At 44.6% G+C, this 1,153,433-nt stretch overlaps 4 protein-coding genes, 1 long non-coding RNA gene, 1 pseudogene and 2 gene segments (V, D, J or C); 3 read left to right on the top strand and 5 right to left on the bottom strand.

Annotated features, from left to right (window-relative positions):
- The first annotated feature begins 63,191 nt into the window (after positions 1–63,191).
- SLC7A7 (solute carrier family 7 member 7) lies at positions 63,192–125,990 on the top strand. Of its 2 annotated transcripts, none has more exons than XM_069761551.1 (10): positions 63,192–63,332; positions 73,030–73,573; positions 76,838–76,963; positions 104,935–105,079; positions 105,531–105,654; positions 112,624–112,727; positions 115,903–115,999; positions 119,892–120,041; positions 121,623–121,806; positions 125,407–125,990. In XM_069761551.1, exons 2-10 carry the CDS (start codon positions 73,069–73,071, stop codon positions 125,499–125,501), a joined length of 1,530 nt encoding a protein of 509 aa, XP_069617652.1. In that variant the 5' UTR covers positions 63,192–63,332; positions 73,030–73,068; the 3' UTR covers positions 125,502–125,990. The 2 variants fall into 2 exon arrangements, with proteins under 2 accessions (XP_069617652.1, XP_069617646.1); XM_069761545.1 differs by lacking the exon at positions 63,192–63,332 and adding an exon at positions 67,822–67,952.
- Positions 125,991–187,665: 61,675 nt separating this feature from the next.
- OXA1L (OXA1L mitochondrial inner membrane protein) lies at positions 187,666–218,337 on the bottom strand. The gene is made up of 10 exons (XM_069761533.1): positions 218,216–218,337; positions 208,831–208,947; positions 204,679–204,910; positions 204,437–204,580; positions 204,091–204,176; positions 201,829–201,993; positions 201,642–201,746; positions 201,364–201,526; positions 188,079–188,159; positions 187,666–187,918 (listed from the first exon to the last, which is right to left on the bottom strand). The coding sequence occupies exons 1-10, from the start codon at positions 218,306–218,308 to the stop codon at positions 187,812–187,814; spliced, it is 1,293 nt and encodes a 430-aa protein (XP_069617634.1). The 5' UTR covers positions 218,309–218,337; the 3' UTR covers positions 187,666–187,811.
- A 207,104-nt stretch (positions 218,338–425,441) lies between these two features.
- LOC138672992 (Ig alpha chain C region-like) lies at positions 425,442–442,668 on the bottom strand. The segment is given in 6 exon segments: positions 425,442–426,132; positions 428,335–428,661; positions 429,119–429,439; positions 430,980–431,279; positions 442,259–442,338; positions 442,408–442,668. Coding segments are annotated over 4 exon segments (1,179 nt in total).
- A 59,884-nt stretch (positions 442,669–502,552) lies between these two features.
- On the bottom strand, positions 502,553–1,108,633 carry LOC138672974 (immunoglobulin gamma-1 heavy chain-like). The segment is given in 10 exon segments: positions 502,553–502,977; positions 503,480–503,601; positions 525,089–525,403; positions 526,012–526,332; positions 526,550–526,867; positions 527,874–528,173; positions 751,714–751,759; positions 903,263–903,274; positions 1,108,164–1,108,480; positions 1,108,556–1,108,633. Coding segments are annotated over 10 exon segments (1,890 nt in total).
- Positions 561,340–709,064, bottom strand: LOC138672958 (uncharacterized). Its single transcript, XM_069761426.1, has 12 exons — positions 708,799–709,064; positions 698,007–698,330; positions 647,250–647,540; positions 594,904–595,209; positions 593,826–594,119; positions 584,451–584,762; positions 571,553–571,840; positions 570,994–571,323; positions 570,651–570,911; positions 570,084–570,410; positions 569,423–569,565; positions 561,340–561,660 (listed from the first exon to the last, which is right to left on the bottom strand). Exons 2-12 carry the CDS (start codon positions 698,317–698,319, stop codon positions 561,652–561,654), a joined length of 2,874 nt encoding a protein of 957 aa, XP_069617527.1. The 5' UTR covers positions 698,320–698,330; positions 708,799–709,064; the 3' UTR covers positions 561,340–561,651.
- LOC138657509 (CCR4-NOT transcription complex subunit 3 pseudogene) lies at positions 680,788–682,631 on the top strand (annotated as a pseudogene).
- LOC138672998 (uncharacterized) lies at positions 728,212–735,582 on the bottom strand. 2 transcript variants are annotated; one of them, XR_011319796.1, is made up of 3 exons: positions 735,520–735,582; positions 733,830–733,948; positions 728,212–728,446 (listed from the first exon to the last, which is right to left on the bottom strand). It is a non-coding gene; the product is annotated as an uncharacterized lncRNA (long non-coding RNA). The 2 variants fall into 2 exon arrangements; XR_011319795.1 differs by lacking the exon at positions 735,520–735,582 and having other exon boundaries at positions 733,830–735,507.
- On the top strand, positions 1,042,050–1,058,444 carry LOC138672960 (zinc finger MYM-type protein 1-like). Of its 2 annotated transcripts, none has more exons than XM_069761439.1 (2): positions 1,042,050–1,042,187; positions 1,053,338–1,058,444. In XM_069761439.1, the coding sequence occupies exons 1-2, from the start codon at positions 1,042,170–1,042,172 to the stop codon at positions 1,055,690–1,055,692; spliced, it is 2,373 nt and encodes a 790-aa protein (XP_069617540.1). In that variant the 5' UTR covers positions 1,042,050–1,042,169; the 3' UTR covers positions 1,055,693–1,058,444. The 2 variants fall into 2 exon arrangements, with proteins under 2 accessions (XP_069617540.1, XP_069617549.1); XM_069761448.1 differs by lacking the exon at positions 1,042,050–1,042,187 and adding an exon at positions 1,048,104–1,048,122.
- Positions 1,108,634–1,153,433: the final 44,800 nt, after the last annotated feature.

Below are 1,153,433 nucleotides of genomic sequence, written 5' to 3'. Positions count from 1 at the left end.
GATTTGTAATATTTCACCTAAAAAACTGGTGAAATATTACAATCCAGCCATGGCCGATGCTGCAATATCATCGGCCATGGCTGGAAACACTAATGTGCCCCCACCCCACCCCACCGATCGCCCCCCAGCCCCCCGATCTGTGGTCCGCTCCCCTCCGTCCTGTGCTCCGCTCCACCCCCCCATGCTCCGACGCCCCCCCGTGCCCTGATCTCCCCCCCCCTTATACTTACCGAGCCTCCCGGGGTCCGTCCGTCTTCTTTCCTGGGCGCCGCCATCTTCCAAAATGGCGGGTGCATGTGCAGTGCGCCCGCCGAATCTGCCGGCCGGCAGATTCGTTCCAAAGTGAGTTTTGATCACTGAGATATAACCTATCTCAATGATCAAAATAAAAAAAATAGTAAATGACCCCCCCCCTTTGTCTCCCCCATAGGTAGGGACAATAAAAAAAATAAAGATTTTTTTTTTTCCACTAAGGTTGGGGTAAGAACTAGGGTTAGGGTTAGGGGTAGGGGTAGGGTTAGGGGTAGGGTTAGGGGTAGGGTTAGGGGTAGGGTTAAGGGTAGGGTTAGGGGTAGGGGTAGGGTTAGGGGTAGGGTTAGGGGTAGGGTTAGGGGTAGGGTTAGGGTTAGGGGTAGGGGTAGGGGTAGGGTTAGGGGTAGGGTTAGGGGTAGGGTTAGGGATAGGGTTAGGGTTTGGAATGTGCACACGTATTCTGGTCCTCTGCGGATTTTTCCGCAGAGGATTTGATAAATCCGCAGTGCTAAACGGCTGTGGATTTATTGTGGATTTACCGCGGTTTTTCTGCGCATTTCACTGCGGTTTTACAACTGCGATTTTCTATTGGAGCAGTTGTAAAACCGCTGCGGAATCCGCAGAAAGAAGTGACATGCTGCGGAATGTAAACCGCTGCGTTTCCGTGCAGTTTTTCCGCAGCATGTGCACAGCGATTTTTGGTTCCCATAGGTTTACATTGAACTGTAAACTCATGGGAAACTGCTGCGGATCCGCAGCGTTTTCCGCAGCGTGTGCACATACCTTTAGAATTAGGCTATGTGCACACGGTGCGGATTTGGCTGCGGATCCGCAGCAGTGTTCCATCAGGTTTACAGTACCATGTAAACATATGGAAAACCAAATTCGCTGTGCCCATGGTGCGGAAAATACCGCGCGGGAACGCTGCGTTGTATTTTCCGCAGCATGTCAATTCTTTGTGCGGATTCCGCAGCGTTTTACACCTGCTCCTCAATAGGAATCCGCAGGTGAAATCCGCACAAAAAACACTGGCAATCTGCGGTAAATCCGCAGGTAAAACGCAGTGCCTTTTACCCGCGAATTTTTCAAAAATTGGGAAATGTTATTTATTAACTATTTTGTGTCACATAACTCTCTGGTTTAACAGAATAAAAATTAAAAATGTGAAAATTGCGAAATTTTCAAAATTTTCGCCAAATTTCCGTTTTTATCACAAATAAACACAGAATTTATTGACCTAAATTTACCACTAACATGAAGCCCAATATGTCACGAAAAAACAATCTCAGAAGCGCTAGGATCCGTTGAATCGTTCATGAGTTATTACCTCATGAAGGGACACTGGTCAGAATTGCAAAAAACGGCAAGGTCTTTAAGGTCAAAATAGGCTGGGTCATGAAGGGGTTAAGGTGGAAATCACTCTGTCTCTTCAGTCATTTCCTTATCCCTTAGCCTCCTTTTCTGCTCACAGACACTTCTTACTTCAACTTGAACTTGTCCGTCTCTATCTACAGGAAGTAGTCACTTGCCCTAACAATAAGACACCCCCACTATGGGCTAGTCCCTAACATTAACACTTACTTATTCTAAAGTCGTTACTTAACTACAGTCACTATCTTATCCTACCTATTTTATGTGCTGTACACTACCAACACTAGGCATTACCTATACATTACTCATACATTACTACAAGGTATTCATGACATAATACACTCACAACATGATTGGTTTCTTCAGGAAGAAGAATGTGACAGCAATTGTCCACTACCCTTCCACTGTGGCCTCGATTAGCTATGTAAAAAAGGTTATCCCTGGCCAGTTTATTTCTATCATGGTTCGAAGAACTTCCAGGCTGGGTCGTTGTTAACCACCTGCCTGTTGTGCCCTATGCTGATCTTTGCTGGATCAGAGGGGTCACTGACCACTCCTGCATGCGATTCTGTGACTTACTGTGATGTCACATCGACAGGACAGCTGCTGCTTTTGTACTCTGTTGACGGCGTCACCGTCAATGTTATCCTTATTGACAGCCAGCTCAATCAGCATCACATTGGCAGCCACGCCATGTCAACAGAGCAGACTGGAAGGGAAAGAGCTACTCTGCTGACGTAAAGAAGCAAAATCGCTGACAAGAGCACTCTGTGATTGCTCAGAGCCGGCACTGTAAAAAACAGAAAGGTAGTTAACAACCACTTGCCTGTCAGTGCTTAGTCCCATGATAATAAAAAAAATAATCTCAGATAATTAAGTAGTAGTAATCTAAATATTGAAGGGTTGTCCCACTATTTTTATCTTGATGACCTATCCTTCTAATGAATAGTAGTGGACCTTCAGTACACGGCAGCAGCCAGTACACAGTTCATGCTGTGCTGTTAAGCTCCGCATCTGTTAACATCATGCTGCTGCTAGTGTGAACATAGCTGATTGGTGGGGGTACCCCCACTGATCTGATACTGGTGACTTTTTGGGTGAATAGGTCATCAATATAATAGTATAGGAACTGCTTTTTAACCCCTTAACGACCGCCGATACGCCTTTTAACGGCGGCCGCTAAGGGTACTTAAACCACAGCGCCGTTAATTAACGGCGCTGTGGAAAAAGTACATAGCGCCCCCAACAGGCCGATTTTCTCCGGGGTCTCGGCTGCCGGGGGTAGCCGAGACCCCAGAGAACATGATTCGGGTGTTTTTTAACCCTCCCCGCATTTGCGATCGCCGGTAATTAACCGTTTACCGGCGATCGCAAAAAAAAAAAAAAAAAGCGATCTCTTTTTAATTTCTCTGTCCTCCGATGTGATCGCACATCGGAGGACAGAGAAAAGGGGTCCCAGGTGGCCCCCCAATACTCACCTAGCTCCCCCGATGCTCCTCGTGTCTCCCGGTGGGCGCCGCCATCTTCAAAATGGCGGGCGCATGCGCAGTGCGCCCGCCGGCCGGCACCGGGAGAATCTTTGGGGTCTCGGCTGCCGGGGGTAGCCGAGACCCCAAAGAGCATGATCGGGGTCGGTATTACCGACCCCTGTTTTGCGATCGCCGGTAATGAACTGTTTACCGGCGACCGCAAAAAAAAAAAAAAAAAAAAAAAAAAGTAAAGTGTAATTCTCTGTCCTCTGATGTGATCGCACATCAGAGGACAGAGAAATAGGGGGATTCGGGGACCCTATCATACTCACCTAGGTCCCTGGATCCTCTTGCTGCTCCTCCTGGCCGCCGGCAGAAGAACATGGCGGACGCATGCCCAGTGCGCCCGCCATCTGTCTCCATCTGCCGGCCGGCAGGAGAACAGCAGTTAGGGCTAAAATTAGGGTTAGGGTTAGGGGTAGGGTTAGGGGTAGGGTTAGGGGTAGGGTTAGGGGTAGGGGTAGGGTTAGGGGTAGGGGTAGGGTTAGGGCTAGGGTTAGGTTAGGGGTAGGGTTAGGGTTAGGGGTAGGGTTAGGGGTAGGGTTAGGGCTAGGGTTAGGTTAGGGGTAGGGTTAGGGTTAGGGGTAGGGCTAGGGTTAGGTTAGGGGTAGGGTTAGGGGTAGGGTTAGGTTAGGGGTAGGGTTAGGGGTAGGGTTAGGTTAGGGGTAGGGGTAGGGTTAGGTTAGGGGTAGGGTTAGGGCTAGGGTTGGGGCTAAATTTAGGGTTAGGGTTGGGGCTAAATTTAGGGTTAGGGTTGGGGCTAAATTTAGGGTTAGGCTTCTTTCACACTTACGTCGGTACGGGGCCGTCGCAATGCGTCGGCCCGACATACCGACGCACGTTGTGAAAATTGTGCACAACGTGGGCAGCAGCTGTAGTTTTTCAACGCATCCGCTGCCCAATCTATGTCCTGGGGAGGAGGGGGCGGAGTTACGGCCACACATGCGCGGTCAGAAATGGCGGATGCGACGTACAAAAAAACGTTTCATTGAACTTTTTTTGTGCCGACGCTCCGCCAAAACACAACTGATCCAGTGCACGACGGACGCGACGTGTGGCCATCCGTCACGATCCGTCGGCAATACAAGTCTATGGGCAAAAAACGCATCCTGCGGGCACATTTGCAGGATCCATTTCTTGTCCAAAACGACGGATTGCGACGGATGCCAAACGACGCAAGTGTGAAAGTAGCCTTAGGGCTAGGGTTAGGGTTGGGGCTAAAGTTAGGGCTAGGGTTGGGGCTAAAGTTAGGGTTAGAGCTGGGATTAGGGTTAGGGTTTGGATTAGGGTTGGTATTAGGGTTAGGGTTGGCATTAGGGTTACGCTTGGGATTAGGGTTAGGTTTGGGATTAGGGTTAAGGTTAGGGTTGTGATTAGGGGTGTATTGGGATTAGGGTTAGGTTTGAGGTTAGGGTTGAGATTAGGATTAGGGGTGTGTTGGATTTAGGGTTTTGATTAGGGTTATGGTTAGGGTTGACATTAGGGTTGTTTTGGGGTAAGGGTTGTGATTATGGTTAGGGTTAGTGATTAGGATTATGGATCAGGTTGGGATTAGGGTTAGGGGTGTGTTGGGGTTAGGGTTGGAGCTAGAATTGGGGGGTTTCCACTGTTTAGGTACATCAGGGGGTCTCCAAACACGACAGCCAATTTTGCGCTCAAAAAGTCAAATGGTGCTCCCTCCCTTCTGAGCTCTGCCGTGCGCCCAAACAGTGGGTTACCCCCACATATGGGGCATCAGCGTACTCGGGATAAATTGGACAACAACTTCTGGGGTCCAATTTCTCTTGTTACCCTTGTGAAAATAAAAACTTGGGGGCTACAAAATCTTTTTTGTGAAAAAAAAAATATTTTTTATTTTCACGACTCTGCATTCTAAACTTCTGTGAAGCACTTGGGCATTCAAAGTCCTCACCACACATCTATATAAGTTCCTTGGGGGGTCTAGTTTCCAAAATGGGGTCACTTGTGGGGGGTTACTACAGTTTAGGTATATCAGGGGCTCTGCAATCGCAACATAATGCCCACAGACCATTCTATCAAAGTCTGCATTCCAAAAAGGCGCTCCTTCCCTTCCGAGCTCTGCCGTGCGCCCAAACAGTGGTTTACCCCCACATATGGCGCATCAGTGTACTCGGGATAAATTGGACAACAACTATTGCAGTCCAATTTCTCCTGTTACCCTTGTGAAAATAAAAACTTGGGGGCTACAATATCTTTTTTGTGGAAAAAAAAATATTTTTTATTTTCACGACTCTGCATTCTAAACTTCTGTGAAGCACTTGGGCATTCAAAGTTCTCACCACACATCTAGATAAGTTCCTTGGGGGGTCTAGTTTCCAAAATGGGGTCACTTGTGGAGGGTTTCTACTGGTTAGGTACATCAGGGGCTCTGCAAACGCAACATAATACCCGCAGACCATTCTATCAAAGTCTGCATTCCAAAACGGCGCTCCTTCCTTCCGAGCTCTGCCGTGCGCCCAAACAGTGGTTTACCCCCACATATGGGGTACCAGCATACTCAGGACAAATTGGACAACAACTTTTGGGGTCCAATTTCTCTTGTTACCCTTGTGAAAATAAAAACTTGGGGGCTAAAAAATCTTTTTTGTGGAAAAAAAAAATATTTTTTATTTTCACGGCTCTGCATTATAAACTTCTGTGAAGCACTTGGGCATTCAAGGTTCTCACCACACATCTAGATAAGTTCCATGGGGGGTCAAGTTTCCAAAATGGGGTCACTTGTGGGGGGTTTCCACTGTTTAGGCACATCAGGGGCTCTCCAAACGCGACATGGCGTCCAATCTCAATTCCAGCCAATTCTACATTGAAAAAGTAAAACGGCGCTCCTTCACTTCCAAGCTCTGCGGTGCGCCCTAACAGTGGTTTACCCCCACATATTGGGTATCAGCGTACTCAGGAGAAATTGCACAACAACTTTTGTGGTCTAATTTCTCCTGTTACCCTTGTGAAAATAAAAATTTGTGGGCAAAAAGATCATTTTTGTAGAAAAAATGCGATTTTTTTTTTTTTTCACGGCTCTACGTTATAAACTTCTGTGAAGCACATGGGGGTTCAAAGTGCTCGCCACACATCTAGATAAGTTCCTTAAGGGGTCTAGTTTCCAAAATGGTGTCACTTGTGGGGGGTTTCCACTGTTTAGGCACATCAGGGGCTCTCCAAACGCGACATGGCGTCCAATCTCAATTCCAGCCAATTCTACATTGAAAAAGTAAAACGGCGCTCCTTCACTTCCAAGCTCTGCGGTGCGCCCAAACAGTGGTTTACCCTCACATATGGGGTATCGACGTATTCAGGAGAAATCGCACAACAACTTTTGTGGTCTAATTTCTCCTGTTACCCTTGTGAAAATAAGAATTTGTGGGCGAAAAGATCATTTTTGTGTAAACAAAAGCGATTTTTTATTTTCACGGCTCTACGTTATAAACTTCTGTGAAGCACTTGGGGGTTCAAAGTGCTCACCACACATCTAGATAAGTTCCTTAAGGGTCTAGTTTCCAAAATGGTGTCACTTGTGGGGAGTTTCCACTGTTTAGGCACATCAGGGGCTCTCTAAACGTGACATGGCGTCCGATCTCAATTCCAGCCAATTCTGCATTGAAAAAGTCAAACGGCACTCCTTCACTTCTAAGTTCTGCGGTGCGCGCTAACAGTGGTTTACCCCCACATATGGGGTATTGGCGTATTCAGGAGAAATTGCATAACAAAATTTATGGTTACATTTCTGTTTTTACACTTGTGAAAATAAAAAAAATGGTTCTGAATTAAGATGTTTGCAAAAAAAAGTTAAATGTTCATTTTTTCCTTCCACATTGTTTCAGTTCCTGTGAAGCACGTAAAGGGTTAATAAACTTCTTGAATGTGGTTTTGAGAACCTTGAGGGGTGTAGTTTTTAGAAAGGTGTCACACTTCATTATTTTCTATCATATAGACCCCTCAAAATGACTTCAAATGTGATGTGGTCCCTAAAAAAAAATGGTGTTGTAAAAATGAGAAATTGCTGGTCAACTTTTAACCCTTATAACTCCCTAACAAAAAAAAATTTTGTTTCCAAAATTGTGCTGATGTAAAGTAGACATGTGGGAAATGTTATTTATTAACTATTTTTCGTGACATATCTCTCTGATTTAAGGGCATAAAAATACAAAGTTTGAAAATTGCAAAATTTAAAAAATTTTCGCCATATTTCCATTTTTTTCATAAATAATCGCAAGTAATATCGAAGAAATGTTACCACTAACATGAAGTACAATATGTCATGAAAAAACAATCTCAGAATCAGCGGGATCCGTTGAAGCGTTCCAGAGTTATAACCTCATAAAGTGACAGTAGTCAGAATTGCAAAAATTGGCCTGGTCATTAAGTACCAAATTGGCTCTGTCACTAAGGGGTTAACCTTAGCATCCACAGCAGTCCCTCAATTGAAGTATTTGGATAAAACAATAAAAAAATCATAATGTGTACAAAAAATAAAATTAATTGATATTGTCGCTGCCTCTATTGGGCCATACATAGCCTGATCACCAGTCACTGCCATATGATGGAGCTGCTGGATTAAATTTTGACTTTGTGGCAGACTTGTTACAACAATTTCTGTTAGGCTATGTTCAAACGTGGCGTTTTTGCTCTCTTGGCAATAAACTGCACAAAACAAAGAATGTTTTCCTTGTTTTTTCTTGAATGTTTTTACTGTCCCTAAGCTTACACACAGTATATAACAAATGTGCAGCGCCCCAGGGTCCTGGTCGTTGCAGTAATGTCATTCTTCCACCAGGGGGAGTGATGTTACATCTGAAGGCAATAAAGGAGATCACCTTACCAGGTATCACAAACCATGCAACACACTTCACACTCCAGTCCATCAGGGGGAGCTATGCTCCTATTTAGTAGGGCACTCCTCACAATTAAGTAAAACTGGTGGTCTGGACAGGAAGTTAGGCAGAAGCTGACTGGGCTTCACCCAGGCAGCACCTGTCAGGCAGCCAGTGGGGAAAAGGAGGAACATCTAGCAGTTGCAGACAGGAGGGTCCCTGACAGGGGTGGGATCCTGTCAGACGCCTAGACAGAAGGCCACGGAGCTGCGCCTGCTTACCAATGCGGCAGCATCCTAAGAAAGAGACATTGAAGGGAATTGCGTTGCTGAGAGAGAGAAACAAAGTCATAGCGAAAGGAGAGGAAACCAGAAGGAGTTCTGCCCTGTAAAAGGCTGCCTCCTTTCTGAGCCGCAGAAGCTGGTAGCCTGAACACCGAGGGAGCCATCGTCTCCAAGCCTGGTTCCAGAGACCGGCAGGACAGCTAGTTCCATATTAGTTGCTCGACCTTATACCCAGGAGGCACGGTGGTGGCAACTGTGGGGGCCGGGGCATGATAGTGTCCCTGTAAAAAGCCTCAGGCCATCAGTCATACATGTTTGTCCTATCCTTACCATCTGGGTGACAGAGAGAAAAACATAACATCTAGAACATCTACAAGAGTCGTGAGGACCTTACCGAGACGCACAGCAGGGAGGTCCTACAGCACTCAGGCGCTTGAGGAAGGCTACTGATTTCCACCTGGATAAGGGGACTCTGGATTTGCCTTCAGAGCGGCTGGACTCTGCCTGCCCTGTGATCTGGTGCTCTGGACTGTGAATGCTGAAGCCTTCAGTAAAGGTAAAGAGACTGCACCCATTGTGTCCTCGTTCTTCCCTGCGCCTTACATCATCCGCTATTCACCATCTACACTCTAGGAAGCCCTGGTGACATACTTCACCTGTGGGAAGGTAAACCATCCGGCTGCCATAACATCACCCCAGCGGACCCCTACGCAGCGTCGGTCACCCTGACTGAATACCACAGGGGGCATCACGAACATTATGCCTTTAAAGACCTTTCCCCCCTTTTATCCACAGACGCCCCTAGGGCCACGGACCAGGTCAGCCACCGTGACATCCCCCTTGAGAACCGAAGGGCCCGGTACCGAGTTCCCCTAGCCCTTGGGGGCGCTCCAAATGCATCACATTATAATACATGACACACATTAATGAACATTAGGGAACCGCACATTACATCAGCATTAGTGAACATGAATAACTATCAGGGTGCTGCATGTGACACATGTGCTCAGTTTTCAGGAGAGAAGAAGCACATGGGGGTCACTGCCACCTCCTTATATGTGCATGAAATTTCTGAAATCTCATAGACTTAGCTGGTACTGTAAAACGCAGCTAAAAATGTGCATACAAAAAACGCAGAAAAACGCCATGTACGAACCTACCCTTACTGTATCTTAAAGGGGTTTGTGAAAATCCATGCACCTTCTGCAGAAATGTACCTATTTACATGTATGGAATGTATTTTGACACCAAAACTCTTGTAAACAAACTGTTGTGTGTGAATATATCCTTTAAGGGTTTTTCCCATGAATGACATTGATATTGATAGTGAAATGTTTGATCTATGGGGACCCTATTGTTCAGACCCACATGATCGCTATAATGGAGGCCCTGCATTCGGTTCTTTCTCACTGCAACTGTAGCTAGCAATGGGGTTCCAGTGTTGGGCCTCCCAGCGATTAGACATTTACGGCCTATACTATTGATGGCTTTCATGGAGAATCTACCTCCCTGTATGACTTAGCTTTTGAAGCAGGAATGGGTGTTTATCAGTTTCTGCATGTCAGGGCAGGCAATGTAAGACACGGGCAGAATAGGTCTTGTGTTACACCTTTACATACAGGTGCTTCTCACAAAATTAGAATATCATTAATATAATATAATTTATTTCAGTTCTTCAATTCAAAAAGTGAAACTCATATAATATATAGAGTCATTACAAACAGAGGGATCAAGTGTTTATTTCTGCCATTACCTTGTTCAGTAAAGCTTTAGTCACACTAAACGACTTACCAACGATCACGACCAGCGATACGACCTGGCCGTGATCGTTGGTAAGTCGTTGTGTGGTCGCTGGGGAGCTGTCACACAGACGGCTCTCTCCAGCGACCAACGATCAGGGGAACGACTTCGGCATCGTTGAAACTGTCTTCAACGATGCCGAAGTCCCCCTTTAGCACCCGGGTAACCAGGGTAAACATCGGGTTACTAAGTGCAGGGCCGCGCTTAGTAACCCAATATTTACCCTGGTTACCATTGTAAAAGTAAAAAAAAAAAAACACTACATACTCACATTCTGATGTCTGTCACGTCCCCTGACTGTGTCAGCGCCGGCAGTAACAGCGGTAACGTCACCGCTGTGCTCTGCTTTACGGCCGGCGCTGACACAGTGCAGGGAAGCTCTCGGCAGCAGCGCGTGCATTAGCAGCGCTCCTGCCGAAAGCAGTTTTAACCCTGTGGACGCCGGGTGACGTGACAGACATCAGAATGTGAGTATATACTGTTTTTTTTTTTTACTTTTACAATGGTAACCAGGGTAAATATCGGGTTACTAAGCGCGGCCCTGCGCTTAGTAACCCGATATTTACCATGGTTACAAGTGAACACATCGCTGGATAGGCGTCACACACGCCGATCCAGTGATAACTGCGAGTGATCAGCGACCAAAAAATGGTCCTGATCATTCCCCAGCGACCAACGATCTCCCAGCAGGGGCCTGATCGTTGGTCGCTGTCCCACATAACGAGATCTTTAGCGGGATCGTTGCTAGGTCACCAAAAGCGTGACTTTGCAACGATATCGTTAACGATATCGTTATGTGTGACTCACCCTTAACTCTGCATATCCTTAGCAATTTTACTGTTTATCCCCTTGTTTAGCCCTTCATCGCCCTGCAAGGAGTTAACCTGTTCAATTAAAACAGTAACAAAAATTGTTAACCCTTGCTCTGCCTTCCGTCTGTCACTGCATCCCGACCCTGCTTACACACATGGCCAAAAGTACCAATACCTGGTTTAAAAACAACAGTATCACTGTGCTTGATTGGCCAGCAAATTCGTCTGACTTTAACCCCATAGAGAATCTATTGTCAAGAGGAAGATGAGACACACCAGACCAAACAATACAGACCAGCTGAAAGCTGCTATCAGCAACCTGGGCTTCGATGACACCTCAGCAGTGCCACAGGCTGATCCCCTCCATGCCACGCCGCATTGATGCAGTAATTGATGGAAAGGAGCTCCAACCAAGTATTGAGTACATTTGCTGAACATACATTTCAGTAAGCCAACATTTCGGATTTTAAAATCATTTTTCAAGCTGGTGTTATAAAGGATTCTAATTTACTGAGATAATGACTTTTGGGTTATCATTGGCTGTAAGCCATAATCATCAACATTAACAGAAATAATCATATGAAATAGATCACTCTGTTTGTAATGACTCTATATAATATATTAGTTTCACGTTTGTATTGAAGAACTGAAATAAATTAACTTTTTGATGATATTCTAATTTGTGAGAAGCATCTGTACATGTTTTATTCTTGTTACTTACAGTGTTAGAATTATTATATGTTTCCACTTCTTTGCTTCTACAGCAGAATGTATAGAAAGTGTTAGGCTATGTTCACACGTTACATTTTTGCTGCGGTTTATTTATGCAAATTTTATGCTGCATTTTAAGCTGCTTACAAAAAGCAGGTTTTGCTGATTTTTTGCTGCGTTTTTCACGTCTCTTGAGCATAATGATAAAGTTTAGCGGCACAAAAAAGCTTGATTTAACTTCCTTAGGTTTTTGCACAAAAAACGCAGCAAAAACTGACACCTGCTTTTTTCATTTGTTTTTTGCACTTACCCATTGTTTCCTATGGGTGAAAATTGTTGCAAATATGCTGAAAAAACGCGGAAAAAGTGACATGCTCCAGTTTTCAAAACCGCAGCAGTTTTCCAATTCAGTCGGGAAAAAAAACCAAAAATGTGTGTGCATGAGATTTCTGAAATCTCATAGCCTTTGCTGGTACTGTAAAACGCAGCGTAAAATTTGCATAACAAAAAAAACCTGCTGCAAAAACGCCGCCTTAAAGTGTCAAAAATGCTGGCCTAGTCAGCTCTCACCTGAACAGGGGTCATAGGACAATTACGATTAAGTTTGTCCATTCATCTGGAAATAATTACACGTAACAAGAGTTGTGGATAAGGAATTACATTTATTATAAACACAGCATCATTTATAATTAACCAGTAGTAACAGCGCAATAAACGCCTCTGCCAACTACGGGCTTCCTTCAGTCACAGAATGTGACTCTGTGGTGTCAAGGGTCGCTTGTAGACCTGGCAATCAGGGCCGGCCTTAGGCTGAATGGTGCCCGTTGCCTTTTGGTGCCTCCGCACTACTGTTTTTTATACAGTTTTATACAGTTTCCGCCTCCAGAACACATTCATTGTTTTTTACTTTATTTTGTTTTGTTTTTTTTTGTAATATAATTTGTTCAAATATTATGATATGGTCACACTATCTTCTAAATAAATAATATTATGCGCATTTCTATATTTGAATTATTGCATTCAATGATTTCCTATTTTATAGTTGGATCAATGTGCTCTAGTGTGATTGGGTTATTACTGCTGGCGTTATATGGATACTGGTCTTTGTGTAGCGAGGGTTGAGTGTTGCGCCCTTAGCGGGGTTCATTACTCACCTTCCTCCTATGTTTATGTGTTACCCCAGCTCATGGGGAGTGTTCCCATGACAATCGGACCATCACCACAGCCATGTATTTCCCAGAAAGCTATAAGCTTATACATCATGAAGCACAGGATTTATCAATTCAACATTGAATTCTACGTATTGTGGGCATTTGGATTAATTATGCCAAAATCCAAGCTGGTGAATTTTGATCTTTGCCTCTACTGGGCAGGCGTGTGATCATGAAATTGTCATCGTCCCGATGCTTATACAGGAGGTGGTCATCGTTCCGGCGCTTATGCAGGAAAATGTCCTTTTCCTAAATGGCGCCAATGACTTCAATAGAAAATCATGCATGGTAGTACCCGCGATGTTTATTTATAATTCTTCCAGTATTGTGCACTTAGTTAATTAGAATGATTCGGCGCGATTTTCTGAATATGAATATTATTTTTATGCTGCTTTTTCACTTTACTTTTTTTCTAAATCATTACCAGAAAATAGCATGCACAACCTTTTTATTTTTCATCATGGCCACTTCTAGTGGCAACCTGGATATGCCAGACGTGTTCAGTTACACCTTGGAGGACGAGGAGAGGATTCTTGTAGCAATTGAGGGAGATGCCACTTCCTTGAATATGCCATCAATAATCGATTTAAAACGCAATATAATTATGAAAAGAAACGTATTGTTACTCTTCAGTTACATTTGACTACGTTAATATCTTAAAAATAGAAGGATACCTAGAGGACTATGTTCAAATATCCGTCCTAATCTTTTTTTCTGGTAACGATTTATTTTGTGATAAATTTTTCTCTGTATCGAATAATTATGCCATGGATATTCTTCTATTAAATATGGAGTTTCTCCAAGAGATATCATCACTTACTGTTCCTATTGCTGATACGGAAAATAAATTGAGAGATGCATTGGGTTTCGAGACATTTGATAAATTTAAAGAACACTAACTACTCGATTGAATAAGATTAAAGAAGATCTGGAGGACGTTAGAAGACGCAAGTGGACTAGGGATGCAGAGGACTACCGCCTAGGAAAGATCTATAATTGGCAAAAGGAGACGAATAGAGTAGTAAAGGAAAATAAATCTACAAATAAAACAGGTTGTTATCATGTCTCAAGGGACTTCGATGATGTTATTTGTGATTCTTCATATTTTGACAACTGTTTTAGAGGCACAAAGGAATAACATAGCGGACTGCATCGGAGGAACAGAAGAGGAGGAAGGAAGCATCATCGTAGCCAAAAGGGAAAAACGTCTGAAGGGGCACACCAATCCACCAAGACAGACAGTGGTCAAGTAAAGGAATCAGACCTTGTAGTAAATCTTTCATCAAAAATTTTGTCTGGTGATGAAATTAGTGTATTGTCCAAGGGCCTTTAATATAGCCCAAATAGTCATGTGAACTGGTTCAAATTGGAGATGGAATTCTTTAGATTTTTTAGACAGATTAAGCTTAAGCATTGGTACTCTAGCCATATCAAAGAAGATATAAAAGTGGATAACATGGAAGTAAAGTTTAAATTGCAAGATTTTGATTTTGTACCAGTTGCTAATGCTCCCACTATTGAGGCATATGTTACGGCAGTTAATAAGGATATAGATGAGTTGAAACAGAATCAAATTGTTGATCAATATAAATATCCAAATATTAGTACTGCAGATTATATGGCACTGAGAGGCTTGGCACATGACAGCGACATCACCATCAAGTCAGCTGATAAGGGTGGTGCTGTCGTCGTCATGGATACCAAGGATTATTTGTCATAAATCAGATGACAATTATTGGATGATAAAGTCTATAAAAAAAATAATGGTGATGCCAGGTTTAGGATTGCTGAAAAGATTAAAGATATTTTGGACAAAGCCCTTTCTAGTAAATTAATTGATGAAAACCTCTTCAAATTTTTGATAATAGATAATCCAGTTTCCCCAGTACTGTATGTATTACCAAAGATACATAAGTCGTTAGAAAATCCTCCTGGCCAACCTATAGTGTTGGGGAGTGGGTCTATTTTCAGTCATATTGGTGTCTTTTTAGATAAGGTACTAAGTCCATTAAGCAAACAAGCAAGATCATTTGTCCTAGATACCACTGATTTTTTTGCGTAAATTGAGTAATGTGGAATTGAGGGGCAAGCTTGTTATGTCGTCTTTTGATGTGGTATCATTATATACCTTTATTAATTATGAATTGGGCCTTAATTCAGTCTGCAAGATACTTTTTTATACGGAATATACACCTGATCTAGTTGAATTTATATTGAATCTTTTGGAAGTGGTACTAAACAATAATTAGTTTTTGTTTGGTGACAAATTTTTTATGCAAATGAGAGGAACTGCAATGAGTGCCAATATGGCACCAGCCTAAGCAAATCTTGTCATGGCTGTCATGGAGGAGGACCTCATCTATGTGTCCCACCACTTTAACCATGTACTTGAGTGGCGGAGATACATAGATGACGTCCTCCTCCTTTGGACAGATTCAATTTTGGAGTTGGAGGCGTTTCATAATATTTTAAATAATCTTAGTGATGACATCAAATTTACTCTGGTGTATTCGGAAACAGAAATACAATTTTTGGATGTATTGATTAAAAATGGGACTGATGGTTTTTCAACTGAAATCTATGTTAAACCAACGGATAGAAATAATTTGCTGTGTAATGATAGCCATCATCCAAGGAGGACTCTGCATGTTAGACAGATTGTGAGTGATCTCAATAATTTAGCTATATCATTGGATAATATGGTTAAGAAGTTTGAATAGAGAAAATATCCTAGTAAATTAATATAAAAATGGAAGACTAAAGTGCAAGGAATAGAACGCACAGATCTTCTTAACTGCAAAGGTTTGGAGAAGAAATCAATACAAAGGATACTGTTATGATCTGGTGACCTTGGAGCAGCATGAGAACTTTCACTGGAGAAGGTGGTCACTATACTGACCGCAATCCTGAACTTAACACCGCAACTAGAAGTAGCCGTGGAGTATACCTAACAATCCTAGACACCTCGTCACAGCCGGAGGACTAAATACCCCTAAAGATGGAAATAGGAATACTATCTTGCCTCAGAGCAGATCCCCAAAGGATAGACAGCCCCCCACAAATATTGGTGGTGAGTCGGAGAGGAAAAAACATACACAGGCAGAAAAACAGGATTTAGCACAGGAGGCCACTCTAGCTAATTAGGACAGGATAGGACAGAGTTCTGTGCGGTCAGTATTAAAACCATTCAAAAATATCCACAGCAGAATATACAAAAACTTCCTACATCTAACTAAAGATGTAGGAGTGTATATCTGCAACTCCAGTGAATCCTACAATCAGAGCAGGAATACAAACAAAAACAAGCACACAGCAGTGTGCCACAGACACAAAAAACCAAACACTTATCTTTGCTGAATTTGGCAGCTAGCAGGAGAAGCCAGAAAGTGATCCAACACTTCACAAGGAACATTGACAACTGGCAAGGGCTAATGAATCCTGCACACCTAAATATCCCAGTCAGAATTGTAATCAGCAGATACACCTGACCAGGACTGCGACTCAGAGACAACTGCATTCCCACCTACAACCACTGGAGGGAACCCAAGAGCAGAATTCACAACAGTACCCCCCCTTGAGGAGGGGTCACCGAACCCTCACCAGGGCCCCCAGGACAATCAGGATGAGCCAAATGAAAGGCATGGACCAAATCAGCAGCATGGACATCAGAGGCAAAAACCCAAGAATTATCCTCCTGGCCATAACCCTTCCATTTGACCAGGTACTGAAGCTTCCGCCTCGAAAAACAGGAATCCAAAATCTTCTCAACAACATATTCCAACTCCCCATCAACCAACACAGGGGCCGGAGGATCAACAGAGGAAACAACGGGCTCCACATATTTCTGCAACAAAGATCTATGGAAGACAATATGGATAGCAAAAGAGGCCGGAAGCGCCAGTCGAAAAGACACCGAATTAATAATCTCAGAAATCCTATAAGGACCAATAAACCGAGGCTTAAACTTAGGAGAAGAAACCTTCATAGGAACATGACGGAAAGACAACCAGACCAGATCCCCAACCCGAAGTCGGGAACCAACACACCGATGACGATTAACAAAGCGTTGAGCCTCCTCCTGAGACAACACCAAATTGTCCACCACATGAGCCCAAATCTGCTGCAACCTGTCCACCACAGAATCCACACCAGGACAGTCAGAAGGCTCAACCTGCCCAGAAGAAAAACGAGGATGAAAACCAAAATTACAAAAGAAAGGCGAAACCAAGGTAGCCGAACTAGCCCGATTATTAAGGGCAAACTCGGCCAATGGCAAGAAAGCCACCCAATCATCCTGATCAGCAGACACAAAGTATCTCAAATAAGTTTCCAAAGTCTGATTAGTTTGCTCGGTCTGGCCATTTGTCTGAGGATGAAATGCAGAAGAAAAAGACAAATCAATGCCCAGCCTAGCACAAAAGGCCCGCCAAAACCTAGAAACAAACTGGGAACCTCTGTCGGACACAATATTCTCCGGAATACCATGCAAACGAACCACATGCTGAAAAAACAACGGATCCAAATCTGAAGAGGAAGGCAATTTAGGCAAAGGCACCAAATGAACCATCTTAGAGAACCGGTCACAAACAACCCAGATAACAGACATCTTCTGGGAGACCGGAAGATCAGAAATAAAATCCATCTAAATATGCGTCCAGGGCCTCTCAGGGACTGGCAATGGCAAAAGCAACCCACTAGCACGGGAACAACAATGCTTGTCCCGCGCACAAGTCCCACAGGACTGCACAAAAGAACGCACATCACGCGACAATGAAGGCCACCAAAAGGACCTACCAACCAAATCTCTGGTACCAAAAATGCCAGGATGACCAGCCAACATGGAACGGTGAACCTCAGAAATCACTCTACTAGTCCATCTGTCAGGAACAAACAGTTTCCCCACAGGACAGCGGTCAGATTTGTCAGCCTGAAATTCCTGAAGAACCCGTCGTAAATCAGGGGAAATGGCAGAAAGGACCACCCCCTCTTTCAGAATACCGACCGGCTCTAAGACCTTAGGAGAATCAGGCAAAAAACTCCTAGAGAGTGCATCAGCCTTAATATTCTTAGAACCCGGAAGGTACGAGACCACGAAATCAAAACGGGAAAAAAACAAGGACCATCGAGCCTGTCTAGGATTCAGCCGTTTAGCAGACTCGAAGTAAATCAAATTCTTATGATCGGTCAAGACCACAATACGGTGCTTAGCTCCCTCAAGCCAACAACTCCCGATTGCCGACATCATAATTGCGTTCAGCAGGCGAAAACTTACGGGAAAAGAAGGCACATGGTTTCATTAAGGAACCAACAGGATCCCTCTGAGACAAAACGGCCTCTGCCCCAATCTCAGAAGCGTCAACCTCAACCTGAAACGGAAGAGAAACATCCGGTTGGCGCAACACCGGAGCAGAAGTAAATCGACGTTTAAGCTCCTGAAAGGCAGAGACAGCCGCAGAGGACCAATTCGCCGCCTCAGCGCCTTTCTTCATCAAATCGGTCAAGGGTTTAACCACGCTGGAAAAATTAGCAATGAAACGGCGATAAAAATTAGCAAAACCCAAAAATTTCTGAAGGCTCTTCATGGATGTGGGCTGAATCCAATGATGAATGGCCTGAACCTTAACTGGATCCATCTCTATAGACGAGGGAGAAAAAATAAAGCCCAAAAAAGAAACCTTCTGCACCCCAGAGAGACACTTAGACCCTTTCACAAACAAAGCATTGTCACAAAGCATCTGAAATACCATCCTGACCTGTTGCACATGAGGCTCCCAATCAACAGAAAAAATCAAAATATCGTCCAAATATACAATCAAGAATTTATCAAGATAAGTCCGGAAGATATGCATGAAGGACTGAAAAACAGATGGAGCATTAGAGAGTCCGAATGGCATCACAAGGTATTCAAAATGGCCTTCGGGCGTGTTAAACGCAGTTTTCCATTCATCACCCTGCTTAATACGAACAAGATTATATGCCCCTCGAAGGTCAATCTTCGTAAACCAACTAGCTCCCTTAATCCTAGCAAACAAATCGGAAAGCAAAGGTAAAGGGTATTGAAACTTGACCGTGATCTTATTCAAGAGGCGATAATCTATACAGGGTCTCAAGGAACCATCTTTTTTAGCAACAAAAAAGAACCCCGCTCCCAACGGTGAAGAAGATGGTCGAATATGCCCTTTCTCCAAAGACTCCTTAATATAGCTCCGCATGGCAGTATGTTCAGGCACAGACAGGTTGAAAAGTCGACCCTTAGGAAACTTACAGCCTGGAATCAAGTCAATAGCACAATCGCAGTCCCTGTGCGGTGGAAGGAAACTGGACTTGGGCTCATCGAATACATCCTGAAAATCAGACAAAAACTCTGGAATTTCAGAAGAGGAAGAAGAGGAGATTGACATCAAAGGAACATCATTATGAACCCCCTGACAACCCCAACTAGTCACAGACATGGACTTCCAATCCAACACAGGATTATGTACCTGCAACCACGGAAAACCCAGCACAATAGCACCATGCAAGTTACGCAACACCAGAAATCGATAATCTTCCTGATGGGCTGGCGCCATGCGCATGGTCACCTGTGTCCAAAACTGGGGCTTATTTTTAGCCAAGGGTGTAGCATCAATGCCCCTTAAAGGAATAAGGTTCTGCAAAGGCTGCAAGGGAAAACCACAACGCTTGGCAAACTCAAAGTCCATTAAATTGAAGGCGGCGCCTGAATCCACAAACGCCATGACAGAAAATGATGACAATGAGCAGATCAAAGACACAAAAATTTGGGTTGTACAGTACTGATGGTAATTGAACTGGCGATCCTCTTTGTCCGCTTAGGGCAGACAGAAATGACATGAGAAGCGTCACCACAATAATAACACAACCTATTTTGACGTCTGAAACCTTGTCGTTCCGTTCTAGACTGAATTCTATCACACTGCATAGGCTCAGGAATTTGCTCTGAGGATAACGCCACAGCGCGCACAGTTCTGCGCTCCCGCAAGCGCCGGTCAATCTGAATGGCCAGAGACATAGAATCACTCAGACCGGAAGGCGTGGGAAACCCCACCATAACATCTTTAACGGATTCAGAAAGCCCCCTTCTGAAAATTGCCGCCAAAGCATCATTATTCCATTTAGTCAACACAGACCATTTTCTGAATTTCTGACGATACAATTCTGCCGCCTCTTGACCCTGAGACAGGGCCAACAAGGTCTTCTCAGCTTGATCCACAGAATTAGATTCATCATATAATAATCCCAAAGCCTGAAAAAAGGAGTCAATATTAAGTAAAGCCGGATTCCCAGATTCCAGGGAAAACGCCCAATCCTGCGGGTCGCCACGCAGCGGGGAGATTACGATTTTTACCTGCTGAATGGAATCACCAGAGGATCGAGGTCTCAGAGCAAAAAACAGTTTACAGTTGTTTTTAAAACTCAAAAATTTGGACCTGTCACCAGAAAACAAATCAGGAGTAGGAATCTTCGGTTCTAAAGCAGGAGTCTGAACAATATAATCAGAAATACCCTGCACCCTAGCAGCAAGCTGGTCTGCACGAGAAGCTAATTCTTGAACATTCATGCTTGCACCAGGCTCCTCAGCCACCCAGATATTAAGAGGGAAGAGAACACAAAACAGACTGGAGAAAAAAAAATGGCTCAAGACCTTTCGTCCCTTCTTCTGAGATGCATTTAACTCATTGTGGGCCAGTTGTACTGTTATGATCCGGTGACCTTGGAGCAGCATGAGAACTTTCACTGGAGAAGGTGGTCACTATACTGACCGCAATCCTGAACTTAACACCGCAACTAGAAGTAGCCGTGGAGTGTACCTAACAATCCTAGACACCTCGTCACAGCCGGAGGACTAAATACCCCTAAAGATGGAAATAGGAATACTATCTTGCCTCAGAGCAGATCCCCAAAGGATAGACAGCCCCCCACAAATATTGGCGGTGAGTCGGAGAGGAAAAAACATACACAGGCAGAAAAACAGGATTTAGCATAGGAGGCCACTCTAGCTAAATAGGACAGGATAGGACAGAGTTCTGTGCGGTCAGCATTAAAACCCTTCAAAAATATCCACAGCAGAATATACAAAAACTTCCTACATCTAACTAAAGATGTAGGAGCATATATCTGCAACTCCAGCGAATCCTACAATCAGAGCAGGAATACAAACAAAAACAAGCACACAGCAGTGTGCCACAGACACAAAAAACCAAACACTTATCTTTGCTGAATTTGGCAGCTAGCAGGAGAAGCCAGAAGGTGATCCAACACTTCACAAGAAACATTGACAACTGGCAAGGGCTAATGAATCCTGCACACCTAAATATCCCAGTCAGAATTGTAATCAGCAGATACACCTGGCCAGGACTGCGACTCAGAGACAACTGCATTCCCACCTACAACCACTGGAGGGAACCCAAGAGCAGAATTCACAACAGGATACCATATGTGACTACTTTCTGTGAAGAGGGTAAGTTGATTACTGGTGTTATCAAGAGACATTGGGGCTCCACCTTTGATATCCTATAAATGCAGGGCTGTATTTAGAGTTTATGCTGCCGTAGGCACTTTTAGTGCTGCCTCCCCATTGGTGAGTATGACACTATTGGCAGTGACTTTGGCAAAAATACTGATGTGAAAGTAGCCTTTTGCAGCTGATCCAGCAGTTTTTCCACATCTGCCATGTAACAGATGACTTACGGCAACACTACGTTCAGCCTCATTCATTCCCTATGGGACTTGCGGACATGTGCGGCACTTGCGGTTTTGCCGCGATCCAGCAAATGCGGTACTTGCAGCAATGGGAAAAAAATGCTGCTAGCAGTGTTTTTTTGTCTCACCGCATGTGCAAAACCGCAAGTGCTGCACATGTCCGCAAGTAGCCATCACTACCTGTCCCTGCACCTTGCTAGCTCATCCCTAACCATCCCTCTCTGACCTAAAACTACACTATAAAGTTTTCTAAAAACAATTAACTGACATATTCTTATGATAATGAGGGCTCCAGGTAGATTGGGATGGTCAGTCTCCGGGTCTCCATTTTCTATGTGCGCATCCTCAATCCCTGCCTCAATGCCTGTGCTGCACGGTGCACAGACATCCCTCCACCGGATCCGGTAATCACAGGTCACAGTAGCTTATCGGCAGAGGTGTTTCTGGGTATTCTGGCACCCGGGGCAAGAATTCATTTTGGCAACCCCCCCCCCCCCCCCAGGACATGCGATTTGCACACTTAGTTATGTACCCACAAGCTCCCCTCCCTAATGCTCTCAATGTTCAGTGACAACCTGAAGCTCATTGTCACAGGACCACAAGTATGAAAGTCGCATATGAGTGAAGTGTCCATGTGACGACTACTGGAACCTGCAGAGCTGAATCCTGACATCGCAGCTTCTGAATTCTCACAACTAATGTGAGGTGACACATGTCTAGTCAGCACATGACTGCATGCATGTAAATCGCCACTGTGAGAATTCAGAAGTCTGCAGTCACAAAGAATGACTGCAGACTCATTACAAACGTCGACATTCCCTTTAATGCTCCTAACATAAATAAAAACATGAGAATTACTGTATATACTCATATATATATGCTAGCCACCTTAGGGAGAGACCCAAGTTGGGTTAAATGTAGCGGGACGAAAGAGACGGAAAAGCCCTCTACTTAAAGGAAATACATAGTGGATGCTTTCCTGAAACGGAAAGTACTTGCAAGCAGCATAATACAAAGAATAGCAGGTTTACCCAGAATCCTTTGCAGTAGGCGGAGCTATGCAAATCATCTCTTTCCGCCCCTGTCTAATCCACAGCGCTTGGAACCGCCAAGCGTGCAATGCTGCGGATTAGTTTCTAAATTTACACAGCCAACCAATTCCTACCTGTGGACACGTGTTTCAGGCTTTAGGCCCTCATCAGCACAGGGCCGGAATTGGTTGGCTGTATGGAGTGGGGCTCGGTGAGCAAGCGATACATATATGCTAGCCACCTTAGGGAGATGATTTGCATAGCTCCGCCTACTGCAAAGGATTCTGGGTAAACCTGCTATTCTTTGTATTATGCTGCTTGCAAGTACTTTCCATTTCAGGAAAGCATCCACTATGTATTTCCTTTAAGTAGAGGGCTTTTCGGTCTCTTTCGTCCCGCTACATTTAGCCCAACTTGGGTCTCTCCCTAAGGTGGCTAGCATATATGTATCGCTTGCTCACCGAGCCCCACTCCATACAGCCAACCAATTCCAGCCCTGTGCTGATGAGGGCCTAAAGCCCGAAACACGTGTCCACAGGTAGGAATTGGTTGGCTGTGTAAATTTAGAAACTAATCCGCAGCATTGCACGCTTGGCGGTTCCAAGCGCTGTGGATTAGACAGGGGTGGAAAGAGATGATTTGCATAGCTCCGCCTACTGCAAAGGATTCTGGGTAAACCTGCTATTCTTTGTATTATGCTGCTTGCAAGTACTTTCCGTTTCAGGAAAGCATCCACTATGTATTTCCTTTAAGTAGAGGGCTTTTCGGTCTCTTTCGTCCCGCTACATTTAGCCCAACTTGGGTCTCTCCCTAAGGTGGCTATCATATATGTATCGCTTGCTCACCGAGCCCCACTCAATACAGCCAACCAATTCCAGCCCTGTGCTGATGAGGGCCTAAAGCCCGAAACACGTGTCCACAGGTAGGAATTGGTTGGCTGTGTAAATTTAGAAACTAATCCGCAGCATTGCACGCTTGGCGGTTCCAAGCGCTGTGGATTAAACAGGGGTGGAAAGAGATGATTTGCATAGCTCCGCCTACTGCAAAGGATTCTGGGTAAACCTGCTATTCTTTGTATTATGCTGCTTGCAAGTACTTTCCGTTTCAGGAAAGCATCCACTATGTATATACTCAAGTATAAGCCAACCCAAGTATAAGCCGAGACCCCTAATTTTGCTGCAAAAAAACTGGGAAAACTTATTGACTCGAATATAAGCCTAGGGTGGGAAATGCAGCAGCTACCGGTGAATTTCAAAAATAAAAATAGATACCAATAAAAGTAAAATTAATTGAGACATCAGTAGATTAAATGTTTTTTGAATATCCATATTGAATCAGGAGCCCCATATAATGCTCCATACAGTTGATGATGGGCCCCGAACTGTATGGAGCAGGATGTGGGGGGCTCAGGTGCCGCCCCCCGCATCCTGGCGCCCCAGGCACATACCCTCAAGTGCCTAGTGGCAAATACAGCCCTGTAAATATAAAGGATAAAATAGTATTTTCTGATGTACATACACAAAAATGAATATAAAAACCACTTTGACAGGTTCATTTAGGGTTTTTTGTTTTCCATGTTTAAATTGTGTCAATTATTCTCATATGCTGAAGTGAAATTCTTTAGAACATCCACATACCCCCCCAAAAAATGAAAAATTAATCAATTCTTAACCTGTTTTTTGGAATTCGTAATATATCTTCTGCAATGCCTATGCAATCTATATTACGTAAGTGACACTATATGTTACCTCAAAACTAGATTGAATCAACATAGGTATACGATAAAGAAAAAAAGACAAGACTTACCAGGGCCAAAGCACTTTGTGGATTTTAAACATCAAGAGAGGGATTTAAAATGTAGAATTATCGATCATATATTCCCTTTGGGGAGGGGTGGTGGTCGGGTTAAATTACTTAAGATTAAGGAATTGTAATGGATTAGGAAGCTCAATATGTTGAAACCATTTGGATTGAATGTTGATTATAATCTTAATATTACGTTACAGTATATTGTTTGCCATGTAGTTGTTGCAATTTTTCTTTTGTCTGCTTCTCTTTGGTGTAATCATGAGGTATAATTATTTTTCTTTTTTTTCTTTATAGATTATATGACGGCTGTTGATCAAAATTGGGACACATGACTCCCCCATTCATTGTTTTTGTTTTTTATTTTGTTTATTTGTTTTTTTCTAATATAATTTGTTTGAATATTATAATATTATCACACTATATTCTAAATAAATAATATTATGCGCATTTCTATATTTGAATTATTGTATTCAATGGTATCCTATTTTATATAGGTGGATCAATGTGCTCTAACGTGTTTGGGTTATTACTGCTGGCGTTATATGGATACTGGTCTTTGTGTAGCGAGGGTTGAGTGTTGTGCTCTTAGCGGGGTTCATTACTCACCTTCCTCCTATGTTTATGTGTTACTTACCCCAGCTCATTGGGGAGTGCTCCCATGACAATTAGACCATCACCACAGCCATGTATTTCCCAGAAAGCTATAAGCTTAAATATTATGAAGCACAGGATTTATCAATTTAGCATTGAATTCTATGTATTGTGGGCATTTGGATTGATTATGCCCAAATCCAATATGGCGATTTTTGATCTTTGCCTCTACTGGGCAGGCGTGTGATGAGCGTGTTATGACATATTATGTATTTTTACTAATTGTTGTTAAATACTAAAATAATTGAGTCTCTATAAAAACTATGCATTTGCACTCTTGTATTGCTTGAAAAAGTTCCATTTTTTGAGGGACCGAAACTGTTGTGAATTCTGTTGTCGGGCTCCCTCCTGTGGTCATGAATGGTACTTCGGCTGGTTCTGTCCATGGACTTCCTCTGGTGGGTGTTTCTGAGTTTCCTTCCACAGGTGACGAGGTTAATTCGTTAGCTGGCTGCTCTATTTAACTACACTTAGATCTTTGCTCCATGCCATCTGTCAATGTTCCAGTATTGGTCTAGTTCACTCCTGGATCGTTCTTGTGACCTGTCTTCCCAGCAGAAGCTGTACTTTATGATAGTGGTAAAATTTCTTTGATATGAAATATGGCAAAAAATTTGCAATTTTCAAACTTTTAATTTTTATGTCCTAAATTCAGTTAATAGTTAATAATCAACATAAATAATAAATAAATAAATAACATATTTGTACTTGACATCAGCACAATTTTTGAAACATAATTTTTTTTTGTTAGGAAGTTATAAAGGTTAAAGTTAAGTTGACCAGCAATTTCTCAGTTTTCCCACAAAATTTGCAAAACCATTTTTTTTAGGGACAACCTCACATTTGAAGTGAGTTTGAGGGGCCTTTATGATAGAGAAAACCCAAAAGTGACACCATTCTAAAGGCTGCACCCCTCAAGCATGCCACGGGGATTAGGGATCAGCTGATGCTGCACAGTCTGAAGAAGGCGGAGGGAGATGAGTGAGAGGCGAAGATATGCACTGCGCATGCCCATGAATCCCATCTGTTGTGAATTCTGTTGTCGGGCTCCCTCCTGTGGTCATGAATGGTACTTCGGCTGGTTCTGTCCATGGACTTCCTCTGGTGGGTGTTTCTGAGTTTCCTTCCACAGGTGACGAGGTTAATTCGTTAGCTGCTGCTCTATTTAACTCCACTTAGATCTTTGCTCCATGCCACCTGTCAATGTTCCAGTATTGGTTTAGTTCACTCCTGGATCGTTCTTGTGACCTGTCTTCCCAACAGAAGCTAGTTCCAGCTTGTATTTCTTTGGTTTGCTATTTTTCTGTCCAGCTTGCTATTTTTATTGTTGTCTTGCTTGCTGGAAGCTCTGGGACGCAGAGGGAGCGCCTCCGCACTGTGAGTCGGTGCGGAGGGTCTTTTTGCGCCCTCTGCGTGGTCTTTTTGTAGGTTTTTGTGCTGACCGCAAAGTAACCTTTCCTATCCTCGGTCTGTTCAGTAAGTCGGGCCTCACTTTGCTAAATCTATTTAATCTCTGTGTTTGTATTTTCATCTTTACTCACAGTCATTATATGTGGGGGGCTGCCTTTTCCTTTGGGGAATTTCTCTGAGGCAAGGTAGGCTTTATTTTTCTATCTTCAGGGCTAGCTAGTTCCTTAGGCTGTGCCAAGTTGCATAGGGAGCGTTAGGCGCAATCCACGGCTATTTCTAGTGTGTTTGATAGGATTAGGGATTGCGGTCAGCAGAGTTCCCACGTCCCAGAGCTCGTCCTTTATTATCAGTAACTATCAGGTCATTCCGTGTGCTCTTAACCACCAGGTCCATTATTGTCCTGACCACCAGGTCATAACTCGAAACGTTGCCAGATGGGCAATTAAACTGCACGTGATTTGACTCTATTATGGTGTGCTGCTTTCGTTTCTTGTGGATATATTAACTAGGATTGGCACATGCCTGGGAAGCTTTTGCACCCTGTGATTATTTTTATACTGCTTTTTCACTTTCTTTTTTTTCCAGAACACAGAAAGCTATCTTCTACAGGAAAATTGATGTCACGGGGCTACCGCGACAGAGAGGTTCCAGAGAACCGCAGCGCTCTGGGCCTTATTCACACACGATGAACAGAAGCTCTTCTCCTGAATTCTGACCTGGTTGTCTTGTGCCAGCAGGGCAGGAGTTAAACCTTGTTGCTGAAGTTGCTGAGAGCTTGGTCTCTCAGCTGAATTGGTTTTAGCAATCTCCTCTCCTATATGGACTCAGCTTTGACTACAACTGTTGTAAGTGATCAGTTCTGCTGCCTGGCTTGAAGTGGGAAGGAGCGTGGAATTTGGAGCTTGGAGGTTTATCTACAGAGATTGATGTTTGCTGTTTTGGTTGCATGTTAAACCTGTTTTCCTTCCTAGTTTTTTCCCCATCTTCCCTTCTCTGTGTTTCCTCTGTGGCTGTGTGAGCATTTGGTGAGTTTCAGATTTTAGTTACCTTGTCTGCATACCCTGTTTACTTGTCATATTAACACACTGGTGCAGTCCTCCTCCCTGGGGGAAAGAGGGGGCCACTGATAGGGTCTGCACAGGAGACAGGGATACACTGGTGGCTCAGGCCTCCTAACCATTATAGGTACCCCTGAGATAAGGGAAAGCCAGGGTCCCTTTATAGTGGCAGGGACAGGTGCGGGTCCCAGTACGCCATCCTGCCCCTTTATCGCCATAAACAGCGTGACAATTGATTTAGACTTTCGGCACACTTAGAGACCGATATATCAATGCAGAATTGTGTAAAAAAAATTGAAATTTTTGACGTTATCACATCAGTTTCAAGCAGCTCTACCGAAATGGGCAGATCTGGGAAATAGCGGGACAGGGCATGGCTACATCCACATGCCAAACTCATGAAAAGTGTGGTGTTTCTTATGCCAGGACTGGACTGCGATTAGAGTAATATTTTTGGCAAAGTGCACGCAACTGATATCTTATACGTGCCAGACCCCCTTAAGAAGGTGTACAAAACACAAGTCTTTAATGAACTGGGACCTTAGTTTTTTTTTTCTTCTGCTTTTCTTGTTTTGTACTATAATCTTCTCTAAAATGTTATGCAGAATCAACATCTCAAATCCAACACGTGTGAACTTTAATGGGTTTACCGGAGCTTTAACATTGATGGCCTTTCCTTAGGGGGCTGTGACAACCGGCATCCCTTCTGACCAGCTGTTTTAGTGTCTCAGTTTGAAGGATAGTATAGTACAAGTTTTATTGAACACAGCTATTTCACCGTAGAGACTCCGTACTTTGTAAGATATATTAGAATGTAACCTTTATCAGTTGATCAAAATTGTACAAAAGTGAACTAATATACTGTAGGTCCACAAGCAAAATATATAATACAGACAACACTTAAAGAGTAAAGCCAGTGGAGGAGCCTGATCTCACTCTACTGTTGACTGACCCTACCTTTTTGAGGTGGTTGGCACCCTACAATTACGCAATTGGCGCCCCCGCTCACTGGCAGCTCACCCTGCTGGCCCTGTGAAGCCATAGATGAAAGGGTTCAGAAACAAGTCATAAGGTCAAACTTATAAACACAATACCACCTAAGATGCCACATGCGTCAGCAGACCCGCTTCTCCCATCAATAGTATAAAACACTGGTATCATAATATATAAGGGTCCAAAGCAATGGTCACATTTGGGCAAATACTCATCAGACCAATATAAGGCATATGGACTTTTTTAACCACCGTACTGTCCCTGTCTTACTGTGGAGGCTGGCACCCTATGACTGCGTAAACGACGCCCCCTCTCTTCTGGCTTTTTGTGTCTCATGCACACGTTGCAGAAATACTGTGTTTTTTGTTTTCTGCGGGATCTGCATCAAACTATTCAAAAACAATCTTCTCCCCCTTATTTGATGCATTTCTGGTGCAGATCTGAAGATGCGTTTTTAATGTGTTTTTTATGGTACAAAAAAGTTTTCATCCTGCACTCAAAAAGAATCTGCAGTTTTTTAAATACAGTTTTTACAGGATTTTTCCATAGTGAAAAGAAAAAAAAAGCATCAAATCCGCACAGTTCACCAGCGTCTTTAGACCACGGGGGCGCAGTACTCATGAAATCACATCCACTTTGATTGGACAATTAAACAGCAGAATTTCTGTGCAAAAAAAAGCAGCAGAAAATATGCAACATTTACGCTAAATATGAACAAGGTCTAAATCGTTAAGAAAATGTGATTCTATGAAATCTCTGCCGTTTGTGCACCTAAAGACACTACTGAACTCTGCAGTTTGGGTGCATTTTTTCTCTATAGGCTTATTCTTAGAAAAAAAAAAAAACATTTAAAAAAAAAAAAGTTGCTGCATTTTTAAGTGCAAAATCAAGGTTTTCCTGTACTATTATAAAGCATAAAAACTCTGCTTCGTATCTACACCAAAATCGCATCAAATAATCTAGAAATATGCAATAATCGAAGAATTGCATTGTGTGGTGAGGGCACTTAGGGTACCGTCACACTATACCATTTCGATCGCTACGACGGTACGATTCGTGACGTTCCAGCGATATCGTTACGATATCGCTGTGTCTGACACGCAGCAGCGATCAGGGATCCTGCTGAGAATCGTACGTCGTAGCAGATCGTTTAGAACTTTCTTTCATCGCTGGATCTCCCGCTGTCATCGCTAGATCGGTGTGTGTGACACCGATCTAGCGATCTAGCGATGCGATCCAGCGATGCGTTCGCTTGTAACCAGGGTAAACATCGGGTAACTAAGCGCAGGACCGCGCTTAGTAACCCGATGTTTACCCTGGTTACAAGCGTAAAACTAAAAAAAAACAAACAGCACATACTTACATTCTGGTGTCCGTCAGGTCCCTTGCCGTCTGCTTCCCGCACTGTGACTGCCGGCCGTAAAGTGAAAGCAGAGCACAGCGGCTGTGCTTTCACTTTCACTTTACGGCCGGCAGTCACTGAGTGCGGGAAGCAGACGGCAAGGGACCTGACGGACACCAGAATGTAAGTATGTGCTGTTTGTTTTTTTTTAGTTTAACGCTTGTAACCAGGGTAAACATCGGGTAACTAAGCGCGGTCCTGCGCTTAGTTACCCGATGTTTACCCTGGTTACCCAGGGACCTCGGCATCGTTGGTCGCTGGAGAGCTGTCTGTGTGACAGCTCCCCAGCGACCACACTACGATTTACCTACGATCACGGCCAGGTCATATCGCTGGTCGTGATCGTAGGTAAATCGTATAGTGTGACGGTACCCTTACTGTAAAAAAGCAGCAGAAAGAACACAGCAGTTGTGCTACGGCCTCAGCATTAGTTTTATTAAGATTACCAAATTCTCCTACGTACTGTACATCATTGGAAGCTGTGGCTCATTGGTAGAGCTGCAGCTTATGGAGATGTGAGTTTGAGTCCTGGTGAATATATAATTTAAGGTATACAGTACTGTCCTGAGAGAAGTCACTCTGCCGCCTGAGCAGGAGATGCTATAGAGTGATAGACATCAGAGAGAGGTGAGTATCAGAAGCTGGGACATGGGGTGGTTGGGAGCTATGTCAAAATGTCTCATTCCCCCCAGCATCAAATAACGTGGCTCAGAGGTGTATCTAACGTTTTGGTTCAGGGGGTGGAGGGAGGCGAAATTTCTGAGTGGGCCCCTAACCAGATAACCCTTTGTAGAGCTATGGTGGTGTACCCTAATAGTGGATGTAGGAGAACCTCATCAGGTGGCCGGGCTGTTACTGAAAATAATCTCTATTCAAAGACCAACACTGATATTACTGCCATATGGTGACCATTTAGTGGTAGATACCAGAGCTGCAGAACATGTAGGAGATTACAGATAGTGGCTTACAGCTGACGTTCTTTCTTATGGAATCGTTCACTTTTCCCATCTTCTCCATCTGGCCCAGACCGACATAATAACTTCTCCAGCCAGAACTTAGCTGCAGATATTACAACAAAGACACATCTGACTTCTCTCATTTCAGGAACTGTCCCAATCTATCCCCAATCTGCACAAACTCCTTATCCTGCTAATACCCCAATACTGAGCCACTGCTACCGTAAGTGTCCCTATTACTGCACCTACTGTGTGGTAATGTGTGCCATCTACATGGTAAAACAAACCTCTAGAATATATTAAAGTCCTGTGCAAGTCACCTAGAAAACACTGCCCACATTTTGCCCCCTAGAAAGTAATAATGCCCTATGTGTACCCCTTTGATAGTCACAATAACTTGACATCCCCTATAACAATTAGGCCTCTTTCACGTTTCCGTCTTTTTGAAGATGTTGCAATGCGTTGTTCTGTGCAAAAAACGCATCCTGCAAAGTTGCCCGCAGGATGCGTTTTTTGCACATAGACTTCTATTACTGATGCATTGCGACGTATGGACACACTTGATGCGTCGGTAATTGGCGGACCATCGTCACAAAAAAGTTCAATGTAACATTTTTTTGTGCGACGCGTCCGCCATTTTTGACCGCGCATGTGCGGCCGAAACTCCGCCCCTCCTCCTCGGACTGCAGAGTGGGCAGGGGATGCGTCGAAAAACTGCATCCGCTGCCCACTTCATGCAAAAAATTCACAACGTCCGTCGGTGAATTTATTATTAAAAGTTAACATTTAATAATGTTCTGAGTCTCCCCCTGTAGAGCTTGCATCTACACAGACACAGTATGATGCTTCCCTGAACACAGTATAATGCCCCCCAGTATAGTGATCCCTTAGAAGCCCCAAACTGTTTGATGACTCCAACACTGCATAGTGGCCCCTACACTGTACAAAGACTCCACATTAGCTCCCACACTGTAGGATGGCCACCTCACTGTAATCCCCAAACTGTATGATGGTCCCCTCACTGTATTATGGCCCCCTAAATAGCCTCCATAGTATAATGCATCCCATAGTCCTCCATGTAGTATACTGCACACCTCATAAGCCTCCATATAGTATAATAGTATAATGCAGTCCCCATAGGCCACCATATAGTATAATGCACTCCACATAGGACTCCATATAGTATAATGCACTCCCCATAGGCCTCCATGTAGTATGATGCACTCCCCATAGGGATTCATATAGAATAACGCACTCCCCATAGGCCGCCATAAAGTATAATGCATCCCACAGTCCTCCATATCATATATTGCACTCTCCATAGGCCCCCATATAGTAAAATGCACTCCCCATAGGCCTCTATATAGCATAATGCACTCTCCATAGGCCTCTATACAGTATAATGCACTCCTCAAAGGCCTCTATACAGTATAATGCTTTTTCCCATATCCCATAGGCCTCTATATAGTATAATGCATTCATTATAGGCCTCCATATAGTATAATGCACTCCCCATAGACCTCCATATAGCATAATGCACTCCCATAGGCCTCCATATAGTATAATGCACTCCCCACAAGACTCCATATAGCATAATTGCCTGCTATAGACCTCCATATAGTGCAATGCACTCTCAATAGGCCTCCATATAGGATAATACACTCCCCATAGGCCTCTATACAGAATAATGCACTCCTCATAGGTCTCTATATAGTAGAAGGCACTCCCCATAAAAAATACAATATTCATCTCTTCTCTAGTTTCCCTGCTGTTCCGAGTGCTAGCTCATCGCAGCACAGCGAGTGCCATGTGCTGACATCATCGAGCCCACTGTCAGTGTCTGTGTCATTGACGCCAGAAGCAGATAGGGAATGATGGAGAAGGTGCGAAACTGTCTCATCATTGCTTTCAACTGTATTGGCATCTTGTGATGATGGGCTAAGGGCCCTATGCTGGAACTGGTCCCCCTCTGTTCTCAATGGCCCCATAGGGGCCGGGTAGCAGTACAGGGAGATCGAATCTCTCTACTCTGACACAGCGCAACTATATGGGCACGCTGCACACGCCAATACAGTTACAGTAGCGTAGTTCCGGGTTGGCCCCTCAGAGCCCATGACTTGGGGCGAGCGACCTCTCTACCCCCGGTAGATATGCTACTGATGTGGATTTTGAAAGGGATTGTACAAATTTAGAACTACATTTTCACAACCGTCCATGGGTTACATGTGGTATTGTCTCTCAGTTCTATTTACCTATTTACCCGAACAGGGCTAGGGTGCAATACACAACTTCTGGTTAGATATGGCGCTGTTTTTGGAAGAAAACAGCCTTGTGAATACTGAATAACCCCTTTAATAATAAGCATAGCTTACCACTAGTTGGAATTGCTGCAGATAATTACACAATTTTGACCAACAACTTTCAAGGAAACCTGTAAATTAAATCTATGCCGACCCGTATGGCCAGTGTGGAAAAGATTTGCTGCTGTTGATTTCCCTATGAATAGAATAAAGTCAGTGATTTTGAAATCCACGCCAAAATATACCATACATTGCACATAACACACCTCAGCTGCTTCGTATCCTCATAACACACACTTCAGATGCTGCAGAACATCATAATACGCACCTCACATGTGTAGGAGAACCTCATAATACATCTCAGAAGATGCTGCAACCTCCCTATTATAGATGTAAATGTGACGCCCAGTAGACCGGAATACCCAGCACCGGACCAATGGAGTCTGTCTCTTGAGGGGGATGTCACGGGTGGCTTGACCCGGTGCTGTGGCCTCAGGCAATGCACAGTGTAAGGGGTATCATGAGGGGACAGGCACTTATTTGATCAGCAGCAGGTTCTCCCAGCGGTGACGATCCCGATCCTGGATAGATGGCTATTGTCCAAATGAAAGACTGAGGCACTGAAACGTTTAACCAGTTTACTTTAACATAAAAGGATTTACAACCAGTCCTGTCACCGGAGTCTGTATGGGAACTCTGAGTTACTTTGACCCTGCCGGGGTCTTCGCCTCTTATTGTGCGCAATTTCTGTGTAGCCCTGCTGCTGTATGTGAACTGGCTGCCGGCCCAATCTGTCCCCTCCGGGTCCTGGTTCGACGGGCAACCCGAGTCCTTTTATCGGTTTACCCCCTCTGGGAGTACCGCTGAACTCTGTATCTGTTGCTGCGTCCGGCCCTAGTGAAGCTGATATCACCTCACGTTTTTCCGGTTGCTGTATCATATATAATGAATACAGCCACAGATCCGGTATCCGTCTTTGCGCCTGTTCTGGGTAGTGATTAATGCTACCCGGTTCTCACAATGTCCTTTTTCTCTATCCCTCTTCTCCTCAGGCCGGTGATTTAGGCCTGGTAACAGTCACAGGGCTGTTAGATATTCAACTGTATGACCTCTCACTTTCAGCTCCTTGGCCCAACTGCCATTTCTTCTCTCAGACCAGAATGGATCAAGGGGAGTCTCTGGAGCTCCCCCTTCTGGCCGGAGGTGGTAGTGCAGTCTTGCTATTTTAGTATTTGTATTTACTGTCAGTAACTATTTTTGTGGCAAATACCCCTAGGGGTGCCACATTCCCCCTTAGTTAAGAACAGTACTCCGGGACTGTGGGACAATAACATTTTGAAATAACAATTAATATGTACAGAGTCTTAAAAATGAAAAGTTACAAAAACCACTCAAGGAAACAAAAATAGAGTTCTGTAAAAAGTCACTTCAAATAGCGTCCATTAATACAGTTCTATCCTTGAAGGTATTAGGAAAGGCACTGTACTTAGTGTCCAGGAATTTAGTTCAAAAAGTTCAAAAAAGTTCAAAAAGAGCAAAAAGCAAAGTTCAAAAAGCAGTCTTTCCGGAGCTTTGATTTAGTGCCTCTGGGCTGATAACAAGTTCACGAATATGCAAGAAGTTCATACAGACAAGTCTCTGTAGGTACTGGGCTTAAACGTTGCAGAATGATAACAATGACTATAGTTTTATAATTGGTAATCTGCATACCTGGCCGGTAATTGACCCTGGGTACTACGCTGTGATCTACGTAATAGCGGTATCTCTTCATGTGGTGTACTACTGTCTACTGCGGATGTAGTATCTGCCCGCTCTGCTAAAGATAATTCCATGACTATGGAGTTGGCAAGTCCACCGTGAATGGGATTACTCTGATCAGGAATCTGTTCTTCCTGGCCTGGAACCTCCTGTAGTACGGGGTCAGCCTCTTCCTGTCTTGGGACTTCTGGTATTGGGTTCGGTGTTGGGTAAAAGGCCACGATGGGAACCACTACTGCACCATGGTATGTTAGTAGGGTTTTGGGAAAGTCTCCTATACAGGTGTGATACATTTCCTCTTCTTTTTCCTTTACTGGTTGGACCTGCATGGGTTGAATAACTTCTGGTTCTGGCTGGACAACTTCTGGCTCTTTCAATGCTTCCGGACATAATTTAAGATTGTCTCTTGACACTAGTACAGATGTTAAGCCTCCGTTTTTGCTAAAGAGACACATTTTAGGATTATCCATTCTTGTTGGTAAAACTGTGTAGGGTACGGCTTCCCACTGATTGTCTAGTTTATTGGTTCGACGATTTCTCTTGAGCACTTGGTCACCCGGTCTTAATGGGGTCGCTAGAGCATTCTGGTTGAAAGTTCGCTCTTGTCTTTCTCTAGTTTGCTGAAGGCTTCTTTCCACACTCTCTTGCACTTGGCGATACTGCTTTTGCCGTATGATATCCCAATTGGAGTCTTGAACTTCTGCGTCTGGTGTCAGAATTCCCATTTCTAGATCAATTGGTAATTGGCCGGGTCTTGCACGCATAAGGTAAGCTGGGGTGCAGTTGGTGGAGCTCACCGGGACATGATTATACAGATCCACCAAGTCAGGCAATTTCTCTGGCCATTGATTCCTTTCTGTCTCAGGTAAAGTCTTTAGTAGGTCTATTACAATATGGTTCATCTTCTCGCATAAGCCGTTTGTTTGTGGATGATAGGCCGTCGTCCGGATCTTTTTGAAACCATACATATTACAAAATTCTCTGAAGATCTCTGATTCAAAGGCTGTACCTTGGTCGGTGAGAACCTGTTCCGGATATCCATGGGGTCTACAAAAGTAAGTTTGGAACGCTTTGGCTGCTGTTTTTGCTGTCAGATCTTTTACGGGTACTACTACCAAGAAGCGTGAATAATGGTCCACGATGGTCAAGGCATAGACATAGCCGGACCGGCTTGGTATTAACTTCACGTGGTCTATGGCTACAAGTTCAAGTGGTTGTTTGGTGATTATGGGCTGCAGTGGTGCTCTTTGGTTCTTTTGATCGTTTCTTCTGAGGTTGCACGGGCCACAATTTCTGCACCACTGTTCGATTGATTTTCTCATCCCGACCCAATAAAATCTTTCTCTTAGAAGTACTTCTAACTTTTTCCAACCGAAAACCATTATGGTAAGCTTCGAGGACCATCTTGACATCTTGTTTAGGCACGATAATCTGCCAAACCAATTCATGTGTTTTCGGATTGGTGTACCTCCTACAGAGCTTCCCTTGATACAGGAACATTTTGCCTCTCTCTTTCCAGAGTTGATGCGTCTCTTCTGGGGCATCCTCATCGGGATATGCACTTTGCTCAGTTAACAGTTCCTTCACCAACTTCACAGCCGGATTGCTGTCCTGGGTGTCAGCCCATCTATAGTGTGCTAACGGATTAAAATTCACCTCTTGTTGTTTCTGATTGGTACTTGACTGATGATGTTTTGCCTTGGGATGATGGAAGGCTGGTAGTTCAATTTCTTCAAGCTCCCCCGTTTCTTCTTCTACATCTCTCAAGTGTGGCATCCGGGATAGGGCATCGGCATTTCCATTCTTGCGACCTGCTCGATACTTGATCTTGAAGTTGTAATTAGATAACCGGGCTATCCATCGCTGTTCTAACGCACCTAATTTGGCTGTGTCCAGGTGGGTCAACGGATTGTTGTCAGTATAGACAATAAATTCTGCAGCGGCCAGATAGTGTTTGAAACGCTCCGTCACAGCCCAAACTACTGCCAGTAGTTCCAATTTGAAGGAGCTATAATTTTCTGGATTTTTTTCAGTAGGCCGGAGCTTTCTACTTGCAAAGGCGATGACTTTCTCCCGACCTTCTTGCTTTTGTGACAGCACCGCTCCTAGTCCCACATTACTGGCATCGGTGTAAAGGATGAAAGGTTGATGGTAATCTGGGTATGCCAGAACCTCTTCCCCGGTTAGTGCCTTCTTTAGTTGTTCAAAGGAGTCTTCCCTTTCGTCGTTCCACTGGAAAGGAGGGTTTCGGTTTGAAGGTTTCTTCGTCTGCCCTACCAAGGCGTCTTGCAAGGGTGCTGCCAACTTGGTAAATCCTTTTATAAATCTGCGATAGTAACCCACCAATCCCAGGAATTGCCTCACTTCTTTTGCGCTGGTAGGTCTCGGCCAATCCCTTATGGCGGTTATTTTCTCGGGATCCGGTGCTACTCCCTCCGAACTCACGATGTGTCCCAGGTACTGTACCTTTGGCTTGAGAAGGTGACATTTGGATGGCTTGATTTTCATGCCATACCTGGATAAGGCTTCGAACACTTCTGCCAAGTCTTTTAAGTGTTGTTCGTAAGTCTTTGAGTAGACGATCACATCATCTAGGTACAGGAGGACGGTCTCGAAGTTCTTGTGTCCGAGGCAGCATTCCATCAGCCGCTGGAAGGTACCGGATGCATTGCAGAGTCCGAACGGCATGCGATTAAATTCACTTAGACCCATTGGTGTGGTGAATGCCGTCTTTTCCTTATCTCTCTCAGCCACAGGGACTTGCCAATACCCGCTTGTTAAGTCTAAGGTGGAAAAATAATTAGCAGATTTCAAAGCAGTCAAGGACTCTTCTATCCTAGGCAAGGGGTAGGCATCTTTATGGGTGATGTTATTAATCTGCCGGTAGTCTACGCACATTCTCATAGTTCCATCTTTTTTTTTTGACAATCACTAGAGGGGCCGCCCAGGGGCTACAGCTGTCTCTTATTACCCCGGCCTGTTTCATTTCCCTCAGCATATCTTTTGCACATTGATAGTGAGCGGGCGGTATGGGTCTATATCTTTCTTTTATTGGGGGATGGTCACCTGTGGGGATTGTGTGTTCTACCCCTTCTATCCGTCCGAAGTCCAATGGGTGTTTACTGAAGACTTGTTCATATTCCGTCACTAGCCTATACACCCCTTGTTTTTGATGGGTAGGTGTTGAATTTATGCCCACGTGTAGCTGTTGGCACCAATCCTCCATTTCTCCATCTGAGCCATTGCCTTCCACCTGACAGGTTGGTTCTAAGGGCTCAATGGTTGTGATGGCATTGTTGTCAACAGTATATAGCTTTGCCATTGTAGCATACCTTGGCAAAGTGACCTCTTCCTCTCCACAGTTCAAAAGTCGTACCGGCACTCGTCCCCGGTGTACCTCGACTATCCCTCGTGCTGTGAGTATAGTGGGCCTACTGTCGGTGTACACTGGTTCTATTAAGGCTTGATAATCTCGTCCCTTAGTACCAATGGCTGCTCTACACCATACCAGCATTTCTGTTTTTGGTGGGATTACAATAGACGTTGGATCACTTACCCTCACACTGCCGATTTCTCCACCTGCAACTTCTACCTGTTGCCTTAACATCAATACTTTTATTTCCCTCCGGAGAACTCTCTGCTGGCAGGATTGGGCAGTTTCAGCAATTTGCTGTAAGACAGAAATGACTTCGGAAAAGCAGTTCTCTAACACATTCATTCCTATCAATACAGTTGGTTCACAGTTCCGCCGGTCAACATCAACAACAATTATACCCTGTTTCTTCAATTCTACTTTACCAATCTTTATGGTCATCTCCCTGAATCCTAGTTTCGGTACCAACTTACCATTACTGGCCCATATATCTAGTTCAACATCAGAGGGCCCTTTATCAATATCTGCATCAGCCCAGTACCTCTTATAAAGGATATACGGTATAGATGAAATCTGGGAACCTGTGTCCAGCAAAGCGTTGAGGGGCATTCCATCCAGCACGATAGGGATAATGGGTCATCCTCCGATGTACCTGTCGTGCCAGGGTGTTGGGCCTTGAAAGTTCATTCCTGCGAAGCGGCCCGCATTCCCAGGGGATTCCCATTTAAATCACAATCTCGTGCAAAGTGGCCTGGCTGCTGGCAACGGCGGCAAATGGGCTGTCCATCCGGTTGGTAGCGGTCGCGGGGTCGTCCTCTCCATGTCGGGTATCTCCGGGGTCTCATCCATGGAACATCTTCTCTACGGTTTGCCAACTCCATCTTGGGTCCTTTCATCTCCTGCATGGTTTTAGCCATTGAAGCAACAACATCAGTTAAAGAGTCAAGCTTTTGTTGAAGAGCCTCATTAGTACTGGGCCCCAGGGGCTTAGCAATGGCCCTGGACATAGCTGATGTCACTGGTACTCCATGTTGTTGAGGAGCCTCTGCCATGAGCTGCGCAGGCTCCTGATCCCGAGGTGCTTCTGCCAGCTGGAGACGTATAACGCTCTCCTTTAATTGGGCAAATGTCAATTCAGGGTTCTTAAAAACAAGCATGCTCACATGCCCCCGGTGAGAAGGGGTGTAGAGTCCCTCAATAAATTGATCTCTTAGCAGTTTATCCGCTCCGGTGTTAAAAATGGGTTCAGCCAGTGTAAGTGATTTAAGGGCTTCCTGCAGGTTTAAAGCAAAGTCTCTCACGCACTCATTAACTTTTTGTTTGCAATTAAAGAATCGTACTTTAGCTTTGCTGCTGGCAGTGGTTTCAAATGTAGCTTTTAATCCAGCAAATATGCGTTCAACAGTGCCTTTTAGATCAGCTGCCCATGCTGTGACTTCTCGCTTAGCATGGCCACTTAACTGCATCATCAGGAGACTAACACGCTGAATTTCACCCACGGGGAACATGTCAAAATGGGCCAGCATCTTTTCTCTGAAATCGTCAAGGGTATTAGGCTCACCTTCATACATTGGAAGCCATGGGCCACCCGGGGTATATGGCATCAGCACCGACATGATGGGCGCCACTCCTTGCACCGCTGCGCTACCGGACTCTCTATCGACACTCTGTCTTTCAGCTGCATTAGCGTCGCCGGGTGCTGCGGCGTCTCCGTGCTGCGACATACTGTGCCCCCTTAGTTAATACGGACCCTTCCGGTCCTCCGCTTCCGTCGGGATAGTGTAGATTCGTTCCGCTGTGCAGCAGGATCGATTTTCCCCTTGCTCTGATGTCAGAGCGCTCAGCTTGGTGCCGCCCACAATGACACCCACCCACCGCGCTCTGTAATGGCGGATTCTGAAGTTTTTCAGTTAGACTGGGGCTCAGGTGATGGCGTAGCTCAATTAACAGCCTCGTGCCTAATGGTTATGAAGTGATTACCTCAGGGGATGGCGGCCATCTTTACTCCATTATAACCAATGGGGAAAAGTCACTTTCAATAGTTTTCAATGGGAAATGGAATTTTCTTTAATAATGTCAATTTTCAAGATTTTTCATCCAAGTTTTCACAATTTTGGACTCCAATCATGGCACACAATACCCGGTATACGGGCTGGCTGAATCCTGTTCGTGACGCCAATTGTGACGCCCAGGAGACCGGGATACCCAGCACCGGACCAATGGAGTCTGTCTCTTGAGGGGGATGTCACGGGTGGCTTGACCCGGCCCTGTGGCCTCAGGCAATGCACAGTGTAAGGGGTATCGTGAGGGGACAGGCACTTACTTGATCAGCAGCAGGTTCTCCCAGCGGTGACGATCCCAATCCTGGATAGATGGCTATTGTCCAAATGAAAGACTGAGGCACTGAAACGTTTAACCAGTTTACTTTAACATAAAAGGATTTACAACCAGTCCTGTCACCGGAGTCTGTATGGGAACTCTGAGTTACTTTGACCCTGCCGGGGTCTTCGCCTCTTATTGTGCGCAATTTCTGTGTGGCCCTGCTGCTGTATGTGAACTGGCTGCCGGCCCAATCTGTCCCCTCCGGGTCCTGGTTCGACGGGCAACCCGAGTCCTTTTATCGGTTTACCCCCTCTGGGAGTACCGCTGAACTCTGTATCTGTTGCTGCGTCCGGCCCTAGTGAAGCTGATATCACTTCACGTTTTTCCGGTTGCTGTATTATATATAATGAATACAGCCACGGATCCGGTATCCGTCTTTGCGCCTGTTCTGGGTAGTGATTAATGCTACCTGGTTCTCACAATGTCCTTTTTCTCTATCCCTCTTCTCCTCAGGCCGGTGATTTAGGCCTGGTAACAGTCACAGGGCTGTTAGAGATTCAACTGTATGACCTCTCACTTTCAGCTCCTTGGCCCAACTGCCATTTCTTCTCTCAGACCAGAATGGATCAAGGGGAGTCTCTGGAGCTCCCCCTTCTGGCCGGAGGTGGTAGTGCAGTCTTGCTATTTTAGTATTTGTATTTACTGTCAGTAACTATTTTTGTGGCAAATACCCCTAGGGGTGCCACATAAACTATTTTATGAGACTATTCACTGTGAAGAAACATTGAGTACTGATCAACATCAGGACCAACAACAGGCAAATCAAGTTTTAGATGAGGAGGAAGAAAGCAAATATTTCCAATTATGTTTTAATGAACAAATAGCAGCATTACATTTATATGAACGTAATAACAAAATGATGAAGGTTATACTATCATTGAAGATTCAATTCAAGACAGAACCACTAACCCTGATTTTTTTTGGGGAAAGTCAGAGGCTATAGAAGACATTCAATATAGAATAGAACTGGAATTAAAAATACTACAGGACCCCATAACATCACACACTGTGTGCACTATTATTAAGCAATTTGTATTTTTGATGATAATTTTTATTACTACAGCGTTGTCAGTCCATCCAAAGTGTTAATAAACCTGAATACTTAAAGGAAACTTATCGGCAGTGTTCAGGTTTCACTCACAGGGGCGCCACTAGAGTGGGTTTAGTCACAGGAGTGGCACTGGCGTGGGTTCAGTCACAGGGGCGGTACAAGAGTGGGTTGAGTCACAGGGTTGGCACTGGCACGGGTTCACTAACAGGGATGGCACTGGTGCGGGTTCAGTCACAGGGGTGGCACTGGCGCTGGTTTAGTCACAGGGGCGGCACTGGTGCGGGTTCACTCACAGGGGCGGCACTAGAGTGGGTTTAGTCACAGGGGTGGCACTGGCGTGGGTTCAGTCACAGGCGTGGCATTAGTGTGGGATCAGTCACAGGGGCGGCACTAGAGTGGGTTTAGTCACAGGGGTGGCACTGGCGTGGGTTCACTAACAGGCATGGCACTGGTGTGGGTTCAGTCGCAGGGGTGACACTGGCGCTGGTTCAGTCATGGGTGGCACTAGCGCGGGTTTAGTCACAGGAACGGCACTGGCATGTGTTCATTCATGGGCGGCACTGGTGTGGGTTCAGTTAGAAAATAAAATTAATGATGTCATTCAAAAGTACAACTTGTCCTGCAAAAAACAAGTCCTATATGGTTATATTTATAGGAAATTATATTAAAAAAATTGTATCTCTTGGAAGGAAAGGAAAAAACTAACATGAAAAAAAGCAAAAAATGGTAATAGCCATTAACCAAGGGTTTAATATACTGCAGTCATCATATTATATAGCACTGTGTACTTACAATTGCTCATTTTGCCCTTATACCCAGTTAACTTTTCTCTTTGCCATTGGGTCTATGACATCATGTGAATAAAAAGTTGACCAGCTGAATTCTTGTTTATCTTATTATCGTTATCATGCATTTTTCACTTTACATTTTTTGAATTATGAATATTCATACATGCACTTTTATGCCAAATATCTCAATTTATTGATTGGCTTAATTGAGAGATAGTATTTAACTGCACTTGCACTTTACTGTTCCTTTATATGTACAACTGTTACATTTTCTTTCAGTTATACAGTTATACCGCTCATATGAGTAAATGACAGCTTCATGTGTATAGTACCCCATGTAGTACAGCGGTGTTCAGGAAACCAGTGATCCAGGAAAGTTCAAATGAAACTTATTTAATGTCCAAAAAACCTCACAGAATGAAGAGCACACGGTATCCTGCGGATCTCAACCGGGGCGTCACAACAGATCGTATCCGAGACCGGTTGCCGCGAGCGATTGCACCACCGTGTCATGCTGAGGGGTGCCAGGCGTTCGCTTCCCTTGGCTGTGTTACATCACACAAGCAGGCTGTTGCAGAGCCACTTGCTCTGCAGCTTGCAAAACAAACACTGACACATCCAACCCTTTACTGCATGGTTTTTAAATGGAATCTGTGTCCATGGGCCACTTGTAAGACCCGGCCTGGAGGGAGCGAACTTCCCCACTACCATCCTTTGGTTCGCTCCAAAAATAAAAGCTTTTCTTAAATCTGTCTTGTGCAAATAGCTTGTCCAAGACCACAGTTTAATTCTGCTTTGCAACGGCAGCTATACGTGTGACTGCAATCCACTCAGCAGCCTTAATACGCTTCTATGCACATCATGGGGGATAAATAGTGTCACTCGCATATAATACCCCTCACTGCCTCACACCTTGGTCCTCTTAAACAGTATATGAGTGTAGGTACCACTGTGCATTTTTTCTCTTGTACCTCATCTGATTGACCTCATTATTTTTTAAAAATAATATTGGAGCGCCCCCAGTAGGGCAGTGGGGTACTCGGTACCGGGTCCTTCGGTTCTCAGTGGGGATGTCATGGTGGCTGACCCGGTCCGTGGCCCTAGGGGACGTCCGTTATGAAATGGGGGAAAGGTCTTTAAAGGGGAAATGTTCGTGACACCACCTGTGGTATTCGGTCAGGGTGACCGACGCTGCTTAGGGGTCCGCTGGGGTGATGTATGGCAGCTAGATGGTATACCTTCCCACAGGTGAAGCCTGTCTCCAGGGCTTTCCAGAGTGTAGATGATGGATAGTGTGAGGCACAGTAAAGAACGAGGACACAAGATTGCAGTCTCTTTACCTTTACTGAAGGCTTCAGTGTCCACAGTCCAGAGCACCAGACCACAGGGCAGGCAGAGTCCGGCCGGTCCGAAGGCAAATCCAGAGTCCCCTTATCCAGGAGGAAATCAGTAGCCTTCCTCTAGCGCCTGAGTGTTGTAGTTCCTCCCTGCTGAGCTTCTGAGGTGAGGTCCTCACAACTATCGTAGATGTAATGTCTCTTTCTCTCTGTCCCCCTGATGGATAGGATAGGACAAACCCGTATGACTGATGGCCTGAGGCTTTTTACAGGGACCCTACGACGCCCCAGCCCCCACAAGTTACCACCATGCCTCCTGGGTATAAGGTCGGGCTGCCAACGTGGAATTAACTGTCCTGCCAGTCTCTGAAGTAAAGCAGAGATCTTTACTCCCTCGGTGTTCTGGCTACCGGCTTCTGCGCCTCAGAGGGAGGCAGCCTATTGCAGGGCAGAACTCACTCTCAGCAGCGCAATTCCCTTCGTGTTCTTTGTTAGGATGCTGCCGCACGTGGGGCAGGCGCAGCTCCGTGAACCCTCGTTCTCCACAGACCTCAGTCTGCATCTGGCTCCCTCTCACTCCAGCCAGCTTCTCTCCGACTTCCTATCCAGACTACAAGTTTTACCTAATTGTGAGGAGTGCCCTAATAGATAGAAGCATGGCTCCCCCTGGCGGACTGGAGTGTGAAGTGTGTTGTGTGATATCTGGTAAGGTGATCTCATTTATTGCCTTCAGACGTAACATAACTCCCCCTGGTGGAAGAATGACATTACTGCAACAACCAGGACCCTGGGGGGCTGCACTTTACAGTGGGGAAAAAAAGTATTTAGTCAGCCACCAATTGTGCAAGTTCTCCCACTTAAAAAGATGAGAGAGGCCTGTAATTGACATCATAGGTAGACCACAACTATGAGAGTCAAAATGAGAAAACAAATCCAGAAAATCACCTTGCCTGATTTGGCGAGATTTATTTTTCAAATTATGGTGGAAAATAAGTATTCGGTCATTAACAAAAGTTCATCTAAATATTTTGTTATATATCCTTTTTTTTAGCAATGACAGAGGTCAAACGTTTTCTGTAAGTCTTCACAAGGTTGGCACACACTGTTGGGATGTTGTCCCATTCCTTCATGCAGATCTCCTTCTCCTCTAGAGCAGGGGTCCCCAACTCCAGTCCTCAAGGCCCACCAACAGGTCATGTTTTCAGGATTTCCTTTGCATTGCACAGGTGATGCAATTATTACCTGGGCAAGACTAAGGAAATCCTGAAAACATGACCTGTTGGTGGGCCTTGAGGACTGGAGTTGGGGACCTCTGCTCTAGAGCAGTGATGTTTTGGGCATGTCGCTGGGTAACACGGACTTTCAACTCCCTCCAAAGGTTTTCTATGGGGTTGAGATCTGGAGACTGGCTATGCCACTCCAGGACCTTCATATGCTTTTTGCGAAGCCACTCCTTTGTTGTTCTAGCGGTGTGCTTAGGATCATTATCATGATGAAAGATCCATCCACGTTTCATCTTCAATGCACTTTCTGATGGAAGGAGGTTTGCACTCAAAATCTCACAATACATGGCCCCATTCATTCTTTCATGATCACGGATCAGTCACCCTGGTCCCTTTAAGAGAAACAGCCCCAAAGCATGATGTTGCCACCCCCATGCGTCACAGTAGGTATGGTGTCCTTTGGATGCAACTCAACATTCGGTCTCCTCCTAACACGATGAGTTTTGTTGCTACCTAACAGTTCTACTTTGGTTTCATCAGACCATATGACAGTCTCCCAATACTCTTCTGGATAATCCAAATGCTCTCTAGCAAACTTCAGATGGGCCCGGACATGTACTGGCTTAAGCAGGGGACACGTCTGGCATAGCAGAATCTGAGTCCCTGGCGGCGTAGTGTGTTACTGATGGTAGCCTTTGTTACGGTGGTCCCAGCTCTATGCAGGTCATTCACTAGGTCTCCCATGTGGTTCTGGGTTTTTTGCTCACTGTTCTTGTGATCATTTAGACCCCACGGGGTAAGATCTTACATGGAGCCCCAGTTTTCCATGTTCTTATTATTGCTCCCACAGTTGATTTCATCACACCAAGCTGCTTGTCTATTGCAGATTCAGTCTTCCCAGCCTGGTGCAGGGCTACAATCTTGTTTCTGGTGTCCTTCGACAGATCTTTGGTCTACTCTTCGCCATAGCGGAGTTTGGAGTGTGACTGTTTGAGGCTGTGAACAGGTGTCTTTTATACTGATAACAAGTTCAAACAGGTGCCATTACTACAGGTAATGAGTAGAAGACAGATGAGCTTCTTAAAGACGAAGTTACAGGTCTGTGAGAGCCAGAAATCTTGCATGTTTTTAGGTGACCAAATACTTATTTTCCACCATAATTTGCAAAATAAATCTTGCCAGAACAAACATCAAACTCACTACCACCAAGTTCATGGGCAGCATCTCTAGCTATGAGCCACAGACAACATTAATGAAGATAGGTGTCACGCTGTGACTGCCTAGTGTGACACGACCTGGCGGGTGGTCGGTCACAAAACGGCGAAACACACAAGGGTACACCGGGGACACTTTAACAACCATGGGCCCTGTCGGTAGGGAATGGGGAATGGGCACCTCCTGCACTCACCTGAGGCTGTGCCCTGATCTTGTTACCGTCCCTATACAGGTTATTTCAACCCGTCACCGAACAGGATACCTAGTGCCTCACTTGCCCTGCTCTAATCCATATGTAGGGAACTGGCAGGTGAGAGCACTGGTCCCACCGCTGCACTAATACAACACTGGGAAAGTTACAAACAACAAAGGGATAAAGAAACAATAACACCACACTTAGCTTTCTCTGCTGCAATGCACCGCACAGCAGTGTAAGGCACCAGGAATAAGTATTCAGTTGTAGAACAACAGCACTCAGCAAGCTCCTATTCCAGCAAGGTTGGTATCCAAAGGACCTGTATAACCAACAGTCAGCTGATGCACCAGGTGACCTTTTAACCCTTTTCTGCCATTAGACGTACTATTCCATCCATGTGGGGTGGGCTTTACTTCCCACGGACGGAATAGTACGTCATAGGCGATCGGCCGCGCTCACGGGGGGAGCGCGGCCGATCGCGGCCGGGTGTCAGCTGCTTATCGCAGCTGACATCCGGCACTATGTGCCAGGAGCGGTCACGGACCGCCCCCGGCACATTAACCCCCGGCACACCGCGATCAAACATGATCGCGATGTGCCGGCGGTGCAGGGAAGCATCGCGCAGGGAGGGGGCTCCCTGCGGGCTTCCCTGAGACCCCCGCAGCAACGCGATGTGATCGCGTTGCTCCGGGGCTCTCCTATCTTCCTCCCTGCAGAAAGTCCCGGATCCAAGATGGCCGCGGATCCGGGTCCTGCAGAGAGGGAGGTGGCTTACCAAGTGCCTGCTCAGAGCAGGCACTTGGTAATGCTGCACTGCTCTCAGACAGATCGGTGATCTGTCAGAGTGCTGTGCAAACTGGCAGATCACTGATCTGTATTGTCCCCCCCTGGGACAAAGTAAAAAAGTTAAAAAAAAATTTTACAAGTGTGTAAAAAAAAAAAAAAATCCTAAATAATGAAAAAAATATATATATATTATTCCCATAAATACATTTCTTTATCTAAATAAAAAAAAAAAAACAATAAAAGTACACATATTTAGTATCGCCGCGTCCGTAACGACCCGACCTATAAAACTGGCCCACTAGTTAACCCCTTCAGTAAACACCGTAAGAAAAAAAAAAAAAAACGAGACAAAAAACAATGCTTTATTATCATACCGCCGAACAAAAAGTGGAATAACACGCGATCAAAAAGACAGATATAAATAACCATGATACCGCTGAAAGCGTCATCTTGTCCCGCAAAAAAACGAGTCACCATACAACAACATCAGCAAAAAAATTAAAAAGTTATAGTCCTCAGAATAAAGCGATGCAAAAATAATTATTTTTTCTATAAACTAGTTTTTATCATATAAAAGCGCCAAAACATTAAAAAAATGATATAAATGAGGTGTCGCTGTAATCGTACTGACCCAAAGAATAAAACTGCTTTATCAATTTTACCAAACGCGGAACAGTATAAACGCCTTCCCCAAAAGAAATTCATGAATAGCTGGTTTTTGGTAATTCTGCCTCACAAAAATCGGAATAAAAAGCGATCAAAAAATGTCACATGCCCAAAAATGTTACCAATAAAAACGTCAACTCGTCCCGCAAAAAACAAGACCTCACATGATTCTGTGGACTCAAATATGGAAAAATTATAGCTCTCAAAATGTGGTAACGCAAAAAATATTTTTTGCAATAAAAAGCGTCTTTCAGTGTGTGACGGCTGCCAATCATAAAAATCCGCTAAAAAACCCGCTATAAAAGTAAATCAAACCCCCCTTCATCACCCCGTTAGTTAGGGAAAAATAAAAAAAATTTAAAAAATGTATTTATTTCCATTTTCCCATTAGGGTTAGGGTTAGGGCTAGGGCTAGGGTTAGGGCTAGGGTTAGGGCTAGGGTTAGGGCTAGGGCTAGGGTTAGGGCTAGGGTTAGGGCTAGAGTTAGGGCTAGGGTTAGGGCTAGGGTTAGGGCTAGGGTTAGGGCTAGGGTTAGGGCTAGGGTTAAGGCTAGGGTTAGGGCTAGGGTTAGGGCTAGGGTTAAGGCTACAGTTAGGGTTAAGGCTACAGTTAGGGTTAAGGCTACAGTTAGGGTTGGGGTTTGGATTACATTTGCGGTTGGGAATAGGGTTGGGATTAGGGTTAGGGGTGTGTCTGGGTTAGAGGTGTGGTTAGGGTTACCGTTGGAATTAGGGTTAGGGGTGTGTTTGGATTAGGGTTTCAGTTATAATTTGGGGGTTTCCACTGTTTAGACACATCAGGGGCTCTCCAAACGCGACATGGCGTCCGATCTCAATTCCAGCCAATTCTGCGTTGAAAAAGTAAAACAGTGCTCCTTCCCTTCCGAGGTCTCCCGTGTGTCCAAACAGGAGTTTACCCCAACATCTGGGGTATCAGCGTACTCAGGACAAATTGGACAACAACTTTTGGGGTCCATTTTCTCCTGTTACCCTTGGGAAAATACAAAACTGGGGGCTAAAAGATAATTTTTGTGAAAAAAAATGATTTTTTATTTTTATGATTCTGCATTATAAACTTCTGTGAAGCACTTGGTGGGTCAAAGTGCTCACCACACCTCTAGATAAGTTCCTTAGGGGGTCTACTTTCCAAAATGGTGTCACTTGTGGGGGGTTTCAATGTTTAGGCACATCAGGGGCTCTCCAAACGCAACATGGCGTCCCATCTCAATTCTAGTCAATTTTGCATTAAAAAGTCAAATGGCGCTCCTTCGCTTCCAAGATCTGTCATGCGCCCAAACAGTGGTTTACCTCCACTTATGGGGTATTGGCGTACTCAGGACAAATTGTACAACAAGGTTTGGGGTCCATTTTCTCCTGTAACCCTTGGTAAAATAAAACAAATTGGAGCTGAAGTAAATTTTTTGTGAAAAAAAGTTAAATGTTAATTTTTACTTAAACATTCCAAAAATTCCTGTGAAACACCTGAAGGGTTAATAAACTTCCTGAATGTGGTTTTGAGAACCTTGAGGGGTGCAGTTTTTAGAATGGTGTCACACTTGGGTATTTTCTATCATATAGACCCCTCAAAATGACTTCAAATGAGATGTGGTCCCTAAAAAAAAATGGTGTTGTAAAAATTAGAAATTGCTGGTCAACTTTTAACCCTTATAACTCCCTAACAAAAAAAAAATTTGGTTCCAAAATTGTGCTGATGTAAAGTAGACATGTGGGAAATGTTACTTATTAAGTATTTTGTGTGACATATCTCTGTGATTTAATTGCATAAAAATTCAAAGTTGGAAAATTGCGAAATTTTCAAAATTTTCGCCATATTTCCGTTTTTTTCACAAATAAACGCAGGTAATATCAAAGAAATTTTACCACTATCATGAAGTACAATATGTCACGAGAAAACAGTGTCAGAATCACTGGGATCCGTTGAAGCGTTCCAGAGTTATAACCTCATAAAAGGACAGTGGTCAGAATTGTAAAAATTGGCCCGGTCCATAACATGCAAACCACCCTTGGGGGTAAAGGGGTTAAAGGAAGGTGGGAGTGGTCACCACCCACAACAGCAGAACAAGCTGCAATGCAATTACACCAGCAGCCATCGGAGAAAAACTGCATTTACCCCCGATGACCTGAAAGGAAAAAAGGTTTTAATCTGAAGGAAACCAGATCTGCCACAGATCCAAACATGGATCGTGACAATAGGACAATTTGATATACTTGAGCTGTATTATAGGCAGAAGGCCAATAAAGAAATGACACTGGTGCATAGAGATAAACTGCTATGTACAGATGTATCTATGTCCCTGTATTCTAGAGGCGAAAAAAGTCAGATTTTTTTTTGTTCCTGTAAAACTACTATTGTGAAAATTTGGTGCACTTGAGCTGCATTGCAGGTTCTGACCCCAAAGGCAAATTACACTGGTACATACTGTATGACCATACAGTGTGTTTGTAAAGTCATGGTGCACTTTCGATGCCCTTTCTCTGGCCCAATCATATCAGACCTGTTCATGAGGAGAGATAACAAGAACTAATCAAACAGCACAAACTCATTTAAGCTGTTGCTGAGCCCCCAGTCAGATTAACCCTTGATAAACTGAACTCTGATTAATACACTGCCAAGTCTGTGACATCATGCAACCACAAGCTTATGCCAGCAGTGAGGTTTTCCATGCCAGTCGAGATGTGGATGGTATAGAGGAAAATTCAGTGTGTTCTGTGATATCGACAATGATAAAATATTTTTGCAGAAGATTGTGATTTGTGATGAGGTGACCTTCCATATCTGTGGACATGTTCATCGCCATAACGTCCGAATATGGGCTGCTGAACATCCTCATGCCTACATTGAGCACAAAAATAACACCCCTAAAGTGAACGTGTGGTGTGGCCTGATGCATGATAAGGTGATAGGCCCATTTTTTTTCTCGGAGCGGTCTGTGACGGCAAACACATATCTTGACATGTTGGAATTGTATGCAGTGCTGGTCCACACGGCGCTACTCCACACTACGCCACCATTGTTTGTGAGTTTCTGGATAGAACATTCCCCCTTTGGTGGATAGGCAGGGGTTCTGTCAAGCCATGGCCACCACGATCCCCATATGTGACGCCCTCAGACTTTTACTTTTGGGGTTATGTGAAGCAACATGTGTACATTGAACGTATCAACAACATTAATCACTTAAAACAGAGAATCACAGACGTTATTCACTCTGTTACACCAGACATCCTTACACATGTGTGCTAAGAGCTTCACTATCGTTTGGATGTGTGTAGGTCAACAAATGGAGCCCACATCGAACTGCACTAAATAGGTATGAAACTGGGTGAGTTTTTCTTTTATTTGGAGCAGATTTCACATTTCTATCAACTTTTTGTTGCTTTCCAGTGACTGGTCAAAAGTGCACCATGACTTTACGGACACACTATATATTCTAGAGGGAGTGGAAAATAAAGATTTTTTTTTATTCCTATAAAATTACTAAAGAATAATTAAAAAACAACTAATGTAATTTCTAATATGCTTTTATAAAAAAAAACTAAACATCACAAATCAGCAAATAATGTGGACATATTTGTGTCCCAGTTATTGTAGTGTCCCACAAAACACAGTTATCAGATTATTTATGGTGATTGGTAAATGGTGTAAAAAAGGCATGATTGATATTTTTTTCTCTATTAAACCCAGAATAAATGTAATAACATGTAAAGCTGAGGCAGTGTTCACATGTAGCATAAATGCTGTGTTTTTACTGCTTTTTTCTGCACGTTCTTTTCAGCTGTCAGCATCACACGATGCATTAAGGGCTCCTACTCACTCGCGCGAGACTCGGATGAGTCTGGCACGGCAATACCCGGCACAGAGGAGCGGAGTGTGCGGCTGCATGTATTGCCATGCGGCCGCACGCTCCTATCTGAGTGCCGGCAGCAGCGCCAGGTATTAACATGCGAGACTCATTCGTGTCTCGCGCAAGTGAGTAGGAGCCCTAAGAATCATCTCTGAATAGGTCCACCAAAATGTAGCTTGGTTTATGCAGATGCTAAAATGACTTCCAAAGGATTTCTACATAACATTTAGCATGGACAATTGGGGGGATATGAAATAAATCAAAATGTTTCCTAATAGATATGTTTTACATTAAGGAGATTTTTTTAAATAAATAGCTATGTTTTCTGCCCATTTTCCATGACAAATTTTATACGCTCTTTTCATACAAAGGACTCCAAACAAATATATAGAGGCTGGGAGTAGAGACACTGAGTACATGGTACCAACCATTCAGCCACCTCAGCTTGGCTGGACCTTGGGGAGGAGGAAGTAGCCCCTCTGCAGTCTGCGAGCCGCCCCCTGTGCGACGGTTCACATATAGCTAAGGCCGGGTTCACACTTGCGTATGGGGCTTTGTGAACGGCTGCGTACTTCCTCTGTGAAGCTCCGCCCACTTCCACACTTCTGCCGTTTAGGTCCGCCTACTTCATGCTTCCTGCACACCTATCTTTAACATTGAGTATGCAGGACATGCGGATGTATGCAGATGCATCCGCATGTGGCGATTTGGGGTGTGCGGCGACCGCATAGAAACACAAAATTTAGCGTTTCCGTGTGGTCTCCGCACACCTTAAATTGCCACATGCGGACTCATCCGCATACAACGCATGTCCCTGCGTACCCAATGTTAAAGATAAGTATGCTGGACGCATGCAAAGTAGATGGAGCGTAGGCGGGGTTTCAGGGAGAAAGAAGGGAGGAAGTACGCTGCCATCCACAGCCCTCCCATACGTAAATGGGAACCTAGCCTTTGACCGGCTATGCTACCATTAGACAACTTTACAGTTGACAATTGCTTCTAATCTATTGCTTTATATTTTCTAACATTTAATTTACACAATAAGGTGATATAAAACCTGGTAACATTATCCTAGACAAGATAACATTAGAATAAATACACCTATAACAAGTTCAACTGGGCAGATGCTTTGTGGGATTGGTCACCTAAGCATCCCCTGGTCATATGCAGTTATTCCCATTTATACAAAATTCTGTACTGACATTTACAGTATATGGACTTTATCTCCAACTTGTCAATGGCTCAGTAGGATTCTTTAATATGGGTTTTGGTGGACTGGCACTCAAAAATGGTACATTTTGTTCTTCTGCTCCACAAATGCATGTGCAGCCTTGTTCACCACATTGGGGCAGATTTATTAATACTGTTGTGACAGCATTATGCCTTGTGTTGCACATTAGTCTATCTTCTTTCCCAATAAGCCTCGCCCTTTTCATCAATTTCACAGTTTTCTTGCTGTCCAAGGTGTAGAAAGTGTCTAAAACATATAATTCTGGTGCAGGTCATGAAATTTTTTTAGTATAAATTATGACAAAGCACATTAGCTTGCTAAAAATGTCTTTGATAAGGAAGCCCATTTTTTGCAGAGTATGAGTATGGGTATTCCCATTTTAGCCATTAATGGCTGAGATGGGAAAATCTATCGATATGTGTTTGGGACTAAGGAAATAGGCTGTGCTACACTGTTTACATTATTTACATGGAAGTGAATGAAAACTATGGAAATAGCATAGCAGGCTGAGATAAATGGAGCGGCTAAAGGGAGAAAGTGATGTTATATTCTCCCTGCAGCCGCTCGCTTTAAGTCATCACTCACTGCAGAGTGAGCACAGTTATAATCACTGAAAACTATATGTGATATTTGCGCTAAGTTCACCTATATGAAGCAGTTACCAAGCTCTGGGGGAGCACGCTAGTCACCGGCCGGGACAGCGTCTCCTATACTACTATTTGCTCTGCAACATATTGGATATTTTCGGAACAGAGATTCAGATGAGGCTTCAGATACCAACCTTTCAGCACATGAGTGAAGGACCTTTCCACATGTCAGCACTGGACACAGATTTCCTTTTCTTTGATATTAAGGTAAACACATCTTGTTAATCACAGTCCTGTATGGGGAACCTTGTTTATGACATTTCCAAGTATTTTAACTATTTATGGCTTCATATAGGTGAACTTAGCGCAAATATCACATATAGTTTTCTTTGATTAACCACTTCTGGGACGATTGGGAGTGATTTCGTCCATATATTTGCTGCTTATTCACCTGAAGCAACTAAGCAGCGCCTTATGGTTCATTTTTAGACACAGTTATAATCACTCCCTAGCACATTGATTGACAGCCTACAGTTCACAGACATGCTGCAGAGCAGGCTGTATATCAATGTGCAATATACTCCCTGTGTACTGAGCAATGACTGGAAGGGAGTGGCTGCAGGGAGAAATACAACTACATTTTCTTCCAATAGTCGCTGCTGCAGAAAGCAGCCAGGAAAGAAACCACCGGAGACTAGACGGAGGTGGACATGACTTGGGGATGGGTGGACTGAGAACTCCTGCAGCCTTTGTTTGTATTGCAGTGTAGATTTTAAACAAGAGTGATGTTGCTTTAAGAGGAAGGAGTTTAGATGTTTGTGCCTGGTGTATTACTGTGATGAGGGTGGGGCTTATATAGGGGAGGCAACTCTGGCTCTCCCTCTTTCTCTCACACGATGGACAGGAGGAAACATGTCTGCAGTCTCAGGGAGTATAATACTGGGGTTATCACCTCACATTATAGCTGATAGGAGCACATTCACCTCACACATCATGTATTAGTGTAGTATCAGCTCCTACATCATATATGAGATCAATTTTACTCAGAAATTCATGTAGCCGCCATGTTCCCTCATGTGTACCTCCCTGCAGACATGGCTGATATACTACTCCACATTCATCATGTATTAGTGTAGTCTCAGCTCTCACATCTTATTTGGGAGTAATATTACCTCAGAGATTCATGTAGCTGCCATGTTCCTTCATGGGTCTGTTACAAGTTGCCTCACACACTGCAGAGACAGCTCCTGTGTGACCTGCTTACAGACATGGCTGTTGTGTCTTATTTCTGCTGTATTGTGCAGAGTCTTCATGAGTTTTGTGTATCTGTGTGATGGGTCAGAGCATTGACACATATAGTGTCTGCTATTGCTAACGTGGAGCTGGGCAGTTGCAGGGACTAGTCACTGGTGAGAGGGAGCAGTAAAGGGATGGTATATATATACCTTATATATATGAGGGTAAGAGGCTTCATGTCTGTGCATTGCATGCTGCTGTGTGCTGATTCCCCCCTTCCCATTTATGGAGTCTGGTGACCGTATGTGGCCTCATCTCTGCTACAATACAGTCTGATGATGCTGGGTGATAACCAGGTTACTCTCACTATCTATATGTGATATATGAGAAAAGGCTCCATCTCTGCGCAGCATGCTTATCATGTATACAGACTTTGAGTACATGTTAGATCCTGGGTCTCCAGGTTATTTTCCTTGCTGCACATATAATCTGTACATGACTTCCAAATCCGTGCTTTATTTCTGGAGATAAGGCAGCCTTTAGTCCTATTATGTTGCATGCTGTCCTGCCTGATATATCCACCCCTTTTTCTGTATATACTTATGGCTGCAGGCAGCTTATCACAAGCCTGAGTGGATTACCTGGAGCCTTACTATATATATTTTATCAGGTGTCAATAATTATTCGGGGAGTAATTCAGCACATGGTGGGGTGGTGAGTGGGCACTAATAACTCAGCACATGGCGGGGGCAGTGAGTGGGCACTAATAACTCAGCACATGGCGGGCAGTGAGTTGGCACTCCTAGTGTGATGCTGCACCTTGCTCTGGAGAACACATCATGGGCCCAGTTTTCAGCCCTGTCTCTTGTCTATTGTATGTAGGTAGTGTGACTGACTGGGGACACAGACCTTGCAGTTTTCTGCACATACACTTATGGCTGCAGGCAGCTTATACTAGACCTACATATTATATTTTCTTATGATGTATGTGCAGCTGGTGGTTAGAGAGCCTGTCTGTAACTGCTGTAGAGGAGCAGGCGGCTTCTTTATTGTTACAGCATATAACAGCATTGCCCATCATCGAATGTATCTGACCTTATGATGGGACATTTTCCAGGATCAACCTGTAATATACCTTGGTTGTAAACTTACATGGTGTTTTCATCTTCACTTATCCCACATCTTGTGCAGTTAGGGGGGGGAGGGGTCCTTGAAGTTGGTTATAAATTGGTCTGGGGGATCCATTGGGATATGGATTCCTCTTTTTGGAATTTAATTTGGTTCTTGATCTGGTGAATGGTAGAGGGGATTTTCAGCAAGGGTTTGTTGAATCCTCAGGAAGTTCAAGTGAACATTGGAACCCTGTGGTTATGGTGCTCCCGAGCTAGTGGGGTAACGGCTGGGAGTAATTGTTGGTACATTTTATGTTCACTTTTTGTTTGGTAATCACCAGATCTTATGAGCTTCAAGGACTCCTCCCAGCATGTTAATGTTCTTTATGCTTTGATGTTTTATTGTATGCTGTTTTTAATTCTTATATTGTCCCCTTCATATATTTGCAGGAATGGTGTATATCCACTGAGTGCTAAATTTTATATTACCTAAGATGGTGGATAGCACAGACTAAGTGGATTACCTGGAGCCGGGCAGTTGGGGGGTTCCTTGAAGTTCGTTACAAATTGGTCTGGGGGATCCATTGGGATATGGATTCTTCCTTTTGGTATTAAATATGGTTCTGATCTGGTGAAATGTGGAGGGGAGTTTCGGCAAAGGTTTGTCGGATCCTCAGGAAGTTCAAGTGAACATTGGAACCCTGTGGTTATGGTGCTCCCGAGCCAGTGGGGTAACGGCTGGGAGTAATTTTTGGTACATTTTATGTTCACTTTATGCTTGGTAATCTCCAGATCTTATGAGCTTCAAGGACTCCTCCCAGCTAGCTAAGGTTATTTATACTTTGTTGGGTTATTGTATGTTTGTATTAATAAAGGTGTGTATTAAAAAAAAAAAAAAGCACTTATTTGTTTCTTTTTTAGTGGGTCCTTGAAGCTAATTATAATTTGGTCAGTAGGGGTAACCATCTCAGGTATGGACCCTCTGTTTAGGGGGGGGTGTTCATCATAGTATCACCCCTTGTGTGGAGGAGTAAACATCTCGGGTGTGGCCCCTGGATGGAGGGGTGTACATCATAGTATGACCCCGTGGAATGGAGATGTAACCATCTTTGGTATGGCCCCCTGGTGTGGAGGAGTGACCATCATGGTATGGCCCCCTGGTCTCCAGAAGCATTTATATCTTACAAGACCCTGTTAGGGTAAAGTCCCTGTGGTCATGGCAATCATATTCTACATGCATACAAATTGGGTTATATGCCTGGGGTGTTGGACGAGGTCCTGAATAGTACCTGGACAGGTCATATGCCTGGGGTGTTGGACTATGTTCTGAATAGCACCTGGACAGGTTATATGCCTGGGGTATAGGACTGACGTCCTGAATAGCACCTGGACAGGTCATATGCCTGGGATGTTGGACTGATGTCCTGAATAGCACCTGGACAGGTTATATGCCTGGGGTGTTGGACTGACGTCCTGAATAGCACCTGGACAGGTCATATGCCTGGTGTGTTGGACGAGGTCCTGAATAGTACCTGTGACTTGAGAATGCTGAGGCACTGATTTTGACTGTTTATATTGACCAACTCCTATTTCTTTCAAGGTTGTTGTCTGGAGAATGCAGTAATCTGGAGCATCAAACTGAAGAGCAATGTACCTAATATGGATGCCCTGGAGTCAGTGGGAGTGACTAAGAGAAAAGTAATAAAATGCATCCCGATGCCCTTTAGCCAGTGGGAGCGGCTAGGGGTGAAGACATCAAGTGCATTGACACGAAGGGCAATGTGCCTATTCCCAATGCCTTTGTCCCAGTTGGAGAAGGTTAATGGTATATGTTATCAAGTGCCTGTAAAGCAATTAACAATGGCGTGGCAAGGTTATTAATAATGTCTTTGTAGACTTTTCTGCAATAGGCTTATTTCATTTACCATGTCCAAATATTGCAGAAATTATTTAAATTATTTAATGATCGGTTATAATGTCGATTTTATATTGTGTATGGCTTTTAATTACTCCTTGTTTATAGTATCTTTCTCTTTATATACACTCATCACTTTTTGGGTAGTAATAGTAAGTGGGTTTAAGAATTGGTTACTGCACAGCCCAGCTACTGTATGTAATGGTGGTTTCTTGAACTGAAATCTGTGAATTAGTGAGTTATTAGAGCTGGCTACAATACATGCAGTATAATAGTTTTTGAGGCATCACAGATGTCATTATACAGGTAGTCAGACTGTGGCTACCCCTTTGTTATGGTTTAGTTTCTGCATTCCCTATTATAGGATCCACATTGCAGGGTGTTTAGCGGCTGTTATTTTGCTGTAGTTACCATATTATCGATCATAATTTGGTAGTGTTGCATTGATAAAATTAATCTGTTGCAGTCCTGGAATTTTGTTCCTTATATGCACAGTCTTTCCATAGCATGCAGATCTGGTTGATGACTTTATTAGGCATGGGTGATGGGGGTCGAGTCCATTCAAGGTGTCAAATGGCCTCGCTGGTGGCGGTTTAGGAGTCAGGTGGAAGTTGCAGACAAGTTAAGGTGGACTCATTTTAACTAATAGAGGATGTAAAACCTCATGGTGGTGAGCAGGCTCGGCTTTGGTGGCCAGCCTCAAGGACGTTGTAATGGTAACATCAATCAGGGGCGGGCACAGTGGTTAAGCACAGGGTGAGGATAATAGGGTCATTGGTGCCCTGAAAGTTTACTGGCTCTGCTTGAATGGCAAGCCAGTGCGTGCCGCCCCTTTATGGCTGTCTGTCCTGGTGCTGTATGTCAGACAGCTGGGGATATCGCAGTACTTGTGAATCCCAATGTACTAGCACTCCACCTGACTCCTACTGTGATTATTTAATCCTGTGATTTGAATAAAAGCTGTGGCCATTTTGACAACCAAAATAATGTGTTTTGTGTATTTATTTTAGTACCTAGGTTTACAGTAGTTATGGTGGTTTTAAGAAGGAGTGGGGTCCATCCCATATCCAAAAGTCAAGAAACCACCGGAGACTAGACGGAGGTGGACATGACTTGGGGATGGGTGGACTGAGAACTCCTGCAGCCTTTGTTTGTATTGCAGTGTAGATTTTAAACAAGAGTGATGTTGCTTTAAGAGGAAGGAGTTTAGATGTTTGTGCCTGGTGTATTACTGTGAGGAGGGTGGGGCTTATATAGGGGAGGCAACTCTGGCTCTCCCTCTTTCTCTCACACGATGGACAGGAGGAAACATTACCCGCCCTCCCGCCCTGTTTATAATCTCTGTCCTTACACTTTTTAATTATTGCTTGTATAATGATAAATGCTTTATTGTATTTTTGAATTTGTCATTGTATATCTTGTACCAGGTTCAATTGTATATTGGCTATAAAGAGTTATTATTTGTGGCAACCTTCTAAGCCCAAGGGAAGGGCAATCCTTCAGCCATGGTTCCCTGGAGGTTTCCTCCACAGGGGGTTTTTCCTCTCCTGAGCGCTGTAGGATGACTCTTTGTGAGTCGGGGGTTTGCCAAGTTTAGTCCCATTAATGCTTTTGCAGGGACTCCTAATTTTTAAGTTTGCAAAAATGATTTAATTATAAAAAAAAAAAAAAAAAAAAAGGTGTCAAATGAGACTTGGAATTTATAACCCGTCACGGCTTTGCGGTTTAGGAGTCAGGTGGAAGTTGCAGACAAGTTAAGGTGGACTCATTTTAACTAATAGAGGATGTAAAACCTCATGGTGGTGAGCAGGCTCGGCTTTGGTGGCCAGCCTCAAGGACGTTGTAATGGTAACATCAATCAGGGGCGGGCACAGTGGTTAAGCACAGGGTGAGGATAATAGGGTCATTGGTGCCCTGAAAGTTTACTGGCTCTGCTTGAATGGCAAGCCAGTGCGTGCCGCCCCTTTATGGCTGTCTGTCCTGGTGCTGTATGTCAGACAGCTGGGGATATCGCAGTACTTGTGAATCCCAATGTACTAGCACTCCACCTGACTCCTACTGTGATTATTTAATCCTGTGATTTGAATAAAAGCTGTGGCCATTTTGACAACCAAAATAATGTGTTTTGTGTATTTATTTTAGTACCTAGGTTTACAGTAGTTATGGTGGTTTTAAGAAGGAGTGGGGTCCATCCCATATCCAAAAGTCATGATTTAAACAGCAATAGAAGCTGTCCACTCCATAGCTCCAAAAGCCAACCTCTTACATAACTGTGAGCACTGCTTATACTCCATGTCCTACTCGGCACTGATTGGGGGAAGAGGCTAAGCAGTACAAGTTCTACTTGGATAGAGTCTGATCTTTGTAAAAGGGATTGACCCAAGTGTACCACCTATTTCACACTGCCTGACCTATTAATCAATTAAATGGAACCGGTCATCCCCAAAATCGAAGGGGAGCTTAAGGTACCTTCACACATAATGATATCGTTAACGATATTGTTGCAACGTCACACTTTTTGTGACGTAGCAACGATCCCGCTAACGATCTCGTTAGGTGTGACAGCGACCAACGATCAGGCCCCTCCTGGGAGATAGTTGGTCGCAGGTAATGATCAGGACCTTTTTTTGGTCGCTGATCACCTGCTGTCATCACTGGATCGGCGTGTGTGACGCCGATCCAGCGATGTGTTCACTTGTAACCAGGGTAAATATCGGGTTACTAAGCGCACGGCCGCGCTTAGTAACCTGATATTTACCCTGGTTACCATTGTAAAAGTTAAAAAAAAACAGTACATACTCACATTCTGATGTCTGTCACGTCCCTCGCCATCAGCTTCCCTGCACTGACTGTCACGCCGGCCGTAAAGCAGAGCACAGCGGTGACGTCACCGCTGTGCTCTGCTTTACGGCCGGCGCTTGACACAGTCAGTGCGGGAAGCTGACGGCGGGGGACGTGACAGACATCAGAATGTGAGTATGTACTGTTTTTTTTTTTTTATACTTTTACAATGGTAACCAGGGTAAATATTGGGTTACTAAGCGCGGCCCTGCACTTAGTAACCCGATGTTTACCCTGGTTACCCGGGTGCTGCAGGGGGACTTCGGCATCGTTGAAGACAGTTTCCCCTGATCGTTGGTCGCTGGAGAGAGCTGTCTGTGTGACAGCTCCCCAGCGACCACAGAACAAGTTACCAACGATCACGGCCAGGTCGTATCGCTGGTCGTGATCGTTGGTAAGTCGTTTAGTGTAACGGTACCTTAAGTCCACCAGTATCAAGGGCTTATCTACAGCATTCTGTAATGCTGTAGATAAGCCCCCGATGTATCCTGAAAATGAGAAAAAGAGGTTAGATTATACTCACCCAGGGGCGTTCCCGGTATGATGGACGTCGCGGTCCGGGGCCTCCCATCTTCTTACGATGACGTCTTCTTCTTGTCTTCACGCTGCGGCTCCGGCGCACTGCAGTGCCTCTCTGACCTTTCCCAGTGCCCTCAACAGGGTAGACAAAGTACGCCTGCGCTGGAGCGTGAAGACAAGAAGAGGACGTCATCTGAGAAAGATAGGAGGCGCCAGACCGGATCCCGGCACCCATCGGACCGGATCGGACTGCCCGCCCAGGTGAGTATAATATAACCTCTTTTTCTCATCTTTCAGGATACATCGGGGGCTTATCTACAGCATTACAGAATACACGTTGTGATATATTCCCAATATTTGGCTGCACTAAGTCTTTCAAAGTGGCAGCCATTACAGCAGCTCTGGCTAACAGACGATGGTGTTCTGCACTGACCTGTCCTACGGTGCATATTCCAATCAGTCGGAGCACTATTGTTTTCACCAGGGCTCCCAGCCGTAGCTAATAGCGCAGGGTTCCTATTGGGGAGCGCATGGTTCCTATTGGGGAGTGCAGGGTTCCTATTGGGGAGCGCAGGGTTCCTTTTGGGAGCGCAGGATTCCTATTGGGGAGCAAGGGGTTCCTTTTGGGGAGCACAGTGTTAATTTGGGGAGGGCAGGGTTCCTATTGGTGAGCACGGGGTTCCTATTGGGGAGCGCAGGGTTCCTATTGGGGAGCGCGGTGTTCCTATTGGGGAGCGCAGGGTTCCTATTGGGGAGCACAGGGTTCCTTTTGGGGTGCACAGGGTTCCTATCGGGGAGCACAGGGTTCCTATTGGGGAGCGCAGGGTTCCTATTGAGGAGCGCAGAGTTCCTATTGGGGAGCACGGGGTTCCTTTTGGGGAGCACAGGGTTCCTTTTGGGGAGCACAGGGTTCCTTTTGGGGTGCACAGGGTTCCTATTGGGGAGCGCGGGGTTCCTATTGGGGAGCACGGGGTTCCTATTGGGGAGCGCAGGGTTCCTATTGAGGAGCGCAGAGTTCCTATTGGGGAGCACGGGGTTCCTTTTGGGGAGCACAGGGTTCTTTTTGGGGAGCGCAGGGTTCCTATTGGGGAGCGCAGAGTTCCTATTGGGGAGCATGGGGTTCCTTTTGGGGAGCACAGGGTTCTTTTTGGGGAGCGCAGGGTTCCTATTGGGGAGCGCAGGGTTCCTTTTGGGGAGCGCAGGGTTCCTATTGGGGAGCGCAGGGTTGCTATTGGGGAGCGCAGGGTTCCTTTTGGGGAGCGCAGGGTTCCTATTGGGGAGCGCAGGGTTCCTTTTGGGGAGCGCAGGGTTCCTATTGGGGAGCGCAGGGTTTCTTTTGGGGAGCGCGGTGTTCCTATTGGGGAGCGCAGGGTTCCTATTCGGGAGCGCGGTGTTCCTATTGGGAAGCGCAGGGTTCCTTTTGGGGAGCGCAGGGTTCTTTTTGGGGAGCGCAGGGTTCCTATTGGGGAGCGCAGGGTTCCTTTTGGGGAGCACAGGGTTCCTATTGGGGAGCGCAGGGTTGCTATTGGGGAGCGCAGGGTTCCTTTTGGGGAGCGCAGGGTTCCTATTGGGGAGCGCAGGGTTCCTTTTGGGGAGCGCAGGGTTCCTATTGGGGAGCACAGGGTTCCTTTTGGGGAGCGCGGTGTTCCTATTGGGGAGCGCGGTGTTGCTATTGGGGAGCGAAGGGTTCCTTTTGGGGAGCGCAGGGTTCCTTTTGGGGAGCGCGGTGTTCCTATTGGGGAGCGCAGGGTTGCTATTAGGGAGCCCTGGGTAGATAAAGACTTGGGTGAAGCATGGGGGAAAGTAAATGATGACTTGCTCATACTAGTGGAGGACAGGCTGCACAGAATACAGGACGTTCAGTCCCGGCCAACAATGTAAAGCTCCTCTCCGTCTTCCTGTGGTTGCTAGGACAGCCCTGTTTACTCAGCACATCATTATTAATTCATTGACCATCCCACAAACAATGCCTTTCTACCAGGCAGAAGTCCCATTTTTTTCGTTACAACCTCCCTATGAAGAGAAACTTCTTGTTTTTCGTTCTATATGAAGAACAGGACTTCCCACTTCTGACTTGTAAATATGATGGCGGCTCCCAAAGAGGAATGTAGAAGCTGAGAACAGGTAGGGTCAGTCACCCTGTGTGCCGTGCAGTGTGAGGCCAGACCTATTATTCCTGTGCACCACCTACCCCTTATTCTGTCTCGGGCGCACTGCAAGTAATGTCAGTGGTGTCGCACTGCGGTTTGGGTCGCATGCAACCATAGACTTCAATCACTTCAGTCACTTGCAACCATTCTGTGATTTGGCTGTTCCTTTCCACACAAATCTGAGCGCCGTCAGTCACACAATTGTCTGCACAACTTCACACTTGTTGTGCGACACATATCAGCGTGCAGTCTTTGGACTATGAACCGTCCTTGTTTTCATCCATTAAAGTGGCACTAAAGTCACCCGTACACGTCAGACTGAAATAATGGTGCATATAGATGTGCACCGTAAGAAGGTCTGATCGGCGCTAGTTAGGACGATGAACAATAATGGAGACAGGATGATCATCAATACGATTGTTCTGGCCCATAATATATCATGTTACCAGCAGCACATCTCCTGTTTACATGGGACAATACATTGCCAATTACATTGACTTTTTTTTTGCTGGTCTGAATACACCATAATTACACCTTGCTTAGTACCAATGATCGATATGTGTGGACCCTGGGCACCTGATTACTTAAGGAAGAGTTGTTGTTTTTCCCTTTTAATATGTAACCTAAGTAATGTGCAGGGTCCCAGATGTCTGCCCCCCTCCCCATAGGAATGTACATGCAGGTGTCAGATCAAGGGATAAGAGAACGTTCTTCTACTGTGCACAGCCTAGCCACTTTTGTTGTGCAAGTTAATGCAATCTATTGGTCCCAGTTATCAGTCCTCTGCGTGCCAGGGGAGGCCGACTGTAGAGTTTTTCAATGTAGCAACTTACAGAGGTCCAGAAATATTTCCATACATATGTGGATGACATTAGCGGCTCTTCTGATGTTAATTATAGGATTAGCGCAACTTTCATCACATTTAGGCCGGAGTCACACTACTGTAGAATAGGGATGAGGGCTATGCAAGAAAACATCGCATAGCACTTGGACCAGTGTTACTCTATGGGGCAGCTCACATCACCGTTTTTTTTCTCGGGCGTATCCTACGTGCGTGTGAAATCGCAACATGCTGTGATTTTACGCGTATATCGGCCACTCGCCAATGCAAGTCTATGGGTGCGAGACAACATCGGACACCACACGGACTGTGCAAGTGCTGTCTGGTGTTTTCGCACCGCTGTCCTTTGAAAAGCCGGTAATTCATGTGTGGTGTACAGTATAATCACAGAGTGACAAGTAAGAATAGAATAGATAGAATAAATATACAACGCTGGCAAAAATTAAGAGACCACTGCAACATTTTCAGTTTGTCTAATTTTTCTCTTTATAGGTATATTTTTGAGTAAAATGTAAATTATTCTTTTATTCTATAAACTTCTGACAACATGTCAGAACATCCGAAGTTCCAAGCAATACATTTTTTATTTTTTTCTGAAAATTAAAAATGGTCAAAATAACAAAAAAATGCATTGCTTGCAGATCTCAAATAATGCAAAAAAAAAAAACAACAAGTTCATAATCAGTTAGAAACAACAATACTAATGTTTTATCTCCGGAAGAGTACAGAAATCAATATTTTGTGGAATAACCATGATTTTTAATCACAGCTTTCAGTCGTCTTGGCATGCTTTCCACCAGTCTTTCACACTGCTTTTGGGTGACCTTATGCCACTCCTGGTACAAAAATGTTAGCAGTTCTTCTTTGTTTGATGGCTTATGACTATCCATCTTCCTCTTGATTACTTTCCAGAGGTTTTCAATGCGGTTTAGGTCTGGAGATTGGGCTGCCCATGACAGGGATTTGATGTGGTGGTCCTTCATCCACACCTTGATTGACCTAGCTGTGTGGCATGGCGCATTGTCCTGCTGGAAAAACCAGTCCTCAGAGTTGGGGAACATTGCCTGAGCAGAAGGAATCAACTATTTTTCCAGGATAACCTTGTATGCGGCTTGATTCATACGTCCTTTGCAAAGATTAACCTGCCCAATTCCAGCCTTGCTGAAGCATCCCCAGATCATCACCAATCCGCCACCAAGTTTCACAGTGGGTGCAAGACACTGTGGCTTGTACGCCTCTCCAGGTCTCCGTCTAACCATTAGATGACCAGGTGTTGGGCAAAGCTGAAAATTAGACTCATCATAGGGAATTTAGATTGTGAGCCCCATCGGGGACAGTGATGATTATGTGTGCAAACTGTAAAGCACTGCAGAATATGTTAGCGCTATATAAAAATAAAGATTATTATTATAAGATTACCTTACTCCAGTCCTGTATGGTCCAATCTTTATGGTCTTTGACAAACTTCAGCCTGGCTCTCCTTTGCTTCTCATTGAGCAAAGGCTTTTTTCTAGCTTTACATGACTTGAGTTCTGCCTCTAGGAGCCTGTTATGAACTGTTCTTGCCGTGCACTTCACCCCAGCTGCCATTTGCCATTCCGTTTGTAGGTCACTTGATGTCATCCTGTGGTTGCTGAGTGACATTTGAATAAGATGACGGTCATCCCGCTCAGTGGAGAGTCGTTTTTACTCTCTGCCGGTCTGTAGCTTTGTTGTCCCTAATGTCTGCTGCTTGACCTAGTTGTAATGGACTGCTGTCTTCGAAATGTTAAGGACGAAAGCAACATGACGCTCACTGTGTCCCTCTGCTAGTAAAGCAAGAATTGAGCCCTTCTTTTCCTCACTCAAGACTTTTCTTTTCAATCCTTTGGCATGGTTAAAAGTTATTTCTTCATTCCTATTACTTTTGGGATATTACTAGCACTTGTTTTGCCATCCAGCTTGTCCTATCGCAAGAGGATTGTGAACTCCACAGCAGTGTTTTTTATACTTTCCTTCGTTAAATGATTTGATTCAGCTGATCACCAAATCAGAAGCACATTAAGTAGAATGAGGTGATATGGGTAAGGGGGCTATCACATTGCATTCAGTGGTCCCGTCGGGGCTTGCGTCTGAAACCCCAGCAAAACAGGATTTGGGCGCATACGCCGACGGGGCCATAGACTATAATGGTGGGACAGAGTCAATGTCTGCTCTGTTGTGCATTATTTTCCATTATTTTCAGGAGGCTTATACGGCGAAATCTTGTTTTGCTGGGGGTTCGGACGCAAGCCCCAACAGGACCACTGAACATGGACAAGAACACTGTGTGAACCTGGCCTAAGACCTGTAGACAGAGATAGTACAGAGGTTAGACACCATAGACAATACATTCACCTATTATGTACATACTTTACTGTAGGGATTCCATAGAACTGTATCTTCTCCTAGTGTTTGTGGGTTTCCTTCAAAGACATACTGACAGGGAATATAGATTGTGAGCCCCAGTAGGGACAGTGATGTCAGTAAGGTGCTGCGGAATATAAGTAACATAAATCTATATATTGTGCTATCTGTCTGAGCCCCAATGCGGACAGTGATGTCAGTAAGGTGCTGCGGTATATAATATAAATCTATATATTGTGCTGTTAGTGAGCCCCAATGGGTACAGAGCTGTCAGTAAGGGGCTGCGGAATAGAAGTAATAGAAATCTATATATTGTGCTATGTTCCTGAGCTCCAATGGGTACAGTGATGTCAGTAAGGGGCTGCAGAATAGAAGTAACAGAAATCTATATATTGTGCTGTTAGTGAGCCCCAATGGGTACAGTGATGTCAGTAAGTGGCTGCAGAATAGAAGTAACAGAAATCTATATATTGTGCTGTTCGTGAGCCCCAATGGGTACAGTGATGTCAGTAAGTGGCTGCAGAATAGAAGTAACAGAAATCCATATATTGTGCTGTTAGTGAGCCCCAATGGGTACAGTGATGTCAGTAAGTGGCTGCAGAATAGAAGTAACAGAAATCTATATATTGTGCTGTTAGTGAGCCCCAATGGGTACAGTGATGTCAGTAAGTGGCTGCAGAATAGAAGTAACAGAAATCTATATATTGTGCTGTTAGTGAGCCCCAATGGGTACAGTGATGTCAGTAAGTGGCTGCAGATTAGAAGTAACAGAAATCTATATATTGTGCTGTTAGTGAGCCCCAATGGGTACAGTGATGTCAGTAAGTGGCTGCAGATTAGAAGTAACAGAAATCTATATATTGTGCTATCCGTGTAAGCCCTGAGACAAGTGCAGGGTAATGGCCAGCATGTATATGGCAGCATTACTTCCCATCCAGAAGGCTATGGAGCCGCATTCTCTGGGAGATTTACCAGTACCAGAGTCTCCTGAGAGAAGAGGCTTTCCCAGGCTGGCACGGGGCAGGGCACTAGCTGGAAACCCCCCACCCTGGTCAGTATGAAGGGTGCGGGGCTCCCGGGGGTCGTCCTGAAGCAGCATCCCCCACCACGGACACTTTCCTCCTCACCTTCCTCTCCTGAGTGCTCCCTGCCCCCCCTCCCGCTGTCTCCATCCACCTCCCCCCGCTGATAAGAAATGCTTTCTCCACAACTCTCAGAATTCGCTGAGTGATCTTGTCTTCTTTCGAAATCCTGTTGTTTCTGTACCTTGCACCCTCCTCCCGGCTCTCAGCTAAACGGCCAGTGCTCCTGTGCTCTGCCCCTTCAGTCTCAGCAGCAGCCGAGGGCAGCAGAAGGCTTCCAGGAGCAGTGAGTGTGACCCGACCCCTGTGAGGACTAGACCTGTCCCTCAGCTTGCACACACACCCACTGGTGTACCCACCATATCCCCCCACACCTTACATCACTAGACCTGTCCCTCAGGTTACACATACACCCACCATATCCCCCCACACCTTACATCACTAGACCTGTCCCTCAGGTTACACAGTGTACCCACCATATCCCCTCACAGCTTACATCACTAGACCTATCCCCCAGGTTACACATACACCCACTAGTGTACCCACCATATACCCCCACAGCTTACATCACTAGCCCTAACCCTCAGCTTGCACATACACCCACTGGTGTACCTACCATATCCCCCCACACCTTACATCAGTAGACCTGTCCCTCAGGTTACACATACACCCACTAGTGTACCCACCATGTCCCCCCACAGGTTACATCACTAGACCTATCTCTCAGGTTACACAGTGTACCCACCATATCCCCCCACAGCTTACATCACTAGACCTATCCCTCAAGTAATACATACACCCACTGGTGTACCCACCATATCCCCCCACACCTTACATCACTAGAACTATCCCTCAGGTTACACAGTGTACCCACCATATCCCCCCACACCTTACATCACTAGAACTATCCCTCAGGTTACACACACACCCACTGGTGTACCCACCATATCCCCCCACAGCTTACATCACTAGACCTATCCCTTAAGTAATACATACACCCACTGGTGTACCCACCATATCCCCCCACACCTTACATCACTAGAACTATCCCTCAGGTTACACAGTGTACCCACCATATCCCCCCACACCTTACATCACTAGAACTATCCCTCAGGTTACACACACACCCACTGGTGTACCCACCATATCCCCCCACAGCTTACATCACTAGACCTATCCCTTAAGTAATACATACACCCACTGGTGTACCCACCATATCCCAATACAGCTTACATCTCTAGACCTATCCCTCAGGTTACACATGCACCCACTGGTGTACCCACCATATCCCCCCACACCTTACATCACTAGACCTATCCCTCAGCTTGCACACACACCCACTGGTGTACCCACCATTTCCCCCCACAGCATACATCATTAGACCTATCCCTCATGTCACACACCCACTGGTGTACCCACCTTATCTCCCCACAGCTTAGAACACGAGACCTATCCCTCAGGTTACACATATACTCACTAGTGTACCCACCATATCCCTCCCCCATACCTTACATCACTAGACCTATCTCTCAGGTCACACACCCACCCACCGTATCCCCCCAAACCTTACATCACTAGACCTATCCCCAAGGTTACACACAAACTCACTAGTGTACCCACCATATCCCCCCACAGGTTACATCACTAGACCTATCTCTCAGGTTACACCCACACCCCTCAAGTCCCCACCATACCCCTCCACCATCACTACATAGTTGTGCTCCTCCTGTCACACATATATTGGTGAGTGTACCCACCATATCCCCACTCACCCTGTTATCACTGCTTATAGTCTGGCCCCCACAGCCCTCCAACCTTCTGGTGATGACTGGACCTATCCCACTGGCCGTGTTACCTCAGCATTACCCAGACCACTCAGTACCCCCGATTATTGCCAGTACACACCATGCTGATTTTTACTGTACATGGAGCGTAGTGTATATTTCTCTGCTGGCCAGTATACACCGGAGATGACAGGTTTGCTCCAGAATAGCAGCATGTGTAGATGATGATTTCTGGGTCTCTGGGACCCCGTCACTATGGTCGTAGCTGTGAGTGCCCAGAATTGTGGCTATAATCTGAAGTGACTCGTGGTCTCTATGATCATTAATAAGACTGTGCCCAGATAGTGGCTGTGGTGATTGGCACTCCCAGAATTGGCCGTGATCAGTGCCAGGGTCACAGCTGGCTGCGGTAGTTTGTACCTCTGGGAATACTTATCAGCACATTGCTCTCATAGGCCGCATTAATGACTAACTTCCTAGAATAAGTAAACTTATCTCTTCCTTAAAGGTGAAGCTGCTGCCTCAGGCATGGACAACACACATCAGATCTGACAACGTGAAAGTTCTGTCACTCAAGGGTTGACTGCTGCTATGGCAACGGTGACCATCAGAGTCACCTATAAGGTGACTGACGGTGACGGGACTGACTTCTTCATCCAGCCCGTTCTTGTCACTCTTCCTGTGTTGTGAGGTTTTTGTATCACTGTGTAATTGTCCTGCTTGTTTACAAGGCTCAGAGAAATGCAGCCTGTTTCAAGTGACGCCCCGTACAAATGTGGAAAATAATCAGGGAGTAAAAGCGGGGGTCTGATGGGCATAGCTAAGACGAGGCTGCCTGGGCATGTGTCCTGGGTGCTGGGTGCCAGAGGAAGATGCTAATCACTCTGACCAAAGATTTCATTTGCAGTATTGACTTTCGTCAGCGAGATTAATCTTTGCTCCAGATAAAGGAAAGCCTAGCTTAACTCCAGTTTCCTGAAGCTTAGGGTATTCCCATCTCCAAGATCCTATCCCAACATATAGTAGGTGTAGTAATAATAATATTAGCAAATGCCTCCAATTAGGAATGTAGTATAGTTCTTCTGATAAGCTATGTTGCAAGAGCTTAGTTATCCATGGTTACCTGGAGATGTACAGTGTACAATTGGAGTTAATGGGTGATGTATGCCACGTTACTAGAATATATGTCTGCACGTTTTATAATTGCCCAGAGACCCAAATGACAGGACTTGCTATTGGTATTACTCCTGTCCCTCCAACGGCAGACTGTTATCTGCCATGTCCAGAAAGCCAAGGACCCTTATCTAATGACCTGTATGATGTCATTCCACAAAATAAGAGAGACCCAATACTCCATCCATTTTCTCTATAGCACTCGGAGACAATCCTCATTTATACGCTCAGTTATTTTCGCTGTATGGTTAGTGTTTTCCAGCTGTTGTTATGTGGTTTTTTTAAACATTTCTGCTCATTTCAATAGTTATTTGTTATGAGCCAAACAGGACCTACATGGGGCATCCACCTAGGGCATGAGATCATCTTACAAGTAAAATGGGTTTCCCCACAAAAAAGTACATTTTATTCAATAGATCTTGGAATAAAAATAAGTTGTATGTCAACGGCTGGGAACAGATCTGAAGCCCCTTGTTCTTGGCATTGGTGGGAGCTTTAAGGGGTATTCCCATCTGCATGGTGGCTCAGTGGTTAGCACTGCAGCCTTGCAGCACTGGGGTCCTGGGTTACAATCCCACCTCCCACGTGTTTGCATGGGTTTCCTCCGGCACTCCGGTTTCCTCCCACACACCAAAGACATACTGATAGGGAGTCTAGATTGTGAGCCCCATTGGGGACAGTGACGATAATGTGTGTAATGCACAAAGGAATGTTATGGCGCTATGTAAGAAAAGCATAATAAATAATAATCTCCAATATGTAGGAGGTGTATAATAATATTAGCAAATACCTCCAATTAGAAATGTAGTGTAGTTCTTCTGATAAGCTATGTTGCTTACTGTGTTGCAGTAGCTTAGCGATCCACGGTTACAACCACTCATAAAACGTGCAGACACATATTCTAGTAACGTGGCACACATCACCCATTAACTCCAATTGTACATAAAGATATATACCCCATGGTGTATGACTTTTTAAATAATAAAAATGATATACAGAAGTATACCACTCCAACAAATGCTAACAAGGGTGTCTCTGGTCATTTATGGGGAAAAAGGATCCATATGTATGACTTTATGCTGGGGACTTTCCTCACTGCATATGCCATATTTAGGACGGAGACATGGTCATCACAGAGGTTCACACTGCGTTGTGTGAACCCGTTTAACGGACTACGTTGCACCGCGGCATAACGCGGTGTAGCGTAGTCCGTTAACGCCGCCATTACAAGCAATGGCGAGCGCATCGCTAGCACACGCCCACAATGGGCGTGCGCTAGCGATGTGCCGTCATTGAGTGACGGACCCGAGACGCCGCTGCAGCGTTTCTGGGTCCGTCACTGCTAGTGCGCCGCTAGTGCAGATGGAGCTAGCAGAAGCTCCATCTGCGCTAGCGCTGTGCAAGCGCCGGCACTTGCGTTAGTGCAGTCCGTTTAACGGATATGTTGAACGGACTGCACTAACGTAGTGTGAACCTAGCCTTAGATGTGTACCCTTAATTGTATTTTAACCCATCATTAATCATTAAACAGAAATGGCATTACTATAGGCACCAAGCTCAAGAGTCCACTAATCTAGTCTTGAAACGTCTGTAACGGCTAGATGAGCTTCTTATGAGAATTATCAGTAACAAGGGCCAATAGGAGCGTCGGTACAAGGTGAAATATACCCTGGAAATAGGGATTCTCCGCTTTCTACACTACATAGTGTATAATAAAGGTACATAGATATACTGCATGAATGGAGAACGGTGGAACTTGATGATCCTAGATCTTTTTTCAACCTATGTAACTATGTTTGTGGGCTAGAAAAAGTAGTATTTAAGAATTGGATCCAAAGGTCTAAGAAGCGTCAACTTCCCTTTTGTTTTTTTGTCACTAGATAGTGTTTGGTTGATTACATCTTACGACTTCATAAGTGTGAACTTCATTTAGCTCGAAAATGGATTCCACCATGTTTTTTGTTGACCGTTTTTAGACCTTTTTGTTATTTTGTATTTTGTCAACAGAATACCTGTAATGACAAATACAACATATATCATGGCCGGGTACTCAGTAATGTGGTATTAAAGGGACAAGAATATTGTGTATATTGCTACTATGATGATTTTAGCTACGATAGGTTTTATTTGGCCAGATTTGGTATTTTCGGGTACTATTCCGATGTAACTGATTCTTCGGCTTTGGACGTCTTTGGTGCTGCTCGGGTTCTGTGTCTTGAGAACTAACAGATTTGGGAAGACTTAATAACCCTATATATAACTAGAGAATTGTCCACAAATGACTGCATCCCTGACCGTTTCTATACACCTGACATGTAGCCGGCACTGCAGAGGTCCATCCTCCGCGGTAACATTTTGATGTGTATGGCTTTTTAGCTCACCCTCTGACCTCTCCTTTTCTCCTAGCTGGACATGCTGTTGTGCTGCTGACTCTTTCATTCCACCATGGGTATCGGCACTAAATACACATCAGCTGCCACAGAGGAGCCAACTCCGAATGGAAAAAATGGAACGGCAACTAACTCCAGCTCCCAGGAATCCATGAAACTCAAGAAGGAAATCTCCTTAATAAATGGGGTTTGTCTAATTGTGGGCAATATGATTGGCTCTGGGATTTTTGTATCACCCAAGGGGGTCTTGATTTACAGCGCTTCATATGGTCTTTCCCTTGTGATCTGGGCGGTTGGAGGAGTGTTTTCGATATTTGGTGCCTTATGTTATGCAGAATTAGGCACAACTATTACCAAGTCAGGAGCAAGCTATGCCTACATCCTGGAGGCTTTCGGTGGCTTTATAGCCTTTATTAGGCTATGGACTTCTCTGCTAATTATTGAGCCTACGAGCCAAGCAGTTATTGCCATTACCTTCGCCAACTACATGGTGCAGCCCATCTTCCCATCATGTGAGTCTCCCTACTCTGCAAACAGGCTCATAGCAGCGACGTGCATAGGTAAGAAGAAAATGGCGTCATGTTTTGTGCATGATTGATAAGATATTACCGTAATGTGTACTCACAGAATGGCAGTATATACTGTGTAGAAATGAAATCCACATAAAATGTGTAAGCACATTGGATTACTTCTAATCCTGAGGTTCAGCATATTGAATCCCAGAGCTGCATTCACAATTCTGCATGCCGCTATTGGATACGAGCCCGTAAACAATCTACACTTAGCAGAATAGTACAAGGGAATGCTGTCTGACTGCAGCTCGGAAAACATCAGAAGTATTAGACTATTATTCCAGATCAGAACATGACCATGAAGATAATGTCCCACTTTGTAATGATAAAGATGGACTTTTCCTTACTCTTGTTGTACGTTCCTGCATTCTCACTGCATAAAACGTGCAGCATCTTACAGTTCCAGCAAAGTGGATGGGATTTATAGAGATCTCCTGCCCACTGGACTTTTTGACTCAGTGTAAACCAGGGCTGTGGAGTCAGTAAACCAAACCTCCGACTCCTCAATTTCCATGACTCCGACTCCACCAAAATGGGCTCCGACTCCACAGCCCTGGTGTAAACTGACCTGTGGTGTGGGTTTCCGATCCGCAACATGTTAATTTCTCTTGCTGAGTCTTATGTGCATATTTTTCCTATTGATTTGCATTAGATGCAGAAAATCCACAGCTAAAAAAGCGCACGTGTTTTTACTGCTTTTCTTCTGCATCAAAAAAGCATGTAATCTGCCATGAAAATATCAAAGTTTTGTCAAAGCCAAATAACAGAAAGTATAGAAAACAAAGCAGCTTTATTTCAAACATGTCATACAAAAAGAGACAAAAACGCAGCGTCAAAAACACGATTAAAGAAATGGTGCAGAAAATCTGCAACATCAAAAAGTCACCAAAAATTCCCATGGAGAGTGTTTGGTGAGTTTTTGATGTTTCTGCATCATTTCTCTGGTTGCTTGCACTTTTTTCACATGCGTTTTTATTGTGTTGTTAATGCTGTGGTTTTTCCTCTATTTTTGGTGTGTCCTGTTTTAAAGAAAGTGGCATTGTTTTTTATACTTCTTGTTATTTGTCTTACACAGAACTTTATTGATACAGTTATGGGGGGATTACATGTGTCCGTAGTGGATTATGGAGTGGAAACACACTCAAAGCGTAAATGCGTTTTTCTAGTGTAATTCTATGGCGAAAATCTGCACATAACACTCAGTATACCTGCAAAATCCGATGTTGCGGATTGGAAACACGCACCGCAGTCAGTTTACACTGAGTGAATAAGAAGCACGGGGCATGAGATTTTTATAAATCCCATCCACTTTACTAGAACTATAAGACTCTGCGTTTTTGGTGCAGCGGAAATTCGCATCATCAAAAACTCAGAGAAAACTCATTGCCGGAACTTAAGGGGTATTCCCATCTCCAAGATCCTATCCCATTATGTAGTAGGTGTAATAATAATAACATTAGCAAATACCTCCAATTAGAAATGTAGTATAGTTCTTCTGATAAGGTACATCTCTTACCCCATGTGCAGTAGCTTAGGTATCCATGGTTACGACTACTAACAGCTGACTTACTGGCGCTGTATGAGTGGTTGTAACCATGGATACCTAAGCTACTGCAGTGTCCTGCACATGGGGTAAGCAATGTAGCTCTTCAGAAGAACTATACCACATTTCTAATTGGAAGTATATGCTAATATTATAATAATAATAATAATAATAATTTTATTTATATAGCGCCAACATATTCCGCAGCGCTTTACAAATTATAGAGGGGACTTGTACAGACAATAGACATTACAGCATAACAGAAATACAGTTCAAAACAGATACCAGGAGGAGTGAGGGCCCTGCTCGCAAGCTTACAAACTATGAGGAAAAGGGGAGACACGAGAGGTGGATGGTAACAATTGCTATAGTTATTCGGACCGGCCATAGTGTAAGGCTCAGGTGTTCATGTAAAGCTGCATGAACCAGTTACCTGCCTAAGTATGTAGCAGTACAGACACAGAGGGCTAATACTGCATAAAGTGTATGAGAACATGATGCGAGGAACCTTTTTTTTTTTTTTTTATTATAAATAGGCCACACAGGGATCGTTAAGTTAATGCATTGAGGCGGTAGGCCAGTCTGAACAAATATTATTATTATTACACCTACTACATATTGGGATAGGATATTGGAGATGGGAATACCCCTTTAACCTAATAGAACCACCATGACGTGTGTTAAAGTCATGTGCCGGACCCATATGGAAGTGAAACTATGCTTGCTGAGTGATGATATTCAGAAATGGGAAGGCGCTTTCTGCGTGTCTGCCTGTCTTTGCTTAGCAGTCCTCCTCTCATTTCAGTGTTCCCATCTGCTGGTCTTCCCTTATTTTGGTCTTTTGAAATACGAGGTCCCTGGTCTGTGTGTAACAGGATGTGGTGGAAAGTGGTACACAAGGAAGTGCGGCATCGGGCCTTGTGCTGACAGCAGCAGGACGGTCTCATGACTGCGGGGGACAATACATCCTCACTGATGTCACAAAAGAGGCCAAATCTCTGTCTACAAAGAGAGAAGTTCAGGCGGCCCATGACTAATGCCCGGCCCAGACTGCAGGGCTCTGGAGTTCTTATCCAGGACCTCTACTTACATGATATGTTTTACTCACACTTGCCCACTCAGCCACCTCTATGAAGGTTGCTACGCCGAGCTGTGTTTTTATACAAAAATCACAGCCAGCTAACATTATACAGACATAACAATTATCAGTGATATATTTCCACAGCCCCGAGGCTGGAAATGACTGTGAACGTTACACACTTTCCGGCCTGTGCATAGATGGGAATACTCGGCCCGGCCCGTGAGCCCACCGACTGCGACCTCAGCCTTAGAAATCAGGGTAGTTACAGTCACAGTAACCATCTCCAGCTTCTTACAAAAATCAGGGACACATCAATTTTTGGCGATAGTCATTGATTTTTCAGGCATTTGCGGACAGTTGGTAGCCCCAATATTGTAATTTACTTTCTATGTTCACATATCTCTCCAGTGACGTGTATTACTAGTGTTAGTACCAGCACAACTATGTCTTTCTGTAGAGCTGAAGGACAATCCCTTTAATGGAGGCTCTACAGCACATGATCATTTTAGGTTCCAGGATCTTAGAGAATCATTGATTGTTAAATGTCATCTGGATAATTATTACAATATTCATTGTAGTGCATTGCTCCATATCAAACCATGACTCACCTTTTTTTGCCTCCTCCTAGCGCTCCTCACCTTTGTGAACTGTGCATACGTAAAATGGGGTACACGCGTCCAGGATGTCTTCACTTATGCCAAAGTTGTGGCACTCATCGCCGTCATCATTGCTGGGATTGTGAAAATAGGCAAAGGTAAGTTATGGGGAAAATGACTATGCGCCTTGATTGCACATCTCTACAGTTAGCGTTATGATTTAAAGGGAATCTGTCACCGGTAGAGATGAGTGGATCGATACGTAGGATTCCAGTCCAGGATCCAGGTCAATAGTACCTGGTAGCTAGACAGGAGGCCTGCGAATCTCTTACCATCCGGCGCGGCATTTGATTTGTCAGGGCTGGTGAGACATAATCAGTGCAACCTGACAAAGTACACAGGAAGCTGCCAATCTGTGTTGTGGGCGGGGTTATAAAGGGCTCAGCATTCATAGCACTGATCTATGTACAGCAGAGAAAACAGGGAAACTATCAAAACTGCATAAAGCAGCCCAGTAAGTGATACATCACTGGAGTCAGGGTCTCTGATCCTATATCATGCTTTTCTCAGATTACATTGCAAAAATCTGCTGACAGATTCCCTTTAAGCTGGCTCTACATTTTAGAGGTACACTTCTTCGGCTTGTAGTTTTTTCTCCGTCCACTACATACATATGTACGCCCGATTCAGCCAAACGTGCCTGTGTTGTGAGTCGGCAAAGGAAATTAGATGCCGCCAGGCACCTCTGAAGGATTAAGAACAAAATAATTGGATGTATGAAATCCTGTATATCTGACCCTGCTTTTACCCTCCATCTGCCATCGGGCACCACCATATACATTAGATGGCCCAATAAGGGGGGCTTGGCCATCATTCATCTAATGTCTATGGCCGCTTGTATTGTAATGGATTATTATCAGCATACACAGGAAAGAAGGCCATTATCTGCGTGCTATCATCTTCCATTAGGGTACTTTTGTGCAAATTGCCTATCTTCTCAGTCGAACTTGACTCACACAGTTTGAAGGTCGTAAGATTATATAGCAACAACAGCTGTATAACATAAGTGAGATACGGTCAGACTGTCCCTGAATATGGTGTCACATTGCATTAATTACACAGCCACTGAATACTATTTGGCACTGTGAACTACGACCCAATATGATAGAACTGCAGTCAGCAGTTATATAGTTCACTGAAAAGTGCTGTGTTACAGATCAGCATTGCTTCTGCCCCATACAGTTGTGGCCAAAAGTATTGACACCCCTGCAATTCTGTCACATAATACTCAGTTTCTTCCTGAAAATGATTGCAAACACAAATTCTTTGTTGTTATTATTATCTTCATTTAATTTGTCTTAAATGAAAAAACACAAAAAGAATTGTCCTAAAGCCAAATTGGATATAATTCCACACCAAACATAAAAAAGGGGGTGGACAACAGTATTGGCACTGTTCGAAAAATCATGTGATGCTTCTCTGATTTGTGTAATTAACAGCACTTGTAACTTACCTGTGGCACCTAACAGGTGTTGGCAATAACTAAATCACACTTGCCGCCAGTTGACATGGATTAAAGTTGACTCAACCTCTTTCCTGTGTCCTTGTGTGTACCACATTGAGCATGGAGAAAAGAAAGAAGACCAAAGAACTGTCTGAGGACTTGAGAAACCAAATTGTGAGGAAGCATGAGCAATCTCAAGGCTACAAGTCCATCTCCAAAGACCTGAATGTTCCTGTGTCTACCGTGCGCAGTGTCATCAAGAAGTTTAAAGCCCATGGCACTGTGGCTAACCTCCCTAGATGTGGACGGAAAAGAAAAATTGACAAGAGATTTCAACGCAAGATTGTGCGGATGTTGGATAAAGAACCTAGACTAACATCCAAACAAGTTCAAGCTGCCCTGCAGTCCGAGGGTACAACAGTGTCAACCTGTACTATCCGTCGGCGTCTGAATGAAAAGGGACTGCATGGTAGGAGACCCAGGAGGACTCCACTTCTTACCCCAAGACATAAAAAAGCCAGGCTGGAGTTTGCCAAAACTTACCTGAAAAAGCCTAAAACGTTTTGGAAGAATGTTCTCTGGTCAGATGAGATAAAAGTAGAGGTTTTTGGGCAAAGGCATCAGCATAGAGTTTACAGGAGAAAAAAAGAGGCATTCAAAGAAAAGAACACGGTCCCTACAGTCAAGCATGGCAGAGGTTCCCTGATGTTTTGGAGTTGCTTTGCTGCCTCTGGCACTGGACTGCTTGACCGTGTGCATGGCATTATGAAGTCTGAAGACTACCAACAAATTTTGCAGCATAATGTAGGGCCCAGTATGAGAAAGCTGGGTCTCCCTCAGAGATCATGGGTCTTCCAGCAGGACAATGACCCAAAATACACTTAAAAAAGCACTAGAAAATGGTTTGATAGAAAGCACTGGAGACTTCTAAGGTGGCCAGCAACGAGTCCAAACCTGAATCCCATAGAACACCGGTGGAGAGATCTAAAAATGGCAGTTTGGAGAAGGCACCCTTCAAATATCAGGGATCTGGAGCAGTTTGCCAAAGAAGAATGGTCTAAAATTCCAGCAGAGCATTGTAAGAAACTCATTGATGGTTACCGGACGCGGTTGGTCGCAGTTATTTTGGCTAAAGGTTGTGCAACCAAGTATTAGGCTGAGGGTGCCAATACTTTTGTCTGGCCCATTTTTGGAGTTTTGTGTGAAATGATCAATGTTTTGCTTTTTGCTTCATTCTCTTTTGTGTTTTTTTCATTTAAGACAAATTAAATGAAGATAATAATACCAAAGAATTTGTGATTGCAATCATTTTCAGGAAGAAACTGAGTATTATCTGACAGAATTGCAGGGGTGTCAATACTTTTGGCCACAACTGTATATACATCACCACTATTCTATCATCAAGTCTTATTGTAGATTATTAAAGACAATTATGAATTAATTATAGTTCAGACATGATTGGTAATCATTTTATCCCAGTATACTACTGACTAAATCTGCAACCAGAAAATTAACTGGTAGTAGGAAGAAAAGAGCCGGCACTCACCGATCGTCCAAGACAGGTTACTTTATTAACCACCGATCGTCCAAGACAGGTTACTTTATTAACCCCTTCACCCCCGGAGCTTTTTCCACTTTTTCATTTTCGTTTTTTGCTCCCCTCCTTCCCAGAGCCATAACTTTTTTTCTTTTTCCGTCAATATGGCCATGTGAGGGCTTATTTTTTGCGGTTCGAGATGTACTTTTGAACGATATCATTGATTTTACCATGCCATGTAACAGAAAACGGGAAAAAAATTCCAAGTGTGATGAAATTGCAAAAAAAGTGCAATCTCACACTTGTTTTTTGTTTGGCTTTTTTGCTAAAACTGACCTGCCATTATGATTCTCCAGGTCATTACGAGTTCATAGACACCAAACATGTCTAGGTTATTTTTTATCTAAGTGGTGAAAACAAATTTCAAATTTTGCTAAAAAAAAAAAAAATGCGCGATTTTCCGATATCCGTAGCGTCTCCAATTTTCGTGATCTGGGGTCAGGTGAGGGCTTATTTTTTGCGTGCCGAGCTGGCATTTTTAATGATACCATTTTGGTGTAGATACGTTCTTTTGATCGCCCGTTATTGCATTTTAATGCAATGTCGTGGCGACCAAAAAAACGTAATTTTGGCGTTTTGATTTTTTTTCTCGCTACGTCATTTAGCGGTCAGGTTAATCCTTTGTTTTTATTGATAGATCGGGCGATTCTGAACGCGGCGATACCAAATATGTGTAGGTTTGATTTTTTTTTAATTGTTTTATTTTGATTGGGGCGAAAGGGGGGTGATTTGAACTTTTATATATTTTTTTTATATTTTTAATCACTTTTTTTTTGTTAATTTTGGCATGATTCAATAGCCTCCATGGGAGGCTAGAAGCATGCATAACTTGATCGCCTCTGCTACATAGAGGTGAAGTACAGATCACCTCTATGTAGCAGAAATGCAGGGTTGCTTTGAACGCCGACCACAGGGTGGCGCTCAAAGCAATCGGCCATCAACAACTATAGAGGTCTCAAGGAGACCTCTGGTTGTTATGGCGATGCACTGCTGACCCCCGATCATGTGAGGGGGGTCAGCAGTGCGAGCAGCTCCGGCCGCGCGGCCGGGAGCGCTAGTTAAATGCCGCTGTCAGCGCTTGACGGCGGCATTTAACTAGTTAATGAGCGCGGGCGGATTGCGATTCCGCTCGCGCTCATTGCGCGCACATGTCAGCTGTACAAAACAGCTGACATGTCGCGGCTTTGAGGTGGGCTCACCGCCGGAGCCCACCTCAAAGCAGGGGATCTGCCAGCTGACGTACTATTCCGTCAGCTGGCAGAAAGGGGTTAAAGTGCGGTTAAAAATCTTCATGGCCGGGGGTGCTAGGTAAGGAGAGCGGCAAGCATGACGACGGCCGTTTCGCGCCTGGTATGCGCTTCTACGGGTCAGTGAGTGGATGTTAGGAACGCCGGGGGAAGTAGAAGGACGGGGCCAACAACCCCTCCCCTGCCTCCTCCCATTATTAACCCAACACTCCCCACATTGTGACAGAAATACTAAAAACACGTTAAAATCATGAATATCACTAAACCGAATAGACAAAAATGCTGTTACACCTGCAAAATTCACAAAACGTTGCTGGTAATACTTTTTATAATGGAACTCACTGGATGAAAACAGTCCTTATTTCTTCATAAAGACGCAATCATAACGCACCTCCCACATGCAATAGCAGTGTGATGAAGATGCAGATAGCAGTACGTCACCATGATATCCGCTTTCCTTACTCCGATATGCACCTATTATCATATTGCAATCATAACATTGTGCATATTACAAAAAAATAGACATGTCGACTCTGTCATTGAAACCTAAAGGGCCCATAGCATTCGTCTGCATGATCCATCGCGCTTCTCTTCTTAGCAATATGTTATGGAGATCTCCTCCTCTCTTAGGCAAAACTACTCTGTCTACACCTGCAAATGTCATTACGTTGGGGTTTCCTTCATGTATTTCAAGCACATGTTCGATCAATCTGGGCACTCCTTTGCCTGTAATGACTGATCTACAATGCTCGTGGAATCATGTATAAAGGCAACGTATTGTTTTACCAATGTAAAACCGCCCACATGGGCAATACACTACGTATACTACGTTTTTAGTTTTGCAGGATATAAACGTTTTGACTGTATGTTGAACCGGACCTATATTGAGAATTTGGCCTATTATATGGCTTTTACAATACGCGCAGTGTCCGCAACGATAATTCCCCTTAGGTGCACCAGAGTCCAACCAATTGGCTTTATCACTGGAAATTCGGTTATGCACTAGGATATCTCTCAAATTGGTACTGCGCTTATTCGATATTAATGGACCCCTATTTGTGGTTTCTATGAGGTCTCTGTCTTTTTCGAGAATATGCCAGTTTTTTCTAATGGCAGACCGAATGTGCATATCCAAAGGGCTATACTGAAAACAAAATGTAAAACGTTTCCCTGTAGTGGGATTTCTTTTTGACTCACCATCATTATTGACCTTAATTTTTTTCTCTAGCTTCCTGCAATAGTTTCCTCCGGTATCCCCTTCTTTCAAGCCTATTGCAGCGCTCAGTGGATTGCCATTCTACGCCCTCCATTGTACTGTTGGCTCTACGTACCCTTAAGAGCTGGCTATATGGGAGTGACCGCTTAGTGTGAATAGGGTGGTAGCTTCCATAATGGAGTACCGAATTTGTCGCAACCGGTTTCCTGTATAAGGTCGTATCTAGGATCCCATCGGTGACCTCTACTGTTACATCTAGAAAATTAAGTCGCGTGCCGCCAAACTCTGCTGTAAATGACATGTTCATCGTGTTGGTATTCAGGAAGGCCACGAATTTGACAAAAGTCTCCTCCGGGCCATCCCACACAAAGAACATGTCATCGACATATCTGCAATAAAACTTAATGTGTTTCAAATATGTATTCTGGTTGGCATAGACATAACATTCCTCAAAAAGGCCCAAAAACATATTTGCAAAAGTGCATGCTGCCGGAGTCCCCATGGCAGTCCCGGTAATCTGCCTACACCACAAATCCATAAATGTGAATGCATTGTGTGTTAATATAAACCGTAAAGCTTCACAAATGAAATTAATAAAGGACTGAGTGCGATCAGTGGTATTAAGGATGTGTCTGACTGCTTCCACCCCTTCTGTCTGGGGGATACTGGTGTATAGGTTGACTACATCTACCGAGGCTAAAGCAAAGCCTGGTTGCCACTGAAAATGTTTGATATTGTGTAAGAAAGCATCGGTGTCCTTTGTGTACGACGGAATGCTGGTAAGTATGGGACGTAGTAACCAATCGATGTACTTAGATAATGGCTCCGTGAGTGAACCTATACCAGACACGATAGGACGTCCGGGTGGATTGACTATAGATTTGTGAATCTTCGGGACATGATACCAATGTGGTTTCATGGGGAACTCCGGCAGAAATTTCTCAGCTTTCTTTTGCGTAATAACTCCTGTTTCCACTGATTTTTTAAGGAAAGACTGTAACGCTCCCCTAAATTTTTGTGTGGGGTCTTGTGGTAACCTAATATATGTGCGGGCATCTGCCAATTGTCTATTTTCCTCCTTGATATACATATTTTTAGGAATCAACACTATTTTACCGCCTTTGTCCGCCTGTCTAAAGGCCCCTTCACATTTAGCGACGCTGCAGCGATACCGACAACGATCCGAATCGCTGCAGCGTCGCTGTTTGGTCGCTGGAGAGCTGTCACACAGACCGCTCTCCAGCGACCAACGATGCCGGTAACCAGGGTAAACATCGGGTAACTAAGCGCAGGGCCGCGCTTAGTAACCCGATGTTTACCCTGGTTACCATGCTAAAAGTAAAAAAAAACAAACAGTACATACTTACCTACAGCCGTCTGTCCTCCAGCGCTGCGCTCTGCTTCTCTGCTCTCCTCCTGTACTGTCTGGGAGCCGGAAAGCAGAGCGGTGACGTCACCGCTCTGCTTTCCGGCTCACAGCCAGTACAGGAGGAGTGCAGAGCGCAGCACTGGAGGACAGACAGCTGTAGGTAAGTATGTACTGTTTGTTTTTTTTTACTTTTAGCATGGTAACCAGGGTAAACATCGGGTTACTAAGCGCGGCCCTGCGCTTAGTTACCCGATGTATACCCTGGTTACCAGTGAAGACATCGCTGGATCGGTGTCACACACGCCGATCCAGCGATGTCTCCAGGGAGTCCAGCGACGAAATAAAGTTCTGGACTTTATTCAGCGACCAACGATCTCCCAGCAGGGGCCTGATCGTTGGTCGCTGTCACACATAACGATTTCATTAACGATATCGTTGCTACGTCACAAATAGCAACGATATCGTTAACAATATCGTTATGTGTGAAGGTACCTTTATAGTATCAGTCCAACCAGTTATCTCTTTCAAGGCTTCCCGTTCTAGGTCTGATAAATTAGATGGTGCTCCTTTGTATACCAAAGCCTCAACATCTTTAATGACTAGGGTCTTGAACAGATCAATTACGTTTCCTGGTGACGTAGGTGGCATATATTTGGAGGGCACTCCTCCCATAAATGGCCCCTCAGGGAATGAGGATACGTTATTAAACGGTGCCTTTTCGTCAGTTATGCTTAACAGTAGGGCTGCGTCTTCTTTACTGTCTGCTAGCGATTGTAATCCTGTTTCTGCTAGGAAACCCAGCGGCCCTATCCTAACTGGTTTTTCTCCCTCTTTCTCAAGGGGAGTATCTTTTTTAGACAATAAGGCCTTATGAAGGTGCATTTTTCGGGTTGCCTTTAAAAGGTCAATTTTGAAATCCGTCAAGTTAAAGTCATTAGGGATGCAATACGAAAGTCCTTTATTCAATAGTGAGAGATGATTCGCCCCCAATTGATGATCAGTCAGGTTCAATACATGCTGATCCGTCTCTAAGTCTGTCGTCTCTGTCTCTAGGATACTTTCTTCCTCTTGCGGCGGAGATCGTATCCGCTTCCTCCTTCCTCCTCGCCGTGTTCTCCTTCTAAAGGGGATCCTGGTCTTATGTTATCTCTCTCCGACATTACTTCTGCTGATCCTGTGGGAGCAGCTGCTCCCTCGCTTAAACTCGAATCGGACTCAGTTGTGAGGTAGTCTCTTCTTTGATACTGTTTCCGTTTTTTATTTCTGTTTCTATTTCTAGTGCCCGTGTGATAAGTTCTCTCCAGGCCTTTATTTTCCCCTCGTAGTTGTTTATGCCAAGTAAACACACGTCCCATTTCAAAGTCGTTTTTATCGCGGATGAATTTATCCCTCTTGCGTATTTTTATATCTGCTTGTATAGGGATCATTTTGGTATCCAATTTTTTGTTTAATTGCGTCCATTGGCTCTCTGTCAATCTGCTCCTGAGTTCCTCTTGAGTTTTCTTTAACTCGTTGTTAACTTGTTCATAACTTTGTATGTTTGATTTTAGTACCAGCTGCAACAACTGTTGTGAACATCTTAGCATGATGTTTTCCCACTCCGTTTGAAAAGTGGGATCAATGGTAAAATGTGCTATTTCTTTCCACACCCTCAAACCTCGAAGGACTCTACCACTATCAGCATAGGATTTAAGGGAGTTGTTTGTCCAAAAAAGTCTGATCTCCCTTTCAGTTAAGTTCATTAATTTGAACTCCAGTGATTTAGTGCTTAGTGTTCGTACTTCGTCTGCTTGCTCGCATTCTTTAAAATAATTAACCACATCCTCACGGCCGGCTTGCAAACCTGTTCTTACAGGCTGAACTTCCATGTCCATCCAATATTAGTGGAAAGTACTTGCAAGCAGCATAATACAAAGAATAGCAGGTTTACCCAGAATCCTTTGCAGTAGACTGGGGTGGAAAGAGATGATTTGCATAGCTCCGCCTAATGCAAAGGATTCTGGGTAAACCTGCTATTCTTTGTATTATGCTTCTTGCAAGTACTTTCCGTTTCAGGAAAGCATCCACTATGTATTTCCTTTAAGTAGAGGGCTTTTCGGTCTCTTTCGTCCCGCTACATTTAGCCCAACTTGGGTCTCTCCCTAAGGTGGCTAGCATATATGCATCCAATATTAAACACTTGTACGTGACTCTCAATGAGCTGGATGGATAAACGCAGTAGTCTGTTCAAGTCACTAAAAAGCCGTGTGCTCTGTCCCGAATCACAAGATAATGCAAAATATATAGAAACAGATGGACGGCACCACCGCTCTTAATAATAGTGTGAACCGCTCACCTGCAGTGGAAGCCCAGACTTCTGATCACGGGTGCCTAGGCGAATGCAGTAGACAGTCAATGCGGTAGTAGGAAGAAAAGAGCCGGCACTCACCGATCGTCCAAGACAGGTTACTTTATTAAAGTGCGGTTAAAAATCTTCACGGCCGGGGGTGCTAGGTAAGGAGCGGCAAGCATGACGACGGCCGTTTCGCGCCTGGTATGCGCTTCTACGGGTCAGTGAGTGGATGTTAGGAACGCCGGGGGAAGTAGAAGGACGGGGCCAACAACCCCTCCCCTGCCTCCTCCCATTATTAACCCAACACTCCCCACATCGTGACAGAAATACTAAAAACACATTAAAATCATGAATATCACTAAACCGAATAGACAAAAATGCTGTTACACCTGCAAAATTCACAAAACGTTGCTGGTAATACTTTTTATAATGGAACTCACTGGCGCCACAACCTTTTTGAGTAAGGAGCGATGAAAAACATTATGAATCTTAAATGACTGAGTCAAAGCCAGCCGAAAAGCAATGGAATTCACGAAGGCCACAATCCTATAAGGGCCCTAGGTTCATTGGCCCTTATAGGATTGTGGCCGTCGTGAATTCCGTTGTTTTTCGGCTGGCTTTGCCTCAATCATTTAAGATTCATAATGTTTTTCATCGCTCCTTACTCAAAAAGGTTGTGGCGCCATCCAATCAGTCCCCTTCACCTCCATCTCCGGTCCTTGTTGATGGAAGTCTCGAGTTCCAGATTTCCAGGGTTATGGATTCTCGTTTAGTTCGTTGATCCCTACAATATCTGGTACACTGGAGAGGGTACGGTCCTGAGGAAAGGATGTGGGTAACTGCTGCCGATGTCCATGCGGTTAGGTTGGTTCGGGCATTTCATACAGCTCATCCTGAGAAACCTGGTCCTGAGGTTCCGGAGTCCCTCGTAGAAGGGGGGGTACTGTCACGGGGCTACCGTGACAGAGAGGTTCCAGAGAACCGCAGTGCTCTGGGCCTCGTTCACACACAGTGAACAGAAGCTCTTCACCTGTATTCTAACCTAGCTGCTTTGTGCCAGCAGTGCAGGAGTTAACCTTATTGCTAAGTTGCTGAGAGCTGGGTCTCTCAGCTGAAGTGGATTTTGTAATCTGATCCTCTATATAGACCCAGTCCTGACTTCAGCTAGTGTCAGTGATCAGTTCTACTGTCTGGCTTGGAGCTTGAAGGAGCGTAGTGTTGGGGTTGGAGGTTTATTTACAGAGATTGGTGTCTGCAGTTTTGGTTGCATGTTAAACCTGTTTTCCTTCCTAAGTTTATTCCTTCTCTTCCCTTCTCTGTGTTTCCTCTGTGGTTGTGTGAGCATTTGGTGAGTTTGAGACTTTTAGTTACCTTGTCTGTATACCCTGTTATTTGTTGTATTATTACACTGGTGCAGTCCACCTCCTTTGGGGGGAGAGGGGGCCCCCTGATAGGGCCTGCACAGGAGACAGGGATACTCTGGCGGCTCGGGCCTCCTAACCATCATAGGTACCCCCAAGATAAGGGAAATCCAGGGCCCCATTTAAGTGGTAGGGAAAGGTGCGGGTTCCAGTACGCCATCCTGCCCCTTTATCGCCGTTTACGGCGTGACAACATCACTGCAGACGTAATGCTGATTGACAGCTTGCTCCCTGCAGTTAAGCAGTGGGGAACAGGAAGTCAATCATCATGTCATCAGCAGAGATACCCATTCAACACAGCAGAGTATAAGAAAAGACACTGCTCATTCAATGTGACATCATCGGATGCAGGGAAATCACCGCTAGGAGCGTTCCTTGAGCAATTTCAGCCAGCATCAACTCTCTGTCTGATAGTTCTTATACCCAATTCAAAAATAATAAGACTCCCTTAGCACTTTCACGTCCAATGACGTATAGGTACGTCATAGGTTGTATCCGTGCACTCCATGCGGGCTGAGGCGCTGAGCCCGCATGTTTTCCGGAACATGTCTGCTGATGAAATCAGCTGACATGTGCCCCTAACAGCCGCAATTCAATTGATCTCTGACAGCGGCATTTAACCCTTTAAGCCCCGAGGGTGGTTTGCACGTTAATGACCAGGCCAATTTTTACAATTCTGACCACTGTCCCTTTATGAGGTTATAACTCTGGAAGGCTTCAACGGATCTTGGCGATTCTGACATTGTTTTCTCGTGACGTATTGTACTTCATGTTAGTGGTAAAATTTATTTGATATAACTTGCGTTTATTTGTGAAAAAAATGGAAATTTGGCGAAAATTTTGAAAATTTTGCAATTTTCCAACTTTGAATTTTTATACCCTTAAATCACAGAGATATGCCATGCAAAATACTTAATAAGTAACATTTCCCACATGTCTACTTTACATCAGCACAATTTTGGAACCAAAATTTTTTTTTGTTAGGGAGTTATAAGGGTTAAAAGTTGACCAGCAATTTCTCATTTTTGCAACACCATTTTTTTTTTAGGGACCACATCTCATTTGAAGTCATTTTGAGGGGTCTATATGATAGAAAATACCCAAGTGTGACACCATTCTAAAAACTGCACCCCTCAAGGTGCTCAAAACCACATTCAAGAAGTTTATTAACCCTTCAGGTGTTTTACAGGAATTTTTGTAATGTTTAAATAAAAATAAACATTTAACTTTTTTTCACACAAAATTTATTTCAGCTCCAATTTGTTTTATTTTACCAAGGGTAACAGGAGAAAATGGACCACAAAAGTTGTTGTACAATTTGTCCTGAGTACGTTGATACCCCATATGTGGGGATAAACCACTGTTTGGGCGCATGGCAGAGCTCGGAAGGAAAGGAGCGCCATTTGACTTTTCAATGCAAAATTGACTGGAATTGAGATGGGACGCCATGTTGCGTTTGGAGAGCCCCTGATGTGCCTAAACATTGAAACCCCCCACAAGTGACACCATTTTGGAAAGTAGACCCCTTAAGGAACTTATCTAGATGTGTGGTGAGCACTTTGACCCACCAAGTGCTTCATAGAAGTTTATAATGCAGAGCCGTAAAAATAAAAAATCATATTTTTTCACAAAAATGATTTTTCCCCCAATTTTTTATTTTCCCAAGGGTCAGAGAAGAAATTAGACCACAAAAGTTGTTGTGCAATTTGTCCTGAGTACGCTGATACCCCATATGTGGGTGTAAACCATTGTTTGGGCGCATGGCAGAGCTCGGAAGGGAAGGAGCGACATTTGACTTTTCAATGCAAAATTGACTGGAATTGAGATGGGACGCCATGTTGCGTTTGGAGAGCCCCTGATGTGCCTAAACATTGAAACCCCCCACAAGTGACACCATTTTGGAAAGTAGACCCCTTAAGGAACTTATCTAGATGTGTGGTGAGCACTTTGACCCACCAAGTGCTTCATAGAAGTTTATAATGCAGAGCCGTAAAAATAAAAAATCATATTTTTTCACAAAAATGATCTTTTTGCCCCCAATTTTTTATTTTCCCAAAGGTAAGAGAAGAAATTAGACCACAAAAGTTGTTGTGCAATTTGTCCTGAGTACGCTGATACCCCATATGTGGGTGTAAACCATTGTTTGGGCGCATGGCAGAGCTTGGAAGGGAAGGAGTGCCATTTGACTTTTCAATGCAAAATTGACTGGAATTGAGATGGGACGCCATGTTGCGTTTGGAGAGCCCCTGATGTGCCTAAACATTGAAACCACCCAAAAGTGACACCATTTTGGAAAGTAGACCCCCTAAGGAACTTATCTAGATGTGTTTTGAGAGCTTTGAGCCCCCAAGTGTTTCACTACAGTTTATAACGCAGAGCCGTGAAAATAAAATTCTTTTTTTTTCACAAAAATGATTTTTTAGTCCCCAGTTTTGTATTTTCACAAGGGTAACAGGATAAATTGGACCCCAAAAGTTGTTGTCCAATTTGTCCTGAGTACGCTGATACCCTATATGTGGGGGGGAAGCACTGTTTGGGCGCATGGCAGAGCTCGGAAGGGAAGGAGCGCCATTTGGAATACAGACTTAGATGGATTGGTCTGCAGGCGTCTCGTTGCATTTGCAGAGCCCCTGATGTACCCAAACAGTAGAAACCCCCCACAAGTGAACCCATATTGGAAACTAGACCCCCCAAGGAACTTATCTAGATGTGTTGTGAGAAGTTTGAACCCCCAAGTTTTTCACTACAGTTTATAACGCAGAGCCGTGAAAATAAAAAAAAAATTTTTTTCACAAAAATGATTTTTTAGCCCCCAGTTATGTATTTTCACAAGGGTAACAGGATAAATTGGACCCCAAAAGTTGTTGTCCAATTTGTCCTGAGTACGCTGATACCCCATATGTGGGGGGGAAGCACTGTTTGGGCGCATGGCAGAGCTCGGAAGGGGAGGAGCGCCATTTGGAATACAGACTTAGATGGATTGGTCTGCAGGCGTCACGTTGCATTTGCAGAGCCCCTGATGTACCCAAACAGTACAAACCCCCCACAAGTGACCCCATATTGGAAACTAGACCTCCCAAGGAACCTATCTAGATGTGTTGTGAGAACTTTGAACCCCCAAGTGTTTCACTGGAGTTTACAACGCAGAGCCGCAAAAATAAAAAAAATCTTATTTTTCCCACAAAAATGATTTTTAGCCCCCCACATTTTTATTTTCCCAAGGATAACAAGAGAACTTGGACCCCAAAAGTTGTTGTCTAATTTGTCCTGAGTACGCTGATACCCCATATGTTGGGGTAAACCCCTGTTTGGGCGCACCGGAGAGCTCGAGAAGGGAAGGAGCACTGTTTTACTTTTTCAACGCAGAATTGGCTGGAATTGAGATCGGACGCCATGTCGCGTTTGGAGAGCCCCTGATGTGCCTGAACAGTGGAAACTCCCCAATTCTCCCTGAAACCCTAACCCTAACACACCCCTAACCCTAATCCCAACGGTAACCCTAATCACACCCCTAACCCTGACACACCCCTAATTCTAATCCCAACCCTAATCCCAACCGTAAATATAATCCAAACCCTAACCCTAACTTTAGCCCCAACCCTAACCCTAACTTTAGCCCCAACCCTAACCCTAACTTTAGCTCCAACCCTAACCCCAACCCTAACCCTAGCCCTAACCCTAGCCCTAGCCCCAACCATAACCCCAACCCTAGCCCCAACCCTAGCCCCAACCCTAGCCCTAACCCTAGCCCTAACCCTAGCCCCAACCCCAACCCTAGCCCCAACCCTAGCCCCAACCCTAGCCCTAACCCTAGCCCTAACCCTAGCCCCAACCCTAACCCTAGCCCTAACCCTAACCCTAGCCCTGATGGGAAAATGGAAATAAATACATTTTTTTAATTTTATTATTTTTCCCTAACTAAGGGGGTGATGAAGGGGGGTTTGATTTACTTTTATAGCATTTTTTATATCGGATTATTATGATTGGCAGCCGTCACACACACTAAAATACGCTTTTTTTATAGCAAAATGTTTTTGCGTCTCCACATTTTGAGACCTATAATTTTTCCATATTTTGGTTCACAGAGTCATGTGAGGTCTTGTTTTTTGCGGGACGAGTTGACGTTTTTATTGGTAACATTTTTGGACACATGACAGTTTTTGATCACTTTTTATTCCGATTTTTGTGAGGCAGAATGACCAAAAACCAGCTATTCATGAATTTCTTTTGGGGGAGGCGTTTATACCGTTCCGCGTTTGGTAAAGTGGATGAAGCAGTTTTATTCGTCGGGTCAGTACGATTACAGCGATACCTCATTTATATCATTTTTTTATGTTTTGGCGCTTTTATACGATAAAAGCTATTTTATAGAAAAGATAATTATTTTGGCATCGCTTTATTCTCAGGACTATAACTTTTTTATTTTTTTGCTTATTATGCTTTGTGGCGGCTCGTTTTTTGCGGGACAAGATGACATTTTCAGCGGTATCATGGTTATTTATATCCGTCTTTTTGATTGCGTGTTATTCCACTCTTTGTTCGGCGGTATGATAATAAAGCGTTGTTTTTTGGCTCGTTTTTTTTTTTTTTTTTCTTACGGTGTTCACAGAAGGGGTTAACTAGTGGGACAGTTTTATAGGTCGGGTCGTTACGGACGCGGCGATACTAAACATGTGTACTTTTATTGTTTTTTGTTTTTTTTTAGATAAAGAAATGTATTTATGGGAATAATATTTTTTTTTAATTTATTTATTTATTTAGTAATTTTTTTAAATTTTTTTTTACACATGTGGAAATTTTTTTTTTAACTTTTTTACTTTGTCCCAGGGGGGGACATCACAGATCGCCGATCTTACAGTTTGCACAGCACTCTGTAAGATCGGCGATCTCATTCAGCGCTGCAGCGTTACCAAGTGCCTGCAGGCGACCCCGAAGTGCTCCCTGCAGGACCCGGATGCAGCCCCGCGGCCATTTTGGATCCAGGGACTGCAGGGAGAAGACGCTCGGTACACGGTAAGTACATCACCGTGTACCGATCGTCTCAGGGAAGCCCGCAGGGAGCCCCCTCCCTGCGCGATGCTTCCCTGTACCGCCGGCACATCGCGATCATGTTTGATCGCGGTGTGCCGGGGGTTAATGTGCCGGGAGTGGTCTGTGACCGCTCCTGGCACATAGTGCCGGATGTCAGCTGCGATAGTCAGCTGACACCCGGCTGCGATCGGCCGCGCTCCCCCCGTGAGCGCGGCCGATCGCATATGACGTACTATCCCGTCACTGGGAAATAAGTCCCAGGTCACCTGGATGGGATAGTACGTCATATGGGATTAAGGGGTTAACATGCTCGCTTCAGAAGCACATCATAAACCCCGCTAATCAGCGCCCGTGTCACATGACCACGGGTCACCTATGGGTTGTCATGACAACTTGGGGCCTGTGGCTGGCACTCATTGCAGATGAGCATTTTAGCTACTGAAGCACCGCTATGCGTAGCACAGGTGATCGGATGATCACAGCTTTTAGTCTTCTATGGAGACTGTTGAAGCAAGTGTTTAGTAAAAAAAATGTTTTTAAAAATCTAAAAAAAAAATAAAATGTAAAAGTTCAAATCACACCCCCCATTTGCCCCATTAAAAATAAAACAGTAATTAAAAAAATGCACATATTTGGTATCACTGTGTTCAGAATCACCCAATCTATCAAAATATAAAAAGAATTAATATGATCGGTAAATGGTATAACGATAAAAAAATCAAAACGCCAGAATTAAGTTTTTTGGTTGCTTCAACATTGCACGAAAATGCAATAATAGGCGATCAAAACATCATATCTACCCCAAAATGGTATCAATAAAGAAGTCAGCTTGGCACGGAAAAAAATAAGCCCTGACCCAGCTCCAGATTCCGAAAAATGGAGATGCTGCAGGTCTCGAATAATGGTGCCTTTTTTTGTTTGCAAAATTTGGATTTTTTTTTTCACTACTTAAAAAAACAGAACCTATACATATTTGGTATCTACGAACTCGTAATGACCTGGAGAATCATAATGGCAGGTCACTTTTAGCATTTGGTGAACATGGTAAAAAAAACAATTGGGGAATTGCACTTTTTTTTTTACAATTTCACAGCACTTTGAATTTTTTTCCTGTTTTCCAGTACACGATATGGTAAAACCAATTGTGTCATTCAAAAGTGCAACCAGTCCTGCAAAAATCAACCCCTCACATGGCCACATTGGCAAAAAATGAAAAAGTGATGTCTCTGGGAAGACAGGGACCAAAAAACAAAAATAGAAAAATGGAAAACCCCAAGGTCGTGAAGTGGTTAATGTATGTGGATAAAGCCGTGTTCACATTGCGTTGAACCCGTCCGTTAGATGGACTACGTTACACCACGGCTTAACGTGGTGTAACGCAGTCCGTTAACGCCGCCATTGAATCCAATGTCGGACGCATTGCTAGCGCACGCCCACAAGACGCGGGCTGCAGCATTTCCGGGTCAGTCACCACTAGCGCAGATAGAGCTAGCAGATGCTCTATCTGCGCTAGCGCGCTGCCATACCGGCACTTGCGTTAACAGCAGCCCGTTAACGTATGTGTTGAACGGGCTGCCGTTAACGCAATGTGAACCCGGCCTAAGGCTTCAATAAAATATTCTATACTGTGTATATGTAGTGAATCAGACCAGCAAAGTCCATGTCTTAAGAAATTACATGTTTGGATACCTAGGTTAATTCCATAAGTCACCAAATTTCCTTTGGTCTGAATGTGTTCTGACTGGCAGGAGCAGCAAAAAGGAGTAGACCACCAAGTGTAGAGTGATGGTGGGGGCAGGATGTTTTGTCACAACATGTGACTTAATAAAAGAGTTGCTACTTTAGAGCTATAAACACTAGTTCTTGACCAAGTTTGCACACCCTGCAGCAGGGATTTTGGCCCACTCCTCCAAACAGATCTTCTCCAGATCTTTCAGGTTTTGGGGCTATCGCTAGGCAACATTGAGTTTTAGCTTAATCCAAAAGTTTTCTATGGGGTTCAGGTGTGGAGACTGGCTAGTCCACTCCAGGACCTTGAAATGCTTCTTACGGACCAACTCCTTAGTTGCCCTGGCTGTGTGTAAGATGCTGTCACAACCCATCTTCAGCGATGTTACTGACGGAAGGAGTTTGTTGGCCAAAATCTTGCGATACATGACCCCATCCATCCTCCCTTCAATATGGCGCAGTCGTCCTGTCCCCTTTGCAGAAAAGCACCACCAAAGTATGATGTTTCCCGGTTGTGACCTTGTTCTTGGGTTTTTTGTGGCGTTCTTGGGGTCCTTTCTCCGCCTCCAAACACTGTGAGAGAAGTTGATATCAAAAAGTTCTATTTTCCTCTCATCAGAACACATGACTTTCTTCAAATGGGCCTGGAAATGTGATGGCATGAGCAGGTTGACCTTGCGTTCCCTGCAGGATATTAATCTATGACAGCGTAGTGCTACTTACGGTAATGTTTGATACTATGGTCCCAGCTCTTTTCAGGTCATTGACCAGGTTCTCCTGTGTGGTACTGAGCTGATACTTGACCTTTCTCAGAAATATCCTTACTCCACGAGGCGAGATTTTTCATGGAGCTCTAGACCTAGGAAGCTTGACAGTCATCTTATTTCTTCTGTGTTCTAATAATTGTTGACTTCTCACCAAGCTGTTTGCCTATTGTCTTGTATCCCATCCCAGCCTTGTGCAGGTCTACAATTTTGTCCCTGGTGTCCTTAGACATCTCTTTGGTCTGGGCCATGGTGGAGAGGTTGGAGTGTGATTAATTGTGTCAGCAGGTGTCTTTTATACAGGTAGCAAGTTCAAACAGGTGCAATTAATGAGTGCAGAGAAGGAGGGCTTCTTAAAGAAAAACTAACAGGTCTATGAGAGCCGGAATTATTGCTGATTGGTAGGTGATCGAATACTTATTTCATCCAATAAAATGCCATTTAATTATTTAAAAATTATACAATGTGATTTTCTGGATTTTATTTTTAGATTCTGTCTCTCACAGTTGAAGTGTTCCTACGCTAAAAATTATAGACCTCTTCATTCTTTGTAGGTGGGAAAAGTTGCATAATCGGCAGTGTATCAAATAATTATTTTCCCCGCTGTATAGTGGGGACCTTTTTCAGTTACTCAGATCTGATAACTGATACCAATAACATACTGTTTTTATAGAGATGATCAAGTTGTTGTAATTCAACAAACAACAAGTATATATTCTACTCACAAAAAGTTACAGATATTTGGCTTTCGGGTTTAATTTTTGGAAAACTGAAAAAGTTCACAATACGGTGCATTTTATCATGAAAGTAGGTCATTTAACCCCTTTCTGCCATCAGACGTACTATTGCGTCCATGGGGGGTGGGCCCTACTTCCCAAGGACGCAATAGTACGTCATATGCGATCGGCAGCGCTCACGGGGGGAGCGGCGCCGATCGCGGCCGGGTGTCAGCTGCCTATCGCAGCTGACATCCGGCACTATGTGCCAGGAGCGGTCACGGACCGCCCCCGGCACATTAACCCCCGGCACACCGCGATCAAAGATGATCGCGATGTGCCGGCGGTACAGGGAAGCACCGCGCAGGGAGGGGGCTCCCTGCGGGCTTCCCTGAGACCCCCGCAGCAACGCGATGTAATCGCGTTGCTGCGAGGGTCTTGCCGCCCTCCCTCCCTGCTCCAGGTCCCGGATCCAAGATGGCCGCGGATCCGGGTCCTGCAGGGAGGGAGGTGGCTTCACAGAGCCTGCTCAGAGCAGGCACTGTGAAGGCTGCAGCGCTGCATGTCAGATCAGTGATCTGACAGAGTGCTGTGCAAACTGTCAGATCACTGATCTGTGATGTCCCCCCCTGGGACAAAGTAAAAAAGTAAAAAAAAAAAATTCCAAATGTGTAAAAAAAATTAAAAAAAAATATTCCTAAATAATGAAAAAAAAAAAAAAATATTCCCATAAATACATTTCTTCATCTAAATAAAAAAAAAAAAAAACAATAAAAGTACACATATTTAGTATCGCCGCGTCCGTATCGACTCGCCCTATAACACTGGCACACTAGTTAACCCCTTCAGTAAACACCGTAAGAAAAAAAAAAAAAAAACGAGGCAAAAAACGACGCTTTATTATCATACCGCCGAACAAAAAGTGGAATAACACGTGATCAAAAAGACAGATATAAATAACCATGGTACCGCTGAAAGCGTCATCTTGTCCCGCAAAAAACGAGCCACCATACAGCATCATGAGCAAAAAAATGAAAAAGTTATAGTCCTGAGAATAAAGCGATGCCAAAATAATTATTTTTTCTATAAAATAGTTTTTATCGTATAAAAGCGCCAAAACATAAAAAAATGATATAAATGAGATGTCGCTGTAATCGTACTGACCCGAAGAATAAAACTGCTTTATCAATTTTACCAAACGCGGAACGGTATAAACGCCTCCCCCAAAAGAAATTCATGAATAGCTGGTTTTTGGTCCTTCTGTCTCACAAAAATCGGAATAAAAAGCGATCAAAAAATGTCACGTGCCCGAAAATGTTACCAATAAAAACGTCAACTCGTCGCGCAAAAAACAAGACCTCACATGACTGTGTGGACCAAAATATGGAAAAATTATAGCTCTCAAAATGTGGTAACGCAAAAAATATTTTTTGCAATAAAAAGCGTCTTTCAGTGTGTGACGGCTGCCAATCATAAAAATCCGCTAAAAAACCCGCTATAAAAGTAAATCAAACCCCCCTTCATCACCCCCTTAGTTAGGGAAAAATAAAAAAATGTATTTATTTCCATTTTCCCATTAGGGCTAGGGTTAGGGTTAGGGCTAGTGTTAGGGTTAGGGCTAGGGTTAGGGCTAGGGTTAGGGCTAGGGTTAGGGTTAGCGCTAGGGTTAGGGTTAGGGTTAGGGCTAGGGTTAGGGCTAGGGTTAGGGCTAGGGTTAGGGCTAGGGTTAGGGCTAGGGTTAGGGCTAGGGTTAGGGTTGGGGCTAGGGTTAGGGCTAGGGTTAGGGCTAGGGTTAGGGCTAGGGTTAGGGCTACAGTTAGGGTTGGGGCTAAAGTTACAGTTAGGGTTTAGATTACATTTACAGTTGGGAATAGGGTTGGGATTAGGGTTAGGGGTGTGTCAGGGTTAGAGGTGTGGTTAGGGTTACCGTTGGAATTAGGGTTAGGGGAGTGTTTGGATTAGGGTTTCAGTTATAATTGGGGGGTTTCCACTGTTTAGGCACATCAGGGGCTCTCCAAAAGCGACATGGCGTCCGATCTCAATTCCAGCCAATTCTGCGTTGAAAAAGTAAAACAGTGCTTCTTTCCTTCCGAGCTCACCCGTGTGCCCAAACAGGGGTTTACCCCAACATATGGGGTATCAGCGTACTCAGGACAAATAGGACAACAACTGTTGGGGTCCAATTTCTCCTGTTACCCTTGGGAAAATACAAAACTGGGGGCTAAAAAATAATTTTTGTGGGAAAAAAAAGATTTTTTATTTTTACGGCTCTGCGTTATAAACTGTAGTGAAACACTTGGGGTTCAAAGTTCTCACAACACATCTAGATAAGTTCCCGGGGGGGTCTAGTTTCCAATATGGGGTCACTTGTGGGGGGTTTCTACTGTTTAGGTACATTAGGGGCTCTGCAAACGCAATGTGACGCCTGCAGACCATTCCATCTAAGTCTGCATTCAAATGGCACTCCTTCCCTTCCGAGCCCTCCCATGCGCCCAAACAGTGGTTTCCCCCCACATATGGGGTATCAGCGCACTCAGGACAAATTGGACAACACATTTTTGGGTCCAATTTCTCCTGTTACCCTCGGGAAAATACAAAACTGGGGGCTAAAAAATAATTTTTGTGGGAAAAAAATTTCGTTTTATTTTTACGGCTCTCCATTATAAACCTCTGTGAAGCCCTTGGTGGGTCAAAGCGCTCACCACACATCTAGATAAGTTCCTTAGGGGGTCTACTTTCCAAAATGGTGTCACTTGTGGGGGGTTTCTACTGTTTAGGTACATTAGGGGCTCTGCAAACGCAATGTGACGCCTGCAGACCATTCCATCTAAGTCTGCATTCAAATGGCACTCCTTCCCTTCCGAGCCCTCCCATGCGCCCAAACAGTGGTTTCCCCCCACATATGGGGTATCAGCGCACTCAGGACAAATTGGACAACACATTTTTGGGTCCAATTTCTCCTGTTACCCTCGGGAAAATACAAAACTGGGGGCTAAAAAATAATTTTTGTGGGAAAAAATTTTTGTTTTATTTTTACGGCTCTCCATTATAAACCTCTGTGAAGCCCTTGGTGGGTCAAAGCGCTCACCACACATCTAGATAAGTTCCTTAGGGGGTCTACTTTCCAAAATGGTGTCACTTGTGAGTGGTTTCTACTATTTAGGTACATTAGGGGCTCTGCAAACGCAACATGGCGTCTCATCTCAATTCCTGTCAATTTTGCATTGAAAAGTCAAACGGCGCTCCTTCCTTTCCGAGCTCTCCCATCCGCCCAAACAGTGGTTTACCCCCACATATGGGGTATCAGCGCACTCAGGACAAATTGTACAACAACTTTTGGGGTCCAATTTCTTCTCTTACCCTTGGAAAAATAAAAAATTGGGGGCGAAAAGATAATTTTTGTGAAAAAATATGATTTTTTTATTTTTACGGTTCTGCATTATAAACTTCTGTGAAGCACTGGGTGGGTCAAAGTGCTCACCACACCTCTAGATAAGTTCCTTAGGGGGTCTACTTTCCAAAATGGTGTCACTTGTGGGGGGTTTCAATGTTTAGGCACATCAGTGGCTTTCCAAACGCAACATGGCATCCCATCTCAATTCCTGTCAATTTTGCATTGAAAAGTCAAACGGCGCTCCTTCCCTTCCGAGCTCTCCCATCCGCCCAAACAGTGGTTTACCCCCACATGTGGGATATCAGCTTACTCAGGACAAATTGTACAACAACTATTGGGGTCCAATTTCTTCTCTTACCCTTGGAAAAATAAAAAATTGGGGGCGAAAAGATAATTTTTGTGAAAAAATATGATTTTTTATTTTTACGGTTCTACATTATAAACTTCTGTGAAGCACTTGGTGGGTGAAAGAGCTCACCACACCTCTAGATAAGTTCCTTAGGGGGTCTACTTTCCAAAATGGTGTCACTTGTGGGGGGTTTCAATGTTTAGGCACATCAGGGGCTCTCCAAACGAAACATGGCGTCCCATCTCAATTCCAGTCAATTTTGCATTGAAAAGTCAAATGGCGCTCCTTCGCTTCCGAGCTGTGCCATGCGCCCAAACAGTGGTTTACCCCCACATGTGGGGTATTGGCGTACTCAGGACAAATTGTACAACAATGATTGCGGTCCATTTTCTCCTGTTACCCTTGGTAAAATAAAACAAATTGGAGCTGAATTAAATTTTTTGTGAAAAAAAGTTAAATGTTCATTTTTATTTAAACATTCAAAAAATTCCTGTGAAGCACCAGAAGGGTTAATAAACTTCTTGAATGTGGTTTTAAGCACCTTGAGGGGTGTAGTTTTTAGAATGGTGTCACACTTGGGTATTTTCTATCATATAGACCCCTCAAAATGACTTCAAATGAGATGTGGTCCCTAAAAAAAAATGGTGTTGTAGAAATGAGAAATTGCTGGTCAACTTTTCACCCTTATAACTCCCTAACAAAAAAAAATTTTGGTTCCAAAATTGTGCTGATGTAAAGTAGACATGTGGGAAATGTTACTTATTAAGTATTTTGTGTGACATATCTCTGTGATTTAATTGCATAAAAATTCAAAGTTGGAAAATTGCGAAATTTTCATAATTTTCGCCAAATTTCCGTTTTTTTCACAAATAAACGCAGGTACTATCAAAGAATTTTTACCATTGTCATGAAGTACAATATGTCACGAGAAAACAATGTCAGATTCACCGGGATCCGTTGAAGCGTTCCAGAGTTATAACCTCATAAAGGGACAGTGGTCAGAATTGTAAAAATTGGCCCGGTCATTAACGTGCAAACCACCCTTGGGGGTAAAGGGGTTAAGCATGCAATGGTGATTTCCTCACCTCAAAACAACTGAAAGCAGTTACACACTGAGCACATGTGACAGACATGGCAGAGTCTGGAGACGCCGTGGAGAGCGATCTGCTGCCTGCAACATCCTTGGCCGGTTTGGCAGGGGGTCAGTAATGGTGTGGGGTAGCATTTCTTTGGAGGGCCACACAGCCCTCCATGGGCTCGCCAGAGGTAGCCTGACTGTCATTAGGTACCGAAATGAGATCCTCAAACCCCTTGTGAGACCATATGCTGGTGCAGTTGGCCCTGGGTTCCTCCTAATGCAGGAAAATGACAGACCTCATGTGGCTGGAGTTTGTCAGCAGTTCCTGCAAGATGAAGGTATTGAAGCTATGGACTGGCCCGCCCGTTCCCCAGACCTGAATCCAATTGAACACATCTGGGACATCATGTCTCGCACCATCCACCAAGGTCATGTTGCACCACAGACTGTCCAGGAGTTGGCGGTTGCTTTAGTCCAGGTCTGGGAGGAGATCCCTCAGGAGACCATCTGCCACCTCATCAGGAGCATACCCAGGCATCCAGGCATTGTAGGAAGGTCATACAGGCACTTGGAAGCCACACACACTACTGAGCATCATTTCCTTGTCTTGAGGCATTTCCACGGAGGTTGGATCAGCCTGTAATTTGATTTTCCACTTTGATTTTGAGTATCATTCCAAATTCAGACCTCCATGGAATATTAATTTTGATTTAAGTTGATCATTTTTATGTTTAATTGTTCTCAACACATTCCACTATGTAATGAATAAAGATTTGCAACTGGAATATTTAATTCAGTGATATCTAGGATGTGGGATTTTAGTGCTCCCTTTATTTTTTTGAACAGTGTATATAATATTATATATACAACTCTGGCAAAAATTAAGAGACCACCACATTAAAACCCTGTCATGGGCAGCCCAATCTCCAGACCTGAACCCCATTGAAAACCTCTGGAATGTAATCAGGAGGATGAAGGATAGTCACAAGCCATAAACAAAGAAGAACTGCTTAAATTTTTGCTCCAGAAGCAGTGTGAAAGACTGGTGGAAAGCATGCCAAGACGCATGAAAGCTGTGATTAAAAATCATGGTTATTCCACAAAATATTGATTGCTGAACTTTTCCTGAGTTAAAACATTAGTATTGTTGTTTCTAAATGATTATGAACTTGCTTTCTTTGCATTATTTGAGGTCTGAAAGCACTGGGTTTTTTTTACATTTTGACCATTTTTCTTTGTCAGAAAAAAATTACAAAATTTATTGCTTGGAAATTCAGAGACATGTTGTCAGAAGTTTCTAGGCTAAAAGAGCAATTTACATTTTACTCAAAAATATACCTATAAAGAGAAAAATCAGACAAACTGAACATTTTGCAGGGGTCTCTCAATTTTTGCCCGAGCTGTATATACTATATGTATACAGTGGGTACGGAAAGTATTCAGACCCCTTTAAATTTTTCACTTTTTGTTTCATTGCAGCCATTTGGTAAATTCAAAAAAGTTCATTTTTTTCTCATTAATGTACACTCTGCACCCCATCTTGACTGAAAAAAACAGAAATGTAGTAATTTTTGCAAATTTATTAAAAAAGAAAAACTGAAATATCACATGGTCATAAGTATTCAGACCCTTTGCTCAGTATTGAGTAGAAGCACCCTTTTGAGCTAGTACAGCCATGAGTCTTCTTGGGAATGATGTTGTTCCTTGCAGATCCTCTCCAGTTCCATCAGGTTGGATGGTGAACGTTGGTGGACAGCCATTTTCTGGTCTCTCCAGAGATGCTCAATTGGGTTTAGGTCAGGGCTCTGGCTAGGCCAGTCAAGAATGGTCACAGAGTTGTTCTGAAGCCACTCCTTTGTTATTTTAGCTGTGTGCTTAAGGTCATTGTCTTGTTGGAAAGTGAACCTTCGGCCGAGTCTGAGGTCCAGAGCACTCTGGAAGAGGTTTGCATCCAGGATATCTCTGTACTTGGCTGCATTCATGTTTCCTTCAATGACAACCAGTCATCCTGTCCCTGCAGCTTAAAAACACCCCCATAGCATGGTGCTGCCACCACCATGTTTCACTATTGGGATTGCATTGGCTAGGTGATGAGCAGTGCCTGGTCTTCTCCACCCATACCACTTAGAATTATCACCAAAACGGTCTATCTTCATCTCATCAGACCACAGAATCTTATTTCTAATAGTCTGGGAGTCCTTCACTTGTTTTTTTTTAGCAAACTCTATGCAGGCTTTCATATGTCTTGCACTGAGGAGAGGCTTCCATCGGGCCACTCTGCCATAAAGGCCCAACGGTGGAGGGCTGCAGTGATAGTTGACTTTGTGGAACTTTCTTCCATCTCCCTACTGCATCTCTGGAGCTCAGCCACAGTGATCTTGGGGTTATTCTTTACCTCTCTCACCAAGGCTCTTCTCCCACGATTGCTCGGTTTGGCTAGATGGCCAGGACTTCTGATTATCCCAAACTTTTTCCAATTAAGGATTATGGAGGCCACTGTGCTCTTAGGAACCTTGACTACTGCAGAAATTATGTTGTAACCTTGGCCAGATCTGTGCCTTGCCACAATTCTGTCTCTGAGCTCCTTGGCCAGTTAATTTGACCTCATGATTCTCATTTGGTCTGACATGCACTGTGATCTGTGAGGTCTTATGTAGACAGGTGTGTGCCTTTCCAAATCAAGTCCTATCAGTTTAATTAAACACAGCTGCCCTCCAATGAAGGAGTAGAACCATCTCAAGGAGGTTGACAAGAAAATGGACAGCATGTGACTTAAATATGACTGTCTGAGTAAAGGGTCTGAATACTAATGACCATGTGATATTTCAGTTTTTCTTTTTTTTTAACTAAATTTGTAAAAATTACTACATTTCTGTTTTTTTTCAGTCAAGATATTGTGTAGAGCAGGGGTGTCAAACTGCATTCCTCGAGGGCCGCAAACAGGTCATGTTTTCAGGATTTCCTTGTATTGCACAGGTGATAATTTAATCACCTGCACAGAATGATTCCAGCACATTGTGTAATGCAAAGGAAATCTTGAAAACACGCATGGTCTGAGGCCCTCGAGGAATGCAGTTTGACACCCCTGGTGTAGAGTGTAAATTAATGAGAAAAAAAATGAACTTTTTGAATTTAACAAATGGCTGCAATGAAACAAAGAGTGGAAAATTTAAAGGGGTCTGAATACTTTCCTTACCCACTGTGTATATATATATATACAGTGTAAGCAGGCTATCGATTACCTAGTGGAAAAGCAAAATACTTGTTCGTTGGGTAAAATGATGGTTCTTCATTATCGACAGTGCATAATCCAGTGTAAACAGGACATGTGCTGCTGAGAACTACGACAGCCCATGAGCACTCATTGATCTATTACTGATCATTCTGTGTGTATATTAAATATGGTCTGTCAGTAATCAGGCTATTAAACAACTGGTGGTCAGCAAACAAGTTGGTGATTGACGGTCATTTCGAGCCAGCAAAGGTCTGGTTTGTGTTGTTTCGTCTATTGTTATTCATGACCATCTGCTAAACCAAGTGATAACAGATGACAGAGGAGAGGATGCAGCAGGAATAGGGTCAGATGAACACTTTTACCTTCATTTACATGATAAAACAATACACAGCTGTAGTATTGTCCTAGGCTGGCATTGTTTTAGGGTGAAAACACATTCCTTGCCCCTTTTCTGCTGTTTAACCATCTGTGTTAGGGATGACAGCAAAGGTGAGTGCGAGCTAAAAGTGGGATGAATGCTGACCCAAAATTGTGTATAGCCCTGCAGTATCTGTACCCATTTATATCATCATGCAAATACCATTGTGATCGTCAGGGAATAAGATAAATGTGGAACATCGGGGACCGAATTGAGCCATATATTACAAAGCATGTGTGGCTAGATGTAATGATGGAGGGGGCACAATGCTATAGGCTCACTTTGTACTCAGAATTATTATTGTAGCATGAAAAGTCCCCAAATCTGTGCATACAGTGAGTCCATAGGAATGTGGCTTTATCTTATCAGCGTGCCGCTCATAGTCACATCATAACACATACTGCCTGCTGTAAGATTGCTATGGCTTCAGTGCTGCTTTTTCGTCACCAGAGTTAAAGTCTCCGAGACACAGATGTTTCCCTGAATTGAGGAATGGACTTTATTTCCTCAGGCTGAATGTTTACTGCAGAGAAAGACCAGCACAATGCCTTGGTATAGGAAATCTCTGCTATTGTTTTCTTTATACATACTGTGGTTGGCAGTGGTTGAGGAAATCCTTGTTTTATTCTGTATAAACTATTGTGATCAGCAGTGATATGGGAAATATTTGCCTTTTTAGCTTTATACATTACTATGGCTCCATTAACCCATAATTTATGTCTCTTATTAGGTCACACAGAGAATTTTGAGGATGCTTTTGCTGGTTCGTCCTATGACGTAGGGAACATTGCTCTCGCTTTGTATTCTGCGCTTTTTTCCTACTCTGGATGGGATACTCTCAACTTTGTGACAGAGGAAATTAAGAACCCAGAAAGGTAAAGTTTATAACAATCCAAGGATATGTAGAAACCAAGTGGCTTTAGGTAGAAGTAAATATGAGGAATAGAAGGAGGAAATCATTACTTTTCGATTGTGGAGGAAGAGGTAAAGATGCTATGAAGTGCACAATCTAGAACCAGTGTCTGATTGTCCACCTAATCGCATACACAGAATCTACATACATAATAACACTTTTATCTATGGGAATATTATGGAGCATTTAGGACAACTCATTGCACCGCCGCATAATTTGGGTTTCATATACGGTTGATTAAAGTGTGAAACCCCATAGAGCTGGATGACAATTGCATTGACTACATCTTCCAACGACTATAGCTGTAGCAAAGATAGTTTATAGTAAAAGTCCTGATGACGTTTCATCAGACACAAAGTTTCTCTTATATCGTGACAGGTGACACCTCATCATTTTACGCATGTTTTCCACAGGAACCTTCCCCTTGCCATTGGGATCTCCATGCCAATTGTAACTGTCATTTACATACTGACTAATGTGGCATATTACACAGTCCTGGACATGCGATCCATACTGGGAAGTGATGCTGTTGCAGTGGTAAATACACACTATATACCATGTATGATGTCATGTAAATGTTATCTACTATATAAAGCTGAATGTGTGTGTGTGTGTATGTGTGTATGTCCGGGATTGGCATCTGCACCGTCGCAGCTACAGCCACAAAATTTTGCACAGTCACACGACAATTTTGCCCCTATCTACATAATGGGGAAAAAGTGAAAGGAAAAGTGTTGGAGGAGTCGCAGCTACAGCCACAAAATTTTGCACAGTCACACGTCTGGACCCCGAGAGCGTCATAGGCTATATTGTGAGGCGAAATTTTAACCCCGCGCGTTCCAATTCACCAAACAATTTTGCCCCTATCTACATAATGGGGAAAAAAGTGAAAGGAAAAGTGTTGGAAGCGTCGCAGCTACAGCAACAAAATTTTGCACAGTCACATGTCTGGACCCCGAGAGCGTCATAGGCTATGTTGTGAGGTGAAATATTAACCCCGCGCTTTCCAATTCACCAAACAATTTTGCCCCTATCTACATAATGGGGAAAAAAGTGAAAGGAAAAGTGTTGGAGGCGTCGCACCTACAGAAACAAAATTTTGCACAGTCACACGTCGGGACCCTGAGAGCGTCATAGGCTTCGTTGTGAGGTGAAATTTTAACCCCGCGCGTTCCAATTCACCAAACAATTTTGCCCCTATCTACATAATGGGGAAAAAGTGAAAGGAAAAGTGTTGGAAGCATCGCAGCTACAGCAACAAAATTTTGCACAGTCACACGTCTGGACCCCGAGAGCGTCATAGGCTATGTTGTGAGGTGAAATTTTAACCCCGCGCTTTCCAATTCACCAAACAATTTTGCCCCTATCTACATAATGGAAAAAATGAAAGGAAACGTGTAGGAGGCAAATTGACAGCTGCCAGATGTGAACAAGGGGGACTTAAAGAATGAGAGCGATGGCGCCAAAGAGTATATACCGTACAGTTGCTAAGGTGGGGCCTCGACATGGGATACTCACCACACACGGGGATATGAACACACACAAAATGCGCCACACACTACCACGTGCTTGAACACATATTACCCTCAGCACACATTTCGCCACAAATACACCAACCTCGCCACATAAAAGTCAAAACACAAAAGTCGCCACTCAAAACTCGCCACGCGCAGAACTCGCCACATGCAAAAACTAGGCTCTTGCAAAACTCGCCACAAGTGCAAAATTCTCCTCATGAAAAACTCGCCACACGCAAAACTTGCACACGCGGAAAAATTGCCACATGCACAAAAGTTGCAACACATGCAAAAGTTGCCTCACACAAAACTTGCACATACTCAAAAGGCACCACACATAATACTCGCAACGCGCAAAACTCGCCATGCGCAAAACTTGCTGCACACAACTTGCTACACTAACCTGTCACATGTAACTCGACACACAAAAAGTTGCTACACGCATGTTGCTACACAAAACTCATCTCACAAAAGTCGCTACATGCATGTCGCCACACGCAACTCAACACACACAACTTAACAAACGAAACTCGCCCTAAAACACACACAAGTCTGGTATTATCCTTCAAAAATAAAAATCTGATTAATAAGCAGACAAACTACAACAATTGCACCATATAGGAAATACGACAGCTGTCAGTCACATGACCGGTCTATTATGTGTATGTGTGAGCTAATATATACTGCCAGGGGGAGGGCTTCCTGTTGGCTGGGGATTTATCAGGCTGCCAATTTAGCTTACAAATACTGAGGTAAAAATACTGAGCAAATAACGTGTGAACGAGGTCTAATACAGGAGGAGATGACACACAGGTATATACTATATACAGGGGAGATGACACACAGATATATACTATATACAGGAGAGATGACACACAGGTATATACTATATACAGGAGGAGATGACATACAGGTATATACTATATACAGGAGGAGATGACATACAGGTATATGCTATATATAGAAGATGACATGCAGGTATATACTATATGCAGGAGGAGATGACACTCAGATATATACTATATACAGGGGAGATGACACACAGGTATATACTATATACAGGAGGAGATGACATACAGGTATATACTATATATAGAAGGAGATGACATTCAGGTATATACTATATATAGGGGAGATGACACACAGCAGGTATATACTATATACAGGGGAGATGACATACAGGTATATACTATATACAGGAGATGACATACAGATGTATACTATATATAAGGGAGATGACAAACATGTATATACTGAGGTGATGAGGTGAAAATGAGAGGTGTGAGGTGAAAATGAAAAGGTGTGAGTGCAAAATGAGAGAAGTGAGGAAAAATAGTGGAGTGATCAGAAAATGACAGATGTGAGGTTGAAATGACAAGTGTTAGGGGGGAATGAGAGGAGTGAGGGAGAAAATGAGAGGTGTGAGGGAGAAAATGAGAGATGTGAGGGGGAAAATGAAAGATGTGATTGGGAAAATGAGAGGCGTGATGGGAAAATAAGAGAAGTGAGGTGCTATAACTAACCACAGATATTTACTATGCCCAGGCAACGCCGGGCTCTTCAGCTAGTCTACTATATAAAGCTGAATGTGTGTGTCTATGTGTGTGTGTGTGTGTGTATGTGTGTATGTCCGGTATTGGCATCTGCACCGTCGCAGCTACAGCCACAAAATTTTGCACAGTCACACGTCTGGACCCCGAGAGCGTCATAGGCTATGTTGTGAGGCGAAATTTTAACCCCGCGCGTTCCAATTCACCAAACAATTTTGCCCCTATCTACATAATGGGGAAAAAAGTGAAAGGAAAAGTGTTGCAGGCGTCGCAGCTACAGCCACAAAATTTTGCACAGTCACACGTCTGGACCCTGAGAGCATCATAGGCTATATTGTGAGATGAAATTTTAACCCCGTGCTTTCCAATTCACCAAACAATTTTGCCCCTATGTACATAATGGGAAAAAATGAAAGGAAAAGTGTAGGAGGCAAATTGGCAGCTGCCAGATGTGAACAAGGGGGACTTAAAGAATGAGAGCGATGCGCCAAAGAGTATATACCGTACAGTTGCTAAGGTGGGGCCCCGACATGGGATACTCACCACACACGGGGATATGAACATGCACACAAAATGTGCCACACACTACCACGTGCTTGAATACATATTACCCTCAGCACACATTTCACCACAAATACACCAACCTCGCCACATAAAAGTCGAAACACAAAAGTCGCCGCTCAAAACTCGCCACGCGCAGAACTCGCCACATGCAAAAACTAGGCTCTTGCAAAACTCGCCACAAGTGCAAAACTCACCTCATGGAAAACTCGCCACACGCAAAACTTGCACATGCAGAAAAATTGCCACATGCACAAAAGTTGCAACACATGCAAAAGTTGCCTCACACAAAACTTGCACATACTCAAAAGGCACCACACACAAAACTCGCCATGCGCAAAACTTGCTGCACACAACTTGCTAAACTAACCTGTCACATGCAACTCGACACACAAAAAGTTGCTACACGCATGTTGCCACACAAAACTCATCTCACAAAAGTCGCTACATGCATGTCGCCACACGCAACTCAACACACACAACTTGACAAACGAAACTCGCCCTAAAACACACACAAGTCTGGTATTATCCTTCAAAACTAAAAATCTGATTAATAAGCAGACAAACTACAACAAATGTACCATATAGGAAATACGGCAGCTGTCAGTCACATGACCTGTCTATTATGTGTATGTGTGAGCTAATATATACTGCCAGGGGGAGGGCTTCCTGTTGGCTGGGGATTTATCAGGCTGCCAATTTAGCTTACAAATACTGAGGTAAAAATACTGACCAAATAACGTGTGAACGAGGTCTAATACAGGAGGAGATGACACACAGGTATATACTATATACAGGGGAGATGACACACAGATATATACTATATACAGGAGAGATGACACACAGGTATATACTATATAGAGGAGGAGATGACATACAGGTACATATATATACAGGAGGAGATGACACACAGGTATATACTATATGCAGGAGCAGATGACCTACAGGTATATGCTATATATAGAAGATGACATGCAGGTATATACTATGTACAGGAGGAGATGACACACAGATATATACTATATACAGGGGAGATGACACACAGATATATACTATATACAGGGGAGATGACACACAGGTATATACTATATACAGGAGGAGATGACATACAGGTATATACTATATATAGAAGGAGATGACATTCAGGTATATACTATATATAGGGGAGATGACACACAGCAGGTATATACTATATACAGGGGAGATGACATACAGGTATATACTATATACAGGAGATGACATACAGATGTATACTATATATAAGGGAGATGACAAACATGTATATACTGAGGTGATGAGGTGAAAATGAGAGGTGTGAGGTGAAAATGAAAAGGTGTGAGTGCAAAATGAGAGAAGTGAGGAAAAATAGTGGAGTGATCAGAAAATGACAGATGTGAGGTTGAAATGACAAGTGTTAGGGGGGAATGAGAGGAGTGAGGGAGAAAATGAGAGGTGTGAGGGAGAAAATGAGAGATGTGAGGGGGAAAATGAAAGATGTGATTGGGAAAATGAGAGGCGTGATGGGAAAATAAGAGAAGTGAGGTGCTATAACTAACCACAGATATTTACTATGCCCAGGCAACGCCGGGCTCTTCAGCTAGTCTACTATATAAAGCTGAATGTGTGTGTCTATGTGTGTGTGTGTGTGTGTATGTGTATATGTCCGGGATTGGCATCTGCACCGTCGCAGCTACAGCCACAAAATTTTGCACAGTCACACGTCTGGACCCCGAGAGCGTCATAGGCTATGTTGTGAGGCGAAATTTTAACCCCGCGCGTTCCAATTCACCAAACAATTTTGCCCCTATCTACATAATGGGGAAAAAAGTGAAAGGAAAAGTGTTGCAGGCGTCGCAGCTACAGCCACAAAATTTTGCACAGTCACACGTCTGGACCCTGAGAGCGTCATAGGCTATATTGTGAGATGAAATTTTAACCCCGTGCTTTCCAATTCACCAAACAATTTTGCCCCTATCTACATAATGGGAAAAAATGAAAGGAAAAGTGTAGGAGGCAAATTGGCAGCTGCCAGATGTGAACAAGGGGGACTTAAAGAATGAGAGCGATGGCGCCAAAGAGTATATACCGTACAGTTGCTAAGGTGGGGCCCCGACATGGGATACTCACCACACACGGGGATATGAACATGCACACAAAATGTGCCACACACTACCACGTGCTTGAATACATATTACCCTCAGCACACATTTCACCACAAATACACCAACCTCGCCACATAAAAGTCGAAACACAAAAGTCGCCGCTCAAAACTCGCCACGCGCAGAACTCGCCACATGCAAAAACTAGGCTCTTGCAAAACTCGCCACAAGTGCAAAACTCACCTCATGGAAAACTCGCCACACGCAAAACTTGCACATGCAGAAAAATTGCCACATGCACAAAAGTTGCAACACATGCAAAAGTTGCCTCACACAAAACTTGCACATACTCAAAAGGCACCACACACAAAACTCGCCATGCGCAAAACTTGCTGCACACAACTTGCTAAACTAACCTGTCACATGCAACTCGACACACAAAAAGTTGCTACACGCATGTTGCCACACAAAACTCATCTCACAAAAGTCGCTACATGCATGTCGCCACACGCAACTCAACACACACAACTTGACAAACGAAACTCGCCCTAAAACACACACAAGTCTGGTATTATCCTTCAAAACTAAAAATCTGATTAATAAGCAGACAAACTACAACAAATGTACCATATAGGAAATACGGCAGCTGTCAGTCACATGACCTGTCTATTATGTGTATGTGTGAGCTAATATATACTGCCAGGGGGAGGGCTTCCTGTTGGCTGGGGATTTATCAGGCTGCCAATTTAGCTTACAAATACTGAGGTAAAAATACTGACCAAATAACGTGTGAACGAGGTCTAATACAGGAGGAGATGACACACAGGTATATACTATATACAGGGGAGATGACACACAGATATATACTATATACAGGAGAGATGACACACAGGTATATACTATATAGAGGAGGAGATGACATACAGGTACATATATATACAGGAGGAGATGACACACAGGTATATACTATATGCAGGAGCAGATGACCTACAGGTATATGCTATATATAGAAGATGACATGCAGGTATATACTATGTACAGGAGGAGATGACACACAGATATATACTATATACAGGGGAGATGACACACAGATATATACTATATACAGGGGAGATGACACACAGGTATATACTATATACAGGAGGAGATGACATACAGGTATATACTATATATAGAAGGAGATGACATTCAGGTATATACTATATATAGGGGAGATGACACAGCAGGTATATACTATATACAGGGAAGATGACATACAGGTATATACTATATACAGGAGATGACATACAGATGTATACTATATATAAGGGAGATGACAAACATGTATATACTGAGGTGATGAGGTGAAAATGAGAGGTGTGAGGTGAAAATGAAAAGGTGTGAGTGCAAAATGAGAGGAGTGAGGAAAAATAGTGGAGTGATCAGAAAATGACAGATGTGAGGTTGAAATGACAAGTGTTAGGGGGGAATGAGAGGAGTGAGGGAGAAAATGAGAGGTGTGAGGGAGAAAATGAGAGATGTGAGGGGGAAAATGAAAGATGCAATTGGGAAAATGAGAGGCGGGATGGGAAAATAAGAGAAGTGAGGTGCTATAACTAACCACAGATATTTACTATGCCCAGGCAACGCCGGGCTCTTCAGCTAGTAATTTATATAATAGCATGATAACCAATAAGAATAGAAAGTGGAGTAAATCTCATCTTCCATTATAGCTTTAGATCATCATGTTCACGTCTTTGTACATGCACCTAAACCGACCCTTGATTCTTCTTTTCTCAGACGTTTGCAGATCAGATATTTGGAATATTTAACTGGACGATCCCCCTGGCTGTAGCACTTTCATGCTTTGGAGGTCTGAATGCTTCCATTCTCGCTGCATCAAGGTATTTATTCAGAAACCATCTTTCAGGCTATCTGCAAATACAAAAATAATGCCAGCATTATCCATTGTGAAACATATGGGATGGCAAATGATGTTAAATGACATATAGTAGGTGTCTAATATGCTTCTGCACAGTCTCTCGTGCTGGTTTCAGATGGTTTTTCCCTATGTCTTGTGGTGAAGGTATGGTGTCATCTGTTCACACTACCACTGCAGATGGTTGCATTGGTATAAAGCAAAATCTCAGGATCATAATCAGATATTCCGTTGTTGATGTTTTATGAAAAGTGACTAGTGAAGTGGTGTCCACTCTGTGCAGTGATGAGGCAGTAACCCAAGAAAAGTTCAAAGTAAAATCTTTTAATAAAACAGCATACTCACAAACAAAGGAAGTACCATATTTTTCAGACTATAAGACGCACTGGACTATAAGACTCACCCAGGTTTTAGAGGTGGAAAATAGGGAAAAAAATATTTGAAGCAAAAAAGGTGGTAAAATATTTAATAACATAAACATACTATTATATGTGTTGTTATGATATATAATAGCATGTTATTATGTTGGAAGCTGCGGGTAGAAGATGGTGCTGCGGGACCAGTGTGGTGTTTGTAAAGTACTGTATGAAGATGCTGGAGGGTGAGTATAAGAATGGGGGCACAGGGCTTATATTTAAAGCACCACTCCAGCACTGAAAAATAACACTGGAGTGCTGCTTTGAGATCCCATTGGGAGAACTATAACTCCCAGCATGTCCTGCAGAACCTATGGCATGCTGGGAGTTATAGTTCACCACAGAAGTGGCAGAGTGCTTTATTGTGTGTTGTGACTAACCTTTTAATTGTGGCAGCCAGCCACACTATGGTGAGGTAAAATGCTGGAGCATTCCATCCCATGACACCACAGAGCGCTCTCTCTTGTTGCCTCTCCACAGCACAGGAGTAAGCTTGCAGATTGTAGTGTGGTGTCTGCAGGACCTGTGATGACATCAGAAGAGGGAGGGCTCTGTGCTGCCATGTGATGCTCCAGCCTGCCCTCTTCATGACATCACATGGGTCTTTATGCCCAGCACTCAGAGTCAAGCCCAGCCTGTCAGGTATGCAGCGATCTTGTCCCCTCTGGCCCCTGATGCTGCCTCCTCCTCCACCGGACACAGCTCTCCCCAGCTGCTGCAGGAATCCAGCGCTGGGGAAACCATGTGTGTCCCTGTGAAGGAGTATTCATTTGCTGCTCCTGACTCACTGCTCAGCTGACAGGTGTGCGGGAAGCAGCTAATGAATATTCACTGCACTTTAATGATCGGGACCAGGTGGTTTCCCCAGGGCTGATTCTTGAAGCCTGCTGATTCCTGAAGCCAGGCAGGAACATTTTTCTGCCTCCTGCCTCCCAGTGCAATCCCACTCGCTGCTGCCCCTCCCCACGTTACATCCCTACCATAAGACGCACCCACACTTTCCTCTCAAATTTGGAGGAAAAAAAGTGCGTCTGACAATACGGTAATTCAAATCCTCCGGATCGCAGCCGTGAAACAGACAGGCCGTGACTTATAGTCTTGGGTGACTGCACCTTCGTGTACGCTGTGGGTGTCAGGCCTTTTGGCTCTGATTGGCTCTGTGTTGCCTCACACCGTTGAGCTCTCCAGAGTCTACTGCTCTGCCTGCATGCAAGCCCAAATCTGACACACCCAAACCCTTCTTGCAGGGTTTTTCTCTCAAACTGGAATCTGTGGCCAAAGGCCACCTGCATACCCAACTGGAGGAAACGGACCGGCCCCACTTCCTTCCTGCAGTCTGTTTAAAAAATTAAAGCCCATACTGGCTTTTCCTGAACAATGCCTAGGCCAAATAGCTTGACAAGGTCCACGCTTACTTTTATTTTGCCCTGTGACTCCCAGGCATCCTGCTGTGACCACAAGGCACTCCAGCGGGTCTAATAGGACTCCGTTTGCATCCTGGGGAATACATATCGACCCTCGCATATGATCCCCCTCCCTGCCTCACAGAGTCCCTCGGACTGGAGTACACCTTTCAGGATCTCCACTCTTAAACTTGCCAAACACATTAGATGGCCAATGGCCAAATGATGCCTTGACCGATAGCCATCATAGCCGACTCTCCTATACACAGGAGCACTTGTTTGGCCAAGTGCTCCTGTGTTCTCGTTTGGTCGAGTGCTCCTGTGTTCTCTATGTGAAAGCCTCTGACTGACACTTGGGCCGATGGCTTATTTCCAGGAGGACAATGCGATCGGCAGTCTGAAATTGCACACGTGCTATCTACTGTATTTTCCGGCATATAAGACGACTGGGCGTATAAGACGACCCCCAACTTTTCCATATAAAGTATAGATGGGGGTCATCCTATACGCCAGGTGTCGTCTTATATGGCGTGTGAGATCCGGATGGTTCCCAGGGTCTGGAGGAGAGGAGACTCTCCTTCAGGCCCTGGGATCCATATTCATGTAGAAAAAATAATAAAAATAAAAAATAGGGATATACTTACCTTCCGACGGACCCTGGAGTTCTCCCGGCTCCCATTGGTGCACGCTGCGGCTTCCGTTCCCAAGGATGTCATCTCCGGTCCTTCGAGCAATACATCCTTGGGAACGGAAGCCGCCGCGTGCACTGCTGAGAGCTGGGGGCCATCGGAAGGTAAGTATATCCATATTTTTTATTTTTATTATTTTTTTTACATGAATATGGATCCAAGGGCCTGAAGGAGAGTCTCCTCTTCTCCAGACCCTGGGAACCATCCAGGACCGCTGCCTGCACACGCCGTATCCGGCGTATAAGATGACCCCCGACTTTTGAAAAGATTTTCAGGGGTAAAAATTTGTCTTATACGCCGGAAAATACGGTACATCTCTCCCAACGGTCAGTCGGCTGCTGTCCCCATACACATTAGATTGTCAGCCAAACCCAGCTATATTGGCGAGTTCAGCTGAAATTAGTTTAATGTGTATGGGGGCCTTTAGCTAAAATATTGAATTAGCTATTTATTTTTGTATATACATTTAGAAACTAAAAATTGAGCTAACAGTTCTGCAAAAATAATTAAAAAAAATTACAAAATTAGTAACTTGAACAGAAAAATGTATAGTTTGTCCTGTATGTTTCTCTTGTCCTGGCAATGCTGTTCCTTAATTCGCTTAGTCAAGTTACTGTCATCCTCCATTTCAGGCTCTTCTTTGTTGGGTCTCGAGAAGGACACCTTCCTGATGCTCTCAGTATGATCCATATGGAGAGATTCACCCCAATACCAGCCCTGCTGTTTAATGTAAGTGTGCCAGGCCAAATCTGAAATGCTCTGTAGTACTTTTGGGAACTTTCTAAAACATGAGTCCTCGGTGGCTGAAAACTTGACTAAAGGTACCTTCACACTAAACGATATCGCTAGCGATCCGTGACGTTGCAGCGTCCTCGCTAGCGATATTGTTCAGTTTGACACGCAGCAGCGATCAGAATCCTGCTGTGATGTCGTTGGTCGGGGCTAGAGGGCCAGAACTTTCTTTGGTCGCTGGCTCTCCCGCTGACATCGCTGAATCGGCGTGTGTGACACCGATTCAGCGATGTCTTCGCTGGTAACCAGGGTAAACATCGGGTTACTAAGCGCAGGGCCGCGCTTCGTAACCCGATGTTTACCCTGGTTACCATCCTAAAAGTAAAAAAAAACAAACGCTTCATACTTACCTTCCGCTGTCTGTCCCCGGCGCTGTGCTTTCCTGCACTCACTGTGAGCACAGCGGCCAGAAAGCAGAGCGGTGACGTCACCGCTCTGCTTTCCGGCCGCTGTGCTCACAGCCAGTACAGAGAAGCAGAGCGCCGGGGACAGAGAGCGGTAGGTAAGTATGAAGCGTTTGTTTTTTTTTTACTTTTAGGATGGTAACCAGGGTAAACATCGAGTTACTAAGCGCGGCCCTGCGCTTAGTAACCCGATGTTTACCCTGGTTACCGGGGACCTCGGGATCGTTGGTCGCTGGAGAACTGTCTGTGTGACAGCTCTCCAGCGACCAAACAGCGACGCTGCAGCGATCTGGATCGTTGTCGGTATCGCTGCAGCGTCGTTTAGTGTGAAGGTACCTTACCTGTAAAGAAGATGACAGTACCAAGCTTTTGAAACTAGTTAGGTCTCTTTATCAAGCATGGATTGACACAAAATCTAAACTGCTTTATGAGGAGACCTTTGTTCTTGGCTAAAACATCACATCGCTCTGAATAAGGGAAACAGAAAGCAGTGCTTCAGCTAAAATACCTAAATTATTTCTCAACCTGACCATTACATCCATTACAGTCCTTGTATATCAAAACCAATTTTATTTACCTACCAATGTTATAGTCGAATATAAAACATTACGTCATGGCTTGTTTATTGAATAGAAAGTGCAGTTTCTCTAAAATAAGAAGGGCTCAAAAACATGAAATATCAGTCAATCTAAAAATACAATCTGCAATATACACAGCTTTAAAATACTGTATGATACACAGTGCATAAGGTGGCATTATAGGAGAGGAGGACATCAAATTCCTAATATGTATGTAATGTGGTAATAATACCAAGAACATACATACGTACAGAGTACAAGTAAGAAAAAAGGAAATACATGTCGACCTTGCACATTTTTTTCATTTTTTGTGATCATAAATGACCACTAAAATGTACTTTAAATTGTTTCTCTTTCATTTTCAATTAGATTTATGTATCGGACACAACTTTTTTTATGAAGACACAAAAGCGCACAGCGAGGTCAAAAATACTCTGAACAAAAAGTCACAGTAAATAAGCAAGTGCTAGTCAAAAAATGAAAAAAATACAGGGTATTTAGTTAATACGTTTTTTTGCAAAAAAAATGTATATTAAGCTGCTCCACCAATCGTCAAGGTATACCCATAATAGAGCAGTCCTATCTAATGTATATAATCCCTATCTGATGTATTTAAAAACCTGATCATCTGTATAGTACCTGTATAAGCAGGGTTCAGAGAAAAAATATCCATGTGGACATGGAGGATGGAACAGCTTCAATGCAAATGACCCACAGAGGAGTGATGGACTCCCCAGTCTTGTAGAAACAAGAGAACAATATAGAACCAAAAACACATGGGCTACTTGCACAGTGAACAAGTCTGTAGTCTGTGGGTCATTTGCATTGAAGCTGTTCCATCCTGCATGTCCACATGGGTATTTTCTCAAAAACTCATAATGTCATAAACTTGTATATAAGTTTTTTTCAATTCCTTATTTTATTTTGCTTTGGTTGAAAGATTCATGAACTATCATATGCATAAGTAACTTTGTGTGCATCAAAGATTATGACTTGAATTCACTATGACGGAATCCAAAATAATCCATCATTGCAGATATCTTGCAGGACGTAAGTGGGCAATCAATTGTGCAGTTTATTCTCAGATTATCAAACATCATGAGTTTCATTCATGAAATCTATTGTGAAATAGGTTGCGATAGTAAAGGTCAGTTTCAAAGCGGAAGTGGTGATGATGCACATGAAAGTAACAAACGCAGTAGTGGCACAAATGTTTAGTGGATGGAGTTTTTACTTAGTATTGTTTTGATATGAATGATTTTTTTTAACAGATTTAAAATGCAATACCTGACGATTATAGAGTAATGACAATAAATGTCTTTATACTGTAACACTATTACCACCGCCCCTGGATGGTTTCCCTTCCCCCTTCATGCAGGAACGCAGGCATACTCACCGCTGCCTGGTCCCCATCTGTCAGCATGTCTCCTGCTTGTGCACTCCACACTTACTCGTGGCGTGAATAGTGTGCGTGTGCGAGTGCTCTCTGTTCTTAAAGGGGCAGCAAATGCACATAGTAAAATTCCCACAGCCAATTGCTGGGAGGTATTTAGTATCAGAGTACACCTGCAAGATGACTCCCAACCAATAGCTGGGAGGCATCCTGTATAGGGATTTGCCGAAGCAATAATATTCATTAGTGTGTAGTTTCTCATGCTAGTGAGTTGTGAGGCCCCCTGGTCCATGTGTGGCCAGAGCCCTGAACCTGCTCTCCTGGTCCATGTGCGGCCATGTCCTCATAGACCTGCAGCGATGCCTGAGGAGTACATGTCCTCATATACCTACAGCGATGCCTGAGGAGTACATGTCCTCATAGACCTGCAGTGATGCCTGAGGAGTACATGTCCTCATAGACCTGCAGTGATGCCTGAGGAGTACATATCCTCATAGACCTGCATCGATGCCTGAGGAGTACATGTCCTCATAGACCTGCATCGATGCCTGAGGAGTACATGTCCTCATAGACCTACAGTGATGCCTGAGGAGTGCATGTCCTCATAGACCTACAGTGATGCCTGGGGAGTACATGTCCTCATAGACCTGCAGTGATGCCTGAGGAGTGCATGTCCTCATAGACCTGCATCGATGCCTGAGGAATACATGTCCTCATAGACCTACAGCGATGCCTGAGGAGTGCATGTCCTCATAGACCTGCAGTGATGCCTGGGGAGTACATGTCCTCATAGACCTGCATCGATGCCTGAGGAGTACATGTCCTCATAGACCTGCATCGATGCCTGAGGAGTGCATGTCCTCATAGACCTGCATCGATGCCTGAGGAGTACATGTCCTCATAGACCTACAGTGATGCCTGAGGAGTGCATGTCCTCATAGACCTACAGTGATGCCTGGGGAATACATGTCCTCATAGACCTACAGCGATGCCTGAGGAGTGCATGTCCTCATAGACCTGCAGTGATGCCTGGGGAGTACATGTCCTCATAGACCTGCATCGATGCCTGAGAAGTACATGTCCTCATAGACCTGCATCGATGCCTGAGGAGTACATGTCCTCATAGACCTGCAGTGATGCCTGAGGAGTACATGTCCTCATAGACCTGCATCGATGCCTGAGGAGTACATGTCCTCATAGACCTGCAGTGATGCCTGAGGAGTACATGTCCTCATAGACTTGCATCGATGCCTGAGGAGTACATGTCCTCATAGACCTGCAGTGATGCCTGAGGAGTACATGTCCTCATAGACCTACAGTGATGCCTGAGGAGTGCATGTCCTCATAGGCCTGCAGTGATGCCTGGGGAGTACATGTCCTCATAGACCTACAGTGATGCCTGAGGAGTACATGTCCTCATAGACCTGCAGTGATGATGTGCTGTTACATTACAGGGTGCTATGGCTCTGGTGTACCTCTGTGTAGAAGACATCTTCCAGCTCATTAATTACTACAGCTTCAGCTATTGGTTGTTTGTGGGCCTGTCTATTGCCGGTCAACTTTATTTGCGATGGAAGGAGCCAGACAGACCACGACCACTCAAGGTTAGTCTTGCCTAGATTTAGTATCTGCTTTAATGTTTTTATGTCTTGCCCTTTGACCTCTTCAGTCACATGATCTTAATTTAGCCTAGGAGGCAGTTAAGGGGCCACATAAAGGGGTTGTTCCCTGTCAGATAATATTTTGCCACAGCTGCAGTTTGTTAAAAATAAAAACCTCGCTTGTGCTCCCTGGGATCTGAGTCCCCACCCATTCTCGCGATGTCTGGCATTGGTTTCGGCACTGATGTCATGTCATCAGCCAGTGCAGCAGCCAATCAGTGAGCTCAGCGGCTCTGAAGGAATCATTCTGCCTTCACTGACAGAGCTGCTGAGATCATTGATTGGCTGCTGCACTGGCTGCATGACGTTAGCGCCAATGCTAGATATCAGGAGAAGGGGTAGAGACTAAGCAGTGGACCTGGGGAAGGTGAATACTGCTTAATTTGTTATTTTTTTTTAATACTGCAGCCGAGGCCGAACATTATCTGAAAACTAGCAACCCCTTTAAGGTTTTTTTTTAACAGCTCGAGCCTCAAGATACCTAGACACAGTGGAGCATTGGTCATTGCCGGCCATTTCAGAAGAAGCAGGAAACTACCCAATATGTAAAATGTCATGGAGATAGAAAAGTGATGAATTTCAACATCACTGATCTGCTGTTTTTATGGGTAATACCTTTAGCTGCTGCTTATTCCATTATCCCTATTGAGAACACAGGCATGCTCAGTAGAGCCAAAAGTGCATGTTTTTGGGGTGGTCAGGTGAAATAACTGCCAGCTATTTATAGCTAAAATAACAAACAGAGCAGGTACTAACCCTTCCAGGTCCAGTTGCGGCTCCCTGCCCCTGCTCAGGTCTCGGTATCTTGGCTGCTGCGGTAATGTCATTACAGTGTGTATCATCACAGTAGCCAATCAGTGCACTCAGCAGCTTATGCCGTCTAACTTGGCACATCTGCTGAGCTCTGTGGTTGGCTATATCTGTTATACACGCTGTAGACATGACATCACCCCGGCAGCGAAAATACTGAGACCTGAGCAGCAGTAGGGTGTTGGCACTGGACTTGGGATGTTGAGCACCTGCTCTCTTTGTTATTATAAAGCATTTAGGGGCAACCCTTTAAAGGTGTATGGCATACTTAAAAAGGGTATTCCCAACTCCAAGATCCTATCCCAATATTTAAAATATGTAGTAATAGTAATATTAGTTTTTTGATTCTCTGTTTTTTTCCTCATGTGCAGGCATTGCAGGACCTTAGGTATCCATGGTTACGACCACTGATATAGTGATAGCTCTTTACCAGTGGTCATAACCGTGGATACCTAAGGTCCTGTCATGCCTGCACATGAGGAAAGAGACATAGAGAATTAGAAAAACTATACTACATTTCTAATTGGAGGTATTTGCTAATATTATTACTATTATTATTACACCTACTACATATTGGGATAGGATCTTGGAGATGGGAATACCCCTTTAAGGCTTTATTGATATGAAACCAGGTGCACTCTCTCATGTAAATATCGCTCTATATTCTTGCAGTGCTGCAACTGTTGGTGACCTCTCTTTTCTCATAATTTACAGCTCAGCCTGATTTTTCCAATAATATTTTGTCTATGCACTGTGTTCCTGGTGGCAGTTCCACTCTACAGCGACTTGATCAACTCTCTTATTGGAATAGCCATAGCACTGTCCGGTGTTCCTGTCTATTTCATTTTTGTATATATCTCGGAGGATAAGAAACCAGAATGGCTACGTCGCTTTGCAGGTATGACTTCTCACATTTTCAGATTTCAGATCTTTTAAACAGCAGTGCAGACCTTTGAAACACAAGATGTGGTAGCCACGTAGGTGCTTGGCTTGTCAGTAGGCACAACAGGCTGAAATGTAATTGTACAGGTTTATAGATCGGCTCAAAGAACGTTCCTGGGAGTCTGCGTTCCACGTGCCTGCATCGTATAAACTAGCCTGGTCACCAGCCAACCAGGCAAGCATGTGTGTATCATTGATTGCATCTATACATGGGCAGACAACAATTTCATTTTATTAGTTAATAACAATGACACAATATTTGTTAATAACACATTTGCATTATTGCTGATAATCCCTTGCAGTCAATGACTGCCTGATGTCTGGAACCATGGACATCACCAAACGCTGAGTTTCCTCCTTTGTGATGCTCTGCCAGGCCGTTACTGCAGCTGACTTCAGTTGCTGCTTGTTGAGGGGTTGAAATCTAGTGATTGACTCGGCCATTGCAGAGTTTATCACTTCTTTGCCTTAAAAAACTCTTGTTGCTTTTGCTCTATGTTTTGGGCATTGTCCATCTGTGCTGTGAAGCTTCATCCAATCAACCTTACTGTATTTTTTTTGAATTTGAGAATAAAGTATAGCCCTGTACAGAATTCATCCGGCTGCTTCTGTCTTCAGTCACATCAACAGTTAACACTAGTATCCCAGTGCCATTGGAAGCCATACATGCCCATGCCGTCACACGACCTTCACCATGTTTTACCATTCTTCTCCATACTTTCTTCTTCCCATCATTCTGGTATAGGTCGATCTTAGCTTCATCTGTCCAAAGAAAGCTTTTCCAGAACTGGACTGGATTCTTTAGATGTTTTTTGGCTAGTCTAAACTGGCCTTTCTATTGTTAAGACTAAGATTAATGGTTTAGACCTTATGGTGAACTGTATTTGCTGTCATGAAGTCTTCTCATTATAGTAGACTTAGATACAGAAACACCTACTTCCTGAAGAGTGTTCGTTGTTTAGGTGGATGTTGTGAAGAATTTTTTCTTCACCATGGAAAGGATTCTGTGATCAGGAATCACTGTTGTCTTCCTTTGACCTTCAGGCCTTCTTGAGTTCCCAAGCTCATTAATGGGCTCTTTGTTTTGCAGAATGGCTATCTCTGCAATGGATTTCTACTTTTTTTCAGCCTAACGATGGTCTGTTTATGTTCCATTGAGAACAATTAAAATGGATTGGAAGGTTTAATTCTGTGCCAGAGAAAAACCCTTTCATTCCATTGAAGCTGTTTTCACTTGTGGGTCTACAGCAGGGTTCAGCCTTTGTAGTGTTTGTGGTCGCACAACCACACAAGATGAGTACCAATGCCTTTGGTCTCCTTGCTGAAACTCTGATAAAACCCTATTGCGCTTATTGTTAGTCCAGTTTGTTCACCTCTCTTCCATTGAGAGCTTCCGAATGCAATGCCACACCTGGAACCAGCTCCAGACCTTTTACTTGCCTTTTTTTCCATTAAAATTGTATTGTTCATGCCACTTCTTCCTCGGAAGGAGGACCATTTGCCAGCCAATGCTTGATGAAATCAAATCTACCAACCCATTAGTAGAAATGGAAAGATCCGTGATAAGCTCCTGAGCCCTTATTGCATGTATTAATTGCAAGTACCTAAAACACTCTGAGCTACGCAAATTAAACTCCTGTTTCGGGTGGTCAAACGTACAGAAATAGCCATCTACAAACAACTGATAACCATACTTCAACCTCAGTCTTCTCCATTCACCGAAACCCTCTAAATGCTGCAGTTTCCTTGGATTGGGATTGCTCCAAATGGGTGTACACTTCGAACAGACCTTCATTCCAAGCCATTTTTTACATGACCACAAATATTATGGACTGGGTGGGGTAGCATGTTGAATTACTTTTAAAATTTGTGAGATTTTAACAAATCTAAAAAATTATCATCCCCACCCCCCAGATGTTTAAGTACTATAACCCCGTCTTCTGAGTCCCCTCCAATGCCCCACCTCTAAAATGCTGAAACTGGGAAGCTAAGTAATATCCCCAAATGTGAGGCAAAGCTAGACCCCCCTGATTTTTTAGGTAAGTGCAGCTTTTCCAACTTCATTCTAGGAATCTCTTGTTTCCACACTAAACCTCTGAAGATATCATGCATTTTTCTGAACCAATACTTAGGAATCAAAACGGAAGAATTATGCAGCACATAGAGGATTCATGGTATTAATTACAGAGTCTCCCACTAGACACTCGGGCGCCATCTTGGGATTCAGCATGCTGTCCACCATCTTCCTGGCCCATTCTTTTACTGCTGATCATCTCAGCACCTTACACAACCATCCAAGGGATCCCTCCCCTATGATGGAGCACCTTACAGACAGAAACACCAACCGTAGTACTTTATTGCCAGAGGCTTTAAGACCCAGGGGAGTTCTCAGGCATGTCATTTCAACGCGCCACCCACAAGCCGACAATGAGCCCCACACAGACCGGGACCTTTGTCACCCTTACACCGATGTATGTATTTCTGCACCTTACCTTCTTCTTGCCTCTACACCTCTCCTCAAAGCGTTGGGACAAGGCACCTAAGATGGCTGCCCTCTCCCAAACCCAGGCCCTCCACCACTGGCAGGGAACCATTTTGGCAAAAGGAGACAAGTTTTTAGCTAGCATTTCTGACCAGGAAACTAGGAGCTCTTTTTACACATGTCCACTCATTGCCAGAGCATGGAAGTGCCTTCCACCTTTTACCTGCTTAATTGATGATCAATTGAGGGGAGTAGCCCATGAAGCCTATTAAAGAGCTTTTGAGATAATTGTTCAATTACTTTTGGTCCCTTTAAAAAAAAAGGCAGTTATATATTAAAGAGTTGTAATTATTAATCCTTACTCCAATTAGGATTTGAATACCCTCAAATTAATTACTGTCAGATGGCTGTAGTTTCTCTCATATGAGAAAATTGGGCCAATTATGCAAATTACACTCTGCTCAAACTCTCACCAGACTTTGATCCGAGTATCAGCATATTGTTATCCGATTCTCTCAGATGAGAAAATCAGAGCACAATATGAGAAGATGAAGAACAAAATTTCTCCATCCTCTCGATTTTGTGAATCCACGGATATCGAACTACACTTGTATGTTATCCGAGTGCAGTCCAATGTTTTCCACCCGTACCATAGACTGGAATGGGTGACTGGCATCCGATTTCAAAGTGAAATTTCAGCATGCATCAGCGCTGCCCCATTGAATAACATTAGTTTGCATGCTATCTGATAACAAAATTAGAAAGCACTCGTCTGATGTATACAGTGGTGTGAGCGAGCGATAAAGCCGAGAGTCTGCACTTTAGGCCCATATTGATTATATAACTGTATCATGAATATGTTTTGGTAAAAAGATAAAATGCCAAAACTTCTGTCACTGTCCAAATATTTCTGGACCAAACTGTATATATAATGGACTGTGCCTACTGCAGGCAAAATAGGAATAAACATTACCGTTTTCTACCTGCAGGAGCTGGAGGAGGTTAGATATAATATCTGCCCAGGACATCATTGTCATAGAGCAGATCCTAACAGATGTTTGTCTTTTCCCGTAGCCATGATTACTCGATATTCCCAGATCATATGCTATTCTGTCATCACGGAGATGGATTTAGAAGAGGAAGAAAAACTAACAGCAAAGTCTGACTGAGAGACGTGATCACAACTGGAAGATGCTGGGTCTCCGGAAACCTCATTCGTCACATAATTTATTTCTTACACTGGATGGACATCTTTTGTTTGTCATCAGAGGCTTCAATGCCGGGTGGCTGCAGGGCAGTGCTCTGACATGAAGTTAGCTGAACAAGTTCTCTCTGGCAGGGGCAGCAGTAACTTTTATTTCTTCCTCCCATCATAAAATATATTTTGCCCTGACATGGGATGGTAATTGCTAAATTCCTGGATGGGGGCAGAAATCTGGATATGGACTATGAAATTAGAGGTATAATATGTATTTTTGTGTTAGCAGCAGCACTCCATGGACCAACCATCACACTCCAAGCAATGGGCCACGTGCCTTAAATGACAGAGGAATTCTCTGCACCTTTTGCACTGACTGGAAAAATATAAAAAAAAAATTGTCTCTTTGCACAAAATTGGTGGGAAAATATTGGAATAAAAACATTAGAACAAATTTTAATTTTTGGTGTTGCATTATTATTATTATTATTTATTTATATAGCACCATTACTGTACTGTAACTATAATAATATAATGTGTCTATCGCTTTCCCAAGACAAATTTGTATCCTCTAGATAGAAGTAACTCATTTTATCTTGTTTTTATTTCTCCAGTGTTAGTAAATGTAAAAGAAACATGGTAAAAAAGGGTGTAGGGCTTTAAGGCATGTTCTGGTGGGACCAAGTTATCACCTCTCCCAGGGATAGGGGATAACCTGTTGATGGGTAGAGGTCCAACTACTGGAACCGATTTGCAGAACGGGGGGAACCTTTATCCCCATTAGAATGGAGCATGCGCTTTCTCAATCTGTACTCCATTCTTTCTCTGTGGCACTATTTGGTACTGTTCTCTGCTTTTTTCAGCAGACCAATAAAAATTGAATAGAAGATTTATCGAGCAACTGATCGGCTGTGCCATTTTGTAACAGGGATAAAATTTCCCATTCAGGGATAAAAATTCCTGGTCTGGCCAATTAGCCGGACTCCCACTGATCAACAAATTATAACTAGGGTTGATCGAAGAGTTTCGGATAAGTGCATGGAGAGCCCAACAAACAGGCTGTCACACACCCACGACACATGTGGCTGCGGCAAAGGAACACCTGATTATCGGGAGCGCTCCAGGTATCCAGGTTCCCGAGGCAGCTATTCGGGAAATTATATAGCTATACAAGTCCTTATCCACAGCTATTCGATCAACCCTAATTATAACCCTTCCTATTGATAGGTGATATTTTGTATTCACTGGCAAATCCCTCTAAGGTGGTGATTTACCTTAGATAACTATTGGTTGAACAAGTTATCTTTCCTGACTTTCCCATACAAATGAATGCTTGGTCATCATGTACTCTCTATGGCAGAGAAGAGTTAGGCTACGTTCACATGTTGTGTTTTTTTGCTGTGCTTTTCTATGCAAAATTAAAAGCTGCGTTTTACAGTATCAGTAAAAACTGATACTTCCTGTTGGACAGTAACGCCAGCGCTGATTGTACGGCGGTCTTACGTTGCATAACAACCTCACATGAGTCCCAGGAACGCAAGTACCGACACTGCTCGAACTGCGCGGGAGATGAGTATAAGGGTACCGTCACACAGTGGCATTTTGATCGCTACGACGGCACGATCCGTGACGCTCCAGCGTCGTAACAATATCGCTCCAGCGTCGTAGACTGCTGTCACACTTTGCAATGTACGACGCTGGAGCGATAATTTCATGACGTATGTGCGATGTAGAAGCCGTTGGTTACTATACGCACATCGTATACAATATCGTGCACACCTTTGTTACACCATGCGATCATGCCGCCACAGCGGGACACTAGACGACGAAAGAAAGTTTCAAACGATCTGCTACGACGTACGATTCTCAGCAGGGTCCCTGATCGCAGGAGCGTGTCAGACACAGCGAGATCGCTGGAACGTCACGGATATATCGCTGGAACGTCACGAATCGTGCCGTCGTAGCGATCAAAATGCCACTGTGTGACGGTACCCTTAGTGTTTTTAATTTATAGTGCCAAAAATTCAGATCAAGAAGGGGTTGTCCTAGTAGGAGATTTTTTATTAGCAAGCATAAAAAGAAAAAAAATCCAAGTAGGATGAAATTATGAAAAAAATGCAATTCCACTGTTATGTTTTAGGTTTTGTTTTACAGATTTTATTACATAGTAAAATTGCCTGGCATTACGAATATTCAGGTCAGTACGAATATGGAGATACCAAACTTGTATAGTTTTTTTAATATTATAGTGGTTAAAATTCTTTCTTTTTTTCCAGCAATGGAGCTGTGTTCTTTTTTACGCAGCGAGCTGACTATTTTATCAATAGCAATTTGGGGTACATATTGTCTTTTGATTGCTTTTTATCGCATTTTTTTTAAGAAAAGTGTAGCGGCTAAAAAATGGCAATTCTGTTTTTCGTTTTTCTATTCCTCATTTCAGAGTTTACCGTATGGATTTATTACTTTTATACTTTGATAGATTGGACTTTTAGTGTTACTGTTATACTGGATATACAGTATATATATTTTTTATTTTTAGGGCCACGATGAGTATTTGGTATGTTTTTAACGCTGTGCATTTTTGTTGGCAAAAATAATGCAGCAGCAAAGTAGATGGGATATTATTATTTATTATTATAGCGCCATTTATTCCATGGCGCTTTACATGTGAGGAGGGGTATACATAATAAAAACAAGTACAATAATCTTGAACAAAACAAGTCACAACTGGTACAGTAGGAGAGAGGACCCTGCCTGCGAGGGCTCACAATCTACAAGGAATGGGTGAGAATACAGTAGGCGAGGGTAGAGCTGGTCGTGCAGTGGTTTGGTCGATCGATGGTTACTGTAGGTTGTAGGCTTGTCAGAAGAGGTGGGTCTTCAGGTTCTTTTTGAAGGTTTCGATGGTAGGTGAGAGTCTGATATGTTGTGGTAGAGAGTTCCAGCGTAGGGGTGATGCGCGAGAGAAATCTTGTATGCGATTGTGGGAAGAGGGGAATAGAGAAGGAGATCTTGTGATGATCGGAGGTTGCGTGCAGGAAAGTACCTGGAGACGAGGTCACAGATGTATGGAGGAGACAGGTTGTGGATGGCTTTGTATGTCATGGTTAGGCTTTTGTACTGGAGTCTCTGGGTAATGGCGAGCCAGTGAAGGGATTGACAGAGGGGAGAGGTCGGGGAATAGCGGGGGGACAGGTGGATTAGTCGGGCAGCTGAGTTTAGAATAGATTGGAGGGTTGCGAGAGTGTTAGAGGGGAGGACACAGAGCAGAAGGTTACAGTAGTCGAGGCGGGAGATGATGAGGGCATGGACTAGGGTTTTTGCAGATTCTTAGATTAGGAATGTACGGATCCGTGAAATATTTTTAAGCTGAAGGCGGCAGGAAGTGGAAAGGGCTTGGATATGTGGTTTGAAGGAGTGATCAGTGTCAAGGATTACCCCGAGACAGCGAGCTTGTGGGACTGGGGAGAGTGGGCAGCCATTTACTGTAATGGATAGGTTCGTTGGGGGGGTTGCGTGTGATGGGGGAAAGACGATGAATTCTGTTTTGTTCACGTTAAATTTTAGCAATCTAGCTGAGAATAAGGATGAAATAGCGGATAGACATTGAGGGATTCTGGATAGTAGGGTGGTGATATCTGGTCCAGAGATGTAGATCTGTGTGTCGTCAGCATAGAGATGATACTGAAAACCGTGAAATTCTATGTCCCAGGCCAAAAGTGTAAATGGAGAAGAACAGGGGCCCTAGAACTGAACCTTGCGGGACTCCGACAGATAGGGGGCGAGGTGAGGAGGTGGTGTGTGAGTGGGAGACGCTGAATGTCCGGTCAGTTAGGTATGACAAGATCCAGGATAGGGCCAAGTCTGTGATGCCAAAGGATGAGAGGGTCCACCGCAACAGGGTATGGTCCACTGTGTCAAAGGCAGAGGACAGGTCCAGGAGGAGGAGGATAGAGTAGTGTTGCTTGCTTTTGGCTGATAATAGGCCATTGGTGACCTTAAGGTACCTTCACACTGAGCAACTTTTGAACGATAACGATAGCGATCCGTGATGTTGCAGCGTCCTGGATAGCGATCTCGTTGTGTTTGACACGCAGCAGCGATCAGGATCCTGCTGTGACATCGCTGGTCGGAGCTAGAAGGCCAGAACTTTATTTCGTCGCTGGATCACCCGCTGTCATCGCTGGATCGGCGTGTGTGACGCCCTACCTACCTGGCTGCAGGTAGTAGTCTATAATTGTACACACTATCTCACAAAGGCTTCCATTTCCTGCCACAATTGGCCTACCAGGTGGGTCCAATGAATTTTTGTGCAGCTTAGGTAGCAGGTAGAACGTGGCCATATTTGGCTGTAATTTAGAAACCTTAAAGATCTTCTCGTTCATAGTCATTATTCAACAAAGCAGAAAAATATGCGGCACTCACCCAGAAGAAGCTATATTCACGTGCTCTTTATTGGAACAAAAATTGTGTGCATACATCCATTTAGGACATCAGGTGGGACGGAGGATGCGGTGATGGAGGCTGGACGACGGCCGTTTCGCAACTGAATGTGCTTCAACGGGTCCACATTATTCAACAACCAGTTCTAAATCAGGTACAGTTGGGGGTAATGGCTTTTTTCCATGTAACATGTGTAAAGGTTGTTGTAACATGTTTAAAAATAAGACCTTTAATAATCATGATGGATCTAGGGTCTTCGAGATAAGGAAGAGGCTAAAGGTACCGTCACACTAAGCGATGCTGCAGCGATACCGACAACGATGTCAATCGCTGCAGCGTCGCTGCAGCGTCGCTGTTTGGTCGCTGGAGAGCTGGACAGCTCTCCAGCGACCAACGATCCCGAGGTCCCCGGTAACCAGGGTAAACATCGGGTTACTAAGCGCAGGGCCGCGCTTAGTAACCCGATGTTTACCATGGTTACCAGCGTAAACGTTAAAAAAACAAACACTACATACTTACCTTCAGCTGTTTGTCCTCCGGCGCTCTGCTTTCCTCTGCACTGTCAGCGCCGGTCAGCCGAAAAGCAGAGCGGTGACGTCACCGCTGTGCTTTCCGGCTGACCGGCGCTGACACAAGATGCAGGAGGAGTGCAGAGAAGCACAGCGCCGGGGACAGACAGCTGAAGGTAAGTATGTAGTGTTTGTTTTTTTAACGTTTACGCTATTAACCAGGGTAAACATCGGGTTACTAAGTGCGGCCCTGCGCTTAGTAACCCGATGTTTACCCTGGTTACCAGTGAAGACATCACTGGATCGGCGTCACACACGCCGATCCAGCGATGTCAGCGGGAAGTCCAGCGACGAAATAAAGTTCTGGACTTTCCTCAGCGACCAACGATCTCCCAGCAGGGGCCTGATCGTTGGTCGCTGTCACACATAACGATTTCCTTAACGATATCATTGCTACGTCACAAAAAGCAACGATATCGTTAACGATATCGTTATGTGTGACGGTACCTTTACATGCACGTCCAAAGGCGTTATCTATCATGCTCATTGCCCATGTGGCAAAGTTTATATTGGTCTGACCACACGAGAACTACGAGTCAGGACAAGAGAACATGTTAGGGACATTGAAAAATCGGTTACTGTTACTGACCCGAGTATTTTAAAAACCTTGTCCAGGCATTTTAAATTACATCATCAGTCCGACCCTAGAGGGCTTAAGATTCAAGCCATAGACCAAATTCAATTGGGAAATAGGGCTTAAGATTCAAGCCATAGACCAAATTCAATTGGGAAATAGAGGAGGAAATTTGGCCAAAATACTCGCTCAGAAAGAGAGTAAATGGATTTACCTATTGGGTACATTGGCTCCTTATGGCCTTAATGAGACTCAGGGTTTTAGTTCCTTTTTATAGGAATATCTATTTGGCGAGTTTGGATTTTTCTGGAATTTTTTCCTTATGGGCCCCTTTTTTGGTACTATTTTCATTAGTTTACTTGTCTTTAGGTTTGGACGTATTTTCCTTAGTAATGTCTTTATCCTTTGGTCCTTGTTTTTACCTAATCTTTGTTCGTATGTGTCTTATAGTTTTTTTATATTAATTTTCGTATTTTATTTTAGTTATCCGTTTCACATATTTGGCAGCTACTTACCTGGCATGGTTGTGGGTCTGTCGGTGGTTCGCTTTATTCTGAGGCCTTTTCTATGGATGAAGAAAGAAGGAGAGAATATAATTAGAAGACTATTATCATCAATATTTTTGTACATATTTTTCATAATTGTTAGTATAATTGTATTCTAGTTTTATGGCAATGTATTCACTTTATATTTATAAATCTTATATACAGGGGAATTGTTCCCCCCTCTTTTTTTTTTTTTTTTATATTTATTGGTTCTTTAGTCATAGGATCTCTTATATACAGTTGTGATCCTAGACATATTTTGTATATGCATATGAGGTGTTAATTATTAGATATGGTAGATATTATTGTAGATATCGTCACTAGTTTTATACTATGTATTATTTATATATTAATATATTTTTCATTTTGTATGTAATATCTAGCACATATTGTTATTTTCTCTATATATTTATTTATTCACTTATATACTTTATATGGGTATTTAGTCATATCCCCTCCTTCGTTTTCTACGGGACTTATTATTATGGGCTGCCTTTATTCCTTTTCCGGCATTACCTGTCTCTTGCTGCGCTCTTAGTAATTTTTTGCTCCTCTCTGTGGGTGATGTGTGCATGCGCGGGTCTCGCGTCGTCATGGTGACTTCAGGCTCCGTGCATATAGGAGAGCGTAGCGTCTTTCGCTCGCTTTCCAGGTGCGGAGTACTGGAAGTGATCCCTTTGAGTGACGTCCGAAGATCAGCACATGCGCCGTTGTGCATTCATCACACAGACGTTTCTCTTCAGCTGTGTTCCGTATATATATGCAGCGCCCCAGAGATCTGGTCGTTGCAGTATGACACTCTGCCGCTAAGGGAAGTGATGGTACGTCTGATGGCACTGAAGGAATTCTCCTGACCAGGTATCACCAGAACACATTACACATCACACTCCGGCCACTAGGGGGAGAAAAAGGCTTTATTTATTGGGCCACTCCTCACACTGGTAAAACTAGGGGCTGGGGAGGAAGTTAGTCAGAAGCTGACTGGGTTGGATTCAGGCAACATCCCCTGGCAGGGGGTGTTGCGGGGAGAAGACACAGGGGGGTCCCTGTCAGGCGTGGGAACCTAGCAGGTGCCTAGCGAACAGAACAGAACATTACGGAGCCACGCCTGCACCTCCTGCGGCGGCTGTTATGACCTGGTGATTAGGAGCACCCGGAATGACCTGATAGTTAAACCTCATACAGGACGAGCTCTGGGATGTGGGAGCTCTGCTGACCGCAAGCCCTAATCCTATCACACACACTAGAAATAGCTGTGGAGCGCTCCTGACCAGACCTAGGCGCCTCGTCACAGCCTAAGAACTATCTAGCCCTAGAGATAGAAAATAAAGCCTACCTTGCCTCAGAGAAATTCCCCAAAAGTAAAGGAAGCCCCCCACATATATTGACTGTGAGTAAAGATGAAAGTCACAAACACAGAAATGAAACAGGTTTCAGCAAAGGGAGGCCAGACTTACTAAATAGTCAGAGGATAGGAAAGGTAACTTTGCGATCAACACAAAAACCTACAAAAGACCACGCAGTGTGTGCAAAAAGGACCTCCGCACCGACTCACGGTGCGGAGGGGCCACTCTGCATCCCAGAGCTTCCAGCTAGCAAGACAAAATCATGATAACCAGCTGGACAAGAAAACAGTGAACAAATAATGACTATCAGGAACTTAGCTTCTGCAGGAGAAGGCAGGTCACCAGAGAGATCCAGGAGCGAACTGAACCAATGCAAAAACATTGACAGCTGGCATGGAGTAACGATCTGAGTGGAGTTAAATAGAGCAGCCAACCAAAGGATAAACCACTTCACCTGTGTAAGGAACCTCAGAGGCAGCAGCTTCACTCATAGCCACCAGAGGGAGCCCATAGACAGAACTCGCCGAAGTACCATTCACGACCACAGGAGGGAGTTCGACAACAGAATTCACAACAGTACCCCCCCCTTGAGGAGGGGTCACCGAACCCTCACCAGAGCCCCCAGGCCAATCAGGATGAGCCAAATGAAAGGGACGAACAAGATTGGCAGCATGAACATCAGAGACAAAAACCCAGAAATTATCTTCCTGACCTTAACCCTTCCACTTGACCAGGTACTGGAGTTTCCGTCTCGAAACACGAGAATCCAAAATCTTCTCCACCACATACTCCAACTCCCCCTCGACCAACACCGGGGCAGGAGGATCAACGGAGGGAACCATAGGCGCCACGTATCTCCGCAACAACGACCTATAGAACACATTATGGATGGCAAAAGAAGCTGGAAGGTCCAAACGAAATGACAAAGGATTAAGAACTTCAGAAATCTTATATGGCCCAATGAAACGAGGCTTAAACTTAGGAGAGGAAACCTTCATAGGAACGTGACGAGATGACAACCAAACCAAATCCCCAACACGAAGTCGGGGACCAACACAACACCGGCGGTTAGCGAAACGTTGAGCCTTTTCCTGGGACAATATCAAAATGTCTACCACATGAGTCCAAATCTGCTGCAACTTGTCCACCACCGCATCCACACCAGGACAGTCCGAAGGCTCAACCTGCCCTGAAGAGAAACGAGGATGGAAACCAGAATTACAGAAAAAAGGAGAAACTAAAGTAGCCGAGCTGGCCCGATTATTAAGGGCGAACTCAGCCAAAGGCAAGAAAGACACCCAATCATCCTGATCAGCAGAAACAAAGCATCTCAGATATGTCTCCAAAGTCTGATTAGTTCGTTCGGTTTGGCCATTAGTCTGAGGATGGAAAGCCGAAGAAAAAGACAAATCAATGCCCATCTTTGCGCAAAAGGACCGCCAAAACCTCGAAACAAACTGGGAACCTCTGTCCGAGACGATGTTCTCTGGAATGCCATGCAAACGAACCACATGCTGGAAAAACAATGGCACCAAATCAGAGGAGGAAGGCAATTTAGATAAGGGTACCAAATGGACCATCTTAGAGAAGCGATCACAAACCACCCAAATGACCGATATCTTTTGAGAAACAGGGAGATCAGAAATAAAATCCATGGAAATATGCGTCCAGGGCCTCTTCGGGACCGGCACGGGCAAAAGCAACCCACTGGCACGAGAACAGCAGGGCTTAGCCCGAGCACAAGTCCCACAGGACTGCACAAAAGAATGCACATTCCGTGACAAAGAAGGCCACCAAAAGGATCTAGCCACCAAATCTCTGGTACCAAAGATTCCAGGATGACCAGCCAACACTGAACAATGAACCTCAGAGATAACTCTACTACTCCATCTATCAGGGACAAACAGTTTCTCCGTAGGACAACGGTCAGGTCTATCAGCCTGAAACTTTTGTAGCACACGCCGCAAATCAGGGGAAATGGCAGACAAAATTACCCCTTCTTTAAGAATACCCGCCGGCTCCGGAACACCCGGAGAGTCAGGCACAAAACTCCTTGACAGGGCGTCAGCCTTCACATTCTTAGATCCCGGAAGGTATGAAACCACAAAATCAAAACGGGAGAAAAAGAGCGACCATCGAGCCTGTCTAGGATTCAACCGTTTGGCAGACTCGAGATAAGTCAAATTCTTGTGATCCGTCAAGACCACCACGCGATGTTTAGCTCCTTCAAGCCAATGTCGCCACTCCTCGAATGCCCACTTCATGGCCAACAACTCCCGATTGCCCACATCTTAATTGCGCTCAGCAGGCGAGAATTTTCTAGATAAGAAGGCACAGGGTTTCATCACCGAGCCATCAGAACTTCTTTGCGGCAAAACAGCCCCTGCTCCAATTTCAGAAGCATCAACCTCAACCTGAAAAGGGAGCGAAACATCTGGCTGGCACAACACAGGGGCAGAAGCAAAACGACGCTTCAACTCCTGAAAAGCCTCTACAGCTGCAAAGGACCAATTGACCACATCAGCACCTTTCTTGGTCAAATCAGTCAACGGTTTAGCAATACTGGAAAAATTAGCGATGAAGCGACGATAAAAATTAGCAAAGCCCAGGAACTTCTGCAAGCTCTTCACAGATGTCGGCTGAGTCCAATCGTAAATGGCCTGAACTTTAACAGGGTCCATCTCGATAGTAGAAGGGGAAAAAATGAAACCCAAAAATGAAACCTTCTGAACTCCAAAAAGACACTTTGACCCCTTCACAAACAAGGAATTCGCACGAAGGACCTGGAACACCATTCTGACCTGCTTCACATGAGACTCCCAATCATCCGAAAAGACCAAAATGTCATCCAAATATACAATCATGAATCTATCCAGGTACTCTCGGAAGATGTCATGCATAAAGGACTGAAACACAGATGGAGCATTAGAAAGCCCGAATGGCATAACCAGGTACTCAAAATGGCCCTCGGGCGTATTAAATGCCGTTTTCCATTCATTACCCTGTTTAATTCGCACAAGATTATACGCACCACGAAGATCTATCTTGGTGAACCAACTAGCCCCCTTAATCCGAGCAAATAAATCAGACAGCAGCGGCAAAGGATACTGAAATTTGACTGTGATCTTATTAAGAAGGCGGTAATCAATACAAGGTCTCAAAGAACCATCCTTCTTGGCCACAAAAGAGAACCCTGCTCCCAATAGTGACGACGACGGACGAATATGACCCTTCTCCAAGGATTCCTCTATATAGCTCCGCATAGCGGCATGCTCCGGCACAGATAAATTAAACAGACGGCCCTTAGGAAACTTACTACCAGGAATCAAATTAATAGCACAGTCGCAATCCCTAAGAGGAAGTAGGACACCAGATTTGGGCTCTTCAAATACATCCCGGTAATCAGACAAAAACTCAGGGACTTCAGAAGGAGTGGAAGGCGAAATTGACAGCAATGGAACATCACCATGTACCCCCTGACAACCCCAGCTGGACACAGACATAGATTTCCAATCCAACACTGGATTATGGACCTGTAGCCATGGCAACCCCAAAACGACCACATCATGCAGATTATGCAACACCAAAAAGCGAATATCCTCCTGATGTGCAGGAGCCATGCACATGGTCAATTGAGTCCAGTACTGAGGCTTATTCTTGGCCAAAGGCGTAGCATCAATTCCTTTCAATGGAATAGGATACTGCAAGGGCTCCAAGAAAAAACCACAGCGCCTGGCAAACTCCAAGTCCATCAAATTCAGGGCAGCGCCTGAATCCACAAATGCCATTACAGAATAGGACGACAGAGGGCAAATCAGAGTAACGGACAAAAGAAATTTAGACTGTACCATACCAATGATGGCAGACCTAGCGAACCGCTTAGTGCGCTTAGGACAATCGGAGATAGCATGAGTGGATTCACCACAGTAAAAACACAGCCCATTCCGACGTCTGTGTTCTTGCCGTTCAGCTCTGGTCAAAGTCCTATCACACTGCATAGGCTCAGGCCTATGCTCAGAGAATACCGCCAGATGGTGCACAGCTTTGCGCTCACGCATGCGCCGATCGATCTGAATGGCCAAAGACATAGACTCATTCAGACCAGCAGGCGTGGGAAATCCCATCATGACATCCTTAAGGGCTTCAGAAAGACCCTTTCTGAAAATTGCCGCCAGGGCACATTCATTCCACTGAGTAAGCACAGACCACTTTTTAAACTTCTGACAGTACACCTCCGCTTCATCCTGACCCTGACACAAAGCCAGCAAGATTTTCTCTGCCTGATCCACTGAATTTGGTTCATCATAAAGCAATCCAAGCGCCAGAAAAAACGCATCAACATCACGCAATGCAGGATCTCCTGGCGCAAGGGAAAATGCCCAGTCTTGAGGGTCACCACGCAACAAGGAAATAATGATTTTTACCTGTTGAACGGGGTCACCAGAGGAGCGAGGTCTCAAAGCTAGAAACAGTTTACAATTATTTTTGAAATTCAAGAACCTAGATCTATCCCCAGAAAATAAGTCAGGAATAGGAATTCTAGGCTCTAACATAGGATTCTGAACCACAAAATCTTGAATGTTTTGTACCCTTGCAGTGAGATGATCCACACAAGAGGACAGACCTTGAATGTCCATATCTACACCTGTGTCCTGAACCACCCAAAGGTCTAGGGGAAAAGAAAGACAAAACACAGTGCAAAGAAAAAAAAATGGTCTCAGAAGTTCTCTTATCCCTCTATTGAGATGCATTAATACTTTGGGCCAGCTGTACTGTTATGACCTGGTGGTTAGGAGCACCCGGAATGACCTGATAGTTAAACCTCATACTGGACGAGCTCTGGGATGTGGGAGCTCTGCTGACCGCAAGCCCTAATCCTATCACACACACTAGAAATAGCCGTGGAGCGCTCCTGACCAGACCTAGGCGCCTCGTCACAGCCTAAGAACTATCTAGCCCTAGAGATAGAAAATAAAGCCTACCTTGCCTCAGAGAAATTCCCCAAAAGTAAAGGAAGCCCCCCACATATATTGACTGTGAGTAAAGATTAAAGTCACAAACGCAGAAATGAAACAGGTTTCAGCAAAGGGAGGCCAGACTTACTAAATAGACAGAGGATAGGAAAGGTAGCTTTGCGATCAGCACAAAAACCTACAAAAGACCACGCAGAGTGTGCAAAAAGGACCTCCGCACCGACTCACGGTGCGGAGGGGCCACTCTGCATCCCAGAGCTTCCAGCTAGCAAGACAAAATCATGATAACCAGCTGAACAAGAAAACAGTGAACAAATAATGACTATCAGGAACTTAGCTTCTGCAGGAGAAGGCAGGTTACCAGAGAGATCCAGGAGCGAACTGAACCAATGCAAAAACATTGACAGCTGACATGGAGTAACGATCTGAGAGGAGTTAAATAGAGCAGCCAACCAAAGGATAAACCACGTCACCTGTGTAAGGAACCTCAGAAGCAGCAGCTTCACTCATAGCCACCAGAGGGAGCCCATAGACAGAACTCACCGAAGTACCATTCACGACCACAGGAGGGAGTTCGACGACAGAATTCACAACAGGCGGCATCCTAAGAAAGAGATAAGAAGGGAAGGATATTGTGGAACAGTGTAAACGAGATCAAGCAAAAAGGAGTACCAGTAGGAGTCGTGCTGTGAGACCTGTTATGACTTAGTGGTCAGGACAACAATGGACCTAGTGGTTAAGAGCACACGGAATGACCTGATAGTTTCTGATAATAAGGACGAGCTCTGGGACGTGGGAACTCTGCTGACCGCAATCCCTAATCCTATCAAACACACTAGAAATAGCTGTGGATTGCGCCTAACGCTCCCTATGCAACTCGGCACAGCCTAAGGAACTAGCTAGCCCTGAATATAGAAAAATAAAGCCTACCTTGCCTCAGAGAAATTCCCCAAAGGAAAAGGCAGCCCCCCACATATAATGACTGTGAGTAAAGATGAAAAGACAAACATAGAGATTAAATAGATTTAGCAAAGTGAGGCCCGACTTACTGAACAGACCGAGGATAGGAAAGGTTACTTTGCGGTCAGCACAAAAACCTACAAAAAGACCACGCAGAGGGCACAAAAAGACCCTCTGCACCGACTCACGGTGCGGAGGCGCTCCCTCTGCGTCCCAGAGCTTCCAGCAAGCAAGACAACATAAAAATAGCAAGCTGGACAGAAAAATAGGAAACCAAAGAAATACAAGCTGGAACTTAGCTTCTGCTGGGAAGACAGGTCACAAGAACGATCCAGGAGAGAACTAGACCAATACTGGAACATTGACAGGTGGCATGGAGCAAAGATCTAAGTGGAGTTAAATAGAGCAGCCAGCTAACGAATTAACCTCGTCACCTGTGGAAGGAAACTGAGAAACTCCCACCAGAGGAAGTCCATGGACAGAACCAGCCGAAGTACCATTCATGACCACAGGAGGGAGCCCGACAACAGAATTCACAACAGAGACCAAGGCAACATCCTAATGAGGCGTGTAGCCGGTGGCCGGAACACCGCTGGAGTAACTGACTTCAGGCCTTACTTCAAACTCCGCAGGACAGTTAATTATAGGTTGGCTGTCTACCTTAAATTTCCTAAGCAGACATAGGGGGCAACATTGGGAGAGGGGCGTCTCTAGGGTCCCGGAAGACCTCCAAGCCTTCCCGTCATACAGGTGCGTCCTAGCCAAAACATACCTGGGGGACGAGAAACTAGTAACATCTGGAACAAAAGAGAGAGAGAGAGCTGTAGAGAACGAACGAACGAGAACAGCAGTTGTGAGGACTATAGCGAATGCTCAGCAGGGTAGGACTACAACACACAGGCGCTAGTGGTGGGCAACGATTTCCATCTGCGAGGGAAACTCTGGAAGTGCCCATCAGACCGGCCTGTCTCTGATAGCCCTGTTAAACGTGCTCTGGATTGATGATCCTGAAGTCTTCAGTAAAGAGGTAAAGAGACTGCAACCTTGTGTCCTCATTATTGCCTGCACCTCACACCATCGCCACCTACACCACTGGGAAGCCCTGGGGACATACTTCACCTGTGGGAAGGTATACCATCCAGCTGCCATTCCATCACCTCAGCGGACCCCACAGCAGCGTCGGTCACCCTGACCGAACACCACAGGTGGCGTCACGAATCCCTGACAGACTGTACCACCTTTATTGGACGCCCCTTAGCAGGGTCGCGGACCGGGTCTAGCCACCGTGACAGCCTCAGAACTGAACCAGGGAGGCCCGGTACCGAAACACGTGGCCCTGTGTCTGGGGGCGATCCAACTTGGCATCACAAACAGGATAGTACTTAAGCCTGAAGAATTGGGTCATGTGTGCCTTGGAACTGTGATTGAAACGTGTTGGACTGTGATTTATTGCAAGGACGGTGTATTGCTATCTGCTGCGAGATTCCTGCCAAAACTGCCGCCATTGCCGTGCCACGAGGAGCGCAAGAGAAGAAGGGCGTGGAAGTGGGCGTGAGTAAGCTGGAGAGCGCAAAAGATAATGGCCGCCCAGTCTAAGCATTGCTGTATCCTGAGGGCATGTCCGTCAGCAGCTGAGATCCGCCTTCTCATTCTCCATGGAGGGTGGAGACAATGGAGACGGGACCTGTTGTGAATTCTGTGGCAGATCTCCCTCCTGTGGTCACAAGTGGTACTTCGGCTGATTCTCTCTGTGAGCTTCCGTTGGTGGAGGAGAGTGGTACTGCGGCTTCTGAGTTTCCTTCCTCAGGTGATGTGGTGAAGTCGTTAGGTGCTGCTCTATTTAACTCCACCTAGTGCTTTGATCCTGGCCTCCAGTCAATGTTCTCGTATTGGACCTGTTTCCTCCTGGATCGTTCCTGTGGCCTGCTGCTCTGCATAGCTAAGTTCCGCTTTGCTATTTTGTTTGCTGTTTTTTTCTTTCCAGCTTGTCTGTTTGTTTTTTCTTGCTTGCTGGAAGCTCTGGGACGCAGAGGGTGTACCTCCGTGCCGTTAGTTCGGTACGGAGGGTCTTTTTGCCCCCTTGCGTGGTTGTTTTTAGGGTTTTGTGTTGACCGCAAAGTTACCTTTCCTATCCTCGCTCTGTTTAGTAAGTCGGGCCTCACTTTGCTAAATCTATTTCATCTCTACGTTTGTCTTTTCATCTTACTCACAGTCATTATATGTGGGGGCTGCCTTTTCCTTTGGGGTATGTCTCTGAGGCAAGGTAGGTTTATTTTCTATCTTCAGGCTAGCTAGTTTCTTAGGCTGTGCCGAGTTGCATAGGGAGCGTTAGGCGCAATCCACGGCTGCCTCTAGTGTGGTTGGAGAGGATTAGGGATTGCGGTCAGCAGAGTTCCCACGTCTCAGAGCTCGTTCTATGTTTTTGGGTTATTGTCAGATCACTGTATGTGCTCTGACTTCTATGTCCATTGTGGTACTGAATTACCTCATCATAACAGTACTGGAGGCCCAAAGTACTAATGATTCTCAATAGAGGGAAAAAAGAAGTTCTGAGACCATTTTTTCTTCTCTGCACTGTGTTTTGCCTTTTTTTTCCCCTAGACATATGGGTGGTTCAGTACACAGGTGTAGCGATGGACATTAGAAGTCTGTCTTCATGTGTGGATCAGCTCTCGGCAAGAGTACAAAAGATTCAAGACACTATTGATCAGAAATCTATGTTAGAACCAAGAATTCCTATTCCTGATTTGTTTTTTGGAGATAGAACTAAATTTCTGAGTTTCAAAAATAATTGTAAACTATTTCTGGCCTTGAAACCTCGCTCCTCTGGTGACCCAGTTCAACAAGTTTTGATCATTATTTCTTTTTTACGTGGCGACCCTCAGGACTGGGCATTTTCTCTTGCGCCAGGAGATCCTGCATTAAGTAATATCGATGCGTTTTTCCTGGCGCTCGGATTGCTGTACAATGAACCTAATTCAGTGGATCAGGCAGAGAAGAATTTGCTGGCTCTGTGTCAGGCTCAGGATGATATAGAGGTATATTGTCAGAAATTTAGAAAGTGGTCCGTACTCACTCAATGGAATGAAGGTGCGCTCGCAGCTATTTTCAGAAAGGGTCTCTCTGAAGCCCTTAAGGATGTCATGGTGGGATTTCCTATGCCTGCTGGTTTGAATGAGTCTATGTCTTTGGCTATTCAGATCGGTCGACGATTGCGTGAGCGTAAATCTGTGCACCATTTGGCGGTATTACCTGAGCTTAAACCTGAGCCTATGCAGTGTGATAGGACTTTGACCAGAGTTGAACGGCAAGAACACAGACGTCTGAATGGGCTGTGTTTCTACTGTGGTGATTCCACTCATGCTATCTCTGATTGTCCTAAGCGCACTAAGCGGTTCGCTAGGTCTGCCACCATTGGTACGGTACAGTCAAAATTTCTTCTGTCCGTTACCTTGATCTGCTCTTTCTCATCGTATTCTGTCATGGCATTTGTGGATTCAGGCGCTGCCCTGAATTTGATGGACTTGGAGTATGCTAGGCGTTGTGGTTTTTCTTGGAGCCCTTGCAGTGTCCTATTCCATTGAGAGGAATTGATGCTACGCCTTTGGCCAAGAATAAGCCTCAGTACTGGACCCAGCTGACCATGTGCATGGCTCCTGCACATCAGGAGGTTATTCGCTTTCTGGTGTTGCATAATCTGCATGATGTGGTCGTGTTGGGGTTGCCATGGCTACAAGTCCATAATCCAGTATTAGATTGGAAATCCATGTCTGTGTCCAGCTGGGGTTGTAAGGGGGTACATGGTGATGTCCCATTTCTGACCATTTCGTCATCCACCCCTTCTGAGGTTCCAGAGTTCTTGTCTGATTACCGGGATGTATTTGATGAGCCCAAGTCCGATACCCTACCTCCGCATAGGGATTGTGATTGTGCTATCGATTTGATTCCTGGTAGTAAATTCCCAAAAGGTCGACTGTTTAATTTGTCTGTGCCTGAGCACGCCGCTATGCGGAGTTATGTGAAGGAGTCCTTGGAGAAGGGGCATATTCGCCCATCATCGTCGCCATTAGGAGCAGGGTTCTTTTTTGTAGCCAAGAAGGATGGTTCGCTGAGACCTTGTATAGATTACCGCCTTCTAAATAAGATCACGGTTAAATTTCAGTACCCCTTGCCGTTGTTATCTGATTTGTTTGCTCGGATTAAGGGGGCCAGTTGGTTCACCAAGATAGATCTTCGTGGTGCGTATAATCTTGTGCATATTAAGCGAGGCGATGAATGGAAAACTGCATTTAATACGCCCGAGGGCCATTTTGAGTATCTTGTAATGCCATTCGGACTTGCGAATGCTCCATCAGTGTTTCAGTCCTTTATGCATGACATCTTCCGAGAGTACCTGGATAAATTCCTGATTGTGTACTTGGATGACATTTTGATCTTCTCGGATGATTGGGAGTCTCATGTGAAGCAGGTCAGAACGGTGTTTCAGGTCCTGTGTGCTAATTCTTTGTTTGTGAAGGGATCAAAGTGTCTCTTTGGTGTTCAGAAGGTTTCATTTTTGGGGTTCATCTTTTCCCCTTCTACTATCGAGATGGACCCTGTTAAGGTCCAAGCCATCCATGATTGGACTCAGCCGACATCTCTGAAAAGTCTGCAAAAGTTCCTGGGCTTTGCTAATTTTTATCGTCGCTTCATCTGCAATTTTTCTAGTATTGCTAAACCATTGACCGATTTGACCAAGAAGGGTGCTGATGTGGTCAATTGGTCTTCTGCTGCTGTGGAAGCTTTTCAAGAGTTGAAGCGTCGTTTTTCTTCTGCCCCTGTGTTGTGTCAACCAGATGTTTCGCTTCCGTTCCAGGTCGAGGTTGATGCTTCTGAGATTGGAGCAGTGGCTGTTTTGTCGCAGAGAAGTTCTGATTGCTCGGTGATGAAACCATGCGCCTTCTTTTCCAGGAAGTTTTCGCCTGTTGAGCGAAATTATGATGTGGGCAATCGAGAGTTGCTGGCCATGAAGTGGGCATTCGAGGAGTGGCGTCATTGGCTTGAAGGAGCTAAGCATCGCGTGGTGGTCTTGACTGATCATAAGAACTTGACTTATCTCGAGTCTGCCAAGCGGTTGAATCCTAGACAGGCTCGTTGGTCGCTGTTTTTTGCCCGTTTTGACTTTGTGATTTCGTACCTTCCGGGCTCTAAAAATGTGAAGTTTTGTGCCCGACTCTCCGGGGTTATCTGAGCCGGCGGGTATCCTCAAAGAGGGAGTAATTGTGTCTGCCATCTCCCCTGATTTGCGGCGAGTGCTGCAAAAATTTCAGGCTAATAAACCTGATCGTTGCCCAGCGGAGAAACTGTTTGTCCCTGATAGGTGGACGAATAAAGTTATCTCTGAGGTTCATTGTTCGGTGTTGGCTGGTCATCCTGGAATCTTTGGTACCAGAGAGTTAGTGGCTAGATCCTTTTGGTGGCCATCTCTGTCGCGGGATGTGCGTTCTTTTGTGCAGTCCTGTGGGATTTGTGCTCGGGCTAAGCCCTGCTGTTCTCGTGCCAGTGGGTTGCTTTTGCCCTTGCCGGTCCCGAAAAGGCCTTGGACACATATCTCTATGGATTTTATTTCAGATCTTCCCGTCTCTCAAAAGATGTCAGTCATTTGGGTGGTCTGTGATCGCTTCTCTAAGATGGTCCATTTGGTACCCTTGTCTAAATTACCTTCCTCCTCTGATTTGGTGCCATTGTTCTTCCAGCATGTGGTTCGTTTACATGGCATTCCAGAGAATATCGTTTCTGACAGAGGTTCCCAGTTTGTTTCGAGGTTTTGGCGAGCCTTTTGTGGTAGGATGGGCATTGACTTGTCTTTTTCCTCGGCTTTCCATCCTCAGACTAATGGCCAGACCGAACGAACCAATCAGACCTTGGAAACATATCTGAGATGCTTTGTTTCTGCTGATCAGGATGACTGGGTGTCCTTTTTGCCTTTGGCTGAGTTCGCCCTTAATAATCGGGCTAGCTCGGCTACCTTGGTTTCGCCGGTTTTCTGCAACTCTGAGTTCCATCCTCGTTTCTCTTCAGGGCAGGTTGAGTCTTCGGACTGTCCTGGTGTGGATACTGTGGTGGACAGGTTGCAGCAGATTTGGACTCATGTAGTGGACAATTTGACCTTGTCCCAGGAGAAGGCTCAATGTTTCGCTAATCGCAGACGCTGTGTGGGTCCCTGACTTCGTGTTGGGGATTTGGTTTGGTTATCTTCTCGTCATATTCCTATGAAGGTTTCCTCTCCTAAGTTTAAACCTCGTTTCATTGGTCCGTATAGGATTTCTGAGGTTCTTAATCCTGTGTCTTTTCGTCTGACCCTTCCAGATTCTTTTTCCATACATAACGTATTCCATAGGTCATTGTTGCGGAGATACGTGGCACCTATGGTTCCATCTGTTGATCCTCCTGCCCCGGTTTTGGTGGAGGGGGAGTTGGAGTATATTGTGGAGAAGATTTTGGATTCTCGTCTTTCAAGACGGAAACTCCAGTATCTGGTTAAGTGGTAGGGTTATGCTCAGGAAGATAATTCCTGGGTCTTTGCCTCTGATGCCCATGCTCCCGATCTTGTTCGTGCCTTTCATATGGCTCATCCTGGTCGTCCTGGGGGCTCTGGTGAGGGTTCGGTGACCCCTCCTCAAGGGGGGGGTACTGTTGTGAATTCTGTGGCAGAGCTCCCTCCTGTGGTCACAAGTGGTACTTCGGCTGATTCTCTCTGTGAGCTTCCGTTGGTGGAGGAGAGTGGTACTGCGGCTTCTGAGTTTCCTTCCTCAGGTGATGTGGTGAAGTCGTTAGGTGCTGCTCTATTTAACTCCACCTAGTGCTTTGATCCTGGCCTCCAGTCAATGTTCTAGTATTGGACCTGTTTCCTCCTGGATCGTTCCTGTGGCCTGCTGCTCTGCATAGCTAAGTTTCGCTTTGCTATTTTGTTTGCTGTTTTTTTCTTTCCAGCTTGTCTATTTGTTTTTTCTTGCTTGCTGGAAGCTCTGGGACGCAGAGGGTGTACCTCCGTGCCGTTAGTTCGGTACGGAGGGTCTTTTTGCCCCCTTTGCGTGGTTGTTTGTAGGGTTTTGTGTTGACCGCAAAGTTACCTTTCCTATCCTCGCTCTGTTTAGTAAGTCGGGCCTCACTTTGCTAAATCTATTTCATCTCTACGTTTGTCTTTTCATCTTACTCACAGTCATTATATGTGGGGGCTGCCTTTTCCTTTGGGGTATTTCTCTGAGGCAAGGTAGGTTTATTTTCTATCTTCAGGCTAGCTAGTTTCTCAGGCTGTGCCGAGTTGCATAGGGAGCGTTAGGCGCAATCCACGGCTGCCTCTAGTGTGGTTGGAGAGGATTAGGGATTGCGGTCAGCAGAGTTCCCACGTCTCAGAGCTCGTTCTATGTTTTTGGGTTATTGTCAGATCACTGTATGTGCTCTGACTTCTATGTCCATTGTGGTACTGAATTACCTCATCATAACAGGGACCGCCCTCGGAAAAGAGCCCGGGAAGAAGACCCAGAGGAGGAGACAAAGATGGCGACGTCCAGGCCACCGCATGGCGACAACCCGGCCAGGCAGAGACCTGCATCCCCTGCAGCGACTTCAGAGTCATCACCGCTGCAGAGACTTCCCATCGCGGAGCAGCCGGAGGGAAAACCCGGCGGATGGATGCCCGTGGGTGGGATGGCCACGGCCGAGGCCTGGCAGCTGGCCTCGCTGCCTGAAGGCCCAAGCTCGTGTCAGTTCCCGATTGGGCCACCCGACGGAGATTCGCCTGTCGCCCATGTCTCCTTCTTTACCCATCCCGGCCGCGGCGGACCCCCGAACCTGGACAGGGGATCGTGTACCGCAGGGGTTGGATCTGAAGATCTTGACGGTGACGGAGCATCAGCGATGCCTGGTGGCGGCCCGGAGAAAGCAGCCTCGACCCGCGATCATAGTCGACCTCACGGAGGAAGTGGAGGTCTTGCCGTCGCACTGGAGAGTGGTGGTCTTCTACAACCCCAAGGAGGAGAGGGGGGTCACCCAGGAGATTGGAGGGTTCCTGCAGCTCCGTGTTGATCGGAGCGAGTTGGAGCCATGTTGTGGGACGGTCGAAGACCGCGATCTAAGACCTGGAGATGCGGTAACTTATACACGATGGTCAAGGGGGACCGGCTGGATGGCCAGGGGCGCTCAGCGGTGCGCAGTCCTCCAGGTCGCAGCTGGGATCCCGGATGATGAGGTCCCCGTTGTGGATCGCCGGGCTGACCAGGCCCCGCAGGCAACTGTGGATCCCACCCGTGCTCAACGGAGAGGAGTGGTCTGCGAGGTAAGACCACAACCTTTACAGAAATAAACCTCGGAGATCCGAATATGTATATAGTTAACTGTTTCCTGCTGTTGCTGCTACTCTAAACCCGACCAGGGTTATTTCTAAAAGGGGTCCCTTTGTTTACCCGAGATCCCTATTGTTTTCTATTTCTTTTTCTACTTTTGCACAAAGTTCATCATTGTTTCCAAGAGACTGCCGGATCATGGACGGTGAATGATTCAAAACTGTTTTTGTATATAGTTTGCACCTTCTTAGAGGTGCTCCCTACTGGTTTTACAAGTGAAATAAGACTTTGCGAAGATAATGCTTCTGGACATGACGCAGAAGGTCTTGCTTTCAGTGGACTTACAGGCAGAGAGAGAATCTGCACTAGAGACTTGGGTCCCTCTTAAAGGGAATGATTACATGATGGCTCTAATAAAAGTTGAAACGTTAATAATGTTGAAGGTTAATAAAGTTTGATAATGTTAATAAAGATTGAGGACAGGAAAGCTTGAAGTGAACCCGTAGGGGTTAGAGAGAGAGAGTTCTCCTGAGAACTGTAGAAAGATGGTCGGTACAATGACAGTAGGCCCAGCCAAGGAGCTAGGCGGTCCTGCATTGGGGAAGTTAGAACAGAAAGAAAAGTTGAGTTATTTAGTATTTTATGGTAGGCCTTTAGTGGGTTCAGCGTATACGCCCTTAAAGGAAAAGTTAACTTATTGTTCAGAGTTTGCACTTGGTAGAATACCCGGCTGGGTACTGAGAGTTATTTATTGTCAAAATGTTATTTAAAAATATTTAACTTTTACTTTTTTTGTTTGTAACGTTCAAGTGTTCTTACCTCCCATAAAGGGAAGCACCTTTTCTATTTACCTGTTCTAAGCATTTCAAAATTTTGTATGTCTTTTGCTGTATTATATTGTTGTTCTTCTTCCCAGTCCAGGAGTACTGGATTTAACCGGGGGGGGGGGGGGGGGGGGGGGAGTGCAGCGCCCCAGAGATCTGGTCGTTGCAGTATGCAGTATGACACTCTGCCGCTAAAGGGAGTGATGGTACGTCTGATGGCACTGAAGGAATTCTCCTGACCAGGTATCACCAGAACACATTACACTTCACACTCCAGCCACTAGGGGTAGAAAAAGGCTTTATTTATTGGGCCACTCCTCACACTGGTAAAACTAGGGGCTGGGGAGGAAGTTAGTCAGAAGCTGACTGGGTTGGATTCAGGCAACATCCCGTGGCAGGGGGTGTTGCGGGGAGAAGACACAGGGGGGTCCCTGTCAGGCATGGGAACCTGGCAGGTGCCTAGCGAACAGAACAGAACGTTACGGAGCCGCGCCTGCATCTCCTGCGGCGGCATCCTAAGAAAGAGATAGGAAGGGAAGGATATTGTGGAACAGTGTAAACGAGATTAAGCAAAAAGGAGTACCAGTAGGAGTCGTGCCGTGAGACCGAGGCAACATCCTACTGAGGCGTGTAGCCGGTGGCCGGAACACCGCGGGAGTAACTGACTTCAGGCCTTACTTCAAACTCCGCAGGACAGTTAATTATAGGTTGGCTGTCTACCTAAATTTCCTAAGAAGACATAGGGGGCAACATTGGGAGAGGGGCGTCTCTAGGGTCCCGGAAGACCTCCAAGCCTTCCCGTCATACAGGTGCGTCCTAGCCAAAACATACCTGGGGGACGAGAAACTAGTAACATCTGGAACAAAAGAGAGAGAGCAGTAGAGAACGAACGAACGAGAACAGCAGTTGTGAGGACTATACCGAATGCTCAGCAGGGTAGGACTACAACACACAGGCGCTAGTGGTGGGCAACGATTTCCATCTGCGAGGGAAACTCTGGAAGTGCCCATCAGACCGGCCTGTCTCTGATAGCCCTGTTAAACGTGCTCTGGATTGAGGATCCTGAAGTCTTCAGTAAAGAGGCTGCAACCTTGTGTCCTCATTATTGCCTGCACCTCACACCATCGCCACCTACACCACTGGGAAGCCCTGGGGACATACTTCACCTGTGGGAAGGTATACCATCCAGCTGCCATTCCATCACCCCAGCGGACCCCACAGCAGCGTCGGTCACCCTGACCGAACACCACAGGTGGCATCACGAATCCCTGACAGACTGTACCACCTTTATTGGACGCCCCTTAGCAGGGTCGCGGACTGGGTCTAGCCACCGTGACAGCCTCAGAACCGAACCAGGGAGGCCCGGTACCGAAACGCGTGGCCCTGTGTCTGGGGGCGATCCATATAAGGTTAGGATAGCTAGCTGTTAGACACTTACGCCTCCTTGTTGAGGAAGCCAGTCAGGTGAAACGGCGCTGTCGGGGTCGCTGTGGGACGCACCTCATTAGGACCGCTTGTCCATGTAAGTTTTACTCTGTTTATTACTATGAGCTGATACGGTCTAGGATTTGATACGGTAGGAGTGCTAGTTTTGCAGGCTAGTTCGCACCTTGTGACAGCATTATTTTGCACCTTTCTGATAGACTACCAGCCGGATATGGTGCTGAGTCCTGTGCATATAGAAATTTTGTCATTATTCATATACATATATTGCTGACATTTTGAGTATGCGGAGATTAATCTTGGATTCTCTGTGAGGATATTTATAGCATTTTTTTGCATTTCCCTCACTTAGAGATTTTTTTATTTCCGTCCAAGTTTTTTCTCCTTTCTGTATCCTCTTTTTGCAAGCAATAGGTCTGTATACTGATATGTATTTACACTTATGCTTTTGCAGCTCTCCTGAGACTGTTATGCTAAATTACTTTATATTGTGATGTTGGACTTTAGTGGCCTATCTGTGTGCTGTTCCCAGCGTGTTTTTAGGGAAGAATTTTTCTGCTGTTCTTATTTTAATCTTTATAAATAAATATTATTTTATTTTATACCTTTAGCCATAGCCTCTTTATTCCTGTCATATTTTGTTATGGGAAGTTTGTTTTTGATATCGATTCAAAGTGACAGGAGACAGCATTTGTCCAGTATGGTTACCAACTATTTTTCCTCCCCTATCGATGTTCTCCCTCACAGGTGATTCCCCTATGATTGGGGCAAAAAAAATAGACACCTGGCCTGAATTGGCAGAATATGCATTACAGGAGCTCGCTTGCCCAGCTGCTAGTGTGCGATCAGAAAGAGTCTTCAGTGCTGCTGGTTCAATACTGACCGAAAAAAGGACTCGTCTGGCTACCCGAAATGTTAATGATCTAACCTTCATTAAAATGAACCAATCATGGATTTCAAATTATTTTGCCCTACCTTCCCCTGCTGACACGTAGCTTGCCTGAAAAATGTCTTGCTTTTGGCTTCCTCTTACTGACTGCTCCAACTCCTCCATTTGCAGCTGCTGAATGTCCACCATAGGCCATTTTTATACCTCCCTAAATGGTCTGACTCCCCCCACAGGGCCGTGGTCACCACTTGGCGCAAGCACTCGTGCGAGTGCCGTTTGCCTGGACAGGTGGGTGTGCCCACTTTTGGGCAATGGCACTGGCACAGGGTCCCTCATAGTACAATGAAGTGTCTCTGACGGTGGTGGTGCACACCCAATGTCAGACACACCGTCGTAATATGAGGGGCCCTGTGCCAGTACCGCCGCCCACGAGAGAGTGTTCCCCCCAGCTCGAACAGTGCTCTACCACTTGCAATACTTACCTCTCCATGCTCCACCACTGTGTAGTCTGTGCTGTTAAATCCTTCAATGGCACTGCCAATACAAATTTGTTGAAATGATAGATGATAGTTAAAATATACAGGGGCCCTGGCCTCCATTTAGCCAGTTAATATTTTGTGCCTACTACCACTGTCTGCTACTCAGCAGAGGAGCCCACCCCAGTACCTAGCTATGTTGTCTGGTTAGTCCTCTTACCAATTTTGAACTGCATTTAGCTTACTTTATTATTTGGGCCTACTAAATGTGTCTGCGCCACTCATTACAGTTGTCCTCCACTGAACAAAGCTATGCCGCCTGTTTATTCCTGTTACCAATTTTGAACTGCATTTAGCCTACTTTTTTAGTTTAGGCCTACTAAATCTGTCTGCGCCACTCATTATAGCTGTCCTCCACTGAACAAAGCTATGCCGCCTGTGTACTCCAGTTACCAATTTTGAACTGCATTTAGCCTACTTACTTATTTAGGCCTACTAACTGTGTCTGCCTCCCAATACAGTTGTCTTTCACTGAACAAAGCTGAGCCGCCAGTTTACTCCTGTTTCAAATATTAAACTGCATTTGGCCTACTTGTTTGGTTGGGCCTACTGTTATGATCCGGTGACCTTGGAGCCGCATGAATAACTTTCACTGGAGTAGATGGTAACTGTACTGACCGCAAATCCTGATCTAACACCGCAACTAGAAGTAGCCGTGGGGTGTGCCTAACAAACCCTAGACACCTCGTCACAGCCGGAGAACTAAATACCCCTATAGATGGAAATAGGAATACTATCTTGCCTCAGAGCAGAACCCCAAAGGATAGGCAGCCCCCCATGAATATTGACTGTGAGTAGGAGAGGAAAGACACACGTAGGCAGAAAACAGGATTTAGCAAAAGAGGCCACTCTAGCTAAAATAGGAAAGGATGAGGACAGAGTTCTGTGCGGTCAGTATTAAAACCCTTCAAAAAATATCCACAGCAGATTATACAAAAAATTCTAACTAAAGACGCGGAACGTATATCTGCAACTCCAGAGAATCCTACACACAGAGCAGAAATACAATAAAAAATCCAGCACACAGCATGTGTGCCATAGAAAAAAAAAACCAGACACTTATCTTTGCTGAATTGGCAGCTAAGCAGGAGAAATCAGACAGAGGTCCAACACCTCCCAAGAACCATTGACAACTGGCAAGGACTAATGAATCCTGCAAACCTAAATACCCCAGTCAGAATTGCAATCAGTAGAAACACCTGACCATGACTGCAGCCCTGGGACAACTGCATTACCACCTACAACCACCAGAGGGAGCCCAAAAGCAGAATTCACAACAGCCTACTAATGGTGTCTGCTGCTGCTTGTTGTTCTCCTCCACTGAACAAAGTTGAGCCTCAATTTTCATCTTGTTTCAGATATTAAACTGCATTTGGCCTACTTGTTTGGTTGGGCCTACTAACGGTGTCTGCCGCTCCTTGCTTTTCTCCTCCACTGAACAAAGCTGAGCCTCAATTTTCATCCTGTTTCAGATACTAAACTGCATTTGGCCTACTTGTTTGGTTGGGCCTACTAACGGTGTCTGCCGCTCCTTGCTTTTCTCCTCCACTGAACAAAGCTGAGCCTCAATTTTCATCCTGTTTCGAATATTAAACTGCATTTGGCCTACTTGTTTGGTTGGGTCTACTAACGGTGTCTGCCGCTCCTTGCTTTTCTCCTCCACTGAACAAAGCTGAGCCTCAATTTTCATCCTGTTTCAGATACTAAACTGCATTTGGCCTACTTGTTTGGTTGGGCCTACTAACGGTGTCTGCCGCTCCTTGCTTTTCTCCTCCACTGAACAAAGCTGAGCCTCAATTTTCATCCTGTTTTGGATATTAAACTGCATTTGGCCTACTTGTTTGGTTGGGCCTACTAACGGTGTCTGCCACTGCTTGTTGTTCTCCTTCAACTGTACAAAGCTGAGCCTCAATTTTCATCCTGTTTCGAATATTAAACTGCATTTGGCCTACTTGTTTGGTTGGGCCTACTAACAGTGTCTACCGCTCCTTGCTTTTCTCCTCCACTGAACAAAGCTGAGCCTCAATTTTCATCCTGTTTCAGATATTAAACTGCATTTGGCCTACTTGCTTGGTTGGGCCTACTAACGGTGTCTGCCACTGCTTGTTGTTCTCCTTCAACTGTACAAAGCTGAGCCTCAATTTTCATCCTGTTTCGAATATTAAACTGCATTTGGCCTACTTGTTTGGTTGGGCCTACTAACAGTGTCTACCGCTCCTTGCTTTTCTCCTCCACTGAACAAAGCTGAGCCTCAATTTTCATCCTGTTTCAGATATTAAACTGCATTTGGCCTACTTGTTTGGTTGGGCCTACTAACGGTGTCTGCCGCTGCTTGTTGTTCTCCTCCACTGAACAAATCTGAGCTGCCTGTTTACTCCTGTTGCCAGTTTTGAACTGCATTTGGCCCACTTTATTACTTGGGCCTACTAACTTTGTCTGCCATTCATTACAGTTGTCCTCCACTGAACAGATATTAATCTGCATTTGGCCTACTTGTTTGGTTGGGCCTACTAACGGTGTCTGCCGCTGCTTGTTGTTCTCCCCCACTGAACAAATCTGACCTGCCTGTTTAGTCCTGTTACCACTTTTGAACTGCATGTAGCCTACTTTTTTATTTGGACCTATATCTGTGTTTCCTCCTCATCCTGCCCATTGGACAGCCACTGCTAGATGAGTCTGCTGGCAGATTGACCCAGACCACTACATTCCCCTTGCACTCTACACAGCCAGAATCTAACCCTGCTGAAAGTCAGGTTCCCCTACCTGCATACTATACCGCCTTACACGGGGACAAAGAGGAAGGTGCAGATGAAAGTGCAGGTTCCTTCATCAGGTGGGGGGGGGCATACTCGTTGGCACTGGCACAGGGCCCCTCATAGGACACAAAAGTGTCTCTGGCAGTGGGAGGCGCCGCCCGCCTCAAACACACCGCCGTACTATGAGGGGCCCTGTGCCAGTGCCAACTAGTGGGCCCCCCCTGCTTGCTCAGGATCGCAGCACTTGCAAAGTTGAAATACTTACCTCTCCCTGCTCCACCGCCGTGACGTATTCCGTGTTTCCCGGGCCCACGAAAATCTTGAGCCAGCCTTACCCCCCACAACTTTAGCCGAATGAGCCCCTGTTTTCAATGCCTAACTATTATTATAAAGTAAATTAAGACTGACAAGCTTCAGTAATACGAATCAATGTTTTTGGCATTAAAATGGACACTGTAGGTGTTTTCCTGTCCTCCACTCAGTGCCGACTTTGATTCCCCATTGACTTGCATTGGGTTTCGTGTTTCGGCCGACCCCCGACTTTTCGCAATAATAATCGGCCGAATTCACCCGACCCGACTTTTGAGAAAGTCGGGTTTCGCGAAACCTGACTCGATCCTAAAAAAGTAAAAGTTGCTCAACTCTATTCATTATCATTTATTATTATAGCGCCATTCATTCCATAGCCCTTTACATATGAGGAGGGGTATACATAATAATAAACAAGTACAATAATCTTAATCAATTCAAGTCATGACTGGTACATGAGGAGAGAGGACCCTGCCTGCAAGGGCTCTCAATCTACAAGGGATGGGTGAGAATACAGTAGGCGAGGGTAGAGCTGGTCGTGCAGCGGTTTGGTCTATAAGTGGTTACTGCAGGTTGTAGGCTTGTCGGAAGAGGTAGGTCTCCAGGTTCTTTTTGAACAGTAGGCGAGAGTCTGATGTGTTGGGGTAGAGAGTTCCAGAGTATGGGTATGGGAGGGAAGAATCTTGTATGCGATTGTGGGAAGAGGAGATAAGAGGGGAGTATAGAAGATCTTGTGAGGATCGGAGGTTGCGTGCTGGTAAGTAGCGGGAGACGAGGTCACAGATGTATGGAGAAGACATGTTGTGGATGGCTTTGTGTGTCATGGTTAGGGTTTTGAACTGAAGTCGTTGGGCGAATGGGGAGATAGTGCAGGGATTGACAGAGGGGAGAGGCTGGGGAATAGTGGGGGGACAGGTGGATTAGTCGGGCAGCAGAGTTTAGAATAGATTGGAGGGTTGCGAGAGTGTTAGAGTGGAGCTCACAGAGCAGGAGTTTGCAGTAGTCAAGCGGGAGAAGATGAGGGCATGCACTAGGGTTTTTGCAAATTCATGGTTGAGGAATGTATGGATCCGGGAAATATTTTTGAGTTGAAGTTGGCAGGAAGTGGAGAGGGCTTGGATATGTGGTTTGAAGGAGTGATCAGTGTCAAGGATTACCCCGAGGCAGTGAGCTTGTGGGACTGGGGAGAGTGGGCAGCCATTTACTTTAATGAATAGGTCTGTTGGGGGAATCACGTGAGATCGGGGAAAGATGATGAATTCTGTTTTGTCCATATTAAGTTTTAGAAATCTAGCAGAGTAGAAGGATGAAATAGCAGACAGACATTGTGGGATTCTGGTTAGAAGGGTGGTGATATCTGGTCCAGAGATGTAGATCTGTATGTCATCAGCATAGAGATGATACTGAAAACCATGGGACTCTATGAGCCGTCCGAAGCTAAAGGTATAGATGGAGAAAAGCAGAGGCCCTAGGACTGAACCTTGCAGGACTCCAACAGATAAGGGGCGAGGTGAGGAGGTGGTGTGCAAGTGGGAGACACCGAGTGTCTGGTTTGTTTGGTACGACAAAATCCAAGAAAAGGCCAAGTCAGTGATGCCAAGAGATGAGAGAGTCTGTAATAGTATGGAATGGTCCACTGTGTCAAAGGCAGAGGACAGGTCTAGGAAGAGGAGGACAGAGAAGTGTTGCTTGGCTTTGGCAGTTAATAGGTCATTGGTGACTTTAGTTAGGGGAGTTTCAGTGGAGTGATGAGGCCGGAAGCAAGATTGAAAGCGGTCAAAGAGGGAGCAGGAAGAGAGGTGGGAGGACAGTTCAAGATGGACATGTTCCAGTAGTTTTGAAGCATAGGGGAGAAGATATATGGGGCAATAGCTAAATGCAGAGGATGAGTCAAGAGAGGGCTTTTTGAGGATAGGTGTGGTTGAGGCATGTTTAAAACCTGAGGGGAAAACACCAGTTGTTAGTGATAGGTTGAAGAGATGGGTTAGGGTTGGAATGAAGACTATGGTGAGGTTTGGGATGAAGTGGGATGGGATCTGGTCGAGTGCACAGGTGGGGAGATGTGATCTTGAGAGTAGAGTGGAGAGTCGAACTTCTGTAATGGTGTAGAAGTTAGTTTTGGATGAGGAGGGCTGGGCAGTGTAGAGGATGGGCTCTGGGGGTTGTTAACCAAAACTGTGTCTGATGTTATCAATCGTCTGCTTGAAAAATGAGGCAAAGTCTTCAGCCAAGATGAGTGGAGAGGGAGGGGGTGTTGGGGGACGGAGGAGAGTATTGAAAGTGTTGAATAACTGTTTAGGGTTGTGAGACAGGGAGGATATGAGAGATGAGCAGTAGGTTTGTTTTGTTGCAGCGAGTGTGGCCTTCAAAATAGTGAGGGACTGTTTGAATGCAATGAAGTGCTCATTGGAGTAGGATCTTTTCCATCTCAGCTCCATAACCCTGGTAGCCCGTCTCAGTTCTTTGGACATGTGAGCAGGTTTCATGACACCTTCCTTTATTCTATATACTGCACCTGGCATAGTATCTAAATGTATCTGAATTTCTTCTAAATCATATATAGATATTTTTTCCTCATGTTATTATGCCAGAGTCTGAACAACTATATGGATACTCCTTGCAGTTGATCACTGAGACATAGTTCATATTTTTAATGTGAGTTTTGTCACAGGATCTTTAGCTCCTTTGGTGGCTGTGAAATATAGCACCTTCCAACTTTTCCTCTATTCATAGGTCAGCTTTACTATATTATTGTTGATGTCATACCATTCATGCAGTGCATTGTTGTGCATTTGTATTCATGTCCGGTGGTTTGACCCTATTATGAGGATGTACAGTATATCTGTTTTTAAATGTTTTTAACGCTTGGGTGTTTTGTGGTTTTCAATAAATTCTATTATTGTGTATATTTTGGTGGTCCCGGGTCATAGCATGTCTTCTCTTTCTTGCTTTCTCTAGGTTACGGAAAGTTGTGATAGAGTGTGGATGGGAGGTAGAATTGACTCTGGGAATGTGGTGAGGAGGACCAAGATTTGGAGCAATATCACCAGCAGTGAGGAGGAGCAGAGAAAGTGTTAGCAAGTGGGAGCAGGAAAGGACATGAGGGGGCTGTCTGTGCTTGGAGACAGAGGATTGTGTGTTGAAGAACAGTTCAGAGGAGGAGGTGAGATGGATGGGGAGGATTGAAGAAGAGATGACCAGTTCCTTACTAGATGTAGGGATTACCTTCAATTCCCTTCTGGTTCAATTCTGGAATTCTGAGCATCACACTTCTATGATACACTTATGTGACACACGGGGTCGACAGACGTCTTGGCAGATGTATGCTATACAATATATCTGCAACAAAGTGCATTCAGGTGTGAAGCAGAGGGGAGTGGTCTGTGCTCATCTTGGTCAGATAATTAAGAGAGAAAGATGTATAAGATCAAGGCAGAGTTAAAGGGAACCTGTCACCCCCCCAGGCGTTTGTAATTAAAAGAGCCACCTTGTGCAGTTCTTGTTCCTGCCACTATTGAAAGAATAGTTTATCAAATTTGTCCCTCATACCTTGAAATCGTCCGGGGGGCAGGTCTTTCCCCCCTAACACAGACTCACCACAGGCGTCAGTTACTTCCTCATGTTTACAGGGTGCCGCCTCCCCACCGTTATTGAATTGTCCCGGCGCCTGCGCTGTCATCTTAGGCCTTGGGCATGCTCTGTTAGCGCTGCCCGTCCACTGACATCACTTGATGTCTTTCTTACTGCGCCTGCGTGGATGCACGGCCCGAGATCCCGCCCCACAGTCTCTTCTGATTTTTTCACACTGCGGGGCTGGGAATCTTGGGCATGCGCAGTAGTTCTCTGCGGCTCTCCCTCATCTCCCTCCGACGCTTTCCTACTGTGCAACGTCATAGGAATCGTCAGATTCCTCTGACGCCGCACAGCTGGAGGAAGGCAGAGGGAAATGAGGGAAAGCCGCAGATAAGTTGTATAAGTTGCTGTTGTATATGGTATTTCCTGTAGAAGGGGCCATAAGAGCCCTGAAACGCGTTGAATAAACCACTGTTTTAATTCTATCTACTGGAACCTCATCATTATTGCGGCAGCGCGGATTTAATCCACACTTCCTATAGTATACTGCTTCATATGGTCGGTGATCGGCTTGTGGATCTGCGGCAGCCAAAATCTTCACATGCCTGCTTTCAGCTTCACCAGGTGAGCGATTTTCTTGGTGATTCCTCGATTCTTTTTGTGAGATAAGACCCTATTTGTGCTTTGTGTCTCCCTTTTTCCCTTCAAATGTGAGGAAGTGTAGGAAGGTAAATGTAATGTTTATTTTTTAAATCTTTCTAGATGGTGCCATGCATACCAGGAACGGAATGGGGCCAATTATAGAAGAAAAAGGACGGGACCAATCATACCAGGAACAGGATGGGACCATTTTTTGCCAGAAAAAGGATGGGACCAATCATACCAGAACCTTGATGGGGTCAATCATACCAGAAGAAGGATGGGACCAATCAAATCTGGACCAGGATTGTGCCAATAATACCAGGATAAGGATGGGGCCATGCATACCAGGACTGGGATGGGGCCAATCGTGCCAGGATAAGGATGGGGCCGTGCATACCAGAACTGGGATGGGGGTCAATCATACCAGGATAAGGATGAGGCCATGCTTACCAGGACTGGGATGGGGGCCAATAATACCAGGATAAGGATGGGGCCATGCATACCAGGACTGAGATGGGGCTAACCATACCTGGTTAAGAATGGGGCCCTGCATACCAGGATAGGGATGGGGCCATGCATACTTTAACGAGATGGGGACCCCACATACCAGTATAGGGATGAGGGCGATCATTCCTACCAGGATAGGGATGAAGGGGCCATGCATACCAGGATGGGGATGAAGGGGCCATGCATACCTGGATAGGGATGAGGGGGCCATGCATACCAGGATGGGGATGAGGGGGCCATGCATACCACGATGGGGATGAGGGGGCCATGCAAATGAGGATGGGGATGAGGGGGCCATGCCTACCAGGATGGGGATGAGGGGGCCATGCCTACCAGGATGGGGATGAGGGAGCCATGCATACCAGGATAGGGATGAGGGGGCCATGCATACCAGGATAGGGATGAGGGGGCCATGCCTATCAGAAAGGGAATGTGTATCAGAATGGGGATGAGGGGACCATATATACCAGGATAGGTGATATTAAGTACAGAATTGACAATTTTTTTGCTTCATTTTTTTTTCTCCTAATTTCCTTTTCTAAAACCTAGGTGCGTCTTATGGTCCAGTGCATCTTATAGTCCAAAAAATACAGTAAATTAAGATGTTTTGAACATTTGTTTCCAGTGTTTCAACATTTGCATACAATTAATACATCTATCAATCCTGTGATTTCTAGAACTTCATGACTTTTCCTTCTTGGTGATACAGTTTCAATGTTGAGGAGTGTAGTTTGTGCTGTAGTAAACGCAAATGCTAAAGACAAAAGCCTTTGGATTCCTGCCTAGCAGCTGCTGGATCTTATTTATAAGCCACATAAAAGACTCGTGTGATATTGTTAGGCATGTCTGGGCTTATGATATGTCAGTGAATTACATTAATACATCAAAGTAATGTACAAATATTGCCGTGACTTCTATGGCTCATTGTTTTAGTGGGAATGATGTAAGTTTTGTTTTAACTGATCATTCTGAAACTTGTGGGTGTATATGTTTCACTACATTACAGTAATAAATGGTTAGCAAGCTTATTATAAAGTTATATAGATGTAGCTTTAAAGGGAACCTGTCATGTGAAAAAAATGCTATTAACCTTCTGATATGGGGTAAATCTGTAGGTTAACAGCGTTGTGAAGCCATGTGGCCCCGCTGCTGGGAGGAAATTAACTTTATTCCCCCTTCAGCCTCGGGTTTTCGGTCATAGCAGTGCAGCTGGAGTTAGGCTGCCGTCACACTAGCAGTATTTGGTCAGTATTTTACATCAGTATTTGTAAGCCAAAACCAGGAGTGGAATAATTAGAGGAAAAGTATAATAGAAACATATGCACCACTTCTGCATTTATCACCCACTCCTGGTTTTGGCTTACAAATACTGATGTAAAATACTGACCAAATACTGTGACGGCAGCCTTACTTCTCAGTACATAGAGTGTAGCGTCTGTAACCACGCCCCGGCACTGACTGACAGCAGGCTCAGCTGTGCCTCATCGCTCATAATCCAAATGACCATTTACGATCATATACAATACCCAATTGCAACACCACACACTTGTTGAACAACTATAATTTCAAGCTTCGCTATCAAGAAAATAATTATAACACACTCTTGACAGTCGGTAATATTAGTGACCGACATTTTTGTTCCTCTGACTTGAGCTCGCGAGGCTGATTTACTCATTGACTTCGTCAGGCTTCTCATAATCCTCTCCTGGATATCTGTATAATCGGTGTGTGAACACACGCTTGTCAATTTTTTTCATGGCATTGGACTCAGATCCTGTGTTTACGTTGCACCAAACCATCTTGATCACACTCACAATTTTACCACCATCTGTAAAGACTACAACAAAACTAATAGGGAAGGATGCGATGGGCGCCATTTATGCCTTAAACTGGTTCTGGTAAAATGAGAGCTGAATAGTGATGAGAGAGCATGCCCGTGTCCTAATCGAGAATTTTTGGAATGCTCGAGTCGCCACGGCTGCATGTCTCACGGCTGTTGGAAAACAGCAACACATGCAGTGACTGCCCAACAAACAGGCAATCCTTGCATGTATTGCGGCTGTCAAACAGCGATGAGACATGCAGCTGTGGTGACTAGAGCATTTTTTTTTTCAAGCAATCCGAATATAATCGATTAGGACACGAGCGTCACTCATCACTAGAGCAGCGCTCTGATTGTCTGCTTTGGTTAACAAAGATAGGTTTACCGTAAGACAGTTTAGATGAATGAGGCACAATAAGCAAACGCATAAGGAGTGGTTTACATAGCCAACCATGGAGAACTTATTTGTAGAATTGTTATTTCCAGAATACTGGGATGACCCCTAGAACCGGACCACCTTCGTCAATGTAGTAATCAGTTGTAGTGTAGGATGTGCTCAGCAATGTTCTCACCTTTTGCTATACTCTTTTTGTCCTCACCCCGGGCATAAATGCAGGTGTGTCTGCTGAAATGTTCTCTGAGTACAAAGTACACACCTTCAGAGTCTATGCAGAATAACGCCTGTAGTATCCAGAACAGTCGTCTCCTGTGTCCTGAAAGGACATAGCAAAATAACAAAATAAGGGTGATGAAACAAAGAGAATGCAGAAGCACAAATACTTAGTTAATTACAATGAGCTGTAGCTGGGCAAACATTGTGGAAGCAGCCCTACCGGCTGGTCAAACATTGCTTTTACCGGAGTTAATGATCTAAAGGTGGCCATAGATATTCGCAATCACCATGACTATTATCATATGTAAATAGCCTCTCCATAGAGGAAGACAGCAGGGTCTCTACTACCACAAATTGGAGTTAGCAATCCTATAAATCAATATCTACCCACATCACTAAGTAGTAAGCAGACAGTCTAATGCGAATGGGGGCCTCCTGACTCTCCCCTGCCATAATCTCTAAGGATCTAGCATATCTGCTGGTCCTATTATTCTCTAAAGACAAGCCGCCAGAGATGTTTGTGTATAGGCTGCAGGCCCATCATTCTGTATATAGGGGAGCTTTCAGCCTATCATAATGTGCATAGGGAAGGGAGCTCTTGGGGCATCATACTGTGCATAGGAGAGCACAGTATGATGCCCCAAGAGCTCCCTTCCCTATGCACAGTATGATAGGCCCTCAGCTCCCCATATACAGAATTACTTTCCATTCAGTTCCCCCACACACAGTATAATATCCTCTACATTGTATGATGACCTTTACAGTAACCCACACATTCCACGATGGCGTCCACACTGTACAATACCCCCTTACTTTATGGTGGACCCCACACTGCATGATGCCCCCATAGTCCCCTTAGAAGTAATATTAAAATAATGAAAACCATCATATCATCATCACCTAACCTTGGATCCTAGCGAGCTGGATCAACGAGGTGATATAATGGTAGCGGTGCACACACAGGATGTCAGTCCCGGCGCCATGACATCATCACATCACTCCGCCTGGAACTCATCCAGTGTATCGCCCTGTTTTGCACGCCAAACTTGCATAGACTGTTTATAAAAGTTAAACATTCAGAAGTTTATAAGAACATTTTTTTATGCTTGTGCTGCCATTTTCCTTTCCTCCTCACATTTTTATTTTTTTCATTGGATAAGATGTGTGAGGGCTTGTTTTTTGTACGGTGAGATGACTGTTTAATTGATAGCCATTTGAGGTACATGACATTTTGATGGCTTTTTATTGTATTTTTTTCAGTGCATGTCTAATTTATACATCGCTGTCAGAGATGGACAGTGGCATTGAAATAGTTAACAGAGTTCAACACAAGCCGCTGATGTTTGTAACATGGCCTATGTTAGCCATGCGGCAAAAGCTCAGCTTCCAAGCTCTCTCTACACTCGGTCTCCCCCGCAATCAAGTACATGTGCAGGATTTTGCTTTAAGTGGTTAAAGGGTCAATATAGACTTATAGGATTGCTATCTCCAATAGTTGGCACCAGGGCCGGACTGGGACTGCCTGGCATTTGAAAGCACAAAGGTCCATGTTGCACACTCCAAGGTGAGGGTCTTTGCTACAGATATCCCCCTGGCTGGAGGAAATCAAGGATTACGACAAAATCTATGTTTCCAATAATATCGCTGTATAAGACTTATAATAATAATACTGTAATATAGCCCATCTAGTATAATAATACTGTAATATAGCCGATAAATACCACATATTACTAGCATATAGAGTAATGACATTTCCACTATACTGATCATCAATCAAAACCACTTTACTGATATTACCACTATACAGTGATCACATAATGGTAATATCAGTTTTTCACCAGTGCTCCGCAGACTATATATGTACAACCAGAACAGGTTCTTGATGTTACTGTGAGTCATTAATTTCTCTTTTTCTTTTCCCTTTGTCCCAGACGGCCATGACCACTTCTTCCATCCATAATTCTTCCCTGCAAAATGTAACACAGCAACATCTTTGCAGAAGAAAGTCGGCACTCAGTTTTCCTAGGTTCAATTGGATTTACAATAAAGTATTGAACAAAGGAAAACGGAATGCCGACAATTCTCTGCTGATATACCTCTTTGCCTGCTTAGGCCGCCGTGAACCCAAGATGCAAGTGAGGGTAAGGTGCACAGTCATTTTCTGTTCTTTGACTTAGTGCCCTCCTCACATTCACCCACCTTTACGCAAACCATGTATAATATAATCAGAGCCCCATACAGTAGTAATGCCCCCTCTGTAACATTACCGTCCTTTTGTTTTTCCAATAATCTTTATTGGTTTTATAAATATTATAACGGGGAAGGGTAAAGAATAAGGGAAAGCAAGGTAGAGGGGAAAAACGGAAAACCCCCATATAATGTGGGGAAAAGGGAAAAAAGACAGGTATACATACAGACATTTCCGTAGGTTTACACAACACAACTGTCGCTTAATATCAGCACCTGAAATAGAAACTCAAACAGTACACGTATACAATTGCGTATGACGTCAAATTAAATGTTGCTCAATATCAGCGTCTGAAAATAAAAGTCAGTATTTATTATGTAAAGTATGAGAAGCTGTCAACACCTTAAGGTGACCCTAAGACTGGCTTTTCAAGTAGGATGTACAGTTAGGTCCATATATATTTGGACAGAGACAACATTTTTTTTAAATTTTGGCTACAGACATTACCACAATGAATTTTAAACCAAACAATTCTGATGCAGTTGAAGTTCAGACTTTTCAGCTTTCATTTGAGGGTATCCACATTAAAATTGGATGAAGGGTTTAGGAGTTTCAGCTCCTTAACATGTGCCAGCCTGTTTTTAAAGGGACCAAAAGTAATTGGACAATTGACTCCAAGGCTATTTCATGGGCAGGTGTGGGCAATCCCTTCGTTATGTCATTCTCAATTAAGCAGATAAAAGGCCTGGAGTTGATTTGAGTTGTGGTGCTTACATTTGGAAGGTTTTGCTGTGAAGTAAACATGCGGTCAAAGGAGCTCTCCATGTAGGTGAAAAAAGCCATCCTTAAGCTGCGAAAAACAGAAAAAAAAACCATCCGAGAAATTGCTACAATATTAGGAGTGGCAAAATCTACAGTTTGGTACATCCTGAGAAAGAAAGAAAACACTGGTAAACTCATCAATGCAAAAAGACCTGGGCGCCCACAGAAGACAACAGTGGTGGATGATCGCAGAATAATCTCCATGGTGAAGAGAAACCCCTTCACAACAGCCAACCAAGTGACCAACACTCTCCAGGAGGTCGGCGTATCAATATCCAAATCTACCATACAGAGAAGACTGCATGAAAGTAAATACAGAGGGTTCACTGCACGGTGCAAGCCACTCATAAGCATCAAGAATAAAAAGGCTAGACTGGACTTTGCTAAAAAACATCTAAAAAAGCCAGCACAGTTCTGGAAGAACATTCTTTGGACAGATGAAACCAAGATCAACCTCTACCAGAATGATGGAAAGAGAAAAGTATGGCAAAGGCATGGTACAGCTCATGATCCAAAGCATACCACATCATCTGTAAAACACGGCGGAGGCAGTGTGATGGCTTGGGCATGCATGGATGCCAGTGGCTCTGGGTCACTAGTGTTCATTGTTGATGTGACACAGGACAGAAGCAGCCAAATGAATTCTGAGATATTCAGAGCCATACTGTGTGCTCAGATCCAGCCAAATGCAGCAAAACTGATTGGTCGTCGTTTCATACTACAGATGGACAATGACCCAAAATATAAAGCCAAAGCAACCCAGGAGATTATTAAAGCAAAGAAGTGGAATATTCTTGAATGGCCAAGTCAGTCACCTGATCACAACCCAATCGCGCAGCATTTCACTTGTTAACCCCTTTACCCCCAAGGGTGGTTTGCACGTTAATGACCGGGCCAATTTTTACAATTCTGACCACTGTCCCTTTATGAGGTTATAACTCTGAAACGCTTCAATGGATTCCAGTTATTCTGACATTGTTTTCTCGTGACATATTGTACTTCATGACAATGGTAAAAATTCTTTGATAGTACTTGCGTTTGTGAAAAAAACGGAAATTTGGCGAAAATTATGAAAATTTCGCAATTTTACAACTTTGAATTTTTATGCAATTAAATCACAGATATATGTCCCACAAAATACTTAATAAGTAACATTTCCCACATGTTTACTTTACATCAGCACAATTTTGGAACCAAAATTTTTTTTTTGTTAGGGAGTTATAAGGGTTAAAAGTTGACCAGCAATTTCTCATTTTTACAACACCATTTTTTTTTAGGGACCACATCTCATTTGAAGTCATTTTGAGGGGTCTATATGATAGAAAATACCCAAGTGTGACACCATTTTAAAAACTGCACCCCTCATGGTGCTCAAAACCATATTCAAGAAGTTTATTAACCCTTCTGGTGCTTCACAGGAATTTTTGGAATGTTTAAATAAAAATGAACATTTAACTTTTTTTCACAAAAAATTTACTTCAGCTCCAATTTGTTTTATTTTACCAAGGGTAACAGGAGAAAATGGACAGCAAAAGTTGTTGTACAATTTGTCCTGAGTACACCGATACCCCATATGTGGGGGTAAACCACTGTTTGGGCGCATGGGAGAGCTCGGAAGCAAAGGAGCGCCATTTGACTTTTCAATGCAAAATTGACAGGAATTGAGATGGGACGCCATGTTGCGTTTGGAGAGCCACTGATGTGCCTAAACATTGAAACCCCCCACAAGTGACACCATTTTGGAAAGTAGACCCCCTAAGGAACTTATCTAGAGGTGTGGTGAGCACTTTGACCCACCAAGTGCTTTACAGAAGTTTATAATGGAGAACCGTAAAAATAAAAAATCATATTTTTTCACAAAAATTATCTTTTCGCCCCCAATTTTTTATTTTCCCAAGGGTAAGAGAAGAAATTGGACCCCAAAAGTTGTTGTACAATTTGTCCTGAGTACGCTGATACCCCATATGTGGGGGTAAACCACTGTTTGGGCGCATGGGAGAGCTCGGAAGGGAAGGAGCGCCGTTTGACTTTTCAATGCAAAATTGACAGGAATTGAGATGGGACGCCATGTTGCGTTTGGAGAGCCACTGATGTGCCTAAACATTGAAACCCCCCACAAGTGACACCATTTTGGAAAGTAGACCCCCTAAGGAACTTATCTAGATGTGTGGTGAGCGCTTTGACCCACCAAGGGGTTCACAGAAGTTTATAATGCTGAGCCGTAAAAATAAAACAAACATTTTTTCCCACAAAAATTATTTTTTAGCCCCCAGTTTTGTATTTTCCCGAGGGTAACAGGAGAAATTGGACCCCAAAATTTGTTGTCCAATTTGTCGTGAGTGCGCTGATACCCCATAAGTGGGGGGGAACCACTGTTTGGGCGCATGGGAGGGCTCGGAAGGGAAGGAGCTCCATTTGGAATGCAGACTTAGATGGAATGGTCTGCAGGTGCCACATTGCGTTTGCAGAGCCCCTAATGTACCTAAACAGTAGAAACCCCCCACAAGTGACCCCATATTGGAAACTAGACCCCCCAGGGAACTCAACTAGATGTGTTGGGAGAACTTTGAACCCCCAAGTGTTTCACTACAGTTTATAACGCAGAGTCGTGAAAATAAAAAATCTTTTTTTTTTCCCACAAAAAATATTTTTTAGCCCCTAGTTTGTTTTTTTCCCAAGGGTAACAGGAGAAATTGGACCCCAAAAGTTGTTGTCCTATTTGTCCTGAGTACGCTGATACCCCATATGTTGGGGCAAACCCCTGTTTGGGCACACGGGAGAGCTCGGAAGGGAAGGAGCACTGTTTTACTTTTTCAACGCAGAATTGGCTGGAATTGAGATCGGATGCCATGTCGTGTTTGGAGAGCCCCTGATGTGCCTAAACAGTGGAAACCCTCCAATTATAACTGAAGCCCTAATCCAAACACATCCCTAACCCTAATTCCAACGGTAACCCTAACCACACCCCTAACCCTGACACACCCCTAATCCCAACCCTATTCCCAACTGTAAATGTAATCTAAACCCTAACCCTAACTTTAGCCCCAACCCTAACTGTAGCCCCAACCCTAACTGTAGCCCCAACCCTAACCCTAGCCCTAACCCTAACCCTAGCCCTAACGGGAAAATGGATATAAATACATTTTTTTTATTTTTCCCTAACTAAGGGGGTGATGAAGGGGGGTTTGATTTACTTTTATAGCGGGTTTTTTAGCGGATTTTTATGATTGGCAGTCGTCACACACTGAAAGACGCTTTTTATTGCAAAAAATATTTTTTGCGTTACCACATTTTGAGAGCTATAATTTTTCCATATTTTGGTCCACAGAGTCATGTGAGGTCTTGTTTTTTGCGGGACGAGTTGACGATTTTATTGGTAACATTTTCAGGCACGTGACATTTTTTGATCGCTTTTTATTCCGATTTTTGTGAGGAAGAATGACCAAAAACCAGCTATTCATGAATTTCTTTTGGGGGAGGCGTTTATACCGTTCCGCGTTTGGTAAAATTGATAAAGCAGTTTTATTCTTCGGGTCAGTACGATTACAGCGACACCTCATTTATATCTTTTTTTATGTTTTGGCGCTTTTATACGATAAAAACTATTTTACGGAAAAAATAATTATTTTTGCATCGCTTTATTCTCAGGACTATAACTTTTTTATGTTTTTGCTGATGATGCTGTATGGCGGCTCGTTTTTTGCGGGACAAGATGACGCTTTCAGCGGTACCATGGTTATTTATATCTGTCTTTTTGATCGCGTGTTATTCCACATTTTGTTCGGCGGTATGATAATAAAGCGTTGTTTTTTGCCTCGTTTTTTTTTTTTTTTCTTACGGTGTTTACTGAAGGGGTTAACTAGTGGGCCAGTTTTATAGGTCGGGCCGTTACGGACGCGGCGATACTAAATATGTGTACTTTTATTGTTTTGTTTTTTTTATTTAGATAAAGAAATGTATTTATGGGAATAATATTATTTTTTTTTTTTCATTATTTTGGAATATTTTTTTTTATTTTTTTTTTACACATTTGAAATTTTTTTTTTTAACTTTTTTACTTTGTCCCAGGGGGGGACATCACAGATCGGTGATCTGACAGTTTGCACAGCACTCTGTCAGATCACCGATCTGATAGGAATGCAGGCTGCTTCACAGTGCCTGCTCTGAGCAGGCTCTGTGAAGCCACCTCCCTCCCTGCAGGACCCGGATCCGTGGCCATCTTGGATCCGGGCCTGGAGCAGGGAGGGAGGGAGGTAAGACCCTCGCAGCAACGCGATCACATCGCGTTGCTGCGGGGGGCTCAGGGAAGCCCGCAGGGAGCCCCCTCCCTGCGCGGTGCTTCCCTGCACCGCCGGCATATCGCGATCATCTTTGATCGCGGTGTGCCGGGGGTTAATGTGCCGGGGGCGGTATTTGACCGCTCCTGGCACATAGTGCCGGATGTCAGCTGCGATAGGCAGCTGACACCCGGCCGCGATCGGCGGCGCTCCCCCCGTGAGCGCTGCCGATCGCATATGACGTACTATTGCGTCCTTGGGAAGTAAAGCCCACCCCACATGGACGCAATAGTACGTCTAATGGCAGAAAGGGGTTAAAGACTAAACTTCAGACAGAAAGGCCCACAAACAAACAGCAAGTGAAAACCACCGCAGTGAAGGCCTGGCAGAGCATCAAAAAGGAGGAAACACAGCGTCTGGTGATGTCCATGAGTTCAAGACTTCTGGCAGTCATTGCCAACAAAGGGTTTTCAACCAAGTACTAGAAATGAACATTTTATTTTAACCCCTTCATGACCTTGGGATTTTCTGTTTTTCCGTGTTCGTTTTTCCCTCCCCTCCTTCCCAGAGCCATAACTTTTTTATTTTTCCATTAATATGGCTATGGGAAGGCTTATTTTTTGCGGGACCAGTTGAGCTTTTGAACGACATCATTGGTTTTACCATGTCATGTACTAGAAAACGGGAAAAAAAATCCAAGTGCGGTGAAATTGCAAAAAAAGTGCAATCCCAAACTTCTTTTTTGTTCTTTCTACTAGGTTTACTAAACGCTAAAACTGACCTGTCATTAAGATTCTCCAGGTCATTACAAGTTCATAGACACCCAACATGTCTAGGTTCTCTTTTACCTAAGTGGTGAAAAAAAAATTCCAAACTTTGCTAAAAAAAAATAAATATATATATATTGCGCCATTTTCCGATACCCGTAGCATCTCCATTTTTCGTGATCTGGGGTCGGGTGAGGGCTTATTTTTTGGGTGCCGAGCTGACTTTTTATTGATACCACTTTTGTGCAGACACGTTCTTTTGATCGCCCGTTATTGCATTTTAATGCAATGTCACGGCGGCCAAAAAAACTTAATTCGGGCGCTTTGATTTTTTTTCTCGCTACGCTGTTTAGCGATCAGATTAATGCTTTATTTTTTATTTTTATTGATAGATCGGGCGATTCTGAACGCGGCGATACTAAATATGTGTAGGTTTGATTTTTTTTATTGTTTTTTTTTTTAATGGGGCGAAATGGGGGTGATTTAAACTTTTATATATTTTTTTCACATTTTTTTTAACTTTTTTTTTTTAAAAACTTTTGCCATGCTTCAATAGCTGGCACAACTTGATCGGCTCTGCTACATCATCATCAGATCGCTGCTATGTAGCTGAAATGCAGGCTTGCTATAAGCGCCGACCACAGGGTGGCGCTCACAGCAAACCGGCATTAGTAACCATAGAGGTCTAACCATATACCTCTATGGTTACTATGCAGACGCATCGCTGACCCCTGATCATGTGATGGGGTCGGCGATGTGCTCATTTCCGGCCCGATGGCTGGAAGCGCCGGATAAATGCTGCTGTCAGCGTTTGACAGCGGCATTTAACTAGTTAATAGCGGCTGGTGGGTCGCGATTCCACCCGTCGCTATTGCGGGCACATGACAGCTGTTCAAAACAGATGACATGTCCTGGCTTTGATGCAGGCTCACCGCCGGAGCCAGCATCTAAGCGGGGGTTCTGACCTCAGACGTACTATCCCGTCTGAGGTCAGAAAGGGTTTAATGGTGTTTATTTATTTTGGCAGAATAGGGATTAATCAGCCATGTTGGAAACTCTGATCTCTGCTGAGCTCAGTTAGCCACTCCCGTCCCCTTTATAAACTGGGTCCTGATTCAAACCCATAATCCAAAAACACTATTCAGAGCAGGCACCATCCACATAATAAATAAGGGGATCACTTTCTGCATACTACATGTAAGTACAACCATATAGAGAAAAGTGTATGCATAAAAATTAGGATCACCACATCAATCATAAAGTACAAAAAATATATATAGTTTTTATTGAGAACACCACACAACAAGCATTTAAAAACAATTAAAAAGCCCTACAACATAGGTAGAGGTTATGGGTCAACAACAATTACAGGTAACTACCAAAAGAAGCACTCCACAGCCAATTTACAATGAAGTATATATCAACAGAATCATGTCACAGATGCCAGCACTTTTTAGATATACACATGCTGTTATTTCAAAGGAATATAATGACAATAACAGTCCCCATGATAAATAACATTGGTACAAATGCCAAAAATTCAGTGTCTAAACCAGAGGAGGGCGCCCGACCTAAATATTGGTCAAGGAGATATAACAACCCCTGTTTTTCCCACAGGGTTTTCACCCTCAAACCTTATAGTCTTACCTAACCTAATAGAAAGGTAACCCCTCAAGTCCTGGCCTGATAGACATGGTAGATCTGGTTGGCTGTGACCATGTACAGACCCACGCGTATCGATGCTTAAAGCGTCTTCCTCAAGGTCAATGGTCATACATACCTCAGTTGCATCAAGGGGTAAAAAGATAATGTAGGGAAAATTTGTGGACATTTTTATGTTAACAAGGGAGGTGGTAGCATCTAAAGAAGAATAGTTCTGGGAACGGAGGAATCCACTCCCGCTCAATAAGGCACCAGGTAAATCCAAGTAAGAAAATCCTCCAGCTGAAGGTTTCAATTAAAATCAAAATTTTAATTCCGAAAGGTTAAAAAACTACATCCTCAAGTACATCCAAGTAATAGTCTGTGACTTTTCTACACGTTTCAGACTGCAATTCAGTCCTTATTCATGGATAATGATTTTCTTACTCCAAAACACATCAGACAAGTTTTATACTACTGGCCACTACCAGTTTTATTGGTTTAATATATAACAGCAAAAGGAAATTCAAAGGATTAAAAATAAATCTTAGATTGACTGACCATTAATTAGGCATGCAAATATTGACTCAGAAGAACTAGGCCTAGTGTTCAGCTGAAAACCAAACAATTGCTTTACTCGCAGCATTTTCCCAGGAACACAGGGAGCCATGAACTTGTGGACTTTTTGCCCTTTTATACCATGTCTGAAAATTGTAAGTAATTAGCCACAATCATCTGGAGTGGCTAAATGAAGCAGAGAAAATATACAGTTCTCTGCTACCCAACAGCCTGACTGGTTTGTTTACACAGTATGAGCGTACTTTCCCACGGTCAGTAATCACTGCAAGTAGGACACTCGGTACTTGTGCAGCATCAACCTGCAGCGGCCAGATATTAAGGTACCTTCACACTCAACGACGCTGCAGCGATACCGACAACGATGTCGATCGCTGCAGCGTCGCTGTTTGGTCGCTGGAGAGCTGTCACACAGACAGCTCTCCAGCGACCAACGATCCCGAGGTCCCCGGTAACCAGGGTAAACATCGGGTTACTAAGCGCAGGGCCGCGCTTAGTAACCCGATGTTTACGCTGGTTACCAGCGTAAAAGTAAAAAAACCAAACACTACATACTTACCTACCGCTGTCTGTCCCCGGCGCTCTGCTTCTCTGCACTCCTCCTGCACTGACTGTGAGCACAGCGGCCGGAAAGCAGAGCGTTGACGTCACCGCTCTGCTTTCTGGCTGACCGACGCTCACAGCCAGTACAGGAGGAGTGCAGAGCACAGCGCCGGGGACAGACAGCGGTAGGTAAGTATGTAGTGTTTGTTTTTTTACTTTTACGCTGGTAACCAGGGTAAACATCGGGTTACTAAGCGCGGCCCTGCGCTTAGTAACCCGATGTTTACCCTGGTTACCAGTGAAGACATCGCTGGATCGGTGTCACACACGCCAGCGACGAAATAAAGTTCTGGACTTTCCTCAGCGACCAACGATCTCCCAGCAGGGGCCTGATCGTTGGTCGCTGTCACACAGAACGATTTCCTTAACGATATCGTTGCTACATCACCAAAAAGCAACGATATCGTTAACGATATCGTTATGTGTGAAGGTACCTTTACAGCATAGTGCATGGGCCTTCAAGAAATCCCATGTCTACTATGCGTCCACAGATGCCCGTGGCTCACCCACGGAGATGGACATGTGGCATGTCTGTCCAGACTGCAGCACGTCAATTTATCTTGAGGAGACACCAGTCTCCGCAAAAGAAATTTCACTAATAGAATCTATTGAAAGCGTTGTATCCGCACGGTTCAGTGAACACATGAGGATTCACCTGCGTTCAATAGATAGCAGCGCTTTGGACGCAGCGAATGTGCGCTGCGTCCAAAGCGCTGCTGCTTCCAGATCGTGGGCACCTGGCCTTAGAATTCCATGGTTGTTCACATATGCAAAAAATGGTACGAGTGTCATCAGCGTTATGGATCTGAGTTTCATCAATGTTTGGTCCATGTCAGTTTTTACTATCAGTATTTCATCAGTGTTTTTCACATATACAGTGGGTACGCAAAGTATTCAAACCTCTTTACATTTTTCACTCTTTGTTTCATTGCAGTCATTTGGTAAATTCAAAAAAGATCACTTTTTTCTCATTAATGTACACTCTGCACCCCATCTTGACTGAAAAAAACCAGAAATGTAGTAATTTTTGCAAAGTTATTAAACAAGAAAAATTGAAATATCACATGGTCATAAGTATTCAGACCCTTTGCTCAGTATTGAGTAGAAGCACCTATTTGAGCCAGTACAGCCATGAGTCTTCTTGGGAATGAGGCAACGAGTTTTTCCACACCTGGATTTGGGGATCCTCTGCCATTCTTCCTTGCAGATCCTCTCCAGTTCCATCAAGCTGGATGGTGAACGTTGGTGGACAGCCATTTTCAGGTCTCTCCAGAGATGCTCAATTGGGTTTAGGTCAGGGCTCTGGCTGGGCCAGTTAAGAATGGTCACAGAGTTGTTCTGAAGCCATTCATTTGTTATTTTAGCTGTGTGCTTAGGGTCATTGTCTTGTTGGAAGGTGAACCTTCGGCCAAGTCTGAGGTCCAGAGCACTCTGGAAGAGGTTTTCATCCAGGATATCTCTGTACTTGACCACATTCATGTTTCCTTCAATGACAACCAGTCGACCTGTCCCTGCAGCTGAAAAAAAACCCCATAGCATGGTGCTGCCACCACCATGTTTCACTGATGTAATTGTATTGGGCAGGTGATGAGCAGTGCCTGGTTTTCTCCACACATACCGCTTAGAATTATCACCATAAAGCTCTATCTTTGTCTCATCTGACCAGAGAATCTTATTTCTCATAGTCTGGGAGTCCTTCATATGTTTTTAGGAAACTCTATGCAAGCTTTCATATGTCTAGCACTGTGGAGAGGCTTCTATCGGGCCACTCTGCCATAAAGGCCCGACTGGTGGAGGGCTGCAGTGATAGTTAACTTTGTGGATTCTCCCATCTCCCTACTGCATCTCTGGAGCTCAACCGTAGTGATCTTGGGGTCCTTCTTTACCTCTCACACCAAGGCTCTTCTGCCGCGATTGCTCAGTTTGGCTGGACGGCCAGGTCTGGGAAGACTTCTGGTGGTCCCAAACTTCTTCCATTTAAGGATTATGGAGGCCATTGTGCTCTTAGGAACCTTGAGTACTGCAGAAATTCTGTTGTAACCTTGGCCAGATCTGTGTCTTGTTACAATTCTGTCTCTGAGCTCCTTGGCCAGTTCCTTTGACCTCATGATTCTCATTTGGTCTGACATGCACTGTGAGCTCTTATACAGACAGGTGTGTGCCTTTCCAAATCAAGTCCTATCAGTTTAATTAAACACAGCTGGACTCCAATGAAGGAGTAGAACCATCTCAAGGAGGATCACAAGGAAATGGACGGCATGTGACTTAAATATGAGTGTCTGAGCACAGGGTCTGAATACTTATGACGATGTGTTATTTCAGTACACAATAAAATAAAAAGTTACACACATTTAAGTTGGGTGCCAGGTTCTTTTACATTTATGTTATATGGTGTGGGAACCTACCTGTGCACCCGTTTAGCTGTGTTCACGTTTTATTTGATCTAAGTCACCTGATCTCAACCCAATTGAGCATGAATTTCACTTGTTAAAGACTAAACTTGAGACAGAAAGGCCTACAAACAATGACCAACTGAAATCACTGCAGTGAAGGCCTGGAAGAGCATCAAAAAAGAGGAAACACAGCATCTGGTGATTCACTGACCAGCAGAAGGAGAACTGAGCGGCATCCGGTATAACAATCTTCACAGGCAGTGACAACATAGGAGGAGTCTCGGCATAAACTTCAAGCCACCAGTCTATATATTCGCAAATGCCAGGTGGTGCTTAGCATATAAAGTAGGTAGACATCCCAAATTATTGAATAACAAAAGATTCAGCACTCACCCGAATCTTGCTCAAGATAGTGTCCTTTATTCGCTTTATGCGATGTTAGACATTGTGCGGAGAGGCGGCAGGAAAGAGGAATAGGTGTGCCGCCTCTCCGCACAATGTCTAACATCGCATAAAGCGAATAAAGGACACTATCTTCAGCAAGATTCGGGTGAGTGCTGCATCTTTTGTTATTCAACAGCGTCTGGTGATGTCCATGAGTTCAAGACTTCAGGCAGCCATTGCCAACAAAGGGTTTTCAACCAAGTACTAAAAAAGAAAATTTTATTTAAAATTATTGAATCTGTCCAATTACTTTTGGTCCCTTTAAAAACAGGGTGGCACGTTAACCCCTTAATCCCATATGACGTACTATCCCATCAAGGTGCCCTGGGACCTAATTCCCAGTGACGGGATAGTACGTCATATGCGATCGGCCGCGCTCACGGGGGAGCGCGGCCGATCGTGGCCGGGTGTAAGCTGCCTATCGCAGTTGACATCCGGCACTGTGTGCTAGGAGCGGTCACAGACCGCTCCCAGCACATTAACCCCCGGCACACCGCGATCAAACATGATCGCGATGTGCTGGCGGTATAGGGAAGCAGGGGGCTCCCTGCGGGCTTCCCTGAGACCCCCGCAGCAACTCGATGTGATCGCATTGCTGCGAGGGCCTCCTTACCTCCCTCCCTGCTGCAGGCCCGGATCCAAAATGGCCACGGCATCCGGGTCCTGCAGGGAGGGAGGTGGCTTACCAAGTGCCTGCTCAGAGCAGGCGCTTGGTAAGCCTGCAGCGCTGTAAGTCAGATCACTGATCTGACAGAGTGCTGTGCAAACTGTCAGATCAGTGATCTGTGATGTCCCCCCTGGGGCAAAGTCAAAAATTTAAAAAAATAAAATTCCACATGTATTAAAAAAAAAAAAAAAAATCCTAAATAAAGAAAAAAAAAATATATTATTCCCATAAATACATTTCTTTATCTAAATAAAAAACAAACAATAAAAGTACACATATTTAGTATTGCCGCGTCCATAACGACCCAATCCATAAAACCGTCCCACTAGTTAACCCCTTCAGTGAACACCGTAAAAAGAAAAAAAAAAAAACGAGGCAAAAAACAACGCTTTATTATCATACTGCCGAACAAAAAGTGGAATAACACACGATCAAAAAGACAGATATAAATAACCATGATACCGCTGAAAACGTCATCTTGTCCCGCAAAAAAACGAGCCATGAAACAGCATCATCAGCAAAAAAATAAAAAAATTATAGTCCTGAGAATAAATCGATGCCAAAATAATTATTTTTCTATAAAATAGTTTTTATAGTATAAATGAGCCAAAACATTAAAAAAATGATATAAATGGGGTATCGCTGTAAACGTACTAACCCGAAGAATAAAACTGTTTTATCAATTTTACCAAACGTGGAACGGTGTAAACGCCTCCCCCAAAAGAAATTCATGAATAGCTGGTTTTTGGTCATTCTGCCTCACAAAAATCGGAATAAAAAGCGATCAAAAAATGTCACGTGCCCGCAAATGTTACCAATAAAAACATCAACTTGTCCCGCAAAAAACAAGACCTCCCATGACTCTATGGACCAAAATATGGAAAGATTATAGGTCTCAAAATGTGGAGATGCAAAAACTTTTTTGCTATAAAAAGCATCTTTTAGTGTGTGACAGCTGCCAATCATAAAAATCCGGGATAAAAAAACCCCCTTCATCACCCCCTTAGTTAGGGAAAAATAATAAAATAAAAAAAAATGTATTATTTCCATTTTCCCGTTAGGGCTAGCGTTACGGCTAGGGTTAGGGCTAGGGTTGGGGCTAAAGTTAGGGTTAGGGTTGGGATTAAGGTTTGGATTAGAGTTAGGGGTGTGTCAGGGTTAGGAGTGTGGTTAGGGTTACTGTTGGGATTAGGGTTAGGGGTATGTTTGGATTAGGGTTTCAGTTAGAATTGGGGGTTTCCACTGTTTAGGCACATCAGGGGCTCTCCAAATGCGGCATGGCGTCCGATCTCAATTCCAGCCAATTCTGCGTTGAAAAAGTAAAACAGTGCTCCTTCCCTTCCGAGCTCTCCCGTGCGCCCAAACAGGGGTTTACCCCCACATATGGGGTATCAGCGTACTTGGGACAAATTGGACAACAACTTTTGGGGTCCAAGTTCTCTTTTTACCCTTGGGAAAATAATAATTTGGGGGGCTAAAAATCATTTTTGTGGGAAAAAAAACTGTAGTGATACACTTGGGGGTTCAAAGTTCTCATAACACATCTAGATAAGTTCCTTGGGAGGTCTAGTTCCCAATATAGGGTCACTTGTGGGGGGTTTCTACTGTTTGGGTACATCAGGGGCTCTGCAAATGCAACATGACGCCTGCAGACCAATCCATCTAAGTCTGCATTCCAAATGGCGCTCCTTCCGAGCTCTGCCATGCACCCAAACAGTGGTTCCCCACCACATATGGGGTATCAGCGTACTCAGGACAAATTGTACAACAACTTTTGGGGTCCAATTTATCCTGTTACCCTTGTTAAAATACAAAACTGGGGGCTAAAAAATCATTTTTGTGAGAAAAAAAAAGAATTTTTATTTTCACGGCACGACATTATAAACTGTAGTGAAACACTTAGGGGTTCAAAGCTCTCGAAACACATATAGATAAGTTCCTTAGGGGGTCTACTTTCCAAAATGGTGTCACTTGTGGGGGGTTTCAATATTTAGGCACATCAGGGGCTCTCCAAACGCAACATGGCATCCCATCTCAATTCCAGTCAATTTTGCATTGAAAAAGTCAAATGGCGCTCCTTCCCTTCTGATCTCTGCCATGCGCCCAAACAGTGCTTTACACCCACATATGGGGTATCAGTGTATTCAGGACAAATTGCACAACTTTTGGGGTCCAATTTCTTCTCTTACGCTTGGGAAAATAAAAAATTGGGGGCGAAAAGATCATTTTTGTGAAAAAATATGATTTTTTTATTTTTAAGGCTCTGCATTATAAACTTCTGTGAAGCACTTGGTGGGTCAACGTGCTCACCACACATCTACATAAGTTCCTTAGGGGGTCTACTTTCCAAAATGGTGTCACTTGTGGGGGGTTTCAATATTTAGGCACATCAGGGGCTCTCCAAACGCAACATGGCATCCCATCTCAATTCCAGTCAATTTTGCATTGAAAAGTCAAATGGCGCTCCTTCCCTTTCGAGCTCTGCCATGCGCCCAAACAGTGGTTTACCCCCACATATTGGGTATCAGCATACTCAGAACAAATTGTACAACTTTTGGGGTCCGTTTTCTCCTGTTACCCTTGGTAAAATGAAACAAATTGGAGCTGAATTAAATTGTTTATGAAAAAAAGTTAAATGTTCATTATTATTTAAACATTCCAAAAATTCCTGTAAAACACCTGAAGGGTTAATAAACTTCTTGAATATGGTTTTGAGCACCTTGAGGGGTGTAGTTTTTAGAATGGTGTCACACTTGGTTATTTTCTATCATATAGACCCCTCAAAATGACTTCAAATGTGATGTGGTCCCTAAAAAAAAATGGTGTTGTAAAAATGAGAAATTGCTGGTCAACTTTTAACCCTTATAACTCCCTAACAAAAAAAATTTTGCTTCCAAAATTGTGCTGATGTAAAGTAGACATGTGGGAAATGTTACTTATTAATTATTTTGTGTGATATATCTCTGTGATTTAAGGGCATAAAAATTCAAAGTTGGAAAATTGCAAAATTTTCAAAATTTTCGCCAAATTTCTGTTTTTTTCTACAAATAAACGCACGTTATATCGAAGAAATTTTACAACTGTCATGAAGTACAATATATCACGAGAAAACAATGTCAGACTCGCCAAGATCCGTTGAAGCGTTCCAGAGTTATAACCTCATAAAGGAACAGTGGTCAGAATTGTAAAAAATGGCCCGGTCATTAACGTGCAAACCACCCTCGGGGCTTAAGGGGTTAAGGAGCTGAAACTCCTAAGCCCTTCATCCAATTTTAATGTGGATACCTTCAAATGAAAGCTGAAAGTCTGAACTTCAACTGCATCTGAATTGCTTTGTTCAAAATTCATTGTGGTAATGTCTATAACCAAAACTAGAAAAATGTTGTCTCTGTCCAAATATATATGGACCTAACTGTATATTTGATGTACACAGAGAGGAGGTATTGGAAGAAACAGCAGAATATGTCAATCCTGTTCTTTTCAGAAAGTTAATTCCCTCCTCCAGAGATGAGATTGTGAACAATTTTGAAGCAAATTTCACTTGTAGATTGGAAGTCTTTGTACATTGGTAGGGTATTCCGGCGTGTAAAAGTTCCCTAGTGGTTTGAAAGAATGATTTTTGTTTTTGTAGGGTATCTTTAGACAAGTCCTTGAAAAAAGATAAGTTGCTGTACGGTGATGGAAGGTGTTTTGAGTCTCTTGTCAGCATAAGGAGATCGTTCTTTACCACTATAGGATAGAGGGACACAATGATGTCTCGAGCAATGTTTGTAGGGAGAGAGAGTGGCCTTTGGATTCTGAAAACCTTCTCGATCAGATCTTTTCCTTTGTTTTTAGGTAATAAGTGAGAGATCATTGAAGAAATATAATTTTTTAACTGTGAGGGCTGGACCGACTCCGGTTTTCCTCTGATTTTTATGTTATTTTTCCTTTTGAAGTCTTCATAATTAGCCAAGTAGTTGATGTCTTTTTTGATCCTCTCCAGAGAGTCCGAGAGTATGTGTGGACTATGAGCATGGATAGGGGGCGAGATCCGGTAGTTTTTGCCTAGAGAGTCTGTTATTTTTGAGTCTTGAAGAGGGGCATCAGGGGCCTTGGTAGAATTTAAGTTAGAGTCTTTGACTATAAAATGTAGTGTATCTTTAAATAGCTCCTTGATAAAAGATTCAGAGGCTTTTACTGCATTTGATTGTTGAAGGTCGGATATTTTAGATTCGTATCCACGTGTATTAGTACCCTTTTCCAAGATATTTGCCGATGTTAAAAAGGCGCCTGCTGCCGCGGTGTTATTATGGTGCCACCCACGGAGAGGGAAATGTCAGATTTAAGGTTAGTAGATGGCGGGAGCAGAAGTTCAGTTTTGGAGAGGTCGAGTTTCAGATAGAGAGCGAACATGATGTTGGAGACTGCAGACAGTCAGTGGTGTTCTGTAGTACAGCAGGGGTAAGGTCAGGGTCTGACGTGTATAGTTGTGTGTCATCAGCATAAAGATGGTACTGAAAGCCAAATCTGCTGATGGTCTGTCTAACTGGGGCCCTGTAGAGAGAGAAGTGGGCCAAGGACTGAGCCCCGAGGTACCCTGACAGAGAGGAAGAGGAGATGAAGTGGAGCCAGAGAACAGAACACTGAAGGAGTGGTCAGAAAGATAGGAGAACTAGGAAAGAGCAGTGTCCTTAATGCCTAGTGACTGGAGCCTAGAGAGTAGGAGAGGGTGGTCAACAGTGTCGAAAGCTGCAGAGAGGTCAAGAAAAATGAGCAGAGAGTGGTCACCGTTACATTTTGCTGTCAGGTCATTGGTCACCTTGAGTGCAGTTTCTGTCGAATGTAGGGGGCGGAAACCGGACTGTGAAGGGTCTAGGAGGGAATGAGTGGAGAGGTAACAGGTAAGGCGGGAGTAGACCAGGCGCTCCAAGAGTTTAGAGATGAAGGGGAGATTGGAGACCAGTCTATAGTTATTTGTGCAGAATGGGTCGAGGGTGGGTTTCTTTAGTAATGGAGTAATGATAGAGTGTTTGAAGGAGGAGGGGAAAATGCCAGAGAGGGAGAGATTAAAGATTGTAGTTAGGGGAGTTGTGACGACTGGAGAGACTGGAGGTGGTGTGAGGGAATGGGGTCGGTGCTGCATGTAGTCGGACGAGAAGAGAGGAGCTTGGAGACTTCTGTGATGGGATCGAATGTGGAGAGTGAGCCAGGGGAGATGCAGGGAGGGATGGGAGTCACTGCACTTGGTGTCTAGGAGCGGACTTCCTGATGGATATTATCTATTTTCTCCATAAAGTGGGAGGCCAGATCATCAGCACAAATGTCTGTGATAGGGTCTTGTGCTTTTGGCCTGAGGAGGGAGTGAAAGGTGTCAAAAAGTTTCTTGGGGTTGTTGGATAGTGAGGAGATCAGAGTGGTGAAGTAGGTCTGCTTGGCAAGGTGAAGAGCAGAGTTATAGGTCCTTAACATAAATTTGAAGTGTCTGATGGCTCCGCATAGACCCCCATACAGTATGATGGCACATAGCTACTCTGTATACACTACGATGGTCACCACAGCTGCCCCACCTCAATCCCCCCATGCCCTCAACTCCCAGGCCCAATAATATAACTTATACTCACCTAGTCATGATGCCCCATCCACAGCAGCCTGTCTCCTTTTCTAGCTCTTCATGACTACAGCTTGTGTCACGGTGGAGAAAGTGGCAGACAACAAGTCTGCTCCATTAAACCTGTTACCAGCATATGTATCCTGATACTGGTTATACAGTTAAGTGTCAGGAACAACATGGCCCACTGCCAAGCTGGCCCATCTGGCATTTGCCAGTCCGCCCCTAGAGACCATGCTCTCTTTAATTTTTCCATCCGTATAACCACGAGAGCTTATTTTTAGCAAGATAAGTTGAACACCACCATTTATTTTACCATTAAATGTACTGGAAAATGGGAGAAAAATTCCGAGTGCGGTAAAAAAAATGTATTTATTTTTTTTAAAATGCAATTCCACCATTGATTTTTGGACTTGTTCTCACGGGTACTCAATCTATGGTAAAAAGGACCTGGCAGCATTATTTCCCAGGTCAATAAGACTTGCATAGTTTTTGTTTTTAAAATCACTTTACGGATTACAAAAGTCATTGTTTGTATTAAATAAAAAAATAATAATTTGGGACGACCTGACTTTTAGCGATACCGATTTGAGGTGCACAACATTTTGAACAGTTTTTATTGATTTTTTTTTTGTCACTAAAGGTGTTTACTGTATGGGGAACTCATTTTATACTTTGATAAACTGTACTTTTATGGACACAGCAATACCAAATGTTTATTTTCTTTATTAATGGGAGAAAAGTAGGGCGATTCAACATTTTCACCCATCTCTGTTTGACATGCAGTACAGACCATGAGGTACTGATCTGCCGCGGGTCTCACCATGTTGGGTCAGGAGACCTGTGGCCAATCCAAACATTGTGGTGTGTACACAGACAAACATGGATGTATAAAACTGGCCCTAATAAGAGAGGTTATTTAGTAGCTGCAAGAATGCATTGTACAGCTCTGTGTCCCGCTGCCGCAAAACATCACAATATGCACCTCAGTCCCTTTACCCTGCTCTTCAAAAATGGCTCTGTAGCAGCTGAAAGGTACATGAGAAGGAATTAATAAGTCTCATTGTGTTCCTTAAGTTTACCAAGCTTGCATTTATGTGGTCATTGAACTCTGGTGAGAAAAGGATCATACATTAAAATTCAACTGGATGTATCGCAATCATGTTCTATTGGCAGTTTAGGCTGATGTTAATTTAAGGTGTATGGTGGCCTTTGGTCTCTAAACACCAGAACCATGGATGTGAAACAAAGTCATCAAGACCTGACTGAAGTGAAGAAATTCAGCTTTAATTTATTAACAATTTGCATTACCATATATAAATTATTTTTTACATTTACCTCCAAAGTCATTGAAAAGAATTATCACATATATAAGAATTATTTTTAATAATTAGATACCAGAGTTTTCTCCTTTGAGATACTTTACCGGGCGCTTATTATTTGTGTTTCTAATATAAGATCCCATCTAGGAATGTCCCGATTTGGGTACACCTTGATGCGGTGGGATGGCTTTTACAATTTATTTTAAATAAAAAAAGAAACAGGATCTACTAAAGTACCCCATGATAGAGAATATATATATACACATATATACACTAGATGGTGGCCCGATTCTAACGTATCGGGTATTCTAGAATATGTAGGTAGTATATAGCACAGGCTACGTGCTATATTGCAGTGACGTAGTATATAACATAGCTACGTAGTATATAAGAGAGCTAAATAGTATGTCACACAGCGTACGTAGTATATAGCAAAGCTATATAGTATATAACACAGCCACGTAGTGTATTGCACAGGTATGTAGTATATTGGTCAGCCACGTAGTATATAGCAGAGCCAAATAGTATATAACATAGGCACAAAGTATATGATTCGTATGATTGACGAGTATCTCCAACCTTTGATCCCAAGAATTCCAGGGTACCTTAAAGACACCTCAACAGTTTTAAAGGTTTTTGATACTTTTCAATGGTGTCATAATTATTCTTTTGTAACTTGCGATGTCACAAATTTATATTCATGCATTCCCCATTCTTTGGCTATGACAGCAATTGAACATCATCTAAGTAAGTATAGTAGCTATTCAGATTCATTGAAATGGTTCATTCTTGCGTCTCTACATTATTTACTAAAGCATAATTTTTTTATGTTTCAAAATGAGTACTTCATCCAGACCATGGGTGCTCCTATGGGGTCTAAGTTCTCCCCATCTTTAGCCCTTTTATTTATGGCATGGTGGGAAGAAACCTACATATTCACAGATGACAATCCATTTCTCCCATACCTTAATTGGTATGGGAGATTTGTGGATGATATTCTGCTAATTTGGCAAGGGGGTGTGACTAAGTTTTCTGATTTCATGCTCTATTTGAATAACAACAAGTGTAACCTGCGTTTCACCAGCGGCATTCCATCGGACGAGGTTTCATTCTTGGATGTGCTCCTTACAGGCAGCAATACAACACATAGGGTTAATACTTCTCTTTATAGAAAAGACAATTCTGGAAACACAATCCTGATGTCTTCAAGCGCACACCCTCGACATACCATTCATGCCATTCCTAGGGGTGAGCTCACGAGAGCGAGAAGAATTTGCTCTAGTGAAGAAAATTTCCACAAGGAAAGTCGTCTTATTTCTAATAAGTTATTTGATAGGGGATATAAACAATCCAATATAAGACATGCATTCAGATATGTTTCCAAAATTCCACGTGCTGATTTATTGTATTCTGAAAATGAAAACGCAAGTGCCGCTCCTGAAATGCAGATTACTTTTTCTACCGCTTATAGCAGCCAGTACAATAAAATTAAACAGATCATTCTTAAATATCTCCCTGTAGTCAATCAGGACAAATCTTTATGCACAATTCTTCAGAATGGATGCAGAGTAGTGGCTAGGAGAGGTTGCAAACTGGGGAATATTTGGTCTCCCGGTATGGTGCGCCAGAAAAAAACTCCCACATCATGGCTATCAATAAAAGGTTTTTTTCAAATATTCTGGTAACAGCTGTAATGTCTGCCAATTTGCAGACAACAAAAGAACTACTTTTTCCTCGAATCACAATGTTACTTACAATATAAAATCATTTATTAATTGTGATTCTGACCACGTTATATGCTGCATAAAATGTAAGGCTTGCAACATTTGCTATATAGGTTACACCACAAGGAAAATCAAAAAAAAGAATTTCAGATCACATAGCTAATATAAATAACAATAATTTAGGTTATTCTGGGGCTACGAAACATTTTATTTCTGTTCATAAAGGAGACCTATCAGATTTTTCATTTTTTGGCATAGAAAGGGTTAGTCAGTCACCTAGAGATGGAGATTGGAAGAAACAATTAGCACTGCGGGAAGCCTTTTGGATTCTGACTTTAGACACTAAACATCCACACGGTATGAATTACAGGAACGACCTTTTTTACATATATTGAACTAACAGATAGATTTTGCGGCAATTTACAGTATATATTTATGCAATTTCAATGTATTTTATATAGGAGAAAAAAAGTCTTGTTATGTGTGTTTAGCTGCAGCTTTTTTCAATGTAATTGATTGCTATGTCTGTGATTGGTTCCTTGCTATATATAAACCTGTTCATCTATATGGTATTAGTTCCTATGACTAAGGGCGCCGTGGTGCGCCAGAAACGCGTCAGGCAGAGAGAGTCTCTCTCTCTCTTTTTTAATATTGTTTTTTAAAATGCTCTAATAAATTTTGGATATTTTACTTACACTGGATGGACGTGCTGGATATTCCCTTTTCCTTTTTTTTTCCACAAAGTATATTGTAGAGCCATGTAGTATATTGCACAGGCACATAGTGTATTGCACAGCTATGTAGTATATTGGGCAGCGACGTAGTATATAACAGCCACGTAGTATATTGTAGAGGCACGTAATATATTGCATAGCTACGTAGTATATTGCACAGCCACGTAGTATATAACAGAGCCACGTAGTATACTGCAGTCGACGTAGTATATTGCACAGCCACGTTGTATATTGCCCAGCTACATAGTCTATAGCACAGACATATAGTATATAACATTGTCCACGCAGTATATAACACAGCCCACGTAGTATATAGCAATGTGGGCACTATATGCGTGGTTAAAAAAAACTTAAAACATATGCTCACCTTCCGAAGGCCCCTTGTAGTCCTGGCGCCTGTGTGCGGTGCACGTGGCAGCTTCCGGTCCCAGGGTTGGTATGAGCGCAGGACCTGTGATGACGTTGCGGTCACATGACGGTGACGTCATGGCATGTCCTTCTCCCAGAGCATCCTTGGCATCTGGACCTGTCGCTTGCACTGCCGAGGACAACGCGTGACGTCGGATGGTGAGAATAACCTTTTTTTTTATTATTATTATTTGTAACATTACATCTTTTTACTATTGATGCTGCCTACGCAGCATCAATAGTAAAAAGTTGGTCACACAGGGTTAATAGCTGCGGTAACGGAGTGCGTAACACCGCGGTCCGTTACCACTGGCATTAACCCTGTGTGAGCGTTCAGCGCTGACTCCAGGGCACTAAAGCAGCGGCCATTTCGCTGCCAGACTATGGCCGTTGCTGATCGTGGCAATGGTCGTGGGCGTTTTGCCACGACCAATCAGCGACTTGGATTTCCAAGACAGACAGAGGCCGCGACCAATTAATATCCGTGACAGACAGAAAGACGGAAGTGACCCTTAGACAATTATATAGTAGATATATATTACATTTTACTTACAGCAGGGTATTTGCTCATTTTGTTTCCATCTTGGGTATTTTGTGGGCATTTCTGTCTTTAGTTTGGTTTTCAGTCAGAGTTGCGGTAAGGTGACTATGTAAGTTCTTCGGTTGCGTTTGTGTTATGTTTTGGTTGTTATCGATCAGTGTTGTTCAACCAGTTCTGCAGGATATTCTGATTCTAAGCAAATTACATGGCACTTGTGAACTCATTCTCCTAGCCACATTGTTAGGATACACAAGTGACTCAAGCCCCTTGGGGGCATAATCTGTGGTATACGCTATGCTGTGTGGGATGCTTCAGAGCATGAGCTCTTCCTTTCCATCATATTACTGTCTTCCCATTGTTTTGGTACAAGTCAATCATGGCTGTTTCAGTCCATATATTCCGGTTTCAGAACTCGGCAACTTTTTTAGACATTTCCTAATAAAGTCTAATGTGGCCTACTGTACAAGAGTTACCGGTGGCTTCGATCGTGGATAAACCCGCTGACCTTGTATTTAAGAAGATATTGGACAATGATATGAATGTAGAAAATCAGCCACACTCACACAAAGGATTTCAGTTTGATTTAACACAATAGTTCATCATAGTGCTAGATAAGGGGACAGAAAAGCAACAAGTAGTGCTAGAAGCTTGACATTTCGACCCGTCCTGGGTCTTTTTCAAGATTGCAGTTTGAGAGAAAAGCCCTGCAGGAAGGACTTTGGTGTGTCAGTGTGGAGTTTGCATGGTGTAAAGTAGACCGCTCTGCAAAAGCTCTGCCTTTGTGAGGGAACACAGAGCCCGGCGGAGCAAACGCCTTGCACCCTGCAGATTAATACAGTGGTGTGGTTACCTCAGCAACCAAACGCATTTATGGACTGTTTTGTTTCCCGGTTGTGATCCGGAGGATACCATTTCTTTTGTTTGCAAGTTTTTGGACATTAAACCTAGGTTTACTTTCAACTTTCCTGGGTCACTACCTCATCACTGCACAGCGTGAACACCGCTGCACTACAACATTACCAGAAATAAACACTTGAAATAGATCACTCTTCTTGTAATGACCCTATGCAATATATGAGTTTCACTTTTTGTATTGAAGAACTGAAATAAATTAACTTTTTGATGATATTCTAATTTTATGAGAAGCACCTTTACTCATCAATGCCAAGTGCGCTCCATAATTCTCTACTGACAATGATAAGCTGACCTTAATGAGGGTGGTCTTGACGTGGCTAAATGATGGAAAGAAGTTTTTCTTTAACAGGAAAGGATTCTGTGATCTTCCACATTACTTGGCTTTAGACTCATGACAGGTCTTCCTGACAGCTACTATATATAAATGTAACACTTGGAATTACATACACTCTCCATTTTAAAATCTGCCATGAAATAATGAGGTATCTGGCTATACCGGACTATGAAATAGGTCAAAAATTGTCCAATTAGTTTTGAGAATAAGAAAATGAAGAAACCATGTAAAAAAAATAGTTGTAGCTACTAAACAATGAATGCAATATTTCTTTATAAAGTGTATAGTCCACACTTCAATCACATCTTGATGACCATGCTTCCCGTCCATTGAACTGGTGTATAAAGGCGATATATATTAATCACCAAGATAGCGTGTTGTACTGAAAGCAAAGTTAAAGGGGCAAATTAATACTACAATGTCATAAGCGTCCAAGTCGTTTTAAAAATGTCTAAGAATGAGACATCATCTTAATAGTTGTGGGGTGTGCTTCAGTCATATTTCACATCCAGACATCCAATGATACAATGTTACTCCTAAATATTACACAGGATCCAATGTTTATTCATCCGGGATCTACTTGGTCATTTATTTTTTCTCTCAGAGTCCTGGGAAAGTTCACTTAATGCCACATGAGCCTGGCAAAGCTTATTCAGTTCATCATGACTGGGTACATAGGTATGTGGTTCATCCAATTGTGTCTTGCCACGGTTTAGTTTTATTTTTGTTTGGAGATACCGGTGTCTTCTCACACTGCTGCAAAGGATTTTGAGCAAAGGTCTGTCGCAGTGGTCCTATAAAAAGGAAAACTTATAGTTAATGAGAGTCTCCTCCCCACCACCCTAACAATATTAGAGGTGCTTGATTCCACCATGCTCATCTATCAGATCCACTTACAGCCACCTAAATCTGACTACATTATAGCTGTACATGTAGTATTGGCATCATGCTAACCTTTCGCTGCAATGTCCAGGTGATGTTTTATTTTGTGTTCTCTATCATCCAGTTGCTGAGCTAGTTGTGCGTTCTTCCAACCTATAAGACAAAAAGTGGAGATGATCACTGAAAGAAATTTGTATGTGCTGGCTTCCTTTAACTCTCCAAAAACACACTGATGGGTTAATCGGCTTCCTATAAAATCGCTATCTTTTATGATCTGAACAATGATATCAGTGTAAAGCGCGGTGGAATCTGTTGGTCATGCACGTGCCCTGCTATTCCACTTGAAGTTGGAGCTTAACCCCTTTACCCCCAAGGGTGGTTTGCACGTTAATGACCGGGCCAATTTTTACAATTCTGACCACTGTCCCTTTATGAGGTTATAACTCTGGAACGCTTCAACGGATCCCAATGATTCTGACATTGTTTTCTCGTGACATATTGTACTTCATGATAGTGGTAAAATTTCTTTGATATTACCTGCATTTATTTGTCAAACGGAAATTTGGCGAAAATTTTGAAAATTTTGCAATTTTCCAACTTTGAATTTTTATGCAATTAAATCACAGAGATATGTCACACAAAATACTTAAGTAACATTTCCCACATGTCTACTTTACATCAGCACAATTTTGGAACCACATTTTTTTTTTGTTAGGGAGTTATATGGATTAAAAGTTGACCAGCAATTTCTCATTTTTATAACACCATTTTTTTTTTTGGGACCACATCTCATTTGAAGTCATTTTGAGGGGTCTATATGATAGAAAATAACCAAGTGTGACACCATTCTAAAAACTGCACCCCCTCAAGGTGCTCAAAACCACATTCAAGAAGTTTATTAACCCTTCTGGTGCTTCACAGGAATTTTTGGAATGTTTAAATAAAAATGAACATTTAACTTTTTTTCTCAAAAATTAGATTTTCGCCCCCAATTTTTTATTTTCCCAAGGGTAAGAGAAGAAATTGGACCCCAAAAGTTGTTGTACAATTTGTCCTAAGTACGCTGATACCCCATATGTGGGGATAAACCACTGTTTGGGCGCATGGGAGAGCTCGGAAGGGAAGGAGCGCCGTTTGACTTTTCAATGCAAAACTGACAGGAATTGAGATGGGATGCCATGTTGCATTTGGAGAGCCACTGATGTGCCTAAACATTGAATCCCCCCACAAGTGAGACCATTTTGGAAAGTAGACCCCCTAAGGAACTTATCTAGATGTGTGGTGAGCGCTTTGACCCACCAAGGGCTTCACAGAAGTTTATAATGCAGAGCCGTAAAAATAAAACAAATTTTTTTCCCACAAAATTTTTTTAGCCTCCAGTTTTGTATTTTCCCGAGGGTAACAGGAGAAATTGGACCCCAAAAGTTGTTGTCCAATTTGTCCTGAGTGCGCTCATACCCCATATGTGGGGGGGAACCACCGTTTGGACGCATGGGAGGGCTCGGAAGGGAAGGAGCGCCATTTGGAATGCAGACTTAGATGGAATGGTCTGCAGGCGTCACATTGCGTTTGCAGAGCCCCTAATGTACCTAAACAGTAGAAACCCCCCACAAGTGACACCATTTTGGAAAGTAGACCCCCTAAGGAACTCATCTAGATGTGTTGTGAGAGCTTTGAACCCCCAAGTGTTTCACTACAGTTTATAACGCAGAGCCGTGAAAAAAAAAATCTTTCCCCCAAAAATTATTTTTTAGCCCCCAGTTTTGTATTTTCCCAAGCGTAACAGGAGAAATTGGACCCCAAAAGTTGTTGTTCTATTTTTCCTGAGTATGCTGATACCCCATATGTTGGGGTAAACCCCTGTTTGGTCACACGGGAGAGCTCGGAAGGGAAGGAGCACTGTTTTACTTTTTCAACGCAGAATTGGCTGGAAATGAGATCGGACGCCATTTCGCGTTTGGAGAGCCCCTGATGTGCCTAAACAGTGGAAACCCCCCAAATATAACTGAAACCCTAATCCAAACACACCCCTAACTACACCTCTAACCCTGACACACCCCTAACCCTAATCCCAACCCTATTCCCAACCGTAAATGTAATCTAAACCCTAACCGTAACTTTAGCCCCAACCCTAACCCAAACTTTAGCCCCAACCCTAACCCTAGCCCTAATGGGAAAATGGAAAATAAATACATTTTTTTAATTTTTCCCTAACTAAGAGGGTGATGAAGGGGGGTTTGATTTACTTTTATAGCGTTTTTTTTAGCGGATTTTTATGATTGGCCGCCGTCACACACTGAAAGACGCTTTTTATTGCAAAAAATATTTTTTGCGTTGCCACATTTTGAGAGCTATAATTTTTCAATATTTTGGTCCAGAGTCATGTGAGGTCTTGTTTTTTGCGGGACGAGTTGACATTTTTATTGGTAACATTTTCGGGCACGTGACATGTTTTGATCGCTTTTTATTCCGATTTTTGTGAGGCAGAATGACCAAAAACCAGCTATTCATGAATTTCTTTTGGGGGAGGCGTTTATACCGTTCCGCGTTTGATAAAATTGATAAAGCAGTTTTATTCTTCAGGTCAGTACGATTACAGCGCTACCTCATTTATATCATTTTTTTATGTTTTGGCGCTTTTATACGATAAAAATTATTTTATAGAAAAAATAGTTTTTTTGGCATCGCTATATTCTCAGGACTATAACTTTTATTTTTTTGCTGATGATGCTGTATGGCGGCTCGTTTTTTGCGGGACAAGATGACGTTTTCAGCGGTACCATGGTTATTTCTATCCGTCTTTTTGGTCGCGTGTTATTCCACTTTTTGTTCGGCGGTATGATAATAAAGCGTTTTTTGCCTCTTTTTTCTTTCGGTGTTTACTGAAGGGGTTAACTAGTGGGCCCGTTTTATAGGTCGGGTCGTTACAGACGCGGCGATACTAAGTATGTGCACTTTTATTGTTTTTTTTTATTATTTAGATAAAGAAATGTATTTATGGGAATAATATATTTTTTTTTCTTCATTATTTAGGAATTTTTTATTTATTTATTTATTTTTTTAAACATCACAGATCGCTGATCTGACAATTTGCACAGCACTCTCTGAGATCAGTGATCTGACTTACAGGGCTGCAGGCTTACCAAGCGCCATCTCTGAGCAGGCACTTGGTAAGCCACCTCCCTCCCTGCAGGACCCGGATGCCGCGGCCATCTTGGATCCGGGGCCTGCAGCGCGGAAGGAGGTAGGAGACCCTCGGAGCAACGCGATCACATCGCGTTGCTGCGGGGGTCTCAGGGAAGCACGCAGGGAGCCCCTTCCCTGCGCGATGCTTCCCTGTACCGCCGGCACACCGCGATCATGTTTGATCGCGGTGTGCCGGGGGCGGCTGTGATAGGCATCTGACACCCGGCCGCGATCGGCCGAGCTCCCCCCGTGAGTACGGCCGATCGCGTATGACGTACTATCCCGTCAGTGGGCATACGGGCCCACCCCACCTCAACGGGATAGTACGTCAGATGTCAGAAAGGGGTTAAGGTACCAAGACAGTTGACACGGTGTTGTGCCCACTGATCAGTGCTGTGGACTTGAAAGGAGCAGAAGGTATTATTATTATTATTTATTGTTATAGCGCCATTTATTCCATGGCGCTTTACATGTGAGGAGGGGTATACATAATGAAAACAAGTACAATAATCTTAAACAATACAAGTCATAACTGGTACAGGAGGAATGAGGACCCTGCCCGCGAGGGCTCACAATCTATAAGGGATGGGTGAGAATACAGTAGGTGAGGGTAGAGATGGTCATGCAGCGGTTTGGTCGATCGGTGGTAGCTGCAGGTTGTAGGCTTGTCTGAAGAGGTGGGTCTTCAGGTTCTTTTTGAAGGTTTCGATGGTAGGCGAGAGTCTGATGTGTTGTGGTAGAGGGTTCCAGAGTAGGGGTGATACGCGAGAGAAATCTTGTATACGATTGTGGGAAGAGGAGATAAGAGGGGAGTAGAGTAGGAGATCTTGTGAGGATCGGAGGTTGCGGGTAGGTAAGTACCGGGAGACGAGGTCACAGATGTATGGAGGAGACAGGTTGTGGATGGCTTTGTACGTCGTGGTTAGGGTTTTGTAGTGGAGTATCTGGGCAATGGGGAGCCAGTGAAGGGATTGACAGAGGGGAGAGGCCGGGGAATAGCGGGGGGACAGGTGGATTAGTCGGGCAGCAGAGTTTAGAATAGATTGGAGGGGTGCGAGAGTGTTAGCGGGGAGGCCACAGAGCAGGAGGTTGCAGTAGTCAAGGCGAGAGATGATGAGGGCATGGACTAGGGTTTTTGCAGATTCATGGTTGAGGAATGAACGGATTCGTGAAATATTTTTGAGTTGCAGTCGGCAGGAAGTGGAAAGGGCTTGGATATGTGGTTTGAAGGAGAGATCAGCGTCAAGGATTACCCCGAGGCAGCGAGCTTGTGGGACTGGGGAGAGTGGGCAGCCATTTACTGTAATGGATAGGTTCGTTGGGGGGGGGTCGCGTGAGATGGGGGAAAGATGATGAATTCTGTTTTGTCCATGTTAAGTTTCAAAAATCTAGCGGAGAAGAAGGATGAAATAGTGGACAGACATTGAGGGATTCTGGTTAGAAGGGAGGTGATATCTGGTCCAGAGATGTAGATCTGTGTGTCGTCAGCATAGAGGTGATACTGAAAGCCATGAGATTCTATGAGCTGTCCCAGGCCAAAGGTGTAAATGGAGAAGAGCAAGGGCCCAAGGACTGAACCTTGTGGGACTCCGACAGATAGAGGGCGAGGTGAGGAGGTGGTGTGTGAGTGGGAGACGCTGAATGTCCGGTCTGTTAGGTATGATGAGATCCATGATAGGGCCAAGTCTGCGATGCCAAGGGATGAGAGAGTTTGTAATAATAGGGAATGGTCCACTGTGTCAAAGGCAGCCGACAGATCGAGGAGGAGGAGGAGGACAGAGTAGTGTCGCTTGCTCTCAGGTATCAGGCACAACCTGAGAAAAATGGACTTCAAGTGGTTTCAAAGTTCAATTTATTCAATACATTTTCGAATAATAATAAGTTCCACAATTGGAGGTGTGTAAATGAAATGTTCCTGTGCTGAGATAATCTTAATGTGCCCCTGCTGTGTACTGTGTAATGGCCGTGCAAGAACATGGTCTGATCATACCACAGCTCCTGTGCAGGGGAAGAGGCAAAAGAGACTATACAGACAGGGCAGCACTGGATAACAGCTGATTTTTTTGTGAGGTAAAACTTTTCTCTGCCTATTTTCAAGGTTTTACCTCACTCTGATGTAATGTCTGTATTGTCTTTTTCTTCCTCCCCTGCCCAGGAGCTGTGGTATCATCAGACCATGTTCCTGCACGGTCAGACACAGCCATTACACAGTACACAGCAGGGACACATGTATAAGATGATCTCAGCATAGGAGCATTTTATTTACACACATCCAATTGTGGAACTTATTATTATTCCAAGATCTATTCATTAAAATCTCATTAAATTCATTAACTCATCTCTTCAGGAAAGCCTACAGCCTGCACTGACACCGCTGCTGCCTCATAACTATCGAAGCTACCGCCTCACCAACACCGGAGCTACCGCCTCACCAACACCGGAGCTCCTGCAACCCTCAACCTACTGTCTCCTTCCCCATAATCCTGTAGAATGTAAGCCCGCAAGGGCAGGGTCCTCGCCCCTCTGTATCAGTCCGTCATTGTTAGTTTGTTTACTGTATGTGATATTTGTAACTTGTATGTAACCCCTTCTCATGTACAGCACCATGGAATCAATGGTGCTATATAAATAAATAATAATAATAATAATTAAAATGACATAACAACCCTTCAATGTAAGGAATGTTAAGAAACCCAAAAGATAAATGAAAACATTAGACAGAGATATAACAGTGAATGTAAGAGACCAATGTATTTTATTCACATCTGCAATGCGATTTTCACTATAAAAGAAAACCAAACTGCAGTGCCAGATGAACTATGATGCTTCAGGTCAGGCGATCAATGGTCAGTCCGGAAACCGCAGCCCAGGATATATGGACAATTAGGTGCAATATTCTACAGATTTTCTGCCCCATAATCTGCAGGGTATCCACAAAGGCGGTGTGAAGGGCTATTTTACCCCAATTCAATGAAGGATCCTCTGACGCAGGCGTTACCAGCACCTTTGTGCAGAATATCTGAACTTCAGGACTCTAAATTGCACTTTTGACCCCTTTCCGACCTCGGACGGGATAGTACATCCGAGGTCAGATCCCCTGCTTTGATGTGGGCTCCGGCGGTGAGCCCACATCAAAGCCGGGACATGTCAGCTGTTCAAAACAGCTGACATGTACCTGCAATAGCGGTGGGTGGAATCGCGATTCACCCGCCGCTATTAACTAGTTAAATGCCGCTGTCAAACGCTGACAGTGGCATTAAACTAAAGCTTCCGGTCAACCGGACGGAAATGCGCTCATCGCTGACCCCCGTCACGTGATCGGGGGTCAGCGATGCATCGGCGTAGTAACCAGAGGTCTCAAGGAGACCTCTATGGTTGTTGATGCCGGAGTGCTATGAGCACCACCCTGTGGTCGGCACTCATAGCAATGCAGGTCTAAGGGGTAACGTTTCTCCTTATGGAGAGTGACATACCAGCTGGCTTGTCAAGGTAAGGAGGCTTATTCGCCCTGCAATGCTCCTCTGTGAAATTAAATGAGGCAATTTGCATGGCAATGCAACAATTCTACTACATAGGGGCGATCTGAGCTTTGCACAGGCGATCGAGTTGTGCCAGCTTCTAGCCTCCCATGGAGGCTATTAAAGCATGGCAAAAGTTAAAAAAAAAAGAAAAAAAAAAAAAAAAGGAATTTTTGTGTACTCACCGTAAAATCCTTTTCTCCGAGCCATTCATTGGGGGAAACAGACCGTGGGTGTATGCTGCTGCCAATAGGAGGCTGACACTAAGTGATACAAAAAAAAGTTAGCTCCTCCCCTGCAGCATATACCTTCCTGCTGGCCCTCAGCTAACCAGTTTGGGGCAAAAGCAGTAGGAGATCAATAACAATATAAAGTATAGCATTATATATGAGAGTATAGCATGTCAAACTATAAAACAAGCAGAAGCTAATAACAGGGTGGGAGCTGTGTCCCCCAATGAATGGCTCGGAGAAAAGGATTTTACGGTGAGTACACAAAAATCCCTATTTATCCTTCGCCTCATTGGGGGACACAGACCGTGGGACGTCCCAAAGCAGTCCCTGGGTGGGTACAACATCAGATCAGGCCCTGTGTAACCGCTACTTACAAGAGCACCACCGTGGCCTGCAGAGTCGGCCTGCCCAAACTCACTTATGCGGAAGTCTGGGAATTATAGTGCTTCAAGACTGCATGTGGACTGGACGAACCCGCAAGCTTGCAGGCGTGCTTTACGGACGTCTGGTGCCAAGAGCCCAAGAAACCTCGATCGACAGAGTGGAGTGGAGTTAGGCTGACGCCTAACCCGGAAGGACTCTTGGATGGTGGAACGAATCCACCAGGCTAACATGGCCGATAAAATGGCTAAACCCTTCCTGTAACCGTCAGGAAGCCTTCCTCTGACCGTCAGGAAGCCCAAATAAGGTGTCCAACCTTCAGATGGACGCCGTGCACGATACGTACATACTCAGAGCACTCACTTCTTCCAGAATATGGAGAACCCATCCCTCCCGTTTTATGGACTGGTGCCTAAAGAGATGAGGGAAGAACGATGCCCTCGTAACATTGGGAATACAATACTATCATGGTAACAAGGGACGGGGATGGCCTGAGGACAACCTTGCCTTGATAGCAATAAGGAAAAAAGTCTGAAAGAACAGAGCGTCTAGCTCTGAAGACTTGTCAGGATGACGAGATCGCAGAGAAAAAAGGGGCGACCTTCACTGATAGTAAAGTCTGTCGGGATCAAAATAAAAGGAGTCTACTGTAAGACTCCCAGGAACATTTTTTTTTTTTCTTTTTTCGGGCATGCGCAGCTTGCGCTGCCCTTCGGACCTGGCACCACAGAAGAACCAAAGCTTTCACTGCAATTGCTTTTGGATCTTGAGGCCGATCCATGAATACGAGTACATTGGCGTTCAGTCTGGCGTTGTAGTCTGATCTACATCTGGAGTGCCCCAGTGAAGACAGATCTTATGGAAGACTTCCGGGAGAAATTCCCACTCACTTGAGGCGGGACCCTGATGGCTGAGGAAGTCTACCGTCTAGAGATCTACTCCTGGGATGTGTACTGCCGAGATCACCGAACGATAGATCTCAGCCCATCAGAGAATGTGAGGTACCTCGTCCATGCTGCCTGACCAAGGGTACCTGCTAGATGATTGACGTATGGCACAGCCGTGGCATTATCCAATTGAATTTGGATGGGGTGACCCGCCAGAAGGCAGAGGACCTGCTCTAGGACTAGCCGTATCATTCAGATCCCCAGAACAAAACAAAAAAAACAAACAAACAAAAAAAAATATCGGGAGAAGAAGGCTGGCATCGGTAGTCACTAATAATCATTGAACCGGAAGGAACTCCCCAGGATAAGGAGGAAGCTCAGAGACTATCCTCTGAAAGCCTGTTTGACCTACAGAAAACGAACGGAGAGAAGGAAACAGCTTCCATTGCTGTCACCTTTTTTCCTCATGACCCTCCCAGCAAATCGAATATGAGTGATCAAGTAAGTGAGTTCTGAGTTGAAGGACCACGACCTGGTCTCAAGGGAGAAATACCAACCCTCTGGAAGTGTCCAGGATCATCGTCAAAAAGGACATCTACTGGGCTGGAAAAGAGGGAAACCTGTCTAGATGAAGCTGCCAGCCCAGGATAGAGGGTATAGCAATTGATATAGACGACTCAGCGTAGTCCTGGAAGAGCGGCTAGAAAGTCGATTGGATAGGGCAGGACGACCTCGATTCTAGGGTGCAAGAGGAACATGACAGCCGCCATAACCACTGCGAACACTCAAGGTGCAGTAGCAAGGCCGAAGGACAAGGTCGTGACTTGAAAATGTTGTTTGCAAATGGAAAAGTGAAGGAATTTTTGAAGAGGGGAAAATAGGAATGTGAAGGTAAGCATCTCAAATGTTGGTGGATGCCAGAAAATCCACCCTTTTTCTGTTGAAGTAATGGCTGAGCGGAGGAACTCCATCCGAAGAAGGAGGACCATGTCCAGCTTAGTAAATGCTTGAGGTCCAGGATCAGTCTTATTTTTCGGTCCCCCTTTTTGGAACAAAGATCCCTTAGATCTAGACCGTCCTGGACAATTCTTCCACTGCTGGTTGGGTCTATAGGAAACATGCAATCCTAGGGAGTGATGTCAAACTTTTTGAATGCAGAGTACGCTTCCATACTCTGAGCTATAATGCCCTTCTGGGTGTAATAAGAAAGATAAGTGAAAGCGGTCAGAGGGGAGCGCAGAGGAATCGACCCAGGGAAGGGGAGATGAAAGGGAGTTGTCGAGCACCACCGCAGCTCCAGCTGAATACCTCCAAAAGGAGGATAAGAGCGTGTGTCAAACAGAAATCAGTCCCAGGAGCGCTGAAGGAAACTCAGACAACATATGTAGTTTACCACAACGCGTTTTGACGGTAACCACCGTCTTCTTCAGGTGGGAGTTCCCACCTGAAGAAGACGGTGGTTACCGTCGAAACGCGTTGTGGTAAACTACATATGTTGTCAGTTTCCTTCAGCGCTCCTGGGACTGATTTCTGTTTGACACACATTTCTGGGTGTAATGGCATTTGCTGCTGACAGCGCAGCACAACTAGCTGCATCCGAGAGGCGTGAACCATCTAGTCTCCCGCTCAAGAAATTTTGATTGACCAGCTGTACTGTCTTCAGGAAAAGGTTGCTGATGTGAATCAAAGTAGTTAAGGTCTCTGACCAGGAGACCACTGCTCGAGCAACCCATGTGGTGGCTAAGGAAGGGTAGAGCACTGAACCCGAGGCTGCAAGACGGACCGAACCAGATTTGCTATCTGACAGTCCGTTGTAATTTTAATTGATGACCCATCGGGCAGGAATACTGGTAGACAAACCACAGGAGGCTCTACCCGGTTAATCTGGCAAGTGGCAGAATGCGCGGCTGCATCCAGGAGGTCAGGAAAAGCTGTTTCTGGCTACCTCCGCTCTCTTTTGACAGTGCAGAATTAAAATGATGCACCCTCGATGTACCACCCTCTTAACAGGGAAGTGGAGAGGGATCGTCCGCCTTCTTGCATCATCTGCTAAATAGAGGAGTTGCAGAGGGGGGTGCATGGACGCCAAAAAAGGGTGCCAATGCACATCCACAGTTCAGGTCACCAGGTGGATAGGGCTGGTTCCGGTGTTAGGCCTGGCTGCAGAAGAGTATACATGGAGGCGACACTCCATGTGCTCGTCTATTGATGGTGTGGGGAGATCGGTGCCCTTTAAAAGGACCCGTCGCCCCTAAGAATCAGACCAGGCATGGCATCCCATGTCGTAGGGGGGTATATGTGGAGGGGACACCCCACGTGTTTGCATATTGGCTGAAAAAGGATACCGCGCTTGCAGAGGCTTCTGTCCAGTGGATCGCTTATCCGGACGCTCCCTTTCCGGGTGAATGACAAATGCTCTGTGAGGGAGTTTAGTCTCCTTATGAGGGACACTGCGTGATATGGAGTAGAACCATAGCCCTCAATCAATCAACAGAGATTGGTTGATGATATAAATAGGCAAATCCATCCTTTCCTGAAGCTCTGGTGAGTCCAGATCCAAGGCAGTATCTGATCCATATCAGAGTCTTGTTCTCAGGAAATCATTGGTGAGGGAGATCAGGAAATGAAGCTTCCATTTTCTAGGCGCCTGTACGTTTCTAGAATACTTGTGGCCCCTGCTAGCCAACGGCTCCCATGTAAGAGGAACCATATATATCGGTCCTGCGAGCACTCCGAGCCACAGAGTGTTCACGGAGGGCTTCAATCTCTTGATCAGAGAAGCCATGGGATGTGGCAGTGATGAAGCCCACTCAGGGGAAATATGGTACTCTGGTATAAGCTGGGATCGGCGGCAGAGGGTTCCTGAGTTCATTTAGGGTGACCAGCTTCGGACTGGTCATGTGCCTTTTAGACAAGGGAATGCTAGTCAAATGCCTTTAAGACCCGGAAATGCTGGTCATGTGCCTTTTAGACCAGGGAATCTTGATCATGTGCCTTTAAAACCAGGGAATACTGGTCATGTGCCTCCATTAAGACCGGGGAATAATACGGGTCATTCATGTAAGTACAGGAGGGAAGAGAGCAGTATTTCCTTACCCGGCTGCAGAGTCGTTGTGCCCCTTTTACTGCAAAAAACCATCGCCCCTGCCGGCCGGGTGGACCAAGATGGCCACCGGTAGATGCAGAGGTGATAAAGTCTCGCAGAGAGCGAGAGGAGCCAATTTGGGGGCGGAGCCACATACACGATGTGGGTGGAGTCACGTGACTTCCATGAATAGGCCCATGCCGGGGCCTAAATTTCTGCAGCCGGCGGGAGCAATACCAGGGGTAGAATAGAGGGGCAGTGGGCCAAGAAAAGCGAACGCTCCCGTGCCAGACAGAAAACTCCAGAAAAGATGGGCGGAGCTGCCTTAGCATGCCATAGTGCGGGCGCAACTTCCGGGATGCGGCATACACATCGGCCGAAGACGGGAGCTAAATTTTTGCAGCCAGCCGGAGCGTTACCTTAGGGAGGTGGGCCACAGGGAAGCTGCGGCTGCCTGTCAGCATGTTAATATCCCACTGCAGGGGCCCATCGCTGACTGGATTCACTCACAATTGGTGCGCGTCCCGGCATGGAGCCGCCGCGGATGACTGTGCTGTTCTGCTGCAGGTCAGGTATTGCAGCGTGAACGGTGCAGGGATAAAGCGATAAACCTCAATCCATCATCTCTTTGTTAGGGAGGTGGAGATGAACCGTCCACCTCCTTGTGCCATCCGCTTTCACAAGGGTGGGACAGTGGGGGCTGCTCAGACGCCATAAAGAGGGGCCTCTGTACATCCACGGAGTTCAGTCCCCGGGTGGACAGGGCCAGTTGTCCGGCATTAGGGCTGGCTCCAGGAGAGGATACATAGAGGCGACAATCCATGTGCTCGCCCGTTGCTGGTGTGGGGAGATCGGGACCCGAATGAACCGTCGCCCCGGAAGTGAGCTCAGGCATGGCTTCCCACGTCACAGGAGAAGGTACGGGGAGGCGACACTCCACGTTCTCGCCTGTTGATGGTTCGGGGGAGATCGGAACCTTGAAAGGATCCGTCGCCCCCTTCACTCTGTTAATTAAAAAAATAAAAATTTACAGAAAAGTAAAAAATAAAACAAGAACGATGGGGTCTGAACCAGACCCATGTGCCTCCTACAGACACTAAGCAAGAACTGGTTAACCGAGAGCCAGCAGGAAGGAATATGCTGCAGGGGAGGAGATCACTTTTTTTTGTATCACTTAGTGTCAGCCTCCTATTGGCAGCAGCATACACCCACGGTCTGTGTCCCCCAATGAGGCAAAGGAGAAAGTTTAAATCACCCCCCCTTTTGCACCATTCAAAATAAAGCAATGAAAAAAACAAAAAAACAAAACAAAAACAAATATACACATATTTGGTATCGCCGCGTTCAGAATTGTTTGATCTATCAATAAAAAAAAGGATTAACCTGATCGCTAAACAGCGTAGCGAGAAAGAAATTCGAAACGCCAGAATTAATTTTTTTGGTCACCGCAACATTGCATTAAAATGCAATAACAGGCGATCAAAAGAACTGCACAAAAGTGGTATCATTAAAAACGTCAGCTCGGTACGCAAAAAATAAGCAGACCCCAGATCACGAAAAATGGAGACGCTACGGGTATCGGAAAATGGCGCAACATTTTTTTTTTTTTTTTTTAGCAAAGTTTGGAATTTTTTTTCACCACTTCGATAAGACATAATCTTGACATATTTAGTGTTTATGAACTCATAATGCCCTGGAGTATCATAATGGCAGGTCAGTTTTAGCATTTAGTGAACCTAGCAAAAGAGCCAAACAAATAACAAGTGTGGGATTGCACTTTTTTTGCAATTTCACCACACTTGGAATTTTTTTTCCCGTTTTCTAGTACATGACTTGCTAAAACCAATGATGTTGTTCAAAAGTACAACTCTTCCCACAAAAAATAAGCCCACACATGGCCATATTGACAAAAAAATAAAAGTTATGGCTCTGGAAGGAGGGGAGCAAAAACAAAAAGGAAAATACCCCGGGTCACGAAGGAGCAATAACCATAAACAGAAAAAAACAAACAAAAAAAACCCAATAAGAACAAGCAACACACATCACAGTAAATCTAATAAAACTGACCACTTTTCAGGCTCTTTAAGAAGCCATCCTGGTTAGGGAGAACTGATGGATCATGCTTGATTTGATCTGGTATCCTCAGCTTCTGTCGGACAGCAGGAATTCTTAAGAAAGCCACTTGGGCTATAGAGAAAAAGTTTGAAGTGACCCAATATGTGAAAACAGCCTGTGGAAGAACAGCAGAAAAGTTCAATTTTAAAGCGCCACTTGCTGTTCACATAAATCACAGCGCATACAGACAGTAAGTGAGTCTGCTCGCAATACTCGGGTGGGCTACTTACAGTGGGGAAGTTGATTGTGATAGGCAAAACAATCAGCGGCATAACACGAAAAACTGTCTTCATGATTTTGAGATTAGGATTATTTACTCCAGACTCTGCTCCAAGCTAGGGAAAAAAAGAACAATCTGGAACTAGACTATATACCAAGAAGTAACACTAATAAGAGGTTAACAACACAAGTCTTTACCTCTAGAACTGCCCACATGCTGGTTGTGACTACTAGCGGCAGGATATAATATGGGTCAGCTACAGTTAGGTCGGCAAACCACCAGAGACCACCAGTTTGCAGGCTTGGAACAGGAAGATAAGACATCTGTCTCAGGGCCACAAAAAAGGAAATAAATATAGGTGCCTAGAGGATGAAGATAACAGTGTTACTGTATGCAGAATGGAACCATAGAGTTCTATGCAGGTATTATCAAGTTATATGGAACAAGAAGAACTTATGCAATACAATGCTAGTAATTATAGCCTTATTAAATCAAGATTCTTACCAGCACTCTAAACGTTGTCAGACTCACAAAAATGTCATAAATTAGGCCTTTGTTACTCTAGAATAGGCTTGGAGGCAAAGCGATAGCGGTATTTTAAGCTCCACTGACTGGTGAGGCCTGTGATTGGCTGCACGAGTCAGGTGAATTCATTCGACGTACAGCAGATGTCTGGTTCCAGTGATCCGACTGCTGCAGCCAATCACATGAATTTAGGGGCCAGGTAAGGGAAAAATGGGATGTCATCGCTCCCTGTCCAAGCTGTCACCACTGTAACAGCCTGTCCTGGAGCGACGGGGGTTAGAGAACGTGTATATACCTAATGTTTATAATATCACATTACCCGTAAGTTATAAATGCCAAAATAATGGGATGAGTGAAAGACTTTGAAAAATAAAAAATCTATAAGAAATAAAGAAATATTAGAGTTGTGCATATACATCAGATACCCAACAGCTTATCCAGAAGAGAAAAAAGGGAATGGAGGCTACCTGCATAGGGAGGGTAGAGCGCAAATTGGGTCAAGAGAAGTATTTTCACGCCAGTACAATCCACAAATGCTACAAAAAACTAAAAGACCTTAGATGAGTATCCCCAATAGAGTACATAGCCTGAACATACCAAACCTCTAGAGCAGGGGTGGGGACCCTCATGTCCCAGGGCCATTTATGGCCCTCAATGACCTTTTATCAGGCCTCGGAGCAGATTCTCGGGGACCTCATTCTTGGGCAAGGAGCTGTATTTTGATTGTCACCAGCTCATTAATTTCTTCTTGCTCTGTTATCACACACACTACTGAACATTGAAGGGCATGCAATGAAAGATTACTTCCTGACACCAGTGCCAGAGTCAGGATGTACTTTGTGGGTGGAGTTTGTACGGCCCCCAAAGGATGGTATAAATATCCAAATGGCCATTGGCAGAAAAAAAGGATTCCCCACCCCTGCTTTAGAGGAACAAAGCAGTAATACCACCAAAGATCCCTACTATGCAGACAACATCCAGGCCTGATCTACCACTTCATCTGGGAGAGCAGAAATGATGGCCCATGGTTCACACACACATCCTTTTCAAACAAATGTAAAAAACATCAAGGGTCCCGATTAATCATTTGCACTTTTTATTATCTTTTTAAGTCACTTTTCTTTTTTACTTTCTGGTATTAGCTGATGTTTTGACGCCAAATTCTTTAAAAGGGTGCACATGGTTCAAGAAGTTTTCAAAAAGTAAAAAATGTTCTTTGTTTTCATATTTTACCCATTTTCAGCTTATTTATAGACTGAAAATTCACATGCTCTGCTAAATTGACACAAAAGTTTGCACAAAAATTTAAGGTATACATAAAATCGCTCTGGGGGGTGCGGACAGGACTGAACTTGTGCAAAAATTTTGTGACTTTTTATACATTCACAATTGAGGAATTTGTCGCAAACATCTAAAAAAACAAACAAACAAACACCACCCCCCAAATTACCAAACAAAGAAAAAACAAACAAACAAGTAAATGGATAAAATAGACTTCATAACAGGTGTAAATGAAAAGAAGAATTCAGAGAAAATCAAATACAGGCTTAAAAAAAAACACCTAACTAATGGAATATCGAGTCAGGCCCCATATGTTTGTGCTTTTTTGCCATTCTTTTTAGATTTACTCAGGTTTTTGACATCCTAGAAAAGTTTTTGGAGAAAATATAACCCGACCAAGCGGTGTTGAAAAAAACAAAACAAAACACAAAAGCAGTATATGTTCAATTTACAAAATGTTACCATAGATTTTGGAAGACCAAACGTGTCAAAAAGCTGAGTGTGATGTGGCCGACTAAATCAAAACTAAATTGTCTCAATGGTAATATATAAATCCTTTATCAAAAATATATTATGGTGATGTAAGATGAAATATACAGTGGTTGGATTTTTATTTTTTATTTCTAAAGAGCAATTTTCGTAACACGCCATACCTGGACCAGAGGCACCAAAAATCCACGGAGAGGATTGACATCATGTTTCTTCTGATACAGCGTGAGGTCGGAGTATGCTTTGGAAACTAATGAGTAGAAACACCAAATAAAAAAAAACCTCATATGATACAATGCTAGCATTTTCTAACCTATAGTTTCATATAATTTCTAAGCTATTGGTCACCAATGGTAATACCACAGTAGGCGAGATGCCCACCACAATCTGGTGACTGCTGTGACAAAAAAAACCTCTGGAAAATAAGAGCCGGGAAGTTTGTGTCTGACGTAGGCAATTACTTCCCTATTCTTTACATTAGTTTATTATATCACCCAGTTATGCTCTTACATTCAAACCTGTTGCCTGATCGCTTGGCGTCGCTCATTTTACTTGACAATACGGTGATTTGAGGCATGTGGTTATTCAGTTTAGCTGCTTCTCTCTGTCCTTTGACTATTAGAGGAAAAACCAGAATACGTGCAAGGATGGTGCCTGAAAGAAAACACAATATGACAGTAAGTACCGGTACATGGATAGGCGCTGTCCAATAAAGGGGTCAGAAGATATCGGAGTGCTGAGCATACAATTACCTGTCACAATTGCCCCCCACCAGGGAATGCCCACATCTACGTGTAATATTTCCAGGAAGTTTTGAATCAAACCAACAGGACTGTATCCCCCAAGGCCCAGTTCACTCAAAGTTTGATCCACCTGACCAAGCGTTTCTATCACTGTGGGTGCAACTTCAGAGACTGGTGGTGGAAGGAGAGCTTCAGGAACTGAAGGGGATGGTGGTAACTGTGCCTCGGAGACCACTGGGATCTAAAAAGAAACATGACAATGAGACTATATGGCTAATCCAAAAGGAAATAAACAAGTCCTAGAGCAAAAAGAAGAAACATAAAAATGCAACTGTAAGCCACCGATTAAACCCATCATCTTCCATATTTCCTGTACACAGACTAATGCCGATCTGTCACATTGAACATGCTGTCCGTTCTGGATGCGCACACAGTTATTGACCAGCCTTGCCTGTACAAGTAAATGCCTCAGATCTTTCTTCAGTATCTAGATGTGAAGGGCACACTGAAGTATATAAATGATACAGATGGGTTGATGAGGCCCCGCACCTATTAGCTTTAGAGGAGTGGCCAGTGAATGGGATAAGTCACCAAATCCCAAGTCTGTGCAACAAAGTTCAAGAGTTGGCAGCTCTTCAAAACCAAGCTGCTAAAATACCACTAAAGTTTGGTGATGTCAAAAACTCACCATCATTTTGCCATCCAGGAAAACCAAGGTCAGGTTCAACTCTTGTTCTAGCCAGACGCAGCTGCAGTCAGCAAATATTCACCTTCCCTGCCACAGATCGAAAATTGTCTCCTGCACAGGTAGGTTTGGAAATCTGCATCCTGACTGATAAACAGGAGTGTATGGTGCAGAACCATTAGATACAAAATATATAGCAGTTTATTAGCAATCTCACAAATCAGGAATATTTTTTAAAGGGAACCAGTCAGTAGGATCATCCCTAACATACCTCGATATCTGAGATCTGATGGCTTATTTTTGAGAAATCCTCATTTTTCGTAGTATGTAAATGAGCTGTTAAGATTTATGAGTCGGACACAGATCTCCCTCCAGAGTTTCACTTTAATACATTCACATTTTAAAACGTTTTGTGAGTATCATCAATAGACAGCAATATATTATTGGCATCTACTGGTTCTTCACGACATACTGCATTCATTAGACAGGTTACAGATTACCACCCCCCCATGGAGCAGTAGACAATATTTGATCCATGATCGATATTCTATATTCAACTGGATCTAGATTTTGACTGCAGTTGCATCTGGATGGAACAATAGGACCTGACTAGGTTTTCTTGGAACTTATTTTCCCCGGGTAGTAAAATGATGGGGCGTTTTTGACATCAGCAAACTTTGATATGATATTATAGCTTGGCATTGAAACTCTGTGAATGTTTGGTCTATGTATATTAAGTCTCATATAAGAAAGATTTGTTTACTGAACAAAGGTTTCGGAAAGCAAATGCAAAAATAGGGATTTATAAGACGCTAGTAAATTAACCCTTACTTATATTACGGAAAAGTCAAGTGAAAAAATAGGACTTCTATCACATCGCTGCTTGCATTGCTTCTTCCTTAACCATTTAAAGACTCACCCATCTTAGGCCTTCAGGAGTAAGAGTTTTTATTTTCTTTTTAGCTTTTTTCATTGAGGCTTTCCAGGAGTTATCACATTTAGTCCGCTGACATAGCTGAATGACTGCTTGTTTTTGCGGGATGTATTGTATTTGTCAGTGGCACCACTTTGAAGAATACCAAACATAAAATATGCTGCGGACATTTATGAAATCTCTTGCTCATGCAGTTTGTTTTTCTGTGCATATTTTGAGCCATGCTTTTTTTTCTCAAAATGCATGTCAATTCTTTCAGCATTTTTGCAGCACTTTTCACCTGCTCAAACGCAAGTAAAAAACCCTGTAAAAAAACACACGTTGAAATGTTTCAAAGCTTGAATTTATGCGTAGTTGTATGACAACAAATACGCTATTTAAAAAAAAAAAAAAATCAAAAATTGTTTTTGTGTTGCCATATTTTTTGACAATAATACAATTTTCTGTAAAAAGAAAAAAGAAGCTGCGCAACACCTTACTGTTTTGAGACAAGAGGTAGTATTCAGCTGTACCATTTTCAGGTATGAGAATTTTGGGTATATGCATACGTTAAGTATTCACTGTGGACATTTCTGATTCAGGTACTGAAGTGTTGGCAGGAAAAACAGCATAAAATACGTGGATTTATAAAAAAAAGTTTGACTGCTGGATTAACAAAAACGGCACTTGAGATTTTTTCCTAATGCAGTGTTCACTGCTTGGGACAAATTATATTATATAATAGTATGAGTCATTACAGACACGGCAATGCAATATATATGATAGCTTAGAGGGCGTTTATTTTTTTCTAGTTTAAATTTTAATTTTTATTGTTACAACGGAACTTGGGGAAGGTAATTTTTTATTTTTTTTTAATTAACCCCAGCTTTTTTCGGTTTTGTGTTTTCGTTTTTCACTCCCCTCCTTCCCAGAGCTATAACTTTTTTATTTTTCCATCAATATGGCCATATGGGGGCTTATTTTTTGCAGGACGAGTTGTACTTTTGAACCACATAGTTGGTTTTAGCATGTCCTGTACTAGAAAACGGGGAAAAAAAATCCAAGTGCGGTGAAATTGCAAAAAAAGCGCAATCCCACACTTGTTTTTTGTTTGGCTTTTTTGCTAGATTCACTAAATGCTAAAACTGACCTGCCATTGTGATTCTCCAGGTCATTACAAGTTCATAGACACCAAACATGTCCAGGTTATTTTTTATCTAAGTGGATAAAAAAAAATTCCAGACTCCATTTTTCGTGATCTGGGGTTGGGTGCGAAGCTGATGTTTTTAATGATACCATTTTGGTGCAGATACGTTCCTCTGATCGCCCGTACTATCCTTTCCGAGGTCAGAAAGGGGTTAAAAGAAAAAGTAATTTTTTTTCCCCAACTACTTTTTAGTCTCCGAGGAGATTTGAACAAGTGATCTTATGATTGCATAAATACACTGGCTTCTTGTGTAATGCAGTACATTACCTAGCCTGTCAGTGTTTCAATGATAGCAGAACCTGTATCTGGCAAGATCTGATAGACTTACAGGCCATTGCCAAGCCTAAGGGTGCCACAGCAACTCGCTGGCAACCCAGCAACGTGATCGCAAGGTGCCAGCTTCTGTCACTACTAAAGCTGCTTGGAATGGCAACAATGATTTATAGCAGCTATAGCAAGAGCCTGGCTTTGTGTATCAGCTGCGCACTTGCAGCTCATCACATCAGTGATAGAGCACAAAGTGACATGAGCACATGATGGATAAAGAATTTATTTTATAGACTTAAGCATTTCGCATAAATCCAAAAAATCTATGTAGAATAGTACACAGTAATAATTATACAAATAAGCTACTGCAAAAAGGGTAAGATAAAAGTAGCAGCTCTCGGATCACAGCTACACCGATAGCAGCTACTGCACAGGAGCAGCGGGCGCCATTTTCAAATTGAGTTTTTTTTATTTCTTTCCTGTAGCTAAAAAATGTATTATTGGAACATAAAACATGCAATTTTGCTGCAGAGCAGGTGCCACGGCTGGTATCTGCCTGCAGGTGTTTTTTTTTAACGCATGTACAGGCATTCATGATGTAAACTAGGGGGCAGGTCAGTGAGGGATCAGTGACCTGTCAGTAGTATGAATAACTAAGCAGAGTACCACACGAAAACCCCCACAGGCCGCCCCGAAGCACAAGCAAATCATTAACTCAAAACTGAAAATAAAGATTACACAACAACCACAAGACGGATTTCATCACCCAGGTATCATTGTAATCAGTATAACGGCGCCGACCTGACACTGTCTGTAGGGTACTGTGCACAATCCTGCTGACAGGTTCCCTATAAGTCAGTGTGTTCTTGTTTGTCTATGTAGCCAAGAGAGTGACATTTAGTTTCCTGATTAAGGGTTATATTTTATCCTACTCCTTTGCTATAGCCTTTATTGTGTAGGCCTGTATACATTAAAAATGCTATACGCTTTACTCACTCATAGCAGGTGCAGCATTAGCTCTCCAATGCTGCGGAGGTGGCAGCAGATATAAAGTCTCCTTCATATTGATCACCAAGTCTGAATATTTACCTGACTGGCAGCAGTGTTTACAGTGCTTTGGTGGCGAACATTTGTGAAGAACAGGAGCTGATGTGTCCCAGCAGCTCGCACCCTGTGTAAACGAGCTGTAGATGGGCATCTGTGATACTGAAAAACACAATACAACACAAAATCAGTTAGAGTCCTCATTGATTTTTCATTATTCCAAAACATAAATATTACTATTACAACAGCTTTTATGTGAACTACTCACGGCATGTTCCATGGAGACAGTGGCTCACTGGCATGATTTTATCAAAGTGGCCCTCTACACTAAGTTATATGAAGTACAGAGGCTTGCAAATAGGCTTTTTACCTATTTTGTAACATTACAACCTGTGTTTAAATATTTTTGTAATCTGATTTATGTGTGTGTGATGCAGAAGCAATAAATAGTCCAAATCGGTGAAGTGAGAAAAATATAGGCATAAATTAAATTTATGGGATCAAATAATTAAAATTTGGCATGTGCATATTATTATTACTAGATGGTGGCCCGATTCGAACGCATCGGGTATTCTAGAATATGCATGTCCACGTAGTATATTGCCCAGCCACACAGTATATTGCCCAGCCACACAGTATATTGCCCAGCCACATAGTATATTGCCCAGCCACATAGTATATTGCCTAGCCACATAGTATACAGGTCCTTCTCAAAAAATTAGCATATAGTGTTAAATTTCATTATTTACCATAATGTAATGATTACAATTAAACTTTCATATATTATAGATTCATTATCCACCAACTGAAATTTGTCAGGTCTTTTATTGTTTTAATACTGATGATTTTGGCATACAACTACTGATAACCCAAAAAACCTGTCTCAATAAATTAGCATATCAAGAAAAGGTTCTCTAAACGACCTATTACCCTAATCTTCTGAATCAACTAATTAACTCTAAACACATGCAAAAGATACCTGAGGCTTTTATAAACTCCCTGCCTGGTTCATTACTCAAAACCCCCATCATGGGTAAGACTAGCGACCTGACAGATGTCAAGAAGGCCATCATTGACACCCTCAAGCAAGAGGGTAAGACCCAGAAAGAAATTTCTCAACAAATAGGCTGTTCCCAGAGTGCTGTATCAAGGCACCTCAATGGTAAGTCTGTTGGAAGGAAACAATGTGGCAGAAAACGCTGTACAACGAGAAGAGGAGACCGGACCCTGAGGAAGATTGTGGAGAAGGACCGATTCCAGACCTTGGGGAACCTGAGGAAGCAGTGGACTGAGTCTGGTGTGGAAACATCCAGAGCCACCGTGCACAGGCGTGTGCAGGAAATGGGCTACAGGTGCCGCATTCCCCAGGTAAAGCCACTTTTGAGCTACAGAGAAGCAGCACTGGACTGTTGCTAAGTGGTCCCAAGTACTTTTTTCTGATGAAAGCAAATTTTGCATGTCATTCGGAAATCAAGGTGCCAGAGTCTGGAGGAAGACTGGGGAGAAGGAAATGCCAAAATGCCTGAAGTCCAGTGTCAAGTACCCACAGTCTGTGATGGTGTGGGGTGCCATGTCAGCTGCTGGTGTTGGTCCACTGTGTTTCATCAAGGGCAGGGTCAATGCAGCTAGCTATCAGGAGATTTTGGAGCACTTCATGCTTCCATCGGCTGAAATGCTTTATGGAGATGAAGATTTCATTTTTCAGCACGACCTGGCACCTGCTCACAGTGCCAAAACCACTGGTAAATGGTTTACTGACCATGGTATTACTGTGCTCAATTGGCCTGCCAACTCTCCTGACCTGAACCCCATAGAGAATCTGTGGGATATTGTGAAGAGAAAGTTGAGAGACGCAAGACCCAACACTCTGGATGAGCTTAAGGCCGCTATTGAAGCATCCTGGGCCTCCATAACATCTCAGCAGTGTCACAGGCTGATTGCCTCCATGCCACGCCGCATTGAAGCAGTCATTTCTGCCAAAGGATTCCCGACCAAGTATTGAGTGCATAACTGAACATTATTATTTGTTGGTTTTTTTGTTTGTTATTAAAAAACACTTTTATTTGATTGGATGGGTGAAATATGCTAATTTATTGAGACAGGTTTTTTGGGTTATCAGGAGTTGTATGCCAAAATCATCAGTATTAAAACAATAAAAGACCTGACAAATTTCAGTTGGTGGATAATGAATCTATAATATATGAAAGTTTAATTGTAATCATTACATTATGGTAAATAATGAAATTTAACACTATATGCTAATTTTTTGAGAAGGACCTGTATAGCAGAGCCACATAGTACGGTATATTGCCCAGCCACGTAGTATATAGCAGAGCCACGTGGTATATAGCAGAGCCACGTAGTATATAGCAGAGCCACGTAGTATATAGCAGAGCCACGTAGTATATTGCCCAGTCACGTAGTATATTGGCCAGCACAGACCCACGTAGTATAGAGACTTAAAAAAAATAAAAAAAATAAACATATACTCACCTTCCGAAGGCCCGTTGAAGTCCTGCTATACTCACCATCCGACGCCTTTCCCGCTCCTCGCCACTCTCCCAGGATCGCTCCATTGCAAGCGGCAGCTTCCGGTCCCAGGGCTGGTGTGAGCAGGCCCTATGATGACGTAGCGCGCGGTCACATGACCATGACGTCACGGCAGGTCCTTGTCGCACACCAGCCCTGGGACCGGAAGCTGCCGCTTGCAATGGAGCGGTCCCAGGAGCGTGGCGAGGAGCGGGAAAGGCAGCGGATGGTGAGTATAGCAGGTTTTTTTTTTTAAATTATTTTTAACATGACATTTTTACTATTGATGCCGCATAGGCAGCATCAATAGTAAATAGTTGGGGACACACAGGGTTAATAGCAGCGGTAACGGAGTGCGTTACACCGCGGGCCATTACCGCTGCCATTAACCCTGGTGAGCGGGCGGGCGCCGGGCAGTGAGTGCAGGGGAGTAGGGGAGGGACTAATCGGACTGTGGCCGTTGCTGATTGGTCGCGGCAGCCATGACAGGCAGCTGCCGAGACCAATCAGCGAATGAATAACCGTGACAGAAGGACAGACAGACGGAAGTGACCCTTAGACAATTATATAGTAGATAGCTCCATTTATTCCATGGCACTTTACATTAGAGGAGAGTCATACATAATAGAAAACAAGTACAGTAATCTTAAACAATACAAGTCACAACTGGTACAGGAGGAGAGAGGACCCTGCCCGCGAGGGCTCACAATCTACAAGGGATGGGTGAGGATACAATAGGTAATGGCAGAGCTGGTCGTGCAGTGGTTTGGTGGATAGGTGGTTACTGCAGGTTGTAGGCTTGTCGGAAGAGGTAGGTCTTCAGGTTCCTTTTGAAGGTTTCCACAGTAGGCGAGTCTCTGTTGGGGTAGAGAGATCCAGAGGACGGGGGATGCACTGGAGAAATCTTGTATGAGATTGTGGGAAGAAGAGGGGAGTAGAGAAGGAGATCTTGTGAGGATCGGAGGTTGCGTGCAAGTAGGTACCGGGAGACGAAATCACAGATGTATGGAAGAGACAGGTTGTGGATGACTTTGTATGTCAAGGTTAGGCTTTTGTACTGGAGTCTCTGGGCAATGGGGAGCCAATGAAGGGATTGACAAAGGGGAGAGGCCGGGGAATAGCGGGGGGACAGGTGGATTAGTCAGGCAGCAGAGTTTAGAATAGATTGGAGGGGTGCGAGAGTGTTAGAGGGGAGGCCACAGAGCAGGAGGTTACAGTAGTCGAGGCGGGAGATGATGAGGGCATGCACTAGGGTTTTTGCAGATTACTGGTTGAGGAATGTACGGATCCGGGTAATATTTTTGAGTTGAAGTAGTCGGAGCCCATTTTGGTTGAGTCGGAATAAAATGGACCGACTGACTGCTAAAATATATAATAAAACGGGTACAGTAGTTCAATACAGTTTGTGGAGAATATTTTTTTATAAGAATTTGGGAAAGTTATGAAATGTCCTATAAATTATTATTATTTATATAGCACCATTAATGCCATGGTGCCGTACATGAGAATGTGAATGAGGACGCCCCCGGAAGAAGCTAGCGTGAAACACGCGTTGGGGTGAGGAAGGTCCCTAGGTCGGCACTGTTTCTGGCTCCGGGTCCTGGCATCGCCCACTGTCGTGTGACACTATAGGTAATATCTTTACTAGTGATGAGCGAATTAACTCTTTACTTAAGATTTCTCGAGCATGCTCGGGGGTCCTCCGAGTATTTTTTAGTGCTTGGAGTTTTAGTTTTTCTTGCCAAAGCTGAATGATTTACATCTGTTAGCCAGCATAAGTACATGTGGGGGTTGCCTGGTTGCTAGGGAATCCCCACATGTACTTATGCTGGCTAACAGATGTAAATCATTCAGCTGCGGCGCTAAAAACTAAAACTCCAAGCACTAAAAAATACTCGGAGGACACCCGCGCATGCTCGAGAAATCTCGAGTAACGAGTATATTTGCTCATCACTAATGTTTACCCATCCACCATTGCTGATCTCCGGTATGACATTCTTTCTAATTAGGATTTCACGGGTTGTTTGAGATTTTTCACTTTATTACAAGGTGTCCAGTAATTAGGTTCATTTAGAATACAATCTTTGGTATTGACAGTGTCCTTTGCCAGTATCCTCTCTGGCTCTAAATTGGCTATTCAGCACATATGTTTTAATGTGTACATGGTTACTGATGTTTATTCCTTATAATTAATTTTTCAGATCTTGGAGTCATATTTACCATGCTTGATATGTGGAGCTGTTTTGTCGCTGTACTGAGGGTCCCTCCTAATGGACATGCTTGTTTGAATATTCCTTAGGTCTTGCAGGAATTTGTATGGATTTTAGCCAAATTAGTTCTCATGCTTCGCACTGACGAGGGCCAACAGCCCAAAACACAGTGTCTGCGAATTGAGATACTAATTTGGCTTTTATCCTAAAGGTACCGTCACATTTAGCGACGCTGCAGCGATATAGACAACGATGCCGATCGCTGCAGCGTCGCTGTTTAGGTCGTTGTGTGGTCGCTGGAGAGCTGCCACACAGACAGCTCTCCAGCGACCAAGATGCCGAAGTCCCCGGGTAACCAGGGTAAACATCGGGTTACTAAGCGCAGGGCCGCGCTTAGTAACCAGATGTTTACCTTGGTTACCATTGTAAAAGTTAAAAAAACCAAACAGTACATACTTACATTCCGGTGTCTGTCGCGTCCCCCGGCGTCAGCTTCCCTGCACTGTGTCAGCGCCGGCCGTAAAGCAGAGCACAGCGGTGACGTCACTGCTGTGCTCTGCTTTACGGCCGGCGCTGACACAGTCAGTGCGGGAAGCTGACGCCGGGGGACGTGACAGACACCGGAATGTAAGTATGTACTGTTTGGTTTTTTTTTAACTTTCACAATGGTAACCAGGGTAAACATCGGGTTACTAAGCGCGGCCCTGCGCTTAGTAACCCGATATTTACCCTGGTTACCAGTGAACACATCGCTGGATCGGCGTCACACACACCGATCCAGCGATGACAGCGGGTGATCAGTGACCAAAAAAAAAGTCCTGATCATTCCCAGCGACCAACGATCTCCCAGCAGGGGCCTGATCGTTGGTCGCTGTCACGCATAACGATTTTGTTAACGATATCGTTGCTACGTCACAAAAAGCAACGATATCGTTAACGAAATCGTTATGTTTGAAGGTACCTTTAGTCATATTGCACGACTCGTTAAAGATTTGATTGTGACTTGTAGGATCGCTACTTCCAACAGGTGGCGCCATAGAGTTTAAGTCCTCTTTTTCTCAGAAGAGGCAATTTGCATATTATATTTCCCAGAGGAGCACTGCACGGCGAATAAGCATCCATACCTTGACATGCCAGAGATGGTATGTCACTCTCCATAAGGAGAAACGATACCCCGTAGACCCCAGTCCAGAACCTCTCACCTAGCCAAATTAGTTCTCATGCTTCGCACTGACGAGGGCCAACAGCCCGAAACACTGTGTCTGCGAATTGAGATACTAATTTGGCTTTTATCCTAAGTCATATTGCACGACTCGTTAAAGAGTCGATTGTGACTTGTAGGATCGCTACTTCCAACAGGTGGCGCTATAGAGTTTAAGTCCTCTTTTTCTCAGAAGAGGCAATTTGCATATGAATTTTTAATAAAGTTTTTTGCTTTTTACGTTCATGGTTCTCTTTTCTGGACTACAAGGACTACAAGTCCATTTGGTTTCACACTGCGTTATGGGCGTCCGTTAGGCGGACTACGTTACACCGCGGCATAAACGCGGTGTAACGGAGTCCGTTAAGGCCGCCATTAACGCCTATGTCGGACGCATCGCTAGCGCACGCCCACAATGGGCGTGCGCTAGGGATGTGCTGTCATTGAGTGATGGAACCTGAGACGCGAGCTGCAGCGTTTCCAGGTCCGTCACTGGTAGCGCAGATAGAGCTAGCAGATGCGCTATCTGCGGTAGCGCGATGAAGAATGTCGGCACTTGCGTCAGCGGCCCGTTCACGTATGTGTTGAACGGGCTGCTGTTTAACGCAATGTGAACCCGGGGGTACGTCGGTGTAAAGGATTAAATGGAGCATGAACATGTCCCCAGACAAGTAGCTCATCTTGCATATACCAAAGAAAAGGGAAAGGTGTCATCTGACCTCAAGCTGCTCAGTCAGCGCTTGTCTTAGCAATTTATAGTCTGACCCATCATAGGATCATTATGAAAAAAAAAAGTTATGTTCTTTATAAATGCTAATTAGTCCATTACAATATGTTAATGTAGGAAACCGCGCTTGCGTATATATGTCAGTTCCCAATAGCATAACATCCATATATTATTTATTTTCCTAAAGTTTCTTAAGGGTTTTGTAGCCCGTACCAAAAGGATAGGGGACAATTCCTAATTGCTCAGGGTCTGACCATTAGCACCGCATCTGATTATGGGAATAACTTCAATACTTGGTACAAAACACTTTAAAGGTGTTTTTCAGGCTCAACAAAAAAAAAATTGTGTAGTCACTTTATGACTGCAGATTGCCAAATCTTGACAGTATGCACAAGATTCCCCTGCGCTTTATATACTTGCGGTCACTTGTAGACTAGATTGAAAGAACATTGAAAGAAGCAGAAGAAGTTGTAAATTGTATACTTGAGGTCACATGATGACCACTCAAACTGGAAACGGAGGGGAATCCTGACAACGCATATATTGAACATTGTCAAAATTGGGCAATATGCAGTCAACAAGTAACTGCAGAAATTTAAGTTAAGCCCAAAAACCATTTGAGATCTTCAGAACAAATTACTAAATACCGTAACTATTATCATTTCGATTCTCCATTTATAACGGTCCTCACCAAACAAATGAAGAACTACTGCAGACTCGTATGTTCACACGTCAGATTGGTGTATGAATGGACACAGTGGTATCCATCTGCTTTAGAGACCCATTGCAAAAAAACAAACAAACCATGTACTGAGTGATTTTTTTTTTTAGCGGTAGCCTGCTGAATAGGTAAATACAATATACAGCTTATACAATTAAAAGAGTATCTCACCTCATTTGTACATTTTGGCATGTTGTCAGGATATGCCATATATGTATGGTACATGCAGGTCCCACCAGTAAGACTTTCATACATCGGGAGACCAGGGCCCCATTGTGCGCAGCGTAGAAGGGTATGGGAATTCTGACTGGTCACGAGACATGTGCGGTTCTCACTGGTGGAACCCGCATCTACTGCACATCTCTGGTACATCCGTAAATGTACGAGATTATTTACATGGAGACAAAAATAACACTGTTGTTGCCCTCTGCCTGATAAATCAAGCTGATGGGAATGATAAAGGGAATTTGTCCGGTGATGGTTTCGTAGCATAATAATGGTATCTTCAGGGTATGTAACATTTATTGCAGCAGATTGTGCTGTTTTCTTGCTGGAAGCTCGGCATAACTCACAGTCCTGCACCGACTAGTCACAGGTATGTAAATCAAAAGGAAATATTTCCCCCTACCCCCCTTCGGTGTCAACATCAGGGATAATAAAATCTTGCTCATGAGAGATGCCTCTCTAGGCCTGCGCATATGGGGTTTAATTTTTTCCTGTAGTGTCATTTACTATCCCGGAATACAGCACAGAGGGGTGGGTGGGATTGTGGGCAGGGGGCATATTTACTTTTCATTTACATACACTTGACCAGCTGGTGTCTGACGGACGTGTGCAGAGTTTACAGCAAGAAAACGGCAGAAAGTACAGCAATAAACGTTGCATATTCTGAAAGGGCTGCCCGAGCACTTTTTCCAGGTACCATTAGCATCCTACAAAAAAAAAAATCAACTGACAAAATTCCCTTTAAAGAAATACCCAGGATAGAGAAAACCATGACTGCTTTCTTTGAGAAACAGCGCCCCCTGACTGTGATCTGTACATGGCATTGCAGCTGTGCTACCTTCACTCCAATGGGGCCAAGTCACAGCACATGGCCAGAGGTGGCGCTGTTTTCCTCATCCTGGACAACCCCTATAAAGTGAGCGGAGTGCACGACGCAGTTACAATGATGACACCAATGGCGCATGCAGAGGTGATGGCGCATGCAGAGGTGATGGGGCATGCAGAGGTGATGGCGCATGCAGAGGTGATGGCGCATGCAGAGGTGATGGCGCATGCAGAGGTGATGGCGCATGCAGAGGTGATGGCGCATGCAGAGGGGATGGGGCATGCAGAGGTGATGGGGCATGCACAGGTGATGGGGCATGCACAGGTGATGGGGCATGCACAGGTGATGGGGCATGCACAGGTGATGGGGCATGCACAGGTGATGGGGCATGCACAGGTGATGGGGCATGCACAGGTGATGGGGCATGCACAGGTGATGGGGCATGCACAGGTGATGGGGCATGCACAGGTGGTGGGGCATGCACAGGTGATGGCGCATGCACAGGTGATGGCGCATGCACAGGTGATGGCGCATGCACAGGTGATGGGGCATGCACAGGTGATGGCGCATGCACAGGTGATGGCGCATGCACAGGTGATGGCGCATGTACAGGTGATGGGGCATGTACAGGTGATGGGGCATGTACAGGTGATGGGGCATGTACAGGTGATGGCGCAGCCCGGCCACACACACAGGGATGCTCTCCGCTAGTCACATGCCCCTCGTCACCAGATCACCCACAATGGCCACACACAGTGGAGGAGATCTTGGCCTTGTGCTCAGTGACAGGCTGCTGTAAGAGGCCACCACTCACATACGTGCCCAGGATCTGCTCTCTCAGGGCACAGGATGAAGCCTCTGCTACAGTCCGGACCTTACACATCATGAGGAGAGCCATGACCTCCAGGGATCTTCTCCCTCGCACCTGTAATCATTCAGCAGCGCTCAGACCTGACACTTCCGCCATATTCACATGTAACACAGCCCTGACCTGCCGCTCTGCAACCTCTGTCATCCTCCAGACGCTTTGCAGCCTTCGGCCCAACACTGCCCGGCATGCTGCTTCCATGCTGAAGGCCGCCATATTACTCGTGACGTCACTAGTTAGGGACCGAGGACAGGCAGGTCACGCGCAGGCGCAGTGCGTACACAGCTGGAGGCGGGCTCCTACCTGACAGGAAGCGGGAGCGCGGGCGCTCATGTGCAGTGATAATACACAGTCAGTCACTCAGTCAGTCACAGATATCAGAGCGGGTTCACTTCACAGACTGCAGGTCACTAATGGCGGACCCACTTTTTAATAGCACTGCAGAACAGAATGGAAAGTAATGGTCGTGAAAAGCTGACTGCGGTTTCCATGGCTAAATAGTGCCACTTATTAATAAAAAAAAAATGACGCCCATTGCGTAGCGTTCAGCCTGGTATAATGTGACAGAAATATTGTCATAGATGAGGCAACTGGAGCTAAATTAGTAATTGAAAAGAGCAGAAAAAGAGCCTTTTTCCAGGGGCTTCGATAAGTAGAAAACTGATGCCCGTTGGCTGCATCCAGCGCAGGTTAATGGAGAAAAGTTGCAGGTTGTGATTGGCTGCAGCGGTCAAGGAACGCGCGCAGCAGGCATTGCCCAAGTCTAAACACTGCAGACAAGCACAGGTTTCTGCAGTCCGGCGGCTTTTGGAACGTCTCATCTTGCAGACCATGGGGCACCCTGCACTAGCTGAGCTTGGAGTTGTTAGAATAAATTAGTTTATTTTCCAGATACAAACCCCTGGAAAGGTTTAAGGCCTTTAAAACGCGTCAGCGCAGGGATGTCAAACTGAACTACACGAGCCTGAAAAATTAAAAACTTGGACAAAGTCGCGGGCCAACCTTTATAACAAAGTCTACAATTGAGGAAGTTTTTCCTTATCAAATAAAATGACAAACCTTTTCATATGGATAAGAAACTTAATTTTTGCTTAACCCCTTTACCCCCAAGGGTGGTTTGCACGTCAATGACCGGGCCAATTTTTACAATTCTGACCACTGTCCCTTTATGAGGTTATAACTCTGTTTTTTCGTGACATATTGTACTTCAAAACTCCCACCTGAAGAAGACGGTGTTTACCGTTGAAACGCGTTGTGGCAAATGACATATGTTGTCTGAGTTTCCTTCAGCGCTCCTGGGACTGATTTCTGTTTGACACATATTGTACTTCATGATAGTGGTAAATTTCTTTGATATTACCTGCGTTTATTTGTGAAAAAAACGGAAATTTGGCGAAAATTTTGAACATTTTGCAATTTTCCAACTTTGAATTTTTATGCAATTAAATCACACAGATATGTCACACAAAATACTTAATAAGTAACATTTCCCAACTGTCTACTTCACATCAGCACAATTTTGGAACCAAAATTTTTTTTTGTTAGGGAGTTATAAGGGTTAAAAGTTGACCACTAATTTCTCATTTTTACAACACCATTTTTTTTTAGAGACCACATCTCATTTGAAGTCATTTTGAGGGGTCTATATGATAGAAAATACCCAAGTGTGACACCATTCTAAAAACTGCACCCCTCAAGGTGCTCAAAACCATATTCAAGAAGTTTATTAACCCTTCTGGTACTTCACAGGAATTTTTGGAATGTTTAAATAAAAATGAACATTTAACTTTTTTTCACAAAAAATTTACTTCAGCTCCAATTTGTTTTATTTTACCAAGGGTAACAGGAGAAAATGGACCCCAAAAGTTGTTGTACAATTTGTGCTGAGTACGCTGATACCCCATATGTGGCGGTAAACCACTGTTTGGGCGCAAGGGAGAGCTCGGAAGGGAAGGAGCGCCGTTTGACTTTTCAATGCAAAATTGACAGGAATTGAGATGGGACGCCATGTTGCGTTTGGAGAGCCACTGATGTGCCTAAAAATTGAAACCCCCCACAAGTGACACCATTTTGTAAAGTAGACCCCCCCTAAGGAACTTATCTAGAGGTGTGGAGAGCACTTTGACCCACCAAGTGCTTCACAGAAGTTTATAATGCAGAATCATAAAAATAAAAAATCATATTTTTTCACAAAAATTATATTTTTTCCCCCAATTTTTTTATTTTCCCAATGGTAAGAGAAGAAATTGGACCCCAAAAGTTGTTGTACAATTTGTCCTGAGTACGCTGATACCCCATATGTGAGGGTAAACCACTGTTTGGGCACATGGTAGAGCTAGGAAGGGAAGGAGCGCCGTTTGACTTATCAATGCAAAATTGACAGGAATTGAGATGGGACGCCATGTTGCATTTGGAGAGCCACTGATGTGCCTAAACATTGAAACCCCCCACAAGTGAAGCCATTTTGGAAAGTAGACCCCCTAAGGAACTTATCTGGATGTGTGGTGAGCACTTTGACCCACCAAGGGCTTCACAGAAGTTTATAATGCAGAGCTATAAAAATAAAACAAATTTTTTTTCCCATAAAAATTATTTTTTAGCCCCCAGTTTTGTATTTTCCCGAGGGTAACAGGAGAAATTGGACCCCAAAAGTTGTTTCCAATTTGTCCTGAGTACGCTGATACCCCATATGTGGAGGGGAACCACCATTTGGGCGCATGGGAGGGCTCGGAAGGGAAGGAGCGCCATTTGGAATGCAGACTTAGATGGAATGGTCTGCAGGCGTCACATTGCGTTTGCAGAGCCCCTAATGTACCTAAACAGTAGAAACCTATTGTGAATTCCGCTCTTGGGCTCCCTCCGTTGGTTGTAAGTGGCACTTTTGTGAGTTCTGCTCTTGGGCTCCCTCTTGTGGTTTCTAGTGGTATGGCTGCTCCTTGGAGTTAGCCGTCATCAGCTGCCTCCACTTATCGTCTCTTCTGCTCTGCTATTTAGGCCTGGCTCTTTCTTCAGCCAGTGCCACTTGTAAATGGTTCCTAGTTGGATTCACATCTCTTTGGAGTTCCCTGTTATCCTGACCAGTTCAGCAAAGCTAAGTTTTTGCTTGCTCTTTTCTGTCCATAGATTGTGGACTTATCCATTCAGTGCTTTCTATGTTTGTCCAGCTTATCAGTGTGAATTAATTCTGTCTTGCTGGAAGCTCTGGAAGGCAGATTTGCCCTCCACACCTTTAGTCAGGTGTGGAGATTTTTTTTGTAAACTCTGTGTGGATTTTTGTAGTGTTTTATACTGACCGCACAGTATTCCATCCTGTCCTATCTATTTAGCTAGACTGGCCTCCTGTGCTCATCCTGGTTTCATTCTGTGTATGTCTTTTCCCTCTCCACTCACAGTCATTATTTGTGGGGGGCTAATCTATCCTTTGGGGATTTTCTCTGATGCAAGATAGCTTTCCTGCTTCTTTCTTTAGGGGTAGTTAGCTCTTAGGCTGTGACGAGATGTCTAGGGAGAGTTAGGAGCATTCCACGGCTACTTCTAGTGTTGTGTTGAGCTTAGGGACTGCGGTCAGTACAGTTACCACTTCCTTCAGAGCTCGTTCCATGTTGCTCCTAGACCACCGTATCATAACAGTGCAAGTGGCCAAAAATGAATTAAATGCATCTCAAAAGAAGGAAAAGAAAGTTCTGAACCATTTTTTTTTCTGTGCTCTGGTTTGTCTTTTTTTTCCTCTTGATATCTGGGTGGTTCAGGATATATGCTTTGGCATGGATGTTCAGGGTTTGTTTTCTCGTGTGGATCAACTTGCTGCAAGAGTACAGAGTATCCAGGACTATGTTGTCCAGACTCCGGCTTTAGAGCCTAGAATTCCTACTCCTGATTTGTTTTTTGGGGACAGATCCAAGTTTTTGAACTTTAAAAATAACTGCAAATTGTTTTTTGCTTTGAAACCCCGTTCTTCTGGTGATCCCATTCAGCAAGTAAAAATCATCATATCCTTGCTGCGTGGTGACCCTCAAGACTGGGCTTTTTCTCTTGAAACAGGGGATCCGGCATTATTGAATGTAGATGCATTTTTTCAAGCGCTCGGATTATTGTATGACAAACCTAATTCTGTGGATCATGCAGAAAAAACCCTGTTGGCCTTGTGTCAAGGTCAGGAAGCGGCAGAGTTATACTGCCAGAAATTTAGAAAATGGTCTGTGCTCACTAAATGGAATGAAGAGGCTCTGGCTGCTATTTTCAGAAAAGGTCTTTCTGAAACCCTTAAAGATGTTATGGTGGGCTTTCCTACGCCTGCCGGTTTGAGCGAATCTATGTCTCTAGCCATTCAGATCGATCGGCGTCTGCGCGAGCGCAAAGCTGTGCACCATATGGCAGTGTCCTCTGAGCGAAGTCCTGTACCTATGCAATGTGATAGGATTTTGACTAGAATAGAACGGCCGGAATTCAGACGTTAGAATAGGCTGTGTTTTTACAGTGGTGATTCGGCTCATGTTATCTCTGATTGCCCTAAGCGTACTAAGAGAGTCGCTAGGTCTGTTACCATTAGTACTATACAGCCAAAATTTCTCTTATCTGTGACCCTGATTTGCTCATTGTCGTCCTTTTCTGTCATGGCATTTGTGGATTCAGGCGCTGCCCTGATCTTAATGGACTTAGAATTCGCCAGGCGCTGTGGTTTTTCCTTGCAGCCTTTGCAGAGCCCTATTCCTTTGAGGGGTATTGATGCTACACCCTTGACCAAGGATAAACCTCAGTACTGGACACAGATGACTATGTACATGGCTCCTGCACATCAGGAAGATTGCCGTTTTCTGGTGTTGCATAACCTGCATGATGTTGTTGTACTGTAATTTCCATGGTTACAAGAACATAATCTGGTGCTGGATTGGAAAACTATGTCGGTGACTAGTTGGGGTTGTCGAGGAGTACATAGTGACGTTCCTTTGATGTCAATTTCCTCTTACCCCTGTTCTGAGGTCCCTGAGTTTTTGTCGGATTTCCAGGATGTATTTGATGAGCCCAAGTCCAGTTCCCTTCCTCCGCACAGGGACTGTGATTGTGCTATTAACTTGATTCCTGGTTGCAAGTTCCCTAAGGGCCGACTTTTCAATCTGTTTGTGCCAGAGCATACCGCCATGCGGAGTTATGTTAAGGAGTCTTTGGAGAAGGGGCATATTCGGCCCTCTTCGTCACCATTGGGAGCGGGTTTCTTTTTTGTTGCTAAGAAGGATGGCTCCTTGAGACCCTGTATTGATTATCGTCTTCTTAATAAGATCACGGTCAAATTCCAATACCCCTTGCCTTTGCTTACTGATTTGTTTGCTCAGATTATGGGGGCTAGTTGGTTTACTAAGATTGACCTCCGAGGGGCATATAATCTTGTTCGTATTAAACAGGGTGACGAATGGAAAACTGCATTTAATACTCCCGAAGGCCATTTTGAATACCTTGTGATGCCATTTGGGCTCTCTAATGCTCCATCTGTGTTCCAGTCTTTCATGCATGATATTTTCCGCAATTATCTTGATAAATTCATGGTCGTATATTTGGATGATATTTAGATTTTTTCCGATGATTGGGAGTCTCATGTGAAGCAGGTCAGGATGGTGTTCCAGATCCTTCGTGATAATGCTTTATTTGTGAAGGGGTCTAAGTGCCTATTCGGAGTTCAAAAGGTCTCTTTTTTGGGTTTTATTTTTTCTCCCTCGTCGATAGAAATGGATCCTGTTAAGGTCCAAGCTGTTAGGGCTAGCGGATCGCACCGAGTAAATAGAGATGTTTATTGATATTGGTGCGTTCGCAGCCCGGGGTCCACCGTGCAGGAGTACCTGCTGCTAGCAAACGGCGGAGCTATATGGCGGTATAGACTAACTCAGTTAATTCACTGAGTAGCCGTGAAAGGAAAGCACTGTGCCCTGTTAGACTCCACAGAGGCACAGGCTAACTCCCCAAACAGAGAGCAGTCAGTGGTCACACAAACACACAAAACTCGCCGGAGGAGCCAGCATTCTAGCGGCTTATTTCAGCCGGGTCCCTGAATACACTCAGACTCAATCTCCTCGCCGGAGGAGCCAGCATTCTAGGGGCTTATTTCAGCCGGGTCCCTGAACACACATACATGTGACCACACTGGCGCAAAGCACATAACATAAGACAATACTAGCGCATGGCCGTGCGGTCATGCGCAGTTTATATAGTTGCAGCACATGAAGCTGCTACTGAAGTTTTTGCCCTTTCAGGACCTTCCAGAAGGACCAATGGAAAGTGCTGCAGTACCTGAGCATGTTTTGCCCTTTCAGGACCTTCCAGAAGGACCAATGGAATGTACTGCAGCACCTGAGCATGTGACCGAACATGTGGCCCTCGACCTCCAATGGGAGACCCTGCCCTGGGCATGCTCAGTGTGAGTAAACAAGGACTTAGTCCCAGAGAGGCTCGCTCGCCGCAGATCAGTGCAGGGTACCATAGGAAAGCCAGAAAAGGCAGTAGTGACCCTATGCACCGAATCAGCCCCAGCGAGACGCTGGGAGCGACGTCTCCGCTGAGCAGAGCCCACTGCGGCCGATACCGAATGGGAGACCGCAGCAGACACGGATCGAGATTCCCCCTGTGCAGCAGAGGAAACTCGACTCCTAACATTACCCCCCTCCCAGGGCCCCCCCTCCTTGAGCCTCACTACGCTCAAAAGCTGCAATAAGCAGCGGAGCCCGAATGTGCTCCACAGGCTCCCAGGTTCTATCCTCTGGGCCGTGACCCTTCCAGTCCACCAGATAAAATTTCTTGCCACGTACCACCTTGCACCCCACATTAGCATTCACCTCAAACTCATCCGTGGATGAACCCGATGTCCCAGCAGATGACTCGGAAAACCGGGACAAATGAACGGGCTTTAAGAGGGAAACGTGGAAAGTATCGGTGATACCAAGGCGTGGAGGAATAGCCAAATGGTAGACCACAGGGTTGACCTGTTCCAGAACCTTAAACGGGCCAATGTAGCGAGGAGCAAACTTAGTGGACTCAACTCGCAGCCTGATGTTACGGGCGGAGAGCCACACTAAGTCGCCAGGAGCAAAGACCGGAGCGGGGCGCCGGTGTGTATCAGCCGTAACCCTCATTCTCTCCTTGGAGGCCCGGATGGCATCCTGTGTGCGGTCCCAGATGTCACGTGCCTCCACCGCCCAGTCTGCCACCCTAGAATCGGTGGATGACACGGGCATGGGCACAGGGACACGCGGATGCTGGCCGTAATTAAGGAGAAAAGGAGTTTGACCAGTGGAATCGGCTACGGCGTTGTTCAGGGCAAATTCTGCCCAAGGTAGCAAAGATGCCCAGTCATCCTGCCTAGCAGAGACGAAATGTCGCAAATATGTCACCAGAGTCTGGTTGGTTCTCTCCACCAACCCATTCGTCTCGGGATGGTATGCAGAGGAGAGGTTTAACTCTATGCTGAGTAAACGGCAGAGCTCTCTCCAAATCCGAGATGCGAACTGGGGACCCCGATCGCTGACAATCTTATCAGGCATACCAGGCAATCGGAAAACGTGTTTAATAAACAACACCGCCAAGGCCCGTGCTGAGGGTAACCGAGGAAGCGGCACCAAATGCACCATGTTAGAGAAATGGTCGGTGACAACCCAAATAATGGAGCAGCCACGCGACTTGGGTAGACCCACCACAAAGTCCATCCCGACCATCTCCCAGGGCCTGTCTGCCACCGGTAGAGGGTAAAGCAACCCAGCAGGCCGTTGCCGAGGAGACCGATTCTGGGCGCAAGAAACGCACGCCTGAATATAGTTTTTGACATCTCGGGCCATATGCGGCCACCAGTATGTTCTCGCCAGAAGCTCAGATGTCCTCTTGGTCCCAAAATGCCCACCCACTCTGGAGGAGTGAGCCCAAGAGAGAACCTCCGGTCGCAAGTTAGCTGGTACGAAAGTCTTGCCCGGGGGCACAGACTAGCGAAACCGGAGCTACAGTTCTCAGGCTCTCAGAAGGGACAATAAGCCGAGGCTCCTCCTCCTCCGATGACACCACGGAGCGGGAGAGAGCGTCAGCACGAACGTTCTTCTCCCCGGAGAGGAAATGGAGAGTAAAATGGAACCGGGAGAAGAACAGGGACCATCTAGCCTGGCGAGAATTCAGCCGCTGGGCCGTTTGCAGATACACCAAGTTCTTGTGGTCAGTGAAGACTTGGAAGGGAAAGCGAGCTCCCTCCAAGAGATGTCTCCACTCCGAAAAAGCCAACTTCATGGCCAGCAACTCCCTGTCCCCGATGGAATAATTCCTCTCCGCTGGTGTGAAGGTCTTGGAGAAGAAGAAGCAAGGATGCTTCCGACCTTGAGCATCCTTTTGGAAAAGGACTGCTCCAGCACCAACGGATGAGGCATCCACCTCCAAGATAAATGGCTTATCAACATCGGGGCGATGTAGGATGGGAGCGCTAGCGAAGTGTGACTTGATCGAGAGAAAGGCTTTGGAGACCTCCTCTGACCACAACTTGGGATTTGCTCCCTTCTTGGTGAGGGCAACCAAGGGAGCTACCAAAGTTGAGAAGTGTGGAATGAACTGGCGATAGTAATTAATGAACCCCATAAAGCGCTGCACCGCTTTAAGAGAATGGGGTTCCTGCCAGTCCATTACAGCCTGTAGCTTGGCAGGATCCATAGCCAAACCCTGGGCAGAGATGATATAACCAAGGAAAGGCAAGGACTCCTGCTCAAACACACACTTCTCCAACTTGGCGTAGAGGGAGTTTGCCCGTAAGAGGTCGAAGACTTTGCGAACATCTCTCCGATGGGAGTCAATATCTGGAGAGAAGATGAGAATATCATCCAGATAGACTACGACCGAGGTGGTGAGCATATCCCGGAAGATGTCGTTCACAAAGTCTTGGAAAACGGCTGGGGCATTACAGAGCCCGAAGGGCATCACCAGATATTTATAGTGTCCATCCCTGGTGTTAAAAGCCGTCTTCCATTCATCCCCCTCACGGATGCGAATCAGGTTGTAAGCACCCCGCAGATCTAACTTTGTAAATACCCTCGCTCCCCGTAGCCTATCAAACAGCTCAGATATCAGGGGTAGTGGGTACTTGTTCTTAACGGTGATGGCGTTAAGACCCCTGTAGTCTATGCATGGACGTAAGTCTCCAGTCTTCTTCTGTACGAAGAAGAACCCTGCCCCTGCCGGTGACACTGACTTCCTAATGAATCCTCTTGCCAGATTCTCTTGGATGTACTGGGACATTGCCTCCGTCTCCGGGAGAGATAACGGATAGACTCGACCCCGGGGAGGCTCAGCACCAGGCAAGAGGTCAATAGGACAGTCATAGGGGCGGTGAGGCGGAAGGGTCTCCGCAGCTCTTTTGGAGAACACGTCTGCATAGGGCCAATAGTGCTTGGGGAGAGAGGAAAGATCTGCGGGTACCTGTGTAGTAGCAACCTGAACGCACTCCCTCAGACATCGACCCTCGCAGGATTTACTCCATCCCAAAATTCTCCCAGAGGACCACTCAATATGAGGAGAATGGTAGCGAAGCCATGGTATCCCCAACAGGACCTCATCAATTCCCTCAGGAATGACTAATAGGGAGATTATCTCCTGATGTGATGGAGACACAGATAGCGTGAAAGGAATGGTTTGGTGGGTAATCTGTGAAGGTAGTGTTGACCCATTTACCACTCGAACGGTTACTGGCTTGGCGAGCATCACCAAGGGTATTGCGTGACACTGGGCAAAAGCGGAAGACATAAAGTTACCCTCTGCCCCAGAAACCACGCATAGCTCGACCATAAGAGTGGATGGGCCTATGGTAATTGTCCCCTTGAAGGACAACTTTGAGGCAAACGTCGCCGTGTCTAGTGTACCTCCTCCAACTGCCACTAGACGCTGACGTTTCCCCGACCGCTGAGGACCCTTGGAGGCAAGGTGTCCTGACTGCTGGCAAACATGACGGACCTTATGTGCACGGGCAGACTGAGACTTGGATCCTGCTCGTGTCACCTCTAAGGCCTCATGTGACTCGGATGCCTGGACTGGAGATTCCAAAGGTTTGGCGAAGGTGGGAGCCAGCCGAAACCTCTGCCTACACTGGGCTCGCTCCAACCTCCGCTCGTTAAAACGGAGGTCAATACGAGTAGAGACAGTTATTAACTCCTCCAGTGTGGCAGGAATCTCCCTAGTGGCCAGAGCGTCCTTAATGTGGTCAGCCAGGCCCCTCCAAAATATGGGGATAAGGGCTTTATCCGACCACTCCAGCTCGGAAGCTAAAGTACGGAAGCGGACGGAAAAATGGCTGACCAAGGACTCACCCTGAGTTAATGCCAGTAGTTGGAGCGCTGTGTCATGGGTGACTTGAGGTCCTAAAAAGACCTTTTTCAGAGTGCTCAGGAACAACGGAGCACTCTGCACCACATGATCACCACGCTCCCACAGTGGCGTAGCCCACTCCAATGCCCTGTCCGACAAAAGAGACACAATAAATCCCACCTTAGCCCGCTCTGTAGGAAAACGTGCAGCCAGGAGCTCGAGGTGAATAGAGCACTGACTCACGAATCCCCTACAAGTTTTGCTATTTCCAGAAAATTTTTCTGGCAGCAGGAGGCGAGATAACGTCGGAACAGGGGTGGCAGTGGACAAGGTTGCTGCAGCCACGCTAGCAGCCTGTACAGCAACTGCGGTAACATCCACAGCTGAGGTTGAGCTCTCGAGAGCCGCCAACCTACCCTCCAGCTGCTGGATATACCGCAAAGATTGCTGAATGTCCGCCATTTACTAGCCAGACCCTGGCGCTAGTATTCTGTTAGGGCTAGCGTTACGCACCGAGTAAATAGAGATGTTTATTGATATTGGTGCGTTCGCAGCCCGGGGTCCACCGTGCAGGAGTACCTGCTGCTAGAAAACGGCGGAGCTATATGGCGGTATAGACTAACTCAGTTAATTCACTGAGTAGCCGTGAAAGGAAAGCACTGTGCCCTGTTAGACTCCACAGAGGCACAGGCTAACTGCCCAAACAGAGAGCAGTCAGTGGTCACACAAACACAAAACTCCTCGCCGGAGGAGCCAGCATTCTAGGGGCTTATTTCAGCCAGGTCCCTGAATACACTCAGACTCAATCTCCTCGCCGGAGGAGCCAGCATTCTAGGGGCTTATTTCAGCCAGGTCCCTGAACACACATACATGTGACCACACTGGCGCAAAGCACATAACATAAGACAATACTAGCGCATGGCCGTGCGGTCATGCGCAGTTTATATATTTGCAGCACAGGAAGCTGCTACTGAAGTTTTTGCCCTTTCAGGACCTTCCAGAAGGACCAATGGAAAGTGCTGCAGTACCTGAGCATGTTTTGCCCTTTCAGGACCTTCCAGAAGGACCAATGGAATGTACTGCAGCACCTGAGCATGTGACCGAACATGTGGCCCTCGACCTCCAATGGGAGACCCTGCCCTGGGCATGCTCAGTGTGAGTAAACAAGGACTTAGTCCCAGAGAGGCTCGCTCGCCGCAGATCAGTGCAGGGTACCATAGGAAAGCCAGAAAAGGCAGTAGTGACCCTATGCACCGAATCAGCCCCAGCGAGACACTGGGAGCGACGTCTCCGCTGAGCAGAGCCCACTGCGGCCGATACCGAATGGGAGACCGCAGCAGACACGGATCGAGATTCCCCCTGTGCAGCAGAGGAAACTCGACTCCTAACACAAGCTATTCATGACTGGATCCAACCCACATCTGTGAAGGGTCTTCAAATATTTTTGGACTTTGCTAATTTCTATCGCCGCTTCATTGCCAACTTTTCCAGTGTGGTTAAGCCCCTTACTGATTTGACGAAGAAAGGTGCTGATGTGACGAATTGGTCCTCTGAGGCTGTTGAGGCCTTTCAGGAGCTTAAACGCCGATTTACTTCTGCCCCTGTGTTGCGTCAGCCGGATGTTTCTCTTCCTTTTCAGGTTGAGGTCGACGCTTCTGAGATTGGGGCAGGGGCCGTTTTGTCTCAGAGGGAGTCTGATGGTTCTTTGATGAAACCGTGTGCTTTTTTTCCCAGAAAGTTTTCGCCTGCGGAACGCAATTATGATGTCGGCAATCGGGAGTTGTTGGCTATGAAGTGGGCGTTTGAGGAGTGGCGACATTGGCTTGAGGGAGCTAAACACCGTGTTGTATTCCTGACCGATCATAAGAATCTGATTTACCTCGAGTCGGCCAAGCGGCTGAATCCTAGACAGGCTCGATGGTCCCTGTTTTTCTCCCGTTTTGATTTTGTGGTCTCGTATCTTCCGGGATCTAAGAAAGTTAAGGCTGATGCCCTCTCTAGGAGTTTTTCGCCTGATTCTCCTGGAGTCCTTGAGCCGGTTGGCATTATTAAGGAGGGGGTGATTCTTTCTGCTATCTTCCCTGATTTGCGGCGGGTACTTCAGGAATTTCAGGCTGATAGGCCTGACCGCTGTCCAGTGGGGAAGCTGTTTGTTCCTGATAGATGGACAAGTAAGGTAATTTCTGAGGTTCATTGTTCAGTGTTGGCTGGTCATCCTGGGATTTTTGGTACCAGAGATTTGGTTGCTATTTCCTTTTGGTGGCCTTCCTTGTCGCGCGATGTGCGTGCTTTTGTGCAGTCCTGTGGGACTTGCGCCCGGGCCAAGCCTTGCTGTTCCCGCGCTAGTGGGTTGCTTTTGCCTTTGCCGGTCCCTGAGAGGCCCTGGACACATATTTCCATGGATTTTATTTCGGATCTTCCTGTTTCCCAGAAGATGTCTGTTATCTGGGTTGTTTGTGACCGGTTCTCTAAAATGGTCCATCTGGTACCTTTGCCTAAGTTGCCTTCCTCCTCAGATCTGGTTCCATTATTTTTTCAGCATGTGGTTCGTTTGCATGGCATTCCGGAGAATATTGTGTCTGACAGAGGTTCTCAGTTTGTCTCTAGATTTTGGCGGGCCTTTTGTGCTAGGATGGGCATTGATTTGTCTTTTTCTTTGGCGTTTCATCCTCAGACTAATGGCCAAACTGAGCGAACTAATCAGACCTTGGAGACCTATTTGAGATGCTTTGTGTCTGCTGATCAGGATGATTGGGTGTCTTTCTTGCCGTTGGCCGAGTTTGCCCTTAATAATCGGGCTAGTTCGGCTACTTTGGTTTCACCTTTCTTTTGTAATTTTGGTTTTCATCCTCGTTTTTCTTCTGGGCAGGTTTAGCCTTCTGATTGTCCTAGTGTTGATTCTGTGGTGGACAGGCTGCAGCAGATTTGGACTCATGTGGTGGACAATTTGACGTCTCAGGAAAGGGCTCAACGTTTTGCTAACTGCCGTCGGTGTGTTGGTCCCCGGCTTCGTGTGGGGGATTTGGTCTGGTTGTCTTCTCGTCATGTTCCTATGAAGGTTTCTTCTCCTAAGTTTAAGCCTCGGTTTATTGGTCCTTATAAAATTTCTGAAATTATTAATCCGGTGTCTTTTCGTTTGGCTCTTCCAGCCTCTTTTGCCATTCATAATGCTTTCCATAGATCTTTGTTGCGGAGATATGTGGTGCCCGTTGTTCCCTCGGTTGACCCTCCTGTCCCGGTGTTGGTTGAGGGAGAGTTGGAATATGAGGTTGAGAAGATTTTGGATTCTCATTTTTCGAGTCGGAGGCTTCAGTATCTTGTCACGTGGAAGGGTTATGGCCAGGAGGATAATTCTTGGGTTGTTGCCTCCGATGTCCATGCCGCCGATTTGGTTCGTGCTTTTCACTTGGCTCGTCCTGATCGGCCTGGGGGCTCTGATGAGGGTTCGGTGACCCCTCCTCAAGGGGGGGGGTACTGTTGTGAATTCCGCTCTTGGGCTCCCTCCGGTGGTTGTAAGTGGCACTTTTGTGAGTTCTGCTCTTGGGCTCCATCTTGTGGTTTCTAGTGGTATGGCTGCTCCTTGGAGTTAGCTGTTATCAGCTGCCTCCACTTATTGTCTCTTCTGCTCTGCTATTTAGGCCTGGCTCTTTCTTCAGCCAGTGTCAGTTGTAAATGGTTCCTGGTTGGATTCACATATCTTTGGAGTTCCCTGTTATCCTGACCAGTTCAGCAAAGCTAAGTTTTTGCTTGCTCTTTTCTGTCCATAGATTGTGGACTTATCCATTCTGTGCTTTCTATGTTTGTCCAGCTTATCAGTGTGAATTAATTCTGTCTTGCTGGAAGCTCTGGAAGGCAGATTTGCCCTCCACACCTTTAGTCAGGTGTGGAGATTTTTTTTGTAAACTCTGCGTGGATTTTTGTAGTGTTTTATACTGACCGCACAGTATTCCATCCTGTCCTATCTATTTAGCTAGACTGGCCTCCTGTGCTCATCCATCCTGGTTTCATTCTGTGTATGTCTTTTCCCTGTCCACTCACAGTCATTATTTGTGGGGGGCTAATCTATCCTTTGGGGATTTTCTCTGAGACAAGATAGCTTTCCTGCTTCTTTCTTTAGGGGTAGTTAGCTCTTAGGCTGTGACGAGATGCCTAGGGAGAGTTAGGAGCATTCCACGGCTACTTCTAGTGTTGTGTTGAGCTTAGGGACTGCGGTCAGTACAGTTACCACTTCCTTCAGAGCTCGTTCCATGTTGCTCCTAGACCACCGTATCATAACAGAAACCCCCCACAAGTGACACCATTTTGGAAAGTGGACCCCCTAAGGAACTCATCTAGATGTGTTGTGAGAGCTTTGAACCCCCAAGTATTTCACTACAGTTTATAACGCAGAGCCGTGCAAATAAAAAATATATTTTTTTCCACAAAAATTATTTTTTAGCCCCCAGTTTTGTATTTTTCCAAGGGTAACAGGAGAAATTGGACCCTAAATGTTGTTGTCCAATTTTTCCTGAGTACGCTGATAACCGATATGTGGGGGGGAACCACCGTTTGGGCGCATGGGAGGGCTCGGAAGGGAAGGAGCATCATTTGGAATGCAGACTTAGAAGGATTGGTCTGCAGGCATCACATTGCGTTTGCAGAGCCCCTAATGTACCTAAACAGTAGAAACCCCCACAAGTGACACCATTTTGGAAAGTAGACCCCCTAAGGAACTTATCTAGGTGTGTTGTGAGAGCTTTGAACCCCCAAGTGTTTCACTACAGTTTATAACGCAGAGCCGTGAAAATAAAAAATCTTTTTTTTCCCACAAAAATTATTTTTTAGCCCCCAGTTTTGTATTTTCCCAAGGGTAACAGGAGAAATTGGACACCAAAATTTGTTGTCCAATTTGTCCTGAGTACGCTGATACCCGATATGTTGGGGTAAACCCCTGTTTGGGCACACGGGAGAGTTCGGAAGGGAAGGAGCACTGTTTTACTTTTTCAACGCAGAATTGGCTGGAATTGAGATCGGACGCCATGTCGCGTTTGGAGAGCCCCTGATGTGCCTAAACAGTGGAAACCCCCCAATTATAACTGAAACCCTACGGTTTCCTAACGGTAACCCTAACCACACCTCTAACCCAGACACACCCCTAACCCTAATCCCAACCCTATTCCCAACCGTAAATGTAATCCAAACCCTAACCCTAACTTTAGCCCCAACCCTAACCCTAACTTTAGCCCCAACCCTAATTGTAGCCTTAACCCTAGCCCCAACCCTAACCCTAGCCCTAACCCTAACTTTAACCCCAACCCTAACTGTAGCCTTAACCCTAACCCTAACCCTAGCCCTAACCCTAATGGGAAAATGGAAATAAATACATTTTTTTAAATTTTTCCCTAACAAAGGGGGTGATGAAGGGGGGTTTGATTTACTATTTATAGTTGTTTTTTAGCGGATTTTTATGATTGGCAGCCGTCACACACTGAAAGACGCTTTTTATTGCAAAAAATATTTTTTGCGTTACCACATTTTGAGAGCTATAATTTTTCCATATTTGAGTCCACAGAGTCATGTGAGGTCTTGTTTTTTGCAGGACGAGTTGACGTTTTTATTGGTAACATTTTCGGGCACGTGACATTTTTTGATCGCTTTTTATTCCGATTTTTGTGAGGCAGAATGACCGAAAACCAGCTATTCATGAATTTCTTTTGGGGGAGGCGTTTATACCGTTCCGCGTTTGGTAAAATTGATAAAGCAGTTTTATTCTTTGGTTCAGTACGATTACAGCGATACCTCATTTATATTATTTTTTTATGTTTTGGCGCTTTTATATGATAAAAACTATTTTATAGAAAAAATAATTATTTTTGCATCGCTTTATTCTGAGGACTATAACTTTTTTATTTTTTTTTGCTGATGATGCTGTATGGCAGCTCGTTTTTTGCGGGACAAGATGATTTTTTCAGCGGTACCACGGTTATTTATATCTGTCTTTTTGATCGCGTGTTATTCCACTTTTTGTTCGGCGGTATGATAATAAAGCGTTGTTTTTTGCCTCTTTTTTTTTTTTTTCTTACGGTGTTTACTGAAGGGGTTAACTAGTGGGACAGTTTTATAGGTTGGGTCGTTCCGGATGCGGCGATACTAAATATGTGTACTTTTATTTATTTTATTTAGATAAAGAAATGTATTTATGGGAATAATATATATATATTTTTTAATTATTTAGGAATATTTTTTTACATTTTTTTTACACATTTGGAATTTTTTTTTTAACCTTTTTTACTTTGTCCCTGGGGAGGACATCACAGATTGGTGATCTGACAGTTTGCACAGCACTCTGTCAGATCACCGATCTGTCTCAGAGCACTGCAGGCTTCACAGTGCCTGCTCTAAGGCTACGTTCACATTAGCGTTGCGCCGCCGTGCGTCGGCGACGCAACGCGCGACGCACGCTAAAACGCGCGCAAACGCGCGCAAAAACGCGCGCGTTTTGCGAAGCGTGCGTCGTTTTCCGACGAAAATCGGACGCACAGAAAATGCTACATGTAGCGTTTTCTTGCGTCCGACGCTAGCGTCGGAAACGACGCACGTGGCGAAAAACGCCACCAAAACGACGCACGCGTCCCCTATGTTAAACATAGGGGCGCGTCGCCGCTGCGTCGCCGGCGCAACAGCGACGCACATTGGCAGAACGCCAATGTGAACGTAGCCTAAGCAGGCTCTGTGAAGCCACCTCCCTCCCTGCAGGACCTGGATGCCGCGGCCATCTTGGATCCGGGCCTGGAGCAGGGAGGAGCTGAGGAGACCCTCGCAGCTACGCGTTCACATTGCGTTGCTGCGGGGGGCTCAGGGAAGCCCGCAGGGAGCCCCCTCCCTGCGCGACGCTTCCCTATACCGCCGGCACATCGCGATCATATTTGATCGCTGTGTGCCGGGGGTTAATGTGCCGGGGGCAGTCCGTAACCGCTCCTTGCACATTGTGCCGGATGTCAGCTGCGATAGGCAGCTGACACCCGGCCGCGATCGGCCGCGCTCCCCCCATGAGTGCGCCGATCGCTATGACGTACTATCCCATCGAGGATCAGATAGACGTACTATCCCGTCGAGATGCCCTGGGCCTAAGGTCAGAGAGGGGTTAATGACCAATGACGGATATAGCACATCATGGGCAGGAGTCAGTTCCTGCATAATGATGTGCCGTGTCAGTCATGGACTAAAACACATCGGTGACTAACTACTGATCGGCATGGGCAGAGATGCAATGGCTGATTTCATTGGTCTCCGCTCTCTGATCCCTTACAGCAGAGGTGTCAAACTGCATTCCTCAAGGGCTGCACACAGGTCATGTTTTCAGGATTTCCTTGTACTGCGCAGGTGATAATTTAATCACCTACACACATCATGATTACAGCACCTTGTGCAAAGCTAAGGAAATCTTGAAAACACGCATGGTTTGCAGCCCTCAAGGAACGCAGTTTGACACCCCTGCCTTACAGCATGATTGTGCGGGAGGTGCTGAAACAACAGCACTTTCCTGCATGATCACTGCAGGAGCTCGGCTCAGCTGAGGGCTAAGCTCCTGCTGTAACATCCAGGAACAGTGCCTGCATTGTCCCTGGCTGACTAAACCACCAGATGACGCAATCGATAGTGATTGTGATATTTGATATATGAGAGGGAGGGGGCTCACTCTCTCACCCTCATCGGCACCTCCCAACACAAAATCACAGGGAGCTGATGGTTGTCATGGCACCCGTAGGTCTAGCAATGACCTGTTGTGGCCTGTTAGACCCAGCCATAGGCAGGGTGTAACAGGCGATTTGCCTGTGTAATCTGACAGGTCTCGTGCATTGCAGCGCTGGTGCATTGTAATGCATGAGACCAGTGATCATAATAATAAAGGCTTAAGTCCCATAGAGGAGCTAAGATAAAAAATAAAAAAGTTAAGATTGAAAAAAAATAACAAAATAAAGAACATAAAAATTACATCAATAAATACACATTCTTGTAAAAACAAAAATATATTAAAAAAAACACATATTTGGAATTTCTGCATCCAGAACGACCTGATCTATAAAACTGTCACATTAGACAACCCTTTCCGTGAATGCCTTAAAAAAATTTGTCAAAAGACTGCTTTTTCCTCATTCCGTTGGAAAAAAATGGACTAAAAAGCAATAAAAAAAAATAAATGAAAATGGTACAGCTGAAAACATCATCTTGTCCTGCAAAAAACAAGCCTCCATACAGCTCTGTCAACACAAAAATAAAAGTTATAGCTCTCAGAATATAGAAATGCAAAAACAATATTTTGTCTATTAACCCCTTTCTGCCATTGGACGTAATATTCCGTCCATGTGGGGTGGGCCTTAATTCCCAAGGACGGAATATTACGTCCAGCGCGATCGGCCGCGCTCACGGGGGGAGCGCCGCCGATCGCGGCCGGGTGTCAGCTGCTTATCGCAGCTGACATCCGGCACTATGTGCCAGGAGCGGTCACGGACCGCCCCGGCACATTAACCCCCGGCACACCGCGATCAAAGATGATCGCGATGTGCCGGCGGTGCAGGGAAGCATCGCGCAGGGAGGGGGCTCCCTGCGTGCTTCCCTGAGACCCCCGCAGCAACGCGATGTGATCGCGTTGCTCCGGGGGTCTCCTACCTCCCTCCCTGCAGTAAGTCCCGGATCCAAAATGGCCGCGGAGGAGGGAGGTGGCTTACCAAGTGCCTGCTCAGAGCAGGCACTTGGTAACCCTGCACTGCTCTGAGACAGATCGGTGATCTGTCAGAGTGCTGTGCAAACTGGCAGATCACCGATCTGTATTGTCCCCCCTGGGACAAAGTAAAAAAGTTAAAAAAAAAATTTCCAAGTGTGTAAAAAAAAAAAAAAAAATCCTAAATAATGAAAAAAAAAAAAATATATTATTCCCATAAATACATTTCTTTATCTAAATAAAAAAAAAAACAATAAAAGTACACATATTTAGTATCGCCGCGTCCGTAACGACCCGACCTATAAAACTGGCCCACTAGTTAACCCCTTCAGTAAACACCGTAGAAAAAAAAAAAAACGAGGCAATAAACAATGCTTTATTATCATACCGCCAAACAAAAAGTGGAATAACACGCGATCAAAAAGACGGATATAAATAACCATGGTACCGCTGAAAGCGTCATCTTGTCCCGCAAAAAATGAGCCGCCATACAGCAACATCAGCAAAAAAATAAAAAAGTTATAGTCCTCAGAATAAAGCGATGCAAAAATAATTATTTTTTTCTATAAAATAGTTTTTATCGTATAAAAGCGCTAAAACATAAAAAAAATGATATAAATGAGGTGTCGCTGTAATCGTACTGAACTGAAGATTAAAACTGCTTTATCAATTTTACCAAACGCGGAACGGTATAAACGCCTCCCCCAAAAGAAATTCATGAATAGCTGGTTTTTGGTCATTCTGCCTCACAAAAATCGGAATAAAAAGCGATCAAAAAATGTCACGTGCCCGAAAATGTTACCAATAAAAACATCAACTCGTCCCGCAAAAAACAAGACCTCACATGACTCTGTGGACTCAAATATGGAAAAATTATAGCTCTCAAAATGTGGTAACGCAAAAAATATTTTTTGCAATAAAAAGCGTCTTTCAGTGTGTGACGGCTGCCAATCATAAAAATCCGCTAAAAAACCCGCTATAAAAGTAAATGAAAAAAATGTATTTATTTCCATTTTCCCATTAGGGTTAGTGCTAGGGTTAGGGCTAGGGTTAGGGCTAGGGTTAGGGCTAGGGTTAGGGTTAGGGCTAGGGCTAGGGTTAGGGCTAGGGTTTGGACTAGGGTTAGGGTTAGGGCTAGGGTTAGGGTTGGGGCTAGGGTTAGGGCTAGGGTTACGGCTAGGGTTAGGGTTAAGGCTACAGTTAGGGTTGGGGCTAAAGTTAGGGTTAGGGTTTGGATTACATTTGCGATTGGGATTAGGATTAGGGGTGTGTCTGGGTTAGAGGTGTGGTTAGGGTTACCGTTGGGATTAGGGTTAGGGGTGTGTTTGGATTAGGGTTTCAGTTATAATTGGGGGGTTTCCACTGTTTAGGCACATCAGGGGGATCTCCAAACACGACATGGCGACCGATCTCAATTCCAGCCAATTCTGCATTGAAAAAGTAAAACAGTGCTCCTTCCCTTCCGAGCTCTCCCGTGTGCCCAAACAGGAGTTTATCCCAACATATGGGGTATCAGCGTACTCAGGACAAATTGGACAACAACTTTTGGGGTCCAATTTCTCCTGTTACCCTTGGGAAAATACAAAACTGGGGGCTAAAAAATAATTTTTGTGGGAAAAAAAGAGATTTTTTATTTTCACGGCTCTGCGTTATAAACTGTAGTGAAACACTTGGGGGCTCAAAGTTCTCACAACACATCTAGATAAGTTCGTGGGGGGGTCTAGTTTCCAATATGGGGTCACTTGTGGGGGTTTCTACTGTTTAGGTATATTAGGGGCTCTGCAAACGCAATGTGACGCCTGCAGACCATTCCATTTAAGTCTGCATTCCAAATGGCGCTCCTTCCCTTCCGAGCCCTCCCATGCGCCCAAACGCTGGTTCCCCCCCACATATGGGGTATCAACGCACTCAGGACAAATTGGACAACAACTATTGGGGTCCAATTTCTCCTTTTACCCTCGAGAAAATACAAAACTGGGGGCTAAAAAATAATTTTGAGGGGAAATTTTTTTTTTTATTTTCACGGCTCTGCGTTATAAACTGTAGTGAAATACTTGGGGGCTCAAAGTTCTCACAACACATCTACATAAGTTCCTTGGGGGGTCTAGTTTCCAATATGGGGTCACTTGTGGGGGGTTTCTACTGTTTAGGTACATTAGGGGCTCTTCAAACACAATGTGACGCCTGCAGACCATTCCATCTAAGTCTGTATTCCAAATGGCGCTCCTTCCCTTCCGAGCCCTCCCATGCGCCCAAACGCTGGTTCTCCCCCACATATAGGGTATCAGCGCACTCAGGACAAATTGCACAACAACTTTTGGGGTCCAATTTCTCCTGTTACCCTCAGGAAAATACAAAACTGGGGGCTAAAAAATTATTTTTGTGGGAAAAAAATTTTGTTTTATTTTTACGGCTCAGCATTATATACTTCTGTGAAGCTCTTATTGGGTCAAAGTGCTCACCACACATCTAGATAAGTTCCTTAGGGGGTCTACTTTTCAAAATGGTGTCACTTGTGGGGGGTTTCAATGTTTAGGTACATCAGTGGCTCTCCAAACGCAACATGGCGTCCAATCTCAATTCCTGTCAATTTTGCATTGAAAGGTCAAACGGCGCTCCTTCCCTTCAGAGCTCTTCCATGCGCCCAAACAATGGTTTACCCCCACATATGGGGTATCAGAGTACTCAGGACAAATTGTGCCACAACTTTTGTGGTCCAATTTCTTCTCTTACCATTGGGAAAATAAAAAATTGGGGGCGAAAAGATAATTTTTGTGAAAAAAAAATGATTTTTTATTTTTACGGTTCTGCATTATAAACTTCTGTGAAGCACTTGGTGGGTCAAAGTGCTCACCACACCTCTAGATAAGTTCCTTAGGGGGTCTACTTTCCAAAATGGTGTCACTTGTGGGGGGTTTCAATGTTTAGGCACATCAGTGGCTCTCCAAACGCAACATGGCGTCCCATCTCAATTCCTGTCAATTTTGCATTGAAAGGTCAAACGGCGCTCCTTCCCTTCCGAGCTCTCCCATGCGCCCAAACAATGGTTTACCCCCACATATGGGGTATCAGAGTACTCAGGACAAATTGTGCCACAACTTTTGTGGTCCAATTTCTTCTCTTACCATTGGGAAAATAAAAAATTGGGGGCGAAAAGATAATGTTTGTGAAAAAAAAAGATTTTTTATTCTTACGGTTCTGCATTATAAACTTCTGTGAAGCACTTGGTGGGTCAAAGTGCTCACCACACCTCTAGATAAGTTCCTTAGGGGGTCTACTTTCCAAAATGGTGTCACTTGTGGGGGGTTTCAATGTTTAGGCACATCAGTGGCTCTCCAAACGCAACATGGCGTCCCATCTCAATTCCAGTCAAATTTGCATTGAAAAGTCAAATGGCGCTCCTTCCCTTCCGAGCTCTGCCATGCGCCCAAACTGTGGTTAACCCCCACATATGGGGTATCAGCGTACTCAGGACAAATTGTACAACAACTTTTGGGGTCCATTTTCTCCTGTTACCCTTGGTAAAATAAAACAAATTGGAGCTGAAGTAAATTTTTTGTGAAAAAAAGTTAAATGTTAATTTTTATTTAAACATTCCAAAAATTCCTGTGAAACACCTGAAGGGTTAATAAACTTCTTGAATGTGGTTTTGAGAACCTTGAGGGGTGCAGTTTTTAGAATGGTGTCACACTTGGGTATTTTCTATCATATAGACCCCTCAAAATGACGTCAAATGAGATGTGGTCCCTAAAATAAAATGGTGTTGTAAAAATGAGAAATTGCTGGTCAACTTTTAACCCTTATAACTCCCTAACAAAAAAAAATGTTGGTTCCAAAATTGTGCTGATGTAAAGTAGACATGTGGGAAATGTTACTTATTAAGTATTTTGTGTGACATATCTCTGTGATTTAATTGCATAAAAATTCAAAGTTGGAAAATTGCGAAATTTTCAAAATTTTTCGCCAAATTTTCGTTTTTTTCACAAATAAACGCAGGTAATATCAAAGAAATTTTACCACTATCATGAAGTACAATATGTCACGAGAAAACAATGTCAGAATCACCGGGATCCGTTGAAGCGTTCCAGAGTTATAACCTCATAAAGGGACAGTGGTCAGAATTGTAAAAATTGGCCCGGTCCATAACGTGCAAACCACCCTTGGGGGTAAAGGGGTTAATATATTTTTTATTGTGTAGTAGTGAGAAAACATCCAAAAAATTATATAAATACGGTATCGCTGTAATCGTACTGACCTGAAGAATAAAACTGCCTTATCACTTTTACCACAAAGTGAACAGCATAAAAACGTGATTACAAAATTGAAAACACCAGCGCACTACTAATAACAACCATTAAGTATCAAGGGGTGCAGAAGAGTGGTGACATACTAGATCAAGAGCAAAAAAAAAAGAACCACTCTTAAAGACTGCACACCACAATATATACTTGAACATATAAGCAGGTAAACTTTTATTGACAAACCAATAAAAACATCTAAAACCAATGAAGTACAAAAATCCCCATAATAATCCCTATAAATAGCAATAGCTGAAAAAAAGAGCACGCATATGAACAATATGGAGGTAAATATATCACATTTAACACTGAATCATAATAATAAATCAGTATAATAATTAAGATACCAGATATGGCGCAAATATGCCCTATATATATAAAGCCTCTTGAATACTCACAAACCTCCAATATAAGGAGTATGAACGATGCCCGTAAAAGCCCAAATGAACAAAACGCAATGTCCACAAAGGCTAATTAGCCCCCCCCCCCAAAAAAAAAAAAAAAAAAAAACAGCATAAAAAGTGTCGTATAAGTACCAAGGGGTTTTTTGGGGAGCAAGTGGGGAGGGAATGAGAGAGAAAGACTAAATCCTTTCCCTTGTAATTATTCCATAATAATGCCCCTACCTTACCGTGGATGTTGGCACTCTAATAATGCACACAAGTTTGTGGCACACCCGCTCATCGTCGTTTCACCAAGAAGGGATACTCTAACAAGCAAAAAAACAGTCCTTATTGGGAACACTTAATGGTAACCGCGCCAAACCTAAAAAGATATACACACGTGGTCAAAAATCTTGGTTCCTCTCATTTAATGATAGAAAAACCCACAATGGTCACAGAAATAACTTAAGTAAATAGGGCAGCACACTGCAGCGCCAAAACATGCAAACTTGAAAACACAAAATTTGAACTGCATTACTGCACTGAAAATATGAAAAATGAGAGCTTTTAGCGCATAAAAATGGCCAATTTTATGTGTACCTCGTAGCCACGATAAGGCATCTCTCTTATACGAGGCCCTACGCTTGACCTACCTCTCTGAGAATAAACGTCTCCATCTGAATGGGTACATGTGAAACCTCTCCTTGGACTCAAATTCTCTCTCACTGTGGAGGGGTATTGGACCTATTATAATTAAAACACCTGAAGCTAGGAGGCGGGGAGTGCACGATCAGAAGGCTAGAGAATACATTTCAAAAAACCTGATCTGCACATCCAAACATAGACACAGTGTGAACAGGTGCTGAACCCAGAGTCGCCAACTCGTATATATTTAAGTAAATAGGGCAGCACACTGCAGCGCCAAAACATGCAAACTTGAAAACACAAAATTTGAACTGCATTACTGCACTGAAAATATGAAAAATGAGAGCTTTTAGCGCATAAAAATGGCCAATTTTATGTGTACCTCGTAGCCACGATAAGGCATCTCTCTTATACGAGGCCCTACGCTTGACCTACCTCTCTGAGAATAAACGTCTCCATCTGAATGGGTACATGTGAAACCTCTCCTTGGACTCAAATTCTCTCTCACTGTGGAGGGGTATTGGACCTATTATAATTAAAACACCTGAAGCTAGGAGGCGGGGAGTGCACGATCAGAAGGCTAGAGAATACATTTCAAAAAACCTGATCTGCACATCCAAACATAGACACAGTGTGAACAGGTGCTGAACCCAGAGTCGCCAACTCGTATATATTTAAGTAAATAGGGCAGCACACTGCAGCGCCAAAACATGCAAACTTGAAAACACAAAATTTGAACTGCATTACTGCACTGAAAATATGAAAAATGAGAGCTTTTAGCGCATAAAAATGGCCAATTTTATGTGTACCTCGTAGCCACGATAAGGCATCTCTCTTATACGAGGCCCTACGCTTGACCTACCTCTCTGAGAATAAACGTCTCCATCTGAATGGGTACATGTGAAACCTCTCCTTGGACTCAAATTCTCTCTCACTGTGGAGGGGTATTGGACCTATTATAATTAAAACACCTGAAGCTAGGAGGCGGGGAGTGCACGATCAGAAGGCTAGAGAATACATTTCAAAAAACCTGATCTGCACATCCAAACATAGACACAGTGTGAACAGGTGCTGAACCCAGAGTCGCCAACTCGTATATATTTAAGTAAATAGGGCAGCACACTGCAGCGCCAAAACATGCAAACTTGAAAACACAAAATTTGAACTGCATTACTGCACTGAAAATATGAAAAATGAGAGCTTTTAGCGCATAAAAATGGCCAATTTTATGTGTACCTCGTAGCCACGATAAGGCATCTCTCTTATACGAGGCCCTACGCTTGACCTACCTCTCTGAGAATAAACGTCTCCATCTGAATGGGTACATGTGAAACCTCTCCTTGGACTCAAATTCTCTCTCACTGTGGAGGGGTATTGGACCTATTATAATTAAAACACCTGAAGCTAGGAGGCGGGGAGTGCACGATCAGAAGGCTAGAGAATACATTTCAAAAAACCTGATCTGCACATCCAAACATAGACACAGTGTGAACAGGTGCTGAACCCAGAGTCGCCAACTCGTATATATTTAAGTAAATAGGGCAGCACACTGCAGCGCCAAAACATGCAAACTTGAAAACACAAAATTTGAACTGCATTACTGCACTGAAAATATGAAAAATGAGAGCTTTTAGCGCATAAAAATGGCCAATTTTATGTGTACCTCGTAGCCACGATAAGGCATCTCTCTTATACGAGGCCCTACGCTTGACCTACCTCTCTGAGAATAAACGTCTCCATCTGAATGGGTACATGTGAAACATCTCCTAGGACTCAAATTCTCTCTCACTGTGGAGGGGTATTGGACCTATTATAATTAAAACACCTGAAGCTAGGAGGCGGGGAGTGCACGATCAGAAGGCTAGAGAATACATTTCAAAAAACCTGATCTGCACATCCAAACATAGACACAGTGTGAACAGGTGCTGAACCCAGAGTCGCCAACTCGTATATATTTAAGTAAATAGGGCAGCACACTGCAGCGCCAAAACATGCAAACTTGAAAACACAAAATTTGAACTGCATTACTGCACTGAAAATATGAAAAATGAGAGCTTTTAGCGCATAAAAATGGCCAATTTTATGTGTACCTCGTAGCCACGATAAGGCATCTCTCTTATACGAGGCCCTACGCTTGACCTACCTCTCTGAGAATAAACGTCTCCATCTGAATGGGTACATGTGAAACCTCTCCTTGGACTCAAATTCTCTCTCACTGTGGAGGGGTATTGGACCTATTATAATTAAAACACCTGAAGCTAGGAGGCGGGGAGTGCACGATCAGAAGGCTAGAGAATACATTTCAAAAAACCTGATCTGCACATCCAAACATAGACACAGTGTGAACAGGTGCTGAACCCAGAGTCGCCAACTCGTATATATTTAAGTAAATAGGGCAGCACACTGCAGCGCCAAAACATGCAAACTTGAAAACACAAAATTTGAACTGCATTACTGCACTGAAAATATGAAAAATGAGAGCTTTTAGCGCATAAAAATGGCCAATTTTATGTGTACCTCGTAGCCACGATAAGGCATCTCTCTTATACGAGGCCCTACGCTTGACCTACCTCTCTGAGAATAAACGTCTCCATCTGAATGGGTACATGTGAAACCTCTCCTTGGACTCAAATTCTCTCTCACTGTGGAGGGGTATTGGACCTATTATAATTAAAACACCTGAAGCTAGGAGGCGGGGAGTGCACGATCAGAAGGCTAGAGAATACATTTCAAAAAACCTGATCTGCACATCCAAACATAGACACAGTGTGAACAGGTGCTGAACCCAGAGTCGCCAACTCGTATATATTTAAGTAAATAGGGCAGCACACTGCAGCGCCAAAACATGCAAACTTGAAAACACAAAATTTGAACTGCATTACTGCACTGAAAATATGAAAAATGAGAGCTTTTAGCGCATAAAAATGGCCAATTTTATGTGTACCTCGTAGCCACGATAAGGCATCTCTCTTATACGAGGCCCTACGCTTGACCTACCTCTCTGAGAATAAACGTCTCCATCTGAATGGGTACATGTGAAACCTCTCCTTGGACTCAAATTCTCTCTCACTGTGGAGGGGTATTGGACCTATTATAATTAAAACACCTGAAGCTAGGAGGCGGGGAGTGCACGATCAGAAGGCTAGAGAATACATTTCAAAAAACCTGATCTGCACATCCAAACATAGACACAGTGTGAACAGGTGCTGAACCCAGAGTCGCCAACTCGTATATATTTAAGTAAATAGGGCAGCACACTGCAGCGCCAAAACATGCAAACTTGAAAACACAAAATTTGAACTGCATTACTGCACTGAAAATATGAAAAATGAGAGCTTTTAGCGCATAAAAATGGCCAATTTTATGTGTACCTCGTAGCCACGATAAGGCATCTCTCTTATACGAGGCCCTACGCTTGACCTACCTCTCTGAGAATAAACGTCTCCATCTGAATGGGTACATGTGAAACCTCTCCTTGGACTCAAATTCTCTCTCACTGTGGAGGGGTATTGGACCTATTATAATTAAAACACCTGAAGCTAGGAGGCGGGGAGTGCACGATCAGAAGGCTAGAGAATACATTTCAAAAAACCTGATCTGCACATCCAAACATAGACACAGTGTGAACAGGTGCTGAACCCAGAGTCGCCAACTCGTATATATTTAAGTAAATAGGGCAGCACACTGCAGCGCCAAAACATGCAAACTTGAAAACACAAAATTTGAACTGCATTACTGCACTGAAAATATGAAAAATGAGAGCTTTTAGCGCATAAAAATGGCCAATTTTATGTGTACCTCGTAGCCACGATAAGGCATCTCTCTTATACGAGGCCCTACGCTTGACCTACCTCTCTGAGAATAAACGTCTCCATCTGAATGGGTACATGTGAAACCTCTCCTTGGACTCAAATTCTCTCTCACTGTGGAGGGGTATTGGACCTATTATAATTAAAACACCTGAAGCTAGGAGGCGGGGAGTGCACGATCAGAAGGCTAGAGAATTTGAGTCCAAGGAGAGGTTTCACATGTACCCATTCAGATGGAGACGTTTATTCTCAGAGAGGTAGGTCAAGCGTAGGGCCTCGTATAAGAGAGATGCCTTATCGTGGCTACGAGGTACACATAAAATTGGCCATTTTATGCGCTAAAAGCTCTCATTTTTCATATTTTCAGTGCAGTAATGCAGTTCAAATTTTGTGTTTTCAAGTTTGCATGTTTTGGCGCTGCAGTGTGCTGCCCTATTTACTTAAATATATACGAGTTGGCGACTCTGGGTTCAGCACCTGTTCACACTGTGTCTATGTTTGGATGTACAGAAATAACTTAAATCTGACAAAAGTAATAATAAATAACACAAATCTATGAAAATGAACAAATGAAAGTCAGACATTGCTTCTCAACCATGCTTCCTCAGAATAAAAAAAAATAAAACTCATGAAATAGGCCTGGACAGAAATGATGGTACCTCTGAAAATAATCTAACAAAAGGGACATGTTAAATCAAGGTGTGTACACTTATAAGCATCACAGGTGTCTACAATCTTGGAATCAGTGAGTGGGCCTGTACATAGGGCTACAGATACTCACTGTGCTGTTTGGTGACATGGTGTGTATCACACTCAACATGGGCCAGAAGAAGCAAAGGAAAGAGTTGTCTTAGGAGATTAGAGTGAAAATTATAGACAAACATGTAAAGGTAAAAGTTATAAGACCATCTCCAAGCAGCTTGATGTTCTTGTTACTACAGTTGCACATATTTTTCAGAAATGTAAGATCCATGGGACTGTAGCCATCCTCCCTGGACGTGGCTGCAGGAGGAAAATTGATGACAAATCAAAGATACGTATAAAACGAATGGTAACAAAAGAGCCCCCAAAAACTTCTAAACAGATTAAAGGTGAACTTCAAGCTCAAGGAACATCAGTGTCAGATCGCACCATCCGTCGTTGTCTGAGCCAAAGTGGACTTCACAGGAGACGACCAAGGAAAAAATCATAAAAAAGCCAGACTGGAATTTGTCAATCTCCATGTTGACAAGCCACAAAGCTTCTGGGAGAATGTCCTATAGACAGATGAGACAAAAATGGAACTTTTTGGCAAGGCACATCAGCTCTATGTTCACAGATGGAAAAATGAAGCATATCAAGAAAAGCACACTGTCCCTACTGTGAAACATGGAGGAGGCTCTGTTATGTTCTGGAGCTGCTTTGCTGCATCTGGCACAGGGTGTCTAGAATCTATGCAGGGTACAATGAAATCTCAATGCTATCAAGGAATTCTAGAGAGAAATGTGCTGCCCATTGTCAGAAAGCTTGGTCTTAGTCGCAGGTCATGGGTCTTGCAACAGGATAATGACCCAAAACACACAGCTATAAACACCCAATAATGGCTAAGAGGAAAACATTGGACTATTCTGAAGTGGCCTTCTATGAGCCCTGACCTAAAGCCTATTGAGCATCTTTGGAAAGTGCTGAAACGTTCCATCTGGAAAAGGCAACCTTCAAACACGCGACAACTGGAGCAGTTAGCGCTTGAGGAGTGGGCCAAAATACCTGTCGAGAGGTGCAGAAGTCTCATTGACAGTTACAGGAGCCGTTTGATTGCAGTGATTGCCTCAATAGGTTGTGCAACAAAATATTAAGTTAAGGGTACCATCATTTCTGTCCAGGCCTATTTCATAAGTTTTATTTATTTTTTTTAATTCTGTGGAAGCATGGTTGAAAAGCAATGTCTGACTTTCGTTTGTTCATTTTCATAGATTTTTAATTTATTATTGCTTTTGTCAGCTTCAAGTTATTTCTGTGACCATTGTGGGTTTTTCTGTCATTAAACGAGGGGTACAACAATTTTGACCATGTGTGTGAATCTAGTATCTCTGTAATCGCTCCGGCACAAAGAATAAAGTCATCCAATCACTTATACCACAAGGTGAACGCTGTAAATCATAAAAGCAATTCAACTGCTGTTGATTTGTTTGCTGATCGCAGTAAGGCTAGGATCACGTTTATCCTGAGCTCTATGCTGAGCGCTTATCCCAGGGTTTCCATCTGAATCTCTAAAATTCATGAATCAAAAGGAACCCACGAAAGAAGATTCCCTATAATGAGGCAGATGTGGGCACTGTGGATGCCATCTGGCCTACGATCTGGCCTTGCCTGTCTTTTTAGGCATGCATAAAAGCACGGGCGGCCACAGTTTTGGGCACCTCTTAAAAGCCGGATACCACCGAACAAAATCTAGTCCAGAGTAACTCTGCTGCTTCATTATATTGAATGGATCCCTTGGAAGTTTCATCTGAATTAAGTATTTTGAAGATTTAGATGGAAGCCCCGATGTAAGTTCTCAGCGTTGAGCACCGTATAAATGTGAACTGATCCAAAATGTTTTGTACTCCAAAATACCACTAATACAAGCCTTTTCCTCAACCCACAAAAAAAACAAGTCCCCACTCAGTTCGTCATCTGTTAACAGAAACATAGGTGGTATACAGATTACTGGTAACTCAAAAGCTCTGGAAAAGTGACGTGGCTCCCACCAAAATATATCCAGCGACATCTGCTCTCCCAAATCCAAATGCCCCCTCCTCCTGAGCCCCACAGTGTGCTTAATCCGCAGTTAGCATCCACATATTTGTCATTTCTGTAGTGAGGAGATCCCACTTAATTTACTGCCACACCTGTTCTTAATCAAGAAATCCTTTAAATAGAACTTGCCTGACAAATTGAAGTAGACCAAAAGACAGCTAGATATCATACAGCCATCCAGTGTTCATGACTTCACCATAAGAAAGAGACTGGACAAAAATGGCTTGTATGGCAGAGTTCCAAGACGAAAACCACTACTGAGCAATAAGAACATAAAGGCTCATCTCAGTTTTGCCTGAAAATATCTTGATGATCCCCAAGACTTTGTGGAGAATAAACTGTGGACTGATAAGACAAAAGTGGAACTTTTTGGAAGGTGTATGTCCCATTACATCTGGCGTAGAAGTAACACAGCATTTCAGAAAAGGAACATCATACCAACAGTAAAATCTGGTGGCGGTAGTGTGATTGCGGCTGTTTTGCTGCTTCAGGATCTGGAAGACTTTCTGTGGTACATGGAACCATGAATTCTGCTGTCTACCAAAAAATCCTGAAGAAGAATGCCCGAATCTCTGTTATCTCACGCTGAAGCACACTTGGGATATGCAGCAGGGCAATGATCTAAAACACACCAGCAAGTCCACCTGTGAATGACATAAGAAAAACATAATTAAGACTTTGAAGTGGCCTGGTCAAAGTCCTGACCTTAATCCGATTGAGTTGCTGTAGCATGAAATTAAATAGGTGGTTCATGATCGGAAAACCCTCCAATGTGGCTGATGTCACGGTCCCACCCCTCAGTGTGTTTGGGGTGCAGTTACTGATAGCTCAGATGTCCAATCTGGTACAGGGGCATGCTGAAGCTGTCAGTACTTTGACAGCTCAGTCATCCAGTCTGGTACAGGGGCGTGGTGAGCTGTCAGTGTATTGATTGACACTTCTGCCATCCAATCTGAGACTGCGTAGCACTGCATGTCTCCAGGTGTTCATTATCCCAGGTGATTTCCAGGCTACTTAATTGAGCTGTTTTTCCCAGACCTCTGCCAGACATGCAGTCAGCGACTGTGTGGTTTGTCTCTCTGTGCCTTGAGTTCTGTTTATAGATCTTTCATTGCCTGACTTTGGACCTCGTTCTCCTCGTTTTGACCATCTGTCTGTTTAACCCCTTCTACTCTGACCTTAGACTCTTTAATTATCCTGACTTACGGCTTGGCTGTGAGAAGTGACTAGCATCATATTACGCCTGGCCAATACGTTTTTCTTTTTCACCAATATGGACTTTGTTCATACGCTTTGTGACCAGGTGGCGAATTTGATACAGAGGACTCTGGACCTTGCTAAAGATTATCAGTTGTAGGGTCAGATAATTAATTTGATGAAGACCAGTGATAGTCCTCCACTGCTAGCAGTGGCTGTGACTTCAGTACCATCTGACATACAGTTGGTCTCTCCTGAACTTGTTATAGCCCTTTCTGATACATTTTTGGAAGAGAAAGAATAGGGTATTCAGGGAGGACTGTCGTTTATTTTTTAAATCGCAGTAGCAGAAGAAAAGCTGGCACCGCTGTGACATCTGTGGCTAGCTGGTATAGCTGACAGTGATTTACACCATGCCTCTGGATGACCGGGTGCAGACCATGAAAAAAGCTGTGCAAATAATGTCCCAAGACCAGGTATATACCGGTACTTGAATTCAGCAATGCTTGGGCGGAGCAAAGGGGCGTCACGAAGCACGGGTAAGACTGTAAAGCTACGTCATTGGTCACTGCCCTAGTGAAGAACGGGAAATGAGCGGTTTCATCCGTCATTCATCTGATCTGACAAAGGGCACCAGAACAGGTGCCAAACTATTTATACTATAGTTTTCAGGGAACATCTGTCCATTAAAACTGCAAAGAAAAACATCAAAACAAAATATATACAGCAGTTAGTTCACACAGGTGAATGTCCTTTACTTCTGCTTCTTCCAGGGCAGGCCCTGGCGCGTACAGCTTCCTGACTGGGGAAGTTAATTAAGGCTACGTTCACATTAGCGTTGCGCCGCCGTGCGTCGGCGACGCAACGCGCGACGCACGCTAAAACGCGCGCAAACGCGCGCAAAAACGCGCGCGTTTTGCGACGCGTGCGTCGTTTTCCGACGAAGATCGGACGCACAGAAAATGCTACATGTAGCGTTTTCTTGCGTCCGACGCTAGCGTCGGAAACGACGCACGTGGCGAAAAACGCCACCAAAACGACGCACGCGTCCCCTATGTTAAACATAGGGGCGCGTCGCCGCTGCGTCGCCGCTGCGTCGCCGCTGCGTCGCCGGCGCAACAGCGACGCACATTGGCGGAACGCCAATGTGAACGTAGCCTAATACAGGGGTCAGCAGGTGACTCCTTAGAAGAATGTTCAAGTTCCAAAGTTTGTGTAGCCTGGGTTTGCTGTTCACTCACAGTGGCTACATGGTCATAGTTTTTGGTTGGTATGGTCATAGGTATGTTGGATTAGGCACCTTTTTACGTGTAGGGCGTAATATCCCCTTTCTCCATGGTGCCGGGTATAAGTCACTTTGTCACCAGGGTATAAATCACGGTCAGGGTGTCCCCTTAAGGTGCCATTCCACATCCCTGCGGTTGACAAACTGAGAAAACATAGGTTGCGATTTTTTAAAAATTTTTGAGTCTTCTAGGGATCATTTGTATCTAGATTTAAGTACTGAGAGTATTTCTGTCCCATTTTTGTCGTAATTTCTGACTAGTCAGTTTTTTGTTCCATCTTTATCCATCCAGCGTTGAGTAGGTGCGCGCACTGGAATTTGTGGTGGGAATTTGACCTTTTTAGGCAAGGTCTTTCTTTTAAAAATAATAACAGGACGCTGCTTAGTTCCATTAGCAAAACATGACAGAACGACTGAAATGTTTTTTTTCATTTCCTGTGGTCATGAGTAAAATAGTTTTGTCTCACAAACTTCCCAGAGTTCTGTAGCTTGGAAGATCAAAGGTCATAGGTGTTTCATCCATATTTCCAATATCTCCCAGGTCATAGTTATGGATCCTTCTTTGTTTTATGATTAATGAATGGAATGACATCACTTTTTCATCAAGGTCTTTTGGCAACTTCTGTGAAATCTTTGTTCTTTGCCGCAAACATAGGACAAACCTATTCATGAAGCGGGTACATTATCCTGCTGACACAACAACATTTTCAATGCCTGGTGCTTTTAGTTTGTCATCTTTAGCACTCCATAACCCATTTATGCAATTCAGTCTCTAGAGCCCCATATGAAGTTGTTAACCAACCTCAAGCTATTTTTTTTTGCCTTTGCAATCTTTTACAAATCAGGTTTAATTTTCCGCCACCCCCTCACTTGTTTTTCGTCAACACAAAATTCCCTACTTGCAATACTGTTATTGGTTTTTTTTTGCCCATGACATAACCTTAAGTTTGAAACCAGCTTTGTATGAGTTTTTGTTTTGGTCTAGAATTTGAAGTATTTAGATCCATTTCTAACTGGATAAAAAAAGACTTTCAAAAATAATTCTGTACCATAGCGATTGAATTCACAAAATATACCCCTAAATTTACAGTAAAAACTATGGTGTCCAGGCAACTATACATATAAACAAGTAAAATCAATTGGCAATAGAATGCAGCAAGACAGATAGACTTCACCAAGGAAAACAGATACCCCCGAAAAGAATCACACTTAAAAGAGAACACGAGACCCAAAACATGCTTATCAACAAGGGAGCTAAGAGTAATTCAGGGTTTGGAGAGTTTGGTATGATAATATTCCAGAATGTGATGACATGACTATGTTTGCTTAAAGCAACCTGTGTTAGGGCTCATGCTATATACGCTGTGTTACTGCATGCTCTGCATTGCTACATACGCTGCCTTACCACATGTTCACAACACAGCTTGTATAGTTTGAGGCCTAATGCAGGCTGATGATATTCCAGAATGTGATGACATGACTGCTAACATGGAGCAGCTTGTGTGAGGACTCGTAATATACACACTGCATTGTGTTACCACGGTGCTATTGCATGCGCTGCATTACTGCATATGCAGCGTTACCGCATATGTATGGCAAGTGCTAACGCAACACATGCAGTAACACAGTGCGTGCACTTATGAGCCTTCACTCAGGCTGCTCTAAGCAAGCATAGTCAACACTGGGTCGAGATAGAGATTAATAAAAAAATAAAATATAGCACACTAACTACTATACATAAATGTACATATCCAAGACTAGATATATACCGGTACTTGAATTCAGCAATGCTTGGGCGGAGCAAAGGGGCGTGACCAAGCACGGGTAAGACTGCAAAGCTACGTCATTGGTCACTGCCCTAGTGAAGAACTGGAAAAGAGCGGTTGCATCTGACATTCATCTGATCTGACAAAGATGCGGTGGGCCCGGGTACCAACACACACAAGCAGGCAGGTTCTTGCCCAGTATGGCACGGACAACACAGAGGTTGCCTATGTGTAGGAGAAAAGAAGAGTGGTGATATCAGCAGTCAGCGGAAACCCACAGAGGCTGCAGGCCCCCGCAGATGAGCGGGAGAGACCGGATAACACCCACACTACATCGGAGAACAGATAAGTGTTCTCCCATGTACGCCAATCTGTCCCTGGGCTGGTGGGAGGATACCATCGTGTTTAGGGGAGTTGTATATTTTTACTGTGGTAGAAAGGTCCTTTGGGTGGGCACGATTCCTTCCCTATCTCACTGTAAACAGCCGCCAGCAATCTAAGGAGCCCGGAATGCGGAGAGGTTAGCAACTTGGGTGTACATATCTTCTCCGTGGGTAGGACACAGTTTTTTCACCTTGCTAAAATCCATCTTGGCAAAAATAAGGTGGTTATTTCTGCCTTTCTTGATAATGGGGCGGCGTTTAACTTGATTGACGCTAGGTTCGTCCAGGTCAAACCACATACACTGTCCAGACCTATACCCATAATTACCATTGACTCCGCACCCTTGAGATGAGTATATTTCTCAAGCCGTCCCAAGGTTACATTTTTAGGTAAGGGCCAAGCACTCAGAAAGTATTGACTGTTATGTGCTAGAGGGTATGGCTTTTCCTTTGGTTCTTGGACTTCCTTGGCTCACTCTGCACAATCCTGTGGTAGATTGGCAGACTCGGGAGGTGGTAAAGTGGAGTCAGTATTGTCAAGGACACTGCTTGGGCACCCGCCTTGCAAGGGTGGATACCCAGCCTGTGCCTAAATACTTGTCTAACTTTAGAGATGTGTTCTTGGAGCAGGGGTGCTTCGAGAATTTCCTCCCCTTTTTTCCTTGTGAGTGCGCCGTTAATCTTGTTCCTAGGGCCAAGCTGCCTAAGAGCAAACTATATAATCGCTGGTCCAAGGAGGCAAGCCATGAAGGACTATATCTTGGAAAGTTTGGCATAGGGTCATATCAGACCATCCTCATTCCCCATTGCTGCAAGGTTTTTCTTTATAAAGAAGAAAGATGGGGCGTTACGCCCCTGCCTAGTTTTCAGCACACTCAGTCTAATCACGGTCCGGGATTCGTATCCACTCCCTCTCACCCCAGACCTCTTTAATCAGATTTTAGGAGCAAATGGTCTTCTAAACTGGATCTCAGGGTGCGTATAATCTCATTCGTATTAGAGGTGAATGAGTGGAAAACAGCTTTCAATACGCCTGAAGGACACTATGAGAACCTGGTGATGCCATTTGGTTGACGAATGCTCCCACCGTCTTTCAGCACTTTGTAAATTACAGTCATGGCCAAAAGTATTATAAAGGCACAGATGATTGGCCTCGGGGAGACCAAAACATCCAACACCGTGGAGACACCATCACGTGTTTCTCAACGCAGTGATTCCAGAACACTGCCCCCATCCCTTATGGGAAATATGCAGATGCATGTAAAGAAGCTGCGGAGACACCATCACGTGTTTCTCGACGCAGGCAGTGAATAGCCAGGCCTTTCCCCGGGAAGGAACAACCACGGGAAGGGCAGCATCCTATGAAGGAAAGCCACCTATGCCAAGCATGGTATCCATCCACAGACAGCTGTTTCTTTTTTTTTTTTTTCCCTCAGATGGGAAAATCCACGGCCCAGAAATCCAAGACCAAAGAAAAATCCCAAACAGCTGCGTCAAATCCAAAACACAAAAGCTGTTCCCATCATCATCGGAAAATTTCAGTTTACTACAACATCAGAAAAAACAAGTCAAGACATATTTACATGGTATCTCCACTTCTTCACCTTCCAAATCCCTTCGGCATCCACCTCCCCCCTTCTTCTTTTATCCCATAGAAAACACACATACATCTTCCCCAAAATCACTTTTAGACTATTCTTTACTACAATTTCCTTTCTCTTAAAAACATACACATTCCTCACATCCCATAATACTTCCTTTATACATGCAACTATTAACCACAACACTCTCTCCTTCACTCCATCACACATTCCCAAGCCAAACATGAACAACTCGAATGATAACAAGCTCACACCACACAATTCTTTACACAACGGTCCCATTCTTCCAATCACCTCCCTAGGATAATGACAATTCCAAAACACATGTATTACACTTTCCCTTCCACCACACCCACCTCTCGGACACATATCACTTCTCCCCAACCCACGATTCTTCTGAAATTCTCTAACTGGTAACACTCCATGCAAAGACTGCCACACAATCTCACTCTGCCTATTCGTCATACCGTCCAACCGCACTTTCTTCCATACTTTTTCTATATCATTCCCTCTAACCATGTTTATTCCACACTCTGTCTCTCTACATTCAATCATCCTATACACAGCCTTCTTGTTACTCAACAACCTAACATCCACATCACACAACTCATACTTCACCAAAAATTTATAAACCCACACATACCATCTAGGCACGTCAAAAGCAACCGGATACCTCAGATCCCTCTCTCGCCACCTCAAACTAAATAAATACGCCCCAAACAAAAACCTACACAGACAAGAAAACTTCCCATCCATCCTAATCACCCTCAACACAAAAATCACAATATTTACACCAAAAAACACCTCAAGGTTTGGAAAACCCAACCCACTTTTTTCTAAACGTTTCACCAAAACCTCCCTCCTAGCCCTCTCCATTCTAGAATTCCACAAAAACCACAAACAGAATCCTATTTAACCCTCTCATACACATATACCCCGGTGGAAAGACCACTGCAATATATAAGAAAATAGGCAAAATCACACTTTTAATAACTAAGATTTTTCCAAAAAACGAAAGACTTCTCATCTTCCAAAAACATAACTTCCGCTCAACCTTTCCTTTCGCATCATCCCAACTTTCTTTCCCATCCAAACTCTCTGAAAATTTCACACCCAAAACCTTAATAGACCCAGTCACCTCATTCACTCCTACATCCTTGCTTAAAACCCCTCCCCCAAAAACCTTACACTCACTCTTCTCCCAATTCACCTTAAATGCTGACGCACCACAAAAAATAGACGCTAATAACTTCACCCGCCTCACAGAATACTCTGAATCACACAACACACACACGTCATCCATATAAGCACTAACCTTCTATTCCCTCCCTCCACCTCCTGGCACTTGTACACCTCTAATCACTTTATCTTTCCTCAACATACAAAGCAACGGTTCAATCGCACAAATAAAAACCACAGGAGACAAAGGACAACCTTGTCGCACACCTGAAAAAACATTCACTCTTCTACCCACAGAACCATTCATCAAAACACAACTATAAATGTCTTTATATAAGCTCCTGACCCTCCGAACAAAATCAGGCGGAAACCCCATTCTCAATAATACCCGGAACAAAAAACTATGTGTTAACCGATCATACGCCTTTTCAAAGTCCAAACTCAAAACAAATACACTCTTCTTCCGACTCATACAGTCCCACAAACAATCTCTCAACATACACACACACTCATGTATACGTCTCCCAGGCACCGCACAACACTGTTCAGCCCCAATCACACTCTATCACATCACGCATCCTATTCGCCATTACTTTCGCATAGATCTTATAATCGCAATTCAACAACAATATCGGTCTCCAATTTTTTAAACTCTTCAAATCTCCTTTTTTAGCGATTAACACAAACATCCCTGCACGCATACTCTCAGCCACCTCCATACTAGACCACATATACTTACACACATCCACAAAATCCTTACCAATCACATGCCACATCACCCTATAAAACTCTATAGGAAGACCATCCTCTCCTGGAGTCTTATTTAACGCCATGCTATTCATTACCTTCCATACCTCATCACCTGTCACCTCACCCATCACTCTCTCTCTCTCTCCATCTCACTCAATTTATTTTCTAATACACTTAGTACATCCTCCTCCAAAGCCTCATCCCTCCACTACACTGCATACAGCTCCTCATAAAACTTAGCCACATGTTCACACATATCCTCCCCACTTACCTCTCTTCCATCCACTGCATTCAAAACACCCATACTCTGCTTTTTCCCAAAAACCTTTTTAAAGAAAAACCTCGAACACCTTTCATCTTGCTCCATTCTGTCAATTTTTGCCCTAAAAATAATACTCTTCCCTTTCTCTTCCAAAAACTCTTTAATTTCTTTTTTAACCTTTTTTATCCCCTCCTCCACCTCCATTCCTCCTTCCCTCAATTTATACAATAAACATAAACGGGCATTCAACTTAACAAACTTTCCCCTCTTAATTGCCGCAAATTCATACCCCACACTTTTAAAAAACTTTTTTGTCTGCCTCTTAACCCAATCCCACCACTCACAAACATTCCCAAAACTTTCCTTACTTTTACACCACTGTTCATACTTTCTCACATACTCCTTCCTCACAGCTTCATTTTCCAACAATTTCACATTTAATTTCCACAAACCCTTTCCAAACACACCACTAACATTAATATCTAACTCGCACAACACACAAATATGGTCCGAAAAAACGACCCTATCCTGCTTATATCCAACAGGAATAATATTTTTAGAAATAAAACAATAATCCAACCTGGACTGTGCTCTTCCACTATCAGAAAAAAAGGTATCTAACAAAGGGTTAACCTTACACACACGCTGCATATCAATCAAATCAAAGTCAGTAACTAACTCCAGCAAAACTTTTCCAGACACATCCACATTCACTCCCCCCACATCACAATTCATATCACCCACAATCACCACAGGCACTCTTCCTGGAACAAAAAGCTTCACTTTTTCAAATAATAACTTACGCTCATTTTTTTTCTACTGGCGCATAAATATTGATAACACAAAACTTAACATTTTTATATTCAAAATTTGCTAAGATACACCTCCCCACCTCCACCACCAAATAATTATTCAAAACAACCTCCTGCCGCTTAACTAAAATACCCACACCATCATTTCTATTATTTGCACTACCAGACCATACAGACGCACCATAAGACCACTCATCCCCTTTCACACCATCCACAATCCCACATTCTTGCAAACAAAAAATAGATGCACTCTGCATAGCTAAAAAATCCAAAATTGCTGCTCTCCTCCTCGCTTTCTTAAAAACTCTCACATTTTGAGAAACTATAGAAAAACCCATACTGCAAAAACAAAAAACACAATGCAAAAATTACCACAAAATTACACACATTACACAAAAAGCCCTTGACAAAGGTCAAGACTCACAGAAAGGAGAGAAAAAAAAACCAACAGATCCACTGAGCTTTCATTTTACCTAGTATCACCATTGTCCTCCTCTGCCATTCGGACTGAACAGCAAGTCTCTGAACCACTAACCCCTTCGTGCTCACTCCATTTTTTTTTAGCTGGCCCAATTTTCCTCTTAGGCATACTACTGCATGCCTCATCACTTTCCCCATCCTCCTCCCTCTGACACTTATTCCCACCCCTGTCCTCATCTGAAGAAAGCCCTCCAATATTCTGAGGATCTGAGGGGTGCACAGGGCTCTCAGCTTCAGAAATGCGCACGTTTTCCTCCGTTGCATCCATTGCTTCCTCAAGAGAAAACATTTCAGGCACAGTAGAGTCATCATCTTCTTCCTCATCTTCTTCCTGATCTTCTTCCTTATTAAACCCCTTCTCTACTTTTTTTTGCCTCCAACCAAAACTCCTTATCTTCCTTCTGTGCATCACTCATAGCACCACGGGGTGCTAGCACAATGTCATCTGGAGTCACAGAGCGTCTTTCCCTCTCCCTCTCCCTCCTTTCCTCTCTCTCCATTCTTTCAGATTCCTTTCTGATAATCGCCAACCTCCTCCTTCTCTCCTCCTCCTCTCTCCATTCACTCTCTGAGCGTCTAGGCGCCCTCCGCGCACAATCCTTATATATGTGGTCACTACTACCACACACGTCACAGGTCTTAGCCATCGGGCAATCACCAGCCATATGCCCTTCCTTCTTGCAGTTTCGGCAACACTGCCCCTTCTGGCAGTCTGCCTGGACATGTCCAAAAGAGAAACATCTCCTGCAAAACAGAGGCTGCCCAGGGTACGTGAGGAAACCCCTATGCCCTGCCACAGAGAAGTTCGCCGGAGGGTGTCTGAACCCACCCACACTGCCAGGATCTCTTCTGAACCTTACACGATACTTGTATTGACAATTGAAGATTCCTAAGCAGTTCACTTGCTTCTCTCCCTTTGAAACAAAGTCACAGTACTGTGAGAGAAAGCTCTCCAACAATGCAGGTTCCGTAAAGGGGTTATAGACAGTGATAGTCACCTGCCTTTCCTGAAGACCAAACAGTGGTTCATATTTGACTCCCTTCAAACAGGGATCTCCGGCATGATTCCGAAACCACTCATAGACATTCAGGCAATAATGCTCCGACATAAAAGTAACATCGTAGTTACCTTGATTAGGGAACTCATTGATACTATAGATGTTCTCCCGTTTTCCTCCAGCCTTTTCCTCAATAAGGTCACGAACGATAAAGACCACGCTGTTCCTTGCCCGGATAGATGGCTCCAACGTCACTCGGATGGTGTTCTTCACATAACTCATCTTCAAAGCTGTTGTTATAAACTACCACAGAAAAAAAACAGAATTCTCTGCAAAAGAGTCTGGATTCCTCCAGAAAACCTCACTCCTGACAGCTGTTTCGGGGTTTTTGCCCCTCATCAGTGTGGAGTAGGAATCTGGCTGTTAGGAGCAGTGCCTAGTAAAAAGGCTATAAAGGCACAGATGATTGGCCTCGGGGAGACCAAAACATCCAACACCACGGAGACACCATCACGTGTTTCTCAACGCAGTGATTCCAGAACACTGCCCCCATCCCTTATGGGAAATATGCAGATGCATGTAAAGAAGTTGCGGTAACACCATCACGTGTTTCTCGACGCAAGCAGTGAATAGCCAGGCCTTTCCCCGGGAAGGGCAGCATCCTATGAAGGAAAGCCACCTATGCCAAGCATGGTATCCATCCACAGACAGCTGTTTCGGGGTTTTTGCCCCTCATCAGTGTGGAGTAGGAATCTGGCTATTAGGAGCAGTGCCTAGTAAAAAGGCTATAAAGGCACAGATGATTGGCCTCGGGGAGACCAAAACATCCAACACCGCGGAGACACCATCACGTGTTTCTCAACGCAGTGATTCCAGAACACTGCCCCCATCCCTTATGGGAAATATGCAGATGCATGTAAAGAAGCTGCGGAGACACCATCACGTGTTTCTCGACGCAAGCAGTGAATAGCCAGGCCTTTCCCCGGGAAGGAACAACCACGGGAAGGGCAGCATCCTGTGAAGGAAAGCCACCTATGCCAAGCATGGTATCCATCCACAGACAGCTGTTTCGGGGTTTTTGCCCCTCATCAGTGTGGAGTAGGAATCTGGCTATTAGGAGCAGTGCTTCTCGACGCAAGCAGTGAATAGCCAGGCCTTTCCCCGGGAAGGAACAACCACGGGAAGGGCTTGCGTCGAGAAACACGTGATGGTGTGTCCGCTGCTTCTTTACATGCATCTGCATATTTCCCATAAGGGATGGGGGCAGTGTTCTGGAATCACTGCGTTGAGAAAGACGTGATGGTGTCTCCGCGGTGTTGGATGTTTTGGTCTCCCCGAGGCCAATCATCTGTGCCTTTATAGCCTTTTTACTAGGCACTGTTCCTAATAGCCAGATTCCTACTCCACACTGATGAGGGGCAAAAACCCCGAAACAGCTGTCTGTGGATGGATACCATGCTTGGCATAGGTGGCTTTCTTTCATAGGATGCTGCCCTTCCCGTGGTTGTTCCTTCCCAGGGAAAGGCCTGGCTATTCACTGCTTGCGTCGAGAAACACGTGATGGTGTCTCCGCAGCTTCTTTACATGGCCAAAAGTATTGACACCCCTGCAATTCTGTCAGATAATACTCAGTTTCTTCCTGAAAATGATTGCAAACACAAATTATTTGGTATTATTATCTTCATTTAATTTGTCTTAGATGAAAAAACACAAAAGAGAATGAAGCAAAAAGCAAAACATTGATCAATTCACACAAAACTCCAAAAATGGGCCAGACAATAGTATTGGCACCCTCAGCCTAATACTTAGTTGCACAACCTTTAGCCAAAATAACTGCGGCCAACCGCTTCCGGTAACCATCAATGAGTTTCTTACAATGCTCTGCTGGAATTTTAGACCATTCTTCTTTGGCAAACTGCTCCAGGTCCCTGATATTTGAAGGGTGCCTTCTCCAAACTGCCATTTTTAGATCTCTCCACAGATGTTCTATGGGATTCAGGTCTGGACTCATTGCTGGCCACCATAGAAGTCTCCAGTGCTTTCTCTCAAACTATTTTCTAGTGCTTTTTGAAGTGTGTTTTGGGTCATTGTCCTACTGGAAGACCCATGACCTCTGAGGGAGACCCAGCTTTCTCACACTGGGCCCTACATTATGCTGCAAAATTTATTGGTAGTATTCAGACTTCATAATGCCATGCACACGGTCAAGCAGTCCAGTGCCAGAGGCAGCAAAGCAACCCCAAAACATCAGGGAACCTCTGCCATGTTTGACTGTAGGGACCGTGTTCTTTTCTTTGAATGCCTCTTTTTTTCTCCTGTAAACTCTATGTTGATGCCTTTGCCCAAAAAGTTCTGCTTTTGTCTCATCTGACCAGAGAACATTCTTCCAAAACGTTTTAGGCTTTTTCAGGTAAGTTTTGGCAAACTCCAGCCTGGCTTTTTTATGTCTCGGGGTAAGAAGTGGGGACTTCCTGGGTCTCCTACCATACAGTCCTTTTCATTCAGATGCCGACGGATAGTACGGGTTGACACTGTTGTACCCTCGGACTGCAGGGCAGCTTGAACTTGTTTGGATGTTAGTCGAGGTTCTTTATTCAACATCTGTTATGGACCTGGTGGTTAGGAGCACCCGGCACAACCTGATAGTTAAACTGACACAGGACAAGCTCTGGGATGTGGGAGCTCTGCTGACCGCAACCCCTAATCCTATCACAACAACTAGAAATAGCCGTGGAGCGTTCCTGACTCTCCCTAGACGCCTCTTCACAGCCTAAGAGCTAGCTAGCCCTAGAGATAGAAAATAAAGCCTACCTTGCCTCAGAGAAATTCCCCAAAGGAAAAGGCAGCCCCCCACATATATTGACTGTGAGTAAAGATGAAAGTCACAAACGCAGAAATGAAACAGGTTTCAGCAAAGGGAGGCCAGACTTACTAAACAGACAGAGAATAGGAAAGGTATCTTTGCGGTCAGCACAAAAAAACTACAAAAGACCACGCAGAGTGTGCAAAAAGACCTCCGCACCGACTAACGGTGCGGAGATGCCACTCTGCATCCCAGAGCTTCCAGCTAGTAAGGCAAAATCAAGATATCCAGCTGGACAAGGCAACAATGAACAAATAACTGGCAGGAACTTAGCTTCTGCTGGAGTAGACAGGTCACCAGAAAGATCCAAGAGCGAACTGAACAAATGCAGGAACATTGACAGCTGGCATGGAGTAACGATCTGAGTGGAGTTAAATAGAGCAGCCAACCAAAGGATAAATCACGTCACCTGTGGAAGGAACCTCAGAAGCAGCAGCTCCACTCACAGCCACCAGAGGGAGTCCATGAACAGAACTCGCCGAAGTACCATTCACGACCACAGGAGGGAGTTCGACAACAGAATTCACAACAGTACCCCCCTTGAGGAGGGGTCACCGAACCCTCACCAGAGCCCCCAGGCCGATCAGGATGAGCCAAATGAAAGGCACGAACTAGATCGGCAGCATGAACATCAGAGGCAAAAACCCAGGAATTATCTTCCTGACCATAACCCTTCCACTTGACCAGGTACTGGAGTTTCCGTCTCGAAACACGAGAATCCAAAATCTTCTCCACCACATACTCCAACTCCCCCTCGACCAACACCGGGGCAGGAGGATCAACAGAGGGAACCATAGGCGCCACGTATCTCCGCAACAACGACCTATGGAATACATTATGGATGGCAAAAGAAGCTGGAAGGTCCAAACGAAATGACACAGGATTAAGAACTTCAGAAATCTTATATGGCCCAATAAAACGAGGCTTAAACTTAGGAGAGGAAACCTACATAGGAACATGACGAGATGACAACCAAACCAAATCCCCAACACGAAGTCGGGGACAAACACAGCGCCGGCAGTTAGCGAAACGTTGAGCCTTCTCCTGGGACAATGTCAAATTGTCCACCACATGAGTCCAAATCTGCTGCAACCTGTCCACCACAGTATCCACACCAGGACAGTCCGAAGGCTCAACCTGCCCTGAAGAGAAACGAGGATGGAAACCAGAATTACAGAAAAAAGGAGAAACCAAAGTAGCCGAGCTGGCCCGATTATTAAGGGCGAACTCAGCCAAAGGCAAGAAGGACACCCAATCATCCTGATCAGCAGAAACAAAGCATCTCAGATATGTTTCCAAAGTCTGATTAGTTCGTTCGGTTTGGCCATTAGTCTGAGGATGGAAAGCCGAAGAAAAAGACAAATCAATGCCCATCTTAGCACAAAAGGACCGCCAAAACCTCGAAACAAACTGGGAACCTCTGTCCGAGACGATGTTCTCCGGAATGCCATGCAAACGAACCACATGCTGGAAAAACAATGGCACCAAATCAGAGGAGGAAGGCAATTTAGACAAGGGTACCAAATGGACCATCTTAGAGAAGCGATCACAAACCACCCAAATGACCGACATCCTTTGAGAAACAGGGAGATCAGAAATAAAATCCATGGAAATATGCGTCCAGGGCCTCTTCGGAATCGGCAAGGGAAAAAAGCAACCCACTGGCACGAGAACAGCAGGGCTTAGCCCGAGCACAAGTCCCACAGGACTGCACAAAAGAACGCACAACCCGTGACAAAGAAGGCCACCAAAAGGATCTGGCCACCAAATCTCTGGTACCAAAGATTCCAGGATGACCAGCCAACACCGAACAATGAACCTCAGAGATAACTCTACTAGTCCATCTATCAGGGACAAACAGTTTCTCCGTTGGACAACGGTCAGGTCTATCAGCCTGAAACTTCTGCAGCACGCGCCGCAAATCAGGGGAGATGGCAGACAAAATTACCCCCTCTTTAAGAATACCCGCCAGCTCCGGAACACCCGGAGAGTCAGGCACAAAACTCCTTGACAGGGCATCAGCCTTCACATTCTTAGATCCCGGAAGGTATGAAACCACAAAATCAAAATGGGAGAAAAATAGCGACCAACGAGCCTGTCTAGGATTCAACCGTTTGGCAGACTCGAGATAAGTCAAATTCTTGTGATCCGTCAAGACCACCACGCGATGTTTAGCTCCTTCAAGCCAATGTCGCCACTCCTCGAATGCCCACTTCATGGCCAACAACTCTCGATTGCCAACATCATAATTGCGCTCAGCAGGCGAGAATTTTCTAGAAAAGAAGGCACATGGTTTCATCACCGAGCCATCAGATCTTCTTTGCGACAAAACAGCCCCTGCTCCAATCTCAGAAGCATCAACCTCGACCTGAAACGGGAGCGAAACATCTGGCTGGCACAACACAGGGGCAGAAGAAAAACGACGCTTCAACTCCTGAAAAGCCTCTACAGCCGCAGAGGACCAATTGACCACATCAGCACCTTTCTTGGTCAAATCAGTCAACGGTTTAGCAATACTAGAAAAATTAGCGATGAAGCGACAGTAAAAATTAGCAAAGCCCAGGAACTTCTGCAGGCTCTTCACAGATGTCGGCTGAGTCCAATCATAAATGGCCTGAACTTTAACAGGGTCCATCTCGATTGTAGAAGGGGAAAAAATGAAACCCAAAAATGAAACCTTCTGAACTCCAAAGATACACTTTGACCCCTTCACAAACAAGGAATTCGCACGAAGGACCTGGAACACCATTCTGACCTGCTTCACATGAGACTCCCAATCATCCGAAAAGACCAAAATGTCATCCAAATATACAATCATGAATCTATCCAGGTACTCTTGGAAGATGTCATGCATAAAGGACTGAAACACAGATGGAGCATTAGAAAGCCCGAATGGCATAACCAGGTACTCAAAATGGCCCTCGGGCGTATTAAATGCTATTTTCCATTCATCGCTCTGTTTAATTCGCACAAGATTATATGCCCCTCGAAGATCTATCTTGGTGAACCAACTAGCCCCCTTAATCCGAGCAAACAAATCAGACAGCAGCGGCAAAGGATACTGAAATTTGACTGTGATCTTGTTGAGAAGGCGGTAATCAATACAAGGTCTCAAAGAGCCATCCTTCTTGGCCACAAAAAAGAACCCTGCTCCCAATGGTGATGACGACGGGCGAATATGACCCTTCTCCAAGGATTCCTTGATATAACTCCCCATAGCGGCGTGCTCTGGCACAGATAAATTAAACAGTCGGCCCTTAGGAAACTTACTACCAGGAATCAAATTAATAGCACAATCGCAATCCCTATGAGGAGGTAGGGCACCGGATTTGGGCTCTTCAAATACATCCCGGTAATCTGATAAAAACTCAGGGACCTCAGAAGGAGTGGAAGGCGAAATTGACAACAATGGAACATCACCATGTACCCCCTGACAACCCCAGCCGGACACAGACATAGATCTCCAATCCAACACTGGATTATGGACCTGTAGCCATGGCAACCCTAAAACGACCACATCATGCAGATTATGCAACACCAAAAAGCGAATATCCTCCTGATGTACAGGAGCCATGCACATGGTCAATTGAGTCCAGTACTGACGCTTATTCTTGGCCAAAGGTGTAGCATCAATTCCTCTCAATGGAATAGGATACTGCAAGGGCTCCAAAAAAAACCCACAGCGCCTGGCAAACTCCAAGTCCATCAAATTCAGGGCAGCGCCTGAATCCACAAATGCCATAACAGAATAGGACGACAGAGAGCAAATCAGAGTAACGGACAAAAGAAATTTAGACTGTACCGTACCAATGGTGGCAGACCTAGCAAACCGCTTAGTGTGCTTAGGACAATCGGAGATAGCATGAGTGGATTCACCACAGTAAAAACACAGCCCATTCCGACGTCTGTGTTCTTGCCGTTCAGCTCTGGTCAAAGTCCTATCACACTGCATAGGCTCAGGCCTATGCTCAGAGAATACCGCCAAATGGTGCACAGCTTTGCGCTCACGCAAGCACCGATCGATCTGAATGGCCAAGGACATAGACTCATTCAGACCAGCAGGCGTGGGAAATCCCACCATGACATCCTTAAGGGCTTCAGAAAGACCCTTTCTGAAAATTGCCGCCAGAGCACACTCATTCCACTGAGTAAGCACAGACCACTTTCTAAACTTCTGACACTACACCTCCGCTTCATCCTGACCCTGACACAAAGCCAGCAAGATTTTCTCTGCCTGATCCACTGAATTTGGTTCATCATAAAGCAATCCAAGCGCCAGAAAAAACGCATCAACATCACGCAATGCAGGATCTCCCTGCGCAAGGGAAAATGCCCAGTCTTGAGGGTCACCACGCAACAAAGAAATAATGATTTTTACTTGTTGAACGGGGTCACCAGAGGAGCAGGGTTTCAAAGATAGAAAAAGTTTACAATTATTTTTGAAATTCAAGAACTTAGATCTATCCCCAGAAAATAAATCAGGAATAGGAATTCTAGGCTCTAACATCGGATTCTGAACCACAAAATCTTGAATGTTTTGTACCCTTGCAGTGAGATGATCCACACAAGAGGACAGACCTTGAATGTCCATATCTACACCTGTGTCCTGAACCACCCAAAGGTTTAGGTGAAAAGAAAGACAAAACACAGTGCAAAGAAAAAAAAATGGTCTCAGAACTTCTCTTATCCCTCTATTGAGATGCATTAATACTTTGGGCCAGCTGTACTGTTATGGACCTGGTGGTTAGGAGCACCCGGCACGACCTGATAGCTAAACTGACACAGGACAAGCTCTGGGATGTGGGAGCTCTGCTGACCGCAACCCCTAATCCTATCACAACAACTAGAAATAGCCGTGGAGCGTTCCTGACTCTCCCTAGACGCCTCTTCACAGCCTAAGAGCTAGCTAGCCCTAGAGATAGAAAATAAAGCCTACCTTGCCTCAGAGTAATTCCCCAAAGGAAATGGCAGCCCCCCACATATATTGACTGTGAGTAAAGATGAAAGTCACAAACACAGAAATTAAACAGGTTTCAGCAAAGGGAGGCCAGACTTACTAAACAGACAGAGGATAGGAAAGGTATCTTTGCGGTCAGCACAAAAAACTACAAAAGACCACGCAGAGTGTGCAAAAAGACCTCCGCACCGACTAACGGTGCGGAGATGCCACTCTGCATCCCAGAGCTTCCAGCTAGTAAGGCAAAATCAAGATATCCAGCTGGACAAGGCAACAATGAACAAATAATAACTGGCAGGAACTTAGCTTCTGCTGGAGTAGACAGGTCACCAGAAAGATCCAAGAGCGAACTGAACAAATGCAGGAACATTGACAGCTGGCATGGAGTAACGATCTGAGTGGAGTTAAATAGAGCAGCCAACCAAAGGATAAATCACGTCACCTGTGGAAGGAACCTCAGAAGCAGCAGCTCCACTTACAGCCACCAGAGGGAGTCCATGGACAGAACTCGCCGAAGTACCATTCACGACCACAGGAGGGAGTTCGACAACAGAATTCACAACAAACATCCTCACGATCTTGCGTTCAAATCTCTTTTCAATTTTTCTTTTCCGTTCACATCTAGGGAGGTTAGCCACAGTGCCATGGGCTTTAAACTTCTTGATGACACTGCGCACGGTAGACAGGAACATTCAGGTCTTTGGAGATGGACTTGTAGCCTTGAGATTGCTCATGCTTTCTCACAATGTGGTTTCTCAAGTCCTCAGACAGTTCTTTGGTCTTCTTTCTTTTCTCTATACTCAATGTGGTACACACAAGGACACAGGACAGAGGTTGAGTCAACTTTAATCCATGTCAACTGGCTGCAAGTGCGATTTAGTTATTGCCAACACCTGTTAGGAGCCACAGGTAAGTTACAGGTGCTGTTAATTACACAAATTAGAGAAGCATCACATGATTTTTCGAACAGTGCCAATACTTTTGTCCACCCCCTTTTTTATGTTTGGTGTGGAATTATATCCAATTTGGCTTTAGGACAATTCTTTTTGTGTTTTTTTCATTTAAGACATATTAAACCAAATAATTTGTGTTTTTCAGGAAGAAAATGAGTATTATCTGTCAGAATTGCAGGGGTGTCAATACTTTTGGCCATGACTGTACATTTTTTGTCACCTGGTAGGTAGATTTGTGGTAATATATCTTGATGACATATTACTTTATTCACTTGACCTTGAGTCACATCAAGTGCATGTCGGGCAAGTCTTACTCAGAGACAATAAATCATTTGTCAAACCAGGGAAATGTATGTTCTCAGTTGAGGAGATCCCTTTTATCATCCACCGGTTGTCGCATTGATCAGGCGAAAGTCCGGGTGGCACTGGATTGGGATCGTCCTGAGGATTTGAAGGCGTTACAAAGGTTTTTGTTATGGACTGACCTGAGTTGGAGTAGTGGTATTGCAACCACTAGGGGCAGCGCAAGCAGGTAGCATCATCAGGAAATTGCCAGAGTTTGGTACACGGTAGCAGCAGTAGTATCTTGAGGATAAGCAGCAGGTGGAAAGAAGCTAGACTAAAGGCTGGGACCTCAATAATCTCACAAGGAAGGAAATTCAGTGCCAGGTTTAAGTAGGATGTTCAATCTGGAGATCACAGAGTTCAGCCAATCTGGGGAAATAGGGGTGGAGACAATCAGGAACTCAGGGTGGAGACAATCAAGAGCAGCACAGGTACTAGTATTTGGTTTAACAAGGAACTCTGTAGCAAAGCTGGACACATCACATTTGAAGTCACTTTGAGGAGTGTACATGACAGGAAATACCCAAAAGTGACACCATTCTAAAAACTGCTCACCTCATTGTACTCAAAACCACATTCAAGAAGTTTATTAACCCTTTACGTGCTTCACAGGAACTGAAACAATGTGGAAGCAAGAAAAATATCAACATTTACCCCTCTTTCATTAACATTTTATTTCAGAACCAATTTCTTTCATTTTCACAACTGTAAGAAGAGAAAATGAACACAAAAGTTGTGCAATTTCTCCTGAATACGCCAATATCTCATATGTGGGGGTAAACCACTGTTTGGGCACACGACAGAGCTCGGAAAGGAAGGAGTGCCATTTGACTTTTTCAACGCAGAATTCGCTCGAATTCAGATCGGACGCCATGTCGCGTTTGGAGAGCCCCTGATGTGCCTAAACTGTGAAAAAAAACCACGAGTGACACCATTTTGGAAACTAGACCTCCCAAGGAACTTATCTAGATGTGTAGTGAGCACTTTGAACCCCCAAGTGTTTCACAGAAGTTTACAAGGTAGAGCCGTGAAAATAAAAAATCATATTTTTTCCACAAAAATTATATTTTCGACTCCAAATTTTTATTTTCCCAAGGGTAACAGGAGAAATTAGACCCCCAATTTGTCCTGAGTATGCTAATACCCCACATTTAGGGGTAAACCACTGTTTGGATGTATGGCAGGGCTCAGAAGGGAGGGAGCACCGTTTGACTTTCTGAACACAAAATTGGCTGGAATCAATGGTGGCACCATGTCGCATTTAGCAACCCCGTGATGTACCTAAACAGTTGAAACCCCCCAATTCTAATTCCAAGCCTAACCCCAACACACCCCTAACCCTAATCCCAACCATAACCCTAACCCCAACACACCCCTAACCCTAATCCCATCCATAACCCTAACCACAAACCTAACCCCAACACACCCCTAACCCTAATCCCAACCATAACCCTAACCACAACCTTAACCCCAATACACCCCTAATCCCAACCCTAACCCTATCTGTTGTGAATTCTGCTGTCGGGCTCCCTCCTGTGGTCATGAATGGTACTTCGGCTGGTTCTGTCCATGGACTTTCTTTGGTGGGTGTTTCTGAGTTTCCTTCCACAGGTGACGAGGTTAATTCGTTAGCTGCTGCTCTATTTGACTCCACTTAGATCTTTGCTCCATGCCACCTGTCAATGTTCCAGTATTGGTCTTGTTCACTCCTGCATCGTTCTTGTGACCTGTCTTCCCAGCAGAAGCTAAGTTCCAGCTTGTATTTCTTTTGTTTGCTATTTTTATTGTTCTCTTGCTTGCTGGAAGCTCTGGGACGCAGAGGGAGCACCTCCGCACCGTGAGTCGGTGCGGAGGGTCTTTTTGCGCCCTCTGCATGGTCTTTTTGTAGGTTTTTGTTCTGACCGCAAAGTAACCTTTCCTATCCTCGGTCTGTTCAGTTAGTCGGGCCTCACTTTGCTAAATCTATTTCATCTCTGTGTTTGTATTTTCATCTTTACTCACAGTCATTATATGTGGGGGGCTGCCTTTTCCTTTGTGGAATTTCTCTGAGGCAAGGTAAGCTTTATTTTTCTATCTTCAGGGCTAGCTAGTTTCGTGGGCTGTGCCGAGTTGCATGGGGAGCGTTAGGCGCAATCCACGGCTATTTCTAGTGTGTTTGATAGGATTAGGGATTGCGGTCAGCAGAGTTCCCACGTCCCAGAGCTCGTCCTTTATTATCAGTAACTATCAGGTCATTCCGTGTGCTCTTAACCACCAGGTCCATTATTGTCCTGACCACCAGGTCATAACACCTATCCCTAACTTTAGCCCATCTCACTTTAGCCCAACTCACTTTTGCCCAACTCTCACCCTAATGGAAAAATGGAAATATATATATTTTTTATTATTTTTCCCTAACTAAGGGGATGATAAAAGGGGGTTTTATTTACTATTTTTTTTTTATTTTGATCACTGTGATAGGGTCTATCACAGTGATCAAAATGAACCAATAGGAAAAATTTCCTATTGTTGCTGGGTGACAGCCGGTAGATCTCGGCAGGCACACTGAGCATGCACCCGCCATTTTCTCCCGGAAGAAGATGCCGGTGGCTCGGGGGACTTCACGGTGGTGATACCTGCACACCAGAGGTACCGGGGGGTGATTGGGGGACCCTATTTCTCTCTCCTCTGATGTGCGATCACATCAGAGGAGAAATTAAATGGAAAATCTGGCTTTTTTTTTGCGGTCGCCGTTATTCCATTAATAATGGCGATCGCAACACCGGGGTCGGTAAAAACCAACCTGAATCATGTTCTCTGGGGTATCAGCTACACCCAGTAGCAGAGACCCCAGAGAAATTCCGACTCTGGGGGGCGCTATACACTTAAACCTCAGCACCTTTAAAAAGCGGCCCTGTGGATTAAGTACCCTTAACTGCCGTCGTTAAAAGGTGTGTTGTCGGTCGTTAAGGGGTTAACTTTTCTGTTACATATTGGCCGGGGAATATGAGGAGATGGGGTCTATATATAAAAGTGTGGCTGATCGGATACGTTTGGTGGGCCGGACTTCTGTTTTGGTGACTTTGTGTGGTTGTCCTCAAGGAACACAAAGTTTGAAGGTTCCCTCTTGGAAACAGTGTCCCAGGTTCATCAGCCCTTATAAGATTGTGGCCATCTTCAATCCCGTAGTAATCTGCCATGCTTTGCTGCTCACTTTTAGGATCCATAATGTGTTTCATCGATCTCAACTTGCTTACTTAGTTTGTCGGTCGCTACAGTATCTGGTACTCTGGGAGGGATGCGGTCCTGAAGAGAGGATGTGAGTACCAGCATCTGATGTCCACGCAGCCAGGCTGATTAGGTCTTTTCACATGGCACACCCTGATAAACCCAGTTCTGAGGTTTCGGAGGTCCCTCGTAGAAGGAGGGGTGCTGTCACGGGTTTACTGCAAAAAAGAGGATCCAGAAGACCGCAGTATCTGATTTCTCCTATTCCTGCACTGCCTAGAAGCACTTCAACTTTGTATTAAGCGGTGTAAATTTATTTTGGCAGTGCAGGGATTAATCTGCTCAGTTGAGAGCTCCTGGAGCTCCTGGAGCGTTAAGGCGCTCTACTTTGGACTGTTAGCCACTCCCGTCTATTTAAACTGGGTCCTGGCTAGCACTCATTGTCATAGCTGGCTTATGCTGCATGGCTGGAGGTTGTTGTTGGTTATCATTGGAGAAGGCGTTTGGTGGATTTATCTATGACTGTTGTTACGTTTTGAGTGTGTGATAATTCCCTTATTTCTTCTACTTTGGTTTAACCCCATCCTCCACTCCTCTGTTATACTGTATGTGTGAGTATAATTGTATGTTTGGTATTTTTTGTTACCCCTGTTCGTATTACCTTGTTAGTCTGGTCGGTGTACTACGGTACACTACTACTCCCCTATTCTCTGGGTGGGGGAAGGGTACAGATTGAGGGCAGATTTAGGAGCTAAAGCAAAGTACGTAGCCCCGGTGTCTTCACCATCAGAAGTAATCCGAGGAGCTAGGGTGTTAGGGACAGGAAAGTAGCCCCTGGTCCCGTTAAACCCGACAACAGAGTCATGACACTCATTATTTAAAGATGCATTCTTTAGATGAGAAATGTGGCGTGTCAGCCAAAAAGATCCTGTTTCTTTTTTGGGAATAATGCCTAATGGTGGAGGAGTGCTGAATTGACCTAAAAATCATATCAAGTTCTAACCTTTTAGCAATTTTTTCTTTAACAATAGTTTTATAGGTCGTAAATTTTAACTGATGCAAAGTTCTCTACCCATCAACAGCCATGACCTTTAAACTCTGGCACCATAAAGCCTTGGCTAAAACCTTGGATAATCAGTTGAGCTTTTTCCCCGATCTGGGAACAGCTTGAACCACAGTAGCATTCTTCCTAGCTTCACTGGAGTCGAAGCTTTTACATAGGTGTATGTTTGGTGCCCGGCTGTTGTTGGATAGACTGGGCATTTCTTTTAAAACATTTGCACAAGGGATGTGTCTCCCCACAAATGGAGCACTTGGGCTTAAACTGAAAATTTCCTGGATACTATAATTCTGTATGGTAACAATAATTTGAGGCAACAACTAATGACTTTTACACCCCATTTCATAGAAGAGTGTACTGCCGGTTTCTGTGTAAATGACTCTTTGTAATTAAACCAGGCCATACCGCCAAAGTAGCAATATGTTTCCAGTATAATGTTGATATGTTGAAATAAATCTATATATTATAATATAGTATATATGTATATAATATCCAGAATATCTTTCCCCCAGAATGGCAGAGTGGCAGTTATTAAATTACCTGGAGATATTATTTTTTTTTTAATCATTCTATTCATTCTTTTCATCTTTTTATCCCCTCTACTGAGCTGCTCTTTTCCTGAGGGCAATAGAACAAGCAAGTCTGCAAACTCCTTATTCCAAAGTATTTAAGTGAAAACCTAAATGGATGTCTCACAAATAATGACCTCCTTTAAACAAGTTTCAGCCACCCCTGAACCTTTACTAAAACTGGGGGTATCTCTGTTCTTATTTAAAGAATTCTGAGCAATCCATTACCAGTCCTAAACCCTGCCCTACATCCCTCATCTTAATTAAAATATTGTTTCTAATGGGGACAGAGAGGGGAACATAGACTTCCTCACCCTTTGTTGCAGCTTCTTGACTTGGATCTGCAATAGTGCCTGTCCGTTACTCGTCTTCTGTGCTCAAACCCTCCCTAAGGGGTGTGCACTGATGTCGCCACAGGGTTTATCACAACCCCCAATCCCAAATACCTAGAACACCATCAAACATAAAAATGACAGACTCCAGAATTTTGGATTGAATAGGCCACGATTTTTATTGATGAGGTCACCCAATAAGTAAAGGTACCGTCACATTTAGCGACGCTGCAGCGGTATAGACAACGATGCCGATCGCTGCAGCGTCGCTGTTTAGGTTGTTGTTTGGTCGCTGGAGAGCTGTCACACAGACAGCTCTCCAGCGACCAATTATGCCGAAGTCCCCGGGTAACCAGGGTAAACATCGGGTTACTAAGCGCAGGGCCGCGCTTAGTAACCCGATGTTTGCCCTGTTACCATTGTAAAAGTTAAAAAAAACAAACAGTACATACTTACATTCCGGTGTCTGTCACGTCCCCCGGCGTCAGCTTCCCTGCACTGTGTCAGCGCCGGCTGGCCGTAAAGCAGAGCACAGCGGTGACGTCACCGCTGTGCTCTGCTTTACGGCCGGCCGGCGCTGACAGTCAGTGCGGGAAGCTGACGCCGGGGGACGTGACAGACACCGGAATGTGAGTATGTACTGTTTGTTTTTTTTAACTTTTACAATGGTGACCAGGGTAAACATCGGGTTACTAAGCACGGCCCTGCGCTTAGTAACCTGATATTTACCCTGGTTACCAGTGAACACATCGCTGGATCGGCGTCACACACGCCGATCCAGCGATGACAGCGGCTGATCAGCGACCAAAAAAAAGGTCCTGATCATTCCCAGCGACCAAAGATCTCCCAGCAGGAGCCTGATCGTTGGTCACTGTCACGCATAACGATTTAGTTAACGATATCGTTGCTACGTCACAAAAAGCAACGATATCGTTAACGAAATCATTATGTGTGAAGGTACCTTAAGTGACATGAATAAATATCAACCAAACTTTAATCAATAAATAGTTAAAATTACAAAACCATGAAACAATCACCAAGTCCACCCAGCATAACTGGACACATAACCACCAACAAACAAACATTGTGATAAAAAAAATAGTGGAAGGAGGGCGGGCACTGATCTTTTTATTCTTTCTTCAGACTGGCACTAAACCCCCTTAGCACCAGGTATTTATCAACAAACTCCTTCCCTCTGATTTTCACTTTCAAATCAAGTAACATCTGTGAGGCCTTTTTTTGCAGGAAGAGTTAATGTTTTTATTGGTGCCATTGTCGGGCACATGACCTTTTTGATCGCTTTCTATTCTGATTTTTGGGAGGCAGAATGAACAAAAGCCAGCAATTCAGAAATTGTTTTTTGGAATTTTTTTATGGCATTCCCCGTGTGGTAAAATTGATAAAGCAGCTTTATTTCTTTCTTTGGATCAGTATGATTATGGCAATACCAATCTATATAATTTTTTATCTTTTGGCACTTCTACAGAATAAAATATATTTTATAGATAAAACAATTATTTTTGCATTACTTTATTCTGAGAGCTATATCTTTTATACAGGATACAATTCAAAGTACTTGTTCTCACCCACAAAACTCTCTGCAGTGCGGCACCCCCATACATCTCCTCCCTCATTTCTGCCTATCGGCCTATCCGACCACTGCGCTCTGCAAATGACTTTCGACTAACCTCTGCACTAATCCGTACCTCCCACTCCCGACTCCAAGACTTCTCCCGTGCTGCGCCAATCCTCTGGAATGCTCTACCCCAAGATATTAGAACCATCCACAATTTGCATAGTTTTAGGCGCTCGCTCAAAACACATTTGTTCAGAACGGCCTACCACGTTCACTAATCAAAGTCATTTTATGTTTGTGTGTGTGTAGCCCATTCACTATCCCAATCTATCCCCCACCCCCTGAAGATGGCTGGACCATCATTGTAAATACATCATTGTAAATATACACCTGTGCTTTGTATCTCCCCACCTCATTGTAGATTGTAAGCTCTCACAAGCAGGGTCATTTTATTTCGCTTTAATTATTGTATTGTTAACGTTGTTACTTATGACTGTTGTGTTTGAAACTGTTAAACTGTAAAGCGCTGCGGAATATGTTGGCGCTATATAAATAAAGATTATTATTTTATTTTTCCACTGACAGAGGTGTATGACAGCTTGTTTTTTTTGCGAGAAAAGATGATGTTTTCAGAGATACCATTTATGTTTACATTTGTCTTATTGACCGTGTTTTATTCCACTTTTTTTTCGGCGATATGAAAAAGCATCATTTTTTGCCTCATTTTTTTTAATGGTGTTCACTGAAGGGGTTAACTAGTGGGACAGTTTTATAGGGCTGGTCGCTCCAGACATGAGGATACCAAATGTGTACTTTTTTTGTTTGTTTTTACTTTTACAAATCGCTTTGTGCGGATTTATTTTATTTTTTTCATTTTTTACATTTTAAATATTACAAAAAGGAAAATGGTCCTATGCAAAAGTTTTGGTAACCTCCCTGGATAGTACCTAGTAGCACCCCCTTTTGCAAGCATCACAGCTTGTAAACGCTCTTTGCCAACTAAGAGGCTTTCAATTCTTTTTTGAGGGATTTTCATCCATTCTTCTTTAGAAAATTCTTCCACTTCTGTGAGATTCCTGGGTCCTCTTGCATGCACTGCTATTTTAGCGGGGTTCTGATTTGCTGGGCGATTAAAAGATTGTATCTACATCAAAATGGTATCAATAAAAACGTCAGCCTGGCAAGCAAAAAATAAGCCCTCACCCAGCCCCAGATCACAAAAAATGGAGACACTATAGGTCTCGGAAAATGGCGCCATTTTTCTTTTTTTACCAAACTTTGGATTTTTTTCACCACTTAAATAAAAAAGAGCCCTTACATGTTTAGTGTCTATGAGCTTGTAATGACCTGGAGAATCAAAATGGCAGGTCAGTTTTAGCATTTAGTGAAAATGGTAAAAAAAATAATTGTGGAATTGCACTTTTTTGCACTTTGAATTTTTTTCCCATTTTCCAAGACACGGTATGTTAAAACCAATGATGTCGTTCAAAAGTACAACTTGTCCAGCAAAAAACAAGCCCTCACATGGCCATATTGACCAAAAAATAAAAAAGTCATGGCTCTGAGATAAAGGGGAGCAAATAACAAAAATCAAAAATGGAAATACCTCTGGTCGTGAAGGGGTTAAGCCAATTAACAGATTTAAGATTGTCAGACCAGTAGCAACCAGCACCATTGAATTCTGATACAAAGAAACCATCAATGAAACCTTTATGAATTAGTAGTGCCTTCTAGCCATCAGGATACTTGCTTACGGCAACTTGTTTGTTAACCTCACTGGTGTCGATGTGGAACGCCCGCCATGGCCGTGGGGTACTCAGTACCTGGTCCGGTACTTAAAGGGACGTGTCACGGCGGCGGCGACCCGGTCCATGGCCCTGGGTGCCCATGTTAAAGGGATAGTCTTTAAAGGGATTTGTAAAATAATAAATGTTCATGACGCCACCTGTGGTATTCGAACAGGAATGACCAATGCTGCTTAAATGGGTCCTCTGAGGTGATGTTATGGCAGCCAGATGGTATAACTTCCCACAGGTGAAGTAGGTCCCCAGGGTTCTCTGAATAGATGGAAGATGGCGAGTGGTGCAGTAAAGAACAAAGGACGCAGTTCTGAAGTCTTATTACCTGGTTTACTGTTCATGGCACCAGATCACAGGTACAGGCAGGGTCCGGCCGGCTTGAAAGCAAGTTCAGAGTTCAGCTCTACCAGGTGGAGTTAAAAGCCTTCCTTCTGGCGCTGTGGTGTAGTTCCTTACTGCCTATGGCTTCTTAGCAAGGTCCTCTAAGCTATATCTGTCCTTTATTGAAGTGGGACACAAACCCGTATGACAGGTGACTCGAGCCTTTTTACAGGGTCTCTATCATGACCCAGGCTCTATGTGTCACTGTGTCTCCTGGGCATTAGGGCGGACAGGTTATGTGTAGTCTAGCTGTCCTACCGGTTTCTGCCTTGTTGTCACTCTCCTGTGCTTCGCTCTCTGGCACGTTCACTAAAAGCTGTTCTTCCTTCTGTATATTGCTATCCAGGAGCTACAGCACTTCAGGCTATACGGCCCCTCACCCGTCCTTCTGCCTCAGAATGCTTCAGTCTGCTGTCCGGCACCAAACTGTCTAAATCTTCCTAACTGCCTAGCAACTAACTCCTCCCGACCAGAGAGAGCAGTTCCCCTTAAGTCGTGTGTAGAGCTCCCCCTTCTGGCCTGGAGTTAGAACAGTGTCGTGTGCTTTGTGGTTACCTAATAAAAGAAATCCTTCATCGTTTCCAAGTGTGACATCACTCTCCCGGTGAGGAAAGCAATGCCACTGTGACAACCAGGACCCTGGGGCGTCACAGATGCTCTTAGCCAGGTATTCCTTGGTACCTGGTAGCTGCTGACATGGGTGTGTGTTGTCTTTTTAAAACACATACACACAGAATGGGATCCACCACAAAAGGAGCATTCATTTTTATATTTACAATTGGTAAGCAATTTGCACTGGCTTTCATTATTATCCTCAATGATACCTGGTTTACATGGCATACACGTAATGTCTTTCTTTGAGGCAACCTTAGATTTAGCCAAAGGCCTAGATCCTTTGAACCCCATCTTAGAGATGGATGCACGGCCAGTTTTTGTCTAAATAATTCATCATAATTCACAGAATCATAGAATGATAGAGTTGAAAGGGACCTCCTGCGTCATCGGGTCCAACCCCCTGCTCAAAACAGGCTTACTTTGAATCGAGCCAATTCACTTTGAATTGAGCCAAGCAAATCCATCAGAATTGTAAAAGGCTTCCAAAATGATATCCAGGTGCTGAAAAAGTCAATTATCAAATGACATAGGAACACTACGCCTCTTTGCTTCCTCACTTTTATCATCCTTCTTGTTAATTGTAATACTATTCTCCTTTTGAGACGGCAATAATAAAAATAAATCCACAAACTCATTGCGCCAAAAGCGCTTTTCAGCAGTGGAATGCAGGTGGAAGCCCAAAGGTGACACATTACATGCTATTGTCTACTTAAGTCAAGATTCAGCTACCCCTGCACACCTATCCTTAATAGAGATATTATTACTTACTGTGGAAACATTGCTTGTGGAAGCATAGCAGACGACCTCACAGAATGGTGAACACCAGCTCGTTTTGCATTATCAACTGCTGACACTAACTGCACACTGCTACAACCAGGTAATAATAAATTAACCAAGGGACTATGCTTCTTGGGGTAATAGAATCTAAAAAAAGAAGGAATGTCCAGCTTCACCGAATCCGTGAAAAAGAATTTTCTTTATTCACAAACTTTAAACATGGAGGATACAGACTTCAGCACGAACCATATGGGTAAGAATCTCAACGCGTTTCTGGAGACTAAGCTCCCTTAATCATGACATTCCAAAAAACCCATGTGTCCCACTTAAATACCCTGAACCAGAAAACACAGGTGGGGTAAATAATTAACATAACTAGTTTAAAAAGTGGGCGTAAGATAAGCAGACATAAAAAGTTCCATAACAGTGATCCACTAGAACAATATACATATACAACAAAACAAAAATATTATCAACAATTAAACAGATTAAAAAGATTTATACAATGAAATCTATATAAAAAATATAGATAAAATTTTTTTATTATGAATTGAAAAATTATGCCTGCATTTATTGATAACTAATTACTTTAAACGTTAAACATGCAGCATAAGGTATGAAAAAAAATAAATAAAAAACACATTTTTATTGAAACCTAGTACCAAAGGCAAAACCAAAATATTCATAAATAATTAGAGTCGCAGACAAAAGACGCAACAAGTGTGCTTGTGGCACTAAAATGGCAAGTAAATGTATGTTTTGTCACGAGCCAAACTTATTAATGAACTAAATCAGTACAAAGATTTAATTATTATAAAAAAATGAGAAAAAAAAACACAAACTATTTTGAGATAGGATAGTATGCTTCGGGAACTAACAGTAGAAGAAAGCACAAGAAGTTACGGTATGTTAAGGTACCTTCACACTGAACAACATTACAACGATAACTGTTGTGAATTCTGTTGGCAAGCTCCCTCCTGTGGTCATGAATGGTACTTCGGCTGGTTCTGTCCATGGGCTTCCTCTGGTGGTTGTGAGTGGAGCTGCGGCTTCTGAGTTTCCTTCCACAGGTGACGAGGTTAATTCGTTAGCTGGCTGCTCTATTTAACTCCACTTAGATCTTTGCTCCATGCCACCTGTCAATGTTCCAGTATTGGTCTAGTTCTCGCCTGGATCGTTCTTGTGACCTGTCTTCCCAGCTGAAGCTAAGTTCCTGCTTGTTTTTCTCTGGTTTGCTATTTTTCTGTCCAGCTTGCTATTTTGATTTTTTGTCTTGCTTGCTGGAAGCTCTGGGACGCAGAGGGAGCGCCTCCGCACCGTGAGTCGGTGCGGAGGGTCTTTTTGCGCCCTCTGCGTGGTCTTTTTGTAGTTTTTTGTGCTGACCGCAAAGTTACCTTTCCTATCCTCTGTCTGTTCAGTAAGTCGGGCCTCACTTTGCTAAATCTATTTCATCTCTGTGTTTGTAATTTTCATCTTTACTCACAGTCATTATATGTGGGGGGCTGCCTTTTCCTTTGGGGAATTTCTCTGAGGCAAGGTAGGCTTATTTATCTATCTCTAGGGCTAGCTAGTTTCTTAGGCTGTGTTGAGTTGCATAGGGAGCGTTATGAGCAATCCACGGCTATTTCTAGTGTGTGTGATAGGATTAGGGATTGCGGTCAGCAGAGTTCCCACGTCTCAGAGCTCGTCTTATATTATAAGTAACTATCAGGTCATTCCGTGTGCTCTTAACCACCAGGTCCATTATTGTCCTTACCACCAGGTCATAACAGTACAGGTGGCCCAAAGTATTAATGCATCTCAATAGAAGGATAAGAGAAGTTCTGAGACCATTTTTTTTCTTTGCAGTGTGTTTTGTCTCTCTTTTCCCCTTTACCTCTGGGTGGGTCAGGATACAGGTGTAGATATGGACATTCAAGGTCTGTCCTCTTGTATGGATAATCTCACTGCAAGGGTACAAAACATTCAAGATTTTGTGGTTCAGAATCCGATGTTAGAGCCTAGGATTCCAATTCCTGATTTGTTTTTTGGGGATAGATCTAAGTTTCTGAATTTCAAAAATAATTGTAAATTGTTTCTTGCTTTGAAACCTCGCTCCTCAGGTGACCCTGTTCAACAAGTGAAAATCATTATTTCTTTGTTACGTGGCGACCCTCAAGACTGGGCATTTTCCCTTGCGCCAGGAGATCCGGCATTGCGTGATGTTGATGCGTTTTTTCTGGCGCTTGGATTGCTTTATGATGAACCTAATTCAGTGGATCAGGCAGAGAAAATCTTGCTGGCTCTGTGTCAGGGTCAGGATGAGGTAGAAATATATTGTCAGAAGTTTAGGAAGTGGTCTGTACTCACTCAGTGGAATGAATGTGCCTTGGCAGCAATTTTCAGAAAGGGTCTCTCTGAAGCCCTTAAGGATGTCATGGTGGGATTTTCCATGCCTGCTGGTCTGAATGAGTCTATGTCTTTGGCCATTCAGATCGATCGACGCTTGCGTGAGCGTAAAGCTGTGCACCATTTGGCGGTATTATCTGAGCATAGAGCTGAGCCTATGCAATGTGATAGGACTTTGACCAGAGCTGAATGGCAAGAACACAGACGTCGGAATGGGCTGTGTTTTTACTGTGGTGATTCCACTCATGCTATCTCCGATTGTCCTAAGCGCACTAAGCGTTTCGCTAGGTCTGCTACCATTGGTACGGTACAGTCGAAATTTCTTTTGTCCGTTACTCTGATTTGCTCTTTGTCATCCTATTCTGTTATGGCATTTGTGGATTCAGGCGCTGCCCTGAATTTGATGGACTTGGAGTTTGCTAGGCGCTGTGGTTTTTTCTTGGAGCCCTTGCAGTATCCTATTCCATTGAGAGGAATTGATGCTACGCCTTTGGCCAAGAATAAGCCTCAGTACTGGACCCAATTGACCATGTGCATGGCTCCTGCACATCAGGAGGATATTCGCCTTTTGGTGTTGCATAATCTGCATGATGTGGTCGTTTTGGGGTTGCCATGGCTACAGGTCTATAATCCAGTATTGGTTTGGAAATCTATGTCTGTGTCCAGCTGGGGTTGTCAGGGGGTACATGGTGATGTTCCATTTTTGTCTATTTCGTCATCCACCCCTTCTGAAGTCCCGGAGTTTTTGTCGGATTACCGGGATGTATTTGATGAGCCCAAATCCAGTGCCCTACCTCCTCATAGGGATTGCGATTGTGCTATCAATTTGATTCCTGGTAGTAAGTTTCCTATGGGCCGACTGTTCAATTTATCTGTGCCAGAGCACGCCGCTATGCGGAGTTATGTAAAGGAATCCTTGGAGAAGGGTCATATTCGCCCGTCGTCGTCACCATTGGGAGCAGGGTTCTTTTTTGTGGCCAAGAAGGATGGTTCTTTGAGACCTTGTATTGATTACCGCCTTCTTAATAAGATCACAGTCAAATTTCAGTACCCTTTGCCGCTGCTGTCGGATTTATTTGCTCGGATTAAGGGGGCTAGTTGGTTCACCAAGATAGATCTTCGTGGTGCGTATAATCTTGTGCGTATTAAACAGGGCGATAAATGGAAAACAGCATTTAATACACCCGAGGGCCATTTTGAGTACCTGGTTATGCCATTCGGGCTTTCCAATGCTCCATCAGTATTTCAGTCCTTTATGCATGACATCTTCCGAGAGTACCTGGATAAATTCCTGATTGTATATTTGGATGATATTTTGGTCTTCTCGGATGATTGGGAGTCTCATGTGAAGCAGGTCAGAATGGTGTTCCAGGTCCTTCATGCGAATTCTTTGTTTGTGAAGGGGTCAAAGTGTCTCTTTGGAGTTCAGAAGGTTTCATTTTTGGGTTTCATTTTTTCCCCTTCTACTATCGAGATGGACCCTGTTAAAGTCCAGGCCATTTATGATTGGACTCAGCCGACATCTGTGAAGAGTCTGCAAAAGTTCCTGGGCTTTGCTAATTGTTATCGTCGCTTCATCAGTAATTTTTCTAGTGTTGCTAAACCGTTGACTGATTTGACCAAGAAGGGTGCTGATGTGGTCAATTGGTCTTCTGCGGCTGTGGAAGCTTTTCAGGAGTTGAAGCGTCGTTTTTCTTCTGCCCCTGTGTTGTGCCAGCCAGATGTTTCACTTCCGTTTCAGGTCGAGGTTGATGCTTCTGAGATTGGAGCAGGGGCTGTTTTGTTGCAAAGAAGTTCTGATGGCTCGGTGATGAAACCATGTGCCTTCTTTTCTAGAAAGTTTTTGCCTGCTGAGTGCAATTATGATGTTGGCAATCGAGAGTTCTTGGCCATGAAGTGGGCATTCGAGGAGTGGCGTCATTGGCTTGAAGGAGCCAAGCATCGCGTGGTGGTCTTGACGGATCACAAGAATTTGACTTATCTCGAGTCTGCCAAACGGTTGAATCCTAGACAGGCTCGTTGGTCGCTATTTTTCTCCCGTTTTGATTTTGTGGTTTCGTACCTTCCAGGCTCTAAGAATGTGAAGGCTGATGCCCTGTCAAGGAGTTTTGTGCCCAACTCTCCGGGTGTTCCTGAGCCGGCGGGTATTCTCAAAGAGGGGGTAATTTTGTCTGCCATCTCCCCTGATTTGCGGCAGGTGCTGCAAAAATTTCAGGCTGATAGACCTGACTGTTGCCCAGCGGAGAAACTGTTTGTCCCTGATAGATGGACTAGTAGAGTTATCTCTGAGGTTCATTGTTCGGTGTTGGCTGGTCATCCTGGAATCTTTGGTACCAGAGATTTGGTGGCTAGATCCTTTTGGTGGCCGTCTTTGTCGCGGGATGTGCGTTCTTTTGTGCAGTCCTGTGGGACTTGTACTCGGGCTAAGCCCTGCTGTTCTCGTGCCAGTGGGTTGCTTTTGCCCTTGCCGGTCCCGAAGAGGCCCTGGACGCATATCTCTATGGATTTTATTTCGGATCTCCCTGTCTCTCAAAAGATGTCGGTCATTTGGGTGGTTTGTGATCGCTTCTCTAAGATGGTCCATTTGGTACCCTTGTCTAAATTGCCTTCCTCCTCTGATTTGGTGCCATTGTTTTTCCAGCATGTGGTTCGTTTAGATGGCATTCCGGAGAACATCGTTTCGGACAGAGGTTCCCAGTTTGTTTCGAGGTTTTGGCGAGCCTTTTGTGCTAGGATGGGCATTGATTTGTCTTTTTCCTCGGCTTTCCATCCTCAAATGGCCAAACCGAACGAACTAATCAGACTTTGGAAACATATCTGAGATGCTTTGTTTCTGCTGATTAGGATGATTGGGTGTCCTTTTTGCCTTTTGCTGAGTACGCCCTTAATAATCGGGCCAGCTCGGCTACTTTGGTTTCGCCATTTTTCTGCAATTCTGGTTTCCATCCTCGTTTCTCTTCAGGGCAGGTTGAGTCTTCGGACTGTCCTGGTGTAGATACTGTGGTGGATAGGTTGCAGCAGATTTGGACTCATGTGGTGGACAATTTGACATTGTCCCAGGAGAAGGCTCAACGTTTCGCTAACCGCCGGCGCTGTGTGGGTCCCCGACTTCGTGTTGGGGATTTGGTTTGGTTGTCGTCTCGTTATGTTCCTATGAAGGTTTCCTCTCCTAAGTTTAAGCCTCGTTTCATTGGTCCGTATAAGATTTCTGAGGTTCTCAATCCTGTGTTGACCCTTCCAGTTTCTTTTGCCATCCATAATGTATTCCATAGGTCATTGTTGCGGAGATACGTGGCGCCTGTGGTTCCATCCGTTGATCCTCCTGCCCTGGTGTTGGTTGAGGGGGAGTTGGAGTATGTGGTGGAGAAGATTTTGGATTCTCGTATTTCGAGACGGAAACTCCAGTACCTGGTCAAGTGGAAGGGTTATGGTCAGGAAGATAATTCCTGGGTCTTTGCCTCCGATGTTCATGCTGCCGATCTGGTTCGTGCCTTTCATTTGGCTCGTCCTGGTCGACCTGGGGGCTCTGGTGAGGGTTCGGTGACCCCTCCTCAAGGGGGGGTACTGTTGTGAATTCTGTTGGCAAGCTCCCTCCTGTGGTCATGAATGGTACTTCGGCTGGTTCTGTCCATGTGCTTCCTCTGGTGGTTGTGAGTGGAGCTGCGGCTTCTGAGTTTCCTTCCACAGGTGACGAGGTTAATTCGTTAGCTGGCTGCTCTATTTAACTCCACTTAGATCTTTGCTCCATGCCACCTGTCAATGTTCCAGTATTGGTCTAGTTCTCTCTGGATCGTTCTTGTGACCTGTCTTCCCAGCTGAAGCTAAGTTCCTGCTTGTTTTTCTCTGGTTTGCTATTTTTCTGTCCAGCTTGCTATTTTGATTTTTTGTCTTGCTTGCTGGAAGCTCTGGGACGCAGAGGGAGCGCCTCCGCACCGTGAGTCGGTGCGGAGGGTCTTTTTGCGCCCTCTGCGTGGTCTTTTTGTAGTTTTTTGTGCTGACCGCAAAGTTACCTTTCCTATCCTCTGTCTGTTCAGTAAGTCGGGCCTCACTTTGCTAAATCTATTTCATCTCTGTGTTTGTAATTTTCATCGTTACTCACAGTCATTATATGTGGGGGGCTGCCTTTTCCTTTGGGGAATTTCTCTGAGGCAAGGTAGGCTTATTTTTCTATCTCTAGGGCTAGCTAGTTTCTTAGGCTGTGTTGAGTTGCATAGGGAGCGTTAGGAGCAATCCACGGCTATTTCTAGTGTGTGTGATAGGATTAGGGATTGCGGTCAGCAGAGTTCCCACGTCTCAGAGCTCGTCTTATATTATAAGTAACTATCAGGTCATTCAGTGTGCTCTTAACCACCAGGTCCATTATTGTCCTTACCACCAGGTCATAACAGATAACTATAGCGACCCGTGACGTTGCAGCATCCTGGATAGCGAGATCGTTGTGTTTGACACGCAGCAGCGATTAGGATCCTGCTGTGACATCGCTGGATGGAGTTTGTTGATAAATACCTGGTGCTAAGGTGGTTTAGTGCCAGTCTGAAGACAGAATAAAAAGATCAGTGCCCGCCCTCCTTCCACTATTTTTTTTATCACAATGTTTGTTAGTTGGTGGTTATGTGTCCAGTTATGCTGGGTGGACTTGGTGATTGTTTCATGGTTTTGTTATTTGAACTATTTATTTTTGAAAGTTTGATTGATATTTATTCATGTCACTTAAGGTACCTTCACACATAACGATTTCGTTAACGATATCGTTGCTTTTTGTGACGTAGCAACGATATTGTTAACGAAATCGTTATGCGTGACAGCGACCAACGATCAGGCCCCTGCTGGGAGATCTTTGGTCGCTGGGAATGATCAGGACCTTTTTTTTGGTCGCTGATCACCCGCTGTCATCGCTGGATCGGCGTGTGTGACGCCGATCCAGCGATGTGTTCACTGGTAACCAGGGTAAACATCGGGTTACTAAGCGCAGGGCCGCATTTAGTAGCCCGATATTTACCCTGATTACCATTGTAAATGTAAAAAAAAAAAACACTCACATTCCAGTGCCTGTCACGTCCCCCGGCGTCCGCTTCCCTGCACTCCTCCTGCATCCTGTGTCAGTGCCGGCCGGCCGTAAAGCAGAGCACAGCGGTGACGTCACCGCTCTGCTTTACGGCCGGCGCTTACACAGGATGCAGGAGGAGTGCAGGGAAGCGGACGCCGGGGGACGTGACAGGCACCGGAATGTGAGTATGTGTTTTTTTTTTTACATTTACAATGGTAACCAGAGTAAGCATCGGGTTACTAAGCGCGGCCCTGCGCTTATTAACCCGATGTTTACCCTGCTTACCCGGGGACTTCGGCATAGTTGGTCGCTGGAGAGCTGTCTGTGTGACAGCTCTCCAGCGACCACACAAGGACTTTCCAACGATCACGGCCAGGTCGTATCGCTGGTCGTGATCGTTGGAAAGTTGCTGAGTGTGACGGTACCTTTACCCTGCTGTACTGTTCCGGTCAATATGACCCGAAATGATTTTTGAGACCCTGTAGATTTTTTTATATGAGGATTTGAAACTAGTGGTATCTTGACTTCTCCTCATTTGTGGAGCTCTCTATATTATTTTTTGTTTTGTTTTTTTTGTTTACTTTTTGCTCCACGCTGATTGTTACACTTGTACTGTTCGGGTCAATATGACCCTATAGCATTTTATACTGTTCTACAGGTCTCTGATTATTTCTGACTGCAAAAGTTATGTTTTTTATGTGTACTTCATCTCAAAATGGTGGTGGTTTCACTGTTCTTATCAGTAAACAAGTAATTATCTAGTATTATCCATTTGCTGTTTGTGAGAGAAGAGACTGTTGTTCTCGATTTGACTCATGGACTAAAAGGACAAAATGTCACATGTGACAACTTTTTTACATCCTATCAACTAGGCCAGATGTTGAAGAAAAAACAACTTACCATGCTGGGTACTATAAGAAAAAACAAACCTGAACTACCGCAAGGTATCCTTAGCAAGAGAGAGGTGTACAGTTCTACTTTTTTTTTTCTGGAAATACAACTGTTGTTTCTTATGTTCCAAAAAAAACCAAGCAGGTAATTCTAATGAGCACAATGCACCATGACAATGCCGTAAGTGATAGAGAAGACAGAAAGCCTGACATTATTTTTTTGGATCATAATGCCACAAAGGGAGCAGTTGATACTTTAGACCAAGCAATATCAACATATACATGCAAACGCAAAACCAATCGGTGGCCAATGATTTTATTTTATAACATACTGGACGTTTCTGCATACAATGCATTTGTCTTATGGAGAGAAATCGACCCAGATTGGAACCGGAATAAGCTGCATAAAAGAAGATTATTTCTTGAGAAATTGGGCAAATCCCTGGTTAGGCCATATATTGAGAGCAGAAAAGTGACCCCCAGAAGTGAAGGAGCAACAGCCATTGTAAAAAGTGTCCAGCATGCTCCAGAAAGAGACTCCACATCCACGGCCTCCACCAGCAGAGCTACCAGCAGCACAGCTACCAGCAAAAAAAGGAAAAGATGTAGCTTCTGTCCATCTTCCTGTGACAATAAGACTAATCTGACATGTGCTGGATGGTCAAAATATCTGTGTAAAGGACATGTGTCTTATTATTGTGTTCAGTGTAAAAACGCATGAACATGTTCAGTTTTTCTTTTTTCTTTCTAAAAAGGTTGAAGTTTTTATGATTTTTCATTTGTTGATTTATAAACATTGTTTTCAAAAAGCTAAATTTCATGTTTTAGTAATAGTAATGTAAAGCTCCTTTGTTATTTGTGTGCAGAATGCCAACAATCAAAGATAATTGTAAAAAGCCTGTGTAACCTTTTTATGAAAAAAAATAAATTATTAAGTTTAAGTTTAAATTTTTCATTTGTTTATGATCAACCATGTTCACATACAGTATAATAATGAAAAAAGTATTCAAATAAAACACTTAGAGTAGTTAAAAATCAAGAATTAATAGGTCGGGTGATATTGACCCGGGAACAGTACAAGTGTATAGCAAATGCGAACAGAACAGCAGGGTACCGTCACACTGAACGATATCGCTAGCGATCCGTGACGTTGCAGCGTCCTGGATAGCGATATCGTTCAGTTTGACACGCAGCAGCGATCAGGATCCTGCTGTGATGTTGTTGGTTGCTGCAGAAAGTCCAGCACTTTATTTCGTCGCTGGACTCCCTGCAGACATCGCTGAATCGGCGTGTGTGACGCTGATTCAGCGATGTCTTCACTGGTAACCAGGGTAAACATCGGGTTACTAAGCGCAGGGCCGTGCTTAGTAACCCGATGTTTACCCTGGTTACCAGCGTAAAAGTTAAAAAAAACAAACACTACATACTTACCTTCCGCTGTCTGTCCCCGACGCAGGGCCGCGCTTAGTAACCCGATGTTTACCCTGGTTACCAGCGTAATAAAACCAAACACTACATACTTACATTCCGGTGTCTGTCCCTTGCCGTCTGCTTCCCGCACTGACTGACTGCCGGACTGACGGACACCGGAATGTAAGTATGTACTGTTTTTTTTTTTTTTTACATTTACGATGGTAACCAGGATAAACATCGGGTTACTAAGCGCGGCCCTGTGCTTAGTAACCCGATGTTTACCCTGGTTACAAGCGAACGCATCGATGGATCGGTGTCACACACACCGATCCAGCGATGACAGCAGGAGATTCAGCGACGAAAGAATGTTCCAAATGTTCCCTGATCGCTGCTGCGTGTCAGACACAGCGATATCGTATGGATATTGCTGGAACGTCAAGAATCGTACCGTCGTAGCGACAAAAGTGCCACTGTGAGACGGTACCCCAAGTGCACATAACACAGTACAAATAGTTGCTGAACAACAAAAGAAGGGAGAGATAAGAGCCGGAAAACTCCTGCTCCTAAGCGCAGCCACAAATCAGCTGCAAGAGAGAGAAATTGAGGAAACTAGTAATAAGAGTAAAAAAACCTATTTAACCCATTGTTACATGTGTGGATACGATTGATAAGATAAAACTGAAAGAATAAACCAACAATGTGTAGCTGAATGTGAGTATTTAACAAGAACAAGGAATTCATTAATAGATAAATAAAGTCGCAAAAGAGAAAACACGGCATGTGTGAAGTCAATGCTACAGTGTTGAGCACCCATAATAAGTGCTTATCAAGAACAAAAAGTTTGTGAATAGTTAAACTGCAACAAAAAAACGCAGCATGTACATTGTTAGTGCTACAATACTAGAACCCGTGATAAGGAGGGCGATAAGGTTGTCAGCATAGTATAATGTTGTATTTATAACACTCATAAAAATGAAGTGGTCTCATACTAAAGTTAATTCCTACAACTGACTGAATGTGAGTGATGTGAGATGTGAAAAAATGCAGCATGTGTATTATTAATGCTGCAATACTGAAAACCCATAGAAAGAGGGCAAAAAATTAGTCAGTATATTATACAATATGATATTGTGATTTTAATACTCATAGGAATGAAACCATCTCATTTCAAGCAAAATAAAATACATTTCTACAGCTAACCAAATATATATAGCGTATACTGAAATATAAAATAAAGCAAAACCAGATTCTGGAATCCAGCCTAAAAAAAGCCATATGGAGAAAAATTCTGTAATCAATATAATATATTGAGTAAATATAAAGATAACAATATTAAATACACTAATATAGACATGAAGAGAAAAAAAAACTTTGAAAAACTAATAATTAGTAAAATAACATCATGTCTTTTCTTTTATTTAAACCTGCAGGAACCCTGGTGTTTAATTTTAGCATCTACCAAGCTTCTCTGCTCCTCAATATAGTTTCAACATCACCCCCTCTTTGTGACTTGTATATTTTTTCTATGCCATAGATTTTTAGTAAATCTAAATTGCCGTTATGGCAATCTAAAAAGTGCTTAGAAACTTGTGATATGTTCCTATTTGAGTTAGCATTTTCTACGTCGTGAATGTGTTCCCGAATTCTGGCTTTGAGCTGATGTTTAGTACTGCCCACATATTTCAAACAACAATGCGTACATTCCATGACATAAATTACATTGCAAGTATTGCAGTTCAGAAACATTTTTATGGGAAATGTGTGTTGTTCACTGGAATCCATAAACTAGAACACTTTAAGGCCGGTTTCACACGTCAGTGGCTCCGTAACGTGAGGTGACAGTTTCCTCACGTACCAGAGCCACTGACACACGTAGACACAGTGAAATCAATGCATCTGTGCAGATGTCATTGATTTTTTGCGGACCGTGTCTCTGTGTGCCAAACACGGAGACATGTCAGTGTTCGTGGGAGCGCACGGATTACACGGACCCATTAAAGTCAATGGGTCCGTGTAAAACACGAACCGCACACGGACGTTGTCCGTGTGCAGTCCGTGTGCCGTGCAGGAGACAGCGCTACTGTAAGCACTGTCCCCCCCACTGGTGCTGAAGCCGCGATTCATATCTTCCCTGCAGCAGCGTTTGCTGTAGAGAAGATATGAATAATCGTGTTTAAAATAAAGGTCCATGTCCCCACCCCCCTCCGCCCCATAATGGGGCTGCCCATTACAATCATGAATATGCGGCTCCATCTCCCATAGGGGTGGAGCCGCATATTCATTACTGTAAATGAGCGGCCCCACGTGACCGCTCATACAGTAGAAGGTGCGGCCAGGACAGGAAGCAGCGCCAGCCAGCGAGGGAGCCGGGTGAGTATTTTAAAAAAACAGCGGGGGGTGCGCACAGGGTGTGGGAGGGGGGTGGGTTCATGGACCTTTATTTTAAACATGATTATTCATATCTTCTATACAGCAAATGCTGCTGCAGGGAAGATATGAATCGCGGCTTCAGCACCAGATGCAGGGGACAGTGCTAAACTTTAGCGCTGTCTCCTGCACGGTGCGTGTGGTACCCAGTGGGCACACGGGCGGCACACGTGTGCCGCACGTGTGCCACACTGATGTGCCACAGAAACGCACCGGCACACGGACACGGATAATTCCGGTACCGATTTTTCCGGTACCGGAATTATCTGGACGTGTGAGACTGGCCTAAAGAAAATTTGCAAGTCTTGCAAACTTTATGTCCGCACTTAAAAAAAACCCTTGTGTGAAGCCAGCTCTGAGGATTAAGATGGGAAGATTTTAAACAATTAGGTGAAAGTGTTTTGACTAAAGACGGTATTCTTCTTGATACGATTCTATAACCATTATTTAAGATATTTGCTATTTCTGGGTCCTCTCTCAAGATACACAGATTGTTTTTAATAATTTTCCTAATCGTGGCAAATTGATTATTGTACTGTAAGACTAATGTGACTGGACCGGTATTAGTGCGTTCTTTTCTCTTTGGTTTTGAATAGAAACGTGGTCTCCCCTCCACTATTTTCTCAGCTCGATTTAAGTTCCAGTTAGTGTATCCTCTCTTTTTCAATCTTTCCTTAATTTGGATGACCTCACTATTATAATCTATTTGTGAGCTACAATTACGTTTAGCTCTAATCATTTCACCCACCGGAATGCTCTTGATAGTATGTTTAGGGTGATGGCTGTGGGCATGTAGGATAGTGTTACCTGCCGTGCTTTTTTTAAATGTGGAGGTTGTAACCACTTCTCCATGTGTGCCTCTTAGTTTCAAATCCAAAAAATTAACCTCATTAAAATCCTGGCATACCGTAAATCTTAAATTAAAAAAATTACAATTTAAATAAAAATCAAATTTATCTGTAACAGAAAAATCAGGACCACAAATTAAGATGACATCATCAATATATCTATATCATATTCCTCACCAACCGTTACACCGATGCCTCTACCCTGTGCCAGTCATTACACTGGCTACCCATCCACTCCAGAATCCAGTACAAAACTACTACCCTCATCCACAAAGCACTCCATGTCTCAGCACCACCCTACATCTCCTCCCTGGTATCAGTCTACCACCCTACCCGTGCCCTCCGCTCCGCTAATGACCTCAGGTTAGCATCCTCAATAATCAGAACCTCCCACTCCCGTCTCCAAGACTTTACACGTGCTGCGCCGATTCTTTGGAATGCACTACCTAGGTTAATACGATTAATCCCCAATCCCCACAGTTTTAAGCGTGCCCTAAAAACTCATTTGTTCAGACTGGCCTACCGCCTCAATGCATTAACCTAACGATCCCTGTGTGGCCTATTTATAATAAAAAAAAAAAAAAAAAAAAGGTTCCTCGCATCATGTTCTCATACACTTTATTCAGTATTAGCCCTCTGTGTCTGTACTGTTACATACTTAGGCAGGTAACTGGTTCATGCAGCTTTACATGAACACCTGAGCCTTACACTATAGCTGGTCCGAATAACTAAAGCAATTGTTACCATCCACCTCTCGTGTCTCCCCTTTTCCCCATAGTTTGTAAGCTTGCGAGCAGGGCCCTCACTCCTCTTGGTATCTATTTTAAACTGTGATTTCTGTTATGCTGTAATGTCTATTGTCTGTACAAGTCCCCTCTAGAATTTGTAAAGCGCTGCGGAATTTGTTGGCGCTATATAAATAAAAATTATTATTATTATTATTATATATCTACCATACCACAATATGTGGTCTTTAAAGGGATTGTCATCAGTGTAGATATATAATTCTTCCCACCAGCTTATAACGAGATTGGCAAGAGACGGGGAATATTTCGCCCCCATCGAAACACCGTTAGTTTGTCTATAGAAAATGTCATTAAAGCAGAAATAATTGTTAGAAATAAGGAAAATTACAACATCACAAATATAGTCCTGAAGATCTAGTGCAAAATTACTATATTTCTGTAGATGAAATGTTAATGCATGTAAGGCCACTTTATGAGGTATAGATGTGTATAGGTAGATCACATCTGTAGTGATCCAAGAGAACCCACTGCACCAAGTGAAATCCTGCAGGGCATTAAGTACATCAGAGCTGTCCCTTAGATAACCTGGAATCCTTTGAACAAGAGGCTGGAGAAGTGAATCCAACCACTCGCCTAGTTTCTCACCAAGGGAACCAATTCCTGAGACAATTGGTCTCATAGGAGGGTGATTGGTGCCATTGTGTGTCTTGGGTAAGGCATATAATATGGGAACTACAGGATTTTCCACTTTAAGGTATTCCATTTCTTTTTTGTTAAAAAAAACCCAAATGAAATTTTAATTGTTTCTGTGGGATTACTTCTCAAACGCTCATAGATGGCCTTATCATTCAACATGTTCTCTACCCAACTCACATAATCTATTTTGTTCATGATAACTACAGAACCACCTTTATCGGAATTTTTGATTACAAGGTTGTCATTATTTTTTAATTGTTCATAAGCCGTTTTCAAATTTGGTGTTAAATTGGAGTTGGTAGAATGTAAATTCTCAGATACTGATTTCAATTCCAACTCCACAGCATTTTGAAATTTATCCATGGCAGGTCTCCTGGATTGCACAGGATAGAAATGAGGATTTGTTATATGTAAATGGGAGTTCAGTGGAACGCAATCCTGATTCTCAAAATCAAGGTCTTGCAAACATGTGAGCAATAGTTGTTCGGTAAAGCTGAGTGATTTAAATTGATTAGCTGGTATAACACTATCCTCACTAGTAAGGTTAATTTCTTCCTCAAAGTGTAATTTAAGTGTGATATTTCTAATAAATTTATTAACATCACAGATAGTGGAGAACAAATCAAAATTACAACTAGGAACAAAATTAAGTCCGTGCGAAAGCAAAGACTCTTGATCCGGGGTGAGTGGAAAAGAGGACAAGTTAATGACGTCAAAGTTACCTAATGTGGAGTCCTCAGGTGGTATCTCTGTGTTCCTTTCTTTAGATTGGTGCTTTCTCCCTTTTCTTCGTATTTTCTTTTTTTGAGGTACGGAGGACGCTTGTTCTTTTTGAAATACAAGTTTTTTGAAGTTTGTGCCATTTCCGCATCTGAGTCCTCTGTAGCTCCAGCTGAAGTATCCAGCTCAGATTAACTAAAAGTCACCTGTTTGGGTGAATAATGGGGATTAGAATGGTGTTTGGAACGTCTCAGTATGGATCTGGGGGATTTATTAACATTCTCCCATCTCGTTCTAATTTGCGGTTTTTTATGTCCATTATTTTCATCTCCGCTTTGTAGATTTTTTCTTCACTTTGAGCAAAAAAGTTTTTTAGATGTTCCTTAGACATTTTGCTGTTGATTTCTTTTTTTGCAACTTCAATGTTATTTTGTAGTTCAGATAGAGCAATTTCCTCTTCCCGTATAATGAGAGAAATCAACTTCAGTGAACAATCTGAGAGGATAACATTCCAGTCTTTGACAAACTTGTCTGAATAAATTGTGCTGGGAATTTTCTTAATCCTTAGTCCTCTAGGAATAACATTTTTATCCTTGTAATTTTTTAGAGAACTGAGGTTCCACCAGGTACGATTTTCCTATAACATTAAGGAAAATAAATCTTCCAGCTGAGTGTCAGAATTAAATACAATAGAGTTAGAATCCATCGTGGATAATGAAAACAGCTTTGCAGCTTTGTCCTGTCTGCTTCCAGTGTCCATATTAGATGAAATATATAGGCAGTAATAGAATCTACCTACACAGCTGGAAGAGCCAGTTGGCTACTGACTCTTCAGCATTGCTTCTGATGGAAGTGGATCGCCCCCAGGGTAAGGGTAATGGGGTACTCGGTACCGGGCCCCTTTCTGCAGTTGATGGGGATGTCACGGTGGTTGGACCCGGTCCGTGGCCCTTTGAGGGGGCGTCCAATAAAAGGTGGACAGTAGTTTATAGGATAGTGTTCGTGACGCCACCTGTCATATTCGGTCAGGGTGACCGACGCTGCTTAGGGGTCCGATGGGGTGATGTTATGGCAGCTAGATGGTATACCTTCCCACAGGTGAAATATGTCCCCAGGGCTTCCCAGAGTGTAGATGGTGCAAGGCGCAGTAAATAACGACACAGGGGTGCAGTCTCTTTACCTTTTACTGAAGGCTTCAGCATCCACAGTCCAGGGTAGGGACCACAGGGTAGGCAGAGTCCGGCCGGTCTGAAGGCAATTCCAGAGTTCCCTTATCCAGGAGGAATTCAATAGCCTTCCCCTAGTGCACAGTAACGTAGTAGGTCCCTACTTGCATAAGCTACCATAAGGTCCTCACTGTTGTTACTCCTCTCTGTCCCCTGTTGTGAATTCTGTGGCAGAGTTCACTCCTGTGGTCACAAGTGGTACTTCGGCTGATTCTCTCTGGGATCTTCCGTTTGTGGAGCAAAGTGGTACTGCAGCTTCTGAGTTTTCTCCCTCAGGTGATCTGGTGAGCTCGTTAGCTTCTTCTCTACTTAACTCCACCTGATGCTTTGATCCATGCTTCCTGTCAATGTTCCAGTGTTGGACTGGTTTTTTCCCTGGATCATTCCTGTGGCCTGCTGCTCTGCAAAGCTAAGTTTTGTTTTTGTTATTTTGTTGCTATTTTTCAGTCCAGCTTGCTTTATTGGTTTTTTCTCGCCTGCTGGAAGCTCTGAGACGCAGAGGGACGACCTCCGTACCGTTAGTCGGTGCGGAGGGTCTTTTTGTCCCCTCTGCGTGGTTATTTATAGGTTTTTGTGCTGACCGCAAAGTTATCTTCCCTATCGTTCTATTCAGCTAGTTGGGCCTCACTTTGCTAAATCTGTTTCTTCTCTATGTTTGTGTTTTCATCTTACAGTCATATGTGGGGGGCTGCCTTTTCCTTTGGGGAATTTCTCTGAGGCAAGGTAGGCTTATTTTTCTATCTTCAGGAATAGCTAGTTTCTCAGGCTGTGACGAGGCGGCTAGGTTCTGGTCAGGAGCGCTCCACGGCTGCCTTTAGTGTGGTTTGATAGGATCAGGGATTGCGGTCTGCATAGTTCCCACGTCTCAGAGCTCGTTCTTTAATTTTGGGTGTTTGTCAGATCACTGTATGTGTTCTGACCGCTATGTCCATTGTGTTACTGAATTGGTTAACATAACAGTACAGGAAGCCAGAAGTGCTAATGATTCTCAATAGAGGGAAAAAAGAAGTTCTGAGACCATTTTTTTTTCTTTGCACTGTGTTTTGTCTTTTTTTCCCCCTAGACATTTGGGTGGTTCAGGACACAGGTGTGGACATGGAGATTCAGGGTCTGTGCTCTTCAATGGATAATCTCGTTATAAATGTACAAAAGATTCAAGATTTGGTGGTTCAGAAGCCTATGTTAGAACCAAGAATTCCTATTCCTGATTTGTTTTATGGTGATAGAGTCAAGTTTGTGAATTTCAAAAATAATTGCAAACTGTTTTTGGCCTTGAAACCTCACTCCTCTGGTGACCCAGCTCAACAAGTGAGGATTATTATTTCTTTTTTGCGTGGCGACCCTCAGGATTGGGCATTTTCTCTTGCGCCGGGAGATCCTGTATTAAGTAATATTGATGCGTTTTTCCTGGCGCTCGGATTGCTGTACGATGAGCCTAATTCAGTGGATCAGGCAGAGAAAAATTTGCTGGCTTGTGTGTCAGAGTCAGGATGAGATAGAGGTATACTGTCAAAAATTTAGAAAGTGGTCTGTACTCACTCAATGGAATGAAGCTGCGCTCGCAGCGATTTTCAGAAAGGGTCTCTCTGAAGCCCTTAAAGATGTCATGGTGGGATTTCCTATGCCTGATGGTCTGAATGAATCTATGTCTTTGGCCATTCAGATCGGTCGACGCTTGCGTGAGCGTAAATCTGTGCACCATTTGGCGGTATTACCTGAGCTTAAACCTGAGCCTATGCAGTGCGATAGGACTTTGTCCAGAGTTGAACGGCATGAACACAGACGTCTGAATGGTCTGTGTTTCTACTGTGGTGATTCCACTCATGCTATTTCTGATTGTCCTAAGCGCACTAAGCGGTCCGCTAGGTCTGCCGTCATTGGTACTGTACAGTCCAAATTCCTTCTGTCCATTACCTTGATATGCTCTTTGTCGTCGTTTTCTGTCATGGCGTTTGTGGATTCAGGCGCTGCCCTGAATTTGATGGACTTAGAGTATGCTAAGCGTTGTGGGTTTTTCTTGGAGCCCTTGCAGTGTCCTATTCCATTGAGAGGAATTGATGCTACACCTTTGGCCAAGAATAAACCTCAGTACTGGACCCAGCTGACCATGTGCATGGCTCCTGCACATCAGGAGGATATTCGCTTTCTGGTGTTGCATAATCTGCATGATGTGGTCGTTTTGGGGTTGCCATGGCTACAAGTCCATAATCCAGTGTTAGATTGGAAATCCATGTCGGTTTCCAGCTGGGGTTGTCAGGGGGTACATGGTGATGTTCCATTTCTGTCAATTTCGTCATCCACCCCTTCTGAGGTCCCAGAGTTCTTGTCTGATTACCGGGATGTATTTGATGAGCCCAAGTCCGATACCCTACCTCCGCATAGGGATTGTGATTGTGCTATCAATTTGATTCCTGGTAGTAAATTCCCAAAAGGTCGATTGTTTAATTTGTCCGTGCCTGAGCACACCGCTATGCGCAGTTATGTGAAGGAATCCCTGGAGAAGGGGCATATTCGCCCGTCATCGTCGCCATTAGGAGCAGGGTTCTTTTTTGTAGCCAAGAAGGATGGTTCGCTGAGACCTTGTATAGATTACCGCCTTCTAAATAAGATCACGGTTAAATTTCAGTACCCCTTGCCATTGTTATCTGATCTGTTTGCTCGGATTAAGGGAGCTAGTTGGTTCACTAAGATAGATCTTCGTGGTGCGTATAATCTGGTGCGAATTAAGCAGGGCGATGAATGGAAAACTGCATTTAATACGCCCGAGGGTCATTTTGAGTATCTCGTGATGCCGTTCGGACTTGCCAATGCTCCATCAGTGTTTCAGTCCTTTATGCATGACATCTTCTGAGAGTACCTGGATAAATTCCTGATTGTGTACTTGGATGACATTTTGATCTTCTCGGATGATTGGGAGTCTCATGTGAAGCAGGTCAGAACAGTTTTTCAGGTCCTGCGTGCTAATTCTTTGTTTGTGAAGGGATCAAAGTGTCTCTTTGGTGTGCAGAAGGTTTCATTTTTGGGGTTCATCTTTTCCCCTTCTACTATCGAGATGGATCCTGTTAAGGTCCAAGCCATCCATGATTGGACTCAGCCGACATCTCTGAAAAGTCTGCAAAAGTTCCTGGGCTTTGCTAATTTTTATCGTCGCTTCATCTGCAATTTTTCTAGTATTGCTAAACCATTGACCGATTTGACCAAGAAGGGTGCTGATGTGGTCAAATGGTCTTCTGCTGCTGTGGAGGCTTTTCAAGAGTTGAAGCGTCGTTTTTCTTCTGCCCCTGTGTTGTGTCAACCAGATGTTTCTCTTCCGTTCCAGGTCGAGGTTGATGCTTCTGAGATTGGAGCAGGGGCTGTTTTGTCACAGAGAGGTTCAGGTTGCTCAGTGATGAAACCATGCGCTTTCTTTTCCAGGAAGTTTTCGCCTGCTGAGCGAAATTATGATGTGGGCAACCGAGAGTTGCTGGCCATGAAGTGGGCATTCGAGGAGTGGCGTCATTGGCTTGAAGGAGCTAAGCATCGCGTGGTGGTATTGACTGATCATAAGAACTTGACTTATCTCGAGTCTGCCAAGCGCTTGAATCCTAGACAAGCTCGTTGGTCGTTGTTTTTTTGCCCGTTTTGACTTTGTGATTTCGTACCTTCCGGGCTCTAAAAATGTGAAGGCGGATGCTCTGTCTAGGAGTTTTGTACCCGACTCTCCGGGCTTATCTGAGCCGGCGGGTATCCTCAAGGAAGGAGTAATTGTGTCTGCCATCTCCCCTGATTTGCGGCGGGTGCTGCAAAAATTTCAGGCTAATAAACCTGATCGTTGCCCAGCGGAGAAATTGTTTGTCCCTGATAGGTGGACGAATAGAGTTATCTCTGAACTTCATTGTTCGGTGTTGGCTGGTCATCCTGGAATCTTTGGTACCAGAGAGTTAATGGCTAGATCCTTTTGGTGGCCCTCTCTGTCGCGGGATGTGCGTACTTTTGTGCAGTCCTGTGGGATTTGTGCTCGGGCTAAGCCCTGCTGTTCTCGTGCCAGTGGGTTGCTTTTGCCCTTGCCGGTCCCGAAGAGGCCTTGGACACATATCTCTATGGATTTTATTTCTGACCTTCCCGTTTCTCAAAAGATGTCAGTCATTTGGGTGGTCTGTGATCGCTTTTCTGAGATGGTCCATCTGGTACCCTTGTCTAAATTGCCTTCCTCCTCTGATTTGGTGCCTTTGTTCTTCCAGCATGTGGTTCGTTTGCATGGCATTCCAGAGAATATTGTTTCTGACAGAGGTTCCCAGTTTGTTTCGAGGTTTTGGCGAGCCTTTTGTGGTAGGATGGGCATTGACTTGTCTTTTTCCTCGGCTTTCCATCCTCAGACTAATGGCCAGACCGAGCGAACCAATCAGACCTTGGAAACATATCTGAGGTGCTTTGTTTCTGCTGATCAGGATGACTGGGTGTCCTTTTTGCCTTTGGCTGAGTTCGCCCTTAATAATCGGGCCAGCTCGGCTACCTTCTGGGTTCCATCCTCGTTTCTCTTCTGGACAGGTTGAGTCTTCGGACTGTCCTGGTGTGGATACTGTGGTGGACAGGTTGCAGCAGATTTGGACTCAGGTAGTGGACAATTTGACCTTGTCCCAGGAGAAGGCTCAACGTTTCGCTAATCGCAGACGCCGTGTGGGTCCCCGACTTCGTGTTGGGGATCTGGTTTGGTTATCTTCTCGTCATATTCCTATGAAGGTTTCCGCTCCTAAGTTTAAACCTCGTTTGATTGGTCCGTATAGGATTTCTGAGGTTCTTAATCCTGTGTCTTTTCGTCTGACCCTTCCAGATTCTTTTTCCATACATAACGTATTCCATAGGTCGTTGTTGCGGAGATACGTGGCACCTATGGTTCCATCTGTTGAGCCTCCTGCCCCGGTTTTGGTGGAGGGGGAATTGGAGTATATTGTGGAGAAGATTTTGGATTCTCGTGTTTCAAGACGGAAACTCCAGTATCTGGTTAAATGGAAGGGTTATGCTCAGGAAGATAATTCCTGGGTTTTTGCCTCTGATGTCCATGCTCCCGATCTTGTTCGTGCCTTTCATGTGGCTCATCCTGGTCGGCCTGGGGGCTCTGGTGAGGGTTCGGTGACCCCTCCTCAAGGGGGGGTACTGTTGTGAATTCTGTGGCAGAGTTCACTCCTGTGGTCACAAGTGGTACTTCGGCTGATTCTCTCTGGGATCTTCCGTTTGTGGAGGAAAGTGGTACTGCAGCTTCTGAGTTTTCTCCCTCAGGTGATCTGGTGAGCTCGTTAGCTTCTTCTCTACTTAACTCCACCTGATGCTTTGATCCATGCTTCCTGTCAATGTTCCAGTGTTGGACTGGTTTTTTCCCTGGATCATTCCTGTGGCCTGCTGCTCTGCAAAGCTAAGTTTTGTTTTTGTTATTTTGTTGCTATTTTTCAGTCCAGCTTGCTTTATTGTTTTTTTCTCGCCTGCTGGAAGCTCTGAGACGCAGAGGGACGACCTCCGTACCGTTAGTCGGTGCAGAGGGTCTTTTTGTCCCCTCTGCGTGGTTATTTATAGGTTTTTGTGCTGACCGCAAAGTTATCTTCCCTATCCTCGTTCTATTCAGCTAGTCGGGCCTCACTTTGCTAAATCTGTTTCTTCTCTATGTTTGTGTTTTCATCTTACTCACAGTCATTATATGTGGGGGGCTGCCTTTTCCTTTGGGGAATTTCTCTAAGGCAAGGTAGGCTTATTTTTCTATCTTCAGGAATAGCTAGTTTCTCAGGCTGTGACGAGGCGCCTAGGTTCTGGTCAGGAGCGCTCCACGGCTGCCTTTAGTGTGGTTTGATAGGATCAGGGATTGCGGTCTGCATAGTTCCCACGTCTCAGAGCTCGTTCTTTAATTTTGGGTGTTTGTCAGATCACTGTATGTGTTCTGACCGCTATGTCCATTGTGTTACTGAATTGGTTAACATAACAGTCCCCCATGTGGTGCGGATAGGACAAAACCCGTATGACTGATGGCCTGAGGCTTGTTTATGGGGACCCTAGAGACGCCCCGACCCCACAAGTTTCCACTGTATCTTCTTAGGTATAAAGGTCGGACAGCCAACTTGGAATTAACTGCCCTGCCAGTCTCTGAAGTAGCGGCATAGAGCTCTTTACTCCCTCGGTATTCTGGCCACCGGATCTGCACTTCAGATGGAGGTAGCCTGCTTCTAGTTGGTCTCCCACTGATGTTTCACTCCTGTTGCTATGACTTATTTTCTCACTCACTATGGCACAATTCCTTTCGTGTCCTTTCTTGGGATGCTGCCGCATGGGTTGCAGGCACAGCTCCGTGTCCTTCTCCCTCCTCAGACTTCAGTATGGATCTGACCAGAGATCACCCTAGCCAGCTCAACCAGGAGACCTTTCCTCATTGGTCCCCAGCCAGGAACTCTCAGACTTCTCGCTCTGACTCTGACTAACTTCCTAATCAACCCCCAAGTTTTACCCTAATGTGAGGAGTGGCCTAATAGATAGAACCCTTAGCTCCCCCTGGTGGACTGGCGTGTGAAGTGTGTGTGTGGCTGTGATACCTGTACAGCAGATCTCCTTCATTGCCTTCAGACGTAATATCACTCCCCCTGGTGGAAGAATAACATTACTGCAACGAACCAGGACTCTGGGGCGCTGCAGAAGCGTAATGATATTAGCCATCATGGTGTCAGTGTTAGGAGCATGCAAGGGGCTGAGAACAAGGGGGGACAATAATCTCACCATTTGCTGACTCCGCCCCTGCTCCCAAAGTGTGCACATTCATTACCTCACCTCCCAGCTGCTGCCATTCCTGGAACCCATGCTACTTCTGATGCTGCAGACCTCTTCTTGCAAACCCCCTCCATTTGCTCCTGTGAGCAGGTAGCGAGTATGTTATTCTTCTTTGGCTGCACACCAGCTCCTTCTTTAACCTGCTTGTCGCTTTCTACCACCATCACTTCCTATCTGCTTACCGCATACTCAGGTACTAGAGTCACGTCTCACAATGCAGCCTCTCCTTCATCTGTGGGTGACATCTGCCTCTGAGGCTTCACTAGACATTGCCATATCCAAGCTATTCCTTCTGCCATCTCCCAGTCCAGTTGGGGGCAGTGTTCTGGATCACACGTGTCTCCGCGGTGTTGGATGTTTTGATCTCCCTGAGGTCATTCATCCTTATGTTTATAGTCCTTTTACTAGGCACTGCTCCTACTAGCCACTTTCCTACTCCACACTGATGAGGGGCAAATAACCCGAAACAGCTGTCTGTGGATGGATACCATGTTTTGGCATAGGTGGTTTTCCTTTTTGGATGCTGTCCTTCCCGTGGTTGTTCCTTCCCGGTGAAAGACCTGGCTATTTATTGCTTGCGATGAGAAACACGTGATGGTGTCTCCGCGGCTTTTCTACATGCATTTGCATATTTCCCATAAGGGATAGGGGCAGTGTTCTGGATCACTGCATTGAGAAACACATGATGGTGTCTCCGCGGTGTTGGATGTTTTGATCTCCCCGAGGTCATTCATCCTTATGTTTACAGTCCAGTAGCGTATTCACTATAGCTTTCATCATGGCACTGATCTTCCTCTTTTTTCAGACTGGCACAAAACCCCCTCAGCATCGGGTATTTATCAATAAACTCCTTCCCGACGATTTTCATTGACCAATCAGGTAACATCTGTAATTAAAATATAAAAAAACTGACCGTCACATCCAAACATGAATTAGGTCTGAACAGGTGCTTAGCTAGAGTAACCAACTCAAATACAATCAAACAAATAAGGCAGCACTCTAGTGCTATAACATGCAAACATGAAATAGGAAAATTGAATTGCATTACTGCACTAAAAATATGAAAAATTGAGAATGCTTAGCGCATAAATTGGAAAAATTCATGTGTACCTGGCAGCTACGATAAGGCGATTCTCGTTGCCAGGACCTAATGCCAATCCTCTCTTAGACAGTCTACATCTCTCTGGGAACCTAATGTAAATTCTCTTTTAGACTAAAGTCTATATCTCTTTGGAGGGGTAGAATTCTGCTGCAATTAAAAACGGCTGTGGCTAAGGGGCGGAGTGCGCAGTCAGAAGGCTAATACAGCACTACAGAGTGCTGCCTTATTTGTTTGATTACATCTATAAGAAAAACATCTGCCCTGCTACCATCAGCTAAAATTAGAACATGCTCGTACTAATGCATAGCTGACCCCTCTGACCCACCAATAAAATAAGGCTCTAAAATCTGCCCAGCTACCAGCACAACCAAGTAAAGTAAAACACCTCATGTTATACTTAAACCTGTAGCCATTATAAAAACAGAATTTAAAGAACAAAGACTAGTATGAATAAAGACATAGTAAAATTAATAACAGGCTACATGAGACTGTGATACCATGTGTCCCCTTGGTCTAACTGCCCCTTTGGCTAGGCCGGTTCCTCTTCTTCCTCTGAAGATCTTGCCACGACATTCCAGATTGCAGCAGCTGACAATTCAAATCTTATCCTCAGCGGTGACTAGACATCCATGCACTGGCTGTGCTTTGACTTTCTCTGGGCCATCGCTGTACTTTCACGACAGTGGCGGCTAGACAAATCATTGTATTTCTAAGGCGACCATTGCTTCCTAATGACGTTTGTGCGCATTTGACCCGACCTTTGACCTTACAGTGGGCTGACTACCGTCGGAGGTGAATTTGTATTGCAGCATTTTTTTTTCTCTTTTCATTTGCTCCACTGCGCCTGTTGCCACATAATTTCATCTTCCTCCTCATCGCGAATCCTTTTTTCTTCTTCTGCCGATACCATATGCGGAGCTTCAAGGCGTCTTCTCACCTAGCCTTCTCCAGATCTTCGGACCTGCTGCTCCAGTAGACTCAACATCCTGCTTTTCAATCTTTGTCTTGCGGCAACTGCTAGCTGACGCTGACCTCAAGATTTGAATAGCTGAAATCCTCCCACTCTTTTTCGAGCTGGCCAATCAACATCCAGAGAAAGGAGCATGCACACAGGTGCATTGAACTAGATTGAACATCCAAAGCTGACCCAGGTAATTATTAACATGTAATAATAAGACCAAGACAAAAAAAGGTGGGGGAAGAGGGAGAGAATAAGCACAATAACGGGAGGGGGGTGTCTTCTCGGCCACGTATACCCCATGCTTTTGTTTTTAACATTTATTTAGTGCTTTTTCAAGTCGGCTACACAGCAAATCCACCTAAAAAACATGTAATGTACCTACTGTAGCATGGCTAAAGGGTGTGTAGTCGATGGGAGGTATGTGCCACATAAGTGCCTTGTTGCTGTAATGTAGCCCGGAATATTGCGTTGTTTTATATAACCATATGTTTGTGTTTCAGGACCTGTGGTGATGTCAGACCACATGGCTAATCATGTGATAGATTACTGGGTGTGGTTAGTCCTATATAAGACTGGCTAATCCTTTACACAGCAGATATGTGTGGAGGTGAAACCCTCCTGAGTGTGTTCGGCTTCAGGACGGAGCCGGATGAACTGGACACTTGTTTTCCTTTGCCTGAACCAAAGGCTATTTTGCTTTCTGTTGTTTTGCCACATGGTTTATGAAGCAATAAACCCAGTGAACTTTAAAGGAACACGTCTCCTGAGTGTCAGCCGTCGCAGCTGAGTGAGTGAAATCGCTACAATTGGTGGAGACCTGCGAGCAGCGTTCCCAGCGGAGACGTGAGTTTATTTTTGAATGTCCTCGGTCAAGGCTGTTGCAAGCCAGCAAGCATTGCCGGAGAAAATGGAGGACCTGCTGAAACACTTGGTCCAGCAGGAGCAAAGGCAGCAAGAGACCAACAGGCTGTTGATGCAGCAGATACAACAGAGCCAGCAGCAGATACAACAGAGCCAGCAGGAGCAACGGCAGCAGATGCAGCAAAGCCAGCAGGAGCAACGGCAGCAGTTACAACAGAGCCAGCAGGAGCATCAGCAGCAGATGCAGCTTCTGGCAACCGCCATCCAGGGCAAGGCGAGCGCCCCAACCCCAGGTTTGGCTGATGACACCCACGTCCGGAAGACGGTAAGACGTGCATTGCAGAAAATGACTCCCGGGGATGATGTTGAGGCCTTCCTGACGGTGTTTGAGAGGGTCGCTGAGAGGGAAAAACTTCCGCCAGAGCAGTGGGCAGAGGTACTTGCGCCATACCTGACGGGAGAACCCCAGAAGGCGTACTATGATTTGACCTTGCAGGATGCCAAAGAGTATCACAAATTGAAAGCCGAGATTCTCGCACGTCTGGGGGTGACACTGACTGTCAGGGCACAGCGAGTTCACTCCTGGGGCTATCACCGGGACAAACCACCTCGTTCCCAAATGTTTGATCTGTTGCACCTGGTCCAGAAATGGCTGCAGCCAGAGACCTCTGCGCCTGCACAGATGGTAGAACGGGTGATGATGGATCGGTTTGTCCATTCCCTCCCGAGGCCTATACAGTCTTGGGTTGCCCAGGGTGATCCCCAGAATGCCGACGAGCTGATCGGACTGGTTGAGAGATACCAAGGGTTGGAAGGCTCCTTCGGGAGGCAGCCCATGCCGTACTGGGGGTCCCAGAGGACAGCTGAGTCCCAAAAAGGGGTGATGCGTCCAAGGTCACAAAGGGCGGGGGAGGTGGTGCCCAAGGTCCCCACGGGTGATGTTATTTGTTGGAGGTGCCACAAGCCAGGACATATAGCTGCCCGTTGTTCCCAAGCCACTGAGCAGATGGACTGCAGCATGGGACGCCGTTGTTCATACTATGCGTATCCAGTCTGTAGTGTGAACTCTCCATCCAACGAGGGACCTCAAGCGTGTCCCGTAAAGGTGAACGGTCGAGCAGTAACGGCACTGTTAGACTCGGGGAGCCTAGTGACCCTGGTGAGGGCCACTTTTCCTCTTCATCTGCTCCCAGGAAAGAAGGTCGGAGTGCGGTGCATACATGGTGATGCAAAGGACTACCCTATGGCCAGGGTGGACATTGAAACGGCATGTGGCACTGAATCCCACATAGTCGGCGTAGTTCAGGACTTGTTGCACCCTATAATTATTGGCCGGGATTTCTGTTTGTTTTGGGATTTGTGGGGAAAGGGTTCTGAGCTCCCTGACAGGGAACCAGTGAACCCTGGAACGGTATCGCCACACCCAGAGGCAGACAGCTTTCCTTTTTGTGTTCTGGTTGGGGATGAGGAGGAAGTATCCCCTACATCTGACATTCTGGAGTTAGAGGTTACCGGTGAAAATTTTGGGACTGCCCAACATAGGGACCCCACTCTGAGGGAAGCCTTTAATAATGTCACAGTTATTGACGGGGTGGTACAGGAGCCGGGGGCAGACAAAAGATTTCCCCATTTTCTGTTGAGGGGGGAATTGTTGTACCGGGTCACGAAAATAAGGGAGGAGTTGGTAGAGCAGTTGATAGTGCCGGGTCCGTATAGACGGAAAGTGTTGGACATGGCCCATTCACACATCTTGGGTGGACACCTAGGGATGGAAAAAACGCAGGAACGGGTTGTGCAGAGGTTCTATTGGCCTGGGTGTCACCGGGAAATAGTGAACTATTGCAGGTCCTGCCCTACATGTCAGCTAACTGCTCCTACTCCTCATTTCCGGAACCCCCTTGTGCCACTGCCCATTATTGAGGTACCGTTCGAGAGAATTGCCATGGACTTGGTCGGTCCCTTAGTTAAATCAGCTCGGGGCCATCAGTATATATTAGTCATCCTGGACTATGCCACACGCTATCCTGAGGCAATTCCCTTGAGGAATTCTTCCTCAAAGAGCATAGCCCGCGAGTTGGTCCATGTCTTTTCCCGGACAGGTCTGCCAAAGGAGATCCTGACTGACCAGGGTACACCTTTCATGAGCAAGGTGATGAGGGAGTTATGCAAAGCCCTGAAGATCTCCCAGTTGAGGACCTCGGTGTACCATCCCCAGTCAGATGGTCTTGTTGAGAGGTTTAACAAGACTCTAAAGAGCATGCTGAGAAAAGCTATAGAGAAAGACGGTAGAGACTGGGATTGTCTCTTACCCTATCTGATGTTTTCCATTCGTGAAGTTCCACAGGCCTCCACAGGGTTCTCACCGTTTGAGCTTCTATATGGCCGACATCCACGAGGACTCCTGGATATAGCCAAGGAAACCTGGGAAGCCGAAGTCACGCCCCACAGAAGCGTCATTGAGCATGTGGCCCTGATGCAGCAGAGGATTGCAAAGGTGATGCCTATCGTGAAAGAACACCTTCTCCAAGCACAAGAAGCTCAAGCCAGGGTCTACAACCGGTCTGCAAGAGTGAGGCAGTTCAATTCGGGAGACCGAGTTCTGGTGTTAGTTCCAACGGTGGAAAGCAAGTTCTTGGCCAAATGGCAAGGGCCATATGAGGTTGTCGAGAAACTTGGTGAGGTAAATTATAAAATTCACCAACCAGGAAGACGGAAACCATTCCAAGTTTACCATGTCAACCTCATCAAGCCATGGCAAGATAGAGAGCCGACAGTTACTCCGTCATTGTTAAGCAACCCAGAAGGTGAGGTTGGAGCGGTTACTATAGCAGAGACGCTATCGAAAACCCAGAAACAGCAGTGCCGGGAGTTACTCCAGAAAAACAGGGACCTGTTTTCAGAATTGCCAGGATACACGAAGGTCATAGAGCACGAGGTCCTAACAGAGCCCCATGTGCGGGTGAATGTGAAACCTTATCGTATTCCTGAGGCTCGTCGAGAAGTTATCTCCAAGGAAGTGGAGCGTATGTTGAGGCTTGGAGTCATTGAGGAATCCAAGAGCGGTTGGTCAAGCCCAATTGTCCTGGTCCCAAAACCTGATGGAGAGTGGAGGTTTTGCAACGACTATCGGAAGTTGAATGAGGTCTCCAAGTTCGACGCTTATCCCATGCCCCGTATTGATGAGCTCATCGAAAGGCTTGGGCACGCCAGATATATATCCACCTTGGATCTGACAAAGGGGTATTGGCAGATCCCCATGGCGCAGGAAGCCAAGGAGAAGACAGCCTTTTCGACACCTGATGGATGCTTCCAGTATGCCCGGATGCCGTTTGGCCTACAGGGAGCTCCAGCGACCTTCCAGAGGGCTATGGATAGAGTTCTTGCACCCCATAAGGCCTACGCTGCTGCGTACCTAGATGATATCGTCATCTTTAGCCCGGACTGGGAGAGTCATCTGGAGAAAGTCCAAGCGGTGTTGGATGCTATAAGAGAGGCCGGATTTACTATAAACCCAAAGAAGTGTGCCTTGGGTAAAGAAGAAGCTAAGTACCTTGGATACATAGTGGGTCACGGAGAAATAAAACCCCAAATCAGTAAAGTGGAGGCAATTCAAACGTGGCCAAAACCAGTTTCCAAGAAGCAAGTTAAAGCCTTCCTGGGAATCGTGGGATATTACAGGAGGTTCATCCCAAACTTCGCCACGATGGCTGCGCCTCTGACTGACCTGCTAAAAGGGACAAAACCAGTAATGGTTAAGTGGTCCGAAGAAACAGAGTCAGCCTTCCAAGAAATGAAAAACGCTTTGTGTAAGCAACCCGTTCTGATGGCCCCAAACTTCAAGAAAGAGTTTATTCTTCAGACAGATGCCTCAGATGTTGGGGTGGGAGCAGTCCTTTCCCAAGAACTACATGGGGAGGAGCATCCTGTTCTCTATCTGAGTAGGAAGCTGTCCTCATCTGAAAAGAACTACTCAGTCGTTGAGAAGGAGTGCTTGGCCATAAAATGGGCAGTGGACACATTACGGTACTATCTGCTGGGACGTAAATTTAGACTGATATCCGACCATGCCCCACTTAGGTGGATGAGGGAAACGAAGGGTAGAAATGCTAGGGTCACCCGTTGGTTCTTATCCCTGCAGGACTTCAGTTTCCATGTGGAACATCGGGCCGGAAAGCTGCACGGTAATGCGGATGCCCTATCAAGAATCCCTTGTTTAGTGGGAGAAAGTGCCAAGCCCCACGGCTTTAGGCAGAGGGGGGAGGTATGTAGCATGGCTAAAGGGTGTGTAGTCGATGGGAGGTATGTGCCACATAAGTGCCTTGTTGCTGTAATGTAGCCCGGAATATTGCGTTGTTTTATATAACCATATGTTTGTGTTTCAGGACCTGTGGTGATGTCAGACCACATGGCTAATCATGTGATAGATTACTGGGTGTGGTTAGTCCTATATAAGACTGGCTAATCCTTTACACAGCAGATATGTGTGGAGGTGAAACCCTCCTGAGTGTGTTCGGCTTCAGGACGGAGCCGGATGAACTGGACACTTGTTTTCCTTTGCCTGAACCAAAGGCTATTTTGCTTTCTGTTGTTTTGCCACATGGTTTATGAAGCAATAAACCCAGTGAACTTTAAAGGAACACGTCTCCTGAGTGTCAGCCGTCGCAGCTGAGTGAGTGAAATCGCTACACTACCCTTAACTCCTTTCCCACCTTGGACGTATCCATACATCCCTATGACCTGGATATGTGATTCTGACAGCTAACATCTGGCTCTAAGTTCCAGGAGTGGTACTGCACCACTCCCGGCACTTTAACCCCCAAGTTGCTGCGATCGATCTCGATCGCAGCATTTTAGGAGCAGACAGAAGGATGGCAACCCCTCTGCCCTTGGATCGGAGACCCTGCGATGTCACGCTGGATCTCAATCGTTGTCATGACGACATCTGGGTCACCAGAGCTAGGAAAGTTGCTTCACCATGCTTAGAGCATGATCATCAACTATGTCAGTGCAGAGCTGACACTTTGCATAGCTTAGAGATGCTGCTGCATCCCCAGGTTATACAAGCGATCAGCCTGCAAAAAATGATAGTCCCATAGTGGGATAAAGTTAAAAAGAAGTTAAAAATCTCAATTTTACCACTAGCGGAACTACATAACATTTGTCATTATTTTTTCAGTGTTTTTCTTGCCTCTCAAACAATAGTTTAGTACAATATGATTACTATTACTGATACCCAATTTATATATAATTTTTTTTAAATTCATTTACAGGAGTCTGCGCGGGTGATCGCCGTCAGGTGTCAGCTGATTCTGACAGTTGACACCCGGCACTTTAGCCTGCTAAATGCTGTGATCGGTATCGATTGCAGCATTTAACAGGCATGCAGAGGAAGGGAGGCCGAAACGTTTATTTTGATGACTACAATAAAATCACAAAAACCTCATTTAAGTCGAGTGCCTAAGTTTATCTTTCTCTATATACGGCTTTGGACCCTACTAAGGCACCTGATCCGGATAGTGCATGCGGGTTTCTCTTATTATGTTACCAAAACTGTATTGTGGTACCGTGTTAGCCAGAAAGATCGATGTGAATAATTTTCTGCCCAATGATGACAGAAGTATTCTGGGAGTGATACCTTTATTGCTTTCAAAGGGACTAACATTCTGTCCTACAAAACAGCTTGATAGGGCTCAGTTTTGTAGTGATATCGAGGAATTCTTCCGCAGATTGCGACTCAAAGAATTCTTTCATAACCATGCAGATATCACATCACAAGACAATGTAACCGACACAGCAAAAAAGAAAAAGAGGACAAACTGGACCCCCCAACCTGGGCACAACCAAACGCTGGATCACTACATTGACTGTTTCCGTAAAAAAGGTAAATCTGACATTTTGGACAGACACCATAAAGTGCCACAAAATATCACTATGGAGGAAAGAAAAGCTATACAATCCTTAAGAGACAATAACAATATCATCATCAAACCATCTGACAAAGGAGGAGCTGTAGTCATAATGAATATGTGTTATGACCTGGTGGTCAGGACAATAATGGACCTGGTGGTTAAGAGCACACGGAATGACCTGATAGTAACTGATAATAAAGGACGAGCTCTGGGACGTGGGAACTCTGCTGACCGCAATCCCTAATCCTATCAAACACACTAGAAATAGCCGTGGATTGTGCCTAACGCTCCCTATGCAACTCGGCACAGCCTAAGGAACTAGCTAGCCCTAAAGATAGAAAAATAAAGCCTACCTTGCCTCAGAGAAATTCTCCAAAGGAAAAGGCAGCCCCCCACATATAATGACTGTGAGTAAAGATGAAAATACAAACACAGAGATGAAATAGACTTAGCAAAGTGAGGCCCGACTTACTGAACAGACCGAGGATAGGAAAGGTTACTTTGCGGTCAGCACAAAAACCTACAAAAAGACCACGCAGAGGGCGCAAAAAGACCCTCCGCACCGACTCACGGTGCGGAGGCGCTCCCTCTGCGTCTCAGAGCTTCCAGCAAGCAAGACAATTAAAAATAGCAAGCTGGACAGAAAAATAGCAAACCAAAGAAATACAAGCTGGAACTTAGCTTCAGCTGGGAAGACAGGTCACAAGAACGATCCAGGAGTGAACTAGACCAATACTGGAACATTGACAGGTGGCATGGAGCAAAGATCTAAGTGGAGTTAAATAGAGCAGCAGCTAACGAATTAACCTCGTCACCTGTGGAAGGAAACTCAGAAACACCCACCAGAGGAAGTCCATGGACAGAACCAGCCGAAGTACCATTCATGACCACAGGAGGGAGCCCGACAACAGAATTCACAACAGTACCCCCCCTTGAGGAGGGGTCACCGAACCCTCACCAGAGCCCCCAGGCCGACCAGGATGAGCCAAATGAAAGGCACGAACCAGATCGGCAGCATGAACATCAGAGGCAAAAACCCAGGAATTATCTTCCTGACCATAACCCTTCCACTTGACCAGGTACTGGAGTTTCCGTCTCGAAACACGAGAATCCAAAATCTTCTCCACCACATACTCCAACTCCCCCTCAACCAACACCGGGGCAGGAGGATCAACGGATGGAACCACAGGCGCCACGTATCTCCGCAATAACGACCTATGGAACACATTATGGATGGCAAAAGAAGCAGGAAGGGCCAAACGAAATGACACAGGATTGATAACCTCAGAAATCTTATATGGACCAATGAAATGAGGCTGAAACTTAGGAGAGGAAACCTTCATAGGAACATAATGAGATGACAACCAAACCAAATCCCCAACACGAAGTCGGGGACCCACACAGCGCCGGCGGTTAGCGAAACGTTGAGCCTTCTCCTGGGACAATGTCAAATTGTCCACCACATGAGTCCAAATCTGCTGCAACCTGTCCACCACCGTATCCACACCAGGACAGTCCGAAGGCTCAACCTGCCCTGAAGAGAAACGAGGATGGAAACCAGAATTGCAGAAAAATGGCGAAACCAAAGTAGCCGAGCTAGCCCGATTATTAAGGGCGAACTCAGCCAACGGCAAAAAGGACACCCAATCATCCTGATCAGCAGAAACAAAGCATCTCAGATATGTTTCCAAAGTTTGATTAGTTCGTTCGGTTTGGCCATTTGTCTAAGGATGGAAAGCCGAGGAAAAAGACAAATCAATGCCCATCCTAGCACAAAAGGATCGCCAAAACCTCGAAACAAACTGGGAACCTCTGTCAGAAACGATGTTCTCCGGGATACCATGTAAACGAACCACATGCTGGAAAAATAATGGCACCAAATCAGAGGAGGAAGGCAATTTAGACAAAGGTACCAAATGGACCATCTTAGAAAAGCGATCACAAACCACCCAAATGACCGACATCTTTTGAGAGACGGTGAGATCCGAAATAAAATCCATAGAAATATGCGTCCAGGGCCTCTTCGGGACCGGCAAGGGCAAAAGCAACCCACTGGCACGAGAACAGCAGGGCTTAGCCCGAGCACAAGTCCCACAGGACTGCACAAAAGAACGCACATCCCTGTTATGTATGCTAATGACAGGTGTTATGAAGGCAATCCAGAAACACAGTGTGCTTAGCGATCAGAGCGCACACAGTGATCTGACAAATACCCAAAAATACAAGAACGAGCTCTGAGACGTGGAAACTCTGTAGACTGCACACCTGATCCTATCCTAAACACAACTAAAAGCGGCTGTGGATTGCGCCTAACAACTACCTAGGCAACTCGGCACAGCCTAAGAAACTAGCTAGCCTGAAGATAGAAAAATAGGCCTGACTTGCCCCAGAGAAATTCCCCAAAGGAAAAGGCAGCCCCCCACATATAATGACTGTGAGTAAGATGAAAAGACAAAACGTAGGGATGAAATAGATTCAGCAAAGTGGGGCCCGATATTCTAGGACAGAGCGAGGACAGTAAAGCAAACTTTGCAGTCTACAAAAAACCCTAAAGCAAAACCACGCAAAGGGGGCCAAAAAAAAACCCACCGTGCCGAACTAACGGCACGGCGGTACACCCTTTGCGTCTCAGAGCTTCCAGCAAAACAAAAGACAAGCTGGACAGAAAAAAAGCAACAAAAAAGCAAAAAGCACTTAGCTATACAGAGCAGCAGGTCACAGGAACAATCAGGAGAAGCTCAGATCCAACACTGAAACATTGACAAGGAGCAAGGATAGCAGCATCAGGCGGAGTTAAGTAATGAAGCAGTTAACGAGCTCACCAGAACACCTGAGGGAGGAAGCTCAGAAGCTGCAGTACCACTTGTGACCACAGGAGTGAATTCAGCCACAGAATTCACAACAGTACCCCCCCCTTGAGGAGGGGTCACCGAACCCTCACCAGAGCCCCCAGGCCGACCAGGATGAGCCGCATGAAAGGCACGAACAAGATCGGAAGCATGAACATCAGAGGCAAAAACCCAGGAATTATCTTCCTGAGCATAACCCTTCCATTTAACCAGATACTGGAGTTTCCGTCTAGAAACACGAGAATCCAAAATCTTCTCCACAATATACTCCAATTCCCCCTCCACCAAAACCGGGGCAGGAGGCTCAACAGATGGAACCATAGGTGCCACGTATCTCCGCAACAACGACCTATGGAATACATTATGTATGGAAAAGGAGTCTGGGAGGGTCAAACGAAAAGACACAGGATTGAGAACCTCAGAAATCCTATATGGACCAATAAAACGAGGTTTAAATTTAGGAGAGGAAACCTTCATAGGAATATGACGAGAAGATAACCAAACCAGATCCCCAACACGAAGTCGGGGACCCACACGGCGTCTGCGATTAGCGAAAAGTTGAGCTTTCTCCTGGGACAAGATCAAATTGTCCACTACCTGAGTCCAGATCTGCTGCAACCTATCCACCACAGAATCCACACCAGGACAGTCCGAAGACTCAACCTGTCCTGAAGAGAAACGAGGATGGAACCCAGAATTGCAAAAAAATGGAGAAACCAAGGTAGCCGAGCTGGCCCGATTATTAAGGGCGAACTCAGCCAACGGCAAAAAGGACACCCAATCATCCTGGTCTGCAGAAACAAAACATCTCAGATATGTTTCCAAGGTCTGATTGGTTCGTTCGGTCTGGCCATTAGTCTGAGGATGGAAAGCCGAGGAAAAGGATAGGTCAATGCCCATCCTACCACAAAAGGCTCGCCAAAACCTTGAAACAAACTGGGAACCTCTGTCAGAAACAATATTCTCAGGAATGCCATGCAACCGAACCACATGCTGAAAGAACAAAGGTACCAAATCAGAGGAGGAAGGCAATTTAGCCAAGGGCACCAGATGGACCATTTTAGAAAAGCGATCACAGACCACCCAAATGACTGACATCTTTTGAGAAACGGGAAGGTCAGAAATGAAATCCATCGAAATATGTGTCCAAGGCCTCTTTGGGACCGGCAAGGGCAAAAGCAACCCACTGGCACGAGAACAGCAGGGCTTAGCCCTAGCACAAATCCCACAGGACTGCACAAAAGTACGTACATCCCGTGACAGAGATGGCCACCAGAAGGATCTAGCCACTAACTCTCTGGTACCAAAGATTCCAGGATGACCAGCCAACACCGAACAATGAAGTTCAGAGATAACTTTATTAGTCCACCTATCAGGGACGAACAGTTTCTCTGCTGGACAACGATCAGGTTTATTCGCCTGAAATTTTTGCAGCACCCGCCGCAAATCGGGGAGATGGCAGACACAATGACTCCTTCCTTGAGGATACCCGCTGGCTCAGATAAACCCGGAGAGTCGGGCACAAAACTCCTAGACAGAGCATCCGCCTTCACATTTTTAGAGCCCGGAAGGTACGAAATCACAAAGTCGAAGCGGGCAAAAAATAACGACCAACGGGCCTGTCTAGGATTCAAGCGCTTGGCAGACTCGAGATAAGTCAAGTTCTTATGATCAGTCAATACCACCACGCGATGCTTAGCTCCTTCAAGCCAATGACGCCACTCCTCGAATGCCCACTTCATGGCCAGCAACTCTCGATTGCCCACATCATAATTACGCTCAGCGGGCGAAAACTTCCTGGAAAAGAAAGCACATGGTTTCATCACTGAGCAATCAGAACCTCTCTGTGACAAAACCGCCCCTGCTCCAATCTCAGAAGCATCAACCTCGACCTGGAACGGAAGAGAAACATCTGGCTGACACAACACAGGGGCAGAACAAAAACGACGCTTCAACTCCTGAAAAGCTTCCACAGCAGCAGAAGACCAATTAACCAAATCAGCACCCTTCTTGGTCAAATCGGTCAATGGTTTGGCAATGCTAGAAAAATTACAGATGAAGCGACGATAAAAATTAGCAAAGCCCAGGAACTTTTGCAGACTTTTCAGAGATGTCGGCTGAATCCAATCCTGGATGGCTTGGACCTTAAGTGGATCCATCTCGATAGTAGAAGGGGTAAAGATGAACCCCAAAAATGAAACTTTCTGCACACCGAAGAGACACTTTGATCCCTTCACAAACAAAGAGTTAGCACGCAGGACCTGAAAAACCATTCTGACCTGCTTCACATGAGACTCCCAATCATCTGAGAAGATCAAAATGTCATCCAAGTAAACAATCAGGAATTTATCCAGATACTCACGGAAGATGTCATGCATAAAAGACTGAAACAGATGGAGCATTGGCAAGTCCGAACGGCATCACTAGATACTCAAAATGACCCTCGGGCGTATTGAATGCAGTTTTCCATTCATCTCCTTGCCTGATTCTCACCAGATTATACGCACCACGAAGATCTATCTTAGTGAACCAACTAGCCCCCTTAATCCGAGCAAACAAGTCAGATAACAATGGCAAGGGATACTGAAATTTAACAGTGATCTTATTAAGAAGGCGGTAATCAATACACGGTCTCAGCGAACCATCCTTCTTGGCTACAAAGAAGAACCCTGCTCCCAGTGGTGATGACGATGGGCGAATATGTCCCTTCTCCAGGGATTCCTTCACATAACTGCGCATAGCGGCGTGTTCGGGCACGGATAAATTAAATAATTGACCTTTAGGGAATTTACTACCAGGAATCAAATTGATAGCACAATCACAATCCCTATGCGGAGGTAGAGCATCGGACTTGGGCTCTTCAAATACATCCTGATAATCAGACAAGAACTCTGGGACCTCAGAAGGGGTGGATGACGAAATCGACAAAAATGGAACATCACCATGTACCCCCTGACAACCCCAGCTGGATACCGACATGGAATTCCAATCCAATACTGGATTATGGGTTTGTAGCCATGGCAACCCCAACACGACCACATCATGCAGATTATGCAACACCAGAAAGCAAATAACTTCCTGATGTGCAGGAGCCATGCACATGGTCAGCTGGGCCCAGTATTGAGGTTTATTCTTGGCCAAAGGTGTAGCATCAATTCCTCTCAATGGAATAGGACACCGCAAAGGCTCCAAGAAAAACCCACAACGTTTAGCATAATCCAAATCCATCAGATTCAGGGCAGCGCCCGAATCCACAAACGCCATGACAGAAAACGACGACAAAGAGCATATCAAGGTAATGGACAGAAGGAATTTGGACTGTACAGTACCAATGACGGCAGACCTAGCGGACCGCTTAGTGCGCTTAGGACAATCAGAAATAGCATGAGTGGAATCACCACAGTAGAAACACAGACCATTCAGACGTCTGTATTCCTGCCGTTCAACTCTAGTCATAGTCCTATCGCACTGCATAGGCTCAGGTTTAACCTCAGGCAGTACCGCCAAATGGTGCACAGATTTACGCTCACGCAAGCGTCGACCGATCTGAATGGCCAAAGACAAAGACTCATTCAAACCAGCAGGCATAGGAAATCCCACCATGACATCCTTAAGAGCCTCAGAGAGACCCTTTCTGAACAAAGCTGCCAGCGCAGATTCATTCCACTGAGTGAGTACTGACCATTTCCTAAATTTCTGACAATATACTTCTATATCATCCTGACCCTGGCACAAAGCCAGAAAATTTTTCTCAGCCTGATCCACTGAATTAGGCTCATCGTACAGCAATCCGAGCGCCAGGAAAAACGCATCGACACTACTCAATGCAGGGTCTCCTGGCGCAAGAGAAAATGCCCAGTCTTGAGGGTCGCCGCGCAAAAAAGAAATAATAATCAAAACCTGTTGAATAGGATTACCAGAAGAATGAGGTTTCAAGGCCAGAAATAGCTTACAATTATTTTTGAAACTTAGAAACTTAGTTCTATCTCCAAAAAACAAATCAGGAATAGAAATTCTTGGTTCTAACATAGATTTCTGATCAATAGTATCTTGAATTTTTTGTACATTTATAACGAGATTATCCATTGAAGAGCACAGACCCTGAATATCCATGTCCACACCTGTGTCCAGAATCACCCAAATGTCTAGGGGAAAAAAAAAAAAAGTGAACACAGAGCAGAAAAAAAAAAAAAAAAATGATGTCAGAACTTTTTCTTTCCCTCTATTGAGAATCATTAGTTTGGCTCCTTGTACTGTTATGTATGCTAATGACAGGTGTTATGAAGGCAATCCAGAAACACAGTGTGCTTAGCGATCAGAGCGCACACAGTGATCTGACAAATACCCAAAAATACAAGAACGAGCTCTGAGACGTGGAAACTCTGTAGACTGCACACCTGATCCTATCCTAAACACAACTAAAAGCGGCTGTGGATTGCGCCTAACAACTACCTAGGCAACTCGGCACAGCCTAAGAAACTAGCTAGCCTGAAGATAGAAAAATAGGCCTGACTTGCCCCAGAGAAATTCCCCAAAGGAAAAGGCAGCCCCCCACATATAATGACTGTGAGTAAGATGAAAAGACAAAACGTAGGGATGAAATAGATTCAGCAAAGTGGGGCCCGATATTCTAGGACAGAGCGAGGACAGTAAAGCGAACTTTGCAGTCTACAAAAAACTCTAAAGCAAAACCACGCAAAGGGGGCCAAAAAAAACCCCACCGTGCCGAACTAACGGCACGGCGGTACACCCTTTGCGTCTCAGAGCTTCCAGCAAAACAAAAGACAAGCTGGACAGAAAAAAAGCAACAAAAAAGCAAAAAGCACTTAGCTATACAGAGCAGCAGGTCACAGGAACAATCAGGAGAAGCTCAGATCCAACACTGAAACATTGACAAGGAGCAAGGATAGCAGCATCAGGCGGAGTTAAGTAATGAAGCAGTTAACGAGCTCACCAGAACACCTGAGGGAGGAAGCTCAGAAGCTGCAGTACCACTTGTGACCACAGGAGTGAATTCAGCCACAGAATTCACAACACATCCCGTGACAAAGACGACCACCAAAAGGATCTAGCCACCAAATCTCTGGTACCAAAGATTCCAGGATGCCCAGCCAACACTGAACAATGAATCTCAGAGATAACTCTACTAGTCCATCTATCAGGGACAAACAGTTTCTCCGCTGGGCAACGGTCAGGTCTATCAGCCTGAAATTTTTGCAGCACCCGCCGCAAATCAGGGGAGATGGCAGACAAAATTACCCCCTCTTTGAGAATACCCGCCGGCTCAGGAACACCCGGAGAGTCAGGCACAAAACTCCTTGACAGGGCATCAGCCTTCACATTCTTAGAGCCCGGAAGGTACGAAACCACAAAATCAAAACGGGAGAAAAATAACGACCATCGAGCCTGTCTCGGATTCAACCGTTTGGCAGACTCAAGATAAGTCAAATTCTTGTGATCTGTCAAGACCACCACGCGATGCTTGGCTCCTTCAAGCCAATGACGCCACTCCTCGAATGCCCACTTCATGGCCAACAACTCACGATTACCAACATCATAATTACGCTCAGCAGGCAAAAACTTTCTAGAAAAGAAAGCACATGGCTTCATCACCGAGCCATCAGAACTTCTTTGCGACAAAACAGCCCCTGCTCCAATCTCAGAAGCATCAACCTCAACCTGAAACGGGAGCGAAACATCTGGCTGGCACAACACAGGGGCAGAAGAAAAACGACGCTTCAACTCCTGAAAAGCCTCTACGGCTGCAGAAGACCAATTGACCACATCAGCACCCTTCTTGGTCAAATCAGTCAACGGTTTAGCAACAGTAGAAAAATTAGCGATGAAGCGCCGATAAAAATTAGCAAAGCCCAGGAACTTTTGCAGGCTCTTCACAGATGTCGGCTGAGTCCATTCGTAAATGGCCTGGACTTTAACAGGGTCTATCTCGATAATAGAAGGGGAAAAAATGAACCCCAAAAATGAAACCTTCTGAACTCCAAAGAGACACTTTGACCCCTTCACAAACAAGGAATTCGCACGAAGGACCTGGAACACCATTCTGACCTGCTTCACATGAGACTCCCAATCATCCGAAAAGACCAAAATATCATCCAAATACACAATCAGGAATTTATCCAGGTACTCTCGGAAGATGTCATGCATAAAGGACTGAAATACTGATGGAGCATTGGAAAGCCCGAATGGCATAACCAGGTACTCCAAATGGCCCTCGGGCGTATTAAATGCTGTTTTCCATTCATCGCCTTGTTTAATACGCACAAGATTATACGCCCCTCGAAGATCTATCTTGGTGAACCAACTAGCCCCTTGAATACGAGCAAACAAATCAGACAGCAACAGCAAAGGATACTGAAATTTGACTGTAATTTTATTAAGAAGGCGGTAATCAATACAAGGTCTCAAAGAACCATCCTTCTTGGCCACAAAAAAGAACCCTGCTCCTAACGGTGATGATGACGGGCGAATATGGTCTTTCTCCAAGGATTACTTTATATAACTCCGCATAGCGGCGTGTTCTGGCACAGATAAATTGAACAATCGGCCCTTAGGAAACTTACTACCAGAAATCAAATTAATTGCACAATCGCAATCCCTATGAGGAGGTAGGGCACTGGCTTTGGGCTCATCAAATACATTCCGATAATCCGACAAAAACTCTGGAACTTCAGAAGGAGTGGAAGATGAAATAGACAAAAATGGAACATCACCATGTACTCCCTGACAACCCCAGCTGGACACAGACATAGATTTCCAGTCCAATACTGGATTATGAACCTGTAGCCATGGCAACCCCAAAACGACCATATCATGCAGATTATGCAATACCAGAAAGTGGATATCCTCCTGATGTGCAGGAGCCATGCACATGGTCAATTGGGTCCAGTACTGAGGCTTATTCTTGGCCAAAGGCGTAGCATCAATTCCTCTCAATGGAATAGGATACTGCAAGGGCTCCAAGAAAAAACCACAGCGCCTAGCAAACTCCAAGTCCATCAAATTCAGGGCAGCGCCTGAATCCACAAATGCCATAACAGAATAGGATGACAAAGAGCAAATCAGAGTAACGGACAATAGAAATTTAGACTGTACCATACCAATGGTGGCAGACCTAGCGAAACGCTTAGTGCGCTTAGGACAATCGGAGATAGCATGAGTAAAAACATAGCCCATTCCGACGTCTGTGTTCTTGCCGTTCAGCTCTGGTCAAAGTCCTATCACATTGCATAGGCTCAGGCCCATGCTCAGATAGTACCGCCAAGTGGTGCACAGCTTTACGCTCACGCAAGCGTCGATCGATCTGAATGGCCAAGGACATAGACTCACTGAGACCAGCAGGCATGGGAAATCCCACCATGACATCCTCAAGGGCTTCAGAGAGACCCTTTCTGAAGATTGCTGCCAGGGCACATTCATTCCACTGAGTGAGCACAGACCACTTTCTAAACTTCTGACAATATATCTCCGCTTCATCCTGACCCTGACACAGAGCCAGCAAGATTTTCTCTGCCTGATCCACTGAATTAGGTTCGTCATAAAGCAATCCAAGCGCCAGGAAAAACGCATCAACATCACGCAATGCCGGATCTCCTGGCGCAAGGGAAAATGCCCAGTCCTGAGGGTCACCACATAACAAAGAAATAATGATCTTTACTTGTTGAACAGGGTCACCTGAGGAGCGAGGTTTCAAGGCAAGAAACAATTTACAATTATTTTTGAAATTCAAGAGCTTAGATCTATCACCAAAAAACAAATCAGGAATTGGAATCCTAGGCTCTGACATCGGATTCTGAACCACAAAATCTTGAATGCTCTGTACCCTTGTAGTGAGATTATCCATCCAAGAGGACAGACCTTGAATGTCCATGTTTACACCTGTGTCCTGAACCACCCAGAGGTAAAGGGGAAAAGAGAGACAAAACACACTGCAAAGAAAAAAAATGTTCTCAGAACTTCTTTTATCCCTCTATTGAGATGCATTAGTACTTTGGCCACCTGTACTGTTATGACCTGGTGGTCAGGACAATAATGGACCTGGTGGTTAAGAGCACACGGAATGACCTGATAGTGACTGATAATAAAGGACGAGCTCTGGGACGTGGAAACTCTGCTGACCACAATCCCTAATCCTATCAAACACACTAGAAATAGCCGTGGATTGCGCTTAACGCTCCCTATGCAACTCGGCACAGCCTAAGGAACTAGCTAGCCCTAAAGATAGAAAAATAAAGCCTACCTTGCCTCAAGAGAAATTCCCCAAAGGAAAAGGCAGCCCCCCACATATAATGACTGTGAGTAAAGATGAAAATACAAACACAGAGATGAAACAGATTTAGCAAAGTGAGGCCCGACTTACTGAACAGACCGAGGATAGGAAAGGTAACTTTGCGGTCAGCACATAAACCTACAAAAAACCACGCAGAGGGCGCAAAAAGACCCTCCGCACCGACTCACGGTGCGGAGGCGCTCCCTCTGCGTCCCAGAGCTTCCAGCAAGCAAGACAACAATTAAAAATAGCAAGCTGGACAGAAAAATAGCAAACCAAAGAAATACAAGCTGGAACTTAGCTTCAGCTGGGAAGACAGGTCACAAGAACGATCCAGGAGTGAACTAGACCAATACTGGAACATTGACAGGTGGCATGGAGCAAAGATCTAAGTGGAGTTAAATAGAGCAGCAGCTAACGAATTAACCTCGTCACCTGTGGAAGGAAACTCAGAAACACCCACCAGAGGAAGTCCATGGACAGAACCAGCCGAAGTACCATTCATGACCACAGGAGGGAGCCCGACAACAGAATTCACAACAATATGACAGATTACATCCAGGAAGCAAACAGAAAACTCTTGGATATAAAATACTACACTCCACTTCAGGGAGATCCGACCAAAAAATGCACAGAGGAACTAACAAATATCATCAATGGATTTGATTCCACTTTATCCTCTTTGCTGGAACTAATACCAGACAACCCCCAAACCGGTACCTTCTACATGTTGCCTGAAATACATAAAGAAGGTAATCCTGGGAGACCTATCATCTCTGGTATTGGGACTTTAACTGAGAATATCTCAGGTTGGGTGGAGAACATTCTGAAACCCCTGGTGAGGTGCACACCCAGCTATATCCAGGACACCACGGATATTCTTTGCAAATTGTCAGCGCTGGGCCCACTTACAGAGGACACTCTACTAGCCACCATGGATGTAGAGTCTCTCTATTCCAACATTCCTCATGAGGATGGAATAGCAGCATGTAAATATTTCCTACAAAAGAACAATCTAGCCACAGAACCAACACTGCAATTTATCAGGTTTGTGCTCCATCACAACTATTTTTCTTTTGGGAACAATTTATACCAACAGTGTATGGGCAGCGCCATGGGAAGCAAAATGTCCCCACAATATGCTAACTAATTTATGGCGAAACTGGAGGAAGAATTTTTGTCATCTTGTTCTGTTAAACCTTTTGCATACTTCCGCTACATTGATGATCTGCTAATAATATGGACAGGCTCATAAGATGATCTACTCACCTTCCACAATAACTTCAACAAGTTCCACCCAACCATCAAGCTCTCCCTCAACGTTTCAAAGACCCAAATACATTTTCTGGACATGACCATACAAATCAAGGACAATGCCATACAGACATCCATTTACCACAAGCCCACCGGACGTCCGGCTTATCTTAGATGGAACAGCTTTCATCCAAGACACACAAAAAAAATCCATCATCTACAGTCAAGCTCTGAGATATATTCGGATCTGTTCAGACAGCAAAGACAGGGAACTACAGCTGCGATCACTGAGGAATACGTTCCTACAACAAGGATACCATCCACTGGTAATAGATGAGCAGATCCACAGGGCTACAAGAATCCCAAGAAACAGCCTCCTGGATTACAAACTGAAAGAGGATAACAACAGGGTACCTCTTGTGGTCACATACAACCCCCACATGAGCATCCTAAGGAAGATTGGTGCTGATCTCCAACCCATATTCCATAGAGATCACAAACTGAAAGACATATTCCCAGAACTATAACTTCTCTCCTATAAACAGCCCTCTAACTTAAGGAATCTCCTTGTCAGAAGTGTCCTCTCATCACCAACAGTGACTGGCACATTCCTCTGTAATAATAAAAAATGCAAAACATGTACCCACATATTACCAACAGATATAGTCCGTGTACCAAACACAAATCAGGACTATAAGGTCATGGGCTCCTTTTCTTGTACATCCTCCAACGTGGTGTACATTATACAATGTACAAGGTGCCCTGGAAGTATTTATATTGGGGAAACTATGCAAAGACTACAAACTAGGATGAATCTACACAGACACACAATCAGGAATGAAGTGGACACACCTGTGGGAAAACATTTCTCTGGACCTGGACACAGTATGACAGATTTAAAAGTCTTAATACTAAAAGGTCATTTTAAGGACCACAGGGAAAGAAAAATTTGGGAATACAAACTAATGAAGATGTTCTATTCGTTGACACTAGGACTCAATTTAACACCTGGATTTATGAGTCACTACATGGATACAATTCACACCTCCACCTGACCTACTCCATATAACTAAGAACATTCCCACTGCCTCTCCATTTGTAAGAAAATGCCTAATTTGATTACCTTGGCTTATGTATGGACTCCTCACACTTCCCACCCCCTTACAAATGTCCTGCTGTACTGTTCTTTAAATATTGTGCTGTTTTCTTATTAATCTATCTGTAATCTTGCCTGAAGAAGGAGCCTCGTGCTCTGAAAGCTTGCAAACATATTATTTTCTGGTTAGCCAATAAAGGTATCACTCCTAGAATACTTCTGTCATCATTGGGCAGAAAAGTAGTCACATCGTGGTATATTCAATAAATTGTCCTATACTGCTATCTACTGGTCAAAGTGTAAAGGTGCAAGAGTTTGGTCACATAACACTCTCTCAGCCTGGTTTCCTGCAGAAGCCTCTAGAAGTTGATGAGGGAAGAGTCAGTGAGGCTGTCTTTCCTGTGGGGAGCGACTTGAGGAGAGGTCGAGTTCCTAGGCTGCTCTGCCTTTAGCCTAGGTCCTTCTTCCCTTAACCCCCAAGGGTGGTTTGCATGTTGATGACAGGCCAATTTTTACAATTCTGACCACTGTCTCTTTATGAGATTATAACTCTGGAACGCTTCAACGGATCCCAGTGGATCTAACATTGTTTTCTCGTGACATATTGTACGTCATGTTAGTAGTAAAATTTCCTCGACATTACTTTATTTGTGAAAAAAACGAAAATGTTGCGCAAATTTTGAAAGTGTTGTAATTTTCTAAATTTGAATTTTTATGCCCTTAAATCACAGAGATATGTCACACAAAATAATTAATAAGTAACATTTCCCACATGTCTACTTTACATCAGCACAATTTTGGAACCAACATTTTTTTTGTTAGGGAGTTATAAGGGTTAAAAGTTGTCCAGAAATTTCTCATTTTTACAACACCATTTGCTCAAAACCACATCCAAGAAATGTATTAACTAGGGTTGAGCGACCATCACTTTTATAGGATCGGGTCGGGTTTCACGAAACCCGACTTTTGGAAAAGTCGGGTCGAGTGAAATCGGCCGATCCTATAAAAAAGTCGGGGTCGGGGTCGGCTGAAACTCGAAACCCAATGCAGTGCATTGGGTTTCCATGGTTCCCAGGGTCTGAAGGAGCGGAAACTCTCCTTCAGGCCCTGGGATCCATATTTAAGTGTAAAATATAGAATTAAAATAAAAAATATCCTTATACTTACCCTCTGACGCGCCCTGGTACTAACCGGGAACCTTCCTTCCTTAGAATCAGCCTTCCAGGACCTTCGGTGACGTCGCAAGTGACGTCGCGGCTTGTGATTGGCCGCGCGGCCGCCCATGTGACCGCTCGCGCGGCCAATCACAAGCCGCGACGTCACCCGCGACGTCACCGAAGGTCCTGGAAGGGCTGATTCTTAGGAAGGAAGGCTGTCGGAAGGAAGCAGGGCGCTTCCGAGGGTGAGTATATTCCTATTAGGTATATACTCACCCTCGGAAGCGTCCTGCTTCCTTCCGACAGCCTTCCTTCCTAAGAATCAGCCCTTCCAGGACCTTCGGTGACGTCGCGGGTGACGTCGCGGCTTGTGATTGGCCGCGCGAGCGGTCACATGGGCGGCCGCGCGGCCAATCACAAGCCGCGACGTCACCGCGACGTCACGGCAAGGTCCTAGAAGCGCGGATTCGAAGGAGGAAGGCTGCCGGTTAGTACCAGGGCGCGTCAGAGGGTAAGTATTGCAATATTTTTTATTTTAATTCTATATTTTACACTTTAATCTGAATTCCGATACCAATTCCCGATATCTTAAACATATCGGGAATCGGGATCGGAATTCCGATTCCAGATTCAAAAGATCGCCGACTTCATGGCCGACCCCCCACTGGGGTCGGGTCGGGTTTCATGAAACCCGACCTTGCCAAAAGTCGGCGACTTTTGAACAATTTCGACCCGTTTCGCTCAACCCTAGTATTAACCCTTCACGTGTTTCACAGGAATTTTTGGAATGTTTTTTTTTTTTTTTTTTTTAAATGAACATGTAACTTTTTTCACAAAAAAATTACTTCAGATCCAATTTGTTTTATTTTTACTAAGGGTAGCAGGAGAAAATGGACCTCAAAAGTTGTTGTACAATTTGTCTTGAGTACATAGATACCCCATATGTGGGGTAAACCACTGGGTGCATGGCACAGCTCGGAAGCGAAGATGCACCGTTTGACTTTCCAATGCAAAATTGGCTAAAATTGAGATAGGACGCCATGTCATGTTTGGAGAGCCCCTAATATGCCTGAACAGTGGAAACCCCCCACAAGTGACACCATTTTGGAAAGTAGACCCCCTAAGGAACTTATTTAGATGTGTTTTAAGCACTTTGACCCACCAAGTGCTTCATAGAAGTTTATAATATAGAAACGTAAAAATAAAAAATCATATTTTTTCACAAAAATAATCTTTTCGCCCCCAAATTTTTATTTTCCCAAGGGTAACAGGAGAAATTGGACCCCAAAAGTTGTTGTAAAATTTGTCCTGAGTACGCTAATACCCCATATGTGGGGAGGAACCATCATTTGGGTGCATGACAGAGATCGGAAGGAAAGGAGCTCCTTTTTGGAATGCAGACTTAGATGGAATGGTCTGCGGGCGTCATGTTGCGTTTGCAGAGCCCATGATGTACCTAAACAGTAGAAACCCCTCACAAGTGACCCCATATTGGAAACTAGACCCCCCCAAGGAACTTATCTAGATGTGTTGTGAGAACTTTGAACCCCCAAGTGTTTCACTAAAGTTTATAATGCAGAGCCGTGAAATTAAAAAATCATTTTTTTCCCACAAAAAATATTTTTTTTTAGCCCTCTAAATTTTTATTTTCCCAAGAGTAACAAGAGATATTGGACCCCAAAAGTTGTTCTCCAATTTGTCCTGAGTATGCTGATACCCCAGATGTTGGGGTAAACCCCTGTTTGGGCGCACGGGAGGGAAGGGAAGGAGCACTGTTTTACTTTTTCAACGCAGAATTGGCTGGAATTGAGATCGGACGCCATGTCGCGTTTGGAGAGCCTCTGATGTGCCTAAACAGTGGAAACCCCCCACCCTAACCCGAACACACCCCTAACTCCAACTCTAAAAACACCCCTAACCCAACCACGCCCCTTACCCCAACACACCCCTAACCCCCACACACCTCTAACCCTAATCCCAGCCCTAACCACACCCCTAACCCCAACACACCCCTAATCCCAACCATAACCCTAACTACACCCCTAACCTTGACACACCCCTTACCCTAATCCCAACTGTAAATGTAGTAATCCAATCCCTAACCTTAACTTTATCCCTAACCCTAACTTTAGCCCCCACCCTAACCCTCATTTTAGCCCTAACTCTAACTTTAGCCACAACCCTAACCCTGACTTTAGCCCTGACCCTAACTGTAGCCCCAACCCTAACTTTAGCCCTACCCTAATGGGAAAATAGAAAATAGAAATAAATACATTTTTTTATTTTATTATTTTTCCCTAAATGATGAAGGGGGGTTTGATTTACTATTCATAGCGGGTTTTTATAGCGGGTTTTTGTTTGGCAGCTGTAACACACTAAAATACTTTTTTTTATTGAAAAAATTTTTTTTTGCATCACCACATTTTGAGAGCTATAATTTTTCCATATTTTAGTCCACAGAGTCATGTAAGGTCTTGTTTTTTGCGGGACGAGTTGACGTTTTTATTGGTACCATTTTCGGGGACATGACATTTTTTGATCGCTTTTTATTACGATTTTTGGGAGGCAGAATGAACAAAAACCAGCAATTCATGAATGTCTTTTTTGGGGGGCGCTTATTCCGTTCCGCATTTGGTAAAATTGATAAAGCAGTTTTATTCTTCGGGTGAGTACGATTACAGTACGATACCTCAGTTATATATTTTTTTATGTTTTGGCACTTTTATACAATATAAACTATTTTATATAAAAAATAATTATTTTTGCATCGCTTTATTCTGATGGCTATAACTTTTTTAATTTTTTGCTGATGATGCTGTGTGGCGGCTTTTTTTTGTGTGGGATAAGATGACTTTCAGTGGTACCATGGTTATTTATATCCGTCTTTTTGATCGTGTGTTATTCCACTTTTTGTTCGACGGTATGATTATAAAGCAGTTTTTTGCTTCGTTTTTTATTTATTTTTTACGGTGTTCACTGAAGGGGTTAACTAGTGGGACAGTTTATAGTTCGGGTCGTTACAGCGATACTAAATATGTGTACTTTTATTTTATTTATTTATTTTTTTTATTTACCGTATATACTCGAGTATAAGCCGACCCGAGTATAAGCCGACCCCCCTAATTTTGCCACAAAAAACTGGGAAAACTTATTGACTCGAGTATAAGCCTAGGGTGGAAATGCAGCATTTACCGGTGAATTTCAAAAATAAAAATAGATCATTATTTCTCCATAGCTGTGCCATATAGTGCTCTACACCGTTCATTATTTCCCCATAGCTGTGCCCCATATAGTGCTCTGCACCGTTCATTGTGCCCCATAGATGTGCCATATACGGTGCTCTGCACCGTTCACTGTGCCCCATAGATGTGCCATATACGGTGCTCTGCACCGTTCACTGTGCCCCATAGATGTGCCATATACGGTGCTCTGCACCGTTCACTGTGCCCCATAGATGTGCCATATACGGTGCTCTGCACCGTTCACTGTGCCCCATAGATGTGCCATATACGGTGCCCTGCACCGTTCACTGTGCCCCATAGATGTGCCATATACGGTGCCCTGCACCGTTCACTGTGCCCCATAGATGTGCCATATACGGTGCCCTGCACCGTTCACTGTGCCCCATAGATGTGCCATATACGGTGCCCTGCACCGTTCACTGTGCCCCATAGATGTGCCATATACGGTGCCCTGCACCGTTCACTGTGCCCCATAGATGTGCCATATACGGTGCCCTGCACCGTTCACTGTGCCCCATAGATGTGCCATATACGGTGCCCTGCACCGTTCACTGTGCCCCATAGATGTGCCATATACGGTGCCCTGCACCGTTCACTGTGCCCCATAGATGTGCCATATACGGTGCCCTGCACCGTTCACTGTGCCCCATAGATGTGCCATATACGGTGCCCTGCACCGTTCACTGTGCCCCATAGATGTGCCATATACGGTGCCCTGCACCGTTCACTGTGCCCCATAGATGTGCCATATACGGTGCCCTGCACCGTTCACTGTGCCCCATAGATGTGCCATATACGGTGCCCTGCACCGTTCACTGTGCCCCATAGATGTGCCATATACGGTGCCCTGCACCGTTCACTGTGCCCCATAGATGTGCCATATACGGTGCTCTGCACCGTTCACTGTGCCCCATAGATGTGCCATATACGGTGCCCTGCACCGTTCACTGTGCCCCATAGATGTGCCATATACGGTGCCCTGCACCGTTCACTGTGCCCCATAGATGTGCCATATACGGTGCTCTGCACCGTTCATTGTGCCCCATAGATGTGCCATATACGGTGCCCTGCACCGTTCACTGTGCCCCATAGATGTGCCATATACGGTGCCCTGCACCGTTCACTGTGCCCCATAGATGTGCCATATACGGTGCCCTGCACCGTTCACTGTGCCCCATAGATGTGCCATATACGGTGCCCTGCACCGTTCACTGTGCCCCATAGATGCTCCACATAAATCTCTGCCGCCGCCGCTGCTGCTGCTGCAATAAAAAAAAAAAAACACATACTCACCTCCCTTGATTGCAGCTCCCGGCGTCTCGTTCCGGCGCCTCCATCTTCCCGGCGTCTCTGCTCTGACTGATCAGGCACACTATATGCGTCATCGCGCCCTCTGCCTGAACAGTCAGAGCGCAGACGCCGGGAAGATGGAGGCGCCGGCCGGGAAGATGGCGACGCTCGGCGGCTGGAACGAGGACCGGTGAATATGCTATACTTACCTAGTCCTGGCGATCCTCGCGCTGTCCCTCTGCCTGGTCTTCGGTGCCGCAGCTTCTTTCTCTATCAGCGGTCACCGGCACCGCTGATTAGGGGAATGAATAGGCGGCTCCACCCCTATGGGAGGTGGAGCCGCTTATTCATTTTTGTAATGAGCGGTCCCACGTGACCGCTGAAGAGGGGAAGAAGCTGCAGCACAGAAGACCGTGGGACGGCAAGGACAGCGCGAGGATCGCTGGGACTAGGTAAGTATACCTCACCGCCCTCTCCCCCTCACCCGCCGACCCTGCCACCCACCTTGACTCGAGTATAAGCCGAGAGCGGCACTTTCAGCCCAAAATTTTGGGCTGAAAATCTCGGCTTATACTCGAGTATATACGGTACATAAAGAAATGTATTTTTGAGGAAAAATATATATATATTTTTTTCTTTATTTAGTAATTTTTAAAAAATATTTTTACACGTGTTACTGTTATTTTTTTTACTTTTTTACATTGTCCTAGGGTGGGACAAGCTGCCTCCCTGCAAGACCTGGAAGGAGCCCTGTTATGATACGGTGGTCTAGGAGCAACATGGAACGAGCTCTGAAGGACGTGGTAACTGTACTGACCGCAGTCCCTAAGCTCAACACAACACTAGAAGTAGCCGTGGAATGCTCCTAACTCTCCCTAGGCATCTCGTCACAGCCTAATAGCTAACTACCCCTAAAGAAAGAAGCAGGAAAACTATCTTGCCTCAGAGAAAATCCCCAAAGGATAGATTAGCCCCCCACAAATAATGACTGTGAGTGGAGAGGGAAAAGACATACACAGAATGAAACCAGGATGAGCACAGGAGGCCAGTCTAGCTAAACAGATAGGACAGGATGGAATACTGTGCGGTCAGTATAAAACACTACAAAAATCCACGCAGAGTTTACAAAAAAAAACTCCACACCTGACTAAAGGTGTGGAGGGCAAATCTGCCTCCCAGAGCTTCCAGCAAGACAGAATAAATTCACACTGATAAGCTGGACAAACATAGAAAGCACAGAATGGATAAGTCCACAATCTATGGACAGAAAAGAGCAAGCACAAACTTAGCTTGGCTGAACTGGTCAGGATAACAGGGAACTCCAAAGAGATGTGAATCCAACCAGAAACCATTTTCAAGTGGCACTGGCTGAAGACAGAGCCAGACCTAAATAGCCGAGCAGAAGAGAAGATAAGTGGAGGCAGCTGATGACAGCTAACTCCAAGGAGCAGCCATACCACTAGAAACCACAAGAGGGAGCCCAAGAGCAGAACTCACAAAAGTGCCACTTACAACCAACGGAGGGAGCCCAAGAGCGGAATTCACAACAGACCCCGTGGCCATCTTGGATCCGGGGGCCTGCAGGGAGGAGACAGGAAGAGACCCTTGGAACAACGCCATCACTTCGCGTTTTTTCTGAGGGTCTCAGGGAAGCATGCAGGGAGCCCCCTCCCTGTGCAATGCTTCCCTATGCCACCGGAATGCTGCGATCATATTTGATCACAGTGTTCCGGGGGTTAAAGTGCCAGGAGCGGTCTGTGACTGATCCTGGCACATAGTGACGGATGTCACCTGTGATAATCAGCTGAAACCCAGACGCCATCGGCCTCTCTCCCCCTGTGAGCGTGGCCGATCACCTATGACGTACTATCCCGTCACTGGGAAGTCCCAAGTTACATGGACGGGATAGTACGTTCATTGGCGGAAAGGGGTTAATCTTTAATTGGCCAGGAAACTGCCATAGCCTACGCCAGGAGGGCATTTTAAATTTCAATCTTCATAGAGACAGAAAAGATAGAGCTGTACAAGGGCTCTTTTGCTACACTCCACGCCTTCTGCCAGCATGAGTGCCTCATGTTCTACTGCATCTTCTACTGTACACCCTGCTATAGGGAACCATATCAGGACTTAATTGTGAGTAAACAGTGAATACTATTTCCACAGTGAACCATCCTGTGTAGGCCCACCCTTGGTAGTCATATAACTGAAGGACTGTGTGAATTAAGATTGTAACCCGGTATATAACCGGCAGTTAGCCAATCACTCTATTTAAGCCATTAACTGGGAAAGATTCTATCTTAAACGTCACGGTGACCATCTCTCTTGCGACCTAAAATTTCAAGCTTGTGTGACAGACTGTGATACCATCGCTATGGACTATGTATTTTGAAGTGAATACAGTAATGACTCCCTTTTGATTACGTTAATACCCTGGTCATCATTCATCCTTGAAACTGCGCGCGCACACACACACGCGCACGCGAACACACACACACACACGCACACACACTCACACACACACACGCACGCACACACACGCTTTAAGGGCTCAGTGTGAGGGACTCAGGGCTAGCACGCCACAACGCTTCATGTAACATTCCTAATTTCTTTATTATTGGCCGACCCTGGCACCTATAACATCTTGTTCCCCCCCTGGGCACTACAAACTGATAGAGAATTTCTGTTATTTCTGTTTTGTTTTTGTGTCTGGTTTACCCTTTCATTTCTGTCCCATGTCTCATGGGGTGGGGGAGAGAACTTATTGGGGGTTTTTCAGAGGCATTGTAAGGCTGGAGACAAGTGCCTCTCTACCTTTAAGAGTACCCCCAGGACAGAAATAGTTAGGGTCCCAGCTCCAGGGACAGATTGAGGCTCCCCTTCCTTACTGAAGACTGTCACAGCGTGAGACTTGAGGGGGGATTCTGCTCTTTTAGCACTTAGTAGCTCTGTATATGGAGTCCGCAAACTATTCCAGGAAAATCTGTGTCCCAGGAGGCAAATAGCACTCCGTCTCTCCCAAGTCTCGCCATATGGCTTAGCAGTAATGTACAGCAGCATATGGGGTATTTCTACATTCAGCAAAAATCTTGGGACAAATTTTGGTGACATTTTTATCCATTGTCCAGTGTGAAAATGTAAAATCTTCAGCTAAAATAACATTTTGTTGGTAAAAAGTAATTATTTTTTTCTTCACTGCCAATGGTATAAAATTCTGTGACCAAACTGTGGTGTTAATGTGATCAGTGCACTGCTGGATGAATTCATTGAGAGGTGTAGTTTGTAAAATGGGGTCTCTTATGGGGGGTTCGCTGTTCTGGCAGCTCAGGGGCTCTGCTAATGTGCCATGGCATCCTCAACTAGTCCAGCAATATCTGAAGTCCAACATGGTGCTTCTTCCCTTCTGAGCTTTGCACTGTGCCTCAAAAGTAGTTTTCAACCACATATGGGGTATCAGAGTACTCAGGAGAAATAGCACAACAAATTTTGGGAGCCATTTTCTCCTGTTACTCTTGTGAAAATAAAAAATGTGAGGCTAAAAGACATTTTTGTGGGAAGATGTTATCTGATAATCATTCCAGCAAATTTTGCATTCATAAAGTTAAATGACGCTCCTTCCCTATCGAGCCATGCTGTGCGCCCAAACAGTAGTTTTTGTCCACATATTGGGTATCGGCATACTCAGAAGAAATTGCACAACAAATTGTATGGTTACCCTTGTGAAAATGCAAAATTTAGGGCTAAAAAAATGTTTGTAGAAAAATGTGATTTCTTTATTTTTACCGCTCAACGTTATAAAATTATGTGAAGCACCTGAGGGTTCAAGGTGCTCACCACACATCTAGGTAAGCTCCCTGAGGGGTCTAGTTTTCAAAATGGTGTCACTTTTGGAGCGTTTCCACTGTTTAGGCACATCAGGGGCTCTCCAGTTGTGACATGGTGTCCAATAATGATTCTAGCAAATTTTACATTCAATAAGTCAAATGGCGCTCCTTCACTTCCGAGCCCTACTATGCATCCAAACACTTGTTTTCCCTCACATATGGGGTATCGGCATGCTCAGGAGAAATTGCATAACAAATGTTGTGGTCCATTTTCTCCTGTTACCCTAGTGAAAATAAAATATTTTGGGGTCTAAAGTGAAATTTTTGTGGAAAAAAGTGAAATGTTTATTTTTTCCTTCCACATTCCATTAATTCCTGTGAAGCACCTGAAGGGTTAATATACCTCTTCAATGTGGTTTTGAACACCTTGATGCGTGCAGTTTTCAGAATGTTGTCATATATGGTGTCTTTTGGGTATTTTCTGTCATATAGACCCCCTCAAGACCACTTTAAATGTAATGTGGTCCCTAAAAAAATGGTTTTGTGAATTTTGTTAGAAAGATGAGAAATCGCTGGTCTAATTATAACCCTTATAGCTTCCTAAAAGAAAAACAAAATGGGTTTCAAAAATTGTGCTGATGTAAAATTTTCACAATTTTCGCCAAATTTCCATTTTTTTCACAAATTAACTCGTCATATCGAATACATTTTACCATTATCATGAAGTAGCATATGTGACGACAAAATAATCTTAGGACTGGTGGGATCCTTAGAAGTTATTGCAACATAAAATGACAGTGGTCAGAATTGTAAAATTTGGCCCGGTCATGAAGGTGAAAACAGGCTCGGGGGTGAAGGGGTTAATAAAGATATTTTTTTGCATTAGGTAATAAAATTTAGTGATGGTAAGGCTATTCAACAAATCTATAGTTACTGAAGAATAGTAGGTTATCCACATTTGCTGTACTACGCAAGATTGTTATGTATACACCTGTGTAAAGCTTACTGTGGACAGCAGAGGGAACCAAAGCTAGCTGCATTCCTCTACATTTCCATGTGAAGCATACAGTCAGTTGAGTGGATAACGCAAAATTCAAATTCACCTTTTCATTCGTTTTTTTTTCGTAGGAAATTTGACATATTGTTCCTCATTATGCTGTGGCATAATAAATCTAATATGTAAAGAATAAAATCTTTATACTCATCCTTCACTTACCGTACCTTCTACTACTCATCGCCACCTGTCAAGTCCTCTCCGTATCCTCTGATTTTCTTCAGCTTGCTTTGGAATCTTCTGTCCTCTCACCTTGTGCCGGACGTTCTTAGTCATGGCACCTGTGCGGGAGGTCAGTGACATCTTGATGTTGCAAGTTGCGCCCTGACTTCCCGCATGCCTGTGCAGAACCTCCTCGGCGCCATTATGGCAGAAATTCGGCACAGTGCGTGAGGACTGAAGATTCCAAGGAACGGGGAATCAGAAGATGCGGGGAGGACCTAATGGGTAGCAGTGAATAGTGGAGGGGTCAAAGAGGTAAGCGGTGAGGTGAGTATAAATAGTTATTACATTTTTTTAACTTGTTTATGGTCCAATAAGGTTCAGATAAATGGCACTTCACGGGAGGGAATTTCAAATAATCTACATTTTGGCGAAGGTGGCTGTAATATTGAAGTACAATTACATTCCATTCGAATTTATTTGCTCATCTCTAATATATACAATGCCTTGAAAAAGTATACATACCTCATGAACTTTTCCACACTTTTTCGCTTTATACCCACAAACTTAAATATATTTTATTGGGATTTTATGTGATATACAGACACAAAGTAGCAAGTATTTGTGAAGTTTTCTAATTATTTTAAAAATATAAATCTGAAAATTGTGACATGCATTTGTATTCAGCCCCCATGAGTTAGTACTTTGTTGGACCACCTTTCGCTGCAATTACTGCTGCAATTCTATTGGGCTCTGTCTTTATCAGCTTTGCACATCTAGAGGCTGAAATTGTTGCCCATTCTTCTTTGCAGACTACCTCTAGCTCAGTGGGATTGGATGGAAAGCGTCTGAACAGTAATTTTCAAGTCTTGTCACAGATTCTCAATGGGATTTAATACTGGACTGTGACTGGTCCATTCACACACATGAATATGCTTTGATCTAAATCATTCCATTGTAGCTTTCGTATTATGTTTAGGGTTGTTGACCTGCTGAAAGGTGAACCCATGCCCCAGTTATGAAAGGCAATTCAGTATCACAATGGACATGGAGGTCAGAGCACATACAGTGATCTGACAATAACCCAAAATCATAGAACGAGCTCTGAGACGTGGGAACTCTGCAGACCGCAATCCCTAATCCTCTCCAAACAACACTAGAGGCAGCCGTGGATTGCGCCTAACTCTGCCTATGCAACTCGGCACAGCCTGAGAAACTAACTAGCCTGAAGATAGAAAAAATAAGCCTACCTTGCCTCAGAGAAATACCCCAAAGGAAAAGGCAGCCCCCCACATATAATGACTGTGAGTAAAGATGAAAAGACAAACGTAGGGATGAAATAGATTCAGCAAAGTGAGGCCCGACTTTCTTAACAGAGCGAGGATAGAAAAGATAACTTTGCGGTCTACACAAAACCCTAAAGAAAACCACGCAAAGGGAGCAAAAAGACCCTCCGTACCGAACTAACGGCACGGAGGTACACCCTTTGCGTCCCAGAGCTTCCAGCAAAACAATTAGACAAGCTGGACAGAAAAAATAGCAAACAAATAGCAAAGAAGAACTTAGCTATGCAGAGCAGCAGGCCACAGGAATGATCCAGGGAAAAACAAGTCCAACACTGGAACATAGACAGGAACCCAGGATCAAAGCATTAGGTGGAGTTAAGTAGAGAAGCACCTAACGACCTCAACAGATCACCTGAGGGAGGAAACTCAGAAGCCGCAGTACCACTTTCCTCCACAAACGGAAGCTCCCAGAGAGAATCAGCCGAAGTACCACTTGTGACCACAGGAGGGAGCTCTGCCACAGAATTCACAACAGTACCCCCCCCTTGAGGAGGGGTCACTGAACCCTCACCAGAGCCCCCAGGCCGACCAGGATTAGCCACATGAAAGGCACGAACAAGATCGGGAGCATGGACATCAGAGGCAAAAATCCAGGAATTATCTTCCTGAGCATAACCCTTCCATTTAACCAGATACTGGAGTTTCCGTCTTGAAACACGAGAATCCAAAATCTTCTCCACAATATACTCCAATTCCCCCTCCACCAAAACCGGGGCAGGAGGGTCAACAGATGGAACCATAGGTGCCACGTATCTCCGCAACAATGACCTATGGAATACGTTATGTATGGAAAAAGAATCTGGGAGGGTCAGACGAAAAGACACAGGATTAAGAACCTCAGAAATCCTATACGGACCAATGAAACGAGGTTTAAACTTAGGAGAGGAAACCTTCATAGGAATATGACGAGAAGATAACCAAACCAGATCCCCAACACGAAGTCGGGGACCCACACGGCGTCTGCGATTAGCGAAACGTTGAGCCTTCTCCTGGGACAAGGTCAAATTGTCCACTACATGAGTCCAAATCTGCTGCAACCTGTCCACCACAGTGTCCACACCAGGACAGTCCGAAGACTCAACCTGTCCTGAAGAGAAACGAGGATGGAACCCAGAATTGCAGAAAAATGGCGAAACCAAGGTAGCCGAGCTGGCCCGATTATTAAGGGCGAACTCAGCCAAAGGCAAAAAGGACACCCAGTCATCCTGATCGGCAGAAACAAAGCATCTCAGATAAGTTTCCAAGGTCTGATTGGTTCGTTCGGTCTGGCCATTAGTCTGAGGATGGAAAGCTGAGGAAAAAGACAAGTCAATGCCCATCCTACCACAAAAGGCTCGCCAAAACCTCGAAACAAACTGGGAACCTCTGTCAGAAACGATATTCTCTGGAATGCCATGTAAACGAACCACATGCTGGAAGAACAATGGCACCAAATCAGAGGAGGAAGGCAATTTAGACAAGGGTACCAGATGGACCATCTTAGAAAAGCGATCACAGACCACCCAAATGACTGACATCTTTTGAGAAACGGGAAGATCTGAAATAAAATCCATAGAGATATGTGTCCAAGGCCTCTTCGGGACCGGCAAGGGCAAAAGCAACCCACTGGCACGAGAACAGCAGGGCTTAGCCCGAGCACAAATCCCACAGGACTGCACAAAAGTACGCACATCCCGCGACAGAGATGGCCACCAAAAGGATCTAGCCACTAACTCTCTGGTACCAAAGATTCCAGGATGACCAGCCAACACCGAACAATGAACCTCAGAGATAACTTTATTCGTCCACCTATCAGGGACAAACAGTTTCTCCGCTGGACAACGATCAGGTTTATTAGCCTGAAATTTTTGCAGCACCCGCCGCAAATCAGGGGAGATGGCAGACACAATTACTCCTTCCTTGAGGATACCCGCCGGCTCAGACAAACCCGGAGAGTCGGGCACAAAACTCCTAGACAGAGCATCCGCCTTCACATTTTTAGAGCCCGGAAGGTACGAAATCACAAAGTCAAAACGGGCAAAAAACAGCGACCAACGAGCCTGTCTAGGATTCAAATGCTTAGCAGACTCGAGATAAGTCAAGTTCTTATGATCAGTCAATACCACCACGCGATGCTTAGCTCCTTCAAGCCACTCCTCGAATGCCCACTTCATGGCCAGCAACTCTCGGTTGCCCACATCATAATTTCGCTCAGCAGGCGAAAACTTCCTGGAAAAAAAAGCGCATGGTTTCATCACTGAGCAATCAGAACCTCTCTGCGACAAAACAGCCCCTGCTCCAATCTCAGAAGCATCCGAGAAGATCAAAATGTCATCCAAGTACACAATCAGGAATTTATCCAGGTACTCTCGGAAAATGTCATGCATAAAGGACTGAAACACTGATGGAGCATTGGCCAGTCCGAATGGCATCACAAGATACTCAAAATGACCCTCGGGCGTATTAAATGCAGCAACTCTCGGTTGCCCACATCATAATTTCGCTCAGCAGGCGAAAACTTCCTGGAAAAAAAAGCGCATGGTTTCATCACTGAGCAATCAGAACCTCTCTGCGACAAAACAGCCCCTGCTCCAATCTCAGAAGCATCAACCTCGACCTGGAACGGAAGAGAAACATCTGGCTGACACAACACAGGGGCAGAAGAAAAACGACGCTTCAACTCCTGAAAAGCCTCCACAGCAGCAGAAGACCAATTGACCACATCAGCACCCTTCTTGGTCAAATCGGTCAATGGTTTGGCAATACTAGAAAAATTGCAGATGAAGCGACGATAAAAATTAGCAAAGCCCAGGAACTTTTGCAGACTTTTCAGAGATGTCGGCTGAGTCCAATCATGGATGGCTTGGACCTTAACAGGATCCATCTCGATAGTAGAAGGGGAAAAGATGAACCCCAAAAATGAAACCTTCTGCACACCAAAGAGACACTTTGATCCCTTCACAAACAAAGAATTAGCACGCAGGACCTGAAAAACCGTTCTGACCTGCTTCACATGAGACTCCCAATCATCCGAGAAGATCAAAATGTCATCCAAGTACACAATCAGGAATTTATCCAGGTACTCTCGGAAGATGTCATGCATAAAGGACTGAAACACTGATGGAGCATTGGCCAGTCCGAATGGCATCACTAGATACTCAAAATGACCCTCGGGCGTATTAAATGCAGTTTTCCATTCATCGCTTCGCCTGATTCGTACCAGATTATACGCACCACGAAGATCTATCTTGGTGAACCAACTAGCCCCCTTAATCCGAGCAAACAAATCAGATAACAATGGCAAGGGGTACTGAAATTTAACCGTGATCTTATTTAGAAGGCGGTAATCTATACAAGGTCTCAGCGAACCATCCTTCTTGGCTACAAAAAAGTTGCGCCCTGACTTCCCGCATGCCTGTGCAGAACCTCCTCGGCGCCATTATGGCAGAAATTCGGCACAGTGCGTGAGGACTGAAGATTCCAAGGAACGGGGAATCAGAAGATGCGGGGAGGACCTAATGGGTAGCAGTGAATAGTGGAGGGGTCAAAGAGGTAAGCGGTGAGGTGAGTATAAATAGTTATTACATTTTTTTAACTTGTTTATGGTCCAATAAGGTTCAGATAAATGGCACTTCACGGTAGGGAATTTCAAATAATCTACATTTTGGCGAAGGTGGCTGTAATATTGAAGTACAATTACATTCCATTCGAATTTATTTGCTCATCTCTAATATATACAATGCCTTGAAAAAGTATACATACCTCATGAACTTTTCCACACTTTTTCGCTTTATACCCACAAACTTAAATATATTTTATTGGGATTTTATGTGATATACAGACACAAAGTAGCAAGTATTTGTGAAGTTTTCTAATTATTTTAAAAATATAAATCTGAAAATTGTGACATGCATTTGTATTCAGCCCCCATGAGTTAGTACTTTGTTGGACCACCTTTCGCTGCAATTACTGCTGCAATTCTATTGGGCTCTGTCTTTATCAGCTTTGCACATCTAGAGGCTGAAATTGTTGCCCATTCTTCTTTGCAGACTACCTCTAGCTCAGTGGGATTGGATGGAAAGCGTCTGTGAACAGTAATTTTCAAGTCTTGTCACAGATTCTCAATGGGATTTAATACTGGACTGTGACTGGTCCATTCACACACATGAATATGCTTTGATCTAAATCATTCCATTGTAGCTTTCGTATTATGTTTAGGGTAGTTGACCTGCTGAAAGGTGAACCCATGCCCCAGTTATGAAAGGCAATTCAGTATCACAATGGACATGGAGGTCAGAGCACATACAGTGATCTGACAATAACCCAAAATCATAGAACGAGCTCTGAGACGTGGGAACTCTGCAGACCGCAATCCCTAATCCTCTCCAAACAACACTAGAGGCAGCCGTGGATTGCGCCTAACTCTGCCTATGCAACTCGGCACAGCCTGAGAAACTAACTAGCCTGAAGATAGAAAAAATAAGCCTACCTTGCCTCAGAGAAATACCCCAAAGGAAAAGGCAGCCCCCCACATATAATGACTGTGAGTAAAGATGAAAAGACAAACGTAGGGATGAAATAGATTCAGCAAAGTGAGGCCCGACTTTCTTAACAGAGCGAGGATAGGAAAGATAACTTTGCGGTCTACACAAAACCCTAAAGAAAACCACGCAAAGGGAGCAAAAAGACCCTCCGTACCGAACTAACGGCACGGAGGTACACCCTTTGCGTCCCAGAGCTTCCAGCAAAACAATTAGACAAGCTGGACAGAAAAAATAGCAAACAAATAGCAAAGAAGAACTTAGCTATGCAGAGCAGCAGGCCACAGGAATGATCCAGGGAAAAACAAGTCCAACACTGGAACATAGACAGGAACCCAGGATCAAAGCATTAGGTGGAGTTAAGTAGAGAAGCACCTAACGACCTCAACAGATCACCTGAGGGAGGAAACTCAGAAGCCGCAGTACCACTTTCCTCCACAAACGGAAGCTCCCAGAGAGAATCAGCCGAAGTACCACTTGTGACCACAGGAGGGAGCTCTGCCACAGAATTCACAACAGTACCCCCCCCTTGAGGAGGGGTCACTGAACCCTCACCAGAGCCCCCAGGCCGACCAGGATTAGCCACATGAAAGGCACGAACAAGATCGGGAGCATGGACATCAGAGGCAAAAATCCAGGAATTATCTTCCTGAGCATAACCCTTCCATTTAACCAGATACTGGAGTTTCCGTCTTGAAACACGAGAATCCAAAATCTTCTCCACAATATACTCCAATTCCCCCTCCACCAAAACCGGGGCAGGAGGGTCAACAGATGGAACCATAGGTGCCACGTATCTCCGCAACAATGACCTATGGAATACGTTATGTATGGAAAAAGAATCTGGGAGGGTCAGACGAAAAGACACAGGATTAAGAACCTCAGAAATCCTATACGGACCAATGAAACGAGGTTTAAACTTAGGAGAGGAAACCTTCATAGGAATATGACGAGAAGATAACCAAACCAGATCCCCAACACGAAGTCGGGGACCCACACGGCGTCTGCGATTAGCGAAACGTTGAGCCTTCTCCTGGGACAAGGTCAAATTGTCCACTACCTGAGTCCAAATCTGCTGCAACCTGTCCACCACAGTGTCCACACCAGGACAGTCCGAAGACTCAACCTGTCCTGAAGAGAAACGAGGATGGAACCCAGAATTGCAGAAAAATGGCGAAACCAAGGTAGCCGAGCTGGCCCGATTATTAAGGGCGAACTCAGCCAAAGGCAAAAAGGACACCCAGTCATCCTGATCGGCAGAAACAAAGCATCTCAGATAAGTTTCCAAGGTCTGATTGGTTCGTTCGGTCTGGCCATTAGTCTGAGGATGGAAAGCTGAGGAAAAAGACAAGTCAATGCCCATCCTACCACAAAAGGCTCGCCAAAACCTCGAAACAAACTGGGAACCTCTGTCAGAAACGATATTCTCTGGAATGCCATGTAAACGAACCACATGCTGGAAGAACAATGGCACCAAATCAGAGGAGGAAGGCAATTTAGACAAGGGTACCAGATGGACCATCTTAGAAAAGCGATCACAGACCACCCAAATGACTGACATCTTTTGAGAAACGGGAAGATCTGAAATAAAATCCATAGAGATGTGTGTCCAAGGCCTCTTCGGGACCGGCAAGGGCAAAAGCAACCCACTGGCACGAGAACAGCAGGGCTTAGCCCGAGCACAAATCCCACAGGACTGCACAAAAGTACGCACATCCCGCGACAGAGATGGCCACCAAAAGGATCTAGCCACTAACTCTCTGGTACCAAAGATTCCAGGATGACCAGCCAACACCGAACAATGAACCTCAGAGATAACTTTATTCGTCCACCTATCAGGGACAAACAGTTTCTCCGCTGGACAACGATCAGGTTTATTAGCCTGAAATTTTTGCAGCACCCGCCGCAAATCAGGGGAGATGGCAGACACAATTACTCCTTCCTTGAGGATACCCGCCGGCTCAGACAAACCCGGAGAGTCGGGCACAAAACTCCTAGACAGAGCATCCGCCTTCACATTTTTAGAGCCCGGAAGGTACGAAATCACAAAGTCAAAACGGGCAAAAAACAGCGACCAACGAGCCTGTCTAGGATTCAAATGCTTAGCAGACTCGAGATAAGTCAAGTTCTTATGATCAGTCAATACCACCACGCGATGCTTAGCTCCTTCAAGCCACTCCTCGAATGCCCACTTCATGGCCAGCAACTCTCGGTTGCCCACATCATAATTTCGCTCAGCAGGCGAAAACTTCCTGGAAAAAAAAGCGCATGGTTTCATCACTGAGCAATCAGAACCTCTCTGCGACAAAACAGCCCCTGCTCCAATCTCAGAAGCATCCGAGAAGATCAAAATGTCATCCAAGTACACAATCAGGAATTTATCCAGGTACTCTCGGAAGATGTCATGCATAAAGGACTGAAACACTGATGGAGCATTGGCCAGTCCGAATGGCATCACAAGATACTCAAAATGACCCTCGGGCGTATTAAATGCAGCAACTCTCGGTTGCCCACATCATAATTTCGCTCAGCAGGCGAAAACTTCCTGGAAAAAAAAGCGCATGGTTTCATCACTGAGCAATCAGAACCTCTCTGCGACAAAACAGCCCCTGCTCCAATCTCAGAAGCATCAACCTCGACCTGGAACGGAAGAGAAACATCTGGCTGACACAACACAGGGGCAGAAGAAAAACGACGCTTCAACTCCTGAAAAGCCTCCACAGCAGCAGAAGACCAATTGACCACATCAGCACCCTTCTTGGTCAAATCGGTCAATGGTTTGGCAATACTAGAAAAATTGCAGATGAAGCGACGATAAAAATTAGCAAAGCCCAGGAACTTTTGCAGACTTTTCAGAGATGTCGGCTGAGTCCAATCATGGATGGCTTGGACCTTAACAGGATCCATCTCGATAGTAGAAGGGGAAAAGATGAACCCCAAAAATGAAACCTTCTGCACACCAAAGAGACACTTTGATCCCTTCACAAACAAAGAATTAGCACGCAGGACCTGAAAAACCGTTCTGACCTGCTTCACATGAGACTCCCAATCATCCGAGAAGATCAAAATGTCATCCAAGTACACAATCAGGAATTTATCCAGGTACTCTCGGAAGATGTCATGCATAAAGGACTGAAACACTGATGGAGCATTGGCCAGTCCGAATGGCATCACTAGATACTCAAAATGACCCTCGGGCGTATTAAATGCAGTTTTCCATTCATCGCTTCGCCTGATTCGTACCAGATTATACGCACCACGAAGATCTATCTTGGTGAACCAACTAGCCCCCTTAATCCGAGCAAACAAATCAGATAACAATGGCAAGGGGTACTGAAATTTAACCGTGATCTTATTTAGAAGGCGGTAATCTATACAAGGTCTCAGCGAACCATCCTTCTTGGCTACAAAAAAGAACCCTGCTCCTAATGGCGACGATGACGGGCGAATATGCCCCTTCTCCAGGGATTCCTTCACATAACTGCGCATAGCGGCGTGCTCAGGCACGGATAAATTAAACAGTCGACCTTTTGGGATTTTACCACCAGGAATTAAATTGATAGCACAATCACAATCCCTATGCGGAGGTAGGGCATCGGACTTGGGCTCATCAAATACATCCCGGTAATCAGACAAGAACTCTGGAACCTCAGAAGGGGTGGATGACGAAATTGACAGAAATGAAACATCACCATGTACCCCCTTACAACCCCAGCTGGACACCGACATGGATTTCCAATCTAATACTGGATTATGGGCTTGTAGCCATGGCAACCCCAACACGACCACATCATGCAGATTATGCAATACCAGAAAGCAAATAACCTCCTGATGTGCAGGAGCCATGCACATGGTCAGCTGGGTCCAGTATTGAGGCTTATTCTTGGCCAAAGGCGTAGCATCAATTCCTCTCAAGGGAATAGGACACTGCAAGGGCTCCAAGAAAAACCCACAACGCTTAGCATATTCCAAGTCCATCAAATTCAGGGCAGCGCCTGAATCCACAAATGCCATGACAGAATACGATGACAAAGAGCAGATCAAGGTAACGGACAGAAGAAATTTTGACTGTACTGTACCAATGGTGGCAGACCTAGCAAACCGCTTAGTGCGCTTAGAACAATCAGAGATAGCATGAGTGGAATCACCACAGTAGAAACACAGACCATTCAGACGTCTGTGTTCTTGCCGTTCAACTCTGGTCAAAGTCCTATCACACTGCATAGGCTCAGGTTTAAGCTCAGGTAATACCGCCAAATGGTGCACAGATTTACGCTCACGCAAGCGTCGACCGATCTGAATGGCCAAAGACATAGATTCATTCAAACCAGCAGGCATAGGAAATCCCACCATGACATCCTTAAGGGCTTCAGAGAGACCTGTTGTGAATTCTGTGACAGAGCTCCCTCCTGTGGTCACAAGTGGTACTTCGGCTGATTCTCTCTGGGAGCTTCCGTTTGTGGAGGAAACTGGTACTGCTGCTTCTGAGTTTCCTCCCTCAGGTGATCTGGTGAGGTCGTTAGGTGCTTCTCTACTTAACCCCACCTAATGCTTTGATTCATGCTTCCTGTCAATGTTCCAGTGTTGGACTTGTGTTTCTCTGGATCATTCCTGTGGCCTGCTGCTCTGCATAGCTAAGTGCTTCTTTGCTATTTGTTGCTATTTTTTCTGTCCAGCTTGTCTATTTGTTTTGCTGGAAGCTCTGGGACGCAAAGGGTGTACCTCCGTGCCGTTAGTTCGGTACGGAGGGTCTTTTTGCCCCTTTGCGTGGTTTTCTTTAGGGTTTTGTGTAGACCGCAAAGTTATCTTTCCTATCCTCGTTCTGTCTAGAATATCGGGCCTCACTTTGCTGAATCTATTTCATCCCTACGTTTGTCTTTTCATCTTACTCACAGTCATTATATGTGGGGGGCTGCCTTTTCCTTTGGGGTATTTCTCTGAGGCAAGGTAGGCTTATTTTTTCTATCTTCAGGCTAGTTAGTTTCTCAGGCTGTGCCGAGTTGCATAGGGAGCGTTAGGCGCAATCCACGGCTGACTCTAGTTGTGTTTGGAGAGGATCAGGGATTGCGGTCTGCAGAGTTCCCACGTCTCAGAGCTCGTTCTATTATTTTGGGTTATTGACAGATCACTGTATGTGCTCTGATCTCCATGTCCATAGTGATACTGAATTGCCTTTTATAACAGTACAGGAAGCCAAAAGTACTAATGATTCTCAATAGAGGGAAAAAAGAAGTTCTGAGACCATTTTTTTTTCTTGGCTTTGTGTTTTGTCTTTTTTTTCCCCTAGACATTTGGGTGGTTCAGTACACAGGTGTAGCGATGGACATTAGAAGTCGAAATCTATGTTAGAACCAAGAATTCCTATTCCTGATTTGTTTTTTGGAGATAGAACTAAGTTTCTGAGTTTCAAAAATAATTGTAAGTTATTTCTGGCCTTGAAACCTCGTTCCTCTGGTGATCCAGTTCAACAGGTTTTGATTATTATTTCTTTTTTGCGCGGCGACCCTCAGGACTGGACATTTTCTCTTGCGCCAGGAGATCCTGCATTAAGTAATATCAATGCGTTTTTCCTGGCGCTCGGATTGCTGTACGATGAGCCTAATTCAGTGGATCAGGCAGAAAAGAATTTGCTGGCTCTTTATCAGGGTCAGGATGAGATAGAGGTATATTGCCAGAAATTTAGAAAATGGTCAGTGCTCACTCAATGGAATGAATCTGCGCTGGCAGCTATGTTCAGAAAGGGCCTCTCTGAAGCCCTTAAGGATGTCATGGTGGGATTTCCTATGCCTGCTGGTTTGAATGAGTCTATGTCTTTGGCTATTCAGATCGGTCGACGCTTGCGTGAGCGTAAATCTGTGCACCATTTGGCGGTATTACCTGAGCTTAAACCTGAGCCTATGCAGTGCGATAGGACTTTGACCAGAGTTGAACGGCAAGAACACAGACGTCTGAATGGTCTGTGTTTCTACTGTGGTGATTCCACTCATGCTATCTCTGATTGTCCTAAGCGCACTAAGCGGTTCGCTAGGTCTGCCACCATTGGTACGGTACAGTCAAAATTTCTTCTGTCCGTTACCTTGATCTGCTCTTTGTCATCATATTCTGTCATGACGTTTGTGGATTCAGGCGCTGCTCTGAATTTGATGGACTTGGAATATACTAAGCGTTGTGGGTTTTTCTTGGAGCCCTTGCAGTGTCCTATTCCATTGAGAGGTATTGATGCTACGCCTTTGGCCAAGAATAAGCCTCAATACTGGACCCAGCTGACCATGTGCATGGCTCCTGCACATTAGGAGGATATTCGCTTTCTGGTGTTGCATAATCTGCATGATGTGATCGTGTTGGGGTTGCCATGGCTACAAGCCCATAATCCAGTATTGGATTGGAAATCCATGTCGGTGTCCAGCTGGGGTTGTCAGGGGGTACATGGTGATGTTCCATTTTTGTCAATTTCGTCATCCACCCCTTCTGAGGTTCCAGAGTTCTTGTCTGATTACCGGGATGTATTTGATGAGCCCAAGTCCGATGCCCTACCTCCGCATAGGGATTGTGATTGTGCTATCAATTTAATTCCTGGTGGTAAATTCCCAAAAGGTCGACTGTTTAATTTATCCGTGCCTGAGCACACCGCTATGCGCAGTTATGTGAAGGAATCCCTGGAGAAGGGGCATATTCGCCCGTCATCGTCGCCATTAGGAGCAGGGTTCTTTTTTGTAGCCAAAAAGGATGGTTCGCTGAGACCTTGTATAGATTATCGCCTTCTTAATAAGATCACTGTTAAATTTCAGTAACCCTTGCCATTGTTATCTGATTTGTTTGCTCGGATTAAGGGGGCTAGTTGGTTCACCAAGATTGATCTTCGTGGTGCGTATAATCTGGTGCGAATCAGGCGAGGCGATGAATGGAAAACTGCATTTAATACGCCCGAGGGTCATTTTGAGTATCTAGTGATGCCATTCGGACTTGCCAATGCTCCATCAGTGTTTCAGTCCTTTATGCATGACATCTTCCGAGAGTACCTGGATAAATTCCTGATTGTGTACTTGGATGACATTTTGATCTTCTCGGATGATTGGGAGTCTCATGTGAAACAGGTCAGAACGGTTTTTCAGGTCCTGCGTGCTAATTCTTTGTTTGTGAAGGGATCAAAGTGTCTCTTTGGTGTGCAGAAGGTTTCATTTTTGGGGTTCATCTTTTCCCCTTCTACTATCGAGATGGATCCTGTTAAGGTCCAAGCCATCCATGATTGGACTCAGCCGACATCTCTGAAAAGTCTGCAAAAGTTCCTGGGCTTTGCTAATTTTTATCGTCGCTTCATCTGCAAATTTTCTAGTATTGCCAAACCATTGACCGATTTGACCAAGAAGGGTGCTGATTTGGTCAATTGGTCTTCTGCTGCTGTGGAAGCTTTTCAAGAGTTGAAGCGTCGTTTTTCTTCTGCCCCGTGTTGTGTTAACCTGATGTTTCTCTTCCGTTCCAGGTCGAGGTTGATGCTTCTGAGATTGGAGCAGGGGCTGTTTTGTCGCAGAGAGGTTCTGATTGTTCAGTAATGAAACCATGCGCTTTTTTTTCCAGGAAGTTTTCGCCTGCTGAGCGGAATTATGATGTGGGCAACCGAGAGTTGCTGGCCATGAAGTGGGCATTCGAGGAGTGGCGTCACTGGCTTGAAGGAGCTAAGCATCGCGTGGTGGTATTGACTGATCATAAGAACCTGACTTATCTCGAGTCTGCTAAGCGTTTGAATCCTAGACAGGCTCGTTGGTCGCTGTTTTTCGCCCGTTTTGACTTTGTGATTTCGTACCTTCGGGGCTCTAAAAATGTGAAGGCGGATGCTCTGTCTAGGAGTTTTGTGCCCGACTCTCCGGGTTTATCTGAGCCGGCGGGTATCCTCAAGGAAGGAGTAATTGTGTCTGCCATCTCCCCTGATTTGCGGCGGGTGCTGCAAAAATTTCAGGCTAATAAACCTGATCGTTGTCCAGCAGAGAAACTGTTTGTCCCGGATAGGTGGACAAATAAAGTGATCTCTGAGGTTCATTGTTCGGTGTTGGCTGGTCATCCTGGAATCTTTGGTACCAGAGAGTTAGTGGCTAGATCCTTTTGGTGGCCATCTCTGTCGCGGGATGTGCGTTCTTTTGTGCAGTCCTGTGGGATTTGTGCTCGGGCTAAGCCCTGCTGTTCTCGTGCCAGTGGGTTGCTTTTGCCCTTGCCGGTCCCGAAGAGACCTTGGACACATATCTCTATGGATTTTATTTCAGATCTTCCCGTCTCTCAAAAGATGTCAGTCATTTGGGTGGTCTGTGATCGCTTTTCTAAGATGGTCCATCTGGTACCCTTGTCCAAGTTGCCTTCCTCCTCTGATTTGGTGCCATTGTTCTTCCAGCATGTGGTTCGTTTGCATGGCATTCCAGAGAATGTCGTTTCTGACAGAGGTTCCCAGTTTGTTTCGAGGTTTTGGCGAGCCTTTTGTGGTAGGATGGGCATTGACTTGTCTTTTTCCTCGACTTTTCATCCTCAGACTAATGGCCAGACCGAACGAACCAATCAGACCTTGGAAACCTATCTGAGATGCTTTGTTTCTGCCGATCAGGATGACTGGGTGTCCTTTTTGCCTTTGGCTGAGTTCGCCCTTAATAATCGGGCCAGCTCGGCTACCTTGGTTTCTCCATTTTTCTGCAATTCTGGGTTCCATCCTCGTTTCTCTTCAGGACAGGTTGAGTCTTCGGACTGTCCTGGTGTGGATACTGTGGTGGACAGGTTGCAGCAGATTTGGACTCATGTAGTGGACAATTTGACCTTGTCCCAGGAGAAGGCTCAACGTTTCGCTAATCGCAGACGCCGTGTGGGTCCCCGACTTCGTGTTGGGGATCTGGTTTGGTTATCTTCTCGTCATATTCCTATGAAGGTTTCCTCTCCTAAGTTTAAACCTCGTTTCATTGGTCCTTATAGGATTTCTGAGGTTATTAATCCTGTGTCTTTTCGTCTGACCCTCCCAGATTCTTTTTCCATACATAACGTCTTCCATAGGTCATTGTTGCGGAGATACGTGGCACCTATGGTTCCATCTGTTGACCCTCCTGCCCCGGTTTTGGTGGAGGGGGAATTGGAGTATATTGTGGAGAAGATTTTGGATTCTCGTGTTTCAAGACGGAAACTCCAGTATCTGGTTAAATGGAAGGGTTATGCTCAGGAGGATAATTCCTGGGTTTTTGCCTCTGATGTCCATGCTCCCGATCTTGTTCGTGCCTTTCATGTGGCTCATCCTGGTCGGCCTGGGGGCTCTGGTGAGGGTTCAGTGACCCCTCCTCAAGGGGGGGGTACTGTTGTGAATTCTGTGACAGAGCTCCCTCCTGTGGTCACAAGTGGTACTTCGGCTGATTCTCTCTGGGAGCTTCCGTTAGTGGAGGAAACTGGTACTGCTGCTTCTGAGTTTCCTCCCTCAGGTGATCTGGTGAGGTCGTTAGGTGCTTCTCTACTTAACCCCACCTAATGCTTTGATTCATGCTTCCTGTCAATGTTCCAGTGTTGGACTTGTGTTTCTCTGGATCATTCCTGTGGCCTGCTGCTCTGCATAGCTAAGTGCTTCTTTGCTATTTGTTGCTATTTTTTCTGTCCAGCTTGTCTATTTGTTTTGCTGGAAGCTCTGGGACGCAAAGGGTGTACCTCCGTGCCTTTAGTTTGGTACGGAGGGTCTTTTTGCCCCTTTGCGTGGTTTTCTTTAGGGTTTTGTGTAGACCGCAAAGTTATCTTTCCTATCCTCGTTCTGTCTAGAATATCGGGCCTCACTTTGCTGAATCTATTTCATCCCTACGTTTGTCTTTTCATCTTACTCACAGTCATTATATGTGGGGGGCTGCCTTTTCCTTTGGGGTATTTCTCTGAGGCAAGGTAGGCTTATTTTTTCTATCTTCAGGCTAGTTAGTTTCTCAGGCTGTGCCGAGTTGCATAGGGAGCGTTAGGCGCAATCCACGGCTGCCTCTAGTTGTGTTTGGAGAGGATCAGGGATTGCGGTCTGCAGAGTTCCCACGTCTCAGAGCTCGTTCTATTATTTTGGGTTATTGTCAGATCACTGTATGTGCTCTGACCTCCATGTCCATAGTGATACTGAATTGCCTTTTATAACAGAGACCCTTTCTGAAAATAGCTGCAAGCGCAGATTCATTCCATTGAGTGAGTACAAACCACTTTCTAAATTTCTGACAATATACCTCTATCTCATCCTGAGCCTGACAAAGAGCCAGCAAATTTTTTTCTGCCTGATCCACTGAATTAGGCTCATCGTACAGCAACCCAAGCGCCCGGAAAAACGCATCAATATTACTCAATGCAGGATCTCCTGACGCAAGAGAAAACGCCCAGTCCTGAGGGTCGCCACGCAAAAAAGAAATGACGATCCTAACCTGTTGAACTGGGTCACCAGAGGAGCGAGGTTTCAAAGCCAGAAATAGTTTACAATTATTTTTGAAACTCAGAAATTTAGTTCTATCTCCAAAAAACAAATCTGGAATAGGAATTCTCGGTTCTAGCAAAGAATTCTGAACCACTAAATCTTGAATATTTTGAACTCTTGCCGTGAGCTGATCCACACATGAAGACAGACCTTTAATGTCCATTGCTACACCTGTGTCCTGAACCACCCAAATGTCTAGGGGAAAAAAAAGGCAAAACACAGTGCAAAGAAAAAAAAATGGTCTCAGAACTTCTTTTTTCCCTCTATTGAGAATCATTAGCACTTTTGGCTTCCTGTACTGTTATGAAAGGCAATTCAGTATCACAATGGACATGGAGGTCAGAGCACATACAGTGATCTGACAATAACCCAAAATCATAGAACGAGCTCTGAGACGTGGGAACTCTGCAGACCGCAATCCCTAATCCTCTCCAAACAACACTAGAGGCAGCCGTGGATTGCGCCTAACTCTGCCTATGCAACTCGGCACAGCCTGAGAAACTAACTAGCCTGAAGATAGAAAATAAGCCTACCTTACCTCAGAGAAATACCCCAAAGGAAAAGGCAGCCCCCCACATATAATGACTGTGAGTAAAGATGAAAAGACAAACGTAGGGATGAAATAGATTCAGCAAAGTGAGGCCCGACTTTCTTAACAGAGCGAGGATAGGAAAGATAACTTTGCGGTCTACACAAAACCCTAAAGAAAACCATGCAAAGGGGGCAAAAAGACCCTCCGTACCGAACTAACGGCACGGAGGTACACCCTTTGCGTCCCAGAGCTTCCAGCAAAACAATTAGACAAGCTGGACAGAAAAAATAGCAAACAAATAGCAAAGAAGAACTTAGCTATGCAGAGCAGCAGGCCACAGGAATGATCCAGGGAAAAACAAGTCCAACACTGGAACATAGACAGGAACCCAGGATCAAAGCATTAGGTGGAGTTAAGTAGAGAAGCACCTAAAGACCTCACCAGATCACCTGAGGGAGGAAACTCAGAAGCCGCAGTACAACTTTCCTCCACAAACGGAAGCTCCCAGAGAGAATCAGCCGAAGTACCACTTGTGACCACAGGAGGGAGCTCTGCCACAGAATTCACAACACCCAGTCTTAAGTGTTTTGCAGCCTTAAACAGGTTTTTCGTTGTGAATTCTGTTGTCGGGCTCCCTCCTGTGGTCATGAATGGTACTTCGGCTGGTTCTGTCCATGGACTTCCTTTGGTGGGTGTTTCTGAGTTTCACAGGTGACGAGGTTAATTCGTTAGCTGTTGCTCTATTTAACTCCACTTAGATCTTTGCTCCATGCCACCTGTCAATGTTCCAGTATTGGTCTAGTTCTCTCCTGGATCGTTCTTGTGACCTGTCTTCCCATCAGAAGCTAAGTTCCAGCTTGTATTTCTTTGGTTTGCTATTTTTCTGTCCAGCTTGCTATTTAATTTTTTGTCTTGCTTGCTGGAAGCTCTGGGACGCAGAGGGAGCACCTCCGCACCGTGAGTCAGTGCGGAGGGTCTTTTTGCGCCCTCTGTGTGGTCTTTTTGTAAGTTTTTGTGCTGACTGCAAAGTACCCTTTCCTATCCTCGGTCTGTTCAGTAAGTCGGGCCTCACTTTGCTTAATCTATTTCATCTCTGTGTTTGTATTTTCATCTTTACTCACAGTCATTATATGTGGGGGCTGCCTTTTCCTTTGGGGAATTTCTCTGAGGCAAGGTAGGCTTTATTTTTCTATCTTCAGGGCTAGCTAGTTTCTTAGGCTGTGCCGAGTTGCATAGGGAGCGTTAGGCGCAATCCACGGCTATTTCTAGTGTGTTTGATAGGTTTAGGGATTGCGGTCAGCAGAGTTCCCACGTCCCAGAGCTCGTCCTTATTATCAGTAACTATCAGGTCATTCCGTGTGCTCTTAACCACCAGGTCCATTATTGTCCTGACCACCAGGTCACAACAGTACAGGTGGCCCAAAGTACTAATGCATCTCAATAGAGGGATAAGAGAAGTTCTGAGACCATTTTTTTGTCTTTGCAGTGTGTTTTGTCTCTATTTTCCCCTTTACCTCTGGGTGGTTCAGGACACTGGCGTAAACATGGACATTCAAGGTCTGTCCTCTTGGATGGATAATCTCACTACAAGGATACAAAACATTCAAGATTTTGTGGTTCAGAATCCGATGTCAGAGCCTAGGATTCCAATTCCTGATTTGTTTTTTGGTGATAGATCTAAGTTCTTGAATTTCAAAAATAATTGTAAATTGTTTCTTGCCTTGAAACCTCGCTCCTCAGGTGACCCTGTTCAACAAGTAAAGATCATTATTTCTTTGTTACGTGGTGACCCTCAAGACTGGGCATTTTCCCTTGCGCTAGGAGATCCGGCATTGTGTGATGTTGATGCGTTTTTCCTGGAGCTTGGATTGCTTTATGACGAACCTAATTCAGTGGATCAGGCAGAGAAAATCTTGCTGGCTCTGTGTCAGGGTCAGGATGAAGCGGAGATATATTGTCAGAAGTTTAGAAAGTGGTCTGTGCTCACTCAGTGGAATGAATGTGCCCTGGCAGCAATCTTCAGAAAGGGTCTCTCTGAAGCCCTTAAGGATGTCATGGTGGGGTTTCCCATGCCTGCTGGTCTGAATGAGTCTATGTCCTTGGCCATTCAGATCGATCGACGCTTGCGTGAGCGTAAAGCTGTGCACCATTTGGCGGTACTATCTGAGCATGGGCCTGAGCCTATGCAATGTGATAGGACTTTGACCAGAGCTGAACGGCAAGAACACAGACGTCGGAATGGGCTATGTTTTTACTGTGGTGATTCCACTCATGCTATCTCCGATTGTCCTAAGCGCACTAAGCGGTTCGCTAGGTCTGCCACCATTGGTACGGTACAGTCTAAATTTCTATTGTCTGTTACTCTGATTTGCTCTTTGTCATCCTATTCTGTTATGACATTTGTGGATTCAGGCGCTGCCCTGAATTTGATGGACTTGGAGTATGCTAGGCGCTGTGGTTTTTTCTTGGAGCCCTTGCAGTATCCTATTCCATTGAGAGGAATTGATGCTACGCCTTTGGCCAAGAATAAGCCTCAGTATTGGACCCAATTGACCATGTGCATGGCTCCTGCACATCAGGAGGATATCCGCTTCCTGGTGTTGCATAATCTGCATGATGTGGTCGTTTTGGGGTTGCCATGGCTACAGGTTCATAATCCAGTATTGGACTGGAAATCTATGTCTGTGTCCAGCTGGGGTTGCCAGGGGGTACATGGTGATGTTCCATTTTTGTCTATTTCGTCTTCCACTCCTTCTGAAGTTCCAGAGTTTTTGTCGGATTATCGGGATGTATTTGATGAGCCCAAAGCCAATGCCCTACCTCCTCATAGGGATTACTATTGTGCAATTAATTTGATTCCTGGTAGTAAGTTTCCTAAGGGCCGATTGTTCAATTTATCTGTGCCAGAACACGCTGTTAGGAGTCGAGTTTCCTCTGCTGCACAGGGGGAATCTCGATCCATGTCTGCTGCGGTCTCCCATTCGGTATCGGCCGCAGTGGGCTCTGCTCAGCGGAGACGTCGCTCCCAGCGTCTCGCTGGGGCTGATTCGGTGCATAGGGTCACTACTGCCTTTTCTGGCTTTCCTATGGTACCCTGCACTGATCTGCGGCGAGCGAGCCTCTCTGGGACTAAGTCCTTGTTTACTCACACTGAGCATGCCCAGGGCAGGGTCTCCCATTGGAGGTCGAGGGCCACATGTTCGGTCACATGCTCAGGTGCTGCAGTACTTTCCATTGGTCCTTCTGGAAGGTCCTGAAAGGGCAAAAACTTCAGTAGCAGCTTCCTGTGCTGCAACTATATAAACTGCGCATGACCGCACGGCCATGCGCTAGTATCGTCTTATGCTATATGCTTTGCGCCAATGTGGTCATGTGTTTGAATGTGTTCAGGGACCCGGCTGAAATAAGCCCCTAGAATGCTGGCACCTCCGGCGAGGAGATTGTGTTTAAGTGTGTTCAGGGACCCGGCTGAAATAAGCCCCTAGAATGCTGGCATCTCCGGCGAGGAGTTTTGTATGCATGCATGACCACTCACTGCTCACATCTGGGTAGTTGGCCTGTGCCTCTGTGAAAGTCTAACAGGGCACAGAGCTTTCCTCTCGCGGTTACTCTGTGAAGCTAACAGAGTTGGTATATACCGCCATATAGAGCAGCCATTATTTAGCAGCAGGTGCTTTCCTGCACGGTGGATCCCGGGTTGCGAACGCACCAATTCCATTTAATAAATTATATATTTGGTGCGTTCCGCCAACCCTAACAGTATACTAGCGCCAGGATCTGGCTAAGTAATGGCGGATGAACAGCGATTGCAGGGGTACATCCAGCTGCTGGAGGGCCGGTTGGCGTCTCTTGAGTGTGCAACCTCGGCGGTGGATGTTACCGCAATAGCTGTTCAGGCTGCTTGCGTGGCTGCAGCAGCTTTACCCACTGCCACCTCTGTTCCGACCCTATCTCACCTTCCTTTGCCTGAAAGATACTCTGGGGACAGTAAGTCCTGTAGGGGTTTCGTGAGCCAATGTGGTATACACCTCGAGCTTCTGGCTGCACGTTTCCCTACTGAGCGGGCAAAGGTGGGATTCATAATCTCTCTCCTGTCGGACAGAGCGTTGGAGTGGGCTACGCCGCTGTGGGAGCGCAACGATCATGTGGTGCGGAGTGTTCCTAGGTTTCTGGACACTCTGAAACAGGTCTTTTTAGGACCTCAAGTCACCCATGATACAGCGCTCCAACTGCTGGCTTTGACTCAGGGTTCAACCATGGTCAGCCATTTTGCTGTTCACTTCCGGACATTAGCGTCTGAGTTGGAATGGCCAGATAAAACCCTCATTCCCGTATTTTGGAGGGGGCTGGCTGACCATGTGAAGGACGCTTTGGCCACTAGGGAGATTCCCGCCACACTGGAGGAGCTCATAGCCGTATCTACTCGTATTGACCTCCGTTTTAACGAGCGGAGGTTGGAGCGAGCCCAGTGTAGGCAGAGGTTTCGGCTGGCTCCCACCTTCGCCAAACCTTTGGAATCTCTAGTCCAGGCATCCGAGTCACATGAGGCTTTAGAGGTGACACGAGCGGGATCCAAGTCTCAGTCTGCCCGTGCACATAAGGTCCGTCATGTTTGCCAGCAGTCAGGACACCTTGCCTCCAAGTGTCCTCAGCGGTCGGGGAAACGTCAGCGTCTAGTGGCAGTTGGAGGAGGTACACTAGACACGGCGACGTTTGCCTCAAAGTTGTCCTTCAAGGGGACAATTACCATAGGCCCATCCACTCTTATGGTCGAGCTATGCATGGATTCTGGGGCAGAGGGTAACTTTATGTCTTCCGCTTTTGCCCAGCGTCACGCAATACCCTTGGTGATGCTCGCCAAGCCGGTAACCGTTCGAGTGGTATATGGGTCAACACTACCTTCACAGATTACCCACCAAACCATTCCTTTCACGCTATCTGTGTCTCCATCACATCAGGAGATAATCTCCCTATTAGTTATTCCTGAGGGAATTGATGAGGTCCTGTTGGGGATACCATGGCTTCGCTACCATTCTCCTCATATTGAGTGGTCCTCTGGGAGAATTTTGGGATGGAGTAAATCTTGCAAGGGTAGATGTCTGAGGGAGTGCGTTCAGGTTGCTACTACACAGGTACCCGCAGATCTTTCCTCTCTCCCCAAGCACTATTGGCCCTATGCAGACGTGTTCTCCAAAAGAGCTGCGGAGACCCTTCCGCCTCACCGCCCCTATGACTGTCCTATTGACCTCTTGCCTGGTGCTGAGCCTCCCCGGGGTCGAGTCTATCCGTTATCTCTCCCGGAGACGGAGGCAATGTCCCAGTACATCCAAGAGAATCTGGCAAGAGGATTCATTAGGAAGTCAGTGTCACCGGCAGGGGCAGGGTTCTTCTTCGTACAGAAGAAGACTGGAGACTTACGTCCATGCATAGACTACAGGGGTCTTAACGCCATCACCGTTAAGAACAAGTACCCACTACCCCTGATATCTGAGCTGTTTGATAGGCTACGGGGAGCGAGGGTATTTACAAAGTTAGATCTGCGGCGTGCTTACAACCTGATTCGCATCCGTGAGGGGGATGAATGGAAGACGGCTTTTAACACCAGGGATGGGCACTATGAATATCTGGTGATGCCCTTCGGGCTCTGTAATGCCCCAGCCGTTTTCCAAGACTTTGTGAACGACATCTTCCGGGATATGCTCACCACCTCGGTCGTAGTCTATCTGGATGATATTCTCATCTTATCTCCAGATATTGACTCCCATCGGAGAGATGTTCGCAAAGTCTTTGACCTCTTACGGGCAAACTCCCTCTACGCCAAGTTGGAGAAGTGTGTGTTTGAGCAGGAGTCCTTGCCTTTCCTTGGTTATATCATCTCTGCCCAGGGTTTGGCTATGGATCCTGCCAAGCTACAGGCTGTAATGGACTGGCAGGAACCCCATTCTCTTAAAGTGGTGCAGCGCTTTATGGGGTTCATTAATTACTATCGCCAGTTCATTCCACACTTCTCAACTTTGGTAGCTCCCTTGGTTGCCCTCACCAAGAAGGGAGCAAATCCCAAGTTGTGGTCAGAGGAGGTCTCCAAAGCCTTTCTCTCGATCAAGTCACACTTCGCTAGCGCTCCCATCCTACATCGCCCCGATGTTGATAAGCCATTTATCTTGGAGGTGGATGCCTCATCCGTTGGTGCTGGAGCAGTCCTTTTCCAAAAGGATGCTCAAGGTCGGAAGCATCCTTGCTTCTTCTTCTCCAAGACCTTCACACCAGCGGAGAGGAATTATTCCATCGGGGACAGGGAGTTGCTGGCCATGAAGTAGGCTTTTTCGGAGTGGAGACATCTCTTGGAGGGAGCTCGCTTTCCCTTCCAAGTCTTCACTGACCACAAGAACTTGGTGTATCTGCAAACGGCCCAGCGGCTGAATTCTCGCCAGGCTAGATGGTCCCTGTTCTTCTCCCGGTTCCATTTTACTCTCCATTTCCTCTCCGGGGAGAAGAATGTTCGTGCTGACGCTCTCTCCCGCTCCGTGGTGTCATCGGAGGAGGAGGAGCCTCGGCTTATTGTCCCTTCTGAGAGCCTGAGAACTGTAGCTCCGGTTTCGCTAGAGTCTGTGCCCCCGGGCAAGACTTTCGTCCCAGCTAACTTGCGACCGGAGGTTCTCTCTTGGGCTCACTCCTCCAGAGTGGGTGGGCATTTTGGGACCAAGAGGACATCTGAGCTTCTGGCGAGAACATACTGGTGGCCGCATATGGCCCGAGATGTCAAGGACTATATTCAGGCGTGCGTTTCTTGCGCCCAGAATCGGTCTCCTCGGCAACGGCCTGCTGGGTTGCTTTACCCTCTACCGGTGGCAGACAGGCCCTGGGAGATGGTCGGGATGGACTTTGTGGTGGGTCTACCCAAGTCGCGTGGCTACTCCATTATTTGGGTTGTCACCGACCATTTCTCCAAGATGGTGCATTTGGTGCCGCTTCCTCGGTTACCCTCAGCACGGGCCTTGGCGGTGTTGTTCATTAAACACGTTTTCCGTTTGCATGGTATGCCTGATAAGATTGTCAGCGATCGGGGTCCCCAGTTCGCATCTCGGTTTTGGAGAGAGCTCTGCCGTTTACTCAGCATAGAGTTAAACCTCTCCTCTGCATACCATCCCGAGACGAATGGGTTGGTGGAGAGAACCAACCAGACTCTGGTGACATATTTGCGACATTTCGTCTCTGCTAGGCAGGATGACTGGGCATCTTTGCTACCTTGGGCGGAATTTGCCCTGAACAACGCCGTAGCCGATTCCACTGGTCAAACTCCCTTTCTCCTTAATTACGGCCAGCATCCGCGTGTCCCTGTGCCCATGCCCGTGTCATCCACCGATTCTAGGGTGGCAGACTGGGCGGTGGAGGCACGTGACATCTGGGACCGCACACAGGATGCCATCCGGGCCTCCAAGGAGAGAATGAGGGTTTCGGCTGATACACACTGGCGCCCCGCTCCGGTCTTTGCTCCTGGCGACTTAGTGTGGCTCTCTGCCCGTAACATCAGGCTGCGAGTTGAGTCCACTAAGTTTGCTCCTCGCTACATTGGCCCGTTTAAGGTTCTGGAACAGGTCAACCCTGTGGTCTACCGTTTGGCTATTCCTCCACGCCTTGGTATCACCGATACTTTCCACGTTTCCCTCTTAAAGCCCGTTCATTTGTCCCAGTTTTCCGAGTCATCTGCTGGGACATCGGGTTCATCCACGGATGAGTTTGAGGTGAATGCTATTGTGGGGTGCAAGGTGGTACGTGGCAAGAAATTTTATCTGGTGGACTGGAAGGGTCACGGCCCAGAGGATAAAACCTGGGAGCCTGTGGAGCACATTCGGGCTCCGCTGCTTATCGCAGCTTTTGAGCGTAGTGAGGCTCAAGGAGGGGGGGTTCCCTAGGAGGGGGGATAATGTTAGGAGTCGAGTTTCCTCTGCTGCACAGGGGGAATCTCGATCCATGTCTGCTGCGGTCTCCCATTTGGTATCGGCCGCAGCGGGCTCTGCTCAGCGGAGACGTCGCTCCCAGCGTCTCACTGGGGCTGATTCGGTGCATAGGGTCACTACTGCCTTTTCTGGCTTTCCTATGGTACCCTGCACTGATCTGCGGCGAGCGAGCCTCTCTGAGACTAAGTCCTTGTTTACTCACACTGAGCATGCCCAGGGCAGGGTCTCCCATTGGAGGTCGAGGGCCACATGTTCGGTCACATGCTCAGGTGCTGCAGTACTTTCCATTGGTCCTTCTGGAAGGTCCTGAAAGGGCAAAAACTTCAGTAGCAGCTTCCTGTGCTGCAACTATATAAACTGCGCATGACCGCACGGCCATGCGCTAGTATCGTCTTATGCTATATGCTTTGCGCCAATGTGGTCATGTGTTTGAATGTGTTCAGGGACCCGGCTGAAATAAGCCCCTAGAATGCTGGCACCTCCGGTGAGGAGATTGTGTTTAAGTGTGTTCAGGGACCCGGCTGAAATAAGCCCCTAGAATGCTGGCATCTCCGGCGAGGAGTTTTGTATGCATGCATGACCACTCACTGCTCACATCTGGGTAGTTGGCCTGTGCCTCTGTGAAAGTCTAACAGGGCACAGAGCTTTCCTCTCGCGGTTACTCTGTGAAGCTAACAGAGTTGGTATATACCGCCATATAGAGCCGCCATTATTTAGCAGCAGGTGCTTTCCTGCACGGTGGATCCCGGGTTGCGAACGCACCAATTCCATTTAATAAATTATATATTTGGTGCGTTCCGCCAACCCTAACACACGCCGCTATGCGGAGTTATATAAAGGAATCCTTGGAGAAAGGCCATATTCGCCCGTCGTCATCACCGTTAGGAGCAGGGTTCTTTTTTGTGGCCAAGAAGGATGGTTCTTTGAGACCTTGTATTGATTACCGCCTTCTTAATAAAATTACAGTCAAATTTCAGTATCTTTTGCCGCTGCTGTCTGATTTGTTTGCTCGGATTAAGGGGGCTAGTTGGTTCACCAAGATAGATCTTCGAGGGGCGTATTATCTTGTGCGTATTAAACAAGGCGATGAATGGAAAACAGCATTTAATACGCCCGAGGGCCATTTTGAGTACCTGGTTATGCCATTCGGGCTTTCCAATGCTCCATCAGTATTTCAGTCCTTTATGCATGACATCTTCCGAGAGTACCTGGATAAATTCCTGATTGTGTATTTGGATGATATTTTGGTCTTTTCGGATGATTGGGAGTCTCATGTGAAGCAGGTCAGAATGGTGTTCCAGGTCCTTCGTGCGAATTCCTTGTTTGTGAAGGGGTCAAAGTGTCTCTTTGGAGTTCAGAAGGTTTCATTTTTGGGGTTCATTTTTTCTCCTTCTACTATCGAGATGGACCCTGTTAAAGTCCAGGCCATTTACGATTGGACTTAGCCGACATCTGTGAAGAGCCTGCAAAAGTTCCTGGGCTTTGCTAATTTTTATCGGCGCTTCATCGCTAATTTTTCTACTGTTGCTAAACCGTTGACTGATTTGACCAAGAAGGGTGCTGATGTGGTCAATTGGTCTTCTGCGGCTGTAGAGGCTTTTCAGGAGTTGAAGCGTCGTTTTTCTTCTGCCCCTGTGTTGTGCCAGCCAGATGTTTCGCTTCTGTTTCAGGTTGAGGTTGATGCTTCTGAGATTGGAGCAGGGGCTGTTTTGTCGCAAATTAGTTCTGATGGCTCGGTGATGAAGCCATGTGCTTTCTTTTCTAGAAAGTTTTCACCTGCTGAGCGTAACTATGATGTTGGTAATCGTGAATTGTTGGCCATGAAGTGGGCATTCGAGGAGTGGCGTCATTGGCTGGAAGGAGCTAAGCATCGCGTGGTGGTCTTGACAGATCACAAGAATTTGACTTATCTTGAGTCTGCCAAACGGTTGAATCCGAGACAGGCTCGATGGTCGTTATTTTTCTCCCGTTTTGATTTTGTGGTTTCATACCTTCCGGGCTCTAAGAATGTGAAGGCTGATGCCCTGTCAAGGAGTTTTGTGCCTGACTCTCCGGGTGTTCCTGAGCCGGCGGGTATTCTCAAAGAGGGGGTAATTTTGTCTGCCATCTCCCCTGATTTGCGGCGGCTGCTGCAAAAATTTCAGGCTGATAGACCTGACCGTTGCCCAGCGGAGAAACTGTTTGTCCCTGATAGATGGACTAGTTGAGTTATCTCTGAGATTCATTGTTCAGTGTTGGCTGGGCATCCTGGAATCTTTGGTACCAGAGATTTGGTGGCTAGATCCTTCTGGTGGCCGTCTTTGTCGCGGGATGTGCGTTCTTTTGTGCTGTCCTGTGGGACTTGTGCTCGGGCTAAGCCCTGCTGTTCTCGTGCCAGTGGGTTGCTTTTGCCCTTGCCGGTCCCGAAGAGGCCCTGGACGCATATTTCTATGGATTTTATTTCGGATCTCCCCGTCTCTCAAAAGATGTCGGTCATTTGGGTGGTTTGTGATCGCTTTTCTAAGATGGTCCATTTGGTACCTTTGTCTAAATTGCCTTCCTCCTCTGATTTGGTGCCATTATTTTTCCAGCATGTGGTTCGTTTACATGGTATCCCGGAGAACATCGTTTCTGACAGAGGTTCCCAGTTTGTTTCAAGGTTTTGGCGATCCTTTTGTGCTAGGATGGGCATTGATTTGTCTTTTTCCTCGGCTTTCCATCCTCAGACAAATGGCCAAACCGAACGAACTAATCAAACTTTGGAAACATATCTGAGATGCTTTGTTTCTGCTGATCAGGGTGATTGGGTGTCCTTTTTGCCGTTGGCTGAGTTCGCCCTTAATAATCGGGCCAGCTCGGCTACTTTGGTTTCGCCGTTTTTCTGCAATTCTGGTTTCCATCCTCGTTTCTCTTCAGGGCAGGTTGAGTCTTCAGACTGTCCTGGTGTAGATACTGTGGTGGATAGGTTGCAGCAGATTTTGACTCATGTGGTGGACAATTTGACATTGTCCAAGGAGAAGGCTCAATGTTTCGCTAACCGCCGGCGCTGTGTGGGTCCCCGACTTCGTGTTGGGGATTTGGTTTGGTTTTCGTCTCGTTATGTTCCTATGAAGGTTTCCTCTCCTAAGTTTAAGCCTCGTTTCATTGGTCCGTATAAGATTTCTGAGGTTATCAATCCTGTGTCATTTCGTTTGGCCCTTCCTGCTTCTTTTGCCATCCATAATGTGTTCCATAGGTCGTTATTGCGGAGATACGTGGCGCCTGTGGTTCCATCTGTTGATCCTCCTGCCCCGGTGTTAGTTGAGGGGGAGTTGGAGTATGTGGTGGAGAAGATTTTGGATTCTCGTGTTTCGAGACGGAAACTCCAGTACCTGGTCAAGTGGAAGGGTTATGGTCAGGAAGATAATTCCTGAGTTTTTGCCTCTGATGTTCATGCTGCCGATCTGGTTCGTGCCTTTCATTTGGCTCATCCTGGTCGGCCTGGGGGCTCTGGTGAGGGTTCGGTGACCCCTCCTCAAGGGGGGGGTACTGTTGTGAATTCTGTTGTCGGGCTCCCTCCTGTGGTCATGAATGGTACTTTGGCTGGTTCTGTCCATGGACTTCCTTTGGTGGGTGTTTCTGAGTTTCACAGCTGACGAGGTTAATTCGTTAGCTGCTGCTCTATTTAACTCCACTTAGATCTTTGCTCCATGCCACCTGTCAAAGTTCCAGTATTGGTCTTGTTCTCTCCTGGATCGTTCTTGTGGCCTGTCTTCCCATCAGAAGCTAAGTTCCAGCTTGTATTTCTTTGGTTTGCTATTTTTCTGTCCAGCTTGCTATTTAATTTTTTGTCTTGCTTGCTGGAAGCTCTGGGACGCAGAGGGAGCACCTCCGCACCGTGAGTCGGTGCGGAGGGTCTTTTTGCGCCCTCTGCGTGGTCTTTTTGTAGGTTTTTGTGCTGACCGCAAAGTAACCTTTCCTATCCTCGGTCTGTTCAGTAAGTCGGGCCTCACTTTGCTTAATCTATTTCATCTCTGTGTTTGTATTTTCATCTTTACTCACAGTCATTATATGTGGGGGCTGCCTTTTCCTTTGGGGAATTTCTCTGAGGCAAGGTAGGCTTTATTTTTCTATCTTCAGGGCTAGCTAGTTTCTTAGGCTGTGCCGAGTTGCATAGGGAGCGTTAGGCGCAATCCACGGCTATTTCTAGTGTGTTTGATAGGTTTAGGGATTGCGGTCAGCAGAGTTCCCACGTCCCAGAGCTCGTCCTTATTATCAGTAACTATCAGGTCATTCCGTGTGCTCTTAACCACCAGGTCCATTATTGTACTGACCACCAGGTCACGACAGTTTTCCTCCAGGATTGGCCTGTATTTAGCTCCATCAATATCCCCATCAACTGCGACCATCTTCCCTGTCCCTGCTGAAGAAAACCATCCCGACAAAATGATGCTGCCACCACCATGTTTGATGGTGGGGATAGTGTTTTCAGAGTGATGTGCAGTTTTAATTTTTCAAGAGAGTTTTGCATTTAGCCCAAAAAGTTCTTCTTTGGTCTCATTTGCTGTACAATGCAAGGTTGTTTTACAGTTAGGTCTATATATATTTGGACAGAGACAACATTTTTCTAATTTTGGTTATAGACATTACCACAATAAATGTTAAACAAAACATTTCAGATGCAGTTAAAGTTCAGACTTTCAGCTTTTATTTGTGGGTATCCACATTAAAAATGGATGAAGGGTTTAGGAGTTTCAGCTCCTTAACATGTGCCACCCTGTTTTTAAAGGGACCAAAAGTAATTGGATAGATTCAATAATTTTAAATAAAATGTTCATTTCTTGTACTTGGCTGAAAACCCTTTGTTGGCAATGACTGCCTGAAGTCTTGAACTCACGGACATCACCAGATGCTGTGTTTCCTCCTTTTTGATACTCTGCCAGGCCTTCACTGCGGTGGTTTTCAGTTGCTGTTTGTTTGTGGTCCTTTCTGTCTGAAGATTAGTCTTTAACAAGTGAAATGCATGCGCAATTGGGTTGAGATCAGGTGACTGACTTGGCCATTCAAGAATATTCCACTTCTTTGCTTTAATAAACTCCTGGGTTGCTTTGGCTTTATGTTTTGGGTCATTGTACATCTGTAGTATGAAACGACGACCTATCAGTTTGGCTGCATTTGGCTGGATCTGAGCACACAGTATGGCTCTGAATACCTCAGAATTCATTTGGCTGCTTCTGTCCTGTGTCACATCATCAATAAACACTAGTGACCCAGTGCCACTGGCAGCCATGCATGCCCAAGCCATCACACTGCCTCTGCCGTGTTTTACAGATGATGTGGTATGCTTTGGATCATGAGCTGTACCACGCCTTCACCATACTTTTCTCTTTCCATCATTCTGGTAGAGGTTGATCTTGGTTTCATCTGTCCAAAGAATGTTCTTCCAGAACTGTACTGGCTTTTTTAGATGTTTTTAGCAAAGTCCAGTCTAGCCTTTTCATTCTTGGTGCTTATGAGTGGCTTGCACCTTGCAGTGAACTCTCTGTATTTACTTTCATGCTGTCTTCTCTTTATGGTAGATTTGGATATTGATACGCCTACCTCCTGGAGAGTGTTATTCACTTGGTTGGCTGTTGTAAAGGGGTTTTTCTTCACCATGGAGATTATTCTGCGATCATCCACCACTGTTGTCTTTCGTGGGTGCCTAGGTCTTTTTGCATTGATGAGTTCACCAGTGCTTTCTTTCCTTCTCAGGATGTACCAAACTGTAGATTTTGCCACTCCTAATATTGTAGCAAATTCTCAGATGGGTTTTTTCTGTTTTCGCAGCTTAAGGATGGCTTGTTTCACCTGCATGGAGAGCTCCTTTGACTACATGTTTACTTCACAGCTAAACCTTCCAAATGCAAGCACCACTCCTGAAATCAACTCCAGGCCTTTTATCTGCTTAATTGAGAATGACATAACAAAGGGATTGCACACACCTGTCCATGAAATAGCCTTGGAGTCAATTGTCCAATTACTTTTGGTCCCTTTAAAAACAGGGTGGCACATGTTAAGGAGCTGAAACTCCCAAACCCTTCGTCCAGTTTTAATGTGGATACCCTCAAATGAAAGCTGAAAGTCTGAACTTCAACTGCATCTGAATTGTTTTGTTTAAAATTCATTGTGGTAATGTCTATAACCAAAATTAGAAAAATGTTGTCTATGTCCAAATATATATGGACCTAACTGTATATACACTTGTGTAATGCTTACTGTGTATTGCTGGTGGAACTAAAGCTAAACAGCTCTGGTTTCACTATTACTACTGCTCCCTCAAGTGGCCTATTATGAAAAATCAAACAAAGGTTTTGGAACCGGCAGTAGTGCATTACTCTACATTTTCATGTGAAAGTCTCCTTGCTTGGAAGTGGATCAAGCAAAATTCTAATTCACCTATATTTTCCCAGTAAAGTCATCGAATAGGTGATAACTTTCTGATTTTCAGGGGTCTAACCACTGGATCCAACATCTGTCAGAAAAACAGAGAACTTTTATCCCTGTAAGAATGGAGAGACAGTTTGCATGCTCGACCACCGCTCATTCATTCCACATTGGTCTGCTTAGTGATGCTTTCGGCTTTTCCCAGCAGCCCATACAGAATGAATGCGGTGGCAGTCGGGCGTCTGACCTCTTGCTCTATTTTGTAGCAAGGATAACGATTCCCCTTACTACTAATTGGTGCAGGTCCCAGTGATCGGCCACCCACGAATCAGCAAGTTGTCACTTATCCTGCAGATAAGTAATAACTTATTTTAATTGGACAACCCCTATAATTTCTTACAACTTTATAGTGTCCGGATCTCAATTTTTATGATACAAAGTTTCAAGTCATAAATGTAAAACATAACATTCTGGTTACACCAGGCAATGTTTATGAGACAGGCATGAGTGAGAGTAAATCCTGGAAATACGCTTTTAATATATACAATTTCTTACCATCCCCCACAGTAGTTATGTGCTGTATACAGCAGTTAGTCACTAGAGGGCAGCATAACCTAAGCAATGAAGATTTGTGCCCTTGAAGCAGCTTGTGAGTAGACTAAGGCCATCTCATGGGTTTATTGGGAACAGCAACATCATTTAAGAATACTGTCAGATGTATCTGTGAAAACCCAAATGTTGTTTTCTGCTAATTATCACTGGTCATAGAAATTCACTATATGCTCTTATATATGATATGTGATATGACATGGGATATTTGGTTATTTCTATAAATATGATTTTCCGAGTGTAGAGAGAAACTCGCTGCTGGATGAGGTTAGGATGCAATTGTTTTTGTTAATGATGTTTATTGCTTGTATCTATGATCATATTTATAGCGATATGCTCGATGACTATCTTTTTGGGCAGTTATCTTGAAAATTATAGATGGCCGACACTATATAAAACAGTGTCTATCTTTTATATTTTTTCCCTTTGCTACATGTTCTGAACATCATTGGGGGTCTAGCTCCTGAGACACCCACAAATTGCTTAAAAAAGGTGCCCTGAAATAGTCTGGCCAGTAAGCTGAAGCGCCGAGCACCTGAATGAGCATGCGTGCAGAGCGCTGTACGGGCTCATAAAGTTCTACGGCTTATGCAGCAGCTCAGCACTTCAGCCCATGGGGATTCAGAGCAGTTTTTAAGCGCTCACTGGGGTCTCGGGATTCATCTGCAGCATGATAGGCACTGTTTAATTATTATTATGACTTCTTAAGTTGTGAAGAATGATATTCTGTATTAGTGACATGGCAGTGGTTGTAATGACAGTGATGACTATGTTAGCAGAAATAAAATAGAGTGCAGAGAACTACAAAACAAATCTATTCAAGTGCACCCCCTTCATTCTGAACATCGTAGGGGGTAGTATAGGTCGTACTGTGGCCCATGACTGTGTCTTGTGTTGGGGCTCTGCAGAGGAATTCTTCAACTCATACAGCATAAGTTATAGAAAACCACCATATACTGTATCATATGGGTGAGAAAATAGGAAAAGTACTTTATCCAAAGTGCATATCCAGTATTAATGTATTAACCACTAGATAATAATATATGATTCTGATTTTCCGTAGGGCTTTGCATTTTAGAGGAGACTTGTACAGAAAATAAAGACATTACAGAACAACACATAACTGAACAGATATCGAAAGGAGTGAGGGCCCAGCTTGCAAGCTAACAATGTATGAGGCCAGAGATCGCCGTGTCTTTGGCTGCTGGGCCAGCATGAATTGGCCAAATTATGTGCTAAGCATCTGAATTATTTTCTTATCTAGAGCAGTAAAGCAATTAAAATGTTATATATTTCATGTTTACATGCTATAGCACTACAGAGTGCATCTTTATTTGTTATGTATAGAGATGGCTCCTTTTTGTTCGCACCTGTGCCCACCAGTTTTCTGTTTGGAACTCACAGTCAGTCTTTTGTTGTTTTTTTTTACATAGGTTCTCTGACCGAGCACTCCGCCCTCCGGCCTGTGGTGGTTTTAATTCCAGCAGAGACCTCCCTACCTGTAAATTCAGGTTTTAATGTAAGAGAGTTTCACATTAGGCAGGTACCCAGCAACCGGTGACTGCCTTGTCGTTGGCTGCTCGGCATGCATAAATTGGCCAAATTATGCGCTAAGCATCTCCATGTTTCTTATTATCTAGATCAGTAATGCTATTCAAATTGTATATCATTAATATTTACATGCTATAGCACTACAGAGGGCAAATGTATTTGTTATGTATAGAGATGGCTACTCTTAGTTCGCACCTGTACACACCAGTTTTCTGTTTTGGAAGTGACAGTCAGTTTTTTTGTTACGCATGGCATTAATGAGAATAGATTGATTTCCATTACAACTGTCAGTATCATTTGTCATCAAAGTATTAATAACATGAAATAGTATACCATATTACTGCCTAGGGGTAAAACTCCTGCTCCTCCAGTCTGGCAGAGGAGCAAGTTTGGTGTCTAGAGGTCAGGCTAAGCCGTGGGCCCTGGAGAGAATACAAAAGTAGTTTGTCACGGTTTCTGTCTTCTATTTCGCTGGCGACATAGTGCGCAGTGAGTACCATATAGTGTATTAGGACCTGGTGATAACATGATTGCTCAGTTTCCTCCCAGCATTGCAGAGCTGCTGGATCTTAGTAGACCAAAATCAGCTTTGCCAGTGACTTCTATTCTGCCACCGATATACGTGGATGAGATATGTCTGAGGGATGTGATCACAAATCGCTATATAAACAATGGCAGGTAGCGTTACTCACTAACTGTGCCACCAGTCTCTATCAGCCGCGCGTGGTGATCCGGAAGGATGATGCAGTGATACATTCAACAGGTTTATTTACAGTGCCTTGGTGGGAGTGAGGACTGTAGGTTAGAGCTGTTACAGAATCACCAGATAGAGATAATAGAAGCTTCAGGTTAGAGGTAACAAGAGAATCCTTTCTCCAGCTCTGCAGCACATGTGGGATCCAAGATGGCACGGAGTACAAAACAGGAAGAGAAGGAAAAAGATAGGAGGAGCTAAAGACAGAAAGGTGTTGTGGGAAAATTCCATAACAAATATTACAGTGATATAGCAAACGGCCAGTAGATGGCAGCAAAGTATAATAAATGATAGAACCAGGCTTATTAGCACTACATAATGTCCATGTATGGCTGAAAGTCTATCATAATAAACTGAGCAGCACAACTTCTGTTACTCTAGTGCGACATTTTCCCCTGTAATTGGCGCTTCTTTTGATGCCTGGGTTACAGTGTAAAAATGAAAAATGAAAGGAAAAATATGCTTCGCAGAGATCTTTTATGATATCTTGCAGAATAAATAGAGACACACTCATCTCTCAACATTGAAATCGCAACACCAGGTTGGAAAAATTATGGAAATCACAGGATGTGTAGGTTAATGATATGAAAATGATGAAAAAATGAAAATTAAATTTTTGAAACATTTTGATTTATTCAGTATCGAGTATGAGCACTACTCACAGAACTACAGGCACTTACATGCGTCGGCTGCTATCAATGAGGTTATTAACGGTTGTCTGAAGAGTGTTCTGCCATGCTGAATGCACTTGGGCACAAAAATCATCAAGATCCTCTGCTGTGGGAGAAGAGTGCACTTCTGATTCAGTCACAGTTCGCACCACAGTTATGGTGGCACTGCTGGTTATTCTCCATTGCTTTTATATGAGGCAGCTTTGCCTCCGCAGCATCGGAGAAGCGCAGTGGTTCTGAAGCTATCTGCATTGGGGTATTCAGTCAGCTTTAGAGCAATGATTACAAATTATATACAAAAGAACCTGTAAGCACTGCACTTCTTACCTTGGAGACTGGCCACCATTGGTAGACTGCAGACATGGTGGGTATTCTAGACAACGAGCAGTAAACACTTAAATTAAAAAAATCCCTCCATTCTCTTATTGGTAAAGTTATCTAACCTCTTAACGACCGCTGATATACTTTTTAACAGCAGCAGTTAAGGGGCCTTATTCCTCAGCTACACTTTTTAACGACGCTGAGAATTAAGGATATAGTGCCCCCCAGTGTCAGAAAATCTCCAGAGTCTTGGCTACTGGGGGTAGCTGAGACCCCAGAGAACATGATTAGGGTTGGTTTTTATCATCCCCAGTCTTGTGATCACCATCATTCACCAAATAACGGCGATTGCAAAAAAAAGTCCCATTTCCCATTCATTTCTGTCTCCTCTGATATGATCTAGCATACCAGAGGAGAAGAAAATGGCATTCCCCGAGTGCCCCCGTTACCTCCAGCATCTCAGACCCTCCTGCTCCATCCCCTGGGCCTCTGCGTCTTCTTCCTGGAATAAAATGGCAGGTGCAGTGCGCCTGCCGAGATCTGCCGGCTGGTACTCGTCAACAGTAGGAAACTTTTCCTATTGGTTCATTTTGATCACTGTGATAGACCCTATCACAGTGATCAAAATAAAAAAAATGAAAATCAAACCCCCTTTGTCACCCCCTTAATTAGGTAAAAATAATAAAATAAAAAAATGTATTTTTTTCCGTTCTTTGCAGGAAGGGTTGGGGCTAGGGTTAAGGTTGGGCTACAGTTAGAGTTGAGGCTAGGGTTAGAGTTGGGGTTAGATCTAGGGGTAGGGTTAGGGTTGGGGTACAGGTTAAGGTTGGGCTAGGGTTGGGGCTAGGGTTACAGTTGGGGTTACGGTTGTGGTTTTGGGGTTAGGGTGGTGTTGAAGTTAGGGTTGTGGTTAGGGTTATAGGTAAGGTTGGGATTAGTGTAAGGCTGATTTTAGACTTGCGTACGGGAGTGTTGTAGGTGGCAGCGTACTTCCTCCCTTCTTCCTCCCTGAAACCACGCATACGCTCTGCCTATGCTGTGCCTATGCCTCCTTGCATCCTGTGGTGCCCTGCATCCTATCTTTAACATTGGGTACACAGGGACGTACGCTGTATGCGGATGCCTACATGTTGCATTTGGCTCAGCACCAAAAAGGTGCATATGGAGGCATCCGCATGTAGCATATGTTCCTGTGTACCCAATGTTAAAGATAGGTATGCAGGGCACCACAGGATGCATGAGGAGTAGGCGGAGCATAGGCGTGGTTTCAGGGAGGAAAAATGGAGGAAGTACGCTGCCATCCGCAGCACTCCCGTACGCAAGTCTGAAACCAACCTTAGGGTTGGAATTAGGGTTAGGGGTGTGCTGGGATTAGGGCTGTGTTAAGGTTAGAGTTAAAATTGGGGGGTTTCCACTGTTTGGGCACCTGCCATTGATTCTAGCCAATTTTGTATTCAAAAAGTCAAATGGTGCTCTCTCCCTTCTGAGCCCTGCCATGCACCCAAACAGTGGCTTTCCCCCACATTCGGCATACTCAGGAGAAATTGCACAACAAATTTTGTGGTCTATTTTCTCCTGATTCCCCCCTGAAAATTAAAAAGTTTGGGTCTAAATAATTTTTTTTTTTTTAAAGTAAAATGTTAATTTTTTTCCCTTCCACATTGCTTTAGTTCTCGTGAAGCACCTGAATGGTTAATAAACTTCTTGAATATGGTTTTGAGCACGTAGAGGGGTGCAGTTTTTAGAATAGTGTCACTTTGGCTATTTTTTGTCAAATTGACCCCCCAAACTAACTGCAAAGGTGAGGCAGTCCCTAAAAAAAATGGTTTTGTAAATTTTGTTGGAAAAATGAGAAATTGCTGGTCAACTTTTAACCCTTACAATGTCCTATGTTGTGAATTCTGTGGCCAAGCTCCCTCCTGTGGTCGAGAGTGGTACTTCGGCTGGTTCTGTCTATGAGCTTCCTTTGGTGGATGAGAGTGGTACTGCGGCTTCTGAGTTTCCTTCCTCAGGTGATGAGGTTAAGTCGTTAGGTGCTGCTCTATTTAACTCCACCTGGTGCTTTGATCCTGGCCTCCAGTCAATGTTCTAGTATTGGTCTTGCTTCCTCCTGGATCGTTCCTGTGGCCTGTCTATCCTGCATTAGCTAAGTTTTGCTTGTGTTATTTTTTGCTTGCTATTTTTTCTGTCCAGCTTGCTTTATTGGTTTTTCTTGCTTGCTGGAAGCTCTGAGACACAGAGGGAGCACCTCCGTACCGTTAGTCGGTGCGGAGGGTCTTTTTGCCCCTCTGCGTGGTTGTTTGTAGGTTTTTGTGTTGACCGCAAAGCTATCTTTCCTATCCTCGGTCTATTCAGTAAGTCGGGCCTCACTTTGCTAAATCTATTTAATCTCTGTGTTTGTATTTTCATCTTACTCACAGTCATTATATGTGGGGGGCTGCCTTTTCCTTTGGGGAATTTCTCTGAGGCAAGGTAGGCTTATTTTTCTATCTTCAGGGCTAGTTAGTTTCTCAGGCTGTGCCGAGTTGAATAGTGAGCGTTAGGCGCAATCCACGGCTACCTCTAGTGTGGTGTGTTAGGATTAGGGATTGCGGTCAGCAGAGTTCCCACGTCTCAGAGCTCGTCCTTTGTTTTTGGTAATTGTCAGGTCACTTTGTGTGCTCTGAACTTCTATGTCCATTGTGGTTCTGAATTACCTGTTCACAACAGTCCTAGCAAAAAAAAAATTATGTTCCCAAAATTGTGCTGATGTAGAATTGATATGTGGGAAATATTATTTATTATCTATTTTGTGTGACAAGACTCTCTGATTTAAGGGCACAAAAATTGAAAGCTTGAAAATTGCATAAATAAAGGCAAGTCATATGGAATAAATTTTACCACTATCATAAAGTACAATATGTCACGAAAAAACTCAGAATCAGTGGGATCTGTTTAAGCTTCCAGAGGTATAACCACATAAAGTGACTGGTCAAAATTGTAAAAATTGACTTGGTCATTAAGGTCAAAATTGACTCGGTCACTAAGGGGTTAAGCACCACTCCAGCATTTTTTTTATTGCACTGCTGGAGTGGTGCTTTAAATGTAAGTCCCTCTCATACTCACCTTCTGAGGTTTTCACCTGTTTTCACTGTCACTTTGAGCTGGAGGTCACTTTTCAAGACAAGTCTATGAGAGCCTCTTTCTGGCCTTGTTCTGGCTCTCATAGACTTGTATTGAGACTTTGTGAGAAAGCTTCTGACTTCCGGCCAGTCAGAAGTTACTGTCACAAGATGGCGCAGAGGGACTGAAGCGGCACCGAAAAACGGTGAAGTCGTCGGAGTGCTGGTATATGACCGGGGGCAGGGGGCTTACATTTAAAGCATCACTCCAGGAGTGAAAAAAACTTAAAACGCTGGAGTGGTGCTTTAATAAATAACAAGTAAATGCCATATTTGTTGGTTTTAAAGCATTTTGCTAATTTTTCCCATTTAATATAACGAGAATGACCATTTGAAGGTGGCATCATTAGACCTGTTTCAAACAAAAATATATTCCCTAAAATACTATAGTCACAAAGTCAATATAAAAAACGCATTGCACACAAAATATTAAAAATAATCCATCAAAGTGATTACAAATATACTGTATATTGCTTTCCAGTTCCAGAAATGTATATTCAACATGTTATTTACGGTAGTTATAATTGTATTTTTAGTGAGCACAGTCATATTTCTTTTGCCTTTTATGAGACTGGTATTGCAATGAAAATCTACATCACTGTGGTTTCATAATTCTGATGTCAAAATGAGCATTATATCACTTCAGCTGGGGCTATACTCATAACAGGCAGGGCTCCTAAAATGCTCATTTTTATATTAGGCAGTTTAACTTAAAAAAATAATAAGACAATCATTTTCACAATAAGTACACTAGCCTCGTCAGGCCTAAGAGATCTATTTACTAATATATACATTTTGAAATCTGATGACAAATTTGCTTTAATACCGTAAATATTTTTTGAGTAGAATGTTATTGTATTAATAGCAATATATGCGATTTATGAATTTGCTGAGGAGAGGACTTTATGCGGTTTTAATCGTGGACTATTCCTTAATTTACAGTGTAGCTCAATTTTATCATCTGTATCTTTATCTGTTGCTTGAATAATGATTTAATACTGATATTTTCACTTATGTAAAAAATAAAAGACTTTTCTTCTGATGTCCTTAATTTTTCACACCACTATATGATATGTTTCAACCCTTATTGTGCATTATCATTTACAAAATGAGATTATTGCTTAGTGACTAAAATGTCATTTTCATGGACATGTTTAAAAATAAGGTGTTTTTCTCATTTCTCACATCAAGGGACACAGCTGGCTTCACATTATGCAAATACCTTTCTTTATTTCACTTCTGATATCTCAGCTGTGATGGCTACGTGTAGTTTTGGAACAAAATGTTGGCTTTTTAATTTGTCTTGTTTTTTATGGTTTAGAGGTGTATTTGTCAACTAAGGAACTTGCCCCTCAGACCATGTGGGGTCATCACAACAGAGACCCTAATCACAGGACAATAAAACAATGCTTATCTAAGAATTGGCCCAATATTTATGGACGTAACTGTTTATCACCCATGGTAATTCTGCTTCATGTCACCTGGCTTATCCATGGTGTTTTTTTTTTCTATACTATGCTGTGCATAAATATGTGATTCTTCAGAATTTGTTTTAGTCTTTACCTGATGAAGAGACGTATGTAGTCTCGAAAGCTTGCAATTTGTTACCATCTTTTCAGTTGGCCATTAAAAGGTATCAACCACTGAGGACTCTCAATTCTAAATATTTTTTTATCTAATGTGTAATTATATGTAACATCTGTAGTACTTTTACAGGAAAAATAGCATTGTGACACTAGTGTTTCATGTCTTGATTCTGGCAGCCCCTGTGAGACACCAATCACAGAAGATAAGCTGCTGTAAATGGTCCCTGATTTCAGAGGTATAGTCTCTGCAGGGAAGAAGAAGGGAATTTGCTTTCCTTGGCAATGTTGCATACTGGAATCACGATATCATCCAAATCTATATTCACAAGCCATTCTCTATTTATCAGATTGGTACTTTCATGATTTAGCAAAAAAAAATTCCCATGTCTGTTGCTTTTTCAAATAGAAGACTAGCAAAATATTGATACGCACACTTATAATACTCTTTAATTTCATTGTGACCTGTCGGCAGACAAATATACGCCTTTTAAATCGTTCCTTAAAGGAGTTGTCCGCAACTCAGACAACCTTTCTCAATCACTATAGTTCCCCATATAAATAATCGCTTCTCATGCTGGCACCGTTCCAGCGATGTCAGTGTCTGGGACTCGCGTGACATTGATATGTTAAGTGATCCCTGCAGCCAATTAGGGTCCACTTCCATCTCCCTTCCTTTGGATGTAACTAACATCCGGAGAGTGTCAGGGAGCAGCAGCAGCAGCTCTTGCTTTTTCTGAGTGTAAGTTTTCGTCCTAAGGAAGTGAGAGGACAGAGGCCGCTTTTTAGCTGCAGGGCTTGCTTAACATTTCAATGTCAGGCGAGCCCTAGGGGAGCAGGAGCCAACATCGCTGGAACGGTGCTCGCTCTATAGGAAAGTATAGCTGCTATTAATTTACATGGGGAACTATTGTGATTGGGAAGGGGTTGTCAGAGTGGGGGACAACCCCTTTAACTCACCGCTTATATCATGTCAATTCAAAATGCTTAGGCCAGTTTAACACGTTCAAAATTGCAGATATCCTGTCCCAAACTCAACAGTTTCATAGGCCTATAGGAGGCTGTTGAGTTTGCGTCAGGAGACACATGACAAGTCTGGATATTCTAGTCTGTTACTCATATCATGAATGTCCACGTGAACAAAAATGTTATTTCTTCTCTACTTCATATTTCTGCTCTAATAAATAAATACAACCGTACATGCTTCCATCTTATATTTACACTCTAGTCCTTTGAGTATGTTATAAAGGTAACACACATCCACTGACAGGTAATGTAAAAAGGGAACACCTACTACAGGGAGACTCAGCACCCACACCTAACTGGACATACTAGAAAGCCACACAACTTGAGAACACCTTGGACCTTGCTCCTTAAGAGGCCATCAAGGTTTTTTCCGTACCTCTAGAGCATATATGTTAACCTCTGGCCCACAGAGTGAGTATATTTGGCCTGCGACACCAGGTGGATCCCCTGAGTATCCACTACGCTGGATGGATCCCTCGCCCAGCATCACACTTTCACCCAGCATCACACTTTCAACTATATGGGCATTTTTAGATACTGATACAGTTGAAAGCAATGGCGGGAGAGGGTGTGAGAACTGATGCTCCTTACTCATCATTACCCTCTACGTCTGACATCTTAGCACAGTGGGTGCGATGACATTTTTACAATGCACCCGCTGTACTGAGCTGTGCAGAGGATCTGAAGACACCATGAGAGGGCAAGGGAACAAGCAGAGGTGAGTATTTTTTGTGTTTGGGCCTATTAAACTGTATAGAGCGCAATATGAGCCCATTATACTGTATGGAACCCCTTTTGAAAAAGCATACCGTGAAACGTGCGTCAGGGGGGCCGCTTGTGGAAACTGGGGGAATCGTCCATACATATGGGTAAGCTGCCTGGTTACTGTCAGTAGCGGTATTGTATTGCACTGTGGCACTTTATGTTTATATTGTTACTGCTGTGCTGCTGCGTTACATGGGGCTGCGGAATGAATCCGTAAGTCTCTGGTATGTTTATCACACTTTAGGCAGCACCTGGGACGTAAAGTTTTCCCCCTATTTCCCTAGCATACCATAGGTTTCCTCTACACCTCAGTAAGGCTACGTGCCTGTTTTGTATTTTTACCTAATAGTTTATACTGGTCTAGTAAAATTTATATCTTTTTATGAATATGATTTCTGGGATTTTTTTTACTCCGTTCTCTTGTGTTATATATACTATATGGGGCCATTATACTGTATGAAGCACTATGTGGGGCCTGTTATATTATATAGAGCACTATGTGGAGCTTTTATACTGTATGGACCACTATGTGGGGCCATTATCCTGTATGGAGCACGATGTTGGGCCATTATACTGTATGGACCACTATGAGGGGACATTATAGTGTATAGAGCATGATGTTGGGCCATTATACTCTTTGGAGCACTATGTGGAGCCATTATACTGTATGTAACACTATATGGGGCCATTATACTGTATGGAGCACTATGTGCGGCCTATTATGCTGTATGGAGCACTATGTGGGGCCTATTATATTGTATGGAGCACTATATGGGGCCATTATACTGTATGGAGCACTATGTGCAGCCTATTATGCTGTATGGAGCACTTCGTGGAGCCTATTATATTGTATGGAGCACTATATTCGGCCCTTTATACTGTTTGGAGCACTGTGTGGGGCCCTTTATACTGTATGGAGCACTATATGGGGCCATTATACTGTATGCAGAAATGTTACTGTATGGAGCACTTGTGGGGAAATTATATTGTATGGAGCACTGTGAGGCCATTATACTGTATGGAGCACTATTTGGGGCCACTATACTGTATGGAGCATTATGCAGGGCCATTACACTGTATGGAGCACTATGTGGGTGAGTATACTGTTTATAGCACTATGTGGCGCCATTATACTGTATGGAGCACTATGTTGAGGATCCATTATACTGTTTGGTGCACTATGTGGGGCTATTATACTGTATGGAACACTATGGGGCCAATGTACTGTATGGAAGGTTGTGCAGAGATTATAACTGGAGAATCAATGTTATTGATTCACCATTCTTTGTCAGGGGATTGAGGGATGGAGGATACAGTAAAGTCATCATACTGTGCATGTGGCGAGTTCTGTGGAGGAATTCACTGCCAGAATACTCACTGCTTTCTACATGGGCGTGAAATGCGGTGGATATTCATTCCCTTTAGTAGCGGCACACGTGACCTCTGGCAGCTACAGGAAGGCTCTGGCTAACACTGTGCTTGCTATTAAAGAGCAATGAATACTCACTGCTCTCCATGCATACAGTCCCGATGTGAAGAATAGTGAGTATTCCAGCAGCTGCCCTTTGGCTTGCAATCAGCGCATGACGGCCCTGCCATGCGCTGCTTACAAATATAAAGCAGCTGCTGGCATCGGAAGACACCGATATGTACGTTTTTGTCTTTCTTGCACTCTCTCTCACTCTGTCTCTCTCACGCTTTCTCACTATTTCACTCTCTCTCACTCTCACGAGCTCTATTGCTCTCTCTTGCTCTTTCTCTCGTTCTCCCTCGCGCGCTCTCTCTTTCTCGCACTCTCGCTTTCTCCTCACCGCAGGTTACGCTGCTCCAACCGACTTCCTGGAGACAATGATGCAATTGTGTGGCATGCACTTACTCCTGCGCATGCGCCAGAGGCTACGGACAGAAGGAAACATCTCCAGTTATATATATATATATATATATATATATATATATATATATATATATACACAGGTCCATATATATTTGGACAGAGACAACATTTTTCTAATTTCGGTTATAGACATTACCACAATGAATTTTAAACAAAACAATTCAGATGCAGTTGAAGTTCAGACTTTCAGCATTCATTTGAGGGTATCCACATTAAAATTGGATGAAGGGTTTAGGAGTTTCAGCTCCTTAACATGTGCCACCCTGTTTTTAAAGGGACCAAAAGTAATTGGACACTTGACTCCAAGGCTATTTCATGGACAGGTGTGGGCAATCCCTTCATTATGTCATTCTCAATTAAGCAGATAAAAGGCCTGGAGTTGATTTGAGGTGTGGTGCTTGCATTTGGAAGGTTTTGCTGTGAAGTAAACATGCGGTCAAAGGAGCTATCCATGCAGGTGAAACAAGCCATCCTTAAGCTGCAAAAACAGAAAAAACCCATCCAAGAAATTGCTACAATATTAGGAGTAGCAAAAGCTACAGTTTGGTACGTCTTGAGAAAGAAAGAAAGCACTGGTGAACTCATCAATGCAAAAAGACCTGGGCACCCACGGAAGACAACAGTGGTGGATGATCGCAGAATTATCTCCATGGTGAAGAGAAACCCCTTCACAACAGCCAACCAAGTGAACAACACTCTCCAGGAGGTCGGCGTATCAATATCCAAATCTACCATAAAGAGAAGACTGCATGAAAGTAAATACAGAGGGTTCACTGCATGGTGCAAGCCACTCATAAGCATCAAGAATAAAAAGGCTAGACTGGACTTTGCTAAAAAAAATCTAAAAAATCCAGCACAGTTCTGGAAGAACATTCTTTGGACAGATGAAACCAAGATCAACCTCTACCAGAATGATGGAAAGAGAAAAGTATGGCGAAGGTGTGGTACAGCTCATGTTCCAAAGCATACCACTTCATCTTAAAACACGGCGGAGGCAGTGTGATGGCTTGGGCATGCATGGCTGCCAGTGGCACTGGGTCACTAGTGTTTATTGATGATGTGACACAGAACAGAATCAGGCGAATGAATTCTGAAGTCTTCAGAGACATACTGTGTGCTCAGATCCAGCCAAATGCAGCCAAACTGATTGGTCGTCGTTTCATACTACAGATGGACAATGATCCAAAACATAAGGCCAAAGCAACCCATGAGTTTATTAAAGCAAAGAAGTGGAATATTCTTGAATGGCCAAGTCAGTCACCTGATCTCATCCCAATTGAGCATGCATTTCACTTGTTAAAGACTAAACTTCAGACAGAAATGCCCACAAACAAACAGCAACTGAAAACCACCGCAGTGAAGGCCTGGCCGAGCATCAAAAAGGAGGAAACACAGCGTCTGGTGAAGTCCATGAGCTCAAGACTTCAGGTAGTCATTGCCAACAAAGGGTTTTCAACCAAGTACTAAAAATGAACATTTTATTTACAATTATTGAATCTGTCCAATTACTTTTGGTCCCTTTAAAAACAGGGTGGCACATGTTAAGGAGCTGAAACTCCTAAACCCTTCATCCAATTTTAATGTGGATACCCTCAAATGAAAGCTGAAAGTCTGAATTTCAACTGTATCTGAATTGTTTTGTTTAAAATTCATTGTGGTAATGTCTATAACGAAAATTAGAAAAATGTTGTCTCTGTCCAAATATACAGTTAGGGCCAGAAATATTTGGACAGTGACACAATTTTCGCAAGTTGGGCTCTGCATGCCACCACATTGGATTTGAAATGAAACCTCTACAACAGAATTCATGTGCAGATTGTAACGTTTAATTTGAAGGGTTGAACAAAAATATCTGATAGAAAATGTAGGAATTGTACACATTTCTTTACAAACACTCCACATTTTAGGAGGTCAAAAGTAATTGGACAAATAAACCTAACCCAAACAAAATATTTTTATTTTCAATATTTTGTTGCAAATCCTTTGGAGGCAATCACTACCTTAAGTCTGGAACCCATGGACATCACCAAACGCTGGGTTTCCTCCTTCTTAATGCTTTGCCAGGCCTTTACAGCCGCAGCCTTCAGGTCTTGCTTGTTTGTGGGTCTTTCCGTCTTATGTCTGGATTTGAGCAAGTGAAATGCATGCTCAATTGGGTTTAGATCTGGAGATTGACTTGGCCATTGCAGAATGTTCCTCTTTTTGGCACTCATGAACTCCTGGGTAGCTTTGGATGTATGCTTGGGGTCATTGTCCATCTGTACTATGAAGCGCCGTCCAGTCAACTTTGCAGCATTTGGCTGAATCTGGGCTGAAAGTATATCCCGGTACACTTCAGAATTCATCCGGCTACTCTTGTCTGCTCTTATGTCATCAATAAACACAAGTGACCCAGTGCCATTGAAAGCCATGCATGCCCATGCCATCACGTTGCCTCCACCATGTTTTACAGAGGATGTGGTGTGCCTTGGATCATGTGCCGTTCCCTTTCTTCTCCAAACTTTTTTCTTCCCATCATTCTGGTACAGGTTGATCTTTGTCTCATCTGTCCATAGAATACTTTTCCAGAACTGAGCTGGCTTCTTGAGGTGTTTTTCTGCAAATTTAACTCTGGCCTGTCTATTTTTGGTATTGATGAATGGTTTGCATCTAGATGTGAACCCTTTGTATTTACTGTCATGGAGTCTTCTCTTTATTGTTGACTTAGAGACAGATACACCTACTTCACTGAGAGTGTTCTGGACTTCAGTTGATGTTGTGAACGGGTTCTTCTTCACCAAATTAAGTATGCGGCGATCATCCACCACTGTTGTCATCCGTGGACGCCCAGGCCTTTTTGAGTTCCCAAGCTCACCAGTCAATTCCTTTTTTCTCAGAATGTACCCAACTGTTGATTTTGCTACTCCAAGCATGTCTGCTATCTCTCTGATGGATTTTTTCTTTTTTTCAGCCTCAGGATGTTCTGCTTCACCTCAATTGAGAGTTCCTTTGACCGCATGTTGTCTGCTCACAGCAACAGCTTCCAAATGCAAAACCACACACCTGGAATCCACCCCTGACCTTTTAACTACTTCATTGATTACAGGTTAACGAGGGAGACGCCTTCAGAGTTAATTGCAGCCCTTAGAGTCCATTGTCCAATTACTTTTGGTCCCTTGAAAAAGAGGACACTATGCATTACAGAGCTATGATTCCTAAACCCTTTCTCCGATTTGGATGTGGAAACTATCATATTGCAGCTGGGAGTGTGCACTTTCAGCCCATATTATATATATAATTGTATTTCTGAACATGTTTTTGTAAACAGCTAAAATAACAAAACTTGTGTCACTGTCCAAATATTTCTGGCCCTAACTGTATATGGACCTAACTGTATATATAAGTATATACAGTTAGGTCCATATATATTTGGACAGAGAGAACATTTTTCTAATTTTGGTTATAGACATTACCACAATGAATTTTAAACAAAACAATTCAGATGCTGTTGAAGTTCAGACTTTCAGCTTTCATTTGAGGGTATCCACATTAAAATTGGATGAAGGGTTTAGGAGTTTCAGCTCCTTAACATGTGCCACCCTGTTTTTAAAGGGACCAAAAGTAATTGGACAGATTAAATAATTGTAAATAAAATGTTCATTTCTAGTACTTGGTTGAAAACCCTTTGTTGGCAATGACTGCCTGAAGTCTTGAACTCATGGACATCACCAGACGCTGTGTTTCCTCCTTTTTGATGCTCTGCCAGGCCTTAACTGCGGTGGTTTTCAGTTGCTGTTTGTTTGTGGGCCTTTCTGTCTGAAGTTTAATCTTTAATAAGTCAAATGCATGCTCAATTGGGTTGAGATCAGGTGCTGACTTCACCATTCAAGAATATTCCACTTCTTTGCTTTAATAAACTCCTGGGTTGCTTTGGCTTTATGTTTTGGGTCATTGTCCATCTGTAGTATGAAACGTCGACCAATCAGATTGGCTGCATTTGCCTGGATCTGAGCACACAGTATGGCTCTGAATACCTCAGAATTCATTCGGCTGCTTCTGTCCTGTGTCCCATCATCAATAAACACTAGTGACCCAGTGTCACTGGCAGCCATGCATGCCCAAGCCACCGCCGTGTTTTACAGATGATGTGGTATGCTTTGAATCATGAGCCGTACCACTCCTTCGCCATAATTTTCTCTTTCCATCATTCTGGTAGAGGATGATCTTGGTTTCATCTGTCCAAAAAATGTTCTTCCAGAACGGTGTTGGCCTTTTTATATGTTTTTTAGCAAAGTCCAGTCTAGCCTTTTTATTCTTGATGCTTATGAGTGGCTTGCACCGTGCAGAGAACCCTCTGTATTTACTTTCATGCAGTCTTCTCTTTATGGTAGATTTGGTTATTGATACGCCTACCTCCTGGAGAGTGTTGTTCACTTGGTTGGCTTTTGTGAAGGGGTTTCTCTTCACCATGGAGATTATTCTACAATCATCCACCATTGTTGTCTTACGTGGGAGCCCAGGTCTTTTTGCATTGATGAGTTCACCAGTGCTTTCTTTCTTTCTCAGGATATACCAAACTGTAGATTTTGCCACTCCTAATATTGTAGCAATTTCTTGGATGGGTTCTTTCTGTTTTCGCAGCTTAAGGATGGCTTGTTTCCCCTGCATGGAGAGCTCCTTTGTCCGCATGTTTATTTCACAGCAAAACCTTCCAAATGCAAGCACCATACCTCAAATCAACTCCAGGCCTTTTATCTGCTTAAATGAGAATGACATAATGAAGGGATTGCCCACACCTGTCCATGAAATAGCCTTGGAGTCAATTGTCCAATTACTTTTGGTCCCTTTAAAAACAGGGTGGCACATGTTAAGGAGCTGAAACTCCTAAACACTTCATCCAATTTTAATGTGGATACCCTCAAATGAAAGCTGAAAGTCTGAACTTCAACTGCATCTGAATTGTTTTGATTAAAATTCATTGTGGCAATGTCTATAACCAAAATTAGAAAAATGTTGTCTCTGTCCAAATATATATGGACCTAACTGTATACATTATATATATATATATATATATATATATATATATATATATATATATATATATATACTGTATATACACATATATATATACACTGCTCAAAAAAATAAAGGGAACACTAAAATACCATATCCTAGATATCACTGAATGAAATATTTCAGTTGCAAATCTTTATTCATTACATAGTGGAATGTGTTGAGAACAATAAAACATAAAAATGATCAATGTAAATCAAAATGAATATCCCATGGAGGTCTGGATTGGAATGATACTCAAAATCAAAGTGAAAAATCAAATTACAGGCTTATCCAACTTCAGTGGAAATACCTCAAGACAAGGAAATGATGTTCAGTTGTGTGTGTGTTTCCTCCATGTGCCTGTATGGCCTCCCTACAACTCCTGGGCATGCTCCTGATAAGGTGGCGGATGGTCTCCTGAGGGATCTCTTCCCAGACCTGGACTAAAGCATCTGCCAACTCCTGGACAGTCTGTGGTGCAACGTGATGGTGGATGGTGCGAGACATGATGTCCCAGATGTGTTCAATTGGATTCAGGTCTGGGGAACGGGCAGGCCAGTCCATAGCTTCAATGCCTTCATCTTGCAGGAACTGTCGACACACTCCAGCCACATGAGGTCTGTCATTGTCCTGCATTAGGAGAACCCAGGGCCAACCGCACCAGCATGTGGTCTCACAAGGAGTCTGAGGATCTCATCTCGGTACCTAATGGTAGTCAGGTTACCTCTGGTGAGCACATGGAGGGCTGTGCGGCCCTCCAAAGAAATGCCACCCCACACCATTATTGACCCACTGCAAAACCGGTCATGCTGAAGGATGTTGCAGGCAGCAGATCGCTCTTCACGGCATCTCCAGACTCTGTCACGTCTGTCACATGTGCTCAGTGTGAACCTGCTTTCATCTGTGAAGAGCACAGGGCGCTAGTGGTGAATTTGCCAATCCTGGTGTTCTATGGCAAATGCCAATCGTCCTGCATGGTGTTGGGCTGTGAATACAACCCATCTGTGGACGTCGGGCACTCAGACCATCCTCATGGAGTCGGTTTCTAACCATTTGTGCAGACACATGCACATTTGTGGCCTTCTGGAGGTCATTTTGCAGGGGCTCTGGCAGTGCTCCTCCTGTTCCTCGCATAAGGCCTGAGGTAGCGGTCCTGCTGCTGGGTTGTTGCCCTCCTACGCCCCCTCCATGTCTCCTGGTATACTGGCTTGTCTCCTGATAGCGCCTCCAGCCTCTGGAAACTACGCTGACAGACACAGCAAACCTTCTTGCCACAGCTCGCATTGATGTGCCATCCTGGATGAGCTGCACTACCTGAGCCACTTGTGTGGGTTGTAGAGTCCATCTCATGCTACCACGAGTGTGAAAGCACAACCAACATTTAAAAGTGACCAAAACATCAGCCAGAAAGCATTGGTACTGAGATGTGGTCTGTGGTCCTCACCTGCAGAACCACTCCTTTATTGACTGTGTCTTGATAATTGCCAATAATTTCCATCTGTTGTCTATTCCATTTGTACAACAGCATGTGAAATTGATTGTCAAACAGTGTTGCTTCCTAAGTGGACAGTTTGATTTCACAGAAGTTTGATTTAATTGGAGTTATATTCTGTTGTTTAAATGTTCCCTTTTTGTTCCCTTTATTTATTTTAGCAGTGTATATAAAGCTGACACAATCAAGGATGGTGTATTGATAAATTGAATTTCTGAATTCTAAGCTCCATTTATTCGGTTTCATCTACAGTTGAGCTCAAAAGCTTACATACCTGGCAGAATTTTTGCTTTCTTGGCCTTTTTTAAGAGAATATGAATGATAACACAAACACCAGTCATGGTTAGTGGTTGTGTGAAGCCATTTATTGTCTAACTACTGTGTTTTCTCTTTTTAAATCATAATGACAACCCAAAACATCCAAATGACCCTGATCAAAAGTTTACATACCCCATTTCTTAATACCGTGTATTGCCCCCTCTAACATCAAAGACAGCTTGAAATCTTTTGTGGTAGTTGTGGATAAGTTTCTTTATTTTCTCAGATGGTAAAGCTGCCCACTTTTCTTGGCAAAAAGTCTCCAGTTCCTGTAAATTCCTGGGTTGTCTAGCATGAACTGCCCGCTTGAGCTCTCCCCAGAGTGGCTCAATTATATTGAGGTCAGAAGACTGAGATGGCCACTCCAGAAACTTCATTTTGTTCTGCTGTAGCCAACGACAGGTCGACTTGGCCTTGTGTTTTGGATCGTTGTCATGTTAGAACGTTCAAGTATGTCCCATGCGCAGCTTTCGGGCTGATTATTGCTTATAGTACAATACATGTTGATGAGTTTAAAAATAAATACTTCATGTCCTGTTGCACAAATTCTGGTGTATTGCACCCCTTCAGTGTATAATACAGTGATTTGAAAAAGTATTCATACCCCGTGAACTTTTCCACATTTTTTCATGTTATACCCACAATCTTCAATATATTTTATTAGGAGTTAATGGGATATACCAACACAAAGTAGCAAGTATTTGTGAAGTGTAAAGGAAGTGATGCATGGTTTTCTAATTATTTTTAAAAAGTATAAATCTGAAAAATGTGATGTGCATTTATGTAGCCCCCTGTAGTCTGATACCCCTAAATAAAATCCTGAGTGACCAATTGCCTCCAGAAGTCACATAATTAGTAAAGTGATCCCATCTGTATGTAATTTACTGTTACAGCTTTTATGTGAAGAACTGAGAGGTTTGTTTGAGAACATTAGCAATCAAACAAAATGGAAACCAAGGAATACCTCAGACATATCAGGGATGAAGTTGTGGAGAAGCGTAAAGCAGGGTTAGGTTATAAAATAAATAGCCCGAGCTCTGAACATCTTACAGGGCACTGTTCAATCCACCATCCAAAAATGGAAGGAGAATGAAAAAACTGTAAACCTACCAAGACATGGCAGTCCACTTAAACTAACATCCCCAGCAAGGAGATCACTAATTATAGATTAAACCATGAGGCCCACGGTCACTCCGGAGGATCTGCAGAGACTTACAGCTCAGGAGAGAGAATATGTCTACATGACAAACTTCACTGGTATATCCCACAACTCTGGCTTTCATGGAAGAGTGGAAAGAAGAAAGCCGTTTTTTAAAGCAAATCATAAGTGTTGTTGCAGTTGCAAAAAGACATGTAAGGTCCACAGCTAGCATGTGGAAGAAGGTACTCTAGTCAGATGAGACCAAAGTAGAACTTTTTGGGCTAGATGCAAAAAGATATGTGTGGTGGAAAACTAACACTCCACATCAAACTGAAAACACCATCCCCACCATTAAACATGAAACATGATGGTGGCACAGAGGTGTAGCTAGGATTTTGGTTCAGGGGGGGCAAAGCTTCTGAGTGGGCTCCTAACCAGGTAACCCTGATTACAACTCGGTGACGCACCCTAATAGTGGAGGAGAACCTCAGCAGATGACCGCGCTGTTGCTGAAAATAATCTCCATTCAAAGACCAACATAGATATTATCGCCATATGGTCAGTGGTAGATAGCAGTACGACAGAACATATAACAGATCACAGTTACAGATAATGACTTACCGCTGACGTTCTTTCTGATGACGATTGTTTATTTTTCCAATCTTTTCCATCTGGCCCAGACTGACATGACAACTTTTTCCACCCAGGATTCGGCTGCAGAGAATACAACTAAGACACGTTTCACTTCTCATATTCCTGCCCCATCACCATCTATTCCCAACCTGCACAAACTCCTCATCCTGCTGATACCCCAAATACTGAGCCGCTGCTGCCGTATGTGTCCCTATTACTGCACCTGCTGTGTGGTTCTCTGTGCCTTCTAAGTTCTAAAGCAACCCTCTATAATATAGTAATGCTGGGTGCAAGTGCCCTAGAAAACAGTGCCCATTTTTTGGCCCCTAGAAAGTAATAATGCCCTGTGTGCCCCATTGACAATCACAGTAACCTGAGTTCTCCTATAGCAATAAGTGGCCACTTAACATTTAATAATGTCCCGAGTCTTCCCCTGTACATCTCCTCTATACACAATTTGATGCTCTCTTGTACACAGTATAATTCCCCCTCACTGTACAGTCATGGACAAAAATTTTGAGTATGAGACAAATATTAATTTTTCCAAAGTCTACTGCTTCATTTTTTCTAATGGCAATTTGCATATACTCCTGAATGTCAGAGTGATTAGCTTAACAGCAATTACTGTACTTGCAAAGTCAATAATTGCCCAGAAAATGAACTTTAACCCCCAAAACACATTTCAACATCATTGCAGTCCTGCCTTAAAAGGAGCAGCTAACATCATGTTAGGAGTCGAGTTTCCTCTGCTGCACAGGGGGAATCTCGATCCGTGTCTGCTGCGGTCTCCCATTCTGCTTCGGCCGCAGTGGGCTCTGCTCAGCGGAGGCGTCGCTCCCAGTGTCTTGCTGGGACTGATTCTGTGCAAAAGGTTACTGCTGCCTTTTCTGGCTCTCCTGTTGTACCCTGCACTGATCTGCGGCAAGCGGGCTTCTCTGGGACTAAGTCCTTATTTGCACACACTGAGCATGCCCAGGGCAAGATCTCCCGTTGGAGATCGAGGGTCACATGCTCAGGTACTGCAGCACATCCCATTGGTCCTTTTGGCAGGTCCTGAAAGGGCAAAACTTCTGTAGCTGTTTCCTGTGCTGCAGCTATATAAACTGCGCATGACCGCACGGCCATGCGCTAGTATTGTCTTGATATTATGTGTGTGTGTGTAGATGGATGTATGTCGATGGATGAAAGCTCCTAAGTATCCCTCCCTAGAGTTGTTGACTGCTCGCGGATGATGGTAGCTATCTAGCGCCCGACTAGCCATCTGCACGTAACACACATCACAGCGTCCTGTTGCTGTGCCCGCCAGTACGGCGCTGTGCGCTTCCTCTGCGCTTTCCTTACCCAAGCCTGGGTGGTTAGTGGCGTCCGTCAGTGCGGCACCGCATGCACTCTCGTGCCTATAGATTCTATTTTATAAGTTTCCTTACACACCCAGTTGCGGTGTTGTGCCAGCAAGTGTCTAATCGGACTTCAATCCTGTGTAGGGGTTGAGTTCGCTGACTTCTTGCTCGCGCTCTATGTGCGGTACTGCGGTCCTGTGACGCAACAGGATCGCTTCCTTCACGCAGGGTGAAGTTAACCCATGTGTGTATACTTAGTACCGCCATATAGTCCGTCTTACTAGCAGCAGGGTCTTTTACCTGCACGGTGGACCTCGGACTGCGAACGCACCTAGTTTCATATCATCTATACTTGGTGCGTTCCGCCGGTCCTTAACACATCGTTTTAGTGATTGATCCATTAACACAGGTGTGGGTGGTGATGAGGACAGGGCTGGCGATCAATCAGTCATGATTAAGTAAGAATGACATCACTGGACACTTTAAAAGGAGGCTGATGCTTGGTATCATTGTTTCTCTTCAGTTAACCATGGTTATCTCTAAAGAAACACGTGCAGCCATCATTGCACTGCACAAAAATGGCATAACAGGTAAGAGTATCGCAGCTACAAAGATTGCAACTCAGTCAACAATCTATCGCATCATCAAGAACTTAAAGGAGAGAGCTTCCATTGTTGTCAAAAAGGCTCCAGGGCACCCAAGAAAGACCAGTAAGCGCCAGGATCGTAATCTTAAAACTGTTTCAGCTGCGGGATCGGACTACCAGCAGTGCCGAGCTTGCTCAGGAATGGCAGCAGGCTGGTGTGAGTGCTTCTGCACGCACTGTGAGGCGGAGACTCTTTGAGGCAAGGCCTGGTTTCAAGGAGGGCAGCAAAGAAGCGACTTCTCTCCAGAAAAAACATCAGGGACCGACTGATATTGGTAGGGCTAGCGGAACGCACCAAATAATAAGATAGGTAGAATAAGGTGCGTTCGCAGCCCGGGGTCCACCGTGCAGAGATGGAACCTGCTGCCAAGTAATGACGGACTATATGGCGGTACAATGTGAATACACACGGGTTAACTTCACCCTGTGTGAAGGAAGCGAACCCTGTTAAGTCACAGGGCCGCGGTACCGCACACAAGAGCACAAGCAAGGAGTCTCCGAGCTCAGTCCTAAGGCTTGGGATCTGAGTCTGTGTAGAATACTTGCGGTCGACACCGCAACTGGGGTGTCAGCGTAACCAAAATAATAACAAAGGAATGCACGAGAGTGTGTGCGGTGCCGCACTGGCGGACGCCACTAACCACCCAGGCTTTGGTCAGGAAAGAACTGTGAAAGCGCACGGCGCCGCACTGGTGGACACAGCAACTAGACGCTGTATTAGTGTGTAACGTGCTGTTGGATAAGTCGGGCGCTAGATAGCAATCATACACCGTCTGCGAACAGTCATCCAATAGGGAGGGTTATTTAAAGAGCGACTTTCACTCACAACACACACACGTTTACAAATGTACACTAGCCTTAAATAGCTGCAGCACGTATAGGACCTTTCAAAAGAAGGACCAATGGAATTGCTGCAGTACCTGAGCATGTGACCCTAGATCTCCACTGAGAGATCTTGCCCTGGGCATGCTCAGTGTGCAAAGCAGAACTTAGTCCTAGTACCCACAGGACCTTCCGTGAGAAGGATCAATGGAAGTCGCTGCAGTACCTGAGCATGTGACCCTAGATCTCCACTGAGAGATCTTGCCCTGGGCATGCTCAGTGTGTGCAAAGTGGGACTTGGTCTCAGAAGCATCTGCTCGCCGCTGCCCAGCACTGGCTTCAATGGCAGAAGCTGGAAAAGCAGCAGCAACCCTATGCACAAAGTGAGACTGAGCAAGACGCTGGGACCGACGTCTCCGCTGAGCAGACTCCACTGTGGCTGGAGAAGAATGGGAGACCGCAGCAGAGATGGTTCGAGATTCCTCTGTGCAGAGGCGGGAACTCGACACCTAACATTCCCCCCCTCCTTGGACCTCGCTACGCTCGAAGGCAGCAATGAGCTGTGGCGCTCGAATGTGTTCAGCAGGCTCCCAGGACCTGTCCTCTGGGCCATAACCCTTTCAATCCACCAAACAGAATTTTTTGCCACGTACCACCTTGCACCCTAAAATAGCGTTCACCTTGTAATCGCCCGTAGACGAACCCGATGTCCCGGCAGATGACTCAGAAAACCGGGACATGTTTACGGGTTTCAAGAGGGACACATGAAAGGTGTCGGTGATACCCAGGCGTGGAGGAAGGGCCAGACAGTAGACCACAGGGTTAACCTGTTCTAGGACCTTGAAGGGACCCAAGTAGCGAGGTGCAAACTTAGTGGACTCAACACGCAGCCTGATGTTATGGGCGGAGAGCCACACTAAGTTGCCAGGAGCAAAGGTCGGAGCGGGACACCGATGAGCATCGGCGGAGGACCTCATTCTCTCCTTGGAGGCCCGAATGGCATCCTGAGTGCGGTCCCAAATGTCCCGTGCCTCCACAGCCCAGTCTGCCACCCTGGAGTCAGCGGAAGACACGGGCATGGGCACAGGGACATGCGGATGCTGGCCGTAATTTAGGAGGCATGGAGTCTGACCGGTGGAGTCGGCTACGGTGTGACCTGGTGACCAGGGTCTGGTTGACCCTCTCTACCAACCTATTCGTCTCGGGATGATATGCCGAAGAGAGATTTAACTCAATACTGAGTAGACGACAAAGCTCTCTCCAGAATCGAGACGCAAACTGGGGGCCCCGGTCACTGACAATTTTGTCTGGCATACCGTGTAGGCGAAAGATATGCTTGATGAACAACACAGCCAGAGCCCGTGCAGAAGGTAGCTGTGGAAGAGGCACCGAGTGCACCATTTTGGAAAAATGGTCGGTGATCACCCAGATAATGGTGCAGTTACGAGACTTGGGTAAGCCCACCACAAAATCCATCCCTACCATCTCCCAGGGCCTGTCTGCCACCGGCATGGGGTAAAGCAACCCAGCTGGCCGTTGCCGAGGAGACTTGTTCTTGGCACAGGAAACACATGCCTGAACATAGTCTGCGACGTCACGAGCCATATGCGGCCACCAGTACATCCTCGCCAAGAGCTCAGATGTCCTCTTGGTCCCAAAGTGTCCACCCACCATGGAAGAGTGTGCCCAAGAGAGAACCTCCGGTCGCAAATTTAATGGAATGAAAGTCTTACCTGTGGGCACAGACTCTAGCGAAACCGGAGCCACCGTTCTCAGGCTCTCTGAAGGGACAATAAGCCGAGGCTCCTCCTCCTCCTCCACAGATGACACAATGGAGCGAGAGAGAGCGTCGGCCTGAATGTTCTTCTCCCCAGAAAGAAAATGGAGGGTGAAATGAAACCGGGAGAAGAACAAGGACCATCTGGCCTGGTGAGAATTTAACCGCTGGGCTGTCTGCAGGTACACCAAATTTTTATGATCTGTGAAGACTTGGAAGAGAAAATGAGCTCCCTCCAAGAGATGTCTCCACTCCGAGAAAGCCAACTTCATGGCTAGCGACTCCCTGTCCCCGATGGAATAATTCCTCTCTGCTGGTGAGAAGGTCTTAGAAAAGAAGAAGCAAGGATGCTTCCGACCTTGAGCATCCTTTTGGAAGAGGACTGCTCCAGCACCAACAGATGAGGCATCCACCTCCATGATAAATGGCTTATCTACATCGGGGCGATGTAGGATGGGAGCGCTAGCGAAGTGTGACTTTATGGAGTTAAAGGCCTTGGAGACCTCCTCAGACCACAATTTGGGATTTGCCCCCTTCTTGGTGAGGGCAAACAAGGGAGCTACCAAAGTTTAGAAGTGCGGAATGAACTGGCGATAATAGTTTATGAACCCCATAAAGTGCTGCACCGCTTTAAGAGAATGGGGTTCCTGCCAGTCCATCACACCCTGTAGTTCGGCAGGATCCATAGCCAATCCCTGGGCGGAGATGATATAGCCTAGGAATGGTAAGGACTCCTGCTCGAACATACACTTCTCCAACTTGGCGTAGAGGGAGTTTGCCCGTAGGAGGTCGAAGACTTTGCAAACATCTCTCCGGTGGGAGTCAATATCTGAAGAGTAGATGAGAATATCATCTAGATAGACTATGACCGAGGTGGAGAGCATATCCCGGAAGATGTCGTTCACAAAGTCTTCGAAAACGGCTGGGGCATTACAGAGCCCGAAGGGCATCACCAGATATTCATAGTGCCCATCCCTGGTGTTAAAAGCCGTCTTCCATTCGTCCCCCTCACGGATGCGAATCAGGTTGTAAGCACCCTGCAGATCTAATTTAGTAAATACCCTTGCTCCCCGAAGCCTATCAAAGAGCTCAGATATCAAGGGCAAAGGATACTTATTCTTAACGGTGATGGCGTTAAGACCCCTGTAGTCTATGCATGGACGCAATTCCCCATTCTTCTTCTGCACGAAGAAGAACCCAGCCCCAGCAGGTGACACTGACTTCCTAATGAATTCTCTTAACAGATTTTCCTGGATGTACTGTGATATTGCCTCCGTCTCCGGGAGAGATAACGGATAAACTCGACCCCGGGGAGACTCAGCACCAGAAAAGAGATCAATAGGACAGTCATAGGGGCGATGGGGCGGAAGGGTCTCCGCCGCCTTTTTGGAGAACACGTCTGAATAAGACCAATATTGCTTGGGGAGAGAGGATAAATCTGCGGGTACCTCTGTAGTAGCAACCTGAACGCACTCCCTCTGACACCTACCCCCACAAGATTCACCCCATCCCAGAATTCTGCCTGAGGATCACTCGATATGAGGAGAGTGGTAGCAAAGGTATTCCCAACAGGACCTCATCAATTCCCTCAGGAATGACGAGCAGAGATATAATCTCCTGATGGGATGGCGACATGGACAGAGTAAAAGGGATGGTCTGGTGTGTTATCTGTGAGGGCAGTGTCGACCCATTCACCACTCGTACTGTTACTGGTTGAGCTTGCATAACTAGGGGTATTGCGTGACGTTGGGCGAAGGCAGAAGACATAAAATTGCCCTCCGCCCCAGAATCCACGCAGAGCTCTACCGAGTGAGTGAATGAGCCATTGTTATTGTCCCCTTAAAGGACAATTTGGAGGCAAACGTCGCCGTGTCTAGTGTACCTCCACCTACTTCCACTAGACGTTTCCTCGACCGCTGGGAACATCTGGTGGCAAGATTTCCTCACTGCTGGCAAACATAACAAACCTGGAGTGCACGAGCGGTCCGGGACTTAGATCCCGCTTGTGACACTTCCATGGCCTCATGTGACTCAGGGGCCTGGATTGGAGATTCCAAAGGTTTGGCGAAGGTGGGAGCCAGCCGAAACCTCTGCCTACACTGGGCTCGCCCTAACCTCCGCTCGTGAAAACGGAGGTCAATACGAGTGGACACAGCTATTAACTCCTCCAGTGTGGCGGGAATCTCCCTAGTGGCCAGGGCGTCCTTCACATGGTCAGCCAGCCCCCTCCAAAATATCAGAATTAGGGCTTTATCCGACCACTCCAGCTCAGATGCTAGGATGCGGAAGTGGATGGCAAAATGGCTGACCAAGGACGAGCCCTGAGTCAATGCCAACAGTTGGAGCGTCGTATCATGGGTGACACGAGGTTTTAAAAAGACCTGTTTCAGAGTGCTCAGGAAAAACGAAGCACTCTGCACCACATGATCACCACGCTCCCACAGCAGCGTAGCCCACTCTAACACCCTGTCCGACAGGAGAGACACAATAAACCCCACCTTTGCCCGCTCTGTAGGGAAACGAGAGGCCAGAAGCTCGAGATGTATAGAGCACTGACTCACGAAACCCCTATAAGACTTACTATCACCAGAAATTTTTTCTGGCAGCGGGAGGCGTGATAAAGTCAGTCTAGGGGTGGCAGTGGACAAGGTTGCTGCAGCCACACTAGCAGCTTGAACAGCAACTGCGGTTACATCCACAGCTGAGGTTGTGCGCTCGAGAGCCGCCAACCTACCCTCCAGCTGCTGGATGTACTGCAAGGATTGCTGTTTGTCCGTCATTACTAGCCAGGCCCTGGCGCTAGTGTAATGTTAGGGCTAGCGGAACGCACCAAATAATAAGATAGGTAGAATAAGGTGCGTTCGCAGCCCGGGGTCCACCGTGCAGAGATGGAAGCTGCTGCCAAGTAATGACGGACTATATGGCGGTACAATGTGAATACACACGGGTTAACTTCACCCTGTGTGAAGGAAGTGAACCCTGTTAAGTCACAGGGCACGGTACTGCACACAAGAGCACAAGCAAGGAGTCTCCGAGCTCAGTCCTAAGGCTTGGGATCTGAGTCTGTGTAGACTACTTGCGGTCGACACCGCAACTGGGGTGTCAGCGTAACCAAAATAACAAAGGAATGCACGAGAGTGCGTGCGGTGCCGCACTGGCGGACGCCACTAACCACCCAGGCTTGGGTCAGGAAAGCGCTGTGAAAGCGCACGGCGCCGCACTGGCGGACACAGCAACTAGACTCTGTATTAGTGTGTAACGTGCTGTTGAATAAGTCGGGCGCTAGATAGCAATCATACACCTTCTGCGAACAGTCATCCAATAGGGAGGGTTATTTAAAGAGCGACTTTCACTCACAACACACACACGTGTGGCCGTGCGAGCCTTAAATAGCTGCAGCACGTATAGGACCTTTCAAAAGAAGGACCAATGGAATTGCTGCAGTACCTGAGCCTGTGACCCTAGATCTCCACTGAGAGATCTTGCCCTGGGCATGCTCAGTGTGCAAAGCAGAACTTAGTCCTAGTACCTACAGGACCTTCCGTGAGAAGGACCAATGGAAGTCGCTGCAGTACCTGAGCATGTGACCCTAGATCTCCACTGAGAGATCTTGCCCTGGGCATGCTCAGTGTGTGCAAAGTGGGACTTAGTCTCAGAAGCGTCTGCTCGCCGCTGCCCAGCACTGGCTTCAATGGCAGAAGCTGGAAAAGCAGCAGCAGCAACCCTATGCACAGAGTGAGACTGAGCAAGATGCTGGGACCGATGTCTCCACTGAGCAGACTCCACTGTGGCTGGAGAAGAATGGGAGACCGCAGCAGAGATGGTTTGAGATTCCCCCTGTGCAGAGGTGGGAATTCGACACCTAACAGATATTCTGCAAAAGGTACAGGGAGTGGACTGCTGAGGACTGGGGCAAAGTCATTTTCTCTGATGAATCCCCTTTTCGATTGTTTGGGACATCTGGAAAACAGCTTATTCGGAAAAGAAGATTTGAGCGATACCACTAGTCTTGTCTCATGCCAACTATAAAGCATCCTGAAACCATTCATGTGTGGGGTTGCTTCTCAGCCAAGGGAATCGGCTCACTCCCAGTCTTGCCTAAAAACACAGCCATGAATAAAGAATTGTACCAGAATGTCCTCCAAGAGCAACTTCTCCCAACCGTCCAAGAGAAATTTGGCGCCCAACAATGCTTTTTCCAGCATGATGGACCACCTTGCCATAAAGCAAAGGTGATAACTAAATGGCTCATGGAACAAAACATATAGATTTTGGGTCCATGGCCTGGAAACTTCCCAGATCTTAATCCCATTGAGAACTTGTGGTCAATCATTAAGAGACGGGTGGACAAACAAAAACCAACAAATTCTGGCAAAATGCAAGCATTGATTATGCAAGAATGAACTGCTGTCAGTCAGGATTTGGTCCAGAAGTTGATTGAGAGCATGCCAGGGAGAATTGCAGAGGTCTTGAAGAAGAAGGGTCAACACTGCAAATATTGACTTGCTGCATTAACTCATTCTAACTCAATATAACCTATTGGTACTCATAATATGATTGCAATTATATTTATGTATGTGATATAAACATCAGACAAACACTAATAAAAACCAGAGGGCAGCAGATCATGTGAAAATATAATTTTGGTGTCATTCTCAAAACTTTTGGCCATGACTGTATAGTACCACCCACACAGTATACTGACCCCTTAGTAGCCCCCAAACTGTTTAATGGCTCCAACACTGTATGATGACCCTCTCACTGTAATCTCCACACTGTACGATGGTCCCCTAGATAGCCTCCATATAGTATAATGCACCATATAGTCCACAATATAGTATAATGTACTCCCCATAGGCCTCCACATAGTATAATGCACCAGATAGTCCTCAATATAGTATAATGCACTCCCCATAGGATTTCACATAGTATAATGCACTCTCTATAGGCCTTCATATAGTATAATGCACTCTATATTGTGTAATGCACCCCCATAGACAGACTCTATAGCATAAGACAGCTCCCATAGGCAGACTTTATAGCATAAGGCATCCCCCATAGGCAGACTCTATAGCACAAAAATACCCCATAGGCAGCCTGCAGTATAAGGCAGCCCCCATAGGCAGACTCTGTTATAAGGCAGCCCTAATAGGCAGACTCTGTAATAAGGCAGCCCCAATAGGCAGACCCTGTAGTATAAGGCAGCACCCCCATAGGCAGACCCTGTAGTAAGGCAGCACCCCCATAGGCAGACCCTGTAATAAGGCAGCACCCCCAAAGTCAGACCCTGTAATAAGGCAACACCCCCATAGGCAGACCTTGTAATAAGGCAGCACCTCCATAGTCAGACCCTGTAAAAAGGCAGCACCCCATTGGCAGACCTTGTAATAAGGCAGCACCCCATTGTCAGACCCTGTAATAAGGCAGCACCCCCATAGGCAGACCCTGTAATAAGGAAGCACCCCCATTGTCAGACCCTGTAATAAGGCAGCACCCCCATAGTCAGACCCTGTAATAAAGCAGCAGCGCCATATGCAGACCCTGTAATAAGGCAGCACCCCCATAGGCAGACTCTGTAATAAGGCAACCCCCTTAAAGAAACAATAAATAAATACATCTCTTCCTTCTGCTTCCTCCACTGCTCTGAGCGCCCGCATGTCTCCGGACCGCTGGCGCCGGGCAGTGACAGCAGACGCTGACAGGGGGATGATGGGAGGAGCGTAATGCTCCTTTCATCAATGCGGTCAGCTGTAGTGGCATGTACCCGATACAGCTGAACCAGCGATGATGAGTGGGGGGCCCACTGCTGTCACCGCCTCTGCCTGCTCAGGGGCCACATAGCGGCCGGCCGAGCAGGGAGATCGATTCTCCCTGCTCTTCCGCAGAATGTAACTATTGGCGCGCTATGCACGCCGATACAGTTACAGTAGCATAGCTCCAGGTCGGCCCCCTCAGAGCACCGGGCCCGGGGCGATGGCCCCCTCTGCCCCCCTGTAGCTACATGGCAGCATCATGCTTTCGGGATGCTTCTGTTCAGCAGGCACAGGGAGGGTGGTCAGAGTTCATGGGAAAACAGATGGAGCTAAATACAGGACAATCCTGGAGGTAAACCTGTTAGCGGCTGCAAACGACTTGAGACTGCGGTGGGTGTTGGTTCACCTTCAAGGAGGACAATGACCCTAAACATACTGTAAAGTACAATGGAATGGTTTAGATCAAAGCAAATTCATGTGTTTGAATGGCCTATGTAAGGAGCTGGTCTTTTTCTAAAGACTACTGGACCAATGGACGCAGACTTTTTCCAGTACGGAGCACCAGTTACGTTGAACTTATTGTTGTGTTTTATTTCAGATACGTCTAGTAAGTCCATTTACCATTTATCATCTCTGTCTATCTAAGTGATCATATTCAATGAGTCTTGCCTCTCTACTCATTAATACTATAAGACCCACTGCAGAGCTAGCTGCCTATTCAAATCACTGTATTCGACATCTAGTACATGCGATTAAAATTTAACAACCATTAACCTCTACAGCATGTTTCACCATGCGGCGTCATCAGGGGAATGAGACTATCAAAATAGATAGATAGCGATGATAAATGGCAAATGGACTTAATAGATGTGTAGCAAGATAGATGGCTCATAAATCGGTGCACTGACTAATAGGAGCTGCAGCAATAGCAACAGCATGGTCTCTAATGAATGACTCTTTATGATTGATCTGAATGCTATCAAGTGTATATAGCGACTAAATCTAGTAAGATAACATCAGGTAGCAACAAATACCTGAGAGCTCATAATATTGAGTACAGTAGTCATAAGGCTTGTAAAAGCGGCATGTGCCAATTAATCTGCCAATAAGTACAAGCACTTTATTTAAGTCGGAGATTATTATTTCATTACTGAATAATTATCGCTTTCTAGGATAATGTGTTTTTAAAGAGTGTGATTCATTCCGTTATTTATATATATATAAGAAATAAAAGTTACATTTTAATTTAGGATCTTTATTAACTAAATTTTTATTTGCCTTTGGCAATTTTTGTGTATTATAATCATCCTAAACTGACCTCTGAACAGTATTGCTCTAATGTTGTCACATTTGGTACAATCACTAGTTTAAGGAATTTGCTTCCATTTTTTTTAAATACATAAAATCTATGTATTTACTAGGCAGTTAAGGGACACAAAATCACCCTGCTGTAATTGAAGATTAATTATATATTTATAACACTTTAGTTATGAAATTACATTTTTTTGTTTGGCTGGTGGCAGCTTATGATCACATGTAATGTGTTTTTAGTTTCATGTTCTTTTAGTACCAGGTGTTATGTGTTTCAGTTTCAACAAAGAGTGAAGATATTCTTCCCGAAACTAGATTGCTAATTGTAAATTAGAAGCCTGCAGGTGTTCATGTTTTCGCCCATCTATCTATCTATCTATCTATCTATCTATCTATCTATCTATCTATCTATATATCCCATATCTATCTATCTATCTATCTATCTATCTATCTATCTATCTATCTATCTATCTATCTATCTATCTATCTATCTATCTATCTATCTATATATCCCATATCTATCTATCTATCTATCTATCTATCTATCTATCTATCTATCTATCTATCTATTGTATCTATCTATCTAATCTATCTATTATATCTACTCTATCTATCTATCTATCTATCTATCTATCTATCTATCTATCTATCTATCTATCTATCTATCTATCTATCATCTATTATCTATCTATCTTATCTATCTATTATATCTACTCTATCCATCTATCTATCTCTCTATCATCTATTGTATCTATCTGTCTATTATCTATCTATCGATCGATCTAGATATCTATCATCTATTGTATCTATCTATCTATCTACCTATCTATTTTCTATCTATCGTATCTATCGTATCTATCTATCTATCTATATCTACTCTATCTATCTCTCTATCATCTATCGTATCTATCTACTGTATCTATCATCTATCGTATCTATCTATTATCTATCTATCTATCTATCTATCTATCTATTATCTATCTATTGATCTATCTATCATGTATCTATTATATATCTAATCTATCTATCTATCTATATATCTTCTCTATCTATCTATATCTAATCTATCTATCTATCTATCGTATCTATCTATCTATATCTACTCTATCCATCTAACTATCTACTTATCTATCATCTATCGTATCTATCTATCTATCATCTATCATATCTATTTATCTATTATCTATCTATCATCTATCGTATCTATCTATTTGTCTTTCTATGTCTTCCTATCAAATATTTGATAGAAAGACAGAGAAAAACAAACAGACATAGTCTAAATTCCCACATTTGGTGCATTTTGATGTCGCAGATTTTCTGTAGTATTTCTGCATTTATTAGGTAAAATGTTGTATTTTGCGGATTATAAGACGCACCCCAAATTTTGGGATGAAAAATAGGAAAACATTTTTTTTTTAATAAAATGGTGGTTGGTGGTTTATCTTTCAATCCATAGCTTACCTGGGGGCGGCAGTGGTGGAGCAAGGTCACAGGAAACAGGGTCGCTGTTTCAGGAGGCTGCCGGCGGTAGCAGCAGGAGTGGGGCAATGCTGTGGTGCCTAGGTGTTCATTAGATGTCAGCGTTGGTGAGCGGAGTCGCCTTTCCCATTTAGTTATCTGTGTTGAGCTACGGGAAAATGAGCGTCAAAGGCGGCGTATGTGCAGATTGAGATCTCAGCAAACAAGATCTCATCTCCCAATATCTCAATGTAACATATGCCGCTTTCAGCGGCCATTTTCCCCAAGCCCCCGGCAGGGAATTGAATAGGAAAGGGGACTCCGCTCACTGTCGCCGACATCTAATGAACGTGTAGGCACAGCAACATCGCCACAGTTCTGCCACCGCCGGCCTCCTGAAACAGCGACGCTGCCTAATGTGATCAAATTCCACTGCTAAGCTCACTTTGGATTATAAGACGCACCCCAATTTTTCTCTCAGATTTAGAGGGAAAAAGTGCGTCTTATAATCCGAAAAATATGGTAGGTTACTTGCATTTTTGAGTGTAGGTATTTCACATACATTTTTATCACGTTTTTTCAGCTGATTATTTGTTTCCTTTTGATAGGTCATGTTGTAAATAAAGTTGCTTCATTTCAGAAACTCCGTGTTACTTAGCTTTGATAAAACTTTATTGATAAAGTCCTGTGTGAATTACATGCATTTTTTGTGAGCTTCCACTGTGAAAATGCACTTGAAATGCATGTGTGTTTTTACCTTCTGATTTTCCTCATCTCATACAAGACTGTGGGGAAAATTCACACGTAAAAAGCACATTTACCACAAGAGAAATTGACAAGTGGATTAAAAAAATGCAATGTGAGTCAGTTTACGCTGCTTTAAAAATAAAAGTAGTGTGGGCATGAGAGAAGGCATGTGACCTAACTGTGCCACCTAGAGAGAGTATGGGGGATAAGATATGTGCCCCATCAGTTATGATAACATGTGTGAACCAAACTTGTTGGCATAACGCTTGGGGCTCATACCCCACGCCTTCTAGGATCTGGTTATTTGTGCTATTTTTCATATATGGCTATTCTTTATCCATGTGATCTTTTGGTTCAGTACAGCCACTACATAGCTTTTTTGCTTTTTATGTGGCACCTCTTGGTTGTTTATTATCCTACCCATGTGCTTTGTTTGGCTAGTACAGGTCTGCAAGGGATAAGGTTGGATCTCCATATATATTTATTTGTGGAGATGAAGTAGATGTTTGTTCTTTCAAATGTTTTTATGCTTGTTTGCTCACTTTGATTACAATAAAATATTTTCGTCTTCATTATTTAGGTTGTTTGCTATCTTACAGAGTTACTAGTGCCTATTTTACATCCTTTTCTTCTCTTGTCTCCTACTTATTTTTATTATGGGGTGTATAGCACATTTCCTTGATTATTAGACCGCACCTGTCTGTTTCCCTCTCATGTTTTTTTCTTTAAGAAGGGTGTATTTATACTTACTAATACTAGGGAACAAGCATTCAGGCAACCTTGCCTTGCGCAGGCGTGTACTATGGAGGACAGAGAATGAACTTCAATCCAATATTGCAGCCAGCATGCAGCCAGCGGGTAAGGAAAGGGTGAATCAAACACCCGAAAACCCCGCCCCTATGGCTGAAAATTGTTCCCTCCAAATTCAGGTGACAGAGTCCCTTTAAAAACCATCGTTGTAAACAGCACATTGTCCTATGTAAGCAGGACATGTGCTGCCAAGTACAATGCTTGCTGTGTCCATGGAACAATCGTATTAACAATAGTTTTGTGGGTGATCGGCCTATCTAAACTGGCTATTAAACGACCGCCGATCAGCTTACATATAACTGATTTGTGCTAAGGGTGCATTTACACCTACTGATTTTTGTTAACAAACATTTACACTGGCAAGCATCGAGAATGGCTGTTTCCAAGAAAACACGTTTTTTGATCATTGGCTTGTCAAAACAGGTCGCCAGTCACCTGATGAACAAGCAAAACACTCGTTCAACTAGTGAGATCATTACTAAACTAGCTTAAAAATTATTGTTCCTGGCCGTATATCCTTTTGTTTAACAGGATATGTGCTGCTACTGGGAAAATGTTATTCTGTGCACATGTATGGGTCAGCCAGGGCAGTAGTCATGGCTGAGGACTTCTGCTCCATCATACCCTGGCCTTCCCTCACATACACTCCACAACTCCCAGTCAGCATACCTGCTGCTCCTTTACTTCCGGGGCTTCCTGTAATGCACTGCACTTTCTCCTCTGCCAAAGTAGAATAAACAGAGTCACAGTCCCATTGAACGCTTGATCAATAAACTTTACTAAAGATAGGCACATAACCGTTCTCTTCAGCATTTACAGCAGGCTTTACATTAAACAGTTTCCTTGCTGTCCCTGTCTCTCTGATCTTGTCAGCATTTATATCTGGCTTCGCTTTTAAAGATTTTTCTGTATTTTCATGACTATGAAAATTGTACATTCACACTGAAGGCATCAAAACTATGAATTAACACATGTGGAATTATATACTTAACAAAAAAGTGTGAAACAACTGAAATTATGTCTTATATTCTAGGTTCTTCAAAGTAGCCACCTTTTGCTTTGATGACTGCTTTGCACACTCTTGGCATTCTCTTGATGAGCTTCAAGAGGTAGTCACCGGGAATGGTTTTCATTTCACAGATGTGCCCTGTCAGGTTTAAAAAGTGGGATTTCTTGCCTTATAAATGGGGTTGGGACCATCAGTTGTGTTGTGCAGAAGTCTGGTGGACACACAGCTGATAGTCCTACTGAATGGACTGTTAGAATTTTTATTATGGCAAGAAATAAGCAGCTAAGTAAAGAAAAACGAGTGGCCATCATTACTTTAAGAAATGAAGGTCAGTCAGTCTTAAAAATTGGGAAAACTTTGAAAGTGACCCCAAGTGCAGTGGCAAAAACCATCAAGCGGTTCAAAGAAACTGGCTCACATGAGGACCGCCCCAGGAAAGGAAGACCAAGAGTCACCTCTGCTTCTGAGGATAAGTTTATCTGAGTCACCAGCCTCAGAAATCGCAGGATAACAGCAGCTTAGATTAGAGACCAGGTCAATGCCACACAGAGTTCTAGCCGCAGACACATCTCTACAACAACTGTTAAGAGGAGACTTTGTGCAGCAGGCCTTCATGGTAAAATAGCTGTTAGGAAACCACTCCTAAGGACAGGCAACAAGCAGAAGAGACTTGTTTGGGCTAAAGAACAGAAGGAATGGACATTAGACCAGTGGAAATCTGTGCTTTGGTCTGATGAGTCCAAATTTGAGATCTTTGGTTTCAACCACCGTGTCTTTGTTCGATGCAGAAAAGGTGAACGGATGGACTCTACATAACAGGTTCCCACCGTGAAGCATGGAGGAGGAGGTGTGATGGTGTGGGGGTGCTTTGCTGGTGACACTGTTGGGGATTTATTCAAAATTGAAGGCATACTGAACCAGCATGGCTACCACAGCATTTTGCAGTGGCATGCTATTCCATCCGGTTTGCGTTTAGTTGGACCATCATTTATTTTTCAACAGGATAATGACCCCAAACATGCCTCCAGGCTGTGTAAGGGCTATTTGACCAAGAAGGAGAGTGATGGGGTGCTATGCCAGGTGACCTGGCCTCCACAGTCACTAGACCTGAACCCAATCGAGATGGTTTGGGGTGAGCTGGACCGCAGAGTGAAGGCAAAAGGGCCAAAAAGTGCTAAGCATCTCTGGGAACTCCTTCAAGATTGTTGGAAGACCATTTCCGGTGACTACCTCTTGAAGCTCATCAAGAGAATGTCAAGAGTGTGCAAAGCAGTCATCAAAGCAAAAAGTGGCTACTTTGAAGAATCTAGAATATAAGACATAATTTCAGTTGTTTCACACTTTTTTGTTTTATATGCAATTACACATGTGTTAATTCATAGTTTTGATGCCTTCAGTGTGAATGTACAATTTTCATAATCATGAAAATACAGAAAAACCTTTAAATAAGAAGGTGTGCCCAAACTTTTGGTCTGTACTCTATATATGTATATATGTGTCTCACTCACATATATACTGTATATATATATATATATATATATATATATATAGACTGTATATATGTTTTCACTAGTATTTGAGGCCATAGATTCATTATATGTCCATTTTGCAAGCTGGCGAGAAAATCTCGCCATACGGATACCATATGGATGTCACACGAATGCTTAGATGCGTGAAAATCGCATCCTCGCACTGCACACAGATGACATACGGATCACTGTTCACGGAACATTTCAGCGATTATCGTCTGTGTAAAACGGACCGTGTTTTTATATGTTAAGTGTGACTCCAGCCTAACTCAAATATCAGCTGCTCTAAACCTCAACTGTCACTAGCTCCTCCCACATTAACCATCTGCTGGCTAGGTCTCTCTATCCCCATCTAGTGGGCAAACTAGGGAACTACACTGTCCCTCATATCTGGAAACAATAGACTACTTAAGAGTATAAATAAACATTATACATAGCATATTCATGGCAACCCCTTACACACATAGAACAAATAAAAATAATAATGGTTTTATGTGTGTGGAAGTGTAGTCGGCCTATTTAAACAGGCTATTAAATGACTGCAGTTTGTATGTAGCTAATCGGCGTTCATTTAACCGATCATAGATTGGCTAGTGTATTTGCACTTTTCACTGTCATATTTGGAAATATCTCAAATAACTTAAAAAAGACTAGGTCATAATGAAAAGAGATAAGAAAGCTTAATAATCGGATGGGGTAACAAAGAGCTCTAGGACCATCAGGGCTCTTTGAACCATCATGAACAAAATTTCCTTTAAAAGAAGACTACTTAGAGTAGACAGGTCTTCCCAGCAGTGCCATGTCTGATCATAGTTCTCCAACATCTAGACAGTTTTTCCACTCCAAAACTGTAGATATTTCTTGTCTTAGGCAAGGTCAGCTCCTAACTCCATCATTTGAGAAAGATCAAAATTGTAATTAATGAGTGAGTTGCAAGACTGAATCCTTTGATTTTTAATGGTAACAACCATGTCTGTCTCACATTGGCACAAGAAATAGCCATTTTGACCCCCATTTTTTTTGGTATTAGTTCCTTTGAGCACATGAGCAAAAAGTAGAACTCTTGGGATAAAACTAGCAGCATTATGACAGCATTTCATAATAGGAACATTATAATAATGATAGTGTGAAAGTGCAGGTTACTATGCTGTTTTAGGGGGAAAAGACTGCAAAATTAATAAATTGTATTTATTTAAAAAAATAATATCTCTATCATATTCTCTCTAATGAGAAACTGAAAAAAACTATTTTGGTCACAATAATTGTTGCTAAAATGGGTACAAGTGCAAAGTGATCGACTGGTGAAGAAACTAGTCAGTGTGAATGTGCAATAGCAGAGGGTAATACTACTACATCTATGCATTCCTTTCAAATATTTGTAATATTTATTCTCCAGAGAACTAAATTGTTTTACTTTGCTGAAAGAATCTATTAATATATGTGTAATATATGCACGGTTGTGGATTTTATTTATGTTAAACATAAAACGTGTGATTTACACAAGGGCCCATAATGGATTAAGCCATTTGCCATACTGTTGAATATTATGGTTTGCACTTTAGACAATGGTAACACGTTCGGCTTGGTTTAGCAGTGTTGCTTTGCAGCGCTCGGTTCCTGGGTTCATATCAACCAAAAGAAAACATCTTCAAGGAGTTTGTATGTTCTCTCCGTGTTTGCATGGGTTTCCTCCTGGTTCTCCGGTTTCCTCTCACACTTCAAAGACGTACTGATACGGAATGTAGACTGTGAGCCCCAATGGGGACTGTGCCGATAATGTCTGTAAAGCGCTGTGGAATTAATGGAGGTATATAAGTGAGGAAAATAAATAAATCAACTCCACTTGAGTATGGCGGTGGTGTACAGCTCCCAGAGGACCCAACCTTTTCATGTTGGACTACGTATTAAACGGTATGACAATATAGTTTAAAGGTACGCATAGCTGTCAGTTGAAAGATCATTGGGCTGATAACTATGTATATATGACCCCCTTATACACGATTGCTCGGCCAAGAAAGCCACTGGCAGGCACCTCTGGCAGCAACTTATCTCCCATGTGAACAAAAGATTGAGTGTTTTAACCCCTTCATGACCCAGCCTATTTTGACCTTAAAGACCTTGCCGTTTTTTGCAATTCTGACCAGTGTCCCTTTATGAGGTAATAACTCAGGAACGCTTCAACGGATCCTAGTGGTTCTGAGATTGTTTTTTTGTGACATATTGGGCTTCATGTTAGTGGTAAATTTAGGTCAATAAATTCTGTGTTTATTTGTGATAAAAACGGAAATTTGGCGAAAATTTCGAAAATTTCGCAATTTTCACATTTTGAATTTTTATTCTGTTAAACCAGAGAGTTATGTGACACAAAATAGTTAATAAATAACATTTCCCACATGTCTACTTTACATCAGCACAATTTTGGAAACAAAATTTTTTTTTGCTAGGAAGATATAAGGGTTAAAATTTGACCAGCGATTTCTCATTTTTACAACGAAATTTACAAAACCATTTTTCTTAGGGACCACCTCACATTTGAAGTCAGATTGAGGGGTCTATATGGCTGAAAATACCCAAAAGTGACACCATTCTAAAAACTGCACCCCTCAAGGTGCACAAAACCACATTCAAGAAGTTTATTAACCCTTCAGGTGCTTCACAGCAGCAGAAGCAGCATGGAAGGAAAAAATGAACATTTAACTCTTTAGTCACAAAAATGATCTTTCAGCAACAATTTTTTTTATTTTCCCAATGGTAAAAGGAGAAACTGAACCACGAAAGTTGTTGTCCAATTTGTCCTGAGTACGCCGATACCTCATATGTGGGGGTAAACCACTGTTTGGGCGCACGGCAGGGCTTGGAAGGGAAGGAGCGCCATTTGACTTTTTGAATGAAAAATTGGCTGCACTCTTTAGCGGACACCATGTCACATTTGGAGAGCCCCCGTGTGCCTAAAAATTGGAGATCCCCCACAAGTGACCCCATTTTGGAAACTAGACACCCCAAAGAACTTATCTAGATGCATAGTGAGCACTTTAAACCCCCAGGTGCTTCACAAATTGATCCGTAAAAATGAAAAAGTACTTTTTTTTCACAAAAAAATTCTTTTAGCCTCAAATTTTTCATTTTCACATGGGCAACAGGATAAAGTGGATCCTAAAATTTGTTGGGCAATTTCTCCTGAGTACACCGATACCTCACATGTTGGGGTAAACCACTGTTTGGGCACATGGTAAAGCTCGGAAGGGAAAAAGCGCCATTTGACTTTTTGAATGAAAAATTATCTCCATCGTTAGCGGACACCATGTCGCGTTTGGAGAGACCCTGTGTGCCTAAACATTGGAGCTCCCCCACAAGTGACCCCATTTTGGAAACTGGACCCCCCCAAGGAACTTATCTACATGCCTAGTGAGCACTTTAAACCCTCAGGTGCTTCACAAATTGATCCGTAAAAATGAAAAAGTACTTTTTTTTCACAAAAAATTTCTTTTCGCCTCAATTTTTTCATTTTTACATGGGCAATAGGATAAAATGGATCCTAAAATTTGTTGGGCAATTTCTCCCGAGTATGCCGATACCTCATATGTGGGGGTAAACCACTGTTTGGGCACACGGCAGGGCTCGGAAGGGAAGGCGCGCCTTTTGACTTTTTGAATGGAAAATTAGCTCCAACTGTTAGCGGACACCATGTCGCGTTTGGAGAGCCCCTGTGTGCCTATGCATTGGAGCTCCCCCACAAGTGACCCCATTTTGGAAACTAGACCCCCCAAGGAACTTATCTGGATGCATACTAAGCACTTTAAACCCCCAGGTGCTTCACAGAAGTTTATAACGCAGAGCCATGAAAATAAAAAATAATGTTCTTTCCTCAAAAATGATTTTTTAGCCTGGAATTTCCTATTTTGCCAACGGTAATAGGAGAAATTGGACCATAAATGTTGTTGTCCAGTTTGTCTTCAGTACGCAGATACCCCATATGTGGGGGTAAACCACTGTTTGGGCGCACGGCAGGGCTCGGAAGGGAAGGCATGCCATTTGGCTTTTTAAATGGAAAATTAGCTCCAATCATTAGCAGACACCATGTCGCGTTTGGAGAGCCCCTGTGTGCCTAAACATTGGAGATCCCCCACAAATGACCCCATTTTGGAAACTAGACCCCCAAAGGAACTAATCTAGATGTGTGGTGACCACTTTGAACCCTCAAGTGCTTCACAGAAGTTTATAACGCAGAGCCATGAAAATAAAAAAAAAAAAATTCTTTTCTCAAAAATGATTTTTTAGCCCGCAATTTTTTTATTTTCCCAAGGGTTACAGGAGAAATTGGACCCCAAAAGTTGTTGTCCAGTTTCTCTTGAGTACGCTGATACCCCATGTGTGGGGGTAAACCACTGTTTGGGCACACGTCGGGGCTCAGAAGGGAAGTAGTGAGTTTTTAAATGCAGGAACTTATCTAGATATGTGGTGAGCACTTTGAACCCCCAAGTGCTTCACAGACGTTTACAACGCAGAGCTGTGAAAATAAAAAATCATTTCTCTTTCCTCAAAAATGATGTTTTAGCAAGCAATTTTTTATTTTCTCAAGGGTAACAGGAGAAATTGGACCCCAGTAATTGTTGCGCAGTTTGTCATGACTATGCTGGTACCCCATATGTGGGGGTAAACCACTGTTTGGGCGCACATTGGGGCTCGGAAGTGAGGGAGCACCATTTGACTTTTTGAATAAAAGATTGGCTGGAATCAATGGTGGCGCCATGTTGCATTTGGAGACCCCTGATGTGCCTAAACAGTGGAAACCCCTCAATTCTACCTCCAACACTAACCCCAACACACCCCTTACCCTTATCCCAACTGTAGCCATAACCCTAATTACAACCCTAACCCCAACACACCCCTAACCTCAACACACCCCTAACCCTAACCACAACCCTAATTCCAACCCTAACCCTAAGGCTATGTGCCCACGTTGCGGATTCGTGTGAGATTGTTCCGCACCATTTTTGAAAATTCCGCAGGTAAAAGGCACTGCGTTTTACCTGCGGATTTACCGCGGATTTCCAGTGTTTTTTGTGCGGATTTCACCTGCGGATTCCTATTGAGGATCAGGTGTAAAACGCTGCGGAATCAGCACAAAGAATTGACATGCTGCAGAAAATACAACGCAACGTTTCCGCGCGGTATTTTCCGCACCATGGGCACAGCGGATTTGGTTTTCCATATGTTTACATGGTACTGTAAACCTGATGGAACACTGCTGTGAATCCGCAGCCAAATCCGCACCGTGTGCACATAGCCTAATTCTAAAGGTATGTGCACACGCTGCGGAAAACGCTGCGGATCCGCAGCAGTTTCCCATGAGTTTACAGTTCAATGTAAACCTATGGGAAACAAAAATCGCTGTACACATGCTGCGGAAAAACTGCACGGAAACGCTGCGGTTTACATTCCGCAGCATGTCGCTTCTTTCTGCGGATTCCGCAGCGGTTTTACAACTGCTCCAATAGAAAATCGCAGTTGTATAACCGCAGTGAAATGCGCAGAAAAACCACGGTAAATACGCGATAAATCCACAGCGGTTTAGCACTGCGGATTTATCAAATCCGCTGCGGAAAAATCCGCAGAGGACCAGAATACGTGTGCACATACCGTACCCTAACCCTAACCCTACCCCTAACCCTACCCCTAACCCTACCCCTAACCCTAGTTCTAACTCCAACCTTAGTGGAAAAAAAAAATTCTTTATTTTATTATTGTCCCTACCTATGGGGGACAAAGGGGGGGGGGTCATTTACTGTTTTTTTTTTTATTTTGATCACTGTGATAGGTTTTATCACAGTGATCAAACTTCACATTGGAACGAATCTGCCGGCCGGCAGATTCGGCGGGCGCACTGCGCATGCGCCCGCCATTTTGGAACATGGCGGCTCCCAGGAAAGAAGACGGACGGACCCCGGGAGGCTAGGTAAGTATAAGGGGGGGGGGAGATCAGGGCACGGGGGGCGTCGGAGCACGGGAGGGGGTGGATCGGAGCATGGGGGGGTGGATCGGTGTGCAAGCGGGTGGATCGGTGTGCGGGCGGGTGGATCGGTGTGCGAGGGGGTGGATCGGTGTGCAGGGGGGGTGGATCGGTGTGCAGGGGGGGTGGATTGGAGCACGGGGGTGGGATTGGAGCACGGGGGGAGCGGACAGGAGGACGGGGGAGCGGAGCACAGGACGGAGGGGAGCGGACCACAGATCGGTGGCTTGGGGGTTCGATCGGTGCGGTGGGGTGGGGGCACATAAGTGTTTCCAGCCATAGCCGATGATATTGCAGCATCGGCCATGGCTGGATTGTAATATTTCACCAGTTTTTTAGGTGAAATATTACAAATCGCTCTGATTGGCAGTTTCACTTTCAACAGCCAATCAGAGCGATCGTAGCCACGGGGGGGGGTGAAGCCACCCCCCCTGGGCTAAACTACCACTCCCCCTGTCCCTGCAGATCGGGTGAAATGGGAGTTAACCCTTTCACCGGATCTGCAGGGACGCGATCATTCTGTGACACAGCATATGCGTCACAGGTCGGATTGGCACCGACTTTCATGACGCATACTCTGTGTCACAGGTTGGGAAGGGGTTAATTTATACATAACTGCTCTTTTTTTTCAAAATGATGTCACAGAAGTGTCAGGGAGACCCCTCACATATTGCTCCTTCTGATAATCTAATGTGATAAAACCCAACATAATAAGTCACGATCATTTAGAATGTGTAAAGTAATATATAGTGAGCATTTGAAATCATTAATTTCAGTCAGCACTTTGGGCTGCATTCCCTTCAGCTAATTGAGTGGCGGAGATTCCTTATTATCAACAGCACTAATCAGAATAACTATAGAAATGAATTATTACGGTATTTTACTTATTCAGACGATGAATCTCCACTGTCAGTTCCATGTTTAGTTGCAGTGACATTAGGGGTTGTTTGTTAATTGATTAATTGATTCATTATTTTGATGAGTCTGACAGAGAATAGCGTTTAGAATATGTGCTCAGCTATGTTATTTTATTGTACTCCATCTTCATCCAAAAATCCATGTTTTCTATAGTTATTTCAATGCATAGATTTAGCTTGATATTTTTGCAAAGAAAACTCATGACAAAAGCCATCAGTGTTGTTTCGTGCAGAAGACACGTTTTTCTGACTATCATTATTGTACAGCAATGGTGGAGTTTTCGGATTCTGTGCGGTAGCTTTTCTCACTTCCCACCACCAAGGGTGTGTGCAGATTTCGTTACCGCTAGTCCTAAACCTCTCCGTCTCCTAGTTCCTCTTTTATGTTGTGTTCTTTCATCTTTCTTTATTGAGGAAGTATTACTAGATTTCTGTATCAGAAATAGAAGCACATTCATCTAATATTTGCTATGTATACCATTCCTAGATTTAAGTGAGAATTCATATTTGTTTGTGTAACTGCAGCTGAAGCTCAGCTGTTCTTTCGTGAAATGTAGAAAGGTACACTTAGGAAAATTATCAATATTTCTATTTCTTTATCATAAACGTAAAGAGTTATTCAGTCTTCGGGGAAAAAACTGCAAATGTATAAAACAAAAAAACCCAAACAATACTCACCTCTTGTTTCTAAGAGCGATCCAGTGCTGACCCTCCGGCCGTCCTACCAGCGTGCAGCCAGCGGCTACCTCAATCACGTGCCATAGTTCAGTGGCAACTGGCAGGACAGCCTGAGCACCAGTGCTGGATTGCTGTGGGAAGGAAGAGTTAAATAACCTTTCTTTTTTGTTTTTTACACATTTTCAGCTGATTTTATTTTTTCAAAAGTTCATATGTCCATATTATTTATTAAAATCTATTTATGTCATAGAGGAGGTCCTTAGCCAGAGGGAAGATATGCTAAGTAAGAAGGGCTCAAAGGTTCCACGTTCTCTTTGTCTGTTGCCATTAGCCATTTTCATACTATATTTCCCCTGTGTCGTCGGCATGGCCATATGGCCAAACAAATGTTCCCCAAACTTTAGCAGGTGGGGCTCAGTCATAAAACAGGTTGTCTTTATGGGGCTACATATGTTGATATTATATACATTTTGTCAAAAAGAAAGTCTCAAAAATGGTAGTTCTAGGATACTTAGTACTGGAATTTGATGAAATAATTCACCTCCTGGCCATTTTAGATTTTTTTTTTTCGTTTTATTTTTTTCTTCCTCTTCTCCAAGAGCCATAACTTTTTTATTTTTCCTTCAATATAGCCTTATGAAGACTTGTTTTTTGCAGGACAAGTTGTACTTTGAAATTACACCATTAATTTGACCATATTGTAAAAGGGGGGAGAAAATTCCAAGTGCGGTGAAATAGCAAAAAAGTGCAATTCCACAATTGTTTTTTGTGTTTTTTTACTTACCATGTTCACTAAATGGTAAAATTGGGCTGTCCATATGATTCTCCTGGTCAGTATGAGTACGCAGATGCCAAACATATATAGTTTTTTAAGTGGTGTAAAAAAATCTGAAATTTGTGTGAACATTTTTTTTTACTTTTGTCTGTGCTTTCCGAGACCTGTATTGTTCTTGTTTTTCAGTATATGGGGCTATATGAGGGCTATTTTTTTGTACCATGTGCTGATCTTTCCCTTAGAGGACTTGAAGCTGCGATCGTCCTTTTGTGCTTCAGCACTTCTATATATAGCAGAAATCACAGTCTCCTATGAATGTCAGCCTTGGGCCGGCGTTCATAAGAGGATCATAATGAAAGGCACAGGAGTCTTCAGCAGGCCCCTGGTTGTTAGGACAACCCATTGGTGCCCCGCTATCACATCAGAGGAATAGCCAATCACCCAATGGAAACATTAACAGCCACAGGTAGACCACCGCTGTACCGTGGCTGTTAAAGGCACATGATAGCTGATTAAATCTGGCATCATTTGTGGAGAAAGATGCGGGCTCGGTGTGTGAGCCCGCATCAAAGGCAGGGGCATGACATATGATGTAAATATAGCCAGATGTTGTGAAGGGATTAATATAATCCACTTATCTTATTTGTTTTATACAATGCATTTTTTAATGTATTCCTTGTGTAAACCAGACTATAGACTTGGCACATTTAAGGTAAGTAATCATTTTCATTTGCACATTTTGTTTGTCTATTCCGTTTTGAGGGAACAGATGAGCAGAATTCATGTGCAAAACAGATCGGTTCCATAACTGATGCAAACGCAAGCAGAGGGAACCCTTTAAAGGGACACTGTCACCTGAATTTGGAGGGAACAATCTTCAGCCATGGAGGCGGGGTTTGGGGGTTTTTGAATCACCCTTTCCTTACCTGCTGGCTGCATGCTAGCTGCAATATTGGATTGCAGTTCATTCTCGGTCCTCCGTAGTACATGCCTGCACAAGATAATCTTGCCTTGCGCAGGCGTGTCCTATGGAGGACAGAGAATGAACTGCAATCCAATATTGCAGCCAGCATGCAGCCAGCAGGTAAGGAAAGGGTGAATCAAAAACCCCAAAACCCCGCCTCCATGGCTGAAGATTGTTCCCTCCAAATTCAGGTGACAGTGTCCCTTTAATTATTATGGAGTCCGTCTGGGTTCTGTTTTGTGTCAGTTTTTAGATGTAGATGTTCTGCAGGTTTTATTGGTTACATATATGGTGGATATACTATTGTCCTGATCATGAGATGGAAGTTATTAGACAAAGCCCGAATAACTGTGGATAGCGTGATGGGATTTTTGGACAAATTGTAAAAGTACATCCACATTGACTTATTCCACTGTGGACTTAGATGGCAAAGGGTGAAATGTCTTTTGAAAAATAATCTTCATAGATTTTAAATCTATAACACATATTAATTTTTTTGGAGTATTTTCTCCACATCATCTGGATGAGATTTCTCAAAATCTTTGCTGGTACCATAATAGTGGATTTGTGTGCTGAAAATCTGGTGTCAAAATCAGCTGCATACGATTGCTGTGTGGATGTAAACTACAACTACTAGGTTGTTATTTATGAAAATATGTTATAGATTTATTGGTAACAGTAATGCCACATTGTACATGAGGGTTTATAAAAATGTTTTTTCATAGTTCTCAACCATCAAAGATCCAGCGGAACAGTATCGATTTGGGGAAGATGTCCCACTGTTTTGGGAGGTCAATATTGTGTCCCAACTTTCACTACTTTTGCTACTTCTCTATGAACACTGCCATTACATTTCTATATACGGTACCTGTATTCTAGAGGTAAAATAAATGTCAATTTTTTTTCTTCCTAAAATGACTAACACAAACTATGAAAAACAATTACAATGATGAGATTTTTAATGCACTTTTTTGAAAGCAAGTATTACAGATCAGCAATTAACACGGAAAATCACCAAATAACACAGATGTATTAGGTGTCCCTGTAATCGTAACAACCCGTACAATACAGTGAACAGACTTACAGTGATCGGTAAATGTCGTGAAAAAAAACAGCACGATTGATTTTTTTCTCCATTAAACCCATAAATATGTAATATAATAACACTGAAGTCAAGAGTTTTTTTAAAGACTCTCCATGGAAATCTATAGTGAAAACACACACCAAATATGCGCAGTTTAACAGCGTCTTTAGATGCATAGTGTGTTTTCATGAAATCACATCTGCTTTGCTTGAACAGGTACACAGCAGATTTCCTGCACAAAACAACATGTAATATTTGCCCAACCTTACAGTTGTGTTTGATAAAATGGCAGTTAAGAAAATCAATAGCTCAACTAGTAGAACAAAGCAACTTCATATAGTAAAACTTACGTAAAAACAAAAAAGTTACGACTATGAATCAATCAACGAATTAATGGCTAAAAAATAAATCCAACCATCCCTCACTTTCCCATGCCCACTCTGACATCTCCTGTCAAGGTAGATAAAAATGTTAAATGGTTGTGTGGTGAAGGGTGTGACTATAAATTTAGCCGTAGCACATGTACCGCGCCTCATAGTTTGCCTTTCTTTCTCTTCTATGGTAATACCCTGTAGTTTTCTACTACTAGTACAATGTAGACCTTTGTGATGAACATGATGGTTTACATATACTCACGTACACTCGATATGTTAGAGAAAGATATGTTTATTAAAGAAATCTTTAAACACATCTATTACAGTTATGGCATCATGATTTAAGTGAAAAAAAATGCATCCTCTCAACTTTTGGACACATTCAGACCTGTCCTGCTTGATATGCTGCGGGTCCTTAGTATGTCGTACGCAGGAGGAAAAGTTGGACTCACTTTACCTGTGAAGAAAACCGCAGTTTTACATCAGTATGGGACAAGTATACAGTGCTGTGCTGGTCATAATACATTTTATGGTAGAAGCAAAATCACTTGTCCCTGGAAACACTCAAAGCAAGGTCTCAGGCCCCTCCGAGAGCTCATTCTATCCTCGGTACCTCTGACTCTTTTTATAATTAAAGTATTAAAGCAGAAGTATAAAAATCTTTAATGTTCTACTATTTCTTGTTGGAGTTTGTGGATATAAAGTATCCCCGACAGGTCACGTATTCTGCATATTTGGCCTTAATTGCGTAGAAGTGTCTTCGTTAGTGTCAATGCATGACTCGTTTTCATAGATGCACTTCTTCACACATCCGGCACAATGTAAGGACTAGTTGCGGGTCTCCTGACTGGAAATTAACAGCGTTTTAGGCATAAATGAAGCTGTTGTGTTCGGGACAGGCAACCCACAGCTCGTCCACATATCATAGTCGCTACTTGAAGATTGGAACACCCTAAAACTGGATAGAATACATCATTGAGAAAAAATTAAGGACGTTTACCAGGTTTTCATTCTTCTTTTTTTTTAGTCTGTGTTTTTTCAGAAAGAGCACCACTCATCCTTATGGGTTGTGTCTAGTTTTGCAGCTTATCCCTTTTAAGTGATTAGAGCTAATCTGGTGTGTTATACAATCACATAGAGTTATCAGTTAAAAGCATAAATTTATTGAAAAAAATATATGTAAAAAAGTCAGACATATTTGTTTCAGTTGGGAATTTTTAACTTTTTTAATAAATTTATGCTTTTAACTGAAAATCACTACAAGATTTTTTAATTTCTATATTTCTCCCTTTGGCACTATAAGCCTCTGTGCTTCGGATCTCCTGCTGGGTGAGCTGACTTTTCAATTGTTTGCTTCTACTGACATGAGTGGCTCTGTTTCTAGAAAAAAAAAAGCAGACGTTATTTCTAATCATGGCCAACTTCATTACGGTACATAAAAAAAAGTAAGTCTCTGACCACTACCCATTAACAGAAATTACCTTTCTTGCGTTAAGGAGTGATAGACGTGAGCTATACCGTTATTTTCTGTGTATATTCTAATAGATTCAATACTTTAATTTGGGGGCGATCTGTCCATTGTAAGGTTTTTAGAAGAAAACATTAGCATGGATCCAGGAAGGTCAAATGTTAAATACTACTATTAATACAAAATGTCTCTGCGTAATAAGATTCAACATTACTTATGATAGCGGGGTTCGAAATCTACTCGGGTGGACTTTAGTGTGCTATGTAAATTGTAATTTATTAATGTATATGTAACATAGTAACATAGTAACATAGTTAGTAAGGCCGAAAAAAGACATTTGTCCATCCAGTTCAGCCTATATTCCATCATAATAAATCCCCAGATCTACGTCCTTCTACAGAACCTAATAATTGTATGATACAATATTGTTCTGCTCCAGTAAATGAAAAACTATTCCGAAAAGATAAAATATTAAAAAAAAACCTGAAATTGAATATTGTTTTCACACATTATGGGACTTTGTGTCATAAAAGTTAGCATCATAAATTCACATATGTTTGTTATAGCAGGTGTCATAAAATTAATATTATTAGTTCACGAAAGTGAGTTGTAGCATTCCTAGTGATGTTGAGAATGAAGCCCCTCCACTAGTTTTATTTTTGTGTTTTAATTTTTTGAGAAAACCTTTTTAATTTGACATCACACTGGGTCATTCTGAGTCTGAAGCAGGGATTTCGATATTTTCTCTTGCACCAGTTATATGTGATAACCTGGTGATATTCTTTCAGAGAAGGATGGATATCACAGCTTTGATCGATAGTGGCTTATTACCTTAAATAAAGTTACGGTGACGCTATAGACCAGACTCAAGACAAACAAGGACATGAATGTTGTTGAGATCTCCCATGTATCCTCTACATCCTCTTCTTCTTCACCTGCAGGGATTTTGACTCCGATATATTCACAGCAACCTAAGTAAAGAACACGCTTTTTAACTAATGACCAAATATTCCCAGTACATACTCATTAAACTAAATCCACAGTGATCTGTGACCTACTATATCTGTGACCTGGCTCATTACAATATACCCCTTGAAGAAGCATTTCATTGTGAAACGCGCGTCGGGTGTGGTGGGTTCCTGACCCCTATTCTGCTTGTAACATAACCTTTACATATTGGTGTCTTTTTTTTGTCTGGTATCCTTTGTGATATGTCTACAAGTGACTATTATATTGACAACATCTACTGACATCATATTAATATGTATAATATGTATACATTATAATATGTATTATATGTATTTTATCATGTTTATATGTTCCATCTCGTAATCTAACATTATTTATATTGATGTGAGATTCAGCTGTAAGAATTTACTCAGATTTTTACATAGATTGAGCCCATTATTACATTGACATCTTACAACTAAATGCCTTGTATGTTATGTTATTATTTGTATACATGATACTATGTTTTCATTACATGGTCTAAACCTTCTGCTAGATCTATTTAGAATGTTAAAAATTATATTATAGACGTTTATTGTACTATACACTTATCCAGGTATATCCACCTACAGAAGTATCTGTATTGCCCTGTTTTTACATATTTATATGATTATTTTGGTATCTTTTTTATCCCTCTCTAAAAAGACTCATATCTTTAAGCGTTTGTCTTTAATATACATTTACAATAAATGTTTTTTTTTTGTATTTATGTATCGTATTAAATTAATTCCTCCTGTAAAACATTTGAAAGTCAATATGTTCTAGTGTTCTACAAAGCATAAAATATGGTGTTTTGTCTAAATTTCACTTCCCCTGAAAAACAGAAGTTTTAAGATTAAGAAAGAACCGCACCTACATCCACAAACATGTGATATGCACCTGCAGTTCGGTATTATTCATTGCTTCTGAGCTGTATGCAAAGATCTGACTCAGAAACTGAGCACCTCCACTTCGTAATACTTTGAAAATGACTAAATATAGTATAATAATATGATGCTATTGATGTAATGAGATCTATGACAAGTCCTCGGCTTTCCTTATCCTCATGTGCTTGAAAATAAAGTGTGCTTAGTAAGAAAGATAACTGGAAAACTAACTTCTTCTTGTTTGTTTTATTAGTTTGTTTGAGCGGTCAATGGATTGGTGAAAGCTTCGTGAAAAAAAGCAATTTGGGGAAAAAACTGCCATGGAATAAATAAGTATATATGTAATTTGTAGTTAAATGAAGGGAATTTTGTCTTGGGACAGATTTCAAGCACATATTATGACTGGTAAAGAATAATATATTTGGAGGGATTTTCTCGTGCTGCATCCTGAGGAGAGCACTGCTCCTCTGCCAGCTTCCTGGCTGCTGGGGTGGTATGTACCTGAAGACTGACAATTCGCGCCAGCAGCATGGTCGTGCCGCTGGTCCAAACTGTCCGTTCTCCCATGCTGCCAGCATCACGGGAAAAGCACAAGGGCACTGAAGAGCCAGCGATCTGGCCTACTTATCACAGAAGCATAAGGCACCAAACGTAGTGCCTACTAACAGCACGTGCTCTTTACCTAGGCAACCGACCACTTTGTGGTCTCTGAGACGGTAGAGTGGTCGGTAACCTAGGCAGTGAGCTGTATACTAAAAATTTAAAAATCCCTTCATTCTTGAGAAAGGAGAGGATTTTTTTAATTAGAGGTTTTACAATCACTTTGTAATTTTACAAGAGCTTGAGAAAACACCTTTTAAGGAAGATTAGTCCAATGAGGATAAAGCTCTCTACTAAACTTGTTTTTGTTTTCATACATAATCTTAAAGGGACTCTGTCACCTGAATTTGGAGGGAACAATCTTCAGCCATAGGGGCGGGGTTTTTGGGTGTTTGATTCACCCTTTCCTTACCCGCTGGCTGCATGCTGGCTGCAATATTGGATTGAAGTTCATTCTCTGTCCTCCATAGTACATGCCTGTGCTGTGCAAGATTGCCTTGTGCAGGCATGTACTACGGAGGACAGAGAATGAACTTCAATCCAATATTGCAGCCAGCATGCAGCCAGCGGGTAAGGAAAGGGTGAATCAAACACCCAAAACCCCGCCTCCATGGCTGAAGATTGTTCCCTCCAAATTCAGGTGACAGTGTCCCTTTAAGGGCTCCAGCAGTTGAACATATTTGGGACTCACATCACATCTTATGTATGACGTTAACTTGGACTGTGGGATATGCAGATCTATTTTACGTTGGGTCCCATATTCTTACAAGGTGTTTTACTGAATTCAGTGTTTCCAGATACAGATGAACACAGTTCTGTGTACAATATTGTTTCTTATTCTGGACAGTCTTATGGCTCCAAGTATGACATTAATGCTCCTGTGAGATTCAGCACTTTTCATAACCTCATGATTCCTGTCACTTATGGTCCTCAGACAGGAGGTGGAGACAGATTTCAAACAATATCTTGAAAATGATTTCTAACTAGGGCCAGTGGTTTCTATATTATCTTTTTATTTCCTAACTAATAATTTTCGGCTTTTCCTGGCAATACAAATGAAAAATATTTACATAAACTGAATTATAACGTTTCCTTGGCTTTTTTTATAATCTACAATTATTGTTAAACTGAAAAAACATCGATAAAAAATTTGTACTCTATTTTGGCGCCTTTATTTCTATCCCTAATTTTCTCGTCTTTTGTTCTCAATTGCCTATGTACATGTGCTGCCCACTCACAGTACGGACATATGCATAGGACCGAGACTTCTGCATGGAGCATTCGCGGCAGTATATGGAGGCACCATAGCTTTTTAGTCCTAATTGCTACAGCCTTCATCCACTGCCATATAAGCTCCCTTTGACTCTATCTGTATGGATATAATCTGCCTTAGAATTAATATTTACGAAATTGGATGGATTTTAGAGCTGATCTGAAGTCTTGGGTACATGTTTAATGCAGCTATACAGTTCAGCTCCATTCATTGTTAACGCACAGCCACCATAGGTGATTGGTGGGGCTCTGGGGTGTCGAAATACCTACCAATCAGATATTGATGATCTATCCAAAGAGTAGGTAGTCGATTTTAGATGCCTGGACAACTTCGTTGATGAATGACTTCAACACTATCTCAATAATGTTTCAGAAAAACTGCTATGAAAATTCTAATTCAGTCTTTTTCCTTTTAATCTGTAAACTTCATTTAAGGGATAAATAGCTAAGTTTTTCATTAAGTGGCTACTCTAGAATCCAGGATTTATACTAATAATGTTTTTTGAAATTATGATGGTTGAGTTGGGCCACCACTGATGTTGACCTATGGTCGTTATAATGTTTCCCATTATATGATTTGGTTATTTTTTCAGCCCTCTTACTTATATGTAGTAAAGAGGAACCATGCAGAATTCAAGGTAAAAGCCTGACTACCTAAATTTGCTATATGTCTATTGGCCATGTTAGTGCTTCATTCACAAGTCTGGGTCTTGTGTAGGGGAATACTCACCTGAAGAGTGTTGGCTATGTTGACTGTTTTTTAAGGGTGTGGAGGAGGTCTTGTTTTTTTGGGGAATGTTTAACAATGCTAAAACTGTCTACAATAAACCTTTTGTCAGATCCAATTTGGAGTTCTTTTGGGTATTTATAATTCATTACATGTGGTTGGCCTGGTTTCGATAAAATAACAAGATAACCATAGAAGTTCCTAGGGCAGGACTGAATTATACCTAGTACATAGGAATGCCATTTTCATGTTGTCTGTGAAGTTTTATTTGTAGATAATTTATGCAGTTATATTTGGCTTATAGTAGTATACTTTCAATTACCATATATTTCTTCATGATTGTATCCTTAGATATTTGTACCATGTGTGTATGGGGGCCTCCTGACTCTCCCCTGGTTTAGAGAAGGATCCAACACCTGATCCTTTTTTGTTTGGTGCGGAGCTGCTCTCTCATAGAGGCCACAGGAGCGCATGGTGTTTAGATTCGATAGTCTGCAAGATTATCCCAGTGGCTAATGCTGGATGATAATTTTTTGCATCATTACACAATTCTTGTGGACTTGACAATACCTATTTGTTAGCTTATTTTATATGAATAATTTGTGCCATATCTTGGCGCACAGTGTGGCATTTAAGCTGCACTTCTTTTTGGCAATTCCGATATCCAGGAAGCCACCTGACAAGTAAGGCCCTAAAGGTATCTAAAACACAACAAATGATGCAAATAGTGGTTGATTTCTTTGCTTACTAAATCTCCCTAATTGTCTGAGTTTATTGCTTAGATAATGTACATTTCATATATTTATATAATTTGCTAGAATTTTACTCTTGGATCATGATGAAACATGGATCGAACATTACAGTACTTTGTGGTATTTACTGTATATTTGATATACTGTCACTTTTTAGATAACAAGTAAATTACAATTGCCAATAAAGGCAAGGTCTTGTTGGGCCTTATTAGTAAAGATAATAATGCATGTGTATAGGATAGTGGGTAATATATTTTTTGTAGTATTGAGTGATGTGCATTTGTAAAAGTGAAAATTCTATACTACCTAGAATTACTTTATGCCATGCATTGTGGAAATCCTTTTCTCTTTATTGATGATTTTTGTCTCTTTTACTTGATGGCACGCTCTCCTAGAGATGAGGTATTGAGTAGTAAAAGAGAGTTCTAGACTTTACTACAGCTTATGACACCAAGTAAGACTTAGACTATGACAGATTTAAGAAACTAAGATCATCATGTTTCTCCACATATCCAAGTTCTTTGGCACCTTAGGAGACAGTTTACTAGTTGTAATAATACACATTGATATTACGTTAATAGTGATCTGAAAGTGCTTCGGCTTGGCGTTTCATTTTAAACTGTACATTGTCTAGTATAGTGTCTTCTCTGACTGTGCAGATAGGCTTTTCACAGAACAGCTCGAGGTCTCTAGTATCACATATAGGAAGTAGCAATCGTATAAGTCAATAAAGACCCTTTAAAGAACCTCACATCATAAATTTTCTCCACAATCTCTATTTGGGTTGGCTTTATATCCTAAGGCTGGGTTCACATTGCGTTAACAGCAGCCCGTTCAACACGTTAACGGGCTGCTGTTAACACAAGTGCCGACATGACATTGTGCTAGTGCAGATAGAGCTAGCAGATGCTCTATCTGCGCTAGCAGTGACGGACCCGGAAACGCTGCAGCCCGCGTCCCAGGGTCCGTCACTCAATGACGGCACATCGCTAGCTTATGCCCATTGTGGGCGTGCGCTAGCGATGCGTCCGATATTGGACTCAATGGTGGTGTTAACAGACTGCGTTACACCGCATTATGCCGCGGTGTATTGTAGTCCATCTAATGGATGCCTAAAACGCAGTATGAACCCAGCCTAAGTTAAGTAGTAACGATCTTTGGAAGATTAATATTGATTTATAGAATTGCTAGTTATAATGGCTGTCAATAGAGACCATGTTTTCTTTCTTTGTGAAGAGGCTATACACATAATTTATTTTCCACGGAGCAATGCGTGGCCTATAAGTTTCCCTATTCCAACATAACAGTCTCCTTAAAGTGAACCTGTCACCAGGTTTGGCCGATAAGAGATGAGGCCATCAACTTTAAGGGCTGATACACAGCATTCTATAATGCTGTGTATCATCCCCCAACCCGACCTGTAAGAGAAGAAAAATTACTTCTTACGATCCCCGTCCCCCTGCTTGCTTTGTGTGGATGATGCGTCCCTTCATCACCCACACAGTTTCCTTGGCACAGCGCTTCTACACAGGTGTACTTCTCTGCCCTGTTGAAAGCAGAGCAAAGTACTGCAGTTCGCATGCGCCGGGGCTCTTTGACCTTTCACGGAACCTGCGCACTGCAGTACTTTGCTCTGTCCTCAACAGGGCAGAGAAGTGTGCCTGCACAGGAGCTCAGTGCCAAGGAGACGCGTCATCCACACGAAGCAAGCAGGAGGGCGACATTGCAAGAAGAAGGGAGGCACCAGACCAAGAAGAGCGACGCCCATCGGACAGGACCACACAGCAGGTGAGTTTAAAAAAGTTATTTTCTTCTCTTGCAGGTCAGGTTGGGGCTTATATACAGCAATATAGAATGCTGTATATCAGCCCAGAAAGGTGATGGCCATATCTCTTATCAGCTAAACCTGGTGACAGGTTCACTTTAACATAGTAACGTAGTAACATAGTAACATAGTTATTAAGGTCGAAGGGAGACTTTAAGTTCATTTAGTTCAACCCATAGCCTAACCTATCATGCCCTAACATGTTGATCCAGAGGAAGGCAAAGAAAAACATGTGGCAAATAGTAAGCTCCACACTGTGGAAAAAAATTCCTTCCCGACTCCACATACGGCAATCAGACTAGTTCCCTGGATCAGCGCCCTAACAAGGAGTCTAGTATATATACCCTGTAACATTATACTTTTCAAGAAAGGCATCCAGTCCCCTCTTAAATTTAAGTAATGAATCACTCATTACAACATCATATGGCAGAGAGTTCCATAGTCTCACTGCTCTTACAGTAAAGAATCCGCGTCTGTTATTATGCTTAAACCTTCTTTCCTCCAGACGTAGAGGATGCCCCCTTGTCCCTGTCTCAGGTCTATGATTAAAAAGATCATCAGAAAGGTCTTTGTACTGTCCCCTCATATATTTATACATTAAAATAAGATCACCCCTTAGCCTTCATTTTTCCAAACTAAATAGCCCCAAGTGTAATAACCTATCTTGGTATTGCAGACCCCCCAGTCCTCTAATAACCTTGGTCGCTCTTCTCTGCACCCGCTCTAGTTCAGCTATGTCTTTCTTATACACCGGAGACCAGAACTGTGCACAGTATTCTAAGTGTGGTCGAACTAGTGACTTGTATAGAGGTAAAATTATGTTCTCCTCATGAGCATCTATGCCTCTTTTAATGCATCCCATTATTTTATTTGCCTTAGTAGCAGCTTCCTGACACTGGCCACTGAACATGAGTTTGTCATCCACCCATACACCCAGGTCTTTTTCATTGACGGTTTTGCCCAGAGTTTTAGAATTAAGCACATAGTCATACATCTTATTACATCTACCCAAGTGCATGACCTTACATTTATCCCCATTAAAGCTCATTTGCCATTTATCAGCCCAAGCTTCTAGTTTACATAAATCATCCTGTAATATCAAATTGTCCTCCCCTGTATTGATTACCCCTTAGACTTCTTTAACTGTGGTGCCTGCAATTCCTATGCTGCAAAAATAAAGGAGAAGAACTGATAGAGAGCACAAGAGTCTGGTGCCACAATAGTGTGGAATAACTGAAAATATAGTGACCTTGATGCATAATTTTAACCAGTCTAGATACATCTTGCTTGCAATTTATCCCTGCAAGTTCTTTAGGCAAAGTGAACAAATGCCATATTCCAAAATGCAAGAACCTTATTCTAGTCACTGAGTCCCCATCTCTGAAATTTGTTTTTATAGAATTTATTGCAACATCAATTATTAAAAAAAAAAAAAACATTTCCACATTTCTACCATTGTAAAATCACAAATAGACAGGAGAAGATACAATTAACAAAGTCAAGACAAAAGGATCGGGGAAGACGTCATTCATTCATTTATATAGAAAGACAGCTGTAGTTCTTCTTACAGTCGTAATCGCCTTTTAACAACATGTTGAGCAATTTTTGTAACATACACGATAAAGGGAAGAAAGTATTGAAGAACAATTGGTAGAAAGAAAGTGATGGATGCTATAGATGACATTTTAATAACAACTGAGGGTAACATCAGACATTATGACAGACACATTGACCACTGTTGGTTTACCAGAGTTTTTGTCAATGGATGTTCTGATAAAATTCTTCGGGATGGTTTCATGGCCTACCACACAGCCATAGCTAAATCCTGAATCCCATGAACTAGCTGGAATGGTAAGCTTGCTTATCATGAAATAATTTTTCCCGCCGGTTTCAAGCATGGGTTGACTGTTGATATAGAGATCTTTGGAGACTTCCAAACCATCTTCTGTCCAACCCATGAAGATATTTGGAGGATTAAATTTGGAGCTCAAGCATAACAAAGTGTATGTCTCCTTCTGAGCCAGTTCTTCAGTAGATGGTGGAAACACAGAAACCATAGGTTGGGACTTCTTTGTTACTGTGTATTAAATATATTTAAAATTAGCCATATCAATACTTAATGTAGCAGTACAGCAGTCTGAAAGATTTACAAGGAAATAATTCACTAAAATTCACCTTTTGGGAATCATAATTATGAGTTCCCCATTGAGATCAAGACCAGTCAGATTTGATTCCATTAACCCCTTTACGCCGCAGCCCTTTTTCGTTTTGCGTTTTCGTTCCTCTCCTTCCCAGAGCCATAACTTTTTTTTTCCATCAATATGGCCATGTGAGGGCTTATTTTTTGCGGGATGAGTTGTACTTTTGAACGACACCATTGGTTTTACCATGTCTTGTACTAGAAAACGGGAAAAAAATTCCAAGTGTGGTGAAATTGCAAAAAAGTGCAATCCCACACTTGTTTTTTGTTTGGCATTTTTGCTAGGTTCACTAAATGCTAAAACTGACCTGCCATTATAATTCTCCATGTCATTTTGAGTTCACAGACACCAAACAGGTCTAGGTTATTTTTTATCTAAGTGGTGAAAAAAAATTCCAAACTTTGCTAAAAAAAAAAAAATTGCTCCATTTTCCGATACCCGTATCGTCTCCATTTTTTGGGATCTCGGGTCGGGTGGGGGCTTAGTTTATGTGCGACAAGCTGGTGTTTTTAATGATACCTCTTTTGTGCAGATGCGTCCTTTGGATTGTACTTTATTGCATTTTAATGACCAAAAAAACTTAATTCTGGCGTTTCGATTTTTTTTCTCGCTACGCTGTTTAGCGATCAGGTTAATGCTTTCTTTTATAGACCGGACGATTCTGAACGCGGCGATACCAAATATGTGTAGGTTTTATTTTTTAATTGTTGTATTTTGGATGGGGCGAAAGGGGGTAATTTAAACTTTTATATTTTTTATTTTTTCATATTTTTTAAAACATTTTTTTTTACTTTTGCCATGCTTCAATAGCCTCCATGGGAGGCTAGAAGCTGGCATAGCCTGATCGACTTTGCTACATAGCAGCGATCATCAGATCGCTCCTATGTAGCTGCATTGCAGGCTTGCTATGAGCGCCGACCACAGGGTGGCGCTCACAGCAAGCCAGCATCAGTAACCATAGAGGTCTCAAGGAGACCTCTGGTTACTATGCCGACGCATCGCTGACCCCCGATCATGTGACGGGGTCGGTGATACGCGCATTTCCAACCACGCGTCTGGAAGCTAGTACGGGGCATGTTGTGAAGGGGTTAACAAAGACTGAAAGAATAAGTTAAAGATTTCTTTTTTTAAACTATCAAAAAATCAACAGGAAATAACTATATTAATTAAATATATCTGAGGTAACAGAAAAGAAGCATTTCTTTTGCTCAAAAGTCTGCCTACTGCTCCATCAATAGTCAATAATTCACAAATATTTATCAAATTGCATGAATTTTGCAGTGTAGCACCATTGTTATTCCATATACATATACATATATACCGTATTTTGCGTATTATAAGACGCACCCCAAATTTTGGGGAGGAAAATAGAAAAAAATGTTTTTTTAATAAAATTGTTCGTATTATAATCCACGTTTGCAGCAGCTATCTGGGGGCAGCAGTGGTGGATCGGGTTCCCAAGTGGCAAGGTTGCTGCTGGCGGAGGTAGAAGTGCTGTGGGCTCCAGGCTGGTAGGACGGGATGTTCTGTGGCGGCAGGAGTTTAACCATGACTGCGGGCCCCACACTGGTACGACAAGGTATTCGGCAGTGCGGGGGGTCCGCTGACATTTTGTGAAAACCCGCAGCCCCACACCTTCTATACTTTCTAATGCTGTGAAGTCCAGGAAAATGGCTGCTGGAGGCAGAGCATGCGCAATTGAGATCTCAGGAGCCGAGATCTAGGGAGATGAGATCTCGATGCCGAGATCTCAATTTGCGCATACGCCACCTCCGGTGGCCATTTTTTCCGGAGTCCTTCGCATAGGTGAGTATGGAAGATGTTGAGCTCAGGGCTTTCACAAAATGTCGGCAGAGCTCCTGTACTGCCGAACATCTCATCGTACCAGCCTGGAGCTCGCAGCCATCACTTTTGCTTCCGGCAGCAGGGAACATGTGACCCAGCTCCACCGTAGATGGTAAGCTCCACTGCAGCAACAATTCGGATTATAAGACACACCCTGATTTTCCCCCAAATATGAGTGGAAAAAAAGTGCATCTTATAATCCGAAAAATACTGATTATATTGGTGTTCCTCACCTTTTTCCTTCTTGATTCTAGTAATGATGGGGTTCTGGAGTTCATTGTGACGGAATACACAGGTAAATTCTGTCTCTTGCAGCCAGACATCTGGGGGAATAGTGAGGACACTCGGCACACTGTAAGTTCCATTGTTATGTAGTTGTAAATCCTCAGTCTGAATATTGAGGTCAGATCCTCCAGTAAAGCTCCATTCAAATGAATACTTTTCATTTGTATCTTTCAGGTTGGAGGCCACACATGCAAGACGAGCAGTGTTATGGACATAGAGATCTTCAATAGAGGGTGGCACGATAAACACATGAATTCCCAAACAGTTAAAGCTGTCTATATGATAAAAAAAGCAATTAAACAACAATTAATATAATGGCAAATTAGAATTGATATATACCGTATATTGTTCTATACTGCTTTAATAAGCTTGTCATAGACTGCCTTAGTACTGATGTCTACATTTTTCAATGTGGTTGGAGCATTGTGTGATCTTCGCATATCCCTGCAAAGCATTTATCCAAAGTGTCACCCTACTTCTGCCCATTTAGGCCTACAAGCATATCAGTCTACATGTCAAAAGATTTCGGTGCAGGGCACCTTGTGTCTGTTTATATATTTCAGTAATCATAAAGCACATAAATCCATAGAGGGATCTATTATTTTGATGGTTTAAACTTGCTGCAGTTTTGGAAAATATAGGCTAAAACCAGAAACAGTTTTCCAAATGAATACATCTAAAGTGCAAATATTTAGGATAGGCAACATATTAATTATTATCATTGTTCTTTACCTGAGCATTTCTTAATTGTGTCCTCTGCTGTTGTATTTGTATTGGTGTCGGTCACATGACATTTCACATGGACACCGTTGTTCCACTCAGACTGACCAATGGTCACTGTACTATGCAAAGCAAAATAGTGGTTCTGGGATTTTCCCAGTTCGAATTTGTCTTCTGCAAACCTCCTTTCCTGATCATTGATATACCATTTCAGTGTGGCATCCTGGGAGGTTAGGTTATACACCTGGCAAGTGAGCTCTATTTCACCGTTGCCTTCAGGACAGGTTCCTTGCAATAGGTGGACACTTGGTGCTTCTGGTAGAGGGTCACAAACTGAGGGGTAGAAGAAATACAATTATTTCCTTTTTCAGAACCACAGTCGGGGTTGGCCTGGTGCACACAACATATACTATAAGATAGATATCTTTTTATGGTTACAGTATAGGAAAGTGCATTTTACTGTGCTTTAATGTACAGCTATATAAACAGTACACGGACGCATATCTGTCAGATGCAGGACAAAGAACGCATCTATGACAATGCTAAAGTATAGGTTGAAAAAGCTCCCAATATATACTTTTGGCTAAGAGTGCGAGTCCCTAGGCTACATGCAATGAACCAGCTTGTCAATGTGGCACCTCTGAGGGTCCAGTCGCCACAGAGGTACTGCATCTCAGCCAGAGGTGTGGTACCCCAACTCTCTGGTAAGGAGGGGACACTGCACAGAACCCTAACACCTGCACCCATCACTAGACCTCTCCAGGCCGGAGAGGGATTAGGTAGAGGGTGAACAAGGGGAGGAGAGAGTGGGTAAGTCAGTAAGGGGGTTTATGAGGAGAAGTAGAGCAGAGCAGACGTGTGGTATGAAGCTCCTGACAGACTGAAGAGGGGAGGAAAGGAAAGAAGCTCCCAGAAGGATTGAATGGGTACTAGGGGCACAGGTAGTGTGTAAACCACCCTTGGGGCCTGCATCCATGCTGATCATCATCAGGTGGAGGGACCAGGTCACAGTAGGGAAACCGGCCCCTGATCTAGCGGAGAAACTACAAGTCCCAGCTAGGAACCCGGAGGTTGTTGCGTCTGCAAGTGCGATGGCCACATGCACATCTATTTTGCTGAAAAGGGAGTTACAGAGGGTCAAAGGGGACAGTGAGGACGTCGCCCGACAGGACCTTCGACTACCGGCTTGGGACACTGGGTGTGAAGCGCAGGGCAGGAGAGGTGAGAGCCATCGCAGAGAGTTGACCAGGAAAGTCACATACAAAGGGGGTTCTGGACAAGTGCCCTAAGTTACTGGAGAGTTGGCTGGGCCACTAAACCCGGAGAACCCAGCACCTGGCTGGATACCATACCTGAACTGTGAGTAAAACGGGAAGACTGCACCTTGCTGTGTCCTCTCTCTTTATTGCGCCACTCACTCTGCATTATATCCACCATCACCATCTGTAACATCATAGGTGCCTGGGACTTAGCTCTACCTGTGGAGAGCTGTAACAACTCTGCTGCATCACCATCAGCCCCAGCAGTCTCTTTAAGCAGCGTCTGCTAACCCGGTTACGAGTACCCCTCGGCCCTAGCGGGTGTCGCATCAACATAAGTCCCTGATGAAGCATTCCAAATCTGCTAGGTCACATATGTAATGAGCTTTTCTTCCCTGCAAGCAATGATGTTACAAAAGAATACCTCCATAGATATGGTGTCCAATGAATTTTCCACAATTTATATTTTGTTGACCTCCATGCGAAATCATGTCACTGGGGCCCAGTAAAGGCTCCAAAGATTTGTGCATGGGATCTTAAGCAAATATCATTCTCAATAACTTTTATGCAATACAATTGTCTCTACCAATTTATAAACATGACCATTGACTCACCTTTCGGAATAATTTTCACAATGTTGGTAGAGTGAAAACTAACATTGCATTGGTAAGTCTTACTGTCCCAGTCATTTTTATTGATGGTGACTTGACTGAGAAGGCTGTATGCTGGAGGGTCTCCACTAAGAGGGAACATGATGTCCTGTACTCCAGATAGTTTCTCCCCTTTAGTAGTGTCCCATGTGATAGACAAAGGTGGAGGCCAAAAACGGTTTACCAGGCATGCAATAGAAGTGGAAGTGCTACCAGTATGCCCAACTGCAATCACTGGGTAGACCGTTGGGATAATTACCTGAACTGCAAGAGAAAAGAATATGATAAACTGGTGTAGAAATGTATAAGTACACCTTGTAAAGAATTAAAGCTTTGTTCTTTATTTTATTTTACTGTTACTTATATTGCTCCAATATATCCCACGATGCTGTGTACAGGTTACCATCCCTCATGTCAGTCCGTGTCACCAGTGTGGCTCACAATGTAATTTCACACATGCACACATACTGTATGGAACACAAGGGGAACACGCACATGCACATAGTATCCTTGGTCAAATATGACTCCCTCAGTGCTGCAACATGAATAACCAGTGAACCTAGCTTCTCATTTGGTGGACACAGCTTCTCATACGGTGGACACAGCTTCTCATACGGTGGACACAGCTTCTCATACGGTGGACACAGCTTTTCATATGGTGGACACAGCTTCTCATTTGGTGGACACAGCTTCTCATACGGTGGACACAGCTTCTCATATGGTGGACACAGCTTCTCATACGGTGGACACAGCTTCTCATATGGTGGACACAGCTTCTCATACGGTGGATACAGCTTCTCATACACTGGACACAGCTTCTCATACGGTGGACACAGCTTCTCATACACTGGACACAGCTTCTCATACGGTGGACACAGCTTCTCATACGGTGTATACAGCTTCTCATACACTGGACACAGCTTCTCATACGGTGGACACAGCTTTTCATATGGTGGACACAGCTTCTCATTTGGTGGACACAGCTTCTCATACGGTGGACACAGCTTCTCATATGGTGGACACAGCTTCTCATACGGTGGATACAGCTTCTCATACACTGGGCACAGCTTCTCATACGGTGGACACAGCTTCTCATACGGTGGACACAGCTTTTCATATGGTGGACACAGCTTCTCATACGGTGGACACAGCTTCTCATACGGTGTATACAGCTTCTCATACACTGGACACAGCTTCTCATACGGTGGACACAGCTTTTCATATGGTGGACACAGCTTCTCATTTGGTGGACACAGCTTCTCATACGGTGGACACAGCTTCTCATATGGTGGACACAGCTTCTCATACGGTGGACACAGCTTCTCATACGGTGGACACAGCTTCTCATACGGTGGACACCGGCTTCTCATACGTGGACACAGCTTCTCATACACTGGACACAGCTTCTCATACGGTGGACACAGCTTCTCATACGGTGGACACAGCTTCTCATACACTGGACACAGCTTGTTATATGGTGGACACAGCTTTTCATATGGTGGACACAGCTTCTCATATGGTGGACACACTTAATTTCAAGAGGTATTCTTGTGATTTATCGCATATCTTTAGTATCGTACCTAAACCTGGCTCTGTTATTCATGTCAAAATGATTCACAACTTAATGGAACCCAACCAACCCAATTATAAGTCAATGGGAATTGCTGATGCTCCCATTCATTTCAACACAGTACTGTTATTTCTGTCATACTAAAAATGGTGAAAATCAGATTCATAAAAACGTATTACAAATATTTAAGATTTTTGAAATTTGACATTTTTTTACTGATTCCTCCATATTTATATTGATTGATGTGATTTAATGATACAAAATGTAACATCCCTTGTGTAGCCATATATTTTAAATGCGTTGGGCATTTTTTAAAGGGAAGCTGTCAGTTGATTCATGCTTACAAAGCACAGGCAGCACAAATCTGGGTGTACAATTGCATCTAGGTGTATTCTCTATAACTCTCCAATATTTCAAAGATACAATACTTTGAAGATCTGGGCATGGACCATAGCCAGGGAAGAGACTGGTCTGGTCTTTCCCAGCACTGACTGTGGTTTTGCCAGCACCAATCCCTATAAACATTTTTTACAATATCCAGGAAATATCCAATTAATCTGGTGAATAATATATTGTAATTACCACAGTGGTGCTGATGTCCTCAATTCAAAAATTCTCCAATCTGTTGTGTTCTTCTAGAACATGGCTGCTGATGGATGGATATGTGATCAGAGTTGTCCATTAGCGGCTTCCAGTAACACTGTGAGCAATGGGAACTAGCTCATACATGGTGTTGTGTACATTGGTATTCACTGGAGGCATCTGTTGAAAGGGTCTGATCATATGCGCCTTCATCAGTCACCATGTTCTGGACCGCATTGCAGCACCGTAACGGGTGAAAAGAGGATATCGGTGCAGTCGTGGCAATTACATAATTTGAGTGACTGGATTAAATGGATGATTCCCTGTCAATGTTAAATTATAAGAAACTGATTCCTTTTAAACATAAGATGCTATCTCCAGCTGGCTCTGTATTATCATAAAGGTTAATGTATAACAGTACATATACCATAATCTAATAAACTCCCTCTATTGACAGCTGGGGGGAGCCACAATCTTTTCTAGGTAGGAGCAAAAAAACCCCCAAAAACCGTATATTTACATTAAAAATATAATAAGAAATCAAACAATTAATGTGTACAAAATTGTGAATTTGCTTTGAGCAAAAAAAAAACAGATTTGATTTATTTTTAAGAATTGTTTACAAGAGACTTACTTATTTTAAATGAATGGCAAAAATCTGTAGTTTTAAAAATTGGCACAAATATGAAGTATGAATATTTGCATCCATATAATGATCGCGTACATGCCTCCATTTTTTAATGTAAGTTGTAAAATGTGTATTGTTTGATTAGCAGCATTCACTAATATAGCAGCCACTATGTGGTGTGATGGAGCAGTGATATTCCACTCCGTTCCACTGGTTGCTGCTAGAGGTGATTACAACTGATCGGTTTGGGGGCGCGGGTGTCAGACCCTTACCGATCTGATATTGATGGCCTATTTTTATGATAGGTCATCAATATCATTGTAGTGGACAACCCTTTTAAGAACAGCTATAGTTTTAGTATGTATTGTTCATCTTTTTTTATTTCTTATTTTTTTTTGCTTAGGATTTTTTTCTCTAAACGCTTTAATTTTTTGTACTTTTTCTTTAAAATTTTTGTAGGGGACTTGGTCATGCAATCGTGTGTTTGTCATATAATACGGTATACCATGTTTGCTAGTGTAAAACTGACAATCAGCATAAAGCATCTGTACATGGCAGAACTGGAGGCCATTTTTAGGACTCTGAATGATACAACACATCAGTACCCAAACTATCATGATGGTGACGGTGCGAGGAGGACACAAAAGGATATGGTGAAATCTATAAAACCTCTTTGAGGGCACCATGGTCATTATCTGTATACAAGTAGGACTAGAGTTATCTCTGATCTTATCCTTTAGACCGGGCTGTCAGCAACAGACAATAGCTTTACCATGGTGAAGAACTAGAATTAAATGGCTTCTATGTTTCAAATATTAACTGCATATTGCTAGGACATGCCATTGATGTGTTATCAATAGATTTCCCACCACTGGTACCCCATTTCATAAAAAAATTAGAATGTAGGTTCCAATTCATCAAGACCGATGTTTCTAATGCCAGTCTTGATGAGGGGCTGAAGTGGAGCATGGGTCTCCTGCATCATTAAGAGGCATACACCTTTTAATGAATTAGGCGCGAAGTGGCATGAGCCTCCCTGTGAACGTCTCCAAAAATCCTAATCCTGTCAGGAACTGAAATAAGATTTGCAGCATAAGGAACACTGCCACTCTTGAATTTGGCAAGCGGGGGTCAGTACACTCCCATCCTCAAAATAGTGTAAGAACGCCAAAAGTTGCAAAAAATTTTCCCAGCTTCACTTTGTGCAAAACTTTTCAAAGCTTTTTATGCCAGTTTTCTGACATAAACGGTTTGATGAATTGGGGCCAAAGTGTCTGTTTTACTTAGTAGAGAGGTCTTTGGAATAGTTAGGGCATCATAAGGCACAAAGTCACAAGACATCTTTTTACTTTCACAATGTACAGTTCAACAAGCGGTGTACATAGAAATCATTTGGCCACATAGCAGAAGTTTTAATTGCTTCCATCCCCCCAAAAAAAATTAAAATAAAAAATATTCGGCAGTGTCACAGAAGAGCATATCTCACAACTTTGCAGTCCTTGCAAAGTAATTTTCTTCCTACGAAAACCCTAAATTCCTCTTTCATTGCACCCATAAAGTATGATTCCATCAAAAGTGTCCCCAAACACAGTATGATGCCCCCACAGTGAATTCTTCCACAGTACTCTCCGCATGCACAGTATGATGACCCTACTCCCTCGGAAATGTATGGTGACCCCAACACAGTATGATCCTCCAACTGTGACCCCCACACAGCCCTCAATGCAGCCCCACATCTCACCACACTGTATGATGGCCCCCCAAACAGTATAATGGCCACCTCACAGCCTTCCACACAGTATGATGGACCCCACACAAACCATCACGCTGTATAATATATTAAATATAGTATAAAGACCCCCACATAGCCCTCCATGAAATATAAAGGCTCCCACATAGCTCTCTAAATATTATAATGGCCCCAATGTAGCCCTCCATATAGTATAATGGGCCCCATAATCCTCCATATTATATACTGCACCCCATAGTTGCAAATACATTATAATGCACTCCCCGTAGTTCTCCATATAGTATAATACACCCCATAGTCCTCCATATCATACAATGCACTCACCATAGGTCTTCATATAGCATAGTGCACTTCCCATAGTCCTCCATATAGTATAATGCACTCCATAGTCCTCCATATAGTATAATGCACTCCCCATGGTCCTCCATATGGTATTATGCACACCCCATAATTCTCCATATAGTATAATGTACTTCACATAGTCATCCATATAATATAATGCACCCTATAGTCCTCCATACAGTATAATGCACTCATCATAGTCCCCATATATAGTATAATGTACTCCCCATAGCCTGGCATACTGTATATTACATCTCATAGTCCTCAATATAGTATAATCAACCCATAATCCTCCATATAGTAGAATGCACTCCCCATAGTCCTCCACACAGTATAATGCTCCCCATAGTCCTCCATATAGTATAATGCACTCCCCGTAGTACTCCATACAGTGTAATGCACCTCGTAGTCCTCCATATAGTATAATGAATCCATAGTCCTCCATACAGTATAATGCACTGTCCATAGTCCTACATACAGTATAATGCACCCCATTGTTCTTCAAATAGTACAGTGTACTCATATTCCTTCATACAGTATAATGTACCCCATAGCTCTCTACCTAGTATAATGCAATCCCCATAGTCCTCCATACAGGATAATGCCCCCTTGGCTCACGGACCTCATAGCAGCCGTGTGGCCTGCTGCCATTGGAGGTACCCTCTGATGTCAGGCTGGCACAACTGTATAGGACTCTGATGCAGCCCGTTAGGGAACTTCTGTTGTGAAAAAGTATCCTTGTTATAGTTTTTGTGTTTGTCAGTTACTGATTCCAGTGTGTCCTGTACAGCATTTTGCAGATGTCAATTCAGGGACATAATCCTTAATTTGACTGTGTAGACCAATTACTAGTTGGTTTTTACATATCAAGTAGCTACTACATAATTATTACCTTATGTCCAATGGATATTAGGATTATATGGTTTTAATCCTCACCACTAAAGCCAAAATGGGCAAAAGTGTTCACTTTACATTTAATAGATCAAGTATTGCATACAAGGTAGCTACTAAATAATTACTAGTCAGGTACGGACTGGGGCTGAAATTCAGTCCTGGCATATGAACTCACACAGGCCCATGCTGTCCCCGTCCCCATGAACCAGATGATTTACTACAATACCAATATTTCTATTGATACCTGTGGCCTGCTGGGGTAAGTGACGGAGTCAGCAAGTTTGTGCTCCATCACAATTCTTAACAGTATGGATGTCTTGATAACACCGATTCTGTTAACAACGTAGCAGACAAGGTGGCCCATGACCTGACAGGCCCTTCTGGCATTTGCCAGAATTGCCAGATGGCCAGTCCGGACATAATTACTACCTAAGGTCCATATATATATACTAAGAGATGACAATAATAATTACTACTAAAGAATAAGTAAATAATATACAGAAGTTTACAAGCTAGATATTGACTAGCTGCCATGTATTGATTAGCTTATATATGGTAGATACTAGGAAAAGATCAATCCTAACAACTAAAGCTAAAACAATGGAACGACATTTGACCTGCTCTAACCATTTATATTCAGTAGATCAATTACACAAGCTCATGTGCTAGCTATTGGTCACTGTCTAGCTAGTAGAAAATTATTCACACCGATCCATTATATACTAGGAAAAGAGGATTCTACTCCTAGCCATTAAAGCTAAAGCCGTGGGCAGAGATTTGGCCTGCACTAAACATTTATATTCAGTAGATTAATAACACAAGCTCACCAGGTAACTATTGCTCACTGGCTAGCTATTAGAAAATTATTTGCACAGATCCATTATATACTAGGAAAAGTTTATTCTAATCCTAACCACTAAAGCTAAAATCATTTATAGAAATTTTGCCTATGCTAACCATTTATATTCAGTAGATTAATTACACAAGCTCACCAACTAGCTACTGCATACTGGCTAGCTATTAGACAATTACTCGCACAGTATCATTATTTATTAGGAAGAGATAAATCTAATCTAGTCTAATATACTTAAAACCAATAGTTTTACCCTGTGCTAGCCATTTGTACTCAATAGATCAATTACCAACTAGCTATCTACTACAATAGAGCCAGTGCATACTAGGAAGAGGGGTCATATTTCCTATAACTAAATCTAAAATCAAGGGCAAAAATCTTACATGCTTGCCATTTCTATTTACCTCCTCAATTAGCCACACTCACTTGCTCACTATGGCATACCAGATAACTACTATGTAATAATACTATAATGGATTGCCTGTGCAATCAATTTATATTCAGTCGTTTAGTTAACTAAGGTTACCAAGCCCGCTATTTCAAACTGACTAACAACTATTTAATTACTACAAAGTCCAGTGGATACTAGGACCCAATTCCCCATCACATAGCTAAAACCAGAGGTATAGAATTGGCCGGTGCTAATTCAGTAGATGAAATGGTTAAGCTCACAAGCTAGCTATTGCATGCTGGCTAGTTACTAGCTATATACAATGTATACTGGGAAGAGATTGTCCTAATACTTACCACTGAAGCTAAAAGTTTAGACACAGATTGGCCCTGTTGTAACCATTTATATTCTGTAAATCAATCAATCTAAGCAGTTAATGATTGCATACCAGCAAGTGATAATCCTTATCAATATAGCTAAATCCGTAGGCACATAAATAAAAAAAAGCAGGCAGCACTCCAATGAACTGTGCAACAATACATACCTGGAAGAGCTGGTCCTACCAAGACCTTTCTCAAGCCAAGCCCTGTGCTATGACAGAAACGTCGCTGCCACATGGACTAATAAAAGTCCACCTTTTTGCACAGTTCATTGGAGTGCTGCCTGCTTTCCTTTTTTTTCTTCATGTCTTATGACCTGTTGATAGTGGGTCTTGGAGGCCTGGTACCCAACCTTGAGTGATTTTGGTGCTGCTTTGATTTTTCCATATAAAGCCATAGGCAAACATCTAACCTGTGCTAGCAATTTATATTCTGTAAATCAATTAATCAAGCTCACAAGATAGCTATTGCATACAAGTGAGCTACTCTATAGTTGCTAGAATTGGTCCAGTCAATACTAGTGACAGATGGTCCTAATCATCATTTCTAAAGTTAAAGCTATTGTCAGAGATCTGACCTGTGCTAACAATTTATATTCATTAGATCAATTATCTAAGCTCACCAACTAGCTATTGCGTTCCTGCCAGCTACTATATACGGTAATTACTATCATAAATCCAATGCATAGGTAGAGAGAATCCCAATGTTCATCACTGAAGATAAATCCATGGGCAGAAATGTGGCTTGTGCTAACCATTTCATCCCATAAGTCAACCAAGCTAACCAGCTAGCTTTTAGCAACGAGCTAGTAACTATATAATTACTGGAATAGTTTCAATGGATACTAATGAGATGTTAGTTTCAATTCTCACCACTAAAGATTAAACCATGAGCAAACATCTAACCAATGCTGTCAATTTATATCCCGTAAATCAATTAACTTACCCCACAATATGGCTACTGCATACCGGTTAGCTTGTAGTTGCTAGAATTGGTACTGTTAATACTAATGAGAGAGGGTCCTAATCCCCACCACTAAAGCTAAAGCAATGATCAGAGATCAGACCTGTGATCACCATTTATATTTATTAGATTATTTGCCCACGTTTACTGGCTAGCTATGGCATACTGGTTATACAATTACTATGATAGGTCAAGTGGATGTATGTGAGAGATGAACATCCTTATCACTTAAGCTGAGATCAAAGCCAGATGTCTTGGCTGTGCTAGCAATTTATTATCAGTAGCTCAATTAACAAAGCTCGTCAGCTAGCTACTACAGTATACAGTTAGTAGAATAGATCTAGTGAATGCTAGTAAGTGATGATCTCAATCCACCAAAGCTAAAACCATGGGCAAAAGTTATGACTGAGCTAGCAATGTGTATGCAGTAGATCAATTACCTTAGGGCACTAGCTAGCTATTGCATACCAGCTAGCTTTTATGTACGGTAAATAATGTCATAGATCCAATGAATACTAGGAAGAGAAAGTCCCAAATTTACCTCTAAAGCTAATCCCATGGTCAGAGATGTATTTATGTCGTGTAAATCAACCAAGCTAACCAGATAGCTACTGTATAATTACTAGAATAGGTCAAGTGCATACTAGCGAGTGATATGCATACTCTTCACCACTAAAGCTAATACCATAAGAAGACATTCTAGCCATTTATATTCAGTAGTTCAATTAAAAAAGCTCGCCAGCTAGCTATTGCATACCGCTAGCTACTATATTGTTGCTACCACAGAGCCAATATATACTATTCCCAAGTGCAAAGATAAAACTATGGTCACTGATTCGGCCTGTGCTAGCATTTTATATTCATTAGATCATCAGCTAGCTATCATATGCTGGTTAGTTACTAAATATGTACCAGCATAGATCCACCACATACCGGGGAAAGTGGGTCCTAATCCTCCCCACTAAAGCTAAAATAGATGGAAGCTACATGGCCTGTATGAACCATTTCCATTCTGTAAATCACCCAAGGTAACCAGCTAGCTATTGCATAGCACCTAGGACACTGGCTAGGTATTGTATAATGACAAGAGCGGGTCAAGAAAATACTAAGGAGATAAGAACATACTCCTCATCGTTAAAGCTGACACATCTTGCCTATGCTAGCAATATATATTCAGAATTAGCATAGCTCATGAGCTAGCTCATACTCACCAGCCAGCTATTGTATACCTATAGCTACTAGATAGTAATTAGAGATGGTACAGTTAAAATTAGAGAGAGATGGTCCCAATCCTTAGCATTAAAGCTAAACCAAGGGCAGAGATTTTGCATCTTCTAGTAGTTTTTATTCTGTAGCTCAGTTGACAAAGCTCAGTAGCTAGATATTGAATATCAGCTATCTTCTTACAGTAATTATAGCATATTAGCATAGACCATTGAAAACTAGAAAGGGCAAGACTTAATCCTCATCACTAAAGCTAAAACCATGGACAGGGATCTGGCCTGTGGTCCCAGCTAACTTATACACACAGGCAAGTTACTATACAATTGCTAGAATCAGTCTAGTGAATACTCATGAAAGATCAATACTAAAGCTTAAGCCATGGCCAGGGTTTGACTGGCCCACCAGAGAACCGGACAATCCTCCGGTGGGCTCTGGCTTCTCCTTAAGGAGAGTTCATAGGGCAAACCTTGCAGCTGCTATGGGGCTTTTGAGTGGGGGAGAAAAGTGGGCCCTGAGAATAAAATCCTCTGGTGGGACTAATGTTTTTCAGTCTGACACTGCCCATGGGCAAACGTTTTGCCTGTACTAGTCATTTATATTCAGTAGTTCAAGTTAACAAAGCTTACCAGCTAGCTGTGGCATACTGCTAGCTACTATATAGGTACTAGAAAATGTTCAATCAGTACTAGTCAGAGATTGTCATAATCTTCACCACCTAAGCTAAAAACATGAGCATTGATCTTGCATGTATTCTCCACTTGTATTCAGTAGCTCACATAACCAAGCTCACTGGCTAACTCTGGCACCATGGCGAAATAAGAGAAAATTTCTAGAAAGTGTATGAAGCCTTTAGTGTGCGTTTCTTTGACTTTGATTTCATACAGTGGCATAAGGAGATGTTGCTGTCACTTGTATCAGACTCTGCATGAAGGGAAGTGTTCTCCATTTTAAGTATTGCTTTTAGGGAAGAATATGACTGTCTACATGACGGTTGACAGTCTGTCGCAAAACACGGAGGTCATAAAACTCCGGACAAGGTAACTGTATTGCTTTTGTACCCTGCCATACAATTTCAATGTATATGATTGTATATGTATAAAACCTAAAGCTCTACGTTCTTTTAATTGTTGCTACAGTCTTCACCCAAATATTCATGTTTGTGCTAAAACTATAGCATAAATGTGTATTCTTCAGTGCTATCCCAGTTTTATCAGTCCTATAATGATCTTCATATATACATGATTATGACTATTTAACTGCCAATTTGCCTAAAATGACTATATCAGTAGAGGTTTTTTAGAGCTGAAGGTCCACACTCTTAACATCTTATTAGGTCATTACCTGCCTAAATTATACTATAAATCCACAGATCAATAAAATTAGTTAATTTGTATTCCTTAATCAAGTCCTTGGCATCTTCAGGCTTCACTAGCTGGAAATCAACCTATTACTCTGAAAATATAGAGTTCTAACAATGTATATAACAGTCATAAATTCTAAATGCATTGCTACTGTATAACCCAACCAATGATTTACATGGTCGTTATTGCAGCCTTTAGAATAACTGATTAATAGAATTATTAAACATATGAGAATAATGTAGCTGCAAAGTCACTATAGGCATGCAATGCATATGTCAACTTAGCAAATGAGCAAATGTACTTACCTGCAAGTAAAGTGTCACTTTCGGACGACAGAACCAATAGCAAAGCTCCTTAACCTGTTCGGATTCCAAAATAAGGAAAACTGCATGGAAACATATTTTCTATTACATTGTGGACTAATAAATTTAGTGTAGTTTTTAATTATTCTTACCCCTGGTTTGTAGATGATGGATCATTTTCAAGACTATGGTCTCAGTCGTGTTGTGATTGTCCCTTGCGATTTATAGCCAAGGTGTGTTTAGTCGAGGAGGGCATTGCAGATCATATGCTGCTATACTATAGCGTGTTGTCTCTTCTTAAGGTGTTCTTTTGGAGATCTGAGGTGGAATCCTGGCTACAGAGTGGTATAAGTGTTTGGCACAGATTGAGTCTATTTTTGGGAATGCTGGTGGGAGGAAAGGGGATTTTGTATGGCACCTGTTAGCTGTTGTTCGTGGTATTATTTTGTAGGCCTGTGGTTTATGTGGTGCTCCACATGCCTAGTCTGGGTATGCACAAAACTCAAATATAACGTGGCTCAATCAAAATAAAATGTGCCCACTTCCTTTTTTTTTCTGTCTCATCTGATCATCAATATCTCAACATTTGTTATTCTAAAAATTGTTACTCTACTAACTTTTATATTCGAAAAAATGTCTGTTCAGCTTGTATGTGTTATAATGCCAATGAAAGATATTTTGAAAAGGTTATAGGCTCGTGAGGACAACCACTGGTGATTTGTTAGAAGAGATATATAAAATAAACCAATAGTCATTATAGGTTTTATAAAGCTGAAAAGTGTTCCCATGCTAGAAGAAGGTATAAAAGTGAATTAACCATCAATACACTATAGTTTTAGATTTGTTCTCAAGTCTTTGTTCTACTCTGTGCCCACCTATCTATTCAAGACTGAAGACTTGTTCAGCTGACAACTACCGTATTCGTTCCTGCCCCATTATAAACATGTACATTCAGCATGGTCCAGCCTAACAAGCATGTTTGTTTTAATGGTGTGAAGAGAATAAGACACTGGTAGGAGCCTGTGTCAGAGGCCTATCTTGTTCAGGAACAAAGGATAGATCAGATGTGAACATGCATCATTTGCACCTATATTTACAGTGCTCATATTATGGGTTTACAATTATGTTATAGTGACAATTATGTAGGTCATTATCATTCATTATAATTATTTACAATTATATTACACATTTTAGATGTTTTCAATGCTCATATTATTGTTATATTGTGTGTCAGTCATGGTTTTGCACTTCTAGCACCTTACCATCTTTTTTCACTGTTTTGTGCATACACCTAATAGTAACATAAAATATGTGAACATCTATCATTCACACCTATATTTTGCATTGCACGTATTTCATGTTTACAGTGCACATACGTATTGCTACCATATATCATATGTTTTACTTTGTTTTAATATAAGGCAGACTTTATTTCCTTTATGCGCTGCAATAAGGACCATTTTCATTTAGACTTTTTTCCATTGCGTTGTGCTTCCTCTGTATTCAGTAACATGCCATACCAGCATCATGACATACCATACCAGCATCCTTTTATTCTTGCGGTGGATGATCACCTTCAGTTGCAATGGTCACCATATACCATGCACCCAAGGGTGTTCGTTCACGTCTTCTGCCCTGCGTCCAGTTGCCTTGGTTGCGCCTCTCTGTAGCCTCGCCTCTCCCTTCCTACATCATTTGACCAATCTGGTGTAGGTGGGCAGCAGTGACATCAGACGTACCCAGGGACTTCCAGTCTTGGCGCAGTCAATGGGAGCGCCACTACTTACCGCATTCATCATTATTAATGAGTTATAATATAGATTCTGCCCACAAGCCACCCCCTAGAAGAAGCAGTACGCGAAACGCGCGTTGGGGTGTTCCATTTGGCCAGTCACACTCAGATTTTGTCACTCTGCTACTTTGTGCTTCTCTCTTCTTGTTGTAACTCATGGCCAACATTTTTTGCTATTTTGCCTCCCTTAAGTGTATATCTCTAAACTTTACATATACTGATACACTGATGTTTGAACCTGTTCTGTGGATATGACTGCTGCTTGACATCCTCTTTTTATTTGTTTTTATCTTGTTTTTGTTGATTAATACAAATTTATGAAATGTAATTCTGGCCTTTGCACTCCTAATGCTCTGTATGTTTTTTGTCTGTTAAAGAGGGCCCTTCACTATTTAGGTCAATTGTAGGTACTTTCTTTAGAGGCAAATATTTGTATGCCTCTATATGAAAATTGAGCCATAGATTGATACAATGCAATTGTATTATTTCTCTGTACTTTGGACAGAGCCTAGAAATGATTGATTGTACAAAGATTCAAATTCAGTAAATCTTGTGAATTTTACAGGGAAATTTGCAGGGAAGTTATTCTTTGTGAATTGAATGCTCCTTACTATGCTCTGAACTCTCTACAGAAAACATTAAGGGTATGTTTACACGTGGCAATTTTGTGGCTTTTTTTATGCTTTTTTAGTGCAGATTTTCAGCTGCATTTTACAGTACTAGTAAAGCCTATGGGATTTCATAAATCTCATGCACACACTGTTAGGGCTAGCAGAACGCACCAAATAATAAGACAGATAGTATATGGTGCGTTCGCAGCCCGGGGTCCACCGTGCAGAGATGGAACCTGCTGCTAAGTAATGACGGACTATATGGCGGTACTCATAAGTATACACACGTGGGTTAAACTTCACCCAGCGTGAAGGAAGCGATCCTGTTGCGTCACAGGATCGCGGTACCGCACATAGAAGGCGAGCAAGTAGTCAGCGAACTCAACCCCAACTAGGATTGAAGTCCGATTAGACCCTTGCTGGCACAACACCGCAACTGGATGTGTAAGGAAGCTGAATAACAATATTAGGGCACAAGAGTGCATGCGGTGCCGCACTGACGAACGCCACTAACCACCCAGGCTTGGGTAAGGAAAGCACAGAGGAAGTGCATGGCGCCGTACTGGCGGTCACAGCAACTGGACGCTGTAACGTGTGATTAGTGCTGTTGGATAAGTCGGGCGCTAGATAGCAACCATACACCTTCCGCGAACAGACATTCAATAGGGAAGGGGTATCCAAGGACGACTTGCACTCACAACAAACACACGTAAGCAAATGTACACTAGCGCATGGCCGTGCGGTAATGCGCAGTTTATATAGTTGCAGCACAGGAAGTGGCCACAGAAACTTTGCCCTTCCAAGACCTGCCAAGAGGACCAATGGAATGTGCTGCAGAGCCTGAGCACATGACCCTCGATCTCCAACGGGAGATCTTGCCCTGGGCATGCTCAGTGTGTGCAGACAAGGACTTAGTCCCAGAGAAGTCCGCTCGCTGCTGACCAGCACTGGCTTTAATGGCAGAAGCTGAAGAAGCAGCAGTAACTCTCTGTACAGAGTGAGACTGAGCAAGACGCTGGGACCGATGTCCCTGCTGAGCAGACTCCACTGCGGCTGGATAAGAATGGGAGACCGCAGCGGAGATGGCTCGAGATTCCCCCTGTGCAGAAGCGGGAACTCGAGACCTAACACACACATTGTTTTTTATCCTCAGTATTTTATGCTATGCTTGGTTTTTGCAGAATAGAGCATGTTACTTTTTTCTGAATTTTTCACCCATTGAAAGTAATGGGTGGTGAAAAAATGCCGGTATCAGCTTTTGCAGCATTTTTTGTGCCTAAACCTTATGAAGTAGAATATGTTTTTTTTGCACTAAACTTTACCAGCATGCACAAGAGACAAATGTAGCATGACAACAAACGCAGTCTATAACGCAGCAAAAACCGCAAGAAAAACCAAGCAAAACCTGCTTTTTTTCTGCAGCTTCTTTACTGCCAAGAGAGCAGATATTGCTGCAGAAAAACAACACAGCAAAACGGCCAGTCTGAACGTAGTCTTATACTCTCCTCACCGCTCACCTGTCCTGCAGCCCAGTTTTCAATCCTCTGTGCCTCTTCACTTCCTCTCCTGTTCATCCTTTTCAACCACTTCACTCCAGGCTTCCGGCACGAGTTGGCCTCTGACTTCACTGCGTTGACTAAACCTCAGGTGGCCCAAGTCATAATGTCGTGAAGTGATAACACGCCCTATGATGGCACAAAGCGCAGTGACATCAGAGGCCTAGTCAGCAATTGAAGCTGCAGCATGGAGTGAAGTGCAGAAGAGGACATGCATGACAGGAGAAGGAGAAAAGAAGATGGCTGGCACACTGGATGATGAAGCGTGGGGGTGGAGGGACTGATGAGTGGTGAGGTGAGTATTATCATTTATGGCCCTGTTAAAAAAAAAACACCTATAGTAATCTCCGATGCCAGCTATGTCTGCACTCGCATTCCTGGGGCACATGGGAGGTTTTTGTCATACGAACCCTCTGCCTAATCAGTGCTGATGTCATTGTCCCCACCTTTGGACATATTGAACATCAACAGGAAGTCAGGGCTGTGGCTGCTATCTGACTTCCTGTTGATGATCGATTAGTCCGAAGGTGGAAACAGTGACATCAGCACTGACTGCGCGCAGGGCTCACGTGACATAACAGCCTCCCATGTACCCCAGGAATGCTAGTGCCAGCACCAGAGCGAAGTATTGGTGTTTTTATTTTAACGGGGCTAAACATGAGGAATGAGAAGGGTTTCTCCTAGTAGTGGACAACCCCTTTAAAGGATATATCAGCAATAAACCTATTCACTCAGCTCCAAAATTGGATTAAACACCCCTATAAAAGCACTTGTGACTGGGAAACAGTCCAAGTATTTTTATTTTATTTTTACCTTTGTCACAAAACATGGCAACTTGCATGAGGATTGCGAAGTGATGGACACAGACAATGCAGGGCTGAAATCAAACAAATTTACTAAACAGGTAGGATGACATAGTGGTTACAGTATCTCAATAACGTCAGAAATTCGGTCACACACTGGTGTTTGGCACAGCTCTTGCAGGTTACAAAATTGATACAGATCTTGATGGGATTGCTGCTACTCAAGTCCGGCCCAACTTCTGTCCCCGACTTCTCTCTTTTGCTGATCTGCACACCTGGAGGTAAGGACTTTTACGTGGTCACTGTCACTCAAAATAGTTGTATATAAGTATTTTTACTATATAGGTTTTTTTTATTAAAAGAGCCAGCATTGTGTGGTATTACAAACTATGACATGATAATAAAACTTGGGATGACGGTTACTTCACTAGATGAGAACAGTTCAAACATACATATTCTATAAAGGGGTAGTTGTCATGCTAAGGATGCTCTCCAAAGAACTGTATACTTAGGTGTCCTTCATTCCTTTGGAGAGAGGAAAAGGCTCTTCTTCATATCCCCCCGATACATGAATGTTTGGCTCAACCAAGTGTTCATGTATTTTCAATAGAGAGAGCAAATAAAGTTTGGGGTCATATAGTCAAATGTGTGCAGTAGTTTTTTTTACTGAAAGCTATACCATATAGCCAGGCTGGCCAATATTGCAGATCAAATATAGGATAATGTGAACTATTAAGTATTATTATATCATAGTTTTTTTGAACACATGATACACAGATGCATATTCAGGAATTTTTGTTAGGATCACATTATGAGAGATTATGATAGATATATTTGTAAAACAGATTTAAGGGCTTACGTGACAATTTACAGTAGCCCTATCTATCCATTGTACACATAGCAGTTCGTTTTTACTTATACTTTAGGTGATTTTATTGCACTTACACTACTTTACGTACACACTTTGACAGGTTTAGCAAATATAACATTTCTTGAAAGTGCTTCTTTAATCAGGTCCATCTGCAGGTCCTGGGCATTTTGGTCAGATGTGCAAACTGCCCATATTATAGTCTGCCACTAGTAGTTAGCTGGCTCTGTGTATTGATAAAATGTGATTATTATCATGTATTTTGTAGCATGAAAAAAAATCTGTTTGATGGAAAGAGACGAGTAAGCAAAATATAACTAACACTATCTCACATGCGATCCAGAATCAACCTGCTTTGGTGTTTTTGCCCATTCTATTCTATATCTCCTCAGTGCCTGGATCCCCTTCCCTGCCGCACCTCAAGCTCACTAGACATCTTTGAGCCTGTTTCAGAAGAAGAAGTTTCCAAGCTCCTCGCTTCTGCTCGGCCTACAACCTGCAATAGTGACCCCATTCCTTCACCTCTCCTACAGTCTCTCTCACCAGTGGTCACCACTCACCTGACTAAAATATTTAACCTCTCTCTTTCCTCAGGCATCTTTCCCTCCTCATTTAAACATGCCATCATTACCCCTTTACTTAAAAAGCCATCCCTGGACCAGAACTGCACGGCTAACTACAGACCTGTCTCTAACCTTTCCTTCATCTCTAAACTCCTGGAACGCTTGGTCCACTCCCGTCTTATCCGCTATCTCTCGGATAACTCTCTTCTTGACCCCTTACAATCTGGTTTCCGCTCTTTACACTCCACTGAAACTGCCCTCACTAAAGTCTCTAATGATCTAATAACAGCTAAATCCAAAGGTCATTGCTCTCTGCTGATTCTCCTGGATCTCTCTGCCGCATTTGACACTGTGGATCATCAGCTCCTTCTCACCATGCTCCGCTCCATAGGCCTCAAGGACACAGCCCTCTCCTGGTTCTCCTCCTACCTCTCTGACCGCTCCTTCACTGTATCTTTCGCCGCCTCCTCTTCCTCTCCTCGTCCCCTTACTATCGGGGTTCCGCAGGGCTCAGTCCTGGGCCCCCTCCTCTTCTCTCTATACACTGCCCCTATTGGACAAACAATCAGCAGATTTGGGTTCCAGTACCATCTCTATGCTGACGACACCCAATTATACACTTCTTCCCCCGACATCACCCCTACCCTAATTCAAAATACCAAGGATTGTCTGTCTGCTGTCTCTAACATCATGTCCTCCCTCTATCTGAAACTAAATCTCTCCAAAACTGAACTACTTGTGTTTCTCCCTTCTACTAACCTCACTCTACCCAACATCGAAATTACCCTGGAGGGTTCAACCATAACTCCCAAGCAGCATGCCCGCTGTCTTGGGGTGATATTTGACACCGAACTTTCCTTTACTCCCTATATCCGATCACTCACTCGCTCCTGTCACCTGCATCTTAAAAACATCTCCAGAATCCGACCTTTTCTCACCTTGGAAACTGCTAAGACTCTTACTGTCGCTCTCATTCATTCCCGTCTGGACTACTGCAACTCTCTTCTGATCGGTCTCCCTTTTTCCAAACTTTCTCCTCTCCAATCCATCTTAAATGCGGCAGCCAGGGTCATATTTCTGTCCAGCCGCTTCACTGATGCCTCCATCTTGTGCCAGTCATTACACTGGCTACCCATTCGCTGCAGGGTCCAGTATAAACTCATCTCTCTCACCCACAAAGCTCTCCACAGTTCTGCACCGCCTTATATCTCCTCTCTCATCTCAGTCTATCGCCCTACACGTGCCCTCCGTTCTACAAATGACCTAAGACTAACATCCCCCATTATCCGAACCTCGCACCTCCGTCTTCAAGACTTCTCTCGTGCTGCGCCAGCTCTCTGGAATGCACTTCCCCAGACGATCAGACTGATACCTAGCCCCGACCTATTCAAGCGCGCTTTAAAAACCCATCTCTTCAAACAAGCCTACCAAATCAACTACTCTGTAAACTAACTTTGTCCTGTTCCCTCCTTCCAAATATTATCTGCATGTGAATCTGCACCCTACTATTCATCTGTCTCCATACCCTCCATGCACATGATAACTGCACTTGATGCTTGACTATTGCACTTAAACACACGGGCTGATGACCGGATCATGCAGCTTTATATGAAAATCCCTATTTATTATAATTGCCAGACCTGAAATAACACGCACTTTTCACCTATTGTGTCCCCCCATTTCCTTGTAGATTGTAAGCTTGCGAGCAGGGACCTCACCCCTAATGTCACTGTTTAAATTGTCTTAACTTGTACTGAATTTGTCTGTACATGCCCCCGCTTAATTGTAAAGTGCTGCGGAATTTGTTGGCGCTATATAAATAAAAAATATTATTATTATTATTATTATTATACCTATAGGGGAGAATTTTTCAATAAATGATGAGCCTAATGGTGCATGTCACAAATTCTTTAGATCATTCTGATACAGAAAGATAGAATCTCTATGTACCTTTGGGCTGGTTTCACACTTGCGTTTCAAAACGCATGCGTTTAAAAAAAAAAACGCATGGTGAAAAAACGCATGTAAACGCGTGCAAACGCTGCATTTTTTGACGCATGCGTTTTTGGATGTGGTGAAAAAAACGCTGCGTTTTGACGCGTTTACATGCGTTTTTTCATGCGTTTGCGTTTTTTAAACGCATGCTGAGAAATGTGTGACAGCTGCCAATAATCAAAATAAAGTAAAAAACCCACTATAAACAGAAATAGTTAGGGGTAGGGTTAGGGGTAGGGATCATAACCCTAACCCTAAAGGGATCCTAACCCTAACCCTAAAGGGATTAGGGGTAAGGGTAGGGTTAGGGGTAGGGATCATAACCCTAACCCTAAAGGTATCCTAACCCTAACCCTAAGCCTAAAGGGATCCTAACCCTAACCCTAAAGGGATTAGGGGTAGGGTTAGGGTTAGGATCCCGTTAGGGGTAGGGTTAGGGGTAGGGTTAGGGATAGGGTTAGGATCCCTTTAGGGTTAGGGTTAGGATCCTTTTAGGGTTAGGATCCCTTTATCACCTTTATGGTGGGGGTGGCATATCAGTGTGTTTTCTGTTTTTTTTTAATAAAAACGCATGTGTTTTTAACGCAAACGCATGTGCTTAAAAACGCATGCGTTTACATAGACATCAATAGGTTTTTTTGCCGCAAAAAAAACCGCAAAAATTACTACATGTTGCATTTCTGCAACACAACGCATGCAGAGAAAAAACGCATGCGTTGCAAAAACGCGTCAAAACGCATGCAAAAAAAGCATGCGTTTTTATAGTTAAATATAGGGAAAAAAATGCATGCGGTTTTTTGCGTTTTTTACCGCAAAAACGCAAAAAAAACCCGCAAATGTGAAACCAGCCTTAGTGATGGGTGAGCACTAAAATGCAACAAGCCCAATGTAAGTCTATTGGAAACTCGAACATTTTTACTGCGGACCCCCCCCCAGCATTCATTAGAGGGGCTAGAAATTACGGAAATCAATGAGAACAGTGCTCAAATTACATGGGAACAGCATGGGGAAGACCACTGGAAGCATTACTGACTCCCAGGTCACTGCTGTGAACAATGTTGTCAGAGCCTTACGCCACTTTTACAGACTTACATTAAAGCATACAAAAACGAAACCAAATTGGATTTTCCTGAGAAATATGTTAAGGAACATCCTTTCCAGGGTAATGACTCATATATGAGGCAAAATAAAAAACCAAAAACAAAAATGCTCCTCCACACCTTCTGCTATGTTCCCACATAGCGTTTTTTAACTTTAGCATTGCTTTCAACTAAGACAAATGCATTCACTGGGAAATGTCATTTTAACATTTTACAACCTTATTGGGCCATGTAGTTTGTAATACATCATCAGACACATCCTGTTTCATTTACGAAGGAGGGAGTCTGAAAGTCACAAAGCCTATATATTTAGGGCCAGCAGTCGGTCCACACTATTCATAGAGATCCATCAGCTGGCTATGCTTTGTTGCTCCCATTATTAAACAGTGGGTCTCCTATGCTGTTATTGTGTATGCAGTGAGTGGCAGGGGTGCCAAAAATTAGGACGCACCCCAATTCCCCTTTGATGAGACGTACAGGAGGTGATCATGAAAAAATGTTCACATTATTAGGAAGTGGGTCTCCCATAGTGTTTGCCTATGCAGTAAGTGGCAAGGCTGCCCAAAATTTGGACGCACCCTAATACCCCTTTGAAGAGACGTACAGGAGGGCCTCCTGAAAACAGTATTCCCATTCTTAGGAAGTGGGTCTCCCATACTGTTTGCCTTTGCAGTGAATGCAAGGCCTGCCCAAAATTTGGATGCAACCCAATACCCCTTTGAAGAGACGTACAAGAGGGCCTCCTGAAAACAATGTTCCCATTATTAGCAAGTGGTTCTCCCATACTGTTTGCCTATGCAGTGAAGGTAAGAGGTGCCAAAAGTTTGGACGCACCCCAATACTCCTTTGAAGAGATGTACAGGAGGGCCTCCTGAAAACAATGTTCCCATTATTAGGAAGTGGTTCTCCCATACTGTTTGCCTATGCAATGAATGCAAGGCCTGCCCAAAATTTGGACGCACCATAATACCCCTTTGAGGAAATGTACAACAGGGCCTCCCGAAAACAATGTTCCCATTATTAGGAAGTGGGTCTCCCATTCTGTTTGCCTATGCAGTTTAAAATATCTGGCCTGTAGGTAACAATTTTTTTCAGCAAACTGGTGTCAATAACTTGGGTAGACACTGCAAAAAAAATAAATGTAGGCCTGAAATGGCACAATTTTGAGCGCACTGATATGTGATACATGTGGTGGACAAATCCCAGTTTAAAATATCTGGCCTGTAGGTAACAATTTTTTTTTTCATCAAACTGGTGTCAATAACTTGGGTAGGCACTGCAAAAAAATTTAAATGTAGGCCTGAAATGGCACAATTTTGAGTGCACTGATATATGATCCGTGTGACGGACAAACCCCAGTTTAAAATAGCTGGATTTTTAGCGATGTAATATGGAAAGGATCTGCCTGTATTCGGCAGTGCCAAAAAGCAAATTGAGCAGAAAAACGGTGTTCTCTGGATTGCTTTTAAAGCAAATAATCAGGATTAAGATCCCCAAAAAGTATTCCTGGCTCCTGATACCTGGGGATATGTCTAGAAATATCTATCTGTATTAGGCAGCAGGAGCAGCAGCAGACAGAACTAAAATGGACCCTCTTGCTATATGCTCTGAAGTTTGCCAAATTCACTGCCTGCCTACCTAGCACTGATATCCCTGCAGCTTTATTACTCCTCAGAAGGACTGTTAGTTGAGATGGATATGTGTATTATATATGGTATACTCACACTAAGTATGAAGCAAACAAATCTCTCCCTAACTCAGCAGCAACTCTTTTTACACTGCCTGATTCCAGAGCTGACTGTGACGAGCTTGGCGGCACCAGGTCTGATATAGACTTGATGGCGCTGTGCAGCCAGCCAATCACTGTAATTCCATAACCAACATGCCTGCGGCATTACAGTATGTGGCAGACAATTCCTGCATGTTCATTGTTTTGCAGGGCAGGGACCCGAGCTCTCACCGAGCAAACATGGAAATACTTGGTGAGCTCCGAGCATCTCAAGCAGTGACATACTCTGGCGAGTACCGATTAGTGGCGAGCATGCTTGCTCATCACTAGTTATTATTTAATATATATTTTAATATTTGTTCCTATATTTATACAAAAAAAACCTCCTTCCAGCTGATTATTATGAATTTTGGGCACCATTTTATTACAAGACTCTTGTTTCATTTTGCTGCAATCTAATGTACGATAACCTCATCATGTCTTTATGTTTTTTATATGAATACTAGATGGCAGCCCGATTCTAAAGAATCGGGAGTCTAGAATCCATATATACTTGAAATTCGGCAGGAGCTTGAAGAGCAACGTCACTGGGCCCGCCTCCACGCAGTAGAAACTTGCTGTGAGGTAAAAATTCAAAAATCACACCAAAATGGCGGGCGGAGTGTGTCACAGTACGGCACGTTTCTGATTGGTCGCTCGCAGCAGGCGGCAACCAATCAGACACTGGACACTGTTGACGTCACTTATCTCCGGACATTAGCTCCGGACATTAGCTCCGGACAAAGCCACAGAAGTTGGCACAAATTGCAGGAAGTAGTATTCTAGGCAATTATATATAAGATATCAATAATCAATTCAATTTTACTCAATAGTAGTGTTTCACATCTATACGTTCTATTATGCGAAGGGTCACGTGACGATTTTGACTTTCTTGTGTATGCTAAACAATTTTTCCACACACATATATATGCAGTATATATATATATATACATATATATATATATATATATATATATATATACAGTACAGACCAAAAGTTTGGACACACCTCCTCATTTAAAGATTTTTCTATATTTTCATGACTATGAAAATTATACATTCACACTGAAGGCATCAAAACTATGAATTAACACATGTGGAATTATATACTTTACAAAAAAGTGTGAAACAACTGAAATTATGTCTTATATTCTAGGTTCTTCAAAGTAGCCACCTTTTGCATTGATGACTGCTTTGCACACTTTTGGCATTCTCTTGATGAGCTTCAAGAGGTAGTCGCCGGGAATGGTCTTCCAACAATTTTGAAGGAGTTCCCAGAGATGCTTAGCACTTGTTGGCCCTTTTGAACTGGAAACTGGCATCATTTTATAGACAATCATCTTGGATATCTCATACTTAAAGTGAACCCGTCAGCAGGATTGTGCACGGTAACCTACAGACACTGTCAGGTTGGTGCCGTTATACTGAATAAAATGATACCTTGGTTGATTAAATCCATCCTGTGGTTGTTGTTTAACCCTGCTGTTGTCTTCGGTCTGGGGAGACCGATTTTGAACTTTGGTATTTTTTGGGGTGTTCAAGATGCGGTTCTGAAACTTGTGGTTGATTGACTTAAATGAGGATGGGTCGGTCGGCCACAGGTTTCAGAGCCACATCTTGAATATTTTAAAGAATATTGAAGTTCAAGGTCGGTCGTTTTTGACCGAAGACAACAGCAGGGTTAATCTTTATTTTCATTTTTGAGCTAATTATATGCTTGTGCTGCAAGGCGAACTGTGTGGGGTCTTCATCTGGTTCTCTGATACGGTATTCATAATACGCCCCCCGGAAGAAGGCAAGCGCCGAAACGTGCGTAGGGACTTGGAGCACACATAGGTATGAGGAGCCCTTAATGTATGTAGCAGCACTGTTGTACCTTTTATTGTAAACGTTTTTTCAGTGTTGTTTCCACTATAGCACTTTAGTTATTTATATGTAATTTTTTGTGTCCTATTTTGTTTATTACTATACAAAGCCTCTTTAGTGGCTATCTGTATATATCTTGACACCAGCAGCACCATTGCATTTTTTGCACAAATTTTCTATTTTTTACATTTATATAACATTATAACATTATTAAACACTGTTGCACTTTTATTATATTGTTGCACTGCCATTTTAGTTGGTATCTCTATTTTTTGAGAGGTGTTTTTCACTTTATTACTGCATTGGGTGTCTGTATAGATATGTCTTGATATCTGCTGCATTTTTGCACCCAAAAATTTTTTTTGCACAACTTTTGCAATTTTGCACATTTCTGTAATATCAGTTTTTATTTTTAATATATGGTTGGCACTGCACTCGGCACGTTTTTTAATGGACTTTTCATGATTTTGAGGATTTATTATATTGTAGAATAGGTTATTATTTGCTTAAATATATTATTTGGGTGTCCTTTAATATTATTATTTGTGCTCCTATGTATCAGCTATATTTTGATAATATATTATTTTATTATACTTTATATTACTTTAAATAAATATATTTTTAACATTGTCTATTTTTTGCACTCTTTATTTGGGAGGATCAGTTATTTATTGGAGCATGACACATAATTTTACATACAATTGGTTACATTTTTGATTAAAAAAACGGTATTCATAATGTAGACTGCTGACAGGTCACTGATCCCTGTGGGCACATGTCAGCTATATATATATCAGCTGTCATGTGCCTGGAAAGGTGCGAGCTCAGCGCCGGAGCCTGCATCAAACAGGGGGAATCTGACATTGGTGTACTATTACGTCCAATGTCAGAAAGGGGCTAATATGCCATTTGATATAGTAGTAGGCATTTTTACCATTTTTTGTGTGTATTTGGTGATAACTATGAATTGATTTTTATTGATATGTTTGGAGGTTGTGACTTTTTAGTATTTATAGGTTAGTCATTGTTAAGTCCTCTCCTAAACTAATAATTATAATGATTTATCCTATTCAGTGCTGATGTATCATGCAAATCTGATTACAACAATATTTAACAAGGTTGTAATGTAACAAAATAGGTAAAAATACAAGGTGGGCGGTGAATACTTTCACAAGCCACTGTATCCAGGACACCCCACGTTGTTGACCATGGATCACCATAGTGTTTTTCGACCCCAGTTTTGTTGCGCTCATTGTGCAATCTAGAATGAATGTCACCCCTAAGGGACTGTGTGTGTGGACAAGAGTACAGTAGAGTGAAGGACTGCATCTCCGTCCTACAAACTGATGGGGGACAATGGACTGTGCCCTTAACTTAAAGGGCTACCATTACAGGGATGCACTGCGCCATGTTGTGTGGCTTGAGAGCCCTTAAGAAGAGTGGCCAAAGATATCCCAAGTGACTGGTGCAGGGCTAAGAAGGACTTGTCAGTTGCGGTTCTGGGGTTCTTATCATGGAAGACCAAGTTGGTGTTGTTCCATGAGGAAAAGAGGATTCTGTGGAGTTAGGTTGTATATGTGTGTCACAATGCATTGTTTTATTTCTTGGTTCCTGATGGCCATTGACGGCCATCATTAAAGAAGGGGGAAATTTAAGGAGATGGACATACTGCCCACGTTCCCCCTTGAAGAAACAAATATATTGTGATAAAGTGTAATGGGAATAGTGATATACATTGATGATTTTTATATGTGTAGTGATCTATACTGTTGGTGATGTAAGGAGGAGAGCCAAGCTAGCAGTCTCTCCTGCACGTCTGGGCCAGAACCGTCGCGACTATCACCAGTGTTTCAGGGGGAAGAAATTGCTGACCGGAACAGTTCAGGACTAGTGTTGAGCATTCCGATACCGCAAGTATCGGGTATCGGCCGATATTTGCGGTATCGGAATTCCGATACCGAATTCCGATACTTCCCGCGTATCGGATACCGGAAACGGAAGTTCCCAGAATTCAAATTGAACGCAGCAGCCAATGAGGAATGAATGAAAGTGTGGGCACATCCTGTTTAGCATGGTGGGCATGTAAGTACTGGCAAGGCTGGGATTGGCTGCTGAAATGATGTCACTCTGCACTATAAAAAAGCGCTGCCGCCATTTTGCGCTCACTCTGCTGTGATTTCAGTTAGGGACAGGACGCTGTGTTCTAACTGAGGGCCAGTTGAGCTTGCTAATTGCTTTATTTTCCTTTCCAAAGGCTAATTTAGCAAAACGCTGTGTGTTCTTCACTGTTCACCTTGCTCTTGCCTTGCAGCGCTGTTTTAACAGCGTTCTGCAAGGTCTCTGTGTGTGTGTGTGTGTGCAGCTCACTCTGTAGTCTGTGTGCAGCCATATACCCGGTTGTATTCAGCTCAGGGGGGGTTCACACTGCCTCACACAGTTGTTCTTTTTTGCTCTTAGTGCAGCCTGCGGCACATTTTTTCTCAAATTTCCTATTAGTGTTTTTCCACCAGTCTCCAGCTCTATTGTGGAAAAACACTACATAGGATAACCTAGAGGGGGGTTTTAGGGCCTTGCAGCGCCGTTTACGGCTGTCTGCACGGTCTCCGTGTGAGCCCAGCTCGCCCTGCAGTCTGTGTGCAGCCATACCCGGTTGGATTCAGCTCAGGGTTCGTTACTGGCTCATACCTTGAGAAAAATTTTCCTTTTTTTCAAATAGTGCAGCCTGTTTAAAATTTGAAAAAAAAAATTCCTATTAGTGTCTTTCCACTCGTATCCAGCTAAATAGTGGAAAAACACTATATAGGATAACCTAGAGGAGGGTTTTTTGGCCTTGCAGCGCCGTTTACGGCTGTCTGCACGGTCTCCGTGTGAGCCCAGCTCGCCCTGTAGTCTGTGTGCAGCCATAGCCGGTTGGATTCAGCTCAGGGTTCGTTACTGGCTCATACCTTGAGAAAAATTTTCCTTTTTTTTCAAATAGTGCAGCCTGTCTAAAATTTGAAAAAAAAAAAATCCTATAAGTGTCTTTCCACTCGTATCCAGCTAAATAGTGGAAAAACACTATATAGGATAACCTAGAGGAGGGTTTTTTGGCCTTGCAGCGCCGTTTACGGCTGTCTGCACGGTCTCCGTGTGAGCCCAGCTCGCCCTGTAGTCTGTGTGCAGCCATAGCCGGTTGGATTCAGCTCAGGGTTCGTTACTGGCTCATACCTTGAGAAAAATTTTCCTTTTCTTGAAATAGTGCAGCCTGTTTAAAATTTGAAAAAAAAAAATTCCTATTAGTGTCTTTCCACCAGTCTCCAGCTCAATTGTGGAAAAACACTACATAGGATAACCTAGAGGGGTTTTTTTGGGCCTTGCAGCGCCGTTTACGGCTGTCTGCACGGTCTCTGTGTGAGCGCAGCTCGCCCTGTAGTCTGTGTGCAGCCATAGCCGGTTGGATTCAGCTCAGGGTGCGTTACTGCCTCATACCTTGAAAAACAATTTCCTTTTTTTCAAATAGTGCAGCCAGTTTAAAATTTGAAAAAAAAAATTCCTATTAGTGTCTTTCCACTTGTATCCAGCTAAATAGTGGAAAAACACTATATAGGATAACCTAGAGGAGGGTTTTTTGGCCTTGCAGCGCCGTTTACGGCTGTCTGCACGGTCTCCGTGTGATTTAAACTAGCTCTGTAGCCCGATCTGCACCAAAAAAAAAGTTAAGTTCACCAAACACAACTTAACACTTGTGTAGGCCACATTTGAAAAATAATAAAGTTTAGTCCACAATTTACAACATTAGTGTTTCTTACACCTGTTAGGAGGAGCATTACAGGAATAAGCACACTAAGGCCTTAGTACTTTTCTGCTTATCTTTATCTGTCAACCAAGATGAAGAGGGCAGGGAGTAAGGCACGTGGGCGTGGGCGCGGAGCAGGGAGAGGAGCAGGGAGAGGACGTGGTGATTCTGTGCCTGCTGCGGGCGCCGGTGACTCGTCGTCACTCAGTTTCAGCAGGGAACAGTCCTTCATGCGCAGCTTTGTCGGAGAGCGCCGTGCACCGCTGCTGCGTGAAGACCAAATTGAAGCCGTTGTCGGGTGGATGGCAGCTAACGCCTCGGCATCGACTTCAGTTAGTGCCACATCCTCTCAGGCACAGAGCACTGGAGAGCAGCCATCTGTCTCTTCACCACCTGTCAAATTGGCCAGGCAGTCAGAGAGCCCAGGACAGGAGCCGTCTCTACTTCTGTTCTCTGAATCTCTTGGCTTGGAAACAGGGAGCCAGCCAAGCAGCATTGGAGAAATGGAAGAAGAGGCAGTGTGCAGTGATGCCCAACACCTTTTTCTCTCTGACTCTGAAGAGGCAGGTGGGCCAGTGCCTCCGGTGACCACAGCGCAGTACGCATCTGATGATGAAACTCAGGTGCCGCTTTCTCGTGCGTACTGTGCTGCTGAGACTACCCAGGAGGAGCAGTTGGTGGCAGAGGGTAGTGGAGATGATGAGGTCCTTGACCCATCGTGGCGTGAGGAACAGGAAGGTGGTGGGAGCAGCTCAGAGGAAGAGCTTCCTCTTACGGGCCAAAGAGGGAGAGGGAGGGGGAAGACTGCGGAGCCTGTAGCCTCCACTTTGGCACCCGTTAGGAGCCTGTCTCTTTCCAAAGCCAAAAAGGGCGCTCCCAAGACTTGCAGTGCCCGGTCCTTTTTTGACACAGTTGCAGATGACATTTGTTTTGTCAAATGCAAGCTGTGTCATCATAAAGTAAAAAGAGGGAAAAATGTCAGCAACCTCAATACCACAAATATGTGGAAACATGTGCGGACCAGGCACGCGGTGGAGTTACAGAAACACACTGAAGATGTAGGCCAACCAACAGCGGCAGCTACCACCTCTTCAGCTCGTGTTGCCTCTTCCTCCAGCTCACGCACAGCTGGTTTGGCTTCCTCCCAGAGACCTTGTGTAATTCCACCCACAGCACCACCTTCCCAGTCATCCTCACACTCCCAGTCTACTCTACAGCCATCGGTAGTACAGGCATGGGAGAAAAGGCGGGCATTCTCGGCCAACCACCCCCGAGCACAGGCTCTGAATGCAGGCATTGCCAAACTGTTGTCCCTGGAAATGCTCTCGTTCAGGCTGGTGGAGACTGACAGCTTCCGTGACTTGATGGTGTGACGCCCAGGAGACCGGGATACCCAGCACCGGACCAATGGAGTCTGTCTCTTGAGGGGGATGTCACGGGTGGCTTGACCCGGTGCTGTGGCCTCAGGCAATGCACAGTGTAAGGGGTATCATGAGGGGACAGGCACTTACTTGATCAGCAGCAGGTTCTCCCAGCGGTGACGATCCTGATCCTGGATAGATGGCTATTGTCCAAATGAAAGACTGAGGCACTGAAACGTTTAACCAGTTTACTTTAACATAAAAGGATTTACAACCAGTCCTGTCACCGGAGTCTGTATGGGAACTCTGAGTTACTTTGACCCTGCCGGGGTCTTCGCCTCTTATTGTGCGCAATTTCTGTGTGGCCCTGCTGCTGTATGTGAACTGGCTGCCGGCCCAATCTGTCCCCTCCGGGTCCTGGTTCGACGGGCAACCCGAGTCCTTTTATCGGTTTACCCCCTCTGGGAGTACCGCTGAACTCTGTGTCTGTTGCTGCATCCGACCCTAGTGAAGCTGATATCACCTCACGTTTTTCCGGTTGCTGTATTATATATAATGAATACAGCGACGGATCCGGTATCCGTCTTTGCGCCTGTTCTGGGTAGTGATTAATGCTACCCGGTTCTCACAATGTCCTTTTTCTCTATCCCTCTTCTCAGGGATAGAGGCCGGTGATTTAGGCCTGGTAACAGTCACAGGGCTGTTAGAGATTCAACTGTAGGACCTCTCACTTTCAGCTCCTTGGCCCAACTGCCATTTCTTCTCTCAGACCAGAATGGATCAAGGGGAGTCTCTGGAGCTCCCCCTTCTGGCCGGAGGTGGTAGTGCAGTCTTGCTATTTTAGTATTTGTACTTACTGTCAGTAACTATTTTTGTGGCAAATACCCCTAGGGGTGCCACATTCCCCCTTAGTTAAGAACAGTACTCCGGGACTGTGGGACAATAACATTTTGAAATAACAATTAATATGTACAGAGTCTTAAAAATGAAAAGTTACAAAAACCACTCAAGGAAACAAAAATAGAGTTCTGTAAAAAGTCACTTCAAATAGCGTCCATTAATACAGTTCTATCCTTGAAGGTATTAGGAACGGCACTGTACTTAATGTCCAGGAATTTAGTTCCATTTTTCCAACTGAGTTATCAATATACAGTGGGGCAAAAAAGTATTTAGTCAGTCAGCAATAGTGCAAGTTCCACCACTTAAAAAGATGAGAGGCGTCTGTAATTTACATCATAGGTAGACCTCAACTATGGGAGACAAACTGAGAAAAAAAAATCCAGAAAATCATATTGTCTGTTTTTTTAACATTTTATTTGCATATTATGGTGGAAAATAAGTATTTGGTCAGAAACAAACAATCAAGATTTCTGGCTCTCACAGACCTGTAACTTCTTCTTTAAGAGTCTCCTCTTTCCTCCACTCATTACCTGTAGTAATGGCACCTGTTTAAACTTGTTATCAGTATAAAAAGACACCTGTGCACACCCTCAAACAGTCTGACTCAAAACTCCACTATGGTGAAGACCAAAGAGCTGTCAAAGGACATCAGAAACAAAATTGTAGCCCTGCACCAGGCTGGGAAGACTGAATCTGCAATAGCCAACCAGCTTGGAGTGAAGAAATCAACAGTGGGAGCAATAATTAGAAAATGGAAGACATACAAGACCACTGATAATCTCCCTCGATCTGGGGCTCCACGCAAAATCCGACCCCGTGGGGTCAGAATGATCACAAGAACGGTGAGCAAAAATCCCAGAACCACGCGGGGGGACCTAGTGAATGAACTGCAGAGAGCTGGGACCAATGTAACAAGGCCTACCATAAGTAACACACTACGCCACCATGGACTCAGATCCTGCAGTGCCAGACGTGTCCCACTGCTTAAGCCAGTACATGTCCGGGCCCGTCTGAAGTTTGCTAGAGAGCATTTGGATGATCCAGAGGAGTTTTGGGAGAATGTCCTATGGTCTGATGAAACCAAACTGGAACTGTATGGTAGAAACACAACTTGTCATGTTTGGAGGAAAAAGAATACTGAGTTGCATCCATCAAACACCATACCTACTGTAAAGCATGGTGGTGGAAACATCATGCTTTGGGGCTGTTTCTCTGCAAAGGGGCCAGGACGACTGATCCGGGTACATGAAAGAATGAATGGGGCCATGTATCGTGAGATTTTGAGTGCAAACCTCCTTCCATCAGCAAGGGCATTGAAGATGAAACGTGGCTGGGTCTTTCAACATGACAATGATCCAAAGCACACCGCCAGGGCAACGAAGGAGTGGCTTCGTAAGAAGCATTTCAAGGTCCTGGAGTGGCCTAGCCAGTCTCCAGATCTCAACCCTATAGAAAACCTTTGGAGGGAGTTGAAAGTCCGTGTTGCCAAGCGAAAAGCCAAAAACATCACTGCTCTAGAGGAGATCTGCATGGAGGAATGGGCCAACATACCAACAACAGTGTGTTGCAACCTTGTGAAGACTTACAGAAAACGTTTGACCTCTGTCATTGCCAACAAAGGATATATTACAAAGTATTGAGATGAAATTTTGTTTCTGACCAAATACTTATTTTCCACCATAATATGCAAATAAAATGTTAAAAAAACAGACAATGTGATTTTCTGGATTTTTTTTTCTCAGTTTGTCTCCCATAGTTGAGGTCTACCTATGATGTAAATTACAGACGCCTCTCATCTTTTTAAGTGGTGGAACTTGCACTATTGTTGACTGACTAAATACTTTTTTGCCCCACTGTAAAGTCTAAAGAAAGTTCAAAAAGAGCAAAAAGCAAAGTTCAAAAAGCAGTCTTTCCGGAGCTTTGATTTAGTGCCTCCGGGCTGATAAAAAGTTCAAGAATATGCAATAAGTTCATACAGACAAGTCTCTGTAGGCACTGGGCTTAAACGTTGCAGACTGATAGCAATGACTATACTACATTTTCTGTTTAACTATATACGGCATAACATATATACAATTCACATTATGAGCTTTATAGTTGGTAATCTGCATACCTGGCCGGTAATTGACCCTGGGTACTACGCTGTGATCTACGTAATAGCGGTGTCTCTTCATGTGGTGTACTACTGTCTACTGCGGATGTAGTATCTGCCCGCTCTGCTAAAGATAATTCCACGACTATGGAGTTGGCAAGTCCACCGTGAATGGGATTACTCTGACCAGGAATCTGTTCTTCCTGGCCTGGAACCTCCTGTAGTACGGGGTCAGCCTCTTCCTGTCTTGGGACTTCTGGTATTGGGTTCGGTGTTGGGTAAAAGGCCACCATGGGAACCACTACTGCACCATGGTATGTTAGTACGGTTTTGGGAAAGTCTCCTATACAGGTGTGATACACTTCCTCTTCTTTTTCCTTTACTGGTTGAACCTGTATGGGTTGAATAACTTCTGGTTCTGGCTGGACAACGTCTGGCTCTTTCAATGCTTCCGGACATAATTTAAGATTGTCTCTTGACACTAGTACAGATGTTAAGCCTCCGTTTTTGCTAATGAGACACATTTTAGGATTATCCACTCTTGTTGGTAAAACTGTGTAGGGTACGGCTTCCCACTGATTGTCCAGTTTATTGGTTCGACGATTTCTCTTGAGCACTTGGTCACCCGGTCTTAATGGGGTCGCTAGAGCATTCTGGTTGAAAGTTCGCTCTTGTCTTTCTCTAGTTTGCTGAAGGCTTCTTTCCACACTCTCTTGCACTTGGCGATACTGCTTTTGCCGTATGATATCCCAATTGGAGTCTTGAACTTCTGCGTCTGGTTTCAGAATTCCCATTTCTAGATCGATTGGTAATTGGCCGGGTCTTGCACGCATAAGGTAAGCTGGGGTGCAGTTGGTGGAGCTCACCGGGACATGATTATACAGATCCACCAAGTCAGGCAATTTCTCTGGCCATTGATTCCTTTCTGTCTCAGGTAAAGTCTTTAGTAGGTCTATTACAATATGGTTCATCTTCTCGCATAAGCCGTTTGTTTGTGGATGATAGGCCGTCGTCCGGATCTTTTTGCAACCATACATATTACAGAATTCTCTGAAGATCTCTGATTCAAAGGCTGTACCTTGGTCGGTGAGAACCTGTTCCGGATATCCATGGGGTCTACAAAAGTACGTTTGGAACGCTTTGGCTGCTGTTTTTGCTGTCAGATCTTTTACGGGTACTACTACCAAGAAACGTGAATAATGGTCCACGATGGTCAAGGCATAGACATAGCCGGACCGGCTTGGTGTCAACTTCACGTGGTCCATGGCTACAAGTTCAAGTGGTTGTTTGGTGATTATGGGCTGCAGTGGTGCTCTTTGGTTCTTTTGATCGTTTCTTCTGAGGTTACACGGGCCACAATTTCTGCACCACTGTTCGATTGATTTTCTCATCCCGACCCAATAAAATCTTTCTCTTAGAAGTACTTCTAACTTTTTCCAACCGAAGTGACCAGCACCATTATGGTAAGCTTCGAGGACCATCTTCACATCTTGTTTAGGCACAATAATCTGCCAAACCAATTCATGTGTTTTCGGATTGGTGTATCTTCTACAGAGCTTCCCTTGATACAGGAACATTTTGCCTCTCTCTTTCCAGAGTTGATGCGTCTCTTCTGGGGCATCCTCATAGGGATATGCACTTTGCTTAGTCAACAAGTCAACAGTTCCTTCACCAACTTCACAGCCGGATTGCTGTCTTGGGTGTCAGCCCATCTATGGTGTGCTAACGGATTAAAATTCACCTCTTGTTGTTTCTGATAGGTACTTGACTGATGATGTTTTGCCTTGGGACGATGGAAGGCTGGTAGTTCAATTTCTTCAAGCTCCCCCGTTTCCTCTTCTACATCTCTCAAGTGTGGCATCCGGGATAGGGCATCGGCATTTCCATTCTTGCGACCTGCTCGATACTTGATTATGAAGTTGTAATTAGATAACCGGGCTATCCATCGCTGTTCTAACGCACCTAATTTGGCTGTGTCCAGGTGGGTCAACGGATTGTTGTCAGTATAGACAATAAATTCTGCAGCGGCCAGATAGTGTTTGAAACGCTCCGTCACAGCCCAAACTACTGCCAGTAGTTCCAATTTGAAGGAGCTGTAATTTTCTGAATTTCTTTCAGTAGGCCGGAGCTTTCTACTTGCAAAGGCGATGACTTTCTCCCGACCGTCTTGCTTTTGTGACAGCACCGCTCCTAGTCCCACATTACTGGCATCGGTGTAGAGGATGAAAGGTTTATGGTAATCTGGGTATGCCAGAACCTCTTCTCCGGTTAGTGCCTTCTTTAGTTGTTCAAAGGAGTCTTCCCTTTCGTCGTTCCACTGAAAAGGAGGGTTTCGGTTTGAAGGTTTCTTCGTCTGCCCTACCAAGGTGTCTTGCAAGGGTGCTGCCAACTTGGTAAATCCTTTTATAAATCTGCGATAGTAACCCACCAATCCCAGGAATTGTCTCACTTCTTTTGCGCTGGTAGGTCTTGGCCAATCCCTTATGGCGCTTATTTTCTCGGGATCTGGTGCTACTCCCTCCGAACTCACGATGTGTCCCAGGTACTGTACCTTTGGCTTGAGAAGGTGACATTTGGATGGCTTGACTTTCATGCCATACCTGGATAAGGCTTCGAACACTTCTGCCAGGTCTATTAAGTGTTGTTCGTAAGTCTTTGAGTAGACGATCACATCATCTAGGTACAGGAGGACGGTCTCGAAGTTCTTGTGTCCGAGGCAGCATTCCATCAGCCGCTGGAAGGTACCGGATGCGTTGCAGAGTCCGAACGGCATGCGATTAAATTCACATAGACCCATTGGTGTGGTGAATGCCGTCTTTTCCTTATCTCTCTCAGCCACAGGGACTTGCCAATACCCGCTTGTTAAGTCTAAGGTGGAAAAATAATTAGCAGATTTCAAAGCAGTTAAGGACTCTTCTATCCTAGGCAAGGGGTAGGCGTCTTTATGGGTGATGTTATTAATCTTCCGGTAGTCTACGCACATTCTCATGGTTCCGTCCTTTTTTTTGACAATCACTAGAGGGGCCGCCCAGGGGCTACAGCTGTCTCTTATTACCCCGGCCTGTTTCATTTCCCTCAGCATATCTTTTGCACATTGATAGTGAGCGGGCGGTATGGGTCTATATCTTTCTTTTATTGGGGGATGGTCACCTGTGGGGATTGTGTGTTCTACCCCTTCTATCCGTCCGAAGTCCAATGGGTGTTTACTGAAGACTTGTTCATATTCCGTCACTAGCCTATACACCCCTTGTTTTTGATGGGTAGGTGTTGAATTTATGCCCACGTGTAGCTGTTGGCACCAATCCTCCATTTCTCCATCTGAGCCATTGCCTTCCACCTGACAGTTTGGTTCTAAGGGCTTAATGGTTGTGATGGCATTGTTGTCAACAGTATATAGCTTTGCCATTGTAGCATACCTTGGCAAAGTGACCTCTTCCTCTCCACAGTTCAAAAGTCGTACCGGCACTCGTCCCCGGTGTACCTCGACTATCCCTCGTGCTGTGAGTATAGTGGGCCTGCTGTCGGTGTACACTGGTTCTATTAAGGCTTGATAATCTCGTCCCTTAGTACCAATGGCTGCTCTACACCATACCAGCATTTCTGTTTTTGGTGGGATTACAATAGACGTTGGATCACTTACCCTCACACTGCCGATTTCTCCACCTGCAACTTCTACCTGTTGCCTTAACATCAATACTTTTATTTCCCTCCGGAGAACTCTCTGCTGGCAGGATTGGGCAGTTTCAGCAATTTGCTGTAAGACAGAAATGACTTCGGAAAAGCAGTTCTCTAACACATTCATTCCTATCAATACAGTTGGTTCACAGTTCCGCCGGTCAACATCAACAACAATTATACCCTGTTTCTTCAGTTCTACTTTACCAATCTTTATGGTCATCTCCCTGAATCCTAGTTTCGGTACCAACTTACCATTACTGGCCCATATATCTAGTTCAACATCAGAGGGCCCTTTATCAATATCTGCATCAGCCCAGTACCTCTTATAAAGGATATACGGTATAGATGAAATCTGGGAACCTGTGTCCAGCAAAGCGTTGAGGGGAATTCCGTCCAGCACGATAGGGATAATGGGTCGTCCTCCGATGTACCTGTCGTGCCAGGGTGTTGGGCCTTGAAAGTTCATTCCTGCGAAGCGGCCCGCATTCCCAGGGGATTCCCGTTTAAATCACAATCTCGTGCAAAGTGGCCCGGCTGCTGGCAACGGCGGCAAATGGGCTGTCCATCCGGTTGGTAGCGGTCGCGTGGTCGTCCTCTCCATGTCGGGTATCTCCGGGGTCTCATCCATGGAACATCCTCTCTACAGTTTGCCAACTCCATCTTGTGTCCTCTCATCTCCTGCATGGTTTTAGCCATTGAAGCAACAACATCAGCTAAAGAGTCAAGCTTTTGTTGAAGAGCCTCATTAGTACTGGGCCCCAGGGGCTTAGCAATGGCCCCAGACATAGCTGATGTCACTGGCACTCCCTGTTGTTGAGGTGCCTCTGCCATGGGTTGCGCAGGATCCTGATCCCGAGGTGCCTCTGCCAGCTGGAGACGTATAGCGCTCTCCTTTAATTGGGCAAATGTCAATTCAGGGTTCTTAAAAACAAGCATGCTCACATGCCCCCGGTGAGAAGGGGTGTAGAGTCCCTCAATAAATTGATCTCTTAGCAGTTTATCCGCTCCGGTGTTAAAAATGGGTTCAGCCAGTGTAAGTGATTTAAGGGCTTCCTGCAGGTTTAAGGCAAAGTCTCTCACGCCCTCATTAGCTTTTTGTTTGCAACTAAAGAATCGTATTTTAGCTTTGCTGCTGGCCGTGGTTTCAAATGTAGCTTTTAATCCAGCAAATATGCGTTCAACAGTGCCTTTTAGATCAGATGCCCATGCTGTGACTTCTCGCTTAGCATGGCCACTTAACTGCATCATCAGGAGACTAACACGCTGAACTTCACCCACAGGGAACATGTCAAAATGGGCCAGCATCTTTTCTCTGAAATCGTCAAGGGTATTAGGCTCACCTTCATACATTGGAAGCCATGGGCCACCCGGGGTATATGGCATCAGCACCGGCATGATGGGCGCCACTCCTTGCACCGCTGCGCTGCCGGACTCTCTATTGACACTCTGTCTTTCAGCTGCATTAGTGTTGCCGAGTGCTGCGGCGTCTCCGTGCTGCGACATACTGTGCCCCCTTAGTTAATCCGGACCCTTCCGGTCCTCCGCTTCCGTCGGGATAGTGTAGATTCGTTCCGCTGTGCAGCAGGATCGATTTTCCCCTTGCTCTGATGTCAGAGCGCTCAGCTTGGTGCCGCCCACAATGACACGCCCCCTGCTGCTCCCACCCACCGCGCTCTGTAATGGCGGATTCTGAAGTTTTTCAGTTAGACTGGGGCTCAGGTGATGGCGTAGCTCAATTAACAGTCTCGTGCCTAACGGTTATGAAGTGATTACCTCAGGGGATGGCGGCCATCTTTACTCCATTATAACCAATGGGGAAAAGTCACTTTCAATAGTTTTCAATGGGGAATGGATTTTTCTTTAATAAAGTCAATTTTCAAGATTTTTCATCCCAGTTTTCACAGTTTTGGGCTCCGATCACGGCACACAATACCCGGTATACGGGCTGGCTAGATCCTGTTCGTGACGCCAATTGTGACGCCCAGGAGACCGGGATACCCAGCACCGGACCAATGGAGTCTGTCTCTTGAGGGGGATGTCACGGGTGGCTTGACCCGGTGCTGTGGCCTCAGGCAATGCACAGTGTAAGGGGTATCATGAGGGGACAGGCACTTACTTGATCAGCAGCAGGTTCTCCCAGCGGTGACGATCCTGATCCTGGATAGATGGCTATTGTCCAAATGAAAGACTGAGGCACTGAAACGTTTAACCAGTTTACTTTAACATAAAAGGATTTACAACCAGTCCTGTCACCGGAGTCTGTATGGGAACTCTGAGTTACTTTGACCCTGCCGGGGTCTTCGCCTCTTATTGTGCGCAATTTCTGTGTGGCCCTGCTGCTGTATGTGAACTGGCTGCCGGCCCAATCTGTCCCCTCCGGGTCCTGGTTCGACGGGCAACCCGAGTCCTTTTATCGGTTTACCCCCTCTGGGAGTACCGCTGAACTCTGTGTCTGTTGCTGCATCCGACCCTAGTGAAGCTGATATCACCTCACGTTTTTCCGGTTGCTGTATTATATATAATGAATACAGCCACGGATCCGGTATCCGTCTTTGCGCCTGTTCTGGGTAGTGATTAATGCTACCCGGTTCTCACAATGTCCTTTTTCTCTATCCCTCTTCTCCTCAGGCCGGTGATTTAGGCCTGGTAACAGTCACAGGGCTGTTAGAGATTCAACTGTATGACCTCTCACTTTCAGCTCCTTGGCCCAACTGCCATTTCTTCTCTCAGACCAGAATGGATCAAGGGGAGTCTCTGGAGCTCCCCCTTCTGGCCGGAGGTGGTAGTGCAGTCTTGCTATTTTAGTATTTGTACTTACTGTCAGTAACTATTTTTGTGGCAAATACCCCTAGGGGTGCCACATTGGCAGTCCCACAGTACAAGGTGCCCAGCCGCTTTTACTTCAGCAGGCAGGCTGTCCCTGCCCTGCACAGGCATGTTGAGGCAAACATAAAACATGCGCTACTGAACGCCGTCAGTAGCAAGGTCCACCTCACCACCGATGCGTGGACCAGTCAGCATGGACAGGGGCGATATGTTTCCCTCACTGCCCATTGGGTTAATGTTGTTGAGCCAGGTACAGATCGTGCGAGTGGCGCAGGACGTGTCCTGCCCACTCCAAGGATTGCAGGAATCCAGTCTGTACGCATCGACTCCTCCTCTTACACCAGTTCCTCTGATTCCTCTCTGCAGGATCCGTCACAGTCCACCCCCACATGGACCCGTGAACGTTTACCTATGACCGACATGAGCACAGCCGTGGCCAAACGTCAGCAGGCCGTCTTGAAACTAGTTTCATTGGGGCATCGAAGCCACACAGCGCAGGAGCTCTGGAATGCCATCAAGCAGGAGAGCGATGTGTGGTTACTGCCAGCGAATCTCCAGCCAGGCATGGTAGTGTGTGACAATGGCCGAAATCTGGTGGCAGCTTTGGCCCTTGGCAACCTCACTCACATCCCATGTCTGGCACATGTGCTCAATTTGGTTGTGCAGAGTTTTCTGAGGGACTATCCGGATCTTGATGCCCTGCTGCACAAGAGTGTGCTCACTTGCGGCGTTCCAGCTTGGCCAGATCCCGCATTGCTGCTCTACAGCGCAGATTCCGCCTTCCGGAACACCGCATCATATGTGACCTACCTACCCGGTGGAATTCCACGTTACATATGTTGGAGCGGTTGTGTGAGCAGCAGCAAGCAGTTATGGAGTACCAGCTGCATCAGGCGCAAAGAAGTCGCAGTCAGCGCCGATCAGACTTCACAACCACAGAGTGGGCCACTCTGAAGGACGTCTGCCAGGTTTTGCGTCCTTTTGATTATTCCACGCGGATGGCAAGTGCAGATGATGCACTAGTCAGCATGACTGTCCCCCTTATCTGCCTGCTTCAGCAAACTTTGCAAGGGTTAAGGGATGATGTGGTGGAAGAGGTGGAGGATGAGGAGTCACCTTTTCCATCAGCTTCTGGAGAGTCAGCGCCACGTGGTTCCTCACAAAGGGGTACGCAGGGGCCAATTTGTGAGGAGGATGAGGAGGAGTCAATGGACGAGGAAGAGCTCCGTCCAGAGGAGGGAGCGACACAATTGTCCAGTGGTCAGTGTGTACAGCGAGGGTGGGGTGATGACGAGCGGGCAGAGATCATGTCTCAAGCAGGGGACAGCGTATCTGGGCCGGTTGGCACTCTGCAGCACATGGTGGATTTTATGCTGCAGTGCCTGAGAAATGACCGCCGCATCGACCACATTCTCAACATGCCTGATTATTGTGTGTTCACCCTCCTCGATCCTCGCTACCGGGACAACGTCCAAAACCTCATCCCTGCGTTGACCCGGGAGCGTAAATTGCGGGAGTACCACGACACACTGGTGAATTCCATCATCTTCTCCTGTCCAACTGAGAGGAGTGCTGCTAGTGCTTTACAAAGCAGCTCAGTGCGTCGAGGCAGTGGGGGAGGCTCTGTCCAAAGAGGGAGCAGAAGCAGTGCCTCTGCCCAAGGCAAGCCGAGTATGGCACAACTCTGGCACACTTTTGTGTGCCCGCCCCAAATGTCTACACCATCACCGGTGGCTCCAGTCAGCAGGAGGCAACGGTTCCGTCAGATGGTGACAGACTACATGGCTTGCCCTCTTACTGTACTCCCCGACGGCTCTTCCCCGTTCAAGTTCTGGGTCTCTAAGCTGGATACATGGCCAGAGCTAAGTCAGTATGCATTGGAGGTGCTGGCTTGCCCTGCGGCTAGTGTCTTATCGGAACGTGTCTTTAGTGCCGCAGGTGCTGTACTAACAGACCGTCGCATGCGACTATCCTCCGATAACGTTGACCGGCTTACTTTCCTGAAAATGAACCAGGCCTGGATCTCGCAGGAATTTGCCACTCCTCTGCCTGATTAATTAATTGGGTGTCATCCAGGTCTTCTGCTGTGTTCATCTTTCTACCACCTGAAATGCTATTCCTGGGCTCCAACACCGCCAGTTGCGGCTCAGAAGTGCAGGCTGCACAGTCAAAACATACGACCCAGTGTTATTGGGTTTCAGTAACGTCAGCTGATCCCCAGCTGTGTAGCCGGCAATGTGTCCTGCGACCGCTACGCTGGCACAACAACCTGAATGTAAGGGAACCTGCTCCCCCCCCCCCGTCGTTTGTTACTGAAAGAGCCATCTTGTGCAGCAGTAATGCTGCACAAGGAAAAGGTAGCTATTTTTTTTGGGCTCCTTGCACACGCAGAACTTAACACTTATAAAATGTGTTCACTGATACCGTTATACCGTCCCAGAGCTGGGACTTTCCTTCGTAATGTGACGCAGCACAGCCGTCATTCCTACCCCCTTGGTGCCATGCGCTGCCTCCTCAGCGTTGTTTTAAGCTGTCACGGAGCCTGCGCTGTTCTGTTATCCCTTGGCCATGCCCTATTTGCGCTGCCTGTCTTCTGACATAATTTGGTGTCAGGCTGGCTGCGCCTGTGCGGCCGCGCTGCCATAGATCCCGCCTCGCAGTGTCTTCTGATTGAGTCACACTGCGGGCCTGGGATCCATGGGCATGCGCAGTGCATATCTTCCCCTCGGGCTCTCGCTCATTTCCCTCCGCCTTCTTTAGACTGTGCGCCGTCAGCTGATCCCTAATAGCATGCCACGGCCGTGACAACGCGCTGAAGAAGAGGGAAGGAGGGGAGTGAGAGTCGAGGATATGCACTGTGCATGCCCATGGATCCAAGGCCCGCAGTGGGATTACGTTAGACGAGACTGCGAGGTGGGATCTGGAGCAGCGTGGACGCACAGGCACTGACAGCCTGACACCAAATTATGTCAGAAGACAGGCAGCGCTAATTGGGCATGGCCAAGGGATAACAGAACAGCGCAGGCTCCGTGACAGCTTAAAACAACGCTGAGGAGGCAGCACACGGCACCAAGGGGATAGGAATGACAGCTGTGCTGTGTCCCATTACGAAGGAAATTCGCACCTCCGTGACGGTTTAACGGTATAAGGGGACACATTTTTAGTGTTTACTTCTGTGTTTGCAAGGAGCATAATTAAAAGAGCAACCTTTTCCTTTTGCATCCTTAGCGCTGCACAAGATGGCTCTTTCAGCTACAAACGTCTTGGGGGGGGGGGTTAAAGGTTCCCTTTCAACTTGCTCCAATCAGGCTTCGGCCTACACTCTGTTCCTCTGCTCCTCCTGCTGTCCCTGGGCTCTAACACCGCCAGTTGGTGCCTGGAAGTGCTGTGTGCACAGTCAACAGTCGCTCCTCTGTTATTGGGGTTCAGTAACGTCAGCTGATCCCCAGCTGTGTGTGCGGTAATACCTCCAATCTGCTCCTCCTGCTGTCCCTGGGCTCTAACACCGCCAGTTGGTGCCTGGAAGTGCTGTGTGCACAGTCAACAGTCGCTCCTCTGTTATTGGGGTTCAGTAACGTCAGCTGATCCCCAGCTGTGTGTGCGGTAATACCTCCAATCTGCTCCTCCTGCTGTCCCTGGGCTCTAACACCGCCAGTTGGTGCCTGGAAGTGCTGTGTGCACAGTCAACAGTCGCTCCTCTGTTATTGGGGTTCAGTAACGTCAGCTGATCCCCGGCTGTGTATCCGGCAACGTGTCATGCGACCGCCACGCTGGCACAACTAAAATGTAAGGGGACCTGTCCCCCCCCCCCCAGGCGTTTGTTACTGAAAGAGCCACCATGTGCAGCACTAATACTGCACAAGGGAAAGGTCGCTCTTGAAATTATGCTCCTTGGAAACGCTGAACTACACACTCATGTAATGTGTCCCCTCACACCGTCCAACCGTCCCAGAGGTGGGACTTTCCTTTGTAATGTGACGCAGCACAGCCGTCATTGCTACCCCCTTGGCACCGTGCGCTGCCTCCTTAGCGTTGTTTGATTCCGTCATGGACCCTGCACTGTTATGTTATCCCTTGGCCATGCACAGTTTGCGCTGCCCGTCCTCTGACATCATTTGTTGTCGTCCTGGCTGCGCCTGTGCGTCCACGCTGCCCGAAATCCCACCTCGCAGTGTCGTCTAATGTGATCCCACAGTGGGCCTGGTATCCATGGCCATGCGCAGTGCATATACTAGCCTCTCATTCCCCTTCTTCATGCTTCTTCAGACTAGGCGGCGTCAGCTGATCCCTAATAGCATGCCACGGCCGTGACGCCGCACAGTCTGAAGAAGCATGAAGGAGGTGAGTGAGAGGCGATGATATGCACTGCGCATGCCCATGGATCCCTGGCCCGCAGTGGGATTACATTTGATGACACTGCAAGGTTGGATCTCGGGCAGCTTTGACGCACAGGCACTGCCAGCCTGACACCTAAATGATGTCAGAAGACGGGCACCGCTAACTGTGCATGGCCAAGGGATAACATTACAGCGCGGGCTCCGTGACAGAACCAAACAACGTTGAGGAGGTGGCGCACGGCACCAAGGGGGTTGGAATGACGGCTGTGCTGTGTCACATTACAAAGGAAAGTCCCACTTCCGGGATGGTTTGACGGTGTGAGGGGACACATTATATGAGTGTGTACTTCAGCGTTTGCAAGGAGCATTATTTTCGGGCCACCATTTTCCATGTGCAGTATTACTGCTGTACAAGATGGCTCTTTCAGCAACAAATGCCTGGGGGGGGGGGTTAAAGGTTCCCTTTACACTTGCTCCACTGCAGGCTTCGGCCTACACTCTGCTCCTCTTTGATTCCCTGGGTTTCAACACTGTCAGTTGACACCTGGAAGTGTTGTCTACACAGAAAAAACACTAGGTGATGTGTCAGTGGGGTTCAGCACCGCCAGCTGTTCCCCTGCTGTGTAGTCGGCATCGTGTCCAGCACAAGCCACGCTGGCACAACCGACCAAAAGTTTCCACCAGTGCAGGCTTCGGCCTACACTTTGCTCCTCTCCTCCTCCTGCTGACCCTGGGCTCAAACACCGCTAGTTTTTGCCCGGAACTGCTAGCTGCACAGAGAAAAACACCAGCCAATGTGTTAGTGGGGTTCAGCAACGCCAGCTGTTCCCCTGCTGTGTAGCTGGCAACGTGTCCTGCAAACGCCACGCAGGCACATGAACTGAAATTGAAGGGAGCCTGGCCCCCTCTCCCCCAGGTGTTTCTATGTATAACAGCCACCTTGTACAGCAGTACTGCTGCATTTGTACAAGGTGGCTGACTTTTTATCCTTGCCCACGTGGAACTCAACACGTACAAAATGTGTCTCTTTGAGACCATTCCACTGTCCCTGAGGTGTGACTTTCCTTTCTAATGATACGCAGCACCCCCGTTGGTAGCGCTTCCCGTCTTCTGACATCATCGGTTGGCTAGTTGCGCCTGTGCGTCTGCCCTGCCTGAATAAAATGCTCCTTGTTGTCTTAATTATTTTGACTGCGAGGGTGTGATTGATGGGCACGAGCAGTGCATATCTTCGCCTGTCTTAACTCATCTCCTTCCGCCTTCTTCAGACTGTGCAGCCTCATGGCCGCGGCATGCGAGAAGGGATCAGATGAGGCCGCCCAGTCTGAAGCAGGTGTAAGGACATGTGTGAGCGGCAAACATATTTAGTGCACCAGGGCACGAATCCCAGCACCGCAGTGTGATTTTTTAAAAACACACTGTGGGTCTGGGATTCATGTCCACCGCTAACCGCAACGGCCAACATGAAATGAGGTCATAAGACAGGAAGCGCTCACAGCGCATGGCCAAAGGATCACAAGAGCGCAGACTCCTGTACAGCAACTAACAACGCTCAGGAAGCTGCGCCCATGCAAAAAGGTGTTGTTTTCGACACCTGTGCTGCTTTTCTTTAAAAAGACAAGTCACGCCTCCACTACTGTTTAACAGTATAATGGGCTAAATAGTGTACGTGTTGCATTCAGCGTGTGCAAGTAGACAAATTAATAGAGCAACCTTTTACTTGTGCAGCATTAATGCTGCAGAAGGAGTGGCTCTTGTACTTTGTAACACCTGAGGGGGGGTTAAAGGTAACCTTTGAAATTGGTTCAACTAGGCTTCGGCCTACACTCTGCTCCTCTCCTCCTCCTGCTGACCCTGGGCTCTAACAACGCTAGTTTTTGCCCGGAAATGCTAGCTGCACAGAGAAAAACGCCAGCCAATGTGTTAGTGGGGTTCAGCAACGCCAGCTGTTTCCCTGCTGTGTAGCTTGCATCGTGTCCAGCACAAGCCACGCTGGCACAACCGACCAAAAGCTGCCACCAGTGCAGGCTTCGGCCTACACTTTGCTCCTCTCCTCCTCCTGCTGACCCTGGGCTCTAACACCGCTAGTTTTTGCCCGGAACTGCTAGCTGCACAGAGAAAAACACCAGCCAATGTGTTAGTGGGGTTCAGCAACGCCAGCTGTTTCCCTGCTGTGTAGCTTGCATCGTGTCCAGCACAAGCCACGCTGGCACAACCGACCAAAAGCTGCCACCAGTGCAGGCTTCGGCCTACACTTTGCTCCTCTCCTCCTCCTCCTGCTGACCCTGGGCTCTAACACCGCTAGTTTTTGCCCGGACATGCAATCTGCACAGAGAAAAACACCAGTCAATGTGTCAGTGGGGTTCAGCAACGCCAGCTGTTCCCCTGCTGTGTAGCTTGCAACGTGACCTGCAAACGCCACGCAGGCACATGAACTGAAATTGAAGGGAGCCTGCCCCCCACCCCCAGGTGTTTCTATGTATAACAGCCACCTTGTACAGCAGTACTGCTGCATTTGTACAAGGTGGCTGATGTTTTCTCCTTGCCCACGTGGAACTCAACACGTACAAAATGTGTCTCATTAGAGACCAATGCTAATGTCCCTGAGGTGTGACTTTCCTTTTTAATGACACGCAGCACCCCCATTGTTAGCGCTGCCCGTCTTCTGACATCATTGGTTGGCTGCCTGTGCCTGTGCGTCCGCCCTGCCCGACACAACGCCCCTCGTTGTCTCATATTTTGGATGCGAGGGTGTTATTGATGGGCATGTGCAGTGCATATGTTCGCCTGTTTTAAGTCACCTCCTTCCGCCTTCTTCAGACTGGGTGTCCTCATGGCCGCGGCATGCGATAAGGGATCAGATGAGGCCGCCCAGTCTGAAGCAGGTGTAAGGACATGTGTGAGCGGCAAACATATTTAGTGCACAAGGGCAAGAATCCCAGCACCGCAGTGTGATTTTTTAAAAAAACACTGTGAGTCTGGGATTCATGTCCACCGCTAACCGCAACGGCCAACATGAAATGAGGTCATAAGACAGGAAGCGCTCACAGCGCATAGCCAAGGGATCACAAGAGCGCAGACTCCTGTACAGCAACTAACAACGCTCAGGAAGCTGCGCCCATGCAAAAAGGTGTTATTTTTGACACCTGTGCTGCTTTTCTTTAAAAAGACAAGTCACGCCTCCACTACTGTTTAACAGTATAATGGGCTAAATAGTGTACGTGTTGCATTCAGCGTGTGCAAGTAGACAAATTAATAGAGCAACCTTTTACTTGTGCAGCATTAATGCTGCAGAAGGAGTGGCTCTTGTACTTTGTAACACCTGAGGGGGGGTTAAAGGTAACCTTTGAAATTGGTTCAACTAGGCTTCGGCCTACACTCTGCTCCTCTCCTCCTCCTGCTGACCCTGGGCTCTAACAACGCTAGTTTTTGCCCGGAAATGCTAGCTGCACAGAGAAAAACACCAGCCAATGTGTTAGTGGGGTTCAGCACCGCCAGCTGTTCCCCCGCTGTGTAGCCGGCATCGTGTCCAGCAAAAGCCACGCTGGCACAACCGACCAAAAGCTGCCACCAGTGCAGGCTTCGGCCTACACTTTGCTCCTCTCCTCCTCCTGCTGACCCTGGGCTCAAACACCGCTAGTTTTTGCCCGGAAATTCCAGCTGCACAGAGAAATACACCAGCCAATGTGTTAGTGGGGTTCAGCACCGCCAGCTGTTCCCCCGCTGTGTAGCCGGCATCGTGTCCAGCACAAGCCACGCTGGCACAACCGACCAAAAGCTGCCACCAGTGCAGGCTTCGGCCTACACTTTGCTCCTCTCCTCCTCCTCCTGCTGACCCTGGGCTCTAACACCGCTAGTTTTTGCCCGGACATGCAATCTGCACAGAGAAAAACACCAGTCAATGTGTCAGTGGGGTTCAGCAACGCCAGCTGTTCCCCTGCTGTGTAGCTTGCAACGTGACCTGCAAACGCCACGCAGGCACATTAACTGAAATTGAAGGGAGCCTGCCCCCCACCCCCAGGTGTTTCTATGTATAACAGCCACCTTGTACAGCAGTACTGCTGCATTTGTACAAGGTGGCTGACTTTTTCTCCTTGCCCACGTGGAACTCAACACGTACAAAATGTGTCTCATTAGAGACCATTACAATGTCCCTGAGGTGTGACTTTCCTTTGTAATGACACGCAGCACCACCCTTGTTAGCGCTGCCCGTCTTTTGACATCATTGGTTAGCTGGCTGCGCCTGTGCATCTCCCCTGCTCGAAACAACGCCCCCCCGGTGTCTTATTTTTTTGGACAGCGAGGGTGTGATTGATGGGCATGTGCAGTGCATATGTTTGCCTGTGTTCACTCATCTCCTTCCGCCTTCTTCAGACTGGGTGTCCTCATGGCCGCGGCAGGCGATAAGGGATCAGATGAGGCCGCCCAGTCTGAAGCAGGTGTAAGGACATGTGTGAGCGTCAAACATATTTACTGCACAAGGCCACGAATCCCAGCCACGCAGTGTGATTTTTTGAAAACACACTGTGGGTCTGGGATTCATGTCCACCGCTAACCGCAACGGCCAACATAAAATGAGGTCATAAGACAGGAAGCGCTCACAGCGCATAGCCAAGGGATCACAAGAGCGCAGACTCCTGTACAGCAACTAACAACGCTCAGGAAGCTGCGCCCATGCAAAAAGGTGTTATTTTCGACACCTGTGCTGCTTTTCTTTAAAAAGACAAGTCACGCCTCCACTACTGTTTAACAGTATAATGGGCTAAATAGTGTACGTGTTGCATTCAGCGTGTGCAAGTAGACAAATTAATAGAGCAACCTTTTACTTGTGCAGCATTAATGCTGCAGAAGGAGTGGCTCTTGTACTTTGTAACACCTGAGGGGGGGTTAAAGGTAACCTTTGAAATTGGTTCAACTAGGCTTCGGCCTACACTCTGCTCCTCTCCTCCTCCTGCTGACCCTGGGCTCTAACAACGCTAGTTTTTGCCCGGAAATGCTAGCTGCACAGAGAAAAACACCAGCCAATGTGTTAGTGGGGTTCAGCACCGCCAGCTGTTCCCCCCGCTGTGTAGCCGGCATCGTGTCCAGCAAAAGCCACGCTGGCACAACCGACCAAAAGCTGCCACCAGTGCAGGCTTCGGCCTACACTTTGCTCCTCTCCTCCTCCTGCTGACCCTGGGCTCAAACACCGCTAGTTTTTGCCCGGAAATGCTAGCTGCACAGAGAAAGACACCAGCCAATGTGTTAGTGGGGTTCAGCACCGCCAGCTGTTCCCCCGCTGTGTAGCCGGCATCGTGTCCAGCACAAGCCACGCTGGCACAACCGACCAAAAGCTGCCACCAGTGCAGGCTTCGGCCTACACTTTGCTCCTCTCCTCCTCCTGCTGACCCTGGGCTCTAACACCGCCAGTTTTTGCCCGGACATGCGATCTGCACAGAGAAAAACACCAGTCAATGTGTCAGTGGGGTTCAGCAACGCCAGCTGTTCCCCTGCTGTGTAGCTTGCAACGTGACCTGCAAACGCCACGCAGGCACATGAACTGAAATTGAAGGGAGCCTGGCCCCCACCCCCAGGTGTTTCTATGTATAACAGCCACCTTGTACAGCAGTACTGCTGCATTTGTACAAGGTGGCTGATGTTTTCTCCTTGCCCACGTGGAACTCAACACGTACAAAATGTGTCTCTTTGAGACCATTCCACTGTCCCTGAGGTGTGACTTTCCTTTCTAATGATACGCAGCACCCCCCTTGGTAGCGCTTCCCGTCTTCTGACATCATTGGTTGGCTACTTGCGCCTGTTCGTCCGCCCTGCCTGAATAAAATGCTCCTCGTTGTCTTACTTATTTTGACTGCGAGGGTGTGATTGATGGGCACGAGCAGTGCATATCTTCGCCTGTCTTAACTCATCTCCTTCCGCCTTCTTCAGACTGTGCAGCCTCATGGCCGCGGCATGCGAGAAGGAATCAGCAGAGGCCGCCCAGTCTGAAGCAGGTGTAAGGACGTGTGTGAGCGGCCAAAATATTTACTGCTCAAGGCCACGAATCCCAGCACCGCAGTGTGGCTTTATGAAAAGACACTGTGGGTCTGGGATTTATGGCCATCGTTAACCGCACCGGCCAACATGAAATGATGTCATAAGATGGGCAGCGCTAACAGGGCATTGCCAAGGGATAACACAAGAGCGCAGACTCCTGTACAGCAAATAACAACGCTCAGGAAGCTGCGCCAAGCACCAAGGCGTTATTTTGGACACCTGTGCTGCGTCTCATCAAAAAACCAAGTCACGCATCCACTACAGTTTGACTGTAGAATGGGGTAAATTGTGTATGTCTTTCATTCAGCGTGTGCAAGTAGACAAATTAATAGAGAAACCTTTCACTTGTGCAGCATTAATACTGCACAAGGTGTGTCTCTTGTACTTTGTAACACCTGAGGGGGGGGTTAAAGGTTTCCTTTGAAATTGGTTCAACTAGGCTTCGGCCTACACTCTGCTCCTCTCCTCCTCCTCCTGCTTCAACACGGGCTCTAACATCGCTAGTTTTTGCCCGCAAGTGCTAGCTGCACAGAGAAAAACAAACGCCATTGTGTTAGTGGGGTTCAGCAACGCCAGCTGTTCCCCCAGTGTGTAGCCGGCAAAGTGTCCTGCAAACGCAACGCAGACACAAAGCTGCCTCCAGTGCAGGCTTCGGCCTACACTCATCTCCCCCTGCTTACCCTTTGCTCCAACACCGCTAGTTGGGGCTCTAGGAAGACAATCTTTAATAGGCAAGGCAACGCATCTGGGTTCCAGCACCGCCAGCTGGTTCTCGGCAGTGTTCTTGTCACAGGTACTCCCTCGTGCCAAGCCTGGTTTCAGCACCGTCAGCTGTTTCCGGGTTGTGTCAACTTCACTGAGACGCCTATGCTTGCCCCGTCGTGGTGCGGTCGAGTTAGCCAACTCCAGGGTGCCTCCAGTTTAGGAGCTTCCTATGTGGGCTGCGTGAACTGGTAGTCAAGGCTGGTTCTGTAGTGCCAGTAGGCCCAGCTCCCCCTGTAGGACTGTTGGGGTTCGGTAACTGCGGCTGCCTCGCGGCCTAGCTGTTCTCTCCTCTCCTGTGGACCTTCGGGTCCACCACCTGGTTCCAGCACCGTCAGCTGGTTCCGGGCCGAGCCTTTGGCTTAGGTGCCTCCTCCTGGGTATCCGAGTTCCGCCAACGCCAGGCGGTCCTTGGTAGTGCTTTTAAGCGCGGGCACCTACAGCTTAGTAACCGGGTTCCAGCACCGTCAGCTGGTCCTCGGTCGTGCCATTGGCTCTTGCACACTGGGGCAACGCATCTGGGTTCCAGCACCGCCAGCTGGTTCTCGGCAGTGTTGTCACAGGTACTCCCTCGTGCCAAGCCTGGTTTCAGCACCGTCAGCTGTTTCCGGGTTGTGTCAACTTCACTGAGACGCCTATGCTTGCCCCGTCGTGGTGCGGTCGAGTTAGCCAACTCCAGGGTGCCTCCAGTTTAGGAGCTTCCTATGTGGGCTGCGTGAACTGGTAGTCAAGGCTGGTTCTGTAGTGCCAGTAGGCCCAGCTCCCCCTGTAGGACTGTTGGGGTTCGGTGACTGCGGCTGCCTCGCGGCCTAGCTGTTCTCTCCTCTCCTGTGGACCTTCGGGTCCACCACCTGGTTCCAGCACCGTCAGCTGGTTCCGGGCCGAGCCTTTGGCTTAGGTGCCTCCTCCTGGGTATCCGAGTTCCGCCAACGCCAGGCGGTCCTTGGTAGTGCTTTTAAGCGCGGGCACCTACAGCTTAGTAACCGGGTTCCAGCACCGTCAGCTGGTCCTCGGTCGTGCCATTGGCTCTTGCACACTGGGGCAACGCATCTGGGTTCCAGCACCGCCAGCTGGTTCTCGGCAGTGTTCTTGTCACAGGTACTCCCTCGTGCCAAGCCTGGTTTCAGCACCGTCAGCTGTTTCCGGGTTGTGTCAACTTCACTGAGACGCCTATGCTTGCCCCGTCGTGGTGCGGTCGAGTTAGCCAACTCCAGGGTGCCTCCAGTTTAGGAGCTTCCTATGTGGGCTGCGTGAACTGGTAGTCAAGGCTGGTTCTGTAGTGCCAGTAGGCCCAGCTCCCCCTGTAGGACTGTTGGGGTTCGGTAACTGCGGCTGCCTCGCGGCCTAGCTGTTCTCTCCTCTCCTGTGGACCTTCGGGTCCACCACCTGGTTCCAGCACCGTCAGCTGGTTCCGGGCCGAGCCTTTGGCTTAGGTGCCTCCTCCTGGGTATCCGAGTTCCGCCAACGCCAGGCGGTCCTTGGTAGTGCTTTTAAGCGCGGGCACCTACAGCTTAGTAACCGGGTTCCAGCACCGTCAGCTGGTCCTCGGTCGTGCCATTGGCTCTTGCACACTGGAGCAACGCATCCGGGTTCCAGCACCGCCAGCTGGTTCTCGGCAGTGTTCTTGTTACAGGTACTCCCTCGTGCCAAGCCTGGTTTCAGCACCGTCAGCTGTTTCCGGGTTGTGTCAAGCTCACTGAGACGCCTATGCTTGCCCCGTCGTGGTGCGGTCGAGTTAGCCAACTCCAGGGTGCCTCCAGTTTAGGAGCTTCCTATGTGGGCTGCGTGAACTGGTAGTCAAGGCTGGTTCTGTAGTGCCAGTAGGCCCAGCTCCCCCTGTAGGACTGTTGGGGTTCGGTAACTGCGGCTGCCTCGCGGCCTAGCTGTTCTCTCCTCTCCTGTGGACCTTCGGGTCCACCACCTGGTTCCAGCACCGTCAGCTGGTTCCGGGCCGAGCCTTTGGCTTAGGTGCCTCCTCCTGGGTATCCGAGTTCCGCCAACGCCAGGCGGTCCTTGGTAGTGCTTTTAAGCGCGGGCACCTACAGCTTAGTAACCGGGTTCCAGCACCGTCAGCTGGTCCTCGGTCGTGCCATTGGCTCTTGCACACTGGGGCAACGCATCCGGGTTCCAGCACCGCCAGCTGGTTCTCGGCAGTGTTCTTGTCACAGGTACTCCCTCGTGCCAAGCCTGGTTTCAGCACCGTCAGCTGTTTCCGGGTTGTGTCAACTTCACTGAGACGCCTATGCTTGCCCCGTCGTGGTGTGGTCGAGTTAGCCAACTCCAGGGTGCCTCCAGTTTAGGAGCTTCCTATGTGGGCTGCGTGAACTGGTAGTCAAGGCTGGTTCTGTAGTGCCAGTAGGCCCAGCTCCCCCTGTAGGACTGTTGGGGTTCGGTAACTGCGGCTGCCTCGCGGCCTAGCTGTTCTCTCCTCTCCTGTGGACCTTCGGGTCCACCACCTGGTTCCAGCACCGTCAGCTGGTTCCGGGCCGAGCCTTTGGCTTAGGTGCCTCCTCCTGGGTATCCGAGTTCCGCCAACGCCAGGCGGTCCTTGGTAGTGCTTTTAAGCGCGGGCACCTACAGCTTAGTAACTGGGTTCCAGCACCGTCAGCTGGTCCTCGGTCGTGCCATTGGCTCTTGCACACTGGGGCAACGCATCTGGGTTCCAGCACCGCCAGCTGGTTCTCGGCAGTGTTCTTGTCACAGGTACTCCCTCGTGCCAAGCCTGGTTTCAGCACCGTCAGCTGTTTCCGGGTTGTGTCAACTTCACTGAGACGCCTATGCTTGCCCCGTCGTGGTGCGGTCGAGTTAGCCAACTCCAGGGTGCCTCCAGTTTAGGAGCTTCCTATGTGGGCTGCGTGAACTGGTAGTCAAGGCTGGTTCTGTAGTGCCAGTAGGCCCAGCTCCCCCTGTAGAACTGTTGGGGTTCGGTAACTGCGGCTGCCTCGCGGCCTAGCTGTTCTCTCCTCTCCTGTGGACCTTCGGGTCCACCACCTGGTTCCAGCACCGTCAGCTGGTTCCGGGCCGAGCCTTTGGCTTAGGTGCCTCCTCCTGGGTATCCGAGTTCCGCCAACGCCAGGCGGTCCTTCGTAGTGCTTTTAAGCGCGGGCACCTACAGCTTAGTAACCGGGTTCCAGCACCGTCAGCTGGTCCTCGGTCGTGCCATTGGCTCTTGCACACTGGGGCAACGCATCTGGGTTCCAGCACCGCCAGCTGGTTCTCGGCAGTGTTCTTGTCACAGGTACTCCCTCGTGCCAAGCCTGGTTTCAGCACCGTCAGCTGTTTCCGGGTTGTGTCAACTTCACTGAGACGCCTATGCTTGCCCCGTCATGGTGCGGTCGAGTTAGCCAACTCCAGGGTGCCTCCAGTTTAGGAGCTTCCTATGTGGGCTGCGTGAACTGGTAGTCAAGGCTGGTTCTGTAGTGCCAGTAGGCCCAGCTCCCCCTGTAGAACTGTTGGGGTTCGGTAACTGCGGCTGCCTCGTGGCCTAGCTGTTCTCTCCTCTCCTGTGGACCTTCGGGTCCACCACCTGGTTCCAGCACCGTCAGCTGGTTCCGGGCCGAGCCTTTGGCTTAGGTGCCTCCTCCTGGGTATCCGAGTTCCGCCAACGCCAGGCGGTCCTTGGTAGTGCTTTTAAGCGCGGGCACCTACAGCTTAGTAACCGGGTTCCAGCACCGTCAGCTGGTCCTCGGTCGTGCCATTGGCTCTTGCACACTGGGGCAACGCATCCGGGTTCCAGCACCGCCAGCTGGTTCTCGGCAGTGTTCTTGTTACAGGTACTCCCTCGTGCCAAGCCTGGTTTCAGCACCGTCAGCTGTTTCCGGGTTGTGTCAAGCTCACTGAGACGCCTATGCTTGCCCCGTCGTGGTGCGGTCGAGTTAGCCAACTCCAGGGTGCCTCCAGTTTAGGAGCTTCCTATGTGGGCTGCGTGAACTGGTAGTCAAGGCTGGTTCTGTAGTGCCAGTAGGCCCAGCTCCCCCTGTAGGACTGTTGGGGTTCGGTAACTGCGGCTGCCTCGCGGCCTAGCTGTTCTCTCCTCTCCTGTGGGCCTTCGGGTCCACCACCTGGTTCCAGCACCGTCAGCTGGTTCTAGGCAGTGTCTTTTGCTCTTGTACCTTCTGCTCCCCATCCTGGTTCCAGTAACGTCAGCTGGTTCCGGGCAGAGCCTTTGGCTTAGGTGCCTCCTTCTGGGTATCCAAGTTCCACCAACGTCAGGTGGTCCTTGGTAGTGCTTTCAGGCACGGGTACCTCCTGCTTAGTAACCGGGTTCCAGTAACGTCAGCTGGTCCTCGGTAGTTCCATTGGCTCTTGGACCTTCGGCTACCCATCCGGGTTCCAGTACCGTCAGCTGGTTCTCGGCAGTGTCTTTTGCTCTTGTACCTTCTGCTCCCCATCCTGGTTCCAGTAACGTCAGCTGGTTCCGGGCAGAGCCTTTGGCTTAGGTGCCTCCTTCTGGGTATCCGAGTTCCGCCAACGTCAGGCGGTCCTTGGTAGTGCTTTTTAGCACGGGTACCTCCTGCTTAGTAACCGGGTTCCAGTAACGTCAGCTGGTCCTCGGTAGTTCCATAGGCTCTTGAACCTTCGGGTAGCCATCCGAGTTCCAGTTCCATCAGCTGGTTCTTGGCATTTTCTCAGCCTTCTTGTACCTTCTGCTACATTTCCAAGTTTAAGACCCTAAAGTCGACGACCCGGAAGACCACCCCGATGACGACGACGACTCGGAAGACCACCCCGATGACGACGACGACGGCGGAGACGACGACGGCGGAGACGACGACGGCGGAGACGACGACGGCGGAGATGACGACACTGAAGACGACGACCCTGGAGACGACGACATGGAAGACCGAGAAGCAGAAGAACAAGAGGCTGCAGAACAAAGAGCAGAAGAACATTAAGCATAACACTTAATATCAGAGCAAAAGATATTATCTAAATTATATGCAGAAGAAGACTAAGCAGTGTATGGGGGTGAGTCCGTTCCTCCTCGTGGTGCCCCTGGATAAAGCCTGATGCTGCAGGCCAAACTGAACGCGGACAAATGTAACTTTTGTGACTGACAGAACGGAAGGTGTAATCTTCCAACTTTTATAGATAACAACTACGGGAATGCCTGTCACAAATGAGAATATGATGAAGAAGTAGAATAGGAAGAATAATAACAGTGGAATAAAAAGAATATGTAGAATAGGAAGAATAATAATAGTTGAAGAAAATGAATATGAAGAATGTAATAAAAAATAGGTAGACGATGAAGAAGAAGATGAATAAGGTGAAGAAGTTGATGTCAAAGATGCTGATGATGATGAAGATGAAAGTGTGGGAAAAGGAAAAAAAAGAAGGGGAAGGTCGTGGAATAGTGAAACATCAATATCTGACAAAATAAAAAAAAATTTACATAGTCAATATCTTTTTCAATCCGAACGTCTTTAAAAAAAAAAAAAATCATGCTATTCTATTTGATTGGGCTAATCCTCATTGCCTTTAATGTCTCCGCCACCTCCCCCAATACATCCTACATTATTCTTAGTTGTTTTCCTTCATGTAGAATGAACCTACAAGGAAAGAAAGGGTTTATTTTAATTCCGATATTTTGGTCCCATTGACTTGCATTGGGATCGGGTATCGGTATCGGCGATATCCGATATTTTTTGAATATCGGCCGATCCAAACCGATACCGATACTTTCCGATATCGGAAGGTATCGCTCAACACTATTCAGGACACCTGACTGATGGGGGCGGGTCCGACATAAATAACAGTTTGAGCTGGAAGACTGGATACTTGGCGGGGAACGAGCTTCTGAGTAGTGAGATGGTTGACTCCCTCTCCAAGGACCCATGCCCGCTAGCTGTGCCTATACCCCAGCTAGGCAGGCTGCCCAGACATCTTACCCTCAGCTCAGAGAGACTTCTGCACTGGGTAGTGACCAGGACAGGGTACGTACCTTGGCTTCGCTCACCATTGTGGAGGCACCGCTTAGTCCCACCAATTGTGCCCGCTAAGGAACTTCCCGTGCTTGTGGCTGTGACCGCTGTACTGTGTACTTCTACTGCGGCCTTGCTTACTGAACTTTCTGCCTCTTTTTCTGTGCCGCCGACCATCATCTGTACTCCACCGTGCGCACGGATCAGGAAGATCCTGGAGGATTCATCGTTGCAATGAGAAAGTGTATCGCTCATCTACATCTCGCGCTGCCTGCGATCTTCCAACCACCTTCCTCCAGTGCACAGAGACTGATAAGTTAACCTATTACTTTCTTCTGCATTTGACTTTCTCCCATCCTCAAGTTCACATCCGTTACCCCACTGCTTGTACCATTATTGTTTATATATAAAGAACCTGTTAACCCTTGTTCTGCCTTCTATGTTTCACTGCATCCTCTGCACCTGCTAGCATCCTACTCTTGGCGTAGTCGGCAGAATGCAGTCCAATAGCATGCAGGCAGCAAGCAGGTGGGGGTGGCCCCAGGACTAGCCTTTTCCCTGGGGGCAATGTTGAGCAATTTGCCCAAATTCACAGGGAGCAACACTATGCTGTGGAGCTGGGCTGAGCGCCTTAGAGACATGATGAGAATGCACCCCATGACCCCTGCGCTGGAGGCTGAGGTGGCAATTATGGCCCTGGATGGAGAAGCTAAGGATTCAGTAATGTTACGGACCCCATGAGACCGGGATACCTTTAATAAGGTGCTGCAGATTTTGGAGGAGACTCATGGGGACCCCACAGATGTAGGGGAACTGAGAATATGCCTTTTTCGTAGGATGCAGAAGGAGGGGGAAACCGTGACCCAATATATGAATGCATTGCAAGGGCTACATACTGCAATTATTAGAAAAGACAGCAGGGGTAGGACCTACAGACATATTGTTACGAGACCTCCTAATGACAGCTTTGCAAGACGTGCTGACAAAACAAGCCCTGTGAGAACGTGTACGGCTGAACCCCTAAATGATTTTCCCTGAAGTAGGGAGTGAGGCACGTATGCGTGAACAGGAGGAGGGGGTGACAGTCCCGGTGGGAAAGGTCCAGAGAGTAGGGGTGTCTGTAAATTCTATTGCTGAACCCCAATGGGTGGAAGAACTGAGGAGAGAGTGAAAGTAGTACTGGCTGACATCAATAGAAAAACAGAGGCTATCAGTAATCTTCCAGAGGGCAGGGAAGGTCCGGAGCCCCACAGTGACCCCAGAATATTTCGCCGGCCAAGGCCCATCACTTGTTACAACTGCGAAGAGAGCGGACACATGGCACGAGAGTGCACTCGCTGTGGAATAGTGACGTCTATCCATCCGTTAAACTAGAGGGGTCCGAGCTAGCGGGACCCAGAGGTGTTGCGGATCCCACGACAGTGGGAACAACTACAGATGAAGAAAGGCTTACTATATCAGAACATGCAAAAAAAGCGGAGGGCACAGCTAAATACACAGATCCTGGGGCTCACCATGGACTTGAAAAACTACAGTCTATCCAAGAAAGATAGATCATGCCAACACAAATGGGAGCACCTCAACGTATAGACAATACATAATTTTTATTGATAGGCATACAAAAGACGCAGAAAGCATATACAAAAGCATTTCACACAAAGAAGAAAATTAAAAACATTTAAAAGAGCAACATGCAGCACAAGCCTATACAAGAGTCATATCCTAATATGGAGAAAATGTCAAACCACATCCCTATCCCCATCAAGATAATCATATAATGCAGCAAGCCAAAAACATAGCCATATACTCTTGGTATGGTCGATGCAAAAATGGAGATTACCCAAAGGCTATGAACAATGAAGCCATGGAGATCAGAAAACAACTGAGAATACTAAGGCTCATGCATACCTAGTTCAAGGATAAAATACATGCCTCTGGGCTCCAGGTACTGGTATTAGGCTGGGGCCATATACGCAATGATAAGGGAAGGAGGGGGGAGAAAGGAAAAGGGGATTTGGGGTAGGTTCCCACGCGTATCACCGCAGCAATCGCGGCTTCCTCAGGGAAACTTACTATATCAGAAAGCACAACTGCAGACTGATCCGAATGTGGCCTGGCAAGTCATCGTTTCTACAATGTCATTATCTGAAATTGCTGTCGCCACACACGAGCAAGGAGCCCACTTTAGTTCAGAAAAGACCTTCCAACGGCTACAGTCGTTTATTTTCCATCCCCAGTTGAAGGCTAAAGTGCACGAGGCCTGCAGGAAGTGCCGGACATGTGAGCTGGCTACGCCGCCAGAGCAGAAGGCTCCCGTTCAATCCATTATAACCTCCGCTCCTCTGGAACTCTTGACAATAGACTATCTAACCATCAGCCTGGCCCATCAGGGTTACGAATATTGCCTGGCAATGGTGAATCACTTCACAAAATTTGCAGTGGTGACTCCGACACGGGATCAGACTGCAGAGTCTGCTGTGTATGCAATATGTAAGAACTTCATTCAACCCTATGGGTGTCTGAAGAGAATTCACCCCGATCAGGGAGCTTATTTCTTGGGAAAAGTAATGGGTGAATTGCACCGTCTGTACCAGATTGACAAGGTGACAAGTCTCACACCACACCGTACAACCCTCAAGGTGGTAATGGTGATGTGAATGATTCAACCGTACACTAGACTTCCGCACCGGGTAGTGACCAGGACAGAGTATGTACCTTGGCTCTGCTCACCATCGTGGAGGCACCGCTTAGTCCCATCCTTGCAGTGCCTGCTAAGGACTGGCCTGTGGCTGTGTCCACTGGACTGTGTGCTTCTACTGCGGCCTTGCTTACTGAACTTTCTGCCTCTTCTGTGCCGCTGACCATCATCTCTACTCCACCGTGTGCACGGATCAGGGGATCACGTGCAGAAGAACTGAGAGGATTTGTCATCGCAAGGTGAAAGTGCATCACTCATCTGTGGGACCGGATCGGAGACATCTCACGCCGCCTGCGGCGCCGCTGAGGGATCTTCCAGCCAGCTTCCTCCACTGCACAGAGACTGATAATTAACCTATTACTTTCTTCTGCATTTGGCTTTCTCCCATCCTCAAGTTCACATCTTTTGCCCCCCTGCAAAATGTCATGATATTTTCATAAAAAAATGTAGTGGTTTATTGAATTGTCCACAGAAAAAACACATTGCAGCATAAAATAGATGAAATAGTTATGAACAGATTGTCCATTTGCTCCTATCAGCGTTTGTTCCACATCTTTCCCAAAGTTTTGAATGGTAAAAGCGTCTGTGTGAAGTCTGAAGTCATCATGGCTACCAGTTGTTACTTTTTTCTGTGACTTGTCTGACGTCCATCGAGAATGATGGTGAAGGCAGGAGGTGACAGCCCCCATGTAACAAAAAAACCCCTCCCTCCTAAGAGACGTAATATATATATTTATCCCACAGACCACGTATCCTCTCTATATGGTGTTAACTTATGCTCTGAGCTATATATACATAAATAGCTTTTGTAATGTCAGTGAGAGGCAATGTGTTCAGCACAGAATTGAGAATAAGAATAATTAATAATTAATATTTAACAGTCTCCCTCCTTGAACTGTCAAACATCTGGTCCTGGCCAACCAGCAACATCAGTTACATGCACGTGCGCTGCGCCCTCACAGCACAAGTTCACACACCCAGATAGGACCCACTACCTCGTCCATGGCTACTGCCACGTCACGTAATCAGTGTGTCATTAGTGTGTTTTTCAATTATAGATAAATAAATAACAAAGCTAATTATCTCCTTTGCAGTATTAAATACGTAGAACACTCAGATGGCACACAAATGCAATCTGTGTGCTGTATATGTTTTTCACCGGCCCATAGACTAGTGTTTGCACTTTTCATCTGTGCTACCATTAAAAAATGTCTTTGTGGGAATTGCATGGACACACGATCTGTGAAAAAAAAACCTGACATGTAAATAGCTCCATAGATTAAAATGGGTAAGTGTTGTACAGTCGCATGTAAAAGTTTTGATACCCCTGGTCAACAGTTAACAGTTAAGCAAGTTGAACATTAAATGATCTCTGTAAGGGGTAAAGTTATAGACACATTTCCTTTTTATTTTAGACAACAACAAAAAATATATTTTCATCTTTTACATTTTAAAAATTACAAAAAGAAAAAGGGCTGATGCAAAAGTTTGGGCACCCTTCGAGATTTGTGTGCTCAGATAGCTTTGACTAAGATTTCAGACCTTAATTACCGTATATACTCGAATATAAGCCGAGATTTTCAGCCCATTTTTTTGGGCTGAAAGTCCCCCTCTCGGCTTATACTCAAGTCATACCCAGGGGTCGGCAGGGGAGGGGGAGCGGGGGCTGTCTAATAATACTCACCTACTCCTGGCGTGGTCCCTGCAGGTCCCTGGCTTCCCCAGCTCCGGTAGCTTCTTCCTGTACTGAGCGGTCACATGGTACCGCTCATTACAGTAATGAATATGCGGCTCCACCTCCCATAGAGGTGCATCTTATGGGGCCATAATCAGCATTTGTACAGCATTATATTGGGCAAATGTGTCTATGGAGCATCTTATGGGGCCATTATTAACCTTTATGCAGGATTATATTGGGCATATTTTAATATGGAGCATCTTATGGGGCCATCATAAACTTTATGGAGCATTATATGGGGCTCCTGATTCAATATGGATATTCAAAAACACTTAACCTACTGATGTCTCAATTAATTTTACTTTTATTGGTATCTATTTTTACTTTTGACATTTACCGGTAGCTGCTGCAGTTCCCACCCTAGGCTTATACTCGAGTCATTAAGTTTTCCAAGTTTTTTTTGTGGCAAAAGTAGGGGGGTCGGCTTATACTCGGGTCGGCTTATACTCGAGTATATACGGTTGCCTGTTAGGGTTATGGCTTATTCACTAGCATCCTTAGGAAAGGTCAGGTGATGCAAATTTCCCTGCTTTATAAAAACTCAGCCTGCTCTGACCTTGTGGCAAAAAACAGCAGCCATAGGTTCTTCTAAGCACACTGAAAATCAAAATGGTGGAGGCCCACAATGCAAGATAAGGCTTTAAGAAGGGGGTGGATGTTATGATCTGGTGGTTAGGACAAATAGTGGACCTGGTAATTAGAGCACCAGAAAAGACCTGATAGCACATTAATACAGGACAAGCTCTGGGAAGTGGAACCTCTGCTGACCGCAATCCCTAATCCTATCACGCACACTAGAAATAGCCGTGGAGCGCTCCTATCATGACCTAGGCGCCTCGTCACAGCCTCAGAACTAGCTAGCCCTAGAGATAGGAAAAATAAGCCTATCTTGCCTCAGAGAAAATTCCCCAAAGGAAAAGGCAGCCCACCACATATATTGACTGTGAGTAAGATGAAATCACAAACACAGAGATGAAATAGATTTAGCAAAGAGAGGCCCGACTTACTAAACAGACAGAAGATAGGAAAGGTCACTTTGCAGTCAGCAAAAAACCCTCAAAAGCCACACAGAGAGTGCAGGGAAAAATACGTTCCACACCGACTAACGGAGCGGAGGCGCCCCTCTGCGTCCCAGAGCTTCCAGCAAGCAAGGCAAAATTCACATAAGCATGCTGGACAGAAAAAATAGCAAACAAGAAAAAAGCAAAGCAAAACTTAGCTTCTGCTGGAGGAAACAGGTAACCAGGAAGATCCAGGAGCGAACTAGACCAATGCTACAACATTGACAGCTGGCATCGGACAAGGATCCAAGTGGAGTTAAATAGAGCAGCCCACTAACGAATTAGCCTCGTCACCTGTAGAAGGAAACTCAGAAACACCCACAGGCATCAGAGAAAGTCCATGAACAGAACCAGCCGAAGTACCATTCATGACCACAGGAGGGAGCCCGAAAACAGAATTCACAACAGTACCCCCCCCCCTTGAGGAGGGGTCACCGAACCCTCACGAGAGCCCCCAGGCCGACCAGGATGAGCCAAATGAAAGGCACGAACCAGATGGGCCGCATGAACATCAGAGGCAAAAACCCAGGAATTATCCTCCTGAGCATAACACTTCCACTTGACCAAGTACTGGAGTTTCTGTCTCGAAATACGAGAATCCAAAATCTTCTCCACCACATACTCCAACTCCCCCTCAACCAACACCGGAGCAGGAGGGTCAACGGATGGAGCCACAGGCGCCACATATCTCCGCAACAACGACCTATGGAACACATTATGGATGGCAAAAGAATCTGGAAGGGCCAAACGAAATGACACAGGATTGATAACCTCAGAAATTTTATACGGACCAATGAAACGAGGCTTAAACTTAGGAGAGGAAACCTTCATAGGAACATAACGAGACGACAACCAAACTAAATCCCCAACACGAAGTCGGAGACCCACACAGCGCCGGCGGTTAGCGAAACGTTGAGCCTTCTCCTGGGACAATGTCAAATTGTCCACCACATGAGTCCAAATCTGCTGCAACCTATTCACCACAGTATCTACACCAGGACAGTCAGAAGACTCAACCTGCCCTGAAGAGAAACGAGGATGGAAACCAGAATTGCAGAAAAACGGCGAAACCAAAGTAGCCGAGCTGGCCCGATTATTAAGGGCAAACTCAGCCAACGGCAAAAAGGACACCCAATCATCCTGATCAGCAGAAACAAAGCATCTCAGATATGTTTCCAACGTCTGATTAGTTCGTTCAGTTTGGCCATTTGTCTGAGGATGGAAAGCCGAGGAAAAAGACAGATCAATGCCCATCCTAGCACAAAAGGATCGCCAAAACCTCCAAACAAACTGAGAACCTCTGTCCGAAACGATGTTCTCCGGAATGCCATGTAAACGAACCACATGCTGGAAAAACAATGGCACCAAATCAGAGGAGGAAGGCAATTTAGACAAGGGTACCAAATGGACCAGCTTAGAAAAGCGATCACAAACCACCCAAATGACCGACATCTTTTGAGAGACGGGGAGATCCGAAATAAAATCCATAGAAATATGCGTCCAGGGCCTCTTCGGGACCGGCAAGGGCAAAAGCAACCCACTAGCACGAGAACAGCAGGGCTTAGCCCGAGCACAAGTCCCACAGGACTGCACAAAAGAACGCACATCCCATGACAAAGAAGGCCACCAAAAGGATCTAGCCACCAAATCTCTGGTACCAAAGATTCCAGGATGCCCAGCCAACACCGAACAATGAAGCTCAGAGATAACTCTGCTAGTCCATTTATCAGGGACAAACAGTTTCTCTGCTGGGCAACGGTCAGGTCTATCAGCCTGAAATTTTTGCAGCACCCGCCGCAAATCAGGGGAGATGGCAGACAAAATTATCCCCTCTTTGAGAATACCTGCCGGCTCAGAAACACCCGGAGAGTCAGGCACAAAACTTCTTGACAGGGCATCAGCCTTCACATTCTTGGTCAAATCAGTCAATGGTTTAGCAACACTAGAAAAATTAGCGATGAAGCGACGATAAAAATTAGCAAAGCCCAGGAACTTTTGCAGGCTCTTCACAGATGTCGGCTGAGTCCAATCATGAATGGCCTGGACTTTAACAGGGTCCATCTCGACAGTAGAAGGGGAAAAAATGAACCCCAAAATTGAAACCTTCTGAACTCCAAAGAGACACTTTGACCCCTTCACAAACAAGGAATTAGCACGAAGGACCTGGAACACCATTCTGACCTGCTTCACATGAGACTCCCAATCATCCGAAAAGACCAAAATATCATCCAAATACACAATCAGGAATTTATCCAGGTACTCTCGGAAGATGTCATGCATAAAGGACTGAAATACTGATGGAGCATTGGAAAACCCGAATGGCATCACCAGGTACTCAAAATGGCCCTCGGGTGTATTAAATTCTGTTTTCCATTCATCGCCCCGTTTAATACGCACAAGATTATACGCCCCTCGAAGGTCTATCTTGGTAAACCAACTAGCCCCTTTAATACGAGCAAACAAGTCAGACAGCAACGGCAAAGGATACTGAAATTTGACAGTAATTTTATTAAGAAGGCGGTAATCAATACAAGGTCTCAAAGAACCATCCTTCTTGGCCACAAAAAAGAACCCTGCTCCTAACGGTGATGACGACGGGCGAATATGGCCTTTCTCCAAGGATTCCTTTATATAACTCCGCATAGCGGCGTGCTCTGGCACAGATAAATTGAATAATCGGCCCTTAGGAAACTTACTACCAGGAATCAAATTAATTGCACAATCGCAATCCCTATGAGGAGGTAGGGCACTGGCTTTGGGCTCATCAAATACATCCTGATAATCCGACAAAATCTTCGGAACCTTAGAAGGAGTAGAAGACGAAATTGACAAAAATGGAACATCACCATGTACCCCCTGGCAACCCCAGCTGGACACAGACATAGACTTCCAGTCCAATACTGGATTATGGACCTGTAGCCATGGTAACCCTAAAACGACCACATCATGCAGATTATGTAACACCAAAAAACGGATATCCTCCTGATGTGCAGGAGCCATGCACATGGTCAATTGGGTCCAGTACTGAGGCTTATTCTTGGCCAAAGGCGTAGCATCAATTCCTCTCAATGGAATAGGATGCTGCAAGGGCTCCAAGAAAAAACCACAGCGCCTAGCATACTCCAAGTCCATCAAATTCAGGGCAGCACCTGAATCCACAAATGCCATAACAGAGTAGGAAGACAAAGAACAAATCATAGTAATGGACAATAGAAATTTTGACTGTACCGTACCAATGGTGGCAGACCTAGCGAACCGCTTAGTGCGCTTAGGACAATCGGAGATAGCATGAGTGGAATCACCACAGTAAAAACACAGCCTATTACGACTTCTGTGTTCCTGCTGTTCAGCTCTGGTCAAAGTCCTATCACACTGCATAGGCTCAGGCCCATGCTCAGATAGTACCGCCAAATGGTGCACAGTTTTACGCTCACGCAAGCGCCGATCGATCTGAATAGCCAAAGACATAGACTCATTCAGACCAGCAGGCATAGGAAATCCCACCATGACATCTTTAATGGCTTCAGAGAGACCCTTTCTGAAGATTGCTGCCAAGGCACATTCATTCCACTGAGTGAGCACAGACCTATTTCTAAACTTCTGACAATATATCTCTGCTTCATCCTGACCCTGACACAGAGCCAGCAAGATTTTCTCTGCCTGATCCACTGAATTAGATTCGTCATAAAGCAATCCGAGCGCCAGGAAAAACGCATCCACATCACGCAATGCCGGATCTTCTGGTGCAAGGGAAAATGCCCAGTCTTGAGGGTCACTACGTAACAAAGAAATAATGATCCTTACTTGTTGAGCAGGATCACCTGAGGAGCGAGGTTTCAAAGCTAGAAACAATTTACAATTATTTTTGAAATTCAAAAACTTAGATCTATCACCAAAAAATAAATCAGGAATTGGAATCTTAGGCTCTGACATCGGATTCTGAACCACAAAATCTTGGATGTTTTGTACCCTTGTAGTGAGATTATCCATCCAAGAGGACAGAACTTGAATGTCCATGTCCACACCTGTGTTCTGAACCACCCAGAGGTAAAGGGGAAAAATGAGACAGAACACGCTGCAAAGAAAAAAAAATGGTCTCAGAGCTTCACTTATCCCTTTATTGAGATGCATCAATACTTTTGGCCAGCTGTACTGTTATGATCTGGTGGTTAGGACAAATAGTGGACCTGGTAATTAGAGCACCAGAAAAGACCTGATAGCACATTAATACAGGACAAGCTCTGGGAAGTGGAACCTCTGCTGACCGCAATCCCTAATCCTATCACGCACACTAGAAATAGCCGTGGAGCGCTCCTATCATGACCTAGGCGCCTCGTCACAGCCTCAGAACTAGCTAGCCCTAGAGATAGGAAAAATAAGCCTATCTTGCCTCAGAGAACATTCCCCAAAGGAAAAGGCAGCCCCCCACATATATTGACTGTGAGTAAGATGAAATCACAAACACAGAGATGAAATAGATTTAGCAAAGAGAGGCCCGACTTACTAAACAGACAGAAGATAGGAAAGGTCACTTTGCAGTCAGCAAAAAACCCTACAAAAGCCACACAGAGAGTGCAGGGAAAAATACCTTCCACACCGACTAACGGAGCCGAGGCGCCCCTCTGCGTCCCAGAGCTTCCAGCAAGCAAGGCAAAATTCACATAAGCATGCTGGACAGAAAAAATAGCAAACAAGAAAAAAGCAAAGCAAAACTTAGCTTCTGCTGGAGGAAACAGGTAACCAGGAAGATCCAGGAGCGAACTAGACCAATGCTACAACATTGACAGCTGGCATCGGACAAGGATCCAAGTGGAGTTAAATAGAGCAGCCCACTAACGAATTAGCCTCGTCACCTGTAGAAGGAAACTCAGAAACACCCACAGGCATCAGAGAAAGTCCATGAACAGAACCAGCCGAAGTACCATTCATGACCACAGGAGGGAGCCCGAAAACAGAATTCACAACAGGTGGATCAATCATGCTTTGGGGTTGTGTTGCTGCCAATGGCACGGGAAACATTTCACGAGTAGAGGCAAGAATGGATTAAATGAAATTTCAACAAATTCTTGATGAAAACTTAACATTATCTGTAAAAAAGCTGAAGTTGAAAAGAGGATGGCTTCTACAAATGGATAATCCACAATAGAGTACCTCAGAAGGCGCAAGCTGAAGGTTTTACAATGGTCCTCACAGTCCCCTGATATAAACATAATTGAAAATCTTTTACTAGAGCTCAAAATGGCAGTGCATGCAAGACGATCCAGGAATCTCACAGAACTGGAAGATGGGGGACCTATAATACCCAGAGAGTTTAACAAAATTAGGATTATCTAGTCTAGAAAAAAGACGACTGAGGGGCGATCTAATAACCATGTATAAGTATATAAGGGAACAATACAAATATCTCTCTGAGGATCTGTTTATATCAAGGAAGGTGACGGGCACAAGGGGGCATTCTCTGCATCTGGAGGAGAGACGCTTTTTCCACCAACATAGAAGAGGATTCTTTACTGTTAGGGCAGTGAAAATCTTGAATTCCTTGCCTGAGGAGGTGGTGATGGTGAACTCAGTCGTGGCTCCCCATCCTATCCTGGTATGTGTGGCTCCCCCGTCCTGTCCTGCTGTGTGGCTCCTGCCGATCCTGTCCTGGTATGTGTGGGTCACCCCCATCTCATCGTTGTATGCATGGCTCACACCCCCCGTCCTACTCACCCTCCTCACGCCGTTGCTGCATCTCCATTGTCCTGGCGCTGCAAGTTCTCTTGTCCTGAGCTGTCACGTGGTACTTCTCAGTAAGGGAATGAATATGCGCTCCATGCCTATGGAAGTGGAGACGCGTGCATGTTCATTACCTTAACCCCTTCAAGACCTTGCCCTTTTCTGTTTTTGTGTTCTCGTTTTTCGCTCCCCTCCTTCCCAGAGGGGAGCGAAAAACCATGTGAGGGCTTGTTTTTTTGCGGGACAAGTTGCATTTTTGAACGACATCATTGATTTTAGCATGTCGCGTACTAGAAAACGGGAGAAAAATTCCAAGTGCGGTGAAATTGCAAAAAAAGTGCAATCCCACACTGGTTTTTTGTTTGGCTTTTTTGCTAGGTTTACTAAATGCTAAAACTGACCTGCCATTGTGATTCTCTAGGTCATTACGAGTTCATAGACACCAAACATGTCTAGGTTACGTTTTATCTAAGTTGTAAAAAAATTCCAAACTTTGTTAAAAAAAAAAGTGCAATTTTCTGATACCCGTAGTGTCTCCATTTTTTGTGATCTGGGGTCGGATGAGGGCTTATTTTTTGCGTGCCGAGCTGACGTTTTTAAAAATATGTTTTTGGTGTAGATATGTTCTATTGATCGTCTGTTATTGCATTTTAATACAATGTCGCGACGACCAAAAAAACGTAATTCTGGTGTTTCGAACGTTTTCTCACTACGCTGTTTTGCGATCAGGTTAATCCTTTTTTTTATTGATAGATTGGGCGATTCTGAATGCGGCGATACCAAATATGTGTAGGTTTGATTTTTTTTTAGTTGTTTTATTTTGAATGGGGAGAAAGGGGGGTGATTTAAACTTTTATATTTTTCTTATTTTTTTCATATTTTTTTAAACTTTTTTTTTTACTTTTGCCATGCTTCTATAGCCTCCATGGGAGGCTAGAAGCTGGCACAACTGGATCGGCTCAGCTACATAGCAGCGATCACCAGATCGCTGCTATGTAGCTGAATTGCAGGCTTGCCGACCACAGGGTGATGCTCACAGCAGGCCGGCATCAGTAACCATAGAGGTCTCAAGGACCTCTTTGGTTACTGTCCTGATGCATCGCTGACCCCCGATCATATGATGGGGTTGGCGATAGTCGCATTTCTGGCCAAGCGTCCGGAAGCGCCGGTTAAATGCCGCTGTCAGCATTTGACTGCATCATTTAACTAGTTAATAACGACGGGTGAATCGTGATTTCACCCGCCGCTATTGCCGACGCATGTCAGCTGTTCAAAATGGGACCGCTCAGCACAGGAAGAGCCGCCGGCACAACGGAGATGCAGGGATGGAGATGCAGCTACGGCGCGAGGAGGGTGAGTTTAATGTCTTCTGTTAGCCGGCTCCTGCCGCTGCTTTCTGGACAATGACTCGTGTACAAGCCAAGGGGGCGTTTTCAGCACAAAAAACTGTGCTCAAAATCTCGGCTTATACACGAGTATATACAGTATTTGTTTTGCTAAAATACAAAGGAAATGTGTCATCTTAAATTTAGGCCCTTTAGAGATCATTTCATCTCAACTTGCATCTCAATACAGTAATTTTGACAAGGGGTGCCCAAAACTCTACATACCACTGTATCTGTGAAAAAAACTAATACAACACGTACATCTGATATCTTTCTTAGTGCAATATCATAGTAACATAGTTATTAAGGTTGAAGGAAGACTTTAAGTCCATCTAGTTCAGCCCATAGCCTAACCTAATATACCCTAACATGTTGATCCAGAGGAAGGCAAAAAAAAACCATGTGGCAAAAAGTAAGCTCCACATTGGGGAAAAAATTCCTTCCCGACTCCACATACGGCAATCAGACTAGTTACCTGGATCAACACCCTATCAAGGACTCTAGTATATGTAAACTAACATATTTTTCAAGAAAGGTATCCAGTCCCCTCTTAAATTTAAGTAATGAATCACTCATTACAACATCATACGGCAGAGAGTTCCATAGTCTTCCATACTGCTCTTACAGTAAAGAATCCGCGTCTGTTATTATGCTTAAACCTTCGTTCCTCCAGACGTAGAGGATGCCCCCTTGTCCCTGTCTCAGATCTACAAGTAAAAAGATCATCAGAAAGGTCTTTGCACTGTCCCCTCATATATTTATACACTAAAATAAGATCACCCCTTAGCCTTCGTTTTTCCAAACTATATAGCCCCAAGTGTAATAACCTATCTTGGTATTGCAGAACCCCCAGTCCTCTAATAACCTTGGTCGCTCTTCTCTGCACCCGCTCTAGTTCAGCTGTGTCTTTCTTATACACCGGGGACCAGAACTGTACACAGTATTCTAAGTGTGGTTGAATTAGTGACTTGTATAGAGGTAAAATTATGTTCTCCTCATGAGCATCTATGCCTCTTTTAATGCATCCCATTATTTTATTTGCCTTTGTAGCAGCTGCCTGACACTGGCCACTAAATATGAGTTTGTCATCCACCCATACACCCAGGTCTTTCTCATTGACGGTTTCGCCCAGAGTATTAGAATTAAGCACACAGTTATACATCTTGTTACTTCTACCCAAGTGCATGGCCTTACATTTATCCCCATTAAAGCTCATTAGCCATTTATCAGCCCAAGCTTCAAGTTTACATAAATCATCCTTTAATATAAAATTGTCCTCCTCTGTATTGATTACCCTGCAGAGTTTAGTGTCATCTGCAAATATTGAAATTCTGCTCTGTATGCCCCCTACAAGGTCATTAATAAATATGTTAAAAAGAAGAGGGCCCAATACTGACCCCTGTGGTACCCCACTGCTAACCGCTTCCCAGTCCGAGTGTGCTCCATTAATAACCCCCCTTTGTTTCCTATCCCTGAGCCAGCTCTTAACCCACTTACACATATTTTCCCCTATCCCCATTATTCTCATTTTATGTACTGTATCAAAAGTTTTTGAAAAGTCCATATACACTACGTCAACTGGGTTCCCTTGGTCCAGTCCTGAACTTGCCTCTTCATAGAAATTGATCAGATTAGTTTGACAGGAACAGTCCCTAGTAAACCCATGTTGATATCGTCAAAGTATATGTAGCTTAACATGGTATGAAGCTAATACTCATCTTTCTTCTCTTCACACAGGTATATACTCACTGATCTGCTGGTGTAACAGCTGTCAAGCATGAACATCTCTTGTTGATATTTCAAAATTTCATCTTTGGTATATACTAATTGTTCTTGTGTCTGTTTGTAAATGTTCAAAGTTTTCTCATTCGCTTCATGTTTTTTTTTTTTTTCTGCCGGCAAGGGTGTTTGTTTCTCTTTGTTTCTCTCTGGTTTCTAGTTAGTTGATTAATTATTTAACAAGGTACATTGGGCCTAGCTCTTAGCAGATACCATTTATTCAGACCTAGCTTAGCGAGAGCTCGTATGCTGAGGGAACGTGTGCAATAACTTTATAAATGCAATATAGTTGAAGTGCATTGCAGATTAACATGGTAGTTCGACAGGACAGGAGACAGTTAAGCTATGCCAGATATTCTGATAGACATGCTTCTTGTTAAACTGTACTACCTATCTATTTTCCATATCATTGCACTGGTTACCCATTTGCTACAATTCAAACGTATCTCGCTCACCCACAAATCTCTCCACAGATATGCAACACCCTATACTTCCACTCTCATCTTTTTTTATCATCCTACCTGTGCTGTTCGCTCCGCAACGGATGTAAGATTACCATCCAAACCTTCAACTTCAGTCTCCAAGACTTCTCTCGTGCTGCCCCAGTTTTCTGGAATGCACTACCCAATGCGATAAGACTAAGTCTTAGCCCCCACATTTTTAAGCTTGCTTTAAAAACACATTTCTTTAGACAGGCCTATCACCTCCCTGCACTAATCTAACTTTTCCCTGTTCCTGCTTTCTATATTTTCCTTAGAGTCTTTCTCCTCTTACTTATCTGTACTTACACCCATTAGCACTTGGTAACTTTACCACATAACTTGTACACCATTTATTTTTATATACATTTTTACACCATACCAGTTCCTTATAGAATGACACAAAAACATTATTGAGTGGTTTCAGCTGAGGAATTCAATGTCTTTGTTGCTTCCAAAACCAAGTCCTCTAAGTGAGGATGGCAGTTACATTTTTTTAAAAACTTCCTGTGAATTCCAAAAGTAACTGCACCTGTATATAAATGCCTTGAGGCGTGTAGTTTACAAACCTGGGTTACCCCCGGAGCCGCTGTAATTAGTAAATAACACCAAAGTAGGCCTCAAATGTGATAAGTGATTATTTCTGGAGAAAAATATTTAGACTTGAGAGTCCTCTCAAATCTAAATATTTTTCTATCTACTGGTTAACAAGGTACTGTATCATTTCTGGAGCGTAATCTTGTTTTAATATTGATTATATGTATATGTATATTAATATTTATGAGGATAAGTATTTATTTACATATATTTTTGATGGTCATACATCCAACACATGGTAGCAAACAATACTTTTGGCAAAAAATACTAATGAATCGACTCCAAAAGGTCACATTTTAAGAAGACCACCCATTGATATGCTCATTATGTTCTTTAGGAAAACTACTCCTATACATTGTTTTTCACTGTAACTTTGAGTGGTTGTCTCGCCATCGTTTCATTGTAAGATATGTTTCTTGTCTTTAGCAAAAAAACGCACTAAGGGTAACATGTTGGGTTACTTTTCCGGGTATCATCCAAGGTACTGCATGCAGGTTAGGGAATCATGCTATTACTGGCATTAAGTCTCTGTAACTAAGTTTTTGGGGAGGTTTTTGCCGATCAGTCAGGTTTTCATTGTGACATAGAATCTAGGACTGTTACAAATTGCTCATCATGTTTATCAAGCTGGAGAATTCTGGATATGAACCATTTAACCTGTGAAAAGAAATGATTTACCATCAGGGACCTTATATTTAGCATGTGAATATTTGTTCTGTAGGCACATGGAAAATTAAGGTGAACTTTATACAAAACATAAAAAGTAATACCAGAAATAAATTCAAATATGAATTACTGTATAGCTGTGGCTATGATACAGAATATAAAATCCAACACAAGTACTAGTAACTAATACACAAGAAGAAGGTCCTAATGCAATGTCACATTGAATAATACTACCTACAGTGACCAGTCCACCATCTTGATTTACAATTAGAATTGTAGCTCAATTTTAAATTTGTATTTAGAGGTTCTACAAAATTCCTCCTACTTTTACCACTATAGTTAGGGGGTAAGTGCAATCTGTAGTGTGCTTTCTCATCCAAGAGAATCAGGTTGATTATGCAAATCACACTCTGATCAATCTGATCTGATCAATGAGCAGGAGCCCAAGTACTTTCTAATCCCAATTTCCAGCTAGAATCTGCAATTCCCTTACCTTAACAATTGTAATAGTTGCACTATAGAAGAAGCTAATTAGAAATAAGGCGATAAATGTGACTGCTGTAGACCAGAGACTGTCATCATCATCCTCACTGCTACAGTCCCAGACTACGTACTCTGTGGAGGAAGAAAATAAATGCAATCGTTAATTATTAAGCTTAGCTATGATATGTTCTCAGTGTATGGACTAAAGGCGTTTAAACAAAACCCACTTGCAGTGTTAAACGACAACCGATCAGCTAATTCTTTGTCATGACGTATTGGTAGTAGACGGTTCTGCTATTGTTCTTGGCAGCACATTTCGTAATGTGCCGCCGAGAACAATGATTGTTTTAGCCTGCTTAACAATAATTGAAAATTGAAGGGGTATTCCCATCTCCAAGATCCTGTCCCAATATGTATTAGATTTGATAATAATGTTAGCAAATACCTTTAATTAGAAATGTAATATAGTTCTTCTGATTCATAATATTACTTTCTCCATGTGTAGGGCATTGCAGTAGCTTAGGTTTCCTTGGTTACGACCACTAACAACTAACTAACTGTCACTATATAAGTGGTTATAATCAGTGATGAGCGAGTATACTCGTTGCTCGGGTGGTCTCCGAGTATTTTTGACAGCTCGGAGAATTAGTTTTTGTTGATGCAGCTGCATGATTTACGGCTGCTAGCCAGCCTGAGTACATGTGAGGGTTGCTTGGTTGCTAGGGAATCTCCACATGTATTCAAGCTGTCTAGCAGCCGCAAATCATGCAGCTGCATCAACAAAAACAAAATCTCTGAGCACTCTCAAATAATCGGAGAACACCATAGCATGCTCGGGAAAACCCGAGCAACGAGTATACTCGCTCATCACTAGTTATAATCATGCATGCCTAAGCTACTGCAATGCCTTGCACATGGGGTAAGTGACATTGTGATTTAGAAGAACTATACTACATTTCTAATTGCTAGTATTAGTAGGGTAACATCTTATCTGAACACGCTTGGGTGTTATCCGAGCATCTGGTAGTGCCCGTGTATTATGTTCGAGTCCCCGCAGCAGCATGATTTTCGACTGTTATACAATCTGAACACATGAGTGGATTGCCTGTTTATTAGGGAATCCCCATGTGTTCAGGCTGTCTAGCAGCTGCAAATCATTCAGCCCCAGGGACTCAAAGATAATATATAAGCATGCCCAGGATACTCGGATAACACCCGAGCATGCTCCGATAACATGTTATCCGAGCATGTTCGCTCATCACTAATTATTGTTATTACACCTACTACATATTGGGATAGGAACTTATTGATGGGAATACCCCTTTGAGGTCTTACCTCATTCGTTGTATGGTTTACACTGCCCGATTATTGGGAACTTAGCATTCCTAAGAACGCTCGTGATAATCGGCCATGGTAAATCCAGCTTTACTCTTTATTTCCTATGTCCTCCTTTCACATTCATGTAATCTATTGCTCTTATTGTCGAATTAGGACAGTCTGTTCAAAACTCTTTTAAAAGACCGATGACATAGCAAAAATGGAAGGGACTGAAGATAAATATTTGTGTGACTGAAATAACGTGTAAATTGTTTTATTCCCAATACTAGATTAATGTTACTATTTTGATAATTGACTAAAATGTACCAAGGGTTGAGACCGTACACACGAGTACAAGCAGTATCGGACTGTGGTACATTACCCTTATTCACTAATTTGCCCCTGCTTCTATATAATAGTAGTATTAAACTGAGTAGTTTGTAAAGTGAAAGAATGATGATATGCTACCTTTGTACATAAGTGAATCAGCAGTATTTTGGAAAGTAGAGCTCATGTAAAAGGATAGGAATCCAGCTCTACACAGGACCCAGAGGGGCTTCACCTGTTACCCCGTGGGCCAGTGCGAGATAGGTCACTAGATTCGAATATTTGAATAGATGTAATGAACTATTATTTGATGGATTGTGATCTTCATAGATCATCAAAATGTTGTATCCTTTTTATCTGCAATCTTTTGGTCAGTGGTCCAAAAGTCAGACTTCCACCAATCATTCAATGACGGCTGACGGTTTAATCTTAAAAAAATAATTTTTCTTAATATGGACATTTATCTGCAGGATTAATGATACATTTCTGGGTTCCAAAAAACAATAGAATGGTGTTTAAGTTATGAAAAGTTTAGATGGAGCAGCTGTCAAGTATGCGCCCTCTACTAGCTCTATTCAAAGACAGTCAAGTACATCATCAGCTGTTACATGACCCAGAGTCTGGAGGAAGATTGGAGAGCTCTAGTGTGAAGTTTCCACAATCAGTGATGGTTTGGGGAGCCATGTCATCTGCTGGTGTAGGTCCACTGTGTTTAATCAAGAGCAAAGTCAGCGCAGCCGTCTACCAGGAAATTTTAGAACACTTCATGCTTCCCTTTGGCAACAAGCCTTTTGGAGATGGAAATGTAATTCTCCAGCAGGACTTGGCACCTGTCCACACTGCCAAAAGTACCAATACCTGGTTTAAAAACAGTATCACTGTGCTTGATTGGCTAGAAAACTCGTCTGATCTTAACCCCATAGAGAATCTATGGAATATTGTCAAGAGGAAGATGAGAGACACCAGACCCAACAATGCAGGCGAGCTGAAGGCTGCTATCAAAGCAACCTGGGCTTCCATAACACCTCAGCAGTGCCATAGGCTGATAGCATCCATGCCATGCCGCATTGATGCAGTAATTGATGCAAAAGGAGCCCCGACCAAGTATTGAGGGCATTTACTGAACATACATTTCAGTAGGCCAACATTTCAGATTTTAAAATCATTTTTTCAAGCTGGTGTTATAAAGTATTCTAATTTACCGAAATAATGAATTTGGGGTTTTCATAGGCTGTAAGCCATAATCATCAACATTAAAAGACATAAACACTTGAAATAGATCACTATGTGTGTAATGACTCTATATAATATATAAGTTTCACTTTTTGTATTGAAGAACTGAAATAAATTAATATTTTGATGACATTCTAATTTTGTGAGAAGCACCTGTACCTAAGCTACTGTAATGGCCTGCACATGAGGTAATCGACATCTGTTATTTGGAGAACTATACTAGATTTTTAACTGGAGGTATTCGCTAATATTATTATTATTACACTTATAACACATTGGGATAGAGTCTTGGATATGTGAATATCCCTTCAAGCAGGGCCGCCATCAGGGCATGACAGCCGTGACTGGCGTATGGGGCCCGGTGAGCAGAGGGGGCCCGCATCGGGCCCCGTCTCATCTGGTCACCGGGCCCCCCCTGCAGGCGCTGCGGCAGCGGCACACTACTGACGTGCGGGCCCGCGCCCGCACGTCAATAGTTAACAGCCGCCAGCCAGTCTGAGGCTGGCAGCTGAATAGGGCCGCAGTGCGCACTCGCCGGCATCGCCGGCGTCTGACGTCATTGTCAGCCGCCGGGCCCGGCGAGTGCGTCTGTGTGGAGCCTGGGGGGATCTTCGCCTGGCGCAGGAGCATGGCCAGGTAAGAAGTCGTGTTTTTTTTTTTTCTTTGAGAGCTGCGATCCAGGGGGGCCCGGGGGGCAGGATGATGGACACACAGGGGCAGAAATGCTGGACACAGTGGGGCAGAAATGCTGGACACAGTGGGGCAGAATGGTGGACACACAGGGGCAGAAATGCTGGACACAGTGGGACAGAATGGTAGACACACAGGGGCAGAAATGCTGGACACAGTGGGGCAGAATGCTGGACACAGTGGGGCAGAATGCTGGACACACAGGGGCAGAAATGCTGGACACAGTGGGGCAGAAATGCTGGACACAGTGGGGGCAGAATGCTGGACACAGTGGGGCAGAATGGTGGACACACAGGGGCAGAAATGCTGGACACAGTGGGACAGAATGCTGGACACACAGGGGCAGAAATGCTGGACACAGTGTGGCAGAATGGTAGACACACAGGGGCAGAAATGCTGGACACAGTGGGGCAGAATGCTGGACACAGTGGGGCAGAATGGTAGACACACAGGGGCAGAAATGCTGGACACAGTGGGGCAGAATGCTGGACACAGTGGGACAGAATGGTAGACACACAGGGGCAGAAATGCTGGACACAGTGGGGCAGAATGCTGGACACAGTGGGGCAGAATGCTGGACACAGTGGGGCAGAATGGTGGACACACAGGGGAAGAAATGCTGGACACAGTGGGACAGAATGGTAGACACACAGGGGCAGAAATGCTGGACACAGTGGGGCAGAATGCTGGACACAGTGGGGCAGAATGCTGGACACACAGGGGCAGAAATGCTGGACACAGTGGGGCAGAATGCTGGACACACAGGGGCAGAAATGCTGGACACAGTGGGGCAGAAATGCTGGACACAGTGGGGCAGAATGCTGGACACACAGGGGCAGAAATGCTGGACACAGTGGGGGCAGAAATGCTGGACACAGTGGGGCAGAATGGTGGACACACAGGGGCAGAAATGCTGGACACAGTGGGACAGAATGGTAGACACACAGGGGCAGAAATGCTGGACACAGTGGGGCAGAAATGCTGGACACAGTGGGGCAGAATGCTGGACACAGTGGGGCAGAAATGCTGGACACAGTGGGACAGAATGGTAGACACACAGGGGCAGAAATGCTGGACACAGTGGGGCAGAATGCTGGACACAGTGGGGCAGAATGCTGGACACACAGGGGCAGAAATGCTGGACACAGTGGGGCAGAAATGCTGGACACAGTGGGGCAGAATGCTGGACACACAGGGGCAGAAATGCTGGACACAGTGGGGCAGAAATGCTGGACACAGTGGGGCAGAATGGTGGACACACAGGGGCAGAAATGCTGGACACAGTGGGACAGAATGGTGGACACACAGGGGCAGAAATGCTGGACACAGTGGGGCAGAATGCTGGACACAGTGGGGCAGAATGCTGGACACACAGTGGGGCAGAATGCTGGACACACAGTGGGGCAGAATGCTGGACACACAGTGGGGCAGAATGCTGGACACACAGTGGGGCAGAATGCTGGACACACAGTGGGGCAGAATGCTGGACACACAGTGGGGCAGAATGCTGGACACACAGTGGGGCAGAATGCTGGACACACAGTGGGGCAGAAATGCTGGACACAGTGGGGCAGAATGCTGGACACAGTGACAGGGGCAGAATGCTGGACATTGGGGCAGAATGCGAGACACAGTGGGGCAGAATGCTGGACACACAGTGGGGCAGAATGCTGGACACACAGTGGGGCAGAATGCTGGACACACAGTGGGGCAGAATGTTGGAGACAGTGGGGCAGAATGCTGGAGACAGTGGGGCAGAATGCTGGACACAGTGACAGGGGCAGAATGCTGGACACAGGGGCAGACTGTGAGACCCAGGGGCAGAATGCTGGACATTGGGGCAGAATGCGAGACATGGGGCAGAATGGAGATACGGGGCATGATTGGAGACACGGGGCAGGATGAAAGACATGGGGGCATGACTGGAGACAGATGGGGCAGGATTGGAGACAGATGGGGCAGAATGGAGACACAGGGGGCATGATTGGAGACAAGTGTCAGGATTGCAGACATGGGGGCATGGTTGGAGACATAGGGGGCAGAATGGAGACATGGGGCATGATTGGAGACACTGGGGGCAGAATTGGAGACAGATCGTGCAGGATCATGGGGCAGGATGGATATGATGGAGACAGATGGGGCAGGATGGAGAGATCACATGGGGCGATCATATGGGGCAGGATGGGGAGATCATATGGGGCAGAATGGATACTCATGAGGGCAGGATGGGAGAACATCTGGCTGACGCCAGGAATGAGACACACGGGGCCAGGCTGGGGGATATTATTAATTCCATAGGGGCTAATTTAGGGATATTATTACTGCAGTGATGTATTTATTTTATTTTTTGAGTATACTGTTTTAAATGGGGGGCGGTCCTGTTACTGTATAGAGTGATACTATGTCGCCTTCTTCATGTGGTGTAATGTAGAAGTTGTGAAAAATTAAGTAATGTGTTCTGCAAGCGGAGCTCGAGATAACTGTGTTATTTCCTGCAGAGAGAAGTCCTGGCTGGATGAATTGATGGCGGTCTGTGCTGGATGAAAGATGAAGGACTTCACCTAGAGACGTCACTGGTGAGTCAGTGTGTTACCTATACACTGACACTATACACTGTATACAGAGCTCCTGTGTATAATTTCACTAGTGATCACTATATTATCTGTACACAGACACTGCATACTAAGTACAGATCTCCTGTGTATAATGGCACTTATGGTGATAGTATGGTGCTTTTTTTTAAATTACTTATCAGAATTGTAGTATTCAGTCACTATGTGGTGGTAATATGCGGTCTTGACATGGTGCAGTGGTATTTGTTCCTTGTATGTGATATTATTCGATCACTGTGGTGGTAATATGTGGTCTGGTCATGGTGTTTTGGTATTTGTTCCTTGTATGTGATATTATTCGATCACTGTGGTGGTAATATGTCATCTGGTCATGGTGTGGCGGTATTTGTGCCTTGTAGATAGTATTATAGGTCACTGTGGTGATATGATGTCTGGTCATGGTGCTGTGGTATTTGTTCCTTCTATGTGATATTATTGGGCATTTTAAAAATTGAAAAATAAATAAAAATATACCTAAATTGTATTGCATATTTTAACAAATATTTAATAGGTTACAGTAGAGTAAGGCCTGGCCAAAAGTGTCTACCGTGTTATGGTGGCGGCTTAAAAAATCTTTTGGCCAAAACAAAAGCTGCCTGCTATGTATGTGATCTGGTGATGGGAACTGTTAATGTGTGATTGGTGAGAAGTGGAGTTTTTCCAAGAGAGAGCGGTGGGACTGTGGACAGTTCGAGGGGTGGAGCCTGGAGGCGGGGCTGGGGTGGAGCCTGGGCGGAATCTCAAGGGGGCCCCGAAAATTTTGCCAGTATGGGGCCCCGAAATTTCTAGTGGCAGCCCTGCCTTCAAGGCTTCATACACAGAGCAAGACAATATGTAATGAGGGAGAAAAACTAAGGCACTACGTGAGTTCACTGATTTTTAAAGGTAGTTTTCTATTCAACTCAGGGTGTATATTGAGCCATATTATGTCCATGTGCTTTAGATTCCCAAATCCTTTTTATGTGATGGGTCTAATTCGATTATTTTACTTACAACATCAATAAGTATTAGTAAATCATTTTTCTATTCTATATTGTTATGTGGCTTATATCAGACCCAGTCTGTATCCCCATTCATTTCATTTTTTCTTATTTGTTTTCCATAGAGCCAGTAGTTTTCTTTTTTTTCTAGAATGTGGTTCGTTTGTGGTCAGACATACACGTATTAGCACACAATTTTTGCAGCATTTTTAAATGCAGTATTGGTGTGATTGAGGGTGGAAAGGGATTTTGACATATCTTTCCCAGACTTTGCTGCTATGTCTGAGAGAGGCATAAATTAGGGACAGAGACTATTTCTAGCAATGTGTCACTTGCTGGGTTTCTTGCTGTAGATTTGATAAAATCACTGTTTTATCTTCTGCAGCTCTGCTAGTCCTCTCAGTGATGAGTTTCTGCTATATAGTCCTTGATATTCATGAGGCCTGGCTATCTGTTCCCTTTATCATTCATTGTCAGATTTCTGTATATGCACAGTGTAGGCATAAAGCCGACCTGCGATGGTGCAGAGTCATAGAGAGCTCATTATTGAGAAGACTAGCAAATAAAACTGATATCAAAACCTACAGCAAGGAGCTCAGTAAGTGAGACAGCACTGGAAACACGTTCTCCATGTCTGGTGAAAGATTTCCTTTAAGGCTAGAGACAGTGGGTATCCATGCACTGGTTTGTCCAGCAAGTGCCTGCACTCTTTCTGCTAAAGATTCATATATTCACATAGCCCACAGAGTATAGATGGAGGTCATATCCCACAGAGCATAGATGGAGGGCATATCCCACAGAGCATAGATGGAGGGCATATCCCACAGAGCATAGATGGAAGGCATATCCCACAGAGCATAAATGGAGGACATATCACACAGGGCATAGATGAAGGGCATATCCCACAGAGCATAGATGGAGGGCATATCCCACAGAGCAAAGATGGAAGGCATATCCCACAGAGCATAGATGGAGGACATATCCCATAGGGCATAGATGGAGGACATATCCCACAGGGCATAGTATGAGGGCATGTCTCACAGAGCATAGATGAGGGCATATCCCACAGGGCATAGATGAAGGGCATATCCCACAGAGCATAGATGGAGGGTATATCCCAGAGAGTATAGATGGAGGGCATATCCCACAGGGCATAGATGGAGGACATATCCCACAGGGCACAGATTGAGGGCATGTCCCACAAAGCATAGATGGAGGGCATATCTCACAGGGAATAGATGTAGGGAATATCCCACAGAGCATAGATGTCGGGCATATCCCACAGAGCATAGATGAAGGGCATATCCCACAGAGCATAAATGGAGGACATATCACACACGGCATAGATGAAGGGCATATCCCACAGGGCATAGATAGAGGGCATATCCCACAGAGCATAGATGAAGGGCATATCCCACAGAGCACATATGGAGGGCATATCCCACAGAGCATAGATGGAGGGCATATCCCACAGAGTATAGATGGTGGGCATATCCCACAGAGCATAGATGGAAGGCATATCCCACAGAGCATGGATGGAGGGCATATCCCACAGAGCATAGATGGAGGGCATATCCCACAGAGCATAGATGTCGGGCATATCCCACAGAGCATAAATGGAGGGCATATCCCACAGAGCATAAATGGAGGACATATCACACAGGGCATAGATGTCGGGCATATCCCACAGAGCATAGATGGAGGGCATATCCCACAGGGCATAGATGGAAGGCAAATTCCACAGAGCAAAGATGGAAGGCATATCCCACAGAGCATAGATGGAGGACATATCCCATAGGGCATAGATGGAGGACATATCCCACAGGGCATAGTATGAGGGCATGTCTCACAGAGCATAGATGAGGGCATATCCCACAGGGCATAGATGAAGGGCATATCCCACAGAGCATAGATGGAGGGTATATCCCAGAGAGTATAGATGGAGGGCATATCCCACAGGGCATAGATGGAGGACATATCCCACAGGGCACAGATTGAGGGCATGTCCCACAAAGCATAGATGGAGGGCATATCTCACAGGGAATAGATGTAGGGAATATCCCACAGAGCATAGATGTCGGGCATATCCCACAGAGCATAGATGAAGGGCATATCCCACAGAGCATAAATGGAGGACATATCACACAGGTCATAGATGAAGGGCATATCCCACAGGGCATAGATAGAGGGCATATCCCACAGAGCATAGATGAAGGGCATATCCCACAGAGCACATATGGAGGGCATATCCCACAGAGCATAGATGGAGGGCATATCCCACAGAGTATAGATGGTGGGCATATCCCACAGAGCATAGATGGAAGGCATATCCCACAGAGCATAGATGGAGGGCATATCCCACAGAGCATAGATGGAGGGCATATCCCACAGAGCATAGATGTCGGGCATATCCCACAGAGCATAGATGGAGGGCATATCCCACAGAGCATAAATGGAGGACATATCACACAGGGCATAGATGTCGGGCATATCCCACAGAGCATAGATGGAGGGCATATCCCACAGGGCATAGATGGAAGGCAAATTCCACAGAGCAAAGATGGAAGGCATATCCCACAGAGCATAGATGGAGGACATATCCCATAGGGCATAGATGGAGGACATATCCCACAGGGCATAGTATGAGGGCATGTCTCACAGAGCATAGATGAGGGCATATCCCACAGGGCATAGATGAAGGGCATATCCCACAGAGCATAGATGGAGGGTATATCCCAGAGAGTATAGATGGAGGGCATATCCCACAGGGCATAGATGGAGGACATATCCCACAGGGCACAGATTGAGGGCATGTCCCACAAAGCATAGATGGAGGGCATATCTCACAGGGAATAGATGTAGGGAATATCCCACAGAGCATAGATGTCGGGCATATCCCACAGAGCATAGATGAAGGGCATATCCCACAGAGCATAAATGGAGGACATATCACACAGGTCATAGATGAAGGGCATATCCCACAGGGCATAGATGGAGGGCATATCCCACAGAGCATAGATGAAGGGCATATCCCACAGAGCATATATGGAGGGCATATCCCACAGAGCATAGATGGAGGGCATATCCCACAGAGTATAGATGGTGGGCATATCCCACAGAGCATAGATGGAAGGCATATCCCACAGAGCATAGATGGAGGGCATATCCCACAGAGCATAGATGAAGGCATATCCCACAGGGCATAGATGGAGGGCATATCCCACAGGACATAGATGGAGGGCATATCCCACAGGACATAGATAGAGGGCATATCCCACAGGACATAGAAAAAGGGTATATCCCACAGGATATAGATAGAGGGCATATCCAACAGGGCATAGATAGAGGGCATATCCCACAGGGCATAAATGGAGGGCATATCCCACAAAGCATAGATGGAGGGCATATCCCACAGAGCATAGATGGAGGGCATATCCCACAGGACATAGATAGAGGGCATATCCCACTGGGCATAGATAGAGGGCATATCCCACAGGGCATAAATGGAGGGCATATCCCACAGAGCATAGATGGAGGACATCCCACAGGGCATAGAGTGAGGGCATGTCTCACAGAGCATAGATGAGGGCATATCCCACAGAGCATAGATGGAGGGCATATCCCACAGAGCATAGATGGAGAGCATATCCCACAGAGCAAAGATGGAAGGCATATCCCACAGAGCATAGATGGAGGACATATCCCATAGGGCATAGATGGAGGACATATCCCACAGGGCATAGATGGAAGGCAAATTCCACAGAGCAAAGATGGAAGGCATATCCCACAGAGCATAGATGGAGGACATATCCCATAGGGCATAGATGGAGGACATATCCCACAGGGCATAGTATGAGGGCATGTCTCACAGAGCATAGATGAGGGCATATCCCACAGGGCATAGATGAAGGGCATATCCCACAGAGTATAGATGGAGGGTATATCCCAGAGAGTTTAGATGGAGGGCATATCCCACAGGGCATAGATGGAGGACATATCCCACAGGGCACAGATTGAGGGCATGTCCCACAAAGCATAGATGGAGGGCATATCTCACAGGGAATAGATGTAGGGAATATCCCACAGAGCATAGATCTCGGGCATATCCCACAGAGCATAGATGAAGGGCATATCCCACAGAGCATAAATGGAGGACATATCACACAGGGCATAGATGAAGGGCATATCCCACAGGGCATATATAGAGGGCATATCCCACAGAGCATAGATGAAGGGCATATCCCACAGAGCATATATGGAGGGCATGTCCCACAGAGCATAGATGGAGGGCATATCCCACAGAGTATAGATGGTGGGCATATCCCACAGAGCATAGATGGAAGGCATATCCCACAGAGCATAGATGGAGGGCATATCCCACAGAGCATAGATGGAGGGCATATCCCACAGAGCATAGATGTCGGGCATATCCCACAGAGCATAGATGGAGGGCATATCCCACAGAGCATAAATGGAGGACATATCACACAGGGCATAGATGAAGGGCATATCCCACAGAGCATAGATGGAGGACATATCCCACAGGGCATAGATGGAAGGCAAATTCCACAGAGCAAAGATGGAAGGCATATCCCACAGGGCATAGATGAAGGGCATATCCCACAGAGCATAGATGGAGGGTATATCCCAGAGAGTATAGATGGAGGGCATATCCCACAGGGCATAGATGGAGGACATATCCCACAGGGCACAGATTGAGGGCATGTCCCACAAAGCATAGATGGAGGGCATATCTCACAGGGAATAGATGTAGGGAATATCCCACAGAGCATAGATGTCGGGCATATCCCACAGAGCATAGATGAAGGGCATATCCCACAGAGCATAAATGGAGGACATATCACACAGGGCATAGATGAAGGGCATATCCCACAGGGCATAGATGGAGGGCATATCCCACAGAGCATAGATGAAGGGCATATCCCACAGAGCATATATGGAGGGCATATCCCACAGAGCATAGATGGAGGGCATATCCCACAGAGTATAGATGGTGGGCATATCCCACAGAGCATAGATGGAAGGCATATCCCACAGAGCATAGATGGAGGGCATATCCCACAGAGCATAGATGAGGGCATATCCCACAGGGCATAGATGGAGGGCATATCCCACAGGACATAGATGGAGGGCATATCCCACAGGACATAGATAGAGGGCATATCCCACAGGACATAGAAAAAGGGTATATCCCACAGGATATAGATAGAGGGCATATCCCACAGGGCATAGATAGAGGGCATATCCCACAGGGCATAAATGGAGGGCATATCCCACAAAGCATAGATGGAGGGCATATCCCACAGAGCATAGATGGAGGGCATATCCCACAGGACATAGATAGAGGGCATATCCCACTGGGCATAGATAGAGGGCATATCCCACAGGGCATAAATGGAGGGCATATCCCACAGAGCATAGATGGAGGACATCCCACAGGGTATAGAGTGAGGGCATATCTCACAGAGCATAGATGAGGGCATATCCCACAGAGTATAGATGGAGGGTATATCCCAGAGAGCATAGATGGAGGGCATATCCCACAGAACATAGATGGAGGACATATCCCACAGGGCACAGATTGAGGGCATGTCCCACAAAGCATAGATGGAGGGCATATCTCACAGGGAATAGATTTAGGGAATATCCCACAGAGCATAGATGGAAGGCGTATCCCACAGAGCATAGATGAAGGGCATATCCCACAGAGCATAGATGAAGGGCATATCCCACAGGGCATAGATGGAGAGCATATCCCACAGAGCATAGATGGAGGACATATCCCACAGAGCATAGATGAGGGCATATCCCACAGGGCATAGATGGAGGGTATATCCCACAGGACATAGATGGAGGGCATCCCACAGGGCATAGAGTGAGGGCATGTCTCACAGAGCATAGATGAGGGCATATCCCACAGAGTATAGATGGAGGGTATATCCCAGAGAGCATAGATGGAGGGCATATCCCACAGAACATAGATGGAGGACATATCCCACAGGGCACAGATTGAGGGCATGTCCCACAAAGCATAGATGGAGGGCATATCTCACAGGGAATAGATGTAGGGAATATCCCACAGAGCATAGATGGAAGGCGTATCCCACAGAGCATAGATGAAGGGCATATCCCACAGAGCATAGATGAAGGGCATATCCCACAGAGCATAGATGAAGGGCATATCCCACAGAGCATAGATGAAGGGCATATCCCACAGGGCATAGATGGAGAGCATATCCCACAGAGCATAGATGGAGGACATATCCCACAGAGCATAGATGAGGGCATATCCCACAGGGCATAGATGGAGGGTATATCCCACAGGACATAGATGGAGGGCATATCCCACAGGACATAGATGGAGGGCATATCCCACAGAGCATAGATGGAGGGCATATCCCACAGGGCATAGCTGGAGGGCATATCCCACAGGGCATAGATGGAGGGCATATCCCACAGAGCATAGATGGAGGGCATATGACACAGGGCATAGATGGAGGGCATATCCCACAGGGCATAGACGGAGGGCATATCCCACAGAGCATAGATGGAGGGCATATCCCACAGGGTATAGATGGATAGCATATCCCACAGAGCATAGATGGAGGGCATATCCCACAGAGTATAGATGGATGGCATAGCCCACAGAGCATAGATGGAGGGCATATCCCACAGGGCATAGATGAAGGGCATATCCCACAGGGCGTACATATAGGGCATATCCCACAGGGAATAGATGGAGGGCATATCCCACAGGGATAGATGCAGTGCATATCCAACAGAGCATAGATGGAAGGCAAATTCCACAGAGCAAAGATGGAAGGCATATCCCACAGAGCATAGATGGAGGACATATCCCATAGGGCATAGATGGAGGACATATCCCACAGGGCATAGTATGAGGGCATGTCTCACAGAGCATAGATGAGGGCATATCCCACAGGGCATAGATGAAGGGCATATCCCACAGGGCACAGATTGAGGGCATGTCTCACAAAGCATAGATGGAGGGAATATCTCACAGGGAATAGATGTAGGGAATATCCCACAGAGCATAGATGTCGGGCATATCCCACAGAGCATAGATGAAGGGCATATCCCACAGAGCATAAATGGAGGACATATCACACAGGGCATAGATGAAGGGCATATCCCACAGGGCATAGATGGAGGACATATCCCACAGAGCATAGATGAAGGGCATATCCGACAGAGCATATATGGAGGGCATATCCCACAGAGCATAGATGGAGGGCATATCCCACAGAGTACAGATGGTGGGCATATGACACAGGGCATAGATGGAGGGCATATCCCACAGAGCATAGATGGAGGGCATATCCCACAGAGCATAGATGGAGGGCATATCCCACAGAGCATAGATGGAGGGCATATCCCACAGGACATAGATAGAGGGCATGTCCCACAGTGCACATATAGAGGGCATATCCCACAGGGCATAAATGGAGGGAATATCCCACAGAGCATAGATGGAGGGCATATCCCACAGGACATAGATGGAGGACATATCCCACCGGGCATAGATGCAGGGCATATCCCACAGGGCATAGATGGAGGGCATATCCCACAGAGCATAGGTGGAGGGCATATTCCACAGAGCATAGGTGGATGGCATATCCCACAGGGCATAGCTGGAGGGCATATCCCACAGGGCATAGATGGAGGGCATATCCCACAGAGCATAGATGGAGGGCATATGACACAGGGCATAGATGGAGGGCATATCCCACAGGGCATAGACGGAGGGCATATCCCACAGAGCATAGATGGAGGGCATATCCCACAGGGTATAGATGGATGGCATATCCCACAGAGCATAGATGGAGGGCATATCCCACAGGGTATAGATGGATGGCATAGCCCACAGAGCATAGATGGAGGGCATATCCCACAGGGCATAGATAAAGGGCATAGATGAAGGGCATATACCACAGGGCATACATATAGGGCATATCCCACAGGGAATAGATGGAGGGCATATCCCACAGGGATAGATGCAGTGCATATCCCACAGAGCATAGATGGAGGGCATATCCCACAGAGCGTAGATGAAGGGCATATCCCACAGGGCATAGATGGATTGCGTATCCCACAAAGCATAGATGGATGGAGGGCATATTCCACAAGGCATAGATGGAGGGCATATCTCACAGGAAGTAGATATATGGCATATCCCCTCTATCTGTATGTCAGTTCATGCACCTACAAACTACTGTATATTAGCATTTCAAATACTTTTTCCAATACAATTTCTAAACCAAAGTGTTAAAAAGTTTATTTCCATTTTCATCTGTTATGTGACAGTTTATGGCATCACCTATCTGTAACAGTTCATGTCGTCGGGTTACCATGGCAGCCAGTAGCCTACTGAAAGCCACTGTCACTGCCATCATGGTGACTCACTGAAGCCCATTCTATAGATATGCTATATAGGAGATCGTTAATTGACTCAAGTATTGCAGTATATAGTACTAATGATAAAATGATTACAGATTCAGTTCTCTTAGTGAGACTAAACCATGAAAAAAAGTGTTAGAAATATCTGGAAAAATAAAAACCATAAAAAGTTTACAAGGAGCTTGTCACATCAAGAAATGCTATTTACCTAAAGATATAGGGTTAATCTGCAGGTAGATAGAGTTAAAATCATGTTGAGTTGGTTTACTGGAGAAGCAGCTACAGGGAGAAAATGACCAATTTCTCCCTGCAGCTACTAAATTCCAGTCAAAGTGGTGATGTAAAAAGCGGTTACAGTCACCACTAGTGATGAGCGAAGGTGCTCGGATAAGGTGTTATCTGAGCATACTCGGGTGCTAACAAGTGTCTTCAGTGTGCTAGAAAAATATGTTCGCGTCCCCGCAGCTACATGTCTCGTTGCTGTTCGACAGCCACAACACATTCAGGGATTGCCTAGCAAACAATCAATCCTTGCATGTGTTGCGGCTGTCGAATAACCGCGGGACTTGAACCTATTTTTCGAGCATGCCAAAGTCACTCGGCTAGCACCCTAGCATGCTCAGATAACATCTTATCCGAGCATGTTCGCTCATCACTAGGCACCTCTCATACTGCGAGTGTTCTGTAATGACTCAATGACACTTTGATTGACAATTAGCAATCAAGTGCTGGGGACAGATTACAGAACTCTCACTCACTGTATGGTAAGCAGTGACCATAACCACTCCCTCTACTGCCCTGATGACTGGCAGCCGCAGAAAGGAAAGAAGTTCAGTTTTTCCCTGTAGCTGCTGCTCCAGTAAAGTGGCCTAAAGTGATTTTAACAACGTTTACTTTCAGATTGATTCTAGATCTACAGATCAATAGCATTTGTGGACATGACATATTCCCTTTAAATTACCCCCTTCTCAGATGTTTCCATATTAGTTCAATCTATCAAAATGGAAAATTAACCAACTCATGCAATGTACGGAAAAAACAAAACAGAATTTCCGTTTTTGCTCACCATGCCTACTGAAAAAATTGCAAGAAAAAGTCATCGAAACATCATATGCACTCCAAAATGGTAGCAATAAAAACTACCACCCTGCTCTCAAAAAAACATGATATTACACAATTGCTCAATAAACTGAAAAATAAAAATTTGGGTGTAGGAAAATGAGGACACAAACTAATTTTTGAATTGTCTTGCATTTTTTAAAAACAGTAATGTATAAAGTGTATATATATGTTTGCTATTGCTGAAATTGTACTGCCCTGCAGAATCATGTTTCTTTGCCATTTTTTAGCACATTAAACCTTGCAAAAATAAAACTCAAAATATAATGGCAAATTCCATTTTTTTTCACTATTTCGCCACATTTGGGATCCAGTTTTTCAGTATATTATATGATTTATATGATAAAGTGAATAGTGTCATTGAAAACAACTAGTTCCTTAAGAAACATGCCCCTACACAAGTATGTTGTTGGACAAAATTATTATAAAATTATAATATTATAAAATATTATGACTCTAGGTAGAAGAGGAGGAAAAAAATAAAGCGTGAACTGAAAAATGGCTCCTGCAAGAAGAGGATAAGAACTGTTACTGTCAAAACTGCTGAAATCAATATAATTTCAGATTTGTAAAATAGCCAATATGGTCTGGCCATTTACTGAGTACTGCGACACTGTTATCTCAGGTTTTGAAATTTGATAAACCATTTTATGAACTTTGAAATGATTCTAATGGAAATGGTATAAGGTAAAGGTGTTGTAGGGTGTAAGTTTGATTGTCCGGTCTGGGGAAACAGATGATCCGCATAGCAGTACTTTGTCCACTTGAAAGCTAAAGGAGTATTCTCCAAGATCCTATCCAATATGTAATAATAATAAAAATAATAATAATTTTATTTCTTTAGCGCCGACATATTCTGCAGCACTTTACATTTTAAATAGGTAATAGGTGTCATAGTAATAATATTAGCAAATTCCTCCAATTAGAAATTTAGCATAGTTCTTCTGATTCGCTATGTCACGTAGTCCATGTGCAGGACATTGCAGTAGCTTAGGTATTTCTTGTTATGACTAGAGATGAGCACAATTGATCAGGTCCCTGGTTATTTGGCAAGCTATAGCGCTTACCGGATAAGCTGCAGAGGGAACCCGGATACCTGGAGCGCGCCGGCTGATCAGCTGATCGGCTCCGCAGCTGCATGTGTTGCGGCTGTGTCACTATCATAGCACATGCATGGAGAGCCAAACACACAGGCTCTCCATACGTGTTGTGACTTTCACACAGCCGTGACACATGCAGCTGAGGAGCCGAACAGCTGATCAGCCGGCGCGCTCCAGGTATCCGGGTTCCCTCTGCAGCTTATCCGGTAAGTGCTATAGCTTGCTGAATAACCAGGGACCTGATCAATTGTGCTAATCTCTAGTTATGACCCCTCTTATAGTGACAATGGTCGTAAGCATGCATAACTAAGATACTGCAATGCCCTGCACATGGGGTAAGCAACATAGCAAAACAAAAGAACTGTACTACAGCTTTAATTTGAGGCATTTATTATTATTATTATTACACCTACTACATGTTGGGATAGGATCGTAGAGATGGGAATACACCTTTAAATTCTTGCCCGCTGCCCACTTCATCCTATTCATATTAACATGCATGCTTAGTCAATCTGGATGTGCATGTTCATTATGTAGTCGACACATATCTATATGTGTATGCTACGGGGGCAGTCAGGCCGCTACTTTGTCTAATCAGATCTCATAACTTTTAACTTATGACTATTTTATTACAAATAATTGGCTAGCACATGGATTTAACCAGTTGAAGACTAGGCCATTTATCTCTGTTTCTGACTTGGCCCATTTTATTGAATTTTTTTCCTACGTGCGTTTTAAAAGAACTGTAAATTTATTTCCCGTTCGGATATTCATTTGTGACTTTTTTGTGATATGTGGCTCTTTATTTTTATGTCACTATTATATTCTCTATTTTTTTTCTGCTGCTATTGAGCGATATCATGGGAAATACAGGAAATAAGTGTCTGCTTTCCCATTTTTTTATGGCCACAAAGAACTACCAAAACGCATTTAAAAATGTGTTTCCCATTATGTAACAATTATTTTTATATATTGGATATTTTTTTTATGGTCGCAGGGCTAGTTACAACAGCTTGGATTGACCGTGGATTAGTGATGAGCGAATATACTTGTTACTCGAGATTTCTCGAGCATGCTCGGGGGTCCTCCGAGTATTTTTTAGTGCTCGGAGATTTAGTTTTCATCGCCGCAGCTGAATGATTTACATCTGTTAGCCAGCATAAGTATATGTGGGGGTTGCCTGGTTGCTAGGGAATCCCCACATGTAATCAAGCTGGCTAACAGATGTAAATCATTCAGCTGAGGGGAGGAAAACTAAATCTCCGAGCACTAAAAAACATTCGGAGGACACCAGAGCATGCTCGAGAAATCTCGAGTAACAAGTATATTCGCTCATCATTACTGTGGATTACCTGCTATTATGTATTAATTCTATTTATAATTTATTTTTCACATTGTGCCCTCCATAAGATTATAAAAGACCTTTGGGGGGCATTTCAATAGTTAAATGTTTTTATTTTCACTCTATTTCCCTTATAACTGGGGCTGGTGTATTAGTCACAGTTACAAGGGGAATGCAGCCTGGTGTCTACACATTAGAGCTGTCTGGGTCCCCCACCACCCAGCAGCTCCTGCTCCCTCACTTTACACCGTGCTGGTGTATACAGCGGTAGACAAGGCACATATGGTAATAAACTGTCTGTGCCTTCTCTATCGGGGCTCTGACTGTCCCTGACAGCTGGATCCTCGCTCCCGCCATCGCATGTTGTTGCGCTACTATGCATTGATGCTTTAGAACATCACAGCAGAGTAGGAGCCAGACTGCCCGGATGCTAGAAGTCTATGGGTGGTCCAGAAGTAGTTAACATAGTAATAAATCAGTGTTATCAAGTGGCAAACATGAATTGACCAGGAGCATTTCAATCACTCATCTTTGTCATGCATCTTCCTTTGTATTCCTTCTCTTGTGTTGCTGTTTTATGTGTTTTTACCACTAGAATCCATACAAAAGCGACAGTATCTGACAGGGAGGAAGCACACGCTGCTGTTCAGTCGGCAATCATTTTGGCAATGTAAATGGCTTTAAGGCTATGTGCACGAGTGCAGATTTTTCCGCACCATTTTTGAAAAATTTACCACGGATTTCCTGCATTTTTTGTGCGGATTTACACCTGCGGATTCCTATTATGGAGCAGGTGTAAAATGCTGCATGTGCATGTGCATCTGCATGGAAAACCGCTGCAAAATCCGCAGGGCCAAATCCGCAACGTGTGCACATACCCTAAGAGTTCATTGTACACACGAGCAAGCAGGTATAGCTTTAAAGGGCATCTATGATGTAGGTTCTGAGACCCTGATTCCAGCAATGGTTCGCTTATAGTGTTGCTTTGTATAGTTTTGATAAAAATCACTGTTTTATCAGCAGGAGATTGTCACTAGAGGACAACTTGGCCTGCTGCCAGGTACTCCAACCTCACCTCCACCACCGATTGACAGCTTTCTGCCTATGCACAGAAAGCTGCCAATCAATGATGTGGGCGGGGTTATACAGCGCTCAGCTTTCAGAGAACTGCTAGATCTGCAGAAGAATAAACAGTGATGTTATCAAAACTGTAACAAGCAGCCCAGGTAGTGACACATCCCTGGAATCAGATGGGGGGGTAAAAATAGGTGACAAATTCCTTTTAATAGCAATAGTATTATATCATTTTTCCTGCCTTTTTGAACGAAAATATACATCCTCAATAATCAATACTATTATTAAAAAGTAACAAATTCTAACGTTATAAGAGCATTCAATTGTTTAAAAACACGATGACTTATAGCGCTCAATTCCCGATAATTGCGCAGTGTAAAGAGAACCTGTGCTGACGAGAACAATGGCAGCCTATGCGCACGGAGCAATCTATTACTGATTTTGTCTGCCTGGCTGTGACATGACTGATGATCTACTAATGTGTTGCCGACCGGTATTGTTTAACACCACGGGTCAAAAGGTGTAAACCCGGTTTCAGTCTTAATCAGTTTATCCCTCTGCGTATAGTTTTGGTGAATGCTTTGAGAATGCGCATGAGTACATTAAATTTGGTTTAGCAAAGTTGGGCCATGGGCTATTAATCTCTATCTCCAGGTATTTCTCATTCCTCCAACACGGCCTACTGATCGAGTTAGTATCTTATTAAATTAATTTTAACGTTTCAAAGGATAAAATATGGCAAGGTTGTGTAACCGTATATGCTCCTGCAAAAACTGGATACAGTCAACTGCACATTTTTGGACTACATCATGACCGCATCTCAACTGTCCAGCTGGTCTGACCCTAAAACTAGGCGATTGTTGGGGACACACTCTCTGTCCTGAAGAAGCCAATACGCACAGAAAGGTTAAGACGTCTTAGCTTTTTTTTTTTCACAAAAGATTAGTATTTGCTTGAAAACTCCAGATGACAAAACAAAAGACATTTTAGTTTAGTGATTTCATCTTAAACAAGAGTTTATTGAAATACAAGCACACTTGACATGACTCACAAAATCTAGTGTTCCACACACCAGACACACGAGAAGGGATACATAGTAGATATACAGGACATACATTGGTTAGAAACCGCGATGACTATTGTTAGTACAATGCTCTTAGTACATGTTGTGATAAAAAAAACCTATGGGATCGCTAGTCTGATTGGTATAGGTTCTCCATAACTGCGTCCTATGGGAGCATATAGTGCTGAAACGTAGTTGGTTGATGTTCCACACATCAAGCTGATGAATAATTGTAGTTAATACATGCTAGGTAAGATATAGGGGCAAACAATAAGCATTTGGGCCAACGTTATGGCCTGGAGAAATGCACAAAAATCATTTACCATTCGATTTCTTTATGGTTTTTTCAGTAATCTTGCTGTGAACAGCGCTGCATGTCAAGGCTGCTCCTCTGTTCCAGTCAGATTTCTCAATTGTGAGTGTACTATAGATGAAGTAGGTTTCTTCATCATCTTGCTGCATAGGCTCGGAGTTTGTGTAATGGTCTTCATCCTGGACGTAACCGTTCTTTTTCCACTGGACATAGATTTCTTTAGGCTTGAACCCTTTGATAAGGCAGGGTACACTGACAAAGTCATGGATTTTAAGTTCATCTGCCTGAGGTGGGAAGACATAGACTGATGGGTCTGTGGCTGGGGCTAAAAAAAGATACAAAGTATTATATAGTTGTAGAAAATGTACAGTCTAACAGTAGCCCAAATTTTATTTCCTGTATGGTAGTAATACAGAAGTAGAATAAAGTTGGGTAAGGAAGTGAATGATGGGAATATTCTCTTTAAAACCAGGGCTGATGTTATGTTGGATAATGTTGGCCCCATATGGTGGAGTTGTATATATGTAATGCACAAATAACCATGCCACACAGCGCCTACATACAGGATGGTGCCCAAATTAGAGTGCCACCTCTTGGCCATAGAACACAGCTATATACAGTAGTTGCCTGAATAACAATGCTATACAATCCTGCTACAGCCATACATGGTAAGAATATATATTGTACGTCACCAAGTAACACTGCCATATATAAAGTAATGTAATAAGAATAGTAATACGCAATATTAATCTGAAGATTTGCAGTAGTCCCGTGCCTCAGGGTTCTATGTAATCTGTAGCACTTGCGTTATCAGTGGAGTTTGGGGCTCCTTGTGGGGCTACACACGTTGCAAACCATAGGGCTTGCCCTGGGCAAGGCAACAACTCAACGCCCTTTATTAACGCATGCTTAAAAATACACAAATAATTTTACCTTCTGTTTTTTTAATTGACTTCTCGATTGGAGATGGAAGTTCATTGTTTTGGACAATGCACGTACAGCTTTGGCCACTTGACCAATCAGATAAACTTATTTTTAATGTACTTTTGACTGTATATCGTCCAAATGCATCTATTTCTGGTTCTGAAGAGAATGCTAGAATTTTTTTGCCGTCTTCTCTTTTCCAGCTGATCTTTAAAGATTCTGGAGATTCTACTTGAGACACCTGACAGACCACTTTTGGTTGCTTGCTGATTAAGATGTCTTTAGGGGTAGGAGGAAGAACAACAACTTTTGGAACTAGATTTTCTGGGACTGTGAAGGGAAAAGAACATAATGAGAGGGTTGATGATTAATTATCATTTGTATTTTTGTTGCTCATGATAAATACTATAATTGTGCAGTTTATTACAACTTTTTATGTGTCTTAAACTTTTCTGTAGGTGTGATATCATCATCATCCTCCTCATCCTTCCATCATTCTATCCATCCATCACCACTTCGTCCTTGTGATTAAAAAGATCATTCTCACCTAGACACTTGTGGATAGTGTCTTCATTTTTGGTTTCACTGGCTGGATGGCTCACTTTGCATGTGTACCTATCTCCAGCAATCCAGTCTTGTTTTGGAACACTAACTTTGCTACGAGATCCGAAGGTGCCATCACTTTCTTTGTAAGGTGTGCTGTTTGATGGGATTATAGATGTTGGCTCTCCATTTAACAGCCACTCCACTTTAATGTTGCTAGGAGTGTATCCGAGGATGAGACAGACCAGATCAACTGAGCCACTTTCACCGCAGGAAGCCTGCATGACTTCTACTGTGGGCGGACTTGTTTTGCTTGAACATGCTATAGAAATAAAGTAATTGTATATTATATTAACTCTATATATCTCTTTGCATCTCACTGAGATATACGTGTTATTATGGGTTAAGTCTGATGTGCTCATAGACATTATATAGGTTCTTCACTAATGTCCATCTGGCTGAAATAGTGTGAGAGTATGAAGTACTCACAAGTAATATTCTGACTGTTAAAATGCTATTACTGGGATACGAGAGGATGGATATACTCATTGAAATTAAAGTTTAATGTAAAATAATGCAAGCTTAATGTTGACTACGGGCATGTATGAGGGCAGTCCAACACTAAGGAAGGAAATTGACATCAATTGACCAAGAAAGACCAAACTTGATGACCATACGTCTTTTTTCAGTTTTTGTAATTATGTTTAATTTCAACATGGCCCGTCCTTTGTTTTCTTGGGAGCTAGGTGTTGCGAATGTAGCTTCTTATCCTTTTGAAATAAACATGGCACAGCCAATGTGAGAGTGCATATTTAGGTGGAGGTCATATGTTTGGTGAGCTCACGTGTAGGACTAGACTAAAGGGGTATTCTGGTCCAACCAAGTTACCAACTGTGATAGCTATTAGATTGATGTGGGTGAAACTGCTGGATCCAATCTCCCGAATGAGAGATTTGTGTCACCATTTTTCCTCTGGCTGTAACATTAGATCCAGGAGGAGTTGAAGGGAGCGACAAGTCAAGAATGAACCTTACCGCTCCATTGAAGCCTCAGACAAGTATGAATATTGCCAAATGCAGTTCACCATTAGCACATCAGATATTAAAAAGAGCTGCAACATGCGTACACAGCCCATTCCTTCATTAAACTGCTCTTGAGAACAGAGTATATAAGCCCTGCTATCTGGCACAAATATTCCTTTAGGTTTGGCTATGCTTATATTATGTCTCTTCTCAGTATAGTCCTCAAGAGCTATCCTTTAGCAGTAAAATATTTAGTAAAAATGTAGAACCCCTTCTAACTTATTTAGAGAATAATTGTGATCTCACCTTCAATCTCTTTGTTGATTTTAACACCAGATGGTTTGTGGTTGACATTACACACAAATTTCTTATCACTTGTCCATTCAGATGTAGGAATCGTCAGTAGACTGGTTGATAGATACGTGCCCTGTTTTCCAAGTACAGCTGGGTAGTTTCTAATTCCCCCTGTAATAGAACCTGAATTCCACTGTACGTCTACGGGAGTAGGAAGGTAACCGGTAGACAAACAACCAATGGAGACTTGATCAGATGACAAAGAATCACAGCAGGGGACCAGAGGGAAGACTGAAGGACCACGTGTCTCAGCTGTAATGAAATATGAATATGTGGCAATGAGGTATGCATATAAGAGTAAAACATAGAAGGTACATAGCTTTTATCATATAGGAGTAAACTGAAGCAATGAAAAAGTGTTACTTATAGAAATTAGCCAGGTTCTACTAGATGAACAGAACTTCTAAGTAATGTGAATATTACAGTTTGGATTAGGAATTCTTTTGAATTGAGGTTTGCAGTTTACATTGGATTGGAAATTAGGGTATAGCATTAGGAATTACATACTATGACATAACACCAATCACTTTTAGTACAAACAGAACTGATATAAAAAGAGCAGTCAGATGGGCAGCACAGTGGCTCAGTGGTTAAGACTGTTGCTTTGTAGTGTTGGTTCATATCCCACCAAGGACAACTGCAAGGAGTTGGCATGTTCTCCCTGAGTTTTTGTGGTTTTTCTCCCACACTCCAAAGACCTATTGATAGATTGTGATGCCAAGTGGGGACAGTGCCAGTAATGTTTGTAAAGCGTTGTGGAATATATGTCTCTATATGGGTGAGTAAAATAAATAAGTGTGGCCGGCAGTCACTGATGTGAGGAGGAGCGAAGGCAGTGCTCTCCTTGTGAATATGTAAGTCCACTATGTTCTGTTTTGGGTGCTATTGACTAAAAGGGCGTAGGTCCGCTTAAATTAAGAAGTGACATCTGCTTTGAAGTTGGACTTTGACTAGAAACCATGAGTAAAGAAGGCAGCTCATTATCAATGGATGAATGTTAATGTATTGATGTATTTCGGGGTTAGGTTTGTTAAAATGATGTAAATTATGCCAAATTTATCAATTTATCAAGATGGTGCAGTCAGCCTAATTATTGTAGGACAATGATCTGGATATGTTGGACACATATCTCCTTATTATGCTCCACGTTGCTGGCATATACAGTATATAGAGCATATGTTTAATAAGATTGGTACTACCAGTCCTTTTAACCACACCCTTTGCAGGCTGTTTTCCAAACTATCAATTGGTGTAAACAGTGTCTGAAACACATATAATTGAAATTTTAATACATTTCCTCTTCAGGTATAAATTTCTGTTGCAAATTGCATAAAATTACTCAATATTATGTTGAGTCCCTTTTATTACGTATTTGCATTTTGCAAACCGACAATTCATTTAAGGTTCTCAAATGGTACCTACTAACCTTTACCTGCATACCAAATGCATAACATCTATTAACCCCATATAAGTAGATGATACAGATTGGACTTAAGAATGTCTTCCTTTCCTTGAGAACACATTGGGCCTGGTTCATTACTGCATTTACACATTTTTTTTCAGTCTACTTTACTGTAATTTATGTTTTTTTTAATATGTTCAACTCTTTTTTTGTGTTTGACATTGTGAGCAAGGATTGGGGTTTCCAGATATTCTCAAGCTGATTCATCAATTGTGACTTTAAAAAAAAATTGTTTACATTTTTTGTTCAAATTGGCTCCAGTCAAGTTATTTTTGTGATTATGAAATTTTGCACTATTTTAGCCAAACGTGACTTTACTTACTAAAAAGTTGCAAAAAAAGATTAAAAAGAGCATTTTTGATTTTGCACAAAATTATTGAACCACCAGTTTGAAGAATTTGATGCAAAAAAATTCCCAAAATACCACAAGACAAAAAATGAAAAGTGACTTAATTAATGGCAAATTATAAATTGAACCAATAGTGTATTTAAAAGAGCACAGAGCAGATTTTGAAATCGAGAATGACAGCATGACCTAATTCGGATTTGCTCCATAATTCACCTGTTGCAGTACAAGGGGTGACATTCTGGCAAATCAGCAGATAAACTCACAGCAAAAAAAAATTCAACTTTTGCTATCAGTTTCAGGTCATATCTTGCGAACAGTGTTGGCCCTATAGCTATACAAGTCTGGACCAAACTGCCCTTTTTCATACAATTTATATTGAGCTACTGTATTCAGATCTCACTGCAACCAACTTTACTTATATTGGCATAAAATAGTTTTACTCCGATTTGCCATAAATTTCAATGTCTCTCTATCCACACTTTGATATCTAGAATTAATTTTACAGTAAAAAGCTGGCGATAGATACTTCTATACAGTTGTACAAACCTGCTAGAATATCTAAAACTATACTATTAAACTTCTATCTTGCCTAACATTTCGCCTACATGTTTTGAAAGCTAGAATCTTGCAACAATACTGTACGTTCCCACATACGGAAAACACTTTTTGCTTATAGTAGCTGCATTGAGCATGAGATTTCGAGAAATCTTATGCATATTTTGCAAACAATATCCTTAGCACTTATTGACCAGCTTTGAGGATTTGCAATCCAAAACATCATTTTATGCTGATTATGTCAAAACATACGGGTACCTCACTTTCCACAATCCATTGGCATTGACCCCTCCCCAAAAAAAGTTTCTCAACTGTCTCCTACCTGAAAGTCCGTGAAAATCGGACAGCGCTTGGATAATAAACGAGTGCAGTCCGATTTTTTTATTACAGACCCATAGACTTTTGTTGCCGATTTTGATCCGATGTACGGATCAAAATAGGACATGATTCTACGAATTGTTTGGCCTGTGAAAAATCACAGACATGTGAATGAGTCTCATTCACTATTATAGGTGCGAGTGCTATCCAAGAAATTCATGGATCGCACTTGTATGCAATAAACAGATGTGTGAATGAGGCCTTACAGTGGTTGATTAATTGGGACTAATTCTTTCTAAACAGAGTTGCTGAAAATAGGCTGATCCCCACATATCTGTGAGCTGATATTCTAGGTAACCAAACATGGGAGATTGGCAGACAGCCACACTACAAATGCAGTATCATTTGATACCCAGTCAGTGGAGTGAGTGACCATCTAGTATACAGGTCCTTCTCAAAAAATTAGCATATAGTGTTAAATTTCATTATTTACCATAATGTAATGATTACAATTAAACTTTCATATATTATAGATTCATTATCCACCAACTGAAATTTGTCAGGTCTTTTATTGTTTTAATACTGATGATTTTGGCATACAACTCCTGATAACCCAAAAAACCTGTCTCAATAAATTAGCATATCAAGAAAAGGTTCTCTAAACGACCTATTACCCTAATCTTCTGAATCAACTAATTAACTCTAAACACATGCAAAAGATACCTGAGGCTTTTATAAACTCCCTGCCGGGTTCATTACTCAAAACCCCCATCATGGGTAAGACTAGCGACCTGACAGATGTCAAGAAGGCCATCATTGACACCCTCAAGCAAGAGGGTAAGACCCAGAAAGAAATTTCTCAACAAATAGGCTGTTCCCAGAGTGCTGTATCAAGGCACCTCAATGGTAAGTCTGTTGGAAGGAAACAATGTGGCAGAAAACGCTGTACAACGAGAAGAGGAGACCGGACCCTGAGGAAGATTGTGGAGAAGGACCGATTCCAGACCTTGGGGAACCTGAGGAAGCAGTGGACTGAGTCTGGTGTGGAAACATCCAGAGCCACCGTGCACAGGCGTGTGCAGGAAATGGGCTACAGGTGCCGCATTCCCCAGGTAAAGCCACTTTTGAACCATAAACAGCGGCAGAAGCGCCTGACCTGGGCTACAGAGAAGCAGCACTGGACTGTTGCTAAGTGGTCCCAAGTACTTTTTTCTGATGAAAGCAAATTTTGCATGTCATTCGGAAATCAAGGTGCCAGAGTCTGGAGGAAGACTGGGGAGAAGGAAATGCCAAAATGCCTGAAGTCCAGTGTCAAGTACCCACAGTCAGTGATGGTGTGGGGTGCCATGTCAGCTGCTGGTGTTGGTCCACTGTGTTTCATCAAGGGCAGGGTCAATGCTTTATGGTGATGAAGATTTCATTTTTTCAGCACGACCTGGCACCTGCTCACAGTGCCAAAACCACTGGTAAATGGTTTACTGACCATGGTATTACTGTGCTCAATTGGCCTGCCAACTCTCCTGACCTGAACCCCATAGAGAATCTGTGGGATATTGTGAAGAGAAAGTTGAGAGACGCAAGACCCAACACTCTGGTTGAGCTTAAGGCCGCTATTGAAGCATCCTGGGCCTCCATAACATCTCAGCAGTGTCACAGGCTGATTGCCTCCATGCCACGCCGCATTGAAGCAGTCATTTCTGCCAAAGGATTCCCGACCAAGTATTGAGTGCATAACTGAACATTATTATTTGATGGTTTTTTTGTTTGTTATTAAAAAACACTTTTATTTGATTGGATGGGTGAAATATGCTAATTTATTGAGACAGGTTTTTTGGGTTATCAGGAGTTGTATGCCAAAATCATCAGTATTAAAACAATAAAAGACCTGACAAATTTCAGTTGGTGGATAATAAATCTATAATATATGAAAGTTTAATTGTAATCATTACATTATGGTAAATAATGAAATTTAACACTATATGCTAATTTTTTGAGAAGGACCTGTATATAACGCCATGTCCTCCAAATCTGAAGTTAATTCATGCAGCATTTCTTCCCTCTGGCTAACAATGTCTTGAGTAGGGAAAACCCTCACCTTTACTTTCATCCAGACGAGGACCGGCTTCACACATCCGACATTCATGATCCAAGTACGGACCACGATGTACGGACTAGCTGTGTGTCTCTGAAGCCTATGAGGTTGTTGCGTTTAGGTCAAAAGAACTATGGCCACTCTGTAGATCGTAATCTGCACTTGGACTGTGAATGTTGGATGTGTGATACTGGCCTTAAAATTATGAATGGTCATCCTGCAGCTAGTCTAATAATTAAAAACACCCATAAAAATGTACTAGTAGTTGTAATTGTGGTAATTGTAGTTCAATGAGTGAAATGTGAGGTTCAAGCATTGCAGTGTAAGGCCAGGATCACACACAGCGAGATACGACAGAGTCTCGCAGGTTAAAACCAAGCTCTGGCACCGGCACTCCGAAGCGGAGCGTGCAGCCGAATAGCAATACATGGAGCTGCATGCTCTGCTCCAGAGTGCCGGTGCCAGAGTTTGTTTTTAACCTGCGAGACTCGGCCGTATCTCGCTGTAGTGTGATCCCGGCCTAAGGAGTGAAATGTGCAACTCAACCGTCGCAATGAGAAGAGTGAAATGTGAGGGTCAAACTTTGCAGTGAAAAAAGTGAAATGTGCGGCTCAACCATTGCAGTGAAAGGAGTGAAATGTAAAGTTCAATCATTGCAGTGCAAGAAAAGAAATATGAGGCCCCCCTGCACTTTTTTCCTCAATGTTATCTGCAGTAGTAAATATGGAGGCTTATAATGCTGCAGCGTACATTACAAACATGGATATAATCCCACCACTCTCGATCTGCAGATTTTAAAATACTCCCCATCTAATTTAGGGAGATATGCAAGGCTAAATGTGCGGCTCAACTATTGTAGTGCAAGAAGTGAAATGTGCGGTTGATTCAACCATTGCAGTGCAAGGAGTGAAATGTATGGCTTAGGGTACCGTCACATTAAGCGACGCTGCAGCGATATAGACAACAATGCCGATCGCTGCAGCATCGCCGTGTGGTCGCTGGAGAGCTGTCACACAGACAGCTCTCCAGCGACCAACGATGCCGAGGTCCCCGGGTAACCAGGGTAAACATCGGGTTGCTAAGCCCAGGGCCGCGCTTAGTAACCCGATATTTACCCTGGTTACCTAAAAAAAAAAAACATACTTACATTGCGGTATCTGTCGCGTCCCTCGCCGTCAGCTTCCCGCACAGACTGTGAGGGCCGGCCGTAAAGCAGAGCACAGCGGTGACATCACTGCTATGCTTTACGGCCGGCGCATCACACACTGATTCAGCGATGTCAGCGGGTGATCCAGCGACAAAATAAGGTGCTGGCCTTCTAGCTCCGACCAGCGATGTCACAGCAGGATCCTGATCGCTGCTGCTTGTCAAACACAACGATATCGCTATCCAGGACGCTGCAACGTCACGGATCGCTATCGTTATCGTTCTAAAGTTGTTCAGTGTGAAGGTACCTTTAACCATGGCAATGGAAGGAGATAAATGTGCGGCTCGGCTCAACCATTCCAGTGCAAAGAATGAGATGTGCAGCTCAACCATTGCAATGAAAGGAATGAAATGTGCAGCTTAACCATTGCCGTGCAAGGAGTGAAATGTGAGGCTAAACACTGCAGTGAAACGAGTGAAATGTGAGGCTAAACACTGCAGTGAAACGAGTGAAATGTGAGGCTAAACACTGCAGTGAAACGAGTGAAATGTGAGGCTAAACACTGCAGTGAAACGAGTGAAATGTGAGGCTAAACACTGCAGTGAAACGAGTGAAATGTGAGGCTAAACACTGCAGTGAAAGGAGTGAAATGTGAGGCTAAACACTGCAGTGAAAGGAGTGAAATGTGAGGCTAAACACTGCAGAGAAAGGAGTGAAATGTGAGGCTAAACACTGCAGAGAAAGGAGTGAAATATGAGGCTAAACACTGCAGTGAAAGGAGTGAAATGTGAGGCTCCCCTGCACTTTTTTCCTCAATGTTAGCTGCAGTAGTAAATATAGAAGCTTATAATGCCGCAGCATACATTACAAACATGGATATAATCCCATCACTCTCGATCTGCAGATTTGAAAATACTCCCCATCAAATTTAAGGAGCCATGCAAGGCTAAGATTTTTATCCATTATTTCTCCATTGGATTGCAGTGCATGAAACTTGCTTCTGCTAGTTCTTTAACTTGATAAAGCTATGTATGTGCCCACTATGCCACTGTGAGCTTGTAAGCTTGTAGAGCTTACAATTCCATTGAGCGATTTCATGGAGTCTGGTAAAGTAGTAAATATACTGCCCTTGCCTGTTCTTGTATTGCGAGAAATGTGCCCCTATTTCTATGTAGCCTTACAAAGCAGGGTGTTTTTCTACTACAGCGCTCTATGCTTGCAGAGCTTGAAATTTACCATTGCTCTTTCAAGTAGCCTGTAAAAAGACCGGTGTGGTCTACAGGGATTGGCAGTGCCAAGTTTACTCCTGTTATTTTAGGTAGGTTTGTGCTTAAAGGGGTATTTTCATCTCAGCCATGGCTAATATGGCAATATCCATCTAAGTGCCTCAGCCACAGGCGTTCCGAGCTATAGAAACAGCTGAGCGGGCCATGCTGCCATCTTTTTGTTGCTTCCATTGATAGGTTTGCTACATTGTTTCCATAGCTACCAACGCTGTTTCCATAAGTCTAGCACCATTAATGGCTCAGAGGGGATACATTTTCCCAGTGTATCCCAATACTGTCTAGGTTTGCATAGGTTACAATGTGCTCCTGTTCTTTCATGTAGTATGACAAATCTGAATACGTCCCTAGTATTTCTCTCCAGATTTGCAGAATTTTGTTTCTTCCCCAGCTATTTCATGTGGTATTGCAAGGTTGAACATTTTTCCTAATACCCTTCTTTAGACGTTGCATGACATTTACACCTGCCTTATAAATAGCTCTGTGAGAGCTTGTATAGGTTACGGCTTATTCCGGTACATTCATGTTGCCTTACACTTTCTATACTACCTTGGACAGGACTGTACTCAGTGTGCTAGTGCACAGAATGGATTCCCCACACGTGGACCTTAGGGTAGAGTGGAAATAATTGCTGTATGCATTATTATCGTCTATTTTATTAGCTTTAATTGTGCTGAATGGTACACCTGTCCTTGATGCAGAAAAGCACAGATACAAGCACCTCCATAAATCGATGATGTGACTGTCTTCGCCTAAGACTATACTTTATACTACCCCTGAACCTAAATCTAGTCATATATCTGGCAGGCTGGCCAGAGCTATACCTTTATGCTCCTATGCACTACCTGCATCATTTACTGCTAACTGGAATATTTTGCCGTTCACTGTACTTCACCTATGTAATGTTTTCTCCTGTAGGCAGTTAAATAACTTGAAGCTCATGAACCCTAATGCAAAACATAGACCCCAAGTATCACAGGTGTTTAAAAATACTGTTCTTGTCAGATAGGCAAAAAAGGTATCTTGGGCCTTACCCTGTGCTCTAGGGCCAGGGTGCAACAGCAGTCCCTGCACCCACTATTGATATACCTCTGCATGTACCTTTGGCAGCAACTTTGCCAAAAGCTAGCTTAGCTATTGCAGGGTTATGCTCTAGGGCAGTGTTCCCCAACTGCAGTCCTCAAGAGCTGCCAACAGGTCATGTTTTCAGGATTTTCTTAGTATTGCCCAGGTGATGGAATTATCCGCTGTGCAGTACTAAGGAAACTCTTAAATCATGACCTGTAAGGGTATGCTCTAGGGCCTTGGGGTGCAACTGCAATCCCAGCACCCATTATAGTTATTTTTTTGCATGAAGCCTTCCAAAGCTGGCAGCACCTTTGCCAAAAGCTAGCTGAGCTATGGCAGGGCTATGCTCTAGGGCAGTGTTCCCCAACTGCAGTCCTCAAGAGCTGCCAACAGGTCATGTTTTCAGGATTTCCTTAGTATTGCCCAGGTGATGGAATTATCCACTGTGCAGTACCAAGGAAACTCTTAAATCATGACCTGTAGGGGTATGCCCTAGGGCCCTGGGGTGCAACTGCAATCCCTGCACCCACTAAAGTTATTTTTTTTTTTGCATGAACCCTTCCAAAGCTTTCAGCACCTTTGTCAAAAGCTAGCTGAGCTAGAACTAAGTAGTTCTACCCAAGCCTCCAAGCATGTAGATCCTCTCCTGCATCTCTATGCATCCTTGCAAGTTTGGGTAAATCCCTGAATAAGCTTGCAAAACCTGAAACATAAGGCTGTGCTTTTATAGACCCTTCAAAATTGTCATTGACTCCATGAATAGCTAATAGAGCAGAATTAGCACTAGGCTTGCAGGAGTATGCTCTAGGGCCATTGTGCGACTGCAGTCCCTGCACCTACTATAGTTATTCCCCTGTATGTCCCCTTCTAAAGCTGGCAGCAACTTTGCCAAAAGCTAGCTGAGCTATTGCAGGGCTATGCTCTAGGGCAGTGTTCCCCAACTGCAGTCCTCAATAGCTGCCAACAGGTCATGTTTTCAGGATTTCCTTAGTATTGCCCAGGAGATGGAATTATCCACTGTGCAGTACCAAGGAATCTCTTAAATCATGACCTGTAAGGGTATGCTCTAGGGCCTGGGAGTGCAACTGCAATCCAAGAACCCATTATAGTTATTTTTTTTGTATGTACTCTTCTAAAGCTGGCAGCACGTTTGCCAAAAGCTAGCTGAGCTATGGCAGGGCTATGCTCTAGGGCAGTGTTCCCCAACTGCAGTCCTCAAGAGCTACCAACAGGTCATGTTTTCAGGATTTCCTTAGTATTGCCCAGGTGATAGAATTATCCGCTGTGCAGTACCAAGGAAACTCTTAAATCATGACCTGCAAGGGTATGCTCTAGGGCCTGGGAGTGCAACTGCAATCCCAGAACCCATTATAGTTATTTTTTTGCATGTACTGTTTTAAAGCTGGCAGCACATTTGCCAAAAGGTAGTTGAGCTAGAACTAAGTGGTTTAACCCAAGCATCAAGCATGTAAATCCTCTCCTGCATCTCTATGCATCCTTGCAAGTCTGGATGAATCCCTGAATAAGCTTGCAAAACCTGAAACATAAGGTTGCGCTTTTAAAGACCCTTCCGAAATTGTCATTGACTCCATGAATAGCTTATAGAGCAGAATTAGCACTAGGCTTGCAGGAGTATGCTCTAGGGCCATTGTGCGACTGCAGTCCCTGCACCCACTGTAGTTATTCCCCTGCATGTACCCTTCCAAAGTTGGCAGAAATATTGTCAACAGCTAGCTGAGCTATGGCAGGGCTATGCTCTAGGGCAGTGTTCCCCAACTGACGTCCTCAATAGCTGCCAACAGGTCATGTTTTCAGGATTTCCTTAGAATCTCCCTGGTGATGGAATTATCCGCTCTGCAGTACTAAGAAAACTCTTAAATCATGACCTGTAAGGGTATGCCCTAGGGCCTTGGGGTGCAACTGCAGTCCCTGCACCCATTAAAGTTATTTTTTTTGCATGAACCCTTCCAAAGCTGGCAACAACTTTGCCAAAAGCTAGCTGTGCTAGAATTACGGTAAGTAGTTTTACCCAAGCATCAAGCATGTAGATCCTCTCCTGCATCTCTATGCATCCTTGCAAGTCTGGATGAATCCCTGAATAAGCTTGCAAAACCTGAAACATAAGGCTGTGCTTTTATAGACCCTTCCGAAATTGTCATTGACTCCATGAATAGGTTATAGAGCAGAATTAGCACTAGGCTTGCAGGAGTATGCTCTAGGGCCATTGTGCGACTGCAGACCCTGCACCCACTATAGTTATTCCCCTGCATGTACCCTTCTAAAGTTGGCAGAAACATTGTCAAAAGCTAGCTGAGCTATGGCAGGGCTATGCTCTAGGGCAGTGTTCCCCAACTGCAGTCCTCAATAGCTGCCAACAGGTCATGTTTTCAGGATTTCCTTAGAATCTCCCTGGTGATGGAATTATCCGTTGTGCAGTACCAAGGAAACCTTTAAATCATGACCTGTAGGGGTATGTTCTAGGGCCCAAGGGTGCAACTGCAATCCCTGCACCCACTAAAGTTATTTTTTTTATGCTTAATACCTTCCAAAGCTTGCAGCACCTTTGTCAAAAGCTAGTTGAGCTAGAACTAAGTGGTTTAACCCAAGCATCAAGCATGTAAATTCTCTTCTGCATCTCTATGCATCCTTGCAAGTCTGGATAAATCCCTGAATAAGCTTGCAAAACCTGAAACATAAGGCTGTGCTTTTATAGACCCTTCGAAATTGTCACTGACTCCATGAATTAACACTAGGCTTGCAGGGGTATGCTCTAGGGCCATTGTGCAACTGCAGTCCCTGGACCCACTATAATTATTCCCTAGCATGTACCCTTCTAAAGTTGGTAGCAACATTGTAAAAAATCTCTAGGGCAGTGTTTCCCAACTGCAGTCCTCAAGAGCTGCCAACAGGTCATGTTTTCAGGATTTCCTTAGTATTTCCCAGGTGATGGAATTATCCATTGTGCAGTACCAAGAAAACTCTTAAATCATGACCTGTAAGGGTATGCTCTATGGCCCGAGGGTGCAACTGCAATGCCAGCACCCATTAGGCTGCCGTCACACTAGCAGTATTTGCTCAGTATTTTACATCAGTAAACCAGGAGTGGAGCAATTAGAGGAAAAGTATAATAGAAGCATATGCACCACTTCTGCATTTATCACCCACTTCTGGTTTTGGCTTACAAATACTGATGTAAAATACTGACCAAATACTGCTAGTGTGACGGCAGCCTTATAATAATTTTTTTTGCATGAACCCTTCCAAAGCTGGCAGCACCTTTGCCAAAAGCTAGCTGAGCTATGGCAGGGCTATGCTCTAGGGCAGTGTTCCCCAACTGTAGTCCTCAAGAGCTGCCAACAGGTCATGTTTTCAGGATTTCCTTAGTGTTGCTCAGGTGATGGAATTATCCGCTCTGCAGTACTAAGAAAACTCTTAAATCATGACCTGTAAGGGTATGCCCTAGGGCCCTGGAGCGCAACTGCAATCCCTGCATCTACTAAAGTTATTTTTTTTTTTGCATGAACCCTTCCAATGCTGGCAGCACCTTTGACAAAAGCTAGGTGAGCTAGAACTAAGGAGTTCTACCCAAGCATCAAACATGTAGATCCTCTCCTGCATCTGTATGCATCCTTGCTAGTCTGGATAAATCCCTGAATAAGCTTGCAAAACCTGAAGCATAAGGCTGTGCTTTTATAGACCCTTCCAAAATTGTCAAAACTGTGAATAGCTAGTGGAGCAGAACTAGCACTAGGCTTGCGGAGCTTCATGTTTACTCTTATACATTAATTAAAGAATGTAAAAGCATTGGACACTTTTACTGAGATTCATAGGCATGATCTTGTATTGCATGACCTCAACTTAGCTTTTACAGCCTGAAAATTCACCCAATGCCATGGCATTAAAGTATAACTCTGTATCTTCATTCATGTCTGTCTAGTGTAAAATTTACAAAATCCATCCAGCCCTACAGATACTTTTCTATAATCTGTATAGCGTTATAGTACATAAAACTAAGCTCATAAATCAAAGAACCAGCTCTAACAATCCATAAACTACATTACTGTATGTTGATTTCCTGCACAAATCCTCATCTCTTTTCCCAGTTGATACATCAGCGGCTGCATACATCAGTGCAGAACGTACCAGATGTATTGCTTTTCTTGATAACTATAGCTACAGACCCAGCTGACTGCACCGCACGTTTGGTTTTGATATAAATGACATGCTTGATTACAAAGCGCTTTTCATAGCTCGATCTTAGATATTCTATATTCACCACTGAAAGTCACGAGTAATAACCATCTGTATTACCATAATTTATGAAAGTAATCTCAGTATTAGTCATGTGCACAGCCCTACAGTTCTACAGCTGCAATAACTAGCAATATTATCTAATACACAAGTCAGCAATGTCTTTCATATGTCACGGTACAATATTACAATTTGCCCGGTGATGTATGTTGTAACCTTTATTTCTAATATGTATGGGCAGATACATTTTGGGGGATTTGGGGGATTTTTTTTGCACGCATTCAAGGCAAATCTGTCCTCTAGCAATACAATAATAATGTTCAGATAATCACCTGTTCTCAGAAATGACTTCATTTCTCTCTGAAAACTTGTTCTTTACTAGTATCTGTTTTAAAGAGAAAGAAAAAAAAAAAGAGTATATAGATGGGTAAATAACAGACATTGTAATCCAGGCATTAGGAATATTTTTTCAAGAAAACAATCCTTAACCATTTAGTTCAGAATTAAAAAAAAAAATAAATATGGTAAAGCAAACAAAAACTGAAAACTAAGCGTCACATACAATTAACACAAAAATAATGTAGGTGGATGATCAGACTTATGGCACCTTGTCTTTGTAGAGTTAAGTTCACACATGGCAGATTGGTTGTAGAGTTTTCTGTGATTGTTCCATACATCTCAATAGGGCTTACAGACATCCATGTGTATGCTGCAGAAATAATCATATTCCAATCTATACAACGGAAATGAAATTGCAAAAATGTCTCTAATAAATAAGCTCTATGCACGTATATCATTAAATTAAAACACACATTCTGATTATAAATTAATCTTATATCTTTTTCCTCTCTATGTTCTCATTATTTGCTATCGCCCACAGTAAATTACCTGGAGGGAAGCAAAGTAATGACTATTCGAATTTCGGTGATGGTTACAGGTCACTTGTGACTTGATAATAACTGAAGCCTGTTACATTATACAGATCACAAATGATAGATATTGTCTAATGTCTTATAACAAATCTACTACCATGATGAAATCTTACCTCTGTAGAACAACTCACTTCCATCTAACCTGGTGCCCTTAGTATGCCAACTAAAGGAAGCAGAGCAAGGCCAGCAAGGGCATATCCGGTTTAGTTTTTCATTTCTCGCCTAAGAAACACAACATCATTTCTTGTAATCAGCTCATTAGAATATCTAGGCTGATATTGGCTGGTAAATACATTTTGTAGCTTTGTTTGGCTGTTATTTCAAGTTCAGTGACTGGGGGAGAATGTGAAAGAGATAAAAATAGGATCACACTATACATATTCAAAATGTCAAAACTAAATGTGTTCATAAAAAAAACAGAAAAGTCCATACAGATCTTTATTCCTACAGAGAAAAAAATGATAATAGGTAGTAAAAGCACTAAATTATAAATGAAAACTAGCTGTTAATGTAATGTTTGCATTTATTTTGAACTTCTTTTTTTGGCTATTGCATATACATGTATTTCTTAAAGCTGTAACTTTATTAAGACTGTCACTTTTAGCCTAAGGTCAGATGGCCATAGATTCTCTTATTCGAGAGAATCGGGCTGATTATGCAAATGACACCCTGATCAGAGTTTGACCAGAGTGTATACATAATGTGATAGGATTCTCTAGGATGAAGAGAAAATGGAGAACCTCTGGAATGTTTCAACGGATCCTGGTGATTCTGACAATGTTTTCTTGTGACATATTGTACTTCATGTTAGTGGTAAAATTTCCTTGACATTACTTGAGTTTATTTGTCAAAAAATGCAAATTTGGTGAAAATTTGGAAAATTTTGCAATTTTGCAACTTTGAATTTTCATGCCTTTAAATCACAGAGATATGTCACACAAAATACTTAATAAGTAACATTTCCCACATGTCTACTTTACATCAGCACAATTTTGGAGCCCAAATATTTTTTTTTAGGGAGTTATAAGGGTTAAAAGTTGACCAGCAATTTCTCATTTTTACAACACCATTTTTTTTAGGGACCACATCACATTTGAAGTCACTACTATGAGGGGTCTATATGTTAGAAAATACCCAAGTGTGACACCATTCTAAAAACTGCACATCTCAAGGTGCTCAAAACCACATTCAAGAAGTTTATTGACCCTTCAGGTGTTTCACAGGAATTTTTGGAATGTTTAAACAAAAATTAACACTTAGCTTTTTTGCAAAAAATTTATGGAGCGCCCCCAAGGGCTAGGGGTTACTCGGAGCCTGGCCCTTATTCTGTTCTCAGTGAGGATGTCACGGTGGCTGACCCACTCCGTGGCCCTAGGGGAACGTCCATTGATAAATTGGGGGAAAGGTCTTTAAAGGGAAAATGTTCGTGACGCCACCTGTGGTATTCGATCAGGGTGACCGACGCTGCTTAGGGGTCTGCTGGGGTGATGTTATGGCAGCTAGATGGTATACCTTCCCACAGGTGAAGTATGTCCCCAGGGCTTCCCAGAGTGTAGATGGTGGATGGTGGATGATGTAAGACACAGTGAATAACGAGGACACAAGGTTGCAGTCTCTTTACCTTTACTGAAGGCTTCAGCATCCACAGTCCAGGTTAGGGACCACAGGGTAGGCACAGTCCGACCGGTGTGAAGGCAAATCCAGAGTCCCCTTATCCAGGTGGAATTCAATAGCCTTCCTCTAGCGCCTGAGTGTTGTAGTACCTCCCTGCTGAGCTCCTCGGTGAGGTCCTCACAACTATCATAGGTGTTAAGTCTCTTTCTCTCTGTCCCCCTGATGGATAGGACAAACCCATATGACTGATGGCCTGAGGCTTTTTATAGGGACCCTAGAGACGCCCTAGCCCCCACAAGTTGCCACTGTGCCTCCTTGGTATATGGTCGGGCAGCCAACGTGGAATCAACTATCCTGCCAGTCTCTGACGTAAAGCATAGAGTTCCTTACTCCCTCGGTGTTCTGGATTCAGAAGGAGGCAGCCTGCTTCTAGCTGGTCTCCCCCTGATGTTCCTCTCCTTTTGCTATGACTTCGTTTCTCACTCACTGCAACACAATTCCTTTCAATGTCTCTTTCTTTGGATGCTGCCACACGTGGGGCAGGCGCAGCTCCATGAACCCTCGTTCTCCCACAGACCTTCCGTCTGCTTTCCTCTCCTCGTTCTCACTTTCTGTCCAGACTACCAGTTTTTCCCAATTGTGAGGAATGCCCTAATAGATAGAAGCATGGCTCCCCCTGGTGGCCTGGAGTGTGAAGTGTGTATTGTGGTTGTAATACCTGGATAGAAGATCTCCTTCATTGCCTTCAGACGCAACATCACTCCCCCTGGTGGAAGAATAACATTACTGCAACGACCAGGATTCTGGGGCGCTGCATTTACTTCTGATCCAATTTGTTTTATTTCACCAAGGGTAACATGAGAAATTGGACCCCAAAAGTTGTACAGTTTGTCCTGAGTATGCCGATACCATTTGATTTTTCAATGCAAAATTAGATGGAATTTTGATAGGACGCCATGTCGCGTTTGGAGAGCCCCTGATGTGCCTAAACAGTGGAAAACCCCCAAAAATGACACCGTTTTGGAAAGTAGCCTCTCTAAGGAACTTATCTAGATGTGTGGTGAGGACTTTGAACCCCCAAGTGCTTCACAGAAGTTTATAATGTAGAGCCGTAAAATTAAAAAATAATTTTTTCCACAAAAATGGTCTTTTAGCCCACAATTTTTAATTTTCCCACGGATATCCAGAGAAATTGAACACAAAAAGTTGTTGTGCAATTTGTCCTGAGTACGCTGATACGCAATATGTGGGGGGGGAACCACCGTTTGGGCGCATGGGAGAGCTCGGAGGGGAAGGAGCGCTGTTTTGGAATGCAGACTTGATGTGCCTAAACAGTATAAACCCCCACAAGTGACCCCATATTGGAAACTAGACCCCCCAAGGAACATATCTAGATGTGTTGTGAGAACTTTGAACCACCCCCAAGTGTTTCACTAAAGTTTATAACGCAGAGCCGTGAAAATAAAAAATCATTTTTTTTCTACAAAAATGATTTTTTAGCCCCGAATTTTGTATTTTCCCAAGAGTAACAGGAGAAATTGGACCCCAATAGTTGCTGTGCAATTTGTCCTGAGTACGCTGATACCCCATATGTGGGGGGGCATCATTTGGGCAAGTGGCAGAGCTTGGAAGGGAAGGAGCGCCTTTTTGAAATGCAGACTTTGATGGAATGGTCACGTTGCATTTGCAGAGCCCCTGATGTGATGTACCTAAACAGTATAAACCCCCACAAGTGACCCCATATTGGAAACTAGACCCTCCAAGGGACTTATCTAGATGTGTTGTGAGAACTGTGAATCCCCAAGTGTTTCACTAAAGTTTATAACGCAGAGCTGTGAAAATAAAAAATCCTTTTTCTTTTCCACAAAAATGAATTTTTAGCCCCCAGTTTTGTATTTTTCCAAGGGTAACAGGAGAAATTGGAACACAAAAGTTGTTGTCCAAATTGTCCTGAGTATGCTGATACCCCATATGTGGGAAAAAACTACTGTTTGGGCACACGTCAGGGCTCGGAAGGGAAGTAATGGCATTTTGGAATGCAAACTTTGATGGAATGGTCTGCGTGCATCATATTGCTTTTGCAGAGCCCCTGATGAACCTAAACAGTAGAAACCCCCCACAAGTGACCTCATATTAGAAACTAGACCCCCAAGGAACTTATCTAGAAGTGTTGGGAGAACTTTGAACCCCCAAGTTTTTCACTAAAGTTTGTAACCCAGAGCCGTGAAAATAAAAAATCATTTTTTTCCACAAAAATTTTTTAGCCCCCAAATGTTTATTTTTCCAAGGGTAACAGGAGAAATTGCTTTGCAAAAAGGAAAAAAAAAAGAGCATGAACTGCACATCCCAAAATCATACGTTGATCTAAAGCCGCTAGGTAAAAATTTATATACTGAACATGAGGTTTTCAGTTTAACATTCTGATCAGACTGTCTGAAGCCCACTGCCACTTCACGGCAAACCTCGTAGTGGGTCCTATTGCTTTCAATGCTCCTTTCATTTTGGTGCTGGTGCTGTGTGGTGGCCATTGTTGCTGTGGCTTTGTGCTGGTGGAGCGGCGCGGTCTGGAGTCATGGGGGCTCAGTCTCGCAGCATGGGTGCTGTGGGGCAACAGGCCGTCCGCCCTGCTGGTGCGTGGCCACCGTGGCGGTGGTTGCCGCACGGCTCCGCTCCGTTAGGGCGATAGGACCCACTACGAGGTTTGCCGTGAAGTGGCAGTGGGCTTCATACAGTCTGATCAGAATGTTAAACTGAAAACCTCATGTTCAGTATATAAATTTTTGCCTAGCGGCTTTAGATCAACGTATGATTTTGGGATGTGTGGTTCATGCTCCTTTTTTTTTTCCTTTTTGCAAAGCATGTTCTAGTCTTCTTCTTGGACCAGCACTCCTCCCATTTGGCACAGGTGATTTTAATTAGCAGTACACTGCAAAGTATGGGGTCTAGCCCATTTTGGCTCTCACAGAAGAGCTGGAGGAAGGTGAGTTTCAATGCTCCTCTCATTTTGGTGCTGGTGCTGTGTGGCGGCCATTGTTGCTGTGGCTTTGTGCTGGTGGGGCGGCGCGGTCTGGAGTCATGGGGGCTCAGTCTCGCAGCATGGGTGCTGTGGGGCAACAGACCGTCCGCCCTGCTGGTGCGTGGCCGCTCTGGCGGTGGTCGCCGCACGGCTCCGCTCCGTTAGGGCGATAGGACCCACTACGAGGTTTGCCGTGAAGTGGCAGTGGGCTTCATACAGTCTGATCAGAATGTTAAACTGAAAACCTCATGTTCAGTATATAAATTTTTGCCTAGCGGCGTTAGATCAACGTATGATTTTGGGATGTGCGGTTCATGCTCTTTTTTTCCTTTTAACAGGAGAAATTGGACCGCAAAAGTTGTTGTCCAATTTGTCGTGAGTACGCTGATCCCCCATATGTGGGGGTAAACCACTGGTTGGGCTCACAACAAAGCTCGGAAGGGACGGATCACTCTTTTACTTTTTCAACGCAGAATTGGCTGGAATTGGGATCGGACACCATGTCACATTTGGAGAGCCCCTGATGTGCCTAAACAGTGGAAACCCCCCAATTCTAACTCCAACCCTAACCCCAACACAGCCCTAACCCTAATTCCATCCCTAACCATACCCCCTAACCTCAACACAACCTAATCCCAACCCTAACCATAACCCTAACCACACCCCTAACCCAAAACACACCACTAACCCTTATCCCAACCCTAACCACACCCGTAACCCCAACACACCCCTAACCCAAAACACACCACTAACCCTAATTCCAACCCTAACCACACCCGTAACCCCAACACACCCCTAACTCCTACACACCCCTAACCCTAATCCCAACCCTAACCATAACCCTAACTAAACCCCTAACCCTAATCCCAACCCTAACCCGAACTGTAAAAGTAATCCAAACTCTAGCCCCAACCCTAACTTTAGCCCCAACCCTAACCCTAACTTTAGCCCCAACCCTAACCCTAACTTTAGCCCTAACCCTAAAGGGAAAATGGAAATAAATACATTTTTTTATTTTATTATTTTTCCCTAACTGAGGGGTGATAAAGGGGGGTTTGAGTTACTATTTATATTGTGTTTTTATGTTTGGCAGCTGTCATACACTAAAAGACGCTTTTTATTGCCAAAAATAGTTTTTGCATCATCATATTTTGAGAGCTATAATGTTTTCATATTTTGGTCCACGGAATCATGTGAGGTCTTGTTTTTTTGCGGGACGAGTTGACGTTTTTATTGGTACCATTTTCAGGCACATGACATTTTTGATCGCTTTTTATTCCAATTTTTGAAAGGCAGAATGAACAAAAAGCAGCAATTCATGAATTTCTTGAGTTTATTTGTCAAAAAATGCAAATTTGGTGAAAATTTGGAAAATTTTGCAATTTTGCAACTTTGAATTTTCATGCCCTTAAATCACAGAGATATGTCACACAAAATACTTAATAAGTAACATTTCCCACATGTCTACTTTACATCAGCACAATTTTGGAGCCCAAATATTTTTTTTAGGGAGTTATAAGGGTTAAAAGTTGACCAGCAATTTCTCATTTTTACAACACCATTTTTTTTAGGGACCACATCACATTTGAAGTCACTACTATGAGGGGTCTATATGTTAGAAAATACCCAAGTGTGACACCATTCTAAAAACTGCACATCTCAAGGTGCTCAAAACCACATTCAAGAAGTTTATTGACCCTTCAGGTGTTTCACAGGAATTTTTGGAATGTTTCAACAAAAATTAACACTTAGCTTTTTTGCAAAAAATTTATGGAGCGCCCCCAAGGGCTAGGGGTTACTCGGAGCCTGGCCCTTATTCTGTTCTCAGTGAGGATGTCACGGTGGCTGACCCAGTCCGTGGCCCTAGGGGAACGTCCGTTGATAAATTGGGGGAAAGGTCTTTAAAGGGAAAATGTTTGTGACGCCACCTGTGGTATTCGATCAGGGTGACCGACGCTGCTTAGGGGTCTGCTGGGGTGATGTTATGGCAGCTAGATGGTATACCTTCCCACAGGTGAAGTATGTCCCCAGGGCTTCCCAGAGTGTAGATGGTGGATGGTGGATGATGTAAGACACAGTGAATAACGAGGACACAAGGTTGCAGTCTCTTTACCTTTACTGAAGGCTTCAGCATCCACAGTCCAGGTTAGGGACCACAGGGTAGGCACAGTCTGACCGGTGTGAAGGCAAATCCAGAGTCCCCTTATCCAGGTGGAATTCAATAGCCTTCCTCTAGCGCCTGAGTGTTGTAGTACCTCCCTGCTGAGCTCCTCGGTGAGGTCCTCACAACTATAATAGGTGTTAAGTCTCTTTCTCTCTGTCCCCCTGATGGATAGGACAAACCCATATGACTGATGGCCTGAGGCTTTTTATAGGGACCCTAGAGACGCCCTAGCCCCCACAAGTTGCCACTGTGCCTCCTTGGTATATGGTCGGGCAGCCAACGTGGAATCAACTATCCTGCCAGTCTCTGACGTAAAGCATAGAGTTCCTTACTCCCTCGGTGTTCTGGATTCAGAAGGAGGCAGCCTGCTTCTAGCTGGTCTCCCCCTGATGTTCCTCTCCTTTTGCTATGACTTCGTTTCTCACTCACTGCAACACAATTCCTTTCAATGTCTCTTTCTTTGGATGCTGCCACACGTGGGGCAGGCGCAGCTCCATGAACCCTCGTTCTCCCACAGACCTTCCGTCTGCTTTCCTCTCCTCGTTCTCACTTTCTGTCCAGACTACCAGTTTTTCCCAATTGTGAGGAATGCCCTAATAGATAGAAGCATGGCTCCCCCTGGTGGCCTGGAGTGTGAAGTGTGTATTGTGGTTGTAATACCTGGATAGAAGATCTCCTTCATTGCCTTCAGACGTAACATCACTCCCCCTGGTGGAAGAATAACATTACTGCAATGACCAGGATTCTGGGGCGCTGCATTTACTTCTGATCCAATTTGTTTTATTTCACCAAGGGTAACATGAGAAATTGGACCCCAAAAGTTGTACAGTTTGTCCTGAGTATGCCGATACCATTTGATTTTTCAATGCAAAATTAGATGGAATTTTGATAGGACGCCATGTCGCGTTTGGAGAGCCCCTGATGTGCCTAAACAGTGGAAAACCCCCAAAAATGACACCGTTTTGGAAAGTAGCCTCTCTAAGGAACTTATCTAGATGTGTGGTGAGGACTTTGAACCCTCAAGTGCTTCACAGAAGTTTATAATGTAGAGCTGTAAAATTAAAAAATCATTTTTTCCACAAAAATGGTCTTTTAGCCCACAATTTTTAATTTTCCCACGGATATCCAGAGAAATTGAACACAAAAAGTTGTTGTGCAATTTGTCCTGAGTACGCTGATACGCAATATGTGGGGGGGAACCACCGTTTGGGCGCATGGGAGAGCTCGGAGGGGAAGGAGCGCTGTTTTGGAATGCAGACTTGATGTGCCTAAACAGTATAAACCCCCACAAGTGACCCCATATTGGAAACTAGACCCCCCAAGGAACATATCTAGATGTGTTGTGAGAACTTTGAACCACCCCCAAGTGTTTCACTAAAGTTTATAACGCAGAGCCGTGAAAATAAAAAATCATTTTTTTTCTACAAAAATCATTTTTTAGCCCCGAATTTTGTATTTTCCCAAGAGTAACAGGAGAAATTGGACCCCAATAGTTGCTGTGCAATTTGTCCTGAGTACGCTGATACCCCATATGTGGGGGGGCATCATTTGGGCAAGTGGCAGAGCTTGGAAGGGAAGGAGCGCCTTTTTGAAATGCAGACTTTGATGGAATGGTCACGTTGCATTTGCAGAGCCCCTGATGTGATGTACCTAAACAGTATAAACCCCCACAAGTGACCCCATATTGGAAACTAGACCCTCCAAGGGACTTATCTAGATGTGTTGTGAGAACTGTGAATCCCCAAGCGTTTCACTAAAGTTTATAACGCAGAGCTGTGAAAATAAAAAATCCTTTTTCTTTTCCACAAAAATGAATTTTTAGCCCCCAGTTTTGTATTTTTCCAAGGGTAACAGGAGAAATTGGAACACAAAAGTTGTTGTCCAAATTGTCCTGAGTATGCTGATACCCCATATGTGGGAAAAAACTACTGTTTGGGCACACGTCAGGGCTCGGAAGGGAAGTAATGGCATTTTGGAATGCAAACTTTGATGGAATGGTCTGCGTGCATCATATTGCTTTTGCAGAGCCCCTGATGAACCTAAACAGTAGAAACCCCCCACAAGTGACCTCATATTAGAAACTAGACCCCCAAGGAACTTATCTAGAAGTGTTGGGAGAACTTTGAACCCCCAAGTTTTTCACTAAAGTTTGTAACCCAGAGCCGTGAAAATAAAAAATCATTTTTTTCCACAAAATTTTTTTAGCCCCCAAATGTTTATTTTTCCAAGGGTAACAGGAGAAATTGCTTTGCAAAAAGGAAAAAAAAAAAGAGCATGAACTGCACATCCCAAAATCATACGTTGATCTAAAGCCGCTAGGTAAAAATTTATATACTGAACATGAGGTTTTCAGTTTAACATTCTGATCAGACTGTCTGAAGCCCACTGCCACTTCACGGCAAACCTCGTAGTGGGTCCTATTGCTTTCAATGCTCCTTTCATTTTGGTGCTGGTGCTGTGTGGTGGCCATTGTTGCTGTGGCTTTGTGCTGGTGGAGCGGCGCGGTCTGGAGTCATGGGGGCTCAGTCTCGCAGCATGGGTGCTGTGGGGCAACAGGCCGTCCGCCCTGCTGGTGCGTGGCCACCGTGGCGGTGGTTGCCGCACGGCTCCGCTCCGTTAGGGCGATAGGACCCACTACGAGGTTTGCCGTGAAGTGGCAGTGGGCTTCATACAGTCTGATCAGAATGTTAAACTGAAAACCTCATGTTCAGTATATAAATTTTTGCCTAGCGGCTTTAGATCAACGTATGATTTTGGGATGTGCGGTTCATGCTCCTTTTTTTTTCCTTTTTGCAAAGCATGTTCTAGTCTTCTTCTTGGACCAGCACTCCTCCCATTTGGCACAGGTGATTTTAATTAGCAGGACACTGCAAAGTATGGGGTCTAGCCCATTTTGGCTCTCACAGAAGAGCTGGAGGAAGGTGAGTTTCAATGCTCCTCTCATTTTGGTGCTGGTGCTGTGTGGCGGCCATTGTTGCTGTGGCTTTGTGCTGGTGGGGCGGCGCGGTCTGGAGTCATGGGGGCTCAGTCTCGCAGCATGGGTGCTGTGGGGCAACAGACCGTCCGCCCTGCTGGTGCGTGGCCGCTCTGGCGGTGGTCGCCGCACGGCTCCGCTCCGTTAGGGCGATAGGACCCACTACGAGGTTTGCCGTGAAGTGGCAGTGGGCTTCATACAGTCTGATCAGAATGTTAAACTGAAAACCTCATGTTCAGTATATAAATTTTTGCCTAGCGGCGTTAGATCAACGTATGATTTTGGGATGTGCGGTTCATGCTCTTTTTTTTCCTTTTAACAGGAGAAATTGGACCGCAAAAGTTGTTGTCCAATTTGTCGTGAGTACGCTGATCCCCCGTATGTGGGGGTAAACCACTGGTTGGGCTCACAACAAAGCTCGGAAGGGACGGATCACTCTTTTACTTTTTCAACGCAGAATTGGCTGGAATTGGGATCGGACACCATGTCACATTTGGAGAGCCCCTGATGTGCCTAAACAGTGGAAACCTCCCAATTCTAACTCCAACCCTAACCCCAACACAGCCCTAACCCTAATTCCATCCCTAACCATACCCCCTAACCTCAACACAACCTAATCCCAACCCTAACCATAACCCTAACCACACCCCTAACCCAAAACACACCACTAACCCTAATCCCAACCCTAACCACACCCGTAACCCCAACACACCCCTAACCCAAAACACACCACTAACCCTAATCCCAACCCTAACCACACCCGTAACCCCAACACACCCCTAACTCCTACACACCCCTAACCCTAATCCCAACCCTAACCATAACCCTAACTAAACCCCTAACCCTAATCCCAACCCTAACCCGAACTGTAAAAGTAATCCAAACTCTAGCCCAAACCCTAACTTTAGCCCCAACCCTAACCCTAACTTTAGCCCCAACCCTAACCCTAACTTTAGCCCTAACCCTAAAGGGAAAATGGAAATAAATACATTTTTTTATTTTATTATTTTTCCCTAACTGAGGGGTGATAAAGGGGGGTTTGAGTTACTATTTATATTGTGTTTTTATGTTTGGCAGCTGTCATACACTAAAAGACGCTTTTTATTGCCAAAAATAGTTTTTGCATCATCATATTTTGAGAGCTATAATGTTTTCATATTTTGGTCCACGGAATCATGTGAGGTCTTGTTTTTTTGCGGGACGAGTTGACGTTTTTATTGGTACCATTTTCAGGCACATGACATTTTTGATCGCTTTTTATTCCAATTTTTGAGAGGCAGAATGAACAAAAAGCAACAATTCATGAATTTCTTTTTGGGGGCGTTTATACCATTCCGCGTTTGGTGAAATTGATAAAGCAGTTTTATTCTTCGGGTCAGTATGATTACAGCGATACCTCATTTATATCATTTTTTTATGTTTTGGTGCTTTTATACAATAAAAACTATTTTATATAAAAAATAATTGTTTTTACGTCGCTTTATTCTGAGAGCTATAACTTTTTTATTTTTTCGCTGATGGAGCTATTTGGCGACTTTTTTTACAGGACAAGATGAAGTTTTCAGTGGTACCATGTTTATTTATATCTGTCTTTTCGATCGCGTGTCATTCCAATTTTTGTTTGGCGGTATGATAATCAAGCATTGGGTTTTTTTGCCTCGTTTTTTACGGTGTTCAGTGAAGAAGTTACCTAGTAAGACAGTTTGATAGGTCAGGTCGTTATGGACACGGCGATACTAAATATGTGAATATGTGTACTTTTATTGTTTTTTTTATTTACATAAAGAAATGAATTTATTGGAACAATATTTTTTTTCTTTATTTAGGAAATTTTTTAAAAATATGTTTACACATGTTTTTTTTTTTTTTACTTTTTTACTTTGTCCCAGGGTGGGACATCACTATATATCACTATCACTTTGCAGAGCACTGTGTCAGAGTCAGATCAGCGATCTGACATGCAGTGCAGGAGGCTTGCCGGCACCTGCTCTCATCACGTTGTTCTGAGGGTCTCAGGGAAGCACGCAGGAGCCCCCTCCCTGCGCGATGCTTCCCTGTGCCACCGGAATGTTGCGATCTTGTTTGATCGCAGTGTTCTGGGGTTATTGTGCTGGGAGCGGTCCGTGACTGCTCCTAGCAGTCAAGGCATGGGTCGCCTGCCTTGTTATATTTATTTACCGTATTAAGTTTCACTCTGGGTGAGAAAACAAAAATGCAGATGCATTGTCATGGGTACCCCTTGGGTCCTCGGGTGAGAATGTTGACAACCAACTTGAGGACCGTGAAACTCTGGCCTTGGGGCAGATACCTATCTTCCGAAGTGTGGTACACTCAAGTGGGGTGGCATCAGGGATGCCCTGTGTCCTGGGAAAAACACCCTCAGATTGGGCAAAAGACCAAGATGAGTGCCCAGACATTGCACTTGTGCGCCGTTGGGTACAAAATGGGGTCTGGCCCCATGCAGAGGACAAGGAAGGAATGAAACTACTGTGACAGTGGGACAAGTTGTTTGTGGAACAGCGCCTCTTGTATAGTAAAGTGTATCTGCCATCTGAGCTGCAACATCGGTACCAACTGGTGATCCCTGTGAAGCTGGGTCTGGTGGATGCTTGAGAGGCGCATGAGAAAGCTGCCCACTTTGGAAGTGAAAAGACACTTCAGTGGTTACAGTGAGTCCTCTATTGCCCTGAGTTGGGAGGGATGGTGGCAGACGCATGTTGGTGGTGTTGGGTCTGTGGGCTCAGTAAAAGCCCTGAGCAGTGGGCCCCCACACAGTCTAGACCGACTTTCGCTCCATTAGAGCTACTCATGATTGACTATTTTTTGATAGGATACTCTACTTCTGAGTACTCCTATTGTCTGGTAATGACAGATCACTTTACCAAGTATGCTGTAGTGGTGCCAACAAGAGACCAGACAGCAGAGTCGGAGACTGAGGCCGTGAGTCGACATTTCCTCCAAGTATTCAGGTGTACGCAGAGAATACACTTGGATCAGGGGGCATGCTTCCATTGGACGCTGATGAAAGAGCTGTACCAGCTGTATGGTCTCGAACAGTCGAGAACGACACCTTATCACCACCAGGGCAACGGGATATGTGAGCGCTTTAATTGGACCATGTGGCAGATGTTGAGGACATTAGAGGGTAAACAGCAAGCGCGCTGGCCTGAGTATCTCCCCGAAGTGATGTGGGCCAACAATAAGAGAGTGCACATCACTACTGGCTATTCACCACACATGCTGATGTTCAGGAGGACCGACAGGGACATTGAGGATTTGAGCATGCTGGATCCCTCCTCCAATGTCCCTTGGACTGCATCTGAATGGGTACAAGAGCACTGGTGGCTATTAAGGGTGGTGCATCAGGTGGTGGGTGATCGCCCACGTCAAGTGGCCCAGAGGGACACGTTACCCGTGCAAGCAGAGACATTTTCTCCAGGAATAGAGTGTTGGTGAGAGCCAAACAATGGTTGGGGAAGCTGAGTGACCAGTGGGAGGCAACTCCGTTTCTGGTAAGAAAAGGGTAAATCCTGAGATTCCAGTTTATGAGGTCGAGCCGGTGGGGACAGGGGGCCAACTCGTAATCTTCACTGCAACATGCTACAATGGTGCTGGTTTGAAGATTCAGCCCCCACTCCCATTGAGCCAGAGGCTGCATCTCATGGGATGGGTACTCCTAGTGTTCTTGAATTTGATGTTGTGCCTTCTCCCGCACCTCCTCACTTGCCCCCTGTGGTCAATCTGTCCAGTGTGAAGAGGGTGTTGAGAATGTGGTAGATCCTGCTGAGGAGGGAGAGTCAAGTCAGTTAGTCAATCCGGAAGTTGAGTCACAGGGCACCGCACCTCAGGACCATGCAGCCTCATTTGCTCCCTCTGATGACCCCACGGAAGGGGCTCCTGCTCCCTCTGGGACTGAACCTGTTGGGGTGAGTCTCAGGAGAACTACTCGATCTACGGCTGGAATACAGCCTCAGCACTATGCCCAAGATGACTTTGAGTGGGGAGGTATGTCGGAGACGCCAACCTTTAGTTGGGTGGCATGTAAGAGGATGAACTGTGATAACATTTGGACCCTGCTGCTGCACGTCTGAACTGAAAGAAAAAGCCCGGGATGTGTGCGTGCAGGGGGCTGGGGTCTAGTGTCTGCTGTATAGGATGCCTTGAGGTGATGCTTTTAGAAGCAAAGAGACTGCCATGTGAGACTCACTGTGAGGCAGCTGTAAGAATTGAGGAGTCTGGACTCTAAGTACTGTTTCCTGCCAGTGTGTTTGTGAGGGAGTTAACTTTGAGAGCTGTGTGACTTTGGAGCTCTGTAAATCCCTGCTTTGCTGGGCTGAAAAGCAACAGAAGACATTGATCCTGTGCAGACCCAGGCAGGTTGCTTTCAGGGAAGTTGTGAGTGACTGCTGGAGGAGAGATGGTATCCTGTACCATCCGTATTGAGAGTGACCTGGACATTCCCCGTTGAAGTGCTAGCCAGTACTGTATCCTGAGGCTATTGAACTGTAAGTCCCCAATGTGTGGGCTTGGCATCTGCTGACAAGACAAGGAGCTTTGTTTTTCTGTAGCTGTTTTGGCGCCGAAGATCTTGGAACTGGCTGCAGCCAATGCATGTTATATGCCTGAGTAGAGACTCCCCTCAGGTTAACGGTACCATAATAATAGATACCCGGGTATCCCCAGATTAAGTGTTTAATAGTTCCTGTTATATCTATAGGTATTGTATTGTGGGTTTTCATCAATTTATACTCAGTGTGCCATCCCAGGGGTCCCATAATACCACCTCAGCCGATTTACACCTGTTTTCTTAGTACCTTGTTTGTCCTTTTGTTAGGTAAAGATCTTCTAAAAAACCTCAGTGTAATACACTTGAAGCGGGAACTTTGGGATTGGCACATTGATTTCAGCCCTAGCTGAATGATTGTAAATAATAGGGGAACCTCAGGCTGTTTTCAAACAATATTGAATTTATCTTCAACCTCTATTCCATTAAAGGGAGTGTTGTTATTTCTTTCTCTGTCTTGGTTTGTGACTTAATGGATCTCATTCGAACCTCTGGTAATTACAGGGGAACGACGGCACTGGGACTACGCAGGCACAAGATTACAGGGCAAAAAACAGACGTCACAAGCACACACACAACGCTATGACGCTATGGAAGGTGATTCACATTATAACGAAGTACAGAGGCAGAGTTATCTTCTGGGCAGCATCTTCCCTATAGCCTGGAAAAACTAATTTACATTGAGTTATAAAAGCAGATTTCTCAACAACAAGGCATCTGATATGAGTCACACAGGTAGGACTTTTTTCAGCAGTCTATAACCTGTATGCACATATTAATAGGTTACATATTACTGTTTAATCACAGTGAGTCTTTCACTGCTGCTACTGGCACCTCTCCTCCCTCTCTCCTCTTATCAATTGAATCTAGATATCATTCATACACTACTCCAATCCTGTTCGTGAGTGCTGCACATTACTATCTGGAGTATTTGACTAATTTTTGATTACCATATCTCTTTTACTGAGCAGTGAGCCTTGACATCATCTCTCTGTCATGAATCACCTCACAATGGCTGTTGCATTCCCTGCCTCGGCTTTTATACAGACTCTGATAGTCCTTTCTGATTGACTGCACAATACCATGCTATGTGATAGTTGCAAGGCATTACGGGTATGCCCACGCAGCCGAGCCTGAGGCGTTTGAACATTTTGTGGTGTAGGCAATCTTCTGCAATATCACAAATTGTTTCAATTTTCTGAGGCCTATGGATTTCATAAAATTCATTGCAAATTTAATTTGTATCAGTTTTGTTTTCTCATCTCTAATGCTCATTAATCTTTTATAGTATTTGAATGACCTCAGGTTGATTAGTGCTCAGAAACATGATTCAACAGAATGGGTCATTTTAAACAATTGTTATACTGTGAAGCATATAACTTAATATCACTGCAGACTTTCAATTGCTTTGAAGAATAGGTTTAAAGTAGGTTCCACATAATCAATGGTTTACAGTGACATGCCTGACTAAGAAAGTTCTACATCAGACTATAAGAAAGTAATATTGCTGATCATGGACTTTCATTAGGATATGTTAAAGGACTATTCTCAAGTTGTCTCTTGAGCAGCTCACAACTATGCAATCTCATTAAATCCTGGTTTTTGGAGGGGCTTACACACTTCCTTAAGTAACAGTTCTGGTGAGTAGCAAGACTGCTATATTAGAAATATAAGGCTCAGCACAAGACAAGTAATCTTGACCACTATCACTATATTTGCTTATAAAGATAACATGCATCGGTGTACATGGGTGGGGAAAGTAAGAGCTGTGATATTGCGACATTTATAACAGCAGCTTTTCAGGATCTGAGAGGGAGGTTGTACAGAAATAAATGGGGATGTTAGCAGTTGACTACTCTTCTGGAATGTAACTACTATAGTCTCTCATTCAGGCACTAGTTCACAAGCTACATGGAAATGTGCTGTACACTATGTAAGATAAAAGCTCTCATATCAGGAGAATCGCAGCAGATAGGTAAAGCAATTAAAAAGAAAACTTGCTTATGTTCAAGCAATTTAACAACATAAGAATACCCCTTTAAGGTAATACCCTTAAAATGTAATAATAATTTAAACCATAAAAAACATTTAGAATGAAAATGTTTTATTAAAAAGCAAAAGCACCCACAGTGACATAGTTTACAATGAAAATACATAACACACACATCCAACGCAATATAATTATTTCTAAAACTGTACACTGTGTGCAGAATTATTAGGCAAGTTGTATTTTGATCACATGATACTTTTTATACATGTTGTCCTACTCCAAGCTGTTCAGGCTTAAGAGCCAACTACTAATTAAGTAAATCAGGTGATGCGCATCTCTGTAATGAGGAGGGGTGTTGTCGAATGACATTAAACCTTATATAAAGTGTGCTTAATTATTAGGCAACTTCCTTTCCTTTGGCAAAATGGGTCAGAAGAGAGATTTGACGGGCTCTGAAAAGTCCAAAATTGTGAGATGTCTTGCAGAGGGATGCCGCAGTCTTGAAATTGCTAAACTTTTGAAGCGTGATCAACGAGCAATCAAGCGTTTCATGGCAAATAGCCAACAGGGTCGCAAGAAGCGTGTTGGGCAAAAAGGGGGCAAAATAATTGCCCATGAATTGAGGAAAATCAAGCATGAAGCTGCCAAGATGCCATTTGCCACCAGTTTTGCCATATTTCAGAGCTACAAAGTTACTGGAGTAACAAAAAGCAGAAGGTGTGCGATACTCTGGGATATGGCCAAGGTAAAGAAGGCTGAAAAACGACCTCCTTTGGCCAAGAAATATAAGATAAAACATCAAGACTGGGCCAAGAAATATTTTAAGACTGACTTTTCAAAGGTTTTATGGACTGATGAAATGAGAGTGACTCTTGATGGGCCAGATGGATGGGCCAGAGGCTGGATCAGTAAAGGGCAGAGAGCTCCACTCCAACTCAGACACCAAGAAGGTGGAGGTGGGGTACTGGTATGGGCTGGTATAATCAAAGATGAACTTGTGGGACCTTTTCGGGTTGAGGATGAAGTGAAGCTCAACTCCCAGACCTACTGCCAGTTTCTGGAAGACTTCTTCAAGCAGTGGTACAGAAAGAAGTCGGTATCGTTCAAGAAAAACATGATTTTCATGCAGGACAATGCTCCATCACATGCCTCCAACTACTCCACAGCGTGGCTGGCCAGTAAAGGTCTCAAAGAAGAAAAAATAATGACAGGGCCCCCTTGTTCACCTGATCTGAACCCCATAGAGAACCTGTGGTCCCTCATGAAATGTGAGATCTACAGGGAGGGAAATCAGTACACCTCTCGGAACAGTGTCTGGGAGTCTGTGGTGGCTGCTGCATGCAATGTTGATCGAAACAGATCAAGCAACTGACAGAATCTATGGATGGAAGGCTGTTGAGTGTCATCATAAAGAAAGGTGGCTATAATGGTCACTATTTTTTTTAGTTTTATTTTTGCATGTCAGAAATGTTTATTTCTAAATTTTGTGCAGTTATATTGGTTTACCTGGTGAAAATAAACAAGTGAGATGGGAATATATTTGTTTTTATTAAGTTGCCTAATAATTCTGCACAGTAATAGTTACATACACAAATAGATATCCTCCTAAGATAGCCAAATCTAAAAAAAAAAACACTCCAACTTCAAAAATATTAAGCTTTGATATTTGTGAGTCTTTTGGGTTGATTGAGAACATAGTTGTTGATCAATAATAAAAAATAATCCTCTAAAGTACAACTTGCCTTATAAATCTGCACGAGTGTAGATTATATAGCAATATTTATACAAATGGTAAATGGCACTGTTTAAAGGTATTTTCCGGAGAAATAAAAGTATTCATATTGACATAACTTAAAAAATGATAGCACTGTTTTTGTCCTCTTTAAAATTGCTCACATTGATGGTGATAAAGCTCCTGAATTCTCCCACTAATTTCTTGGACACTAAGTTAGAGATCAGGAGGCATGGATGGCTTCTGTCTCCTAATGCAAACCGGCCACCTGATACAATTTCTTTCCCTACAGATTAGGTGTCATGATCCAGTCTGGAGTTTGTTTTCTGCTATCCTCTCTCTGGATTGGTCATGCGGAGGTTACTCCCTCTGCCTCGTTTTGGAGCTGGCTGGGCTTTTTCAGTCCTCTGCAGTCTGCTGGCCAGCATCAGTGATAGTTCATGCTTCCACGCTAGAGCAGCTGACCCATATACCCGGGTGATTCTTCTACCTCTGACTTCCCGTATTTGTGTGAGACCCATTCCTTATCCCTGACTTAGTGTTCGTCTGGTGGTTTTCCTTACAGTGTATGACTTGGCCTGATCTCTGAATCCCGCCTCTTGCTTTCCGTATCTGATACCTCGTTCCCTGACTGGCTTTGACTTCTGGCTTGTACCCCGACTTCGTCTTACATCTCACTTTTTGGATACCACTCTGCCGTTTGGCTCTGACTTCTGGCTTGTCTCTGACTCTGTGCATTGCTGTGAACTCTGGTACTTCTGCTCCTGACAGTTTCTGATTCTGCTCGTCTGACCACTCTTTCGTTACCTGTGACTCAGTGTTGCTACGCTGTGAGTATGGAGGTTGTGCTAAACTGCACTGCAGCTGCATCACATTAGGTTTGTGTGTTTTTCTTTCTGCTTGTTACGTAAGTTACATGTGTGCCTGTTTTTACTACTGTCATGCCTCATTTGTACTCTGCGATCTATGCCTGCTTCTTTACAGCTTTGCCTGTTACAGTCATAACTTCCCTCCACTCTCATTGACATGTCACAAGTAAGCTGAATATTTTCAGGCTGCAAGTGCTGAATAAGCCACGACCATGAATACAGTGTACTGATGTGTCACTCTGCCTGTGAAGTGAGAACTCTGTATGTACAGACAGGCTGTGACAAAGCAGGCATAGATCTTAAGGGGAGTATGGAAGGCAGAACGCAAATGAGCCATGGCAGTACAAATAGCCACACATGACATCAGGCTGACTTGCAAAATAAGCAAGAAGTAAGCCATGCTCGCTAATCTGTGACTGCAGGGAAAGAAATGGTATCAGATGGCTGGCTGGCATTAGGAGACAGAAGCAATCCATGCCCCCTGACCTGTGAAATAGCATCCCAGAAGGCAGTGGGAACTCAGGAGCTCCATCTCTGTCACAGTGAATAGTTTTTGACATTATACCAAAGTCAATACATTTTCATCTCCCCAAAATACCCCCTTAGAGCATTTTGTGAGTTGTATGGCTAGTAACATAGTCATCAAGAGAATAAGAAGGATGAATCTGATTGACATTTTCTGCAATATCATCATGCCATCTTTCTTTAGCTTTTTGGAAATATAATGCTTCCTTGTTTCTTCTGTTGCATTCTAGTTTCTCTAAATATGAACTAAATAAGACAGTAGAAGAAAAGAAGGTGGCACACTGAAGCACATTGATTACCTTCGTTACTTTATTGCTGGTATACACAATAAAACATGGAGCCGAGGAGCGGGATTCCTGCGGACAATTCGAGTCCAATGAAGCTTCAATGAATCCAGATACGTTGAAGCGTCATTGGACACAAAGCGTCCATTGTCCGCAGGAATCCCGCTCCCTGGCTCCATGTTTTATCGTGTATACCAGCAATAAAGTAATGAATGTTTTCACTGTGCTTCAGAGTGCCACCTTCTTTTCTTCTACCGTCTGCATCCGGGACACACTTTCTTCAGGTTGAGCACCTCTCTGTCAAGGCGTTGGCCAGCTGCTACTATGTCTCCATTGATCACAGCTCAAGGTATGCAGTCCTGCTGGTGCCGGTCTTTTTTCTCTTTTGCTTGATACATGAACGCAGGGTATATCTACAGTGTTATTGACATATTCTTTGCTTGTATAATGAATATTGTAATAATAATATAGGTAGCATAGGGAATTGTCTCTTTAAGAATGGGGGTTGATATGCATACTCTGGTTTTCTTCTTTCTACTTCTTACTTTACCTAAAACAAAAGTATTATTTAGTTAGTAGGTCACTGTGAAAATGGCAACTTTATCTGTGATTTACTTAGTACATATGTGTGAAAAGCATGTTTCTTTTTTTTTATTTTAATTGTAAATGCATAAATAATAATGCGTGAAAGTTTTTGAACCCTTCAAAATTTTTCATTTTCCGAATAAATTTGACCTAAAATATATCAAATTTTCACATAAGTTCTAAAAGTATACATAAAGAAACAAATCAAGCAAATTAGACAAAAATATATTTTTTAAGCAGTAAAATGATCCAATAACACATGCTTTTGAGTGGCAAAGTATGTGAACCTTAGCGTTCAGCATCTAGTGTGACCCCATTGTGCAGCAATAACTGCATCTAAACATTACTGATAATTGGGACCATCCACCCGCTGCCTAGGTCTCTGCCTATAGGAATAAATGTTAGCACAGCCAAACTTGGAGGTGCCACACAGTAGGTTCCCAAACCTTATAGCTAAGTATCAAATACCGGGCACACTCAGGGATTTTTGGTGCAAAAATCAAAATTTAATGCACACCAGTATATATAGTATAGTATCCACCTCCTTGTCTTGCGGTGGATACCGCGACATGATACTCGGCACATACCTAGTTTAGGTCACAGTATACCTGATTGCAGGTCACTGACCACCACCTACCCTCTTGGCTACACCCTTTAGCTGATCTTTGGCTACTGTTTGTGTTCTAGTCACACTAGCATCTAAAAATTAACCCTAGTACACTGATGAAAGTCTATCACGACCAAAACGTTTGTAACTAGTGGCTACTGAATGTATTAAATTTAGATTTTTGCATCAAAAATCCCTGAGTGTGCCTGGTATTTGATACTTAGGTCTCTGCCTCTACACGCATGGGAAAAGCAGCCAGGGACCAGCTTTCTAGCTAGTCTCCAGTGTGGCTCGGTCTCCGGTGGCTTTTAAAGTATCTTTTTCTCTGAAACACTGCACTTTTTCAGAGTCAAACATACCTTTTTATCTACTCTTTATACTTATGAAAATCTGATGAAGTTTAAGGTCAAATTTATGCACAAATATTGAAATTTCTGAAGGTTTTACAATCCCTCAAAACACCACTGTATGTATATGGTAATTTTAGATTTAAAAAGAAACAATTTTTTATTTTATTATTGATCAGGCTTTCTAAAGTTATGAATATACGTCATTATCTTATATTGTTACCGTCTCTTCACAACTCTATTTTGCTTCCTTCTAAGATGCAATGCCACTTAATACTGTCTTAGTGGCTGTTTGAACTGCTGGTCTGGCAAAGTTCTGTGTGAGCTTTTCTGCTCCTTTCTCCTATGCTCAGACATGGAGGCCTGCAGTTCAAATCACCTACTAATATAACTTGATCTAGGCACAAAAGCCTACAGTTTGAGTATGGTGGAAGCAAAATAAGGTAGTGAAGAGAAGGAAAAAAATAATGTGATGAAGTATATTACAAGAAAAAAAAGTTTACAAAGGCTGACCAATAATGAACTTAGGACAGGGCCATTTTGTCCGATCCTTGACCACACATTTTTGGAGTGCTATAAAAAAATTCTCTTTCTGATATTCAAATATTTTTTGCCTCTTTCATAGTGACTTCAATCACTGCTAAGTAAACAGTGAGTAGTGGCTGTAACCACATCCTGGCAATGACTGACAGCTGGCTCACCTGTGCATCAGTGCAGAGCTGGCTGTCAGTCAGTGCGGGGGCGTGGTTACAGCCACCACTCACTATGTACTGAGCAGTGACTAAAGCCGCGTCTCTATGACTGAAATCCCGAGGCTGCCAGGATAAATAAAGTTAATTTCCTTTAAGGCAATAGGGCTTTCAGTGTGGCTGCACTGCTTCAGAATGCTATTAGCCTGCAGATTATCCCTATATTGGCAGGTTTGAAGTATTTTTTGACATGACAGGCCCCTTTAAGGAAATGTTAACAATCAAATTCAGAAATCAATTCAACTTATGTTAATTAACCTGTGTTAATAAAATACAAACACTACTTGGCTTGTTATAATGATATACTGAAACTTGTGTTGATACAATACACTAATAGTACTCCCCTTACAAGATATATCATGCAACGCCCTTCAACTTGACCAAGTGTGCATGAGTTGTGTCTGGGGAATGGGGAATAAGCTGTTGGTGGTAGTTCATCTCCCTGAAAACAAAAAGGTTTGTCTATGTTGAAATCCATCTCTCTCCTGACATCTGCTGTAGAGGGAGAGTTGTGAGGCCTTAATACACATTACATATTTGGCCTTGTTGTGCCAAAATGCATGAGTTTCTAATGTACAAGGAAGTACCTTGAAGTTTGTGAGTCAGAATGCAAAATCTCCAATGGAGCCCTGAGCTAACACAGTTCTTTAATAGTAGTAGTCTTTTCATTTTGGGGGCCCCCTAGTCTCCAGGGCCTGGGTACAATTGCAACCCCTGAACCTATTATAGTTACGCCCCTGATATTGTCTATCTTTCCAATATAGATGTAACCATTTTCTCATGTACAGCACCATGGAATTAATGATGCTATATAAATAAATAATAATAATAAATAATAATATAGGCCCAAGCACAGCTGATTGCTAACATTATTTAGCCATACTTGAAGAAAAGGATCACAGTTCCAGCTCCTTAAAACGATTAGTTTATTAAGTTTCAAAAATATAAAATCCAAATATCCAAAGTGAATAAACTCCCAGCGGTTGGTGCTAAGATAGCGAAGACTGACTGGCAACGCGTTTCGATCACATTGATCTTTATCCGAGCCACATGTCAGTATGGTTGCGTCTTTCCTATATAGGGAGACTTGTCCAACCATGACACAGATTTAAGTCATATGACTACCTCGAAGGTCCTGTCTAAAACCAAATACTATTACAATAGAAATGCAATAAAACAGTAAAAATAAAAATAATCATCTTTAGCAATAGTGTAGCATAATTTCGTTTCTCTTATTTAGTCCCATTGGAGCCCGGGTATTTAATTGTAGAATCCAATACGCTTCCCGTGTGAGAAGTCGGCGTCTGATATCACCGCCGCGGGGGGAGGAATTAACCCTTTCTATTCCCTGGACCTGAAGACAGCTTATGCTGCGTGCATGATGAATGACAAAGTGTTTTGATGCCGCTGACATGTTTCTATTTTGGTTATCCGTATTTTTTATATCATATAGATGTTCCCTAATGCGTATTTTTAATTTTCTGGATGTACATCCAACATACATTAGATTGCATTCTGTGCATCTGATGTTATATATTACGTTGGACGAGTTGCAATTAATATATTGCTTTATATCAAATTCCATAGTTCTATCCGCATTATGGAAAGTTTTAGCACTGGCAGCCACTTTACATGTGCCACAATTTTGTATGCCGCATCTAAAAAATCCTGGATAATTCAACCAGGTTTTTTTATTTCTTTCCGAACTGAACATGCTAGGAGCTATTTTGCTGCCAATCGTTGGAGCCCTCCTGGACACAACATTAATACCCGAATTCAAAATTTCGTATAATTGATCATCCTCATACAATAATGGCAAGTATTTGTAAATGATATTTTTAATTTTAGGGAACTGGGGACTATATTGAAAACATATATATGGTTTCTTGTTTATTTGTACATTATCTTTATTCTTTTGGGGTGCAATTAGCTCTTTTCGATTTTTTTCTCATTAACAATTCCCTTAGCCCGATCAATTGTCCATTGAGGATATTTACGGCATTTTAATTTTTTCGTTATCTGATTGAACTCACCATTTAGATCTTTTGATGAGCTACAATTACGCTTGATCCTGGTGAGTTCGCCCACAGGTATTGATTTAATTGTGTGCTTGCTATGGCTACTATGGGCATGCAAAATTGTGTTTCCCCTAACTGGTTTATGATGTGTTTTAGTTGCAATTCCCTGATCAACATGTCCTGTAAGTTCCAGATCTAAAAAAGAAATATCATTTTTATCCACTTTGTGCGTAAATCTAATGTTATACATATTACAATTCAAGTACTCCAGAAAGTGTGGTATGGTAGATACATCCCCCTCCCAAATTATGAGGGTATCTATACCATATGAGGGTATATATGAGGGTATATATACCATATATATGTTTTCAATATAGTCCCCAGTTCCCTAAAATTAAAAATATCATTTACAAATACTTGCCATTATTGTATGAGGATGATCAATTATACGAAATTTTGAATTCGGGTATTAATGTTGTGTCCAGGAGGGCTCCAACGATTGGCAGCAAAATAGCTCCTAGCATGTTCAGTTCGGAAAGAAATAAAAAAACCTGGTTGAATTATCCAGGATTTTTTAGATGCGGCATACAAAATTGTGGCACATGTAAAGTGGCTGCCAGTGCTAAAACTTTCCATAATGCGGATAGAACTATGGAATTTGATATAAAGCAATATATTAATTGCAACTCGTCCAACGTAATATATAACATCAGATGCACAGAATGCAATCTAATGTATGTTGGATGTACATCCAGAAAATTAAAAATACGCATTAGGGAACATCTATATGATATAAAAAATACGGATAACCAAAATAGAAACATGTCAGCGGCATCAAAACACTTTGTCATTCATCATGCACGCAGCATAAGCTGTCTTCAGGTCCAGGGAATAGAAAGGGTTAATTCCTCCCCCCGCGGCGGTGATATCAGACGCCGACTTCTCACACGGGAAGCGTATTGGATTCTACAATTAAATACCCGGGCTCCAATGGGACTAAATAAGAGAAACGAAATTATGCTACACTATTGCTAAAGATGATTATTTTTATTTTTACTGTTTTATTGCATTTCTATTGTAATAGTATTTGGTTTTAGACAGGACCTTCGAGGTAGTCATATGACTTAAATCTGTGTCATGGTTGGACAAGTCTCCCTATATAGGAAAGACGCAACCATACTGACATGTGGCTCGGATAAAGATCAATGTGATCGAAACGCGTTGCCAGTCAGTCTTCGCTATCTTAGCACCAACCGCTGGGAGTTTATTCACTTTGGATATTTGGATTTTATATTTTTGAAACTTAATAAACTAATCGTTTTAAGGAGCTGGAACTGTGATCCTTTTCTTCAAGTATGAACATTTCGCCTGTCTGCAGCGGAGTTCCGTGCACCTGCGGTGATTACTGGTGAGCTGGTTACATACCCCTTCTCTATATTATTTAGCCATACACATATTGTAAACCTTCATAAGACATGTAATCCCCTCTACCTAAGAACTAACATAAAGTCACAACATTTCTTTAGGTTTCTTCTAAAACTTTTAGTAAAAAAACAACCTTCAGGTATGCCATATTTCATACGAGTACAACATAGATCTGTAATAAGGGCATAGTCATGATCTTTCCTTCAAAAATGATTTTAATTTTTTAAGGGGTATCGTTTCTCCTTATGGAGAGTGACATACCATCTCTGGCTTGTGACTTGTAGGATCGCTACTTCCAACAGGTGGTGCTATAGAGTTTAAGTCCTCTTTTTCTCAGAAGAGGCAATTTGCATATTTAATTTTTTAGTGATGCTCCACATTTCATTAAAATTAGCTGAAAGTCATTATGTAAAAAAGACACCAGGAAATTATCTAAAAGCTATAACATTTATACACGTTATCTAATATATAAAGCTGAATGTGTGTATGTGTGTGTGTGTATGTCCGGGATTGGCATCTGCACCGTCGCAGCTACAGCCACAAAATTTTGCACAGTCACACGTCTGGACCCCGATAGCGTCATAGGCTATGTTGTGAGGTGAAATTTTAACCCCGCGCTTTCCAATTCACCAAACAATTTTGCCCCTATCTACATAATGGGGGAAAAGTGAAAGGAAAAGTGTGGGAGGCGTCGCAGCTACAGCCACAAAATTTTGCACAGTCACATGTCTGAACCCCGAGAGCGTCATAGGCTATGTTGTGAGGTGAAATTTTAACCCCGCACTTTCCAGTTCACCAAATAATTTTGCCCCTATCTACATAATGGGGAAAAAGTGAAAGGAAAAGTTTTGGAGGCAAATTGACAGAGAAAGAAAGAGAGCGATGGCGCCAAAGAGTATATACCGTACAGTTGCTAAGGTGGGGCCCCGACATGGGATACTCACCACACACTGGGATATGAACACAAACACAAAATGCGCCACACACTACCACGTGCTTGAACACATATACCACCCTCAGCACACATTTCACAACACATACACCAACCTCGCCACATAAAAGTCGAAACACAAAAGTCGCCGCTCAAAACTCGCCACGCGCAAAACTCGCCACATGCGAAACTAGGCTCACGCAAAACTCGCCACACGTGCAAAACTCACCTCATGGGAACACTCGCCACACGCAAAACTTGCACCCGCGGAAAAATTGCCACATGCACAAAAGTTGCAACACATGCAAAAGTTGCCTCACACAAAACTTGTACATACTCAAAAGGCACCACACATAAAACTCGCCACACGCAAAACTCGCCATGCGCAAAACTTGCTGCACACAACTTGCTACACTAACCTGTCACATGCAACTCGACACACAAAAAGTTGCTACACGCATGTCGCCACACAAAACTCATCTCACAAAAGTCACTACATGCATATCGCCACACGCAACTCAACACACACAACTTGACACACGAAACTCGCCCTAAAACACACATAAGTCTGGTATTATCCTTCAAAAATAAAAATCTGATTAATAAGCAGACAAACTACAAGAGCAACAAATGTACCATATAGGAAATCCGGCAGCTGTCAGTCACATGACCTGTCTATTATGTGTATGTGTGAGCTAATATATACTGCCAGGGGGGAGGGCTTCCTATTGGCTGGGGATTTATCAGGCTGCCAATTTAGCTTACAAATACTGAGGTAAAAATACTGACCAAATAACGTGTGAACAAGGTCTAATACAGGAGGAAATGACATACAGATATATACTATGTACAGGGGAGATAACACACAGGTATATACTATATACAGGAGAGATGACACACAGGTATATACTATATACAGGAGGATATGACATACAGGTATATACTATATACAGGAGCAGATGACCTACAGGTATATACAATATACAGGAGGAGATGACATACAGGTATATACTATATACAGGAGAAGATGACACACAGATATATACTATATACAGGGGAGATGACACACAGGTATATACTATATATAGGACAGGAGGAGATGACATACAGGTATATACTATAGATAGGAGGAGATGACATATAGGTATATACTATATACAGGGGAGATGACACACAGCAGGTATATACTATATACAGGGGAGATGACATACATGTATATACTATATACAGGAGATGACATGCAGGTGTGTACTATATATAAGGGAGATGACAAACATGTATATACTGAGGTGAAAATGAGAGGTGTGAGGTGAAAATGAAAAGGTGTGAGTGCAAAATGAGAGGAGTGAGGGAAAATAGTGGAGTGATTGGAAAATGACAGATGTGAGGTCGAAATGACAAGTGTTAGGGGGGAATGAGAGGAGTGAGGGGGAAAATAAGAGGTGTGAGGGGGAAAATAAGAGGTGTGAGGGAGAAAATGAGAGCTGTGAGAGGGAAAATGAAAGATGTGATGGGGAAAATGAGAGGCGTGATGGGAAAATAAGAGAAGTGAGGTGCTATAACTAACCACAGATATTTACTATGCCCAGGCAACATCGGGCTCTTCAGCTAGTAATTATATGAATTTAATTAAAACATGTTTTCATGTACCTTAACAAATGTGACAAAGCTGCTATAGATCAATGTTACCAAGAACAGAACAATGAAGGTAGATGTTGTTGACCACACATTGTTGATCTCATCGAGCTCCTGTAGTTCTTCGCATCCATCATCTTGATAGACAGTATTGATATCTGCAAGCATAGTTAGAATACAGAATATAGTTAAGTCTCCTTTACTATAGTTATTGTAAAGTGTAAGCTGGCGATCCAGATGCTTAAATAATTATTTTACAACATTAAAAGCCTCTTTTTGGAATGAAGCTTTGCCACAGAGGTGTTTGGCATCATATGGTAGCTGCCTGCTCTCCATGCTGTGTTTTGTACCATTATTCTTAAAGTTCTGGTGGAGATATGCCTCTCATCATCATTTGGAGGTATACATTAAATAGCTAATACGAAATCTGTAAGCGTACGGTATTTTCACAGTAAATTAGCACATAGAACTTTTGAGGAGGTAAAGAAAAAATAGCTGAATGCCATCTGTTTTTGGAAATAAATGACTACACTTAAAAATGCATGAAATTACAAAGTTTATTGGGAATCCATAATTTATGAATAATGAATAAAACACAATGTACTTTTATACATAGATTTATTAACTAAAATTTATTTTAACACAGGATAAGATACACATTTTAATAGTGTTTTACCGTTTGGTTTGCTGATGTTTGAATGGATATTCTGTTTAGATGATGAATGAGCCACAAGGCATGCATAGCTCATTCCTCCAAGCCACTGTTCTTTTAATATGGGTAATTCACTGATGTATGAGCACAGATGTTTCTGATGGTCACAAATAACATCCTTTGGGCGGGGAAAGTCCTGCTTGATTGTGGTGCCATTGATCTTCCATGTCACAAAAACGTTTTCTGGATAAAATCCATTAACTAAACATATCAATGTTAGAGTATCCTCTTCTATCCTTTGATTGGTAGGGGGAAATAGGGAAACTTTTGGCTGTTTTATTACATTGAGTTCTGTAAAAATAGTAGAAAACATTAAAAGTAGGATGAATAAAGCAAACAATATAAATCTAAATGTGGAAACAATTTTCAAATATGTTTCACAGTTCTGTACTGCTTTAGGTACAATGGCATTAGGCTAGGATATGATTCTGGCTTTAGGTGGTCATATTGCTCCACAGGATCACTCAATATGACATTCAAGCCATTGAGTCTCAGATTCAGCATCTGATGTGCAATTGTAAAGCCACTTACTTGTGATGTTGAAAAATTCTTGTTTGCATATTTGTGTTGGGCTTGTTGTATATTCTTCCAGTGGGATTTGTATTGTGACCTGTACAGAATCCACATCCTTGTACATCAGTTCATAATTTTTCTGCCTTAGTGTTGGTATTTCTGTCTCATTAAGCAACCAGTTTATATCATTGATACCAACACTGGTTCTACAACTGATGGTGGCATTTTTGGAAAAAAGCAGATCATTGAAGGATGGTTCTGGTGTGATTAATGCTTCGACTGGAAAGAAAATAAGTTCAGCTTTATACTTCTGATGACACTTTTCATATACAATGATAGATTAAAAGAGGGCTATAATTACCTGATTTGTTGGGAACAGCACTAATATTCTTCATGATATATACTTCAGAAGAGATATGGGCTACAAGGCAGGAGTAAGTTGTGCCATTTAGCCATTCATGCTTCTGTATTTTCAGCTGACTTATGGCTGAACACTGTTTTGTATTGTGGTTACAGTTGACTTGGATGGAATTTGAAACTTCTTCTTCAGTTGAAGACCCATTGATCCCCCAGGTTATGAAGAGATCTTCTGGATAAAAGTCCATCACCCAACAGATCAACATCAAAAGGTCATCCTTCATTGTTTCTTCGCCTGGAGGCAGCAGATGTATAACTGGAACCTTTATCTCATCTAATTTTTGGAAAATGTAATATAAATTAATATTATTGAATGTATTATAATCTGAAAAACACACAAAGTTTTATATAGCTTACAATATATCTGACCATGTAATAATTGCAAATTCACAAGCAGTTCATAAATAAAGTGGAAACTTACGGTGACTACTCAACATAATAAGTGAATTGGATGTAAGAAAATGTAGATGTTAGCAAGCTGGTATTTGATGTGGAGAACTTACTTTTTGTCCTGATAATGGTCATCTTTTCCTGGAGATGCTCCTGGGGTGGATTTAGTTTGCAGGAAAGAGATAAGATTTTTTTCCAGTGTGCCAAGCTGATTGTCATTGTGCTTTGGACCCATGTTGTGTTGCGAAATGTGATTTGTTCACTTTTTACTTTTCTTTTTGGCATCCCATTCTCTATCCATTGAATTTCAGCATGTACCATATTAGTTCTACAGGAAACATTTGCATTTTTGTAAAGAAATAGGTCCCTAAAGGATGGTTTTACTATGTCACCATCAGGCACTGAGGAAAAAACACAGCAAGAAATTAAGCACCAATTGCTTGAATTAACAAAAGCACACAAGGCACTTTGTACAAATGGACCTCTTTTTTGGTGCATTCAACAGGAATACATATGTCTATATGTTGGCTCTGGATATGTCCATTAGCTAATCACATTGACCTATTTTACTTTTGTATTCCTTTTTCAAAAACTGCTCACTATGATGAATAACAGAGCTTGGCTTCAGTCGGTAGCACTCTTGCTTTGCAGCGCTATGGTCCTGGGTTCAAATCCCACCAAAGACAACATCTCCAAGTTTGTATGTTCTCCCCGTGTTTGCGTGGGTTTCCTCTGAGTTTCCGGTTTCCACCCACCCTCCAAAGACACACTGATAGGGAATTTAGATTGTGAACCCCAGTGGGGACAGTGACGATAATGTCTGTAAAGTGCTGCGGAATTAATGGCGCTATATAAGTGAGGAAAATAAATAAATGGAAAGAAAGAGACTGTCAGGAGATTCAAGCTTCACAGGATAAGAATGGGTGGGTTAATTGTGAGTTGAGTATAAATTATTTGTCAATTCTTGTCCCTGTTTCATTTGTTTGAAAAACGTAACAAAAATGTAAAAATTCTGGTGTGGACAACTTTTTAAGCCTTGTTCTGTTATGCAAGGCACATCTGCATACACATGATAAGAGCATTATACTGCCTCTGTAGAAATCTCTGGTTAGACTGCACATGGAGTACTGTGTACAGTTTTTGGCACCGGTGCTCAGGAAGGATATAATGGAACTAGGGTGAGTACAAAGGAGGGCAACAAAATTAATAAAGGGGATCAGGAAACTACAGTACCCAGAGAGATTAGAAAAATTAGGATTATTTAGTCTAGAAAAAAGACGACTAAGCGGCGATCTAATAACCATGCATAAGTATATAAGGGGACAATAATAATAATAATAATTTTATTTACATAGCGCCAACATATTCCGCAGCGCTTTACATTACAGAAGAGATTTGTACAGACAATAGACATTACAGCATAACAATAAACACAGATCAAAACAGATAACAAGAGGAGTGAGGGCCCTACTCGCAAGCTTACAAACTAAGAGGAAAAAGGGAGACACGAGAGGTGGCTGGTAACGATTGCTTTCATTGTTCGTACCATCCATAGTGTAAGAATCAGGTGTTCATGTAAAGCTGCATGAACCAGTTAACAGCCTAAATATGTAACAGTACAGATACGGAGGGCTAATTAACTGCATAAAGTGTATGAGAACATGATGCGAGGAACCTGATTATGGTTTAAGTTTTTTGAATGGGCCACACAGGGAAAGATAAGTTAATGCGTTGAGGCGGTAGGCCAGTCTGAACAAATGCGTTTTTAGGGCACGCTTAAAGCTGTGGGGATTGGGGATTAATCGTATTAACCTGGGTAGTGCATTCCAAAGGATTGGCATGGCACGTGAAAAGTCTTGGAGATGGAAGTGGGAGGTTCTGATTATTGAGGATGTTAACCTAAGGTCATTAGCAAAACGGAGAGCACGGGTAGGGTGGTAGGCTGAGACCAGGGAGGAAATGTAGGGCGGTGCCGAACCATGGAGTGCTTTGTAAATGAGGGTAATACTTTTGTACTGGATTCTGGAGTGGATGGGTAACCAGTGTAATAACTGGCACAAGGTAGAGGCACCGGTATAATGATTGGTGAGGAATATGATCCTGGCTGCATCATTCAGGACAGATTGGAGAGGGTAGAGTTTGGTAAGATGGAGGCCGATTAGTAGAGAGTTACAATACTCCAGACGAGAATGAATAAGTGACATAGTAAGAGTTTTTGTAGAGTCGAAAGTAAGAAAATGGTGAATTCTAGAAATGTTTTTGAGATGCAGATAACAAGAGCAAGCCAGTGATGGGATGTGGGGGGTGAATGAAAGCTCGGAATCAAGTATGACTCCAAGGCAGCGGGCATGTTCCTTGGGAGTAATGGTGGAACCATACATGGAGATGGAAATGTCAGACAAAGGTAGGTTAGTAGAGGGAGAGAACACGAGGAGTTAAGTTTTTGACAGGTTCAGTTTCAGATAGAGGGAGGACATGATGTTAGAGATAGCGGCAAGACAATTACTGGTGTTTTCTAGAAAGGCCGGCATGATATCAGGAGAAGAAGTGTATAATTGGGTGTCATCAGCATAGAGATGGTACTGGAAACCGAATCTACTGATTGTCCAATAGGAGCAGTATACAAAGAGAAGAGTAGGGGGCCTAGGACTGATCCTTGAGGAACCCAAAAAATAAGGGGAAGATGAGAGGAGGAGGAACCAGCAAAAGATACTGTGAAAAAACGGTCAGAGAGATAGAAGGAGAACCAGGAGAGAACAGTGTCCTTGAGACCGATGAAGTGTAGTATAGTGAGGAGGAGCTGATGATCCACAGTATCGAATGACAGATCCAAGAGAATTAGCATGGAGTAGTGACCATTAGATTTAGCTTTTAGTAGGTAATTAGAGACTTTAGTGAGGGTGGTTTCAGAAGAGTGTAAAGAGCGGAAACCAGATTGAAGAGGGTTCGAGAAGAGAGTTATCTGAGAGATAGCGGATAATACGTGAGTTGACCAGGCGTTCAAGGAGTTTAGAGATGAAGGGAAGATTACAGACAGGTCTATAATTTATGGCACAGTTTTGGTTGAGGGATGGTTTTTTAAGTAATGGATGTATGTTGGCATGCTTAAATGAGGAGGGAAAGATACCGGAAGAGAGAAAAAGGTTGAATATTTTTGTTAGGTGAGAGGTGACAGCAGGGTAAAGGGACTTGAGGAGATGTGAAGGAATGGGGTCACTGGTGCAAGTGGTCGGGCGAGAAGATGCAAGGAGCCTGATTACTCCTTCTACTGTAACTGGTTCAAAGTCAGAGAGTGAACTAGATGCAATGGGGGAGAGAGGACAGTGCATGGTATGAAGGGGTTGGGAGATCATTTCCTGTTGGATGTGGTCAATACAAATATCTCGCTGAGGATCTGTTTATACCAAAGAAGGTGACGGTCACAAGGGGGCATTCTCTGCATCTGGGGGAGAGAAGGTTTTTCCACCAACATAGAAGAGGATTCTTTACTGTTAGGACAGTGAGAATCTGGAATTCCTTGCCTGAGGAGGTGGTGATGGCGAACCCAGTCGAGGGGTTCAAGAGAGGCCTGGATGTCTTCCTGGAGCGTAACAATATTGTATCTTACAGTTATTAGGTTCTTTAGCAGGACGAAGATCTGAGGACTTATTCTGATGGAATATAGGCTGAACTGCATTGACAAATTTATTTTTTCGGCCTTGATAACTATGTGGATGTGGATGTAGTTTTCAAAACCACTTGTGAATATACCCTCATTTTTTGTACATAACCTTATTACGGTGTCATGCACTCAATCAGGGTGGAAGAATGGCGATTTCCGCGCTAAATGAGAAAGGGTTCTTTACAGTTAGAGCAGTCAGACTGTGGAATGCCCGACCACAGGAGGTAGTAATGGCAGGCACTATAACAGCTTTTAAAAAAGGGCTGGATGATTTCCTCGATACACATAAAATTGCGGGTTATAGTTAAATTAGTGACAAAATGTGCAATTGGGGGAGAAAGGAAGAACTTGATGGACCTAGGTCTTTTTTCAACCTATGTAACTATGTAAATTCAGAGCCAAAGAGTTATATTTAAAAATAAAGACTTTCAAAACTATTTACAGACAATATTGTATAACTGGTCAACAAGTTTTTCAGCTTCCAAAGAATTTATTGGTGAGCTTCTTGAACACAACCACTTATTTATTTATGACAGTCTGTGCCTCCTGAATGAGTATACGCAGAGTGGATGGTCACTTGCTAAATATGGAAAAAAAATATTAAGAATGTTTAGTCTCTATTTAAAAATGGTAAAAAACAGAAATTCTTAACATAATTGGATAAATGAGTAGAAATAAAGGTTTAAAAGTGTACTGCAAACTGCTGCAGAAGAAATGTCTGGCTGGCCATAGATTTCCGATAGTGCTTCTATCTAAAAAATGGTTCTTAGATACGGACACTCCATGCGGTCCCTAGACCGACACCAATAACACAATAGGTCCTGAGAAGTGCATAGGTCAGGAGACAGGAGCACGCAGTTCCTTCCTGGGTGTGTCACAGAGTAGAATACGTATCTGATTCAAAAGAAGGCATGATGAATCGAATCCATAACACTCTCTGTGCACAAGCTCGGGCAGGACTTGTGCCTTCCTGGTTCCTTAGCTGCACACTTCTCAGGTGTCTATGAAGCCTTTGCTTTCTATTTAATCTGTTTCTCACTTTCTGTGCGCACTGAGGCCGGGGCTGTGTGCTTCTGTCCCCTGAGCTGCATTCTTCATGGGCCCTTTGAGAGCAGAGCTGAGTTAAGGGAGAATTCAATAGAAAGTATAGATTTTATAGCTTCAGCATTCAATTGAAAATGGAGTGGAATAGGATGGGTGTGGATTGAAAAGAAAAAAGTAGACTATGAAGCCCATGTTTTCTTTTGGGTCTATACTCAGCTCACTCTCAATAGACCCCCGAGGCTGTGAAGTCTATGCTTTCTTTTGGATCCATACTCCACCGACACCCAATAGACCCAATAAATCTCACATGTTGACTCATCAGACTACAATACAGATTTCCACTGATCTAATGTCCAGTCTTTGTGTTGCTTTGCCTAAATAAGCATCTTCTTGTTTGTGGACCTCAGTGGTGACTTCTTTGCAGCAATTCAACCATAAAGACCTGTTTTTCAGTCTCCTCTGGACATCTGATGTTGAAATGTGTATTCTTCATGATAATTATGCATCATTTATGAGGACTGTTATTTGAGGTCCTGCCAATTTGTGTTTACCAAGGCTGGTAACTTTGATGAGCTTATCCCCTGCAGCAGAGGTAATTCATGGCATTCTTTTCCTGGACCAGTCATCATGAGAGTCAATATCATCATAGTGATTGATGGTTTTCAGGAATGAAATTAAGGTTACCTTAGGCAAGGTTAGGCAATAATTGACTGACCTTCATGTCATAAAATAATGATGGACTGTCTTTTCTCTTTACTTAATGAGTGGTGCTTACTGTATTCTATCTTTGAACTGTTGTGAAATAAGGTACAGCACTGTATGAAACTGTGTACCAACACTCCTTCTGCAAAACACACCTGATGGTCGCAAACACTTTCTGAAGGCCAGTGATTCCACAAACGATCTCGTAATGGGGCACACCTGTTCTTGGAAGTCATTCTAGCTTACTACTTGATAAAGCTGCTTAAAGGGAACATATGCAAATTGCCTCTTCAGAGAGAAAGAGGACATGAACTCTATAGCGCCTCCTGTTGGAAGCAGCGATCCTACAAGTTACAATCAACCTTTGAATGAGTCTTGCAATATGACTTAGGATAAAAGCCAAATCATAATCTCAATTTGCAGACACGGTGTTTCGGGCTATTGGCCCTCGTCAGTGCGAAGCATGAGAACTGATTTGGCTAGGTGAGAGGCTCTGGACTGGGGTGTAATGGGTAAGGTTTCTCCTTGTGGAGAGTGACATACAAGCTGTGGCTTGTCAAGGTAAGGAGACTTATTTGCTGTGCATTGCTCCTCTGGGAAATTTAATATGCAAATTGCATATTAAAAGGGAACATGTCACCAGTTTTGTCCTGTGTCAACTAAAACTATGAGCTTAACCCGTGGCTGTGCTGCAGTCCATCAATGGTTTTATAATCCCTTAACTTCCCCTGTATTACCCTCAAAAAATCTTTTGAAGTTCTCCCACACTGTATGTTAACCCCTTCCCGACCTGTGACACAGCGTATGCGTCATGAAAGTCGGTGCCAATCCGACCTGTGACGCATATGCTGTGTCACAGAAAGATCGCGTCCCTGCAGGCCGGGTGAAAGGGTTAACTCCCATTTCACCCGATCTGCAGGGACAGGGGGAGTGGTAGTTTAGCCCAGGGGGGGTGGCTTCACCCCCTCGTGGCTACGATCGCTCTGATTGGCTGTTGAAAGTGAAACTGCCAATCAGAGCGATTTGTAATATTTCACCTAAAAAAATGGTGAAATATTACAATCCAGCCATGGCCGATGCTGCAATATCATCGGCCATGGCTGGAAATACTAATGTGCCCCCACCCCACCCCTCCGATCGCCCCCCCAGCCCCCCGATCTGTGGCCCGCTCCCCTCCGTCCTGTGCTCCGCTCCGCCGTCCTCCTGCCCGCTCCCCCCGTGCTCCAATCACACCCCCCCGTGCTCCAATCAAACCCCCCCGCACTCCGATCCCCCCCCGTGCTCCGAACCACCCCCCCTGCACACCGATCCACCCCCCCTGCACACCGATCCACCCGCCCGCACACCGATCACTCTCCCCCATGCTCCGATCCCTCCCCCCCCGTGCTCCGACGCCCCCCCGTGCCCTGATCTCCCCCCCCCTGTGCCCTGATCTCCCCCCCTTATACTTACCGATCCTGGCGGGGTCCCGTCCGTCTTCTTCCCCGAGCGCCGCCATGTTCCAAAATGGCGGGCGCATGCGCAGTGCGCCCGCCGAATCTGCCGGCCGGCAGATTCGTTCCAATGTGAATTTTGATCACTGTGATATAATCTATCACAGTGGTCAAAATAAAAAAACAGTAAATGACCCCCCCCATTTGTCCCCCATAGATAGGGACAATAATAAAATAAAGAATTTTTTTTTTTTTTCACTAAGGTTGGAGTTAGAACTAGGGTTAGGGTTAGGGGTAGGGTTAGGGGTAGGGTTAGGGGTAGGGGTAGGGTTAGGGGTAGGGTTAGGGGTAGGGTTAGGGGTAGGGTGAGGGGTAGGGGTAGGGGTAGGGTTAGGGGTAGGGTTAGGGTTTCGGTATGTGCACACGTATTCTGGTCCTCTGCGGATTTTTCCGCAGCGGATTTGATAAATCCGCAGTGCTAAACCGCTGCGGATTTATGGCAGATTTACCGCGGTTTTTCTGCGCATTTCACTGCGGTTTTACAACTGCGATTTTCTATTGGAGCAGTTGTAAAACCGCTGTGGAATCCGCAGAAAGAAGCGACATGCTGCGGAATGTAAACCGCTGCGTTTCCGTGCAGTTTTTCCGCAGCATGTGTACAGCGATTTTTGTTTCCCATAGGTTTACATTGAAATGTAAACTCATGGGAAACTGCTGCGGATCCGCAGCGTGTGCACATACCTTTAGAATTAGGCTATGTGCACACGGTGCGGATTTGGCTGCGGATCCGCAGCGGATTGGCCGCTGCGGATCCGCAGCAGTGTTCCATCAGGTTTACAGTACCATGTAAACCTATGGAAAACCAAATCCGCTGTGCCCATGGTGCGGAAAATACCGCACGGAAACGCTGCGTTGTATTTTCCGCAGCATGTCAATTCTTTGTGCGGATTCCGCAGCGTTTTACACCTATTCCTCAATAGGAATCCGCAGGTGAAATCCGCAGTAAATCCGCAGGTAAAACGCAGTGCCTTTTACCCGCGGATTTTTCAAAAATGGTGCGGAAAAATCTCACACGAATCCGCAACGTGGGTACATAGCCTTAGGGTTAGGGTTGGGTTGGAATTAGGGTTGTGGTTAGGGTTAGGGGTGTGTTGGGGTTAGGGTTGTGGTTAGGGGTGTGTTGCGGTTAGGGTTGTGGTTAGGGTTACGGCTACAGTTGGGATAAGGGTTAGGGGTGTGTTGGCGTTAGAATTGAGGGGTTTCCACTGTTTAGGCACATCAGGGGTCTCCAAACGCAACATGGCGCCACCATTGATTCCAGCCAATCTTTCATTCAAAAAGTCAAATGGTGCTCCTTCCCTTCCGAGCCCCGACGTGTGCCCAAACAGTGGTTTACCCCCACATATGGGGTATCAGTGTACTCAGGACAAACTGGGCAACAATTACTGGGGTCCAATTTCTCCTGTTACCCTTGAGAAAATAAAAAATTGCTTGCTAAAACATCATTTTTGAGGAAAGTAAAATGATTTTTTATTTTCACGGCTCTGCGTTGTAAACGTCTGTGAAGCACTTGGGGGTTCAAAGTGCTCACCACATATCTAGATAAGTTCCTTGGGGGGTCTAGTTTCCAAAATGGGGTCACTTGTGGGGGGTTTCTACTGTTTAGGCACACCAGGGGCTCTGCAAACGCAACGTGACGCCCGCAGACCATTCCATCAAAGTCTGCATTTCAAAACGTCACTACTTGACTTCCGAGCCCCGACATGTGCCCAAACAGTGGTTTACCCCCACATATGGGGTATCAGCGTACTCAGGACAAACTGGGCAACAATTACTGGGGTCCAATTTCTCCTGTTACCCTTGAGAAAATAAAAAATTGCTTGCTAAAACATCATTTTTGAGGAAAGAAAAATGATTTTTTATTTTCACGGCTCTGCGTTGTAAACGTCTGTGAAGCACTTGGGGGTTCAAAGTGCTCACCACATATCTAGATAAGTTCCTTGGGGGGTCTAGTTTCCAAAATGGGGTCACTTGTGGGGGGTTTCTACTGTTTAGCCACATCAGGGGCTCTGCAAACGCAACGTAACGCCCGCAGACCATTCCATCAAAGTCTGCATTTCAAAACGTCACTACTTGACTTCCGAGCCCCGACATGTGCCCAAACAGTGGTTTACCCCCACATATGGGGTATCAGCGTACTCAGGACAAACTGGGCAACAATTACTGGGGTCCAATTTCTCCTGTTACCCTTGAGAAAATAAAAAATTGCTTGCTAAAACATCATTTTTGAGGAAAGAAAAATGATTTTTTATTTTCACGGCTCTGCGTTGTAAACGTCTGTGAAGCACTTGGGGGTTCAAAGTGCTCACCACATATCTAGATAAGTTCCTTGGGGGGTCTAGTTTCCAAAATGGGGTCACTTGTGGGGGGTTTCTACTGTTTAGCCACATCAGGGGCTCTGCAAACGCAACGTAACGCCCGCAGACCATTCCATCAAAGTCTGCATTTCAAAACGTCACTACTTGACTTCCGAGCCCCGACATGTGCCCAAACAGTGGTTTACCCCCACATATGGGGTATCAGCGTACTCAGGACAAACTGGGCAACAATTACTGGGGTCCAATTTCTCCTGTTACCCTTGAGAAAATAAAAAATTGCTTGCTAAAACATCATTTTTGAGGAAAGAAAAATGATTTTTTATTTTCACGGCTCTGCGTTGTAAACGTCTGTGAAGCACTTGGGGGTTCAAAGTGCTCACCACATATCTAGATAAGTTCCTTGGGGGGTCTAGTTTCCAAAATGGGGTCACTTGTGGGGGGTTTCTACTGTTTAGCCACATCAGGGGCTCTGCAAACGCAACGTAACGCCCGCAGAGCATTCCATCAAAGTCTGCATTTCAAAATGTCACTACTTGACTTCCGAGCCCCGACATGTGCCCAAACTGTGGTTTACCCCCACATATGGGGTATCAGCGTACTCAGGAGAAACTGTACAACAACTTTTGGGGTCAAATTTCTCCTTTTACCCTTGGGAAAATAATAAATTGCAGGCTAAAAAATCATTTTAGAGAAAATAAAATTTTTATTTTATTTTCATGGCTCTGCGTTATAAACTTCTGTGAAGCACTTGGAAGTTCAAAGTCCTCACCACACATCTAGATTAGTTCCTTTAGGGGTCTAGTTTCCAAAATGGGGTCATATGTGGGGGATCTCCAATGTTTAGGCACACAGGGGCTCTCCAAACGTGACATGGTGTCCGCTAATGATTGGAGCTAATTTTCCATTTAAAAAGCCAATTGGCGTGCCTTCCCTTCCGAGCCCTGCCGTGCGCCCAAACAGTGGTTTACCCCCACATATGGGGTATCAGCGTACTCAGGACAAACTGGACAACAACATTTGCGGTCCAATTTCTCCTATTACCCTTGGCAAAATAGGAAATTCCAGGCTAAAAATCATTTTTGAGGAAAGAAAAATTATTTTTTATTTTCATGGCTCTGCATTATAAACTTCTGTGAAGCACCTGGGGGTTTAAAGTGCTCAATATGCATCTAGATAAGTTCCTTGGGGGGTCTAGTTTCCAAAATGGGGTCACTTGTGGGGGAGCTCCAATGCATAGGCACACAGGGGCTCTCTAAACGCGACATGGTGTCCGCTAACAATTGGAGCTAATTTTCCATTCAAAAAGTCAAATGGCGCGCCTTCCCTTCCGAGCCCTGCCGTGTGCCCAAACAGTGGTTTACCCCCACATATGAGGTATCGGCGTACTCGGGAGAAATTGCCCAACAAATTTTAGGATTCATTTTATCCTATTGCCCATGTGAAAATGAAAAACTGAGGCGAAAAGAATTTTTTTGTGAAAAAAAAGTACTTTTTCATTTTTACAGATCAATTTGTGAAGCACCTGAGGGTTTAAAGTGCTCAATATGCATCTAGATAAGTTCCTTGGGGGGTCTAGTTTCCAAAATGGGGTCATTTGTGGGGGAGCTCCAATGTTTAGGCACACGGGGGCTCTCCAAACACGACATGGTGTCCGCTAACGATGGAGATAATTTTTCATTCAAAAAGTCAAATGGCGCTCCTTCCCTTCCGAACCTTACCATGTGCCCAAACAGTGGTTTACCCCCACATGTGAGGTATCGGCGTACTCATGAGAAATTGCCCAACAAATTTTAGGATCCATTTTATCCTGTTACCCATGTGCAAATGAAAAAAATTGAGGCTAAAAGAATTTTTTTGTGAAAAAAAAGTACTTTTTCATTTTTACGGATCAATTTGTGAAGCCCCCGGGGGTTCAAAGTTCTCACTATGCATCTAGATAAGTTCCTTGGGGCGTCTAGTTTCCAAAATGGGGTCACGTGTGGGGGAGCTCCAATTTTTAGGCACACGGGGGCTCTCCAAACGTGACATGGTGTCCGCTAAAGAGTGGAGCCAATTTTTCATTCAAAAAGTCAAATGGCGCTCCTTCCCTTCCAAGCCCTGCCGTGCGCCCAAACAGTGGTTTACCACCACATATGAGGTATCAGCGTACTCAGGACAAATTGGACAAGAACTTTCGTGGTTCAGTTTCTCCTTGTACCATTGGGAAAATAAAAAAAATGTTGCTAAAAGATAATTTTTGTGACTAAAAAGTTAAATGTTCATTTTTTCCTTCCATGTTGCTTCTGCTGCTGTGAAGCACCTGAAGGGTTAAAAAACTTCTTGAATGTGGTTTTGTGCACCTTGAGGGGTGCATTTTTTAGAATGGTGTCACTTTTGGGTATTTTCAGCCATATAGACCCCTCAAACTGACTTCAAATGTGAGGTGGTCCCTAAAAAAAATGGTTTTGTAAATTTCGTTGTAAAAATGAGAAATCGCTGGTCAAATTTTAACTCTTATAACTTCCTAGCAAAAAAAAATTTTGTTTCCAAAATTGTGCTGGTGTAAAGTAGACATGTGGGAAATGTTATTTATTAACTATTTTGTGTCACATAACTCTCTGGTTTAACAGAATAAAAATTCAAAATGTGAAAATTGCGAAATTTTCAAAATTTTCGCCAAATTTCCGTTTTTATCACAAATAAACGCAGAATTTATTGACCTAAATTTACCACTAACATGAAGCCCAATATGTCACGAAAAAACAATCTCAGAACCGCTAGGATCCGTTGAAGCGTTCCTGAGTTATTACCTCATAAAGGGACACTGGTCAGAATTGCAAAAAACGGCCAGGTCATTAAGGTCAAAATAGGCTGGGTCATGAAGGGGTTAATCATGTCGGATCGGTCTAAGAGGCGTCGTTTCTGCAGTCTCCTTCCCTCCTCCTGGCTTCTCTATGCCTCCTCCCTACTGCTGATAGTCATCCTCCTTCATCTTACAGGGGGAATTAGGAGGTTATATACAGTTGTGCTCAAACGTTTACATACCCCAGCAGAATTTTTGCTCTCTTGGCCTTTCTTCAGAGAATATGAATGATAACACCAAAACTTTTTCTCCACTCATGGTTAGTGGTTGGGTGAAGCCATTTATTGTCAAACTACTGTGTTTTTTCTTTCTAAATCATAATGACAACCCAAAACATTTAAATGACCCTGATCTAAAGTTCACATACCCTGGTGGTTTTGGCCTGATAACATGCACAGAAGGTGACACAAATGGGTTTGAATGGCTACTAAAGGTAACATCCTCACCTCTGTGACCTGTTTGCTTGTAATCAGTGTGTGTGCATAAAAACTCAGTGAGTTTCTCAGGCCAAGAAAGCAAAAATTCTGCTGGGATATGTAAACCTTTGAGCACAACTGTAAACATTGATGGACTGCAGCACAGGCACAGAGTAACTGAATTAGTTGACACACGACAAAACTGGTGACAGGTTCAGTCCCTTTAAAAGAATGCCAAGTGGCCATAAAGCTGTCATCAGAGCAAAAGGGAGGGATACTTTAAAAAAGCTAAGGTTTAACACACATATTCTTGTTTGCTCCACAACATATTCTTGTTTCCTCCACATATGTATCTTGTGTCAATATGTGTCCTTTGTGGTATTTCTGTCTTCAGTCTGAATCTACAATATGCATATTTCAATAAGAACAAAGGAAACCAATGCTTAAACGTGTGTGTCCAACCTTTTGACTGGTACTACACATCCGGAATATTTTATAAAATAAAATTAGTATGAAATGAAAGCAGCCTCCATACCTTGGGGTTTTCCTATAACCTGGGTGACAGTTTTCTTCTGTTGGGTGACCTGACATGAATAAAGGTCTTTATTCCAGCTTTCTATAGACACATTCAGTAAACTGTTTCCAGAGTACATTCCATTTTCTTGCTTCATCGATGTAAACTCAATTTCCTTTTTATCTAGCTGATTTCCATTTTTTAACCATACAAGTGTAACATTTTGTGGCCAGTAGTTTGAAATGACACAAAACAACGATATAGTGCCTGTTGCCATATTACTATTTCCAAATAATGTCAGAATGTCTGGAAACTTTGGCTCAATGGTTGTGTCTGGGAACAGAAAAATAAAGCATAAGATCAACTGTTACAAAATAATAGGAACTATTGTTATTGAAGTCAAACATATCGTACCTTGAGAATATCTTAATATATCTTAATACACAGTCCTCAACATTGAAATTGAAACACTAATAAGGAAAAGTAGAATCATGTAAATCACAGGTTCGACAATTTTCAAAATATCTTGATTTATTCAGAATAGGGTATGAATGCTGTGGACAGATGTACATGCGCTTAGATGTCTTGGCTGCTATCAATGTGGTTATTGTTGTCTGAGGTGTGTTCTGCCACACTGGATGCCCTGTGCAATAGCCGACCAATAACATCCTAGATATCCTTGATGGGAGTCAAGCTCAGAGACACTGATCATAGTAGCGCAAGTGATGAGTGAGTATGCTCATTACTCAGGTTTTCTCTGAGCATGCTTGGGTGGTCTCCGAGTATTTCGGCGTGCTCAGAGATTTAGTTTATGTCGATGCAGCTGCATGATTTGCAGCTGCTAGACAGCTTGAATACATGTGGGGGTTGCTTAACAAACAGGCAATACCCACATGTATTCAAACTGTCTAGCACCCGCAAATCATGCAGCTTCATCGACATAAACTAAAACTCTGAGCACGCCGAAATACTCGGAGACCACCCGAGCATGCTTGGAGAAACCCGAGTAACGAGCACACTCGCTTATCACTGGGTAGCGCGTTTATGCCATGCAGACTGCAGACGGTAGCAGAAGTAACATGTGACATAGTGTTGTCGTGTTAAAAAACAGCTCCAGGGACACTTTCATGACCCCTCGTAATGGACTCTTCACAGCATTGCCCACATCATCTCCAGATGAATTTCAGGCTATTGCATCAGAGACAAGCAGCACTCAATGCTGAAGAGGATATACCTCAATTCCAGCCTCCATTAACATCTTTTGCATGAGATCAATGGAACACCAATAGCTTGATGTCTGTCTCGTAGCTCAGTGAGGTGCAAACACCTTCTGATGGTTTGGGTAAACACTGTTTGACTCCTAAGGCTTGGTATGTAATGTCCAATTTCACTTGAAATATAGAATGGATCATTACCAACGATTCTTCAAATCTGAGAACACCACATGTGCAACTCCATTGAGGGAACTCCATGAGGTACCCAGGCTCTCTAGTTTTCATTCTAGGTACACTAAAAGGTCAGAGTTACATTGATTTGACATTGTAACCAGTGGTACGACAACTGGCCACATTTCTCCAAAGTGTTCCAAGAGCCTTTTTTGAACATGGCAAGCGTCATGTTGCTCGTGCTACTGTGGGTAGCCTGCAAGGTCTAAACCTGCTGTCTTGGCCTGCAGCATCTCCAGACTTGTCTCCCATCAAACATGTGTGATGTACAGTAATTTATCAGTTATTGCAAAGAAAGCTGACAGAAGTGGATATTGATTTGCATGCCAAAGTGTTTTTTTCAATGTGGCGAAACATTCCATTCCATCAAAATAATCAATTACCTCATCGATAGCATGCTATCGCGTGTGTAATTATGCTCATTGTGCTCATAATGCATACAGAATAAATTGAGAAGCTTTGAAAGCTTTGTTTCCATTTTTCATCATTTGCATTTCATAAATAAGTCTATCAATCTTCAGATTTTCATAATTACACATCTTTCCCTCTTGGCTTTGCAATTTCATGCAGAAGCATGTACATTTTTCTATTTGTTGTTATATATTATACTGGAGCTGTCTGATGTTTGCTTAAAGTGAAGGTACCGCAATTTTTAATTTTGTATTACCGGTAATAAGTTTTTATTATAAAATTAATTATTTTTATTACAAAATTAAATGTACAACTTTAGTATTTTTTAATTTAATAATTTTTACTTTAACCACTGGGGGCTGCCATTTTCATTTAGGGGTGTGTAAGAGTCTGAGCAGGACTATTACACACCTCACTTACGGCAGGCCCTGGGCATAAGAGACTGCAATCTGACAGCGACCACATCTTTTGTATTGAGGCCACTCCAACTACCTCTTAGCTGTGACCTGGATATGTCCCCTGGGCTGTCCCGGTTACAAATGTGAGAGATCACGGCCATCTTTGTGGAGCCCGCAGTGTATGCATCGTGCTTCACTTTCCCCTGTTATTGCACACACTGCAATATACCAGGATGGGAGCATATACCAGGATAGGTGTCATATACCAGGATGGTAGCCATATACCAGGATGGGTGGCCATATACCAGGATGGGAGACATATTCCAGTATAGGTACCATATAGCAGAATGAGCGCAATGTATCAGGATGGGGGCCATATACCAGGATGGGTGGCCATATAACAGGATGGGGGCCATATACAGCATTGTGTGCTACTAGCGGTAATGTTTGATACTTTAGTCCTAGCAATCTTCAGAACATTGACGAGGTCCTCCCATTAATTTCTGGGATGATTCCTGACCTTTCTCAAAATTATCCTTACTCCATGAGGTGAGATTTTGCATGGAGTCCCAAACCGAGGAAGATTGATAGTCATCTTGTGTTTCTTCCATTTTCTAATAATTGTGCCAAAAGTTGTTGTCTTCTCACTAAGCTGCTTGCCTATTGTCCTGTAGCCCATTCCACCCTTGTGCAGGTCTATAATTTTGTCCCTGGTGTCCTTAGACAGCTCTTTGGTCTTGGCCATGGTGACGAGTTTGGCGTGTGATTGACTGAGTGTGTGGACACGTGTCTTTTATACAGGTAACGAGTTCAACAGTTGCAATTAATGCATGTAATGAGTGCAGAGTAGGAGAGCTTCATAAAGAAAAACTAACTGGTCTGTGGGAGCCAGAATTCTTGCTGGTTGGTAGGTGATCAAATACTTATTTCATGCAATAAAATGTAAATTAATTATGTAAGAATCATACAGTGTGATTTTCTGGATTTTTTTTCTGTCTCTCGCAGTTGAAGTGTACCTATGATAAAAATTACAGACCTCTCTATTCTTTGTAGGTGGGAAAACTTGCAAAATGGCTGTGTATTAAATTTTTAGCTTCCCCACTGTAGATTGGGGTAGATAGATAGCATGATAGACGTTTGGGAGATATATAATTAGTGCCTTGCATGTGTATTTTACTGTACTGTATTACGCTAATAAATCAATCAATAAATAAATAATTGAAGAAAAACAATATGGGGTCCCCCCTATTTTTGATAACCAGTACTGGGGGAGGGGGGGGGAGGTGGCGCGATATTAACAGGCTGAGAAGATCCCTGGATATTGGACCATTCTGAGCCTAAAAATACCAGCCTGCAGCCACCCCAGAATTGGCGTATCCCATTAGATGCAAATTGGCGCTTTTCTCATCTCTTCCTTAGGCCTCTTTCACACGTCAGTGTCTCCGGTACGTGTAGTGACAGTTTTATCACGTACCGGAGACACTGACACATGTAGACCCATTAGAATCTATGTGTTTCTGCACATGTGCGTGTTTTCACACGGACCATATGTCCGTGTGCAAAACAAGCAGACATGTTCGGTTTTTACCGGCAGCACGGACCACAATACGGACAGCACACGTGCACACGGAGAACAGTGTGCACTCTCCTCCGTGTGCACATACCGCCTGCAGGAGAGACAGCGCTACAGTAAGCGCTGTCCCCCTGCGTGTGGTGCTGAAGCTGGCATTCATTCCTTCTCCCCAGCAGTGATCGCTGGAGAGACGGAATGAAAAATCAATTTTTTTTTTATTTTCCCTTAAAAATAAAGTTTGTGGGTCCCCTCCCGCCTCCCATCCCCTGTGCGCCCCCGCGCTTGCCGGGAAATACTCACCCAGCTCCTGCGATGTATGCTCTCAGTGCCGGCAGCAGGTCCTGTGGGAGCGGTCACGTGGTACCGCTCATTACAGTGAGGAATATGTGCATATTCCTATTGCTTTGGTGCGGTGCCAATCAGAGTGATGGTATTTTGGCTTGATCACAGCTGTGATTTGTCAAAAATCACACCTGGCATCAAGCCCTGGGTTTAATAATTTATAAAACAGTAATAAAAAATAAAAACACACAGAAAAAAAACCCTTTATTTTAATAAACACTCCCCAACACTATCCCTCATTCATCAGTTTATTTAAAAAATAATCTAAGGAATTCTACGTAGTCCCAAAATGGAAACCTGAAAGATAAAAAAAGAGAGAAATGAAAAATACTACACACTTCCTTTGTTCACCAATTTATTCTTAAAAATGTTACCACGAAGTTCCACTGAAGTCCACGTTCCTTTGGCATCTGTAAATACCAGTAAAGTGACTGCTAGGCCGGAGTCACACTAGCGTATAATACGGACGAGTGGTATGGGAGAAAAGATCGCATAGCACTTAGCACTCGGACCATTGTTAATCTATGGTGAAGCTCACATCACCGTTTTTTTTTCTCGGGCGTATTCTACGTGCGAGTGAAATTGCAGCATGCTGCGATTTTATGCGTATATCAGCCGAGTCTCTCCAATGCAAGTCTATGGGTGCGAGTGCTGTCCGTTTTTTACGCACCGATGTCCTTTGAACAGCAAGTAATTCATGTGCTGCATGCAGTAAAATCACACTGACAGGTTAGAATAAAATAGTAATATACACATAGAATACATATACATATATATATATATATACATATGTCAGTAACACACACATATATGTATGTATTTATATTGCACAGAAAGGTAGATAGAAGAAAAGCCGATAATACATTTGCCGGCTTCTGTAAAATCACTGTAGGAGTCGACAGGATAGAAGAGATGGACTACATACAGTAAATGCATATAGAATAGGTAAATACAGTACAGACCAAAAGTTTGGACACACCTTCTCATTTAAAGAATTTTCTGTATTTTCAAAGCAAAAGATGGCTACTTTGAAGAACCTAGAATATAAGACATATTTTCAGTTGAAAATACAGAAAAATCTTTAAATGAGAAGCTGTGTCCAAACTTTTGGTCTGTACTGTATATAGATGTCAGTGACAAATACAATTAGTACAACATGAGTGCAAATTACTGGACATGTATTTAATTAATAAAAGATTATTTTGGGGAAAAAAATGGTGTGAGCTCTGGCGCAATTGTCGCAACCAGCAGAGGGAAAGACAGCGACTGGGGGCATATGTTTATAGCCTGGGAAGGGGCTAATACCAATGGAGCTTCCCAGGCTATTAATATCAGCTCACAGCTGTATAGCCTGTACTGGCTATTAAAATAGGGGAGCCCCCAAAAAATGACCAGCAAAGGCTATGTAGATAGCTGCGGTATGATCTTAATAGCCTAGGAAGAGGCCATGGATATTGCCTCCCCTGGCTAAAAACATCAGCACTCAGCTGCCCCATAAATGGCGCATCTCTAAGTTGTGCCAAATCTGGCACTTAGCCTCGTTTTTCCCACTTGCTCTGGCAAGCAATGGCAAATGAGGTAATAGTTGTGGGGGTTGATTGTGACATCAAGCCCTGAGGTTAGTAATAGAGAGGCATCAATAAGACGCCCCCATTACTAACCCCATAGTCAAATTGTTAAGAAAACACAGACACCCAGCAAAAAATCCTTTAATTGAAATAAAGACACAGACTCCTTTAATATTCTAAATTAAACCAGACTTACTGCCACACCTAATTCCCCGATTCTCTCGATCTCCTGTAATGAAAGTAAAATAATAAACCAACAATATACCCATACCTGTCCATAGTTGTGTCCCACGCAGTAGTCCATATCTGGGGGATATACAGTTTTCAACCAGGATAGTGCCAAGATACGACCGTCCCGGATGAAAACTACTGGTGAATAAGCTGCTGAGAGCGGAGCTTCAGTGACTAGAAGTGACATCACTGAAGCTGTGCTCCCTCACAGCCTAAACTGCGATGAACTCTGGACAGTGGGAAAATGCACTGTCACATGTCACCTGCTTGGTTCGAATACAGAGCACTCGAGCATTTTAGTGCTCGATGATCACTACAAGAGATACAATAGGTACGGAAAGTATTCAGACCCCTTTAAATTTTTCACTCTGTTTCATTGCTGCCATTTGGTAAATTCAAAAAAGTTCATTTTTTTTCTCATTACTGTCCACTCTGCACCCCATCTTGACTGAAAAAAAACAGAAATGTAGAAATTTTTCAAATTTATTAAAAAAGAAAAACTGAAATATCACATGGTCCTAAGTACAGGTCCTTCTCAAAAAATTAGCATATAGTGTTAAATTTCATTATTTACCATAATGTAATGATTACAATTAAACTTTCATATATTATAGATTCATTATCCACCAACTGAAATTTGTCAGGTCTTTTATTGTTTTAATACTGATGATTTTGGCATACAACTCCTGATAACCCAAAAAACCTGTCTCAATAAATTAGCATATTTCACCCATCCAATCAAATAAAAGTGTTTTTTAATAACAAACAAAAAACCCATCAAATAATAATGTTCAGTTATGCACTCAATACTTGGTCGGAAATCCTTTGGCAGAAATGACTGCTTCAATGCGGCGTGGCATGGAGGCAATCAGCCTGTGACACTGCTGAGATGTTATGGAGGCCCAGGATGCTTCAATAGCGGCCTTAAGCTCATCCAGAGTGTTGGGTCTTGCGTCTCTCAACTTTCTCTTCACAATATCCCACAGATTCTCTATGGGGTTCAGGTCAGGAGAGTTGGCAGGCCAATTGAGCACAGTAATACCATGGTCAGTAAACCATTTACCAGTGGTTTTGGCACTGTGAGCAGGTGCCAGGTCGTGCTGAAAAATGAAATCTTCATCTCCATAAAGCATTTCAGCCGATGGAAGCATGAAGTGCTCCAAAATCTCCTGATAGCTAGCTGCATTGACCCTGCCCTTGATGAAACACAGTGGACCAACACCAGCAGCTGACATGGCACCCCACACCATCACTGACTGTGGGTACTTGACACTGGACTTCAGGCATTTTGGCATTTCCTTCTCCCCAGTCTTCCTCCAGACTCTGGCACCTTGATTTCCGAATGACATGCAAAATTTGCTTTCATCAGAAAAAAGTACTTGGGACCACTTAGCAACAGTCCAGTGCTGCTTCTCTGTAGCCCAGGTCAGGCGCCTCTGCCGCTGTTTATGGTTCAAAAGTGGCTTTACCTGGGGAATGCGGCACCTGTAGCCCATTTCCTGCACACGCCTGTGCACGGTGGCTCTGGATGTTTCCACACCAGACTCAGTCCACTGCTTCCTCATGTTCCCCAAGGTCTGGAATCGGTCCTTCTCCACAATCTTCCTCAGGATCCGGTCTCCTCTTCTCGTTGTACAGCGTTTTCTGCCACATTGTTTCCTTCCAACAGACTTACCATTGAGGTGCCTTGATACAGCACTCTGGGAACAGCCTTGCTTGAGGGTGTCAATGATGGCCTTCTTGACATCTGTCAGGTCGCTAGTCTTACCCATGATGGGGGTTTTGAGTAATGAACCAGGCAGGGAGTTTATAAAAGCCTCAGGTATCTTTTGCATGTGTTTAGAGTTAATTAGTTGATTCAGAAGATTAGGGTAATAGGTTGTTTAGAGAACCTTTTCTTGATATGCTAATTTATTGAGACAGGTTTTTTGGGTTATCAGGAGTTGTATGCCAAAATCATCAGTATTAAAACAATAAAAGACCTGACAAATTTCAGTTGGTGGATAATGAATCTATAATATATGAAAGTTTAATTGTAATCATTACATTATGGTAAATAATGAAATTTAACACTATATGCTAATTTTTTGAGAAGGACCTGTATTCAGACCCTTTGCTCAGACACTCATATTTAAGTCACATGCTGTCCATTTCCTTGTGATCCTCCTTGAGATGGTTCTACTCCTTCATTGGAGTCCAGCTGTGTTTAGTTAAACTGATAGGACTTGATTTGGAAAGGCACACACCTGTCTATATAAGACTTCACAGCTCACAGTGCATGTCAGACCAAATGAGAATCTTGAGGTCAATGGACTGGCCTAGGAGCTCAGAGACAGAATTGTGGCAAGGCACAGATATGGCCAAGGTTACAAAAGAATTTACCAAATGGCTGCAATGAACCAAAGAGTGAAAAATTTAAAGAGGTCTGAATACTTTCCATACCCACTGTATATCACTATGTACAGATGGTATAGATCTTCATATTCTAAAGGAATTAAGTACATTGACAGATCTCCTATTTTCTAATATTTATGAGATGGGTTTGTTCAACAGAACTGCTGCATAGTAAATATGCTGCCAATATGCAGGATGTTGTCAAAGAGTGAGCTAGGAGACTAAATGCCTGTAAGTTTAAGCTTCACTGTGTGTAACAGGAGTATCTCAATGAAAATAATCATGTTTAAATGAAAATAACATGGTCATTGGTTTATGAGGGATCTGTCCTGCCTACACTAAACTGAATAGCTTCTATGAGAAGGTATGTTTTCAACAGGATCAGGATGAGTTGTTGGATGTTGTGTAGCTTGATTTATCCAAACCATTTATACTGAGCCACATAAACTTGGGAGAATATATGTGGTATCTGGCTTAGCAATAAAGTGGTAAAGCTCAAACAAGTTTACATCAACATTGCCTTCTTTCCCGCCCATCCCCTACTAGCATCAGCGCTCCTCCCTAATCCTCTCCTCCCCCACTGGTAGCATCCTTAACTCTTCCCATTCCTCCCCCTATAGCAGCAGCATTGTCCCCTTTACCACTCCTACCCAACTGACACCAGCATTGTCCACTTTACCACTCTTACCCAACTGACACCAGCATTGTCCACTTTACCACTCTTACCCAACTGACACCAGCTTTTGTCCCCTTTACCACCCTTACCCAACTGACACCAGCATTGTCCACTTTACCACTCTTACCCAACTGACACCAGTTTTGTCCCCTTTACCACCCTTACCCATCTGACACCAGCATTGACCCCTTTACCACCCCTACCCAAATGAGACCAGCATTGTGTCCTTTACCACCCTTACCCAAATGACACCAGCATTGTCCACTTTACCATCCCTACCCAACTGAGACCAGCATTGTCCCCTTTACCATCCTTACCCGACTGGTAGCAGAATATGCTTACTTTCCATGACACTTACCAACTCCTTTAGATATCTCTACCGGCATGGGTGAGCAGGCCCGATTCACTGCACAGGTCACTGTTTTTATTTCTTTTAGTTCCTTCCGGGATATCATATATGTTGCAGTATATACATTTTTGGCAGGTGTTATTTGTGGTATTTTCATGTCATTATTTAATTTTAAAGACACTTGGCTATTGTCCAGATTGCTAACCCGAATCAAACATTTTATTTTAGCATTGCCATTTTGTAAATCTTCATTGGAAGGTAACTTCAATTCTACAACAGGCTCTTCGATGATGTTTTTACAAGCTATAAAAATGGGAAAAAAATAATTATGATTATAGTGAAGAATCATCCATACTTATTCTCCAATGGGATAAGCGACAAAGCATATTATAAGAACTGTATTATTTTTTCTAATTGGAGGTATTTGCTAATATTATTATTATTACACTTATTACATATTGGGATAGGATCTTGGAGATGGGAATACCCTTTTAAGTTCTCCTCCTCCAGATTAACCCGTTAAAAGCTCCTATGCACACTTTATCTGGTCTGCGGAATACAAGGAAGCATTTAATACCATGAATGATAAATGGCGATATTAAGTATCAAGTAAAGTTCTGACTCTGACTTAATTGATGGGAGGAAAATGTTTCACCTTATTTGCCTTTCACTAATGTAGTGCTCCTTGAGTTGCATTGATAAAATGATTCACCATGTTTGTAAATTCACTAGGCAAATTTAAGAGAAAAATAACTTAATTGATTTTCCCATTGTATTCAAAGGCTTGTCAATTCCATTCTTTATCCTGTAGATTTAAGTACAAGGCTCCACTTACCATTGAGATGCCATAAATAAGCAGTCCCACTGTTACAATTACATCCCTGAGAAGAGAACCTCACCAAATTTTGAGCCCACAGTGGTGAAGCGAATCAAAAACATAGATTACTAGGGAAAATCAACTGATTTGCCCCTGACATATATCTGACAAAAGTCTTAGTCTTTCATCCACTGTCACTTTTTGCATTTTTCTCAGAATTGATAGGTCCTTTTTAAGAAGCCCATGTATATAGGTTTTTATTTCCCTTACCTGAGCACTTAGTGACATCCTGCAGAGAATCTTGACCTTGATGGGTTGCTTTACACGTGTAGGTATCAGTTTCATTCCAATTCACACTTATTTCACTCTTTCCAAAGTATGTGTTATCTTTTTTGTTCAGCATGGCAGCAAAATCTTTGCCGCTGTCTGTAAGAAGTTTTCCATTTTTGAACCAGGTGACGGAAATATGATGTGGCCAGTAATTAGAAACTAAGCAGAATAAAGTTGCCTGAGTCCAATTCTTACAAGATGCCAATATTAGAATGGTGGGACGTTTATTATCCATGGCAGTATGATCTGACAGATCAAGAAAACAGAACAAAATTTTATTAACACATCGTACTATGCAGCTACTATATATTAATCTACATTAAATCGAATGTATCACAGATATTTTTTTCTGATAATTAAGGCCCAATACTGAAACATTTTCTAATATTTTTTTGTATTCATATTTTTTTTATTATCTATCTTTTTCCATTGTCTGTCCATGACTTTAAAGACTGACAGTGTGCCTAAGGTGCTGTTCACATTACTTTTCTTTGTCTTTCTTTGTTGAATGTACAGTATATACTGGTAAAAGCTGCTAACTTATACTTTATTGAAGGTAAACAGTGGCACCTGTCTCCCATGGGCTGTAATAGTATTCATTTAATGATTATGATCTTAGCTTTGTAACATTCTCAATAAATGCCATTTTAGCTTACAGTTGACAGATCCCATGCTTAGGCCACATTCACATGTTCAGTATTTGGTCAGTATTTTACATCAGTATTTGGAAGCCAAAATCAGGAAGTATTTCGCTGTGTGTCGGGACATATTACGCAGGCGCATGTGCAGTAATGCGTTTCGGCTTTGCCCGCAGTAGGGCAAAGCATACTGCGTGTGCGCCACTGAAGACTGCATGGCGCACGTGCCAACTATGGCGCATGCATACTCTTACTCAGTAAAATATTGTGGAAAACATGGACGGATGGGGTGGAGAAATGATGAGGATACGCCGCCCATCTGACCAGTAAAAACTGATTTTAATATCCCACCAATTTGAGGTGACAGGTTCCCTTTAATGGAAGCATGTGATCAGTTCCATACAGTAACATCCAACATCCTTAGGTTGCCATGTTTAACCCCTTTACGAACTATGATGTACCTATACGTCATAGGTCACCTCCCTCCCTTTGATGCGGGCTCCGGCCTTGAGCCCGCATCCTTTCAGGCACATGACAGCTGATCTGATTAGCTGTCATGTGCCCCTAATAGCCGCAGTTGGAATTGTGATCCATCTGGGGATGTTAACATGTTAAATGCTGCTATCAATCTCTGACAGCAGTATTTAAAATGCACGAGTTGCAAGCCAATCACTTAATCTACCCATTGACTCCCCTGCCACATGATCGTGGGGTGCCGATGGGCTGGCATGACAACCACGGGTCTGCAGAAGACCCCCATTCTTGTCATTGCTAAGGTGCTATGAGCGCCGCCCCACAGTGGTCATTCATAGCGGATGATCATTTCTGCTACACATAGCAGGGCTGAAGCACTGCTTATGTGTAGCACAAGCGATCAGACGATCACAGCTTCAAGTTTTCTATGGAGACTATTGAAGCAAGTAAAAAGTAAAAAAATGTTTAAAAATATATTTTATAAATTTTAAAAATATAAAAAGTTCAAATCACCCTTGTTTTGCCCCATTCAAAATAAAACAATAAAAACAAAAAATAAAAAATGCCCATATTTTTATTATGCGTTAAACTAGAAGAAGAGGGGACGGGAAGAAAAACATTAGACTCGAACAAAGACGACCCAGGAAAACATACTCTGAAGGGAGGTAAGAACATTTCTAAAACAATCCACAGTGAGGAGATTGGAACAAAACAAAATCCTCTAAACTGCATGCTCGCAAACGCCAGAAGCCTGACAAACAAGATGGAAGAACTAGAAGCAGAAATATCTACAGGTAACTTTGACATAGTGGGAATAACCGAGACATGGTTAGATGAAAGCTATGACTGGGCAGTCAACTTACAGGGTAACAGTCTGTTTAGAAAGGATCGTAAAAATCGGAGAGGAGGAGGGGTTTGTCTCTATGTAAAGTCTTGTCTAAAGTCCACTTTAAGGGAGGATATTAGCGAAGGGAATGAGGATGTCGAGTCCATATGGGTTGAAATTCATAGAGGGAAAAATGGTAACAAAATTCTCATTGGGGTCTGTTACAAACCCCCAAATATAACAGAAAGCATGGAAAGTCTACTTCTAAAGCAGATAGATGAAGCTGCAACCCATAATGAGGTCCTGGTTATGGGGGACTTTAACTACCCGGATATTAACTGGGAAACAGAAACCTGTGAAACCCATAAAGGCAACAGGTTTCTGCTAATAACCAAGAAAAATTATCTTTCACAATTGGTGCAGAATCCAACCAGAGGAGCAGCACTTTTAGACCTAATACTATCTAATAGACCTGACAGAATAACAAATCTGCAGGTGGTTGGGCATTTAGGAAATAGCGACCACAATATTGTGCAGTTTCACCTGTCTTTCACTAGGGGGACTTGTCAGGGAGTCACAAAAACATTGAACTTTAGGAAGGCAAAGTTTGAACAGCTTAGAGATGCCCTTAATCTGGTAGACTGGGACAATATCCTCAGAAATAAGAATACAGATAATAAATGGGAAATGTTTAAGAACATCCTAAATAGGCAGTGTAAGCGGTTTATACCTTGTGGGAATAAAAGGACTAGAAATAGGAAAAACCCAATGTGGCTAAACAAAGAAGTAAGACAGGCAATTAACAGTAAAAAGAAAGCATTTGCACTACTAAAGCAGGATGGCACCATTGAAGCTCTAAAAAACTATAGGGAGAAAAATACTTTATCTAAAAAACTAATTAAAGCTGCCAAAAAGGAAACAGAGAAGCACATTGCTAAGGAGAGTAAAACTAATCCCAAACTGTTCTTCAACTATATCAATAGTAAAAGAATAAAAACTGAAAATGTAGGCCCCTTAAAAAATAGTGAGGAAAGAATGGTTGTAGATGACGAGGAAAAAGCTAACATATTAAACACCTTCTTCTCCACGGTATTCACGGTGGAAAATGAAATGCTAGGTGAAATCCCAAGAAACAATGAAAACCCTATATTAAGGGTCACCAATAGAGTTGAGCGACCTTGACCTTTTTAGAGTCGAGCCGGGTTTTGCGAAACCCGACTATGTCCAAAGTCGGGTCGAGTGAAATCGGCCGATTATGACGTAAAGTCGGGATCGACCGAAACACGAAACCCAATGCAAGTCAATGGGGCAGCATAGTCGGCAGTGAGTGGGGGCCAGGAAAACACCTAGAGTGGCCATTTTAATGTCAAAACCATCCATTCTTCTTAATGAAGCTTGTCAAGCGTAATTTACCTTATAATAATTGGAAGGCATTTGAAATTGGGGGTCATTTGGCTAAAGTTGTGGGGGGTAGGGCTGGTTCAAGTAATTAGTGGGCCCAGGAAATCTGGACCACGTCACGGCAGTGGAGCAGGGAGAGGTAAGTATTTCAACTTTGCAAGTGCTGTGAACCTGAGCAAGCAGGGGGGGCCCACTCGTTGGCATTGGCACTGGCACAGGGCCCCTCAAAGTACAGCGGTGTGTTTGCACGGCGGGGGCGCCTCCCACCGGCAGCAACACTTTTGCGTACTATGAGAGGCCCTGTGCCAGTGACGTCGCCAACTAGTATTCCTCCCCCCACCTGATGAAGGAACCTGCACTTTCATCTGCACCTTCCTCTTTGTCCCCGTGTAAGGTGGTATGGTATGCGGGAAGAGCAACCTGACTTTCAGCAGGGTCACAATGTTGTTGTGTAGCGTGCACGGGGAATGTTGCGTTATGGGTCAATGTACCAGCAGACTCATCTATCACTGGCTGGGCAATGGGCACGATGAAGTGGAAACACAGATATAGGCCCAAAGAAGAAAGTGGGCTAAATGCAGTTCAAAATTGGTAACACAGGAATAACCAGGGGGCATTGCAGTGGAGGACAACTGGAATGAGAGGCTGACACAGAGAGTAGGGCCAAATCAGTAAGTAGTCGAAATGCAGTTCAAAATTGGCAACCGTAGTAAACAGGCGGCACAGCTTTGTTCAGTGGAGGAGAACAGCAAGGAGTGGCAGACACCGATAGTAGGCCCCAAACCAACTAGTACGCCAAATGCAGTTGTTCCATTTAACCACAATTTAATGAGAGCCTGAAGATAGAAGCTCAGGAAAGGCAACCTGGGGAACACCTTGGAGTGTAACACACCATCTCTCTCCACCCCATACCCATTTTGTATGGCCTAATGCAGTGTACTTTTCTACAACTACTAAACGAGAGTCGGAAGACCGAAGCAATGGCAAGGAAACCTGGGGAACACCTTAGAGTGTAACACACCCTCTCTCTACACCCCATACCCAATTTGAAGGCCTAATGCAGTGTAGTTTCCAAGAACTACTAAACGAGAGCCGGAAGATCGAAGCTCAGGAAAGGCAACCTGGGGAACACCTTGGAGTGTAACACACCCTCTCGCTACACCCCATACCCAATTTGAAGGCCTAATGCAGCGTAGTTTCCAACAACTACTAAACGAGAGCCGGAAGATCGAAGCTCAGGAAAGGCAACCTGGGGAACACCTTGGAGTGTAACAAACCCTCTCTCTACACCCCATACCCAATTTGTAGGCCTAATGCAGCGTAGTTTCCGACAACTACTAAACGAGAGCATGAAGATCGAAGCTCAGGAAAGGCAACCTGGGGAACACCTTGGAGTGTAACACACCCTCTCTCTACACCCCATACCCAATTTGTAGGCCTAATGCAGCGTAGTTTCCGACAACTACTAAACGAGAGCCGGAATATCGAAGCTCAGGAAAGGCAACCTGGGGAACACCTTGGAGTGTAACACACCCTCTCTCTACGCCCCATACCCAATTTGTAGGCCTAATGCAGCGTAGTTTCCGACAACTACTAAACGAGAGCCGGAATATCGAAGCTCAGGAAAGGCAACCTGGGGAACACCTTGGAGTGTAACACACCCTCTCTCTACACCCCATACCCAATTTGAAGGCCTAATGCAGTGTAGTTTCCAAGAACTACTAAACGAGAGCCGGAAGATCGAAGCTCAGGAAAGGCAACCTGGGGAACACCTTGGAGTGTAACACACCCTCTCGCTACACCCCATACCCAATTTGAAGGCCTAATGCAGCGTAGTTTCCAACAACTACTAAACGAGAGCCGGAAGATCGAAGCTCAGGAAAGGCAACCTGGGGAACACCTTGGAGTGGAACACACCATCTCTCTACACCCCATACCCAATTTGAAGGCCTAATGCAGAGTAGTTTCCAAGAACTACTAAACGAGAGCCGGAAGATCGAAGCTCAGGAAAGGCAACCTGGGGAACACCTTGGAGTGTAACACAACGTCTCTCTACACGACGGAAGGGCTGATTCTTAGGAAGGAAGGCTGTTGGAAATAAGCATTGCGCGTCCGAGGGTGATTATATTCTTATTAGGTATATACTCACCCTCGGACGCGCCCTGCTTCTTTATTTGGAATGAATGTTTATTTGCAATGTGGTGTTGACTTTCTCTATTATTTTGGTAATTAATGATTTTATTATTTTCATTATTTTGCATCTTCTCGGCAATAATATAAAGAAGACGCGACAGGACAACACTCGGTGGATGCCATATGTGTGTTTTCAATTTAAAAAAACTTTCAGTTAACTACTTGCAGGAGAAAGTAATTGTAGCTGGTGGCCATTTTTAGTACTGTACCAGATTAGAGTTGTGTGTTTGTTTTTAATGTTAAAATGTCTGCATTTGATATCTCACCAGTATTTTCTTTTTTATAAGCAAAATACTTATTTTTATATTTTCTGATGTTGGTTCCAGGGGTACACGGCCAGCAGTGCCCTGGTCAGTGTAGTAGTAGTTGAAAGAATGGACCGCAGACAGGCATCGAAGGCCTAAAATAATAACACATGGCTGTAGGCAATTTTAAATTGGTTCCAGGGGTACACGGACAGCAGTGGTGTGGTCAGTGGAGGCCTAGTGGAAGGAGTGACCGCAGACAGGCATCGAAGGCCTAAAATAATAACACATGGCTGTAGGCAATTTTAAATTGGTTCCAGGGGTACACGGGCAGCAGTGACCTGGTCAGTGTAGTAGTAGTTGAAAGAATGGACCGCAGACAGGCATCGAAGGCCTAAAATAAAAAAATTGGGCTGGCTGTAGGCAATTTTAAATTGGTTCCAGGGGTACACGGGCAGCAGTGGTGTGGTCAGTGGAGGCCTAGTGGAAGGAGTGACCGCAGACAGGCATCGAAGGCCTAAAATAATAACACATGGCTGTAGGCAATTTTAAATTGGTTCCAGGGGTACACGGGCAGCAGTGACCTGGTCAGTGTAGTAGTAGTTGAAAAAATGGACCGCAGACAGGCATCGAATGCCTAAAATAATAACACATGGCTGTAGGCAATTTTAAATTGGTTACAGGGGTACACGGACAGCAGTGACCTGGTCAGTGTAGTAGTAGTTGAAAGAATGGACCGCAGACAGGCATCGAAGGCCTAAAATAAAAAAATTGGGCTGGCTGTAGGCAATTTTAAATTGGTTCCAGGGGTACACGGACAGCAGTGGTGTGGTCAGTGGAGGCCTAGTGGAAGGAGTGACCGCAGACAGGCATCGAAGGCCTAAAATAATAACACATGGCTGTAGGCAATTTTAAATTGGTTCCAGGGGTACACGGACAGCAGTGGTGTGGTCAGTGGAGGCCTAGTGGAAGGAGTGACCGCAGACAGGCATCGAAGGCCTAAAATAATAACACATGGCTGTAGGCAATTTTAAATTGGTTCCAGGGGTACACGGACAGCAGTGACCTGGTCAGTGTAGTAGTAGTTGAAAGAATGGACCGCAGACAGGCATCGAAGGCCTAAAATAAAAAAATTGGGCTGGCTGTAGGCAATTTTAAATTGGTTCCAGGGGTACACGGGCAGCAGTGACCTGGTCAGTGTAGTAGTAGTTGAAAGAATGGACCGCAGACAGGCTTAGAAGGCCTAACATAACAAACTTGGGCTGGCTGTAGGCACTTTTAAATTGGTTCCAGGGGTACACGGGCAGCAGTGGTCTGGTCAGTGGAAGTCTAGTGGAAGGAGTGACCGCAGACAGGCTTCCAAGGCCTAACATAACAAACTTGGGCTGGCTGTAGGCACTTTTAAATTGGTTCCAGGGGTACACGGGCAGCAGTGGTCTGGTCAGTGGAAGTCTAGTGGAAGGAGTGACCGCAGACAGGCTTCCAAGGCCTAACATAACAAACTTGGGCTGGCTGTAGGCACTTTTAAATTGGTTCCAGGGGTACACGGGCAGCAGTGGTCTGGTCAGTGGAAGTCTAGTGGAAGGAGTGACCGCAGACAGGCTTCCAAGGCCTAACATAACAAACTTGGGCTGGCTGTAGGCACTTTTAAATTGGTTCCAGGGGTACACGGGCAGCAGTGGTCTGGTCAGTGGAAGTCTAGTGGAAGGAGTGACCGCAGACAGGCTTCCAAGGCCTAACATAACAAACTTGGGCTGGCTGTAGGCACTTTTAAATTGGTTCCAGGGGTACACGGGCAGCAGTGGTCTGGTCAGTGGAAGTCTAGTGGAAGGAGTGACCGCAGACAGGCTTCCAAGGCCTAACATAACAAACTTGGGCTGGCTGTAGGCACTTTTAAATTGGTTCCAGGGGTACACGGGCAGCAGTGGTCTGGTCAGTGGAAGTCTAGTGGAAGGAGTGACCGCAGACAGGCTTCGAAGGCCTAACATAACAAAATTGGGCTGGCTGTAGGCACTTTAAATTGGTTCCAGGGGTACATGGGCAGCAGTGTATGGTCAGTGGAAGTCTAGTGGAAGGAGTGACGGCAGACAGTCTTCGAAGGCCTAACATAACAAAATTGGGCTGACTGTAGGCACTTTTAAATTGGTTCCAGGGTAACACGGCCAGCAGTGGCCTGGTCAGTGTAGTAGTTGTAGAAAGAAGGGACCGCAGACAGGCTTCGAAGGCCTAACATAACAAAAATGTCAAAACAATGGTATTGTCAGTGCCAGGCATTGAAGGATGTCAGCGGCTAGACTACACATTGGTGAAGCTGTGAGAGATAATTTTGCTAGTGGTAGAGCACTGTTTGAGCTGGGGGGGGGAACTGTCTTGTGGCCGGCGGTACAGGCACAGGGCCCCTCATATTACAACGGTGTGTCTGACGTTGGGTGCGCACCACCACCGCCAGAGACACTTTATTGTACTATGAGGGACCCAGTGGCAGTGCCGTCGACCAAAAGCGGCCACACCCACCTCTTCAGACAAACAGCACTCTCAAGGGTCCAAGCGCAAAGTGGCGATAGCACGGCCCCGTGTGGGGAGTTTGGCCATTTCGTGAGGTGGAAACATGTCGTATGCTGGACAATCAGGTGAAGAAAATTACGAGATTGGAAAAGTCATTCAGAATAGTCCACAGGCAAGACCTTTTCATAGGAAAGCTAGGTGTCAGCCGGGCAGGGTGGGGCAAAAGATTTTGAAATCCAGTTGTGGTTCATTTTAATGAAGGTTAGATCATCTACATTTTGGGTAGCCAGACGAGTCCTTTTTTCTGTTAGTATTGAACCTGCAGCACTGAATACTCTTTCTGATAGGACACTAGCTGCCGGGCAAGCAAGCTCCTGCAATGCATATTCTGCCAATTCTGGCCAGGTGTCTAATTTGGATGCCCAGTAATCAAATGGGAATGACGGTTGAGGGAGAACGTCGATAAGGGATGAAAAATAGTTTGTAACCATACTGGACAAATGTTGTCTCCTGTCACTTTGAATTGATGCTGCAGTACCTGTCCTGTCTGCGGTCATAGAAAAATCACTCCACAACCTGGTCAGAAAACCCCTCTGTCCAACGCCACTTCTGATTTCTGCCCCTCTAACACCTCTGGTCTGCTGGCCCCTGGAGCTCGTGTGAGAACGATCACGGGCGCTGTGTGCAGGGAATGCCAGAAGCAAACGGTCAACAAGAGTTGATTGTTTTGTTGCTAATATTAGTTCCAAGTTCTCATGTGGCATAATATTTTGCAATTTGCCTTTATAGCGAGGATCAAGGAGGCAGGCCAACCAGTAATCGTCATCGTTCATCATTTTTGTAATGCGTGTGTCCCTTTTGAGGATACGCAAGGCATAATCCGCCATGTGGGCCAAAGTTCCCGTTGTCAAATCTGCGGTTGTGCTTGGTTGAGGGGCAGTTGCAGGCAAATCTACGTCACTTGTGTCCCTCAAAAAACCAGAACCCGGCCTTGCCACGCCACCAATTTCCCGTGCCCCCGGGAAAGCTTCCTCATTAAAAATATACTCATCCCCATCATCCTCCTCATCCTCCACCTCCTCTTCGCCCGGTACCTCGTCATGTACACTGCCCTGACCAGACAATCGCTGACTGTCATCAAGGCTTTCCTCTTCCTCTGGTGCAGACGCCTGATCCTTTATGTGCGTCAAACTTTGCATCAGCAGACGCATTAGGGGGATGCTCATGCTTATTATGGCGTTGTCTGCACTAACCAGCCGTGTGCATTCCTCAAAACACTGAAGGACTTGACACATGTCTTGAATCTTCGACCACTGCACACCTGACAACTCCATGTCTGCCATCCTACTGCCTGCCCGTGTATGTGTATCCTCCCACAAAAACATAACAGCCCGCCTCTGTTCGCACAGTCTCTGAAGCATGTGCAGTGTTGAGTTCCACCTTGTTGCAACGTCTATGATTAGGCGATGCTGGGGAAGGTTCAAAGAACGCTGATAGGTCTGCATACGGCTGGAGTGTACAGGCGAACGGCGGATATGTGCGCAAAGTCCACGCACTTTGAGGAGCAGGTCGGATAACCCCGGATAACTTTTCAGGAAGCACTGCACCACCAGGTTTAAGGTGTGAGCCAGGCAAGGAATGTGTTTCAGTTGGGAAAGGGAGATGGCAGCCATGAAATTCCTTCCGTTATCACTCACTACCTTGCCTGCCTCAAGATCTACAGTGCCCAGCCACGACTGCGTTTCTTGCTGCAAGAACTCGGACAGAACTTCCGCGGTGTGTCTATTGTCGCCCAAACACTTCATAGCCAATACAGCCTGCTGACGTATGCCAGTAGCTGCCCCATAATGGGAGACCTGGTGTGCAACAGTGGCAGGTGCGGATGGAGTGTTTGTGCGACTGCGGTCTGTGGACGAGCTCTTGCTTCTGCAGGAGGACGAGGAGGAGGAGGAGGAGGGGGTGCGAACGGCTACAGACAACTGTTTACTAGACCGTGGGCTAGGCAGAACTGTCCCAAACTTGCTGTCCCCTGTGGACCCTGAATCCACCACATTTACCCAGTGTGCCGTGATGGACACGTAACGTCCCTGGCCATGCCTACTGGTCCATGCATCTGTTGTCAGGTGCACCTTTGTGCTCACAGATTGCCTGAGTGCATGGACGATGCGCTCTTTAACATGCTGGTGGAGGGCTGGGATGGCTTTTCTGGAAAAAAAGTGTCGACTGGGTAGCTCGTAGCGTGGTACAGCGTAGTCCATCAGGTCTTTGAAAGCTTCGCTTTCAACTAACCGGTAGGGCATCATCTCTAACGAGATTAGTCTAGCTATGTGGGCGTTCAAACCCTGTGTACGCGGATGCGAGGCTAAGTATTTCCTTTTTCTAACCATAGTCTCATGTAGGGTGAGCTGGACTGGAGAGCTGGAGATCGTGGAACTAGCGGGGGTGCCGGTGGACATGGCAGACTGAGAGACGGTGGGAGATGGTATTGTTGCCGCCGGTGCCCTAGATGCAGTGTTTCCTACTACGAAACTGGTGATTCCCTGACCCTGACTGCTTTGGCCTGGCAAAGATACCTGCACAGATACAGCAGGTGGTGCGCTAAATGGTGGTCCTACACTGCCGGAAGGGATGTTGCGTTGATGACTAGCTTCATTGGCCGAGGGTGCAACAACCTTAAGGGACGTTTGGTAGTTAGTCCAAGCTTTCAAATGCATGGTGGTTAAATGTCTATGCATGCAACTAGTATTGAGACTTTTCAGATTCTGACCTCTGCTTAAGGAAGTAGAACATTTTTGACAGATGACTTTGCGCTGATCAATTGGATGTTGTTTAAAAAAATGCCAGACTGCACTCTTTCTAGCATCGGATACCTTTTCAGGCATTGCAGACTGAGCTTTAACCGGATGGCCACGCTGTCCTCCACCAGGTTTTGGCTTTGCCACGCGTTTTGGGCAAGATACGGGCCCGGCAGATGGAACCTGTGGCGATGTTGATGCCTGCTGCGGCCCCTCCTCCTCCTCTGCTTCAGAACTGCTGCCGCCTGCACCCTGTTCCCCCAATGGCTGCCAATCGGGGTCAAGAACTGGGTCATCTAATAACTCTTCTTGTACCTCCTGCGCAACTTCGTCTGTGTCACCGTGTCGTTCGGTGGTATAACGTTCGTGATGGGGCAACATAGTCTCATCAGGGTCTGATTCTTGATCAGCACCCTGCGAGGGCAATGTTGTGGTCTGAGTCAAAGGACCAGCATAGTAGTCTGGCTGTGGCTGTGCGTCAGTGCACTCCATGTCAGATTCAATTTGTAATGGGCATGGACTGTTAACTGCTTCACTTTCTAAGCCAGGGACGGTATGTGTAAAGAGCTCCATGGAGTAACCCGTTGTGTCGCCTGCTGCATTCTTCTCTGTTGTTGTTTTTGCTGAAGAGGACAAGGAAGTGACTTGTCCCTGACCGTGAACATCCACTAACGACGCGCTGCTTTTACTTTTACCAGTTTCACGAGATGAGGCAAAAGAGCTAGAGGCTGAGTCAGCAAGATAAGCCAAAACTTGCTCTTGCTGCTCCGGCTTTAAAAGCGGTTTTCCTAATCCCAGAAAAGGGAGCGTTCGAGGCCTTGTGTAGCCGGACGACGAACCTGGCTCCACAGCTCCAGACTTAGGTGCAATATTTTTTCCCCCACGACCACCTGATGCTCCACCACTACCACTACCCTCATTACCAGCTGACAATGAACGCCCCCGGCCACGACCTCTTCCACTAGACTTCCTCATTGTTTTAAAAACGTAACCAAACTAACGTTATTTGTTGCAGTCACACAACTTACACGGTGAGCTATAACTTCAGTATGATTTAGCTACCCCTTTACAGGTTGGTGAGACCACAGCGAAAATCAGGCCCAATGTTACACACTCTTTTTTTGGTGGCTGCAAATTAGAGAGATGCCCCACACGCAGGACTGTCACTGAAGCACAAATGTTAATATTAATGTCACACTATTATTTTTTTTTTATTTTTATTTTTTTCAGGAACACTTTAGAAACCCCCCCAAAAAAAAAAAATAGATTTTTGCAGGGAGAATTTAGAAAACAAATGTAACAAACTATATGCTTTCTATGGGCCACTGAGTGAGAGATGACGCACACAGGAATCAGGAGTGGCACACAAGCCCAGAGGCCAATATTTTTCTACCAATGATTGATGGAGTTATTTTCTCTGCTAGATTTTGGAACCCAAATCAAGGAAAAAAAATGTAGGCTTTCTATGGACCACAATTGGAGAGAGAGAGAGAGAGAGATGGCACACCCAGGAGTCAAGACTGGCACACAAGCAGAAAGGCCAATATTAATCTCCCACTGTTTTTTTTTTGTTTTTTTTTTTTTTTTTTTTTTTCAGGGAGACTTTAGAAAAAAAAATAATAAAAAAAATATGATTTTATCAGGAAGAATTTAGAAACCAAATAAAATAAAATGATTTTTTCAGGGAGAATTTATAAAACAAATAAAAACAAAAATAGGCGTTCTATGGCCCACTGACTGAGAGATGACGCACACAGGAGTCAGGAGTGGCACACAAACCCAGAGGCCAATATTTTTCTACCAATGATTGATGTAGTTATTTTCTCTGGTAGATTTTAGAACCCAAATCAAGGAAAAAAAATATAGGCTTTCTATGGACCACAATTGGAGAGAGAGAGAGAGAGAGAGAGAGAGAGAGAGAGAGAGAGATGGCACACCCAGGAGTCAAGACTGGCACACAAGCAGAAAGGCCAATATTAATCTCCCACTGTTTTTTTTGGTTGTTTTTTTTTTTTTTTTTTTCAGGGAGACTTTAGAAAAAAAAATAATAAAAAAAATATGATTTTATCAGGAAGAATTTAGAAACCAAATAAAATAAAATGATTTTTTCAGGGAGAATTTATAAAACAAATAAAACCAAAAATAGGCGTTCTATGGCCCACTGACTGAGAGATGACGCACCCAGGAGTCAAGACTGGCACACAAGCAGAAAGGCCAATATTAATCTCCCACTGTTTTTTTTGGTTGTTTTTTTTTTTTTTTTTTCAGGGAGACTTTAGAAAAAAAAATAATAAAAAAAATATGATTTTATCAGGAAGAATTTAGAAACCAAATAAAATAAAATGATTTTTTCAGGGAGAATTTATAAAACAAATAAAACCAAAAATAGGCGTTCTATGGCCCACTGACTGAGAGATGACGCACCCAGGAGTCAAGACTGGCACACAAGCAGAAAGGCCAATATTAATCTCCCACTGTTTTTTTTTTTTTTTTTCAGGGAGACTTTAGAAAAAAAAATAATAAAAAAAATATGATTTTATCAGGAAGAATTTAGAAACCAAATAAAATAAAATGATTTTTTCAGGGAGAATTTAGAAAACAAATAAAACCAAAAATAGGCGTTCTATGGCCCACTGACTGAGAGATGACGCACACAGGAGTCAGGAGTGGCACACAAACCCAGAGGCCAATATTTTTCTACCAATGATTGATGTAGTTATTTTCTCTGGTAGATTTTAGAACCCAAATCAAGGAAAAAAAATATAGGCTTTCTATGGACCACAATTGGAGAGAGAGAGAGAGAGAGAGAGATGGCACACCCAGGAGTCAAGACTGGCACACAAGCAGAAAGGCCAATATTAATCTCCCACTGTTTTTTTGGTTGTTTTTTTTTTTTTTTTTTCAGGGAGACTTTAGAAATAAAAATAATAAAAAAAATATGATTTTATCAGGAAGAATTTAGAAACCAAATAAAATAAAATGATTTTTTCAGGGAGAATTTAGAAAACAAATAAAACCAAAAATATGCGTTCTATGGCCCACTGACTGAGAGAGAGAGAGAGATGGAACGCTTAGTACTGGCACACAAGCCCAAAGGGCAATATTAATCTCCCTTTTTTTTTCCAGGGAGAATTTCTGAAACCCAAAAAAAAAATAAAATAGGCTTTCTATGGCCCACTATTTGTGAGAGAGATGGGACGCTCAGGACTGGCACAGATGGCACGCTCAGGACTGGCACAGAAGCCCAGAGGCCAATATTAATCTCCCTTTTTTTCTGGGAGAATTTATAAAACCAAAAAAATATTTAAATAGGCTTTCTATGGCCCACTATTTGTGAGAGAGATGGCACGCTCAGGACTGGCACAGATGGCACGCTCACAACTGGCACACAAGCCCAGAGGCCAATATTAATCTCCCTTTTTTCAGGGAGAATTTCTAAAACCCAAAAAAAAAATAAAATAGGCTTTCTATGGCCCACTATTTGTGAGAGAGATGGGACGCTCAGGACTGGCACAGATGGCACGCTCAGGACTGGCACAGAAGCCCAGAGGCCAATATTAATCTCCCTTTTTTTCTGGGAGAATTTATAAAACCAAAAAAATATTTAAATAGGCTTTCTATGGCCCACTATTTGTGAGAGAGATGGCACGCTCAGGACTGGCACAGATGGCACGCTCACAACTGGCACACAAGCCCAGAGGCCAATATTAATCTCCCTTTTTTCAGGGAAAATTGATAAAACAAAAAAAAAAATTAAATAGGCTTTCTATGGCCCACTATTTGTGAGAGAGATGGCACGCTCAGGGCTGGCTGGCACAGATGGCACGCTCAGGACTGGCACACAAGCCCAGAGGCCAATATTAATCTCCCTTTTTTTCTGGGAGAATTTATAAAACCAAAAAAATATTTAAATAGGCTTTCTATGGCCCACTATTTGTGAGAGAGATGGCACGCTCAGGACTGGCACAGATGGCACGCTCACAACTGGCACACAAGCCCAGAGGCCAATATTAATCTCCCTTTTTTCAGGGAAAATTTATAAAACAAAAAAAAAAATTAAATAGGCTTTCTATGGCCCACTATTTGTGAGAGAGATGGCACGCTCAGGGCTGGCACAGATGGCACGCTCAGGACTGGCACACAAGCCCAGAGGCCAATATTAATCTCCCTTTTTTTCAGGGAGAATTTATAAAACCAAAAAAAAAAATAAATAGGCTTTCTATGGCCCACTATTTGTGAGAGAGATGGCACACTCAGGACTGGCACACAAGCCCAAAGGCCAATATTAATCTCCCACTGTATTTTTATCAGGGAGAATTTATACACCCCACAAAAAAAAATACAGAAAAATGAAAAGGCTTTCTATGGCCCACTATGTGAGAGAGATGGCACACACAGGGATGGCACTCTAGCAGAAATGCCAAATTGCCAATCTTAATCTCCCACCAAAAAAAAAAAAAAAAAAAAAACAGGGAATGTCCTACAATTACTATCTCCCTGCCTGCAGTAATCTCAGCCAGGTATGGCAGGCAGCTACTATCTCCCTGCCTGCAGTAATCTCAGCCAGGTATGGCAGGCAGCAATAAGGAGTGGACTGATGCACAAATGAAATAAAAAGTGTGGACAAACAAAAAAGATAGCTGTGCAGAAAGGAAGGAACAAGAGGATTTGTGCTTTGAAAAAAGCAGTTGGTTTGCACAGCGGCGTACACACAGCAATGCAGCTATCAGGGAGCCTTCTAGGGCAGCCCAATGAGCTACAGCGCTGAGGGGAAAAAAAAAAAAAAAAAAAACTTCCACTGTCCCTGCACACCGAGGGTGGTGTTGGACAGTGCAAATCGCTGCAGCACAAGCGGTTTTGTGGTTAATGGACCCTGCCTAACGCTATCCCTGCTTCTGACAAAGCGGCAGCAACCTCTCCCTAAGCTCAGATCAGCAGCAGTAAGATGGCGGTCGGCGGGAACGCCTCTTTATAGCCCCTGTGACGTCGCAGACAGCAAGCCAATCACTGCAATGCCCTTCTCTAAGATGGTGGGGACCAGGACCTATGTCATCACGCTGCCCACACTCTGCGTTTACCTTCATTGGCTGAGAAATGGCGCTTTTCGCGTCATTGAAACGCGACTTTGGCGCGAAAGTCGCGTACCGCATGGCCGACCCCGCACAGGGGTCGGATCGGGTTTCATGAAACCCCGACTTAGCCAAAAGTCGGCGACTTTTGAAAATGTTCGACCCGTTTCGCTCAACCCTAGTCACCAATCTAACCCAAGAAGAGGTGCGAAACCGGCTAAATAAGATCAAAATAGATAAATCTCCGGGTCCGGATGGCATACACCCACGAGTACTAAGAGAACTAAGTAATGTAATAGATAAACCATTATTTCTTATTTTTAGGGACTCTATAGTGACGGGGTCTGTTCCGCAGGACTGGCGCATAGCAAATGTGGTGCCAATATTCAAAAAGGGCTCTAAAAGTGAACCTGGAAATTATAGGCCAGTAAGTCTAACCTCTATTGTTGGTAAAATATTTGAAGGGTTTCTGAGGGATGTTATTCTGGATATCTCAATGAGAATAACTGTTTAACTCCATATCAGCATGGGTTTATGAGAAATCGCTCCTGTCAAACCAATCTAATCAGTTTTTATGAAGAGGTAAGCTATAGGCTGGACCACGGTGAGTCATTGGACGTGGTATATCTCGATTTTTCCAAAGCGTTTGATACCGTGCCGCACAAGAGGTTGGTACACAAAATGAGAATGCTTGGTCTGGGGGAACATGTGTGTAAATGGGTTAGTAACTGGCTTAGTGATAGAAAGCAGAGGGTGGTTATAAATGGTATAGTCTCTAACTGGGTCGCTGTGACCAGTGGGGTACCGCAGGGGTCAGTATTGGGACCTGTTCTCTTCAACATATTCATTAATGATCTGGTAAAAGGTTTACACAGTAAAATATCGATATTTGCAGATGATACAAAACTATGTAAAGCAGTTAATACAAGAGAAGATAGTATTCTGCTACAGATGGATCTGGATAAGTTGGAAACTTGGGCTGAAAGGTGGCAGATGAGGTTTAACAATGATAAATGTAAGGTTATACACATGGGAAGAGGGAATCAATATCACCATTACACACTGAACGGGAAACCACTGGGTAAATCTGACAGGGAGAAGGACTTGGGGATCCTAGTTAATGATAAACTTACCTGGAGCAGCCAGTGCCAGGCAGCAGCTGCCAAGGCAAACAGGATCATGGGGTGCATTAAAAGAGGTCTGGATACACATGATGAGAGCATTATACTGCCTCTGTACAAATCCCTAGTTAGACCGCACATGGAGTACTGTGTCCAGTTTTGGGCACCGGTGCTCAGGAAGGATATAATGGAACTAGAGAGAGTACAAAGGAGGGCAACAAAATTAATAAAGGGGATGGGAGAACTACAATACCCAGATAGATTAGCGAAATTAGGATTATTTAGTCTAGAAAAAAGACGACTGAGGGGCGATCTAATAACCATGTATAAGTATATAAGGGGACAATACAAATATCTCGCTGAGGATCTGTTTATACCAAGGAAGGTGACGGGCACAAGGGGGCATTCTTTGCGTCTGGAGGAGAGAAGGTTTTTCCACCAACATAGAAGAGGATTCTTTACTGTTAGGGCAGTGAGAATCTGGAATTGCTTGCCTGAGGAGGTGGTGATGGCGAACTCAGTCGAGGGGTTCAAGAGAGGCCTGGATGTCTTCCTGGAGCAGAACAATATTGTATCATACAATTATTAGGTTCTGTAGAAGGACGTAGATCTGGGTATTTATTATGATGGAATATAGGCTGAACTGGATGGACAAATGTCTTTTTTCGGCCTTACTAACTATGTTACTATGTTACTATGTATATTTGGTATCGGCGCGTTCAGAAATGCACAAACTATTAAAATAATAATCTTTACTTATATAGTGCCAACATATTCCGCAGCGCTTTACAGTTTAACAGTTTCAAAACACAAGTCATAAGTAACAACGTTAACAATACAATCATTAAAGCAAAATAAGACAAGACAACCCTGCTCGTGAAAGCTTACAATCTACAATGAGGTGGGGGAGATACAAAGTACAGATGTGTATTTACAATGATGTATATACAATGATGGTCCAACCATCTTGAGGGATAGATGGAGCTGGTGAATGGGCTACACATGCACACTTACACATAAAATTACTTAGATTAGTGAATGTGATAGGCCGCTCTGAACAAATGCGTTTTGAGGGAGCGCCTAAAACTATGCAAATTGTGGATAGTCCTAATGTCTTGGGGTAGAGCATTCCAGAGTATTGGCGCAGCGCGGAAGAAGTCTTGGAGTCCGGAGTGGGAGGTACGGATTAGTGCCGAGGTTAGTCGAAAGTCATTTGCAAAGTGCAGCGATCAGTTAGGCTAATAGACAGAAATGAGGGAGGAGATGCAGGGAAGTGCGGCACTGTGGAGAGTTTTGTGGGTGAGAACAAGTACTTTGAGTTGGATCCTATAATGAATGGGCAGCCAATGTAAGGACTGGCGAATAGTGGACGCGTCCGAGTACCGATTAGCCAGATAGATGACCATCGCTGCTGCATTAAGTATGGACTGGAGAGGGGAAAGTCGAGTAACAGGGAAGCCAATTAATAGAGCATTGCAGTAGTCCAGGCAGGAGTGGATCAATGCGACTGAGGGTTTTTGTTGTTTCCATGGTGAGAAGAGGGCGGATTCTAGAGATGTTCTTTAGGTGTAAGTGGCAAGAGAGGGCAACAGATTGTATATGGGATGTGAAGGAGAGATTGGTGTCAAACATAACACCCAGACCGCACACCTGCTGCCGGGGTGTTATTATGGTGCCACCCATGAAGAGGAAAATGTCAGATTTATGGAGGTTAGTAGACAGCGGGAGCAGAAGAAGTGCGGACATGATGTTGGAGACAGCAGACAGACAGTCACTGGCGTTTTTTAGTACAGCAGGGGTAATGTCAGGGGATGACGTGTATAGTTGTGTGTCATCAGCATAAAGATGGTACTGAAAGCCAAATCTGCTAATGGTCTGTCCAATTGGGGTCGTGTAGAGAGAGACAAGAGAAGGTTGCCAAGGACTGAGCCCTGAGGTATCCCAACAGCGATAGAAAGAGGGGATGATGTGCAGCCAGCAAACAAAACACTGAAGGAGTGATCAGAGATAGGAAGAGAACCAGGTGAGAGCAGTGTCCTTAATGCCAAGTGACTGGAGCCTAGAGAGTAGGAGACGGATGTCAACAGTGTCAAATGCTGCAGAAAGGTCGAGAAGAATGAGCAGAGAGTGGTAACCGCTACATTTTGCTGTCAGGAGGTCATTGGTAACTTTGATGAGTGCAGTTTCTGTCGAATGTAGGGGGCAGAAGCTGGACTGTGAAGGGTCTAGGAGGGAGTGAGTGGATATGTAATGGGTAAGGCGGGAGTAGACTAGGTTCTCCAAGAGTTTAGAGATGAAGGGGAGATTGGCGACTGGTCTGTAGTTATTTGTGCTGGATGGGTCGAAAGCTGGTTTCTTTAGTAATGGAGTAACGATAGAGTGTTTGAAGGAGGATGGGAAAATGCCAGAGGAGAGGGAGAGATTAAAGATTGTAGTTAGGTGAGTTGTGATGACAGGAGAGAGAGACTGGAGGAGATGTGAGGGAATGGGGTCAGTAGTGCATGGAGACTTCTACTTCTGTGATGGGATCAAATGTGGAAAGTGAGCCAGGGGAAATGCAGGGAGTGATGGGAGTTACAGCACATGGTGGTTGGGAGCGGATTTCCTGATAGACATAATTTACCGTATATACTCGAGTATAAGCCGACCAGAGAATAAGCTGAGACCTCTAATTTTGCCACAAAAAACTGGGAAAACATAATGACTCAAGTATAAGACTAGGGTGGAAAATGCAGCAGCTACTGGTAAATTTCAAAAATCAAAATAGATACCAATAAAAGTAAAATTAATTCAGACATCAGTAGGTTAAGTGTGTTTGAATATCCATATGGAGTCAGGAGCCCCATATAATGCTCCATACAATTAATGATGGCCCCATAAGATGCTCCATACAAAACACGCCCCATATAATACTCCATACAGCTTACGATGGGCCCCATAAGATGCTCCATATTAAAAAATGCCCCATATAATGCTGCACAAATGTTGATTATGGCCCCATAAGATGCTCCATACAGACATTTGCCCCATATAATGCTCCACAAATGCTGATTATGGCCCCATAAGATGCTCCATAGACACATTTGCCCCGAATAATGCTCCACAAATGCTGATTATGGCCCCGTAAGATGCTCCATACAGATATTTGCCCCATATAATGCTGCATATGGCCCCATACAGATATTTCCCCCATATAATGCTGCACATGGCCCCATAAGATGCTCCATACAGATGTTTGCCCCATATAATGCTGCACATGGCCCCATACAGATATTTGCCCCATATAATGCTGCACATGGCCCCATAGATATTTGCCCCATATAATGCTGCACATGACCTCATACAGATATTTGCCCCATATAATGCTGCACATGGCCCCATAAGATGCTCCATACAGATATTTGCCCCATATAATGCTGCACATGGCCCCATACAGATATTTGCCCCATATAATGCTGCACATGGCCCCATAGATATTTGCCCCATATAATGCTGCACATGACCTCATACAGATATTTGCCCCATATAATGCTGCACATGGCCCCATAAGATGCTCCATACAGATATTTGCCCCATATAATGCTGCACATGGCCCCATACAGATATTTGCCCCATATAATGCTGCACATGGCCCCATAGATATTTGCCCCATATAATGCTGCATATGACCTCATACAGATATTTGCCCCATATAATGCTGCACATGGCCCCATAAGATGCTCCATACAGATATTTGCCCCGTATAATGCTGCACATGGCCCCATACAGATATTTGCCCCATATAATGCTGCACATGGCCCCATAGATATTTGCCCCATATAATGCTGCACATGACCTCATACAGATATTTGCCCCATATAATGCTGCACATGGCCACATAAGATGCTCCATACAGACATTTGACCCATATGCTGTTGCTGCAATGAAAAACAAAAAAAAAAATCACATACTCACCTCTCAGGCCCCCGGCACTTGCTATATTCACCTGCTCCACATTCCACTGTCGGCGCCGCTGTGTCTTCCATGTCCTCTGCACTGACTGTTCAGGCAGAGGGCGGCGCGCACACTAATCGCGTCATCGCGCCCTCTGACCTGAGTGTCACGGCAAAGGACGGGGAAGACGCAGCGATGCCAACGGTGAAACGGGGAGCAGGTGAATATCGTGCACTGCGTTATACTCACCTGCTTCTGGTGCGGTGGCCCTGGTTCCCCGGCGCCGGCAGCTTCCTCCTGTAGTGAGCGGTCAAATGGTACCACTCATTACAGTAACGAATATGCGGCTCCACCCTTATGGGAGTGGAGTGGGGTCCATATTCATTACTGTAATGAGCAGTACCATGTGACCGCTCACTACAGTGAGAAGCTGCTGGCGCCGGAGAACCAGGGACACCGTGCCAGGAGCAGGTGAGTAATATTACACAGCTGCTGCTCCCCCTCCCCTGCCGACCCCTGAGTATAACTCGAGTACAAGCAGAGAGGGGCAATTTCAGCCTAAAAAAATGGGCTGAAATTCTTGGCATGTACTCGAGTATATACGGTATTTTCTCTATAAAGTGGGAGGCCAGGTCATCATCACAAATGTCTCATAGGGGATTGTGCTTTTGGCCTGAGGAGGGAGTGAAAGGTGTCAAAAAGTTTCTTGGGGTTGTTGGCTACTGAGGAGACCAGGGTGGTGAAGTAGGTCTATTTGGCAAGGTGAAGGGCAGAGTTATAGGTTAACATAAATTTAAAGTGGATAAAGTCTTCTGGTGTGCGAATTTTCCTCCAAAAGCGTTCAGAACTCCTAGAGCATCGCTGGAGAAGTTGAGCTTGCGATGTGAGCCAGGGCTGTTTTACTTGGTGTTTGGAGGTTCTGAGGGTGAGCGGCGCTACTTGGTCAAGGGTGCTTCTAAGAGTTTCATTGTAGTGGTGTACAGTCAGATCAGGACAGGAAAAAGGGGATGACTTTTAAAGTGCATTGAGGGGACAGGAGTATGCCGACTCCACAACCAAGTCTGTTAGTGGATCTCGGGGAATGGGAGTATTGTAATCCACCATGGGAAATGGCAGCAGGGGAGACAGTGTCATAATCCTGGATCCAGGTTTCAGTGAGGTCCAACAGGTTCAGAGAGTTGGTCATAAAGTAGTTGTGCAGGAAAGGAAGTTTGTTACATACAGACCGTGAATTCCAGAGGGCATAATTGAAAGGAGGAGATGAAGGAGTGCAAGTAATATTAATAAGATTATCATTGTTTCGATGTGAGGTAGGGTAGGGATTGAGGTTGGGGGATGGTGGACCGGGGTTAGGGGAGATGTCCCCCGAAATCAGTAGGAGTAGGAAGATAAAAAGCAAGTAGTTATTGGAATTGTAAAAGGATCCTATAATGAATGGGCAGCCAATGTAAGCACTGGCGAAGAGCAGACGCGTCCAAGTACCGATTAGCCAGATGGATGACCCTGACTGCTGCATTAAGTATGGACTGGAGAGGGGAAAGTCAAGTAACAGGGAAGCCAATTAATAGACTATTGCAGTAGTCCAGGCGGGAGTGGATCAATGCGACAGTGAGGGTTTTTGTTGTTTCCATGGTGAGAAGAGGGCGGATTCTAGAGATGTTCTTTAGGTGTAAGCGGCAAGAGAGGGCAAGAGATTGAATACGGGATGTGAAGGAGAGATTGGTGTCAAACATAACACCCAGACAGCACACTTGCTGCTGGGGTGTTATTATGGTGCCACCCATGAAGAGGAAAATGTCAGATTTATGGAGGTTAGTAGACAGCGGGAGCAGAAGAAGGGTGGACATGATGTTGGAGACTGCAGACAGACAGTCACTGGCGTTTTTTAGTACAGCGGGGGTAATGTCAGGGGATGACGTGTAAAGTTGTGTGTCATCAGCATTAAGATGGTACTGAAAGCCAAATCTGCTAATGGTCTTTCCAATTGGGGTCGTATAGAGAGAGAAGAGAAGGGGGCCAAGGACTGAGCCCTGAAGTATCCCAACAGCGAGAGAAAGAGGGGATGATGTGGAGCCAGAGAACAAAACACTGAAGGAGTGGTCAGAGATAGGAAGAGAACCAGGAGACAGCAGTGTCCTTAATGCCAAGTGACTGGAGCCTAGAGAGTAGGAGACGGATGTCAACAGTGTCAAATGCTGCAGAAAGGTCGAGAAGAATGAGCAGAGAGTGGTCACCACTACATTTTGCTGTCAGGAGGTCATTGGTAACTTTGATGAGTGCAGTTTCTGTCGAATGTAGGGGGCGGAAGCTGGACTGTGAAGGGTCTAGGAGGGAGTGAGTGGATATGTAATGGGTAAGGCGGGAGTAGACTAGGTTCTCCAAGAGTTTAGAGATGAAGGGGAGATTGGAGACTGGTCTGTAGTTATTTGTGCTGGATGGGTCGAAAGCTGGTTTCTTTAGTAATGGAGTAACGATAGAGTGTTTGAAGGAGGATGGGAAAATGCCAGAGGAGAGGGAGAGATTAAAGATTGTAGTTAGGTGAGTTGTGATGACAGGAGAGAGAGACTGGAGGAGATGTGAGGGAATGGGGTCGGTAGTGCATGGAGACTTCTACTTCTGTGATGGGATCAAATGTGGAAAGTGAGCCAGGGGAAATGCAGGGAGTTATGGGAGTCACAGCACATGGTGGTTGGGAGCGGATTTCCTGATAGACATAATCTACCGTATATACTCGAGTATAAGCCGACTCGAGTATAAGCTGAGACCCCTAATTTTGCCACAAAAAAACTGGGAAAACATAATGACTCGAGTATAAGACTAGGGTGGAAAATGCAGCAGCTACTGGTAAATTTCAAAAATCAAAATAGATACCAATAAAAGTAAAATTAATTGCGACATCAGTTGGTTAAGTGTTTTTGAATATCCATATGGAGTCAGGAGCCCCATATAATGCTCCATACAATTCATGATGGCCCCATAAGATGCTCCATACAAAATACGCCCCATATAATGCTCCATACAGTTTACAATGGGCCCCATAAGATGCTCCATATTAAAATATGCCCCATATAATGCTGCACAAATGTTGATTATGGCCCCATAAGATGCTCCATACAGACACTTGCCCCATTGTTGTGAATTCTGTGGCAGAGCTCCCTCCTGTGGTCACAAGTGGTACTTCGGCTGATTCTCTCTGTGAGCTTCCGTTGGTGGAGGAAAGTGGTACTGCGGCTTCTGAGTTTCCTTCCTCAGGTGATGTGGTGAAGTCGTTAGGTGCTGCTCTATTTAACTCCACCTAGTGCTTTGATCCTGGCCTCCAGTCAATGTTCTAGTATTGGACCTGTTTCCTCCTGGATCGTTCCTGTGGCCTGCTGCTCTGCATAGCTAAGTTCCGCTTTGCTATTTTGTTTGCTGTTTTTTTCTGTCCAGCTTGTCTATTTGTTTTTTCTTGCTTGCTGGAAGCTCTGGGACGCAGAGGGTGTACCTCCGTGCCGTTAGTTCGGTACAGAGGGTCTTTTTGCCCCCTTTGCGTGGTTTTTGTAGGGTTTTGTGTTGACCGCAAAGTTACCTTTCCTATCCTCGCTCTGTTCAGAAAGTCGGGCCTCACTTTGCTAAATCTATTTCATCTCTACGTTTGTCTTTTCATCTTAACTCACAGTCATTATATGTGGGGGCTGCCTTTTCCTTTGGGGTATTTCTCTGAGGCAAGGTAGGCTTATTTTCTATCTTCAGGCTAGCTAGTTTCTCAGGCTGTGCCGAGTTGCATAGGGAGCGTTAGGCACAATCCACGGCTGCCTCTAGTGTGGTTGGAGAGGATTAGGGATTGCGGTCAGCAGAGTTCCCACGTCTCAGAGCTCGTTCTATGTTTTTGGGTTTTTGTCAGGTCACTGTATATGCTCTGACCTCTATGTCCATTGTGGTACTGAATTACCTTATCATAACAGTACTGGAGGCCCAAAGTACTAATGATTCTCAATAGAGGGAAAAAAGAAGTTCTAAGACCATTTTTTTTTCTCTGCACTGTGTTTTGCCTTTTTTTTCCCCTAGACATTTGGGTGGTTCAGGACACAGGTGTGGACATGGACATTCAGGGTCTGTGCTCTTCAATGGATAATCTCGTTATAAATGTACAAAAGATTCAAGATTTGGTGGTTCAGAAGTCTATGTTAGAACCAAGAATTCCTATTCCTGATTTGTTTTATGGTGATAGAGCCAAGTTTGTGAATTTCAAAAATAATTGCAAACTGTTTCTGGGCTTGAAACCTCGCTCTTCTGGTGACCCAGTTCAACAAGTGAGAATTATTATTTATTTTTTGCGTGGCGACCCTCAAGACTGGGCATTTTCCCTTGCGCCAGGAGATCCTGCATTAAGTAATATTGATGTGTTTTTCCTGGCGCTCGGATTGCTGTACGATGAGCCTAATTCAGTGGATCAGGCAGAGAAAAATTTGCTGGCTCTGTGTCAGGGTCAGGATGAGATAGAGGTATATTGTCAGAAATTTAGAAAGTGGTCCGTACTCACTCAATGGAATGAAGGTGCGCTCGCAGCTATTTTCAGAAAAGGTCTCTCTGAAGCCCTTAAGGATGTCATGGTGGGATTTCCTATGCCTGCTGGTCTGAATGAGTCTATGTCTTTGGCCATTCAGATCGGTCGACGCTTGCGTGAGCGTAAATCTGTGCACCATTTGGCGGTATTACCTGAGCTTAAACCTGAGCCTATGCAGTGCGATAGGACTTTGACCAGAGTTGAACGGCAAGAACACAGACGTCTGAATGGGCTGTGTTTCTACTGTGGTGATTCCACTCATGCTATCTCTGATTGTCCTAAGCGCACTAAGCGGTTCGCTAGGTCTGCCACCATTGGTACGGTACAGTCAAAATTTCTTCTGTCCGTTACCTTGATCTGCTCTTTGTCATCGTATTCTGTCATGGCATTTGTGGATTCAGGCGCTGCCCTGAATTTGATGGACTTGGAGTATGCTAGGCGTTGTGGGTTTTTCTTGGAGCCCTTGCAGTGTCCTATTCCATTGAGAGGAATTGATGCTACGCCTTTGGCCAAGAATAAGCCTCAGTACTGGACCCAGCTGATCATGTGCATGGCTCCTGCACATCAGGAGGTTATTCGCTTTCTGGTGTTGCATAATCTGCATGATGTGGTCGTGTTGGGGTTGCCATGGCAAAGTCCATAATCCAGTATTAGATTGGAAATCCATGTCTGTGTCCAGCTGGGGTTGTCAGGGGGTACATGGTGATGTCCCATTTCTGACTATTTCGTCATCCACCCCTTCTGAGGTTCCAGAGTTCTTGTCTGATTACCGGGATGTATTTGATGAGCCCAAGTCCGATACCCTACCTCCGCATAGGGATTGTGATTGTGCTATTGATTTGATTCCTGGTAGTAAATTCCCAAAAGGTCGACTGTTTAATTTATCTGTGCCTGAGCACGCCGCTATGCGGAGTTATGTGAAGGAGTCCCTGGAGAAGGGGCATATTCGCCCGTCATCGTCGCCATTAGGAGCAGGGTTCTTTTTTTGTAGCCAAGAAGGATGGTTCACTGAGACCTTGTATAGATTACCGCCTTCTAAATAAGATCACGGTTAAATTTCAGTACCCCTTGCCGTTGTTATCTGATTTGTTTGCTCGGATTAAGGGGGCTAGTTGGTTCACCAAGATAGATCTTCGTGGTGCGTATAATCTTGTGCGTATTAAGCGAGGCGATGAATGGAAAACTGCATTTAATACGCCCGAGGGCCATTTTGAGTATCTGGTGATGCCATTCGGACTTGCCAATGCTCCATCAGTGTTTCAGTCCTTTATGCATGACATCTTCCGAGAGTACCTGGATAAATTCCTGATTGTGTACTTGGATGACATTTTGATCTTCTCGGATGATTGGGAGTCTCATGTGAAGCAGGTCAGAACGGTGTTTCAGGTCCTGCGTGCTAATTCTTTGTTTGTGAAGGGATCAAAGTGTCTCTTTGGTGTTCAGAAGGTTTCATTTTTGGGGTTCATCTTTTCCCCTTCTACTATCGAGATGGACCCTGTTAAGGTCCAAGCCATCCATGATTGGACTCAGCCGACATCTCTGAAAAGTCTGCAAAAGTTCCTGGGCTTTGCTAATTTTTATCGTCGCTTCATCTGCAACTTTTCTAGTATTGCTAAACCATTGACCAATTTGACCAAGAAGGGTGCTGATGTGGTCAATTGGTCTTCTGCTGCTGTGGAAGCTTTTCAAGAGTTGAAGCGTCGTTTCTCTTCTGCCCTTGTGTTGTGTCAACCAGATGTTTCGCTTCCGTTCCAGGTCGAGGTTGATGCTTCTGAGATTGGAGCAGGGGCTGTTTTGTCGCAGAGAAGTTCTGATTGCTCGGTGATGAAACCATGCGCCTTCTTTTCCAGGAAGTTTTCGCCTGCTGAGCGAAATTATGATGTGGGCAATCGAGAGTTGCTGGCCATGAAGTGGGCATTCGAGGAGTGGCGTCATTGGCTTGAAGGAGCTAAGCATCGCGTGGTGGTCTTGACTGATCATAAGAACTTGACTTATCTCGAGTCTGCCAAGCGGTTGAATCCTAGTAGGCTCGTTGGTCGCTGTTTTTTGCCCGTTTTGACTTTGTGATTTCGTACCTTCCGGGCTCTAAAAATGTGAAGGCGGATGCTCTGTCTAGGAGTTTTGTGCCCGACTCTCCGGGTTTATCTGAGCCGGTGGGTATCCTCAAAGAGGGAGTAATTGTGTCTGCCATCTCCCCTGATTTGCGGCGGGTGCTGCAAAAATTTCAGGCTAATAAACCTGATCGTTGCCCAGCGGAGAAACTGTTTGTCCCTGATAGGTGGACGAATAAAGTTATCTCTGAGGTTCATTGTTCGGTGTTGGCTGGTCATCCTGGAATCTTTGGTACCAGAGAGTTAGTGGCTAGATCCTTTTGGTGGCCATCTCTGTCGCGGGATGTGCGTACTTTTGTGCAGTCCTGTGGGATTTGTGCTCGGGCTAAGCCCTGCTGTTCTCGTGCCAGTGGGTTGCTTTTGCCCTTGCCGGTCCCGAAGAGGCCTTGGACACATATCTCTATGGATTTTATTTCAGATCTTCCCGTCTCTCAAAAGATGTCAGTCATTTGGGTGGTCTGTGATCGCTTCTCTAAGATGGTCCATTTGGTACCCTTGTCTAAATTACCTTCCTCCTCTGATTTGGTGCCATTGTTCTTCCAGCATGTGGTTTGTTTACATGGCATTCCAGAGAATATCGTTTCTGACAGAGGTTCCCAGTTTGTTTCGAGGTTTTGGCGAGCCTTTTGTGGTAGGATGGGCATTGACTTGTCTTTTTCCTCGGCTTTCCATCCTCAGACTAATGGCCAGACCGAACGAACCAATCAGACCTTGGAAACATATCTGAGATGCTTTGTTTCTGCTGATCAGGATGACTGGGTGTCCTTTTTGCCTTTGGCTGAGTTCGCCCTTAATAATCGGGCCAGCTCGGCTACCTTGGTTTCGCCGTTTTTCTGCAACTCTGGGTTCCATCCTCGTTTCTCTTCAGGGCAGGTTGAGTCTTCGGACTGTCCTGGTGTGGATACTGTGGTGGACAGGTTGCAGCAGATTTGGACTCATGTAGTGGACAATTTGACCTTGTCCCAGGAGAAGGCTCAACGTTTCGCTAATCGCAGACGCTGTGTGGGTCCCCGACTTCGTGTTGGGGATTTGGTTTGGTTATCTTCTCGTCATATTCCTATGAAGGTTTCCTCTCCTAAGTTTAAACCTCATTTCATTGGTCCGTATAGGATTTCTGAGGTTCTTAATCCTGTGTCTTTTCGTCTGACCCTTCCAGATTCTTTTTCCATACATAACGTTTTCCATAGGTCATTGTTGCGGAGATACGTGGCACCTATGGTTCCATCTGTTGATCCTCCTGCCCCGGTTTTGGTGGAGGGGGAGTTGGAGTATATTGTGGAGAAGATTTTGGATTCTCGTGTTTCAAGACGGAAACTCCAGTATCTGGTTAAGTGGAAGGGTTATGCTCAGGAAGATAATTCCTGGGTCTTTGCCTCTGATGTCCATGCTCCCGACCTTGTTCGTGCCTTTCATATGGCTCATCCTGGTCGTCCTGGGGGCTCTGGTGAGGGTTCGGTGACCCCTCCTCAAGGGGGGGTACTGTTGTGAATTCTGTGGCAGAGCTCCCTCCTGTGGTCACAAGTGATACTTCGGCTGATTCTCTCTGTGAGCTTCCGTTGGTGGAGGAAAGTGGTACTGCGGCTTCTGAGTTTCCTTCCTCAGGTGATGTGGTGAAGTCGTTAGGTGCTGCTCTATTTAACTCCACCTAGTGCTTTGATCCTGGCCTCCAGTCAATGTTCTAGTATTGGACCTGTTTCCTCCTGGATCGTTCCTGTGGCCTGCTGCTCTGCATAGCTAAGTTCCGCTTTGCTATTTTGTTTGCTGTTTTTTTCTGTCCAGCTTGTCTATTTGTTTTTTCTTGCTTGCTGGAAGCTCTGGGACGCAGAGGGTGTACCTCCGTGCCGTTAGTTCGGTACGGAGGGTCTTTTTGCCCCCTTTGCGTGGTTTTTGTAGGGTTTTGTGTTGACCGCAAAGTTACCTTTCCTATCCTCGCTCTGTTCAGAAAGTCGGGCCTCACTTTGCTAAATCTATTTCATCTCTACGTTTGTCTTTTCATCTGAACTCACAGTCATTATATGTGGGGGCTGCCTTTTCCTTTGGGGTATTTCTCTGAGGCAAGGTAGGCTTATTTTCTATCTTCAGGCTAGCTAGTTTCTCAGGCTGTGCCGAGTTGCATAGGGAGCGTTAGGCGCAATCCACGGCTGCCTCTCGTGTGGTTGGAGAGGATTAGGGATTGCGGTCAGCAGAGTTCCCACGTCTCAGAGCTCGTTCTATGTTTTTGGGTTTTTGTCAGGTCACTGTATATGCTCTGCAAATAATACAAAACCCGGCACTCAACTTTGTGGTGTGAAGAAACGAAAGATTTATTATCCCAAATCAGAAAACGTTTCGGTCACACAACTGGACCTTCATCAGTAACTGAAATAAGTATGTACATACAATACAGCATAATTAAAAACCATAATTGGGAAAACATAAATAAAACTGTGAACAAAAATAACCAAAGTATATACAACATATGCAACATCCTATGCATATGACTATGGCGAAAATGATGGTGGGTGGATACTAGTGGTATAAGAGAGTGACCTATGTCGTGGCACAGTGGTAGTACAGTGGTGGAGTTTTACATACCGTTTACTGGGACAATATATAGATTCAAGTGGCTATATGGCCTGCCTGGGAGGTGGAACATAAATCATAGTGAGAGAGTGGACTGAGGTACTATAAACGAGAAGACAAAAGAAGCAGGAGTGTATGGACACCTACCCGGAGGTAGCTACCAATATAGTATTGGATATCCAGAGAGAAAAGTTACAGCCTAGAAGAAATAGAACATCTATGACGGACCCTGATGGAGTTACATACTGGAGAGACGCTGAAGAGTGTAGCATGTAATTACCTATATGGGTGCTGTCATCGCGGCGTCCACCGCTGAATAGCAAGTGAGGAGAGAGGGCCGTGGGGCTGTTTATATAGTGGCAGAGACTGGGAGGATGTCAGCTGTGAGCATGAGAGCGGTGCTTAACCAACCAGGAAGTGGGCGGAATTAGGCAGAAGTGACCTGCCAGGAAGAGCAGGTCACATGGACGGTGGTGTGCGGGCGCCATCTTGGAGGTGGCAGTGCTAAAAAGTAGACTCCTGCCTGGCGTTTGCTAATTAGCCTTCTTTCATTTTTAACAGGCTCATTTTCATTTATTTGCAGTATTTTTATTGCCGCACTTTCCTTTTTTTTTTTTTTTTTCCACACAGCTTAATGCAGGCAGTTACAGGCATGCGCATTACAGTCTTTTTTCCGGGTAGTGTATAAATCGCTGCGCACATAGCCTCTCATACCCGATGTAAGCGTCTGGACATGCGAACTCCAGCCGCCCTTATAGCCCTATGTATCGCACACTGGCGGCTGTGGTCAGGCACAGTCTATCTACTTTTTAGCACTGCCACCTCCAAGATGGCGCCCGCACACCACCGTCCATGTGACCTGCTCTTCCTGGCAGGTCACTTCTGCCTAATTCCGCCCACTTCCTGGTTGGTTAAGCACCGCTCTCATGCTCACAGCTGACATCCTCCCAGTCTCTGCCACTATATAAACAGCCCCACGGCCCTCTCTCCTCACTTGCTATTCAGCGGTGGACGCCGCGATGACAGCACCCATATAGGTTATTACATGCTACACTCTTCAGCGTCTCTCCAGTATGTAACTCCATCAGGGTCCGTCATAGATGTTCTATTTCTTCTAGGCTGTAACTTTTCTCTCTGGATATCCAATACTATATTGGTAGCTACCTCCGGGTAGGTGTCCATACACTCCTGCTTCTTTTGTCTTCTCGTTTATAGTACCTCAGTCCACTCTCTCACTATGATTTATGTTCCACCTCCCAGGCAGGCCATATAGCCACTTGAATCTATATATTGTCCCAGTAAACGGTATGTAAAACTCCACCACTGTACTACCACTGTGCCACGACATAGGTCACTCTCTTATACCACTAGTATCCACCCACCATCATTTTCGCCATAGTCATATGCATAGGATGTTGCATATGTTGTATATACTTTGGTTATTTTTGTTCACAGTTTTATTTATGTTTTCCCAATTATGGTTTTTAATTATGCTGTATTGTATGTACATACTTATTTCAGTTACTGATGAAGGTCCAGTTGTGTGACCGAAACGTTTTCTGATTTGGGATAATAAATCTTTCGTTTCTTCACACCACAAAGTTGAGTGCCGGGTTTTGTATTATTTGCTGATTACGGTTTGGGAACCTACCCGTGCACCTCATACGGTTGTGCACACGTGTTTCTAACTACTGTATATGCTCTGACCTCTATGTCCATTGTGGTACTGAATTACCTTATCATAACACCCCATATAATGCTCCACAAATGCTGATTATGGCCCCATAAGATGCTCCATAGACACATTTGCCCTGTACAATGCTCCACAAATGCTGATTATGGCTCCATAAGATGCTCCATACAGCTATTTGCCCCATATAATGCTGCACATGGCCCATACAGATATTTGCCCCATATAATGCTGCACATGGCCCCATAAGATGCTCCATACAGATATTTGCCCCATATAATGCTGCACATGGCCCCATACAGATATTTGCCCCATATAATCCTGCACATGGTCCCATACAGATATTTGCCCCACATAATGCTGCACATGGCCCCATACAGATATTTGGCCCATATAATGCTGCAAATGGCCACATAAGATGGTCCATACAGACATTTGCCCCATATGCTGTTGCTGCAATTAAAAAAAAAAATCACATACTCACCTCTCAGGCCCCCGGCACTTGCTATATTCACCTGCTGTGCGTTCCACCGTCGGCGCCGCTGTGTCTTCCCCGTCTTCTGCACTGACTGTTCAGGCAAAGGGCGGCGCGCACACTAATCACGTCACCATGCCCTCTGACCTGAGCATGCAGAGGACGGGGAAGACGTAGCAGTGCCGACGGTGGAACGGGGAGCAGGTGAATATCGCGCACTGCGTTATACTCACCTGCTCCTGGCGCGGTGTCCCTGGTTTCCCGGCGCCGGCAGCTTCTTCCTGTAGTGAGTGGTCAAATGGTACCACTCATTACAGTAATGAATATGCGGCTCCACCCCTATGGGAGTGTCTGTCTCTCCACTCTTCCTCCAGACTCTGGGTCCTTGATTTCCACGGTCTCGTGTGAAGTATCCACAATCTAATTTTGTGACCTACACCAGCAGATGACATGGCTCCCGAAACCATCATTGATTGTGGATACTTCACATTAGACCTTGAAAATCAAGGTCCCAGATTCCTGGGAAGAGTGGAGAGACAGACATTCCAAGCTGCTTAAGGTCTAGTATGAAGTTTCCACAATCAGCGATCGTTTGGGGAGCCATGTCATCTGCTGGTAGAGGTACACTGTGTTTTATCAAGACCAAGGAACTTTTAGAGAACTTCATGCTTCCCTCTCCTGGCAAGCGTTTTGGAGATGGAAATTTAATTCTCCAGCAGGACTTGGCACCTGTCCACATTGCCAAAAGTACCAATACCTGGTTTAAAAACAACAGTATCACTGTGCTTGATTGGCCAGCAAACTCGTCTGACCTTAACCACATAGTGAATCTATGAGGTATTATCAAGAGGAAGATGAGAGACACCAGACCCAGCAATGCAGACGAGCTGAAGGCTGCTAGCAAAGCAACCTGGGCTTCCATAACCCCTTGGCAGCACCACAGACTGATCGCCTCCATGCCACGCCGCTTTGATGTAGTAATTGATGCAAAAAGAGCCCCGACTAAGTATTGAGTGCATTTACTGAACATACATTTCTGTTAGCCAACATTTCGAATGTTAAAATAATTTTTTCAAGCTGATGTTATAAAGTATTCTAATTTACTGAGATAATGACTTTTGGATTTTTGGAGCGCCCCCAGATGCAGGGCCGCGGGGTACTCGGTCCGGGGTTGTCACGGTGGCTAGACCCGGTCCATGACTCTGCTAAGGGGCGTCCAATGAAAGTTGTTGGTGCGTGGTGCAAGGTGCGAGGAATAACGAGGACACAGGGCTGCAGTCTTTTTACCTTTTTACTGAAAGCTTCGGGGTCCGCAATCCAGAGCACTGCTAACAGGGTTGGCTGAGTCCGACCGGTCCGAAGGCACATCCAGAGTTCTCTTTGATCCAAGGTAGAGAAGTAGTTAGCAGACTTCAAAGCAGCCAAGGACTCCTCTATCTTAGGCAGGGGGTATGCATCCTTATGTGTAATGTGGTTTAATTGCCTCATGGTGCCATCTTTCTTCCTAACGAGGACTAATGGAGCTGCCCAGGGGCTACAGCTATCTCTCACTACCCCAGCCTCCTTCATCTCTCGCAACATGTCCTTGGCACACTGATAATGAGCTGGTGGTACAGGACGGTATCTTTCTTTTACGGGTGGATGATCTCCTGTGGGGATGTGATGTTGAATCCCTTTTACCCACCCGAAATCAAGGGGGTGCTTGCTGAAGACCCGCTCATACTCGTGGACCACCCTGTAGGCCCACTGTATCTGGTGAGATGGAGTAGAGATGGAGTAGAATCAGTGCCCACATGTAATTCTTGACACCAATCTTTCGATTGCCCTGCAGAGCCATTGTCCTCCGCCAGTTTGGACGGAACCAAGGGCCCGGGTGCCTGTATCACGCTATTATTAACAGTAAACAGCTTGGCAAGTGTGACATATTTGGTTAGGTGGACTTCTTCCTCTCCACAGTTAAGGACACGTACTGGCACCCTCCCCTTGCGGACGTCAACCACCCCTCTGGCTGTTAGGAGGGTAGGCCTATTATCTGAATACGCAGGTTCTACCAGGGCCTGATAGTCTTTACCCCCGAGACCTATGGCTGCCCAACACCATATTAACATTTCACTCCTGGGGTTATTGCAATGGGGTTCAAATCACTCACTGTGACCAGGCCAATTTCACCATCAGTCAGCTCCACCTGCTGCCTCCGCATTACGGCTCTGATTTCTTTCTGCAGGGCACGTTGTTCACTGTAACCAGCTGTCTCTGCTACCTGCTGCAACAAGACAATAACTTCTGCAAGACAATTTTCTATGACATTAGTACCGATGGTCATCATGGGGTTACATTCACGTCTGTCAATATCAACAATGACAATTCCCTGGGCCTCCAATTCTACCTGCCCCACCTTAATAGTGACCTCTTTATACCCCACTTGCGGCAGCGGCTGACCGTTACTAGCTATTATGGTAAAATCATCATCGGGGCCACGGGTAATGTCGGTGTCCTCCCAATAACGTCTATAAAGAATGTAGGGCATAGCTGTCACCGGGGAAGCGGTGTCCAGCAAAGCGTTCATGGGGATACCGTCGATCACGATGGGGAGAACTGGTCACCCCCGATGTATTTGGCTCTCCAATTTTGCGGGCCTTGGCGTTCTACTCCTGGGGGTCGGCCCTCTGCCCCAGGGGTTGCTCGTTTAACTGACTACCTTGCAAGATGGCCCACCTGGTGGCAGCGGCGGCAGATAGGTCGTTCATCCCGATGAAAGCGATCGTCGTCTCTGCCTCTGGTCGATGGAACTCTCCTTGGTCGCTGCCAGGGGACATCTTCAGGTCTGGAAGCCAACTGGATCTTCTCCTTGGGGGCTTCCTGTAGGTATTGGACGGTCCGGGCTAGAGCAGCAACGCTCTTGGTCAGCTCCTGTATCTGGAGGCGCAGTCCTGTAGGGGAGTCGTCTTCCAGGGTATGGGCATCGGCCTCGGAGGAGACGGGTGCGTCCAGCGCCACCTCCTGGTGGTACGTGAGGGCTTGATGCCTGGGAAGTGTGGCATGGCTGGGCTGTCACTCTGGTAATGCCTGGATGGCTTTATCTTTGAATTGCGCAAAAGTCAGGTCTGGATTCTGCATGGCCAGAAAGTGTAGTTGGGCCCTTTGGTTACTGCACAGGAGCCCCTCGATGAACCGCTCCTTCAGGAGTTTATCTTCATCTTGCATGCTGTTTGGGTCACTTTGCTTGATGGCCCACAGCGCCTCCTGAAGATTAACGGCATAGTCCCGTAAGCTATCCTGCGGCCTCTGCTTGCACCCATAGAACGTCAATTTAATTTCCGTAGCGGTGCGGGTGTCAAAGGTGGTTTTAAGCTTTGCAAATACCTGTTGCGCAGTTTTCTTATCCGCAACGGGCCAGGACTTCACTTCCCTTAATGCCGCTCCAAAGAGTTGGCCGGTTATCATATGAACTTTCTGAGGCTCTGTCAAGGGGTAAAACTCGAGCAGGCTACAAATCCCCTCTTTAAAGTCAGTTAACGTATGGGATTCTCCAGAGTATCGCGGGAGCCAGGCGGCTCCTGGTAGGTACGGCATAGAGAAGGGCATTATGGCTGTTGTAGCTGCGGCAGTATCCAGCTGGTTGATGGGATCTCCTCCGGGATCCGTCATGGCTGTTCTTCCCCCCTGCTAACCTGCCGGGGTCGGGGTTCTTCTTCCGGGATCGGCGCCGGGGTCGGGGTTCATCTTCCGGGATTAGCACCTCACCGCGTCTTCCCGCTCCGCGCTCTTTTCCAGCCGGCTCCACCCACGAAGCTATGGCTCCTCCCCTCACGCTCCACATGGCGCGGCAATGGCGGATTTTTGGCGGCAAATAGCGATTCACAGTCTTTGCAATAAGTCACAGTTCAATCACAGTTCCAAGGCACACATGACCTGATTCTTCAGGCTTAAGTACATCCTGTTTGTGACGCCATGTTGGAGCGCCCCCAGAAGCAGGGCCGCCGGGTACTCGGTCCGGGGTTGTCACGGTGGCTAGACCCGGTCCGTGACCCTGCTAAGGGGCGTCCAATGAAAGTTGTTGGTGCGTGGTGCAATGTGTGAGGAATAACGAGGACACAGGGTTGCAGTTTTTTTTCCTTTTTACTGAAGGCTTCGGGGTCCGCAATCCAGAGCACTGCTAACAGGGCTGGCTGAGTCCGGCCGGTCCGAAGGCACATCCAAAGTTCCCTTTGCAGGTGGGAATCAGTGCCTACCAACTAGCGCCTGTGTGTTATAGTCCTTCCCTGCTGAGCACCATGGGATAGTCCTCACAACTGTCGTATCTGTTCTTCCTCTTTCCATCCCTCAGATAATATGGCTAGGATGCACCTGTATGACAGATAGGCCTGGAGTTATTCTGGGACCCTAGAGACGCCCCTCTCCCACGATTGCCTCCTATGTCCGTTTAGGTGATTTAAGTCAGACAGCCAACCTGTAATTAACTGTCCTGCCGCTGTTTGAAGTAATGCGTGGAGTCTGTTACTTCCTCGGTGCTCCGGCCACCAGCTACGCGCCTCAGAGAGATGTTGCCACAGTCTTAGGGGCACGACTCCTTCTGGTTCTGTCTCCTTCATACTATGATCCCGCTTCTCACTTCTCCACAATATACTTCGCTTCGTGTCCTTACTTGAGATGCCGCCGCAAGGTAGTGCTCCGTAACAATCTGTCTTTCTGCTAGGTACCTGCCAGGTTCCCACTTCTGACAGGTCCTCTTCTGACCTCTCCCGGGCTCTTTCTGCCTAACTTCCTGTCCAACCCCCAGTTTTACCAGATTGTGAGGAGTGGCCTAATACATAGAGCCTTTTGCTCCCCCTGGTGGCCGGAGAGTGAAGTGTAATGTGTGACTGTGATACCTGGTCAGGTGAACTCCTTTAGGACAATCAGACATAACATCACTCCCCTTAGTGGCAGAGCGACATTACTGCAATGACCAGGACTCTGGGGCGCTGCATTTTCATTGGCTGTAAGCCATAGTCATCAACATTAACAAAAATAAACACTTTAAATTGATCATTCTGTTTGTAATGATTCTATCTAATATATGAGGTTCACTTTTTACATTGAAGAACTGAAATACATTAACTTTTTGATGATATTCTAATTTTGTGAGATGCACCTGTATATACACATAGAACATGTGTATACATACAGCTCTGTCAAAAATTAAGAGATCACTGCAAGATTTTCAGTTTGTCTGATTTTTCTCTTTATAGGTATACTTTTGAGTAAAATGTATTCTATAAACTTCTGACAACATGTCTCCGAATTTCTAAGCAATAAATGTTGTTTTTTTTCTGAAAAGGAGAAATGGTCCAAATTAAAAAAAACAAACAGTGCTTTCAGACCTCAAATAATGCAAGGAAAACAAGTTCATAATCATTTAGGAACAACAATACTAAAGTTTTAACTCAGGAAGAGGTCAGAAATAAATATTTTGTGGCATAACCATGTGATTTTTAATTACAGCTTTCATGCGTCTTGGCATGCTTTCCACCAGTCTTTCACACTGTTTCTGGTGGAAAAATGTAAACAGTTCTTCTTTGTTTGATAGCTTGTGACTATCCATCATCCTCTTGATTACATTCCAGAGGTTTTCAATTGGGTTTAGGTCTGGAGATTGGGCTGCCCATGACAGGGTTTTGATGTGGTGGTCCTTCATCCATACCTTGATTGACCTAGCTGTGTGGCATGGCACATTGTCCTGCTGGAAAAAAACAGTCCTCAGAGTTGGGGAACATTGCCTGAGCAGAAGGAATTAACTGTTTTTCCATGATATCCTTGTATGTAGCTTGCCTCATATGTCCTTCGCAAAGAACAACCTGCCCAATTCCAGCTTTTCTGAAGCATCCCCGGATCATCACCGATCCTCTACCAAATTTCACAGTGGGTGCCAGTCACTGTGGCTTGTACGCCTCTCCAAGTCTCCGTCTAACCATTAGACGACCAGGTGTTGGACAAGCTGAAAATTATACTCATCAGAGAAGATTACCTTACTCCAGTCCTCTATGGTCCAATCCTTATGGTCTTTGGCAAACTTCAGCCTGGCTCTCCTTTGCTTCTCATTGATGAAAAAGCTTTTTTCTAGCTTTACATGACTTGAGTCCTCCCTCTAGGAGCCTGTTAAGAACTCTTCTTGCCGTGCACTTCACCCCAGCTGCCATTTGCCATTCCTTTTGTAGGTCACTTGATGTCATCCTGCGTTTGCTGAGTGACATTTGAATAAGATGATGGTCATCCCGGTCAGTGGAGAGTCGCTTTTGCCCTCTGCCGGTCTTTAGCTTTGTTGTCCCCAATTTCTGCTGCTTGACCTTGTTGTAATGGACTGCCATCTTCTAAATTTTAAGGATGGAGGCAAAATGACGCTCACTGTGTCCCTCTGGTAGAAAAGCCAGAATTGAGCCCTTCTTTTCCTCACTCAAGACTTTTCTTTTCAATTCCTTTGGCATGGATAAAAATTATTTTTTCATTCCTATTACTTTTCAGATATTACTAGCACTTGTTTTGCCATCCAGCTTGTCCTATTGCAAGAGGATTGTGAACACCACAGTAGTTTTTTTTTATATTTTCCTTCGTTAAATAAGATTTGATTCTGGTGATCACCTAATCAGAAGCACATTAAGTAGAATGAGGTGTTCTCTGGTTAAAATTCAACTGACACTGGAATTGAATGGCTGTCAGACATGTAGAGATGGTGATTTTTATAAAACTATGCAGTGGTCTCTTAATTTTTGCTGGAGTTGTATATACAATCTTTGCCACAAGTGTTGGCCTCCTTGAAATTGTTTCCGAAAATTAAGAATATTATTGCAAATACAAATGTTTTGTTAAACACATTTATTTCCTTTGTTTCCTGTGTGTATTCAGAGGCACAGCTAAGGGTTCAGCCTGGGGGGGGGGGGGAGGGGATGGGGTGAAAAACCTCTGAGTGTGACCCCCAACCTTAGTAACAGTGTGTTAGTTGAAGCTCATCAGTAGTCGTTGGTTGGCTGCAGAGCTCTCATGACATCCAATTCAAAAAACATAACAGAAAAAAGCAGCCATATTTTAAAACACCAGGTCAGATTACCAATGTACTAGCAAGATGCACAGGTGCAAATTATTGATGAAACAACCACTCAAAAGCCGATCATTCATTGAGAGAGTGGTTGCTTAATATTATAAATACACACAAATAAGGCTTGCATAGAGCAGCAGTCATACACAGGTAGTGCACAGTGTCTGGCCTCAGCCTATTAGTGACTCTACATTATTAGAGCAGGTGGGCTGCCCAGCACTACATATGTGCAATCCACAAGTACAAAAGCCCCAGGTTCTCCAGGCCAACACTAAAGGTGTCAGCTGTATCCGTAACAAAAATTAAAAAAAGTACAAAACTGTAATAATTTTTTTTTTAAGTAATAATGCTTTAAATCCTTGACCCCCAAGGATGGTTTGCATGTTAATGACCAAACCAATTTTTACAATTCTGACCACTGTCCCTTTATGAGGTAATAACTCTGGAACACTTCAATGGATCCCGGTGATTCTGACACTGTTTTTTCCTGACATATTGATAGTGGTAAAATTTCTTTGATGTTACTTGCGTTTATATGTGAAAAACTGGAAATTTTGCAAAAAATTTGAAAATTTCGCAATTTTCCAAATTTGAATTTTCATGCCCTTAACCCCTTCCCGACCTGTGACACAGCGTATGCGTCATGAAAGTCGGTGCCAATCCGACCTGTGACGCATATGCTGTGTCACAGAAAGATCGCGTCCCTGCAGATCGGGTGAAAGGGTTAACTCCCATTTCACCCGATCTGCAGGGACAGGGGGAGTGGTAGTTTAGCCCAGGGGGGGTGGCTTCACCCCCTCGTGGCTACGATCGCTCTGATTGGCTGTTGAAAGTGAAACTGCCAATCAGAGCGATTTGTAATATTTCACCCATTATAACGGGTGAAATATTACAATCCAGCCATGGCCGATGCTGCAATATCATCGGCCATGGCTGGAAATACTAGTGTGCCCCCACCCCACCCCACCGATCGCCCCCCCAGCCCCCCGATCTGGCCGGTACACTGCTCCGGCTCCCCTCCATCCAGTGCTCCGCTCCCCCCGTGCTCTTGTCCGCTCCCCCCGTGCTCCAATCACCCCCCCGTGCTCCAATCACCCCCCCTGCATTCAGATCCACCCCCCCGTGCTCCGTTCCACCCCCCCGTGCTCCGTTCCAGCCCCCCCGTGCTCCGTTCCACGCCCCCCGTGCTCCGTTCCACGCCTGCTGCGCTCCGATTCCCCCCCCCATGCTCCGATCCCCCCCCCCGTGGTCCCCCCCCACCCCATCATACTTACCGATCCAGCCGGGGTCCCGTCCGTCTTCTCCCTGGGCGCCGCCATCTTCCAAAATGGCGGGCGCATGCGCAGTGCGCCCGCCGAATCTGCCGGCCGGCAGATTCGTTCCAAAGTGCATTTTGATCACTGAGATAGATTATATCTCAGTGATCAAAATAAAAAAAATAATACATGACCCCCCCCCTTTGTCACCCCCATAGGTAGGGACAATAAAAAAATAAAGAAATTTTTTTTTTCCACTAATGTTAGATTAGGGTTAGGGTTAGGGGTAGGGTTAGGGTTAGGGTTAGGGGTAGGGCTAGGGGTAGGGCTAGGGGTAGGGTTAGGGGTAGGGTTAGGGCTAGGGTTAGGGCTAGGGTTAGGGTTAGGGTTAGGGCTAGGGTTAGGGCTAGGGTTAGGGGTAGGGCTAGGGGTAGGGTTAGGGCTAGGGTTAGGGTTTCGGTATGTGCACACGTATTCTGGTCCTCTGCGGATTTTTCCGCTGCGGATTTGATAAATCCGCAGTGCTAAACCGCTGCGGATTTATGGCGGATTTACCGCGTTTTTTTCTGCGCATTTCACTGCGGTTTTACAATTGCGATTTTCTATTTGAGCAGTTGTAAAACCGCTGCGGAATCCGCACAAAGAAGTGACATGCTGCGGAATGTAAACCGCTGCGTTTCCGTGCAGTTTTTCTGCAGCATGTGTACAGCGATTTTTGTTTCCCGTAGGTTTACATTGAACTGTAAACTCATGGGAAACTGCTGCGGATCTGCAGCGTTTTCCGCAGCGTGTGCACATACCTTTAGAATTAGGCTATGTTCACACGGTGCGGATTTGGCTGCGGATTGGCCGCTGCGGATTCGCAGCAGTATTCCATCAGGTTTACAGTACCATGTAAACATATGAAAAACCAAATCCGCTGTGCCCATGGTGCAGAAAATACCGCGCGGAAACGCTGCGTTGTATTTTCCGCAGCATGTCAATTCTTTGTGCGGATTCCGCGGCTTTTTACACCTGTTCCTCAATAGGAATCCGCAGGTGAAATCCGCACAAAAAACACTGGAAATCCGCGGAAAATCCGCAGGTAAAACGCAGTGCCTTTTACCCGCGGATTTTTCAAAAATGGTGCGGAAATATCTCACACGAATCCGCAACGTGGGCACATAGCCTTAGGGTTAGGGTTGGAATTAGGGTTGTGGTTAGGGTTGTGATTAGGGTTATGGCTACAGTTGGGATTAGGGTTAGGGGTGTGGGGGGGTTAGTGTTGGAGGTAGAATTGAGGGGTTACCACTGTTTAGGCACATCAGGGGTCTCCAAACGCAACATGGCGCCACCATTGAGTCCAGCCAATCTCGTATTCAAAAAGTCAAATGGTGCTCCCTCACTTCCGAGCCCTGAAGTGTGCCCAAACAGTGGTTTACCCCCACATATGGGGTATCAGTGTACTCAGGATAAACTGCGCAACAATTACTGGGGTCCAATTTCTTCTGTTACCCTTGTGAATCTAAAAAAATGCTTGCTAAAACATCATTTTTGAGGAAAGAAAAATGATTTTTTATTTTCACGGCTCTGCGTTGTAAACGTCTGTGAAGCACTTGGGGGTTCAAAGTGCTCACCACATATCTAGATAAGTTCCTTGGGGGGTCTAGTTTCTAAAATGGGGTCACTTGTGGGGAGTTTCTACTGTTTAGGCACACCAGGGGCTCTGCAAACGCAATGTGACGCCCGCAGACCATTCCATCAAAGTCTGCATTTCAAAAGTCACTACTTCCCTTCTGAGCCCCGACGTGTGCCCAAACAGTGGTTTACCCCCACACATGGGGTATCAGCGTACTCAGGAGAAACTGGACAACATCTTTTGGGGTCCAATTTCTCCTGTTACCCTTGGGAAAATAAAAAATTCTGGGCTAAATAATTATTTTTGAGGAAAGAAAACGTATTTATTATTTTCACGGCTCTGCATTATAAACTTCTATGAAGCACTTGGGGGTTCAAAGTGCTCACCACACATCTAGATAAGTTCCTTTCGGGGTCTAGTTTCCAAAATGGGGTCACTTGTGGGGGGTTTCTACTGTTTAGGCACATCAGGGGCTCTGCAAACGCAACGTGACGCCCGCAGAGCATTCCATCAAAGTCTGCATTTCAAAACGTCACTACTTCAATTCCGAGCCCCGGCATGTGCCCAAACAGTAGTTTACCCCCACATATGGGGTATCACCGTACTCAGGAGAAACTGGACAACAAATATTGGGGTCAAATTTCTCCTGTTACCCTTGGGAAAATTAAAAAATTCTGGGCTAAATAATTATTTTTGAGGAAAGAAAACGTATTTATTATTTTCACGGCTCTGCATTATAAACTTCTATGAAGCACTTGGGGGTTCAAAGTGCTCACCACACATCTAGATAAGTTCCTTTCGGGGTCTAGTTTCCAAAATGGGGTCACTTGTGGGGGGTTTCTACTGTTAAGCCACATCAGGGGCTCTGCAAACGCAACGTGACGCCCACAGAGCATTCCATCAAAGTCTGCATTTCAAAGCGTCACTACTTCACTTCCGAGCCTCGGCATGTGCCCAAACAGTGGTTTACCCCCACATATGGGGTATCAGCGTACTCAGGAGAAACTGGACAACAACTTTTGGGATCCAATTTCTCCTGTTACCCTTGGGAAAATAAAAAATTCTGGGCTAAATAATTATTTTTGAGGAAAGAAAACGTATTTATTATTTTCACGGCTCTGCATTATAAACTTCTATGAAGCACTTGGGGGTTCAAAGTGCTCACCACACATCTAGATAAGTTCCTTTCGGGGTCTAGTTTCCAAAATGGGGTCACTTGTGGGGGGTTTCTACTGTTAAGCCACATCAGGGGCTCTGCAAACGCAACGTGACGCCCACAGAGCATTCCATCAAAGTCTGCATTTCAAAATGTCACTACTTCACTTCCGAGCCCCGGCATGTGCCCAAACAGTGGTTTAACCCCACATATGGGGTATCATTGTACTCAGGAGAAACTGGACAACAACTTTTGGGGTCAAATTTCTCCTGTTACCCTTTGTAAAATAAAAAATTGCAGGCTAAAAGATCATTTTTGAGAAAATAATTTTTTTATTTTATTTTCATGGCTCTGCGTTATAAACTTCTGTGAAGCACTTGGGGGTTCAAAGTCCTCACCACACATCTAGATTAGTTCCTTTGGGGGTCTAGTTTCCAAAATGGGGTCATTTCTGGGGTATCTCCAATGTTTAGGCACACAGGGGCTCTCCAAACGTGACATGGTGTCCGCTAATGATTGGAGCTAATTTTCCATTTAAAAAGCCAAATGGCGTGCCATCCCTTCCGAGCCCTGCCGTGCGCCCAAACAGTGGTTTACCCCCACATATGGGGTATCAGCGTACTCAGGACAAACTGGACAACAATATTTGTGGTCCAATTTCTCCTATTATCCTTGGCAAAATAGGAAATTCCAGGCTAAAATATCATTTTTGAGGAAAGAAAAATTATTTTTTATTTTCATGGCTCTGCGTTATAAACTTCTGTAAAGCACCTGGGGGTTTAAAGTGCTCAATATGCATCTAGATAAGTTCCTTGGGGGGTCTAGTTTCCAAAATGGGGTCACTTGTGGGGGAGCTCCAATGCATAGGCACACAGGGGCTCTCCAAACGCGACATGGTGTCCGCTAACAATTGGAGCTAATTTTCCATTCAAAAAGTCAAATGGCGCGCCTTCCCTTCCGAGCCCTGCCGTGTGCCCAAACAGTGGTTTACCCCCACATATGAGGTATCGGCGTACTCAGGAGAAATTGCCCAACAAATTTTATGATCCATTTTATCCTACTGCCCATGTGAAAATGAAAAAATTGAAGCGAAAAGAATTTTTTTGTGAAAAAAAAGTACTTTTTCATTTTTACAGATCAATTTGTGAAGCACCTGAGGGTTTAAAGTGCTCACTAGGCATCTAAATAAGTTCCTTGGGGGGTCTAGTTTCCAAAATGGGGTCACTTGTGGGGGAGCGCCAATGTTTAGGCACACAGGAGCTCTCCAAACGCGACATGGTGTCCGCTAACGATGGAAATAATTTTTCATTCAAAAAGTCAAATGGCGCTCCTTCCCTTCCGAGCCTTACCATGTGCCCAAACAGTGGTTTACCCCCACATATGAGGTATCGGCGTACTCAGGAGAAATTGCCCAACACATTTTAGGATCCATTTTATCCTACTGCCCATGTGAAAATGAAAAAATTGAGGCTAAAAGAATTTTTTTGTGAAAAAAAAGTACTTTTTCATTTTTACGGATCAATTTGTGAAGCACCTGGGAGTTCAAAGTGCTCACTATGCATCTAGATAAGTTCCTTGGGGCGTCTAGTTTCCAAAATGGGGTCACTTGTGGGGGAGCTCCAATTTTTAGGCACACGGGGGCTCTCCAAACGTGACATGGTGTCCGCTAAAGAGTGGAGCCAATTTTTGATTCAAAAAGTCAAATGGCGCTCCTTCCCTTCCAAGCCCTGCCGTGCGCCCAAACAGTGGTTTACTCCCACATATGAGGTATCAGCGTACTCAGGACAAATTGCACAACAACTTTCGTGGTTCAGTTTCTCCTTTTACCATTGGAAAAATAAAAAAATTGTTGCTAAAAGATAATTTTTGTGACTAAAAAGTTAAATGTTCATTTTTTCCTTCCATGTTGCTTCTGCTGCTGTGAAGCACCTGAAGGGTTAATAAACTTCTTGAATGTGGTTTTGAGTACCTTGAGTGGTGCAGTTTTTGGAATGGTGTCACTTTTGGGTGTTTTCAGCCATATAGACCCCTCAAACTGACTTCAAATGTGAGGTGGTCCCTAAAAAAAATGGTTTTGTAAATTTCGTTGTAAAAATGACAAATCGCTGGTCAAATTTTAACCCTTATAACTTCCTAACAAAAAAAAATTTTGTTTCCAAAATTGTGCTGATGAAAAGTAAACATGTGGGAAATGTTATTTATTAACTATATTGTGTCACATATCTCTCTGGTTTAACAGAATAAAAATTCAAAATGTGAAAATTGCAAAATTTTCAAAATTTTCGCCAAATTTCCGTTTTTATCACAAATAAACGCAGAATTTATTGACCTAAATTTACCACTAACATGAAGCCCAATATGTCACGAAAAAACAATCTCAGAACCGCTAGGATCCGTTGAAGCGTTCCTGAGTTATTACCTCATAAAGGGACACTGGTCAGAATTGCAAAAAACGGCAAGGTCTTTAAGGTCAAAATAGGCTGGGTCATGAAGGGGTTAAATCACAGAGACATGTCACACAAAATACTTGTCACGATTCACACCATGACCGTCACCCCTACGTCACGGGTCGGGGTGACTTTAGGCCATCAGACGGCTATCACATGTGCAGGGGGGCTTATCTTAGTTATCCCTCCATTCCACAATGTGATGAAAAAACACACACAAGGCTATTGACCTCTTAGTTTACAGCAGGAGCTTATTCAATATACCACGAACTGAAGGGATTTATTTATATCCCGCTTACAGTTCCACTTAAAACTTGCAGCTCTCTGGTGCCCCCCTTACTGTCAGGTCAGATTAGGTACTGCACCTAGGGTAATTAGTTACCAGAAAGGCTGCCTGCTATGTACTGGCTATTGGGCGCGCAGCTCCCTTATACACAGTATGATGGGCTCGCAGCTCCCGCATACACAGTATGTTTGGCCTGCAGCTCCCGTATACATAGTATGATTGGCCTGCAGCTCCCTTATACACAGAATGATTGGCCCGCAGCTCCCTTATACACAGTATGATGGGCCCGCAGCTCCCTTATACACAGTATGATGGGCCCGCAGCTCACTTATACACAGAATGATTGGCCCGCAGCTCCCTTATACACAGTATGATGGGCTCGCTGCTCCCGTATACACAGTATGATTGGCCTGCAGCTCCCTTATACACAGTATGATTGGCCCGCAGCTCCCTTATACACAGAATGATTGACCCGCAGCTCCCTTATACACAGTATGATGGGCCCGCAGCTCCCGTATACATAGTATGATTGGCCTGCAGCTACCTTATACACAGAATGATTGGCCCGCAGCTCCCTTATACACAGTATGATGGGCCCGCAGCTCCCGTATACATAGTATGATTGGCCCACAGCTCCCGTATACATAGTATGATTGGCCCGGAGCTCCCTTATACACAGTATGATGGGCTCGCAGCTCCCGTTTACACAGTATGATTGGCCCGCAGCTCCCGTATACATAGTATGATTGGCCCGCAGCTCCGTTATACACAGAATGATTGGCCCGCAGCTCCCTTATACACAGTATGATGGGCCGGCAACTCCCGTATACACAGTATGATGGACCCGCAGCTCCCTTATACACAGTATGATGGACTCACAGCTCCCTTATACACAGTGTGATGGACTCACAGCTTCCTTATACACAGTATGATGAGCCCGCAGCTTCCTTATACACAGTGTGATGGACTCACAGCTCCCTGTCATGATTTGGATGTCCCGGTCATTTACTCATCCTCCGGCGTATTCACTATTTTGTGGCACTGCTGCAGTGCCGCTGCTCAAACTTGTGAGCGCAGCTTCTGACTGGCCAGAAGTTAGAAGCTATGTCACAAGCGTTCAATGTAAGACTATGAGGCTATGTGCACTAGTTGTGGATTCGTGTGTGGATTTACCGCGGATTTCCTGTGTTTTCTGTGCGGATTTCACCTGCATTTTACCACCTGCGGATTCCTATACAGGAGCAGGTGTAAAACGCTGCGAAATCCGCAAAAGGAATTGTCATGCTGCGGAAAATACAACGCAGCATTTCTGCGCGGCATTTTCTGCACCATGTGCACTGCGGATTTGGTTTTCCATAGGTTTACATGGTACTGTACACCAGATGGAAAACTGCTGCGAATCCGCAGCGGCCAATCCGCAACGTGTGCACATAGCCTGAGAGTGAGAAAGAGGCCAGAACGACTTTGATTAGTGACCTCTGCGCTGCTCCATAAAACACTGGAGCCGCGGACAGGTGACAAACTGCAGGAGACGGAGCCGAGCGGAGACAAAAACAGATGAAAACGCCAGAAGATGAGTATCAGACAGAGGGCAGGGGACGCGGATTTTTAGCACCGCTCCAGCAATGAAATAAAAAATAATGCTGGAGTGGTGCTGTAAATGTGATGCAGCTGTTGGTTACTATATGGGGGCTTCATATACTAATACTCATAAAAGACCCAGGTGGTACGTATCAAAGGCCCCCCCATCTCCAGCCTCCCCAGACAGCAAATATTACGTGATAGAGCACATATAATGTCATAACAAAACATTATAATATTCAGCCCCCAGTGACCTGTCCCCCCTCCCCCACTTCAGCCCCAATGCCCCCATCATCTCACATCCACCCCCTCAGTGCCCTGTCCCACCTCACCAACCTTCAGCCCCCACAACCCCCAAATGGTCTCACATTCACCTTCCAGTGCCCTGTCTCCCCTCCCCTACAATGCCCCCATGGTCTCATATTCACCCCCCGTACCCTGTCCCCCCTCACTCACTTTCAGCCCCCACAATACCCCAACGGTCTCACAGTGACATACCTGAATTTAATAAACCTAATAAGTTCCATCCCCACTTACTGATAAAGTTTGCAGGCAGGCAGGACCAGGAAGTGTCTAAGTGAAACGCAAGGTGGGCACTAGGACCCAGCGTGCCTCAGCCAATCCCAGCGTGCACAGGGTGAAGAAAAACTGCAGCCGGGGAAAAGCTTCATGATCAGGTCAGAGGGGCAGCACCATTCACTGCAGGAGGGAGACTGCAGCCGGCCACTGTGCTAATAGCCAGCTTGCAGAGTCTCCATCAGATGGGAGCAGACATTATACTGCTCTGCTCCTATGCTGTATTCTGCCTCGTCACAGAAGTGGCCCTGGCTCCCGGTGGGCCCCTTCATGTGACAGGGTCCGGGGCGACGGCCCCCTCTGACCCCCAGTAGCTACGCTACTGATTGGCGATTACAGTGCAGTTATAGAGACTTACAGGTGATGCTCTTTCTAATGGAGTCGTTCACTTTTCCAGTCTTTTAAACCAGGCACGCATTGCTAAGACGCGGCTGCAGAGAAAACAACAAAGACACATTTGACTTATCACATTTCCAGCCCTGTCACCATCTATTCCCACCTGCACAACTTCCTCATCCTGCTGATACCCCAATACTGAACTGGTGCTGCCATATGTGCCCCTATTACTGATCCTCTTAGTACCCCATATAATATTGCCACCACTGTTCACCACATAGTAATGCCCACCACTGTGGTCCTTACAAAGTAAAATCCCCCTTTGGGCCATCTGGATGGTAAAACTACCCCTTTAAAATATAACTGCCCTGAGCAAGTGCTCTAGAAGTGCCCACTTCACATTTATTAATGTCTCCTGAGTCCCCCTATGTACAGTAAAAATGGCCCATGAGTCCCTAGCATCACTTATGTGATAAGACGGACATGTGACCGCATGTATGCTATTTGTATGTGCTGACTAGACTCTTTTGGCTTCTCTCTATTCTCTTCTATTGAGAGAAGCCAAAAGTATCTAGTCTATGCTTGCACATAGCAAACACGTGATCCCATAACCACACTGATGATATTGGGAAATCATGACAGCAGGTGCACCACACCCTATCATGATAGTCTGCAGTCATATATAGTGACTGTAGATTTTTATTCCAAACTCCCACAACCCCTTTAATAATTTTATACAAATAATAATCTGCTTATTATGAAATTATTAAAGGGATTGTCTAGCTCTATGCTACAAGTCTGCAGTGACTCCATGTGATTGCAGACTTGTGAATCCTCACATTTCGTGCATAGCACACTGTCAGGAGTCTCCAGTGTGGGAATTGGGATGTCACGTGACCTCAAGTAGGCTATTTGCATCCAACTGGCCACACTCTGACTCGACTGTTTCTGGTCTTGCTCAATGCACTTTTATTGAGTGAGGCTGCACAGTTAGAACATGGACAACGACAAAAAAGATGATCAAAAGGCCAAATATTACTAATAAAATCACAATTTTTATTGAAAAACATTATAAAAACATACAGCAAAGGTGCACAGAGAGAGACGAACCACTCCAAAAATCACATTCACCCATATACACGCACAACCACGGAAAATAGAGTAATGTCCAAATCTATCTGCTATGTCCTAGGAAACAGCTATTATTATAAATAATCTATATAGTCGTCCTCATAATAGGACACTCCACATACACCTATAATGGGCAGGACATAAGTCCCAAAGTATGTGCTACCTATGTGTAAAGCTCTATCACATCTCCCGGGCATAGATACATCCACCGCACAAATAGAAAATGGTACCCGACCAAGAGGCTACATATTATAAACAGCCATGCACATAATTACCTTGGTATGGTAGTGGGGGATGTGACTCTAACACCCGTAGCCGCGCGTGCGCCCCGACGCACGTTTCGGTCTCCTTTTTGCTACGGGTGTTTGCACCCGGCTACGGGTGTTAGAGTCACATCCCCCACTACCATACCAAGGTAATTATGTGCATGGCTGTTTATAATATGTAGCCTCTTGGTCGGGTACCATTTTCTATTTGTGCGGTGGATGTATCTATGCCCGGGAGATGTGATAGAGCTTTACATATAGGTAGCACATACTGTATGTTTTTATAATGTTTTTCAATAAAAATTGTGATTTTATTAGTAATATTTGGCCTTTTGATCATCTTTTTTGTCGTTGTCTATGTAGTAACTGATGATAGGCTCTACAATTCCTTTCTTGTAGTTTACATGGTATATATATGTATTTTTATATATTGAGTATATCTATGAAATTCTAAAGATTGTTCTGATTACCATGTTGATGTGTCATATTTATCTGTACAGTTAGAACATGGCCAGGAGTATGCAAATCGCATACTTGTTGATATGGGCAATGGTGAATCCTCAGTGTGCGCAATGTGAGGTTCACAATTTTGCAGTCACATAGGAGTAACTGCAGACTTGTAGAATTAGATCAGACAATCCCTTTAAATAAAGTGCAGCTTGTGCCTTGGTTAATGTATTGGGCTTGTTATACTAACAGGCTGGGGCTTATTATAAGACCTATGCTGTAAATATAATAAGCCCCGTACCTCCACCCTCCCCAGACAGCAACTATTAGATAAGATTGCATTGCATATAATCCAAGAAATGGAATACAAGACCCCTACAGCACCACCTACCCCCACTACCTTAATTCAGCTCCCTCTCTTCTCCCCACTCCTACAGTAACATACTAACATCACAGTAACATACTAACATCATGTTAATTTATTTAAAAGAACAAACATTTTGTCCGTGATAAGTTCCAGTTTGTCCAGGCCAGGCACTGTCTTGGGCTCCTGGCACAGCCTAAGCTGCAGCTTATACTAGGACCCTGAGTCCAGCGTGGACCAATCGGAGCCCACCTGGGGTGGAGCTAACTGCAGCGCTGCCAGCCTGTCAGAGAAGACTATCAGGTTAGCAGCGCTCAAGCCCACACCATGCGCTGCAGTGAGACTCTGCTATTGGCTGCTGTGCAGCATGCAGAGTCTCCGATCAGATGGAGACCAGGCTGCGGCACCGCAGCGTGCTGCCATGTCTCTGACTTATCAAAAAGCTGCGACCGCTTATTTCTTAACGGCTGAAGCGGCCGTCGCTGTGACGAGGTTCAGGGCGACGCCGCAGCTTGCAGCCCTGGCTCTGAAACATCAGAGAGCCAAAGCCGCTTATTGCTTAATGACTGAGGCGGCTGCGGCTCCGAGTGGGCCCCTCCATGTGACAGACCCCACTGCCCCCGGTAGCTACAGTGGGGAAAAAAGCATTTAGTCAGCCACCAATTGTGCAAGTTCTCCCACTTAAAAAGATGAGTGAGGCCTGTAATTGACATCATAGGTAAACCACAACTATGAGAGCCAAAATGAGAAAACAAATCCAGAAAATCACCTTGTCTGATTTGGCAAGATTTATTTTGCAAATTATGGTGGAAAATAAGTATTTGGTCACCTAAAACCATGCAAGATTTCTGGCTCTCACAGACCTGTAACGTCTTCTTTAAGAGGCTCTTCTGTCCTCCACTCATTACCTGTAGTAATGGCACCTGTTTGACCTTCCTATCAGTATAAAAGACACCTGTCCACAACCTCAAACAGTCACACTCCAAACTCCATTATGGTGAAGACCAAAGAGCTGTCGAAGTGGGAGAACATGCACAATTGGTGGCTGACTAGATACTTTTTCTTCCCCACTGTACATTACTGTGTGTATTAGAACAACACAAAAAATGAGAAAAAAGGCAAATTGGAAACATTTTTACATGTGTATTTACTAAAAGTACACTTACCAACTTTTTTTGATTCTTTAATGCTGAACAAACGGCATGGAGATTGTGCCACACAAGACACTGTCTTTACAGATTTCCAAACCTCTTGAGAAACATTGCTGCTGTATTCCACATGTAGGCTATTTCTTGTGTGTTCTTTAATGTAATTGTAATTTTTATCATCAAAATTCATGAAAATTTGGTATGTGTCTAAATTAGTACCCAAAACTGAACAACTGACTCTGACATTGTCATGCATCAAATCTTCACTGGAAGGTAGTTCCAGGTTGACAACTGGCTTCACAAAGTTGTCTGTAAGGAAAATAGAAATATATTTAATCAGCATTACACAGAAAGAAAATGTAATATATTAATTTTTAATTAAAGAACTTCTAAATACTCTAGTAATATGTATCTGGTTACTGTGAAAACCAATCTTCATTTAATTACACCACGTTCCAAATTGTTATGGAAATGCTATTTTTCTCTTATTTTCCTAAATGGTGGATGCAAATGAATAAGTATAATGTTCAAATCATCAATTGCTAGAATATAAATCAATTTTTTTTTTACAAATCTCCCAATGACAACAGTATTTTTTCAAAACTAAAAAACTCAAAATGCACTGTTACAAACAAGAGTTTCCAAACATTTAAATGGTTATAAAGAACTGAAAATGGTCATTTGCTGAATCTGCAGCATTAATAGATCATATTTAGTCAAATAAAAAAATCTTAACAGGCCAAGTTACATGTTAACATAGAGCCCCTTCTTTGATATCACTTTCACAATTCATGCATCCGTTGCATTTTTGGATAGTTTATGGTTCGACATGACATGATTACCAACCAGAGTTGCATGGCACTCATCAATAAACAAGACTGTTTTAAAATTAGTGCTTGTAAGCACTGTTTAAGTGGTGGCCGAATAGGTTTATGCACAACTGCAAGCCTCTGGAGGATCCTACACCTTGATGTTTGGGAGATTCCAGAGGCAATAGCGGCTGCTTAACCCCTTTACCCCCAAGGGTGGTTTGCACGTTATGGACCGGGCCAATTTTTACAATTCTGACCACTGTCCCTTTATGAGATTATAACTCTGGAACGCTTCAACGGATCCCGGTGATTCTGACATTGTTTTCTCGTGACATATTGTACTTCATGATAGTGGTAAAATTTCTTTGATATTACTTGCGATTATTTGTGAAAAAAATGGAAATATGGCGAAAATTTTGAAAATTTAGCAATTTTCCAACTTTGAATTTTTATGCAATTAAATCACAGAGATATGTCACACAAAATACTTAGTAAGTAACATTTCCCACATGTCTACTTTACATCAGCACAATTTTGGAACCAAAATTTTTTTTTGTTAGGGAGTTATAAGGGTTAAAAGTTGACCAGCAATTTCTCATTTTTATAACACCATTTTATTTTAGTGGCCACATCTTATTTGAAGTAATTTTGAGGGGTCTATATGATAGAAAATACCCAAGTGTGACACCATTCTAAAAACTGCACCCCTCAAGGTTCTCAAAACCACATTCAAGAAGTTTATTAACCCTTCAGGTGTTTCACAGGAATTTTTGGAATGTTTAAATAAAAATTAACATTTTACTTTTTTTCACAAAAAATTTACTTCAGCTCCAATTTGTTTTATTTTGCCAAGAGTTACAGGAGAAAATGGACCCCAAACCTTGTTGTACAATTTGTCCTGAGTACGCTGATACCACATAAGTGGAGGTAAACCACTGTTTGGGCGCATGACAGAGCTTGGAAGCGAAGGAGCGCCATTTGACTTTTTAATGCAAAATTGACTGGAATTGAGATGGGACGCCATGTTGCGTTTGGAGAGCCACTGATGTGCCTAAACATTGAAACCCCCCACAAGTGACACCATTTTGGAAAGTAGACCCCCTAAGGAACTTATCTAGAGGTGTGGTGAGCACTTTGACCCACCAAGTGCTTCACAGAAGTTTATAATGCAGAACTGTAAAAATAAAAAATATTTTTTGTAAAAAAAAAATGATCTTTTCGCCCCCAATTTTTTATTTTCCCAATGGTAAGAGAAGAATTTGGAACCAAAAAGTTGTTGCACAATTTGTCCTGAGTACTCTGATACCCCATATGTGGGGGTAAACCACTGTTTGGGCGCATGGGAGACCTCGGAAGGGAAGGAGTGCCGTTTGACCTTTCAATGCAAAATTGACAGGAATTGAGATGGGACGCCATGTTGCGTTTGAAGAGCCACTGATGTACCTAAACATTGAAACCCCCCACAAGTGACACCATTTTGGAAAGTAGACCCCCTAAGGAACTTATCTAGAGGTATGGTGAGCACTTTGACCCACCAAGTACTTCACAGAAGTTTATAATGCAGAACCGTAAAAATAAAAAATCATTTTTGTGAAAAAAAAATGATCTTTTCGCCCCCAATTTTTTATTTTCCCAATGGTAAGAGAAGAAATTGGAACCAAAAAGTTGTTGTACAATTTGTCCTCAGTACGCTGATACCCCATATGTGGGGGTAAACCACTGTTTGGGCGCATGGGAGAGCTCGGAAGGGAAGGAGCGCCGTTTGACTTTTCAATGCAAAATTCACAGGAATTGAGATGAGACGCCATGTTGCGTTTGGAGAGCCACTGATGTGCCTAAACATTGAAACCCCCCACAAGTGACACCATTTTGGAAAGTAGACCCCCTAAGGAACTTATCTAGATGTGTTGTGAGCACTTTGACCCACCAAGAGCTTCACAGAAGTTTATAATGCAGAGCCGTAAAAATAAAACAAATTTTTTTTCCCACAAATATTATTTTTTAGCCCCCAGTTTTGTATTTTCCCGAGGGGAACAGGAGAAATTGGACCCCAAAATTTGTTGTGCACTTTGTCCTGAGTGCGCTGATACCCCATATGTGGGGGGGAACCACCGTTTGGGCGCATGGGAAGGCTCGGAAGGGAAGGAGCGCCATTTGAAATACAGACTTAGATGGAATGGTCTGCAGGCGTCACATTGCGTTTGCAGAGCCCCTAATGTACCTAAACAATAGAAACCCCCCACAAGTGACCCCATATTGGAAACTAGACCCCCCAAGGAACTTATCTAGATGTGTTGTGAGAACTTTGAGCCCCCAAGTGTTTCACTACAGTTTCTAACGCAGAGCCGTGAAAATATAAAGAAAAATTCCCCCCCAAAATTATTTTTAGCCCCCAGTTTTGTATTTTCTCGAGGGTAACAGGAGAAATTGGACCCCAAAATTTGTTGTCCAATTTGTCCTGAGTGCGCTGATGCCCCATATGTGGAGGGAACCACCGTTTGGGCGCATGGGAGGGCTCGGAAGGGAAGGAGCGCCATTTGGAATGCAGACTTAGATGGAATGGTCTGCAGGCGTCACATTGCGTTTGCAGAGCCCCTGATGTACCTAAACAGTAGAAACCCCAAACAAATGACCCCATATTGGAAACTAGACCCCCCCATGAACTTATCTAGATGTGTTGTGAGAACTTTGAGCCCACACGTATTTCACTACAGTTTATAACGCAGAGCCGTGAAAATTAAAAAAAAAAAATTTTCCCACAAAACTTATCTTTTAGCCCCCAGTTTTGTATTTTCCCAAGGGTAACAGGAGAACTTGGACCCTAAAAGTTGTCCTATTTGTCCTGAGTACGCTGATACCCCATATATTGGGGTAAACTCCTGTTTGGGCACACGGGAGAGCTCGGAAGGGAAGGAGCACTGTTTTACTTTTTCAACGCAGAATTGGCTGGAATTGAGATCGGACGCCATGTTGCGTTTGGAGAGCCCCTGATGTGTCTAAACAGTGGAAACCTCCCAATTATAACTGAAACTCTAATCCAAACACACCCCTAACTCTAATTCCAACTGTAACCCTAACCACACCTCTAACCCTGACACACCTAACCCTAATCCCAACCCTATTCCCAACCGCAAATGTAATCCAAACCCTAACCCTAACTTTAGCCCCAACCCTAACTGTAGCCTTAACCCTAACTGTAGCCTTAACCCTAGCTGTAGCCTTAACCCTAACTGTAGCCTTAACCCTAGCCCTAACCATAACCCTAGCCCTAGCCCTAACCCTAACCCTAGCCCTAACCCTAGCCCTAACCCTAGCCCTAACCCTAACCCTAGCCCTAACCATAACCCTAGCCCTAACCCTAGCCCTAACCTCAGCCCTAACCCTAGCCCTAACCCTAGCCCTAACCCTAGCCCTAACCCTAACGCTAGCCCTAACCCTAGCCCTAGCCCTAACCCTAATGGGAAAATGGAAATAAATACATTTTTTAAATTTTTTTTACTTTTCCCTAACTAAGGGGGTAATGAAGGGGGGTTTGATTTACTTTTATAGCAGATTTTTTAGCGGATTTTTATGATTGGCAGCCGTCACTCACTGAAAAAGACGCTTTCTATTGCAAAAAATATTTTTTGCGTTACCACATTTTGAGAGCTATAATTTTTCCATATTTGAGTCCACAGAGTCATGTGAGGTCTTGTTTTTTGCGGGACGAGTTGACGTTTTTATTGGTAACACTTTCGGGCACGTGACATTTTTTGATCGCCTTTTATTCTGATTTTTGTGAGGCAGAATTACCAAAAACCAGCTATTCATGAATTTCTTTTGGGGGAGGCGTTTATACCGTTCCGCGTTTGGTAAAATTGATAAAGCCGTTTTATTCTTCGGGTCAGTACGATTACAGCGACACCTCATTTATATCATTTTTTTATGTTTTGGCGCTTTTATACGATAAAAACTATTTTATAGAAAAAATAATTATTTTTGCATCGCTTTATTCTGAGGACTATAACTTTTTTATTTTTTTGTTGATGTTGCTGTATGGCAGCTCATTTTTTGCGGGACAAGATGACGCTTTCAGCGGTACCCTGGTTATTTATATCTGTCTTTTTAATCGCGTGTTATTCCACTTTTTGTTCGGCGGTATGATAATAAAGCGTTGTTTTTTGCCTCGTTTTTTTTTTTCTTACGGTGTTTACTGAAGGGGTTAACTAGTGGGCCAGTTTTATAGGTCGGGTCGTTACGGACGGGGCGATACTAAATATGTGTACTTTTATTGTTTTTTTATTTAGATAAAGAAATGTATTTATGGGAATAATATTTTTTTTTTTTTTTTCATTATTTAGGATTTTTTTTTTTTTTTCTTTTTACACACTTGTAAAAAATTTTTTTTTTACTTTTTTACTTTGTCCCAGGGGGGGACAATACAGATCGGTGATCTGCCAGTTTGCACAGCACTCTGACAGATCACTGATCTGTCTCAGAGCGCTGCAGCATTACCAAGTGCCTGCTCTGAGCAGGCACTTGGTAAGCCACCTCCCTCCCTGCAGGACCCGGATCCGCGGCCATATTGGATCCGGGACTTGATGCAGGGAGGGAGGTAGGAGACCCCCGGAGCAACGCGATCACATCGCGTTGCTGCGGGGGTCTCAGGGAAGCCCGCAGGGAGCCCCCTCCCTGCGCGATGCTTCCCTGCACCGCCGGCACATCGCGATCATGTTTGATCGCGGTGTGCTGGGGGTTAATGTGTCGGGGGCGGTCCGTGACCACTCCTGGCACATAGTGCCGGATGTCAGCTGCGATAAGCAGCTGACACCCGGCCGCGATCGGCCGCGCTCCCCCCGTGAGCGCGGCCGATCGGCTATAACGTACTATTCCATCCTTGGGAAGTAAAGCCCACCCCACATGGACGGAATAGTACGTCTAATGGCAGAAAGGGGTTAAAATACCTGTTTGCTGCTCTCTTAATCTGATGAATTTGTCTGACAGAAACCTTCCTCATTATACCTTTATCTCCACAACACCCCACAAACCCCGCCGATATGTCATTCTCAGTGGCGGCAGCTGGCCGAAACTGCTCAATTGCAGAGCTGTTCCATCTTCTGATGGTAGACACATCTGGGTACACATCAGACTCCTATTTAAATCAATAGGAGGTGAATGTGCAGTACCCAGGTGTGGCTACTATCAGAAGATGGAGCAATCTGCAATTGAGCAGCTCTGGCTGGTGGCCACCGCTGCCAGGAATGACTGATCGGCAAGGCTGGCAGATCCTGAGGAAAAGTCTTCAATGATAGAGTAGTGGACAAACTTTAAGTTTTCATGAAATATCTGTTTTCATATCTTGTGTGACAAAGTCACTGATAAAGTACTGGAGAGGAGGTATGTGTCAGTACGCTTAAAGACGTCTGTGATATAAACCCAGAGTATTTTTCCTCCAGCACACTACGTGCTGTGAGGTTTAAGCTAAGTTGCATAATCGGTTGGTTTTTAGGTGGGCATTCACAGAGTGGGTGGGAGAATTTCCATCTTATCTTCACCTGCAGAGCCGTCACCCTGAGGTTCTACCTGCTAGGCTGTAAGTTCAGGCTAGTGTCAGATCTTGCACCCCTGAGATGGATGAGGGAAAGGAAGGGGAAGAATGCCGGGGTGATTAGATGGATTTTAGCACTCCAGGATTTTAATTTTCATGTGAAGCACAGGACGGAAAGTTGCATGGGAATGCGGATGCCCTGTCCAGAGTCCTCTGCTTAGCCATTGAAGGTGCCAAAACCCCCGGCTTTGGGCAGAGGGGGGGATATGTGACAAAGTGCTTTGCAAAGTGTCAGATCAGCCATCAGACACTGTACAGTGATGTCCCACCCTGGGACAAAGTTAAAAAGTAAAAAAAAAAATAACATGTGTAAAAAAAAAAATATTGTTCCAATAAATACATTTCTTTATGTATATATATATATATATAAAAAAATAAAAGTACACATATTTGGTATCGCCGCGTCCGTAACGACCCGACCTACAAAACTGTCCCACTAGATAACCCCTTCAGTGAACACCATAAAGAAAAACAAGGCAAAAAGCAATGCTTTATCATCATACTGCCGAACAAAAAGTGGAATAACACACGATCAAAAAGACGGATATAAATAAACATGATACTGCTGAAAACATCATCTTGTCCTGCAAAAACAAGCTGCCATTCAGCATCATCAGTGAAAAAATAAAAAAGTTATGGCCTCAGAATAAAGCGATACAAAAATAATTATTTTTTCTATAAAATTGTTTTTAACGTATAAAAGCGCCAAAACATAAAAAATTATATAAATGGGGTATCGCTGTAATTGTACTGACCTGATGAATAAAACTGCTTTATCAATTTTACCAAACGCATAATGGTATAAACTAGGCTTTCGGCAAAGTCGGGTTTCATGAAACCCGACCCGATCCCAGTGTGGGATTGGCCATGCGGTACGCGATCTTTGCGTCAAAGTCGCGTTTCATATGACGCATTCAGCGCCATTTCTCAGCCAATGAAGGTGGACGCAGAGTGTGGGCAGCGTGATGATATAGGTCTCAGTCCCCATCATCTTAGAGAAGGGCATTACAGTGATTGGCTTGCTTTCTGCTTCGTCACAGGGGCTATAAAGGGGCGTGCAGGGATATTGTTAGGAAGGGAATATTAACCCCCAAATCGCTTGTGCTGTAGCGATTTCCACTGTCCAACACCACCTTTTCTTTGCAGGGACAGTGGAGGTTTTTTTTGGGTGCATCAGCTTTGTAGCTTATTAGGCTGCATTCTAAGGCTCCCTGATAGCTGCATTGCTGTTTGTACGCCGCTGTGCAAACCAACTGCTTTTTTCAAAGCAAAAATCCTGTTGCTCCTTCTTTTCTGCCCAGTTCTCTTGTTTCTTTGTCCAAACTCTTTTGTGCAGCAGTCCTTTTTATTGCTGCCATACTTGTCCTTTGATCATTGTAGGGAGATTGAAATTCTACTACAGCCCTTGTATTTTTTGATATATCTGTCATCCACTTTCTGCCACTCAAACTGTGGTGTAAAACAGTGGGCCTGATTTTTTCCTGCTGTCTCCCCCACATAAAAAAGGGAGATTTATTTTGCCACTGAGTGCATCTGCGTCAGTCCTGTTTGTGGCATCTGTCATCCACTTTCTAGCACTCACACCGTGGTGTAATACAGTGGGCCTGATTTTTTCCTGCTGTCTCCCCCACATAAAAAAGGGAGATTTGTATTGCCACTGAGTGCATCTGTGTCAGTCCTGTTTGTGGCATCTGTCATCCACTTTCTGCCACTCACACTGTGGTGTAATACAGTGGGCCTGATTTGTTCCTGCTGTCTCCCACACCTAAAAAAGGGAGATTTGTATTGCCACTGAGTGCATCTGTGTCAGTCCTGTTTGTGGCATCTGTCATCCACTTTCTGCCACTCAAACTGTAGTGTAATACAGTGGGCCTGATTTTTTCCTGCTGTCTCACACACCTATAAAGGGAGATTTAAACTCACAACAAGTTTACGTACACCTTCTAACTGGTTTTACAGTACCATATAACGTTTGTTAGTTTGGTTACATTTTTCCAAGAATGAGGAAGTCTGGTGGAAGAGGTCATGGCCGTGGTTGGTCATTGCCAGCTGGTAATGATGGTAGTGGTGGTGGAGCATCAGGTGGTCGTGGGAAAAGCAATATAGCACCTAAGTCTCGAGTTGTTGAGCCAGCGTCATCGTCTGGCTACACAAGGCCTCGAATGCTCCCTTTTCTGGGAGTAGGAAAACCGCTTTTAAAGCCGGAGCAGCAGGAACAAGTTTTGGCTTTCCTTGCTGACTCTGCCTCTAGCTCTTTCGCCTCCTCTTCGGAAAGTGCAAAATTTAAAAGCAGCGCGTCGTCAGTGGATGCTCCCAGTCAGGAACAAGTCGCTTCCTTGGGTTCTTCACCCAGAACAACAGAGAAGGATGCGTCAGGCGACACAACGGGTTACTCCATGGAGCTCTTTACACATACCGTGCCTGGGTTAGAAAGGGAAATTGTTAACAGGCCATGCCCATTACAAGATGAATCGGACATGGAGTGCACAGATGCACAGCCACAGCTAGATTATTATGCTGTTCCTTTGACTCAGATCACAACATTGCCCTCGCAGTGTACTGATCCAGAATCTGACCCTGATGAGACTATGGAGCGCCGTCACGAACGCTATAGCACCGGCTTACACGGTGACACAGAGGAAGGTGCACAGTACATAGAAGAGGAGGTCATAGATGACCCAGTTGTTGACCCCAATTGGCAGCCATTGGGGGAACAGGGTGCAGCCGGCAGTAGCTCTCAAGCGGAGGAGGAGGAGCCGCAGCAGGCATCAACATCGCAACAGCTTCCTTCTGGCAGGCCCGTATCTGGCCAAAAACGTGTGTCAAAACCAAAAACAGTTGTAGGACAGCTTGGCCATCCGGTTAAAATAGCTCAGTGTGCAATGCCTGAAAAGGTATCCGATAGTAGGAAGAGAGCAGTCTGGCAATTTTTTAAACAAGATCCAAATGATCAGTGCAAAGTCTTCTGTAAGAAATGCTCAAGGATCTTCAGCAGAGGTCAGAATGTGAATAATCTAAATACAAGTTGCATGCATAGACATTTAACCACCATGCACTTGCAAGCCTGGACTAACTACCAAACGTCCCTTAAAGTTGTTGCACCCTCTCACAATGAAGCTAGTCTGCAACGCTACATTCCTTCCCTCACTGTAAGCCCACCGTTTACCACACCACCTGCAGCAAATGTGGAGGTTTCGTATGTAGGCCAACAGCAAGAATACCATCGCCAACCCTCTCTCAGTCTGCCATGTCCACCGGCACCCCCGCTAGTTCCCCCATATGCAGCTCTCCAGTCAAGCTCACCCTAAAAGAGACTCTCATTAGGAAAAGGAAGTATTCATCCTCTCATCCGCGTACACAGGGTTTGAACGCCCACATTGCTAGACTAATCTCGTTAGAGATGATGCCCTACCGGTTAGTTGAAAGCGAAGCTTTCAAAGCCCTGATGGACTATGCTGTACCACGCTATGAGCTACCCAGTCGACACTTCTTTTCGAGAAAAGCCATCCCAGCCCTCCACCAGCATGTAAAAGACCGCATTGTCCATGCACTCAGGCAATCTGTGAGTAGAAAGGTGCACCTGAAAACAGATGCATGGACCAGTAGGCATGGCCAGGGGCGTTACGTGTCCATCACGGCACACTGGGTTAATGTGGTGGATGCAGGGTCCACAGGGGACAGCCATATTGGGACAGTTCTGCCTAGCCCATGGTCTAGGAAACAGTTGGCTGTAGGCGTTCGCCCCCCCTCTTCCTCGTCCTCCAGCAGAAGCGAGAGCTCGTCCACAGACTGCAGTCGCACGACCACTCCATCCGCAGCTGCCACTGTTGCACACGAGGTGTCTCATTATGGAACAGCTAGTGGCAAGCGTCAGCAGGCTGTGTTGGCAATGAAGTGTTTGGGTGACAACAGACACACTGCGGAAGTTCTGTCCGAGTTCTTGCAGCAAGAAACTCAGTCATGGCTGGGCAGTGTACATCTTGAGGCAGGCAAGGTAGTGAGTGATAACAGAAATTTTATGGCTGCCATAGCCATTTCACAACATTAAACCTGGTGGTGCAGTGCTTCCTGAAAAGTTATCCTGGGTTACCAGACCTGCTCCTGAAGGTGCGAAGACTTTGCTCACACATCCGCCGTTCGCCCGTACACTCCAGCCGTATGCAGAACCATCAGCGATCTTTGAAGCTTCCCCAGCATCGCCTAATCATCGACGTTGCAACAAGGTGGAACTCCACACTGCACATGCTTCAGAGGCTGTGCGAACAGAGGCGTGCTGTTATGTATTTGTGGGAGGATACACATACATGGGCAGGCAGTTGGATGGCAGACATGGAGTTGTCAGGTGTGCAGTGGTCGAAGCTACAAGACCTGTGTCAAGTCCTTCAGTGTTTTGAGGAATGCACATGGCTGGTTAGTGCAGACAACGCCATAATAAGCATGAGCATCCCCCTAATGCATCTGCTGATGCAAAGTTTGACGCACATAAAGGAGCAGGCATCTGCAGCCGAGGACGAGGTAAGCCTTGATGACAGTCAGCCATTGTCTGGTCAGGGAAGTCTACTGGACGAGGTGGCGAGCGAAGAGGAGGAGGACGAGGAGGATGAAGGGGATGAATATTTTTTGGATGAGGAAGCTTCTCAGGGGCAATAGAAACTGGTGGCGTTGCAAGGCCAGGGTCAGGGTTTTTGAGGGAGACAAGTGACGTTGATTTGCCCGAAAGTGCTCCTCAACCCAGCACAAGCAGTGAACTGGAACATTGGCCCACATGGCGGATTATGCCTTGCATATCCTAAAAAGGGACCCCCGCATTATAAAAATGATGACTGATGACGATTATTGGTTGGCCTGCCTCCTGGATCCACGCTATAAAGGGAAATTGCAAAATATCATGCCACATGAGAACCTTGAACAAATATTGGCAACCAAACAAGCAACTCTTGTAGACCGTTTGATTCAGGCATTCCCAGCACACAGCGCCGGTGATGGTTCTCACACGAGCTGCAGGGGGCAACAGGGCAGAGGTGTTAGAGGTGCACAAATCAGAAGTGGCGTTGGACAGAGGGGTTTTCTGACCACGTTGTGGAGTGATTTCGCAATGACCGCAGACAGGACAGGTACTGCAGCATCAATTCAAAGTGACAGGAGACAACATTTGTCCAGTATGGTTACTAACTATTTTTCCTCCCTTATCGATGTTCTTCCTCACCCCTCATTCCAATTTGATTACTGGGCATCCAAAATACACACCTGGCCTGAATTGGCCGAATATGCATTGCAGGAGCTTGCTTACCCAGCAGCTAGTGTGCTATCAGAAAGAGCATTCAGTGCTGCTGGTTCAATACTGACCGAAAAAAGGACTCGTCTGGCTACCTAAAATGTTGATGATCTAACCTTCATTAAAATGAACCACTCATGGATTTCTAATTATTTTGCACCACCTTTCCCGGCTGACACCTAGCTTTCCTGTAAAAAGGTCTTGCTTTTGGACTTGTCTTACTGACTGTTCCAATTTCTCAATTTGCAGCTGCTGTATGTCCAGCATACGACATGTTTACACCTCCCTAAATGGGCTGACTCCCCCCACGGGGCCGTGGTCACCACTTGGCGCAAGCACCCGTGAGAGTGCCATTTGTCTGAAGAGGTGGGTGTGCCCACTTTTGGGTGATGGCACTGGCACTGGCTCCCTCATAGTACAATGAAGTGTCTCTGGCGGTGGTGGTGCGCACACAAAGTCAGACACACCGTTGTAACATGAGGGGCCTTGGGTAAGTACCGCCAGCCACGAGAGAGTGTCCCCCCAGCTCCAACAGTGCTCTACCACTTGCAAAATTAAATCCTTCAATGGCACTGACAATACCAATTTGTTGACATGTATGATGCTAGTTAAAATATATATAGGGGCCCTGTTCTACATTTACACCTGAAAATACTTTGCGCCAAATACCAATGTCTGAAAGTCAGCAGAGGAGCCCACCACTGTACCTAAGTATGCCACCTTTTTTTTTTTTTAGTTTGTTTTTTTGCGAGACATTAACATCTATTTATTATTTTGGAGTACTAACTGTGTCAGACATTCCTTCTAATTGTCCTCCGCTGACCACACCCATGCTGCCTGTGTACCCCTGGAACCTATTTAAACCTGCATAGAGCCAACTTTTTTTATTTTAGGCCTAGTTAGTCTGTCTGCGGTCCCTCCTTCCAATACTCCTCCGCTGGCTACACCAATGCTGCCTGTGTACCCCTGGAACCTATTTAAACCTGCATAGAGCCAACTTTTTGTTATTTTAGGCCTATTTAGTCTGTCTGTGGTCCCTCCTTGCAATACTCCTCCGCTGACCACACCAATGCTGCCTGTGTACCCCTGGTACCTATTTAAACCTGCATAGAGCCAACTTTTTTTGTTTTAGGCCTAGTTAGTCTGTCGGCAGTCCCTCCTTCCAATACTCCTCCGCTGACTACACCAATGCTGCCTGTGTACCCCTGGAACCTATTTAAACCTGCATAGAGCCAACTTTTTTTATTTTAGGTCTAGTTAGTCTGTCTGCGGTCCCTCCTTGCAACACTCCTCCACTGACCACACCAATGCTGCCTGTGTACCCCTGGAACCTATTTAAACCTGCATAGAGCCAACTTTTTTTATTTTAGGCCTAGTTAGTCTGTCTGCAGTCCCTCCTTCCAATACTCCTCCGCTGACTACACCAATGCTGCCTGTGTACCCCTGGAACCTATTTAAACCTGCATAGAGCCAACGTTTTTTTATTTTAGGCCTAGTTAGTCTGTCTGCGGTCCCTCCTTGCAACACTCCTCCACTGACCACACCAATGCTGCCTGTGTACCCCTGGAACCTATTTAAACCTGCATAGAGCCAACTTTATTTTAGGCCTAGTTAGTCTGTCTGCGGTGCCTCCTTCCAATACTCCTCCGCTGACCACACCAATGTTGCCTGTGTACCCCTGGTACCTATTCAAACCTGCATAGAGCCAACTTTTTTTATTTTAGGCCTAGTTAGTCTGTCTGCGGTCCCTCCTTCCAATACTCCTCCGCTGGCTACACCAATGCTGCCTGTGTACCCCTGGAACCTATTTAAACCTGCATAGAGCCAACTTTTTGTTATTTTAGGCCTATTTAGTCTGTCTGTGGTCCCTCCTTGCAATACTCCTCCGCTGACCACACCAATGCTGCCTGTGTACCCCTGGTACCTATTTAAACCTGCATAGAGCCAACTTTTTTTGTTTTAGGCCTAGTTAGTCTGTCGGCAGTCCCTCCTTCCAATACTCCTCCGCTGACTACACCAATGCTGCCTGTGTACCCCTGGAACCTATTTAAACCTGCATAGAGCCAACTTTTTTTATTTTAGGTCTAGTTAGTCTGTCTGCGGTCCCTCCTTGCAACACTCCTCCACTGACCACACCAATGCTGCCTGTGTACCCCTGGAACCTATTTAAACCTGCATAGAGCCAACTTTTTTTATTTTAGGCCTAGTTAGTCTGTCTGCAGTCCCTCCTTCCAATACTCCTCCGCTGACTACACCAATGCTGCCTGTGTACCCCTGGAACCTATTTAAACCTGCATAGAGCCAACGTTTTTTTATTTTAGGCCTAGTTAGTCTGTCTGCGGTCCCTCCTTGCAACACTCCTCCACTGACCACACCAATGCTGCCTGTGTACCCCTGGAACCTATTTAAACCTGCATAGAGCCAACTTTATTTTAGGCCTAGTTAGTCTGTCTGCGGTGCCTCCTTCCAATACTCCTCCGCTGACCACACCAATGTTGCCTGTGTACCCCTGGTACCTATTCAAACCTGCATAGAGCCAACTTTTTTTATTTTAGGCCTAGTTAGTCTATCTGCGGTCCCTCCTTGCAATACTCCTCCGCTGACCACACCAATGCTGCCTGTGTACCCCTGGAACCTATTTAAACCTGCATAGAGCCAACTTTTTTTATTTTAGGACTAGTAAGTCTGTCTGCGGTCCCTCCTTCCAATTGTCCTCCGCTGGCAACACCAATGCTGCCCGTGTACCCCTGGAACCTATTTAAACCTGCATAGAGCCAACTTTTTTTATTTTAGGCCTTGTTAGTCTGTCTGCGGTCCCTCCTTCCAATTGTCCTCCGCTGACCACACCAATGCTGCCCGTATACCCCAGTAACCTTTTTTAAACTGTATTGAGCCAACTTTGTGGTGTAAGGCCTACTAACAGTGTCTGTCTGTGCCACTTAATACAGCTGTCCTCCTCTTAAAAGAGCTGAGCTGCAATTGTCAGGTTTTCAACCAATCGGAATTTGACAACTGCATTGGGGCTACAAGTTTGGTTGGGTTCTACAAACGGTGTCTGCCGCTCCAAGGTGTTCTCCAGGTTGCCTTTCCTGAGCTTCTATCTCCAGGCTCTCGTTAAATAGTTTTTAATCTAACAACTGCATTGGGCCTACAAGTTTGGTTGGGTTCTACTAACGGTGTCTGCCGCTCCAAGGTGTTCTCCAGGTTGTCACTCCTGAGCTTCAATCTTCAGGCTCTCGTTAAATAGTTTTTAATCTAACAACTGCATTGGGGCTACAAGTTTGGTTGGGTTCTACAAACGGTGTCTGCCGCTCCAAGGTGTTCTCCAGGTTGCCTTTCCTGAGCTTCAATCTTCAGGCTCTCGTTAAATAGTTTTTAACCTAACACTGCATTGGAGCTACAAGTTTGGTCGGGTTCTACTAACGGTGTCTGCCGCTCTAAGGTGTTCTCCAGGTTGCCTTTCCTGAGCTTCAGTCTTCAGGCTCTCGTTAAATAGTTTTTAATCTAACACTGCATTTGGCCAACTAGTTTGGTTGGGGCCTACTAATGGTGTCTGCCGCTCCAAGGTGTTCTCCAGGATGCCTTTCCTCAGCTTCAATCTTCAGGCTCTCGTTAAATTGTTTTTAATATAACACTGCATTTGACCTACTAGTTTTGTTGGCCCTACTGTCTGCCGCTCCTTGCTGTTATCCACTGAACAAAGCAGTGCCGCCTGTTTACTACTGTTACCAATTTTGAACTGCATTTAGCCTACTTACTGATTTGGGCCTACTCACTGTGTCAGCCTCTCATTACAGTTGTCCTCCACTGAACAAAGCAATGCCGCCTGGTTAGTCCTGTTACCAATTTTGAAATGCATTTAGCCCACTTTATTATTTGGGCCTATATCTGTGTTTCCTCCTCATCTTGCCCATTGCCCAGCCAGTGCTAGATGAGTCTGCTGGTACATTGACCCAGACCGCTACATTACCCTTGCACGCTACACAGCCAGAATGTGACCCTGCTGAAAGTCAGGTTCCCCTTCCCGCATACCATACCACCTTACACGGGGACAAAGAGGAAGGTGCAGATGAAAGTGCAAGTTCCTTCATCAGGTGGGGGGGATTACTCGTTGGCGACGTCACTGGCACAGGGCCCCTCATAGTACGCAAAAGTGTTGCTGCCGGTGGAAGGCGCCCCCGCCTTGCAAACACACCGCCGTACTTTGAGGGGCCCTGTGCCAGTGCCAATGCGAACGAGTGGGCCCCCCTGCTTGCTCAGGATCACAGCACTTTCAAAGTTGAAATACTTACCTCTCCCTGCTCCACTGCCGTGACGTGGTCCACATTTCCTGGGCCCACTAAATACTTGAACCAGCCCTACCCCTCACAACTTTAGCCAAATGACCCCCAATTTCCAATGCCTAACTATTATTATAAGGTAAATTAAGATTGACAAGCTTCAGTAACAAGAATGGATGTTGTTGCCATTAAAATGGGCACTGTAGGTGTTTTCACTGCCGACTATGTTTCCCCATTGACTTGCATTGGGTTTCGTGTTTCGGTCGCTCCCCGAATTTTCGAGATAATCGGCCGATTTCACTCGACTCGACTTTTGATATAGTCAAGTTTCGCGAAACCTGACTTGACCCTAAAAAAAGTAAAAGTCACTCAACCCTAGTATAAACGCCCCCCCCCAAAAGAAATTCACAAATTGCTGTTTTTTGTTCATTCTGCATAACAAAAATCGCAATAATAAGCAATCAAAAAATGTCATGTGCCCGAAAATGGTACCAATAAAAATGTCAAGTCATCCTGCAAAAAACAAGACTTCACATGACTCTGTGGGCTAAAAATTATAGCTCTCAAAATGTGGTGATGCAAAAAATATTTTTTGCAATAAAAAGCGTCTTTTAGTGTGTGACAGCTGCCAAACATAAAAACCCGCTATAAAAACCTGATATAAATAGTAAATAAAAGCCCCTTTATCACCGCCTTAGTTAGGGAAAAATAATAAAAAAAATATTTATTTCCTTTTTCCCATTAGGGTTAGGGTTAGAATTGGGTCTAAAGTTAGGGTTAGGGTTGGGGCTAAAGTTAGGGTTGGGGCTAAAGGTAGGGTTGGGGCTAAAGTTGGGGTTAGGGTTTGGATTACATTTACGGTTGGGTTATGGGTGTGTCAGGGTTAGGGATTTGGTTAGGGTTATGGTTAGGGTTGGGATTAGGGTTAGGGGTGGGTTGGGGATAGGGGTGGGTTGGGATTAGGGTTAGAGGTGTGTTCGGGTTAGGGTTGTGGTTAGGGTTGGGATTAGGGTTAGGGGTGTGTTGGGGTTAGGGTTGGGATTAGGGTTAGGGGTGTGTTGGGGTTAGGTTTGGAGTTAGAATTGGGGGTTTCCACTGTTTAGGCCCATCATGGGCTCTGCAAACGCAACATGACGTCCGATCTCAATTCTATCCAATTCTGCGTTGAAAAAGTAATACAGTGCTCCTTCCCTTCCAAGCTCTGCTGTGCGCCCAAACAGTGGTTTACCCACCATATGGATATGGGGTATCAGCGTACTCAGGTCAAATTGGACAACAACTTTTACAGTCCAATTTCTCCTGTTACCCTTGGGAAAATAAAAATTTGGGGGCTAAAAAATAATTTTTGTGGAAAAAAATGATTTTTTATTTTCACGGCTCTGCATTATAAACTTTAGTGAAACACTTGGGGGTTCAAAGTTCTCACAATACATCTAGATAAGTTCCTTGGGGGGTCTAGTTTCCAATATGGGGTCAATTGTGGGGGAGTTCTACTGTTTAGGTACATCATGGGCTCTGCAAACGCAACGTGACGCCAGCAGACCATTCCATCAAAGTCTTAATTCTAAAACGCCACTTCTTCCCTTCCGAGCCCCGACGTGTGCCCAAACAGTAATTTTCTCCCACATATGGGGTATCGGTGTACTCAGGATGAATTGGACAACAACTTTTGTGGTCCAATTTCTCCTGTTACCCTTGGGAAAATACAAAACTGGGGGCTAAAAATAATTTTTGTGAAAAAAAAAAGATTTTTTATTTTCACGGGTCTGCGTTATAAACTTTAGTGAAACACTTGGAAGTTCAAAGTTCTCACAACACATCTAGATAAGTTCCTTGGGGGGTCTAGTTTCCAATATGGGGTCACTTGTCAGGGGTTTCTTTTGTCTAGGTACATCAGGGGCTCTGAAATCGCAACGTGACGCCCGCAGACCATTCAATCAAAGTCTGCATTCCAAAATGCCACTTCTTCCCTTCCGAGCTCTGCCATGCACCCAAACAGTAGTTTTCTCCCACATATGGGGTATCAGCATACTCAGGACAAATTGCACAACAACTTTTGGGGTCCAATTTCTCCAAATACCCTTGGGTAAATACAAAATTGGGGGCTAAAAGATCATTTTCGTGGAAAAAAATGATTTTTTAATTTTCATGGCTCTGCATTATAAACTTTAGTGACACAATTGGGGGTTCAAAGTGCACACCACACATCTAGATAAGTTCCTTAGGTGCTCTACTGTCCAAAATGGGGTCACTTGTTGGGGGTTTCCACTGTTTAGGCACATCAGGGGCTCTCCAAACGCGACATAGAGTCTGATTTCAATTACAGCCAATTTGCGTTGAAAAAGTCAAACGGTGCTCCTTCCCTTCCGAGCTCTGCCATGCGCCCAAATAGTGGTTTACCACCACATATGGAGTATCAGCATACTTAGGACAAAATGCACAACAACATTTGTAATCTAATTTCTCCTGTTACCCTTGGGAAAATAAAAAACTGGGGGTAAAAAATCTTTTTTGGGAGAAAAAATATGATTTTTATTTTTACGGCTCTACATTATGAACTGAAGCACTTTTGGGTTCAAAGTGCTCACCACACATCTACATAAATTCATTGGAGGGTCTCCTTTTCAAAATGATGTCACATGTGGGGGGTTTCCACTGTTTAGGCACATCAGAGGCTCTTCAAACGCGACATGGCGTCCTATCTCAGACACCATAAAGAAGAAAACAGGTACATGCATATAGTTGTAGGATCACCACACAACACGAAAAATAATTTCAAAAAATATACCAATTTTATTAGACACCACAAAAACACAGACAATACACACTTCACTTAAAAACATTTAAAACTTGTTCCACATAGGACAAAAAACTGTTTGATCCAAAATATTGCAGTTATCTAATACATGAATATATGAAAATATTTGAAAATGCCAACAAAACCCGACTAATAAATACCATTCTATATCAAAAGAACCAGTAGTATATTTCTAATCAAGCAATGCACCTGATTGTACATGCATATAGATTATACAATGTGGACTAGGGTGATCAATAGGGGAGACAAAAGTCCTAGGTGTTACCTGCAGAGACGTATCTCAAAACATAACATGTATATTGTAATAACAAAAGGAATGTATGGTGGCAAAATCTCATGCCCCAATGGACCTCACAAACCTCCTCAGCATGCTATGCATGTATAAAGTTGGTATTATAAACCACCCAGGAAAACAGATATCCAACAAAGTACTCCCCAAAGTTCAGAAATGACAGACCGATCAAACAATGCCTAGCTAGAATGCTGGTTATACTTCACCCTATACCGTCTCATGGTCCACTACTGTCCTTGTTGTCCTAGATATAAGGCATAAGTCCGGGCAAAGTAACAGGACCCACGCGTTCCGACACACCCTGTGTCTTTCTCAAGGTGGTAATGACTGAAATTCAGTGGTTATGTCTATTTATAAGTACCTTAGATTATATATAACTCTCAGCTGAGATTAACAATATTGGTAGAGGGTACCCTATTTAGGTAGCTCGTACTATGAACGTAATACCACATTAGGTGATTGCATGTACTATAAGCCATGGGGCTGAGGTTGCCCATGTACCAGCTGATAAATGATGCGTGTACCGATACAATAGCACACGAAAGTTGAATGGAAAGGCAACAATAGCCGTACGCATTGTACGTTGGTTTGTACGACATTTGCGCTTATACACCACGAGAAGTGAATACGCCTGCGCAGTAAGTGCAATCGGGCATTTGTATAGAGTGTTCCTAAGGTAACGGCGCCCTGCACAGGCGCACTAGTGTGCATGACCCGGGAATTATATTTCCGGTGCAGATCGGCCGTACGCATTTAACGTTGGTTTGTACGACATCTGCGTTCATACACCACGAGAAGTGAATACGCCTGCGCAGTAAGTGCAATCGGGCATTTGTATAGAGTGTTCCCAAGGTAACGGCGCCCTGCACAGGCGCAGTAGTGTGCATGACCCGGGAACTATACTTCCGGTGCAGATCGTGAGCCCTCAGCCGGCTGCTGCCAGGATCTCTCAGCTGAGAGTTATATATAATCTAAGGTACTTATAAATAGACATAACCACTGAATTTCAGTCATTACCACCTTGAGAAAGACACAGGGTGTGTCGGAACGCGTGGGTCCTGTTACTTTGCCCGGACTTATGCCTTATATCTAGGACAACAAGGACAGTAGTGGACCATGAGACGGTATAGGGTGAAGTATAACCAGCATTCTAGCTAGGCATTGTTTGATCGGTCTGTCATTTCTGAACTTTGGGGAGTACTTTGTTGGATATCTGTTTTCCTGGGTGGTTTATAATACCAACTTTATACATGCATAGCATGCTGAGGAGGTTTGTGAGGTCCATTGGGGCATGAGATTTTGCCACCATACATTCCTTTTGTTATTACAATATACATGTTATGTTTTGAGATACGTCTCTGCAGGTAACACCTAGGACTTTTGTCTCCCCTATTGATCACCCTAGTCCACATTGTATAATCTATATGCATGTACAATCAGGTGCATTGCTTGATTAGAAATATACTACTGGTTCTTTTGATATAGAATGGTATTTATTAGTCGGGTTTTGTTGGCATTTTCAAATATTTTCATATATTCATGTATTAGATAACTGCAATATTTTGGATCAAACAGTTTTTTGTCCTATGTGGAACAAGTTTTAAATGTTTTTAAGTGAAGTGTGTATTGTCTGTGTTTTTGTGGTGTCTAATAAAATTGGTATATTTTTTGAAATTATTTTTCGTGTTGTGTGGTGATCCTACAACTATATGCATGTACCTGTTTTCTTCTTTATGGTGTCTATGGTTGTTTTACGTGCATGGTGGTGATCCCAGATAAATATTAGTATGAATATCATGTGATGGTGCCCACTCACAAAGCTATTTCTTGGTTAAAGTGTTTGGCCCCCATAAAGGGTTTTTCTTCGTAGTGGAGGCACATCGGATAGAGGCATTTTTTATGGATTTAAAGGCAAGGGAGGCGGCCTGGCAGCTGCAGATGAAGGACATCTTTAGCCCAGCTGAGGGCATGATTTGTACAGGTGGTGGTAATAATAATGATGATGGGTTTCAAAGGTTGTCCCTGGAGCTCATTGACCTACATAAGAGATTAACCAAAGTGTGGTGGAACATTACTAGCTTGGTTGAATACAAGAAACTGGGTCTGGTACCCCGTGGACTTAGAGTCCAGATTTTCCCAGCTTGGGAGGTGGACCAGGAATTTAAAGCCACATGGGAACAGGGTCTACAAAAATGCTCCTATATCCTAATTGACATGCTGATCGAACAAGATAATATAGTATTGGCTAAAATCCGAGAGGATATTAAAAAGAAGGAGGGAGAATTGAGTAGATTTGACCCTAGAATACAGGTAGAACCATTCAAAATCCACCTAAAAGAATTAATAGATAAATTTGAGCGTGATATAATCAGAGGGAAGAAAAATAAATTCCAGCGGGATAGATTGGACTTGGAAAAACAGAGAATGTATAGGTGGTCACACCAGGGCAATAGGAGAAGATATGATACAGGAGCAAAGACAGATGAGAGAAGGGAGGGAGGTGAAAACAACAGTGGGTTAGGCCCAAATATTAGCAGTGATTTTTTATCAACGGACACAAGCGACCGCGAAAGCGGTGCAGAAGGGGGCGTAGAAAACCCAAAAAACCGCAACAAGAAAACACGCAATTACAGGGCTTGGTCTCCAAGTACGAAGCGAGAGACACGCTTCGGCAGTCGGAAACATTACTAAATCCTGCCATGGGCCGTCCTACTGGAAAGCACTCTGAAGTGGAGTCTGGTAATGCAGATAACAAATTGCGTATCATCATTTGTCAACTGTTATGACCCCAATGGCGAGGGTCTCAGAGGAACGTGGAAGTCTGCAAGATACAAAAATCCAGCTCATAGGGCAGTGGTAACTGGGTTGACCATATATCTACTCCTAACGCCAACACTAGAAGTAGCCGGGGGTCATACCTACGTTGATCCTAGATGACTCGCGCCAGCCGGAGAATCTAAATACCCCTAGTAGAGGAAAACAAAGACCTCTCTTGCCTCCAGAGAAAGGGACCCCAAAGCAGGATAGAAGCCCCCCACAAATAATAACGGTGAGGTAAGAGGAAATGACAAACACAGAAATGAACCAGGTTTAGCACAGAGAGGCCCGCTAACTAATAGCAGAATATAGAAAGGTAACTTATATGGTCAACAAAAAACCCTATCAAAAATCCACACTGGAAATTCAAGAACCCCCGAACCGTCTAACGGTCCGGGGGGAGAACACCAGCGCCCTAGAGCTTCCAGCAAAAGTCAGGATACAGAATAGGAACAAGCTGGACAAAAATACAAAACCAAAAACAAATAGCAAAAAGCAAAGTAAATGACTTAGCTGAATAACCGGACCAGGATCAGTAGACAAGAGCACAGCAGATTAGCTCTGATAACTACGTTGCCAGGCATAGAACTGAGTGTCCAGGGAGCTTATAAAGCAACGCCCCTAACTAACGACCCAGGTGCGGATAAAAGGAAAGACAGAAAAACCAGAGTCAAAAAACTAGTAACCACTAGAGGGAGCCAAAAAGCAAATTCACAACAGTACCCCCCCCTTAGTGAGGGGTCACCGAACCCTCACCACGACCACCAGGGCGATCAGGATGAGCGGCATGAAAGGCACGAACTAAATCGGCCGCATGAACATCAGAGGCGACCACCCAGGAATTATCCTCCTGACCATAGCCCTTCCACTTGACCAGGTACTGAAGTCTTCGCCTGGAGAGGCGAGAATCCAAGATCTTCTCCACCACGTACTCCAACTCGCCCTCAACCAACACCGGAGCAGGAGGCTCAGCAGAAGGAACTACAGGCACAACGTACCGCCGCAACAAGGACCTATGAAATACATTGTGAATAGCAAACGACACAGGAAGATCCAGACGAAAAGATACAGGATTAAGGATTTCCAATATCTTGTAAGGACCAATAAAACGAGGTTTAAATTTGGGAGAGGAGACCTTCATAGGAACAAAGCGGGAAGAAAGCCATACCAAATCCCCAACGCGTAGTCGGGGACCCACACCGCGGCGGCGGTTGGCAAAGCGCTGAGCCCTCTCCTGTGACAACTTCAAGTTGTCCACCACATGATTCCAGATCCGCTGCAACCTATCCACCACAGAATCCACCCCAGGACAGTCAGAAGACTCCACATGACCTGAAGAAAAGCGAGGATGGAAACCAGTGTTGCAGAAAAAAGGCGAAACCAAGGTGGCGGAACTAGCCCGATTATTAAGGGCAAACTCAGCCAACGGCAAGAATGTCACCCAATCGTCCTGATCAGCAGAGACAAAACACCTCAAATAAGCCTCCAAAGTCTGATTGGTTCGCTCCGTCTGTCCATTAGTCTGAGGATGGAAAGCAGAGGAAAACGACAAATCAATGCCCATCCTACTACAAAAGGATCGCCAGAACCTGGAAACGAACTGGGATCCTCTATCTGACACAATATTCTCAGGGATGCCGTGCAAACGAACCACGTTCTGGAAAAACACAGGAACCAGATCGGAAGAGGAAGGCAGCTTAGGCAAAGGAACCAAATGGACCATCTTGGAGAAGCGATCACATATCACCCAGATAACAGACATGCCCTGAGATAGCGGAAGATCAGAAATGAAATCCATGGAGATATGTGTCCAAGGTCTCTTCGGGACAGGCAAGGGCAAGAGCAACCCGCTGGCACGAGAACAGCAAGGCTTAGCTCTAGCACAAGTCCCACAGGACTGCACAAATGACCGCACATCCCTTGACAAAGAAGGCCACCAAAAGGACCTGGCCACCAGATCTCTGGTGCCAAAAATTCCCGGGTGACCTGCCAACACCGAGGAATGAACCTCGGAAATGACTCTGCTGGTCCACTTATCCGGAACAAACAGTCTGTCAGGTGGACAAGACTCAGGCCTATCAGCTTGAAATCTCTGCAACACACGTCGCAGATCCGGAGAAATAGCTGATAAGATAACTCCATCCTTAAGAATACCAACAGGATCAGCGACTCCAGGAGCATCAGGCACAAAGCTCCTAGAAAGAGCATCGGCCTTCACATTCTTTGAACCTGGTAAATACGAGACAACAAAATCAAAGCGGGAGAAAAACAATGACCAGCGGGCCTGTCTCGGATTAAGGCGTTTAGCAGACTCGAGATACATCAGATTTTTGTGATCAGTCAAGACCACCACACGATGCTTAGCACCCTCGAGCCAATGACGCCACTCCTCAAATGCCCACTTCATGGCCAACAACTCCCGATTGCCCACATCATAATTTCGCTCGGCAGGCGAAAACTTCCTAGAGAAAAAGGCACAAGGTTTCATAACAGAGCAACCAGGGCCTCTCTGCGACAAAACGGCCCCTGCTCCAATCTCCGAAGCATCCACCTCAACCTGAAAGGGAAGTGAGACATCGGGCTGGCACAAAACAGGCGCCGAAGTAAACCGGCGTTTCAACTCCTGGAAAGCCTCCACGGCAGCAGGAGCCCAGTTAGCTACATCGGAGCCCTTCTTGGTCATATCCGTCAAAGGTTTCACAACGCTAGAAAAATTAGCGATAAAACGACGGTAGAAGTTAGCGAAACCCAAGAACTTCTGAAGACTCTTAACTGACGAGGGCTGAGTCCAATCAAGAATAGCTCGGACCTTGACCGGGTCCATCTCCACAGCAGAAGGGGAAAAAATAAACCCCAAAAAGGGAACCTTCTGTACACCAAAGAGACACTTTGAGCCTTTGACAAACAAAGAATTTTCACGCAAAATTTTAAAGACCAACCTGACCTGCTCCACATGCGAGTCCCAATCATCAGAAAAAACCAAAATATCATCCAGATAAACGATCAAAAATCTATCCAGATACTTCCGGAAAATGTCATGCATAAAGGACTGAAAAACTGAAGGCGCATTGGAGAGCCCAAAAGGCATCACCAAGTACTCAAAATGACCTTCGGGCGTATTGAATGCGGTTTTCCATTCATCACCTTGCTTAATGCGCACAAGGTTGTACGCACCACGAAGGTCTATCTTGGTGAACCACTTGGCACCTTTAATTCGGGCAAACAAGTCAGACAACAGCGGCAGAGGATACTGAAATTTGACAGTGATCTTATTTAAAAGCCGATAATCAATACAAGGCCTCAAAGATCCGTCCTTTTTAGCCACAAAAAAGAATCCTGCACCAAGAGGGGAAGAAGACGGACGAATATGTCCTTTCTCCAAAGACTCCTTGATATACGAACGCATAGCGGTATGTTCAGGTACCGACAGATTAAAGAGTCTTCCCTTAGGAAATTTACTGCCTGGAATCAAATCTATAGCACAGTCACAGTCCCTATGAGGAGGCAATGCACTGGACCTGGACTCGCTAAAGACATCCTGATAATCAGACAAATACTCCGGAACTTCCGAAGGCGTAGAAGAAGCAATAGACACAGGCAGGATATCCCCATGAATACCACGACAGCCCCAACTAGAAACTGACATAGCCTTCCAGTCCAGGACGGGATTATGGGTCTGTAACCATGGCAGCCCTAAAACAACCAAATCATGCATTTTATGTAAAACAAGAAAACGTATCACCTCGCGGTGTTCAGGAGTCATGCACATGGTAACCTGTGTCCAATACTGCGGTTTATTTGCTGCCAATGGCGTAGCATCAATACCCCTAAGAGGAATAGGATTTTCTAATGGTTCAAGAGTAAAACCACAGCGCTTAGCAAATGACAGATCCATAAGACTCAGGGCAGCACCTGAATCTACAAACGCCATGACAGGATAAGACGACAGTGAGCAAATCAAAGTTACAGACAGAATAAATTTAGGTTGCAAATTTCCAGCGGTGACCGGACCAACAACCTTAGCTATACGTTTAGAGCATGCTGAGATAACATGTGTAGAATCACCACAGTAGTAGCACAAGCCATTCCGGCGTCTATGAATTTTCCGCTCATTTCTGGTCAGGATTCTATCACATTGCATTAAATCAGGTGTCTGTTCAGACAACACCATGAGGGAATTTGCGGTTTTTCTATCACATTGCACCGAATCAGGTGTCTGTTCAGACAACACCATGAGGGAATTTGCGGTCTTGCGCTCCCGCAATCGCCGGTCAATTTGAATAGCCAGTGCCATAGCATCATTCAGACCTGTGGGAATGGGAAAACCCACCATAACATCTTTAATGGCATCAGAAAGACCATTTCTAAAATTAGCGGCCAGTGCACAGTCGTTCCAATGTGTCAGCACGGACCATTTCCGAAATTTTTGGCAATACACTTCAGCCTCGTCCTGCCCCTGAGACATAGCCAGCAGGGCCTTTTCTGCCTGAATCTCAAGATTGGGTTCCTCATAAAGTAAACCGAGCGCCAGAAAAAACGCATCAATATCAGCCAATGCCGGATCTCCTGGCGCCAGCGAAAAAGCCCAATCTTGAGGGTCACCCCGTAAGAACGAAATAACAATTTTTACTTGCTGAGCGGAGTCTCCAGATGAACAGGGTCTCAGGGACAAAAACAATTTACAATTATTCTTGAAATTCCTAAACTTAAACCTGTCTCCGGAAAACAGTTCAGGAATCGGTATCTTAGGTTCTGACCCAGGACTTCTGATAACATAATCTTGTAAGCCCTGCACACGAGTAGCCAGCTGGTCCACACTTGTAATCAAGGTCTGGACATTCATGTCTGCAGCAAGCATAAGCCACTCTGAGGTAAAGGGGATGAAGAAAAAAAAAAAAAAAAAAAAATGAGAGAGGAGAAAAAAAAAAACTCAGAATCTTCTTTCTTATAATCCCTCTTTTGCAATGCATTAAACATTTAATATAGGGGCCTGGCAAACTGTTATGACCCCAATGGCGAGGGTCTCAGAGGAACGTGGAAGTCTGCAAGATACAAAAATCCAGCTCATAGGGCAGTGGTAACTGGGTTGACCATATATCTACTCCTAACGCCAACACTAGAAGTAGCCGGGGGTCATACCTACGTTGATCCTAGATGACTCGCGCCAGCCGGAGAATCTAAATACCCCTAGTAGAGGAAAACAAAGACCTCTCTTGCCTCCAGAGAAAGGGACCCCAAAGCAGGATAGAAGCCCCCCACAAATAATAACGGTGAGGTAAGAGGAAATGACAAACACAGAAATGAACCAGGTTTAGCACAGAGAGGCCCGCTAACTAATAGCAGAATATAGAAAGGTAACTTATATGGTCAACAAAAAACCCTATCAAAAATCCACACTGGAAATTCAAGAACCCCCGAACCGTCTAACGGTCCGGGGGGAGAACACCAGCGCCCTAGAGCTTCCAGCAAAAGTCAGGATACAGAATAGGAACAAGCTGGACAAAAATACAAAACCAAAAACAAATAGCAAAAAGCAAAGTAAATGACTTAGCTGAATAACCGGACCAGGATCAGTAGACAAGAGCACAGCAGATTAGCTCTGATAACTACGTTGCCAGGCATAGAACTGAGTGTCCAGGGAGCTTATAAAGCAACGCCCCTAACTAACGACCCAGGTGCGGATAAAAGGAAAGACAGAAAAACCAGAGTCAAAAAACTAGTAACCACTAGAGGGAGCCAAAAAGCAAATTCACAACAGTCAACTTATCAACTTTCACAAGTAGAGACAGGTCTCTTGGAAAAGGGTTTATCTTTCTCACCTATGATGGGTTTGGATAAATTTGAATTAACCAAAGACCTGTACCTGTTTTGTAGACAACTAATGTTTAAGATCTTATATCATCAGCCTTCACTTATTGATGAGTTACCAGATCAGGACAGACAGACATTTAGAGACCTGTTGGACCTACTGACGGAGAATGAAAGTGTACAGGGTAGGAAGAGGTTTGGGGGTAGATTACCATCTCAGGCAACCCCAAAATTCTCACTTTGTCCAGCTATCCAGGTATTTTTTGAAACTACATGCCAAGATATAAAAAGATTAAAACTGGATAAAAATAGTCAAAATAATCTAACCAAAGAAGAAAGAGTAGCATTATCCAATTTGAAAAATAATGATACACTGGAAATAAAGGAGGCAGACAAAGGAGGGAACATAGTGTTGTGGCCTAAGGAGATGTACTGCCAGGAAGCCAGGCGCCAACTGGAGAATACACAACACTATGTGAAATTGCCATCGGACCCCACGTCCATTTTCCAAACACAACTTGAGAGACTATTGGGGAGAGCTTTCTCCTGTGGTATAATAAATAAAAGGGAACGGGATTTTCTAACCACAGCCCACCCGGTGACTCCGACCTTTTATATGGTACCTAAAGTACATAAGTCCATCAGTGCACCCCCAGGTAGACCTATCATCTCGGGACTGGGGGGTCTATATGAAAAACCATGTTCATATGTGGATTATTTTTTACAGCCTTTGGTAAAGACCCTGGATTCTCATATAAGGGATTCGTCACACCTCATAGAACTGTGCGCAACTTTGGTGATACCTGATAATGCAATCCTGGTGACTCTAGACGTGGAGGCGCTGTACACGAATATTGAACATAAGCAAGGTATGATCACAACCTCCTATTTTTTGGATAAACACTCTACCGGAGAAAGGGGGCACGATGTATTTATTCTGGAGTTACTCCGTTTCATACTAGAAAAGAACTATTTCGTATTTGACAGGACTTGCTATAAACAAGTCTCTGGTACGGCCATGGGGGCCAAGTGCGCTCCCTCATAGCCAACCTATTTATGGGTTGGTGGGAGGAGACCCACATACAGAAACTCCGGAATTATTCCATCCATGTAGTAAAATGGTTACGTTTCATAGACGACATCCTGATGATCTGGTCTGGTACATCCGATGACCTAGGGGCCTTTATAGAGGAGCTTAACAACAACTGCTGGAACATTAAGTTGACATCATGTTTTTCTACTGTTTCAGTTGATTTTCTGGATCTAAAGGTGTCGGTGGACCAGAATCGTATCGTAACCACCTTATTCCGCAAACAGACAGCAACCAACAATATGCTGCACTTTCAAAGTTTTCATCCGGCACATTTGAGAAAGGGCATCCCAAAAGGACAGTTCCTCAGAATAAGGAGGAACTGTACCCGCACAGAAGATTTTCGCGTCGAATCCCGCCAGCTGACCCATCGGTTCCGTGAACGTGGATATCCTAGAAAAATCATCTCGGGAGCTTTTGAATTTTCAAGGACTATGACCAGGGAGGAGGCCCTTAGACCCAGGGTAAGAACTGAACAAAATAAAATCAACTTGATTACTAAATATAATAATCAATGGAATGACATCTATGGGATTCTAAAAGCCAACTGGGGGATCTTAAAGAGTGAGCCAAAACTGAGACCATTTATTGGAGATAGACCCAAGATGGTAGCAAGGAGGGCAAGGAATCTGAAGGATCAGTTGACTAATAGCCACTTCAGGCGCCCCACTACCAAAATTAAAACTGGCCACTCTTTTAAGGGTTCCTTTCCTTGTGGTAGCTGCTCCATTTGTCCACGGATGATTGCAAGCAGGGGGTTGACGGCCCATAATGTATTGGCGCGGGTGCAGTCAAGGGCGTACTTCAATTGCCGTTCGCGGAATTTGGTTTACGCCCTGATATGCGGCTGCGATAAGGTATATGTAGGCCAGACCACGCAGGAACTTCGGCGTAGGACCCAGCAGCATCTATCCAATATAACCACTGCCAGGATGGATAAATCAAGGGGTAAGATGATTACATCAGTGGCTAAACATTTTTTGGAGGTGCATGCTGGGTCGGGAGACTCTCTAAGGGTCATGGGCCTGGAACAGGTCCATGTCAGTATTAGAGGGGGGGACCCAGTAGAGGACCTACTCCGCCGTGAGGCGAGATGGATCTATGAACTGGAGAGCTTGGTACCACAAGGTCTCAATGAGGAGTTGTTGTACTCGGGCTTTTACAGGAAGAAATGATCGGTTTCATTAGGGGAGTTGGGAGTCATATCACAAGATATGACTGTAATATGTCATATGTATTTTATCTTTTCCCCCTTTTCCCTGTTTCCTTCCTCTTTTTTCTGGTGTTTATATATATTTGTTTGTTTCTCTCCCCTCTAGCTCAACTACAATTTTGCATTGTAGGGGATGAAAGGAGGATATACCATCACTTCAAATCATTGACTCCTGGAAGAAAACTTAATTGAATGACTAATGGGTTTTTGGACTCTACAATTATTATCCCCATTTTTGTAACATTGGGATTATACTCATGTTATATATACTTTTTTTTTTTTTTTTGTATATGTCACATGATGGGGGATCTATTAAGCATTTGTTTATAGATGTTTAAATGAATGAACCAGTATGTGCTCGTCGCCATGCTGGATGTTTTCTTTGATAATATCTATACTTCCCTCTGGAACAAGAGCTTATTGACACACAGCTAAATGCTATATTCTCCACTATGGAGTAAGCGCAAAGATTACTGTGATTTTATTCATCTGATGCACGTAGCCATGAGATCGTATTGGGTTAATCCACTGTGACTGCGCAGGCGCATTGAAGGTGAAAGAGTTTTCTAATTATATACACTGTCTACGTGGGTGTTTACAATACTTGCGCCTATGGGGAACCATGATGGCCGCGCATGCGCATTTTAACAATATTGGTAGAGGGTACCCTATTTAGGTAGCTCGTACTATGAACGTAATACCACATTAGGTGATTGCATGTACTATAAGCCATGGGGCTGAGGTTGCCCATGTACCAGCTGATAAATGATACGTGTACCGATACAATAGCACACGAAAGTTGAATGGAAAGGCAACAATAGCCGTACGCATTGTACGTTGGTTTGTACGACATTTGCGCTTATACACCACGAGAAGTGAATACGCCTGCGCAGTAAGTGCAATCGGGCATTTGTATAGAGTGTTCCTAAGGTAACGGCGCCCTGCACAGGCGCACTAGTGTGCATGACCCGGGAATTATATTTCCGGTGCAGATCGGCCGTACGCATTTAACGTTGGTTTGTACGACATCTGCGTTCATACACCACGAGAAGTGAATACGCCTGCGCAGTAAGTGCAATCGGGCATTTGTATAGAGTGTTCCCAAGGTAACGGCGCCCTGCACAGGCGCAGTAGTGTGCATGACCCGGGAACTATACTTCCGGTGCAGATCGTGAGCCCTCAGCCGGCTGCTGCCAGGATCTCTCAGCTGAGAGTTATATATAATCTAAGGTACTTATAAATAGACATAACCACTGAATTTCAGTCATTACCACCTTGAGAAAGACACAGGGTGTGTCGGAACGCGTGGGTCCTGTTACTTTGCCCGGACTTATGCCTTATATCTAGGACAACAAGGACAGTAGTGGACCATGAGACGGTATAGGGTGAAGTATAACCAGGATTCTAGCTAGGCATTGTTTGATCGGTCTGTCATTTCTGAACTTTGGGGAGTACTTTGTTGGATATCTGTTTTCCTGGGTGGTTTATAATACCAACTTTATACATGCATAGCATGCTGAGGAGGTTTGTGAGGTCCATTGGGGCATGAGATTTTGCCACCATACATTCCTTTTGTTATTACAATATACATGTTATGTTTTGAGATACGTCTCTGCAGGTAACACCTAGGACTTTTGTCTCCCCTATTGATCACCCTAGTCCACATTGTATAATCTATATGCATGTACAATCAGGTGCATTGCTTGATTAGAAATATACTACTGGTTCTTTTGATATAGAATGGTATTTATTAGTCGGGTTTTGTTGGCATTTTCAAATATTTTCATATATTCATGTATTAGATAACTGCAATATTTTGGATCAAACAGTTTTTTGTCCTATGTGGAACAAGTTTTAAATGTTTTTAAGTGAAGTGTGTACTGTCTGTGTTTTTGTGGTGTCTAATAAAATTGGTATATTTTTTGAAATTATTTTTCGTGTTGTGTGGTGATCCTACAACTATATGCATGTACCTGTTTTCTTCTTTATGGTGTCTATGGTTGTTTTACATGCATGGTGGTGATCCCAGATAAATATTAGTATGAATATCATGTGATGGTGCCCACTCACAAAGCTATTTCATGGCGTCCTATCTCAATTCCAGCCAATTTTGCATTGAGAAGTCAAATGGCGCTCCTTACTTTTTGATCTCTGCTGTGCGGACAAACAGTGGTTTACCCCCACATATGGGGTATCGGCGTACTCAAGACAAACTGTACAACAACTTTTGGGGTCTAATTACTCCTGTTACCCCTGGTAAAATAAAACAAATTGGATCTGAATTACATTTTTTGTGAAAAAAAAGTTAAATGTTCATTTTTTTAAACATTCCAAAAATTCCTGTGAAGCATCTGAAGGGTTAATAAACTTCTTAAATGTGGTTTTGAGCACCTTGAGAGGTGCAGTTTTTAGAATGGTGTAACTTTTTGCTATTTTCTATCATATAGACCCCTTAAATTGTCTTCAAATGTGATGTGGTCCCTAAAAAAGATGGTATTGTAAAAATGAGAAATCGCTGGTCAACTGTTAACCCTTATAACTCCCTAATAACAACAAATTTTGGTTTCAAAATTGTGCTTATGTAAAGTAGAAATGTGGGAAATGTTACTTATTAAGTATTTTGTGTAACATATCTCTGTGACTTAAGGGCATGAAAATTTAAATTTGGAAAATTGCGAAATTTTAAAAATTTTCGCCAAATTTCCATTTTTTTCACAAATAAACACAAGTAGTATCAAAGAAATGTTACCACTGTCATGAAATACAATATGTCACGAGAAAACAGTGTCAGAATCATCAGGATACGTTAAAGCGTTCCAGAGTTATAACCTCATGAACGGACAGTGGTCAGAATTGTAAAAATTGGCCCGGTCATTAATGTGAAAACCACCCTTGGGGGTAAAGGGGTTAATGTACACTCTGCACCCCATCTTGACTGAAAAACCCCCAGAAATGTAGAAATTTTTGCAAATTTAATAAAAAAGAAAAACTGAAATATCATATGGTCATAAGTATTCAGACCCTTTCCTCAGACACTCATATTTAAGTCACATGCTGTTCATTTCCTTGTGATCCTCACTGAGATGGCTCCTCTCCTTCATTGGATGCCAGCTGTGTTTAATTAAACTGATAGGGCTTGATTTGGAAAGGCACACACTTTTCTATATAAGACCTCACAGCTCACAGTGCATGTCAGACCAAATGAGAATCATGAGGTCAAAGGAACTGGCCAAGGAGCTTAGAGACAGAATTGTGACATGGGACAGATCTGGCCAAGGTTACAACAGAATTTCTGCAGTACTCAAGTTTCCGAAGAGCACAGTGGCCTCCATAATCCTTAAATGGAATAAGTTTGGGACCACCAGAAGTCTTCCTAGACTGGCCATCCAGCCAAACTGAGCAATCGTGGGAGAAGAGCCTTGGTGAGAGAGGTAAAGAAGAACCCCAATATCATCGTGGCTGAGCTCCAGAGATGCAGTAGGGAGATGGGAGAAGGTTCCACAAAGTAAACTATCACTGCAGCCCTCCACCAGTCAGGCGTCTATGGCAGAGTAGTAGTAGTAGAAGATTAAAGATGATGTAGAATACTACGTGGACTCTTCGCAGGATCCAGACTTTGAAGAAAACGAGTTCCTATACGACGACCTTGATTTAGAAGACATTCCACAGGCGCTGGCAGCTACTTCCCCACCAACCCACAGTCACATGGAGGATGAGATCTTCAACCAGTCTAGCAGCACTCCCACCTCCACCACATCAAGTTCTCCGATTCCACCCAGTCCTGCCAATTGCACCACAGAAAACTCTGAAGATGACAAGAAAATCCGAGGCCGGTCTACAGACAGCGAGGTCAGCCAGTCCCCCGCAGTGACGCCAAGTTACCAAATAAGAAGCAGTTCTAGCACGTCATCTCTGGGAAATGGGCCGGGTACAAACAGCAACGGAGCGGTATCAAACAGCAGCAGTACGAGCAGCAACAGCAGCACCAACAGCAAAAACAACCTGTCCAGCGGACACACGGCTGGGACACCCACACCGTACGCGCAGGCGGTGGCTCCTCCTCCATCTAGTACAAATACCTCCCAGCCGAGGCCCCCCAGCTCCCAGCAAAACACAAGCAAGCAAAATGGAGCAACAAGTTATAGCTCGGTTGTAGCAGAAAACTCAGCGGATACTGCACTAAGTAATAGCAGTCAGTCACAATCCAGCCAGTCTGTGATTCACAACCCACCGACCAGCACTGCAAAAGAGACGAACAGTGGATCGCTCCCAGCCAGCAGCAGTAGTACCAGCACTGGGCCAAGCTTACTATTACACTTAAATGTAAACCCTCCTAGTTTGCCAACACCGAGCTTCAGTGACCCCAAACCCAGCCAGCCACTACTAAATGGGCCTCCTCAGTTCAGCTCCACACCAGAAATCAAGGCACCTGAGCCTTTAAGTACACTTAAATCCATGGCAGAATGTGCAGCTATTGGAACGAACTTGGAAGATTCAGTGCCTACTATCCTTATGGGTGATCGAGCTAAAGAAATTCTTCTCACTACAACCACAACGCAGCCTCCCGCAACTCAGCCTTCAACCCAGGTTTCAGAAGTAAACATCCCTCTTTCCCTGGGTGTGTGCCCGTTGGGTCCTGTTCCCCTTACAACAGATCAGCTTTACCAGCAAGCGATGGAAGATGCAGCGTGGCATCATGTGCCTCACCCCTCGGATTCAGAAAGGATACGCTGCGGCAATTTGTTTAGTCGTGTATTAGAACTTTGTCTGCTAATCTTTAAAAGGCAATACCTCCCCCGGAATCCATGCCCGACGCCGCAGTATCACCACCAGATGCCCCCTCCTCATTCGGACACAGTAGAATTCTACCAGCGACTTTCCACAGAGACACTCTTCTTTATCTTTTACTATTTGGAGGGCACTAAAGCACAGTATTTAGCTGCTAAAGCTTTGAAAAAGCAGTCGTGGAGTTTTCACACCAAATACATGATGTGGTTCCAAATACACGAGGAGCCCAAGACAATAACTGATGAATTCGAGCAGGGGACATATATTTACTTTGACTATGAAAAATGGGGCCAGAGGAAGAAGGAAGGGTTCACGTTCGAATACCGCTACCTGGAAGACCGTGACTTACAGTGACCTCTTGAACACGCTCAGCCTTCCAGTTTCACATGGGCAATCCGTGACCGGGGAAATAGAGGGGAGGGCAGAAGACTTCAAGTCTCATTCCCAAGAAGAGTTGGGAGGAGGGGAAATTCGGACAAACACTTCAATGCATGCAGTTACAAAAAAAATCTATTAAATGGGATTAGATTGTGCATGGTGGTGGAGACAGGAGAACAACGTGATCAACACCCAACATCTCAACACCCTCTTGACTTTTCAGAAGAATTAAAGGACAAGAAGTAGAGTCTATGGCAGAGTAGCCCAACGGAAGCCTCTCCTCAGTGCAAGACATATGAAAGCCTGCATAGAGTTTACTAAAAACACTTGAAGAACCTGTGTGATTCAAAATCATGTGACAGTCATATGGGTGAGGAGTCACGTGGTCTGGGCTTAAATATCTGGGTTCCAGAGGGAGTCATTGTGCGAAGTGCCTGGAGAGAAAGGACTCCTGGAAAGTGTCTGTGCACATGGCGTTTGTTAAAGGACATTGGTAACCCAGAGTGGGCTTAGCCCCACTAACGCAAGGACTGCACATAGTGCTACCGTTTTATTTTGTTTTGCTGTTTTGCCCAGAGAGCTGTGTTTATTTTGTGCTTAAAACTTGGTTTATGCTATATCTAATAAACCAAGTGCATCCTTAAAGCTGCAGTGTTCCTGTGTCTACCTCCGTGTGCAGCTAAGTGAGCAGCTCTACCACACTTGTCATTGCACAAATTGGCTCTTTTCAGCAGCAGAGAGATTCATTTTATTTCTAATATTTCTTGAAATTTCCTTTGGCCTGCTTAATAATGTGTAATATCTTTTTAAAGTAATTTTCCTTTAATTGGCTCACCTGGCAAACTAATTATAATCACAGCTGTTTTAGACAGATTTCTGTGATCAAGAGACCCCTGAGACACAAAAGCATCCATGAGTTTATTGGAAAAACAAAAAATGACATCCTTATGATATTTAAATCCAATTTGCATAATAATTTGGAATGTGGTGTAGATTCTCCACAGCTTTAAGCCCTTAACCCATTATCTACCAATGTCCTTTTTTGGGGACGCCTAATCTTTAGCTTCTAGCAACTAAGATTTTATAGTTTTTATAATTAGGTCCAATTTTTTGTGTTGTGTTTGTAAAATGAATGTTTTCAAAATAGGAAATCATGTCATTGTCATTTTTAAATGAATATTGGGACGCCCTTTTCTGAAAAATCCGTACTTGTAAAAATTTTAATTTGGCAAGTAATGGGTTAACGACAGCCTATATGCCTTTTAACGGCGGCAGTTAAGGATACTTATTCCTCAGGGCCACTTTTTAATTTAGCTGAGAAATTAGGGTATAGCATCTCCCAGCATTGGAAAATCTCTGGGGTCTCAGCTACTGGGGGTAGCTGAGACCTTGGAGAACATAATCAGGGCTGGTTTTTATGTTTCCCTGTCATGTGATCGCTATTATTCACCAAATAATGGCGATCACATAAAATAAAAGAGTCAGATTTACAATTAATTTCTCTCTTTTCTGATATGATCTAATTTATCAGAGAAGAGAGAAGTGGGGTCCTTTGAGGCCCCCGATACCTCTACCATCCCCCTGGTCCCTCCTGCTCTGTCCCCCGGCCCTCTGCATCATCTTCCTGGAAAAAATGGCGGGCGCATGCACAGTGCGCCTGACAAGATCTGCCAACCGGTACCTGGCAACAATAGGAAAATTTTCTTACTGGTTCTTTTTGTCTATCACTGTGATTAAAAGATTAGATTAGTAAATCAAATCCCCTTTGTAATTCCCTTAGTTAAATAAAAATTATAAAATGAAAAAAACATTTTTAGCCATTCTTTACAGTTAGGGTTGGAGTTGGGGTTGTGTTAGGTTTAGGGTTGGGGAAAGGGTTGTGTTAGGGTTGGAGTTGGAATTGGGGTTTCTTCAAAAATTTACAAAAAAATGATTGCAATATGACGGCTAGTGTTGAGTGCAAGAACTCATTATTCAAGTTTGCATCGGGTGCTCGGGTATGCACGGAGTATCGCGGATCCTCGTATTTTTTGGGGGTGTCTTACAGCCGCAAAACATACGGGGTGGGGACTTCAGCATGTCACTCGAGGACCCACGATATTCGGTGCATACCCAAGCACCCGATGCACACTGTAGTAGGGGTAAAATTTCTTCTAATATGACTTGTGTTTATTTATGAAAAAATCTTTTTGCAATTTTCACATTTTTAATTTTTGTGCCCTTCAACCTGAAAGTTATATCACACAAAATAGTTAATAAATAACATTTCCCACATGAGTTCTTTACATCAGCACAAGTTTTTAAACATTTTTTTTTTAGGAAGTCAGAAGGGTTAAAACCATTTTTTTAGGGATGAAATTACGTTTGAAGTGACCTTGAGGGGTCTATATGACAGAAAATACCCAAAAGTGAAACCTTTCTAAAAACTGCACCTCCCAAGGTGCACAAAACCACATTCATTAACTTTATTTACCCTTCAGGTGCTTCACATGAATTTTTAGAATATAGAAGGAAAAAATGAACAGTTAACTTTTTTCACAAAAAAATTACTTTAGACCTTTACTTTTTATTTTCACAAGAATAGCTGAGCATACCACATATGTGAGGGAAAACCACTGCCTGGTTGCATTGCAGGGCTCTTAAGGGAAAGAGCACCATTTGACTTTTTTAAGCAAAATTTGCTGGAATAATTAGAGGATGGCATGTCTCAATTGGAGAGCCCCCTGATGTGCCCAAACTATGGAAACCCCCAAGTGACACCATTTTGGAAACTAGACCCCTCAGGGAACTTATCTAGATGTGTTGTGAGCTCCTTGAACCCCCAAAATGTTTTTTACCCAAAATTTTGCATTTTCACAAGGGTAACAGGAGAAATGGCACTGTACAATTTATTTGTTGTGCAATTTCTCCTGAGTATGCCGATACCCCATATGTGGGGGAAAACTACTGTTTGGGCATATGACATTAGAAGAGAGAGCGCCATTTGACTTTTTGAATATAAAATTTGCTGGAATAATTAAAGGACGCCATGTAACATTTAGAAAGCCACTGATGTGCCTAAATATTAGAAACCACCTAAATATTACACCATTTTGGAAACTAGACCCCTCAGGGAACTTGCATAGATGTGTGGTGATCACCTTGAAGCCCCAGGTGCTTCACAGAGGTTTATAACGCAGATCCGTGAAAAATAAAAAAATCACATTTTTCCCACCCAAAAAAATTTTTAGCCCAAAATTTTGCATATTTACAAGGCTAACAAGGCTGCACCATACAATTTATTGTGCGACTTATCCTGAGTACACTGGTACCTGATATGTGTGGGGAAACTACTGTTTGGACGCTTGGCAGGGCTCCGTAGGGAAGGAGCACCATTTGACTTTTTGAATATAAAATTTGCTGGAATAATTAGTAGATTCCATGTCATGTCTGGAGAGCTCCAGATGTGCCTAAACAATGGAAACCCCCCACAAGTGACCCTTCCAGGCATATATCCAGATGTGTGGTGAGCACCATAGCCCCCCCAATTGCTTCACAGAATATTTTAAAAATAAAATAAATAAAAAAATTTCCCACAGAAAATTTATTTTAGCCCCAAATATTTTATTTTCACAACCATAAAAGGAGAAAATACACATCAAAATTGTGCAGTTTCTCCTGAGCACGCCGATACCCCATATGTGGTCGAAAACTGTTTTTGAGGCACAGTGCAAAGCTCAGAAGGGAAGAAGCGCCATATTGGAGTTCAGATTTTGCTGGACTCTAATTTTGTGAGATGCACCTGTAATACATGAGTTTCACTTTTTGTATTGAGGAACTGAAATAAATTAACTTTTTGATGATATTATAATTGGTGAGAAGTACCTGTACTCTATATATGGCTGTACAGTTTTGCTTAGCCACACAGCGAGACTCGGGAGGGACAGAGTGCTATTTGCCTCCTGTAGTGCATATTTTCCTAGAATCGTTTGTGGACTCCATATACAGAGCCCCTAAGCGCTAGAAGAGCAGATAAGTGACCATATTTTAGAAATTGTACCCCCCTTTGGGAATTTATGGACAGGTTTAGTGATGATTTTGACTTCATGGGTGTTTTCCAGAAACAAGTAGCAGTGGATGTTGCTGAGTGAAAATTGCAACCTGCGCTTGTACTGACCAGAATGTTGTAGTGACCAGTACGTTATGCCCAGCTCAAGCTTCTGGAGATAAGCACTCGTAAATTAGGTGGGCTCTCATCGTTACAGAAATGAAAAACATGTGGACGCGAAATGTGGTTTAGGCACACTGTGGTGCTTAGAAGGTAAGGGCACATTTGAATTTGAGAGCTCAGAATTTGCTGAATTTATTTTGGATGGGCGAGGAGCCATTTCGTTTTTCCAGAGCCTTTGTGCTACCAGTAACTTGGAAGCACCCTATATTTCCATTGACAGATGATGGACCTAAGTGGGGACTTTTTTGTAGATTGAGTTGAAACTTTTAGTGGGAACATTTTACATAATGTTTGAGATCACATTTATCTGGCGCTCTACGCTGAGCACTTAATTTGGGGTTTCCGTCTAATTCTCAGAGTGACGTGATTCAGCTGAAACCCCCGGAGGTTCCATTCACCATAATGAGGTAGCAGATGTCGTTTTTTCAGTAGTTCACAAAACTGTGGCGGTCCATGATTTATGCACACCTAAGAAGACGGTCACAGCTGGATCATAGGCCAGACATTGTTCAAAGTGTCCCCATATGAGTCATTTTAGGGAATCTTCTGCCAGGGCTTCCATCAGAGTCACGTATTTCAGAGATTTACTTGAAAATCCAGGTGTAAGCACCAAGAGCAGAGTGCAGAATAAATGTACACCGAGTCTTATTGCAATCTTTGGGAGGCAGAATTAACAAATCAACAGCAGGTGAAGAATTGGTTTAATTTTTTTACTCCATTCCTCGAGAAGAAGTATAAGTGATTAAGCGACCTTATTCTTTAGGTGGGTGTGATTACAGTGAAACCAAATTTATATTGTACTTTCTTTATTGCCACTGTCACACACTAAAAGATGCTTTTTTTTTTTTAGCAAAAACTAGTTTTTGCATTGCCATATTTTGAGAGCTACAATTTTTCCGTATTTTGCCTGACACAGTCATGTGAGGGCTTGTTTTTTGCTGGTTGAGTTGACAATTTTATTGGTACCGTTATCGGACACTTGATATTTTTTAATCAATTTCTTTTCTGATTTTTATGAGGCAAAATGAACAAAAACCAGCAATACAGAACGTTACTGAGTGTGGTAAAATTGACAAAGTAGCTTTATTTTCCGGTCAGTAAGATTACAGCAATACCACATTTTTATCAGTTTTTATATATTTTGTTATTTTTATACAATAAAAACTATTTAATAGAAAAAAATAATTATTTTTGCATTGTTTTATTCCGAGGGCTATATCTTTTTTATTTTTCCACTGATGGAGCTTTATGGCAGCTTATTTTTTGCTGGACAAGATAATGTTATCAGCTATACTATTTTTATTTACATTCATCTTTTTTTATCGCATATTGTTCCACTTTTTGTTCGGTCTTATTGTTTTTCCACTGTTCACTGAAGTGGTTAACTAGTAGGACAGTTTTATAGGTCGTGTAGTTCCAGAAGTGGCAATACCACATATGTGTACTTTGTTTATTTTTTTTTCATAAAAATTATTATTTATGGGTACAATATATTTTTATAGTTTTTTAGTTATTTTGTGACTTTGTTTTTATAAAAAATATTACAATTTGTTTTTTCACTTTTTAACTTTGTCTCATTATGGAAATTTCACTTTTTGCAGTCTGATTGCATAGCAAAGGCAGTCATGACGACATCAGGTCATCTTGGGATTGATTGACCCCACGCGATGACGTCTCGGGGGAGCAGATCAGAGTGCAGAGAGAGCTCCCTCCCTCTGCATGCCTGCTAAATACTGTGATATCGATTGGAGTATTTTGAAGGTTAAAGTGCCGGGAGTGATGCACTTAGCTGAGCGGTGATCGCTCGCGCACAGCCTCTGGACTCCCAAAATCGCCATCGCATATCCACACATAATGTCTCCACATCTATCCCCTCATAATTCCCACCTTGATCGTATGGACACGTCAAACGTCGTAGAGAGGTTAAATATAAAACATGGAAAACATGGTTCTTCCTAATTTTTACCTATTCCACCAAATATGTTTAATTTCTAATTAATAATAAATAATAATACAAAGTCCTTTCTTTATGCTGCCATTTTCTGACTATTGACTGTTTTAAATTTATGGTGGGTCATCCATCTTGCCTGAACTGCTGCTAATAGTGTTCAGAGATATATTTTACAGCAGTTACATGGATCACAGAAAACAATAGACATCTATAGAACAATGTTCTTGAATGTTCTACAGAGTGGGCCATTTATATGGATACACCTAAATAAAATGGGAATGGTTGGTGATATCAACATCCTTTTCGTGGCACATTAGCATATGGGAGGGGGAAAACTTTTCAAGATGGATGGTGATGAGTGGTGACTATGGCGGCCATTTTGAAGTCAGCCATTTTGGATCCAACTTAATTTTTTTCAATGGGAAGAGGGTCATGTGACACATCAAACTTATTGAGAATTTCACAAGAAAAACAATGGTGTGCTTGGTTTTAACGTAACTGTATTCTTTCATGAGTTATTTACACATTTTTCTTTGTTTACAGCCATTGACATGTCGCAGAGGTTAACACGTGAGGAGCGGATAGAAATTGTGTTGTTGTCTGGTGAACGCAGTACCTGGGTTATTGCAGCAGATTTCAATGCAAGACACCCTATGAGACTATCTGTTGTGAGTTCTGTTTTTGGGCTCCCTCTGGTGGTTACTGATGGTACTGGGTGACTTGTCTTTCCTGGGTTTCTGGGTTCCACCTGTTCCATCAGCATATGGGAGTTTCCTATTTAACCTGGCTTTGCTGGCATTTCCTCGCCGGTTATCAATGTATCCAGTGTGTCTTGTTACCTCTGCTCCCTGCTCCTAGAACCTTCTGGTCAAGGTAAGTTTGGATTTTCCTGTTTTGGTGTTTTGCTTTATTCGGTTTTTAGTCCAGCCTGCAGATATGTGATTCTTGCTGCTGGTTGCTGTAGTGGGCTGAAATTGCTCCTCATGTGCCATGAGTTGGCACATGAGTTCAAGTAATTTCAGGATGGTTTTTTGAAGGGTTTTTCGCTGACCGCGCAGTTCACTTTTGTATCCTCTGCTATCTAGCTTTAGCGGGCCTCATTTTGCTGAAACTGTTTTCATACTGCGTATGTGCTTTCCTCTCATTTCACCGTCATTATATGTGGGGGGCTGCTATTTCTGTGGGGGATTTCTCTGGAGGCAAGAGAGGTCTGTGTTTCTTCTAATAGGGGAAGTTAGATCTTCGGCTGGAGCGAGACGTCTAGGATCATCGTAGGCACGTTCCCCGGCTACTTTTATTTGTGTGTTAGGTTCAGGGTCGCGGTCAGCTCAGGTTCCATCGCCCTAGAGCTTGTTTGTATCTGTGCTTGTCCTTTAGTGATCCCCTGCCATTGGGATCATGACAGTATAACCGGCCAACAAAGTGTTAATTGTATTGGCTGAAGTAGGAGGATAAGTAGTCTGAGGAAGTTTTTTTTTTTTTCTTTTTCCCTCAGAGTTTGCTGCCTAGCCTTATTGCAGCCTGGCTACTTCCTCCTCCTCTTAATCTTTGAATGGCTCTGATCCCAGCTGTTTATCATGGACGTCCAGAGTTTGGCTTCCAGCCTGAATAATCTTGCCACTAAGGTTCAAAATATACAGGATTTTGTTGTACATGCTCCTATGTCTGAACCTAGAATTCCTGTCCCAGAGTTTTTCTCTGGAGATAGATCTCGTTTTCTGAATTTTAGGAACAATTGCAAGTTGTTTCTTTCTTTGAAATCTCGCTCCTCTGGAGACCCTGCTCAGCAAGTCAAGATAATTATATCTTTCCTGCGGGGTGACCCTCAGGATTGGGCATTTACATTGGCACCAGGGGACCCTGCGTTGCTTAATGCGGATGCGTTTTTTCTGGCATTGGGTTTGCTCTATGAGGAACCTAACCAAGAGATTCAGGCTGAAAAAGCTTTGTTGGCCCTCTCTCAGGGGCAAGATGAAGCAGAAATTTATTGTCAAAAATTTCGGAAGTGGTCGGTACTTACTCAGTGGAATGAGTGCGCTCTGGCTGCAAAGTTTAGAGATGGCCTTTCTGAGGCCATTAAAGATGTTATGGTGGGGTTCCCTGCGCCTGCTGGTCTGAATGAGTCTATGACTATGGCTGTTCAGATTGATCGGCGTTTACGGGAGCGCAAACCTGTGCATCATTTGGCGGTGTCGTCTGAACCGTCACCTGAGATAATGCAATGTGATAGAATTCAGTCCAGAAGTGAACGGCAAAAGTATAGGCGGAAAAAAGGGTTGTGCTTTTATTGTGGTGATTCAGCTCATGTTATATCAGCATGCTCTAAACGCACAAAAAAGGTTGATAAGTCTGTTGCCATTAGTACTTTACAGTCTAAGTTCATTCTGTCTGTGACTCTGATTTGTTCATTATCATCCATTTCCGTCGATGCCTATGTGGATTCAGGTGCTGCCCTGAGTCTTATGGATTGGTCATTTGCCAATCGCTGTGGGTTTAGTCTGGAGCCTCTGGAAGTCCCTATTCCTTTGAAGGGAATTGACTCTACACCTTTGGCTATGAATAAACCTCAGTACTGGACACAAGTGACCATGCGTATGACTCCCGTTCATCAGGAGGTGATTCGCTTCCTGGTACTGTATAATTTGCATGATGTTTTAGTACTTGGTCTGCCATGGTTACAAACTCATAATCCAGTCCTTGACTGGAAATCAATGTCTGTGTTAAGCTGGGGTTGTCAGGGGGTTCATGATGATGCACCTCCGATTTTTATCGCTTCATCTACTCCTTCTGAGATTCCTGTGTTTTTGTCTGACTATCGGGATGTTTTTGAGGAGCCTAAGCTCAGTTCGCTTCCTCCTCACAGGGATTGCGATTGTGCTATAAATTTAATTCCAGGCAGTAAATTTCCTAAAGGTCGTTTGTTCAATCTGTCAGTGCCAGAGCATACTGCTATGCGGGATTATGTTAAGGAGTCCTTGGAAAAGGGACATATCCGTCCATCTTTGTCCCCTTTGGGAGCAGGTTTTTTTTTCGTGGCCAAAAAAGATGGTTCCTTGAGGCCTTGTATAGATTATCGTCTTTTGAATAAGATTACCGTAAAATATCAGTATCCTTTGCCATTGTTGACTGATTTGTTTGCTCGCATTAAGGGGGCTAAATGGTTCACTAAGATTGATCTTCGGGGTGCGTATAATCTTATACGTATAAAGCAAGGTGATGAGTGGAAAACCGCATTTAATACGCCTGAGGGCCATTTTGAGTATTTGGTAATGCCTTTTGGACTTTCTAATGCTCCTTCAGTCTTCCAGTCCTTTATGCACGATATTTTCCGTGAATATCTGGATAAATTTATGATTGTGTATTTGGATGATATTTTGTTTTTTTCTGATGACTGGGAGTCTCATGTTCAGCAGGTCAGGAAGGTGTTTCAGGTCCTGCGGGCCAATTCCTTGTTTGTAAAAGACTCAAAGTGTCTCTTTGGAGTCCAGAAGATTTCTTTCTTGGGGTATATTTTTTCCCCTTCTACTAATGAGATGGATCCCGTCAAGGTTCAGGCTATTTGTGACTGGACGCAGCCTACATCTCTTAAGAGTCTACAGAAGTTCTTGGGCTTTGCTAATTTCTATCGTCGTTTTATAACTAATTTTTCTAGTGTTGTTAAGCCTTTGACGGATTTGACTAAGAAGGGTGCTGATGTTGCTAATTGGTCTCCTGCGGCTGTGGAGGCCTTTCAGGAACTTAAGCGCCGGTTTTCTTCTGCTCCTGTGTTGCGTCAGCCAGATGTTTCGCTCCCTTTTCAGGTTGAGGTTGATGCTTCCGAGATTGGAGCGGGGGCGGTTTTGTCACAGAGAAGCTCCGATGGCTCAGTGATGAAGCCATGCGCGTTTTTTTCTAGAAAGTTTTCGCCGGCTGAGCGGAATTATGATGTTGGTAATCGGGAACTTTTGGCCATGAAGTGGGCATTTGAGGAGTGGCGTCATTGGCTAGAGGGTGCTAGACATCGTGTGGTGGTCTTGACTGATCACAAAAATTTGATTTACCTTGAGTCTGCCAGGCGTCTGAATCCTAGACAGGCTCGTTGGTCACTGTTTTTCTCTCGTTTCAATTTTGTGGTTTCATACCTGCCAGGTTCAAAGAATGTGAAGGCGGATGCTCTTTCTAGGAGTTTTGTGCCTGACTCCCTTGGAAATTCTGAGCCCTCTGGTATCCTTAGGGATGGGGTGATTTTGTCTGCTGTCTCCCCAGACTTGCGACGTGCTTTGCAGGAGTTTCAGGCGGGTAAACCTGATCGTTGTCCGCCTGAGAGACTGTTTGTTCCGGATAATTGGACCAGTAGAGTCATCTCCGAGGTCCATTCTTCTGCGTTGGCAGGTCATCCTGGAATTTTTGGTACTAGAGACTTGGTGGCCAGGTCTTTTTGGTGGCCTTCCTTGTCGAGGGATGTGCGTTCTTTTGTGCAGTCTTGTGAGGTTTGTGCTCGGGCTAAGCCTTGCTGTTCTCGGGCCAGTGGATTGTTGTCACCTTTGCCTATCCCGAAGAGGCCTTGGACGCACATTTCCATGGACTTTATTTCGGATCTCCCTGTCTCTCAAAAAATGTCCGTCATCTGGGTTGTGATCGCTTTTCTAAAATGGTTCATCTGGTACCCTTGCCTAAGTTGCCTTCCTCCTCTGAGTTGGTCCCTCTGTTTTTTCAGAATGTGGTTCGTTTGCATGGGATTCCTGAGAACATCGTTTCTGACAGGGGATCCCAGTTTGTGTCTAGATTTTGGCGGACGTTCTGTGCTAAGATGGGCATTGATTTGTCCTTTTCGTCTGCATTCCATCCTCAGACGAATGGCCAGACTGAACGAACTAATCAGACCTTGGAAACTTATTTAAGGTGTTTTGTTTCTGCTGATCAGGATGACTGGGTTACCTTTTTGCCGCTGGCCGAGTTTGCCCTTAATAATCGGGCTAGTTCTGCTACCTTGGTTTCTCCTTTCTTTTGTAATTCGGGGTTTCATCCTCGTTTTTCCTCTGGTCAGGTGGAACCTTCTGATTGTCCTGGAGTGGACATGGTGGTGGATAGGTTGCATCGGATTTGGAGTCATGTGGTGGACAATTTGAAGTTGTCCCAGGAGAAGGCTCAGCAGTTTGCTAATCGCCGTCGCCGCGTGGGTCCTCGACTTCTTGTTGGGGACTTAGTGTGGTTGTCTTCTCGTTTTGTTCCTATGAAGGTCTGTTCTCCTAAGTTCAAGCCTCGGTTCATCGGTCCCTATAGGATCTTGGAAATTCTTAACCCTGTGTCGTTTCGTTTGGATCTCCCGGCATCGTTTGCTATTCATAATGTGTTTCATCGGTCGTTGTTGCGGAAGTATGAGGTACCTGTTGTTCCTTCGCTTGAGCCTCCTGCTCCTGTGCTGGTGGAGGGAGAATTGGAGTATGTTGTGGAGAAGATCTTGGATTCTCGTGTTTCCAGACGGAAACTCCAGTATTTGGTCAAGTGGAAGGGTTATGGTCAGGAGGATAATTCTTGGGTGGTTGCCTCGGATGTTCATGCTGATGATTTGGTTCGCGCTTTTCATAGGGCTCATCCTGGTCGCCCTGGTGGTTCTCGTGAGGGTTCGGTGACCCCTCCTCAAGGGGGGGGTACTGTTGTGAGTTCTGTTTTTGGGCTCCCTCTGGTGGTTACTGATGGTACTGGGTGACTTGTCTTTCCTGGGTTTCTGGGTTCCACCTGTTCCATCAGCATATGGGAGTTTCCTATTTAACCTGGCTTTGCTGGCATTTCCTCGCCGGTTATCAATGTATCCAGTGTGTCTTGTTACCTCTGCTCCCTGCTCCTAGAACCTTCTGGTCAAGGTAAGTTTGGATTTTCCTGTTTTGGTGTTTTGCTTTATTCGGTTTTTAGTCCAGCCTGCAGATATGTGATTCTTGCTGCTGGTTGCTCTAGTGGGCTGAAATTGCTCCTCATGTGCCATGAGTTGGCACATGAGTTCAAGTAATTTCAGGATGGTTTTTTGAAGGGTTTTTCGCTGACTGCGCAGTTCACTTTTGTATCCTCTGCTATCTAGCTTTAGCGGGCCTCATTTTGCTGAAACTGTTTTCATACTGCGTATGTGCTTTCCTCTCATTTCACCGTCATTATATGTGGGGGGCTGCTATTTCTGTGGGGGATTTCTCTGGAGGCAAGAGAGGTCTGTGTTTCTTCTAATAGGGGAAGTTAGATCTTCGGCTGGAGCGAGACGTCTAGGATCATCGTAGGCACGTTCCCCGGCTACTTTTATTTGTGTGTTAGGTTCAGGGTCGCGGTCAGCTCAGGTTCCATCGCCCTAGAACTTGTTTGTATCTGTGCTTGTCCTTTAGTGATCCCCTGCCATTGGGATCATGACAACTATCCATCTCCCATGCTACAGTTAGCAAACTGCTTGCCAAATTTTGTGAAACAGGTTCAGTATTGGATTTGCCAAAATGTGGACACAAGAAAACTGTCACTAATGAAGACACATCAGTGACTGTCCTAGCTTCACTCAGCAAGAGCCCACAGCGTAGCACTTGCCGCATGTCACTGGAGAGTGGCATCAGTTGAACATCTCTTCGGCGGTTATTAGCTACTCACAAATGGCACCCTTACAAAATCCAGCTGCTGCAGCATCTCAACGAGGATGACCTAGATCGGCACTCTGAATTTGCAGAAAGGGCAAAACAAAAATTGGAACAGGACCCTCAGTTTACACAGTGATAAGGCAAACTTTTTTGTGAATGGTGAAGTTAACAAACAAAACCACCACTATTGGTCTGACACTAACCCACAATGGATAGACCCCTCCAAGACTGTTGGAACACAGACATTGATGGTATGGTGTGGTATATGGGGTACAAAGATAGTGGGACCTTTCTTCATCAATGGAAACCTCAATGCAACTGGATATCTGAAATTGCTACATGATGATGTGCTGCCCTCTTTATGCACTGAAGATGGCACGTTCCCTTAGTTTTTCCAGCAAGATGGTGCACCACCACATTATGGGTGTCAGGTCCGAGCATTCCTACATGAACAGTTTCCAGGAAAGTGGATTGGTCACCGTGGACCAGTTGAATGGCCACCAAGATCTCCTGATCTGACCCCCTTAGACTTTTATCTTTGGCGTCATCTGAAGGCAATTGTCTATGCTGTGAAGATACGAGATGTGCAGCATCTGAAACAGTGGATACTGGCAACCTGTGCTAGCATTTCTTCTGCATTGTTGCTATCAGTGTGTCAAGAGTGGGAGAAGAGGGTTGCATTGACAATCCAACACAATGGGCAGCACTTTGAACACATTTTATAAGTGGTCATAAACTTGTAAATAACTCATGAAAGAATAAAGTTACGTTAAATCCAAGCACACCATTGTTTTTCTTGTGAAATTATCAATAAGTTTGATGTGTCACATGACCCTCTTCCCATTGGAAAAAATAAAGTTGGATCCAAAATGGCCGACTTCAAAATGGCCACCATGGTCACCACCCATCTTGAAAAGTTTTCCCCCTTCCATATACTAATGTGCCACAAACAGGAAGTTGATATCACCAACAATTCCCATTTTATTTAGGTGTATCCATATAAATGGCCCACTCTGTATAATCTGTGTAGGGCTCATTGTGCAGGAAGAGAGGAAGGTAGTTTTTGGATAGTGGATCCCTTATTATCTATATATAAATGTATATGTTATGTTTAATTTACTTTATAATCCTGCTATGATAATACTGAGATGACTACTGAATAGTGATTATTACAGAACTGGAAATATCAGCCGAATATGAGGTTCAATGGACAGCGTAAAAACAACAAGATTTCACAACATTTATATAAAACATTTGATTTAAAGTTTAGAGGGGTATTCCTATCTCCAAGTTCTTATCCCAATATGTAGTACATGTAATAATGCCTCCAATTAGAAATGTAGTATAGTTCTTCTGATTAGCTATTTCTCTTACCTCATGTGCAGGACATTGCAGTAGCTATGGTATCCATGGTTATGACTCATATAGTGACAGTAAGTATCTAAGCTACTGTGTTGCCCTACACATGGGTAAAGCAACATACCAAATCAGAAGAAATATGCTACATTTCTAATTGGAGTTTTTTTTTTATATTATTATTATTACAGTTACCACATATTGGGATATGCTCTTGGTGATGGGAATATCTCTTAGTGGATGCTTTCCTGAAACGGAAAGTACTTGCAAGCAGCATAATACAAAGAATAGCAGGTTTACCCAGAATCCTTTGCAGTAGGCGGAGCTATGCAAATCATCTCTTTCCACCCCAGTCTAATCCACAGCGCTTGGAACCGCCAAGCGTGCAATGCTGCGGATTAGTTTCTAAATTTACACAGCCAACCAATTCCTACCTGTGGACACGTGTTTCGGGCTTTAGGCACAGGGCTGGAATTGGTTGGCTGTATGGAGTGGGGCTCGGTGAGCAAGCGATACATATATGCTAGCCACCTTAGGAATATCTCTTTAACTATTGTTTCAGGTGCACTTGCAAAATGTCTAAATGCCTTTAGGTTCTTATTCCTCCCCATGCTATTCTTTATAGATGTCTAGGAGCAGAAACTGTCATCTGATCCCTAAGTGAGATGAAAATCTGTATTCACTTCACTTAAAGTGAACCTGTCAGCAGGATTTTGCTTAGTAAACAACATACACTGTCAGGCTGCCGCTGTTACACTGATTAAAATGAGACCTTTGGTGAAGAAATCCATCTTGTGCTTCTTGTGTAATCAATGTTAGAAGTTTTCAGTTAATGATATGCCCGTGCTCCGAAGATTTCATTTTACTCAGTATAATGGCGCCAACCTGACACTGTCTGTAGGTTACTCAGCACAATCCTGCTGACAGGTTCGTTTTAATGAGATGCCCGTGCTCCGGGGCGGGACTTTAGGCAGAGTCTTATCTTCCTGCTATAGGCCAGAGAAACCAAGGAAAGACCTGCCCAGAGCCCGCCCTGAATCACAAACATGTTCCTCATCATAGAGACAGAGAGAGAGACAGATTGTTTATACTTTGGGGTGGCCTGTGGGCAGGTCTCATCTTGGTTTCTCTGGCCTAGAGCACCAAGATAAGACTCTGCCTACAGTCCTGCCCGGAGCACGAGCATCTCATTAACTGAAAATGTTTAACAGTGATTACACAAGAACCACAAGACTGGTTTATTCACCCTATGTATCATTTTAATCAGTGTAACAGCGCCAACCTGATAATGCCTATAGTTTACTTAGCAAAATTCTGCTGACAGTTTCACTTTAAGATAGATTTTACTTATGAACTGAGAGTTATTCATTAGTTCAGGAGAACTAGGCATTTTTTTCTCTGATAAGATGTATTGTAAAATTTCTTATCTTCACTTGTACTATTGACTTATATAAAACAATAATACAATGTCAGATACTCTATCTACATTTGATACTTAATGTAGTCTTCTTACCTGAACATATGCTAATGTTCTGCATGAAGGTTTCTCCCTTCATGTCCACCTTACATGTGTACTTGTCTCCTTTAATCCAACTTTTTTTGCTGACATTAAGTTTAATTGTTCCAGAAAATAACCCATCTTCACCTTTTAGGACTTTAAATGTAGATAGCTTGGGAGCATGTTCTTCACCATTTTTAAGCCAATCTACTTGGATTTGCTTGGGAGTAAAGTCAGACACATAACAAACCAGCTGATTGTTGACTTCAATGCTAGCATCCAAAGGAGTCAGAAAGATCTCAATGTGGGGAATTTTGACAGCACTCATACATCCTGGAACTGAATAAAATAAATAATTTGATTTCTAGAGAACTGTGTAGACTTATAAGACAATCTAGCATATGCAAATATAATGTCAAATATTGCTTCCCCTAGACATCTTTCACCTGCTAATGGAATCTATATCACACTGCCATTGCTTATCTATTGAATTTGACTGCATTTAGATGCCATGAATTCAATGTCTGTAGTTAGAATGTAGGTCGTTCACCAATTAGTAACATTTACACAGTACATAAAACAATTGAAAAGTAATCGTCATTATCATTTTATCTTATAAATTGATAGTACATGTGAAAATAAGAAACTTTCTAATGTATCTTATCAGAGAAATCTGCTTCTTTCTCCACCAAGACTGATCATACATTTTCAAAATTCCCAAGTCAAGGGTAAAATCTGTATTCAGTAAAGACAGATTTTCCCATTACTGAAATAGGAGAAGGCAAGTGATTTTTTATAAGATTCTATGTAAAAGTCAGAGAGGATATTTGCCTTTAGCTCTTTTCTCCTCCTCCTCTCCCATCTATATAGAACTCCTTTCTCAGTAATGGGAAAATCTGTCTTCACTGAATACAGGTTTTACCTGTGAATTGAGAACGAATTATAAGCCCAGGAGGAGAGAGAAGCAGATTTCTCTGATAAGATATAGTAGCAAGTTTCTCATTTTCACTTGTACTATTGATTTATGAGACTGTCAAGTTTAGAACAGTAGCCGTGTGGCAAACGGGCCAAGAACAGACCATGAAATCCAGATGTGTGAAACCGGCCTAATGTGTATGGTCTGCTTTAATTACCGCAACCAATTTTTGCCTGAGGCTATGTTGTGTTTATTTGTTCGAAATACATGAAAGAGTTTCGAATTGTTTGATAAATTTTGCATATCATTAATTATAATACTTCCATCTAGAGATATTTTTCCTATTTTTACTCCACACCCCTACTGGAGTGAGAATTGCGACTTACTTATATGTTTTTAAAAAATCCCAATTCATAAATCTGCTTTTCGAAATAATTGCATAGCTAACCAAGGACAATTTCCTACCCACATGTTAAAATTTGTGAGAGTTGCAGCCAGGGCCGGTTTTAGACAAAGTGGGGCCCTGGGCAAAAGTTTAAAGTGGGGTCCAAAATGCTAACATATTGCACTATCACAGAAACATTTCAGGTTGTATTTACATGCGCTGAGTTCAGGCCATTAAACAAGCGTGATCAACAATATTGAAGTCGTTCGATGCTTGTTCCCGAGTTTCTTTACACCGGCTGAGGAACAATGATGGGACAGATAGTCCTCGATACAGTATAATGTAGGTCCCATATAGTACATATAATATAATGCACTCCCCATGGTCCTTGAAAGAGCATAATGCAGCCCCCTTCAGGGTATACTGCAGTCCCCCTCAGACTATACTGCAGCTCCCCTCAGAGTATATTGCAGCCCCCCTCAGAATATAATGCAGCCCCCTTAGAGTATAATGCAGCCCACCTCATAGAGTAAAATGCAGCCACACACAGTATAATGTAGTCCCCTCATAGAGTATAAGGCAGCCCCCTCATAGAATAATGAAGCCCCCTCAGAGTATAATGCAGCCCCACACAGTTTAATGCAGCCCCCTCATAGACTATAGTGTAGCCGCCACACACAATATAATGCAGCTCCTCCCCACACACAGTATAATACATCCCCACATACAGTATAATGCAGCCCCCTCAGAGAATAATGCAACACCCTCAGAGTATGATGCAGCCCCCCACACACAGTATAATGTAGCCCCCTTATAGAGTATAATGCAGCCCCACACAGTATAATGTAGTCCCCTCATAGAGAATAATGCAGCCTCCTCAGCATAATGCAGCCCCTCATAGAATATAATGCAGTCCCCAGACACAATATAATGCAGCCTCTCCCCACTCACAGTATAATACAGCCCCCACAGACAGTATAATGCAGCCCCCTCATACAATAATGCGGCCCCCTTAGAGTATGATGCAGCCCCTCCACACACGGTATAATGTAGCCCCCTCATAGAGTATAAGCAGCCCCACACTCAGTATAATGTAGTCCCCTCATAGAGTATAATGCAGCCCCTCATAGAATATAATGCAGTCCCCCACACACAGTATAATGTAGTCCAATTGTAAAGTATCAGAGTATGATGCAGCCACCTCAGAGCATAAAGCAGCTCCCCACACAGTATGATGCAGCCCCCTCATAGACTATAATGCTGTCCCCCACACACAGTATAATGCAGTCCCCCTCACACAGTATAATGTAGTCCAATCCTAGAGTATGAGAGTATGATGCAGCCCCTCAGAGAATAATGCAGCCATCTCAGAGTATAATGCAGCCCCCCACACACAGTATAATGCAGCCTCCCATAGAGTATAATGCAGACCCCCACACACAGTATAATGCAGACCTCCCACACAGTATAATGCAGCCCCCTCAGAGTATAATTCAGCTCTCTCAGAGTATAATGCAGTCCTCCCACACACAGTATAATGTAGCCTCCTCAAAGAGTACAGTATAGCCCCACATACAGTATAATGCAGCCCCCATCCACAGTATAATGCAGCCCCCTCAGAGTATAATGCAGCCCCTTCAGAGCATAATGCAACTCCCTCATAGTATAATGCAGCTCCTCCACACACAGTATAATGCAGCCTCCCATAGAGTATAATGCAGACCCCCACACACAGTATAATGCAGACCTCCCACACAGTATAATGCAGCCCCCTCAGAGTATAATTCAGCTCTCTCAGAGTATAATGCAGTCCTCCCAGACACAATATAATGTAGCCTCCTCATAGAGTACAATATAGCCCCACATACGGTATAATGCAGCCCCCCATCCACAGTATAATGCAGCCCCCTCAGAGTATAATGCAGCCCCTTCAGAGCATAATGCAACCCCCTCATAGTATAATGCAGCTCCTCCACACACAGTATAATGTAGCCCCCTCATAGAGTATAATGCAGACCCCCAACAGTATAATACAGCCCCCACACAGTATAATGCAGCCCCCTCAGATTATAATGTAGTCCCCCACACACACAGTATAATGTAGCTCCCTCATAGAGTATATTGCAGCCCACTCATAGAGTATAATGCAGACCCCCCCACACACACTATAATGCAGACCCCCATTTGGTATAATGCAGTCCCCTCAGAGTATAAAGCAGCCCCCTCAGAGTATAATGCAGCCCCCAAACACAGTATAATGCAGCCCCTCATAGAGTATAATGCAGCCCCCACACACACAGTATAATGCAGCCCCCACACAGTATAACGCAGCGCCCTCAGAGTATAATGCCACGCCCCCAGAGTATAACACAGTCTACAGAGTATAATGCAGCTCCCCACGCAGTAAAAAGCAGCCCCCTCAGAGTATAATGTAGTCCCCTCAGAGTATAATGCAGCCCCACACACAGTATAATACAGCCCCCTCAAATACTACAATGTAGCACCCTCATAGACTGTAATGTAGCCCCCTCAGAGTATAATGCAGCCCCCTCACAAAGTATAATGCAGCCCCCACACAGTATAATGTAGCCCCCTCATAGACTAAAATGTAGCCCACTCATAAACAATCATTTAGACCCCTCAGAGTATAATATAGCATAATACATTACCCCACACAGTATAATGCAGCCCCTCAGAGAATAATACAGCCCCCTCAGAGTATAATGCCACCTCATACGCACACAGTATAATGTAGTCCCTTCACAGAGTATAATGCAGCCCACTCAGAATATAAAGCAGCCCTCCACACAGTATAATGTAGCCTTATCATAGAGTATAATGCAGCCCCCTCATAGAGTATAATGCAAATCCCACACGCACACAGTATAATGTAGTGCCCTCAGAGAGTATAATGCAGCCCCCCACACACAGTATAATGTAGCCCCCTCATAGACTATAATGTAGACTATAACAATCCATTCAAGGCTGCGATTATCCCGGTTTCTTGTGCACCTTTTTCAACTACACTTTTTCCTTCCACTCAACTTTCCATTAATATGCTTGGATACAGCACTCTGTGAACAGCCAGCTTCTTTATCAATGAGTTTTTGTGGCTTACCCTCCTCGTGCAGTGTGTCAATGACTGCCTTCTGGACATTTGTAAAGGCAGCAGTCTTCTTCAAGATTGTGGAGCGTACTGGAACAGACTAACGGACCTTTGTAAAGGCTTAGGAAGCCTTTTGCAGGTGCTTTTTGTTATTTTTTTTAATTTACTGAGATAATGACTTTTGGGTTTTCATTGGCTGTGGCCATAATCATCAAGATTAACAGAAATAATGCTTGCAATGACTCTATATAATATATGAGTTTCACTTTTTATATTGAAGAACTGAAATAAATACATTTTTTGATGATATTCTAATATAGTGAGAAGCACTTGTAGATTTGACCTATATGGTTGCTTTTATGACAAAATAAGGACCATTATTTTTATATATTGTGTAATCAAGTAAGATAGATAGGTAGATAGATTTAGATAGCTAGATAGATTAATAGAATAGATAATAGATATATATGGTTGTGCTCAAAAATGTACATACCCTAGCAGACTTTTTTGCTATCTTGGTCTTTTTTCAGAGAACATTAATGATAATACCAAAATTTTTTCTCCACTCAGGGTTAGTGGTTGGGTGAAGCCATTTATTGTCACACTACTGTGTTTTCTCTTTTTAAATCATAATGGCAACCCAACACATCCAAATGTCCCTGATCAAAAGTTCACATAGTCACGTGAATTTGGCCTGATAACATGCACAGAAATGGGTTTGAATGTTTTGCTTAATCTCAGTGTGTGTATCAAAGCTGTGTAAGTTTCTGGGATCCAGCCAGACTCTTGCATCCATCATCCAGTCACAGGTTCTGGAGTGGCCATCTCACACTCCTGACCTCAATGTCATTGAGCGACTCTTGGTTCATTTTGGTCACTGTGATAGACCCTATCACAGTGATAAAAATAAAAAAAATAGTAAATAAACTACCCCTTTATCGCCCCCTTAGTTAGGAAAAAATAATAAAATAAAGAAAATGTATTTACTTCCATTTTCCTATTAGTGTTAAAGTTGGGCTAATGTGAGTTGGGCTAAAGTTAGGGTTAGGCTTGGGGCTAAAATTAGGGTTAGGGTTGGGGCTAAAGTTAGTGTTAGAGTTGGGGTTAGGGTTGGGATAAGGGTTAGGGGTGTGTTGGAGTTAGGGTTGGGATTAGGGGTGTGTTGGGGTTAGGGTTGTGATTAGGGTTATGGTTAGGGTTGAGATTAGGGGTGTGTTGGGGTTAGGGTTGTGATTAGGGTTATTGTTAGGGTTGGGATTAGGGTTAGGGGTGGGTTGAGGTTAGGGTTGTGATTAAGCTTATGATTAGGGTTGGGATTAGGGTTAGGGGTGGGTTGGGGTTAGGGTTGGAGTTAGAATTGGGGGGTTTCCACTGTTTAGGTACATCAGGGGGTCTCTAAACTCTCCAAACCTCTCCCTTCCCACTATCTGACCACAATCTACTCACCTTCTCATCCTTGTCCTCCTCACCATCCCCCCATGTCCAGCCACTGGCACATCCTCGCAGAAACCTCGCACACCTAGACATTCACAGACTCTCTTCTACCTCTGATATCTTCATTATCCTACAACCCAGTACAACTGTTCAGCATATTCAACTCTCTCCTCTGCCCACCACTGCCTCCTACAACTTCCCCAATCTCTGCTGAGGACTTTGCCACCCACGTCAAAAATAAGATCGACCAAACAAGGCAAACTTTTACTGTTCCACCACCCCAACCACTCCATATACCAGACCTTTGCCCTTCCCTAATAACCTCCCTCTCTAAAATCACTGAAGGAGAGCTTACTCATTTCCTTTCTAAACACACCTCACCACCTGTGCACTTGACCCCATCCCTTCCCACCTGCACACTCACTCACCTCACTAGCACACTCATTCCAGCCTTAACCCATCTCTTCAACCTATCGCTATCTTCTGGTACCTTCCCCTCTGCCTTCAAACATACCACCATCACACCCATCCTCAAAAAACCTAACCTTGACCCAACTGCTATGCTCAGCTATCACCCCATATCACTCCTCCTGTTTGCTTCCAAACTCCTTGAGCAGCATGTCCATGCTCAACTTTCCTCCCATCTCTCATCTAACTCTCTCCTTGACAACCTCCAATCTGGCTTCCGCCCCCACTACTCCACCAAAACTGCCCTGACCAAAATTACTAACGACTTACTCACAGCCAAAGCTAACAGACAGTTCTCCATCCTCCTCCTTCTTGACCTTCATCATCAGCATACTCAGGACAAATTGGACAACAACTTTTGGGGTCCAATTTCTCCTGCTACCCTTGGGAAAATAAAAAATTGTGGGCTACAAAATTATTTTTGTGGAAAAAAAAAAGATATTTTATTTTCACAGCTCTGCGTTATAAACTTTAGTGAAACACTTGGGGGTTCAAAGTAAACACAACACATCTAGATAAGTTCCTTGGGGGGTCTAGTTTCCAAATGGGGTCACTTGTGAGGGGTTTCTACTGTTTAGGCACATCAAGGGCTCTGCAAACGCAACATGACGCCAGCAGACCATTCCATCAAAGTCTGCATTCCAAAAACATCACTACCTCCTTTCCGAGCCCTGACATGTGCCCAAACAGTAGTTTTCTCCCACATATGGGGTATCAGCATACTCAGGACAAATTGGTCAACTTTTGGGGCCCAATTTCCTCTTCTGAAAATAAAAAAATCATTTTTCTGGAAAAAAAAATATTTTTTTATTTTCACGGCTCTACGTTATAAACTTCTGTGAAGTACTTGGGGGTTCATAGTGCTCATCACACATCTATATAAGCTCCTTGGGGGTCTTGTTTCCAAAATGGAGTCACTTTGGGGTTTCTACTGTTTAGGCACATCAGGGGCTCTGCAAACCTAACATGACGCCCTCAGACCATTCTATCAAAGTCTGCATTTTGAAACATCAATACTTCCCTTCCAAGCCCCGATGTGTGCCCAAACAGTGGTCCCCCCTACATATGGGGCATCAGCAAACTCAGGACAAATTGGACAACAACTTTTGGGGTCCAATTTCTCCTGTAACCATTGGGAAAATAAAAAATTGTAGGCTAAAAAATCATTTTATTTTCACACCTCTGCGTTATAAACTTTAGTGAAACACTTCAGGGTTCAAAGTTCACACAACACATCTAGATAAGTTCCTTGGGGGGTCTAGTTTCCAAAATGGGTTCACTTGTGAGGTGTTTCTACTGGTTAGGCACATCAAGGGCTCTGCAAACGCAACTGATGCCCGCAGACCATTCCATCAAAGTCTGCATTCCAAATCATAACTACCTCCTTTCCGAGCACTGACATGAGCACAAACAGTAGTTTTCTCCCACATATGGGGTATCAGCATACTCAGGACAAACTGGAAAACAACTTTTGGGGTCCAATTTCTCCTGTTACCCTTGTGAAAATAAAAAATTGCTAGAAAATCATTTTTGAGAAAAAAAAATTATTTATTTTCATGATTCTGCGTTATAAAGTTCTGTGAAGCACTTGGGGGTTCAAAGTGCTCACCACACATCTAGATAAGTTCCTTAAGGGGTCTAGTTCCCAAAATGGTGTCACTTGTGGGGGTTTCCACTGTTTAGGCACATCAGGGGTTCTCCAAACGAGACATGGCATCCGATCTCAATTCTGCATTGAAAAAGTCAAATGGCGCTCCTTGCCTTCCGAGCTCTGCCGTGCAATTAAACAGTGGTTTACCCCCACATGTTGGGTATCAGCGTACTCAGGACAAATTGCACAACAACATTTGGGGTATACTTTCTCCTGTTACCCTTGTTAAAATAAAAATTTGGGGGAGAAAATATAATTTTTGTGGAAAAAAATAATATTTTTTAATTTTTATGGCTCTACATTGTAAACTTCTGTGAAGCACTTGGAGGTTCAAAGTGCTCACCACACATCTAGATAAGTTCCTTAAGGGGTCTAGTTTCCAAAATGGGGCCACTTGTGGGGGTTTCCACTGTTTAGGTACATCAGGGTCTCTCCAAATGTGACATGGTGTCTGATCTCAATTCCAGCCGTGTCTGATCTCAATTCCAGCCAATTCTGCATTCAAAAAGTCAAACGGCGCTCCTTCTCTTCCAAGCTCTGCCGTGCACCCAAACAGTGGTTTACACCCATATATGGGGTTTCGGCGTATTCAAGAAAAATTGCACAACAAATTTTGTGGTTAATTTTCTCTTTTTACACTTGTGAAAATAAAAAAAATTAGTTATGAACTAAAATGTTTGTAAAAAAAAGTTAAATGTAAATTTTTTTCCTTCCACATTGCTTCAGTTCCTGTGAAGCATGTAAATGGTTAATAAACTTCTTGAATGTGGGTTTGAGCACCTCGAGGGGTGCAGTTTTTAGAATGGTGTCACTTTTGAGTATTTTTTTGTCATGTACACCCCTCGAAATGATTTTAAATATGAGATGGTCCCTAAAAAAATGGTTTTGTAAATTTTGTTGTAAAAATTAGAAATGGCTGGTCAACTTTTAACCCTTATAACTTCCTAACAAAAAAAAATTTGTTTCCAAAATTGTGCTGATGTAAAGTAGTACAAGTAGACAAAGGTTTCCCGTTCCGGACATAAAATCAAAAGTCTTTATTTCACAATAGTAAAAAAAAGGAGAGAGATTACCTGCTGGACATAGACCGGTATTTACTGGAGGAAAATGACACAACAGCATTTTTCCTCCGGTAAATACCGGTCTATGTACAGCAGCTAATCTCTCTCCTTTTTTAACTATTGTGAAATAAAGATTTTGATTTTATTTCCGAAGCTGGAAACCTTTGTCTCCTTGTACCAGTCTACAGCGTTAAGCAGAAATGGCCTTCCATGCTCGGATTTCTTTCATGGACTATGAATGCACTTATAGGGGTGAGCTGAATTTTTCCTTTTTTATTCTGATGTAAAGTAGACATGTGGGAAATGTTATTTATTAACTGTTTTGTGTGACATAACTCTCTAATTTAAGGTCATAAATTTGTTTGCCATATTTCCATTTTTTTTTCCATTAATAAATGCAAGTAAAATCGAAGTAATTTTACCAGTAACACAAAGTACAATATGTCCTGAAAAAATAGTCTCAGAATCAGTGGGATCCATTAAAGCATTTCAGAGTTATAACCTCATAAAGTGATAGTGGTCAGAATTGTAAAAAGTGGCCTGGTCATTAAGCTGCAAATTGGCTCTGTCACTAAGGGGTTAAAAAGAGAAAACACAGTAGTTTGACAATAAATGGCTTCACCCAACCACTTACCATGAGAGGAGAAAAAATTGGTGTTATCATTCATATTCTCTGAAAAAGGCCAAGAAAGCACAAATTCTGCCGGGGTATGTAAACTTTTGAGCGCAACTGTAGATGAGAGATAGCTAGATAAATAGATAGATAAAATAGTTAGATAGATAGATAGATAGATAGATAGATAGATAGATAGATAGATAGATAGATAGATAGATAGAATAGATAGATGATAAAATAGATAGATGATAAAATAGATAATAGATAGATATAGATATAGATGATAGATATAATAGATAGGTAGATAGATAGACAGACAGATAGATATGGGATAGATAGATAGACAGATAGCTCAGTGTTGTGTATGGATCTAAAATTTTCATTGTATTTACACTATGGATGACTATAGAAAAGTCTGTGTTTTATTATAGATAGATTAATAGAATAAATAATAGATATACAGTATACATGAGAAATAGCTAGATAACCAGATAGATAAAATAGTTAGATAGATAGATAGATAGATAGATAGATAGATAGATAGATAGATAGATAGATAGATAGATAGATAGATATAAGAGATAGATGATCAAATAGAAAAATCGATAATTGATAGATATAGATAATAGATATAATAGATAGGTAGATAGATAGATGGACAGATAGTTAGGTATGGGATGGATAGTTAGATGTAATAGATAGATAGATGGATATAGGATAGATAGATAGATAGATAGATAGATAGCTCAGTGTTGTGTATGGATCTAAAATTTACATTGTATTTACACTATGGATGATTATAGAAAAGTCCATGTTTTTCACTTAGTTGGAGCTGAAGTGCTGCCATTTCTTTCCTGGATTATACATTTTTGGACAATTTGGCTTTTGTCTTAGGTCGTGCACCTACATTTTTGTACCGATGCTGCTCTGATTTCATTTGCAGATAGATAGATCAATGTTACGGATAATGTTACGGATAACACAGATTTAGCTTATATTATAAAAATATTTAGAATTGAGAGTCCTCAGTGGTTGATACCTTTTAATGGCTAACTGAAAAGATGGTAACAAATTGCAAGCTTTCGAGACTACACAGGTCTCTTCATCAGGCAAAGACTAAAAGAAATTCTGAAGAATCACATATTTATGCTTATATTATAATAGATTTACCTTTGATTTCACTCTTTGTGTCTTTATTAGAGCAGGTTAACGGCTTTTTTTCCCATTCTGAATTGGTGAGGGTCAGAAAACTGCTCAATAAAAGAGGTGATTGATTGACTTTTATTGACTTTGAATCTTTAGCAAGTCCTTCACTCCAGAATATCTTTTCAGGAAGCGGTATAGCATCTTTTAGAAGGCAACCAACAGTTATTTTTTCTTTTTCCTTCAGTTCGTCACAGCATGGGATCAATGGCAGTAGTATACCATTACTTTCTTTCCCTACAAAAGAAAATATAATATCACTTAGCAAGGTCCAAGATGTTTTTGTAAGCACCTTTTGAGTTAAAAGGATTGTGTGGTACTTTTATATTAATTGCCTTATTATAGGAAAGGTAATAAATGCCATTCCCGATGCGATCGGCTGCTGGATATGCTCCGTTGCGAAGCGGAACAGCACAGCTCGATCAACCGTATGGTGGCCACAGCGAGGTACTACAGATGCACCCTTATTTATTTGAATACCGGGGTATGAACAGTACCCAGTTGTGGCTACTATACAGATAACAGAGCTCTGCAACTAAGTATGTCCCACCACCAGCACGGGAAACAGTTAATTGGTGGGGTTGCCAGGTGTTGCACCCCCACAGATCTGATATTGATGATGTAACATAAGGATAGGCCTTCAATATAAAAGTACCAGAAAACCCTTTTAAACAGAAAACCCTTTTCTCCCATGCAGTTACATTGCAATGAAATTAACACAAGGTCTATGGAACCATCTTACCCTTTACCTTCATTTGTTCATACTCCTTTAGTGTTATAAAAGGTTTATTAATACAATAGTTAGAGCATAGAGGCAGAATATGACTCATATATGATTTTGCTGTCTTTCTTCATTATTGAGATTCATAATATCATAAAAATATGTGATCAATTATTATGTCACATTCAAAACCAATAAAACAATGTGAACCAAAGTTACACAGAACATAATAAAAGTAATAAAGTCATATTGCTAAATGTGATTATTGATCATTACCTGTTGATAGAGGGCTCATTCAGATGACCTTATTTTACATACGTGTACTGTCCATGTTAGAACTGCATAGCACACGGATAGCACCCAATCAATGTTATATCATAGGGATGTACAGATGGCAATTTTTTCACACAGACCGAGTTTCCAGGGGGGAAAAGATGCAGCATGCACTAGTCTTTTCCATATTTTGGATGAGACTCATCCATTCAAGTCTATGGATGCACAAAAAAATGTATTCCCATATGGATCATCCGTATAGCATACGATTTTTTTTTTATACATTGCAATAATTATTAATGTAGGAAACTGTATTTATTCTTGCCAATTTTTTTCAATGCCAATGTATAAAAAAACAAGTGCCATACACTTGTAAAAAATAATGGATGATACACAGATGGCATATGGATGGAATATAGATTACAATATGGGTGAAAACTGGCCAAGTTTCATACGCTCATGTGAGCCAGGCCTGAGGGCTCATTCAGATGTTTGATTTTTATGTATGAATATGCTCTTGTTTTTCTCGCATAGCACTCACTCTTGTGATAGTCTATGGGGCCCTTCACATGTTCATGAATTTTTTTCACTTCTCCACTTACAAGATAAACGAACGATTCTTGGACCACACTCTGATCAAACTCTGATCAAGGACTTATCAGAATAATCGGTCCGTTTTTCTCGTATTTGGAAAAATCAGATGAGTGAATGAGCCCTAAGGCCACATTTAAACATCTGCAAGAATTTTACAATCTGTTTTTTCATATAAAAAAAAAATGAATGCTTCTCCTACCAGCTGAAAAAAAGACCACAAGGTTATACAAGGGTTGCATCCAAGTGGCATTTCTTCACCCATTTATTGGAATGAGTGACTTTGATCCCTAATCGAATCAAAAGTTGATGTCTGCAACTTTTTTTGGGGGTCTCATTGGCTTGGAAAAAAATGTATTTCTGAACCAATGAATTGAAATTAACGTGTCTATGTCCTGTTCGTTAAAAAAATGGACAGAATACGTACAACAAAAACTGGCATATTAATGAGCCCTAAAATGGATTGTCTCAAACATTTAATAAAAGGATTAAATAAGAAGGTATTTTATAATAAATATTACATTACCTGTTCACATTGATGATCAGATAAGGTCAACACATGCTAAAGATGTACATTTTGTTTAGGCAGACAACAACTATGAGGTTTTAAAGCTGAAACTCTGTTTCAGGAAATGACAGCTTTTTTTTTTTTTTTTTTATCCAGAAGCGTTTTTGTTAATGTTTCTTTATTATTGGCTTAGAAAAATGTTTCTTTTTGGCACTTTGTGAGCATTTTTTGGACTGTTTTCTGAAGTCTTTTGACATTCATAAAACAATGTAGTAAAATGCTAGTGTTTTAAGTATTAATGTTGACAAAACTCTCCAAAAAATGCCCAGATGTATTCCAGATATATTTTAAAGAGGTTGTCCCTATGATTGGTAGGGGTCCGACACCCGGCACCCCAGCCGATCAGCTGTTCTAGTTGTCGGTGGCCACCAACCGGAACTTCTCAATTGCGGAGCTTCTCCATCTTCTGATAGTTGCAGCGACAGGCTATTGCACATGTGCCTCCTACAATCGCCGAAACAGAGGAAAGCTGATTGGCAGGGGGGTCGGGTGTTAGATCCCAACCGATCAGACATTGAGGACCTCTCTTAAGGAGGGGTCATCAATGATAAAGTAGTGGGCAACCTCTTTAAGACTTCTCTTTCACATATAATGTAGAGTGAAGCAGCATCTTCCAAATGGAAAACACTGGAAGAATGATCAGCGCACTTCTTTTAACCACTTGACGACTTTGGAAACCTGAAGGGGTGAGGTGGTTAAAAGGTGCTCAAAATCCTGAACATATATGAAGCAAGTTGTTTTTACAAAGAAATTAATAGGACGATTCTCCAAGGGATTTTCAAGGTGGCCTGCTTAAAAAAAGATTCTGTGAGCATACCCTTTGGTCACTTTCACACCTATAGAAGATATCTTAGCTCAACTATGCAGTACAGTTAAAAGGACCTGTTGGCTCTTCTGCATACTGTAATAAAGAGAATCTTCCAGCTCTCCTGCATGGTGTAATAAAAGTGATCTTCCAGCTCTCCTGTGTGGTGTAATAGAAATGATCTTTCAGCTCTCCTGTGTGGTGTAATAAAAAGGATCTGCCAGCTTTCCTGTGTGGTGTAATAAAGAGGATCTTCCAGCTCTTATGTGTGGTGTAATAAAAAGGATCTGCCAGCTCTCCTGTGTGGTGTAATAAAAATGATCTTTCAGCTCTCCTGTGTGGTGTAATAAAAAGGATCTGCCAGCTTTCCTGTGTGGTGTAATAAAGAGGATCTTCCAGCTCTTATGTGTGGTGTAATAAAAAGGATCTGCCAGCTCTCCTGTGTGGTGTAATAAAAAGGATCTTCCAGCTCTCCTGTGTGGTGCAATAAAAAGGATCTTCCAGCGCTCCTGTGTGAAGTAATAATAAGGAACTTCCAGCTCTCCTGTGTGGTGTAATAAAAAGGATCTTCCAGCTCTCCTGTGTGGTATAATAAAAAGGATCTTCCAGCTCTCCTGTGTAGTGTAATAAAGAGGATCTTATAGCACTCCTGTGTGGTGTAATAAAGTGGATCTTCCAGCTCTCCTGTGTGAAGTAATAAAGAGGATCTTTCAGCTCTCATGTGTGGTGTAATGAAGTGGATATTCCACCTTTCCTGTGTGGTGCAATAAAGAGGATCTTCCACCTCTCCTGTGTAGTGTAATAAAGAGGATCTTCCAACTCTCATGTGGTGTAATAAAAGGATCTGCCAGCTCACCTGTGTGGTGTAATAAATAGGATCTTCCAGCTCTCCTGTGTGGTGTAATAAAAAGAATCTCCCAGCTCTCCTATATGGTGTATTAAAAAGTATCTTCCAGCTCTCCTGTGTGATGTAATAAAAACGACCTTCCAGCTCTCCTGTGTGGTGTAATAAAGTTGACTTTCCAGCTCTCCTGTGTGGTGTAATAAAGAGGATCTTATAGCTCTCCTGTGTGGTGTAATAAGTGGATCTTCCAGCTCTCCTGTGTGGTGTAATAAAGAGGATCTTTCAGCTCTCATGTGTGGTGTAATAAAAAGGATCTTCCAGCTCTCCTGTGTAGTGTAAAAAAGAGGATCTCATAGCACTCCTGTGTGGTGTAATAAAGTGGATCTTCCAGCTCTCCTGTGTGGTGTAATAAAGAGGATCTTTCAGCTCTCCTGTGTGGTGTAATAAAAAGGATCTGCCAGCTTTCCTGTGTGGTGTAATAAAGAGGATCTTCCAGCTCTTATGTGTAGTGTAATAAAAAGGATCTGCCAGCTCTCCTGTGTGGTGTAATAAAAAGGATCTTCCAGCTCTCCTGTGTGGTGCAATAAAAAGGATCTTCCAGCGCTCCTGTGTGAAGTAATAATAAGGAACTTCCAGCTCTCCTGTGTGGTGTAATAAAAAGGATCTTCCAGCTCTCCTGTGTGGTATAATAAAAAGGATCTTCCAGCTCTCCTGTGTAGTGTAATAAAGAGGATCTTACAGCACTCCTGTGTGGTGTAATAAAGTGGATCTTCCAGCTCTCCTGTGTGGTGTAATAAAGAGGATCTTCCAGCTCTCCTGTGTGGTATAATAAAAAGGATCTTCCAGCTCTCCTGTGTAGTGTAATAAAGAGGATCTTATAGCACTCCTGTGTGGTGTAATAAAGTGGATCTTCCAGCTCTCATGTGTGGTGTAATAAAGTGGATATTCCACCTTTCCTGTGTGGTGCAATAAAGAGGATCTTCCACCTCTCCTGTGTAGTGTAATAAAGAGGATCTTCCAACTCTCATGTGGTGTAATAAAAGGATCTGCCAGCTCACCTGTGTGGTGTAATAAAGAGGATCTTCCAGCTCTCCTGTGTGGTGTAATAAAAAGAATCTCCCAGCTCTCCTATATGGTGTATTAAAAAGTATCTTCCAGCTCTCCTGTGTGATGTAATAAAAACGACCTTCCAGCTCTCCTGTGTGGTGTAATAAAGTTGACTTTCCAGCACTTTCCAGCTCTCCTGTGTGGTGTAATAAAGAGGATCTTATAGCTCTCCTGTGTGGTGTAATAAGTGGATCTTCCAGCTCTCCTGTGTGGTGTAATAAAGAGGATCTTATAGCTCTCCTGTGTGGTGTAATAAGTGGATCTTCCAGCTCTCCTGTGTGGTGTAATAAAGAGGATCTTTCAGCTCTCATGTGTGGTGTAATAAAGTGGATATTCCACCTTTCATGTGTGGTGCAATAAAGAGAATCTTCCACCCCTCCTGTGCAGTGTAATAAAGAGGATCTTCCAACTATCATGTGGTGTAATAAAAAGGATCTGCCAGCTCGCCTGTGCGGTGTAATAAAGAGGATCTTCCAGCTCTCCTGTGTGGTGTAATGAAAAGAGTCTGCCAGCTCTTCTATATGGTGTATTAAAAAGGATCTTCCAGCTCTCCTGCGTGATGTAATAAAAAGGATCTTCCAGCTCTCCTGTGTGGTGTAATAAAAGGGACTTGTCAGCTCTCCTGTGTAGTATAATAAAGAGGATCTTCCAGCTCTCCTGTGTGGTGTAATAAAAAAGAACTTCCAGCTCTCCTGTGTGGTGAAATAAAAAGGATCTGCCAGCTTTCCTGTGTGGTGTAATAAAGAGGATCTTCCACCTCTCCTGTGTGGTGTAATGAAAAGGATCTACCAGCTCTCCTGTTTGGTGTAATAAAAATGATCTGCCAGCTCACCTGTGTGGGGCAATAAATAGGACCTGCCAGGCTCTCCTGTGTGGTTTAATAAAGTGGATCTTTCATCTCTCCTGTGTGGTGTAATAAAGAGGATATTCCAGCTCTCCTGTGTGGTGTAATAAAGTGGAGCTTCCACCTCTTATGTATGGTGTAATAAAGAGGATCTTCCATCTCTGCTGTGTGGTCTAATAAAGAGGATCTTCCAGCTCTCCTGTGTTGTGTAATAAAGTGGATCTTCCAGCTCTCATATGTGGTGTAAGTATGTGGATCTTCCAACTCTCCTGTGTTGTGTAATAAAGAGTATCTTCCAGCTTTCCTGTGTGGCATAGCAGACAGACATTATCAGATCTCACAGGGCATAGTAAAGAGGACCTATTTGCTCTCCTATGCAGTGAAAAAACCTACCAACAAACTTTACACTGAATATGTGTTTTTTGTTTCTTGAATTATGAAAAAGCATGACATGCTGCACTTTCTAATTCTATAAGAAAATAGCACATCAGATGTAAAGCTGCCCAAACTCAATCACAGGTACAGGACATCAGTCCTTTTGTGGAGTAGTAAAGATCAACTGTCAGCTTTTCTGTACTGTGCAGTATAGAGGATCTGTCGGCTCTCTTGTCAGTGTGGAACAGAGGCTCTATCATCTCTCCGGAGTGATGCAGCAGAGAGGCTCTGTCAGTTCTAAAGTGGGGTGCAGAATAGAGGATTTGTCTTCTCTCTTGGACGGTGCAGTAAAGAGGTTCTGTCAGCTCTCTGTGGGGTGTAGCATAGAAGTTCTGTTGGTTCTCCTGTGTGGTGCAGTAGAGAGGCTCTGTCACCCCTTGTGTGTTGAACTACAGAGACTCCTGTGCTGTGTAGTACAGAGGTTCTGTCAGCTCTCCTTCATTGTGCAGTACAGATGATCTATCAGCTCTCCTGTGAGGTGCAGTACAGAGGCTCTCTCAGCTCTCCTTCCTGGTGCAGTACAGAGGCTCTCTCAGCTCTCCTATGTAGTGCAGTACAGAGGCTCTCTCAGCTCTCCTTCCTGGTGCAGTACAGAGGATCTGTCAGCTCTCCTATGTAGTGCAGTACAGAGGCTCTCTCAGCTCTCCTTCCTGGTGCAGTACAGAGGATCTGTCAGCTCTCCTATGTAGTGCAGTACAGAGGCTCTCTCAGCTCTTCTGTGCGATGAAGTAGAAAGTCTATGTCAGCGCTCTTGTGTTGTGCAATAAAGAGGTTCTCTCAACTCTCCTGTGGGTTGCACTATAAAGATTCTGTCAGCTCTCCTGTGCGTGCAGTACTGGGGTTCTGTTAGCTCTCCTGTGTGGTGCAGTACAGGAGATCTGTCAGTTTTCCTATGCAGTGCAGTATAGAGACTCTGTCAGCTCTCTTGTGTGGTGCAGTAAAGAGGTTCTCTCTACTCTCCTATGCTGTGCAGTACAGAGGCTGTGTTAATGTGGTGCCCCAGGGTCCTGGTCGTCACAGTAGCATTGCTTTCGTCATGAGGAGAGTGATGTTACACTTGAAGGCAAGAAGGGATAACTGTAACCAGGTAACCACAACCATGCAACACATTCACACTCCAGGCTACCAGGGTGAGCTTTTGATCCTATTTACTAGGTGACTCCCCATATATATGGTAGTCTGTAGGGAAAGTTAGTCAGTTCTTGCCAGGAAACAGACTGGATCAGTCTGAGGCAGAAGAAGGTTTACGGAGCTGTGTAGCTGCAGTGCAGCAGTTCCTGGAAAGAGACATTCAGAAAGCCGAACACATTGCAGTGAACATGCAGGAGAGCAAAGCACAGGAGAGGATGCCAGGGGGAGACCAGCCCCGAGCAGGTTGCCTCATTCTGAGGCGCAGAAACTGGTAGCCGGAACACCGAGGATCGTAAGGCCCTCCACGACTTACATCAGAGACCATAAACATAAGGATGAATGACCTCGGGGAGATCAAAACATCCAACACCGCGGAGACACCATCACGTGTTTCTCAACGCAGTGATCCAGAACACTGCTCCCATCCCTTATGGGAAATATGCAAATGCATGTAGAAAAGCTGCGGAGACACCATCACGTGTTTCTCAATGCAAGCAATAAATAGCCAGGTCTTTCACCGGGAAGGAACAACCACGGGAAGGGCAGCATCCAAAAAGGAAAACCACCTATGCCAAAACATGGTATCCATGTATTGGATGTTTTGATCTCTCCGAGGTCATTCATCCTTATGTTTATAGTCCTTTTACTAGGCACTGCTCCTAATAGCCAGTTTCCTATTCCACACTGATGAGGGGCAAATACCCCGAAACAGCTGTCTGTGGATGGATACCATGTTTTGGCATAGGTGGTTTTCCTTTTTGGATGCTGCCCTTCCTGTGGTCGTTCCTTCCCGGTGAAAGACCTGGCTATTTATTGCTTGCGTTGAGAAACACGTGATGGTGTCTCCGGCTCTTTTCTACATCCATTTACATCAGAGACCAGCAGGACAGCTGAACTCCATGCTACCTGTCCGCCTTAGTACCCAGGAGGCACGGTGACACCCTTAGAGGCTGAGGCATGCTAGAGTCCCTATAAACTGCCTCAAGTCACCAGTCATACAGGTCATGTCCTATCCTATATGGGGGACAGAGAGAACAATAGAACACCGGTGAGGATCTTATTTGAAACCATAGGCAGTAAGGGACTAAAACACCACAGCGCTAGAGAAAGGCTTTGATTTCCTCCTGGGTAAGGGGACTCCTAACTTTCCTCCAAGCCGCCCGGACCCTGCCTGCCCTGTGATCTGGTGCCCTGGACTGTGTCTGCCTGAAGACTTCAGTAAACAAGGTAAAGAGACTACAAACCTGTGTCCTCATTCTTTACTGCGCCATTCACCATCTTCCATCTACACACCGGGAGCCCTAGGGATTACTTCACTTGTGGGAAGTTATACCATCTAGCTGCCATAACATCTCCCCAGAAGACCACTTAAAGCAGCGTCGGTCCCCACTGACCGAATACCACAGGTGGTGTCACGAACATAAACTTTATTCCCTTTAAAGACTTTTCCCTTTTACATGAGCGCCCAGCTCCATGGACCAGGTCGCCACCGTGACATCCCCCTGTGTACTCAGGACTCGGTACCGAGTACCCCACGGCCCAGGCGGGGCGACTCATTAACTCTCGTTTGAGTTGCACTACAGAGGTTTTATCAGCTCTCCTGTGTGGTGCAGTAGAGAGGATCTGTCTGCTCTCCTGTACAGTGGTCCGACTCATTAAGCCTGGCTTTGCACATATAAGAAGTGTGGACAATGACTGTCGAGTTCCTATCCCTGAAGAAACCAAACGTGTTATGTGAATAAGTGCTATACATCTTTTAAATGTATTACGATATATATTTAGTGTGATAAGTATTGGCAGTATAATGTCATCAGGAAAATGAAGAGGAATCCGGCTCAACGAGATAGTGAAAAAACTCTTTTCTTTATTCACTTAAAAAATGTATTCAGTGGAGGATAAAAACATCAGCAATTACAGAGAATAAAATAGGATATCAATTCTCTGTAATTGCTGATGTTTTTATTGGTTTTTTTTTATGGGGGCTGCCTCATACTTCAGGATCTGCCTATAAGGGTGCTGCCTTAAACTTCAGGATCTGCCTATAAGGGGGCTGCCTTCTACTTCTGGATCTGCCTATAGGGGGGTTGCCTTATACTTCAGGATCTGCCTCTAGGGGGGCTGCCTTATACTTCAGGATATGCCTATAGGGGTGCTGCCTTAGGGTATGTTCACACGTTCCTGATTTCCATCCTTTTTTTTTCAGGACTGTTTTTTTAAAAACTGCAGCTCTTGGCAGAAAACGCAGGTCCTTTTTTTGGTCCTTTTTTTGTCCTTTTTTGATTCGTTTTTTGATGTGTTTTTTGATCCTTTTTTTGATCCTTTTTTTATGCAGTTTTCTATGCAGAGTCTGTGTGTTTTCTAGGAAGTTTTTTAGGGTTAAAATGGCTGAAAATACCCTAACCCTACCCCTACCCCTAACCCTAACCCTACCCCTAACCCTACCCCTAACCCTACCCCTAACCCTACCCCTACCCCTAACCCTACCCCTAACCCTAACCCTATTCTAACCTTAGTGGAAAAAAAAAAATTTCTTAATTTTTTTTTATTGTCCCTACCTATGGGGGTGACAAAGGGGGGGGGGTGTCATTTACTATTTTTTTTTATTTTGATCACTGAGATAGATTATATCTCAGTGATCAAAATGCACTTTGAAACGAATCTGCCGGCCGGCAGATTCGGCGGGCGCACTACGCATGCGCCCGCCATTTTGCAAGATGGCGGCGCCCAGGGAGAAGACGGCCGGACGGACACCGGGACGCCGTGTAAGTATAAGGGGGGGAGATTAGGGCACGGGGGGGGCATCGGAGCACTGGGGGGGCATCGGAGCACGGGGCGGTGGGATTGGAGCACGGGGGGCGGGATCGGAGCACGGGGGGGCAGCCACACTCCGCCCACGCACTTCCGCCCGCTTCCCCGCACTTCCTGCTGCAGCGGTTCTGCACCACAAACCGCAGTAAAACCCGCAGATATTTTTTTCATCTGCGGGTTTTACTGCGGGTTTGACCTCACAATGGAGGTCAATGGGTGCAGAACCGCTGCGGCTCCGAAAAAAGAAGTGACATGGTACTTCTTTTTTCCCGCAGCTATTCAGCGCGGCTTTTTTTTTTATTTTCCGCATTGTGGGCACAGCAGTTCCTGTTTTCCATAGGGTACAATGTAATGTACCCTGCATGGAAAACAGCTGCGGACCCGCAGCGGGAAAATCGCGGCAATTCCGCATGAAAAAAAGGATCGTGTGAACATGGCCTTATACTTCAGGATCTGCCTATAGGTGGGCTGCCTTATACTTCAGCATCTGCCTATATGGGTGCTGCCTTATACTTCAGGATCTGCCTATGGGGGGGCTGCCTTATACTTCAGGATCTGCCTATAGGGGGGCTGCCTTATACTTCAGGATCTCCCTATAGGGTGTTGCCTTATACAGTACAGAACAAAAGTTTGGACACACCTTCTCATTTAAAGATTTTTCTGTATTTTTATGACTATGAAAATGGTAAATTCACACTGAAGGCATCAAAACTATGAATTAACACATGTGGAATTATATACTTAACAAAAAAGTGTGAAACAACTGAAATTATGTCTTATATTCTACTTTCTTCAAAGTAGCCACCTTTTGCTTTGATGACTGCTTTGCACACTCTTGGCATTCTCTTGAACTGTACTTCAGAATCTGCCTATGGGGGTACTGCCTTTTACTACAGGGTCTGCCTATGGGGGGCTGTCTTATACTACAGGGTCTGCCTATGGGGTGCTGCCTTTTACTAGAGTCTGCCTATGGGGTGCTGCCTTATACTACAGGGTCTGCCTATGGGCTGCTGCCTTTTACTAGAGTCTGCCTATGGTGGGCTGCCTTATTCTACAGGATCTGCCTATGGGGTGCTGCCTTATACTACAGGGTCTACCTATGGGGTGCTGTCTTATACTACAGAGACTGCCTATGGGGATTCTGTCTTGTGCTATAGAGTCTGCCTATGGGTGCTGCCTTGTGCTATAGAGTAGGCCTATGGGGAGTGCATTATACTATATGGAGCCCTATGGGGAGTGCATTATTCTATATGGAGTCCTATGGGGAGTGCATTATACTATATGGAGTCCTTTGGGGAGTGCATTATACTATATGGAGGCTTATGGGGAGTGCATTATACTATATTTAGGATGATCTGGTGCATTATACTATATGGAGGCCATCTAGTGGGCCACCATACAGTGTGGAGATTACAGTGAAGGGGCCATCATACAGCGTTGGAGCCATCAAACAGTTTGGGGGCTACTAAGGGGTCAGTATACTGTGTGGATGGTACTATACAGTGAGGGGGCATTATACTCTATAGGGGAGCTGTACAGGGGGGTAGGCTCGGGACTTTATTAAATGTAAAGTGGGCACTTCTTGTTATAGGAGATCTCAGGTTACTGTGACTATCAAAGGGGCACACATGGCAATATTACTTTCTAGGGAGCAAAATGTGGGCACTGTTTTCTTGGGCACTTGCACCCGGCATTACTATATTATAGAGGGTTGCTTTAGAATTTAGAAGGTGCAGAGAACCGCACAACAGGTGCAGTAATAGGGACACATACAGCAGCAGCGACTCAGTATTGGGGTATCAGGTGCAGTAATAGGGACACCTACGGCAGCAGCAGCTCAGTATTGGGGTATCAGCAGGATGAGGAGTTTGTGCAGGTTGGGAATAGATGGTGATGGGGCTGGAATATGAGAAGTGAAATGTGTCTTGGCTGTATTCTCTGCAGCCGAGTCCTGGCTGGAAGAAGTTGTCATGTCGGTCTGTGCCAGACGGAAAAGACGAGAAAAGTGAACGATTCCATCAGAGATTATCAGCGGTAAGACATGATCTCTCATATATGTTCTGTAGGGCTGGTAACTATATATGGCGGTAATATCCATGTTGGTCGTTATACAGAGATTATATTCAGCAATAGCGTGGTCATCTGCTGAGGTTCTCCTCCACTATTAGGGCGCGTCACCGAATTGTAATGAAGGTTACCTGGTTAGGGGCCCAAACAGAAGCTTTGCCCCCCTGAACCAAAACCCTAGCTACGCCTCTGCACTGAGATAAGTTTAGTGGAAATAATCAAGATGACACACAGAAGGAGTGGTATCATTAAGACACATTACTCTTAGTAGAGTGGCATCAAATAAGGTACAACATTGATAGGGCTAGCGGAACGCACCAAATAATTATAAGGATGGTATAAGGGGCGTTAGCAGCCCGGGGTCCACCGTGCAGAGATGGAACCTGCTGCTGAGTAAAGACGGACTATATGGTGGTATAATGTGGATACACACACGGGTTAGCTTCACCCGGTATGAAGGAAGCGAACCCTGTTGCGTCGCAGGGCCGCGGTACCGCACAAAGAGCGCAAGCAAAGAGTCACAGAACTCTGTCCGAAGACTCGGGGAAAGAGTTCCTCTAGACCTCTTGCACTCGACACCGCTACGTGTCAGAGATTAATAGAACTAAAAATTTACTGCACAAGAGTGGGTGCAGTGCCACTCTGGCAGATGCCACTAACCACCCAGACTTGGGCCAGGAAAGCACTCTATTAGCGCTCCGTGCAGCACTGGCGGTCACTGCTATCAGATGCTGTATCGTGTGCTAGCTGTGCGGGATAGCACTGTCAGGCGCTAGGTAGCTTCCACCATTGGTGAACAGTCAACAACACTAGGGATGGGAATGATTCGGTGCTTTCATCCGTTGACAGGCATACATCCACACACACACACGATAATAAGTTTACACTAGCTCATGGCCATGCGGCCATGCAAACCTTTTATAGCTTAAGCTCTCCGGGACCTTCCAAGTGGTCCTATAGGAGCTGCTACAGGACCTGAGCATGTGACCCCCAACCTCCAATGAGAGGTCATCCCTTGGGCATGCTCAGAAGAAGAAAAGCGGGACTTCCCAGGGACGCCCGCTCACCGCTGATCAGTACTGGTTACAATGGCTGAGACTGTAAGAGCAGCAGTAACCAGCTGCACAGTATCAGCTTGAGCCAGATGCTGGAACCGACGTCTCTGCTGAGCAGGCTCCACTGCGGCTGGAGGAATATGAGAGACTGCAGCGGAGATGGTTCGAGATTCCCCTTATGCAGCTGCGGGAACTCGACACCTAACAAACATAACCTGCTCATACTGATTACTCATGTAAAGACCCCCACACATAATAGACTAATGTTGGCCAAACCCAGCGATAATGGTGGGTTCGGCCTACAGTGAAATATGTATGGAAGTCCTGGACAGTTGATTGTTGGAGCTCACGATCCAGCAAGTCCAATTCTGCCCATCCTTTTGTTCTTCCCGAGATAAGCAGCCACCATACATATCTGGCAGCAGGTCTGCCATAGAGAAGACAGGAGAGCTTGTCCAAGCGAGCGCTCGTGTGTATGGGAAAGTTAGCCAAGATAGCGGCTGGCTGAACGATTAGCCAAACCATTGTTCAGCTGACAGTCATCTAATGTGTAATGGGGGCACTAATGCTTGCTGCTAGAGATGAGCAAAATGTATTAGACTGGAACTTAATTCTACTTGAATCTTATCTTTGTATTCTTCAAAATATAGATTTTGTTGCAATTCACTGTACATGAATTCAGCAAAATGGCGACCATTTTGCTGAACTGTAGAGTGCAAGCAATAGGTTAAAAAAATACAATAATCACCTCACCCCCGGCCACCTCTGCTGCTCACTTTGTCGGGTACAGTCCTCTGTGTCTCTTCTTAACGTCGTGACACACTGAAACCCTCTTTACGCTAGGCAGGGACTTCTGAGAGCGACCAGGCTCGGGAGACCCTGAACATGCATGTCATAAGGTTGTGGTGTTGTGATGTCACGACCTGGGATTATGATGCTCATGTGCAGTGACTTCCTGGGCCGGTTCACAGCTAGAAGTCCTTGCCTAGCGTAAAGATGCCTGGGATTTCAGTGCAGCGATGGTAAGAAAAGATGCTGTTGACCGCATAGTCGATAGCAAGCAGCAAAGGTATTAATTATTTTTGTTTTCTTTCTACATCTTACATTTTAATTTCAATAAGGGACATTTAATTGGCGGGAAATAAATTTGCTACAATCTGACAAATTGGAATCTCTTCATATCCACGCACCTTAACCTGCTGCCCCTATAAGAATACGGATGAAATTTGGTGACACAGATGAAGAACTGTGAACTGACAGATCTATGCCCATTGTTGATCTGTGAACTTTGAATACGTCAATTCGTGTTTACTTGCTCTTTTCGATCTTTTAAAAGGGTTGTCTAGAAATAATATTTGCAGATGTTGAAACTAGCAAACTTGGCCTCCCCTTGGCCTCTAGGTCTGGTACTTTTTGATTGGCTGTAATAGTAACATCAACAATATAGCGCATGTACCTGCTGCATCCAATCACTGGACTCAGACTTGATGCAAACTAGCATGAGCCACACTGTTAATGGCTGCATCGGTCATGTGTCCTGTAGTCATGACAGTAAGACTGCAGCCCATCAACAAAGACCGAAGCAAAGGCAGAGATGCAACTCTGGACCTGGGGAAGGTGATTATTGGGGTGTTTGTTATTGTCAACATCTGCAAGCGTGAGTAAAAATAAAAGTATTCCCAGACAACTCCTTTAAGTACTGTAATCTTTGCAATATACAACTTCATGAAATAATAGTATGTAACAAGTATACTGTACTAGCTATTTAACCAGTTTTATGCCCGGGTGTCAAGTATTTTTATTGATACATTTGTACTGTGTCTTCAATAAAATGTCGCTGGTGTTCACAGTATGCTTATGCTCTGACTCTGGCATCATTTTACTGAAGTAATGTACTACAATGTCAACATAGCAGTGTGCACGTGCCAGCCATAGGCATAATGGCGATGGTTGGCGCATGTGCACTGCTTCGTTGACATTGTAGTAGAATTCTTTAATAAAATGGTGGAGGAGTCAACATGTGCGCATCCTGCGAATTCACTAAAATGCCTTCACTAAAATGGCGCCATAGTACGATATGTGCGCGTGCTAACTTTAGCACCACACTGCACAGTCAACATAGCAGTACGCACGTGCCGGCCATAGGGACAATGGTGACATTGTAGGACAATTTTCCAATAACATGGTGCCGGGATCAACGCCCATCCCAGGTTCAGACGGAAGGACGCATACACCATTACATATAGGCTAAAATGGCACCAGTGTCAGCGCGTAGTATTCATACCATGCCTATACCTGTTGCGTGCATACTGCAACAAATTCTCTGTAAATCACTTTTAAAAAAAGTCTATGGTATTTATTTACGGTTAGCTTGTTTGTGCGTGAGTTTGTGAGTGGGGTCTTATGTATGTCTTCCTCCCCTGCCTGCTTTATTTCTTTATTTTTTTCACCACGCCTGGAGTTTTTAGGTCGGGTGTAGTGATGAACGAGTGTACTCGTTGCTCGAGTTTTCCCGAGCACGCTCGGGTGATCTCCGAGTATTTTTTAGTATTCGGATATTAAGTTTTCATCACCGCAGTTGAATGATTTACAGCTATTAGCCAGGCTGAGTACATGTGGGGGTTGCCTGGTTGCTAGTGAATCCCCACATGTAATCAAGCTGGCTAGTAGCTGTAAATCATTCAGCTGCGGCGATGAAAACTTAATCTCCGGACACTAACAAATACTCGGAGATTACCCGAGCAACGAGTACACTCGCTCCTCACTAGTCGGGTGTTATAGTTCAATAAAATGGTGCCAAAGTCAGTGCGTATGCATACCGCGCCTATGACTGGCACATGCGCACTGCCACATTAACATTACTTCAATAAAATGACGCTGGAGTCAGCGCATTCCGCAATATCTGGCACCATTTGATTGAAGTAATGAACTACAACGTCAGCATAGCAGCGTGCACATGCTGGCCATATGCCTAATGGTGACATCAGGTGAGTGTGCACTGCTATGTTGATGTTGTAGTAGAATTCTTCAATAAGATTGTTCCATAGTCAGTGTGTGACATTGTGTCTGTGAATTCGCATATACAGTGCCTTCAATAAAATGGCGCCAGAGATCGCGGTATGCGCACGCGCTGACTCCAGTGCCACACTGCACAGGCGCCACCCATCCCGGCTTCAGACAGAAGGACACATCCACCATTATTTATAACATGTGGTTTGGTTTCTAAATCATTGGTTGGTCAATCGCAAGGTTGGTCTGAATAAAATACAATACTCACTACAGAGAATGAAATACATTTTTCTGCTAGTTACTTTACATAATATAATAAATTATTTTATGTCCAGGATTAATGTGGAACAAAAAATGCTATTAAAAATTCATACATTAGTTTCAGGAGCTTGTACGAATAAGGTCTCTATAAGATGGGTTGGGAGAAGTATAAAGTGATTACACAAAAATGGAATACGATAACTTGTATATACAGAATATAAACTACTATGTAAGTGAAGCCTTACTTATACAAAATTTGTCAGTAGGATCAACCCTCTGTCTATATTGACATGTACGTCATAGAAGTTGAGTAAAATGATATCTGTGATACGATATCATATTCCTGAGAAATTGACATTTTTATTAACATGGAAATGAGTTGTTAAGATCTATGGGTGGACACACATCTGCATGAGAATCTGCCTCCAGAGCTTATTTTAAAGATGTAGATCAGAAGAGTAGACAATCATTACAGGTCTCACCATTTCATTTAAAAAAAGCACTGGAGGCTGATTTCATGCAGATCAGTGTCCGGCAAATAGATCTTAAAAGGGTTGTCCAGTCTAAAACTACAAGTTTGCAGTCACTCTAGGTGTCTCCGGTTTGATGCGGTCAAGTACCTACAAGTATGCAATATGCATACTCCTGGCCACAATCCAACTAGATTGGCACGGCCTTGCTCAATGCAAGTGTATTGAGCGAGGTTGAAAACAGCCTAGTCGGATTGAGGTTGGAAATATGCATATTGCATACTTGTGATCACATGACCGCAGCTCCTGGCACTAACACCGGATAATTCTCATAGCGTGCAAGGAGTCACAAGTCTGAAAAAAAAAATTTTAAAGTTTTAAAAAATATGATTTTTTTTTAAATATAAAAGTCAAATCAGCTTTCTTTTCTCTGTTAAAAAAAAAAATAAAAACATTTTATATTGCCAAAATCATAAAAGTCAGATCTATTAAAATTTATACTTAATTAATTCAACAGCTAAATACTGTAAAAAGAAAAAAAAATCAAAAAGCCAGAATTATGTTTATTTTGTCACTTCAATTCCCTAAAAAATATAATAACAATCAAAGTATCGTATGTACATGATATTGGTGCCAATAAATATGTAAGCGCACGCTGCAAAAGCAAGTCCTCACTTATCCCCATCAACAGAATAATAAAAATGTTATGGAAAATGGTGTCACAAAGCTAGAAAAGTTTTTTTTACAATATTCAGAATTTTTTTTCACCACCGAAATAGAAAATAATCAAGCATATTTGGTGTCAAAGTAATCATACTGTCCCGGACAATTGTGTTTCCAGGTTTTTTTTTACAGCACAATGAATGACGTTGAAACAAAACCCAAAAACCACGGGGAGTTGAATTTTTTATTTCAACATTTCATCCCACTTGGAATTGTTTTCCCATTTGGCACCACTCATTTTACCATATAATGTACTAAAATTCAAAGCGACACCTTGTCATTTAAAAAACAAACCCTCAAACATCTATGTCGACATAAAAATAAAAAAAGTTGCGGCTCTTAGAAGAAGTTGAGGAAAAAAACAAAAAGAGTAAAAATTAAAAAAAAAACCTTATCCTTATATCTACAAAACAAGGTTAGATGCCTGGGTCTGTCTACCCATTTAAGCTGTTCTGATAATGTTTGACTTTTTTGTTATGTCATTATTTTAAAAAGCATGGTATGTCTGTAAAAAATAGTTATTTGTAATATTATTTAAAGAGTAATCATAATTTTAATTCTTATTTCACAAATCAATAGTACAGTACATGTTAAAATAAGAAACTTTGAAATATATCTTATCATAGAAATCCTCTTCTTTCTCCGCCTGATCTTTCATTCTCAAAATTCCCAATTCACAGGTAAAATCTGTATTCAGTGAAGCCAGACTTTCTCATTACCGAAACAGATCCTTATTAATAGCAACTGCCATCTCCAATGTAAAGTGGAGAGAGGAGCTAGTGGTAGAGCTCCTCCCTCCTCCTCTCACCTCCTTTTCCATGGAACTTTATAAGCACCAACCATTATTTCCTATCTCAGTTAGGCTACTTTCACACTAGCGTTGTGTGACGTACGTCGCAATGCGTCGTTTTGGAGAAAAAACACAACCTGCAAATTTGCCCGCAGGATGCGTTTTTTTCTCCATAGACTTGCATTAGCCGACGCATTGCGACGTATGGCCACACGTCGCATCCGTCGTGCGACAGATGCGTCGTGTTTTGGCGGACCGTCGGCACAAAAAAAGTTACATGCACCTTTTTTTGTGCGTCGTGTCCACCATTTCCGACCAAGCATGCGTGGCCGGAACTCCGCCCCATCCTCCCCGGACATTACAATGGGGCAGCGGATGCGTTGAAAAACTGCATCCGCTGCCCCCGTTGTTCATTTATTTCACAACGTGCGTCGGTACATCGGCCCGACGCATTGCGACGGGCCCATACCGACGCAAGTGTGAAAGTAGCCTTATGTAACAGTCCATGAATTCAGAATTTGGAGAATGAAAGATCTGTCCAGGAGAAGAAAGAAGCAGATTTCCTTAATAAGGTATTTTAAGACCTTTCTTATTTTCAATGGAGATTGAAATGATGGTTACTTTTTAATCCATTCCGTGACAAACCGTGCCTGAGCCTAAAGAAAAAAACATGAACACTCAGATTTCATGTACATATGTCACAAAAGTTTTTTTTTCATTATAATCAGAATGTTATCATTAAGATGTCACAAATACACCTTTCCGCTACCCTACAACCTTCAACCAGTGCAGTGCTAGTGGTTAGTTAAAGAGGAGGATTACAGTCAAGAATTTAAAGAAGAAGATTTTACACAAAGGACTAATTGATAGTGACGACATTTTTGTGTTATCATAAAATATCTTTATTGCACTTGTTATATTACATTTACAATCAGAAGAAAAGCACAGGAAAGAGTGGACAATACTGCGTTCAGTGCATTGTGTACAGGCTGAGAGAGGAAAGTATTTACATAGCCTGAGCAGACGGATGACAGTGAGCATGGTATCGTGAGAACAAGTGAGTAACTTCTTCAGGAAAAAGAGCGCCGACCTATTCCAATGGTATTATTTTACCTACGGATGAAAAGAGCAAAAGAGAATACTGTTAGTGTGGTTTAATATTCTATGAAATAGTAACACATAGCAAGTTGTAATCTATCTCATATCTCTCATATCTATTTTTCTATCTACAAAAAGGTAAAAAAAAAATTAAAGGAGCAATAATCAAAGACTATTGTGAATGGGATGCTCAGTGGTTAGCACTGTTGCCTTGCAGCGCTGGGGTCCTGGGTTTAACTCCCACTGTTGACAACATCTGCAAGGATGTTCTACCTATATTTGCTTGGGTTTCCTCCCACACTCCGAAGACATACTAAAGGGGAATGTGATGTTTACAGAGAGCTGAGGAATATATTGGCGCTATATGAGCAAAGCATAATAATAATAATAATCATCAAAGCCTCAAAATCACTGGACCAAGTGATCAACATATACACAATTTCTAAACAAGGCAGCGCTCTCATCAAATATCCCATAAAAAAATAGGCTTTTTGTATTTTCCCATGTATGAAAGCTTATATGGAACCTGTCACGTCCCTTTTCTATATTAAACTGCCCCCAATGTCTTGCTTGTGATGCAATGTGCATCCCTATCATGGTCTTCTCAAGTAAAATTTCCCACTATTCATTAAAAAAAACAAAAATCGTTTCTACCTTCTCTTTCAGTCATAGGGGTGGTGCTTTCTAGCCTTCCAGTCATGGTCAGTCATCATCATCTTCAAATTATTCACACCCATCATAGCCTGATTGATTGCCTGGACTGCCCCGATGTCATGGCAATTGGCTGGTAAATTTCACGCTTGTGCACTGACTACTGTGCAATGACCTCGTGCATGCGCACTGAATCTGGGAGGACTGTGACTTGTAGTGACTGAAAGGATAGAAAGAGCCACCCCTATGACTCAGGAAAGATATATATCTTGGTACCTTGTTAGCCAGTAGATAGAAAAATATTTAGAATTGAGAGTCCTCAGTGGTTGATACCTTTTAATGGCCAACTGAAAAGATGGAAACAAATTGCAAGCTTTCGAGACTACTCAGGCCTCTTCATCAGGCATAGACTGAAAGAGAAGGTATGTGATGCACTCAGCTAAGGATAAAAAGTGCTTTTTTTAGATAAATAATGGGAAGTTTTGCTTAAGAAGACCATGTTAGTGATGTACATTGCATCACAAGCAAGACATTGGGGTCAGTTTAATATCGAACCAGGGTGTGACAGGTTCCCTTTAATAATGGCCCATACACATAGGGTTACAATGTGCACATGGGCAAATAAAGAAACCTTATTTTTCCACTGAGATGTGATGGGAGTGCTGTTTTTTTGCCATCTCTCTGATTACACAAAGACATCCTTTCTCCGAGACTCTGATCATCAATGGCCAGTTTACATATCCATAAGTATCAAATACATTTACAACTACTGCTAAAAATCTCAAGTGCATATTTCACATAAAGTAATCTATCGGTCATGCTGAGCTAGGTTTACTGTCTTTGCAGGGAGTACTGATTTTTTTGATTAATACAAATTGATTGGACAACTGATATCTAATAATGATCTCTTAATGAAGTAATTTACATGTGTTATAGGTTCCCCCAACATTACACATAGGTGATATATCTTTGATATGGGGAGCACCTGACAATGACTACCGGAGGAATCATGAATTACTTATTTCTTCCCATCTGCATGGGCCATGATACAGAGGATTTATACATATTAGTCCAGAAAATCAAGAACACATTCCTCTATATAGATATACACAAAAAGAGGCCTATTGGCTGTAAAAATCAGGCCACAGAATGCTAGAGTTCAAAAGATAGAAATTTATTATTTACAAACATAATAAAAATATTACTTTCACCAATTATAAAGACGTGCCTCCAATCCAATGACCGACTTTGCATGACGTGCAGATATGCAGCAATCAAAGGTATAGTATTTATACAAAAAAACACTTTTTATAGTTAATTAACCTTAATCTTTTAGCTGATGGTTCTGTATAGGTATCTATAAATGAGTCATCAACCAATCACCATAATATCCGTGAGAATGCGTATTGAGGTAAGGACACCGTCATTGCATTATGCGCCGATACCCAATGACGTAGATATCTAATGCCTGTGTTGCTAAGTAACCAGGTTGCCACATGCTGACTAACCTGGTCGCCGTGCTCAATGCAGGACGCTGCCGCTGTATTATGCGCCAATGCTCTGTGACGTGAATATCAAGCGCCTACGTTGCTAAGCAACCTACTGCCGCCTACTGAACAACCAGGTGACCGTGCTCTACGTAGGACACTACCACTATATTATGCGCCAAACCGCTGGTGACGTCAATGTTAAGTGCCTGCGTTGCGGCAGCGTCCTGCATTGAGCACGGCGACCAGGTTAGTCAGCATGTGGCAACCTGGTTACTTAGCAACACAGGCATTAGATATCTACGTCATTGGGTATCGGCGCATAATGCAATGACGGTGTCCGTACCTCAATACGCATTCTCACGGATATTATGGTGATTGGTTGATGACTCATTTAAATAGACCCTCATTTCCTTTTTTTTACACATGCCCCCAGAAGAAGATCTATATCGAAACGCGCGTAGGGGTATTACACCGGCTTTCTGTGCGGAGGCAATTATGATTTTGGATTAGGGTCACTGATGGTCTTTGTTTATGGCTGTGCAACTATTTGTATTTTACCTCCTGGGTGTCATACACATCAGGGCATGTAGTCACGTTGTGATGGACTTGTCTATGATTTGTTTTAGGCCTTATTTGCCATAGGACACACCTTGAAGGTTTAGCCCTAGTTGCCTATCTTTACACAATTGGACTTATGCATTATTTAGGTGCTATATGGGGGTATATGATCTGGATTAAGACAAGTCTCCTTATGTTTTGAAATAAGCCTTTTTGGCTAACAGTTACATTTTAGGAGCTTTAGTCTGATATACTTATATATGATACATCATGGTACAAACGGATCCCCTTATGCACACCAGTAGCCCCTCATGATACCTATACAGAACCATCAGCTAAAAGATTAAGGTTAATTAACTATAAAAAGTGTTTTTTTGTATAAATACTATACCTTTGATTGCTGCATATCTGCACGTCATGCAAAGTCGGTCATTGGATTGGAGGCACGTCTTTATAATTGGTGAAAGTAATATTTTTATTCTGTTTGTAAATAATAAATTTCTATCTTTTGAACTCTAGCATTCTGTGGCATGATACAGAGGAGTCTGAATGGAGCAGGGGTCAAGCCTCCATGTTGCTGCTCCTTTAGTTAGTCTCAGTTGGAGCTAATTTACCACAATACAGCTTTAGTAACTTCCATAAAGTTTGTATGTAGTAGTATCCTGCATGCTCACCCCCTGTTCCATTCAGTCTCCTCACAGCAGTTTTAGTGAAGAGAAGTTATAAACCCTGTATTCCTATTTGTAGTGATGGTTAAGACCCCCAACAATCAGACAATAATCGCCCATCCTGGGCTATACATGTGTGTAGTGTAGTACTGCTTTAAAAATCTTGTGTAAATAAAATCTTAAAAATGACCAATTATGTATAATTACCAACTTTCTGTAAATTGCAGAATTAATGAAAGATAACAAAGAGCTTTTTAAGAGGACATTTCACTAGATCCTCCTAAACACGGTCTGACCTGGATTCCTCTTCTGGTTCCTGAAAGTTTATTTACTTGGTTCTAATAGTTCATTCTGTCTCTTGCTAATACTGTCTTATCTAATGAGCTCATAAGATCAGATATATTAATAGGTATATGACTAAACCTCTATGTAGCATTGATGCCAGGAATATAGGAGGTCATGTAAGAAGACACATTATCATGTACTGTATCTAGCTAGCTTACAGGGTTTGTCTAGTCTAAAGCTACAGGTCTGCAGTGACTGCGCAATGTGAGGTTTCTCCAGTAATGCCAGCAGTGGTTATGTGACCGCAAGGGCGCAATATGCATACTTCTGGCCACATTCCAATTAGACTGCTTCCGGCCTCTCTCAATGCACCTGCATTTAGCGAGCCCACGTCCATCTAGTCGGAATGTGACCAGGAGTATGCATATTGCATACCTGAGGTCACATGACTGCCTGCTCCTGCCGCTGTCTCTAGAGAATACTCTCAGCACAGTGTGTGCAAATGTGACGATTCACAAGTCTGCAGTCAAGCAGACTTATTACAGACTTGTAGCTTTTTAATCGGAAAACCTCTTTAACATGTCATCTCAGGACCAAGAGATTAGCTCATATACTCTCTTTAGTTAGTTTTTTTAGATAGTTACATCATATAGAAAAGCACCATCTAACCCAAAACTGACAAGCAATATGTATAGCTCTGATGATCAAACTTGAATTTCCACCAAATCCAAATAAATGTTAAAGTACCTAATCTCTGAGATTATGTTTACGCATATCTGCTTTATGGTCTGAGTATGGACTGGCCGCTGGTCTATTGGTCCGAATATGACAGCCTCAAAGGCATATATGAGGATTAGTGATGAGCAAATATACTCGTTACTCGAGTGCCCGGAGTTTAAGTTTTTAGCACCGCAGCTGAATGATTTACATCTGTTAGCCAGCATAAGTACATGTGGGGGTTGCCTAGTTGCTAGGGAATTCCCACATGTACTTATGCTGGCTAACAGATGTAAATTGTTCAGCTGAGGCAATAATAACTAAAACTCCGAGCACTAAAAAATACTCGGAGGACCCCGAGCATGCTCGTGAAATCTCAAGTAACGGGTATATTCGCTAATCACTAATGAGGATGTCACCTTCTCTGGAGACCTGTGACCAGTCTATGCTTGGTGGCCCATGCTTGCATTGCAAAAAAAGATGTATGAATCCAGCCTTTAAAAGGTCATCTAGTGCATAAAAATATTTTTGTAGTAACTCAGACTGGTTAAAAACAGAAAAGCAGAGATGCTCATCCTCTACAAAGATCTCAATCCAAAGCTTAGCCAGTCCCTTCTGGTCTTTACTTTCTTATTCCATCTTGACACAACGGAAATGGCAGGAAATAGCTGTTCAGTCGATCACTCACTAATTTAGGTCATCATTGCGGCCAGTGATTGGCTGATCAGAATTTACCAACCATTTTCTGTGAGGGGACTTAGGATCAGGAACTAGAGACCAGTGGGAATGGGATTTGTGGGGGACAATCAGGGTGATTATTGCATCTTTTTTTAACCTAGACTAAACTCTTTGAAAAATGATTTCTAGAATTTCTGCAAGCACAATCCTTATAAGCATTACAGCTATTGTCTCCCATAATCTGCTGGAGGTCCAAGCTGAGGATTCCCCTTTAATAACGTCTCCATTATATACCATTTTATGCCCTGACAGCCTGACACCTTATCACTCTCCGGTTTCTATGAATCGCACCTTGAACAAAGTGACAGTAGCACTGTAGAAGAGACTCAGGAGGAAAAGCACTATGAAAGTGGAGGCTGTGGTCCACAGGTTATCAATATCATCGTCTTCCTCTATGTAAAGTATATGGACTGTGGGGATGTAAGAAAAATATAAACATTAATACCAACTAGTACATAAACATCTGATAGACACGGGTATAGTAAGACAAATAAAGAGACCTTTAGGGTTTGTTCACACCTTGCTTAACTGCAGCTTTTATTCTGTACCAAAAACCAGAGAACAGCCGGTAAAAAAATTTGAGATTTGTGAGTTTTTTATATTCGATTTTGCAGTGTATCACTAGTGTTTTTCACAAAAAACCCTGAAAGAATTGACAGGCTACGTCTTAGCAAAAATGGGGCAGGAATAAAAAAAATCTGAAATCTCATTGATTATGCTGGTACTGTAAACTGATGCAATTATGCAACATGTGAACATACCCTAACTGATCAGTACAGGGAACATACATTACATTCCTGTACATAGACACATAAAATTGTTATGTTGCCTCATATCTCAAGTTAAATCTAAAGATTAATCCATACCTATGTCTATATACTACACATCGTCCAGTGTTTGGCATAGGCAATAATGGCGGAGGGTGGGGGCAGAACATCAGATAAATATTACGTTTTTTAAGTTTGTGAATGTTTATATTACATTTTAGATCAATAAAGTGTGTCCTAGTGTGGGGTCAAAACCAATGATTCAGTGGGTGATATCCTGAAACCTGGTCCCTTAAAAATGATAATGAAGAAGCTCCAGGTGTTTTCTGTGTTTTTCAAATGTTCCTTAAAATACAATAAAATTATTATTTTTTTCTCTTTTTACTCTTTTTTAATGCACTTATAAATTGAAAAATCCATCTTCTTTACCAAACCAACACTATCCCGCAGGTGAACTGGGCCTATATGGTCTGGCATATCTGACCCAATGTGATAGATGCCATAGATGAACGTGACCTGTCGTTTCATGGGTGATATAGAATTTGAATACATTTTTCAGATTTAACATTTTGGTATATTTTCAGCCTTCACTATACCATGGTGGGTACAGCACAGTACTGCACAGGACTATTGCGCTAATTAACCTTTATCATGGTTTTGGTGTTGACATCAATGTAGTTGCATTTTGTGATATAATATCTGCTGGGTTATGCCCACAAGGAGTTACATGGAGTGGGGTAAAACCAGTTTATAAAAGAGGCAGCTGGTTTACTTTGTTACAAAGGGCTAGAACCAGTAATGTGCAGAATAGTAATTTGTTGTTGTTTTTTCAGAATTAAATTGATTTTCTATTTTTTTTCTATTTTGTCCATTTTCTATCATTACATGTCAAATACACTATATGGTGACATGTAAAGTCTCTGTGGGTCTATAGGGACTTTATTCCCTGCTGCATGGTTTACCCGAGACATCATATTCTACCATGGAAGTAATGTATTTAGAGAATATCTCCGAAGTATAATAGATTTTTTTTCCTGGTATACATATAATATTTTCATATTTTAGTCAGAATTACTTCATTGCTCAGCCTTATTAATTTTCATATTACACAACCTTCAATTAAGGATTATCTTTCATCATCAATCAAAAACAAACTTTGACAAGAACATATTTATAATATCAAATATTAAATTATGGCACATTGATAACTCAACCGAAATACTCAATATATTCTTTTGTTTTGCTTCTAGGCCAGGAACCTCAGACACTGACAGTTCTACTTTACCCACCGCACCAAGATGACCTAAATAGAAAAGAATCAGTTACCTTGACATGTATGGTTAGGCATTTCTATCCAGAAGACATACTGGTCAAGTGGACAAGCAGCAACCAGGTAGAAGATAGATATGTCGTGACCACTAAACTTATGCTGGAGCCTTATTCTTCTGGCAAGAAATCCTACTTCTCATATAGCTCATTGACTATACCAAGCACTGAGACCTGGAACTCTGGAAAATCCTATACCTGTGTGGTCGGCCATGAATCATTACCACTACAGGCCACCCAGAGGAGCATTGACAAAACCATTGGTAAACCAACTTCCGTGAATGTGTCCCTCGCTATGTCTGATTCCTGTTAATATTCCCTCCGAAAAGCTCTGCTCTTGTTATTCCCTTTGTCATGTGTGGGATGAGAAGGAGGAAGAAATGTCATCCTGGTGTTTGTTAGTCTGTTTACATTAACTTGATTGAAAAGTAGAAATTAAAATATATATAAAATGTTTTGTTTTGATGTCTGGAGTGTGTGGAGCTGCATTCCTTGTGTAGTTACGAGTGTAAGTTAACACCATCCGTAGTATCCATTCTTTGTACAATATTTCTCTAGGCCTGTGAGTAACATTAGACTACACCACTAGTTAGCACTTGTCTAGAATGAAGACGCATACTACCAATGATACATCCCTACATATATATAAATGCCTGGATGCGCCATAATGATAGAAGCTGGAACCATGAAGGAAAAGTAGAGCAGAAAACAAAAGGTTTCCATATATACACATAAGACGCAAATTATCAATCTAATACAAAAAAATATAAGGCTAAAAACATAAAATTTGGCAACAAGTGAATAATGGGAACTCCATGCATATTGTTATATATTACATAAGATTTAGACATGTACATAACATCTGCAGGAATGAAGCCATCTCTGATGATCATGATCGGGTATTGGAGGTGGATCAGTGCAGCTAATATATGTAGTAAAAAACAGTATGCCTGGTACAATAATAGGGATAAAGGTGTGGACAATAAATAAAGAATTGGTTTTATATATATATAGGACCAGGAAAGAGACCAGTGGGAATGGGATTTGTGAGGGACAATGAGGGTGATTATTGCATCTTTTTTTTAACCTAGACTGAACTCTTTGAAAAATGGTTTCTATCATTTCTGCAGCACAATCCTAAGCATTGCAGCTATTGTCTCCCATAATCTGCTGGAGGTCCAAGCTAAGGATTCCCCTATAATAACATCTCCGCTTTATACCATTTTATGCCCTGACAGCCTGACACCTTATCACTCTCCGGTTTCTATGAATCGCACCTTGAACAAAGTGACAGTAGCACTGTAGAAGAGACTCAGGAGGAAAAGCACTATGAAAGTGGAGGCTGTGGTCCACAGGTTATCAATATCATCGTCTTCCTCTATGTAAAGTATATGGACTGTGGGGATGTGAGAAAAATATAAACATTAATACCAACTAGTACATAAACATCTGATAGACACGGGTATAGTAAGACAAATAAAGAGACCTTTAGTGTTTGTTCACACCTTGCTTAACTGCAGCTTTATGAAAAAGCTGGTATGAAAATTAGATTTGGGAGCTGTTTTTAGGTGCGATTTCACAGTGTTTCACTTTTTTTCACCCAAAACTTTTAAAGAATTGACAGAATACGTCTTCGAAGAAATGCAGCAAGAAAAAAAAGCATGTGCATGAAATTCCAGAAATCTCATTGATTATGCTCGTACTGTAAACTGATGCAATTATGCAACATGTGAACATACCCTAACTGATCAGTACAGGGCACATACATTACATTCCTGCACTTAGACACATAATTGTCATATAATTGTCATATCGCAAGGTAAATTTATAGATTAATCCATACCTATGTCTATATACTACAGGCCGGCCAGAATTTGGCATAGGCAATAATGTCTTCTGTCATAATGGCAGAGGGTGGGGGCAGAACATCAGATAAATATTAGTTTGTTTAATTTTGTGAACCTTTAAATGAAATTTTAGACCAGTGAAGAAGTGTGTCCTAGTGTGGGGTCAAAACCAATGATTGAGTGGGTGATATCCTGAGACCTGGTCCCTAATAATGAAGACACTCCAAATGTTTTTTTTTTCCAATGTTCCTTAAAATGCCATGAAATTATTATTTTTTCTCTTTTTACTCTTTTTTTAATGCACTTATAAATTGAAAATCCCAGCTTCATTACCAAGCCAACACTATCCCGCAGATGAACTGGGCCTATGTGGTTTGGTGTATCTGACCCAATGTGATAGATGCCATGGATGAGCGTGTCCTGTCGTTTCATGGGTGATATACAATTTGAATACATTTTACAAATTTAACATTTTGGTATATTTTCAGCCTTCACTATACATTAATGGTCACAGCACCCTACTGCACAGGACTATTGCGCTAACTACATTTTCTTGGGGTTCTGGTGTTGATAACAATCTAGTTGTATTTTTTGATATAATGTTTGCTGGGTGTTGCCCACATGGAGTGGAATAAAACCAGTTAATAAAAGAGGCAGCTGGTTTATTTCTGTTATAAAGGGCTAGAACCAGTAATGTGCACAACAGTAATGTGGGTTTTATCAGAATCAAATTGATTCCTATTTTTTTGGTATTTTGTCCATTTTTATGAGATAAAATAAGCAGTTTAAATGGAGCAGTCATTTCACTATTGAACTGTTAGATTGTGCCATTTAAAGCATCTTTATGGGTGTACGCATGTAGGATTAATTCTGGATACTGCCTCGGTAACAAGTCATTATGAGACATTATCATGTCTGCAAAGCGCAAAGGAACATGATGGCGCTATATAATCATAAATAAATAAAAAGAATGGTATGCCAAATGTATTGACTATTTGCCTTTCTTAGACATGTGGCTAGTGTCAGTATAGGTATACACAATAGTAATGACACCTGTACCGATTGGTTCATCTAGGAGATCTTTAAATTGGTCTTTTTGTTTGTAAAGATATACCAGGCTAAATATGTTCTTGCATATGTATATACCACATTTTTGAGTTGAGGTTTGCACCATTAACAAATTCCCATACTGGTTACTGTTATATTAGTTGGGACAGAAATAAAATATATATTTAAAATTGTTTATTTAATGTCCACACCTTTAGCGCCCTATTATTGTATGATGTATGCTTTTTTTTTACTACATTTATTAGCTGCACTGATCCACCTCCTATAACTGATCATGATCATCAGAGATGCAAGATGGCTTCAGTCCTGCAGATGTTATGAGTCTCTTCTACAGTGCTACTGTCACTTTGTTCAAGGTGCGATTCATAGAAACCGGAGAGTGATAAGGTGTCAGGCTGTCAGGGCATAAAATGGTATATAATGGAGACGTTATTATAGGGGAATCCTCAGCTTGGAAATCCAGCAGATTATGGGAGACAATGACTGCAATGCTTATAGAGGTTGTGCTGCAGAAATTATAGAAATCATTTTTCTAAGAGTTCAGTTTACGTAAAAAAGTTGCAATAATCACCCTCATTGATCCCCCGCATGTCCCATTCCCACTGGACTCAAGTTCCTGGTCCTGTGTATTTAAAATCCATTCTTTATTTATTGTCCACACCTTTATCCCTATGATTGTACTATGTATACTGTTTTTTACTACATATATTAGCTGTACTGATCCACCTCCAATACCCGATCATGATCATCAGAGATGCAAGATGGCTTCATTCCTGCAGATGTTATGTGTATAACTAAATCTTATATAATATACATGGAGTTCCCATTCACTTGTTGCCAAATTTTATGTTTTAGCCTTATATTTTTTTGTATTAGATTGATAATTTGCGTCTTATGTGTATATATGGAAACCTTAGTTTTCTGCTCTACTTTTCCTTCATGGTTCCAGCTTCTATCATTATGGCTCATCCAGGCATTTATATATATGTAGGGATGTATTATTGGTACTATGTGTCTTCATTCTAGACAAGTGCTAACTAGTGATGTAGTGTAATGTTACTGACAGGCCTAGAGAAATATTGTACAAAGAATGGATACTACAGATGGTGTTAACTTACACTCGTAACAACACGAGGAATGCAGCTCCACACACTCCAGACATCAAAACAAAACATTTTATATATTTTTTTTTATTTCTACTTTTCAATATGCAGACAGAGTTCAATCAAGTTAATGTACAAAAACAGACTAACAAACACCAGGATGACATTTCTTCCTCCTTCTCATTCCACACATGACATAGGGAATAACAAGAGCAAAGCTTTTCGGAGGGAATATTAACAGGAATCAGACATAACGAGGGACACATTCACGGAAGTTGGTTTACCAATGGTTTTGTCAATGCTCCTCTGGGTGGCCTGTAGTGGTAATGATTCATGGCCGACCACACAGGTATAGGATTTTCCAGAGTTCCAGGTCTCAATGCTTGGTATAGTCAATGTGCTATATAAGAAGTAGGATTTCTTGCCAGAAGAATAAGACTCCAGCATAGGTTTAGTGGTCACGACATATCTATCTTCTACCTGGTCACTGCTTGTCCACTTGACCAGTATGTCTTCTGGATAGAAATGCTTAACCATACATGTCAATGTGACTGATTCTTTTCTATTTAGCTCATCTTGGTGCGGTGGGTAAAGTAAAACTGTGGGTGTCTGAGGTTCCTGGCCTAGAAGCAAAACAAAAGAAAATATTGATTATTTCAGTTAGGTTATCAATGTATCATAATTTAACATTTGATATTATAACTATGTTGTTGTCAAAGTTTGTTTTTGATTGATGAAGTAAGATAATCCTATATTGAAGGTTGTGTAATATGAAAATTGATATGAATGTGCAATGAAGTAATTCTGACTAAAATCTGAACATGCTACATGTATACCAGGAAAAAAAATCTAAAATGCTTTGCAGATATTCTTTAAAGCATTGCTTCCATGGTAGAAAATGGTGTCTCGGGTAAACCATGCAGCAGGGAATAAAGTCCCTATAGACCCACAGAGACCTTACTTGTCACCATATAGTGTATTTGATGATAAAATGTGTACAAACGCTTAAAGGGGCTGTCCAGGATTATAAAATCATGGTCTGGAACAAACCACAAATGCATATGGATTGTGCCTGGTATTACAGATTAGTCTTTTTGGAGTTAAAGGATTGTTTGCATGAGTGATCTTCAGGGAGGCATCTCTCCGCTACTTCCTGGCTTCCTTTGGGGAGCCGGAATGGTGCCTTCCTGAATGACTGACATGATATTTCAGACCGGTAACATATTTGCCTGCTGGCTTCAATTGTGTGCTCCCCCATGCTGCAAGCAGGAGCAGTTTGCCTCTGTAGCACTGGAGCAGTGTATGGTCACTGAAGCTCACCAGATCCAGGAATCAGAACAGCGCTTGCACTCTTCATAGCAAAAAAGATTGCAAGTGCTCACTGCTTTTTTAGGAAACCAGCCACCTCTGATAGAATGCAGAAATGGCCAGTAACCTAGGCAATGTGCCATAAGCTCTGAAAAATTAAATCCCTCCTTTATTGAGAACAGGGATGATTTTTAATAAGAAGTAAATGGCAAATTGCTTACTTTTAAAAAGCAATTCAATATTTTACCCATTTATGAGAAGAAAACCCCTAAGGACTAAGGAAAAAGGACTAAGCTGCAACCCCACACACAACCTGTGGACTGCTGTGGCACTCTTTAATAGAAAGCAGCCATGTTTTTCTGAGTTTGGACTGAAGAATGCAAGACTCAGTCATTGGGTCATGATAAAGCTTACCATTATCTTTTGCCAGGGTTATTTTCTTTGGAGAAGTAAGATCAGGATGTTTCACTCTGCACTCAAATGTCTTTGTTAGCCAGTCATCGGCACACACTGTCGCCGTGGCTTTGATTGAATATGCTCCATCTTTGTAAATAGGGTCATCCAAAATGGTTTTAAGCTTGATGTCAGAGCCCAGTTCATACCAGGAGACATCTAATCCTTCCGCACTCATCATGTTGGCGATTACACAGGTGAGCGGTGCTTTCTTATTTAGAAATATGCTCTCGAAAGATGGAGGAATACCATAAACGTGAATATCACCAGGTGACGCTGATGATTCTGCAAGAGAAAGAACATTTCTTGCAATAAAAGAAGTTTAGAAATTTCTCTTACTAATGATAAAGTGCTGAGATTTTACTATCTACTGTGGTGAACTATATATCTTTGCAAACACTTTGAAAATAATAAATTGTCATTTATCTTACCACAAGCTAGGGACTTGCTCACATTCCTAAATTCAAAGGAGCCAGACGCAGAATGTTCTACTACACATGAGAAAATGGTGTCTTCATCCCAGTCCTTCTTAGATACCGTCATAAAGGAGCTTAAGACAAAGTTTCCATCAGCATTTGTATTGGCTTTATCTGTCATGGTGTTGAGGGTGGTCTCCACGTAGTTTTTCAGCCACTTGACTTTGATATTATTAGGGTAGTAGTTATTCATGATACACACAATTGTACCATTATTATTCATATAGAGGTCTTCTTTTACAGGAGCAGCCATGGTCACTATTGGACTTACGGGTTTTACTGAAATCAACAGATTTGGTACATTTGTCAAGGCAAGTCCACTCTTGTTATCATACTTTCCATTAGAACAAGTTAAGGGGGTTGGCCAAAAGTTAAATAACGTTTTATAACCATTAATTGATGAAAAATAATAATTAGAGGCATTTTCACCCTCCAGCACTCCAGCAGATTCAATGCAGACCACTTCTGAGACTCTTTGGCAACTCCAGTAGCAAAAGCTGCCCCATTTGGTTAGCCCAAAACTGCTGTAGCTTGGGTTTGACTGCAGAGCTCAGGTGAGTAGAAGTGATGTTTTACCGAAGACGTGCTCTTCTACTCACCTGACCACCACAGCCAATTAGAGGTTATAACGGTGCTGGACTGCCAAATGGGGCAGACACTTCTTCCAGAGCTTGTCTTGTAAGTGGCCTGGCCACAAAGGTGTGTGTGTCTCAGTTTATTATTTTTAATCAATCCAATACTATTGGACAAAAACTTTGAGATAATGCCCATCAAGAGAGCTATAATATAGATGTGATGTTTTCTTCACACAAAGCATAAGCCATGAATGTCATGCGTTTTTTTTATTACATGTTTTTGGGTGGCAGTTTTTTCTCTTGCACTTGCGCTTTTTTTCCTATAGAGAAGTCTATGGTAACATGCCATGTCTAAAATACGTGCAATTGAAAAAGGTAAAGGTAAGGACCGAAGAGCAAAGAAGCACTGCCCCTTCATCAAAGACCGGCAGCAATAACTTCGGTCTTGGATGAATCGGGGCCGTTGTGTGTGAAATCACCTTTATATTGAAATTTACTCTTTTAATGAATCTTGAAAATGAAGAATGTCTCAAATAAAATTACTTTGAAACACTTTAGTTAAAAATAAAATTATCTGTCCATGTAGGAACTTCAAATTAAGGGCCACACATCAATCTTTTGGTCAAAGTAAAATATTAAGGTTTATATGTATGATATAGGATGCATTATTCGTCGGCAAATCAGATGAGATGCCATAGAAGCAAAACTACTAGAGTGAGTGTAACACAATGTAGCCGTAGCTTAGCTGGGGTTCAAATACCAAACCCTTATTTCTACTGCTGCAAACTACTACATCCCACTTTTGCTGACTGGCATTATACTTTCAAGGCTTGTTATAGTTGTTAAATATGCCTTTTTTTTCTATTCCAAGGCACTGCACATAGTGACAGAAATTTCTATCAAAATGGCCTCCTGAAAAAAACAACCCAATCTTCATACTCCCTTTAACAGAAATGCTTAATACTCATCAATAATAACAAAATCCGATGACATTAACATTCTTACCATCATTCACAAGTTTCAAAACCTTGTTGTTTAATGAATGTTTTGCCACACAGTAATATGGATCACGATTGTTCCAGCTTTCACCCGTCACTTGGATTTGTGAGCTGGCTGCATAGCTACCACTGGATTGCAGGATTGATTTGTACGTCTTCATGCCATTGGTAAAGCTGTTATTGGACTTATCGTTCCAGCTGAAGTTAAGTGTTTCTGGAAGGAAATCTTTGGCCAAGCAACCAATGGTGATGGTAGGCTCCTGAGACATGCCGCAAGAAATGAGTGGAAAGAGAGATGGTGCCTGCTCTGTAGCTGAGAACACAAGCAAAAGTGGAAGGAATGAATTTTTGGTTAGGAGGTGAAGGTTGCCAAAAGCTAAGAGGAGAAGGTTTGAAAAGAGCTTCAGTTCATGTTAGTTGTAAATTAGGAGTTGTAGCCACAAGTTAATGATGAGGATAGAACTACAACATCATGGATAGGTTAGGAGTAGTAAGAACACAACCTATAGATAAATGTTACATAGGAAAACACTGCACCAGATGAAGGATTATAACTTCTGAGAAATTCTATAGAACTATGTTAATTCAATTGCTGAAATGTGGATGATTTTACAGAATAGGTTATAGCAGTCAGACGATGCTATATCACTGTACAGACAATACAAGTTAATGTCATGTCTTAGCTGAAGTAATTTTTTACATTTCGTTACGTCGTAGTGAGCCATGTAAAGTTGTGCCTGTATTAACAGGCTTTTTCTTTTATCTGGTGATTACATTATTCCAGAATTTTCATTTAATTAATTAACTATTCGGCCTACAAGGCTTGAAAATGTCCAATTGCATAACTGTGTTCATACCTAATAAATGTGCAAACAAGTGCAATCACCTCACTATTCCTTTTCCACCTGGCTGCCTCACCTCATGGACCAGAGGTCGGGACCCTCAGTTCTCCAGAGAGGTGCAATATCTCCATTGTAATTCACTACCAAAAATCTCCAGAAAGAAGATAATTGGCCCTTAGATTTCTATGGTCTACAGCCTTGTACATTGTAACAGCTTCTAAAACATCACTAACGTACATGTTCTAATGTTACACAGTTTGCTGTCTGTTTTATGCAGAACATTGCACTACAGATTAGCTATTTATATGTCCATATTCTTATTCTTACAATGTGACAAAATGGCTGCTCAGAGTATGTGCACATACATGAGAACATTACTGACTATATCCTATAATACCTGCTTTAATAAGTGTCTGCTACTGTACATAGTCATAAATCTACATTCTGATCAATTACATAGGCTAAGATTCTGGTGCTGCCAGATGGTGATTATTACATTAATTCCTAGAGTTTGTAACCAGCTGTAATGTATTACTACTAATGCCTAACGAGCTGTGTAGTGTTCACGATTCAATGATGGTATATTTACTCCATCAGCCTGCATTATGGATCCCTGCACTGCTCCTGTGATATTGCTCCTATAATCCCTACTATCCCTAGAGACTGCATTCATTCCATTCATCCTGTATTCTGTCCGCTCATCCATACTATTCTGGTCACCCTATTTGTTCTGCAGAGCTATATTGGGCCTATACATTCTTCTGCCATGCTGCTTACCTGCTCTGCTTCCAGGCATACTATCCTATACCTGCTGTTTCTTCTAAGCTGCCCTGTAAATATTGTGCTTTCTGCTGTCCTGTATGATGCATTGTTTGCTTTCTGCTTGTATATGGTCCCTGTGATGTGCAGTACCTGCTGCGATGCTTATTTCTAAGCTATTTTTTACATCTGCACCTGTGACGGTTTATTCTAAGCCATGCTTTGCAAACTATGTTTCTGCTATATTGTACCTTTCTTCTATACTGAACCCATACACTATGGCTTCTGCTATACTGTACCTGCTCTACTTTCTTGTATACTGTCCTGTAAACACTGTGATTTCTGTGATGTTCTGTGTAACTTGTAGTTTCTGCTATTTTGGCTATTCTGTGCCTGCAGTGAATTTCTCTAAGCTGTACTGTATGTGCTTTGTCTTTTGTTGAGCTAGATTGTACCAGCTATGCATTCTACTGAGCGGTACTATACTGCATAATCTTACTGATCGGTACTGTACCAGGAATGCTTTTTACTAAACATGCTATGCTTTCTGCCGAGCTTTAGAATAGTTGTTTTGATTTTGCTAAACTATAATGTACCTGCTAAACATCTCCTGAGCTGTACTGTACCTGCTATGCTATGTACCATACTGTACTTGCCGTACTGGCTATGCTTTCTATAAAGCTGTACTGTACCTGCTGTGCTATATACCATACTGTACTTGCCATACTGGCTATGCTTTCTATCAAGCTGTACTGTGCCTGCTGTGCTATATACTATACTGTACTTGCCGTACTGGCTATGCTTTCTATAAAGCTGTACTGTACCTGCTGTGCTATATACCATACTGTACTTGCCATACTGGCTATGCTTTCTATCAAGCTGTACTGTGCCTGCTGTGCTATATACTATACTGTACTTGCCGTACTGGCTATGCTTACTATAAATCTGTACTATACCTGCTGTGCTATATACTATACTGTACTTGCTGTACTGGCTATGCTTTCTATCAAGCTGTACTGCATCTGCTGTGCTATATTCCATACTGTACTTGCTGTACTGGCTATGCTTTCTATAAAGCTGTACTGTACCTGCTGTGCTATATACCATACTGTATTTGCTGTACTGGCTATGCTTTCTATAAAGCTGTACTGTACCTGCTGTGCTATATACCATACTGTACTTGCCGTACTGGCTATGCTTTATATAAAGTTGTACTGTATCTGCTGTGCTATATACCATACTGTACTTGCCGTACTGGTTATGCTTTCTATCAAGCTGTACTGCATCTGCTGTGCTATATACCATACTGGACTTGCTGTACTGGCTATGCTTTCTATCAAGCTGTACTGCATTTGCTGTGCTATATACCATACTGGACTTGCTGTACTGGCTATGCTTTCTATAAAGCTGTACTGTGTACCTGCTGTGCTATATACCATACTGTACTTGCCGTACTGGCTATGCTTTCTATCAAGCTGTACTGTACCTGCTGTGCTATATACCATACTGTACTTGCCGTACTGGCTATGCTTTCTATCAAGCTGTACTGTACCTGCTGTGCTATATACCATACTGTACTTGCTGTACTGGCTATGCCTTCTATCAAGCTGTACTGCATCTGCTGTGCTATATACCATACTGTACTTGCTGTACTGGCTATGCTTTCTATAAAGCTGTACTTTACCTGCTGTGCTATATACCATACTGTACTTGCTGTACTGGCTATGCCTTCTATCAAGCAATACTGTACCTGCTGTGCTATATACCATACTGTACTTGCTGTACTGGCTATGCTTTCTATCAAGCTGTACTGTACCTGCTGTGCTATATACCATACTGTACTTGCCATACTGGCTATGCTTTCTATCAAGCTATACTGCATCTGTTGTGCTATACACCACACTGTACTTGCTGTACTGGCTATGCTTTCTATTAAGCTGCACTGTATCTGCGGTGCTATATACCATACTGTACTTGCCATACTGGCTATGCTTTCTATCAAGCTATACTGCATCTGTTGTGCTATACACCACACTGTACTTGCTGTACTGGCTATGCTTTCTATCAAGCTGCACTGTATCTGCGGTGCTATATACCATACTGTACTTGCTGTACTGGCTATGCTTTCTATCAAGCTGTACTGTATCTGCTGTGCTATATACCATACTGTACATGCTGTACTGGCTATGCTTTCAATCAAGCTGTACTGTATCTGTGGTGCTATATACCATACTGTACTTGCCATACTGGCTATGCTTTCTATCAAGCTGTACTATATCTGCGGTGCTATATACCATACTGTACTTGCCGTACTTGCTATGCTTTCTATCAAACTGTACTGCATCTGTTGTGCTATATACCATACTGTAGTTGCCGTACTTGCTATGCTATCTATCATGCTGTACTGCACTTGCTGTGATATATACCATACTGTACTGAACTGTACTGGCTATGCTATCAAGCTATTTTGCACATGCTCTGCTGTATACTTACTATACTGGCTTTGCATTTTATAAAGCTGTACTGTACCTACTATATTTTCCTTTGAGCTGTATTGTACCTGCTATGTAGTTTGCTGAGCTGTACTGTACCGGCTATGGTATTCTCCATATTGTACTATATTGTACCTGCTATACTGAACTGACTATGCTTTTTGCTGAGCTGTATTATTATTATGCTTTCTATTGACCTGTACTGTCCTGACTATGCAAACTGAACTGTACCTGCTATCATTTTTGTATTTTTGTTGAGGGTTACTGTACCTGCTATACTGAACTACCTATGCTTTTTCCTGAGCTGTGCTGTACTGGACACACTTTCTACTGTGCTATATTGTTTTGGCTATGCTTTCTATCAATCTACACTGTGCCTGCTATGGTTTTTTCTGAACCTTACTGCACCTAGTGATCTTGCTATGCTTTCTTCTAAGCTTTACTATAGTGACTGTGCTTTCTGCTTAGCTGTATTGTACCGGCTATGCTTTCTATCAAGCTGTACTGTACTTGCTATGCTGTCTGCTATTCGGTACCTTCTATACTGAACCAGCTATGCTTTTTGCTGAGATTAACTGGACCAGCTATGCTTTCTACTAAGCTGTACTATACTGGCTATGTTTTCTATCAAGCTGTACTGTACCTGCTGTGTTTTCTAGTGAGCTGAGCTTTACCTGATATACTGAACTAGCTATCCTTTCTGCTGAGCTATGTGCTACTAGCTATGCTTTCTATCAAGCGGTACTGCACTTGCAATGTTTTATACTAAGCTGTATTGTAACTGCTATGCTGTATTGTAACTACTAGGCTGCTTGCTATTTTGTATTGTACATGCTATGCTTTATGCTAAGCTGTATTGTAAGTGCTATGCTGTTTGCTGAGGTGTACTGTTCTGTTGAACTGGCTAAGCTTTCTGCTGGACTGTTCTGCACTATACTTTCTGCCAAGCTGTAGTATACCTGCTATGCTTTCAGATGAGCTATACTATGCCTGCTATGGAATTTGCGGAGCTTTACAATACCTACTATACTGAACCACCTATGCTTTCTGTAGAGCTGTAGTGTACTGGTTGTGCTTTGTGCTGAGCTGTACAGTAATGGCTATGCTTTCTATCAATCTGTGCTGTACCTGCTATACTTTATGCTGCTATGAGTTATACCTGGTATGCTATTAACTACACTGTAGCTGCTATGCTTTCTGCAAAGCAGTACTGTTCCCGCTATGCAGTACTATACTCCTATCCCTACTGCCCAGCTTTACTGTAACTGCTACTTATCATACAGCATTTCTTATGCTTTCTGCCAAGCTGTATTTTAGCTGCTATGCATTTGCTGAACTGTATTGTACTGGCTATAGCTTCTGCTGATCTGTATGTACCTGCTATTCCTTCTGGTAAGCTACGCTTTCAGCCTAGATGCAATACTAGCAATACTACTGCTAAGTTAGTATGGAAAATATGTATATACTGTCTAATAAGCTAACAGAGTAATCATAATAATACTGCATATACATTACATACATACAGTATAAGAAGTATTTATGCTAAACTATATGCTAATCTGCAAACATTCAACAGCCAGATTCTTACAGAGCACATACTAATCTATGTATATATACACAATTAATAATACTACAGTAATGCTAATACACATATACAAAATAAACGCTAACTTTCATAACTGAAAACATTGAAATATACTGCAGTATACAGTATGAAATAAGACATAGAATAAATGGTATCAAAAGAAATAAAACAATCATAAGATGTTGACAAAATTCTTTACCATAATAACACATGTTCCTTGCAAATTGTGTGGAAAAAAAAGTATATATATATATATATATATATATATATATATATATATATACCCACGTGCCGAATATACAAACATGAATATCAATAAAATAAATAAAAATATGGGGATGTGGGAAATTCGAATATGGACATACAGTAAAAAAATGTTAAACATTTAGCAAGTAAACAATCAAGCACCATGTATAATATAAACATTATTATAACTATTATTATGAAATACTATATATTTAGATATATATATATATATATATATATATATATATACACTGTATATATATATATATATATATATATATATATATATATATACATACATTAAATTAACCTGGACTATGATACTATATATATATATAGTATAATACAATAGCATTTAATAAAGTAAAGAAATATTTACATGATAAAATATATACACTCAAGTCTATAAATTTTAATGCTAACATTTATAAGATTAGCTTAATGCAGTTAAATTTCTATGTATATATATATCAAATATATTAGATTAACTTTAAATATGGTACCATGTAAAATGTATATATTTGTGTGTACATATTTTTATACTGTAAATATTCCTTTACTTTATTAAATGCTATGTATTTAAATATATATGTACTGTATATAGATAGGTATATATATATATATATATATATATATATATATATATATATACAGATGTATATATATATATATATATATATATAGTAACAAATAACATTTAATAAAGTACAGGAATATTTACATGATAAAAATATACATATTTATTTATATAAACACTAACATATCTAAGGTTAATTTAATACATCTTAATTTATAAACATTTTTCTTTAGCTTTTTTTATTACGCTATTGAATACTAAATCATAAAATTGCTAATTACTGTTTTAATGTTCTATTACTTTTTAAAAAAGATTGACAGGCATTTAGGGAAATTAATCAGCTGAAAATAAAATCTAGTGTGGCATTGTTTTTCTCGATCCCCGCCAGCTGTGAGCAGGGAGTCACTGGAGTGTGACTTTCATACCCAATAATAGATCCTGAAACTAGATGAAAGCACATCTGGAGGCTTCGGTTACCACCCAGATCACCTGCTAGTTTCCCTTCCCCATTTTATGGAACAGAAATTTAAGATCATTTTATCTCAATATTAAAAATTAAAGTTTGGATAAAATGTATTTTTCAATACTGTATTATGTATTATTAAATGTAGCATGTTATTCCAGATCAGTAAATTAGTCTATATGCTCTTAAATTCCAAGTTTTATAAAAAAAAGTTGTAATAGTGTGTAAATGATATCAAACATATTAAATAGGATAATTGTATTAATTTGAAATGATCATGTAAAGCCATGAACACTAACCTAGTATCATAGAAAAAAAATTGTTATATTTAAAGTCCTGGCAAAAAATAAACATATTAAATATTTATTTTTTTACATTTATTTTTACAAATTAAACTGAATTAAGCTTTTCCCTTGTTTATATAATGGTCTTAAGTTATATATCTTACATTTTCAGTGACTAAATCTTAAAACCATGATCCATAAAATAATACATAGTTTTAAGTGAAAAGTTAATTTTTTTTACAGTATAAATAATTCTAACATGGACTTATTTACGTGACTATAGAAAAACTACAATTAATAAAAATAATCCATAAAAATAAGTTATCTTACCTGATGTTCACCGTGACCATGATGTCTTGTCAATTGTAGCCATAGCATAGTAGCACATTAAAACTCTAAACTCATTTATACACAATTCTATCTACTATGCACAAGTTTACATTACTTAATTTCCACAGACATTGAAAAGTACAGACTAGACCTAAAGATTTTCAGAGCAGTTTCAATGCAACATATTAAAATAAAATTTAGTACGTTGCTTAAAAGACGAATTCCATAAGTTAAAATTAATACGAATCAAATTCTAAAATCACAGTAAGAAAACCAACACAGAATTCTACCAAAACTATCAATATTTCGCTTTATAACTTTTAGCATTACATTTAAAAACAAAAAAAACTTTATGAGATAAGAAATCAGAAATTTTACCTGATGTGACTGTGACCATTTGTCCTTGTCCCCAGATATCGAAAGCCCAGCTCACAGTGTTACTATTAATTGTGCCATTGTTACATTATTTCCCCCAGACGCTCAAAACAGTCTAATATGATATCATAAAATATATCTAAAAAAACTAATTTCAAACAGTAACAGGCTAAAAAGCAATAGATTTGTGAACCTAGGCATAATAAATCATTGAAACTGAATTTATTTTTTCTTAAAATAAATGAGAATAAGTCATCACATTTTCAACAAAAAAATGATAAGAGGATAAAGGCGTTCTTACCTGATGTTACGGTGACCAGGGTCCCGGGACCCCATATATCGAAGTAGTCACAGTGAGACAAACAACTCTCACTAGATGGCAAATACTGCTTGACTTACCCTTTAGTGACTACTCAGTGACTTTACTATATTACTGCATATGCCCAGGGCCGGATTTAAGAGGTGGGTGGCCCGGGGCCCATTTGGGAGGGAGGCCAATTTTTCAAGGTGCTGCAATATATAATGCAAAAACACAAAATGAAACAAACGCAAGTTTATTTACCAAAATCATTTATGCAGAGTAATTCAAGTAAAATCATTCATTTTTTTACAATTCGGGCACTTTCCTTGATTTTCGTGCTGCAAAATCACTAATGATGTCACTAAAGTCCAATTCACGCAGTATATCTGACCTGGTCAACCCTTGAAGTCCTGAAAGGGCATTAAAGATTAAAATATGTACACATGTACATCGTATATTGTAGAAATTTGGGCTGTCTATATCAAAGACTGCTGCTGGGCTCTATATGTCAGAGGCTTCTGCTGGGCTGTATATGTATAAGGGGCTTCTGCTAAGCTGTATATACAGTGGGGCAAAAAAGTATTTAGTCAGTCAGCAATAGTGCAAGTTCCACCACTTAAAAAGATGAGAGGCGTCTGTAATTTACATCATAGGTAGACCTCAACTATGGGAGACAAACTGAGAAAAAAAAATCCAGAAAATCACATTGTCTGTTTTTTTAACATTTTATTTGCATATTATGGTGGAAAATAAGTATTTGGTCAGAAACAAAATTTCATCTCAATACTTTGTAATATATCCTTTGTTGGCAATGACAGAGGTCAAACGTTTTCTGTAAGTCTTCACAAGGTTGCCACACACTGTTGTTGGTATGTTGGCCCATTCCTCCATGCAGATCTCCTCTAGAGCAGTGATGTTTTTGGCTTTTCGCTTGGCAACACGGACTTTCAACTCCCTCCAAAGGTTTTCTATAGGGTTGAGATCTGGAGACTGGCTAGGCCACTCCAGGACCTTGAAATGCTTATTACGAAGCCACTCCTGCGTTGCCCTGGCGGTGTGCTTTGGATCATTGTCATGTTGAAAGACCCAGCCACGTTTCATCTTCAATGCCCTTGCTGATGGAAGGAGGTTTGCACTCAAAATCTCACGATACATGGCCCCATTCATTCTTCCATGTACCCGGATCAGTCGTCCTGGCCCCTTTGCAGAGAAACAGCCCCAAAGCATGATGTTTCCACCACCATGCTTTACAGTAGGTATGGTGTTTGATGGATACAACTCAGTATTCTTTTTCCTCCAAACACGACAAGTTGTGTTTCTACCAAACAGTTCCAGTTTGGTTTCATCAGACCATAGGACATTCTCCCAAAACTCCTCTGGATCATCCAAATGCTCTCTAGCAAACTTCAGACGGGCCCGGACATGTACTGGCTTAAGCAGTGGGACACGTCTGGCACTGCAGGATCTGAGTCCATGGTGGCGTAGTGTGTTACTTATGGTAGGCCTTGTTACATTGGTCCCAGCTCTCTGCAGTTCATTCACTAGGTCCCCCCGCGTGGTTCTGGGATTTTTGCTCACTGTTCTTGTGATCATTCTGACCCCACGGGGTGGGATTTTGCGTGGAGCCCCAGATCGAGGGAGATTATCAGTGGTCTTGTATGTCTTCCATTTTCTAATTATTGCTCCCACTGTTGATTTCTTCACTCTAAGCTGGTTGGCTATTGCAGATTCAGTCTTCCCAGCCTGGTGCAGGGCTACAATTTTGTTTCTGGTGTCCTTTGACAGCTCTTTGGTCTTCACCATAGTGGAGTTTGGAGTCAGACTGTTTGAGGGTGTGCACAGGTGTCTTTTTATACTGATAACAAGTTTAAACAGGTGCCATTACTACAGGTAATGAGTGGAGGAAAGAGGAGACTCTTAAAGAAGAAGTTACAGGTCTGTGAGAGCCAGAAATCTTGATTGTTTGTTTCTGACCAAATACTTATTTTCCACCATAAAATGCAAAAAAAATGATAAAAAAACAGACAATGTGATTTTCTGGATTTTTTTTTCTCAGTTTGTCTCCCATAGTTGAGGTCTACCTATGATGTAAATTACAGATGCCTCTCATCTTTTTAAGTGGTGGAACTTGCACTATTGCTGACTGACTAAATACTTTTTTGCCCCACTGTATATATGAGAGGCTTCTGCTGGGCTATATATATATATATATATATATATATATATATATATATATATATATATATATATATATATATATGAGAGGCTTCTGCTGGGCTGTATATACCGGTATATGAGGGGCTTCTGCTGGGCTGTATATATATGAGGGGCTTCTGCTGAGCTGTATATATACATGAGGGGCTTCTGCTGGGCTGTATACATATGAGGGGCTTCTGCTGAGCTGTATATATATATATGAGGGGCTTTTCCTGGGCTTATATATATGAGGGGCTTCTACTGGGTTGTATATATATATATATATATATATGAGGGGCTTCTGCTGGGCTGTATCTATAATATAACGCTGGGAGCGTCACTCTGTCCGAAGCCTTTATAGACTGCGCAGGCACAAGTGCCGGCGCAGTCTGGCCCCCAGAGAGTGACGCTCCCAGGAGATCGCGGTATGCGTAAGCACTGAACGCATACCGCGATCTCCACCGGAGAGTCAGGGACCGCCAGGAGGATAAGTATATTCACCTTTCCCCGTTCCAGCGCTGCGTGCGGCTCCGTCTCCCAGCTCCTCTGCTGTGACAGTTCAGAGGGCGCGATGACGCGCTTAATGCGCGCCGGCGCTGCCCTCTGACTTACCAGTCACAGGCAGAGGAGCCGGAGTGTGTCTTCAAGAAAATGGCGCCGGAAAGCGCGGACTGCGCAGGCGCCGATTCCTGCTGCCGGAATCGGCGACTGCGCAGTCCGTGCTTTCCGGCGCCATTTTCTTGAAGACACACTCCGGCTCCACTGCAGGTGTGTCTTCAAGAAAATGGCGCCGGAAAGCACGGACTGCGCAGGCGCCGATTCCTGCTGCCAGAATCGGCGCCTGCGCAGTCCGCGCTTTCCGGCGCCATTTTCTTGAAGACACACCTGCAGTGGAGCCGGACGATAGGTGAGTATGGTATTTTTTTTTTTATATGGCAGCAGCACATGACAGAACGGGCGCAGGATGGGAGCAGCACATGACAGAACGGGGGAGCAGGATGGGAGCAGCACATGACAGAACGGGCACAGGATGGCAGCAGCACATGACAGAACGGGCGCAGGATGGGAGCAGCACATGACAGAACGGGCGCAGGATGTCAGCAGCACATGACAGAACGGGCGCAGGATGGGAGCAGCACATGACAGAACAGGGGAGCAGGATGGGAGCAGCACATGACAGAACAGGGGAGCAGGATGGGAGCAGCACATGACAGAACAGGGGAGCAGGATGGGAGCAGCACATGACAGAACGGGCGCAGGATGGCAGCAGCACATGACAGAACGGGTGCAGGATGGGAGCATCACATGACAGAACGGGCGCAGGATGGGAGCATCACATGACAGAACGGGCGCAGGATGGCAGCAGCACATGACAGAACGGGCGCAGGATGGGAGCAGCACATGACAGAACAGGGGAGCAGGATGGGAGCAGCACATAACAGAATGGGGGCTGCACATGACAGAACGGGGGCGCAGGATGGGAGCAGCACATGACAGAACGGGGGCGCAGGATGGGTGCAGCACATGACAGGATGGGAGCAGCAAATGAGAGAATGGAGGCGCATGATGGGAGCAGCACATGACAGAACGGGCGCAGGATGGGAGCAGCACATGACAGAACGGGCGCAGCATGGCAGCAGCACATGACAGAACGGGCGCAGGATGGGAGCAGCACATGACAGAACAGGGGAGCAGGATGGGAGCAGCACATGACAGAACGGGGGCGCAGGATGGGAGCAGCACATGACAGAACGGGAGCGCAGGATAGGAGCAGCACATGACAGAACGGGGGCGTAGGATGGGAGCAGCACATGACAGGATGGGAGCAGCAAATGACAGAATGGAGGCGCAGGATGGGAGCAGCACATGACAGAACGGGGGCGCAGGATGGGAGCAGCACATGACAGAACGGGGGCGCAGGATGGGAGCAGCACATGACAGGATGGGGATGCAGGATGGAGCAGCACATGACAGAATGGGGGCGCAGGATGGAGCAGCACATGACAGGATGGGGACGCAGGATGGAGCAGCACATGACAGGAAGGGGACGCAGGATGGAGCAGCACATACCAGGATGGAGACCATATACCAATATAAATGCTCGCCACCCGGGCGTAGAACGGGTTCAATAGCTAGTATATATATATATATATATATATATATGAGGGGCTGCTGCCGGGCTGTATATGTCAAAGGCTGTCTACCTGTATATATCAAAGGCTGTTGCTGTGCTCTTATATGTATGAGAGGCTTCTGCTCGGCTGTATATGTATGAGAGGCTTCTGCTGGGCTGTAGGGGAGCAGGATGGGAGCAGCACATGACAGAACGGGCGCAGGATAGCAGCAGCACATGACAGAACGGGCGCAGGATGGGAGCAGCACATGACAGAACGGGCGCAGGATGGCAGCAGCACATGACAGAACGGGCGCAGGATGGGAGCAGCACATGACAGAACAGGGGAGCAGGATGGGAGCAGCACATAACAGAATGGGGGCGCAGGATGGGAGCAGCACATGACAGAACGGGGGTGCAGGATGGGAGCAGCACATGACAGAACGGGGGCGCAGGATGGGTGCAGCACATGACAGGATGGGAGCAGCAAATGAGAGAATGGAGGCACATGATGGGAGCAGCACTTAACAGAACGGGCGCAGGATAGCAGCAGCACATGACAGAACGGGCGCAGGATGGGAGCAGCACATGACAGAACGGGCGCAGGATGGCAGCAGCACATGACAGAACGGGCGCAGGATGGGAGCAGCACATGACAGAACAGGGGAGCAGGATGGGAGCAGCACATAACAGAATGGGGGCGCAGGATGGGAGCAGCACATGACAGAACGGGGGTGCAGGATGGGAGCAGCACATGACAGAACGGGGGCGCAGGATGGGTGCAGCACATGACAGGATGGGAGCAGCAAATGAGAGAATGGAGGCGCAGGATGGCAGCAGCACATGACAGAACGGGCGCAGGATGGCAGCAGCACATGACAGAACGGGCGCAGGATGGGAGCAGCACATGACAGAACGGGCGCAGGATGGGAGCAGCACATGACAGAACGGGCGCAGGATGGCAGCAGCACATGACAGAATGGGCGCAGGATGGCAGCAGCACATGACAGAACAGGGGAGCAGGATAGGAGCAGCACATGACAGAACGGGGGCGCAGGATGGGAGCAGCACATGACAGAACGGGGGTGCAGGATGGGAGAAGCACATGACAGGATGGGAGCAGCAAATGACAGAATGGAGGCGCAGGATGGGAGCAGCACATGACAGGATGGGGATGCAGGATGGAGCAGCACATGACAGAATGGGGGCGCAGGATGGAGCAGCACATGACAGGATGGGGACGCAGGATGGAGCAGCACATGACAGGATGGGGACGCAGGATGGAGCAGCACATACCAGGATGGAGACCATATACCAATATAAATGCTCGCCACCCGGGCGTACAACGGGTTCAATAGCTAGTATATATATATGAGGGGCTGCTGCCGGGCTGTATATGTCAAAGGCTGTTTACCTGTATATATCAAAGGCTGTTGCTGTGATCTTATATGTATGAGAGGCTTCTGCTCGGCTGTATATGTATGAGAGGCTTCTGCTGGGCTGTATATATATATATATATATATATGAGGGGCTTCTGCTGGGCAGCATATGTATGAGAGGCTTCTGCTGGGCTGTATATATATGAGGGGCTTTCTGCTGGGCTGTATATGTATGAGAGGCGTCTGCTGGGCTGTATATATATGAGGGGCTTCTGCTGGGCTCTATATGTCAGTGGCTTCTGCTGGGCTCTATATGTATGAGAGGCTTCTGCTGGGCTGTATATGTATGAGAGGCTTCTGCTGGGTTGAATATATATATGAGGGCTTCTGCTGGGCTCTATATATCAGAGGCTTCTGCTGGGCTGTATATGTATGAGAGGCTTCTGCTGGGCTATGTATGTATGAGAGGCTTCTGCTGGGCTGTATATATATATGAGGGGCTTCTGCTGAGATAGATATATATATATATATATATATATATATATATATATATAGCTTCTGCTGGGCTGTATATGTATGAGAGGCTTCTGCTGGGTTGAATATATATATGAGGGCTTCTGCTGGGCTCTATATATCAGAGGCTTCTGCTGGGCTGTATATGTATGAGAGGCTTCTGCTGGGCTATGTATGTATGAGAGGCTTCTGCTGGGCTGTATATATATATGAGGGGCTTCTGGTGAGATATATATATATATATATATAGCTTCTGCTGGGCTGTATATATATATATATATATATATATATATATATATATATATATATATATGAGGGTCTGCTTCCGGGCTATATATATCAGAGGCTGTTTACCTGTATATATCAGAGTTTGTTGCTGTGCTGGCTGTATATGTATAATAGGCTTCTGCTGGGCTGTATATATATGAGGGGCTTCTTCTGAGCTGTATATATATATATGAGGGGCTGCTGCTGGGCTGTATATATTAGAAGCTGCTGTTGGGCTGTATATATATGAGGGGCTGCTGCCGGGCTGTATATATCAGAGGCTGTTGCGGTGCTGGCTGTATATAGAACAGAGGCAGAGGGGCTGTATAAAGTGTATACACAGCACTATATTGTAAACAGGTCCACACTATATACATACAGTATACACAGACACACTGTAATGCAGGATATAGTGTGGACCTGTATATAGTCCGGTCAGGGACAGGAGTAACACTTCTGGTAAACAAAATGCCATCCATTGTAATTAATTGAATGGGAGGATGTGGCCATGCCAGATTTCTCTCTACTCCTCCCCAACTCAGCCCATTTATGCAGCTTATTCAAACTGGCGTGAAAATGTGAAAATCACAATATTCTTATGCAACTCCATGCTGTGCAAAAATTTAGCGCCTTTCAAAGCTTTTACACCACTGGAGAAAAAGCTTTGATGAACCGGCCCACTGCTAGTTTAACCCCCTTTCATATGTAATGACCTTCTGAAAAAACAACAATACAAAAACAATATAATAAAAACGCGAAATTTTATTAATAATATTAAAATACACATATAGCATATAAAAGGGGACAACCCAACAACAGAATATGAAAAACTCCAGTGCAGTAATTGGAGTGGGTACATGGATACAATCATGGACTGATATATTTATTAAAAAAAAAACATTTCCAAATAAATTTGGAAAAAAAAGAAAAAAAAAAAAAACAACAAAGCACTACATTCCTCATCAATAAAAACAAACAAAAAACATTTACATATAGCCAGTATATACTTGCAAACATGCATTCAAAGATCAAAAAGGCATAAGTGATAGGGTAAAAGAAATATCTTATAACATTATAAAGTCCATACCCAATAATTTCCTGTTTCCTCCAATGCCTGGTAATGGCTTTTTCAAGGAGTGAAAGGAGGTAGAAAGGGGGAATGATTTATATGCCGTACAAACCAATCAGTAACACAGTTCCCAGAAAAATCATGTGGCATAGTCAATAAAATTATTCAATAAATAGCATCCAAAATATACAAACAAAGAGAAGACAAGACAAACCCTCATAATAAAAGACTAATGAAATGAAAAATGTGATGTTTCGGGCTAAAAATAGCATGCGCTCCACCATGGAGTGCACGCCACATTCACCACGAGACCAGAAGTAACCAGATGAAGGGAAGCATGGTTAAATTGCTGATATCAAATAATATCATGGCCAGGATCGCGCACCAAAAGTACAAAACACACATACCACCAACAAAAAGAAATAAATAATCATGTTATTACACACCACAAAAATAAATGACAGTCGCGGACCGGAAGTATCAATTGCGCTCCACGGTGGAACGCACACAACCGCAGAGCTGGAAGTGAAAAACAGATAATGCGTGCTAATAGAGGGAATAGCCACTGGAGGTGTCGAATGCGCTCACAATGGAGCACAAACAGCACCAAATCTGTAAAAAAAATATAAAAGCGCACAGAAACTAAGTATGAGAAAGAAAAATACATTAAAGGAGCTATTAAAAGGTAAGCATAATAAGTGACTACATAATCACAAATATTGCAATATCCATACTATAAGACAATAAATATAATCGTGAATATAAAGTCATAATAACACTCTTATAAAAAGCATTAACTATATAATAAAGATCATCCAAGTGGATGTGAAACATATGATACATGAAGTGACATATTGCATAATAATAATATAATAAATATACCACATATATAAAAGGAATAATTTTGTGAAATAGGTGCTGTGAACACACGTGCGAGCGAATGAGAAAGGTGAAAAAATAAATAACAATTATACAATGTATAGACTAGGTCCCGTGGAAAGAGGAAGAAGCAGAGGAGGATGCCTTTAGGGTTAACAACATCTCTAAGTTCAAGTCTGCAGTCACACAGGCGGTTGCCATGGGAGGAACAAATGGAGAAGGACCAGGAAAAGGAGGAGAAGGAAGAGGATATGGACGCGCAAGTTAGGAGGTGGAGAGGATAATGATTCCTTCTCTGTTGTCCGTGGTTGCCAAGAGGGGATGAAGAAAGCAAGCTTGAGTGTTATCACGCCACCAACACACTATGGACTTGGACCTCATGAAAGAGACCGACCCATGAGTGTCTTCTTACAGCATTATCTGCAACATGATTTTTGCCAGTATTGATAGAATTCTAAACAGTGCTGACTACTGGGTTACCAGTCTGTTTGCTCCAGGATGCAAAAGTACATTTTGCCAGTTGCTTCCCCATTGGAAAGGCACGCGCCCATTCTGCAGTATCAAAACATGCCTGAAGACAATATTGACAGTGGTTTTCCCCAAGACAGCAGTGAGGCACACAATGTGCATCACAGTGATAGGCTTCCAACCCCAGGAATGTTTAGTCATCAATGCAACAACATTAGCAGCCTTCCAGCGCTGGAGTTCTGTGTTCCAACCCCACCAAGGACAGCATCTGCAAAGAGTTTGTATGTTCTCCCTGTGTTTCAGAGGGTTTCCACCCAGTACTTATTTTTCTTCCCACACGCCAAAGACATACTGTTAGGAAATTTAGATGGTGAGTCCCAATGGGGACGGTGCCAGCAATACCTGTAAATGTCTGTAAAGCGCTGTAGAATTATTAGTGCTATATAAGTGATATAAAAAATAAATAAATAGAAATTGATGCTCAGCCCCACTCAGATGGCAAAAATAACAGTTTTGTAGACTACTATAGTAAGAAAAATGTAAGGATAACACGGGTAGTTGACTCAAAGGGATAGGAGGACTGCCGGTCTCGGAGGCCTACTGCTACAAGCAACACACTTGAAGGAGACCCAATGAGTGGCAGACAAAAATTTGTGGCAGACACCACCAAAGTAGCATCAATTTCACCACAGTAGAAATAGTATAATAGGGACTGACATTGCACCCAACCCAGCCGATGGACACCCAACGACGAATGTTCACATTTCCAAAAATTAGTGACTCAGGACCCCAGCGTTGCAAGGCTGTAGTGCTAACAACTGAGCCACCGTCGTTCCCCACGTTGTTGGTTCACTACTGCTTTCACAAACATTACCATCTACCCCACATATGAGGGTTTTGATGGCCTCCTGCAATTTCTGCAGCAGTGAAGCATAGTATGCCCCCGTTATCATGGTACCCTTTACTAGTAGATCCAACAATACTACTCCATGATGGTCCCAAAATAATATAAGTATTACCTTGCCTGCCGTGGGTTGAGCACGTGCCTTCTTTGGAAGCGGTGAGTAATGATGCTTCCATTGCATCGACTGGACTTTAGTCTCAGGATCATAGTGATGGACCTAGCTTTCATCCTGTGGATCAGTCTGTTGCAAAAGTCCTGGTTTACATGGCACATAGTCAATCAAGCCTGAGAGCATTCGACTCGTTCCTGCTTCTGGAAAAGTGTGAGCAGCCGGGGAACCCCGCAAGGGGATGCATGTGAAGATGGTCTTGGATGATTTTTTCCATGGACCCCACACTAATCTTGACATTTTAGGCTAGGCGTTGAATGGTTACCCGGCAATTTTCCAAAATGGTGACCTCCACTTGCTGTATGGTGTGTTCATCAATAGCAGAGTGAGGTCACCCTGGAAATGGAGCTGTTTGCATCGAAGTCCAACCACATTTGAATTGATGATGCCAGTTCTTGACTACATCATATGGTGGGGAATCATCACCAAAAACCTCTTTCATCTCATTGAACATCTCCTTTGGTGTGCAGCCTTGTAAAATCAAGATCTTTATCAGTTCTAAGATGCAAATTGGCATGTAACCTATAGAGACTTATATCATTACACGTGTGCAGTTTCAGCATCCTGTGATAAATAGAAGTGGGTCAGTAGAAATCTTTATTGAACACCCCTCATACACCTTGAACACCAAGCCTAATCCTCCTTCCACCACGACCTCGCTTTTTCCCAATCATGTTGCTCAGATAGTTTGCTAGGAGCACAGTATTAATAAATAAAAAAATTGATTTTTTTTTTATCATGCACCACCTCTGCACACAGCTGAATTTCAGCAGCACTAAATGAGAAGGTGAAATATGGCATGCTGAATCGTATTAGTCACAGAAGCAAGAATTGTTTTAGTGTGGATGACGCCTGTATGAGAAAGAAAATACGCTCCAATCAATTTCAAACAGATCTCCCCTACTGCATGACGTTAGTAACAGAATAAATTATTTTCTTGGTGTGGATGAGGCCTGAATAATATAGACTAGATACTCCAAACAATTTCAAACAGGGTTCTCCCCTACGCAGAAGAATTTTATTTGGGTGTTGATGAGTCCTGTAAAACACAGACTAGATGTTCCAAACAATGTCAAAGTGAGATCTACCCTACAGCATGTTAATTACAGAAGAAATTTTGGGGGGGGGCTGTGGATGTATAAAAAGTGAGATCTACCCTACTGTATGACAATAGTAACATAAGACATTTTTTTTCTGTGGATGAGGACTGTATGACAAAGATGACAAAGAAGATGTTAGGGTTGGCGGAACGCATCGAATATATATATATGAGACAGTAGGTGCATTCGCAACCCGGGGTCCACCATGCAGGACAGTAACAGGCGGTACTATATGGCGGTATAAGCGAACTCTGTTACTTCACAGATTCACTAAGAAAAGAGAACGCTGTGCCCTGTTAACCTCACAGGAGATCACAGCTACCTAATAGAGCCAACAGTGGTCATGCAGTCAGAATAGCACACAAGCAACTCCTCTCCGGTGGAGCCGGAATTCTAATGGCTATACGCCAGCCCTGAATCCACATACACAAAACTCCTCACCGGAGGTGCCGGTATCCTAGGGACTTATATCAGCCAAACAACTCTTGAACTGTGTGACTGCGATCTCCAAGGCATATTAATTTAAACACTACCTGATTGCATTGAGCCCTGGCTATGCAGTTCGTAGTTGTGGGGATTCTCTCTGCAGTGTTGGAGTGTGTGTCTCATTAAGGGAGAGGTTGAGGGTGCAGGTGAAAGCCCCACAGGAGGTGGAGATAGCAGAAGCAGTGGAGGAAGTTTTAGTTACAGAGGTCTGTGCCACAAACCTTGGGGATTCCAAGACTTGGTGTCTAGTGGTTTAGTCCACCACCTCTTTGTGTGTAGTGGTTTAGTTCTCCATTCCCTGTTGTGTAGTGATCTAATTCTCCCACCCTAGGTGTTTAGTAGCTTAGTTCTCCATCTTCTGGTGTGCAGTGGTTTAGTTTGTCATCCCTTGGTGTCAAGAGATTTAGTTCACCATCCCTTGTTGTGCAGATGTTTAGTTATCCAACCTTAAGTGATTAGTAGTTTAGTTCTCCTACTCCTGTTGTCTATTAGTTTATAGTTAGTGTGTATAGTTAGTTCTCCATCCTCAAGCACCCTGCCAGCCTTGGGGATTCCAAGACTTGTGGAGCAGACCTTCCCCGCCTGCCTCCACAGCAACCTTAGTCACCCATCGTCTAGTCATAGAGATGTAATGCCAGGCTTGCTCGTCCAGGTGTCAGTAGTGAAATGCAACCTAGCAGGCTTAGATTCTTTTAAGGAATGGGTGATGTTGTCTGTGACATGCCGGTGTATATAGCACCAAATTTATCAAATTTATTTAACATATAGTGAATGAGACAATAGCAATATACGGAGAAAGTGCAGGAAATATTTACAGGTGGAGAGTGACAAAATAATATTTCGATGCTACCAGGGTCTTATTCATATAGTTGCTGCAAAAAGAGAAACATAACATAAGATACTAATTCCATACTTAAATAACAATACATGGAGAGAGGTAATCAATGCCCAGGTTATGGGGGTCGCCAAGTGGCTTTTTACGTTACTGTGCATCTGTATATTGGTGCTCTCGCACCTTCATTGTGTACTGCATCTTGCTGGCCCGGTAAGTGGGTTCTAAATAGCATGTGCCGTGAATCGTGGGACCGAAAGTGCGTGGAAGACACACCCTCGGTAGGGACATCACCAGTTGATGACACGGCCAGAGTTCTCGAGGTGTACATTGTGTGAGGCTGATCTGCCTCGCGCTTGCGCACTGGCAATAATGGTATGGTTCATAATAGACAAGTGTTGGAGGTGTTAAGAGGTTGGATAAGGGTGAAACTGTCCAGGGGTGGTATGAAACTGTCAGTAAGAGCCAGATGCTAGAATGGATGTGATGTGTAGGTTTGTTAATAAAGGCCAAAGGCCTGGATTAGTGTTTTTTGTGAGGGTGAAAAATAAGGATCAGGTTACGTCAGAGGGGGGCAGATAAAAATGTATTAATGAGGTGTTGTTTGATGAGTGTGAGTGGGGGGAGAGGCAAGGGGGAAAGGACTATGGGGAGAAGAAGGAGAGGTATGGCCAGGAAAGAGAAAGGACAGAGCTGTTTTCTCCGCTGGCGGCTTATTGTTTGCAGGACAACATGACATAATTTTTTTATGAAGTGCTCTGAAGGGGTTATATAGTGTGACTTTTCATATTTCGGATTCTCATGGACACTGCAATACCAAATACAGGTGCTTCTCACAAAATTAGAATATCATCAAAAAGTTAATATATTTCAGTTCTTCAATACAAAATGTATGTCCAGTAAGTGCACTCAATACTTGGTTGCGGCTCCTTTTGCATCAATTACTGCATCAATGCGGCATGGCATGAAAGCAATCTGCCTGTGGCACTGCTGAGGTGTTATTGAAGCCCATATTGCTTTGATAGCAGCATTCAGCTCATCTGCATTGTTGGGTCTATTGTCTCTCATCTTCCTCTTGACAATGCCCCATAGATTCTCTATGGGGTTAAGGTCAGGCAAGTTTGCAAGTAATGCCTTCTTCCTGGCAGAGAGGCCTTTCAGCCCATCTTGATACAGCACTCGTTTCACTGTAGATATTGACACAATCTTACCAGTTTCTGCCATCATCTTCACAAGGTCTTTTGCATTTGTCCTTATTTTGATATGCACATGTCGGACCAAAGCACGTTCATCTCTGGGACACAGAACCCGTCTCCTTCCTGAGCAGTATGATGGCTGGACTTTCCCATCTTGTTTGTACTTGTGTATAATTGTATAGATGAATGAGGCACCTTCAGGTATCTTGAAATTGTACCTAAGGATGAGCCAGACTTGTGCAAGTCCACAATTCCCTTCCTGACATCTTGTCTGATTTCTTGAGACTTTCCCATGATACTATACAATGAAGCAGTGTGTTTCAGGTGTGCATTAAAATATATCCACATGTGTGTCTTTAATTAATTCAGATGTTGCCCCAAAAAAGAAGCTTCTAAACACATGACAGCATCATATGGGCTGTCCAGAATAGTATAAAGGCATAGTAATCTTAGTGTATGTAAATGTTTGACTTGGCAGTATGTAATAAAAATGCTTTAAAACATTCTCGCTCTCATTATTCTGGCATTTGGCAAATATTAGTAGTTATGGTAATCCTAACTGACCTAAAATGGGAAAGGTTTATTCTGATTTCATGTGAGATACTAAGAAAAACATGCATATGTGTCTTTTTATATAGTGTATGTAAACTAGTTTGAACTGTATATGCCCCAGACCAGTGTCTCCAGTGACGTATATGCCAGAGCCCAATGTCTCCATTAGGGTTGAGCGAAACGGATCGTTCATTTTCATAAGTCGCCGACTTTTGGCAAAGTCGGGTTTCATGAAACCCGACCCGATCCCTGTGTGGGGTCGGCCATGCGGTACGCAACTTTCGCGCCAAAGTCGCATTTCAATGTCGCAAAAAGCGCCATTTCTCAGCCAATGAAGGTGGACGCAGAGTGTGGGCAGCGTGATGACATAGGTCTCAGTCCCCACCATCTTAGAGAAGGGCATTACAGTGATTGGCTTGCTTTCTGCGGCATCACAGGGGCTATAAAGGGGCATTCCCGCCGACCGCCATCTTACTGCTGCTGATCTGAGCATAGGGAGAGGTTGCTGCCGCTTCGTCAGAAGCAGGGATAGCGTTAGGCAGGGTACATTAACCCCCAAACCGCTTGTGCTGTAGCGATTTCCACTGTCCAACACCACCATCGGTGTGCAGGGACAGTGGAAGCTACATATTTTTTTTTTTTTCCCCCTCAGCGCTGTAGCTCATTGGGCTGCCCTAGAAGGCTCCCTGATAGCTGCATTGCTGTGTGTACGCCGCTGTGCAAACCAACTGCTTTTTTCAAAGCACAAATCCTGTTGCTCCTTCCTTTCTGCACAGCTATCTTGTTTGTTTGTCCTCACTTTTGACTTTTTTGTTCAGCAGTCCACTCCTTGTTATTGCTGCCTGCCATACTTTGCTGAGATTACTGCAGGGAGATAGTAATTGTAGGACAGTCCCTTTTTTTTTTTTTTTTCATTATATCTCTTCAAGCCACTTTCTGCCACGGAAAATATACTCTAATACAGTGGCCCAGATTTATTCACTAGTCTCCCTGAAGAAGAAAAAAAAAAAAAAGCGTGCAGATTAAAATTGACAAATCTGCATCAGTGGCAGTCCTGTGTGTGGCATCTGTGTCTCATTTTCTGGCACAGAAAACATACAGTCTAACAGTGAGCCTGATTTCTTGCCAATTCTCACATAAATAAAAAAAATTAGTGGAGATTAAGATTGGCATTTCTGCTTCGGTGCCAGTGCTGTGTGTGGCATCTGTCTCTAATTTTGTGCCACAGAAACCCTAGTGTGTAATACTGGGCCAGATTTTTTTTACATTCTCCCAGGAAAAAAAAAAATAGTGGGAGATTAAGATTGGCATTTCTGCTTCGGTGCCAGTCCTGTGTGTGCTACCTGTCTCTAATTTTGTGCCCCAGAAACCCTAGTGTGTAACACTGGGCCAGATTTCTTTTAAATTCTCCCTGAAAAAAAAACCAAATAGTTGGAGATTAAGATTGGCAATTCTGCCTCAGTGCCAGTGCTGTGTGTGGCATCTGTCTCTAATTTTGTGCCACAGAACATATACTGTATAAGAGTGGGCCACATTTCTTCAATATTCTCCCAGAAAAAATAAAAAGGGGGAGATTTTAATTGTTAGTGTCTGCATCAGCGTCAGTCCTGTTAGTGGCATATCTGTCTGCCACTGAAGCTGTGTACTGTTATACATTGGGCCTGATTTTCCCTGCAGTCTCACCCACCTATAAAGGGATATATAAATCCAACAGAAGTTTGAGTTCACCTTGAAACTGGTTTAACAGTAACAAATACCGTTAGTTTGGTTACGTTTTTCAAACAATGAGGAAGTCTGGTGGAAGAGGTCGTGGCCGTCGGCGGTCATTGCCAGCTGGTAATGATGGTAGTGGTGGTGGAGCATCAGGTGGTCGTGGGAAAAGCAATATAGCACCTAAGTCTCGAGTTGTTGAGCCAGGTTCGTCGTCTGGCTACACAAGTCCTCGAACGCTCCCTTTTCTGGGAGTAGGAAAACCGCTTTTAAAGCTGGAGCAGCAAGAACAAGTTTTGGCTTTCCTTGCTGACTCAGCCTCTAGCTCTTTCGCCTCCTCTTCTGAAACTGGTAAATGTAAAAGCAGCGCGTCGTTAGTGGATGTTCACGGTCAGGGACAAGTCGCTTCCTTGTCTTCTTCACCAAGAACAACAGAGAAGGATGCGTCAGGCGACACAACGGGTTACTCCATGGAGCTCTTTACACATACCGTTCCTGGGTTAGAAAGTGAAACAGTTAACAGGCCATGCCCATTACAAGTTGAATCGGACATGGATTGCACAGATGCACAGCCACAGCCAGATTACTATGCTGTTCCTTTGACTCAGACCAGAACATTGCCCTCGCAGTGTACTGATCCAGAATCAGACCCTGATGAGACTATGGTGCCCCGTCACGAACGCTATACCACCGGCTTACACGGTGACACAGACGAAGTTGCACACGAGATAGAAGAGGAGGTCATAGATGACCCAGTTGTTGACCCCGATTGGCAGCCATTGGGGGAACAAGGTGCAGGCGGCAGTAGCTCTGAAGCGGAGGAGGAGGAGCCGCAGCAGGCATCAACATCGCAACAGGTTCCATCTGCCGGGCCCGTATTTGGCCAAAAACGAGTGGCAAAACCAGTTGTAGGACAGCGTGGCCATCCGTTTAAAGAAGCTCAGTCTATCCGATAGTAGAAAGAGTGCAGTCTGGCATTTTTTTAAACAACATCCAAATGATCAGCGCAAAGTCATCTGTCAAAAATGTTCAACTACCTTAAGCAGAGGGCAGAATCTGAAAAGTCTCAATACAAGTTGCATGCGTAGACATTTAACCACCATGCATTTGCAAGCCTGGACTAACTACCAAATGTCCCTTAAGGTTGTAGCACCCTCGGCCAATGAAGCTAGTCAGAAACACTACATCCCTTCCCTCACTGTAAGCCCACCGTTTACCGCACCACCTGCAGTAAATGTGCAGGTTTCGTCGCCAGGCCAAAGCAGCCAGGGAATCACCAGGTTCGTGGTAGGAAACACTGCATGTAGGGCACCAGCAAGAATACCATCTCCAACCCTCTCTCTGTCTGCCATGTCCACCGGCACCCCCGCTAGTTCCACCATCTGCAGCTCTCCAGTCCAGCTCACCCTACATGAGACTCTCGTTAGGAAAAAGAAGTACTCATCCTCGCATCCGCGTACACAGGGTTTGAACGCCCACATTGCTAGACTAATCTCATTAGAGATGATGCCCTACCGGTTAGTTGAAAGCTAAGCTTTCAAAGCCCTGATGGACTATGCTGTACCACGCTACGAGCTACCCAGTCAACACTTCTTTTCGAGAAAAGCCATTCCAGCCCTCCACCAGCATGTAAAAGACCGCATCGTCCATGCACTCAGGCAATCTGTGAGTACAAAGGTGCACCTGACAACAGATGCATGGACCAGTAGGCATGGCCAGGGACGTTACGTGTCCATCACAGCACATTGGGTTAATGTGGTGGATGCAGGGTCCACAGGGGACAGCAATATTGGGACAGTTCTGCCTAGCCCACGGTCTAGGAAACAGTTGGCTGTAGGCGTTCACCCCCCCTCCTCCTCATCCTCCTGCAGAAGCGAGAGCTCGTCCACAGACCGCAGTCGCACGACCACTCCATCCGCAGCTGCCACTGTTGCACATGAGGTGTCCCAGTATGGGACAGCTAGTGGCAAGCGTCAGCAGGCTGTATTGGCAATGAAGTGTTTGGGCGACAACAGACACACCGCGGAAGTTCTGTCCGAGTTCTTGCAGAAAGAAACTCAGTCATGGCTGGGCACTGTACATCTTGAGGCAGTCAAGGTAGTGAGTGATAACGGAAAGAATTTTATGGCTGCCATAGACCTTTCACAACTGAAACACATTCCTTGCCTGGCTCACACCTTAAACCTGGTGGTGCAGTGCTTCCTGAAAAGTTATCCGGGGTTACCCGACCTGCTCCTCATAATGCACAGACTTTGCGCGCATATCCGCCGTTCGCCCGTACACTCCAGCCGTATGCAGAACCATCAGCGGTCTTTGAACCTTCCCCAGCATCGCCTAATCATCGACGTAGCAACAAGGTGGAACTCAACACTGCACATGCTTCAGAGACTGTGCGAACAGAGGCGTGCCGTTATGTATTTGTGGGAGGATACACATACACGGGCAGGCAGTTGGATGGCAGACATGGAGTTGTCAGGTGTGCAGTGGTCGAAGGTACAAGACCTGTGTCAAGTCCTTCAGTGTTTTGAGGAATGCACATGGCTGGTTAGTGCAGACAACGCCATAATAAGCATGAGCATCCCCCTAATGCGTCTGCTGATGCAAAGTTTGACGCACATAAAGGAGCAGGCGTCTGAAGCCGAGGAAGAGGAAAGCCTTGATGACAGTCAGCCATTGTCTGGTCAGAGCAGTCTACAGGACGAGATAGCGGGCGAAGAGGAGGAGGACGAGGAGGATGATGGGGATGAGTATTTTTTGAATGAGGAAGCTTCTCAGGGGCCAATAGAAACTGTTGGCGTTGCAAGGCCGGATTCAGGTTTTTTGAGGGAGACAAGTGACGTAGATTTGCCTGAAACTGCCCCTCAACCCAGCACAACCGCAGATTTCACAACTGGAACTTTGGCCCACACGGCAGATTATGCCTTACGTATCCTCAAAAGGGACCCACGCATTATTAAAATGATGACCGATGACGATTACTGGTTGGCCTGCCTCCTTGATCCTGGCTATAAAGGCAAATTGCAAAATATCATGCCACATGAGAGCCTCGAACAAATATTAGCAACCAAACAAGCAACTCTGGCAGACCGTTTGATTCAGGCATTCCCAGCACACAGTGCCGATGATGGTTCTCACATGAGGTGCAGGGGGCGACAGGACAGAGGTGTTAGAGGTGCACAAATCAGAAGTGGCGTTGGACAGAGGGGTTTTCTGACCAGGTTGTGGAGTGATTTCGCAATGACCGCAGACAGGACAGGTACTGCAGCATCAATTCAAAGTGACAGGAGACAACATTTGTCCAGTATGGTTACTAACTATTTTTCATCCCTTATCGATGTTCTCCCTCAATCGTCATTCCCATTTGATTACTGGGCATCCAAAATAGACACCTGGCCTGAATTGGCAGAATATGCATTGCAGGAGCTTGCTTGCCCAGGAGCTAGTGTGCTATCAGAAAGGGTATTCAGTGCTGCTGGTTCAATATTGACTGAAAAAAGGACTCGTCTGGCTACCCAAAATGTTGATGATCTGACCTTCATTAAAATGAACCACTCATGGATTTCGAATTATTTTGCCCCACCTTTCCCGGCTGACACCTAGCTTTCCTATAAAAAAGTCTTGCTTGTGGACTGGTCTTACTGACTGTTCCAATCTCTTAATCTGCAGCAGCTGTTTGTCCAGCAAACGACATGTTTACACCTCCCTAAATGTGCTAACTCCCCCCCACGGGGCCGAGGTCTCGCCACTTGGCGCAAGCACCCGTGAGAGTGCCGTTTGTCTGAAGAGGTGGGTGTGCCCGCTTTTGGCCGACAGCACTGCCACTGGGTCCCTCATAGTACAATAAAGTGTCTCTGGCGGTGGTGGCGCGCAACCAACGTCAGACACACCGTTGTAACATGAAGGGCCCTGGGCCTGTACCGCCGGCCACAAGAGAGTTCCCCCCCCCCCCAGCTCAAACAGTGCTCTACCACTTGCAAAATTATCTCTCACAGCTCCACCAATGTTTAGTCTATGCGCTGACATCCTTCAATGCCTGGCACTGACAATACCAATTTGTTGACATGTATGATGCTAGTTAAAATAGTCAGGGTCAGTGTCCTATATTGACACCAGTAAATACTTAGCGGCGCCAAATTACTATGTCTGAAACTCAGCAGAGGAACCCACCCCTGTACCTAATTATGCCACCCTTTTGTTTTTTGGTTTAGTTGTTTTGAGAGACATTAACATCTATTTATTTTTGGGGAGTACTAACTGTGTCAGACACTCCTTCCAATCGTCCTCCGCTGAACAAACCAATGCTGCCTGTGTACCCCTGCAAGATAATTCGAACTGCATTGAGCCTAATTTTTTTTATTTTAGGACTACTAAGTCTGTCTGCGGTCCCTCCTTCCAATAATCCTCCGCTGACCACATTAATGCTGCCTGTGTACCCCTGGAACCTATTTAAAAGTGCATAGAGCCTACTTTCTTTATTGTAGGCCTACTAAGTCTGTCTGCGGTCCATCCTTCCATTTGTCCTCCGCTGAGCACACCAATGCCGACTGTGTACCCATGTACCTTTTTTTCAACCTGCAGTGAGCCAACTTTGTGGTGTAAGGCCTACTAGCAGTGTCTGTCTGCGCCACTTAATACAGCTGTTCTCCTCTTTAAAAAAAAAAAAAGGCTGGTTTTCAGCCTGTCAGAATTATAAAACTGCATTGGGGCCACAAGTTTCGTTGTGGTCTACAAACTGATTCTTCCGCTCCAAGGTGTTCTCCTGGTTGCCTTTCCTGAGCTTCAATCTTCAGGCTCTCGTTAAATAGTTTTTTAATGGAACAACTGCAGTGGGGCTACTAGTTGGGTTGGGGCCTACTACCAGTGTCTGCCGCACCAAGGTGTTCTCCTGGTTGCCTTTCCTGAGCTTCAATCTTCAGGCTCTTGTTAAATAGTTTTTTAATGGAACAACTGCAGTGGGGCTACTAGTTGGGTTGGGGCCTACTACCAGTGTATGCCGCTCCAAGGTGTTCTCCAGGTTGCCTTTCCTGAGCTTCAATCTTCAGGCTCTTGTTAAATAGTTTTTTAATGGAACAACTGCAGTGGGGCTACTAGTTGGGTTGGGGCCTACTACCAGTGTATGCCGCTCCAAGGTGTTCTCCTGGTTGCCTTTCCTGAGCTTCAATCTTCAGGCTCTCGTTAAATAGTTGTTGAAACAACACTGCATTAGGCCTACAAGTTGGGTCTGGGTTCTATAAAACGGTGTCTTCCTCTCCAAGGTGTTCTCCAGGTTGCCTTTCCCTTCCTTCTATCTTCAGGCTCTCGTTAAATTGTTTTTAATATAACACTGCATTTGGCCTACTTGTTTTGTTGGCCCGACCAACGGTGTCTGCCGCTCCTTGATGTTCTACACTGAACAAACCAGTGCCACCTATTTACTACTGTTACCAATTTTGAACTGCATTTAGCCTACTTACTGATTTGGGCCTACTCACTGTGTCAGCCTCTCATTACAGTTGTACTCCACTGAACAAAGCAATGCCCCCTGGTTAGTCCTGTTACCAATTTTGAACTGCATTTAGCCCACTTTATTCTTTGGGCCTATATCTTTGTTTCCTCCTCATCCTGCCCATTGCCCAGCCAGTGATAGATGAGTCTGCTGGTACATTGACCCAGAACGCTACATTCCCCGTGCACGCTACACAGCAAGAATGTGACCCTGCTGAAAGTCAGGTTCCCCTTCCCGCATAACATAACACCTTACACGGGGACAAAGAGGAAGGTGCAGATGAAAGTGCAGGTTCCTTCATCAGGTGGGGGGGAATACTCGTTGGCGACGTCACTGGCACAGGGCCCCTCATAGTACGCAAAAAGTGTCGCTGCCGGTGGGAGGCGCCCCCGCCGTGCAAACACACCGCCGTACTTTGAGGGGCCCTGTGCCAGTGCCAATACCAACGAGTGGGCCCCCCCTGCTTGCTCAGGATCACAGCACTTGCAAAATTTAAATACTTACCTCTCCCTGCTCCACTGCCCTGAGGTGGTCCAGATTACCTAGGCCCACTAAATACTTGAACCAGCCCTACCCCCCACAACTTTAGCCAAATGACCCCCAATTTCCAATGCCTAACTATTATTATAAGGTAAATTAACATTGACAAGCTTCAGTAACAAGAATGGATGTTTTTGCCATTAAAATGGACACTGTAGGTGTTTTCCTGGCCTCCACTCACTGCCGACTATGCTTCCCCATTGACTTGCATTTGGTTTCGTGTTTCGGTCGATCCCCGACTTTTCGCGATAATCGGCCGATTCCACTCGACTCGACTTTTGAGATAGTCGGGTTTCGCGAAACCAGACTTGACCCTAAAAAACTAAAAGTCGCTCAACCCTAGTCTCTATTGTGATTTTTCCAAATGACTCTTGGCAGGACAAAGGTTCCCCATATTTGAATAGACGAACAGGAGATTGCAAAGCATCCCTATATTTAGAAAAAAAATTGTAGAAGCAAATTATGTAATGGAAAAGTGACATGTGAAAATCAATTAGGTTTTTGTACAAGGTTGCAACACAGTGCTCCCACCCCACACATTGCAACAGCGCTGAACAATAACCTCTGCTTTTCATCTGTTTTCTAACATGGGGGAAGAAGACAGGAAACCAGTGTTGTTTTTTTTGTAATATTAAGCTTAAAGCTGTTATCTCCCAACACATAGCCCCTTTCACATGGGAGCTGATTTTGTAATATACAGTAGTGATTTCCTGGCTTTCTATTTTTTCCATGTTTGTCACACTTAAATGTTTTAGATCACCAAACAAATTTAAATAATAGACAAATACAAGCAAACACAAAATGCCATTTATACATTAACAATTTTATTATTGAGGGAATCAGAAATTCAAACCTAAAGCGCCCTGTGTGAAAAAGTGATTGCCCCCTAAACCTGGTTGTGCCACCCTTGGCAGCAACATCTGCAATCAAGCCTTTGCGATAACTGCCAATGAGCCTTTTACAACGCCCTGGAGGAACTTTGGCCTACTCATCAGAATTGTTGTAATTCAGCCACATTGGAGAGTTTCTGAGCATAAACCCCCTTTCTAAGGAGATACCACAGCATCTCAATTAGATTAAGGTCAGGACTTTGACTAGGCCACTCCAAAGTCTTAATTTTGCTTTTCTTAAGCCATTCAGGTGTGGACTTGCTGGTGTGGTTTGGATCATTGTCCTTCTGTATAACCCAAGTGCTCTTCAGCTTGAGGTCATGAACAGATGGCCATACATGTTCCTTCAGGATATTTTGGTAGACAGCAGAATTCATGATTTCATTTACCACAGCAAGTCTTCCAGGTCATGAAGCAGCAAAACAGCCCCAGACCATCACACTACTGCCACCATGTTTTACTGTTGGTATGATGTTCCTTTTATGAAATGCTGTGTTTCTTCTATGACAGATGTAAAGGAACATACACTTTCCAAAAAGTTCAACTTTTGTCTCGTCCGTCCAGAGTATTCTTCCAAAAGTCTTGGCTATCATCAAGATGTTTTCTGGCAAAACTGAGATGAGCCTTTATGTTCTTATTGTTCAGCAGTGGTTTTGTCTTGGAACTCTGGGCCATTTTTGCTCAGTCTCTTTCTTATGGTGGAGTCATGAACACTACTGACCTTAACTGAAGCAAGTGAGGCATGCAGTTTTTTGGATATTGTTGTGAGGTCTCTTGTGACCTCTTAGATAGTAACATAGTAACATAGTAACATAGTAACATAGTTAGTAAGGCCGAAAAAAGACATTTGTCCATCCAGTTCAGCCTATATTCCATCATAATAAATCCCCAGATCTACGTCCTTCTACAGAACCTAATTGTATGATACAATATTGTTCTGCTCCAGGAAGACATCCAGGCCTCTCTTGAACCCCTCGACTGAGTTCGCCATCACCACCTCCTCAGGCAAGCAATTCCAGATTCTCACTGCCCTAACAGTAAAGAATCCTCTTCTATGTTGGTGGAAAAACCTTCTCTCCTCCAGACGCAAAGAATGCCCCCTTGTGCCCGTCACCTTCCTTGGTATAAACAGATCCTCAGCGAGATATTTGTATTGTCCCCTTATATACTTATACATGGTTATTAGATCGCCCCTCAGTCGTCTTTTTTCTAGACTAAATAATCCTAATTTCGCTAATCTATCTGGGTATTGTAGTTCTCCCATCCCCTTTATTAATTTTGTTGCCCTCCTTTGTACTCTCTCTAGTTCCATTATATCCTTCCTGAGCACCGGTGCCCAAAACTGGACACAGTACTCCATGTGCGGTCTAACTAGGGATTTGTACAGAGGCAGTATAATGCTCTCATCATGTGTATCCAGACCTCTTTTAATGCACCCCATGATCCTGTTTGCCTTGGCAGCTGCTGCCTGGCACTGGCTGCTCCAGGTAAGTTTATCATTAACTAGGATCCCCAAGTCTTTCTCCCTGTCAGATTTACCCAGTGGTTTCCCATTCAGTGTGTAATGGTGACATTGATTCCTTCTTCCCATGTGTATAACCTTACATTTATCATTGTTAAACCTCATCTGCCACCTTTCAGCCCAAGTTTCCAACTTATCCAGATCCATCTGTAGCAGAATACTATCTTCTCTTGTATTAACTGCTTTACATAGTTTTGTATCATCTGCAAATATCGATATTTTACTGTGTAAACCTTCTACCAGATCATTAATGAATATGTTGAAGAGAACAGGTCCCAATACTGACCCCTGCGGTACCCCACTGGTCACAGCGACCCAGTTAGAGACTATACCATTTATAACCACCCTCTGCTTTCTATCACTAAGCCAGTTACTAACCCATTTACACACAATTTCCCCAAGACCAAGCATTCTCATTTTGTGTACCAACCTCTTGTGCGGCACGGTATCAAACGCTTTGGAAAAATCGAGATATACCACGTCCAATGACTCACCGTGGTCCAGCCTATAGCTTACCTCTTCATAAAAACTGATTAGATTGGTTTGACAGGAGCGATTTCTCATAAACCCATGCTGATATGGAGTAAAACAGTTATTCTCATTGAGATAATCCAGAATAACATCCCTCAGAAACCCTTCAAATATTTTACTAACAATAGAGGTTAGACTTACTGGCCTATAATTTCCAGGTTCACTTTTAGAGCCATTTTTGAATATTGGCACCACATTTGCTATGCGCCAATCCTGCGGAACAGACCCTGTCGCTATAGAGTCCCTAAAAATAAGAAATAATGGTTTATCTATTACATTACTTAGTTCTCTTAGTACTCGTGGGTGTATGCCATCCGGACCCGGAGATTTATTTATTTTAATCTTATTTAGCCGGTTTCGCACCTCTTCTTGGGTTAGATTGGTGACCCTTAATATAGGGTTTTCATTGTTTCTTGGGATTTCACCTAGCATTTCATTTTCCACCGTGAATACCGTGGAGAAGAAGGTGTTTAATATGTTAGCTTTTTCCTCGTCATCTACAACCATTCTTTCCTCACTATTTTTTAAGGGGCCTACATTTTCAGTTTTTATTCTTTTACTATTGATATAGTTGAAGAACAGTTTGGGATTAGTTTTACTCTCCTTAGCAATGTGCTTCTCTGTTTCCTTTTTGGCAGCTTTAATTAGTTTTTTAGATAAAGTATTTTTCTCCCTATAGTTTTTTAGAGCTTCAATGGTGCCATCCTGCTTTAGTAGTGCAAATGCTTTCTTTTTACTGTTAATTGCCTGTCTTACTTCTTTGTTTAGCCACATTGGGTTTTTCCTATTTCTAGTCCTTTTATTCCCACAAGGTATAAACCGCTTACACTGCCTATTTAGGATGTTCTTAAACATTTCCCATTTATTATCTGTATTCTTATTTCTGAGGATATTGTCCCAGTCTACCAGATTAAGGGCATCTCTAAGCTGGTCAAACTTTGCCTTCCTAAAGTTCAGTGTTTTTGTGACTCCCTGACAAGTCCCCCTAGTGAAAGACAGGTGAAACTGTACAATATTGTGGTCGCTATTTCCTAGATGCCCGGCCACCTGCAGATTTGTTATTCTGTCAGGTCTATTAGATAGTATTAGGTCTAAAAGTGCTGCTCCTCTGGTTGGATTCTGCACCAATTGTGAAAGATAATTTTTCTTGGTTATTAGCAGAAACCTGTTGCCTTTATGGGTTTCACAGGTTTCTGTTTCCCAGTTAATATTTGGGTAGTTAAAGTCCCCCATAACCAGGACCTCATTATGGGTTGCAGCTTCATCTATCTGCTTTAGAAGTAGACTTTCCATGGTTTCTGTTATATTTGGGGGTTTGTAACAGACCCCAATGAGAATTTTGTTACCATTTTTCCCTCCATGAATTTCGACCCATATGGACTCGACATCCTCATTTCCTTCGCTAATATCCTCCCTTAAAGTGGACTTTAGACAAGACTTTACATAGAGACAAACCCCTCCTCCTCTCCGATTTTTACAATCCTTTCTAAACAGACTGTAACCCTGTAAGTTAACTGCCCAGTCATAGCTTTCATCTAACCATGTCTCGGTTATTCCCACTATGTCAAAGTTACCTGTAGATATTTCTGCTTCTAGTTCTTCCATCTTGTTTGTCAGGCTTCTGGCGTTTGCGAGCATGCAGTTTAGAGGATTTTGTTTTGTTCCAATCTCCTCGCTGTGGATTGTTTTAGAAATGTTCTCACCTCCCTTCTGAGTATGTTTTCCTGGATCTTCTTTGTTCGAGTCTAATGTTTTTCTTCCCGTCCCCTCTTCTTCTAGTTTAACGCCCTCCTGATGAGTGTAGCGAGTCTTCTGGCGAATGTGTGTTTCCCAGGTTTGTTGAGGTGTAGTCCGTCTCTGGCGAGGAGTCCATCGTACAAGTAATTCACACCGTGGTCCAGGAATCCGAATCCTTGTTGTCTGCACCATCGTCTTAGCCAGTTGTTTGCATCAAGGATCCTGTTCCATCTCCTGGTGCCATGCCCGTCTACTGGAAGGATAGAAGAAAAAACTACCTGTGCATCCAGTTCCTTTACTTTCTTCCCCAACTCTTCAAAGTCTTTGCAGATTGTCGGTAGGTCCTTCCTTGCCGTGTCATTGGTGCCAACATGTATCAGAAGAAATGGGTGGACATCCTTGGAGTTGAAGAGCTTTGGTATCCTATCGGTCACATCCTTGATCATCGCACCTGGAAGGCAGCATACTTCTCTTGCAGTTATGTCCGGTCTGCAGATGGCTGCTTCTGTGCCTTTCAGTAGTGAGTCTCCCACCACCACCACTCTTCGTTGCTTCTTGGCTGTACTTTTTGCTGTCACTTGTTGCTGTGTGCCCTTTTCTTTTTTGCTTGCTGGTATTGCTTCATCCTTAGGTGTGCCATCTTCATCCTCTACAAAGATTTGATATCGGTTCTTCAGTTGTGTGGTTGGTGATTTCTCCATGGTCTTCTTGCTTCTTTTGGTCACATGCTTCCACTCATCAGAGAGAGGTTCTCTGACACTTTTTTCACCTTCTGTGACCAGTAGAGATGCTTCTGTTCTGTCTAGAAAGTCTTCATTCTCTTTGATGAGTTTCAAAGTTGCTATTCTTTCTTCCAGACCCCGCACCTTTTCTTCTAAAAGGGCCACTAGTCTACACTTCTGACAGGTGAAATTTAATTCTTCTTCTGGTCGATCTGTGAACATGTAGCACATGCTGCAGCTCACCATGTAGGTTGTCACATCTGCCATGTTGCTCCTAGATCCTGCTGACTTGCTGTGTGTTTTCCTTCTTGTGTAATCTACTCAGCCAAGCTCTCTTGCATTAATGTCCTACAGGCAAAAATTGGTGATTCTTTCCAAGCAGCTGGTCCCGGCTGTACCCAACGATCTTCTAGCTTAGGGAGACTCTTCGCTTTTCCCAGAAGGCACCTGGAATATGCAAATTAGCCTCCTCAAGCTTGAATCCCTGGTTTGGTGATTCTTTCCAAGCAGCTGGTCCCGGCTGTACCCAACGATCTTCTAGCTTAGGGAGACTCTTCGCTTTTCCCAGAAGGCACCTGGAATATGCAAATTAGCCTCCTCAAGCTTGAATCCCTGGTTTGGTGATTCTTTCCAAGCAGCTGGTCCCGGCTGTACCCAACGATCTTCTAGCTTAGGGAGACTCTTCGCTTTTCCCAGAAGGCACCTGGAATATGCAAATTAGCCTCCTCAAGCTTGAATCCCTGGTTTGGTGATTCTTTCCAAGCAGCTGGTCCCGGCTGTACCCAACGATCTTCTAGCTTAGGGAGACTCTTCGCTTTTCCCAGAAGGCACCTGGAATATGCAAATTAGCCTCCTCAAGCTTGAATCCCTGGTTTGAAGATGAGTTGTTGCTGCGCTCTTGGGGTAATTTTGATTGGCTGCCACTCCTGGGAAGGCTCACTGCTGTTGCATGTTTTTGCCATTTGTGGATAATGGCTCTCACTGTGGTTTGCTGGAGTCTGACATTTTAGAAATGGCTTCATAATGTTTTCCAGACTGATAGATCTCAATTACTTTGTTTCTCATTTGTCCCAGAATTTCTTTGGTTCATAGCATGATGTCTAGCTTTTGAGTACCTTTTGATATACTTTACTTGGTCAGGCAGGTCCTATTTAAGTGATTTCTTGATTAAGAACAGGTGTGGCAGTAATCAGGCCTGGGTGTGGCTCAGGAATTGGAACTCAGCTTCCCAAATATGTGATGAATCACAGTTAATTTGTTGTAAGGGGGAAGGGGGGGGGCAATAACTTTTTCACACACGATTCTGTAGGTTTGGATTTCTTTTTCCCTAATAATAAATACCTTTATTTAAAAACTGGATTTTGTGTTTACTTGTGTTATGCTTGTCTAATATTTACATTTGTTGGTGATCTGAAACATTTAAGTTTGACAAATGTGCAAAAGCATAGGGGGTAAACACTTTTTCACACCACTGTACATACTGTAAATTATCACTAGTGACGCCACGCTATATGAAACTATTCTCTGTACATATTTATTATATAAATACAACACATACAATGTGGTGCTGAAAGAGCATAAAGAACAAAAAAAGTGTGTACATAAACAACAAATCATAGGGAGATGGATAGTATGTCCATTCCCCATATAAGCAAGGCAAAGTAAAGCATATAACAAGTAAAAATTAAATTAGCCTATCACCTTACCTATATATACATATGTCTTCTTTGACCACATGAGTTACAATGCATCATATGTACAGTTTACAGCTTATTTGCATACAAAAAAGTAAGCTTAGATCAAAAATATGTAACTTAATCTATGCAAGGCTATGTTCACACCAGTGCCATGACTTTTGAAACCCAAGACAAATATAAACAGTTTATGGGCAGATCTGCTGATTCTGTTTCAATCATTATGATGTGATGAAAACACCTGTATGGTGTTCTACTATTGCAGTCCAAAGATACTGGGACCCTGCAAAAAACATCAAAAAAGGCAGTGAACCCACACTTCCAAAACAGGCTAATAAATAGAAATAGCCATGTTTATCAAAATTATATACATCAGAATCCAGAGAAGTGATGTCACAAGTAATGTTGCTTTAATCTCTTGGACCTGTCCGTTTTATGTTTTTGCGCATTTTCATTTTTCAATCAACATAGCATAACACCCGCAGTTTAAGTTTTGAATCATCATTTCTTTTTGAGTTTACTTTTTATAGCATTCATTGTGCAGTAAAAATTACAGCATGATTCTATAGGTCAGTGCAATTACATCACTATCAAACTTATATACAGTGGTTTCATTTACTACTTTAACGGTTGAAAAAATCAGAACTTTGTAAACAAAATTGATTTGTTCCCCTTTTTTCTAAGACAACTTTCTTTTCTGAAAACCTTTTTTTTTTAAACCTGTCAGCAGAGTAACCTACAGACACTGTCAAGTCGGCGCCGTTATGCTGATAACAATGATACCTTGGTTGATTAAATCCATCTTGTAGTTGTTGTTTAATCTTTATTTTCAGTTTTAAGTTAATGATAGGCTTGTGTTTCAGGGCGGCCTGTGTGGGTTCTGCATGTGGTGCTTTGATTAGTTATTCATGTTTATGTCTTCTAAGGCTAGGTTCACATTGTGTTAGGGCAATCCGTTAAGCGCATAGCGCTAGCGGATTGCGCTAACGCAATGTCTTTAGAGGGATTGCGTTTGCCGATCCCGCTAGCGCAGATCCCCGATCTGCGCTAGCGAGGAACGGACCTCGGACGCACCTCGGACGCTGCAAGCAGCGTCCGAGGTCCGTCACAAAATAACGGCACATCGCTAGTGCGTGCCGAAAATGGCATGCGCTAGCGATGCGCTACAGATAAAAATCACATTGCCGTCAATGGCTGCGCTAACGGACCCGTTGCATGGCGTTAATTGCGACAATTTCGCCGTGCAACGGAGTCCGTTAGTGTTAACCCATTAACGCAATGTGAACCTAGCCTTAGGGTTTGTGCACACGTTGCTGATTCCATTTAGGATTTTTCCATGCAGATTCTGCAGAATCCACAGGTAAAATGACCTGCATTTTACCTTTGGATTCCCTGTGGTTTTTCTGCAGATTTTGTGCAGATTTTATGTGGATTTCACCTGCATTTTTACACCTGCGGATTCCTATAATGGAATATGTTAAAAACGCTGCGGAATCAGCACAAAGAGTTGACATGCTGCGGAAAATAAACCGCTGCGTTTCTGCGTGGAATTTTCAGCAGCATGTGCACAGCGGATTTGGTTTTCCATAGGTTTACATGGTAACTTACACTGCATGGAAACCTGCTGCGGAACCGCAGCCAAATCCGCAACGTGTGCACATACCCTAACAGGTCATTGATCTTTCAGTCACCTTCCCCCTAGTTTACATAATAAATATTGTATTTATCTAGGATCCGATAGCTGCTACTGCGCAAGCTTCTGTGGCGCCATCTTGCTAGAGAAAAAAAGTTATCCTCCAAGATGGTGCAGCCAGGGCCTGCCCAGTATCAGCTATCGGTGGCACCGCCGATGCCTGCGCAATAGCAGCTCTCGGAGATCGCCGACAGGTGCTAATGAGCAGGTGCCGGCAGGACCATCATGGAGGACTAATTTTTTTTCTCTAGCAAGATGGCGCCGCTGATGCTTGCGAAGTAGCAGCTATCAGATCATCTGATTATACACACAGTACATCAAGCTGCAGCACTGGTTCCACCACAGGTGTCTGCCTGCAGAAGGGCTTTTTTTCCCCAAGATACAGTAAATATAATATTCATTGGGGATCAGTGACCTGTCAAAAGCCATACACATGAATAAATAAGCAGAGCACCACATGAAGACCACCCCAAAGGCCGCCCAAAAGCACGATCATATCATTAATCAAAACTGAAAATAAAGATTAAACAACAACCACAAGACGGATTTCATCAACCAAGGTATCATTTCAATCAGTATAATGGTGCTGACCTGACAATGTCTATAGGTTACTATGCAAAATCCTGCTGGCAGGTTCCCTTTAACTTTACTTTTTTTTCCAGTCGATGTATGAGAGTCGCAGAAGTAGGTATATAGAATATCAAATATTTAAAACATAACTTTTAACATTTGTGATAGTTAAAATAGATAATAACATTTAATACACATTAAGCATGAGGGAAATTGTAGGTGTCTCTGTGAATAGTGGTAACCAGCAAGAGAGGGAATGCACTTTTCTTCAATGGAGGGCGAGTGATCGGCTAAGCGGTATCAAACCAGAGGTCCCTGGTGATTGAATAGTCAGTTTTAGTCACCCGTCCTACTGTCTGATAATTAATCATTGATAACTGGACATCAATAGGAACTTTACATTAACCCTTAAATCTATCTTGGAACCTGTGTGCTTCCAATGGGAAAAACACAGCTCAAGGGGTGAGTCCCAATACATAGTCAAGGGTGTTTGAGAATAGCATGGAGGACTACACAAGCAAACTTGATATTTGGACACATTATATTGATGATGTCTTTCTAGTCCAGAAAGGTCAGCAGCCAGACTTCGATAGTTTTGTGGCTGAACGCAACCGTAATGATATCGGTCTGTACTTCACCTTTGTTCTGGGTGGGCCTGCTCTGCCATTCCTGGACATTGTGATCAGTAAAAGACAAGAATGATGAAATCTTAACCCCATTCAGAAAGCCCACAAAGACAAATTCACTGCTGAAATGGGAAAGCAGCCATCCAACACATCTTAAGAGAGGCATCCCAAAAGTGCAATACCTCAGGATAAGGAGGAACTGTACAAGCAATGAAATCTGTGAAGAATAGGCAGCTGATCTAAGAATTATATGTGGCACCCCAGGAGTCCGGTTGCCACAGGTGCAATTGCCTCCCTCACAGGGGGTGATGCCATGCCTGGAAGCAAGAAGGGATTCCCTTAGCAGGTAACACTAGCTTTCCTGACTCCAGACCAGAAGGGGAGCTCTAAACCCGGTTTCAGGGTAGCTTCCCTACAAGTTTTGGCTGGAGGCAGGGTTAGTGTAGTGAGTTCAGTGTAAGACAGTGAAAGGAGAGGAAGCATGTGAGGAGAGCCTGGGAGGGGATCTGCGACTGAGCTCACCCCAGGATTGAGCGCAACAGAGCAGACACCGGAGTCCATGGTTGTGTGGGAACTACAGGCCCCGCAGCTAATTCCGGAGGACAGGAGATTGCAGGTCTCCTGGCCACAACTGACACCCGAAGGCACAGCTGCATACCAGAGCACGGAGTCACCACAAGGGAGTGACACCTGGAACTGGCTCAAGCTGCCTGCCATGAGCGTAGTGTTTCACTAAGTGGATAGACAGAGAGGGACTTGAGGAGAACTACAAGCATCAGGAACCAAGAGAGCAGCGCAGTAGGGAGGTTTCCAACCCCACCTGGCTAGGGGAATCCTGAACTGCTGCCAGGCTGCCTGGATCTTTAATACCACCTATTTCCTGTGCTCTGGACTGCACCTACAATTAAAGGTAAAAAAACTACAATCACTGTGTCCTCCAATTATTCCTGCACCCCAACATCCACAACCCCTCATAGACTGGTCTTGTAGCCCTGGGGCCCCCCTACTCCGCCTGAGAGGAGTAGAACCATCCCAGCTGCATCACCATTGGCCTCAGCGGACTCCCTAAGCGGCGTCAGCCATTTCTAGCCGAATACCACAGATGGCATCATGAACAATCCCCTACCAACATTTCCCTCATCACTTTTATTGCACACCTAGGGCCACGGACTGGGTCAGTTGCTGCTGTGACAACCCCTTTAAGAACCATGCAGCCCGATTCCGAGTACCCCATGGCCCTAGTGGGTGTTGCATATGTTTAGAGGGAGAAGCTATCCTGATGACATTCTAAAAAGGGCCTATCAGGAGGGTAAATAGAGAACAAGATCGGATCTACTCAAACCCAAAACCAGACCTGTTAAAAATGACAGCATAAGGTTTGTCACCACCTTTGACAATGGGACACAGAAGGTTCAGGAGATTCTCTAGACCTTGGGCAGTTTTTCTTATGGACACTGATATCAGAACTAGATTGTCAGACAAACCACACAGATTACGTACATTCTCGGAACATTATACCCCACTTTTACGCACAGTTGGAAAAGACCTTACTAAATATGCTAAAGAGGCTGTCAAGGTTTATCACTCTATGTGACTGTAGACTTGTGAACCCTCATATTTCGTGCAGCGCGCACTGTGAGGATGCCAGAGGTGAGACTGAGCAGTTATTTGACTGCAAGCATGCGCTACACCTACTCCTGGCCATTTTTCGAGTAGATGTGTGTGGCCTTGCTATGCCTTTCCCTTTCCCCTATTGTTATGTTTTTTTGTCCCTTATTTATTTTTAAAATAAATAGTTGAGTCTTTGTACTTAAGATCTCATTAACAGGTTATCTTTTAGAATTTACTTAGCTGGCAGCTATATTGTGTTGCTGATGTCATTTGTTCTGAATTACTGAGTTATGTCTTATATGGACCAGTTATTACCATTTGCTATTCTATATGGAAGTTTCTAGACAAAAAAGTATGCTCTGAAAATGTGTATATGTCCTATACAAACATTCCTACTGTAATATGCACATGATAAACAGAGGAAAATTACAAGTTTTCCCTTAAATGTAATAGCTAAGCTTCACAGGAACTGATAGTAGCAAAGAACAGATTAGAAGAAGGGTTTTTGTATCACCATGCGGCAGAGTGAGCCCCAGTTATACACACTGACAAACACTAATACAAAAAATCTCACCCCCAATTTCATCCCCAATTTCACCATTATTTTATGTCATTTTTTTTATTTAATTCCTTTGTAATCCATAATTAATTTTGCAGATTTTTTTTATATCAGTCTACAATAAGATACAAGAAGAATATAAAATTCATGTTATTTGTGGTACTACAGTAAAATGTACAGTAAACCACTGAATGCAAAAAATACATTTCTGCATTGTAAAATAATTGTATCATTTAGATATTTTAGGCAAATTAAAACACACAACTTATATATGCTACTTTTTTTTAGTCTAATCAAGTATTCAAGAAATGCATACATATATACTTACATAATAGTCGTGGCTTTTTTCTCTTTTTTTGTATAACATTTTATCCATGTTAGAGGCATTCTTACACCAAATGTGACATCCTCAGGACAGAATTATGCCCAGTACATGCAATAATTTATAGCACAAACTGGAAAAAAGTTGTGGTGAGATCTATTTCACACATCTGGGATTTTTCAATGTGTCTCAATGTTATAAAAAGAAATCATTACTTCATAAGTGACTTTCTTAGACAAAAGATACATGCAGCTACTGAACTGTGACCACTAAGGCTAGCTTCACACTATATCTGAGTATTATGTTGACTATGCTTTTCATTGCAGTTCAATACAGTGGGGGAAATAAGTATTTGATCCCTTGCTGATTTTGTAAGTTTGCCCACTGACAAAGATATGAACAGCCTATCATTTTACTTTTATGAAGGTGACTATGTAAGACAGCTGTCTTTAATGCAGATAACGAGTTGATTAGGAGCGTCTAATTGGTCTGTAGGAGCCTGAACTTAATGGTTGGAAGGGGATCAAATACTTATTTCTCACTGCAAAATGCAAATACATTTATATAATTTATACAATGTGATTTTCTGGATTTTATTTTTGATACCCTTAAAATTATAGACTGTTCATGTCATGTCTTTGTCAGTGGGCAAACTTACAAGATCAGCAAGGGGTCAAATACTTATTTCCCCCACTGTATATGAATAGGTACACTAATCCTCAAAAATGTTAATTACTCTACAAACCAATAGAGTTTGTGTGCGATGAAAGATATGAAGAAAAATATCAAGGTTAGTCTTATATTCATAAAGATAGAAATTCAAAGTTCTGAAAGGTAATACATTGTAAAAAAAACAAAACAAAACAAGGTAAAGCAAAAAAAAAAATTGGGGACTGAGCAGCACTGTAGACTGGATTAATAGGTCCACATTGGCTTCTCCTCACTCGCTGCCTTGGACTGACAGGTATCTGCCGATATGCATGTATGAGCAGAGTCTTGTCATTCCAGGGCCGCAGGTGGGGAGAAATGACCGATGACTCGCCTGTCCAACATCTCTAGGGCAGCTCGGTGCCAGGTGGCTATTGAAGTATGTTTTTCTGAAGCATTTCAGAGTCAACCATACTTGACTGAGTTCATACGGCCAGTGCTTGATGCATGCTGCCTGTGGATTGGGTGACAGGCTTATTGTATTTTGGGTTAAAGGAAAAAAGTTGTCATGTGTACAGTCTATATAATGTGTCCGTTATTCCCAGAAACCAATGAGAGCCAAATGTCCTCAATTCAACAATGTAAGAAGAAAAGGGTATTATCTTTATTGAACATTATAACTTGAGTAAAGCATCATAAACAGATCGTTAAATGGGGATGAGAGAACATGCTTGGTGATACTCTTATTATGCGAGTATCTGTGCGCTCAGTTGGACTTGTCACTCGGCGAGCTTTGGGCGATGTTCGATGTATCACCCAAATCCCCATCCCGCATGTTTGGCACCAGTTACACAGACAATAAGCATGAGGGGATTGCATGTGCGTCACTGTAATGCCGTAGTCATCTTGGTTGTGGAATTACTGTATTTGGCTGGCCGTGTGACATCACTTGGGGTTATAAAAGGACAGGCGCCATCAGACTGACCACACTGACGCCATTGAACAGCTCTGTGACACTTCGTATTGGAAGGAAAGAGTGCCTGTCTACACTAGGTCTGGGTGTGCACAGTATAATGAATCAGAGTCCTGTAGTGTTGATACTGGTGCTGAAACTGAGATATCATACTAAAGGTACCTTCACACATAACGATATCGTTAAGGAAATCGTTGCAACGTCACGCTTTTTATGACGTAGCAACGATCCCGCTAACGATATCTTTATGTGTGACAGCGACCAACGATCAGGCTCCTGCTGGGAGATCGTTGGTCGCTGGGGAATGATCAGGACCTTTTTTTGGTCGCTGATCACCCGCTGTCATCGCTAGATCGGCGTGTGTGATGCCGATCTAGCGATGTGTTCACCTGTAACCAGGGTAAAGATCGGGTTACTAAGTGCAGGGCCGCGCTTAGTAACCCGATATTTACCCTGGTTACCATTGTAAAAGTTAAAAAAAAAAACACTACATACTCACATTCCGATGTCTGTCACGTCCCTCGCCGTCAGCTTCCCTGCACTGTGTCAGTGCCGGCCGGCCGTAAAGCAGTGCACAGCGGTGACGTCACCGCTCTGCTTTATGGCTGGCGCTTACAAAGTGCAGGGAAGCTGACACCGGGGGACGTGACAGACTTCGGAATGTGAGTATGTAGTGTTTTTTTTTTACTTTTACAATGGTAACCAGGATAAATATCGGGTTACTAAGTGCGGCCCTGTACTTAGTAACCCGATGTTTACCCTGGTTACCCGGGGACTTCAGCATCGTTGAATACAGTTTCAATGATGCCGAAGTTGCTCCCCTGATCGTTGATCACTGGAGACAGCTGTCTGTGTGACAGCTCCCCAGCGACCACACAACGACTTACCAACGATCACGGCCAGGTCGTATCGCTGGTCGTGATCGTTGGTAAATCGTTTAGTGTAACAGTATCTTAACAGTTCTTCTAAGGGCTAATTGTTTGTATAACATACAATTTGCATTTAGCCTAGGGAGGGAGAAAGAATTGCAGAAGAAGGGACAGTGAAGAATACAGTCTGTAGACAGGGATTAGGGCTGTGCAGTCCATTGCAAATTATATAGCTGCAGCTTTTTTATGTGTGAAAAATTGAATATATTCTGTGATCCATCAAGTATTACGTGCTTTGGGGTACATTTTAATGTTATGTAATACTCAAAAAAGTATTGAAATTTTTTTCTGGATTAAATTGCTCATCCATAGAGAATTCCATGGCTTGGGATACATTTTTGTGATATCTAACTCTTCAAAAAAGCTTTACATTTTTTTAGATTACTCACCCATACAGTATTCTGTTGTCTGCGGCACATTAATGTGATATCTATCAGGCTAAAAAAAGGGTTCAAAACTTTTGCTTGGTTAAATGTCTCAGCCATTCAATGTTCCAAGAAGCCCAATGGCCAAATGCTATAACTACTAGATTTGCCCAAAAAGGACACAGGATTTAGACACAAGCATATCAAATAGATAATTACACAATTAAACAAACATTCAAAACTTCTAAGAATAAATAATAACACTGGTCACAAAAAAAATCATCAGCAAAGGTAATATGTCTTTTTTATGGAGTTTGATGTGCTGATTGAAAAAATATGCTTAGTTTTGCTCTATCACATAAAGTGTCTGAGATACAAGTATTTTTGTTATTACGTTATTTCTGCATTTTCAATGTATGTTGTTTTTCCTATGTTATTCTCATTTCTTTGCTTGTTCTACTTAATTGTGAATTTTCTTACATTGACAAAATCAGTAAAGGTTTTAGTGAGTTTTATGGGAAGGAGTATCGACAGTACAGACAACCAATGACTGCTTCTCCAAAAGTCACATGTTATGGGGAGGAGCTAACTGTTATGAGGCGGTTAGATTTGAGTTAGTCAGAAAAGGATGGTGATGGCAGCAAGGACTGGTATGTGAGACTCTGACAGGAGACAGGCCAGTACAAGGATCTGAGCCCTGCCACAGGGAGATAGAAGGGAAGGCAGCGGACAGTCGCCATTGTGAGAGGATTTTCACTGCTTTTCTGGGACGGCAAGTCACCACAAAGGGAAGAAAACAGCTCAGCCACTGTGAATGAGGGTCTCCACAAAGAGAAAACATGAAAACAGCCAATATCACACTGAGAAACTGCCTGTCTGCAAATGTTCATCTGTAAGGAATAGGCTGACCCGTTTACCTCACAACTGTAAATAGTTATCTACCAGATTACCTCCAGTAAAATCAGTTCTAAATACAAGCTGCCTCATCATCTCTGGGGAAATATCTACATATAGTCGGTCGGCTCATCACCATTTTTTTTAGTTTGTCACCACCATTGAACTGAACTTACTCTACTGTTTGATCTGATTTAAAGAAGAAAAATGCCCCGACAGTGTATCAATCATTTGAAGAGATTCTGCTATGTGTATGGTTCTTTTATACCAAAATGGCAAGTGTGTTCAATCACTCATGATATTAAAAAAAAGTACCAGACATACTTTAAGTGTCCACTTGGTGATCAAGACAAAAGCTGGGCTCCTCATGTGATATGCTCAAGTTGTTCAAATGGTCTTCGTGACTGGTTGAATATGAGGAAAGTGGCTATGTCATTTGCTGTTCCCATGATTTGGAGACAACCCAAAAATCATAGTGATGACTGCTAAATTTGTTTTGTCAAACTGAAGGGCTTTTCTACAAAGAACAAACATAAGATTTATTACCCTGAACTTGAATCTGCGATTATGCCAGTTCCACATGACGGTACCTTGCCAGTTCCTGTACCACCGTTGTCTGGATTGGATAAAAATGAAGTAGAATATGAACACTATGGAGCTGAAGCTACTGGCGAAGATACGGAGACCTCAACTCAAGATGAGTATGTACCTGATGGAGCAGCCGAGCAGCCAGAGCGTTTTACTCAACATGAATTAAATGATCTCATCAGAGACCTTTCATTGTCAAAAGATAAAGCTGAACTTCTTGCATCTAGGTTGAAACAGAAGAATCTTCTTGATGATGTTGTCAAAGTGTGTTATTACTGAAAAAGAAGTAACACTTTAACACAATTTTTCATAGTTAATGGATCAATGGTGTACTGTAACAATGTGAATGGCCTCTTTGAAGAACTGAATCAAGAGTATTTTATTGCAAACTGGCGATTGTTTATTGACTCAAACGCATAAAAAGAGAAAAAAGTTGCAGCACTCACCCAAATTCTTCCAAAAATCAGAAGTCTTTATTTAGGCATGTCACTTCCTTATATAGGAGAGGCCTCTTATGGTCCGGTTCCGTGAGCATTTTAACTCTGTATTAACAGGGAAGGGACGTGTACGCCTAGTGAGACATATGCAAGATATGCATGGCGGGGATCCCAACCTGCTAAGCTTTGCTGGTTTGGAAATAGTTAAGTTTCCACAGCAAGGAGGCAATCACAATAAAGTATTGCTGCAAAGAGAAGCTCGATGGATCCTTAAAACTAATGCTCAGGGACCATGGGGGCTCAATGATAAATTGGACATGGCTATTTTCATTTAGTTCGTAAAATGCAGTCCATAGAAGGAGACAGGTTGGTTTTAAATAATGTTTATATATGTTTATATGTGTTTTATATGGTAAGTCCTCTCCTATATAAGGAAGTAACATCACCAGTAGTATTCACCTGACCCGTAGAAGCGCAGGAGCGCGAAACGATCGTCGTCTGTCTTGTCTCCATTCACTCCAGCTCCCCTCCGCAGTGTTGTCTATGCCACGCCACGTCCGATATGGCTTGTAATGCCTAAATAAAGGACTTCTGATTTTTGGAAGAATTTGGGTGAGTGCTGCAACTTTTTTCTCTTTTTATGCGTTTGGATTGCTATCTACGTATGCATAGCACCGCCTCAGCTCCATTGGGAACGGAAGCCGCCTAGCCATTTGGAGATCACACTTACAATTGTTCTGAGGAATAGCAGCTTGTTCAGTGCCGGGCATACCTGCACTTTGTGCATTTCTTTTTTGAATCGGAGTTGTTTATTGACTCATCCCAGAGAAATTTAAAAGCAGTGTTGTTTCACAATGGGAACATGAAACCATCATTCCCTATTGCTCACTCGTGTCATCTAAAGGAAAGTTAGGAACATCTGTCAGTTGTTTTGAATGCTATACAATATATGAATCATGGATGGAATATCTGTGGAGATTTGAAAGTGATTGGTCTGCTAATGGGAATGCATTTAGGTTTCACAAAATATTGTTGATTCTTGTGTTTATGGGACAGTAGAAATACAGTAGAGTATTACACTACCGTTCAAAAGTTTAGGGTCACTTAGAAATTTCCATATTTTTGAAAGAAAAGCACAGGTTTTTCCAATAAAGCTAACATTAATTAATTCAGAAATACACTCTATACATTGTTAATGTGGTAAATGACTATTCTAGCTGCAAACGACTGGTTTGTAATGCAATGTCTTCATAGGTGTATAGAGGCCCATTTCCAACAACCATCACTCCAGAGTAGGGTTGAGCGAAACGAGTCGGCCAGGTTCAGAAGTCGCTGACTTTTGGCAAAGTCGGGTTTCATGAAACCTGACCCGACCACAGTGTGGGGTCGGCCATGAGGTCGGCGATCTTCTGATCTGGAATCGGAATTTCAATACCGAGTTCCGATATGTTTAAGATATCAGGAATCGGTATTGGAATTCATATTTATGTGTAAAATAAAGAATAAAAATAAAAAAATATTGATATACTCACCCTCGGACGCGCCCTGGTTCTCACCGGCAGCCTTCCTTCCTAAGAATGAGCACCTGAAGGGCCTTTGATGATGTCGCGGCTTGTGATTGGTCGCGTGAGCGGTCACATGAGCGGTCACGTGACCAATCACAAGCCGCGACGTCATCTAAGGTCCTTCAGGCGCTAATTCTTAGGAAGGAAGCGTCCGAGGGTGCATCCGAGGGTGAGTATATTCCTAATAGGTATATACTCACCCTCGGACGCGCCCTGGTTCTAACCCGCAGCCTTCCTTCCTAAATATCAGCGCCTGAAGGACCTTAGATGATGTCGCGGCTTCTGATTGGTCGTGTGACGCCCATGTGACCGCTCACGCGACCAATCACAAGCCGCGACATCATCGAAGGTCCTTCAGCCACTCATTCTAGAAAGGAAGGCTGCCGGTGAGAACCAGGGCGCGTCCGAGGGTAAGTATATCAATATTTTTTATTTTGATTCTTTATTTTACACTTAAATATGGATCCCAGGGCCTGAAGGAGAGTTTCCTCTCCTTCAGACCCTGGGAACTATTAGAAACCCAATGCACTGCATTGGGTTTCGTGTTTCGGCCGACCCCGACTTTTCTATAGGATCGGCCGATTTCACTCTACCCGAGTTTTGAAAAAGTCGGATTTCGTGAAACCCGACCCGATCCTATAAAAATAAAAGTCGCTCAACCCTACTCCAGAGTTCTTATAGTACTTTGTGTTTGCTAACTGTGTAGAAGGCTAATGGATGGTTAGAATACCCTTGAAAACCCTTGTGCAAGTATGTTAGCACAGCTGAAAACAGTTTGGCTGATTAGAGAACCTATAAACCTGACCTTCCTTTCAGCTAGTTGAGAATCTGGAGCATTACATTTGTTGGCTCCATTAAACTCTCAAAATGGCCAGAAAAAAAGAACTTTCATGTGAAACTTGACAGTCTATTCGTGTTCTTAGAAATGAAGGCTATTCCATGTTAGAAATTGCCAAGAAACTAAAGATTGCCAACAACAGCGGAGAGCACAAACAGGCTCTAACCAGAGTAGAAAGAAGTGGGAGGCCTCACTGCACAACTGAGCAACAAGACAAGTACATTAGAGTTTATAGTTTGAGAAATAGATGCCTCACAGGTTCTCAACTGGCAGCTTCGTTAAATAGTACACGCAAAACGCCAGTGTCAACATCTACAGTGAAGAGGCGACTATGGAATGCTGGCCTTCAGGGCAGAGTGGCAAAGAAAAAGCCATATCTGAGACTGGCTAATAAAAGGAAAAGATTAATATGGGCAAAAGAACACAGACATTGGACAGAGAAGATTGGAAAAAAGTGTTATGGACAGACAAATCTAAGTTTGAGGTGTTTGGATCACACAAAAGAACATTTGTGAGACGTAAAACAACTGAAAAGATGCAGGAAGAGTGCCTGACACCATCTGTTCAGCATGGCAGAGGTAATGTGATGGTCTGGGGTTGCTTTGGTGCTGGTAAAGTGGGAGATTTGTACTAGGTAAAAGGGATTTTGAATAACGAAGGCTACTACTCCATTTTGCAATGCCATGCCACACCCTGTGGACAGTGCTTGATTGGAGCCAATTCCATCCTACAACAGGACAATAACCCAAAGCACACCTCCAAATTATGCAAGAACTATTTAGGGAAGAAGCAGGCAGATGGTATTCTATCTGTAATGGAGTGGCCAGCGCAGTCACCAGATCTCAACCCCATTGAGCTGTTGTGGGAGCAGCTTGACCGTATGTTACGCAAAAAGTGCCCATCAAGCCAAACCAACTTGTGGGAGGAGCTTCTGGAAGCATGGGGTGACATTTTTCCAAATTACCTCAGCAAAGTAACTGCTAGAATGCCAAAGGTCTGCAATGCTGAAATTGCTGCAAAGGGAGCATTCTTTGACGAAAGCAAAATTTGAAGGGGAAAATTATTATTTCAAATAAAAGTCTTTTTTTCAAACCTTGTCAATGTCTGGACTAGATTTTCAATTCATTTGGCAACTCATTTGATTAATAAAAGTATGAGTTTTCATGGAAAACACAAAATTGTCTGGGTGATTCTAAACTTTGGAACCGTAGTGTATAGTTCTCAAATATCGGGATGCAAAAACTAGTTTTTGCAATAAAAGGCGTATTTTAGTGTGGGACAGCAGCCAAACGTAAAAACCTAATATAAATCTGGTAACACTGTAATCGCACTGACCCAAAGAATAAAGTCACCTAATCACTTATACCGCATGAGGAATGGTGTAAAAAAAAAAAGAAGTCATTCTTCACCTGCTGTTGATTTGTTCCTTCTGCGTCCCAAAGATTGCAGTAAGGCTTTTCGCATATTCATCCTGCACTTTGCGCTGAGCGCTTACACCAGGATTTCCGTGTAAATCTCTGAAATAAGTGATTCAGACTGAACCCCCTATAATGAGGCAGATGAAGGCGTGGTGGATGCCGTCTGACCTGTGATCCGGCGGTGTCCGTCTTTTTAGGATTGCATAACAGTGCCATCAGCCACAGTTTTGTGCACCTCTGATAAGAAGGACAGCAATGACCAGAGGCCAAAAAGAGTCCAGAGTAGCTCTGCTGCCTCATTATAATGAATGGATCCCTCCCTTCATCTGAATCACGTCACTCAGAGATTTTGATGGAAATCACAAAATAAGTGCTCAACATAGAGCTCTGGATAGATGTGATCCCAAATGTTATGTAAAATGTTCCCAATAAAAACTTCAATTCAGTCCACAAAAAAAGCAAGTCCCCACTGAGGTCTGTCATCTGTTAACGTAAATATAGGTGGCTTCCATGTTATTGATAGCACAAAGGCTCTGCAAAAGCAAAATGTCTCCTCACCCTCCAAAAGAAATTCCGAAAATTCTGCGCTCTCAAATCCAAATGCCCCCATCCCTTCTGAGCCCCAGTGTGTCTAAACCACATACATCACCCACATGTTTGGCATTTCTGTAGTGATGAGAGAGCCAGTCTAATTTTTGGGTGCATGTCCCCAGAAGCATAATCTGGGCATAATGTGCTGGTCACTACAAAGTATGGGTCACTAAAATGGCAGTTTGCAATTTCCACTCAGCAACATCCATTACTGTTTGTTTATGAAAAACACCCATGGAGTCAAAATCGTCACTACACCTGTAGATAAATTCTCAAAGGGGTATAAATTCCAAAATGGGGTTACTTAATGGGGGATTCAGCTTTTCTATAATTTAGGAGCTCTGTATATGGAGTCCGCAAACTACTCTATAAAAATTTGAGCTCAATGAGGTTAGGGACTCTGCCAATGTGACATGGCACCCTCAAACCAGTTCAACTTTGCAGCACAGACAGAATTCTAGTCAACCTCTACTATAACTTGTTACCAGCTGGTTGGAGAGTAAGAAAACTTAACCTTTATTAGATATGTTAAAAAATGCATAAAGTGCGAGGAAATAGTGCCAAAAAAAGTGCTAGTGCTTCAACCATAAGTGCAACATAAAAACCAAACAAATATCTGTTGCACATACCACCTATCTGTTAGAAGATTACCACTATTATGCAAGGACAATAAATCTATCGCCTGCAAATCGGAGATCACTCCTTATAGGTCCCCGTATGTTACACATACACATACAGGTATTGGCGCAGTCAATGTCTACCTTTCGGTTACGCCTCCACTGTGTGATCAAACTGGGCACCACAAACAACTTGCAAGAGCCCCTTATGGTGGTTTAGTGGTAGTGCAGGCGATAGATTTATTGTCCTTGCATAATAGTGGTAATCTTCTAACAGATAGGTGGTATGTGCAACAGATATTTGTTTGGTTTTTATGTTGCACTTATGGTTGAAGCACTTGCACTTTTTTGGCACTATTTCCTCGCACTTTATACATTTTTTAACATATCTAATAAAGGTTAAGTTTTATTAGTCTCCAACCAGCTCAAACCAGTTCAGCAAAATGTGCACTGAAATATGGCGCTATTTCCCTATTGAGCTTTGCACTGTGCCTCAAAAGTAGTTTTTGACCACATATGGGGTAACGGTGAAGTGAGGAGAAATTGCACAATAAATTCTGTGGTCCATTTTCTCCTGTTACCCTTGTGAAAATACTAAATTTTGGGCTAAAAACATTTTTGTGGGATTTTTTTATTTTCACGCCTCAACGTTATAAATTTCTGTGAAGCACCTAGGGGTTGAAGGTGTTCACCAAATATCTAGATAAGATCCCTTACGGGTCTAAACTCCAAACTGGTGTCACTTGTGGGTTGTTTCCACTGTCTAGGCACATCAGAGGCTCTCCAAACAGGACATGGTGTCCACTAGTTATTGCAGCAAATTTTACATTCAAAAAGTTGAAAGGTTCTCCTCCCTTTCCATGCCATGTCGTGAGCTCAAACAGTGGTTTTCCCCAACATATGGGGTATCGGCATGCTCAAGAGAAATTGCACAACAATTTGTATTGTGAAATTTCTCCATTTACTCTTATTAAAATGCAAAGTTTGAGCTAAAAATTTATTTTTGTGGGAAAGATGTGTTTTTTTTTTTATTTTCACGGCTCAACGTTATATGCTATGATCCGGTGACCTTGGAGCTGCATGAGAACTTTCACTGGAGAAAGTGGCCACTATACTGACCGCAAACCTGAGCTTAGCACCGCAACTAGAAGTAGCCGTGGAGTGTACCTAACACACCTAGACACCTCGTCACAGTCGGAGGACTAAATACCCCTAAAGATGGAAATCGGAATACTGTCTTGCCTCAGAGAAAATCCCCAGAGGATAGACAGTCCCCCACAAATATCGGCGGTGAGTCGGAGAGGAAAAAACATACACAGGCAGAAAAAAACAGGATTTAGCACAGGAGGCCACTCTAGCTGGATAGGACAGGATAGGACATAGTTCTGTGCGGTCAGTATAAAACCCTTCAAAAATCCACAGCAGAATATACAAAAAACTTCCTACATCTAACTAAAGATGTAGGAGCGTATATCTGCAACTCCAGTGAAACCAACCAGACTGAGAAAACACAGACACGGTCTAATCTGGACAAAAGACAAACAAACGAACAGTACTGAAAATAAGCACACTGCATGTGTGCCACAGGAAAAGAAACAGACACTTATCTTTGCTGAACTGGCAGATAAGCAGGAGAGGCCAGGCAGAGATCCAATACTTCCAAAGAAACATTGACAACTGGCAAGGGCTAAAGGATCCTGCACACCTAAATATCCCAGTCAGAATTGTAATTATCCGATACACCTGGCCAGGACTGCGAGTCAGAGACAACTGCATTCCCACCAACAACCACTGGAGGGAACCCAAGAGCAGAATTCACAACAGATATAAACTTCTGTGAAGCACCTGGGGTTTCAAGGTGCATAAAACACATCTAGGTAAGCTCCCTCAAGGGTCTAGTTTCAAAAATGGTGTTACTTGTGGTGGGTTTCCACTGTTTAAGCACATCAAGGGCTCTCCAAACGTGTCCGCTAATTATTCCAGCAAATTTTGCATTCAAAAAGTAAAATGGTGCTCCTTCCCTTCCGAGCTCTGTTGTGCGCCCAAATAGAGGTTTCCCCCACACAAGGGATATCAGCATGCTCAAGGAAATTGCACAACAAATTGTATGTTGCAATTTCTCCAGTTATCGTTATTAAAATAAAAAAAATTAGGTCTAAAGGAAAATTTTTCTGAAAAAAAGTTATTTATTTTTTCTTCCACATTCCTGTGAAGCACCTGCAGGGTTAATAAACTTCTTGAATGTGGTTTTGAACACCTTGAGGGGTGCAGTTTTTAGAATGGTGTCATCTTTGGGTATTTTCTGTCATAGAAGTCCCTCAAAGTCACTTCAAATGTAATGTGGTCCCTAAAAAATGGTTTTAAAAATGTTATTGTAAAAATGAGAAATCACCTGTCAATGTTTAACTCTCATAACTTCCTGATAAAAAAAATTTGTTTAAAAAATTGTGCTGATGTAAAGTAGACATACGGGAAATGTTATTTATTAACTATTTTATGTGACATCACTCTCTGATTTAAGGGCATCTAATATATAATTGCCTAGAATACTACTTCCTGCAATTTGTGCCAACTTCCTGTCCGGAGCTAATGTCCGGAGATAATGTCCGGAGCTAATGTCCGGAGATAAGTGACGTCAACAGTGTCCAGTGTCTGATTGGTTGCCGCCTGCTGCGAGCGACCAATCAGAAACGTGCCGTACTGTGACACACTCCGCCCGCCATTTTGGTGTGATTTTTGAATTTTTACCTCACAGCAAGTTTCTACTGTGTGGAGGCGGGCCCAGTGACGTTGCTCTTCAAGCTCCTGCCGAATTTCGTCAAAAAAATGATAATACCATTTACCAAAACTATATATATTTAGTTGTGAAGTGGTTCAGTGACATTTTCACACCAATTTTGAACTTTTGTTTGGTGTTTTCTCCATATACTGCCTATTATTCACTGACTGTTATACTGAGAGACTGCCGTTTATTAACCTCTTCTTTGCCACATTGGGTATATTGCTCTATTATTTGCCACATAAGGACATTGTCCATTATTGCCCAGCAATTTCTCTGCAATATAAACTGCCTATTTATTAATATCTGCATTCCTGCAAAGAACTATTGCCTATTATTAACTGGCTATTTTCCTACTACCTGACACTGCCTCTTATTAACCTGTTGTTTGCCACCACCACGCTTAAAGCTGTTTAGCTTAGCCAACATGAGCTCTAATAGTAAGGATACTAATGACACAGAGCTCAAAGCTGCTGATGGCGCACGTAAGATTAGGTCTGATAGAAAGTATACTAACAATGCAGAGCAAAAAGACGCCGCTGCCGCACGTAAGCGCAAACAGCGTGCTAACAAGAGTACAGAGGATAGATGCAAGCGCATGGACACTGTTAAGTATACTAATGACACAGAGTCCAAAGCTTATGATGGCGCACGTAAGATCAGGTCTGATATAAAGTATGGTAATGATGCAGAGCGAAAAGCCGCCGATGCCGCACGTAAGCGCAAACAGCGTGCTAAGTCTGATGTCTTTCATCCCTCCCCTCATAAGCATGTTCATGGATCCTGTGTAACTGTACCTTAAATAACAAGAATTGTCAAGAGCTGGTGAGTGCAGCCATTTTTTGTTCTTTCTTACTATTATTTATTAATTGTATTATTCTTACATTTGAATAAATAAAGTATATATGGATTTTAGACTCCCGATTCTTTAGAATCGGGCTGCCATCTAGTAAAAAATAAAATTTTGAAAATTGCAAAATTGTCAAAATGTTTGCCAAATTTTGATTTTTTCACAAATAAACACAAATCGTATCAAATAAATTTTACCACTATCATGAAGTACAATATATCACAAAAATGCATTCTCAGAATCAGTGTAATCCATTGAAGCATTCCAGAGTTATGAACTCATAAAATGACACTGGTCAGAATTGAAAATATTGGCCTGGTCAGGAAGGTGAAAACAGGCTTCGGCGTGAAGGGGTTAAACCGCCGTATTCCTCATTCATCTAATATATAAAGCTGAATGTGTGTGTGTGTGTGTATGTGTGTATGTCCGGGATTGGCATCTGCACCGTCGCAGCTACAGCCACAAAATTTTGCACAGTCACACGTCTGGACCCCGAGAGCGTCATAGGCTATATTGTGAGGCGAAATTTTAACCCCGCGCGTTCCAATTCACCAAACAATTTTGCCGCTATCTACATAATGGGGAAAAAAGTGAAAGGAAAAGTGTTGGAGGCGTCGCAACTACAGAAACAAAATTTTGCACAGTCACACGTCTGGACCCTGAGAGCGTCATAGGCTACGTTGTGAGGTGAAATTTTAACCCCGCGCTTTCCAATTCACCAAACAATTTTGCCGCTATCTACATAATGGGGAAAAATGTGAAATGAAAAGTGTTGGAAGCGTCGCAGCTACTGCCACAAAATTTTGCACAGTCACACGTCTGGACCCTGAGAGCGTCATAGGCTATGTTGTGAGGTGAAATTTTAACTCCGCGCTTTCCAATTCACCAAACTATTTTTCCCCTATCTACATAATGGGGAAAAGTGAAAGCAAAAGTGTTGGAGGCAAATTGACAGCTGCGAGATGTGAACAAGGGGGACTTAAAGAATGAGAGCGATGGCGCCAAAGAGTATATACTGTACAGTTGCTAAGGTGGGGCCCCGACATGAGATACTCACCACACACGGGGATATGAACACACACACAAAATGCGCCACACACTACCACGTGCTTGAACACATATACCACCCTCAGCACACATTTCACCACACATACACCAACTTCGCCACATAAAAGTCGAAACACAAAAGTCGCCGCTCAAAACTCACCACGCGCAAAACTCGCCACATGCAAAAACTAGGCTCACGCAAAACTCGCCACAAGTGCAAAACTCACCTCATGGAAAACTCGCCACATGCAAAACTTGCACACGCGGAAAAATTGCCACATGCACAAAATTTGCAACACATGCAAAAGTTGCCTCACACAAAACTTGCACATACTCAAAAGGCACCAGACATAAAACTCACCATGCGCAAAACTCGCCATGCGCAAAACTTGCTGCACACAACTTGCTACACTAACCTGTCACATGCAACTCGACACACAAAAAGTTGCTACACGCATGTTGCCACACAAAACTCATCTCACAAAAGTCGCTACATGCATGTCGTCACACACAACTCAACACACACAACTTGACAAACGAAACTCGCCCTAAAACACACACAAGTCTGGTATTAGCCTTCAAAAATAAAAATCTGATTAATAAGCAGACAAACTACAAGAGTAACAAATGTACCATATAGGAAATAAAGCAGCTGTCAGTCACATGACCTGTCTATTATGTGTATGTGTGAGCTAATATATTCTGCCACGGGGGAGGGCTTCCTGTTGGCTGGGGATTTATCAGGCTGCCAATTTATCTTACAAATACTGAGGTAAAAATACTGAGCAAATAACGTGTTATCGAGGTCTAATACAGGAGATCACACAGGTATATACTATATACAGGGGAGATGACACACAGATATATACTATATACAGGAGAGATGACACACAGGTATATACTATATAGAGGAGGAGATGACATACAGGTACATACTATATACAGGAGGAGATGACATACAGGTATATACTATATACAGGAGGAGATGACACACAGGTATATACTATATACAGGAGCAGATTACCTACAGGTATATACTATATACAGGAGGAGATGACATACAGGTATATGCTATATATAGAAGATGACATACAGGTATATACTATATACAGGAGGAGATGACACACAGATATATACTATATACAGGGGAGATGACACACAGGTATATACTATATACAGGAGGAGTTGACATACAGGTATATACTATATATAGAAGGAGATTACATACAGGTATATACTATATATAGGAGGAGATGACATACAGGTATATACTATATATAGGAGGAGATGACATACAGGTATATACTATATATAGGAGGAGATGACATACAGGTATATACTATATATAGGAGGAGATGACATACAGGTATATACTATATACAGGGGAGATGAGACACAGCAGGTATATACTATGTACAGGGGAGATGACATACAGGTATATACTATATACAGGAGATGACATACAGGTGTATACTATATATAAGGGAGATGACAAGCTCCCTGGCTTTCTAGATAATTTCCCACGATCTATGAACAGCCAGCAGAGGGCGCCTCACCGCAAATGAAGCTAAATATAGATCATTGATCTATTTTTAGCCTCATTCCCTGGGGTTTTGCAGCGAGGAGCAGCCTGCATTAGCACAGCTCCTTGCTGCAAAATGTTTTAACCCCTTCAGAAGGATTTACATCGTTGGACGTTACAGATCTGCGGAGGGTAAGTATATTGTTGGTTTATTATGTTTTTTTACTCACAGAACGAGGGTCTTCAGTGACTGTATTGGGCGTTGAATAAAATACTGCAACAACCATTGTTTTTATTTCATTAAAATAATTTTAAATAATGTGTTTGTGTTTTATTTAACCCTTCACTACAATTGGATTAATAATGGATAGGTGTCATAATTGACGCCTCTCCATTATTAATTAGGCTTAATGTCACCTTACAATAGCAAGGTGGCATTAACCCTTCATTACCCCATATCCCACCGCTACACGGGAATGGGAAGAGAGTGGCCAAGTGCCAGAATAGGCGCATCTTCCAGATGTGCCTTTTCTGGGGTGGCTGGGGGCAGATATTTTTAGCCAGGGGGGGGCCAATAACCGTGGACTCTCTCCAGGCTATTAATATCTGCCCTCAGTCACTGGCTTTACTACTCTGGCGGAGAAAATTGCGCGGGAGCCCACGCCAATTTTTTCCGCCATTTAACCCTTTATTTTAAGAGCTAGAACGGCCAAATTTTGCAGATACACACTACTGACATTAGTAGTGTGGAATCTGCAAAAAAAATGGAGAGAAGACATGGTTTACTGTATGTAAACCATGTCTCAAATCATGTCGGGTTTTAGGAAGGAGAAAGAAAAAGCCGGTAATTGAATTACCGGCTTTCAAGCTGTATAGCGCTGGAATAAATATTAATATATATACATATATGTGTCTCACTGACATATATATATATATATATATACCTATTCTGTGTGTACACATTTATTCTACCTATTCTACTGTAAGCTGTCAGTGTGATTTTACTGTACACCGCACTGAATTACCGGCTTTTCTCTCTAATATATGTGTCTACTGACATATATATATATATATATATATATATATATATATATATATATATATATATATATATATATACAGGTCCTTCTCAAAAAATTAGCATATAGTGTTAAATTTCATTATTTACCATAATGTAATGATTACAATTAAACTTTCATATATTATAGATTCATTATCCACCAACTGAAATTTGTCAGGTCTTTTATTGTTTTAATACTGATGATTTTGGCATACAACTCCTGATAACCCAAAAAACCTGTCTCAATAAATTAGCATATTTCACCCATCCAAGCAAATAAAAGTGTTTTTTAATAACAAACAAAAAAACCAACAAATAATAATGTTCAGTTATGCACTCAATACTTGGTCGGGAATCCTTTGGCAGAAATGACTGCTTCAATGCGGCGTGGCATGGAGGCAATCAGCCTGTGACACTGCTGAGATGTTATGGAGGCCCAGGATGCTTCAATAGCGGCCTTAAGCTCATCCAGAGTGTTGGGTCTTGCGTCTCTCAACTTTCTCTTCACAATATCCCACAGATTCTCTATGGGGTTCAGGTCAGGAGAGTTGGCAGGCCAATTGAGCACAGTAATACCATGGTCAGTAAACCATTTACCAGTGGTTTTGGCACTGTGAGCAGGTGCCAGGTCGTGCTGAAAAATGAAATCTTCATCTCCATAAAGCATTTCAGCCGATGGAAGCATGAAGTGCTCCAAAATCTCCTGATAGCTAGCTGCATTGACCCTGCCCTTGATGAAACACAGTGGACCAACACCAGCAGCTGACATGGCACCCCACACCATCACTGACTGTGGGTACTTGACACTGGACTTCAGGCATTTTGGCATTTCCTTCTCCCCAGTCTTCCTCCAGACTCTGGCACCTTGATTTCCGAATGACATGCAAAATTTGCTTTCATCAGAAAAAAGTACTTGGGACCACTTAGCAACAGTCCAGTGCTGCTTCTCTGTAGCTCAAAAGTGGCTTTACCTGGGGAATGCGGCACCTGTAGCCCATTTCCTGCACACGCCTGTGCACGGTAGCTCTGGATGTTTCCACACCAGACTCAGTCCACTGCTTCCTCAGGTTCCCCAAGGTCTGGAATCGGTCCTTCTCCACAATCTTCCTCAGGGTCCGGTCTCCTCTTCTCGTTGTACAGCGTTTTCTGCCACATTGTTTCCTTCCAACAGACTTACCATTGAGGTGCCTTGATACAGCACTCTGGGAACAGCCTATTTGTTGAGAAATTTCTTTCTGGGTCTTACCCTCTTGCTTGAGGGTGTCAATGATGGCCTTCTTGACATCTGTCAGGTCGCTAGTCTTACCCATGATGGGGGTTTTGAGTAATGAACCAGGCAGGGAGTTTATAAAAGCCTCAGGTATCTTTTGCATGTGTTTAGAGTTAATTAGTTGATTCAGAAGATTAGGGTAATAGGTCGTTTAGAGAACCTTTTCTTGATATGCTAATTTATTGAGACAGGTTTTTTGGGTTATCAGGAGTTGTATGCCAAAATCATCAGTATTAAAACAATAAAAGACCTGACAAATTTCAGTTGGTGGATAATGAATCTATAATATATGAAAGTTTAATTGTAATCATTACATTATGGGAAATAATGAAATTTAACACTATATGCTAATTTTTTGAGAAGGACCTGTATATATATATATATATATATATATATATATATATATATATATATATATATATATATATATATATATATAGACAGTATATATATATTTTCTTTTCTTTTTGGGACACATGGATCACTTCTATAGCGGTATGTTGGTTTTGCTAGCCTGCGAGAAAACCACGCAGTACGGATGCCATACGGATTACATACGGAGGATGCCATGCGCAAAAAACGCTGACACACCCTGCCTACGGAGGAGCTACGGACCACTTTTTTCGGGACTTTTCAGCGTATTACGGCCGTAATATACGGACCGTATTGTTTTACGCTGTGTGTGACGCCGGCCTATCAGTCACATTTTTCTTTTCTCCAGCGACTGGTAGAATATCATCTCTAAACAAAGAAAACATTGTGTCATTGATTGTTACACTAATAAGTCTGTATATGTATGGTTACAATTTGTTTGTGGTGGAATCGGTTATGAAGCATCAGAAAATAAAAAACAACTTCTAATAATATTTCAGCTCTAAAGTTTTGGTATCAGTGTATGTCACTGTGCTGTACCCGCTATATAGCACATCAGTCCAGACTCATACAAAAACCTTTTAGATAACGTCCTCTTCACTACCAATGCCTAAGAACATTAAAGTACAAATATTGTAACTAGTATATGTGTTTCTTGTGTCAAGAGACAAAATACTAAAAAAATATATACTGTATTATTCCATGCATAAGCATAAACATTCTCAGGATTTTTCAAATATCTTTGCATAAAAAGATGACTGTACCTTATTATCTTTGGTCTTTCTTAGATTTTATATAGAAGGAAAACATATAAATAGTATGTAATCTATATTATTGACAATGAACGTTTCATGGTGATAATGCCCTCCACAGTGTTAAAGGCTTGTACAAAAACCTCTGCCACATTAAAATACTCTGATAGTTTTATTATTATAATAGCTAAGCACTTGTAGAATTTAGACTTGTGGTTTTAGTCCTTCCTGTGTGCCTTCATAGGAAATATTAGCATTAAATAAAATCACAATTTCCGGTGTTGGTGTTTTCTGGATTAAATATAACAAACATTCTTTGTTTTTTTTCTGTAAAGTTGTATATATTTTATACCTCACAACTTTTTCGATCTCAAAAAAATGTGTGCAAGCTTAAATGTAAACTAAGTAAGGGATCAAAACTAGTAGATGGCCTGCATTACCAACTGTCCTTAAGACCCCCTTCACAAGTCCATTTTTTATGTCTGTATGCAGTCCATTTTTTTTTTTAAAAAAGCTTAAATACTCATACTGTATATACACACCCACTGTATTCAATGATGGTGCGCACATGTCAGGTTTTTCACACAGACCTTGTGTCCATGTGAACAAGCTGCAGGCATGCCAGGTTTTTTGGCACATCACGGAGAAAATGTGTGCCAAACACATGCTCACTGATGACACATGGATGACACCCTTGTGTCATCAGTGCGACATGTACCAGCACCTGGAAAGAAGCAGTACAGTGCGCGCTGTTCCCAGGCACAGGCTGCTGAAGGCAGCTCTGATTAATGTCGCCTAATCTCCCTGAGATCAGTGCAACCAGGCGACAATGATGGGAGATGTATTCTGCACCCACTGTGCAAATTTTGTGCAAAATACAGAATTAAATAATAAAAATGGTGTGGGCTCTCATGTAATTTTCATAATAAGCAGAGGGAAATCCCATGGCTTCCCATCCACCCATCCCATCTCAGTCCTCCATATAGTATAATATACTCCTCAGTCCTCCATATAGTATAATACCCTCCTCATAGTCCTCCATATATTAAAATACATTGATCAATCCTCCAAATAGTATAATAGACCCCTCATAGTGCTCCATATAGTATAATGCAATGTCATAGTCATCCATCTAGTACATTTCACTTCCCATAGTATAATGCACCCCATAGCTCTTCATATAGTAAAATGTATTCTCCATAGTCAAAAATACAGTATAATTTAACCAACCGATAGAGTATAATGCAGCCACCCTACAGAGTATAATGCAGCCACCCCACAGAGTATAATCCAGCCCCCCCACAGAGTATAATGCAGCTACCCCATAGAATATAATGCAGCCCCCTCATATAGTATAATTCAGCCCCTCCATAGAATATATGGTAGCTCCCTCATAGAGTATAATGCAGACCCCCGTAGAATATAATGCACCCCCTCCATACAATATAATGCAGATCCCTTATATAGTATAACGTAGCCCCTCCATAGAATGCAATGTAGCCCTCCTCATATAGTATAATGCAGCCCCCCATAGAATATAATGTAGCCCCCTCATAAAGTATAATGAAGCCCCCCATACAATAAAATCTAGCCCCCCATAAAATATAATGCAGCTCCTCATAGAATATAACACAGCCCCCCATATAATACAATGTAGTCCACCATAGAATATAATACAGCCCACCTCCCCATAGAATATAATGTAGCCCCATCAAAGATTATGATGCAATCCTCCCTCATAGAATATAATACAGCCCCCCATAGAATATAATGTAGCCCCCCATAGAATATAATATAGCCAACCTCCCCATAGAATATAATGTAGTCCCATCAAAGATTATGATGCAATCCTCCCTCATAGAATATAATATCGCTCCACCGAGAATGGCCCCATAGTCCAGTACTCACTCACTGATATATTTTTAAAAAACGCACAATCCTCACCTTTCCTTGTGCCCCGCGCTGCTCCAGGCTCAGCTCCGGTCTCAATGGTGGCACACAGTGGGTGCGCGATGAAGTGATGTCATCGCTCACCCGCAGTGTCAGAGGCAGAGGGAAATGATGGGAGAGGGAGTGTCATCTGACGCCCTCTCCTCCATCATTGCTTTGAACTGTACCTGCATCATAAACGCCGGCATAGTTGAATGCTGCGGCAGTGGCATCATCGGCGCTGGTGGCGGGCTGGCCCCCCTAACTCACGGGCCCCATAGCGGCTGTGTGATCTGCCGCTATTAGCGGCACACCACTGGCTGGGGGCCCCTGGGGGAGTGGGGGCCAAAGCAGCTGCCTGGTCTGTCTGCTGCTAATGCCATCCCTGCACATAGATAGCTGTCAGTCGCTATGCAGTACAGCCCCCTGGACTCCAGATTGAATGTTTGTTCAAAATGATAGCTTTTCTTTAGCCACTTCCAGTGTCATCAAAATTAAATACATTAATATTTGATATCTACTTATTCTGCTCTTTTGTTTATGAGCAGGGGTGTTACTAGAACCCTTTTGTTTCATACAAAATTAAGTTTAAAAAAGACAAATACTTACAAAATTTGACAAAATATGATTAACAGCGTAAAGCATTATTTCCAACTCTGAAGTTATGTGGCCTTATTGAACAGGCACCAGGAAATACCAGACACTGTCTATAAATCTATGTGTTTTAGTAATAGGATATTTCACAGTGCTGTACCAGCTCCCGCTATAATACACAGTGATACTCACTTGTACAAAATGTTTTCTTCCACTCTATAACGATGACTATTTTTATTACAAACCACATCTTCCTTTATTTTGGACTCCAGACATCCGATTTTTTTCTTTTTAACGGTTATATTTCTGTTTCTTTTTCTCATAGTAACATTTTCATTAAGGGGATCCAGCTGGAGAATGGAGATTTCAAGGAAATGCTCCATTGGAAAAATATAAAAATTATATCTCCCCATAAGAGGAAAACAGTTTCACTAGTGACACCAATTGGAGATAGCTAAAAATCAAAGCCTGTCACTTTAACAAACACTGCACCATGACGAAGGATGGCAGAAAAACTAGAAGCCTGTAGACATCTGTAGACAGCTCTAGGCTCTAGGCTTATTAAAATAATTTTATTTCAATCAGTCATGAAACACATATACACAGTATATGACGATGCTGTTATGAACATGATACACTCACACGCTTAATAGGAATAAGGAAGACTTATTACAGATAGAAGCTGCACCCACACTCTGCTGGTCCCTGTACAGACTAGATAATCGCTAGTCATAAAACTAAAACACCACCTTAGACCCGACACCTTAAAATGTCATTGAGGGGTTTCTCATACCTCCTGAGTAGGGTTGAGCGAAACGGATCGGACAAATTAAAAAATCGCCGACTTTCGGCAAAGTCCGGTTTCATGAAATCCTAGTGTGGGATCGGCCATGAGGTTGGCGATCTGCGCGCAAAAGTCGCGTTTCGTAAGATGCTTTCAGCGCCATTCTCAGCCAATGAAGGAGGACGCAAAGTGTGATTCAAATTCTCACAAAGTGGATATATTTCAGTCCTGTTAGTTTGTCGTATATCAGCCAGCCACTTTCTGCCACTTAGATTGTGTTGTTTTATGCACAGGGCCTGAGGTATGGATCAGTCTCCAAAAAAAATAAGTGAGATTCAAATGATCACAAAGTGGATATATTTCAGTCCTGTTAGTTTGTGGTATATCAGCCAGCCACTTTCTGCCACTTAGATTGCGTTGTTATATAAACTGGGTCAGTCTCCCCAAAAAATAAGTGAGATTCAAATTCTCACAAAGTGGATATATTTCAGCCCTATTAGTTTGTGGCATATCAGCCAGCCACTTTTTGCCACTTACATTGTGTTGTTTTATGCACAGGGCCTGAGGTTTGGTTTAGTCTCCCCCCCAAAAAAGTGAGATTCAAATTCTCACAAAGTGGATATACTGCAGTCCTGTTAGTTTGTGGTATATCAGCCAGCCACTTTCTGCCACTTACATCGTGTTGTTTTATGCACAGGGCCTGAAGTTTGGTTCAGTCTCACAAAAAAATAAGTGAGATTCAAATTATCATAAAGTGGATATACTTCAGTCCTGTCAGTTTGTAGTATATCAGCCAGCCACTTTCTGCCACTTACATTGTGTTGTTTTATGCACAGGGCCTGAGGTTTGGTTCAGTCTCCCCAAAAAATAAGTATGCAAATTGCCTCTTCTGAGAAAAAGAGGACTTAAACTCAATAGCGCCACCTGTTGGAAGTAGCGATCCTACAAGTCACAATCAACCCTTTAATGAGTCGTGCAATATGACTTAGGATAAAAGCCAAAGTAATATCTCAATTCGCAGACACGGTGTTTCCGGCTGTTGGCCCTCGTCAGTGCGAAGCATGAAAACTGATTTGGCTAGGTGAGAGGCTCTGGACTGGGGTCTAGAATTGAGATATTGATTTGGCTTTTATCCTAAGTCATATTGCACGACTCATTAAAGGGTTGATTGTGACTTGTAGGATCGCTACTTCCAACAGGTGGCGCTATAGAGTTTAAGTCCTCTTTTTCTCAGAAGAGGCAATTTGCATATTATATTTCCCAGAGGAGCATTGCACGGCAAATAAGTCTCCTTACCTTGACAAGCCAGAGATGGTATGTCACTCTCCAAAAAATAAGTGAGATTCAAATTATCACAAAGTGGATAGATTTCAGTCCTGTTAGTTTGTAGTATATCAGACAGACACTTTCTGCCACTTACATTGTGTTGTTTTCTGCACAGGGCCTGAGGTTTGGTTCAGTCTCACAAAAAAATAAGTGAGATTCAAATTATCATAAAGTGGATATATTTCAGTCCTGTCAGTTTGTAGTATATCAGACAGACACTTTCTGCCACTTACATTGTGCTGTTTTATGCGCAGGGCCTGAGGTTTGTTTCAGTCTCCCCAAAAAATAAGTGAGATTCAAATTCTCACAAAGTGGATATATTTCAGTCCTGTTAGTTTGCAGTATATCAGCCAGCCACTTTCTGCCACTTACATTGTGTTGTTTTATGCACAGGGCCTGAGTTTTGGTTCATAAACATAAGGATTAATGACCTCGGCGAGATCAAAACATCCAACACCGTGGAGACACCATCACGTGTTTCTCAACGCAGTGATCCAGAACACTGCCCCCATCCCTTATGGGAAATATGAAAATGCATGTAGAAAAGCTGCAGAGACTCCTAATAGCCAGTTTCCTACTCCACACTGATGAGGGGCAAATACCCCGAAACAGCTGTCTGTGGATGGATACCATGTTTTGGCATAGGTGGTTTTCCTTTATGGATTCTGCCCTTCCCGTGGTTGTTCCTTCCCGGTGAAAGACCTGGCTATTTATTGATTGCGTTGAGAAACACGTGATGGTGTCTCCGCAGCTTTTCTACATGAGTTTTGGTTCAGTCTCCCCCCAAAAAAGGGAGATTTAAATTATCAACAAGTTTATATACACCTTCTACCTTGTTTTACAGTACCATATAACGGTGATTATTTCGGTTAGATTTTTCCAAAAAATGAGGAAGTCTCATGGAAGAGCCCGTGGGCGGGGGTTGCCAGCTGGTACTGATGGTGGTGCTGGTGGTAGTGGTGCATCTGGTGGTAGTGGCAAAAGCACAATAGCACATAAGGCTGGAGGTGTTGAGCCAGCATCATCGTCTGGCTACACAAGGCCTCGAAGGCTCCCTTATCTGGGAGTAGGAAAACAGCTTTTAAAGCCGGAGCAGCAGGAAAAAGTTTTGGCTTTCCTTGCTGATTCAGCCTCTAGCTCTTTCGCCTCCTCTTCAGAAAGTTCCAAAGATAAAAGCAGCGAGTCGTCAGTGGATGCTCCCGGTCAGGAACAAGATGTTTCCTTATGTCCTTCACCCAAACCAAAATTGAAGGATGCGTCAGGCGACACTACAGGTTACTCCATGGAGCTCTTTACACATACCGTCCCTGGGTTAGAAAGGGAAATTGTTAACTGCCCATTACAAGATGAATCGGACATGGAGTGCACTGATGCCCAGCCACAGCTAGATTATTATGCTGTTCCATTGACTCGGATCACTACATTGCCCTCGCAGTGTACTGAGCCAGAATCTGACCCTGCTGAGACTATGGTGCCCCATCCCGAATGCTATAGCACCTTACACGGTGACACAGAGGAAGGTGCACATGACATTGAAGAGGAGGTGACAGATGACCCAGTTGTTGACCCAGATTGGCAGCCATTGGGCGAAGAGGGTGCCGCTGCCAGTAGCTCAGAAGCGGAGAGGATGATACGCAGCAGCCATCTACATCGCAACAGCTGTCATCTGGCAGGCCCGTATCAGGCCAAAAACGTGTGTCAAAAACAAAAACAGTTTTAGGACAGCGTGGCTATTTGGTGAAAGTAGCACAGCGTGCAATGCCTGAAAAGGTATTCCATAGTAGGAAGAGTGTAGTGTGGCAATTTTTTAACCAAGATCCGAATGATCAGTCAAAAGTTATCTGTAAGAAATGCTCAAAGACCTTTAGCAGAGGGAAGAATCTTCAAAATTTAAATACAACGTGCATGCTTAGACATTTAACCAGCATGCGTTGCAAGCCTGGACTAACTACCAAACGTCCAGTACCGTTTGTGCACCTGCTCAGAATGAAGGTAGTCAGCAACGCTACATTGCTTCCCCCCACCGGTTAAGACACCACCAGCAGCAAATGTGGAGGTATCGTCGCAAGGCCAAAGCAGTCAGGGAATCACAAGGTTCTTGGTAGGAATAATAATAATCTTTATTTTTATATAGCGCTAACATATTCCGCAGCGCTTTACATTTTTGCACACATTATCATCACTGTCCCCGATGAGGCTCACAATCTAAATTCCCTATCAGTATGTCTTTGGAATGTGGGAGGAAACCGGAGTGCCCGGAGGAAACCCACGCAAACACGGAGAGAACTCTTTGCAGATGTTGTCCTTGGTGGGGTTTGAACCCAGGACTCCAGCGCTGCCAGGCTGCAGTGCTAACCACTGCACCACCGTGCCGCCCTGTAGGAAACACTGTAGGTAGGCCAACATCAAGAATACCATCACCAACCCTCTCTCAATCTGCCATGTCCACCATCCCCAACGCTTGTTACACCATATGCAGCTCTCCAGTCCAGCTCACCCTACAAGAGACTCTAGCTAGGAAAAGAAAGTACTCATCCTGTCATCTGCATACACAGGGTTTAAACGCCCACATTGCTAGACTAATCTCGTTAGAAATGATGCCCTGAAAGCGAAGCTTTCAAAGAAAAAGAAAAAAGCAGCTCCGCACAGCTGCAACAACTTAGATCGCCATGTCAGATAGCCAGGTAATGCTAGAGGTTCCTGCCGACAACCTCGGTGGTGCAGTATCCAAGAAAACAAGACGATAAATATCCAAATGCAGAAGAAGAGAGAGGAACGCACTCACCGATCAGGTAAAATCCAATCCTTTATTCAAGCATGGACAAACTTAGCAGGGAGGGGAGTGGAGGATAACGGACGACGGCCGTTTCACGCTGACGAGCGCTTCTACGGGTCCTCCTCCTCAGGACCCGTAGAAGAGCTCGTCAGCGTGAAACGGTGGTCGTCGGTCATCCTCCACTCCCCTCCCTGCTAAGTTTGTCCATGCTTGAATAAAGGATTGGATTTTACCTGATCGGTGAGTGCGTTCCTCTCTCTTCTGCATTTGAAGCTTTCAAAGCCCTGATGGCCTAAGCAGTACCACGCTATGACCTATCAAGTCGACACTTCTTAGCGAGAAAATCCATCCCAGCCCTCCACCAGCATGTCAAAGACCGCATTGTCCATGCACTGAGGCAATCAGTCAGTAGAAAGGTGCACCTCACAACAGATGCATGGACCAGTAGGCATGACCAGAGACATTACGTGTCCATCACGGCACACTGGGTTAATGTGGTGGATGCAGGGTCCATAGGGGACAGCCATAGTGGGACAGTTCTGCCTAGCCCACAGTCTAGGAAACAGTTGGCTGTAGGCGTTCGCCACCCCTCCTCCTCCTCCTCCTCCAGAAGTGAAAGCTCGTCCACAGAGCGCAGTCGCACGACCACTCCATCCGTAGCTGCCAGTGTTGCACACGAGGTGTCCCATTATGGAACAGCTAGTGGTAAGCATCAGCAGGCTGTGCTACAAATGAAGTGTTTGGGCGACAACAGACACACCACGGAAGTACTGGCCGAGTACTTGCAAAAAGAAACTCAGTCATGGCTGGGCAGTGTACATCTTGCGGCAGGCAAGGTAGTTAGTGATAACGGAAGGAATTTTATAGCTGCCATAGCCCTTTCAGAACTGAAACACATTCCTTGCCTGGCTCACACCTTGAACCTGGTGGTGCAGTGCTTCCTGAAAAATTATCCGGAGTTACCAGCCCTGCTCCTGAAGGTGCGAAGACTTTGCTCGCACATATGCCGGTCGCTCGTACACTCCAGCCGTATGCAGAACCATCAGCAATCGCTGAATCTTCCCCAGCACCGCCTAATAATCGATGTTGCAACAAGGTGGAACTCCACACTGCACATGCTTCAGAAGCTGTGCGAACAGAGGCGTGCTGCCATTTATTTGTGGGAGGATACACATACACGGGCAGACAGTTGGATGGCAGATATGGAGATGTCTGGTGTGCAGTGGTCGAAGCTCCAAGACCTCTGTCAAGTCATTCAGTGTTTTGAGGAATGCACACGGCTGGTAAGTGCAGACAACGCCATCATAAGCATGAGCATCCCACTAATGCGTCTGCTGATGCAAAGTTTGACGCACATCAAGGAGTAGGCGTCTGCAGCTGAGGAGGAGGGAAGCCTTGATGACAGTCAGCCATTGTCTGCTCAGGGAACTCTCCTGGACGAGGTGGCAGACAAAGAGGAGGAGGAGGAAGAGGATGATGGGGACGAATATTTATGGGAGGAGGATGCTACTCAGGGGGCAATAGAAACTGGTGGCGTTGCAAGGTCAGGTACAGGGTTTTTGCGGGCCACAAGTGAAGTTGATTTGCAAGAAAGTGCTCCTCAACCCAGCACAAGCAGTGAATTGACACCTGGAACATTGGCCCACATGGCCGTGTATGCCTTGTGTATCCTAAAAAGGGACCCCCGCATTATCAAAATGATGACCGATGACGATTACTGGTTGGCCCGCCTCCTGGATCCACGATACAAAGGAAAATTACAAAATATCATGCCACATGAGAACCTGGAGCAAATATTGGCTACCAAACAAGCAACTCTTGTAGACCGTTTGGTTCAGGCATTCCCAGCACACAGAGGCGGTGATGGTTCTCACACAAGCTGTAGGGGGCAACATGGCAGAGGTGTTAGAGGTGCACAAATCAGAAGTGGCGTTGGACAGAGGGGTTTTGTGACCAAGTTGTGGAGTGATTTTGCAATGACCGCAGACACGACAGGTACTGCTGCATCAATTCAAAGTGACAGGAGACAGCATTTGTCCAGTATGGTTGGTTACCAACTATTTTTCCTCCCTTATCGATGTTCTTCCTCACAGGTCATTCCCCTTTGATTACTGGGCATCTAAAATAGACACCTGGCCTGAATTGGCAGAATATGCATTACAGGAGCTCGCTTGCCCAGCTGCTAGTGTGCTATCAGAATGAGTCTTCAGTGCTGCTGGTTCAATACTGGCCGAAAAAAGGACACGTCTGGCTACCCGAAATGTTGATGATCTAACCTTCATTAAAATGAACCAATCATGGATTTCTAATTATTTTGCCCCACCTTCCCCTGCTGACATGTAGCTTGCCTTAAAAATGTCTTGCTTTTGGCCTCCTCTTACGGACTGCTCCAATTCCTCCATTTGCAGCTGCTGAATGTCCACCATAGGCCATTTTTATACCTCCCTAAATGGGCTGACTCCCCCCACAGGGCCGTGGTCACCACTTGGTGCAAGCACCCGTGCGAGTGCCGTTTGCGTGGATAGGTGGGTGTGCTCACTCTTGGGCGACGGCACTGGCACAGGGTCCCTCATAGTACAATGAAGTGTCTCTGATGGTGGTGGTGCACAACCAACGTCAGACACACCATTGTAATATGAGGGGCCCTGTGCCAGTACCGCCGCCCACGAGAGAGTGTTCCCCCCAGCTCAAACAGTGCTCTACCACTTGCAAAAGAAACCTCTCCCTGCTCCACCAATGTGTAGTCTGTGCTGTTAAATCCTTCAATGGCACTGCCAATACAAATTTGTTGAAATGATAGATGATAGTTAAAATATACAGGGGCCCTGGCCTCCATTTAGACCAGTTAATACTTTGCGCCAACTATCACTGTCTACTACTCAGTAGAAGAGCCCACCCCTGTACCTATCTATGCCACCAGTTTATTTATGAACATTTTTTGGGCTGACATTTAGCTCACTTTATTATTTTGGCCTACTAACTGTGTCAGCCACTTATTACAGTTATCCTCCACTGAACAAAGCAATGCCGCCTGTGTACTCCTCTTACCTATTTTGAACTGCATTTAGCCTACTTTTTTATTTTAGGCCTACTAAGTCTGTCTGAGCCACTTATTACAGTTGTCCTCCACTGAACAAAGCAATGTCGCCTGTGTACTCCTGTTACCAAATTTGAACTGCATTCAGCCTACTTACTTACTTGGGCCTAGTAACTGTGTGAGCCTCTCATAACAGTTGTCCTCCTCCGCTGAACAAAGCTATGCCGCCTGTGTACTCCTGTTATCAATTTTGAACTGCATTTAGCCTAATTTTTTATTTTAGGCCTACTATGTCTGTGTGAGCCTCTCAAAACAGTTGTCATCCTCCGCTGAACAAAGCTGTGCCACCTGTGTACTCCTGTTATCAATTTTGAACTGCATTTAGCCTAATTTTTTATTTTAGGCCTACTAAGTCTGTGTGAGCTTCTCATAACAGTTGTCCTCCTCCGCTGAACAAAGCTATGCCACCTGTGTACTCCAATTTTGAACTGCATTTAGCCTACTTTTTTTATTTTAGGCCTACTAAGTCTGTCTGCACCACTCATTACAGCTGTCCTCCATTGAACACAGCTATGCCACCTGGTACTCCTGTTACCAATTTTGAAATGCATTTAGCCTACTTACTTATTTAGGCCTACTAACTGTGTCTGTCTCCCATTACAGTTGTCCTCCAGTGAGCAAAGCTGAGCCGCCAGTTTACTCCTGTTACAAATATTAAACTGCATTTGGCCTACTTGTTTGGTTGGGCCTACTAACAGTGTCTGCCGCTCCTTGCTTTTCTCTTCCACTGAACAAAGCTGAGCCTCAATTTTCATCCTGTTTCGGATATTAAACTGCATTTGGCCTACTTGTTTGGTTGGGCCTACTAACGGTGTCTGCCTCTCCTTGCTTTTCTCCTCCACTGAACAAAGCTGAGCCTCAATTTTCATCCTGTTTCGGATATTAAACTGCATTTGGCCTACTTGTTTGGTTGGGCCTACTAACGGTGTCTGCCACTGCTTGTTGTTCTCCTCCACTGAACAAAGCAGTGCCGCCTGTTTACTCCTGTTACCAATTTTGAACTGCATTTGGCCCACTTTATTACTTGGGCCTACTAACTGTGTCTGCCACTCATTACAGTTATCCTCCACTGAACAAAGCAATGCTGCCTGTTTAGTCCTGTTACCACTTTTGAACTGCATTTAGCCTACTTTATTATTTGGGCCTACTGTGTTTCCTTCTAATCCTGCCCATTGCCCAGCCACTGCTAGATGAGTCTGCTGGTATATTGACCCAGACCACTACATTCCCCTTGCACTCTACACAGCCAGAATCTGACCCTGCTGAAAGTCAGGTTCCCCTTACCGCATACTATACCACCTTACATGGGGACAAAGAGGAAGTTGCAGATGAAAGTGCAGGTTCCTTCATCAGGTTGGGGGGCATACTCATTGGCGACATCACTGGCACTGGGCCCCCCATAGTATGCAAAAGTGTCTCTGCCGGTGGGAGGCGCCCCCGCCGTCAAACACACCGCCGTACTTTGAGGGGCCCTGTGCCAGTGCCAATGCGAATGAGTGTGCCCCCCCTTCTTGCTCAGGATCACAGGACTTGCAAAGTTTAAAGACTTACCTCTCCCTGCTCCACCGCTGTGACGTAGTCCGCGTTTCCTGGGCCCACGAAAACTTGAACCAGCCCTACCCCCCACAACTTTAGCCAAATGACCCCCAATTTTCAATGACTAACTATTATTATAAGGTAAATAAAGATTGACAAGCTTAAGTAACAAGAATTAATGTTTTTGACATTAAAATGGGCACTGTAGGTGTTTTCCTGTCCTCCACTCACTGCCGACTTTGATTCCCCATTGACTTGCATTGGGTTTCGTGTTTCGGCCGATCCCCGACTTTTCACAATAATAGTCCGATTTCACCGGACCCGACTTTTGACAAAGTCGGGTTTCGCAAAACCCGACTCGATCATAAAAAAGTAAGAGTCGCTCAACTCTAGAAATCATCTCCTTTTGTCTTTATTTTCTTTCTGCTATAATATCCTTACTATATTTATGGATTTCAGTACCTCTGCCTAGGACCTATTACACTTGTAGTTTTTTTGACAGCATGTTATACTGGCCTTATACTGAATTTGTGTATTGTCTTCCCTTTTATCTTTTTACAGCCTCCTTATCCTCCTAGTACTATATGATGAAGATTCTAATTTGATCTTATTTTTTGAAGATGTAATATATGAGAAGTTACAGATGTTTGTTTATTTTCTAATTTTCCATATGTCTGCATATGACTTATTTTGTATTAATCGATGACGATATTTACTTATTTAATTTTGTATCCTGTAGATAATAACCTTGACAAAGGCCATCGGGCCGAAATGTTGGCACTGTATGATTGGTCATGTGAATAAAAAATTTTGCGTCGGCATTGCAATCTGAATTTTTGCCTTGGGTTTATCCAGTTGCTAGAATTTAACCCTAGTACACGTGGTTTTGCTACACTCCCCTTAATGTTCAGTTTTATCCCGAAACGTGTGACTTTTTTTGCTCACTTGTCATCCAGGTACTGTCTGTATGCAATCCATATTTTTACAGCAGTTATTAATCTTTTACAGGACCATTTACAGTTTCCTATGTTACAGAATTGCAATGTATCCATAAAAATTGGATGCTAAACTGTGGTATATGGCATTCAAAATTTTTTTGCACACCCCTAGACTTGAAAGGGTGAGTTTCATCTGATTTCCAGAGTAAAATCGTTTGTGCTGCCACATTGAATAACATTGGTCCAAGTGCTGTCCATTTCTATCACGGATAGCACTTGGAATTAAAATACGGTCATAGCAACAAGCCCTTAAAGTCAGCAGGTAACCTCAATAATGCCGACAGCCTGACAAGAATTAGCTGAGAGAAATGGCAGTGCAAAAATAGCCAAGGGGCAAGCTTACTAGATGTATACATCATCCTGTGCCAAGCCGAGGAATAAGCCTATCACTTGTGTAGAGGACATACCTGATTTTTTTTGTTGGTTGTTTTTTCAAGGTATTTTATAAAGGACTAGATGGTGGCCCGATTCTAACGCATCGGGTATTCTAGAATATGTATGTCCACGTAGTATATTGCCCAACTACGTAGTATATTGCCCAGCCACGTAGTATATTGCCCAGCTACGTAGTATATTTCCCAGCCACGTAGTTCACGTATAATATTGCCCAGTCACATAGTGTATTGCCCAGCCACGTAGTATATTGCCCAGCCATGTAGTATATAGCCCAGCCACGTAGTATATTGCCCAGCCACGTAGTTCACGTAGTATATTACCCAGTCACATATTATATTGCCCAGCCACATAGTATATTGCCCAGCCACGTAGTATATTGCACAGCCACGTAGTATATTGCACAGCCACATAGTATATTGCCCAGCTTGCCCAGTCACATAGTATACAGCACAGAGCCACGTAGTATACAGCACAGAGCCACGTAGTATACAGCACAGAGCCACGTAGTATACAGCACAGAGCCACGTAGTATACAGCACAGAGCCACATAGTATACTGCCCAGCAGGGCCGGCGTCAGCACCCGGCACAGCGGGCAAATGCCGGGGCTTTGGGAAGAAAGGGGGGCCCACTAGCAGCTGGGAGAGCAGAGCAGGAGATAACATGCTCTCTCCGCCCACAAAGTCACTGCTGGCTGCGTTCTCTTAACCCCTATGTGCCAGCTCTGACACAAGCATCTTCTCACTCAGTCAGTGCAGCCAGGCAGGCACACATAGGGGTTAAGAGAAGGCAGCCAGCGTGACTGTTTGTGGGCGGAGAGAGCAGTTCTCTGCTCTGGCCCCTGGCTGCCTGCAGACAGTGCTGCTGAGCTGAACTTATCAGGAAGATTCCGGAGGAGCTAGTCCTACCAGAGTTCAAAGGTATCCAGCAATAATTGCAGTTGGTCCTGTGGCTCAGTCTGCTGCTGTCTGTCTCTGCTGCCTAAAAATGTGGGGGATGTCTGGAGGAGCAGCTGGTGGGGTGCAGCCTGCAGCCACCCAGCTCTCCCAGAACCCCAGAATACATGCATGCTGCACCAAACCTGCACCAGTGGGGTAGGAAGAAGCTTAACCCCTTCCCATCTGTATGAAGGTTATTGCTAAACCTTAACAATCTGACCCGCATAAATGGGGTTAACCAGATGCCAGGAGGAAGGGGAGCTGCTGCCATGTGGGCTGTAGGTTGGGGCCCCGTGGCCCCAGGCTGGTGACTGGAGGGACTCTGCCCAGTGCTGGCATGTGGGTGATTTCTGCTCCGGAGTCTCAGCTTCTCTCCTCCAGGTCACACTGTGCAGTCACAGCAACATTGGTTGTGTCTGTCCAGGTCCCAGCAGCTGCCACTGCTCCCACCAAGGACATGGCATCACTTAACCCTTCCCCTGCAGCCACCGGCAACAAATCCACATTATTCCTTGATTAAATCAGGTTCCAACCCAATAGAGGAGCAGACATTTCCTGCTGCCATTAGGGTCCGGGAGGGGGTGACATTGGCTGCCCTGCTACTCTGTAGTGGGGGGTGACAAGTGTAACATGGGGTAACGATGAAGGAGAAATGCACAGGATAATAGTGAGAGCGACAGAGGGCAGTGTATGGTATGGAGCAGTCAGGGGGTGGGCTGCAGGATCCCCCCATACTGTACATGACTACTCAGGACAAGGAGGTGTTTAATGAGGTTCTAATGACGGGGCACTAATTGGGTCATTAGGGTTTGTGGAAAGGATTCAGCATCAGGTCCCTCATTAATGCCCGAGCGATGTTACTTTGTAGCACAGATCTGTTAGGGCCGCAAAACCAAACAACGTTGTTTATGTAGAAAAGTCTTTGTTTCATAGAAAAACTCAAAACAGAAAAGATTTTCTGATACAACAACGCCCTGCTCACGACACTGCACAGCACCTCTCCTGTATATATACACTGCACAGCACCTTTCCCCCTGTATATATACACTGCACAGCACCTTTCCTCCTGTATGTATACATTGCACAGCACCTCTCCTGTATATATACACTGCACAGTACCACTCCTCCTGTCCTGTATATATACACTGCAGAATTTACAATAGCTGTCACTCATGTAAGAAGTGAAATCTGGCTTTGTACTATACATTTCTCTGCCATATCTGTGCATCATAAATCGGGTATGTGTTAAAGGGGGGGGGCCCACTGAGACTCTTTCGCCCGGGGCCCTCAAAAACCTGGAGCCGGCCCTGCTGCCCAGTCACGTAGTATACAGCACAGTCACGTAGTATATTGGCCAGTCACGTAGTATGCACCATATCCCTGTTAAAAAAAGAATTAAAATAAAAAATAGTTACATACTCACCTCCTGGAGCCTCCGGATCGAAGCAGGCGGTTCCCGATGCTTGTCGTGCGCTCCGGTCTGAAGATTATATTGCGGTCTCACGAGATGATGACGTAGCAGTCTCATGAGACCGTACGTCATCATCTCGCGAGACCGCAACGCATGCAGTGGTCACCGGGGCATCGCGCGGAGCGGGAAAGGCCGCTTCCTGATCCGGGGGGGCCACCGGAGGGTGAGTATGTAACTATTTTTTATTTTTTAAATTATTGTTAACATTAGATATTTTTACTATTCATGCTGCATATGCAATATGTAATATATACACATGTATGTGTGTGTGGCTATAAATATATATATAGCTTTGCAGCCATAAAAGGAGGGGGGTCCAGACATTTCTTGCACTGGGGCCCCAAGCTGTCAGTGTCCACCCCTGCCCAGGGATCCATTGTACTTGCATCATACAGAAGTGAGTACAATTGAGGCTCTGACTGCTGGGTCAGAGCGACGTGAGCAGCATGATCAGATGATGTGATCACGCTGCTGATGTCGCTCACTCGCGCTTCAGAGGAGAACACTGGTGGTAAGTGCTCCAGTGGAGCTGAAGACACCAAAGATTAACTGCACAATTGAGTGGGGATGGGGGAATTGATTATGTGTGGGGAGAATTTGAGTGGGGATGGGGGGATTTATTATGTGTGGGGGAGAATTTGAGTGGGGATGGGGGGATGTATTATATGTGGGCAGAATTGGAGTTGGGATGGGTTTTTTAATTTGTGTGGGGAGAATTGGAGTGGGGATGGGGTGTTTAATGTGTGGGGTGAGATTTGGAGTGGAGATGAGGTTATTTATTGTGTGTGGGGAGATTTGTAGTGGGCATGGGGGGATTTAATGTGTGGGGGAGATTTGAGGACACAAAATGAAGAGCAAAGGGGGAGATGGGGGCATATATGAGGAAATAGTTCAGGGGAATGGGCGGCATGTATGAAGAAACAGTACTGGGGAATGGGGTCATGTTTGAGGAAAGAGTACAGGAGAATAGGGGGCATGTATGAGGAAACAGTATGGGGGAATGGGGGGCATGTATGAGGAAACAGTTCAGGGGAATGGGGGGCATGTATGAGGAAACAGTACTGGGGAATGGGGGCATGTATGAGGAAAGAGTACAGGAGAATAGGGGGCATGTATGAGGAAACAGTATGGGGGAATGGGGGGCATGTATGAGGAAACAGTTCAGGGGAATGGGGGGCATGTATGAGGAAACAGTATGTGGGAATGAGGGCATACATGGGGAAACAGTACTGTGGAATGGGGGCATGTATGAGGAAACAGTATGGGGGAATGAGGGCATACATGAGGAAACAGTACTGGGGAATGGGGGCATGTATGAGGAAACAGTATGGGTGGAAGGGGGGGCATATATGAGGAAACAGTATGGGGGGATGGGTGCAGACAGTATGGGGAGCGGACGGGGGAATGTATGTGGACACAGTATGAGTAGCGATGTGAAAAATGTATGTGGACAGAGTACGGGGAGTGAGGGTGATGGAATGTGTGCAGACACAGTATGGGGAGTCAGGTGAGCAGGCAGTATAGAAAGTGAGGGTGCAAATATATGAGGACACAGTATGGTGAATAGGGGGGATGTGAGAGGAGACAGTATGATAAGGGAGGGGAATAGTGTGAGGAGACAGTATGGGGGGAGAAAAGTAAGTGTACACAAAAAAAGAAACTGAGTATTGGGGGTGTAGCATGGAGGGACAGTGTAAGGGCACAGCCAGGAGGGGACAGTGTTATGATAAGGTAATTCAGAACCACAATGGACCTTGAAGTTCAGAGCACACAAGGTGACCTGACATTTACCATAAACATAGGACGAGCTCTGAGACGTGGAAACTCTGCTGACCGCAATCCCTAATCCTAACACACCACACTAGAGGTAGCCGTGGATTGCGCCTAACGCTCCCTATGCAACTCGGCACAGCCTGAGAAACTAACTAGCCCTGAAGATAGAAAAATAAGCCTACCTTGCCTCAGAGAAATTCCCCAAAGGAAAAGGCAGCCCCCCACATATAATGACTGTGAGTAAAGATGAAATACAAACACAAAGATGAAATAGATTTAGCAAAGTGAGGCCCGACTTACTGAATAGACCGAGGATAGGAAAAATAGCTTTGCGGTCAACACAAAAACCTACAAACAACCACGCAGAGGGGCAAAAAGACCCTCCGCACCGACTAACGGTACGGAGGTGCTCCCTCTGCGTCTCAGAGCTTCCAGCAAGCAAGAAAAACCAATATAGCAAGCTGGACTGAAAATATAGCAAACAAAAATAACACAAGCAGAACTTAGCTTATGCAGGATAGAGAGGCCACAGGAACGATCCAGGAGGAAGCAAGACCAATACTAGAACATTGACTGGAGGCCAGGATCAAAGCACCAGGTGGAGTTAAACCAACCAAAACCGGAGCAGGAGGAACAATAGATGGAACCACAGGTGCCACGTATCTCCGCAACAATGACCTATGGAACACGTTATGGATGGAAAAAGAAGCCGGAAGAGTCAAACGAAAAGACACAGGATTAAGAACCTCAGAAATCCTATATGGACCAATGAAACGAGGCTTAAATTTAGGAGAGGAAACCTTCATAGGAATATAACGAGATGACAACCAAACCAAATCCCCAACACGAAGTCGGGGACCCACACAGCGCCTGCGGTTAGCGAAACGTTGAGCCTTCTCCTGGGACAAAGTCAGATTGTCCACTACATGAGTCCAAATCTGCTGCAACCTATCCACCACAGTATCCACACCAGGACAGTCCGAAGACTCAACCTGCCCTGAAGAGAAACGAGGGTGGAACCCAGAATTGCAGAAAAACGGCGAAACCAAAGTAGCCGAGCTGGCCCGATTATTAAGGGCGAACTCAGCCAAAGGCAAAAAGGACACCCAATCATCCTGATCAGCAGAAAAAAAACATCTCAGATATGTTTCCAAGGTCTGATTGGTTCGTTCAGTCTGGCCATTTGTCTGAGGATGGAAAGCCGAGGAAAAAGACAAATCAATGCCCATCCTAGCACAAAAGGCTCGCCAAAACCTCGAAACAAACTGGGAACCTCTGTCAGAAACGATGTCCTCTGGAATGCCATGTAAACGAACCACATGCTGAAAAAACAATGGCACCAAATCAGAGGAGGAAGGCAATTTAGACAAGGGCACCAAATGGACCATCTTAGAGAAGCGATCACAAACCACCCAAATGACTGACATTCTTTGAGAGACGGCGAGATCCGAAATTAAATCCATAGAGATATGCGTCCAAGGCCTCTTCGGGACCGGCAAGGGCAAAAGCAACCCACTGGCACGAGAACAGCAGGGCTTAGCCCGAGCACAAATCCCACAGGACTGCACAAAAGAACGCACATCCCGCGACAGAGACGGCCACGCCTTGCGCAGGCGTGTACTATGGAGGACAGAGAATGAACTTCAATCCAATATTGCAGCCAGCATGCAGCCAGCGGGTAAGGAAAGGGTGAATCAAAAACCCCAAAACCCCGCCTCCATGGCTGAAGATTGTTCCCTCCAAATTCAGGTGACAGTGTCCCTTTAAATTGAGCAGCACCTAACGACTTAACCTCATCACCTGAGAAAGGAAACTCAGAAGCCGCAGTACCACTCTCATCCACCAAAGGAAGCTTATAGACAGAACCAGCCGCAGTACCACTCACGACCACAGGAGGGAGCTTGGCCACAGAATTCACAACAGGACAGTATACCAAGGAGGGGGAGTGTGAAGAAAGTACAGTACAAATACTGGGCCCTCTAGGGGGACACAGTATGAGAGGACAATGTTAAGAGGGTGCTGTACGGAAAGGAGAGGTCAGTGTAAAGAGCATGTACCATAAGAGGGACAGTGTGGGGGTCATATTTTGTTTTGACAATATAGTGAGGGGCAATTTTCTATTCAGGAGCATTATCATGATACTTCTATCTTTAAGGGCATCATGTGGAGATTTTCTGCAAAAGAGCAGAGATGATGGAACTCTGCAGAGACGAGCTGTGGATGAGAAAAGTCATCATGGAGTCTGAACAAGATGAAGAAAAGAAGAATAACAACTCCAGAGACAACGTCATCTATAAAGTTCCTGGATGTAAATGTTATTTGTGATACTAATTCTCATGTTTTTATTTATTTTAGGAGCATTAAAGGGAATGTCCAGGTTTGTAATGAGTCTGCAGTCATTCTTTGTGACTGCAGACTTCTGTGCACTGCACGCTATTAGGATTCTGTCATGCTGGCGATTTACATACATGCGGTCATGCGCTGACGAGGCATGTGTGGCCTCTCTCAATGATGATGAACTGAGTGAGGCTGGTAACATCTAGTCGGAATGTGGTCAGAGGTATACAAATCACATGCTTGTGCTGACATGACTGTTCACCGGCAGCAGAGAATCCTAAAAGTGTGCAGTGCATTAGTTGTGAGAATTCTGAAGCTTGCGATGTCAGGATTCAGCTCTGCAGGTTCCAGTAGTCGTCACATGGACACATCACTCATATGTGACTTTCACACTTATGGTCCTGCGACAACGAGCTTCTCTTCCTGCTTCTCTCAGTTTTTCACTGAACATTGAGAGCATTAGGGAGAGGAGCTTGTGGGTACATGACTAAGTGTGCAAATCGCATATGTACTTGGGGGGTCACCAAAATGAATTCTTGCCTGAAAGCCTAGATACACCTCTGCCAGTATGCTACTGTGAGCTTTGATTACTGGGTCTAGTGGAGGGAGGTATCTGCACAGTGCAGCACAGGCAGTGAGGCAGGGACTGAGGGTGTGCACAGAGAGGATAGAGACCCGGAGACTGACCGTCCCGGTCTACGCCGTTGCCTGGAGCCCTCATTATCATAGGAATATATCAGTTAATAAATTGTTCTTCTAAAGCTGTATAGTGTAGTCTTAGGTCAGAGAGGGATGGTTAAGGATGAGCTAGCAAGGTGCAGGGACAGGTAGTGATGGCTACTTGTGGACATGTGCGGCACTTGCGGTTTTGCACTTGCAGTGAGACAAAAAAAAACACTGCTAGCAGCGTTTTTTTCCATTGCTGCAAGTACCGCATTTGCTGGATTGCAGCAAGACCGCAAGTGCCGCACATGTCCGCAAGTCCCATAGGGAATAAATGAGACCGAACACAGTATTGCTGTAAGTGATCCACTACGCGGCAGATGCAGAAAAACTGCTGGATCAGCTGCAAAAGGCTACTTTCATATTAGCAATTTTTGCCAAAGTCACTACTGATAGTGTCATCCTCACCAATGGGGGAGGCAGCACTAAAATGCCTAGGGCAGCATAAACTCTAAATACAGCCATGATGATGAGTAGGGGGGTCATGCTAGTTAACCCTTTGTGTGCTGCCACAGGACCCCCAGGAAAGAGGTTATGTAAGGCAAACAGCACAAAGTGTTTTAATAACATCGAAATGTAATAATTATTTTTAGTCCCAAATACATCTCTTTACATGGAGAAAAATGTCTCCATGTCCCTACAGGTGGAAACTGTTTTAGCACTCATTATTTTTTTGGTCAAAAACCTTTAACACGTATTTTCTTTTTCTTTTTTTTTCTGTTTAATATGGATTGAATAGGAATTTCAATAAACAATGCTACATGTATTAAAATGTAGTTGTATATACAGTACAGATCAAAAGTTTGGACACACCTTCTCATTTAAAGATTTTTCTGTATTTTCATGACTATGATGTTAGGGGTCGAGTTCCCGCCTCTGCACAGGGGGAATCTCGAGCCATCTCCGCTGCAGTCTCACATTCTTCTCCTGCTGCAGTGGAGCCTGCTCAGCGGAGGCGTCGGTCCCAGAGTCTCGCTCAGTCTGATACTGTGCAAAGGGTTACTTCTGCCTTTTTAGCTTCTGCCGCCTTTCCAGCTTCCGCCATTGTAGCCAGTACTGGTCAGCACCGAGCAGACGTCTTTGGGACTAAGTCCTACTTTTCCCCTTCTGAGCATGCCCAGGGTAAGATCTCTCATTGGAGATCAAGGGTCACATGCTCAGGTACTGCAGCAACTCCCATTGGTCTTCTAGGAAGGTCCTGAAGTTGCTCAAGTTCTGTGGCAGCCTCCCATTGGTCCCTCTGGGAAGGTCCTGAAGTTGCTGCAGCTATAAAAGGTTTGCATGACCGCACGGCCATGCGCTAGTATCAATCTATGCTATGTGCTTTGCGCCAGTGTGGTCTTGTGTGTATGTATTTAGTGCCCCGGCTGAAATAAGCCTCTAGAATACCGGCACCTCTGGTGAGGAGTTTTGTGTGTATGTATTCAGGGTCAAGTCTGATATAAGCCCCTAGTATACAGGCACCTCCGGTGAGGAGTTTGTGTGTGTACAAGACCACTGACTGCTATCAGCTCAGCAGTTAGCTGTGTACTCCTGTGAGTCTAACAGGGCACAGTACTTTCTTTTATCGGCGACTCTGTGAAGTGTTGTGAATTCCGTTCTTGGGCTCCCTCCGGTGGTTGTAAGTGGCACTTTTGTGAGTTCTGCTCTTGGGCTCCCTCTTGTGGTTTCAAGTGGTATGGCTGCTCCTTGGAGTTAGCTGTCTTCAGCTGTTTCCACTGATCGTCTTTTCTGCTCGGCTATTTATGCCTGGCTCTTTCCTTCAGCCAGTGCCACTTGTAAATGGTTCCTGGTTGGATTCACATCTCTTTGGATTTCCCGGTTATCCTGACCAGTTCAGCAAAGCTAAGTTCTTGCTTGCACTTTTCTGTTCACAGATTGTGGACTTATCCGTTCTGTGCTTTCTATGTTTGTCCAGCGTTATCAGTATGAATTAATTCTGTCTTGCTGGAAGCTCTGGGAAGCAGATTTACCCTCCACACCTTTAGTCAGGTGTGGAGATTTTTTGTAAACTCTGCGTGGATTTTTGTAGTGTTTTATACTGACCGCACAGTATTCCATCCTGTCCTATCAAGCTAGACTGGCCTCCTGTGCTCATCCTGGTTTCATTCTGTGTATGTCTTTTCCCTCTCCACTCACAGTCATTATTTGTAGGGGGCTAACCTATCCTTTGGGGATTTTCTCTGAGGCAAGATAGTTTTCCTGCTTCTATCTTTAGGGGTAGTTAGCTCTTAGGCTGTGACGAGGTGCCTAGGGAGAGTTAGGAGCATCCCACGGCTACTTCTAGTGTTGTGTTGAGCTTAGGGACTGCGGTCAGTACAGTTACCACTTCCTTCAGAGCTCATTCCATGTTGCTCCTAAACCACCGCATCATAACAGTACAAGTGGCCAAAAATGAATTAAATGCATCTCAAAAGAAGGAAAAGAAAGTTCTGAACCTTTTTTTTTTTCTGTGCTCTGGTTTGTCTTCTTTTTCCTCTTGATATCTGGGTGGTTCAGGATATATGCTCTGGCATGGATGTTCAGGGTTTGTTTTCTCGTGTGGATCAACTTGCTGCAAAAGTACAGAATATCCAAGATTATGTTGTCCTGACTCCGGCTTTAGAGTCTAGAATTCCTACTCCTGATTTGTTTTTTGGGGACAGATACAAGTTTTGGAACTTTAAAAATACCTGCAAATTGTTTTTTGCTTTGAAACCCCGTTCTTCTGGTGATCCCATTCAGCAAGTAAAAATCATCATATCCTTGCTGCGTGGTGACCCTCATGACTGGGCTTTTTCTCTTGAAACAAGGGATCTGGCATTATTGAATGTAGACGCATTTTTTCAAGCGCTCGGATTATCGTATGACGAACCTAATTCTGTGGATCATGCAGAAAAAACCCTGTTGGCCTTGTGTCAAGGTCAGGAGGCGGCAGAACTATACTGCCAGAAATTTAGAAAATGGTCTGTGCTCACTAAATGGAATGAGGAGGCTCTGGCTGCTATTTTCTGAAAAGGTCTTTCTGAAGCCCTTAAAGATGTTATGGTAGGCTTTCCTACGCCTGCCGGTTTGAGCGAATCTATGTCTCTAGCCATTCAGATTGATCGGCATCTGCGCGAGCGCAAAGCTGTGCACCATATGGCAGTGTCCTCTGAGCAGAGTCCAGAACCTATGCAATGTGATAGGATTTTGACTAGAACAGAACGGCAGGAATTCAGACGTCAGAATAGGCTGTGTTTTTACTGTGGTGATTCTGCTCATGTTATCTCTGATTGCCCTAAGCGTACTAAGAGAGTCGCTAGGTCTGTTACCATTAGTACTATACAGCCTAAATTTCTCTTATCTGTGACCCCGATTTGCATATTGTCGTCCTTTTCTGTCATGGCATTTGTGGATTCAGGCGCTGCCCTGAACTTAATGGACTTAGAATTCACCAGGCGCTGTGGTTTTTCCTTGCAGCCTTTGCAGAGCCCTATTCCTTTGAGGGGTATTGATGCTACACCCTTGGCCAAGGATAAACTTCAGTACTGGACGCAAATGACTATGTACATGGCTCCAGCACATCAGGAAGATTGCCGTTTTCTGGTGTTGCATAACCTGCATGATGTTGTTGTACTGGGTTTTCCATGGTTACAGGAACATAATCCGGTGCTGGATTGGAAAACTATGTCTGTGACTAGTTGGGGTTGTCAAGGGGTACATAGTGACGTTCCTTTGATGTCAATTTCCTCTTCCCCCTCTTCTGAGGTCCCTGAGGTTTTGTCGGATTTCCAGGATGTATTTGATGAGCCCAAGTCCAGTTCCCTTACATCGCACAGGGACTGTGATTGTGCTATTAACTTGATTCCTGGTTGCAAGTTCCCTAAGGGCCGACTTTTCAATCTGTCTGTGCCAGAGCATGCCGCCATGCGGAGTTATGTTAAGGAGTCTTTGGAGAAGGGCAGAGGCGTAGCTAGAGCTTTTGCCGCCCGGGGCTGTTCCCGAGCTTGGCGCCCCCCTCCCCCCCAGCAGGAATAAGACCTCAGATGGAGAAGTTAAATTGTTTCGCCGGTGAATGTTACCATCACATGATCGGGACTGCAAAAAAAAACAAGTTCTGCTTACCTGACCGCACTCCTGCTCTCTCCACGCAGCTGAAACGTGCACTCGCCGGCGACTGACAATGATGTCAGACGCCGGCGACATGCACACTGGGACTGACGTCAGCTGCCAGCCTCAGATTGGCTGGCGGCTGTTAACTATTGACGTGCGGGCGCGTCAATAGCGTTAAACAGCTGCAGCGTCGGCCGCGGCCCGGTGACCCACCCCCAGGGCTGGCTCCAGGTTTTTGAGGGCCCCGGGCAAAAGAGTCTCAGTGGGTCCCCCCTTTAACACATACCATGATTCATGATGCCCAGATACAGCAGAGAAATCTAGGTATAGTACAATGCCAGATTTCACTTCTAACATGAGTGACAGCTATTGCAAATTCTACAGTGTATATATACAGGATAGGAGGAGTGGTACTGTGCGGTGTATATATACAGGGGAGAGGTACTGTGCGGAGTATATATAGAGGGGAGTGGTACTGTGCAGTGTATATATACAGGGGAGTGATGGCACTGTACAGTGTATATATACAGGACAGGAGGAGCACTACTGTGCAGTGTATATATACAGGGCAGGAGGAGCGGTACTGTGCAGTGTGTATATACAGGACAGGAGGAGCGGTACGGTGCAGTGTATATATACAGGATAGGAGGAGTGGTACTGTGCGGTGTATATATACAGGACAGGAGGAGTGGTACTGTGCAGTGTATACATACAGGACAGGAGGAGTCGTACTGTGCAGTGTATATATACAGGACAGGAGGAGTGGTACTGTGCAGTGTATATATACAGGACAGGAGGAGTGGTATTGTGCAGTGTATATATACAGGACAGGAGGAGTGGTACTGTGCAGTGTATATATACAGGACAGGAGGAGTGGTATTGTGCAGTGTATATATACAGGACAGGAGGAGTGGTACTGTGCAGTGTATATATACAGGACAGGAGGAGCGGCACTGTGCAGTGTATATATACAGGGCAGGAGGAGTGGTACTGTGCAGTGTATATATACAGGACAGGAGGAGTGGTATTGTGCAGTGTATATATACAGGACAGGAGGAGTGGTACTGTGCAGTGTATATATACAGGACAGGAGGAGTGGTACTGTGCAGTGTATATATACAGGACAGGAGGAGCGGTACTGTGCAGTGTGTATATACAGGACAGGAGGAGTGGTACTGTGCAGTGTATATATACAGGACAGGAGGAGCGGTACCGTGCAGTGTATATATACAGGAGGAGTGATACTGTGCAGTGTATATATACAGGACAGGAGGAGCGGTACTGTGCAGTGCATATATACAGGACAGGAGGAGTGGTACTGTGCAGTGTATATATACAGGACAGGAGGAGTGGTACTGTGCAGTGTATATATACAGGACAGGAGGAGTGGTACTGTGCAGTGTATATATACAGGACAGGAGGAGTGGTACTGTGCAGTGTATATATACAGGACAGGAGGAGTGGTACTGTGCAGTGTATATATACAGGACAGGAGGAGTGGTACTGTGCAGTGTATATATACAGGACAGGAGGAGTGGTACTGTGCAGTGTATATATACAGGACAGGAGGAGCGGTACTGTGCAGTGTATATATACAGGACAGGAGGAGCGGTACTGTGCAGTGTATATATACAGGACAGGAGGAGCGGTACTGTGCAGTGTATATATACAGGACAGGAGGAGCGGTACTGTGCAGTGTATATATACAGGACAGGAGGAGCGGTACTGTGCAGTGTATATATACAGGACAGGAGGAGTGGTACTGTGCAGTGTATATATACAGGGGAGTGATGGTAGTGTGCAGTGTATATATACAGGGGAGTGATGGTAGTGTGCAGTGTATATATACAGGACAGGAGGAGCGGTACTGTGCAGTGTATATATACAGGGCAGTGGTACTGTGCAGTGTATATACTTCAGCAGCCGCCCAGGCCCCCAGCACCTGTCCTGTATATATATTATATATACTGTCATGCAGGCTGTACAGATACAGTATATACATACAGGACAGGTGCTGGGGGCCTGGGCGGCTGCTGAAGTATATAATATACAGTATATCATATCAGCTGTGGCCGCCCCAGGTCACCCAGACTGTCAGAATACCTCAGGGCGGCAAGGAGCTCCTCCGGAATCTGCCTGTCCTGAGTCCTGATAAGTTCAGCAGCCAGCGAGGGGCGGGCGGGAGAGCAGAGCAGGTGAACTCTCCGCCCACAAACAATGTCACGCTGGGTGCGTTCTTAACCCCTATGTACCTGCACTGCCTGGCCCTGCACTGACTGAAAAGATGCTTGTGCCAGCAGGGCTAGATGCCCGCCCCCCGCATTGTGCCGCCCGGTGGCAGCCCGCCTCCCCCCGCACCCGCCTTCCTACGCCACTGGAGAAGGGGCATATTCGGCCCTCTTCGTCACCATTGGGAGCGGGTTTCTTTTTTGTTGCTAAGAAGGATGGCTCCTTGAGACCCTGTATTGATTATCGTCTTCTTAATAAGATCACGGTCAAATTCCAATACCCCTTGCCTTTGCTTACTGATTTGTTTGCTCAGATTAAGGGGGCTAGTTGGTTTACTAAGATTGACCTCCGAGGGGCATATAATCTTTTCATGGTCGTATATTTGGATGATATTTTGATTTTTTCCGATGATTGGGAGTCTCATGTGAAGCAGGTCAGGATGGTGTTCCAGATCCTTCGTGATAATGCTTTGTTTGTGAAGGGGTCTAAGTGCCTATTCGGAGTTCAGAAGGTCTCTTTTTTGGGTTTTATTTTTTCTCCCTCGTCTATAGAAATGGATCCTGTTAAGGTCCAAGCTATTCATGACTGGATTCAACCCACACCTGTGAAGGGCCTTCAAAAATGTTTGGGCTTTGCTAATTTCTATCGCCGTTTCATTGCCAACTTTTCCAGTGTGGTTAAGCCCTTTACTGATTTGACGAAGAAAGGCGCTGATGTGACGAATTGGTCCTCTGAGGCTGTTGAGGCCTTTTAGGAGCTTAAACGCCGATCTACTTCTGCCACTGTGTTGCGTCAGCCGGATGTTTCTCTTCCTTTTCAGGTTGAGGTTGACGCTTCTGAGATTGGGGCAGGGGCCGTTTTGTCTCAGAGGGAGTCTGATGGTTCTTTGATGAAACCGTGTGCTTTTTTCCTGAAAGTTTTCGCCTGCGGAACGCAATTATGATGTCGGCAATCGGGAGTTGTTGGCTATGAAGTGGGCGTTTGAGGAGTGGCGACATTGGCTTGAGGGAGCTAAGCACCGCGTTGTGGTCCTGACCGATCATAAGAATCTGATTTACCTCGAGTCGGCCAAGCGGCTGAATCCTAGACAGGCTCCATGGTCCCTGTTTTTCTCCCTTTTTGATTTTGTGGTCTCGTATCTTCCGGGATCTAAGAATGTTAAGGCTGATGCCCTCTCTAGGAGTTTTTCGCCTGATTCTCCTGGAGTCCTTGAGCCAGTTGGCATTCTTAAGGAAGGGGTGATTCTTTCTGTCATCTCCCCTGATTTGCGGCGGGTGCTTCAGGAATTTCAGACTGATAGGCCTGACCGCTGTCCTGTGGGGAAGCTGTTTGTTCCTGATAGATGGACAAGTAAGGTGATTTCTGAGGTTCATTGTTCAGTGTTGGCTGGTCATCCTGGGATTTTTGGTACTAGAGATTTGGTTGCTAGGTCCTTTTGGTGGCCTTCCTTGTCGTGCGATGTCCGTGCTTTTGTGCAGTCCTGTGGGACTTGCGCCCGAGCCAAGCCATGCTGTTCCCGCGCTAGTGGGTTGCTTTTGCCTTTGCCGGTCCCTGAGAGGCCCTGGACGCATATTTCCATGGATTTTATTTCGGATCTTCCTGTTTCCCAGAAGATGTCTGTTATCTGGATTGTTTGTGACCGGTTCTCTAAAATGGTCCATCTGGTACCTTTGCCTAAGTTGCCTTCCTCCTCAGATCTGGTTCCATTGTTTTTTCAGCATGTGGTTCGTTTGCATGGCATTCCGGAGAATATTGTGTCTGACAGAGGTTCTCAGTTTGTCTCTAGATTTTGGCGGGCCTTTTGTGCTAGGATGGGCAATGATTGGTCTTTTTCTTCAGCGTTTCATCCTCAGACTAATGGCCAAACTGAGCGAACTAATCAGACCTTGGAGACCTATTTGAGATGCTTTGTGTCTGCTGATCAGTCTGATTGGGTGTCTTTCTTGCCGTTGGCCGAGTTTGCCCTTAATAATCGGGCTAGATCGGCTACTTTGGTTTCACCTTTCTTTTGTAATTTTGGTTTTCATCCTCGCTTTTCTTCAGGGCAGGTTGAGCCTTCTGATTGTCATGGTGTTGATTCTGTGGTGGACAGGCTGGAGCAGATTTGGACTCATGTGGTGGACAATTTGACGTTGTCTCAGGAAAGGGCTCAACGTTTTGCTAACCGCCGTCGGTGTGTTGGTCCCCGGCTTCGTGTGGGGGATTTGGTTTGGTTGTCTTCTCATCATGTTCCTATGAAGGTTTCGTCCCCTAAGCTTAAGCCTCGGTTTATTGGTCCTTATAAAATTTCTGAAATTATTAATCTGGTGTCTTTTCGTTTGGCTCTTCCAGCCTCTTTTGCCAGTCATAATGTTTTCCATAGATCTTTGTTGCGGAGATATGTGGTGCCCGTTGTTCCCTCGGTTGACCCTCTATTACGCTACACGGGGTGAGATGACGAGACGTAGTGAACCCAAAAGTGGACCCTCTGTGTCACGGTCCCAGAGCCCCCCAGGGCGAGCAAACCTGATGGATGCACTCCCTATACAGGGAGTGTTAGGAGCAGGCCCAAGGAGGATGGAACCGCAACTGCCGGAGACAAAGGGACGACTGGGTGAAGCAGCGGAGCAGGAACGCAGAGGGAGACGAGGTGGAGAGCTGTAAAGGAAAAAACACAAATATTAGGACAAGGCAGAACCAGGAACCAGCAGGAACAGGGAACAGAGGATAACCGGAGGAACAAGGATAAACCGAAGAAACGGAGCACGGAGAGGTATCCTAAGGATGGGCCCAAATACAACGCTGGCGCTAGCAGAAACGCTACAGCGAAGATACACAGGCGCTTACCTGAGGAAGCGCCGAACAGAAATACCCGGTGGGCGCCGCCATATTGGAGGCGGAGCCACCGGGTCACAACCTCCCAGCAGGCAGAGCGGCGGAGGAGACCCTACGGCGCATGCGCGGACCGCAGCTGCGCCGAGAAGCAGAGAAGCTGAGCCGACTAGAAGAAGAAGGGACTTTGGGAGCGCGCCAGCCGGACAGGTAAGTATCGGCGATCGTGACAGTACCCCCTTTCTTACTCCCCCTTCTTTTAGAGCTGGAAAGAAACCTCTTCAAAATATGGGGTGCATTGATGTTCTCTCGAGGTTCCCATGATCTCTCCTCAGGACCAAATCCCTTCCAGTCAATTAGAAATAGCGTTTGGCCCTTAACCGTCTTTTGAGCTAAAATATCCCTCACCTCAAACTGATCGTCGGAAGAGGAAAAGGATGGGACAAAAGATGACGAAGAGTGAAAACGATTAAATACAGCAGGTTTAAGAAGCGAGACATGAAAGGCATTAGGCACACGCAAAGAAGCCGGTAATTTTAACTTATATGCCACCTCATTGATTCGGCTAGAAATTTCAAAAGGACCAATGTAGCGAGGACCTAATTTATGAGAAGGGATTTTTAGCCTAATGTACTGAGAGGAGAGCCAAACCTTATCCCCCGGTAGATATGGAGGAGCAGCTAGTCGTCTTTTATCTGCAAACCTTTTCATACGATCACTAGCCTTTAGAAGCGACTCCTTAGTCTCTAGCCAAATTTTTGAGAACTCCAGGGACAGAGAATCAGCCGCCGGTACGCCTGAAGTGCTGGAAATGGGAAAAGGAATGCCAGGGTGTTGCCCAAAGACCACAAAGAAAGGAGATTTAGAAGAAGATTCATTAGGATGATTGTTATAGGCAATTTCCGCCCATGGAAGCAAGGAAACCCAATCGTTATGATGAGCATTGGAGAATTTTCGTAGATAGGACGTGAGAATTTGATTGACACGCTCCACTTGGCCATTAGACTGAGGATGATAAGCGGAGGAGAAATCTAGAGTCACTTTCATTAAGCCACACAGAGCTCTCCAGAATCGAGCCGTCAACTGGACTCCTCGATCCGAAACAATATGAAGAGGAAAGCCGTGAAGTCGGAAGATATGGCGGATGAAGATCTTCGCCAGTTCGGGGGCAGATGGCAATCCAGATAAGGGTATGAAGTGAGCCATTTTGGAAAATCGATCGACAACCACCAGGATAACAGAGCAATTAAAGGAGCGAGGGAGATCCGTGATAAAGTCCATGGCAATATGACTCCAAGGACTAGAAGGTAATGGTAGCGGATGTAAGAGTCCGGAAGGTAATTGCCAGGGAACCTTGTTTTTAGCACAAGAAGGACACGAAGCATTGAAATCCCGGACATCTTGACGAAGGGACGGCCACCAATAGTGGCGTGCAATAAGAGAAAGGGTCTTCTTAACTCCAGCATGTCCAGCAAATTTGGAGGAATGACCCCAGAGTAGAACACTCTTTTTGTCCTCACTTGCCACGAAGGTCTTCCCTGGAGTCAAAGAGATTACTTCTAAAGGAGTAACGGAAATGACCCTAGCAGGGTCAATAATATGTGCAGGAGTCTCCACTTCATCCAACGGTTGAAAGGACCGTGAGAGAGCATCAGCTCTGACATTCTTGTCACCAGGACGAAAATGGAGTTCAAAATCAAAACGTCCAAAAAACAGGGACGATCTAGCTTGTCGAGGATTAAGTCTTTGGGCCGACTGCACATAGGCTAGATTCTTATGGTCCGTAAATATAGTGAAGGGGTGAACAGCCCCTCGAGGAGATAACGCCACTCCTCTAAGGCCAACTTAATGGCTAACAGTTCCTTGTCTCCGATGGAGTAGTTTCGTTCCGAAGATGAAAATGACTTGGAGAAGAAACCACACGTGACGATACGTCCAGAAGCTGACTTTTGTAAGAGGACTGCTCCGACTCCCAAGGAAGATGCATCCACTTCAAGAACAAAGGGTCTGTTGAGATCAGGACGATGAAGCACCGGAGCTTCAGCAAATCTCTGTTTCAAAGTTAGAAATGCATTTTGCGATTCTGTTGACCAGTTGTTGGAATCAACTCCTTTGCGAGTAAGAGCTGAGATAGGCTTGGTTAATGAAGAAAAATGTGGGATGAATTGCCTATAGTAATTGGCGAAGCCGAGGAAACATTGAATGGCTTTAACTCCTACTGGTCGTGGCCAATCCAGAACCGCAGACACTTTGGCTGGATCCATCTTCAGACCGGCATCAGAAGCGATATATCCCAAGAAAGGTACACTTGATTGTTCGAAAACACATTTTTCAATCTTGGCAAAAAGATGATTCTCACGGAGACGTTGTAAAACCAGACGGACGTCACGTCGATGAGGGGAGAGGTTCGGAGAGAAGATGAGAATGTCGTCTAGATAAACCACGACACTAACATACAGACAATCTCTGAAGACGTCATTTACGAAATCTTGGAATACAGCAGGAGCGTTACAGAGTCCAAAAGGCATAACCAAGTACTCGTAATGGCCATCTCGAGTGTTAAATGCGGTCTTCCATTCATCTCCTGCACAAATTCGTACCAGATTGTAAGCACCACGGAGATCCAGCTTAGTAAACACTCGTGCTCCTCTTAAATGGTCAAAGAGCTCAGAGATTAGTGGTAATGGATATTTGTTCTTCACCATTATGTTGTTCAAACCTCTGTAATCAATACATGGACGAAGAGGGTAGTCTTTTTTCTTGACGAAAAAGAAACCGGCTCCTGCTGGCGAAGAGGATTTCCGGATGAAACCTTTGGCAAGGTTCTCCTGAACGTATTCCGACATGGCTTGAGTCTCTGCAGGGGAGAGGGGGTAGATTCTTCCTCGCGGAGGCATGGTACCAGGAACCAGGTCTATAGGACAGTCATAGGACCGATGTGGAGGGAGATTCTCCGCTTCCTTCTTATTGAAAACATCAGAAAAAGAAGAGTAGGCAGAAGGCAGACCAGAAAGAACTAGGGAAGAGGAAGAGTCACCCACAGGACGTACTGACGACAGACACCGAGCCCGACAGGAATCCCCCCAATAAAGAATATTGCCATCATGCCAATCAAATGCGGGCTCGTGGGTCCGCAACCAGGGTAAGCCTAAAAGTACTGGATGAGAAATATTGGCTAAAACGTAAAACGCAATTTTCTCCTTGTGTAAAACCCCTACTTGCAGTTCTACTACCTGTGTGACTTGGGTTACAGTCTCCTGCAAGGGTTTGCCGTCCACCAAAGCAAGAAAAAGGGGACTTTCTAGGGCCCTAACGAGAACAGAAAATCTAAGAACCTCCTCTTGTCTAATAAAATTCCCGGCTGCACCCGAGTCAATGTAGGCAAGCAAAGAATAGCGTTTACCAGAGACATGAAGTAGGACGGAAAGCGTAAGGGGTTGAGAGGTATCACATGCACCTAGGGAGGCCTCTCTTACCTGACCTAGGCGGAGGAGTTTTCCGGACGATCAGGACAAGCACGGAGGAGATGGGAAGCACTACCACAGTAGAAACACAAGCCTTGGGTGCGTCTCTCCTGGCGCCGTTGCTCAGACATCTTGAGCCGGTCCACTTGCATCGGCTCAGGCGCTGGTACAATAGTAGATGCCCTGGGTCTGGGACTAGGTGGTCTACGTAATGGCAGGGAAGGACGAGGAATCCTTCTGTCACGCGCACGCTCTTGAAATCGGAGGTCTATACGGGTAGCCATGGATATCAAATCCTCCAAATTAGTAGGAGTATCTCGATCCGCTAACTCATCCTTAATGCATCCGGATAATCCCCGCCAAAATGCCCCCACCAAGGCCTCATTATTCCACCCAAGGTCAGACGATAACGTGCGGAACTGAATAACGTACTGGCCCACAGATAGAGTCCCCTGTTGTAAACTGAATAGAGACTCGGTAGTAGAGGCCAGACAATCAGGTTCGTCGAAAACTCGACGGAAAGTTTCAAAGAAATCGGCTAAGTGTGACATCAGATGTTCGTCACTAGTGTTGAGCGATACCGTCCGATACTTGAAAGTATCGGTATCGGATAGTATCGGCCGATACCCGAAAAATATCGGATATCGCCGATACCGATATCCGATACCAATACAAGTCAATGGGACATCAAGTATCGGAAGGTATTCTCATGGTTCCCAGGGTCTGAAGGAGAGGAAACTCTCCTTCAGGCCCTGGGATCCATAGGGATGTGTAAAATAAAGAATTAAAATAAAAAATATTGATATGCTCACCTCTCCGGCGGCCCCTGGACATCATGCTGCTAACCGGGAGGCTTCTTTGTTTAAAATGCACGCCTTTAGGACCTGGGAATGACGTCCCGGGTTCTGATTGGTCGCGTGCCGCCCATGTGACCGGCACGCGACCAATCAGAAGCCGCGACGTCATTCTCATTCACAAAAACTCCTAATTCTAGGAATTGAGGACCTGCGAATGACGTCACGGCTTCTGATTGGTCGCGTGCCGGTCACATGGGCGGCACGCGACCAATCAGAACCCGGGACGTCATTCCCAGGTCCTAAAGGCGCGCATTTTAAACAAAGAAGCCTCCCGGTTAGCAGCATGATGTCCAGGGGCCGCCGGAGAGGTGAGCATATCAATATTTTTTATTTTAATTCTTTATTTTACACATCCCTATTGATCCGATACCGATACCCGATATTAGAGTTGAGCGACCTTGACCTTTTTAGAGTCGAGCCGGGTTTCGCGAAACCCGACTATCTCAAAAGTCGGGTCGAGTGAAATCGGCCGATTATGACGTAAAGTCGGGATTGACCGAAACACGAAACCCAATGCAAGTCAATGGGGCAGCAAAGTCGGCAGTGAGTGGGGGCCAGGAAAACACCTAGAGTGCCCATTTTAATGTAAAAACCATCCATTCTTCTTAATGAAGCTTGTCAAGCGTAATTTACCTTATAATAATTGGAAGGCATTTGAAATTGGGGGTCATTTGGCTAAAGTTGTGTGGGGTAGGGCTGGTTCAAGTAATTAGTGGGCCCAGGAAATCTGGACCACGTCACGGCAGTGGAGCAGGGAGAGGTAAGTATTTCAACTTTGCAAGTGCTGTGATCCTGAGCAAGCAGGGGGGGCCCACTTGTTGGCATTGGCACTGGGCCCCTCAAAGTACAGCGGTGTGTTTGCACGGCGGGGGCGCCTCCCACCGGCAGCAACACTTTTGCGTACTATGAGAGGCCCTGTGCCAGTGACGTCGCCAACTAGTATTCCTCCCCCCACCTGATGAAGGAACCTGCACTTTCATCTGCACCTTCCTCTTTGTCCCCGTGTAAGGTGGTATGGTATGCGGGAAGAGCAACCTGACTTTCAGCAGGGTCACAATGTTGTTGTGTAGCATGCACGGGGAATGTTGCGTTATGGGTCAATGTACCAGCAGACTCATCTATCACTGGCTGGGCAATGGGCACGATGAAGTGGAAACACAGATATAGGCCCAAAGAATAAAGTGGGCTAAATGCAGTTCAAAATTGGTAACACAGGAATAACCAGGGGGCATTGCAGTGGAGGACAACTGGAATGAGAGACTGACACAGAGAGTAGGGCCAAATCAGTAAGTAGTCGAAATGCAGTTCAAAATTGGCAACCGTAGTAAACAGGCGGCACAGCTTTGTTCAGTGGAGGAGAACAGCAAGGAGTGGCAGACACCGATAGTAGGCCCCAACCCAACTAGTAGGCCAAATGCAGTCTAACATTAACAACTACTTAACGAGAGCCTGAAAATGGAATTTCAGGACAGGAAACCAGGAGAACAGCAAGGAGTGGCAGACACCGATAGTAGGCCCCAAACCAACTAGTACGCCAAATGCAGTTGTTCCATTTAACCACAATTTAATGAGAGCCTGAAGATAGAAGCTCAGGAAAGGCAACCTGGGGAACACCTTGGAGTGTAACACACCATCTCTCTCCACCCCATACCCATTTTGTAGGCCTAATGCAGTGTACTTTTCTACAACTACTAAACGAGAGTCGGAAGACCGAAGCAATGGCAAGGAAACCTGGGGAACACCTTGGAGTGTAACACACCATCTCTCTCCACCCCATACCCAATTTGTAGGCCTAATGCAGTGTAGTTTCCAAGAACTACTAAACGAGAGCCGGAAGATCGAAGCTCAGGAAAGGCAACCTGGGGAACACCTTGGAGTGTAACACACCCTCTCTCTACACCCCATACCCAATTTGAAGGCCTAATGCAGCGTAGTTTCCAACAACTACTAAACGAGAGCCGGAAGATCGAAGCTCAGGAAAGGCAACCTGGGGAACACCTTGGAGTGGAACACACCCTCTCTCTACACCCCATACCCAATTTGAAGGCCTAATGCAGTGTAGTTTCCAAGAACTACTAAACGAGAGCCGGAAGATCGAAGCTCAGGAAAGGCAACCTGGGGAACACCTTGGAGTGTAACACAACGTCTCTCTACACCACGGAAGGGCTGATTCTTAGGAAGGAAGGCTGTTGGAAATAAGCATTGCGCGTCCGAGGGTGATTATATTCTTATTAGGTATATACTCACCCTCGGACGCGCCCTGCTTCTTTATTTGGAATGAATGTTTATTTGCAATGTGGTGTTGACTTTCTCTATTATTTTGGTAATTAATGATTTTATTATTTTCATTGTCTTGCATCTTCTCGGCAATAATATAAAGAAGACGCGACAGGACAACACTCGGTGGATGCCATATGTGTGTTTTCAATTGAAAAAACCTTTCAGTTAACTACTTGCAGGAGAAAGTAATTGTAGCTGGTGGCCATTTATAGTACTGTACCAGATTTTAGTTGTGTGTTTGTTTTTAATGTTAAAATGTCTGCATTTGATATCTCACCAGTATTTTCTTTTTTATAAGCAAAATACTTTTTTTTTTATTTTATGATGTTGGTTCAAGGGGTACACGGGCAGCAGTAGACAGGTCAGTGGAGGCCTAGTGGAAGGAGGGACCGCAGACAGGCTTCGAAGCCCTAACATAATAAATTGGGCTGCCTGTAGGCAATTTAAAATTGGTTCCAGGGGAACACGGGCAGCAGTAGACAGGTCAGTGGAGGCCTAGAGGAAGGAGGGACCGCAGATGCGCCAATGTTTCCCCCATACCCAATTTGTAGGCCTAATGCAGTGTAGTTTCCAACAACTACTAAACAAGAGCCGGAATATCGAAGCTCAGGAAAGGCAACCTGGGGAACACCTTGGAGTGTAACACACCCTCTCTCTACACCCCATACCCAATTTGAAGGCCTAATGCAGTGTAGTTTCCAAGAACTACTAAACGAGAGCCGGAAGATCGAAGCTCAGGAAAGGCAACCTGGGGAACACCTTGGAGTGTAACACACCCTCTCTCTACACCCCATACCCAATTTGAAAGCCTAATGCAGTGTAGTTTCCAAGAACTACTAAACGAGAGCAGGAAGATCGAAGCTCAGGAAAGGCAACCTGGGGAACACCTTGGAGTGTAACACACCATCTCTCTACACCCCATACCCAATTTGAAGGCCTAATGCAGCGTAGTTTCCAACAACTACTAAACGAGAGCCGGAAGATCGAAGCTCAGGAAAGGCAACCTGGGGAACACCTTGGAGTGGAACACACCCTCTCTCTGCACCCCATACCCAATTTGAAAGCCTAATGCAGTGTAGTTTCCAAGAACTACTAAACGAGAGCAGGAAGATCGAAGCTCAGGAAAGGCAACCTGGGGAACACCTTGGAGTGTAACACACCATCTCTCTACACCCCATACCCAATTTGAAGGCCTAATGCAGCGTAGTTTCCAACAACTACTAAACGAGAGCCGGAAGATCGAAGCTCAGGAAAGGCAACCTGGGGAACACCTTGGAGTGGAACACACCATCTCTCTACACCCCATACCCAATTTGAAGGCCTAATGCAGCGTAGTTTCCAACAACTACTAAACGAGAGCCGGAAGATCGAAGCTCAGGAAAGGCAACCTGGGGAACACCTTGGAGTGTAACACAACGTCTCTCTACACCACGGAAGGGCTGATTCTTAGGAAGGAAGGCTGTTGGAAATAAGCATTGCGCGTCCGAGGGTGATTATATTCTTATTAGGTATATACTCACCCTCGGACGCGCCCTGCTTCTTTATTTGGAATGAATGTTTATTTGCAATGTGGTGTTGACTTTCTCTATTATTTTGGTAATTAATGATTTTATTATTTTCATTGTTTTGCATCTTCTCGGCAATAATATAAAGAAGACGCGACAGGACAACACTCGGTGGATGCCATATGTGTGTTTTCAATTGAAAAAACCTTTCAGTTAACTACTTGTAGGAGAAAGTAATTGTAGCTGGTGGCCATTTTTAGTACTGTACCAGATTTTAGTTGTGTGTTTGTTTTTAATGTTAAAATGTCTGCATTTGATATCTCTCCAGTATTTTCTTTTTTGTAAGCAAAATACTTATTTTTATATTTTCTGATGTTGGTTCCAGGGGTACACGGGCAGCAGTGCCCTGGTCAGTGTAGTAGTAGTTGAAAGAATGGACCGCAGACAGGCATCGAAGGCCTAAAATAAAAAAATTGGGCTGGCTGTAGGCAATTTTAAATTGGTTACAGGGGTACACGGGCAGCAGTGGTGTGGTCAGTGGAGGCCTAGTGGAAGGAGTGACCGCAGACAGGCATCGAAGGCCTAAAATAATAACACATGGCTGTAGGCAATTTTAAATTGGTTCCAGGGGTACACGGGCAGCAGTGGTGTGGTCAGTGGAGGCCTAGTGGAAGGAGTCACCGCAGACAGGCATCGAAGGCCTAAAATAATAACACATGGCTGTAGGCAATTTTAAATTGGTTCCAGGGGTACACGGGCAGCAGTGGTGTGGTCAGTGGAGGCCTAGTGGAAGGAGTCACCGCAGACAGGCATCGAAGGCCTAAAATAATAACACATGGCTGTAGGCAATTTTAAATTGGTTCCAGGGGTACACGGGCAGCAGTGGTGTGGTCAGTGGAGGCCTAGTGGAAGGAGTGACCACAGACAGGCATCGAAGGCCTAACATAACAAAAATGTCAATACAATGGTATTGTCAGTGGCAGGCATTGAAGGATGTCAGCGCATAGACTAAACATTGGTGGAGCTGTGAGATAATTTTGCAAGTGGTAGAGCACTGTTTGAGCTGGGGTGGGGGGAAACTGTCTTGTGGCCGGCGGTACAGGCCCAGGGCCCCTCATATTACAACGGTGTGTCTGACGTTGGGTGCGCACCACCACCGCCAGAGACACTTTATTGTACTAGGAGGGACCCAGTGGCAGTGCCGTCGACCAAAAGCGGGCTCACCCACCTCTTCAGACAAACTGCACTCTCACGGGTGCTGTCGCCAAGTGTCGATACCACGGCCCCGTGTGGGGAGTTTGGCCATTTAGTGAGGTGTAAACATGTCGTATGCTGGACAATCAGGTGCTGAAAATTACGAGATTGGAAAAGGCATTCAGAATAGTCCACAGGCAAGACCTTTTCATAGGAAAGCTAGGTGTCAGCCGGGCAAGGTGGGGCAAAAGATTTCGAAATCCAGTTGTGGTTCATTTTAATGAAGGTTAGATCATCTACATTTTGGGTAGCCAGACGAGTCCTTTTTTCTGTTAGTATTGAACCTGCAGCACTGAATACTCTTTCTGATAGGACACTAGCTGCCGGGCAAGCAAGCTCCTGCAATGCATATTCTGCCAATTCTGGCCAGGTGTCTAATTTTGATGCCCAGTAATCAAATGGGAATGACGGTTGAGGGAGAACATCGATAAGGGATGAAAAATAGCTTGTAATCATACTGGACAAATGTTGTCTCCTGTCACTTTGAATTGATGCTGCAGTACCTGTCCTGTCTGCGGTCATAGCAAAATCACTCCACAACCTGGTCAGAAAATCCCTCTGGCCAACGCCACTTCTGATTTCTGCCCCTCTAACTCCTCTGGTCTGCTGGCCCCTGCAGCTCGTGTGAGAACGATCACGGGCGCTGTGTGCAGGGAATGCCAGAAGCAAACGGTCAACAAGAGTTGATTGTTTGGTTGCTAATATTAGTTCCAAGTTCTCATGTGGCATTATATTTTGCAATTTGCCTTTATAGCGAGGATCAAGGAGGCAGGCCAACCAGTAATCGTCATCATTCATCATTTTAGTTATGCGTGTGTCCCTTTTGAGGATACGTAAGGCATAATCCGCCATGTGGGCCAAAGTTCCAGTTCTCAAATCTGCGGTTGTGCTTGGTTGAGGGGCAGTTTCAGGCAAATCCACGTCACTTGTGTCCCTCAAAAAACCAGAACCCGGCCTTGCCGCGCCACCAATTTCCAGTGGCCCCGGAAAAGCTTCCTCATTAAAAATATAATCATCCCCATCATCCTCCTCGTCCTCCTCTTCGCCCGCTACCTCGTCCTGTACACTGCCCTGGCCAGACAATGGCTGACTGTCATCAAGGCTTTCCTCTTCCTCAGCTGCAGACGCCTGATCCTTTATGTGCGTCAAACTTTGCATCAGCAGACGCATTAGGGGGATGCTCATGCTTATTATGGCGTCTGCACTAACCAGCCGTGTGCATTCCTCAAAACACTGAAGGACTTGACACATGTCTTGAATCTTCGACCACTGCACACCTGACAACTCCATGTCTGCCATCCTACTGCCTGCCCATGTATGTGTATCCTCCCACAAAAACATAACAGCCCGCCTCTGTTCACACAGTCTCTGAAGCATGTGCAGTGTTGAGTTCCACCTTGTTGCAACGTCTATGATTAGGCGATGCTGGGGAAGGTTCAAAGAACGCTGATAGGTCTGCATACGGCTGGAGTGTACGGGCGAACGGCGGATATGTGAGCAAAGTCCACGCACTTTGAGGAGCAGGTCGGATAACCCCGGATAACTTTTCAGGAAGCACTGCACCACCAGGTTTAAGGTGTGAGCCAGGCAAGGAATGTGTTTCAGTTGGGAAAGGGAGATGGCAGCCATGAAATTCCTTCCGTTATCACTCACTACCTTGCCTGCCTCAAGATCTACAGTGCCCAGCCACGACTGCGTTTCTTTCTGCAAGAACTCGGACAGAACGTCCGCGGTGTGTCTGTTGTCGCCCAAACACTTCATAGCCAATACAGCCTGCTGACGTTTGCCAGTAGCTGCCCCATAATGGGAGACCTGGTGTGCAACAGTGGCAGCTGCGGATGGAGTGGTTGTGCGACTGCGGTCTGTGGACGAGGTCTCGCTTCTGCAGGAGGACGAGGAGGAGGGGGTGCGAACGGCTACAGCCAATTGTTTCCTAGACCGTGGGCTAGGCAGAACTGTCCCAAACTTGCTGTCCCCTGTGGACCCTGCATCCACCACATTTAACCAGTGTGCCGTGATGGACACGTAACGTCCCTGGCCATGCCTACTGGTCCATGCATCTGTTGTCAGGTGCACCTTTGTGCTCACAGATTGCCTGAGTGCATGGACGATGCGCTCTTTAACATGCTGGTGGAGGGCTGGGATGGCTTTTCTGGAAAAAAAGTGTCGACTGGGTAGCTCGTAGCGTGGTACAGCGTAGTCCATCAGGGCTTTGAAAGCTTCGCTTTCAACTAACCGGTAGGGCATCATCTCTAACGAGATTAGTCTAGCTATGTGTGCGTTCAAACCCTGTGTACGCGGATGCGAGGCTAAGTACTTCCTTTTTCTAACCATAGTCTCATGTAGGGTGAGCTGGACTGGAGAGCTGCGGATCGTGGAACTAGCGGGGGTGCCGGTGGACATGGCAGACTGAGAGACGGTGGGAGATGGTATTGTTTCCACCGGTGCCCTAGATGCAGTGTTTCCTACTACGAAACTGGTGATTCCCTGACCCTGAAGGCTTTGGCCTGGCAAAGAAACCTGCACAGATACTGCAGGTGGTGCGGAAAATGGTGGCCCTACACTGCCGGAAGGGATGTTGCGTTGCTGACTAGCTTCATTGGCCGAGGGTGCTACAACCTTAAGGGACGTTTGGTAGTTAGTCCAGGCTTGCAAATGCATGGTGGTTAAATGTCTATGCATGCAACTTGTATTGAGACTTTTCAGATTCTGTCCTCTGCTTAAGGTAGTTGAACATTTTTGACAGATGACTTTGCGCTGATCAATTGGATGTTGTTTAAAAAAATGCCAGACTGCACTCTTTCTAGCATCGGATACCTTTTCAGGCATTGCAGACTGAGCTTTAACCGGATGGCCACGCTGTCCTCCAACAGGTTTTAGCTTTGCCACGCATTTTGGGCAAGATACGGGCCCGGCAGATGGAACCTGTTGCGATGTTGATGCCTGCTGCGGCCCCTCCTCCTCCGCTTCAGAACTGCTGCCGCCTGCACCCTGTTCCCCCAATGGCTGCCAATCGGGGTCAAGAACTGGGTCATCTATTACCTCTTCTTGTAGCTCGTGTGCAACTTCGTCTGTGTCACCGTGGCGGTCGGTGGTATAGCGTTCGTGATGGGGCAACATAGTCTCATCAGGGTCTGATTCTTGATCAGCACCCTGCGATGGCAATGTTGTGGTCTGAGTCAAAGGACCAGGATAGTAGTCTGGCTGTGGCTGTGCATCAGTGCACTCCATGTCAGATTCAACTTGTAATGGGCATGGACTGTTAACTGCTTCACTTTCTAAGCCAGGGACGGTATGTGTAAAGAGCTCCATGGAGTAACCCGTTGTGTCGCCTGCTGCATTCTTCTCTGTTGTTGTTTTTGCTGAAGAGGACAAGGAAGCGACTTGTCCCTGACCGTGAACATCCACTAACGACGCGCTGCTTTGACATTTACCAGTTTCACTAGAGGAGGCAAAAGAGCTAGAGGCTGAGTCAGCAAGATAAGCCAAAACTTGCTCTTGCTGCTCCGGCTTTAAAAGCGGTTTTCCTAATCCCAGAAAAGGGAGCGTTCGAGGCCTTGTGTAGCCGGACGACGAACCTGGCTCCACAGCTCCAGACTTAGGTGCAATATTTTTTTTCCCACGACCAGCTGATGCTCCACCACTACCACTACCCTCATTACCAGCTGACAATGAACGCCCCCGGCCACGACCTCTTCCACCAGACTTCCTCATTGTTTTAAAAACGTTAACAAACGAACGGTATTTGTTGCTGTCACACAACTGAGTTGTGGCGACTGAGGGGCGATCTAATAACCATGTATAAGTATATAAGGGGACAATACAAATATCTCGCTGAGGATCTGTTTATACCAAGGAAGGTGACGGGCACAAGGGGGCATTCTTTGCGTCTGGAGGAGAGAAGGTTTTTCCACCAACATAGAAGAGGATTCTTTACTGTTAGGGCAGTGAGAATCTGGAATTGCTTGCCTGAGGAGGTGGTGATGGCGAACTCAGTCGAGGGGTTCAAGAGAGGCCTGGATGTCTTCCTGGAGCAGAACAATATTGTATCATACAATTATTAGGTTCTGTAAAAGGACGTAGATCTGGGGATTTATTATGACGGAATATAGGCTGAACTGGATGGACAAATGTCTTTTTTCGGCCTTACTAACTATGTTACTATGTTACTAACTTACACGGTGAGCTATAACTTCAGTATGATTTAGCTACCCCTTTACAGGTGGGTGAGACCACAACGAAAATCAGCCACAATGTTACACACTCTGTTGTTGTTGGCAACAAATGAGATGGCACACACGCAGGACTGTCACTGAAGCGCAAATGTAAATATTTATCTCCCACTGATTTGTGTTTGTTTTTTTTAAAAGGGAGACTTCAGAAAAAAAAAAATTAAAAAAAAATTATTTTTTACAGAAGAATTTATAAAACAAATAAAATGAAATGATTGTTTCAGGGAGAATTTAGGAAAAAAAAAAAAAAAAAAGGCTTTGTAGGGCCCACTGAGTGAGAGAGGACGCACACAGGAGTCAGGAGTGGCACACAAGCCCAGAGGCCAATATTTATCTCCCACTGATTGATGTAGTGATTTTTTCAGGTAGATTTTGGAACCCAAATCAAGCTAAAAAAAATAATAGGCTTTCTATGGCCCACAATTGGGGAGAGAGAGAGAGATGGCACACCCAGGAGTCAAGACTGGCACACAAGCAGAAGGGGCAATATGAATCTCCCACAGATTTTTTTTTTTTTTTTTCAGGGAGACTTGAGAGAAAAAAAAATACCAAAAAAATGATTTTTTTCAGGAATAATTTAGAAACCAAAGAAAATAAAATGATTGTTTCAGGGAGAATTTAGAAAACAAATAAAACAAAAAATAGGCTTTCTAGGGCCCACTGAGTGACAGATGACGCACACAGGAGTCAGGAGTGGCACACAAGCCCAGAGGCCAATATTAATCTCCCACTGATTGATTTAGTGATTTTTTTCGGTAGATTTTGGAACCCAAATCAAGCAAAAAAATTAATAGGCTTTCTATGGCACACAATTGGGGAGAGAGAGAGAGAGATGGCACACCCAGGAGTCAAGACTGGCACACAAGCAGAAGGGGCAATATGAATCTCCCACAGATTTTTTTTTTTTTTTTTCAGGGAGACTTGAGAGAAAAAAAAATACCAAAAAAATGATTTTTTTCAGGAATAATTTAGAAACCAAAGAAAATAAAATGATTGTTTCAGGGAGAATTTAGAAAACAAATAAAACAAAAAATAGGCTTTCTAGGGCCCACTGAGTGACAGATGACGCACACAGGAGTCAGGAGTGGCACACAAGCCCAGAGGCCAATATTAATCTCCCATTTTTTTTTTTTTCCAGGGAAAATTTATAAACCCAATAAAAAAAATAATAATAAATAGGCTTTCTATGGCCCACTATCTGAGAGAGAGAGATGGCACGCTTAGGACTGGCACACAAGCCCAAAGCCCAATATTAATCTCCCACTGATTGATTTAATGATTTTTTCAGGTAGAATTTAGAACCCAAATCAAGCAAAAAAATGAATAGGCTTTCTATGGGCCACTGAGTGAGAGATGGCACACACAGGAGTAAGGAGTGGCACACAAGCCCTGAGGCCAATATTTTTCTCCCACTGATTGATTGATTGATTTTTTCAGGTAGAATTATGAACCCAAATCAACCCAAAAAATAAATAGGCTTTCTATGGCCCACTATTTGTGAGAGAGATGGCACGCTCAGGACTGGCACACAAGCCCAGAGGCCAATATTAATCTCCCACTTTTTTTTTTTTTCCAGGGAAAATTTATAAACCCAATACAAAAAATAATAATAAATAGGCTTTCTATGGCCCACTATCTGAGAGAGAGAGATGGCACGCTTAGGACTGGCACACAAGCCCAAAGGCCAATACTAATCTCCCACTGATTGATTGATTGATTTTTTAAGGTAGAATTATGAACCCAAATCAACCAAAAAAATAAATAGGCTTTCTATGGCCCACTATTTGTGAGAGAGATGGCACGCTCAGGACTGGCACACAAGCCCAGAGGCCAATATTAATCTCCCACTTTTTTTTTTTTTCCAGGGAAAATTTATAAACCCAATAAAATAATAAAAAAATAGGCTTTCTATGGCCCACTATCTGAGAGAGAGAGAGATGGCACGCTTAGGACTGGCACACAAGCCCAAAGGCCAATATTAATCTCACACTGATTGATTTATTGATTTTTTCAGGTAGAATTTAGAACCCAAATCAAGCAAAAAAATTAATAGGCTTTCTATGGCCCACTGAGTGAGAGATGGCACACACAGGAGTCAGGAGTGGCACACAAGCCCTGAGGCCAATATTTTTCTCCCACTGATTGATGTTGTGATTTTTTCTGGTAGATTTTGGAACCCAAATCAAGCAAAAAAATAAATAGGCTTTCTATGGCCCACTGAGTGAGAGATGACAGACAGAGATGGCACTCTAGCAGAAATGTCAATCTTAATCTCCCACCAAAAAAAAAAAAAAAAAAAAAAAGGAACTGTCCTTCAATTACTATCTCCCTGCAGTAATCTCAGCCAGGTATGGCAGGCAGCAATAAGGAGTGGACTGATGCACAAATTAAATAAAAAGTGTGGACAAACAAACAAGATAGCTGTGCAGAAAGGAAGGAACAAGAGGATTTGTGCTTTGAAAAAAGCAGTTGGTTTGCACAGCGGCGTACACCCAGCAATGCAGCTATCAGGGAGCCTTCTAGGGCAGCCCAATGAGCTACAGCGCTGAGGAAAAAAAAAAAAAAAGGAGCTTCCACTGTCCCTGCACACCGAAGGTGGTGTTGGGCAGTGGAAATCGCTACAGCACAAGCGGTTTTGTGGTTAATGGACCCTGCCTAACGCTATCCCTGACGAAGCAGCAGCAACCTCTCCCTAAGCTCAGATCAGCAGCAGTAACATGGCGGTCGGCGGGAACTCCCCTTTATAGCCCCTGTGACGCCGCAGACAGCAAGCCAATCACTGCAATGCCCTTCTCTAAGATGGTGGGGACCAGGACCTATGTCATCACGCTGCCCACACTCTGCGTTTACCTTCATTGGCTGAGAAATGGCGCTTTTCGCGTCATTGAAACGCGACTTTGGCACGAAAGTCGCGTACCGCATGGCCGACCACGCACAGGGGTCGGATCGGGTTTCATGAAACTCGACTTCGCCAAAAGTCGGCGACTTTTGAAAATGTTCGACCCGTTTCGCTCAACCCTACCCGATATCACAAAAGTATCGGATCTCGGTATCGGAATTCCGATACCGCAAGTATCGGCCGATACCCGATACTTGCGGTATCGGAATGCTCAACACTAGTCGTCACGCTCCCAGAGAGGATTTACCCACGCCAACGCATCCCCCTCAAGATGAGAAATTATGAAAGCTATCTTAGCCCGATCGGTGGGGTATTGTAAGGGCAAGAGCTCAAAGTGGAGACAGCACTGATTTAAGAAACCCCGACATAATTTGGGGTCTCCATTGTAACGTGGGGGTTTGTGTTGTGGATTCTGTTTTTGGGCTCCCTCTGGTGGTTACAGATGGTACTGGGTGACTTGTGTTTTCTGCGGTCTCTGGTGTCCACCTGTTCTATCAGGATATGGGAGTTTCCTATTTAACCTGGTTTTCTTGTCATTTCCTCGCCGGCTATCAATGTAATCAGTGTGTCTTGTTACCTCTGCTTCCCGCTTCTGTATTCTTCAGGACAAGCTAAGTGTTTGATTTTCTTGTTCCACGTTTTGCTTAATTTTTGTCTTAGTCCAGCTTGCAGATATGTGATTCCTTTTTGCTGGTTGCTCTAGTGGGCTGATATTACTCCTCATGTTCCATGAGTTGGAACATGAGTTCAAGTAATTTCAGGATGGTTTTTTGTAGGGTTTTTCGCTGACCGCGCAGTTCACTTTTGTATCCTCTGCTATCTAGCTTTAGCGGGCCTCATTTTGCTGAATCTGTTTTCATAACTACGTATGTGCTTTCCTCTCATTTCACCGTCATTACATGTGGGGGGCTGCTATTTCTGTGGGGTGTTTCTCTGGAGGCAAGAGGTCCCAGAGCCCCCCAGGGCGAGCAAACCTGATGGATGCACCCCCTATACAGGGAGTGTTAGGAGCAGGCCCAAGGAGGATGGAACCGCAACTGCCGGAGCCAAAGGGACCACTGAGTGAAGCAGCGGAGCAGGAACGCAGAGGGAGACGAGGCGGAGAGCTGTAAAGGAAAAAACACAAATATTAAGACAAGGCAGAACCAGGAACCAGCAGGAACAGGGAACAGAGGATAACCGGAGGAACAAGGATAAACCGAAGAAACGGAGCACGGAGAGGTATCCTAAGGATGGGCCCAAATACAACGCTGGCGCTAGCAGAAACGCTACAGCGAAGATACACAGGCGCTTACCTGAGGAAGCGCCGAACAGAAATACCTGGTGGGTGCCGCCATATTGGAGGCGGAGCCACCAGGTCACAACCTCCCAGCAGGCAGAGCGGCGGAGGAGACCCTACGGCGCATGCGCGGACCACAGCTGCGCCGAGAAGCAGAGAAGCTGAGCCGACTAGAAGAAGAAGGGACGTTTGGAGCGCGCCGGCCGGACAGGTAAGTATCGGCGATCGTGACACCCTCCTGCCCCGGTGTTGGTTGAGGGAGAGTTGGAATATGAGGTTGAGAAGATTTTGGATTCTCGCTTTTCGAGGCGGAGGCTTCAGTATCTTGTCAAGTGGAAGGGTTATGGCCAGGAGGATAATTCTTGGGTTGTTGCCTCCGATGTCCATGCCACCGATTTGGTTCGTGCTTTTCACTTGGCTAGTCCTGATCGGCCTGGGGGCTCTGGTGAGGGTTTGGTGATCCCTGTTGTGAATTCTGTGGCCAAGCTCCCTCCTGTGGATGAGAGTGGTACTGCGGCTTCTGAGTTTCCTTCCTCAGGTGATGAGGTTAAGTCGTTAGGTGCTGCTCTATTTAACTCCATCTGGTGCTTTGATCCTGGCCTCCAGTCAATGTTCTAGTATTGGTCTTGCTTCCTCCTGGATCGTTCCTGTGGCCTCTCTATCCTGCATAAGCTAAGTTTTGCTTGTGTTATTTTTGTTTGCTATTTTTTCTGTCCAGCTTGCTATATTGGTTTTTCTTGCTTGCTGGAAGCTCTGAGACGCAGAGGGAGCACCTCCGTACCGTTAGTCGGTGCGGAGGGTCTTTTTGCCCCTCTGCGTGGTTGTTTGTAGGTTTTTGTGTTGACCGCAAAGCTATCTTTCCTATCCTCGGTCTATTCAGTAAGTCGGGCCTCACTTTGCTAAATCTATTTCATCTCTGTGTTTGTATTTTCATCTTACTCACAGTCATTATATGTGGGGGGCTGCCTTTTCCTTTGGGGAATTTCTCTGAGGCAAGGTAGGCTTATTTTTCTATCTTCAGGGCTAGTTAGCTTCTCAGGCTGTGCCGAGTTGCATAGGGAGCGTTAGGCGCAATCCACGGCTACCTCTAGTGTGGTGTGTTAGGATTAGGGATTGCGGTCAGCAGAGTTTCCACGTCTCAGAGCTCGTCCTTTGTTTTTGGTATTTGTCAGGTCACTTTGTGTGCTCTGAACTTCAATGTCCATTATGGTTCTGAATTACCTGTTCATAACAGATCCCTCCTCAAGGGGGGGGTACTGTTGTGAATTCCGTTCTTGGTCTCCCTCCGGTGGTTGTAAGTGGCACTTTTGTGAGTTCTGCTCTTGGGCTCCCTCTTGTGGTTTCAAGTGGTATGGCTGCTCCTTGGAGTTAGCTGTCTTCAGCTGTTTCCACTGATCATCTTTTCTGCTCGGCTATTTATGCCTGGCTCTTTCCTTCAGCCAGTGCCACTTGTAAATGGTTCCTGGTTGGATTCACATCTCTTTGGATTTCCCGGTTATCCTGACCAGTTCAGCAAAGCTAAGTTCTTGCTTGCACTTTTCTGTTCACAGATTGTGGACTTATCCGTTCTGTGCTTTCTATGTTTGTCCAGCGTTATCAGTATGAATTAATTCTGTCTTGCTGGAAGCTCTGGGAAGCAGATTTACCCTCCACACCTTTAGTCAGGTGTGGAGATTTTTTGTAAACTCTGCGTGGATTTTTGTAGTGTTTTATACTGACCGCACAGTATTCCATCCTGTCCTATCTATCAAGCTAGACTGGCCTCCTGTGCTCATTCTGGTTTCATTCTGTGTATGTCTTTTCCCTCTCCACTCACAGTCATTATTTGTGGGGGGCTTATCTATCCTTTGGGGATTTTCTCTGAGGCAAGATAGTTTTCCTGCTTCTATCTTTAGAGGTAGTTAGCTCTTAGGCTGTGACGAGGTGCCTAGGGAGAGTTAGGAGCATCCCACGGCTACTTCTAGTGTTGTGTTGAGCTTAGGGACTGCGGTCAGTACAGTTACCACTTCCTTCAGAGCTCGTTCCATGTTGCTCCTAAACCACCGCATCACAACAGTGAAGTAACAGAGTTCGCCTATATCGCCATATAGTGCCTTTTGCTAGCAACTGGTTCCTCCTGCACGGTGGACTCCGGGCTGCGAACGCACCAATATCTTCATCTATTTTCTCGGTGCGTTCCGCTAGCCCTATCAGAAAACTAGCGCCATGGTCTGGCTAGTAAATGGCAGACTATCAGCATCTACAGCGGTACATCCAGCAGCTAGAGGATAAGTTGGCGGCTCTAGAATGCACAACCTCAGCTGTGGATGTTACCGCAGTCGCTATTCAGGCTGCTAGTGTGGCTGCAGCCAGGTTGTCCTCTGCCACCCCTGCTCCGACTTTATCCCGTCTCCCACTTCCAGACAAGTTTGCTGGTGACAGTAAGCAATGTCGGGGATTCATGAATCAGTGCTCCATACATCTAGAACTTCTACGGAATGGGCGAAAGTGGGTTTTAACTTATCCCTTTTGTCGGGCAGGGCGTTGGAGTGGGCAACACCACTGTGGGAGCGCAATGATCGTGTGGTGCAGTGTGCTCCTCTCTTTCTGGACTCTCTGAAACAGGTCTTTTTAGGACCTCGTGTCACCCACGATATGGCGCTCCAACTGTTGGCAATAACACAGGGTTCGTCCATGGTCAGCCAGTTCGTCGTCTAGTTCCGGACTCTGGTGTCAGAGCTGGAGTGGCCGGATAAAGTCCTTATTCCGGTGTTCTGGAAAGGACTGGCAGACCATGTGATGGATGCCTTGGCCACCAGAGAGATTCCTGCCATACTGGAGGAGCTCATTACAATATCTACCTGCATCAACCTCCGTTTTAACGAGCAGAGGTTAGAGCAGACCCAGTGTAGGCAGAGGTACCGGCTGGCTTCCACCTTCGCCAGACGTCTAGAATCTTCCGTTCAGGCATCCGACTCCCAAGAGGCCATGAAGGTTTCTCGAGCGGGACCCAAGTCCCGGGCCGCTCGAGTACTTGTGGTTTGTAATATTTGCCAAGAGTTAGGACATGTCCACAGCGGTCGGGAAACGATCACGTCTAGTAATCATTGGAGGAGGTTCACTAGACACAGCAACATTTTCCTCCAAGCTGTCCGTTAAAGGGACAATCACTTTAGGCTCATCCACTCTAACAGTCGAGCTTTATGTGAATTCAGGAGCAGAGGGGAATTTCATGTCCTCTGCCTTTGCTCACTGCCACACAATACCTTTGGTGATGCTCGCCAAACCGGTGACTGTTCGAGTAGTGAATGGGTCGACACTGCCCTCACAAATCACACATCAGACTATCCCTTTCACATTATCCATGTCCCCTTCCCATCAGATTTTTTCCCTTCTTGTCATTCCCGAGAGAATAGACGAGATTCTGCTAGGAATACCCTGGCTCTGTTTCCACTCCCCTCATATTGATTGGCCCTCTGGGAGGATATTGGGTTGGATTGAATCATGTAAGGGCAGATTTGTGAGGGAGTGCGTTCAGGTTACCACTACAGAGATACCCACAGATCTTATTTCCCTTCCCAAGTGCTATTGGTCCTATGCAGACATGTTCTCTATGACTGTACTATTGATCTCATGCCTGGAGCAGAACCTCCTCGGGGACGGGTCTAACCTCTCTCTCCAGGAAACGGAGGCTATGTCCCAATACATCCAGGAGAATTTGGCAAGAGGGTTCATTAGGAAGTCAGTGTCACCTGCAGGGTCAGGGTTCTTCTTCGTGTAGAAGAAGAACGGAGAATTACGTCCATGCATAGATTACAGGGGTCTTAACACCATTATCGTTAAGAAAAAGTTCTTTGATAGGCTATGGGGAGCAAGGGTATTTACCAAATTAGATTTGCGGGGTGCTTATAACCTGATTCGCATCCATGAGGGGGACGAATAGAAGACGGCTTTTAATACCAGGGATGGGCACTATGAATATCTGGTGATGCCCTTCGGGCTCTGTAATGCCCCAGCCATTTTCCAAGACTTTGTTAACGATATCTTCCGGGATATGCTCTCCACCTCGGTCGTAGTCTATCTGGATAATATTCTTATCTTCTCTCCAGATATTGACTCCCACTGGAGAGATGTTTGCAGAGTCTTCGACCTCTTACGGGCAAATTCCCTCTATGCAAAGTTGGAGAAATAGTTACATAGTTACATAGTTATTAAGGTTGAAGGAAGACTATATGTCCATCTAGTTCAACCCATAGCCTAACCTAACATGCCCTAACATGTTGATCCAGAGGAAGGCAAAAAAACCCCATGTGCAAAGAGTAAGCTCCACATTGGGGAAAAAAATTCCTTCCCGACTCCACATACGGCAATCAGACTAGTTCCCTGGATCAACGCCCTATCAAGGAATCTAGTGTATATACCCTGTAACATTATACTTTTCCAGAAAGGTATCCAGTCCCCTCTTAAATTTAAGTAATGAATCACTCATTACAACATCACATGGCAGAGAGTTCCATAGTCTCACTGCTCTTACAGTAAAGAATCCGTGTCTGTTATTATGCTTAAACCTTTTTTCCTCCAACCGCAGAGGATGCCCCCTTGTCCCTGTTTCAGGTCTATGATTAAAAAGATCATCAGAAAGGTCTTTGTACTGTCCCCTCATATATTTATACATTAAAATGAGATCACCCCTTAGTCTTCGTTTTTCCAAACTAAATAGCCCCAAGTGTAATAACCTATCTTGGTATTGCAGACCCCCCAGTCCTCTAATAACCTTGGTCGCTCTTCTCTGCACCCGCTCCAGTTCAGCTATGTCTTTCTTATACACCGGAGACCAGAACTGTGCACAGTATTCTAAGTGTGGTCGAACTAGTGACTTGTATAGAGGTAAAATTATATTCTCCTCATGAGCATCTATGCCTCTTTTAATGCATCCCATTATTTTATTTGCCTTTGTAGCAGCTGCCTGACACTGGCCACTGAATTTAAGTTTGTCATCCACCCATACACCCAGGTCTTTTTCATTGACGGTTTTGCCCAGAGTTTTAGAATTAAGCACATAATTATACATCTTATTACTTCTACCCAAGTGCATGACCTTACATTTATCCCCATTAAAGCTCATTTGCCATTTATCAGCCCAAGCTTCTAGTTTACATAAATCATCCTGTAATATAAAATTGTCCTCCTCTGTATTGATTACCCTGCAGAGTTTAGTGTCATCTGCAAATATTGAAATTCTACTCTGAATGCCCCCTACAAGGTCATTAATAAATATGTTAAAAAGAAGAGGGCCCAATACTGACCCCTGTGGTACCCCACTGCTAACCGCTACCCAGTCCGAGTGTGCTCCATTAATAACCACCCTTTGTTTCCTATCCCTGAGCCAGCTCTCAACCCACTTGCACATATTTTCCCCTATCCCCATTATTCTCATTTTATGTATCAACCTTTTGTGTGGCACCGTATCAAAAGCTTTTGAAAAGTCCATATACACTACATCCACTGGGTTCCCTTGGTCCAATCCGGAACTTACCTCTTCATAGAAACTGATCAAATTAGTCTGACATGAACGGTCCCTAGTAAACCCGTGCTGATACTGGGTCATGAGGTTATTCCTCTTCAGATACTCCAGTATAGCGTCCCTTAGAATGCCCTCCAGGATTTTACCCACAGTAGAGGTTAAGCTTACTGGCCTATAGTTTCCGAGTTCAGTTTTTGTTCCCTTTTTGAATATTGGCACCACATTTGCTATACGCCAGTCCTGTGGCACAGACCCTGTTATTATGGAGTCTTTAAAGATTAAAAATAATGGTCTATCAATGACTGTACTTAATTCCTGCAGTACTCGAGGGTGTATCCCATCCGGGCCCGGAGATTTGTCAATTTTAGTGATTTTTAGACGCCGCCGCACTTCCTGCTGGGTTAAGCAGGTGACATTTAATTGGGAATTTTTATCACTAGACATTTTGTCTGCCATGGGATTTTCTTGTGTAAATACTGATGAAAAAAAGTCATTTAGCATATTGGCTTTTTCCTCATCCTCATCCACCATCTCACCCAGACTATTTTTAAGGGGGCCAACACTATCATTTTTTAGTTTCTTACCATTTATGTAGTTAAAGAATATTTTAGGATTATTTTTACTCTCTCTGGCAATGAGTCTCTCTGTCTCAATCTTTGCTGCCTTGATTTGCTTTTTACAGAATTTATTTAATTTTCTGTATTTATTTAATGCCTCCTCACTACCTACTTCCTTTAATTCTCTAAATGCTTTCTTTTTGTCCCTTATTGCGCCCCTTACAGCTCTATTTAGCCATATTGGTTTCCTCCTATTTCTAATATGTTTATTCCCATACGGTATATACTGTGCACAGGTCCTATCCAGGATGCTAATAAACGTCTCCCATTTTCTCTGTGTATTTTTGTGTCTCAGGATATCGTCCCAGTTAATTGCACCAAGATCCTCTCTCATCCGTTGGAAATTTGCCCTCCTGAAGTTTAGTGTCCTTGTAACCCCTCTACTACACATCTTTTTAAAGGATACATGAAAACTTATTATTTTGTGATCGCTATTTCCCAAGTAACCCCCAACCCTTATATTTGATATGCGGTCTGGCCTGTTGGTTAATATTAGGTCTAGCAGTGCCCCCCTTCTTGTTGGGTCCTGAACCAGTTGTGAAAGGTAATTGTCTCTCATAATTGTCAAAAACCGATTACCTTTGCTGGAACTGCAGGTTTCTGTTCCCCAATCTATTTCAGGGTAGTTGAAGTCCCCCATAATAATGACTTCTCCTTGAGTCGCAGCTTCATCTATTTGCTTTACTAGGATATTCTCCATTGCTTCCATTATTTTTGGAGATTTATAACAAACCCCTATCAGTAATTTATTATTTTTTCCCCCTCCCCTTATCTCCACCCACAGGGATTCTACATTTCATTAAATTCACCTATATTATCGCGCAGGATGGGTTTTAAGGATGATTTTACATATAGACACACCCCTCCCCCTCGCTTATCTGTACGGTCATTTCTGAACAGGCTATAGCCCTGCAAGTTAACAGCCCAGTCATGGCTCTCATCCAGCCACGTTTCAGATATCCCCACCATGTCATAATTATGCTCCAACAACATTAGTTCTAATTTGTCCATTTTGTTGGCGAGGCTTCTGGCATTAGTATACATGCACTTTATGTTCCTCTCTATACTTCTATTTCTTAAATTATTAACTGTTCTGACCCCACCCCCCATGCCACCGCCACCCCCAACTTCCTTATTTGTGCCCAGGACTCTGTCTGCACTATCTTCCCCTCCTATAAAATGAATACCCTCCCCCCCCCAATTCCTAGTTTAAACACTCCTCCAACCTTCTAGCCATTCTCTCCCCCAGCACAGCTGCACCCTCCCCATTGAGGTGCAGCCCGTCCCTAGCGTAGAGCCTGTAGCCAACTGAGAAGTCGGCCCAGTTCTGCAGGAACCCAAACCCCTCTTTCCTACACCAATTCTTGAGCCACTTATTAACCTCCCTAATCTCCCGTTGCCTCTCTGGCGTGGCACGTGGTACCGGCAGTATTTCGGAAAATACCACGTTGGAGGTCCTTGCTTTCAGCTTGCAGCCTAATTCCCTGAAATCATCTTTAAGGACCTTCCACCTACCTCTAACTTTGTCATTAGTGCCAATGTGCACCATGACCGCTGGGTCCTCACCAGCCCCTCCCAGTAATCTGTCCACCCGATCAGCGATGTGTCAGACTCGAGCGCCAGGTAGGCAGCACACCGTTCGACGATCCCTGTCTTTGTGACAGATTGCCCTATCTGTTCCCCTAATAATTGAGTCGCCCACTACCAGCACCTGTCTGGCCTGCCCTGCTCTCCTATTTCCCTCCTTACTGGAGCAGTCACTCCTCCGGCTTTCAGAGGACATGCCTGGCTGCAGCAGTGCTACCCCTGTACTGGCACCCCCCTCATCTGCCAACTTAGCAAACTTATTGGGGTGTTCCAGATCAGGACTAGCCTCCCTGGCACTCTTCCCTCTACCCCGCTTCCTAACTGTCACCCAGCTTGCTACTTCATTGTCCTGCAGCTCCATCCCACCATCCCCCCCCTCATCTGTCCCATTGAGCGTCTGCTCCGTGAGCAGAAGACTCCTCTCCATGTTGTCTATGGATCTCAGTGTTGCCAGCTGCACATTTAGAGTCAGAATCTGGGTTTCCAAATGCACAACGTGCTCACATCTCGCACAGCAGTATGCACCCTCGATCGGCTGCTCAAGGACTGCATACATGTGGCAAGATGTGCACTGGATGGCATTAACAATCGTGGAGCACATTTCCTAATGGGGATTGCACCAGACAGAACAGTTCAATAAAAAAAATAAATAAATACAAAGTATTAATAAAAATCAGACAGCAATTCAGTAATTCTTCCCCTGAAAACTCCCTGACTCCAAAGTCACTGAATCACAAGTCACACTTACCGCCGTCCACACTTACGCTCTGGTCACACTCAGCTCGCTCACACTCGCTCTGCTGAAGATTTATAGAGATTTTTTTTTTTTTTTTCCTAGTTCCCCTCAACAGCAATCAACCTTGCTGTTCAAATGCACTTTCAAAAAGGACTTGAGCCCCAAACAGCTGCCCCTTATAAACCCTTAACTATGAGCCCCCACCCTAAGTTAACCCTTATGAATATAGCTACCCCCAATTCAGCAACTCACACCAATTCACACAGGTATTTGTTAAAGGCTTTCCAAATACCTCTTCACTGAATCACAAGTCACACTTACCGCCGTCCACACTTACGCTCTGGTCACACTCAGCTCGCTCACACTCGCTCTGCTGAAGATTTATAGAGATTTTTTTTTTTTTTTTCCTAGTTCCCCTCAACAGCAATCAACCTTGCTGTTCAAATGCACTTCCAAAAAGGACTTGAGCCCCAAACAGCTGCCCCTTATAAACCCTTAACTATGAGCCCCCACCCTAAGTTAACCCTTATGAATATAGCTACCCCCAATTCAGCAACTCACACCAATTCACACAGGTATTTGTTAAAGGCTTTCCAAATACCTCTTCACTGAATCACAAGTCACACTTACCGCCGTCCACACTTACGCTCTGGTCACACTCAGCTCGCTCACACTCGCTCTGCTGAAGATTTATAGAGATTTTTTTTTTTTTCCTAGTTCCCCTCAACAGCAATCAACCTTGCTGTTCAAATGCACTTCCAAAAAGGACTTGAGCCCCAAACAGCTGCCCCTTATAAACCCTTAACTATGAGCCCCCACCCTAAGTTAACCCTTATGAATATAGCTACCCCCAATTCAGCAACTCACACCAATTCACACAGGTATTTGTTAAAGGCTTTCCAAATACCTCTTCACTGAATCACAAGTCACACTTACCGCCGTCCACACTTACGCTCTGGTCACACTCAGCTCGCTCACACTCGCTCTGCTGAAGATTTATAGAGATTTTTTTTTTTTTTTTCCTAGTTCCCCTCAACAGCAATCAACCTTGCTGTTCAAATGCACTTCCAAAAAGGACTTGAGCCCCAAACAGCTGCCCCTTATAAACCCTTAACTATGAGCCCCCACCCTAAGTTAACCCTTATGAATATAGCTACCCCCAATTCAGCAACTCACACCAATTCACACAGGTATTTGTTAAAGGCTTTCCAAATACCTCTTCACTGAATCACAAGTCACACTTACCGCCGTCCACACTTACGCTCTGGTCACACTCAGCTCGCTCACACTCGCTCTGCTGAAGATTTATAGAGATTTTTTTTTTTTTTCCTAGTTCCCCTCAACAGCAATCAACCTTGCTGTTCAAATGCACTTCCAAAAAGGACTTGAGCCCCAAACAGCTGCCCCTTATAAACCCTTAACTATGAGCCCCCACCCTAAGTTAACCCTTATGAATATAGCTACCCCCAATTCAGCAACTCACACCAATTCACACAGGTATTTGTTAAAGGCTTTCCAAATACCTCTTCACTGAATCACAAGTCACACTTACCGCCGTCCACACTTACGCTCTGGTCACACTCAGCTCGCTCACACTCGCTCTGCTGAAGATTTATAGAGATTTTTTTTTTTTTTTCCTAGTTCCCCTCAACAGCAATCAACCTTGCTGTTCAAATGCACTTCCAAAAAGGACTTGAGCCCCAAACAGCTGCCCCTTATAAACCCTTAACTATGAGCCCCCACCCTAAGTTAACCCTTATGAATATAGCTACCCCCAATTCAGCAACTCACACCAATTCACACAGGTATTTGTTAAAGGCTTTCCAAATACCTCTTCACTGAATCACAAGTCACACTTACCGCCGTCCACACTTACGCTCTGGTCACACTCAGCTCGCTCACACTCGCTCTGCTGAAGATTTATAGAGATTTTTTTTTTTTTCCCTAGTTCCCCTCAACAGCAATCAACCTTGCTGTTCAAATGCACTTCCAAAAAGGACTTGAGCCCCAAACAGCTGCCCCTTATAAACCCTTAACTATGAGCCCCCACCCTAAGTTAACCCTTATGAATATAGCTACCCCCAATTCAGCAACTCACACCAATTCACACAGGTATTTGTTAAAGGCTTTCCAAATACCTCTTCACTGAATCACAAGTCACACTTACCGCCGTCCACACTTACGCTCTGGTCACACTCAGCTCGCTCACACTCGCTCTGCTGAAGATTTATAGAGATTTTTTTTTTTTTTTCCTAGTTCCCCTCAACAGCAATCAACCTTGCTGTTCAAATGCACTTCCAAAAAAAAAAAAAAAAAGTTGGAGAAATGTGTGTTTGAGCAGGAGTCTTTACTAGAGTTGAGCGACTTTTACTTTTTTAGGATCGAGTCGGGTTTCGCGAAACCCGACTTTCTCAAAAGTCAGGTGAAATCGGCCGATTATTGTGAAAAGTCGGGGTTTGGCCGAAACACGAAACCCAATGCAAGTCAAAGGGGAATCAAAGTCGGCAGTGAGTGGAGGACAGGAAAACACCTACAGTGTCCATTTTAATGCCATAAACATCAATTCGTATTACTGAAGCTTGTCAATCTTAATTTACTTTATAATAATAGTTAGGCATTGAAAACAGGGGCTCTTTTGGCTAAAGTTGTGGGGGCGTAGGGCTGGCTCAAGATTTTCGTGGGCCCGGGAAATGTGGAATACATCACGGGGGTGGAGCAGGGAGAGGTAAGTATTTCAACTTTGCAAGTGCTGCGATCCTAAGCAAGCAGGGGGGCCCACTAGTTGGCACTGGCACAGGGCCCCTCATAGTACGGTGGTGTGATTGACGGCGGGCGGCGCCTCCCACTGCCAGAGACACTTTTGCGTACTATGAGGGGCCCTGCGCCAGTGCCAATGAGTATGCCCCCCTACCTGATGAAGGAACCTGCACTTTCATCTGCACCTTCCTCTTTGTCCCCGTGTAAGGTGGTATAGTATGCGGGAAGGGGAACCTGACTTTCAGCAGGGTCAGATTCTGGCTGTGTAGAGTGCAAGGGGAATGTAGTGGTCTGGGTCAATGTACCAGCAGACTCATCTAGCAGTGGCTGGGCAATGGGCAGGATGAGGAGGAAACACAGATATAAAAATAAAAATAAAAAAGTAGGCTAAAAACATTTCAAAATTGGTAACAGGAGTACACAGGCGGCATTGCTTTGTTCAGTGGAGGACAACTGTAAGGAGTTGCTGACACAGTTACTAGGCCCAAATAAGTAAGTAGGCTAAATGCAGTTCAAAATTGGTAACAGGAGTAGACAGGCGGCATTGCTTTGTTCAGTGGAGGAGAAAAGCAAGGAGCGGCAGACACCGTCAGTAGGCCCAACCAAACAAGTAGGCCAAATGCAGTTTAACATCTGAAACGGTGAAAATTGAGGCTCAGCTTTGTTCAGTGTTGGAGAACAAGCAGCGGCAGACACCGTTAGAAGGCCAAACCAAACAAGTAGGCTAAATGCAGTTTAATATCTGAAACAGTGAAAATTGAGGCTCAGCTTTGTTCAGTGGAGAACAACAAGCAGCAGCAGACACCGTTAGAAGGCCAAACCAAACAAGTAGGCTAAATGCAGTTTAATATCTGAAACGGTGAAAATTGAGGCTCAGCTTTGTTCAGTGGAGGAGAAAAGCAAGGAGCGGCAGACACCGTTAGTAGGCCCAACCAATCAAGTAGGCCAAATGCAGTTTAATATCTGAAATGGTGAAAATTGAGGCTCAGCTTTGTTCAGTGGAGGAGAACAATAAGGAGCGTCAGACACCGTTAGTAGGCCCAACCAAACAAGTAGGCCAAATGCAGTTTAATATCTGAAACGGTGAAAATTGAGGCTCAGCTTTGTTCAGTGGAGGACAACTGTAATGGGAGGCAGACACAGTTAGTAGGCCTAAATATGTAAGTAGGCTAAATGCAGTTCAAAATTGGTAACTGGAGTACACAGGCGGCATAGCTTTGTTCAATGGAGGATAGCTGTAATGAGTGGCGCAGACAGACTTAGTAGGCCTAAAACAAAAAAGTAGGCTAAATGCAGTTCAAAATTGGTAACAGGGCAAACCAGGCGGCATAGCTTTTTTCAGCGGGGGAGGACAACTGTTATGAGAGGCTCACACAGACTTAGTAGGCCTAAAATAAAAAAGTAGGCTAAATGCAGTTCAAAATTGGTAAGAGGAGTACACAGGCGGCATAGCTTTTTTCAGCGGAGGAGGACAACTGTTATGAGAGGCTCACACAGACTTAGTAGGTCTAAAATAAAAAAGTTGGCTAAATGCAGTTGAAAATTGGTAACAGGACTAATAAGGCGGCATAGCTAGGTACTGGGGTGGGCTCCTCTGCTGAGTAGCAGACAGTGGTAGTAGGCGCAAAGTATTAACTGGTCTAAATGGAAGCCAGGGTCCCTGTATATTTTAACTATCATCTATCATTTCAAGAAATTTGTATTGGCAGTGCCATTGAAGGATTTAACAGCACAGACTACACAGTGGTGGAGCAGGGAGAGGTAAGTTTTGCAAGTGGTAGAGCACTGTGAGCTGGGGGGGAACACTCTTTCGTGGGCGGCGGTACTGGCACAGGGCCCCTCATAGTACAACGGTGTGTCTGATGTTGGGTGTGCACCACCACCATCACAGACACTTCATTGTACTATGAGAGACCCTGTGCCAGTGCCGTCGCCCAAAAGTGGGCACACCCACCTGTCCGGGCAAACGGCACTCGCATGGGTGCTTGCGCCAAGTGGTGACCACGGCCCTGTGGGGGGAGTCAGACCATTTAGGGAGGTAGAAAAATGGCCTATGGTGGACATTCAGCAGCTGCAAATGGAGGTATTGGAGCAGTCAGTAAGAGGAGGTCAAAAGCAAGACATTTTTTAGGCAAGCTACGTGTCAGCAGGGGAAGGTGGGGCAAAATAATTAGAAATCCATGATTGGTTCATTTTAATGAAGGTTAGATCATCAAAATTTCGGGTAGCCAGACGTGTCCTTTTTTCAGTCAGTATTGAACCATCAGCACTGAAGACTCTTTCTGATAGCACACTAGCAGCTGGGCAAGCGAGCTCCAGTAATGCATATTCTCCCAATTCAGGCCAGGTGTCTATTTTTGATGCCCAGTAATCAAAGGTGAATGACCTGTGAGGGAGAACATCGATAAGGGAGGAAAAATAGTTCGTAACCATATTGGACAAATGCTGTCTCCTGTCACTTTGAATCGATGCAGCAGTACCTGTCGTATCTGCAGTCATTGCGAAATCGCTCCACAACCTGGTCATAAAACCCCTCTGTCCAATGCCACTTCTGATTTGTGCACCTCTAATACCTCTGCCATGTTGCCCCCTACAGCTCGTGTGAGATCCATCACCGCCGCTGTGTGCTGGGAATGCCTGAACCAAACGGTCTACAAGACTTGATTGTTTGGTAGCCAATATTTGCTCAAGGTTCTCATGTGGCATGATATTTTGTAATTTCCATTTATATCGTGGATCCAGGAGGCAGGCCAACCAGTAATCGTCATCGGTCATCATTTTTATAATATGGGGCTCCCTTTTTAGGATACGCAAGGCATAATCAGCCATGTGGGCCAATGTTCCAGGTGTCAATTCACAGCTTGTGCTGGGTTGAGGAGCACTTTCTTGCAAATCAACATCACTTGTCTCCCGCAAAAACCCTGTACCTGACCTTGCAACGCCACCAGTTTCTATTGCCCCTTGAGAAGCATCCTCCTGCCATAAATATTCCTCCCCATCATCCTCCTCCTCCTCTTCGTACGCCACCTCGTCCAGGAGAGTTCCATGAGCAGACAATGGCTGACTGTCATCAAGGCTTCCCTCCTCCTTTGCCACAAATGCCTGCTCCTTAATGTGCGTCAAACTTTGCATCAGCAGACGTATTAGTGGGATGCTCATGCTTATAATGGCGTCGTCTGCACTTACCAGCCGTGTGCATTCCTCAAAACACTGAAGGACTTGACAGAGGTCTTGGAGCTTCGACCACTGCACACCAGACAACTCCATGTCTGCCATCCAACTGCCTGCCCGTGTATGTGTATCCTCCCACAAATACATGACAGCACGCCTCTGTTCGCACAGCCTCTGAAGCATGTGCAGTGTGCAGTTCCACCTTGTTGCAACGTCGATTATTAGGCAGTGCTGGGGAAGATTCAGCGATCGCTGATGGTTCAGCATACGGCTGGAGTGTACGGGTGACCGGTGGATGTGCGAGCAAAGTCTTTGCACCTTCAGAAGCAGGGTTGGTAACCCTGGATAATTTTTCAGGAAGCACTGCACCACCAGGTTCAAGGTGTGAGCCAGCAAGGAATGTGTTTCAGTTCTGAAAGGGCTATGGCAGCCATAAAATTCCTTCCGTTATCACGGACTACCTTGCCTGCCTCAAGATGTACACTGCCCAGTCATGATTGAGTTTCTTGCTGCAAGTACTCAGCAAGTACTTCCACGGTGTGTCTGTTGTCGCTCAAATACTACATTTCCAACACAGCCTGCTGACGCTTACCACTAGCTGTTCCATAATGTGACACCTCGTGTCCAACACTGGCAGCTGCGGATGGAGTGGTCGTGTGACTGCGCTCTATGGACGAACTTTCACTTCTGGCGGAGGAGGAGGAGGAGGGGTGTCGCACGCCTACTGCCAACTGTTTCCTAGACCGTGGGCTAGGCAGAACTGTCCCACTATGGCTGTCCCCTGTGGACCCTGCATCCACCACATTAACCCAGTGCGCCGTGATGGACACGTAACGTCCCTGGCCATGCCTACTGGTCCATGCATCAGTTGTGAAGTGCACCTTTGTACTGCTTGATTGCCTGAGTGCATGGACAATGCGGTCTTTGAAATGCTGGTGGAGGGCTGTGATGGCTTTTCTCGCAAAGAAGTGTCGACTGGGTAGGTCATAGCGTGGAAAGCTTCGCTTTCAACCAACTGATAGGGCATCATCTCTAGCGAGAATAGTCTAGCAATGTGTGCGTTCAAACCCTGTGTACACAGATGAGAGGATGAGTGCTTCCTTTTCCTAATGAGAGTCTCTTGTAGGGTGAGCTGGACTGGAGAGCTGCATATGGTGGAACTAGCGGGGGTGGTGGTGGACATGGCAGATTGAGAGAGGATTGGTGATGGTATGCTTGATGTTGGCCTACCTGCAGTGTTTCCTACCAATAACCTTGTGATTCCCTGATTGCTTTGGCCTAACCGGTGAGCTTACAGTGAGAGAAGCAATGTAGCGTTGCTGACTACCTTCATTCTGAGCGGGTGCACCAACGGTACGGGATGTTTGGTAGTTAGTCCAGGCTTGCAAGTTCATGCTAATTAAATGTCTACGCATGCAAGTTGTATTTACATTTTGGACATTCTTCCCTCTGCTAAAGGTCTTTGAGCATTTCTTGCAGATAACTTTACGCGGATCATTCGGATCTTGGTTAAAAAATTCCCACACTGCACTCTTCCTACTATCAAATACCTTTTCAGGCATTGCATGCTGTTCTCCTTTCACCGGATGGCCACGCTGTCCTAAAAGTGTTTTTGGTTTTGTCAAACATTTTTGGCCAGATACGGGCCTTTCAGATGAAAGCTGTTGCGATGTAGATGCCTGCTGCGGATCATCCTCCTCCGCTTCAGAGCTACTGCCAGTGGCACCCTGTTCCCCCAATGGCTGCCAATCTGGGTCAACAACTGGGTCATCTATCACCTCCTCTTCAATGTCATGTGCACCTTCCTCTGTGTCACCATGTAAGGTGCTATAGAGTTCGGGACGGGGCACCATAGTCTCATCAGGGTCAGATTTTGGCTCAGTACACTGTGAAAGCAATGTAGTGATCTGAGCCAATGGAACAGCATAATAATCTAGCTGTGGCTGTGCACCTGTGCACTCCATGTCCGATTCATCTTGTAATGGGCTGTTAACTATTTCCCTTTCTAACCCTGGCACGCTATGTGTAAAGAGCTCCATGGAGTAAACTGTGGTGTCGCCTGCCTCATCCTTCACTTTTGCTTTGGGTGAAGGACACAAGGAAGCGAATTTGGTCCTGACCGGGAGCATCCACTGACAACTCGCTGCTTTTATATTTTGAACTTTCGGAAGAGGAGGCGAAAGAGCTAGAGGCTGAGTCAGCAAGGAAAGCCAAAACTTTTTCCTGCTGCTCCGGCTTTAAAAGCTGTTTTCCTACTCCCAGATAAGGGAGCCTTCGAGGCCTTGTGTAGCCAGACGATGATGATCGCTCAACACCTCCAGCCTTAGGTGCTATTTTGCTTTTCCCACTACCACCAGATGCTCCAACACCACCACCACCACCATCAGTACCAGCTGGCAACGACCGCCCACGGCCTCTTCCAAAAGACTTCCTCATTTTTTGTTCAAATGTAACCAAAATAACAACCGTTATATGTTACTGAAAAACAAGGTAGAAGGTGTATATAAACTTAGAAAACTATATGTGATATTTGCGCTAAGTTCACCTATATGAAGCCATAAATAGTTAAAATACTGGGAAATGTCATAAACAAGGTTCCCCATACAGGACTGTGATTAACAAGATGTGTTTACCTTAATATCAAAGAAAAGGAAATCTGTGTCCAGTGCTGACATGCGGAAAGGTCCTTCACTCGTGCGCTGAAAGGTTGGTATCTGAAGCCTTCTCTGAATCTCTGTTCCGAAAATATCCAATATGTTGCAGAGCAAATAGTAGTATAGGAGACGCTGTCCCGGCCGGTGACTGGCGTACTCCCCCAGAGCTTGGTAACTGCCGTGCACAGGCAGTGGCGGCCGCGTGTATAGAGCTGAAGCCGACAAGGTGCAGGACCTTGTGTGACGTCACAGTCACGTGATGTGTACACGTGACCAGTTGCAAAGCTGCGGAGCTACGGAGCTATGAATAGCACACAGGACCAACTAATCCTACGCGTTTCAGAGTCACTGACTCCTTCATCAGGGATGGTGCTGTGTGCAAGATGTGTGCTTTATATAGCGTGCCGCCTTTTTTTTTTTATAATTTGCTCATTGGATAAAAGCAAACAGTTCTATCTCAGTATTTAGACCGTGGGGTGCCAAAGTATTCAGTTCAAACATGTACCTCATTTCTTCTCTTGACATTTGGTGAATAAAGTTGCCACCCCTCCAGTCTTTTTTCATTATTTTCAGTCCAGTGACTAAGATGTCCTCAAGTGAACCCCCGTGATATTTGGCAAAATGTTGAGATAAAGGGTGTTCCGAGAATTTTTTACTAATGTTGCACAAATGTTCTCTAATCCTTACATTCATAGGGCGAATAGTGCGACCTATGTATAATTTCTTGCAAGGGCACATAATACTGTAGATAACTCCTTTAGTGGAGCAGGTGATGAAATCTTTAATATTAATTACTGTTGACTGATTGGAGATGGAGATTTGTTTTTTTGTGCCTAATTTCTTACATGATGAGCATTTTTTGCATGGGAAGAAGCCATTGGGGCGTTTTGATAAAAAATGATGATTTTTTTCTTCTTTCTCCAGAGGTCTACATATCGTTGGGGCAATTAGATTCTCCAAATTTTTTGCCCTTTTGAAAACCAATTTTGGACGCACTGGTAGTAACTCCCCAATAATCTTATCCTCTTTGAGTATGTTCCAAAGTTTATTTACAATCTTGTTCAGCAGTCCACTTTTAGAATTATATTGCATTATAATTGGAATCTCATAATCTCCCCACTTTTCTCCATTCATTTTTTCTGACTTCTTTTCTATCTGCATCAGGAGCCTTTCCCTCGGGTGTTCTCCAACCTGTTCCTTGGTTTCTAACAGGAATTTTTTGTCATATGCTTTAATTACAAATTTCTCCACCAAGAGGTTTGCTTCCTTATTATAGTCGTCCAGTCTAGAGCAATTTCTATATGCTCTGATGAATTGGCTCTTTGGAACATTGAGAAGCCAACTGGGAAGATGACAACTGTCCAAGGCTATATAGTTTCCAGAATCAGTGGGTTTGTGATATATTTGAGTATGTATTTTGTTGCTATCAATAAAAATTCTTAAGTCTAAAAAAATTTTTTTTTTAGGGGCCTGAAATACCCACCGAGTACAAAGTTCAATAAATTTCAGACCTATATAGGGGTGAAACTGTTCATGAGGAAACTGGCTATTAAGAAACACTATCTAAAGAATATATATAGTTTCCAGAATCAGTGGGTTTGTTTGTTTATTTGAGTATGTATTTTGTTGCTATCAATAAAAATTCTTAAGTCTAAAAAATGTATTTCTTTATTATTTATAACTGAAGTGAATTTTAAAAAGTAATCATTTGTGTTTAAGTGTTGAATAAAATCATTTAATAAAATGGGGCCCCCAGACCAAATAAATATGATATCGTCAATGAACCTCTGCCATAGGACCAGGTTCGCCCGTAGCTCACCCCCGCTGAAGATGGTTTCTTCTTCCCACCTCCCTACATAAAGGTTGGCGTAACTAGGGGTGAACCTGGTACCCATGGCAGTACCCCATTCCTGGGAGTAGTAGTCCGCCCCGAATTTAAAATAATTGTGAGTGAGTATAAAGTCGATACAATCTAGAATAAAAAGATTCTGATCCCTGGGTGTCTGGCTATTCTTTGACAAACTATTCAACTGCTTCACATCCTTTTTTGTGCTCAATCACAGTGTAGAGGGAAGTTATATCTAAAGTCTCCATGATATAGTGTTCTTCCCATTGTATCTTCTGCAGAATATTTAAAATTTGTGCACTATCCTTCAAATAAGATGGAAGGTGGGGACACAGTCTCTGTAGGTAGCAATCCACAAATTTAGAAAGGTTAGATGTGAGGCCTCCTATGGCGGAGATGATCGGTCTGCCTGGTGGATGCAGCGGATCTTTGTGGACCTTAGGTAAATAAAAATATGGAGCCCGGGGATGCATGTTATTTACAAAATCAAATTCATTCTTATTTAAAAATCCCTTTTGGAAACCTGTTTGTATCAAGCTTTGCATTTCTTTTAAATAGTTAGCTGATGGGTCCATGGTTAGTTTTTTATAGGTGCGATTGTCACTCAACAGCCGTAGGGTGTTGTGAATTCTGCTCTTGGGCTCCCTCCGGTGGTTGTTGATGGCAATGCAGTTGTTCCTGAGCAGCAGTCTTGGACAGGTGTTTCGGCTAATTGCAATTCTGACTGGGGTATTTAGCTGTGCAGGACTCATTAGTCCTTGCCAGTAGTCAATGTTCCTTTGGAAGTGTTGGTCCTCTGCTTGGCCTCTCCTGCTTGCTGCCAATTCAGCAAAGATAAGTTTTTTGCTTCATTTTTTAGACACACTGCTGTGTGTCTGTTTTCTGTGCTCATCTTGTTTCTATTTTGCTCCTGCTAGACTGTGCCTGATGTTTTTCTCAGTCTAGTTGGACTCGCTGGAGTCGCAAATATACTCTCCACATCTTTAGTTAGGTGGTGGAGTTTTTGTATTTTTCTGCTGTGGATATTTTGTAGTGTTTTATGCTGACCGCATAGTATCCTGTACTTTCCTTTCCTATCTAGGTAGAAGTGGCCTCCTTTGCTTATCCCTGTTTTCTGTCTGCGTGTGTCTTTTCCTCTCCTACTCACAGTCATTATTTGTGGGGGGCTACCTATCCTTTAGGGGTCTACTCTGAGGCAAGAGAGTTTTCCTATTTCCATCTTTAGCTATGTGCACATGTAGGAAATGTGGTGCAGAATTTTCTGCACTAAATCTGCATCTGCAGATTTGATGCAGTTTCTGTGCAGTTTCTATGCAGTTTCTATGCAGTTTCTGTGCAGTTTCTGTGCAGTTTCTGTGCAGATTCTATGCAGTTTCTGTGCAGTTTCTGTGCAGTACAATGTAAATCAATGTGAAAAGAAAAAAGCTGTGCACATGGTGCAGAAAAATCTGCTGCAGAAACGCTGCAGAACTGCACAAAAGAAGCGACGTGCACTTCTTTGAAATCTGCAGCGTTTCTGCGCAGATTTTTCTGCACCATGTGCACAGCTTTTTTCTTTTCACATTGATTTACATTGTACTGTAAATCACAGTGCAGTTCTGCAGCGTTTCTGCAGCAGAAAAATCTGCTGCAGTTCTGCACCAATTCTGCACTAAATCTGCATCGTGTGCACATACCCTTAGGGATATTTAGTCCTTAGGCTGTGTCGAGGTGTCTAGGTCTGGTTAGGCACACCCCACGGCTAGTTCTAGTTGCGGTGATAGGATCAGGGTTTGCGGTGAGTAAAGTTACCACTGCTCCAGCGAAGGTCATTTCATGCTGCTCCAAGGCCACCTGACCATAACAGTAGGGATTCTTTATCATAATCGGGAGTGTTGAGTATAACTATACCACCCCCTTTATCGGCCGGTCTGATGGTTATTTGTTTGTTGTCTTGAAGTTGTTGAATTGCCCTACATTCTTGATTAGACAAGTTATACTTGAACTGAGAACATTTTCTGTCCGAAATTTTTCTAATATCCCGAGTCACGTTATTCTGAAAGGCCTCAAACGCCTCAGAATATTCCTGGATCGGGTTAAAAATTTGATTTCTTTTTGAGATGGGTGTGTTCATACGGATCAAAAGTATCCATTGATCCATCATTATTTGCCATGCTTAGCTTCTTCTTTAGATAGTGTTTCTTAATAGCCAGTTTCCTCATGAACAGTTTCACCCCTATATAGGTCTGAAATTTATTGAACTTTGTACTCGGTGGGTATTTCAGGCCCCTAAAAAAAAAATTTTTTTAGACTTAAGAATTTTTATTGATAGCAACAAAATACATACTCAAATATATCACAAACCCACTGATTCTGGAAACTATATAGCCTTGGACAGTTGTCATCTTCCCAGTTGGCTTCTCAATGTTCCAAAGAGGCAATTCTCCAGGGCACATAGAAATTGCTCTAGACCCGACGACTATAATAAGGAAGCAAACCTCTTGGTGGAGAAATTTGTAATTAAAGGATATGACAAAAAATTCCTGTTAGAAACCAAGGAACAGGTTGGAGAACACCCGAGGGAAAGGTTCCTCATGCAGATAGAAAAGAAGTCAGAAAAAATAAATGGAGAAAAATGGGGAGATTATGAGATTCCAATTACAATGCAATATAATTCTAAAAGTGGACTGCTGAACAAGATTGTAAATAAACATTGGAACATACTCAAAGAGGATAAGATAATTGGGGAGTTACTAGTCTACCAGTGTTTCCAAAATTCGTTTTCAAAAGGGCAAAAAATTTGGGGAATCTAATTGCCCCAACGATATGTAGACCTCTGGAGAAAGAAGAAAAAAATCATCATTTTTTATCAAAACGCCCCAATGGCTTCTTCCCATGCAAAAAATGCTCATCATGTAAGAAATTAGGCACAAAAAAACAAATCTCCATCTCCAATCAGTCAACAGTAATTAATATTAAAGATTTCATCACCTGCTCCACTAAAGGAGTTATCTACAGTATTATGTGCCCTTGCAAGAAATTATACATAGGTCGCACTATTCGCCCTATGAATGTAAGGATTAGAGAACATTTGTGCAACATTAGTAAAAAATTCTCGGAACACCCTTTATCTCAACATTTTGCCAAATATCACAGGGGTTCACTTGAGGACATCTTAGTCACTGGACTGAAAATAGTGAAAAAAGACTGGAGGGGTGGCAACTTTATTCACCAAATGTCAAGAGAAGAAATGAGGTACATATTTGAACTGAATACTTTGGCACCCCACGGTCTAAATACTGAGATAGAGCGGTTTGCTTTTATCCAATGAGCAAATTATAAAAAAAAAAAAAAGGCGGCACGCTATATAAAGCACACATCTTGCACACAGCACCATCCCTGATGAAGGAGTCAGTGACTCTGAAACACGTAGGATTAGTTGGTCCTGTGTGCTATTCGTAGCTCCGTAGCTCCGCAGCTTTGCAGCTGGTCACGTGTACACATCACGTGACTGTGACGTCACACAAGGTCCTGCACCTTGTCGGCTTCAGCTCTATACACGCGGCCGTCACTGCCTGTGCACGACAGTTACCAAGCTCTGGGGGAGTACGCTAGTCACCGGCCGGGACAGCGTCTCCTATACTACTATTTGCTCTGCAACATATTGGATATTTTCGGAACAGAGATTCAGAGAAGGCTTCAGATACCAACCTTACAGCACATGAGTGAAGGACCTTTCCGCATGTCAGCACTGGACACAGATTTCCTTTTCTTTGATATTAAGGTAAACACATCTTGTTAATCACAGTCCTGTATGGGGAACCTTGTTTATGACATTTCCCAGTATTTTAACTATTTATGGCTTCATATAGGTGAACTTAGCGCAAATATCACATATAGCTTTCTTTGATTAACCACTTCTGGGACGATTGGGAGTGATTTCGTCCACATATTTGCTGCTTATTCACCTGGAGCAACTAAGCAGCGCCGTATGGTTCATTTTTAGACACGTGTATATAAACTTGTTGTCAATTTAAATCTCACTTTTTTGGGGGGAGACTGCAGCTAAAAACAGGCCCTGTGTATTTCAGTGCACAATGTAACTGGCAGAACGTGGCTGGCATATATACGACAAACAGAACTGACGTATAGAAACTTGTTGTCAATTTAAATCTCACTTTTTTTTGGGGGGGGGGGAGACTGCAGCAAAAAACAGGCCCTGTGTATTACACTACACAATGTAAGTGGCACAACGTGGCTAGTAGATATACAACCGACAGAACTGACATATAGAAACTTGTTGTTAATTTAAATCTCACTTTTTTGAGGGGGAAACTGCAGCTAAAAACAGGCCCTGTTTATTACACTACACAATGTAAGTGGCACAACATGGCTGGCAGATATACGACAAACAGAACTGACGTATAGAAGCTTGTTGTCAATTTAAATGTCACTTTTTTTGGGGGGGAGACTGCTGCAAAAAACAGGCCCTGTGTATTACACTATGCACTTTAAGTGGCACAACATGGCTGGCAGATATATACGACAAACAGAACTGACGTATAGAAACTTGTCAATTTAAATCTCCCTTTTTTGGGAGGGAGACTGCAGCAAAAAACACAACATGGCTGGCAGATATATTAAAAAATACAAGGGCTGTAGTACAATTTCAATCTCCCTACAATGATCAAAGGACAAGTATGGCAGCAATAAAAAGGACTGCTGCACACAAAAGTGTGGACAAATAAACAAGAGAACTGTGCAGAAAGGAGCAACAGGATTTTTGCTTTAAAAAAAGCAGTTGGCTTGCACAGCGGCGTACAAACAGCAATGCAGCTATCAGGGAGCCTTGTGGGCAGCCTAATAAGCTACAGAGCTGATGCACACAAAAAAAAACTCCACTGTCCCTGCAAACAAAAGGTGGTGTTGGACAGTGGAAATCGCTACAGCACAAGCAGTTTCAGGGTTAATCTTCCCTCCCTAACTATATCCCTTCTTCTGATGAAGCTGCAGCAACCTCTTCCTATGCTTAAATCGGCAGAAGTGAGATGGCGGTCGGTGTGCACGCCCCTGTATAGCCCCTGTGACGCTGCAGAAAGCAAGCCAATCACTGTCATGCCCTTCTCTAAGATGGTGGGGACCAAGACCTATGTCATCATGCTGCCCACACTCTGCGTCCTCCTTCATTGGATGAGAAATGCCGCTGAAAGCGTCATACGAAACGCGACTTTGGCGCGAAGATCGCCGACCTCATGGCCGATCCCACACTAGGATCGTGTCGGATTTCACGAAACCCGACTTTGCCAAAAGTCGGCGATTTTTGAAATTGTCCGATCCGTTTCGCTCAACCCTAGTCTTCACCTTTCCTGGGCTATATCATCTCCGCCCAGGGATTGGCTATGGATCCTGCCAAACTACAGGCTGTGATGGACTGACAAGAACCCTAATCTCTTAAAGCGGTGCAGCGCTTTATGGGGTTCATTAATTATTATCGCCAGTTCATCCCCCGTGGCTCAACTTTGGTAGCTCCCTTGGTAGCCCTCACTAAGAAGGGAGCAAATCCCAAATTGAGGTCTCCAAGGCTTTCACTTCTATTAAGTCTCATTTTGCTAGCGCTCCCATCCTACATTGTCCCGATGTTGATATGCCATTTATATTGGAGGTGGATGCCTCATCCGTTGGTGCTGGAGCAGTCCTCTTCCAAAAGGATGCTCAAGGTCTGAAGCATCCTTGCTTCTTTTCCAAGACCTTCACACCAGCGGAGAGGAATTATTCCATCGGGGACAGGGAGTTGCTAGCAATGAAGTTGGCCTTTTCTGAGTGGAGACATCTTTTGGAGGGGGCTCGCTTTCCCTTCCAAGTCTTCACTGACCACAAAAATTTGGTGTACTCACAAACAGCCCAGCAGCTAAATTCTCGTCTGGCCAGATGGTCCTTGTTTTTCTCCCGGTTCCACTTCACCCTCCATTATCTCTCTGGGGAGAAGAACATTCGTGCTGACGCTCTCTCTCGCTCCGTTGTGTCTTCTTCTGAGGAGGAAGGGGAGCCTTGGCTTATTGTCCCTTCTGAGAGCCTGAGAACCGTAGCTCCGGTTTCGCTAGAGTCAGTGCCTCCGGGCAAGACATTTTTACCTACTAATTTGTGACCGGAGGTTCCCTCTTGAGCTCATTCGTCCAGGGTGGGTGGATATTTTGGGACATAGATGACATCTGAGCTGCTGGCGAGGACGTGCTGGTGGCCACATATGGTCCGTGACGTTGGAGATTATATTCGGGCATGTGTCTCCTGCGCCAAAAATAACATAATAACATAGTAACATAGTTATTAAAGTTGAAGGAAGACTTTAAGTCCATGTAGTTCAACCCATAGCCTAACCTAACATGCCCTAACATGTTGATCCAGAGGAAGGAAAAAAAAAATCCCATGTGGCAAATAGTAAGCTCCACTTTGGAGCAAAAAATTCCTTCCCGACTCCACATACGGCAATCAGACTAGTTCCCTGGATCAACGCCCTATCAAGAAATCTGGTATATATCCTTCCTCTAGTGTTAGGGTCGTGACCGACCCGTTTTAGGTTTTAAATGTATACAAATTCTACATACATTTGTTTATTTCATCAAGACTTTTTGACTTTTTCAGGAACTTATTGTTAAACAAAATACAATAAAATAAATCTATTTAACTAAATTGTAAAATGCTCTTATTAAAATTATAACATTTGTGTTGTTGGGGTCAATTTCGACCCAGGTCTAATATAAGAGTAAAAAAACAATAATAAGTCCCAAAACTAAACTCATAAACACAATATTAACCAACAGCCCACAGCCAGCTCTACCTCCAACAACTTGAGTTAGGGACATGTCCAGGCATGTATGGCCAAATCAGCTTAGAGTTGGTACTTTGCAGAGTATACATCTTCAGTTTACACATGCAACATTGAGGAGAAGATTTTAGGTAAGCCAAATTTTGGATTATATCTTAGATGATAATGAATCAGAGGACACACAGCAGCAAACTGATACAGATGAACAAGTTTCTGAGGAGGAAGTTGATGTGGAGTATCAACCGGAAGACACAGACAGTTCTGATCAGTCTGATGAGTTCACTGGTGCTGAAGCTGCTCCCACTGAAACATTCAAATCCAAAAGTGGCAAGATCAGTTGGAGCTCAGTACCTCCAGATGTACATGGCAGGGCAGATGCTGCAAATGTCATAAAAATGACCCCTGGGATCACAAGGTTTGCTGTGACAAGAGGAAGTGACATTAAGACATATTTTGATCTGTTTATGTCATTGTCAATAAAAGAAGTCATTATTGCTATGACAAACCTTGAGGGAAAAAAGTCCACGTCAACATGTGGAATGACCTTCATGATGATGTCCTGGATGCCTACATTGGTATTCTTCTCCTTGCTGGAGTGTACAAATCCTGCAATGAGGCCACTGATAGTCTCTGGGATGCATCGACAGGCAGGAATATTTTCCGGGCAACAATGTCACTTCAAAAGTTTCAAATGATATCAAGAGTCCTCAGATTTGACAACAGAGACACCAGAACAAAATCTGACAAACTTGCTCCCATCAGGGATGTTTGGGAGAAATGGGCGCAGCTCTTTCCACTGATGTTCAACCCAGGGCCAGAGATGACAGTAGACGAACGTTTTCTCCCTTTCCGCGGAAAATGCTCCTTCCGGCAATACATGCCAAGTCAGCCAGGCAAATACGGCATTAAAATCTGGGTAGCCTGTGATGCAAAAACTAGCTATGCATGGAATCTACAGATTTACACAGGCAAGTCTGCAAGCGGCATCCCTGAAAAAAAACAAGGAAAACGTGTAGTCCTCGATATGACTACTGGACTGCAGGGTCACAACATTACTTGTGACAATTTTTTTTACCAGCTATGACCTTGGACAAGAACTTCTCAGGAGGAAAATCACCATGGTGGGCACAGTGAAAAACAACAAACCTGAGCTGTCCGCTGAATTGTTGCAGATGAAGGACAGGGCTCCACTTTCCTCAAAGTTTGTTTTTACAGACACCACCACTAGGGTTGAGCGAAACGGGTCGAACATTTTCAAAAGTCGCCGACTTTTGGCTAAGTCGGGGTTTCATGAAACCCGATCCGACCCCTGTGCGGGGTCGGCCATGCGGTACGCGACTTTCGCGCCAAAGTCGCGTTTCAATGACGCGAAAAGCGCCATTTCTCAGCCAATGAAGGTAAACGCAGAGTGTGGGCAGCGTGATGACATAGGTCCTGGTCCCCACCATCTTAGAGAAGGGCATTGCAGTGATTGGCTTGCTGTCTGCGACGTCACAGGGGCTATAAAGAGGCGTTCCCGCCGACCGCCATCTTACTGCTGCTGATCTGAGCTTAGGGAGAGGTTGCTGCCGCTTTGTCAGAAGCAGGGATAGCGTTAGGCAGGGTCCATTAACCACAAAACCGCTTGTGCTGCAGCGATTTGCACTGTCCAACACCACCCTCGGTGTGCAGGGACAGTGGAAGTTTTTTTTTTTTTTTTCCCCTCAGCGCTGTAGCTCATTGGGCTGCCCTAGAAGGCTCCCTGATAGCTGCATTGCTGTGTGTACGCCGCTGTGCAAACCAACTGCTTTTTTCAAAGCACAAATCCTCTTGTTCCTTCCTTTCTGCACAGCTATCTTTTTTGTTTGTCCACACTTTTTATTTCATTTGTGCATCAGTCCACTCCTTATTGCTGCCTGCCATACCTGGCTGAGATTACTGCAGGCAGGGAGATAGTAGCTGCCTGCCATACCTGGCTGAGATTACTGCAGGCAGGGAGATAGTAATTGTAGGACATTCCCTGTTTTTTTTTTTTTTTTTGGTGGGAGATTAAGATTGGCAATTTGGCATTTCTGCTAGAGTGCCATCCCTGTGTGTGCCATCTCTCTCACATAGTGGGCCATAGAAAGCCTTTTCATTTTTCTGTATTTTTTTTTGTGGGGTGTATAAATTCTCCCTGATAAAAATACAGTGGGAGATTAATATTGGCCTTTGGGCTTGTGTGCCAGTCCTGAGTGTGCCATCTCTCTCACAAATAGTGGGCCATAGAAAGCCTATTTTATTTTTTTTTGGGTTTTATAAATTCTCCCTGAAAAAAAGGGAGATTAATATTGGCCTCTGGGCTTGTGTGCAAGTCCTGAGCGTGCCATCTGTGCCAGCCCTGAGCGTGCCATCTCTCTCACAAATAGTGGGCCATAGAAAGCCTATTTAATTTTTTTTTTGGTTTTATAAATTCTCCCTGAAAAAAAGGGAGATTAATATTGGCCTCTGGGCTTGTGTGCCAGTTGTGAGCGTGCCATCTGTGCCAGTCCTGAGCGTGCCATCTCTCTCACAAATAGTGGGCCATAGAAAGCCTATTTAATTTTTTTTTTGGTTTTATAAATTTTCCCTGAAAAAAGGGAGATTAATATTGGCCTCTGGGCTTGTGTGCCAGTTGTGAGCGTGCCATCTGTGCCAGCCCTGAGCGTGCCATCTCTCTCACAAATAGTGGGCCATAGAAAGCCTATTTAATTTTTTTTTTTGGTTTTATAAATTCTCCCTGAAAAAAAGGGAGATTAATATTGGCCTCTGGGGTTGTGTGCCAGTTGTGAGCGTGCCATCTGTGCCAGTCCTGAGCGTGCCATCTCTCTCACAAATAGTGGGCCATAGAAAGCCTATTTAATTTTTTTTTTGGTTTTATAATTTTTCCCTGAAAAAAGGGAGATTAATATTGGCCTCTGGGCTTGTGTGCCAGTTGTGAGCGTGCCATCTGTGCCAGTCCTGAGCGTGCCATCTCTCTCACAAATAGTGGGCCATAGAAAGCCTATTTAATTTTTTTTTTGGTTTTATAAATTTTCCCTGAAAAAAGGGAGATTAATATTGGCCTCTGGGCTTGTGTGCCAGTTGTGAGCGTGCCATCTGTGCCAGTCCTGAGCGTGCCATCTCTCTCACAAATAGTGGGCCATAGAAAGCCTATTTAAATATTTTTTTGGTTTTATAAATTCTCCCAGAAAAAAAGGGAGATTAATATTGGCCTCTGGGCTTCTGTGCCAGTCCTGAGCGTGCCATCTGTGCCAGTCCTGAGCGTCCCATCTCTCTCACAAATAGTGGGCCATAGAAAGCCTATTTTTTTTTTTTTTTGGGTTTTAGAAATTCTCCCTGAAAAAAAAAGGGAGATTAATATTGCCCTTTGGGCTTGTGTGCCAGTACTAAGCGTGCCATCTCTCTCTCTCTCTCAGTCAGTGGGCCATAGAACGCCTATTTTTGGTTTTATTTGTTTTCTAAATTCTCCCTGAAAAAATCATTTTATTTTATTTGGTTTCTAAATTCTTCCTGATAAAATCATATTTTTTTTATTATTTTTTTTTCTAAAGTCTCCCTGAAAAAAAAAAAAAAAAAAAAAAAAAAACCCCCCCAAAAAATGGGAGATTAATATTGGCCTTTCTGCTTGTGTGCCAGTCTTGACTCCTGGGTGTGCCATCTCTCTCTCTCTCTCTCTCTCTCTCCAATTGTGGTCCATAGAAAGCCTATATTTTTTTTCCTTGATTGGGGTTCCAAAATCTACCAGAGAAAATAACTCCATCAATCATTGGTAGAAAAATATTGGCCTCTGGGCTTGTGTGCCACTCCTGATTCCTGTGTGCGTCATCTCTCACTCAGTGGCCCATAGAAAGCATATAGTTTGTTACATTTGTTTTCTAAATTCTCCCTGCAAAAATCTATTTTTTTTTTTTTTTGGGGTTTCTAAAGTGTTCCTGAAAAAAATAAAAATAAAAAAAAAATAATAGTGTGACATTAATATTAACATTTGTGCTTCAGTGACAGTCCTGCGTGTCGGGCATCTCTCTAATTTGCAGCCACCAAAAAAAGAGTGTGTAACATTGGGCCTGATTTTCGCTGTGGTCTCACCAACCTGTAAAGGGGTAGCTAAATCATACTGAAGTTATAGCTCACCGTGTAAGTTGTGTGACTGCAACAAATAACGTTAGTTTGGTTACGTTTTTAAAACAATGAGGAAGTCTAGTGGAAGAGGTCGTGGCCGGGGGCGTTCATTGTCAGCTGGTAATGAGGGTAGTGGTAGTGGTGGAGCATCAGGTGGTCGTGGGGAAAAAAATATTGCACCTAAGTCTGGAGCTGTGGAGCCAGGTTCGTCGTCCGGCTACACAAGGCCTCGAACGCTCCCTTTTCTGGGATTAGGAAAACCGCTTTTAAAGCCGGAGCAGCAAGAGCAAGTTTTGGCTTATCTTGCTGACTCAGCCTCTAGCTCTTTTGCCTCCTCTCGTGAAACTGGTAAAAGTAAAAGCAGCGCGTCGTTAGTGGATGTTCACGGTCAGTGACAAGTCACTTCCTTGTCCTCTTCAGCAAAAACAACAACAGAGAAGAATGCAGCAGGCGACACAACGGGTTACTCCATGGAGCTCTTTACACATACCGTCCCTGGCTTAGAAAGTGAAGCAGTTAACAGTCCATGCCCATTACAAGTTGAATCTGACAAGGAGTGCACTGACGCACAGCCACAGCCAGACTACTATGCTGGTCCTTTGACTCAGACCACAACATTGCCCTCGCAGGGTGCTGATCAAGAATCAGACCCTGATGAGACTATGTTGCCCCATCACGAACGCTATACCACCGAACGCCACGGTGACACAGACGAAGTTGCGCAGGAGGTACAAGAAGAGTTATTAGATGACCCAGTTCTTGACCCCGATTGGCAGCCATTGGGGGAACAGGGTGCAGGCGGCAGCAGTTCTGAAGCAGAGGAGGAGGAGGGGCCGCAGCAGGCATCAACATCGCCACAGGTTCCATCTGCCGGGCCCGTATCTTGCCCAAAACGCGTGGCAAAGCCAAAACCTGGTGGAGGACAGCGTGGCCATCTGGTTAAAGCTCAGTCTGCAATGCCTGAAAAGGTATCCGATGCTAGAAAGAGTGCAGTCTGGCATTTTTTTAAACAACATCCAATTGATCAGCGCAAAGTCATCTGTCAAAAATGTTCTACTTCCTTAAGCAGAGGTCAGAATCTGAAAAGTCTCAATACTAGTTGCATGCATAGACATTTAACCACCATGCATTTGAAAGCTTGGACTAACTACCAAACGTCCCTTAAGGTTGTTGCACCCTCGGCCAATGAAGCTAGTCATCAACGCAACATCCCTTCCGGCAGTGTAGGACCACCATTTAGCGCACCACCTGCTGTATCTGTGCAGGTATCTTTGCCAGGCCAAAGCAGTCAGGGTCAGGGAATCACCAGTTTCGTAGTAGGAAACACTGCATCTAGGGCACCGGCGGCAACAATACCATCTCCCACCGTCTCTCAGTCTGCCATGTCCACCGGCACCCCCGCTAGTTCCACGATCTCCAGCTCTCCAGTCCAGCTCACCCTACATGAGACTATGGTTAGAAAAAGGAAATACTTAGCCTCGCATCCGCGTACACAGGGTTTGAACGCCCACATAGCTAGACTAATCTCGTTAGAGATGATGCCCTACCGGTTAGTTGAAAGCGAAGCTTTCAAAGACCTGATGGACTACGCTGTACCACGCTACGAGCTACCCAGTCGACACTTTTTTTCCAGAAAAGCCATCCCAGCCCTCCACCAGCATGTTAAAGAGCGCATCGTCCATGCACTCAGGCAATCTGTGAGCACAAAGGTGCACCTGACAACAGATGCATGGACCAGTAGGCATGGCCAGGGACGTTACGTGTCCATCACGGCACACTGGGTAAATGTGGTGGATTCAGGGTCCACAGGGGACAGCAAGTTTGGGACAGTTCTGCCTAGCCCACGGTCTAGTAAACAGTTGTCTGTAGCCGTTCGCACCCCCTCCTCCTCCTCCTCCTCCTCGTCCTCCTGCAGAAGCAAGAGCTCGTCCACAGACCGCAGTCGCACAAACACTCCATCCGCACCTGCCACTGTTGCACACCAGGTCTCCCATTATGGGGCAGCTACTGGCAAACGTCAGCAGGCTGTATTGGCTATGAAGTGTTTGGGCGACAATAGACACACCGCGGAAGTTCTGTCCGAGTTCTTGCAGCAAGAAACGCAGTCGTGGCTGGGCACTGTAGATCTTGAGGCAGGCAAGGTAGTGAGTGATAACGGAAGGAATTTCATGGCTGCCATCTCCCTTTCCCAACTGAAACACATTCCTTGCCTGGCTCACACCTTAAACCTGGTGGTGCAGTGCTTCCTGAAAAGTTATCCGGGGTTATCCGACCTGCTCCTCAAAGTGCGTGGACTTTGCGCACATATCCGCCGTTCGCCTGTACACTCCAGCCGTATGCAGACCTATCAGCGTTCTTTGAACCTTCCCCAGCATCGCCTAATCATAGACGTTGCAACAAGGTGGAACTCAACACTGCACATGCTTCAGAGACTGTGCGAACAGAGGCGGGCTGTTATGTTTTTGTGGGAGGATACACATACACGGGCAGGCAGTAGGATGGCAGACATGGAGTTGTCAGGTGTGCAGTGGTCGAAGATTCAAGACATGTGTCAAGTCCTTCAGTGTTTTGAGGAATGCACACGGCTGGTTAGTGCAGACAACGCCATAATAAGCATGAGCATCCCCCTAATGCGTCTGCTGATGCAAAGTTTGACGCACATAAAGGATCAGGCGTCTGCACCAGAGGAAGAGGAAAGCCTTGATGACAGTCAGCGATTGTCTGGTCAGGGCAGTGTACATGACGAGGTACCGGGCGAAGAGGAGGTGGAGGATGAGGAGGATGATGGGGATGAGTATATTTTTAATGAGGAAGCTTTCCCGGGGGCACGGGAAATTGGTGGCGTGGCAAGGCCGGGTTCTGGTTTTTTGAGGGACACAAGTGACGTAGATTTGCCTGCAACTGCCCCTCAACCAAGCACAACCGCAGATTTGACAATGGGAACTTTGGCCCACATGGCGGATTATGCCTTGCGTATCCTCAAAAGGGACACACGCATTACAAAAATGATGAACGATGACGATTACTGGTTGGCCTGCCTCCTTGATCCTCGCTATAAAGGCAAATTGCAAAATATTATGCCACATGAGAACTTGGAACTAATATTAGCAACAAAACAATCAACTCTTGTTGACCGTTTGCTTCTGGCATTCCCTGCACACAGCGCCCGTGATCGTTCTCACACGAGCTCCAGGGGCCAGCAGACCAGAGGTGTTAGAGGGGCAGAAATCAGAAGTGGCGTTGGCCAGAGGGGTTTTCTGACCAGGTTGTGGAGTGATTTTTCTATGACCGCAGACAGGACAGGTACTGCAGCATCAATTCAAAGTGACAGGAGACAACATTTGTCCAGTATGGTTACAAACTATTTTTCATCCCTTATCGACGTTCTCCCTCAACCGTCATTCCCATTTGATTACTGGGCATCCAAATTAGACACCTGGCCAGAATTGGCAGAATATGCATTGCAGGAGCTTGCTTGCCCGGCAGCTAGTGTCCTATCAGAAAGAGTATTCAGTGCTGCAGGTTCAATACTAACAGAAAAAAGGACTCGTCTGGCTACCCAAAATGTAGATGATCTAACCTTCATTAAAATGAACCACAACTGGATTTCAAAATCTTTTGCCCCACCCTGCCCGGCTGACACCTAGCTTTCCTATGAAAAGGTCTTGCCTGTGGACTATTCTGAATGACTTTTCCAATCTCGTAATTTTCTTCACCTGATTGTCCAGCATACGACATGTTTCCACCTCACGAAATGGCCAAACTCCCCACATGGGGCCGTGCTATCGCCACTTTGCGCTTGGACCCTTGAGAGTGCTGTTTGTCTGAAGAGGTGGGTGTGGCCGCTTTTGGTCGACGGCACTGCCACTGGGTCCCTCATAGTACAATAAAGTGTCTCTGGCGGTGGTGGTGCGCACCCAACGTCAGACACACCGTTGTAATATGAGGGGCCCTGTGCCTGTACCGCCGGCCACAAGACAGTTCCCCCCCCCAGCTCAAACAGTGCTCTACCACTAGCAAAATTATCTCTCACAGCTTCACCAATGTGTAGTCTAGGCGCTGACATCCTTCAATGCCTGGCACTGACAATACCATTGTTTTGACATTTTTGTTATGTTAGGCCTTCGAAGCCTGTCTGCGGTCCCTTCTTTCTACAACTACTACACTGACCAGGCCACTGCTGGCCGTGTTACCCTGGAACCAATTTAAAAGTGCCTACAGTCAGCCCAATTTTGTTATGTTAGGCCTTCGAAGACTGTCTGCCGTCACTCCTTCCACTAGACTTCCACTGACCAGACCACTGCTGCCCGTGTACCCCTGGAACCAATTTAAAAGTGCCTACAGCCAGCCCAAGTTTGTTATGTTAGGCGTTGGAAGCCTGTCTGCGGTCACTCCTTCCACTAGACTTCCACTGACCAGACCACTGCTGCCCGTGTACCCCTGGAACCAATTTAAAAGTGCCTACAGCCAGCCCAAGTTTGTTATGTTAGGCCTTCGAAGCCTGTCTGCGGTCACTCCTTCCACTAGACTTCCACAGACCAGATCACTGCTGCCCGTGTACCCCTGGAACCAATTTAAAAGTGCCTACAGCCAGCCCAAGTTTGTAATGTTAGGCCTTGGAAGCCTGTCTGCGGTCACTCCTTCCACTAGACTTCCACTGACCAGACCACTGCTGCCCGTGTACCCCTGGAACCAATTTAAAAGTGCCTACAGCCAGCCCAAGTTTGTTATGTTAGGCCTTCGAAGCCTGTCTGCGGTCACTCCTTCCACTAGACTTCCACAGACCAGACCACTGCTGCCCGTGTACCCCTGGAACCAATTTAAAAGTGCCTACAGCCAGCCCAAGTTTGTTATGTTAGGCCTTCGAAGCCTGTCTGCGGTCACTCCTTCCACTAGACTTCCACAGACCAGACCACTGCTGCCCGTGTACCCCTGGAACCAATTTAAAAGTGCCTACAGCCAGCCCAAGTTTGTTATGTTAGGCCTTCGAAGCCTGTCTGCGGTCACTCCTTCCACTAGACTTCCACAGACCAGACCACTGCTGCCCGTGTACCCCTGGAACCAATTTAAAAGTGCCTACAGCCAGCCCAAGTTTATTATGTTAGGCCTTCGAAGCCTGTCTGCGGTCACTCCTTCCACTAGACTTCCACAGACCAGACCACTGCTGCCTGTGTACCCCTGGAACCAATTTAAAAGTGCCTACAGCCAGCCCAAGTTTGTTATGTTAGGCCTTGGAAGCCTGTCTGCGGTCACTCCTTCCACTAGACTTCCACTGACCAGACCACTGCTGCCCGTGTACCCCTGGAACCAATTTAAAAGTGCCTACAGCCAGCCCAAGTTTGTTATGTTAGGCCTTGGAAGCCTGTCTGCGGTCACTCCTTCCACTAGACTTCCACTGACCATACACTGCTGCCCATGTACCCCTGGAACAAATTTAAAAGTGCCTACAGCCAGCCCAAGTTTGTTATGTTAGGCCTTCGAAGCCTGTCTGCGTCCCGTTCTTTCAACTACAACTACACTGACCAGGCCACTGATGGCCGTGTTCCCCTGGAACCAATTTTAACTTGCCTACAGCCAGCCCTATGTTATTATGTTAGGCCTTCGAAGCCTGTCTGCGTCCCGTTCTTTCAACTACAACTACACTGACCAGGCCACTGATGGCCGTGTTCCCCTGGAACCAATTTTAACTTGCCTACAGCCAGCCCAATGTTAGGCCTTTGATGCCTGTCTGCCGTCACTCCTTCCACTAGGCCTCCACTGACCTGTCTATTGCTGCCCGTGTACCCCTTGAACCAACATCATTAAATATAAAAAAAATTAATTTGATTATAAAAAATAAGATCGTGTTGAGATCTCAAATGCAGACATTTTAACAATCAAAACAAACACACAACAAATATCTGGAACTGTACTACAAAGGTCCAACAGCTACAATTTCTTTCTCCTGCAAGAAGTTAACTGAAAGTTTTTTGGAGTTGTTAACACAGATATGGCATCCACCGAGTGTTGTCCTGTCGCGTCTCCTTTAAATTATTTCCAATAAGATGTTAAACTATTAATTTAATAAAATCAATAATTAAAAAAATAATTGAGTAAGTCAAAAGCACATTGCAAATAAACATTAATTACAAATCAAGAAGCATGGCGCGTCCGAGGGTGAGTAGATACCGAATAAGAATATAATCACCCTCGGACGCGCAATGCTTATTTAAAACAGCCTTCCTTCCTAAGAATCAGCCCTTCCGTGGTGTAGAGAGAGGTTGTGTTACACTCCAAGGTTTTCACCAGGTTGCCTTTCCTGAGCTTCGATCTTCATGCTCTCGTTTAGTAGTTGTAGAAAAGTACGCTGCATTAGGCCTACAAAATGGGTATGGGGTGGAGAGAGATGGTGTGTTACACTCCAAGGTGTTCCCCAGGTTGCCTTTCCTGAGCTTCGATCTTCATGCTCTCGTTTAGTAGGTGTCGGAAAGTAGGCTGCATTAGGCCTAAAAAATGGGGAATGGGGTGGAGAGAGATGGTGTGTTACACTCCAAGGTGTTCCCCAGGTTTCCTTGCCATTGCTTCGGTCTTCCGACTCTCGTTTAGTAGTTGTAGAAAAGTACACTGCATTAGGCCTAAAAAATGGGTATGGGGTGGAGAGAGATGGTGTGTTACACTCCAAGGTGTTCCCCAGGTTGCCTTTCCTGAGCTTCGATCTTCATGCTCTCGTTTAGTAGGTGTCGGAAAGTAGGCTGCATTAGGCCTACAAATTGGGTATGGGGTGGAGAGAGATGGTGTGTTACACTCCAAGGTGTTCCCCAGGTTGCCTTTCCTGAGCTTCGATCTTCATGCTCTCGTTTAGTAGGTGTCGGAAAGTAGGCTGCATTAGGCCTACAAATTGGGTATGGGGTGGAGAGAGATGGTGTGTTACACTCCAAGGTGTTCCCCAGGTTTCCTTGCCATTGCTTCGGTCTTCCGACTCTCGTTTAGTAGTTGTAGAAAAGTACACTGCATTAGGCCTAAAAAATGGGTATGGGGTGGAGAGAGATGGTGTGTTACACTCCAAGGTGTTCCCCAGGTTGCCTTTCCTGAACTTCGATCTTCATGCTCTCGTTTAGTAGGTGTCGGAAAGTAGGCTGCATTAGGCCTACAAATTGGGTATGGGGTGGAGAGAGATGGTGTGTTACACTCCAAGGTGTTCCCCAGGTTTCCTTGCCATTGCTTCGGTCTTCCGACTCTCGTTTAGTAGTTGTAGAAAAGTACACAGCATTAGGCCTACAAAATGGGTATGGGGTGGAGAGAGATGGTGTGTTACACTCCAAGGTGTTCCCCAGGTTGCCTTTCCTGAGCTTCTATCTTCAGGCTCTCATTAAATTGTGGTTAAATGGAACAACTGCATTTGGCGTACTAGTTGGTTTGGGGCCTACTATCGGTGTCTGCCACTCCTTGCTGTTCTCCTGGTTTCCTGTCCTGAAATTCCATTTTCAGCCTCTCGTTAAGTAGTTGTTAATGTTAGACTGCATTTGGCCTACTAGTTGGGTTGGGGCCTACTATCGGTGTCTGCCACTCCTTGCTGTTCTCCTCCACTGAACAAAGCTGTGCCGCCTGTTTACTACGGTTGCCAATTTTGAACTGCATTTCGACTACTTACTGATTTGGCCCTACTCTCTGTGTCAGCCTCTCATTCCAGTTGTCCTCCACTGCAATGCCCCCTGGTTATTCCTGTGTTACCAATTTTGAACTGCATTTAGCCCACTTTCTTCTTTGGGCCTATATCTGTGTTTCCACTTCATCGTGCCCATTGCCCAGCCAGTGATAGATGAGTCTGCTGGTACATTGACCCATAACGCAACATTCCCCGTGCACGCTACACAACAACATTGTGACCCTGCTGAAAGTCAGGTTGCTCTTCCCGCATACCATACCACCTTACACGGGGACAAAGAGGAAGGTGCAGATGAAAGTGCAGGTTCCTTCATCAGGTGGGGGGAGGAATACTAGTTGGCGACGTCACTGGCACAGGGCCTCTCATAGTACGCAAAAGTGTTGCTGCCGGTGGGAGGCGCCCCCGCCGTGCAAACACACCGCTGTACTTTGAGGGGCCCTGTGCCAGTGCCAATGCCAATGAGTGGGCCCCCCCTGCTTGCTCAGGTTCACAGCACTTGCAAAGTTGAAATACTTACCTCTCCCTGCTCCACTGCCGTGACGTGGTCCAGATTTCCTGGGCCCACTAATTACTTGAACCAGCCCTACCCCCCACAACTTTAGCCAAATGACCCCCAATTTCAAATGCCTTCCAATTATTATAAGGTAAATTACGCTTGACAAGCTTCATTAAGAAGAATGGATGGTTTTGACATTAAAATGGGTACTCTAGGTGTTTTCCTGGCCCCCACTCACTGCCGACTATGCTGCCCCATTGACTTGCATTGGGTTTCGTGTTTCGGTCGATCCCGACTTTACGTCATAATCGGCCGATTTCACTCGACCCGACTTTGGACATAGTCGGGTTTCGCAAAACCCGGCTCGACTCTAAAAAGGTCAAGGTCGCTCAACTCTAACCACCACTGCTGTTTCATACTGCCCCAAAAAACGATGGAATGTGGTACTGATGTCCACACTTCACATAGATGCAGCTGTGTCATCAGGAAGTGACAAAGGAGGAGTGGACAACCTGGACAAGCTGACTGCCACCTACACTTGCCAATGAATGACTAGGATATGGCCAATGGTTGTATTTTACAACATCCGTGATGTGTCAGCATGCATTTCATTTGTGTTGCGGACCCACATTCACCAAGGATGGAATTCAAAGAAAAAAAACAAGCGGAGGATGTTTCTTGAGGAACTAGGAAGATCCCTTGTCAAGGCGCACATTGACCAAAGGGAACGAGTGCCCCGAGACCCAGCCGCTGCAGCCTTGGTCCGACAACTCCAGAGCTCAACAAGTGCTTCATCCACACCCACAGCAAAACAAAGAGCATCATCACCAGCATCTTCCTCAACCAGGCCTGCCTTAACATCAACCACAACAGCCACAACCCCAGTGAGACCATCTGATTCTAAAAGAAAGAGGTGTCAGGTCTGACCTAGCAATAAGGACAGAAAGACAAACACATCGAGCTTCGCCTGCAAAAAATACCTCTGCAAAGAACACACAAAAAGTGTCACTTTTTGCCACACATGCATCTAAATACTAATGCATCTAAAAACTAGTACTTGATTTCTGTTGATTTGATTTGCTTGATTGATGGTTGTTTGTTTGTTTGACCTAGAAAAGCTACTTTTTATTATTATTGCTATTAATGTTAATATAATTTTCATCTTTTATTTGTATTAAAGTTCTATAAAAAAAAAAAATCTGTTTTTTGCCTTTTTCATAAAGTAGTTAGATATGGGTCAAAATTGACCCGTAACACCATAGATGTTACTAGAGTTAATAATATAAAATATATATATATATGTATATTTTTTTTACATTTAAGAAATATGTTCTAAAACCCTTCAGTAATAGTCAGGTAATATAACAAACTTTTTTAAGTTTATATTATTCTCTTGAGGTTCATTTGACAATATTTTATATTGAAAATGAAGGGTATGCTCTCAAATGAAAGGCCCAGGGGGCCACAACAAAAATATTAAAGTCAATCCTTCCATGGATGAGAAACCCTAACAAGGTAACTAAGAGGTAAGAAACAAATTGGATCATAAATAACTGTTTTTAGGGTATCCTAGGGGTGATTTAAGACACGGGTCAAAACCGACCCGTTAACATAAGAAAGAGTAACAGAAAGCTAACACTAGAGGAAGGATATACCCTGCAACATTATACTTTTCAAGAAAGGTATCCAAACCCCTCTTAAATTTAAGTAATGAATCACTCATTACAACATCATACGGCAGAGAGTTCCATAGTCTCACTGCTCTTACAGTAAAGAATCCGCGTCTGTTATTATGCCTAAACCTTCTTTCCTCCAGGCGTAGAGGATGCCCCCTTGTCCCTGTCTTAGATCTATGATTAAAAAGATCATCAGAAAGGTCTTTGTACTGTCCCCTCATATATTTATACAATAAAATAAGATCACCCACTAGTCTTCGTTTTTCCAAACTAAATAGCCCCAAGTGTAATAACCTATCTTGGTATTGCAGACCCCCCAGTCCTCTAATAACCTTGGTCACTCTTCTCTGCACCTGCTCTAGTTCAGCTATGTCTTTCTTATACATCGGAGACCAGAACTGTGCACAATATTCTAAGTGTGGTCGAACTAGTGACTTGTATAGAGGTAAAATTATGTTCTCCTCATGTGCATCTATGCCTCTTTTAATGCATCCCATTATTTTATTTGCCTTTGTAGCAGCTGACTGACACTGACCACTGAACATGAGTTTGTCATCCACCCATACACCCAGGTCTTTTTCATTGACGGTTTTGCCCAGAGTTTTAGAATTAAGTGCATAGTTATACATCTTATTACTTCTACCCAAGTGCATGACCTTACATTTATCCCCATTAAAGCTCATTTGCCATTTATCAGTCCAAGATTCTAGTTTACATAAATCATCCTGTAATATAAAATTCTCCTCCTCTGTATTGATTACCCTGCAGAGTTTAGTGTCATCTGCAAATATTGAAATTCTGCTCTGAATGCCCCTTACAAGGTCATCAATAAGTCTTAATAATTAAATAAGTCTCCTCAACAACGGCCAGCTGGGTTACTTTATCCCTTGCCGGTGGCGGGCAGGCCCTGGGAGATGGTTGGGATGGACTTTGTGGTGGGCTTACCCAAGTCTCGTGGCTGCACCATCATTTGGGTTATCACCGACCATTTTTCTAAAATGGTGCACTTGGTGCTGCTTCCACGGTTACCTTCTGCACGGGGCTTGGCAGCATTGTTTGTAAAACACATCTTCCGCCTACACGGCATGCCGGACAAAATTGTCAGTGACCGGGGTCCCCAGTTTGCGTCTCGGTTCTGGAGAGAGCTTTGTCGTCTTCTCAGCATTGAGCTGAATCTCTCTTCTCCATATCATCCCGAGACAAATGGGTTGGTAGAGAGGGCCAACCAGACCTTGGTCACATATCTGCGACATTTTGTTTCAGCCAGGCAGGATGAATGGGCATCCTTGCTATCGTGAGCAGAGTTTGCGCTGAACAATGCCATAGCTAACTCCACTGGACAGACCCCATTCCTCCTTAACTACGGTCAGCAACCGCGGGTTCCTGTGCCTATGCCTGTGTCTAACGCCGACTCCAGGGTGGCAGACTGGGCTGTGGAGGCACGGGACATTTGGGACCGCACTCAGGATGCCATTCGGGCCTCCAAGGAGAGAATGAGGTCCTCTGCCGATGCACATCGTCGCCCCGCTCTGACTTTTGCTCCTGGCGTCTTAATGTGGCTCTCCGCCCATAACATCAGGCTGCGAGTTGAGTCCACTAAGTTTGCATCTCGCTACTTGGGCCCCTTCAAGGTCCTTGAACAGGTTAACCCTGTGGTCTACCATCTGGCCCTTCCTCCACACCTGGGTATCACCGACACTTTTCATGTGTCCCTCTTGAAGCCCGTATACATGTCCTGGTTTTCCGAGTCATCTGCCGGGACATCGGGTTCATCTATGGACGATTACAAGGTGAACGCTATTTTGGGGTGCAAGGTGGTACGTGGCAAAAAATTTTATTTGGTGGACTGGAAGGGTTATGGTCCAGAGGACAGGTCCTGGGAGCCTGCTGAGCACATTCAGGCTCTGCAGCTCATTGCTGCCTTCGAGTGTAGCAAGGTCCAAGGGGGGCCCTAGGAGGGGGGTAATGTTAGGGGGCGAGTTCCCGCCACTGCACAGGGGGAGTCTCGAGCCATCTCCGCTGCGGTCTTCCATTCTTCTGTCGCAGTGGAGCCTGCTCAGCGGAGGCATTGGTCCCAGTGTCTCGCTCAGTCTACGTTCAGACTAGCATTGCGCGCCGCTGCGTCGGCGACGCAACGCACGACGCACACAAAAACGCGGCAAAACGCACGCAAAAACGCTGCGTTTTGCGACGCGTGCGTCGTTTTTTGCCGAAAATCGGACGCAAGAAAAATGCAACTTGTTGCGTTTTCTTGGTCCGACGCTAGCGGCAAAAAAGACGCAAGTGTTGCAAAACGCAACACACAAAAACGCATGCGTCCCCCATGTTAAACATAGGGGCGCATGACGCGTGCATCGCCGCTGCGTCGCCCGACGCTAAGGCGACGCACACTAGCAGAACGCTAGTGTGAACGTAGCCTTAGTCTGATACTGTTCAAAGGGTTACATCTGCCTTTCCCGCTTCTGCCATTGTAGCCAGTACTGGTCAGCGGTGAGCAGACGTCTTTGGGACTAAGTCCTACTTTTCCCCTTCTGAGCATGCCCAGGGTAAGATCTCTCATTGGAGATCAAGGGTCACATGCTCAGGTACTGCAACAACTCCCATTGGTCCTCTAGGAAGGTCCTGAAGTTGCTCAGGTTCTGTGACAGCCTCCCATTGGTCCCTCTGGGAAGGTCCTGAAGTTGCTGCAGCTATAAAAGGTTCGCATGACCGCACGGCCATGCGCTAGTTTCAATCTATGTTATGTGCTTTGCGCCAGTGTGGTCTTGTGTGTATGTATTTAGGGCTCTGGCTGAAATAAGCCCCAAGTATATCGGCACCTCCGGTGAGGAGTTTGTGTGTGTGCAAGACCACTGACTATCAGCTCAGCAGTTAGCTGTGTACTCCTGTGAGTTTAACAGGGCACAGTGCTTTCTTTTGTCGACGACTCTGTGAAGTAAGAGAGTTCGCTCATACCGCCATATAGTGCCATTTGCTAGCAACATGTTCCTCCTGCACGGTGGACCCGGGGCTGCCAACGCACCAACAACTTCATCTATTTACTCAGTACATTCCGCTAGCCCTAACACTTTGAAAATTGTACATTCACACTGAAGGCATCAAAGCTATTAATTAACACATGTGGAATTATATACTAAACAAAAAAGTGTGAAACAACTGAAAATATGTCTTTATATTCTAGGTTCTTCAAAGTAGCCACCTTTTGCTTTGATGACTACTTTGCACACTCTTGGCATTCTCTTGATGAGCTTCAAAAGGTAGTCACCGGGAATGGTCTTCCAACAATCTTGAAGGAGTTCCCAGAGATGCTTAGCACTTGTTGGCCCTTTTGCCTTCACTCTGCTGTCCAGCTCACCCCAAACCATCTCGACTGGGTTCAGGTATGGTGACTGTGGAGGCCAGGTCACCTGGCGTAGCACCCCATCACTCTCCTTCTTGATCAAATAGCCCTTACACAGCTTGGAGGTGTGTTTGGGGTCATTGTCCTGTTGAAAAATAAATGATGGTCCAACTAAACGCAAACTGGATGGAATAGCATACCTCTGTAAGATGCTGTGGTAGTCATGTTGGTTCAGTATGCCTTTAATTTTGAATAAATCCCCAACAGTGTCACCACCTCCTCCTCCATGTTTCACGGTGGGAACCAAGCATGTAGAGTCCATCTGTTCACCTTTTCTGTGTCGCACAAAGACACGGTGGTTGGAACCAAAGTTCTCAAATTTGGACTCATCAGACCAAAGCACAGATTTCCACTGGTCTAATGTCCATTCCTTGTGTTCTTTAGCCCAAAAAAGTCTCTTCTGCTTGTTGCCTGTCCTTAGCAGTGGTTTCCTAGCAGCTATTTTACTGCTGCACAAAGTCTCCTCTTAACAGTTGTTGTAGAGATGTGTCTGCTGCTAGAACTCTGTGTGGCATTGACCTGGTCTCTAATCTGAGCTGCTGTTAACCTGTGATTTCTGGGGCTGGTGACTCGGATAAACTTATCTTCAGAAGCAGAGGTGACTCTTGGTCTTCCTTTCCAGGGGCGGTCCTCATGTGAGCCAGTTTCTTTGTAACGCTTGATGGTTTTTACCATTGCACTTGGGGACACTTTCAAAGTTTTCCCAATTTTTCAGACTGACTGACCTTCAATTCTTAAAGTAATGATGGCCACTCGTTCTTCTTTACTTAGCTGCTTTTTTCTTGCCATAATACTTATTCTAACAGTCTATTCTGTAGGACTATCAGCTGTGTATCCACCAGACTTCTGCACAACACAATTGATGGTCCCAACCCCATTTATAAGGCAAGAAATCCCACTTATTAAACCTGACAGGGCACAACTGTGAAGTGAAAACAATTCCTGGTGACTACCTAGGGCCAACAAGTGCTAAGCATCTCTGTGAAATCCTTCAAGATTGTTGGAAGACCATAATTTCAGTTGTTTCACACTTTTTTGTTAAGTATATAATTCCACATGTGTTAATTCATAGTTTTGATGCCTTCAGCGTGAATGTACAATTTTCATAGTCATGAAAATACAGAAAAATCTTTAAATGAGGTGTGTCCAAACTTTTGGTCTGTATTGTACATACATATATGTAATTTAATACAATATGTAACAAACCAGGGGAAGAGTCCTGGGAGAGAATTTTCATATTCCCAGTGCCTTCTGGGATAAGTGAAGAGTCTCCGCAAGATCAAAGAACACTGGATTTTGTCCGTTGCAGCTGAAAGGAGGACATCGGTAAACAACATCTTTTTCACAGCTTTCATATCTTTTTAAGAATAAGAACATGGAATAGGCCGGGAGCCATTTGGTGAGCTGCATTTCCTGCTACATGTTCACAGACTTACCAGTGGAAAAGCCCAACTTCATATGCCAGAAATGCAAGCTTGTGTCCCTGATGGAGGAAAAGTTGCAAAATTTAGAAGAGAGGTTAGCTACATTGAAAATCATTAAGGAAGGTGAAGAGTTTTTAGACAGAGCAGAATTATCTCTTCATGTTACAGAAATAGAAGAAATTTGACATGCACCTGAAGAAACAGACGAATGGAAGCACGTGATCCAGAGAAGCAGGAGGATCAAGAGACAGTCAGCACCTATACTGCTCAGGAACCAGTATTATTATTATTATTATTTATTGTTATAGCGCCATTTATTCCATGGCGCTTTACATGTGAGGAGGGCTATACATAATAAAAACAAGTACAATAATCTTAAACAATACAAGTTATAACTGGTACAGGAGGAGTGAGGACCCTGCCTGCGAAGGCTCACAATCTACAAGGGATGGGTGAGGATACAGTAGGCGAGGATAGAGCTGGTCATGCAGCGGTACCATACTCTCATGCAGGAGAACGACAAATACATCAAGATAAGACTTTGCTCACAAAGAACAACTTTGGACACCTTTAGAGTCGTCCTGGATGGAGAAAGGAAAATGTTGTGAAGAACAAATGGAGAGTTGTTGTCATGGGGGATTCCATGTTGAGAGGAACAGAGGCTGCAATCTGCAGACCGGATATAACCTCAAGAGAAATGTGCTGTCTTCCAGGTGCAAAAATTAAAGATGTGTCTGACAGGATATCAGGACTCTTCAGACCTACAGATGACCACCTATTCCTGCTAATACATGTGGGGACAAATGACACAGCAAGAAACGACCTGGAAACCATCTGCAGTGACTTTGAAAACTAAGGGTACCGTCACACTATACCATTTCGATCGCTACGACGGTACGATTCGTGATGTTCCAGCGATATCGTTACGATATCGCTGTGTCTGACACGCAGCAGCGATCAGGGATCCTGCTGAGAATCGTACGTCGTAGCAGATCGTTTAGAACTTTCTTTCATCGCTGGATCTCCCGCTGTCATCGCTAGATCGGTGTGTGTGACACCGATCTAGCGATCTAGCGATGCGATCCAGCGATGCGTTCGCTTGTAACCAGGGTAAACATCGGGTAACTAAGCGCAGGACCGCGCTTAGTAACCCGATGTTTACCCTGGTTACAAGCTTAAAACTAAAAAAAAAACAAACAGCACATACTTACATTCTGGTGTCCGTCAGGTCCCTTGCCATCTGCTTCCCGCACTGTGACTGCCGGCCGTAAAGTGAAAGCAGAGCACAGCGGCTGTGCTTTCACTTTCACTTTACGGCCGGCAGTCAGTGAGTGCGGGAAGCAGACGGCAAGGGACCTGACGGACACCAGAATGTAAGTATGTGCTGTTTGTTTTTTTTTAGTTTTACGCTTGTAACCAGGGTAAACATCGGGTTACTAAGCGCGGTCCTGCGCTTAGTTACCCGATGTTTACCCTGGTTACCCAGGGACCTCGGCATCGTTGGTCGCTGGAGAGCGGTCTGTGTGACAGCTCCCCAGCGACCACACTACGATTTACCTACGATCACGGCCAGGTCATATCGCTGGTCATGATCGTAGGTAAATCGTATAGTGTGACGGTACCCTTAGGTAAGAAAGTGAAAGAACTGGTAGAGCAGGTGGTCTTCTCTTCCATCCTTCCAGTGGATGACCATGAAACAAGGAGGTGGAATAAGATTTTGCAGGTGAACAACTGGCTCCAACGATGGTGCCGTCAGCAAGGATTTGGATTTCTGCATCACGGAGTGAATTACCTATAAGATGGACTACTTGCTAGAGAAGGGGTGAAACTTACGAAGACTGGAAAACGTATTTGGAAATCACCCTGCTACACTCATCAGGAGAGCTTTAAATTAGAACAATGTGGGAAGGGAAGCAAAAGGCCTGAAAAAGCCATACACCTGACAAATACTATTGAGAACTCTGCTTTTAGAAGTGGAAGGGAAGAACAAAGACAAAAAAAAATGTATATAATAAAAATATTGGAGAAAGAGAAAACAATCACAAACTAAAATGTTTCTATATGAATGTACAAACCATGGGCAACAAGCACGGAGAATTGGAACTACTAATACAGGAGAAATATGATGTCTTTGGAATCACTGAAAATTGGTGGGACGATACACATGGTTGGAATACAAGGCTAAAAGGATACACCTTATTTGAAAGAACAGACTTGATAAACGAGGAGGAGGTGTTGCATTGTATATTAGAAAAGCGTATATCTACACAGAGATTGAAGCTTCAGAGACCGGGAGTTCTGTGGAAACTGTTTGGGTAAAGGTACTGTAACACTAGACGATATCGCTAGCGATCCGTGACGTTGCAGCGTCCTCGCTAGCGATATCGTCCAGTGTGACAGGCAGCAGCGATCAGGCCCCTGCTGGGAGAGCGCTGGTCGGGGAAGAAAGTCCAGAACTTTATTTCGTCGCTGGACTCCCCGCAGACATCGCTGAATCGGCGTGTGTGACACCGATTCAGCGATATCTTTGCTGGTAACCAGGGTAAACATCGGGTAACTAAGCGCAGGGCCGCGCTTAGTAACCCGATGTTTACCCTGGTTACCATCCTAAAAGTAAAAAAACAAACAGTACATACTTACCTACAGCCGTCTGTCCTCCAGCGCTGTGCTCTGCTCTCCTCCTGCTCTGGCTGTGAGCGTCGGTCAGCCGGAAAGCAGAGCGGTGACGTCACCGCTCTGCTTTCTGGCTGCCCGGAGCTCACAGCCAGACCAGAGAAGCAGAGCGCCGAGGACAGACGGCTGTAGGTAAGTATGTAGCGTTTGTTTTTTTACTTTTTAGGATGGTAACCAGGGTAAACATCGGGTTACTAAGCGCGGCCCTGCGCTTAGTTACCCGATGTTTACCCTGGTTACCGGGGACCTCGGGATCGTTGGTCGCTGGAGAGCTGTCTGTGTGACAGCTCTCCAGCGACCAAACAGCGACGCTGCAGCGATCCGGATCGTTGTCGGTATCGCTGCAGCGTCGCTATGTGTGACGGTACCTTAAGAATACAAGGAGAGAACAAAGGAAAGGATACCATTGTAGGCATTTACTACAGGCTGCCCGTGCAAGCTGAAGATAAGGATTAACTTTTTATTCATCAAATGGCCACGTTCTCCAAAAAATATGAAACAGTTGTCATGGGAGACTTCAACTATCCAGAAATTTGTTGGGAATCTCTCTCAGCAAAACTAACAAGTCAAGCAAATTCTCATCCTGTCTTGCTGACAATTGTATCTTCCAAAAGGTAGGAGAGAAAACAATGGGATCTGCTACCTTGGATCTAATCCTTATAAACAGGGAGGAAATGGTTGAGGAGGTGAGAGTGGCTGGGACCCTAGGAGGTAGCGACCATGCTATTTTAGAATTTTGGATAACTAGAGGAGAAAGACCTGTGAAGACTAAGACATCAAGGTTAGATTTCAGAAAGGCAGATTTTAAGGGATTCAGAAAGAGAATCGGAGGGATCCCATGGCTGGATATCCTTAAGGACAAAAATGTCCAGGAAGGATGGGAAATCTTGAAAAATTAGATTCTCAAAGCACAATCGTTAACAATTCAAAAAAGAGGGAAGAATAGGAAGCATTTAAAGAAACCAGGATGGATGAACACAGAACTTAAACACATACCAAAAAGGGAGAAAGGAATGTTTATCAAATGGAAAGAGGGAGGCATATCTAAAGAAGAATATAATGCTGTCTGCAGAACCTGCAGGGCATGAATCAGATTCCTAAAGCTGAAAATGAATTAAGGCTTGCAAGAGATGTCAAAAGCAATAAAAAAGGTAAAAGTAAAAGTCAAAGATGCTATAGGATTTATGCAGGATGAAAATGATGAAATGGTAAGAAAGGATGTTGAGAAGGCTGAACTTTTAAATTCTTATTTTGCATCTGTTTTCTCGCAGAAAGGAAATGTAACATCAACTGATTTTCACTGTCTTATTAAAGGAATAGAAGAATCCAGGATATCTATAAACAGAAAGATAGTGAGAAAACACCTAGCTAGCATAAATTCAAATCTCCAGGTCCAGATGAATTACACCCCAGAGTACTGAAGGAGATAGCAGAATAAATTTTTGAACCACTCTCCATTATCTTTGAAAATTCTTGGAGAACAGAAGTCCCAGAAGATGGGAGAAGAGCAAATGTTATTCCAATCTTCAAAAAGGGGAAGAAGGTGGACCCAGGGAACTATAGGCCGGTGAGTCTAATGTCTATACTAGGAAAGATATTTGAACAAATTATTAAACAACATGTATGTAAGTACCTAAATAAGAATGAATTAACCAGAGTCAGCATGGGTTTGTAACTAATAAGTCATGTCAGACTAACTTAATTTCCTCCTATGACAGAATCACTGACTGGGTGTATCAGGGAAATGATGTAGATATAGTGTATCTTGACTTCAGCAAAGCATTTGACAAAGTATCTCACGCAATCTTTATTGAAAAAATGACAAAGTATGGAATGGACAAGGCAACTGTTCGGTGGATTCATAACTGGCTTAGTGATCGGACCCAAAGAGTGGTTGTAAATGGCTGCACATCCATTTGGAAGAATGTCTCAAGTGCGGTAGCACAGGGCTCTGTCCTGTCCTTTGTCAATGATTTAGATTAAGGAATTGAGGGTAAACTGATTAAATTTGCTGCTTACACAAAGCTAGGAGGGATTGCTATTACTAGAGAAGAGAGAGAGGATTCAAAAAGATATAAATAAACTGGAGCAGTGGGCAGCAACTAACAGAATGGTTTTTAACAGGGAAAAATGAAAAGTACTACATCTGGGCAATAAAAATGAAAAAAGCATATACAGAATGGGAGGAATAGGGCTAAGCAACAGCACATATGAAAAGGACAATGGTATACTAATAGATCACAGACTGAACATGAGTCAGCAGTGTGATGCAGCAGCAAAAAAGGCAAATACAATTCTGGGATGTATTAACAGAAGCATACAGTCTAGATCACGTGAAGTCATTATTGCCCCCTACTCCTCTTTGGTCAGACCTCATTTGGAATAATGTGTCCAGTTTTGGGCACCACATTTTAAAAAAGACATAAAAAAACTGGAGCAAGTTCAGAGAAGAGCAACCAGAATGGTGACTGGTCTACAAACCATGTCCTATTAGGAACGTTTACAGGATTTGGGAATGTTTAGCTTGCAAAAAAGAAGACTAAGAGGAAAGTTAATAACTGTCTACAAATATCTCAAGGGCTGTCACATTGTAGAAGGATCATCTTTATTCTCATTTGCACAAGGAAAGACTAGAAGCATTGGGATGAAACTGAATGGGAGAAGACACAGATTAGATATTAGAAAAAACTTATTGACAGTTAGAGTGATCAATGGGTGGAACAGGCTGCCACGAGAGGTGGTGCGTTCTCCTTCAATGGAAGTCTTCAAACAGAGGCTGAACAGACATCTGTCTGGGATGATTTAGTGAATCCTGCTTTGAGCAGGGGATTGGACCAGATGACCCAGGAGGTCCCTTCCAACTCTACCATTCTATGATTCTATATTCTTCACCTTTTAATTATATATGCAGTGCAAACAGGTTCAATTAAGTGTGGCCTATCAGTAAATTTGTCACATGAAACAGTATTTGAATAGCCTTGAGAATATAATAAGAGTAGGTTTTAGTCATTGCATTTATTACTGTGGTAGTACCCGCTACCGTAGTAGCACCATGAAACTCATTAATGCAAAATTAGAATGTCAGTCATCTAGGAAATTCCTCTTCCTAAGGAGACAAACTGACAGGAACTGTGGGCACCCAGTCATGAAGCACCACATCCTCTAATCCTAGTTAGTCACTATTTCCTAGTTTAGTTTAATTTATGTTGCAGATTTTTTTCCTTCTTCTTTGATAATTATAATATGTAGGAGGCACATAATTTACATTCAATCTGAATAACAAGAATTGCGGTAATAGTATGGTCATTCATTCTTCGTGTGCTTCCATCAGATCAAGCATTTTACATTGATGAAAAGTGAGGATTAAGCCCTTGTTGACACTAGACCACAGTTTTAAAGGATATGGACATGTTCAGTTTGCCATTTTCATCTGTTTATTTGTGGAAACTCAACTCCCAGATTTTCAAGTCATCACCACAATTGTTCAGACCATCTCTAGCTATCAGAGAGAGGGGGAGTACTTAGCTAGATAAAGGACTAATTGCTCATTCAGACATCTGTGGATTTTGGTTCGATATTAAGGTACCTTCACACTGATCAACTTTGTGTGGTCGCTGGGGAGCTGTCACACAGACAGCTCTCCAGCGAGCAACGATGCAGAAGTCCCCGGGTAACCAGGGTAAACATCGGGTTACTAAGCGCAGGGCCGCGCTTAGTAACCCAATGTTTATCCTGGTTACCATTGTAAAAGTAAAACAAAAAAAACACTACATACTTACATTCCGGTGTCTGTCGCGTCCCTCGCCCTCAGCTTCCCGCGCTGACTGTGTGAGCGCCGGCCGTAAAGCAGAGCACGTCACCGCTGTGCTTTATGGCCGGCGCTCACAGTCAGTGCGGGAGGCTGACGGCGAGGGACGCGACAGACACCGGAATGTAAGTATGTAGTGTTTTTTTTTTTAACTTTTACAATGGTAACCAGGGTAAATATCGGGTTACTAAGCGCGGCCCTGCGCTTAGTAACCCGATGTTTACCCTGGTTACTCAGGGACTCATCGCTGGATCGGCGTTACACATGCCGAGCCAGAGATGACAGCGGGTGACCTGACAACAAAATAAAGTTCTGGCCTTCTAGCTCCGACCGGCGATGTCACAGCAGTATCCTGATCGCTGCTGCGTGTCAAAAACAAAGAGATCGCTATCCAGGACGCTACAACGTCACGGATCGCTATCGTTATCGTTCAAAGGTTGCTCAGTGTGACGGTACCTTTAGACCGCAATTCTTGGCCTGGCCGCGGGTCTCCTGACCTGAGCTGAGCATGATAGCCTCATAGAAATATATGAAATACTAGATGGTGGCCCGATTCTAACGCATCGGGTATTCTAGAATATGCATATCAACATAGTATATTTCACAGCCCACGTAGTATATTGCCCAGTCACGTAGTATATTGCCCAGCGACGTAGTATATTGCCCAGTCACGTAGTATATTGCCCAGCCACGTAGTATATTGCCCAGTCACGTAGTATATTGCCCAGCTACGTAGTATATTGCCCAGCCACGTAGTATATTGCCCAGCCACGTAGTATATTGCCCAGCCACGTAGTATATTGCCCAGCTACGTAGTATATTGCCCAGCGACGTAGTATATTGCCCAGTCACGTAGTATATTGCCCAGCCACGTAGTATATTGCCCAGTCACGTAGTATATTGCCCAGCTACGTAGTATATTGCCCAGCCACGTAGTATATTGCCCAGCCACGTAGTATATTGCCCAGCCACGTAGTATATTGCCCAGCCACGTAGTATATTGCCCAGTCACGTAGTATATTGCACAGCGACGTAGTATACAGCAGACACGTAGTATATTGCCCAGCTACGTAGTATATTGCCCAGTCACGTAGTATATTGCCCAGCCACGTAGTATATTGCCCAGTCACGTAGTATACTGCTCAGTGACGTAGTATATTGCCCAGCCATGTAGTATACTGCCAGTCACGTAGTATATTGCCCAGCTACATAGTATACAGCACAGAGACACGTAGTATACAGCACAGAGCCACGTAGTATACTGCCCAGTCACGCAGTATATAGCACAGCCCACGCAGTATATAACAGTGGCCATGTAATATATAGCACAGCCCACGGATTATATAACACTGCCTATATAGTATACAGCACAGAGCCACGCGGTATCTAACACAGCCCACGTAGTATACAGCAATGTGGGCACCATATCCCTGTTAAAAAAATTATTAAAATAAAAAATAGTTATATACTCAGCTCCTGGGATCCAGCGGAGCTCCGGCGATATGCGCGCGGCTGCCGCCATCTTCCGTTCCCAGGATGCATTGCGAAATTACCCAGATGAGTTAGCGGTCTCGCGAGACCGCTAAGTCTTCTGGGTAATTTTGCAATACATCGCCGGGAACGGAAGATGGCGGCCGGCGCGAGCAGCTCAGCGGACAACGGAGGGTGAGTATAGCAGGTTTTTTGTTTTTTAATTATTTTTAACATTACATTTTTTTACTATTGATGCCGCATAGGCAGCATCAATAGTAAAAGGTTGGGGACACACAGGGTTAATAGCGGCGGTAACGGAGTGCGTTACCCGCGGCATAACGCGGTCCGTTACCGCCAGCATTAAGCCTGTGTGAGCGGTGAGTGGAGGGGAGTATGCGGACGCCGAGCAGTGACTGCGGAGAGTAAGCAATGGCCATTTTCTTCCGGCCTGTGCCCGTCTCTGATTGGTCGTGGCTGTTTTGCCGCGACCAATCAGCAAGTTGGATTTCCAGGACAGACAGAGGCTGCGACCAATAAATATCCATGACAGACAGACAGAAAGACAGACAGAAAGACAGACAGACAGAAGTGACCCTTAGACAATTATATAGTAGATATGGGTTGGGAAAGCCATGGCCAGTCTGTGCCTTAGCGTTCTGTGCTTGAACCTATTGGCATGGATATCTGAATGAGCCCAATATATTTATACAAGGCAGTCACGCTGAGATCAGGAGACTCCCGGCCAGCCTGTGCATTGCAGTCTGATATTGGATGTAAATCCATGGATTTCTGCATGAGCCTTTATAGTCTCTACGGCAGACAAATGATAAAACATTTTTATGAACACTATATAGACTAGAAAGTTGATTAACTTTGGATACAGGAAGCAAATGAACAATAAATCAAAACTATGTGCAAAGATGTACATAGCCCTTAAAGGGACACTGTCACCTGAATTTGGAGGGAACAATCTTCAGCCATGGAGGCGGGGTTTTCGGGTGTTTGATTCACCCTTTCCTTACCCGCTGGCTGCATGCTGGCTACAATATTGGATTGAAGTTCATTCTCTGTCCTCCATAGTACATGCCTGCACAAGGCAAGATTGCACCTTGTGCAGGCATGTACTACGGAGGACAGAGAATGAACTTCAATCCAATATTGCAGCCAGCATGCAGCCGGCGGGTAAGGAAAGGGTGAATCAAACACCCGAAAACCCCGCCTCCATGGCTGAAGATTGTTCCCTCCAAATTCAGGTGACAGTGTCCCTTTAAGTTCATGTATTTTGGGGTAGAACTCATTTTTGCATTAATATTTTTGCATTCTATAGCAAATCTAGAGGTGGGAAGTAAGGATATCAGGCCATTTCTCACATTGAGATAACTGTCAGCCGAGACAGAAATGATACAGTGGCATCACGAGGGGAAAGCAAACTGGCAAGCAATATGAGAAAAGCTCAAGCTGTCCTTGTCCTTCTTCTCATAATCGCCTTTCTGCTAGCAAGACTGCATCCTCAAGTGCTCGGTCGTTTGTCATTATAACCAATTGCATTTACTGCTTTTCATACTGTTCACTAGGGTTGAGCGAAACGGGTCGTTCATTTTCAAAAGTCGACGACTTTTGGCAAAGTCGGGTTTCATGAAACCCAATCCGACCCCTGTGCGGGGTCGGCCATGCGGTACGCGACTTTCGCGCCAAAGTCGCGTTTCAATGACGCGAAAAGCGCCATTTCTCAGCCAATGAAGGTAAACGCAGAGTGTGGGCAGCGTGATGACATAGGTCCTGGTCCCCACCATCTTAGAGAAGGGCATTGCAGTGATTGGCTTGCTGTCCGCGGCGTCACAGGGGCTATAAAGGGGCGTTCCCGCCGACCGCCATGTTACTGCTGCTGATCTGAGCCTAGGGAGAGGTTGCTGCCGCTTCGTCAGAAGCAGGGATAGCGTTAGGCAGGGTCCATTAACCACCAAACCGCTTGTGCTGTAGCGATTTCCACTGCCCAACACCACCTTCGGTGTGCAGGGATAGTGGAAGCTACATGTTTTTTTTTTTTCCTCAGCGCTGTAGCTCATTGGGCTGTCCTAGAAGGCTCCCTGATAGCTGCATTACTGTGTGTACGCCGCTGTGCAAACCAACTGCTTTTTTCAAAGCACAAATCCTCTTGTTCCTTCCTTTCTGCACAGCTATCTTGTTTGTTTGTCCACACTTTTTATTTAATTTGTGCATCAGTCCACTCCTTATTGCTGCCTGCCATACCTGGCTGAGATTACTGCAGGGAGATAGTAATTGAAGGACAGTTCCTTTTTTTTTTTTTTTTTTTTTGTGGGAGATTAAGATTGGCATTTCTGCTAGAGTGCCATCCCTGTCTGTGTCATCTCTCACTCAGTGGGCCATAGAAAGCCTATTTATTTTTTTGCTTGATTTGGGTTCTAAAATCTACCTGAAAAAATCACTACATCAATCAGTGGGAGAAAAATATTGGCCTCAGGGCTTGTGTGCCACTCCTTACTCCTGTGTGTGCCATCTCTCACTCAGTGGGCCATAGAAAGCCTATTTATTTTTTTGCTTGATTTGGGTTCCAAAATCTACCTGAAAAAATCACAACATCAATCAGTGGGAGAAAAATATTGGCCTCAGGGCTTGTGTGCCACTCCTGACTCCTGTGTGTGCCATCTCTCACTCAGTGGGCCATAGAAAGCCTATTAATTTTTTTGCTTGATTTGGGTTCTAAATTCTACCTGAAAAAATCAATAAATCAATCAGTGGGAGATTAATATTGGCCTTTGGGCTTGTGTGCCAGTCCTAAGCGTGCCATCTCTCTCTCTCAGATAGTGGGCCATAGAAAGCCTATTTATTATTTTTTTTATTGGGTTTATAAATTTTCCCTGGAAAAAAAAAAAAAAAAGTGGGAGATTAATATTGGCCTCTGGGCTTGTGTGCCAGTCCTGAGCGTGCCATCTCTCTCACAAATAGTGGGCCATAGAAAGCCTATTTATTTTTTGGGTTGATTTGGGTTCTAAATTCTACCTGAAAAAATCAATAAATCAATCAGTGGGAGATTAATATTGGCCTTTGGGCTTGTGTGCCAGTCCTAAGCGTGCCATCTCTCTCTCTCAGATAGTGGGCCATAGAAAGCCTATTTATTATTTTTTTTATTGGGTTTATAAATTTTCCCTGGAAAAAAAAAAAAAGTGGGAGATTAATATTGGCCTCTGGGCTTGTGTGCCAGTCCTGAGCGTGCCATCTCTCTCACAAATAGTGGGCCATAGAAAGCCTATTTATTTTTTGGGTTGATTTGGGTTCTAAATTCTACCTGAAAAAATCAATAAATCAATCAGTGGGAGATAAATATTGGCCTCTGGGCTTGTGTGCCACTCCTGACTCCTGTGTGCGTCATCTCTCACTCAGTGGGCCCTAGAAAGCCTATTTTTTGTTTTATTTGTTTTCTAAATTCTCCCTGAAAAAATCATTTTATTTTATTTGGTTTCTAAATTATTCCTGAAAAAATCATTTTTTTTGTATTTTTTTTTTTCTAAAGTCTCCCTGAAAAAAAAAAAAAAAATCAAATCAGTGGGAGATTAATATTGCCCTTTCTGCTTGTGTGCCAGTCTTGACTCCTGGGTGTGCCATCTCTCTCTCTCTCTCCAATTGTGGGCCATAGAAAGCCTATTTATTTTTTTGCTTGATTTGGGTTCCAAAATCTACCTGAAAAAATCACTAAATCAATCAGTGGGAGATAAATATTGGCCTCTGGGCTTGTGTGCCACTCCTGACTCCTGTGTGCGTCATCTCTCACTCAGTGGGCCCTAGAAAGCCTATTTTTTGTTTTATTTGTTTTCTAAATTCTCCCTGAAAAAAATCATTTTATTTTATTTGGTTTCTAAATTATTCCTAAAAAAATCATTTTTTTTGTATTTTTTTTTCTAAAGTCTCCCTGAAAAAAAAAAAAAAAATCAAATAAGTGGGAGATTAATATTGCCCTTTCTGCTTGTGTGCCAGTCTTGACTCCTGGGTGTGCCATCTCTCTCTCTCTCTCCAATTGTGGGCCATAGAAAGCCTATTAATTTTTTTGCTTGATTTGGGTTCCAAAATCTACCTGAAAAAATTACTAAATCAATCAGTGGGAGATAAATATTGGCCTCTGGGCTTGTGTGCCACTCCTGACTCCTGTGTGCGTCCTCTCTCACTCAGTGGGCCCTACAAAGCCTATTTTTTTTTTTTTGTTTTCTAAATTCTCCCTGAAACAATCATTTTATTTTATTTTGTTTCTAAATTCTTCCTGAAAAATTCATTTTTTTGTATTTTTTTTTCTAAAGTTTCCCTGAAAAAAAAAAAAAAATCAAATCAGTGGGAGATTAATATTGCCCTTTCTGCTTGTGTGCCAGTCTTGACTCCTGGGTGTGCCATCTCTCTCTCTCTCTCTCTCCAATTGTGGGCCATAGAAAGCCTATTTATTTTTTTGCTTGATTTGGGTTCCAAAATCTACCTGAAAAAATCACTAAATCAATCAGTGGGAGATAAATATTGGCCTCTGGGCTTGTGTGCCACTCCTGACTCCTGTGTGCGTCATCTCTCACTCAGTGGGCCCTAGAAAGCCTATTTTTTGTTTTATTTGTTTTCTAAATTCTCCCTGAAACAATCATTTTATTTTATTTGGTTTCTAAATTATTCCTGAAAAAATCATTTTTTTGTATTTTTTTTTTCTAAAGTCTCCCTGAAAAAAAAAATAAAAAATCAAATCAGTGGGAGATTAATATTGCCCTTTCTGCTTGTGTGCCAGTCTTGACTCCTGGGTGTGCCATCTCTCTCTCTCCAATTTTGGGCCATAGAAAGCCTATTAATTTTTTTGCTTGATTTGGGTTCCAAAATCTACCTGAAAAAATCACTAAATCAATCAGTGGGAGATAAATATTGGCCTCTGGGCTTGTGTGCCACTCCTGACTCCTGTGTGCGTCCTCTCTCACTCAGTGGGCCCTACAAAGCCTTTTTTTTTTATTTGTTTTCTAAATTCTCCCTGAAACAATCATTTTATTTTATTTTGTTTCTAAATTCTTCCTGAAAAATTCATTTTTTTGTATTTTTTTTTTCTAAAGTCTCCCTGAAAAAAAAAAAAAAAATCACATCAGTGGGAGATTAATATTGCCCTTTCTGCTTGTGTGCCAGTCTTGACTCCTGGGTGTGCCATCTCTCTCTCTCTCTCCAATTGTGGGCCATAGAAAGCCTATTTATTTTTTTGCTTGATTTGGGTTCCAAAATCTACCTGAAAAAATCACTAAATCAATCATTGGGAGATAAATATTGGCCTCTGGGCTTGTGTGCCACTCCTGACTCCTGTGTGCGTCCTCTCTCACTCAGTGGGCCATAGAAAGCCTATTTTTTTTTATTTCTTTTCTAAATTCTCCCTGAAACAATCATTTCATTTTATTTGGTTTATAAATTCTTCCTTAAAAAATCATTTTTTTTTATTATTTTTTTTTTTCTAAAGTCTCCCTGTTAAAAAAAAACAACAAATCAGTGGGAGATTAATATTTACATTTGCGCTTCAGTGACAGTCCTGCGTGTGTGGCATCTCTCTCATTTGTTGCCACCAACAACAGAGTGTGTAACATTGTGCCTGATTTTCGTTGTGGTCTCACCCACCTGTAAAGGGGTAGCTAAATCATACTGAAGTTATAGCTCACCGTGTAAGTTGTGTGACAGCAACAAATACCGTTAGTTTGGTAACGTTTTTAAAAAAATGAGGAAGTCTGGTGGAAGAGGTCGTGGCCGGGGGCGTTCATTGTCAGCTGGTAATGAGGGTAGTGGTAGTGGTGGAGCATCAGGTGGTCGTGGGAAAAAAAATATTGCACCTAAGTCTGGAGCTGTGGAGCCAGGTTCGTCGTCTGGCTACACAAGGCCTCGAACGCTCCCTTTTCTGGGAGTAGGAAAACCGCTTTTAAAGCCGGAGCAGCAAGAGGAAGTTTTGGCTTATCTTTCGGACTCAGCCTCTAGCTCTTTTGCCTCCTCTCGTGAAACTGGTAAAAGTAAAAGCAGCGCGTCGTTAGTGGATGTTCACGGTCAGGGACAAGTCGCTTCCTTGTCCTCTTCAGCAAAAACAACAACAGAGAAGAATGCAGCAGGCGACACAACGGGTTACTCCATGGAGCTCTTTACACATACCGTCCCTGGCTTAGAAAGTGAAGCAGTTAACAGTCCATGCCCATTACAAGTTGAATCTGACATGGAGTGCACTGATGCACAGCCACAGCCAGACTACTATGCTGGTCCTTTGACTCAGACCACAACATTGCCCTCGCAGGGTGCTGATCAAGAATCAGACCCTGATGAGACTATGTTGCCCCATCACGAACGCTATACCACCGACCGACACGGTGACACAGACGAAGTTGCACACGAGCTACAATAAGAGGTAATAGATGACCCAGTTCTTGACCCCGATTGGCAGCCATTGGGGGAACAGGGTGCAGGCGGCAGCAGTTCTGAAGCGGAGGAGGAGGGGCCGCAGCAGGCATCAACATCGCAACAGGTTCCATCTGCCGGGCCCGTATCTTGCCCAAAACGCGTGGCAAAGTCAAAACCTGTAGGAGGACAGCGTGGCCATCCGGTTAAAGCTCAGTCTGCAATGCCTGAAAAGGTATCCGATGCTAGAAAGAGTGCAGTCTGGCATTTTTTTAAACAACATCCAATTGATCAGCGCAAAGTCATCTGTCAAAAATGTTCAACTACCTTAAGCAGAGGGCAGAATCTGAAAAGTCTCAATACAAGTTGCATGCATAGACATTTAACCACCATGCATTTGCAAGCTTGGACTAACTACCAAACGTCCCTTAAGGTTGTAGCACCCTCGGCCAATGAAGCTAGTCATCAACGCAACATCCCTTCCGGCAGTGTAGGGCCACCATTTTCTGCACCACCTGCAGTATCTGTGCAGGTTTCTTTGCCAGGCCAAAGCAGTCAGGGTCAGGGAATCACCAGTTTCGTAGTAGGAAACACTGCATCTAGGGCACCGGCGGCAACAATACCATCTCCCACCGTCTCTCAGTCTGCCATGTCCACCGGCACCCCCGCTAGTTCCACGATCTCCAGCTCTCCAGTCCAGCTCACCCTACATGAGACTATGGTTAGAAAAAGGAAGTACTTAGCCTCGCATCCGCGTACACAGGGTTTGAACGCCCACATAGCTAGACTAATCTCGTTAGAGATGATGCCCTACCGGTTAGTTGAAAGCAAAGCTTTCAAAGCCCTGATGGACTACGCTGTACCACGCTACGAGCTACCCAGTCGACACTTTTTTTCCAGAAAAGCCATCCCAGCCCTCCACCAGCATGTTAAAGAGCGCATCGTCCATGCACTCAGGCAATGTGTGAGCACAAAGGTGCACCTGACAACAGATGCATGGACCAGTAGGCATGGCCAGGGACGTTACGTGTCCATCACGGCACACTGGGTAAATGTGGTGGATGCAGGGTCCACAGGGGACAGCAAGTTTGGGACAGTTCTGCCTAGCCCACGGTCTAGGAAACAGTTGGCTGCGCCGTTCGCACCCCCTCCTCCTCGTCCTCCTGCAGAAGCGAGACCTCGTCCACAGACCGCAGTCGCACAACCACTCCATCCGCAGCTGCCACTGTTGCACACCAGGTCTCCCATTATGGGGCAGCTACTGGCAAACGTCAGCAGGCTGTATTGGCTATGAAGTGTTTGGGCGACAACAGACACACCGCTGAAGTTCTGTCCGAGTTCTTGCAGAAAGAAACGCAGTCGTGGCTGGGCACTGTAGATCTTGAGGCAGGCAAGGTAGTGAGTGATAACGGAAGGAATTTCATGGCTGCCATCTCCCTTTCCCAACTGAAACACATTCCTTGCCTGGCTCACACCTTAAACCTGGTGGTGCAGTGCTTCCTGAAAAGTTATCCGGGGTTAACCGACCTGCTCCTCAAAGTGCGTGGACTTTGCTCACATATCCGCCGTTCGCCCGTACATTCCAGCCGTATGCAGACCTATCAGCGTTCTTTGAACCTTCCCCAGCATCGCCTAATCATAGACGTTGCAACAAGGTGGAACTCAACACTGCACATGCTTCAGAGACTGTGTGAACAGAGGCGGGCTGTTATGTTTTTGTGGGAGGATACACATACACGGGCAGGCAGTAGGATGGCAGACAGGGAGTTGTCAGGTGTGCAGTGGTCGAAGATTCAAGACATGTGTCAAGTCCTTCAGTGTTTTGAGGAATGCACACGGCTGGTTAGTGCAGACAACGCCATAATAAGCATGAGCATTCCCCTAATGCGTCTGCTGATGCAAAGTTTGACGCACATAAAGGATCAGGCGTCTGCAGCTGAGGAAGAGGAAAGCCTTGATGACAGTCAGCCATTGTCTGGCCAGGGCAGTGTACAGGACGAGGTAGCGGGCGAACAGGAGGAGGAGGACGAGGAGGATGATGGGGATGATTATATTTTTAATGAGGAAGCTTTTCCGGGGCCAGTGGAAATTGTTGGCGTGGCAAGGCCGGGTTCTGGTTATTGGAGGGACACAAGTGACGTGGATTTGCCTGAAACTGCCCCTCAACCAAGCACAACCACAGATTTGAGAACTGGAACTTTGGGCCACATGGCGGATTATGCCTTACGTATCCTCAAAAGGGACACACGCATAACAAAAATGATGAACGATGACGATTACTGGTTGGCCTGCCTCCTTGATCCTCGCTATAAAGGCAAATTGCAAAATATAATGCCACATGAGAACTTGGAACTAATATTAGCAACCAAACAATCAACTCTTATTGACCGTTTGCTTCTGGCATTCCCTGCACACAGCGCCCGTGATCGTTCTAACACGAGCTGCAGGGGCCAGCAGACCAGAGGTGTTAGAGGGGCAGAAATCAGAAGTGGCGTTGGCCAGAGGGGTTTTCTGACCAGGTTGTGGAGTGATTTTGCTATGACCGCAGACAGGACAGGTACTGCAGCATCAATTCAAAGTGACAGGAGACAACATTTGTCCAGTATGGTTACTAACTATTTTTCATCCCTTATCGACGTTCTCCCTCAACCGTCATTCCCATTTGATTACTGGGCATCAAAATTAGACACCTGGCCAGAATTGGCAGAATATGCATTGCAGGAGCTTGCTTGCCCGGCAGCTAGTGTCCTATCAGAAAGAGTATTCAGTGCTGCAGGTTCAATACTAACAGAAAAAAGGACTCGTCTGGCTACCCAAAATGTAGATGATCTAACCTTCATTAAAATGAACCACAACTGGATTTTGAAATCTTTTGCCCCACCTTGCCCGGCTGACACCTAGCTTTCCTATGTAAAGGTCTTGCCTGTGGACTATTCTGAATGACTTTTCCAATCTCGTAATTTGCAGCACCTGATTGTCCAGCATCCGACATGTTAACACCTCCCTAAATGGCCAAAGTCCCCACACGGGGCCGTGGTATCGCCACTTGGCGCCAGCACCCGTGAGAGTACTGTTTGTCTGAAGAGGTGGGTGTGCCCGCTTTTGGTCGATGGCACTGCCACTAGGTCCCTCATAGTACAATAAAGTGTCTGGCGGTGGTGGTGCGCACCCAACGTCAGACACACCGTTGTAATATGAGGGGCCCTGGGCCTGTACCGCCGGCCACAAGACAGTCCCCCCCCCAGGTCAAACAGTGCTCTACCACTTGCAAAATTTTCTCTCACAGCTCCACCAATGTTTAGTCTATGCGCTGACATCCTTCAATGCCTGGCACTGTCAATACCATTGTATTGACATTTTTCTTATGTTAGGCCTTCGAAGCCTGTCTGCGGTCACTCCTTCCACTAGGCCTCCACTGACCTGTCTACTGCTGCCCGTGTTCCCCTGGAACCAATTTTAAATTGCCTACAGCCAGCCCAATTTATTATGTTAGGGCTTCGAAGCCTGTCTGCGGTCCCTCCTTCCACTAGGCCTCCACTGACCTGTCTACTGCCGCACGTGTTCCCCTGGAACCAATTTTAAATTGCCTACAGCCCAATTTTTGTTATGTTAGGCCTTCGAAGCCTGTCTGCGGCCCGTTCTTTCCACTACTACTACACTGACCTGGCTACTGCCGCCCGTGTTCCCCTGGAACCAATTTTAAATTGCCTACAGCCAGCCCAATTTATTATGTTAGGGCTTCGAAGCCTGTCTGCGGTCACTCCTTCCACTAGGCCTCCACTGACCTGTCTACTGCTGCCCGTGTTCCCCTGGAACCAATTTTAAATTGCCTACAGCCAGCCCAATTTATTATGTTAGGGCTTCGAAGCCTGTCTGCGGTCCCTCCTTCCACTAGGCCTCCACTGACCTGTCTACTGCTGCCCGTGTTCCCCTGGAACCAATTTTAAATTGCCTGCAGCCAGCCCAATTTATTATGTTAGGGCTTCGAAGCCTGTCTGCGGTCCCTCCTTCCACTAGGCCTCCACTGACCTGTCTACCGCTGCCCGGGTTCCCCTGGAACCAATTTTAAATTGCCTACAGCCAGCCCAATTTATTATGTTAGGCCTTCAAAGCCTGTCTGCGGTCCCTCCTTCCACTAGGCCTCCACTGACCTGTCTACTGCTGCCCGTGTACCCCTTGAACCAACATCAGAAAATATAAAAATAAGTATTTTGCTTATAAAAAAGAAAATACTGGAGAGATATCAAATGCAGACATTTTAACATTAAAAACAAATACATACAACAAAAATCTGGTACAGTACTAAAAATGGCCACCAGCTACAATAACTTTCTCCTGCAAGTAGTTAACTGAAAGTTTTTTTCAATTTAAAACACAGATATGACATCCACCGAGTGTTGTCCTGTCGCGTCTTCTTTATATTATTGCCAAGAAGATGCAAAACAATGAAAATAATAAAATCATTATTTAACAAAAAAATAGAGTAAGTCAAAACCACATTGCAAATAAACATTCATTACAAATAAAGAAGCAGGGCGCGTCCGAGGGTGAGTATATACCTAATAAGAATATAATCACCCTCGGACGCGCCCTGCTTCTTTCCGACAGCCTTCCTTCCTAAGAATCAGCCCTTCCGTGGTGTAGAGAGAGGGTGTGTTACACTCCAAGGTGTTCCCCAGGTTGCCTTTCCTGAGCTTCGATCTTCATGCTCTCGTTTAGTAGTTGTCGGAAAGTAGGCTGCATTAGGCCTACAAATTGGGTATGGGGTGGAGAGAGATGGTGTGTTAGACTCCAAGGTGTTCCCCAGGTTTCCTTGCCATTGCTTCGGTCTTCCGACTCTCGTTTAGTAGTTGTAGAAAACTACACTGCATTAGGCCTACAAAATGGGTATCGGGTGGAGAGAGATGGTGTGTTACACTCCAAGGTGTACCCCAGGTTTCCTTGCCATTGCTTTGGTCTTCCGACTCTCGTTTAGTAGTTGTAGAAAACTACACTGCATTAGGCCTACAAAATGGGTATCGGGTGGAGAGAGATGGTGTGTTACACTCCAAGGTGTTCCCCAGGTTTCCTTGCCATTGCTTCGGTCTTCCGACTCTCGTTTAGTAGTTGTAGAAAACTACACTGCATTAGGCCTACAAATTGGGTATCGGGTGGAGAGAGATGGTGTGTTACACTCCAAGGTGTTCCCCAGGTTTCCTTGCCATTGCTTCGGTCTTCCGACTCTCGTTTAGTAGTTGTAGAAAACTACACTGCATTAGGCCTACAAAATGGGTATCGGGTGGAGAGAGATGGTGTGTTACACTCCAAGGTGTTCCCCAGGTTTCCTTGCCATTGCTTCGGTCTTCCGACTCTCGTTTAGTAGTTGTAGAAAACTACACTGCATTAGGCCTACAAATTGGGTATCGGGTGGAGAGAGATGGTGTGTTACACTCCAAGGTGTTCCCCAGGTTTCCTTGCCATTGCTTCGGTCTTCCGACTCTCGTTTAGTAGTTGTAGAAAACTACACTGCATTAGGCCTACAAAATGGGTATCGGGTGGAGAGAGATGGTGTGTTACACTCCAAGGTGTTCCCCAGGTTTCCTTGCCATTGCTTCGGTCTTCCGACTCTCGTTTAGTAGTTGTAGAAAACTACACTGCATTAGGCCTACAAAATGGGTATGGGGTGGAGAGAGATGGTGTGTTCCACTCCAAGGTGTTCTCCAGGTTGCCTTTCCTGAGCTTCTATCTTCAGGCTCTAGTTAAATTGTGGTTAAATGGAACAACTGCATTTGGCGTACTAGTTGGTTTGGGGACTACTAACAGTGTCTGCCGCTCCTTGCTGTTCTCCTGGTTTCCTGTCCTGAAATTCCGTTTTCAGGCGCTCGTTAAGTAGTTGTTAATGTTAGACTGCATTTGGCCTACTAGTTGGGTTGGGGCCTACTATCGGTGTCTGCCTCTCATTCCAGTTGTCCTCCACTGCAATGCCCCCTGGTTATTCCTGTGTTACCAATTTTGAACTGCATTTAGCCAACTTTATTCTTTGGGCCTATATCTGTGTTTCCTCCTCATCCTGCCCATTGCCCAGCCAGTGATAGATGAGTCTGCTGGTACATTGACCCATAACACAACATTCCCCGTGCACGCTACACAACAACATTGTGACCCTGCTGAAAGTCAGGTTGCTCTTCCCGCATACCATACCACCTTACACGGGGACAAAGAGGAAGGTGCAGATGAAAGTGCAGGTTCCTTCATCAGGTGGGGGGAGGAATACTAGTTGGCGACGTCACTGGCACAGGGCCTCTCATAGTACGCAAAAGTGTTGCTGCCGGTGGGAGGCGCCCCCGCCGTGCAAACACACCGCTGTACTTTGAGGGGCCCTGTGCCAGTGCCAATGCCAACGAGTGGGCCCCCCCTGCTTGCTCAGGTTCACAGCACTTGCAAAGTTGAAATACTTACCTCTCCCTGCTCCACTGCCGTGACGTGGTCCAGATTTCCTGGGCCCACTAATTACTTGAACCAGCCCTACCCACCACAACTTTAGCCAAATGACCCCCAATTTCAAATGCCTTCCAATTATTATAAGGTAAATTACGCTTGACAAGCTTCATTAAGAAGAATGGATGGTTTTGACATTAAAATGGGCACTCTAGGTGTTTTCCTGGCCCCCACTCACTGCCGACTATGCTGCCCCATTGACTTGCATTGGGTTTCGTGTTTCGGTCGATCCCGACTTTACGTCATAATCGGCCGATTTCACTCGACCCGACTTTTGAGATAGTCGGGTTTCGCGAAACCCGGCTCGACTCTAAAAAGGTCAAGGTCGCTCAACTCTACTGTTCACCCTTTTCTTCTGTTGTCTTATCAGCTATATTTGTGCCCAGGAAACATGCATCCAATCTTCTGTTTTTTTGTGGGCACTCAACTCCCAGATTTTCAAGTTCACCACAATTGCTACTGCACCACATGAGTTGTACTGTCTTTTGCATAATGGTGGCATGTGTGCTGCTTAGATGGAAAATAGCTAACTATCACTAATTTTTTTAAGGCAGTCATCCCTAATTACCATATATACCCGAGTATAAGCCGACCCCCAATTTTGCCACAAAAAACTGGGAAAACTTAATGACTCGAGTATAAGCCTAGGGTGGGAAATGCAGCAGCTACCGGTAAATGTCAAAAGTAAAAATAGATACCAATAAAAGTAAAATTAATTGAGGCATCAGTAGGTTAAATGTTTTTGAATATCCATATTGAATCAGGAGCCCCATATAATGCTCCATAAAGTTTATGATGGCCCCATAAGATGTTCCATATTAAAATATGCCCCATATAATCCTGCATAACGATTAATAATGGCCCCATAAGATGCTCCATAGACACATTTGCCCAATATAATGCTGCACAAATGCTGATTATGGCCCCATAAGATGCTCCATAAAGATATTTGCCCCATATAGTTCTGCACAAACCTTGATTATGGCCCTATAAGATGCTCCATTCAGACACTTGCCCATATACCGTAATGCTCCACAAACGTTAACTATGGCCCCATACAGACACTTGCCCCATATAGTGCTGCACAAACGTTATGGCCCCATATAGTGGTGCACAAATGTTATGGCCCCATAGATGCTCCATACAAACACTTGCCCCATATAGTGCTGCACAAACGTTATGGCCCCATATAGTGCTGCACAAACGTTATGGCCCCATATAGTGCTGCACAAACGTTATGGCCCCATAGATGCTCCATACAAACACTTGCCCCATATAGTGCTCACAAATGTTATGGCCCCATAGATGCTCCATACAGACACTTGCCCCATTTGCTGTTGCTGCGATAAAAAAAAATAAATCACATACTCACCTCTCCGTCGCTCAGGCTCCCGGCACTTTCAATATTCACCTGACTTTGTTACGGCGCCGCTCCATCTTCCGCGTCTTCTGCACTGACGTTCAGGCAGAGGGCGCGCACTAACCACGTCACCATGCCCTCTAACCTGAGCATCACTGCAGAAGATGGAGCAGCGGCTGGAATGAGGAGCAGGTGAATATCGCGCAGCGCTGCGCTCCCTTTCCCGTTATACTCACCTGCTCCTCGCGCTGTGCAGTCCCTGCTTCCCTGGCACTGCAGCTTCTTCCTGTACTGAGCGGTCACCGTTACCGCTCATTACAGTAATGAATATGCGGCTTCACCTCTATGGGAGGTGGAGCCGCATATTCCTTACTGTAATGAGCGGTACCATGTGACCGCTCAGTACAAGAAGAAGTTGCCGGAGCCGGGGAAGCCAGGGACCTGCAGGGACCGCGCCAGGAGTAGGTGAGTATAATTAGACAGCCCTCGCTCCCATTCTTCTGCCGACCCCTGGGTATGACTCGAGTATAAGCTGAGAGGGTGACTTTCAGCCCAAAAAAGTTGGCTGAAAATCTCGACTTATACTCGAGTATATACGGTAGTTCTCTCACATTGCAGAGACAATGGGATGCTTTCTGAAACTGACATTGTAGTGTAATGCAAATGCAATTATGACCAAAGACTTTATGGCCAATTGAGTCAATGGTTTGATTGGCAGTATTGCACTACCATAAGTCCACCAGGTTTTTACTTGGAACATCTTCACACCAGGTGATGATTATGCACATTCTCCACATCCTCCTTAAAAAACATCTTCCAGGCTTCATCAGAAACAACATAGAACATTGTATCAAATGTTCCACTGAATTGCTTTTTGTCAAATCCGACTGAATAACTAAGTAAGCAACAATGCCAGAAACATTATGGCTGCCATTCGTTTGGGCAAAGTTACGCATACTTGCTGGACAGCATATGTTCGCAATTTTATCATATACAAAAGGCAAAGATTTGAAACAAAAATTCATGGGCTTCCATGACTACAACTTTTTACCATCCTCTTCATTGAATACAAGACGTTTTTGGGGATCATGCTGGGTGAAATTCTTTTATAGCATTCTGTGCAGAAATGGGTTCATGTATAGACATGGCAGCACGGTGGCTCAGTGGTTAGCACAGCAGCCTTGCAGCGCTGGAGTCCTGGGTGCAAATCCCACCAAGGACAACATCTGCAAGGAGTTTATATGTTCTCCCCATGTTTGCGTGGGTTCCTCCCAAAGACATACTGATTGGGAATTTAGATTGTGAGCCCCATCGGGAACAGTGATGATAATGTGTGCAAACTGTAAAGCGCTGCGGAATATGTTAGCGCTATATAAAAAATAAATAAAGATTATTATTTTCACAAAGTAATTTTTTTTCTAAATTAAATTCATGGTTATACAATTTACCATAATCCTCATTTTTTAAAATAGGATTTTGTGTTCATCCACTCAGGAAAGAGTGATTACACATTGCATTTATTCACCCGTTCACTGGTCCCGTCGGAGTATTTGTCTGAACCCCCAGTAAAATGGAATCTGGACATATAGACCAATGGGGCCATAAACTGCAATGGTGAAGGCAGAGCGAATGTGCGCTCTGATGGGCACCATTTTAGGGAGCGTTCACCTTCTGGAGGCGAACACTCAGACGGCGTCTACCATGTCTGAGCATTCACCTCCTGTAAGCGTACACTCACTAAAATGATGCATGTCAGAGCGCATGTTCGCTCTGCCTGCATCATTACAGTCTATGGCCCCTTTGGTTCACATATTCAAACCACAGTTTTTCGAAGGGGGGTTCGGACGTATGCACTGATGGGGCCACTGAACACTATGTGAAGCACCCTAAGTTCCCCCAGAGGGACCAAATGCATGTTTGGGCCTCACAGAGTAACAAAAAATGGAAGAACATAAAAGGCTGTTTCAATGTTATTTTGTATCACCAACTCACATAGTTTATCGTAGTCCTATCTCCTGACTAGTGTTGAGCATTCCGAAACTGCAAGTATCGCGTATCGGCCAATATTTGCTGTATCGGAATTCCGATACCGAGTTCCGATATTTTTGTGATATCGGAAATTGGAATTGGAAGTTCCCAGTCATCTTCGGCGTGTGCGGTGCGTATGGTTCCCAGGGTCTGGAGGAGAGGAAACTCTCCTTCAGGCCCTGGGATCCATATTCATGTAAAAATTAAAGAATACAAATAAAAAATATGGATATACTCACCCCTCCGACGAACCCTGGCTGTCACCGCTGCAAGCGTCCACCTCCGTTCCTGAGAATGCAGAGAGTGAAGGACCTTCGATGACGTCGCGGTCATGTGAGCGGTCAGGTGACCGGTCACCTAATTGCAACGTCATCGAAGGTCCTTCACTCACAGCATTCTTAAGGACGGAGGCGGACGCTTGCAGCGGTGACAGGCAGGGTTCGTCCGAGGGGTGAGTATATCCATATTTTTTATTTTTATTCTTTATTTTTTACATGAATATGGATCCCAGGGCCTAAAGGAGAGTTTCCTCTTCTTCAGACCCTGGGAACCATCCAGGATACCTTCCGATATTTGTGTCCCATTGACTTGTATTGGTATCGGTATCGGCGAGATCCGATGTTTTGCTGGTATCGGCCGATACCATCCGATACCAATACTTTCAAATATCGGAAGGTATCGCTCAACACTACTCCTGACCCGAACTCAACAGCCTCATAGTCCATCCTGCAATACCATCAACATCAAGAATGCATCATATACAAGACTGTTGAGCTCAGGTAAGGTGGCAAGAGGCTGTTTCAGACATGACGGTCCGTACTCGGTCTTAATTTTGCGAATAACTGAATTCAGCTTTAGAGAAGAATTCAGTTATAACAATCATTAACAAGGTTTTTTTTTTAATTTTAAAGTTAACATGTAGTTTATGTTTAGGTGTTGTATACTATTAATTCTATCTATTTTTAAAAAAAAACAATTATCAGGTTTTTTGTACGTTATGTTTCAGTATTTTTATGACAAATTTATGGATTTTCAAGCCACTAAGTTTTTGCTATGGCATCTATCACTGTGGTAGCCCCCGCTATAGTATCACAGTAAGAAACGCTCATACAAAAACCAAATACAAACCATCTAATCTAATAGGAAATGTCTCCTTTCATGCAAAAGCTAAATACAGACCATCTAGGAAATGTATGTTGGTTTCTAGAAACCTTGGTTAAAACTGTTGGTGCTGACTAAAAATAGATTGCTTCACAACTCAATTCAGTTTCTGCAAGCGATATAAGTTTGTATCATTAGAACAGTCATAAAGAGCCGCAGATAAAAGCACTACAATAGCACATGGAGTAAAATAAAAATACTGAATATTATGCAAATCACTGTCATATGGATATAAAGTTTTTAGATTTTTTTTAGACTTATCAGTTAATCCCAAAATGTATTCTTCAAATGAGCAAAAAGCACAATGGAAGAATCTATATAGGCATTTTTCTAAATGCCCTCCTCGGAGTTCTTGAGACTGGGCAAAAAGCGACCTGCATGGCAGAGTTTCAAGATGAAAACCACTGCTGAGCAATAAGAACATAAAGGCTTGTCTCAGTTTTGCCAGAAAACATCTTGATAATAAAAGACTTTTGGGAGCATACTGTGTGGACTGACAAGATAAAAGTTTAACTTTTTGGAAGGTGTATGTCCCATTACATTTGGCGTAGAAAGAACACAGCATTTCAAAAAAGGAAAATCATGCCCACAGGTGGTGTGATGGTCTGGGGCAGTTTTTCCAGACCTGGAAGTCTTGCTGTGGTATATGGAACCATGAATTCTGCTGTCTACCAAAAAGTTCTTAAGGAGAATGTCCGGCCATGTGTTCTTGACCTCAAGCTGAAGCAAACTTGCATTATACAGCAGGACAATGACACAAAGCAAGCCAGCAAATCCATCTCTGAATGACTTAAGAAAAAAATTAAGACTTTGGAGTGGCCTAGTCAAAGCTATGGCATGACCTTAAAAAGGTGATTCATACTCGCAAACCCTCCAATGTGGCTGATTTACAACAATTCTGCAAAGATGAGTGAGCCAAAAATCATCCAGAGCATTGTAAAAGACTCATTGCCAGTTATCACAAATGCTTGATTGCAGTTGTTGCTGCTAAGGGTGGCCCAACCAGTTATTAGGTTTAGGGGGCAATCTTTTTTTCAAACAGGGTCCAGTAGGTTTATATTTCATTTTCCCTTAATAGTAAAGACTTTAATGTAAAAACTGCAGTCTGTGTTTACTTGTGTTATCTTTGTCTAATATTTAAATTTGTTTGGTGATCTGAAACATTTAAGTGTGACAAACCTGAAAAAAATAGGAAATCAAGAAGGGGCAAACACTATTTCGCACAACTATAAGTATTTGATACACTGCTGATTTTGCAAGTTTTCCCACCTACAAAAAAATCAGAATTTTTTTTAAAGATGTCTTTCATTTTTATTGTAGGTACACTTCCACTGTGAGAGACAGAATCTAAAAAAATCCAGAAAATCACATTGTACGATTTTAAAATAATTTAATTGCATTTTATTCCATTAAAAAGTATTTGATCACCATCAAACCAGCAAGAATTCTGACTCGCAGACCTGTTAGTTTTTCTTTAAGAAGCCCTCGTACTCTGCACTCATAACCTGTATTAACTGAATCTGTTTGAATTTGTTATCTGTATAAAAGACACGTGCCCACCCAATCAATCATCACACTCCAACCTCTCCACCATGGTCAAGACCAAACAGCTGTAAGGACATCAGGGACAGAATTGTAGACCTCAACAAGGCAGGGATGGGTTACAGGTCAATGTGCTAACAGCTTGGTGAGACGGCAACAACTTTTGGCGCAATTATTAGAAAATAGAAGAAACACAAGATGACTGTCACTCGTCCTCGGTCTGGAGCTCCAAGCAAAATCTCACCTCATGGAATAAGGATGATTCTGAGAAAGGTCAGGAATCAGCCCCGAAATACATGGGAGGACCTGGTCAATGACCTGAAGAGAGCCTGGACCACAGTCTCAATCATTACCATTAGTTACACACCACGTCTTCATGGATAAAAAACCTGAAGGTCATGCAAGGTCCACCTGCTGATTCCAGCACTTGTCAAGACCTGCTTGAAGTTTGCTAATGACCATCTGGATGATCCAGAGGAGGCATGGGAGAAGGTCATGTGGTCAGATGAGACCAAAATAAATCTTTTTGGTATCAACTCCACTCGCCGTATTTGGAGGAAGAAGAAGGATGAGTACAACCCCAAAAACACTATCTCAACCATGAAGCATGGTGGGGAAACATCATACTTTGGGGGTGCTTTTCTGCAAAGAGGACAAGACAATTGCAGCTTATTGAATGGAGAAAGAATGGGATCATGCATTGATAGATTTTGGAAAACAACCTACTTCTCTCAGTAAGAGCAATGAAGATGAGTCATGGCTAGATTTTCCAGCATGATAATGACCTGAAACAAACAGCATTTCAAAGTCCTAGAGTGGCCTAGCCAGCCTCCAGACCTGAACCCCAAGACAATCTTTGGAGGGAGCAGAAACTCAATGTTGCCCAGAGACAGACTCGCAACCTGAAAGATTTAGGGAAGATCTGTATGGAGGAGGGGGCCAAAATCCTTGCTGCAGTGTGTGCAAACTTGGTCAAGAACTGCTGGAAACGTCTGACCCCTGTACTTGCAAACAAAGGTCTCTGAACCAATAATTAAGTTCTGTTTTTCTATTGTATCAAATACTTATTGAATGCAATAAAATGCAAATTAATTCTGTAAAAATCACACAATGTGATTTTCTGGATTTTTTTAGTTTCTGTCTCTCACAGTTGAATTGTACAGTTGTACCTATGATAAAAATTACAGACCTCTCCATTCTTTGTAGGTGGGGAAACTTGCAAAATTGGCAGTGTATCAAATACTTATTTTCCCCATTGTTTATTTTCATCATTTAAACCTCTTCTCTTTTTTGCGCTTTTGAGCCGCCAGCGGGGCTGTCGTATCAGTGACTGCCGTCAGTTTTTTTTATGTACAGTAAAAGAAAATCAAACAGTTTGATCAGTGATTTTCATGATAGTTTCATCAGATTTCCATCAGAGGTTAGTCAGTTTCATCAGCTTTTTTCACCTTCTATCGATGAGTCAGTGAAAAACGGATAGCAGACAAAAGGCATTTCAATGCTGTCCGATTTTTTTCACAGACCCATAGACTTTCAATGCCAGGTTTCATCTGACACTCAGATCCATATTGAACATGTATCCTCCTTAGACTGATGTATTTGATCGGTTGACCGGCCTAGTTTAATTATGTACTTACAGACTAGTTTTATAATATCTGTTACATAGCAATATAGGTTGAAAAAAGACCTAGGTCCAACAAGTTCAACCTTTCTCCACCAACTGTACATTTGGTCACTAACTTAACTATAACCCACAATGTTATGTGTATCGAGGAAATCATCCAGCTCTTTTTTAAAAACTGCCATTACTACCTCTTGTGGTCGGCATTCCACAGTCTGACTGCTCTAACTGTACAGAACTCTTTCATATTTAGTTGCCAGAATTGCCTTTATTTCACCAGTAATTGAATGCCCTCTGGTCCTTAGTATGGCCTTTGGAAGGAATAAGTCATGTGCCAGTCCTTTGTACTGACCACAGATATAGTTATACATGTAAATGAGATCTCCTTCGAGGCATCCTTTTTCTAAACTAAACAAGCCCAACTTTTCCATCCTCTCATCATATAAGAGGCCTTCCAACCCTTGTAATAATCTAGTTGCCCACCTTTGAAATGCCTTTAACCTCTGAATAACCTTTTTAAAATGTGGAGCCCAAACTGGATCCCATATTCTACTCGTGGCCTCACCAATGATTTATAAAGGGGTAACAATACATTGGGATCAAAGGATTTTGTCTTTCTTTTTTATAAATCTCAAAATCTTGTTTGCTTTTCCAGCTGCTGCTTGACATTGAGTACTGCCGCTCAGCTTACTTGCAGTAATAGGATTACTCCGTCCTAGGTACATTACTCTACATTTATCTACAGGGTGGGCAATTTATATGGATACCCCCTAAATAAAATGGGAATGGTTGGTGATATCATCTTCTTGTTTGTGGCACATTAGTATATGGGAGGGGAAAAACTTTTCAAGATGGGTGGTGACCATGGCGGCCATTTTGAAGTCTTCCATTTTGGATCCAACTTTATTTTTTTCAATGGGAAGAGGGTCATGTGACACATCAAACTTATTGAGAATTTCACAAGAAAAACAATGGTGTGCTTGGTTTTAACATAACTTTGTTCTATCGTGAGTTATTTACAAGTTTATGAACACTTATAAAATGTGTTCAAAGTGCTGCCCATTGTGTTGGATTGTCAATGCAACCCTCTTCTCCCACTCTTGATACACTGATAGCAATACTGCAGAAGAAATGCTAGCACATGCTTCCAGTATCCATTTTTTCAGATGCTGCACATCTTGTATCTTCACAGCATAGACAATTGCCTTCAGATGACCTCAAAGATAACAGTCTAAGGGGGTCAGATCGGGAGACCTTTGTGGCCATTCAACTGGCCATCAATGACCAATCCACTTTCCAGGAAACTGTTCATGTAGAAATGCACGTACCTGACACCCATAATGTGGTGGTGCACCATCTTTGGTGTCAGGTCCGAGCATTCCTACTTGAACAGTTTCCTGGAAAGTTGATTGGTCATTGAAAGGCCAGTTGAATGGCCACCAAGGTCTCCTGATCTGACCCCCTTAGACTTTTATCTTTGAGGTCATCTGAAGGCAATTGTCTATGCTGTGAAGATACAAGATGTGCAGCATCTGAAACAACAGATACTGGAAGCCTGTGCTACCATTTCTTCTGCAGTATTGCTATCAGTGTGTCAAGAGGCCAGAGAGGGGATGATGGATGGCTGCGAGGCGGTTGAGTCAGGGGAAGAAAACATACCTCCCTGACTCAATAGAGGTATGGTGGGAAATTTATAAGTAATTATTTCAGCGTTCCTGGTGATAATAAACATAAAAGCCACCTTCACAGAATGCAGCCTTAGAGCTCCTGAAGGTGGCTCTTTTACTTTAATAGGCCCTGGGGGGGTTGACAGGCTCCCTTTAAACCCTTTTTGCCATCAGATGGAATAGTACGTCCGATGGCAGAACCACCGCTTTGATGTGGGCTCCGGCGGTGAGCCCGCATCAAAGCCGGGACATGTCAGCTGTCTTGAACAGCTGACATATGCCCGCAATAGGCACAGGTGAAATTACAATCTGCTCGCACCTATTAACTAGTTAAATGCTGCTGTCAAATTTACGGCCGGAAATGCGCGCACTGGTGACCCCGTCATCGGTGTGTTGGCATAAAAACCAGAGGTCTCCTGCAGACCTCTGTTGTGAATTCCGCTCTTGGGCTCCCTCCGGTGGTTGTAAGTGGCACTTTTGTGAGTTCTGCTCTTGGGCTCCCTCTTGTGGTTTCTAGTGGTATGGCTGCTCCTTGGAGTTAGCTGTCTTCAGCTGCCTCCACTTATTGTCCGCTATTTAAGTCTGGCTCTTTCTTCAGCCTGTGCCACTTGTCAATGTTCCTGGCTGGATTCACATCTCTGCTTGGATTCTCCTGGTTTCCTGACCAGTTCTGCAAAGATAAGTTCTGGCTTTGCTCATTTCAGTCCACATGTTGTGGACTTATTGTTCTGTGCATTCTATATTTGTCCAGCTTGTCAGTATGGATTTTTTCTGTTAGCTGGAAGCTCTGGGAAGCAGATTTACCCTCCACACCTTTAGTCAAGTGTGGAGATTTTGTAAACTCTGTGTGGATTGTTTTGTAGTTTTTATACTGACCGCACAGTATCCTTTCCTGTCCTATCTATCAAGCTAGACTGGCCTCCTATGCAAATCTGATTTAATTTCTGCGTATGTTATTTTCCCCTCCTCTCACCGTCAATATTTGTGGGGGCTATCTTTCCTTTGGGGATTTTCTCTGAGGCAAGATAGGTTTCCTGTTTCCATCTTTAGGGGAAGTTAGATCTTAGGCTGTGCCGAGGGCTCTAGGGAGCGTCAGGTACCCCCCACGGCTATTTTTAGTTGCGCTGCTAGGTTCAGGGTTTGCGGTCAGTACAGATACCACCTCCTTCAGAGCTTGTCTCTTGTTGTTCCTAAACCACCAGATCATAACAGACCTCTATGGTTGTCATTGCCAGATTGCTGTGAGCACCACCCTGTGGTCGGCACTACATAGGGGCGATCTGAGCATAGCTCATATGTAGCAGAGCCGATTAGGCTATGCGAGCTTGTAGCCTCCCATGGAGGCTATTGAAGCATGGCAAAAGTAAAAAAAAAATGTTTTTAAAAATATGAAAAAAAACTAAAAAAAATATAAAAGTTCAAATCACCCCCCTTCGCCCAATTCAAAGTAAAACAATTAAAAAAAAATCAAACCTACACATATTTGCTATCTACATGTTCAGAATTGCCCGATCTATCAAGAAAAAAAAATTAACCTGATCACTAAACAGCATAGCGAGAAAAAATTAAATGCCAGAATTATGTTTTTTTTTTTGGTCGTTGCAACATTCCATTAAAATGCAATAACGGCGATCAAAACATCTGCACCGAAGTAGTATCATTAAAAACTTCAGCTCGGCTAGCAAAAAATAAGCCATCAAGCCCGAGATCATGAAAAATAGCGCTACGGGTCTCAGAAAATTGCGCAATTTATATATATATATATATATATATATATAAAGAAAAAAAGGAAAACAGCACTACAAAAGTGGCTTGGGAAGCTTTGCACTTTTTCTAAGGTAGTATTTTGATGCTGTTCCGTTTTTTCCAATATATATATATATATACAGTGGGGCAAAAAAGTATTTAGTCAGTCAGTAATAGTGCAAGTTCCACCACTTAAAAAGATGAGAGGCGTCTGTAATTTACATCATAGGTAGACCTCAACTATGGGAGACAAACTGAGAAAAAAAAATCCAGAAAATCACATTGTCTGTTTTTTTAACATTTTATTTGCATATTATGGTGGAAAACAAGTATTTGGTCAGAAACAAAATTTCATCTCAATACTTTGTAATATATCCTTTGTTGGCAATGACAGAGGTCAAACGTTTTCTGTAAGTCTTCACAAGGTTGCCACACACTGTTGTTGGTATGTTGGCCCATTCCTCCATGCAGATCTCCTCTAGAGCAGTGATGTTTTTGGCTTTTCGCTTGGCAACACGGACTTTCAATTCCCTCCAAAGGTTTTCTATAGGGTTGAGATCTGGAGACTGGCTAGGCCACTCCAGGACCTTGAAATGCTTCTTACAAAGCCACTCCTTCGTTGCCCTGGCGGTGTGCTTTGGATCATTGTCATGTTGAAAGACCCAGCCACGTTTCATCTTCAATGCCATTGCTGATGGAAGGAGGTTTGCACTCAAAATCTCATGATACATGGCCCCATTCATTCTTTCATGTACCCGGATCAGTCGTCCTGGCCCCTTTGCAGAGAAACAGCCCCAAAGCATGATGTTTCCACCACCATGCTTTACAGTAGGTATGGTGTTTGATGGATGCAACTCAGTATTCTTTTTCCTCCAAACACGACAAGTTGTGTTTCTACCAAACAGTTCCAGTTTGGTTTCATCAGACCATAGGACATTCTCCCAAAACTCCTCTGGATCATCCAAATGCTCTCTAGCAAACTTCAGACGGGCCCGGACATGTACTGGCTTAAGCAGTGGGACACGTCTGGCACTGCAGGATCTGAGTCCATGGTGGCGTAGTGTGTTACTTATGGTAGGCCTTGTTACATTGGTCCCAGCTCTCTGCAGTTCGTTCACTAGGTCCCCCCGCGTGGTTCTGGGATTTTTGCTCACCGTTCTTGTGATCATTCGGACCCCACGGGGTGGGATTTTGCATGGAGCCCCAGATCGAGGGAGATTATCAGTGGTCTTGTATGTCTTCCATTTTCTAATTATTGCTCCCACTGTTGATTTCTTCACTCCAAGCTGGTTGGCTATTGCAGATTCAGTCTTCCCAGCCTGGTGCAGGGCTACAATTTTGTTTCTGGTGTCCTTTGACAGCTCTTTGGTCTTCACCATAGTGGAGTTTGGAGTCAGACTGTTTGAGGGTGTGCACAGGTGTCTTTTTATACTGATAACAAGTTTAAACAGGTGCCATTACTACAGGTAATGAGTGGAGGAAAGAGGAGACTCTTAAAGAAGAAGTTACAGGTCTGTGAGAGCCAGAAATCTTGATTGTTTGTTTCTGACCAAATACTTATTTTCCACCATAATGTGCAAATAAAATGTTAAAAAAACAGACAATGAGATTTTCTGGATTTTTTTTCTCAGTTTGTCTCCCATAGTTGAGGTCTACCTATGATGTAAATTACAGACGCCTCTCATCTTTTTAAGTGGTGGAACTTGCACTATTGCTGACTGACTAAATACTTTTTTGCCCCACTGTATATATATATATATATATATATTTAGCAAAGTTTGGATTTTTTTTTACCACTTAGATAAAAAAAATAACCTAGACATGTTTGGTTAAAAGTAGATAAACACGGCACTCTGTGAGGATATGAGTTTTGGTGCTCGAGTAGGGTATCCAACCCTCAGTCACAAGTATTCAAGAATCACCCGGCACTCAAAAATTGTGAAAAGTAACAATTACAGTTTATTATTATCCAGACATAGAACCAGTTTGTTTGTTGAACGTTTTCGGTCCCAGATGGACCTTCTTCAGAACAGTTCCATTTATCTGGAATGGAAGGATAATGCGTATGGCCAGTAGGGGGATCCCTCTGACAACGTAATGGCCATCACCACACTAAATGCAATGTGTACATCTGGGGTGTGCAGTGCACAGCGGCACTACAGAGATCCGGAGGTCAGCACGTGGTGAAGCTGCAGCACTGGTGGCATGCTAGGTCGCCGAGGGGAAGCGTGCCAAAGCTCTTCTGGTTCAACAGACAGCAGAACCGGCTCTTCAAATCTTTCCACCACTGTTCCTTTTTCAGGGAACAGTAGAGGCCGGGCAAGAGGAAAACGAGGCAGGGGGGCCAATGCCATCTGGGACCGAAAACGTTCAACAAACAAACTGGTTCTATGTCTGCATAATAATAAACTGTAATTGTTACTTTTCACAATTTTTGAGTGCCGGGTGATTCTTGAATACTCTAGACATGTTTGGTGTCTATGAACTCGTAATTACATGGAGAATCACATTGGCAGGTCAGTTTTAGCATGTAGTGAACCTAGCAGAAAAGTCAAACAAAAAACAAGTGTGGGATTGCACTTTTTTTGCTATTTCACCGCACTTGGAATTTTTGCCCGTTTTCTAGTACAAGACATGGTAAAACCTCATCCCGCAGAAAATAAGCCCTCCACCTTTTTTGTTTTTCTTGTCCTTTCTAAATGTAGTGTAACCCTCTGTGTTTGTCACCCAGTCATGGCTTTCGTCCAGCCAGGTTTCCACTTCATTCATTTTGTTTGGGAAACTTCTTGCATTTTTCAGCAGACATTTAATACCATTAGCACATTTGTTACTCCTACTCAGTTCCTTACTTTCCTTTCATATCCAAGCCCCCCTAAATCCTCGTTTACCCCTTCTGTCTCACTCGCTGTCTACTCTATCTCCTTATTAGCACAACTACCCTTCCCTCTCTGTTGTTGATATAATTCTTACAAGATAATTAAAGAGATATTAGAACACATAACATCAATATTAATAACAAGTGTGAAAATGTTCTAAAACTCACAAATTATAAAGAGCCCTTTTGATATTATGGATAATTGTAATAATTGCTATTTTTATTTTTTTATAATAATCTTTATTTTTATATACAGCGCTAACATATTCCGCAGCGCTTTACAGTTTGCACACATTATCATCGCTTTCCCCGTTAGGGCTCACAATCTAAATTCCCTATCAGTATGTCTTTGGAATATAGGAGGAAACCGGAGAACCCGGAGGAAACCCTCGCAAACACAGAGAGAACATACAAACTCCTTGCAGATGTTGTCCTTGGTGGGGTTTGAACCCAGGATTCCAGTGCTGCAATGCTAACCACTGAGCCACCGTGCTGCCCAGTACCTAAATTATGTACCTAAATGTTTATCGATACTCCTTTGCTTCAATTTCCTTGTTGTACTAAATACCTTCCCATCGTACACTAATAAAACAATTCCTATTGCCCATCCACTATCCCTTCGTTCTTTTTCAATCCCTTCGTAATTTAATTAATAAATATTGCTAAAAAGACTAAATATATAATAGAAAGCTAAACAAAACGAAAAAGAATTATACAATATGTTAACATTGTTATAATTTAAAAATTTTAAAAAAAATCGATTGAAATATAATAAAGAAAATCCTATTATAAAAAAGAAGTTTCATTACTAAAGGTAGAAATTTTACCAAGAACATCAAGGCAGTTCAGTTTCTAGGTACTGAAAGTGTCAAAGATTTGAAGTCTTTTATTTATTATGAGTTTTAATTTTTAAAACATGTTTTCTATTTAAAACGTATACATACTGTATTTATTTTCTGCTTTAACACTAGATGGTGCGCTGAACCAGCAAAATTTTTTTAGTGGTAAAAAGTTATCCAGAAAGCGGAACAAAGCACATGATCAAAGAGAAAATATCCTCAGATTCAAAACATATGCTATGACAAAAACAGCCTTTAAATTGTGGAAATCTTTGTTTTAATAAAATGTATATATTTAAAATATACTTGCTATTTCAGGTGACTTTCAGAATAAGCTCACGTGTTTGTACATGAGAAAGCACACTACTTTTTCAGCGCTCACCTTATAAGTGAACTGAAGGTTAGACTGAGACCCCACGAACTAGAAAAAACTTGCAGCAGAAACATGAGGCTTAGGCTATGTTTCCAACGTCAGGACGCAGCGGATACCCCACTCTGCCCAAAGCGCCGACCCCTGTTGTACGCGCGGGGATTGAACACATGTGGAATCATCGCATCATATTCATAGACTGTGTTATTTATCTTGTGGAGACTAAGCGTCTCTGCAACATAAATAGACATGCTGCAGTCTGGAAAGACGCGCCGCTTGTCCGGTTACGCAGGGCCACCGTATGCGGCGCTGCACACATAGTGGAGACAGGATTTCATAAAATCCCCTCCACTATCCTGTAACATCTGGACGCAGCGGATTGAACGCTGCGGATGTTCGCAGGGTCCAATCTGCAGCAAATACTGAAGGAATCCGGAGTGTGGAAACATAGCCTTACAGTATATGCAATAAGGTTTCTTGATAGCTGAAATAAGCTAATTACTTGTAGTTTAAATTAGCAAAGATGATGCACAGGTGTAACCCAGGAAATAGAAGGTTTATGCTGGAAAGCTATCAAAAGTTGCTTCCTAAAATAATTAGACAGCAGGCTGAAGCAGACACTTAACCCCTTAACGACCGCCGATATGCCTTTTAACGGCGGTAGTTAAGGGTACTTAAACCACAGCTGATAACAATAGTAAGATTTTTCCTATTGGTTCATTTTGGTCACTGTGATAGACCCTATCACAGTGATCAAAACAAAACAAATAGCAAATAAACCCCCCTTTATCACCTCCTTAGATAGGAAAAAATAATAAAATAAAGAATATGTATTTATTTGCATTTTTCCATTAGGGTGAGAGTTGGCTAAAGTTAGGGTTATGGTTGGGGCTAAAGTTATGGTTAGAGTTGGGATTAGGATTAGGGTTAGGATTAGAGTTAGGATTAGGGTTGGGATTACGGTTATGGTTGGGATTAGGGTTTGGATTAAAGTTAAGGTTGAGATTAGGGTTAGAGTTGGGATTAGGGTTAGGGCTGGAATTAGGGTTAGGTTTTGTGGTTAAGGTTACGATTAGGGTTGGGATTAGGGTTGTGTTGGGGTTAGGGTTGTGGTTAGGGTTATGGTTAGGGTTGGGATTAGGATAATGGGTATGTTGGGATTAGGGTTGGGATTAGGGTTATGGTTAGGGTTGGGATTAGGGTTAGGGGTGTGTTGGGGTTAGGGTTGTGATTAGGGTTATGGTTAGGGTTGGGATTAGGGTTAAGGGTGTGTTGGGGATAGGGTTGTGATTAGGGTTATGGTTAGGGTTGGGATTAGGGGTGTGTTGAGGTTAAGGTTGTGATTAGGGTTATGGTTAGGGATTAGGGTTAGGGGTGTGTTGGGGTTAGGGTTGGGATTAGGGTTATGGTTAGGGTTGGGATTAGGTTTAGGGGTGTGTTGGGGTTAGGGTTGTGATTAGGGTTATGGTAGGGATTAGGGTTAGGGGTGTGTTGGGGTTAGGGTTGGAGTTAGAATTGGGGGGGTTTCCAAATGTGACATGGCTCCACCATTGATTCCAGCCAATTTTGCCTTCAAAAAGTAAAATGGCGCTCCTTCCCTTCTGAGCTCTGCTGTGCACTCAAACAGTGGTTTACCCCCACATATGGGGTATCAGCGTACTCACGACAAATTGGACAACAACTTTTGGGGTCCAATTTCTCCTGTAACCCTTGGGAAAATAAAAAATTGGGGGCTAAAAAATCATTTTTGTGGAAAAAAAAGATTTTTTATTTTCCCGGCTCTGCGTTATAATCTTCTGTGACCACACATCTAGATAAGATGCTTTCAGGGGTCTAGTTTCCAAAATGGGGTCACTTGTGGGTGGTTTCTACTGTTTAGGCTGTAAGATAGTGCTTACTGCATGTGTTGGGGGACACTTGCTTAACGGCGGGATTCAGTCACACAGGCATGTTTTCCTTTCACAAAAACAGTGTGTAATGCAGAAACAGCACACCAGGAGAATCAGTGGTGGCTGAGGACCAAGTACCGAGGGACGGCCGCTGCCATCAGGTTGTGGACAGCTTCCATTTCTTCAAGCCTAAAAGGCAACATTTTAAGTGCAAGCAGATGAGAAATGTGTGAATTTTGTAGTGTGGCCTGTGGGGTGTTGGCTGCGTATTTGCACTTGCGCTCCAAGGACTGGGGTATGGACAACTGAACGCTGCGCTGGGACAAAGATGTGGACATGCTTGATGATGGTGCTAGTTGAGTGTGTGCAATGACAGGTGCAGGGCACGAGTCATCTTCGCATGCACCATGCACACAGGATTGGCTTTCATGCACAACAGCGGTAGAAGCAGTGGTGTTAAAAAACAACCAGACTCGGGAAGATCTAACAGTTGGACTGGCAACTTCCATCGTGTTGGTGTTACCAGGAGCAGTTGCTCGCCTTCAGTCTGTGGCCACCACACTTCTGCGTCCTGCCTGTTGGGGTCGTATACCTCCCTCCCCGTGTGCTACTGTCCTCACTCTGCATGTCCTGAATTTATGGCAATTGTGTCTCATCATTGTCCACCTCTCGTGACACGTTCCCAACATCGCCTTCATGTGACCGTGGCTGCTCAAATATTTGGTCATCGCTACATGCGATCTCCTCTTGCTCCACTTCAAGTGGACAAGGCGAGAGTCCCGAATCTATAAATGGGAAAGTGAACAGCACTTTGGCGTGTCCAAGCGTGGGATAAGTTGTTTCCGGGCACCCGGCATAGTGGGAGGAAGGAGGATCAGGGTGAGGAAAATGTGGTCCAGACTTACGGCTACTCAGACGTGACCATGTGGAAGACAGGGTGGTGGTGGCAAACTGACTAGAAGCATTGTCCGCTATCCAACCAACAAGCTTTTGACACTGCTCTGGGTTCAATAGTGGTTTGCTGTTGCAGTCCCCTAGTAATAGTAAGGTCGGGTGAGAAGATGTGGGTGTTTGTTGTGGCACAATTTCAGTTGTCCACAGCCTCTGCATGTACCATCACCATGAAGTCCACTTTCCCGTCCCTTGCCACAGGCCTTGTCCATTTTAAATGGAGGACAATATTTTGCACAGTCACTACAAATGGCTGACTTTAAAATAGATGGCCTGTAGGTAACAATTTATTTTATAGCAAACTGGTGTCAATAACTTGCATACAACACTCCAACAAAATTTTACAGTAGCCCAGAAATGGCAGAATTGTCTGCGCACTCAGATGTGAACACTGTGACAGCCAAACCCCTTAAAATACCGTATATACTCGCGTATTAGCCGACCCGAGTATAAGCCGACCCCCCTAATTTTGCAACAAAAAAATGGGAAAACTTATTGACTTGAGTATAAGCCTAGCGTGGAAAATGCAGCAACTGTCGGTAAATGTCAAAAATAAAAATAGACACCAATAAAAGTAAAATTAATTGAGACATCAGTAGGTTAAGTGTTTTTGAATATCATATTGAATCAGGAGCCCCATATAATGCTCCATGCAGTTCATTATGGCCCCATAAGATGCTCCATATTAAAATATGCCCCATATAATGCTCCATACAGTTCTTTATGGCACCATAAGATGCTCCATATACAAATATGCCCCATATAATGCTCCATGCAGTTCTTTATGGCCCCATAGATGCCCCATATAATGCTCCATGCAGTTCATTATGGCCCCATAGATGCCCCATATAATGCTCCATGCAGTTCTTTATGGCCCCATAGATGCCCCATATAACGCTCCATGCATTTGTTTATGGCCCCATAGATGCCCCATATAATGCTCCATGCAGTTCTTTATGGCCCCATAGATGCCCCTTATAGTGCTCCATGCAATTCATTATGGCCCCATGGATGCCCCATATAATGCTCCATGCAGTTCTTTATGGCCCCATAGATGCCCCATATAACGCTCCATGCATTTGTTTATGGCCCCATAGATGCCCCATATAATGCTCCATGCAGTTCTTTATGGCCCCATAGATGCCTCATATAATGCTTCATGCAGTTTTTTATGGCCCCATAGATGCCCCATATAATGCTCCATGCAGTTCTTTATGGCCCCATAGATGCCCCATATAATGCTCCATTCACTCACTGACTGCAGAAGACGCGGAAGACGGAGCGTCGGTGGAACAAGGGAAGGTAAATATGAAATACTCACCTGCTCCCGGTGCTCCTGACGCGGTCCCTGCATGTCCCACGTCTCCGGGAGCGGCAGCTTCTTCCTGTAGTGAGCGGTCACATGGTACCGCTCATTACAGTAATGAATATGCGGCTCCACTCCTAAGGGAGTGGAGTCCATATTCATTACTTTAATGAGCAGTATCAGTGACAGCTGAGCAGGGGAAGAAGGTGCCGGCGCCGGAAACCATGGGACACGCAAAGACCGCATCTGGAGCGCCAGGAGCAGGTGAGTATGCTACAGTTATCACTCCCCCTCACCCGCCGACCATGACTCGAGTATAAACCAAGAGGGGCATTTTCAGACCATTTTTTTTGGGCTGAAAATCTCGGCTTATACTCGAATATATACAGTAGTTGGATTTTTAGCGCTGTAATATGCAAAGGATCTGGCTGTATTCTGCAGTGCCAACAAGCAAATGGAAGAGAAAAAAACATGTGCTCTGGATTGCTTTTGAAGAAAATAATCAAGATTAAGATGCCCAAAAAATATTTCTGGCCATTGATACCTGGGGTTATGTATACACGGTAAATATCTCTAATAGACAGCAGCAGTAATGGAACTCTTTTTTATTTAAGCAGACAGTAATGTAATGGACTCTCTTGTTGTATGCACTGAAGTATGCCACATACAATGCCTGCCTAGCACTGTAATTAGTCACCATACCTGATGACTAGGGTTGAGTGAAACGGATCGGACAAATTAAAAAAATCACCGACTTTCGGCAAAGTCGGGTTTCGTGGAAACCCGACCCTAGTGTGGGATCGGCCATGAGGTTGGTGATCTTCGCGCCAAAGTCACGTTTCGTATGACGCTTTCAACGCCATTTTTCAGCCAATGAAGGAGGACGCAGAGTGTGGGCAGCGTGATGACATAGGTCTCGGTCCCCACCATCTTAGAGAAGGGCATGACAGTGATTGGCTTGCTTTCTGCGGTGTCACAGAGGCTATAAAGGGGCGTGCATGCTAACCGCCATCTTACTTCTGCCGATCGTAGCATAGGGAGAGGTTGCCGCAGCTGCATCAGAAGAAGGGACATAGTTAGGGAGGGAAGATTAACCCCGAAGCTGCTTGTACTGTAGCGATTTCCACTGTCCAACACCACCATTTCTTTGCAGGGACGGTGGAGGCTATATTTTTGTGCATCAGCTCTGTAGCTTATTAGGCTGCCTTATAAGGCTCCCTGATAGCTGCATTGCTGTTTGTACGCCGCTGTGCAAACCAACTGCTTTTTTAAAAGCAAAAATACTGTTGCTCCTTTCTGCACAGTTATCTTGTTTATTTGTCCACACTTTGTGTGAAGCAGTCCTTTTTATTGCTGCCATACTTGTCCTGAGATCATTGTAGGGAGATTGAAATTGTACTACAGCCCTTGTATTTTTTTATATATCTGCCAGCCACGTTGTGCCACTTACATTGTGTAGTGTTATACACTGGGCCTGAGTTTTGTTGCATTCTCCCCCCCCAAAAAAAAGGGAGATTCCAATTGTCACAAAGTGGATCTACGTCAGTTCTGTTAGATTGTCGTATATCAGCTAGCCACGTTCTGCCACTTACATTGTGTAGTGTTATACACTGTGCCTGAGGTTTGGTGCAGTCTCCCCCCCAAAAAAGAGAGATTTAAATTGTCACAAAGTGGATCTGTTAGTTTGTCGTATATCAGCCAGCCACGTTCTGCCACTTACTGTAACAACTCTGCATCACAGCATGGCCTCACATCTCTCACACAATCTTACCCACTGCTCCAGGCCATGATGTGCTTTCTCTTTAATGCCAGCTCCATGTTCTGTGTCTCTGCTCTCTGCAGGCCTCATGGCTATGTGTATAGGGGGCCGGCGCCTGAACTCTCTGGTTCTTATAGGAATCAGATGCACCTGTCCAATCAGTTCCTGACCAATTACCAAGAGGCCTCCTGTATATAGTGCAGCTCCACCCTGTGGTCTGGGCCTGTGCAATGTGTTAGCTCAGTTAGTGTTTAGCTGCTGAGTTTGCCTGGCCTTGCTCTGAGTTATTCCCTCTGAGCTTTTCTCTGTGCTTTTGCCTTGTTCTTTTAGTCCGCCCTCCAGGAGGCAGAATATCCTGGTCCCTGTGTCTTTGTCCCTGTGTCTTGTTCTATTGCCTTGTCTGTACTTTGTCTTTTCTCGGTCTCCTTGTCTGTGGCTTTCTTCCCTGCTTTCTTTCCTTGTGTTTTCTGTCTGCTTTCACTCCGCACTCTTGCGGCTCTGCACTCAGACCTTGCTTCGCACTCTCTGGCTTTGCTCTGTGGCCCCGCTCTTTGCGGTACTATCTGGCTCCGCCTCCTGTGTTTCTGCACTTGGCTCCGCTCTTGGCTCCGCCTCCAGCATCTCCGCTCTTGGCTCCGCCTCCAGCGTCTTGGCTCTGCCTCCAGCGTCTCCGCACTAGGCTCCGCCTCCAGCGTCTCCCCACTTGGCTCCGCCTCCAGCGTCTTTGCTCTTGGCTCCGCCTCTAGCGTCTTTACTCTTGGCTCCGCCTCCAGCGTCTTTGCTCTTGGCTCCACCTCCAACGTCTCCACCCTTGGCTCCGCCTCTTGCGGCTCCGTCCTTGGCTCTGCCTTCTCCTTCTCTTCTCTTAGTTCCACCTTCTACTTGTTACTTGGTCCTCCTGTGTGAACAGGTCCCTACCTGTTCCTTCATTCTCCTTTCCTTCTGGCTTGTTTCCGTACCTGCATCTTCTGTGTGTACAGGTCCCTACCTGTTCCTTCATCACACTCACAATAGGACTGCACTCGGGTGTCATCAGAGTGCAGCCTGATTCATACACCACATCAACCCGTCCTGTGTATCCTGTGTTCCTGCCAGTCCTGCCGTTCCTGCCCTGCCTTCCAGTCCTGTGTTCTCTGCAGTGCCTCCCAATCCTGTGTTCCTGCCAGTCCTGCCGTTCCTGCCCTGCCTTCCAGTCCTGTGTTCCTGCTGTCCTAGCCAGTCCTGTATCCTGCCGTGTCTCTGCCAGCCCTGAGTTCTCTGCCGTGTCTCTGCCAGCCCTGTCTCAGCCGTGCCAGCCTACTCGTCTGTGTTCCAGCCGTGCTCTTCTGCCAGTCCTGCCTAATGCCCGCACCAATCCAGGTGTTCCTGTCTCCCAAGTGGGATCAGCAGCCACAGCCAGACTCCACCCTGGAGTAGCACCTGGCAGCTGCCTGCTGCACAAGCCTGTCCTCACCATCAGAGGCTCCAGTGGTTTGTGGCACAGTGGGGCCACAAACCCCCCGAGCTCACGCCCACCAGTCAGGGCGTGAGCGTGACACTTACATTGTGTAGTGTTATACACTGGGCCTGAGTTTTGGTGCAGTCTCCCCCCCCCAAAAAGGGAGATTTAAATTGCCACAAAGTGGATCTACGTCAGTTCTTTTAGTTTGTCGTATATCAGCCAGTCACGTTCTGCCACTTACATTGTGTAGTGTTATACACTGGGCCTGAGATTTGGTGCAGTCTCACCCCAAAAAAAGGGGGATTCAAATTGTCACAAAGTGGATCTACGTCAGTTCTGTAACTTTGTCGTATATCAGCCAGCCACGTTCTGCCACTTACATTGTGAAGTGTTATACACTGGGCCTGAGTTTTGGTTCAGTCTCCCCCCAAAAAAGGGAGATTTAAATTCTCAAGAAGTTTACTCTATATACACCTTCTACCTTGTTTTACAGTACCATATAACGGCTGTTGTTTTAGTTAGATTTTCCCAAAAATGATGAAGTCTGGTGGAAGAGGCCGTGGGCGGGCGTTGCCAGATGGTGGTGGTGGTGGAGCATCTGGTGGTAGTGGGAAAAGCAAAATAGCACCAAAAGCTCGAGGTGTTGAACCAGCGTCATCGTCTGGCTACACAAGGCCTCGCAGGCTCAATTATCTGGGAGTAGGAAAACAGGTTTTAAAGCTGGAGCAGCAGGAAAAAGTTTTGGCTTTCCTTGCGGACTCAGCCTCTAGCTCTTTCGCCTCCTCTTCAGAAGGTTCGAAATCTAAAAGCAGCGAGTCGTCAGTGGATGCTCCCGGTCAGGAACGAGTCGCTTCCTTGTGTCCTTCACCCAAACCAAAAGTGAAGGATGCGGCAGGCGAAACTACAGTTTACTCCATGGAGTTCTTTACACATACTGTGCCTGGGTTAGAGAGGGAAATTGTTAAAAGCCCATTACAAGATGAATCGGACATGGAGTGCACAGATGCACAGCCACAGCTAGATTATTATGCTGTTCCATTGACTCAGATCACTACATTGCCCTCGCAGTGTACTGAGCCAGAATCTGACCCTGATGAGACTATGGTGCCCCCCAGTTGTTGACCCAGATTGGCAGCCATTGGGGGAAGAGGGTGCCGTTGCCAGTAGCTCAGAAGCGGAGGAGGATGATCCGCGGCAGCCATCTACATCGCAACAGCTTTCATCTGTCAGGCCCGTAACTGGCCAAAAATGTTTGTCAAATACAAAAACAGTTTTAGGACACCGTGGCCATCCGGTGAAAGTAGCACAGCGTACAATGCCTTAAAAGGTAATCCATAATAGGAAGAGTGCAGTGTGGGCATTTTTTAACCAAGATCCGAATGATCAGTGCAACATTATCTGTAAGAAGTGCTCAAAGACCTTTAGCAGAGGGAAGAATCTCCTAAATTTAAATACAACGTGCATGCGTAGACATTTAACCAGCATGCATGTGCAAGCCTGGACTGACTACCAAACGTCCAGTACCGTTGTTGCACCTGCTCAGAATAAAGGTAGTCAGCAACGCTACATTGCTTCCCTCACAGTAAGCCCACCGGTTAGGACACCACCAGCAGCAAATGTGGGGATATCGTCGCAAGGCCAAAGCAGTCAGGGAATCACAAGGTTCTTGGTAGGAAACACTGTAGGTAGGCCAACATCAAGAATAGCATCACCAACCCTCTCTCAATCTGCCATGTCCACAACCACCCCCGCTAGTTCCACCATATGCAGCTCTCCAGTCCAGCTCACCCTAAAAGAGACTCTCGTTAGGAAAAGAAAGTACTCATCCTGTCATCCGCGTACACAGGGTTTGAATGCCCACATTGCTAGACTAATCTCTTCGGAGATGATGCCCTACCGGTTGGTTGAAAGCGAAGCTTACAAAGCCCTGATGGCCTACGCAGTACCACGCTATGACCTAGCCAGTCGACACTTTTTTGCGAGAAAAGCCATCACAGCCCTCCACCAGCATGTCAAAGACCGCATTGTCCATGCACTGAGGCAATCAGTCAGTAGAAAGGTGCACCTCACAACAGATGCATGGACCATTAGGCATGGCCAGGGACGTTACGTGTCCATCACAGCACACTGGGTAAATGTGGTGGATGCAGGCTCCACAGGGGACAGCCATAGTGGGACAGTTCTGCCTAGCCCACGGTCTAGGAAACAGTTTGCTGTATGCGTTCGCCACCCCTCCTCCTCCTCCTCCAGAAGTGAAAGCTTATCCACAGAGCGCAGTCGCACGAACACTCCATCTGCAGCTGCCAGTGTTGCACATGAGGTGTCCCATTATAGAACAGCTAGTGGTAAGCGTCAGCAGGCTGAGTACTTGCAGCAAGAAACTCAGTCATGGCTGGGCAGTGTACATCTTGAGGCAGGCAAGGTAGTCAGTGATAAAAGAAGGAATTTTAAGGCTGCCATAGCCCTTTCCGAACTGAAACACATACCTTGCCTGGCTCACACCTTGAACGTGATTGTGCAGTGCTTCCTGAAAAATCATCCGGGGTTACCAGCCCTGCTCCTGAAGGTGCGAAGACTTTGCTCGCACATCCGCCGGTCGCCCGTACACTCCAGCCGTATGCAGAACCATCAGCTATCGCTGAATTTTCCCCAGCCCCGCCTAATAATCAACGTTTGTACACAGTGCGGACCCCCGTGTGTGCAGGACTATGTGTATGTAATGTATACAGTGCGGACCTCCGTGTGTGTGCGGGACTAAGTGTATATAATGTATACAATGTGGACCCCTGTGTGTGCAGAACTATGTGGATATAATGTATATTGTGCCGACCCCTGTGTGTGTGCAGGACTATGTGAATGAAATGTATACAGTGCGGACTCCTGTGTGTGTGTGTGAGGTACTATGTGTATGTAATGTATACAGTGCGGAACCCCGTGTGTGTGCAGGACTAGGTGTATCTAATGTATACAGTGCGGACTCCTGTGTGTGCAGGAATATGTGTATGTAATGTACACAGTGCGGACCCCCGTGTGTGCAGGAATATGTGTATGTAATGTACACAGCGCGGACCCCCGTATGTGTGCAGGACTATGTGTATATAATGTACACAGTGCAGACCCCCGTGTGTGCAGGACTATGTGTATATAATGTACACAGTACGGACCTCCGTGTGTGCAAGACTATGTGTATGTAATGTATACAGTGCGGACCCCCATGTGTGCGCAGGACTATGTGTATGTAATGTATACAGTGCGGACTCCTGTGTGTGCAGGAATATGTGTATGTAATGTACACAGTGCGGACCCCCGTGTGTGCAGGAACATGTGTATGTAATGTACACAGTGCGGACCCCCGTATGTGTGCAGGACTATGTGTATATAATGTACACAGTGCAGACCCCCGTGTGTGCAGGACTATGTGTATATAATGTACACAGTGCGGACCCCTGTGTGTGCAGGACTATGTGTATATAATGTATACAGTGCGGACCCCCGTGTGTGCAGGACTATGTGTATGTAATGTATACAGTGCGGACCCCCGTGTGTGCAGAACTATGGGTATATAATGTATACAGTGCGGACCCCTGTGTGTGCAGGACTATGTGTACATAATGTATACAGTGCGGACCCCCGTGTGTGCAGGACTATGTGTACATAATGTATACAGTGCAGACCCCTGTATGTGCAGGACTATGTGTATGTAATGTACACAGTGCGGACCTCCGTGTGTGCAAGACTATGTGTATGTAATGTATACAGTGCGGACCCCCATGTGTGCGCAGGACTATGTGTATGTAATGTATACAGTACGGACTCCTGTGTGTGCAGGAATATGTGTATGTAATGTACACAGTGCGGACCCCCGTGTGTGCAGGAACATGTGTATGTAATGTACACAGTGCGGACCCCCGTATGTGTGCAGGACTATGTGTATATAATGTACACAGTGCAGACCCCCGTGTGTGCAGGACTATGTGTATATAATGTACACAGTGCGGACCCCTGTGTGTGCAGGACTATGTGTATATAATGTATACAGTGCGGACCCCCGTGTGTGCAGGACTATGTGTATGTAATGCATACAGTGCGGACCCCCGTGTGTGCAGAACTATGGGTATATAATGTATACAGTGCGGACCCCGGGGTGTGCAGGACTATGTGTACATAATGTATACAGTGCGGACCCCCGTGTGTGCAGGACTATGTGTACATAATGTATACAGTGCAGACCCCTGTATGTGCAGGACAATGTGTATGTAATGTACACAGTGCGGACCTCCGTGTGTGCAAGACTATGTGTATGTAATGTATACAGTGCGGACCCCCATATGTGCAGGACTATGTGTATGTAATGTATACAGTGCGGACCCCCGTATGTGCAGGACTATGTGTATGTAATGTATACAGTGCGGACCTCCGTGTGTACAAGACTATGTGTATGTAATGAATACAGTGCGGACCCCCGTGTGTGCGCAGGACTATGTGTATGTATACACAGTCCTGCACACACGGGGGTCCGCACTGTATATATTACATACACATAGTCCTGCACACACAGGGGTCCGCACTGTATACATTATATACATAGTCCTGCACACACGGGGATCTGCACTGTATACATTACATACATAGTCCTGCACACACAGGGGTCCGCACTGTATACATTACATACACATAGTCCTACACACACGGGGGTCCGCACTGTATACATTATATACACATTGTCCTGCACACACGGGGGTCCGCACTGTATACATTACATACACATAGTCCTGCACACACGGGGGTCTGCACTGTATACATTACATACATAGTCCTGCACACACAGGGGTCCGCACTGTATACGTTACTTACACATAGTCCTGGACACATGGGGGTCCGCACTGTATACATTATATACATATTCCTCTACACATGGGGGTCTGCACTGTATACATTACATACATAGTCCTGCACACACGGGGGTCCGCACTGTATACATTATATACATAGTCCTGCACACACAGGGGTCCGCACTGTATACATTACATACACATTGTCCTGCACACACACGGGGGTCAGCACTGTATACATTATATACACATAGTCCTGCACACACGGGGGTCCGCACTGTATACATTACATACACATTGTCCTGCACACACACGGGGGTCCGCACTGTATACATTATATACATAGTCCTGCACACACGGGAGTCTGCACTGTATACATTACATACATAGTCCTGCACACACAGGGGTCCGCACTGTATACATTACATACACATAGTCCTTCACACACAGGGGTCCGCACTGTATACATTATATACACATTGTCCTGCACACACGGGGGTCTGCACTGTATACATTACATACACATAGTCCTGCACACACGGGGGTCCGCACTGTATACATTACATACACATAGTCCTGCACACACGGGGGTCTGCACTGTATACATTACATACATAGTCCTGCACACACAGGGGTCCGCACTGTATACGTTACTTACACATAGTCCTGCACACATGGGGGTCCGCACTGTATACATTATATACATAGTCCTGCACACACGGGGGTCTGCACTGTATACATTACATACATAGTCCTGCACACACGGGGGTCCGCACTGTATACATTATATACATAGTCCTGCACACACAGGGGTCCGCACTGTATAGATTACATACACATCGTCCTGCACACACACGGGGGTCCGCACTGTATACATTATATACACATAGTCCTGCACACACACGGGGGTCCGCACTGTATACATTACATACACATAGTCCTGCACACACGGGGGTCTGCACTGTATACATTATATACACATAGTCCTGCACACACGGGGGTCCGCACTGTATACATTATATACACATAGTCCTGCACACACGGGGGTCCGCACTGTATACATTACATACACATAGTCCTGCACACACAGGGGTCCGCACTGTATACATTATATACACATAGTCCTGCACACACAGAGGTCTGCACTGTATACATTATATACACATAGTCCTGCACACACGGGGGTCCGCACTGTATACATTACATACACATAGTCCTGCACACACAGGGGTCCGCACTGTGTACATTATATACACACTCCTGCACACACAGGGGTCCGCACTGTATACATTACATACACATAGTCCTGCACACACTGGGGTCCGCACTGTATACATTACATACACATAGTCCTGCACACACGGGGGTCCGCACTGTATACATTATACACACATAGTCCTGCACACACGGGGGTCCGCACTGTATACATTACATACACATAGTCCTGCACACACGGGGGTCCGCACTGTATACATTATATACACATAGTCCTGCACACACACAGGGGTCTGCACTGTATACATTACATACACATAGTCCTGCACACACGGGGGTCCGCACTGTATACGTTATATACACATAGTCCTGCACACACACAGGGGTCCGCACTGTATACATTACATACACATAGTCCTGCGCACACACGGGGGTCCGCACTGTATACATAACATACACATAGTCTTGCACACACGGAGGTCCGCACTGTATACATTACATACACATAGTCCTGCACACACACGGGGGTCCGCACTGTATACATTACATACACATATTCCTGCACACACGGCGGTCCACACTGGATACATTATAAACACATGGTCCTGCACACACGGGGGTCCGCACTGTATACATTACATGCATAGTCCTGCATACACAGGGGTCTGCACTGTATACATTATGTACACATAGTCCTGCACACACGGGGGTCCGCACTGTATACATTATATACCCATAGTTCTGCACACACGGGGGTCCGCACTGTATACATTACATACACATAGTCCTGCACACACGGGGGTCCGCACTGTATACATTATATACACATAGTCCTGCACACACAGGGGTCCGCACTGTATACGTTATATACACATAGTCCTGCACACACACAGGGTTCCGCACTGTATACATTACATACATAGTCCTGCACACACAGGGGTCCGCAATGTATACATTACATACACATAGTCCTGCGCACACACGGGGGTCCGCACTGTATACATTACATACACATAGTCCTACACACACGGGGGTCCGCACTGTATACATTACATACACATAGTCCTACACACACGGGGGTCCACACTGTATACATTATATACACATAGTCTTTCACACACGGAGGTCCGCACTGTGTACATTATATACACATAGTCCTGCACACACGGGGGTCTGCACTGTGTACATTACATACACATAGTCCTGCGCACACACGTGGGTCCGCACTGTATACATTATATACACAAAGTCCTGCACACACGGGGGTCCGCACTGTATACATTACATACACATCGTCCTGCACACACAGGGGTCCGCACGGTATACATTACTTACACATAGTCCTGCACACACACGGGGGTCTGCACTGTATACATTACATACACTTAGTCCTCTACACACGGGGGTCCGCACTCTATACATTATATCCACATAGTCCTGCACACACACGGGGGTCCGCACTGTGTACATTATATACACATAGTCCTGCACACACAGGGGTCCTCACTGTATACATTACATACACATAGTCCTGCACACACGGGGGTCCGCACTGTATACATTATATACACATAGTCCTGCACACACAGGGGTCCGCACTGTATACATTACATACACATAGCCCTGCACACACGGGGGTCTGCACTGTATACATTATATACACATAGTCCTGCACACACACAGGGGTTCACACTGTATACATTATATACACAGTCCTGCACACACGGGGGTCCGCACTGTATACATTACATACACATAGTCCTGCACACACAGGGGTCCGCACTGTATACATTACATACACATAGTCCTGCACACACGGGGGTCCGCACTGTATACATTATATACACATAGTCCTGCACACACGGGGGTCCGCACTGTATACATTACATACACATAGTCCTGCACACACAGGGGTCCGCACTGTGTACATTATATACACAGTCCTGCACACACAGGGGTCCGCACTGTATACATTACATACACATAGTCCTGCACACACAGGGGTCCGCACTCTATACATTACATACACATAGTCCTGCACACACGGGGGTCCGCACTGTATACATTATATACACATAGTCCTGCACACACGGGGGTCCGCACTGTATACATTATATACACATAGTCCTGCACACACACAGGGGTCCGCACTGTATACGTTATATACACATAGTCCTGCACACACACAGGGTTCCGCACTGTATACATTACATACATAGTCCTGCACACACAGGGGTCCGCACTGTATACATTACATACACATAGTCCTGCGCACACACGGGGGTCCGCACTGTATACATTACATACACATAGTCCTACACACACGGGGGTCCGCACTGTATACATTACATACACATAGTCTTGCACACACGGAGGTCCGCACTGTATACATTACATACACATAGTCCTGCACACACACGGCGGTCCACACTGGATACATTATATACACATGGTCCTGCACACATGGGGGTCCGCACTGTATACATTACATGTATAGTCCTGCACACACAGGGGTCTGCACTGTATACATTATGTACACATAGTCCTGCACACACGGGGGTCCGCACTGTATACATTATATACCCGTAGTTCTGCACACACGGGGGTCCGCACTGTATACATTACATACACATAGTCCTGCACACACAGGGGTCCGCACTGTATACATTATATACACATATTCCTGCACACACAGGGGTCCGCACTGTATACGTTATATACACATAGTCCTGCACACACACAGGGTTCCGCACTGTATACATTACATACATAGTCCTGCACACACAGGGGTCCGCACTGTATACATTACATACACATAGTCCTGCGCACACATGGGGGTCCGCACTGTATACATTACATACACATAGTCTTGCACACACGGAGGTCCGCACTGTGTACATTATATACACATAGTCCTGCACACACGGGGGTCTGCACTGTGTACATTACATACACATATTCCTGCACACACGGGGGTCCGCACTGTATACATTACATACACATAGTCCTGCACACACGGGGGTCTGCACTGTGTACATTACATACACATAGTCCTGCACACACGGGGGTCCGCACTGTGTACATTACATACACATATTCCTGCACACACAGGAGTCCGCACTGTATACATTACATACACATAGTCCTGCGCACACACGGGGGTCCGCACTGTATACATTATATACACAAAGTCCTGCACACACGGGGGTCCGCACTGTATACATTACATACACATCGTCCTGCACACACAGGGGTCCGCACGGTATACATTACTTACACATAGTCCTGCACACACACGGGGGTCCGCACTGTATACATTATATACACTTAGTCCTGCACACACGGGGATCCGCACTCTATACATTATATCCACATAGTTCTGCACACACACAGGGGTTCGCACTGTATACATTATATACACATAGTCCTGCACACACAGGGGTCCTCACTGTATACATTACATACACATAGTCCTGCATACACGGGGGTCCGCACTGTATACATTATATACACATAGTCCTGCACACACAGGGGTCCTCACTGTATACATTACATACACATAGCCCTGCACACACGGGGGTCTGCACTGTATACATTATATACACATAGTCCTGCACACACACAGGTGTTCGCACTGTATACATTATATACACAGTCCTGCACACACGGGGGTCCGCACTGTATACATTACATACACATAGTCCTGCACACACAGGGGTCCGCACTGTATACATTACATACACATAGTCCTGCACACACGGGGGTCCGCACTGTATACATTATATACACATTGTCCTGCACACACGGGGGTCCGCACTGTATACATTACATACACATATTCCTGCACACACGGCGGTCCACACTGGATACATTATAAACACATGGTCCTGCACACACGGGGGTCCGCACTGTATACATTATGTACACATAGTCCTGCACACACGGGGGTCCGCACTGTATACATTATATACCCATAGTTCTGCACACACGGGGGTCCGCACTGTATACATTACATACACATAGTCCTGCACACACGGGGGTCCGCACTGTATACATTATATACACATAGTCCTGCACACACAGGGGTCCGCACTGTATACGTTATATACACATAGTCCTGCACACACACAGGGTTCCGCACTGTATACATTACATACATAGTCCTGCACACACAGGGGTCCGCACTGTATACATTACATACACATAGTCCTGCGCACACACGGGGGTCCGCACTGTATACATTACATACACATAGTCCTACACACACGGGGGTCCGCACTGTATACATTACATACACATAGTCCTACACACACGGGGGTCCGCACTGTATACATTATATACACATAGTCTTTCACACACGGAGGTCCGCACTGTGTACATTATATACACATAGTCCTGCACACACGGGGGTCTGCACTGTGTACATTACATACACATAGTCCTGCGCACACACGTGGGTCCGCACTGTATACATTATATACACAAAGTCCTGCACACACGGGGGTCCGCACTGTATACATTATATACATAGTCCTGCTCACACGGGGGTCCGCACTGTATACATTACATACACATAGTCCTGCACACACAGGGGTCCGCACTGTATACATTACATACACATAGTCCTACACACACGGGGGTCCGCACTGTATACATTATATACACATAGTCTTTCACACACGGAGGTCCGCACTGTATACATTATATACACATAGTCCTGCACACACAGGGGTCCGCACTGTATACATTACATACACATAGCCCTGCACACACGGGGGTCTGCACTGTATACATTATATACACATAGTCCTGCACACACACAGGGGTTCACACTGTATACATTATATACACAGTCCTGCACACACGGGGGTCCGCACTGTATACATTACATACACATAGTCCTGCACACACAGGGGTCCGCACTGTATACATTACATACACATAGTCCTGCACACACGGGGGTCCGCACTGTATACATTATATACACATAGTCCTGCACACACGGGGGTCCGCACTGTATACATTACATACACATAGTCCTGCACACACAGGGGTCCGCACTGTGTACATTATATACACAGTCCTGCACACACAGGGGTCCGCACTGTATACATTACATACACATAGTCCTGCACACACAGGGGTCCGCACTCTATACATTACATACACATAGTCCTGCACACACGGGGGTCCGCACTGTATACATTATATGCACATAGTCCTGCACACACACAGGGGTCCGCACTGTATACATTACATACACATAGTCGTGCGCACACACAGGGGTCCGCACTGTATAAGTTATATACACATAGTCCTGCACACACACAGGGGTCCGCACTGTATACATTATATACACATAGTCCTACACACAGAGGGGTCCACACTGTATACATTATATACACATAGTCCTGCACACACGGGGGTCCGCACTGAATACATTACATACACATAGTCTTGCACACACGGAGGTCCGCACTGTATACATTACATACACATAGTCCTGCACACACACGGCGGTCCACACTGGATACATTATATACACATGGTCCTGCACACACGGGGGTCCGCACTGTATACATTACATGTATATTCCTGCACACACAGGGGTCTGCACTGTATACATTATGTACACATAGTCCTGCACACACGGGGGTCCGCACTGTATACATTATATACCCATAGTTCTGCACACACGGGGGTCCGCACTGTATACATTACATACACATAGTCCTGCACACACAGGGGTCCGCACTGTATACATTATATACACATAGTCCTGCACACACAGGGGTCCGCACTGTATACATTACATACATAGTCCTGCACACACAGGGGTCCGCACTGTATACATTACATACACATAGTCCTGCGCACACACGGGGGTCCGCACTGTATACATTACATACATAGTCCTGCACACACAGGGGTCCGCACTGTATACATTACATACACATAGTCCTGCGCACACACGGGGGTCCGCACTGTATACATTACATACACATAGTCTTGCACACACGGAGGTCCGCACTGTGTACATTATATACACCTAGTCCTGCACACACGGGGGTCTGCACTGTGTACATTACATACACATATTCCTGCACACACGGGGGTCCGCACTGTATACATTACATACACATAGTCCTGCACACACGGGGGTCTGCACTGTGTACATTACATACACATATTCCTGCACACATGGGGGTCCGCACTGTGTACATTACATACACATATTCCTGCACACACAGGAGTCCGCACTGTATACATTACATACACATAGTCCTGCGCACACACGGGGGTCCGCACTGTATACATTATATACACAAAGTCCTGCACACACGGGGGTCCGCACTGTATACATTACATACACATCGTCCTGCACACACAGGGGTCCGCACGGTATACATTACTTACACATAGTCCTGCACACACACGGGGGTCCGCACTGTATACATTATATACACTTAGTCCTGCACACACGGGGGTCCGCACTCTATACATTATATCCACATAGTTCTGCACACACACAGGGGTTCGCACTGTATACATTATATACACTTAGTCCTGCACACACAGGGGTCCTCACTGTATACATTACATACACATAGTCCTGCATACACGGGGGTCCGCACTGTATACATTATATACACATAGTCCTGCACACACAGGGGTCCGCACTGTATACATTACATACACATAGCCCTGCACACACGGGGGTCTGCACTGTATACATTATATACACATAGTCCTGCACACACACAGGTGTTCGCACTGTATACATTATATGCACAGTCCTGCACACACGGGGGTCCGCACTGTATACATTACATACACATAGTCCTGCACACACAAGGGTCCGCACTGTATACATTACATACACATAGTCCTGCACACACGGGGGTCCGCACTGTATACATTACATACACATAGTCCTGCACACACGGGGGTCCGCACTGTATACATTATATACACATTGTCCTGCACACACGGGGGTCCGCACTGTATACATTACATACACATAGTCCTGCACACACGGGGGTCCGCACTGTATACATTATATACATAGTCCTGCACACACGGGGGTCTGCACTTTATACATTACATACATAGTCCTGCACACACAGGGGTCCGCACTGTATACATTACATACACATAGTCCTACACACACGGGGGTCCGCACTGTATACATTATATACATAGTCCTGCACACACAGGGGTCCGCACTGTATACATTATATACACATTGTCCTGCACACACGGGGGTCCGCACTGTATACATTACATACACATAGTCCTGCACACACGGGGGTCCGCACTGTATACATTATATACATAGTCCTGCACACACGGGGGTCTGCACTTTATACATTACATACATAGTCCTGCACACACAGGGGTCCGCACTGTATACATTACATACACATAGTCCTACACACACGGGGGTCCGCACTGTATACATTATATACACATTGTCCTGCACACACGGGGGTCCGCACTGTATACATTACATACACATAGTCCTGCACACACGGGGGTCCGCACTGTATACATTACATACACATAGTCCTGCACACACAGGGGTCCGCACTGTATACATTATATACATAGTCCTGCACACACGGGGGTCTGCACTGTATACATTACATACATAGTCCTGCACACACAGGGGTCCGCACTGTATACATTACATACACATAGTCCTGCACACACGGGGGTCCACACTGTATACATTATATACACATTGTCCTGCACACACGGGGGTCCGCACTGTATACATTACATACACATAGTCCTGCACACACGGGGGTCCGCACTGTATACATTATATACATAGTCCTGCACACACGGGGGTCTGCACTGTATACATTATATACACATAGTCCTGCACACACACAGGGGTCCGCACTGTATACATTATATACACATAGTCCTGCACACACGGGGGTCCGCACTGTATACATTACATCAATAAACCTATAAATAGGGCACCGGAGATACAGAGCTCCGCCATAATATCTAATATAATAACCCAAAAGAGAAATGGACACAGTGAGCTAAAATATAACAATTTTTATTATGTATAATTATTAAACAATAAAGAGAAGTAAAAAGCTTATTTAACAAGATGCACAAAAGAATAAAATAAGAGAGGTGACACTAGTGCCGCACACGGAGCAAATGATGTACTATAGGGGCAACACAAAGACTAAGATTATATGTAGTTCTACCACATTACCAATGTAAAAAGTATATATAAAATATATATAAGAGACAGTCCTCACTGAAAGTCATGTATAATGCATAAATGCAGATAGAGAAAGGACCGGCTAGTAGAATAAAATATATGAGTCTATGGCAAGTAATGTATAGTATGTGTGCTCCCAGAGATATTAATACAGGACGATATACACTATGATATGCAAAAAGAAAACAGTGATAAAGTGCCTAGTGCAAGATATATATATCTATATATTCAAAGGTAATCCATACCATAGGAAGAGTGGCAGAATATGTAATACAGCACAAGATAAGCCAAAATAAAGCCAAGCTATAGTGGACGATATATACTAGGATATGCAAAGAGTAAGCAGAAATAAAGTGCTTAGTGCAGAGTATGCCTGAAGTATCTGAGAAGTACAATATGCATAGATAGGGTACCGACCTGGATCCGTGTGCGGGAGAGGGAGCCCCGACGCGCGTTTCGCATGTATTGCTTCCTCGGGGGGCGCTAGTGTGAGAGGGAATGGGGGTCTCTTTATATCCAAGCGGTAGCGTCGGCGCCTGCCCCGGCACTGCACTTACCGGAAGCGGCAGAGTCAGCGACCAACGTCACGAGACCGCGCCCCGCACTGACGCGTCAGTGGGAGGGGCCGGAGACGTGATGCAAGTAGGACACGTATCTACGGCAACCCGAGCAAGCCGGCCGTGACATGCGCACACCGCGGCGGACAGAGATGAAAGAAGGAGGCGGACATAGAGATGGTGCCGGGCTGATAGAAGCTGAGGACAACTAATGCCCATACAAACAATAAGAAGAGATAATAGTGCATATGTGTGGTATAGGGCCTGCAGAGGAAAAATACAATGCCAGAAACACTATAGAGTAAGCACTATAAGGGAAGCACTATAAGAAGGAGGGACACTGTTAAATGGTGGGGGAAGGAACCCAAATATCAGGAGGCTATGTGATGTGCATATTGAGGTGCAAATATATATAGTTAAATTTGGAATATATTGAAAAAATGCACAAGTGTATGCATAGAAGAGATGATAATAAAAAGCAATGTGAATGCGCAGTGAGATAGACAGTGAGTCATGGCAAAAATTGATAAATAGATAACAATTTGAGTACAATAACAAATATTTTAATATTGGTCGATAAGAACCAAGAAGGACCAACCACAAACAAATACAATAAAATGCGTAGAAACGCAGTGTAGACACGGTGAGCTTTATCCTCAGCTACATCAGCAACAAGAAGAAGAATCAGTAGACGACTCCTAAGATCGATGGGATGAAACAAAATATAATGAGGACAATATGTTAAAATAAGAGAGAGAACGATAAGTATCAAAGAAAAAATACATAAATAAAAAACCACAAAACGCTAGACTAAAACAGGTTTGATATAGGAAATACTGTATTGATCATAGACCTATAAAAAACCTTTATAAAAATGGGACAAAACTAAGGACCTCATTTAGGCCCTTAGGGCGAACGCAATCGATGCGAACTATCCACTGTGCCTCTAGCTGGGCAAGACGCTTCTTCATGTCACCGCCGCGGCCATCTGCCAATACCCGATCAATGCCCCGTATCATCAGAAGCTGACTGTTACAGCTATGTTTTTCTTTAAAGTGTCTAGGTATTGGCTTCAAGAATTCATCAGCCGATGAATTCAATGCCGCTTTTATATCCCGGATGTGTTCCCTGGTTCTAACTCTTAGCTGACGCGATGTAAGGCCCACATAGATGAGTCCACAGGGACATGTGGCGTAATACACCACATGATCAGTGGAACAGGTGATGTGCTGGGTTATCTGAAATTCCTTGGATCCATCGCTGGAGACACAGGAGAAACAACGTTCCAGATTTTTGCATGCAGTGCAGTCGCGGCAGGGGAAAAAACCCCATCTAAGACCCTTAGAGCCAAAGGCACATTTGGATTCTTGGCCTCTATAGTAGCTGTGGGTTAACAAATCACGGAGATTTTTATTTCTGCGATACGTTATGGAGGGTTGATTGGTAAGACAGTTGGTGAGTGTGGTATCATATTTAATGATGGGCCAGTATTTGTTCAAAATATCTCTTACCATTGTGGATTTATTTGAATAGGTGGCTATAAATCTCACCTGGTTGGATACTTGAGATTCCCTTTTGGACCTCAGGAGGCTAGTCCTATCAATCCTGGAAGCTCTCCTCCTGCATCGTCTGACTATCCTAGAGGAATATCCTCGGTCCAAGAACCGGTCAGAGATGTCTTCTGCTTGCTTTTGGTAAGATGTGTCCTCAGAGCAGATACGTTTTGCTCTGAGAAATTGTCCATAGGGGATACTGTTTTTAAGATGTCTTGGGTGGGCAGATGTGGAGTGTAATAGACTGTTGACTGAGGTCTCTTTCCGATGTAGGTCACTCTGTAATAGATCGTCGTCATCCCTGTGGATACGCACATCGAGGAAGTCAACGCTGTCACGGCTGTAATGGCAGGTAAGTTTGATATTAGAGTCGTTACTATTTAATTCTTCAACAAACTTCAACAAATCACTTTCAGTACCCTGCCAGATTGCAAAAATATCGTCTATATATCTAGTCCACATGAGTATATTAGACGATAGAGGGGTAGCATCCGTGATAAAAACTCTTCTCTCCCACAGCCCCAGGAACAGACATGCATAGGACGGCGCAAAGGCCGCCCCCATGGCTGTTCCCTGGAGCTGTAGGTAGAGTGCCTCCTTAAAGATAAAAAAGTTGTGAGTAAGCGCAAAATCCAGTAGAGACAGCAGTAGTCTGCTGAAATGGTCATCGATGTCAGAATTTCTGAGAAAAAAGTTCACTGCCTCCATGCCATCTGCATGCCTAATGGAGGTGTCAGAGACTCTACGTCCAATACAACTAACCACATATCTGGTTCCATATTGATGTTCAAAATCTTGGATAATATGTCTCCTGTATCCCTAAGATAAGATGGTAGAGTCTCAACAATCGGTTTTAGATAAAAGTCCAACATCTTACCAATGTTCTCAGTGAGTCCCCCATTCCCGGAGACAATAGGTCGACCACTAGGGCACGTTAAATTCTTATGAATCTTTGGCAGCAAATACAGGCAGGGTGTGCGTGGTGCATCCGGGATTAAGCCATCCATTAGATCCTTAGTGATTAGGCCATCGGTAAATGCTTCATCCAATATATCAAACAATTCGGCCTGAAAGACAGAGGTAGGGTTGAAACTCAACTTTCTGTATGTATCCTCATCGCGTAATTGCCGAAATGCCTCTTTTTCATACATCTCAGTGGGCCACAACACAACATTCCCGCCTTTGTCGGCAGGTTTGATTAAAACTTGTTTCAATGAGCGTAGTTCAGTTAATGCCTGTCGTTGTACCCGAGTCAGGTTGTCATGTTGTGACACCACTGGAATTTTCTTGAGGTCTTCAGTTACCACTTTGACAAATGTCTCAATCTCAGGGAAAAGAGTCAGAGGGGGAAAACGTTTTGGTTTAGGTAGTGTAAACTTACTTCTTGAGGCCACCAATTGAGATTCTTCACTTAATTCATTGAGGATTGCAATGGTTTCCCGCTCCTCTGTCGTCCATGGTGTATTATCCAAATTCTTCTTCTGATGTAATTTATGAAGTACAAGTTTCCTAGCGAATAAGTGGAGATCTTTCACGGCTGTAAAGAAATTGAATGATGAGGTAGGCGAAAAAGACAGACCAAGGCTCAAAACCTCCAACTGTGCATCTGTAAGGGTGATAGAAGAAAGATTAACTACCTGCATTTTTGATGATCCAGCCATATTAGTGTGGGGACGTTTAGAGGAGTTATACTTCCGGTTGTAATTTGTGCCCTTACGTTTGTTCCTATTAATAGATGAAAAACGCTGCACATCCAGGACATCAGTGCCACCCTCGGCCGAGGACTGAGATGAAATGGATGAAGACCTGATTGATGAACGAGGTTTGTACCACTTATACACTGAATTGGTCTTAAAGTCATGCACATCCCGCATGAACTTGCTGGTTTTGATTTCCTTAATTTCTTTTTCCCAAATCACATATTGACCATCCAGATCTTTTTTAAAAATATCAATTTCCGCAGGACTCGCGGACTCGGCAAGTTTTTTCTGCAAGGTGTCTATTTCACCTTCTATAATTTCCAGACTTTTTTTGTCCATCCCAATAAGAAGTTCAATGAGGGACCGTGAGCACAAATTACAGGTCTCCTCCCATCTAGACCGAAAGAGGCAATCCTCAACAGGAAAAGAGGGCAGAATTTTGACCCGAAGTCCTCTGGGGATCATACTTTTAGATAAATAGTTCTCCAACGTGACTTTATTCCACCAGATACGCATTCGCTTTTTCAACATAAGTTTCAGATTAGTCTTAATTTCCAATACAGTCCCATTTTCAATTTGACCACTAGGTGTCGCCTCAGATTTAAAAATAGCATCAATATGTGCAAGCCAGGATTGATCCCGTGCCTTAAGATCCATGGCCCAATAAACAAAGGTGCTGAAACACACACAAAACTAGATCAATAAACCTATAAATAGGGCACCGGAGATACAGAGCTCCGCCATAATATCTAATATAATAACCCAAAAGAGAAATGGACACAGTGAGCTAAAATATAACAATTTTTATTATGTATAATTATTAAACAATAAAGAGAAGTAAAAAGCTTATTTAACAAGATGCACAAAAGAATAAAATAAGAGAGGCGACACTAGTACCGCACACGGAGCAAATGATGTACTATAGGGGCAACACAAAGACTAAGATTATATGTAGTTCTACCACATTACCAATGTAAAAAGTATATATAAAATATATATAAGAGACAGTCCTCACTGAAAGTCATGTATAATGCATAAATGCAGATAGAGAAAGGACCGGCTAGTAGAATAAAATATATGAGTCTATGGCAAGTAATGTATAGTATGTGTGCTCCCAGAGATATTAATACAGGACGATATACACTATGATATGCAAAAAGAAAACAGTGATAAAGTGCCTAGTGCAAGATATATATATCTATATATTCAAAGGTAATCCATACCATAGGAAGAGTGGCAGAATATGTAATACGGCACAAGATAAGCCAAAATAAAGCCAAGCTATAGTGGACGATATATACTAGGATATGCAAAGAGTAAGCAGAAATAAAGTGCTTAGTGCAGAGTATGCCTGAAGTATCTGAGAAGTACAATATGCATAGATAGGGTACCGACCTGGATCCGTGTGCGGGAGAGGGAGCCCCGACGCGCGTTTCGCATGTATTGCTTCCTCGGGGGGCACTAGTGTGAGAGGGAATGGGGGTCTCTTTATATCCAAGCGGTAGCGTCGGCGCCTGCCCCGGCACTGCACTTACCGGAGGCGGCAGAGTCAGCGTCCAACGTCACGAGACCGCGCCCCGCACTGACGCGTCAGTGGGAGGGGCCGGAGACGTGATGCAAGTAGGACGCGTATCTACGACAACCCGAGCAAGCCGGCCGTGACATGCGCACACCGCGGCGGACAGAGATGAAAGAAGGAGGCGGACATAGAGATGGTGCCGGGCTGATAGAAGCTGAGGACAACTAATGCCCATACAAACAATAAGAAGAGATAATAGTGCATATGTGTGGTATAGGGCCTGCAGAGGAAAAATACAATGCCAGAAACACTATAGAGTAAGCACTATAAGGGAAGCACTATAAGAAGGAGGGACACTGTTAAATGGTGGGGGAAGGAACCCAAATATCAGGAGGCTATGTGATGTGCATATTGAGGTGCAAATATATATAGTTAAATTCGGAATATATTGAAAAAATGCACAAGTGTATGCATAGAAGAGATGATAATAAAAAAAAGCAATGTGAATGCGCAGTGAGATAGACAGTGAGTCATGGCAAAAATTGATAAATAGATAACAATTTGAGTACAATAACAAATATTTTAATATTGGTCGATAAGAACCAAGAAGGACCAACCACAAACAAATACAATAAAATGCGTAGAAACGCAGTGTAGACACGGTGAGCTTTATCCTCAGCTACATCAGCAACAAGAAGAAGAATCAGTAGACGACTCCTAAGATCGATGGGATGAAACAAAATATAATGAGGACAATCTGTTAAAATAAGAGAGAGAACGATAAGTATCAAAGAAAAAATACATAAATAAAAAACCACAAAACACTAGACTAAAACAGGTTTGATATAGGAAATACTGTATTGATCATAGACCTATAAAAAACCTTTATAAAAATGGGACAAAACTAAGGACCTCATTTAGGCCCTTAGGGCGAACGCAATCGATGCGAACTATCCACTGTGCCTCTAGCTGGGCAAGACGCTTCTTCATGTCACCGCCGCGGCCCATCTCTATGTCCGCCTCCTTCTTTCATCTCTGTCCGCCGCGGTGTGCGCATGTCACGGCCGGCTTGCTCGGGTTGCCGTAGATACGCGTCCTACTTGCATCACGTCTCCGGCCCCTCCCACTGACGCGTCAGTGCGGGGCGCGGTCTCGTGACGTTGGACGCTGACTCTGCCGCTTCCGGTAAGTGCAGTGCCGGGGCAGGCGCCGACGCTACCGCTTGGATATAAAGAGACCCCCATTCCCTCTCACACTAGCGCCCCCCGAGGAAGCAATACATGCGAAACGCGCGTCGGGGCTCCCTCTCCCGCACACGGATCCAGGTCGGTACCCTATCTATGCATATTGTACTTCTCAGATACTTCAGGCATACTCTGCACTAAGCACTTTATTTCTGCTTACTCTTTGCATATCCTAGTATATATCGTCCACTATAGCTTGGCTTTATTTTGGCTTATCTTGTGCCGTATTACATATTCTGCCACTCTTCCTATGGTTTGGATTACCTTTGAATATATAGATATATATATCTTGCACTAGGCACTTTATCACTGTTTTCTTTTTGCATATCATAGTGTATATCGTCCTGTATTAATATCTCTGGGAGCACACATACTATACATTACTTGCCATAGACTCATATATTTTATTCTACTAGCCGGTCCTTTCTCTATCTGCATTTATGCATTATACATGACTTTCAGTGAGGACTGTCTCTTATATATATTTTATATATACTTTTTACATTGGTAATGTGGTAGAACTACATATAATCTTAGTCTTTGTGTTGCCCCTATAGTACATCATTTGCTCCGTGTGCGGTACTAGTGTCGCCTCTCTTATTTTATTCTTTTGTGCATCTTGTTAAATAAGCTTTTTACTTCTCTTTATTGTTTAATAATTATACATAATAAAAATTGTTGTATTTTAGCTCACTGTATACATTACATACACATAGTCCTGCACACACAGGGGTCCGCACTGTGTACATTATATACACAGTCCTGCACACACAGGGGTCCGCACTGTATACATTACATACACATAGTCCTGCACACACAGGGGTCCGCACTGTATACGTTATATACACATAGTCCTGCACACACACAGGGGTCCGCACTGTATACATTACTATGTGTATATAATGTATACAGTGCGGACCCCCGTGTGTGCAGGACTATGTGTATGTAATGTATACAGTGAGGACCCCAGTGTGTGTAGGACTATGTGTATGTAATGTATACCGTGCGGACCCCTGTGTGTGCAGGACGATGTGTATGTAATGTATACAGTGCGGACCCCTGTGTGTGTAGGACTATGTGTATATAATGTATACAGTGCAGACCCCCGTGTGTGCAGGACTATGTGTATGTAATGTATACAGTGCGGACCCCCGTGTGTGCAGGACAATGTGTATATAATGTATACAGTGCGGACCCCCGTGTGTACAGGACTATGTGTATGTAATGTATACAGTGCGGACCCCTGTGTGTGCAGGACTATGTGTATGTAATGTATACAGTGCGGACCCCTGTGTGTGCAGGACTATGTGTATGTAATATATACAGTGCGGACCCCCGTGTGTGCAGGACTGTGTATATAATGTATACAGTGCGAACCCCCGTGTGTGCAGGACTATGTGTATATAATGTATACAGTGCGGACCCCTGTGTGTGCAGGACTATGTGTATGTAATGTATACAGTGCGGACCCCCGTGTGTGTAGGACTATGTGTATATAATGTATACAGTGCAGACCCCCGTGTGTGCAGGACTATGTGTATATAATGTATACAGTGCGGACCCCCGTGTGTGCAGGGCTATGTGTATATAATGTATACAGTGCGGACCCCCGTGTGTGTAGGACTATGTGTATATAATGTATACAGTGCGGACCCCCGTGTGTGCAGGGCTATGTGTATGTAATGTATACAGTGCGGACCCCTGTGTGTGCAGGACTATGTGTATATAATGTATACAGTGCGGACCCCCGTGTGTGCAGGGCTATGTGTATGTAATGTATACAGTGCGGACCCCCGTGTGTGTAGGACTGTGTATATAATGTATACAGTGCGGACCCCCGTGTGTGCAGGGCTATGTGTATGTAATGTATACAGTGCGGACCCTTGTGTGTGCAGGACTATGTGTATATAATGTATACAGTGCAGACCCCCGTGTGTGTAGGACTATGTGTATGTAATGTATACAGTGCGGACCCCCGTGTGTGTAGGACTATGTGTATATAATGTATACAGTGCGGACCCCTCTGTGTGCAGGACTATGTGTATATAATGTATACAGTGCAGACCCCTCTGTGTGTGCAGGACTATATGTATATAATGTATACCGTGCGGACCCCTGTGTGTGCAGGACTATGTGTATATAATGTACACAGTGCGGACCCCCGTGTGTGCAGGACTATGTGTATGTAATGTATACAGTGCGGACCCCCGTGTGTGCAGGACTATGTATGTAATGTATACTGTGCGGACCCCCGTGTGTGCAGGACTATGTGTATGCAATGTATACAGTGCGGACCCCCGTGTGTGTAGGACTATGTGTATATAATGTGTACAGTGCGGACCCCCGTGTGTGTAGGACTATGTGTATATAATGTATACAGTGCGGACCCCTGTGTGTGCAGGACTATGTGTATGTAATGTATACAGTGCGGACCCCCGTGTGTGCAGGACTATGTGTATATAATGTATACAGTGCAGACCCCCGTGTGTGTAGGACTATGTGTATATAATGTATACAGTGCAGACCCCCGTGTGTGTAGGACTATGTGTATATAATGTATACAGTGCGGACCCCCGTGTGTGCAGTACTATGTATGTAATGTATACAGTGCGGACCCCTGTGTGTGCAGGACTATGTGTATGTAATGTATACAGTGCGGACCCCCGTGTGTGTGCAGGACTGTGTATATAATGTATACAGTGCAGACCCCCGTGTGTGCAGGACTATGTGTATATAATGTATAAAGTGCGGACCCCTGTGTGTGCAGGACTATGTGTATGTAATGTATACAGTGTTGACCCCCGTGTGTGTAGGACTATGTGTATGTAATGTACACAGTGCGGACCCCCGTGTGTGCAGGTTTGTGTATATAATGTATACAGTGCGGACCCCCGTGTGTGTAGGACTATGTGTATATAATGTATACAGTGCGGACCCCCATGTGTGCAGGACTATGTGTATATAATGTATACAGTGTGGACCCCCGTGTGTGTGTGCAGGACTGTGTATATAATGTATACAGTGCGGACCCCTGTGTGTGTGCAGGACTATGTGTATGTAATGTATATAGTGCGGACCCCCGTGTGTGTACAGGACTATGTGTATATAATGTACACAGTGCGGATCCCCGTGTGTGCAGGACTATGTGTATGTAATGTATACAGTGCGGACCCCCATGTGTGCAGGACTATGTGTATATAATGTATACAGTGCAGACCCCCGTGTGTGCAGGACTATGTGTATGTAATGTATACAGTGCGGACCCCTCTGTGTGTGCAACACTATGTGTATATAATGTATACCGTGCGGACCCCTGTGTGTGCAGGACTATGTATGTAATTTATACAATGCGGACCCCTGTGTGTGTGCAGGACTATGTGTATGTAATGTATATAGTGCGGACCCCCGTGTGTGCACAGGACTATGTGTATATAATGTATACAGTGCGGACCCCCGTGTGTGCAGGACTATGTGTATGTAATGTATACAGTGCGGACCCCCATGTGTGCAGGACTATGTGTATATAATGTATACAGTGCGGACCCCTGTGTGTGCAGGACTATGTATGTAATGTATACTGTGCGGACCCCTGTGTGTGCAGGACTATGTGTATGTAATGTATACAGTGCGGACCCCTGTGTGTGCAGGACTATGTGTATGTAATGTATACAGTGCGGACCCCCGTGTGTGCAGGACTATGTGTATATAATGTATACAGTGCGGACCCCCGTGTGTGCAGGACTATGTGTATGTAATGTATACAGTGCGGACCCCCGTGTGTGCAGGACTATGTGTATATAATGTATACAGTGCGGACCCCCGTGTGTGCAGGACTATGTGTATGTAATGTATACAGTGCGGACCCCCGTGTGTGCAGGACTATGTGTATATAATGTATACAGTGCGGACCCCCGTGTGTGTAGGACTATGTGTATGTAATGTATACAGTGCGGACCCCCGTGTGTGCAGGACTATGTGTATGTAATGTATACAGTGCGGACCCCCATGTGTGCAGGACTATGTGTATATAATGTATACAGTGCAGACCCCCGTGTGTGCAGGACAATGTGTATGTAATGTATACAGTGCGGACCCCCGTGTGTGCAGGACTATGTGTATGTAATGTATACAGTGCGGACCCCCGTGTGTGTAGGACTATGTATATAATGTGTACAGTGCGGACCCCCGTGAGTGTAGGAGTATTTTTATATAATGTACACAGTGCGGACCCCCGTGTGTGCAGGACTATGTGTATGTAATGTATACAGTGCGGACCCCCGTGTGTGCAGGACTATGTATGTAATGTATACTGTGCGGACCCCCGTGTGTGCAGGACTATGTGTATGCAATGTATACAGTGCGGACCCCCGTGTGTGTAGGACTATGTGTATATAATGTGTACAGTGCGGACCCCCGTGTGTGTAGGACTATGTGTATATAATGTATACAGTGCGGACCCCTGTGTGTGCAGGACTATGTGTATATAATGTATACAGTGCAGACCCCCGTGTGTGTAGGACTATGTGTATATAATGTATACAGTGCAGACCCCCGTGTGTGTAGGACTATGTGTATATAATGTATACAGTGCGGACCCCGTGTGTGCAGTACTATGTATGTAATGTATACAGTGCAGACCCCTGTGTGTGCAGGACTATGTGTATGTAATGTATACAGTGCGGACCCCCGTGTGTGTGCAGGACTGTGTATATAATGTATACAGTGCAGACCCCCGTGTGTGCAGGACTATGTGTATATAATGTATAAAGTGCGGACCCCTGTGTGTGCAGGACTATGTGTATGTAATGTATACAGTGCGGACCCCCGTGTGTGTAGGACTATGTGTATGTAATGTACACAGTGCGGACCCCCGTGTGTGCAGGACTGTGTATATAATGTATACAGTGCGGACCCCCGTGTGTGTAGGACTATGTGTATATAATGTATACAGTGCGGACCCCCATGTGTGCAGGACTATGTGTATATAATGTATACAGTGTGGACCCCCGTGTGTGTGTGCAGGACTGTGTATATAATGTATACAGTGCAGACCCCTGTGTGTGTAGGACTATGTGTATATAATGTACACAGTGCGGACCCCCGTGTGTGTGCAGGACTATGTGGATATAATGTATAGAGTGCGGACCCCCGTGTGTGCAGGACTAAGTGTATATAATGTATACAGTGCGGACCCCCGTGTGTGTAGGACTATGTGTATGTAATGTATACCGTGCGGACCCCTGTGTGTGCAGGACGATGTGTATGTAATGTATACAGTGCGGACCCCCGTGTGTGCAGGACTTTGAGTATATAATGCATACAGTGCGGACCCCCGTGTGTGCAGGACTATGTGTATATAATGTATACCGTGCGGACCCCTGTGTGCGCAGGACTATGTATGTAATGTATACAGTGCAGACCCCCGTGTGTGTAGGACTATGTGTATGTAATGTATACAGTGCGGACCCCTGTGTGTGTGCAGGACTATGTGTATGTAATGTATACAGTGCGGACCCCTGTGTGTGTAGGACTATGTGTATGTAATGTATATAGTGCGGACCCCCGTGTGTGTGCAGGACTATGTGTATATAATGTATACAGTGCGGACCCCCGTGTGTGCAGGACTTTGTGTATGTAATGTATACAGTGCGGACCCCCATGTGTGCAGGACTATGTGTATATAATGTATACAGTGCAGACCCCCGTGTGTGTAGGACTATGTGTATGTAATGTATACCGTGCGGACCCCTGTGTGTGCAGGACGATGTGTATGTAATGTATAAAGTGCGGACCCCCGTGTGTGCAGGACTTTGTGTATATAATGCATACAGTGCGGACCCCCGTGTGTGCAGGACTATGTGTATATAATGTATACCGTGCGGACCCCTGTGTGTGCAGGACTATGTATGTAATGTATACAGTGCGGACCCCTGTGTGTGCAGGACTATGTGTATGTAATGTATACCGTGCGGACCCTTGTGTGTGCAGGACTATGTATGTAATGTATACAGTGCGGACCCCCGTGTGTGCAGGACTATGTGTATATAATGTATACAGTGCGGACCCCTGTGTGTGTAGGACTATGTGTATATAATGTATACAGTGCGGACCCCCGTGTGTGTAGGACTATGTGTATATAATGTATACAGTGCGGACACCCGTGTGTGCAGGACTATGTATGTAATGTATACAGTGCGGACCCCTGTGTGTGCAGGACTATGTATGTAATGTATACAGTGCGGACCCCTGTGTGTGTGCAGGACTGTGTATATAATGTATACAGTGCGGACCCCCGTGTGTGCGCAGGACTATGTGTATACAGTGCGGACCCCTGTGTGTGCAGGACTATGTGTATATAATGTATACAGTGCGGACCCCTGTGTGTGCAGGACTATGTGTATATAATGTATACAGTGCGGACCCCCGTGTGTGTAGGACTATGTGCATATAATGTATACAGTGCGGACCCCTGTGTGTGCAGGACTATGTATATAATGTATACAGTGCGGACCCCTGTGTGTGCAGGACTATGTGTATATAATGTATACAGTGCGGACCCCCATGTGTGCAGGACTATGTGTATATAATGTATACAGTGTGGACCCCCGTGTGTGTAGGACTATGTGCATATAATGTATACAGTGCTGACCCCCGTGTGTGTAGGACTATGTGCATATAATGTATACAGTGCGGACCCCCATGTGTGCAGGACTATGTGTATATATTGTATACAGTGTGGACCCCCGTGTGTGTGCAGGACTGTGTATATAATGTATACAGTGCGGACCCCCGTGTGTGCAGGACTATGTGTATATAATGTATACTGTGCGGACCCCCGTGTGTGCAGGACTATGTGTATATAATGTATACAGTGCGGACCCCCGTGTGTGTAGGACTATGTGTATGTAATGTATACAGTGCGGACCCCTGTGTGTGCAGGACTATGTATGTAATGTATACAGTGCGGACCCCTGTGTGTGTGCAGGACTATGTGTATATAATGTATACAATGCGGACCCCCGTGTGTGCAGGACTATGCGTATATAACGTATATAGTGCGGACCCCTGTGTGTGCAGGACTATGTGTATATAATGTATACAGTGCGGACCCCCGTGTGTAGGACTATGTGTATATAATGTATACAGTGCGGACCCCCGTGTGTGCAGGACTATGTGTATGTAATGTATACAGTGCGGACCCCCATGTGTGCAGGACTATGTGTATATAATGTATACAGTGCGGACCCCCGTGTGTGCAGGACTATGTGTATGTAATGTATACAGTGCGGACCCCTGTGTGTGTGCAGGACTATGTGTATGTAATGTATACAGTGCGGACCCCCGTGTGTGCAGGACTATGTGTATGTAATGTATACAGTGCGGACCCCCGTGTGTGCAGGACTATGTGTATATAATGTATACAGTGCGGACCCCCGTGTGTGTGCAGGACTATGTATGTAATGTATACAGTGCGGACCCCTGTGTGTGCAGGACTATGTATGTAATGTATACAGTGCAGACCCCTGTGTGTGCAGGACTATGTATGTAATGTATACAGTGCGGATCCCCGTGTGTGTGCAGGACTATGTGTATATAATGTATACAGTGCGGACCCCTGTGTGTGCAGGACTATGAGTATGTAATGTATACAGTGCGGACCACCGTGTGTGTAGGACTATGTGTATGTAATGTACACAGTGCGGACCCCCATGTGTGCAGGACTGTGCATATAATGTATACAGTGCGGACCCCTGTGTGTGCAGGACTATGTGTATATAATGTATACAGTGCGGACCCCTGTGTGTGCAGGACTATGTGTATATAATGTATACAGTTCGGACCCCCATGTGTGCAGGACTATGTGTATATAATGTATACAGTGTGGACCCCCGTGTGTGTGCAGGACTATGTATGTAATGTATACAGTGCGGACCCCCGTGTGTGTAGGACTATGTGTATGTAATGTATACAGTGCGGACCCCCGTGTGTGCAGGACTATGTTTGTAATGTATACAGTGCGGACCCCCGTGTGTGCAGGACTATGTATGTAATGTATACAGTGCGGACCCCCGTGTGTGCAGGACTATGTGTATATAATGTATACAGTGCGGACCCCCGTGTGTGCAGGACTATGTGTATGTAATGTATACAGTGCGGACCCGTGTGTGTGCAGGACTATGTGTATGTAATGTATACAGTGCGGACCCCCGTGTGTGCAGGACTATGTGTATGTAATGTATACAGTGCGGACCCCTGTGTGTGTGCAGGACTATGTGTATGTAATGTATACAGTGCGGACCCCCGTGTGTGCAGGACTATGTGTATGTAATGTATACAGTGCGGACCCCCGTGTGTGCAGGACTATGTGTATATAATGTATACAGTGCGGACCCCCGTGTGTGTGCAGGACTATGTATGTAATGTATACAGTGCGGACCCCTGTGTGTGCAGGACTATGTATGTAATGTATACAGTGCGGACCCCCGTGTGTGCAGGACTATGTATGTAATGTATACAGTGCGGACCCCCGTTTGTGTGCAGGACTATGTGTATATAATGTATACAGTGCGGACCCCTGTGTGTGCAGGACTATGTATGTATTGTATACAGTGCGGACCCCCGTGTGTGTGCAGGACTATGTGTATATAATGTATACAGTGCGGACCCCTGTGTGTGCAGGACTATGTGTATATAATGTATACAGTGCGGACCCCCGTGTGTGCAGGACTATGTATGTAATGTATACAGTGCGGACCCCCGTGTGTGTAGGACTATGTGTATGTAATGTATACAGTGCGGACCCCCGTGTGTGCAGGACTATGTATGTAATGTATACAGTGCGGACCCCCGTGTGTGCAGGACTATGTATGTAATGTATACAGTGCGGACCCCCGTGTGTGCAGGACTATGTGTATATAATGTATACAGTGTGGACCCCCGTGTGTGTAGGACTATGTGTATATAATGTATACAGTGCGGACCCCCGTGTGTGCAGGACTATGTGTATGTAATGTATACAGTGCGGACCCCTGTGTGTGCAGGACTATGTGTATGTAATGTATACAGTGCGGACCCCCGTGTGTGCAGGACTATGTGTATATAATGTATACAGTGCGGACCCCCGTGTGTGCAAGACTATGTGTATGTAATGTATACAGTGCGGACCCCCATGTGTGCGCAGGACTATGTGTATGTAATGTATACAGTGCGGACCCCTGTGTGTGTGCAGGACTATGTGTATATAACGTATACAGTGCGGACCCCTGTGTGTGCAGGACTATATGTAATGTATACAGTGCGGACCCCTGTGTGTGTGCAGGACTATGTGTATGTAATGTATACAGTGCGGACCCCCGTGTGTGCAGGACTATGTGTATATAATGTATACAGTGCGGACCCCGTGTGTGCAGGACTATGTGTATGTAATGTACACAGTGCGGACCCCTGTGTGTGCAGGACTATGTGTATGTAATGTATACAGTGCGGACCCCCGTGTGTGCAGGACTGTGTATGTAATGTATACAGTGCGGACCCCCGTGTGTGCAGGACTATGTGTATGTAATGTTTACAGTGCGGACCCCCGTGTGTGCAGGACTATGTGTATGTAATGTTTACAGTGCGGACCCCCGTGTGTGCAGGACAATGTGTATATAATGTATACAGTGCGGACCCCCGTGTGTGCAGGACTATGTGAATATAATGTATACAGTGCGGACCCCCGTGTGTGCAGGACTATGTGTATGTAATGTATACAGTGCGGACCCCCGTGTGTGCAGGACTATGTGTATGTAATGTATACAGTGCGGACCCCCGTGTGTGCAGGACTCTGTGTATATAATGTATACAGTGCGGACCCCCGTGTGTGCAAGACTATGTGTATGTAATGTATACAGTGCGGACCCCCATGTGTGCGCAGGACTATGTGTATGTAATGTATACAGTGCGGACCCCTGTGTGTGTGCAGGACTATGTGTATATAACGTATACAGTGCGGACCCCTGTGTGTGCAGGACTATATGTAATGTATACAGTGCGGACCACTGTGTGTGTGCAGGACTATGTGTATGTAATGTATACAGTGCGGACCCCCGTGTGTGCAGGACTATGTGTATATAATGTATACAGTGCGGACCCCGTGTGTGCAGGACTATGTGTATGTAATGTACACAGTGCGGACCCCTGTGTGTGCAGGACTATGTGTATGTAATGTATACAGTGCGGACCCCCGTGTGTGCAGGACTGTGTATGTAATGTATACAGTGCGGACCCCCGTGTGTGCAGGACTATGTGTATGTAATGTTTACAGTGCGGACCCCCGTGTGTGCAGGACTATGTGTATGTAATGTTTACAGTGCGGACCCCCGTGTGTGCAGGACAATGTGTATATAATGTATACAGTGCGGACCCCCGTGTGTGCAGGACTATGTCAATATAATGTATACAGTGCGGACCCCCGTGTGTGCAGGACTATGTGTATGTAATGTATACAGTGCGGACCCCCGTGTGTGCAGGACTATGTGTATGTAATGTATACAGTGCGGACCCCCGTGTGTGCAGGACTATGTGTATGTAATGTATACAGTGCGGACCCCCGTGTGTGCAGGACTATGTGTATGTAATGTATACAGTGCGGACCCCCGTGTGTGCAGGACTATGTGTATGTAATGTATACAGTGCGGACCCCCGTGTGTGCAGGACTATGTGTATGTAATGTATACAGTGCGGAGCCCTGTGTGCGCAGGACTATGTGTATGTAATGTATACAGTGCGGACCCCCGTGTGCGCAGGACTATGTGTATGTAATGTATACAGTGCGGACCCCCGTGTGTGCAGGACTATGTGTATGTAATGTATACAGGGCGCACCCCTGTGTGTGCAGGACTGTGTAGATAATGTACACAGTGCGGACCCCTGTGTGTGCAGTACTATATGTATGTAATGTATACAGTGCGGACCCCCGTGTGTGCAGGACTATGTGTATATAATGTATACAGTGCAGACCCCCGTGTGTGCAGGACTATGTATATAATATATACAGTGCGGACCCCCGTGTGTGCAGGACTGTGTGTATGTAATGTATACAGTGCGGACCCCCGTGTGTGCAGGACAATGTGTATATAATGTATACAGTGCGGACCCCCGTGTGTGCAGGACTGTGTGTATGTAATGTATACAGTGCGGACCCCCGTGTGTGCAGGACAATGTGTATATAATGTATACAGTGCGGACCCCCGTGTGTGCAGGACTATGTGTATGTAATGTATACAGTGCGGACCCCCGTGTGTGCAGGACAATGTGTATATAATGTATACAGTGCGGACCCCCGTGTGTGCAGGACTGTGTATGTAATGTATACAGTGCGGACCCCCGTGTGTGCAGGACTATGTGTATGTAATGTTTACAGTGCGGACCCCCGTGTGTGCAGGACTATGTGTATGTAATGTTTACAGTGCGGACCCCCGTGTGTGCAGGACAATGTGTATATAATGTATACAGTGCGGACCCCCGTGTGTGCAGGACTATGTGAATATAATGTATACAGTGCGGACCCCCGTGTGTGCAGGACTATGTGTATGTAATGTATACAGTGCGGACCCCCGTGTGTGCAGGACTATGTGTATGTAATGTATACAGTGCGGACCCCCGTGTGTGCAGGACTATGTGTATGTAATGTATACAGTGCGGACCCCCGTGTGTGCAGGACTATGTGTATGTAATGTATACAGTGCGGACCCCCGTGTGTGCAGGACTATGTGTATGTAATGTATACAGTGCGGACCCCCGTGTGTGCAGGACTATGTGTATGTAATGTATACAGTGCGGACCCCCGTGTGTGCAGGACTATGTGTATGTAATGTATACAGTGCGGACCCCCGTGTGTGCAGGACTATGTGTATGTAATGTATACAGTGCGGACCCCCGTGTGTGCAGGACTATGTGTATGTAATGTATACAGTGCGGAGCCCTGTGTGCGCAGGACTATGTGTATGTAATGTATACAGTGCGGACCCCCGTGTGCGCAGGACTATGTGTATGTAATGTATACAGTGCGGACCCCCGTGTGCGCAGGACTATGTGTATGTAATATATACAGTGCGGACCCCCGTGTGTGCAGGACTATGTGTATGTAATGTATACAGTGCGGACCCCCGTGTGTGCAGGACTATGTGTATGTAATGTATACAGTGCGGAGCCCTGTGTGCGCAGGACTATGTGTATGTAATGTATACAGTGCGGACCCCCGTGTGCGCAGGACTATGTGTATGTAATGTATACAGTGCGGACCCCCGTGTGCGCAGGACTATGTGTATGTAATGTATACAGTGCGGACCCCCGTGTGTGCAGGACTATGTGTATGTAATGTATACAGTGCGGACCCCTGTGTGTGCAGGACTATGTGTATGTAATGTATACCGTGCGGACCCCTGTGTGTGCAGGACTGTGTATATAATGTATACAGTGAGGACCCCTGTGTGTGCAGGACTATGTGTATATAATGTACACAGTGCGGACCCCCGTGTGTGTGCAGGACTATGTGGATATAATGTATAGAGTGCGGACCCCCGTGTGTGCAGGACTAAGTGTATATAATGTATACAGTGTGGACCCCCGTGTGTGTGCAGGACTATGTGTATGTAATGTATACCGTGCGGACCCCTGTGTGTGCAGGACGATGTGTATGTAATGTATACAGTGCGGACCCCCGTGTGTGCAGGACTTTGTGTATATAATGTATACAGTGCGGACCCCCGTGTGTGCAGGACTATGTGTATATAATGTATACCGTGCGGACCCCTGTGTGTGCAGGACTATGTATGTAATGTATACAGTGCGGACCCCTGTGTGTGTGCAGGACTATGTGTATGTAATGTATACAGTGCGGACCCCTGTGTGTGTAGGACTATGTGTATGTAATGTATACAGTGCGGACCCCAGTGTGTGCAGTACAATGTGTATATAATGTATACAGTGCGGACCCCCGTGTGTGCAGGACTGTGTATGTAATGTATACAGTGCGGACCCCCGTGTGTGCAGGACTATGTGTATGTAATGTTTACAGTGCGGACCCCCGTGTGTGCAGGACTATGTGTATGTAATGTTTACAGTGCGGACCCCCGTGTGTGCAGGACAATGTGTATGTAATGTATACAGTGCGGACCCCCGTGTGTGCAGGACAATGTGTATGTAATGTATACAGTGCGGACCCCCGTGTGTGCAGGACTATGTGTATGTAATGTATACAGTGCGGACCCCCGTGTGTGCAGGACTATGTGTATGTAATGTATACAGTGCGGACCCCCGTGTGTGCAGGACTATGTGTATGTAATGTATACAGTGCGGACCCCCGTGTGTGCAGGACTATGTGTATGTAATTTATACAGTGCGGACCCCCGTGTGTGCAGGACTATGTGTATGTAATGTATACAGTGCGGACCCCCGTGTGTGCAGGACTATGTGTATGTAATGTATACAGTGCGGACCCCCGTGTGTGCAGGACTATGTGTATGTAATGTATACAGTGCGGACCCCCGTGTGTGCAGGACTATGTGTATGTAATGTATACAGTGCGGACCCCCGTGTGTGCAGGACTATGTGTATGTAATGTATACAGTGCGGACCCCCGTGTGTGCAGGACTATGTGTATGTAATGTATACAGTGCGGACCCCCGTGTGTGCAGGACTATGTGTATGTAATGTATACAGTGCGGACCCCCGTGTGTGCAGGACTATGTGTATGTAATGTATACAGTGCGGACCCCCGTGTGTGCAGGACTATGTGTATGTAATGTATACAGTGCGGACCCCCGTGTGTGCAGGACTATGTGTATGTAATGTATACAGTGCGGACCCCCGTGTGTGCAGGACGATGTGTATGTAATGTATACAGTGCGGACCCCCGTGTGTGCAGGACTTTGTGTATATAATGTATACAGTGCGGACCCCCGTGTGTGCAGGACTATGTGTATATAATGTATACCGTGCGGACCCCTGTGTGTGCAGGACTATGTATGTAATGTATACAGTGCGGACCCCTGTGTGTGTGCAGGACTATGTGTATGTAATGTATACAGTGCGGACCCCTGTGTGTGTAGGACTGTGTATGTAATGTATATAGTGCGGACCCCCGTGTGTGTGCAGGACTATGTGTATATAATGTATACAGTGCGGACCCCCGTGTGTGCAGGACTATGTGTATGTAATGTATACAGTGCGGACCCCCGTGTGTGCAGGACTATGTGTATATAATGTACACAGTGCAGACCCCCGTGTGTGCAGGACTATGTGTATGTAATGTGTCACGATTCCCCTGACCGCTGTCACCAATGGGTCAGGATTCACACCGTGACCGTCACCCCTACGTCACGGATTGAGGTGACTTTAGGCCAACAGACGGCTATCACATGTGCAGGGGGCTTATCTTAGTTATCCCTCCACTCCACGATGTGATGAAAAAACCACACACAAGGCTATTGACCTCTTAGTTTACAGCAGGGGCTTATTCTAGGTATCCCACTGCTTTCAATATACCACAAACTGCAGGGATTTATGTATATCCCGCTTACAGTTCCACTTAACACTTGCAGCTCTCTGGCGCCCCCTTACTCTCAGGTCAGATTAGGTACTGCACCCTGGGTAATTAGTCGCCAGGAAGGCTGCCTGCTATGTACTGGCTATTGGGCACGCTGCAGCGACGCGATAACTACTCCCACTCAGGCAGGAACAATAATTATCAAACCCGCAGTTGCTTCAGCATAATCCAACAGTCAGCGCACTTTCGCTGCCACCAGCTTCGATTAAACGGGTCCGAAGCTAACCCAACACAACAGTAACAGTAGCGTATTTCCCTTCAGAAGACAGGGTAAGTTTAGAGCATGGATGAACGAACTAATATATAATAGTATATTCCATTGAAATTAATTAGGCAGTGCTTTATCAAAAATATTTTATAAAGAAGTTACAAATGAGACAATTGCAAATATGTACAAGGGTAATTATAACATAAAGGGAATAAATGAGAAAAAACAACACTTACATGTTCAAAGCATGACAGGCAACCAGGCTAGGGCAGTTTTTCCCATACGTCCCAGCTCATTTGGACGTGAGCAGGGCTCTTCCAGGACAAAACAAGAAATCAAGCAGCAAGTGACTCCTCAGAGCCTGCCAGACACTTAAAACATTAAGGCTGTGACATCACAGAAAGGCTGGCTTATCCAGACCCTCCTCTCTCTACATTCTGCCTAAACTTTAAACTATTCTCTCTAATTTCTATAGCTTCACTACAAAACACGTCATAGTTCTAACAAACCCATCAATCATCTCGGGTTAACGTGAGCATTCTAATGAGATCAAATATGTCCTATCTGGGATACATATTTACAGAGAAAACCCTACTTCTTTACCAGACGGAGTTAGAAGCCCGAGTTTAAAGGGATGGGTACCTACACCGAGTGGGAATACGAATATATATTTTCGTGTTCTTACCGTAAACATGGTGCATAATATCGTACCAAAACCAAACAAAGGATCTTTCATGAATTTTGGAGCCACTTTACCAGTTCTGACTAGTGAAGGTGGGAGGGGTGAGGGACTTTCCTCTGAGCCTGGAATTTACGACCCCAGGGCAATAAAACCCCCTTCTAGCATACAGTCCGTAGCCCAGAGAGAAACAAGTAGAGTCAGCTAGTGAAGGGGGGGTTTAGCCCACCTCATGAGCTGACGAGCAACTAAACTTATATGATATTTCATACCATATCGTGACACCTTCCCCTTTTGGTGTGCGCTAGGGAGGTAGGACCTGATGGTTCTCCTCCATGCGCACCTCAGCAGGTTCACCCTGGTGGGCCAACCCATCACCATTGCCATGATCTGGCTCCATGGTGCCTTCGCCTACCCGGTTTCCCAGGTAGTGAACCTCCCTCATGCCCATCTGACACTTTCCCGGCTTGATAGTCAGTCCTGCTTGGTGAATTCGCCTGAGCACCTCCTCGAGATGCTGCAGGTGTTCCTTCCAGGAGGGACTGAAGATGGCAATGTCATCCAAGTACGCCACGGCGTACGTCTCCAGTCCCTGAAGCAGGAGGTTGACCATCCGCTGGAAAGTGGCAGGGGCATTCTTCATGCCGAAGGGCATGACCGTGGACTCGTACAGTCCGAAGGGTGTGATAAAGGCGGACTTCTCCTGTGCCTCAGGGCTCAGGGGAATCTGCCAGTATCCCCGACTCAGATCCATTATTGTTAGGTAATTTGCGCCAGCTAACTTCTCAAGCAGCTCCTCGATGCGCGGCATGGGGTGCGCGTCAGAGGCTGTAATGGCGTTGAGCCCCCTGTAGTCCACGCAGAACCGTGTGGTCCGGTCCTTCTTTGGCACGAGAACTACAGGTGATGCCCACGCGCTCTTTGACCGTCGAATCACCCCCAGCTGTAACATCTCATCGATCTCTTGGCGCATAATCTGCTGCACCTGGTCAGAGATTCGATAGGGCGTTCGCCGTAGTGGGGCGTGATTCCCGGTGTCCACCTCGTTGACGGCTAACTCAGTCCTCCCAGGTCGGTTGGAGAACACGACCCGGAAGGGTTCCAGTGTGGTTTGCAACTGCAACCGCTGGGGTTCAGTTAACGAGGCGCTTACCTCCACGTCCTCAATGGACCCATTGGCCTTGGCTTGGGCCAACATGTCCAGGAGGGTGTCTTCCTCACCGTCTTCGGGCAAGCTGCAGACCGGTAGGACGAAAGGTTCACGTTCGTGATGAGCCTTCATCATGTTGACGTGAAAGGCCTTTCGCCTACCCCGAGCGTGGTCAAGCGTGACCACGTAAGTGACCGGGTTGAGCTGTTGGTGGACGACGTACGGGCCCTCCCAGGCGGCCTGAAGCTTATCCGTTGGTACAGGGACCAGCACCCACACCTTTTGACCCACGTGGTAGGTCCGCTCCCGGGCGTTCTGGTCGTACCAGTGCTTCTGATCAGCCTGAGCCTGCGTCATGTTGTCATGCACCAACTGCGTCAAGGTCTGCATCTTGTCACGGAAGCGCATGACATACTCCACTATGGACACTTCAGAAGGGTTCGGCTCCTCTTCCCAGGATTCTCTTACCAACCCAAGGGGTCCCCGGACTCGCCTGCCGTACAGGAGCTCGAAGGGGGAGAACCCCGTCGAGGCCTGTGGAACCTCTCGGTAAGCGAACAGCAGGTGTGGGAGGTACCGCTCCCAGTCGCGCCCTTGAGTCTCAACCAGCATGCGTAGCATCTGTTTGAGGGTACCATTGAAGCGTTCACACAAGCCATTGGTCTGTGGGTGATACGCACTCGATACCAGGTGCTTCACCTGCATTTTCTTACAGAGAGCCTCCATTAGGCGAGACATAAATTGGGTCCCTTGATCAGTAAGCATTTCCCTGGGAAATCCTACACGTGAAAAGATGGCCAACAGGGCATCCGCCACCTTATCTGCCCTAGTTGACGACAGAGCTACTGCCTCTGGGTACCGGGTAGCATAGTCTACCACAGTAAGGATGTATTGCTTTCCAGAGCTACTGGGGACGGCCAGCGGGCCCACAATGTCCACCGCGATCCTCTGGAAAGTCTCCTCTATCACTGGCAAAGGGATCAGGGGAGCCATAAGAGCAGGCCCCGCTTTCCCCACCCTTTGACACGTGACACAGGAGCGGCAGTAGTTTGACACATCTGTCCCCATCTTAGGCCAATAGAAGTGTTGAGACAGCCGGGCCTTAGTTTTGCTGATCCCCAAGTGTCCAGCTAGCGGGATCTCATGGGCAATCCGCAACAACTCACCCCGGAATTGCTGTGGGATGACCAGCTGTCTTTCCCTCAACCACTCCTTTTGTGATTCTCCGGGTACTGTCTCCCGGTACAACCTACCTTGTTCCCAGAACACCTTCTCCTTATCGGTCTCGGAGAAGCGCGTCCCGGCGAGTTGTCTCAAACTCTCTAGGCTCGCATCTGTGTGCAGAGCGGCCTGAAACTCCTGGCTAGGGGAAGCCAAAAGCGACGTCATGGTCCCTTCCCCACGGGAACCCTCTTGGACCTGCTCTGGGTCCACCTCTGGTTCAGTCACAGTGATGACTGAAGAGGGTCCGGAAGGCAGACAGTTATCTGCGTTCCGGGCACTCTGACTGCGGGTGACAGCAGCTACGTAGGCTGTCTCCCCGGGGGTTTCTACAGACCCATCAGCCGGCGCTGCTATGGGCTCTACCTCCCCATCCACCCCCAACACTCCAGGGGCAGTGCTACTTATGGGCCAGTTACCTTCCTCGGTGGCACTGGTCACTTTCATGGCATCACCTTCCTCACGGTTCCCATGCATCTCCCCATTTCCTGTAGCACCGACACTTGCCCCTGGTAAGGGTTCCTCAGCCGTCTCACTCCGCAGAGCGACGTGGCTGGGCACGCCTGTACCTATGGACACATTAACCTTCACAGAAAAATCATTATCAGGTTCAGCTGGCACAGGTACAACATTTTCACCATCAATCCTAGGAAAAAAATGGTTAATAGATGCATCATTACAAGATAAAGCATGGTCAGGTAACACATGCGATCTCCCATCATCATCATCAGGGTTAACTTTACCCTCATTAGTAGATTGGGGAGAGGTGTCAGGGACGTAGTATGCAAACATCCTCCCCAAATCAGTTCCCAACAAAACATCAGTGGGCAAATTATCCGACAGCCCCACTTCCTTCACCCCGCTCCCAGCACCCCAATCAATAAAAAGCCGGGCCATCGGTAAGGGACAGCTGATGCCCCCAATCCCAGTGACAGTTAGGGTTTTCCCCGGAATGATTTCTTCAGGGGCCGCCAGTTCGGGTCGGATGAGGGTTCGTTCAGCCCCGGTGTCCTTGAGGCCTGTAGCAACATGGCCTCCCACAGTGACGTGCTGTACGTTGTCACACACCCTCCCAACCACACCACCCACCAAAAGAACTGCTGCATTAGGCCCTGGGGCCTTGGCTTGGGTGTTCTTCTGCTTGGCTGGGCAGTAGGTACTGATATGACCAGTCTGATTGCAGGTGTAACACGTGCGAGGTTCGGTGGTCGGTCTGGTGCTGTTGGCCACGGGGCCAGGACCTCTGGTGTGTTGGCTGGCAGGGGTACTGGCGTTGGTTGCAGGCTTACCCCCTCTCCAGCTGGTGGTGACTGGCTTCCGCCCTTCCGATCTACGGTTGGCCTCATAGGCGTCGGCAATCTGTGCTGCTTTCGTCACGTCTTTGGGTTCTCTGTCCATCACGAACTGTCGCACCTCAGCTGGGCAAAGATGAAAGAACTGGTCTTTGATCATCAGGTCTCGCAGCTGTGCAAAGGTGGTCACTGACAGTCCTTGGGTCCACTGGTCAAAGTGGGTCCCCAGTCCATGCACCACATCACTGTAACTGTCGTGTGGGCCACGTTGGAGGGTACGGAACTTTCTATGGTACACCTCGGGTGTAAGCTGGTACTTGGCTATCAGAGCCTGCTTGATGGCCTCATAGTCACCATCTTGTTCTTGAGGGAGGGCAGCAAACGCCTCCAGAGCTTTACCTCTCAGCCCTGGTGTCAGGTATCGGGCCCATTCATCTGTAGGCAGCTGGTACTGCCTGCAGGCTTTCTCAAAGGCCTGCAAAAAAAGTGTCCAAGTCCCCGTCCTTCTCCATAACAGGAAAGTGATCGGGCCGGGGCTTAGGTATCTGAGCGCTGCTGGGCTCACGTCTCTGGGCGGTGGAGGGCATCCCCCCCTGCCGGAGCATCTCCAGTTCATGTTCTCGCTGGGCTTGGCGCTCGGCTCTCTCAGCCTCCCGCTCGGCTCACTGGGCCTGGGCCTCTCGCTCGGCTCGCTGGGCCTCTCTCTCGGCTCGCTGGGCCTGGGCCTCTCTCTCAGCTCGGGCCTCTCTCTCGGCTTGCTCCTGGTATTGCTGGATCAGCTGCAGACGTCTCTCTAGGTCATCTGCGGAGCATTGTTGCAGAGCCAGCTGCAGGAGGAGGTCTGCACCCCCCTGGTTGCCAGTAGGGCCCGTATTCAGTGGTTGGACCTCTGCTGCAGCACCATGTTCGCTTGTGCTGGCTTCTGCGGCCTCTGGGCTCTGTGACCTGGCTTGGTCTGCTTCAAATTGCACCAGTTCAGCGACCATTTGTATCTTGGTCTTGCCCTGGGGGTTCAGGCCATGGTACGTGCATATCCCAGCAAGAATGTCCTTCTTCTGCTGGTTGTACCAGGCTTCCCCTTTCGCAGCCATGGTTGCCAAATAAAAGATAGGATAGAAAAACAAAGAGAAAGGGAGGGGATAATTACCCGTACACAATTGTCTCACAACTAAAAAGCACTGAGTTCGTTCTCCAAACTTATTTGCGCAGAGTCCTCGCAAGAACTTTCTGCAAGTTTTTAGTGAGAGGAATGATTACTCAAACCAAATCACTAATGCTCTAAGATATCCCACCGCCTTGCCACCAATTGTCACGATTCCCCTGACCGCTGTCACCAATGGGTCAGGATTCACACCGTGACCGTCACCCCTACGTCACGGATTGAGGTGACTTTAGGCCAACAGACGGCTATCACATGTGCAGGGGGGCTTATCTTAGTTATCCCTCCACTCCACGATGTGATGAAAAAACCACACATAAGGCTATTGACCTCATAGTTTACAGCAGGGGCTTATTCTAGGTATCCCACTGCTTTCAATATACCACAAACTGCAGGGATTTATGTATATCCCGCTTACAGTTCCACTTAACACTTGCAGCTCTCTGGCGCCCCCTTACTCTCAGGTCAGATTAGGTACTGCACCCTGGGTAATTAGTCGCCAGGAAGGCTGCCTGCTATGTACTGGCTATTGGGCACGCTGCAGCGACGCGATAACTACTCCCACTCAGGCAGGAACAATAATTATCAAACCCGCAGTTGCTTCAGCATAATCCAACAGTCAGCGCACTTACGCTGCCACCAGCTTCGATTAAACGGGTCCGAAGCTAACCCAACACAACAGTAACAGTAGCGTATTTCCCTTCAGAAGACAGGGTAAGTTTAGAGCATGGATGAACGAACTAATATATAATAGTATATTCCATTGAAATTAATTAGGCAGTGCTTTATCAAAAATATTTTATAAAGAAGTTACAAATGAGACAATTGCAAATATGTACAAGGGTAATTATAACATAAAGGGAATAAATGAGAAAAAACAACACTTACATGTTCAAAGCATGACAGGCAACCAGGCTAGGGCAGTTTTTCCCATACGTCCCAGCTCATTTGGACGTGAGCAGGGCTCTTCCAGGACAAAACAAGAAATCAAGCAGCAAGTGACTCCTCAGAGCCTGCCAGACACTTAAAACATTAAGGCTGTGACATCACAGAAAGGCTGGCTTATCCAGACCCTCCTCTCTCTACATTCTGCCTAAACTTTAAACTATTCTCTCTAATTTCTATAACTTCACTACAAAACACGTCATAGTTCTAACAAACCCATCAATCATCTCGGGTTAACGTGATCATTCTAATGAGATCAAATATGTCCTATCTGGGATACATATTTACAGAGAAAACCCTACTTCTTTACCAGACGGAGTTAGAAGCCCGAGTTTAAAGGGATGGGTACCTACACCGAGTGGGAATACGAATATATATTTTCGTGTTCTTATCGTAAACATGGTGCATAATATCGTACCAAAACCAAACAAAGGATCTTTCATGAATTTTGGAGCCACTTTACCAGTTCTGACTAGTGAAGGTGGGAGGGGTGAGGGACTTTCCTCTGAGCCTGGAATTTACGACCCCAGGGCAATAAAACCCCCTTCTAGCATACAGTCCGTAGCCCAGAGAGAAACAAGTAGAGTCAGCTAGTGAAGGGGGGGTTTAGCCCACCTCATGAGCTGACGAGCAACTAAGCTTATATGACACTAGATTGTGGCCCGATTCTAATGCATCGGGTATTCTAGAATATGCATGTCCCCGTAGTATATGGACAATGATGATTCCAGAATTCGCGGCAGAATGTGCCCGTCGCTGATTGGTCGAGGCAACCTTTATGACATCATCGTCGCCATGGCAACCATTATGACATCATCGTCGCTGTGCCCGTTGCTGATTGGTCGAGGCCTGGCGGCCTCGACCAATCAGAGACGTGGGATTTCTACGTCCTTTATGACATCATCGTCGCTGTGCCCGTTGCTGATTGGTTGAGGCCTGGCGGCCTCGACCAATCAGACGCAGGATGTCTACGTCCTTTATGACATCATCGTCGCTGTGCCCGTCTAATGCATCGGGTATTCTAGAATATGCATGTCCCCGTAGTATATGGACAATGATGATTCCAGAATTCGCGGCAGACTGTGCCCGTCGCTGATTGGTTAAGGCAACCTTTATGACATTGTCGCCATGGCAACCATTATGACATCTACGTCATAGAACTTAACACAATTGAATGAAATTATGAAACAGATCATCAAAATATATAAACCACATTACATGAACTGTAACTGTATTTAAATAAATCATCGGACAAAAGAAGGACATTGACACTATAATATATTTATTAACAATATCAAGCCAAAATATTTTTGTACACCACATTTCTTGTGAATACCTTTTGACTACCTATAAGCAACTTTCCTTGTAAAGGGGTAGGAAGAACTTGCACCTTGACGTTGGATCTCATTTTAACTCTTGAAAATGCAACGTAGAGTTGTCCATGACCAAAAACGGGCTGCGGTAGATATATGCCAACACGGTGTAGAGTTTGACCTTGTGACTTGTTTATTGTCATGGCAAAAGCTGGTTTTATTGGAAACTGTCGACGCCGAAGCCTAAATGGAAGACCCGTGTCTGAAGGACATAAATCAATGCGTGGAATGAAAACTTCATCTCCTTTTGCTGATCCAGTGATCACTCTTGCTTGAATGACGTGAGAATGGAGTCCAGTAACAATAAGGCGAGTTCCATTACATAGACCATTTTTCATATTTAGATTCCGCAGCAACATTATGATTGTTCCAACTTTCAGTTGAAGTCTGTGGGATGGCATTCCTGATGGCGTAAGACTATTTAAAAATTCAACTGGATAATGCTCTCGTTCATCTTCATTGTCTACATCCACTGAATCATCACTTTTATACAACTTATACTCACCAGGCATTCTATCCATCACACGGGAATTTAGCAGAGCCACGTCATCATTCTTGGGACAGAGAATTGCATGAGAAGAGGCCCTCTCAACACTGCTTTGGTCGTTCACCTCAATTTCAATGCATTGTCCAAAAACATCACTTATGATGCAGTCAGTGCACAACATGTCTTCTGGTATTTCAATAATATCTTCTCCAAGGTTGTATTGGTTGCTAAGTTCACCGTTGCCAAGTTTAAGAAGCCAGTTGCTATACTCTGGGTCCGAAGATCGCATATTGTTAATTAGTTGGAGTTTATTGAACTGTTTCCAAAGGTCAGCCATTTTTAAGCTGGACTCGATAACATCTGTTCTTGTTCCATTTGGTATGACTGGAAGGCATTGCCTAAAATCTCCACCAATGACAAAAACTTTACCTCCAAACGGAATTTTATTTTTTTCAGCAACATTTGTAGTCATTACTTCACGCAGAAGTCTGTCAATTAAGCTCAAAGCGTATTTGGGTGCCATGGTGCACTCGTCAAGTATGAAAACATGTGTATTTTTTAACAGTCTTCCTGCAAATGTGTCTTGTTTTATTCTGGAAATAGAGATTTCATTGACTGGAACTGGTATCCCAAAGAGTGAATGGATAGTGCGACCTCCTCATAAAAGGTTTGCTGCAATCCCTGTTGTAGCTGATGGCAATACGACTTTTCCCAACCCTCTAACGTGATGCATTAAAACTTCATAGAGGTATGTTTTACCGCTCCCTCCTGGACCGTCAATAAAGAAACATTTTGGCCTTGCATCTGCTTGGTTTTCTATAGCGCTCACAATAGTGTCATATGCAATCCGTTGTTGTTCATTTAAGGAGTTTGACTTCTCTGTTGCCAGCAATAATTCATAAGCTTCGTCATACTCTGGAACTTGTGGAACTTGAATGGCAGGCTGGGGCAAATTAAAGTCTGAAAACGTTTTTCCATGTAGTAGTAAGATATTTTGGACATCTTGCATGGCATACGATTCGCAATTTTGACAACTTCTACTTCTGCTGTGAAGACGTAGGCAGTAGTCCTCGATTAGATGTTCTTTAAAATTTGTCCAAAGTTGAGCTGGATTTGTAGGCGGTCCAAATACACAGATGTAGGCAAAGAATTCACGAAGTTGCTTAGGCATATGTAGAGTAACTGCGTCTTCTAAAGTAAGTTTCCACACAGTATCATCCAATAGGAGTCCTAAGGCCAAAGCTGCAGCTTTAAATGTATCGTGCAATACTCCGTTAACTGTTTTCAAATCGTCATACGTTTTAGCTCCTTTGATATGTAGTAGTAACAGCCGAAGGCAATATCTTTCTTGATCCTTGACACTAACAGTATACATGCGTCCAATTATTCTGCTAACTCCTCGTTGTCTTGGATTCCAAGTTTTATTCCAAACGTAATGCTCTGGAATCTCTCGGTACAAATACTGCCTTGCGTTTTCGTCACGTTGGTTCAGCAAAAACCATTCCATTAATGTTGATGTCGTGCTTAAAGTTTTTGAGACATCTTTGACTTCAGCATCTTCAAAGAAATAAAGCTGCTGTTGATTTGGTAAATGAATAGCTAGACGTATAATGGCATGGGACTGTGAATGCATTGGAAATGCAAATATCCTCCAAGCTGCTTCTGGAGCACTGACATATCTTGAGTCAACAAAAGTTGATGATTCATCGTGATTGACTGTTTTCTGTTGTATTTCGATGTTAGCTTTGTCATGCCCCTTGTAGATGTACTTGAAGAGATATTTTACACTTTTTATTGAAGCACAGACTTCTATGTTGATGTGACAGTTGTAGCATTTTGATAAGTACGGGTTGTATGGGACTATCCATGAGTTATTTATAATTTTATTGTTGCAAGCAATGTTATCAATGTGTTGTCGCCGGTAGGATGGGTAGCCATCCAAGTCTTTAACAGTGTGCTGTTTCAACTCCTTTGGAAACCCTTTTGTACACTTTCCGTTTTCCATGCATGGACTTTTTGGATTTGCTACACCGCATGGGCCATGAACCATATGAGAGACTACAATATTATACAGTTCTGGATACTTTTCTTGGTTAGGAATTTCAGCCCACACTATATTGTCGATTTCTTCCTCCGTACGAATCTTGGAATCCGTGTCTAAGATAATTAGTATATGCGCATGTGGGAGACCTCGTTTCTGAAACTCTATGACGTGTACCATTGCTACGACTGTTCCAAAAAGTCAATTTTTTATGTCTTTCAAAAGACTGATGAGTTTCAGTCGAAATACGCGTGCGACTAAGTCCGGCCTGTGTTCAACTTTTTGCCAGGGTTCTAGATTTTCGGTAATTTCTGGCCATTTAGGATTACAGGTCATTGTCACAAAAATGTCAGGTCTTCCAAACTTTGTTACTATTGCCATTGCATCTTGATAACGCTGTTGCATGTTGCGGGGGCTACCTTCAAACGACGACGGGAGGATTACTGTTTTTCCAATTGGAATTCCCTTTTCAATTGATTGTTTTTGCAAATGTTCTTGAAGAACGCAGTAGTCTTCAACTTTAAGTTGCTTTTGGTTCATTCTTATGAAATTTAGACGATTAGCTTCAATTTTAATATATGCGTCAACTAAGTACTGTTGTGTCAGTTTCCCACCGTTTAAAATAGGATTGAAGTAATTTCGGACAGACAGACGAAAACTGTAGTATTGCAGCTGTGTAATTCTTCTTGAAGTTCCTTGTTGGTTTAGGTTTTCATGCCACCCTTGTTCACCTCTTGGAAAGAATAGCGGATACAGAAGAGCATCAAGGTTGCTGTGCAAAATGCTAATTCGTTGTGTCTTAGGAACCAAAGGGTTGTTTTGGTCTGGCTTAAGATGGACTAATATATCCCTTTGAAAAGGAGGTTCTCCATCATCGTTTTGAAAAACAACTGCGACCTCACTTACACGTGGTTTGTTGTAAAGTCGGGGATCCTGTTTACGTTCTTGTTTAATGGCCATGACAATAGAAGGCATTTCAGTACCATTTTGTATAGCCCTCTGTTCCTCCTCAGCCTGAACGTCTTTTAGCATGCGATATGCGGCAGCAAATGGGCTTATTTTTTGTAAATGTACAGCAATTTGGATCATCAGTTCAGCATCACACTTTTCGTTTTCTTTTAGGTTCATCCTTTGTTCTGTAGCCCCATTTGTATCAATGATGTATAATTGTGCAAATTTTGGTGGTTGTCCTATTTCAGGGTGAAGTGTTGCAGTGCGATGGTAGATCTGGCCGTGAATTTTAAAACAATAAGGTCCGAATCCAGGGGGCGGTGCAATGTTGGCACCGAATGAAGCAAACGCATGAGAACTGTTGATGCTTCTGATATTTTCCATAAAATTTCTACTATGTTGATGCATTCCTTTCATTAACTGCTCAAACAGATCTGAGTAGTGAGGTCTCGGTAGCATAACTTTTCCTTTTTGGCAGCATTGAGTAAACTGATTGTCAGATGGTTTTTGATCAATTAAATTCAGAGAGTCGCATTTAGAGCAAACTGCATTCATATTCCCACAGTAGTGTTCACGAATTGTACTTTCATTGTCTGTTACATAATGTGCAAGTTGTTGAATATTGTCCTGGTCGTGCCTTAGTTGGTAGAGCATTCGTTTTTTATGAATTTGGCGATCATGTTGTTCCTGTTGCACAACAGTTTGTTGTGGTGTCTCCGGTTGACGACGGTGTCTGTGAGATTCCGTATCCTGGGCTTGTCTGGCGGCAGTTTGTTGTGGTGTCTCCTGTTGGCGACGTTGTCTGTGAGATTCCGCATCCTGGGCTTGTCTGGCGTCAGTTTCTTGTGGTGTCTCCTGTTGGCGACGTTGTCTGTGAGATTCCACATCCTGGGCTTGTCTGGCGTCAGTTTCTTGTGGTGTCTCCTGTTGGCGACGTTGTCTGTGAGATTCCACATCCTGGGCTTGTCTGGCGTCAGTTTCTTGTGGTGTCTCCTGTTGGCGACGTTGTCTGTGAGATTCCACATCCTGGGCTTGTCTGGCGTCAGTTTCTTGTGGTGTCTCCTGTTGGCGACGTTGTCTGTGAGATTCCACATCCTGGGCTTGTCTGGCGTCAGTTTCTTGTGGTGTCTCCTGTTGGCGACGTTGTCTGTGAGATTCCACATCCTGGGCTTGTCTGGCGTCAGTTTCTTCTGGTGTCTCCTGTTGGCGACGTTGTCTGTGAGATTCCACATCCTGGGCTTGTCTGGCGTCAGTTTCTTGTGGTGTCTCCTGTTGGCGACGTTGTCTGTGTGATTCCACATCCTGGGCTTGTCTGGCGTCAGTTTGTTGTGATGTTTCCTGTTCCCGATGTTGTCGTTTTCTTGCTGCTGCTGCTGCTTTTCTGTCATCCTCATTGGCGTATTTTCGTTTACGACCCATTCTACATACAGGGAGACGCAGGCACGCACCCTACACAGTGGCGGCACTTGACAGCAATGGAGGACAATGATGATTCCAGAATTCGCAGCAGACTGTGCCCGTCGCTGAATCAGAATCGTGGTATTTCTACGTCCTTTATGACATCATCGTCACTGTGCCCGTTGCTGATTGGTCGAGGCCAATCCTGGCCTCGACCAATCAGATGCGGGATTTCTACGTCCTTTATGACATCATCGTCGCTGTGCTCGTCGCTGATTGGTCGAGGCCTGGCGGCCTCGACCAATCAGAGACGCGGGATTTCTACGTCGATGCTGTGCCGGTCTCTGATTGGTCGAGGCCTTTTGGCCTCGACCAATCAGAGAGCCGGGATTTCCAGGACAGACAGACAGACAGAAAGACAGACAAGACAGACGGAAAAACCCTTAGACAATAATATATATAGATTTCATACCATATCGTGACATAATGTATACAGTGCGGACCCCTGTGTGTGCAGGACTATGTATGTAATGTATACAGTGCGGACCCCTGTGTGTGCAGGACTATGTGTATGTAATGTATACAGTGCGGACCCCCGTGTGTGTAGGACTATGTGTATATAATGTATACAGTGCGGACCCCCGTGTGTGTAGGACTATGTGTATATAATGTATACAGTGCGGACCCCTGTGTGTGCAGGACTATATGTAATGTATACAGTGCAGACCCCCGTGTGTGCAGGACTATGTGTATATAATGTATACAGTGCGGACCCCCGTGTGTGTAGGACTATGTGTATATAATGTATACAGTGCAGACCCACGTGTGTGTAGGACTATGTGTATATAATGTATACAGTGCGGACCACCGTGTGTGCAGGACTATGTATGTAATGTATACAGTGCGGACCCCCGTGTGTGCAGGACTATGTGTATATAATGTATACAGTGCGGACCCCCGTGTGTGCAGGACTATGTATGTAATGTATACAGTGCGGACCCCCGTGTGTGCAGGACTATGTGTATATAATGTATACAGTGTGGACCCCTGTGTGTGCAGGACTGTGTATATAATGTATACAGTGCGGACCCCCGTGTGTGCGCAGGACTATGTGTATATAATGTATACAGTGCGGACCCCTGTGTGTGCAGGACGATGTGTATGTAATATATACAGTGCGGACCCCCGTGTGTGCAGGACTTTGTATATATAATGTATACAGTGCGGACCCCCGTGTGTGCAGGACTATGTGTATATAATGTATACCGTGCGGACCCCTGTGTGTGCAGGACGATGTGTATGTAATGTATACAGTGCGGACCCCCGTGTGTGCAGGACTTTGTGTATATAATGTATACAGTGCGGACCCCCGTGTGTGCAGGACTATGTGTATATAATGTATACCGTGCGGACCCCTGTGTGTGCAGGACTATGTATGTAATGTATACAGTGCGGACCCCTGTGTGTGTGCAGGACTATGTGTATGTAATGTATACCGTGCGGACCCCTGTGTGTGCAGGACTATGTATGTAATGTATACAGTGCGGACCCCTGTGTGTGTGCAGGACTATGTGTATGTAATGTATACAGTGCGGACCCCTGTGTGTGTAGGACTATGTGTATGTAATGTATATAGTGCGGACCCCTGTGTGTGGAGGACTATGTGTATATAATGTATACAGTGAGGACCCCTGTGTGTGCAGGACTATGTGTATGTAATGTATACAGTGCTGACCCCCGTGTGTAGGACTATGTGTATATAATGTATACAGTGCGGACCCCCGTGTGTGCAGGACTGTGTATATAATGTATACAGTGCGGACCCCCGTGTGTGTAGGACTATGTGTATATAATGTATACAGTGCGGACCCCCATGTGTGCAGGACTATGTGTATATAATGTATACAGTGTGGACCCCCGTGTGTGTGTGCAGGACTGTGTATATAATGTATACAGTGCAGACCCCCGTGTGTGCAGGACTATGTGTATATAATGTATACAGTGCGGACCCCCGTGTGTGTAGGACTATGTGTATGTAATGTATACAGTGCGGACCCCTGTGTGTGCAGGACTATGTATGTAATGTATACAGTGCGGACCCCTGTGTGTGTGCAGGACTATGTGTATATAACGTATACAGTGCGGACCCCCGTGTGTGCAGGACTATGTGTATATAACGTATATAGTGCGGACCCCTGTGTGTGCAGGACTATGTGTATATAATGTATACAGTGCGGACCCCCGTGTGTGTAGGACTATGTGTACGTAATGTATACAGTGCGGACCCCTGTGTGTGCAGGACTGTGTATATAATGTATACAGTGCGGACCCCCGTGTGTGCAGGACTGTGTATATAATGTATACAGTGCGAACCCCCGTGTGTGTAGGACTATGTGTATGTAATGTATACAGTGCGGACCCCTGTGTGTGCAGGACTATGTATGTAATGTATACAGTGCGGACCCCTGTGTGTGCAGGACAATGTATGTAATGTATACAGTGCGGACCCCTGTGTGTGCAGGACTATGTGTATGTAATGTATACAGTGCGGACCCCTGTGTGTGCAGGACTATGTGTATGTAATGTATACAGTGCGGACCCCTGTGTTTCGTGCAGGACTATGTGTATATAATGTATACAGTGCGGACCCCCGTGTGTGCAGGACTATGTATATAATGTATACAGTGCGGACCCCCGTGTGTGTGCAGGACTATGTATGTAATGTATACAGTGCGGACCCCTGTGTGTGTGCAGGACTATGTATGTAATGTATACAGTGCGGACCCCTGTGTGTGCAGGACTATGTGTATGTAATGTATACAGTGCGGACCCCCGTGTGTGTAGGACTATGTGTATATAATGTATACAGTGCGGACCCCCGTGTGTGTAGGACTATGTGTATATAATGTATACAGTGCGGACCCCTGTGTGTGCAGGACTATATGTAATGTATACAGTGCGGACCCCCGTGTGTGCAGGACTATGTGTATATAATGTATACAGTGCGGACCCCCGTGTGTGTAGGACTATGTGTATATAATGTATACAGTGCAGACCCACGTGTGTGTAGGACTATGTGTATATAATGTATACAGTGCGGACCACCGTGTGTGCAGGACTATGTATGTAATGTATACAGTGCGGACCCCCGTGTGTGCAGGACTATGTGTATATAATGTATACAGTGCGGACCCCCGTGTGTGCAGGACTATGTATGTAATGTATACAGTGCGGACCCCCGTGTGTGCAGGACTATGTGTATATAATGTATACAGTGTGGACCCCTGTGTGTGCAGGACTGTGTATATAATGTATACAGTGCGGACCCCCGTGTGTGCGCAGGACTATGTGTATATAATGTATACAGTGCGGACCCCCGTGTGTGCAGGACTGTGTATATAATGTATACAGTGCGGACCCCCGTGTGTGTAGGACTATGTGTATATAATGTATACAGTGCGGACCCCCATGTGTGCAGGACTATGTGTATATAATGTATACAGTGTGGACCCCCGTGTGTGTGTGCAGGACTGTGTATATAATGTATACAGTGCAGACCCCCGTGTGTGCAGGACTATGTGTATATAATGTATACAGTGCGGACCCCCGTGTGTGTAGGACTATGTGTATGTAATGTATACAGTGCGGACCCCTGTGTGTGCAGGACTATGTATGTAATGTATACAGTGCGGACCCCTGTGTGTGTGCAGGACTATGTGTATATAACGTATACAGTGCGGACCCCCGTGTGTGCAGGACTATGTGTATATAACGTATATAGTGCGGACCCCTGTGTGTGCAGGACTATGTGTATATAATGTATACAGTGCGGACCCCCGTGTGTGTAGGACTATGTGTACGTAATGTATACAGTGCGGACCCCTGTGTGTGCAGGACTGTGTATATAATGTATACAGTGCGGACCCCCGTGTGTGCAGGACTGTGTATATAATGTATACAGTGCGAACCCCCGTGTGTGTAGGACTATGTGTATGTAATGTATACAGTGCGGACCCCTGTGTGTGCAGGACTATGTATGTAATGTATACAGTGCGGACCCCTGTGTGTGCAGGACAATGTATGTAATGTATACAGTGCGGACCCCTGTGTGTGCAGGACTATGTGTATGTAATGTATACAGTGCGGACCCCTGTGTGTGCAGGACTATGTGTATGTAATGTATACAGTGCGGACCCCTGTGTTTCGTGCAGGACTATGTGTATATAATGTATACAGTGCGGACCCCCGTGTGTGCAGGACTATGTATATAATGTATACAGTGCGGACCCCCGTGTGTGTGCAGGACTATGTATGTAATGTACACAGTGCGGACCCCTGTGTGTGTGCAGGACTATGTATGTAATGTATACAGTGCGGACCCCTGTGTGTGCAGGACTATGTGTATGTAATGTATACAGTGCGGACCCCCGTGTGTGTAGGACTATGTGTATATAATGTATACAGTGCGGACCCCCGTGTGTGTAGGACTATGTGTATATAATGTATACAGTGCGGACCCCTGTGTGTGCAGGACTATATGTAATGTATACAGTGCGGACCCCCGTGTGTGCAGGACTATGTGTATATAATGTATACAGTGCGGACCCCCGTGTGTGTAGGACTATGTGTATATAATGTATACAGTGCAGACCCACGTGTGTGTAGGACTATGTGTATATAATGTATACAGTGCGGACCACCGTGTGTGCAGGACTATGTATGTAATGTATACAGTGCGGACCCCCGTGTGTGCAGGACTATGTGTATATAATGTATACAGTGCGGACCCCCGTGTGTGCAGGACTATGTATGTAATGTATACAGTGCGGACCCCCGTGTGTGCAGGACTATGTGTATATAATGTATACAGTGTGGACCCCTGTGTGTGCAGGACTGTGTATATAATGTATACAGTGCGGACCCCCGTGTGTGCGCAGGACTATGTGTATATAATGTATACAGTGCGGACCCCTGTGTGTGCAGGACGATGTGTATGTAATATATACAGTGCGGACCCCCGTGTGTGCAGGACTTTGTGTATATAATGTATACAGTGCGGACCCCCGTGTGTGCAGGACTATGTGTATATAATGTATACCGTGCGGACCCCTGTGTGTGCAGGACGATGTGTATGTAATGTATACAGTGCGGACCCCCGTGTGTGCAGGACTTTGTGTATATAATGTATACAGTGCGGACCCCCGTGTGTGCAGGACTATGTGTATATAATGTATACCGTGCGGACCCCTGTGTGTGCAGGACTATGTATGTAATGTATACAGTGCGGACCCCTGTGTGTGTGCAGGACTATGTGTATGTAATGTATACCGTGCGGACCCCTGTGTGTGCAGGACTATGTATGTAATGTATACAGTGCGGACCCCTGTGTGTGTGCAGGACTATGTATGTAATGTATACAGTGCAGACCCCCGTGTGTGCAGGACTATGTGTATGTAATGTATACAGTGCGGACCCCTGTGTGTGCAGGACTATGTATGTAATGTATACAGTGCGGACCCCTGTGTGTGCAGGACTATGTGTATGTAATGTATACAGTGCGGACCCCCGTGTGTGCAGGACTATGTATATAATGTATACAGTGCGGACCCCCGTGTGTGTGCAGGACTATGTATGTAATATATACAGTGCGGACCCCTGTGTGTGTGCAGGACTATGTATGTAATGTATACAGTGCAGACCCCCGTGTGTGCAGGACTATGTGTATGTAATGTATACAGTGCGGACCCCTGTGTGTGCAGGACTATGTATGTAATGTATACAGTGCGGACCCCTGTGTGTGCAGGACTATGTGTATGTAATGTATACAGTGCGGACCCCCGTGTGTGCAGGACTATGTATATAATGTATACAGTGCGGACCCCCGTGTGTGTGCAGGACTATGTATGTAATGTATACAGTGCGGACCCCTGTGTGTGTGCAGGACTATGTATGTAATGTATACAGTGCAGACCCCCGTGTGTGCAGGACTATGTGTATGTAATGTATACAGTGCGGACCCCCGTGTGTGCAGGACTATGTGTATATAATGTATACAGTGCGGACCACCGTGTGTGTGCAGGACTATGTATGTAATTTATACCGTGCTGACCCCTGTGTGTGCAGGACTATGTATGTAATGTATACAGTGCGGACCCCTGTGTGTGCAGGACTATGTATGTAATGTATACAGTGCGGACCCCTGTGTGTGCAGGACTATGTGTATATAATGTATACAGTGCGGATCCCCTTGTGTGCAGGACTATGTATGTAATGTATACAGTGCGGACCCCCGTGTGTGTAGGACTATGTGAATGTAATGTATACAGTGCGGACCCCGTGTGTGCAGGACTATGTATGTAATGTATACAGTGCGGACCCCCGTGTGTGCAGGACTGTGTATATAATGTATACAGTGCGGACCCCCGTGTGTGTAGGACTATGTGTATGTAATGTATACAGTGCGGACCCCCGTGTGTGCAGGACTATGTGTATGTAATGTATACAGTGCGGACCCCTGTGTGTGCAGGACTATGTGTATGTAATGTATACAGTGCGGACCCCCGTGTGTGTAGGACTATGTGTACGTAATGTATACAGTGCGGACCCCTGTGTGTGCAGGACTGTGTATATAATGTATACAGTGCGGACCCCCGTGTGTGCAGGACTGTGTATATAATGTATACAGTGCGAACCCCCGTGTGTGTAGGACTATGTGTATGTAATGTATACAGTGCGGACCCCTGTGTGTGCAGGACTATGTATGTAATGTATACAGTGCGGACCCCTGTGTGTGCAGGACAATGTATGTAATGTATACAGTGCGGACCCCTGTGTGTGCAGGACTATGTGTATGTAATGTATACAGTGCGGACCCCTGTGTGTGCAGGACTATGTGTATGTAATGTATACAGTGCGGACCCCTGTGTTTCGTGCAGGACTATGTGTATATAATGTATACAGTGCGGACCCCCGTGTGTGCAGGACTATGTATATAATGTATACAGTGCGGACCCCCGTGTGTGTGCAGGACTATGTATGTAATGTATACAGTGCGGACCCCTGTGTGTGTGCAGGACTATGTATGTAATGTATACAGTGCAGACCCCCGTGTGTGCAGGACTATGTGTATGTAATGTATACAGTGCGGACCCCTGTGTGTGCAGGACTATGTATGTAATGTATACAGTGCGGACCCCTGTGTGTGCAGGACTATGTGTATGTAATGTATACAGTGCGGACCCCCGTGTGTGCAGGACTATGTATATAATGTATACAGTGCGGACCCCCGTGTGTGTGCAGGACTATGTATGTAATGTATACAGTGCGGACCCCTGTGTGTGTGCAGGACTATGTATGTAATGTATACAGTGCAGACCCCCGTGTGTGCAGGACTATGTGTATGTAATGTATACAGTGCGGACCCCTGTGTGTGCAGGACTATGTATGTAATGTATACAGTGCGGACCCCTGTGTGTGCAGGACTATGTGTATGTAATGTATACAGTGCGGACCCCCGTGTGTGCAGGACTATGTATATAATGTATACAGTGCGGACCCCCGTGTGTGTGCAGGACTATGTATGTAATGTATACAGTGCGGACCCCTGTGTGTGTGCAGGACTATGTATGTAATGTATACAGTGCAGACCCCCGTGTGTGCAGGACTATGTGTATGTAATGTATACAGTGCGGACCCCCGTGTGTGCAGGACTATGTGTATATAATGTATACAGTGCGGACCACCGTGTGTGTGCAGGACTATGTATGTAATTTATACCGTGCTGACCCCTGTGTGTGCAGGACTATGTATGTAATGTATACAGTGCGGACCCCTGTGTGTGCAGGACTATGTATGTAATGTATACAGTGCGGACCCCTGTGTGTGCAGGACTATGTGTATATAATGTATACAGTGCGGATCCCCTTGTGTGCAGGACTATGTATGTAATGTATACAGTGCGGACCCCCGTGTGTGTAGGACTATGTGAATGTAATGTATACAGTGCGGACCCCGTGTGTGCAGGACTATGTATGTAATGTATACAGTGCGGACCCCCGTGTGTGCAGGACTGTGTATATAATGTATACAGTGCGGACCCCCGTGTGTGTAGGACTATGTGTATGTAATGTATACAGTGCGGACCCCCGTGTGTGCAGGACTATGTGTATGTAATGTATACAGTGCGGACCCCTGTGTGTGCAGGACTATGTGTATGTAATGTATACAGTGCGGACCCCCGTGTGTGCAGGACTATGTGTATATAATGTATACAGTGCGGACCCCCGTGTGTGTGCAGGACTATGTATGTAATGTATACAGTGCGGACCCCTGTGTGTGTGCAGGACTATGTATGTAATGTATACAGTGCAGACCCCCGTGTGTGCAGGACTATGTGTATGTAATGTATACAGTGCGGACCCCCGTGTGTGCAGGACTATGTGTATATAATGTATACAGTGCGGACCACCGTGTGTGTGCAGGACTATGTATGTAATTTATACCGTGCTGACCCCTGTGTGTGCAGGACTATGTATGTAATGTATACAGTGCGGACCCCTGTGTGTGCAGGACTATGTATGTAATGTATACAGTGCGGACCCCTGTGTGTGCAGGACTATGTGTATATAATGTATACAGTGCGGATCCCCTTGTGTGCAGGACTATGTATGTAATGTATACAGTGCGGACCCCCGTGTGTGTAGGACTATGTGAATGTAATGTATACAGTGCGGACCCCGTGTGTGCAGGACTATGTATGTAATGTATACAGTGCGGACCCCCGTGTGTGCAGGACTGTGTATATAATGTATACAGTGCGGACCCCCGTGTGTGTAGGACTATGTGTATGTAATGTATACAGTGCGGACCCCCGTGTGTGCAGGACTATGTGTATGTAATGTATACAGTGCGGACCCCTGTGTGTGCAGGACTATGTGTATGTAATGTATACAGTGCGGACCCCCGTGTGTGCAGGACTATGTGTATATAATGTATACAGTGCGGACCCCCGTGTGTGTGCAGGACTATGTATGTAATGTATACAGTGTGGACCCCTGTGTGTGCAGGACTATGTGTATGTAATGTATACAGTGCGGACCCCCGTGTGTGTAGGACTATGTGTATATAATGTATACAGTGCGGACCCCCGTGTGTGTAGGACTATGTGTATATAATGTATACAGTGCGGACCCCTGTGTGTGCAGGACTATGTGTATGTAATGTATACAGTGCGGACCCCCGTGTTTGCAGGACTATGTGTATATAATGTATACAGTGCGGACCCCCGTGTGTGTAGGAATATGTGTATATAATGTATACAGTGCAGACCCCCGTGTGTGTAGGACTATGTGTATATAATGTATACAGTGCGGACCCCCGTGTGTGCAGGACTATGTATGTAATGTATACAGTGCGGACCCCCGTGTGTGCAGGACTATGTGTATATAATGTATACAGTGCGGACCCCCGTGTGTGCAGGACTATGTATGTAATGTATACAGTGCGGACCCCTGTGTGTGCAGGACTATGTGTATATAATGTAAACAGTGTGGACCCCTGTGTGTGCAGGACTGTGTATATAATGTATACAGTGCGGACCCCCGTGTGTGCGCAGGACTATGTGTATATAATGTATACAGTGCGGACCCCTGTGTGTGCAGGACTATGTGTATATAATGTATACAGTGTGGACCCCCGTGTGTGTGCAGGACTATGTGTATGTAATGTATACCGTGCGGACCCCCGTGTGTGCAGGACGATGTGTATGTAATGTATACAGTGCGGACCCCCGTGTGTGCAGGACTTTGTGTATATAATGTATACAGTGCGGACCCCCGTGTATGCAGGACTATGTGTATATAATGTATACAGTGCGGACCCCTCTGTGTGCAGTACTTTGTATGTAATGTATACAGTGCGGACCCCTGTGTGTGTGCAGGACTATGTGTATGTAATGTATACAGTGCGGACCCCCGTGTGTGTAGGACTATGTGTATGTAATGTATATAGTGCGGACCCCCGTGTGTGTGCAGGACTCTGTGTATATAATGTATACAGTGCGGACCCCCGTGTGTGCAGGACTATGTGTATGTAATGTATACAGTGCGGACCCCTGTGTGTGCAGGACTATGTGTATATAATGTATACAGTGCGGACCCCTGTGTGTGCAGGACTATATGTATTTAATGTATACAGTGCTGACCCCCGTGTGTAGGACTATATGTATGTAATGTACACAGTGCGGACCCCCGTGTGTGCAGGACTGTGTATATAATGTATACAGTGCGGACCCCTGTGTGTGTAGGACTATGTGTATATAATGTATACAGTGCGGACCCCCATGTGTGCAGGACTATGTGTATATAATGTATACAGTGTGGACCCCCGTGTGTGTGTGCAGGACTGTGTATATAATGTATACAGTGCGGACCCCCGTGTGTGCAGGACTATGTGTATATAATGTATACAGTGCGGACCCCCGTGTGTGTAGGACTATGTGTATGTAATGTATACAGTGCGGACCCCTGTGTGTGCAGGACTATGTATGTAATGTATACAGTGCGGACCCCTGTGTGTGTGCAGGACTATGTGTATGTAATGTATACAGTGTGGACCCCTGTGTGTGTAGGACTATGTGTATGTAATGTATATAGTGCGGACCCCCGTGTGTGTGCAGGACTATGTGTATATAATGTATACAGTGCGGACCCCCGTGTGTGCAGGACTATGTGTATGTAATGTATACAGTGCGGACCCCTGTGTGTGCAGGACTATGTGTATATAATGTATACAGTGCGGACCCCTGTGTGTGCAGGACTATGTGTATGTAATGTATACAGTGCTGACCCCCGTGTGTAGGACTATGTGTATGTAATGTACACAGTGCGGACCCCCGTGTGTGCAGGACTGTGTATATAATGTATACAGTGCGGACCCCCGTGTGTGTAGGACTATGTGTATATAATGTATACAGTGCGGACCCCCATGTGTGCAGGACTATGTGTATATAATGTATACAGTGTGGACCCCCGTGTGTGTGTGCAGGACTGTGTATATAATGTATACAGTGCGGACCCCCGTGTGTGCAGGACTATGTATATATAATGTATACAGTGCGGACCCCCGTGTGTGTAGGACTATGTGTATGTAATGTATACAGTGCGACTGCTTCGAGATCTTACAAAGAGAAGCCGCCCATTATCAGGCCCTGGGCAAAGTTCTCATCTTTGGAGACCTCAATGCAAGAACAGGGAGAGAGAGAGACTTCCTGACCACGGATGGAAACATCTACATACTTGGAGCAGAGAATGACGGCCAAGACCCTGTACACACTGAGAGAAACAGCTATGACTGTACAGTCAACAAAAGTGGCAGAAAGCTCCTGAACGTATGTAAAAGTTTAGGACTTCATATCCTTAATGGACGAAGCAAGGGTGACTCCTTAGGAAGGTATACACTAAACTCCCATGTAGGGAGGAGTGTAGTTGATTACGCCATTACAGACCTGAACCTGGCAGATGTCAGCGCCTTCATAGTCACCCCACAAACGCACCTGTCAGACCACAGCCAACTTCTTCTGTACATGAAATCTACAGAGAAACCATCCACTCAGAAGCCACAGCAGAGCGGCCTCTTCACCCGGCCTCCATCCTATAAATGGTCCAAAATGTCGGCACTAAGATATAAAGAAGCTTCCAGCAGACCTGAAATACAGCGGATGCTCCACCACTTCTACAACCTTGAGTACATGCCAAACCCAGAGGGAGTGAACCAAGCAGCAAAGGACCTCAACAATATATTCTACGCAATGGCCAGACTGTCCGACCTTAAAAAAGTCGACTACAAGAGACCAAAAGAAACACAGGTCAATGGCTGGTTTGACAGAGAATGTAAAGCTGTACGGAAGACCCTGAGAATAGCCTCCAACAAGAAACACAGAGACCCCAACCACCTGGGTCTGAGGGAAGCCTATGACTCCATACAAAAGCAGTACAAAACCATCCTCAGGAGGAAGAAGCAGAGTTACATCTCTACCAAGCTCAATCAACTCCAAGACGCCCTCCAAGACAACTCCTTCTGGGATCTATGGAACCACATGGGCACCAAAGACAAGAAAAACAACAACCATATCCAAAATGGCAACCTCTGGCTCCAATACTTCAGAGACCTCTATAAAGACATTCCAAAGGAAGGACTAAGCCAAGAACAGGAAAACATAATGGCGAAACTAAAAGCAATGGAGGAAAAAATCAAAAACTTCCAAAACCCGGTGGATACACCTATAACACTACAGGAAGTAACCGAGAGACTCTCCTCCATAAGATGTAGAAAAGCCGGTGGCCTGGATGGAATACTACCAGAAATGCTGAAGTACAGCCCACCAGAAATACAGGCTGCAATGGTTAAACTCTTCAATATTGTACTGAGTGCCGGCTACTTCCCACGTACCTGGAACCAAGGCCTCATCACACCCATCTACAAGAGTGGGGACAGGTATGACCCAGCCAACTACAGAGGCATATGCGTCAGCAGCAACCTGGGAAAACTGTTCAACAGTATCCTGAACAAGAGGATCCTCACCTTCCTCACCGAGCACAACGTCCTCAGCAAGAGCCAAGCAGGGTTCATGCCGAACCACCGCACCACTGACCACATCTATACTCTGCACAGCCTCATTCAGAGACACGTCTACAATACAAAGAATGGGAAGATATACGCCTGCTTTGTGGACTTTAAAAAGGCCTTTGATTCAGTGTGGCACCCGGGCTTATTCCTGAAACTGCTGGAGAGTGGAATAGGAGGAAAGACCTACGATGTCATCAAAAGCTCCTACACCGAGAACAGCTGCAGCGTGAGTGTGAGCGGCAAAAGAACGGCTTTTTTCCAGCAGAGCCGCGGAGTAAGACAAGGCTGCAGCCTAAGCCCAACGCTCTTCAACATCTACATCAACGAGCTGGCTACCGCCCTGGAATCCTCCTCAGCACCAGGTCTCACCCTCCACGACGCCCAGGTGAAATTCCTGCTGTATGCAGATGACCTGCTGCTGCTGTCACCAACCGAGAAAGGCCTCCAGGACAACCTGAAAATCCTAGAGAAATTCAGCTCCACCTGGGCCCTACCGGTCAACCTAAAGAAAACCAACACCATGGTGTTCCAGAGGAGAAAGAGAAGATCAGACCAGCACCCATCATTTATCCTCAACAACTGCGACCTCACAGGAACTGACAAATATACCTACCTGGGCCTAGAGATTCACCGGTCAGGGAGCTTCAAACAAGCCATAGAGACCCTGAAAGACAAGGCCTGCAAAACCTTCTATGCCATCCGAAGGACACTCTACCATCTGAAGCCACCAGTGAGGGTCTGGCTAAAAATCTTCGACTCCATCATCGCCCCAATCCTCCTGTATGGCAGCGAAGTCTGGGGTCCTCACACCTACCCAGACTGGTCAAAGTGGGATTCCAGTCCAACAGAAATATTCCACCTGGAATTCTGCAAGCACCTTCTCCAGGTCCATCGGACCACCTCCAACAGTGCTTGTCGGGCCGAGCTGGGCAGATTCCCTCTACACCTAACAGTTCTAAAGAGGGCGCTGTCATTCCGGGCTCACCTGCATAGGAGCAATCCAAGCTCCCATCACCATAAAGCCCTGATACATGAAGGTGAAACAGAAAAACCAGAACCCCCGGAACAGCCCAGCCAAACCCAACCAGAGCAGAACACCAATCACAACAACCTGACAAAAGCCGGAATTAGGAAGATGGCAGATGAAGGCCAGGAGAGGTATGTCAGTGACTGGAAGAATGATATCATCAGCTCACAGAAACTGACCATGTACAGGAGCCTACAGAAAGACTACAGACTGGCCCCATATCTGGAGAAACTCCCGGACCCCAGAGACCGCCAGATCCTGAGCCGATATAGACTCAGTGCCCACAGTCTGGCCATCGAATGTGGCCGACACAGGCAGAGCTACAAGCCCAGGGAGGAAAGACTGTGCCAACACTGTGATCAGGAGGCCATAGAGGACGAAACCCACTTCCTGCTACACTGCTCCAAATACTCAGCAGTGAGGGACACTCACTTCAGGAGACTCTCACATCTCTTCCCAGACTTCATCACCATGAAGGAGGAAGAGAAAACATATATCTTGCTGGGAGAAGAAGAGAGAGCAGTGGAGATAGCAGCGCGGTATGTGAGCGAATGTCATAGACTGCGAGAAAGAGAACTATGATGCCATGGACTATAGCCCCCAACCTGGACCTGCCCCATCCACCTCCCCTATGCCATGGACTATAGCCCCCACCCTGGATCTGCCCCATCCACCTCCCCTATGCCATGGACTATAGCCCCCAACCTGAACCTGCCCCATCCACCTCCCCTATGCCATGGATTATAGCCCCCACCCTAGATCTGCCCCATCCACCTCCCCTACAGCTCCTACCCAACATCCCCACAGTCCCTATCCCTATTGCCTCTATACACTTGCTTTGGCAAAACTGATGTGTATTTGGTCCTGCCAATAAAGCTTCTTTGAATCTTGAATCAGTGTGGACCCCTGTGTGTGTGCAGGACTATGTGTATATAATGTATACAGTGCGGACCCCCGTGTGTGTAGGACTATGTGTATGTAATGTATACAGTGCGGACCCCTGTGTGTGTGCAGGACTATGTGTATATAACGTATACAGTGCGGACCCCCGTGTGTGCAGGACTATGTGTATATAACGTATATAGTGCGGACCCCTGTGTGTGCAGGACTATGTGTATATAATGTATACAGTGCGGACCCCCGTGTGTGTAGGACTATGTGTATGTAATGTATACAGTGCGGACCCCTGTGTGTGCACGACTGTGTATATAATGTATACAGTGCGGACCCCCGTGTGTGCAGGACTGTGTATATAACGTATATAGTGCGGACCCCTGTGTGTGCAGGACTATGTGTATATAATGTATACAGTGCGGACCCCCGTGTGTGTAGTACTATGTGTATGTAATGTATACAGTGCGGACCCCTGTGTGTGCAGGACTATGTATGTAATGTATACAGTGCGGACCCCTGTGTGTGCAGGACTATGTATGTAATGTATACAGTGCGGACCCCTGTGTGTGCAGGACTGTGTGTATGTAATGTATACAGTGCGGACCCCTGTGTGTGTGCAGGACTATGTGTATATAATGTATACAGTGCGGACCCCCGTGTGTGCAGGACTATGTGTATGTAATGTATACAGTGCGGACCCCTGTGTGTGTGCAGGACTATGTATGTAATGTATACAGTGCGGACCCCCGTGTGTGCAGGACTATGTGTATATAATGTATACAGTGCTGACCCCCGTGTGTGCAGGACTATGTGTATATAATGTATACAGTGCGGACCCCCGTGTGTGTGCAGGACTATGTATATAATGTATACAGTGCGGACCCCTGTGTATGCAGGACTATGTATGTAATGTATACAGTGCGGACCCCTGTGTGTGCAGGACTATGTATGTAATGTATACAGTGCGGATCCCTGTGTGTGCAGGACTATGTGTATATAATGTATACAGTGCGGACCCCCGTGTGTGCAGGACTATGTATGTAATGTATACAGTGCGGACCCCCGTGTGTGCAGGACTATGTGTATATAATATATACAGTGCGGACCCCCGTGTGTGTAGGACTATGTGTATGTAATGTATACAGTGCGGACCCCCGTGTGTGCAGGACTATGTGTATGTAATGTATACAGTGCGGACCCCCGTGTGTGCAGGACTATGTGTATGTAATGTATACAGTGCGGACCCCTGTGTGTGCGGGACTATATGTATTTAATGTATACAGTGCTGACCCCCGTGTGTAGGACTACATGTATGTAATGTACACAGTGCGGACCCCCGTGTGTGCAGGACTGTGTATATAATGTATACAGTGCGGACCCCTGTGTGTGTAGGACTATGTGTATATAATGTATACAGTGCGGACCCCCATGTGTGCAGGACTATGTGTATGTAATGTATACAGTGCGGACCCCTGTGTGTGCAGGACTATGTATGTAATGTATACAGTGCGGACCCCTGTGTGTGTGCAGGACTATGTGTATATAACGTATACAGTGCGGACCCCCGTGTGTGCAGGACTATGTGTATATAACGTATATAGTGCGGACCCCTGTGTGTGCAGGACTATGTGTATATAATGTATACAGTGCGGACCCCCGTGTGTGTAGGACTATGTGTACGTAATGTATACAGTGCGGACCCCTGTGTGTGCAGGACTGAGTATATAATGTATACAGTGCGGACCCCCGTGTGTGCAGGACTGTGTATATAATGTATACAGTGCGGACCCCCGTGTGTGTAGGACTATGTGTATGTAATGTATACAGTGCGGACCCCTGTGTGTGCAGGACCATGTATGTAATGTATACAGTGCGGACCCCTGTGTGTGCAGGACTATGTATGTAATGTATACAGTGCGGACCCCTGTGTGTGCAGGACTATGTGTATGTAATGTATACAGTGCGGACACCTGTGTGTGTGCAGGACTATGTGTATATAATGTATACAGTGCGGACCCCCGTGTGTGCAGGACTATATATATAATGTATACAGTGCGGACCCCCGTGTGTGTGCAGGACTATGTATGTAATGTATACAGTGCGGACCCCATTGTGTGTGCAGGACTATGTATGTAATGTATACAGTGCAGACCCCCGTGTGTGCAGGACTATGTGTATGTAATGTATACAGTGCGGACCCCTGTGTGTGCAGGACTATGTATGTAATGTATACAGTGCGGACCCCTGTGTGTGCAGGACTATGTGTATGTAATGTATACAGTGCGGACCCCTGTGTGTGTGCAGGACTATGTGTATATAATGTATACAGTGCGGACCCCCGTGTGTGCAGGACTATGTATATAATGTATACAGTGCGGACCCCCGTGTGTGTGCAGGACTATGTATGTAATGTATACAGTGCGGACCCCTGTGTGTGTGCAGGACTATGTATGTAATGTATACAGTGCAGACCCCCGTGTGTGCAGGACTATGTGTATGTAATGTATACAGTGCTGACCCCCGTGTGTGCAGGAGTTTGTGTATATAATGTATACAGTGCGGACCCCCGTGTGTGTGCAGGACTATGTATGTAATGTATACCGTGCTGACCCCCGTGTGTGCAGGACTATGTATGTAATGTATACAGTGCGGACCCCTGTGTGTGCAGGACTATGTATGTAATGTATACAGTGCGGACCCCTGTGTGTGCAGGACTATGTGTATATAATGTATACAGTGCGGACCCCCGTGTGTGCAGGACTATGTATGTAATGTATACAGTGCGGACCCCCGTGTGTGTAGGACTATGTGTATGTAATGTATACAGTGCGGACCCCTGTGTGTGTGCAGGACTATGTATGTAATGTATACAGTGCGGACCCCCGTGTGTGTGCAGGACCATGTATGTAATGTATACCGTGCTGACCCCTGTGTGTGCAGGACTATGTATGTAATGTATACAGTGCGGACCCCTGTGTGTGCAGGACTATGTATGTAATGTATACAGTGCGGACCCCTGTGTGTGCAGGACTATGTGTATATAATGTATACAGTGCGGACCCCCGTGTGTGCAGGACTATGTATGTAATGTATACAGTGCGGACCCCCGTGTGTGCAGGACTATGTGTATATAGTGTATACAGTGCGGACCCCCGTGTGTGTAGGACTATGTGTATGTAATGTATACAGTGCGGACCCCCGTGTGTGCAGGACTATTTGTATGTAATGTATACAGTGCGGACCCCTGTGTGTGCAGGACTATGTGTATGTAATGTATACAGTTCGGACCCCCGTGTGTGCAGGACTATGTGTATGTAATGTATACAGTGCGGACCCCCGTGTGTGCAGGACTATGTGTATATAATGTATACAGTGCGGACCCCTCTGTGTGTAGGACTATGTATGTAATGTATACAGTGTGGACCCCTGTGTGCAGGACTGTGTATGTAATGTATACAGTGCGGACCCCCGTGTGTGTAGGACTATGTGTATATAATGTATACAGTGCGGACCCCTGTGTGTGCAGGACTATGTATGTAATGTATACAGTGCGGACCCCCGTGTTTGCAGGACTATGTGTATATAATGTATACAGTGCGGACCCCCGTGTGTGTAGGAATATGTGTATATAATGTATACAGTGCAGACCCCCGTGTGTGTAGGACTATGTGTATATAATGTATACAGTGCAGACCCCCGTGTGTGCAGGACTATGTATGTAATGTATACAGTGCGGACCCCTGTGTGTGCAGGACTATGTGTATATAATGTATACAGTGTGGACCCCTGTGTGTGCAGGACTGTGTATATAATGTATACAGTGCGGACCCCCGTGTGTGCGCAGGACTATGTGTATACAATGTATACAGTGCGGACCCCTGTGTTTGCAGGACTATGTGTATAAAATGTATACAGTGCGGTCCCCTCTGTGTGTGCAGGACTATGTGTATGTAATGTATACCGTGAGGACCCCTGTGTGTGCAGGACTATGTATGTAATGTATACAGTGCGGACCCCTGTGTGTGTGCAGGACTATGTGTATGTAATGTATACAGTGCAGACCCCTGTGTGTGTAGGACTATGTGTATGTATATAGTGCGGACCCCCGTGTGTGTGCAGGACTATGTGTATATAATGTATACAGTGCGGACCCCCGTGTGTGCAGGACTATGTGTATGTAATGTATACAGTGCGGACCCCTGTGTGTGCAGGACTATGTATATATAATGTATACAGTGCGGACCCCTGTGTGTGCAGGACTATATGTATGTAATGTATACAGTGCTGACCCCCGTGTGTAGGACTATATGTATGTAATGTACACAGTGCGGACCCCCGTGTGTGCAGGACTGTGTATATAATGTATACAGTGCAGACCCCTGTGTGTGTAGGACTATGTGTATATAATGTATACAGTGCGGACCCCCATGTGTGCAGGACTATGTGTATATAATGTATACAGTGCGGACCCCCGTGTGTGTAGGACTATGTGTATGTAATGTATACAGTGCGGACCCCTGTGTGTGCAGGACTATGTATGTAATGTATACAGAGCGGACCCACGTGTGTGTGCAGGACTATGTGTATATAATGTATACAGTGCGGACCCCCGTGTGTGCAGGACTATGTGTATGTAATGTATACAGTGCGGACCCCTGTGTGTGCAGGACTATGTGTATATTATGTATACAGTGCGGACCCCTGTGTGTGTAGGACTATGTGTATGTAATGTATATAGTGCGGACCCCCGTGTGTGTGCAGGACTATGTGTATATAATGTATACAGTGCGGACCCCCGTGTGTGCAGGACTATGTGTATGTAATGTATACAGTGCGGACCCCTGTGTGTGCAGGACTATGTGTATATAATGTATACAGTGCGGACCCCTGTGTGTGCAGGACTATATGTATGTAATGTATACAGTGCTGACCCCCGTGTGTAGGACTATGTGTATGTAATGTACACAGTGCGGACCCCCGTGTGTGCAGGACTGTGTATATAATGTATACAGTGCGGACCCCCGTGTGTGTAGGACTATGTGTATATAATGTATACAGTGCGGACCCCCATGTGTGCAGGACTATGTGTATATAATGTATACAGTGTGGACCCCCGTGTGTGTGTGCAGGACTGTGTATATAATGTATACAGCGCGGACCCCCGTGTGTGCAGGACTATGTGTATATAATGTATACAGTGCGGACCCCCGTGTGTGTAGGACTATGTGTATGTAATGTATACAGTGCGGACCCCTGTGTGTGTGCAGGACTATGTGTATATAACGTATACAATGCGGACCCCCGTGTGTGCAGGACTATGTGTATATAATGTATACAGTGCGGACCCCCGTGTGTGTAGGACTATGTGTATGTAATGTATACAGTGCGGACCCCTGTGTGTGTGCAGGACTATGTGTATATAACGTATACAGTGCGGACCCCCGTGTGTGCAGGACTATGTGTATATAACGTATATAGTGCGGACCCCTGTGTGTGCAGGACTATGTGTATATAATGTATACAGTGCGGACCCCCGTGTGTGTAGGACTATGTGTATGTAATGTATACAGTGCGGACCCCTGTGTGTGTAGGACTATGTGTATGTAATGTATACAGTGCGGACCCCTGTGTGTGCAGGACTGTGTATATAATGTATACAGTGTGGACCCCCGTGTGTGTGTGCAGGACTGTGTATATAATGTATACAGCGCGGACCCCCGTGTGTGCAGGACTATGTGTATATAATGTATACAGTGCGGACCCCCGTGTGTGTAGGACTATGTGTATGTAATGTATACAGTGCGGACCCCTGTGTGTGTGCAGGACTATGTGTATATAACGTATACAGTGCGGACCCCCGTGTGTGCAGGACTATGTGTATATAACGTATATAGTGCGGACCCCCGTGTGTGCAGGACTATGTGTATATAATGTATACAGTGCGGACCCCCGTGTGTGTAGGACTATGTGTATATAATGTATACAGTGCGGACCCCCATGTGTGCAGGACTATGTGTATATAATGTATACAGTGTGGACCCCCGTGTGTGTGTGCAGGACTGTGTATATAATGTATACAGCGCGGACCCCCGTGTGTGCAGGACTATGTGTATATAATGTATACAGTGCGGACCCCCGTGTGTGTAGGACTATGTGTATGTAATGTATACAGTGCGGACCCCTGTGTGTGTGCAGGACTATGTGTATATAACGTATACAATGCGGACCCCCGTGTGTGCAGGACTATGTGTATATAATGTATACAGTGCGGACCCCCGTGTGTGTAGGACTATGTGTATGTAATGTATACAGTGCGGACCCCTGTGTGTGTGCAGGACTATGTGTATATAACGTATACAGTGCGGACCCCCGTGTGTGCAGGACTATGTGTATATAACGTATATAGTGCGGACCCCTGTGTGTGCAGGACTATGTGTATATAATGTATACAGTGCGGACCCCCGTGTGTGTAGGACTATGTGTATGTAATGTATACAGTGCGGACCCCTGTGTGTGTAGGACTATGTGTATGTAATGTATACAGTGCGGACCCCTGTGTGTGCAGGACTGTGTATATAATGTATACAGTGCGGACCCCCGTGTGTGCAGGACTGTGTATATAATGTATACAGTGCGGACCCCCGTGTGTGTAGGACTATGTGTATGTAATGTATACAGTGCGGACCCCTGTGTGTGCAGGACTATGTATGTAATGTATACAGTGCGGACCCCGTGTGTGCAGGACTATGTATGTAATGTATACAGTGCGGACCCCTGTGTGTGCAGGACTATGTGTATGTAATGTATACAGTGCGGACCCCTGTGTGTGTGCAGGACTATGTGTATATAATGTATACAGTGCAGACCCCCGTGTGTGCAGGACTATGTGTATGTAATGTATACAGTGCGGACCCCTGTGTGTGTGCAGGACTATGTATGTAATGTATACAGTGCGGACCCCCGTGTGTGCAGGACTATGTATATAATGTATACAGTGCGGACCCCTGTGTGTGCAGGACTATGTATGTAATGTATACAGTGCGGACCCCTGTGTGTGCAGGACTATGTATGTAATGGCAGACGCGGTACTGATTAAGGAACGCGTCTCTGACTGGGGAGCACATAGAGAGAAGCACGAAAAGGTTGTAAGTGCCAGATCCCCCCTAGCATCACTCCCCCTTAGTGATGCACTGATTGGAAGACCCCCAGCCGGCCAGTGGGCACTGGAGGGGAGGGGTCCTACGGCCACTCCTACAGGGGTTAAATCCAGGTGTCCGGCCGAGAACTTTCTCTTTCACTCTCGGCAGGACACCTGGAAGCTTTTGTCCCTGCAGTCGTGATGTCGGACCCCCTGATTGAGGCCTTACAGAAGAGAGCGGCACAGAGAGGTGAGAACTGGCTTCGGTCCGTTTTTTCCGACATCAGGGCTCAGCTTTCTGTGCCCTCTCCCGACCCCCTGCTCACACCCCCCTTATCTGGTCCGGCCTCGTCCTCCCTCACGCCTGCGCCCCCGGGGCCCCTTATGGCAAGCTCACCTTTCACGCCAGCTGGGGGCCGTCCCGTGCAGCGTTCATGCGGTCCAGGGTATGATTTGGTGCTGCCCCTCTCTTCCCCCCTACGGGCTGAGGGTATCACAGCCGCAGACGTTGGGAGGGCCTCCAGGAAGCGGCGGGGGAGGGCCGGGTGCCGCACACAGCGCAAACGAAGGGTAGTCCCCCCGGGCGTCGCGGGCCGCGCCGTGCAGCTGACAGGGTCGCCTCCTCCCCCTGTGCCTCTGGTGGCCGGTGGTGAGCTGGCTAGCGGCGCCAGGCGGCGTGAGGCTTCGCCTCCTTCCCTGGCCGTTCCGGCGGGTACCGCAGCTGTGCGGGGGGGAAGGCGGTCTGCCCGCCTACCCCGCGCCCCGGAGCGGCTCCAGGTCGGTGAAGGGGCGGCCTCGCCGCCTCGCAGCGGCCGGCGTCCTCGGGCACCGCACGCTGCATCGGTCCGGCGCTCGGTGGAAGCTCCGCCCACCGACTTCCTGCCTCCGCCCGCCCACTTCCGGTCGCCTCATTTCAACAGCGCTGGTTACAGCGCCGGACAGTCCTCCATTACCTTCCCTGCGGGAATATATATGCCGCCCGCAGGGGGTAACCTGGAGGCTTCCAATAGCGCCCCACGGTCCCCAGAGCGCGTTGATCGGTCAAACCAAACCGATCAGCGCGCTGATTTCTCTCCAGGTCTGACCTCCTGCTCACCCCCGGCAGACGCCGCACTGATGCCTGCTCGGGGGTATCAGGGGTCAGGACGAAGCGGTTACAGTTCCTGGGCATTGAAATAGATACCAACATGATGGTGTTCCGCTTACCAGAGGATAAAATACAAAAAACCCAGCAAATATTGAAAGGCTTCCGCGAAGTTAACAAGGTAACCCTACAGCAAATGCAGGCGTTATTGGGTCTACTGACCTTCGCCTGCCGCGTAATGCCGGTCGGCAGAGCATTCTCGCGCAGACTATCTCTGGCAACAAAAGGCGCTTCTCAGCCCGGCCAAAGAATTAGGCTCACTCGTTCGCTAAAAGCAGATCTGCTGGTATGGCAGACGTTCCTACAATCGTACAACGGTCACACGTGCGTCATGGCTAGAGAGATCACAAGCGAGGATTTAGGGCTGACAATAGGGTGGAATAAAAAAGAGGGTTTTGCAGCAATCTATAAAAACCAATGGTGCAAATCTGGTTGGCCAGAGAAATGGACGACAACAAAGTGGGGGCAAGACCCAGCCCTATGGGAATTGTTTGCGGTAGTAGCAGCGATGGAGTTATGGGCCGATCAGTTGAGGAACATGAACATTTGTTTCCAAACTAAAAATGTGAAAACAGCAAAGAGTCTAAATCACATGTCCTCTTCATCCTTGCCCATACTCGCTCTCTGGCGACGGCTCGCACTGATATGCCTAGAAAACAATATTTGGTGTAGAGCCACCGTGGTGGCGGAAGTTGACGATAATATCTTTAACCCATTGTTATTTTCCAATTGGCAAGCTTTCAGAATCCAGCAGCCCAACGCGCAACACCGGGGTATTCTGTGTCCACAGTCCCTGTGGGACACAGTAGCCAATCATTGATGCCCTTAATCCGGGCCTCCGTTTCGCCAGCTACCTGGCAGGTGTATGGTAAGGCTTGGGAGGAGTGGTGCTCATTAATTCAGGGTAGGCCAGTCGATAAATGCAACCGAGCACGAAGCGCGGTGACAACCGATTTCCTATTACGGATGAGGGAAGGTGGGGCGTCGGGCACCTCGGCACAACGGAAATTATCGGGGCTAGCATTTTTCTTTCAATTATTGGGTTGGGTAGACGTAACTAAGTCCTTCTGCATAAGACAAGCCATAAAAGGTTGGAAGAGGCTTCAGCCAAGTCAAGAATGTCGCCGCCCCATTTCACTGAGATTATTGCAGGAACTGATTGCGATATCCCCGTCGGTCTGCTTATCGCAATATGAGGCGGCCCTCATATCAGCAGCTTTTGCGACCGTCTTTTTCGGAGCACTGCGTATCAGCGAATTGCTACCGCGGTCAAAAAAAAAAAAAAAAAACGCGTCGGAAGGAGGCCTAATTAATGAGGACATAGTTATATGCAGTGACGCCCTGCGCATCAGGGTTAGAAAATCCAAATGCGCCCCCACCGGTAGGGGCACATGGGTACTGGTTAACTCCACAGATGGCCCAGCTGGCCCACTAAAAATGGTTAGAAGATACGCCGGGATAAGACACGCTGGTAGATTATTCTTCACTCATACAGACGGGTCCCCTCTGACCAAGTACCAATTTCAGGCGATGTTCAAGCTATGCTTGGAAAAAGCCGGCGCAAATCCAAAGGAGTACGGAACACATTCGTTTCGAATAGGTGCAGCCACAGAAGCGGCCAGGGCAGGAGTGTCAGAGGCCGAGTTGCAGAGAATGGGTCGTTGGAAGTCCGCATGCTTCGCCAGATACATAAGACCCGACTTGCTTAATTAACATGTGTTGTCTCTTACAGGGGTTGAAGTTTGGGTTGTAGGAGATTCCTACGTTTACTGGGCCGCAAAGAGGGCCGAACGGCGGCCAGGAGGGACAAATCTTTACCTCCCGGAAAAAAAAAAAAAAAAAAAAAAGGTAACTGGAGGGGTGTCAGAGGCCTCCAGTGGAGACAGGTGTTCAAAGAGATGGTTGGCATAGCAAGGATGGCGGAACACCTGGTGAGAATGGTGGTACATGCGTGTGGCAATGACCTCGGCAAACAAAAGGTGGCCGAATTGTACAAATGGGTGACAACGGATATGGAAAGGTTCAACTGCCTATTCAGGAACATAATACTGGTGTGGTCGGATATAACACCACGGGCCGTGTGGCGAGGTGTAAGAGATAAAAAAGCCATAGAGCGGACAAGAAGGAAATTCAACGCGCGGATTGGAAAATATGTGAGAGTAAGAGGCGGTATCGTATCGTGATTCGTCACCACCAGCTACAAGGGGATAACACGCCACAATTAAGGCCGGACGGAGTTCACCTAACGGACATTGGCATCGATATTTTTCTGTCTGGTTTACAGGATGGGGTTGAACAGGCCCTAGCATCGAGGGGTGGGGTCGGAGTCCCGCGTAGTTAATACACGGGATCCTCCGTGGCGGAAAAAGCGGAGGAGGGCAAAGGTCGTAACCGCTCGTTGGGCCAATTCCCCTGTCGATCACGGACAGGAGCTCGGCGCGAGCCGCTCGTTACGATATGTAATTGCCCTTTCTCCGATTATTTAATTAATAAACTGTGACCGACCTGTTCAACCCAACTAGGACTGTGTGTGTTTCATTACGGGACTGATGGGAGGGGGGAAGGCACTGGTTATGACAACCAGGTCTCCGCAGTCTGGCAGACGCGGTACTGATTAAGGAACGCGTCTCTGACTGGGGAGCACATAGAGAGCAGCACGAAAAGGTTGTAAGTGCCAGATCCCCCCTAGCATCACTCCCCCTTAGTGATGCACTGATTGGAAGACCCCCAGCCGGCCAGTGGGCACTGGAGGGGAGGGGTCCTACGGCCACTCCTACAGGGGTTAAATCCAGGTGTCCGGCCGAGAACTTTCTCTTTCACTCTCGGCAGGACACCTGGAAGCTTTTGTCCCACCCACCCTCCCTTTTTAAAGGCTAATGATTAAACTAACCCACAGGATAATGTAAATGTGTGAATTATGTTGTAAGATTTATAAAAAAAAAAAAAAAAAAAAAATTATTACGCATGTTGATAGAACTAACCCCTGGTAACCTTTATTAAGTCACAGCGGAAAAAGCGGAGGAGGGCAAAGGTCGTAACCGCTCGTTGGGCCAATTTCCCTGTCGATCACGGACAGGAGCTCGGCGCGAGCCGCTCGTTACGATATGTAATTGCCCTTTCTCCGATTATTTAATTAATAAACTGTGACCGACCTGTTCAACCCAACTAGGACTGTGTGTGTTTCATTACGGGACTGATGGGAGGGGGGAAGGCACTGGTTATGACAACCAGGTCTCCGCAGTCAGTATACAGTGCGGATCCCTGTGTGTGCAGGACTATGTGTATATAATGTATACAGTGCGGACCCCCGTGTGTGCAGGACTATGTATGTAATGTATACAGTGCGGACCCCTGTGTGTGTGTAGGACTATGTGTATGTAATGTATACAGTGCGGACCCCGTGTGTGCAGGACTATGTATGTAATGTATACAGTGCGGACCACCGTGTGTGCAGGACTATGTGTATATAATATATACAGTGCGGACCCCCGTGTGTGTAGGACTATGTGTATGTAATGTATACAGTGCGGACCCCCGTGTGTGCAGGACTATGTGTATGTAATGTATACAGTGCGGACCCCCGTGTGTGCAGGACTATGTGTATGTAATGTATACAGTGCGGACCCCCGTGTGTGCAGGACTGTGTATATAATGTATACAGTGCGGACCCCCGTGTGTGTGCAGGACTATGTATGTAATGTATACAGTGCGGACCCCCGTGTGTGTGCAGGATTATGTATGTAATGTATACAGTGCGGACCCCTGTGTGTGCAGGAATATGTGTATGTAATGTATACAGTGCGGACCCCCGTGTGTGTGCAGGACTATGTATGTAATGTATACAGTGCGGACCCCCGTGTGTGCAGGACTATGTATGTAATGTATACAGTGCGGACCCCCGTGTGTGCAGTACTATGTGTATATAATATATACAGTGCGGACCCCCGTGTGTGTAGGACTATGTGTATGTAATGTATACAGTGCGGATCCCCGTGTGTGCAGGACTATGTGTATGTAATGTATACAGTGCGGACCCGTGTGTGCAGGACTATGTGTATGTAATGTATACAGTGCGGACCCCCGTGTGTGCAGGACTATGTGTATGTAATGTATACAGTGCGGACCCCCGTGTGTGCAGGACTGTGTATATAATGTATACAGTGCGGACCCCCGTGTGTGTGCAGGACTATGTATGTAATGTATACAGTGCGGACCCCCGTGTGTGCAGGACTGTGTATATAATGTATACAGTGCGGACCCCCGTGTGTGTGCAGGACTATGTGTATGTAATGTATACAGTGCGGACCCCCGTGTGTGCAGGACTGTGTATATAATGTATACAGTGCGGACCCCCGTGTGTGTGCAGGATTATGTATGTAATGTATACAGTGCGAACCCCTGTGTGTGCAGGAATATGTGTATGTAATGTATACAGTGCGGACCCCCGTGTGTGTGCAGGACTATGTATGTAATGTATACAGTGCGGACCCCCGTGTGTGCAGGACTATGTATGTAATGTATACAGTGCAGACCCCCGTGTGTGCAGGACTATGTGTATATAATATATTCAGTGCGGACCCCCGTGTGTGTAGGACTATGTGTATGTAATGTATACAGTGCGGACCCCCGTGTGTGCAGGACTATGTGTATGTAATGTATACAGTGCGGACCCGTGTGTGCAGGACTATGTGTATGTAATGTATACAGTGCGGACCCCCGTGTGTGCAGGACTATGTGTATGTAATGTATACAGTGCGGACCCCCGTGTGTGCAGGACTATGTGTATATAATGTATACAGTGCGGACCCCCGTGTGTGTGCAGGATTATGTATGGAATGTATACAGTGCGGACCCCTGTGTGTGCAGGAATATGTGTATGTAATGTATACAGTGCGGACCCCCGTGTGTGTGCAGGACTGTGTATATAATGTATACAGTGCGGACCCCTGTGTGTGTAGGACTATGTGTATATAATGTATACAGTGCGGACCCCCATGTGTGCAGGACTATGTGTATGTAATGTATACAGTGCGGACCCCTGTGTGTGCAGGACTATGTATGTAATGTATACAGTGCGGACCCCTGTGTGTGTGCAGGACTATGTGTATATAACGTATACAGTGCGGACCCCCGTGTGTGCAGGACTATGTGTATATAACGTATATAGTGCGGACCCCTGTGTGTGCAGGACTATGTGTATATAATGTATACAGTGCGGACCCCCGTGTGTGTAGGACTATGTGTACGTAATGTATACAGTGCGGACCCCTGTGTGTGCAGGAATATGTATATAATGTATACAGTGCGGACCCCCGTGTGTGCAGGACTGTGTATATAATGTATACAGTGCGGACCCCCGTGTGTGTAGGACTATGTGTATGTAATGTATACAGTGCGGACCCCTGTGTGTGCAGGACTATGTATGTAATGTATACAGTGCGGACCCCTGTGTGTGCAGGACTATGTGTATGTAATGTATACAGTGCGGACCCCTGTGTGTGTGCAGGACTATGTGTATATAACGTATACAGTGCGGACCCCCGTGTGTGCAGGACTATGTGTATATAACGTATATAGTGCGGACCCCTGTGTGTGCAGGACTATGTGTATATAATGTATACAGTGCGGACCCCCGTGTGTGTAGGACTATGTGTATGTAATGTATACAGTGCGGACCCCTGTGTGTGTAGGACTATGTGTATGTAATGTATACAGTGCGGACCCCTGTGTGTGCAGGACTGTGTATATAATGTATACAGTGCGGACCCCCGTGTGTGCAGGACTGTGTATATAATGTATACAGTGCGGACCCCCGTGTGTGTAGGACTATGTGTATGTAATGTATACAGTGCGGACCCCTGTGTGTGCAGGACTATGTATGTAATGTATACAGTGCGGACCCCTGTGTGTGCAGGACTATGTATGTAATGTATACAGTGCGGACCCCTGTGTGTGCAGGACTATGTGTATGTAATGTATACAGTGCGGACCCCTGTGTGTGTGCAGGACTATGTATGTAATGTATACAGTGCGGACCCCCGTGTGTGCAGGACTATGTATATAATGTATACAGTGCGGACCCCTGTGTGTGCAGGACTATGTATGTAATGTATACAGTGCGGACCCCTGTGTGTGCAGGACTATGTGTATATAATGTATACAGTGCGGACCCCCGTGTGTGCAGGACTATGTATGTAATGTATACAGTGCGGACCCCTGTGTGTGTGTAGGACTATGTGTATGTAATGTATACAGTGCGGACCCCGTGTGTGCAGGACTATGTATGTAATGTATACAGTGCGGACCCCTGTGTGTGCAGGACTATGTATGTAATGTATACAGTGCGGACCCCTGTGTGTGCAGGACTATGTGTATGTAATGTATACAGTGCGGACCCCTGTGTGTGTGCAGGACTATGTATGTAATGTATACAGTGCGGACCCCCGTGTGTGCAGGACTATGTATATAATGTATACAGTGCGGACCCCTGTGTGTGCAGGACTATGTATGTAATGTATACAGTGCGGACCCCTGTGTGTGCAGGACTATGTGTATATAATGTATACAGTGCGGACCCCCGTGTGTGCAGGACTATGTATGTAATGTATACAGTGCGGACCCCTGTGTGTGTGTAGGACTATGTGTATGTAATGTATACAGTGCGGACCACCGTGTGTGCAGGACTATGTGTATATAATATATACAGTGCGGACCCCCGTGTGTGTAGGACTATGTGTATGTAATGTATACAGTGCGGACCCCCGTGTGTGCAGGACTATGTGTATGTAATGTATACAGTGCGGACCCGTGTGTGCAGGACTATGTGTATGTAATGTATACAGTGCGGACCCCCGTGTGTGCAGGACTATGTGTATGTAATGTATACAGTGCGGACCCCCGTGTGTGCAGGACTGTGTATATAATGTATACAGTGCGGACCCCCGTGTGTGTGCAGGACTATGTATGTAATGTATACAGTGCGGACCCCCGTGTGTGTGCAGGATTATGTATGTAATGTATACAGTGCGGACCCCTGTGTGTGCAGGAATATGTGTATGTAATGTATACAGTGCGGACCCCCGTGTGTGTGCAGGACTATGTATGTAATGTATACAGTGCGGACCCCCGTGTGTGCAGGACTATGTATGTAATGTATACAGTGCGGACCCCCGTGTGTGCAGTACTATGTGTATATAATATATACAGTGCGGACCCCCGTGTGTGTAGGACTATGTGTATGTAATGTATACAGTGCGGACCCCCGTGTGTGCAGGACTATGTGTATGTAATGTATACAGTGCGGACCCGTGTGTGCAGGACTATGTGTATGTAATGTATACAGTGCGGACCCCCGTGTGTGCAGGACTATGTGTATGTAATGTATACAGTGCGGACCCCCGTGTGTGCAGGACTGTGTATATAATGTATACAGTGCGGACCCCCGTGTGTGTGCAGGACTATGTATGTAATGTATACAGTGCGGACCCCCGTGTGTGCAGGACTGTGTATATAATGTATACAGTGCGGACCCCCGTGTGTGTGCAGGACTATGTGTATATAATGTATACAGTGCGGACCCCCGTGTGTGTGCAGGATTATGTATGTAATGTATACAGTGCGAACCCCTGTGTGTGCAGGAATATGTGTATGTAATGTATACAGTGCGGACCCCCGTGTGTGTGCAGGACTATGTATGTAATGTATACAGTGCGGACCCCCGTGTGTGCAGGACTATGTATATAATGTATACAGTGCAGACCCCCGTGTGTGCAGGACTATGTGTATATAATATATTCAGTGCGGACCCCCGTGTGTGTAGGACTATGTGTATGTAATGTATACAGTGCGGACCTGTGTGTGCAGGACTATGTGTATGTAATGTATACAGTGCGGACCCCCGTGTGTGCAGGACTATGTGTATGTAATGTATACAGTGCGGACCCCCGTGTGTGCAGGACTATGTGTATATAATGTATACAGTGCGGACCCCCGTGTGTGTGCAGGATTATGTATGGAATGTATACAGTGCGGACCCCTGTGTGTGCAGGAATATGTGTATGTAATGTATACAGTGCGGACCCCCGTGTGTGTGCAGGACTGTGTATATAATGTATACAGTGCGGACCCCTGTGTGTGTAGGACTATGTGTATATAATGTATACAGTGCGGACCCCCATGTGTGCAGGACTATGTGTATGTAATGTATACAGTGCGGACCCCTGTGTGTGCAGGACTATGTATGTAATGTATACAGTGCGGACCCCTGTGTGTGTGCAGGACTATGTGTATATAACGTATACAGTGCGGACCCCCGTGTGTGCAGGACTATGTGTATATAACGTATATAGTGCGGACCCCTGTGTGTGCAGGACTATGTGTATATAATGTATACAGTGCGGACCCCCGTGTGTGTAGGACTATGTGTACGTAATGTATACAGTGCGGACCCCTGTGTGTGCAGGAATATGTATATAATGTATACAGTGCGGACCCCCGTGTGTGCAGGACTGTGTATATAATGTATACAGTGCGGACCCCCGTGTGTGTAGGACTATGTGTATGTAATGTATACAGTGCGGACCCCTGTGTGTGCAGGACTATGTATGTAATGTATACAGTGCGGACCCCTGTGTGTGCAGGACTATGTGTATGTAATGTATACAGTGCGGACCCCTGTGTGTGTGCAGGACTATGTGTATATAATGTATACAGTGCGGACCCCCGTGTGTGCAGGACTATGTATATAATGTATACAGTGCGGACCCCAGTGTGTGTGCAGGACTATGTATGTAATGTATACAGTGCGGACCCCTGTGTGTGTGCAGGACTATGTATGTAATGTATACAGTGCAGACCCCCGTGTGTGCAGGACTATGTGTATGTAATGTATACAGTGCGGACCCCTGTGTGTGCAGGACTATGTGTATGTAATGTATACAGTGCGGACCCCTGTGTGTGTGCAGGACTATGTGTATATAATGTATACAGTGCGGACCCCCGTGTGTGCAGGACTATGTATATAATGTATACAGTGCGGACCCCCGTGTGTGTGCAGGACTATGTATGTAATGTATACAGTGCGGACCCCTGTGTGTGTGCAGGACTATGTATGTAATGTATACAGTGCAGACCCCCGTGTGTGCAGGACTATGTGTATATAATGTATACAGTGCGGACTCCCGTGTGTGTGCAGGACTATGTATGTAATGTATACCGTGCTGACCCCTGTGTGTGCAGGACTATGTATGTAATGTATACAGTGCGGACCCCTGTGTGTGCAGGACTATGTGTATATAATGTATACAGTGCGGACCCCCGTGTGTGTAGGACTATGTGTACGTAATGTATACAGTGCGGACCCCTGTGTGTGCAGGAATATGTATATAATGTATACAGTGCGGACCCCCGTGTGTGCAGGACTGTGTATATAATGTATACAGTGCGGACCCCCGTGTGTGTAGGACTATGTGTATGTAATGTATACAGTGCGGACCCCTGTGTGTGCAGGACTATGTATGTAATGTATACAGTGCGGACCCCTGTGTGTGCAGGACTATGTGTATGTAATGTATACAGTGCGGACCCCTGTGTGTGTGCAGGACTATGTGTATATAATGTATACAGTGCGGACCCCCGTGTGTGCAGGACTATGTATATAATGTATACAGTGCGGACCCCAGTGTGTGTGCAGGACTATGTATGTAATGTATACAGTGCGGACCCCTGTGTGTGTGCAGGACTATGTATGTAATGTATACAGTGCAGACCCCCGTGTGTGCAGGACTATGTGTATGTAATGTATACAGTGCGGACCCCTGTGTGTGCAGGACTATGTGTATGTAATGTATACAGTGCGGACCCCTGTGTGTGTGCAGGACTATGTGTATATAATGTATACAGTGCGGACCCCCGTGTGTGCAGGACTATGTATATAATGTATACAGTGCGGACCCCCGTGTGTGTGCAGGACTATGTATGTAATGTATACAGTGCGGACCCCTGTGTGTGTGCAGGACTATGTATGTAATGTATACAGTGCAGACCCCCGTGTGTGCAGGACTATGTGTATGTAATGTATACAGTGCTGACCCCCGTGTGTGCAGGACTATGTGTATATAATGTATACAGTGCGGACTCCCGTGTGTGTGCAGGACTATGTATGTAATGTATACAGTGCGGACCCCTGTGTGTGCAGGACTATGTGTATATAATGTATACAGTGCGGACCCCCGTGTGTGCAGGACTATGTATGTAATGTATACAGTGCGGACCCCTGTGTGTGCAGGACTATGTGTATATAATGTATACAGTGCGGACCCCCGTGTGTGCAGGACTATGTATGTAATGTATACAGTGCGGACCCCCGTGTGTGTAGGACTATGTGTATGTAATGTATACAGTGCGGACCCCGTGTGTGCAGGACTATGTGTATATAATGTATACAGTGCGGACCCCTGTGTGTGTGCAGGACTATGTGTATGTAATGTATACAGTGCGGACCCCGTGTGTGCAGGACTATGTGTATATAATGTATACAGTGCGGACCCCTGTGTGTGTGCAGGACTATGTGTATGTAATGTATACAGTGCGGACCTTCGTGTGTGCAGGACTATGTATGTAATGTATACAGTGCGGACCCCTGTGTGTGCAGGACTATGTGTATATAATGTATACAGTGCGGACCCCCATGTTTGCAGGACTATGTATGTAATGTATACAGTGCGGACCCCCGTGTGTGTAGGACTATGTGTATGTAATGTATACAGTGCGGACCCCGTGTGTGCAGGACTATGTGTATGTAATGTATACAGTGCGGACCTTCGTGTGTGCAGGACTATGTATGTAATGTATACAGTGCGGACCCCCGTGTGTGCAGGACTATGTGTATATAATGTATACAGTGCGGACCCCCGTGTGTGTAGGACTGTGTATGTAATGTATACAGTGCGGACCCCCGTGTGTGCAGGACTATGTGTATGTAATGTATACAGTGCGGACCCCTGTGTGTGCAGGACTATGTGTATGTAATGTATACAGTGCGGACCCCCGTGTGTGCAGGACTATGTGTATGTAATGTATACAGTGCGGACCCCCGTGTGTGCAGGACTATGTGTATATAATGTATACAGTGCGGACCCCCGTGTGGGTGCAGGACTATGTATGTAATGTATACAATGTGGACCCCTGTGTGTGCAGGACTATGTGTATGTAATGTATACAGTGCGGACCCCCGTGTGTGCAGGACTATGTGTATGTAATGTATACAGTGCGGACCCCTGTGTGTGCAGGACTATGTGTATGTAATGTATACAGTGCGGACCCCCGTGTGTGCAGGACTATGTGTATGTAATGTATACAGTGCGGACCCCCGTGTGTGCAGGACTATGTGTATATAATGTATACAGTGCGGACCCCCGTGTGTGTGCAGGACTATGTATGTAATGTATACAGTGTGGACCCCTGTGTGTGCAGGACTATGTGTATGTAATGTATACAGTGCGGACCCCCGTGTGTGTAGGACTATGTGTATATAATGTATACAGTGCGGACCCCCGTGTGTGTAGGACTATGTGTATATAATGTATACAGTGCGGACCCCTGTGTGTGCAGGACTATGTGTATGTAATGTATACAGTGCGGACCCCCGTGTTTGCAGGACTATGTGTATATAATGTATACAGTGCGGACCCCCGTGTGTGCAGGACTATGTGTATATAATGTATACAGTGCGGACCCCCGTGTGGGTGCAGGACTATGTATGTAATGTATACAGTGTGGACCCCTGTGTGTGCAGGACTATGTGTATGTAATGTATACAGTGCGGACCCCCGTGTGTGTAGGACTATGTGTATATAATGTATACAGTGCGGACCCCCGTGTGTGTAGGACTATGTGTATATAATGTATACAGTGCGGACCCCTGTGTGTGCAGGACTATGTGTATGTAATGTATACAGTGCGGACCCCCGTGTGTGCAGGACTATGTGTATATAATGTATACAGTGCGGACCCCCGTGTGTGTAGGACTGTGTATGTAATGTATACAGTGCGGACCCCCGTGTGTGCAGGACTATGTGTATGTAATGTATACAGTGCGGACCCCTGTGTGTGCAGGACTATGTGTATGTAATGTATACAGTGCGGACCCCCGTGTGTGCAGGACTATGTGTATGTAATGTATACAGTGCGGACCCCCGTGTGTGCAGGACTATGTGTATATAATGTATACAGTGCGGACCCCCGTGTGTGTGCAGGACTATGTATGTAATGTATACAGTGTGGACCCCTGTGTGTGCAGGACTATGTGTATGTAATGTATACAGTGCGGACCCCCGTGTGTGTAGGACTATGTGTATATAATGTATACAGTGCGGACCCCCGTGTGTGTAGGACTATGTGTATATAATGTATACAGTGCGGACCCCTGTGTGTGCAGGACTATGTGTATGTAATGTATACAGTGCGGACCCCCGTGTTTGCAGGACTATGTGTATATAATGTATACAGTGCGGACCCCCGTGTGTGTAGGAATATGTGTATATAATGTATACAGTGCAGACCCCCGTGTGTGTAGGACTATGTGTATATAATGTATACAGTGCGGACCCCCGTGTGTGCAGGACTATGTATGTAATGTATACAGTGCGGACCCCCGTGTGTGCAGGACTATGTGTATATAATGTATACAGTGCGGACCCCCGTGTGTGCAGGACTATGTATGTAATGTATACAGTGCGGACCCCTGTGTGTGCAGGACTATGTGTATTTAATGTATACAGTGTGGACCCCTGTGTGTGCAGGACTATGTGTATATAATGTATACAGTGCGGACCCCCGTGTGTTCGCAGGACTATGTGTATATAATGTATACAGTGCGGACCCCTGTGTGTGCAGGACTATGTGTATATAATGTATACAGTGTGGACCCCCGTGTGTGTGCAGGACTATGTGTATGTAATGTATACCGTGCGGACCCCTGTGTGTGCAGGACGATGTGTATGTAATGTATACAGTGCGGACCCCCGTGTGTGCAGGACTTTGTGTATATAATGTATACAGTGCGGACCCCCGTGTGTGCAGGACTATGTGTATATAATGTATACCGTTAGGACCCCTGTGTGTGCAGGACTATGTATGTAATGTATACAGTGCGGACCCCCGTGTGTGCAGGACTATGTGTATATAATGTATACCGTTAGGACCCCTGTGTGTGCAGGACTATGTATGTAATGTATACAGTGCGGACCCCTGTGTGTGTAGGACTATGTGTATGTAATGTATACAGTGCTGACCCCCGTGTGTGTGCAGGACTATGTGTATATAATGTATACAGTGCGGACCCCCGTGTGTGCAGGACTATGTGTATGTAATGTATACAGTGCGGACCCCTGTGTGTGCAGGACTATGTGTATATAATGTATACAGTGCGGACCCCTGTGTGTGCAGGACTATATGTATGTAATGTATACAGTGCTGACCCCCGTGTGTAGGACTATATGTATGTAATGTACACAGTGCGGACCCCCGTGTGTGCAGGACTGTGTATATAATGTATACAGTGCGGACCCCTGTGTGTGTAGGACTATGTGTATATAATGTATACAGTGCGGACCCCCATGTGTGCAGGACTATGTGTATATAATGTATACAGTGTGGACCCCCGTGTGTGTGTGCAGGACTGTGTATATAATGTATACAGTGCGGACCCCCGTGTGTGCAGGACTATGTGTATATAATGTATACAGTGCGGACCCCCGTGTGTGTAGGACTGTGTATGTAATGTATACAGTGCGGACCCCTGTGTGTGCAGGACTATGTATGTAATGTATACAGTGCGGACCCCTGTGTGTGTGCAGGACTATGTGTATGTAATGTATACAGTGCGGACCCCCGTGTGTGCAGGACTATGTGTATATAATGTATACAGTGCGGACCCCCGTGTGTGTGCAGGATTATGTATGGAATGTATACAGTGCGGACCCCTGTGTGTGCAGGAATATGTGTATGTAATGTATACAGTGCGGACCCCCGTGTGTGTGCAGGACTGTGTATATAATGTATACAGTGCGGACCCCTGTGTGTGTAGGACTATGTGTATATAATGTATACAGTGCGGACCCCCATGTGTGCAGGACTATGTGTATGTAATGTATACAGTGCGGACCCCTGTGTGTGCAGGACTATGTATGTAATGTATACAGTGCGGACCCCTGTGTGTGTGCAGGACTATGTGTATATAACGTAAACAGTGCGGACCCCCGTGTGTGCAGGACTATGTGTATATAACGTATATAGTGCGGACCCCTGTGTGTGCAGGACTATGTGTATATAATGTATACAGTGCGGACCCCCGTGTGTGTAGGACTATGTGTACGTAATGTATACAGTGCGGACCCCTGTGTGTGCAGGAATATGTATATAATGTATACAGTGCGGACCCCCGTGTGTGCAGGACTGTGTATATAATGTACACAGTGCGGACCCCCGTGTGTGTAGGACTATGTGTATGTAATGTATACAGTGCGGACCCCTGTGTGTGCAGGACTATGTATGTAATGTATACAGTGCGGACCCCTGTGTGTGCAGGACTATGTGTATGTAATGTATACAGTGCGGACCCCTGTGTGTGTGCAGGACTATGTGTATATAATGTATACAGTGCGGACCCCCGTGTGTGCAGGACTATGTATATAATGTATACAGTGCGGACCCCAGTGTGTGTGCAGGACTATGTATGTAATGTATACAGTGCGGACCCCTGTGTGTGTGCAGGACTATGTATGTAATGTATACAGTGCAGACCCCCGTGTGTGCAGGACTATGTGTATGTAATGTATACAGTGCGGACCCCTGTGTGTGCAGGACTATGTGTATGTAATGTATACAGTGCGGACCCCTGTGTGTGTGCAGGACTATGTGTATATAATGTATACAGTGCGGACCCCCGTGTGTGCAGGACTATGTATATAATGTATACAGTGCGGACCCCCGTGTGTGTGCAGGACTATGTATGTAATGTATACAGTGCGGACCCCTGTGTGTGTGCAGGACTATGTATGTAATGTATACAGTGCAGACCCCCGTGTGTGCAGGACTATGTGTATGTAATGTATACAGTGCTGACCCCCGTGTGTGCAGGACTATGTGTATATAATGTATACAGTGCGGACTCCCGTGTGTGTGCAGGACTATGTATGTAATGTATACCGTGCTGACCCCTGTGTGTGCAGGACTATGTATGTAATGTATACAGTGCGGACCCCTGTGTGTGCAGGACTATGTGTATATAATGTATACAGTGCGGACCCCCATGTGTGTAGGACTATGTGTACGTAATGTATACAGTGCGGACCCCTGTGTGTGCAGGAATATGTATATAATGTATACAGTGCGGACCCCCGTGTGTGCAGGACTGTGTATATAATGTATACAGTGCGGACCCCCGTGTGTGTAGGACTATGTGTATGTAATGTATACAGTGCGGACCCCTGTGTGTGCAGGACTATGTATGTAATGTATACAGTGCGGACCCCTGTGTGTGCAGGACTATGTGTATGTAATGTATACAGTGCGGACCCCTGTGTGTGTGCAGGACTATGTGTATATAATGTATACAGTGCGGACCCCCGTGTGTGCAGGACTATGTATATAATGTATACAGTGCGGACCCCAGTGTGTGTGCAGGACTATGTATGTAATGTATACAGTGCGGACCCCTGTGTGTGTGCAGGACTATGTATGTAATGTATACAGTGCAGACCCCCGTGTGTGCAGGACTATGTGTATGTAATGTATACAGTGCGGACCCCTGTGTGTGCAGGACTATGTGTATGTAATGTATACAGTGCGGACCCCTGTGTGTGTGCAGGACTATGTGTATATAATGTATACAGTGCGGACCCCCGTGTGTGCAGGACTATGTATATAATGTATACAGTGCGGACCCCCGTGTGTGTGCAGGACTATGTATGTAATGTATACAGTGCGGACCCCTGTGTGTGTGCAGGACTATGTATGTAATGTATACAGTGCAGACCCCCGTGTGTGCAGGACTATGTGTATGTAATGTATACAGTGCTGACCCCCGTGTGTGCAGGACTATGTGTATGTAATGTATACAGTGCGGACTCCCGTGTGTGTGCAGGACTATGTATGTAATGTATACCGTGCTGACCCCTGTGTGTGCAGGACTATGTATGTAATGTATACAGTGCGGACCCCTGTGTGTGCAGGACTATGTGTATATAATGTATACAGTGCGGACCCCCGTGTGTGCAGGACTATGTATGTAATGTATACAGTGCGGACCCCCGTGTGTGTAGGACTATGTGTATGTAATGTATACAGTGCGGACCCCCGTGTGTGTAGGACTATGTGTATGTAATGTATACAGTGCGGACCCCTGTGTGTGCAGGACTATGTGTATGTAATGTATACAGTGCGGACCTTCGTGTGTGCAGGACTATGTATGTAATGTATACAGTGCGGACCCCCGTGTGTGCAGGACTATGTGTATATAATGTATACAGTGCGGACCCCCGTGTGTGTAGGACTGTGTTTGTAATGTATACAGTGCGGACCCCCGTGTGTGCAGGACTATGTGTATGTAATGTATACAGTGCGGACCCCTGTGTGTGCAGGACTATGTGTATGTAATGTATACAGTGCGGACCCCCGTGTGTGCAGGACTATGTGTATGTAATGTATACAGTGCGGACCCCCGTGTTTGCAGGACTATGTGTATATAATGTATACAGTGCGGACCCCCGTGTGGGTGCAGGACTATGTATGTAATGTATACAGTGTGGACCCCTGTGTGTGCAGGACTATGTGTATGTAATGTATACAGTGCGGACCCCCGTGTGTGTAGGACTATGTGTATATAATGTATACAGTGTGGACCCCCGTGTGTGTAGGACTATGTGTATATAATGTATACAGTGCGGACCCCTGTGTGTGCAGGACTATGTGTATGTAATGTATACAGTGCGGACCCCCGTGTGTGCAGGACTATGTGTATATAATGTATACAGTGCGGACCCCCGTGTGTGTAGGACTGTGTATGTAATGTATACAGTGCGGACCCCCGTGTGTGCAGGACTATGTGTATGTAATGTATACAGTGCGGACCCCTGTGTGTGCAGGACTATGTGTATGTAATGTACACAGTGCGGACCCCCGTGTGTGCAGGACTATGTGTATGTAATGTATACAGTGCGGACCCCCGTGTGTGCAGGACTATGTGTATATAATGTATACAGTGCGGACCCCCGTGTGTGTGCAGGACTATGTATGTAATGTATACAGTGTGGACCCCTGTGTGTGCAGGACTATGTGTATGTAATGTATACAGTGCGGACCCCCGTGTGTGTAGGACTATGTGTATATAATGTATACAGTGCGGACCCCCGTGTGTGTAGGTCTATGTGTATATAATGTATACAGTGCGGACCCCTGTGTGTGCAGGACTATGTGTATGTAATGTATACAGTGCGGACCCCCGTGTTTGCAGGACTATGTGTATATAATGTATACAGTGCGGACCCCCGTGTGTGTAGGAATATGTGTATATAATGTATACAGTGCAGACCCCCGTGTGTGTAGGACTATGTGTATATAATGTATACAGTGCGGACCCCCGTGTGTGCAGGACTATGTATGTAATGTATACAGTGCGGACCCCCGTGTGTGCAGGACTATGTGTATATAATGTATACAGTGCGGACCCCCGTGTGTGCAGGACTATGTATGTAATGTATACAGTGCGGACCCCTGTGTGTGCAGGACTATGTGTATATAATGTATACAGTGCGGACCCCTGTGTGTGCAGGACTATGTATGTAATGTATACAGTGCGGACCCCCGTGTGTGCAGGACTATGTGTATATAATGTATACAGTGCGGACCCCCGTGTGTGCAGGACTATGTATGTAATGTATACAGTGCGGACCCCTGTGTGTGCAGGACTATGTGTATATAATGTATACAGTGCGGACCCCCGTGTGTGCAGGACTATGTGTATATAATGTATACAGTGCGGACCCCTGTGTGTGCAGGACTATGTGTATTTAATGTATACAGTGTGGACCCCTGTGTGTGCAGGACTATGTGTATATAATGTATACAGTGCGGACCCCCGTGTGTTCGCAGGACTATGTGTATATAATGTATACAGTGCGGACCCCTGTGTGTGCAGGACTATGTGTATATAATGTATACAGTGTGGACCCCCGTGTGTGTGCAGGGCTATGTGTATGTAATGTATACCGTGCGGACCCCTGTGTGTGCAGGACGATGTGTATGTAATGTATACAGTGCGGACCCCCGTGTGTGCAGGACTTTGTGTATATAATGTATACAGTGCGGACCCCCGTGTGTGCAGGACTATGTGTATATAATGTATACCGTTAGGACCCCTGTGTGTGCAGGACTATGTATGTAATGTAAACAGTGCGGACCCCTGTGTGTGTGCAGGACTATGTGTATGTAATGTATACAGTGCGGACCCCTGTGTGTGTAGGACTATGTGTATGTAATGTATACAGTGCTGACCCCCGTGTGTGCAGGACTATGTGTATATAATGTATACAGTGCGGACCCCCGTGTGTGCAGGACTATGTGTATGTAATGTATACAGTGCGGACCCCTGTGTGTGCAGGACTATGTGTATATAATGTATACAGTGCGGACCCCTGTGTGTGCAGGACTATATGTATGTAATGTATACAGTGCTGACCCCCGTGTGTAGGACTATATGTATGTAATGTACACAGTGCGGACCCCCGTGTGTGCAGGACTGTGTATATAATGTATACAGTGCGGACCCCTGTGTGTGTAGGACTATGTGTATATATTGTATACAGTGCGGACCCCCATGTGTGCAGGACTATGTGTATATAATGTATACAGTGTGGACCCCCGTGTGTGTGTGCAGGACTGTGTATATAATGTATACAGTGCGGACCCCCGTGTGTGCAGGACTATGTGTATATAATGTATACAGTGCGGACCCCCATGTGTGTAGGACTGTGTATGTAATGTATACAGTGCGGACCCCTGTGTGTGCAGGACTATGTATGTAATGTATACAGTGCGGACCCCTGTGTGTGTGCAGGACTATGTGTATGTAATGTATACAGTGCGGACCCCTGTGTGTGTCGGACTATGTGTATGTAATGTGTATAGTGCGGACCCCCGTGTGTGCAGGACTATGTGTATATAATGTATACAGTGCGGACCCCCGTGTGTGCAGGACTATGTGTATGTAATGTATACAGTGCGGACCCCTGTGTGTGCAGGACTATGTGTATATAATGTATACAGTGCGGACCCCTGTGTGTGCAGGACTATATGTATGTAATGTATACAGTGCTGACCCCCGTGTGTAGGACTATGTGTATGTAATGTACACAGTGCGGACCCCCGTGTGTGCAGGACTGTGTATATAATGTATACAGTGCGGACCCCAGTGTGTGTAGGACTATGTGTATATAATGTATACAGTGCGGACCCCCATGTGTGCAGGACTGTGTATATAATGTATACAGTGTGGACCCCCGTGTGTGTGTGCAGGACTGTGTATATAATGTATACAGTGCGGACCCCCGTGTGTGCAGGACTATGTGTATATAATGTATACAGTGCGGACCCCCGTGTGTGTAGGACTTTGTGTATGTAATGTATACAGTGCGGACCCCTGTGTGTGTGCAGGACTATGTGTATATAACGTATACAGTGCGGACCCCCGTGTGTGCAGGACTATGTGTATATAATGTATACAGTGCGGACCCCCGTGTGTGTAGGACTATGTGTATGTAATGTATACAGTGCGGACCCCTGTGTGTGTGCAGGACTATGTGTATATAACGTATACAGTGCGGACCCCCGTGTGTGCAGGACTATGTGTATATAACGTATATAGTGCGGACCCCTGTGTGTGCAGGACTGTGTATATAATGTATACAGTGCGGATCCCCATGTGTGTAGGACTATGTGTATGTAATGTATACAGTGCGGACCCCCGTGTGTGCAGGACTGTGTATATAATGTATACAGTGCAGACCCCCGTGTGTGCAGGACTGTGTATATAATGTATACAGTGCGGACCCCCGTGTGTGTAGGACTATGTGTATATTATGTATACAGTGCGGACCCCCGTGTGTGTAGGACTATGTGTATATTATGTATACAGTGCGGACTCCTCTGTGTGTAGGACTATGTGTATATTATGTATTCAGTGCGGACCCCTCTGTGTGTAGGACTATGTGTATGTAATGTATACAGTGCGGACCCCCGTGTGTGTAGGACTATGTGTATATTATGTATACAGTGCGGACTCCTCTGTGTGTAGGACTATGTGTATATTATGTATACAGTGCGGACTCCTCTGTGTGTAGGACTATGTGTATATTATGTATTCAGTGCGGACCCCTCTGTGTGTAGGACTATGTGTATATAATGTATACAGTGCGGACCCCTCTGTGTGTAGGACTATGTGTATATTATGTATACAGTGCGGACCCCTCTGTGTGTAGGACTATGTGTATATTATGTATACAGTGCGGACCCCTCTGTGTGTAGGACTATGTGTATATTATGTATACAGTGCGGACCCCTCTGTGTGTAGGACTATGTGTATATAATGTATACAGTGCGGACCCCTCTGTGTGTAGGACTATGTGTATATTATGTATACAGTGCGGACCCCTCTGTGTGTAGGACTATGTGTATATTATGTATACAGTGCGGACCCCTCTGTGTGTAGGACTATGTGTATATTATGTATACAGTGCGGACCCCTCTGTGTGCAGGACTATGTGTATATTATGTATACAGTGCGGACCCCTCTGTGTGCAGGACTATGTGTATATTATGTATACAGTGCGGACCCCTCTGTGTGTAGGACTATGTGTATATTATGTATACAGTGCGGACCCCTCTGTGTGCAGGACTATGTGTATATTATGTATACAGTGCGGACCCCTCTGTGTGTAGGACTATGTGTATATTATGTATACAGTGCGGACCCCTCTGTGTGTAGGACTATGTGTATATAATGTATACAGTGCGGACCCCTCTGTGTGCAGGACTATGTGTATATTATGTATACAGTGCGGACCCCTGTGTGTGTAGGACTATGTGTATATTATGTATACAGTGCGGACCCCTCTGTGTGCAGGACTATGTGTATATTATGTATACAGTGCGGACCCCTCTGTGTGCAGGACTATGTGTATATTATGTATACAGTGCGGACCCCTCTGTGTGCAGGACTATGTGTATATTATGTATACAGTGCGGACCCCTCTGTGTGCAGGACTATGTGTATATTATGTATACAGTGCGGACCCCTCTGTGTGTAGGACTATGTGTATATTATGTATACAGTGCGGACCCCTCTGTGTGTAGGACTATGTGTATATTATGTATACAGTGCGGACCCCTCTGTGTGTAGGACTATGTGTATATTATGTATACAGTGCGGACCCCTCTGTGTGTAGGACTATGTGTATATAATGTATACAGTGCGGACCCCTCTGTGTGTAGGACTATGTGTATATTATGTATACAGTGCGGACCCCTCTGTGTGTTGGACTATGTGTATATAATGTATACAGTGCGGACCCCTGTGTGTGTAGGACTATGTGTATATTATGTATACAGTGCGGACCCCTCTGTGTGCAGGACTATGTGTATATTATGTATACAGTGCGGACCCCTCTGTGTGTAGGACTATGTGTATATTATGTATACAGTGCGGACCCCTCTGTGTGTAGGACTATGTGTATATAATGTATACAGTGCGGACCCCTCTGTGTGTAGGACTATGTGTGTATTATGTATACAGTGCGGACCCCTCTGTGTGTAGGACTATGTTTATATTATGTATACAGTGCGGACCCCTCTGTGTGTAGGACTATGTGTATATAATGTATACAGTGCGGACCCCTCTGTGTGTAGGACTATGTGTATATTATGTATACAGTGCGGACCCCTCTGTGTGTAGGACTATGTGTATATAATGTATACAGTGCGGACCCCTCTGTGTGTAGGACTATGTGTATATTATGTATACAGTGCGGACCCCTCTGTGTGTAGGACTATGTGTATATAATGTATACAGTGCGGACCCCTCTGTGTGTAGGACTATGTGTATATAATGTATACAGTGCGGACCCCTCTGTGTGTAGGACTATGTGTATATTATGTATACAGTGCGGACCCCTCTGTGTGTAGGACTATGTGTATATTATGTATACAGTGCGGACCCCTCTGTGTGTAGGACTATGTGTATATTATGTATACAGTGCGGACCCCTCTGTGTGTAGGACTATGTGTATATTATGTATACAGTGCGGACCCCTCTGTGTGTAGGACTATGTGTATATTATGTATACAGTGCGGACCCCTCTGTGTGCAGGACTATGTGTATATTATGTATACAGTGCGGACCCCTCTGTGTGCAGGACTATGTGTATATAATGTATACAGTGCGGACCCCTCTGTGTGCAGGACTATGTGTATATTATGTATACAGTGCGGACCCCTCTGTGTGCAGGACTATGTGTATATTATGTATACAGTGCGGACCCCTCTGTGTGCAGGACTATGTGTATATTATGTATACAGTGCGGACCCCTCTGTGTGTAGGACTATGTGTATATTATGTATACAGTGCGGACCCCTCTGTGTGTAGGACTATGTGTATATTATGTATACAGTGCGGACCCCTCTGTGTGTAGGACTATGTGTATATTATGTATACAGTGCGGACCCCTCTGTGTGTAGGACTATGTGTATATAATGTATACAGTGCGGACCCCTCTGTGTGTAGGACTATGTGTATATTATGTATACAGTGCGGACCCCTCTGTGTGTTGGACTATGTGTATATAATGTATACAGTGCGGACCCCTGTGTGTGTAGGACTATGTGTATATTATGTATACAGTGCGGACCCCTCTGTGTGCAGGACTATGTGTATATTATGTATACAGTGCGGACCCCTCTGTGTGCAGGACTATGTGTATATTATGTATACAGTGCGGACCCCTCTGTGTGTAGGACTATGTGTATATAATGTATACAGTGCGGACCCCTCTGTGTGTAGGACTATGTGTGTATTATGTATACAGTGCGGACCCCTCTGTGTGTAGGACTATGTTTATATTATGTATACAGTGCGGACCCCTCTGTGTGTAGGACTATGTGTGTATTATGTATACAGTGCGGACCCCTCTGTGTGTAGGACTATGTTTATATTATGTATACAGTGCGGACCCCTCTGTGTGTAGGACTATGTGTGTATTATGTATACAGTGCGGACCCCTCTGTGTGTAGGACTATGTTTATATTATGTATACAGTGCGGACCCCTCTGTGTGTAGGACTATGTGTATATAATGTATACAGTGCGGACCCCTCTGTGTGTAGGACTATGTGTATATTATGTATACAGTGCGGACCCCTCTGTGTGTAGGACTATGTGTATATAATGTATACAGTGCGGACCCCTCTGTGTGTAGGACTATGTGTATATTATGTATACAGTGCGGACCCCTCTGTGTGTAGGACTATGTGTATATAATGTATACAGTGCGGACCCCTCTGTGTGTAGGACTATGTGTATATAATGTATACAGTGCGGACCCCTCTGTGTGTAGGACTATGTGTATATTATGTATACAGTGCGGACCCCTCTGTGTGTAGGACTATGTGTATATTATGTATACAGTGCGGACCCCTCTGTGTGTAGGACTATGTGTATATTATGTATACAGTGCGGACCCCTCTGTGTGTAGGACTATGTGTATATTATGTATACAGTGCGGACCCCTCTGTGTGTAGGACTATGTGTATATTATGTATACAGTGCGGACCCCTCTGTGTGCAGGACTATGTGTATATTATGTATACAGTGCGGACCCCTCTGTGTGTAGGACTATGTGTATATAATGTATACAGTGCGGACCCCTCTGTGTGCAGGACTATGTGTATATTATGTATACAGTGCGGACCCCTGTGTGTGCAGGACTATGTGTATATTATGTATACAGTGCGGACCCCTGTGTGTGTAGGACTATGTGTATATTATGTATACAGTGCGGACCCCTCTGTGTGCAGGACTATGTGTATATTATGTATACAGTGCGGACCCCTCTGTGTGTAGGACTATGTGTATATTATGTATACAGTGCGGACTCCTCTGTGTGCAGGACTATGTGTATATTATGTATACAGTGCGGACCCCTCTGTGTGCAGGACTATGTGTATATTATGTATACAGTGCGGACCCCTCTGTGTGCAGGACTATGTGTATATTATGTATACAGTGCGGACCCCTCTGTGTGTAGGACTATGTGTATATAATGTATACAGTGCGGACCCCTCTGTGTGCAGGACTATGTGTATATTATGTATACAGTGCGGACCCCTGTGTGTGTAGGACTATGTGTATATTATGTATACAGTGCGGACCCCTCTGTGTGCAGGACTATGTGTATATTATGTATACAGTGCGGACCTCTGTGTGTGTAGGACTATGTGTATATAATGTATACAGTGCGGACCCCTCTGTGTGCAGGACTATGTGTATATTATGTATACAGTGCGGACCCCCGTGTGTGTAGGACTATGTGTATATTATGTATACAGTGCGGACCCCTCTGTGTGTAGGACTATGTGTATATTATGTATACAGTGCGGACCCCTCTGTGTGCAGGACTATGTGTATATTATGTATACAGTGCGGACCCCTCTGTGTGTAGGACTATGTGTATGTAATGTATACAGTGCGGAGCCCCGTGTGTGCAGGACTATGTGTATATTATGTATACAGTGCGGACCCCTCTGTGTGTAGGCCTATGTGTATATTATGTATACAGTGCGGACCCCTCTGTGTGTAGGACTATGTGTATATTATGTATACAGTGCGGACCCCTCTGTGTGTAGGACTATGTGTATATTATGTATACAGTGCGGACCCCTCTGTGTGTAGGACTATGTGTATATTATGTATACAGTGCGGACCCCTCTGTGTGTAGGACTATGTGTATATTATGTATACAGTGCGGACCCCTCTGTGTGTAGGACTATGTGTATATTATGTATACAGTGCAGACCCCTGTGTGTGCAGGACTATGTGTATATTATGTATACAGTGCGGACCCCTCTGTGTGTAGGACTATGTGTATATTATGTATACAGTGCGGACCCCTCTGTGTGTAGGACTATGTGTATATTATGTATACAGTGCGGACCCCTCTGTGTGTAGGACTATGTGTATATTATGTATACAGTGCGGACCCCTCTGTGTGTAGGACTATGTGTATATTATGTATACAGTGCGGACCCCTCTGTGTGTAGGACTATGTGTATATTATGTATACAGTGCGGACCCCTCTGTGTGTAGGACTATGTGTATATTATGTATACAGTGCGGACCCCTCTGTGTGTAGGACTATGTGTATATTATGTATACAGTGCGGACCCCTCTGTGTGTAGGACTATGTGTATATTATGTATACAGTGCGGACCCCTCTGTGTGTAGGACTATGTGTATATTATGTATACAGTGCGGACCCCCGTGTGTGCAGGACTATGTGTATATTATGTATACAGTGCGGACTCCTCTGTGTGCAGGACTATGTGTATATAATGTATACAGTGCGGACCCCTCTGTGTGTAGGACTATGTGTATATTATGTATACAGTGCGGACCCCTCTGTGTGTAGGACTATGTGTATATTATGTATACAGTGCGGACCCCTCTGTGTGTAGGACTATGTGTATATTATGTCTACAGTGCGGACCCCTCTGTGTGCAGGACTATGTGTATATTATGTATACAGTGCGGACTCCTCTGTGTGCAGGACTATGTGTATATTATGTATACAGTGCGGACTCCTCTGTGTGTAGGACTATGTGTATGTAATGTATACAGTGCGGACCCCTCTGTGTGCAGGACTATGTGTATATTATGTCTACAGTGCGGACCCCTCTGTGTGTAGGACTATGTGTATATTATGTATACAGTGCGGACTCCTCTGTGTGTAGGACTATGTGTATATTATGTATACAGTGCGGACCCCTCTGTGTGCAGGACTATGTGTATATTATGTATACAGTGCGGACCCCTCTGTGTGCAGGACTATGTGTATATTATGTATACAGTGCGGACCCCTCTGTGTGCAGGACTATGTGTATATTATGTATACAGTGCGGACCCCCGTGTGTGCAGGACTATGTGTATATTATGTATACAGTGCGGACCCCTCTGTGTGCAGGACTATGTGTATATTATGTATACAGTGCGGACCCCTCTGTGTGTAGGACTATGTGTATATTATGTATACAGTGCGGACCCCTCTGTGTGTAGGACTATGTGTATATTATGTATACAGTGCGGACCCCTCTGTGTGTAGGACTATGTGTATATTATGTATACAGTGCGGACCCCTCTGTGTGTAGGACTATGTGTATATTATGTATACAGTGCGGACCCCTCTGTGTGTAGGACTATGTGTATATAATGTATACAGTGCGGACCCCCGTGTGTGCAGGACTATGTGTATATAATGTATACAGTGCGGACCCCCGTGTGTGTAGGACTATGTGTATATTATGTATACAGTGCGGACCCCTCTGTGTGTAGGACTATGTGTATATAATGTATACAGTGCGGACCCCCGTGTGTGCAGGACTATGTGTATATAATGTATACAGTGCGGACCCCCGTGTGTGTAGGACTATGTGTATATTATGTATACAGTGCGGACCCCTCTGTGTGTAGGACTATGTGTATATTATGTATACAGTGCGGACCCCCGTGTGTGCAGGACTGTGTATATTATGTATACAGTGCGGACCCCTCTGTGTGTAGGACTATGTGTATATTATGTATACAGTGCGGACCCCTCTGTGTGTAGGACTATGTGTATATAATGTATACAGTGTGGACCCCCGTGTGTGCAGGACTATGTGTATATAATGTATACAGTGCGGACCCCCGTGTGTGCAGGACTATGTGTATATAATGTATACAGTGCGGACCCCTCTGTGTGTAGGACTATGTGTATATTATGTATACAGTGCGGACCCCCGTGTGTGTGCAGGACTATGTGTATATAATGTATACAGTGCGGACCCCCGTGTGTGTAGGACTATGTGTATATAATGTATACAGTGCGGACCCCCGTGTGTGCAGGACTATGTGTATATAATGTATACAGTGCGGACCCCCGTGTGTGCAGGACTATGTGTATATTATGTATACAGTGCGGACCCCTCTGTGTGTAGGACTATGTGTATATAATGTATACAGTGCGGACCCCCGTGTGTGCAGGACTATGTGTATATAATGTATACAGTGCGGACCCCTCTGTGTGTAGGACTATGTGTATATTATGTATACAGTGCGGACCCCCGTGTGTGTGCAGGACTATGTGTATATAATGTATACAGTGCGGACCCCCGTGTGTGTAGGACTATGTGTATATAATGTATACAGTGCGGACCCCCGTGTGTGCAGGACTATGTGTATATAATGTATACAGTGCGGACCCCCGTGTGTGCAGGACTATGTGTATATTATGTATACAGTGCGGACCCCTCTGTGTGTAGGACTATGTGTATATTATGTATACAGTGCGGACCCCTCTGTGTGTAGGACTATGTGTATATTATGTCTACAGTGCGGACCCCTCTGTGTGCAGGACTATGTGTATATTATGTATACAGTGCGGACTCCTCTGTGTGCAGGACTATGTGTATATTATGTATACAGTGCGGACTCCTCTGTGTGTAGGACTATGTGTATGTAATGTATACAGTGCGGACCCCTCTGTGTGCAGGACTATGTGTATATTATGTCTACAGTGCGGACCCCTCTGTGTGTAGGACTATGTGTATATTATGTATACAGTGCGGACTCCTCTGTGTGTAGGACTATGTGTATATTATGTATACAGTGCGGACCCCTCTGTGTGCAGGACTATGTGTATATTATGTATACAGTGCGGACCCCTCTGTGTGCAGGACTATGTGTATATTATGTATACAGTGCGGACCCCTCTGTGTGCAGGACTATGTGTATATTATGTATACAGTGCGGACCCCCGTGTGTGCAGGACTATGTGTATATTATGTATACAGTGCGGACCCCTCTGTGTGCAGGACTATGTGTATATTATGTATACAGTGCGGACCCCTCTGTGTGTAGGACTATGTGTATATTATGTATACAGTGCGGACCCCTCTGTGTGTAGGACTATGTGTATATTATGTATACAGTGCGGACCCCTCTGTGTGTAGGACTATGTGTATATTATGTATACAGTGCGGACCCCTCTGTGTGTAGGACTATGTGTATATTATGTATACAGTGCGGACCCCTCTGTGTGTAGGACTATGTGTATATAATGTATACAGTGCGGACCCCCGTGTGTGCAGGACTATGTGTATATAATGTATACAGTGCGGACCCCCGTGTGTGTAGGACTATGTGTATATTATGTATACAGTGCGGACCCCTCTGTGTGTAGGACTATGTGTATATAATGTATACAGTGCGGACCCCCGTGTGTGCAGGACTATGTGTATATAATGTATACAGTGCGGACCCCCGTGTGTGTAGGACTATGTGTATATTATGTATACAGTGCGGACCCCTCTGTGTGTAGGACTATGTGTATATTATGTATACAGTGCGGACCCCCGTGTGTGCAGGACTGTGTATATTATGTATACAGTGCGGACCCCTCTGTGTGTAGGACTATGTGTATATTATGTATACAGTGCGGACCCCTCTGTGTGTAGGACTATGTGTATATAATGTATACAGTGTGGACCCCCGTGTGTGCAGGACTATGTGTATATAATGTATACAGTGCGGACCCCCGTGTGTGCAGGACTATGTGTATATAATGTATACAGTGCGGACCCCTCTGTGTGTAGGACTATGTGTATATTATGTATACAGTGCGGACCCCCGTGTGTGTGCAGGACTATGTGTATATAATGTATACAGTGCGGACCCCCGTGTGTGTAGGACTATGTGTATATAATGTATACAGTGCGGACCCCCGTGTGTGCAGGACTATGTGTATATAATGTATACAGTGCGGACCCCCGTGTGTGCAGGACTATGTGTATATTATGTATACAGTGCGGACCCCTCTGTGTGTAGGACTATGTGTATATAATGTATACAGTGCGGACCCCCGTGTGTGCAGGACTATGTGTATATAATGTATACAGTGCGGACCCCTCTGTGTGTAGGACTATGTGTATATTATGTATACAGTGCGGACCCCCGTGTGTGTGCAGGACTATGTGTATATAATGTATACAGTGCGGACCCCCGTGTGTGTAGGACTATGTGTATATAATGTATACAGTGCGGACCCCCGTGTGTGCAGGACTATGTGTATATAATGTATACAGTGCGGACCCCCGTGTGTGCAGGACTATGTGTATATTATGTATACAGTGCGGACCCCCGTGTGTGTAGGACTATGTGTATATAATGTATACAGTGCGGACCCCCGTGTGTGCAGGACTATGTGTATATTATGTATACAGTGCGGACCCCTCTGTGTGTAGGACTATGTGTATATTATGTATACAGTGCGGACCCCTCTGTGTGTAGGACTATGTGTATATTATGTATACAGTGCGGACCCCCGTGTGCGTACATACAGTAGTTGTGGCGAAGACTACACCATATACTACACGTACACGGCACAGAACTGCAGTGCACCTCCTCCTGAGCCAGACTCCGCCCACACACGTGACTAACCAAATTCCTGTGACATCATTAAAGGTCCTTTAGAATCTACCATTTTCATCATTACCAGGAAGAACAACATAAATCTTTTCTAGCAGTACAGCTGCCTACGTCTGTCTCCGCCCACACACGTGATTAATCACATGGTCGTGACATCATCAAAGGTCCTTTAGGGCAGTGAGTTGGTTTTGTAGCTTCCGTCGGAACAGCAGGGCTGGTGCAGTTTTTGCTCAGCTGGTGAAGTGAGACGCGGTGGCACCATGGAGGCCGGGGGTTCTGTAAGTTCTGGTCTCTGTATAGTGTGTGCTCATGGAGGGCGGTGGTCTCTGTCCTGGCTCCTCTCCTGCCCTCACCTGTAGATATGGTACTGGGGCCATGGAGGCCGGGGGTTCTGTAAGTTCTGGTCTCTGTACAGTGTGTGCTCATGGTGGGCGGTGGTCTCTGTCCTGGCTCCTCTCCTGCCCTCACCTGTACATATGGTACTGGGGCCATGGAGGCCGGGGGTTCTGTAAGTTCTGGTCTCTGTACAGTGTGTGCACATGGTGGGTGGTGGTCTCTGTCCTGGCTCCTCGCCTGCTGCTGCCCTCACCTGTAGATATGGTACTGGGGCCATGGAGGCCGGGGGTTCTGTAAGTTCTGGTCTCTGTACAGTGTGTGCTCATGGTGGGCGGTGGTCTCTGTCCTGGCTCCTCTCCTGCTGTTCTCACCTGTAGATATGGTACTGGGGCCATGGAGGCCGGGGGTTCTGTAAGTTCTGGTCTCTGTATAGTGTGTGCACATGGTGGGCGGTGGTCTCTGTCCTGGCTCCTCTCCTGCTGCTGCCCTCACCTGTGGATATGGTACTGGCACCATGGAGGCCAGGGGTTCTGTAAGTTCTGGTCTCTGTATAGTGTGTGCACATGGTGGGCGGTGGTCTCTGTCCTGGCTCCTCTCCTGCTGCTGCCCTCACCTGTGGATATGGTACTGGCACCATGGAGGCCTGGGGTTCTGTAAGTTCTGGTCTCTGTACAGTGTGTGCACATGGTGGGCGGTGGTCTCTGTCCTGGCTCCTCTCCTGCTGCTGCCGTCACCTGTAGATATGGTACTGGGGCCATGGAGGCCGGGGGTTCTGTAAGTTCTGGTCTCTGTACAGTGTGTGCTCATGGTGGGCGGTGGTCTCTGCCCTGGCTCCTCTCCTGCTGTTCTCACCTGTAGATATGGTACTGGCACCATGGAGGCCGGGGGTTCTGTAAGTTCTGGTCTCTGTACAGTGTGTGCACATGGTGGGCGGTGGTCTCTGTCCTGGTTCCTCGCCTGCTGCTGCCGCCCTCACCTGTAGATATGGTACTGGGGCCATGGAGGCCGGGGGTTCTGTAAGTTATGGTGTCTGTACAGTGTGTGCACATGGTGGGCGGTGGTCTCTGGCTCCTCTCCTACTGCTGCCCTCACCTGTAGATATGGTACTGGGGCCATGGAGGCCGGGGGTTCTGTAAGTTCTGGTCTCTGTACAGTGTGTGCACATGGTGGGCGGTGGTCTCTGCCCTGGCTGCTCTCCTGCTGTTCTCACCTGTAGATATGGTACTGGCACCATGGAGCCCGGGGGTTCTGTAAGTTCTGGTCTCTGTACAGTGTGTGCTCATGGTGGGCGGTGGTCTCTGTCCTGGCTCCTCTCCTGCCCTCACCTGTAGATATGGTACTGGGGCCATGGAGGCCGGGGGTTCTGTAAGTTCTGGTCTCTGTACAGTGTGTGCACATGGTGGGCGGTGGTCTCTGTCCTGGCTCCTCTCCTGCTGTTCTCACCTGTAGATATGGTACTGGGGCCATGGAGGCCGGGGGTTCTGTAAGTTCTGGTCTCTGTACAGTGTGTGCACATGGTGGGCGGTGGTCTCTGTCCTGGCTCCTCTCCTGCCCTCACCTGTAGATATGGTACTGGCACCATGGAGGCCGGGGGTTCTGTAAGTTCTGGTCTCTGTACAGTGTGTGCACATGGTGGGCGGTGGTCTCTGTCCTGGCTCCTCTCCTGCTGTTCTCACCTGTAGATATGGTACTGGGGCCATGGAGGCCGGGGGTTCTGTAAGTTCTGGTCTCTGTACAGTGTGTGCACATGGTGGGCGGTGGTCTCTGCCCTGGCTGCTCTCCTGCTGTTCTCACCTGTAGATATGGTACTGGGGCCATGGAGGCCAGGGGTTCTGTAAGTTCTGGTCTCTGTACAGTTTGTGCTCATGGTGGGCGGTGGTCTCTGTCCTGGCTCCTCTCCTGCTGCTGCCCTCACCTGTAGATATGGTACTGGGGCCATGGAGGCCGGGGGTTCTGTAAGTTCTGGTCTCTGTACATTGTCTGCACATGGTGGGCGGTGGTCTCTGCCCTGGCTCCTCTCCTGCTGTTCTCACCTGTAGATATGGTACTGGGGCCATGGAGGCCGGGGGTTCTGTAAGTTCTGGTCTCTGTACAGTGTGTGCTCATGGTGGGCGGTGGTCTCTGTCCTGGCTCCTCTCCTGCTGCTGCCCTCACCTGTAGATATGGTACTGGGGCCATGGAGGCCGGGGGTTCTGTAAGTTATGGTGTCTGTACAGTGTGTGCACATGGTGGGCGGTGGTCTCTGTCCTGGCTCCTCGCCTGCTGCTGCCCTCACCTGTAGATAATAATAATAATAATAATAATAATTTTTATATAGCGCCAACATATTCCGCAGCGCTTTACAAATTATAGAGGGGACTTGTACAGACAATAGACATTACAGCATAACAGAAATACAGTTCAAAACAGATACCAGGAGGAATGAGGGCCCTGCTCGCAAGCTTACAAACTATGAGGAAAAAGATATGGTACTGGGGCCATGGAGGCCGGGGGTTCTGTAAGTTCTGGTCTCTGTACATTGTGTGCTCATGGTGGGCGGTGGTCTCTGTCCTGGCTCCTCTCCTGCCCTCACCTGTACATATGGTACTGGGGCCATGGAGGCCGGGGGTTCTGTAAGTTCTGGTCTCTGTACAGTGTGTGCACATGGTGGGTGGTGGTCTCTGTCCTGGCTCCTCGCCTGCTGCTGCCCTCACCTGTAGATATGGTACTGGGGCCATGGAGGCCGGGGGTTCTGTAAGTTATGGTGTCTGTACAGTGTGTGCACATGGTGGGCGGTGGTCTCTGGCTCCTCTCCTACTGCTGCCCTCACCTGTAGATATGGTACTGGGGCCATGGAGGCCGGGGGTTCTGTAAGTTCTGGTCTCTGTACAGTGTGTGCTCATGGTGGGCGGTGGTCTCTGTCCTGGCTCCTCTCCTGCTGTTCTCACCTGTAGATATGGTACTGGGGCCATGGAGGCCGGGGGTTCTGTAAGTTCTGGTCTCTGTATAGTGTGTGCACATGGTGGGCGGTGGTCTCTGTCCTGGCTCCTCTCCTGCTGCTGCCCTCACCTGTGGATATGGTACTGGCACCATGGAGGCCAGGGGTTCTGTAAGTTCTGGTCTCTGTATAGTGTGTGCACATGGTGGGCGGTGGTCTCTGTCCTGGCTCCTCTCCTGCTGCTGCCCTCACCTGTGGATATGGTACTGGCACCATGGAGGCCTGGGGTTCTGTAAGTTCTGGTCTCTGTACAGTGTGTGCACATGGTGGGCGGTGGTCTCTGTCCTGGCTCCTCTCCTGCTGCTGCCGTCACCTGTAGATATGGTACTGGGGCCATGGAGGCCGGGGGTTCTGTAAGTTCTGGTCTCTGTACAGTGTGTGCTCATGGTGGGCGGTGGTCTCTGCCCTGGCTCCTCTCCTGCTGTTCTCACCTGTAGATATGGTACTGGCACCATGGAGGCCGGGGGTTCTGTAAGTTCTGGTCTCTGTACAGTGTGTGCTCATGGTGGGCGGTGGTTTCTGTCCTGGCTCCTCTCCTGCTGCTGCCCTCACCTGTAGATATGGTACTGGGGCCATGGAGGCCGGGGGTTCTGTAAGTTATGGTGTCTGTACAGTGTGTGCACATGGTGGGCGGTGGTCTCTGGCTCCTCTCCTACTGCTGCCCTCACCTGTAGATATGGTACTGGGGCCATGGAGGCCGGGGGTTCTGTAAGTTCTGGTCTCTGTACAGTGTGTGCACATGGTGGGCGGTGGTCTCTGTCCTGGTTCCTCGCCTGCTGCTGCCGCCCTCACCTGTAGATATGGTACTGGGGCCATGGAGGCCGGGGGTTCTGTAAGTTATGGTGTCTGTACAGTGTGTGCACATGGTGGGCGGTGGTCTCTGGCTCCTCTCCTACTGCTGCCCTCACCTGTAGATATGGTACTGGGGCCATGGAGGCCGGGGGTTCTGTAAGTTCTGGTCTCTGTACAGTGTGTGCACATGGTGGGCGGTGGTCTCTGCCCTGGCTGCTCTCCTGCTGTTCTCACCTGTAGATATGGTACTGGCACCATGGAGCCCGGGGGTTCTGTAAGTTCTGGTCTCTGTACAGTGTGTGCTCATGGTGGGCGGTGGTCTCTGTCCTGGCTCCTCTCCTGCCCTCACCTGTAGATATGGTACTGGGGCCATGGAGGCCGGGGGTTCTGTAAGTTCTGGTCTCTGTACAGTGTGTGCACATGGTGGGCGGTGGTCTCTGTCCTGGCTCCTCTCCTGCTGTTCTCACCTGTAGATATGGTACTGGGGCCATGGAGGCCGGGGGTTCTGTAAGTTCTGGTCTCTGTACAGTGTGTGCACATGGTGGGCGGTGGTCTCTGTCCTGGCTCCTCTCCTGCCCTCACCTGTAGATATGGTACTGGCACCATGGAGGCCGGGGGTTCTGTAAGTTCTGGTCTCTGTACAGTGTGTGCACATGGTGGGCGGTGGTCTCTGCCCTGGCTGCTCTCCTGCTGTTCTCACCTGTAGATATGGTACTGGGGCCATGGAGGCCAGGGGTTCTGTAAGTTCTGGTCTCTGTACAGTTTGTGCTCATGGTGGGCGGTGGTCTCTGTCCTGGCTCCTCTCCTGCTGCTGCCCTCACCTGTAGATATGGTACTGGGGCCATGGAGGCCGGGGGTTCTGTAAGTTCTGGTCTCTGTACATTGTCTGCACATGGTGGGCGGTGGTCTCTGCCCTGGCTCCTCTCCTGCTGTTCTCACCTGTAGATATGGTACTGGGGCCATGGAGGCCGGGGGTTCTGTAAGTTCTGGTCTCTGTACAGTGTGTGCTCATGGTGGGCGGTGGTCTCTGTCCTGGCTCCTCTCCTGCTGCTGCCCTCACCTGTAGATATGGTACTGGGGCCATGGAGGCCGGGGGTTCTGTAAGTTATGGTGTCTGTACAGTGTGTGCACATGGTGGGCGGTGGTCTCTGTCCTGGCTCCTCGCCTGCTGCTGCCCTCACCTGTAGATAATAATAATAATAATAATAATAATTTTTATATAGCGCCAACATATTCCGCAGCGCTTTACAAATTATAGAGGGGACTTGTACAGACAATAGACATTACAGCATAACAGAAATACAGTTCAAAACAGATACCAGGAGGAATGAGGGCCCTGCTCGCAAGCTTACAAACTATGAGGAAAAAGATATGGTACTGGGGCCATGGAGGCCGGGGGTTCTGTAAGTTCTGGTCTCTGTACATTGTGTGCTCATGGTGGGCGGTGGTCTCTGTCCTGGCTCCTCTCCTGCCCTCACCTGTAGATATGGTACTGGGGCCATGGAGGCCGGGGGTTCTGTAAGTTCTGGTCTCTGTACAGTGTGTGCACATGGTGGGCGGTGGTCTCTGTCCTGGCTCCTCTCCTGCTGCTGCCCTCACCTGTAGATATGGTACTTGGTCCATGGAGGCCGGGAGTTCTGTAAGTTCTGGTCTCTGTACAGTGTGTGCACATGGTGGGCGGTGGTCTCTGTCCTGGCTCCTCTCCTGCTGCTGCCCTCACCTGTGGATATGGTACTGGCACCATGGAGGCCGTAGGTTCTGTAAGTTCTGGTCTCTGTACAGTGTGTGCACATGGTGGGTGGTGGTCTCTGTCCTGGCTCCTCTCCTGCCCTCACCTGTAGATATGGTACTGGGGCCATGGAGGCCGGGGGTTCTGTAAGTTCTGGTCTCTGTACAGTGTGTGCACATGGTGAGCGGTGGTCTCTGTCCCGGCTCCTCTCCTGCTGCCCTCACCTGTAGATATGGTACTGGGGCCATGGAGGCCAGGGGTTCTGTAAGTTCTGGTCTCTGTACAGTGTGTGCACATGGTGGGTGGTGGTCTCTGTCCTGGCTCCTCTCCTGCCCTCACCTGTAGATATGGTACTGGCACCATGGAGGCCGGGGGTTCTGTAAGTTCTGGTCTCTGTACAGTGTGTGCACATGGTGGGCGGTGGTCTCTGCCCTGGCTGCTCTCCTGCTGTTCTCACCTGTAGATATGGTACTGGGGCCATGGAGGCCGGGGGTTCTGTAAGTTCTGGTCTCTGTACATTGTGTGCACATGGTGGGCGGTGGTCTCTGCCCTGGCTCCTCTCCTGCTGTTCTCACCTGTAGATATGGTACTGGGGCCATGTAGGCCAGGGGTTCTGTAAGTTCTGGTCTCTGTACAGTTTGTGCTCATGGTGGGCGGTGGTCTCTGTCCTGGCTCCTCTCCTGCTGCTGCCCTCACCTGTAGATATGGTACTGGGGCCATGGAGGCCGGGGGTTCTGTAAGTTCTGGTGTCTGTACAGTGTGTGCACATGGTGGGCGGTGGTCTCTGCCCTGGCTCCTCTCCTGCTGCTGCCCTCACCTGTAGATATGGTACTGGGGCCATGGAGGCCAGGGGTTCTGTAAGTTCTGGTCTCTGTACAGTGTGTGCTCATGGTGGGCGGTGGTCTGTGTCCTGGCTCCTCTCCTGCTGCCCTCACCTGTAGATTTGGTACTGGGGCCATGGAGGCCAGGGGGTTCTGTAAGTTGTGGTCTCTGTACAGTGTGGTCTCTGTCCTGGCTCCTCTCCTGCCCTCACCTGTAGATATGGTACTGGGGCCATGAAGGCCGGGGGTTCTGTAAGTTCTGGTCTCTGTACAGTGTGTGCACATGGTGGGCGGTGGTCTCTGTCCTGGCTCCTCTCCTGCTGCTGCCCTCACCTGTAGATATGGTACTGGGGCCATGGAGGCCGGGGGTTCTGTAAGTTCTGGTCTCTGTACAGTGTGTGCACATGGTGGGCTCATGGTGGGCGGTGGTCTCTGTCCTGGCTCCTCTCGTGCCCTGATCTGTGGATATGGTACTGGGGCCATGGAAGCCGGGAGTTCTGTAAGTTATGGTCTCTGTACAGTGTGTTCTAATGGTGGGTGGTGGTCTCTGTTCTGGCTCCTCGCCTGCTGCCCAGAGCTTATATCCCATGTGGACCGGTCCCTATAGCTGTTGTCACTGCTCCCTGTTGTAATCTGATGATGTTTATGGTTTCCTTTTTGTATTAACCCTTTGTCTACATTTGTGATTCATGGTAGAGGTCCTCAGGACATGTATGGAGCTAGTTCCGATAGCGGCAATGTTACGCGTTAGATGACCCTGCTGTATGTTATTTAGGGGGTGTCCCTATAGTTGGGTTGGCTAGCAAATTTTAGCCTGGGGGTAAGCACACAGCAGTGGCCCATGAGTAGCAGCCCATCCTTAAAGGAGTTGTCGGATCTTAAGCTACACGTCTACAGTCACGATCTGTGAATCCTCATATTGTGCATGCTGCGAGGATTCTCTGGTGCTGGCGTCGGGAACGGGTGGTCTTGTGACTGCAAGCATGCGATAAAATATATATATACACACACACCCACACCGTATAATGACAGGCACACATGCTCAGCCCCACTGTATAATGACAATCACACACACATGCACCGCCCCACTGTATAATGACAGACGCAACCCCACTGTATAATGAAAGGCAGACACCCAGCCCCACTGTATAATGACAGACAGGCTCACAGCCCCACTGTATTATTATTATTATTATTATTTATTTATATAGCACCATTAATTCCATGGTGCTGTACATGAGAAAGGGGTTATATACAGAGTTATAGATATCGTTTACAATAAACAAATTTACATTGACAGACTGGTACAGAGGGGAGAGGACCCTGTCCTTGCGGACTTACATTCTGTGGGATAGTGGGGAAGAGGCAGAAGGTAGGGGTGAGGCAGCGGCTCTCGCGGTGGCGAGGCGGCGGCTCTGGCGATGGTGAGGCGGCAGAATGGTTATTGTAGGCTTTCTTGAAGAGATGGGTTTTCAGGTTCCGTATGAAGGAGCCGAGGGTGGTCGATAGTCGGACGTGTTGAGGCGTGGAATTCCAGAGGATGGGGGATATTCAGGAGAAATCTTGGAGGCGGTTGTGTGAGGAATGAATAAGTGTGGAGAAGAGTAGGAGGTCTTGGAAGGATCGAAGATTACGTGCGGGAAGATATTGGTAGATTAGTTCAGAGATACGGGGAGGGGATAGGTTGTGCATTGCTTTGTAGATCAATGTTAGTAGTTTGAACTGGATTAGTTGGTGAATTGGGAGCCAGTGGAGGGATTTGCAGAGGGGAGAAGCAGGGGAGTAGCGAGGAGAAAGGTGGATTAGCCGGGCAGCAGAGTTGAGGACAGACTGGAGAGATGCAAGAGAGTTAGCGGGGAGGCCACAGAGGAGGGTGTTGCAATAGTCGAGGCGGGAGATGATGAGGGCATGCACAAGAGTTTTGGTAGATTGTCGGCTGAGGAAGGAACGGATTCTGGCAATATTTTTGAGTTGGAGGCGACAGGAGGTGGCAAGAGTTTGGACATGCGGTTTGAAGGACAGGGCAGAGTCGAGAGTTACCCCGAGGCAGCGGATTTCAGGTGCGGGAGAGAGCATGATGCCGTTTACCATAATAGATAGGTCAGGTAGGGGGGATACGTGAGATGGGGGAAAGATAATGAGTTCGGTTTTGTCTACATTGAGTTTTAGGAAGTGAGAGTTGAAGAAGGAGGATATGGCTGACAGACACTTCGGGATTCTGGACAGCAGAGAGGTGACATCTGAGCCAGAGGGGTAGATCTGAGTGTCGTCCGCATACAGGTGGTACTGGAAGACGTGGGACTTTGAGTTGTCCTAGGCCAAGAGTATAGATGGGAAAAAAGTAAGAGGCCCTAGGACAGAGCCTTGAGGGACTCCAACAGAGAGAGGGCGGGATGAGGAGGTGGTGTGGGAGTGGGAAACGCTAAATGTGCGGTCGGAAAGGTATGAGGCAATCCAGGACAGGGCAAGGTATTTGATGCCAAGGGAAGAAAGAATCTGTAGCAGTAGGCAGTGATCGACTGTGTCGAAAGCAGAGGACAGGTCAAGAAGGAGGAGGATAGAGAACTGTCTGTTAGCTTTGGCTGTAAGTCATTAGTAATTTATGTCAGGGCAGTTTCGGTGGAGTGGTGGGGGTGGAAGCCAGATTGGAGGTTGTCAAGGAGAGAGTTAGATGAGAGGTGGGAGGAAATTTGAGCATGGACATGCTGCTCAGAGTTTTGAAGAAAACAGGAGCAGTGATATGGGGCGGTAGCTGGATATAGCAGTTGGGTCAAGGTTAGTTTTTTTGAGGATGGGTGTGATGGTGGCATGTTTGAAGGCCGAGGAGAAGGTGCCAGAAGATAGCGATAGGTTGAAGAGATGGCTGATGTGAGGGTGGGGTTATAGAAAGCGGTGGCGCTGTCCGTGTCGTGGAGTGAAGATATGGAGGACAGGGGTAAGAGAGAGTCTGAGAGTCTGTGAATGTCTAGATGTGCGAGGGTTCTGCGAGGATGTGGTAATGGCTGGACATGGGGGGGCAGGTGAGGAGGACAAGGATGAGAAGGTGAGTAGATGGTGGTCAGGGGGAATCGAGAGGTTGTGAGATTAGATAAGGAACAGAGGCGGGTGAAGATGAGGTCTAGTGTATGTCCGTCTGTGTGGGTGGCTGTGGAGGACCACTGGATGAGTCCAAAGGATGAAGTAAGGGCCAGTAGCTTGGAGGTGGCTGGCTGGTGTCAGTAGGGATATTAAAGTCACCCATGACGATGGTGGGGACGTCAGCAGAGAGAAAGTGAAGAAGCCAGGTGGAGAATTGGTCGATGAAGGCAGTGGCTGAGCCCGGTGGTCGGTATATGTCAGCCATTTGGAGATTGGAGGGAGAGTAGATACGGACAGATTGAACCTCGAAAGAAGGGAGGGTGGGGGTTGGATAGGGTTGAAGGAACAGTTTTTAGAAAGAAGGACACCCACTCCTCCACCTTGTCTGTTGCCAGAGTGAGGAGTGTGGGTAAATTGGAGGCCACCGTAGCTCAGTGCTGCAGGCGAGGCCGTGTCAGGGGGGGGTCAGCCAGGTCTCAGTGAGGGCCAGCAAGGAAAGGTTTCGGGAAGTAAAGAGATCGTGGATCACATGGAGCTTGTTGCATATAGAGCGGGCATATATAATGACAGACAGGCTCACAGCCCCACTGTATAATTAATGACAAACGCACATCCCACTGTATAGTGAGACTCAAACAGCCCCACTGTATAAACACACACTGCCCATTCTTAAGTTGTTGGATCTTAAGCTACATGTCTACAGTCACTGTCTGTGACTCCTCATATCGTGCACACTGTGCGCTGTGAGGATTCTCTGTTGCCGGCATCGGGGACAGGTGGTCTTGTGAATGCAAGCATTCAATATATATGTTCCCAGCCACATTCCGACTAGACTGTTTCTGGCCTTGCTTAATAAAGTTGCATTAGGCTATGCAAGTCTAGTCGGCATATGACCGCATGTATGCAAATCACAAACTTGCAGTCACACACCCTGCCGAATAACCACAGCACTGCCAGCAATGTGAAGATTCACAAGTCTGCAGTCACATAGAATGACACTGAGTGAATGCACCAATGACACACACACACGCACGCACGCCCAGTCCCACTGTATACTGACAGTTACACATGCACAGCCCCACTGTATACTGACAGTCACACATGCACAGCCCCAACGTATAATGACAGGCACACATGCACAGCCCCACCATATAATGACAGGCACACACGCACAACCCCACTGTATAATCACACACTTCTATTTTGAAAGTATTCTTGCTTTGCAGCATTTTTTCCACACTACCTCATCTCTGATTGCTGCTATTACATGCAAATGCTGGCTGTATTAAACCCAGCATTTTTTGCATATGTATACTTGTGCACCTGGAGTGTGAAGTACATGTATGTCACATGTCGGGAAGGTGTTAATTGAGTAGTTAAGTCCCATGATATTATTTACCTGCTTTTGGGATAGGTCAAGATCTTCAGTATTAGATCAATGGGGGCCTATAAGGCTGTCAAGTTTGGGGTAGGACTGCTAAACCTGGATGTGTAAAACTGCTCTTGGCCAGACTATGTCAATGTCACCGTCGATAATATATCTGGGAGCTTTGCTGGTATATCACTCAGTGGTTAGTTGAAGTTGAGGCAGTCTTGCACCTTCATTCTAAGTATATGGAACATTTTGCTAAACATTAAAGGTTTTTGTAACATCCTAAAATAGCGTAGCAAAAATAACTTTTTGTTTGTTTTTAGGATTCTGTTTACCCTGCATTTAAACGTCCAAACGATGATGAGTTAATAGCAGTGGAGGAAAAAAGATTTTGCCCAGTGAATATTGAGATAATTAAGAAAGAAATTAAAGACGAGGATGAAGCTGACAGCTGCGAAGAGGCTTGGTTAAAAGGCTTTGGTCTCTACAGTGATGATGTTACGCAGTCAAGCAGTCATTCCCATGAAGCTGATATCAGCTTGAATGCCTTTGCCGAAGAAGTATTGGATTCTAGCACAAGTTACCATTGTCCGATAGATGAAAACACGACCAAATTTTTTGATGTTGATAAGCCATTTCAGCCATCTGCAGAACTTGTCCCCCCACAGTGTTTTGGAACCAGGAAACTAAGATTCCAGAGTGCTTGGTACACCGATTTTCCATGGCTTCACTATAACCCCCAGCTGAAAGGCGTTCTTTGTTTTACTTGTGGAAAAGCTGAGAGCATGGGCCTTTTGGGTTCCACCAGGAGAAGGGATTCAGTATTTACAGCAGTAGGATTTTCGAATTGGAAAAAGGCTCGGGAAAAGTTTGGTTCTCATCAAAAGTCTAAAAGCCATGAGTTTGCCACTTGGAAATTAATGCATGCCTTACAGAATCAGAAGAGAGAAGCTGCTTTGGAACAGCAACGAAAAGTTAGACAGGCTATTCCAACCCTATGCTTGAATAAACTGATTAGTTCCATACGGTTTTTGATTCATAGAGGTCACACGTTTCAGACTCACGAATCAATTGAAGAGAGTTTGTTTGAACTTCTAAAGTTTTTAGGTCAAGACAATGATGTGTTTAAATACTGGCTCATGACTAATCAAAATTTCACTAGTCACGAAATCCAACATGAAATAATTGGCTTAATGAGCAATGAAATCACATCTTTAATCACAAGAGAAGTTAATCAAGGTTCAATGTACTACTCCATAATATTAGACAGCATTCAAAATTCAGAGTCGCATCAACTGAGCCTCTTTTTGCGATACTTGGATTCAGACATGCACCCTCAAGAGGAATTTATCGGATTTCTTGATCCGATGGAGGACACTGGTACTTCTGCTGCAAATCTCATCTTAGATATTCTTGATCGACATTCTTTGCCCATTGATCTTCTAAGAGGAATTTCATTTGAGGGATCATCTGTCACGTCTTCTAGCTACATGGAGTCTCAGACTTTGCTGAAACAGAAGCAACCTTTAGCCAGGTTTGTCCATTGTGGAGCTCCTTGCGGCAATTTTTTAGCAAGAAATGCTAGCCATACAAGCCCGATATTGCAACAGGCCGTATATTCTGTAAACAACCTCTGCAAATTATTTAGCAAAACGTCAAAGTTAAAATTTTTATTTGCTGAGGTAACCTCAAATGTTCCGTCCCATACAAGGATTTTACGTTCTTCCAACTGGTATGTGAACTTAGCCCTGATAAATACTGTAATTCAGCACTATGGTTTGATCATAGATGGTCTAAGAGAAATGCAAGCACATGCAGGTGTTTCCGGTGTAAAAGCTCACGCTTTGTTACTAGAGTTCATCGACGGCAATACAATTGTGAGCTTGCTGATTGTGAGGGCAGTACTGGAGTCGTTAAATATTCTGAACATTAATTTTGATGACCAGAACAGGCTAATGTTGAACACTTTGAAAAAAATAAAGATGGTGAAAGAAATTTTGACAAGGGTACGCCAAGAAGCTCCTGTGGTGGATTTCCTAAGACAAGCAGAAGATTTTGTCACAAAACTTAACCTGTCACCTTTATCCATTCCACAGCCAACACTGTGCTCTCAAAATACAGAAGCAGCGCAATCACAAATTGCAGTTACTAAAGAGGATTACTTTAAAACGGAGTATTTCAGAATGATCGATGCAATAGTTTCTCAGCTGGACAACCAATTTTTCCAACAAGGCTTTATGGAATACTGCATTCTTGAAGATGTTTTGCTTTGTGCAGGCAAAGGGGAATCTGACAATGTTATTGAGCAAAAACTTGGAGTCCTTTCTAAATATCCAGAATTCAATGTTCGTATGTTAAAGGTCCAGTTAGAAATGTTTGCTCACAAAAACAGCTACAGTTCTCTATCCGAAGCTGTAGGCCTTTACAAGTCAGTTAGTCCTGAAGTTAAGGAATTTTTCAATGAGCTGGGCAAATTTCTCAAACTTTTACTTATTATTCCAGTGAGCACAATGGAAAATGACCAGATCTGTGGCCCTTTCCAAAGACTGAAAACTTTATTGAAGTTTACAACCACAGAGACCCGCTCAAATGATGTGGCCATATGCTATGTTAATGAGACACGGTTAGACAGTCTATGTTTAGAAACTATTGCACATAACTTTGTTCACGGCTCTTAAATGCTAAAACAGCTATTTGGTAGTCTGGAAATTACATTTATTAGACTGCAATATTTGCGATAAAGATCCTATATGCATAATATTAAAATCTATTGTTACAAAGCCATACAAAACAAATGATACCTGTAACCTTTTAGACCCCCACAAACAAAAGGGAAGATATCCCATTGGTAGTTTCCCAGGATAGCAATTTTTTTTTTTTTTTTTTCATATGTATAGAGGGTACGTTAACATAAACTGGTAATCTATGTTTTACAAGTCATGGAGTTTCTGCTAGTTGGACCTCAGCAATTAAAAAGTTATGGTATCCTGTAGGTTTTTTTTTTATAATATTGCTCCTTATAGTAGGAAAACTTTAAGGGAATTGAAATGGTTAATGAGATGGCATATGAATAAAAATCTGCCTTCATCTTCAATTATTTTTTTGTAACTATTGTAAATATGTTGCCTTTTAAAATGCAAAGGGATATTATTCTAAAAAAATAGCAAAGTTGCCTTCTTTAGGACTAACTTTTTGGGTTGTATTTTATTCACTGACTTTTGTGCCATTTTTAAGTTAGATCATAGTTCATGGTCTAAGTAGACAAAGCCTGTCATGTTGAACATGCTGATTTACTAGCATGCAGCATGTTATAAAGCAGAATTCTGACCGAGGAAAGCTATAATTGTGCAAAAAGCATGAAATGCCGATGTCTTGGGCACGGCACTAGAATTACTTAATGGGTTGTCCACTTTTTAGATAATTACCTGTCTCAAGGATTGGTCGGATTTCAACCTATATCACCCCGGCCCTGCCAATTGGCTTTTTACACCACTGTCATCTGAAGACAGTATGTGAACCTGGAACAGCACGGCTCAATACACTTTATAGTCACTGTTCTCAGTTGCTTCAATAGAGAGCCCAATAGAACCTGAGCCATTACAGTGTATGGAGTGGTGCTGTTTCATGTCTGCACACAGTGTACATCCATCTCTCACTGGAACTGTTGCTCGGTGGGGGTGCAGGTTGTCAGTCACCAATATCTTGAGTAATCGACAACCCCTTTAAGTGCACTTGAGTTTTCTGAATTTATAGTAAAATATTGATATTAATGTTTCTGAGAATTGTAGTTTTGAATGTGCTGACAACATGGGTCCTAAAAAAGCTAGACAAGTGCAGTAGCAAAATAGATATATATATTTTTTTTATTTTTCCCCATCCTTTTTGTATTTGCTTGAAGGGATTGTCCGGTCTAAATCGACAAGTCTGCATTCACTCTGTGAGAGCGTATGCACTGCGCGCTGTGAGGATTCTCTGGTGTCAGTGCCAGGAACGGCAGTCTTATGATTAAGTATGTAATATACATACTCCAGGCCAGAGTCCTACTAAAATGCTTCCAGTACGCTCAAACCAAGTGTATTGCGCGATGCTGTAAACAGTCTAGTCGGATTCTGGCAGGGAGTATGCATATCACATACTTGAGGTCACAGGACTGTCATTCCTCGCACTGACACCAGAGAATCCTCACAGCATGTAGTGCGTGCGCTGTGACAATTCACAAGTCTGCCATCATGTACAGTGACAGCAGACTTGGCATTTTACAGTAGACTGTAGTGTGTTTTTGTTTTCTTATTTTATCCTAAGTTTTATCTAGATAAGTTGTTTGTAGAAGAAAATGTTCTCTTCATTCATGCTGCTGTAACTTTGAAAGGCCTAGTTAGAATCCATGTTAAACTACAGGACTTGTTATCCTGATCAGCCAATGCTGTCAAGAGGAACTTCTGTCCTAAGATCAGGAAAAGGGATTGTTTGCCTCGGGGAGCATTCAACTAAAGTACTGCACATAGTGATTGAAAGTAAGGACTCTGATACTCAGATAAGGTTTCATTTCCTGCTGGAGATATGTTCTGACCCGTTTCTTTTCAGATAGAAGGGTTTTTCCTTTACCTTTTATGTGGTAATTTAAATATATAATTGGCTGGGTACAGAAAGTAACTTGAAAGTCTGTGTTTCACGGCACATCATCACTAGAGTTGAGCAAATTTCTTCGGGTCCCTGCTTATTCTGTAAGCTATAGTGCTTGCCGAATAAGCTGCAGAGGGAACCCGGATACATGGAGCGTGCCGGCTGTTCGGTTCCGCAGCTGCATGTGTCGCGGCTGTGTCACAGCACATGCATGGAGAGCCCAACAAACAGGCTCTCCATGCATGTGCTGTGACAGTGACACATGCAGCTGCGGCGCTGATCAGCCGGCACGCTCCATGTATCCGTTTCCCTCTGCAACTTATTCGGCAAGCACTATCTATCTTCAAAAGTTGGCCATGTATGCGTAATCAATCTCCTTAAACTGGGTGATACAGAAATATGTCACATTTCCTTTCTATCGGTGCTTCTTCTATCGGTGCTTCTATTTCATTCTTCTCCACAGTGATTGTTTAGCTGACTGATAACTTTTGTGCCTATGCCTTTGTATTAACAATGCTTGTTGATGTCAAACTACAGAGCACAAATATACAGCTTAGTAATGTTTCTGTGTTTTCTAAGTATATGCCACTGCTGGAATTAAGATTATTGTATATTTTGTGTAACATTACAGCTCATATTTGTGACATTTTTCATATTAACTTGATTAAATATTGTTAATTATAATTCATCATGCTCTATATCACATGTAAAATGATTTCTTATGAACTTGCTTCTTTTCTTGGCTCAGTGCAGAGGTAATGCTATGATTTAACAAATAAGTGTTGAATAAAATATTTCCTTAACATAGGTATGAGTATTATTGGGAAGTTATTAAAGATTTGTCCAATTTGGAAGATGCACTTAATCACCTATAAGGAATTTGGAGTAGATGGATGAGGATGCACGCTTCATGATCCTCATGTTTTTGCCAGAATAGGGAAAAGCTAGGCAGATTTGGTAATTTTTGTCTTATATTTACAGTCTAAACTTAAATTTGACACATTTTCATACTGTCAAGTATGTTATAAAGACTTATGTTGGATGACAGATATGGTGCCCAACCTAGCACCCTGCGACTTCTTTTTATTCCCTAGAATGAAGAAAAACTTAAAGGGAAAGTGATTTCAGGTCAGGCACAGCCATTACACAGTACATAGCAGGGGCACATTTATAGGGTTATCTCAGCACATGAACGTTGTTTTTTTGTTGTTTCTGTTTTGTTTTTTTGTTTTTTCCCCCTCACCCATGACATCACACCTGAGAGTAGGATCTGCCCCTATTACTGGACAGGAAGCCTGGAGCACAAAATAAAAAGGCAACTCCCACTTCCTCGTTCAGTTTGGTTTCCTGTCCTTTGAATGTAAGAGCCTTGAACACACGACGAGGAGGTTACATTCCAGCTTGCCGCACATACACGTAGAGATGCAATCACGACAAGCACTGTATCCTCAGCCATAACTCTGGCTGTGGCCAAAAGCGATCATGGGTCTGCAGTTCGCAGGGGCGGCAAGGGTTGCAAAGCGTGGTCCTTTTTTGAGACCACAGAAGATAACACGAGTTGGGTCATCTGCCAACTTTAAAACAAAGGCTTATTCAAAAATTGCAATAATTTGACTTCTGCATGTATGAACTGGCACATGCGCGATCAATATGCGTTAGTCTTGGAATCTCCTTGCACTAACATGCAGATTGGCGGCCCTCCCCAAGCATCCCATCAACTGCATAAGCTGCTTCATCCTCCTTCACTGTGGCAAGTATTCTTACACAGGTCTCCAGCCGCAGAACCGCCACTTGTTTACCACTTAGGCTATGTGCACACGTTCAGGATTTCTCCCAGAAAATTCCTGAGAAAAATGGACATTTTCTGCAAGAAAACCGCATGCGTTTTTGCCGCGGTTTTGATGCGTTATTGCCACGTTTTTACCCCTCGCCACGACAGCACCCTACAGGAGAGAGGGATCCGCCCCACAGGAACAGGAAACCTACAGAAAGATAAAAGGGGGCGGTCCGCCTTTCCTCCTCAGTTTAGGTTTCCTGTTCCTGCGGGAACGACAGGACGCTAAGAAGCTACAGACATACCTAGGCATGTACGCCGCCTGTGCAGTATCTGCAGAACGGCAGGGGCTGCAGCCTGGAAGCAGCGTCGGGGGAGTTCCGCTAGACGGCTCCCTCCTCGTCTGGGAGGCATACAGATGGCCGGGTCCGGAGAAAGCCGCCCGGCATCTGCATTATGCGGCGGCTCCAGCGTGATCCTCGCCCGGCGGAGGGTGAGTGGCAGGAGTTCCCTGCATGGCGGTCTGGAGAAGGCCGCACCGCGAGTGCTGTCCGCTATTAGTAAGTTCACCCCGGAAGTAGATGCTAAACTTCCGGGGTAAGCAGGCCGAGATCAGCGGTGGGGGTGGCGCGAGTTCGCGCATGTGCAGTACCGCTACAAAAAAAAAAAAAAAAAAAAAGAAAATGGCGCTCTATTTAAGCTGGCTAACCACTGTTACCTGCGATGCAAGATGTCATCTCCAGGTGCCATGGATCTTGCAGCAGGAGAACCAGTTCCTACCAAGGACCGCTCCAGCAGAGGATCATCAGATGCCGGTCAAAAGAGCGACACTGTGGATAAATCCAAAGGATCTCGGCCGTCTGATCCGGTAATAAAAAGCTTCACTGGGTGAGTTTATAAACTCTGCCTATTAAGCTGACGCCGTCTCCCTCCTTTCTCTCTCTTTCTCCTCTCGCTATGTCTTAATTTTGACCAGGCCAAAAAACGGCAAAAAACTAAACATAAGGAATGCGCCTTATGCAGCCAGCCCCTACCAGACACATACCCCAAAAAACTCTGCAAAGATTGTATAGCAGAAACCACACAAGGAGCAGCGGTGTCCATTACGGACTTACGCGCCATTATAAGGGAAGAGTTAAAAACTATGTCACAGGATAAATCACAAAAAAGTAAATCCAAATGGCCAACGCCCTCATCAGACTCTGATAGTGAACAAGCTGTACTCTCAGATATCTCTATAGCCTCTTCATCATCATCATCATCATCAGCTTCGGAAATTGAGGGACGTTCATGTTTCCCCTTAGAAAGTGTGGATAATCTAGTGAAATCAATAAGAGACACTATGGGGTGTGAGGAGACAAAGGGCGCACAAACCACGCAGGATATAATGTTTGCGGGTTTGGCGGAGAGAAAAAGGAAATGCTTTCCAGTTATTTCAGCAGTAAAAGCATTAATAAAAAGAGAGTGGGAGAAACAAGATCAGAGAAGTTTTTTGCCCTCTGCGTCAAAACGGAAATCCCCGTTTAGTGACGATGAGTTACGTGGACCAAAATCCCTAAGGTTGACGCAGCTGTTGCCTCTACCTCTAAGCCATCCACATTGCCTGTTGAAGACGCGGGGTTACTCTCAGACCCTCTAGATCGCAAAGCCGAGTCGTCCCTTAAAAGATCCTGGGAGGCAACTACAGGCATATTTAAGCCAGCAATAGCGAGCACTTGCACCGCCAGGTCAATGCTCATCTGGATTGACCAGCTAGACCAAAGCATTGAGAATAAAATGTCACGGGAAAAATTACGAGCAGCTATTCCCTTAATACGAGGTGCAGCAGCCTTTATGGCGGACGCGTCTGCAGATTCTCTCCGCCTAGCGGCTAGATCCGCAGGTCTGGTAAACAATGCAAGAAGGGCATTATGGATGAAGAGCTGGAAAGGGGACGCACAATCAAAATCTAAGATATGCGCAATCCCATGTGAGGGTGAGTTCCTCTTTGGCAAAACCTTAGACGACATACTCAAAAAGGCAAAAGACAGGAAAAAGGCTTTTCCTGATACATCTATTCCCTTTTATAGGAGAGCCTTTAAGAGAAGGCCATTCGGCAAGAGAAGGCAGACGGACAGGTCGACAACATGGTTCCCTAAAGAAGATAAACAAAGAGGTACCATGTTCAGAAGACCCAACCCCCCAAAAGACAGCAAATACTAAGGATATAACCATTCCAGTAGGGGGCAGATTAAAATTTTTCACTCCCCAGTGGGAAAATATTACAACTAGTTCGTGGATTTTAAATATAATCAGAGATGGAATAAAATTACAATTCTCTCGCTTTCCCCACGAATCATATATTATAACATCTCTCAGCTCGCCTATACAACAAGAGGCCCTGGAGAGTGAAATCCAAACCCTATTATCATAACGGGTTTTAGTCCAAGTTCCGGAAGGACAAGAGACTAGAGGATTCTATTCCCCTCTATTCTTAATTTCCAAACCCGATGGTTCATTCAGAACCATCCTAAACCTCAAAAAGCTTAATTCATTTATTAAAAATGATACATTTAAAATGGAGTCTATAAAATCCACCATAAAGTTACTTTTTCCAAACTGTATGATGGGGGGCATTGATCTAAAAGATGCTTACTACCATCTCCCTATCCATGACAGATACCAGAAGTTCTTCAGGGTAGCGGTGGCAATCAAAGGCAAGATTTGTCATTTCCAGTATGCAGCCATGCCCTTCGGCCTTTCTACAGCGCCAAGGATTTTCACCAAAGTGATTCTAGAGGTGATGGCTTATCTTCGTCAAAAAGAGACATTAATTGTGCCCTACCTGGATGACTTTTTAGTCATCGGAAACTCATTTTCTCAATGTGCTGATCGTTTAGCTCATGCAGTTTCATCTCTACAGGATCTAGGTTGGATAATCAATATCGACAAATCCAGACTGACTCCACTATCACTTCAAGCGTTTCTGGGGTTCCATCTAGACTCCATAACTCAAAAATGTCTGCTCCCTCAGGTAAAAATCTCACTCATCAGACATAAAGTCACAACAGCAATAAATAATCCACAAATGACCCTAAGAAAAGCCATGTCATTACTGGGATCTCTTATTTCCTGTATACCTGCAGTCCAGTGGGCACAATACCATACCCGGACACTGCAGCACCAAATCCTCCAAGAGGAAAGACGGTTACTTAGCTTAAATGCAAGGATAACGTTGTCCCAGGAAGTTTTATCTTCTTTAACGTGGTGGCTGGATTCTAACCATTTGATGAGTGGTGTTCCATGGGTAATAACACCATCTCATATTATAACCACTGACGCCAGTCCTCATGGATGGGGCGCTCATATGGGAAATGATTTTTGCCAAGGGTTATGGGACACTGAAGAATGCCACAACTCATCTAATCTGAAAGAACTAAATGCAGTAAGATACGCCTTATGTCATTTTCTCCCACAGCTCCGGGGAAAAGACGTTCGAATCCTTTCAGACAACACCACCACAGTGGCTTATGTAAACAGACAAGGAGGTACTCAATCAGAGACTCTGATGTCTTCCGCTGGAAAAATTCTGGATTTGGCAGAAAAACATCTATTATCCCTCACTGCAGTTCACATAAGGGGGAAAAACAACCAGCAGATAGACTTCTTAAGTCGACATACCCTAAGGCAGGGAGAGTGGTGCCTAAGCCATCATATCTTCAAACGGATAGTATCCCTATGGGGTTGTCCGCAAATAGATCTCTTCGCCACGAGACAAAACAGGCAAGTCCAGAAATTTGCATCCCTATCGTTAGCAGATCATCCGGACGTTCTAGACGCTTTCCAAATCCCTTGGCAATACAGTCTAGCGTACGCCTTCCCTCCGATAATATTGTTACCACAGGTCATTCGGAAGATCAGGGAGGATGGAGCGAGAGTTGTACTAATAGCACCATTCTGGCCCAAAAGGCCATGGTTCTCATGCCTACAAGCCATGTCGGTTTCGAACCCTTGGGTCCTCCCCTCGACACCCAATCTTCTCTTCCAGGGTCCGTTTCTCCACCCCCAGGTGGACAATCTCCATCTGACGGCCTGGAATTTGAGAGGCAGATGCTAAAATTAAGGGGGTTTTCCGAGGGACTTATTGACACACTCCTCCAAAGTAGAAAACGCTCTACTACGAAAATTTATACAAAAATCTGGAAAAAATTCCTACAGTTCCATAAATCTCCCAACACATCAGAAATTCCGATAGTCTATCCTGGAATTCCTTCAAAAAGGGAGGGAACTAGGTTTAGCTGTAAATACGTTAAAAGTTCACGTATCAGCACTGGGAGCCCTCTATGGCCATAACATTGCAGGAAATAGATGGGTATCCCGATTTATCACGGCTTGTGAAAGGATAAATCCTGTTAATATACCTAGAATTCCACCCTGGGATCTAAATCTAGTTCTACAAGCCCTAACAGATCCTCCATTTGAACCAATAGATTCAGTATCCATTAAATATTTATCACTTAAAACTGTCCTTTTGGTAGCACTGACTTCAGCTAGGAGAATCAGTGACATCCAAGCTCTTTCTATAGATCCACCTTTCCTGCTAACTTTTCAGGATAAGTTGATTCTTAAATTAGACCCTTCCTATCTTCCCAAGGTAGCGAAGAAATTCCATAGGTCACAAGAAATAGTCCTACCCACCTTTTTCAGTAACCCTTCCACTCCTGAGGAATGTAAATGTCACACTCTAGATGTTAAAAGAGTAGTTTTAAAATACATTGAAAGGACCAGTAGCTGGCGACAGTGTAGGGCTCTGTTTTATATCCTTTCAGGGTCACAAGAAGGGTCATGCAGTCACAAAGAGCACCCTATCCCGGTGGATCAGGGAGTCTATCACATTGGCTTACTCCGCGAGGAAAGAAAACCCTCCGGAAGGCATAACAGCGCACTCTACCAGAGCTATGGCATCCTCCTGGGCCGAAAGAGGAGACGTCCCAATAGAAACCATATGTAAGGCGGCAACTTGGTCAGATCCTTCTACCTTCTATAACCACTATAGGCTTGACCTATCGTCAACTTCTGACCTAGACTTTGGCAGGACTGTCCTCAGCACGGTGGTCCCCCCCCCCCTAGGTGATGGTCTCTGAAAGATCTCCTGTAGGGTGCTGTCGTGGCGAGGGGTAAAAAGCCGGATTACTCACCGGTAATACTCTTTTAGTGAGTCCACGACAGCACCCTCTTACATCCCTCCCTAGGTTAATATAGTACTAACTATTGAGTAAAATTCTTTTAATCATACATGAGCAAATGAGTTTGAAAATGAAATAAATTATATTTGCCTAATACTGGCGGTCCTCCGGGTACTCTGAAATCAAAACTGAGGAGGAAAGGCGGACCGCCCCTTTTATCTTTCTGCAGGTTTCCTGTTCCTGTGGGGCGGATCCCTCTCTCCTGTAGGGTGCTGTCGTGGACTCACTAAAAGAGTATTACCGGTGAGTAATCCGGCTTTTTTTCCGGACACTTCCCAATGCATTTTGTAGTGAGAAATCCGCAAAAAAACCCGCAAAATTAATGAACATGCTGCGGTTTTTACCGCAATGCGTTTTTTTCGCGGAAAAAAATACATCATATGCACAGAACATGCGGAATTCATTCTAAATGATGGGATGCATATTGTATGCTTTTTTTGCGGTTTTTATCAGGAAAAACCGCGAAAAAACCGCAACATGTACACACAGCCTTAGTAAGAATCCGTCACCTGTTGCGTAAGTGGAGATGCTTGCTGTTTCATTTTCACCGAGCACATCATATTTTTTTTCTCAAGCCACCATAACCTCTTCGCCTTCACGTCACTCACAGTCCTGCAGTTTGTCATATTCAATCTACTCCACTCTTTCAGCACAGCAGCCAGCCCATGGTCCCTCAGTTGTGGTCATGTAAAAGAATGTTTCTCGGTCTCCCATGACAGCACTACGGAGAGAGGGGATCCGCCCTTCATGGACAGGAAACCTACAGATAAAAGGGCGGTACCTCTCCCTCGCATCAGTTGGTTTCCTGTCCCTGAACAGGGAACCTCTTTCCGGTGGTACCTGTTATGAAGACCGATGGACCGGGACCGGGCGGTCGAGTACCGGCAGCGAGGAGGCTCCTGCCGCGGCTTGTCCGGCTCCCGAAGCCGCCACCGCTGGAACCGAGGGGTTCTTCAGGGTGAGCGGAGGGAGAACGCCGCCGATTCTGACGAGAGGAAGGGGCGCTGGATCACCCGGAGCTTCTGTGCCGACAAGTGCACGCTCCGGGTGTACTAAAATGGCCGCCGCTCCGGAAATGCGGCAGGACTTCCGGGTCATCGCCGCGCGCATGCGCGGTAGCTTCTCTTCTCCCTGGACGTGACGCAGGGCCAGAAGTGCGGGGGAACGCCGGAGGTGGCGCCAAATACAAATAGGGAGATGGTGCACACACAGTTGTCGCACCATCTCCCTGTAAATCATGGAGGACAGCGATCCACAGGAGCTGCAGCCTAGGCAGCAGCACCATAAGAAGACAGACCCTAAGAGCGCTAGGAGTGGGTCTAGCAGCCGTTCTACACAGCGCAGCAGGTCTGCTGCGAAGACTAGTTCACCTCCTCGGGAACCTTCCATTCCAGACCCAGGGCCCCCTCCAGAACCGGTACCTGCCTGCACGTCCGAATGGTGAGTTGATCTTCGTGAATGTATTATAATAGGGCTCCCTCTTCTCCCTTAATAGGGAAAGAAGAAGCTGGAGAAAAGGAAAAACAAATCCTGCCCCATCTGTGACAAAGCTTTACCAGTAGCCTGGGACAAAAAGCTTTGCAAATCATGCATCCAGCGTGTGCTATGTGAGGAGACTCCCGACTTTGCATCCGAGCTGAAAAATATCATTAGATCTGAGGTTCAGAATGCTGTATCTTCCTCCAAAAAAGGAAAGGATAAAGTAAAGGAAACAGTACAATCCCACTCTGTCCGATCCTCATCTGAAGACGCAGATTCAGACGATTCTGACTCCTCCCTATCCTCCTCCGAGGAAGATTCAGGCCGACATTGTTTTCCACTCGAGGAAGTGGATGCCTTAGTGAGAGCTGTTAGGGCTACTATGGGGGTGGAGGAGCCTAAACCTGACAAAACAGCCCAAGACGTTATGTTTGGTGGCTTGGGACAAAAAAAACGGAAAACCTTTCCTTTAAATCCCAATGTCCAATCCCTAATTAAAAAAGAATGGGAAAAACCAGATAGGAGAAACTCTTCAGTGCCCTCGCTTAAAAGAAAGTATCCCTTCGAAGATGACGCATCCACTTCCTGGGATAAGGCACCAAAGTTGGATGTAGCGGTGGCAAAAGCCTCGAAAAAATTTGCGCTCCCGTTCGAGGACATGGGTACCCTCAGAGACCCTTTAGATAAAAAAGCAGACACATTTCTTAAAGGGGCATGGGAATCGGCTGGGGGTAGCTTGAGGCCTACTGTTGCGGCTACCTGCACCTCCAGATCTCTGATGGTATGGATTGATCAATTAGAGAGTCAAATTAGAGACGGGCTACCCAGGAATAAATTACTGGATTCTATCCCTGCAATTAGAGCAGCAGCAGCATTCCTGGCGGACTCCTCGGCAGACTCCGTACGGTTAACATATAAGGCCGCTGCTCTCTCCAACGCAGCCAGAAGAACCTTATGGCTCAAAAGCTGGCCTGGGGATCTCCAGACAAAGCTGAAGCTATGTTCTATTCCGTGTGAAGGAAATTTTCTGTTTGGAGAGACCCTGGATGACATTCTCCAAAAAGCAGGAGACAAAAAGAAAGGGTTTCCAAATTTGGGCCCAGCCCCATTCAGGCAGTCCTTTCGGAATCGGAGATTTTTCCTCCGCAGACCCCCCAGGGAGCAGAATAAATGGGAAGAAGGCAGGAGAAGGGATAGAGGTTACCTCTTTGGCAATACCTCTCGTGACAAAAAACCCGCCAAATGACATTGTGCCTACGGTAGGGGGAAGACTCACATCTTTCCTTCCCGCCTGGGAGAAAATATCCAACAACACCTGGATTCTAAACATCATACAGTACGGTCTAAAAATAGATTTTATTTCTTTTCCTCCCCGGAAGTACATAGAAACGAAAATAAGATCTTCAGTGGCAGAACAAGCAGCTTTAGAGAAAGAAATCATTTCCCTACTGCAAAAATCTGTGATTCAAGAAATCCCTCCTCAGGAAGTAGAAGGGTTTTTCTCCCCTCTTTTTTTAGTACCAAAACCCGACGGGTCCTTTCGGACCATTATAAATCTAAAAAACCTAAACAAATACGTAAGAAATCACAAATTCAAAATGGAAACAATAAAGTCCACCATAAAAATCTTGTTTCCAAATTGCTACATGGTCGTGATAGACCTAACCGATGAATATTATCATGTGCCCATCCACAATCAGTCTCAAAAATTCCTGAGATTGGCAGTTCCCATAAAAGGACAATTAAGATTTTTTCAGTACAGAGCTCTTCCGTTCGGAATCTCTATAGCTCCTCGAATATTCACGAAGGTAATAGCGGAAATGATGGCCCACATAAGGGAACAAAATATATTAATAGTCCCTTACCTAGACGACTTTCTCATCGTAAGCAACTCGGCCCAAAGTTGCAAAGAACAGAGGGACCGGGTAATGACTATCTTGACGGACTTGGGGTGGCTCATAAACTTAAAAAAATCAAAGTTGGAACCCTGTCATTAGACTCCCGAGTACAAGAATGCCGACTTCCAAACCCCAAAAAAGACAACATATTAGCCATGATAACGCGAACCTTTCACCATCCTTCCATGACTCTAAGGAGAGCAATGTCACTACTAGGCTCTCTGTCCTCATGCCTACCAGCGATACCCTTTGCACAGTTCCACACAAGAGAACTTCAGTGGCACGTACTCGAATGGCAGTCAATACTAAAAGACAAATTGGAAAGTCAAATCACCCTGAGTTCCTCAGTTATTCTTTCCCTTCGTTGGTGGGCAGAGAACCAAAACTTATCAAAGGGAGTTCCTTGGGTGACACAAATATCCCGGGTGATAACCGATGCGAGTCCCACAGGGTGGGGGGCTCATATGGGGGACAGAGTGGCCCAGGGAACCTGGTTAGTTCAGGAAATATCAGCATCCTCAAACCAAAAAGAACTTTGGGCAGTGCTTCAGGCTCTTCTTTCTTTTCTGACCTATATTCAGGGACATCATGTCCGAATTTTTTCGGACAACAAAGTGACTGTAGCGTATATAAACCACCAGGGAGGAACAAGGTCTCAGGCACTCATGAGTTCTTCAGCCAAAATTTTCAACCTTGCAGAAGAAAATCTACTATCCCTCTCTGCGCTACACGTTCAGGGTGCAAACAACGAGAGAGCAGATTACCTGAGTCGATCGCTGTTAAAACAAGGCGAGTGGTCCCTAAACCATTCCATCTACGATCAGATCACAAAAATGTGGGGAGCACCAACAATAGATCTATTCGCCAATTACAAAAACAAAAAGGTGAACAAATTCTGCTCGCTGAACCCGGTAGGGAATCCACAGGCTCTAGATGCCTTTATGATTCCATGGACTCAAAAATTAACTTATGCCTTTCCTCCAACTATTCTGATCCCGGCAGTCATTCGGAAAGTCAGAGAGGACAAAGCGAAAATGATCCTCATAGCCCCGTTCAGGCCAAAAAGGACGTGGTTCTCCTGGCTGAGGATGCTTTCGGTCTCGGACCCATGGGTCCTGCCGAATATACCAGACCTTCTACATCAAGGGCCGATCTTCCACCCACAGGAATCGAACTTACATTTGACAGCCTGGTTTTTGAACGGGGACTATTAAAAGAAAGAGGTTTCTCAGATAACTTAGTTACCACGTTGTTAAAAAGTAGAAAACCCATCACTACTAAAATATATGGGAAAACTTGGAAAAAATTTCTGTCCGTCTCCAAAGTAAAAGTCCAAGATGGGCCCTCAATTCCTAAAATACTGGAGTTCCTACAAAAAGGTCTGGAACAGGGGTTGTCGGTTAGTACTCTTAAAGTACAAATAGCAGCTCTAGGAGCACTCTATAACCATAATATTGCGGCCAACCCATGGATAATTAGATTTGTTAAGGCGGTGACAAGATCAAAGCCATTAGTCGCTCAGAAAGTGCCCTCATGGGACTTAAATTTAGTCCTCTCGGCATTAACGGGTCCTCCATTCAAACCCATAGAGACGATTTCCATTAAAACTCTATCACTTAAAACCATTCTCTTGGTAGCGTTAACATCCGCACGCAGAATAAGTGACATTCAAGCCTTATCCTCTAATCCACCCTTCACTAAAATATTAGATGATAGGCCGGGTCAGGTCTAAGAGTGACTCTATCTGCCAAAAGTGGCATCAAAATTCCATAGGTCACAAGAAGTCTCCCTGCCATCCTTTTGTCCAAACCCAAAAAATGAGAAAGAGCAAAACCTCCATAATCTAGACGTCAGAAGGTGCCTAATCCAATACTTAGATTCCACCAGAGAGTATAGGAAGGAAGGCTCTCTGTTTGTCTGTTTCCAGGGTCCCAGAAAAGGATTTCGGGCATCCAAGGGTACTTTGGCAAGGTGGATAAAGGAGGCGATAGTCTTGGCATATTCATCCTCTGGGAATGAGATCCCAGATGGTATAAGAGCACATTCCACAAGAGCAGTAGCTACTAGGGTTGAGCGACCTTGACCTTTTTAGAGTCGAGCCGTGTTTCGCGAAACCCGACTATCTTAGAAGTCGAGTCAAGTGGAATCGGCCGATTATCGCGAAAAGTCGGGTATCGCCCGAAACACGAAACCCAATGCAAGTCAATGGGGGAGCATAGTCGGCAGTGAGTGGAGGCCAGGAAAACACCTACACTGCCCATTTTAAAGGCAAAAACATCCATTCTTGTTAAAGAAGCTTGTCAATCGTAATTTACCTTATAATAATTGGAAGGCATTTGAAATTGGGGGTCATTTGGCTAAAGTTGTGGGGGGTAGGGCTGGTTCAAGTAATTAGTGGGCCCAGTAAATCTGGACCACGTCACGGCAGTGGAGCAGGGAGAGGTAAGTATTTCAACTTTGCAAGTGCTGTGATCCTGAGCAAGCAGGGGGGGCCCACTCGTTGGCATTGGCACAGGCACAGGGCCCCTCAAAGTACAGCGGTGTGTTTGCACGGCGGGGGCGCCTCCCATCGGCAGCAACACTTTTGCGTACTATGAGAGGCCCTGTGCCAGTGACGTCGCCAACTAGTATTCCTCCCCCCACCTGATGAAGGAACCTGCACTTTCATCTGCACCTTCCTCTTTGTCCCCGTGTAAGGTGGTATGGTATGCGGGAAGAGGAACCTGACTTTCAGCAGGGTCACAATCTTGCTGTGTAGCGTGCACAGGGAATTTTGCGTTATGGGTCAATGTACCAGCAGACTCATCTATCACTGGCTGGGCAATGGGCAGGATGAGGAGGAAACACAGATATAGGCCCAAAGAATAAAGTTGGCTAAATGCAGTTCAAAATTGGTAACACAGGACTAACCAGGGGGCATTGCAGTGGAGGACAACTGGAATGAGAGGCTGACACAGAGAGTAGGCCCAAATCAGTAAGTAGTCGAAATGCAGTTCAAAATTGGCAACCGTAGTAAACAGGCGGCACAGCTTTGTTCAGTGGAGGAGAACAGCAAGGAGTGGCAGACACCGATAGTAGGCCCCAAACCAACTAGTACGCCAAATGCAGTTGTTCCGTTTAACCACAATTTAATGAGAGCCTGAAGATAGAAGTTCAGGAAAGGCAACCTGGAGAACACCTTGGAGTGGAACACACCATCTCTCTACACCCCATACCCAATTTGTAGGCCTAATGCAGTGTAGTTTCCAAGAACTACTAAACGAGAGCCGGAAGATCGAAGCTCAGGAAAGGCAACCTGGAGAACACCTTGGAGTGGAACACACCATCTCTCTACACCCCATACCCAATTTGTAGGCCTAATGCAGTGTAGTTTCCAACAACTACTAAACGAGAGCATGAAGATCGAAGCATTGGCGAGGAAACCTGGGGAACACCTTGGAGTGGAACACACCATCTCTCTACACCCCATACCCAATCTGTAGGCCTAATGCAGTGTAGTTTCCAACAACTACTAAACGAGAGCCGGAAGACCGAAGCAATGTGGACGAAACCTGGGGAACACCTTGGAGTGGAACACACCATCTCTCTACACCCCATACCCAATTTGTAGGCCTAATGCAGTGTAGTTTCCAACAACTACTAAACAAGAGCATTAAGATCGAAGCAATGGCGAGGAAACCTGGGGCACACCTTGGGTAGGCAGACACCGTTAGTAGGCCCTACCAAAGTTGTACCCCCAATGCAGTTTTAAAATTCCTAGAGGCTGAAAACAAGACTATTGACGCTCAGCTTTTTTCAAAGGAACACACCTGAATTGAGTGGCGCAGACACACAGGTAGTAGGACTTAACCCAAAAATGTGGCTCACTGCAGCTTAAAAAAGTTACAGGGGTACACAAGCAGCAGTGCTCTGGGCAGTGGAGGACAATTTCAATAGTGGACCGCAGACAGACTTTGTACGCCTACTATTAAAAAAAGGATGCTCTATGCAATTAAAAATAGGTTCCAGGGGTCCACGGGCAGCAGTGGTGTGGTCAGTGGACGAGTATTGGAAGGAGGGACCGCAGACAGGCGTAGTAGGCCTAACATAACAAAATTAGGCTGTAGACACTGTAAAATTGGTTCCAGGGGTACACGGGCAGCAGTGGAGTGGTCAGTGGAGGCCTAGTGGAAGGAGTGACCGCAGACATGCATCGAAGGCCTAAAATAAAAAAATTGGGCTGGCTGTAGGCAATTTTAAATTGGTTCCAGGGGTACACGGGCAGCAGTGGCCTGGTCAGTGTAGTAGTAGTAGAAAGAACGGACCGCAGACAGGCATCGAAGGCCTAAAATAAAAAAATTGGGCTGGCTGTAGGCAATTTTAAATTGGTTCCAGGGGTACACGGGCAGCAGTGGTGTGGTCAGTGGAGGCATAGTGGTAGGAGTGACCGCAGACAGGCTTCGAAGGCCTAACATAACAAAAATGTCAATACAATGGTATTGTCAGTGGCAGGCATTGAAGGATGTCAGCGCATAGACTAAACATTGGTGGAGCTGTGAGATAATTTTGCAAGTGGTAGAGCACTGTTTGAGCTGGGGGGGAACTGTCTTGTGGCCGGCGGTACAGGCCCAGGGCCCCTCATATTACAACGGTGTGTCTGACGTTGGGTGCGCACCACCACCGCCAGAGACACTTTATTGTACTAGGAGGGACCCAGTGGCAGTGCCGTCGACCAAAAGCGGGCACACCCACCTCTTCAGACAAACAGCACTCTCACGGGTGCTGTCGCCAAGTGTCGATACCACGGCCCCGTGTGGGGAGTTTGGCCATTTAGTGAGGTGTAAACATGTCGTATGCTGGACAATCAGGTGCAGAAAATTACGAGATTGGAAAAGGCATTCAGAATAGTCCACAGGCAAGACCTTTTCATAGGAAAGCTAGGTGTCAGCCGGGCAAGGTGGGGCAAAAGATTTCGAAATCCAGTTGTGGTTCATTTTAATGAAGGTTAGATCATCTACATTTTGGGTAGCCAGACGAGTCCTTTTTTCTGTTAGTATTGAACCTGCAGCACTGAATACTCTTTCTGATAGGACACTAGCTGCCGGGCAAGCAAGCTCCTGCAATGCATATTCTGCTAATTCTGGCCAGGTGTCTAATTTTGATGCCCAGTAATCAAATGGGAATGACGGTTGAGGGAGAACATCGATAAGGGATGAAAAATAGTTTGTAACCATACTGGACAAATGTTGTCTCCTGTCACTTTGAATTGATGCTGCAGTACCTGTCCTGTCTGCGGTCATAGCAAAATCACTCCACAACCTGGTCAGAAAACCCCTCTGGCCAACGCCACTTCTGATTTCTGCCCCTCTAACTCCTCTGGTCTGCTGGCCCCTGCAGCTCGTGTGAGAACGATCACGGGCGCTGTGTGCAGGGAATGCCAGAAGCAAACGGTCAACAAGAGTTGATTGTTTGGTTGCTAATATTAGTTCCAAGTTCTCATGTGGCATTATATTTTGCAATTTGCCTTTATAGCGAGGATCAAGGAGGCAGGCCAACCAGTAATCGTCATCATTCATCATTTTAGTTATGCGTGTGTCCCTTTTGAGGATACGTAAGGCATAATCCGCCATGTGGGCCAAAGTTCCAGTTCTCAAATCTGCGGTTGTGCTTGGTTGAGGGGCAGTTTCAGGCAAATCCACGTCACTTGTGTCCCTCCAAAAACCAGAACCCGGCCTTGCCGCGCCACCAATTTCCAGTGGCCCCGGAAAAGCTTCCTCATTAAAAATATAATCATCCCCATCATCCTCCTCGTCCTCCTCCTCCTCTTCGCCCGCTAACTCGTCCTGTACACTGCCCTGGCCAGACAATGGCTGACTGTCATCAAGGCTTTCCTCTTCCTCAGCTGCAGACGCCTGATCCTTTATGTGCGTCAAACTTTGCATCAGCAGACGCATTAGGGGGATGCTCATGCTTATTATGGCATTGTCTGCACTAACCAGCCGTGTGCATTCCTCAAAACACTGAAGGACTTGACACATGTCTTGAATCTTCGACCACTGCACACCTGACAACTCCATGTCTGCCATCCTACTGCCTGCCCGTGTATGTGTATCCTCCCACAAAAACATAACAGCCCGCCTCTGTTCGCACAGTCTCTGAAGCATGTGCAGTGTTGAGTTCCACCTTGTTGCAACGTCTATGATTAGGCGATGCTGGGGAAGGTTCAAAGAACGCTGATAGGTCTGCATACGGCTGGAGTGTACGGGCGAACGGCGGATATGTGAGCAAAGTCCACGCACTTTGAGAAGCAGGTCGGATAACCCCGGATAACTTTTCAGGAAGCACTGCACCACCAGGTTTAAGGTGTGAGCCAGGCAAGGAATGTGTTTCAGTTGGGAAAGGGAGATGGCAGCCATGAAATTCCTTCCGTTATCACTCACTACCTTGCCTGCCTCAAGATCTACAGTGCCCAGCCACGACTGCGTTTCTTTCTGCAAGAACTCGGACAGAACTTCCGCGGTGTGTCTGTTGTCGCCCAAACACTTCATAGCCAATACAGCCTGCTGACGTTTGCCAGTAGCTGCCCCATAATGGGAGACCTGGTGTGCAACAGTGGCAGCTGCGGATGGAGTGGTTGTGCGACTGCGGTCTGTGGACGAGCTCTCGCTTCTGCAGGAGGACGAAGAGGAGGAGGAGGGGGTGCGAATGGCTACAGCCAACTGTTTCCTAGACCGTGGGCTAGGCAGAACTGTCCCAAACTTGCTGTCCCCTGTGGACCCTGCATCCACAACATTCACCCAGTGTGCCGTGATGGACACGTAACGTCCCTGACCATGGCTACTGGTCCATGCATCTGTTGTCAGGTGCACCTTTGTGCTCACAGATTGCCTGAGTGCATGGACGATGCGCTCTTTAACATGCTGGTGGAGGGCTGGGATGGCTTTTCTGGAAAAAAAGTGTCGACTGGGTAGCTCGTAGCGTGGTACAGCGTAGTCCATCAGGGCTTTGAAAGCTTCGCTTTCAACTAACCGGTAGGGCATCATCTCTAACGAGATTAGTCTAGCTATGTGGGCGTTCAAACCCTGTGTACGCGGATGCGAGGCTAAGTACTTCCTTTTTCTAACCATAGTCTCGTGTAGGGTGAGCTGGACTGGAGAGCTGGAGATCGTGGAACTAGCGGGGGTGCCGGTGGACATGGCAGACTGGTGATTCCCTGACCCTGACTGCTTTGGCCTGGCAAAGAAACCTGCACAGATACTGCAGGTGGTGCGGAAAATGGTGGCCCTACACTGCCGGAAGGGATGTTGCGTTGCTGACTAGCTTCATTGGCCGAGGGTGCTACAACCTTAAGGGACGTTTGGTAGTTAGTCCAGGCTTGCGAATGCATGGTGGTTAAATGTCTATGCATGCAACTTGTATTGAGACTTTTCAGATTCTGTCCTCTGCTTAAGGTAGTTGAACATTTTTGACAGATGACTTTGCGCTGATCAATTGGATGTTGTTTAAAAAAATGCTAGACTGCACTCTTTCTAGCATCGGATACCTTTTCAGGCATTGCAGACTGAGCTTTAACCGGATGGCCACGCTGTCCTCCAACAGGTTTTGGCTTTGCCACGCGTTTTGGGCAAGATACGGGCCCGGCAGATGGAACCTGTTGCGATGTTGATGCCTGCTGCGGCCCCTCCTCCTCCGCTTCAGAACTGCTGCCGCCTGCACCCTGTTCCCCCAATGGCTGCCAATCGGGGTCAAGAACTGGGTCATCTATTACCTCTTCTTGTAGCTCGTGTGCAACTTCGTCTGTGTCACCGTGTCGGTCGGTGGTATAGCGTTCGTGATGGGGCAACATAGTCTCATCAGGGTCTGATTCTTGATCATTACCCTGCGAGGGCAATGTTGTGGTCTGAGTCAAAGGACCAGCATAGTAGTCTGGCTGTGGCTGTGCATCAGTGCACTCCATGTCAGATTCAACTTGTAATGGGCATGGACTGTTAACTGCTTCACTTTGTAAGCCAGGGACGGTATGTGTAAAGAGCTCCATGGAGTAACCCGTTGTGTCGCCTGCTGCATTCTTCTCTGTTGTTGTTTTTGCTGAAGAGGACAAGGAAGCGACTTGTCCCTGACCGTGAACATCCACTAACGACGCGCTGCTTTGACATTTACCAGTTTCACGAGAGGAGGCAAAAGAGCTAGAGGCTGAGTCAGCAAGATAAGCCAAAACTTGCTCTTGCTGCTCCGGCTTTAAAAGCGGTTTTCCTACTCCCAGAAAAGGGAGCGTTCGAGGCCTTGTGTAGCCAGACGACGAACCTGGCTCCACAGCTCCAGACTTAGGTGCAATATTTTTTTTCCCACGACCAGCTGATGCTCCACCACTACCACTACCCTCATTACCAGCTGACAATGAACGCCCCCGGCCACGACCTCTTCCACCAGACTTCCTCATTGTTTTAAAAACGTAAACAAACTAACGGTATTTGTTGCTGTCACACAACTTACACGGTGAGCTATAACTTCAGTATGATTTAGCTACCCCTTTACAGGTGAGTGAGACCACAACGAAAATCAGGCACAATGTTACACACTCTGTTGTTGGTGGCAACAAATGAGAGAGATGCCACACACGCATGACTGTCACTGAAGCACAAATGTAAATATTAATCTCCCACTGATTTGATTTTTTTTTTTTTTCAGGGAGACTTTAGGAAAAAAAAATAATAGAATAAAATGATTTTTTCAGGAAGAATTTAGAAACCAAATAAAATAAAATGATTTTTTCAGGGAGAATTTAGAAAACAAATAAAACAAAAAAAGGCTTTCTATGGCCCACTGAGTGAGAGATGACGCACACAGGAGTCAGGAGTGGCACACAAGCCCAGAGGCCAATATTTATCTCCCACTGATTGATGTAGTGATTTTTTCAGGTAGATTTTGGAACCCAAATCAAGCTAAAAAAATAATAGGCTTTCTATGGCCCACAATTGGAGAGAGAGAGAGAGAGATGGCACACCCAGGAGTCAAGACTGGCACACAAGCAGAAAGGGCAATATTAATCTCCCACTGATTTGTTTTTTTGTTTTTTTTTCAGGGAGACTTTAGAAAAAAAAATAATAGAATAAAATGATTTTTTCAGGAAGAATTTAGAAACCAAATCAACCAAAAACATAAATAGGCTTTCTATGGCCCACTATTTGTGAGAGAGATGGCACGCTCAGGACTGGCACACAAGCCCAGAGGCCAATATTAATCTCCCACTTTTTTTTTTTTTGTTCCAGGGAAAATTTATAAACCCAATAAAAAAAATAATAAATAGGCTTTCTATGGCCCACTATCTGAGAGAGAGAGATGGCACGCTTGGGACTGGCACACAAGCCCAAAGGCCAATATTAATCTCCCACTGATTGATTTATTGATTTTTTTCAGGTAGAATTTAGAACCCAAATAAAGCAAAAAAAAAAAAAAAAAAAAAAGGGCTTTCTATGGCCCACTGAGTGAGTGATGATGCACACAGGAGTCAGGAGTGGCACACAAGCCCTGAGGCCAATATTTTTCTCCCACTGATTGATGTAGTGATTTTTTCAGGTAGATTTTATAACCCAAATCAAGCAAAAAAATAAATAGGCTTTCTATGGCCCACTGAGTGAGAGATGGCACACACAGGGATGGCACTCTAGCAGAAATGTCAATCTTAATCTCCCACAAAAAAAAAAAAAAAAAAAAAAACAGGGACTGTCCAACAATTACTATCTCCCTGCAGTAATCTCAGCCAGGTATGGCAGGCAGCAATAAGGAGTGGACTGATGCACAAATGAAATAAAAAGTGTGGACAAACAAAAAAGATAGCTGTGCAGAAAGGAAGGAACAAGAGGATTTGTGCTTTGAAAAAAGCAGTTGGTTTGCACAGCGGCGTACACACAGCAATGCAGCTATCAGGGAGCCTTCTAGGGCAGCCCAATGAGCTACAGCGCTGAGGGGAAAAAAAAAAAAAATGTAGCTTCCACTGTCCCTGCACACCGAAGGTGGTGTTGGGCAGTGGAAATCGCTACAGCACAAGCGGTTTGGTGGTTAATGGACCCTGCCTAACGCTATCCCTGCTTCTGACGAAGTGGCAGCAACCTCTCCCTAAGCTCAGATCAGCAGTAGTAACATGGCGGTCGGCAGAAACGCCCCTTTATAGCCCCTGTGACGCCGCAGACAGCAAGCCAATCACTGCAATGCCCTTCTCTAAGATGGTGGGGACCAGGACCTATGTCATCACGCTGCCCACACTCTGCGTTTACCTTCATTGGCTGAGAAATGGCGCTTTTCGCGTCATTGAAACGCAACTTTGGCGCGAAAGTCGCGTACCGCATGGCCGACCCCGCACAGGGGTCGGATCGGGTTTCATGAAACCCGACTTTGCCAAAAGTCGGCGACTTTTGAAAATGAACGACCCGTTTCGCTCAACCCTAGTAGCTACCTCATGGGCTGAGAGGTCAGAGGTATCAATAGAGCAAATCTGTAAAGCGGCCATCTGGTCATCACCATCGACCTTTTTTAGACACTATAGATTAAATCTAGCCTCTGTGTCTGACTTAACCTTCGGACGAAGGGTTCTCGAGGCGGTGGTCCCTCCCTAAGCTTAGTCTCTGCAATTCTCTCCGTAGTGCTGTCATGGGAGACCGAGAAAGTCGTAGTTATTCACCGATAACGGTGTTTCTCGGAGCCCATGACAGCACTCGCTTATTCCCTCCCATCACGTGTGCGGTGAGCACCTTTAATTACATATAATTTATATACTGTATATAGTTTGAGTATAGGCACGGGGTTCCTCTTTTAAGAAATGTTGTAATATGATTTTTTCTCTGTTGTAAACTAACCTGGAGGTCCTCCGATGCTCTGTAAACCAACTGATGCGAGGGAGAGGTACCGCCCTTTTATCTGTAGGTTTCCTGTCCCTGAAGGGCGGATCCCCTCTCTCCGTAGTGCTGTCATGGGCTCCGAGAAACACCGTTATCGGTGAGTAACTACGACTTTCTCCTACACACGCCAAAGCGAAGAGTTGGCTGCAGTCACACTAGCAGTATTTGGTCAGTATTTTACATCAGTATTTGTAAGCCAAAACCAGGAGTGGAACAATTAGAGGAAAAGTATAATAGAAACACTTCACCACTTCTGTATTTATCACCCACTCCTGGTTTTGGCTTACAAATACTGATGTAAAATACTGACCAAATACTGCTAGTGTGACGGCAGCCTTAGAACTCCTCCATCTCCAATCTGTTGGCCAAGGAAATGCTGCCTTTTCAGCAGATGGATACAGATGGTTTCCTAAAGCTTATGGCTTATAGTACCAGTTGCTGTTCTCTAAGAAAGTTATGCCTACGCTACACCACCATGTTGCATTCTTTGAAAAAATCTGCCAGGTTGCATTTTACCACTGATGCCTGGATGAGCAAACATGACCAGGGACGTAACATCTAGCTGACTGTGACTCTGGTGGTTGTGGGGGCAATGGACCGTTCCGCAAGTCGTGGAATCCCCAAGGCTTGTGGGACAAACCTCTGTATCTAACACTTCCTCCACTGCTTCTGCCTCCTTTACCTGTGCCCTCAACCCATCCCTTAATGAAACCCACATTCCAACAGCACAGAGAGAATCACCCAACCTCACCACCACCTTCGTAACGTGCAGCTTAGGGCTCACAGCAATTAGGCAGTGTTTAAATTGATATGCCTTGGAGATCGCAGTCACACAGCCTGGAGCCAGGGAAGGCCATATGCGATAATAGTGCAAACCTGGTGGCCATAAGCATCCCGCAGGTCATCAACTTGCTTTCCTACAGAGGTCTTTCGGCCTACTGGTTAGCAGTTTTCTTAATAGCAAAGCCACTGGAGACTCAAGGTCTACAAAAATTCAATTTTCAACAGCAGAAAAAAGGCAGCAACACTTGCTTGCCCTGATCTTGGAACAAATGCACTGCATGGTGCAGCCAGCCCATAAAGCAAGATGTTAGTAACACAGGGGCAAAATACCAGATCAACAGCCACTCTCCACATACCCACTCCAGGAGGGGGTGACTGCCCAGTATATAATTGCACAATAAAGGCCCACATTGGGGGTTGTTCACACAGTGGTACTGCATAGTGTCTGGTTCACAGCCTATTAATCACGCCCCTACTTTTTGATTAGGCCTATTAATCATGCTCCTACTTAGGTGGGCTGGCCAGCACACTCTCAATGTATCCCAGTGCGAACACCCCTCATGCGAGACCGAACGTGTTTGGGCTTGGCTGCACCACGAAAAATATAGTGCAAAAAATATACAAAAATAGTGAGGTATTTGTTGATGTTTTGACCAAAATACGAAAGCTCGTAACCAACGCCAAGGGTCCCCACGCGTACGAGTCCTACACCAAACTTAGGATTCGTACGCGTGGGGACCCTTGGCGTGGGTTGCGAGCTTTCGTTCTCGCATGAGGGGTGTTCGCACTGGGATGCATTGAGAGTGTGCTGACCAGCCCGCCTAATGGAAAAGTAGGAGCATGATTAATAGACTGTGAACCAGACACTATGCAGTATCATTGTGTGAACAACGCCCTATGTGGGCCTTTGTTGTGCAATTGTATAGTGGGCAGTCACCCCCTCCTGGAGTGGGTATGTGGAGAGTGGCTGTTGATCTGGTATTTTGCACCTGTGTTGCTAACATCTTGCTTTATGGGCTGGCTGCACCCTGCAGTGCATTTGTTTCAAGATCTGGGCAGGTAAGTGATGCTGCCTTTTTTTTTCTGCTGTTGAAAAATGGTTAGCAGTTTGATTTGCAATGTGCTGACACTGGAATTAAACTCTGCACATGTTGCAGCAGCGATGAGCCCTGGTGCAGTATGTATTTTTGCATAGCCTGGGCCAATGCATTAGGGATATTGGGCAAATTATGCTTGCAGAGTGGACAGAAATGAAGGACCTCTGCACCCTTTTGCACAATTTTGACATGGCTACTAAGATGGCTATGGTTGATGATGCCGTCATCAGCATCATCACTATTCCGGTCATTTACATGCTGGAGCACACTTTTGAACTGTCTGTAGGAGAAGGCGGTGGTCTCCCTGGGGAAGACAAGGAAGTAGAGAATGCACAAGGGATAACAATATCTATAAGTTCTAGACGGTCGTCACACAGTTGGATCCCATGGGAGAATAGGTTATAGGGATCGACGTGAACTCATGGTAAAAGACAAACTTAAAGGGGTTGTCCACTACTTTCAATTAACCCCCCCAATGTACCCCCCCGGGGCCCCTAATGAATTGTGCCATTACCTTCTGTTGACGTTTTCACCTGTGAGTGGCGCTATGGCTGCAGCTGGGTACGGGTCACATGACCCCCAGACTGCAGCCGCCGCTCATTTCCGCCGATGTCACGTCAATTTCCAGGCTCTAGAAATTGACGTGACGTCAGCAGCAGGCGTGACCATCCCCCACAGTCTGCAGTCACTCAGCAAGAGTGACTGGGCTGGGGGCGGAGCTGGGGGCTGCCTGCAGGGCTGAGGGCGGGCGGGGCTCTGTGTGTGCTCACTGCTCAGTGGCATGCTGGGATCTGAGGACGGGGCTGTGCTGCGGTCGCCGGGGGTCTGCCCGCCGGTGCTTGTGCCCGCCGGTGCTTGTGCCTGCCGGCGCCGTTGCCGGTGTTTCTGCCCACCGGTGCCCGCCGGTGTTTCTGCCCGCCGGTGCTTGTGCCCGCCGGCGCCGGTGTTTCTGCCCGCCGGTGCTTCTGCCCGCCGGTGTTTCTGCCCGCCGGTGCTTGTACCTGCCGGCGCCGGTGCTTATGCCTGCTACACTGACAGTGACTGACACATTAGCCAATGATGGGACAGTAGTAGTCCCATCATCCGGCTAATGTGTTGATTGTAAAAAAAAAACAAAAACACAGTACATACATACATACAACACACACCATGCGACTACATGCACCATGCGACGACATGCGCCATGCGACGACATGCGCCATGCGACGACATGCGCCATGCGACGACTTGCACCATGCGACAACGTGCACCATGCGACAACATGCGACATGCACCAAGCGGCTACATGCACCATGCGACGACATGCACCATGCGGCGACATGCGACATACAGTACATACATACTACAGACATACAGTACATATAACATAGAGTACATACTCACCATCACTTGTCACTTTGTTCCCCGAAGCCATTGTCACCTGTAAAAAATAATAAACAAACAATATACTCCCTGTCCGCAGAAATCCAATTAAAACGAGTGTCCCACGACGATCTCCCGTGGAGAGCAGGAGCATCAGTTGATGCGACCACTCTCCAGAGGCTCCAGGAACACAATGATGGAAGGTATCCTTCCATCATGTATTCCTCACAAGGTATTCCTACGCCCCTGTGAGAAAATAGTCCCTAGTCTCACTATTGGCATTGCTGGGTGAGACATTTTCCCACGCAGCAATTGCCATAAAGTGAGACCAGTGAACTAGAGTAACCTCAGTGATGCACTGCAGGAGCCATTGTCTCCTGTCAGTGTGTTACTGAAGGTCCTATAGAGCAGTGACATCACCCGATGTCACTGTTCTATAGGGGAGATCGTCGTGGGACACTCGTTATTAATTGGACTGCGTCGGACAGGGAGTATACGGTTTATTATTTTACTTTTTTTTGCAGGCGCTGAAGTATGGCAAGTATGGTTAAATGAAGAATATTAAAATACTTTTTTCCAAATGTGTGTGTGTTTTATTAAACCTTTCTTACTATTGGATTAGTAATGGATAGGCGTCTTATTGACGCCTCTCCGTTATTAACCCGGCTTAATGTCACCTTACAATAGCAAGGTGACATTAACCCCTTATTACCCCATATCCCACCGCTACTCGGGAGTGGGAAGAGAGGGGCTAAGTGCCGGAATTGGCGCATCTTACAGATGCGCCATTTCTGGGATGGCTGCGGACTGGTATTTGTAGCCGGGGGGGGGGGGGGGGGGCCCAATATCCATGGCCCCTCTCTAGGCTATGAATATAAGCCCGCAGCTGTCTGCGTAGCCTTTCTGGCTATAAAATATAGGGGGACCCCACGTCATTTTTTTTGGGGGGTCCCCCTATTTTAATAGCCAGTAAAGGCTACGCAGACAGCTGCGGGCTGATATTCATAGCAGGCTACAAATATTGGCCCCCGGCCGTCGGCTTTCCCCCTCTGGCGCAGGGAATTGCGCGGGAGCCCACGCCGTTATTTTCTTTATTTTTAAAAAATTCAACACTCATTAAGGCCTCTTTCACTCTTGTGTCGGTACAGGTCCGTCGCTATGCGTCGGGCCGAGGTACCGACGCACGTTGTGAAATTTGTGTACGAAGTGGGCAGCGGATGCAGTTTTTCAACGCATCCGCTGCCCATTCTGAAGTGCGGGGAGGAGGGGGCGGAGTTTCTGCCGCGCATGCGCGGTAGAAAATAGCGGGCGCAACGGCCAAAAAAACGTTCACTTGAACGTTTTTTCGTGCCGACGGTATTCCAAAACACGACTGATCCGTAGCACGACGGACGCGACTTGTGGCCATCTGTCGCTAATACAAGTCTATGGGTGAAACGCATCCTGCGAGCACATTTGCAGGATCCGTTTTTTTCCACCGGAACGTTTTTTTTCGCCGAATACTTTTTTTTTACGCCAGATCCGTTTTTTCTCATAGAGTTGTATTAGCGCCGGATTACACCTGATGGCCACATGTTTCATCCGTTTTTTGCAGGATACGTCAAAAAAGCTGTTTCCGCCGGACGGAAAACACATACAGAGAAACGGTTTTTCGGTACGTCGAAAAAATGCACAGCGACGGATCTAGCAAAAAACTGATGAAACGTGTGGCCATCAGGCGCACTCCGGCGCTAATACAACTCTGAGAAAAAAACGGATACGGCAGAAAAAAAAAGATCCGGCGAAAAAAAACGGATCCTGCAAATGTGCTCGCATATAGTATATAAGACAGCCTCCCCCATAGAATAGAATATACCCCCGCAGTAGTATATAACACAGCCACATCTATAATATAACACTGGGAGCGTCACTCTGTCCGAAGCCTTTATAGACTGCGCAAGCGCCGGCGCAGTCTGGACCTCACAGAGTGACGCTCCCAGGAGATCGAGGTATGCGTAAACGGAGAGGCAGGGACGCGCCAGGAGGGTAAGTATAAGCTATATTCACCTGTCCCCCGTTCCAGCGCTGTGTGCGGCTCCGTCTCCCGGGTCCTCTGCCTGTGATTTTCACAGTTCAGAGGGCGCGATGACGCGCTTAATGCGCGCCGCCCTCTGACTTTACAGTCACAGCCAGAGGACCCGGAAGAAGTGGCGTGCAGCGCTGGAACAGGGGACAGGTGAATATAGCAAGTGTCGGGGCCTAAGCTAGCGGCAATACCGGCACCTGACCCCCACAGCGCGCCGGTGTCCCCGCCTGCTAAGGCCCCCCAGCACTCGGCGCCCAGCGACGATAGGTGAGTATGTTATTTTTTTTTTATATATATATATATCGCAGCAGCATACGGGGCATATAATACTATGGAGCATCTTATGGGGGTCATCAACATCTATGGAGCAGTGTACGGGGCATATACTATGGAGCATGTTATGGGGGCCATGAACCATAATGGAGCAGTGTACCGGCCATATGCATGGGAGCAGCAAATTACAGAACGGTGGTGCAGGATGGGAGCACATGACAGAACGGGGGCGCAGGATGGGAGCAGCGCATGTCAGAATGGGGCTGCAGGATGGAGCAGCGCATGACAGGATGGAGACCATATACCAATATAAATGCTCGCCACCTGGGCGTAGAACGGGTTCAATAGCTAGTAGTATATAACACGGCCTCCCCCATAGAATATAATATACCTCCCATAGTATATATCAAAGCCCGCATATAATATAGCACAACTTGCATAGTATATAGCACAGCCCGCATAGTAGTATACAGCACAGCGCGGGTCGTAGTATATACAGCACAGCCCGTGTAGTAGTATATAGCACAGTCCGGGTCGTAGTATATACAGCACAGCCCGCGTAGTAGTATATACAGCACAGCCCGCGTAGTAGTATACACAACACAGCCCACACAGTGGTATATACACAGCACAGCCCACACAGTGATATATACACAGCACAGCCCACACAGTGGTATATACACAGCACAGCCCACACAGTGGTATATACACAGCCCACACAGTGGTATATACACAGCACAGCCCACACAGTGATATATACACAGCACAGCCCACACAGTGGTATATACACAGCACAGCCCACACAGTGGTACATACACAGCACAGCCCACACAGTGGTATATACAGCACAACCCACATCTCATCCCCCCGATAATGGCTCCACACTCTCCTCACCTTTCCTCTTGCCTGCGCTGCTCCTGTCTCGGCGGCTGCAGTGTGCCCGGGACACAGCAGGTGTGCGATGATATGACGTCATCGCGCACCCGCAGTGTCAGAGGCAGAGCGGGGAATGATGGGAGAGGGAGCGTCATTGCATTGCATTGCATCATTGCATTGAACTATACCGGCGTCATAGACGCCGGTATAGTTGAATGCGGCGGCGGCACTGGCGGAAGGAGGGGGAAAGAGTGCAGCGGCCCACTACTGGCACCGGCCCTTCTGGCATTTGCCAGAAGTGCCCGATGGCCAGTTCGGCCCTGGTCACCACCCACACACTTCCCTCCTCCTGAACTGCAGCGTTTCTCGGACCCACATCCGCAGCAAAACTGCAGATATTTTTTACATCTCAATGAAAGTGTAAGGCCGGAGTCACACTACAGCGAGATACAAGCTCTGGCACCGGCACTCCGGGGCGGAGCGTGCGGCTCCATTTATTGCTGTGCGGCTGCACGCTCTGCTCCAGAGTGCCGGTGCCAGAGCTTGGTTTTATCCTGCGAGACTCGGCCATATCTCGCTGTGTGTGATCCCGGCCTAAGGGTGCAGAAACGCTGCAGTTCGGCACAAAAGAAGTGACATGCTGCGGAGAAAAAAAAAAGCTGCGTTTCGGTGCGGTCTTTTCCGCAGCATGTGCACAACAAGTCTGAGGCTCCCATAGACTTACATTGGTTGTGCACAACACTGTGGATTTGCTGCAATTCTGTGCGGCAAAAAATGCTGCGATCTGCAATCAAATCGGCAACGTGTGCACACAGTCTTAGCATTTAGTGAGCCTAGCAAAAAGGCAAGCAAAAAACAAGTGTGGGATTGCACTTTTTTTGCAATTTCATCGCATTTTGAATTTTTTTCACATTTTCTGTTACACGACATGGTAAAACCAATGGTGTCGTTCAAAAGTAGAACTTGTCCCGCTAAAGATAAGCCCCCACATGGCCATATTGACGGAAACATTATGGCTCTGGAAAGAAGGGGAGCGATTAACGAAAAAAAGCTCCAGGGGTGAAGGGGTTTAGAAACATGGATATGGACATATCTATGGAAATAGACATATAGATATATAGATCTATCTGTATGTATTTATCCCATATCTATCTAATTCTATCTATCTGTCTGTGTCTATCTATCTATCTATCTATCTATTATCTGTCTGTCTATTATCTATCCCACATCTATCTATCTATCTATTATCTATCTATCCCATATCTCTTTCTCTCTCAATTCAATTCAATTCAATTCAAATGAGCTTTATTGGCAGGACTAAGTACATGTTAGCATTGCCAAAGCATATGGTAAAAATACTGGGGTGGGGGAGGCGGGGGATATAGAGGTCCAAGGAATATCAAATTCCTTTTAGAGGATAGGGGATGTTTCCAGGGTGGGGTATAGGAGTCCATGACATATCCGGCTCTTTAGTGGGGGGATAGGGACATGTCCAGGGTGGGGTATAGGAGTCCATGACATATCAGGCTCTTTAGTCGGGGGATAGGGACGTGTCCAGTGTTGGGATACAGGAGTCCATGACATATCAGGCTCCTCTTAGTCTGTGGCAGGCACTGACATATTCCGCTGATACGGCCACTGCACTTTCCTCTTCCCCCAGTATTATCGGCAGTTTCTCTTCCTCCTCCTTGGAGGTGAAGTCTGGGAGGAGATCAGACAGTCTCTTGAAGTGAGTGTCCCTCACTGCGGAGTATTTGGGGCACCTCAGCAGGAAGTGGGCCTCATCCTCCACGGCCTCCTGGGGGCACTGCTGGCAGAGTCTGTTCTCTCGGGGCTTGTAGTTCTGTCGGTGCCGCCCGGATTCGATGAGTAGGCTGTGGGCGCTCAGTCTGTACCGGCTCAGGATCTGTCGATCTTTGGGGTTTTCTAGTTTCTCTAGATACGGGGCCAGTTTGTACTCCCTCTGTAGATTTCGGTATATTGTCAGTTTCTGGGATTTGTTTATGTCGTTCCTCCAGATGCTGAGATATTCCTCTTTAACTTTGTGTACCATTTTCTGGATTTCACCTCTCTCTCTATCTAATATCTATCTATCTCTCTCTCTCTATCTAATATCTATCTACCTATCCCATATCTATCTATCTATCTATCTATCTTCTATCTATCTATATATCATCTATCTATCTATCTAATATCTATCTATCTATCTATCCCATATCTATCTCTCTCTCTATCTAATATCTATCTATCTATCTTATATCTATCTATCTATATATCATCTATCTATCTATCTATCTATCTATCTATCTATCTATCTATCTATCTATCTATCTATCTATCTAATATCTATCTATCTAATATCTATCTATCCATCCCATATCTCTCTCTCTATCTCCTATCTATCTATCTATCTATCTATCTATCTATCTATCTATCTATCTATCTATCTATCTATCTAATATCTATCTATCCATCCCATATCTCTCTCTATCTCCTATCTATCTATCTATCTATCTATCTATCTATCTATCTATCTATCTATCTATCTATCTATCTATCTATCTATCTATCTATCTATTATCTATCTATCTATCCCATATCTATCTATCTATCTATCTATCTATCTATCTATCTATCTATCTATCTATGTGTAATGGAGTGTGGGTTGGACAAATGTAAAAGACGAGTTGGACAGAAATGACACCACAAATCTTTTTGAAGGGAGAGGAGGGAGGGGTTTGGGTGTGTTTTTGGAGGGGGTGTGCTAGATTCGGGCTTAGTGGCAGTGCAAAGCATCATGGAACTTGTAGTATTAGGTCACAATAAGGAAGTTGTCGATTAACCCCATGAGAGCTGAATCCAGCACTGAAGATGTGCTGCTACAGCATGATAACAGCTAATATTGCTAAAATAAACACAGTAGATGTTTTCAGTGGCACATAATAGCAAGATTTATGAAAAAAAAAAAAAAACTTTATAGTAGTGGATAACTTCTTTAACCCCTTCCCGACCTTTGACGCATACGCTGCGTCATGAAAGTCGGTGCCATTCCGACCCATGACGCAGCATATGCGTCATGGAAAGATCGCGTCCCTGCAGGCCGGGTGAAAGGGTTAACTCCCATTTCACCCGATCTGCAGGGACAGGGGGAGTGGTAGTTTAGCCCAGGGGGGTGGCTTCACCCCCTCGTGGCTACGATCGCTCTGATTGGCTGTTGAAAGTGAAACTGCCAATCAGAGCGATTTGTAATATTTCACCTAAAAAAACTGGTGAAATATTACAATCCAGCCATGGCCGATGCTGCAATATCATCGGCCATGGCTGGAAACACTTATGTGCACCCACCCCACCCCTCCGATCGCCCCCCCAGCCCCCCGATCTGTGGTCCGCTCCCCTCCGTCCTGTGCTCCGCTCCCCCGTCCTCCTGTCCGTTTCCCCGTGCACCAATCACACCCCCTGTGCTGCAATCAAACCCCCCCGCACTCCGATACCCCCCCCCCGCACACAGCGACCCCCCCCGTGCTCCGATCCACCCCCCCGCACAGCGATCCCTCACCCCGTGCTCCAATCCTTCCCCGTGCTCCAATCCTCCCTCCCGTGTTCCGATCCACCCCCCCCCCATGATCCGATCCACCCCCCCGTGCTCCGACGCCCCCCCCCGTGCCCTGATCTCCCCCCCCTTATACTTACCTGGCCGCCCGAGGTCCGTCCGTCTTCTTTCCTGGGCGCCGCCATCTTCCAAAATGGCGGGCGCATGTGCAGTGCGCCCGCCGAATCTGCCGGCCGGCAGATTCGTTCCAGAGTGAATTTTGATCACTGAGATAGGATATATCTCAGTGATCAAAATAAAAAAAATAGTAAATGACCCCCCCTTTGTCACCCCCATAGATAGGGACAATAAAAAAAATAAAGAATTTTTTTTTTTTTCACTAAGGTTGGGGTAAGAACTAGGGGTAGGGTTAGGGGTAGGGTTAGGGTTAGGGGTAGGGGTAGGGTTAGGGCTAGGGTTAGGGGTAGGGTTAGGGGTAGGGTTAGGGCTAGGGTTAGGGTTTCGGTATGTGCACACGTATTCTGGTCCTATGCGGATTTTTCCGCAGCGGATTTGAAAAATCCACAGTGCTAAACCGCTGCCGATTTATCGTGGATTTACCGCGGTTTTTCTGCGCATTTCACTGCGGTTTTACAACTGCGATTTTCTATTGGAGCAGTTCTAAAACCGCTGCGGAATCCGCAGAAAGAAGTGACATGCTGCGGAATGTAAACCGCTGCGTTTCCGTGCAGTTTTTCCGCAGCATGTGTACAGCGATTTTTGGTTCCCATAGGTTTACATTGAACTGTAAGCTCATGGGAAACTGCTGCGGATCCGCAGCGTTTTCCGCAGCGTGTGCACATACCTTTAGAATTAGGCTATGTGCACACGGTGCGGATTGGCCGCTGCGGATCCGCAGCAGTGTTCCATCGGGTTTACAGTACCATGTAAACATATGGAAAACCAAATCCGCTGTGCCCATGGTGCAGAAAATACCGCGCGGGAACGCTGCGTTGTATTTTCCGCAGCATGCCAATTCTTTGTGCGGATTCCGCAGCGTTTTACACCTGTTCCTCAATAGGAATCCACAGGTGAAATCCGGACAAAAAACACTGGAAATCCACGGTAAATCCACAGGTAAAACGCAGTGCCTTTTACCCGCGGATTTTTCAAAAATGATGCTGAAAAATCTCATACGAATCCGCAACGTTGGCACATAGCCTTAGAGTTGGGTTGGAATTAGAGTTGTGGTTAGGGTTAGGGGTGTGTTGGGGTTAGGGTTGTGGTTAGGGGTGTGTTGGGGTTAGGGTTGTGATTAGGGTTACGGCTACAGTTGGGATAAGGGTTAGGGGTGTGTTGGAGGTAGAATTGAGGGGTTTCCACTGTTTAGGCACTTCAGGGGGTCTCCAAACGCAACATGGCGCCACCATTGATTCCAGCCAATCTTGTATTCAAAAATTCAAATGGTGCTCCCTCACTTCCGAACCCCGACGTGTGCCCAAACAGTGGTTTACCCCCACATATGGGGTACCAGCATACTCAGGACAAACTGCGCAACAATTACTGGGGTCCAATTTCTCCTGTTACCCTTGAGAAAATAAAAAATTGCTTGCTAAAACATCATTTTTGAGGAAAGAAAAATGATTTTTTATTTTCACGGCTCTGCGTTGTAAACGTCTGTGAAGCACTTGGGGGTTCAAAGTGCTCACCACATATCTAGATAAGTTCCTTGGGGGGTCTAGTTTCCAAAATGGGGTCACTTGTGGGGGGTTTCTACTGTTTAGGCACACCAGGGGCTCTGCAAACGCAACGTGACGCCCGCAGACCATTCCATCAAAGTCTGCATTTCAAAAGTCACTACTTCCCTTCTGAGCCCCCACGTGTGCCCAAACAGTGGTTTACCCCCACACATGGGGCATCAGCGTACTCAGGAGAAACTGGACAACAACTTTTGTGGTCCAATTTCTCCTGTAACCCTTGGGAAAATAAAAAATTGCGGGCTAAAATTCATTTTTGAGAAAATAATTTTTTTTTTTTATTTTCATGGCTCTGCGTTATAAACTTCTGTGAAGCACTTGAGGGTTCAAAGTGCTCACTACACATCTAGATTAGTTCCTTTGGGGGTCTAGTTTCCAAAATGGGGTAATTTGTGGGGGATCTCCAATGTTTAGGCACACAGGGGCTCTCCAAACGCGACATGGTGTCCGCTAATGATTGGAGATAATTTTCCATTTAAAAAGCCAAATGGCGTGCCTTCCCTTCTGAGCCCTGCCGTGCGCCCAAACAGTGGTTTACCCCCACATATGGGGTATCTGCATACTCAGGACAAACTGGACAACAACATTTGTGGTCCAATTTCTCCTATTACCATTGGCAAAATAGGAAATTCCAGGCTAAAAAATCATTTTTGAGAAAAGAAAAATTATTTTTTATTTTCATGGCTCTGCATTATAAACTTCTGTGAAGCACCTGGGGGTTTAAAGGGCTCAGTATGCATCTAGATAAGTTCCTTGGGGGGTCTAGTTTCCAAAATGGGGTCACTTGTGGGGGAGCTCCATTGCATAGGCACACAGGGGCTCTCCAAATGCGACATGGTGTCCGCTAACAATTGGAGCTAATTTTCCATTCAAAAAGTTAAAAGGCGCGCCTTCCCTTCCGAGCCCTGCCGTGTGCCCAAACAGTGGTTTACCCCCACATATGAGGTATTGGCGTACTCGGGAGAAATTGCTCAACAAATTTTAGGATCCATTTTATCCTATTGCCCATGTGAAAATGAAAAAATTGAGGCGAAAATAAATTTTTTGTGAAAAAAAAGTACTTTTTCATTTTTACGGATCAATTTGTGAAGCACCTGGGGGTTTAAAGGGCTCACTATGCATCTAGATAAGTTCCTTGGGGCGTCTAGTTTCCAAAATGGGGTCACTTGTGGGGGAGCTCCAATTTTTAGGCACACGGGGGCTCTCCAAATGTGACATGGTGTCCGCTAAAGAGTGCAGCCAATTTTTCATTCAAAAAGTCAAATGGCGCTCCTTCCCTTCCAAGCCCTGCCGTGCGCCCAAACAGTGGTTTACCCCCACATATGAGGTATCAGCGTACTCAGGACAAATTGGACAACAACGTACGTGGTTCAGTTTCTCCTTTTACCATTGGGAAAATAAAAAAATTGTTGCTGAAAAATCATTTTTGTGACTAAAAAGTTAAATGTTCATTTTTTCCTTCCATGTTGCTTCTGCTGCTGTGAAGCACCTGAAGGGTTAATAAACTTCTTGAATGTGGTTTTGTGCACCTTGAGGGGTGCAGTTTTTAGAATGGTGTCACTTTTGGGTATTTTCAGCCATATAGACCCCTCAAACTGACTTCAAATGTGAGGTGGTCCCTAAAAAAAATGGTTTTGTAAATTTCGTTGTAAAAATGAGAAATCGCTGGTCAAATTTTAACCCTTCCTAGCAAAAAAAAATTTTGTTTCCAAAATTGTGCTGATGTAAAGTAGACGTGTGGGAAATGTTATTTATTAACTATTTTGTGTCACATAACTCTCTGGTTTAACAGAATAAAAATTCAAAATGTGAAAATTGCGAAATTTTCAAAATTTTCGCCAAATTTCCGTTTTTATCACAAATAAACACAGAATTTATTGACCTAAATTTACCACTAACATGAAGCCCAATATGTCACGAAAAAACAATCTCAGAACCGCTAGGATCCATTGAAGCGTTCCTGAGTTATTACCTCATGAAGGGACACTGGTCAGAATTGCAAAAAACGGCAAGGTCTTTAAGGTCAAAATAGGCTGGGTCATGAAGGGGTTAAGGTACCTTCACACTAAGCGACGCTGCAGCGATACCGACAACGATGTCGATCGCTGCAGCGTCGCTGTTTGGTCGCTGGAGCGCTGTCACACAGCCAGTTCTCCAGCGACCAACGACGCCGGTAACCAGGGTAACCATCGGGTTACTAAGCGCAGGGCCGCGCTTAGTAACCCGATGTTTACCCTGCTTACCATCGTAAAAGTAAAAAAAGCAAACACTACATACTTACCTTCCGCTGTCTGTCCTCGGCGCTGTGCTTTCCTGCACCGACTGTGAGCACAGCGGCCGGAAAGCAGAGCGGTGACGTCACCGCTGTGCTTTCCGGCTGGCCGGCGCTCACAGTGCAGAGAAGCACAGCGCCGGGGACAGACAGCGGAAGGTAAGTATGTAGTGTTTGTTTTTTTTACTTTTACGCTGGTAACCAGGGTAAACATCGGGTTACTAAGCGCGGCCCTGCGCTTAGTAACCCGATGTTTACCCTGGTTACCAGTGAAGACATCCCTGAATCGGCGTCACACACGCCGATTCAGCGATGTCTGCAGGGAGTCCAGCGACGAAATAAAGTGCTGGACTTTCTGCAGCGACCAACAACATCACAGCAGGATCCTGATCGCTGCTGCGTGTCAAACTGAACGATATTGCTATCCAGGACGCTGCAACGTCACGGATCGCTAGCGATATCGTTCAGTGTGAAGGTACCTTTAGTGAAAGTGCAGGAGTCGAGCAACAAATGGGGGAGGAAGAGGTGATGGATGCGCAACATTCAGGAGATGAAGAAGATAATGATCCCCTTTCTACTGTCCATGGTTGATGGGAGAGGACGGAGGAAGCAACCTTGAGTGTTAGGCCGGAGTCACACTACATGTATGAAAAATCGGTCCGAGTCTCCCTGAGAGCCGCACGAGTACAATCCGATTTTTCACACCTAGCATCCGATTTACATCCGAACGCAGTGTGATTGCTATCCGCTTGCTATGCGATTTTTAACATGAGCTTTTACATTGAGAAACTCTGTCATTTACACACAGTTTTCAAAGGAAATATTTAAAACACACACACACACACGCAATTCATGTGCTGCTTACAGTAAAATCACAGTGACAGGTTGATATAGATTAATACACACAGATATATAGATGTCAGTGATACACACATGTGGCGACATCACATTTTATCTGAATTATCCAGACATATTTCAGTAAGCCAAGGAACATGAACTAGAGTTCATGTGAGAGTGACTATTGGCCCTTATTGTCACTAAATTATTGTTCACTGGCTGCTGGTTAGCTATTGTATCACTCAGTATTGTTCTACTATACAGTCATGGCCAAAAGTATTAACACCCCTGCAATTCTGTCAGATAATACTCAGTTTCTTTCTGAAAATAATTGCAATCACAAATTCTTTGGTATTATTATCTTCATTTAATTTGTCTTAAATGAAAAAAACACAAAAAGAATTGTCCTAACACCAAATTGGATATAATTCCACACCAAACATAAAAAGGGGGTGGACAAAAGTATTGGCACCGTTTGAAAAATCATGTGATGCTTCCCTAATTTGTTTAATTAACAGCACCTGTAACTTACCTGTGGCACCTAACAGGTGTTGGCAATAACTAAATCACACTTGCAGCCAGTTGACATGGATTAATGTTGACTCAACCTCTGTCCTGTGTCCTTGTGTGTACCACATTGAGCATGGAGAAAAGAAAGAAGACCAAAGAACTGTCTGAGGACTTGAGAAACCAAATTGTGAAGAAGCATGAGCAATCTCAAGGCTACAAGTCCATCTCCAAAGACCTGAATGTTCATGTGTCTACCGTGCACAGTGTCATCAAGAAGTTTAAAGCCCACGGCACTGTGGCTAACCTCCCTAGATGTGGATGGAAAAGAAAAATTGACAAGAGATTTCAACGCAAGATTGTGCGGATGTTGGATAAAGAACCTAGACTAACATCCAAACAAGTTCAAGCTGCCCTGCAGTCCGAGGGTACAATAGTGTCAACCCGTACTATCCGTTGGCATCTGAATGAAAAGGGACTGTATGGTAGGAGACCCAGGAAGACCCCACTTCTTACCCCGAGACATAAAAATAGCTAGGCTGGAGTTTGCCAAAACTAACCTGAAAAAGCCTAAAACATTTTGGAAGAATGTTCTCTGGTCAGATGAGACAAAAGTAGAGCTTTTTGGGCAAAGGCATCAACATAGAGTTTACAGGAGAAAAAAAGAGACATTCAAAGAAAAGAACACGGTCCCTACAGTCAAACATGGCAGAGGTTCCCTGATGTTTTGGGGTTGCTTTGCTGCCTCTGGCACTGGACTGCTTGACCGTGTGCATGGCATTATGAAGTCTGAAGACTACCAACAAATTTTGCAGCATAATGTAGGGCCCAGGGTGAGAAAGCTGGGTCTCCCTCAGAGGTCATGGGTCTTCCAGCAGGACAATGACCCAAAACACACTTCAAAAAGCACTAGAAAATGGTTTGAGAGAAAGCACTGGAGACTTCTAAGGTGGCCAGCAATGAGTCCAGACCTGAATCCCATAGAACAGGGGTCCCCAACTCCAGTCCTCAAGGCCCACCAACATGTCATGTTTTCAGGATTTCCTTAGTCTTGCCCAGGTAATAATTGCATCACCTGTGCAATGCAAAGGAAATCCTGAAAACCTGACCTGTTGGTGGGCCTTGAGGACTGGAGTTGGGGACCCCTGCCATAGAACACCTGTGGAAAGATCTAAAAATGGCAGTTTGGAGAAGGCACCCTTCAAATATCAGGGACCTGGAGCAGTTTGCCAAAGAAGAATGGTCTAAAATTCCAGCAGAGCATTGTAAGAAACTCATTGATGGTTACCGGAAGTGGTTGGTCGCAGTTATTTTGGCTAAAGGTTGTGCAACCAAGTATTAGGCTGAGGGTGCCAATACTTTTGTCTGGCCCATTTTTCTAGTTTTGTGTGAAATGATCAATGTTTTGCTTTTTGCTTCATTCTCTTTTGTGTTTTTTCATTTAAGACAAATTAAATGAAGATAATAATACCAAAGAATTTGTGTTTGCAATCCTTTTCAGTAAGAAACTGAGTATTATCTGACAGAATTGCAGGGGTGTTAATACTTTTGGCCATGACTGTATATGGGAAACAAAGGCACAATGTTTGAACGTTTGGTAATATGTTGATGACCCATTGGTGCTATTTTGTTTGCACTCTCCTGCAGTGAGGGATGGCCTCCTACCTCCTTTCTCCAAGCCTGTGGTGGAATATCTGAATGAGAAGTTGTGACCTATAAAAAGGAGGAACTGCCTGTGTTCAGAGAGAGTACATTGCAGAAGTCATGACATCATCACTCCAACTGAAGAAATACAGAGCTGCCACATCTGACCATCGCTGAACCATGGATACATTTGGAGAAAGCCAGGATTGGAACCTGTCGGTCGCCTGGCTCCATGGTAATGTTTGGAGAAGCCAGGATGTGGTCATTTGATCAACTGGCCTTATACCTTCTATGGACTGTCCTTTTCCTACGTTTGTCGTTACCTCCTCTCTGTGTGCGTGCCACAGGTGAGGTAGCAACCCTGGAAGATCTGAAATCACAGCTGCTATTATCCCGGCGAGTCAGCGGAAGGGTGAGACTCTGAAATGTGCACCATCGTAGTAATTTGTTGGGACTGTTCTGTATGCTATTGTGTGTTGGTGGTTCAATAAATTCTCACCCTGGTTACCCTCACCCTGTGTTGTCTGAGTAGTGTTCTGCCCACGTGGAGATAGATCGGGCGTTCAGTGGTGCGAACCCTGGTCCATGCAGTTTAAAGACAGCCTAGCCAGCGGACAAATATATAATATTTGACATATGTTACCCGTGTGCTCAGTGTCTCCCTGTGAATTTGTATTCCCTGTCTGAGGGCACCATGAGCAGGAGAACTTTCTCACGCTCGCTGGATGACAGGCTGTGCAGTCACATCATGCAACCATTCAGCCTGCCATCTAGATGTAGGAGAGCTAGACCCGTCGTGGGACAAATGGATTAGCAGCATCTCTACGGAAAGGTGAGGAATATTGTTTGTTTTTGTTTCTTTTTAACTCTTTTGCAGATGACAAGGGCATCGAGGGAATGGGCAAGGTTGTAAGTATGGTTTAATTAAGAATTATTAAAGGAGTCTGTCATTTTAATTAAAGGACTTTACTCTGGGTGTCTGTGTTTTTATACAATATGACTATGGGATAATAGGGGAATCTTATTGATGCCTCTCCATTACTAAACTTGGGGCTTGATGTCACCTGACCATACAAAGGTGACATCAACCCCCCCCCAACTATGACCCCACTAGCCACCGCTACAGGGCAAGTAGGAAGAGCAAAGCTAAGTGCCAGAATTGGCACATCTGTAAGGAGGTCGCACATCTTAGGTGTGCCTTTTCTGGGGTGGCTGAGAGCTGATGTTTTTAGCCAGGGGGGGCTGTATCCATGGCCCTTTCCTAGGCTATTAATATCAGCCCACAGCTGCCTGCATAGCCATTTCTGGTTATTATAGGAGGACACCACGTCATTTTTTGGTCCCCCCATTTTAATAGCCAGTAAAGGCTAATTATACAGCTATGAGCTGATAATAGCCTAGGAAGCTCCATAGGTATTACCCCCTTCCCAGGCTATAAACATCGGCCCCCAGCCATCGACTTTCCCTCTGCTGGTTACAAAAATTAGACAGGAGCCCACACCATTTTTTCTGAACAAGTCGTTTATTAAATACATCTATTTATATAATTATCTTAAATTGTCTGTCATCCACTTCTGCCTGGATGTCCTCGAATCCCACAATCTGCCGCACCGGAGGTACGCCAACCGCCATATTGGAATACCCAAGTGATGGGTATTCCAATATGGCACCTGCTGGCGGTACCAGGCCCTTGCGCAGTACCACCAGCGGGTCATCGCCGGACCCTCTGCTGCTGGGACTCCCCCGCTGCAAGAAGGCTGCCGCTGCATATTTGCTGTGTGAGACTCAGGGACAAGGGGGCGGCTGGGGCTTCATTGTGATGGCGATGGGCTCCTCTCTGGGGCAGATCTGAGCACAGGACCAGGGGAAAGTTTCACTGAGCACAAATGGCGACATCCCGATCCCTGTCACCGATAACATGGGGCACACTGCACTAACAGGGCAGCACTGATTTACCAGCAATAGATGCACATAGACACAATATGTTTACACATTGAATATAGCAGAAGTCTGCGCACACATCATCAATATTAGTTCCCCGCAGTGTTCCCCTGCCCTGGATTGTTTGCACACACATATGTGAGGGGCATGGTATTGTCCATGAATAACTACAACCTTTTCTATGGGGCATCAGCCCAAGTGCCAGCAGTAAACCCATTAATCTGCATGGCAGATGAGGAAGGTTGGGGATAGGGGGAGTGGGGTGGCAGGACTGAGCAGTGGGTGCAGGAAAGGGCAGAATGGGGACACATGATGGCAAGAGAGGGTCAGCACAGGGCAGAGCACAGCTTTCGGGGAAGCCCCCATTACAAAGCTCCCATTACTAATCCCATAGTGATATTGTATAAAAAAAAAAAAACACCCAGAATAAAAAGTTTTATTGAAACAGTACAGACCAAAAGTTTGGACACACCTTCTCGTTTAAAGATTTTTCTGTATTTTCATGACTATGAAAATTGTACATTCACACTGAAGGCACGGTGGTGCAGTGGTTAGCACTGCAGCCTTGCAGCGCTGGGGTCCTGGGTTCAAACCCCACCAAGGACAACATCTGCAAAGAGTTTGTCACTCCGTGTTTGCGTGGGTTTCCTCCGGGCACTCCGGTTTCCTCCCACATTCCAAAGACATACTGATAGGGAATTTAGATTGTGAGCCCCATCGGGGACAGTGATGATAATGTGTGCAAAATGTAAAGCGCTGCGGAATATGTTAGCGCTATATAAAAATAAAGATTATTATTATTATTAAGGCATCAAAACTATGAATGAACACGTGGAATTACAGTATATACTTAACAAAATAGTGTGAAATAACTGAAATTATGTCTTATATTCTAGGTCCTTCAAAGTAGCCACCTTTTGCTTTGATGACTGCTTTGCACACTCTTGGCATTCTCTTGATGAGCTTGAAGAAGTAGATGAGATCTGAATCTGAGCATGCGCCTCCCCAGCAGCCATTTTCCCGGAGGCCACCACATCGCAGCAATGGAGCTGCCAGTGCCTCCGGGCTTTGAGGAAATGCCGGCGGAGTCCCAATGCTGCACAGAGATACGTCACCGCTGCCCCCACAGCACAGCCCCCACACTGCACAAAAATGAGCCACCGCCGCCTCCAGCATGGAGACCCCATGCTGCACATAGAGGAGCCACCGACACCATCCCCCCCAGCACAGAGAGCATCGCTGCTACAATGAGGTCCACTTAAGGTACCTTCACACTAAACGACGATGCAGCGATCCAGACAACGATCCGGATCGCTGCAGCATCGCTGTTTGGTCGCTGGAGAGCTTTCACACAGCTCTCCAGCGACCAACGATGCCGGTAACCAGGATAAATATCGGGTTACTAAGTGCAGGGCCGCGCTTAGTAACCCAATGTTTACCCTGGTTACCATCCTAAAAGTAAAAAAAACAAACGCTTCATACTTACCTACCGCTGTCTGTCCTCGGTGCTGTGCTTCTCTGTACTGGCTGTGAGCACAGCGGCCGGAAAGCAGAGCGGTGACGTCACCGCTCTGCTTTCCGGCCGCTGTGCTCACAGTGAGTGCAGGAAAGCACAGCGCAGAGGACAGACAGCGGAAGGTAAGTATGAAGCGTTTGGTTTTTTTTTACTTTTAGGATGGTAACCAGGGTAAACATCGGGTTACTAAGCGCGGCCCTGCGCTTAGTAACCCAATGCTTACCCTGGTTACCAGCGAAGACATCGCTGAATCGGTGTCACACACGCCGATTCAGTGATGTCAGCGGGAGAGCCAGCGACCAAATAAAGTTCTGGCCTTCTAGCCCCGACCAACGAAATCACAGCAGGATTCTGATCGCTGCTGTGTCAAACTGAACGATATCGCTAGCCAGGACGCTGCAACGTCACGGATCGCTAGCGATATCGTTTAGTGTGAAGGTACCTTTACACCTTCCCTGTAAGACGCCCCCTCTCTTCGTCATCGGGTCCATTCCACCTCACCATATGCACATTGGTCACCTGCCCTATAAGATGACACACGGCGTATAAGAAGACCCCTGACTCAAGAAGATTTTATATTTTAACTAGAAAAGTTGGGGGTAGTCTTATACGCTGGAAAATACAGTAGGTAGTGATGTAAATGTATGTTCAATAAATGCACTCAATACTTGGTCGGGGCTACTTTTTCATCAATTACTGCATCAATGCGGTGTGGCATGGAGGCGATTAGCCTGTAGCACTGCTGAGGTGTTATGGAAGCCCAGGTTGCTTTGATGGCGGCCTTCAGCTCGTCTGCATTGTTGGGTCTGGTGTTTCTCATCTTCCTCTTGACAATGCCCCATAGGGGTTAAGGTCAGGCGAGTTTACTGGCCAATCAAGCAGAGTGATACTGTTGTTTTTAAGCTAGGTATTAGTATTTTTATAGCAAGAAAAGGAAAATCCAGCTTCCAAAAAAATTCAAAATTTATTGTGAATAAAACATGTCCAGTAGGATGAATTCACATGATAATGAGGTTTGAGAAAGAGCAAGCTATTGTTCGAAACGCGTAACCTGTTACTCATTATCATGTGAATGCATCCTACTGGACTTCATGTTTCATTCACAATAAATTTGGAATTTTTTTGGAAACTGGATTTTCCTTTTCGTGCTACATTTGTTCCACGTGATGACTACACGATATACGTGCTTCCCCACAACACATTCTAACAGGTGAGCTGGTTTTTCTATTTCTATCTATTGGTATTTTTGGCAGTGTGGACAGGTTCCAAGTCCTGCTGGAGAATAAAATTTCTATCTCCAATAAGCTTGTCGGCAGAGGGAAACATGAAGTGCGCTAAAAGTGCAAATATAGATGTAGGTAAACAGTCCAGCCAAGAGCAAAAGAAAAATGTCACCGCACTGCTGCTGTATACCTGACCCTAAAGTCTTCAACCCAGATAGTGTGAACAGCGTTCGATGCCTACTAAGAATGTTCCCTCTAATACCATTGGGGGTGCAGCTTCAAGAAAAATCCATACAATCCATGTCATGCAGAGGCAAAAGAAAAAAGAAGCGCACTTACCCCAGGTACGGTGGTCACAGCTTTATTCGGTTTTTTAACTTTCGTATCTTTGTCTATTCACACTTATGTTTCGAACACAGGTGATTTGATCACCTGAAGTGTAGTAAAAGGAAGGGGGAGGAGCAGTAAAACCTGTGGAAATAAAAGAACACCCCTTACTTCCTTTTGCTATCAAGGACCCGTTGAAGTGCTGTATAGCATGAAACGGCCGTAGTCCGTTCACTGTTCACTTTCCTCCCTGCCGATGTTTTAATATATGTCCGAATAAAGCTGTGACCACCGTACCTGGGGTAAGTGCGCTTCTTTTTTCTTTTGCCTCTGCATGACATAGATGTAGGTAATGCAGCTGATGTAATTTATTTGGACTTTGCAAAGGCATTATTTGATACTGTTCCACATAACAGCCTTAGGCCGGGGTCACACTTGCGAGTGTGATACGAGAAAGTCGCACGAGTCTCTTGCATCAATACCCAGCACTTCGCCGGCACTTAGGATCAGAGTGTGCAGCTGCATAGAAATGCATGCAGCCGCACACTCCCATACTGAGTGCCGGCGGCAGCGCCAGGTATTGATGCGCGTGTTTCTCGCATCACACTCACAAGTGTGACCCTGGCCTTATACTGATGCTACAGAGGCAAGGACTGGGGGAAACTATATGCAGATGGGTAAGGAATTGGCTAAATGACAGGAAGCAAAGAGTCGTCATAAATGGTATATTCTCCAAATCGGATATATTCAGCAGTGGGGTACCACAGGGATCTGTACTTGGACCAATTCTTTTTAACCTCTTTAATAATGATCTTTTGAATGGGATTGAGAGTAAAGTGTCAGTAATTGCTGATGACACCAAACTGTAGGATATTGAAATCTGACTTCAACAGAACAATTTTTCAAAACGATCTGGATAAGATGTCTGAATAAGGCTAGGTTCACATTTGCATTGTGCAGTCCGTCTAGCGCATACGCTAACGGACTGCGTTAACACAATGTCTAAAAAGGGATCACGTTTAGCGATCGCGCTAGCGCAGATGCCCGATCTGCGCTAGCAAGAACGGACCCAAAAACGCTGCAGACAGCGTTCGAGGTCCATCAGAAAATAACGGAACATCGCTAACGCCAAAAATGGCATGCGTTAGGGATACGTTACATACATTGCGGTCAATGGGTGCGCTAACGGATCCGTTACATTGCGTTAGTGGCGCTATGTAATGGATTCCGTCAGCGGACACCCACTAACGCAATGTGAACCTAGCAGCAAAACACTGGGCAAATGAGGTTTAATCAGATGGGGGAGGAGAAACAAAAAAAAAATCACAAAGTCCATAGAAAAGTGAACAAAAGATAACTTTATTAAATATTTTTTTATAATCAGTCTTGAATAGGCGTGGTAAAAGGACATGTGGACAAACATACAACTATGTATGCACGGGGCGCATTGGACAATATGAGCAGATGGTAACCCATATGGTTAACCTAGCAGGTACCATCTCGTGTAGATGCAGGTATAATCCTAAGTAGAGGTTACATGGAATATCTATGGAAAAACAGCCGCACACACAAGGCTTGAAAGTTTTACGTGAAAATTATATTCTTTATTAGTACAGGCATCACCGAGTGCTCATTAGCATAAGAAAAAAATGACGGATACTTTAAGTTAGGGTTAACGTTTCGACCAAGGCTGGTCTTTGTCAAAACCACACTGAAAAACAAACATACAATGTAAGTACATAGTAAAGATGTGCTGTACAACAGTACATGTATATGTGACACAATTGACAATGTATTTACATATTAACATTAAACCTAAGATCAGAATCTAACACATGTAATAATTCACAACCTAATATACACAAAATGTAGCGCTCACTAGAACACCTTATTGGAGGGACCCTGTAGGGTGTCCCCAGAAATGCAGATCCTACAGAACCAGGAGCAGCAAAAAGAGCATGGGAAGGGCTGCCAAATATGTCCCAATTGCAATATATATACATGCTTAAACCCAAGAACCGAGATTCAACCATTATATTTATCCTATAATCACTGTTCAAGTGTATGGAATGGGGGAGGAGATCACAGCAGCCTGGTTGTAGACAGCAGGCACAGCACAAAATCCATTTATGCAAAGTATTCATCAAAGAGACGGCAGTAAAGTTTGACCCATACAGGATAGGGTATAAATCCAAAAGGCCTCTCTCTCTTTCAACAGTTTCACATGATCTCCCCCACGTCTAGGTTTCTCAACTTTTTCGATCACCTGGAATCCTAGTTGTAACACCGAATGATTAGCCAAGGTAGAGTGATAAGGAAGTGGGAGCCATGTTTTCCTTTAGACACAGACCACCCTCTGACAAAGACTTCAGGGGGAGCCCTGTATCACACAGGATAGGATTAGATACACAGCCCAGTATCACCCAGGATAGGATTACATACACAACTCAGCAGTCAGTAACACAGGATAGTATTAGATACACGGCTCAGCAGACAGTATCACACAGGATAGGATTAGATACACAGCTCAGCAGTCAGTTACAGGATAGTATTAGATACACGGCTCAGCAGACAGTATCACACATGATAGGATTAGAGACATGGCTCAGCAGTCAGTATCACGGGATAGGATTAGATACACAGCTCAGCAGATAATAACACACAGGATAGGATTAGATACACGACTCAGCAGACAGTAACACACAGGACAGGATTAGGTACACAGTTCAGCAGACAGTAACACACAGGACAGGATTAGGTACACAGTTCAGCAGACAGTAACACACAGGACAGGATTAGGTACACAGCTCAACAGACTGTATCACACAGGATAGGATTAGATACATGGCTCAGCAGTCAGTATCATGGGATAGGATTAGATACACAGCTCAGCAGACAATAACACACAGGATAGGATTAGATACACGACTCAGTAGACAGTAACACACAGGACAGGATTAGGTACAGAGTTCAGCAGACAGTAACACACAGGATAGGATTAGATACACAGCTCAGCAGATGGTATCACACAGGATAGGATTAGATACACGGCTCAGCAACAGGATGTGCTAAAGGAGAGGACCTTTTCATTCCAAGAATTCCACTCATTACATCTGATTTGCCTTTTGATTTTAAATGCCTCCAGTTTCCAGTTCAACTGGAATTTTCAATATCCATTAACAAGGCTCAGGGACAGTCCTTGAAAGTAGTAGGGAGCGATTTGCAATCTCCATGCTTTTCTCATGGTCAACTTTACGTGGCCTGTTCAAGAGTTGTAACTGCCAAATATCTGTTCATCTTTGCACCGAAAGGAAAAAACAAAAATGTTGTTTATCCAAAAGGCTCTTGAATGAGTTGAAAATAAAATACTATCAATACTTAGGTAATAATTTAGTTAATCTGTGTTGCAAATCTGTAGTGTTGAATATATGATGTGAAATGTTTTTATGTGCAATATAATTATTGTAATTTGTTACAACTAACCACAGCTGGTTACTATGCCTGAGCAACATCGGGCTCTTCAGCTAGTATTTAATAAAGTTATCTTTTGTTCACTTTACTATGGATTTTATGATCATTTTTTGGTCCCCCCATCTGGTTTATGCTGTTGACTATCAGTCCTTATTTAATCCTATACATATGTGAGAGGTTACAAGTTTCTATTCGGAGGATATATTTGTGCCCCTTTCTAGCTAAATAGGAAAGGGTTCTTTACAGTTAGAGCAGTCAGACTGTGGAATGCCGACCACAGGAGGTAGTAATGGCAGACACTATAACAGATTTTAAGAAAGGGCTGGACGATTTCCTTGATACATATAACATTGAGGGGTAAAAGTTAATTTAGTGATAAAATGTACAATTGGTGGAGAAAGAGTGAAATTGATGGACCTAGCCAGGTCTTTTTTAAACCTATGTAACTACGTAACATTATATTCAGCAGTGATGTCTTCAAGGGGGAGTAGGGCAATATCTCCATCTCCTTACACTAGCGTTCTTTTAAAATGATTCGTGATCAGAAGGCTCAATCAAAGTAATCATAATAGACAACCTTCGGCACTAAAGATGAGGCAATAGGTATGACAATGAAGCTTCAGCACCATTTCTCTACCCCCATACCCTCATCGCACAAGTGGATTGACATGACAAGAGTGTGTACTTCACAAGCTTGTGTCCATGGCACACAGAGCAGAGGGAATCACACACGGTGTGAGGCTCAGTGTGGGTGACTCACTCCTTGCAACGCTGTGCGTCCCTACATAGCTAACACCAACACTAACCGGAGAGGCAAGGGGCCTGTCTCAGCATCATCTGTAGCGTGCAGCACAGTAGTTACACTCCTCTCTGTCTGTAAAATCATGATGGCATAGGCCTCCTGCCTCTCCTGTGATTGTTGATGTTGCCACCGGGTCTATGATGGACAAAGGATTTACAATAGTTGTTTAGGCCCATGTGCAGAAGCATTAGCTGCATTGGCGGTATGTCCACCCCTGCTTACAGCAGACAACTATGGGTCTGAGCAGGGAGTAAATGCAGATCGTTGAGAAATAAAAAGGAGTTAGCTTAAGAGATGATTGATTGCTAGTGAATTATTCTGTCCAATTTGTAAAATTCACAGCAGATGAAACAAGGTACGTCATTCAGTCCTGACTTCTCCCATGCATTTCTCCAGTAGTATAATTGTAGACTAGGAACAAGGACAGATGCAGTCTTAGAATCCAATAAAAACACTTTTTTATTAATAATAAATATAAAAATACAAAAAAGAACCAAACAAACAGTGTGCAGTGAGGCTAGCAGATGGTGCAAAGTGCCAGAGGCATTATGAAAAACAGTAGCCCAAGGTACGGTAAACCCCGCTGGTAGTCCAGATACAGCTCATAGGTGTTAGATAGCATACAACATGTCAGAACTAATGAACAACAAATAAATAGCGGCGCCGACACATATATCTCTATATCTCACACAGGCGGTAAGCAATATTATGACCACAGACGTGTGAAAACAGTTATAATGTGCATATCACCTGATGTAGAGAACCTGGACCAGCACAGGGGATACTGAACCACCCCAACGCGCGTTTCGGTAAGTGTACCTTCCTCAGGGAGCGCCCTGGACTACCAGCGGGGTTTGCCGTACCTTGGGCTACTGTTTTTCATGTTGCCTCTGGCACTTTGCACCATCTGCTAGCCTCACTGCACACTGTTTGTTTGGTTCTTTTTTGTATTTTTATATTTATTATTAATAAAAAAAGTGTTTTTATTGGATTCTAAGACTGCATCTGTCCTTGTTCCTAGTCTACTATGTGTTGGCAGTTATCCTTATTGTCCATGCATGGGTGGTGCATGGATTTTGATAGATGGTACTAGATATCAAGTGATTTATACGCACCACCAACAATGCTTATTGGAATTCTTCTTTATAGTATAACTAGATTGTGGCCCGATTCTAACGCATCGGGTATTCTAGAATATGCATGTCCCCGTAGTATATGGACAATGATGATTCCAGAATTCGCGGCACACTGTGCCCGTCGCTGATTGGTCGAGGCAACCTTTATGACATCATCGTCGCCATGGCAACCATTATGACATCTACGTCGATACTGTGCCCGTCGCTGAATCAGAAACGTGAGATGTCTACGTCCTTTATGACATCATCGTCGCTGTGCCCGTTGCTGATTGGTCGAGGCCTGGCGGCCTCGACCAATCAGAGACGCGGGATTTCTACGTCGATGCTGTGCCGGTCTCTGATTGGTCGAGGCCTGGCGGCCTCGACCAATCAGAGAGCCGGGATTTCCAGGACAGACAGACAGACGGAAAAACCCTTAGACAATTATATATATATAGATATCTGTGTGTTATCTCCTCCTGTATATAGCATATACCTGTATGTCATCTCCTGTATATAGTATATACCTGTGTGTCATCTCCCCTGTACATAGTATATATGTGTGTGTCATCTCCCCTGTATTTAGTATATACCTGTGTGTCATCTCCTCCTGTATATAGTATATACCTGTGTGTCATCTCCCCTGTATATACCGCGTTCACACATTATTTGGTCAGTATTTGTACCTCAGTATTTGTAAGCTAAATTGGCAGCCTGATAAATCCCCAGCCAACAGGAAGCCCTCCCCCCTGACAGCTGCCGTATTTCCTATATGGTACATTTGTTGCTCTTGTAGTTTGTCTGCTTATTAATCAGATTTTTACTTTTGAAGGATAATACCAGGCTTGTGTGTGTTTTAGGGCTAGTTTCATGTGTCAAATTGTGTGTGTTGAGTTGCATGTGGCGACATGCATGTAGCGACTTTTGTGAGATGAGTTTTGTGTGGCGACATGCGTGTAGCAACTTTTTGTATGTCGAGTTGCATGTGACAGGTTAGTGTAGCAAGTTGTGTGCAGCAAGTTTTGCGCATGGCGAGTTTTGCGCGTGGCGAGTTTTATGTGTGGTGCGTTTTGAGTATGTGCAAGTTTTGTGTGAGGCAACTTTTGCATGTGTTGCAAATTTTGTGCATGTGGCAATTTTTCCGCGTGTGCAAGTTTTGCGTGTGGTTGAGTTCTCCATGAGGTGAGTTTTGCACTTGTGGCGAGTTTAGCGTGAGCCTAGTTTTTGCATGTGGCGAGTTTTGCGCGTGGCGAGTTTTGAGCGGCGACTTTTGTGTTTTGACTTTTATGTGGCGAGGTTGGTGTATGTGTGGTGAAATGTGTGCTGAGGGTGGTCTATGTGTTCAAGCACGTGGTAGTGTGTGGCGCATTTTGTGTGTGTGTTCATATCCCCGTGTGTGGTGAGTATCCCATGTCGGGGCCCCACCTTAGCAACTGTACGGTATATACTCTTTGGCGCCATCGCTCTCATTCTTTAAGTCCCCCTTGTTCACATCTGGCAGCTGTCAATTTGCCTCCAACACTTTTCCTTTCACTTTTCCCCATTATGTAGATAGGGGAAAAATAGTTTGGTGAATTGGAACGCGCGGGGTTAAAATTTCGCATCACAACATAGCCTATGACGCTCTCGGGGTCCAGACGTGTGACTGTGCAAAATTTTGTGGCTGTAGCTGCGACGGTGCAGATGCCAATCCCGGACACACACACACACACACACACACACACACACACACACACACACACACACACACACACACACACACACACACACACACACACACACACACACACACACACACACACACACCTTTATATAGTAGATTGTAGTAGTATTACTCTGAGTTTCTGTACATGTCCTCAGTCCATCTGTTACACTGTGACTCTCTAGCACAATAATATGTCCCAGATTCTTCAGGTTTCACTCCAGTGAGTTTACAATAAACTTCTCCTTTATTTGTGTCTCTTGTTATAGTTATACGTCCCTGGACAATCGGGGCATAGCTGGTGCCAGCGTTATACCATATTACCCCCAACCAGATCAAACCTTTACTTTCAGGCTGTCGGATAAATGCTACACCATTCATGTTAGTGCTATCAGTGAGGGAGGCACCGGTCACTTTACAGGTCAGGTCCAGAGTCTCTGAGGGCCTCACAACCCCAGGACCAGACTCCACCATAGAGATTTGTGATGTGACACCTGTACATAGAATAAAGATATTACTTCTCACTTAGAGCTGATAATTCTATGATATTACTAGTAAATCAGACTCACCCTGTAGTGTGTACAGTACACAGAGCAACCACAGGAGGTTCTGGATATGTGTCATGATAAATCGGGAGCTATGTGACTGCTGCTTCTCTTTTTGGAGATTTCGGTAGGTTGTCCTCTATTTGTACACAATTCTATCCTGTATATATTTGCATTTATTTACATAGTTGGTTAAACGGGTTTGGACGTGTTGCTTTGCTCTAACTAATAATGTTTCAAGTTTTTATTGAAGTTTTGCGCATACAGTGAACATGGTTTCTCAATCTGCTCTGGGGCCTAATTCTTACTTTGGGCAGATGACCCTGTTGTCCACTTGTCTCCCTCCTGGCAATAAATGTTATCAACGTTATCTATTATTAACCCCTTCACCCCACATACCATTTTCATTTTTTTTTTGTTTTCATTTCTTCTTCCCCTTTTTCCCAGAGCCATAACTCTTTTATTTTTCCATCCACATAGACATGTGAGGGTTTGTTTTTTGCAGAGCGAGTTGTAATTTTGAATGACTCCATTGATTTTCCGCATAGTGTGCTCAAAAACAGGAAAAAAAAATTCCAAGTGCGGTAAAGTTGTGAACAAAACACAATTCTGACATTGTTTTTTGGAAATTGTTTTTACGGTGTGCATTTTGTGGTAAAAATGACCATGCAATATGATTCTCCTCATCAATACGATAATGGCAAAACTAAACATGTCAAGTTTTTTTTATTATTTTAGTGGTGAAAAAAAATTCTGAAGTTTGCAAAAAAATATATCTGGAGTTGTCGCCAATTTTCGAGACCTGTAACATCTAAATTTTTCTTCCAAAAGAGATAGCTGCATGATAGCTTAGTTTTTGCGGGACAAAACATATATATTTTTTATTGGTACCATTTTGGGATAGATGTGTTCTTGAATTTTTTCCGTTCATGGTGTTTACAGATCGGATTAATTATTTTTATGTTTTGATAGGTCGAACTTTTCTGAATGTGGCAATACCACATATGTGTATTTTTTTCATTATTATTTATGTTTATTTTCAATGGGGAAAAAGAGGGGTGATTTTAACTTTTTTTTACTGTTCACTAATGATGGGCGAACGTGCTTGGATAATGTCCCTGTGATTGCATGATTTGCGGTTGTTAGACATCCTGAATACGTGGGGATTTCCTAACAAATAGGCAATCCACGCATGTGTTCAGACTATCAGCCGCTAATCATGCAGCCACACGATCATATTATTCAAGATACTTGGATAACACCTGAGCATGCTCGGATAAGACGGTATTAGAGCATGCTCACTCATCGCTACTGTTTACTGATTTTGTTAAGGGAGACTTGAAGATGCGAAAGGTAAGGAGCACCATTTGACTTTTTGAACGCAAAAATGTCTGGAATCGAGAGCTGATGCCATGTCACATTTGGAGAGCCCCTGATATGCCTAACCAGTGGAAACCCCCCCACAAGTCACGCAATTTTGTAAATTAAACCCACTCATTTAATCTAAAAGTGTGATTAATTCCTAGTGTCCAGTACGAACCCCGAACATGGAATTTTTACTGTATGTCCAGTTTCCTGTTTGGGTTTGCCAGTCTAATAAAGCTCGTTGAAAGGCTGCAGCGCAGTCAATAAACAAACTTTTAGACAGTGGGCACTTCCAGAGCTATCACATCCACGCCAGTTATTGGCATGGCTGTGATTGACCAGCGTAACATGTGCCCGGCCTGTATGAAGGCCGGGTCATGAGTGCCACCACCATTATGCTCCCATTAGTGTAGGGATAGGATGCAGCTGGAATGTGGGACAGATTGTAACTGTAAAAAAAAACCTGTGTGTACTCTGCAACCATTATCTGTGGTAATACTGTGCTAAATGCCGCTTTGTGTACTCTGCAAATCCATCTGTGAGAGTACTATGCTAAAACCCGCTGTATGTACACTGAACCTCCTGAATGTGAGTACTGTCCTCTAAGCTGCTGTGTCTATTCTGAACCCCCAGCCTGTGGGAGTACTGTTGTCAAGACTCATTTTTGGAGTCGTGACAGCTCTGGTTCTGCTTTCATTTAAACGTGGTTTTTGCTTTTGGGCCAGCAAGGATTAATGTTAGTTTTCTTGCTGGCAGCTGCTGTGTTGCTGATTAGCTAGTTTAGATGGTGACCACTCCCACCATCCATTAAATAGTCACATGTCTCTGAAGACCTGCCTAGGAGTTTGAAGCTCTGGTGCCAGCAGTGTATCAGCTGCTTCGGTGGAGTTTGAGGTCCTGCTTCCATATCCTCTGTTGTGTGGAGCTTAGCAGCAGAGGCTTGAGCTAAGTTTTCGTTGTTACTTTCCTTGTCTGTCTCATGCTGTCACTACCCCCTGTGTTGATACCATTTGCAGTGATGAGGCTAGTGTCCTTGCCGGCCAGTGCACTAGCCAGGGTATAGTGAGGTGATAACTAGGGACAAGGCACGTGATAGCGGTGGGGGGAAGTACCTGCATAGGGCATTAGGGAAGTTTAGGGATAGGCTCAGATTGTTGTTAGGAAGATCCCCATCCCTCGCTCCCTATTGTTAGGGCCTTCCTCCCTCTTTTTCATTCCGTTGTTTGTGTGTGTTGTGCCGTCCACCGGACTTTCCCATCCCGAGCGTGACAACTGTCCTTTAAGCCACTGTGTGTACTTTGAAAACCTGTCTGTGAGAGTACTGTGCTAAGAACCCCCATGTGTATTCTGCACCCTCCCACATGTGGCAGTACTGTAGAATAAGCGGCTGTGTGTATTATGCACCCCACCCGCCTGTGGGAGTACTGATTTTGAAGCGACTGGATGTACTCTGCACCAATATCTATTGGAATACTGTCCTTTAAGCTGTTGTCTGTGCTCTGCACACCCCCCTCCACCTGTGGTAGTACTGTCGTTTAAGCCGCTGTCTGTACTCTGTACCCATATCTGTGAGAGTACTGTCCTTTAAGCCACTGTGTGTACTCTGCACCCTTCCTGCCTGTGTTATTACTGTCCTTTAAGCCACTGTGTGAACTCTGCAGCCATATGGAGCGCCAGACAGGGCCGTAGGAATACTCGGTATGGTTCTTAAAGGGGACGTGTCACGGCAGCAGTGACCTGGTCCGTGGCCCTGGGCATCCAATAAAAGGGGATGAAGTAAATGGGAAATAAAGTTTATAAAACTTATTGTTCGTGACGCCACCTGTGGTACTCGGCAATAAAGATGTTAGCCGACGCTGCTTAAAGAGACCGCTGGGATTGATGGTGATGCAGCAGAGTTGGTGCAGCTCTCCACAAGTAGAGCTTTAGTCCCAGGGCAAGTTGCAATAGATGGAGATGCTTATGGTGGATGTAGTGCAGGGTGGATGGCACAGTAAATAAGTATGAGGACACAGCAGGGTGCAGTTTCCAAAGCTTTACTCATAGTTCTTAATTATCCCTGCCAGGGTGCTGTGTCCTCCAAGTTTGTGGTCCAGCCATCTCTCAAGCAATTTGGGTGCACTTTCCAGAACCCTCTTTCATATGTCCTTTCCTGGCCATCTCTCTCCGCTGGCTTCGCCTCTCCTGCCCTGCACCTTCCACACAGTGTCTCAAGTCAGCAGCCATGGATCTTGTCGGGCGGTGAGCTCTAAGTCCCCCTGGATCCTATACGGCTGCCTTTTCAGCGAATGTGTGCAGATGTGGCTGTGCAAAAGCCACAGCCTCCGGTTATCTAGCTGAGTCCTTAGTTTCTCCACTAGAATGGGGCCGGTCCCCTGACTGCGACCTGGTCCCTCCACCGACCACGCCAGCGGATACGTGCTCCACGGATGGATCTCACTATCCGTGCCCCTTGGACCCCTGCCTTCTCTTCCTTCTGTAGTTTCTCTTTCCTTCAGCTCCCTCTCTCTGGGAGCTCCTTTCTGTCTGACAAGAGCTGCAGACCCTCAGGTCTGCTCAGCTCCACTTCTCTCACCAACTCTGACTGACTCGTCCTAACAAGCTCCTGCCCTACTCCACCTACCCCACCCACTCCTCCAACACCCTTTCCTATCCAGACTGGGATGAGGCCATCCTCTCTCTAAGGATACGCCCAGGTGCCCTGACTAAAATGTCTAGTGTTGGATGCACGTTTTAGGGTTCTGTGCAGTGCCCCCTCCTTACCTGAGAGCGGAATACCACACATCTGGGTGAGGTGCAGTACTCTGTGGCGACTGCACCCTCAGGAACGCCACACATATCTGTGGGAGTACTGTCCTTTAAGCCGCTGTGTGTACTCTGCACCCATATCTGTGGGAATACTGTCCTTTAAGCTGCTGTGTGTACACTGCACATCCCCCAGACAGTGGGAGTATTGTTCTTTAATCCACTGTGTGTACTCTGCATCTCCTGGCCTGTGAGGGTACTGTCCTTTAAGCCGCTGTAGGTACTCTGCACCCATATCTCTGGGAGTACTGTCCTTTAAGCTGTAATGTGTACTCTGCACTAGAAATAAGCGAACATGTTCAGAAAGCGTTCATCAATCTCAAATTTCAGAACAAACATAGCACATTTGGATTCGTATTCGCTTTCTCAAACATTTTAACTCTAATGCTTTTGTATGACTTTGGCTAGGATAGTAGTGCTGTATGATGAGCTGGGGGGATGTGTTTGAAGTGGGGAGGGTGTGTGGAGAGGTTAAAGGAGCATCTAAAGAGATTACAGGAGCGGCCCACGCTTTTTTTCCCCCTTAACTTTATGTGTATTGATTCTGGCAACCAATCAGGGTGCAGAAATCCACAACCTCATGACACAAGGTCTTCTCTGATTGGTTGCCAAAGTCACATGTCCCTGGTCATATGAAAAGCTGATATCTTGTTTTGCTGGCTCCATTTGATCAGTGTCACAGTGCAGAGAGGTCACTCCTGCGCTAAAACTGGTGCTGCTGAAAATTAACTTGTCCTGTGTGAAATCGATCTTCCAGCATCAAAGCAAAAACTGTGTGGCAGTCTCTGAAAGCCCCATTTGCTACTTCAAATCGTTTGTTCTAACACTGGGTTTCAATGGCAAATCAGAAGACCAGATTTCCACAAAAAAATTGTTAGGCCTAATATAGTGGTTCAGAGGCCAAATTAGCTACTCCAAATCGTTTGCGCTAAAACTGTATTTCAGTGGCAAATCAGAAGGCCAGATTTCCATTTAAAAATCGTTAGGCATAACAGTGTTGTTCAAGCACAGTATGTAGGAAAATAAATAGTGATTGTTCATTTAGTGACAGGTGACCGACAGCTGTGGGTCTAAGGGTACCGTCACACTATACGATTTACCAACGATCACGACCAGCGATACGACCTGGCCGTGATCGTTGGTAAGTCGTAGTGTGGTCGCTGGAGAGCTGTCACACAGACAGCTCTCCAGCGACCAACGATGCCGAGGTCCCCGGGTAACCAGGGTAAACATTGGGTTACTAAGCGCAGGACCGCGCTTAGTAACCCGATGTTTACCCTGGTTACCAGCATAAAAAAAACCAAACACTACATACTTACATTCCGGTGTCTGTCCCTTGCCGTCTGCTTCCCGCACTCACTGACTGCCGGCCGTAAAATGAAAGCACAGCACAGCGGTGACGTCACCGCTGTGCTCTGCTTTTACTTTACGGCCGGCAGTCAGTCAGTGCGGGAAGCAGACGGCAAGGGACCTGACGGACACCGGAATGTAAGTATGTACTGTTTTTTTTTTTTTACATTTACGCTGGTAACCAGGGTAAACATCGGGTTACTAAGCACGGCCCTGCGCTTAGTAACCCGATGTTTACCCTGGTTACAAGCGAACGCATCACTAGATCGTCACACACACCGATCCAGCGATGACAGCGGGAGATCCAGCGACAAAAGAATGTTCCAAACGATCTGCTACGACGTACGATTCTCAGCAGGATCCCTGATCGCTGCTGCGTGTCAGACACAGCGATATCGTATGGATATCGCTGGAACGTCACGAATCGTACCATCGTAGCGACAAAAGTGCCACTGTGTGACGGTACCCTAAGGCTGTGAAACAGCAGGGTACAAGAGTGAAAGGCTGCTTACAACATGAGTGGGAAAAAGTAAGTTCATGGTGGAAGGGGGAATAGACTTGGTATTAGACATGTACGTTGGTTAGGTGTTAATGTGAATGAAAAAGTAAGTTCATGGTGGAAGGGGGAATAGACTTGGTATTAGACATGTACGTTGGTTAGGTGTTAATGTGAATGAAAGCTCAGCTGAACAAACACCATCTGCTCAAATCCTAAGACCACTGAAAACATCTGTTACTGGCCGGCCTACTCAACTCCCTTTTTTTGGCAGCCGCACAGAGGTACACCTTGTAGATGAGGCTCAGGAAGAGCATGTGCTCCAGTGAATAGCAAGCGCTGCATCAAATGGCCTCTCCTGCTCTTCCCCCACTTTAACATCACACACAGCATAATCCTCAGATGTGGCAACCGATAACACCTTTGTTTCCCCGTGCATCAAAAATTTCCAACCACCCACCTAACTTAGGGGAATCTTAGATGGGCCATTCTGAAGAGCTGTCGATACATTGTATTCCATGGGCATAAGAAGTCTGCTCCGAAAAATCACAGAATACAGAGGAGGAAAGCATATGCACCGATGCCCCAAATTTTCTATGTTAGACCCGGGGCTGGAGGAAGTAGGGTCCGAGCAGAACCCAGACCCTTCTCACCAAACGTTAACCACCAAGGGTGGAGGTGATCTTGATGAGACTCTGATACCACTGTACTGTACTGTGGAGTCAGGGCAGGAAGAGGAGGAGGGTGACTGCCACGGTGAGGAGTGTGAGAACATTGAGGATGACGATGAGGTTGTAGATCTCACTTGGTGTGAACCCAGAGGTACACAGCTGAGTAGCTCAGCAGAGGAGATGGAGGAGGAGGAAGATGAGGAGCTTATGTTGCGTATTCCCACACAGACACAAAGTCTGACATGCTGTGAACGAGTGGAGAGGATTGTGCAGGAGCATCTGGAAATCCATATCAATGCCATCAGGGGAGGTTTTTTACTCATTTACATTTTGGTCTTCAGAAATGAAAGAGTGGATGAGCTCGCCTGTAACGCCTTGGAGGTTTTGTCATGCCCAGCAGCCAGCGTTCTCTCAGAACCTATCTTCAGCGCTGCTGGTAGATTCCTGACAGATAGGCACCTCCGGCTGTTCCCTCAAAGTGTAGACCACCTAACTTTCATCCCAATGAACAAGTCACAGATCTCCAATTACTTTTGCACCCCAGTCGCAGACTGGGTGATGGTGTCGTTTTTAGTGTCATGTATTAATCTTGCGTTACTGCAGTCTATGTCATCTTTGTGATGTCTTCTGTGTCTGCTGTTGCTACTGCTGCTGATGTTGCAAATAATTTTTTGAAATGTGTAGACTCCATGTTGGGTCTCCATCTTGTGGTTTGCCTGTGTAAGTATGGCTCCCAGACAGGCAGGCCTGCACTTACTTTCAGTCAACTTCTTGCTTTACTTTCTCTACATTTTTCTACCAATAGTACCATAAGAAACTGATGTTTATGCCATCTGAGTGTGGCTGAAATTGAAAAAAAAATTGAGGTGTTGCATGACTCAGTCTCCTAACAAAAATGGCTTACACCACTCCCTGAGCCACCAGGTCCTCATTGAAACTTCAATTCCAAGCTGTACATCCGGTGTCATAGTCCATGGCTGACTTCTTCTGGTTCTACTGTGGCTCAATTGATCAGTCAGCAACCTATGTTATTTTCCTTACATTTTTCTGCCAATAGTACTGTATGAAACTGATGTTTGTGCCATCTAAGTGTGTCTGGAATAATAAAAAAAAAAAATTGGAGGTGTTGCATGAGGTATCAAGTCTCCCAGCTAAGAAGGCTTACACCACTCCCTTAACCCCCAGGTCCTCATTGAATCTTCAATTCCAAGCTGTAAATGCTGGCTCAGACCCTGTCTCATGCATGCCCTATGCCTGACTGCTGCACTATTATAAAATTTCTACTGTGGGTCAATTGATGCCACTTTTCATGGTGTCTGACCCTAATTTCAGCTTTTTGGGCAGCTTTTTGCCCGCACTAAAGGTTTTGTCTGTTCGTTTGATTTTCCCTCCCATTTAAATCAATAAGGTTCAGATGCGTTCAACAAAGTGTTCAGCAAACATTGATCCGTTCTTTGAATCCGAACTGAACCTTGAAATGTTTGCTCATCTCTTATGGAGACCCAACTTGGTTTCTCCACATTTCAATAAGTAATTGTCACACACCACTAAACTGGCATCAACTTCCACAGAGTAGAAATATTGTAATAGGCCTATGACACACATTCCACCATAGGCAACCCACCAGATGGAGACCCAACTTGGAACTTCTACACTTCAAAAAATTGCTTGGAACATCAGCAGCAGTATCGACAGCAGGCAAAGAAGAAACCACAAAGCTGGCACAGACAGCAATAACGATGCATGATGCCAAAAACGACACAATCACCTAGTCTGCAACTGGGGTGCAAAAGTCATTTGAGATCCATGACTTGTTCATTTTGGTGAAAGTTAGGCAGTCTACACTTTCAGGGGACAGCTGGATGCTCTTATCAGTCAGGACACCACCAGCAGCGCTCAAGACACGTTCAGAGAAAATGCTTGCTCCCAGGCATGACAAAACTTCCAAGGCGTGACAGGCGAGCTCAGGCCACTCTTCCATTTTTGAAGACTAAAATGCAAAAGGGTCCAAACTCCCCCTGATGGCATTGATATTGAGCTCCAGATACTCCTGCACCATCCTCACCAGTCGTTCACATCGTGTCGGCACATCGCAAATCAAATGGTTAACCAGTAGTTCGAGAGACCTCTGTACTTGGGTAATGTTTTGTACTTTGTGCAATGGTGAAACTTGTACTGTATCTCTACCTCTTGTAATAACTGCTAAATGTATTGTGAGGTCCCCATCATGGCCTCTTTCAGCATGTATGATCTAGACACCTTGGGATAATTTTTGGAAAACTTTGCATATTGTGCAATGGTGAAACTTGCACTTTCTATCTCTACCTCTTGTGATAACTGCTAAATGTATTGCGAGGTCCCCATCATAGCCTCTTTCAGCGTGTATGATACAGACCGTTTGGGATAATTTTTGGAAACCTTTGTACATTGTGCAATGGTGAAACTTTTACTCCCTATCTCTATGTCTTGTAATAATTGCACATTGTATTGTGATGTCCCCATGAGCTGGTCTGATAGAGACCCCTTGGGTAATTTTTTTAAAACTTTGCACATTGTGCAAATGTGAAACTTGTACTTCCTATCTCTACTTCTTTTAGTAACTGCAAAGTGTATTGTGATGTCCCCATTGTGGTGTCTTTCAGCTGGTCTCATATGTGTATCACCCCAGTAGGTGGGTGGAATGCCTGGGTACAAAATCTGTGTCTGACGATGAAACCACTGGCCCTTCCCCTGTGTTACGTCATTCACAATCTGCTGATTGTGGCGCTGATGAAGGTGACGCTGATGCCTCCTGCCCACAACCTGCAGTTGCAGAGACACAACAGTCAGCAACCACGTCCAGTTCGTTGTCCCATCAGTGTTCAGTTGTTCCTTGTCAGCATATACATTATGTCTGTTCACAAATCGTTCGTCGTATAGGGCATACATATTTGTTAGAAATTTACTTTGTCCGCTGCTGGACAAAGACCTTTGCTGGCTTTTCCAGGCTGCTAAATGAGACTTGTGTCTCTTTATTAAAATGTCACTCCCCTTACATTTTTTAAATTTGGGTCCTTACAAAAGATTGTGGTGGGGTATTGGCCAGTTTATGTACATTTTAAGCATGTCTAAGAAACTGAGTTAGTACGCTCCACAGACCTATTCAGGCCACAACATTACACATATTGGAACATGGTCATTGCCACTTAAGACCTTAACCTGAGCTCTGTAGCACTACCTGTCACCTGAGTAATACATTCCATAGAACTCAACACTCTGTGGGACATATCCTTTAATAACTCCATTGTTACTCAAAACTAGGGTTGAGCGAAACGGGTCGGCCATTTTCAGAAGTCGCCGACTTTTGGCAAAGTCGGGTTTCATGAAACCCGACCCGACTCCTGTGTGGGGTCGGCCATGAGGTCGGCGATCTTCTGAATCTGGTATCGGAATTCCGATACCGAGTTCCGATATGCTTGCGATATCGGGAATCGGTATCGGAATCCATATTTAAGTGTAAAATAAAGAATCAAAACAAAAAATATTGATATACTCACCCTCGGACGCGCCCTGGTACTAACCGGCAGCCTTCCTTCCTAAGAATGAGCGCGTGAAGGACCTGCGGTGACGTCGCGGCTTGTGATTGGTCGCGTGAGCGGTCACATGGGCGGTCACGCGACCAATCACAAGCCGCGACGTCATCTAAGGTCCTTCACGCGCTCATTCTTAGGAAGGAAGGCTGCCGGAAAGAAGCAGGGCGCGTCCGAGGGTGAGTATATACCTAATAGGTATATACTTACCCTTGAACGCGCCCTGCTTCTTTCCGGCAGCCTTCCTTCCTAAGAATGAGCGCGTGAAGGACCTTAGATGACGTCGCGGCTTGTGATTGGTCGCGTGACCGCCCATGTGACCGCTCACGCGACCAATCACAAGCCGCGACATCCCCGCAGGTCCTTCACGAGCTCATTCTTAGGAAGGAAGGCTGCCGGTTAGTACCAGGGCGCGTCCGAGGGTTAAGTATATCAATATTTTTTATTTTGATTCTTATTTTACACATTAATATGGATCCCAGGGCCTGAAGGAGAGTTTCCTCTCCTTCAGACCCTGGGAACCATAGTATCCCATTGCACTGCATTGGGTTTCGTGTTTCGGCCGACCCCGACCCCGACTTTTTTATAGGATCGGCCGATTTCACTCGACCCGACTTTTGAGAAAGTCGGGTTTCGTGAAACCCGACCCGATCCTATAAAAATAAAAGTCGCTCAACCCTACTCAAAACCATGCAAAAGAAACATTCTAATAGGTTTGCGCAAAGGAAAAACGGGAGAATATCTGGGGAAAAAATATAATATTTACTGCAAGTGATCAGCAAAAAATGCAACAATGTAAAAAAATTATTATGTGAGACAAATTGCACTAAACCTGTTTCAGTGGTAGCATTGAGCTGACCTAGATAATTGCACTTAACCCAGCTATGGAGGGAAAAAAAACTATAATATATAACAGAGCACAGATTAATTACCACCTAGGTAAAATTCCTGTAATTGCATGCCAGGTCCTGCTCCTACCACCGGTTGTAGCGGGGATGCAATTACCGACCTCAGTGATCAAGATCCATCGTAAACCACTGGACACAACTACCGCCTACCACCGAATGAAGAACCTGCAGTCACCACCATCACACCAGCTCCACGGAAGGTATACCACAGCAAGTGAACAGGTTGGTGATCTGGTGTTTCCTCCTACTGGCTACCATGGTAGCTTTCTAGTAGAGATACTGACACAGGGGTCTGGGCAGCCTCTTTTTTATGCAAAAGTTTTTTTTGGGGTTTTTACATGCGTGCTCCAAAGTTAACTTTAAGACTGTACTCCTAATGGCCTAAAGGGCCCCCAAAATACACAGGACTCTGAGTCTGGACTATTTTATTTGGACTTTTATTTCAACTTTTATACATTATCATTGTGGAGCTATCTGTTTGTTTCTGGCATTTATTTATTAATCATTCATTACTTTTTTGCATCCCAGAGACAGGAATCTTACTTAGGTGGCAATTAATCTGTGCTTTGTTATATATCTTATATTATAATTTTCCCTCCACAGCTGGGCTAACTACAATTATCTAGGTGAGCTCAATGCTACCACTGGAACAGGTTTAGTGCAATTTGTGTCACATATTAATTTTTTGTGACATTGTTGCATTTTTTGCTGATCCCTTGCAGTAAATATTATATTTGTTCCCCAGATATTCTCCCGTTTTTCCTTTGCGCAAATCTATTATATTACAATACATATCCAATTGACAAGCCTGTGGTTATTGTCCAGATTTGCAGCATCAAAAATCTTTCTACCCCTAGGGCCACTGAATCATACACTTTTACCAAAAGACACATTCTGCCTGGTTGAGTAGTTTCCAGAAGAACTGCATAGGCTTGTGCAGATTGGTCAATGGCACTCCTGTGTCTTTCCCTTGAGGAGGCTGCTTCCAAGTAAAATGAGGCTTGTACATGTTCCTGACATGGGTTGACAGACTGAGTACAATACAGGCCCTCATTTGCCTTCACTGTATTCAGAATTTAATTCTAATGCTTTTGGTGTCTGGCAGAATCCAATTTACTGACATTGATCATACAGTCCCTCAACTGCTGTATTATATTCACCTTACACCCTACTGCGGCTTCACCCGCTATGACAGTTTTGCCATTGGGATCCGGTGGCAAAAATGAACAGTGGAGCTTACAAAATGCCGTTTTTATGGCACCTGCTGGCCCTCTGGGCATGTTTCAAATGGCATTATAAAGGGATGGAGAATATGTATTCCACTATCTTGCTACAGTATCTATTTGGCATGAGGGAGGGATGTCCCAAATGAAGGCGTGAGAGCTCTCCCAAATGTATGATTCATGGACACCTGAGGGCCCTTACCAAACTCAGGTTTCACACCAACTGCTGGCACTCTGCAAATTGGAAGTGAAGGCCGCTTAATGACATGGTGGTGGACATGGTGGTGGTGGTGGCGGGCGATACCCAAAATTCAAATGGGCATGTTTGAAATAGCATTGTAAAGATATGGGGAATATGTATTCCACTAACTTGCTAACTATTTGTGAACGTATGCTAAAATTGTTCTTATTTTTTATTTTCCGTTATATACATGTAGTTATGAAGGAAAAATGTTTATCATTTTTCCCTTTTAAAAAAAATTTGATTTAGTTTAGTAGGTCTTTTTAAAAATCCGTAAAACCAGCGCAATAGTCTGACAACATTATTCCCAGATACCATATGTGAGTCAGAAAGGCATGTAGGCATCTTCAACATGCTGTTCCCATTTAGTTTTAGCTCTTTCCCATCCATTTCAGCTTTTTTCTCCCCAGACCTGTTTGTTGGGTCCAGCAAAAAAATATTCAGCTTTCCCATTGACTTATTCGGTACGAATACACGGATATTATAAATTATTCATGCTGATTTTCCCGAATCCGAATATTTCACTATTCGCTCATCACTAATTGTTAAGTTTGCATAGAGACATCTGAATGAGACTTTACAATAACATTGCAGAACGGAGTCAGTGTACAGTGTGGTCACACCTTCCAGTGGTGAGATTAGCTCGGTATCCTGATATTAGTAGTACAATTTCAGGCTGCCAACCTGCATTCACCACCGCTGCTCAGCACCTCCCATCACCACTTGCTGCAGAACAATGAGAGAGCTGTGATAGGTGAAAATTGTAGCTCAGAGCTCCATTCTGTACTACAGCAAAATAGTGCATGGTTCACATCCCGCCAGAAATTGGCAACAAATATCAAATTATGAGGTCCATTTTCTCCTATTGTCTATGGTGAAATTACAAACATGGGGCGAAAACAACATATTAGTGGAAAAAATATATTTTTGTTTTCACATTGAAAGTTTAAAAAGTTCCAAAAAGTATTAATGGGCTCAGAATGCTCAACATATAAATAGATAAATTACTTGAGGGGTTTGTTAGGGGTCAAGTTCCCACCTCAGCACAGGGGGAATCTCGGTCCATCTCCGCTGCGGTCTCCCATTCTTCTCCTGCCGCAGTGGAGCCTGCTCAGCGGAGACGTCGGTCCCAGCGTCTCGCTCAGTCTGACTCTGTACAAAGAGTTACTGCTGCTTTTCCTGCTTCTGCCATTGGAGTCAGTGCTGGGCAGCGGCGAGCAGACGCTTCTGGGACTAAGTCCTGCTTTTCTTGTTCTGAGCATGCCCAGAGTAAGATCTCTCAGTGGAGATCGAGGGTCACATGATCAGTTTCTGCACCTAAGGCCATTGGTCCTTTCAGGAAGGTCCTGTAGGTGCTCACGCTCTGTGGCAGCCTCTCATTGGTCCTTCTAGGAAGGTCCTGTACATGCTGCAACTATTTAAAGCTCGCATGGCCGCACGGCCATGTGCTAGTATTGTTCTATGTTATGTGCTTTGCGCCAGTGTGGTCACGTAAGAGTGTGTTCAGGGACCCGGCTGAAATAAGCCCCTAGAATGCTGGCGCCTCCGGCGAGGAGATTGTGTTTGTATGTATTCAGGGACCTGGCTGAAATAAGCCCCTAGAATGCTGGCACCTCCGGCGAGAAGTTTTGTGTGCATGCGTGACCACTGACTGCTCTCTGTTTGGGCAGTTAGCCTGTGCCTCTGTGAAGTCTAACAGGGCACAGTGCTTTGCTTTCACGGCTACTCGGTGAATTAACTGAGTTAGTCCATACCGCCATATAGTGCCGCCGTTTGCTAGCAGCAGGTTCTCCTGCTAAATCTAACAGCTAAATCTAATGGTCACTACTCCATGCTAATTCTCTTGGATCTCTCTGCAGCATTCGATACTGGGGATCACCAGCTCCTCCTCACTATGCTCTGCTCCATCGGCCTCAAGGACACCGTTCTCTCCTGGTTCTCCTCCTATCTCTCTGACCGATCCTTCACTGTATGTTTTGCTGGTTCCTCCTCCTCTCACCTTCCCCTTACTGTTGCGGTTCCTCAAGGATCAGTCCTAGGCCCCCTCCTCTTCTCGTTGTATACTGCCCCTATTGGACAAACAATCAGTAGATTTGGTTTCCAGTACCATCTCTATGCTGACGACACCCAATTATACACCTCTTCTCCTGTTGTCACGCCGACCTTTTTAGAAAACACCAGTGATTGTCTTACTGCTGTTTCTAACATCATGTCCTCCCTCTATCTGAAACTAAACCTGTCAAAAACTGAACTCCTCGTGTTCTCTCCCTCTACTAACCTACCTTTGCCTGACATTGCCATCTCCGTGTGCGGTTCCACCATTACTCCAAAGCAACATGCCCGCTGCCTTGGGGTCATCCTTGATTCTGACCTTTCATTCACCCCCCACATTCGATCACTGGCTCGCTCTTCTTACCTGCATCTCAGAAACATTTCTAGAATTCGCCCTTTTCTTACTTTCGACTCTGCAAAAACTCTTACTGTTTCACTTATTCATTCTCGTCTGGACTATTGTAACTCTCTACTAATCGGCCTCCCTCTTACCAAACTTTCCCCACTCCAATCTGTCCTGAATGCTGCTGCCAGGATCATATTCCTCACCAACCGTTACACCGATGCCTCTACCTTGTGCCAGTCATTACACTGGCTACCCATCCACTCCAGAATCCAGTACAAAACTACTACCCTCTTCCACAAAGCACTCCATGGCTCTGCACCACCCTACATCTCCTCTCTGGTCTCAGTCTACCACCCTACCCATGCCCTCCGCTCCGCTAATGACCTCAGGTTAGCATCCTCAATAATCAGAACCTCCCACTCCCGTCTCCAAGACTTTACACGTGCTGCGACGATTCTTTGGAATGCACTACCTAGGTTAATACGATTAATCCCCAATCCCCACAGTTTTAAGCGTACCCTAAAAACTCACTTGTTCAGACTGGCCTACCGCCTCAATGCATTAACCTAACGATCCCTGTGTGGCCTATTTATATAAAAAAACAAAACAAAAAAAAAACAGGTTCCTCGCATCATGTTCTCATTCACTTTATGCAGTTAATAGCCCTCTGTGTCTGTACTGCTACATACTTAGGCAGTTAACTGGTTCATGCAGATTTACATCAACACCCGAGCCTTACACTATGGCCGGTCTGAATAACTAAAGAAATTGTTACCATCCACCTCTCGTGTCTCCCCTTTTCCTCATAGTCTGTAAGCTTGCGAGCAGGGCCCTCATCCCTCCTGGTATCTGTTTTGAACTGTATTTCTGTTATGCTGTAATGTCTATTGTCTGTACAAGTCCCCTCTATAATTTGTAAAGCGCTGCGGAATATGTTGGCGCTATAAAAATAAAAATTATTATTATTATTATAATATTCAAAAAGGGGACAAAAACTGAACTCGGAAATTATCAGCCAGTAAGCTTAACCTCTACTGTGGGTAAAATCCTGGAGGGCATTCTAAGGGATGCTATACTGGAGTATCTGAAGAGGAATAACCTCATGACCCAGTTTCAGCACGGGTTTACTAGGGACCGTTCATGTCAGACTAATTTGATCAGTTTCTATGAAGAGGTAAGTTCCGGATTGGACCAAGGGAACCCAGTGGATGTAGTGCATATGGACTTTTCAAAAGCTTTTGATACGGTGCCACACAAAAGGTTGATACATAAAATGAGAATAATGGGGATAGGGGAAAATATGTGCAAGTGGGTTGAGAGCTGGCTCAGGGATAGGAAACAAAGGGTGGTTATTAATGGAGCACACTCGGACTGGGTAGCGGTTAGCAGTGGGGTACCACAGGGGTCAGTATTGGGCCCTCTTCTTTTTAACATATTTATTAATGACCTTGTAGGGGGCATTCAGAGTAGAATTTCAATATTTGCAGATGACACTAAACTCTGCAGGGTAATTAATACAGAGGAGGACAATTTTATATTACAGGATGATTTATGTAAACTAGAAGCTTGGGCTGATGAATGGCAAATGAGCTTTAATGGGGATAAATGTAAGGTTATGCACTTGGTTAGAAGTAATAAGATGTATAATTATGTGCTTAATTCTAAAACTCTGGGCATAAACGTCAATGAAAAAGACCTGGGTGTATGGGTGGATGACAAACTCATATTCAGTGGCCAGTGTCAGGCAGCTGCTACAAAGGCAAATAAAATAATGGGATGCATTAAAAGAGCATAGATGCTCATGAGGAGAATATAATTTTACCTCTATACAAGTCACTAGTTCGACCACACTTAGAATACTGTGCACAGTTCTGGTCTCCGGTGTATAAGAAAGACATAGCTGAACTAGAGCGGGTGCAGAGAAGAGCGACCAAGGTTATTAGAGGACTGGGGGGTCTGCAATACCAAGATAGGTTATTACACTTGGGGCTACTTAGTTTGGAAAAACGAAGACTAAGGGGTGATCTTATTTTAATGTATAAATATATGAGGGGACAGTACAAAGACCTTTCTGATGATCTTTTTAATCATAGACCTGAAACAGGGACAAGGGGACATCCTCTGCGTTTGGAGGAAAAAAGGTTTAAGCATAATAACAGACGCGGATTCTTTACTGTAAGAGCAGTGAGACTATGGAATTCTCTGCCGTATGATGTTGTAATGAGTGATTCATTACTTAAATTTAAGAGGGGACTGGATACCTTTCTGGAAAAGTATAATGTTACAGGGTATATACACTAGATTCCTTGATAGGGCGTTGATCCAGGGAACTAGTCTGATTGCCGTATGTGGAGTCGGGAAGGAATTTTTTCCCCCAATGTGGAGCTTACTCTTTGCCACATGGGTTTTTTTTTGCCTTCCTCTGGATCAACATGTTAGGGCATGTTAGCTTAGGCTATGGGTTGAACTAGATGGACTTATAGTCTTCCTTCAACCTTAATAACTATGTAACTATGTAACTATCAATCGGCGTCACACACGCCGATCCAGCGATGTCAGCGGGAGATCCAGCGACAAAATAAAGTTCTGGACTTTCCTCAGCGACCAACGATCTCCCAGCAGGGGCCTGATCGTTGTCACACATAATGATTTCCTTAACGATATCGTTGCTACGTCAAAAAAGCAACGATATCGTTAATGATATCGTTATGTGTGACGGTACCTTAAAGGTACCGTCACACTCAGCAACTTTGCAATGAGAACGACAACAATCTGTGACGTTGCAGCATCCTGGATAGCGATCTCGTTGTGTTTGACACGCAGCAACGATCTGGATCCCGCTGTTATATCGCTGGTCGGAGCTAGAAGTCCAGAACTTTATTTGGTCGCTAGATCGGCGTATATCGTCATGTTTGACATCAAAATCAACGACGCCAGCAACGTTTTTACATGGAGCGAGAACGATAAGTGAGTCGCCGTTACGTCACTGTATCGCTCCTGCATCGTTCTGGAGTTGCTGTGTTTGACGTCTCTACAGCGACCTAAACAGCGACGCTCGAGCGATCTAGTTTAGGTCGGATCGTTGTCTATATCGCTGCAGCGTCGCTGAGTGTGACGGTACCTTAAGTCCAAAAGATGAAGTAAGGGCCAGGATCTTGGAGGCTGCTGGCTGGTGGGTGTCTGTAGGGATATTAAAGTCACCCATTATGATGGTGGGGATGTCAGCAGAGAGAAAGTGAAGAAGCCAGGTGGAGAATTGATCAATGAAGGCAATAGTTGAGCCCGGTGGTCAGTATATGACAGCCATTTGGAGATTAGAGGGAGAGTAGATGCGGACAGAGTAAACCTCGAAAGAAGGGAGGATAAGGGAGGGTGGGGGCTAGATAGGGTTGAAGTAGCAGTTTTTAGAAATAAATAGATATTATATACAGTGGGGCAAAAAAGTATTTAGTCAGTTAGCAATAGTGCAAGTTCCACCACTTAAAAAGATGAGAGGCGTCTGTAATTTACATCATAGGTAGACCTCAACTATGGGAGACAAACTGAGAAAAAAAAATCCAGAAAATCACATTGTCTGTTTTTTTTAACATTTTATTTGCATATTATGGTGGAAAATAAGTATTTGGTCAGAAACAAAATTTCATCTCAATACTTTGTAATATATCCTTTGTTGGCAATGACAGAGGTCAAACGTTTTCTGTAAGTCTTCACAAGGTTGCCACACACTGTTGTTGGTATGTTGGCCCATTCCTCCATGCAGATCTCCTCTAGAGCAGTGATGTTTTGGGCTTTTCGCTTGGCAACACGGACTTTCAACTCCCTCCAAAGGTTTTCTATAGGGTTGAGATCTGGAGACTGGCTAGGCCACTCCAGGACCTTGAAATGCTTCTTACGAAGCCACTCCTTCGTTGCCCTGGCGGTGTGCTTTGGATCATTGTCATGTTGAAAGACCCAGCCACATTTCATCTTCAATGCCCTTGCTGATGGAAGGAGGTTTGCACTCAAAATCTCACGATACATGGCCCCATTCATTCTTTCATGTATCCGGATCAGTCGTCCTGGCCCCTTTGCAGAGAAACAGCCCCAAAGCATGATGTTTCCACCACCATGCTTTACAGTAGGTATGGTGTTTGATGGATGCCACTCAGTATTCTTTTTCCTCCAAACACGACAAGTTGTGTTTCTACCAAACAGTTCCAGTTTGGTTTCATCAGACCATAGGACATTCTCCCAAAACTCCTCTGGATCATCCAAATGCTCTCTAGCAAACTTCAGACGGGCCCGGACATGTACTGGCTTAAGCAGTGGGACACGTCTGGCACTGCAGGATCTGAGTCCATGGTGGCGTAGTGTTACTTATGGTAGGCCTTGTTACATTGGTCCCAGCTCTCTGCAGTTCATTCACTAGGTCCCCCCGCGTGGTTCTGAGATTTTTGCTCACCGTTCTTGTGATTATTCTGACCCCACGGGGTGGGATTTTGCATGGAGCCCCAGATCGAGGGAGATTATCAGTGGTCTTGTATGTCTTCCATTTTCTAATTATTGCTCCCACTGTTGATTTCTTCACTCCAAGCTGGTTGGCTATTGCAGATTCAGTCTTCCCAGCCTGGTGCAGGGCTACAATTTTGTTTCTGGTGTCCTTTGACAGCTCTTTGGTCTTCACCATAGTGGAGTTTGGAGTCAGACTGTTTGAGGGTGTGCACAGGTGTCTTTTTATACTGATAACAAGTTTAAACAGGTGCCATTACTACAGGTAATGAGTGGAGGAAAGAGGAGACTCTTAAAGAAGAAGTTACAGGTCTGTGAGAGCCAGAAATCTTGATTGTTTGTTTCTGACCAAATACTTATTTTCCACCATAATATGCAAATAAAATGTTAAAAAAACAGACAATGTGATTTTCGGGATTTTTTTTTCTCAGTTTGTCTCCCATAGTTGAGGTCTACCTATGATGTAAATTACAGATGCCTCTCATCTTTTTAAGTGGTGGAACTTGCACTATTGCTGACTGACTAAATACTTTTTTGCCCCACTGTAGTTATTAAGGTTGAAGGAAGACTTTAAGTCCATCTAGTTCAACCCATAGCCTAACCTAACATGCCCTAACATGTTGATCCAGAGGAAGGCAAAAAAAAACCCATGTGGCAAAGAGTAAGCTCCACATTGGGGAAAAAAAATTCCTTCCCGACTCCACATACGGCAATCAGACTAGTTCCCTGGATCAATGCCCTATCAAGGACTCTAGTATATATAAACTGTAACATTATACTTTTTAAGAAAGACATCCAGTCCCCTCTTAAATTTAAGTAATGAATCACTCATTGCAACATCACAAAGCAGAGAGTTCCATAGTCTCACTTCTCTTACAGTAAAAAATCTGCGTCTGTTATTATGCTTAAATCTTCTTTCCTCCAGATGTAGAGGATGCCCCCTTGTCCCTGTCTCAGGTCTATGATTAAAAAGATCATCAGAAAGGTCTTTGTACTGTCCCCTCATATATTTATACATTAAAATAAGATCACCCCTTAGCCTTCGTTTTTCCAAACTAAATAGCCCCAAGTGTAATAATCTAGCTTGGTATTGAAGACCCCCCAGTCCTCTAATAACCTTGGTCGCTCTTCTCTGCACCCGCTCAAGTTCAGCTATGTCTTTCTTATGCACCGGAGACCAGAACTGTACACAGTATTCTAAGTGTGGTCGAACTAGTGACTTGTATAGAGGTAAAATTATATTCTCCTCATGAGCATTTATGCCTCTTTTAATGCATCCCATTATTTTGTTTGCCTTTGTAGCAGCTGCCTGACACTGGTCACTAAATGTGAATTTGTCATCTACCCATACTCCCAGGTCGTTGTCATTGACGGTTTTGCCCTGAGTTTCAGAATTAAGCACATAGTTATACATCTTATTACTTCTACTCAAATGCATGACCCTACATTTATCTCATTAAAGCTCATTTGCCATTTATCAGCCCAAGCTTCTAGTTTACATAAATAATCCTGTAATATAAAATTGTCCTCCTCTGTATTGATTACCATGCAGAGTTTAGTGTCATCTGCAAATATTGAAATTCTGCTCTGTATGCCCTCTACAAGGTCATTAATAAATATGTTAAAAAGAAGAGGGCCCAATACTGACCCCTGTGGTACCCTACTGCTAACCATGACCCAGTCCGAGTGTGCTCCATTAATAACCACCCTTTGTTTCCTATCCCTGAGCCAGCTCTTAACCCAATTACATATATTTTCCCCATTATCATAATTTTATGTATCAACCTTTTGTGTGGCACCGTATCAAAAGCTTTTGAAAATTTCATATACACTACGTCCACTGGGTTCCCTTGGTCCAGTCCGGAAGTTACCTCTTCATAGAAATTGATCAGATTAGTCTGACAGGAACAGTCCCTAGTAAACACATGTTGATATTGGGTCATGAGGTTATTCCTCTTCAGATACTCCAGCATAGCATCCCTTAGAATACCCTCCAGGATTTTACCCACAGTAGAGGTTAAGCTTACTGGCCTATAATTTCCGATTTCAGTTTTTGTCCCCTTCTTGAATATTGGCACCACATTTGCTATACGCCAGTCCTGTGGTACAGACCCTGTTATTATGGAGTCTTTAAAGATAAAAAATAATGGTCTATCAATGACTGTACTTAATTCCTGCAGTACTCGGGGGTGTATCCCATCTGGGCCCGGAGATTTGTCAATTTTAGTGATTTTTAGACGCCACCGTACTTCTTGCTGGGTTAAGCAGGTGACACTTAATGGAGAATTTTTGTTATCACTGATCATATTGTCTGCCATGGGATTTTCTTGTGTAAATACTGATAAAAAAAAGTCATTTAGCATGTTGGCTTTTTCCTCATCCACCATTTCACCCAGACTATTTTTAAGGGGGCCAGCACTATAATTTTTTAGTTTCTTACTATTTACGTAGTTAAAATAATATTTTGGGATTATTTTTACTCTCTCTGGCAATGAGTCTCTCTCTCAATCTTTGCTGCCTTGATTTGCTTTTTACAGAATTTATTTAATTTTCTGTATTTATTTAATGCCTCATCACTACCTACTTCCTTTAATTCTCTAAATGCTTTCTTTTTGTCACTTATTCCGCCCCTTACAGCTCTATTTAGCCGTATTGGTTTCCTCCTATTTCTAGTATGTTTATTCCCATACGGTATATACTGTGCACAGGTCCTATCCGGGATGCTAATAAATGTCTCCCATTTTTTGTGTGTATTTTTATGTCTCAGGATATCATTTCAGTTAATTGAACCAAGATCATCTCTCATCCGCTGGAAATTTGCCCTCCTGAAGTTTAGTGTCCTTGCAACCCCTCTACTACACATCTTATTAAAGGATACATGAAAACTTATTATTTTGTAATCACTATTCCCCAATAGACCCCCAACCCTTATATTTTCTTTGCGGTCTGGCCTGTTGGTTAATATTAGGTCTAGCAGTGCCCCCCTTCTTGTTGGGTCCTGAACCAGTTCTGAAAGGTAATTGTCTCTCATAGTAGGGTTGAGCGAAATGGATCGGACAAATTCAAAAATCGCCGACTTTCGGCAAAGTCGGGTTTCATGAAACCCGACCCGATCCTAGTGTGGGATCGGCCATGAGGTCGGCGATCTGCGCACAAAAGTCGCGTTTCGTATGACGCTTTCAGCGCCATTTTTCAGCCAATGAATGAGGACTCAGAGTGTGGGCAGCGTGATGACATAGGTCTCGGTCCCCACCATCTTAGAGAAGGGCATGACAGTGATTGGCTTGCTTTCTGCGGTGTCACAGGGGCTATAAAGGGGCGTGCACGCCGGCCACCATCTTACTTCTGCCGATCCTAGCATAGGGAGAGGTTGCTGCAGCTTCATCAGAAGAAGGGATATAGTTAGGGAGGGAAGATTAACCCCCAAACTGCTTGTGCTGTAGCGATTTCCACTGTCCAACACCACCATTTTTTTGCAGGGACAGTGGAGGCTATATTTTTGTGCATCAGCTCTGTAGCTTATTAGGCTGCCTTATAAGGCTCCCTGATAGCTGCATTGCTGTTTGCATGCCGCTGTGCAAACCAACTGCTTTTTTAAAAGCAAAAATCCTGTTGCTCCTTTCTGCACAGTTATGTTGTTTATTTGTCCACACTTTTGTGTGCAGCAGTCCTTTTTTATTGCTGCCATACTTTTCCTGAGATCATTGTAGGGAGATTGAAATTGTACTACAGTCCTTGTATTTTTTCATATATCTTCCAGCCACTTTCTGCCACAGCATCGATTCAAAGTGACAGGAGACAGCATTTGTCCAGTATGGTTATGAACTACTTTTCCTCCCTTATCGATGTTCTCCCTCACAGGTCATTCCCCTTTGATTACTGGGCATCTAAAATAGACACCTGGCCTGAATTGGCAGAATATGCATTACAGGAGCTCGCTTGCCCTGCTTCTAGTTTGCTATCAGAAAGAGACTTCAGTGCTGCTGGTTCAATACTGACCGAAAATAGGACACGTCTGGCTACCCAGAATGTTGACGATCTAACCTTCATTAAAATGAACCAATCATGGATTTCAAATTATTTTGCCCCACCTTCTCCTGCTGACACGTAGCTTGCCTGAAAAATGTCTTGCTTTTGGCCTCCTCTTACTGACTTCTCCAATTACATCATTTGCTGCTGCTGAATGTCCACCATAGGCCATTTTTATACCTCCCTAAATGGGCTGACTCCCCCCACAGGGCCGTGGTCACCACCTGGCGCAAGCACCCGTGCGAGTGCCGTTTGCCTGGACAAGTGGGTGCGCCCAGTCTTGGGCGACGGCACTGGCACAGGGTCCCTCATAGTACAATGAAGTGTCTCTGACGGTGGTGGTGCACAGCCAACGTCTGACACACCGTCATAATATGAGGGGCCCTGTGCCAGTACCGCCGCCCACGAGAGTGTTCCCCCCAGCTCGAACAGTGCTCTACCACTTGCAATACTTACCTCTCCCTGCTCCACCACTGTGTAGTCTGTGCTGTTAAATCCTTCAATGGCACTGCCAATACAAATTTGTTGAAATGGTAGATGATAGTTAAAATATACAGGGGCCCTGGCCTCCATTTAGACAAGTTAATACTTTGCGCCTACTACCACTGTCTGCTACTCAGCAGAGAAGCCCACCCCAGTACCTAGCTATGCTGTCTGTTTAGTCCTGTTTAGTGTTGAGCATTCCGATACCGCAAGTATCGGGTATTGGCCGATATTTGCGGTATCGGAATTCCGATACCGAATTCCGATACTTCCCGCGTATCGGATACCGTGTTAAATATTAATTATTCTTATTTTTATTCTGTACTGAGCACATTGCTTCTTGCTGACACTATGAAAAGCTATTTCTGTGTATGTAGCTCAGAGTATAAGTTAACTCCATATACAGAAGACACGTGATTTGTGTTGAACATATATAAACGTCTCTTAGGAGGGTGTGGGGGGCTTTTTGTCACGTGGGACGGTCACCTCCCTTCCTTCACCATCATTCTCCATGGACATGGGACAAGACACGAGGAACAACAGCTGTTAGCTACTCCATGCTATGATGACTTCAGACTTCACACAGACAGATGACTTCTACCATTCAGGACCTTGGAAAGATGAGTATCAAGACGAGCGCTGATATCTACACATGGACAATCTATTTTTATGTTTTCTGTAATTTGGTTTTTCTGTGGACTAGTCAATAAACCACTATACTTTCTTCAGAAAATCATGACATTTTTCTTTTAAGAATAACGCACCTGGTTAAGTCTTGATTAGATATTTTTGAGCAATAACGATTTTTAACATTTGGCCTAGCCAGCCAGTTTTGATTTTTTTGTGCTATTTTTGCGTGAATTTCCTTCTTCTTGCACACGGGGGAAGACAGAAGAGTTCCGCTAGATTGTGCAAGTATTCAGGAATTCCACTTCAAAATTTCAAGTCACAAAGAACTCATACAAGAACCTACGAATTACGGAGACTTTAACAGGTGTCAGAGAGATTGACAGCAAGCACTGGTAGTGCTGAAGATAGACGTGCTAAAAATAGCCGTGCTGAAGTCCGGAGCCCAGCGTTGTAAAAGCAAAGGAACTACAAGCTGAGATTTCAAGGTAAGACAAATGGATTTGATTAATTCATATGCTAAATCAAGTCAGATAGAATTTGTAAGTTTGTACGGATCTAGCTTAGAAATATTTTGGTCTAATTTATTTGCAGAATGCAGAATAGCGAATTCGAATTTGAATTTAGATTCTAAGCTAATGTTTAGGAAAAAAGAAAGAGAACAACTGAAAAATATTTTACATATGGTTTATGTATTTAACGAGTTTGTGACAGAGAAGTCCAAAAAAGACAGTGTAGAAAGAATTTCTAAGGAAACGAATGATGTTCCCAAGATTGACTGTAATGAGAAGAGTGAGAAAGATGTGACGCACGTATCTGTAATGACGATGACCACCCAAAGTGACATTGACTTTGTGACACAAGATGAAAAACAAGATGGAGGAAGTGAAGGAGACATGACAATTGACAAAGATGATCTACGAGGGACAGATGTACAAGGGCCACTAAAAATAGACGACTCAGAGGCCCAACTCCAACTTAAATCTAGGAAAATCCTGCTAAAATTATGCAAAACCATTCCTGCATATGATGACAAAATCCATGTGTGCAGAAATTCTGAGATATTTGAAAGTTTTGCTGATAAGTTTGATTTGACTAATCAGGAGAAAAATAATTTGTTTAAAATTTGGATTCCGGGACATTTTATGAGAAGATTTTCATTAGAAATGCAGAAGGAGGAGTATGAAAATATGACTGATGTAGAAAGATTAAGAATTTTGATTTTCTGTGGATTAAAAGAAAATTATCCAGATCTTGATATTCTTCTAAAATTGAAGATTGGCCAGAAAGAATGTACTTTTACATTCATGTCCATTTTTGAAAGGATTTATAAATTGGTCTGTACGAATTTGAATCAACAATCCATGATAAATTGTTTTGTAAACAAGTTTAAATTCTTAAATCCTGTATCTCGTATAATTGCTTCACAGAAAAATTCCTTATACGAATGCGCAAAATCCCTAGATTTTTCTAGAAAACACGAGAATCTTGAAAGGAAAGCAAATCACACTAAGTTTTTGAAACCAGGCAGAATTCAATCTTATCAAAAGCCAAAATCAAAATCTCCAAAACTGATCCAAAATCACATCTATGAAGTACGAAGAAAATTACATATTTGCTACAAACCCTATGAAAAGATTCAGGAGTCTATTAAAGAAATTTCTCTGAAAGATTTAAAATCTGAAGGCTCAGATCTGTCTCTAAAGATGGCGGAGACTGACAGACGGAAGCAGGTGAGTATCCCAGGGGGAGCTCAGCTGAACACTCCATTATCACAGCAGCTCTTCAAAGAGTCCATAGGGTTAAAACTGACCTTACTAAAATTAGCATTTCAGCAGATTATCGACAAACAGCCAAATTTTGGGATAGGAATTGGCTAAAAATTAATTATATTATATGATGAGTTATACAATGTATTATTTATTAATGTAATTATTCTATTTCAATATAATTCTGCAGTTACATATATTAATATAGTATACAGTAAATACTGTAGCATATTTGTATAAATAGAGATTATATTAACTGCATTTTTATATGTATAGTGAAATAATTAAAATTTACTCCAGTAATAATATTTAGAATTACAATTAAATACATTTATTAAATATATACATATGTATAAGATATCTAAATTATTTTGTTTTGAAATAAATATGAAATTAACCTTTATCTTTCATTTTCCCTTAGAATTTTACTTTCAAAGCGAGGATTGAACAAAAAAATACCTGTTTCATGAATTTATGTCTTATTCACACAGGAAGCTATATTAACTGCATGATTTTTATATATTTAACACTTAAAAATAAATAATATATCTAACAACCAAAAAAAAAAAAAATGTGTGTACTACATATTTTTCTGTAACATTATGTTTTTTCCACTGCATTGTGCATGAAGTGACAGCTGTGAGTTAAGGAATATCATATAGCCTTGTTTTTTAATTTTAGGAATTTTCCTCAGCCTTACATTCAAAGGGTTTCAGTTACAGGCTTGTACCGAAATAGCGTTAGAACATTCAACTCAAGTTTCTTGTAAATGAGTCCAGTCCTTTCTATAGTTTAAAACATACTGATAGTGTTAGATAATATTTGGGGAATATTCAAAGAAATATTAGAATACTAAATTTAATAGATTACAATGCGCATTGATTGATAATTAGGATACAATATTTTGGGTTAATATACATGTTTTTTATTCTTTGTATGTGAAATGTATTGTGAACATCTATGTGAGTCACATGTGACAGGTGAGAGAACATATGAGCAGCTGCTGAGTGAATTTGACATGAGATGTGATGTAAGAGTGACCAGAGCGTGGTATGTGGAATGTGGAATGTGTATGCACAGTTTGACAGAGGCCTCATGATTCATGGTATGTCGAAGAAGAAAAAAAACAACAACTTTGTGTTTAATTTAATAATAGCATTCGGTTAAATTATTAGAATATTAAGATATATTTAAATATTATTATTCAACATATATTTCTTTAGTGATTATTAGTGAATAAGTACAATAACATTTTCCAAATTATAATTTTTTCATATTCAGTGTTTTTTTTATGGTTACATAGATGAGTACACATCTTCAAACAAATATATGGCACAAGTTGATATGACAGTTATAAAAATAATGATTTTTCACTTGGGTTTTTACAAATTAATTTTTTTATAAAATAATATTTTTTGATATTAAGGGGGAAATGTGTTTTTGATCCTGATCACATCATCACATTTCATCAATACCTCTTCTTCACACATTTTAATAAAGAAGAAATATTAATAAGGTATTATTGGGTACAATAACAATAAATATTATAAAAGTCATTTTTTCCTCTAATGAAGGGTATTATATGCAAAGCTGCATAATTTCAATATTTTGGTGATCCAAGGTTATGACAACATCTACATGGGGAAAATATTAAGGGAATGTGTTACTGAGACATAATCTCAGCATTTGTCATCAACATATAAAGGCCTTATTTTTATTTTTATTTTTTATTCTCATTTTTATTTTTCATTTTTTTCCACTTTTCTTTCAATTTTTATTTTTCATTCTTATTTTTCATCAAGGAAAAATCAATATTTAATAGAGTAATGTCTACAAGCATATTGCTTTATCAAATATAGTGATCATATGGTTTCATTATATAAGAAAATTTCAATTCTGAGTTAAATACAACAATTCTTTCACTCATTCATTCATTCATTCATATATATACTTATTTTGGTTCATGGCTATACATACTTACATATTATTGGTCTACTGAACATAAATTAATAAAGTTTTAATACTAAATATCAGCACTTGTTACATAAAAGACATACTGACATCTATGGGTTCAAAAAGAAATTACACCTATGACATAAAAATGTCCAATCACATGAAGAATATGGTTAATAATATACTATCATTTATTATTATTATTATTATTATTATTATTATTATTTTATTTTCCAAATATAAATTCCATTTTAATATCATTTAATAATTATATGGATAATATTGATTGCTATGGTACGCTGTGATATTATAAGTTAGGAAAATTACCAGATTTGGTATAGAATAGGGAATGAAGACTTCAATCAAGATACCGGAGATACGTTAATAAAGACTTTTCATATTTTCAATTGATTCTAAAAAGTTGCAAGAAGAAAAGCCATTATCCAGAAGTTCCACAAGGTAACAATGCTATGATTTCTGAGTAATAGACTGTGTCAAATGCAATTCATGTCACCACTCACAACTACAGCATCCATCACTGACAACTGAGTACAGTATCAAAGATGAACGGTGTTATCACGTTCCAGTGGTTTCCTATCACCTATAAGACTTCCATGAAAGCTGGTGAACACTCAGGTAATAACCCTGACATGTGTCCTGTGCACTAAGGACTGGTTATGGTGCTATGTTTGGCAAGGAAGAGTGAATGTAACCCTTGCTGTGCTGACCAAAGACGTCACACCTGTTCCAAGACCAGTGCGGATGATATGAGGATTCTAGATGATTTCCAAGGCGAGCCAATGTAAGTCCAGGTTTCTAAAGGTGACACTGCACAGATATTAAAGCGACATTTCATCTATGGACTTTGTTTTCTTATCAACATTTGATTTTATGGACTTTGATTGACACATGACACACAGTCTCTACATATCTACATGTTATCATCTATTACAAAAGACTTATAATAAAGATTGTTTAAAAGAATCAAGAAGACATCAATATGAAGACCAGATGACATCAGACCTGAGATGCTTCAAGTAGATATAGGGAAGTATTATATATATATTTTATATGAATATTAGTCACGGCTTACCATAACATGAAGTTACATATCATTATATTATTGAGAACATATAACAATATTATTATTGATATTATTTATTACATCATTTTGCCAAAGAAGAAAGAAGATTCTATTATTATTTTAATTTGAGGGTTCCAATCAATGTCTGTCACCCTCAAAAGGGGGAATTGTTAAATATTAATTATTCTTATTTTTATTCTGTACTGAGCACATTGCTTCTTGCTGACACTATGAAAAGCTATTTCTGTGTATGTAGCTCAGAGTATAAGTTAACTCCATATACAGAAGACACGTGATTTGTGTTGAACATATATAAACGTCTCTTAGGAGGGTGTGGGGGGCTTTTTGTCACGTGGGACGGTCACCTCCCTTCCTTCACCATCATTCTCCATGGACATGGGACAAGACACGAGGAACAACAGCTGTTAGCTACTCCATGCTATGATGACTTCAGACTTCACACAGACAGATGACTTCTACCATTCAGGACCTTGGAAAGATGAGTATCAAGACGAGCGCTGATATCTACACATGGACAATCTATTTTTATGTTTTCTGTAATTTGGTTTTTCTGTGGACTAGTCAATAAACCACTATACTTTCTTCAGAAAATCATGACATTTTTCTTTTAAGAATAACGCACCTGGTTAAGTCTTGATTAGATATTTTTGCTCAATAATGATTTTTAACATACCGGAATCGGAAGTTCCCAGAATTCAAACTGAACGCAGCAGCCAATGAGGAATGATTGGAAGTGTGGGCACATCCTGTTTAGCATGGTGGGCATGTAAGTACTGGCAAGGCTGTGATTGGCTGCTGAAATGATGTCACTCTGCACTATAAAAAATGCTGCCGCCATTTTGCGCTCACTCTGCTGTGATTTCAGTTAGGGACAGGACGCTGTGTTCTAACTGAGGGCCAGTTGAGCTAGCTAATTGCTTTATTTTCCTTTCCAAAGGCTAATTTAGCAAAACGCTGTGTGTTCTTCACTGTTCACCTTGCTCTTGCCTTGCAGCGCTGTTTTAATAGCGTTCTGCAAGGTCTCTGTGTGTGTGTGTGTGTGCAGCTCACTCTGTAGTCTGTGTGCAGCCATATACCCGGCTGTATTCAGCTCAGGGGGGGTTCACACTGCCTCACACAGTTGTCCTTTTTTGCTCATAGTGCAGCCTGCTGCACATTTTTTCTCAAATTCCCTATTAGTGTTTTTCCACCCGTCTCCAGCTAAATTGTGGAAAAACACTACATAGGATAACCTAGAGGGGGGTTTTTGGGCCTTGCAGCGCCGTTTACGGCTGTCTGCACGGTCTCCGTGTGAGCCCAGCTCGCCCTGTAGTCTGTGTGCAGCCATAGCCGGTTGGATTCAGCTCAGGGTTCGTTACTGGCTCATACCTTGAGAAAAATTTTCCTTTTTTTCAAATAGTGCAGCCTGTTTAAAAATTTAAAAAAAAATTCCCTATTAGTGTTTTTCCACCCGTCTCCAGCTAAATTGTGGAAAAACACTACATAGGATAACCTAGAGGGGGGTTTTTGGGCCTTGCAGCGCCGTTTACGGCTGTCTGCACGGTCTCCGTGTGATTTAAACTAGCTCTGTAGCCCGATCTGCACAAAAAAAAAAGTAAAGTTCACCAAACACAACTTAACACTTGTGTAGGCCACATTTGAAAAATAATAAAGTTTAGTCCACACTTTACAACATTAGTGTTTCTTACACCTGTTAGGAGGAGCATTTCAGGAATAAGCACACTAAGGCCTTAGTACTTTTCTGCTTATCTTTATCTGTCAACCAAGATGAAGAGGGCAGGGAGTAAGGCACGTGGGCGTGGGCGCGGAGCAGGGAGAGGAGCAGGGAGAGGACGTGGTGATTCTGTGCCTGCTGCGGGCGCCGGTGACTCGTCGTCACTCAGTTTCCGCAGGGAACAGTCCTTCATGCGCAGCTTTGTCGGAGAGCGCCGTGCACCGCTGCTGCGTGAAGACCAAATTGAAGCCGTTGTCGGGTGGATGGCAGCTAACGCCTCGGCATCGACTTCAGTTAGTGCCACATCCTCTCAGGCACAGAGCACTGGAGAGCAGCCATCTGTCTCTTCACCACCTGCCAAATTGGCCAGGCAGTCAGAGAGCCCAGGACAGGAGACGTCTCTACTTCTGTTCTCTGAATCTCTTGGCTTGGAAACAGGGGGCCAGCCAAGCAGCATTGGAGAAATGGAAGAAGACGCAGTGTGCAGTGATGCCCAACAGCTTTTTCTCTCTGACTCTGAAGAGGCAGGTGGGCCAGTGCCTCCGGTGACCACAGCGCAGTACGCATCTGATGATGAAACTCAGGTGCCGCTTTCTGGTGCGTACTGTGCTGCCGAGACTACCCAGGAGGAGCAGTTGGTGGCAGAGGGTAGTTGAGATGATGAGGTCCTTGACCCATCGTGGCGTGAGGAACAGGAAGGTGGTGGGAGCAGCTCTGAGGAAGAGCTTCCCCTTACGGGTCAAAGAGGGAGAGGGAGGGGGAAGACTGCGGAGCCTGTAGCCTCCACTTTGGCACCCGTTAGGAGCCTGTCTCTTTCCAAAGCCAAAAAGGGCGCTCCCAAGACTTGCAGTGCCTGGTCCTTTTTTGACACAGTTGCAGATGACATTTGTTTTGTCAAATGCAAGCTGTGTCATCAGAAAGTAAAAAGAGGGAAAAATGTCAGCAACCTCAATACCACAAATATGTGGAAACATGTGCGGACCAGGCACGCGGTGGAGTTACAGAAACAGACTGAAGATGTAGGCCAACCAACAGCGGCAGCTACCACCTCTTCAGCTCGTGTTGCCTCTTCCTCCAGCTCACGCACAGCTGGTTTGGCTTCCTCCCAGGATCGCCATGGAAGAACCTCTGGCACTGTTGTCCAGAGACCTTGTGTAATTCCACCCACAGCACCACCTTCCCAGTCATCCTCACACTCCCAGTCTACTCTACAGCCATCGGTAGTACAGGCAAGGGAGAAAAGGCGGGCATTCTTGGCCAACCACCCCCGAGCACAGGCTCTGAATGCAGGCATTGCCAAACTGTTGTCCCTGGAAATGCTCTTGTTCAGGCTGGTGGAGACTGACAGCTTCCGTGACTTGATGGCATTGGCAGTCCCACAGTACAAGGTGCCCAGCCGCTTTTACTTCAGCAGGCAGGCTGTCCCTGCCCTGCACAGGCATGTTGAGGCAAACATAAAACATGCGCTACTGAACGCCGTCAGTAGCAAGGTCCACCTCACCACCGATGCGTGGACCAGTCAGCATGGACAGGGGCGATATGTTTCCCTCACTGCCCATTGGGTTAATGTTGTTGAGCCAGGTACAGATCGTGCGAGTGGCGCAGGACGTGTCCTGCCCACTCCAAGGATTGCAGGAATCCAGTCTGTACGCATCGACTCCTCCTCTTACACCAGTTCCTCAGATTCCTCTCTGCAGGATCCGTCACAGTCCACCTCCACATGGACCCGTGAACGTTTACCTATGACCGACATGAGCACAGCCGTGGCCAAACGTCAGCAGGCCGTCTTGAAACTAGTTTCATTGGGGCATCGAAGCCACACAGCGCAGGAGCTCTGGAATGCCATCAAGCAGGAGAGCGATGTGTGGTTACTGCCAGCGAATCTCCAGCCAGGCATGGTAGTGTGTGACAATGGCCGAAATCTGGTGGCAGCTTTGGCCCTTGGCAACCTCACTCACATCCCATGTCTGGCACATGTGCTCAATTTGGTTGTGCAGAGTTTTCTGAGGGACTATCCGGATCTTGATGCCCTGCTGCACAAGGTCCACCTAGAGTGTGCTCACTTGCGGCGTTCCAGCTTGGCCAGATCCCGCATTGCTGCTCTGCGGCGCCGATTCCGCCTTCCGGAACACCGCATCATATGTGACCTACCTACCCGGTGGAATTCCACGTTACATATGTTGGAGCGGTTGTGTGAGCAGCAGCAAGCAGTTATGGAGTACCAGCTGCATCAGGCGCAAAGAAGTCGCAGTCAGCGCCGATCAGACTTCACAACCACAGAGTGGGCCACTATGAAGGACGTCTGCCAGGTTTTGCGTCCTTTTGATTATTCCACGCGGATGGCAAGTGCAGATGATGCACTAGTCAGCATGACTGTCCCCCTTATCTGCCTGCTTCAGCAAACTTTGCAAGGGTTAAGGGATGATGTGGTGGAAGAGGTGGAGGATGAGGAGTCACCTTTTCCATCAGCTTCTGGAGAGTCAGCGCCACGTGGTTCCTCACAAAGGGGTACGCAGGGGCCAATTTGTGAGGAGGATGAGGAGGAGTCAATGGAGGAGGAAGAGCTCCGTCCAGAGGAGGGAGCGACACAATTGTCCAGTGGTCAGTGTGTACAGCGAGGGTGGGGTGATGACGAGCGGGCAGAGATCATGTCTCAAGCAGGGGACAGCGTTTCTGGGCCAGTTGGCACTCTGCAGCACATGGTGGATTTCATGCTGCAGTGCCTGAGAAACGACCGCCGCATCGACCACATTCTCAACATGCCTGATTATTGGGTGTTCACCCTCCTCGATCCTCGCTACCGGGACAACGTCCAAAACCTCATCCCTGCGTTGACCCGGGAGCGTAAATTGCGGGAGTACCACGACACACTGGTGAATTCCATCATCTTCTCCTGTCCAACTGAGAGGAGTGCTGCTAGTGCTTTACAAAGCAGCTCAGTGCGTCGAGGCAGTGGGGGAGGCTCTGCCCAAAGAGGGAGCAGAAGCAGTGCCTCTGCCCAAGGCAAGCCCAGTATGGCACAACTCTGGCACACTTTTGTGTGCCCGCCCCAAATGTCTACACCATCACCGGCGGCTTCAGTCAGCAGGAGGCAACGGTTCCGTCAGATGGTGACAGACTACATGGCTTGCCCTCTTACTGTACTCCCAGACGGCTCTTCCCTGTTCAAGTTTTGGGTCTCTAAGCTGGATACATGGCCAGAGCTAAGCCAGTATGCATTGGAGGTGCTGGCTTGCCCTGCGGCTAGTGTCTTATCGGAACGTGTCTTTAGTGCCGCAGGTGGTGTACTAACAGACCGTCGCATGTGACTATCCTCCGATAACGTTGACCGGCTTACTTTCCTGAAAATGAACCAGGCCTGGATCTCGCAGGAATTTGCCACTCCTCTGCCTGATTAAGTAATTGGGTGTCATCCAGGTCTCCTGCTGTGTTCATGTTTCTACCACCTGAACTGCTATTCCTGGACTCCAACACCGCCAGTTGCGGCTCAGAAGTGCAGGCTGCACAGTAAAAACATACGACCCAGTGTTATTGGGTTTCAGTAACGTCAGCTGATCCCCAGCTGTGTAGCCGGCAATGTGTCCTGCGACCGCCACGCTGGCACAACAACCTAAATGTAAGGGAACCTGCCCCCCCCCCCGTCGTTTGTTACTGAAAGAGCCATCTTGTGCAGCAGTAATGCTGCACAAGGAATAGGTAGCTCTTTTTTTTTAGCTCCTTGCACACGCAGAACTTAACACTTATAAAATGTGTTCACTGATACCGTTATACTGTCCCGGAGCTGGGACTTTCCTTCGTAATGTGACGCAGCACAGCCGTCATTCCTACCCCCTTGGTGCCATGCGCTGCCTCCTCAGCGTTGTTTTAAGCTGTCACGGAGCCTGCGCTGTTCTGTTATCCCTTGGGCATGCCCTATTTGCGCTGCCTGTCTTCTGACATAATTTGGTGTCAGGCTGGCTGCACCTGTGCGGCCGCGCTGCCCGAGATCCCGCCTCGCAGTCTCTTCTGATTGAGTCACACTGCGGGCCTGGGATCCATGGGCATGCGCAGTGCATATCTTCCCCTCGGGCTCTCGCTCATTTCCCTCCGCCTTCTTTAGACTGTGCGCCGTCAGCTGATCCCTAATAGCATGCCACGGCCGTGACACCGCACAGTCTGAAGAAGAGGGAAGGAGGGGAGTGAGAGTCGAGGATATGCACTGTGCATGCCCATGGTTCCAAGGCCCGCAGTGGGATTACGTTAGACGAGACTGCGAGGTGGGATCTGGAGCAGCGTGGACGCACAGGCACTGACAGCCTGACACCAAATTATGTCAGAAGACAGGCAGCGCTAATTGGGCATGGCCAAGGGCTAACAGAACAGTGCAGGCTCCGTGACAGCTTAAAACAACGCTGAGGAGGCAGCGCACGGCACCAAGGGGATAGGAATGACAGCTGTGCTGTGTCCCATTACGAAGGAAATTCGCACCTCCGGGACGGTTTAACGGTATAAGGGGACACATTTTTAGTGTTTACTTCGGTGTTTGCAAGGAGCATAATTAAAAGAGCAACCTTTTCCTTTTGCATCCTTAGTGCTGCACAAGATGGCTCTTTCAGCTACAAACGTCTTGGGGGGGGGCTAAAGGTTCCCTTTCAACTTGCTCCAATCAGGCTTCGGCCTACACTCTGTTCCTCTGCTCCTCCTGCTGTCCCTGGGCTCTAACACCGCCAGTTGGTGCCTGGAAGTGCTGTGTGCACAGTCAACAGTCGCTCCTCTGTTATTGGGGTTCAGTAACGTCAGCTGATCCCCAGCTGTGTGTGCGGCAATACCTCCAATCTGCTCCTCCTGCTGTCCCTGGGCTCTAACACCGCCAGTTGGTGCCTGGAAGTGCTGTGTGCACAGTCAACAGTCGCTCCTCTGTTATTGGGGTTCAGTAACGTCAGCTGATCCCCAGCTGTGTGTGCGGCAATACCTCCAATCTGCTCCTCCTGCTGTCCCTGGGCTCTAACACCGCCAGTTGGTGCCTGGAAGTGCTGTGTGCACAGTCAACAGTCGCTCCTCTGTTATTGGGGTTCATTAACGTCAGCTGATCCCCAGCTGTGTATCCGGCAACGTGTCATGCGACCGCCACGCTGGCAAAACTAAAATGTAAGGGGACCTGTCCCCCCCCCCCAGGCGTTTGTTACTGAAAGAGCCACCATGTGCAGCACTAATACTGCACAAGGGAAAGGTCGCTCTTGAAATTATGCTCCTTGCAAACGCTGAACTACACACTCATGTAATGTGTCCCCTCACACCGTCCAACCGTCCCGGAGGTGGGACTTTCCTTTGTAATGTGACGCAGCACAGCCGTCATTGCTACCCTCTTGGCACCGTGCGCTGCCTCCTTAGCGTTGTTTGATTCCGTCATGGACCCTGCACTGTTATGTTATCCCTTGGCCATGCACAGTTTGCGCTGCCCGTCCTCTGACATCATTTGTTGTCGTCCTGGCTGCGCCTGTGCGTCCACGCTGCCCGAAATCACACCTCGCAGTGTCGTCTAATGTGATCCCACAGTGGGCCTGGTATCCATGGCCATGCGCAGTGCATATACTAGCCTCTCACTCCCCTTCTTCACGCTTCTTCAGACTAGGCGGCGTCAGCTGATCCCTAATAGCATGCCACGGCCGTGACGCCGCACAGTCTGAAGAAGCAGGAAGGAGGTGAGTGAGAGGCGATGATATGCACTGCGCATGCCCATGGATCCCTGGCCCGCAGTGGGACTACATTAGATTACACTGCAAGGTTGGATCTCGGGCAGCTTGGACGCACAGGCACTGCCAGCCTGACACCTACATGATGTCAGAAGACGGGCACCGCTAACTGTGCATGGCCAAGGGATAACATTACAGCGCGGGCTCCGTGACAGAACCAAACAACGTTGAGGAGGTGGCGCCCGGCACCAAGGGGGTTGGAATGACGGCTGTGCTGTGTCACATTACAAAGGAAAGTCCCACTTCCGGGATGGTTTGACGGTGTGAGGGGACACATTATATGAGTGTGTACTTCAGCGTTTGCAAGGAGCATAATTTTCGGAGCCACCATTTTCCATGTGCAGTATTACTGCTGTACAAGATGGCTCTTTCAGCAACAAATGCCTGGGGGGGGGGGTTAAAGGTTCCCTTTCAACTTGCTCCATTGCAGGCTTCGGCCTACACTCTGCTCATCTTTGATTCCCTGGGTTTCAACACTGTCAGTTGCCACCTGGAAGTGTTGTCTACACAGAAAAAACACTAGGTGATGTGTCAGTGGGGTTCAGCACCGCCAGCTGTTCCCCTGCTGTGTAGTCGGCAACGTGTCCAGCACAAGCCACGCTGGCACAACAGAACAAAAGCTGCCACCAGTGCAGGCTTCGGCCTACACTCTGCTCCTCTTCTCCTCCTGCTGACCCTGGGCTCAAACACCGCTAGTTTTTGCCCGGACGTGCTAGCTGCACAGAGAAAAACACCAGCCAATGTGTTAGTGGGGTTCAGCACCGCCAGCTGTTCCCCTGCTGTGTAGCCGGCAACGTGACCTGCAAATGCCACGCAGGCACATGAACTGAAATTAAAGGGACCCTGCCACCCACCCCAAGGTGTTTCTATGTATAACAGCCACCTTGTACAGCAGTAATGCTGCATTTGTACAAGGTGGCTGACTTTGTCTACTTGCCCACGTTAAATTAAACACGGAAAAAATGTGTCTCATTACAGACCATTACAATGTCCCTGAGGTGTGACTTTCCTTTTTAATGACACGCAGCACCCCCCTTGTTAGCGCTGCCCGTCTTCTGACATCTTTGGTTGGCTGGCTGCGGCTGTGCGTCCGCCCTGCCTGAAACCACGCTCCTCGTTGTCTTGCTTATTTTGACTGCGAGGGTGTGATTGATGGGCACGAGCAGTGGATATCTTCGCCTGTCTTTACTCATCTCCTTCCGCCTTCTTCAGAATGTGCGGCCTCATGGCCGCGGCATGCGAGAAGGGATCAGATGAGGCCGCCCAGTCTGATGCAGGTGTAAGGACATGAGGGACAGGCGACAAAATTTACTGCGCAAGGTCACGAATCCCAGCTCTGCAGTGTGACTTTATTAAAAGACACTGCGGGTCTGGGTTTCATGGCCATCGCTAACCGCACCGGCCAACTTGAAATGAGATGAAAAGACAGGCATCGCTCACAGCGCATGGCCAAGGGATAACAAGAGCGCAGACTCCTGTACAGCAAATAACTACACTCAGGAATCTTCGCCCAGCACCTAGGTGTAAATTTTGACACCTGTGCTGCATCTCCTTAAAAAGACAAGTCACGCCTCCACTACTGTTTGACAGTATAATGGGCTAAATAGTGTACGTGTTTTATTCAGCGTGTGCAAGGAGCAAAATGAAGAGAGCAACCTTAGACTTGTGCAGCATTAATGCTGTTCAAGGTGTTGCTCTTGTACCTTGAAACACCTGAGGGGGGTTAAAGGTTTCCTTTGAAATTGGTTCAACTAGGCTTCGGCCTACACTCTGCTCCTCTCCTCCTCTTGCTGACCCTGGGCTCTAACACCGCCAGTTTGTGCCCGGACGTGCTAGCTGCACAGAGAAAAACACCAGCCAATGTGTTAGTGGGGTTCAGCACCGCCAGCTGTTCCCCAGCTGTGTAGCCGGCAACGTGACCTGCAAACGCCACGCAGGCACAACAGAACAAAAGCTGCCACCAGTGCAGGCTTCGGCCTACACTCTGCTCCTCTCCTCCTACTGCTGACCCTGGGCTCATAACACCGCCAGTTTTAGCCTGGAAGTGCTAGCTGCACAGAGAAAAACACCAGCCAATGTGTTAGTGGGGTTCAGCACCGCCTGCTGTTCCCCCACTGTGTAGCCGGCAAAGTGTCCTGCAAACGCAACGCAGACACAAAGCTGACTCCAGTGCAGGCTTCGGCCTACACTCTGCTCCCCCTGCTTACCCTTTGCTCCAACACCGCTAGTTGGGGCTGTAGGAAGACAATGTTTGATAGGCAAAGCATCCGGGTTCCAGCACCGCCAGCTGGTTCTCGGCAGTGTTTTTGTCACAGGTACTCCCTCGTGCCAAACCTGGTTTCAGCACCGTCAGCTGTTTCCGGGTTGTGTCAAACTCGCTGAGACGCCTATGCTTGCCCCGTCGTGTTGCAGTCGGGTTAGCCAACTCCAGGGTGCCTCCAGTTTAGGAGCTTCCTATGTGGGCTGCGTGAACTGGTAGTCAAGGCTGGTTCTGTAGTGCCAGTAGGCCCAGCTCCCCCTGTAGGACTGTTGGGGTTCGGTAACTGCGGCTGCCTCGCGGCCTAGCTGTTCTCTCCTCTCCTGTGGGCCTTCGGGTCCACCTCCTGGTTCCAGCACCGTCAGCTGGTTCCGGGCCGAGCCTTTGGCTTAGGTGCCTCCTCCTGGGTATCCGAGTTCCGCCAATGCCAGGCGGTCCTTGGTAGTGCTTTTAAGCGCGGGCACCTACAGCTTAGTAACCGGGTTCCAGCACCGCCAGCTGGTCCTCGGTCGTGCCATTGGCTCTTGCACACTGGGGCAACGCATCTGGGTTCCAGCAACGCCAGCTGGTTCTCGGCAGTGTTTTTGACACAGGTACTCCCTCATGCCAAGCCTGGTTTCAGCACCGTCAGCTGTTTCCGGGTTGTGTCAAGTTCACTGAGACGCCTATGCTTGCCCCGTCGTGTTGCGGTCGGGTTAGCCAACTCCAGGGTGCCTCCAGTTTAGGAGCTTCCTATGTGGGCTGCGTGAACTGGTAGTCAAGGCTGGTTCTGTAGTGCCAGTAGGCCCAGCTCCCCCTGTAGGACTGTTGGGGTTCGGTAACTGCGGCTGCCTCGCGGCCTAGCTGTTCTCTCCTCTCCTGTGGACCTTCGGGTCCACCACCTGGTTCCAGCACCGTCAGCTGGTTCCTGGCCGAGCCTTTGGCTTAGGTGCCTCCTCCTGGGTATCCGAGTTCCGCCAACGCCAGGCGGTCCTTGGTAGTGCTTTTAAGCGCGGGCACCTACAGCTTAGTAACCGGGTTCCAGCACTGCCAGATGGTCCTCGGTCGTGCCATTGGCTCTTGCACACTGGGGCAACGCATCTGGGTTCCAGCAACGCCAGCTGGTTCTCGGCAGTGTTTTTGACACAGGTACTCCCTCGTGCCAAGCCTGGTTTCAGCACTGTCAGCTGTTTCCGGGTTGTGTCAAGTTCACTGAGACGCCTATGCTTGCCCCGTCGTGCTGCGGTCGGGTTAGCCAACTCCAGGGTGCCTCCAGTTTAGGAGCTTCCTATGTGGGCTGCGTGAACTGGTAGTCAAGGCTGGTTCTGTAGTGCCAGTAGGCCCAGCTCCCCCTGTAGGACTGTTGGGGTTCGGTAACTGCGGCTGCCTCGCGGCCTAGCTGTTCTCTCCTCTCCTGTGGGCCTTCGGGTCCACCTCCTGGTTCCAGCACCGTCAGCTGGTTCCGGGCCGAGCCTTTAGCTTAGGTGCCTCCTCCTGGGTATCCGAGTTCCGCCAACGTCAGGCGGTCCTTGGTAGTGCTTTTAAGCGCGGGCACCTACAGCTTAGTAACCGGGTTCCAGCACCGCCAGCTGGTCCTCGGTGCCATTGGCTCTTGCACACTTGGGCAACGCATCTGGGTTCCAGCACCGCCAGCTGGTTCTCGGCAGTGTTCTTGTCACAGGTACTCCCTCGTGCCAAGCCTGGTTTCAGCACCGTCAGCTGTTTCCGGGTTGTGTCAAGTTCACTGAGACGCCTATGCTTGCCCCGTCGTGTTGCGGTCGGGTTAGCCAACTCCAGGGTGCCTCCAGTTTAGGAGCTTCCTATGTGGGCTGCGTGAACTGGTAGTCAAGGCTGGTTCTGTAGTGCCAGTAGGCCCAGCTCCCCCTGTAGGACTGTTGGGGTTCGGTAACTGCGGCTGCCTCGCGGCCTAGCTGTTCTCTCCTCTCCTGTGGGCCTTCGGGTCCACCTCCTGGTTCCAGCACCGTCAGCTGGTTCCGGGCCGAGCCTTTGGCTTAGGTGCCTCCTCCTGGGTATCCGAGTTCCGCCAACGTCAGGCGGTCCTTGGTAGTGCTTTTAAGCATGGGCACCTACAGCTTAGTAACCGGGTTCCAGCACCGCCAGCTGGTCCTCGGTGCCATTGGCTCTTGCACACTGGGGCAACGCATCTGGGTTCCAGCACCGCCAGCTGGTTCTCGGCAGTGTTCTTGTCACAGGTACTCCCTCGTGCCAAGCCTGGTTTCAGAACCGTCAGCTGTTTCCGGGTTGTGTCAAGTTCACTGAGACGCCTATGCTTGCCCCGTCGTGTTGCGGTCGGGTTAGCCAACTCCAGGGTGCCTCCAGTTTAGGAGCTTCCTATGTGGGCTGCGTGAACTGGTAGTCAAGGCTGGTTCTGTAGTGCCAGTAGGCCCAGCTCCCCCTGTAGGACTGTTGGGGTTCGGTAACTGCGGCTGCCTCGCGGCCTAGCTGTTCTCTCCTCTCCTGTGGGCCTTCGGGTCCACCTCCTGGTTCCAGCACCATCAGCTGGTTCCGGGCCGAGCCTTTGGCTTAGGTGCTCCTCCTGGGTATCCGAGTTCCGCCAACGTCAGGCGGTCCTTGGTAGTGCTTTTAAGCGCGGGCACCTACAGCTTAGTAACCGGGTTCCAGCACCGTCAGCTGGTCCTCGGTCGTGCCATTGGCTCTTGCACACTGGGGCAACGCATCTGGGTTCCAGCAACGCCAGCTGGTTCTCGGCAGTGTTTTTGACACAGGTACTCCCTCGTGCCAAGCCTGGTTTCAGCACCGTCAGCTGTTTCCGGGTTGTGCCAAGTTCACTGAGACGCCTATGCTTGCCCCGTCGTGTTGCGGTCGGGTTAGCCAACTCCAGGGTGCCTCCAGTTTAGGAGCTTCCTATGTGGGCTGCGTGAACTGGTAGTCAAGGCTGGTTCTGTAGTGCCAGTAGGCCCAGCTCCCCCTGTAGGACTGTTGGGGTTCGGTAACTGCGGCTGCCTCACGGCCTAGCTGTTCTCTCCTCTCCTGTGGGCCTTCGGGTCCACCTCCTGGTTCCAGCACCGTCAGCTGGTTCCGGGCCGAGCCTTTGGCTTAGGTGCCTCCTTCTGGGTATCCAAGTTCCGCCAACGTCAGGCGGTCCTTGGTAGTGCTTTTAAGCGCGGGCACCTACAGCTTAGTAACCGGGTTCCAGCACCGTCAGCTGGTCCTCGGTCGTGCCATTGGCTCTTGCACACTGGGGCAACGCATCTGGGTTCCAGCAACGCCAGCTGGTTCTCGGCAGTGTTTTTGACACAGGTACTCCCTCGTGCCAAGCCTGGTTTCAGCACCGTCAGCTGTTTCCGGGTTGTGTCAAGCTCACTGAGACGCCTATGCTTGCCCCGTCGTGGTGCTGTCGGGTTAGCCAACTCCAGGGTGCCTCCAGTTTAGGAGCTTCCTATGTGGGCTGCGTGAACTGGTAGTCAAGGCTGGTTCTGTAGTGCCAGTAGGCCCAGCTCCCCCTGTAGGACTGTTGGGGTTCGGTAACTGCGGCTGCCTCGCGGCCTAGCTGTTCTCTCCTCTCCTGTGGGCCTTCAGGTCCACCACCTGGTTCCAGCACCGTCAGCTGGTTCTCGGCAGTGTCTTTTGCTCTTGTACCTTCTGCTCCCCATCCTGGTTCCAGTACCATCAGCTGGTTCCGGGCAGAGCCTTTGGCTTAGGTGCCTACTTCTGGGTATCCAAGTTCCACCAACGTCAGGTGGTCCTTGGTAGTGCTTTCAGGCACGGGTACCTCCTGCTTAGTAACCGGGTTCCAGTAACATCAGCTGGTCCTCGGTAGTTCCATTGGCTCTTGGACCTTCGGCTACCCATCCGGGTTCCAGTACCGTCAGCTGGTTCTCGGCAGTGTCTTTTGCTCTTGTACCTTCTGCTCCCCATCCTGGTTCCAGTACCGTCAGCTGGTTCCGGGCAGAGCCTTTGGCTTAGGTGCCTCCTTCTGGGTATCCGAGTTCCGCCAACGTCAGGCGGTCCTTGGTAGTGCTTTTTAGCACGGGTACCTCCTGCTTAGTAACCGGGTTCCAGTAACGTCAGCTGGTCCTCGGTAGTTCCATAGGCTCTTGAACCTTCGGGTAGCCATCCGAGTTCCAGTTCCATCAGCTGGTTCTTGGCATTTTCTCAGCCTTCTTGTACCTTCTGCTACATTTCCAAGTTGAAGACCCTAAAGTCGACGACCCGGAAGACCACCCCGATGACGACGACGACGACCTGGAAGACCACCCCGATGACGACGACGACGACGGCGGAGACGACGGCGGCGGAGACGACGACGGCGGAGACGACGACGGCTGAGACGACGACGGCGGAGATGACGACACTGGAGACGACGACCCTGGAGACTACAACATGGAAGACCGAGAAGCAGAAGAACAAGAGGCTGCAGAACAAAGAGCAGAAGAACATTAAGCATAAGACTTAATATCAGAGCAAAAGATATTATCTAAATTATATGCAGAAGAAGACTAAGCAGTGTATGGGGGTGAGTCCGTTCCTCCTCGTGGTGCCCCTGGATAAAGCCTGATGCTGCAGGCCAAACTGAACGCGGACAAATGTAACTTTTGTGACTGGCAGAACGGAAGGTGTAATCTTCCAACTTTTATAGATAACAACTACGGGAATGCCTGTCACAAATGAGAATATGATGAAGAAGTAGAATAGGAAGAATAATAACAGTGGAATAAAAAGAATATGTAGAATAGGAATAATAATAATAATAGTTGAATAAAATGAATATGAAGAATGTAATCAAAGAAAAAAAAAAGGTAAAGGATGAAGAAGAAGATGAATAAGGTGAAGAAGAAGTTGATGTCAAAGATGCTGATGATGATGATGAAGATGAAAGTGTGGGAAAAGTAAAAAAAAAAAAGAAAAAAAAGAAGGGGAAGGGCGTGGAATAGTGAAACATCAATATCTGACAAAATAAAAAATAAAAATTTACATAGTCAATATCTTTGTCACTCCGAACGTCTTAAAAAAAAACAAAAAACATGCTATTCTATTTGATTGGGATAAACCTCTATGACTTTAATGTCTCTGCCACCTCCCCAAATACATCCGGCATTATTCTTAGTTGTTTTCCTTCATGTAGAATGAACCTACAAGGCAAGAAAGGGTTTATTTTAATTCCGATATTTTGGTCCCATTGACTTGCATTGGGATCGGGTATCGGTATCGGCGATATCCGATATTTTTTGAATATCGGCCGATCCTATCCGATACCGATACTTTCCGATATCGGAAGGTATCGCTCAACACTAGTCAACACTGCAAATATTGACTTGCTGCATTAACTCATTCTAACTGTCAATATAACCTATTGGTACTTATAATATGAATGCAATTATATTTCTGTATGTGATATAAACATCAGACAAACACTAATAAAAACCAGAGGGCAGCAGATCATGTGAAAATATAATTTTGGTGTCATTCTCAAAAATTTTGGCCATGATTGTACATGGTATGCCAGACAAAATTGTCAGTGACCGGGGTCCCCAGTTTGCGTCTCGGTTCTGGAGAGAGCTTTGTCGTCTTCTCAGCATTGAGTTAAATCTCTCTTCCGCATATCATCCCGAGACGAATGGTTTGGTAGAGAGGGCCAACCAGACCTTGGTCACATACCTGCGACATTTTGTTTCAGCCAGGCAGGATGACTGGGCATCCTTGCTATCGTAGGCAGAGTTTGCACTGAACAACTCCGTAGCCGACTCCACTGGACAAA

The sequence above is a fragment of the Ranitomeya imitator genome, chromosome 1 (assembly GCF_032444005.1).
Source record: "Ranitomeya imitator isolate aRanImi1 chromosome 1, aRanImi1.pri, whole genome shotgun sequence".
NCBI lineage: Eukaryota > Metazoa > Chordata > Amphibia > Anura > Dendrobatidae > Ranitomeya > Ranitomeya imitator.
The sequence above is the reverse complement of the archived record's forward strand: the minus strand, read 5'-3'. Positions and strand labels throughout refer to the sequence as shown.

What these genes read in the sequence shown, in the direction of transcription:
- SLC7A7 (XM_069761551.1), top strand. Translation starts at nt 73,069, where the DNA reads ATGGGTATCGGCACTAAATACACATCAGCTGCCACAGAGGAGCCAACT. An exon ending in CATAGCAGCGACGTGCATAG is followed by an intron (nt 73,574 to 76,837) that starts GTAAGAAGAAAA and finishes GCCTCCTCCTAG; the next exon opens with CGCTCCTCACCTTTGTGAAC. An exon ending in TCCATTCTCGCTGCATCAAG is followed by an intron (nt 112,728 to 115,902) that starts GTATTTATTCAG and finishes CCTCCATTTCAG; the next exon opens with GCTCTTCTTTGTTGGGTCTC.
- OXA1L (XM_069761533.1), bottom strand. Translation starts at nt 218,308, where the DNA reads ATGGCGGCCTTCAGCATGGAAGCAGCATGCCGGGCAGTGTTGGGCCGA. An exon ending in CAGAGGTTGCAGAGCGGCAG is followed by an intron (nt 208,948 to 218,215) that starts GTCAGGGCTGTG and finishes TGTGTTTTTCAG; the next exon opens with TATCACAGATGCCCATCTAC. An exon ending in GCATGTGGGCAGTTCTAGAG is followed by an intron (nt 201,747 to 201,828) that starts GTAAAGACTTGT and finishes TTTTTTCCCTAG; the next exon opens with CTTGGAGCAGAGTCTGGAGT.
- LOC138672958 (XM_069761426.1), bottom strand. Translation starts at nt 698,319, where the DNA reads ATGAGTGCTGTCAAAATTCCCCACATTGAGATCTTTCTGACTCCTTTG. An exon ending in TAAAGAATCAAAAAAAGTTG is followed by an intron (nt 595,210 to 647,249) that starts GTAAGTGTACTT and finishes TTGATCTGTCAG; the next exon opens with ATCATACTGCCATGGATAAT. An exon ending in TGCTGTTCCCAACAAATCAG is followed by an intron (nt 570,912 to 570,993) that starts GTAATTATAGCC and finishes TTTTCTTTCCAG; the next exon opens with TCGAAGCATTAATCACACCA.